The 1,042,317-nt window shown below is 41.4% G+C and overlaps 5 protein-coding genes, 1 long non-coding RNA gene and 2 pseudogenes across 8 annotated transcripts; 2 read left to right on the top strand and 6 right to left on the bottom strand.

Annotated features, from left to right (window-relative positions):
* Nucleotides 1-90,802: 90,802 nt before the first annotated feature.
* Nucleotides 90,803-90,958, bottom strand: LOC129517478 (60S ribosomal protein L39-like). Its single transcript, XM_055337322.1, has one exon. The coding sequence runs from the start codon at nucleotides 90,956-90,958 to the stop codon at nucleotides 90,803-90,805; it is 156 nt and encodes a 51-aa protein (XP_055193297.1).
* A 20,157-nt stretch (nucleotides 90,959-111,115) lies between these two features.
* Nucleotides 111,116-137,757, bottom strand: LOC129518324 (uncharacterized). Its single transcript, XR_008666167.1, has 4 exons — nucleotides 137,638-137,757; nucleotides 134,203-134,404; nucleotides 127,585-127,706; nucleotides 111,116-111,169 (listed from the first exon to the last, which is right to left on the bottom strand). It is a non-coding gene; the product is annotated as an uncharacterized LOC129518324 (long non-coding RNA).
* Nucleotides 137,758-184,573: 46,816 nt separating this feature from the next.
* On the bottom strand, nucleotides 184,574-201,297 carry MSL3 (MSL complex subunit 3). The gene is made up of 13 exons (XM_055338981.1): nucleotides 201,152-201,297; nucleotides 199,785-199,867; nucleotides 199,292-199,387; nucleotides 198,733-198,833; nucleotides 198,093-198,178; nucleotides 197,306-197,428; nucleotides 196,346-196,506; nucleotides 195,405-195,563; nucleotides 193,251-193,513; nucleotides 192,475-192,584; nucleotides 188,297-188,396; nucleotides 187,767-187,851; nucleotides 184,574-185,384 (listed from the first exon to the last, which is right to left on the bottom strand). Exons 1-13 carry the CDS (start codon nucleotides 201,251-201,253, stop codon nucleotides 185,285-185,287), a joined length of 1,569 nt encoding a protein of 522 aa, XP_055194956.1. The 5' UTR covers nucleotides 201,254-201,297; the 3' UTR covers nucleotides 184,574-185,284.
* A 14,677-nt stretch (nucleotides 201,298-215,974) lies between these two features.
* LOC129519013 (U4 spliceosomal RNA) lies at nucleotides 215,975-216,088 on the top strand (annotated as a pseudogene).
* A 91,466-nt stretch (nucleotides 216,089-307,554) lies between these two features.
* On the top strand, nucleotides 307,555-796,134 carry ARHGAP6 (Rho GTPase activating protein 6). Of its 3 annotated transcripts, none has more exons than XM_055338929.1 (13): nucleotides 307,555-308,133; nucleotides 718,940-719,099; nucleotides 735,620-735,691; nucleotides 742,677-742,933; nucleotides 745,065-745,260; nucleotides 750,242-750,297; nucleotides 755,394-755,544; nucleotides 756,787-756,935; nucleotides 764,073-764,252; nucleotides 778,923-779,020; nucleotides 789,320-789,588; nucleotides 792,960-793,040; nucleotides 794,129-796,134. In XM_055338929.1, the coding sequence occupies exons 1-13, from the start codon at nucleotides 307,555-307,557 to the stop codon at nucleotides 794,821-794,823; spliced, it is 2,943 nt and encodes a 980-aa protein (XP_055194904.1). In that variant the 3' UTR covers nucleotides 794,824-796,134. The 3 variants fall into 3 exon arrangements, with proteins under 3 accessions (XP_055194904.1, XP_055194905.1, XP_055194906.1); XM_055338930.1 differs by lacking the exon at nucleotides 307,555-308,133 and adding an exon at nucleotides 549,156-549,372; XM_055338931.1 differs by lacking the exon at nucleotides 307,555-308,133 and adding an exon at nucleotides 708,878-708,974.
* Nucleotides 671,018-677,021, bottom strand: AMELX (amelogenin X-linked). The gene is made up of 7 exons (XM_055338932.1): nucleotides 676,968-677,021; nucleotides 674,978-675,025; nucleotides 674,910-674,913; nucleotides 673,463-673,500; nucleotides 673,355-673,399; nucleotides 672,659-673,084; nucleotides 671,018-671,093 (listed from the first exon to the last, which is right to left on the bottom strand). Exons 1-7 carry the CDS (start codon nucleotides 677,019-677,021, stop codon nucleotides 671,088-671,090), a joined length of 621 nt encoding a protein of 206 aa, XP_055194907.1. The 3' UTR covers nucleotides 671,018-671,087.
* A 7,687-nt stretch (nucleotides 796,135-803,821) lies between the features above and the next one.
* On the bottom strand, nucleotides 803,822-814,780 carry LOC129518191 (holocytochrome c-type synthase). The gene is made up of 7 exons (XM_055338207.1): nucleotides 814,645-814,780; nucleotides 813,943-814,084; nucleotides 811,490-811,641; nucleotides 809,043-809,191; nucleotides 808,068-808,187; nucleotides 805,868-805,954; nucleotides 803,822-805,314 (listed from the first exon to the last, which is right to left on the bottom strand). Exons 2-7 carry the CDS (start codon nucleotides 814,052-814,054, stop codon nucleotides 805,116-805,118), a joined length of 819 nt encoding a protein of 272 aa, XP_055194182.1. The 5' UTR covers nucleotides 814,055-814,084; nucleotides 814,645-814,780; the 3' UTR covers nucleotides 803,822-805,115.
* Nucleotides 814,781-824,168: 9,388 nt separating this feature from the next.
* On the bottom strand, nucleotides 824,169-825,506 carry LOC129518335 (40S ribosomal protein SA-like; annotated as a pseudogene).
* Between the last annotated feature and the right edge of the window lie 216,811 nt (nucleotides 825,507-1,042,317).

Raw genomic sequence — 1,042,317 nt, 5'->3', positions numbered from 1 at the left:
GAGCACCTCTCACATGGTTCTCTGACTTGCTCCAAGAAAAGACCAGACCATCTTTCTTGGGCCTACCTTTTCTCAAATGCCTTCAGCTTAAAATATTGAAATACTGAGGTGCCAGATTTGGGGGTAGCATATCCTGAGCCCCATAACCATTAATATACTGCCTACAGGTGTCAGAACTGATTCTGCAACTTGGCAAAGATGAGCCTTAAATATGAAGTCACTGAGGCCCACAGCTGAGAGAAGTTGGAAGGAGCAGGCCTCCTTCCACCCTCCCTCTCCCCAGCCCCTTACTTCTCCTTCCAAAATCTGGGCTCAAAAGACCCCTTTCTTTGTCACACATTTTAGAAATTTCCTGTAGTGTAGTAAAAAGACTGAGACTAATCTTCTGGAAATTCAATTTTGCCATCTGTGGAGTGAAATGATATCCACCTAATAAGTTGTGAGGTTTAAATGAAATAAAATGTATAAACTCCTATTTTCTAGGGTAAGGGAAGCTAGCTAAAGCGGAGTTAGGAGATCGTGATTCATAGTAGTTTTCCTTGACAGAGGTGCTTCCTGTAAGTGCAGAATGACCTCGGTTTAGATTTGCTATGTGGGCTAGGCCACAGGGGTGGCCCCCATTTTGTGGGTCCCAATATAAGAATTCACTTTATCACTGCCTAAGACAGTGTCTGGCTTATTCCTAATAAATGGTTTTCTTATTCTTGCTGTCATTGTGGATGTTTTGGAGGAGTTTTAGGCTAGTCCATGGCAATGAGACTTTTCTACTCTACTAAATAAAATGCCTCCGAGGACACCAACAAGGTCAAGAACAAATCCTCAGTGAGAAATCAGCAGTTCCTACAATAATTGATGATCCTATAATGAAAGTCAGAATGACAGAGAACAACAATGCAAACTGTAGAACACTACTAGCAAGACCCTAGGATGACATTAGAAAGGATTTGCATTATTTTATAGAAGTTCTAGGCAGCTGGTGGTAATAGTGCACCACAGTACTGAAAAATGTGGTGTTAAAAAATTAATCTTTTTCTTCCATCACTTTTACTTAAAGATTCTCCTGCTCTTAGTTGTTTTGTTTTAATTATTAAGCTTTCCACATGAAAAAAAGCACTGCAGCTATGAAGATTCTTTTTAGGAGGTGCTAATGGGACAACTTGTGAATACTCTCTTAGCCACATTGTTCTCTTATTACTATAATTAATGACATCCCAGCATTTCTTTGTTCACCAAAGTCACATATTATGTAGACCAGATTTACTGACATGGGCAAAAAAATTTGTAGTATCTTTTTCAGTTGTAACTCCATCCAGCTTTAAATAGTTCAGTCAATTCCATCCTCAAAGAACTTTCTTTTTCCTTTTTAGAAAGGGAGAGAGGGCGGAGAGAGGGAGAGGGAGAGAGGGAGAGAGGGAGATAGAGAATCCCAACAAATGGGGCACCTGGCTGGCTTAGTGGAGTGTGTGTGACTCTTGATCTCAGGGTGGTAGGTTTGAGTCCCACGTCAGGCAAAGATTACTTTAAAAAAATAAAATATTTTAAACATAATAATAATTACCACCAAAGAGACTTATATTGAATAAGATGTGAAAATTCCTATCACTGACTTTTTTCCTGCATAGAACTGAGTGCTTGTTCAAAAGTCCATTTTGGCCAGTTTGGCCCCAGTTTGAACTTTTCCCCACTCTCTGATAATGTTGCTCAGGGTGATCATGGTCATAGGCTAACTAACCACAGCCCTCACTGAGCCTGTACTTGACCTCAAGTAGACTTTTTCTTTAAAAACAAAAAAAAATTATTTATTCATGAGAGACAGAAAGAGAGAGGCAGAGACATAGGCAGAGGGAGAAGTAGGTTCCCTGCGGGGAGCCTGATACAGGACTCATCCCAGGACCCTAGGATCACAACTCAAGCTGAAGGTAGGCACTCAACCACTGAGCCACCCAGGCGTCCCTCAAGTAGATTTCTAATGATGTTGGTCTCATTTGAGAATCCTGGAAATCAGTGACATTCTGGATGGGTGACAAGAGGAAAAGGGGCAAACTCCATTCCCCCTCTAGCTCCGCCTCACCACCACATACATAGACACTTTTGCAGGGCTCTCCCCAGACAAAACTTCAAAACAACCAAATTTGTCTTTGGAAACATGTCACCTTCCGAAAGTCTCTAACTTAGATTATGTGTTATGAGTAGCCCTCCTTCCTCTTCCATTTCTGAAAATATACTCTCTGAGAGTTTCAAGTCTCTTGTTTCCACAAGAAGGGCTCCCAGAAAAGGAATCCCGAAGCACCAACACTGAAGGGTGAGTAGGAAAAGCCTCATGGGTCAGTCAGTCCATGAAGGGGCAATTTCCTTATACACATACCCTCTCCGCCCAAGACCCTACACAATTCATGAGCCAGACTGAACTAATATCACTTGGTGACTTCCCATTTATCACATAAATGGCCCCTTGAAAATGGAATCCACCCAATGGCTTTTTCTCAAAGTCTCTAATTTTACCTAAAGTCAGAATACTAAGTGTGCCCTTCAGTGCCACTAATTCATGAGTCAAGGAGGAGACTCTAGGAGCTTCAAGTAACATCTCATTAAATTTTAAAATAGAACTCTCATGTGATTAACCTACAAATTTCCAAATCTATTACTTGGTTTTTGAGGAGGCAGAGAAAATGTCCTAAGGATCCATACACTCATGATTGCCAGAGCATTTAATATTTTTAAAATGTTATCTCAACATGCTACATTAAAACTTTAATTAGCCAGAATACCAGGATACTACGAATAACTAATTCATTTATTTTTAAATGAAATTTATCAAAAAGCCTTGTTTTTCAACACTTGCTGCCAAAGGTCTCTCTAAAAGATATTACTCTAATGGCCTTCAAAGTTTTTTTTATCCATAGGATCCTTTCTTCAAGCAAAAAGTCCTATATGGAAACTAATCCATGACTGTAAAGCACAGCTGCTGAGGTTGGAGCAGACAGTGATGGTTTAGGGCCTACCCACCCCCTCAGCCTCCCCAGGGCTCTGAGATTTCCCACCTGAGGGGTATTAAGAGGGGCTTCAGAATCCATGGACCACAGTAAAGCAGAGTTTAAAAGTCATAGTGTTAGCTTTTTTTTTAAGATTTTATTTATTTATTCATGAGACACACAGAGAGATAGAGGGGCAGAGGGGCAGGCAGAGGGAGAAGCAGGCTCCATGCAAGGACCCCGATGTGGGACTGGATCCCAGATTCCGGGATCACACCCCGAGCCAAAGGCAAACGCTCAACTGCTGAGCCACCCAGGTGTCCCAGTGTTAGCTATTTTTCCCCTTCTTATATAAAGTTTGATAAGGATTGCTACCTATTTTTTTTAAAAATTGTATTTGGCGACTTCCCTGACTCTGGCCACCTCTCCAAGTCATGGAACCTCGCCCAGGAGCGCTCCCCATTAAAGCACTCTCGAACCTACAAAAAAAAATAAAAATAAAATAAAATAAAATAAAAATATAAAGATTGTATTTATTTATTTGAGAGAGAGAGAGAGAGAGAGAGAGAGAGAGAGAGGCAGAGACACAGGCAGAGGGAGAAGCAGGCTCCATGCAGGGAGCCGGACATGGGACTCCATCCAGGGTCTCCAGGATCACACTCTGGGCTGAAGGCAGTGCTAAACTGCTGAGCCACCTAGGCTGCCCATCTATTTTGTTTCATTAATATCAATAGCTAAAATTACTACAAGTTAACTCTAAACCGATTCTGTGCTAAGAGCCTTCCTTGTTCTAATTACTTCAGTTAATTTTTATATCAACACATGAGCATTTACTTACAGCCACTATATTGTCCTTTCAAACAGGATTTGCCCTGCCTCCAGTTCATTATTTGAACAAGGCACAATTGTGAAGTAGACAAAATAGATAACTTTTGCCTTCACCTCTTAGATAGTCTCTTTTTGCTCTTTCCCCTGGAGCCTCAAGTTCCAGGTGCTGTCTTTGTGACACCAATTTTTTCAGTGCCTTGTGTACCAAATGTTCACCCCACATCGGCATTGAGCCTACCCAGATAAATAAGACAATCCCTGATTTCCAAGAGCTCAGTCCAAAGTACATTGCTCAGGTGCTAGTTTACTCTTCGGGAAATGGCTATGCTCAAAGCATTGACACAGTTCAGATTTTCTTGGGAAAAAAATGCTAATTTCATATATTCAAATGAAGATCCACAATCTCTTATCTGATATCCTTGACACTGGATCTGTTTCAGAATTCAGAATCTTTCAGATTTTATTTTATTATTTTTTTCTCAGATTTTAGAAAGATAAGGTGGTACTTATATCATTGTTAATGTCAGAACAGGCTAGATTATGCTCAAGTAACAAAGATCTCCAAAATCCAGGTAGGTAGGGCTCAGGTCTGTATCCCCTCTAGGTCTCAGGTTGTCACAGGAAACATTATCAAAAGCACTGCTAGCCAGAATTCCAGAAGGAAAGACAGCTAAAGCTGATTGCAAACTGCCTCCTCAAACTTCTGCTTGGAAGTTACATGTATCACACCTGGTCACAATTCAGTGACCAAATTAAGTCACGTGGTCGTACCTAACTTCAAAGGGGAAGGGGATTGCAACCCTACCATGTCCCTAGAGAGTGGAAAGCTGGAAATATTTGGTACATAGAACGTTGGATTTCCACAGCTGTATATTATGATAGAGTCCTAACAGAGTACGCAAGCAGTAGGGAAACCCAATAACTATGCCACAAAAAATGTGACTATTTATACTATGAGGAGTAAGAAGAGATTATGCATCACTTTACATTTGTTCAGTTCAGGTCTTACAGGCAAATGAATTTGGGGACCAAACTTCAAAATTCTCTATTTTTCAAGCCTTGGGCATTTCAAAATTAAGATTAAAAAAAATTATGGAGTTGTGCTGTGCTCAAGGATTTTTGCTCAGTTTTATATTCGTTTTGTTATAATTTGATTCTTTTTCATAAAGACATCATCCATTTACAAAACTAAATGTAGAAGCAGTGTAGCCATGACTTTGAACCCTGGAGATGGACTCCCAGCTATGTCACTTATGTCCTATGTGTAACCTTAGACAAGTAACTTAATGTTTCTGTGCCTCAGTTTCCTTATTGGTAAAAATATGAAAATGATAATGCTTCCCTCATAGGGTTGCTATGAGGATAAAGTGGGACAGTATAAAAGAAGTGCTTAAAATAGTGCCTAAATTTGAGCTATTATTCATTATTAATTAAATATGACATAATTCTCATATTTTTACATTTAAAAAATCTTGTTCTAAAACCAAAATTAGGGACCCCTGGGTGGCTCAGTGGTTTGGCTTCTGCCTTTTGGCCCAGGGCATGATCCTGGAGACCTGGAATCAAGTCCCACATCAGGCTCCCTGCATGGAGCCTGCTTCTTCATCTGCCTGTCTCTCTCTCTCTTTGTGTCTCTCATGAATACATAAATAAATAGAGTCTTAAAAAAAAAAAAGCCTCTGTATCTGACTCACCTGGAGGGCCTGTTCAAACTCAAACCCCATTCAGTTTCTGATCTAGTTGGCCTGGATGGAGCCTAAGATTCTGCATATCTAACAAGTTTCCCGATGGCCACACTTTGAGAACCAAGGCTCTAAAGGAATGCCTGGGATGACAGGGAAAATGGCAGTCATGTGAGGAGACAAACTTCTAGCAGAAAAATTTCCTTAAAAGGGTGTGCTTTAAAACAGGAGATTTCGGGGATCCCTGGGTGGCGCAGCGGTTTGGCGCCTGCCTTTGGCCCAGGGCGCGATCCTGGAGACCCGGGATCGAATCCCATGTCAGGCTCCCGGTGCATGGAGCCTGCTTCTCCCTCTGCCTGTGTCTCTGCCTCTCTCTCTCTCACTGTGTGCCTATCATAAATAAATAAAATAAAATAATATATTTAAAAAAAAACCAGGAGATTTCAACCTGGCTATGCATTGAAATCACCAAGGAACTTTTAAAAAAAAATTTTTTTTTAACTTTTGATTACTTTGTCTTATTGTGGTAAGAACTCTACCCTCTTCACAAATGTTTACATGTACAGCACAGTATTGTTGTCTAGAGATCTAGAGCAGATCTCTAGAACTCACTCACCTTGTGTAACTAAAATTTTATGCCCATTGAACAACTCCCCCTGACCCTTGGCAACCACCATTCTACTTGCTGCTTCTATGAGTTTAACTATTTTACAATGTTCAAATAAGTGGAATCATACAGTATCTGTCCTTCTGTGCCTAGCTGATTTCACTGAGCATAATGTCCTCCTCCAGGTTCATCCATGGTAACCCATGGCAGGGTTTTCTTCTTTTTTAGGGCTGTATAATATCCCATAATATATTTATATACTACACTTTTTTTTAGATTTGTATTTATTTATTCATGAGAGACACAGAGAGAGAGGGGCAGAGACACAGGCAGAGGGAGAAGCAGGCTCCATGCAGGGAACCCGATGTGGGATTTGATCCCTGGACTCCAGGATCACGCCCTGGGCTGAAGGCAGATACTAAACTGCTGAGCCATCCAGGGATCCCTACACTTTCTTTATGTATTTCTTCATCAATGTATATTTAGCTTGTTTCTATATCTTGAATATTATGAATAATGCTACAATTAACATGGGAATGCAAATATCTCTTTGGGATATTGATTTCAATTATTTTAGATATATACCCAGAAGTAGGATTATTGAATTATAGGGTAGTTCTATTTTTAATTTTTTTAAGGAACCTCTGTACTATTTTCCATAGTGGCTGTACCATTTTATATTCCCACCATCAATACATAAGGGTTCTGCTTCCTCAACATCCTTTCCAACACTTGTTATTTTTTATTATTTTGATAATAGTCATCTTAAAAAGTATGAGGTGATATCTCATTGTAGTTTTAATTTGCATTTCCCTGTGATGTTGAGCACCATTTCTTATACTGCTCTGGTGGCTGTTTGTATGTCCTCTTTGTAGAAATGTCTATTCAAATCCTTTGCCCATCAGCATGGTGAAAGCAGAAATACAAACCAATGGAACGGAATAGAGAGTCCAGAAATAAACCCATGCATATACAGTCAATTGATTTTTGACAAAAGAGCCAGAAATACACAATGGGGAAACAACAAATGGTGTTGGGAAAACTGAATATACACATGCAAAAGAATGAAATTGGACCCTCAGCTTATACCATACACAAAAATACACAAAGAGTTAAAGACTTCAATATAAGACCTGAAAGTATAGGGGTGCCTGGGTAGCTCAGTCAGTTAAGAATCCTACTCTTGGTTTTGGCTCAGGTTGCAATCTCAGGGTCATGAAATTGAGCCCTGCAATGGGTTCCGTGCCAGGTGTGGAGTCTGCTTAAGATTCTTTCTCTTGGGATCCCTGGGTGGCTCAGCGGTTTAGCGCCTGCCTTCAGCCCAGGGAGTGATCCTGGAGTCCCAGGATCGAGTCCCACGTCAGGCTTCCTAGATGGAGCCTGCTTCTCCCTCTGTGTCTCTGCCTCTCTCTCTGTGTGTGTCTCTCATGAATAAATAAAAAAAAACTTTAAAAAAAAAGGATTCTTTCTCCCCTTCTCTGCCCCATCCCACTTATATACACTCTCATTTAGTCCCTCTCTAAAAAACTGAAACTATAAAACTCCTAGAAGAAAACATAGGGGGAAACTTTATGACATTAGATTTAGAAATTATTTCTTAGAAATGACACCAAAAGCACATCAACAAAAGCAAAATAGACAAATAGGAGGACCATATCAAACAAAAAAGTTTCTGTGCAACAAAGGGAACAATCAGCAAAATGAAAAGACAACTTATAGAATGTGAGAAAATACTTGCAAACACTGTCTCTGATAAAGAGTTAATACCTTTTTTTTGAGTTAATACCTTTATATTAAGACATTTATATATCTTATATAGGAACTTGCACAGCAGCTTTAAAATGCTAATGCCCAGGCCCTACCCCACTGATGTCAATGTCTGATGTCAATAATCTAGGGTGAGGCCTGGGTATTAGGATTTCCAAAGCTCCCCAAGTGACGCCATTGTGCAATCATGTTAGAAAGCCACTGCTCCTGTGGCATTTCCTGCAATATTGAACCTGCATTCTCTAGTTGAAGAAAACAGTGGATTTATCTTTCAGCCCTCTTTCCTCAGCCAATAGCTCAGTGAGAATTTTGTACTTTGCTCTAGGAGAGAAAGGGAAGAATTCTGGAGCATAATCATGGTTTGAAGATATACGTGCTGCTATCCCCATGCTTACTGAGAGGTATTGGTTCAGAGAGTGGCTTCTTGTCCTATTTGCCACCATGGCTCAAGGTTCCACGGTACAAGGACTAGCCACTGCTCCTGCTGGCCTCAGTTCTACTTCTGGAAGGTGGACATGGAAGCAGCCATCTCCAGATTACCTGAGCATATTGGGTTGGTGCAGGCCCGTCTTTGGGAGAGCTATTCTTCCTACCTACAATTTGCAAGTTAGCCTCCTAAATTGACTGTGCTGCCTAAAATCTATGGTCTACTAAGTTCACATGAAGTTATAAATGCTAAGATCCCACCAACTGCCGAAAACAGATTTCTTGACAAAGGCTAAAATAAAAGTAAAATTTGCATCACAAGAAAGGAAAACAAAGATTGAAGAACCCAAATTAGTGGGCCCTGCAAGAGGGTGAAACAAGTAAAATCATTTAAATGGCCTACAGTGTCTGGGTTAAATTACAGAAATAAGTCATGTAAACACCTCACACTACCCTTTATTAGTTATTGCTTAACTGCACTGTCCAGGTGAAAATGACAGAAGAAACAAGATATTTACTTACTTTCACTCTTGAAACTCCAGTAAAAGGGCTGTAAAAGGATTAAAAACATACAATCTCAAAATAAGAATTGGAGGGGAAACAGCAAAATTTGGGAAGCTGATAAGTTAGCAGACCAAAAGGAGCTGAAAACCTGAACCAGCAGTGGGGAAAGCTACAACATAGCCCAATTTCTATCACCTACCAGGGACAAGTAAATAACTGCTGCACAACCACTCACATAGGTAGTCTATGGCTCCCTTCCTGATACAGCAGCAGAGCTGAGCAGTTGAGAGGTGTTGTGATTTTATACTTAAGCAGCTGCATGGTCCACAAAGCCTCAAATATTTACTATCTGGTCCTTTAGAGGAAAAGTTTGCTGATCCCTGCTTGGTTACCCCAAAGGCTCAGGAACTGGCAGTGTCATGTACCTCAGGGAGTTGGGGAGAGGATGGAGTTATAAAAAAGAGTGGGTTGATTAAAACTATGTTTAAGAAGCAATTAGATTTCCAGGTTCCCAGATCTTATACAAAAGGAACATCCAGAGACTAAATATAAAAGGAGGGTTCAAAGAAATTAAAAATAAATAGCTCAATAGATGGGTTAGAAGATAAAATTGAGTAAATGTTCCAAAAGTTGGGAAAAAAAAAGAGAGAGAGAGAGAAAGGACCAATCTAGTGGTTCAATACTTGGATATAATAAGATATCAAGGGCAGCCCCGGTGGCTCAGCGGTTTAGCACCACCTTCAGCCCAGGGCCTGATCCTGGAGACCTGGGATTGAGTCCCACATTGGGCTCCCTGCATGGAGCCTGCTTCTCCCTCTGCCTGTGTCTCTGCCTCTCTCTCTCTCTCTCTCTCTCTCTCTCTCTCTCTCTCTGTCTCTCATGAATAAATAAATAAAATCTTAAAAAAGAGCTAGTATCCAAAATCTATAAAGAACTTACCAAACTCAACACCCGAAGAACAAATAATCCAATCAAAAAATGGGCAAAAGACATAGCAAGAAGAAAATAGGAGACACAAAATCATCAATGCAATTATTTTTTAAATTTCAGGTACTGAAAAGCATGCATGTTGACACTGAATTGGTTCAGTGAGTACCCAGCAAAATGGAGGATCAGATGCCCAAACTAAAGCCTGTCATCATGAAAGAGCAGAACAGAGAAGATCCCTCCAGCTTCTGGAGAGGAAAAACCAGGTCAAAGTAAGGCATCAAGAACCAGAACGGCTTTGGTCTTCTCAACTGCAGTACTGGGAGCAAGAAGATAAACATGGGAGCAATGCCTTCAAAATTCTAAAGAAAAATGGTGCCATCTGCTTGGCACAGAGAAGTATTAATAATGTTTATTAAACTGCAACAAATTATCAATTTGATTCCCGATTTGTATTTTATTTCATTCCAACTCCCCTAGATGGATGTTACAGGGATCAAATATCCCAATGTGAACACCCATGCTTATTCCATTCTGCTTAGCAAAGCCATAGGATTCCATAAATGACCACTGGCATGAATAGGTGTATCTCCACTATGTCCAGGCCACCACTATCTTTCACCGGGACCTTTTCATTACCCTCCTAACTGGTTTCCGTGAGTCTACTCTTACGTCCTTAATCCTACCTCCTCACAGCAGTAAGTAAAAATGTACATTATTGTTTCCATAGTGTTGACCCTATTATATGTTCAATAAGGTTTGTTTTACAGACATATAGACCAATGGAATAGAGTAGAGAACCCAGAAATGAACCCTCAACTCTATGGTCAATTAATCTTCAACAAAGCAGGAAGGAATATCCATTGAAAAAAGTCTCTTTAACAGTGTTGGGAAAATTAGACAGCCACATGCAGGAGAATGGAACTGGACCATTTCCTCACACCATACACAAAAATAGACTCAAAATGGATGAAAGACCTAAATATGAGACAGGAATCCATCAAAATCCCAGAGAACACAGGCAGCCACCTCTTTGACCTTGGCTGCAGCAACTTCTTGCTAGACACGTCTCCAAAGGCAAGGTAAACAAAGGCAAAAATGAACTATTGTGACTTCATCAAGATAAAAAGCTTTTGCACAGCAAAGGAAACAGTCAAAACAGACAAAACCAAAAGGCAACCTACAGAATGGGAGAAGATATTTGCAAATGACACATCAGATTAAGAGCTAGTATCCAAAGTCTATAAAGAACTTACCAAACTCAACACCCGAAGAACAAATAATCCAATCAAAAAATGTGCAAAAGACATGAATAGACATTTTTCTAAAGAAGACACAAATGGCCAACAGACACATGAAAAAACTGCTCAACATTACTTGGCATCGGGGAAATACACATCAAAAACACAATGAGATACCACCTCACACCAGTCAGAATGACTAAAATTAACAAGTCAGGAAAGGACAGATTTTGGCAAGGATGCAGAGAAAAGGGACCCCTCGTACACTGTTGGTGGGAATGCAAGCTGGTGAAGCCACTCTGGAAAACAGTATGGAGGTTCCTCAAAAAGTTGAAAATAGAGCTACCGTATGACCCAACAACTGCACTACAGGGTGTTTACTGCAAAAATACAAAGGTAGTGATCTAAAGGGGCACCTACACCCCAAAGTTTATAGCAGCAATGTCCACAATAGCCAAACTATGAAAGAGCCCAAATGTCCACTGACAGATCAATGGATAAAGAAGATGTGAGATATACACACACACACACATATGCATTGGACTACTACTCAGCCATCAAAAAAATGAAATCTTGCCATTTGCAACAACGTGAATAGAACTAGAGGATATTATGCTAAGTGAGATAAGTCAATCATAGAAAGACAATTACCATATGATCTCACGCATACGTGGGACTTAAGAAACAAAACAGGATCATAGGGGAAGAGAGGAAAAAATAAAACAAGATGAAATCAGAAAGGGCGACAAACCATAAGAGACTCTTAATCATAGGAAACAAACTGAGGGTCACTGGAGGGGAGGGGAGTAGGGGGGACAGGATAACTGGGTGATGAACATTTAGGAGGGCACATGATGTAATGAGCACTGAGTGTGATATAAGACTGATGAATCACTGACCTCTACCTCTGAAACCAATAATACATTATATGTTAATTAATTGAATTTTAAAAAAGATTTTATTTATTTATTCATGAGAGACACACAGAGAGAGAGAGAGAGAGAGAGGCAGAGACACAGGCAGAGGGAGAAGCAGGCTCTATGTAGGGAGCCTGACATGGGACTCGATCCCGGGTCTTCAGGATCAGGCCCTGGGCCAAAGGCGATGCTAAACCGCTGAGCCATCCGGCTGCCCTAATTAATTGATTTTAAATAGAATTTTAAAAATAAAATAAATTTTTAAAAAGAAAGTTTGTTTTTTTTAAAAAAAGGGTGCCTGGCTGGCTCAGCCAGTGGAGCCGGGAATCTTGATATCAGAGTCATAAGTTCAAGCCCCATGTTGGGCGTAGAGCTTACTTAAAAAAAAAAGAAGAAAGAAAAGGAAGGAAGGGTAGGAGAGCTGTGGAAAGTAGGGTTCTTAGTTTAGTAATTTCACACACCAGACTCAGGTCTCTGTAACAATGTGACATTCTACTATGGAATTCTGCCCAAATTTCTGGTTTGGGGACATAGGAATTCACCTGTAATTCTACACTTTCTTCTACAAGCACCTAGGTATTCCAGCATTGATTTCTGCTCAATTATCAAGATTCTCCAGCTTGTCCTTCACTTCTGGTGTAGGCAGCTGGCAGAAGGAAGGTTTCCAGATTGCAAAATCCAACCATTTGCTCATATCTCACTTATCAAATGATAGCTGCTGCTGGCTTGGGTTTTCCCCTGTTAAAAAGTCGATCCCAGGAGCACCTGGCTGGCTCAGTCAGTACAGCGTGTGACTCTTGGTTTTGGGGTTGTTTGAGCCCCACACTGGGTATAGAGATTACTTAAAAATAAAATCTTTAAAAAAATGACCCCATTTATATGAAATACTTAGAATAGGTAAGTACAAAGAGATAGAAAGCATATTTACTGAATTGCTTAAGTCTGTACTTGGTTACAGGAACTGGGAAGAGGAAGAAATAGGAAGTGGCTATTTAATGGGTACAGAGCTTTCTTTTGGGGTGATGAAATGTTCAAGAACTAGCTAGTGCTGATGGTTGCACAGCATTGTGAATATACTAAATGCCCCTGGATTGTATACTTTAAAATAGTTAAAATGGTGAATTTTATATGAGTTCTACCACAATTTAAAAAAATGATCCCACGTGCTTTCCTTTTACTTATTCTAAAAATAAGAGACCATTATTATGGAAGACAAACTAATCCCTAACACCCTTTTTTGTCAAACACAAAATCTGGTCCTAAATTTATAATAAATGTCACTATATTGGGGGAAACTTCCACTTTCTTTTTTCTTTTAATTTTAATTGTAGTATAGTTTTTTTAATTTTTAATTCCAGTATAGTTAACATACAGTATCATATTAATTTCAATGAAATTTCCACTCTTTAATTTCCAGTTAATATGAGGTAGGAGGTTACTACTTTTCCCTTAATTCTACCATAGCCAGAATTTTACATGTGTTTCCTCTGTGCCTAATTTTTATTTGATACTTTTATTTAAGTAATAATAGATTTTATCTATTTATTTTTTAAAGATTTTATTTTTAAGTAATCTCTAACCCCAATGTGGAGCTTAAACTTAGAACCCCAAGATGGAGTCCCATGCCCACTGACTGAGCCAACCAGGTGCCCCAAAATAATGATTGATTTAAAAATGTATCTTACAGTTAAATTAATAATCAACATATCTACCTAGAAAACTTCCAAAGGGTCAGAGTTTGAATGAAAAATCTAGCATAAATTTCTATGAAAGCATAACTCTTTCAAAGGTAGGTTTACTGGGAGGCATCAGTAGAGGCCTTTACTTTTTCTTTTAATAGGCATCACAATCAGAAGCTAATTTGCAATAATGTTTAGGTTTTGTCCATTTCAAAGCTTTAGCATTCACATGCATCTGGGTAGTGTGTTTTCTTGACTTCTCCACTTCACCCGTCCTATCTGAAGCCCTTGGTCACCACTGACAATTCAGGACTGATATTTTTTTTTAAGATTTTATTTATTTATACATGAGAGACACACACAGAGAGAGAGGCAGAGACATAGGCAGAGGGGAAGCAGGATCCACGCAGGGAGCTCGATGTGGGACTCGATTCTGGGACTTCAGGGTCACGCCCTGAGCTGAAGGCAGACAACTGCTGAGCCACCCAGGCATCCCTCGGACTGATAATTATTAACAAGAGCTCCTATTAGCTTCACACACACACTGCATTAGAAGCCAGCACTGCCTTAAGAAGGAGGAAAAAGAACTGTTTTCAGCATAGCAGAAAAACCTTCTCAACTTGCAGAGCAGTAAATGTGTCCCTCCACGATTTCAATAGTGCTAAAAATAACTTCCATGCCTTCATCTCCCTTCCCTAAGTCTTTTAAAGTAGGGGATAAATCTAGAAGCTTGCTTGAAACCGACTGGATTTCTTCAAACTTTGAACACTGGATTTGTTCCCACAAAGGTACTGCTCTCTTTAAGCTTTTAAATACTCGAGGCTGAAGTATTTCTTAAATTAAACACTGTACATGCTTCTCATTTTGGAATGAGCCTTCATATATGGAAGCTGTTTTTCTTGCCCAAGAGGGAGTGATGTGGAACAATTACCTATAGATACGAAGTGGCATATGGCTAACTGTGGGGGAGCAAGGGCAGAACGCTTCTATATTTCACCAAGTGCTGAGGGCCATGAGGAGTGCAGTTACCAGCAAACACCATAATGGCCTACAGGTAAACATATGGTATTTCTTGTAATAATCATCTCTTAAAACCTCCTGACAATACCGTAAAAAATTCACCAATACTTTATTGTACTGCTAGAAATCCAGTATCACAAAAGGCCAAAAGTTTACTGACCAACTTGACCTTCAACATTCACAAGAAAGGACCAATTGAATGTACTCTGTCCTGACTGTGTATTGTTCATAAAATATGGAATGGGTTCCTCTTCCTCTATAAACAAGTTCACCACCAACAACAAACTTGGGCAGTAAATTGCTACTAACTTCAAGGATATCATTCATCCCTTCATCATTCAATCCATACATATCTATTGACACTCTGCCAGGCATCAAACCCTGGTTAGGACCCCTGGTTAGGGGTCCCAGGTTAGGGATACAGCAGTGGGAGAGACAGACATCGTCCATAACGTCGAAGAGTTTATAATCTCACAGGAACACAGACATACAAGTATTAGAAATAAGTAATCACCTTAGAAAAGACAAATAACTCCTTCATCAAGTTATCTTATCAAAATACTAAATATTACCTGGTTATGTTTGGCAAGAACACATTACTTCTTTATGTAGGGACAGAAAATGCCCCCCCACACACACACACACAAATGCTCCCTTTACATTTATAGTGAGAGTCATCTCGCTTACGAATTCAGTAAACCACCCTTTACTAAACCACCCAAAGTCTCCATGGAGACTTTCCTGAGAGTGGCTATAGTCTAGAAACCACTGTAACTGGAAACCCAAGCAGCCAGAGAGATGCTCTCCATTTCTCAATAACTTTTGTATTGGTGTTGTGCTTGGAGAATTGGGAATCGGGATATTCTTTCCAGCGCTAAACTCCCTGTTTCTATGCAGACAGACTGCCATGCAGGTTAGTAGAACCTTGCTTATGTGAGAACTCAAGCAGTTTACTTTTTTAAAAGTTAGAGAGACCCAAGTAAGGCAAGCAAACAAACGAAACCTCAACATCAAGTGCTAGCACCCAGTGTAGTAAACCAATAAGCATGAGGAGTCCTTGCATCTAGCCAGCACAGTAAATGAACTCCACACCCCTTGCTTGAAATCTTTGAAACTGAGATGACCAGGTAGTAGACTAGTTGCCTGGCATTATCAAACCACCTTGATAAGCTCATCCACCCTTTGAGTAAGACTAGCAATGGGCCAGGAAAGCTGGGTATATGCCATGAATGAGCCAGGACTACTTAACTGAAATAAAAATTCCACACCTTCAACTCTCTTCTGAAGAGTTTAATTTAAAAAGAAAATTAGCACTGAGGCAAACATAAATGAAGGAGCAAGATTATTGCATGCTTCTAGTACGAGACTTATCAACGGAATCATAATTAGAAGCCTTGCCACTGAAATAATACAATTTAATGCTACATTTATTCTTGTGAGATATTGATCATCCCTAAAGAAACACAGTGAAACCTCAATAATGTCACCAAATATTTTGGAAACTCAGTTTCGATCCTACAAATGGATACAATTATATTCCCCAGTTAAGAGTGGGTGGGTACAACTGGTTCCTGAATTAAAACTGATGGTGGGGTATCCCTGGGTGGCGCAGCGGTTTGGCGCCTGCCTTTGGCCCAGGGCGCGATCCTGAAGACCCGGGATCGAATCCCACGTCGGGCTCCCGGTGCATGGAGCCTGCTTCTCCCTCTGCCTGTGTCTCTGCCTCTCTCTCTCTCTCGCTCTCTGTGTGACTATCATAAATAAATAAAAATAAATAAATAAAATAAAAAAAATAAAATAAAACTGATGGTGGTGGGGTGCCTGGGTGGCTCAGTCAGTTAGGCATCTGACCCTTGATCTCAGCTCAGGTCTTGATCTCCATTCATGAGTTTAAACCCAGTGTTGTGCTGGGCATGGAGCCCACTTAAAAAACAATAATGGTGGAGACACTGACTGACAGTGAAGTTTTAATCCTTTAGAATTCCTGGGCACTGCTTTGGGTGTAGTAAGAATTGAAAATCATTCTGCAGCAATAAAATAAAATGTTTGACTTTCTGCTGACTTTTTCCTAGTTTACTGCAACTCCTCACATCTGGAAAACTTTCACTTATCCAAATGAAAGATACTTCCAAAGAATCATTTGAGGTTGCTGAGATAGCTCATAGCTTAAATACAAAAAAAGGAGGGCAGCTGGTGGGGGAAGGTGGGGAGTGCTATGAAAGACAGGAAACTCATCTTCATGAAGAGCATTAGAAGGGTATGGTTAGTACAAAATGATAAATACTGATGATGAGCCATCTTCCAAGAGGAAGAAACAATTCTTTTTTATGATCCATGAATAACAAGGCCAATCTGGAACTGGCAGCCTTTTCCACAATTGGTGCAGATGTCTCCACGTTAGATTCTAGGCTTGGCAGTTTTATCGGCAGTGTTTATCTTTCCCTTTTGTGGAAACATGTACCTGTTTTTGGAGTGTGTGAGCCCTCGACTCCTGTGCATTACATTAAGCTAACATTTGGGGACTTGATCTTATGAATAATACACAGGTATTTACTGAGCAGCTGCTATGTGCCAGGCACTATAGGGTGGCTGTGGGAAGGCTATGCCTCTGTTCTCAGTGGAGAGAGACAAATTATAAACAAGAAACCAACAACTCAGTGTGTGTGTGATGAAGAAACTGAGAATAAAGGGGATGCTACGCTAGTAAGAGTGGTTGGGAAAGGTGACCCTGGTGAGTGAGGTGGAATTTGAGCAGGACTTTGAATGGAATCAGGGGCAAGTTCTGCCAAACAGGTAAGTTCTAGACAAAGGAGGATTTGGGGAGAGTAGGCTGGGCAAAGGCACTCAGGAACATGCTTGCTGGGTTCAAAGCAGTTTTGAATGTTTCTTATTTTATTCATTGGTTTTCTTGAAGACCTCCCTTTGTTCAAACAGAACAGTACTTGCTCTGGGTATTTAATACCTAGTACTTGAGACATCCAACTTAAAGGAGTAAATGTTGAAGAATTTTGCTGTACATTATGTAGCTGGAGATTCCTCCTTTAAAATGACACGGCCAGAATGCCCGGGTGGCTCAGCCAGTTAAATGTCTGCCTTCAGCACAGGTCATGATCTCGGGGTCCTGGGATCAAGCCCAGCATCGGGCTCCCTGCTCAGTGAGGAGTCAGCTTTCTCCCAGTCCCTCTGTCCTTTTCCTCGCTTGTGCTCTTCCTCTCTCTCAAATAAATAAATAAAATCTTTTTTTAAAAAAATGGTGGGGTGCCTGGGTGTCTCAACAGTTGGTTAAGCATCTGCCTTCAGCTCAGGTCATGACCCCAGTGTCCTAGGATAGAGCCCTGTGTTGAGCTCCTTGTCCAGTGGGAAATCTGCTTCTCCTCCTCCTCCTGCCCATCCCCCTCCTTGTGCTTGCTCTCTCTCTGTCTTTCTCTCTGTGTGTCAAATAAATAAGTAAAATCTCTTTTAAAATTTTAAGATAGGGGATCCCTGGGTGGCTCAGCGTTTTAGCGCCTGACATTGGCTCAGGGCGTGATCAAGTCCCAGGATTGAGTCCTGCATCAGGCTCTCTATGGAGCCTGCTTCTCCCTTTGCCTGTGTCTCTGCCTGTCTCTCTCTGTGTGTCTCTCATGAATAAATAAATAAATAAAATCTTAAAAATATAAAAATAAATAAAAATTTTAATTAATTAATTAAAAAATTTAAAAATGACATAGCCATTTGAACAGTTGACCAATCTCTTAATTTGAACATTTCCCAAAAAACATATTGATATTTTCCCAGCATTTTGATATACTTTTTTTTAAAAAGATTTTATTTATTATGAGAGATACAAAGAGAGAGAGAGGCAGAGACACAGGCAGAGGGAGAAGCAGGCTCCACACAGGGAGCCCGACATGGGACTCAATCCCAAGTCTCCAGGATCACGCTCTGGGCTGAAGGCGGCACTAAACCACTGAGCCACCTGGGCTGCTCTTGATATACTTTTTTGTATGATGCCTGAATCACTAATGTAACTGGTAGTATTTAATTTATAACATTAAGACAATCATAGTACTTTAAGTTAGAAAATGTAGGACTTTCAGGACTCCTGTCATAGGAAAGAGAGATGGATAAAGATTAGGAAAATGTAAGCAAAGCAAATAATATGACTTATGAATGCAGAATTATTCAGTAAAGGTGAAATGCATATATTGATTTAAAAGCTTTTTAATTTTTTGAAGTTTTTAAGTGAATGGCTCATCTTTCTTAATTCATGCCTGTAATAGTTTTATCTGCTAGATTAGAATTCATTTAAAAAAAAAGAAACTAAGTGCCATTAATACTTCTTTGTAATGAATATCTTTAACTAAATGACAAGGGGCAGGCAACAGTGTCTTCCTGGGGCTTAGCACTGTGGTATATATATGTATGTACCCTGTAATTAACAACACGATTCATTAATAACACCACTCTATGCTGACATTGTACTCTTAACCAGACAAGAGGCTTTTCTCTTTTTTCTAATCTAACCTTTAAACAGTATCTCTAAGCAATTTCAGTTCCATGCTCTTAGCGATTATCAAACTCTCTTTAAAGCAACTTAGACATTCTGAAACATAGCTGACTGTTTGCATGCGTGTATTCATGTATTTGTGCAGTCTATTCATCAAATATTCACTGAATACCTACGCTGCGCCTCTTCCACTCCCATTTGTTCTGCTGACGGAAAATGACAAAAGTGCAACTTTTTGTAAATAGCCCTGAGATGGCCTTAAAGATGGCTGCCCATTCTTTATCTTCTCCCATCAAAAAAATGGAGGTTATTTGTCCTTCCTTGAGTCTGCTTTATTGTGACTGCTTTAACCAACAGAATGCAGCAGAAGCCAGGATTTCCTATTTCAGATCTGGCTTTTCAGAATCCTGACAGTTACCATTTCCTCCCTCTTGGAACTCTCATATTCAGGACCCCAAAACCACCACGTACGAAGGCCCAGCCATCCCAGTGTCCCAGGGGAGCCTTCTGATGACTCTAGACCCAGCATTATCTGATAACAACTATGAGAAACCCCAAGGAAGGCCTGCAGAAATGCTGCAGAGCTGAGCCCAGTCAACCCACAGAACTATTCGAGAGGATGAAAGGACTATTGTTTTAAGCCACAATGTTTTAGGATGGGTTGTTATACAGTGATACATCACTAAACAAGCCTTAGTGGAATTTGGGGGCTCATTGATGGGGCACTCCCATACATGCACTGCATTCAGAATATTTCTGAGGCCAGTTTTCCCGAAGAGGCAATATATAGCCAGATGATTACAACAGTTCTACTTTTTTCAGAAGGGAGCCACTAAAAAGAATTCATTCCCCTTCCTCTAGTAATGAACTGGTCATTCTGAGAGCTAGATAAAGGCAGCCCATTAAATATCCCCCTGAGAGGGTGCTGGGGTAACTCGGTGGGAAGAGGCTATAGAACCTCGTGGCAAGGCACAGCCAATGTCTCTAGAGGCAGATGTTTCAGTTTTAGCTCCATTACATCTCAGGGCTCACCCATAACTCATCATCAACCCACTCTCTAAACACAACTGAACCGATAATAATTGCCTGATACCCTGCAGAACTACCAGAGTTGCCTTTCTTTCTGATAGACAAATCAGATTGTATCAGTTCTATCTTTCATTTTTTTTAGGGAGAGCATGTGTATGAGCAGGGAGGGGCAGAGGGAGAAGGAGAAAGAATCCCAAGCAGGCTCCAGGCCCAGCACAAAGCCGGATGTGGGGCTCAATCCCACAACCCTGGCATCATGACCTGAGCTGAAATCAAGAGTCAGACACTTAACCAACTAGGCCACCCAGGTGCTCCATGTCAGCTTCATCTTAAAGATTATCAATATTGCCACCTCTGGCCATCCCCTACTCCAAACTCCACAGCAAGATACAGAACAGACTCTTCAGATCCTCATGTATTAGTTTCTTGTAGTTGTCATAACAAATTACCATAAATGTTATGGCTTGAAACAACAGAAATGTATTCTCTTAGTTTTAAAGGCCAAGAAGTCTGAAATAAAGGAGTCTACAGGGCTGTGCTCTCTCCAAACACTCTAGGGAAGAAAGCTTCCTTGCTTCTTCTGGTTTCTGGTGGCTCCAGATATCTTTTCATTTGTGGCTACATCACTCCAATCTGCCTCTGTCTTCACATGGCCTTCTCTATGTGCCTGTGTTCTCTTCTTCTTGTAAGGACACTTACACTGGATATAGGACCCACCTGGGTAATTCAAGATAATCTCATTTAGAAATCCTTAATTTATTTGCATCTGCAAAGACCCCTTTTCCAAATAAAATCATATCCACATGTTTTGGGGGAAAATATCTTTTGAGGAGGGAGGCCACCATTTAATCCACTATACCTCACTCCGCCATGTTGTCTTTTTCTCCCCATTGTTCCTGGCCTAGTGATGCTGTGACCTGGACACTCTGTGCCACTTGCACTTCCCACGACACACTGTACTTTGTCTGTCTGAATGAGGGTAACCACCCTTCTGACTAGAATGCCGTTTGCTACATGCCCTGGTAAAACAGTCTTTGGAGCCAGTTCAGATGTTACCTTCCATACAACCTTCTTAATACCTCAAAGGGAGAATTAGTTGCTCCTCACTTCCCACAGCACATTGTCCAGGGTCTTACATGGGCATAGCTAGGTGCTTAAAAGATACTCACTGTACTAGCTGGGTCAAATTGGGCTTATGAATGGATGCATATAGGTTCTATCTCCATCGATCAGGTAGATTACTGGCATTTTATTCCTTTGGGGTTCACAAGGCTTTTTGTTTATTCCTTTGTTAAAACATATGTATCTGGGGGTGCCTGGCTGACTAAGTTGGTAGAACACGAGACTTTTTTTTTAAGATTTTTAATTTATTTATTAGAGAGAGAGAGAGGCAGAGACACAGGCAGAGAGAGAAGCAGGCACCCTGCGGGGAGCCTGACTTGGGACTCGATCCTGGGTCTCTGGGATCACAACCTGGACCGAAGGTGGCGCTAAACCACTGAGCCACCCGGGCTGCCCAAACATAAGACTCTTAATCTCAGGGTAGTGAGTTTAAACCCCAGGCTGGGTATACAGCTTACTAAAAAAAAAAAAAAAAAAAAAAACAGATATGTATCTAACACTTTATGCCACTGCCAGTCAATACACTTGGGGTATTACTAAGAGCTGGAATAAAGGACTCCTCTCAGGAATTAAACATTGGGGATAGATGGTCAAGTAGAGGGTGACAAAATGGTCACCAATATTTCCCTTTTTTGGGCATTCTGGAAAACTGTATTTCTAAGCCTTCCTTACATTTAAGTTTGGATCATGAGATTAATTCTCATCAAAGAAATGAAGACAGAGTGATATACTCCATTTCAAGATCTGCCCACTAAAATCTCCCAACAGATCTCTGGCTTTCTCTTGTTTCCATCTGTGTGGCTGGAAATGAGGACCTCAAGATCACAGGACCCTACATGCAAGGAGCTATTTGGAAAGAGAAACATAAAGGAGAGATATCCAACCTGCATTTGACTTTAACTGAAGAAGAAATGCATTTTTATATTGTTACATGTATCAGCCAATTTTTATTAGGTTATGCTGTGGTAACCACTCCAAAAAAAAATCAATAGCTTATGACAAGTATTTATTTATAATTCATACTACATGATAACTGCTTTTTGACTATGACTATGCTCCTTATGTTTTCTTTATTCCAGAATCCAGGCTGAAGGATCAGTCCCTATTTGGGACATGCTGTTTTCATGGCATAGGAGAAAATGAACCACCAGCAAAACTGCAATGCAAGGCTCTTAAACCTTCTGCTCAGATGTGGCATCCATCATGTTTACTTGTATTCCATTGGCCAAAGCCTGTCATATGGCCAAGCCTCAGTTACCAGGGTGGAAACTCTACTTACTCCCTATTATGGGCTGAACTATGTCTTCCAAAATTCATAGGTTGAAACCCTAACCACTAATGTGACTGTATTTGGAAATAGGGCCTTTATAGAGGTAAGGATAAATGAAGTCAAAAGGGTGGGGCTCTAATCTGTTAAGACTGCTGTCCTTATATAAGGAAGAGTCACCAGGAGTAGGCCATATGAAGACACAATGAGAAGGTGGCCATCTGCAAGCCAAGGAGAAAGGCCCCAGGAGAAATCAAACCTGCCAGCACCTGGATCTTGGATTTCCAATCTCCAGAAGTGTGCAAAAATAAATTTTTGCTGTTGAAGCCACCCAGTCTGTGGCATTTTGTTGTGGCAACCCTAGCAGACTACTACACCCCACATAAAGGGGCATTGCAAGTTCCATGGCAATGGATGGGAATGACAGTCTTCTTACAAAGTAGACTAAATAATAGGGGACAATTATACCATCTACCACATTATGCCACTGAAGTCAGGGGATATTTGTGAAAGCAGTATTACCCTGACTCTTCAGATACATCAGGAATGTCTAAATAGACAAATGGAGAAAGGTAGTTTGGGGGGCACAGACAGTTAAACATTCTTCTCTTCTCCATTTATCTAGGGCTGACTCTGCCCCTAGACGTCACAGAATGAGCTGCTGGTCCCAGTAGAAGAGATGAGTGTCATAGTTACAGCACTCTGTCCTTGGAACTTAATTTCAACTCTTTGAGTTCTACCGTGTTTGTCAAATAATACTGCTAACTGCTTCCCAGGGTTGCTGTGAAAAGTAAATGAGAGAAAGATCTTGCCACACAGTAGGTTTTCATCAAACGTTATTCTGCTCTCTTCCTACATTCTTATTAGGAACTGAAGAAATGCATCCTGGGGGGAATTTAAAGCTTAGCGTGTATCAGTCTTATCAAAAGAGACATTTTCCTTTGTTCCATAAATCATTATTTCAAATCAGAGCTCATCTTACAGGACTAATTACCGTACAGAAGATACTGTGATTAATTGTTTGGGGACTGGAGAGAGTGGAGACGGGAAAGGAAGAAGGGAGGCTGTTAGAGCCAACCTGCAGGCAAGAAGAAAGGTTCATTGCATTTATTTAATAGGCCACTATGCAGCTGACTGGAGTTTATTTGTCATAACAACACTGGCATTTAAATAAAGATGTTAGCATTAATCATCAATTGTGATTAAAGCCCACAGCTACAGCAAAAGCTGAAAACATGCTCAGCTTTCTTTTTTTCCTTCCCTATTTTTCCTGCTGGTCTCAGCAATGCAGAATCTCAATGGTCCAGAAGAAAAACTCTCTATTTTTTTTTTAGGAACAGAATGGGGTGGGGGAAGGTTTTGGAATTAGAGGAATATAGATGGTGAGAGGGGGAAGAGTTTGCTGTGTTTATGTAAAGTTTCATAAAATGATGCCAGCTATATTGGTTTTTAATCTAGGAATTATAGGGCTAAAAAGATATTTACTCACTAATAAATATCCATTTTCTTATTCTTCATTGCCATATTGTCCTTCAGTAACTCAGGACTAATTCCAGAACAGTTTGATATTTACCCAGCAGATAGCATGCAGTGCTGTCACAGCTCCTGAGCTCTGTACCACATATATGTGGTAAAACAGATAATCTCCAAAGAGGAGCAAGGAGGCAGAAGGAAGGCCTTCCTAAAACCATGCTTTCTCTGTGCAAGCTTCAAAATCTCGAGAACTGACTATAGTGATGCAGCTTCAATTAATAGCCTTCAATTAGAAACATGAACCAGTTTTAGTGGTAGAATTTCTGACTTGGGCAGTATTTTCTCTCCATCATCATCCCCAAACTCAATTCCTGAAGGAGGCAGGAGTTGTCACTGGATCCCTGTGATGATAACAGCCAAGCCTGATTTCTTGGTGCCCACTGTGGATTCTGACTCCCTAGGACTTCTGTGAAACATTCCAGCCAGACCAATCCTCCCTCCACAGCACCCATGATCTCACCGAGGCCCCCCCCCCGACCTGTGGCACAGCCTCCCACCCTCCACGAGCCCTATTCTCCCCACCAACCAATCTATTTAGACAGATGGATTCTCATGGACTCATCCATAATTTATAACAGATATTTGTGTAGGCCTTATTATTTGCTCTTTAGATTTCAAGATATAACTAAAGCATTTGCCTAGAACAGTGGTCTTCAACTAGGGGAAAGCTTGCCTCCAAGAGAACATAAATAAGAGAAGATTTTTTTTTTTTTTTAAAGAGAAGATCTATTTAAAGACAACATAAAAAGTAGGAAGAAGTATGAGGAGAAGGGCAGTTCCATGTTTGGTCCAGGGCCTAAACAACATCAGAGTTCAGAGTCAGCTTCTTTGATTCATTCAGATTTGCCTCATTGTGACAATATAGTGACCACAACTCTGTTACATTTTCACAAAATAGTGCCTTAAAGTTCGGAAGGGAAGGAAGCTGCCCATGTTACCTTGCTCCTCTGTCAAGGAAGAAAGTGTCTTCCCAGACTCAGCCCCAACAGTTCTCTCAGTTCACACTGGCCAGGACTGAATCACTTGCCCATGTCCATGCCTTAGTGGCAAAGGAGGCTGGAAACACAGGTATCTGGCATTTTCTTGGGAGGGTGTGCTTGCTAGCAAGAAAAAGAATGTGGGAGGTTCCACAAGAAGGCCCATGACCGTGCACACACTTCCTGGTCCTCTCTTGGTGGAACTCACAGCCTACTGCAGGGAGAATCAGATTAGTACAAGGCAGTGCTGGTGGCTGACAGCTGTTGCCATCTAAAGTTAGAATGTAAGGATGGGGGTTCCAGTCCCAAATGATGACACAGGAAGGCCCTGAACTCACCTCCTCCACGGAACACACCAAATTACACCTATATATAGAACAATTCCTCCTAAAGAAGAACTGAGGGCCGACTGAACAGCTTCTGAAGAACCAAAGATAGAATAAAGAGTTTCCCCCAGACAAACAAAACCACTAACCCAGCTCTATAAGAAACATTAAAGGGACTTTTTAAGTGGAAAAGAAATGGCCATAATTAGACATAAGAAAACTATGAATGAAAGGATGTAAAATATGACAACATATACAAAAAATGTGGAGGAAGACAGCAAAAAAGGGAAAAGAGAAAAAGAAAGAAGGTTTTTTTTTTATCTTCTTTCTGTTTTTATTTTTATTTTTTTCCTATCTTAGAATGTGTTTGAACTTAAATGACCATCAAATTAATATCGACTGCTATTTACTTAGGACATTATATATGAACCTCATGGTAACCATAAATCCAAAGCCTATAATAGGTACACAAAAAAACAAGGAGAAAGAAAGTCAAACATGACACTATAGAAACTCATCAATCACAAAGAAAGAGAGCAAGAAAAGAAAAAAGGAATAGAGAACTATAAAAACAACCAGAAAACAAATAACAAAATGGCAGTAAGTGCATACTTATCAATAATTACTTTAAATGTAAATGGCCTAAATGCTCCAATCAAAAGACACAGTGTGGTGGAATAGATTAAAAAACAAGACCCATCTATATGCTGCCTACAGAAGACTCACTTCAAACCTAATGGCAAAAAACAAAACAAAACAAAACAAACCTAATGGCACATACAGACTGAAACTGAAGGTGAATGCAAAGATACTCACCATGTAAATGGAAGCAAAAATAAGTCAAGGTGATAATATTTATATCAGACAAAATAGACTTTTTAAAAAAGATTTTATTTATTTATTTAACAGGAAGAAAAGAGAGCACATGAGAGCGCAAGAGCAGGGGGAGGGAAAAGCAGACTGAGCAGGGAGCCACAGGCCGGGCTCCATTTCAGGAGCCCAGGATCATGACCTGAGCCAAAGGCAGCCGCTTAACCAACTGAGCCACCCAGCCGCCCCCAAGATAGACTTCTTTTTTTTTCAAGATAGACTTTAAAACAAAGACTGTAACAAGAGACCCAAAAGGACATTAACATGATGATAAAGGGATCAATACAACAAGAGGACATTGTAAATTATAAATATTGTACAATTTACAAATGTGAATATCTATGCACCCAACACTGGAACACCTAAGTGCATAAAACAAATAATCAGACATAAAAAGAGAAATTGGTGGTAATACAATAACAGTAAGGGACTTTAACATCCCACTTAAACCAATGGTTAATCATCCAGACAGAGAATCAACAAGGAAATCAGATCTTTGCATTCAAAGATGGACTTTGGACCAGATGGACATAACAGATATATACAGAATATTTCATCCACAGAAAGTAGAATACACATTCTTTTCACATGTACATGGAATATCCTCCAAAAGAAATCACATATTAGGCCATAACACAAGCCTCAATAAATTTAAAAGGACTGAAATCATATCATGCATCTTTCCCAATCATAATGGTATGAAACTACAAATAAATCACAAGAAAAAAACTGGAAAAAAATACAAACACATGGAGAATAAGCAACGTGACACCAAACAACCAATGAGTCAATGAAGTAATCAAAGAAGAAATTTAAAAATACAGAGACGAATGAAACATGACAGCTCAAAATCTTTGGGACACAACAAAAGCAGTTCTGAGAAGGAAGTATATAGCGATACAAGCTTACCTCAAAAAAACAAGAAACAGCTCAAATAAACAATCTAACTTTACACACAAATGAACTAGAAAAAGAACAAAGTCCAAAGTGAGTAAAAAAAGAGGAAATAATAAAGATCAGAGCAGAAATAAATGACACTGAAGGGGTGTCTGGGTGGCTCAGTTGGATAAACATCCAGGTCTTGATCTCAGGGTTGTGAATGCAAACCCCACATTGGACTCCACAATAGGCATGTGGCCTACTTAAAAAGAAAAAACAAACAACAAAAAGAAATAAATGACATTGACACTAAAAAAAAATTGGAAATTAATGAAACATTGGTTGAAAAGATAAACAAAATTGGCAAACCCTTAATAAGACTTACCAAGAAAAAAGAGAAAAGACTAATAAATAAAATCAGGAATGAGAGAGGAAATAACAACTGACATCACAGAAATACGTAGAACCAAAAGAGAGCAGTATGAAAAATTAAATACCAAAAAAATTTGACAACCTAGAAGAAATAGATAAATTCCTAGAAATATACAATCTTCTAAAAGTGAATCAGAAAGAAATAGGAAATCTGAACAGACTGATCACAATTAAGGAAACTGAATTGGTAATCAAAAAAGTACCAAATAATAAAAGTCCAGAACCAAATGGAGTCACAGGTGAATTCTACCAAACATTTAGAGTTAATACCTATTCTCCTCAAACTATTCCAAAAAAAATAGAAAAGCTTCCAAGTACATTCTACAAGGCCAGAATAACCCTAATACCAAAACCAGACAAAGATACTACGAAAAAAGAAACTATAGACCAATATCCCTTATGAACATGGATGCAAAATCCTCAGCAGAATATCAGCAAACTTGGGCAGCCCGGTGGCTCAGCAGTTTAGTGCCGCCTTCAGCCCAGGGCCTGATCCTGGAGACCTAGGATCAAGTCCCATGTCAGGCTCCCTGCATGGAGCCTGCTTCTCCCTCTGCCTGTGTCTCTGCCTCTGTGTGTGTGTGAGTGTGTGTGTGTGTGTGTGTCATGAATAAATAAATAAAATCTTAAAAAAAAAAAGGAATATCAGCAAACTTCATACACAATACATTAGAAAGATCACCACAATCAGGTGGGATTTATTCCAGGGATGCAAAAATGGTTCAATATTCACAAATCAATCAACATGATGTATCACATCAACAAGACAAAGGATAAAAATCATATGATCATCTCAAAAGATGCAGAAAAGGCATTTAACAAGATTCAACAACTATTCATGGTAAACACTTTCAACAAAGTCGGAAGGAACATACATCAACATAATAAAGGCCATATATGAAAATCTGCAGCAAATATCATACTCAATGGTGAAAAACTGAGAGTTTTCTCTTTAAGATCAGGTATAAGACAAGGATGTCCATTCTCGCCACCTTTATTCAGCAGAGTACTGGAAGTCTTACCCATAGTAATCAGACAAGAAGAAGAAATAAGAGGCATCTGTATTGATAAAGAAGTTTTACTGTCACTGTTTGCTGATGATGTGATAATATAATAGAAAATCCTAGGTTCCACCAAAAAGACCACTAGAAGTTATAAATGAATTCAGTAAAGTTGCAGGATAAAAAATTAATACTCAGAAATTGTTAGCATTTTTATAAACTAATAACAAAGTAACAGAAAGAGAAATTAAGAAAACAATTCCAGGGGTGCCTAGCTGGCTCAGTTGGAGGAGCATGCAGCTCTTGATCTTGGGTGTTCAAGCTCCACATTGGGTATAGAGATTACTAAAAATAAATAAATAAATAGACTTTAAAAATAGAAAGAAAACAATCCCATTTAAAATTGCACCAAAAAGAAAAAAAAAATAAATAAAATTGCACCAAAAAGAATAAAATACCTAGGAATAAAAACCTGTACTCTGAAAACTATAATACATCGATGAAAGAAATGGAAGGTGACACAGATAGATATTCCATGCTCATGGATTGGAAGAATTTACATTATTTTTTTAAAGATTTTATTTTTTATTTATTCATGAGAGACACAGAGAGAGAGAGAGAGAGAGGCAGAGACACAGGCAGAGAGAGAAGCAGGTTCCATGCAGGGAGCCTGACGTGGGACTCGATCCTGGGACTCCAGGATCACGCCCTGGGCTGAAGGCAGTGCTAAACCTCTGAGCCACCCGGGCTGCCCAAGAATTTACATTATTAAAATGTCCATATTACCCAAAGCAATCTACAAATTCAATGCAATACCTATCAAAATAGCAATAGCATTTTTCACAGAACTAGAACAAACAATACTAAAATTTGTATGGAACCACAGAAGACCCTGAAGAGCCAAAGCAATCTTGAGAAAGAAGAACTAAGCTGGAGGTATCACAATTCCAGATTTCAATATATACTACATTGGGCTCCTGGGTGACTCAGTCCATTAAATGACCAACTCTTGATTTTGGCTCAGGTCATGATCTTGAGGTTCTGGGATTGAGCCCCACATGGGACTCCATGCTCAGTGGGGAATCTGTTTGATATTCTCTTCCTCTCCTTCTGCTCCTTCTGCTTGTGCTCTCTTTCTCTCTCCCTTTCTCTCTCTAAATAAATAGGGACACCTGGGTGGCTCAGTCTGTTAAATGTCTGACTTTTGATTTCAGCTCAAGTCATGATCTCAGGGTGGTGAGACTGAGCCCCACCTTGGGCTCTGCACTCAGCTCAGAGTCTGCTTGAAATTCTCTCTCCCTCTCTCTTGGCCCCTCCCACTCTCATTCTTTCTCTCTAAATAAATAAATATAAAAAAATAAAATTAAGTAAGTAAATACATCTTTAAAAAAAGATATACTCTAAAGCTATAGTAATCAAAGCAGTATGATACTGGTACAAAAACAGACACATAGATCAATAGAACAGAATAGAAAGCCCAGAAATAAACCCATGTTTATATGGTCAATTAATCAATGATGAAGGAGTCAAGAATATGCAATGGGAGAAAAGACAGTCTCTTCAATAAATGGTGCTGGGTAAACTGGACAGCTACATGTAAAAGAATGAAACTGGACCAGTTTCTAATACTATACTAAAAAATAAACTTGAAATGGATTAATGACCTAAATATAAGACCTGAAATCATAAAAATCCTAGAACACAACCAATAATTCCTCTGATACTGGTTATAGCAATATTTATCTAAATATGTCTGCTAAGGCAAGAGAAATAAAAGCAAAAATAAACTATTGAGACTACATCAAAATAAAAAGTGTTGGCACAGCAAAGGAAACCATCAACAAAACAAAAAGATAACCTACTAAATGGCACAAGATATTTTCAAATGATATTTATGATAAGGGGTTAATATCCAAAATATATAAAGTACTTATATAATCTAACACCAAAAAAAAAAAAATCTAATTGAAAAGTAGGCAGAAGACCTGAACAGATATCTCTCCAAAGAAGACATACAGATGGCCAACAGACACATGAAAAGATGCTCAATCTCATTAATCATCAGGTAAATGCAAACCAAAACCACAATGAGCTACCACCTTATACCTGTTAGAATAGCCATAATAAAAAAGACAAGAAATAACAAGTGTTGGCAAGAATATGGAGAAAAAGGAACCCTTGTGCACTGTTGGTGGAATGTGAGTTGGTACAGCCACTGTGGAAAACAACATGGAGGTTCCTCAAAAAAATAAAAATAGAAATACCATATAATCCAATAATTCCATTATTAGGTATTTACCCACCCCCAAAACAAAATTCTAATTCAAAAAGAGATATGCACCCCTATGCTTATTGCACCATTATTTACAATAACCAAAATATGAAAGCAACCTAAATGCCCATCAATAGAATGGATAAGGATGATGTGGGATGTGTGTGTGTGTGTATGTGTGTGTATAGATATATACACACATGTTTATACAACACAATAGAATATTACATAGCCATAAAAAATATGAGATCATGCCATCTGAGACAACATGGATGAACCTAGAAGGTATCATACTAAGTAAAATAAGTCAGACTGAGAAGGACAAATACTGCATGATTCCACTCATAAGTAGAATGTAAAAAAAAATGATAAAACAATAAAAGCAGAATCAGACCTATAAATACAGAAAACTAATAGTTTCTGGGCGGGTAAGTGAAGTTGGACAAAACAGGTGCAGGGGAGTAGAGATACAGGCTTCTGGTTACAGAATGAATAAATCATGGGAATAAAAGGCACAGCATGAGAAATATAGTTGATATTATAATAGCAATGTATCAGGACAGATGGTAGCTACACTTGTGGTGAACATAGCATGATGTATAAACTTGTCAAATCGCTAAGCTGCATACCTGAAACTAATGCAACATTGTGCTGGCACTACACTCAAATAAAAAATGAATAAATAAAGTTAGAATGTAAGACACAAAATAGGAGCTGTCAGCCCTGTCTGAGGAGGTCAAGGAAGGCTTCTGGGAAGATGAATGCCTGATCCTTCTCCTGAAATCCTGCTTTAGTAAGAACATTTCCACCCACATCAGAAGCCTAAGGAATTTCTTCAAATCCTCCTTTTCCATCTCCCCACATGTGATTCATCCCCCATATTTATCACCATCCCTCTTTCCTTTACTTACAGACTTTCGGCCTTAGTTCATAATCTCATCATCCCCCTTTTCCCTTTCTGACTGCTGGGCCCTCACCTTAATCCATTGTCCACAGTATCATCGTAGTTATCTTTCTAAAACTTAGGTATGATCATGTTAAAATCCTTTACTGTCTTTTTTTTTTTTTTTAATAAAATAAAATCTGGCTTCCTTAGTGTGGCATGCAAGGCACACTACACAGTCTGGCTTCACCTGCTTTCTTGTCTTCACCTTCTGCTTTCCCTTTTTCGACAGACATGTTGGGCAATTTGCCATTACCCAGATGTGGCACATAATTTCATGCCTCCATGCCTTTGCACAGCCTGAATACCCCACCTGCCCATCCACTTCCCTTCTTTACTTGTTACAATTTATTACTGTAGGTCCAATTTAAATGCTACCATTTCCATGAAACTTTCTCAAACTTTGTGTCAAGATTAATTTGCTTACTCTTCTGGGAGTTCACAATGTGTTGAACCTCTACTGGGGAATTACCCCACTGCTCCTATTGTATACTTCCTATGGGCCAGGTATTTATAAAAGAATTACATATGATAAACTCATTTAATCCTCACAGCAACCCTCTTATGTAAGTATCATCCCCATTTTACAGACAGGGAAGCCGAGACACAGTGATCTCAAGGAACTCTTCTTGGTTTCAAACCCAGTTAGTCTGACTCTGGAGATGAGTTCAGGATTTCTACACCAGTGCTGTCCAATGGAACTTTGTGATAATGGACATGTTGTATATTTCTGCTCTCAAATCTGGTAGCCACTAACAACACGTGGCTATTAAGCACTTGTATTATGGCCATTGTGACTAAGAAACTGCATTCTTCATTTCATTTCATTTTAATTTATTTCATTTAAATGTAAACAGCCACATGTGGTTCTTGGCTATCATATCGGACAACACAGTTCTGTACCATATTTGTCTCCATCCCTCCTAAGGGCAGGGATTACAGCTTGTCCATTATCAGATGCCCCCAGAATTCACTTTCAATGTTTGTTAGATTGAAATAGGCCTATTTCCTCTTTGGCCATAAAAATGTAGGGCTGCTTTTCTACCCCTACAACTGAGAGATAACACTATTTTTCTGAGTTCCCGTTTTGCAGCATATGCTGAACAATCCCTATGATTATAAAATTTGGTTAATCACCCTAATTGAAAACGCTTCTCAAAAAACTGCTTTATTACTTTCGATATTACAAGCTCACAAATAATCTCATGCAGTTTAGAGAAGAATCTGACCTCTGTGTTCAGAAGTGCAATTCCACTTACTGACAATTCTTAGTTATATTTACAGGTCAACACCTAATATTTATGAGGTCAGCACATTGTGCCAAGGAATAGGAAATAAAAGTTAACTATAGTAAAGACAAGCAAATCCTAAAAGTTATTTGTGTTGTGTTGTTACAAAGCTGTTTTTCTTTTTTAAACCTAAAAACAAACACATCCTATGGAAATTTATGCTTAGAAACTTAAGCAGGTATCTGTATCAAGAAGTCACATGATTTTTTTTTTTTAGGATTTTATTTATTTATTCATGAGAGACACAGAGAGAGAGGCAGAGACACAAGCAGAGAGAGAAGCAGGCTCCACACAGGGAGCCTGATGTGGGACTTGATCCCGGGACTCCATGATCACGCCCTGGGCCGAAGGCAGGCGCCCAACCATTGAGCCACCCAGGCGTCCCAAGAAGTCACATTAATATAAATTTCTGAACACTATTCACAACTCAATGTGAAAATATCTAAGTGACTAAGGTAATATATGTTTTGTCTACACCGTGTTATTGAACGTATACACAAAAAAGTTTATTTTTCTCCCCCATTTGGCACAGTGTGTAGAAATAATAACCACAGAAATAATTTTCCCATATGTTTAGCCACCAGCTGCTACAGTTTAAAGAACACACAGGGCTGTTTGTGTGTTTTGAGTTTTGTTTTCTTTCCCAGGGAGAGAAGAGAGCATGGCAACAAAGTGGTATATTAAAAGTTGTAAAGAATTTTGAAATCATTCGAGGGATTATGGTCTTAAATCTATATAATATAAGCCTGCAACAGGATACTAATTGGTTTTGTTTGGATCAGGGGTTGCAAAGTGGTGGCCCTCAAACCTGTTTTATTCTGCTTACACAATGTTTTTTTAAAAACGTGTATTTGAATGCTTTCAGATAGGACTTGCATGCTCAAAAATGCCATTGTTCCTATTATCCCTTCTTGTTTTACATCTGCTCAGTCCTCCTACCTATTTTACCTACCCAGTTCCTTGTTGACGTTGGCATTTGCAAACCCTGGTTAGACAGTATTCCACTACAGGAACTCAGAGCACTCAAATGCTTTCCAAAAAAGCCATATTCTTACCTAGTTATTATTCAAATGACATCAAAACTGAAGGACACTGTGCAGTGTATTGTTCAGATACAGTACACTATCAGTTTACCATGGTAGATGGTAATCCTTTAAATAAAAAAGACAAATTCCCATTCTGCCTCCATGAACCTTCTATATACCTGGAGGAATTAATTCATCCAGGAAATATTTATGGAATATAGTGTTGTATTTATGGGATACAGGGTGGTAGATCTGTGTTCTTCAAGACATAGAATTCTAGCAGAACTAGAATTCTAGGATACATTGGCAGCTTTTACCATCTACTGTAGTTAAAATGATTATAATTACCAAATCTAAAAATACTGTCATTCTCTTTCCTCCAAATCTGTTTTCTCCAGAGTTTGCTGGGCATCCCATTGAAACAGGAAAGTTGATCTGGGTTCTCACCCTGCCTCTGCTCACTTACTTTATCTACCATCTTCAGCCCTTGTCTTTCTTCTCCCATTCTATTTCATAGTTTTGAGAACATTCTTGATTTCCATTCTGCAGGAAGTGTTGAAACAAAATCAGATTTTACTTGCAAATATTATAGCTCTCATTTGCCAAAGGGAAAATGATATTTAAAATTTTAATTCCAGAAAGCAACCATATATAATATACTTGGAGGTTTTATTGAAGAATCAATAATGCATCCATTATCAACTAGTTTTCCTCTAAGACCCAAGTATCTAGAAGAGATATTAAAGGTAGAATCCATGTATTAGTCAGCATTCTCCAGAGAAGCAGAACCAATAGGATATATAGAGAGATATATATAAAAGGAGATTTATAATAGGAATTGGCTCATGTGGTTATAGAGGTCAAGAATTTGCCTTTCTTCTGACTTTTTGTTCCATTTGGGCCTCCAGTGGATTAGATGATGCTCACCTATATTGATGAATGCAGATTTTCTTTACTCAGTCTACGGATTCAATGCAGTTCTCTTCCAGAAACACCCGTTCAGAGACAATGCAAATAATGTTTCATCAGCTACCTGAGCATCCCTCAGCCTATTCAAGTTGACACATAAAATTAACCATCACAATCTAATGCCTTATGGAGGAGGAAGGACTGTCAGTAATCATGACATTACTCAGTGATGAAAGTAAGACTGGAAACAGCTAGACCAGAGAGTCACATCCCTCACTGTCCATCAGAATGACCATTATCCAGAGGGGGCAGGACTTTACTTTTACATACTGATGCCTGAGCTCTGCTCCAGAGAGTCTGGGGTGAGGCGATAAGCATTGGTACTTTGTAAACTTCCTAAGTGATCTAAGTGTGGCCAGCATGGAGAACTTCAGGTCCAGGCTAGCACTCCTCCAAACATTGTGTTCAGTCAGCATTAAAATCATAGGGAATGCTGGAAAATGAAAATTTCTAACTGCACCTCCCAAAAAGCAATAGAATTAGGATCTCTGGGGCCAGAGTTCAGGAATATGTGTATTCCCAGCTCTCTTTGAAATATGTAGGCCCAATAAAGACTGTGAGCCACATGCTACACAAAAATACAGAACTATAAGGACCATGGGCTTTGGAGGCAGGTATGGATATTAAGACCAACTTGGCCACATAAAAGCTGTGGGCACCCTATAAGGGTCAGTTTCTTTTTCTTTTTCATAAAGGTCAGTTTCTTATCCTTTAGCATTAGTTTCCTTATCTCTAAAATGGGATAATGGTAATGACCTCAGAAATAAATGAAGTAATAAAAGTATAGCACCCAGGCCCATGTCTGGGACAGAGTTAGTAGTCCATAAATTCCCTTCCCCATTTTGCTATTGTGTAGAAGCAGTCTCTCTCTCTCTCTCTCTCTCTCTTTTTTTAAGTAAACTTTACCCCCAATGCGGGGCTCAAACTCATGACTCCAAGATCAAGAGTTGCATGCTCTCTCAACTGAGCCAGCCAGATGCCCCAGAAGCTTCTTTATTGTAAACTTATTTATTCCACTATATCAGAAAATAAGTAATTTGTTATCAGGTCCTACAATTATGATTGGATAACAGAGTGCTTCCACATATTAAAATATTACAAGAATTGATAGAGTATTCTTTTAAAGATTTATTTATTTATTTTAGAGAGAGAGAGAGATCACGTGTGTGAGTCAGGGGAGGGGAAGAAAGAGAGGGAGAGAATCTTCAAGCCGACTCCCCACTAGCACGGAGCCCAATATGGGGCTTGATGTGGGGCTTAATCTCACAACCCATGAGTTCATGACCTGAGCCGAAACCAAAAGCTAGACATTTAACTGACTGAGCCACCCAAGTGCCCCAATGTAGCATTTTAAAGTACTCTGTTTGACTGAAAGGAAATCCTCAGGCAGAGTTCCAAATCTTGTTTTGTCATCATGTATACATAGGATTTTTTTTTCTCCACAGGTCAAAGTAAGTTCACTAGCTTGTCAAGCCAATGGACTCATCTGTCAAGCGGCATCTTTGTCCTCAGAGGAATCTGAGCCTTTATATTTCTTTTATATGTTATTATCCCAACAAGCCATTTGCTATCTAACCTCCAAGAGAAGTAGTAAACTAAAGCTATCTGTTCATTGTGTCAATCATTTAGATGGCAGACAGGCAGGAAAATATATTTCTGGTAAGTGATCTCCTTTTTGATCTCTGAGAAAAGGAGAATACAATTCGTCCTGTGTTAAGCAAGAGTTTCCATTTCCAAGGGTAACATTCTAAGACTGAACTACATATAAAGATGGGAGGCCAGCCTGGTTATACTAAAACTTTTAAAGTAAGAGGCAAAGAGTAAGACAAGAATCTGGGTATGGCTCACAGAAACTCGCTTTCTCCCTAACTACCAGCTGCAATTGAGAAGATCAAGGGGCATGTTCTTCCTCTCCTTTGGTGGTTTCCGAGTAGGAAGAACCAGCCTCAAGTAGCCTGTGAATGGGTTTTGTTGTTGTTGTTGCTTAGATTTTATTTATTTATTCATCACACACACACACACACACACACACACACACACACACACGGAGGCACAGGCAGAGGGAGAAGCAGGCTCCATGCAGGGAGCCCGATGCAGGACTCGATCCCAGGACCCCGGAATCACACCCTGGGCCAAAGGTGGCGCTAAACCTCTGAGCCACCCGGGCTGCCCCACCTGTGAACAGTTAATCTCTTCCTGATAACCAGCCAGTCAGTTAAACCCATAGACCGAGCCAGAATACCACCTCCATTCTTCCAGCAAAGCACTCCAAGGGAAAGTACAGAGGTCTTCCCTGCCCATCTGCTATTCTGTGGCCAAATGTGGCTGTGACACCACTTTGCCTCATCTCAGCTATTTCCTTGTGTTGCTTAAATATCTTCTGGTTCAATAATACTCACCTGGAAAGCAAATGGACTGAAGCCCCAGCTCTCTCTCCTACCATTATGATCACGGTATCAGTTCTCATGAGGATGCTTCCCTTGTGTCCACAAAAATGTCTGCCAGCTATAATTCATCCCAGATATCTACCGTTTCCTCCTTTCTTGCTTTTGCTAACCTGGTCTCCATTCCCTGTCCACTGAGTCTCCAGAAGAAGCCTCCCTGCTGCCAGCACCTGTCAGGCCCCACCAAAATTTTATGTGAGTCTCTCTAAGGACGCTCTCTAAGGTGCCAGAATGGAATTGGAGTCCATTTAGAAAGACAGAGAAGTTCTTTGTCACTCCTTTGACAGCCCCACAACACTTCTGTAATTGCGGTCAGGGTCTCTTAACGTATTTAAATAATTTTGTTAACCGTGGCATCTACATTGCTTTCATTGTAGGAAGTTCAAAACGAGCCCACTTGCCATCCCAACCTCTTTCATCCTTCTGTTCTTTCTCCCTATCACCCTCCCTGAACAGGATATCTTCTTACCTCTCTCAGTTACCAAATACATGTAAAGAGATAAACTGCAGTGTTTGAATAGAGGGAGGGGAAAGCAGAGGTTATTATCTACAGCAGGGGGTGGCAAACTATGGCCTAATAGGCCAAATCAGACCCACCACCTGTTTTTGTAAACAAAATTTTATTGGAACACAGCTATGCTAATTCCTCCACATATTGTCTATGGTTGCTTTCTGACTACAACAGCAGAGCTGACTAGTTGCAATAGACTGTAAAGCCTATTTACTATTTGTCCCTTTACAGAAAATGTCTGCTGACCCTTGTGCTAGACTAACAATAAGCCAAAGCCAAAAACATGCTGTTACAACACTTAAGCAGAATAGACAGTCCCTCTACAGGGATTCTTGGCAGACCTTATTTGAGAGCTACATTTTCACTTCTTTATAAAAGCAAAAATAACTACATTCCTTTAAAAATGATGATGAAAACGGTTGATTCTGAATGTCTATTATGGATGTTTAATATTAATTCACACAAAAAATAAATGCTTAAGTCCTACCAGGCATTACTCTGTGCCTTGACATGTTGCATACTTATGAAAAAGGCTTGATACTTTGGTAGGAGTATCACATTACAAATGCAAAGCTGTGTGTTCTATTACTATATTAAATTTTTATGTTTATACAGTGTTGCAAGGTGGGTTTTATTTTTTTATTTTTATTTATTTTTTTAAAAGATTTTATTCATTTATTCATGAGAGACACACACACACACAGAGAGAGAGAGAGAGAGAGGCAAAGAGAGAAGCAGAGGGAGAAGCAGGCTTCATGCAGGAAGCCTGATGTGGGACTCAATCCTGGGACTCCAGGATCACACCCTGAGTCAAAGGCAGATGCTCAACCACTGAGCCACCCAAGGGACCCAAAAGGTGGGTTTTTTTTTTTAATTTTTTTTAAATTTTTATTTTATTTATGATAGTCACACAGAGAGAGAGAGAGGCAGAGACACAGGCAGAGGGAGAAGCAGGCTCCATGCACTGGGAGCCCGATGTGGGATTCGATCCTGGGTCTCCAGGATCGCGCCCTGGGCCAAAGGCAGGCGCCAAACCGCTGCGCCACCCAGGGATCCCCAAAAGGTGGGTTTTAATAGATAATACATTTACATAGTAGTAGATGGTTTACAATGCTTCTTCCTGATTTGTCCATTTTAGTGAATACAACAATCCTCTGAGGTGGGAAGAGAGTATTAGCATTTTACCATGAAGAGAAATTGAGTCCATGAACTTAAGGAGTTTGTTCACAGTGGTGTAATTAGTGAGTGAAGACGATTTCTTGAAAAAGTCATATCAAAAACTGCAGTTGAAAGTTTCAAATTTTTTTCTCATAAGTTGAACACATAAGGAGAAAATCAGTAGTGTTATAAAAGACTTGACGAACATTATCAACCAACTTGATAGGATGTTCATTTATAGAAATTCTATCCAACAACAAAAGAATACACATAATTATTCACCAAAATAGACCATATTTTGGGACACAACAAATCTCAATACATTTCAGATGACTGATTAAAAATATGTTCTCTGACTATGATAAAACTAAACTAGAAATCAATTGAGAGAAAGATACTGGGAAAATCTCTCACATGTTTAGTTAGGTAACACAGTTGCAAATAAGTTATAGGTTGAAGAAAAATCACAATGGATACTAGAAAATATTTTAAATAGAATTTTCAAAGTAAAGATACAACATATCAAAATTTGTGGGATGAAGCTAAAGCAGCGATTAGAAGGAGAATTATAGTATTGAGTGAATACATTATAAAAGAAGAAAGATCTCAAATCAGTATTCTAAAAGCTTCCACTGAAAGAAACCTTGGGGGAAGAAAAGCAAATAAAACCCAAAGCAAGCAAAAGGAAATAATAAATTAAAAAAGCAGAAAGCAATTAAATAGAAAACAGACAACAAATAAATTTAATGAAACCATTATTGAGAAGATAAATAAAATTGAAAAAAAATAGCCAGACTGATCAAAGTAACAAGGGAATACAAATATTAACAATATCAGGAATGAAAAAGGAGATGTCACCGTAGGATCTATTAAAGGACATTACAGGAATATCATGACCACTGTTACAGCAATGTATTTTGAAACCTGGGTAAAATGTTAAGATTCCTTGAAAGACACAAACTATTAAAACACATTTAAGAAGAAACAGAATAGCAATTTGTAGTTCAAAAACTTTTCCCAAAAAGAAAGCTTCAGAGGAGAGAACTGTAAGGGCTCAGGGTAGGCTGAGCATTTTGACAAAAAGATTATTTCAAGTTAAAAGTAATCAAAACCCAGCAGATACAGGAAAGCTCTCTGCCTCCCCCATCAACTGCCTACATTTACATTGGAAAGGAAAGCCTATACCAGGAAGAGAGCTATTAACAGACTCTCTCCTTTACCTAAGGGACTTATCTGCATAATAGGGCAACCTTTGTTTTTCAAAATATCTCTTGCCTTCCTGCCAATTTCCTTTTCCCCTTTGTGTGCTCAGACCCTACCACTCTCCTTAGCTGGTAAGCTTCTAGTTGCCTCACTTTTTTGGAATTTCATTTCTGTGTGATTCCTCGTACGTACACCCATTCAATTTGATTTTCTCTTGTTTTTTTTTTTTTTTTAAACACACACACGCAAAAAAAACCTTTCCTAAAAATAAACTCTAGACCCAGATAGCTTCAGTGGTGAATTCTACCTAATACTTTAAGAAGAAATAAGTACACACAGACTTTTCCGAAACTGGAAATTGGGGAATATTTTCCAACTAATTTGTTGAGGTTAACATTACTCTGATGCCAAAATCAAACAAAGATAATACAAGAAAAAGCTAGAAACAAATATCACTTAGGAACACTGACAGGAAATTCTTAATAAAATGTCAATAAATCAAAGACGGTAATATATAAAAAGTATAACCAACTTGACTAAGTTGGGTTTATTCTAGGAATGTAAGGTCTAACATTAAAAAAAAAACTAATCACTGTAAAAGCAAGACCTTCAGTGATACTACAGTAAAGCAGTCAGCAAATCTCCCAAAAATCCAGTTAGAAAACTGGACCATTGCCAAAAACAACCATTTCAAAGTTCTCAAAATCAACCAAAGACAGAAAAAAATTTGAGACGTATTTATTAATGAAAAACTGGTAAACTTTGTGTAAAATCATGGGACTCTATGGCACTCTTGCCTGGAATGGATCATACACACCCTAGTCTACTCAGATTATTAAGCAAATTAGTAATACTTTGGTAGTAATGTCAGATGGGGCTGGTTGTATAAAATAAAACATTTATTGATAGATGGTGCAATTTGAAGCAGAAGGTGGGAAACCCATGACCAGTGGTATTGTCAGTAAAAATTCCAAGTTTGGTAGGAAACAAAGAAACAAAGAAGGAAAGTCCACAGCTGAATTAGCCTAAAGTGCAATCCCAGTGAAGGCAAGCAGCAGACCAGCTGGAAAGTGAGAAATTTAACAGGGAGATCCTAAAAATTAAGATGCAGAGAGGGGCTAGAGATGCTCTACATACATATTCCTGGCTAATTGGGAAGCTATGTGCAGGCACAGGGCCAATCTGAGTGGGCCTAAGCTCTCCACACATCCTAGATGACTGGGAGGCTGCTTTGCTCCTTGTACATACAGAGAAGCCCCAAGAAGACCCAGCAAAAAATTAAAGAAGACTGAAAACTGCCTAGACTTTGAAAGTGCTTCTACACACACACACACACACACACACCAGCAGAAAATAGAATCCTTACTGACATAAGTTGTTCTAGCACAATTTCTCTCTAATCACTGACTGAAAATAAAACTACACAGACAAAACAGTGACCCATAGGAAGCCAGGTTAAAAATAAATGGGGTGCTTGGGGTGTCGGTAGAGTATATGACTCTTGATTTCTGGGTTGTGAGTTCAAGCCCCGCACTGAGCATAGAGCTTACTTTAAAAACTTAAATCCAATCAATCAATCAATCAAACTAAGATAAGTGTTAGCAAGGATGTGGAAAAAAAGGAACCCTCCTATACCGTTGATGAGAATGCGAACTGGTACAGCCACTGTGGAAGACAGTATGGAGGTTCCTCAAAAAGTTATAATTAGGGACGCCTAGGTGGCTCAGTGGTTGAGTGTCTGCCTTTGGCTCAGGGGTGATCCCGGAGTCCTGCATCTGGCTCTCTGCATGGAGCCTGCTTCTCCCTCTGCCTGTGTCTCTGCCTCTTGCTCTCCGTGTCACTCATGAATAAATAAATAGAATATTTTTTAAAAAGTTAAAATTAGAACTACCCAATGATCCAATAAAAATGCTACTGAGCATTTACCAAAAAAAATACAAAACCACTAATTCAAAGAGATACATGAACCCCCATGTTTATAGCATCATTATTTACAATAACCAAATTAGGGAAGCACCCCAAGTATCCATCGATAGATGAATGGATAAAAAGGTGTATATACAATAGAATATTATTCATCCACAAAAAGAATGAAATCTTGACATTTGCAATGGCATGGATGGAGCCAGAGAGTATAACGCTAAGCAAAGTAAATCAGAGAAAGACAAATACTATGTAAGTTCACTCATATGTAGAATTTAAAAAAAAAAGGGATCCCTGGGTGGCGCAGCGGTTTGGCGCCTGCCTTTGGCCCAGGGCGCGATCCTGGAGACCCGGGATCGAATCCCACGTTGGGCTCCCGGTGCATGGAGCCTGCTTCTCCCTCTGCCTGTGTCTCTGCCTCTCTCTCTCTCTCTCTCTCTGTGACTATCATAAATAAATAAAAATTAAAAAAATAAATAAATAAAATAAAAAAGAATTTAAGAAAAAAAAATGAGCAAAGGAAAAAGAGAGAGAGAGAGAAGCCAAGAAACAGACTCTTAGCTACAGAGACAACTGATGGTTACCAGAGAGGAGATGAGTGAAGGGAATGGGTAAAATAGGTGATGGGGATTAAGGAGCACACTTGTGGTGATGACCACCTGAAACTAACATAACACTATATGTTAATGATACTAGAATTAAGATTTTTAAAAAATAAAGTAAAATAACAATAAAAATAAAACTTAGAAGTGAAAAAAACAAACAACAGAGACATCACAGCCACAAACATGGGGAATGAGGGAGGGGTGGAAAAGATTCCACAGATCAAAGCAAAGCAAGTTACTAACAAAATAAAACTGAAAAAAGAGGAATGAGCAAAAACAACGACGCTAAGAGGAAAAAATGCAGAATCCACAGTTTCTACAGTATATTATCTAAAACATAAGTTTTCTTTTTTTCTTAGGATTTTATTTTTTTATTCATGAGAGACACAGAGAGAGGCAGAGACATAGACAGAGGGATAAGCAGACTCCCAGCAGGAGCCTGATGTGGGACTCCATCCCGGAATTCTGGGATCATGGTCTAAACCAAAGGCACATGCTCAACCACTCTAGCCACCCAGGCGTCCCTAAAACATAAGTTTTCAATCCAGATTTTAACAACAAAATGAGACATACAAAGAAATAGTAAAGTATAACCCATATACAGAAAAACAAAAGGAGAAAAAAAGTGGGAGAGGGGGACTCTAAGTGGGTCCAGATGCTAGGTTCAGCAAAGACTTCAAAGCAGTTATTATAAATGTGTTCAGTCAATTAAGGGAAATCATGTTTATTTATTTATTTTTAAAGATTTTATTTATTTATTCATGAGAGACATACAGAGAGAGAAGCAGAGACAGAGGCAGAGGGAGAAGCAGGCTCCATGCAGGGAGCCCAATGCGGGACTCGATCCCGGGACTCCAGGATCATACTCTGGGCCAAAGAACAGGCGCCAAACCACTAAGCCACCCAGGGATCCCCAATCATGTTTATTTTAAAAATTCAACAAAAGCATAATGACGACGACTCAAGAAATAGGGAATATCAATATATCAATAGAAACTATATTAAAAATAAATGGAAACTCTGAAGTTGAAAATACAATAACAGAAGTGATAAATTCACTAGATGGCTTTAGCAGCAGATTTGAGATGGCAGATAAAAGCATTAGTAAGTCTGAAAATAGATCAATACAATTATCCAATCTGAATAACAGAAAGAGAAAAAAATGGAACAAAAAATTAGCAGAGAATCAGAGACTTGCGGAACAACCTCAAGTATACCCATGTACATGTAATGGGAGTACCAGAAGGAGCAGAGAGAAATAGAATATTTGAAAAAATAATTGTTGCAACCTTCCAAATTTGATAATACATATTAACCTACTGACCAAGAAGCTGAACAAATCCCAAATAGGATACACACAAAGAGATCTGTACCTACACACCATAGTCAAACTGTTGAAGGCCACAAAGAAGAAAAATCTTGCAAGCAACAAGAGAAAAACAACTCACTATAGACAGTAGAAAAAAATGATAAAAAGCTTACTCATTATAAATATGTAGGCTAAGAAGGCAGTGAGATGATATATTTAAAGTACAAAAAAAAAAAAAAGAAAACTGTCAACTAAGGATTCAAATTCAGAAAAATTAACCTTCAAAATGGGAGGGAGCTAAGCACATTGATTTCACATTCCAGAAAAGGCAAGACTATGGGGACAAAAATGAAAGCCAATGTTCGCCAAGGTCAGAGGATCTGGGGAGAGGATTAACTGCAAAGGGAACTCTTTGGAGGGATTTGAATACTCTGTATCTTGATTTTGATGGCTGTTACCCAACTGTACATAAAATTTACATTTAAAATAGGTGAATTTTATTGTTTGTAAATTATACCTCAATAAAACTTATTTAAAAAGAAAAATCATCTTCTATTCAGAAGCTTTCTCTGGGCCTTCCAAAGTGGAGTCCAGAATCCCAGTTTTTGCTTCAATAACTTTTAGTCAATACCTCTGTTATTATACTTGACTCAGTATATCAAAATTATCTATTTAAAGCCAATATTCCTACTTGTTTTAAGATCTTTTGGGATTAAGAGCACATATTATCGGGACACCCAGGTGGCTCAATGGTTGAATGTCTGCCTTTGGCTCAGGTCGTGATCCCACAGTCCCAGGATCAAGTCCCACATCGGGCTCCCTGCATGAAGCCTGCTTCTCCCTCTGCCTCTGTCTCTGCCTCTCTCTCTCTGTGTCTCTCATGAATAAATAAATAAAATCTTTTTTAAAAAAGATCACATATTATCAATCTTAATATCTCCAATATGTAGCACAGAATCTGATGAATAGTCATATAAAGTGGAGTATGGATGATTTGCCTGAAGAATATAACAGAAGCTGAATCAATAAGGAATGCTCCTTTTTTTTTTGTTTTAAGGACTTATTTATTTATTTTAGAGTGTGTGTGTGTGTGCACATGTGATTGGGGAGAGGGGCAGAGGGAGAGAGAGAGAGAAGTAGACTTCCCACCGCACACAAAGCCCTGATGCAGGGCTCCATCTAACAACCCTGCGATCACAACCTGAGCCAAAATCAAGAGTTGGATGTTTCATTGACTGAGCCATCCAAGCACCCCAATAAGGAATGTTTCTTATTGAGGAATAGAATTATTAACAATGTAAAAAATTAATATATTTTATTATCTCCAAACAAAAGAAGGTAGGGAGTTCCCGGTTTAATGCCTCAGATTAACAAAATCACCAAGGTCTCAGGATCATTTTCATTTTTCTACTTTGCAATCTTCAGCATTTCACCTCGGTTTATTGCCCCACGGTTTCAAGATGGATGCTATAAATCCAAGCATCTAACCACATTCAAGGCAGGAAAAAGGAGGAAAGTGCATGGCTGGGGACGTGTCCTTCTAAACCCTTATGTCCCCTTGACCGAAAGTCACATAACCACCTAGCTTGCAAGAGGGAATGGGAAAGGTAGTATCAAAGAAAATGGAATGACAATGCACTTATATAAGCCACCAGTTTAGACCGCTGGTATAGATTCATCTCCTGGGGGGTGGGGGTGTATATTGCCACCTAAATACAATTGTGTTCCTGGTGGCAAGGAGAAAGGGGAAGTGTTATTATGGATATAACTAACTTTGCCACAGAAAGTAATAGAAAAAAACCACAGTCTTGCTATTTGAGGAGCTACTTCCATTATCACCAAAAATAGATTTATTCTCTACATGTCAATATTATTGTTGTATCTTTAAAAATCATCATATTGATATAGCTGGAGGAGGGGCAAGATGGCCAAAGAGCAGGGTCCCCAAATCGCCTGTCCCCACCAAATTACCTAGATAACCTTCAAACCATCCTGAAAATCTACGAATTCGGCCTGAGATGTAAAGAGAGACCAGCTGGAATGCTACAGTGAGAAGAGTTCAGCTTCTATCAAGGTAGGAAGACGGGGAAAAAGAAATAAAGAAACAAAAGGCCTCGGAGGGGGAGGGGCCCCGCGAGGAGCCGGGCTGAGGCCGGGGCGAGTGTCCCCAGGACAGGAGAGCCCCGTCCCGGAGGAGCAGGAGCTGCACCAACCTTCCCGGGGGAAAGGGGCTCGCAGGGAGTTAGAGCAGGACCCAGGAGGGCGGGGATGTCCTCGGGCTCCCTGGGACACTAACAGACACCTGCGCCCCCGGAGAGTGCAACGAGCTCCCTAAGGGCTGCAGCGCGCACGGCGGGGACCGACCGGAGCAGCTCGGAGGGGCTCGGGAGCGGCTCCAGGGAGGGAGCTGCAGGGCGGGAGCGCAAATCCAACAGCGCAGGCCCCGGAGCACAGGGCGCCGGGACACAGCCCAAGATCCGGCCTCCCCCGGGACAGGCAGAGGCCGGGAGGGCCCAGGACAGCGAGGACGCTCCTGCCCCGAGCTGAGCAGATCAGCGGCCCCGCCCCGGAGCCTCCAGGCCCTGCGGACAGAGAGCCGAGAGCCCCGAGCCCCCCGTAGTTCCTGCGGAGGCTGAATCCAGGCTTCCAGAGTTGCCATAGCAACTGCGGCTGATCCTCCTGGGGCCCAACGGGGTAAACAACCCCCGCTGAGCCCTGCAGCAGGCAGGGGCAGAGCAGCTCCCCCAAGTGCTAACACCTGAGAATCAGCACAGCAGGCCCCTCCCCCAGAAGACCAGCTGGACTGACCAGTGATACTCCCCCGTGTTCCAATACAACTTGTTTCTGGCCACTCTGCACTGAACAAAATGACTAGAAGGAAAACCTCAACTCAAAAGAAAGAATCAGAAACAGCCCTCTCTCCCACAGGGTTACAAAATCTGGATTACACTTCAATGTCAGAAAGCCAATTCAGAAGCACTATTCTACAGCTACTAGTGGCTCTAGAAAAAAGCATTAAGGCCTCACGAGACTTCATGACTGCAGAATTTAGATCCAATCAGGCAGAAATTAAAAATCAATTGAATGAGATGCAATCCAAACTAGAAGTCCTAACGACGAGGGTTAACGAGGTGGAAGAACGAGTGAGTGACATAGAAGACAAGTTAATGGCAAAGAGGGAAACTGAGGAAAAAAGAGACAATCAATTAAGGGACCATGAAGACAGATTAAGGCAAATAAATGACAGTCTAAGGAAGAAAAACCTACGTTTAATTGGGGTTCCCGAGGGCGCCGAAAGGGCCATAGGGCCAGAATATGTATTTGAACAAATCCTAGCTGAAAACTTTCCCAATCTGGGAAGGGAAACAGGCCTTCAGATCCAGGAAATAGAGAGATCCCCCCCTAAAATCAATAAAAACCGTTCAACACCTCGACATTTAATAGTGAAGCTTGCAAATTCCAAAGATAAAGAGAAGATCCTTAAAGCAGCAAGAGACAAGAAGTCCCTGACTTTCATGGGGAGGAATATTAGGGTAACAGCAGACCTCTCCACAGAGACCTGGCAGGCCAGAAAGGGCTGGCAGGATATATTCAGGGTCCTAAATGAGAAGAACATGCAACCAAGAATACTCTATCCAGCAAGGCTCTCATTCAAAATGGAAGGAGAGATAAAGAGCTTCCAAGACAGGCAGGAACTGAAAGAATATGTGACCTCCAAACCAGCTCTGCAAGAAATTTTAAGGGGGACTCTTAAAACTCCCCTTTAAGAAGAAGTTCAGTGGAACAATCCACAAAAACAAGGACTAAATAGATATCATGATGACACTAAACTCATATCTGTCAATAGTAACTCTGAACGTGAATGGGCTTAATGACCCCATCAAAAGGCGCAGGGTTTCAGACTGGATAAAAAAGCAGGACCCATCTATTTGCTGTCTACAAGAGACTCATTTTAGACAGAAGGACACCTACAACCTGAAAATAAAAGGTTGGAGAACCATTTACCATTCAAATGGTTCTCAAAATATACCCTAAAAACTATAGAACACTTCTGAAAGAAATTGAGGAAGACACAAAGAGATGGAAAAATATTCCATGCTCATGGATTGGCAGAATTAATATTGTGAAAATGTCAATTTTACCCAGGGCAATTTACACGTATAATGCAATCCCTATCAAAATACCATGGACTTTCTTCAGAGACTTAGAACAAATTATTTTAAGATTTGTGTGGAATCAGAAAAGACCCCAAACAGCCAGGGGAATTTTAAAAAAGAAAACCATATCTGGGGGCATCACAATGCCAGATTTCAGGTTGTACTACAAAGCTGTGTTCATCAAGACAGTGTGGTACTGGCACAAAAACAGACATATAGATCAATGGAACAGAACAGAGAACCCAGAAGTGGACCCTGAACTTTATGGTCAACTAATATACGATAAAGGAGGAAAGACGATCCACTGGAAGAAAGACACTCTCTTCAATAAATGGTGCTGGGAAAATTGGACATCCACATGCAGAAGAATGAAACTGGACCACTCTCTTGCACCATACACAAAGATAAACTCAAAATAGATGAAAGATCTAAATGTGAGACAAGATTCCATCAAAATCCCAGAGGAGAACTCAGGCAACACCCTTTTTGAACTTGGCCACAGTAACCGGAGAAGGACAAACAGTGTATGTTCTCATTCATTTGGGGAATATGAATAATAGTGAAAGGGAATATAAGGGAAGGGAGAAGAAATGTGTGAGAAATATCAGAAAGGGAGACAGAACATAAAGACTTCTAACTCTGGGAAATGAACTAGGGGTGGTGGAGGGTGAGGAGGGCGGGGGGTGGGGGTGAATGGGTGACGGGCACTGAGGGGTACACTTGACTGGATGAGCACTGGGTGTTATTCTGTATGTTGGTAAATTGAACACCAATAAAAATTAATTTATAAAATTAAAAAAATAAAAAAAATAAAAAAAATAAAAATCATCACATTATAAAAGCTCCAGAGCTTATGGGGACAAGGTCAAGACTTCAGAGCCCTAACATTAAAGTGAGAACAGCAATCAAAGGATCAATAATGACTGTCTTGGTATGGTCACTGTTGATATTCCTAAAAGGTGGCTGATGAGTATTGACCTCCCATGGGCCTTGGAAATCAAGGCGATGCAGAGTCAATTCCAAGTTGCTTCCTGAGAGGGGTGAAAGTGAGGACCAAGACAGGAAATTCGATATTGACTTCAGCTAATCATGTAAAACCACTTGACTCACCATTGGTTGGACAAAATTGAACGGCTAAATTTAAAACCCAAATCAAGCTCTTGTCTTCCTTGCAGGCAACATTTTAACAGTGCCCCTTGCCCTTTACCTAAAAAGGCCAAAGATCAACAGGATTTGATGAAAGCAACAAATACCCTTCCTTAATCTCAAGTTTAGTGGCAAAGTCTCTCCTTAGTTATTTGAATTCAGTGAGTAAAACAGCACTTTATGAAGACTACCTTTCAGGATGGAGGGCTGTGTCTTGTTTTTCTTGAAAGACACTATAAAAAATAAAAATGACAATGCCTTAAACCAGATGATGACTATTTATAGCCATCTATTTGAAAAAGAAAGAGGGGATAAATGCAACCATTTCAAAATAAATTAACAATTCTTCTGTAATATCCAGATGTTTCACTTAGTAGTCTCAAAATTAGACTCAAAACAGCAGGATGTATTAAAACTGAAATAGCACAGGATTTAAAATAACAGCAATTGTTAAAAAGACAACCTGTAGGGCTCCAAAGAGAAATTTCTATGGATTTTTGGCTGGAGAACATAAACTCTAAATTTACAACTATGGTTCAAGTCCTGGGTCTCTAATATAATTTACTGACTTTTAGATGTGTAACTTCAAAATGTCTTGATTATTTATTTATTTATTTATTTATTTATTTATTTATTTATGAGAGAGAGAGAGAGAGAGAGAGTCAGAGACACAGGCAGAGGGAGAAGCAGGCTCCATGCAGGGAGCCTGAAGCGGGACTCGATCCCTGGACTCCAGGACCGTGCCCCGGGCCAAAGGCAGGTGCTAAACTGCTGAGCCACCCAGGGACCCCCCAAAATTTCTTGACTTAAAACAAGAAAGCATGGAATTTGAAAGGTGGAACTTGAACAAAATGGAATTATAATTTGGATTTAAATCAGAGAAGAGGAAGTAGGGCCTTAAAGAATCGAGATTGGTTTTCCATGTGGCTTATTAATCAGCCTCATTATTTGCTAGCTACACTAAATGTTTTGATGTTCCAGCTCAAATAATTTAGACTATATGTAAGTGTGCTTTGCTTTAATTTGCTCTTCAACCAAAGTCGGATTAAGTTTATCTTCAATAAAAGTATTATATTAGCATAGATATTAAGGTTGAAAATGTTACAGTTTAAAAAACAAGGACAGTAGATTCCATTTGGGGGTTGAAATCTATGCTCAAAACTGACATATAAACACACACCACTTATTTTGCCTAGCATTTTTCATTTACTAGAAAGCTTTGGAGAATGTCCAGTGATAGATCAGACTCATAGCCACCATGAAAGACTTGTCAACAAAATGAAAACCGGGCACTGTTCTTGCTTACGGCCACCTTGTTCTTCCACATCCTGCCTTCCTCGGTTTCCCTTCAAGAACACCCTGCGTATCGACTTCATTCTTCTAGTAATTCAGGCTACCACCCTCCAAGTTATCCTTGACCCACACCATATCTTTATCCCATCAGCACATCCCATTAGCCCCATGTTTAAAACATATCCAGGGATGCCTGGGTGGCTCAGTGGTTGAACATCTGCATTTGGCTCAGAGTGTGATCCCGGAATGCCAGGATCAAGTCCCACATCTCCCTCTCCCTGTGTCTCTGCCTCTCTCTATTTCTCATGAATAAATAAATAAAATCTTAAAAAAATAAGATAAAATAAAACATATCCAGAATCTACCCATCTCCCAAGAGCTCCAAAGCTAGCCCGGTGGTACCAGCCTCTGTCATCCCTCTCCTGGGTGACTGCAACAAGCTCCTGATGGGTCTCCAGGCCCCCACCTTTGCCCTTTGCTCAGCCATTTGTTTTCCTTCTGGGAACTCGATCTTATGGTAAGTGTGAGAGGGACGGAAGAGGCTACCGCCATTACCACGCCAATTCCATTCCAGGAGATAATTTCCCAAGTGTGAGCAGCCATGGAACATATTCCTAGCAATCGTATTTTTCTGAGGCAAGAGTTAAATTAACAAATCTCATTCAAAGGCAATTTAATAATCTGTCAAATTATTACATCTTTCATATAGTATTGCTTACAACTGGATGAAAAAGCAAAAGAAACAGAGAGCTCAGCTCATGACAGACCTGAAAGAAACCAACTGAAAGAAAATTGTTCAGGGGTGCCTGGGTAGCTCATCAGTTAAGCATCTGCCTTTGGCTCAGGTCATGATGATATCAGGGTCCTGGGTTGGAGCACCATGTCAGGCTCTCTGCTCAGTGGGGAGCCTGCTTCTCCTTCTCCCTCTGCCTGCCGCTCCCCCTGCCTGTTCTCTCTCTCTCTCTCTCTCTCTCTCTGTGTGTGTGTGTCAAATAAGTGAATAAAATCTTAAAAAAGAACGAAAGAACGAAAGGAAGAAAGGAAGAAAAAAAGAAAGAAAATAGTTCAGAAACCTGGACCCTTGAATCAATGAGTATTTTTCCAAAGACCACGCATTTGGATAATTCTTTAATACACAATACTTTTGTATTATTGTGGGATTGTAGTAATAGCAGAAAATGATTCAGGGAGATACAATGCTATACTGATAGTGAATAACAAATTGATGGAAAGGAAAGAATACTGTTCATTTAGAATTGTGTGCTCTATTGTTGGTGCTAATTGACCCAGAAGGCAGCATAAAAATTCTTTCACATAATAATCCATTTAAATGAATGTATGCTTATATTCAAAACTCCTTATAAAGATCAAAGTATTATTGGGTAACTCAGTGCCCATGGCTAAATAATCAATATATTATCTATCACTTAAACCTTAATCCTTAGCTCTCATGAGGAGAAAAAGATGTCAGTGGGGTGACAAAAAAAGAAAAAAAAAGCCAAAAAAAAAGAAAGGAAAGGGGATTGGTGGCACAAAGTGTCAGCTGCAAGTCAACATCACTCCTGAGTCACAATAATTGGAAACAAGATTAGGATTGATGTCGGGTTTTAATCTACGATAAACCCTTCAGCCATTTTCTTCTGTACTAACAAATTATTCTGCAGCATTCCCCTTGCTACAGTCACCAGCCACATCCTGAAAAGAAGCAAATTCGTTCTCAGTCACCCAAGTGCATTCTAGGCGTTAAAAATTAGGATGCTACAGAGAGTAATACAGAGCATATTGCCATTAGCTGCTAACATCACATGAAGTGCCCTACAAATTTACATACAGTTCAGACTTCCTGCATTCCTCAATAACCTCCTCAAATTTGCTTTGACAGTAAAGCCATTTTGTAGTTTTTATGACACCATTGCACAAACATAAGTCTTTAAGGAAGTTAGATGGTATGTTCATGACAGAGCAGAGGGTATGTCAAGCAATCTTCAAAGCCTTACTTAGACATCCAAAGAATTCTTCCCATCTTAGAGGCAACTCCATCTTTCTAGTTACTCGAGCTCCAACCTTAGCAACATCCTTTACTCACTGGTATTCTCACAGTCCGTACAAATATGTCAGGAAATCTTGTCGGTTCTACTTTCAAATTATTTCCAGAATCCAACTTCTTCTCTCTACCTTGGGAGTTTCCATCTTGTCTGGCTCTCCCACTGTCTCTCATTTGGATCAGTGGTGGAGTACCTCCCAGGTGTGGCTGATGCTGCTGGTCCTGGGACCTCACCTGGGTAGTGAGGTGCTGAAGTGTGTTTCAAACCAAAGGTTAAATGAGAGAAGGGGAGAGACTAGAAAATAGGAGTAGCCTTGGCTGTGAATGATGGGATATGGAAGCATCTACATGCAGCATGTGAGGAAGGCACTGGGGACAGACCAAGTAAGTGAAGTCTCCTGCTTGCCAGCCTCCCTTACTTCCACACTTGCCCTCTAGAGTCTGGTCTCAAAAGGGCAGTCAGGTCCTGCCATTCTCAGCTCAAAACTCTCAGGAGGCCACTATTTAAGAGTAAAAGTCAATTGTTACCAATGACTCATCTGGACCTATCACCACCTTGATCTCCTTTCTTGCTGCGCCCTCCCCTCCTGTACACACCACCCAGTCACAAGGGCCTCTTCCTTTTCACTTGAGCTTTAGTCTGCTCCTGCCTGAGGCCTTCTCACTGGTCATTCTTTGCCTAGATTATTCTTTCTGATTATCTGCATGGGCTCAATCCTCACTTCCTTCCAGATTTGATGCAAATGGAACCTTCTCGAGCACCCAACTCCTCAATGAACCCTCACCTGTCCCTCTCACTCTCTCACCCTGCCACCACTTCTGATCTCTTTACTCTGGTCTAGTTTTCTGTAGCACTTATGTCTAACAGACTGTACAATGTACTTACTTCCTTATTACCTTCATCAGTTACTGCCTGTCTTCTGTACCAGAATGCAAACAACAGAGCAGTAGCAATGTTTTTCCAGCTTCAGTCATTGATATATTCCCATTACCTAGCACAGCACATGGAACATAGCAGGTGCACAACAAATTTATGTTGAATGAACAAAAGTAGTCCTTAGAGATAACATCTCTTCATTTGTAAAAGGTATTCATCATGAGAGGAAACATCTCAACAGAAAATCACCTTTTTTTTAAAAAAAAAAAGCATTCTGGTCATACACACACACGTAGAAAATTATACAATCAGGGCCACAGACCCAATACCCAGCTTCAACAACTTTCAACACTTGACCACTCTTGTTTTATACGTACCTCCACCCATTTCCCCCAGCAGATTTTTTAAAGCTGGTCCCAGAAATCATAGCCTTTATTTGTAAATATATCAGTATTATCTCTAAAATATAAGGACCATTATCACTTCCAACATATGTAGACAACTCCACCATCATCGCCAAACCCAGCCCCACGAAACCACTGATCTAGATTATGTCACACTAGGTTAGTTTCCCCTGTTCTAGAATTTCATGTAAATAAAGTCATACTGTATGCACTCTTTTGTGTCTAGCTTCTTTTGCTCAGCATAATGTTTTTGCAGGTCATCCGCATTTCATACCATATCTTAAAGTAGAAAACTGGAACAATAATTATCAAGGTTTTTGAGGAAAGCAAGGTGAGGTGAATGTTAAATAACTTATACCCAGATGAATTCAAACACTGAATTCAGTAGTTTCCAAATCTCTAGCTGCAAGACTCGTTTAAATCCTCACTACTTAAACTGTGGTCTGTCCTAGGGATTGGCAACATCAGCATCCCCCTGGAAACTTGCTACAAATGCAGAATCCCAGGTCCTGGGATTACTGAATTGGCATCTGCATTTTTACAAAATGCCCAGGTGATTAGTGAGCATTTCCTGGGTTGTGAAGCACCTGTTTAAATACTCTAGGGGGAGAGGCTTGGAAATGCAGTCATCACACCACACTCTATATTGTGTGGCTATTATGCCAGGGCTCAGCTGGAACATATTTCACTGCTGCTGCTCACTTGACATAAACTAAGCAAAGACTCCTAATATTGTCTTGGCCTCCTTACAAACACCAGCTTGGGACTAGGGGGTGGAAAGATAAGGAAGGAATACTGCACAGGACAAAGCAACTAATGTAGTCAAGTTTGAATTCCCTTTTTAAAAATACCTATGCCTTGGAGATTTGAGAAAGCTAATTGGATTATCTAAACTCCATAGCCTATAGAGCTCAAGGAGGATGTCTGTGTAATTACACAGGGGAAATCATTCAGAACGCAATGGCTGGAAGTCCAAAATTGAGAAATCACATCGAAGAGCATCAATAAGGAATAGGTCCAAAAAAAAAAAAATAATAAGGAATAGGTCCTCACAAAAAGAGAATCTTTCAGTTCTTATGTATTCATCTAAAGCAGAAGGGTAGCTTGATTAGAGGGGATTAAAAAATACTAGAAAAAGTATTCTGGTGCAAATATAAATAGGAACTTTCAAAATGGCTATCACATCTCACGATGCTTACACAACTCTGTCAGAACCATAAGTTGACCCAGCTGCAGGAAGGAAAGAACGTATGTGAGGGGAGCTCTTCCTATTACATGGTTGAGAGGTTTCTACAAGGCAAACAGGCCCTGGGTAGGCACTAATGGAAGACTGAGGGTCAGAAGACATTCCCCATCTTAACATAATGTACAATGAACCTACATACTGCAACAGTCTACCTCTCTATTGGTCTCTGCAGTGTTACCAAGAGCAGCAGGATACTCTCTGCTTGCTATACTTAAACTGCCTATTTTTCTTCTTGTTGTTGTTGTTGTTTTAAAGATTTTATTTATTTATTCATGAGAGACAGAGAGGCAGAGACATAGGCAGAGGGAGAACCAGGCTCCTCACAGGGAGCCCAACATGGGACTTGATCCCAGGACCCCGGGATCACAACCTGAGCCAAAGGCAGATGCTCAACCACAGAGCCACCTAGGTGCCCCAAACTGCCTACTTTTGAAGTTCAGAAAAATTTTTGTAGATTTTAATAAGTTACCTTGGATGAATCCAAGTCCCTTTGTTCTTATTTCCTTCTCCCCCTTAACCGAGTGCTCCCTGTTCTCCCGGGTAGTGACTGGATCTGCCATTCATTCTTTTTTCCTCAAAGTTTTCATTAATGCTCTAAATATTTGATCTTGGAACCTAGTGCAACAGCCTTGTGCTAGTTTTCAGTCTATTCCAGTGGATTTCAACCAACCAGAGGCAATTTTGTCCCCCAGGGCACATGTAGCAATGTCTGGAGACATTTTTGGTTGTTACAACTAGGCGGTGCTCCTGGCACACCAAAGGTGGAAGCCAAGGCTGCTGCTCAACATCCTACAATGCACAAGACAGCTCCACAATAAAGACTCATCTGGCCCTAAATATCAATTAGTGCTGCTGTTAAGAAACCTCACTCTACTATAATCTGTTATATAAGCAAGGACGAGAAGCATTTTGTCTGGATCAACCATTCAGCAATCTTTCCAGTCTTTTGAGTTCATATTTCTGGGAGGAAGCTCTAAGGCCTTTTACCAATGAACCCCCAGCCCTGAGTCCCTAGCCCCCACATCCAGCCTGAGTCCACCCATCAGCAGGTGACTCCACTTACTTGGTCTGTCCCCAGGGCCCTCTCTCACATACTCCATGTATACTGCTCCATATCCTATTATTCACAGCCAAGAATACCCTTCTTTTTTCTAGTCTCTTACCTCCTCTCAAATATCCTTCACCTTGAGGCACACTTAAGAGCCTTGCTCCCCAAATGTGGTCCCTGCACCCAACAATATCATAATCATCTGGGAGGACCCCCTTTCAGATGTAGAATCTATGCCTCTACCCAGGCATACTGAGTTAGAACGTATATTTTTTTTTTTTAGAACCTACATTTTAACACCATGCCCAGGTGAGTCTCACACACATCAAAGTCTAAGACATATTGCTCTAGTCTAGAGCAGTGATTCTAGAATTTGGCTGTGCACTGGAACCTTGGGGAGAGCTTTGAAAACACTGATGTGTGGGCTTCACCTCCACAGAGTCTGATATAATTTGTTTGGGGTTCACCCCAGGCATTGGGATTTCTACAGCTTCCCATTAAGGTTCTAACATGTGGCCAAGGTTGAGAAGCACTACTCTGGATTGATCATTTTTGTTATGGTTGATACTGGCTTCTTTCATTTATATATTCCACAACCTATAGAGGAACTGGTATAATAGAGCAGTCAAGAGCCTGGGTTTGGGATTAAACTCCCTGGGTTTGAATTCCAACTGTCATTTACTGATTACGTGATCCTGGACAAGTTATTTAATCTCTCTGTGCTTCAGTTTCTCCAGATATAAATGGGAAAAACTACCTCATATGATAAGGGCTTCCAGCAATAAGGGTTTAATCAGAGAAGCAGAGCCAGTAGAAGATTTGTGTGTGTGTGTGTGTGTGTGTGTGTGTGTGTGTTTTATAAGGAACTGGCTTATGTAGTTTGAAGACTACTTATGAAGCCTGACATCTTTAGTGCAGGCAGTCAGGAAGGTAGGATCATAAGCACACTGCAAGCCTACAGGCATAAGCTTCAGCTTGTCCATAAACATCTCTTAACTCAGGGAAGTATAAATTCTCTTTTAATGACCAGTTAGGCCCACTCAGGATAACTGCCCTTTTGGTTAACTTAAAATCAACTGATTATGTGTCTTAATCACATCTGGAAAATCTTTTCATGGCCACATATAGACTAGTATTTGAATAATTGCGATGTGTGCTAAAAATAGTCACTGTGTCCCTTTCATCCTTTGATATTCTTGAGAATGTCCCTTGTAGCCCACTCTAACCAGAAACAGAATTCTCTAGAAAGGAACCATTGGACTGTCATTGAGCCTAGCCAAGTTGACTCATCTAAAGCTATCTCAGAGTTAAATGCCTTACCATATCTAACTCACTGAAGATAGTACCTCATTAACAGTCAGCAATCAGTAAGTGATTATTCTTTATCACAGCCATAAAAGTTTTTTAGCCAAAGATTCTTAAACCAAAGTGCTTGGGCATATAATGTATTTTGACATGGCTAAATCTCAGTTTCAACTTTACACTGGCTTCTACTATAGCCAAAGTATGTTTTTATCCCTAACCAAAAATAGGTTATTTGTCACCAAAATGTCATAGATACCTGACAGGCAGTAAGAAATCTTAATAAAACCTTTAAGAACTGAGGAAAAAAATATATATATATACAAAAAAAAAAAAAAAAAAAAAGAAATGCAAGCCCAAGTACCTATACACAAAGGAGAGCCTAACAGTGATGCCCTTCAGAATCAGAATGAACTTGATACATTAAAAAGTAAATATACTTCTGGCCAGGATTTCTCAAGATGATCAAGGTCATGGAAAACAAGGAAACACAGAGAAACTGTTACAGGAAAAAAAAAAAAACTGTTACAGACCAAAGACTGGGGAAATGTGACAACTAAATGCAATGTAGTATTCTGGATGGGATCCTTGAAGACAAAAAGGAAGAGTAGAAAGACTTATGAAATAAATAAAGTCTGAAGTTTAGTTAAAAGTAATATACCAGTGCACCATGGAAGTCTAAGGCTTTAACAATGGGACGAACTGGTGAAGGCTGCATGGGAATTACCTGGGCTATGGCTGAAACTCTTTTGTAATTCTGAAATTATTCTAAAACAAAAAGGGTTATTTAATAAAATAACAAATATTCATTGATTCTGAAGTAAACTCCAGGGTTGAGACCCATCCCAAGCTCCATTTCTAAAAGAATATCTTCCTGGGGCACCTGGTGACTCAGTGATTGAGCATCTGCCTTCGGCTCAGGTCATGATCCTAGAGTCCTGGGATGAAGTCCCACATCAGGCTCCCTACAGGAAGCCTGCTTCTCCCTCTGCCTGTATCTCTGCCTCTCTCTCGGTGTCTCTCATGAATAAATAATCTTTTTTTTTTTTAAAAGAACATATTATATTCCAAATTCTTATTATAAAATCATCCCTTCAGAAACGCCAGCTTGTGAGGGATATAAGAATAAGCCATGCCCAGGGTCCTTGTGGCACTTCCTTGCTCTCTGACCAAAAGTTGCAAACCCCCCGAGGAAATGCAAGGTTAGACGTCTTTCATTCTTTGCCCTTTCTTTAACTGTGAAAAGTCCCCTCAGTTTCATCATCTCAGAGTAAATTCATTCTCTGCACAGCAGATGTTTATGTACTCATTCTTATGTCTCTGGTTGTATCCTAGTACACATGTGTCTTTTTGTTTACCCTGCCTTCCTTCCAACACATGTGGGAATGAAGGAACAGGTGATTGTCAGAGCCTCATGGCCTTCAACAGGCCAAGACTGGGAGACCACTCACACTTCCAAGGAGGATTGCAAAATGACTGCCCTGACAGTTGAATTACAACTGTTAAAAAGAAAACCACAGGCCCAAAATGGCATTACTTAGGTTAAGGCCTCGAGTCAGTAAACCAAGACTTAATACCTAACGTAACTATAGTGTTAACTCCCTAGGATTGTGACCTTATAACCAAGCAACAGAGAATATCTTGATGAATACTAGGAAATTTATTGATAGACCCCTTCCATTCCCCTTAGGAGGGCAAACTTGCCCAAACAATGCATCCCTTGCTAATACATTTCTTTCTTTCTTTTTAATGCCCTCTATCTGCCTTTAAAAACCTTTCTTTTGTTTAGCTCAGTGGAACTCCCCTCAACTTGCTAAATGGCATGCTGACCAATTCATAAATCGTTCAATACAGCAATTAAATCTTCAAATTTGCTTGTTTGAACTTTGTTTAACATGACAAAAGCAAGTAAGTGCACTGTTACAAGACCATGGTTAGAGCAGAGAGGCTGTACTGTTTCACTTGGCAAAGACTCTGGGTCTACTGTGAGTATGCAAGCTGTCTAGATAGGCTCTGAGGCAGGATTTAACACCAAAGCCAAAAGGGGATGGAATGGGATGTGATAGGATGGGATTGGATGGGATGGGATGGGATGGGATAGGATGGAAAGGCAAGGCAAGGCAGAAAGAACGCATGTGAGAGTCAGAACAGGAGTACACAAGAGTGTGCAGGTACACAAAGGAAGGAGTGAGGGAAACAGGAAGACAGCTAGCTCCAGGGAAAAAAGGCAATGGCATTTCTGACCAACTGAGCAGCATCTGAAAAATCTCTACCCCTATCTATATGCATATATACACCTCCTATGTATACATACACACAAACATAATTACATAGGAGGTGTATATATGCATATAGATAGGGGTATATCTATACCTCTATACCTAAAGCCATCAAGTCCTCTGATAAAGCACAAAAATACTTGCTAGAGTATTACAGAGTTTATACATTCATTCATTCATTCATTCATTCATCAAATAATTAACAAGTACTTAATGTGTGCCAGAAACTGTTCTGGGAGCTGGGGATATGGCAGTGAACACAGTGTCTACCCTCACAAAAATTTTAACATTACTAAATAACATTTGTCAAATATGTATGAAATGCCAGTTATTGAGCTATGTAATCTCTTTACATGTATTTTCCCATTTATTCCTCACAGCAATCATATGAGGAGATTAAATTATGAGCCCCAATTTCCAGATGAGAACCTTGAGGCTTATCAGGATCAAGTATCTTACCCAAAGAAAGTGATAGCACATAGATTTTAATCAAGAGAGGGTAATCACAGTAACTAAACTAGCTCATACTACAAATTCAGTATCAGATGGCAAGTGTTAACCTATCCAGTGGTGGCATAAAGTGCTGGCTGGACCAAAACAAACATAAATGTTTCTCTCTTTACTCCAAGGTGGGCAAATTCTGGAGCTTTCTTTCTTGGCCCCCTCTGTCCTCAGTTCCTGGGTCTAGGAAGAGGAGTGCCCTTGCTTGCACTTGTTCCTCATTCCTCATTCCTTCCTCTCTCATTCCTGGAAAGGGAACAGCAAGGAGGAAATTGCCTTTCCATCCCACGCACAGCTGTTGGAAAGAAGTTCTGGCAGGCACTAAACTCACCCAGAAGCAGGAATCCAGGAGGAGCTGTTCCCTGCTCCCTGCTCCTTGCCCTGGCTCACCCACTTTGGGATGAGCTTTGTCCACATACCACCTTTTTATATGAAGCTCAAGGTCTGGCATGAGCTCCCAGTCAGTACCCAAACAGTGTTCTCTGCTCCAGGTGGAGACCTAGAAGCAGAGGGTAGATGTATCTAAAAGGGAAGGCAGAGAAAACACTGGACTGCACTCTCTGAGCAACAGCCCTTGGAGACACTTCAAGAGGCAGCTGCCCAACTGGCAAGGCCTGTATCAGGCAGCTGTGTGCCCAGGAACAGGGAGCAGGGCACATACGGCAGAGCGAGGCCTTGCCATCTGTCACATGCCTGTGCCAGTCTCTTCATTTTAAGCAAGGTGGGAGTGGGAGGCATCAGGAGAGAAGCGACCGCTCACCAAGCTGAGCCACATGCCACAGCTCCCCTCAAACAATCTCTTCCTCTAAACATTTAGAGTCCTTTGCAGCTGCTATATAGCAGTTGCCAGTGTATATGGTCCTGTAATTAAGAGCACAGAGTTTAGAGTCACAAAACCCTAGATCTGAATTTGGCCCCATCATGTACAAGTGTGGGTCTCTAAGCATCAGTCTGCTCTTTTGTAAAATGTAAATCATACTACTTACCCCTGAAAGTTGTTGTGAGGATTAAATTCAATAATAATTTTAAGGAGCTAAGGGCAGTGCTTCAAAAAATTCAAAATAGGTATTAAGTAAATCAAAACATTTTTCGTGCTGAGTCAAATCTCTGAAGGCAAAACATTCTTATTTCACAGGTGGTAGGTCTTCTGTCTCAGTTTTGGAAGTAAAACGGGCAATGGAGCTTTTAAGCACACTTTACTGGGCATTCAGAGCCCCTGGGGATCTTGGGAAAAGGCAGATTCTGGTTCAGCAAATCTGGGGTGCAGCCTGAAAGTCTGCATTTCTGGTGAGTTCCCAGGACTGCTGCTGCTGGTCCAGATGCCACACTTGGTGTAACAAAGTTCTGGGAAACCAGCATGGGCAAGCCATCTCATTTCTCTAGGCTTCAGCTTTCTAAGACACAAAAATTTTAAAGTTTATCTAGATGATTTCATGTTCCTACTACACTATCATTTTGTGATTATCCATAAAAATGGCTGCCAACAGTTGTTCCCACCCTACCTGTCCCTTTGCAGAGTGACTTTGCAGCTCCTCTCATTGAGGTGGAGTCCCTACTCTTAATCTGGCTTGTCCCATGACCTGTTTGGACCAGGAGAATATGGCAGAAGTAAAGCCATGTGATTTCTAGGTCTAGGCCTGAGGAAGCCTGGTAGCTTCCACTTTTGCCTGCTTAGAACCCAGTTACCATGTGAAGAAAAACAAACAAAAAAAAACCTTCAGCCAGACTGCTGAATGAGAAAGAGGGGAGAAGGCTAGCTAGCTCTCAGCTCTAGGCACTGCAGATGAAGTGCCAGACATGTGAGCATAGCCATGTTGGACATTCCAGGCCCAGCTGACTTTCACTTTCACAAGTGACCCCAGCTGAGAAGGCATGCAGCAGATGAACCACCCTGCTGATCCCAATCCACAGAAATTATGAAAAATAGTAAGTCTCTGCTGTTTTAAGCCATTATGTTTTGGGAGGTTGATTACACAGCAATTGATGATGGATATACATGTTCTGGTTGCACAGGAGATAACAGCAATTTTAAAAGCCAAAACACTTGGAAGAACTATATAGAAACATGCCTACCAACTGGAGGGTAGAATATATGCCAAGTTCTGACTTATACACTTAGAGTAGATCTTCTTCATGAAGACCTCTTTTCTGTATTCAATTCAATTTAATAAGTATTTATGCAGGGCTATTGGGTAATGTGAGAAAAGTTGGAAACATCATTCTAAGAAATTTGTAATATATTTGGGAATACTAATACTTTACAAGAAAACAATTAGAAAATATGTATCAATCAATAACATACACTAAACATATATCTGAGAATCAAAATATTTTAACATCAAAAACAAAGTTCTATGCACACCTAGAAAAAGTTCAATTAGTGTATTCTAGAGTTATCTGAGAACTGTCCAATAGAGGAAGTACAACTTGAATCTGGATAAATGGAGGAGTAAAAACAGGTATGTAATGATTGAGCATGGTATTCAAATCTGGTATAGAAAACTGAAAAAGTCAGTCCCACTGACAAACACAGTCTAGAAAGTCCTTTATACAGAGAATGACAATTTTTTTAAAAGTAGGAACCATGCCCAGCATGGAGCCCAATGCAGAGTTTGAATGCACGACCCTGAGATCAAGACCTGAGCTAAGATCAAGAGTTAGACACCTTACCAATTGAGCCACCCAGGTGCCCTGAGAATCATGACTTTATTTTTATTTATTTTTTTTAAGATTTTATTTATTTATTCATGAGAGACACAGAGAGAGAGAGAGAGAGAGAGAGAGAGAGAGAGAGGCAGAGACACAGGCAGAGGGAGAAGCAGGCTCCATGCAGGGAGCCCAACGTGGGACTCGATCCCGGGTCTCCAGGATCACACCCTGGACTGAAGGTGGCACTAAACCACTGAGCCACCTGGGCTGCCCAAGAATGACAATTTTAAATAGACTTTTAAAATATTATTTGCTAAAATATATATATATATATATATATATATATATATATATATATATATATATTATTTGTTATGGGCACATGAGACACATAATTTCACTAAATTAGTGAATTGTGAGGATACAAGAATATCATAGACTATATGATCCAGAAATAGAAATAGTAGAATTTCAGAGATGTCATAGAGGTAAAAATTGTGAAGGTATTGTGTTAAAGCCAAAAGATGACTACATAGAACTTTGAAGGTAAAAGGCATATACCAACTAGTATTGGGAAATAAATATAAAGGATTTAATGTATGTAGTAAACATCTTAGGCCTCTCATCCACATCTCAGTCATAATGTGCTTTTTGGAAAATACGTTGTATTAAATGGTTGCTACTGGTCATGTAAAATGTCAGAACTAAAATTTTCCAATAATATTCCAATAAAATGGTTTCATATTTAAGAATAAGATGCAAGAAAATATAAAAATATACTTATTTTATCATCTCCATAAGCATTTTCTGTAAGGAAGTTATGTACTTACAAATCATGTTTTAACTGTACTAGATAATAAATAAATCAATCCATTTTTTAGAACAGGAAATTAATCTTGTAGGCACCTTCTCAAAACTTCATTTATCTATGTTATCATTTTGCTACCTATTTCCCCATGAAAACTCCAGGGGAATAAAGATAATCCTGATATACGGGTAATGTGAGACCTCAGAATAGCACCCATTTTAGATGAAAGTTTCAACCAAAAATCCTAGTTGACAAAAAAAAAAAAATCATAGTCAAGTGTTCATATACTCACAAAGAGACAAAAGACTGGCTTAGTAATATTATAATGTTACCCTCCTACTAGCATATATATCAGTACCAGGTATACTGTTAGTAAATAGAGTCATTAAATGAGTGGATGCCAACATGTGCAAGCTTCCTCTGAGGAGGAGACATCTGAGTAGAGACATGAGTGATAAAACATTCCAGATGAAGGGAACAATTTGCACAAAATCCTGAGTCAGAAGAGAGGGCTAGTATTAAGGAATGATTATCAGATAACAACAAAAATAATAGTTAAAAGTAGAGAAACAAAATATGTAAAACAAAAAGTAAACAACAAAAAAATGAAAGAAGTGACTACTGGAGCTGGTTTGTGTGTGTATATTCCCCAACTTTGGGCTTTTGAGTTTTGTATTGGAAAGGGGACATGGTATTCCCCCAGCAAATATATTAAAGACACAGAACTTCCAACCCATTACCCTCAGTCCCCTGGGAGGATTGTGTTCCACCCCATCAGCAATTGTCCGTAATACAGGATAACCATCTTCTCCTGAGAAGAGGCTCTGAGAGGGCAAAACACAGTCCTTGTCAGAGAAAGGTCCTTCAAGTGCATGTTGAATTACCTGGGGAAAGACCTTCTGACTTCTGTTTGCTTTTCAGAGCACGGAGTTTGTCTGTGCTTTGTAACCAGAAAAAAAAAAAAAAAAAAAAAAGGCGGGGGTGGGGTGGGGAATGTTGATCCCCTCTCTGCAATTCCAACGTGTTTGCCAGCTGTTTCCTTCTACAAATCTACTGTACTGAAACAGAAGACTCCCTAATTATCGTCTTAAAAAACTTCAGAAAATAGAAGTGCATACTGGAGGAAAATTATGAATGGGGAGTACAAATTGGCGGGGTTTGAATCATTGATTACTATTTGATACACCTTGATGTGTGTGAGAAAAGCTGAGAAACTAACAAATATGATTCCTCGGGGACATGTGCATCCCGTAAAATAAGGTTGCCCTCTAAGCCAAGCATCTCACAAGGACACTTGGGTTTTATAAGTATGTGGCCATAAATTCATCACAGCCACTGAAAGTACAGATGGAATAATCAATTACACAAATGAGCTTCAATAAAAATTTTTTTAAGGAGGCTCCACACACATTGTGGGGCTTGAACTCATGACCCTGAGTTTAAAAGTCACATGCTCTCTCAACTGAGCCAACCAGGCGGCCTCAATAAGATTTTGTTTTGAGTATATATTCAACTCAAAGCTTTGAAATAATAGCTTTTGTACATAGTTAATTAAGTTTATTAAGTAGAGACAATTTGTTGAGCCTTTTTGGGTGAGTAGGGAGTCATGTGCCTCTTTGAGGAACTTAAGAAAGTGATGGGCCCTTTAACCCAGAAGAATACTTCAACAGATAAGAATCTGCATCAAGTATGGAGGAATTCATGAGTCCCCTGGGTTTACTGTGGAAACCTCCTGCCTTCAAGATACTGGAAGACAACAGTAATACCTCAGGTCTGCATGGCATTGAAAGAATTTTAATTTTGTAGGTAATGTGTACACCCAGGCAGGCCATGTTGACATACAGTTTTTTAAAAAAACATTTTAAATATTTAAACATTTTTCCTATTTCCCTATTTCCCCCTCCCCATCTTCTGTAGCAACTACCATTTTACTTTGTTTCTATGAATCTGACCACTCTAGGTGCCTGATATAAGTAGTATATAAGAGAATATTTGTGGTTTTTTTGTCTGTCTTATTGCACTTTGCATAATGTCTTGAAGGTTCTTCACCTGTGTTGTAGTATTTGTCAGAATTTCCTTTCCTTTTAAAGACTGAAGAATATTCCAATGTATGTGTATATACCACATTTTGCTTACCTATTCATGTGTCAATAGACATTTGGGTTTCCTCCACCTCTTGGCTATTATGAATAATTTTGCCATAAACATGCATGAGCAGATATCATCTCTTCAAGATCTTGCTTTCAGTTCTTTTAGATATATACCCAGAAGTGGAATGACGCAATGGTTTTGATACAGCCATTTTGATGGGCCCTTTTTATGCAAGGAACACCATGACTCGGCAATTCTGAGTCGGTCCCTTATCAAAAGGGCCCCTCCAAAATGTGAAATTGTTGTTTCATTGCCAAGTCATGCACATGACAGACTTCCTGATCCTTATGCTATACTTATCCCTTCTTCAGTTATGTGAATTTTACTTTCAACTTTATTCCTTTCAGTATTTTTTTTTGAATTTTTACAAGTATGCATTAAATTTATAATAAAAGGCAATAAAGATCTTTTAAAAAGTTTTAAAAGTTAGTATTTAAGGGTATCTCAACTATCAAGGCATCAATTAAAAGGAAATTTATAATATGAATATTAGTAAATGAATTCTATATATAAAGAAGGTATATACTCTAATAAAATAACATTAGATCTGTTAGAAATTTATTTGAAGACTTTCTATGCAATATGGAGCTGTGAATAAAGACACATAAATTCTTCCCCCTCTTTACCCTTTGCGTCCAATATAACACTGATGAATAAAACTGAGTATATTCAAGAAGTCTTCAAATAACAGAGATGTCTATCCCTGAATTATCAAATGGAAAAGAAAATAAGTTAAATTTTTAGCTGAGTGAGTATAATTCTTTCTAACATGTAAACAAGTAGAGCCATTGTAATTTTAAAGGTGAAATTAATTAACATGAGATGCAGACCATTCAAGATGTCATGGCAGCTCCAAAAATAAGTGGTCACTCAGCTTAGAATGACCAAAAGTCCTTTATTAGCTGGGGACAATGGTTAGCACATGATTCCCTGTCATGGGTAGTTGCCTGCCAGGTGGTGCCTGAACCATTTACCCTCCCATTTTGGATTCACACCTTGTCCCAAACCCACCACCAGGAGATGATGCCTGGGGTGGAGAAAGGACATCCATTTCTTTATTTCCTCGTTGTCAGAATGGCTAGAATTTTAATGTTTTGGTTTTTGGGGGGGGTCACATCAACACAGTAGCATCAACAGGAATCTGAGTCACAATAGCTCTAATAACGCAGCTGGGTTAAAACTCTTTCATTAAAAGAATCTCTTCAAAATACCACATGCCCATTTAAGCTGCCCAAAGTCAAACCCAAGAACTTGGCCTATGTCATTTCAATTATTGTCAGGTCATCAAAAATTGGCTTCAGAACATACTCCTTTTGGAAGTGTCCTTGATGATTGCTTTGCAACTCTGCCGTGCATATGCACTGCAAGATTCAGTACCCTCAGCAACCTAGAATTTCTACTTATTTGCTTATGGCTGTTATCAAGCACCACAAATATAAAGGGTAAAGGAGCTAGCTCTTCTTGATGACTCTAAGTGCTTTCAGAACAAGGACCAGGTCTGCTCTTTCTTTTCCATTCCCTCCCCATACTAGAGCTTAGTATAATGCTATACATGTCAGAAACACTTATTAACTTTACGGCAGTCTCTTCTAGAAAGATTAGAGAACCCTTTACCAGGATGTCATAAAAAGGGAATCTGGGTGGATGAGCACCCTTGAGATTACAGCATAAGATAGATGCATCTCTCCTTCTCTCATATAAGAACAAGTTTTAATGATGATTCATTGAGAATTTTGGTGAGAAAAATAGATTTTCTCCAACTTTATTGAGGTATAAAAAGATTACTCAACCAATTTCCAAGGCTCTGATTTCTTTGTACCAGTGACTACCAATTTGTATTTTCAGCCCAGTCTAGTTTTTATAGGACCTATCCACTAGGTAGTATTACCTCAGAGACCACTTGCACTTCAAAATTGTCCAAAGCTGAGCTCATTTAGCCCCTAAAACACCAGCTCTACAAGAGCTGGGACCTGGTTTTGTTCACTGTTGGATTCCCAGGACCTAAAGTAGTGCCTGTCATGCAGGTGGGTGCTCAATAAAGATGTGTTGAATGAATTGGTGATGAACGAATGGTTGAAAAGATTTTCCCAGGAGGCAGAGTCTTCTATTAATGCTACACATTGCAAGAGTGTTCTTCAGCACTTTACAGTTACAATTGAACCCTATACTTCTTCCCATTATACCATCCCACCAGTCTCTTCTCTCTTCTATCAAATCGCCCTCTCTGCCACCTCATCCCCATCTCCATCTAAATATCCTCAGAATCCACCATCATAAAACCAAATGTTCCTTTATTATACAAGGCTATCTAGAAATCTGTTCCCAGTCTCAGTTCTCCAGCCTCACCTCACCCTTCATACTCTTGTAATCATGAATACACTAGAGCTCCCAACTTGCATCCCACTTTCTCTCCTCTGTGCCTTTCTCAGGGCAAGGACTGGCTTGCTTGCAATGCCTAGCTATATCTTCCTTATCCTTTAATTCCCATGGCAGGCATTACCTTTCCTGTGGAGCCCTCCTCTTCCCAGGCAAGCAGGCAAAGTGGTCTTCCTCTATGTTCTCATAACACTTTAATCCAGGACTTCCCAAACTTTTTCACATTTTGGTACACACAGAAGACAGTTGAGGGTAAAGGGGCAAGGCTGTGCATGGCCATAACAATTGGCCTAGGTCTCAGGACACCACAGTCCCTGTGTAGCAATATCTGGATACGCTTGTAACCCAGTCATGGCATACCAGTATGACATGTCACACTAGTTGGCAGCTCTGCTCTCAGCATGTCACAGTCACTGCATTCACCCCACTTTATTATAATTATTTGTGTTTGTCCTTCATTGCACCTGTGAACTCTTTAAGAGCAAGAATTTTGTATTCTCATTTTTTATGTTTTAAATTATCACACAGTAAAATTGACCTTTTTTGACATACAGTTCTATAAATGCTATCACATGTATAGATTCCTGTAACCATGACCACAATTAGGATATGGAATAGCTCCATCACATAAAGTACTATCACACCCTTCCCTAACCCCTAATCACTGGCACCCATTGATCTGTTCTCTGTCACTACAGTTTTGTCTTTTTGAGAATGTTATAGAAATGGAATTATACGGTACATAACCTTTGAAACTGGCTTCTTTCACTCAGCACAATGCCTTTGACATTTATCCAAAATTGTTGTGTGTATCAATAGTCTGTTCCTTTTTATTGCTGAGTAGTATTTCATTGTGAGGATTTAACACAGTTTGCTCATCCATGCATTCCTTGAAGGATATTTGGGTTGTTTCCAGTTTGGGGTAATTTTGAATACAGCTACTATAAGCATTTGTGAAAGGTTTTTCTGTGAACATGAGTTTTCATTTCTCTAGGGTAAATACCCAGGAGTGGGACTGTATGGGTTTTATAGCAAATGTATATTTAGCTTTATGAGAAGTTACCAAATAGTCTCCAAAGTGGCTATGCCATTTTGCTGGTACACTGTACTGGCCATCAGTGAGAGTTCCAGCTGTTCCACATCCTGGCTGGCACTTGGCATTGCCAGCATTTTTCCTTTTTTGCCATTCTAATAGGTGTGGTGTGGCATCTCACTGTAGCCTTGACTTTGATCTTTGTACCCCAGCATTTAGCACATTGGTAGGTTATCCATAAATATTCATTATGCTGAAATCAACTCATCCCATTTTTTTACTTCTGTTTTTAAACTCACTAATGTTTTCATTATACTTTCTACCAAGCTTTGTGTTTAAAAACCAAAGAAACTGCATAGAAGTATTATTTTCCTTCCTACCTTCCTGTACTCATTCCTCCTACCAATTCTAAATGAATCATTCTTCCTGCTACAAGATTAGAATCTTCTTACCAGAAGATAAGCAATATAACCTGTAACTTTCTCTCAAACTTTAACTGAACCTGAAGACTTGTGGTCCATATTGTTTCTGAAAGGTTCTGCTATCATTGCTATTAGCTTACTAGCTAACAGTAAGAAGCACCATCAGTAGTTAGATAATTGGATGAGCCAGGCACTGTGAAAGGAGACATTCCTATATTAACTAACTTACCCCTTCATCCCCATGAAGTAGGTATGATCCTCCTTTTACACACATGAGGACTGAGGCTTAATGAAACTGACAAAATTACCTAAAACCATATACTCAATAAACGAAATACCAGAGTATATACCCAGGTTAGACTAGTTCTGAAAACTCTAGTCCTTACCATTCTGTGTGGCTTCTCTACTGGGCAAAGGAGCCGGTTGCTCTTTAATCAACAATGAAAAAAATCTCAAGTCACTTTAATTTTGAAGGTTATAAAACTTCAGGAAAGTGAACCATTCTCAGGGACCTCCCAGTCTAGGGAGCCTGCACTGCCTAAATGGAGGACAGGCAGACTAAGGATTTTAAATCTTGCTCCTGTGAAGAGTCAGCAGCACAAGTGAGACTCAATGGAGTCAACTGGACCAGCATCCCTTGCTCTGTGAAGACTGTCCCTGCCCACTGAATCTTGAATCACATTTACGTAGTTCTATACCTGAGAGCATCCTCCACTGTAGACATGAGCTGGAATTAAAATAATGGTTGTTCTTTGTATTGAGTCATAAAAATAAAGCCGTATTTTATGTATAAAAAGAAAACTAATAATATACTAACTTGGATCATCTAATGACTAAGCACACCCAGGAATAACATAGAACTTCAGTCTTTAGAGACTCATCTAGCACTAATTCTGATAAAACAAGACACACTAGCCTTTTCACTGGATACATGGAGTTAAAACTATGGCCAACAAACTATCGAACTGGAATTCAGTGGTTTGGCTTTAGTATTTTGATTTACAATATTTCTTTTTTCTTTTTTGATTTACAATATTTCTTATCTCTTTCATTACCTACTTTCTTCCAAACCTATATACAATATGCTTCAATGAGCATGGAACCAAATCTATTTCTTTTCATGCTACTGATCAGGCAAGTAAGAGACACAAATCTCAGGATCCTATGTCTTAAGCGGTCATTTTCCTTAACCCAAATGTATTTAATCATTTCATCCTTTAGGTACGAAATCAGAAAGAAAATGCATGCACTTCAAAAAAAGTTATCCAATGAAATGACCTCATAAGCAAACAGTAGTTTTGGGAGATTGTAGTTGCTAGTTCCAAAATATCACACTATTTTGTGTGTTTTAATCCCATAGAATGATGACATAAATTTCTAAATCTTCCTTCCAGTGAACTACATAACAGAAAGAGGTTTCATTTGTACCCATGCAAACTGTCAAAACTGTTTTAAAAGAGATAGTGCCATCAAATGATTACTATCATGGAAAATTATGGCAACTCTAAACACATTTGGCTCAAAATCTCAAGTGATAAAAGTCAAGGGTAATGAATTTTATCCATTTGGAGAGCTTCTCTTAACCTGTGGTAGTTCCTTTATATGTGGGCCTCCAAACAATGTTATTATTACAATATTTAAATACTCAATAATCATATAATCTGCTGAAAGAGTATCATTTAAACAAATTCATAAGTGCCAGTGATTAATGAGAAAGCATTAAATAGCAGAATGGCTGGAAACTTTCCAATTAGCATTCCAAAGTGCATGCATTACTGACAAATTCCTCATACTCAAAATTTAGACAACCTCAAGAAAGAATTACATATTTATATAAACCATAAACCACTCATCAAGGATCTTAACTTTCGGTAAAAAGGTAGTTTTTTCAAAGGAGAGATACTTATTTATCACGACCACTGAAGGTAAAGAAGCAATTAAATACAAACCAGTTTGTACAGCCCACATAGCATTTTCTGTTTAAAATCAAAACTTTTCATCCTGACAGATACATTTGTTACTGAGAAGATACCACTTTTAAAAGAAAATAAACACAGCACAATCCAATTTCCCTTGCAAAAAGGGCAGTCAGAAGTTTACTGTGAATGACAGCTTATTATTATACCATATAGTGGGACAAGCAGCTCAAATCAGCTTCTCTCTTTCCAAAAGTGCCTCTGGACAGTTAGTCTTAAGGAAATAAACAGCCAAAGTAGTATATGGTGTTATTCTTTTCTTTTATAGGCTATTCCTGTCTTACATCCAATGTTCTTTTTTAAAAGTTAGAATTATTGATAAAATTCAGAAGGATCCCATCACTTTTATATCGTAGGCATCATTTTTGTATAATTCCGAGACACGGTCTCTTCAACCCATGTTCAAATAAATTCATCCTACCAAAAACCCGGGCTAATCTCAGAAAACAATGATAGGACCCCTGATACTTGTACTTGAGGACTATTACTCACTGGCAGATATGTTCTCCTTCATCCTCTACTGCTTGGCCGAAGCCCCAGGGAATGGAAAAGCTCTGCCAAGTTTCTCCTTCAAGATCCTCGTCCATGGTAGGAAGGCAAAACAGCCCACCTTTTCCTAAGGATGGAAAGAAAGAGCTCCGTTCTTTATTCTTTTAAAAGAAGGATGATTATATCATAGCAAACAACTGCTAGGCAAGAAGAGAGAGGAAGGAGAGGAGGAATCGATGCTGAGAGGCCAATCATATTTCATCACTCAGCTACTTGGAAACCAGATATGCTTAGACAATCACGTGCTTTGAGAGATTTGAGGATGCAAAAGAGGAGTAGCTCTGTCTTTTGTAAATTATTAACAGGGATTTTTTTTTTCCTGACCATGAGCAAAGTCGCACAGGTTACTCATTGAAGACAAAAGCAATCAGGTTTGGAATCGAGCAGATAAATCGACAAGTCAAGAAACGAGATTTCTTCTGATTGAAGTTCTGCCACTGACCACTATGAATCAAGACACCCCAGTGCAGTTAGAATCTAAGTGGTATTATACTGGGAATGAACTGGCAGCTTCTGAAGGTCTGAAGAGGTCATAACTGCAGTTTCAGCATTTGCCTCTGATGAAAATGAATATTTGCTCTTCCTCATCTGCAAACTCGCGATGGGGTGTTTTGCGCTCTGAGCTGGAGTAAAGCCACCTGCACACAATTCACACAAGCGCTGTTAGATTTCAAAGTGCTGCTTAACTTCTCTCATGGCTTTTTTGTGTTTCATCCAAATTTGATATGTAACATGTCTACCTTAAATATATTCAAAAGCTGCCAATTTAAATGCTAGATCCTACCCAGTAATTTAAACCCAGTGGAAAAATGCCAATCCAGGAAGCTTTCAGAAAGCACTGGTTTCCCATGGCAAAGATGGGACATTTGGGGCACTCTGTTGAGCAGTATGCAATGTCTCGCTTTCTCTAGACCAGAATTTCTCAACCTCAGCCTCAGCATTACTGACATTTTGGGCTGGATATCTCTTTGTTGTGGGGCTGCCCTGTTTGTCTGAGGTTGTTGAGCAGCATCCCTGGCCTTAAACCACTAGATGCCAGCAACATCTCCCCAGCTGTGACAACATTGCCAAATATCCTCGGGGAGGTAGACCTAGTGGTCTCTCCCAGCTGAGACCACTGTTCTAGATAGAACCATTTCTTTGGTGAAATTGTTCAAAAGAGAAGGAATGTTATTTACATTTGAGATAGGCTCATGCCAAAGACTGGTGGTAGGTAAAGTCAAGGCTGTGGGTGAACCATAGAACTCACATGCAGGTGGCCATTCGATTTGCCAAAAATGGAGGCATATCTAAAGTTGGGAATACCGACTCTCCATGGACATGTGCTAAACTGCTCCCTACCTGTGATGATTAATTCTGTGTCACCTTGACTGGGCCATGGGATCCCTGGATATTTGATTAAACATTATTTTGGGTGTACCTGTGAGGGTGCCTCCAAATGGATTAACATTTGAATCAGTAAAATGAATAAAGCAGATTGCCTCCCCAATGTGGGTGGGCCTTATACAGTCTACCAGAGGTCTGAATAGAACAAAAGATGGAGTAAGGGAGAGTTTGCTCTGGAGTAAAGGAGAGTTTGCTCTCCCTGCCTAGTCTTGAGCTGGGACGTGGGTCTTCTCAGGCACTCTGACTGGAACTTATACCACTGACTCTCCTGGGTCTCCAGCTTACAGATGGCAGATCATGGGACTTCTCAGCCTCCATAATCACGAAAGCCAATTCCTTACAATATATCTCAATGAACCCTTGTCCAAATACGTGTGTATGTGTGTGTGTGTGTGTGTGTGTGTGTGTGTGTGTGTGTTTATTCCATTCGTTCTGTTTCTTGGAGAGTCCTAACTAATACACTACTATAGTTTGCAAGTTTCTCAAATATGCCATTTAAAATATGCTAATTTCTCCTTAGTTACATATTCTTCATTTTACTTTGGTTTCTGTCATCCGATGGCAAGTAGGGTTTATTCTGAGCGATCTTTGACAGCAAAACAAATCAAGGCAGAGATGATGAGGACATAGATTCCCTGCCTATCCCTGTAACCTTAACCAACCCTAGTTGAGATGTTTCCTTATGAGCTTTAGATTTGTGCAAAAAAAAAAAAAGCCTTTTCAATTAAATATAATAACAGCAGTCTATTTAAATTCAACACTGAGAAAATTAGGCAGATGGTTGCAAAAGCAAAAGTATGGTTCGAGTCCACAGGTGATGGCAGACATCTTGTCATTAAGAAGAATGGCATGCCTAAGGGAGCAATCTTGCAGACAGGATGTTGTCTTGGGAGAAGGAACAGCCTTCAGAGCCTCAGAATTTGCTTTCTGAGTAGGAGTGGGTGTGACCCAAAGGAAGGCGAGTTCCTCAGATGGTAAACTGTGTCAGTACAGCTGTCTGTCCACTCCAGGGCTTATTTTGGAGATGAGTATAGAGGGGTCAGTCTCTGAAGTGCTGAGGTTTATGCTTCCAGGGTCCTCTGAAAAAGGGTACTGAATAGGCAGGGAAAGAGAGGTACATGACCCATTTGCTTTGGGATAGGAAGGAGAAACAGAATATTTGATAGAGCACAATGGTGTTCCGAAATGGGCAACCAATGTCCTCCTCTATGGACTGGATTAGAGGAGGAGGAAGCTGTCTGCCTTGGGAAATGTCCAGGATGCTCAGTATGGCCTGGATGGGAGAAAGACTCTCAGTTAAGTGCTGGGTCCTAGAAGCAGGAGCTTCAAGAAATAAATCTATTTCCAGCCTATTTCCCATGTTTATTCCTTGGCTGTGTGGTGTGGATTTTTCTTTTCTTTTCTTAACTTGGCAACACTCATTTCTTAATAATGTCAAGAGCTACCAGCTGGATTATTGCAGTTTTACATTATAGCTGGATAGCAAGGATGTATTAAACACCTACCAAATGGTCTGCACAGTGGCAAATGTGAAAGACTTAGGTCCCATGTTGCTACCTTCAAAAAGCTTACATTCTAGGATTCTATGGAGAGATGGTAAATATCCAAAGTAGCAGATTTGGAACATGTCTTTTCACATCCTCATTTGTTTTTACATCAAATTGGATAATTTTGCCTACTTCAAAATACGAAGGTAAACTTTGACTGATTTTAAATTACTTATGAACATAATCATCTTTTCTGACTAGCCAATAGAAAAATGAGATTACTATTTTATAGTTGAGAAGATAATTTTATAGCACTCTAAGGAAGGTGTTGAAATTATTTCAAGTTGTTCCGATAAAGTTCTTAATTCTGGGTCTGACATTCAAGGTCTGACATTTCAGTGCCATGATTTTCCACCTCTAAACATTTGTTTTTTCCTCTGTCCTCCCATTAGAACACCAATTGCCTTTTTCCTGACCAAAATCAATCTTTCCTCAAACACCTGATTCACAGCTTACTTCCTATGATGCCTTCCACTTTCTCCAAGAGAATTAATCTCTCCACCTCGGTACTTCTAAAGGTCATAGTACCTCTATAAAAGCAGCTATCACATTCTGCCAAACATGAATAGGTACTTGTGTACAATTTTGCTAAACTCCCTTATTGTTCTAATAAGCTTCTTGTAGATACTTTAGCATTTTCTACATAGATGACTGTGTAATCTACAAATGAAATCAGTTTTGCTTCTTTCTCTTCCCATCCTTCTCTCCCCACTTCTTCCCCTCACCTTAATGTACTGGTTAGAGCCTCCAGTACAACGTTGGATAGAAGTGGTAAGAAGGGAAACCCTTGCCTTGTTCCAGATCTTATGGGGAAATCACTCTTAAGTAGTAGAAAGAGCTCCTAAACTGAACTTTATCAAAAATTTTACAATGTGGTGTTCAACAGGGTGGTGCAGAAAAAATATTTTTTGTGTTTCTGAAGAGGTAGGGATTTCCTAATAAATTTTGCCAAAAACTTGGGAGCCAGAGAGAAGAGCAAGCCTTGGGAAGGTAATTTAGAACAGTATAGATACTGAGAGTACTCCAGAGAGATTCACCTAACATTTCAAGGGAAAATGAGGCTCAGGGCCTTGGAGAGCTAGAGGCATTCAGGCTTATCTGGTCCTTAAGAAGATTTAATTATATTCTCAAAGGTTAGAGTGAGAAACCAGGATCCTTTCATCCCATCTCTAAGAAGTCAAAGTTTTATTCCCTCTTTCTGAGAGAAGAGGGGAAGACAACTGCCTCTTTCTCCTGTATATAAGCAGAGAAAATCCATTCTTCTCCATCCTTCACCTATGGATCATCTGTTTCCTCACAGCGGCGATTTTTCCATCTGACTTTCATTGTGAGGCCACAATGGGTAAGGTCTGGAGCAAGGTTGGCCAATGGAACGATGATTATGTAAATAACACTAATGATAGTCTGTCTCTGACTCAGAAACCTCATGGATACAATCAGGATAAAATTAATGAGATGAGTATTAAAAACCCAACAAAAAGGAAGGAAGGAAGGAAGGAAGGAAGGAAGGAAGGAAGGAAGGAAGGAAGGAAATAAATAAATACAAACCCAACAAAAATACTCTGTGCTTTGCTTTCTGTCTCTCTTGCTGCAGGAGGCTGTAAAGAATAGGTCTTAATTTTCTGAAAATTGGTATGCTTTCAGGTCGAAAGCAGCTTCTATGCTCATTTACCTGTCAGGTTTCTCCTTCATTTTTTTTTCTGTGATTAGATATATATAACATTAAATTTGCCATTTTAACATTTTTAAATGTACAGTTCAATGATATTAAGTACACTCACAATGCCATGCAATCATCACCACTATCTATTTCCAGATCTTTTCCATTGTCCTCCAAAGAAACTCTGTACGCCTTAAGCAATAACTCTACATAACCCCTTCCCATACCCCCTGATATGTATCTACAAATTTGCCTGTCCTAGGTACTCATATAAGTGGAACACAGTATTTGTTCTTTAGTGTTTGCTTTATTTTACCCAACCTCATGCTTTCAAAGTTTATCCATGTTATTACATGTGTGTGAATTTCATTCCTTTTTACACATGAGTAATCTTCCATGGTATGGATGGGCCACGTTTTTATCCATTCATCTGCTGATGGACACTTGGGTTGTTTCCACCTTTTGCATATTGTGACAAATGTTGCTATGAATATTGGTGTACAAGTATGTTTGAGTTCCTGCTTTCAATTCTTTTGAATAGACACCTAGGAGTGAAATTGCTAGATCATATGGTATTTCTATGTTTAACTTTTTGAGAAACTGCCAAACTGTTTTCCACAGCAGCTACACCATTTTTCATTCTCACAGCAATGCACAAGGGTTTCAATTCGCCGCATCCTCGCCAACGCTTGTTATTTTACATTTTCCTTCACTTTTGTGCTTTTGTCAGCTCTTCAGTAATTTTAAGCTTTATAAAAAATATTTTATCCAGAGAATTGGTCTGAATAACTGACCCTGCCACTTTCAGAAACAGGAGACCTCCTTTTACTTCTTCTATAAACTTCTATGATAGTACCACACAGATTTGGTAATAAACCTCAAAGTAATATCATTGACTCTATTAAATAACACAAATTTAACAGAGTAAAACTTAAAGATTTAATTGGCTTTGTTGAATGATTCATGAATTGGGCAGCATCCCATCTAGCAAGTAGAAAGGAACCCAAGGAGCTGTACAAAATGGAAGGCTTTTATAGACAAAGAGGGCAAGGATAAAGAAAGACCAGATTACGTCATCTCCTTTAGGGGATAGAAGAAGGTCTATGTGACAGATTACCTCATTGGTACTAACCAGGAAATTCCAGACTGACCCATTAAGACTACATTCCCAGGGAAGTCTGAAACTACAAATAGGTTAGGTATTAAACCCTGCTTTGGTGACGTGGGCCTGGTACAAATGACTCCATTTGGGGCCTATGGTTTTTTTTTTTAACAGCTCTATAGCATCAGAGAAAGCTTTTACTTCTGATACAAAAGTTAGAACAAACACATCTTTAATTTTACACTAAGACATATATTATTTTGAATTCCTAGATGCATTTTTAGTATTTCTCCATGTACAGGTTTTTGCCCTTCTCATGTGGCTGACACACTATTAACAAAGAGTGAACATGTTAATTCTAAAAATATATCATCCACAGAATAAATGATTTTAAGTTGAAACCACCCTTTGGAGACCAGCCTGCTTAGTGTTTCATAAAAATCATTTTCTCTAATAACAATAAAAGCTGATTTTAATGAAACTCGAGGACATGCTAGTGCTACTCTTCTGTTATCTATATGCTGTCATTTGTTTTTGTATTTTATTTTCTCTATAAAAGAGGAAATTTCGTATAAGCTTGCTGAGGATAAAACCAATCTTTTTCAGCTTTGAACTTATAGTTAGAAATAATAAACATAGGATGAGATTTTATCCTTCCTGCAGAAAGAAAAGGAAGTGTCATTAAAAACATAAATTGAGGGCAGCCCAGGTAGCTCAGCGGTTTAGCGCCACCTTCAGCCTGGGGTGTGATCCTGGAGACCTGGTATGGAGTCCCGTGCCAGGCTTCCTGCATGGAGCCTGCTTCTCCCTCTGCCTGTGTCTCTGCCCCCCCACCCCGTGTCTCTCATGAATGAATGAATGAATGAATGAATAAATAAATAAATAATAAAATCTTTAAAAAAACATAAATTGTGGGGCGCCTGGGTGGCTCCGTTGGTTAAGCATCTGCCTTCAGCTCAGGTCATGATCCCAGGGTCCTGGGATCCAGCCCTGTGTTGGGCTCCCTGTTCAGCAGAAAGCCTGCTTCTCTTTCTCCCTCTGCCCCTCCTCTGCTTCATGCTCTCTCTTGAACTCTCTCTCTCAAATAAATAAAATCTTTAAAAACATTTTTAAAAAACATAAATTGATTAAAATCTTCTGAAATTGAATGGGCACTTTTTATCCCAAACTCCCTCTGTCAAGCTAAATGCTCCAGTAATATTGTTCAAGGTTCAGATAAGTTGGCTATTAAGTAAATTAGCTTTGAACATACAAGTGGCATTCAAAAACCTGGCTAGCCATGAAAGATTTAAGTTGAATTGTACCTGCAATGAAAAGTGAGGAAAGGATTAGAAAAGCTCATTACTTAGAATTCACACAGCAATTCATATTTTCTATGCTTCTATAATCAGATGCAAGTCATTGCTCTAAAAGGCCCTATGCATTTTTTAGTGGGCATCATTTTCCATAAAGCTCACAATGGCAGAATTTCCTATTTTTACCAACCTTCCTTCCTATCATTTATTCAGTGTTTACTGAGCACCCAAAGTGAGCCAAGCACTGTGCTAGGCAGCAGAGCTAGAGAAATGAATAATGTCTGGGCAAGGTCACTGACTTCAGCATCTCCTTCCCCACAATGTTTGAGACTGCTGGCTGCAGTTTTGTTGTACCCAGTTTTTGCCTCTTTGTCCAAGCTCTTTGATCATTCCTTATCCACCACTTTACACCCATCTACTATTGGGTACTCAACACATCTTTATCTCTAAAGCATTGCTATTTGGGTCTGCCTCACTCCCTCTACATTCTACATCTTCTAAGCCAGTCCCCATCACTCTTCTTTCCTCAGCTCTGGAACTGGTCAGGTACAATGCCCACTGTTCCCAGTGAGAGTTGGGATTAAGGATGACAGGTAAAATACAGGACTCCCTCTATATTTGAATTTCAAATAAACAATGATTTTTTTTTTAGTATAAGTATATCCCATGTGATATTTGAGATGCAATATACTTACAGGAAACAATTATTTGACATTATCTGAAATTCAGATATAACTGGGAGTCCTATATTTTTATTTACTAAGTCTGGTAACCCTAGTCAAGGTAAACAAGATACATTCCTCAAGGAACTGACCACTGTGAATTAATGCACATGTTACTAGATGAATTACAATAGGACTTGCTTGGGACTAGTCTGAGGTTGGGTTCCCCTAGAAAACAGACCCTGAGATAAGGATCTGAGTGCAAGTGGTTTATTTAGGAGGTGACATAAGAGAGAAAAGAGAAGGAAGTCAATGTGGTATGCATTAACCAACAAGTTACTGCTGCGGATAAGCGAGAACCCACTTCAGAGAGGTCTCCCCTAAGGAACAAGAGTGCCGCAGTATCTTTCTTCAGCTCACATTTGGCATTAATTGAGGACCACTCCTGAGAATCTGAATTCCCCTGTATTTCCAGCCAAGCATGTCTCGGCAGCCAGATGAAAGCCTCTGGCAGAGTGATAGTGAAAGCCCACAAAAATGGTGAGTGCCATGGGGATACAAACAGGCACTGCCGTGACAGCATCTGCTACAGTGATATCTCTGGATCATGGGCCCTGTATAAACTGAGTTAATTTGGGAATCAAATTTAAGTCCAAAAATCATGAGAAATAAGAATTGGGAAAGACCTCCAAGATAATCTAGTCCAATTGCCTTATTTCACAGATCAAGGTGTTATGGCTCAGAGAGTTACTTACCCAAAGGCAAAGAGTTACCTATTGACAGGTCTAAGAGGCTATTTTGAATTATTATCAGGTCACCATCAAACACTGATGGATGACGTGCAAAGAATTTTCACATTTCATAGACTCCAGTACAAGCATTCTACACCCAAAAGAGAAGTAGCTTTTTGAGTTTGGTTAGGAGTGGGATATTGGGCAAGCACGAGAGTTATCTGGTAATTATGTAGATTCATGCTATCACCATGAGCTGAAAATCCAGCCTCCTGCTTGGGTCTGGGAGAGAGAATAGGGTATAAATTAGGAATCACATCTCTTGCATGCAGAGGTTGTGCTGCACCAGTACCATGTCACTGACCCTTTTCTGCTCCCCATCCTCAGGTCAATGAGGTGCCCTGTGTTACCCAGTTCACATCAAGATCCCATCTAAAAAATGTCACCTGGAGGAGGCCAGGGCAGGCTGGGTTCACCTCTCCACTTCATCACTCTAGTATTCCTCCAGAGGAGTCTCACACAAACCTTAGGGGTAGATGGAATCCTTGTTCTGATTCTCTCCCAAAGTTTTGTGTGAAAATCAAGTGGGATCATGGTGTGAAATCTCTCAATTTCTATAGATATGCAGTCCATAAAAGATAACATATAACTGAGAAATCCCAGCTCCTGGTATAGAACTGCCACATAGTAGATGCTCAATAAATGTTTAATGACTAAGGGACAGAGTCTCTGAATTGCAATTTATGGCTTATCCTCACATAAAAATTCAATGTATTCTACTTCTTTTTGTTCAGTTTGTTGGAAACTCCTGATTTGATTATGTTGTTCATTTTCTGTGATCTTTGATATAGGGTGCAGACGATAGTAATAGAAGTAGCTAAGGACAGGGGCGCTTGGATGGCTCAATCAGTTAAGCATCTGCCTTTGGCTCAGGTCATGATCTCAGGCTCCCTACTTAGTGGGGAGTCTGCTTTTCCCTCTCCCTTTGCCATTCCCCCTGCTTGTGCTCCTCTCTCTCTCAACTAACTAAATAAAATCTTAAAAAACAACAACAATAAAAGAAGTAGCTACGGACAAAGATGTCAAGTATGAGAAGAAATATGCAATGCAAATTCTGTGACCTGAACAAAATTTTTGCAGAACTAATGATTTTTGAAAGGTATTCATGAGACTTTTATTTACTTAAGCATTTATAATGTAAACCCAAACAAGAAAACCAATCAAGATAAAGTAATTGATTCTAACTTAATTTTTTTCTTCCCAAACCAGAATTTTTCTCCTGCAACATGTAGCAACTAATAATTTTTTTATCTGGCCCATAAATGACCTCACAGTAAGTCAAAGAAATTTAGCTGAGATTTTCATGTTATATTTAACATTATTTTTCACTTCTTAACTCAATATCCTGGACCCATACTTAAAGCATTATAGATAATAAATGAACACACTTTTCAGAATTTCTTTACAAACTCTTGACTTTCACTTTAGCAAAGCCCTTGGCAAAAGCAGTGGGAAGGTACTAATAAGCAGGGTAATAAGTGTATGGCTCCAAGCACTTAAATACCAAACCAGAGAAGTGAACTCAACCTAGGATATTCCATACGTTTTTAAGACACAGGTGGTAAAACCTTTATGTCCATTTAATGAAAACATAGCTTCTTGAAATCATGTTTCCTAAGAAGACAATGAGGGTAATCTTAGATCATATTACTTTGAGTTTCCATAGTTATCTTAGATTCCAGGATATGCAGATGTGAGCTCTGAGAAGGACCTCAGACACTACTGAGTCCATTCAACTCATTTTACGAATGACAAAATCAATGCCCAGAGAAGTTAAGTGACATTCTCCAACCTAGGGGTCAGCAAATTTTTCCTATAAATGTCCAAATAGTAAATATTTTAGACTCTGTGGGCAATATGATGTCTGTTACACCTACTTAACTCTGCCACTGCCATGTGAAAAACAATACTTCAACAAATGAGCATGTCTATGTTCCAATAAAACTTTCTTTATTAAAACTGGTGGTGGCCCGAACTTGGTCTATGAGCCATAGTTTGTCAGACCCTAATCTGGGTTGCACAACTGAATAATGTCAGAGCCAGGTCAGACCTAACTTCTATAACTGACTATGTTTATTTATTTATTCATCAGACAATACCTATTAAGAGTCTACTGAATACCAGACATAAGGCAGGATGGTGGGGCATTTAGGTATAGTTGGTTAACTCTAAATTCAGAGCATAATATTTTATCTACAGGGATAAAATTTAGCAGTCTCTACTAACTGTGTCTCAAGAAAACCTCTTCAATTGGAGATCAAATTTCTGATCATGGAAATCATCTATAAACACAAAAAACTGATCTCCTTTAGAGCTAGAAGCATAATTCATCTGCAAAGGTCTCTGTTTTCTAATGTGTAAATGGAATAACCATTTTATTGCCAGAAATAAACCATCAGCACTTCCAGAACTAGCATCCCTACCCAGCTCCCGGGTCATGAGCATTTCTTCCAAGGAATTCTCACACCATTTGGCTTAACCTACAACCACTCATCTTTCCTAATACAGGGTCTCTACCAAGTGATATCATGGGGAAGAACTAGTTTCAAAGAAAAATGAGAAAACTAGATCCAAAGGCACTGGCTCAAATGAGGCAGAGGAATAAGACAAATGTTAATTCATTTGTTGAATCTTGCCACAAATATTTACCAGCCCCCAAAACATCCTGGGGATATTGGAGTATACTGTAGGAACAAGATCTCATTCTAGAGGGGCTGAAAGTGTGTGGGTGGGATTAAACATGTAGTGATAAGTTCCATAAAAATAAATAAATAAAAGAGAATAATGGAATAGAGAGCAACTGGGGCTATGGAAAGAGGAGGGAGCTATATGAAATACAATAATCAGGAAGACCTCTTCAAGAAGGTATCTTTTTATTTTTTTTTTAATTTTTTATTTTATTTTATTTATGATAGTCAGAGAGAGAGAGAGAGGCAGAGACATAGGCAGAGGGAGAAGCAGGCTCCATGCACCGGGAGCCCGACGTGGGATTCGATCCCGGGTCTCCAGGATCCAAAGGCAGGCGCCAAACCGCTGCGCCACCCAGGGATCCCAAGAAGGTATCTTTTTAGCCAAATCCTGCATGATGACAAAGAGCTAGACTCATAGGGGTCATGTGGGATAATGAGAAGCACCAGTTCAAATGCCCTGAGACAGAAACTTGTTTGGTGTGTTCAGTGTGGTTAGGCTAGAGCAGACACAGTGGTGCCACATGAGGTCAATACAGAAGGCAGGGGTGGCTGCAACTAGAGAATGTGTCTACAAAGCAAGGCCCATGCCTCACGGAGCATGGCTCAAGACAGTCCACTGGGTTGCAAGATAACAGTATCCGCACTTTAATTTTTTGTCTAAAATAATAAGAAAGAAATTAAGCTTTGCTAATAGGTCATATGGAGATTGCCAGTGGTACTCTCGTAGTCAGGATGTCTGAAGGTCATGAGTCAAATATGTTACTGGAAATCGCCTGAAGGAATAGTTATCAAAGGGTCTGTCAGGCACCCAGAATACTTCTGTTGCAGTTGATACATACCTTGCTAAATGAATTTATAGATTATATTCTCGACTTGCAACTAAATGAACCCTCACACAACACATGAATGGCTTAAAGTTTTGTGTAAAGGAATCAAGGACTGACACTAATGCAAATAATGCAAGCACAAGAGAAAAGCAAGAAAATAGTGTTTATATTTCTCTTTCTCCTATTACAACCTCTTACAACAATGACAAATCCTGAATAAAAACAATAATAATTTAATTCAATACTTTTGGGATATCTGGCTGGCTCAGCGGTTGAGCGCCTGCCTTCAGCTCAGATCATGATCCCAGGATTCGGGATCAAGTCCTGCATCGGGTTTCCTGTGAGAAGCCTGCTTCTCCCTCTGCCTATGTCTCTGTCTCTGTCTCTCTCTCTCTCTGTCTGTGTCTCTCATAAATAAATAAATAAATAAATAAATAAATAAATAAATAAATACTTTCAAAAGTGTTTGCCACATTTCATATCATGATTCAGTATTTAGAATGTATATATAGATGTGTAAGTACAGATATAGAGATATAGGTATATAACCGAAAGTAAACTTTCTCAAAACAATACTTATTTATAACATACTCTAACATTTTGTCTTTTATTTTATTAACAAGTAGTATTAGTTATTATTAATATTATAACCTACCAATAAGTTGTGATGTTAATATTATACTCTAACACTAGGTTGTGATATGCAGTATTTGAAAAATACTGGTATAATCAGATCTAAGGAGAAGTCAGCCACACAACATTGAAATTAAGGGATGCCTGGGTGGCTCAGTGCTGAGTGTCTACCTTTGGCTTTGGTCATGATCCCAGTGTCCTGGGATCAAGTCCCACATCAGGCTCACTACAGGGAGCCTGCTTCTCCCTCTGCCTACGTCTCTGCCTCTCTCTGTGTGTCTCTCATGAATAAATAAATAAAATTGAAAACAACCAGCACTGAAATTAAGAACACTCCCTACATATAGTACTGCTAACCATCCATCTCAGCACAAAAGTATATTTCCATCTTAGAAATTGGCTAGTGGTAGCATGAAGTCATCAAAATTTGTAAAATATTTTAAAACTACACATCCAGACTATGAAAACAAACCACTACCATATTTTTCAGTAATATTATAAACCTCATGGTTTCATGAGGAAGCAGCCCAAGTGTCCATTGACTGATGAATGGATAAAGAAAATGTGGTGTGATTAGAAACGACAAATACCCACCATTTGCTTCACCGTGGATAGAATTGGAGGGTATTATGCTGAGTGAAGTAAGTCAATCGGAGAAGGACAAACAGTGTATGTTCTCATTCATTTGGGGAATACGAATAATAGTGAAAGGGAATATAAGGGAAGGGAGAAGAAATGTGTGGGAAATATCAGAAAGGGAGACAGAGCATAAAGACTTCTAACTCTGGGAAATGAACTAGGGGTGGTGGAGGGGGAGGAGGGCGGGGGGTGGGGGTGAATGGGTGACGGGCACTGAGGGGGACACTTGACGGGATGAGCACTGGGTGTTATTCTGTATGTTGGTAAACTGAACACCAATAAAAATTAATTTATTAAAAAAAAGAAAAAATGTGGTGTGTGTGTGTGTGTGTGTGTGTGTGTGTGTGTGTATAATGGAATGTTATTCAGCCATAAAAAAGAATGAAATCTTTTCATTTACAATGACATGAATAGAACGAGAGAGTATTATCTAAGTGAAATAAGTCAGTCACAGAAAGACAAATACTATATGACTTCACTCATATGTGGAATTAAAGAAACAAAACCAGTGGGCAGCCTGAGTGGCTTAGTGGTTTAGTGTGGCCTTCGGCCCAAGGCGTGATCCTGGAGACCCAGGTCCCACGTTGGGCTCCCTGCATGGAGCCTGCTTCTCCCTCTGCCTGTGTCTCTGCCTCTCTCTCTGTGTCTCTCGTGAATGAATAAATAAAATCTTAAAAAAAAAAAAAGAAAAAAAAAACAAGCAGAGAGAGAGAGAGAGAGAAACCAAGAAACAGACTCTAAACTACAGAGAACAAATGAAGGTTACCAGAGGGAAGGGGGTGGAGGATAGGTAAAACAGGTGATGGGGATAAAGGAGTGTACTTATTTTGATAAGCATCAGTGATGCATGGAAATGTTGGATCACCATATTGTACACCTAAAACTAATACAATGCTATATGTTAAGTATACTGGAATTAAAAATTTTAAAGAAACCATGACAGAAAGACAATATTCAGTCCATTGCTGTACAAAATTTTACTAAACCTGAGTATGTTTAAGTCTCATTGAGGGGTGCCTGGGTGGCTCAGTTGAGTGTCTTACTCTTGGTTTTGCTCAGGTCATGATCTCATGCATTGTAAGATAGAGCTCCATGTCAGGCTTCAAGCTCAGCAAGGAGTCCACTTGGAAATTCTCTCTCTCTCTACCTTTCCCCCTGCTTGTGCATACTCTCATTCTCTCTCTCTCTCTCTCTCTCTCTCTCTCTCTCTCTCTCTCAAATAAATCTTTAAAAAATAAATGAAAGTCTCATTAAAAATCTCTGAATATATTAATTCAGTAGTACAGTCACCCTCCCTTATCCAAGGGAAATACATTCCAAGACCCCTAGTGAATGCCCAAAACCATGGGTAGTACTGAACCCTATATATGCTATGTTTTGTCCTATACATACATACTTATGATAGAATTTAATTTATAAATTAGGCCCAGAAAGAAATGAACAATAACTAATAATAAAATAGAACAGTAATAACAATATACTATAATAAAAGCTATGCGAATGTGATCTCTCTCCTCAAGATATCATATTGTGCTGTCCTCACCCTTCTTGTGATGATGAGATGACACAATGCCTGCATAATGAGATGATGTGAGACTAATGACATGGGCACTGTGATGGAGAGCTGGGCTACTACTGACCTTCTGACAATATGTCAGAAAAAGAATCATCTACTTCTGGACTGCAGTTGACCACAGATAACTGAAACCACAAAAGGCAAAACCACGGGTATGAGGGGACTGCTGTGTGTAGTCTATAAACATGTGTATACATACACAGACACATGCATCTATGGATGCTTAGCATTTTTTGCTGAGGTGATGTGTGAACAAATAAGTTTGGAGACCACCACTACAGCTCACAAAATCTGTCTACCCTGGACCGTCAGTAGCTGTCTGTGGATTTCTAGGACCCCAGAACTGAGAATTGTGCTTTTTAAACCCGTTCCTCCTGCTATTGCCTAAACTCAATGTCTGTAGTCTTTTATTACCTAAACTACTTGCCTGGAAACTACCTACTTGGTGAAGCCCTTCTCCTTAAAGCAATTAAGTTGTAGACATAAGACATCATAAGGCCAGGCATGTAGTAGTCATTCCTATGCCAAAGCCTTGCACGAATCAGAGCATTTTGATTTGGCTTACTCTATAATCTGGATATCCTTTTAGAAGAATCAAATGTGTGAAAGGAGCTGGTGTATTCCAATCACCACTCATTTTACCAGTTATATAATCTGCCCTGGTTAAGAGAATTATCTTTGGAGAGAGATAACAACCTGGTCTAGTCATATTAGATACATGAACCTCAGCCAATGTCTTAACCTCTCTATGCCTCAGTTTCCATATTCATAAAATGCTGAAAATATTTACCTATTTAATCTTATGGTAAGGATTAATTGGAAAATCTATGGAGTGCACCTTAGTACAATGTCCAGCACAGGAGGACTCCCTAGGCTGTGGCTATCACTGTTGCTATAGTTGTAGTAGTTATCCTTCCTGCGGAGATTGAGTTCTGTATAGCACATTTTCATATGTCCTATATAACTCAAAGAGATGTGCTTTAAAACAAATCAAGTCGTACATTTCCACATTCACGAATAAGAAAACAATACCACTCTAATTGTATTTGCAAGAAAACCAAACAAATCTTTGACTCAGATCTGCACTGCTGTCTTGGCCACTTTGTTTTCACAGCCACTAGATCAATTTTTGAAATGATGACGCTCACCTGAATTTTTCAAAAATGAAGATGAAATGGAAGGGCGGGGTTTAGAATCTTGCATTTTATTTTCCATTCTCTGGGTAGAGCCACTTATTTTTTTCTCTTGGTCTCTTTTCCATCCACCTAGAAGATAAATGATATCTGGTTTTGACTATCTTCTGTGTACAAAATGTGTTATACATTTTTAAAGAACAACATAATCCACTCAGTTTTATTCATCGCAAGAATTCGTCTCCTGAAAATGTCACAAATAGCTGTTCTTCTGACTTTTCTATCTCTACCACCCTCAATTTAAATAATGATTAATTTTATGAAACTACTCATTATAATGAATTATAAAACCTCATTCACATTTTTCTGCACAGGAACAAACATTTACTAGAGAAAAATCCATTTTACTAGCCAAGAAAATACATTTTACTATAAACAGAAATTAAGAATGCTAACAAAATCAAAGCATGGGAAGATCAATGGAAAATGTCCATTAAACTCTTCAATTTTAGAATGTATTTTTGTTCTTAGGGGATTAGCAGATGAGTGTAAGTCTTCAGGGATAAAGGAGGCATCAATTCTCTCAAATATTCCCAGAGCAACAAGAGAATGACAGGATCATTTTGCATATAAAGACAACAGGGCTGGTTGCTTTTGTATTTGTTAAATAACCCCTGGGTCACTCAGGAGAAGCACATGCTTTCCCTAAAGGATACCAAAAGCTTCTAATTGTCCAGTTGTGCATGTAAATCAAAACTGCTGGCCACTTTCCCCTTCCCTTCTACTTACCCTGTTCACACTCTTGGCTGATTCCTGGGGGCTCTTGCATCCTCTAGCTGGCTTCCTCTGTCCTTTCCCCTCTGCTATGTCTGACCACCCTGTTAGCACTGCCAAGGCAATGCCTTTCAAGGATCCTCTCTTCTTCCTCTCTCATTCCTTCATTCTTGTTAACTTTCTGAGCAGTCTTTGTTTATTTATGGCACATATTCCCAGTAGAAGTTATTTTCACAGACTCATGCAATGTGTGCCACTTGCCAAGGCCGCAGGATGTGTGGGAATCCAGTTTTCCCTCCCTCTGCCTCTGCCTGGCAGCCTATTGTCTCCTCCTGTTAGCACCTGCAGCAAAGTCACAGCCTAAAGTTGTGACAGTACCATGAGATCCAAGGCAACCAACGGCAAGGTCCTAAACATAGAATTATTTCAATGCAAGACCAAAGTATAACCCAAAACTGAGTAACAGGCAAACAAGAGCATGCTTTAACATATGTCTTTATCAATACTAAATTGACTCAAAGTAATTTCTGGCTGTCATAAGAGTTCTTTCACAAATTATACAAAGAAGGGGCATTGCAAATTAAGACATTATATGGCTATGTCATAGCTCCTGATAAAATGTATTAAAAGGATACTGAGGGAAGAAAATAATAGAAGAAAGTATTTCTAAGCTGTCTTTGTTAAACACAACACATTAGTTCTAACTCAGAAGTAATAAACTAGAGCCAAAAATTAGTGTTCTTATGTAATGATATATAGTTTACAACTGAATTATGAAATAAGTTGTGTCATCATTCATGTAATAAGTCAAAAATATTAAGTGAGTCCCCACTACCAACACCAAGGGAAACCTGGGAAGGTCCTATAGACTTGTATAATCACCACCAGGTCGACCAAAGTCTCTTCAAATATCCATGTGATCTAAATTAAGCAGTGTGCTTGCCGTACAAATGCATCTTTGAGGCACTTCCTCGAATCATATACCTCCAACCAGGTTGCTACCCTAAACAACTTGGGTTAGTCCTAGTCCTTTATCTATGAAGCAAAAGTCAAGACAAGATTAAATATATGAGCATTTTGTTAATAGAAATACCTATGCAAAGGGAAATAACAGATGGGGTGAGGTAAGGTTAAGAGAACTAACAGACCCAGGTTTACTCGGTAGAAGCATCCTAGACCCCCTTAATGTCTAAGGAAGGTTCAACAAAGCTGTCTGGGAGTTCCTGAGCCAAGGTCAACCAACAAAAGAGTTTGCCTCCTGAAAGAGCATGCTTTAGTATTCCCATTCAGTCACTGCTGAGGAGGAGGCCATGGGAGGCAAGAGCCACAGTGGATCCCAGACAGCAGAGTCTAGGGCCCTGGGGCAACTGTTCCCCTGTGTAGGAGGCCTATGAGGTGAATTCTCAAGGACAACACACCACTACTACATAGAAATTCAAAGGTTTATATCTGCAATAAATCTTTTTTTTTTTTTTCAGCTGAAAGGTCTCACATTTATTATTGAACCAACCTACTGGTATAGAGGCATAGTAACAGAGAAAAGAATTTCCTTGATAAGATATGTCTATTGGCCAGGTAGGAAGGATGTTTGCATATTGATAGGATAGGAACATGTGATCTCCATGCAGCTTAAATATGTGTGCCAATTATGTTTGCTATTTCATGATGTGCTATGCTTCCTCATAGACCCAGCTTGGTTCTTCTCCAGTGCCTCCTCTTGGAGTTGTACCTGATTTTATTACCAGTTTTCATCTGAATCCACTGGGGAATGGGAAGATTCTGCTTTTGTTTATTGGCCAGGAATCGCTTGATTCTGAAAGTCTTGTGAGAAGACATGGCGAGAACAGTCAACTACACACAACCAGGATGGAGGTGAAAAGGAGAGACTATATCTGCAATAAATCTTGAGCTTGGCATCCAAATTTCCCCTGATCTCCACCTTCATTTCTGGCACTTCCTTTTTTGACATTTTCACATTAGTCTCAGTAAACCTATGGTCCCCATATGAGCCCTGTAGGTGACCAAAATGCTTTCCCTCATAGTATTCCATCTCTCTATACTCTCCTCAGCTCAAATCCTCTTTTCAAGATCCTACCTACTCCACTGTAAGGTCATTCTGAAATGCCAATCTAACATTAAGACCATCTTCAAAACTCTTGCCCACAACCCCATCTGCTCAACCCCTACCCTTGTAGAAAGCTTCCTTCCCACTTTAGAACATCCATAGAACTTTGTATACTCTTCTATTTAGAGTATTAAGCACTTTCTATTTGCTTTAGTTCTTATAAGTTTTATCTCCATAGCAAACCCCAGGAAGGAATGTAAACATTTCAAGTGTGTGTTCCTGTACTATTGTACAAACAGCACATTGGAAAAAACAAATGAACTAATGAAAGATAAATTCTGGCCTGATGCATATCTATTGACCCAGGACTAAAAATAAAGCTAAAAGAACTTCTTTATGTCTTACTTTCTTATTACCATGTTTGTGTTGTTTAAAAAAAAAAAACATAAGATAAACAGGAATTATCAAACCCAAAGTAATATTGATTCTAAAATTCATGGCAAAAACTCCCACTGACCTAGGAAAGAACATCATCACTGCTGCAGTCATAGAGAATTCACACTGTATAATTAGCTGACATAGGAAACTGACCCAATAAATGAATATTCTGTGAGAGATTTAAATATAAAATCCTATTAAATTAAACAAAGAGGCCATTAAACTGAGAAGGCTCTAATGCTGTGGAGATCTACAAAAGCAAACCAAAATCTAAGCCTCTAAATGCCTCAAAGTAACAAAATCAAAATGCTAAGGACAACCAATCACAAACAGCCAAGGAGGCTTAAAGTGATAGCCAATCAGTAACTTCCCAGCTTTGCTTCCATGTTTTCTCTACTAAATTCTGCAGCTCCTGTGAGGGGAGTGCTCTTAACCACTTCCGGTTTGGAGCTGCCCAATTCGAACTGATTTTTGCTCAAATAAACTCTCTAAAATTTTAATATGGCTCAGTCTCTCTTTTAACAGTTCCAGAGCAATGAAAAACCAAACATAAGTACCTGCGAAAGGCCCCTGAGCTGCTGCTTTCTTGCTGCCTGTGGAGATGGTAGGCAACTCCTACTCGCTTCCTGGATCCTAGGTCCATAGCTTTTGCGTTAGGGGCTTTCAGACTTTATTTGAACATTTCTTTTTCCGGACTGAGTCCAGAACTGCTGGAAATGGACTGGGTCTGACTTAAAAACTAGACCAGTGCCAGCGTGAGGCCTTGGGTGAATAAAATTTTAAGACTGAATAAGGGCATGCTTGGGTGGCTCAGCGGTTGAGCGTCTGCCTTCGGTTCAGGTCATGATCCCGGGGTCCTGGGATCAAGTCCCACATGGTGTTCCCCGCAAGGAGCCTACTTCTCCCTCTGCCTGTGTCTCTGCCTCTCTCTCTCTCTCTCTCTCTCTCTCTCTTTCTCTCTCTGTGTGTCTCTCATGAATAAATAAAATCTTAAAAAAAGAAAGACTAAGTAGGTTAACCTTACCAAAGATAATCTTCAATTACACTGGCTTCAGTGGGGAACTTTGAACCGTTTTAGATAATCTTATCAATTTACAAGGTGCCCTAGAGAAAAAGGGGTCTCAGCCTGACACTGACCACAAAGGGTGGAGAGAAAATTGTTTTTCCTCCTCTATAGTTGCTGGTGGACAGGGTAAGACCTGCTGGCACATTCCTGCTCACTCTGGAGCACACAGAAAGCATTCTGGGAAAACTGACAGAGGCCGGCAAAGGGTAACAATTCTTACCAAATCAGCTCTCCCAGACCACTGTTGTGGGGTTTGGTTGACAGAAGGTAAATTTCACGTTTTCCCTCCCTTTCCAAATTTGGATTGGCAGAAAAAAACATTCATCCTTTCTCTCCTGAGGACATCCTTTCTCTCCTAAGGACGGCTATAGCCTTCTTTTTTGTCTCATTTTGCATCCTGAGAACTTGGCTTGGCAACTGTCAGACTGGAGGCCCCCAAAAGATAGCTGAACAGATATGTGTGTTGTGCCTTATTCGTGGCTAGATAAGCCTAGGCAGAAATGTGCATTGCATTCCATTTGCAGCTAGGGTCCTGCCAACTGTTAAAATTCCCCAGTAATTCCAACTCTCAGGGCAACTGAGTTCAAGTCTTCTTTCTATTGGTTATCTTTGGGAATAGCCCTGGATTTTGGGGGGATACTATCTTTTGCACCTCTTTGAGAATTCCTCTTGGCTCCATAAGATTGTTCAATTCTACCAAGAATATTTACTGTTGGTCTCAGCTGAAACCTGACAAGATACTCAAAAGGATTTTTTTTCCAAGTAATTCCATGTCCATAAATTGACAAAATTGGCAGCTGATACACAGAACCTGATAGAAACTTTTTTTTTTTAAGAGAGAGGGAAAAAAAAACACGCATATGACCAGGGAAGGGGCAGAGGAAGAGTGAGAGAGAATCTTAAGCATTCTTAAGCAGTCTTAAGGTGTGGATCCCAATGCAGTGGCTCAATCTCACCACCCTGAGATCATGACCTGAGCCGAAACCAACAGTCAGATGCTTAACCAAAAGAGCCACCCAGGTGCCCCGTAAAAACTTCCTTTAGGACTTATCCCCTAAGCTAAAATGAAACTATGCACCCAGAGGGGGAAAAAAAGCATTCTGAGCATTTACTAAAATGTTCTAAAGAAACACAGCTCCAAATCTAGAACATATGAATCGTTTGATTTGCCATCTTAGTTGAAGATCTTCTCCCTGATATGAAGAAGCAAATGGAGGATGATGTAGTTGGATGGCTGGTCAGAGTCACAGTATCTTTCAGATTCCAACCTAATTCTTTGAAAAATTAAAAACAACTGTACTGGTCTTACAAATCAATCTTTAGAAGAACAGAAATGCAGCTCTAGAAACAATTCAAAGCCCATCTATCCTTTTTACCAATCGCAAACCCTTCCCTATCCATCTCAAAAGGCTTGCAGATATTATAAAAGATTTGGATTCAGAAAGCAAAAGCCCAGAGGGTGCCTGGCTGGCTCGGTCAGAGGAGCCTGCAACTTTTGATCCTGAGGTTGTGAATTCAAGCCCCATGGTGACTAGAGATCACTAAAAAATCAACAAACTTTAACAAATTCTCTTAAAAAAAAAAAAAAGACAGCAAAAGCCCTTCTTAAAGAACCTTACATCCTTTCTCTGTGTCTTTGAGATGCAAATGTTCTACCTGGTTTTCTCTAGAAGCCCAGAACTATCTTTAAATGCAAATTTCAGGGAGATAATTCTTATGAGAGAGAGAGAGAGAGAGAGAGAGAGAGAGAGAGAAAAGAAGCTATTTGAAAATCAGGTAAATGAAAATATTAAAAGTCTTTTTTGCAAATATTAGTAAAAGCTTTAGCCACCAGAGCAGGCAATCTTAACTTATTCTGCCAGAAACTCTATCTATCTATCTATCTATCTATCTATCTATCTATCTATCTATCTATTTAGAGAGAGAGAGAGAGATCCAGTGAGTGTGGGTGGTAGGGGGTGGGGTACAGAGGGAGAGAGAGAATCTTAAGCAGGCTCCATGCTCAACACAGATCTGATCCTACAACCCTGAGATCATGACCTGAGCCAAAATCAAGAGTCAGATGCTTAATTGACTGAGCCACCCAGGCAACCCCCTAGAAACACAATTTAGATACAACTATTCTTTTATAAAGCTGTGCATTATCATACCTGTCTCATAGCTAAAATTTTTAAAATATTTTTATAACATCCTTTTCTTCTTTTAATTACTTTTTAAAAAAATTTATCTGTATTTTTAATAAAGATTTTATTTTATTTTTTAAAAGAGTTTATTTACTTGGAGAGAGAGAGAAAGAATGAGAGCAAGGGGAGGAGAAGAGAAGAAGGAAGAGAGAGGGGAAAGAATCCCAAGCCCACTCTGTGCTGAGCATGGAGCCCAACATGGGGCTGGAGCCCAACATGGGGCTCAATCCCCAATCCCATGACCCTGAGATCATGTCCTGAGCTGAAACCAAGAGTCGGACGCTTAACCAACTGAGCCACCTAGGTGTCCCAAATATATTTTTAAAGATTTTATTTATCTATTTGAGAGAGAAAGAGAGCATGAGAGAGAGATCACAAGCAGGGGAGATGGAGAAGCAGACTCCCCGCTGAGCAGGGAGCCCAATATAAGACTCAATCTCAGGATCCTGGGATCATGACCTGAGCTGAAGGCAGACATTTAACCAACTGAACCACCCAGGTACCTCTAAAAATGAAAGGTAGAAGATTTCTGTGTCTGTAAGTCTATGTATATATGTTTTATAGATATGTGATATTTTCCTACCTCCTGATGATAGCACAAAAATTATAAAGACCTCTATTTAATAGACTTAAAGACAAAAATGTATTTATATAATTCAGTATACTCTCAGAAATATAGGAACTAACCCAAATGGGTTTCAAGTTCAGATGATCTAGAATAACCTTTGGTAAATAAAAGCTAGTTTAAGGTATTAATTTAATTAAAATAGGCATGTCTTTAGAGTTACCAGCATTAAATATGCTTTTATTCTACCTAGGTTTACTATAAGTGAAATAAACTAATGTTATCTCTGTTACAGAATATGTCAGCAAGAATGATGGTTAGCTGCTTAATGCCTTATAAAACTTTCATAAGTAATTTAAACATAATTGTTAAGAACAAGTAAATTAAATATATGTAAGGAAGATAAAGGTTTATAAATGCACTTTCAACAATAATTATGCCTAATAGTATATCTACTTAAAAATAGTTTCCAAAATCTAGGGTATGGGATGATAGGCAAAATAGGTAAAGGGAATTAAAAGGTATAAACATCCAATTATAAAATAAGTCACAGGGATGAACAGTACAGGATGGGAAATATAGTCAATAATATTTTAATAACTTTTAGGGCAACAGATGGTAACTACACTTGTGAGCATTTCATAATGCTTCTAATTGTTGAATCACTGTTGCATACCTGAAATTAATATTGTATGCCAACTATACTATAATTAAAAATGAAAAAGATAATGTAAACAAATCTATACAATATATTAAGAGAACTTAAAAGATAAAATGAGAAACTCAAGCCATTACTATACTATGAATTATAGCACCAATTTTTGTTATGTGTTTTATGTATTTATTTTCATTTGCCAAAAATCATCTCTTTTATTATTGACGTGATAAAAAGAAATATTTTTAATATATGAAACAAATATAAATATATATATCAATAATATATGCATTCTTGGCAATCATATATGTGTGTTTGTATATATGCATTTGTGTGTCCATATAATAGTACATATTTCTATTTACTTAATTTTTAAGTCATCACTACACTCAACATGGGTCTCGAACTCAAGACCCTGAGATTAAGACTTGGATGCTCTACCCACTGAGCCAGACAGGTACCCCTAATAGTGCATATTTTGTAGGGTCAATATGAAGATTAAATATAAAGTGCTTGGAACATAAAAAACACTACATAGATTTTGTTAATATTATCATTATCAATGATACTAAATCTTTTTAGTAACTAGAAACCTGAACGTTATACTAAGTTAAATGATGGCTATTAATTGAATTTCTCAATCATTCCAAATATGATAAAATACTAAGACATTAAGTACCAAACATAGGTTTATCAACTTTTGGCTTTCGTTTACAGAGGAACTATTGATATCTGGATCTATTAGTAAACATCTGTGCCACATGAAATTTTACTATGAGGAAGAATATATTTCTAGAAATTGTGAATTTATAAATTTCCCAATCCACAGAAGCTAGCATAACCAACAGTCCACATTGCTTACTTCTTAGGTTTTACTATGAATAAAGGATTCTAAGGGTTAAGAATTCTAATTAACATATGTAATTAAAACTACTTGGGAGGGGCAGCTGGCTGGCTCTGTCAGAGGAACATTGGACTCTTGTTCTTGGGGTCATGAGTTCAAGCCCCATGTGAGATGTAGATTCCTTAAATAAATAAAACTTGGGGTGCCTGGGTGGTTCAGTTGGTTGAGCATCTGCCTTCAGCTCAGGTCATGATCCTGGGGTCCTGAGATTGAACCCTGCATCGGGTTCCCTGCCTGGTGGGAGACCTGCTTCTCCTTTGCCCTCTGCCTACTGTTCCCCATTTGTGCTTTCTCTATCTTTGTGTCAAATAAATAAATAAAATCTTTAAAAATAATCTTTAAAAATTACTTAGAAATAATAAAGGTGAAAGGAAACAATTGTATACTCCTGAGACCAATATTAGACTATATGTTAGCTAACTACAATGTAAATAAAAAATGGATACAAAAAAAAAAAAAAAGGAAACTACTGTGTATCTGTAACCTGAACTAGATGTTGGATTCCCCTAGTTTCCTCAAACGTCTGGCTACAACTCTCCAGACTAACATTTCCAATTTTCTCCCACCCTTCTGATTTGGAATCACTAAGAACAAAGGCTGCCCTTGAACCTCCTCGGTAGAAACCAGACGCAGTCCTTCTCGCTGCCAAGACCACAGCCAAACTTCAGGGACTTGAACTTGCGTCCACTTCTCACAATTAAAAAGGGCTCCTCCAGACTCTTGGAACTAACTGCACACCAGCTGGAGATAGAAAGTTAACGTTGACTAGGGAGGTTCCTCCTCAGAAGCAGATGGCTTCTTGAGGTGGCCAGCTCCCCCAAGATCATGGACTAACATCTTCATCTCCACTATGAACCTTTATTCCTCTTGCCTTTCTGCTACTTGCCTCTTCTGTTAATGCACAAGAATGCTCCTTAACTCGGGCAACTATTGCTGAATCTACTGCTGAGGCCATAGCTACACAAGAAAGTATCTAGACTTTTCTTGCTAAGATGGTTTCAAATGATAGAACTGCTTTAGATGACTTACTGGCTGAACAAAAGGAGCCTCTGCCATAGCAAATTCCTCCTACTGTACCTGGACCAACATGCCTGGTCTTGTAGCAAATATAATAAATTAAAAAACCAGACACTTGGCTAAAACAGGTTGATGTGCCCCTTCTTTGACTTATTTGACACCAACTGGTTTGGCTCATAGGGGCCCTGGTTGAGGAGTATACTTCAGTCTTGTGGTATTATCCTTATAAGTCATCACTTTAGTCCTCTGGTATGCTATTTTCTCTTAAAGTTCTTTTTTTTTTTTTTTTTTTTTATGAATTAATTTTTATTGGTGTTCAATTTACCAACATACAGAATAACACCCAGTGCTCATCCCGTCAAGTGTACCCCTCAGTGCCCGTCACCCATTCACCCCCACCCCCCGCCCTCCTCCCCCTCCACCACCCCTAGTTCATTTCCCAGAGTTAGAAGTCTTTATGTTCTGTCTCCCTTTCTGATATTTCTCACACATTTCTTCTCCCTTCCCTTATATTCCCTTTCGCTATTATTCATATTCCCCAAATGAATGAGAACATACACTGTTTGTCCTTCTCCGGTTACTGTGGCCAAGTTCAAAAAGGGTGTTGCCTGAGTTCTTCTCTGGGATTTTGATGGAATCTTGTCTCACATTTAGATCTTTCATCTATTTTGAGTTTATCTTTGTGTATGGTGCATGAGAGTGGTCCAGTTTCATTCTTCTGCATGTGGATGTCCAATTTTCCCAGCACCATTTATTGAAGAGACTGTCTTTCTTCCAGTGGATCGTCTTTCCTCCTTTATCATATATTAGTTGAGCATAAAGTTCAGGGTCCACTTCTGGGTTCTCTGTTCTGTTCCATTGATCTATATGTCTGTTTTTGTGCCAGTACCACACTGTCTTGATGAACACAGCTTTGTAGTACAACCTGAAATCTGGCATTGTGATGCCCCCAGATATGGTTTTCTTTTTTTAAAATTCCCCTGGCTGTTTGGGGTCTTTTCTGATTCCACACAAATCTTAAAATAATTTGTTCTAAGTCTCTGAAGAAAGTCCATGGTATTTTGATAGGGATTGCATTATACGTGTAAATTGCCCTGGGTAACATTGACATTTTCACAATATTAATTCTGCCAATCCATGAGCATGGAATATTTTTCCATCTCTTTGTGTCTTCCTCAATTTCTTTCAGAAGTGTTCTGTAGTTTTTAGGGTATATTTTGAGAACCATTTGAATGGTAAATGGTTCTCCAACCTTTTATTTTTAGGTTGTAGGTGTCCTTCTGTCTAAAATGAGTCTCTTGTAGACAGCAAATAGATGGGTCCTGTTTTTTTATCCAGTCTGAAACTCTGCGCCTTTTGATGGGGTCATTAAGCCCATTCACGTTCAGAGTTACTTGAACTTCTTCTTAAAGGGGAGTTTTAAGAGTCCCCCTTAAAATTTCTTGCAGAGCTGGTTTGGAGGTCACATATTCTTTCAGTTCCTGCCTGTCTTGGAAGCTCTTTATCTCTCCTTCCATTTTGAATGAGAGCCTTGCTGGATAAAGTATTCTTGGTTGCATGTTCTTCTCATTTAGGACCCTGAATATATCCTGCCAGCCCTTTCTGGCCTGCCACGTCTCTGTGGAGAGGTCTGCTGTTACCCTAATATTCCTCCCCATGAAAGTCAGGGACTTCTTGTCTCTTGCTGCTTTAAGGATCTTCTCTTTATCTTTGGAATTTGCAAGCTTCACTATTAGATGTCGAGGTGTTGAACGGTTTTTATTGATTTTAGGGGGGGATCTCTCTATTTCCTGGATCTGAATGCCTGTTTCCCTTCCCAGATTGGGAAAGTTTTCAGCTAGGATTTGTTCAAATACATATTCTGGCCCTCTGTCCCTTTCGGCGCCCTCGGGAACCCCAATTAAGCGTAGGTTTTTCTTCCTTAGGTTGTCATTTATTTCCCTTAATCTGTCTTCATGGTCCCTTAATTGTTTATCTCTTTTTTCCTCAGTTTCCCTCTTTGCCATTAACTTGTCTTCTATGTCACTCACTCGTTCTTCCACCTCGTTAACCCTCGTCGTTAGGACTTCTAGTTTGGATTGCATCTCATTCAATTGATTTTTAATTTCTGCCTGATTGGATCTAAATTCTGCAGTCATGAAGTCTCGTGAGGCCTTAATGCTTTTTTCTAGAGCCACCAGTAGCTGTATAATGGTGCTTCTGAATTGGCTTTCTGACATTGAAGTGTAATCCAGATTTTGTAACTCTGTGGGAGAGAGGGCTGTTTCTGATTCTTTCTTTTGAGGTGAGGTTTTCCTTCTAGTCATTTTGCTCAGTGCAGAGTGGCCAAAAACAAGTTGTATTGGAACACGGGGGAGTATCACTGGTCCGTCCAGCTGGTCTTCTGGGGGAGGGGCCTGCTGTGCTGATTTTCAGGTGTCAGCACTTGGGGGAGCTGCTCTGCCCCTGCCTGCTGCAGGGCTCAGCGGGGGTTGTTTACCCCAGGGAGGAACAGCAGCAGTTGCTATGGCAACTCTGGAAGCCTGGATTCAGCCTCCGCAGGAACTACGGGGCTCGGGGCTCTCGGCTCTCCGTCTGCAGGGCCTGAAGGCTCCGGGGCGGGGCCGCTGATCTGCTCAGCTCGGGGCAGGAGCGTCCTTGCTGTCCTGGGCCCTCCCGGCCTCTGCCTGTCCCAGGGGGAGGCCGGATCCTGGGCTGTGTCCCGGCGCCCTGTGCTCCGGGGCCTGCGCTGTTGGATTCGCGCTCCCGCCCCGCAGCTCCCTCCCTGGAGCCGCTCCCGAGCCCCTCCGAGCTGCTCCGGTTGGTCCCTGCGTGCGCGCTGCAGCCCTTAGGGAGCTCGGAGCACTCTCCTGCGCTCGCAGGTGTCTGTTAGTGTCCCCGGGAGCCCGAGGGCATCCCCGCTCTCCTGGGTCCTGCTCCAACTCCCTGCGAGCCCCTTGCCGCCCGGGAAGGTTGGTGCAGCTCCTGCTCCTCCGGGACGGGGCTCTCCTGTCCTGGGGACACTCGCCCCGGCCTCAGCCCGGCTCCTCGCGGGGCCCCTCCCCCTCGGAGGCCTTTTGTTCCTTTATTTCTTTTTCCCCGTCTTCCTACCTTGATAGAAGCGCGGACTTTTCTCACTGTAGCATTCCAGCTGGTCTCTCTTTACATCTCAGGCCGAATTCGTAAATTTTCAGGATGGTTTGAAGGTTATCTAGGTAATTTGGTGGGGACAGGTGATTTGGGGACCCTGCTCTTCCGCCATCTTGCCCCTCCCTCCTCTCTTAAAGTTCTTAAGTGCATGTGCACAGCCCCCAGCAGCACATCAGATGGTCCCACTGGGCTTGGAGAAACAAAAACAAGATGAACAAGATGAATGGCAAAATCATTCCTTCCATGGATCCAACATCATAACCTATGAGTTTCACAGTGAGACAAGAGCAACTGACCTCTGATGGTGAATGAGAGTGGCTCTAACATCAAGGCACCTGGCTGGCTCAGTCAGTGAAGTATGCCGCTCTTGACCTTGGGTTCAAGCCCCACGTCAGGCATAGAGTTTCTTTCAAAGAAATGTAAAAACAAAAACAAAACCAAGAGTAAGAGTGCCACTAATACCAAGATGTGTTCTATCTGTCATGTATGAGAGAATTACCAAAAGGGAGAATTGTTAAATTAATGAGACAAGGAGGTCATTAGACTGAGGTGGCTATAATACTGTTGCAGCCTATATAAGCAAACCCAAATTTAAGCCTGTAAATGCCTCAGGGTTATGAAATCATAATGTCATGACAACCAATCACAAACAGCCAACTAGGCTTTAAGGTACAGCCATTCAATAATTTCTTTACTTTGCTTCCTCCTTTGCTCTATAGAAGTCTCTCCCCAAGCTCTTGTTGGTGAAAGGCTCCTAACTACTTTTGGTTTGGTACTACCCAATTCCAATTGGTGTTTGCTCAAAGTCTTAAAAATATGCCTCAGTTTCTCTTTTAACAATCCTAATAAAACCTCTCAGCTATCTATGTCCTTTTTACCACTTTATCACTTATCTTAGATCTCAAGGTCAATCTTCTATTGGAGCTTTTGGCTCTTGTTCACTTTTGTACCAAATACATACACAATTAATACAAAAAATAAGATCATTAAATGCCTTGAAGTTGCTTTAGAGTCTCAAAGCAAAGATTTAACTGCTATTCTATTTTTTAAAAATTAAATCCTCTGAGAAAGTGTTTCAGTTGAATTCAAGAGTCTTACACTAAAAAGAAAATCTCCAAATTAATTCTACTCTTATGTAAATAGAGAACCTTGTAAACTTTTCAATCAGTAGTAAATGAAGATTCATCAATCTTTATCTTCGAGGGTAACCTAGAATTTGAGCTTTACAGAAAGCCCTTAAAACTCAGCCCACCTTACCTGAAGCAATGAACAAACCATGTATTCCTAACTTGGTTTAGGGAAAATCCAACTTACTTAGAAAAGGTTTATCTCTTTCATGAGTTCATTTATAATCAGATTTCAAGAACCTCATAAGATGCTTCCAAGGCAGAAACATTTTCTCCAAGACAATTCGTCTCTTCTAAATATCATTATAGTATGATTGTCACAAAGCCCTTGGGGAGCTGACACCCAGAGGGAAAAGAACTCATCACTAATAGCTAGTTAGGTACCAACTGGCTCTACATTGCCAACTCCCTTTCCTGGAAAAACCAAGTATATCTGAGCAAAAGGAACATTGATGATTATCAATGCTGTCTGCAAGGGATGAATCAGGATTGGAAATGCCACCTGAGTCATGGAATAGTTCAAGCAGAGTCCACATACACCCTGGAAGAAGCTGAACTTCAGGCCAACATCCCATAGAAAATCCTCAAACAAAAAGTTCCTCTTACATCTCAATCTCAAAAAGGTGATTAAACTGAGAAATAGTAAGCACGCATAATAAGTTTACATAAAATACACAGCCAAGAACTATCGCAATGCATTCTTAGAAAACAGTAAATTGGGAAACTATTATTTCCAAAATAGATGCCCATTGTCATAGATTTCAAGTGCTCTGGCAAATGCATTCTTAATTTTTTAAAAAATGTGTTCTTAATTTTATATTGTCCTGAGAAGAATCCTTGCTGCCTTTAGTTGCTAATTTGACTGATTTAAGTCAACAATAATTCTTGGAAGTTTGCAACACAAGGCAAAAGGTAAGCAAAGTTAATAGAAGTGACAGTTCAAATCCTCTAATACAAAGGCCAGAAAAAGCACACTCAACAATAGGAATATATCCCCCCAAAAGAAGAACGATACAGCCTGAGGGAAAACATCAGGAAAGAGCAGGGAGCTTCTGTGAAGTGGCGGCAGCAGCTAGCCTAAACTCGAGGGGAAAGCAGTTAAAGCAACAAGGGACAGATGCAGGGTGGTAAATAACTCCAAAAGCAAGACTCTTAAAATACATGGAGAAAACAATTTTAGTAATTATTCCCTGACCTTCAATCTCAACATTATGTCTAAAGTGTGATAAGCTGAATAACAAAGCAATCTTAACTATTTAGCTTCTAAAACATAAAAAGGCAAGAACTCAAAGTCTTAGAAAGAGTCCTTCCTTACGATATGCGAAATGGAGGAATTCTGTTATCCTCACATGGATTTTATTTTTTTTTAATTCCCTAGAAAAATGTCAGCTCATCTCAAGATTCTACCTCAAAATGATCAATTCTAAGGTTGAAAGAACAAAAGTAAGTATATTTTGCAAAATTTTATCACCTGATAAACCTGATGAAAACCTGAAATTTCTTTTCTTTTTTAAGATTTTATTTATTTGAGAGACAGTGTGAGAGAGAGCCTGGGTGGGGGGGAAGGGGCAGAGGGAGAAGCAGACTCGCCACTGAGCCCATAAAGGGCTTAATCCCAGGACCCTGGGATCATGACCTGAGCTGAAGGCAGATGCTTAACAGACTGAGCCACCCAGGTGCCCCTTGAAATTTGTTTTTAACACTGCATGACAAAGCCTCAAAACATTGCTTAATGCTGTGCTTTCCCTCTTTGTGCTTTGAACTTTTAGTTATTATCAACTTCATACTGCGGAGAATAAAAATTGATATCCTGGATAATTATGTCCTTGTCTGCAAGTATAGTTCTTCCCATGTGCAGTAAATGAATAATTTTTTAATTAAATAAATGTCAAATAGCTCAGTTCAAGCATGGGAATGGCCTTACTAAACCTCTATTATGTACACAAATGTTGAAGAACATGGTGAGGAAAAAAATGTCTTCACACCTTCACTTGTTTATTAAAACCAGGGATAGGAAAAAATAAATTATTTTGACAGCTACATTTTTAAGGATTTCTGCAAGTATAATATTTGCTTTCTTAATAATTTGCATCATAAATCTGCATCTCCTTGTTAAATTTGCCTTAGGAGAATAGGAAGAAGCTTCATTTACACAATGGTGTCATAAAGTGATTCAAAGTACATTTCACAGGATACTTTATAGTCATAATCAACCTCTATGAGAGTATTCATAGTAAGGATTCTTTTAAAGTACGTATGAAACATTCTACAGGATAGACTCTAGACTGGACCACAAAACAAGTCACAATAAATTTGAAATATCTGAAGTTATGCAAAGTGTGTTGTCACCATAGACTCTGAGAAAGTGGAGTGTGGTCCATTTTACTGATGAACCCCTGTGCTTCCTTCCTGTGCATACATAAGTAATTCCCAATAGAAGGTATGACTGTGAAGACCAGATGGTGCAAAATGGCCAACTGGGAATATCCCAATCTCTTCAACCATTCCTTTTTTCAGGCCAGTGGGCTGGTTTTTTATTTTCAGCTAATAAGCAATGAAGAAGGAAGTCTTGCCACTGAACCAAAACAACTCTTTTCTTTTTAATTTTATTTATTTATTCATGAGAAACAGAGAGAAAGAGATAGAGACATAAGCAGAGGGAGAAGCAGGCTCCATGCAGGGAGCCCAACATGGGACACGATCCCTGGTCTCCAGGATCGGGCCCTGGGCTGAAAGTGACGCTAAACTGCTGAGCCACCCAGGATGCCCCCCCTCCATTTTTTGTTAACAAAATCTATAAGAAGAGTTGAAAGCTTATTTAATTTTTTAGTACTTTGCATCCAGAATACCTAAAGAATTCTTGTAACTCAATAAAAACACAAGCCAATTTTAAAAATGAGTAAAAGCCATAAATAGTCATTTCACCAAGAAAGACACACAAATAAATAATAAGCATATGCAAGGATGTACATCATTAGTCATTTGAAGAAACTAGAACACTTATATACTGCTGATAAGGATGCAAAAATCATACAGCCACTTTGTAAAGCAGTTTGGCAGTTTCTTTAAAAATTAAATTTATCATACAAACCAACAAGTCTACTCCCAGGAATCTACCCAAGAGAAATGAAAGCATATGTCCACACAACACTTGTATGTGAATGTTCATAGCAGTATTCTTCGTAATAGTCAAAAAGTAAAAATAACCTAAATGTCCATCAACTGGTGGCTCTATAAACACAGTGTGATATATCCATACAATGCAATATTGCTCAGCAATAAAAACAAACTACTGATACATGCTACAACATGGATGAAGCTCAAAAATTATGCTAAATAAAAGAAGTAAGATGCAAAAGATTATACGATTCCATGTATATGAAATTTCAGAAAAGCAACTCTATTCTAGAGATAGAAAGCAGATCAGTGTTTGCCTGGGCTTGGTAAGGATGGGGGTGGGGGCATTGGTCTGGGAATTATCTATAGATGGGTTCAAGGAATATTTTGGGGGTAATGGGAAAATCCTAAAACAAGATTGTGATAATGGTTACACAATTCCATAAATCTACTAAAAATTAAAAAAGAAAACCACTGGCTTGATTTAACCCCAAATCTTTATTTTACAAATAAGAAAATTGCCTTTTCAGCCCATAAAAATGTCAGAATATCCTTCTAGTGCCTTTGGTTTGTGTCTCATACTTGAACTCTGATATTGCTTTCTAATTTTTCATTTTAAGGGTCCTATTTCCCATGAGATGAAGTAAACATAGGGCAGGAATTTATGTTAAATTCTTGATGAGTTAATTTGAAATGAACTTACTTGGTTTAAATTAGTAGGAATAAGCATAGCAAGACTGAGCCATTCTCCTGAATCAAATCAAACATAATGGCTTTTCTACTCCTTAATTACTCAGCTTATACTGTTAAAAATTCCCCAAACATACACAGGAATAAGCATATCTAGGGACAAACAAAAAGTAGCCTCTAGGATAAAAACAAGAAACAAAAAACAAACCAGAAACTGTTGTCCCATTGTGGATTAATAGTCATTTCTGTTTTTCATCATTAGCAGCGTGGAGAGTTCTACATGTAAAATGAAGGGACATGCCAGATGAGCTCTAAGATTCCTTCCAGTTCTAACATAAATCATGACCCCCTGTTATTCCTATTATTTATCATTTCTACCCATTATCACCTATTTCTGTAGTAGCTGAGCATAAATCTATTTTTGTCACACTATTACCAAGAATAAGTAAGATTTTTTTTTTTTCAAATCCAGAATAGAAGAAACAAAACCTCAGCTTTTTAAAAACTGAATCCAGGAACATTTCAAAATGGCTTTCTTAAAATCCAACATTGACATAAAGATTTGAGATTCCTAACGTAAAGCATTAACCAGTAGGATTTTTTTTTTTTTTAATGAAGAAGAAATGTATTGAAGTACGACTCTTTTTTTTCCTCAGTTTAAAAATAAACTCAAAAAGAGGTGCCTGGGTGGCTCAGTCAGTTAAGTCTGCCTTTGGCTCAGGTCATGATCTCAGGGTCCTGGGATTGAGCCCCACATTGGGCTCCCTGCTCAGTGGGGAGTCTGCCTCTCCCTCTCTCTCTGCCCCTCCCTACCCCTGCTTGTGCTCTCTCTCAAATAAATAAACAAAATCTTTTTAAAAAATGAACTTGGGCAGCCAAGGTGGCTCAGCAATTTAGCGCCGCCTTCAGCCCAGGGTGTGATCCTGGAGACCCTGGATAGAGTTCCAGGAGTCCCATGTCAGGCTCCCTGCATGGAGCCTGCTTCTCCCTCTGCCTGTGTCTCTGCCTCTCTCTCTGTGTCTCTCATGAATGAATAGTAAAATCTTAAAAAAATAAAAAACTGGATGTGGATTTTGACTTTTCACTTTGCTTTTTGAACTGTCAGGCATTTTTGTCATGAACATATACTTCTTTTACATTTGAAAACCTAATAAAAATTATTTCAGAACAACACAGAACCTTTTCATTTCCTCATATGTATGACCCTTGAAAGAAAGGAGGGCCATAGCAATAATGGACTTTAAAAAGCCTAATTTCAAATTCCATAGCACTCCAGGTTTATATTTTAGTCTTAAGCTTCACCAGAGTGTAATAGTTAGGTTTTTCTGTCTCTTCCCTGAATAGTGAGCAACTTTATCATTGGTTCTCAGTCCCACTGATCACTTTCTCTCATATGCCTAACACATTGTTATTTGTTGCTCAATAAATGTTCATTAAGCAAAACTAAATCACTGAAGTTTTGCCTCTCCAACTCCCACCTTTGTGATCTTTATTTAGTGAGTCAACTTTGTACATTCAAAATAGGAATGACAGAACTACCTCACAGGGATGTTAATTAAATGACCCAATATATAGAAAGCACTTAGCACAGTGCCTGGTATGTGGTAGTCTCCACTCCCCTCACCTATTCTTTTAAGAGAAGTTTCTTCTCAGATGGAAACAATAATAACTTCACAAGATAAAAAAAATCGACAGTCCTTTTTCTGACTTTTAAATGCCGCTTTAAAGCTGCAAAGATGGGCCAGGCAAAACATTAGCCTTGGTATGTGTTTCAGGAATCCTGAGACCACCCATACATTCAGTGATCTGCTAGGAGGACTCACAGGATTCAGAAGCAGTTGTACTCAGGGTTATAGTGTGTTACAGCAATCACCAAGGGGGAAGGACCCAGCAGGATTGGTCTAGAGGAATCCATGGCTACATTTCCTGCTCTCTCCCTAGCAAGCAGGAAGTAATGTATTCCTCCAGCAAGGATATGCAGCAACACACATGCAGTGTTTTGCCTGGCGAAGACTTCACGAATACTCAGAGTTCAGGGCTTTTCTTGGGAGCTGGTCATGCTGGCCTAATGATCTGTCCCAATGGCCAAACTGCCAGATTCCCAGAAGGAAGCAGGTGTTTAGTGCCCCAGATGGGCAAAACAACCCATCACTTAGAGAATGTTTCAAAGGCAAAGTTCCCAGGGGCCAAAGACCAACCTTGCAAGATGGCCTTTAAAGACAGCAGCCTCAAGCTTCCTGTGCACATGGCAAGTGAGAAACTGGGGAAGGAGGGCACATATTGCAGGAAAGAAGAGTAGTTCGAACTGGGGAAAGCAGAGAAAGGCAAAACAGTGGAAAGGAAAGAAGGAAAATGAGGGAAAGGGAAGACAGGAAAGAAGCCGGGAAAAGGAAGAGGGAGGGCAGGAAGAAGAGGAAATAATCTCTGCCTGACCCAACCTGGCTTCCGACTCCAGCCACCTGAGTCCCTAGCTCTGGGCTCAGTGCTGCTCCTCCCACCACCCCTCCTCATACTCCACTTCAGAAGTTGCCACAATGTCACCTTGTTCGTGCCTACTTTCATCCCCTCTGGTTCTATAAATATATATATATGTATATATCTGGTTCCCTTTGTCCTGCTGGCTAGGTGTCATCTGGCTGCTTTAATAACAAGAAAGATAAGAGGGAAGGAAAACCCAATAGCGATAGATTCAATAGGAAAAGGCATTTCAGCTAAGTGGAACAAGAGAAAAGTAACAGACTCCCAAAGCCCCTCTGAACTTTGAAAGAAATACATAGTCTTGGGGCACCTGGGTGGCTCAGTCAGTGAAGCATCTCCCTTCAGCTCATGTCATGATCCCGGGGTCCGGGATAGAGCCCCACATTTGACTTCCTGCTCAGTGTGGAGCCAGCTCCTCCCTCTCCTTCTGCCACTCCCCCTGCTTGTGTGCTCTCTGTCAAATAAATAAATGAAAATCTTAAGAGAAAGAAAAGGGGGAAATACATAGACTTCTTAGCTTTATTAGACAGGAAATACTGGGAAAATATCACAGCAGAATGAACTCTTTTGAACATACAGTTGACCCTTGAACAATGTGGGCATCAAGGGGCACTGACTCCCCATGCAGTCGAAACTCTAACGATAAGTTTTTTTTTTTAATAAAAAAAGGTTGTTATTTATTTACTTGAGAGAGAGAGTGCACTAGAGAGAGCACGAATGGTGGGGAGGTGCAGAGGGAGAGGGAGAAGCAGTCTCCCTGATGAGCAGGGGGCCCGATGAGGGGCTCAATCCCAGGACACTGGAATCATGACCTGAGCTGAAGGCAGACTCAACCAACTGAGCCACCCAGGCGCCCCTGTAATAACTTTTGACTCCCCCTCAAAACTTCACTACTAACAGCCTATTGTTGACTCAAAGCCTTACCGATAATATAAACTGTCAATTATTACATAGTTTATATATTATATGCATTATACACTGTGTTCTTACAATAAAATGAGCTAAAGAAAATGTTATTAAGAAAATTGGGATGCCTGGCTGGCTCAGTGGTTGAACGTCTGCCTTCAACTCACGGCATGTGTTTGGAGTCCCGGGATCGAGTCCCACATCGGGCTCCCTGCATGGAGCCTGCTTCTCTCTCTGCCTGTGTCTCTGCCTCTCTCTGTGCGTGTCTCTCATGAATAAATAAATAAAATCTTTTAAAAAAGAGAAAATGTTATTAAGAAAATCATAAGGAAAATACATTTACAGTACTGTACTGTGAAATATCCATATACAAGTGGACTCATGCAGCTCAAACTAGTGTTGTTGAAGGGTCAACTACGCTTTTAAATTACAGTGGCTCCTTGACTTTTGAGAGGTCATTGGTTACTTCTCCCATTTAAATATCTAGAGCAAGAAGGCTTTTTAGAAGTTAAAAGATACTAGGGTTTTATTCTTCCAACCCTCCCGTTTTTTGGACTTTCTGCGTTCATAAAAAGGAAAAGAAGATAAGCAAGCTATTTCTTGCCCTAGTGCTTTTGTAATTGAAAAATATAACAGATCCTTTTCTCCTTTTCTCACATTTTGTATTTTAAAAATTGCTGTCAGACTAAGGCTTTGCCAAGTTTCAACCCCAAGTGAAATCTTATCAAGAAAACTGAAAGCTATATAAAAAGCAGATGGATTATAGGTACAATCATACAGCCTACACACGTTATGATTTTTAAACAAGTTCATCTCTCTTGTTAAATGTATAATATTAATTATATTTATGCACTGAAATATATATCCTTTTATTCCATTTTCATATCATCAGAAAGGTTTCACTTTTGTAAAAAAAATATATATATGTATTTATCTGGATAAAGACATATTTTAGGTAAGAGAAGAAATCAGAAAGAACATGATACCTTTCCATCTTCAGTTACCCGGAAATCTACCATATGGACAAAAGAAAACATATTTTGATAACTCCAGAGGATGGAGGTTGAACATATAGAAGACAATTTTTATTAGGCACATTAAATTCACTTAAGGAAAAATTTGATATCTGATACCACTTAGTCCCTTCTAGAAACAGAATGGCTACTTCATTTGTAATTGTCAAGTGAGGGGCATTTTCACTGAGAGAGCTCAAGACCAGAATGCTGGTACCAATGAGACTCTGAGAAGTCAGTGGAGAGCCAATGGAAGAGAGAACACAGAGCTTCCCACAGAGGCCAAAGACAAAGATAGGCTACAAAGAATGAATTGGAAGCCTGGGAACCTTACTAACATGGGGCAGATTCCAAAAGCCTTGTGAGATGGGTCAGGCAGCCAAACAGAACTAAACAGGTCTGAAGTTGAAGTTTAGTACATAAAAGAGAATTCCAACTGGACAGAGAGAAAGGGATAGAGCCCCAAGAGAAAACTCGAGGGTCAGCAAAGAGATAAGCTAGACCATGTGGAGGTAACAAATTAACCCTGAAATCTCAGTGGTTTAACAACAAAGTTTATTTCTTGCTCAAAAGGCATGTTCCAAGGCAGGTAGGTAGGGAGCTCTGTTTCACCCAGTTATTCTGAGGTCCAAGCTCACTGAGGTCTGATGCTTTATAGTTGCTTCATCTGTATCACAGGCTCCGGGTTCTTTTACTATAAGAAACAGGAAAAGGGGAGCACTCAGACTCTTACATGACTCAGAACTACAGGGAGGCTTCACTTCTCATATTCCCATTGGGCAGAGCTCAGTCACATGACCCAACCCAACTATGAGGGAGGCTAGGAAATGTAGGGGAGGAAACGGACATTCAGTGAACTCAGTTGCTAGAGGGTGCACTGGTCAGATAAAGCCCTTTCCAAGCAGAGATGCTATAAACATTCTTTACCTTAGTCTACAACCCTATAAGGTCTTCCTTGCCCAGCCATTATATAAGTTCTGAATTTCTGACATGGTGGATTACCATTGTTCAAGAATTCAAACAGAAACTGGGGAATGGCCAAAATCCAAAACACTGACAACACCATATGTGGGCAAGGATGTAGAGCAACAGGAACTCTCTCATTCATTGCTGGTGGGAATACAAAATGGTACAGCCACTTTGGAAAGCAGTTTGGCAGTCTCTTACAAAATTATAAATACTCTTACTATATGATCCAGCAATTGCACTCCTTGGGGTTTAGCCAAATGAATTGAAAGCTTATGTCCATACAAAAACCTGCCCAGAGATGTTTATAGCAGCTTTATTTAAAATTGCCAAAATTGGGGATCCCTGGGTGGCGCAGTGGTTTAGCGCCGGTCTTTGGCCCAGGGCACGATCCTGGAGACCCGGGATCGAATCCCACGTCAGGCTCCCGGTGCATGGAGCCTGCTTCTCCCTCTGCCTGTGTCTCTGCCTCTCTCTCTCTCTCTCTGTGACTGTCATAAATAAAAATAAAAAAAATAAAATAAAAATTAAAAAAAATAAATAAAATTGCCAAAATTGGAAGCAACCAAGATATCCTTCAGTAGGTGAATGGAAAAATAAACAGTGGTACATCCAGACAATGGAATATTATTCAGCACTAAAAAGAAATGAGCTGTCGAGCCAGAAAAAACCATGGAGGAAACTTTCAATGTATATTACTAAGTGAAAGAAGCCAATCTGAAAAGGCCACATACCATATGGTTCCAACTATATGGCATTCTGGAAACGGCAAAGCTACAAAGACAGTAAAAAGATTATGGTTGACAGGGGTTGAGGGGAGAAAGGGATGAATTGGCAGAGTACAAAGGATTTTTAGGGTAGTGTAGCTATTCTGTATGATACTACAGCGATGGACACATGTCATTTTATATTTGTCAAAATCCATGGAGTATGTGCAACATCACAAGTGAACCCTAATGTAAACTACAGAGTTTGGGTGATAACAATGTGTCAACATAGGTTCATAAATTGTAACAAAAACACCACTCTAGTGCTTCATGTTCATAGTGGGTGAGGCTGTGAGTGTTGGGGCAGGGGGGTATAGAGGAATTCTCTGTGCTTTCCCCTCAATTTTGCTGTGAACCTAAAAGGCTCTAAAAAATAAGGTTTATTAATTTTTTTAAAAGTGGGGATGTTCCTCTTCAATAAGACAGTAGAAGGGATGTATTTATTTGGTACAAAGTGAATCAGAAGACCTCTTAAAGTCCCTTACTACCCTGAGGTTCCCTGATTTCTATGTTCTGTTTGGTGGTGAGAGACCCCTGACTTCTCAGGACAAGAAGGAATTTTAAAGGTCACCCAATGGATGAATTATTTTATCTGTGGCAGGACTGCTGAAAGGTCATCTAGACTATGCTGTAAGATCTTCAAAGAATGGAAATTTGTGCCTCTTTAATTAACTATTTCAACACATCCTTGAATCACCTTGTCTGAGAGTCATCCTTACATTGTGGGCTGTGTCTCCATAATTCTTATCCTTTAGATAGATCAATGGGAACCAGAAAGATAGCAGTAAGTGTCTGGAGGCAAATCTAATATCTATTCAACAGAAACCCTACCAAGAAATATGAAGCCCTTGCCTTATATGTAGGCTTTGCAAGAAAATGAGGCAGGGATCTGGGACAACTGGACAGCAAGCCAGACTCAGAGTGATCTTGAGGTCCTGAAGGATAGAGGCAGGGGCTCAGTTTAGGTGCTTGTGAAGTTATTGCTGTGTGGGGCCGCAGACAAATTTGGGTAAAGAGCACATTCATTTGTTTTGGGGAAGGTCATCATTCTATTGATGAATATTGAGTTAATTTCAACTAAACATTCCTATATCACACCTTCCCCCCAAAAGTTCTTTTAACTTGATTATAGATAGAAGACTCTATCTAGGAAGTTCACAGCCTTATTTAACAAATATAAAAGAGGGCACCACTGGTGGCTTAGCAGTTTAGCGCCACCTTCAGCCTGGGGCGTGATCCTGGACACCCAGGATCGAGTCCCACGTTGGGCTCCCTGCATGGAGCCTGCTTCTCCCTCTGCCCGTGTCTCTGCCTCTCTCTCTCTCTCTGTCTCTCATGAATAAATAAATAAAATCTTTAAAGAAAAGAAATATAAAAGAATTGTGCCAAATCAAGTAGATACTGCTCATTCCTTATTTTGCTTGGTATCCCTTAGAAATCTAATAGTACTAAATATTCTTTCTTTGACACTTTCCTCTTCCTTGGCTTGACCTTCTTAGTCTTGGACCTATTTTCTCTCAACTTCCTTAATTGGATTCTCTTTCCTTCCTCTAATAGTGGTGGTTTTCCCAAAGCCCAATCCCCAGCCTTGTCAATAAAACATCTCTTCAGGACAATCTATCTACTCCCATGGCTGTATCACCACTTCTATGTTGATGAATCCCAAATGTGTATCTCCCCAAGAGTCTCTCTCTTGCACTCTCAATTCACCTCTACCTAAATAGGGCACAGATACCAAGGGTATGGGTGCTCACAATTGGATCCCACTATCATTTACTCCCCTGTTCATACATTTCCAACTTGACACCATATTTATCCAGTCTCCAAAGCTGGGAAACCAGACGTCATCCTGTACTCTTCCCTCTCCATGAACTTTCATAATACAGACATGAAGTCCCAACAATTCTGTCTCTAGGCAGCTCTAAAATCTGCCTCTTCCTTCCATCCTCATCAACAACTGCATGGTTCATCATCTCTCATTTGGACTACTGTAACATCCAGCTTTAACTTTTACATGTTTCATTATACTCTATTATAGTTTAAGTGCTTTTATAATGAAAAACAAATTTCTTTAAAGATTTTTTTAAGTTTATTTAAGCAATCTCTACACCCAACATGGGGCTTGAACTTACAACCCCGAGATCAAGAGCAGCATGCTCTACTGACTGAGCCAGCCAGGCAACCCAGAACAATAAATTTCTTGACTCAAACTTACCCTGTTCCAGTCTAGCTCCCCACATGCCACTAACTGAAACTACTCCAGGTATTTGATCATCTAGTAGTTGCCACAGTATCTCTAGATAGTATGCTTTATGTCAAAATTTCTTGGTTTAGCAAAAATCAAATTTCTATTAATTTCCTGCTACTATAGATGAGATTAAACCTATCTCTCACCCTCAAATGTCCAGTAGCCCTTCTTTCCAAAATTCTGTGTATACTCAATTACAAGGCAAAGTTTTTCCTCAAAATTATTCCATCACAAATAAAGTCCCCCAAGGGGGGATCCCTGGGTGGCTCAGCAGTTTGGCGCCTGCCTTTGGCCCAGGGCACGATCCTGGAGTCCCCGCGTCAGGCTCCTGCTTCTCCCTTCTCCTGTGTCTCTGCCTCTCTCTCTCTCTCTCTCTCTCATAAATAAAATAAATCTTAAAAAATTATAAATAAAGTCCCCCAAAATAACATAAGGTCCTTATTAAGATTTTCAGGGCACCTAGGTGGCTCAGTGGTTGAGCATCTGCCTTTGGCTCAGGTCGTGATCCTAGGGTCCTGGAACTGAGTTCCGCATCGAGCTCCCCAGAGGGAGCCTGCTTTTCCCTCTGCCTATGTCTCTTGCCTCTCTCTGGGTCTCTCATAAATAAATAAATAAAATATTTTTTTTAAAAAAAGATTTTCATATTACAGGCAGAGGCAGTCTCTCAATTACTTAGTTTTGAACAACAAAGTGCTATTTGGGGAAGACACATTAACCTGAAATGACCTCAATCAAACTCAGCTTGAATGCTTATAGAGGTCTCTTGACATGATGGGGGAAGGTAAATAAATTTAAGACAGATTGAGTCACCATTTCTGGAGAATTGACTTCAAACTGCAGCTCTGGGCACCACTGCATACAAGCCTTTTTAAAAAAATTAGTTGATTACCATACATTAAATACATATGTCGTGGAGCTTACAACAAAGTCATGGGCATACGTGAATCATGGTAAAACTTCTATTTTTTTAAGATTTTTTATTTATTTATCCATGAGACACACACACACACACACACACAGGCAGAGACACAGGCAGAGGGAGAAGCAGGCTCCATGCAGGGCACACGATGTGGGACTTGATCCTGGGTCTCCAGGATCATGCCCTGAGCCGAAGGCGGCACTAAACCACTGAGCCACCTGGGCTGCCCAATCATGGTAAAACTTCTAATGGTAGCATCATGCTCAGATTCAAAAAGTGCTGCAATCAAACAACTTTGTGGAAGTGAATATGGCACTATCTTCAAGTGGCTCTTGATGAAGGAGAAATGAATGTCAATGAGCATGTGCAGAGTTTGAAAAAAACTGTATCCTGAAATGTGAGAGTGAAAAAGAGCCGTTTTATATTTTATATAACATGAGATTTTAAATATGCAGGTATAGTTAAAGTTCAAGTTAAATATTATAGGTAAACATTTGGCTATTTCAACTCATTCCCTAAACATTGTATATTCAAGTTTAAAAAAAAAAAAAGAGAAGTTGTTTTCAACTCTCTCATTTGGGAAAAAGATGTTTTCACTTATATTTAGGGTCCATGTATACTTGAGCATATATTCCAGTTATATCTCCAGATTAAGACCTACATTGGTCAATGTAGCTAGTAAGTGAGTACACTTCTGTTTCTCTATTTCACGCTCCCTCCACCATAGGCACTATCTTTTGGCTTTTCATTCTATAAAGGGAAGTAGTAATGTTCTCTTCTTTCTCTTTACTGCTCCTTCCCTGTCCCTACCAGTCTGATTCTGCAATAAAACTCATTTGTGATTTGCCCAGCAAGGGTGGCAAAGTGTTGGCCCCTAAGTAAACAATGACGTAAATGTTTTTTAATTTAAATACGCATTTCTAAGTTAAATTAGCTTCCCAGTACTTTAAGCTGAGAAATTTCACCTGTAACTGAAGTAGTCTTTTCTTATTTCTTTTGTGCTTCATTCTTTCGCCTTCTCAATTTCATGACCTTCACCCTAACATGTTCAGTCATCCAGCTGCCTGGAGAGAGACTAGAATTCATTAAAGAAAAAATCTGAAGAGAAAATCCAAGGAAATATTAATCTTCAGGTCTTTAAAATCAGGCTTATAAAGCAGGACACTAATCTTCCAAAACTCGCTTTTTGCTTGAGAGAGGATTTTCTAAATTACTTTATGTCCCTCTTAAGTTTGTCAAAGAACAAGCTTTGAGGACCTAGCCTCATAGATTTCTACGGTAGCCTGACAGGAGGTAATCCATCTCTACCAGCTAGACATACGCTATGGCAGTCAGAGGATGTCACATGTAGGGTCACTATACAGCCTGGTGTGACCTTGTACAGTCCCAGTTTACACATGTCCATTCAGCCCCTCCAGGTACTGACTCCTTTTAGCTCTCAGATGTGTTCCAGATCACATGATACATTTTATGGATCATCCTAGTTATGGTGGAAGCTAAGGGGCAGCTCTCTGTGATGGTTAATTTTATGTATCAACTTGACCGGGCTATATGGTACTCAGATATTTGGTCAAACGCTATTCTCAGTATTTCTGTGAGGCTGTTTTTGAGTGAGATTAACATTTGAACTGGTAGACTGGGATGCCTGGGTGGCTTAGCGGTTGAGCATCTGCCTTTAGCTCAGGGCATAATCCTGGAGTGTTGGGATCGAGTCCCGCATCGGGCTTCCTGCATGGAGCCTGTTTCTCCCTCTGCCTGTGTCTCTGCCTCTCTCTCTGTGTTGCTCATGAATAAATAAATACAATATTTTAAAAAAATAAAAATAAATAAATTAGTAGACTAAGTAAAGCAGATTGCCCTCTCTAATTTGGTTGGGGCTTGTCCAATCATCTGAAGGCTTAAATAGAACAAAAAGGCTGACCCTTTCCCAAGTAAGAGAGAACTCCTCCTCCCTGATAGCTTTCAAACTAGTACACTAGCTTTTTCCTGCCTTGGGATTCTAACTGAAACATTGGCTCTTCCTAGGTCTTCAGACTGGAACTACACTACTGGTTCTCCTGATTCTCAGTTCTTTGGATTCAGACTTGAACTATACCATTGTCTTTCCTGGGTATCCAGCCTGCCAAGTCACCCAACAGATCTTGGGACTCATTGGCCTCCATGCATGAGACAATTCCTTCTAGTAAATAATTTTATACACACATACACACACATACCCCCTATTAGTTGTTTTCCTGAAGTACCCTAAATCTTACACCCTCCTGTCTTCTGATATGAAGAACTCTGAGAAAGAGAGAGAGAGAGAGAGAGAAGCAGGAGAGCAAAGTAGAGAGTTGGATCTTCTGATTTCTTTTCTTTAGTTTGTACCTGGCAAAGGAGAGACATCATGGACAAATGCAGGAGAATACAGAGAATCTGGAACTCTGAGATGATGCTCTCTCACAGCACTCTGCAGTGCAATTGTACACCTTGTCTGACAACCAAGTCAGGCAGGAGGAGACCCTGAAATTCAGCTTCCTCAGGCTGCCCTGGTTTCTACTATGAAAAATAGCTGAGTTTCTAGATGTAGAATTTGCTAAAAAGAATGGCCACAGTAGGGGTAAGGTGGCATCTTCTGAAGATTCTAAAGAAGACCACTTAAGTCAAGATTTCTATTGTCTCAATGTTTGTGACACATTCCCCAAATCATATGTTGAAATCCCAACCCCCAAAGGTAATGGTATTAGTAGGCAGGGCCCTTGGGGTGATTAGGTCATGAGAGTGAAGCCTTTATGAATGAGATTAATGCTCTTATAAAAGAGATCTTACAAGGCTCCCTAGCCTCTTCTACCATGTGAGGATACAATGAGAAGTCTGTGACCCGGAAGAGGGCTCTCACCTTGATATTGGGCTTCCAGCTCCCAGAACAGTGACAAATAAATTTTTGTTGTTATACCCAGTCTTTGCTATTTTTTTAGAGGAGCCCAAATGGACTAAGACAGGGCCAAATGAAAGTCAGGGTCAAACCTCAGAAGAATCTACAGTGACAACAGAAGAAGATCTAAAGCCAAAGCAGCAACACGAGACCCTCATAAAGCCAAGAGTGGCCATATCATCAGCTGTCCCATCAAAAACGTGAGCCACAAATGCCAGCCAAGCTAGCAGCACCCAAGGGAACAAGTAACAATGGTTAAAGAGCCCAGAAGATGATCCAAAGAGCCTGACTCTTCCCTCCTGCCAGGAGGTTACAAAAGCATGTCAATGTTCTTCTAGGGGGAAAAGCAGTAGGAGACTGGGTATTTTTATATTATTTTGAACCATATTAGTCACCAATTTTCAACCATTTGTTGAAATGGTTGAAATGACCTGCAAAATATGACCAAAACATATATTTCAAACTATATAAAAAGCTTACAACTCAATAATAAAAAGATATAACCCATTTTTATTGTACGTAAAGGATTTAGACATTTCTTCAGATATACAAATGGCCAAAAAAAAAGAAAAACAAATGGCTAATAAGCACATAAGAAGATGTTCAACATTATTAGTCATTAAGGAAAAAAATCAAAACCACAATAAGACACCGCTTCATACTCACTAGGATGGCCATTATCAAAAAGACAGACAATAACAAGAGTTGGAGAAGAGATGGAAAAACTGGAACCCTCATACACTGCTGATGGGAATGTAAATTGATACAGCCACTTTGGAAAACAGTTGGGCAGTTCCTCAGAAAGTTAAACACAAAGTTCCTATTTGACCCAACAATTTCGCTCCTAGGCATATACCTAAGAGAAGTGAAAACATATGTCTACATAAAGACTTGTACACAAATGTTTGTAGCAGCATCATCCATAATAGCAAAAACAGCTCAGATGTCCATCAACTCATACATAAACAGGATGTGGTCTACCCATACAATGGAATACTATTCATACATAAAAAGGAATTAAGTATTGATACATGTAACACAGGGATAAACCCTAAAAACATTATACTAAGTGAAAAAAGCCAGTCACAAAGAGCCACATATTGCATAATTCCATTAAAAAAAAGATTTATCTATTTATTTGAGAGAGAGAGAGCATAAGCAGGAGGGGCAGAGGCAGAAGGAGAGAGACTCTCAAGAAGACTCTGTGCTGAGCACGGAGCCTGATGCGGGGCTCAATCCCATGACCCTGAGATCATGACCTGAGCCAAAATCAAGAATCAGATGCTTAAATGACTGAGCCACTCAGGTGCCCCATGCATGATCCCATTTACATGAAATATCTAGAGTAGACAAATCCACAAAGACAGAAAGTAGATTAGTGGTGACCAGGGGTTGGTGGGGAGGGAGGTGACTACTAACGGGTATGGGTTTTTTGAGGTGATGAATGTTCTGGAATTAGTAGCAATTATACAACTTTGTGAATATACTAAAAGCTACTGAATTATAAACTTTTGAAGGTGAATTTTATGGTATTTGAATTATACCTCAATAATTTATTTTTTTCTTTTTATACCTTAATAATTTAGAAAAGAGGAAAACATTTCCTAAAATTCCAGAGTGGAGTAACATTTAAACAAGCTTGACTTATAGGTGTTGTTGGTGTCTTAATATGTTTTTCCTCTAACCAGAGGAAGGGAGATTGAGAAAGGCTAAAATTACAGACTAAATAATGAAATGAGCTCCTTTTCTTCATATCTAGAATATGGCATGAAAAGGATTTTCTTACTCTGTGATATGCATAAAGATTCAGCCTTCTGGGGTGCCTAGCTGGCTCAGTCAGTGGAGTGTGTAATTCTTGATCTCAGGGTTGTGAGTTCGAGCCCCACATTGGGTATAGAGATTATTTAAAAATAAAATCTTTTTAATTAATTAATTAATTAATTAATTAATTAATTTATTTATTTATTTATTTATTTATTTATTTATTCATGGTCCAGCTTTCTGGTTCTCTTGAAATGCTTTTATATGGTAACAGGGGTTGGTCATCCTGTATGAAAATAACCCTCTCAATCCAACAACAGCAGCAGTGGCCCACTTTAGAAGGGCCACACACTCTCCAGGTTGTCATGGCTCCTTCTTCAACCAGCATCACTCACTCACATTGCCTCTCTAGTTCTGAATATATTTGAGTTTGTGATTCCTGGTAAAAGAGTTGATTTCAAATGTCAAACCTCAATAAGCAGTGTTCCTATTTGTTTTAGTTAGGAATATGTTCAGCTGCAAATAACAAACATCTAAATAACAGTACCTTTAACAAATAGAGTTCTTTTCCTTTCACATATCAAGAAGTCTGGAATCAGGTAGTTGCTCAACTAGTATCAAAAGCCCAATGATAAGAGCCAACTGTCCAGAGGTTACTGGTTACCAATCTCTTTTCCATATTACTTGAACCCTGAGATTATTTGAATGGTCAATGTGACAAGCTAAAAACAAAATTTCCTGTTTCCCTTACAACTAGGAGTATTTGAGATAGTCCTGGTCAATGAAAGGCAGGTAAAAGTCACTAAAGGGGACTTCTAGGAAGGCAATTTTAAGGAGTTAAGACAGTTGGCATATACCTTCTTTTCTCTTTGGTCTTCGCCTTCTCTATGGTTAAAATGAAAATATGACAGCTAGAGCTCTGATAGCCATTTTGAAAACAGGAGGATTAGGATATCAAAGCACAAAGCTAAAAGGAGTATGGGTCCCTGGTTATACAGCAGACCTAGACTACCCACAGTGGACTAATACAGCCACAATTTAAGCCACCTTCTTTTGGGTTTTTATTACTAGCAGCTGAATGCAATTTCTTTTTTTTTTTTTTAGATTTTATTTATTTATTCATGAGACATACACACACACAGAGAGAGAGAGAGGCAAAGACACAGGCAGAGGAAGAAGCAGGCTCCATGAAGGGAGCCCGACATGGGACTCGATCCCGGGTCTCCAGGATCACGCCCTGGGCTGAAGTCGGTGCTAAACCGCTGAGCCACCCGGGCTGCCCTGAATGCAATTTCTGATTAATATACTGCCAATGTACATATAGCTACTTTGGACTTTTCATTAAGGTATTAAAATTGATGCTGCCCTGCTCATTACAAGGATATGGAAAGGGGAAAGGGTCTCTCATAGGCACAGTTTTCCCATTTGGTTAAAGGCATGGTAAGGACCAGGGCATTATTCAGAAACCAAATGGATATTGGGGCACCTGGGTGGCTCAGTGGTTGAGTGTCTGCCTTTGGCTCAGGTCGCAATCCCGGGATCCTGGAATCAAGTCCCACATTAGGCTCCATGCAGGAGGTCTGCTTCTCCTTTGCCTATGTCTCTGCCTCTCTCTGTGTCTCTCATGAATAAATAAATAAAATCATAAAAAAAACACTAAATGGATATATTAACCAGTTGTGGTTGAAATCATGAATATACAAATTCTTCATTGATACATACTATTACACTTCCTATTAAGGAAGTTTTGCTAGTTGGAACAAATAAAGATGGTATCTATGCAAAACACCCCCTGGAACTCAGAATATGCCACTGATGTTCTAGTTCAGGTTCTTTGAATTCCATATTTCCAACTAACTGAGTTTTCTTCTCTACTTCCCTCTATCCAAGCTAAAGCAAAACTCTCATTTAAACAATTCATAGGGGACACCAGGGTGGCTCAGTGGTTGAGTGTCTGCCTTCAGCTCAGGGCATGGTCCCGGGATCTGGGATCAAGTCCCACATTGGGCTCCCTGTGAGGAGCCTGCTTCTCCTTCCGCCTCTGTGTCTGCCTCTCCCTGTGTGTGTCTCTCATGAATAAATGAATAAATCTTTAAAAAAAATAAACAGTTCATAGATGCAAATGCACTAAAACCATGTGGATATGAGTATTCAGTAAGATACAGGCTTATCCAATTCACAATTACAAAGATGTGGAAAAAAACTAAATGTCCATGGGTGGATGAATGAATAAAGAAAATGTGGCATATCCATACAAAGGGATATTATTCAGCTTAGAAAAAGAAAGAAATTCTGTCATTTGTTACACGACATAAATGAACTTGGAGGACATTGTGCTTAAGTGAAATAACCCAGCCACAGAAGGGCAAATACTATATGATTCCACTTATATGAGGAACTTAGTCAACCTCATAGAAGCAGAGAATAGAATAGTGGTTTCAGAGGCTGGGGGGGAGGGGGAAGTGAGGAGATGCTGCTCAACAGGCTGAAGTTTCAATTACGCAAGATGAATAAGTTTTAGAGATCTGATTATAACACTGTGCCTATAGTTAACAATACCGTATTGTGCACTTTAGAATTTGTTACAAGGGTAGATCTGTTAATGCTCTCCCTACAACAAAAGAAAATTTTTTTGATATGTACTCATCCAGATAACTAGAAAAAAATACATTTCTGTGTATATATGTGTACTTATAATTTCCACCTAATGAAAACACAAAATTTTTACATTCTTGTAGCAAACAACACACTCCAAGAATATATACTTTTGTAGGCCCAGTTTGAGCCACGCTGTCCTAAATGGGTGATGATCTCCCTCTTACTCCTTTCTCTGAAGCTTGTATGTGCTGCTCTGACTGTGCTTGTCATTTTGTAATACATTTCTTTGTTTTTTCATCTCTTTCCTTCTTGTTTGGGAGCCTCTTAAGGTCAGCAACTGCTCTTCTCTATTTCCTTACAGATAAATCTAATGACTTAACACTGGATAAAATGTTCTATAAATACTGGTTGCTTTGAATGAAGCTCTAGAAAAACTCATCACACTTTGAAGGAGGCCCATCGGTATGACAAATTTGAAATTATCTTTCCTTGCAATTTGTACAAACACAGAAAAGGAAAATCCATTAAAGTACTCAAGGCCTCAAGAACTTGACTTTGATGGCCTGCAAAGAAGACCAAGGAAAACATGCTGTTCTCCTTGATAGGTATTTCTTATTTATCCTTCCTATCAGAACTCATAGATTTTGTTTATCCTTCCTGTTCAATCAGCACCAAGAGGTGTAATGGTTGTGAAAGGTCCCTAATGTCTTTGGCACCCTCCTTCTAGTCTCCTATTTTAGGGAAGAACCGATGAGCTCATTTACAGAAAGGCTTGCCAGGCTCTGCATATGGTTTGTAATATAAATAGATCACATCTTAGGCATATCAGCAAGATAGAGGAGGCTTGCCCTCCCCAAAGTCTGCTGAAGTAGAAATTCTCACCTAAAAAAGTATGCAAGCCACCTCTACTTTCTACTTCTCAGGGAATTTAAGGATGTGTTGTGTGAAAATTTCAATCTTTGGCAAACTTAGATGAATTTTGGACTATCCAAAAATAAAATGTTCCAAAACTAAAGATTAAATGGTAATCCTGTTTAATTTCAGACTTTCACCTATCATTGGGCTTCATGACTATGTATTTATTAAGATCAATTTAGGTTCACAATCTGGGTTATAACCTATTGCATTAGCCTAAACATATAGTGATTTGACTCCACTTTGTCATTTATAACTAAAACCTGATCATTTTATTTACTCGTGATATGAGTCTCCATTAAAATAAAAATGAATCTACAAGGTAAAGTTGGCAACAAAACCAAATGATACAGAGCTACACAATAGTCACAAACAAGGGGGCTTTTTGATCTATGTTAACATTGAATTATTTCTTCATAATGCTTTTACATTTGAAATAGTTTAAGACTTACAAGAAGTTACAAAAATAATAGAGTTCTGTATACCTGCGCCCAGCTTCCCCAAATGAGAACATCTTACAAAACTATAGTACACTGTCAGAACCAGAAATTGATATCGATAGAATACTACCAACTCAGCTAATAATCTCATTTGGACTTCACTCTTTTGCTATACTTTTTTGGGGGTGGGGTTCAGTGTCTAGTTCTATGGAATTTTTAAAAAGATTTTATTTATTTATTCATCAAAGACCCAGAGAGAGAGGCAGAGACATAGGCAGAAGGAAAATCAGGCTCCCCGCGGGGAGCCCAATGCGGGACTTGATCCCAGGACTCTGGGATCACAACTTGAGCAGAAGGCAGATGCTCAACCACTGAGCCACTCAGCTGTCCCATAGTTCTATGGAATATTATTATATGTTTAGACATGTGTAACCACCACCACAATCAGGATACGCATTGTTATTCTTTTAAAACATTTATGGAAGCAACTAGGCACTAGGCACTGTCAGGCAGTTTTATATAATAACCTCATGAGGTAAACTTATTATCTTCATTTTAGAGTGAGAAGATAAATATAAAAAGGAGAAAACATACATCGCCCCTTCTTTGGTACTTTGCTATCAGGCATATGACTAAGAGGAACTCTAGTCTAATGACATCAATTGCAATATGAGGGATTGATTTTCTTTTTTTTTTTAATTTGTTCATTTCTTTTTTTTAAAGATTTTATTTATTTATTTATTTATTTATTTATTCATGAAAGACACACACAGAGAGAGAGAGAGAGAGAGAGAGAGAGGCAGAGACACAGGCAGAGGGAGAAGCAGGCTCCATGCAAGGAGCCCGATGTGGGACTCGATCCCAGCACTCCAGGACCATGCCCTGGGCCAAAGGCAGGCACTAAACTGCTGAGCCACCCAGGGATACCGTGATTGATTTTCTTAATCTTTATATTGGGCCTTCATTAAGCCATAGCTCTTCAGTTTTCAAATGTATAAAGAGAAAGTTCACACAAGTTCAAGCTCACATCTCTTGACTTTTTTTTTTTTCTTACTACCGTCAGACATGAAGCGAGTGAAGAGATCACAAAACAAAGAGGATCCAACCTGCAGCTCAGGATGGCAAAAGCCCCAGGTCTTAAGTCCTTTTGCTTCCCCTCAAAACCATAGCAACTCTATTTCTGTTCTTGCTTTTCTCCTGTACCCAGACAATAACATTTTTATCCTCTGAGGATTATTTCTAAAAATAAAATGAAAAAGAAGAAGAAACATGGAATGGTCTCTATCTTTGGTTTGTAAATGTTACTTTTAATGTGCTATCTAGTTTAGTTCCCTACTAGAAAACACTCTGTCCAATGCACTGTCTTTAGGCGCCATGTGGTTAGAAAATATATGACCTCAATGCTTCATGTGCCCTTGTCTCCCTGCTAGCACTGGGAGGTCCCATAAACACAGTGGAGCTCACTAGGGCTCAGTCTTGAGCTATGGGCCATTACTTTTTAATTGACATTCGTTCCTCCCTTTCCTCAACTATTACACCAAGTCCAGCCTAAGCAGTTGGGGCCTAACCATTGAGTTTCTCCCCAACTTCACTGGCTACTCCTCTCAGTCCGTTTCCCCATTTCTTCCTCCTCTTTCTGACTTTCAGACTTGTGGTCCTTGGGGACCATCCTCAGCCCTTTCCCTAAGACAGTGATTCTCTCTCAACCAAGGGTGATTTTCACCCCAGGGGATATGCGGCAGCTTCCAGAGCTGGTTTTGGTTGTCACAAGGGGGGGGGGGCAGGGTGTGTAGAGGCTAGGGATGCTGCTAAGCACCCTATGGTGTACACTGTAGGATGAGACAGCCCCCACAACAAAGAATTATCCTCCCACCCCGATGTTAATAGTGCCCAGGTAATGGAAGTTTGCCCTAAAAGATCTTATTCAATGCTATGAAACACCCAGACTCAGTCTACATGCTGACCACTTCTAAAGTTTAATCTCTAGTCCTGCTTCCCCTGCCAACTACAGGCACTTCTGTGCAACTGTCTTCATTTATGTCTCTTAGGTGCCTCGAGCTTAACTTGTCCACAACCAAACTCTTGCCATCACCCACAAACCCGCACCTCCCCCACCCTTTCCCATGTTAATGATGGCATCATCCAAGTAATCATCTTAGATTTAAATTCCAATTTCATGGAAATCATTTGGTGCAGGCATACTATCAGTAGAATTCAAAGAACAGTGGGGCTATTCGGGAGATGAGGTGAGCAAGACCCAGAAGTTCTTGAGATGTACTTAAATCTACACATTAAATTTGATGGTACAGCCAGAATAAGGACCATTGTTCCCTACAGCTTCTGTGTCCTAAAGGTTTTGATAATTTATCCTGTAGATGACTTGACTCCCTTGGGTAAAATATGCAGCTCAGTTGCTTTCACTTAGTTTCCTAAGTCACTGTAAGATAGCTGGTTTCGTGAAGGGTGGGGGTCAGCAAACTACAGCCCATGGGCCAAACATGGTCTGCCACCTGATTTTTACCACTTTTTAAATAGATTGGGGAAAAAATTCCAAAGAACAATGATATTTTACAATATGTGGAAATTATGCTAAAAACAAATTTTAGTTTGTGTAAATAAAGTTTTGTTGGAGCATAGCCACATTCATTCATTGGTGTATTGTGTATAGCTACCTATGTGCTACAACACCAGAAATGAGTAGTTGCAACACATGCCATCTGGGCAACAAAAGTGAAAATAGTTACTATCTGGCCCTTTACAGAAAAAGTTTGCTGACCCCAGTATATTGGTAAAAGCTCAAAGTTTAAAGTTTAGAAAAAATAATAGATTTCAACTTTGTCTCAGCTTGCAGTATGATCTTTGAATATGATTCAACATCTGTGAGCCTCAAGTTAAATGAGGATAATGATACTTTCCTTGAAGGATGGTTAGGAATATTAGAAGTGATGTCTGTAAAGGTTTGGAATATAGTAGGAACTCCACAAATACAATAATAATAATAATATTTGTTAATATTATTATCAACACAAACTACACCTTGAAATTTCCCCTTTGATATGCTTTGAGAGTTCCTATGTCAAATGTCTTTTTCTGAAATCCAAGCAAATACACAACTTCAAATGACTGTCCTAGTCCCTTTCATCCATTAGTGGTGATGACAGAACAAGTTCTCATCACATCATGTTTTGACAGCAAACTGGAGGAAGGTTAATATCTTAATAATTCAAATGTCATTGTACCTAGTCATGAATTCCCTGAGTAATTAGTTTCCTGGAAAACTGTCTCCTGAGTGATAAAGGTGACACTAACTGAAATAGGAAATTATCATGACCTGCCCGATCCTCTTTCCAACTTTGTCATCCCAAGAATGTCACAAAATAAGTTAACAGAAAACAGGGAACTGACACTGAGTAAACAGCCTGTAGAAACAGAAACAGCATGAGCTACCAGAACCCCATCTTCCAGACTTCCTGCAGAGCCCTTAGAGGGGCCACAGAAGCAGAGAATGGCCTTGATTTGTGATGGGCATCCCCACAGGCTTCCAGGGGTAAGAGACAGGAGCACGCATGCCTGACACTCACCTTGCCCGTTGCTTCCTTCGAGGCCTTGCCCTCAGCCCTGGCCACCTCCAGTCCTTCAGAACATTCTGCCATCCCTGGTGACTTCTTGGCCTCAGGCTTGTCTCCTGGCTTGCAGCTCATTCCTGGAGTAGAAAAGAGGTCAACTCTAGCTCTTTTTCTTTGTGTGACCCCATCCTTTCGCCCTCTTGCATCCTGCCATTTTCTCCTGCTCTCTAAGGTAGTTTTGGCTAGACAGAGAGTCACTTCCAGCCTCCGTAGACTTCCTCTTCCTGCTGAACTCCCCTTTCTATGGTACTTTCTGCGATGATCCACATCTCTCACGAGTGACAAGACGTCATCTTGCTAATTAACATATGGCCTAATTATGGCTGTGTTACACTTTAGAAGACAGAATTAAAGTCTGAAGTGACCTAAGTAATTAGGAGGGGTAGGCAGAGACAAATGAAAACAGCAGCATAAAGTGGGGGTGGACAGTGACTCGGCCATGTCCTGCGAGGCTGAGACCAACTGGCAATGACTCAGGTGCATGGGCACCTCGGGATCCGCTCCAAGCAGGTTTCTGTTGTAAAAAGGGAGCATCCTATATAGGACAAGATGGGATTTTCTTTCTTCCTCTTGCTCTCTATCCTCTCCTCCATCATCCCTGGTGCAGAGGTGGCACTCAATAAGATAGAGTATATGAACTAGAAAAAGTCATGTCCGCAAGGTTGAATTGTTAAACAGTGCTGCAGAAGAGACAGGACGGTGGGGGTGGGAGGGGCGTGATAACTTAATCATTGTGCTGAGGTTAACCCTGCTCTTAAGTGGTCTCTGCTCTGCTAGTAAGTTTGTCCTGGAGTTAGGACAAACAAGGACATGATGTGTGCATTGGTTGGGTTCCCCCAGAACTCCACTTTGGGTCAAGAATGTGAGTGCAAGTCATTAATTTAGGATATCCAGGAAATAGTGGCAGGGAATAAAAAAACGAGACAGGGAAGAAAAAGATGTCAATAGAAGGTATGTTAGCAAGCAAATTAGCGCCGTGGAGCTCATATTAGCAACGTGGAGCTCAACTCAGCTGGAGAACTGGGGGAGACAAGTACAACAGGGCTTGACCCAACTTTCCCTATAAGGGCAAAGAGTGAATATTTCAGGCTTGGGGAGGCACACAGTGTCTGTCGCAATAGCTCAATTCTGCCACTATAGAGAAAAAGCAGCCATGGATAATACATAAATGAGTGGGTATGGCTGTGTTCCAATAAAACATTACTTACAAAACCAGGCAGCCAGCCCAAGGGCTGTAGTTTGTCAACCCCTTGCTATAGAATAGTGTTTCTCAAATTCCCATGATGAACTAATTCTTAAAAACTGCCCAATCCATTGTAAAACAGGACTTTTGTAAACATAACAAAAATGCATCACTGGGAAAATGAAATTTAAAAAAGACAGACATGCAAAATACAAGAGTTTAAAAAATTACTAGAATCAAAAGATACAATGTTTCTGTCCAATTACTATAAGAGCTTCTAAATGCTCACTCTAAAGTTTTGAACCTAATATCACAGACAGCTCGGACCCTTGACTTCAGCCATGGCCATCACCAGTATCCACAGCTTCATTGTCTTTCTTATCAGGTGAGGAGGCTGGAACAGTTATCCACTGACACCCGTCCAGCATTATCAAGGGCTGCTCCCCAGGATACTGACTCCCCGTCTTTCTAGCCTACCCAGCAAGCAGGCCAAGCACATCTCTACAGTCTGAGAAGGTGGAGAAGCACAGGGGCTCCTGATAAGACGCTGTAAGCACGTATGCCATGTATGGAAGAGAACCAAAAGGTTGTAGACTGGGCACTGTCGGTGTTGCTCCACTGTGATGGAGTAGGAAAATGTGGGCTTTGGAGGCAAAGAAATTGAGATGAAAGTCCTGGTTCTGCCACTTAACCTCTATTTCCTTACTCTAAGATTCAGTATAATATGGTAAGGGTTGGGTTGAGTTTTGGGGATTTTCTTTAAAGAAGTTTTTAGAGCAATTTTAGGTTCACAGCAAAACTGAGAGGAAGGTACAAAGAATTCCCTTATATCCTCCCTCATTAATACCCCCATCAGAGTGGTGCATTTGTTAAAACTGATGAACCTACATTGACACAATATCATCACCCAAAGTCCATAGTTTACCTGAGGGTTCACTCTTGGTAGTATACATTCTATAGGTCTTGACAAATGTATAATGATATGTATCCATCATTATGACACCATAGAGAGTACTTCCACTACTCTAAAAATCCTCTGTGCTCTATTAGTTCCCTACCCCAATCACCCCACTCCCTGGGAAACACTGATCTTTGTACTGTCTCCAGAATTTTGCCTTTTCCAGAATGTCATATAGTTGGAGTCATACAATAGGTATCCCGTTCAGATTGGCTTCTTTCACTTAGTATGCATTGAAGTTTCCTCCATGGCTTTTTATGACTTGATAGCTCATTTCTTTTTAGTGCTGAATAATACTCTATTGTCTGGATGTACCACTGTTTATCCATTCACCCACTGAAAGACATCTTGGTTGTTTCCAAGTTTTGGCAATTAAGAAAAAGGCTACTATAAACATGTATGTGCAGGTTTTTGTGTGGACATGTTTTCAACTCCTTTGGGTAAATGTCAAGGAATGTAATTGCTGGATCATATGGCAAAAGTATATTTAGTTTTATAAGAAACTGACAAACTGTCTTCCAAAGTAGCTATACCATTTTACATTCCCACCAGCAACGAATGAGAGAGTTCCTGTTGCTCCACATCCTTGTCAGCATTTGGTGGTGGTGGTGTTCCAGATTTTGGCCAAATAGGTGTGTAGTGGTTTCTCACTATTCTTTTAATTTCTTTTTCCCTGATGACATATGATGTAGAGTATCTTTTTATATCTTTAGTTCACCATCTGTAAACATTCTTCATGGTGTGTCTGTTAAGTTCTCTGGCCCATTTTTTAATTGGGTTGTTTCCTTATTGTTGAGTGTTAAGAGTTCTTTGTATATTTTGGATAGCAGTCCTTTATCAGATATGTCTTTTGCAAATGTTTTCTCATTCTGGGTGGAATCTTATATGGCACGATGAGCTCTAGCATATGTGGAACACTTAGGCATATTAACAAGAGCTCAGTGATAATTCCTTCCCCAGAAAACTCCAAAATTATATAAAAAATTAGAGCTAAAAGGGATCCAATGGATCATCTCCATGAACCTCTATTTTCCTCCCTTAGCGTCTATTTTACATCATTCAATCGCACTGGCTCACCCAGGTTAAGTGTCATCATGGATAAGTCATAAAGGAGATGGGGCTACAACAGGAGCCTGAGAGAATGAATGGGATCTTTTTTTTAAATATTTTATTTATTTGAGAGAAAGAGAGAGAGAGAGAGAGAACACGAGCAGGGGAAGCGGCAGAAAGAGAAGCAGACTCTTCACTGAGTAGGGAGCCAGACTCGGGGCTCGATCCTAGGACCCCGGGAATGGGATTTTAATAAAACAGGGACAGGGAGGAAGAAGACAAAATAGTAAATGTTTATTAAACACCTATTATGTCCTAGGCTTCATAGGGTATACATGTAAGAATAATGAACTGTTCTTATTTTTAGAGAATTTATGGTTTAATGGGGAGGATAGAAAAGTCATAAGATGAACAGTGATACTCATGGATTGCCTACAAAGTAGCAGGGATCTTGCTAGATCCTTTGTATACATTAGCTATAATCAGTTGACAACCGTGCAGGAGAGACACTGTTGACTTCATCCTAAAGAGGAAAACTGATGCTCAGAAAGGATGAGCAACTCATTCCAGGCCATACAGCTAGTGAGAAACAGAGCTGGGATTCAAATCCAGGGCTTTCTGATTCCAACGCTCACATTCTTCATATACCAAGCTGCTGAGAAAAAGCTTTTAAGACAAATCACACATAATTTCACTGTGAAAAGTGCAACCTGGACTGGGAAAAGAATACACAAAGACTTAAAGCAGAAAACAATCAATAGGGAAGATATGAAAGAAATGGCCTAACTATAAGTTTGTGAAAATGGAAATAGGAAAAGTAGGATCACAAAATTGAGGGCTTTGACTGCAAGTCTGTGAGTTTTGAAGGAGTTTGTGAAGGCAATGGACATCAGAAACTCTCAATGGGATTTTTCAAGGAGCTGGAAACAATGAATTAAGATGCATCTGAAAAAATCAATTAAAAAATTAAGTGAGGGGCGCCTGGGTGGCTTAGTTGGTTAAGTGTCTGACTCTTGGTTTTGGCTCAGGTCATGATCTCAGGGTCGTGAGATCAAGCCCTGAGGTGGGCTCTGTGCTCAGAGGGGAAGTCTGCTTGAGATTCTCTCCCTCTCTCTATGTGCCCCCCTGCCCTCTGCCCCACAAGTGCATGTGCACACGTGAGAGTGTGCACGCAGGCACACTCTCTCTCTAAACAAATATTTTTAAAAATTTCAAATGGACTTCAGAGATTTTTTTCTTAAATATAGAAAAACTGGAAGAAATTCAAAGTCCAAATGTAATTCTGATAGAATATCCTTAGAAAATAATGAAACATGAAAAAAAGGAAATACAGGAAGCAGTTCACATATCTGATTTTCAAGTGAACATATGGCTAAGGAATGACAGTACTTCAGCTCCACAGAATAACACATGGCCATTCAAATAATTACAAAAACTACTGCAACCCCCCAAAAAATATTTAGGCATGATGTAACTATAAGAAATATGGTGAAAAAAGTGTCTTACTTTTCCATTGCTGCTGTAACACATTACCACAAACTTAGCTGCTTAAAGTAATGCATACTTATTATCTTACAATTTTGGAGGACAGAAGTTCAATACAGGTCTTATTGACCTAAAATCAAGGTTCCGGCTGCGCAGTGCTCTTTTCTGAAGGCCACACAAAAGAAGCCATTTCCTTCTCACAACCTCTATTGGGCATCCACACTCCTTGGCCAGTGGCCCTATCCTCTGTCTTCAAAGTCCCCAAAGGCCAATTGAGTCCTCACATCACGCCCCTCTGACCTACCTCCAGTCACATTTCCCTCAGAGTTTTCTGCCTCTCTCTTCCACTTTTAAGGGACTCTTATGATCACAGTGAGCCCACCCAGATAATCCCAAATAACCTCTACATTTAAAGTCAGCAATAAAAAAAAAATAAAGTCAGCAATAAGCAAACTTCATTCCTTCTGCAATGTTAATTTCCAAATTTGTCTGTAACCTAACAAATTACCAGTCTCAAGGAATTAGGACATGAACATCTCTGAGAGTCCATTATTCTTCCTATTACATATGGTTGGCGACAGACAGAAAAACATATATAACTATATAATAAGGCAGTGGGGCAGTGGGTAAATATTTGCTATTCTATTTTCCAAACCCCTTGCATTGTTGTTACTTCTGTGATCTTTTACAGACAAAACGGTGGCAGTTGATAGGGGCAAAATAGGAGAAAGTTAGGCTCAATTTCCGCCTATTCGATGCTGGGCAGTACATTAAGATCCACTGCCTTGCTGCTGTCCTTGCTTTCTTTCTGAACAGTTTTAGATTCCTCTCAGTCTGGGACTGATAGGCACAGCCCTGACCTGTCAGGCTGGTCAGCAATTCTTGTCAAATAACCTCCAACCATACCCCACACAGGCACTTGATCACCATTCATTTTTCTGGACCTTTAAATATGAATTTGGAGCCTTCCTATAACAGTGCTCTGCAGAGGTGGTGCTTTGGCCTTCTGTGTATTTGCTAAAGGATGCTGATGGAACAGAGCTCACAAATGTGGGAGTTGAGAGAAAGGAGTGGAAAGCAGAAAGGGAAGCAGATGTTTAGGCATTCACCTTCTTGACATTTTTCAGAACTAATATTCTGGAGCAGAACCAAGTAATATTTCCATTCAGGGGTATACAGAGGAGTATTCAAAGCCAGGCAAATCACACTGAGGCAGTGGACAGCATCGGCCAGGTCACTGACCAGCAAGTACCAACCAGAAAGTCAAGGCTCGGGGCAGGGGGGTGGGGGAGACGCTCTAAAGGCTGCCATCACCTCCAACAAGACTGGAACAACAGAAACAACTTCTTGGGGCTATCCAACTCCTGCTATTCAGTTTGTGGCTATGTGCACTCCTCACCTGGCACCATGTTAAAATTCAGATTCTGATACAGAAGGTCTGCTGTGGGCCTGAGAACCTGTGAGAGTCTGCACTATTAACAAACTACCAGGTGATACTGATGCTGCTGGCCCTGGACCACAATCCGAAAAGAAAGAGTTACCTGGGAACCTGCAAGAACTACAAATATTCATGTCCCATCTCCAACCTACAGTATCAGGAACACCTTCGAAGGTTTTTTTGGCTTTTTGTTTGTTTTGGTGACCAGAAACTTTAATTCCCCCAAATGGGAATTCTTAATTTTTTACCTACAGGGTTTATAAGCCCTTTTGTAAGGAAAAAAACAAACAAAATGGGCATACTTCTACAATAAAGTTTTGAGCACTCAGGTACAAAACATAAAGGGCCTTCCTCACCTGTGGTTGATCTTCATAAATGGCACAGCCATTAGGCTAAATACTATGGCAGGTCTTTTATGTATATATGTGGTTTCCATGAAGGGACCCTGGTAAAAGGTACCTTGCTTAGAAAGAAGTCCGAGCTTTAGCTACCCAGAGGATGCTTTTGCCCTGCACGGGCAGCTGCGGTCCTCCAAGCCTTCTGGCACACTCGCTTAGACAGAACAGCGGTGGGCTGCAGATGCCATCATCCAGCAGAGGTGGCAGGAACATCACTGTGCCATCCCAGAGATGCGGAGAGGTAGGAGACATAGGATGCCAGGCTTTGGAGGAAAACAGGAGAAATAGGCAAAATTACCCTAGTGTGCACAACCTCCTCTCCCAAGAGGAGTGTAATCAATGCAAAGATCCTATCTGTAGCCACAGGAAGTTCTTCTGTGTTTATGCTCCTTCAATATTTGCTTGCATTTCAATATTTACCACAAACATGCTCACAATGTTGGTATGCACCTATGTGCCTTGTCCATTAGACTCTGAGAACCTACATCAGAATCTTGTTATGTGGGTGGAATTAAATAAGGGACACTCTCAGTATGTATGCCAAACCATAAAATAGGGATTGATCACATTAATTTACACAGGCAAACATGTTTTGGGTGAACTTCTCAAGACATCTTAACAACTGGGTATATAAGTGCCCTTTCACCGAAATGGAGTTAATTTTTTTTGTCTTTGCATACATGATTCTTTCTGCCGAAACAAACTGGGGAAAAAAGACAGAAGTATTAAAAAGTTACTAAGAGAAAAATATGCATCTCTGGATTAGCTTAGTCAAGGTGGAAAACCCTACATAACACTGCATGTTAACCTACATTAACATAAATCATAAATTATAAGTTGCATTTGAGCTAACTTGCATTATTCTGATCAGCTCAGAAATCTAGGATTCAGTCATCTGAAGCAAAATCATGCTTTTGGTGTTTAGGAGTTTGAGAAGTCTATTTTTATACTCAATAGAGCCAACTGTTGAATATTAAATATGTCCTAAACAATACCTCTGTAGAAAATCATCAATTTAAGTTACAATAAAATGTGTTCAAAATTCTATGGGGTGTCTGACTGGCTCAGTTGGTGGAATGTGTGCCTCTTGATCTCGGGGGTCATGGGTTTGAGCCCCATGTTGCATGCACAGATTACTTAAAATCTTTAAAAAATCTATTAAAACACCTAACAACTTTATACTACAAAACTTGTCCTTAAGGTACATCTATCATACATAAATCAGATAAGTAACATTCCTTAATAACAGAGTTAACAACATCATCAAGGGTGTTTGAATTTGAGGCACTGGAGTTAAAAACAAAGGGAAAGATTCCATCATTTTGTGGGAAAATGACTGTGGAAGCCTTTTAGTCAAACTAAAAGTAATATTATTATTTGTATTTTGATAGGTAACCACACGTTTCAGCAGCTCCCTTAAGCTGGGAAACGCAAATGTGGCGCTGAGAAAATGCACTGGGCCTGCACTTGCTCTTCCTACTCTTCTCCCCCAGCTCAGTAAGTGGTAACTCTTCTGTGGTTTAGGACCAAACTACGCAGTGATACCTGATGCTCCCCTCCCTCTCACATCCAAACCTTGGGGAAAATTCTGTGAGGTCTGTCCTCAGAATATATCCAGAATGTTCTCCGCAGCTTCCGTACTATCAATCGTGATTTCTAGCTTGGATCATTACAATAACATTTAATCCAGAAGTGCTCATTCATTGCAGTGTTCCTCCATCCACCCATCCAACAACTACTAATAAACAACTACTTAACCCAAACATCCGGGTGCTTAAGCACACAGAGATCGCCCTGTTGGCCCCTACGAAAGGAATATCTCTTAGCCACCCTGATTCTTCCTATGGTGTGCTGTTCTAGGACACAACTGCCATGGCATTAAACAGTCAATACTGAGAAAATTAATGACTTAGGCAAGAAGTCATTTTTCAAGTTGGGATTCCAGTATTTTGGTTCTAAAGCAGATTAAACGAGCACATGACGGACATGTCATTTGACAGTATTCCGCTAGATCGGTCTTATTAAATTATTTTTGGCATATAACTCAGAAGGAATAAAAAGAATTGAACCACATTACTATATTAACATTCTTTTTATTCCTCTCATGAGAGCTTAAATGAACAAGATGTTTTGGCCTTACAACTCTAAAAATAAAAGAGAGAAGGAATTGATGTTGAACTCTGTCATGTTCTAGCAATGAATAATATCCATCCATGGAAATGTAAGCTAAATGATTAAAAAAGCCCACTCTCATTAAGAAGTACATTTAATCAAATATTACTTTTATTCAAAATCGTGATATTTGTAATCAGCTATATACGTGTAATAGCTGTACAGCTTTCCCTCACTATCTGAAAGTAGAGCGTTTCTAGGAGAACTTTTGTAAACCAAAATAGCATAAAGTGAAGAAACAGCTACCATTCATTTACATTGAAAATGTTTTGAGTGTTCCCAGACCCAAAAAGCCCACCCCTCTTAGGCTTTTCTGATAACCTTAGAGCATATCTCGCCAATAGATGCACAAAATAGACCCAGATAAAGCACAGATGCTGACATAGTTCAAAAGCTACGGCTACCAGAAGTCAAGATGCTGGGTATAGTTCCCAGGGAAGGAGCTTGGTGGCGCCATTCTCGCTCAGGGTGCACCGTGCTGGCTGCTAAAAGCTGAACACTATTTTTGCTTTTCACCTTTTTTGTAAAAATGAAAATCCTCTACAGATATTTTTCAGGTAGTAAAAACAAGTAGTAATGTAAGTATTTCGAAAAGCTAAGTGGTATAATGTAAACGTTCAAAAAGCAGAGGATACCTGTAATGATTCTAAAAAAAAAAAAATGTTTCTCTGGAATGATTTAACATTTAAAACCTAATGATCACAAGATATTCCACAAATTTAAATATACACACATTTTTGCTGCAGGAAGGAATGCTAACCAGTAAGACTTTAATTTTAAAACCACACTACGTGAGAGTAGAAATCTGTAGGTCAGGGTTTCTCAACAGCACAGCACTACTGACATTTTGGGCTGATTAATTCCTTGCTGTTAGGGGTTGCCTTGTGCACTGTACGATGTTCTGCAATATCCCAGGCCTCTTCCCACTAGATGCCAGTGTCCCCCACTCCCTAGTTATGACACCGAAAACGTCTCCAGGTATTGCCAAATGCCCTCTGGGAAGCTCTAGTCTCTAAATCAGAACCACTGCTGTAAAGAACAGAATAACAATACAATGTCAAGTTTTGACTATCAAAGAGCTAGTCCACTTTTTAAAAATGGATGATAGGTATCAAAACAATTTAATTCCATTGCATACATTTAGACAAGAGTGCAAAATAACATTTTATAATGCACTGGAAATTACATTATTTGCCATTATTTAAACTTATGGGAAGAACTTTAAATGTTAACTTAAAACCATTAGTCAAAAGCATTCTGCATTTTTTTTTAGCATTCTGCATTTTATAGAATAGGTGGGTCATGTAGATTAACATTCACTTACTTTTCTGAAGCCCTCCTATGGTACTTTAAAACACTCTTGGGTCTATCTCCTCTAGTCTAAGCCTTTTGTTCCCCTTGAGGAATGTATTAAGTTCTTGAAGATTGTTAAAAATGTAGAAAACCGAGCTGAAAAAAAAATATCGGGGCTTTTAAACAAATGTAAAATATTTAAATACAAGGCAAATATTTTTCAAGATTCAATTTATATAGGCTAGTAACCTTTTTTACTTCCACTCTCCAAATGAGGCCTATACAATTCCAAGGATTTGGAGATTTGAGAATAGTTTAAGAATTCTTTTTTTTTTTAGTTTAAGAATTCTAAAGCTCTCTTCATACTTTTCCTTAATCCTGCTACTACTCACCTAAATAGTGTCTTACCAAGCCATAGTTCTCTCAGCTTAATCAGTTTAGTGACAAGAATGGCAATGGAATCGTTGTAATAAAAAAATAAACATGTATGTAGCGCTTTTATTGTTCCAGAGCAATTCCACACAAGTTATTCGGTATTAATCAAACATACCCAGAGAACAGGTAGAAAAGATGTCAGGGATAAGAAATTCGCAATTTAGTGATAACTTGCCTAGTTTGCAATTCGGCAGCGTTTAGCAGAGCTGACATCTCCAGACCAATTACACCAAACTCTTCCCTTACGAAATCCTCATTTGGATGCTGCTCATAACCTCACAACGTCTGGAGTTTCGAGGTGCCTGAAGGCAAGTAAAATCAAATTATTGCCAAACGTGAGAGAAAGTCCTCAGTCGTAGCAGCCAAGGTGAAGTGGTCACTTTGTACAAGGCTTTGAAGACTAAATCTTTCCAACTGTATTCAATGTAGTATCGTTTAAAAATCACTTTAGTAGTAAATATATTACCCAAATGTCCTAAGGGTTTTTTTTTTTCAAGGTTTGATATTTACATCACGAAGCACCACAGTAACCTCAACAGAGCTTCTCAAAAGGATGGCTCTGTATTTTAGAATCAGATAGCTGTGGAGAATCATACATAAATGGATTTTTGATAATGCAGTATAAACCCTCACTCAGGCCCAGTGGAGTTCGTCTATACGTGGTAGGTAGCAGGGCCTTTTAAAGAGCATTGCTCAGTCCCTAAAATTCATTAAGACCCAGATGATGAATACCGTGTCGGGAACCACTTGTTCCTCAAATTGACAACTACTGCTCATTTTAACGATTGTAGCCTTAAAACTAACAAAATGCACCGTAATCATATATTCGCACCTATCGCTAGGAGTCCAGGTCCCCTAAAACTTATACCAAAATAGGGCACTGTAGTTCAACATTGCTGAGGGTTGTTTTGCTTTCTGCTGGCCTCAGTGTGGCGTGAATCTGAGGCAACACGCCCGAGAGGAGCGCCCGGCGGCCACGGGCCCCCACCGCCACCGCCACCGCCACCGCCACCGCCACGGAAAGGCTCCCCGGCGCGCGGGGCCGGCCGCAGCCCGGAACGGAGAGGAGCGCGGCCGCCGGCTGCTCCTCAGGAACCGCACCGGGAAATTCACCACGCCCGGCACCAGGCGACCGCTTCACGGCCGGGCCGGAAAGACCGGCGGGAAGCCAAGCAGAGCCGCACTCGCTGCTCTTCCGCGCCCGCTGAGGGAAACCTAAGATGTCTCCACAGATACGTCAGACGCCACAGCGCATGCCTTTCCCACGCTCTGCGCAGGCTCGCCGTCGACCCACACTCCGCCCCGGCCCGCCCCCGGGCGCAGGCCGGGATGACGTATCAGTGCGTGAAGGACGTGGCCCGCCCAGGCTGCGCGCGCCGGCAGGCGGGGAGGAGCTGCGAGAGGCTTCCGCAGTTCGCCTTCCTTTTGGCCCCTTGCCAGGACCCGTTCCGCAGTGGCGACACCTAGGCCCCCTAGAGCTTGGCAGCCGTGAAAGATAAACTATTACTAAAAGTCACTTCGCCACCGGAGCTCGCGACTGTGTCCTCCGGAAGCTCGCGCCCCGCTCCCCGGAGCCGCCCCGCCCACCGCGCTGACGCTCTCCCAGCCGCGCCGCCAGCCACGCCCCCGCCGCCCTCCCTTCCCTGGGAAGCGGGCGCTGGGAACTGGGGCGCGCGGCCTCCGGGAGCGCAGGTGCCTCCTCCTGCCCTGCTTCCTGCGCCGCGGCTACTTTTCGCTGTGAGATCTTCTACCTTCTCGTCTCCCTCCGTGTTTCCCTCCTCTCCTCCCCGTAGAGCGCCTGCTCATTCGGCAGGCGCTCCCCGCAACTCGCGCCGGCTAATCTCTAATAACCCCCCCAGGTGGGAGCACCGTGGCTCTGGGGTTGAGCGCCTGCCTTCTGCTCAGGGCAGAACCCAGGGCTCCCGGGATCGACTCCCTCGTGGCGCTCCCCGCGGGGAGCCTGCCTGGGTCCCTGCCCCTGTCTCTGTGTCTCTCATGAATAAATAAATAACATCTTAAAAAAAAAAAACTCTCCAGGTGATTCTGATGCACTCTCAAGTTTGAAAAACACTGGTTTAAGGATTTCAAGGCTTCTCTACGAATCCAACCCGTGTCTTCCCCACACATCATCTAGAAGGGGATCTTAGGATGGATGCCCCTAGCCACCTGACCGAAAGGTGAACACGGACCAAGAGAGGACAAATGAACCTCCCTCTCTCTGAGTCAGTGGCTGTTGCAGCACGAGTTTCAGGCAGCAGTTCCCCTCTACAGCACCCCCACATACTGCTCATACTGCAGTGTCACTAAAATATTAGAGCACTTTCAAAGTAGCCCTGCAATAGCCTCACTCTCCTTCCTCTCATTTTCACGTAAATTGGGAGTGGGAGAGAACTGCGCGGTTGCGCCACTCCTGCAGAGCGTAGGCTGTGCATGTGAGATTAGGTCTCGTGGGTGATGTGATCATTTTCGGGTATTCCAGGTGAAACGGCATGGGAGCCATTGATCCATAAACAGTGTTCCTCCAGCAGGACTTAAGCCCTACAGCAGCTGCTCACACTTCAATGTGCATGAATCCCCAGGAGACCTTGTAAAAGTGCAGCTTCTGCTTCAGTTAAGTCTGGGGTGGGGCAGAAGGTTCCACACTGTAAATAAGCTCCCAGAGGATACTGATACAGTTGGCCCATGGATCATATTTGAGAAGCAAAGTATTACAGTACACCCAGTTCTCCTGGCTTCCAGAAAGATACCTGGGTAGGTATAGGGTGACCAACAGTTGCAGTTTGCCTGGGATTGAAGGGGTTGCCAGGATGCACCCGATCCTTGCTAAAACCAGGAAAAGTTGGTAATCAGACCTAGGTGCCTGTGTCAGGACTGACATTAGAACAGTAAAATTTGGGACACCTGGGTGGCTCAGTGGTTGGGTATCTGCCTTTGGCTTGGGTCTTGATCCTGGGGTCCTAGGATCCTGTCCTGCATCAGGCCCCCTGCAGGGCACCTGCTTCTTCCTCTGCCTATGTCTCTGCCTCTCTCTCTCTCTGCTTCTCATGGATAAATAAAATCTTAAAAAAAAAAGAACATCAAAATTCTCGCCAAGTATACTATTCTCCCAACTAATCTCTAACTGATCACAACTCTTTTTGCCAACAGAGCCTAGACTTGGGCTCCTGACAATTCTTCTTAATACTGAGTTCCAGCAACCACTACCAATCAATGACATTGGCAAAGGAAACAAAACCTATTTCCAACTATTAAAAAGAAACCACAGGCCCAAAATGGAGCCACTTAGGCCCAGATGCCAAACCAGGGCTTAATATCTAACCTAATTGCAGTTTCAACCTCCCCCAGAAATGTAGTCAGGGAGTTGGTGGTCAGTCAGGACTTTTCCCGTAAGCACTGATGACATAATCTGTCACTAGGCCCTCTTCATCCCCCAAAGGAAGAAGAGGTCATCTGCAAGATAAGATCTCCTGGGCTTCCTCCTAAGGGAAAGTGACCTTGCCTGGAACAATCCTTCCCATAGAAACCTTCCATTTATACACCTCCTCAGAACTCCCCCTACTTGTTAGGTGGGATGCTGCTTGAGTCACACATTGCTTAATAAAGCCAACTAGATCTTCAAATGTACTCCATTGAATTTTTGTTGTTTAACACAATTGAAGTTGGAACTAGATGTAAAAGAACAGGCTACATTGCTTACTGCTCTCTCCACAAAAATGATAAACACGATGATGACGGTGATAATTCAGCAAAAATTTGTGTGTATTAAGGGCGGGATGTCATTTTTTACATTTGTGTAGCAGTAATGTAGGTGGGAATGACCCATTCAGATCACAATGATTAGTTATAAATGCAGCTGCTTGGAAGAGTGTAAAACTCATATTTAGGAAAACGTAGGGTCTGAACAAGTGACAATTGCCATGAACCTGTCCCAACCTGAAGGTTTGATGGGGAATCCACTGTCAAGCTCACTCAAGTGGTTGTTGACAAGATACACTTCCTTGTTGGCAAGATTCACTTCTTCAAGGACTGTTGGGCTGAGAGCCTCAGGTCACCACTGGCAGTTGGGAGTTTGCTTCATCAGAGATCGATCGCTCATGAGGTGAGTCAGAGAGAGTGTAAATATTTCGTAAATAACAGTCTTGTAACATAATACCAGGAGTGACATCCAGTCACTTTTGCTGTATGCTTTTGGTTAGAAGCATATCACTAGCTCCAGCCCATGCTCAAAGGGCGGAGCTTACACAACGGCATGACTACCAGGAGCTGGAGATCATTGAAGACGTCTTAGAGATCACCTACTACACATACCTCTTACTGAAATTAGTTTCCATTCCTGCTTCTAGAAATGAAAGCACAACTATTCCTCTGTCACACAATTCAAGGAATAAAGAGAAAAGATGAAGTGTACTTTATTTGTTGTCATGGTGCAGTATCAAGACAATAAGGTTGTTAGGGGAACAACCATGGAAAAATCATAGTCGGGTGTGTAGTTTTGGAGAAATTTTGTAAGTTGGCCTTTTGTCCATGTTCATGCACCATCCAAATCCATGGAAACCGGTATCAGAAGAGCTCCTTCTCTTAAGTTGTTCCTTGGTGCTCCTGACTTCCCAACTTTGCTAAAAACTCCTCTGAATGTGTTCCAAGATTAATCCTCTCCAGTTCCAACCATCCCATTTATTGAATAACTTCAAATAACTCATGAATAATGCTACATATATGTCAAGAGTCACCTACATAGCTTGAGAATTCCTTCTCACCATGAGTGTAAAATATTTTATTTAAAAAAATTTTTTGAGTGTAAAATATTTTACTATTATGGGTTATGTCAACCAAAATCATTGGCATTGAAATGAGAAACAGATCTGGAAAGGATCTTAGCAATTTTCTCTTTTCTGGTTCTCAATCTTGACTGCATATTTGGAATCACCAGAAGGAACTTTTTAAAGTCCTGATGTCCTGGGGTGACTGGGTGGCTCAGTCAGTTAAGCACCTGCCTCTTGATTTTGTCTCAGGTCATGATGTCAGGGTCATGAGATTGAGCCCCTCATGGGGCTCCCCACTTGGTGTGGAGCCTGCTTAAGATTCTCCCTCACCCTCTGCCTGTCCTCCCTTCTCTCTCTCTCTCTCTCTCACACACACACTCCCAAAAGGAAAAGAAAATCCTGATGTATAGAGCACACTCCAAAAGGGTTGCATTAGAATCTCTGGGGGTAGGACTCAAAAAATTAGTGTTTTTAAATATCTCCAGTACTATAACCAAGACTTAGAACCATTGCTCTATTTTAGAAAATAGTTGTCCAGGAGGTAGAGTGACTTCCCTAAGATGACATAGCTAAATAGTAGCAGAAACACCAGCACTGTGCTTTCTTTAGAGCTGGTACTAAAGGACTGAATTCTATGCTGGGTACAATCCAAAGCAGTGGTCCCAATCTTGGCTGCCTAATAGAGGCACATGGAAGCCTGTTAAAATATAAATTCCTGCCCCCACCCCAACAGAGATTCTGATTTAAATTTTTATGAAGCTTGCCAGGGGATTCTAATGTGTAGCTAGGACTGAGAACTACTGCTGTAAAATTTTACCATATAGCATATGCTATCTTTCTTAACCACAGACCACAAAGTAGGAGGATGTGTCTCCTTCATGTCCAGGGTGCTTTATCAGAATGAAGTCATATCAGTAAGTTTTTAATGTCCAGAAGGAAAATGTAGAATAGACATAATACATTAAAATACCCCCAAATTACAGGAACCCTTCTCTGAAGAATGAGGAAGATTACCAACAACATGCTTCATTGTTTAAAGCTTTAATACCAGAAGAAAATGTAACGCTGATCATGTGAAAATTAATCCAAGGCATAACACAAGGGAATTTGTGATACAAATATTGTTTTAAATATGAGATGTTTGAAGGTAATGGGAAAAGATGGATATGTTCCTAGGAACCCAGACTGAGTCAGTGTGAAGAGGACTTATTCAAGAGTGAGGAGGTGGAGATGCCCAGATTGGGGTTTAGCCAAGGAAAGTGTGTTAGGTATCCATTGTTACATAACAAATTACCCTAAAAATTGGCAGTTTAAAGCAACAAACATTTATTATCTTACAGTTTCTGTGGGTGAGGAACTTGGGAGCAACTTAAGACTGATTCTGGTTCAGTCTCTCATGAGATTGAGGTTATGATATTATCTGGGCAACAGTCATCTGAATGTTTGGCTGAGGCTGAAGGATCTGTCTCCAGAAAGTCTCATGATGGACAAGTTGATGCTGGTGACTAGTAGGATGTCTCAGTTCCTTGCTAGATTAACTTATGACAGCTGCCTTTCTACAGAGTGAGTGATCTGAGAGTGGGCAAGGAGGAGGCCTCATGCCATTTATTTCTTTGTTTATTATTTTAATTCCAGTGTAGTTAATATACAGTGCTGTATTAGTTTCAAGGGTACAATATAGCAATTCAATAATTCCATATATTTCTCAGTGCTCATCATAAGTGTAACTTTTTTTTTTCTTTTAAGTAAGCTCTACAACCAACATGGGGCTTGAACTCACAACTTTCTCATGAATAAATAAATAAAATCTTTAAAAAAAAACAGTGGTATGCACTACTGCCTGAGCTAGCCAAGTGTCCTGATAAGTGTATTCTTAATCCCCTTTACCTATTTCCCCCACCTCCTCAACCACCTCCCCTCTGGTAACTACCTGTTCTCTTTAGTTAAGAGTCTCCTTTTTGGTTTGTCTCTTTTATTTACTTTTTTAAAAAAATATTTTATTTATTTATTTATTTATTTATTTATTTATTTATTTATTTATGATACAGAGAGAGAGAGAGAGAGAGGCAGGCTCCGTGCAGGGAGCCCAATGTGGGACTCGATCCGGGGACTTCAGAATCACGCCCTGGGCAAAAGGGAGGCATTCAACTGCTGAGCCACCCAGGAGTCCCTCTTTTTTTTCCTTTGTTCATTTGTTTGGTTTCTTAAACTCCATATATGTATGAAATCATATGGTTTTTGTCTTTCTCTGGTTTATTTCACTTAGCATTATACTTTCTAGATCCATCTATGTCACTGCGAATGACAAGATTTCATTCTCTTGGCTGAATGGCTGAATAATATTCCATTGTGTATATATACCACCTCTTCTTTTTTTTTAAAAAGATTTTATTTATTTATTTGAGAGACAGAGAGAGATAGCACAAGTGGGGGAGGGCAGAGGGAGAAGGAGAAGCAGACTCCCTGCTGAGCAGGGAACCTGACAAGGGGCTCAATCCCAGGACCCCGAGATCATGACCTAAGCAGAAGGCAGACACGTAATAGACTGAGCCACCCAGGCACCCCATACATACCACCTTTTCTTTATCCATTCCTCTACTGATGGATACCTGGGCTGCTTCTATAATTTGACTATTATAAATAATGCTGCCATAAACACAGGGCTGCATATATTCCTTCAAATCGGTGTTTTTGTATTCTTGGGTAAATACCCAGTAGTAGTGTGATTAGTGGATCACAGGGTAGTTCTATTTTTAACTTTTGAGGAACCTCCATACTGTCTCCCATAGTGGCTGCACCAGATTGCATCCCCACCAACAGTGCACAAAGGTTCCTGCTCCACATCCTCACCAATACTTGTTTCTTGAGCTTTTAATTTTAGCCATTCTGACAGGTGTGACGTGATATCTCATTGTGTTTTTTTTTCCTCATTGTGGTTTTGATTTGCATTTTTCTGATGGTGAGTGATGTTGAGCATCTTTTAGCCACATGCCTTTGATAATGTGTCTCAGAAGTTATGTATTATCACTTCCATCTCCACTTAATAGAAGCAAGACACTTACTCAAGGCCGCACTCAAGGGGAGAGTAATTAGACTCCACTTATTGAAGAAGGTGTCAAAGAGTTTGTGGACATATTTTAAATCATCACTTAAGGCAATAGAGAATAGACAAAGACCTGGGAGTAGGCCTTAGGTAGACCTAAGGCAAACTCCATTTCCTTTAAGAAGGTAATGACAAACAACACAAACCCTTTATCTTTGACAAATGCCAAGAGGTCCAGGAATTGGCCTTTAGAACTGGCTAGAACAGCCTCTGGTAGGAAACAAGGGATTACCTGAGATTTTAGGAACACTTCTGCTCCACAAATATCTATCCACCTGCTTCCTGAAGGCTAGAATTATTTGTTGGCTTATTTGTTTTTCAGTAGGCTCCACACCGAGCATGGAGCCCAAGGTGGGGCTCAAACTCATGATCTTGAGATCAAGACCTGAGCTGAGATCAAGAGTCAGCTGCTCAACCGACTGAGCCACCCAGGTGCCCCATGGAATTATTTTAATACTGAGGTGAAAGCCACAAATGGAGATAAGAGATAACAAATGAAAACAATGATTGAAATAAACACTGAGACACCTGACAATAGAGAAGTTTCCCAGCCAATAGGTGAGAAGACTCAGATGATAGACTTACCCTTTCCTTGTAGGAAAAGGATGACAGATTTGAAAGAATTAGGAGAAAGGGCACAGAACTATTAAGATGAGAGGTAACAAGACTGGGCTCCAGTAACCCCACAACTTTGCCCAAGTGGGGTTTCCACCTGTTCAGTAATTAATCAGCTACTTCTGCATTTTTGCTTTGCTCTCTATATGAGAAATCTTAAGCCAGACAGTTAAGATCTCATTCTCTGGAGCTCCGTGGGTGACTCTCAGTTCCACTCTTTGGTTGCTGTGTATTTTAGGGAGTCACAAAAATAACCAGCACCCGTCCTTCCTCGTCTGGACAATGAAAATAAAAGTGTTTACTTCATAGGTTACTAAGTGGGTTAAACAAGTGATTATTTTGTTATCATTAAAAAAAACTCAACCTCAATATTTCTGAACATTTGCAGATTAACAGCAGTAACCAAACTTCTAGAATTGTACTTCCTCAATCACTACAGTTATTTGTCCTTACAACTGACTGTTGTGTGAGGGGCGTTTTCTGTGAGGCTTCTTGTTCACATACATATATTAAGAGCCAAATCATAATCCTTGGGTCGCTCCTGAAAGTAGTGAGGTAAATTATTAAATGTTAATAAATGTTTTTTGCTTTTCCTGATATCAGCTTTTACATGCACAAAAATAATATGCTAACATACCTTTGATATTAAAAAAATATGGGATGCCTAGGTAGCTCAGCGGTTAAGCATCTGCCTTCAGCTCAGGGTGTGATCCTGGAGACCCGGGATCGAGTCCCACATCAGGCTCCCTGCATGGAGCCTGCTTCTCCCTTCTCCCTTCTGCCTCTCTTTCTCTCTCTGTGTCTCTCTTGAATAAATAAATAAAATCTAAATAAATAAATAAATACATACATACATAAAAATAATCAGTTTAGGGACACCTGGGTGGCTCAGTGGTTGAGCATCTGTCTGTCTTTGGCTCAGGTCATGATCCCGGGGTCCTGGGATCAAGTCCCACGTCAGGCTCCCTGCATGGAGCCTGCTTTTCCCTCTGCCTGTGTCCCTGCCTCTCTCTCTCTCTGTGTGTCTCATGAATAAATAAATAAAATATTTTTAAAAATAATCAGTTTATTAAAGTTTCCAACTAAAAACCTAGTTTTCAGCTTTTTTACATTCAATTTCCTAATCATATTACTGTATTTATCAATTTACCAAATTTTAATAATCACTCTTGAGGGATCGTTAATTAATGTTTCTTCCCATTGCCAATATACTTGATTATACTCTCTTTAGTATGTGAAATAGCACTTAAAATTTTAATATATTCTATTTCTTTTTTACATGTTTCAATTGCATAACAAACCTTCCCGGGTACTTAAGTAATATTTACAAATCTAATAGATTAAATTTGTAAATATGTTGATAAACTTAAGTTTTCCTGAATTTTCTAATATTATTTATAAGTTTCTTAGGATTTCAAGCTACAATCATAAATTTAATAACTAAAAAACACCCTTTGAATTTGTATCACAGAACTGAAAGGTTATTTTAATAGGCCAAGTTCTCTTAAGTGTAATAAACACTTAAAATACTGAACTTGTATAGGTTATTCTTTTTTTTTAAATTTATTTGTGATAGTCACACACAGAGAGCGAGAGAGAGAGAGGCAGAGACACAGGCAGAGGGAGAAGCAGGCTCCATGCACCGGGAGCCCGACGTGGGATTCAATCCCGAGTCTCCAGGATCACGCCCTGGACCAAAGGCAGGCGCCAAACCGCTGCGCCACCCAGGGATCCCGTATAGGTTATTCTTAAACACAAACATGGAGGTGCCTGGGTGGCTCTGTCAGTTATGTGCCTGCCTTGGCTCAGGTCATGGTCCCAGGGTCTTGGGATTAAGCCCCATTTCAGGCTCCCTGCTCAGTGGGGAGCCTGCCCCTCCCTCCCACTTGTGTGCTCTCTGGTTCTCTCTCAATCTTTCTCTCTCAAATCAATAAAACCTTTAAAAAAAAAACACAAAAATGTTAATGTTACAGTTTCGATTCTCTTAATTTTTTTTTCTAAATTCTAACTTTTCCTTGGATTAAAACATATTTACCCACTAAGGAACTGTAACTGTTTCCTTAAGCATTCAGCACCTTGATGTTTTCATTCAAGCACTTATGGCACCCCCCAAGAATGTTGGGTTACCTCCCTGGGTGATGTTTGGGCTTGCCTCCTAGTTCCCAGTGAAAAGGCCCATCCATGCCTTGGGCCCTATGAGATGCTTGTACACAATCCTCAAGGGGCACCGAGCAATCTTTCTTTCTTTCTTTCTTTCTTTCTTTCTTTCTTTCTTTCTTTCTTTCTTTCTATTTTTAAAGACTTTATTTATTTATTCATGATGCGGGACTCGATCCCAGATCCCAGGATCACGCCCTGAGCTGAAGGCAGATAGATGCTCAACCACTGAGCCACCAGGTGTCCCGCTGAGCTCTTTATAGCTGATACACTAATGCTTTCTGTACAGGGTGGTCTCACAGTTCAACTCCTTGTAATCTGATCTTGAGTGAAAGCCAGTGAAAGCCTGGAACCCCTCTCTCAAATCTAAATGACTAAGTTTTGAATCTATTTGGCTCACAAAGATGCTGGACACTTTCTCTTCTAGCTCTAGACTTGAGGGAACGCTGTAGTCTTTTCATACTCTTACTATCATTAAAAAACAACATTCAGGGGATCCCTGGGTGGCCCAGGGGCTAAGTGCCACCTTCAGCCCAGGGCGTGATCCTGGAGACCCGGGATCAAGTCCCCCATTGGGCTCCCTGCATGGAGCCTGCTTTGCCTTCTGCCTTAGTCTTTGTCTCTGTGTGTGTGTCTCTCATGAATAAATAAATAAAATCTAAAAAAAACCCCACAACATTCAACTGACTACATTTGAAGATCTATTTGACTTTGTTAAGTGATTCATGACTCAGGCAGCATCCCATCTAGCAAGTAGAGGGGAGCTCTGAGGAGAACAAAATGGAAAGTTTTTATAGGAGGAAGTGGGGCAAGGAAGTTATCAGCCAAAAGGGGGGGGGCGATCCTTCCGAGCAAGGTCACTTTCCCTTAGGAAGAAGGGCAGGGAGTCTTATCATACAGATTACTTCCTCTTCCTTTGGGAATGAAGAGGGCCTAGTGACAGATTATCTCTCTGAGCAGCTCCATTTCTGGAGGAGGTTGAAGCTGCAATTACGTCAGATATTAAGCCCTGATTTGGTGTCTGGGCCTAAGGGCTCCATTAGGGGGCTGTGGTTTTCTTTTTAACACTATCTAGTAAAGTCATTGTACTGTAATTACTAAAATAACATGCAACTGGAGAAGGAATTGTGGTGGCAAAAATGGAAGCAGGAGGGAGAATTAGGAAAGTTTGTCAGTGGCCCAGGCAAGACATGACAGTGGCTGGGACCAGAGTGATTGATACTGGTAGGAAATGGACAAATGTGGACAGATAAGGATTATGTTCTAGAGGTAACACTGGCAGGACTTGGTGATGAATTGTAACTGTCAGGAAGGAAGAAGGGAATCAGGGATAACATGTAGATATTTGCCTGAGCAACCAGGGGGTTGGTGCTACATACACCAAGCTAAGGAAGACTTGAGTGGTGCTCAACCAGGGTTGCCTGAGCAACCAGGGGGTTGGTGCTACATACACCAAGCTAAGGAAACTTCAGTAATTTTCTCTTAGGCATGTTAAGGTTGAGATGCTATTGATGTGGCAAACAAAGGCAAAAGAAAAATCAAATTTCCTTACTACTTACAGCCCATTGACAAGTCCTTGAAGCAAGAAGAGTGACCTTCCTCTAGGGACTCAGCTGCCTCCACGTTAATACTTGACTAAGGGCAAAAGGCAATCTTAGTCTGACCTCCAGGATCTTGTGAGTCTTCTTTAACATACAAAAATTCTTGGGGTGCCTGGGTGGCTTAGTGGTTGAGCATCTGCCTTCTGCTCAGGTCATGATCCTGGGGCCCTGGGATCCAGTCCCATACCCGGCTCCCCTGGGGAGCCTGCTTCTGTCTCTGCCTCTCTCTGTGTGTCTCTCATGAATAAATAAATAAAATCTTAAAAAACATGTAAAATTCTTTTGGAAACTTCCTTTATCTCTACCCCCAAGATACATGTTAGCAATCGTCCTCCAAGCATATGACCCACAGATACTCGTCTGAAGGGTCTCATGTCTTGCATTTTTACTAAAGAAATGACCTTTTCCTAACAATAGCTAGCCCCTCCCTGACCAAGGTCCTGGAAACCTTATTTCCAAAATACACTGGAGGCTTGTGCTGTCCCAAACGCCCTCCCAAACTTGAAAGTATCTAATCAGTCACCTGTCGCAACTCCAGGGCAGCTCCTTCTGCCTGCAGGTCCTGTCCCTGTGCTTTAATAAAAACACCTTTTCAAGAATTCTTTCTTGACTGTCTTCTCAGATCACACTTCTTCACACCGCATCACTATTATATTGTGATTTATAATAAGATATTTATCTTTGGTCGTGTCCTCATTTCAAGAAGAGCTCCTAAATCCCTGAGCATTTCCTAAGTGAGGTGCACGATTAAGGTGTCTCTTTTTTTAAATTTTTTTTTTTATTTATGATAGTCACAGAGAAGAGAGAGAGAGAGAGAGAGAGAGAGAGGCAGAGACACAGGCAGAGGGAGAAGCAGGATCCATGCAGGGAACCCGACGTGGGACTTGATCCTGGGTCTCCAGGATCGCGCCCTGGGCCAAAGGCAGGTGCCAAACCGCTGCGCCACCCAGGGATCCCCGATTAAGGTGTCTCTTGATAAGTTAGTGAAGTGACTGTGCCTAAGGATGGGGGCTGGTTGCTAGTGGAGCCGACCATGTGATTAAAGGATCTGAGCTTTATGTCCCACCCAGTGTCAGAAGTACACATGAGTAACAGCATGGACTTGTGACTGTCTGGTGTCTGGAGCGGAGTGGGGGACAGTTTTGTAGGACTAAGCCCTTCACCTGTAGAACTTGACACTATCTGCAAGTAGATGGTGTCAGAATTCAGTTGAGTTGAATGACACCGAGGTGGTGTTGGGAAATTGCTTAGTGATGTGGGGAAAACCCCTACACACACACACACACACACACACACACACACACACACACACACAGAGGAGTTGGGTCCTAGAGTCATCAGGTGCCCTTTAGACAATCAAATGGCAATATCATATCACAAATTTGAGCCTGAGGGGTTGGAAAAAAGTCTGGGTTGGAATTACAAGTTTGTAAGTCATCAACATATAGACATTAGCAGAAACCAGTTGGATAAAGTCCCCCAGGAAGTGAGGATGAAGAGCCCAGGAGAGAGCCATGCTGGCCTCCCTCTATCCCATGGGGGCAGTATTACCTCAAGAAAGAAGTTTTGTGAGCCAAAGCATTGGTGGTTTCACAGACCAGAGGAGTTCCCAGAGCTCTTGGCAGGTGGAGGTTGAGGGAGAAGTGGGTGGGCAGTGAGCTCGAGCACCGAGACAGAATGTAGGGGTGTTTTGTCATCAGACAGTCGACACTTCAGCTTTATTTCCAGAAGAAAAGACAAGACTTGGGTTATCCACTAAGTATATTTGTTGCCTGGATCTAAGAGAAAAACCCCCCTTCCCCCTTTATCATCTATAGAAATTAAGGCGCAACTTTATGCCTATGGTAGATATTGTTTATCTTCAAGTAAGCAGCTTGAAGCTTTGAATACATGCAGTTCTTTACGCCAAGATCTGTGGTAAATGGTATTGCTTTTGAAAAATCGGACTTTATAAAAATAAAATATGTTGGTTCCAAATAACCTAATAGTCAAATATCTGCTCATTATTATTGTGATAGTTAAATTTTGGGTCAACTTGTCTAGGCTACTGTTGGTTGACTGAGCAAACACTAGTCTGGTGAAGGTATTTTGTAGATGTGATTAATATCTACAATCAGTTGTCTTTAAGCAGAGGAGATTACTTTCCAGGTGGGTGGGCCTTATACAATCAGTTGAGGGCATTACCAAAAACTGAGGTTTCCTGGAGAAGGAATCCTGTCTTAAGACTAACAGAGCAGTCTTGCCTAGTTTCTGGCCTGCTAGTCTGCCCTACACATTTAGGCCTTAGGACTACAACATCAACTCCTGAGTTTCCAACCTGCCCTACAGATTTCAGATTTGCCAAACCCTACATTCACATGGGTCAACTTCTTAAAATAAAAAATTTAAATGTATGTATGTATGTACATACACATACAGATACACACATACATATGCATACACATATACCCCATTGGTTCTGTTTTTCTAGAGAACCCTGACCAATATAGTTACTTATTCACATATTTCATGTAGGTAAAAATTAAGAAGAAAATGACATTTAACAAACAAGAGGTATCCTCGGTGTTTTTCTAAGTATGTGTACTGCCCTTGGTACATCAGAGGTGCTTCATAAATCTGTGACGAATGGAAGAAGGAAAAATAAAGGAAGGAATTTCCATCACAAACCGAACTTTTCTGGAGTTTGTGCTGGGAAATAGAGGGAAGTCCTCTATAGCAGCTGGCTTTGCTGCTGATAAAGACCATTCTCAGTACCTCTTGGAGGGTTCACCATGTGCCACTCAGAGAAGAAAAGGGCTGATGAATTCTGCATAGAAGCTGAGGGAAGAGATTTCCAAAACCGGAACTATTTCCAGAGACAATATGCCATTGATAAGAAATTATTTCAATTGCGAAATGCATCTGTGTAAAAGAAATGCATGTAAAAACCTGCACATTCTTTTGTTAGCAAAACTGAATTCAGCTAGATAGATAATCTTTCCCATATTATTACAAAGCGAGTTTTACATTAATTAGCAAGCTCTCCCAACAGAATGAAAGGCAGCTGATTTTCTAAATCACTTGCTTACTAATACATGATTGCAATTTAATAGGCCACTATGAATAGCTTATTTTTAGGACATATGTTTTGCATGCCATTATTTTCAAAAAGAACTGTTTTGTCATATAAATTGTTTTTTAAGTTGCTGACATATTTGTATATAAGTAGTAAATAAGAAATACCTTCATAGAATCATAGGCCTAAATGTAAAAGCAAAAACCATAAAAGTTTTTAAGAAATCATAGGAAAATATCTTTTTCACCTTGTTAGTAAGCAAAGATTTCTTTAAACAGGACCCGGGGTGCCTGAGTGGCTCAGTGGTTGAACGTCTGGCTTTGGCTCAGGTCCTGATCCGGGAGTCCTGGGATCAAGTCCCACATCAGGCTCCCCACGGGGAGCCTGCTTCTCTCTCTGTCTATCTCTCTGTGTCTCTCATGAATGAATAAATAAAATCTTTAAAAAAGGACCTCCAAAAAAGCATTGACCAGAAAACAAAAAATGATAAATTGCACTTCATCAAAATTAACATTTCTACTCACCAAAAGACACCTTTAAGAAAATGGAAAGGTCAGGGGCGCCTGGGTGGCTCAATTGGTTAAGCATCCAACTCTTGATCTCAGCTCAGGTCTTGCTCTCAGGATTGTGAGTTCAAGTTCCACGCTGGGCTCCATGCTCAGCATGGAGCCTACTTAGGATAGAAAAAAAAAATTAAAAGGCAAACCACAAACTACGATTGGATTTGTAATATACCATGAATGACAAAGTACGTGAATCCATACGATAAAAAGAGCTACTACAAATCAATAACAACATGACAGAAAACTTAATGTTTTAAATGGGACTTAAAAATACATTTCACAAAAGAAGATACAGATGGCCTTAAATAAGCACATGAAAAGATACTCAGCATCATTAGCCGTCAGGAAATGCAAATTAAAAGCACAATGAGCTATATAAACTCAATAACATGGTTTAAATGAAAAGATTAGCATTAATAGTAGTGATAGCTAGGATGTGGAGCAACAGGAATTCTCATACATTATTAGTGGTGGTGTGAAATGGCATGTGATATATTTGGAAAACAATTCTGACCTTTTCTTCTAAATTTTCCATACTCGGGGCACCTGGGTGGCTCAGTGATTGAGCATCTGCCTTCAGCTCAGGTCACGATCCCGGGGTGCTAGGATCAAGTCCCGCATCGGGTTCCCTATAGGGAGCCTGCTTCTTCCTCTGCCTGTGTCTTTGCCTCTCTTTCTTTGTCTCTCATGAATAAATAAATAAAATCTTTTAAAAAAGAAATTTTCTGGGCAGCCTGGGTGGCTCAGCCGTTTAGCGCCATCTTCAGCCCAGGGTCTGATCCTGGAGACCTGGGATCGAGTCCCACGTTGGGCTCCCTGCATGGAGCCTGCTTCTCCAGCTGCCTGTGTCTCTGCCTCTCTCTCTCTTTGTGTGTCTCTCATGAATAAATAAATAAATAAAATCTTTAAAAAATATAAATTTTCTATGCTCTTACTCCTAGGTATTCCACTCGTAGGTAGTCAGTAGGTAGTCATTCAGCTGAAATGAAAACATATGTTTACACAAAGACTTGTGTGTAAATGTTCACAGGAACTTTATTCACAGTATCCAAAAACTAGAAACTAACTTCCATCAACAAGGGAGTAGATAATCAAACTGGTATATTCACGCAACGTTGTTACCCAGCAATAAAAAAGGAACAAACGAATTATACATGAGACAACATGAATGAATCTCAGAATCAGTATGTTGAGTGAACAAAGCAGATGTGAAAGAGTACATATTGTACAGTTCTCTTTATATCAAGTTCTAGGACAGACAAAACTTCTGTAGTGAAAAATCAAACAGTGCTCAGCTGGGGCTGGAGGTGGAAGAGTTGGAGGCAGATCTGACTGGAAAAGGACATGAAAGAACTTTCTGGGGAGACAGAAATGTGCCATATCTTGATTGAAGATAAGGGTACATGGGTGCATTCTTTGGTCAAAACTCACTGAACTGTCCACTTAAGATCTTTGCTTTTTTTTTTTTTTAAGATCTTTGCATTTTACTGCCTGTACATTATGCCTCAGTAGAAATTTCTTCTTCAGGGGAACATACATTGTTGCTTCCATTTTCCCCACTCATAAGAAATTTTCCAGAACCTTACAGTTAAGATGATAGAATGTAAGGTTTTTTTTTCCCCAAAGGCTCCAAAGAGAGCATCATCCTAAGAAACTACAGCAAGTGTCCTAACACTGTTAGACTAATGCTTACTTTCCATGAAAGAGAACGTCCTAACGAGAAGTTAGTATTTTATGCTATTTCGGTGGGCTGCAATAGCACGGATAATAGTGGGCACAGGGTCACAGGATGAAGAGCAAACAGCATTCTTGGCAGCTCACCTTTACTCAATGAGGTGTCACCGGCCCCCCAGGTCACAACATTGTGTGCCTGTGTTCCATCATGACAATCGTGCAGCTCTCAATAATCTGCTGTGGGGCCCTGTGACCAGGTGGCCGTGGTCCCCTCTCAGAACGCTGTAGGCTCTGTGGCCCCCAAGCCTCTCCAGTGACCCCTCCCCACCCTTGGGTCATCCCAGCACATCTCCAGCAGTGCCGGGGTGCCATCTGTTCGAGAGCACCCTAGGAGCTCTTCTTACAATGGCTTCATTCTGCCCTAGTCCCAACCTCTAACCTTCTCTTTGCTGGGCTCTGAGCTGTGAAGTCTTGACCTCTTCTGGACCCCACTGTTCGAGGGAAACTTCAAGCAGTTTGAACCTCAGCTGCTTCCACCTTGGCTTGGACCTTCAATAAACCATGTGGCTCTCAGCATCCCATGTTCTACCCTGCAGATTCCAAACTCTGATCCAGGCAGGGGGGCATCACTCCATTATCCCCCACACTCTGGGTGGAGGTTGAGGAATGATGTAGAACAAGTAGGATTATGTTGATAAGAAAGCTAATATCTGGGAACAGTTTAAAGAACTAAAAGGAGAACGCCTGGGTAGCTCAGTGGTTGAGCATCTGCCTTCAGCTCAGGTCCTGATCCCAGGGTCCCCGGGATCGAGTCCCACATCAGGATCCCCCACAGGGAGCCTGCTTCTCCTCTGCCTGTGTCTCTGCCTCTCTCTGTGTCTCTGTCATGAATAAATAAATAAATAAAATCTTTTTTAAAAAATAAAGAAAGAACAGGTCAGCAGGTTTATATTATCCCAAATTTAGAAATCACCTTTTCATATTTTGTTAAAGCAGTTGAATAAATTCCTACCTTACCTAGCACTTTGGGCGGGCAGGTCATACTGGACTTCTGATACACACACATTTACTGACCCTGAACCAACTTACTGTCTAAAAATAAAGAGGCCCTGTTTTGGTCTTCTCCCCATGTGAGTGCAGGAACTAACTTGAGTTGATAGCAAAACCCAAGTAGCATGTCTTCATTGACTGAAATCAAAAGAACGCTTTCTGCAAAATTAAGTATGCATCACACTTGAAAACACCGATGTCGAAGAGAATTTCACACACTCTGAGGCCAGTCTTTTGTCCTGGGCTGGAACACAACAGACTGAAGTTCAATTTCGAAGGCCGGACTATAGCATATTATTTTTCACTCCAGCCACTCCGCTGTTGAAATGGAAGATGTGGCTAATCGGTTACAGCAGCTGAGGTGGAACACTGTGCAGCGTGTCATCTCCGAAGCTTAAAAGAAAATCCGTTTACAAAAATTCAGAGATACATCAAAATGACAGGGGGAATAAAAGTGCCTTCATTTTCAATTAACACCAGCCGGAGTTTCAGAAAGCTGGAACATCCTTCTTCCCCTTTTCTTTACCTCTCCTAACATCATCCGAGTCGATCATAAGCATGTCGTGGAAACAGAATTGATGGCATGTTTACAAAACAGATGTTTTCAAGGGATGCTAATAATATATTTAAGCCCAAGATCTACCTTTCCAAAGGGACATAAATTGCAGGTGACAAAATACGAGGTACACAAGAAGGCATCAAACTATGTAGCACGGGGCAGATGAAATCACGGGAGATGTCATCTAGTTGGTATTTATTGAATACCCACGATATGATAGAAAGTTCCCAAATTTCTCCGGAAGAATTAGTCTTCTTTCACTCTGTCAAATTATGCATTATCGGTTTAGAAGATGACTCCTAAAGAGAAGCATAATACATCACCATGATCAGAACCAACAGGGGAGGAAACGAGGAATACTTAGGATGTCATCTTCTTACGAATGACTAAAGGGGCGCAGAATCATACATTTGTGGGTGCATGCACACGCATGACCATAATGACCAAATGCTTTTTCCTGACTCCATTACCAACGGGATGTGCTCGTGTCTTCCAGTGGGCAGTGCTCTCGAGCAGGAGCAGGCCCCCGGGGGGGAAAAAGGATCCCGTCCCAAGTGTCTGTAGTGCTGAGACTTAGCAACCCCGCTCTAGGGTTGGCGTCACTGGTCAGATATGAGGCCTACTCCGCTGTGGGCTCTCCGTGAAGCCATTGTATTTTGGGATTTCAGACGCAGAGGGTTGAATTAATCAAATTCCCCAGTTTAATGGTACATTTTCATCATTGAAGTCTACAAGACCTTCTTCTTCTTTTTTTTTTTTAAGGATTTTATTTATTTATTCATGAGAGACACAGAGAGAGAGACAGAGTCAGAGACACAGGCAGAGGGAGAAGCAGGCTCCATGCAGGGAGCTCCATGTAGGGCTCGATCCCTGGACTCCAGGATCACGCCCTCGGCTGAAGGCAGGCGTTAAACCACTGAGCCACCCAGGGATTCCCTTATATTATATTATATTATATTATATTATATTATATTGTTTTGTTTTATTTTATTTTTTATTTCCTATCCCCATTCCCCAATTCCACCATGCTAATGTATTTGATGTGTATCCTTGTATTTGTATATGACCTTATATAGCATTTAGGAGTGTTGGTATACATGTATTTTATGTTACATGTGCAGCATTGGGCTCTAGACCCACAACATTGTTTCTTTCTTTCTTTTTTTTTTCACACAGCACTATTTTTAAGATCTACCCATGTTGCTGTGTGCAAATCCAATGTGCTCCTTCTAATTGCTAACACATACTCCAGAGTATATTTTCATCACAGTTTACTAATAAATACCTGCCCCTGCCCGCCCTGACACCACCAGTGGTGGCATGTACAATGCTCCACTACTGTTTAAATGTCATGATAAGCACCTTTGAAAATATCCCTTAAGCATCTATCTGAGAAGTTCCCCAAGACATATATCCAAGAGAGGGATTACTCGGTGCTATTTAAGGTATCATCGCAGTTGATCTTGCAACAGATGCTGTGAGATAGGCATCGTTGTTTTCCAAGGTACAGATGGGGAAACCAAAGCTTCAATGGATTATATAATTTGCCCAAGGTTACCCAGCAGAGCTAGCGTTCAAATGTCTATAGTTTATGAAGTTCACACCTTACTTTCTCCTCAGAAACCTCTAATTGCAAAGGAGAATGAAGCCCAGTGCAGAGCTGCACTGAAAGAAGGGAGACACGGAAGGATTTGTGTGAGTCTGTACTCACATTCTAGAGCCTCCTGCCTTTCCCCAGATGAACTGTCTTCCTCTCCAGCCTTTTATTATTCCCCCAGCATCTTCAGCTGCACATCTCAGAAGGGCACCTGGACCCATCACAGGGAGGAGAAGGAGGACTCTCAGCCTGAGGCTCAGGCCCAAAGTAGACTTCACAGAGAAACCCTAATTTTTTCCTGGGATGTGAAAATTGTCACAATTCATTCTTTCATTCATTTTCTTTGTTTTTTTTTTTCTTTTTTTTTTTTAAGAGAGAGAGTGGTTGGGGGGCAAGGGAAAAGGCAGAAGGAGAGAGAAAAAAAATCTCTTTTTTTAGAGTGAGAGATAGAGTGAGTGTGTGAGGGGGTATGGGCAGAAAGACAAGGAGAGAGAGAATCCCAAGCAGGTTTCTTGCCCAGTGCAGAGCCCGATGCGGGGCTTGACCTCATGGTCCTGAAATCATGACCTGAGCCAAAATCAAGAGTAGGATGCTTAGCCAACTGAGCCACCCAGGAACACCTCTTTAATTCATTTTCAATATTAATTAATCAGCTACTATGTGCCAAGCAAAACCTATCATTTGGGGGACTGTGTTCCCTATCTGTGACTCCCACGTTACAACCAGAGAGTGCCCTTGCTTGGACTGCTCTCTGAGCCATCACATACATGGTCCTCAGGGAAATGCCAGATTGCCATGACCTGGAGCACAGAGCGGAGGACTGGTGGCAGAGCTGGGATCAGCTTCTGTCCATGAGACTCCACTGCACAGGAGCTTGTCAGAAATCTCCCCCTCCGCCCGCTCCGATGGTCAGACCTTGGTCTGGAAGGCACCCTTGTGGCACCCCACACACAGCAAGGACAGCCAGTGGCTATGGTTCCTCCACTTGACAGCACCACTTCTTGGTCCCCAAACAAGGGAACATGGAACTAAAGTCATCAGAAGATGGAGGGAAGGTTGCCGACCATCATTATTTTCACATATTTTCCAGGTGAATCATTTAGAGGCTTCAAAACCGGATGTGACTCTGACTTCTTGGATGCAGGTAGGCATAGGTGAAAGAGAAGGCTGGTGGAAAGAGCCCTGGCCTGGGGTCCAGATATGCAGGCCCGGGTCCAAGTGTTATTATGGATCCTCTGAGCAGCTCGGAGCAGCCTAGCTTCTCTGGGTCTCCCCAACCTCCCCTGGGAAAGAGGTGAGGTTTCAGATTATGTTCTAGTGTGCCTTCAGGGTCAGTGAGGGTTCCTCAAGGGTCCCGTGGGATGAGAGGGTGGTTGGTAAGGAGCTCCAGCACCTGCCCACTTTGGGCATTTATACATTGACTTTGCATATAAAAATGAATCTCTGCACAACAAAGAGGTCCAACACTAAAGAAAGATTCTGAAAATGATTGCTCATGATGACCTTAAATTCTGGTCAGTGCTAGACATTCTCAGCTGCTGTGACTCATTCCACTTCCCTTGACCCTAAAGCTCTGACTTCCCGTAATTCTCCCTTCTCCTATAAAACAAAACAATTGAACGAGGAATCACATTAGAGTGGACAACTTCTCTACTAAGCACAATAAATCCGGGGCCCACAGTATGTTTAGAGGCCCAGGAAAATCATTTTAATTTTAATTTCTTTTAAAATCAGAAAAGGGGCACCTGTCTGGCTCAAAAGATTTTATTTATTCATGAGAGACACACAGAGAGAGGGAGACATAGCAGAGGGAGAGGAGGCTCCCCACAGGGAGCCCGATGTGGGACTCGATCCCAGGACCCCAGGATCATGACCTGAGCCAAAGGCAGACACTCAACCACTGAGCCACCCAGGTGCCCCAAACATGCAACTCTTGAGCTCAAGGTTGTAGAGTTCAAGCCCCACTTTGGGCATGGAGCCTCCTTTTTTTTTTTTTTTATTTATTTATTTATGATAGTCACAGAGAGAGAGAGACGCAGAGACACAGGCAGAGGGAGAAGCAGGCTCCATGCACCGGGAGCCCGATGTGGGATTCGATCCCGGGTCTCCAGGATCGCGCCCTGGGCCAAAGGCAGGCGCCAAACCGCTGCGCCACCCAGGGATCCCATGGAGCCTCCTTTAAAAAAAAGTCAGAGGGGATCCCTGGGTGGCGCAGCGGTTTGGCGCCTGCCTTTGGCCCAGGGCGCGATCCTGGAGACCCGGGATCGAATCCCACATCGGGCTTCCGGTGCATGGAGCCCGCTTCTCCCTCTGCCTGTGTCTCTGCCTCTCTCTCTCTCTGTGACTATCATAAATAAATAAAAATTTTAAAAAAATTTATTAAAAAAATAAAAAAAGGTCAGAGGTAACTGGGTGGCTCAGTCAGTTAAGTGCCTGAGTCTTGCTTGATTTGAGCCCACAGTCTCAGGGTCGTGAGATCAAGCCCTACATCAGGCTCTATGCTGTGTGTGGAGCCTGCTTAAGATTCTCTCTCTCTCCCTCTACCCCCTCCTCCCTCTCTCTCACTCAAGAACTTTTTTAAAAAGCTAAAATTAAAAAAATAAAGAGAAAAAATAAGTAATGTAGATATAATTAATCTAGCCTGGATTGTATTTGTCTTTATGTCAAAATAGTGGTAAAATATAATTTTTAATATTTTTTTTGGTGGAGATGGGGTCATCATCATCAGCCCTGGTACTGGAAAATATATGGTTTGGGGAGACAGACAGATCTGGTTCAGATTCCTGCTTTTCTCTTATTAATTGCACGTTATTCATGTCTGTGTCTCAATCTCTTCATCAGCTAAATGGGAATGCAGATCCATCCAGGAGCTGTTGGAAGGCTGAAATGGGCATGTGTAGGAAGCTGTGGCCCAGCTCATGGTAAACCGATGGCAGTTCTCCTCCCCCATCCTCTCCAAACAAGCTCCCAGCCAGATGGCACCAGCGGACATTTCAGGGGACACTGTCATGATCTGCACCTCGACCTTGCCTCTAAGCTTCTTTTTTTTTTTTTAAGATTTTATTTGTTTGAAAGAAAAAGAGAGAGAGAGAAAGAGAGAGAGAGAGAGAGAATGAACATGAGCAGGGGGAGGGAAAGGGAGAGGCACACTCCCCACTGAGCAGGGAGTCAGATGTGAGACTTGAACCCAGGACTTGAACCCAGGACCCTGGGATCATGACCTGAGCCAAAGGCAGACACCTAACCAACTGAGCCACCCAGACACCAGACACCCCTGCCTCTAAGCTTCTAAAAACTCCTCCCTGCTTTGTTCTCTCTTTGCAAGGGATTAAACATAAATCATATCATGGTCTTACCTGGGGCTTCTCTGGAAAAAAATTCTAATTTGGACTGAAATAAACTGAGGTAAATGAAGAAGCTGCAGCCTGGACCTCATCCTTTCTCATTTTATCCCCAAGAGTGGAGAGGTTGCCAGACCTGACAACAGAAATAGAAATTAACAGAATGTATTGTTCTTGATTGACATAAAAGCTCTGTCCCTGGAAAGGTGCAAATAAATCCAGTTTTCATAGATTGAATCGTGTTTACCTTTCAAAAACACAAAAACTTTTACACTTAGAGATGATTATTTGCTGTTTGAATTAAAAAAAAAGAATGTAACACTAGCAAAACCATTCCAAGTTAAAAGCATACTAAAAATAAAGCAGAATTGATAGGATGCTCTAAAACTATAGAGATAGTATGAAGAACTGTGTCAGAAAGTGAACTAGAATTCATTTTAGAAACTGTGCAGAATGTGTGTGTGTGTGTATGTGTGTGTGGAGAGAGACAGAAAGAGAAATAGATACGTGCACATGGACACACAAGCACACAATCAGTTAAAAGGAAATTAGGGTACAAGAGTGACCCAGGAGCCCACCGCCATCTGGGTCATGTAGACTAAAACACGGTTGGGATCATGGTTTATGTAAAAAGGACGCTTCTACCCTTCCTTCCAGTGAGAGAGGCCTCACTTGAACTCAGCTTCCCACAAGCCCATTGAAATTCCCATGGACTCCAAAGGCCTTGGGTCCCGGGTAGCTAGCATTTCCAGACAAGCCCTGCCAACATCTGGCAATCCAATCTAGGCTTCCCAGTGCCAACCTTTGGATTACTCCACCCTTGACATGGTCACTCTCACACTGTCCTATAAGAATGAAAACTCATGAGGGGCATGGTAATTCCACTAGAACATGGACTTCTGATGCATATATATACAGCAAAAAGCCCTGACTTAAACACCCCTTTCAGTGGAATATTAGGAGGATGGGGTGTCCATGCCTCTCATCTCTTGCCAACCCTAGTTTTATGTCTACCCTTTCCCTATAGGGCCTACTTCTTACTTCATACTATGTAACATATAATTTATCTCAGATCTTGATGGATGACCCATAAGCAGCCGAAGGAACCAACTGTATGGCAGATGCAAGCTGAAATACTGGGGGTGATCACGTCTGGGTGGCAGGGCTGTGGGCAATGGCTATTTTCTTTCTACCATCCTGGCTGCTAATTTTCTCCCTTACCCTTCGAGTGGAGTCAGGGAGGATAGTTATCTCCACTGGACTTGAAACCACCCAAATGGTAGCCCCTCAAAAGACACAAATCCTCTTGGGTGATTTGGTCTGGAATTGCTTCCTTTGAGGATGTAATCTATGCAATGCTGACTTCAAGGGAAACATAATCTCTGTTCTCAATTTATCACCCTGAATGTTGCCAAAAGAGAAACTAGTCCACATCTCTTTAGTTTAGGGGATGACAGTCTCTGTTACAAAGAGTCTTTCTTAGACAACATCTTGTTGCATCTTTACAAGGTTGCTTTCCCTCCAGGACTTTCAGGGAAAGCTATTCTTGTGAGAAATAATAAATCAAGCTAAATAAAATATGGCCTAAAAATGGATTTACACTTGCATTTATGAGAATGGATGGTGGCAGTAGATGAATCAAAGTCACCTCATTTAGTTCATTGTCGTAACAAGGATGGTTAGTTGGCTTCTTGGCGTACAAGAAATAAAAGATGCAAAATAGGGGATGGACGGAGAGAGAAGATGCAGAGATGCAGACCATAAGGCTGGTGGTGATAAGCAGACAGAAATAAATGCCCGTCAGACCCAGAGGGTGCAAAGGAAGAGGTATCGAGAAATATTTTTAAAGTGCATAAAATTTTCAGAATACTGTGAGGTACTATTGGACCAGACAAATTTTAAAAAGTTGAGTGTTTTTATTTTATGAACAGTGCTACACACATAGTAGGTACATTACAAACGTTTGTTGTATGAATATTGAAAATATAAATAACAGGGATCCCTGACAGGGATGCAGCGAAATGGCGACCAGATTTTGTTGTCACGAGAAATTCTGTTTTCTTTTTGGCAAGTAATTTAGAAAAATATATCAGGCCTTAAAAATGCCCATCATTTTGGATTTAGCAATTATAGTTTTAGGAATCTGATCTAAAAATGTAATCTTTTGGGCAGCCCGGGTGGCCCAGTGGTTTAGCACGGCCTTCAGTCCAGGGCGTGATCCTGGAGTCCCAGGATCGAGTCCCGTATCGGGCTTCCTGCGTGGAGCCTACTTCTCCCTCTGCCTGTGTCTCTGCCTCTCTCTCTCTCTCTCTCTCTGGGTCTGTCATGAATAAATAAATAAAATTCTTTAAAAAAAATAAAAATGTAGTCTTTTTTTGAAGATTTTATTTTTTAAAAGATTTTATTTATTTATTCATGAGAGAGGCAGAAAGAGAGGCAGAGACACAGGCAGAGAGAGAAGCAGGCTCCATGCAGGGGACCCGATACGGGACTCGATCCTGGGACTCCAGGATCAGGCCCTGGGCCGAAGGCAGGTGCTAGCTAAACCACTGAGCCACCCAGGGATCCCCTAAAAAAAGCAGTCTTAAACCCATAAAAAAAAACCTTATTGCAAAAATATTTCCAGTTGATAGGCTATTATCAGTAACGCTGTAAAAAATCAAATTTCCAACAAAGAAGAATGGTTGTATAAACTCAGTGGGATATTGCACAACCAGCAACGTGATGTCCAGGACAACTAGTAAAAATATAAGAAAATGCTCTAAATTCTTTATATTTATCTAACAATCTATCTACCTATATACATATGTGTGCATATGCACGTATATATGTGTACAAAAGCATGTCTGTGGCATGATTATGATTCTGAGTGAAAGGAATAACTACTATTTCCTATACCAACTGTACCACAGAGTAATCAAACAGTTGCTGGTGGAAATTTTCTCCTTATAGAAGTATTCCAGGTAATAAATGAAGATTGAATGAAAGAATTAGAATAATACTGAATGAGCCATCTTCGTTGAGTAGCAAATTACCCCAGAACACGAGGCTTAAAACAACAGTTTCTGTGGCTCAAGAATTCGGGAGTGGCTGAGCTAGGGGCTCTGGCTCGGGACCTGTCAGGGGGTGCAACCAAGATGCCAGCTAGAGCTGCAGCCATCTGAAGACTTGACTTCCAAGCTCACTCATGGGCTATTGGCAGAAGGCCTCAGTTCCTTTCCATGTCCTCATGACATGGTTGCTGGCTTTGCTCAAAGTAAGTGGCCCAAGAAAGGGGAAGGGTCCAGAAGCTACACTGCTTTTTATGACCTCACCTCAAAAATGGCATACCACTACTTCTCCCATATCCTAATATGGTCATTCAGACCAGCCCTGATACAGTGCAGAAGGATGCGACATAGGGCAGGAATGCAAGGAGGCAGGGAACCCCGGGGGCTGTCCCAGAGGCCGGCTACCACAGGCTCCAGGCTCCAACTGCCAACAATGAATGGAGCTACACTATAATCCATGGCTGCTGACATCACAACAAGAGAGACAACCAGACCTGAAGTGCCACTTGATACAAGTAACAACAGCAGCTGTCAAGTAGTCTTGCCAAAATATTTGAACTTGAGGGCACCTGGGTGGCTCAGCAGTTGAGCGTCTGCCTTCGGCTCAGGTCGTGATCCCAGGGTCCCCGGGATTGAGTCCCGCATCAGGCTCTCTGCATGGGGCCTGCTTCTCCCTCTGCTTGTGTCTCTGTCTCTCTGTGTGTCTCTCATAAATAAATAAATAAATAAATAAATAAATAAATAAATAAATAAATAAAATCCTTTTTTAAATTAAACTTGAATCTGATAAAGGCTCTGGTTCTGTCTACAAATGTAAAGGAGCTGGAGGGGACAGAGGAACACATTAAACAATATCACACAAATGCAATTAGCAAAATCCAGCCTGTGAGCAATTTTACAAGACAAAGAACTAATTTCTTAAAAAATAATAAATTGCAGGAGGATTTAAAAAAAAAGAGGGAGAAAACCTACAGATTAAAGACTAAAGGACAGGGCAGCCTGGGTGGTTCAGCGGTTTAGCGCCGCCTTCAGCCCAGGGCGTGATCCTGGGGACCCCGGGATCGAGTCCCACGTCGGGTTCCCTGCATGGGGCCTGTTTGTGTCTCTGCCTCTCTCTCTCTCTTTGTGCATCTCTCATGAATAAATGAATAAAATATTCAAAAAAAGACTAAAGGACAGATCAATAATTACAATGCTTAACCATTATTTTTATTCTGATCTGAACAAGTAAATTGTGCAGAAGAAGAAAAAGTACATAAATATAAAGGAAAAACTTTAAAATAGACGAATACAACATTCTGAAATAATTCATTTTCGGGGGAAGAGGATCTTATACACTCAATATCTTTTTTTAAAAAAGATTTTATTTATTTATTTGACAGAGAGAGAGAGACCACGAGCAGGGGAAGTTGCAGGCAGAAGGAGAGGGAGAAGCAGACTCCCCACCGAGCAGGGAGCTCCGTGCAGGGCTCGATCCCAGAACCCTGGGATCATGACCTGAGCCGAAAGGCAGACCGCTTAACTGACCGAGCCAGCCGGAGATAGAGATAGAATCACTATTGTCCCTACCCTCAATATCGTAATAAAACTTTATAGTAAAAACACTCATTTATCCATGCATTTAACAAATGCTTATTGAATACCTAACATATCCAAGGCATGCAGTAAGTACCCCGGACCAAAGTGGAAAAGGTTATATTATGCTTGATATCTAGTATTCAAAAACGCAGCAAAATGAAAATTGGTATGAAAAGACTGAGCCCAATAATCCTAAATTTGACTTGGGCAGCAGACATCAAACACATCCTATCTTCCTTTCACTGTTTAATTTTATATTAGATTTTTAAAAATTAAAAGAAAAAAATTAAAGAAATTTTAAAGAAAGCTCTCCATCCAACATGGGACTTGATGCATGACCCCAAGATCAAGAGTCACATGCTTTACTGACTGAGCCAGCCAGGCACCCCTAATTTTATACCAGATGTTTTTAAAACACTTCATCATTTTACAATAATGGTTAACATGCCTGCCTTAACCATTTGAGCTTTTAGTGGCAAAGTGATTCTATCTCCTTTCTTTTGGTCTGATTAGATATTCTTATTCCCAAAGCATCTTTTCATGGCATTTTTTAGATCAAGATATGATTCACACATCATTAAATCCACCCCTTTAAAGTGTACAACTCAGCAGTTTTCCGTTTATTCACAAAGTTGCACAACTGTCACCACTATCCAATTCTAGAACAATTTCATCGCCCCCCTAAAGAAATCCTGTTCCTGTTAGCATTCCCTCCTCAGAGCCCCCACTATCTGTGGCTTCCTTTTCACCCTAGGCCACCATTAATCTATTTTCTGCCTCTATGAACTTGCCTATTCTGACATTTCCTATCAACAGAATCATATAATTTTTATGGCCTTTCGTGACTACCTGCTTTCACATAGTATGTTTTCAAGATGCATCTATGTTGTAGCATCTATCAGCACTTCATTCCTTTTTATGGCCAAGTGATATTCCATTGTATGGATAGATCACATTTGTTCATCCATGCTTCCACTGATGGACATTTGTGTGGTTTCTGCTTTTTGGCTATTATGAATAACGAGTGCTGCTATGAACACTTGTGCACAAGTTTTTGTGTGGACATACATTTTCTTTTTCTTTTTTTTAAGATTTTATTTATTTATTCATGAGACACACACACACACACACACACACACACACAGAGAGAGAGAGAGAGAGAGAGAGGCAGAGACACGGGCAGAGGGAGAGGTAGGCTCCATGCAGGGAGCCCGAGGTGGGACTCGATCCTGGATCTCCAGGATCACGCCCTGGGCGGAAGGCAGATGCTTAACTGCCGAGCCACCCAGGCGCCCCCTTCTTTTTCTTTTTAAAGATTTTATTTATTTATTTGACAGAGACAAATAAAGCTCAGAGGGTGAGCACAAGCAGGAGGAGCTGCAGAGGGACAGGGAGAAGCAGGCTCCCCACTGAGCAGGGAGCCTGATGCGGGGCTCAATCCCAGGACCGTCAGATGGTGACCTGAGCCAAAGGCAGACGCTTAACCCACTGAGCCCCCCAGGTGCCCCTGTGTGGATATACATTTTCATTTCTCTTAAGTATATACCTAGAAGTGGAATTGCTGGGTTCTATGATAATTCTATGTTTACTTTTTTGAGTACCTGCCCCACACCTCTTCCTGGTGTCTGATCCACTCCAGCTCTTATTGGACTGGCTTGTCTTGAGCACACATCCCTCCGGAACCAATCACCATGGTGGCCAAGGGTCTCTGGGGAGCTGATTGGCCAGTATATGTCCTGGGCCCAGCCTTGGAGCTGGAATGGGAGCCACCCGCTTCACATATGAGCCGCAGGGACTGGACTTGAGGATCGGGTGGCACCCACAGGAAATGTAGGGGAGGGAAATAGAGAAGAGAGCAAAAAGCAAAAACACCTGCCACGCTGGCTTTCCATGTGCACAGAGCTAGTCCACTCCAAACTAATCATGGATCAGGAACAAGAAATAATGTAATATCATCTTTCCACTTCTACCTGGCATTTTGTACGATAGCTTGCAATAGTCAAAATCATTTTTAATACTTTCAAAATCATGTCAGAAGCAATGCATTCCATTGTGAGAAATTTGTAAAACAAGGAAACGCAGAAACAAAAATCTCACTATTGTGAGCAACCGTGGCTAAAATTTCAGTGATTGTTTAAATTCTTTTTATATACATATATAAATATGTATACACATAAAATAAATATTTGTTGACCAATTAAAATATTTCAATTTGACTGGCTCTCAAGTTATATCTAATTCATTATTTTCTAAAAGTCTGGTTCTCTGCCATATGGCTGACATTTAAATGCCAGACAGCACTCCATTCCTTGAATTATGTAGATATAATAGCTGCTATTACCTATTACCTGTTTATACTATATTTTGTCCAATATGTTAATTTCTATTTATTTTAAAGATTTATTTGTTTAAGTAATCTTTACATGAGTATGGGCTTGAACTCAATGACCCTGAGATCAAGAGGAGCATGCCCCACCAACTGAGCCAGCCAGGCACTCCTATCCAACATTTTAAATGCTTTTATTTGTAAAGGTACTTTTAAATGATATGATATCTGGAATTTACCTCAGAATAATCTGAGAGCTGTATAAGAAGTGAGGAAAAGTATTTTTTTAAGATTTATTTATTTATTTATTTATTTATTTATTCAGAGAGAGAGAAAGAGAGGCAGAGACACAGGCAGAGGGAGAAGCAGACTCCATGCAGGGAGCCCGACGTGGGACTCAGTCCCGGGTCTCCAGGATCACACCCCAGGCTGTAGGCAGCGCTAAACCGCTGTGCCACCAGGGCTGCCCAAGGAAAAGTATTGATAAAACAAGATTGGCTATGAATCAATAATGGTTGAAGCTGATGATCAAACCTGAAGATTCAACATTTTACTGGGTCGATGTTTATATATGTTCAATGTTTCCCATAATAAAAAGCTTAAAAATAAACATATCGTATGCATCCCTTTCATAAACTGAAGTCAAAAATTTCTTTAAATGCTGAATTTATAGTTTTCATTTTGGCTGAAAAAATAATTACATCCTCCTTTCCTGTTATAAAACATGAAATAGATTTCACTGGATAAATTTTCTCTTTGTTTTTGTTCAAGAGGTGCCATAAAAAAGATATATATGTAGATTTGTCTGTTTTACATTTTGGTTTTTTTAAAAAAAGATTTTATTTATTTATTCATGAGAGACACAGAAAGAGGGGCAGAGACACAGGCAGAGGGAGAAGCAGGCTCCCTGCAGGGAGCCTGATGTGGTACTTGATCCCAGGACCCCAGGATCACGCCCTGGGCCGAAGGCAGACGCTCAACCACTGGGCCACCCAGGTGTCCCTACATTTTGATTTTGGATTCCATGTGAAAAAGATCTCCCTATTGTGTTGATGAAAAAGGAAAATTGCAGAATCATGTAGCAACACTGAAGTTAAACAGCTTAATTTAATACACCTTAGAGCAGACTCCATGTTGACAAACTGGCCACAGAACAGCCAAGCATGCAAAATGGTGCTGTGGTCCGCGGGCCTCGGCATCTTTTGTTTGTCAGCCTGGCCATCCTGCAGCCCGTTGGGAGCCAAGCCAAGGGTGCATGTAGATGGTTTTCAACCTGACTGGAGGCAGGTCTCCGGCAAAAAGCACATGAATGATTGTCACTAATTACTAGGTATTATCTGTGTTATGCTGTCTTAAATAATTCCATATTTTAAGGTAACAAAAATATGCTCAGATGCTCTTTGGTTGACTTGATTGAAATACAGAACTCAGTCATCAACAGGAAAACATAATTTGCATCACATCACTCTCTCTGCATGTCATGATAGCAAGCTAATTCTGTGTGCATCACAGGAAAAGATCCTAGATTTGGTTCACTTAGAAAATCTGGGACAGGAAAATATCCTTGGGAAAAGAATATCTCCTTTTTTAAAAAAATATTTTATTTATTTATGAGAGAGAGAGAAAGAGAGTGAGAAATTGAGGGAGGGGAGGTGTAGAGGGCGAGGGAGACAAATATCAAGCAGACTCCCACTGAGTGTGGAACCTGATGCGGGGCTCAGTCTCACGACCGTGAGGTCATGACCTGAGCCAAAACCAAGAGTCAAGAGTTGGGCACTTAACGGACTGTGTCACCCAGGTGCCCCAAATAATATCCTTGTTAAGATTGTCACTTGCAACGAGATGTTAAAAAATAATGAATTTTGAAGGACTGAGCAGTCTATTGGAAGAATAATTTCTCAAAAATATATACTGTGAAGTGCACAAGGAGAGCATAAAGAAGTTTCTCTGAGAGCAACGAGGCTGAAAAGTTAATGGCAATATTCTAAAGTGTTCTTTTTGCACCCGCCAAAGCCCGGATCCTTATGAGGTAGCAATTTACACCGTAATCCAGGAAATCAAAATGAAATAAGCGTCACTGCTGAGTGTTCCAGAAAACTCATTACCGGCGCTTTCAAATGACGGCGTGCCTTTCGGAAAGGGGAACAAGAGGATTGTGTTTCCGAGTGGGTCCCCGGCCGCCCCCTCGAGCCTCCAACCTCTAACATTAGGCAGCAGCCTCGCAAACATATTCAATGTGTCAATGTCAGTATCTCTAAGAAAGATCCGAGGACAGATGGTGGGAAAGGAACTAGGCCGCGAATCCAAGGCGCGCGGCAGAGGCTTCCTGGAGGAGGCGTCAAACCGCACGCGCTCCTCCCAGAGCCCGGGCTTCCTGGGCTTCCAGAAGCTTCTCCCTTCCAGCAGCAGGGAGCCCGCCCTGGGCCAGGAGCTCGCGGCTGAAGGGGGGCAAATCACAAAATGAAAAGAGAATAGAAGGGAGGTAAGGGCGGCAGGGGCCGGCGGGGCCACACCCAAGCAACGGTGTCAGCCCTGCGCCCTAGGATTTTCCATTTCGTTTTTGAGGCAGGGAGAGAGTCGGGGTGCGCCGGGCGCCGAGAGGGGGCCCTTCCGTGGCCGGCGGGGCGCACTTCAGGCAACAACCGCTATCCTGGGGCCACACACGTCTGCGTCAAAAGCGCCCCACGAGGCGGCCCCCGTGGCTCAGCGGTTCAGCGCCGCCTTCGGCTCACGGCGTGATCCTGGAGACGCGGGATCGAGTCCCACATCGGGCTCCCTGCATGGAGCCTGCTTCTCCCTCTGCTTGGGTCTCTGACTTTCTCTGTGTGTGTGTGTGTCTCATGAATAAATAAATAAAATCTAAAGAAAAGAAAAAACAAAGAAAGAAAAGAAAAAAGAAAAGAAAGTGCTCCACGGGCCACGGAGGCCCAGTGCTGTTTCCACCCGTCGGGAGCTGCGCGGACAGGGGTCCCGGGAGCTGAGCAGACCCCGTTGCGCTCACGGAACTCACAGAATGGTCAAGAAGCACAACTCCACAGGGAAGTGTGGCCTCTCCCGTCCCACTGGGCCCAGGGCCCCTTCCCCCGCAGCCTGGGGTCCTGGAGGGGCGCGGGATGGTGGTGGTGACAGCTGGCCACGGGGACAAGCGACACAGCCACAAAAGGTAGCATTTTCATGTTAGCTCTTACAGGCTGCTAGGGCCTCTCAGTCATGACCTGTGAAAACGAAATCCAGCAGCTGGGAGGGCACCTGGTCAGCTCATTCCATAGGAGTATGGGACGCTTGATCTCGCGGTCATGAGTTCGAGCCCCACATTGGGTGCAGAGATGACTAAAAAACAAAGAAACTTAGAAGTAAAGAAAAACCATGCTAATGAACAACAAAACTGCAGCGTAATAGCTGAGAGTTGGAAAGGGCAATAAAATCACTACAGTTTTGAGAAACATTTACAATATTTGCTTTTTAATAGATTGCCTATTGCTTAGCTTCCCTATTTGAATTTCCAAAAGGAATACTTCTCCTTGGACTTCATGTAAGCCATAGTGTAGCAATGAAAAAGAATGACATATTTGATTTCTATAATGCACATACATAAAAATGTCTGAAAAGAAGTATCTTTGGTGCTGAGGGTGGCAACCGTTTTCCCTGGGATCTCTTGCACTTTTAAAGATTTCATTTATTTATTTTTGAAGTAAGCTCTACACCCAACATGATGCTGGCACTCACGACCCCGAGACCAAGAGTCACATGCTCCTCCAGATGAGCCACCCGGTCGCCTCCTCTTGTACTTCTACGTGGTGTGCAGACTGAGGAGCAACTCTCCGCAATTCCCACCCACATATGGACATGTGTGGTTACGAACTAGAACAAGAAACTCTGACCGCACAGGGCACTAAATGTGTCACGGGTAAAATATGAGATGGTGAGGGTCTACGGACAAGGGCAGAAGTAAAAAAAAAATCAGTCACTACAAAAATGGTCAAGAGGGTTTTGAAATCCTGCCTTGCCTTTTGCTGCATTATTAAGAACCCAGGAACTCAAATATTTGCCAGCATGAGAACATAAAGCTAGTAAACGTATTTTGAAAATAGCAACTATCCGACTGTTTGCCTTTTGCTTACCAAACAGGATTTCACATTATCGGATATCCTTTCTCTGAGGACACTGAGGGATTTCACAGAATCTAAAAGGCAATGCTAATCAAGTAAGGAAAAGGATGTGCTGCCAGGCCTCGCTCTCGAGTAATAAATGGGTTCACACGCGGTGCTTAATGCTATTAGTGTGGGGTGATGTTGATACCAAAATGACAAGGACAAGCTCACTACATGTTGATCGTTATATTAACTTCAGTTGGTTTCAGATAGTTTACAAGGGTAAATCTCCTTCCTACATAATTACTTGTAAATTCTTCTAGAATGCAGGAAAAGGACCATTTGTCTAGACCAAGAGGCAGCAAAGTACAGTCCACGGGACAAATCATCCCCACCAACCCAGCCCTGCCTATTTTTAAATATATTGTCCACGGCGGCTTTCCCGCCGTAATGGCAGAGGTTGGGTTGCAGCAGAGACGGTATGGCCCACAAAGCCTACATTATTTATTATCTGGCCTTTTACCAATCAATGCAGTAGACATTTAATTATTTATCCTCATTGTCCCTGTGGCACAATAAATGCAGATAGGTAAAATTTCAATATCTAGTGTGTTGTCTTCCTGAATGTAATTAATGAGGATTACATTAGGTTTTGGTAGAGTCTCGTCAGACAGGGCTGCCAAAGGGTCTTCCCCTCACTGTGTTGCATCCTGCTCTCTCCATCAAGACGTGGAGTTTGTTTTCCTTCCCCTCGGATATGGGGGAGCCCCATGACTTGCTTCCATAGCACAGTATGACAAAAGATGCCTGGTGGCTTGGCTTTGCTCCCCGTGCCCTGAGTCACAGTCTGTCTCCTCTGCTGAAGAGCAGGGCCCCCCCGGTCCCCAGACACAGCAGGTGCCCCAGCCGTGGTGCCACTTGTGAGTGCGGCCGTCTTGGATGGTCCCACCCCAGATGAGCTCCCAGCTGAAAGCAACCACAGGAGGGCTGCGGCCTCGTGGAGCCCCGTGGCCTAGCTCAGCCTAGGCCACCAACAAGGCAGCAAAAGGGAACTGTTTGAAACCAGCAAGCTTTTCCATTGTGCGGCAATAAATGAACTCAACTTAAGGTTTTGATGTCCCATTTAGTATCTCAAAACTTTCTTTAAGATATTTAAATCCAGTTCTAAAACAAGCCAATCCCATCACCTTCTTTTATAACTTAAACGTAGGAAACATCATTCTGTGCAGAAGGCAGCGTGAGCAGGTTGGATGAGAAATGCCTCTACTAAGCTATAGGTCAGACATGGAGAATTGTTTAAGAAAGAGCAAAGTCACCTGGCAACAGCATAAGACACAAAATACAATCATCCTGGGCATCCCGGGTGGCTCAATGGTTTAGCACCGCCTTCGGCCCAGGGTGTGATCCTGGAGACCCGGGATCGAGTCCCACGTCGGGCTCCCTGCATGGAGCCTGCTTCTCCCTCTGCCTGTGTCTCTGCCTCTGTCACTGTCTCTCATGAATAAATAAGTAAAAAAAGATTTAAAAAAATACAATCATCCTCTAAGCTCTGGAAAGATCTTTTGATAGCTACCAACTCAGTGCCAGGGGTTTCAGAATCTCGTGTTTAAAGAAAGCATCCCCCCCCCCCATTCTACTTGTCTTATTAAACAGAAAGGTCGGGAGAAAGACTTCACGGAATCAAGAAACATCGCTGTTGAATTTCCATTGGCTGATGAGAGGCAATTGTGATTGACCAGTGATGGAAGGATTCAAGTTGCTCACTACTCCCAGAAAAAAAGAGAAGCCACTCAAGGAGACAAGGCAGTGAGAGAAGAAATGGATCCGGGCATGAGAATAAGAGTCCCCTTTGGAGTCACAGAAACCTGGAGCAGGGGATTAGATTCTCCATGGAGTATGGACAAGGAGCTCAGGCAAATTGAATTTAAATTTCAGAGGACAGGGAGCCTGGGTGGTTCAGTCAGTGGCTGCCTTCGGCTCAGGTCATGATCCTGGGGTCCTGGGATCAAGTCTGGAGTCGGGCTCCCTGCTCAGTGGGGAGTCTGCTTCTCCCTCTGCCCCCTGCTTGTGCTCTCTTGCTCTCTCTCTCTCTCAAATAAATAAATAAAATCTTTTAAAAAAATCGCAGAGGACAAAGTAACTTCCAGTAACCCTTGAAACACATGTGCCTCAAAGAGACTAGAAAAAAAAGACTCCAAAATGTTTATGGCAAGTAGCTATGGTAGTGGGATGAGGGATGATTTTTTTCCTTTTCAATTGTGCTTTGGCGAGTCAGTGCCTTTTAGTTTTTAACTTGGTGTTAGTTTGGGGGTAAACAGGTTAGTATGATGGTTTTAAAAGACATGGGCTGGGTCGGTTGAATAATAACCTTCACATTTTTAGAAAATGATTGTTTAAGTCTAGGTGATCAGAAGAAAATAAAACATAAAAGTAAATAGAAAACAAAAATACAGCATTATTTATAAATCCAAGAGTAAAATTCTTTTAAAGACATAACAGACCTTGGACAAATATAATCAGTAAAAAAGAAAATGCCTCCTGAAGATATTCTGAGCGTTAAAATGGACCTCTGAACAGCCACTGAAAAGTCACTCTGAAAACGTACAAACTAGGCTGGCACACTTGTAACCTATTTGGAAACCTAGACCAGGTCGGCAAACTTGGTCCGTAAGGGGCCTGACAATACACACTTTAGGCTTCGTGGGCCATACGGTCTCCATGGAGACCGCTCGATTTCCACCGGCACGTGGGGCCCGCTGAATTCAAGAGTCCCATGTAAACATCAGGAAAAGACAACGATGAGTTCATTAACAATCGTGGGGGAGAGAACTTTCTAGAAGTATTTTCACACCTAAGCTGGTGCGAGCGTAAATCACAAAAACTCATCTGGAAAGCAAGTTGCAAAGGTATCTAGAACCTGAGACGCATTCCCCCGTGCGGATGCCTGCGCGAGAGGGAGCGCTTGGCGCCAGGCGGCTGGGCCCCGGGCCGTGGGGGGGAAGCCCACGGAGCCCCCCCTTGTCCCCCACCCCTCCTCTCCCGCCCGATCGCCGCCCGCCCACCTTGGGAGGGAGCGCGCAGCGGGGAGCCGAGGATTCCAGGGGCCCGGGATCCGAGGAAAGCCGGCAACCCCTGGAACCTCTCCATAAAATGTCCCTCAAGTGTACAAAATACGCTGGTTAGTCCCCAAACCAGAGCCCTGATTCCAAAAATCGTAAAGAACAGAACTAAAGAAACCAGCATCAGAGGTTCCATTTATTATCATTTCAAAGTCAGCTCTATGGCTCACGTGGGGCTTGAACTCACAAACCTGAGATGGAGTCGCACGCTCTACTGACTGTTTTTTGTAGAGTGATTTCTGAGAACCTGCAGAGGTTTCCTTCATTCCTGTTCTCTTACTACTCATTTTCTTTTTTAAAAAATTTATTTATTGATGAGAGACACACAGAGGGAGAGAGAGAGGCGCAGAGACACAGGCAGAGGGAGAAGCAGGCTCCATGCAGGGAGCCCGATGTGGGACTCGATCCCCAGTCTCCAGGATCACGCCGAGAGCCGAAGGCGGCGCTGAACCGCTGCGCCACCCGGGCTGCTCGTCTCACTACTTATTTTCATCATGATTTGGTGATTGGCCTGGCTTGGAGGTTTGAGGACAAGGATGTAGTTTTTCAGTCGTTTTATTTCTCCTCATTTTTCTATGCAAGATGCCCGAGTGAGTATTTCTTCTGCTAACCAGCAATTATTTTTTTTTAATTTTTATTTATTTATGATAGAGAGAGAGAGAGAGAGAGGCAGAGACATAGGCAGAGGGAAAAGCAGGCTCCATGCACCAGGAGCCCGACGTGGGATTCGATCCCGGGTCTCCAGGATCGCGCCCTGGGCCAAAGGCAGGCGCCAAACCGCTTCGCCACCCAGGGATCCCTAACCAGCAATTCTTATCTCCAGTTATAAACATTTTCAGCTCAGAGCAGCTGCGGTACTGAGCGCCTATAATGTAACCTGACGTAAATGGAAACAGCTAGGGCAGCTCTCAGATATGGTCACGCACCCAAAGCACTAGGCTGATGTTGCCATCATCCTATTATGGTCAGCTGGTGTGGAATGAACTCGAAGGACAAAGGGCACACACAATCCCTTGAGAAGAACGTTTATTATGCAGACGGGTTTCTTGTGTACTAATTCACTTTTGACAGGGGATGTGTAAAACCGAAGAACACTCAGCTATTTACTGCTTAAACAACAAGAATGATTCTCTCTCGTTTGCAGAGACACTATTGCTTGACCTAACCTTGCCCCTGCCGTGGTAGGTTTACCATCTCATGTCTTGGCATGTTAACATGCAGGTTTTTAGACTTGACCTCTCAGTCGAGAAAACCGAAAAAGAACCGGTTTGTCTTATTGAATGATGAACCTGAGGCCCCTCAGAAATTACTCCATGTGGTGCATTTGCTCCATTCAATGCATTTGAAAAATCCCTTGGATGACCAAACAACTCCATTCCATAATGTCATTAATAGTTGCCCTGGAAATCAGTGAGCAAAGTAGCAGACTGTCACCTCCTACTCTGCTTTTTACCACTGTGAAGCTATGTATTTCTGATTTCTATGAGACCACCAACTTATCCCCAATCCTGCATAAAACCACAGGGCCGGGGAAGAGTGGGTAATATGAGATGAGATAACATGGAGAATGTTTCAGAGATTTCAAGTTTTCATCCAGTTTTTCTTCTTTTTAGCTCCAAGTGTTATAAATCTGTCCCACAAGAGAACAGCCCTGAAACTGAACACCCAGGAACTCTTATGAAGCCAGCTCCCTGTCCAACAGGGTAACTCTAGACTCTAGAAAATGTGAAAAAAGCTTGTGTCTGACCATCCAGCAATTCTGGGTATGTGACCTACAGAAAGACTAGCATTTGGATACAAGGACCTCTGTACAAGTGCTGGTCTTTGCAGCACTATTAGTAAAAGGGGAACTGGGAAGCAATCTGAACGTCCAACAATGGTAAAGAAATGCATACAGGGTATTATATCCATGTGATAGTCTTATACTGCAGTTAACAAGGTTAAATTAAATGTGTATATGCGTAAAAACACAAATTGATGTAGCTGTATATACACACGTTCCTGTTACGTGTACATGTATACATGTAAATATGCATCCATCTATATGTCAGGAACATGATGAAGAGTACCAGAAATTCCATGTGCATAATATGAGCCCACACTACACCAGACTCAGAGTGTTGTCACCTCTGGGAGAGGGGCTGGGGATTGAGATCCAGGAGCAAGAGAGGGAATTTTAGCCAAATCCAAAATGTTTTCTTTCTTTTTAAAGCAGTGGCTTGAAACAAATCTTACCAGATAATAATAGTTGTTAATTTTACAGGGAAAACATACTTTATATTCTCTGTAGTTTCTACAAACTAAATTTCTTACAAAATAAAACTCACGTAGTCCTAGTTGCAAAATCCCAAAGACATGCTGCTGTCTCTATCCATTTTCTTTCTTGTCAAACTGAGCAAGAGCAGAGGCAGGTACACGTTCCCTTGGTTCGCTGATGGCTTCTGAACATACCAGAATTTCAGCAGTTTCAGCTAAGGCAATGAGGTCTGAGCTGTTCCATAGAAGGATGCAAAACATCAACAGCACAAAGACATACTGTGCTGTTAGGTGTCGCTGCATAACAAAACACGGCGGCTTAAAACTTAAAACCGTTAAGTCTTCATCATCCCTCAACAATATAAGGGTCAACTGGGTGGTTCTGCTAACCTAGGCTGTTTGGCAGATTTGGGGTGGCTTGTCTATGCATCCGTAGTGGGCTCGTAGGTAGGCTGGGGGTTGGCTGGTCTGCAGTGGTTTCAGTCACATGTGGGGCAGTTGGCTGGTAGGTGGCTGGGTGATGAGAATAACAAGACGACATGTCTCTTATCATCCAGCAGGTTAGCCCAGGGTTGGCTCACATCTCAGCAAGGTTCCAAGGGAGAGAAGGAAAGTGAAGCACTTCTGCCCTATTTTCTTGGCTAAATCAAGTCCCAAAGCCAGACTAATGCAGGTTTCATACTAAGCAGAACAGTTCCCTTGCTGCGATCTATTGAAAGTCAGCCCTGAGCACAAGAAAAATAAAAGCCAGAACAAAATCAAGGGGAAGGAAAATGGATCCTGACTCTTGATAAGAGAAACTAAAAATTCACATTTGAACTTGATGTAATGAGTTATATGCAACTGATGAATCGCTAAATTCTACCCCTGAAACTAATAATACACTATTTGTTAACTAAATTGAATTTTAAAAATTTTTAAATCACCTTTGAAAGGTTAGGAATAGGGACATGGGTGTGTGTGTGTGTGTGTGTGTGTGTGTGTGTGTGTGTGTGTGTAAGATTTAGAAGCTTTGTGTGCGAAGATTTAGAAGCATTTTTCAATCCATCTCCCACATCATGGCTTCCAAATTAACAAAGGGTTTGTGTGATTGGTTAAACTTTATGTGCTACAGAATATAAATGATAAGATGAACAGTCATATATCAAAAGAAAATTCACTAGGTTTCCCTCCAACAGAGCGTTTTAGGTTTTCAGACTTCATTTTATGTACTGCCCAGACACACTTAAACAGCCTTCCTCGTCTAACACTGATAGGTGTGTTTCTATACAGCTCACGAATCATCTCACCCAAAATCCCTCTGTGGATAATAATTGACAACTAATAGATGCTGATGATCAGAAATTGTCTTAGAAGCCACCTTTACAATAGTGAACATTGAGCAGTAAATAGAATCAGCAGGCTGGTGTGATTCACCTTGTGCCAAAGCAGATCTGTAAAATGACTTATTAAATCATTCCACTGAAAGTTGTAAATCTGAGTGAGAAAAGTCCAAATCGATAGAAAAACACAGTCGAAGACTTTACTACCTATGATTTTTCATGACCTTCTGGAAGGATAAAGATTGATGTAAAGAAATCCCAGAACATGAAGACTTGTAAATACAAACTGGCTATGGTTTGTATTATTCTTAATTCATGCTATTTCTGCAGTCACTGACCTCTTCTGTTTATTAACCTTCTTTTTTTTTTTTTTTTTTTGCTTATATTCTTATTCCCTATGCCTTGCCCTGCAGAATTTGGAAGTCAAGGAGATTTGAAGATCTGTCAACTCCGTATCTGGTCACAAAGGAACTTGTATGAAGGTGCAGCACTGGGTTATCTGAACTCAGTGGAAGTGGAGTGAGAAAAGGACTACGTATTGCATGAAACAGCTTTTCAGTTCTCCAAAATGCATTTTCATGGTATATTTCTCTTAAGTTGTAGGCATATCCAATCCCTGGATCTCTCTGTAGCAACTGAGATATAATTCACATACTGTGAAATTCACCTTTTAAAAGCATACAGTTCAGTGGTTTTTAGTAAAGTCACAGAGTGGTACATGACCACTACTAATTCCAGAATATTCTAGAAGACTTGAGATCTATTAGCAGCCAGTTCCAATTCCCTCCTGTCCCCATTCCCTAATGACCATTCATCTTATTTTCTATTTCCTGTCCTAATGGTTTGTATGGTTTCTACTCTGGACATTTCATAGAAATGGAATCAGAATATGTGGCCTCTTGTGTCTGGCTTCTGGAACACTTCTGATGAGTGAAGGAACATATAAAACTGATGTTCCCAACTCCTGGGGTGCCCTTGCCCTTGCCCCACCTGCCTAGAGGCCAATATCAGCCTGGCAATCCATTTCCACAAAAGGTCAAGTACAAATCCATTTCCTCAAGCAGTAAGTGAATGGCTGACATTTTGACAGAGCTCTCTTACAGAGCTGAAGGGCAGGCTTACTGCATGTCACCCAGCAGAAGTGCCCCAGTCCTTCACTTCTAAAGCAAACCTTTTGTTGCTTTTTTTCTTCCTTTCCTCCTCAGAAATTGCCACCCTGAGTTCACAGCCGACTGTCTACCACCACATGAACACTTGATTATTCACCCACTGATATGGATTCTAGTCCTTCCTGTGGACAGAGATAACATGTACACTTTAAAAAAAAAGATTTTATTTATTCATGAGAGAGAGAGAGAGAGAGAGAGAGAGAGAGAGAGGCAGAGACACAGGCAGAGGGAGAAGCAGGCTCCATGCAGGGAGCCCAATGTGGGACTCGATCCCAGGTCCCTAGGATCACACCCTAGGCCGAAGGCAGGCACTAAACCGCTGAGCCATCCAGGGATCCCAACATGTACACTTTCAACACACGAAGCACATCAGCAACATGTATGATGTTACCGTCCCAGTAGATGCTCCAGTCAACGTGCAGAGAGAAGACCTAATAATCACCCCATCCCACGCCTCGTGGACATTCACAGGGGACTTACATTCTGTTCATCAATCAGAAAAAAAGCTGAAGCAAAGAAATAGCCATTTACCAATTCACTTTGAGTTTAGGTGTATTCCAGGCAACACAGAGGCAGAAAGCAGCATTCTCTTTTTATTGGAATTGGGTAAAAACAACACAACTCAATTAACTTAAATACGCACTAATGATTTCTCTCAGAAGAGCATCGGGAAGAATTTGGCACATGCATAAGACAAACAGAATTAGAACAAAAAGGTGTCTCTCCAATTGCATTGCTTGAAAAAAGATTTAATTGGTTTATTGAAGGATCTTATCAAATTGTGAAGTAAATACAATTTCCCCAAATTACTGCTTTTAATTTTAATCTGTTGAAACTGGGATCCCTGGGTGGCTCAGTGGTTTAGCGCCGCCTTCAGCCCAGGGCGTGGTCCTGGAGACCCGGGATCGAGTCCCATGTCAGGCTCCTTGCACAGAGCCTGCTTCTCGCTCTGCCTGTGTCTCTGCCTCTCTCTCTCTCTCTCTCTTTGTGTGTGTGTGTGTCTCTCTCTCTCATGAATAAAATCTTAAAAAAATCTGTTGAAACTCCCTTCCCCAATGCATATCAAGTCCTTTAGCATCGTATCTTGCCAGATTTTTCAACTAGCGAAAACTTAATAATCAAACCTACCTAAACGGACATCCATATCAATTAAGAGTAGAATTATCCATTCTTTCTTGGACAACAGGAAGGTTAATTTTGGAAAATGTTGCCACTTATGGTTACATTATACTTCTTAAAATTAAGAACTGGTTTATGTAACACACTTCTTTAATATAGGACTTAAGGAAGAATCAATCTTAAGAGCATTCCCTACCAAGGATCATGCCTTATTTGTCCTTATCTTTCCAATTCTTTGTGGCACAGTTTGTAGCACCACAGTAGGTGGTCATCAATAAATGTTCAGATAAACTTACTGTTGAGAAGCTAAATATTAAAGGGCAGAGGCCACTGAGTTATTAAAACAATGGAAAAACAGGGTAACTGCACTTCCTCAAATGTTTAGAGTTGATAATAAAATCTAATGACAGATGTAGACTTTCATAAATTGATAGTTTAGGGACGCCCTGGGTGGCTCAGTGGTTGAGCGTCTGCCTTTGGCTCAGGGCATGATCCTGGAGTCCCAGGATTGAGTCCCGCATGAAGCCTGCTTCTCCCTCTGCCTGCGTCTCTGCCTCTCTCTCTCTGTGTGTGTGTCTCTCATGAATAAAAAAAAAAATTAAAAATAAATTGATTAAAAAGTTTTTGTTTAAAATATTTATTTATTCATGAGAGACACACACACAGAGAGAGAGAGGCAGAGACGCAGGCAGAGGGAGAAGCAGGCTCCATGAAGGGAGCCCGATGTGGGACTTGATCCCAGGTCTCCAGGATCACACCCTGGGCCAAAGGCGGCACTAAACCGCTGAGCCACCTGGGTTGCCCAAAAGTTTTTTATTTTAAGTAGACTCCATGCACATCCAACACAGGGCTTAAACTCACAACTCTTGAGATCAAGAGTCGCATGCTCTATCGACTGAGCCAGCCAGGCACATCAATAAATTTTTCTTTTGCTTTTTTTTTGTGTACACTGTACTAAGGAATGATTTATAAATCTACTTCTGTTCAGACAGAAGTGTTTTTCTTTTTTTGTTGTTGTTCTCGAATGTTCTTTTCAAAGTCCTAGTACACGGACCTGATATACAAGCTATTGAGAAATATTATTTCCAATATACCTTTAAATGACTTAAAAGGAAAACATTAACATGATGAATGTGATACTTACCTGCAAGGTTTGGCAGTTTAGGGACATAACAATTTAAAAATTAACAAAAGGAAGGTAACATATAATTTGTAGGAGGATGGTCTAGACATTTAAATCGTATTTTTAACTGATGAATTATTTGAAAAATTATTAGTAATATACAAGAAAGGGACATTTTGAAGTTCTTTAAATCAACCTAAGCTGCAAATAATTAGCTTAAAGGAAGTTATGATTAGGAAATGCCTTGTGGGAAGAAAAGTTTTCATTATTAGAGAATGAATAAATTGTAAATTCAAGGTATGCAACTATATAAATGTCCCCAGAGATAGTCTGTTCATTTTACTGGAGACATTAAACAAGGAGATTCTCGTAAAGGAATTTTTTTTTCTTTTCCAGGCCATGAAGAATTACTGATTAAACTCTTCCAGCAATTCAGAGCACACTGCAGGTGGACCAGATTAATTAAACAGGCACTGCATAAATCAAATGGAGATGAAACATAGTATGAACTCAGTGCTATTCTTGATTAGACACCAAAAACTTAAGTCTTACTTAGCTATTAACTGCACTAAGATCATGTCTACTCTGCTTTACAGGTTTTGAATCTTACCAGTCAGCATATGCAGAAGTCTCTTTGATGGAACCATTGAACCACTTTGGATTTTTTTGAAAAAAAAAAAAATCCCCTGTGGCCTTTGTCATTCATGACCAATGGTCTCTGGAAGTTAAGGTCAGCTGAACTGAGCTCTAAAAAAAGGCAGATGCTATGGTCAAGGCCTGCATGGTACTGAGATCCCTTTAACTATAACTGAGTTACAACTTTCTTAAATGTCTAGGCCATTCTCATAAAAATTATATGTTATCCTCCTTTTGTCAACTTTTGACCTGTTATTTTTCTAAACTGCCAAAACTTGCAGTTAAGTATCACATTCATCGTGTTCCTATTTTCCTTTTAAGCATCTTGGGGGAGAAAGGAGCACATGAGAGACGAAAATGAGGATCAGAAGGGCGACTTCAGAGACCATCAGCTAGTAATAGTGGACGAGCGTAAATGTCTTGGCTTCAGACCACTTCAGAGGGCAGCAGCAAGATAGCAAAAAAACTGCACCGACTCCCACTAGCCACCTCTGGTCAAGCCACCAAGTGGGGCAAAATGAAAGAGGGATAGAAAACAAAAGGCCTTAGCAAAAAAAAAAGGCATAAAAGTTAAAACGAAATAAAACAAAAAAAAAGTTATGAGTCAACAGATATTCTCACTGTTCCTCTGCAACAAAGAAACAGGACAAGGCCAGAGTGAAAACTCCTGGTTCTTTGCAACAAGATGGGCAATACTTTATTTAGATCACCAAAAATAAGGTTTTACAGAAAGGGAAACATAACATTACACAACAAAGTATAGCTGTAAAATCTCAAACAAGAGAGGCAACACTTTATTTAGATTACCAAAAATAAGATTTTGGAGAAAAGGAACTGTAACAAGCAAATGTGTGACTGCAAATTTTCTTTTGCCATTATCAGTTCCCTCTAAAATCTGTTGGGACTACTTTGCGATTTCTAAGCAAAACTAAAATTTGTTGGACAGAGTTGCTGAGCCTCATCACAAGAACGAAAACAATTTGGAAAACAATTTTGCTTAATGCTAACAAATAACTAAAAAAATGTGGTTATTGCTAACGAATAACTCCAACAGCTACTGAAACAGCCTGACCTACACATATTCTCATTAACGCTTCACCGTGAACACAGCTGTTCTTTTCCTGCTGTCACAGATGACATGAACGGTGGCAAGGGTCACATGCTGGAGGCCGTTCAGGCACCTAGGAAGTAAACCTTAACAGAAATAACTACAGTATGTAAGCAACTCAAACAAATGGGCCCACCTCGGTCAGAGCCCCCAGGGTGGGTGTCATGTCAGCTCTGTAAAGAAGGTCCACCATCTCCCTAAATATTCACTGGGAACCCTAGAGCATAAAGCTAGACAGAGAAGTTGTTCTTCCAGAACCACCAAAACTTCAATAAATCGCCCTGGGGTTCTTGGTGCTGTAGTGCGCCTCACAGGCAGCGACATAGGCAGACTCTGGGAAGAAGTCGTCATGGTATTCAGCCAAAAACCTGGGAAAAAAAGAAAACAGCCCTGATGATCCTTACAGTGAGGACCGAACACAGCAAGCAGGATTTTAACTGGCAACCACTCTAACATTTCACTCTTTTTTGGTATTTGAAAGAAAAAAATGAATATAATCTTGAGTTCTATATACTGATCACTTGCTTTGCGCATTTATGGCTTCTACCATTTATTAATTACCATTTCATCAGGATCTTTTCACTATCAAGTGTACAAATAAAAATAGAACCTAAATTCCACTAGGTGGCAGGCTTCATTATACAAACACTTGGTGCAAAAATGGGCTCTGAAGACTATTGCATTTTTCTGTTATAAAAACAAACTAGAGGGATCCCTGGGTGGCGCAGCGGTTTGGCGCCTGCCTTTGGCCCAGGGCCCGATCCTGGAGACCCGGGATCGAGTCCCACGTCGGGCTCCCGGTGCATGGAGCCTGCTTCTCCCTCTGCCTGTGTCTCTGCCTCTCTCTCTCTCTCTGTGTGTGACTATCATAAATAAATAAAAAAAAAAATTAAAAAAAAAAAAAAAAAACAAACTAGAAAAAACTACAAACTCGGGGTTCCTGGGGGACCCAGTCGGTTAAGCATCTGCCTCCTTCTCAGGTCATGGATCGAGCCCCAAGTTGGGCTCCCAGCTCAGCAGGGAGCCTGCTTCTCCCTCGGCACTCTGCCACCACCCACCCACCCCCGCAAGCTCATGCTCTCTTTCAAATAAAAAAAATATTTTAAAAAATATTTTTTAAAATAAAAAACCCTATAAACTCAACAAATGTCACCTGAGAAATTTCCAATACTTTCTACAGGCTAAGCTAAACCCAAATTGAATAGTATAAATAGTAAAGAGTTTTTGGGTCCTAATTGGCCATTCCAAAAGGTGTTATAGTTTCAGCTTATAGTAGCAAAACTCGTAGCAAGGCTGACTCATGTAAGATGATGGATGTTACAATGAGGCCGGTCATTCAAAAGTTCAGTTATGCAGATGCTATCTTGTATCTGAAGTGTCAAAGACCTCACCACAGGGGGCTAAAATATTCTCACATGGGCCATATTAACCAGTAAGCTAATTAGTTTCATGGTTGTTCCCCCAGCCTCTTTCCACCTGTCCAAATTCCTAAAAATGTAAAGATAACCTAATACCTTCCTTTAGTAAAAACCGAGTAAAAGTTCATTCGAGAGCTAACTCTTTTTCTTCTTCCCATTGTGCCATTTTTAAGGTGCTTTTTGAGCCAATGATTCTCTAGTCAGTGTCTTTGGGTACATTTTCAAAACCAACTACTGTATTTGTAAACCTTTCCAAGTTAATCCTTAAAACTCAATTTTGTATTGGGCATACCTCAACATCAGCAGGCTCTCCTAATGCTAACTCACAGCTACTCTTCATATTTTATCGGCATTATCAGATTTTGGCCTACACAATCTTTATGCCAAATACAATTGTGCGTTTGAGGGGAGGTTGGAAAGGAAGAGTATATTTTTCATATGTGTTTCTAATAAGGAGTAATAAAGTCTAATTTCACTCATGGACACTTTACTCAAAATGTCTACATAAAAATAGCCCTTAAAAACTCCAAAAAACGATTTCCACACTGATAAATCCTACTTGATTAGCTCTTGCAGGTGGCAGCCTGACTCTAAGGAAAAGGTACCCCCCTAAAGAGAAGGAAAAGACAATATCGGGTAGATAAATGAGCTGAGTAAGGCAGGGTGATGAGCAGCCTTGAACACCAAGGAGAGGAAGTGGTCACTAGACACCTGGATGGGAGAGAGCTGGGCCACAAACACAAGTGAGTCTGGGGCCCGTAGCATGGTGCAAAGAATAGGGGGCAGAGCCTCAGGGCAAATGATCCTAAGATTTAATAACTGGCTCTGTCAGATGAAGGAAACAATACCTTTCTCTGAGTTTACAAACTGTCAGCGTGGACTACTGGTCATTTATCTTAACTCAAAACACAAAAATCCAACCTGTAAATGCTAATATTTAGGTTAGTTTATGTACATGCAACAAAGAAAAGTCTAATACTTAAGGCACTTCTAAATAAAAAATGTAAAACTAAATTATCAATCTCAATCACTTCTGTAAAAAAATTAATTTTTTTATTCACATGGTTACTCAACTGGATTCTTCTAGTGATGTAAAAATTTTTTTTACCTCTATACAAGAATATTCTTAACTCAGAAACCAGGTAAGTTACAGAATGAAAAAAAACAGCTAAAAAACCCCAATGTTACGATTACGGTTAGAACCAGTCATACTTAGCTAATACTGCTACTATTTAAAATACCACAGAGCTAGCTTCCACATCTGTTATGGAGAAGTTCAGAAAAGTCATACATAAGGCAGCAGAGATAAGTTTTCACAAAAAATTAAAATACCTAAGAAAGAGATCAAAGTGCTTCAGTAAAGCCTTCAGATTCTTCTCAGAAAAGGACATCTTTCCAAGGATTTCTGGAAGTTTCACTGCATTAAAAATAAAACCCAAGCCACTTATTATCAGCAGACTCTGGCAATGAGCAGGACATACTGAGGGTCCTTGCTTATCCTATTCAAACTGAAATTAACATCTCCATTATAACTAAAAACTCTTACTGAACACAGTATAGTGGTACAAACACAATTTTTATGAAACTTAAGATTCATTCAAGTTCCTTTTAAGAGGTCATTCTTCAATGATTTTTCTTAGACTCTCAAAATTACCACAAGATGTGCATAAACTGACAAGGGTGCTAACATCAAAGTGGAGGGGTGCCTGGCTGTCTCTGTCAGAAAATTGTAGCTCTTGATCTCAGGGTTCTAAGTCTGAGTCCCACACTGGGTGTAGAGAGTACTAAAAAAATAAAATAAAAAAAAACCAAAGTAGGGGGAGAAAAAAAGGAAGAAGAAAGCAGGGACCAGGATTTCTTACCGAACAATCGTAGCAAGTGTTGTGCCCCATAAATGTAAGAAGGTGGAGGTGGCTGGTCACCCGGGGGATAACTGTCGGGTACGAGTTTCCAGGAAAGGACCTGAGAAAAGCATGAATTGAATTTGTTATTATATCTTAACACTGTTACTGAGATATTTCAAAATTTGGAATCCCAGCAGAAATACACATGCTTTGAGGTTCTTGGTCTCAAATCGAGTGTCACATTCTCACTGTCCAGCTTCCTGTCCTTCTGTCAACTCAGGAGTTGTTTCACAGCTGGACCATAAAATAGGAGTAAACAGTAACGACAAACCAATGTAGAATTTCCAAAGCCACCTCTCTAACTTTGCCATGATCTCGGTATATAGGAGTATAAGGCATTATGGTGAAGAGAACCAAGCTACAAAATAACTACTTGGAAAAAATACACAATGTCATGTATATAACTACTATGTAAGTACATAGAAAAACTACCAAGAAGTATATACCAAAATATTAAATGTCCATTTCTTATTGGTGGAATTATGATTTGGCTGGTTTGGGAGGATAAAGGTATGTTTTCCATATAGATTATATATTAACATATATCTTATTGTTTCTTGCTATGATTTTTTCCAAACATTTTTGCCTTTTAAATCGATCACATGAGGAGCCACCTTTCTTGGCAACGTGGAGACACTTCTAATCACATAAGTTTTAACAATAAACTGTATGTAGAGGAAAAAATATAGCTCTCCTTCAAAATAAACACAAGCTTATAAAAATAAAGTATGTGTGTAGGGGGAGGGGAGACTTAAAATTAGATTAAGGAAATATTTGATTTCCTAATTCTCAACAGCTATTACCTATAAATTAGCTGTAACTGTTCTGGTCATTTTGTCTCTTTTCATTTATTGGAAATCACGCTAAATATATTAGAGAATGAAATAGGAAAAAGTAACTCAAACATGTTTTGGGTAATATTACCATTGTTTTAAGATTCCCTAATTTCCTGATATATTTGATTCACTCTGGAAACTAATCTAAACCATTGAATCAAATGAAAATAGACTTTAACCCTAGTAACTGATTTCTTTTCCTTCTTTCTCAATTTTAGAACTGTGGGTAGATTTTGGACTTTTGTTAAAGTTGAAAGTTGTATTTAGAAGCCCTTTGATGAGCCTCCACAGAAACACTTCAGCAAATTATTGGACTGTTTTACTGAGTTGCTGCTTTGCCTTTTGGGATCTGTCAAGTTTAGTCTGGAAATAGTAAGGCCAAAGGAAATCTTCTACAAGACAAAGCAGAAGGATGCCAAAACCACCCCAGAAAGGGATGATGTCCTCAATTAAACAAAATGAAATCATAGAAGCTATTAAGTCTCACCACGGTTCTGTATGGCTCCATGCTGGAGGGCCAAGCTTCAGCCCTGGCCTCACCCACCCTACGCGTCTGTGGTGTAGATTCTTGGGGATAGGGATTTGGTTTCAACATCTTTATTCCATGCCCAGCACCTCAATCTGTGGTGTACACAACTGAAGCTTGGAAACTGTTTTGACAATGATATCTGAAGTTAATGTAGGGGAATCTGCAATCATTGGAACCATGAAACACAGATGTGTACAAAAGCAGGTCATTCGGATTTTTTTTTTTAAGATTTTATTTATTCATGAAAGATGCAGAGAGAGAGGCAGAGATACAGGCAGAGGGAGAAGCAGGCTCCCTCTGGGGAGCCCGATGTGAGACTCGATCTCAGGACTCCGGGATCACGACCTGAGCCAAAGGCAGATGCTCAACCACTGAGCCACCTAGGCACCCCCAAAGCAGGTCATTTGGCTAGTTAGCAGGCCAGTCTACCTCACTCACTCAACGCTGCATTTCAATGCAGTATATCACCTTCTATTTACCAAAGATAAATTTCATGGGGGAAAACAGGTTTCTAACACAGGGATTATCAACTGGGGTGTGCAGATAAGCACCTGTGAATCTCAATGAGAAATGTATGCATCCAGGCCCTACCCTGATGCAGTAAGTCAGTGAACAAAATTGGCAGCGTGTCTCAGGTGATTCAGATGCAGAGCTTTTACTAAAATACACTGAGGCAGAGGCGCTCATGAAGGTGGAATTCAGTAAGTTCTCATAAGTCACTGTTAAGAGTCTGTTGCATCCTCCAACCATTTACTAAAAACACTATTCTACTAGAGCTTGCAGCTGTATCCTATAACCACTAGATGGTGGGCTCGCACTGCTGACCTGGGTGGGAATGGTTTTGCCCAAATATTCACGTGCCTTTTAAAAGAAATAGGACTCCCCTAGTAGTACCCGCAGGGTCTTGTCTGAAAAACAGGGCATTAGGGACTGCTCCTGCTAGGAATTTCCTAACCTACCCTTTGTGTCATTATAAAACAAATTAAATTTTCTAGCTTTTCTATTACAGGTCAGCCAACTAAGACCTTCTGCCAAATACAGCCCAACCCCTTTGTGCTAAAAATGATTGTTATATTTTTAAATGGTTAAAAAAAGTCACATGAATAGGAGTGCCTGGGTGGCTCAGTCAGTTAAGCATCTGCCTTCAGCTCAGGTCATGATCCTGGAGTCCTGGGATCAAGCATCATGTCCGGTTCCCTGAGTCGGCCTCTCCCTCTGCTCCTTCTTTCTCTTTCTCTCGCCAATAAATAAATAAATAAATATAAATAAATAAATAAATAAATAAATAAAGTTAAAAAAATCCCATGAAAAATATTTCATTACGTGAAAATCATATGAAATTCAATTTACTAGTGCGCATGAATAAATTTTGGGAGCACACAGCCATACCCATTCATTTATGAGTGGTCTATACCTCTCTCACGCTACAGCAGAGCTGGATAATCTCAAAAAGAGACTATATGGTACACAACTCTGAAAATATTTACAATCTGCCCCTTTACAGAAAAAGTTTTCCAACCCTCATCATTAAATGTTGTCTCTCCCTCATATAGCCATCTCCCCTATGCACAGAAACAAGGAAATCCTACCTCTTAGGTGAGATTCACATAATATCCCAGCAGACTAAGTCATCTCCTGAACCTCAAAACACTCACTACCTACACATCAGTTAACTTGTCTTAAAAATAGAATTTTCAGTTTTACTAAGGATTGTATTTATTTGGTTGAGAGAGAGAGAACGAGAGTGAACGAGCACACAAGCAAGGGGAGTGGCAGAGGGAGAGGAAGAAGCAGATTTCCCGCAGAGCAGGGACCCACCCCCAACCCCAGATGTGGGGCTCCATCCCAAGGACCCTGGGATCATGACCTGAGTCAAACGCAGACACCCAACCAAGCCACCCAGGTGCCCCCAAAACAGAATTTTTATTTATTTTTATTTTTTATTTTTAAAGATTTTATTTATTCATGAGAGACACAGAACGGCAAAGACACAGGCAGAGGGAGAAGCCGGCTCGCCATGGGGAGCCCAATGTGGGACTCAATCCCAGGACTCCAGGATCATGCCCTGAGCCGAAGGTAGACGCTCAACCACTGAGCCACCCAGGCATCTCAAAACAGAATTTTTAAATGAAAAGTTTCCCCACTTATTAAATGGAGACCTGGTGGCAAAGTTGTCCTAGAAAATCTGAGGTGATTTAGGTCAAGTGCCTGGCACAATGCTGACATGCTGTATGCCCTCAAAGGGATGGGTTACAACTATTACCATTAACAAGGAATTTTATTTTTTTTAATGGTTGAAAAAAACACCAAAAGAAAAACCATATTTCATATCATGAAAGTTATCTGATACTCAAATTTCAGTGTCCATAAAGTTTTATTGGAACACAGCATGTCCATTCATTTGCCTAGTGCCTAAGGATGCTTTTGGAATTGAGTAGTCTTGAAGGAGACTATGTGGCCCACAAAGCCTACGTTATTTATTCTCTGGACCTCTGCAGAACAAGTGTGCTGACCGCTGTTCCATAAAATGGAAACACTCATATATTTCAATACTTGTGCTCACTTTTAAAATGACCATAAGCACAAGGCTGGAATCCTAATGATTTTCTCATTTTAGAAACCAAAACCAGTATTAAACATCATCACATGAAACATTTTGTTAATATCCACAGCAAGAGCAACATAGTGTTTCTAAGCAAACCTGATTTCTGCCCACAGGACTTAAGCAACCATAGAAGGAAGGACTCAGCAACACCAATGCTTTACCTCACCTCGTTTATTTCATTAGTTCTTCTGCCTTCGAAGCCAGCAAACACTGCACTCCCTTCCTTGCTAGGGGTCAGAGGAACAGGCGAGGATGATCTGCTATGCACAGGTGTCTCTTCAAAAGGAAAAGATGGTAATTATTCCCTTGTAAATCACATAGCAACTGACTTAAAGATGGCTAGAAGACAGTTACAAATAGCAGAAAAGTTATTAATCTTTAACAATAAGGCTTCTTATCCTAAAAGACAGTATCTGGATTATTTGGATAACAAAAAGGAAATAAGTACTGATACATGTTACAACATGATGAACCTTGAAAACCTTATGCTACGTGAAAGAGGCCACAGGCAAAAGACCACTTACTGTGTAGTTCTACTGATAGGAACTGATGCCTAGAGGAGACAAATCCATAGGGACAAGAAGTAACAAGTGGTTGCCAAGCAAAGTGACAGGTTAGGGCTGGGGGACGGAATGGGACGCTCCTGCTACTGGACCCATGACACAGAACTAAACCAGCAGGTGCGAAGCATCCAACTGCAGAGCTGAAGGTGTGGTTACTGCTCTGTCTCCAGGCCACATGGAAAATGCTTGTGAGCCTCGGTTGGAGCCAAACTCCTAAGTGGATTTCACAAGCTCACTGGGTGAATCTGAGTATAACCATGCACTTGTCCCCAGTCCTGTCCTGGCCCCTTTTGTCAGCTGGATTCCTTTCAGGAAAGCGTTGGCTGGCACAGGCCAAGCACAGAGTGAATGGCTTTCTCGCACCTGAAAATGGACCTACTCTTTTCCAGGTGCAGGAAAAGCTTTGGCATGCTGGCGGACGTGTCCTGCTGCCGGCGCTTGGGCTGAGGCGAGGCACTGCTCTCTGACAGCCTGTCACAGTTGGCAGAGTGGCGTGTGGACCGCCTCAGAGACTGCAAGGCTTCTGGTTCAGCTTTGCGCCTTTTGGGGGTGGCTGGTTCACCTGTGGTGGGCTGACTCTCCGTGGACTGTGGTGTGGATGGATTCAACAAAGGTGGGCTTGGAGAGAGCTCCTCCTGGTTCCTACAGAAGAGAAGACAGCAGTACAGACACCTGGCCCACAGAACTTCTGCAAAACCTGGAGCAGTTCTTTAAATGTCCTCCTTCAGACAGAACAGAAAATCCTCTTGACTCCAGGTTATAAACTTTTACTTTCAAACGTGTCAAAACAATGTTCTCTTAAGGAGTAGCCAGACATACTCAATCATTTAAATCCTCTTGATAACTCTGCAAGGCATGTTGGCATTAAAGACTGCGATACCCCTTTTGTATTTATTTTATAGCAATGGTTCTCAATTGGTAGTCACTTTGCTCTGCCAGGGGACAGTGGCACTATCTGGAGACAGTGCTGTTTTGGTTGTCACAACTGGCAAAGTACTACTGGCATCTAGTGCATAGAGGCCAGGGCTGCTGCTCAACAACCTACAATGCACAGGACAGCCCCACCACAAAGAATGATCTCGTTCAAAACACCAATAGGGCCAAGGTTGGGAAACTCTGGTCAGGAGAATAAGACTACAGTAGCTACACATGGGGTGAGTAGCATAGCATGACATTTAGAATTGTGCAATGCTGAGCTGTGCATCTGAAAGTAATGGAACACTTTATCAACTATACTTCGGTATATATTTTTTTAATACAGAGAGTAAGGATACTATGTGTTATCTCACCACATTGTAACTACTCACAAGACTAGAAAGAAAAGCCACAATCATCTAGCCAGCTTTGTGGAACAAACAGTCCACTCTGGAGGTTGACAACGTTGAGGTTTGGAGTAGGGCATGAGGATATCAACAAAGGTCCCCAGTGAGTTGCACAGGCCACTCACATAGGGTAAAACCAATGGGACAGTCTGGCGGGCTGAAAAGAGATGATCATGAGGCAGACAGAGAACCAGGAGCAAGGAGCTAGGAAGGGAGATGGGGATGGAGGGGCAAGACGGCCAAAGCATGGCATGTAGCAAGCAGGAAGTTGTTAATATCCTCTCTCGGGGAGCAGAGTTAGCAGCAGCAGTGGCAGACAAAGGCAGATCGTAAAGTAGGCAAGAGCAGATGAAGAAGTGGAAATCATGATAACAGGCCACTCTCACAGGAAAAGATACAGGAAGACAGGGAAGTAGCACATACAGGTGAAGGTATGGACTTCAGGTTGGATTTCTGCCCCTCATGCCTCAGCTAAACAATAGAGATTTGGGCATGCTTGGTGACTGAGGAAAAGAAACTAGTGACAAAGCAGAGCAAGAAAGGAACTAACCTTTGGTTGAAGGCAAAAGGTGGCCAGCCCTTCATGAACTTTCTAATTTAATAACTACCCAAGGAGGGGCAGCCCCGGTGGCGCAGCGGTTTAGCGCTGCCTGCAGCCCAGGGCGTGATCCTGGAGACCCTGGATCGAGTCCCACATCAGGCTCTCTGTATGATGCCTGCTTCTCCCTCTGCCTGTGTCTCTGCCTCTCTCTCTGTCTCTATGAATAAATAAATAAAATCTTAAAAAAAAGATTTATTCTTAAAAAAAAATAACTACCCAAGGAGGCAGATGCTCTTTCCATTGTACAGAGGCAAAAGAAAGAGGCTCACAAGGCATCTCCGTGAGTCACACAACCAGTAAGTGAAGGAGCTACCTTCAAATCCACACCTTTTGCCCTCTTCTCAGCCTGTGCCTTCTTCACATTTGTCTTTGGAAAGACAGGTTAGCTCCTCAAAATCCAACCAAATTCTCACACTGGAATCTTCACTTGGTAAAATCTTTCAGAGCCATGTGAAAGTGAATGACTTAGCTTACCCAGGAAAAAACTCCACTTTTCAATCTCTTCCTCCAAATCTGTTGGTCCCATAGCATTAAATGGAAACCTTCAAAGACAGAGTCAACTATTTGATTGCTGATATCTGACAGTTAAACTGCAGGCAGTCTAACTTACCTGTTAGTGTTTGTGGCACTTTCCTTAATGGGAAGAAAAAACTTGGATGAGGTGACCTTTTTATATTGAACTTGTTCATATGGATACAGTAAAACCAGTGGGAGCGTGTAATCAAAGGTTATTCTTAATCCATCCACCATCTCTTTACAAAGGTCAACGCTAGGAGAATAAAAGATTAGAGATGCAATAAATGCTTTCCAAAATGTCATAATGAAGTTGCACATTTTCAATAAGGCAGAGTTTTAAACACTATACCTTGCATCTACACATAAAGAATACAAGGAGTTTGTAGATGCTGGCAACAAAAAATTAAATGGAAACATTGATCTATAATATAAAGTGAAAAAAGTACACTAGTAATTTTAATTTACCACGCTGAACACAAATGAAAACATTCAGTGCCACACGAGGAGCCCAAGCAGCCTTTGCTGAAGATGGACAGATCCCAATTACTGGGAGCCAAAGGAGTCAGATCTGATGAACTACTCCCAATATTTGTTTTGAATCAAACAATCTACCTGTCTGACTCCAATCCAGCTGGGTCACATGCACAAGAAAGGCTATTAACACAATTATCCTGATTGAATAAAAACCTGTTTGTAAGCAAGCTTTGATAAAATTGGATTTGCCCATTCTGGTGCTTCTCAAGTACAAAGTTACCTCCCTATACTGTATCACTGAAAAAAACTGGTCTTGGTGTTTAGGCAGTGCATACACTTAATATATCCAGACCAGGTACCTAAATAGGTATTGAGCACTTTGAAAAAGGGACAATATTTTGATATTAAATTTGTTATTAAATGAATTATTTATAAGTTGAGTAATACATTAAATGAATTCCATAGTACAGCAACAAGTGTGTCATCTATTCTAAATGGAAGTCATTCCTCTAATACACAAAGAGCCACTGAGACATCAATCCCTCCCACCCACCAACTCACTTCTTTTCTGCTGGGATATAATGCACATTCATATTGGCATGTGGCATAGCATGATGGTGACGAGGCCTTTCATTGGCTGAAAAGGCTGCATTGATAGCAAAATGCTTCACGTAGGACTCCAAAATAGTTATGATGTTGGTCTGGCATGGAAGTTTCACTAACTGTTAATAAAAATACAGACATTGCATGCATGCATTTCATTGTATAGACCATATAGTCCAAAGAACAGTGCTCTTAGCTACATAAATTTTTCAACTCTGAAGCCAATTCTGTTTGAAGAGAATCTTTTAAATAAATATGCTTTGAAGCTCTTTGATTGCTTTTACTAATCCTATCCCCATGAAGATCACAGTATAATAAATTTTAAAAATAAATATAAGCAGTGAGTCACATCTTAATGATCAAGTACAGCCACCTGGGGAGACCATGTCCACAATCAGCCTCCATGACAGATCAATTACATCCTAATCTCTATTTTAAAATATTTATTTATTTATTTATTTGAAAGAGAGAGAGGGAGAGAGAGTGAGTGAACATGTGGGTAGGAGCAGAAGAGGGAGAGGGAGAATCTTAAGCAGACTCCTCACTGAGCGCCGAGCCTGAAACGGGGCTGGATATCATGACCTGAGCTGAAACTCAAGTGTTGGGACACTTAACAGACTGAGTCACCCAGGTGCCCTGTGTCTTAACCTCTCGAATGAAGCCCAGGCATAAGGAGTTTGATAAAGTGCCCCAGAGGATTCTAATGGACCGCCAAGGTTGGGAAAGACTATGCATGCCTTCATTCAGTCAGTGGCAGAGCATTATTGTCAGAGAACTCTAGAACCTGAACTCAGTACAAAACTTAAGATATGAATTTCATTCTTACAAGGCTCTCAATTGTTTGAGTCTGTGACTGTAAAATGTAGCTAAATGAAAGCTCTATTACAAATCTATGTCTTATGTATTCTCTCTGCATACCCGTTTCCTCCTGTTGATATAGTAACAATCATCCTCAAGCTTCTTTTTCAGAACTTCAGGGATTTCTATAGTTATTGTTCTTTCTTCCATTTCCCTTTTTGTGTGCAGCTCAGGTTCTTCCTTCTGCAACATCACAATTTCATTTTTAACTACTTGTAACGGTAGAAAGGTCAATATCCAAAGGATACAGACTAACACATGAGAGCCTACTATGAGACAAACCCAGTTAATCCTCAACAGTGAGGTCACATGTCCCACAGAAAAGTGCATTAAAGGCCAAAAGGTAACAAATTTTAGGGCACCAACCGTGTTGCAAATGCTAATTTTGTTTCTCCTCCTTTTAAGTCTACAAATGAGATTTATATTAACTTTGAAGGCAGGCAGAAGATGCCAGACTCTGATATACAAGATTTAAAAACCAATCACCATTATAAAAATAAAGCTCATGACATCAGTGGAAAGAAGGAGAGAACTAGGATTTGTGAAAGTACTTTATGGGTAATAAGAGCCACCAAGACGTTAATATGAGAACTATATAAATCAGGGTTATTTTATTTTTTTATTTTTTATTTTTTTGGGTTATTTTCCTTTATTTTTTTAATTTTTTTATTTTTATTTATTTTTATTTATTTTTTTGTTATTTTCCTTTAAAGATCAAGTGCAACTTTACAATATATGGTCAAAAAATGCATTTTTACAAAATGATCTGCAACTGGAGAATTTCATCACATAATTTTACCACTAAATATATGCCAAAAACAGTGTTTTTACAATAGAAACTTTATACCACTTCCGGCTTTTCTTCAATATCACTTTCTTCACTTATTTCTTCATCCTTTTCTTCACTACTGTCATCAGAGGAACTGCTTATTGCTAGGGAAAACAAAAACTATCAGGTAAACCAGCATCATATACCTTCCTGATGTTTACAATTATAATTCTTTAAGGTAGAGCATGTGTCCTACTACTGGCAACAACTGTGGTCCTGCATATATTTTAAATGCTGAACACAAATACTGTACCTTTCAGAATAGCAATTTATTTTGAGAATTGTAACATCAATTTCAATGAAGGCAAAACCCACACAAGTTAATGATCTGAAAGCATTTAGTCACCTAGGATTCTATGGTTCTCTGTTGCCTTCATAACTGGGGCCAAGGCTTGGGAAGTGCCAAGAAGAAAACATGAGGAGTTAGTACAAATAAAGACACTGGCTGAAAAGGCAGCGGTCATGAGCAAGACTGCTGAGGTATTACAGTTGGCCTGATTGATACTTTGTCAAAAACAAAAGTTGCAAATGTTACATGTAACATTTTTGGTTTTTTTTCCCTGTCTGTAATTGCAATGAATCCTCCCCCTCAATCTTGTGGTGTAAAAGGATTAGGTGAAAGTTGTTTTAGCCAGAGAAAATGAAGTCAAGCACTCACAGTTTTCATCATTTTCATCTTTTTCTTCAACAGGGAGGCTTTTTAAGACAGAGTCTACTCCAGGCAACCTGCAGCGCTTCTTCTTTCTTCCTGTGCTTCTCCTGAAAGAAAATATGCACAACTAAAATAAATTTTGATGCTGACTGATCAGGATCTTGAAGTACAAACGACATACAACAACAGTGATGTCTAAGAACCTAAAAATCATTAAATCCTAGAACATAAATGTTAGTTGCCACGTAAGAAGATTATACAGTAACTGCTCTAAAAATACAGCATTTAGAAAACAATTCTTCACTAACGCACTTTAAATATATAAAGTTAACAAGCCATGTTTGTCATATTTTTACTTTTATATTTTAAAAACTGTAAACAATGAGAAGACATTTTTTTCTCAACTTGGGAGGTTTTTATTTTTGTTTTTATTTTTTTATAAATTTATTTTTTATTGGTGTTCAATTTGCCAACATATAGAATAACACCCAGTGCTCATTCCGTCAAGTGCCCACAAGAGAGAAGACATTGAATAACATTCGTGTCATGATTTTTGTGTTCTTACAGGCGAGCTACAGCTTTTCTTGCCAATTTACGCTGTAATCTCCGATTTTCATCGGTGTCACGAAGGACATGATCTTCAGCTGCCCATCTATCCCAGCTAATCAAACAAAAAAGGGAAAAGGATGTAAGTAAAATTCAGTATTTTCATTTGATATGAAACAAACACTAAAAGCACCTCACAGAAACAGAAATGTCCCAGAAGTACTTATGTTTTAGAAAACTATGTAAACATCTTAAAATCACAAAAAGCAGATAAGGTAAAAAGGAACTCATGCAGACACAGAAACAACCAGGGTTTCCAGACTTACTCATAGAGAATTCAAATATAATTGAATTAAAAGTGATCATTCTTCAGAATAGGCAAGGTTTGATAAAAGAGCAGAAAACAGGAAGTGAAGCTTTTTCTACAAGTGCTTCTAAAACTTAAATAACTTTGCAATGTTCCTGTGCTGAAAGATGATCAATTTTCAATCCCGTGTAACAAGTACACTCACCTTCTGTTCCAACCATTAAAATGGATCAGATATTCTGGGATCTTTCTGCCTTTTTCGTCTTTCCCAACAATAACATCGACAATCTGAAAGCAGGAAATATTGTCCACAAATGACAGATCATACAGAAATATTGGAAGCTAGATCAGAAAAAGTAGATCATAGATCTCTTCTTAAAGAAAAGAAAGCATTCTCTCCTTTTTTAGACTGAAAGCTGGGTTGAAACATTTTTCCTTTCAATTCCATTTTTTTTCCTGAGTGGATGCCTCAAAATAGGAAACATCCCTCCAACTGCCTCGCGATTGGTCTCTGATACAGAGACTGAGTTCAGCTTCCGAAGCCATTGGCCGACCGATTTGTCACTAACGAAGAGAGTCCAGGCCGGACCAGAGAGCTGCAGCCCTGAGACCTCTGGGAGTTGTAGTCGCCCTCGCTCAACCGCGTCCGGGCCAGGACGGCTGGCGGATCACGCCACCCCTCCCAGTGGGGTCCCTTGAGGGAACATCTGGGGCAAACGATGGGGCGTGCCACCCCCAGGGAGGGTCGAGGCGGGGAAGGAGGTGGGTCAGCAAACCGCCACAGGCTGCGGGAGCGGAGCCCAAAAACTTGCAAACCCCAGACGCTCTGGGGTCCCCCTGAGGACAGAGTCGCCCAGAAGCATCTGGGGCCCCGGGGGTTCTATTCGTCATCCAGACCCCAGGAGCTATATTTTCGACTCAGTTACCCTCTACGTCCTGTCAGTCCCCGAAACTTGGATGGGCAACGGGCGCGACCCAGGGTCTGAAGACCTAAACGCTCCAAGGCCGCAGGGCCGAAAGCGCCGGCTCAACACTGCCCCCGGGTGGAAGGTCGCGGCCTCCGGGCGGCCTGGGCCCGGGGGCGATTGGTGCCGCAGAGCAGTGGCGTGGCCAGTCGACGGCTAGAACTCGGGCGCTGCCGCTGAGGAGCTGGCCGCGGCACTCGGGGCGTCGCCTGGCAGCCCCCGCAGCGGCGGGCCGCGCACCACGGTCACAGACCTAGCACGAACCGGCAAGCGACCTCCAAGAGCGCAGCCCTCACTGGCGTCGCCCCCGCCAGGAGACGTCGCGGCCGCAGCCCCGCCACACTGCCCGCGCCGAGTTTCCGACGGCGCGTGCGTGGCCCCGAAACCGGCGGAAACGGAAGCGCCCGCGCCCCGACTCCCCCGCGCGGCGTCCCGCGAGCGCCCCCTGCTGCACGCACGGCGCGGCGCGAGCCGAGGAGCCACCGGCATGGAGCGCCGGGCCCCGCCACTTCCCTGCTCCACGCCGCCGTCCGCACCCGCATCCGCAATCGCCGCCCGTCCCGGGGCCCCCCGCCCGCGCCGCCTCCCTGTCCCTCCGCGGCGGCACCTTGGCATCGTACAGCACTCGCGCCTTGGTGGGGTCAGGCTCGAAGCACAGCACTTTCTCCCCTGAGTGGAATTTAAATTTCATGCCCTCGCTCGCGCTCATTTGCTCATCGTGGCGGAGGGCGAGGCTCCGGGGCGGGCGGAGCGCGCGCGGTGGGGGAGGGGGGTGGGGGCGGGGAGGTGGCGCGCAGTGGCGGGGGTGGGGGGAGGGATCGGGGAATGGCGGAGGCAGTGGCCGCCCCGCCCTCAGTCCCGCCTCGGCCCGCCCCGCGGAGTGGCCGGACCTCGGAGCCGCCGGGCGCGCGCGCCCGCCGCGCGCGTCTCCGCGAGTCCCCCGGGGCTCGGCCAAGGCCGCGGGCCGGGAAGGCGACCAGTGGCCGCGGACTTCCTGCAGAAGGGCCCCTCCCGCGCCTGGGAAAGGTGCTGGCGCTGGCCGGCTCGGCGCTGGGAGGCCCCGGAGAGCGCCTGTCTGCGGTGGCACCGGCGGCGGGGAGGCCTGCGGCCGCCGCCCTCCAGCTGCCACTGGCCGCGCCGCCTAGGCCGTCTTAGCACAGCTGCGCCAGGAGGACGTCGGGCTGGAGTCGGGTCTAGATGGCCGAAGGGTGGTGGGGAAATGAGGAAGACCCTGGGCACACCTGGGCTGGCACGGGCAGGGGGCAGGCCGGGAGCCCTCCAGTGACTGCGGGTGAGCCCTGGGAGTGAGGCTGATAGATCCTTAACCAGCCGTTAACCAGGTCGTTAACGTGTTAAGTCTCGGCTTCCAGTATATGGTGCTTCAGCCCCCAGCACTCAAGAGTTGCTCCCTCAAGCTCTGCTGCGATGCACTGAAAACTCCCCTAAGGGGGAAAGTGCTGTGAGACTGGTCCTAGGACGTACCTGCGCCTTCCAGGGGCTCAGGAGATTTTATGGACAAATGGCAACTGCTGGGAGACTCTTGAAGAACAAACCTCCGAGACAGGAAAGAGGGTGCTGATTTTTTTTTTTTTTGTGCTTTGTTTTGAGGAATACAAAGTATTGCAATAGTGGTAGTGACTGGATTAACATTGGCCTAGAAACCAGCTTTTGAGGCTTTGATGTCATGAACTGCCAGTTCTCCACACTCTGGGCTCTTTTCTTGCCTCTGGAAATTAGAACTTGCCCTCCCCTTCATTGGGTTTCTTGGTATGCATCCTTCACGTTTCAGCTTGGACAGTGCCAAGAGAAAAACCCTCAGACTTCCCTAAATGAATCACATGCCCCTCTCATATTCCTTCCCAGCCTTCTACTTACCTGTTTCTGGCATTTACTGTACACTGCAGAAGGGGCTGTTCATTTGCAAAATGCTCTCTATAAGATGCTCAGTTCCTTGAAATTGGGAGGGCAGAGCTGCGGGGAGTCTCATCTAGTTCATCACTGCATATTCCTGGCACACAACAAATGTTTCGTGAGTGGATGAACAGATTACAGATTTAAGAACTAGAATCCCCAAAACTCCATGACCAATTGGATATGATGGGGGAGAGTGAAGGAGAAATCTTGACAGATGTCCAGGTTTTCTGGCATAATGAGTTGGGTGAGCGCTAGATCCATTGGCCAGAATAAGGGTCATGAGAGAGACAGGTTGGGGGAAGATGAACAGATAGTGAGCTTTGTCTATAATAATAATACAGTGGTGAAGCCAGATCTGGAGCTGAGATCCTTCACGTTGTGGTTTATCAGGAATGAGCTCTTGATGGTGATGTTCCCCATAAATAGCAGAAGGAGCTCTAGGGCACAAGAAATTACCTGTCCTGGCTAAACCACAACTGAGTATTAGCATTCTTATTTTTCTTGTTGGAGAACGGAGATTTCCTCTCCAGACTCTGACCTTGCAAGGCAAGACTTCAGATGCTTTCTTTTATTTCTCCCCATTTCCGCCCCCCCCCCCCGTGTCCCTGAGCATCACCTTTTCCCCTGTTCCCCCTAAACCATCCTAGAATGCAAAAGCCTTCAGTGATAGCACCCCTTGCAGGCCTCCTCTGGATTACGAACCACTAGAGAGTTCTCCACCTTTAATGTAGATGGAGCCAAGGTAGAGAACATGGCAGGCTCTGTGATTCAGTGCTACACTTGTCACTTCTAGTTTGTGACCTTAGACAAGTGATTAATCTGTGCTGCAGTTTCCTTACATTTAACAGTGGCTCCTACCTCACTGGGTTGTTTGAGGAATAAATCTACTCAGCGTACATGAATTTGTGTAGTGCCTGCCATATAATAACCGTTGGGTAAATGCTTGCCATTAATATTAGGCATTTTTTGGCCATTTCTCCTTGACCTCATTTATTCAACAAATACATTTTTAAAAGTCATCTCTATGCCCAGCATGGGGACTTGAACTTACAACCCTGAGATCAAGAGTCACATGCTCTACCTGCTGAGCCAGCCAGGCACCCCATCTAACAAATACTTATTGAGCTTCCAGTGTACTGGATGCTACATACAAAGTAGAAGACAGATACTACTCCTGGCCATAAGACACATTCAGAAAGGACACAGCAGTAGGCAAGGGAGTGTAAGCAACATGCCTGCTCCCTGATGGAGCAGTTCTCGTGAGAGAAGACACAGGTGCTTACATCTCCCTAAGAGGAGGGAGAGTGTCAGGGCTCCAGAGAAGAAGTCTCTCTTGTTAAATAATAAACTGAAGCATGTTGCGAATATTTAAGAATCTGAGCAAAAATCTATTGGAATCAGGTAGCACCAAACTGGAAGCACTTAGGAGTACTTCTGTGCCAGGAGCTCAGAGATGTTTACAGAGAAAAAGGCAGAAATAAGGAAGTTCCTGATTGGCTATTGTGTAAAGAACAGTTGGCTGTTTGTGGTTGGTTACCCTTAGTGTTTTATTTCATAGCCTCGAAACCATCTTAGCAAGAAAAGTCTAGATACTTTCTTGTGTAGCTATGGCCTCAGCAGTAGATTCAGCAATAGTTGCCCGAGTTAAGGAGCATTCTTGTGCATTAACAGAAGAGGCAAGTAGCAGAAAGGCAAGAGGAATAAAGGTTCATAGTGGAGATGAAGATCTTAGTCCATGATCTTGGGGGAGCTGGCCACCTCAAGAGGCCATCTGCTTCTGAGGAGGAACCTCCCTAGTCAACGTTAACTTTCTATCTCCAGCTGGTGTGCAGTTAGTTCCAAGAGTCTGGAGGAGCCCTTTTTAATTGTGAGAAGTGGACGCAAGTTCAAGTCCCTGAAGTTTGGCTGTGGTCTTGGCAGCGAGAAGGACTGCGTCTGGTTTCTACCGAGGAGGTTCAAGGGCAGCCTTTGTTCTTAGTGATTCCAAATCAGAAGGGTGGGAGAAAATTGGAAATGTTAGTCTGGAGAGTTGTAGCCAGACGTTTGAGGAAACTAGGGGAATCCAACATCTAGTTCAGGTTACAGATACACAGTAGTTTCCTTTTTTTTTTTTTTGTATCCATTTTTTATTTACATTGTAGTTAGCTAACATATGTATATATATGTTACTTATATGTAACACTGATTTCAGGAGTATAGGGTAGTTTCCTTTCACCCTTATTATTTCCAAGTGTTTTTTTTAAAGTGTTATTTATTTAAGGAATCTCTGCACCCCACATGGGGCTTGAATTCATGCCCCCCCAGAGATCAAGAGTCCCATGCTCCCCTGACTGACCCAGCCAGGTGCCCCTCCCAAGTAGTTTTAATTACATATGTCATTAGAATGCTTAACCTTTAGAATCTTTAATTCCTAGTGAAAACTAAGAAATAAGCAATGTGGACTTTCGATTACACTAGCATTCTGTGGTTTGGGAAATTTATAAATACATCTCATAATTTCTAGAAGTATATTCTTCCTCATAGTAAAATTTTAAATGTGACACAAAAGATGTTTACTCATAAATCCAAATATCTTTAGTTCCTCTGTAAAAGAAAGCCAAAAGTGGATAAACCTATGTTCAGTAATGTTTTAGTATTATTTTATCATATTTGGAATGATTGAGATACTCAACGAGTAGCCATCATTTAACTTATCTCAGTATAACTAGGGTTTCGAGTTCTCAAAAAGATTTAGGAAACTAGCTAAGTAGACATACCATATAGAATATTTATTTTTATATAGAATATTTATTATTGAAAATTATATTTATGAACTTTTACTTACATTTATTTAATTTACGTGTTCTTAATTATGTTTAGATTACTCATGAAAATTTCATGAGACATTAAATAGCTAACCATTCTTGCTGACACATCCTGTAACAGTGATAACATGTTAGCTTATTTGACTTTTAGGAAACCTAGGTAGAAAATTTTGCTTAATGCCGGTAATTCTAAAGACATTCCTGTTTTAATTAAACCAATAAACTTAAACTAGATTTTATTGACTGAAGATTATTCTAGATCATGTGAACTTGAAAAACATTTGGGTTAGTTTATTTCTGAGAGTATGTTTGATTTATATAAATACTTGTTTGTCTTTAAGCCCATTAAATAAAACTTTTTACAAATTAGTTTGGAATATCACCTGGAAAGTATCACGACTATAGCAGGCATACAGAGACACAGAGATCTAATAGCTTTCCACTTAAAAATCTCAGCCACAAGACAGGTATGATAATGCAAAATTCACTAGTTTATTTTTATTTTTCATTTTTTTATAAAAACTCACTAGTTTAAAAAAGAATGGTTGTATCTAAATTGTGTTTCTGATAGAATAAGTTAAGGTTACCTGCTCAGATGGCTAAAGCTTTTACTAATATTTGTGGGAAAAAATGTCTAAGATTTTTCATTCACCTAATTTCCAAATAGCTTCTTTTTTGTTTTTCTGATAAGAATTATCTCCCTGAAGTTTGCACTTCAAGAGATGGCTCTGGGTTCCTAGAGAAAACCGGGTATCTATTTGCATCTCAAAGGCACAGAGAAAGAATGTTTCTCCAAGAACAGCTTTTGTTTTCTAAATCCAGATATTGTAAAAGATCTTTTCACAATATTGTAAAAAGCCTTTTGAGATGAATAAGGGAGAGTTTGGGATTGGTAGTATAAAGTATAAGTGGGCTTTGAATGGTTTCTAGAGCTGCATTTCTGTTCTTGTAAAGACTCAAATTGTAAGAGAAGTATAGTTTTTAATTACTTAAAGAATTCGGTTGCAATCTGAATGATATCTAGCCACTGACTCAGCCATGCAACATTATCCTCCATTTGCTTCTTTATGTCAGCGAGAAGATCTGCAACTAAGATGGTAATCAAAAGATTTGTATGTTCTAGATTTAGAGCTGGGTTTATTTTTATTTTTTAAATTTAAATTCAAGTTAGTTAACATATAGTGTAGTATTTATTGGTTTCTGGAGAATTACATATAACATGCAGTGTTGGGGGGATCCCTGGGTGGCTCAGCGTTTGGCGCCTGCCTTTGGCCCAGGGCGTGATCCTGGAGACCCGGGATCGAGTCCCACATCAGGCTTCCGGCATGGATCCCGCTTTTCCCTCTGCCTGTCTCTCTCTGTGTGTCTTTAATGAATAAATAAATAAAGTCTTTAAAAAAAAAAAAACACCCAGTGTTGATCCTTAATGCCTGTCACCTATTTAGCACATGCGTACATCCTCCTCCCCTCTAGCAATCCTGTTTGTTCTGTATAGTTAAGAGTGTCTTGTGGTTTGCTTCCTAGAGGTGGGTTTCTTTAAAACATTCATTTTAAAATTTTGTTTTTCTTTTAAAGATTTTATTTATTTACTCATGAGAGACACAAAGGCAGTCATAGGCAGAGGGAAAAGCAGGCTCCCTCTGGGGAGTCCGATGAAGGACTCAATCCCAGGATCCTGGGATCATGATGGAAGTCTAAGGTAGATGGTCAACCACTGAGTCACCAAGGTGCCCCTTAAAGATTCATTTTATTTTTTGTTTTTGTTTTTTTTATTTTAGAGAGAGACAATGGGGGGGGAGCTGAAAAGGGGGAGGGAGAGAGTCTCAAGCCGACTCTGTATTGAGCATGGAGCCTGTCCCCAAGTTTCCATTTCATGAGCGTGAGGTCATGACCTGAGTCAAAATAAGAGTTGGACACTTAACCAGCTGTGCCACCCAAGCACCCCTCTTAAGAACATTTTAGTAAATCCTTCCACAGTGGCTTCAGAATGCTGTTCTTTCCCTCTGGGCACACATTTTCATTTTAGCTTCGGGGAGAAGTCCTTAAAAAAGCGTTCCTATCAGGCTCTGAGTATCAGCCTCCAATTAGGTGTATTCATGACAGTGGTGCTACTTTAAAAAAAAATAATCCTTTTGAGTATCTTGTTAGGTTTCAGCTTGGACAAAGAGTAAATATTCCTGCTAGTATTGAACCCCACAGAGCCAAGCGGGATTGTCAGCAAGGTGAGGTGCAAAAGATACTCCTTTGCCAAGACCCCGGGGCCACTCCCAAAGATAAGCAATAGAATGGGGACCTGGACGGTGCCCCTGCGAGCTGGACTTACTGGGGCCTTGTAACAGTTGGCAGGACCCAGCTGCAAGTGGGGTGCAATGCACGTTTCGGCGCAGGCTTATGTAGCCAGCGACAGCTGTCCTTAGGCGAGGAAGCAGGGGCAACCCGTATTTTTCCTGTGCCGATCTGATTTTGGGAAGGAAGGGAATACGTGACGTTTACGTTCTTCTGTCCACCAGGTGACACGCAGAGGTGTGGGCGAGCTGCCTGCGGGAAGAGCGGCTGCCCTTGGCGGGCCTGCACCAGTTTTCCCGGGATGCTTCGCGCGTGCCCGGGGCGAGCGGGCGGTGCCGGCGGGACTTATCGTCGCCACCAGAAAGTGCCCAGTGCTGTCTTCCCCGGTTGTAGTGCGGGCCTGTGCAAGACCCCGAGTTGTCTGGGGCCCCTCGGAAGTTGGTAAGGGTATCTGAGATGGCTCCAGGTTCCCCACTCCGGCCACTGGTTGAGGATTGTCTTTGACACTTGGTCCGCCTCCGGGCCGAATCTCGTCCGCCGGGGGCCTCACGCTGCCTCCGGGCCGGCTTCGAAGTCGGACCCAGTGGGCCCGCGGACCTCTCGGAGGCGGAACCCGTCCGTCCCGCACTGCGTCTGGCTGTGAAGTCGGACGCCGTCCGGCTGCGGCTGCTTTCTGGATCCTGACCCGAGAAACAAATGCTCAGGTGACGTCAGAAGGCTCCCGATGCGGGGTTCTGAGAGGGACCTGCCCGCCGTCCGCGCACAGCGCGTGTTCCTGGGGGCCCTTGGGGTCCCCTTCGCGTCCCGCTCCGGAGATGACGACTGTTAAAAGAGAAGCTGAGGCATGTTGCGAACCTTAAGGGTTTATTTGAGGGGGATCGCTTTGAATGGGGGAGCACGGAACCGGAAGTGCTCAGCGGGCCCCGCCTGCAGGAGCTCAGGCGACGGATTTTACGGGGGAAAAAGCGCAAGTGACGGTCTGGCCGTCGCTTCAAGTGGCTTTGGCTGCGCTTGTCGTGGCTGCTTCTTAGTGTTTTGACTTCATGACCTCGAGGCGTTTCCACGCTGATTTTGGTTTGCCTACGTAGGCCGTCATGACATCATAACCACTTCGGTCTAATGGCTTTTGTGTTTAATGACACTTTGTTGTTCTTTTTTAAATAGTTTATTTATTTATGATAGTCACACACACGAGAGAGAGAGAGAGAGAGAGAGAGAGGCAGAGACACAGGCAGAGGGAGAAGCAGGCCCCATGCAGGGAGCCCGATGCGGGACTCGATCCCGGGTCTCCAGGATCACGCCCTGCGCTGCAGGCGGTGCTAAACCGCTGCGCCACCGGGGCTGCCCTTAATAACACTTTGGAGCAGAAATTTATGAGGTATTTTTTGCATTTTCCAGCTTTTGCAGGCATTAGGGATTAAGATGTCTACATCGTACACGTTGCAGTTGCATTATGAAGCCATCACATGTCTTCTAACAAATCTTTTAGGCTTGTCATTAGAGGTCACCTACTGGGTGATCGGCCTGCACAGACCCCTTCTCTTACGTACGGCAAGCTGTCTGCACGGCTGTTCCTGCCCCGCCGCTGCCGGCAGAGCCCCGAAGCCCGTGCAAGGAGGACACTTGATTAGGCTAATACACTAGGGCGAGCCTCTAAGTATACTCTTGCAACAGGTGTGCAACTTTTATTTATTTATTTATATATTTTTTAATGATTTATTTTTTATTGGTGTTCAATTTACCAACATACAGAATAACACCCAGTGCTCATCCCGTCAAGTCCCCCCTCAGTGCCCATCACCCAGTCACCCCCACCCCCCGCCCCCCTCCCCCTCCACTGCCCTAGTTCGTTTCCCAGAGTTAGGAGTCTTTATATTCTGTCTCCCTTTCTGATATTTCCTACCCATTTATTCTCCCTTCCCTTCTATTCCCTTTCACTATTATTTATATTCCCCAAAAGAATGAGAACATATAATGTTTGTCGTTCTCCAATTAAGTTATTTCACTCAGCATAAGACCCTCCAGTTCCATCCACGTCGAAGCCAATGGTGGGTATTTGTCGTTTCTAATAGCTCAGTAATATTCCATTGTATCCATAAACCACATCTTCTTTATCCATTCATCTTTCGATGGACACCGAGGCTCCTTCCACAGTTTGGCTATTGTGGACATGGCTGCTAGAAACATCGGGGTGCAGGTGTCCCGGCGTTTCATTGCATCTGTATCTTTGGGGTAAATCCCCAGCAGTGCAATTGCTGGGTCGTAGGGCAGGTCTATTTTTAACTCTTTGAGGAACCTCCACACAGTTTTCCAGAGTGGCTGCACAACTCTTAAAACCTACTCTTCCTAAGAACTGGAATTTTGTTTCCAAAGCTCCGAGGGGATTCCACTGTGCCGGTAGTGACGAGAGCCTTCGCTCTTGCACTGGTTGGGTTGAGCATGGCCATGTGATACACTCCTGGCCAACCAGAGAAGTTGTCACAGTGTGGGAAAGTTTGCAGGTGGAGGCGGAAACACTTCTGGAAAACGCAATTCCTCTCCCCAAGAAATCATTGTGGCATAAAGTCTCTCCTTTTCATCCCGGGACTTTTATTGTCTGTATGGGAATGTGGTTAAGTGCTGCAGCCATCCCAGATACTCTGACAATAATGGCAAAGAGCTAGGGGTGGGCTTAGCTCTATCCTCCATACTTTGTCGAGCCTCTGACTCACTGAATTAACCAATCCTGCTGCCTAACTGTAAAGCTTCTTGCTATGCAGTCTGACAAACCCTGGTGCAGCCCAAACTGTCCTGGTCACATCTCTTCTACATTGGTAGGAAGTTAAGTTATTGGCACCAGCATGATTTATACTGCTACTTTTGATGATATTGATGAGCTGGACCTTCCACAGTGACAATGCATTTTTGCCCAGACAAGAAGACATAAATGATGGCGCACTTAAAATGTATATATTCAGAATTAAATAGGCTTTGGAGATGAACGGTAAATCTAATAACCATTTATGATACAGTTTCAATTGGAAGCTCTGTGTTAGAAACTCTAAGTGAATTTCTGAAACACCCCGTTTATAAATTAGGAACGACCTATGGCCTTACAGCTAGACACTTTAAAGAAAATGTTTAGTCTTGAGTAATATGCAGACTGCATTCTAAGAATGTGTCTTGTGGTTAATGAATGTTCTCATAAAAAGTTGTAGTGTACCTTTAACAAAAGTTGCAATGCAGGCAGCCCTGGTGGCGTAGTGGTTTGGCGCCCCCGGACCCCTGGGGTGTGATCCTGGAAACCTGGGATCAAGTCCCGTGTTGGGCTCCCTGCATGGAGCCTGCTTCTTCCTCTGCCTGTGTCTCTGCCTCTCTCTCTGTGTGTGTCTCTATGAATGGATAGATAAAATCTTAAAAAAAAAAGTTGCAATGCTGCTGCTTCTTTTTTTTAAAGATTTTATTTTTTAAAAAAAGACATAATCTACACCGAACATGGGGCTCAAACTCACAACCCAGAGATCAAGAGTCCCATGCTCTTCCCACTGAGCCAGCCCCCCACAGTTGCAATGCTTCTTAATTCTTAATCTGTATTGGTGTTTCTCAAATTAAGTGGGGATGGCCATTGCTTCCTGGCTCCCACCTCTACTATTTCAAATGATACATGGATAAAGTTCCGGGGTGCAAGCAAGCTTCCTACATTGTAGTTTCCTTATGAAGAAAGGGTTCCAGAACAATTCAGCAATGCCCTCCAGCTGAAGATCATCAGGAACACACTTGTTCAGTTTGAGTGGAACAGGAACATGTGGGTTTATTGTATGCTGCAGCCGGGGAGAAGGTGTACCTTCGGGAACTGTGAGGCATCTCAGGGAGGGGGTTAGAAAGGACTTATTGGTGAACTGGGCTCGTGTTAGGTTATTTGGGGAGGAGGTAAGGAACTGGGGGCTTTGCTTTGGATTGGCTGCTGACAAAAAGGGGATTTTATGATGATTGGGTATATGAGTGCGTCATGCTAAGGAGGACACTAGAATGAGGCAAAGAAGCAGCAGTCACTCATTTGCTGGGAGGAGGACTTTCATATTTTGTGGTTTTGACAGTATTCATGGTTTGTGTTCAGGCAGGATTATAGAGTGGGTAACTTAGTGACTATGGTCACTAAAGTGGGCTTGTCTGATGTTCTGTGACATTGTTTATGGTCACTAGGAGAGCAGCCAGGACCAGCTGTGAAGGCCTGGCCAGCTTCTGGATGTCAGAGCCTGCTTTTTTCTACTTTTTTTCCTCAATAGTTAAGATACTGTTTTCTATTGTGTTGGGCACTGTGGTAAATGCTTTACATATTCAGATTGAATCACCCCCACCTTAATGAGGTGGCATTATGGTCATCTTTCCTTAATAGATGTAGAAACTGGCACCTGCATTGCTAACCAGCTGTCCAGAGTTGGGGGGTGAGTTCAGACCAATGCCAGAATCGACGATGTCTTAAACACTCCTCTCTACAAAATAAGGCTGTGCCTGGGCATTAAGACTCAAGTCAAGGCCACTTCCTAAATAGCACATACATGTATGTGGTGCCTACCTTGAACTGGAAGCCAAGCACAAATCTGAAACAAATTATAGCAGCACGCGTGTAATATGAAGCCATTTAAAATTATGTTGTAGATGGGCACCTGGGTGGCTCAGTCAGTTAAGCATCTGTCTTTGGCTCGGGTCATGATCCCAGAGCACTGGAATCCAGCTCCGTATCAGGTTCCCTGCTCAGTGGGGAGCCTGCTTCTCCCCCTCCCTCTGCTGCTTCCCCTGCTTGTGCACTCTCACACACTCTCTCTGTCAAATAAATAAAATCTTTAAAAAAATATAGAAAGATACTTATTGACATGGAAAGACCATTAATGATATAGGAAAACCCAAAAGCATTACAAAACAGAATTGGGATTTCTGCTCAGCTGATGAGCTTTTTAAACCTGAAGTTTAGACCCACTGAGACAAAATATTGACGGTAGGGCTCCAGCATCTGTATACCCAGGAATTTGAACTCTTCTGGTACAGGTTACTAAGCCTAGTGTTTTGAGGGGTAAAATGAGGCAGATACTCTTCAGGCTTTTCTGTATGATCAAGAACATTAATGGTTTGCAGGAATTCAGAACTGTGAGACATGGCTGTTTAACATTCTTTCTGGACATATTACTTGGCTAGGGTCCACTGGTACTCTTGAAGATGCTCCAGGTGAATATTTACAGCCATTGGCAAGTTTGAGTAAAGCCACTGTTAGCATTAGATTTGTCCCTAGTGATAAGTCCAAAAGATAACTTTTGGTTCTCAATGAAAATTAATCTTTAATGTTCAAAGCTGAGGTTTACTCCTTGTAACAGAACCAAATAATAATAGTAACGATTTATGGAAGTTACGTGGCTATGTGCCACGTTCGTTCGTTCGTTCTTTCTTTTTTTCTTTCTTTCTTTCTTCTTTCTTTCTTTCTTTCTTTCTTTCTTTCTTTCTTTCTTTCTTTTTCTTTCGACTTTATTTATTCATGAGAGACGCAGAGAGAGGCAGAGACATAGGGAGAGGGAGAAGCAGGCTCCCTGTGGGGAGCCCAATGCGGGACTCAATCCCAGGACTCTGGGATCATGACCTGAGCCAAAGGCAGATGTTCAACCACTGTGCCACCCAGGTGCCCCTGTGCCAGGGTTTTCATTCATCTTTTTATTTATTGCCACAAACAGCCCCCTGGTGAGGGACTTGTTCAAGGAGGCACATCAATAAATGTGTCACTGAGTCCAGTTCCCATATCCTGCTACTTTCTCAGTTTACTTGTTAACATCCCAGCAAGTTTTACAAGCTTTGAAAAAAGCTTGCAAAAGTCTAAAGAGGTTTCAAATGTCTGTGCCTCTATATTACCAGGTAATCTATGCTTTCTGCACCTGTGATATATCAAATTAGCACTAGTACAGAGAATATCATTTGCATGACAAAAAGATACTGAACTTGCAGTCATAGAATCATTTCAGTCTTCATGATATTGAGAGATCAGCTATAATAGCCAGATTAAAAGTCTCCTTAGAATTGGAATTCCAGAAAAATTTATAGAAAATAATTTTATACAAGGTCCAAAATATCAAATTAGTGTTTTAAAAATTTGACTTATGTAATAGAATCCAAATGCCAAGATGTTTGAAGTATTAAAGCCCAACTGAAGTTTGGTGCAATAATTTTATTTTATTTATTTATTTATTTAAATTTTTTAAAATTTTTATTTATTTATGATAGTCACACAGAGAGAGAAAGAGAGAGGCAGAGACATAGGCAGAGGGAGAAGCAGGCTCCATGCACCGGGAGCCCGACGCGGGATTTGATCCCGGGTCTCCAGGATCGCGCCCTGGGCCAAAGGCAGGCGCTAAACCATTGTGCCACCCAGGGATCCCTGGTGCAATAATTTTAAAGGGAGCACTGAATGTCTTATTCATCTGAAATTTGCTTTAAGACTCAGATGACATTTCTAAGTAAAATGACTATATTCTTGGCTAATTTCACATAGAAATGACTTTGCATTTTGATAATAAAACTACTTTAAATGTATATTTTGATTTGGGGAACCTTGACTGGGGAACAAAATTCACATAAACTGTACATTTTGCTGTTAACTATATTCTGAAATTTATTAGTTTCTTGATCGTTCAAGTGTTCAGATTTCAGTTAGTGAATCTTGTAAATGATGTTGTTTAATTTTATCATGTTTGAAAAATGACTTTTTGGTCCCTATAATTGTTTTTGAAGAAAGAATGAGAAAGAGAATTGAACTACAATATATGGTTATTATTAGCTTTCAGTTCTCCCAGGAATCATGGCTAGGTGTACTTCTTATTTACTCAAATCTGTAATCAATGTTTATAAGGTGTCATGTTGATGTTGTTTTTAAAACACAGAATCTCATGAAGAGAATATCATAGGAGTATGTGATTAATGGATCATGAGAAAGATTAGCTCAATCACAAATGAAAAGTTATTGGTTTAGATTTTTCTTTATTATACTTGTATTGCATATAGTAAAATCTAGACTAAAGATGGCAAATTTGAGTTCACAAGTAGCTGAAAATGATGTTTACATCCTATTTTTCGGAGATTAATATTTACTACAAATATGATATTTTAGGGATGTTCAGTGACACACAGGCTTCCGTCTCCAATCTCATTCTATGTAAACAACACCCCCCCATTGAGAATTTACATTCACAAGCATGATTCTGAGGTATTGTCACAGGTTTTATCATGCCACCCAAAAGATAAGATTTTTTCAGCATCACCAATTGTGTGGATTGTAGGATAATGACTGGATTGTATGGTAATGATTTTATTTGGTAGACCTCAAAAGGTTTGCCATATTCTTTATTGTGATAGCAGTTTTCTCCTTCTGGCCCAGGCCTGACCCTATGAAATATCTCATCTCCCCACCAAATAGAATCATTCCTTGTTCTTGCTACTTGGACATGGGGAGAAAGCAACTTGAGTAGAAAGGAAGTAGCCCAACTCTGACTAGGGTGACATCTTTCCCATCCAATGCAGAAGATGATATACAATAACAGTATATGAACTAACTCATAAAGAGAAGCAGAAACAAGTTGAAATCCCAATGGGTAAGGTGTTTTGGTGGTGGTAGTCCCTGATTTCTCATATTCTGCAGCTTTTTCTTAGATTCAGTCAGTGAGCTACCTAGCTATCAAAGGCAATCCATTCTTTTCTCTTTAAGTTGCTTTCAGATAGGTTTTTGTCACCAAAACCAAGAGTCTTATGTATTAGCATACATAGAATGTAATAGGGCAGCCCGGGTGGCTCAGCGGTTTAGTGCCGCCTTCAGCCCAGGGCCTGATCCTAGAGACCCAGAATCGAGTCCCATGTCAGGTTCCCTGCATGGAGCCTGCTTCTCCCCCTGCCTGTGTCCCTGCCTCTCTCTCTCTATCTCTGTGTCTCTCATGAATAAATAAATAAAATCTTAAAAAAAGAATGTAATAGCATATTGAGTCCCTGCTGATATGGCCATTGTTTTGTATGTAGCAAAAGCAGGAAAGTGAGCCAAGTTACTTTAGGCACACTTTTTTTTAAAAGATTTATTTATTTATTTTTTAGAGAGAGAATGCACACAGAGAATGGAGGGACAGAAGGAAAGAGAATTGCAAGCAGATTCCCTGCTGAGTATGGAGTCCAACTCGGGGTTCCTTTCCATGACCCCAAGATCAGGACTCCGAGAGTGGAAATCAAAAGTCAGTTGCCCAACTGCCTGAGCCACCCAGGCCCCCAGACACACTTTGTTGTTGTTTTAATGTCAAGTGCCTTTTTTAATGCCCATCACTCAGTTACCCCATCCCCCCACGGACCTCCCCTCCAACAAACCTCAGTTTGTTTCCTATAGTGCCCCTAGACACACCTTGAACAAGGTTTGAAATATAAAGGATTATAGCTTTGTGCAGTGGCAGTATTGTAGCCAAAGAGGTTTATCCAAGGTGCAATTATTGCTAATTGAAAACTTTTCCCAACATCCTGGTGCGAAAATTTGAAATATAAAAGATTATACCAAAGGTGGTACTAGAGTGGTACAGGACTGTCCACAAACCTTATGCCAAATTTAATTTTTCATTGTATTGGCATGCATTTAAAGTTTAATAATGAAAAATAGGGGATCCCTGGGTGGCTCAGTGGTTTTGGCGCCTGTCTTCGGCCCAGGGCGTGATCCTGGAGACCCAGGATCAAGTCCCACATCGGGCTCCTTGCATGGAGCCTGCTTCTCCCTCTGCCTGTGTCTCTGCCTCTCTCTGTGTGTCTCTCATGAATAAATAAATAGAATCTTTTTTTAAAAAAAGAAAAATAAATATTAGGTATAATGATAAATCACATCCTGGGTTTGCAAATGTTTTTTTTTTTTTTTTAAGATTTTGTTAATTTATTCATGAGAGACACAGAGAGGCAGAGACAGAGGCAGAGGGAGAAGCAGGCTCCATGCAGGGAACCTAACATGGGACTCGATTCCGGGTCTCCAGGATCAGGCTCTGGGCTGAAGGCGGCGCTAAACCACTGAGCTACCAGGGCTGCCCCAATGCAGATGGTTTTCTGAGAGTGGTACACATGAGCTTGTCTTGTGCATATTGTTTCCTAAATGTTGCTTTGTTGCAGTATGAGGCTAGAGAGGTGGGAGAAAGACAGAAAGAGGAGTTCTCATACAGGAACAGCAAGATTGCAAAAAAAAAAAAAAGCTACAATGTTAAATTCTTCTGCTTTTCTTTACTCAAAACTTAATTTCCATTGGAGGAAAATAGTGAATCTGATTCTCAATCACTATGCAACCGCCCGGGAAGGGTTGTAATTAAACCTGGGGAGGTTGCACAGGTAAGATATGATTCACTTAGGGGCTTCATAAACATGGCTGAAAAGAGGTTGGGTTCTAATTAACATAAGAGATGGTGAGATCTGCAGCCCTAATTCTTTTTTTATAAATTAGTTTTTTTAATTTTACTCTTTTAACATTTAAATTCAATTAATTAACATATTATTACTTTCAGAGGTAGAGGCCAGTGATTCATCAGTCTTATATAACACCCAATGCTCATCACATCACATGCCCTCCTTAATGCCCATCACCCAGTTACCCCACTCCCCCACCCATATGCCTCCAGCAACCCTCAGTTTGTTTCCTAGAGTTAAGCGTCTCTTATGGTTTGTCTTCCTCTCTGATTTTGTCTTATTTTTCCCTCCTTCCCCTGTGTTCATCTGTTTTGTTTCTTGATTTGCTCGTATGAGTGAAATTATATACTTCTCTTTCTCTGATTGACTTATTTAGCTTAGCATAATAGCCTCTAGTTCCATCCACATTGTGCAACACTAATTCTTTATGGTAGTTCTTCCCCAGAGTCCCATCTCCACTCCCACCGATGAGACCAACTGTAACCTGCAAAATCCTGAATCCCATTCCTTTGTCTCTACTCCAGACACTCTACTCCCAGTGTCAAACTCCTGTCCTTAAACTACCTGCTTGTCTTGTACCCATGGAATACTCAAAGTATCTCAACTGCAAAGAGTCCAAAATGAAACTGATCACCTTTCTTCGTAAACTTCCTGCTGTGTCTCAGTGAATCTCAGTAGCTAAATCATTATGCACTCTGTTGTTCAAGGCATATGTCTGGATACCACCCATTCACTTTTCTGCCTCACTTTCAATATTCAGTCAGTTCTTCCTAAATAGCTCTTAAAATTTGTAGTCATCCTTGACACCCCGTTCCTGTCTGCCCTCTCAGTAATCCTGCACCAAGTCCTAGCACCTAAATACCTGTCCAACTCATTTATCTTTTATTCCATCTCTGCTGCTGCCACTGTGGTCTGAGCCATTGTTACCTCTCTCCTGGATCAGCATGGTAACCTCCTAACTGGATGCCTTGCTTCCAGTCTGGACTCTGTATAATCTTTTCTCCATGGTACAGTAGGATGGGCTGTTTAATATGGAAATCTGCCATGATACTCCACTGCTTTCGCTCTTTTAGGGGCTTCCCTTTTCTCTTAGAAAGAAGGTGTGTAGTTTCTCATGGTACTCTCTGCCTTTCTTTCTTTCTTTCTTTCTTTCTTTCTTTTTTTTTACATTATCTATGCTCATCTTGTCTCAATTCCTTTAACATCCTATCCAGAATGTTCTTCTTTCATCCCCCTCACTTTTCTAATCAAAGTATAATTAACATACAGTGTTGTATTAGTTTTAAGTGTACAATATAATGATTCCACAATTCTGTACATTACTTGATAAAGGGTTAATATTCAGAGTATATAAGCAACTTATACAGCTCAACATCAGGAAAAAAAATCCAATTTAAAATGGGCAGAAGACTTCTTTTCCAAAGAAGACATCCACATGGACAACAGACAAATGAAAAGATGCCCAATATCACTCATCATCAGGGAAATGCAAATCAAAACTACAATGAGATCACGTCACACCTATCAGAATGGCTAAAATCAACAGCACAAGAAATAAGTGTTGGCGAGGATGTGGAGAGAAAGGAACCGTGGTGCACTGTTGGGAGGAATACAAACTGGTGCAGCCACTGAGGAAAACAGTAAGGAGGTTCCTCAAAAAATTAAAAATAGAAATATGGTATAATCCAATCATTCCACTATTGGGTGTTTGCTCAAAGAAAACAAAAACACTAATTTTTTCATCCCTTTGCCTAGTTGCCGGGTAGTCTTCCCAGACCTCAGGGGTAGGCCCAGGTGCTCATTATATGTCCACTGGTTCCTTCGTTTTATCTTAGCACTCATTCCAGATTATCATTTTACATTCATTTGTATGGTCATTTGTCTCTCACTAAATTATTACTTCTATGAGATGCAGGCCTATGTTTTTTTGTTTTGTTTTGTTTTTTTATTTTTTTTACAATGTATCCCTAGAGCCTTACATTTTTTTATTCACTTGACATAATGGTGATTCAGTATATGTGAAATAGGACTATTCATACTTTACACCATGGGTATTATGCATTAAGTAGGCTTTGGGGGCCAGAGGGTAAACTTAATCACCATTTATTTTATAGTTTCATTTAGAAGCTGTTGTTTAAGAGCAACCAAACTGTAAATGAATTTCTGAGACTTCCGACTACAAAGTTATAAACTCTTAAATTATAGCTATTTAATATACATATTATTAACTTTTGTCTTAACAATATAACAGCATGCAGACTATATTAGCAGAAAGTGTTCAGAAGTTCATGGATATTTAGACAAAAGGTCTTATGTATTATATTATAAATGCCTCTTATCCTTTATGTTAGAGCTACTCAGGAGAGCAGGGACTATATAGATTTTTTTTAAAGATTTTATTTATTTATTCATGAGAGAGACAGAGAGAGAGAAGAGGCAGAGACACGGGCAGAGGGAGAAGCAGGCTCCATGTAGTGAGCCCGATGTGGGACTTGATCCCCAGTCTCTAGGATCAGGCCCTTGGGCTGAAGGCAGCGCTAAACCACTGAGCCACCCGGGCTGCCCAAGACTATATAGATTTTTACTTATCAGTTTCTTGTGCCTAATACAATGTCTGTGACATAGGAAAAACTCAGTAAGTTTTTGTGGGGTGAATGAATGATGCTGTTTTGTTTGCTTAGTTTTGACACTTTACTCCTGATGTAATATTTCTACTTCTACTCCCCTTTTATTAACTAAATTATATTTCTCTTTTAAGCTTCAGTTCAGGTATCACCTCTTGTGCAAAGTCTTCACAGATGTCAGCTGCTCCTCTGTGTATGATCACGTGTGTGTATGTCAGCTTCCCGTGCTGTATGATTGGTGTCTGGGTTTCAGTCTCTCCCTGTATACTGGGACCTCTTTAAGGAGAACTCTGTATCTCCAGGGCCTCACACAGTCCCAGATACACCATAGTTTCTCAAAAAAAAATACTTGTTAAATGAAATAGTTAATGAATGTTCAGCCTTCAAAGTTCCTAGAGCCTAGCATCATTCTTGGTACATTATAATTGCTCTAAAATTGCTTCTTAAGTGAAAGAGATGAATCAGTGCATCTTTAGCCTTCAAAACTCATCCTGATCTCAATTTAAATTAAAAGTGTAGATAAGAGGGGCCCCTGGGTGGTTTAGTCAGTTAAGTATCCAACCCTTGATTTCAGCTCAGGTTATGATCTCAGGGTCATGAGATTGAGCCCCAAGTTGGGCTCTGTGCTCAGCAGAGTCTGCTGGGATTCTCTCCCTCTCCCTCAGCCCTTACCCACCCCCACTTTAAGGACAAATGTGGATGAGTGACCTGAATAGCTTTGATATAAATCCAAATCTATGTATTTTTATTTTATTTGTATTTTATTTTATTTCTCAAAATGCAATAAAAAGATGATATCCAAACAAAAAACAGATCCCTTAACAGATTTTAGTGAAAACTACATTGATACTTAAAATGGAAATCATATGCCAGAAATTTATACAGTATTGGCCTTTTAAAAAAAAATACCAACCAAAGGTGGCTTAGTCAGTTAAACATCCAACTCTTGATTTTAGCTCAGATCATGATCTCAGGGTTGTATGATTGAGCCCTATATCAGGCTCCTTGCTGAGCATGCAGCCTGCTAAAGATTCTCTCCTTCCCTCTGTCCCTCCCCCTACATGTGTTCTTTCTCTCTCTCCCTACCCCCAAAGTAAAAATTAAACCCAAGGTTACTATATATATATATATATATATATATATATATATATATATATATATATATGAGAGATTCTTAAATGCAGCAAACTACCCATGTAATGAATATTAAAGATCTAATGATGAAAAGTCATTGTGGAACATATCACTTAGCAGTGAATTATAGAAAGCTTTTCCCCTGAGATTGGGGAATGAGACAAGGATGCCCACTATACCTCAGTCCTATTTAATATTGAGGTCCTAACCAGAGCAATAGGGCAAGTAAATGTGATGGGCAAACGATTCAAGGGTAGGAAATGAAACTATCATTATTCTTAAATGACATCATTGTCTTTGTATTAAAAAAAAATCCAAAGCTCTATCTTAGATAAACTATATGCTTTAATAAGTACATTTAGTAGGGTTGTTGCATACAGAGATAGTTGTATTTCTATATGCCAGCAGTATGCAATTAGAAAATGAAATTAGGAATACCATTTACAATAGCATCAAATGTCAGATACCTAGAATAAATCTAATAAAAGATTCAAAAAGTACACCATGATTGAGAGAAATTAAAAAGACTTAAGTAAATGGAGGAATAGGTCACGTTTATGGATTGGGAGATTCAATGTTGTAATGATACCAGTTCTCCTGAAACTGATCTACAGATTCATTAATAGTGCAATCCTGGCAGTTTTTAAAAAATTAGCAAGCAGATTCTAAATTTTGTATGGAAATAAAAAAGGTCAGTAATTGTCAAGAATACTTTGGTTTTTCATTTTTTTTGTTTGTTTTTTAAAAAACTTTATCATGAGAGAGAGAGGCAGAGACATAGGCAGAGGGAGAAGCAGGCTCCATAGGGTGAGCCCGTTGTGGGACTCGATCCCGGGGCTCCAGGATCACACCCTGAGTCGATGCCAGACACTCAACCGCTGAGCCACCCAGATGTCCCATCAAGAATACTTTGAAGAACAAGAATAAGCCTAGAGGATTTAGAAGATATCATCAAATATCATGGTATTAACATAAGAATAGAAAAACAGACAAACAGGGCAGCCCGGGTGGCTCAGCAGTTTAGCACCGCCTTCAGCCCAGGGCATGATCCTGGAGACCGAGGGTCGAGTCCCATGTCGGGCTCCCTGCATGGAGCCTGCTTCTCCCCCTGCCTGTGTCTCTGCCTCTCTCTCTCTCTCTCTCTCTCTCCCTCTCCCTCTCATGAATAAATAAATAAAATCTTTAAAAAAAGAAAAATAGACAAACAGAATAGAGAGTCCAGAAATAGACCCACACATGTCACTTGAATTATGAGGAAGGGATTGCTTCAGTGTCATTGGGTAAGGAGGATCTTTTTAATAAGTGATGCTGAGTCAACTCCATGTCCATATGAAAAAGGTATCTTGACCCCCTAACGCAATCATATGCAAACATCAATCTCAGATGGATTGTAGCTTTATGTGTAAAAGGTAAAAACAATAAAATATTTAGAAGAAAGCATAGGAAAATGTCTTCATGACTTTGGAGGTAGCAAAATATTGCTACCCAAAAGCACTAATTAAAAAGAAAGTGTGGGAAGCCCGGGTGGCTCAGTGGTTTAGCGCCGCCTTCAGCCCAGGGTGTGATCCTGGAAATCCAGGATCGAGTCCCACATGGGGCTCCCTGTGTGGAGCCTGCTTTTCCCTCTGCTTGTGTCTCTGCCTCTCTCTGTGTCTCTCATGAATAAAGAAATAAAATCTTTAAAAAAGTGTACTGCATTGAAATTAAGAACTTTTGTTCATCAAAGGGCAACATAAAAATAGTGAAAAAGTAAGTCACAGTGTGGGAGAGAATATTTGAAAAGTGACAGACTCCAGCAGGGAGATGCACATTGCAAAGGTACCATTTCACGTACACCAGAGGGCCTTAAATAGAAAAGACCAATAAATACCAAGTTTTGGCGAGGCTGTGGAGTGACTGGAACTCTCATACTCTGCATATGGGAGTATAAATTGAAACCATTATTTTTGAAAATTGTTTGAGAGGCTTTACTAAAGTCGAACATACAATACCCTAAACCCAGCTATTGTATTCCTAGCTATGTGCCCTACAGAAATGCATAAGTTTACCAAAAGACATGTACAAGAATGCTCATGGTAGCACTCTTTGCAATAAATAGCTCCTAGACTGTCAGCTATCCAAATAGCCATCAACTATAGACTGGATACATAAATTGTAATATATTAATACAATAGAATACAGTATATCAGAACAAACATAGATTAATCTCTCAATATTATTGAATGGAAGAAGCCACACACCAGGCAGCAAGTCCTGGATAATTCTATTTCCATAAAGTTCAAAAACAGGCAAAAATAATGCATAGTGTTAGGGGTTGAGATAGTATTTACCCTGTGAGAAGGAACAAAAGAGGATATTCTGGGTGCTGGTAATGCCCTATTTTGTGATGTACCCACTGTATACCCTTTGTGAAAATTTACTGACCGTGCACTTATGATTTGTGTACTTTTCTGTGTGTATATGTCAATTAAAAAATTACTTTTGGCACTTGGGTGGCTCAATTGGTTAAGCAACTGCCTTTGGCTTAAGTCATGATCCTGGGGTCCTGGGATGAAACCCCACATTGGGCTTCTTAGTGGGGAGTCTGCTTCTCCCTCTCTCTCTGCTCCCCCCCCCCCCGCGCTCCTGCTCTCTCTCTGAAATAAGTAAATAAAATATTTTAAAAAACCATGCAAAACAGTAGTGTATATGATCTATGCTATTTGTATAAAAATGCACAAAAACAATAAATTCATAATGATGATTGCCCATAAGAAAGAAACAGGAGGAGGGAAGAGGTACATATTGGGGAGGGGGCTTTTCATTTGCATAATTGTATAACTATTTTTTACTTAAAAATAACAAACAGGATACAAGATAAAGAATTGATAAAAGCTGTGTAGTAAGTGTGCAGATACCTGTTATGTTACTCTCTTTAACTTTCTCTGTAGTATTTTACAATAAAAGAGTTTTAACAGGAATAAGAAGTGAAACACTGTGCTGTTTTCCACAAAAGTAGAACCCCCTCAAGAAAAAAAACTACTTTGGCATGCGTGTCCATGACACTTCACTTGATACATCTTACTGATTGGTATCTTGTTCCTACATTCAAAAATGCATCCAAAAGCATAGGGAGTTGTCTTCAGGCAATAATAGCGGACAATTACATAATGCTTCCTTTGTCAGGCCCTTCCTTTCCCGCCCCCTCCCTGTGGCTCTCTTTCTCCATCTCCCCTCCCACATCCCTCCCTTCCTTCCTTTTCTCGAAAGAGAGAAAAAAAAAAGAGACTTTTTTAAAATTGCAAAATATTACATTCATACAAAAACTGTACACAATGTCAACATACCGCTTACAAATTATTGTGAAGTGAATGCTTTACAAATGCCCAAAACTGGGCAGGCCAGGAATACAGCCTGGTCAGCACCTGGGTCACCTCTGCTGGATTCTGTTATAAGAGGTGCCCAGAGGCAGCACATACATGTACACACACACATATCGCAATTTCCACATGTGGTGATTAAGAGATTCCTATCTAACTCTAACTCCTAGGGTTGCTGTGAAGCTTAAATGAGAACATATTATAAAGTTCTTAGAACAGTATGCCTGGCAAGTAGAATTGTTTGCATTCCTCTCATCCTGTTTCTCCTCCCCAGCCCTCCCGCCTGTCAAATGTAACCCCCAGAAATAGACATGAACACTATTTTCAAGACTTTCCTTTTCATTAGGAATGTATGGACAGGCAAACTTACGAAAAATGTGTAAAACAAGACATGTAAACTTTTCTGATCTAATATTGAAATGAACACATTAAAGTTTATGGTGGGTACAATTCAGAAATTGAGAGTCCTAAAGAGACCTGTACCACTTTAACCCAGCAGTACTTTTACACCAAGGAGAAAAGTTTATGTTGCAATGAATCTGTAATGTGAATTTTGCAATTTAAGAGATGTGTCCCAGCAACAGAAACACAGTGGCTGAGAGGCAACAGGGGTAGTGAAGAGAGGATTGTGCAGTGTGGTTGTGTTGATCATTGATTCAACCAAAAAGTATTTAATATGCGCTAGATACTAGAGGAGAGACAGTCTGAGGAGGTGACAACACCAATGCTCATTTCTGGCCTCAGGAAACCAGGGACTTACTTGCCTCTTGGACAAATTTACACACACAGCAAAGAAAACAAATGTAACAATAAAGCCCATACAGAGCTCTAGAGTTGCATAGAGAAGCAAGCAATTTTGTGTGTGAAGGTCAGGGAAGGGTTTTCTGGAGGAGATACTTACTGTGCAGGAAGACAAGAGATTTGCTTTGCCTGGAGCCTACACATCAGAGGGAGCTTCAGGAGTTGCTTAATGCCCAGCATGGCCTTTTTGACCACAGCTGACAATGGAAAAATGTGGTCGAGGGTGTCACATCAGCTCACTGTGTTTCCTAAATCCTCATATTGGATCGTGGCAGATCTAAATCACCTATCTTATAAACATCTTTGGGTCTTCTCACAGAGATGGATAGTTAATTGTGATAATTTTTTAGTTTACTATATTGAATCTTTTCTACCATTTTTTCCTTGTTTATGTCCCAAAGGAAAAAATACAAATAATACTGGATTCATCTTATAAACAGAAAGCTCCTAGATTCCCTATAAAGACTGCGTCTCTGACCAAATAGGTTTGTGTTATCAAACTTTCCTTTTTTGGAAATCTTTTAAAATTTTCATCAGACAGTGTTTAAAAAAGTTTTTAGGATTATCATAAACTGATGTTGTAAAATAGCACTTGGGACAAGTCATGCATTCTTTACTCACTGTTTAAACTGTGTCATTTCAACTAGACCTAAATATTAATTTGCTTTTATTAGCTTAATAACATTTTTTGGGCAATTTTATAATGAGAACTAGTTATTTTGCTTATTGGTCTCTTATAGACTTAAGACCAATAAGCCTTCAAAAAGTGTGAAAACAACAGAATGTATAGTATTTTGATTTTTAAGTTCTTTTATAACTGAGGAATGAAATATATGAAATGAAATATATATTACATGTATATTTTTTCAACTAATATATAATTTAAACTTTATACTGTCTGTACCACTGAATATCCATATCAACATCATTTTTCTAAATTTTTTTTTCTAAAATTTTTTTAAAAAGGTTTTTAAGTAATCTCTACACCCAACATGGAACTTGAACCCACAACCCCAAGATCAAGGGTCACATGCTCCATTAACAGAGCCAGCCAGGTACCCCTTTATCAACATTGTTTTGATTGATTGATGAGAGAGCATGCCGGTAGGGGGTAGGTTGGGAGAGGGAGAGGGAAAGAGAGAATCTTAAAAAGGCTCCATGCTGAGCATAGACCCTGAGATCATGACCTGAGCCAAAATCACTAGTTGGACGCTTAACCAACTGAGTCACCGAGGTGCCCCTATCAACATTGTTTGTATTAGATTTTAAGTTCCAAGGGATAAAGATGTGGCTAATAAATTACTCTGAGCTATTTAATTATTCTGGAAGACAAATGAAGATAGTGGGCTTTAACAGGAATTTAGTGGAAGAAATAAAGCTAAAATAAATCTTAAACCCATGACATCACCGTTTCCTCCTAATGAGTCTTTTTTTTTTTTTTTTGGTTTTGAGAACACTTTAATCCTTTGAATATCATTTTCCATATACAAACTAAAAGTAGCCATCCATGTTACCCTCCAAATTACTAGCAATCATCGACCTCTTAAAGACTTTGTAAAGACAGTAGTAAAGGACTAGAATTGTAATTTGGAGATAAAAGGCTGGATCTTACTAGATAACCAAGCTATTTCCTAGGAAGTTATATTAGCAGGTATGTTCTAAATCTCAACTGAATGACTGCTCTGCCTAAGTGATTTGATTTCACCTAGCAAGAAGTATATAAACTTTTAATAGCAGCAGTTTATTAGTATGTATGCACTAGCAGTATGTAGGGGTCTCCAAAATGATTTCAATCTTTAGAGTCCATCTGAATTAACTTAGCATTTCAATAAGCAATACAACTTTGTAAAAAAGTACACTTGTGTCTCTTCTTTCAATCCAATGACCTCTTTGTATTCTTCAGAGGGATGGAGTATGCGTACCATTAAAATTTCTTTCACCAAGACCTCTGATGACCTTGGTGTACCAAGTGACAATTCAGTTTTTCAGTTTTGCTTTCATTGGTCCTCTCACAGTATTTTTTTTAAAGATTTTATTTATTCATTCATGAGAGAGAGGCAGAGACACAGGCAGAGGGAGAAGCAGGCTCCACGCAGGGAGCCCAACATGGGACTCAATCCCGGGTCTCCAGGATCACACCCTGGGCTGAAGGCGGCACTAAACTACTGAGCCACCCAGGCTGCCCCCTCTCACAATATTTGACCCAGTTGATGACTTTTGCTTTCCTTAAATGCTCTACTCCCTTTGCTTCTTCTTCTTCTTTTTAAAGATTTTATTTATTTATTTATTCATGAGAGACACAGAGAGGCAGAGACATAGGTGGAGGGAGAAACAGGTTCCTTGCAAGGAGCTTGATGTGGGACTCGATCCTGGACCCCAGGATTATACCCTGAGCCGAAGGCAGACGCTCAACCACTGAGCCACCCAGGCGACTCTACTCCCTTTGCTTCTATGTCACTATTCTCCAAGCTCTTTGGCACTCCCCAGCTGTCTCTGCTTCTCTTCCTTTATCTGTTGATATTCCTTAGGGGTTTCTTCCACATCTTCTTTTCTTTTTACCCTATACCTTTTAAATTTCTTTCTTTCTTCCATAAACTTTTTGTGTGTGTGTTTAATGAGTTGATAAAATCCCACAGGTACAAAGAGTGATGAGTGAAGACTACTTGGCTTTCTACTCCTAGACATTCAATTTCTTCTTTTAAGGGGGCCTCCATTATGGATTTCTTGTGTGTCTTTTTTTTTATTTTTTTTTCTTGTGTGTCTTTACAGAGTCATTCTATGCATATACAGGCACACAAACATGATACTGTATAATACTATATATAGTATTATTGTGTGTTATGCTTTTAAAAAATTTATTGAGATATATAATCGACATATTTTAGGTGTAGAACATACCAATTCAACATTGCATACATTATGAAATGGTCACCAATATAAGCCCAGTTAACAGCTGTCACAAAGTTAATACAGTATTACTGACTACATTCCCCATGGCATACATTACATCCCTATGGCTTATTTATTACATAAGTTTGTACTTTTTAATCCCCTTAACCCATTTCCCTCACCCCCTTTGGCAACCACCAATCTATTCTCTGTATCTGTGAGGTTGAATTTTGCTTTGTTTTTTAGCTTTCAGATATGTTGAATCATGCACTATTTGTCCTTCTCCGTCTGACTTCTTTCACTTAGTATAATACCCTCAAGGTCCATCCATGTTGTTGCAATGACAAGATCTCATTCTTTTTATGACCGATTAATACACACACATACATATACATATGCCACATCTTCTTTATCCATTCATCTATTAATGGACTCTTAAGTGGTTTCTTTTTTTTTTTTTTGGTGGTTTCCATATCATGGCTATTGTAAATAATGCTGCAATGAACATAGGGGTGCATGTGTCTTCTCAAATTGGTGTTTGGGTTTTCTTCAGATAGATACTTGAAATTGCTGGATCATATGGTAGTCCCAGTTTTAATTTTTGAGGAAACTCCATACTGTTCTTATTGGTGACTGTACCAACTTGCATTACTACCAACAGTGCATTAGAGTTCCTTTTTCTTTATATCCTCTCCAACACTTTTTATTTCTTGTCTTTTTGAGTCTAGCCATTCTGAGAGGTGTAAGGTAATATCTCACTGTGGTTTTGTTTTGTTTTAAAATTTTCCTCTCATTTCTTTTTTTTAATGATTTTATTTATTTATTTGACACACAGAACACAAGCAGGGAGATGGACAGGGGGAGAGGGAGAAGCAGACTTCCTGCTGAGCAGGGAGCCTGACATGGGGCTCCATCCCAGGACCCTGGGATCATGACCTGAGCCCAAGGCAGATGTTTAACTGACTGCACCACCCAGGTGCCCCTCATTTCTTTTTTTTTAAGTTTGTTATAATTATTTTTTAGTAATCTCTATACCCAATGTGGGGCTTGAACTCACAACCTTGAGATCAAGAGTAGCATGCTCTTCCAACTGAGCCAGCCAGGTGCCCCTCTCATTGTGGTTTTGATTTGCATTTCCCTGATGATTTGTGATGTTGAGCATTGTTTTATGTGCCTGTTGGTCATCTGTATGTCTTTGTGAAAATATCTATTCAGATCCTCTGCCCATTTTTTTAAATCAGATTTTTGTTGTTATTGAGTTATATGAGTTCTTTATATATTTCGGATATTAACCCCTTATCTGTTATATCTTTTTTATCTGATTTACAAATATCTTCTCCTATTTAGTAGGTTGCCTTCTTGATTTGTTGATTGTTTCCTTTGCTATGCAGTTTTGTAGTTTGAGATAGTTCCATTTATTTATTTTTGCTTCCATTTTCCTTGACTTTGGAGTCACATCCAAAAAAATATTAATAAGGCTGATGTCAAGGAGCTTATCACCATTTTTTTCTAGGAGTTTTATTGTTTTGGTTCTTACATTCAAGTCTTTAATCCACTTTGAGTTAATTTTTAAAAAGATTTTATTTATTTATTCATGAGAGACACACACAGAGAGGCGGGGGAAGAGACACAGGCAGGGGGAGAAGCAGGCTTCTTGCAGAGAGCCCAACGCAGGACTCGATCCTGGGTCTCCAGGATGACACTAAACCGCTGAGCCACCTGGGCTGCCCTGAGTTCATTATAGATGTTACATAGTGGTTCAGTTTTTCCACCACCAGTTATTGAAGAGACTCCTTTTATTCTCTCTCTCTCTCTCTTTTTTTTTTTTTTAAAGTAGGCTCCAGGGCAGCCCTGGTGGCGCAGCGTTTAGTGCTGCCTGCAGCCCAGGGTGTGATCCTAGAGACCCGGGATCGAGACCCATGTCAGGCTCCCTGCAGGGAGTTTGCTTCTCCCTCTGCCTGTGTCTCTGGGTCTCTCTCTCTCTCTGTCTCTGTACGTCTCTCATGAATAAATAAATAAAATCTTTAAAAAAAAATAAAGTAGGCTTCATGCCCAATGTGGGGCTTGAACTCATGACCCTGAGATCAAGAGTTGTATGCTCTACTGACTGTGCCAGCTAGGAACCCTCCCCATTATATATTCTTGCCACCTTTGTAGTAAATTAATTGACCAGTATTGTGTGGATTTATTGTTGGGCTCTCTATTCTATTCCATAGATCTATGTATCCGTTTTTTATGCCAATATCATGCTGTTTTGATTACTATGGCTTTGTAGTATCTTTGAAATTAGGGAGCATGATACTTCCAGGTTTGTTCTTTCTCAAGATTGTTTTGGCTATTTGGAGTCTTTTGTAGTTCCATACAAATTTTAAAGTTATCTGTTCTAGCTTTGTGAAAAATGTCATTGGAATTTTGATAGAATTGCATTGAATCTGTGGATTGCTTTGGCTGGTATGGACATTTTAACAATACTCTCCCAAACCATGAGCACAGAATATCTTTCCATTTATTTGTATTTTCTTCAATTTCTTTCATCAGTGTAAAAAAATCAAAATCTATAAGATTTTCAATGTACAGGTCTTTTACCTCCTTGGTTAAATTTATTTCTAGGTATTTTATTCTTTTTGATGAAATTATAAATGAGATTGTTTTCTTAATTTCTATTTCTGATAGTTTGTTATTAGTGTGTAGAAATGCAACAATTTTTTATCTTTTGATTTTTTATCTTTACTGAATGCATTTATTATCACAATTTTTTTGCTGGAGTCTTTAAAGTTTTCCCCTTATATTATCATGTCATCTGCAAATAGTGACAGTTTTACTTCTTCCTTTCCAAGTTGTATGCTTTTTATATCTATTTTTTGCCTGATTGCTGTGTCTAGGACTTCTAGTACTATGTTGAATAAAAGTGGGGATAGTAAGCATCCTTGTCTTAGAGGAAAAGCTTTCAGCCTTTCACCATTGAGTATGATATTAGCTGTGGGTTTATCATAGATGGCCTTTATTACATTGAGTTATGTTCCCTCTGTATCCACTTTGTTGAGAATTTTTATCATAAATGGTTGTTGAATTTTGTCAAATACTTTTTCTGCATCTGCTGAGATCATCATATGATCTTTATCTTTTATTAATGTGGTGTGTCACGTTGATTGATTTGTGGATGTTGAATCATCCTTGCATCCCTGGAATAAATCCTGCTTGATCATGGTGTATGAGCCATTTTATGTATTGTTGAGTTACATTTGCTAATATTTTGTTGAGGATTTTTGCATCTATATTCATCAGGGATTTTAGCTTATACTTCTGTTTTTTTTGTGTCATCCTTGTCTGGTTTTGGTATCAGAGTAATGCTGGCCTCATAAAATGAGTTTGGAAGCTTTCCCTTCTCTTCAGTTTTTTGGAAGAGTTTGAGAAGGATTAGCCATATTTCTTGTTTAAATGTTTGGTAGAATTCATCAGTGAAATTGGTCCTGGCTTTTTGGTGTTGGAAAATTTTTGATTACTGATTCAATTTCATGACTAGTAATTGGACTATTCATATCTCCTATTTCTTTATTATTCAGTCTTGGAAGATTGTAAATTTCTAGGAATGTAGCCACTTCTAGGTTGTCCAATTTGTTGGTGTATATTTGCTCATAGTAGTCTCCTATAATCCTCTGTACTTCTATGGTATCAGTGTACTTTTTCTTTCACTTCTGATTCTATATATTTGAGCTCCCTTTTTGTTCTTGTTCTATCTAGCTAAAGGCTTGTTAATTTTTCTCTTTTCAAAGAACAAGCTCTTAGTTTCTTTGATCTTTTCTTGGTCTTTTTAGTCTGTATATTATTTATTTCCACTCTGATCTTCATTATTTCTTTCCTTCTGTTAACTTTGGGCTTTATTTTTTTAAAAAAATATTTTATTTATTTATTAGAGAGAGTACACATGAACAGGGAGAGGGGCAGAGGGAGAGGAAGAAACAGACTCCCTGCTGAGCATTGAGACTGACATGGAGCTTGATCCCAGGACCCTGAGATCGTGACCTGAGCCAAAGTAAGACACTTAACTGACTGAGCCATCCAGGTCCCCCAAGCTGCTGCTGCTGATGATTTTTTTTTAATTGCTCCTTTAGGGGCAAAGTTAAATTGTTAGAGATTTCTCTTTTTCTTGAGGTAGGCCTATATGACTCTGAACTTCTTAGAACTGCTTTTGCTACATTCTATAGATTTTGGAATGTTATATTTCTGTTTTCATTTGTCTCTAGGTGTTTTGGATTTCTCCTTTGATTTCTTCTATTACCCAGTATTTTTTCAGTAACATGTTTAATCTTCATGTATTTATAGTTTTCCCAGATTTTTGTAATTGATTTCTAGTTTCATACTATTGTGGTTCGAAAAGGTGATTGATATGATTTCAGTCTTCTTGAATTTATTGAGACTTGTTTTGTGGCCTAACATGTGATCCATCCTGGGGAATGTTTCATGTGCATTTGACAAAAATGTATATTCTGCTGCTTTTGGATAGAATGTTCTATGTATATGTATTAAATCCATCTGGTCTAATGGGTTGTTTAGGGCTGATGTTTACTTATGATATTTCAGTTTGGGTAATCTATCCATTGATGTAAGTGGGGTGTTAAAATCCCTAATATTGTATTTCTGTCAATTGCTCCCTTTACATCTGTTAATATTTGCTTTATATGTTTTGCTTCTCCTATGTTGGGCACATATATATTTATGAATGTTATATCTTCTTGCTGGATTTATTATTATTATTTCTTTTTGTTTCCATTTGCATGGAATATCTTTTTCCATCCCTTCACTTTCAGTCTTGTATGTGTCCTTATTTCTGAAGTGTATCTTTATAGGCAGTATACAGATGTCTTTTTAAAAATCAAATTCAGCCACTCTATGTCTTTTGATTGGAGATTTTTACTTATTGAAAGTAATTATCGATAAGCATGTACTTATTGCTATTCTGTTAATTGTTTTCTAGTTGTCTTTGTAGTTTCTCTCTTTTTTTCTTTTTCTTTTGCAGTTTGATGACTTTCTTAGGTGTTATGTTTAGGTTCTGTATTCATCTTATTTTGTGTATTTACTATAAGTTTTTGCTTTGTAGTTACCATGACGTTCACATATATCGTCCTTTGTACATAACAGTCTGTTTGAAGTTGGTAGCAACTTAAATTTGAGCACATTTTAAAACTCTGTATTTTGATTCCCCCTACCATGTTTTATGTTTTTGATGTCACTTTTTACATCTTTTAATTTTATGTATTCCTTAACTAATTATTATAGTTTTAATTTTCAAAGAACATTGAAAGAAAGTTTCAATGAAACTTTCTTTTAACTTTCTTAGTAACTTTATAAATGAATAATCCACTCCCTTTACTGTATATTTACATTTTCCAATGAGATTTTTTACTTTCGTATGTTCTCTTATTATTAATTAATGTCATTTGTTTTCAGCTTAAAGAAGCCCTCTTGATAGTTCTTATAAGGCTGGTTTAGGAGTGCTGAACTCCTTTAGCTTTTACTTGTTTAGGAAAACATTCTCTGTCCTTCATTTCTGAATGATAACCTTGCTGGGTAGAGTATTCTTGGTTGAAAGGTTTTTCCTTTCAGCACTTTGAGTATGCCATGCCACTTCCTTCTGGCCTAGAAAGGTTCTGCTGAGAAATTCACTGATGGCCCTGTGGGATTTTCCTTGCATGGAACAATTAGTTTTTTCTCTTAGTGCTTTTAAGATTCTTTCTTTATCCCTAACTTTTGACATCTTAATTATAATGTGTTTCAGTGTGGCTTTCGTTGGGTTCATCTTTTTGGAAATATCTGAGCTTCCTGGACCTGGAAAGATTAGGGAATCTTTCAGCCATTATTTTTTCAAATAAGCTTTCTGCTTCTTTTTGTCTGTCTCCTTCTGGGATATCTATAATGTGAATGTTATTCTGTTTGATGTGATCCTAGAGGTCTTTCAAGTTATTTGTTAACATTCCTTTTTTCTTTTTTCTTCTTTGTTAGGATGAGTTTCATTGCTTTATCTTCCAGCTTACTTATCCATTCTTCTACTTCATCCAGTATGCTGTTGAACCTTTCTAGTGTACTTTTCAGTTCAGTTACCTTACTCCTCAGTTCTGTGACTTCTTTTTGGTACTTTCTTAGGTCTTCTGCCTTTTATTTTTGAAGATTTTATTTATTTTTTATTAATGAGAGTCACACACACACACACACACACAGAGAGAGAGAGAGAGAGAGAGAGAGGCAGAGACACAGGCAGAGGGAGAAGCAGGCTCCATGCAGGGAGCCCAATGTGGGACTCGATCCTGGGTCTCCAGGATCAGGCCCTGGGCTGAAGGCGGTGCTAAACCACTGAGCCACCTGGGCCGCCCAGTCTTCTGCCTTTTTGTTCTCATTGTGTTCATCCATTTTTCTCTTGAGTTTGGAGAGCACTTTTATGACCATTACTTTGAATTCTTTATCAGGTGGATTACTTATCTCCATATCATTAAGGTATCTGAGGTTTTGTTTTGTTCATTCTTTTGGAACACATTTCTGTTTCCTCATTTTGTTTGACTCTCTTTGTATGTATTAAGTGAAACAGGTACCTATCTCAGTCTTAAGGAGTGGTCTTGTTTAGGTGACATTCTTTCTCATTCAACCTTGCCCTAGCTCTTGGTTGTCCTTCAAACCTTTGTGATTATCTGAATCATCTGATTTATTCTTGATAGGTCCCCACCATTGAGGATGTACCAAGACCTATCAATGATTCCAAGGAAGGAATCTCATTTAGTACCCAATTTCTGGCTAATTAAAAGATCCTCAGGCAGCAGCTTTTAAAGTATGAAAATATATTAAAAAAATAAAGTATGCAAATATATGTAGTCCTGTGGGGTCAAAACTGTAATCCCTGCTGGCCTCCAGTCCAGGAGATCTTGAGGTGATAGTTGCAAAAGTCAGGGCTCCAAATGAGTGTATAAGCTACTTTCTGGGAAGTCTCTTTGAGCTGTAATGAGGCCAAGGGGATACATAGAGATGGTGTCTCCTTGCTTACATTCCCTGAGAGCTCCTCCTTAGCCTAAGCCTATCCCTCAGGCTGAAGCTCCAGGCTTAGTAGGCATTTTTCACAGGAAGACTGGGGTTGTGTTTCAGTCTGCTGTTTGTGTAGTGCTCTGAGAGTGGTGAACTGCCAAGAAGTGTCTTTCTGATTTTTACAGTCGCATGGAGCTTGAAAGACTAGCCCTTTTGGACACCAGGGCCAAGTGTTGAAGAGGTGTCCCCAGTGTGGATTGTGTGCTTTCTGGCTTTAGCAAGGCAGCTGAAGAGTGTTGGGGGCCTGACATCCTTGACAGCTTCAGAAAGGCTGGGGGGAAATGTCTTCACTGTGTACACCTGTAGGCTTCAGTAGTGTAGTGGGTGAGTGACTTGCCTCTGCATTTGTTGGCTCTAAGCTGGGAGTGTGAGAATGCTGTCACTACTTGCTAGCCCTAACCAGGAGGTGTGGGAGTGCTACAATCACTGGTACTTTCTGGCCTTAGCAAGTGCTGTGATGCTCACCCCTTCCTGTCCCAACAAGGTGGCGTTAAGAGTGATGCATCCAAGCTCATCCACCTGTGCTAGTAGGCTATGTGGGAGTGCATAGCATCTGTCAGTGTCTTCATCTCAGGAAAGTGTCTCACCTGCCTTCCACCCCACCAGCCAATGCCCTCAGATTAGCAAATGAGTCTCCCCTACATAGAGTCTTGGTGATTTACAAACTGCTGTGGTTTTACTAAGTCTCAGGTCAATTGAAACTATATATGTGCCCTCCAAGAGGGGAATCTCAGTTTTCTATTTCTTTTTTTTGAATCTCAATTTTCTATACCACTTGGGGACCCATGGACATCTGCCTTGTTGGTTTTCCAAGCCAGACATTCTGGGGCTTGTCTTTCTGGTGCAGATCCCAGGGTTGGGGTGTGCAATGTGGGGTACCATCCTCTCTCTTCCAGGGGAAGTGCCTCTGTGGTGGGAATCTCTCCCTATTGTGTGTTGCTGTGCTAGAAGTTTTTGTGTGTGTGTGTGTGTGTGTGTGTGTGTGTGAGACTGTGATACTACTTCTCCTGCCTGTCTCAATGTAGTTCTTTTATCCTTTTCTGTGGTGAACAGTTCATCTAGTTCTCAGATATTGTTCCAGAGGAAAATGATCCATATGTAGCTGTAGATTTGGTCTTTCCATGGGAGGAGGTGAGTTCAGGATCTTTCTGTGCTGCCATCTTGGACCCCAGATGCGTTATACTTTTACTGCTACTATAGATTGAATGTTTCTGTTCCTCCAAAAGTCATATGTTGAAAACCTAATACCACTGTGGGATCTTTGTGAGGCAATTAAGTTATGAGGGCAGAGCCCTCAGGAATGGAATTAATGCCTTATGAAAGAGACTCCAGAGAGTTACGTGGAGCCTCTTCCACCATGTAAAGATACAATGAGAAGTATCTGACCCAGAATCCAACCATACTGGTGTCCTGATCTTGGACTTCCAGCCCCCAGAACTGTGAGAAACAAATTTCTATTGTTTTTAAGCTACCCAGCTTATGGTATTTCATTATAGCAGCCCAAATGGACTAAGACAGTTGTTTAATAATATATCATGTAGCTTGTTACATATATGAACATACAGAGCTGCATCTTTTTTTTTTTGGTGGATGTAGACTATGCCTACATATGGATATACAATAATTAACTTAACCAGCCTTCTTGTATCAGTCAGAATTTCATGCACAAAGGAGAAATTCACCCTATTTCTGGCAGAAATGAAGTTCACTAAAGGGATTTAGGTGATAATGAAGTAATTGAAAGGGACAAAGGGCGTGACAGTCATGGTGTTGCCACTGGAATGCTGATATCAGAGTTCCACAAGCATAGCCATGGTACAGAGTTCCAGAAGCTGCTATTGCCACAGCCACAAGTGTCATGACGCTGGTGAGTATACCCTGGCATATGGAGGCCAGTAGCCTTTACACTCCTCTCTGACTGTAGCCTGTGCAGTGTCAGAGGGATGGCCCTTGTCTCACTTATACTTGGAGACTTTCCAGCTCGGATTCACTTTCTTGTTGTCTGAGAGCAACTCATAGCAGGACCTAAATAAAATAGAAAGGGGATTAGAAATGGGTACTGAAGGCTGATGGGTCAACACAGTCCACTGTTTTGGCTGTTCAGCATGCATACCCAGCCTTCCATCTATCCCTAAACAGCAGCAACATGGTCATGCCTTATATAATTATACCTTAGACATGTGAAAATATATTCATCCTTTCTCTGTAAAACAGAGAACCAATTCCATCAGTTGCAGAATCCATCTCTGGATAATTTTAATACTCTCTTAGAATGAGTCATATTGGAACTTTTATATTGTATAACTCAGGGACTAAATGATAAAATAGCCACTATTTACATGTCTTGGTATATGATTAGAAAGGAGGAAGTAGAAAAGGAATTTGGCTAATATATAAAGGTATATCCATAAAATGGCAAAGAAAAACAGATATGTAGCTATTCCTCAATTGGATAACCAGTCATGATGTTGTACTTGGTATTTACAAATGTTTTTCTTCATTTGGCATTTCATGTTCCTTTTGCCTTTGAATAGTATTTCAGCTGGGTAGGGTGATTTATATAGTGGGGTGATATAGGCCAATATGGTAATGGAGCTGTTAACTGCTTCAAAAACCAAACTGGTGAGATGTCTAATCCCAGTTCTCTGTCTCGGTACTGGATACTGTTGTAGTCAGAGTTACATGCAGAAAAACAAACAAACAAACAAACAAAAAACCAACCCACAAAACCCAACACACTATGTATTTCAAGTAGAAAGAAATTTACTATAGAAAATTAGGTGCTTGAAAACTCATTGGAAGCAAGGCAGGAGTTACATTCAAGGGTAATCACTGAGTAATTGTTTAAAGGTCACACCATAGTTGCTATTATTACAAAGTTAGGAAGTTGCTCCTGCTGCTGTCACTACTGCCACCACAATTGAACCTCTTACTCTTGGAGCTCCTGAGTAGACCCTGGAATGTAGCAGAGTCAAGCTACTGCAAATTCTTATGTCTTTTCAGACTTTTCAGGCTCCAAAGCATCAGGAAGATGTCTCATTTTTATTTTAAAATTCATACACAAACAGGTCATTGATGAAATCTAAATCATGTCACAAATCCTAGCTGCATGGGAGCCTGGTAAGGACAGTTTTTAGTTTTTTTAAAGCCCTGTGGACGCAAAGTAGGAACAAAGAAAGGGGTGGGAAAGTTCTGTGCTAGCAAAGGTAGGATGGCAGACATTTATGTTTCTTACTGTTTTTTGTTATTATACCCAATTTCACAAGGAATATCTTTGTGCATATACCTTTCCCACATATGCAAGAATGTAAGTAGGATAAATTCTTAGAGATTGTGTTGTTGGTTTAAGAAATACATGCATTGAAAAAAATTTAATATGTTACCAAATCACTAGGTCTTATACACCAGTGTGATTTCTGGACCAGCAGTGTTGGCCTCATCTGGGAGCTGGTTGGAAATATAAAATCTCAGATAGAACTAGAGGGTATTATGATAAGTGAAATAAGTCAATCAAGAAAAAGACAACTGTCATATTTTACTCATATGTGGAATTTAAGAAACAAAACAGAGGAGCATAGGGAAGAGAGGGGAAAAATAAAACAAGATGAAGTCAGAGAGGGAGACAAATCATAAGAGATTCTTTTTAAAAAGATTTTATTTATTCATGTAAAACACAGAGAGAGAGGCAGAGACATAGGCAAAGGGAGAAGTAGACTCCCTGTGGGGAGCCCGGTTTGAGACTCCATCCCAGGATACTGGGATCACAATCTGAGCCAAAGGCAGACATTCAACCACTGAGCCACCCAGGCGCCCCTCATAAGAGATTCTTAACTATGGGGAACAAACTAAGAGTTGCTGGAGGGGAGGTGGTGGGGATGGGGTAACTGGGTGATGGCATGAAGGAGGACATGTGATATAATGAGCACTAGATGTTATATGCAACTGATGAATCACTGAACTCTACTTCTGAAACTAATAATACACTATATGTTAATTGAATTTTAAAAAAAGAAATAAAAAATCCCGGGTCTAAGCCACTGAACCATAATCTGCATTTTCATAAGATTCCCAAGTGATTTGTATGCACATTTCAGTTTGATAGCCTTGAGCTGGAGGTTGTATATCTTGCATTCCCAGTAATGGCATATGTATGGTATTCTTTCTGTACCTTCACCAAGACTGTACTCTGTCTTCTTGATATTTTACAATTTAATATTTGAAAATGTATTTATTATGAAACTGAGCATCTTTTCAGATATTAGAATGGTTTTATATCAATTTCTGTGAACTTTTCATATCTATTGAATTATTGGTTTTACAACTTAATGTGTGTAATGCTGAGAAAATCAGCCCTTTGTCTTTGATGTGAGTTGCAAATAATCCTTACATTTTGTCATTTGCCTTGATTTTGCTCATGTTTTAATTTCCACACAGAATACATGCACATCTTCCTATGTGGTTGAATTTGTTGTCTTTTCTTACATGGGTTGGAGATTTTTATCTTATGTTTAGAAAGACCTTTATCACCTTGATATTGTTTTTAAAGCTCTCTCATGTTTTCTTTTGTGATGATCAAAGCTTTGATCCATCAGAATGTGTTTTGGTGAGGGGTGTGAAGAACGGATCCAACTGAATAGTTATCCTAGATGACTATACACCAAGGGTTCCTAACCTGACACTCATTGATGCTTATAGAGCCTTTAAACCTCTGATATTGCATGCAAAGTTATATATGAATTTTAATTTTTATGAAGCAAAGATCTGTAGGGTCCATTAACTTCCCAAAGAAGATTAAGAGTCATTGCCCTGTGCAGTGTTCTGTCATCCAGTATGACTTCACTTGCTTTTTTACAGATTTTGATAAGAGAGAGGCAATAAGGGCAAAGGAGATGGAATGACAGAAGCAGAGGTGGAGTAATGCAGTTTGAAGATGGAGGAAGGGACCAGCCAAGGAATGCCAATGGCTTCTAGAAGCTGGGAGAAGCCAAGAAGTTAGTCTCCTCTGGACCTAGACAAGGAATTAGCCTTGTCAAAGGGACTCTGATTTTAGCCCCTTAAGAGTCACTTAGGACTTTGACTTCCAGAACTGTAAGAGAATACCTTTGTTTTATTTTAAGCCACTAAGTTTTTGGTGTTTTGTTATAGTAGCATTAGGAAACAAATACATGATATATCATGGAGAAGGCGGCTACTGTGTAGTTCCAGGAATTTAACAAATTTACTGGTCTTGTAACTGTTGGTATCACAGGTCCAGACAATACAGTATCCAAGCCCATCTTATTTTTTTTTCCAAGCCCATCTTAATAGAATATATTTTAAAAGTTTTATGAAGTTAAAAAAAAAAAGCCTGACTGGCTCAGTTGGAAGAGCACAGGACTCTTGATCTCAGGGTTGTGAGTTGAAGCCCCATGTTAGGTGTAGAGATTACTACTACTACTAATAATAATAAATAAAAATTAAAAAGTTTAAAAGAATAAAAACCACGTATTTGCCGACCAACCTCTTTTATTACCTTAAAACTGCATCTTATTACAAGTGACTAGAGCATTATTGAAAGAGATGGAAGAAACAAGCCTGCCTATGGAATCTTGGTGGGAAAAATGGAAACGTTTTGCTCTTTTCTAGTCTAGAATATGAGGATGAATGCTATGTCCAGGAGGATGTAAGAGTACCATAGTGGAAGAAGGTACATAGGAGGCAACAAGAAGAGGCTGAGTAGCTAGTCAGCCTGGTGTTGCAAAAAGACAGCATAGTGCCCAACTAGGTGATTGCCTTTCCATAATTATAGAGCTGAACAGTAGTACTTCCTAAAAGGTATTGTACATAGAAATCAGCTGGGGATCGTAGAGCCCCTGGATCTGCATTTCTAACAAATTCATAGATGTTACTGCCATTGCTGGTCCAAGGGCCACATTTTTTTTAAAGTTTTTTTTTTGTATATATTTTTTTATTGGAGTTCGATTTGCCAACATAGAGTATAATACCCAGTGCTCATCCCGTTAAGTGCCCCCCTCAGTGCCCGTCACCCAGTCACACCATCCCCCCCTCTCCCCTTCCACTACCCCTTGTTCATTTCCCAGAGTTAGGAGTCTCTCATGTTCTGTCACCCTCACCGATATTTCCCACTCATTTTCTCTCCTTTCCCCTTTATTCCCTTTCACTATTTTTTATATTTCCCAAATGAATGAGACCAAGGGCCACATTTTGAGTAGTGGTGGTAGAGAGTTACTTAATGGGAATTAAAACCTGTATGTCAGGCATGAGACTCTGTGCTTTTCCTCTGTGTTGTAGAGGAGAGAGACTGGAGTAGGAGCCAGAACACCCAAGTTCAAATTTGAATCTGCCACCTATTTTGTGACCTCAGTCTTTTGAGGCCTGTTTCTCTTATTTGTTGGAAAGGAACAAAAGCACATACCTTGTAGGATGTTCATGAGGACTAAATAGTTATTGTGTGTGTGGCATTTGGTAAGGGCTCAATAATTGTTAGTTAACTCTGAACGAGCCACAATTGCTAGTATTCCAAGAAGACTCAAGTTCTGGCTACATACCACCAAACTATCTAGAAGAAAAATTTTATCAGCCTTCCAGATGGCTGTCGACATGATGCCAAGCATCCAAATGTTTGGACTGCATTCAAAACATATTCGACAAGCATCTTTCTCCCTTTCGGATGGGTGTTTTGGCCTCAAGACGACCGAGTGAGGGGGTTTTATGTAGAAAGATGTTATCTATCTAACTTCACTGGCTCTTTTGTATACTTTGGAGCAGCTTACAGACACATTGGAAAACAGTAATGCATACAACATGGATAATCTCAATTTTCAGAAAGCCTTTGATACTGTTCCATCTAATGGGCTGCTTAAACCCAAGACAGCAGGGATTCTTGATGGAACCCTGGGAAAAAGGAGAAACTGGCTAGAGAACAAAACAAAAAGTTTAGAATGAGACAGAATGGAAAATAGAAGATGGGGTTACATTCAAAGAGCAGGGGAAAAGGTCCAGATGTTACCATTGTGATTGTGACATAGGTTGGTGTGCAAGTATGAGCCTATGGGAGACATGGCAATGGGGACTGTAGCTCTGCCGTACATTAGTATCCAGCTTGACGGCATAAACCTTATATGACAATCTCTTAACATTAGAAGGGCTGTGTGTTAGTTAGGTAGAAAGACTGTTAAGGACACTCAAAATGATAGGAAACCAGTTCTGATTTAAGAATAAAAATATCCAGCTACAGCATAAAACTTTAAGTAGAATTTTTAATATTTCCAATTATATTTATTGCAACTCTAGGGAAATAAGAAATATATATTCCTTTAAAGCAGCAGTTCGCAGGGGGCCTGGGTGGCTCAGTGGGTAAAGCCTCTGCCTTTGGCTCAGGTCACAGGACAAGCAAAAATGTCCTGGGATCAAGCCCTGCGTCAGGCTCCACACTCAGCAGAGAGTCTGCTTTTCCCTCTGCTCCTCCCCCACCGGTTCTCTCTCTTTTTCACATAAATAAATAAAATCTTTAAAAAAATAAAGCAGCAATTCTCAACTGGGGACAATTTTTTTTGGCCTCCTAGGGGATATTTGGTGATGTTTGGAGAACTTTTTGGTTGTCACATCTTGGGGGGGGGGTGTGGTGCAGCTGGCATCTAATGGGAAAAAACCAAGGATGCTGCTAAATGTCCTACAGTACATAGGACATCCCATTAATAGAGTTTGGCAGCCCCAGATGTCAACACTGCCAAAGTTGAGAAACTGTTCTAAATCATTGTACCCTGAAGTGTGAACAGGAGGGAAAACTTCATAAGGTAAGAATGTTCTATAGAAAGCATTTGTCTGAAAAATAACTATCATTTGTGCAATGAACTATTCATTATCACTAAACCATAATGTGGCAATCTAAACTAGAAACAGGAGGGGATCTCTGGGTGACTCAGCGGTTTAGTGCCTGCCTTTGGCCCAGGACGCGATCCTGGAGTCCCGGGATCGAGTCCCGCGACGGGCTCCTGGCATGGAGCCTGCTTCTCCCTCCTCCTGTGTCTCTGCCTCTCTCTCTATCTCTCTATGTCTATCATAAATAAATAAATAAATCTTAAAAAAATAAACTAGAAACAGGAGCAAGGAGAAGAGGCAGGAGAATGACAGAACTTTGAGCAGAAAATGAGAACAGAGGACCAAGACATTCAACCTCTGCTGTGAACTTTGTGTCTCCCTCAACCACCTTTCCTCATAGGTCTTCTGCTAAATTCACTTCAAATGAATTGGCCTGAAGTTTGCTATATAACAGGATCCATAAAAAAAAAATCTGTTCCAGTCTGGCACCCAGATGTTTGAGTCTGTATATGCCAGCTAGTGAGTTTTCAGACATCATTTTCTTTTGGAGAAAAGAAAGTAGGTCCAATGAGAGAAAGAGGGATGGTAGCAGGAATAAAGAAAAAATTCCAAAACTTTAAAAAATGTATGAAATTTCTTATCTTCCTGAAAGATAAATCCGAGAAGAAAGTAATACTTCTAACTAGATTTTCCTAGAGGTACATTAAAAATAAAAGGGCGAGCTTTTGATAACTACATTCTAGGAAGTTATGGTGTACATGGTATAGTTTCAGGGGTTCTGGAGAGGCCCCCAGGTCCTGTTGTGCACCCTACCACTAGTCATTTCACAGTAATAGCTATTTTCTTCAGAAGTTTTGCCTCCTATTGTGGCACAAACTTCCTGTTCAAGATTCCTTTTTTTGTTTTGTTTTGTTTTAAAGATTTTTTTTTTAATTTGAGAGAGAGAGCACAAATGGGGGAAAAGGGCAGAGGGGGAGAGGGAGATGCAGGGATCCCAATGCAGGGCTTGATCCCAGGACTCCAGGATCATGGCCTGAGCTGAAGGCAGACATTTAACCCACTGAGCCACCCAAGACCCTTCTTAAGCAACTTACTCAGCTAACTCTATTTATTAGTTTATATGGAAGATGAACCAGAATGGAACATGGCTTAGAAACTGAGGAATCCCAGGAGAAAATAAATCTGGCTGAAAATAGATAGCAGCAAAAGCTGCCTTAATTTGCATTTTCCTCAAAATTGAGCCTTGTTTGTAGGAAGGCAGGGCCCTGAGTCATTCAGAATTCCCTCTAATTTAATGGAAAGCAGAACATACGTGTGACAGGTCCTTGGCTATCAAAATGGCACTTATTGACCTGTGGCCAATTCCACTCAGGAGATTGTAATATATAGCCCAGGAACCTGGTCTGGTCTCCTAAAATGAAGGGATTCATCAGAAAATTGATGAGTTATATTGAATAGTATCATGCCAGAGCCAGGGACCCACAAAGCAACTTGAACAGGACTCTGTAACTAAGCTCGTTTATGTGCACAAATATTCACACAGATGGTTTTGAGTTTCAACACCATTGCCAACATTCTTAGTTGGATGGTTTATGAAAATTAATTGATAGAACTCTGTTAATTAATCAAGTTTCTTTTTGAATTAGTTTGTGAGATGTGTGTGTGTGCATGTTACATACATACACATGCTACATATGTTAACTGATGGGTCTGAGTGCTATTTTCATCCCTTTGTTCATATTCTATCTTAAAGTTTGTGAAGGTATTAATGAATTTAAAGGTCTGTATTTGATATCAGGTAGAGCCAGGTATACCTTTTTTTCAGTCCTTATCTGTAGATCCCAGCTTATCATTGAAAAATCTGTATCTTTGTTCATAAACGGAAAAGAGCAAGAAGGCAATGGTGAATCATTGCCACTATTTACCCTTAACTGATCCCTTGGTGATAAGGGTTAGTAAAAGCATCTCTGTACACAAAGAAGAGGACATTTTATATGTATCTAACATACCAGAAATGGTTCTCAGAGGAGATAGCGTGAGTTTCTAACATTGAGCAGCCAATAGTTTATCTCAGTGCTAGTCTTGTAACTGCTGCATGTAGTTTTATCAAAATGGTAGAAGTGAGATTGTGGTGTCCTAAGTATAATGACAGGTCCTCACTGGCTTTCCAAATACCAGTGATTTGTTCAGAAATCTATTTTGCATATGCATATGCTTTGGGGCCACTTTCAATTACCTCTAAGGCTCTATTGCAAATGCTTAATGGGGTAATGAGTAACATTGATGATGTGGAAACATCACGAATAGAAATTGCTCAGTTTGCATCTATGATTGTCCTATTACATTTCGGTCATACATCGTCATCACCATAAAGCATCATAATAGTTTCGTTATGTGAAGACAATAATTAACTTTCTACATATAACGGACTGACTCGTGATTTAGAGCCAACGATTCAAAGGAAATATAGAATATAGAAAAAACACACAAGAATGAGGAAAGGGGGGCATCTGGGGGGCTCAGTCAGTTAAGTATCCTGCTCAGTTGGGAGCCTGCTTCTTCTCCCTCTGTCCTTCCCTCTCCCCCGCCCCCTGCCACCTTGTGCTTGCTCTCTCTCTCAAATAAATAAATAAAATCTTTTTTAAAAAAAGAATGAGGAAAGGAGAATTATAGATTTCAATCAGCTTAATAAGGAAGATTAAACTTTTTTTGAAGATTAAATATTTTATGCTTTTTTTACCTACAATAATAATTCTGTGAATGTGCTATTAGCCTGAACCCTTATAAAATTTTTTGAAATTCACTTATTTAGTTAATGTAATATCCTCCAGTTCAATGAGAGAAAGACAACTATATGATTTCACTCATATGTGGAACTTAAGAAACAAAACAGGATCATAGGGGAAGGAGGGATAAAAATCAGATGAAATGAGAGAGGGAGACAAACCATAAGAGACTCTTAACTATGGGGAACAAACTGAGGGGAGGGGGTGGGGTGATGGGTACCTGGGTGATGGGTATCAAGGAGGGCGCTTGATATAATGAGCACTGGGTGTTATTTAATACTGATGAGGGGATCCCTGGGTGGCTCAGCAGTTTAGTGCCTGCCTTTGGCCCAGGGTGTGATCCTGGAGTCCCAGGATCGGGTCCCATGTTGGGCTCCCTGCATGGAACCTGCTTCTCCCTCTGCCTGTGTCTGTGCCTCTCTCTCTCTCTCGAATAAATAAATAAATCTTAAAGACCGATTAATCATTAAACTCTGCCTCTGAAACTAGTAATACACTATGTGTTAGTTAACTGAATTTAAATAAAATTAAAAAACTTTTTGAAGTTGATGCATATGTTTCATGGAGTAAAATATCGGGGACTTACACGTGGATCATCCTCTAACATAGTGTACTTTAGATAAAATCAAATTTGGTGCATCAGTATTACCAAGCAACTACCATGTATGAAATTCTGACGTTAGAGGGCACAAAGGTGCCTAAGGAAGAGCTTCTACCCTCAAGAAAACTACATTAATAATGATGGCAAGAAGACATAGGCTTGAATAAGTTAGATGGCAAAAAATGTTTTACTTACACGCCAGGACATTAATGGAAGATATGTCATCAGTGACAGGTACAGTGAATGCTGCTGTGCTAGGCAGAACAATGCCACCCCAAAGATGTCTGCATCCTAATCCCTGGAACCTGTGAATATGGTGTCTTGCATGGCAAACCACCCTTGGTGAGTGTGGTTAAGTCTCTTGAGATGGAGAGATTATCTTGGATTATCTGGATGGCTCCAATGTTGTCACAAGGTTTTTTTTTTTTTTTGGATTTATTTATTTGAGAGAGTGAGCATGAATGTGGACAGGAAGGGGGGAGAGGGAGAGGGAGAATCTCAAGCAGACTCCTTGCTGAGCACAGAGTCAGATGCAGGGCTGGATCTCAAGACCCTGAGATCATGACCTGAGCGGAAACCAAGACTCAGATGCTTAACTACTGAGCCACCCAGGTGCTCCACAAGAATCTTTCTAAAATGGAGGCAGGAGGATCAGAGGCAGAAAAGGAGATAGGAGAAGAGAAGCTGATCAGAGTAAGGCAGGGCCACAAACCAAGGAACTCGGTTGGCTTCTAGAACCTGGAAGAGGCAAACAAATTCTCCCCTGAGCCTCCAGAAAGAAGGAGGGCAGTCCTGCTGACCCATTTTGGACTTCTGATCTCTACACTATAAGTTTGTGTTACATCACTGAATTTGTGATAGCAGTCATGGGAAACTAATGCAGTTGCTGTTATAATTCACCTCATTTCAGTGGACCCTAAAGTTCACAGCTGTCAAAGGGGGAAATTAGACAATCTATTTTGCCACCCTGAACCATACCCTTCACTAATGAAATATCTAAATATACTGTCTTCAGAGAAGACTGGAACAGAGGAAAAGTAGCAGAAGCGCAGAGGGGATGAGATGGGGATGCTGCTCAGTTTATCCCTCTGGGCCTCTACTGGAGCAAGGATGGTATGATTTTCAGGTCTTCTCCAGTTTTAACTCTGTATGTCTGTGTGAGGAGAAGTGAAGCCAAGGAGAATTGTTGCCAAGTCTACCAAAGCCATTGATTCTACCAAAGCTGGTTTGATTGGTTTGATTCTCAATAATGAGCAAAAGTTTTTACTGGTTTCAGTTTTATCCAAACTGATGTCCCTATTTTCGGCTAAAACTAGGTCTCATGGCACAGATATTTTTTCTAATAATCATTCTATGAAAATGTAGTTGATTTTTTTCTTTTTTTTTGCAAAGGAATGATCTCAATTTATAGAAGACATTGGCATTGAGGTGGGAGTGGACATGTAGGATCAAAGTAGAGGTGCTAATCTAAAAACAATGGCACAGTGAGGACAGCAAGTTCCTCCCTGTGGATTCAGCATCTTTTTTTGTTGTTGTTGAAATCCACAAGAACAAGATAGAGTGGTTATTGTCCCAAGCTCCATGAAAAGAAAAGAAATAGGAAAGTCCCTTAAGAGTGGGAAACCACTTGATGTTCAAAGAAATCTGTTTTTTTTTTATTTTTTTTTTAAATTTTTTATTTATTTATGATAGTCACAGAGAGAGAGAGAGAGAAGCGCAGAGACATAGGCAGAGGGAGAAGCAGGCTCCATGCACTGGGAGCCCGATGTGGGATTCGATCCTGGGTCTCCAGGATCGCGCCCTGGGCCAAAGGCAGGCGCCAAACCGCTGCGCCACCCAGGGATCCCTGTTTTTTTTTTTTTTAATTGCTGTCCCAGGAATGGCTAAGTGACATGGGCTTCTCATTTCTTAGAGTCCCAGGAGGCTCTAACTTCAAGACAAAATGATAACAAAAAGAACTCTATGCACATATGCAATGCCAGATATCCTAGTGGAAGGAAGGAAGATCCAAATGGAATACCTCCATAATGACACAGGGACAGTTTTCACCAGGGAAACTGGCTATGAGGGGGATTCTGTGAGATGACAGGGAAAGTAAAAAGAACACAAGATGCTCCCCCCTCCTCTGCAAAGAGAGAAATTCAAACAAAAATGATTTGTATAGGAACTTTGTGAAAGAGAAGAATACCATTTCAAGAACTGAAGTGAGGTAATCCAAGGTGCCACCTTAGTTCCTAAATCAATTCCACACTAGCTGAGATTTTTCATGTGCTTGCCAGTTACAGTAATGGTAACTGCTAACAAAAAAATAGTCCCTGCTGTAAGTCTCCCCTGCGTTAGTGGTCACAGTCTTCCTGTGGAAGGTAGATCGACAGATGAGAGGCTTAAGCTGTTCTCAAGATCTCTGATCATGGAACCATGATCAACCCTAAATCTGTCTTCTGTCTGGTTCCAAAGTCCATATTTTCAAGCCCCCCCCCAGTATAAAAATTTACACATGCCTACAAGAGTATTTCCTGGAAATATCTCTGCCATTATCCCTACAATTATTGCCACCTCTCCTCTCCATCCTCACAGCTGTAATTTCTATTAATTGTGTGTTAGAGCTCACCATTTCATCTGTTCTGTTTTCCTTTAAAGATCTTATGTATTTATTTGAGAGAGTGTGACTGAGTGAGAGCACAAGCAGGGGGAGCTGCAGAGGGAGAGGGAGAAGCAGACTCCCCACTGAGCAGGAAGTCTGACACAGGGCTTGATCCCAGGACCCTGGGATTATGACTTGAGCTAGGGGCAGATGCTTAACCAGCTGAGCCAGCCAGGCACTCCTCGTCTGTTCTGTTTCTTATCTCTTATTGAGCAATTGTGCATATCTTTGCCCTTCTGCAGTGTGATTTGGTCTTTTCTTTAGATCTTGCTTCTGATTTACAACTCTCTGTTCAGCTGTGTCTATTGTTCAGCTCATTTACTGAATCCTTTATTTTTAATGATCAAATGAGATTCATCTATCCTTGATATTTCTCATGGCATTTGATTTCCTCACATGCTTTGTAAATTTTGTCTGTGAGCTCATCTTTAGAAAAAATGATCTTCTATAGGGATCCTTTACTCAGCTTATTATTTGCTTTTCATGGTTGTCTTTGTTGGGGCTCTACAGTTTTTGACGTTTCAAGATGGAACATTAGTCTCAGAGCCCCGCTTTTCTTTACTATGTGGAGACACAAACAAAAGACACCCAGCACACACATGTAGTGGATAGCCTTCACAGTCATCCTGAAGGAAGGCCATGAATAGGCAATTTGTAGGCTAGACCAGAAGTCTGAAAACTATGGCCAGTGGGCCAAATCCTGCCTGCAGCCTGTTTTCATAAGGCCTATGAGCTAAGAATGGTTGTGGCATTTTTAAATGGTTGAAAGAAATACAAATAATATTTCATGACGTGAAAATGACATGAAATTCAAATTTCAGCTTTCATAAACAAAGATTTATTGGAACATACCATGCCCATTTGTGTACATATTGTCTGTGGCTGCTCTCATCCTACAGCGGGAGAGTTGAGTAATTGCAACACAGACCATATGGCCTACAAAACCTAAAATATTTATTATCTGACCCTTTACAGAAAAAGTTTGCTGAGCTAGATCATCTAATTGAAGTCATTTCTGTTTGAAAGCGAAAGTACACTCCACAGCTGTGTGTCAAAATTCTCCGCTGATATAAGGAAAAGCTCTGAGCACACAAGATAAAAAAGGACTGTGATTGTCAGTCCCTTAAGATATCAAGGAAATATTTAAAACTCCTCCAGTTTTAACAGAAGGCACAGCATAGGGATTATAGTCTATGATATCGTAATAGCGGTGTATGGTGACAGATGGTAGCTGTACTTGTGGTGAGCACAGCATAACGTATTGAAAAGTTGAATTACTATGCTGTACACCTGAAACTAATGTAGTATTGTGTGTCAACTATACTCAAAAAAAAAAAAATTAAAACCTAAAACCTAGTTTAAAAAATTCGCCTATCATTTTCCTTTCAGGAAAACATGCCACTCCCTACTGTGACCACCAGATGGCGAGTCCAATAATGGTTCAAAGGTTCCTCAACATTTACTTACAGACATAGTTTATGCATGATTTAAAAAGATGAACCTTGTGAACAGTCTGTATTTAGATATCAGCTCAATCATGCCAAACTCAGAACAGTCTCTTTGGGGAAACAGGCTGAGACACAGCTCTTAGCTTTTGAGGAGGTGTGGGCACCCCAGGAGTAAGTAATCTATGCATGACCTAAGGCAGTGGTCACAAACTGTAATGTACAAAGAATAATCTAGAGTATTTACCCCAAGCCACTCTGCCTCAAGGATTTGAAGAGCCTGCATTTTTTCTTTTCTTCTTTTTAAAAGATTTTATTTATTTATTCGTGAGAAACACAGAGAGAAAAGAGAGAGGCAGAGACACAGGCAGAGGAAGAAGCAGGCTTCATGCAGGGAGCCCGATGTGGGACTCAATCCCGGGACTCCAGGATCATGTCCTGGGTTGAAGGCTGGCTCTAAACCACTGAGCCACCCAGGGATCCCCTCTTTTTTTTTTTAAACCAACAATACATTTATTTCTGATGTAGGTGGTCTGAGGACAACAGATTTAATATAGATACCAATTTGGGGAGATTTCTTTAGGCCTGATGAGAAGGGTGACTGATTGTCCAAATACAAGATTTGATGGGGGAACAAGAACCTTGTGGCCTACTTCATGGGCAGGGGTTCAAACTTTTGGGCAGGATGAGCCTGTTGTTTGATCTCTCTTTGCCTCAGTTTCCTTAGCTAAAATTAGATCTTAATGGCATCCACATCAGAGGATTGTTAACATTAAATAAGTTAATATATGTGAAGTGTTTAGAAGACTGCCTGCTTCTTAGAAAGTTCTCTGTAAGAGTTAGCTATCAGTACAAGGCACATTGCTCTCATCACACAGCCTCCAAGCTAGCCCATGGAAGTTTCAGGCTCTGCTTCTGTGTCTTTACTCATGTTGAGCAGCCATGCCACTCCAAAAGATAAAGTGACGTGCATCAGGAATAAGCAATTAAGATGGAGGAAAGACTAACAGAGCATGTATAGACATGTCAGATGTATCAACCAGCAGAGTGCCAAGTTCCCTTCTAGGTGGCCACAGCCCATATGCAGCACCCAGATGGAGAAATGGTGATGGCCTGTTCTTAGCTCAGGGGTAGCCCAGGAGCAAAGCACAGAGTCTCCACAGGTTAGGGAGATGACCTGGTGCAAAGGTTGCCTAATAGGGTGTTGGGTACTAGCTAAGTTGATGAGACCAGCTCCTGGTGAAATCTGGGTGGGAAAACACAGTGAGCACGGGGTGGTCGGGACATGAATAATGGAGCATTTGGAAGAAGCCGGAGGTGCCGTGAGGGAGGCGCCACAGGAGCCCTGGGGAGACCAGAAAGCAAAGCAGGTCCTGAAAGTGGTCTGGGGGCCTGCGTGGACAAACGGTACCTGTTCTAAGATTGTTCTTGCCTCCTTATAGTAACTCCTCCTTTTCCAAAGGAGGTGGCCTTAGAATCCCAAGAGGCTAAATACGGAGGATCATTTTCAAGAAGTTCAAGGAACAGAGATGGGGAAGAACACATGCTGAGATATAACTGCTTCTCAGAGAGTTTGAATGAGGCCAACGAAATCATGACCAAAGGCCTCGTTTCCTCCAACCAGCTCCCCTTTCCTTTCTTCCACTATCCGCCGTGCTTCCTTCAGCAAATATAAACCAGAGATACTTAAGAGTCAAAGGTAGAGAACTCGTGGGCCCAGGGAGTTTTCGCGTAACTATTTTATTACTACATGTTGCTTTTGATTGTTCTATTGGTTTCCAAGGGTGATGTAACAAGGTACCACAGACCGGGGAGCTCGAAGCAACAGGAAGTAATTGTCTCACTGTTCTAGAGGTCAGAAGTCTGAAATCAAGGTGTCTACAGGGCCGCCCTTCCTCTGAAGATTCTAGAGGAGGATCCTTCCTTGCCTCTTGTAGCTTCTGGTGTTGCTAGCAATCCTTGGTGCTCGCTGGCCCGTACACACATCTCTCTAATCTCGGCCTCTTTCGTTACATAGCTGTCTTCTTTCTGTGTCTCTCCTCTTTTCATTCGGACCCAGTCATATAGGATTAAGGGCCCACCCTACTCTCGCATGACCTCATCTTAACTCATTATATCTATAATGACATTATTTTTAAATAAGGTTACATTCTGAGGCCCTGGGGCTAGAACTTCATCATATCTTTGGGGGGACAAAATTCAATCAGTAACAATTACTAGGTCTTTTTTCCCCCACAAACTGCTTTGAGTTAAAGAAGTGTATTCATTATGGCAGGATGCTAGCTGTCCACCAACAGTTGTGCTCCCCTTCCATCATGAGGTGTGGCCACAGAAAGGCAGCTTCCCAGCCCAGGAACGTTTTCCAGCTGCCCTTGCTTCCGATGTGACCATGCCAGTAGTTCTCGCTAATGAAATGTGGATCGAATTGAGTTTGCAATTCAGATGGGTCTTGAAAGACTGGTACCTTTCTTTTTCTTTTTCTTTAAGATTTTATTTATTCCTGAGTGTGTGTGTGTGTGTGTGTGTGTGTGTGTGTGTGTGTGTATGGGGGGGGCAGAGACACAGGCAGAGGGAGAAGCAGGCTCCATGCAGGGAACCCGACGTGGGACTCGATCCTGGGTCCCCAGGATCGGGCCCTGGGCTGAAGTTGGCGCTAAACCGCGGAGCCACCCGGGCTGCCCCCTTTCTTATTCCCTTTATCCGGGGCCTTGGAATAGCAGATCCCCATGGAAGCAAACTGCCTGCCCAGTGACCAGAAATATCTAAATTGGTCTGTTATAGGAGTGAGAACTAAACTTTTGTCCTGTTTAGTGCAGCCATTCAATTTGAGTGGTTTGTTAACAGCAGCCAGCATCATCCTGGCTAATTCACTCAAAAGGCACGATTGGTTTTCCTTTCATGATATTCTCACAGAAGTTAATATTTTGTTAAATATACCTTTAAGTTCCAGTATGATTTTAAGCTAATAAGGGAAGGAAAGCGAAAAAATATATATTATCCCAACTTTAGGCATGCTATGGGGATAGATACTACATACTGTTTCCTCCTAAGTAAAAAGTTCGAATATATTCCAGATATATTAGATATATTAGTGAAGGAGCTACTAATAGTGAGGTAGTGCACAGTCTTTATATTATACAGGTAAGGAGAGGATTAAGGAGATGGAGGAGACAGTGGGTATCTTATCTTCATGGGTATTTTCATTCATCATTCCAGCATCATGTGGTGCTGTCCTGGTTTTGGGATGAGAATGAAAGGATGTTTGAATTTCCAAATGCATAGACTTTCAGGCAGATATCTTCATTATGTGTCTCTTTGTTCAATCCTGTCTATTCAGATGTCTCTGGTGACTAGTTCTGGCACCATCCACATTTTGAGAGAGAAAAGGCAACCTCACCTTATATATAAATTTTAGAATAAAACTCTCATGCTGAAAGGCTTGGAAGTGGCAGAAGGTCTTTATAGAGGGATATTTTTGGTTCGGACCTAGAGCAGAGATTTTTTCCACCTTGGGCAGTTCTGCCTGCCAGGGGGAGGTTGACAGTGTCTGGGGACATGTTTGGTTGTGACAACTGTTGGGGGTGGGCGTGGGGTTGTGCCACTGGCATTTAATAGGTAGAGACCAGGGATGTTGCTAAACATTTTACAATGTACAGGTCAGTCCCCCAACAAAGAATCATCCAGTTCTAAATTTCAGTCATGCTGGGGTGAGAAACCCTGCCCTATAGTAACAGGTGTGAAAATAATTCATATTTAGGTTCTCATTTATGAAATTCGCTTTATTCTCAAAGCTGAAATTTCAAGTAGAATAATTGTGAGAGATTGAAGAATAATACTGACTTTCATTAAAATCTGTGTGCCAAGCACTGTGATAACTGCTTTACATAAGCAGGAGAAATTTACATTGGTGATACATAGCAAGGAGTGATTTACAAATTTGCAAGTCTCAGTTATGTTTTTTTTTAAGATTTTATTTATTTATTCACGAGAGACAGAGAGAGAGAGAGAGAGGCAGAGACACAGGCAGAGGGAGAAGCAGGGAGAAGCAGGCTCCATACAAGGAGCCTGACGTGGGACTCGATCCCGGGTCTCTAGGATCACACCCTGGACCGACACTATACCGCTGAGCCACTGGGGCTGCCCTCAGTTATGTTTTTGATGCAGAAAATAATAATGAGACTCTAAGAAGTAGAAGATTAGAGACTTTTTGAAATAGTAAATTTGGAACTTAATTTAAAAATCCTAGAGACACTTTGGGGTGCCTAGGTGGCTCAGTGGGTTAAGCATCCAACTCTTGATTTTGGCTCAGGTCATGATCTCAGGGTCATGAGAGTGAGCCCCACATTGGATTCCATGCCGGGCATGGAGCCTGCTTTAGATTCTCTCTCTCTCTCTCTGTGTCCCCATCCCCGTTCTTGCACACTCCTTCTCTCCCTAAAAAACAAAACACCCAAAAACAATTTCTCAAAAAGTCCTAGAAACACTTAATCATCAATTAAGCTTAATTTTGTGAATGTTACTAGTTTTAGAAAAAAAAGAGTAAACACAAGCATAATATTCCAAAATGAGTAAGTTGAGAATATTCTATTTTTTAAAAGATTTATTTATTTTAGAGAGAGAATGAGTAGGAGGGGCAGGCAGAGGGAGAGGGAGAGAGAATCCCAAGCAGCCTCCACACTGAGTGCAGAATCCAGTGCGGGGCTCCATCCAAGGATCCTGAGATCAACACCCGAGCAAAAACAAAGAACCAGGTGCTCAACTGGCTGTGCCGCCCAGATGCCCCAAGAATATTTTATATTTTTGAAGAATATTTAGCCTTAGGAAAATGTGTGTATGATATTCAGCTATAAAACTTAAAGCATGATCTCAAGTCAGACCTATGCTTTTTTTTGACAAATGAATACCTTGACAAAAATAGGTAGAGAAAACATGCTGTAATGAATGAAATACCCTAAAATATTGTCTGGATTTTGAGAGTAGCTACCTTATTTTGGTTATTTTGTAAGTTTTTCACATTGAGCAGCGTGTAGTATGCACTATAAAGTGAGGAAGGGAGAAAAATAAGAGGAAGACACCGTATCTCCTTGGACAGAAGCTACTTTAACATCATCAGTGAATAGAGATATGCTTTTGATTGAACTATTTATGACTTAATATTAGCTTCTTTAATTATATCGAGTTAGTTAACTGTATGGAATATTCATTAATTGTATGGGATAGCTCTGGTGGGATAAATGATCCTTTTTCCCTATTTAAGGAAATTTAAGCAAATTAGTTATTCACCTAACCAAATGTGCTTTGGAAGCCTTCATTTTCTTTGTGCTGTATTTATTTTTGTTGGGTTTTCTCTTGACAGCATATGAAAAAGAGAGAAACATTTCACTTATTCGGTATAGGTATTTCAAACATTCTAAGGCATTTGGCTAAATAGAAAATTCTTATGTCTTTAGCATTTGTGTTTATTTTTTTTTATTTTTTTACTTTTTAAAGTTCTGATTCTTTCTCAGAACTTTTTTTTTAATTTTTATGATAGACATACAGAGAGAGAGACAGGCAGAGACACAGGCAGAGGGAGAAGCAGGCTCCATGCACTGGGAGCCCGACGTGGGATTTGATCCCGGGTCTCCAGGATCACGCCCTGGGCCAAAGGCAGGTGCCAAACCGCTGCGCCACCCAGGGATCCCAGCATTTGTGTTTAATATTTCCTTTGCTAATGAGTCCAAAAACTGATTGTTCAGAGAAACTATTTTCTACTTTTACCTATTTTTTTTTTAAATTCCATTTTGAGAGCTTTCACAATTCAGACATCTTAGAACTCTGGCTTCAACCGCAAAAGCCTAAGATAAATAGTATGGAGCAGTTAAAAAACATAGCTCAGTATTTTGAGCTTTGTACTTGGGAATGCAGCAAGGCACACTCAGATTCAGGAATCTTCTCTCTTCAGTTACAAGCATAGATGAAAAGACTCTGGCCCAAATATGGGAATGGTCTCCTCAAAGATGAGAAACATTTTTTTTTTCCCAAATGAAGCTGACAGGATTTTGAAAACCAGTTACAAATTTCACGCTGAGTTAGCAGAGAGGCTATTCCAGTTAGAGATAGTAAGAATAAGAGGCTCATTTCTCATTTCTCTTTATCATTATCAAGAACATTTTATTAACATTGAGCTCATGTGGGGGTAGACCAGTGGTTCTCAATCAGGGTGATTTTGACCCACAAGGAGCATTTGGCGAAGTCTGGAGACATTTTTTCAGTTGTCCCAACTTGGATGTGAAGGCACTACTGGCATCTTGTGGGTAGAGGCCAGAGATGCTGACTTGGAAATGTGTGTTCAGTGGATACACATCTCGTTGACATCGACCCTATTTCCAAAGTGGATTTAGAGTTTTAAGACATCCATTACTGAGAATTAATTGACAGAAACCCTGGAATCATGAATCCAGGACATTAACACACAAACTCTGTCACTTATCATTGTAAAAGCTGAGAGATTTTAGAGTTTAAATTTACATACATTTGTTTTCTCAAACATGAACCTAGGCAGTCCTAAGAAAATATGCTGATCATTGAGCTCTTGTCTCTCAACCCAAACCCAGTCTCCTATACTCTTCTTTCGGATGTTGGGACTTCATTTCTTTTTGGCTAGTTGGCTCCCCGTTGTGGTTGGACAGCAGGTTGGAGGGTCGGGGTGGCAGGGTGAAAGGGAGGGCTGCAGAAGACCACGCATGAGGCTGGAGGAGGTGGAAGGGGCTTGCTCTTTACTGTTTGCTGCTTGTTCACATGACTGTTACCCTGGCAGTGGCCCTTCACCTGGCAGTGTCAGTTGTTTCAAGTTACTGAGTTGGTGTTTTTTTTTTTTCTTTTCCGTATTCCCAGAACCATCCTCATTGCACTGCCTCAGAGATATCAGCATCAGCCAATCAGTGCCCCCTCTTTAGGGTCTTGGGTTCCAGTTGCATGCAGCTCCTCCTCTGATCTCCTAAACTCTGATAACCCCCAGCTCTCTCCCTTGTTTCCTCTGCCCCAAGGTGGTAGCTACTTCTTGCAGTTACTATGTCTGTCTCACCTCAGGGGGCCCTTTATGTCTCTTCGGTACTCTTGGACCTGTTTAAACCAATTCCTTATGTCACATTCTCTGTTAAAACATCTGGTGTGATTTTCCTTTTCCTGACTGGACCCTGGTTAAGAAGTTAAACCTTTCACAAAAGATTACCACAGTAGAGTTGTTTGTCTTTATCTGAATTATGAAGAAGTTTGGAAAACAATTTTTTAAAGATTTTATTTATTCGAGAGAGAGAGAGAGAGAGAGAGAGAGAGAGAGGCAGAGGGAGAAGCAGGCTCCATGCAGGGAGGCCGATGCGGGACTCGATCCGGGGTCTCCAGGATCATGCCCTGGGACGAAGGCAGCTGCCAAACTGCTGAGCCAGCCAGGGAACTCCATGAAAAAAAGTTTTTAGCTGTGCTTGAATTTTATTAAAAAAACAAAACTAGGGGATCCCTGGGTGGCTCAGCAGTTTAGCCCCTGCCTTTGTCCCAGGGCGTAATCCTGGAGTCCCCGGATCGAGTCCCACATCAGGCTCCCTGCATGGAACCTGCTTCTCCCTCTGCCTATGTCTCTGCCTCTCTCTCTCTTTCTATGTCTATCATGAATAAATAAATAAAATCTTTAAAAAACAGCAAAATTAAAAAACAAAACAAAATTACTAAATGATGTTATAAAAAAAACTACAGGAAAATTAATCAGAAAGTAGGCAAAGTTACAGGCATCATTATTTATGGTCTGCTATATTATACCTGCTTTCTTTAGGCTGACTTAAAGTAATGCCACGTGTGTGGAATTACATTCTGTTTAACCAGTGAAAACCTTTGGACAGACTTCCTTTGGATTGTGCGAACCATTGGACAGTTTTTGGTGGCATTCTCCACTTTTTCAGACTTACAAAAGTTCCCTGTGGTTCATAAAAGATAGGCAGCCATGATTATCTTATCCTCTATCCCTAGGTGCCCAGCCATTCTTCCCTATTATCTAGAGCAACCAGACGTAAAAAGTTGTTATCCTCAGGGCGTAGCCCAACACTGCTCCTGAACATCAGGACTTTGGAAAGAGATACTTAATAAATTCTGCGCGAGTCTTGAATCCTTCAAAAAGGGTTGCATCTGTGATGATGGCATGTTTCTACCAAGCAGGCATTGGAGATAAGATACCATTTGAGTTGGGTCTTAGGGGATGAAAGGAAGTGTTTTAGGTGGGACAGGGAACAGCATGAAGAAGAGGCCAGAGTGTTGAATGTGGGGAACTGTTTGACCTTTTGGGGGAATGCTCTGTGGGAAACTAGTTGTATGGGCGGTCCCAGATCCAGGTGAGGGAGTATATGTGATTGCTCATGCTAGAGACGTGAGTTATGACTGGGTTTGAAGGTATTACATGCCATGCCAAGGAGTAGAATTTATCCTGCAACTACGGGGAAACCACTGGATGATTGTAATCGGGGAACTGACATGCATAGGTCTGTGCTTTAGAAACATGTTTCTGGTAGCTGTGAAGAGAATGGATCGGAGAGGGATATTTGAGGCTCTGTGAGACCCAAGTGACAAGCCATGTCTTTATCCAGGTGGGAGAAGGTAAGACCATGAACTAGAACAGTGTCTGTGGAGGCAGCGAGAAGGAGATGTGAAGTGGTCCAGTGTTATAATAAAAAAGTTCAGTGATCACTCAGAAGCGGGGAGAGGTGGCAGGCGACAACTGAATGAAAAGATTCTTGATAAAGTAAGAACTATAGACATGGTGGGTAGGGCTAGTTTCGTCTTCTCTCTCTCTCTCTCTCTCTTTAAAGATTTTATTTATTTACTCGTGAGACACACACACACAGAGGCAGAGACACAGGCAGAGGGAGAAGCAGGCTCCCTGTGGGGAGCCCGACGCGGGACTGGATCCCAGGACCCCGGGATCACGACCTGAGCTGAAGGCACCCACTCAACTGCTGAGCCACCCAGGTGCCCCTCATCTTGTCTCTTGTCTCGCAGTAGCCCTCTTTCCATTATTTGCTTCCCATGCCCTGCCATGGCAATAAATATTCGTTGAATGATTTCCTTAATTAGGCTACCCGTCTTCAATTGCTGTTCTCACACCTCTATTTTGGAGATAAAAAAATTTTAACTTTGGTTTGATGTACAATATTTGAATTTGTCTAATAGATGTGGATAATTCAGGACACATAAAATATGGATACAAAAGAAGTAGGGGCCATTCTTTCTTTCTTCTTTCCTTTTTCTCCCATATTTTTCTTTCTGTGGAAATTCACTTTGACGTTCTAACTAAAATGTAAACAGCAAAACCCAATAGACGGCAGAGTTTTAGATGTTTATTAGAATGAATGTGCAAATTCCCAAATACGCCGTTAGCAGAAGACAATATGAGAAGAGCTTAGTGGTGAAGGCTCAGTGGGAGAGGGTGGGTCTGGCGATAGTGTGTGAATGTGAGCATGGTGCGTCTGTGGCACCTGAGGTGGTCTCAATAATAATAGAGAAGAGAGAAGGAAAAGTAGGAGTATGGAAGTAGAAGTAGATACTGAGCTTAATAGAAGACTTAAATCTGCTAGAAATCACAGTGTAGATACTGTTCACAGTGCTACTGTAACAAGTGCTGTTTAAAAATCTTTTTTTTTTTTTTGCTTGGAATTTATGTTGTGCTTGAATGTTTTGTAATTAAAAACAAATAATAATGAACTGGGGGAATGGGGAGTGACTGCTAATGCACAGGGTTACTCCCAGGGGTAATGAAAACGTTCTGGAATTAGTGTGATGGTTACATAATTTGTGAATATACTAAAACTCACTGAATTGTAAACAACGACATTTGAATAGTAGCTTTAGCTCTTGTTTTAGTTTTCATCATATCTTCTATTAGCCAAATTAGACCACGGTCTCATTTGATTTTTTAAAAAGACTTTATTTGTGTGTGTGTGTGTGTGAGAGAGAGAGAGAGAGAGAGAGCACGCAAGTGCGCACCCATGTGAGCACAGACATGAGTGGGGGGGAGGGGCAGAGAGCAAGGGAGAAGCAGACTCCCCGCTGAGTGTAGAGCCCAATGCGAGGTTCTGCCTCAGGACCTGAGATCATGACCTGAGCCAAAGTCAGATGCTTAACTGACTGAACCACCTAGGCACCCCTGATTTTTTTTAAGTAGGCTCTATGCCCAATGTGGGGTTGAACTCACCACCCTGAGATCAAGAGTCACGTGCTCTACCAACTGAGCCAGCTAGGTGCCCCATGTTTCACTTGGTTTTGAATAGATCTTATTTTATTTCATTATATTTGAATAGCTCGTAGATTTACCTGGTTCAAAAGGCAAAATACTTGAAACACTATTTCTTGAGAAGTTTTACTCCTATGAATATTTATTCTTATTTCCCATCTTTTCTTCACAAAAGGTACTGTTCTATATATAGTGTTATATGCCTTGCATTTTTCAATCAAAGTGTAACCTGGGCATCTTCCTACATTGGAACGTAGTCAACTTCCCAAACCTGGGATTTACAGGTGCATAGTATCCATTAGTGGAAGCAAGAGGATTTATTTAAGCACAGCCCGGTGTCCTCTGATTTTTTAAAATATGAAGACACCATTAAACAGAATTTCAAAATGTCAGTGGATGAAGAATGTATGTACATAGCTCACACAGACATATGGTTTCAAATGTTTTGACCTACAGAATGAACAGAGAAAAGAAACTTCTTATTTATAGGTTCCAAAATAATCATTTATAGGGAATATCCTATAGAAAACTTATTTGGGGTGGGTGTCTGAGTGACTCAGTCAGTTAAGCGTCCGACTCTTGATTTCCACTCAGGTCATGATCTCGGGATTGTGAGATCAAGCCTGGAGTAGGGCTCTGTGCTGGGTGTGAAGCCTGCTTGAGATTCTTTCCCTCTGCTTCTCACCCTTCCCCCCTACCCCCTCTCATGCATGCTCACTCTCTCTCTCTCTCTAAAAAAAAAAACTCATTTGTAATCAAAACACTCATCAGTTACAGAAAAGAAAAAATTAATGTGCATAGAGCAATGATTTTTTTCCATATTTTAAATGAGGCTACATTTTTTTAAAGTTTATTAAAAGCTCACATAATGGGGCTAATTCTGTAATTTCACATTTGATAGTAAAACAACCTAAAGCCTTTCATGATAGAAAATTTATTTTTTAAAGTTTTATTCACAGTCATCCTGGGTTTATGTCAAAATCTTGAAAACACAGGTAACATGCTTTCATAGATTGCAGCAAAGCAGAAATAATGTCAAAGTTCAAATCATGCAAAAGGAGCTGATTTTTTAAATTCACATTTAATAGGAAAACAGCTTTTTTTGAGATAGAGAGCACACATACATGCATGTGTGGGGTGGGGGCAGGGACAGAAGGAGAGAGAGAGAATCTTAAGGAGGTTCTATGTCTAGTGCAGAGCCCAACACGGGGCTGTAACTCACAGCCCTGAGGTCATGACCTGAACCAAAATTAAGAGTCTGATGCTTAACCAACTGAGCCACCCATGTGCCCCAAACAAAAACTTTTTATGATAGTAAATGTAAATTTTGAAGTTTTATTCAAAGGAATTCTAGAGTAATCCTAGATTTTAAAAATCCACAATTTTAAAAACAAAGTGAATGGTTTTGCATACATTCACAAGCTAAGATATGAATGTTAACCTTTGCAAATACACCAAGAGTTTGTAAGTCAACACACCAATTCTCTTCTTATTCATCTTGATAAAAGGGACTTTGTATCATTTATACATTTAGAAATTATTTTTAAAAAGAAATTATATCCTGCTGTGTAGGGAATAGCGAAATGTGGGGAGCCATCATTAAATTAGATGACATGCGCAAAAGAACATTTGGTTCAGATATTTGTTAGGTAGCTATTAATGATTTGACCAAGATAACTGGGTTTTGAGAACTGTTACCTGTAATAAAATGTATTTTCCAACAAGCTAACGGGTGAAATGGTCGTAAGTAAATCTTTCACAATTCCATTCATTGTCTGTTGTTTTGCATGCATTATGCATTGGAATCTCTTAAGGGCCAACCATGGCATGTATGACTTTTAAGTTCTTATAGTCACCAAAAGAGTCCCATTTAAAAATAGGCGTGAGTTTTCAATGTAATCGATTTTGCTGCTTCTAGCAAAATGGGATGGAAAGTTGCTTTTTGAAATTTGTTTATTTTAGTAATCTCTATACCCAACATGGGGTTTGAACATAGGACCCTGAGATCAAGAATTGCATGTTCTGGGGTATCTGGATGGCTCAGTTGATTGGGCGTCTGACTCTTGATTGCAACTCAAGTCATGATCTCAGGGTGGTGGGGTCGAGCCCCGCCTCAGGTCTGCGCTCAGCAGGGAGACTCTGCTTGGGATTCTCTCTCTTCCTCTGCCTCTCCCTCTGCTCAGAGTCTCTCTCTCTAAACAAATAAATCTTAAAAAAAAGAAGAGTTGCGTGTTCTTCTGACTAAGCCAGCCAGGCACCCAAGGAAGTTGCTTTTGAAAGTTGTTTTTCAATGTGGCCTTTGAACAAAAATTTGTTTTCTCTTCTTGGTCTATAGGGTAATACCAGTTGAAAGACAATTCCTCCTTTATTGTTCCCAATATTCCCCATATCACAAGAAACTTCCTCAGATCCTTATAACTGTGCGTTTTAAGTGTTAATTAGCTAACTCAATTTATTCAATTAATATCTTTTTAAACAGTCTACTATATGAAAAGCCCAATGCAATTTGCTATTTGAGAAGTAATGTGAAAAAATGTAGTTGCCTAGTATACATGTAGTGTAACAAAATAGAAACACACAAAAATGTAAGTAACAACATATGAAGCAAATAATATGAAGTATACCAGTATGAGAGGAGAAGCAGAATGCAGGCGGGACATCCCTGATTGTCTGATACCCGGATTGAACAGATAACCATATGGGTACAGAGAAGAGCATGATGTGTATGGGCAGGAGCAGTTTGAGTGGCTTCACAAAGAGGGAAAGACATCAACTGACCATAGACAGAATTTGGGTGAGCGGAGCGTAGCGAAGGTCAGTAGGCGTGGGGGCACTCAGTAAGAAACCTGGGTCAGGGGCAGCCGGGCTGGCTCAGCGGTTTAGCGCCGCCTTCAGCCCAGGGCGTGATCCTGGAGACCCGGGATCGAGTCCCATGTCGGGCTCCCTGCATGGAGCCTGCTTCTCCCTCTGCCTCTCTCTCTCTCTCATGAATAAATAAATAAATAAAATCTTAAAAAAAAAGAAACTTGGGTCAGGCAGAAGTCCTCCTATTTGGGAACCAATGACAGGGCCAGTGTGACTGGGATCAAAAGTGAGAAGTGGGAAAGAGCAAGGCTGGGAAGCTGAGGTTGAAGTTAGGACAGGTCTTTTTTTTATAATATAATTATTTTTTATTGGTGTTCAATTTGCCAACATACAGAATAACACCCAGTGCTCATCCCGTCAAGTGCCCCCCTCAGTGCCCGTCACCCAGTCACCCCCACCCCCCGCCCTCCTCCCCTTCCACCACCCCTAGTTCGTTTCCCAGAGTCAGGAGTCTTTATGTTCTGTCTCCCTTTCTGATATTTCCCACACATTTCTTCTCCCTTCCCTTATATTCCCTTTCACTATTATTCATATTCCCCAAATGAATGAGAACATACACTGTTTGTCCTTCTCCGATTGACTTACTTCACTCAGCATAATACCCTCCAGGTCCATCCACGTTGAAGCAAATGTCTTGAATGTGAAAATAGAAATGAATTTGGAGTTTATCTTTTCTATAGTGGACATTAATTCCTGCAAGTACTTATGGAGTGCCAGGCACCATTCCAAGAGCTGACCATGCAGTGATGACTAAGATGCTCAGAGTCTCTGCTGCCCTGGAGTCTTTAATGTAGAAGAAGAAGGCAGAAGGGAAACCAGAAAATGAATTAACAAGATCATTTAGGATAATGACAATCATGGTGAAAATAAAACAGGAAGGTGAGAAAGATGATGAGGGTTGAGGACACATTGGATCATATATATATTTTTTAAGCAAGGAAATAACACTATCAAAATCACATTTTAGGAGGTTCCGTTTATCTTGGCTTAGTAAACACTCATACCCTAATGGGAAAGAGGAGTCACCTGGCCTCCTCTTCTCTTCTGAGTTTTATAACACATTTACTGCATTTACTGAATGGAGCTTTTCTGGGGACAATTCATCAGGTTTACTTTCTAAGTTAAATAGGAAGATCTGTAATGATAGAGATTTTGATCCAAGTAGAAAAGTGATGAATTCAAGGCAACTTATCACCTTCCCAATATAGGTCAATAGGAAGTTTCTTTCTTGGCTTTTATTAATGCTGATGTTGCTGAAGGAGCCATGACTTTTTGGGAAAAGGGCTTCCCTATCCATACAGTGTCAGTGACTGTCCATGTTCCCTCAAGGTTATTTCTACTGAACATAATTATTCTTAAGGAAAAATAAATATGCCCTAAAGCTTGTTGGTTTCAGTCTGTGTTTTTATAGATTACGTGAGTCAACACCATTTTAGGCAGTTCAGATTGGCCCAAATGAGGCCCCCTGACCAGATGTGCAATGCTAAGCCAACAACATAGTCAGCAGAACTGCCTATGAATATGAACAAAAATGAATGTTTCAGATAAGAAATGATCTGGACTGAATGCCAGAAAACAACTGTGTGAGTTTAGAATTCTGGCTGAGGATTTCTGAAGCAAGTCAATTTCATAATGTTGGTTGTTTCTTTATCCTTAACAGCTTTAGTTTTTCTTCTGAATTAGGAGTGTGCCTGTCATTTGCCATTCACAGTGTAAACTCTGTTCTCCCTCATATTTCCCCATCTTCTTCTCTCTTCCTCTGTGAGCCTTTGATCTCCCCAGTCTCCCAAATTCTGACCAGAGGTGCAGACCTTAGCAGTTCATTCTCTCGGTCCCTTACCATTAAAGCACATCTTCCCTCCCTTCAAAAGTTTTATTCATTTTCCACCCTCTTTTCAACCTGTAGCCAGAGATTTAGTGTAGTATAGCAGAAAGGGGTGGGGGTTTTGAAGTCAGGAAGACCTAGCTTCAAAAAGCAGCTCTGTCTGGATGGCTCTAGAGATCATTGCACTTTTAAAAGCCATATTCCCTCATCTATAACATGCGGATCGATGACTACTGTATCTGAGGTTTAAGTAATATAGTGAATATAAATTGCAGTGTACGTATAAATAAATAAAATGCCTGGCACATAGAAGATGATATGCAGACAAGTGTTTGAAACTAAGTCCCCTGCTCCTCCTTTTCCCCCTGTAATTCCTTGTTTGGAAAAAATTACTGTTATTTTATATATGTACACAGAGTATATTTTTTCTTTCCCTGTTTCCCTAATATCTTAGGACCATGATTTTCAAACTTTAATGTGTATACAGATCACTTGAAGGTCTTCTTAAAACACAGATTCTGATTCAGAAAATTTAAGGTGGGGCTGAGATTCTGCATTTCTAACAAGCTCTCAGGTGATACTTAGGCTGCTGGTTCGTGCACCACATTTTGAGTGGCAAATTCTTAGAAGGGAGGTTCACAAGTGTGGTGTTAGGAATGCATTTAGTTGCATATAACACACCAGCTAAGAGTGTCTTATCAGGACTTGTTCTCACATATCAAAAAATCTAGAGATGGTAGATGGTCATTAGCATTGGTTTTGTGGCTCCATCATATCAAGCCCAGCATGGCTTGGATTCTCTTGGTTTTTCCTCATGCTTGTTGGTAAATGGCCACAAAAACATTCAAGGCTGTAAGAAGGGAGAAGGCCCATGCCAGCTGTTTTTTTTAATCAGGAGTGCAGAAGCTTTTTCAGAACCCTCTGAAAGCTTTGGCTAATGTTACACATATCATCTTGGTATCACATGGCCAACACTTGCTCCAAGACAGACTGGGAGAATGAGTCTTCTGGGAAGAATGGAGAGATTGGTTATTGAGCAGGTGGCTAGCAGAGTCTGCTCTATCTAGGTTCATCCTACCTTTGTTAAATCATTTCTATATAGCTTTCCTCTAATACCTAACCTCTTCATATATACTTAGAAATACTTAGTAGCTGCTGTAGACAGACTATGTACCCCCCCCCAAATTCTTAAGTTGAAAACTCACCCCCTATGTGATGGTATTTGGAGGTGTGGGGTCCTTGGGAGGTGATTAGGTCATGAGGACAGAGCTCTTATGAATGAGATTTGTGTTCCTATAAAAGAGACTCCAGAGAGCTTGCTTGTCCCTTCCAGCATGTGAGCATATGACAAGAAGACAGCCATTTATGTACCAGAAAGCAGGCTCTCGCCAGACACTGGACCTGCTGGCACCTTGATCTTGGACTTCCCAGCCCCCACACCTGTGAGAAATAAATGTCCGTTGTTTGTAAGCCACCTAGTCTATGGTATTCTGCTATGTAACCTAAAAGGACAGAGACAGTAACCCTTAAAAAATGTATGTAGTTGCTTCAATGGGTCAGTTGCTTTTTAGAGCTTTTATATTACACAAGACTAATAGGATCTTCGATATTACACAAAACGTAATTGCGGGTAAATAAAATCAGCTTTCAATTATTCAAGAAAATGTTCAAATTCATACCGAACACAGATCACATAATTTCACTTAAGTAATTTTCTCTTAAATACTTTAATTTACATTTAATTAGGTTTTAGCGAAGGAATTAGCTGTTGGGAATAATAGGTCAAAGGGAACATGGGAATGTTAATCCCCTGGCTATAAATAGAAGACTAGTGATACACAGTAAACACAGATCAAAATTAAGTTCAAAAGGCATGCCTGAAATAGACTTTTGCAAATGGGGCTTCTAAGGAGAAATTATTTTAGTAAAAATAATTCTAGCTCCTATTTTAAGAAATCACGCATATTACAGTAATATATTTAACTAGTGGCAAATAAATTAGTCAATGTCTAATAAAATTGCATGAAAAATAATTCTTAATGTGATAAAGACAAGTAAATTTACTCTAAAAAGGTAAACAAACTCTTTGGAAATGGGAGAGAAACTTCTTATCAATATTAAATTAGTTTCAATTAATGTTAAATATCAATAAAATCAGATTTCAATTATTCAGGTCTATATTGGCATTTTTACCAACTTTAATGAATCAGTCAATATGCATGGGATCTTATTTTTTCCTTCAAATTTGTATTTAAATTCTAGTTAGCACACAGTACAATATTGGTTTCAGGAGTAGAGCGTGAGATCTTTAAATAGCCTACTAGAGGCTGTAAACTAATATTTTAAGTCAACATAATTACCCCGTGTCCTTTGATGGCATGAACCAAAAAAAATATATATCCACTTCTAGAGATGATGTGCAAAGACATGGCTTTGGGTTTAAAACCTGCATCTACCACCTTCAGCTATCTGACCTCAGATTATATCCACACCCTACTGCCAAGGTTGACCACATAGGATTGTTCTGAGGGTTTAAATGAAAGGACATAGGTAAGGTGTCAAGCATGCAATAGGCCCTCAAAAACGTTCTTTCCTCTGTACCTTTCAGAGAATATGCACTCTGCTTTCTGTTGTTTCTTGGTTTTCTGGTATTAGAGAGGTGCTTTGAGGGAAAGCATAGTAGCGGGAACCCTGGGTGGCGCAGCAGTTTAGCGCCTGCCTTTGGCCCAGGGCGTGATCCTGGAGACCCGGGATCGAATCCCACATCGGGCTCCCAGTGTATGGAGCCTGCTTCTCCCTCTGCCTGTGTCTCTGCCTCTCTCTCTCTCTGTGACTATCATAAATAAATTTAAAAAATTAAAAAAAATTAAAAAAAAAAAAGGAAAGCATAGTAGGGCAAATGATGGGATCCTAACAGGTTGATTCCATTGTTTTAAAGTATTTTAAGTCCTCCAGGACATCTGAGATGAAGACTAAAATAATATCTAGAAGCAAATATAAATTAAGTTATAATGAAAATTTTAAATATAAAAAAATTGAAAGTAAAATTCTCTACTCTTTTATCATGGAAATCTCAACCTTCAGCAAACTTTGACATAGTCAGATAATTAAGAGCTGATGAATTCCAGAGACTAGATTAGGCTCAGGGATGGCTTGTTTTGCTTCATACTCTAAGAAGCATCTTTAAAAAATTCATATCAATTAGCATCTGAGTTTAAGGAGCCCTACCGCAGAAAGAACTTGGGCAACAAAGATCATTTCCAAAGAAAGTGGGTATACCAAAACTGCAGAAGTGAGAAGCAAAGTCCTACTTGATGTTTTGGAGCAAAACGGGCCCAGTGACATTGACTATTACAGCACTATCATGCAGGCTAGCTGCTGTGATACAGTGATCATCGCTGCCAATTGTTTTGTTTGGTTTTGTTTTAAAGATTTTATTTATTTCTTCATGAGAGACACACACACACACACAGAGGCAGAGACACAGGCAGAGGGAGAAGCAGGCTCCATACTGGGAACCTGACATGGGACTTGATTCCAGGTCTCCAGGATCAGGCCCTGGGCCAAAGGCAGGCGCTAAACTGCTGAGCCACCCAGGGATCCCCGCCAATTGTTTTGAAGGTCATAAAAATGATTGAATATATTTTTTGTTGAGATATAATTGACATATATTAGTTCAGGTGTACAACATAATGACTCGATATTTGTATACACTGTGAAGCGATCACTACAATAAGTGTGGTTACTATCTGATATATTCTTTCTTTTCTTGGAGATTGAGGGAGAGGGAGAAGCAGTCTCCCTGCTGAACAGGGAGTCAGATGCAGGGCTCGATCCTAGGATCCTGAGATCATGACCTGAGCTAAAGGCAGACGCTTAAACAACTGAGCCACCCAGGCACCCCTGATTGCTCATATTTATGATACAGAATTAAAGCATGCAGGGCACAGAGGTAGGGCTAATTTATTCATTATGCCTTAGGAGCATATGACTACGGCTTTGGAGGTTTTCAGGGATTTTAAAAAATATTTGAGATTTGAAATTGAATTTATGAGCTCAAAAATACAAAATGAGAACTGTAAAATAGAAATGAATGAATGTTTAATTAAACATCCACAAGGCCTAAAATTATGTCAGCTTCAATAATTAATACATTTAGTATCCATAAACATTTCATTACATTTGAAAACCATCTGTAAGTTATGTTTTCTCACTTTGTGAGAGTTGATGTGTATGCATGATGACTGCTGAAAAATTATAACCAACTCATAAATCAAAGGTTACTTGTAGCTAAATATCATAAAACATAATTATAAAATCCTTAACTTTTTTTTTACAGCAATCAATTATATTTCCTATATTTCCTATGGGATGTGGGTTTGTTTTAACATTTCATATAATGTCGAATGGAGACTACAAAATAAGAGAGCATGTTTAGGCCAGCCGTGGTGGTAAAGACTTGGTTTTGTATAAAAAAGTATGAGTTGGCGAGCAACTTTCTTATGGAAATCTGAGGAATATGATTAATATTTAATAGGTAATTATGGCAGTGACTGGTGGAAGAAATCTGTTTTATACTTTTATGAAAACTCTCTCATCACCCTTGTCTTCTGTCCAAAGTCCTTAATGATTCCACATATTAAGACTTTTTAAATATAAAATTCTAGGCTTGGTTTTCATGGAGTATCATAACTTATTCCTATTGACCCAATTCTCTACACCTGTCAAACTAACACTTTGTTCTGCTGGCATTGCTCTTCCCATTGCCTTTCTCAGTAATCCTTTACTGGAATGATGCTTCTTCTCCTTCATTCTTATTCATTCATGAGTTCATTCAGCATTTATTGAGCTTACTGTGTGCCATGCAGTGTGTTAGGTTTGGGGAATGTATAGGTGAGGGAAACATAGTCCCTGCCTCAGAGAACTAATAATCCATCACCTTGATATTCAAAGGGTGGTCTTTGGAGGAGCAGGGTCAGCATCACCATCACTTTATAGAAATGCAAATCTCAGGTCCCATCCCAGGCATAGGGAACCAAATCTGCCCTTTAACAAGACTCAGGGGATTCATATTCTGAGAAACACTTCAGGGTAAATAATAATAGATAAATGGCTAACTACTAAAAGAATGTGTACATTTTGCAATAGGTAAATATGCTATGCAAGTGCTACTCATTGGACTCAGCTTCTATCTCCTCTATGAAGCCATTCCTGCCTACTTCAGCTCACATTCATTTCTGAATGTCTAGAGTTACTTCCTTCTACCACCCAGCTTAGCCCTTAATCACAGACCTTTCTCTTGTCTGCTGATGTTTTCAGCATGGACTGCTCTTTTTCCCAAATGGAGTTTCCATTTGCCAAAGCAGGCGTATGGATTTACATTTCTATACCACTTGAAAGCAGCCAGCGTCTGCTGAGCTATGTAATTAGTAAATACTTTTGCTTCGTCAGTTTAGTAAACTAAGATAAAGTAGGCTCTACATCTGAGAAATCTAGAGAATATACCAGCTGATAGCATTCATAGAAGCTGAAAGATCCTCAAAAGAGAGATATAGACTGGGCCTACTTATCCATCTGAATGAAAATGGAGTCTGATATTTCTGCAACTACCTGAATTGCTGTTATGCAAACATGAGCAACTATCCAAGCAGATATCCCCCAAGCCTGCTGGAGAACTGTTCATTGGGGGAAACCTCAAGGAAACAGAAGCAGTAACCAGCATGCAGGTCTCTAGGGCAGTGTATAGCAATCTGACAGGACCAGATATGCCCTAGGAGAGGGGAAACATAAGGCAAAGAGGAAACAATCCACCGGACAGCAGGAATAGAGAAAAAGGAAGAGCACATCCTACACACACACACACACACACACACACACACACACACACACACATATGCACTAACCCCACTATTAGGAATATAAAAAGGGCTAACTACGGATGCCACAGAGATTTAAAAGCTAATGAGAACCACTGGATTAGAATATGAACAGCTCTTCCACAAGAGAGGTTGGAAGGAAGGGTACATGGTTTAGATTTCTTGCTGATACAAAAAGGAAGAAGTCTTGTGACTTTCTCAGTGAGACAGGAAACAAGGACTTCAAATCAGAATAAGGAAGGAAGATAGGGAGTTACAGCTCCTTAGCTATTCTGTAAATCACTGTAACTGATCTTTTCTAATGCATCCTCACTAGAATTTTCTCCTGTAAAAGAAGTAAAGGTATTCCCTTTGACAAAGACTTGGGAGGCATTAAACTTAGTAGTGGTGATGCCTTTGCCCAGATTGCCTTAGGCAACCTACCTTACGAAATTGTGATTAGTACAGTAGCAGCGAGTGCTTTGAGAATATATTTAATTTTTTGACTCAGATAAAAGCCACTTGGATCAACCCTGACAAGAAAGATGAGTCAAGATAAAAAACATATTTTGAATCAAAATAATACATAACTTGAAAGGAACAAATGTTATTTGATTCTAAACTGACATTGGAGAGACCCTTTGTATAAAGGATTTTCACATATTTTAAGCAATAGCAGCATAATACGCACCACCTCTGTAGGTGGTTATGCTGGAGAACTCACTTGACAGGCAGGTTCTTAAAGAGCATTAGATTACCTTACTCATGATAATTGTTCATCTAATGTTTGTTGGATTGAGGAAGCTAATTAATAAATCTACTTACTTAATATGTCAGGGGTGCTAAATAAAGAGTAGCTATTTTATCAATGTTTAATATCTTTAATATATCTTACATGTTAAAACATGGTTCCTACTATGAGCAGTTATTTCTAAATGATCCATTAAACAGTGATAGACTGGGATATACACCATTATCTTTATTATTTAAGATTTAGTATCTGATAGTTAAAGAAATTGCGTATACCTATAATAATCATAAAAGATTCTCCACATCCAATAGATGATTGATTCCTCTATTCACTATTATGAGCTTTTTCTGTGCTTGTCTTTCCAGATTAGGGTGACATCTTGCTGACGAGTTGAATCGAATAAGCTGGGAACTGGGGATTTAGTTTTCTTCATAACTGATGGTAAGCAAGTAATTAAAATCAGTGGTACTAGAGCCATCAGATTTATCTAGTTCAGTTTATGTCACCACTGTTCCTTTCCAGTACAAAAATCCCCTCTGCTATTAGACCGTGCCTGTGTAAATTGGATAGAAAGTAGCAGATTTATTAATTAAGTTTATGACATGAGGCTTATGCACAGAAAAAAACGAACAGAACATCACATAACTGTACATGCAGTCTGGAAACCGATCTGTCTAAGCACTGTATGCATGTTGGTAGGATAAACACTTCTATCTCATTTTCCTCTTTGTGCAGCCAATAGCTCACAGAGCTGTGTTTTTCCATTTGGATTCCATCATTTATTTTGTTTATCACTTCCTGGCCATTTCCCACGGGATAGCCCCAAACTGATGACTCAGGTTTCAAAAAGCTGCTCAATAGGGCAAAGATAAAGTTACTTCTCTTCTCTCGCTAGCCCCCTCCTCTTTGCTTGCTTTATCATCATGTGAACAATGTTGAACTGTAGCACAGTACACATACGCTCAATGACAAAATATGAACAAGCTCTTTGCAACTTGTCCCTTATCTGCTACTGCAGGGAATACTATTCTTTCGCTTTAGCCCAAAGTCAGGATTTTTAAAAAAGATTTTATTTATTTATTTGAGAGAGAACAAGAGAGGGAGAGAGAGCACAGAGGGAGACAGAAAGGGAGCCTATGAGATTTGGGCACTGAGCCGGGAACCTGATGTGGAGCTTGATCCCCCTGAGATCATGACCTGAGCCGAAGGCAGATGTTTAACTGACCGAGCCACCCAGGAGCCCCAAAGTCAGGAATTTTTGCATCAAGAAGAATATACCTTTTTTTTTTGGTTCCTGCGTGGAGAGAATAATTGGTATCACAAGGCAACAAAATCGACCCAGGTTTATTTGTTGTTGTTTTTTATTTTAATTCCAGTATAGTTAACATACAGCATTAGATTAGTTTCAAGTGTACAATATAGTGATTCAACAATTCTGTACATTTCTCAGTGTTCATCATAAGTGTTTTCTCCATCCTCTTCACCTCTTTCACTCATCTTCCCACCCACCTCCCCTCTGGTAACTATCAGTTTGTTCCCTATGGTTAAGAGCCTGTTTTTTTGGGTTATCTCTTTTTTTTCTTTGCTTTGTTTCTTAAATTCCATATGAGTCAAATCATATGGTATTTGTCTTCCTCTGACCTAATTTCACTTACCATTATACTGTCTAGATCCATCCATGTTGTTGAAAGTGGCAAGATAGCATTTTTTTAAATGGCTGAATAATATCCCTGTGTGTGTTTGTGTGTGTGTGTGTGTGTCCCCTTCTTCTTTTTTTTTTTAAGATTTTATTTATTTATTCATGAGAGACATGGAGAGGCAGAGACTCAGGCAGAGGGAGAAGCAGGCTCCCTGCAGGGAGCCCGATGCAGGACTCAATCCCAGGACCCCGGGATCATGCCCTGAGCCAAAGGCAGACGCTCAACCACTGAGCCACCCAGGCATCCCAATGTATCACCCCTTCTTAATCCATTCATCTCTCAATGGACACTTGGGCTGCTTCTATAATTTGGCTATTGTAAATAATGCTGCAATAAGCATATATATATATATTCCTTTGAATTCTCATTTTCATATTCTTTTAGTAAATAGTAATAGAATTATTGGATTGCATGGTAATTTTATTTCTGATTTTTTGAGGAAGCTCTATATTATTTTCCACAGTGACTGCACCAGTTTGCATTCCCACCAACAGTGCAGAGGGTCCCTTTTTCTCCACATCCTCACCAACACTTGTTTCTTGTGCTTTTGATTTTGGTCATTCTGACAAGGTGTGAGGTGATATCTCATTGTGGTTTTGACTTGCATTTCCCCGATCACTAGTGATGTTGAGCGTCTTTCAATGTGTCTGTTCACTATCTGTATATATTCTTTAGAGAAATATCGTTCATGTCTTCTGCCCATTTTTAAAATTGGATTTTTTGCATGTATGTTGAGTTGTCTAAGTTCTTTATATATTTTGGATAGTAACCCTTTATCAATTATGTCATTTGCAAATATCTTCTCCCATTCAATAGGTTGCCTTTTAGTTTTGTTGATTGTTTTCTTCACTGTACCAGAAGCCTTTTATTTTAATGTAGTCCTAATAGTATATTTTTGCTTTTGTTTTTCTTGCCTCAGGAGACAGAGAGAAATGTTGCTGTGGCTGACATCAAAGAAATTACTGCCTGTGCTCTCTTTTGGGATTTTTATGGTTTCAGGTCTCACATTTAGGTTCTTAATCCATTTTAAATTAATTTTTGTGTATGGTGTAAGAAAGTGGTCCAGTTTCTTTCTTTTGCCTGTAGCTGACCAGTTTCCCCAGCACCATTTGTTGAAGAGACCTTTTCCCATTGCATATTCTTTCCTCCTTTGTTGAAGATTGATTACACAATTGTGGGTTTATTTCTGGGTTTTCTATTCTGTTCTATTGATCTATGTGTTTGTTTCTGTGCCAGTACCATACCGTTTTTATTACTACAACCTTGTGTAGTATATCTTGAGATCTGGAATTTTGATACTTCCAGTTTTGTTCTTCTTTTTCTTTTCTTTTTTAAATTAAATTTTTATTTATTTATTTATTTATTTATGATAGTCAGAGAGAGAGAGAGGCAGAGACATAGGCAGAGGGAGAAGCAGGCTCCATGCACCGAGAGCCTGACGTGGGATTCGATCCCGGGTCTCCAGGATCGCGCCCTGGGCCAAAGGCAGGGGCTAAACCGCTGCGCCACCCAGGGATCCCTCTTTTCTTTTTTTAAAAGGTTTTATTTATTTGAGATAGAGCATGAGCAGAGAGAAGGAGAAGCAGACTCCCTGCTGGGCAAGAAGCCTGACATGGGGCTTGATCCCAGGATCCTGAAATCATGACCCAAGCTGAAGGCAAACACTTAACTGGCTGAGCCTCCCAGGCACCCTATTCTTCTTTTTCAAGCTTTGGCCTATTCAGGGCTTTTGTGATTCCATAGAAATTGTAGGATTATTTGTCCTAGTACTGTGAAAAATGCTGTTGGTGTTTTGATAGAGATTGCATTAAATCTGTAGATTGCTTTGGGTAGTATTGATGTTTTAAAAATATTGGTTCTTCCAATCCATGAGCATGGAATATTTTTCCATTTGTTGTGTCATGTTTCTTTCATCGGTGTTTTATAGTTTTCAGAGTACAAGTCTTTCACTTCCTTGGTTAAGTTTATTCCTAGGTATTTTATTCTTTTTTGGTACAGTTGTAAATGGCATTGTTTTCTTAATTTCTCTTTCTGCTACTTCCTTATTAGTGTATAGAAATGCAATAGATTTCTGTATATTGATTTGTAAGCTGTGACCCTACTGAATTCATTTATCAGTTCTAGTAGTTTTTGGTGGTCTTCAGGGTTTTCTATGTATAGTACTATGTCATTTGCAAATAGTGAAATTTTACTTCTCCTTTTTCAATTTGGATGCCTTTCATTTCTTTTTCTTGTCTGATTGCTGTGGCTAGGACTTGTAATACTATGTTGAATAAAGTGATGAGAATGGACATCCCTGTGTTGTTCCTGATATTAGGGGAAAAGCTCTCAGTTTTTCACCATTGAGTATGATGTTAGCTGTGGGCTTTTCATATATAGCTATTATTATGTTGAGATATGTTTCCTCTTAACCTGCTTTGTTGAGAGTATTTTTATCATAAATGGATGTTGTACTTTGTCAAATGCTTTTTCTACATCTATTGAAATGGTTATTTGGTTTTTATCCTTTCTCTTGTTAATGTCATGTATCATATTGATTGATTTGCAAATATTGAACCACCCTTTCATCCTCGGAATATGTCTCACTTGACTGTGGTGAATGATTTTTTAAAAATGTATTGTTGAAAAAATGTATTGTTGGATTCAGTTTGATATTTTGTTGAGGATTTTTTGCATCTATGTTCATAGAGATATTGGCCCATTGTTCTTTTCTTTGTAGTGTCTTTATATGATTTTGGTGTCAGGAAAATGCTGGCCTTATAGAATGAATTTGGAAGCTTTCCTTCCTCTTCTTTTTTTGGAATAGTCTGAGAAGAATAGTTATTAACTCTTCTTTAAATGTTTGGTAGAATTCATCCATGAAGCCATCTGCTCCTGAACTTTTCTTTGTTGGGAGTTTTTTGCTTACTGACTCAGTTTCATTGTTGGTAATTAGTCTGTTCACATTTTCTATTTCTTCCTGTTTCAGTTTTGGAGGGTTATATGGTTCTAGTAATTTATGCATTTCTCCTAGGTTGTCCAATTTTTGGCATATATTTTTTTCATAATATTCTTATTTAATCCTTTATATTTCTGTGGTATTGGTTGTTATTTCTCCTCTTTCATTTCTGATTTTTTTTAAAGATTTTATTTATTTATTCATGAGAGACACAGAAAGAGAGAGAGGCAGAGACACAGGCAGAGGGAGAAGCAGGCTCCATGCACCAGGAGCCCGACGTGGGATTCGATCCCGGGTCCTCCAGGATCGCGCCCCGGGCCAAAGGCAGGCGCCAAACCGCTGCGCCACCCAGGGATCCCTCATTTCTGATTTTATGTGAGTCTTCTCTCTCCTTTATGATGAGTCTGGCTAAAGGTTTATCAATTTTGTTGATCTTTTCACAGAACCATTTCCTGGTTTCATTGGTTTGTTCTATTGTTTGTTTGTTTAGCTTCTATTTCTACTTATTTCTATTTCTGTTCATTTCTGCTCTAATCTTTATTATTTTCTTCTGTTTGTTTCAGGTTTTGTTTATTCTTCTTTTTCTAGCTCCTTTAGGTTGTGTATTTAAGATTTTTCTTACCTCTTGGGTTAGGCCTGTTTTGCTATAAACTTCCCTCATTGAATGGCTTTTGCTGCATCCCAAAGATTTTGGACCATTGTGTTTTCATTTTCACTTGTCTCCATGCATTTTTTAATTTTGTTTGATTTCTTTATTGACCCATTCATTGTTTCATAACATGTTTTTTAAATTTCCATGCATTTGTGTTCTTTCCACATTTTTTCTTGTGGTTGATTTCTAGTTTCATAGTATTGTATTTGGAAAAGAAGCATGATATGGCTTCAGTCTTTTAGAATTTCTTGAGACTTGTTTTGTGGTTTAATGTGATCCTTTCTGGAGAATGTTCCATGTACACTTAAAAAGAATGTGTATTCTGTTGTTTTAGGATGGAATGTTCTGAATATGTCTGTTAGATCCATCTGGTCCAATGTGTCACCAAAACCATTGTTTTCTTGTCAATTTTCTGGTTGGATGATTGATGTAAGTTGGGTGTTAAATCCCCTACTATTATTGTATTACTACTGATTACTATTTTTATGTTTCTAATTAACCGCTTTATGTATTTGGATGCTCCTGTATTGGGTGCATTAGTATTTACAATCGTTATATCTTCTTGTTAGATTATTCCCTTTCTGACTGTAGAGTATCCTTTTTTGTCTCTTTTTACAGTCTGTTTTAAGATTTATTTTGTCTGATATAAGTGTTGCTACCTTGGCTTTCTTTTCATTTCTATTTGCATGATAAGTGCTTTTCCATCTCTTCACTTTCAATCTGCATGTGTCTTTAGGTCTGAAATAAAACTCTTGTAGGCAGCATATAGATGGATATTGGATTTTTATCCATTACATCACCTTGTGTCTTTTGATTGGAGCATTTAATCCATTTACATTCAATGTAGTTGTTGATAGATATGTACTTATTGCCATTTTGTTACTTGTTTTATTGTTTTTTGTAGTTCTTCTCTTCCTTTCTTCTCTTACTCTTTCCTCTCACGGCCTGTTGGTTTTCTTTAGTGATATACTTAGATTCCTTTTTCTTTATTTTTTTGCATATCTATTTCTGGTTTTTGATTTGTGGTTACTATTAGGTTTGTCTATAACATCATCTGCATATAGCAGTCTATATGAAGTTGATGGTCACTTAAATTGAATCCATTCTTTACTCCTCTGCCCTCCCATGTTTTAGGTATATGTTGTCATACTTTACATCCTTTTATTTTGTGACTCCTTTGAGTTTTACAGATATACTTATTTTTCTGCCTTTGTGCCTGTTACTTTTCTTACTCCTGCTTTTGATCTTCCCTTTTCACTTGAAGAGTCTCCTTTAGAATCTCTTATGGGGCTGGTTTAGTGGTCGTGAATTCCTTTAACTTTTGTTTGCCTGGGAAACTCTCTCTTCTCCTTCTATTCTGAATGGTAGCCTTGCTGGATGGAATATTCTTGGCTGCAGGTTTATTCCTTTCAGCACTCTGAATATATCATGCCATTGTTTTCTGGCCTGCAATGTTTCTGCTGAAAAATCTAGCTGATAGCCTTATGGTGTTTCTCTCGTATGTAACTGTTTCCTTTTCTCTTACTGCTTTTAAAATTCTTTTTTTTAATCACTACTTTTTGCCATTTTATGGGTTTTGGTGTGGATATCCTTGGGTTGATTTTGTTTTGGGGCCCTCTCTCCATCCTCGATCTGGATTTAGCTTTCCTTCCTCAGATTTGGGAATTTTTAAGCTGTTATTTCTTCCAATAAATTTTCTGCCCCTTCTCTCTCCTTTTCCTCATCTGAGATCCTTTAATGCAAATGTTATTCTTGGTGGTGTCACTGAGTTCACTAAGTCTATATTCATTTTGTATTATTATTTTTTCTCTCATGTTTAGCTTGATTGCTTTCCATTTACACTGTTCTCCATGTTGTGGATCCAATTCTCCTACTTCCTCTAATCTATTTATTTTCTCTAATGTATTTTTTTATGTAGGCTCCACGTTCACTGTGGGATTTGAACTCATGACCATGAGATCAAGAGTCACATGCTCTGCTGACTGAGCCAGCCAGGCATCCCTTCTCTAGTATATTTTTAATTTCAGTTGTTAAGGTCTTTATCTCAGATTGGTTCCTTATTATGTTTTCTGTCTGTTAAGGGTCTCACTGAGGTCTTCCACCCTTTTCTCAAGTCCAATGAGTATCTTTATAACCATTAATTTAAATTCTCTATCAGGCATATTACTTACCTCTCTTTAATTCAGATCTCTTGTGATTTTGTTCTGTTCTTTCATTTGGGACATTCTCTTCTATCTCCCCATTTTGTCTAACTCTCTGTATCTGTTTCTTGGTGTTAAAAAAAAGTCAGCTACATCTTCTGCTCTTGAAAGTAGTGGCCTTATGAAGAAGAGGTTATCTACTGCAGTACAATGTCTTCTGTTCATCAGAACCTGGCCCTTCAGAGGTATCTTCTATGTGTGTTGTGTATACCCTGCCTTTGTGGCTGAGCTGGTTTTTCATTTAGTCCAGTTGTCTGCAATGGCTCTCATTGCCTGTTGTGGGCAGGGTTTGGTCCCTGTGTTGTTAGTGGGCCACCTGGGGCCACCTTGGGCTTGAGTTGACTCAGACCAGGCATTTGCCAGAGATGGCGGTAGCACCAAGCTGCAGGGTGCTTTCCCTATGTTGTCCCCCAAGAAGCTTTCGTTGATGGATGATGCCTGCAGTTAGACCAGATGTCTGCCCCCACCCCACTGCTGGGGCATCTGTGGGACTGAGTTATCTTCCCTTCTCCCCAGGGCAGGAGTCACTTTGGAATGGTAAATTTCTGTTGGGGCTTACACTTTGCCAGGCTTGTGGCACCAGTTCAGATGGGCTCTGGTGAAAAGCATATTGGAGTGGTTGAGACCACAGAGGAGTGTGGAGGTAGGGCAGATGGTATCAGCAAGGTTTGCATTGATCTGCTGCAGACGGGGACCTATAGCCTCTGGGACCGAGGCAGGCTGGGTTGGAGGGGGCCTATCTGCGAAAGTGAGCAGATGGAGGGGGCTCATCTGTGGAAGTGTTGGCAAGTTAGTGTCAGCAATATGCTAGTTTCTACAGATGTCCATGTATTTATGGTGGGGGGCTGGGAAGGGAAATGGCCCCGTCAGCTCTTTTTTTCTGGAGAAGTTGCCCAATGCTCCATACCCCTTCAGCACCTGCTCTGAGATCAGTAAATGAATCTCTGTCCCATATACCCCAGACATTTACCAAACTGCTGCTTCTATACTCTATCTCTGTAGGGCTGTTTGTTGTGCATCACTTTAAGGGTGCAGACTCTGTTTCCTCTCACCCTTCTGGCTCTCCCAGAGCCAAGCCTGCTGAGTTTTAAAGTTTCACATGTTAAGTCCTGCTGATTATGAGAAGAAATCATGAAATTTGGCCACTCTAGTTTTTAAAGCCGAAGTTATATGGATTTATCCTCCCCTTGTGGGCTCCCTGGTGTGAGAGTCTGTTTCTCTCCCCTTTCCATGCCTATGACATTCATTCCTCCCTCCCATAGACAGCCCTGTGGGTCTGCTTAGCTCCACACCACATCTCCACCCTACCTACCATCTTCAGTTCAGCGTGGCCCCTTCCCTCCAGTTAGCTGTGGAGTCTGTTCTGCCAGTCTTCAGCTCATCTTATGGGTTATTTACACTGATGTGGGTATTATCTAGTTATGTCTGTGAGGTGAGCTTAGGGTCCTCCTACTCCACCATTTTCCCTGGAAGTGAAGATCAACCCAGGTTTCTAAGATTGAGTCAGAGGCTTCAGTTTTAGGCCCACACTTAGACTCTAAGTCTCATGAGTGACTTCATCAATCAGTGTTCTCTTTCCTTCAAGACTTTTCCCACTGGTCACTCACCTGTCTGACAGCATGTTATATAGCTGTGTAAGGTGTGGTATGAGACCAGTGCCATGTTTCCAGGAAGAAAACTATAGAATGGGCCATAGGCAGTGGTAGTTCAGAAAAGACTTTAGTTGTCTTCAGTTTACTCCTGGAAGAGTTCATATCTTTAACACAGCAGATTCAATTATTAATGGTTAAGAGAATTATTGTTCTTTTTGTCTGATTATAAGAAATTTTGGGGTTCTCTTAAAAACTAATCTCCCACATTTTATAAATATTTGCCTTCAGTCTAAATTGTAAGACATACTAACTATAAATTGTGTCCAAAGAACGATAATATTTAATAAACCCAGATGGGCTGTTTTGTATGAAAGAATGAGGGTTTTCCTTGTTTATGTTGGTAGATGAATGAAGCAGGTGACCTTTGCATTTGGTCCTACAAGTGCATTTGGTCCTATGAAACCTTAATGGTTTCTGTTTAATCAAAACAAGAGGGAAATTTCGAGGTCAGTCCTCTTGCATGGGAATCATCTTGTCCTCAGGTCCTTGAAATATAGGCTTTAGGCTGTTATCATATGACGTCCATCTAATCCTGTTCTTCAGGGATGAAATGGAGACCAAGGACATCCAGTAGTTGAGAAGGTCTAGGTCCAATTGACCATAAATCCTTAGAATGATCCTCAAAAGACACACAGATGGCTAAGTGATCCTCAACAGATTCAAAGACACAAGCTAACAGACAACAGTTAGGTTCAATGGTTGGGCCACTTCTGTTCCTTACCATACACTGTCTCTCCTGAATTCTAATACAATGGCTACAGGCTTCTGAAAATGGGTAGCAGACACCACTGTCCACCTGGGAGCTGGAATCCCCTCTGTTTAATGTCTTTAATATCTGGTGGGAAATGAGTCATTTGTAAGGTGTAGTCCTTTCTGCTTGCTGTCTCGCACCCTCTCTGGTGAGACATGGGTATTGTTATCTGTCTCATTCTGATAAGGAAGCAGGCCCAGGAACAGGGGGTGGCCTGTTGGGATAACCTAGCAAGTCCCAGACAGAGCAGGAACTAGAATCTTCTGTCAGACCCTGGCCTGTTCTACATCACAGCTTTCAGAGAGGAGCCACCAGCTAATTTTCAGATGCCAAAATGTGACATCGCACCTTGAAGACGGATGCTATCCTGTCCTACACACTCATTCTTTTATGAGACCAAACTTTGAATATTTTCTTGCTTTTGTTTAAACTTTTAATTTCATTATTTAGAGTTCAGATCCACAACTGAGTTACTTATATTGCTCAGTGCATAATATACTATCCTCTACATTACCCATATAAAAATTTTATTTTTCCTATTTTCCTCCTACACTACACTTTAATAGGTTCAGTATACCGTTGACCTTTGAACAATGAAGAGTTTAGGGGCACTGACCCCTCTACGGAGTCAAAAATGTAACTACTGATAGCCTACTGTTGCCTGGAAACCTTTTTTTTTAAGATACTTGAAAGGTATTTATTATATTTACAAGCAAAACTGGTGGCCTGTGTATTTCCTCTGTTCTGAAACAAAAACATTTAAAATTTAGCAATAGCATTTAATGAGGACTAATAAACCAGAATTATATAGTATGATAGGAGTTTCAAAGCACATTGATTCTTTACATCTCAAGGTAGAGTTCAAAGTTTTGGACATTTTCCACTAATTCATTATGAAATTACCTCTACTTCCTCTCTCTGCATCTAAATTGCCTTACATACATTAAAAAGAAAAGGTAGCACTACAAACCCCAACAGCAGCTCACTGAAATCTTGAAAAGATTACATGCAACCGTGTTTACCTAGGACTATTCAAACTGCTCAAAGTATATAATTCTAAATTATGCCCCCTTTTACTTCCCTACATGGATCTTGATCAGAGTCTTGGTTGTAACTGTTGCCTGGAAACCTTAATGATAACACAAAGAGTTGATTAACACACATTTTATATGTATATGTATTATACACTGTATTCTCAACAATAAAGTAAGCTAGAGAAAAAATGTTACTAAGAGAATCATAAGGAAGAGAAGATATATTCAAAGTTCCATACCTGGGGGGCTTAGTTGGTTAAGTAAGCATCTGCCTTTGGCTTTAGGTCATAATCTCAGGGTCCTGGAATTGAGCCCTGTATCAGTCTCCCTGCTCAGTGGAGAGTCTGCTTCTTCTCCCTCTGCTGCTCCCCCTGCTTGTGCTTTCTCACTTTCTTTCTCTGTCATATAAATAAATAAAATCTTTAAAAAAGTACTGTAAAGTATTGCAAAAAATCCATGTGTAAATGGATGTGCACAGTTCCAACCTGTGTTGTTCAAGGGCCAAAGGTGTCTTTACATTGAAAAAGATCCTCTTTCAAAGCCCACTGTTAGCATTTCAGGCAATGTCTTTCTTCTTTTTTTATTTTGTTAATTTTCTTCTTCATTCTGTACCCTGCCTTAGGCATACATTCAATGATGGTTAATATATGTCTTTGGAAAAGAAAGTATCCTGGGAAAATATTCACTGTTGTTTTGTGTTTTTATATTTATGATTTTAATTTCCATAAATGCTGTTGTATTCTAGGTCTGATTCTGTTTCTTATGATTTTACTTAACTATGTTTTTAAAATCTATCCATTTTTATGTACTTTTATTTCATTGCTTCTGTTCACTACTTTGTTTTCAATGGGAGACTTTTTTTTTCAATGGGAGACTTTCATTTTTGGGTTTTTAATTCATTCTGAGGTCACTTTTGCACAATGTTTTGAGATAGCAATACAAATTATTTTTCTTCATAAATAGAGTCAATTTTGCCAGTGTTATCCAGGAAATACTGTTGCTGATTTTGAATGAAATAAGTTGAGGTCCTCTTTCTTCCATTATTTTCCAGATATTTAAGTTGAAATTAATTTAAAATGCTTAAAACAGTACCTTAAATATCTACTCAGAGCTAAGTGTGCTGAATAGTAGAAAGCTGAGTTGAATTAAAACAAGTGTTCCGGGATCCCTGGGTGGCGCAGCGGTTTGGCGCCTGCCTTTGGCCCAGGGCACGATCCTGGAGACCCGGGATTGAATCCCATGTCGGGCTCCCGGTGCATGGAGCCTGCTTCTCCCTCTGCCTGTGTCTCTGCCTCTCTCTCTCTCTCTCTCTCTGTGTGACTATCATAAATAAATAAAAATTTAAGAAAAAAAACAAGTGTTCCTTTTTACTTCACAGTCTAGTTAGGCAAATCACTTCTGTTAACGACCTAATGTGGAAAATGCAATAATGAAGGCATGTACCGAAGATTATGTGAACCAAGAGGGAGACTTCGTAGAAGTAATGTTCAAGTTGGTAATTGATTCTTTTTTTTTTTATTTTTTAAGTTAGACTCCATGCCCAGTGTGGGGCCCCTGATGCTTTTATTCCCCACTCCCCCGGTTTTATGGGCCTTGATTCTTGAAGCAGGTGTATTAGATATTTTTAAGAGGTGATAGGTCACATTCTAAAAAGGAAAAACCTTAAGATACCAAGGTGTGAAAAGGGAAGGTGTGTTTTAATAGCAGCCAGGCAGTGTCATTAGGAGAATGGAAGGGTGTGAGGATGGAATGCTAAGTTAGCGCTAGATTGTGACTGAGTAAGACCATACATGTTCCTGAGAGATGGTGACGGTGATTGTGGTGCTTAACTGGGACAGTGTCCTGATAAAGTTTGAGTTTTTGGTGGCCCGGTGAATGCAACTGGAAAAGGAAGAGGCTAGTGTCAGGGAGGCAAGTTTAGGAGGCAATGGTCAGAGTCATGGGTGACATGGTGAGGGCCTGGTCCATTGCAATGGCAGTGATGATGCAGAGGAGGGGATGGGGGATGGGTTGGAGAGGTATCCAGGAGACAAAAATAATTTGTAAGCTTACTGGGGGCCCTGGGAATTGAGCAGAAGGCCTCTGGATTGATGATTTCGATGTGCCTGATTTTTTATTTTGTTTAAATATGGCCATAACCTAAAGAAGAATGGTGCTGTGTTTTAAAAATTGCAGCCATTTATGTATGCTAAGAGATAAACCTGGAGAAAATAATTTCTTACTGGTTTAGGAAAACACCAAATGGGCCTTGAGGATCTGCAAAGCTCTGTGCCTGGACCAAGTCACACACTAGGGGTTTGAGGAAGATGGAGTTGCCTGTTCTGTGCCCTGAAAGAAAGAGATGTGAAGTCTTAGGACTGGGGCTGGAGGAGAGACCCTGAGGCCTCTGCAAAGAGAGCCAATACTAGCTTCCTCTGTAATAGCCTTAGCTAAGGAAAGCCAGGAGAGTGTGGGTGCCCAGCGCTAAGTGATTGCTGGCACCCTGTGGCCACTCCTCTCCCTGTTTTTCAATCTTTGTAGATTTTGCTATACAACACGCACTTCTTTTTTTTTTTTTTAAGATTTTGTTTATTTATTCATGAAAGACACACACACACACACACACAGAGAGAGAGAGAGAGAGAGAGAGAGAGGCAGAGACACAGGCAGAGGGAGAAGCAGGCTCCATGCAGCGAGCCTGATGACAACACGCACTTCTTTGAGTTGCACCTTGGCCATGAGGAAGAGGAGTCTCTGTGTATCCAACCTGGGGCAAAGTGGTTTGAGGACAGAGGTAGCGAGAAGCCTGGAGAGGTCATTGAGGATAGTAGGGATCAGGAGTTTGGGCATCTACCACATTGTCCACTGCAGTGTAGACATAGCCAGAAATCCACAACACTGGACAGTGCTGGAGGGAGGAGGTATGAAGTGGAGGAGACCCTGGACATGAGTCACTTTATTTGGATACCAGGGGAAGGGTGACCCAGCAGGTCAGACTTGGGGGCACTCCCCTTACAGATAAGTAAATCACGTAGACCGGAACACTACCTACAGAGTGTCTAAACCCAGCTCAGATGAGTTGGTATGGCCTCAGTTTCCTCAGTGACTGAGGGACGATGAGTCATACTGGGTCCAAGGTAACTTCTGGTTTGAAAATGTTCATATGCTAAGCCAACCTGCTTGTTCAGCTGCTTTACGTGCTGACCAACACGGCGAGTCTTGCAAATGGTTTTCAGAGTTTTGTTTTGGTCTACCATATTGTACATGAGTGTCAAATGTGTTCTCTTGGTGTTTTCTTTCTCATTCCCTCTTTGATGTTTTCATTTCACTTAAATGGGGGAATGCGCCTAATTAACACCCCGAGTCTTCACTCAGTTCAAATTTTTGTGCAACCACATAAAAGGAAATAACTGCATTTTTCAAAACTTCAAAATGGTTTAAATTACTCACTGCATAGCTAGAGGGGATTTAGTCCTCCTTTTGCTAGGGGAGATATGTCTTTTTGTGCAGACCAGGCCTTGTAAGTTCTAGATAAAGAGCATACCTCCCCCATCAGTTGCATTTTAAGTGAATCACACTCCTCTATGACAATCCTGAAATTCCTAAGTACCTTCCTTAGGCTGATCCCTTACTTCCCTGCCATTCCTTTGGGGCTACTGCTTTTTTCCTCCCCCTTATTGTGGACTTGAGATCGTTCTCAAAATAACTTTTATTATGAAGCTTAGGTCTTTTCTTACTGTGCCAGAAGCGAGATGGGCAAACTATATTCTATTTTTATTTTCTAAAATTAGAAAAAAAATAGTTGTAGAGGAAAAGTATTTGCTTATACATTTCCAGCCATTGGCAGAAAGAAAATATAATCTTATGTAACATCTGTAATTCTCATTAGTGGTTATATTGCCTAGAATGCAACTGTTGCTATATGCACTGATGAGTGGTCAGAGGCCCCCCCCCCGAAAATAGAAACAATAGAACACCTTTAGTCAAAATTCAAGGTCCAGATTGATCCCTTTGCACCCTGAATGTGCAGTTTGGAATTTCAATAGACTGAATGTGTTCGCCCTCTTTCATATGTTGAAATCTTACCCCCTCACTGCAATGGTATTAGGAGGACCTTCGTGATTGGGATTTGTGCCCTTGTAAAAGAGATTTCAGAATGCACCCTTGCATTCCTTCTGCCATTGAGGAGACAATGAGAAGCAGCCATCTGCAATCTGAAAGAGGGCCATCTCCAGAATTCAAATATGCTGGCACCACAATCTCAGATTTGCAGCTTCCAGCACTGTGAGAAATAAATTTCTGTTGTTTAAAAAAAAATAAAAAAATAAAATAAAATAAATTTCTGTTGTTTAGAAGCCACTCAGTCTGTGGTACTTTGTATAGCAGCCTGAACTAAGGTAGAACTATTGGAATGAATTTTACAAAGATAAAAAAGAATGACAAGTTTGATAAGGAGCAAGTTAGTGTTGACTGGCACTGACCTCCTGTGAGCAAAGGAAGGCTCTTGTGTCCTTGGAAGAGTGTTCCTGGGAAACTTGGTGTCAGGGACCTGTGTGACTTGCTTCTTAGGTTGCATGCACCAGATTCTTGGCCACAGGCACTTGATTGGAATATAATTGCCTGGAGAAAGATGCATTTTTAGCTGTGAGAGTGTACTAACTCCCAGTAGGAAAATTCACTTTAGGAGGGGGGGTATTTGGCTAGCAGATACACATCAGCTTGCTTTCTTCGGCACTGTTTATACCAGCTTTCTAAGCACACTTTATATTTTCTGTAATGTAATATGCTAAAATATGGCGTGCTTAATGGGGGAAGTGATAGTTAAATGGGCATTTTAAAAAAAAGATTTTATTTATTTATTCATGAGAGACACAGAGTGAGAGGCAGAGACATAGGCAGAGGGAGAAGCAAGCTCCCTGCACAGAGCCTGATGCAGGTCTCGATCTCAGGACCCCAGGATCATGACCTGAGCTGAAGGCAGACGCTCGACCACTGAGCCACACAGGCACCCTAAAATGGGCATTTTTATTTGTACCCTGTTTTAGTGTCTTTTGGCCTTTGGATGTGATCACCTGATATTTATCTTGTTGAGAGCCGAAGAAGAATTTTCAAAGTGCCTGTGTTCAAGTTTCCTGACATAATTCACTGAAGAGAATTACTTCACCTTGCCAACCATAATGGAAACATTATATGTGAAAGAAAGCTAGGTAGACATACCTGTAACATCTATGTGTATACATGCGCATATATATGTCTGTATGTAGACATGTGCCTGCATGTATGTGTATAAATGTGTGTTCATAAAAATATTTGGGACATATTATAGATTATTATTTAGAAGAGAAATCTCTTTTTACTTTTTCCTTTAAATTAACCAGTACCCTAGAATTAAATCTATAAGAAATTATTGTAGTGAAATAATTATTTTGTTCAGCTCTTTGGCTGAAATTTAGTATACTTCCATTCAAATTACTTTCTTTGGGGAGAATATTGGTATTAAAATATGTTGGAGGAAATAAAATTCATCAAATATAAATCATTTACAGAATATTCAAATTGAATGTGCAAGAATGCCAGGCAACTAGATAAAAGCCAAGTGGTGTAAGAAACAGAATAAATTCAGAGTAATATTAGCTTGAAACTATCTTTTCTGAAATATGGAGAATAAGACAACAGCTTTTTTACATTTTGTCCAAACAATTTTGAGTTAACAAGAGAAGTCTGGCTCCAACAAGGACCACCAGACTAGAAGCGAAAGGTAGTGCCGAGAACACACTCAGTTCACCCAACTCACATTCTTGTGGTGACCCAGTAACAAAAGGGAAAGCTTATGGCATCTTTTATGTTGTTGTTGCAAATGGATGTAGGTCTTAGCATTGAGGGCAAAGCTTATTTTCCTATATATTCTAAGATCACTGGTGCACATCTTTTGTGGACTGATATATAAATATTTTGGTTTACTTCTCAGAATTTTCCTGCTCTTCTCCATGCCAAGTGTTACTTATATTTTCCACAGAATGAGTGTATTCAACTTCAAAAGCAGCACCATTCATTAGAAAAGTTTCCATAAAATCACAAGTGGATTCTTTGAAAGCCCCAGTGTGAAAGAAAGTCAAGGCGGTTCACAGAGGAGAAAAAAATCCTCAGCACCTATGATATATCGTGTGTACATGCTATGCAGGAAAAAAATATTAGGTGGCCATCATGGAATTAATCAGCTTTCTGAAGACCAGTTTCATTTCAGGAAAAAACAATTTTTCTGGTGGAAATTTCTATTAGAGAATTTTTCCAGAACGGTAAAAATTATAAAAATAAATGGAAATATTATAACAAGGTACTCTTTATAAACAGCAACTCTTGGAAAGAAAGAAATTGAAGTACGAATTATGAGCAATCAAAAATACTTCCCATTTTCTATCAGCTGATAAACCTACCAAAATACAGAATAATGTGTTCTAGTAATTTAAAAACTCATTGAGTGTTCAATGCATGTCAGGCAGAGGTCTAAGCATTTTGCAAGTATTAACTCACTGAATTCTCATAGTAGCCGGGGGCGGGGGGGGGCAGTGGGCAAAGAGGGCCATTGTCCCATTTTTCAGCAGAGGAAATGGAGGCCCAGAGCTGGTAAGGAGCAGAGTCTGAATTCAAACCCAGCTCCAATTTCAGCATCCATGCTCATCAGCCTTTACTCTGTTGCCTCTCAGATATGCTTTTGCTATTTTGTCTGATTCGCTGCGTGGTGGCCCTTGAAGAAGATGGGAATGCAGATTGTCTAGTGTTGCAGTATTTGGCAGCCGGTGAGGCTTGTAGTGGGGACCTGAGAGTTTTCTTACTTGTCATCTCCCATTGTTTCCCTCTGCACCCTTCCTGAGAGGGTGCAGACCCCTTTGCCACCTGTTAGCCTGCAATTTCTGACCCACAACCCTATTTATTTCCCTCCCTTCCTGCGTTTTTATTCCTGACAGCCCAGATGTGTAGAGAGGACGTAATCTGGGTTGACTGAGTTTCCTCCTCCCACCTACTCTTGTCTCAATGCTCAGTCCGTATTCTAAACAGTGATCGTTCTGGGAACTATGAGTTTTTTCTCTGGATCTCATAGATAATTGGGCTAAAAAACCTGGCCCTAGCATGAATTTACTTATATACATCCAAGAGCCAGTGTCTTAATGAATCAGTCTTGCTCCCTTCAGCCCCACTTTTGCAAGCATTCTTCCGTCATCTCTACAGTGCTGCAGTACTCAGGAAATTCATTAAAAAGCTGCTATTTTTTCCATGTAAGTTATTCCTATAACTGTTCAGCTCTCCTATTTAATTCCCCTTGTGGTTTTTGTGGAAATAATGAAGCAAATGGCTTAGAAATTGTGTTCTACAAATTTCCCTTCAAAGCCTAACAAGTAATGAAAGTTATATGTTTCAGCTTTGCTTTGTAAGACACATGTTTATTCTCTTTTAACAACTGATTCCACTACTACAGCATTGGCATTGATATTCACACAGTGCTCACTCATGGTGGTCAAGTGAGTGAACTGAGATGCCTCACCAGTAGACGAACTAGCTAAGGGGCTGCAGGTGTTTAGAAAATTGACCAAAGTACCACGGTCAGTCGGGAGTCAGGAGTAATTCCTTCAGTCTTGGAGTCATGTTAAATTAGTCCATTAACTACTGATCATTTGAGTTCTCTTGGATGTTATGACCAAGAAATCATAACATTGGGGCCGGTCTTCAAAGCCCAAGGTAAAATAGAATCCAGAAAAATCCCTCAAAAGATTGGGCAGATTAAAGAATTCAGGTAACACTCGGTGTGATCTCTGTCATGAATCCCCCTCAAAATAGGTACTCCCCTTGAATGTTTATCTTCCTTCTCCAAAATAGAGTGTTTTATTTTCCCCTTGAGCTATTGGGATAATTGTAGCTCTGTTGACCTGGCCTCAGAAAACTGGAGAGGATCCTGACTTCCATTTCAGCACCAGTTTCTGGATCTTGTCAAGTCTTATATTTATTTAAAAGATGATATATTTTGAGGTCAAATTAGTCTAAGCACCAAATTTAGGATTTTGTGAAACAAAAAAAAAGCACAAGGGCAAAGGTTTGCAAAACCTAACATGAGCAGAAATGTTTGTGTAAGGTTTTTTAAGAATTAATGAAAACATGGGAGGTCATTGAAACACTGCCCCTGCAGGGCTGTGAACCCAACTGACAGCCGTGTCTGAAAGCATGAGAACTAGAAAGTGAACATGCCCTTAAAGGCAAATGTAATGCAGGGAAGTCAGCCAATGGCATGAGTGCCAAAACTATATTTAGTTCTGGAAACTATATTTCGCACGTAAGTGAAGTATTTTTACAAAGACTTTGTGTGTGTGTGTGTGTGTGTGTGTTTAAATCACAGAAGTACTATCTTTTCAGAGAGATTATAGATCTGTGGGTTGAATTGGAACACCTGGCTTCCTAAAGGTAAGAGCCCCAAGGCAAGTTCTTATTTAAAGCCCTTAACAGATTTCTTAAGAGAAGCCAGACTTTGCTTTTCTCACAAGGACAGTGAAGCAAGCCTTTGGGAACATTTCAGGGTAATTAAGACTCACCCTTCGCATTTGCCTTGGTTGCTTAGGGTATTTAGGGTCACCACCCTTTGCTTTTTGGATTATTGTCTTGGTCTGAGTTCTCTACAGACAAAAATCAAATCTGTTGCCACCTCCTCAGAAAGGTCTTTTTTTCACTGTAGCTAAAGCAACCCACTAGTCCCTCTGTTTCCCACTCTATATAGCACATATTATTTCTTAAAATTATATATTAACTTGCTTATCTATTTATCATGTGCCTCCCTTTACAGTTTGGTAAGCTCTTTGAAGGCAGGGACATGTTCTTTCCTGTTTACTGCTGTAATCCAATGTAGAGGAGAATTTTCAGTGCATAAGTGGTTGCTCACTAAATATTTGTTGACTGACTGGAGGTATAAAGCCATAAATAATCACCCATTTTGGGTTGAGACATCTCAAGAGATGCTTGACTAGAAATTGGAGGTTCAAACCCACTGACTAAAAGCTATCAAATCTGGTTCAGGTTAGTCAAAAGATCTGTGGCAAAGTTTTTTTTTTTCTTCAGAAAGGTCGTGTGGCAAAATCAGTATTTCCAAGGTGTCCTGCGGTTGCCACAAAAGAGGGGCTTCATTTTGGGAGAAGTTTCATTTCCTTTAGCAATAAAACATAAAAGCTGACTGAAAAAAATATTACTTTCATTTGGCTTTCAATCTTATCAGATAAAGAAAGTCTCATTGAGTTCAATGTGTTCCTTTAAAAAGTTGATGATGTTCTGTCTTAGACTAATAACTTGAGCTCCTAGAAGAGAAAAAAGCTGGTTGACCATGGATTAAATCATTTTTTTTACAAAAAGATTTTATTTATTTATTTGGCAGAGAGAATGAGAGAGCAGAAGCAGGGGGAGCAGCAGAGGGAGAGGGAGAAGCAGGCTCCCCGCTGAGCAAGGAGCCAGGTGTGGGGCTTGATCCCAGGACTCTGAGACCATGACCTGAGCCAAAGGCAGACTCTTAACCGACTGAGCCACCCAGGGGCCCCAGATTAAATCTTATCAAATAAAGAGAGGCACCAACCAAATAGTCCTTGGGGCCTTGGCCTGTCTAGGGCTGAAGAAAGGGGCTCTAGGTCACCTTTATCAATTACTCTGTCCCTCCAGGGTAGTTTGGGGTTTTATCTGGCTCTCTTATTTCCAGTGTTTTTAATTTGCCTTTTAAAACAATAGTAAATGTCAAACCAGGACACTAAAGCAATCCGTGAAAACAAATACTTTATCTTGCTGAAAATCGGTAATAATAAATCCATCTGGCTTCTCCTTAGAAGTCTTACCCTCTGGATCTGGTCAATCATCTGAAAATCTTATGACTTGTTTTGGAAGCTCTTTTTTCAAGCAATCTCCTCATCACTGTAATGATTTCTCCACGAAGTTAAAAATACACAAAATAACCTCTTAGTTATAGCCAATATTTTAGAAAATACACTCTCTCTTTTTGTTTTACTGAGGTAAAACTGATATATAACATTATATAAGTTTCAGGTATACAGCATTCTAATTCAGTGTTTGCATACACTACGGAGTGAACGCCACTATAAGTGTAGGCACCATCATCACCATGCGCTTGGGCCCCTTTACCCATTTAGCTCATGCTCTAACCACCAATCTGTTTTCTGTATTTACACGTTTGTTTTGGTTTTTAGATTCTACATATAAGTAAAATCTTAATGCTTGTCTTTCTTCATCTGACTTATTTCACTTAGCATAATGCTCTTAAGGTCCATCCATATTGTCATAAATAGTAAGCTTTCCTTCTTTTTCATGGCTGAGTAGTATTCTAGTGTGTGTGTGTTACATTTTCCTCATATATTCATCTATCTTTGGACACTTAGGTGGTTTCTTTATCTTGGCTATTGTAAATAATGCTGCAATAAACAGGGGTGCATATATTTTTTGAATTTATGTTTTTGTATTCCTCAGACAAATACCCAAAATGGAATGTCTGGATCATATGGTAATTCTATCGTTAAATTTTGGAGGAACCTCCATACCATTGTCCACAGTGGCTGCAACAATTTGCATTCCCACTAACAGTGCACAGGGGTTTCCTTTTCTCCACATTCTCACCAACACATGTTATTTCTTGTCTTTTTTTTTTAAGATTTTATTTATTTATTCATGAGAGACACACACACACACAGAGGCAGAGACACAGGCAGAGGGATAAGCAGGCCCCATGCAAGGAGCCCGATGTGAGACTTGATCCCCAGTCTCCAGGATCACGCCCTGGGCTGAAGGCAGGTGCTAAACCGTTGAGCCACCTGGCTGCCCTTGTCTTTTTGATAATAGCCATTCTAACAGGTGTAAGGTGATATCTCATTGTGGTTTTTGATTTGCATTTCTCTGATAATTAGTGATGTTGAACATCTTTTCATGTGCTTGTTGGCCATCTATACGTCTTTTTTGGAAGAGTATCTATTCAGGTCTTCTGCCCATTTTTAATAGGGTTATTTGTTTTTGTTGTTGTTGAGTTGTATAAGTTGTTTATATATTTGAGATATTAACCCTTTATTGGTTATATGATTTGCAAACGTCTTCCTCTATTCAGTAGGTTGCCTTTTTGTTTTGTTGTTGGTTTCCTTTGCTGTGCAGAAGGTTTTTAGTTTGTTGTAGTCCCATTCATTTTTACTTTTGTTTTCCTTGCCTTTGGAGTCAGATCAGAAAAAAAAATGCTGTTAAGACTGATGTCAAGTAATTTTCTCTTAGGAATTTTCCAGGTTCAGGTCTTACATTCAAGTCTTTATCCATTCAGAGTTAATTTTTGTCTATGGTATAAGACAGTGGTCTAGTTTCATTCTTTTGCTGTCCAGTCTCCCCGCCCCACCATTTATCGAAGAGACTGTCCTTTCCCTATTGTATAGTCTTACCTGCTTTGTAGTAAATTAATTGACCATGTATGTGTGGGTTTATTTGGGGGCTCTCTATCCTGTTCCATTGATCTATATGTCTGTTTTTATGCCAATACCATACTGTTTTGATTATTATAGCTTTGTAGTGTCGTTTGAAATCAGGGAGTGTGATACCCCTGCTTTGTTATTTCTATCTCAAGATCACTTTGGCTATTTGGGATCTTCTGTGGTTCTGTACAAATTTAAAAATTATTTGTTCTAGTTCTGCTAAGAATGCCATTGGGATTTTCATAGGGATTGTATTGAATGTGTAGATTACTTTGGGTAGTATGGACATCTTAACAATGTTAACTCTTGGGGATCCCTGGATGGCTCAATGGTTTAGCGCCTGCCTTCAGCCCAGGGCGTGATCCTGGAGTCCTGGGATTGAGTCCCACATCGGGCTTCCTGCATGGAGCTTACTTCTCCCTCTGCCTGTGTCTCTCCCTCTCTCTCTCCCTCTCTCTCTGTGTCTCTCATGAATAAATAAATAAAATCTTTAAAAAATGTTAATTCTTCCCATCAATAAACATGGAATGTCTTTCTATTTATTTGTCTTCTTCAATTTCTTTAAACAGTGACTTATAGTTTTTAGTTTTCATTTCTCAGTTGGTGGCCACAAGGGATGCATTAACAAATAAATCAAGAGATAGATTCCAAAAACTAGTTTTAACTGTGCATACTCACCTCATCTCCTTACAAATGTTGAAGTGATTTTTATTTTTAAAAAAAGATTTTATTTATTTATTTGAGAGAGAGAAAGAGAGAGGATGAATGAGGGAGAGGGCACAGGAGCAGACACAGAGGGAGAGGGAAAAGCAGACTCCCCCTGAAGAAGGATCCCTATTCAGGGCTTGACCCTAGGACCTGAGATCAGGACCTGAGTGGAAGGCAGATGATTAACTGACTGAGCCACCCAGATAGCCCTTTGAAGCAGACTTTAAATAAATATATGTAATTTAGCAGTATTTAGCTAAATTGAGTTAAAATGAACTGAGCTGAAAATGGATGAATTTGATAGTACGTGACTTATATCTCAATAACATTATAGAGGGTAACCTCAGCATATCAGATGGCAAAAATTCTAGCTCCAGTAATCTCTCATTCATTCAGTTTTTATTTTAATAAGTGCCTGTCTTGTATCAGCCATTGTGGAATATTCTAGGGCTAAAAAAATGAATGGAATACAGTCTCAGATATCATGGGCATGTCACTTGTCATTTCTGTGCCACAGCTTTCTCCATTTCTTAAGTGGATTAGATGCTGTGTTTCTCCTATTTGTATGAGTCTTGTTGCTGGTGAAGGTGCTAACAACTAGGTCAGAGAGAGGAGTGCAGACTTGAGGATATACTGAATGCATATAAGACTGCCTTAGCAAATGCTGAGATGTAAGTGCTTATTATCAATAAAGATTGTGTGTGGTTTTTTTAATTCAAGACTTTTGTATAAAAGGTTTATCCAATCACATTTCTTCCAGTCTCTCAAGTAGTTTAAACACACTTTTTCCTATTATCTTAATGATCCACGTTGTGTCACATGCTTGAGCCAAATAGATACTTTCTTGGCCCTCTGCTTTATCAGATAAATCTCCATTTAGAAAGACACTCTTTTGCTACGGCATGCACTTTGGAAATGCCCCAAGGATCATCTGGCTCAAGTATACTGACTTTCCATTGATGAGAACTCATTTGGGCAGAAGGATCTGTTCTGAATAATAAAAGGGAATTTTTTTAAAAAGAGATTTTATTTATTTATTCATGAGAGGCACAGAGAGAGAGGCAGACACATAGGCAGAGAGAGAAGCAGGCTCTGTGCAGGGAGCCCAATGTGGGACATGATCCCGGGACTCCAGGATCACACCCTGGGCCCAAGGCAGACGCCCAACCACTGAGCTACCCAGGCGTCCCTAAAAGGGAATTAAGTAACTTACTTCTCATAACCTTAGAACCCAATTTGGTAGGATTGGCCTCCTTTTGCTTTACAGATAACAATAATTTGATGAGCTTATCACTACCCTACACATATCAGGCAGGTCATGAAATGTGAATAAAGCCTACTACTCAACTTCTTATTTGGCATACCTAAATCAAACTAAATACAGCTTGAATATGTCCCTTATAAGAGGACTGTGTCCAGTTTGGGGTTTCACAATTTAAGAGGAATATGCAGTAAGTGAAAAATGTCCAAAAGAACATGTTTAAAGCAAGGTAGTGATACCAGAAACAAAATTTGAAGACTTACCCTGGAGGAAAGAAGGCTAGAACTCTTTTTTAAAAATGATTTTATTTATTTACATGAGAGAGACAGCAAGAGAGAGCACGAGTTGGGGGGAGTGGGGAGGGACAGAGAGAGGGAGAGGCCGACTCCTTGCTGAGTAGGAGTCAGACTGGAGGCTTGATCCCAGGACCCCAAGAACATGACCTGAGCAGAAGGCAGATGTTTAACCTACTGAGCCACCTAAAACTCTTTTAATAAGTGAAAATATGCATAAGAAACAGAGCTATGGCTGTCTAATTTCTTTCCTTTTTTTAAAAGATTTTATTTATTTATTCATGATAGTCACACAGAGAGGGGGGGGGGCAGAGACACAGGCAGAGGGAGAAGCAGGCTCCATGCAGCGAGCCCGACGTGGGATTCGATCCCGGGTCTCCAGGATCGCACCCCGGGCCAAAGGCAGGCACCAAACTGCTGCGCCACCCAGGGATCCCTATGGCTGTCTAATTTCCATCTGCATTTAGAAAGTTTGAAACTTGGCAAGTTCAAGTTAGGGGTATGACATTCTGTTCAGGTTTTATGATGACCATGATCTTTTTTAGCCAGATTGTCTGACATTCATAAAGTATAGTGGGAAGTAAGTGGGTTTTGATGTTGGACGGATGTGAGTGTGGATTACTGATTTATGGTGATTTCACTATGGTGAAGATGGGAATAAGAATATTCATGTCATAGCAAAGTTGTATAGGAATCATCTATGCAGAGCTTTTGGCACAGAATAGGTGCTTGCAAAATATTAAGCCTGCCTTCCTCCCTTCCTCCACACCTGACCCCCACACCCAGATAACCCCAATCTTGTCCATGTGTTCTAGATCATGTGAATGGGGAGATTAGTGTGACTTTTCTATTTGTCACACTTTCCATAGAGAACATTTTATAAACCCAATTAGCATTGTGTGTTTGGGATGAACTTATTGGCTCCATCATTGATCAGCTAAGATGGGCAAATCTGGTTTTACCATTTATTAGCTCACTTAGGCAAGTTTGTAACCTGTTAGTGACTCAGTTTCCTCATTGGGCAATGGAGATAATAAGTACCTCATCAAGTTCTGAGGATTAAATAAGATAACCCATATAAAGTACTTTGTGTAGCACTTAGTGCATACAAAGGGTTGGCTACTCTTACTGTTATTAGGTATTTTATTTTATGATGTTATATACAGATAGGCCTAGATAAGCCATACTGTGTACTTTATTCCTATAATCCATGCTAGTAAATTTTATTAATAATAGGTAACAGTTATTATTTGTGTGTTCTGTGTTGGAAAATGTACTAAATGCTTTACATCTTATAGTTATAAACTACGTGTATTTGAGGAAGTACTGAGTCTGTGAAGAATTAAATAGCTTTACTCAAGGTTGGTTAATCTGTCTTTTTCTTTCTTTCTCTCTCTCTCTCTCACAGACACATACAGACACACACATGCACCCGTCCCCTCCCTACACACACCTAGGATTCAAACTTGGGAGATGTCCAACTCAAAGGCCATGCATCTAACAAAACAGCAACAGTTTTGATAAGCAGATGCCTACATCGTTATTGCTTATTTCAGTCCTTTCACAACAAGTCAGATCAACAGAGATACCTACCTCTGATGCCTGAGGATAATTCCAAGTTTTCTGAGACACAGAAGGCAAGAGCCAGCAGGGACCAAAAGAACCAGATTCCAGATGAGGGGACAGGGGCTGACTGACAGATCGATTTATGATTATGGATTGAGCCCTTATTCTTTTTTTTTTTATTTATGATAGTCACACACAGAGAGAGTGAGAGGCAGAGACACAGGCAGAGGGAGAAGCAGGCTCCATGCACCGGGAGCCCGACGTGGGATTCGATCCCGGGTCTCCAGGATCGCGCCCTGGGCCAAAGGCAGGCGCTAAACCGCTGCGCCACCCAGGGATCCCTGAGCCCTTATTCTTATGTGATATGAGCTGTTTCAGTACTGGGGATACAAGAGAAAACCAATCAGTCATGGCTCCTGCCTCATGAAACCCATGATCCTGGGGATGGTAGAGCTTGAACATACACAGTTGCACTCAGTTGCACTAATGAATACCATGTAATTATCATTCTGTTGGCAAGTGCTATGGTGAAGGAAAAGTCTGTGAGTAAACGAGCATGTAACAGGGCCCTAACTTAGCCGAGGTACAGGAGTAGGCAGGGAGAGCTCCTTGGGAGAGTGACTTTGAAGCTGAGACCAGGAAGGTGGGTAGGGATTTATTTTGCACAAGGTTGGTTGACTGGCCTAGTTAGTGGCCGAGCCTGTACTAAAAGTTAGCTCTATGATTCTCATTCCTGACATTTCCCCACTGCCATGTAAATCTTCAACAATTTCCAGCAGTTTGCTTTTGCCAGCTCCATAGCACTGTTTTATGAAACCATCTCTATTTAAAAAGGGGAAAACCCCTTAAATTTAGCTCCCTGATCCACAACCTGCTTATTACAATCTGTGAGTGTCTTATTTTCATTCCTATATCTTTAAAGGGGGTGGGAGTTCTTTGGTATGTCTCTAATCTGTGTCATGCCACAAAGCAGTGAACTGTGAAAAATACCCAAGGAATTCCCAATAAATTGTACAGGAGGCAAATGAAGGGCATGCAGCTATGGACTTGAGCAGCTCTGCTTTTTTTAACTGGATCCTTGGTGGTTCTCTTGAGAGAAAACCTTCCTGGGCTCTGGTTTTCCATGCCTCCTGAAGAGTGTGATCAGCTCCCATCTGTCCTTTTAAAGGCCTTTCTCTCAGGACTGTTCTGGCATTTTTAACTCGTTTGCATCCCAGATGTGAGCTCAGCCCCTTAAATGAAGAATGCATTAAGGACCAAAGAAGGTAAACTAAAGCATCACAGCCCTCCAAATTTGAGTGTCTCTTTTTGGCTTAAGCTAGTGATACACTTCTGTGTGTTACTGACCAATTACAAAACCAAGCCCTAACACCTTTCTTTCTTTCTTTCTTTCTTTCTTTCTTTCTTTCTTTCTTTCTTTCTTTCTTTCTATTTATTTATGATAGTCACACACAGGGGGAGAGAGAGAGAGAGAGGCAGAGACATAGGCAGAGGGAGAAGCAGGCTCCACGCACCGGGAGCCCGATGTGGGATTCGATCCAGGGTCTCCCGGATCGCGCCCTGGGCCAAAGGCAGGCGCCAAACCGCTGCGCCACCCAGGGATCCCCCTAACGCCTTTCTTGAAACAAATGCATGGAAGGACAGAAGGTTCCCAAGGGGAAAAGTGAACTCCATCTTAGAGGAGGATTAGAACCAGGTGTGGGACCTAGCTGCGACTTAGCTGCTGCTATGACAATAATGTCACTGTTCTTAGAACCATCCATTAGCCATTCTCTTGCCTTATTTTTAAATTCTCTGTGATTGCTTTTTGCTCAATGAATCCCTTGGTTCTGGGTTTTATTAAATCATTACAACGAGAACCAAGCTGTGGCACACTATGCTTAAGAAATGTAACCAATTATTACAAAGTGGGTGGCTTAAAACAACAGAAATTTATTCTCTCACAGTTAAGAAGCCAAAAGTCTGAAATCAAGGTGTCAAGAGGATTGGTTCCTTCTGGAGGCTCTGAGAGAGAATCTCTTTGTCTCCTTCCTATCTGGTGGTTGCTGGCAATGTTTGGTGTTTCTTGGCCTGTAGATGTATCACTCCAATCTCTGTCTCCATTGTCACATGACCTTTTCGTGTGTGTGTGTGTGTGTGTATCCATCCAAATTGCTCTCTCTTTTCCCTTATAAAGATAAAGATCTTATAAAGATCTCATAAATCCAGTCATTGGATTTAGGTCCCATCCTAATCCAGTGTGACCTAATCTTAACTTGATTACATCGGCAAGGACCCCGTTTCCAGATAAAGTCACATTCTCTGGTACCAGGGATTAGACTTGGACATATCTTTTGGGGGCGACATAATTCAACCCACTACAAGAAGTAAGAAACTCTGTTTTCTATTTAGGCCTTCCTCCCTCCCTCTATATATTGACCGAAGGCATAATTCAGCCATTACATGGTGCAATATCTAGTTGTTTGTGTTCATCGAACATTAATAAAAGCTAACCTAGGAGGTGATGGGAATGTTCTGGACTTGATTGTGCCTGTGGTTTCATAGGTATTTACAGTTGTCAAAACTCATTGGTACAGTTTATTGTATACAGATTATTCCTCAATAAAGCAGATGAGAAAAAAAATACACCCTGGACACAGTACCAGCTGGTTTTCTTTCCTCATTCCTTCCTGTGCCCCACCCTATCTTGTCGCTAGAAAAAATGTTGGACAAATAGGTTTTCCTGTATGTGTTCAATGTAGAGAAGGCAGGATTCTGGGGGAAAATGAAAATTTCAGAGGAAAAAATTCCACATTATTTACTTTTAAAAATTAAAAATACTGAAAAATGTTTAGATTATGAAAATTTTAGAGTAATAAAATATTAAAAAGAATTTACATTATTACCTAATTAAAAAATATTTTACTGTTAGAGCACGCAAGCAAGCACAAGTTGGGGGAGGGGAAGAGGGAGAGGGTGGAGTAGACTCTCTGCTGAGCAGGGGGCCCAACACTGGGCTTGATCCCAGGACCCTGAGGTCATGGCCTGAACCGAAGGCAGACACTTAACTGACTGAGCCACCCAGGCACCCCCGTTACCTAATTCTTCATCCTCAAAAGTAATCTAAAACATGCTATGGGGAGATCTTAAAAGCTATGTAACTATGTATAGCAGAAGAAGGAATGCTACCGGCACAAACCGTGTTTAAAAATGTTTATAAACTGATGGGGCACCTGGATGGTACAGTCAGTTAAGCCACTGACTCTTGGTTTTGGCTCAGGTCATGGTCTCAGGGTTGTGAGATTGAGCCTAACATTGGCTCTGTGCTCAGCAAACAGTCTGCTTAAGATTCTCTCCTTCCTCTGCCCCTCTAAAATAAATTAAAAAAAATAAAAAAAAATGTTTATAAACTGAAATAGAATTTGGTTGTTAGCCAACTTGTATTATTATTAAAAGTCTCTTGAGTTCAAGTTTCAAAGCCAAAGCCAAAACCAAAAGTGGTGATGGTCACACATTTAGGATTTGATGCTGGAAGATTCTTTCAAATGGTGGCTGCAGGTAGACAACAATTGTTTGTTTCATGTGTGGCTCCTGGTACTCTGCTAAGCACATCCATACTGGAACTTGGCTTAAGTTGTTTTGTTTTGTTTTGTTTTTAAAGATTTATTTTAGATGGGGGCAGAGGGAAAGAAAGAATCTTAAGCAGATTCTGTGCTGAGTGTGGAGTCCAATGTGGGCCTTGATCCCAGGACTCTGAGATCAAACCTCAAACTTCAACTGCATGCCTCTTTTAGAGAAAGAGTTCATGGCTCTAATTCTGGGCAATGTGAAATTGAGCCCCCAAACTGGCCTGTTGGTATATAAATGTAGTAGGAGGTAAAACATTCCCTACACTCCTCTCTGTATATGGAGAATCCCAAGTTGTCCTTCATTTAACTCAAAAAAGTGCCCTGCCTTGAAAGACTATGTTGGTATTGATAGCACCTCACTTAAACTTGGGGAGTGGTGAAAACCCCAGCTATGACTATTCACTGAGTCATCCATAGTTCTTTTTCAAATAATTTTAAATGATTCATTAACAAATTGGAAAGGTTTGAATAGGTCTTTTGGGTGTTAGACCAGGTGAATTCACATTAGGGGTGGTTGGTCATTCGATATATCTGGATTCATAAAGTAATTTAAAATAGATAGATTTTTGGATAGATTATAGTTACAACTCCTGTCATTGTACTCATTTCCTCCAGAATGCTCTTTGCTGAGCATGCTGCATTCATTCATCATTAGGTTCTTTACTCATTTCTAGAGCCTTCTGAAGTGAATGTGATTTTGCAGATGGGTAAGTGAGATCAAGAGCTGCGAAGTGATGTGCCCAAGGTCACACAGCTAGATGGGAAAGCAACAAATTGAAATCCATCCAGGAATGGTCCCAAAGCACTTCCAAAATGAAGGGCTTGTTTCTTAATCTGCAGTTCTAGTCCTACGAGAGTTAGAGGTTGAGATTGGATGACGTGGATCTGAAATACTAGCTCTGCCACTTAACCAGGGGGTGACCTGCGAGACTTGGTTTTCTTCATCTATACAATTGGGGGTTAGGTATTCTAGCTTCGTGAGTGCCTGTGACTGTTGATTTGGAGAGCGCATGCATGATTTCAGCCCAGTGCCTGCCATGTAGTAAGTTCCAACAAGTGTTAGTTATTATATTGTTATGATTAAAAGGGCAGGACCAAACTGTTTGAAAAGATGATCTTGAGTACAACACTAAATTCGAGTTAACAAATGGTATAGACATGTTCGGTGCTTTTTCCCTTTAGTATTTGCATGAAGATTTCCCCCTCTGAACATTTCTTTTGGTAATATAATAGGAAGTTTTTCTCTAAGATGGAGAGTTGAACTTCTTAGTCTTTTCACATCATGGTACGGATTATGACTCAAGCTCTCAAAAACCCTTATACCTTGCAAATCATTATATTCACCTTCTAGAGAATATTTAACAACATTTTCACGTTTGGAAAATGATCACTGTTCTTCAATGCTGGGTTGGTGTTTAATAAAGTGAGTTTTTGCAAATCTTACCCAAATGGAATTATCCTGCAACGCTAGATTTATCGCCATACTGACGTCCACCAGTTGTAGTTTAAGTGCCTTGGCAATTATATTTATTCAAGGAGATCCTAGAATAGGAATCAGAAGAAACAGTCTTAGTTCAGCTACAAAAATTCCTAGCTTACAGTTAAGAAGCAGTTTGAGTATGGGACAGTCTGGTTATTTAATGTAATTAACATTCTTAAGTCCTGTAAAGTTATCTGCACGTTTCTCATAGCACATAGGTTAAAAATCTGTCCCCCTTTTCATGTTTTAGGAACTTAGAGGCAGAACTCTGGACTTCTATGGGAGAGTAAGGTGCTGTGAACTGTTGACCCCAGCTACCACTTAAAGAGTGGAAATACCAGGGGGATCACGATCAGTTTGAGAGACACAAGTAGGATGAAGTAAAAATCAGTGATGCTAAGCACGGGGAGCCAACCAGATAGAAATCTGAAATATTATATGGCAACAATCAGGAAGTTTAATGTGTTTTGGTTCGATATAAGCAATGGGGTTATATAACAAACAAGGGCAAAATAGGATGCCCCAACCTACAATATTAGACATCAGGACTGAAAAGAAATAAGCAACTGGAGGGAATCCAGAGGAGATCATCTACAATGATGGTTTTAAAGCAAAATATGAACTTTATAGTGTAGCCAAACCACAGAGTCAGACCCAAGGGGCATGATAAAAATCTACAAATAGCTTGAGGGTCTAAACACCAAGGGGAAAGAGGAATTTTGGCTAAAGATAAGAAAAATTTCAAGGGATAAAGTTAAGAAAAGGGAAATTTGTTTTAACAGAATATATCCTTTGGTAGTAAGATGTATGTGTTTATAGAATAGCATCTCAAGAGAATAGAAAAAAAAAACTGATGAGTATTCTAGGATTCTTGATAAAAGGATACCTTGATGGGAGGCCAAGGACTCCAGAACTTTCATTAGAATATTCTTGTGCTACGACCAGATGGGATATATTTTTTAATCCTGGATTTCTAGGATAATTATAATGGGGGAATGAAGAGTGAACAGACTGTTCTGCTCTTTAATAACAGGTATCCTAGGGCTTTGATTAACTTTGATTCTGAGGGAAAAAAATAAACCAACATGGACACTACTTTTCAATAGCAATGCCCTCGAAAAAGGAGCAAAGTCCCACAGATCTGATTTTTAAAGTATATATTCAAAACCGTTTATTTCTAGATTACCAGTTATATTGCTTATGAAGCAGGCTGATGAATTGTAAGAAAGATGCTGGCGATCAATGTAACAAGACCAGCTGTTTTTGAAATTGGTAAATGAAACCCAGATCTTCCTTAATCATGATGGCAATCACAAAGGCCAATATGAGTTGGGTCTATATAAGCAAAAGGATTATATAACAAACAAGAGTAAAATAGGATGCCCTAACTAGGAATGAATAAATATGCCACAAACCACAATGACTGCAAAATAAACCTAATAGATTGGAAATCAAAATAGTTCAAAAAATATCATTAAAAAATCCAAATAATTTTCTTACGAATGCTTTCTTTCCAGAAGTACCACTATATTCCACCCCACTCCCAGAGTTTTAAAAGCTTATACTGGGCTTTAAAGCAGGAGCCCAAAGCTAATTCTATGAATATTTAAAATAATTTATTCATTGTTCCCAACTGAGGCAAGCTTCAGGCTAATAGAGAGTCAAGATCCATTGGAAACAAGATGAATTAACTGGATGTGTCTGCTCCAAGCCCCAAGTGCCAATAGAAGAATCTTTCTGCTCATTGGTTCTCCAACATCCTATAACCAGGAATGTATGTCTTTGTACCTAGAGGGCATTCTTATAAGCCTTATATAATAGTGGCAGGGTTGCATTTTCAACTCCTTGGTTATTATATGGGTTTAGAGAAGTACAATGTATATGAACCATAAATTACATTTGCTCAACCACCTTGAGTTATAAGAGGTTCTATGGAGTGTGACTTGGTTAACCATCTACTCCAAATGCCAAAAGCCAATGAGGCATAACCAATTCCACGCAATGGTATCTGAATGGTAGAGATATTAAGTGTTTTCATTACTAGTGACAAGTTACAGGGTATTGTTGAGTAAGGAAAGGGCAGGCAAGACCCACCGTCTTTTACTTCTAATGTGACTTGTTTGAGGATGGAGGAAAGCGAATGCGGACAATCCTCCAAATGTAATTTGGCGAGTGTAGTCAGGCAGGGCTGTAAGCAATTTTACTTCTCCATAGCACACCTGATCATCAGCCAATGAAAATACTTAAGTCTCAGGGTGCGAAGAGATGGCCAGCAGTGAGAGTGCTGGGAAGTCTGTAACCAACTCATTCTGTCTTTAGGCAGCAGATAGGTCCTAAAGTTCCCAGAAGGAACTCCCAGGGTGCAGTCTGTCCCCCCGCATTTACAAAAACATGTGCAGCAGAGATCCTGGGGGCCGAATGAAGCCCTTTGTGGAGGTGCTGGATTCTTCTGTTAGCTCTCCCGACGTGCCTCCTCCTAGCTAGCTGAATATCTAGGAACATTGAACACACTTTTGAAACAGACAAAATTTTTCCCTGAAAATTTCATAGGGAATAATAGAAGTCTTGCAAAATCAAAGTTGGACAGTTTTTAGGTACCCACAGCAAGGTGAACGTTTGTGCCAAGCACCTGTATTTATAGGTTCATTGTCAAGTTTTTTTTTTTTTAAATAAAAGAAACGGTAGAGGAAAGTCACCTTTGCATTCGCATATAGTTCTCTTCACCCGAAGAGGTAAAAGAGGACACGCGAACAGTTAAATCAAGTACGCGGGCGTCTTCAACATCCTTTCTCTCCCCTGTTAAGAAGGTTGTAAGCTGCGTTGCAAGACTTAAATGTTACATCACAAAGCCCGCCGACAGGCCGGGGGGGGGGGGGGGGCGGGCTTTGCGCTTTTTAGATTCCAGGGGTCGGACGGTAGCGGGAGAAGCCGCTTCCAGGCTCGTCCGAGTGGGGCGCGTGGACGTCGCCAGCGTTCTCCAGCTTCTCAGGAATGTGGCCGCGGCGCGCTTCGCCCAGGGGCGTCCCAGAGCCGAGACCCGGAGACCTAGCCCTTGTGAGCGCCAATCTCCACCGGCTCTGGGCTGACGCTGCTGTGGGCGCCTGCCTCCTGCCCAGCCCCACTCACCCCTCCTCCTCCAGTACATTCGCACATGACCCTTACTGGGCCAGGACTCTCCCCACCTCCTCAGTGGGTCCCCGTGTCCAGCCCATTCATTTGCGGCCACTGCTTTTGAACTGAATCTCTGTCCTATAAGAAAAGGAGCGGGGAAAGGAGTAGGGGGCAGCAATAGGAAGACGGGAGATTTAACTCCCAACTTCAGAGCAACCGTCCCGGGCTGCCCATCTGACACCAGTGGGTGGGGTGCAATCTGACACTTCCTTTCCTTTCCAGAAACGTGAGTGGAGCTGGCGCCCCCTCGAGCTGGGTGGGGGATGGGAGACAGGGAGAAGGTCCGAACTTCCGTCCTCCCGGCTTTCTCCCCTGGAAACCCGGTATCACCCGCGAGCTGCGCTCTCCTGCGCGGCTCCCAGGTTTGGCGCCTGGAAATCTCCACGTTCCGCTCTCTCCTGCTCCTGGCTCCGCCCCAGCCCCAGACCTGGCTTCCCTCCCGCCCGCTTCCCCCGGCCTCCCGCGCGCGCGTGCGGGGACAGCTCCGCTCCGGCCCTGGGCCCACGGCTGGGCTGCCCGTACCCCGAGCCCTTCCCGGTGGGGCTTAGGCGCTCGCCCCGGGGCTCTCTCTTCGCTCCCCGAGCGCAGCCAGCAGTCCTCCGCCGGCGGAGCCACTCGGCCCTTGGGAGGCCCCGGGCACAGCGCCGTCCGTGTCCCCACTTGGTGGCAAGGCTAGCACCCCGCGGGCGCCTGGAGCCTGGCGACCCCCTTGCGCCGAGCCGGTCGGAGGGGTGGGCGCGACCGCCGAGCCGAGGCCAGACGCGCGGCTTCAGGGGCCGGGACGCGAGGACGGCGCAGCCCGGGCGCAGCTGGGGCGCCCGACTTCGGAGCCGAGGAAGTCCCTCTCGCAGCGCGGGTCGCGCGACGGACGCCCCTGAGCGCACGCCCCGGAGGCCTCCTCCCAGCCCTCGGGACCGTCCTCAGGGCGCGAGGAGGAGCTTGCCGAAGACTTCGAGGCTGTCCGCAGCCAGCGAGCGCGAGCTGCGAAGGGGGAGTGGCGCTGGCGGGCTGGAGCTGGGAACCCAACGGGCGCCTGACCTTCCTCCTCCTCCTCCTCCTCCTCCTCCTCCTCCTCCTCCTCCTCCTCCTCCTCCTCCTCGCCCCATTCGCGACTTGGGCTCTGGGGGAAGGTTCTAGCGGCCGCAGGAGGCCGCCCGACCTCTTTTCCTAGAAGGCTGGTGATGGATCTTCTGCTTCTGCACCCGCTGGGGCACTTGGAGCGCGCTGGTGGCGCGTGAGTCGGGCACTGCCCTCCGCCGCCCGCGGCCAGCGTCCGGCCAGCCCCGCCTGCAGCCGAGCCTGAGCCCCCTTCCTTTCCCGGTTCCAAGTCGCCAGCGTCCCGAGAGCGGGAAGAGCGTGGTCCTCAGGCACCGTCCCGCCGAGATGTCCGCGCAGAGCCTGCTCCACAGTGTCTTCTCCTGCTCCTCGCCAGCCTCGGGCGGCGCGGCCTCGGCCAAGGGCTTCTCCAAGAGGAAGCTGCGCCAGACCCGCAGCTTGGACCCAGCCCTGATCGGCGGCTGCGGGGGCGAGGCGGGCGTGGAGGGCAGCTCGCGGGGGGCCACCGCGGGTCGCCTCTGTTCCCCGCTGCCCGCGGCCGAGGGTCTCGGCCCCAGATCGGCGTCCTCTCCTCGGGGCCCACACCCCCGGGCCAACCGACTCCCACCCCCTAGACCCCTCTGCTCATCCTTCTCCACGCCCAGCACTCCGCTGGAGAAGTCACCGTCTGGCAGCTTCCACTTTGACTATGAGGTCCCCCTGGGTCGCGGTGGCCTCAAGAAGAGCATGGCCTGGGACCTGCCTTCAGTCTTGGCCGGGCCCGGCAGCGGCCGCAGCGCCATCCTCTGCTCCTCCGGGGGTGGCCCTAATGGCATCTTCACTTCTCCCAGGAGGTGGCTCCAGCAGAGGAAGTTCCAGTCCCCCCCCAACAGCCACAGCCACCCCTACGTTGTGTGGAAGTCCGAGGTAGGTAGGGTACCGTGCTTTGCCTGCTCATGGCCCAAGGCTGGACACCTGGGCAGTTGTTTAATTGCATCACATTTACAGAGCCAGGGACCCACTGAGAGGTTTCCATGGTGTGGCTGTCCCCCTTTGGCCCGTTAAATGGTGCCTGGAAACGGGAGGTCTCTAGGGGCCACTGATGTGTGTCTTGTTAGGACTTCTTGGCTCCACTTCGGAGCAGTGGTGGGAGCTGGAGGGAGAGATGGTGTTCTGCTTTCCTGTTTCTGCTACAGGCGATTTCAAAGGGTCATCTTATCCCTTCATCCAATGTGGATATTTTTCAGAACTCAAATGATCTGATTCCTAGGCTCTTACAAGGATTGGATGTACTGTGTTTTCAAATATGCCTGCCATCTGGTTGTTCTACAGAGAATTCAGAAACATTGTTCTGGAGGGTGTTGTTGATAGTTGTGTGTGTGTGTGTGTGTGTGTGTGTGTGTTTGGGTTGTGTGGGAGTAACTACTAGAATTCTCTAGTTTTGATCTTTTCTTCTCCCTAAAGGTCTGATTTCAGAAATCTGTGGTACCAAATAGCAGTTTAATCTAGGAGAAAAAGGATCTCTGCTCCAGGCTATGAAAGATCATGGAAATATGCCCAAATTCTACTACGGACAACTAGTAGTTAACGAAATATATGTCTATCAGGGATCTTTAATATATAGGGAACTCAGAGGGAGCTATTTGGTACCTTTAAAATGTTTGCCATCTGGTTAAGAAGAATGGAGAATAGAGCTCTTGGGAAACTGTGGTCGATGGGTACTTGGAAAGCAGCGTGCTTTTAGAGAATAAATAGTAGTTGTTTTAGAAATGAACAACTTCCAGTCTCTTTCAGTTCACAAATTCTATAGATTTGCCTTGGATCTGTTTCCATAAGGGAAGGGAGATTCCATTGGTTGTAATTAAAGATTTTAAAGTACAGTTAGAATTACAGAAATGAAATGAAATACCATGTAATTGCTGGAGATTTGGACTAAATCAGGGAAACACAACCAAGGAAAACAGTTTGAAAATAGCATCCGAGATCATACCTCGCTCTGTTACCATGAGATAACTATGAAAATTTGTCTCTTAATAGACTGCCTTAGAAAAACCAACAGTATTAATCAAATATTAGTCTCACATATTAATAGAATATTAGTTATCATGTCACAGTAACATGCTGTTGGGTGGGGAGTATGGGTCACAAAAACTAACAAACGTTGCTGACTGTTCTGCCTATTTTCTTGAGGAAGACAGGCAGTAGAAAGACAAGTCAGAGAACAAGAGATTCTTTCCCGACAGAGAATTTAGCATTAGAGAGAGGATCAAAAAATCTGGAGGTTGAATGTCTCCCGGTCTTTAGGAGGGGTGAATTCCTGCTATATATCTGACGCACACATTATCAGAATAATTTGCATGAGTCGAGAGGAGAGAGAAATGCAAAAGCAAGCCAGGTTCTTGGATTAGACAGCCACTGACGTTCACGTTTAAACCCAATCGCATCATTAAGAATGTCTCTGCTTTTCTTAACAACTGCACATACTTGGAATGTAGTATACAGATACTGTTGCTGTTATGACCAAAAGGTATTTTTCTGTAGATGACCATGGCTGGTTAGAAACTATCTTCTTCTCCACTAAAATCTCATAATCGATGAACATGTATCTGAACTGCGGCAGTCCTGGTGGCTTTTAACTGTTCTATGCAGCATTTGGGCAGTCTGCAAGCTTGTCTACCGTGTCTCTCACCTCTTTGCGGGTTAATACTTAGCACATGGCCAGCCTCATCTAGCAAAAGAACAACATTTTCTCATCGGATGTTCACGTGTGTGTGTGTGAGTGTGTGCATGTGCGCACGCACGCGTGTGCCCAATTTCTTTATTCTCGAGGCAGACATGGAGTGACTGGATGGACTGAAGGTCCAAGGCTGGATTTGTTTAGTAGAGGCCCAGATATTCTATTGTAACCCCTGGGTCTGGAATTTAATGGCCTAGATTACCTTTCAAAGGTTTAATGCCCTGGAACCTTCTCAAAAACCCGGGAAACTCCTCCAGTTGAGCACTGCTTGTTCTTCTCACTTTCAAACAAGCTGGATCCTCTCTCCTAAAAGAGAGTCTTTATCAATACTGTCAAAAGTCCAGCACGTGGATACCTTGCAAGGTTACTTAAGGTGGGCTCTGGAGGAGCACTTTGGTTCCTGTGCCATTCCTGGGCTGCTCTGGCTCAGGGTTTCTCAGCTTCTGCATTCTTCACAGTTGTCGCCAGATGATTCTTTGTGGTAGAGGCCATCCTATGTCTTGTAGGATATTTAGTAGCATCCTGGGCCTCTACCCACTGGATGCCAGTAGCACTCCTCCCTGCCAGTGTGGCAATGACAGATGTCTACAGACACTGCTGAATGTTCTCTGGGGGGCAAAACTGCCCCAGTGAGGTGAATGTAGCACCTCATGCTGGTTATCTAGCAAGTGCCCATGGAAGTGGTTTCTGCCAGCATCAAGTTTCCCTGGGGCCTTCATCCACTTTCAAAACCATGTACATCTCTCGAGTCACGTATGCCTCTTACGGTTTGTTAAACTATTCTGTTTCTCTTCCATTGAATCCATAGCCAAACCTGAGAATTCACCTTCATTCAGGTTTAGCCAGTGATGGATCACATTTATTTCTGCTTAATTCTTTGAGCAGATTCTCTGGTTTTAAACTAAATTGTTCATACACTGGCTTCCGCTCCCACAACTCTCATAAATGCCTGCAGCTCTATGCCTTGTGCTTACTCAAAGTTCCCAAATGGCCATTTTATGGTCTAAAACCAGGAGGTATTAAACAAAGTCAGCTATGACTCTATTAATATTTCCTTACTATGTGTTTCAGGACCATTTTAACAAAAACGGATTCATGGACATGCTGGGTAGAGTATCTGTTGAGTAGAAGGGAGAACAAAGGGATAAATGGTGCACAGTGACACAGTCCGTACATGCTTCTCAACCTGTGTTCTTCTTAGAAGCCCATCTCTGTCCCTGATTCTGATGTCAAAGGAGTAAGGTCTCCTTCCAACCCTGACATTCTCCTAATTCTCATGGATCAGAGCTAGGATTATGCTCATAGCTGACTTGGAGTTTGCCAGCTTTGATAACCCATAATTAAAATGATCTTTCTCTATCCATGACTTCTTTTCGTCATTCCTCCCATAAGCACTTCTTAAGCACACGATTCCTCTAGGTACTGGAAATGCAGAGAGGCTAAAATATGATGTTGGCCCTTAAAGAGCTCAGTCTAATGACAAGGACAGATGAGTTGACCAATAGGTACAGTGCAGAGGGATCGGCACAGTGAGGGACTGGGCTGTGTGTGTGTGTGGGGGGGAGGGTGATGATTCATTGTGCTTTGGAGAATTTTGGAAGGCTTCACTGTGCAGAGAACACTTGAACTTGATCTTCAAGAGTGCCTGCCTTTTAGAAGAGGGAGGGAGGTGGTTCCTTGGTGAAAGAGAAAGGAATGGACATGTAGAGGCACAGAGGAGTTGGTGATGCCAGAGTGTCCAACAAAGAGGACTTAGAGGGGCTTGAGTGCAACACTGGCTTGGAGGAGGGAGTGAGGACATCTATGGCTTATTTTATGTAGCAACCACATGGCTGTCTATATGGTAACCTAACGAGACCAGAAATCACACACATATTTGGGGAATAATAACTAACCATGGGTATGGATGCAAATGGCAGGAGGACCAAAGGACATGGCCTACACGCCAAGGCACCTCTTGTCATTAAACCCGCAGAGAGGTGAAAGGATGTAAAGTGCTTTTGAAGTTGGAAGTTTTGTATGCCTGGAGCATAGGCTGTGTCTCGTTGTGTATCGGATAATAGTATTCAAAAGTTTGGGTAGCATTCATTATGAAGAGCCCCACTGTGCACATCTCAGGGGTTTGGACTGGACATCTTGTGGAGTAGCGGTTCTCAACCTGGAGGTGACTTTGTCCCCAGGGGACATTTAGCAATGTCTGAAGACAGTTTGAGTTGTCACAGCTAGGGGTGGTGATATATTAGTTTCCTATTGCTGCCATAACAAATTACTCCAAACTTAGTGGTTTAGAGCAACATAAGTTTATTACCTTACAGTTCTGGAGGTCAGAGGTCTGAAATGGGTCTCTTGGGCTAAAGTCAAAGTGTTGGCAGGACTGTGTTCTTTCTGAAGGCTCTACGATCTGTTTCCTTCGCTTTTTCATTGGTCCCCTTCCCCTTTCAAAGCCATCCTTGTTGCATCCCTTTGACTCTCTGCCATCATCCTTTCTCCCTCTGACTCTCTTAAGGACCCTTGTAATTACAGTGGGCTCACCTGTGTAATCCAGGATAATCTCATTATTTTAAGGTCAGTTGATTAGCAACCTTTAATTCCATCTGCAACCTTCATTCCCCTTTGCCATGTAACCTAACATATTCACAGGTTCCAGAGGTTAGGGTGTGGACATCTTTGGTGGGACGTTATTCTGTTTGCTATAGGAGGAGATGCTACTGGCATCTAGTTGGGGGAGAAGCCAGGAATGCTGCTAAACATTTTATGATTACAGGGCAGCTCCACTGCAAAGAGTTCTCTGGCTCTCGATGTCAAGCATGCCCAGGTTGAGAAAAGCTCTGGTGGAGAACGGGAGAAATTGGTGATTTTTTTTTTTTTTTTTTTAGCATGAGGGTGTAACATGATCATATATGTGGTTCTCGCCTGTGGATGAGTTTGCACCCTGAGCACATTTGGCAATACCTGGCAGCATTTTTGGCTGCCAGAGCTGGGGTAGGGTGTTGCTGCTGCTATCTGGTGGGTAGAGGCCAAGGATGCTGTTCATCACCTTGCAATGTATAGGACAGACCGTGACGACAAAGAATGATCCTGCTCGATACCTTTCAATAGTGCTGAAGTTGAGGAACTCTGCGTATGTGCTACTTTATACAAGAAACCGAATTCTAGGTTTTGCTTTCCAGTACTGTTTTCTCTCATGCTTCTGGGTTCACTCTTTGTCATTTTCTTCTTCTTTTCTGGTATATGTCAACCAGAGCTCTGAATTGGAAAAAAAAAAAAAAAAGCCTTTCCGAAAGATACCGAGGATAGGAAAAAGATGTGGGGTGTCTAAATATATGTGTAGGGAACAACTGAGTGGTAAATATATAGTGGTGGAAACTGGAATTAAAATTTAAAATGTGGGCAGAGATGAATACTGTCGTTAAAAATAGAGGCTCACCGGTGTCACCGAAGAGGAAGTAATTAGAGCAAGAGCTGCAAATATGAAATTGACAAAGGCATTTTCCAAGGAATTATGTCTGAAATCCGCATAATGCTGTAAGGACTTATAAATTAGGAATATAGTTACTCAGCTTTCATATGCTCTCTCGGAATATCCCTCTGCTAGAATTCATCGCTAAAGTAATTTTAAACTTAAATAGAGACTAACGTGAAGGTAACTTCTCAGATGCCTGGACATTGAACTTTCACCAGAATTTAGGGATTTGCAGGTTGGAAAGAGCAAGTTTTAGACTCAGGAAGGACTACGGGGAGCATCTAGCTGCAGCCTCCTTATCTTACAGTTAAAGAGAGGGACTGGAAGGATTAAGCTCAAATTCAAACAGGTTAAGGGCAGAGCTACCTGGAGGTTCTTCTGGACTCGGTATAAACTGCCAAACTGCTGGAAAAAGTCTGCGGCCACGAGCACCTTATATCTTGGCAGGATCTTTTCTGTCCCCATTACTTATAGAAATAGTTTTCTCGAAGGTACTGCAATTCCAATACTCTCCTTAGAGCTCCTTTGGCTGGACTTCTGAGCAGACCTGCCACCCTGTCCTGCCCTGGCTCCTGCTCCCGCTCCTCCTTTCCCCCCCACACCGGTCACAACTGCTGCCTCTCCATCTCCAGCGTCTCTTCCTGCTCCTCTGTCTCTGTGCCACTCTTTGTCCACCCGTCCCCATGGTCTTGTGTTTTTCCTTCACATCGTTCTCCTGTGATGATCTCGTTCAGCCTTGCGACGTGAGCCATCATCCGTCTGGGGGTGATTGGGTTCCTCACATTTCTGATGGCCTCCTGGACGTCTGCTCCCACTGTCCGCCGGACTCCGCGTGATCTGTGTGTCCAGAGCCGAGCAGGTCAGTCCTCTTCCCTCTGAGCGCGGTCCCCTTTCTGCATTCCTTATTTTGGTTGGTGTCACCATTCTTCCGCCTGCTTACTTTTCCCAGGTTGCAGGCATCTCCAGCGCGCTCCCCTCTGCTTTCTCCTATCTTCTCAAATAAGTCACTCTATCCTGCTGTGTTTGCTTCTCATTTGCTCCATTCTTCCTACATCTTTCTGCAGCTGTACCTTCTCCCTGCTGTTGCCTCGGCTGGGTCCTCATAGGCTGTGGCCTCCTGCTTGGCTACCCTGCCTTCAGTTTCTCCCTCTTCCCATCTGGCTTATGGGCCTTTTCCTCCAAAGACACTTTGTAATCATGTTAACTTTCTGAGCAGAAACCCTTGCTGGGACTCAGTATGTACAGAATGAAATCCAAACTGCTTAGTGAGTCATTTCAAAGGCTTTTACAATAGAGTCTCGGCCCACCTTCTCCCCTTCCCCAGGAACTCTGGGCGGGGAAAGCCAAACCAGTCCCTCAGCTAGGCAGTCATCAAATATTTATTGAGTACCAGCTATGCCCTTGACATGGGGGATATACGTGGAACAAACAGGCATGGTCCCACAGGGTGCTTATCCTTTTATGAAAATAATACTTTTGGATAAATAGGCCCCTGTACTGTTCAGAATGCTGTGGCATTACTACAGGAGGACTACCGTAGACAGGACAATGGCCCCCAAATATCCGTGTCCCTGTTCCCAGAACCCATGGATACACTACCTTACATGGCAAAAGGGACTATGCAGATGTGACTAAGGTAAGTATCTGGAGGTGGGGGATGATCTGGGGTTATCTGGGTGAGCCAATGGCATTACAAGAATCCTTATAAGAGGGAAGCAGGAGGGTCAGAGTCAGAGAAGGAGATGTGGGGATAAATGAGTGGGATAGAGAGAGAGAGGGAGGGAGGGGAGCCAGAAGGAGGAAGGGAGGGAAGAAGGAAAAGGAAGGATGACTTGGTTTTGAAGATGCTACACTGCTGGCTTTGAAAATGGAAGGAGGAGTCACATGCCAAGGAATGTAGCAGCCTCTAGAAGCTGAAAAGGGCGAGGATGTAGATAGTCCCCTAGAACCTGCAGAAGGGGTGCAGCCCTGCCAACGTCTTCATCCTAGTCCAGTGGGACTTCTGACCTCCAGAGCTGTAAGAGAATAAATGTGTGTTGTTTTAAGCTGCAATGTTTGTGGTGATTTGTCACAGCGGCCACAGGAAACCAACACAAGGACTAAGGGCAACTGGGATGTCTAAACTGAAAGCAGTGGATAAGGAGGCTTTGCCAAATGAAAAGGAAGGCAGGCGGCATGCTGGCTGGAAGGAACAGCCTGTAGGTCGGAGGGAACGTAGGACACTTCAGGAACTTACAGAAGTCCAACAAGAATGGAGTATGAGAGTGCCAGATGGCAGAGCGTCAGTCTGACAGCCCATTACACCTTCTCTCCTTCTTACTCTGCTTTTGATCACCTGGTCCCATATCTATCTGAGAAAGCTCCATTTCCACTTCTTGGCTCAACCAGATGCCATCTCAAAATAAATAAGCTTTGAGTATGGTGCATATCGTGACACATTCAGGGTTTGCAGAATCGTGAGCTTATTTTTCCACAGTGGGATTCTGATTCTTCCAGTCTGGTGCCTGCAGCCGGGAAAGTGTGTTTCATATCAGAATCCAGTCAATGACTGAGGGAGTCTGTATTCTGACAGCAGTTTTCCAAATCCTGGAGATACACCTTTGGGGGCATGGAATCTTATTCTACAGTTTACTGCATCCTCTCTGGGCCGTTGCTTATGAAAAAGAGAGTGAGGGATCCCTGGGTGGCGCAGCGGTTTGGCGCCTGCCTTTGGCCCAGGGCGCGATCCTGGAGACCCGGGATCGAGTCCCACATCGGGCTCCCGGTGCATGGAGCCTGCTTCTCCCTCTGCTTGTGTCTCTGCCTCTCTCTCTCTCTCTCTCTCTCTCTCTCTCTGACTATCATAAATAGATAAAAATTAAAAAAGAAAAAGAAAAAGAGAGTGAGACTATCATTGCAACTGTGTTAAAATATGGCAGAAGGGGTGGAATGTAATGTGTGAAAAAATGGTAGTAGAGTGTGTTAGTAGGTAAAGAATGATATGCTCACGTGCTATTAGGGAACTGCAAATCGAAACCACAGTGACACACCACTTCATACCCACTAAGATGGCTGCAAAAAAAAGGGATAACAGGTGTTGGCAAGAATGTCTAGAATTTGAAATGCTCCTACAGTGTTGGTGACAATGCAGAATGGTACAGTGGCTCTGAAAAACAGCATGGTGGTTTCTTGAAAAATTAAACACAGAGTTACCATATGACTCAGTAATTCCACCTCTAGGTACATATTCAAGAGAAGTGAAAGTATATCCATGCAAAACCATGCTCATGAATATCCATAGCAGCATTATTGTAATAGCCAACATGGTGGAAATAACCAAGTGCCCATCAGTAGATGAATGGATAAACACACTGTGTTCTATCCATACAATGCAAGATTATTTGGCAATAAAATGGAACGAGGTACTGATACTTGCTAGAATGAGGATGAATCTTGAAAACAAGCTAAGTGAAATAAGCTAGTCACAAAGGGCCACAAATTATATGATTCTGTTTATATGAACTGTCCAGAATAGGCAAATCCAGACAGAAACAAAGTAGATGAGTGGCTGCCAGAGGCTGGCAGTAGGGAGGGATGGGGAGTGACTGCTAATGAATACTAAGTTTCTTTTTGGGATGTCGAACATGTTCTGGAATGAGATAGAGGTGATAGTTGCACAACCTGCTGAATATCCTTTAAGATGTTGCTGAGTTGTGCACTTTATTTTTTTAAAAAAGATTTTATTTGTTTATTCATGAGAGACAGAGAGAGAGAGGCAGAGACACAGGCAGGGGGAGAAGCAGGCTCCATGCAGGGAGCCCGACGTGGGACTTGATCCTGGGTCTCCAGGATCAGGCCCTGGGCTGAAGGCGGTGCTAAACTGCTGAGCCACCCCTGCTGCCCAGTTGTGCACATTAAAAGGATGAATTTTGGGACACCTGGGTGGCTCAGGGATTGAGCATCTGCCTTCGGCTCAGGGCGTGATTCTGGGGTCCCGGGATCGAGTGCCGCATCAGGCTCCCTGCGTGGAGCCTGCTTCTTCCTCTGCCTTAGTCTCTGCCCCCCCCCCCTCTCTCTCTCTCTGTCTCTGTCTCTGTCTCTCTCTCTCTCTCTGTGCGTGTCTCTCATGAATAAATAAAATCTTTAAAAAAATAAAAGGATGAATTTTATAATATGCAAATTTTAATTTATGTTAAGAAAGAGTGGTGTTAAGAAAGAATGGTGTTTATAACTTTTAGAAAATATACCAATATTGTTGCCACAGCATCTTTTCAAGAAAACAGAAACATAAATGAACAGTCATGCAGTTGGCCTAGGTCTAATGCATGTGAAACGTTGTCCTTGAAGATGCAGCAAGGGAGGTAGTAATGGCCCGGGCAGATTCGATGGAAGAGTTGACAGCCAGCCCAGGATTTTCTGAGATTGGTTACCGTGGAGATTCTGTGTCCTGATTATTAGGCCTTGAAAGCAAGCGATTAAAAAGATTGTTTTTCACAATACGCAGGAACTTTAAAAACTGCTTATGATCTTGAAAAATTGCCTGGTCATATCACACCAGAGTTATTAAATAGCCAAAGATTTTCAGGAGCCATTAGAATTAAAAGCAACTTGGGAAACTGCTCATCAAATGATGTGCTGATGGACCCCAGAGAAGGCTAAGCCTAAACTATTCATGTCTGTGGAGAAATTGGAAATGAGTTGGGTGGACTGCAGATCAAGGAAGATGGCACATTTTTGTTTCTGTATATCTGGACAGCTCATGGGAATGGGTGAATTCATACCACTTCTAGGAGCTGAAGTGTGAATAAGCATTGGATCAATGCTTGCATCGCTGATGACTTCATTTCTCAGGTGTTGAGAAACAATTAGGCAAGCTGGTACTTTGAGACCTAAATGGCTTTTGAGCAAAGTATCATTCTCATGTTGGAAATTCCAGTTGATTCCCTGTGCACTTATTTCAGTTGATGGGTGTTGATGGTAGTGGTAAGTGAAACAACAATTAGTGTTTGCAGAGTGCTCACCAATTTTTTTTTTGTTATTACCACAATTCTCTAGGATGACAGTATCAACATTTATTTTGTACATGAGGACACTGAGATTCCCATTAAGAGGTAACCAGACTTAGTTGGAGAGGAAAGGAAGTGAATGGGTTAGAGCTGGACTCTGAGCCAGACTGCCTGGGTTCAGCTCCCAGCTCTGCCTTGTAACCTTAAAGAAATTGCAAAGCATATTTCTGTCTCAGTTTCCTCATCTGTAAAATGGGGATAAAGTGTGTACCTCAGGAAATTTTTGTGAGGATCTCAAGAATTAATTACTTGGAAAGTGCCCAGCAGATAGGAAGTACTAAAAGATGCTAAGGCCAACGAGGTTAAATAAATGGAAGATGTGTTCAGGTCACACAACTAGGAGGCAACATAGGTAGGACTTGGATTAAAACATTACATTAGTAGAAAATATTTATTCTTCACCTATTGTATGCTGGGAAACTGGGTCTTTCTACTGTGGCAATCAAAGAGGGCTTGGGTGATCAACAAGTGAGTGAGTAGAACTAGTTGAGTTGGACAACAGCGCAAGGTAATTGGAAATGGATTTTGCCAGCTGTTAAGTAAGATATACTTTTCATGATAGGCATTGGAGCAACAGCAGGCTGTCACCCCTGGTGTTTTGGCCTAGTGACTTGGAACACAGGAATTTGCCAGACTTGCTTTGTGGATTTGTTATAACCCAACATGCCAACAGGCCTAGGGGTAATAACCTTCATTCCCACACGCTAGTCATAGTAACTTATTGCATCAGACACTTTTTGTTTGTAGAATACTTACAATGTTGGAAACTGGATAGCTCCCAGTCCAGCCCCGGTTCTCTAGCTGGTAAATGGCAGACTGCTTTCTCACTTCAAGCCCGGTGTTTTTCTCACCTCCTCATACCACCACTATCATGTGAGATCAAGCTGACTTTTTTCATGGCTCATCTTTCCAGGCGAACAAGGTACCATCACTAAATCAAGGTTATACCATCTACATTCAGATGCTTTTTTTTTTTCTCTCTCAAAATCTAACTAACTCCCATGAACATTTCTAGACTGACTTCAGCAGTCTGGGAACAAAAGAGAATATTAGGAGGGGAAAAGCTTCTAAAATTTTTTCTATGTAGTCCAGACATCCATGTGATACTTAAATCCTATTTATGAGATCCCCAGTCTATGCCTGGGCCGTCCAAATGAAGACCTTCAGAGTTCTGACTTAAGTTTAAAATGGACATGGAAATTCTTCCTGAAATTGTGTAAAGAAGTACAGGTTGGCTTAGCTTTCCTTCTGAGGGTCAACACAAAGTTTGGTCATATTTGCTTTTTGGCAGATAAGAATTGTGAATATGTTAGACTAGAAGAATAGTTTGAAGTTAAACTATTGACCCAAGGTTATCTTGTAAACTCCTAATAGAAATCTGGGATTAGAACTCACTGTGTCCAGGTTTTTTGCTGCTAGACCCAGTGCATCAGGTTTCTTCCTTTCATGATTTATAAGTGAGTTCAAAGACAGGTGCAGTTTTCATAATTTTATCAAAAGGGTCTTTTAGTGAGCCCCTGAAGAGGTGTGTTGAATCTGGATTCTAATGTCAGTATGTTGTCAATAAGTGGTGTTGTCAGAATGTGTTTGTCCACACGCCAAGGAAATAAATGGGAAAGTTGATATGGAGATGGTAAGCTGACTCGAAGGTCACCAAGTCGGAGTCCCAGACAAGCTTCAGGAGTGCTGAGTTGTAAACTCGGTAAATGTATTGTCGTTCTGCTACAATGGCATCTTTTAATTTATCTTTAAAAATCTTTTAATTTATGTAAATAATCTTCTAATTTAAGTAAATACATCACTTTTTTCATATAGCTGAGAATACACTGTTAAACACTGGTAAAGTGTTATGGAAATAATGGAATATTTAGGTTCTTGTTCAGAATTCTTTTAGTTGAAATAAGTTATTCAAGTTTTTTTAAAGATTTTGTTTATTTGTTTGAGAAAGTGAGAGAGAGCATGAGTGGGGGCGGGGGAGGGAGGGGAGAGGCAGAGGGAGAAGCAGACTCCTCGCTGAGCGGGGAGCCTGGTGCGGGGCTCAACCCCAGGACCCTGATATCATAAGCTAAGCCAAAGGCAGACGTTTAACCGACTGAACCGCCCAGGCACCCCAGAGTTATAAATTTTAAACAAATGAAATAGTGCATTTCTCTTTGCAGTATTATTCAGAATTTTGGTTCTCCCTGAGGGAAGCTAGATGCAGAAGTGTCAAGTGGGTCATGACTGTCGAGTTTGTCTCTCCTCATCTAGAAATATCTCTCTTATAGAAAATGTTTAAATTCCTGGTATGTATTTTACTGTCCTTATAAGGTATCATTTCTAATTTATATGAAGATATGGTAAATGTATCTTATGTAAATGTTCACTGAAATCCAAAACTTGTAAAAAAGAAGTTATTTTTTAAATTCACTGAATGGGAAAGTTGAATCGTCAAGAAGAAAATTTACTTAGTATACCTACAAAGATTTTCTCCAAGTCATTGTTTCTATGCAGTATCTTTACAGTGCAGAAAGTTTTCCTTTTTTTCTTTTTTCTTTTTTTTTTTTTTTGAGAGAGTGTGCGCATGTGTGAGTGGGGCAGCATGAAGGGGGCAGGGGAGGGACAGAGGGAGAGGGAGAGAGAGAATTTCAAGCAGACTCTCCACTGAGTGTGGAGCCAAATGTGGGAATTCCATCTCATGACCCTGAGATCATGACCTGAGCCAAGATCATGACCTGAGCCCTGATCATGACCATCAAGAGTTGGATGCTCAACCAGCTGAACCACCCAGGCATCCCAATTTTTTTTCTTTTATTTGGAAAGACTTCTTCTAGAGTTTTATTTATTTACCTTTACATCTTTTAATTTAACTTTTATTTATATTTAAAAATTTTTAATTTAAGTACAGTTGGTATATAGTATATTAATTTCATGTGTGCAACATAGTGGTTTAACACATATATGTATATATATGATGAAATTTTCACCACAGTGTAGTTATTTTCTTTACCACTATGCAAAGTTATTACACTATTACTGACTATATTCCCTGTGCTGTACTTTTCATCCTCATGATTTATTTATTTCGTAACTGGAAGTTTGTTCCTCTGAATCCTCTTCGCCTATTTCACCTTCCACACCTGCCACCCCCATTGTTCTCTATAGTTATGAGTCTGTTTCTCATTTTTGTTGTTGTTTTTTTTTTTTGTTTTGTTTTGTTTCTTAGATGCCACACATTAAGTGAAATCATATGATTTTTGCCTTTCTCTGTCTGGCCTATTTCACTTAGCATGATATCCTCTAGGTCCATCCATGTTGTCACAAATGGCAAGATTTCATTCTTTTTATAACTGAGTAATATTTCATTGTGTGTGTGTGTGTGTGTGTGTGTGTATAACACATCTCTATCCATTCATCTATTGATGGACACTGGGGCTGCTTCCATATCTTTTGTTTTTTATATTTATTTTTTTAATTTAAATTCAGTTTGCCAACATATAACACCCAGTGCTCATCCCATTAAGTGCCCTCCTTAGTGCCCATCACTCAGTCACACCATCCCCCCCACTCCCCTTCTGCAACCTTTTATGTTTTTACATTTTTAAAGACGAAGAGGGAAAGGGAGGGAGAAAGACAAAGGAGGGGGAGGGGCAGGGAGAATCTTAAACTGGTTTCACACCCAGCACAGAGTTCAATCTCACAGCCCTGAGATCATGACTTGAGCTGAAATCAAGACTCGGGGTGCTTAACTGACTGAGCCACCCAAGCACCTCTGCTTCTGTGTCTTGGCTATTGTAAATAATGCTGCAATAAACATAGGGGTGCATATATTTTTTGAAATAGTGTTTTTGTTTTCCTTGGGTAAGTACCCAGAAGTAGAATTACTGGATTGTTTGGTATTTCTGTTTTTAGTGTTTTTTATAATTTTAATTCTAGTATAGTTAACATGCAGTGTTATATTAAGTGTACAATATAGTGATTCAACAATTCTTTTTTTAAATTATTTATTTATTTATTCACAAGAGACACACACACACAGAGAGGCAGAGACACAGGCAGAGGGAGAAGCAGACTCCCTGCAGGGAGCCCGGTGGGGGACTCGATCTTGGGACTTCGAGATCACACCCTGAGCCAAAGGCAGGCGCTAAACCGCTGAACCACCCAGGGATCCCTCAACAATTCTATACATTATTCAGTGTTCATCATGAAACGTACTCTCTTAATTCCCTTCACCTACTTCACCCATTTCTCCACCTGCCTCTGCTCTGGCAACCATCTATAGTTAAAAGTCTGTTTTTTGGTTTGTCTATTTTTCCTTTGTTCATTTGTTTCTTAAATTCCACATATGAGTCAAATCATATGGTATTTGTCATTCTCTGACTTATTTCACTTAGCATTATACTGTCTAGATCCATCCATGTTTTTGAAAATGGCAAGATTTTATTCTTTTCCTTTATGGCCGAATGATATTTCATTGTATATATATACCACTTCTTCTTTATCCATTCATCTATCAATGGACACTAGTCTGGTTTTGCACTTTGGCTATTTTAAATAATGCTCCAGTAAACATCAGGGTACAATATATTTTTTCATATTCTTTGGGTAAATACCTAGTAGTAGAATTACTGACTGAATCATATGGTAATTCTGTTTTTATTTTGAGGATCATCTATACTGTTTCCCACAGTGGCTGCACAGCTTGCATTCCCACCCACAGTGCACAAGGGTTCCTTTTTCGCCACCTCCTCACCAACACTTGTTGTTTCTTGTGTTTTTTATTTTAGCCATTCTGACAGGTGCGATGTAATATTTTATTGTGGTTTTGATTTGGATTTCCCTGATCATTTGTGATGTTGAGCATCTTTCAATGTGTCTGTTGGTCATCTGTAAGTCTTCTTTGGAGAAATGTCTGTTCGTGTCTTCTGGCCATTTTTAAATTGGATTTTTTTTTGAGTCTTGAGTTGTTTAAGTTCTTTATGTATTTTGGATACTAACCATTTATCAATTATGTCATTTACAAGTATCTTCTCCCATTCAGTAGGTTGTCTTTTAGTTTTATTGACTGTTTCCTACACTGTGCAGAAGCTTTTTATTTTAATGTAGTCCCAATAGTTTATTTTTGCTTTTGTTTTTTTTTTTTTTTTTGCCTCAAGAGGCATATTTAGAAAGATGTTGCTGTGGCTGACATCAGAGAAATTACTGCCTGTGCTCTCTTTTGGGATTTTTATGGTTTCAGATCTCACATTTAGGTCCTCAATCCATTTTGAGTTTATTTTTGTGTATGATGTAGGAAAATGGTCCAGTTTCATTCTTTTCCATGTAGCTATCCAGTTTTCCCAGCACTATTTGTTTAAGAGATTGTTTTTTTTCCTATTGCATATTCTTGCCTCGTTTGTCAAAGATTAATTGATCTTATAATTGTGGGTTTATTTCTGGGTTTCCTATTCTGTTCCATTGATCTATGTGTTCGTTTTTGGGCCAGTACCGTACTGGTTTGATTACTACAGCTTTGTAGTATATATTGAAGTCTGGAGTTGTGATACTTGCAGTTTGTTCTTCTTTCTCAAGATTGCTTTGGCTATTTGAGGTCTTTTGTGGTTCCATACAAATTGTAGGATTATTTGTTATAGTTCTGTGAAAAATGATATTGGTATTTTGTTAGGGCTTGCATTTAATATGTACATTGCTTTGGGTAGTACGGACATTTTAATACTACTAGTTCTTCTAATCTGTGAGCATGGAATATCTTTCCATTTATTTGTGTCAAAAGACTTCTTGAGAATTTTAGATCATGATCTATTAGTGTAATTTCTCTTTGTATATATATCTCTGCACATTTTTAATTTCATAATAACATCTTTAGAAATAAAAATGGTTATTACTATATATAATTAGAGCAATGTGGATAAATTATTTTATGAAAATATAAGCTTTAAAACTCCCTGATAAAAATGTAAAAGGGGCAAAAGGTCTCTTAGTTTGAGTTCCTCCAGGGTTAGGACCTGGAGGACTACAGTTTATTAGGGAGGTGCTCCCAACAAGCAGCAGTGAAAAATAAGGGAGAATGAAATGCCATTGAAAGTTGGGTCATGGAAGTTGCAGCTGTGGACAAGGGGACAACTGAGGTTCCATCAGGACCATTGGAAAACATATAGAATGCCTCTCAGGATGATCCATCTGTGTTTCAGTTACCTATTGCTGCATAACAAACCATACCCAAACTTAGTGGCATGATTTTGTGAGTCAGGAATTAGGTTAGGGCTCAGCCACATGGAATCAGCTGAGTTCACTCACTTGGCTGCTTTCAGCTGGTGTCTCAGATGCCTGGAAAGTTCAAGGTTCTTCATTTACATGTCTGGTGCCTTGGTATTCCTTCTTGTGGCTTCTCTTTCTTCAAGTGGCTAGTTTGGGCTTCCTCACTGCATGGTGATCTCATGGTATTTGGTCAAAGTGAGTCACAGGGTCAGCCTAGATTCAAGGGCAAGGGAAGTAGATTCTACTTCTGGAAGGGAGAAGCAACAAAGAATATGTGGCCTTCTTTGATCTGTCACAAGCTAAAACACGGGGATGTGGGAAATGTCTCCATTGGTTTCATCCTCCATTGGTTGAGATTCTTTCCAGGGTTTTTAACTTACCTGGTCACTTCTCACACATGACTGTGTTCACTAAAGATGGGTCACTAGTGATACAGGGTCAGTGTGAGCTTGCACAGAACTTCCAGCACAGTTCCAGCTGAACTCAAAATTTTTAGCATAGGCTCATGGGGAGCAGCATTTAGAATTAGTCACCCACATCTTAGCTAACCAAAAGCATTACTTAAGGACAATATGACCATCGGCTTTGGAGGTGTCTAAGCCTGGGGTCAAGTCCCACTACTTGTGAGGTATGAATTTCAGTTTCTGCACCTTTAAGGGGAATATAATTGTATTTTCTTTGTAGGCAGTAGTGAAACCAATGATGAGTGTACCAAGGACCCGTGCACTATGAGGTATTATGTACCAGTGTCCACTGTTTATTACTCAGTCTACTTCATGCAGAAGCACTGTCACAGGCAGATGCAGATTAAAGATTTTATAATGCCTTCAGGGGAAAGAAGGCAATAATACTATGGCAAATGTAAGTAATAGTTGTAAGATGAAATTTTAGGCTTTTTAAAGTATAAGGAAAATAGGTAGTAGTTGAAGAATGATGATGTGTAGTTTTTCCTCTACATTTTAGCTTTTAAGATTTGTGTACTGCTGTATTTTAAATTGTATCAAAAAGAATGCAATTTGGTTCCTGTCAAATGTCAAATGCATATACCCATAAGTAAATGGCAAAATAAGCCCCCCTTTTTTATTTTAGTCAAAATTGGGGCAAAGGAGTTAATTAAGACTGTCCATCTGGACCTGGAGGGTATTATGCTGAGTGAAAGAAGTCAATTGGAGGACAAGCATTATATGGTCTCATTCATTTGGGGAATATAAAAAATAGTGAAAGGGAATAAAGGGGAAAGGAGAGAAAATAAGTGAAAATATCAGTGAGGATGACAGAACATGAGAGACTCCTAACTCTGGGAAACGAACAAGGGGTAGTGGAAGAGGAGGTGGGCGGGGGGTTGGGGAGACTTGGTGGCAGGCACTGAGGGGGGCACTTGACGGGATGAGCACTGGGTGTTATGCTATTTGTTGGCAAACTGAACTCCAATAAAAAATTTTTAAAAAAAGAAAAGCTAAAAAAAAAGACCGTCCATCCAGCCTAGGAGCAGTTGTTTATTAGATGAGTTATTATGATATATCTGCCGCCTTTAGGCAATTTGCACATACTCTTCATTTGGCAATAACTATAGCTCAGATAACCCCCACTGGCTATAAAGGTATCATTGTGCAAAGCTACTTGTTCTTAGAACTTTTTGTTGTGCTCCATAGAGATCTTTCCAAATGACTGGATATTGACAAAACACAGAGCAAAACAAACAGGTCTCTTCGGATAAAACTGGCATTCTAAAGCTTAGAGGTATGGGGGTGGCAAACGAAGAAATTTAATTATTTTCTATCATTGGTTGATAATGATAATCTGTATTAGCTACCGAAGTATTGTACTTCACTAATTATTCTTACCAATTAATTCACTCACTTATTCATTCATCAAGTAATTCAGCATATCTTAAGTGTCAAGCTTGAGGTTTAGCAGGATAATAATTATAATAACCAATATTTATTGAATGCTTGCCTTGAGCTAGTTATCCTTCTAAATACTTTGAAAGGCACTGGATCATTAAATCCTCACAATAATGGAAGAAAGCCCCAACCCAGTAAATAGAGAAGCCTGGAGAATTTGTCCCAGGAAAGTAAATACATATGGTCCTTGTTCAGAAGGTCCTCAGTCTAGAGAGACATGCAATAACCATGATAATAGCTAAAAAATTATTGACCACTTACCTGACTCAAACACTCTTAGAATGACTTTATTTGCATAAATTCATGTAGTTCTCCTATCAGCTCCATGAATCGTTATTATTAGCCCCATTTTCTAGGCAGGGAAGCTTGGACACAGAAAATTAAGTAGTTCAAGGTTACACTGCTGTTACAGGATTGGGTCAGGATTTGAATCCAGATAGCCCGGTTTTAGATCTCTTGCTTATAACCATTACTCCATATAGGGGTAGATTTAGTACCTTCTCATGTGAGCTAAAATAGACATTTGTACAAGGGGCTTTAAGAATGGAAAGTCAAATTCTGCTTGGGGAAGCCAGGCGAGATGATATTTGAAGTCCATCTTTTTAAAAATATATATGTATTTGTTAAAACAAGGAGAATGTGCTGGGAACAAGGGTAGGGAAGAAGGCCAGTAGAAGAAACAGAATGAGCAAACATATGGAAGAGTTAGTAAGCAGAGCGTAATATAGAAACAAAAAGTTGTCTGATATGATTGGAAGGTGGGTCATGAATTCTGGAGTTGGTTTTGCATATGGGTTAATCTTGCACTCAACCAGCCATTAAAATCCAAAGAACAAGACAAGCAAACAATAAATATACAGTAACTTTCTTAATGTTAATATCTCATAAACTGTGGTACATTTATGAACAAACTTGTTACCAAGGTAATCTTAGTGATGCCAGTTAACAGCAGTACTTTGAAATAGAGAACTTACTTGGAGTCACCAGGTTTTCTACTATTGTTCTTTTTCAATCTTGGGATTCTATTCAGGGACTCACATTGAATGTAGTTAGTGTGGCTTCTTAGTCTCTTCCAATCAGTCTTTCATGGCCTTTCCACTTTGTGGAATGTTCTCCAATTTTGCGATGTGTGATGTTTCTCACGATTAGAACCGGGTGATGGAAAGGATACACACAATGTGTTTGAACACCATTGTCACTGTTTATCTACGTTAGTCAAATATAATGTGTCTATTAATGGTGGTGCTTTTCACCCAGTGATCCACCTCCTTTTGTCCTGTCTGCATGATAGTACACTTGTATGCCTATTGAGCAGATGCAATACTGAGGGTATAGATTGTGGCTAGAGGGCTGAAGAAAGTCACCCTATGACTGTTCTCACTAGCAACCAGTTGACTTGACTGGCCCTTTAGCCATATTCTGTCTCTGTAACTTGGATTTGCCCACCATTCTCCATTACTTGAAAAGCTCTGTCATGGGTTACTGTTTTGGCTGTGCTTACTGCCACCCTGAGCTATTAACAAGCATCTCTTTGGGTGCTGCATTTGTTGGGGTGTGAGGCTGGGAAGAAATCCATAATCAAAATGCTCTTTGTCATTCCTCAATGTTGGGGAGGGGGGTGGAAGATTTGGACTTTGAGTAAATATTCATTTACATCAGCAGCATTCCTCTGTGCTCTTTGGATGCTTGCTCCTCTCTTGTTAACAGTGCTAGAATAAACACATAATTCTACCAAAATATTAGCAGTGTGTGCTGTTTTCTTTCACTTGCCCAGATTGTTTTATAATAAATACCATTGGAAAAAAATGCCATTGGCCAGTATCCTCAGCAATTACGTTAATCTTTCTAGGGAATGAAGTATGGATTTGGGAGGTGCTTTGCAAAGAGAAGCAAAATATACCCAGTTTATACTGCATTCCTTGAATATGCTGATCTTATTATCTTTGAGCCTGATTTGAACTTAAAATATTTCTCTTGGTTTACAAAAGTTGATATGATTATTTCCCATGATACTCACTAATTAAATATCTTTTAGAAGGTAAATCTCACATAAGGTTTCTTTTGAAACTGAGTGGTACTAAAAGATGTTCATAATATACTTTCACGGTAGAAATTTGGAGATTAAATTGGATATTTATATTTGTCAAAAAATAATTTTAGTCAAATGGAAGAAATGGGTTTTCTTAACAATTTTGTTCACTTGGTTAATATTGTGTCTTAATTTCAGTGATCACTTCTATCCTTTACAGGTGCAAATGATTATTTCCCTCCCCATTTGAATCCTAAGTCCCATATTCCCATTTGTCTACAGGATGGTTCTTTTCGTAGGTTCCACTATCACTTCAAATTTTAAATGTTCAGAATAATTAATGATCCTTTCTCTGCAAGAAGGAAAAGTAAGTAGATGAATAAGCCACAACTAGTTTCTTCTCAACTTTCCTGTTTTCTTCCATGATGACCATTTTCACAGCTTTGGAACCCGGAAAATACTTTGATTATTCCTTCTTTTTTATATTCTGTATTCATATGGCCCCCATATGGGGGATAGCTTATCCCTCTTTTTACATAATATTCCTATTTATCCTTTTCTTTCTGTCCATCCTGGCACTGGCCCTCATTTCTCATGCTGGGCCTTATAACTAGTTTCCTGGATGACAGGTTTTTCTGATTTTCATTCCTGCTTTCTTCTTCCTTAAGCACTAATATCATCATTTAATTTCCTATTATGAGCTCCTGTTACCATCAAGACAAAATATCATCTGTTATACAGACTCTACCTATAATCATCACTTGTTATCAATAGTTTGTTCCTTTTTGTTTTGAAGGTGGAGGGGCAGACGGAGAAGAATAATTTAAAAAAAATTAAGGAGAGAGAGAGAGAGAGAGGGGAGAGGCAGAGGGAGAGACAGAAATCCCTGCTGTATGCAGAGCCTGACACAGGGCTCTCTCCCAGGACCCTGAGATCATGATCTGAGCTGAAATCAAGAGTTGGATGCTTAACCGATTGAGCCACCCAGGTGCCCTGGGAAAGAGAGAATCTTAAGCAGACCCTACACCTAGCACAGAGCCCAACCTGGGGCTGAGATCACGACCTGGTCGAAACCAAAAGATGGATGCTTAACTGACTGAGCCACTCGTGTGCCTCAATAGTTCTTTTTTATTGCTGAGTAGTAAATTCCATGGTATGGATGTACCATAGTTTATATAATTGACCCATTAAGTGATATTTGGGTGGTTTCCAGTTTTGGGTGATTGTGACTAGAGCTGCTATAAATATACCTGTGCAGAGGTTTCTGTGTGAACATGAGTTTTTATTTCTCTGGCATAAATGCCAGGAGTTGGATTGCTGGATCACACGGTGAGTGTACATTTAATTGTCAAAACCATCTTCTAGAATGACTGTACCATTTCGCTTTCCTACCAGCAGTATGTGAGAATTCCAGTTATTCCACATCCTTTGTCAGCACTTGGTATTGTCAGCAGTTTCTGTTTTATCCATTCTAAGAGGGATGTTGTGGTATCTCATTGTGGTTTTGATTTGCGTTCACCCAACAGCTGATAATATTAAATTTTTTTTATATGCTGATTGGCCATCCTTACATCCTTTCTGGTGATGTGTCCAAGTCCTTTGGCCATTTTTTAATCAGATAGATTTGATTTTTCAAAAAGATTTTTATTTATTGAGAGAGGGAGAGGGGGAGAGGGGGAGAAAGAGAGAGAGGGAAACACATGAGCAGTGTGTGTGGGGAGTGGTGGCAGAGGGAGAGGGAGATGCAGACTACTGTTGATTAGGGAGCCCAACAAGGGGCTTAATCCCAGGACTCCAGGATTGTGACCTGAGCTGAAGGCAGATGCTTAACCTGCTGAGCCAACCAGGCCCCCCAGATTTGATTGTTTTTTTGGATTTTTATTTTATGTATTCATGAGAGACACAGACTGAAAGAGAGAGGCAGATACACAGGTAGAGGGAGAAGCAGGCTCCCCACAGGGAGCCCAATGTGGGACTTGATCCTGGGACTCCAGGATCACGCCCTGGGCTGAAGGCAGGCGCCCAACTGCTGAGCCACCCAGATGTCCCCAGATTTGATTTTTTTTTTTTTTGGTGGCAGATTTGATTTTTTAAGAGAAAATGCTTCCTAGGTTTCCCTAGGTAAGAGCATAATGAAGGCATTCATTTCTTAGCAACAGTGGAGGTAGAAACTTCTAGTTTTTAGGGACAGCAAGGTCTGAATGATTGGGTCTCTGGTGAAAGTTTGGCATCTGTTTGGTGACAGTATAGTTGCAACAAAGTCAAGGTTTTGGGGCAACATGAGTTTCAGCATCTGAGCTGAGGAGGGCCAAATGCAATTTAATCATCAGGTCAGTCTATTCTGTGATTTGGGAAATTGGGGAAACTTTGTTCTGAGCATCTCCATAATCCTGTTAGTTGCCCAATATCTTCTCAGCTGCCTTTCTGATTAGATGGGGTCAGCTTCTAAGAACTTAGACAGGATGATATACTGCATCAGTTATCTATGGCCACAGAAAGTGGTGTAACAGGGATCCCTGGGTGGCGCAGCGGTTTGGCGCCTGCCTTTGGCCCAGGGCGCGATCCTGGAGACCCGGGATCGAATCCCACGTCGGGCTCCCGGTGCATGGAGCCTGCTTCTCCCTCTGCCTGTGTCTCTGCCTCTCTCTCTCTCTGTGACTATCATAAATAAATTTAAAAAAATTTTTTTTTAAAAAGAAAGTGGTGTAACAAACGATCACAAAACTTGGCTTCATATAACAATGAATAATTATTTTTGGACACCATTCTGTAGGTTGGTGGGGTAGTTCTATTGATGTGGGCAGAATTGGGCTGATCTCTCCTGGGGTTTCTCATGTGCAGTCATGTAGCATGTTGGTCAAGGATTTTCAGCTCGCTTCCATATGGTCTCTTGTTCTGCATTAGGCTGCTTCAGGCTTGTACATGGTGGATGCAGAGTTGTAAGAGGGAGAAGATGCTTTAAAGTGTCTTAAAGCAGAGCTTGGAAACCGTACATTGTCACTTCTGCTGTCTTCTATTGTTCAGGTCACAAGGCCAGCCCAAATTCAAAAGATGGAGTCATAGACCCCACCTGTTAATGGAAATTTCTGCCACACTTCAAGGGCCCAATTCAGTAATCAATCTATTTTATGTACAAGTGACTTGGAATTTTGACATAAGTGCCTATTAAAAGAGAATCCAGAAGGAAATACATCAAAACATTAAATTGTATATTGCTGGCTGAATTAAAAAACTTTTTGCATTTTTGTATTTTCATTTCTTCTGAAATAAACAGGCATTACTTATGTAAGTCAAACAAGAGGGAGTGGTTACTTCTGTCTGTGAGGAAGGCACTAACATGTCTTCCCAAAATAGCAAGAATTGTAAATAGTCACCTTCTGGGGAGTGAACTTGTTTAGTTTTTTTTTTTTTTTGGTGTGAAATGTTACATGCATTATTTTTAGATGGCAACCTCTGATTTTTAACCAAACTTTAAGAGTTTTTTTTCTTTCAGAGTTTTTATAAGTATTTTTCACAATAGTTTTGTGCCAAGAAGAAAGAGTGTAGAGATCTTCTAGTGTTGGCTCTTAAATCTGAGAGACTAGAATCAGGTGTGAGAAGGAAGTCTGTGCTATGGACTGTTCTGTTTGACTGTTGGGTGGACAGCAGGATGGTTGATCTGTGGATGAGACAATGGCTAAGAAAACTGCTTTTCTTCCCTAGTGCTTTCTAGAAAATCTCAAATGTGTTCTTCACACACAAAAAAATAAGAACAGGGAAGTGCTATCGGAGAACCTTTTATCAAGTAGATTTGAGTTATAGCCATTATTCTAATATTTTTAAAAAAGATGTATTGACATTAATTCATACACCATGTAGTTCACCCATTTGAAGTGTGGAATGTAATGATTTCTGATATTGGCACAGACTTGTGCAACCATCAGTTTTAGAACATTTTTCTCCCCCTCAAGAAGAAAACTTGTCCCCATCAAGGAGTCGCTGTCCATTCTTCCTGCCTCAGCCCCTGACCAACCACTAATCTGCTTTTGTTTTCTGGCCCTTTGGGTTTGCCTGTTCTAGAGGCTTCCTATCAACACAGTTGTGCAATATGTAGCATTTTGTCTTTGGGTTCTTTCACTTAGTGCAGATTTTTCAAGGTTCATCCACACATTGTAGCGTGTATCGGGGCTTATTTTTACTTTGTTCCTGAATGATATTCCATTGCCTGGATAGACAACACCTTGCGTATCCATTTATCAGTTGATGGACATTTGGGTTGTCTTCACTTTTGGGCTGCTGTGAATAATGCTGCTATGAACTCTTAGTACCAGTCTTTGTGTGGACATATGTTTTAAATTCTCTTGGGTATATACCCAGGAGTGGAATTTCTGAGTACACTAAGGTTTAAATGAATTCATCGCTCAGACTCATTTGGCAAATGTGACAGTTGGTTTTGCTGAGAATACAATCTTTTGGCCTAGCCGAGGTACGCCTGTAATACATGCTTTGGGTGACTACCTGAGAAGAGCTTCCAAAATGCAGCTCTGCGTACACTTTTAAGCAATAGCACCAAAGTTGGAATAGGTGGTCGGCATCTTTAGGTGAGGATTTTAAAGTTATTGTGTGAATTTCTGCTGCTTGTTTCCAAGATGCACTACATATATAAAAAAGAAACCTTACATTTAATATTGAATATATGGTATACTGCATATATTCGGTATTAGCACTCATACGTGGTGAATTGGAGAAGACGAATGGCTCTGTGCCCACGAAATGAAAATGAGTAAAAGACAGGGTAAAGTTATAAACTATTCGTTGGCCTGTCAAGCAGTGTAGGAAAAGTGAGGAGTTTTTTTTTTTTTTCCCTCAAATGCTATTTTTCTATAGGGAGAAAAGCATAATGAGAAAAAAAGATGAGAAAGCGAGTGATGTCGTCAAGCTTTTGCCAGAATGATATGATTGATAATTACCTGCAGCTGAGAAGAAACCACGTGGGCATGCTTAGAATTTGCTCAAGCAGTTTCTAGGCTTTCCTCCCTGCGGGCTGTTAAAATTCTTCAGCCTAAGAGCATTTGAACAAGGAGAATATTACCTTTTTCTAACTATAGAGTCGGTCCAAGCGTGCAGAATGCAGGCTGTGCTGAAATGCTCCAAAGCCAGGTTGTGGACATACTCCTAATGTACGCATCTGTTTATTCACATAATCTAAATGCATGCTTTTAAAATTTTTATTTTTCTCTGAAGTTTTTCAGTGTCTTTATGACTGAATTTATTGCATCACCTGTTACTTTACCAAGATGTCACATGTAGGGTGACCTTCTTCAGGCTGAAGTAACCATTGGGCATATCACAAATAAAAGGTTCTCCTCTTTCGTAAATGTTGAAACTTTGAGCTACTTGCTGTAATTGTCAGTATGCCAAGTCCCAGACTACGTGCTGCTGTTGCTGAAGAACAAGATAAATGGCTTTGGAAGACGTTTTCTTCCCCCTGGGCAATCTTCTTGGAACCACAAATGTCCCCTTCTTCCATGCAAGGGAATAGATTTTACTCTCCCCTCTCCCTGTATAGTTTTGGAAAAATCCTTGTTATGGTTAATTCAGGGGGGCTGCAAATTCGAAGGATGTAGTGAATGTCAAAGCAAAGGCCACATTTAGCCTATGCTTTCTTCGGGATAGAATACTGTTCTTATGCTGTGATCCCTTGTGAAATTAGACAATTAGGTGACTGCCTGTCCCAAGGACAAGTCTCCCCTGTACTGTCTCCCACTTACCGGCCAGGAAAAGAATTGATCCATCAGTCCATCTACTGACAAGTATTTGTCAAAAATGCATGACCCTGTTACTGTCCAAAATCTTGTGATGTAAAACTGCCTTAGCCTTCATCCAGCTTATCATTCTAGTTGGATAGTACATGAGAAAAATTAGGGAATAACACAGAAGTATTAAACTGAGGGAAAACTGTTGAGATGCCTGATAATTCCATCTAAAATGAGGGAAGGGAGAATCTGGAATGATCGGGAATGATCAAAGACCTCACAGAAGGGGGACCTTGAGCTGGCTCTGGAGGTAGATAGGACATCAGTATGAGGTAGAGACTTGCAGGCATTTGAGGCTGGGGAAGAACTATGAATAATTCTGGACTATAATAGTTCTGAGAGAGAAACAACCCAGCCAACAGCTCCAAGGAAGAAGCTATCACTCTATGTGTGAGGTTATGACTGGAGCCCCAAGGAGCAAAGCAGCAAAGCTGGAAGCTGGTTTTTAAGCATCTGAGCAAACCTCTAATTTTCTTGATACGTCGTTGTTGTTGCCTTGTGTACTTCACAATAGAAGGTCCTTTAAGGCGAGGTAGCGCTGTCCTTCACTAGGTTTGGATTTATGTATTGGTGATTTTTGAAAGCCCATGACTCTTGGAGGCAAATAAAAGCAGAGTGAGGATGAACACCCAATTCCAGTGTAGGAGAGTTTTCCTTCTTCAATTCGTTGCAAAGATTAGTATTTGGGGATTTTTGTTATGTCAGGATGGGAGGAAGAATATAGACACAAGCCTAGAAGATAATGCAGATGCCAAGTTTATGTTTTCTTGAAAAGTGGGTATGAAATCAACAACTTTAGCCCAATGAAAGAGCAGTGAGGATGAATTAAAGAGTAGAATATTCATGTTTGCTTCCCCAGGGCATTCGTCTTAGGTCTCATTTACATTTTATTAGATTTTAAAACTATGGAATCAGAAGCTTATCAAAAACATTAAGAGAACATGCTCAATAAGATAGTGGAGACAGGATTTATTACTCTGTTAACATCAGCAGTCATCCAAATATGTACTTTTTCCTGGCATAAAATCATAGCTGTAGGATGACCTTGCTTACTAAAAATCACTCAAAATCTTAATAAATGTTGGCTTAAACTTAAAAGAAAACTTTAGAGGTGTGTGGTTCTCATCTACTTTTACTTAACCAGTCAGTGGTTAAGGCTAGGAGTATGAGGGATGGGCGTTTGGTAGTAAAGGAGGTTGGTGATTATCTCTCAGTCTCCCCTACCTCCAAAGTATGTGACAAAAATGAAATCTTATTAAAAACTTACTACAAGCCACAGCATCATATGGTTGTTTACTACAGAAGGAAAATTTTTAAATAACTTCTTTTCTTTTCATAACCTTTCCCAACGTCCCTAGTTTCAGCCTTATGTTTCTCTCTTTCCTACTCCTGCTGCCTTATCATTCCTTTAACATTTCACGTTTCTTATACTTTTTCATTTTCAGTTTCCATTCCTGATTTTTGTCGGAAATCCTTTCAGATGAGACTGTCAATTCATGCTTCCTGAAACCTCTAATTTTCAGATTAACTAAATTATGAACTTCTCCATTGATAAGTGTTACGTTCTGCTGCAGCCTAACAGTTGTTTCAAAATAGTGTTTCTATCCATTAGATCTTATTCATTCTAACATACAAAATTAGTACTTCAACTTTTCTTTTTTACTAATAAATTTTTATTTTTTATTTTTTTTATTTTTTTAAAGATTTTATTTATTCATGAGAAACACACACACAGAGAGGCAGAGACATAGGCAGAGGGAGAAGCAGGCTCCATGCAGGGAGCCTGATGTGGGACTTGATCCTGGGACTCCAGGATCATGCCCTGGGCCGAAGGCAGGCGCTAAACCACTGAGCCACCCAGGGGTCCCTACTAATAAATTTTTAAATAAAAAAATTAAAGTCTTTGGGGCTCCTGGGTGGCTCAGTGGGTTAAGCATCTGCCTTCATCTCAGGTTATGATCCCGGGGTCTGGGATTGAGCCCTGCGTCTGGCTCCCTTGCTCAGTGGGGAGTCTACTTCTCCCTCTCCCCCTACTCGTACACACACTCTCTCTCTTACTTGCTCACTCTTTCTCTCAAATAAAATCTTTAAAAAAATAAAAAATTTAAGTCTTTTTATTACTTGTTATTCTGGGGCTACCTGTGATTTTTCTGCTCTGTTAGAAATTAATATTTTCTTTTGGGTTGCAAGTGAAAACAAGTGGGGATTTTAATGGAGGTATATAATTAATTAATTAGTTAATTTACATAGAGAGAGAGAGAGAGAGGGAGAGAGAGAGAGAGAGATAACACACATGGGAGTGGGGAGGGGTAGAGGGGCAGAGGAGAAAGAGAATCTCAAGCAAGGCGCTACAACTCAGTGTGGAGCCCAATGTGGAACTCAATCTCACACCCTGAGCTGAAATCAAGAGTCAGATGCTCAACTGACTGAGCCATCCCAGCACCCCAGGATAGAATGAATTTTAGGTGACTATAATCATTAAAAATATCTCAATAGTTCAGTCAGATTAGTTGTGTGATCATGTAGACAAATCATCTAAATACCTGAAATTTGATTATTTATTTGCACACAGAGCCTTGCCATTCATTATTTCAAGCTTCAGTTTTTAATGTATGGTAACTGCTAAACAATTTTCATGGATTTAGTTCTGATGGATTTACCTCAGACCATTGAATTTCCATTGCTTCTGTCTATATTTTTCAGTGGTATTCTTTTTCTTTTTTTAACTGTACCATTTTCTTCAGTCCAACTGTAAACACTATTCAGAATTTATTTTGCATTGGAATAGATAGTCCTAGATAGCAAACACCTAAGAACAGCCTTTTCTAGCTATTTTTGCTTCTTCTGGTGATACTTGTTTTTATATTGCTTTCAAAAGGTGCTCCGCCACTGTATGGCAAATTTGTACTTAGCTGTCTATCTGCCTAATCCTCTGGTTTGCTTCCTTATGGGGATTAAAAATAGAATTTCTCCTGTTATCATTGAAGATTGTCATTCTTTTAGCCCTGATCATATTGTTTTGACAGGAAAACAGCCTATTTGTATCATTGAACATCCTTTCTCATTTTTCTTTCTCTGTAAGGAGAAATTCATCACTGTTTATCACCTGAACATCCATGAAACTACTCAAAAACTAATTTCAGAGAATCTCAGAAGAATCAGTTTAAGCTGCCCAGCCATTGGTAATTAGGAATATTTTAAAATGCCAATGAAAACATTATCAAAATTTGCATTTGTTATAGCTAACACTTCAGAGGAAAGAGTAAAAGCAATTACAGAAAAATTAAATTAGTTTTGGGAAGACTTTGGGAAAGAGAAACTAATTCAGTGAAGTGACTTTTTTTAAAAAAAAAAGATTTATTTATTTATGATAGACAGAGAGAAAGAGAGAGAGGCAGAGACACAGGAGGAGGGAGAAGCAGGCTCCATGCCGGAACCCAATATGGGACTCAACCCTGGGACTCCAGGATCGTGCCCTGGGCCAAAGGCAGGCGCTAAACCGCTGAGCCACCCAGGGATCCAGTGAAGTGACTTTTTGAGCTTTTCACAGAAACACTTGAATTTAAAGTATACTTATTATCAAAAGTTAGTTCTTTGTTTTCTATTAGTATAAATAGATGTTTCTCTTGAATCAGAGTTTAAATAATTGGGCTAATGAATTTTGCTTTCATACATTATTAGAATAGTAATCCAGATGGAATGAAAGAGAAAGCAAGATTTAGAATAATTTTGTTCTAAAGTTCAGGTATCATTAAAATTAATGAATGTGTTCCCAGCAGAGTCTTGGATAACAGCAGGATTTTGTGTCAGATATTATCCTAGATGCCTTTTGCCAGATTTTAATGGAATTGCCTGCCCTAAACATCAACTCAACCATTCCAACTCTTAGGTTTGAGATTTCTTGCCAGCACAATCAGACCATGTTAAAACCCATGATGTGGTTAGTAATGAATGCTGTGTAGTTTGGACTTTTTTAAAAGTGGCTTTTCTTTAAAAAAAAAAAACTCCATCTTGCTAACTATTAATTGCGTATTAGTTAACATTTTTCCTCTTTGGGTCAAGTTTCTCTGCTTAAATTTGTAGCTTATAAGTTAGTTAATAAGGCAGTACCTTGTAGCAACATGCTTATTGGAAAGTAGTTCAACTTTGATATCAGAGTCTTTTAATTTTATTTTGCACAAAGTGAAATTATACAGATATTTTTATCAAATTGATTACGGCTTAAAATTTTCTCTAACATATTTGGTTGACTGAAGTTCTTGTTAAGTTTGGCCTGACCAAAATTTGCATTTCATATTCCATGGTTACCAGTGAGCAGTGAGCTCTGTAAGAAGTTGTGATTTTCTTGTTTTTTTTTTTTTTTTTTTTTTTTTTACTTGTGATTTTCTTGTGATGGCAGGAATCCTCAATGACTGTGGCTTTTATCTGATGCCAGCTGTTTCATATGATTTAGTCCTTCCAATTTCACATTGTGCTGAGAAAATGATGACACCTAGCATAGGTTTGATCTGATGACCGTGGAGATGGCAACCCCTTCCCCAAATCTCACTTGATTTCAGATAAGCAAGAGCTTTATCATCCTAGCCTTAAACTGTAGTTCTGAGGAGAAAGCTGGGGGAATTAAACCTCATTTCAATTCCTGTCCTGGAGAATCTTAGAATATCTATTTAATCCTCTTCCAAAGCCATTGGGGACATTTGTTCACTCTACAAACTCTAGATGTCTGTAACCATGAAGCTTTAGGAGTCTACCTGGTATCTGCTGTTAGTATCCTGATAATAGTACAGAAGGAAAAAAAGGGGAAACAACTATGCAAAAAATACACTTTCATTTATAGTCCATGTCTCTTATTGACTGATATTCTGCAGCGATAATAAAAAAGATAAATTACCCTTTTAAGTTAAATTCATGTTGAATAAGTGAACAAATAATCTGAATGAGTAACTGTTCTCTTGCTGGTGCTGGTAAGCTAATATGAATAAAATGAATGTAACGAACATGCATGCCCTCTACTAGGGAATTTTTACTTAGGGTGTTCGTATCATTTATTTCAAAATTGGGACACTTTGGAATGTGAAATGGAGTGCTGTTACTACTGCACCAGAGTAACAAGTATAACCCAAGATTGTATAAGCCAAACCTCACCTGGAATGTCGTGTTCTTCTCCCTTCCATGTGTGTGGTTTTTTTTTTTTTTTAGATTTTATTTATTTATTTGAGAGAGAGAGGGAGAGTGAGAGAGCACCAGTGGTGGTTGGGGGAGAGGCAGAGGGGGAGGGAGAAGCAGATTCCCCACTGAGTGGGGAGCCTGATGTAGGGCTCAATCCCAGGACTCTGAGATCATGACCTGTGCTGAAGGCAGACCCTTAACCAACTGAGCCACCCAGGTGCCTCTCTTCTAGGTATGTTTAAGTGCTACCCACTTTGAAACCCCAGATCAAGCCCCTCCAAGAAGTATCTCTGCAGTACTTTGGCCTTCTTTTATCTGACATCAGTGGTGCAAACATGTTGGAAATTAGGATGTTTTATGCACCTCAAGTAAAGAATTATGCACTATTATTTGTTAATGTGTTTGTTTTCTCTCTTACCAATTAGAATGCAACCTTCTCAAGCATAAGGACTGTGTCTTCCTGAAGCACCGAGGACATTGCAATGCCCAAAGTGAAAGAGGGAGGAAATTCTTGTTGAGTTGTTGACATACCTTCATAGTAACATTCCTCTCTATGATTGTGACTGAAAGCACGGGTAGTGGTGCCAAAAAAAATGGTCATTTAAAGGTATTTCTCTTGGGTTCATAATCTTATACAGTGGAAAGGGTTAAAAATTAAGCCAAATATAGTTAATCATGGCCCAAATGCCCATTTAGTTACCAAGGTTAGAAAGTATTCACCTGGACTTAGACATTTTAACTACAACCAGACCTTTTTTTAGGAGTATTTTTATCACAGAAAGGATTATTTAAGAAAAACTTAATTTTAGCATTCTGAGCAAATTTATAATTAAATTCTATTAAGTATTTATTAAAAAGATAAAACATATTTCTCTAATTATAAAAGTAATATGTGCTCACTGTAAAAAATGCTAATAGAATATAGAAAAGTATAGAGACAATGCTGAAAATCACCCATACTCCTTCATTTTAGAGATAATTACTTGGAATATTTTGGCATATATCCTTGCAGTATTTTCTCTGTATATTTATATATTATAGCAGTGCATAGCTGGGTATATGTGTGGTGGGCTGTCTCTAAGATGGCCACTGATCCCTGCCTTCTGTCCTCACAGCCTTGTGTGATTGCTTCCCTATGAGTAACTTGCTTATAATCAAAAGAATATGGCACCTTTGAGGGGATGTCACTTCCGTGATCAGGCCACAAAAGATTGTGAATTTTGACTTGCTAGCAGACTCTCTGTTGAAGCAAGCTGGCATGTTGGAGAGGCCCCATATGGCAAGGAACTGAGGGAGACCTCTGGCCAATAACTAGAAAGGAAATGAAGCCTGTAGTCTAACAGCCCTCAGTGAATGGATCCTGCTAAGAATCACCTGAGTGAACTGGGAAGCATATGCTCCCCCAGTGGAGCTTTCAGATGAGACCCCAGCCTCTGAGGATTTCTTGATCACAGCCTTGTGAGACCCTGAGTGGAAGACCCAGCTAAGTGGTGCCTATACTCATGATCCAGAAAACCTATGAGATAGTAAATGTATGTTGTTTAGGCTCCTTAGTTTTGAGGTAACTCGTTGTATAGAAATAGATAACTGATACAATTGGGGAATGTCTCATTTAGGTTTTTATGTAACATTCTCATAAAATCTCCCACGTTAAAAATTATCAAAAATTTGATTTTATATGGCTGCAAAGAATCAGTAAGGATATTCCATATTTTAATGATTCTTACAGTTGGATTTTAGATTATTTCTAATTACTGGCTATTATAGATAAGATTTGCTGAATATCCTCATGTATCCATCTTTGACCACACATCTTATTATTCCACTAAGATTCATTGCTAAAGGAGGAATCAGTGATTCAAAGGGTATGAATAATGTTAAGGATTTAGGAATATTGCAAAATTACTTTCCAGAAAGGCTAGGCCATTTAATATGCCTGTGAGTATTTGACTTGCCAACACTGAATTAGTTAAAAAAAATTAGCCAACTTGAAAAATAGCATCTCCTTGATATTGTAGTATATGTGCTGCCAAAGCAAACACCTTCATATTGTAATTTTGATTTCTCTCATATTTTCACATGACTATCAGTTGGTGGAAGCTTAGTAAACAGTTAAATACTATTAGCTATGTATGTAGCTTAGACCACTAGATCTATAATATATAAACTTACGGATGTTTATAAGTGAACATTTATCAAGTGCTCCTTATTTGTTTACAGATATTATCTTAATTCATCCTCATGGCAACTCCAAGTCAGGTACCACTATAATCCTCATTTTACTGAAAGTAGGCAAAAAGCAACTTGCTGAAGGCAGCACAGCTATAGAAAGCATGCTTTTAAACTACGTAGCAATGCAATTGTCTTAGCAACTAGGGTCACTGCCACGAAATACTGTCGAATGGGTAGCTTAAACCACAGACACTCAGTTTTCATGGTTCTGGAGGCCCAGAAGTCCAAGATCAAGGTGTGGGCAGATTTGGTTCCTGATGAGAACTCCTTTCTTGGCTTGCAGGTGGCCACTTTCATGTCTTCACCTGCTCTTTTCCTCTTCTTATAAGGACATTAATTCCATCATGTGGGCCCTACCCTCATGACCCCATTCTGAACATAATTACCTCCTAAAAGGTACTGCCAAATACCATCACATTGGAGGTTAGGGCTTCCACATGTGAATTTTGAGGTCAGGGAGGCACAAACCTTCAGCCCATAGCAACAGTAGATCAAGAGAACAAATTGTATCCATTTAAATACTGTTCCCAGGGACGCCTGGGTGGCTCAATCAGTTAAGCATCTGCCTGCTTTGGGCTCAGGTCAAGATCCCAGTGTCCAGGGATCCAGCCCCGTATCCCATCCGGCTCCCTGCTCAGTGGGGGGCCTGCTTCTCCCTCTGCCTCTCCCTCTGCCACTCCCCCTGCTGGCACTCTCTTTCTCAAATAAATAAAATTGTAAAAAAAAAAAAATAAACACTGTTCTCATGTATTTATGAAAACTGGAAGAGTTTTTAATTTGTTCGTTGAGCTGTTCCTGCTGAGTCTTAATGTACCAAACAGAAGTAGAGAAATTATATTAAGTTCTTTACACTGTGATCATTTATGCCAAATCTGTGGGAGTTAGATTGAGGTCAATTAAAAATGCAATTTTCTAAGGGAAAATAAAGAAGAAGACAAATAATCCCAAGTCTCTAACTTAGAAGTTTCATGTTCAAATCAAATTGGAGCTTTGCAAATGGTAGTAGTTAAGCTATGGTTGGGGCATTTCTGTCCCTAAAGGCTAGGTTTTAATAAGTCACAGAAATAGTAGTCCCAAAAGCTTTCTAACAGTAGGATAGGAAATTTTATGTATCATTTATTATATTAGGAAATGAAATATGCCTTTCCAGTTGTCATCACCTTAAAACACACTTCAACAATTGATTTAAGCAGAAACCAGAAGAAAATTATTTTTTCTTACTTTTATTTTCTTATCTTTGCTAGGAAACAGAGATGTTAACTAATCTGTGTACAGCAGCAAATGTCTGCATGTTTTAAGTATTACCAAACTTCACTGACAGATAGCTTAATAGCAGTGCTTCATTTGTAGGTAAAATATTAAATTAAAATTTTGGGGGCACCTGGGTGGCTCAGTGGTTGAGCATCTGCCTTTGGCTCAGGTCATGATCTTGGGGTCCTGGGATTGAGTCCTGCATCGGGCTCCCCATGGGGAGCCTGCTTTTCCCCCTGCTTATGTTTCTGTCTCTCCCTGTGTCTCTCATAAATAAATAAGCAATATCTTTTAAAAAATAAATTAAGAAAATTATAATTTTTAACTGGTTAATCGGGAGATCATCAACATCACATTTAAAGCAAATACTCCTGATTCGTTAAAAGACTTCAGTTACAAAAAAAAAAAAAAAGACTCCAGTCAAATATTAAAATAATGACTTGCTCTAGACCAGAAGTCAGTAAGCTATGGTCCATGGACTAAATTCAGACTTTCACACATTTTGTTTTACGGCCCAGAAGAACATTTTGTGGCACATGAAAATTACATGAAAATGAAATGTCAGTATCTATAAATAAAGTTTTATTGGAACACAGACACATGCTTTTATTTGTGTATTGTCTCTGGCTGCTTTTGTGCTATAATACCAGAGCTGAGGAGTTGTGACAGAGACTGTATGACCCTCAAAGCCTAAAATAGTTACTATTTGACCCTTTACAGAAACTGTTGATCCCTGCTCTAGACTTTTGTGCCTCCCTTTGCCCACACTTTATGATCTTTTAAAACAATACCAGAATACACAAAACATGGGGAGTCATGTGATGATGAAAATAAAGTTCATTTTAGCTTTTTAGGGAAGAGAGGACTGCAGTTTATCTTGAGCGTTTTACTTAAAGACATAGTGCAAAATCTTTTATCTGTACATGTTTGAAGTGATCATAGATTTCCAGGAGCCTGAATTATCTGAAATGTTATCTCTGTCCCCTGTAAGTGACTGATACGTCCTTTAGCCCAAAGGTGATTATGAACTCTCTTTAATATAGCTCTTTGCAGCATTTTAAAAACACAGTGTGAGGCAGTTCCGTGGGCTCTTTCACTGTTATTTCATTTTATCCTCTCAATAACCCAAGTGAATTTCACTTTTCAGTTTTAGAGTTGGGGAAATGGGCCCCCAAAGGTGGCATTACTTACTCAACATTGCATAGCTGATCCAAGGTCACTGCAGGATCTACGCCTGAATTCACCTAACTTCAAAGCTTCGCTCAGAGTATTCTCTCTTGTTGCCAAAGGGAGAGTGTCATTAATATGAGTCAGAAATATTTCCCTAAATTATTGACTATTCTCTATCCCTAATTTCTCCTCCACTTGTCCAAATAGGGAACAAAATCTATGCATTCATTCACCTTTACATCCACCATCCATCCATCCATCCATCCATCCTCCCTCTCATTCACCATTAATTCAAACATCAAAAATTTATTGAGCACCTGCTCCAATGCTCATCATCAAGCTAACTGTGCCAGGATTTAGGCATACAGTTGTAAACAGAAGAGACATGGTCCCTGCCGTCAGAGACATCACAGTCCTTTTTACCTGCTGGAGCCACACAGATCACTTGGGCCCAGGCATCCCCATTACACATGGAGGTTGATGTTTGCATGGCTCATTATTTGCCCGCTCAGAAGTCACTTGAATTGGATTGCTTGGATTTTACAAATAGTCTGAATAGTGGAATGAAGATCTTGTAATTTGATTTTTTAGAATTTTATTTATTTATTTGAGAGACTGAGTAAGCGAGCAAGCAAACGAGAGAGAAGAAGGAGGGGGAGATGGAGAAGCAGACTCTCAGCTCAGCAGGGAGCCCGACATGGGGCTTGATCCTGGGACTCTAGCATCACGACCTGAGTTGAAGGCAGACACTTAACTGAATGAGCTACCCAGCCACCCCTAATTTGATTTTTTAATTGAAGCATGAAAAGTATACCAGACATCAGCTTTATTTTTCATTAAGTGTAACACTTTATATATTTTTCTCTAAGCTACCAAATACGTGTCAAATATTACTAACAAGTCTCTATGTCTATATATATACACACACACACTTATATATATACATATATACACACATATTCTCTGTAAGTCTGTTTATGTATAAGTAAAGCATTTAGGTATATATTTTTCTTGATCCTATCTGAAAAGATTTTTATCTGTTGCTTGTTTTGAGAGAACAGAAGCTAGCAGGGGATGATTAGTAGACTTGAACTCTAGAGTGAATAGACATGCATACTAGTTGGGGGAGCCTCAGATTCTTTTCAAGGGACTTTGCTGGTGAAACTTGCAAGTGCCGTGTGGCTGCTCCGAGTTTTGTTTTGGTAGTAGTTACTGGTTAGGCTCTGTAAATTTTCCTTTCAGACATTTGGCTGGTTCTCAAAAATTGCCTTTAAGAATTGTATTTTGTGAGTTAAGGGCAGAAGCTATTATTAGCTGTGTGTTTGTGGTTGAAACATGAGGTCACATTTGGCAGGGAACTCTTAAGGGTGTGTGAAGGGGAACCTCAGCCCAGCCTTCCTGCTGCCACTTGGTGCCTTGGGGAACGGCTTACTCGTGGGCACAGAAAGAATGACTTTGTCTTCCAATTTGTGGGAGTATGTGCTTTAATAATGCAATGCTGCCTTTGGGAGTTAGGAGTGACTTGTGGCAGAGTCTTTTCAGAATTCAATGTCCTAATGAGGATATAAACAATATCCATATTCATAATTGCTTTCTTTATTAGGTCAGGGACCATATTGGTCTTGCACATTGTTAAACCCCAGCTCCGAATGCACTGCTTGGCATACATGATAAATATTTGTAGAATGCATAAATGGGTTAAAAATGATAAGAAAGAGCAGGTTTAGAAAGATTAAGGACAGACACTAAATGGAAGAATAGGAGTTTGTAGTTGGAGCACATTGCTAGGTCAAGCACCTCCAAATGATGGCAAATATCCAAGGTGAGATGACCATCCTTGTGAATGGCAACGTTGGAATAAATGCGAACCTGAGAAGAACCTGAGAACCTTGAGAACTATGAGGGCACGGGCTGCATTGATGCTGAAGTCACTCCAGGTAATGGCAGATGAAGGAGACAGAGGTGGAGAGAAGTAGGCAAGCCCCCTCCCTTCCTAGCTCTCTTTTGGGATGAATTAGGTAATTTTGTATAGACTTATAAAGATAGAAGACTTACAGGACCTGCTCTCCAATTTGTGTACACACACACACACACACACACTGTAGTGTCTGAAGCATCTGAGATGATCACATGACAATAATAAACACAAGCGCGTGACGCAAATTAGCCACGTTTGGAGCTATGGGATGACTAGTGTGCATAATTATTTTCTGCTGATAGCAAAACAGGAAATATTCATGTACATCTGAAATATTCAAACAGGGAGAGAACAATTCTAGTTGTGCCCAACTATCTTTATATCCATTTTGTGGAAAAGGTTCCATGTTAGGGCAGAGGAGGTTTTGCTGTAGTGGGTTCTGGTGGCATTTTCAGGGGTGCTTTGGAGGAAGCGGTTATCATTGTTCCCGTTGAGAAGTGCTACCTGCAATTGTGTATGATTAGAATTTCTGTGTGTGTGTGTGTGTGTGTGGCTAGAATTTCTTTATGCTCTGATAATCAGCTTGCTGTAGAGTACCACACAAGGAAACATAGTCTTGCTGCTCTGTGTATAGATGTGAAAGATACAACGAATATAGCTATTTTAAAAGGAAGCTTTTGTACAAAGAGATTTATAAGGCTTTCAATAAGAAATCCTTTAAGTTCTCAACAGTAGGTAATAATGCAATTTTCTTTTTACAGATTCATTTGTATCTTTACTGAATCAGAAGATGATGTTAGGGGACAGTTGCTTTTTCAATGTAACAGTAATATAATTTTCTCTGTAGCTTTCAAATAATTGTCTGTGAAATCATTTTTGTGATTTCTATTTCAGAAGCTTAGCCATGACAGCAAAATCATAAATATTTTCCCCTATGTCAAACATTTTAGGTGACACTCGGATCCACCTAGTACATTTTGTTTTCCTCTAAAATCTCAAATATTACACAAGCCAGTCCTTTTCAAAGTTGTGGCTTAATAAACAACTGGATAGAAAAATGATTTATTGCACAGAAAATGACTCATCTTTGTTTCGCTTTTTTTTTTTCTCAAATTTACGGTGACGTTCAGCACCCTTTTATACTACATTGTTAAGGAAGTTTACCTATCGGTCTAAAAACACAAATAAAAGGCAATGAGTTGACTGGAAAAAATAACCTTTAGAATTTGAATTCTGTGGAAACAGTGGCTTTGTTCTGAATGGTACTTATGACCCAAAGGCTTAGAGATTGCAAATGCCAGTCTCTGCACTGCACAAGGGAAGTGGTTTCTACAATAACAGTAAAAACCATCACTTAATGAGGGATTATTTCTTATGAGGCTGGGTACTTTGTGAATTCGGTCAGTATCCTGTTTTGTCCTCCTGTGAATCTCCTGTAAATTCTGTCCGTTTTCCATTACAGATAGGAAACTGAGGCCCAGAGATTAGATAAGATATTCAAAGTCACAAAGCCAGTGAGGGCAGAGGCAGCACACGAAGCCAGGTTCGTGTTTTCATAACTTTGACCTCATGACACGGTCACTACCACCGTGTTTCTCTTATTCATTCAAACTGGGAGAAACATGATAATAAATACAACTTATTGTGACCAGTGTACTTAATGCCTAAACTCAGCATTTTTGCATGTTTTAAAAAAATCCCATTATTATTTTATACGTATTGTTTTGCAATATGTTTTGTTTTGCCTGTCATAATTCTAATTATTCATGTTATCTGTTAATATTCTATTTTATGAGTATAATATCAATTCATCCCTCCCTTTTCCTATTGATGAACAGAGTATTCTTCAAAGTTTTCTTGGCTGTTCTTGGACCCTCTTTTCATATAAATTTTATGATAAGCTTAGTAAGTTCCTGAGCAATCATGTTTCAATTTTGTTTGGGGTTGCTTTGAATTTATATATTAATTTAGGAAAATTATGTATGATATTGAGTCTTTCTATCATGAAATGGTATATATCTCCATTTACTGAAGTAATGTTTTATGTTAGCGGTATTTTATAATTTTCTCAACTTAACTTGTACTAATTGTATTATGTGTATTTTCAGGGATCTTAAAGTTGTCACTGATATTTTGTGTGATGTATTTTCTTCCTAACTGGTTATTACTGGTATGTGGTAAGGCTATTAATTCTCGTGTGTGAATCTTGATTCGGCAACCTTGCTGGATTCTCTTACTTGTTCTAATAGTTTTCTGTAAATTCTTCAGATTTCCTGTGGGAGATCATCATATCTAGTATCACTAGTTTAATGTCTTCCTTTCTAATTCTTTTACCTCTTAACTCTTTTATTTTTGCTTTGTTTTGGGGATCCCTGGGTGGCTCAGTGGTTTAGCGCTGCCTTCGGCCCAGAGCGTGATCCTGGAGTCCCGGGATCGAGTACCACGTCGGGCTCCCTGCATGGAGCCTGCTTCTCCCTCTGCCTGTGTCTCTGCCTCTCTCTCTCTCTCTGTGTCTCTCATGAATAAACAAAATAAAATCTTAATAAATAAATACATATTTTTGCTCTGTTTTGTTTACATTGATTATGGCTTTCAAAAAAGGTTGGAATGAAAGTGGTGATCTAATATTTTGTCTTAGGTTTTTTAAAAAATGCTTATCAAGTTAAGAGGGTCTTTTAAAATTTTTATTTGCTAAGAGTTTTTAAAACAATAAGTGATTAATTTTAGGGAATTTCCCCCCCCCCCCCCGAATACAAGGGATGCAGATATGGTTTTTGTCTTTATTTTTTAATTATTTATTTATTTTTATAAATTTATTTTTTATTGGTGTTCAATTTGCCAACATATAGAATAACACCCAGTGCTCATCCCATCAAGTGCCCCCCTCAGTGCCCGTCACCCAGTCACCCCAACCCCCCGCCCACCTCCCTTTCCACTACCCCTTGTTCATTTCCCAGAGTTAGGTGTCTCTCATGTTTTGTCACCCTCACTGATATTTTCACTCATTTTATCTCCTTTCCTTTTATTCCCTTTCACTAATTTGTATATCATCTTTATTTTTTTTAAAGATTATTTATTTATTTGACAGAGAACGAGAGAGCACAAGCAGGGTGAGCAGCAGACAGAAGGAGAGGGAGAAGCAGGCTTTCTGCTGAGCAAGGAGCCCGGGGCTCCATCCCAGGACCCTGGGATCATGACCTGAGCTGGAAGCAGATGCCTAACTGAGCCACCCAGGTGCCCCAGTTTTTCATCTTTTTATTTATTTATTTTTTAAAAATATTTTCTTTATTTATTTGTCAGAGAGAGAGAGAGAGAGAGCAAGAGCACAAGTAGAGGGAACAGCAGAGGGAAAGGGAGAAGCAGGCTCCCCATTGAGCAGGGAGCCCGACATGGTGCTTGATCTGAGGACCCTGGGATCATCATGACCCGAGCCAAAGGCAGACGCTTAACTGACTGAACCACCCAGGTGCCCCAGTTTTTCATCTTTAATATATTAATGTGGTATATTAAATTTTTAGATTGAAAAAAAACTTGAACCATCCTTGCTTTATTGATATACAAGTAGATTAAGATTAAAAAAAATCTTCTGCTATATTTTCTTTCAGACTTTGGCATCTGTATTCATTGGCAGGTAGGTCTCCAATATTAGCTTTATACAGTCCTTATCAAATTGGAATGAAGAGCATTCTAGCTTCATTCAGAGAATTGGGTGATTTTTTTGTTTTTACATATTTTGAAGTTGTTTGAACAAACTGTAAAACCATCTGGGCCTAGTTGTCATTTTCAAGGGTATACTTCTAGTTACCAGTTAGATTCCTTTAATGGTTATTTATTTATTCTGATTTTCTGTTTCTTCATGACCAATTTTCATAATTTACATGTTTCTTTAAAATTATTCATTTTACTCAAGTTTTAAAATCTATTATGTTGATATTATTTTATGGTTTAAAATCGTTCCTTTATTTGTATTTTTTACATTATTAATATTGTATATGTATATTTCTCTAGGTATATCTTAATATTTTCCATTTTATTAGCTTGTTTTTTAGTAAAAAAGTAGCTTTTGGTTTTACGTGTCTTTTAGTTTATCTTGTTTTTTATCTCCTCAATTTCTGCTTTTCTCTTATATTTTTTTCATGTAATTTTATTTACTCACAAACATGTATTGAGGTTATATCATAGACCAGGCACTGTTGAGATATTCGGCATCTCAACAGTGTAAAACGTCAGGAATTAGTAAAAACTCAGGAATTATTGGAAATTATGTGGTTCTTGGTTCAATGTGTCCTTTGCAATTTTATCAACAAATGTTAAGGGTAGCATAGAATGTATTTCTCTGGCTTATAAATATTAAGATTTTACCTGGGCTGTTGGTAAATGCTATGTTTTGGTTCCATCCTCTTTGTTGAATACCTAGCTTGAAAAACTTGGCATAGATGCATGGAGAAAATGCAAAAAAAATTTCTGGAAACAGCTAAAACTTTATTCCAAATGTATTTCAAAGCTAAGATTTTATGCTTGGGACTGCTACATGATGTTTGCTAAATCATTGAGCAAAAAGATACCTTAAAGTGATCTTTTAGATTAATAACACTTTTGGTCAAGGATGCAGGATATTGATTTCCCTTCATTCCTTGTTTTGTAAATAAAGTAGTTAAAGCAATCTCAGTTTTGTCCAGGATCCGACAGTTCTCCCCATTCTGTTTTTTGGTGGTTTTATTCTCTTTACCTTTCTCCTAATGTTTGGTAACTATTTCTTTGAAGACTTTTTTTTTTGTTTGCGTGTTTCTTTGGTACATTGTTTCTGTCTATACTTAATTTATCTGGTCATTCTAAGTTTCTGTATGCTTGTTCTTGACAATCTTTCTTTTGTCTCTGTACATCAAAATAGAATTTTCTCCTTTAGTGAAATTAAAAGCAATATATTGGGTGGGTAGCTCAGTTAGTTAAACATCTGACTTCAGCTCAGGTCATGATCTCAGGGTCCTGGGATGGAGCTGTGTATCAGGCCTCCTTGTTCGTTGAGTCAGCTCGTTTCTTTCCCTCTGTGCATGCTCTCTCTGTCTCCCTCTCCCTCAAATAAATAAATAAATAAATAAATAAATAAATAAATAAATAATCAATCTTTAAAAAGTGCAATATATTAAAGTAAGGATTATGAGGTAAAGTATTAATAATACTGAAGTCAAGGGCATCTGGCATTGTTGCAAGTGGTACGGCTTAACTATTGCAGCAATGTCACTTTGTATTTGTATCTACAAGAAGCCCAAATACTTCATTTCTTTCGTGCCATGCCTTTCTTCCAAGGTCACATTTCTTCTTGCTGAAATAAATCCTGTAATAGTTCTTTTAGTGAGTGCTAACCATTCTTAATGTTTTATACTATTATTATTTTGCCCTCAATGTTACATGATAATATCTAGAACTAAAATTCTGTATTGACAGTTATTTTCATCACCATTGTAAAGGCTTGGCTCCAGGCTCTTTTATCAGCTTTGTTACTGATCAGAAGTCTGTTGTGAGTCTGATAGTCACTTGTTTTTTAGGTTAAGCTGCCAGTTGTCTCTGCTGACTTTTAATATAGATGTTTTTTAGTTTTACTAAAATATGTCTAGATGTGGAATTTATTCATATTTATGCTGGTGAATACTAATAGTACATTTTCAACTGAAGATTTTCATTTTTCCTTGGTAATGGAAAAAGAACTATTGTATATTTATGTACAAATACTTCTCTTCAGTTGTTTCAGACTTCTGGTTTTTAAAGTCTCTAATAGGAGGTTCTAAATCTCTAATAAATATCTAAAGTTGGAACTTCTCAAGCCATTTCCCCCAATTTTTAAATGCTCTTTAAGAATATTAAATTTATTTTTTCTCTTTTTGCTGGCTTTTGGGCAAATTTCTTGGTACCAAAATCTAATTTACTAATTCACTCTTCAGCTTTTTCAGGTCTAAAGATTATCCTATTCTTTGAATTTTTAATTTTAAAACCAATAATTTTTTCTAATTTTCAATTCATTTCTTTTTTCATTTTCTTGTCCTTTCTTCTGTCTGATTTTGTGTCATAATTTCTTCTATTTTTGTAGATGTGATCTTATCTCTTATATTCCTGGACATTTTAAGCATATTTCTTTTTAAGTTTTTGTCAAGCTATTTTGTAAATTTTTTTTCACTGGAATAAACTCATTTATGAATATTTATATTATTGGCTGTCTTTTTCAATGTTATATTTCTTTACAGGTTTTGTTATTTGGGTTCATAGGCTAATGTTGAGTGAAATTTTTTGTTTGTATTTTTCAAGCTCTCTCTTGCTCATTTGGTTTTGCATTTTCATTCTTTTTACTCTTTCTCTCTCTTTAATGGACAACTCTTTGTGTCTCAGATCTTTCAGTTGACTTCCACCTGGGTCCTCAGGACAGAACCACATCTTGTATGATGGTTTGGAGCTCCTGTCCCATAGTGAAATGAGGAGTAATGCAGAGCCAGTCTCCAAGCCAGTAGCAGCCTGATTCAGATTTTGGTCTAGACAGACTGTGTTGATGCCTCCTGCTTTCATAGGTCTTTAGCTTCATATAACCCAGGATTTCTTAGTAGGGAAACTCTTGACAGTTTGGACTAGGTGGTTCTTTGTTGTTATGGACAGTATTGTGCATTGTAGGATGTTTAGTGGTATCCTTGGCCTCTACTTGCTATTTACTAGTAGCACATCTTTCTCTCCAGTTATGACAACCCAAAATGTCTCTAGATATTGCCAAATGTTCTCTGGGGAACAAAGTCATGTCCTCCCCCTTAGTAACCGGTGGTGTATAACCTGTGAATCTGGGAATCAGTTGGTAATAGTTTATTTTAACTTCCTTTCATAAGCAGGTGGTTCTAAATCCTATTCAGCTTTAAGCCTAGAGCCTGGGTTCAGTCTTTCATATTAAGTAGAGGACTTTTAATCCCCCACTGGAAAGAAATTCCCACTTCTTGCTGCCTGTTTAAGGGCCCAGCACCCAGCAGGCTGTGACTTCACCATCACCATTATTGGTGAGGATATATATCTTAGTTTGGATTTTGCTGTTATCTGTTTTTAAAACATCTATTAGTTTTTTTGAGAGAGACAGAGACAGAGAGAGAGAACGAGAGTACACATGCAAGCTGGGAGAGAGACAGATGGAGAGGGAAAGAATCTTGAAAAAAAATTTTTTATTGGAGTTCAATTTGCCAACATATAGCATAACATCCAGTGCTCATCCCGCCAAGTGCCCCCCTCAGTGCCCATCACCCCAACCCCCCGCCCACCTCCCTTTCCACTACCCCTTGTTCGTTTCCCAGAGTTAGGTGTCTCTCATGTTTTGTCACCCTCACTGATATTTTCACTAATTTTCTCTCCTTTCCCCTTATTCCCTTTCACTAATTTTTATATTCCCCAAATGAATGAGACCATATAATGTTTGTCCTTTTCCGATTGACTTATTTCACTCAGCATAATACCCTCCAGTTCCATCCACATCAAAGCAAATGGTGGGTATTTGTCATTTCTAATGGGAAAGAATCTTAAGCAGACTCCCCATTGAGCCTGGAGCTCAACTCAGAGCTTAATCTCATGACCCTGAGATCATGACCTGACCTGAAATCAAGAGTCAGACACTTAACCAACTGAGCTGCCCAGGTGCCCCTTTGCTGTTATCTTTTGGTGTTCTCTTTTTATATTTCATTAATCATAACTACATATTTAGGGCAGAGGGGACACTATACAGTATGAACTTAAAGCTCTTTCTTATCTAGAAGTCATAGAAGAAAGGTTTACAAAAAATGTTTGAGTTGTTTTTCATTGAGTTTGAGTTGGTTTTTTTTCCCGTTGGCACAGGTATGTCTTGGAGATATTGTAAGCTCAGTTCCAGACCATCACAATAAAGTGAATGTTGTAATAAAGTGAGTCAAATGATTTTTTTGGTTTCCCAGTGCATATATGTTATGTTTACATTATACTGTAGACAGTTAAGTGTGCAATAGTATAAAGTCTAAACAATGTACATACCTTAATTAAAAATATCCATGAGGGTTGAAGTCAGCTTCCTCCAAACTTTCATTAATGTTGATTTTTTACCTCTTCCCATGAATCATTAATATTCTTAATGGCATCGAGAATGGTGAATTCTTTCCAGAAGGTTGTCAATTGAGTTTGCCCAGATCCCTCAGAAAAATCACTCTTTATGGCAGCTGTAGCCTATTAAGTGTATTTCTTAAATAATAAGTCTTGAAAATCAGAATGATGCCTTGATCTATGGGGTGGAGGATGGATGTTGTGTTAGCAGGCATGAAAACAACATTCATCTCGTTGGATATCTCCACCAGAGCTCTTAGGTGACCAGGTGCATTGTCAATGAACAGTAATATTTTGAAAGGAATCTTCTTTTCTGAGCAGTAGGTCTCAACAGTGGGATCAAAATATTCAGTAAACCATGGTGTAAACAGATGTGCTTTCATCCAGGCTTTGTTGTTCTATTTATAGAGCACAGGCAGAGTGGATTTAGATTAATATTTAAGGGCCCTAGGATTTTCCATATGACAAATGAGCATTGCTTTCAACTTAAACTCACCAGCTGCATTAACCCCTAACAAGAGAGTCAGCCTGTCCTTTGAAACTTTGAAGCTAGGCATTGACTTTTCCTCTCTAGCTATGGAAGTCCATGGTGGCATCTGTTTCATCTAGATGGAAAATCTGTCCAGCATAGCCACCTACAGTAGTCACCTGAGCTAGATCTTCTGGCTCACTTGTTGCAGTTTCTCCATCAACATTTGCTGCTTCCTCTTGCACTTTGATGTTACAGAGTTGGCTTCTTTCCTTAAATCTCATGAACCAACCTCTGCTAGCTTCAGGCTTTCCTTTTGCAGCTTCCTCCGCTCTCTCAGCCTTCATATAATTGCAGAGAGTAAGGGCCTTGCTCTGGAGTAGGCTTTGGCTTAAGGGAATATAGCGGCTGGGTTGATCTTCTACCCAGACCATAAAAACTTTCTCCATATCAACAATAAGGCTGTTTCACTTTCTTATCAATGTTTACTGGTGTTGGGCTTTTAATTTCCTTCAAGAACTTTTACTTTGCATTCACAATTTGGTTGTTTGGTGCCAGAGGCCTAGCTTTTGACCTATGTCATCTTTGACATTGCCTCCCTTACTAAGCTTAGTCATTTCTAGCTTTTGATTTAAAGTGAGACATGCGACTTTTCCTTTCATTTGAACACTTAGAGGCCATTGTAGGATTTTTTTCTTTTTAAATTTATTTATTCATGAGACACACACACACACACACACACAGAGAGAGAGAGAGAGAGAGAGAGAGGCAGAGACACAGGGAGAGGGAGAAGCAGGCTCCCTGCAGGGAGCCTAATGAGGGACTCGATCCCAGGACCCTGAGATCATGCCCTGGGCCCAAGGCAGACACTCAACCGCTGAGCCACTCAGGCGCCCCCATTGTAGGGTTTTTAATTGGCTTGATTTCAATGTTTCTGTGTCTCAGGGAATAGAGAGGTCCAAAGAGAGAGAGATGGGGGAATGGCCAGTTGGTGGAGCAGTCAGAGCATACACACTTATCAATTAAGTAAATTTGATATGGGAGTGATTCGTAGCACCCCAGAACAGTTACAATAGTAACCTCAAAGGTCACTGGTCACAGATCATCATAACAAACATAATAATAATGAAAAAGTTTGAAATACCATGAGAATTACCAAAATGTGACACAGAGACACAAAGTGCAATGCTGTTTGAAAAATTGTACCAATAGACTTGCTCAATGCAGAGTTGCCACAAACCTTTAATTTGTAAAAACAAAACAAAACAAAGCAAAACAAAACCCAACCACTATCTGTGAGATGCAGTAAAATGAAGTATGCCTATCATTCGATTCCTTTAGATACTTTAAAAAATATATATTTACTTTTTGAGAGAGAAGCAGTGGGGGGGAGAGGGCAAGCATGAGTGGGGAGGGTCAGAGGAGAGGGAGAGAGAATCTCCAGCAGACTCTGCACTATGTACGGAGCTGACTCAGGGCTTGATCTCACAACCCCAAGATTGTGACCTGAGCCAAAACCATGAGCCACATGCTCAACTGACTACATCACTCAGGGCGCCCCTAGATACTGTCTTATTACCTTCTTGCCCCAGCTTGATTATGATCTCATTTCATGTTTTTTTTTTTTTGTATTTACAACAGAGCTTCTATAAACCTGCTTTAATTTTAGCCAAATTCTACATTTGTAGTATTGATCAGGCTAATTCTAAACTCTAAAACCTCTAGATATTTTTGAATTACTTATATAGACATTTCCCTAGGACTTTATGTATTATCTCTGTGACTGAGCACAGGCATTGCGTGTCGCAAATGAAGACAAGGAGATTGTCCTGCAAAGTAAGAATAAAGTGCTGCCTGCAGTTTTAATGCAGAGGGACAGTGAAGACTGTGAGGGAGAAGAGGGCAGCAGGAGATTTAGACCTTGCTGGAAAATCTTCAGGAATGGAGGGAAATATAGCCAACTTGGAACCTAACCCAGCCCCTTCCCTCCATGTTAAAGTTAGTTAAGTCAATTCCAGTGCCTATTTATAGTTAAGCCTTGCTTTTGATTAATGATGTTGGACAGTGATAGGAGAGGGGGGAGGGGACTGTAGGAGGAAGGGAGGAGGCAAAGCTGCAGAAGCTGATATGCTGATCTGTTGTTTGGATCCTACTCTTCCTCGCACACATATTTCTGGCCAAATGTAATGAAAATTATTTTTATTAGAGGGCAGTAATCTGTGTTAACATTTTCACTGCAAGCCAAGTGAAGACATCAAATCCCTAAACACTGAATAAACTATAGGAAAACGCATGCTGCTCTTTTTCATTGTATCACCAGACATGCATTGTCTTAGGACACAACCTAAGATTTAAAAGTCTTGATAAATTATGCCTTTTTTATGTTAACAAAAGAATGAAGTCAATAAAACAATCCTGTATGAATGCTTAAGCATAGATTGTTTTTGAGCTGTAAAGAGCCATAGGGACACATGGCTGGTCTAATATTGTAATATTGTGAAGGAAAAAACCAAGATTTGAGAACCCAAGGGACTTGCTTAAAGCTGCATAGTATCTTGGTTCCGGAACAGGAACTAGATCCTATGTCTTCCCCCTAATCCAGAGGTCTTGCTACTTCTGCCCAAAAGAGAATCAATTTTAATTTTGGTAGCTAGCCATAAATACTTTTCTGGTTGACTTATGTTCTTTGCTTTTAAAGTTGGAAATAGATTAAAGTTTATAGTTCTCATAAATTAGCTTCAGTTACTAAGGAGATTAGTGTATTATTAATCCCTCCTATTTAAAATTTTTCTTTTTTACCAAAGCCCACCTTCCTTGAAAAGTGATATTATCCAAAGGATTAACTCCCCAGCTATGCACTCTAACACAGAAGCTTGTGAATAGGGATGGTCTGCATTTTTAAAAACTTCATTTGTCTGGTAATCACATGAGTTTAGATATTACAGAAAAGTAGAGAGACTTACAATAACCATGCTTGTCCTTTTTTTTTTCATGCTTGTCCTTCACTTAGGTGTTTAGCTAAAATATCATTTTCTTTGTGTATATAATTATTGTTCGCTTACAGCAATTTGCTTTTATACTGGAATTTCAATAGCATGGGTTGAGTAGTGAGCATCCATTACCGAGACATGTATTGTGTATGAATGTGTATGTTATATAGGACAATCAATTCTTCATTTTTTAGCTGCCTTTTCTTTTTCTCTTTAGTGATTTCTACTTGTGGCACCATGTATGTTGTGCAAATCAATTATCCATGCATGGTCCCAGTACAGTTTACAGTATTTCATTGAGTTAAGTGGTTTTGGTAAATACATTGTATTATAATTGTGGAGATGGTATAGACCCCAGGTTATGTCAGCTATAGTGAGTGTGCTTAATCAAAGTCATATAGATTTCTACTTCCGAAAATGGAGTCATATATTTTGGTAGAATTTTCAATTTTGAATGAACGCCTATGTGCAACATAATCCATCTCTGTGTGCATAATGCTGGAGTAGTTTCCTATGCTGCTATAACAAATTACCCCAGACTTAGTGGCTTAAGACAGCACAAATTTATTATCTTACAGTTCTGGAGGAACTGGGTGTCGAAAACCAAGGTTTTGGCAATGTTATGTTCCTTCTGGAAGCTCTGGAGGAGAATTCATTCCAGTGCCTATTCCACCTTCTAGAAGCTGCCTGCCTCCTTGGCTTGTGGCCCCTTTCTTCATTTTCAAAGCCAGCAGCCTAGCAAGCATCTTTCCATTTCTCTTAGACACTGCTTTTGTCAGCCTATCTCCTTTTTTTACTCACTTGCCTCCCTCTTTTTCCTATAAGGATCCTTGTGATTATTTTGAGCCCACCCAGATAGTCCAGGATTATCTCCCTATCTCAAAGTTCTGAACTTAATCATGTCTGCAAAGTCCCTTTTGCCCTGTAAGGTGACATATTCATTGGTTTCCGGTAAGAGGATGTGGACATCTTTGTGGGGGCTATTATTTTACCTATCACAAATTGGAAGACTGTTTTGAAATAGCCTGTTCTCATGTTGCTTTGCATAATGGATATGACATACACTGTTTCAACTAGATATTTTCTACAGCAGCAACGATATAGCACCACTATCCAAAGAAATATAATGAAAGCCCCAAGTGAGAGCCACATATGAAATTTTAAATTATCTCATAGCCCCACTAAAAAAGTAAAAAGAAACAAGTGAAATTGATTATAGTTATATATTTTGTTTAATGCAGTAGATTCAAAATATCATCATGTCAACATGTAACCAGTATACAAATATTGAGGGAATTTATATGCTTTATTTCACACTGTCTTCAAAGCCCAGAGTTACCTCCGTATGGACTAGACACATTTCATGCACTCAATAACTGCATGTGGCTCATGGCTTTCGCGTTGGAAAGCATAGCCCTGTGGCCAAAGGTTTGATAATTCCCTGCATATTTAAAAACTAGGTTGTCTACTCAAAGACAATGTGAAATTGACGGTGAATGCATTGGACATCATCAGAATTTCTCAACTTCAGCACTGTTGGCATTCTGGGCCAGGTAAATTCCTGGTTATTAAGGGCTGTCCTCTATATAATGATATGTTTAGCAGCATTCCTGGTCTTTTGCACAAGATGCCAGTAGCACCTCTCCCCTAGTTGCAACAACCAAAAATAAAAAGTCTCCTATTATTGCCAAAAACCTCTAAGGGGGTGAAATTGTCCCTGACTGAGAACCACCAGACTGGGTTTAGGACGGTTGGGTTTGAATTCAGTTATCCATATATTACTTTGCAATCTTGAGGCTTTGAGGGAGCCACTTGAACTTGTTAAAATACTTTCATCCTTTTTTAAAAAAGAGATTTTATTTATTTATTGGGGGAGGGGAGCAGTGGGAGAGGAACAAGCAGGCTCCGTGCTGAGCAGAGCCCAATGCAGGGCTTAATCCCATGATCCTGAGATCATGACCTGAGCCGAAACCAAGAGTCAGAGGCTTAATGGATTGAGCCACCCAAGTGCCCCTACTTTCATCCTTTTTAAAATGGGTAAAATATTATCTTAACTGACTGAACCTCAAAAGAGACAGTACAGATAAAAACTATAACCTATGTGTAGTCTGAAAGAAGAAGTCAGCATTATTTATATTTTATTTATGTTTAGCACTTGAATTTAAATACAGCTATTTCCATAGAGATGTATTTTCTCATATACTTACTTATTCAAAAATATTTATAACAATTGGATTGTATCTTGACAGGATATTTTAGGTATTTTGTTTTCTTGGCTGTTGGTGCTTATAAGAATGCAAAAATAACTAGAGCTGGGTCTTTTCAGTGGATGGACCAACTTTGAAATAACTGGAAGTTGCTCTGTGGCCTACCTAGCTTCCATAGGCTGCAGTTTGCCCAAAGACTCACAAACATGCTCTATAAACTACTTTGATTGATCTAACAGTTAATGAATACTTGTTCCTGCCAGGAACAATGCTAGGTCCTGGGAGTAGAAAAAAGAATGAGGCAAGATTATATACCTCAGAGTGCTTTTATGAGTCGCAGTAGAAAAGCCATCAGCACTTATGAAGAGTATTCAGATGGAAGTGGTACTTGCAAAAGAGTTGGGGGAATGTAGAGATGATTCAGTTTGCAAAACAAAGAGTTGATTGGGAGAAGGTCTAAGAAAGATGCAGAATGAAAAAGTCCTTGGACAGGCTTGACATTCACAGAAATGGAGCAAAGCAGGGGAAAGAGGCATAGAAAAGGGGAAAGTGTGAGCATAGCCTTCTTGGGAGAGGTGGGTCCCCTTCTGCAAAGGGCAATTCTTGGGAGAAGTCAACTGGATGTCCTTAGCAGCCAATGTGCACAGAGCTGGGAATGGGTCCATCAGGGTAAGGGAGCCTGAAAGCCACACCACAAAATCCACCTTGCAAGTTCCAATGTCTCTTATCCTTTTTTCTTTTTTTATTTCTTTCTTCTTCTTCTTTTTTATTTTTAAAGATTTTCTTTCTTTATTTATTTGGGATGCCTGGGTGGCTCAGTGGTTGAGCGTCTGCCTTCGGCTCAGGGCATGATCCCAGTCCTGCATCAGACTCTTGCAGGGAGCCTGCTTCTCCCTCTGCCTGTGTCTCTGCCCCCCTCTCTCTCTGTGTCTCTCATGAATAAATCAATAAAATCTTAGAAAAAATGATTTTATTTATTTATTTAACAGAGAGAGAGACAGAGAGAGCGAGAGAGAAAGAGCGAGCATGAGCCAGAGAGCACAAGCAGGGGGAACAGCAGAGGAAGAGGGAGAAGCAGACTCCCTGTTGAGCAGGAAACCTGACTCGGGGCTCGATCCCAGGACCCCGGATCACCACCAAAGCTCAAGGCAGATGCCCAATCATCTGAGCCACCTAGGTGAGCCTTATCTTTTGTCTTAAGGAGACTTTTAAAGACATTTTTTTCCCAGCATTGCCACCCCCCCCAATGAAATTTTAATAGCATAGATGCAGTGTATGTAGATCTGTATTTTATACATAAAAAGAGTAAATTTTCTTCTCTCCCAAGAATCAGTTTTCACCCCCTTGGTGGCAATGTTGCCCCAATGAGAATGTATGCACTAAGCCCATCACTCATGAATTGTGTCCTTGTCTTTGGATCCCTTGACTCATAAAGGCCTTAAGAATAGTTTTGTGTTTCAGGGATTGCACTGACAACAACCCTTTTCTCAACCCTTGAGGGAAGGGACTGGAATTGGAGATTCTGAGAAGTCCGGAGTCTGTGATCCTGCTTGTGTACGATGTTTCTGGCCAGCAGGTCCTTGAGGTAGGAATTAGGATGGAGTTGGCTCTGTAGGGCCATGGAGAAGGGTCAGTTTGCTGAATTTGACATAGGGAAGTGGGTGCTGCCAACAAAGTTCCCTGACCTCAAATGGACCATGTGGGCCTGTGGTGCAAGGAACCCTGCATGAGGTGCCATCATGGCCTGGAGACCAGAACCCTTCCTGTTTCTTGCCAAGTGCTCTTGGCTTCATCTGAGTTTATTAGAAACAGGCTTAGCTAAAAATAAAGTAGAACCTTGTTTTTACTTTTGCTATTTTTCTTTATGCATGGAGTCTTCTCAGAAACCTAGAGGTGGCAGATAGAGGTGGATGGCAGGCAGGATTTCGCCCAGAGCTATCAACACCACTTTTCCTAAAAGTGTGATTCTATTTCCTCTTTTTCAAAGAATAGCAACTTGGACACAAATTTTAGTGCCAGAAGTGTGATGGGTTTGACACTCAGAAGCCTACTAGTTTCATTATAGATTGCAAAGTACAAACTAAGAAATGTGGGGAGCTCTCAGATTTGTCCTTTATCCTCTACTGTAAAAAGCTCTGTCAGAGCCCTCAAGAACTGTATGTGCTAGTTAGGGTTTTGGTTAGTAACCTAAGCTGATGGAACTAGCTAAAGGGCATTTGGCAACAGCACGTAGGGATATCTGTGGATCCCAAGAGCAGGGATAGAGGCAGATCTCAGGAAAAGGCTGGAGCCTAAAATTAGAATTATACAGGTATTATTCTAGATTCTTAAAGCATTGTGTATCTGCTTTCTTCACTTCCTCTTGTTCACAATGCTTTTCAAATTCTTAGTTCCCACAGTACCCAAAAGGTAGCCTGCTCTCCAAGGTTATATCCCATGGGCCCTGTGCCACACAAAACCTGATAACAGCCCTCAGCCCTCTAGTCCAGTTCCCCGATGCAAGAGTATGATTGGCCTTGTTTAGGTTGGTTGGATGCTCCATTTTGGTCAGCCGTAATGCAACAGACGTAGCTGCTGGAGGTGAATCCTGGGGTGGGAGTGGGGTGGGTAGGTGAGTAGATGGTGGGTCCCAGGGAAAACAAGGAATTATTGGCTTCTGAAGGTATCTGCCACAAACAGTGATCACTGGTTTTTCCCACCTGGGGTAAACAAGTCAATTTCAGGAAATCGTGGGCATTTTGAATAATGGAAATGTTAGTGTTTAAACAGTGTTCTTTCCTTAATTTAAGTCTATGGCTGGTAGGCTTAGTTGGTGGGGGATATAAACAAGGAATAATAACTTGATTTGAGTTTAATTTTCAGTTGCAGACTTTATTCTTTTTTAAAAAGATTTTATTTATTTATTCATGAGAGACACAGAGAGGCAGAGACACAGGGAGAGGAAAAAGCAGGCTCTGTGCGGGGAGCCTGATGCAGGACTGGATCCCAGGACCCCGGGATCACGACTTGAGCTGAAAGCAGATGCTCAACCACTGAGCCATCCAGGTGCCCTGTAGACTTTATTCTTAATTCCTAAACCAGAATTCATAAATATCTACTATGGATTGAAAGGGGGGTAAGTGAGAACACAGAACAATTAGGAACAGAGTAGAGTGGTAGTCACCAGGGCTTGTGGAGGGATAGGGAGATATTGGTCAAAGGGTACAAATTTTCATTTATACAATGAATGAGTTCTGGGGATCTCATGTTCGGCATGGTGATTACAGCTAATAATACCATGCTATATACTTGAAAGTTTCTTTTTAAATATTTTATTTATTTATTCATGAGAGATACACACACACACACACACACACACAGAGAGAGAGAGAGAGAGAGAGAGAGAGAGGCAGAGACACAGGCAGAGGGAGAAGCAGGCTCCATGGAGGGAGCCTGATGCGGGACTCGATCTCAGGACTCCAGGATCACGGCCTGGGCCGAAGGCAGGTGCTAAACCCCTGAGCCACCCAGAGATCCCCTACTTGAAAGCTTCTGAGTGAGTAGATCTTCAGTGTACTCACCACAAAAAAGAAATGGTATTTATGTGACATGATGGAGGTGCTGACTAAAGCCATGATGGTAGACACATTGCAATATGTAAGTGTATCAAGTCAACACATTGTACACCTTAAACTTACACAATGTTAGATGTCAATGATATCTCAGTTACCTGGGAGAAAAGAACGCAGGATTAGTTGGATGATACTACTTAAACTGAACTAACAACTCTGAAGTGCCACCTCTGTGGGTACTGAGTTATAGTAGAATTTTCCTCTGCGAGAACCATTCTTTCTCTCCATCTCAGGGGATGAGACCCAATCAACATTTGTAGTATGTGTAGTGACAGCTCATTGGACCAGTAGTGGACACCTGACCCAAGATGGCCAATCTGTTGTTTTTCTTCTGAAGTTTAGAATTGAAATTGGGAGGCAATGGTCAGTTTGGGTGCGTAAAATGTACCCGAAGCTAGAGGTTAGGTGTACAGTGTTGAACAAGAAAGAGGTCATTGCTCCTATAAAAGCTTGCGTTTTGGCAAGCAGTTGTGTTCAGCCATGTGCAGATGAACACTCGCATGGAATTATAATGACTTTTACTTCCTCCCAGGGCCAGTACATGTGGCCCTTCTAGTTCTGTGAGATTGAGACACTACAGTGTCTTTCCAATGATTGTACTCAGAGGATTAAGTTATTTTTTAGAGGATTAAAGTTAGTCAGAATTGTCCTTTTTTTGGGATCCCTGGGTGGCCCAGCGGTTTGGCGCCTGCCTTTGGCCCACGGCGCGATCCTGGAGACCCGGGATCGAATCCCACGTCGGGCTCCCGGTGCATGGAGCCTGCTTCTCCCTCTGCCTGTCTCTCTCTCTCTCTCTCTCTCTCTCTCTCTCTCTCTCTCTGTGACTATCATAAATAAATAAAAAATTAAAAAAAAGAATTGTCCTTTTTTTTTTAAAAAAAATTTACAACCAAAAGGGTGTGCATATATCTCTATATATGGAATGTTTTTGATTATTTGTATACTGATTGACTAGTCTCCTTCTTTTTCACAAGGGGGTAAGTTCCTTGAGAGTATATATGAGCCTTGTCTGTTTTTAGTGTTTTTCTGTTCTTGGACTGAGCACCATGTTTGGCACACAGGCACTCAGTCATCATTGCGTGTTATTGGGTGTCCTGAGTGCTTAGTGGTGTGGGGTGAGTCTTAGGTGAAAGTAGGGCGGGGGGGGGTGAGGAGTGAAAGATTTGTTAAGAGGGGGTGTGACGTTGTCAGTTTGAATTGAGAAAGTCACTGGGCACTTCTTTTTGGAATGTTCTGCTGGAAGATTTTTCCTTGGTTTCTGGCTGAATATTAGGCCAGCACATATAAATGATTAGATTCTTTAAAAAATATTTCACTTATTTATTTGGGAGGGAGAGAATGAGTGGCAGGTGGAAGGGGGGGAGAGGCACTGGCAGAGGCAGAGGCAGAGGCAGAGGGAGAAGCAGAAGCAGACTCTCTGCTGAGCAGAGCCCAACTCAGGGCTCGATCCCAGTACCCCGAGATTATGATCTGAGCTGACGCTTAACCATCTGAGCTACTCAGGCACCCCATAAATGATTAGATCCTTATTAGGTCCTAAATGATTCCTTTGGAAAGATAAGCTTTAGCAACCATACTTTTCACCTGAAGGAGAATATTCCTATTTATTCCTCATTGTATCCTATGTCAGGAGCAAAGCTGCTGAATAACTTGTTTTCTCATCATTATGTTCAGAAATATGTCTATACTCCATTTCAGTAAGTATATGATGCCCTGGCTTCTTGCTGTTTCTTTTGAAGGTACAATTTTGTCCCTCCTAAAAGTTTTCGATTCCCTTATAAAGTCTCTTCCCTCATGGATTCATGTTAACTGTTCCCTTTGTTTGTTAGAAAAGTGTTTGGTTTTTTTTCTAAAGATTTATTTATTTATTTGAGAGAGTAAGAACGAGAGCGAGAACACAAGTGAGCATGAGTGGGATAAGGAGCAGAGGGAGAGGAAGACTCCCCGCTGAACGGAGAACCCGACGCTGGGCTCGATCCTGGGACTCCAGGATCATGACCTGTGCCAAAGCAGATCCTTAACCGACTGAGCCACCCAGGTGCCCCAGAAAAGTTATTTTTAATTAAAAGTTCCTAACTCCAGGGATCTTCCTTAGGCTATGAGGGATTATATGAAAACAACCTGATGTAAAATAATACATATTTAGAATTAATGTATAAACACAAAAATTCATAGCAGCATTATTCATAATAACCAAATAATGGAAACAACCCAAATAGCTGTTGACTGATAAATGGATATATAAAATCTGGTACATCCATAGATATCATGTGGCAATATTATGTGGAATATTATGTGGCAATAAAAACCAGTGAAGTAATGACAGATGCTACAATGTGAATGAACCTTGAAAACATTACACTCAGTGAAAGAAGCCATTCACAAAAGACTACATATTGTATGGTTGCATTTCTACGAAATGTCCAGAATAGATAAATCCATAGAGATAGAAAGTAGATTTGTGATTGCCAGGGGTAGGGACAGGTGGATGTAGGGAATAGTGACCACTAATGGGTCTGGGCTTTATTTCTGCGTGAATGAAATGTCCTACAGTTGAGTGTGGTGATGGTGGCCCAACTCTTTGAATACACTAAAAACCACTGAATTATATGCTTTAAATGTGTGAATTGTATGTGAATCATACCTCAATAAAGCTGTTAAAAATTTAAGATGTACTTCTGAGTATGTATGTATGTATGTATGTATGTATGTTTAAGATTTGTGTGGAATCAGAAAAGACCCTGAACAGCCAGGGGAATTTTAAAAAAGAAAACCATATCTGAGGGCATCACAATGCCAGATTTCAGGTTGTACTACAAAGCTGTGGTCATCAAGACAGTGTGGTACTGGCACAAAAACAGACACATAGATCAATGGAACAGAATAGAGAACCCAGAAGTGGACCCTGAACTTTATGGTCAACTAATATTCGACAAAGGAGGAAAGACTATCCACTGGAAGAAAGACAGTCTCTTCAATAAATGGTGCTGGGAAAATTGGACATCCACATGCAGAAGAATGAAACTAGATCACTCTCTTTCCCCATACACAAAGATAAACTCAAAATGGATGAAAGATCTAAATGTGAGACAAGATTCCATCAAAATCCTAGAGGAGAACACAGGCAACACCCTTTTTGAACTCGGCCACAGTAACTTCTTGCATGTATGCCTGTTTCTGTGTGTATATATTTACATATATTTGTGATGTTTCAGATTTGGGCAAAGGCAGCAAGGGTCAGGGTGAATCCTTGTTCCATATGACTGCTAGAGGGGTTTAGAATGTATACAAGGATCCCTGGCTCTGCCATTGGCTGTGTGAATTTGCATGGGCCATTTGAGCTCTCTTAGGCTCAGTTCCACATCTGAAAAATGGGGATAAGAAATCACTTTTTCATGGTTCTTATCAGAATTAAATGAAATAATATATGTAGGTCCATCGATCCATTAGGCATAGCAGACATAGTGTCTGGGGCCTATAGTTCTTCAGGGGCCTACAAAATGTTTTAGTTTCTTTTGAATTCAGCTGAAAAAAAAAGAGGTTTTAGGTCCAAGAAAATGTCTTAATGTATACTATTAACATGTTCTTATTGATTGATTGATTGATTGATTGTATTTTTTTATTGGAGTTCTATTTGCCAACATGTTCATATTTATACCAACATGGGCATATTTTTTTATGGAGGAAGGGGCCCATGAAGGCGAGAGTGCCTTATGCCCATGGAAGGCATCGTGCATGCTTAAACATGGCAACTTAGCAATGTAGGTCGAGTCTGTCTTTTTGCTCTGCAGACTCAACAAAAACCTCCTTTAAAATTGCACGAGCAATGTATTAACAGTGCAGGTAGCCTATGCAGAGCAGCAGACGTGCGGGCTCCTGGAGGCACTCACCTGGAGGCGAGGATGATTGGCCAGACCAGGTCACTGGCAGGTTCCTGAGTTGGGTAGTGCTCAACCTCCTCTAGGGGTCATCTTTGCCACCATCCCTCCATTTGCTGAGTCCTTGTCCTGGACCAAGCACTTCGCGCTCCTGTCTCAGATCCTCAGATCCTGTCCTGGAGAAGATAACCAGTGTTGTCCTGAGAATAGTGGAGGCTCTTGTGCCCCTCCCAGTAGCCTCTCTACAGACCTGATGTTTACCTGCAGCTACAGTAAGTAGAAGAATGCCACAGCCCCCTGCTTGTAGTGAGTGGTTCTGAGGGGTATTCCTTCCTTGTGATTTCTCAGGGTGCCCCCAACAGGATGGAGCCCCACCTGGCCATAGCAGGAACCCAGTCATTGATGCACACCCTTCATTGGCTTTTCTGACTTTTCCACCTCCCTCTGCCCCCTCTCCCCACTCCCTCCCTTGAGCTTCCTGAGATCACCTAAACTACCTGCAGCCCCATCTTTCTTCGGACTCTTCTGCTGGGACTCAAATTAAGATAATGAGTTTGTAAATGCAAAAACTAAGGTTTGAGAAAAGCTGGAGGACTTGCCCCAGGCCCACTGGCCAGAAACAGTGGAGCCAGGTTTGCAACCTAGGTTTCTGTGGTTGCAGGGCTTTCTGTCTTCCAGCCATTGCCATGACTCCTGTTACAGGCCGAGAATTTCTTTCTTAATGCTGATGGAATTTGCCATTCCTGATGCCACATGGGTGTCCAGCTGTGCCCTAGTGGGCAAAGACCACACAACTGAATGGACAGGAAATCATGGTGTGTCACAGCCAGATTTATCTAGCTCTGAGGTCTGGGTTCCTTCTCCTAAGACCCTGTGCTTCTCCATGGTGATTACGATGGTTGTGATGATGATGGTGGTGGTGGTTTCGGAGGTCACAGTTCTCTAGCCCATCAACGTGCAATGTACCATGGCCGTGTTCTCATATTTAACATGTTCCACGGTTCAGTTTTACAGAAAAGAAAAGAAATCTCTTTGTTTTGAACACTGAACTACACTAGAGCCATCTTTACCCCCCGTATTTATAATATTGTTCTGTTACTTAAATTTATTTGAATTTGTAGGAAGAGCATCATTTCAGTCCCTGTGTTCACATGATCTTGCCATTTTTGCACAATAATCCGTGACTTTCTCTAGTGTTGTAGCTGTGAAATATCACTTCATAAAACTGAAATTTATTTATAAAATGGTAGAAAATGGGAGATTAATGAAAACCAGGCTTATCTATTTTTTTTCCAGCAGGGAGGACAAAACATCTTTAAATCATAGTCTGTTTTATCCACAGGATATAATTTCACACAGATTGCTAATTTAATTCTTAATTTAGTGTTTTTGAAGCAAATACCCTGTGAAGAACCAAAGTGTGATTATTTCCCCTTATTTTTTATTGTAGCCTACAGTGTCAGTTGTGCTGCTATGCTTTTGCACTGCTTCACTCAAAACTTTGTTGAAAGAAGCCAGAGGGTTGCAAGTTACTTGTTGGCCTAGCTCTTTGGCTACGATTGAACATAAATTTAAAGTAGAGTAGAAGGTCACTGTGACGAGCTATACTCTTATACACAACCTAATTTAAAAGTAACCAAGAAGCCAGCAATATGAACTGGATTACATTCCTTCATAGCTATTTTTTTTGTCCCTCATAGGTATTTTAAAATATATATATATTTACAAAGGAAGATGGAGTTTTAAAAACCCTGAACATAACCTCAATTGTCAGTTACTTTGTCTGTGGTTCTAATTCTGTTAGCTTCATGAATTTTTCCTCTGGGCAACTCAGACATCACCTGACCTGTCTCTGAATGCTAAATAATGGTGGGAATGCTTTCTTTGCTTGCTTTTAATTAAACAAAGAGTGTGGAACCAACTATCGTGTTGTAATCACCACCAGCACTTTACTCCTTTTATATCCACTCATTTCCACAGCTGGCTTTTTCAGGGAACTCTGCCGCCTATGAATGAGCTATGTAAGTTGTACTAGTGGCTATCTGCTATCCCTTTAGACTTTTGTTGCTATTATCACTGGAGATGGTGGAAACTATGATAAGAGAAATAAAGTTCTTTATAAGGCAGCATTGAATACAGGAAGAGCTGAGCATCGTATGTTGGCAAAAATGCAAAGGGACCAAAACGCAGGAACACGTTCATATGGATTGTCATCTTAGCTGTCCACAAGTGATAGCTAAGCATTGGAGGATCATAATGATGCTTCCGGTGTTTTACACGTGGTACGAAAAACTTACAGGAATGATGACTATAGCTCATGAATTGACAACTGTAAGAACCAAATCCCACTTAATCAAATCAATGTTTATCAAGGGAGAAGTATTTGAGCATCATGTTATGGGAAATAAGATGAACAGAGGAAATAAGAAACAGATTGGAGAGAGTTAAGCATTGATTGAGGTGATTTTGCAATGTGGCATTTTTAATCACGACGTTTTGAGCAATGTTTATATTTTGCTAAGTGTCTTCCAAACATATTTGAGCTATGAAATTACTAATGACGGGCAGGTTTTGTTTGAAAGCGAAAGCGGCGCCTAAATCAAAGAATGGTTAAATTTGCTCTTGGGCCCAGATGGAGTTTTCAAGATTTTAAAAAGTAAAACTGAGCCTCCAGAGACCTAAAAGCAATCTGAGAGATGATGTCTTTCATAAGATGCTCCCACTGCTTTCTCGAATGTTCCCTGGATTAGGCCTAAGGGAGATCCTGGCCATTGATTTCATTTCCACTTTAGCTGATGGTGTGACTTCATCAGGATCCACCCATTCCTTCTCTGAGTTTCACTCATTGATCCTGTGGTCTATAAGGACTGCCAAGCCCTTTAAATCCGCATACACAGCCTTTGCCCTCAAAGAGATCATAAGGCACATGCACACTAGGATTAAGCAATAACACAGCAAGGAGCAGCATAAAGTACAAGACAACCCTTCGAGAACCATCACAAGGACATCCCTTAAGTGTTGTACCTCCATCCCTGCAAATTTTTATTTGTCCTCTCATTTCTTTTGTATAATGTGGATAATGCCAAGCCACTTGCCATCTAGTCCAACTGGGTGTTGCAGTCAAAGAATTAAGTTACACTTTATTTTTTTTAATAAATTAATTTTTATTGGTGTTCAGTTTACCAACATACAGAATAACACCCAGTGCTCATCCCGTCAAGTGTCCCCCTCAGTGCCCGTCACCCATTCACACCCACCCCCCGCCCTCCTCCCCCTCCACCACCCCTAGTTCCTTTCCCAGAGTTAGGAGTCTTTATGTTCTGTCTCCCTTTCTGATATTTCCCACACATTTCTTCTCCCTTCCCTTATATTCCCTTTCACTATTATTCATATTCCCCAAATGAATGAGAATTAAGTTACACTTTAAAGAATTTGTTGCACTTGAAAGAATTAACATGAAATTAAATTGCATGGCACACAGAAACTCTTAAGTGGTTGAAATCCGTAAATCCTACTCTACGGTGTGGTAGCCATCTTTGCGTAATTTGGTCTCTCCTCCCTTCCTTTCCCTCTCCCTACTTAGTTTCCTCAGGATCTTAACTTTTCCACAGCACTGTCCCAGCCCCCTTCCTTTCTGTAGCTCTTCTTTTCTCCCTGGGACGAGGTTGCTCCTGGCTGTCATGTAAATCATGCTATCTTCTCTGGGCTTCTTTCAGTTTACATTTCTACCCATTGCCCAGATCAGTACAAAGGCCAGGCCCTGTATGCTCCAAGCATACTGCTGGTTTCCATGCAGAAGAGGAAGGGTGGACAGCTCCCTAGCTCTCGGTCAGCCTTTGCCATTTTGACTTGAAGCTTGGGTGTGGAGTGTCTCCTGGAAATGAAAGGGCCTTAACCACAAAATTCAAACCCAAGCCTAGGGACCCAATGGAGAACATTCTTCCCATTCTTCTCCCTTCTCTTGTCCCTCTTGCATGATCCCCATCTCTTCTCTCCTCCCCCAGTTACTTAGCAGAAGTTGCCCAGCAGGTCAGTGGATACCAACTGTGGTGAATTCTGCAAGTGCTCTGCTGAGGCCCCCTTTCAGGGACCTAGACCCACCCAACCCCAGCTACTGGGGATGGCACCTTCTGAAGGCTCACAGCTATGGCCCTCCTCAGCCCCAGGGCGCTTTCTCAAGATTACACTGCTTCTGAGAGGGTGATCCATAGCCATTGACTGGCTGATTCAGGGTTACAGAGGCCTGGCCTCCTTGCCTCTGAAGGGCCACCCAAGCTCCAGAGCTCTTCATCTTCTCAGCTGAGGCCTCTGTTGCAGCTGCATTGCCGGACTCCTCCCTGTGCCTGATCCTGCCTCCCCCCATCTCTTCCTGGTAGGTTTATCTCCCTAGAGGATTCTCTAATCAGCCTTCTGCATGTAACTCCCAGGCTCAGAGTGTTTTCCCAGAGAAACTAATCTTAAGACTACCACAAATGCTACTATTTGGTGAGGATGGAGAACTTGGTGGGAGGCTCTAGATAAGCTAGCTTTGAGCTTGGTTACACAATAAACTGTACTTTGCACAGAGTGTGTAGATTTCATGTGAACGCTGGAACTTTCTAGATGTCTGTAGAACCCAGTTTCCTAGCACACACGTGAAACCTTGGACTGCTTTGTGATTTAAGCAGCAGTTTCCTGCTGTTGGTGGACTCAGTGAAGAAGTCCTTCGTTTCTACTTTCCAAAAAACTGTTCCTCATCAAAATGAGCTTTGAGCGCTTGCATGCTCTTGTTCTTTTGGGTCACAGCAATGGGCTCTCTGTACAGTATGATAGCGTGTGTTCTCATTTCTTCATTCTCTTTTTATTCATTCATTCATTCATTCATTCATTCCCTTATGTAGTGTGATCTCGCAGTGTCCTGGGGTGAGTAGGGTATATTTTCATACCCCTTTGGTGTTGGGCTTGGCCATATGACTTGCTTTAACTGTTAGAAGGTTAGCAGATGTGATGCAAGTAGAGGTCTTACATGCGCTTGCATGGTTACACTTGGCCTCATGATGGTGCAGTGATTAGAACATGCCCCACATAGCTGTTACCCTTTCAACCTAGGCTTCAGGAAACAGATCTGGACCCAACTTGAAGCCTAGAGCCAAACCCAGTTGACTGCAGCCTGAAACACAGCCACGTAGGATGTATGAACAAGAAAATAATGCTTATTTTTGTGAGCTGTTTTGTTATGTAATTTTATCGCAGCTCTAGCTGACTACTACAGATCATTAGTTTTTGACCTGTGGTTTTCACATTCTTCAGATTAATTCACCTTAATCAGGTTTCCCAACCTTCTCTTGTTTTGTCCTTTTCCTCTTCTGAGCTGTATATTCCCCTCTCCTTGGTTCATCCTCTGAGTGCCCCTGGGCCCAGAAAATCCTACTTCTGCCTGTTGCTTTCATGTACATTGGTGGTGGTGCATGTGGCATAAAAAAGGAATAAAGGAGAAAGTCATTTTGGTTGGCATAGTCTAAGAAAGCTTTGTACAGGAAGTGACACCTGAGCAAGTCATGTTAGATAAGGAATATTTTATGTCCTGTGATTCACTCAATAAACACTGAATAAGCCCCTACTATGTGCTGGGCACTGAGGAATACAGTGGTAAGCAAACAAGTCCAGATCCCTGTTACAGAGTTTAGTCTAGTGTTGGAGGCAACCATTCCTCAGAGAATGACACAAAGAGATGATGGCATGAGCGAGAGATAGAGAAACTGGAGGTAAATGCCTTAGGGATTCACAATCTGAAGCCTGACGAGGACGGGTCACCAGGGACTGAGCTTTATTGGTGAGGAAGTAGCCTGGTTAAGCTTTGTACTTGGGCAGGGATCATACAAAGAAGTCATGCATTTGAAGGGTCAACATGCTATCTTGAGCTTTGAAATGCAGTGTTAGGGCTAATCTCAAAGGGTGGATAATGCAGAGGTTTCTGGAGCTTGAGGTTCATGTCCAATGGCAGCTGTTGATGTGAGCTGCTTCAGAGTCCCTGCTCATATCCATATAGGCCTGTCAGTCCCTGGATTTAAGGGACTGGGGCTGGGCAGCACCCTGGATTTAAGGATCCTTACTTGATACCAGGCTCCTCCAATGTCTGTTTGTGTGGAGGGAGTGTGGGGGGTGTCAGATGTCAAGAGTGGGAGCCGAAAACCACTGGACTTCTCATTCCTGCTGTCACCTCATAAAGTTTGGGAAACCATCACACTAATCCCAACTGGTTAGAGTTCTTTTAATATGAAAGAACTCTGGTTGGCAACCAGAGTAGCTGATGCAAAGTAAGAAGTTGGAAAAGCATCCTAGGAAAAAACTTTTTTTTCTTGATTTTAATCTCAGATCGGGATATGAAGACGTATTATAAAAAAGGAAAATGAACATTATAATCTTAGGCAAGTCTCCTCCACCTGTGGGTCTTAGTCAGAAGAGGAAAATATCCACATCAAATGTTCATTGGTATAGATCCTCTTAATCTGAATTGCATTCACAATTTCCCAGGATAAAAAATTTCTCTATCAGTGAATTAAATTGCTTGAGAACTGATTTAGGAATTTCACAACTTCTCAGAGTTTAAAGGCCACTTGAGAGCTACTACCATTGGGATGGGCTAAAGGACCTCAGTGCTACTTTCCAGGACAGGAGCCCATCTTGTAGATCATTATGGGGATTAGATGAGGCTGGCCACTGGCGGACCCATATCTGCAACTCAGCAATTTAGGTTAGCAATTTATATGAAAAACTGTGAATATTGTTCATTTCCATTTTGATTTATTATACTCTTTTATCTTGTTAAAGCAGAGGAAAGTAATATAAGATATATGCAGTGGATGGAATGTTTATGTCCCCTCCAAATTCATATGTTGAAATCCTGATCCTCAATGTGGTCATATTAGGAGGTTGGCCTTTGGGAGGTGATTAGGTCATGAGGGCAGATGAACGGGATTAGTGCCTTTATGAAGGAGACCCTAGAATGTTCCCTGGTCACAGTGAAAAGGTGGCCATCTATGAACCAGGACATGGGCCTTCAGCAGACACCAAATCTGCCGGCACCTTGATCTTGGACTTCTCAGTCTCTAGAACTGGGAGAAACACATGTTTGTTGCTTATAAGCCACTCAGTTTATGGTATTTTTATTTTTTAATTTTTAATTTTTTTAAAATTTATTTATTTATGATAGTCACAGAGAGAGAGAGAGAGAGAGGCAGAGACACAGGCAGAGGGAGAAGCAGGCTCCATGCACCGGGAGCCCGACGTGGGATTCGATCCCGGGTCTCCAGGATCGCGCCCTGGGCCAAAGGCAGGCGCCAAACCGCTGCGCCACCCAGGGATCCCCTAATTTTTAATTTTTTAAAAGATTTCATTTCTTTATTCATGAGAGACAGAGAGAGGCAGAGACACAGGCAGAGAGAGAAGCAGGCTCCATGCAGGGAGCCTGACGTGGGACTCGATCCGAGGTCTCCAGGATCAGGCCCTAGGCCGAAGGTGGCGCTAAACCACTGAGCCACCCGGGCTGCCCTGGTATTTTTATTATAGCAACCTGAGCAGTCTAAGGCAGTATATATACAGACTAGAAAAGTACACTTTTAAGAAGATTTTGTTTTTGGAGCACCTGGGTGGATCAGTAGGTTGAGTGTTTGCCTTCAGCTCAGGTCATGATCTCGGGGTCCTGGGATCCAGCCCCGAATTGGGCTCCCTGCTTAGCGGGGAGTCTGTTCCTCCCTCTCCCTCTGCTCCCTGTCACTTGTTCTCTCTCTTATGTGTGCTCGTGTACTCCCTCTCAAATAAATAAATAAAATCTTTAAAAAAGAAGATTGTGTTGTTTATGCATAAACCTAAGTCCTCTATCCACAGTTCTGTTTTGTGAAGTATAAATTACATTAATTTTCTTGGTAAATTATATTCAGATATGTAATCCCTCTTTCTCCGCTATGTGAAGAAGGCCCCCAAAACTTAATAAATCAAACAACATTTAGTATTAGAGTCACAGAAACCACTGGCCCTTTGATGTCTCAAGTCTGGTGTATGTAAACCACCCCCCCCACGCACATGTGTGCTCACACACACCCACACACACAAGGTGTGTAAACATCGCATGTGCGCATGTATTTGTAAGCCAGAACAGCAGTTGGGTGAGGGAAAGACACATTCCAGAGCTTTTTTTTTTTCTTTCTTTGCAGTTTTATACTTTTCTTTGACAATCAGCAGTTCATCCTCAGCCACGTTAACTGTCTGTAGATTTTTGAAAGTGGTGACAGGTGCATAGGAACCAATGTCTAGAACTTGTTCGGTGAATCTTTCTGGACAAGCACACATGGATATGGTATGGAACATTCCTTATTCCTTTGACCCAGACAGCTTTGTTGAGTTTGGTGTAGATGTGCACATCCGGAGTTTCCAGATCTTTTGGAGTGCCTGAGAAACCCAGTCTGTGAATGCCCCTGTGAATATTGATCGTGTACTCTCCGGTCACTCCCTTGATGAGGGCAGAACGGCCATCATCACCACCCTTCTTCTTGCCACTCTTCTTTGCTGGAGCCATTCTGCTGGGCCCCAGTTGGAAAGCCGCCAGAGTATTATTTTGCACCTTGTTTTGTGTGAGAAACAAAAACACTTTCATATCAAAGCCTGATCAATTAGGGCAGCCCGGGTGGCTCAGCAGTTTAGTGCTGCCTTGGGCCCAGGGTGTGATCCTGGAGACCCGGGATCGAGTCCTGCGTTGGGCTACCTGCGTGGAGCCTGCTTCTCCCTCTGCCTGTGCCTATGCCTCTCTCTCTCTCTCTCTCTGTCTCTCATGAATAAATAAATAAAATCTTTTTTAAAAAAGGTCTGATCAATTAAAAACAATAGGACTGGGTTGTTCATATCTATAGCTCCTCTTCATCTGAATAGCATTGACTATTTTCCAGTGTAAAAATTATACTCTAGGTGGGTTAAAGTACCTGAGAATTAATGAGAAAGCTCACAATTTCTGCTCAGTGTCTAAATGCCGCTTGAGAGCCGTTACCAGTGGGTTGGGCTAGACAACCTTGGTGTTGAATTCTGAGGCAGGAACTCCACTCTGCATGTCAGAACTAAGGTAAGATTCTTAGCCATTTCTTGAGCACGCAGCCCCAGTCAAGTCTATAGTGAATGTGCATCGCGACAATCTCCGTGACTTGCTAATAATCATAAAGTCAGATGAGCCAGTTGTGGGTCTCAATCTTGGGTTTTTTTTTTTTTAATACTTATTACTCTGTGTCCTTACACACATCCTGATTTTCTGGGCAAAGCATGAATCCATAAATGCTCATGTGAATTGAGCTAACCCTGCCCAGTGGGAATATTCTTGGTTTGCAGTTAGAAGATTTGGATCTGAATCCTGATGCTTGCACGCAACTGCTCCGATTCTGTCTCTTACAACGTCAAATGGGTAGGATGGTAACTTACCACATGGAGGTTTAGTAAAGCCCAAAGGAGATGATGAGTGTAGAGATCGAGCGTGGGGCCGGCAGGTAACCAAACCTGAAGATTGTGGGCTGTGGGCTGTGCCACGTCAGCACCCCTTTGCCAGGTTCGGGCAATGCTCATTATGTGAGTCCTGATGGAAAGTGGATTCCTGCCACCCTCCACAGGAGCCCAAAGGGGAAGATAGTCCCTCTCCCGCTACCAGGTGGGCCGCGTGTAGGCACGTGACCTAGACTCAGCCAATCAGATCCTTTGGCCTGAATTTATTCTCTTGAGTAAGGCAGAGACCGAGGCCTGGCGCTGGTTGGCAGGGTGGAGCGACGCCGGGTCCCACGACCGCGACGCTGCGCAGGCCCCGCGCCAGGGCAGGTGTCCAGGGCAGACGTTTTCGTTGCCTGGCCTCCCTTCATTCCCTGCATTTTTCAAGCTTGCCTCCCCAGAAAACACTGATATTCCTCATAGTATAATGTGTTCCTTTTCGTTTTAAGTCAGAGTCCTATTTCCATTGCTTGCAACCAAGAATTCTGGCAGATACCCAGACATACATTTTGTCTGATAAGCTTTATTTTATTCTTTTTACATTTTTATATTTAAATTAAATTTGCCAGCATATAGCATATCACCCAGTGCTCGTCCCATCGAGTGCCCCCCTCAGTGCCCGTCACCCAGTCACCCCCCGCCCCCGCCCACCTCCCTTTCCACCACCCCTTGTTCATTTCCCAGAGTTACGAGTCTCTCATGGTTTGCCTCCCTCTCTAATTTTTCCCACTCAGTTCCCCTCCTTTCCACTATGATCCCTTTCACTGTCTCTTCTATTCCCCATATGACTGCAACCGTATGATTGTCCTTCTCTGATGGACTTACTTCACTCAGCATCATACCTTTAAAGCACTTTACTAATGTAAGGTATTACTTTTCCTATTGAGACATGTCATAATCTAAGGAACAAGTTAGAAATATTTATGAAGTATCCAAGATTAGACTTTTTTTAAAGCATCAATTACATTTTTTTTACGATTTTTTTAAGGCAATCTCTACACCCTACATGGGGTTCGAACTCACAACCCCCAGATCAAGAGTGACATGTTCCAGTGATTGAGCCAGCCAGGCACCCCATTATATTTTAAGGTTATAGCAAAATATCTAGTGGTCAGGACTATTTGTGATGTCCACATTTATGATACAAATATCTCTAGGGTTTTTTTTTTTTTTTGGATCCTTAATCAACTCTTTGAACTCACATTTATGTTTTTGCTCAGCACTGCCCCCTACTTCAACACATGTGCCACCACTATGACCTGTAAGCCATATGGTGAGTGCAAGTTCTTTTCAGTCTTTATCTTCTTTGTATTTTTCCTACTCCACTGGCCATTGCTTTTGGTTTCTTTTAAATGCTTTTCTTCTGGGGCAGCCCCGGTGGCTCAGTGGTTTAGCTGCCTTTGGCCTGGGGCGTGATCCTGGAGACCTGGGATCGAGTCCCATGTTGGGCTCCCTGCATGGAGCCTGCTTCTCCCTCTGCCTGTGTCTCTGCCTCTCTCTCTCTGTGTCTCTCATGAAGAAAGAAAGAAATAAAATCTTAAAAAAAATAAATGCTTTTTTTCTGCTGGCCGCCCTTCAGATGTTGGAATTGCTCGGGGTTCTTTTGTTCTCAATATTCACATTCTTCCTGGACATTTTATCAGCCATCATGGTTTCTGCCAACATCAGGGTGGCAGAAACTGTACTGTCTGATGGTGGCAGAAACTGTACCATCCTGAAAGTTCCAGCAGGGAAGAGACTTCCTCCTTCATAGTCATTACTTACCTTTAGAGACTAACACAGTGGCTGGCACATTGACATATTTTGTTAAATCTTTGTGGAGTTAATTTTGCTTCCTGTATTCTGATGATAGGCACAGATTGCTCCTGAGTTGGCAACCTGTAATGTCCACAGCATCTCTCTTCTCGGATTCCCCAAAGGTTTCAAACTCAACGTGTTAAAAAAATTAAATCATGATGTTCACTCTGGGGCATAAATGGTCTGTTTTTCTGTGTTCCTGGCATAATGGATGGTGCAGCCATTTGGTCTCTTGAGGCAGATATCTATAAATCATCTCACATTCCTTTTTTTTAAAGATTTTATTTATTCATGAGAGAGAGAGAGAGAGAGAGAGAGAGAGAGAGGCAGAGAGACACAGGCAGAGGGAGAAGCAGGCTCCATGCAGGGAGCCCGATGTGGGACTTGATCCCAGGACCCCGAGATCATGACCTGGGCCAAAGGCAGATGCTCAGCCACTGAACCACCCAGGTGACCCCTCTTCTCACATTCTTTGTTATCATATTGTTCATGTCCTCTTGATTCTGTCTCTCTCCAAGTCGGCTTCCTCTCTCTGGCATCAAGCCTGCACCAATTCTCTTGTGGATGGTCCAAGAGCCTCCCATCAGACCGTCTCTGCTCCTACCTACTGTCGTGTCGCTCTCCCACAGCACCCTCCCTACCCCAAACCCTACTGACTCCTACCTGCCCTGCAGGACTTAGCTCAGCCAGTCATTGGGAGCCCAATGCGAGACTCCATCCCAAGACCCCAGGAGCATGCCCTGAGTCGAAGGCAGACGCTCATCCGCTGAGCCACCCAGGAGTCCCACCAATGGTCATTGGTACATAAATCTAGCAGCTTTCATAGCTTTGTTGGGATAACTCTGAGGCACGTTCTATACAGTCTCTCAGAGGCCCCAGCAGGATCAAACCCCAGTTTTCCCACAACGGTAATCTGCATTACTGGATACCTTCCTTTTCCTCTCTCACTTCACACTCCTCTACTAGTTTCCTGGGAACACCTCCAAAATAAACTACATGCACTCAAGTGTTTGCCCACTACCTGTAACGGCTCAATCCTGCCAGAAGACTTTGGGAGACAGCGTAGAACACCCTTCAGAGTTATCCTAACTGGGGGCCTAGGAGATTGGTGTATTTGCCTACCAACACCTCATTTGTCTTCAGTAAAGGCTGCTTCCAGGGGCATTAACTTTCTGGTATTTCCAGCTTGCTCTGTGTGAGGAAGACTTGCTCCTTCAGCCAGAAAAAAAAGCCCTCAGGCATAGATTTACTGGTGTTCCTGGTAGGTAGCCTTCAACGGGCAAAGGTGAAGGTCAGGGGTGGGACATCAACCATATCTGCTCTACAAGTTTAAATTTTGTACTAGGTTTTGTTTTATTGCTGCAACACTGAGGGTTTTACTGTTTGTTTCTGGGCCAAGAGTCTTGAAATAGAATGCGAGACTGTTTTCATCCATGTTAAACATTGAGAGCATCTGGTTCTCTGACAATCTTATTGAGCTGGTATGTTGTCATCCAGATATGCTCTGGGATTCTTATGTAGTCGAAATTACAACTATCCTCCTGGTTACCATTTTCCCTTGGCTTCCCTTGGTTTCTCAGGAATTCATGCATGAGCAGCACACTGGCCTATGTGCTGGTCAGATTGCTTTCGAGAGCAGTGCGTGGTATCTGGGCTATCACCACAGAACCATTTATTTACGAAAAACTTTACAGAAAAAAAAAAAAGATGCTGCCCTAGAACACAGGGCATCTTATCATTGAAAGTCCAAGGCTTATTACAAATTGGCACCTCTGTTCCATTTACTTTCTGCATTCTTCATTTTGCACAAGTGGAAACATTTGTTTTGAAACTGTATTGGCTTCTTAGGCTGTGTTTCTTAAGTGAAAATAGCTATTTGGATTATAAACATGGCACTATAAACTGGAGTTTTGTCAGCTTGGGACTCAATGTATAAAGCAGCTGAACTCATTGTCTCTCCAGCCCCACTCAACCCTGTTCCCAAGCTCCCATGGCGGTGAAGGGCACCCAGTCCACTGCTGAAGCCAGACTTTGGATGTCAGTTTCAGCCATTCTCTCTCCCGTGTCCCCATCCCACATCTGACCAGTTATCATGTGACATGTCATCTACTTCTTAAGCATCTCTCCAGTCTCCCTGTCTCCAGCCCCACTGCCCTATATTCCATCACACCACGGCTAGTGATAGCCTCAGGAGAAGACTTTTTTCTCCAACTTGACCCATCAACGATGCATTCTCTCCTTTTGTTATTTGAGTGGCTTGTCAGAAAGTGAAAATCTGACATCTACTTCCCTATTGGAATACTTTGATGTCTTTCCATTGCTCTTCGAATCCAGTATAAACTCTGTGACCTTGTTTGTAAGACCCTCTGGGATCTGAATCCACCTCTTCACTTCTTCATCACTAGGCTATCACTATCTGTCCTCTTCTCAAATTCTATCTCAAAGAAAATAAACTCTTTCAGCTCCTTGAATACGCCTTGTGGTCTCTCACTTATAAGTCTTTATGCAAACTCTTCCCTCTGCCTGGAATATTATCGCTTCAGCATGATTGCTTGCTTTTCTCAAGAGCCAAGTTCAAGGCCTGACCTGATGTCACTTTTTGATTAAAAATGTTGACTTTGGCTTTGCCTTTTATATTAACAGTGATAAACTCTATAATTCCTTACAGCTTACAGAATGATATTTGCTTCCCTCGTGGGGATTCCAAGTAATTTTTAATGTAATATATTTGACAGGGATAAAAGGGCAGATTCAATACCTTACTATTACTATCAAGAGTAAAGGTGGTAGAGGGGCATCTGGCTGGCTCAGTTGGTGGAGCGTGCGACTCTTGATCCTGGGGTCATGAGTTTGAGTCCCATGTTGGGTGTAGAGCTTACTTTTTTAAAAAAGGTAGTAGGATAGATGTTAATCAGCTATAGTAATTAGTCATAAACCTTAATCCTAGTCAAGTATCTCTTGGTGGTCATAGATAAGCTGTAGACTCAGTTAACAAGGATTTTCCTAGCTCTACCATATTTTTAAATGCTATTAACATTTTGGCTCCGCGCTTTTCTTTTTTTCTTCATGTCTAGGTTGCCAGGAACTGACCGTTTTGTCTAATTATAACAGTACTTGGACCTTATGATGAATTCATAGAAAAATCACTTGTGAAAACGTCTGCTTAAAAACACAGTGACACAAATGCATGCAACTGAAATTAATCAGAATTTTTAAAAATAAAAATTATGTTTAAATCCCTGTGTTAAGCCTGTGGAAAACACAGATAAACTCATAATTTACATCAAAGTTTATAGGATGACCAACCATCCCTGTTTGCCTGGGTCTTGGGGAATGGAGTGGGGTTTCTGAGCTACATACAGGACTTCCAGTGGTAAAGGTGGAAAGTCCACAGCAAACTGGGACGAGTTGATCACACTAGTCACTTGTCAGAGTATAGGTTCACAGCCTGAGTCATTTTATGGAAAATACTATACAGTTAGTTTTAACGAAAAAACTATTAAACTCTTGGATCAGGTGGGCAGAGAAGAGATATGAAGACACTCATGAGCTAGGAACATAGCATGATCAAAGATGCATGGTGTGGAACTCTAGAGTCCTCGGTCTTGAAGATAAGTGTAGGTCAGAAGATCAGAAAATTAAGAGGCCAAATTCAAACATCTTCCAGGTTCCAAGCCTAGGGTGGGGTGTGGCGGGGGCGGGGGGCAGACCTTATCTGCTAAGTGCTTGGGTGCTAATTTTGGATAACTTGGATAATTTTGAACATCTGTGACTAACATTATGATATAATAGTAGTGATGTTTTGGAAGAGTAGGCTAAACCTTGTTTGGATCCTCCATTTTTAAGAGGATGGAGACATTGGTTGGAAAATATGTTCACCCTGAAGACAGCATCATTGCAGGCTTTGTTTTAGATTTTGTAAACAAAAGTAAATATTCAGAAACTTGTGCTTTTTCAACAATTGACAATATGACAAGCTATACTGAAAACTACCGGTCTGCCTTATTTTATGTGAAATCACTGTGAAAATACAGATTTACATATATAAAAAATTAGAAGGTTATTTCTTATGTAAAAATACTTTTTGGGGGCAGCCCGGGTAGCTCAGCAGTTTACCACCGCCTTTGGCTCAGGACGTGATCCTGGGACCCTGGGATCGAGTCCCACATCGGGCTCCCTGCATGGAGCCTGCTTCTCCCTCTGCGTGTGTCTCTGCCTCTCTCTCTCCGTGTGTCTCTTATGAATAAATAAATAAAATCTTAAAAAAACCTTTTTCTTCTTCATTTATATATTTGAGAAAGAGAAAGAGAGTGAGAGAGAGAGAGTGCAGGAGCAAGGAGGAAGGGCAGAGGGAGAGGGAGAAGCAGACTCACCACTGAGCAGGGAGCCACATGTAGGGCTTGATCCCAGAACTCCAGGATCATGACCTGAGCTGAAGGCAGGTGCTTAACTGACTGAGCCATCAGGCGCCCCTGTTTTTTCTTTTTAAATTAGTGTTTCAAATAGTGTTTTTGAACGGTCTTAAAACATTTTAATACTATTTAATGTATAAAATAAGCATTGATTTACTTAGCTGCCACTTCTTGTTTTATTTATTTTAGAGAGAGATGGGCAGGTGGGGAGGGGCTCTGGTCAAGATCTTGGGCCCCCCCTCAGCAGGGAATCTGCTTCTGCCCCTCCCTCTCATTCTCTTTCTCCCAAATAAATAAATAAAATATTTTTTTAAAAGAATTAAAGCAGACTCCTTGCCTAGCAGAGAGCCTGATTCGGGGCTCGATCCTAGGGACCTCAGATCATAAAAGTGTCTCCCCACTGCAGCCCGGGTGGCTCAGCAGTTTAGTGCCCCCTTCAGCCCAGGGCATAATCCTAGAGTCCCGGGATCGAGTCCCATGTCGGGCTCCCTGCATGGAGCCTGCTTCTCCCTCTGCCTGTGTCTCTGCCTCTCTCTCTCTCTGTGTCTCTCATGAATAAATAAAATAAAAATTAAAGAAAAAAGAATTAAAGGTGCAAATATGCTCTAACAGAATGCTGGGTGGCAGTGAGGACCATCTTCTACCTAAGCAGAAATTTGCCAGAGGCCCTTCAAGCCATGCTTCTCCTGTGGTGAAGCCCCTCCTCTGACAGTTTCCCTTGAGCTAATGACTCCCTTGCTTCCTGTGCCATTTTGGATTTTAATTCTCTCTACTTCAAAGAGAGCAGGAACCACATCTTTTTTGGTTTTCCTGTACATTTTATAGAACGTCTCAGAAATGCCATCAAACCTTTATTATTACGTACATGTGGTTTATATCACTAATAGACTTTATTTTGCAGATATTATATACCATGAATAGTTTTGAGGTTTTTTCCTAAATATTTTGCTCCTTTTCTGCCTATATAATCACAACATGCTTGTTGCAGATCCTGCCGGGGCTTCATCTGTATTCTCTGGCATGCTTGTTTCATTTATTGTGTACATGAGCTCCTGGGTGCTTTCATGCCCAACAGCCAGTACCTGTGTCATGTTTTTTTTGTTTGTTTGTGTGTGTGTGTGTGTGTGTGTGTGTGTGTTTTGAGGACCAAACCTAGACTATGGGTCCCACCACTTAGTTGACACACAAAGAACCACAAGTACCTGGGAATTTATTCCTACTGGCAGATGGGTGGGGCATGGTGAGGACAACCAATGACTGGTGTTGTGGTGCCGTGTGTGTGTGTGTGTGTGTGTGTGTGCAAGTGTGTTAAATATTCCAGCTTCCTTATCAGATGACTAATGTGGATCCCACAGTGTCTCCCCAACTCCCTCCACCCCTATGGGTTGAGCCATAGTTAACCTTCCTGGGATCGTTGCCTCATACTACATCTTTCCTTGGCATCTTTCCTTTCCTCATCTCACTTTCCCACTTTGCTTCAGGTTCATTCAGGGAAATCTTATGAATCATTTTCTTTTTTTTTTAAGACTGTATTTATTTATTTGAGCGAGAGAGAAGAGAGAGAGCATGCGCAGAAGTGAGGGGAAGGGACAGAGAGAAAAGCAGACTCCTTGCCTAGCAGAGAGCCTGATTCGGGGCTCGATCCTAGGGACCTCAGATCATAACCTGAACCAAAGGCAGCCGCCTAACTGACTGAGCCACCCAGGCGCCCCTGAATCACTTTCATACAATTCTTCACCTTGGTCTACTTCTGAGGAACCTCGTATAAGAATTTGCTCACATTGGGGGCACCTGGGTGGCTCAGTGGTTGAGCGTCTGCCTTTGACTCAGGTCATGATCCCGGGGTCCTGGGATCGAGTCCCACATCGGGCTCCCTGCAAGGAGCCTGCCTCTCCCTCTGCCTGTCTCTGCTTCTCTCTCTGTGTCTCTCATGAATAAATAATTAAAATCTTTTAAAAAATAATTTGCTCACATAGAAAATTTGCAAATCATTGTAAAGTGTAAAAAAAAAAAACCAGAAAAGAAATCACACACCATTCTCCACCCCCAAGGCATCCACCATCAGTCTTTTTCTATGAATTAAAAAACAATTTATTGAGACATCTTTTGCATATCATATAATTCACCCTTTCAAGTATCTGTTCCAGTGAGTTTTTAATAAGTTTGCTAAGTTGTCCATCAAGCACCACAAATCAGTCTTAGAACTTTGTTGTTATCCCAAGCAGACCCATGATACCCATTTAAATGGCATCAATCCTCATTTTCCTTTACCCCAGCCCCCCGCAACCACTAATCTGCTTTCTATCTCTATAGATTTACTCACTATGGGAATTTCATATAAATAGTATCATAAAATATGTAGTCTCTTGCATCTGCCTTGGTTTAGCTTCGTGTTTTTTTTAAAGATTTATTTATTTATGAGAGAGAGAGAGAGAGAGAGAGAGAGAGAGAGACAGGAGGAGGGAGAAGCAGGCTCCATGCCAGGAGCCTGACGTGGGACTCGATCCCGGGTCTCCAGGATCGTGCCCTGGGCCAAAGGCAGGCGCCAAACCGCTGAGCCACCCAGGGATCCCATAGCTTAGTATTTTTGAGGCTCAGCTGTGCTGGATCATGTATCAATTCTTTATTCCTTTTTATTGCTGAACAATATTCCACTGTATGGATACACCACCTTTTGTTGATTCATCACTTGGTAGATGTTTCGGTTTCCACCTTTTGGACTATTCACATACAAGTGTCTCCACTTAGGAACATTCGTGTACAGGTCTTTGTTTGGCCAATTCTCTTGGGTCAATACCTAAGAGTGAAATTGCTGGGTCATGTGCTAACTCTATGCTTAAGTTTTTGAGGAACTGCCCGAATGTTTTGCCAAACTTCTGGACCATTTTACAGTCCATCAGTGTATGGGGGGGGGGGTCCAGTTTCTCTACATCCTCGCGAAGAATTATAATATAGTAACTGACCTCTGGGAGACTATGTCTGTGGAGCTGTGATCTAAATTTTTCTCAAATCTGAATGGAATTTTTAAACTTCTTTGTTATCGTTGTGGTACATTTAAGAAATATCTGATCCCCAGGTCAACAGAATCCTAATATAATTTGTGTGTTGGCTTACTGTATCTGTCTTCACCCTGCCCTCTCATTCTTCCTTCTCTCACCCGTCTGTTTCTTCAAAAATAAGGCTGGCTCTTGAAAGCGTGCCGAATGAGTCTTGTCCTTCTTTTGCCTTCTCAACAGCAGCTGACTGATTACTTTTTTAGATTCTGGTGCGGGCAATTTGAATGTGTCTCATCGCTGAGCTTCAGGCTGAGGTACTGGATTCTCCTAAGTTAGCAGTAAATGAACAGGTCACACAGATCATGGGGGGACTGGGGACATGAGGGCAAAAGGGTGTGCGGTGAGGTAAATTGTCTTCTGCAAGTCTCTTAATGAGACATCACCACATGAGTGGGCCCGTCTGGATATTGTCACTCTCATGTATCAACCTTCCCCCTCCAAACCAGCCTATCGGGTTCCTCATTAGATATTTTTGTTCAGACTCAGCAGTTCTGCAGATAGTAACTAAACACCTTCTTTCTTTCACTCAGGAAAGCTCCCTGTTTTTATAGAAAACAAGAAGAGCTTGCTGAAATACTTCTCAGAGGCAGGCTTTCCAAATGAGTATATTTTCCCAGGAAAATCTTTATATAGTTTAATCTGCGTACAAACTCCTAGAGGCGCAGCGTGTCTCTCTCTATGCACTCATCTGCCTGATATCCATGCATAAGAAGCTGTAAAAATGGTCACAAAGTTCTTCATTATTTGAAAGTGTAGAACAAAGCAACGGAAGTTCTAGGGCACCAAATGACTGCATCTCATTCTCCTACATGCAGATGTTGAAAATAGGATTACAGGCAAACAATGGAATGCAGGGTTATTTTTTAATAACAGCATTATTGACATATAATTGCTATACCAAAAATTCACTCTTTTAAGGGGGTACAAATAAGGGCTTTTCAGTCTATTTACAAGTCGTGCAACTTTCATCACTGTCTAATTTTGGAGCATTTTTCATCCCTCCCCACAAGAAACCCCGTGTCGTTCAGCAGCCACTCGTTCCTCCCGTCCTCCCCAGCAGAGGAAACCACGAATCTACTTTCCGTCTCTCTGCATTTGCTTATTCTGGACATTTCATATCGATGGAATCATACAGTATGTCATCTTTTTGTGACTGGCTTCTTTCACTTAGCAGGATCTTTCTGGGGCTTGTCCATGTAGCATGTGTCAGGACTTCTTTTCCTTTTGTGGCTGAATAATCCTCCTTTGCCCAGATAGACCACATTCTGTTTATCCAATCATCATTTGACGGACAGTGGGGTTTTTTTCACCTTTTTGGCCCTTGCCAAATGCAGCGTTTCACTCTTTTGACCAGTGCTGCTATGAAAGTTCACGTACAAGTTTTCGTACAGACAGAAGTTTTTCACTTCTCTTCACTCCTAGGTGTGTACCTAGGAGTAGAATTGCTGGGTCATATGGTAACTCCATGTTTAAATTTTTGAGGAACTGGCAAACCATTTTACAAAGTGGCTACACTCTCTTAAACCCACAATAATCGTGGGAGGTGATGATTATATTTGTAGATCAGGAAATGGTGGCCCAGAGAGCTTTAAAAATGTACCCAAACTAATAAACTCAGCCTGTAATTATCAAAATGTTGGATTATCCCAGAAGTGGGGCCTTTTCAGATTCCTTTAAGAGTATCCAGTAACCGAGATGGTAGGCGGGAGCTTGGGACCTGGGTAATAGGTGTGTCTACCTCAGACTCTGAACATCTCAAGGATGATTTCATAAATGGCAAAACGCATCTGTAAAAATCACACTTCTGGTTTTAACAATGATTAATGACATTTATTTCCACGATGAATACATATCACTGTGAAAATCAGGGAGAAGGGTTAAATAAAGAGAAAATATCATGCTACTGAAAGTCATGGTACTGTAAGGGTTTATTCTATTAAAGTCACCTCTTTTCCGTTTGCTCTTTTGGTGGGGATGAGGGATCCTGTGGCCCATAGACTTTTACAGCGTTCTCCATCTTGCAGCATACAAGAAGTTAATATTTTCAGGAAATCCATTTCTGCTGAAAGACTCTCCTCTAGCCCCTCAACAGCATACGTGCCCTGCCATAGTTATTCCTAGTCTCTTCCCAGGACTGACCCCATGGGATAGTCATAGCACAGTCTTTTCTTGAAGAGAGCAAACACCCCAGATTTGTTTCCTGTTTTAAATTACTGGGGACTGATGCCTCAAAACCATGCAATTGCTTATGCTTGTAACTGCATTTGCACGGCCCATCCTTCTATGCCAATCTCAGAATTCTTTGTTGCTGGCTGTAGCTCTTGGATCCTTTTTATCAGTCGTGACCCAGGGTTTTCCTTCAGGTTGCCCTCTATGCCTGTAATTATCTCACAGATTCTCATCTATGGTCCTCATCTCTTTGACTTTGCGCATATTCTTCATGTGCATTGCCAAGTGTATTGCTTTAAAATGTATGCAGTTTTGGATCCCTGGGTGGCGCAGCGGTTTGGCGCCTGCCTTTGACCCGGGGCGCGATCCTGGAGACCCGGGATCGAATCCCACGTCGGGCTCCCGGTGCATGGAGCCTGCCTCTCCCTCTGCCTGTGTCTCTGCTCTCTCTCTCTCTCTCTCTCTGTGTGACTACCATAAATAAAATAAAAATTAAAAAAAATGTATGCAGTTTCATGCCTTCCTGTAACATCTACAGTGATTACAATCATAACGTTTTGGAGCTATGCACACAAAGGATCAGCACCACAAGGCAGTCTTGGCAGCAAAATGGCCTGAATATATGAGACCTGGGTGGGCTCTTATTCAATAAATGAAGTTATTGATATTCCTTGAAATAGTAGGACAGTTGTCAAGGCTGCAACACCCCGCAGCCCGTGTGCAGACTCTCCTCCTCCAGGCGCTGTGCAGGAGATAACAGAATGCTGGCCGGGAAGGTATCAGAGGGGCCTTCTACTCTCGAAGCAGCTGGTAAACACTCAAAGGCAGGGGATAAATGATCAAGGGACGGGGTCCACTTTTGGCTGGCCACACCGGCCACACTGGCAAGATACCAATTACCTGGCAAATTAGATCTGGACAGCCAAAGTGAATGATTCAGCATCTCCCCCTTGTGAGGTTTTAACAGCCGACGTGTTCCTAGTCGGTGATAATTACTCACCCAAGTAATGCCTCCAGTGAGCAGGTTTTCATTTTTGTAGAATTCTCCTCTAGATCTGGCATATTTCTTGTTAATTTTATGTTTTACCACTTCACAGATTCATTTTTGTTTCTTTCATGGTTGCTTGGCTTTTCGGGATGAAATCTATTTGCCCGTTATGTGTTCAATTTGGTGATTGCGGGCATACGGGAACCCTGTGAACTGGTATGTTGGTCTACCTGGTGACGTTATTGCTTTTGAATTAGTCCTAACAAATTGTAAATTCACAGGATTGGCTCTGTAGATAGGAAATCATTTATCTCCCAGTAACAATAGTTTGGGATTGTCTTTCTCATTTACGATTTCCTTGTGTCTTCTTGTCATATGTGTTGATGAAACCTTCTGCTATGATGTTGAATGTGGGCCCCTTTGCCTTGCTCCTGAGTGTAATGGGGCCATTTCTCAGTTTCCATGGTTAAACAAGGATGGTTTTTATCACTTTCTGTTGGATACCCTTGACCAAGATGAAGTGGTCCTTTCTTTCTTGATTTATTAGTAGTTGTATTTTTCTTTAATGTACAAGCCTTTGAAACTTTGTAAAATATATTTTAGCATCTGTTGACATGACAGTGTTATTTTCCTCCTCCTTTAGTGTAAACATGTAGGGAATTCCATCAATAGCTGTCCTGATGTTGAACCTCCTTGAATCCAGGGATAAAGCCTACTTGATCATGATTGATTATTATGGAGTTTTTAATTTACTTTAAAGCTTTGTGATCATTCTCCATTAAAAAATACTTACCGAGTATGCCAAAATACCTAATGAACCATGAAATTGTTTGAAATTATAGGAGGGAATACAAATAGACTAGTTGGCTATACTGTTTGCTTTTTCTCTGAGTAATTCCATTCCATGCAGACATGAGCAATAGGATTTGATCTTAAAGAGAAATGACTTCTTGGCTGGGTAGACCGTATTTTTCCTGGTAATTCATCTGGTGTCTAACACTGAGTAGCCTTCTGGCTTATTTTGTATGTTTAAACGACCTGTTCAAATCCACCTAAGTTGCCACAACTGTCACTTGCTGACAAAACTCTTTTCCGAGCTTATTACAACCAGGAAATTTAGTTGCTTTCAATGTGCCACATTTGTCTTTGCCCAGTGATCTCTAGTTGCAGAGGCTCTAGCTTTTTCTTCCATCAGTTGTCAAGAGCAGTTAGTAGGCTGCAGTAGTTCAGAGTATGAATCGTCTGGTTTCACACCCCAGCTCTGCCATTAACTGGCTGCCAAAACCGTAATTCTCAGTTTCATCATTTTTAGAATGGGACTATTAAAATGCCTTATGGGTTTTTGTGGCTATTAAATGAGTAAATAGGAAGCACTTGAAATAGTACCCAGGGCACAGTAAGTATTATATACGTGTTAGCTGTAATTTTAAATAATCAGATTGGAGTCATTGATTTGGCAGGAGTTTTGCTACAGATACCATTGTCTTATGATCGCACATGAAATATTTTTTCATATATATGACTCATGGAAACACATCCCATGTGGAATTTGACTAGTCCTTTACTCATTCAGAGCATTTCTCAAAATAAGCCGTTTTGTTTGACTAGTGTTTTTCCAATAAAAAAAAAAGGCTGGCTGATTTTTCCAAAATATTTTACGTTTTGGAAAACTCAGAAGGATGAGGTTGAAGCTGGTTATCAGAATAAGCCAATCTGTCTATTGATACAAAGAGAAAAATCATTCAACATTAGTCACGTATAGTCAACAAGCAGTGAAGCTTGCAGAATGTGAGTCGAACGGCAAGGGGTGACTCCCACCTCTCACTGCTCCCCGTGGGCTCTCCTGCCACCTGCGTGTTGGCTCGGAGAGGTAGCAATCAGCTGAAGTAGCTTATAGGGGGACTCAAGATAGGACAGAGATGGTGTACATGCTCTGCTCCCAGGCTTCCTGGGTTTGAATGTGAGCTTCACAACTCACCAGCTAGTCGACCTTGGGTATGTTTCCAGTGCCTCAGTTTTTCTCATCTGTAAAATGGTGATGATAGTAGTAATTAACTCCTAGAGCAGTGGGGAGAATTTTTAAGGGAAAAATCCCCGTTCAGGACCAACACAGGACCTGGCACACAGGACACGCTCCATCCGTGATGTGTCATTTGGCACAAAGCATTTACCATCTGTGATCTTTGTCCTAGCCTTCAGGTCATCATATCTCCAGCTGGGCAACATGCCAGATGTGAAAGTCTGATGGCACAAGAGTTTGCTGCCTTTTTATTTAAAAAAAAAAATCAGCAGTTTTTAGTATATTCACAGTATTGACAGGTGTGTGCAACCATCACCCCAGTCAGTTTGAGAATGTTTTGGTCACTCCAGAAAGAAACCTCCCACTTTTTAGCTCCTCCCTCCCTCCACACACACCCCATTGTCCTTGCTAGCCCTAAGCAACCATTAATTTACTTTTTCTCTCTCTGTTTTTGCCTATGGTAGACCTTTCATATAAATGGAGTTTTCCAACAGCTAGTCTTCTGTGGCTGGCTTCTTCCATGTAGCTTAATGTGCTCGGGCTTCATTTGTGCTGTAGCATGCATCAGCACAGCAGTTCTTTTTACAGCTAATATTTCACTGTATGGGTAGAACGCTTTTATTTATCTGTTCATCCACTGATGGACATGTGTGGCTGTTTTTACATGAAAAAATAGATTTATTGGGGCACCTGGGTGGCTCAGTCAGTTAAGGGTCTGCCTTCGGCTCAGGTCATGATCCCAGCGTTCTGGGATCAAGTCCCACATCTGGGATCAAGTCCCACATCTGTGCAGGGAGCCTTCTTCTACCTCTCCCTCTGCCTACTGCTTCCCTGGCTTGTGCTCTCTTTCTCTCTCTGTCAAATAAATACATAAAATCTTAAAATACAAACAAAAATCTCTCTTTAAAAAAAAAGATTTATTTATTTATTATTTGAGAGGAGGAGGGGCAGAGGAAGAGGGAGAGAGCGAGAGTCCCAAGCAAACCCCCTGCCGAGCAGGGAGCCTGATGTGGGGCTCCATCTCACGAACGCTGAGATTGTGACCTGAGCCGAAACCAAGAGTCGGATGCTTAGCTGACTGAGCCACGCAGGTGCCCCAGGCTGTTTTCACCCTTTGACCAGTAGGAATACTGCTGCAATGAACATTCATGTACAGGTTTTTGCGTGGGCATCTGCAGTCAGCTCTCTCGGGCATGTACCTAGGAGCAGCATTATTGGCTCATATGCCGTCCGAGGAACTGTCGGATTGTTTCCCAGAGTGGCTGCCCCGTTTTCCATTCCTGGCAGCAGTGTGTGAGGGTTCCAGTTTCTCTACCTCCTCGTCAACACTTGTCATTGTCTGCCTTTTTGATTATAGCCATCCTAAGAGGTATGAAGTGGTGTCTCATTGTGGTTTTGACTTTATTTTCCTTGACAGATAACGATAGCGAGCATCTTTTCATGTGCTTATTGGACATTTGTATATCTTCTTTGGGAAAACGTATCTTCAGGTCCCATGTTTAAATTATCTTTTTGGGGTGCCTGGGTGGCTCAGTTGGTTGGGTGGCGGACTCTTGATTTCAGCTCAGGTCAGGATCTCAAGGTCATGGGATGAGCCCTGCATCAGGCTCTGTACTCAGCGGGGAGTCTGCTTGAGATTCTCCCTCTCTCCCTTTGCCTCTCTCCCAACTTATACTTGCACTCTCTGTCTCTCACTCTCTAAAATAAATAAATAAAATCTCTCAAACAAATAAATAGAATAAATAGATTGGGTTGTCTTTTTGACTGTTGAGTTGCAACATTAGTCAGTATTATTGAGCTACTCTCTGGTAGGTCAGCTCTGCTCATTGTGCACATAGGAGGGGCCCTGGTTAAAATGTGGATTCTGCTTCCATAGATTCAGTGTGGGGCCTGAGAGTCCACATCTCCCAATAGCTCCCAGATAGTGCTGCTGCCCATGGACCCCACTCAAGTATAAAACAAAGTAATATTATTTCCAGGGGCTTAATTTCCTCCACAGTGTGAAAGATCTGTATGAAACACGATTTCAGAAAAGAGGCTGGAAATGAAAAATGCAATTTAATGAGGTTAATTGTGAACACCCAGGGGTTTCTTCAAATGAGTTGCCTTTTTTGGTCACCATCACTCTTATGGTTTCCTCACCTACCCTCCAGGACATATTATTTCACTTCTGAAGGGAAGTTTCTGGCCGTTAATGAGCACTGGCCATAGTTAAGCCGAGCTGCAGTGGCTGCTGGGATAATTTGGAGGTGCTTTATGTTCTGCTGTTGAGACATTAAAATGGAAAATATGAGGCCAGAAATGATTTCTCTGGGGATGCACATACATGGTTAGAGCTCATAATGGACCTGTCAACATCTTCTCTTCTGCCCCTCCTAGGGTGAGATTTTGTCTCCTGACGCAGTTTTGAATGAGACTTTCACAGGAGCTGAGTTCTCGTACCTTTTACAGTAAAATATTTGCCCAGATGAAGTCATCTTCTTCGGAATTTGAGATTTCTCTCTGAAAATACAGCTAAACCCACAAGCTGTGAAGAATTATAATCACTCATTTTGAGATACCTTTTGGGCAGCTGGAAGCCCTGGGAATTTTCTGGATTGTAGGAAGTTAGGCAGGCTGAAGATCTCTGCCCCCAGATAAGTGGCTCTGAGGGAATTTGCCAGAGCCTAACGTGAGGAGGACTGTGGGAGATGGGTTCATTTATCGAGTTACTTAATCAACATCTTATTTCCGGGACTTGAAATAAATAACTGTTATGGTACACACATTGATGAAATTGGAAAATATTTTAAATGTAACCTAAATAATAAAGCTACTTTAAAAAGCTATAAATAGAGTAATACTATAGTATTGCCATACAAATAATACTGTGAGGCTAAGGATTTGTAATCTTTTCTTTATTTCTTAGTTCCGAAGGCAAGTGGAGATGCTTCATAATCTGTCCTTGAAATTGTTTACTTTTTCCAAGTGGGCCCATGACTGTCCAAATGTTTCTCTAAGGAAAGTCCCCTTGAACAAAAAAAAGCAGCATCTTTGATCGCGGAAGTGAAAAAGATCCTCCCGATGCACAGAGTTGAAGCGATAACCCCCCACTTGTGAAATAATATCCTCTTGTTGAGATTCGTAGAATTTCCACCTGGTTATTCACTGGCTGGCTTTAGGAGATTGGAGATGGGGTGCCCCTGCCTGGCCACTGGGACCCTGGGGTCCACTCTGTCCTGAGCACCGCAGTGCTGCCTTTATATCTTTTTCATAGAGAACCTCCACTCCTTTACTAGTTCTTAAAAAGTATAAAAATGCCCTGTTCTCCTTCCCTTCATCCCCCACCACCCCTGCCTTTGTCTCCCTTCTTTCCTTTTTATCCTTTGATACTTAGCGAGCTCACTCATACGTGCTAAAGAACATGCCAGACATTAGAACGTAGTGTCCCCTTGAGGCGATGCCCATGATGTGGGCAGCCTTCAGACAGTTGTAGGCCGGGGAACATAAAGGAGGCAATGCAGGTGTGGGTGGGAGAAGACTGAGCTCCGTTTTGGCTGTGTGGTTTTCTGAATGGGTAGCCATTCAAATCAAGGTGCCTCACAGGCAGCTGTAGAGCTGAAAAGAGAGGTTGAGAGGTAGAAGTAACAAAAATGAATCTAATAAAATGGATCGTAACAAGGATCAGTAAAAGTTCTCAAAGGTAAATGCAGAAAAACCAGCTGTGTAAATCCTGGATAGAGGGGATGCAGCTTAAAATTATGTTTGTGTGTTTTGACTAAGAATCAGTTGGCAATGTTAGCTAACTTATTGAGGCAGTTTCTAAAAAATGAAACTTTTCTTGGATTGCATTAATAGAAGTATAGCATCTAGAATTAGGGAGGTGGCAGTCTTGCTGTATTTTAGGTGGGTTGAGACTACAACTAGAATAATGCATTTAGTTCTTAGCACATGAGCTATACAAAAATGGGGGGCAGGCTGGATTTGGCCTGCGAGCTAGAGTTTGCCGACCCAGGCTCTGTAGACTTCCGTTCTACCAAACAGCCACTTATTACATCTGACACTATTCCTAGGTGTGTAATCTTGGCTAAGTTTGTGAGGGCAGTAGTTATACTCACATCATAAGGGTGACTAGGAATATAAAATATGGAAGCACATGTCAAACCCCCGGTGCAGTGCCCGACACATAATAATAGCCTGAGATACTAGGTGGCCACCAGCGCTTCTTTGATCACGTGATCTGGGGGGAGTAATCCTTTCAACATTCTGGGCTCCTGCTCTTCTGAAAAGGGAGTATGATCAGATAAGATGATTCCAGAAGCCACTCCTTCCTGATGGCAAGTGCTTGAGAAGAACACCTGCAGCTTTCTTCCCAGCGCTTTCTATCTGGTCATGAGTGCCCACTGCCATCACAGGGAAAGCTGGTAGTGTCAGGGTTAGTGACCACGGGAGCAGCCCCCTCATGGTGATAGATGGGCATGTGATAGACAGTCACCCCCCTTCTGACATTACTGCAGCGTAGCAGCCCTGCCTCGCAGAGTCTCCCTGCCCCACTGAATCCCAGTTGTCCTCGGTGATGTCTGCCTTGGTGACTCACATTAACTGACTTCTTTCCCTTCTCTGTCTCACTTCTTCACTCCCCTGGCAGTGTCTTCTGGTGTCACCTCCTGTGGCTGGCAGAATATTGACTCCTTAGAGATGTCCATGTCCTAATCACAGACCCGTGACCATGCTACCTTGCCTGGCAAAAGGGACTTGGCATATGTAGATTAAGAATCTCAGGCTAGAGAGACGAGCCTGGATTATCCAGGTGGGCCCACTAAGGTCCTTACAGGTGAAAAAGGGAGGTGGGACAGTCAGATTCAGGAAAGGAGAAATGACAGGAAAGAGTCAGAGAGAGCCTGGAAGTGGCCACAATGCTGCCTTTGAAGATGGAAGAAGGGGCCACAAACCAGGAAATGCAGCTGGCTTCTAGAAGCTGGAAAGGGCCAAGAAATGGGTTCCCCTAAAGTCTCTAAAAGGAACACTGCCCTACTAACACCTTGATTCTAGCCCAGGGTGACCTATTTTGCACTTCCGACCTCCAGAACTCTAAGATAATACATATGTGTTGTTTTGAGCCACTAAGTTTGTGGTAATTTGTCACAGCAGCCACATGGAACTAATACTTCTCCTAGATGTACTGTTTGTCCATGGATCTTTGCTTCAGCGTCTGCTTGTGGGGGAATCCAAATTAAGACACTTCTTGATCTGACATTGTATGTTTATTTCTATCTCACTTAAACTATCCTTGCTTTTTATTGGTTCCATAGTGCTCCATTATTGCGTACTTCTATATGCTTGATGTTGCTCTGAAGCCACTTACAAAAGGGGAAATAAACTCAGCTCTTCCCTGCAGGAGCTTACCATCTAACCATGGAAATAAGCCACAGATAATTCTAGCTCATGCCTTGTGTCATTCAGTGCTTTTTGTCTCTAGAGTCATGTAGCCATAAGTATTTATTAAGCTTCCACTGTGAACAGTGATCAGATCAATAGCGTATATAAACATATGTCACTGCCAACAAAAAGGCAGATTCTCAAATCTAATTTTTAATAAAATGATAGTAATGCTCTTAAAGAGGCCAATCTCATTTTGTCAGTAGAAAAAAAGGAGGACAAGGAGTTCTAAGTGAAAACAATGCAGGGATCCCATTTTAGGGAAATTGAAGCACTGATTTCACCTCCTGGTTCCCGTAAAAAAGCATGCAAAGTTTATTTTGTTCCCAAGGAAATTCACTGTTGTTTAGCTCCTGAACCATCAACACATTTTTAAAAATTAGAATTTACTGCAGCATTTGGCGGTGAAATATACTGAAAGAAGGTTGAAGTCAGAATCACAAGATATGAGTTCGAATTCTGGATCGGTCACTTTGTAAAATCATGTGATCTCGGGCAAAAATGTAATTGCTCTGAACCGCATCTGCTAACTGACTGCAGTGATGTGAGCCTCTGAAGTCACTTGGCCAGGGCGCCTGGGTGGCTCCGTCGGTTCAGCGGCTGCCTTCGGCTCAGGTTGTGATCCCGAGGTATTGAGGGTCTCTGCTCAGTGGGGAGCCTGCTTCTCCTTCTCCCTCTGCCTGCTGCTTCCCTGCTTGTGTACTCTTGCTCACTTGCTTTCTCACTGTCTCTCTCTCAAACAAACAAATAAAATCTTTAAAAAAAATAAAGTCAGTTGGCCATTGGAGGCCAGCACACACTATCGTTCCAAGCCTTTTTTTTATTTTATCGAGTTGGGCATCTAGAAGAGTAAGCTCCACCAACCTTTTAGGCTCTGAGTTGGAATCCCTGTTCCTGTTGGCAGAACTGAAATTCTCTCCCAGGCTCCCCTGTTTTAGTCGCAGCCTCTTGCTCTAAATGCAGCAGGAGGAGCCAACATGTGCTGACGGTCCACCTCTGAAGGTGCTGGGTCTGCCTTCCAGGTAGTCACAGGTGACGATTTTAGCAAGTGTCCCATTGCTGCAAGAGCATGTCACCAGTCCTTCCCACCTCGACTATTTCCTCTCTGCCTGGGACGGAATGGCTAAGCCAGCTCTACATGGTTTAGGTCTCGGTTGTGGCAGCGTCTCACGTTAAGGTTCATGTATTTCTATTTAGGCAGGTAAATGCTGCAACATAAAGCTACTGCTGGAGCGATCTGAATGTCTCCATGGCTGAAAACATTAAGAGTCAGATTCTGGGTTAGCATTGGAATCACATCAGGTGTTTGAAGGGCAGACTTCCATGTGGGCATTCAGGAACTTGGACTTCTTCCATCTCATGGCACCTCCGCCTCCATGTCCAATAGGTGAGCCCCATGGAATGGCAGGAAGATGGGGCTCAGCCCACGAGCCTGGCCTGGAGGTGATGGCACATCACTCCTGCTTGCATTTCATTGACCAGGACTCCATCATCTGGCCCTATCCTACCTGCAAGGGGATTTGGGGGAATGTGGACTCCTGCCGTGACATAAATCCTTTGTCATCAGCTTGCCATTTCTTCCTCTCTGCACTTATCTCAACATGTGGGTATGTGGGCTAAAAATGCAAAAGAGAGGTAAGTTCCTTTTAGAGCAAAAGTGCGCTATAAATGAAAAGAATTTTTTCCTCAGAGAAAGCTTGTTAAAAAAAAAAAAAAGAAAGCTTGTTAGCTGTTATTATGATTGGGGTCTCCCGAAGACAGTTAGGCACCTAATTCGTCAGTGGGATTTAGTGGACTTGAGCCCTCATCACCGGGTCTTAGGATTGCTCTTCTGGGAGAATGCCTACCCAGTTCTAAACTACTGGCCTAAAAATAGGCTCTGGGAACTAACTGATTTCATAGGCTGGTAGCCTCCTCTACAAGCTTTGTAGAGTGCATATTCATTTTGATTTGATTTCTTTTTTTAAAATATTTTATTTATTTATGAGAGAGAGAGAGAGAGACAGACAGACAGAGGGACAAGCAGGCTCCATGCAGGGAGCCCGATGTGGGACTCAATCCTGGATCTCCAGGGTCATGCCCTGGGCCAAAGGTGACGCTAAACTGCTGAGCCACCCAGGCTGCCCTTTGATTTGATTTCTAATTTATGATAAGTGAGCTCAAATTTATATTTGGTTTGTGGTTTTATGCTAATTTTACATCTTGTCTATGTTAAAGATAAAGCGTGGTTGCCTCTGAGCCTTGACTTGCGGAGTCGTTAGTGACACTTACTGCCTCCTCTGTATCAGGTACATCCAGGCACGGGAGGTACATTCCCATTTTAATCCTCCCAGTAATGCTGCACCGTATACATGGTTACTTACCTCTGTTTGATTATTGAGAAAACCAACTTAGGGCAACTATATTAGTTTTCTCTTGCTTTGTGACAGATTACTGAAACTTAGTGACTGTTTTTGTACTAGAGGCTCTTGAGGGAGAATCACTGGTAAGCTCCTTCTGGTTCTTAGCCAATCTCACTTCCTTGTGGCTGTAGGACTGAGGTCTCTGTTGCCTTGCTGCCTGTTGGCTTGGGCTCTTTCTCAGCTTTGAGAGGTCATCAGCATTCCTTGGTTCATGGTCTCTCCATCTTGAAAGCCAGAAATGCCATGATGTCAAATGCTTCTCGTGCTTCCAATCTCTCTGATCTTTGCCTGTTTTTAAGTTTTTTTTAAAAAAGTTAATTCCAGTCGAGTTAATACATAGTGTTATATGAGTCTAGGTATGCAGTATAGTGATTCAACCCTCTTATTCATTACTCAGTGCTCATCACCATAAGTGTACTGTTTAATCCTATTACACACTTCATCCTGACTTCTGCCATTTATTTATTTATTTATTCATTCATTCATTCTTGAGAGGCACAGAGGGAGAGAGGCAGAGACATTGGCAGAGGGAGAAGCAGGCTCCCTGGGGGGAGCGTGATGCAGGACTTGATCCCAGGACCCTGGGATTACAACCTGAGCCAAAGGCAGATGCTCAACCACAGAGCCACCCAGGTGCCCTGATTTCTGCCTTTTAAAGGGTGCATCCAGATAATCTCTATATCCTATGGTTAAATGACTTGGGACCTTAATTACATCTACAAAATCCCTTTGTAACGGTACCTAGATTAATGTTTGATTTATTTGCCAGGGGATGGGAATCTTGCAGGGCCATATTCAGAATTGTGCCTGCCACAGTAACTCAGTTGCCTGAATTCACACAGCTAGAGAGTTGGGAAGCAAGCATTTGAAACCCAGTAGCATTAAAGCCTCTCCCTTTTCTGTCTACTGGGCTGCCCTTCTTGCTGAAAGGAGTGGTGGGCAATACCTAAAGAGAATGTCCTAGAAGGAAATCCCAGCCCCAGTTCCTAGCCTTGAGGCAGATAATTTAATAATTCTCACATTAAAAATGATAGATTTAATATTTGAAAATTGTGCATCAGAGTAATACTGGCTTTTTCCAAAATTTCACCCCTGGAGAGATGGTATGATTGTGGGTTACACAGACAGATCTAGATCAAATCCAAGAGCTACTACTATTCACTCTGAAATGCCAAGTCTCAGTTTCTGCACCGTAAAATGTGATAGTAATAGTATCTTACAGTTGCATCAAGAGATTGAGGCAATGACACCTATAAATGTTTTCCATAGTTCCTGGGACACAGTAAGCACTCAGTTGTTAACTGTCCCCTTCACCATCATCATTCTCATCATCACGCTGTGGTCATCACCAGGCATCAGCCCAGACGGCAGCTATGTATTAAATGTATCAAGTCTTTATATTCCATATAATAACATGTAAAACAAGTCATGTTCATTTATCAAATGGGAAGAAAAAATTACTATGCCCATGATCTCATTGTTTTTTTTTTAATTTTTTTTATTTATTTATGATAGTCACAGAGAGAGAGAGAGAGAGAGAGAGAGAGAGAGGCAGAGACACAGGCAGAGGGAGAAGCAGGCTCCATGCACCTGGAGCCCGATGTGAGATTTGATCCCGGGTCTCCAGGATCGCGCCCTGGGCCAAAGGCAGGCGCCAAATTGCTGCGCCACCCAGGGATCCCCCATGATCTCATTGTTAACTTGACTTGGTTTCTGAAACCTTAGCTGCAGCTTAATAAGTGTAAGACTCAGAAATTTTTTGATCTCTTAGAGACTCTGAAGTAAAAAGGGAGGATTTCCTCTGCCACTCATGTAATTTAGAGTTTGTCCATTTGGGTCTGATTCTGCCAGTAACTTAAATGGATATAAATTTCGTGTCGTAATTCACGAGACCTAGTGTCACTTTCAGAGCCCTCCTTTCAACGTGTCTTTCTTCGTCTCCCTCTTGATCTTGGACCCAATATTGAAAGGTCTCTAACATACGTTTCATTTTACTTTTACTCCAGACTTGGGCTTGCTGTAAACAAGAAATTTATTTTTAGTAATTTTGCTCTGCATTTTATTCAGATCTTTTTCTGCGTTTTCACCACATTCCTAGGCTTCTGTTAAGCCAACTTCTTAAATGTGAGAAAAAGAAATGTCATGGAATGAAGACTTTGTGGCAACCAGCAGAAATGCTGCTTGAGTCCTCCATGGGCGGAAGCTTGAGAACCCTGGATGGTTGAAGCAGAAATTGGAACGAAGAATTAAGGAGGTCGGAGGTAGTAGGAGGAAGCTTCAAGACTGTTTATAAGCAGCATATGCTAAAGGAAATGAGGGGCTACCCAGACCTCAATTAGGATAGGGGAGTGTGTGGTTGGGAGAGGCCACCATGGTGCAGACATTCATCCACCCACCACAACTCCTGTAGAAGTCAGCAATAGAAATGTTCTGTGGTGCTACACTCAGAGCTTTGGATTTAATCACCTCACACCGATTCTATGTGTTATTAAAACGTAAGGAGAGGAGAGGAATTTCTAGTTAACAAAACCTTACGAAATCCTTCTCAGCTCAGCTGCCTTTCCCCAACAGCGAAACCAGCTGCCTGCAACAGGCTTTACAAGGTCATGTGCCTCATTTGTTTTCCATGTTAACCTTTTAGGATTCCATTGTCTAAATCAGGGTTTCTGCACTGTGACCTTCTAGACATCGGGGGCTGGGTGATTCTTTGTGCTTCCTCAGCCTTGGCTCTGTACCTGGAAGGCTGCTCAGTGGGAAGACCTGAAGCCCTGCACCCTGCACCTGAGAGCCTTTTTTTTCTTTCTTTTTTCTGATGATAATGGAAAGTGCTGGGAGTCAATGCCAGTGGAACAGCCCCAGGCAAGTGATGGCTGGGGATGTTGCTGGATAGTTGCTCCAGCTTCCTGATTCCTTAGTCGGGATAAGTCTGAGGCATCTTCCATACTGTCTCCCAGCTTTCAAACCTGGTGGGACGGAGCTCCAGTGCCCACAGAAGTAACTTGTTTGCTAACACACCTCTCGATGCCTTCCCCATTCTCTGACTCACCTCCCAGATACACCGTGTACATTCCTATCCCTGCCTCAGGGTCCACTTGTAGGGGAACCCAAACTGAGACTTTATGTTCCAAACATTGCAATTCAGTCTGTTTAGAGAAATCTTGAGCTAATTCTCAAAGATTCGTCCACGAAATGCCATTGATCAGTGTTGTCACCGAGTGCTCTAAGGCCTACATTCTGGGTGGGCCGGGCTGCACCGGGGATGGGTGTGCGCTGATGTGTATGTCTGCAATGATGTGGACATTGTTATTTCTCGTGGGTTTGTTCTGAGTAAAGCTTTTGGAAATTGTGTTTTCCCACAAGTTCCACAAATGTTTCCACATTTTAGAAATTGTTTGAGCATGCTCTAAGCTGCGACTTTGAAAGTCAAACAATTTTGGCTGGTGATATTATTTTTAAAGAAACAAAACAGTTTTGTTTTGTTTTTAATTTTGGCTTTTGTTATGCTTTGCAATCCTTTTCTGCTCTAAGGGCCTTTACTTCCTTTGTTTAGTGCATGGCTTTGCAGAATGCTCAGGAAAGTATTTGGTAGACATTTTTGTATGGATATGATTGCAGTGAATTTTTACTGGTAATATTTTACATTCTAAAGCTCTTATATATATAATGTTTCATTTAATCCTCACAAAAACCTGGTATAATAGGATTATCATTGCGCTTTAATGAAAGAGAAAGCCAAATTCCAGAAAGTTTAAGTGAGTTTCTGTTTAGCACTTTTATCTGGTCATGAATTAACGAGAAACTTTCACGGGTGTGATCAGTGATTCTTCAGACAGCAAAGAGGGAAAAATCTACTCTCCAAGGGGTGCAAAGCTGTAGGAGGTGGGGCAACTTGGGGAGGAAAGGACACAGCCCTCACTCAGCCACAGCTAGCACCCTGAGAAAGTGAACAGGAGTAAGTCCGAGACTAGAGCAGCATTTTCCCGGCTGCTCTTCTCACCTTCCAGAAAATCTTCACTATGGCCATCAATTTCTAGTGATTTGCTCAGCACCATTAAAGCTGTGGTCCAGCTTTCCTGCATCACCAGCTAGGAGACCCGGCACCACTGTGCTGGTTCACACGATTTAGTGCAAGCCTTTATCTTTCTTGTGCCAGATTTGTACCTGGCGTGAAGAGAAAGGATGTGACTATTTCACATACCAACATTGGATTTTGAGGTGAGGTTCAAAGCAAGTTGGTTCTGTTCCTGACGGGGACCTCGACCTCACCTCTGATACCCAGCTCATTATCAGAGTCCCTGCTGACAATTGTCATCCTTGGTATTGAGCTCAATCCAATTTCTTGGACCTTTGCCTGTTGCACGCTGTTGGTTACCAGAGTTGCTCCTGTGGAACCGATGAAATCCTTTTGGCCCTTCTACCGACAGTGAACCTGAGTCATGACTAAGGCAGCCTGCACTAACCAGGATTTGTTTGGGAAAACAGAAAACCCTTAGATATTTCAAGAAGAAATTGATTTTAATACAAGAGTTAGAGGCTCACTAAAGAGTTGAAAAGGACTGCCACCACCATGATAGAAGTTAGGGAGATGGTAACATTGAGAAAGAACCACTGATGATCTCAGCTACCTGCTGTACCCAGAAGCACTTGGCAACACTTCCAGTTGGCCCCCATCTGCCAAAACCCACACACCTGCCTGCCACCATCATGTTGGGCTTTGGCTTCTCTTCTGCCTTGTGAGTGTGTCCCGTTTGTGTGACCTCACTCTGAACTGTGATGGCAAAAAGTCTAGAGAATGTAGCTCCCAGACTTCTAGCCTCTGAAATACAGGGAACAGTGTGAAAAAAGGAACATGGTGCTAAGTAGCTTACTGATAGTTCAGGCCATATCCTGTCTCTAGAAATTGTCAAAGCTGAGTTGCGAGCCTGTGAGTTGTGAGCACTCAAAGAAGAGGATGTTATTCCTCCAAAATGAAATGTGCTAGGAAAAACATTTCTGATCCGGGACAGGACAAAAGAAATAAGGGACAAATAGCAACTGGAACATGATGGCCATCAAAATTAGGATTCTGTAATGGTGGCCTGGTAGACGCCACCCAGCCATGGTCAATGCCACTGTGTTCTTCAACATTCACCATGGATGGCGAGCCCCTGGGCTGCGTCTCCTCCTGCCAAGTCTTGAGTGGTCGGATGGCAAGTGTGTGGTCTTTGGCAAGGTGAGAGCAGGCAGGAATGTTGTGGAAGTCATGGAGTGCTTTGGGTCCAAGAATGGCAAGACCAGCAAGAAGACTGCCGTTGTGGACTGTAGACAAATCTAATAAACTTGACTTGTGTTTTATCTTAACTACCAAACTGTTCCTTTTGTAGCTCAGGAGGGCACCCCTTGACCCCCATCTGCTGGGAATATCCTAGAATCTTTGTGCTCTCGCTGTAGCTCTCTGGGTTCCATATTTTCCTTATTCCTTTCCAAATCTAGCTGGATTGCAGAGTTACATTTATGATAATAAAGTAAAAACTAAACAACAGCAGCAAAACAGCAACAAAAAATTCTGTAATGGTTATAATAGTTGTGAATGTGAAATAGGAGGACACTGGGCCTTCCGCTTCAAGCAGAACTACTGGGAACGGTGGACAGCTCTATCCTCACATCCTTCCTATTCATATAGCAGTTGTACTCTGAGATTTCCTTACTTTCTGGTAAACTATGTTGCATATTTTGATCAGCTGGCTGATTGTCTGTTCTACTCTTGTATGCCAAGGTCACAGTCTTGGATAAGTTGTTGAATAAATCTGTTCTTCTAGAGACAAATCTTGGAAAAAGTCCCCAAGAAGCAATGGGGATTGGCCAGAGGGTCATCCGTGGATACCTGCTCCATCAAACCAGTCCTACAGGGCATGGGACCTGGCCAGGAGTGCTAAAACCACGGAGGGGCTGCTTTTAGTGGCATATCGTACTTGTCATCTGATTCACAACATTTGCTTCCAGAAGCTGTGCTTTTGGCCTAGGTACAAGACTGGAAGGCCAAAGCATCCATGAAATTGACCTAATGCTGTGTAAAAATGTTACTGCATCTTACCAGTCATGAAGTCTGATTTGCTCTTTGTAGAATGCTAGTAGTCAGTTTACTTTTCATCACAAAGTAAAATAGTCTTTTTATATTTGTGATTACATTTTGTGAAGGAATTTTACTATCTTTAGTAGATGAATTAATAGTAAATATCAAGATGTGATATATATTTTTTTTCTCCTCAAGAACACTTTATAAAACCAGAACTCAGTAGAGCAGATTGTTCTTTTGGATAAGGCAAATAAAAAGTACTCTACTTAAGCACCTAGGGACTCTTAACTAAAATATTAACTTTGAATTTTTAAATACTCAATAACTAATACTTTCATTTCTTCTAAGAAATTTGTATTGGAATAATATTCTAAAGATTTTTAAAAATTCTGCTTGGAAAGTAGAGATATATCTACTATTAAATTTTGTTTCTTTGATAATGATTAGCAAACAGAAAGGCATAAGAACTTAATAAAGAAAATACTAAATTTTAAGATTATTGTCCAAAGTAGGGGGGCCTGCGTGGCTCAGGTCATGATCTTGGGGTCTTGGATTGAGCCCCCCAGTGAGTCTGCTTCTCCCTCTGCCCCTCCCCCTGCTTGTGCTCTCTCGCTCTCTCTCAAATAAGTAAATAAAATCTTTAAAAAAAGATTATTTTCCAAAGTCAATAGTTAATTAATTGGAAGCTGTACTCTTTTCTCTATATATATTGGAATTGTCCGTTAGTTGCTTTGGACACTGGTATATTGTCTCCTCTTGCTGTCTCTCATTCTGTTTTCTTTTTCTTTTTTTTATAATAAATTTATTTTTTATTGGTGTTCAATTTACCAACATACAGAATAACACCCAGTGCTCATCCCGTCAAGTGCCCCCCTCAGTGCCCTCTCATTCTGTTTTCTTGAAGTAAAGAAACCTTTTAGACTTCATATGATTTTTCTGTTGACAATGGCAAGATAACATGTCAACAAAATGTTTTATAAGAAAGTAGGTTTGGGGGCTGCATCTGACTCTCTGTGACCTTTAACATGTGAAATGTCAGATCTCTAGACTACTATAAAGATGAGAAGTCAAGACTAAGAATGCTAAGAGACATGTTTTGGAAAATAAGGCCTGCAGGAAACTATTCTAAGCTAATCAACAATAACTTCTCAAAGGGTATAATGTTTCAGTTGTAGGAGCAACCAAGAATACCAGAATTTGTTCCAGAACTTAACTTCACCTTGATGTGATGTGTAAACATAAATGTGAAGTTATGCCAGTTCCTTCTAGACTTAAATTGTTAGGAAATTAGGAACTGGTAGCTGTGATCAGTTTCCTAATTTTTACAGATGCTGAACGTATGCAAAGTATATTTCCACTCTTTGTATAAATGCATTAATGTTCTGGCTCACTTGGAGTATCTTTCTGATTAATTAGTGGATATGTACTTAATATGTGTGTGCATGCATGTAAGAGAGAGAGAAATGCGTACTCAATTAATGTGCTTCTGATGATCTACATCTTGTGAGGCTTCATAAAATTGAAAACGAGCTGGGAAGAACAACAATTCTCAGTTTTTTTTCTCAGTTTTCTTTATGACACATTTCCATGTTTTCTCTATTTTCCATGTTACTTATACACCTCAACATCTTTGTAATTAAATCGGATTCTCTTATGATTTTAAAAATATTTTAATTCCAGCATAGTTAACTGTTTTATTAGTTTCAGGTGTATGATATAGTGATTCAGCACTTCTGTATGTCACCCTGTGCTCATCATGACAATGCAGTCCTTCATCCTCAACATCTGTTTTGCCCACCCCTACCCACCTCCCCTCTGGTAACCATCAGTTTGCTCTCTTGAATTAAGAGTCTGTTTCGGGCACCTGGGTGGCTCAGCGGTTGAATATCTACCTCAGGGCATGATCCTGGTCCTGGTATTGAGTCCCACCTCAGGGTCCCTGTGAGGACCCTACTTCTCCCTCTGCCTATGTCTCTGCCTCTCTCTGTGTCTCACATGAATAAATAAATAAAATCTTTAAAAAGAGAGAGAGAGTCTATTTCTTGGTTTCTCTCTTTTTTTCCCTTGCTCATTTGTTTTGTTTCTTAAATTCCACATATGAGTGAGATCGTGTGGTATTTGTCTTTGACTGACTTTTTCCGCTTAGCGTTATACTCTCTGGTTCCATCCATGTCATGGCAAATGACAAGATTTCATTCTTTATTTATGGCTGAATAATATTCCATCATATATGTGTATACACACACACACATACACACCACCTCTTCTTTATCCATTATCTATGAATGGACACTTAGGTTGCTTCCATAATCTGGCTATTGTAAATAATGCTGCTATAAACATAGGGTGCATATATCTTTTCAAATTAGTGTTTTCATATTATTTTGGGTAAATACTCAGTAGTGCGATTACTGGATCATAGGGTAGTTCCTTTTTTAAAGATTTTATTTATTTATTTATTTATTTTAGAGAGAGCATGAGAGAGAGAGAGAGTGAGAGAAGGGGCATGAGGGGAGGGAGAGGGAAAGAATCCCAAGCAGACTCCATGATGCGCATGGAGCCCTATGCCAGGCTCAGTCTCATGACCCTGAGATCATGACCTGAACCAAAACCAAGAGTTGGACACTTAACCAACTGAGCCACCCGTCCGGTGCTCCAATTGTAGTGTAGCCCTATTTTAAACTTTTTGAGGAGCCTCCATACCGTTTCCCACAGTGGTTCTACCAGTTTGCATTCCCACCAACAGTGCATGAGGGCTCCCTTTTCTCCACATCCTCAGCAACGCTTGTTGTTCCTTGTGTTTTTGATTTTAGCCATTCTGACAGGTGCAAGGTGATAGCTCATTGTAGTTTTAATTTGCATTTCCCTGATAATAAGTGATGTTGTCTGTTGGCCATCTGTATGTTTTCTTTGAAGAAATGTCTGTTCATGTGTTCCACCCATTTTTAAAAATTGGATTATTTGTTTTTTGGGGGTGTTGAGTTGTCTACGTTCTTTATATATTTTGGGTACTAACCCTTTATTGGATGTCATTTGCAAATATCTTTTCCCATCCCGTGTATTGCCTTTTAGTTTTGCTGGTCATTTCCTTTGCTGTGCAGAAGCTTTTTATTTCGATGTAGCCCCAATGGCTTATTTTTGCTTTATTTCTCTTGACTCAGGGGACCTATCTAGAAAAATGTTGCTACGGCCAATGTCAGAGACATTACTGCCTGTGCTCTCTTCTAGGACTTTTATGGTTTCTGGTCTCACATTTAGGTCTTTAATCCATTTTGAGTTAATTTTTGTGTATGGTGTAAGAAAATGGTCCAGTTTCTTTCTTCTGCATGTAGCCATCCTGTTGTCCCAACACCATTTATTGAAAAGACTATCCTTTTCCGACTCCATATTCTTTCCTCCTTTGTCAAAGATTAATTGACCATATAATTGTGGATTTATTTCTGTTTTTTTCCTGTTCTATTCATTTCTGTGTCTATTTTTATGCCAGTACCATACTGTTTTGATTGCTACAGCTTGTTAATGTAAACTGAAGTCTGAAATTGTGATACCTCATGATTTTTTCAATGAGTATTTTAACTCTTGGCTCACTTAATTATAGTTGGTAATTAATTCATTCAAGGAATTTTAACTTTGAAAGTACTTACTTCCAATAATATATTCATTTAATATCTTTTTTGCTTTCTTCTGAGTTTTCAAATAAAAGTATTTTCTTTTCCTTATTTCTTTTCAGCTCAATGCCTTTTAAAAATAGTATTAATATGTGGTCTTAAGGATCTATGTATCCCAGGTACTCAATGGTCATTGTACTTTTTAAAATAATTTTTATTTTGGTGGGTTTTCTCTTCAAAGTAGAAATTAGTCCAAATACACATAGCCTCAATATTTCACAATTAGGCAATTAAAGTAGAAATAATAACAACTGGCATGTGTTCAAAGTAATAAAGTTCCAAAAATAGAAAGTGAATCAAATTAACATGAAGGCATTAACTTTTTCTGGGTGGCGTGAGTTTGCAAAAGTCTTGAGTAATTAGATTTGCTTATTCTCAAACTATGCAGCAAACCTGAGTGACATTGCATTTCAAAAGTGGGAGCCAGAGGGAAGGTCACTGTTGGTAGTGGAGTGGCTAAAAGGGAGAGATTTCACTTCAAAAATCACCTAGGATAGTACATGCTACTCTACTGTGAAATTTTTACTTAGTACCATAAAGAAATTATTTTATAATTTATAAAATAATCCCTGGATTTGGAACTTTAGATGACTTTTAGAACTTTATCTTTGTATACTTTTTTTTCAAGAGATTTTATTTATTTATGAGAGAGAGAGAGTACATGAAAAAATGCACGTGTGAGAGAGAGTATGAGCAGAGGGAGAGGCAGAGAGAGAGGGAGAAGCAGACTCCCAGCTGAGCAGGGAGCCCAATGTGGGGCTCAATCCCGGGACCCTGAGATCATGACCTGAGCCGAAGGCAGAAGGTTAACTAACTGAGCCACCCAGGCACCCCTTATCTTTTAATAGTTTTCTATGTTGTTTACATTTTCCTAACATTCAAGAAATAATAAAGTTGTTTTCATTTTGAAAAGAAACAATTCCAAAGACCAGTCTCATTCTGTGGGACCATTGGCCATAAGCTTTGTGTTTTCTTGATGTATTAGTTATATGATAATAGGCTTTTAAAATTTTGTACATAAGCACTTTAAGAACATGTGAATGAATGAATGAATGATCATGCCATTTCCATTACGAGCTGTGAGACTTGGTATTTCACCCTGCAAGATTTGTTTCAAATCCAAAGATTTGGAGATCTATGGGCAGTTCCCCAAAGTACTACAGTAGTTCCACTGTTTTGAAAGACAGTTTTCATTTGACATAATTTCTGGCATGTTCTGAGAAAGGATTACACACCACACTTTTTTGTTGATTCCCCCAGTGTGGCTGTTATCCTTTCTGTTGTTGACATTGTTGTGCTGGTCCCGGCCAGTTCCGGGATGATGTGTTACCCCTGCTGCCCTTGCTTCCTGGTCTTTCATCAGAGCTCTTATTCCCATCTCTGGGCCTTTGGGTGGGCCAGCGTATCTCATGTTGCCCAGAGATAGGCATGCTGAGTGCCCAGTGCCAGCACCTTCAGTGCTAGCTCTCTTTTCATGTGCTTCCCGCCTATAGTGGCTATTGCCACCAACCTTCATCTGACTTTGTGTCAACACACAGGCCATGAACAGAAAGCCACATATTATGTTCTTGGTTTTTGTGTGGGACGACTAGTGCTTCCTGATACCAAGGAGGCTAAGGCCTCCTACAGCTTCCTTTCTTTGACATGAAAAATGGATGTGGATAGGGAAAGTTGAAGTGCCTAGTCCATTTTTGTTCAGAGCTGGTAGGAAATTTGGGTTGGCCAAATATAACTTTATTTTCTGGGAGATGATAGCCAGCCTTAATTCTGTTTAATGGATTAATTCTGAAAACTACTATTTCAGGGGTGTGTTGCTGGCTCACTTGGTAGAACATGTGACTCTTGATCATGGGGTTGTAAGTTTAAGCCTCATGTTGGGTGTAGAGATTATTCAAAAATAAAATCTTAAAAAATATTTCATTTTTATATACTTATTAATGTTAAACAGATCATAAGTGCACATGGTTAAAACATTCAAATGGTCCAAAACAGATGTGCCTCTCATCTCAATCATAAGTCTAACATTGTACTTACCCAGAATCAACCACTGATAGCAATTTCTTGCATATATTTTTGTTCTTCCTCTGATACAACATGCATTTGTAAGCACGCATTTCTCTCTCTCTCTTCCTCTCCCTCTCACCACCTCCCCCCACATATATACAAATTGTAGTGCACTATTTGTACAAAATTTCTTACACTTAACGTAGTCCAGAGATAGTTTTATACCTCTGGGTGTACATATGGTTTCTTGTTTTTTAAGGGCTTCATAGTATCCCATAATATGGAAATTAATTATAGAATAAAGCTCCTTATTTTATTTCACCTGTCCCTTACTGATGGACATTTAGGTTGTTTTGGGTCCTTTAGTTCGAATCAGGGGTTGACAGGCATTTTCTACAAGGGTCAAATCATAAATCTTTTAGGCTTTGTAGGCCGTGTAGTCCCTGTCACAATTGCCCAAAGGTGTCCTCGTATCACAGGAGCAGCCATAGACTATATGTAAATGAATAGATGTGGCTGTGTTCCAAGAACATTTTATTTACAAAAGCAGGCAGCATTCCAGATTGGGCCTCTGCTCTTGGGATGATCAGACAATTTTGAGAAGCACTGTCATTGCACCTAACACTATGACTGGCCTGTAGCAAGTGTTTAATAGATAGTTGTTGATTGATAGGTAGGTTGTGTGGAAATTTGTATTAGAAATAATGAGAATGCTGAAGAATGAAAGACTTGGACAGGGCTCATTGGTATTAAAAAAGTTAAATGGAAAATACATGACTTTCAGAGCCTTCTACTTTTTGGTGTTTTAAAAGATTTTCTTAAGGTGGGTGCTTTGACTTCTTTTTTAAGTGTGATAAACAGGAATGTGAAAATTATATAATGGAGGAAAGGTTGATCTGACTCTTTCTAGCACTATTACCCTGTGAAATTTTGCTTCCTGCCCTTTGGGCCCTCAACCTCACCAGTAAATTCAGAATTACCCACAAACGGGTACAGTGACAGGGCTCATGGTCATTAAAACCATTTGGTTTTGAACAATGAAGTGTATCTTCTTGAAAATGAGTATCATCTCCGTAACATTCTCCTTTGAATGGCCTTCCTGGCTTTTTTGTCTTTGTAGCTCTTGGTAGGAATCCTATGTATCATGTGACAGTACTTGTTTTTTTTATTAGATGCTAAATTCAATACTTTTAAATTATTTGAAGTGTAGATCAGGGGATCAGCAGGCAAAGTCCCTCAGGCCAAATCCAACCTGCTGCTTATTTGTGGAAATAAAGTCTTATTGGAGCACAACCACACCCATTTGTTTCTGTATTGCCTGGAGCTTCCTTCCCATTACAACAGCAGACCTGAGTAGTTGAGAAAGCAACTATAAAATTCACATAGCCAAAGTATTTACTCTGTGGCCCTTTATAGGAAAAAATTGCCAACCCCTCTTAGATTGTACTATTCTTTTCCCAACTTTGAGAATTTCGTGCCCTCTGCTCTGAAGTTACAGGGGTCTTTCCCTATTTTTCAAGATAGAGACCTTGAAATAGGCCTGTTTCTTAGCTTTTAAGGAACAGGCACGGTTGTTTTGTTGATTTGTCTTTCAACACAGTGAACTCCTATTTTGTTGAGCAGACAGTTATGGAACACCTGTTATGTTCAAGCCTGGAGAATACAAAGGCAGAGAAGACTGATTTCCTGTCCTAAAGTAGTTGGGGCTACTGGTAGACACAGATAAATAAGTCGGTGGTTTTAGTGAGTGAGGAGGTGTGAGGAGACTGCTATGGGAGGAAGAACCCTCTGTATTATCCTGAAGGACAGCAAAGTCTTCTTTATGCAGGAATGTGAAGCTTGAGCTGTTTTGACGACTGAGCAGGAGTTGGACAAAGAAGGAAGCGGAAGGTGTAGAGGGCAGATAGAGGGTACACATAACATGTACAAAGGTGCTGAGGCCTTAAACCATTTGCAGTCACCGAGGACAATGGAAGAAGAGGTGACAGAAGGAAAAAGAGCTTCATCATAAAGGACCAAGGATGTGGATGATATAAGAGTAAGGTGAAAGCATTGTCCCGTTTTCATACCATGATCCCCACCAGGGGGGATCCCACCAGGGGATCATGACATTGAAATTGCTGGAAAATGAAGGACTCTGAAATTCTGGGGGAGCTGTTATTGTCTCTGACCCCTTTAAAGGAAGGGAGGATGAGGATTTGTCACTTTAGCTGAAAAGTGACTATGGCCAAAGCAAACAAGTTGCCAGAGGCAGAATGACAGGTCCCAGTAAATGCCCACCATAGTTAATCTGGAGGTAGTGTATGCATGACTTCAACCTCAAATTTTCCTTGGGGAGGGGGCATTTTTTGGGGAGTAACAATTCTCCTTTTCAAATTCTAGCTAAAGCTCTTCATATTGGGAGAACAACTAGAGTTGATAAAGTCTTCATAACCCTCTGCAGACCAGTTCAAGTTAAAAGCAAGAGAGGAAAACAAAAGCAAATTAAGCCCATTCTTTTGCCAAGAAGAAGTGTTATTTGATTTTTATTTGCATCCTGAATGTTCTTTGGAAAAGAACATGCCATTTGGCAATGTCCAAAGGCCTGTTGACAATCCTCCGACATCATTTTCTGTTTCCATTGCCTCACTCGGCACGAGGGCTCTCATAAGCTTTCCAGTCAACGATGAAGCCCAGATGTTGTGGATAAACCACAGCCTTTGGGGGGAAAATAAGCAAATACTAATAATAAATAATGCCTCAAGGTCGTGCTGTGGTTCTCTCTAAAGTGGCCTGATGATCAGGCTTCATCATTTCCCAGGCAGATTGCTTGGATTTTAATTTTGGCAGCAAGTAACGTGGAGCATATGGTCTTAGGAATGGTAGCTCCATCCCAGTAATTCCTGGTGATCATTCCATTCCAGCTTTCTTTAACTGGGTGATTTGAGTGTGCATTGTGGTGGGTCGACAGCCATTTCTGTCTAGAATGATTTAGAGAGTCAGCTCCCAGTCTGGTCCTTTTTCATGCAGATAAGCCATTGGGGGCCATATTAGCTTTATGTATAACTTGGGAGTTAAAATTTGCTCAAAAGCAAGCCTGGGTTTGATTAGCGGGTTAGAGGTTAGAAACGTCCTTTCTTGTGATTTGATCCCAAATTCCCAGTTTATGTTGTGGCACCTATGACATTTTCTAATTAAGGATGACTTGATGGTACCACCATGGGGATGGTTTTTGGATAAAGTTCTGTGCGCTAGCAGGTTATTCCGCGATAAGTAACACTGGGATGAATTGAAAGGCTCCTCTTTGGATAAGGGCCGTGTCCCTCCAGCTTGTTAAAGGATGATCCCTGAAATGATGTTGTTTATGCTTGGGCTCCTTGTGATATCTCTATTCATTTCTTTTGTGAATTTTTTTGGTGCCTTTTCCATATGCTTTTCGCATTGCAGTAAAAGCAAAGGAGAAACTGTTGAAGTTCAAGAGATTCTTATGGCTGTGGGCTAAAACTTGTAGTCTCTTGGTGCCATTTGTAACCCTGGCACACTTGCCGAGTTTTACTTCTGTTGCAGCATTGGGGCTGCATCGTGAGTAATCTAGCATTCATGCTGCATTCTATTCATAGTTGTCGTACTGTCTTGACAGTGTGATTTCAAAACATTTGATCTGCTTCCAGAAAGAACTTTTACATGAGTGATAGGATTTATAGAGGAAACTGTCAACTGAATAACAGGTACTAACTTCTTGGAAGGAGCAAAACATAAAGCACCATCTCTTCCCCCTCTTCTTTTTCTTTCTTCTCCTTTTCTATTAGTGAAGCTTGGTGTGCAATAATTTTATGTTTCCTTTTTATAACAGTGTCTTTGTATTCTTCAATAGCAATGTCCTAGGGTAGAAAATGTGATTATTGTGGGGGAAGAAGCAGGAAAAACAACTTATTTCGGCGAAGATTTAATGAGCACGTGCTATGTGCCAGACTCTAAGCGTGTTATCAGAGTACAGCTGCAGATAAGACATAGTCTCTATCTTTGGAGATTTTAGGACCTAGTAGGGTGACAGTTACATGAATATGGTACAATATAGGAAGCAATAAACAAGATACTCTAGAAGCACTAAAGACTCTGAAAGCAAAGTCATTTTTATTTCTTGGAGAAGAAATTTAGGTTCTGAAATTAAATCCCTAAAAATAAGGGTACCCTAGAATCACACCGCAGCACAATTAACTGTAGTTTGTTACCCTAATAGTGACTGACCTCCTGTCATTGGAAGAACTCCTTTTCTTTAGTCCTCAAGGAGCTCCACCTTCACGGGAGACCCTAAACAAGAAACCGTGAGTCTGTGGGGGAGGGGGCTTCAGGCGGGGAAGCAGAGTTAGCTTTGTGAGAAACTCTATCATCTACAAACAATGGGGAGTTGCCCGATTGAGTGTTGGCTAGTGGGATAGCAGCCTTGCTGTGGTGTGGCACAGGCTGGCCAGTTTGCACTGACACATGGCCTGGCCCCTTGGCTCATCTTTGCAACTCAGATTACCTTGTGAGCTCTGAGAACTACATGGAAGAAAGACATACTTCTAACTGACCCCATGCACCCAGCTCTCCTACAAAGAAAGGTATTGGGTCTTGGCCTATTACTTGGGAAAGCGTACGAAGCACTGGTTATATAAGTAACATAATTTGGAGAAGGTGGAGGAAGAGGAGGAGTGGGAGGAGGAGGAAGGGAAGGGGGAAGAGGAGGAGGATGGTGTGATAGTGATGTTGATGTTGCTGGTGATGAGGATAATGGTGCTGATAGTGCTGCTGCTGGCAATCTTGATGTTAAGGATGTGCAATTGCAATAATAGGCAGGGACTGCTTCTTACTTATTCTTGTATGCCTATATTTGGCACAGAGGAGGGATTTCAAAACATTTGTTGAAGGATGGGGTGAGGGCATAGTTTCTTCCTTTTTTTTTTTTTTTTTTTTTTGCATAGTTTCTTCCTAAGAGGTAATGCAGAAGGGTGCCTGGCTGGCTCAGTCTGTGGAATGTGCCACTCTTGATCTCGGGGTTGTGAGTTTGAGCCCCATGTTAACTGCAGAGATTACTTTAAAAAATCTTTTAAAAAGGGGGTAACACAGGGCACACTACCCATCTTGTTCAGTATCCTGCAATGGACTTCCATTTCACCAGCATGCACTCACATTTTTTTGCCTCGGCCTGTGCACTCTGGCCCTCCTCTGATGTCACTCTGACCTCTACTGTCATAACTCCCTAAGTACACTGGTTTCTTCCCTCTTCTTCAAACATCTATACATATTTCCATCTCAGGCTTTTCCTTCTGCCTGGAATGCTTTTCCTCCAAATATGAACGTGGCTCACTCCTTTACTTCCTCAAATCTCTGCTCACTTGTCTTCTTCTCAGAGAGGTCTCCCCTGACCACCATGTATATATCTCCTTTCTGTCTCCCATGTTGCTTTATCTGGCGTCAGGAACTGAATGTTTGCAACCCCCTCCAAATTCGTATGTCGAGGCCCCAGTCCCCCAGTGTGATGCTATTTGGAGATGAGGTCTTTAGGGGAGAGTCAGGTCATGAGGGTGGATTAGTGCCCTTAGAAGAAGAAGCACAAGAAGACCTTTCTCCCTGCCATGTGAGGATACAGCAAGAAGGCAGCTGCACACAAACCAGGAAAAGGGCTCTCACCAGACACCGAATCTGGTCTTGGAATTATCGGCCTCCAGAATGGGAGAAATAAGTGTTTATTGTTTACGCCACCCAGTGTCCCGTATTTGCTGTAGCCGCCCAAACCAACTAAGCTATCTGGCTTTATTTTTCTTCGTATGTTTACATACTATGCATTACTTATGTGTTTGTCACCTGCCTTTCTTCTCCCACCCTGTCTCCACTGAATCTAAACTACATGAGGGCAGCTGCCTTGTTTCTTTAAAGCCATTTCTGCAGAACCGAGAACGGTGCATGGTACATACGCGCAGAGCTGCAAACACGGGTGAGTGAACTTGACATGAGTCAATGCATTGTTGATGCATTAGAGGACACATTTGCAAACTGGCTTGTATTTCCAGGTGTCTTTCTAGGTTTGTCCTTTCAAGACCGAGATCCCGTTAGAAAGGTTTATTGTCCCCAACGGAGCAGAGTAGTTGTTCAGTAAAGACTTCTCAGTAGATCATCTGAAAGGCCCGGCTACTGAGGATTGCCGGTCCCTGATGTGCTTCAGCACATTTCCCAGTTTCCTTGTTTTCCTTTCTATGCTTTTACATGTCATCAGACTTTCTTTCATCGTAGATTTCTGTGGGAGGGGAGATTACACAAAAGCATTTTTACCTCTGCTCTTAAATAAATGTGGTGGACTCAGGCTTCATTTTGTGTCATTCATACGTGACATCGAAGACCAACCACCAGGAAGATTGTAAGAGTCAGAGAGTCACTTTTTCTATTTTTGATGAAAGGCAGTTTCTCTATGAAAAACCCAAATTCCTCACTTTAAAAGATCGAGTAGGATGATTCTTTTATTTATTTATTTTTTTATTGGAGTTCGATTTTCCAACATATAGTATAACACCCAGTGCTCCTCCCGCCAAGTGCCCCCCTCAGTGCCCATCACCCAGTCACCCCAACCTCCTACCCACCTCCCTTTCCACTACCCCTTGTTCATTTCCCAGGGTTAGGAGTCTCTCATGTTTTGTCACCCTCACTGATATTTTCACTCATTTTCTCTCCTTTCCCTGTATTCCCTTTTACTAATTTTTATATTTCCCAAATGAATGAAACCATATAATGTTTGTCCTTCTCTGATTGATTTATTTCATTCATCATAAGACCCTCCAGTTCCATCCACGTCGAAGCAAATGGTGGGTATTTGTCATTTCTAATGGCTGAGGAATATTCCATTGTATACATACACCACATCTTCTTTATCCATTCATCTTTCGATGGACACCGAGGCTCCTTCCACAGTTTGGCTATTGTGGACATTGCTGCTAGAAACATCGGGGTGCAGGTGTCCCGGCGTTTCACTGCATCTGTATCTTTGGGGTAAATCCCCAGCAGTGCAATTGCTGGGTCGTAGGGCAGGTCTATTTTTAACTCTTTGAGGAACCTCCACCCAGTTTTCCAGAGTGGCTGCACCAGTTCACATTCCCACCAACAGTGTAAGAGGGTTCCCTTTCTCCACATCCTCTCCAACATGTGTGGTTTCCTGTCTTGTTAATTTTCCCCATTCTCACTGGTGTGAGGTGGGATCTCATGGTGGTTTTGATTTGTATTTCCCTGATGGCAAGTGATGCGGAGCATGTTCTCATGTGCTTGTTGGCCATGTCTATGTCTTCCTCTGTGAGATTTCTGTTCATGTGAATAGGATGATTCTTAAAAGGGATTTCTGGCTGATTAAATTTAGGCCGGTACATTTAGATTTTTACCTTGGTTTTTTAGCATTTTTAGTGGCTTCTGAATATAGTACGTTGTCACAAACCCAATGCCTTTGAAATGCCTTTCTGAAATAGTTAAGCTCATGTTGATATTCACATGGAACTCAGTATCACTGCTTCCCTCACCCAAAGGAGCTTGGCCAGTTATTTGCCAATTGAAGCTGGCCTGGTACTTGCTGACACATTTTTCAAGAACTGGTTGTGCAATACATGTTGATATTCTGTGTTCTTCCTTCCCTTATTCATCCATTTGGCTCCTTCCTCCTTTCCTGACTCCTTCTCTTCCCTCCCCCTTGGCTTTTTGGAATCTATTATCTACTTCAGTGAACTTAATGGTAAATTGCCTCAAGGGTAAAAATGCTCTGCATTTCTAATCAGAAAGGACTGTTTTCCATATTTTTCGAGCATCTCATTCTGTCATGACTCCTCTTTAAACAAGTTTCAAGCAAGTGTTTTGTTTGTTCAGGATGGGATTTTCTACTCACTTGAGTCTGATTGGTCACAAATAAAGCTTAAAAAACACTTTCTCACATCCTTCCTCACAAAACATATCCTCAACTAATAGCTATCATTTGCATTGGGAGCGTTGTCTTAATCTTAGAGCAAGTAAACTTCCCCTGGCTTCGATTCTGTCTTTATTGTCTTCCCTTGTGGCTCACTGTAGCCGTCGGCTAGGGCTGCTGCAACAGAGTGGCACAGACTCGCCAGCCAAAATAACTGAAGGATATTGCCTTCCCGTTCTGGATGGTAGAAGTCTGAGATCAAGGTGTCAGCAAGCTTGACTCTTTCCCAGGCCTTTGAGGGAGCATAATGTTCTGGGGCCCTCTCTTAGCTTCCAGGGATTGCTGGCAAGTTTTTGGCATCTTTTGGCTTGTAGCTGCATCAACCTGTTCTCTGCCTTCATCTTCGCATGGTGTTCCCCCCTGGAGTATTTCTTTCTGTCTCTGTGTCCAAATTTCCTCATTTTATAAGGCCACTACTCATGTTAGATTAAGACTCACCCTCATGACTTCATTTTTACTTGATTACTTCTTGTAAAGACCCCATTTCCAAATAAGTCATGTTCTGAGGCCCTGGGGGGGGGGTCAGGATTCTAGCCCATTAACATGCATCTTCTGAAACCTGAAGCTCTGAGGTTAATAACTTTTATTTTGATAGAATATTTTCGATCTCATGACCCTGAGATTACGACCAGAGCCGAAACCAAGAGTTGGTGCTGGACCGACTGCACCACCCAGGCACTCCTCAAGTCTTTAATTTTGACCCCCGATACAATTGAACTTCTCCTGACTCAGAAGAAATGCTCTAATAGGTGGAATCTTGTAATTTACTTGAAAATTAATGTGGAAGTGACTTTGTGAGGTATAGGCTCTGATTCCTCCAGTAGAATATACAGAATTGAAATTTTGATGATTAACAGTCTTTCAGTCTAGTTCATAGTTTCCCATCCTGTTCCTTATCACCCTTCCCCAGGCCCGTTTCTCATTTCACAAACCCACCTGCCTGTCCATTATGGCAAAAATCACTACCCTGGCGTCGTCTGTGACTTTTATCTCATGCCCTTCTTCCTTGTTCTCATCACTCCTCCAGCTCCTGAATCTTGCTTCTCTCTCCTGCTCTTGGACATTCGCATTTGTTGTCTGGATTTCACCACTCACCCCCCCACCCCTACCCCCCACTGAAGAATTTGTCTGAGATGTGCTCTACTGGCCCTTCCTGATTTAAATCCAGTTGTTGGGGCGGGCTCCCTAACCAGCCCTTTATCAGTCACCTCTGTCAAGTCTAATCACCAGCACACAGAGTGGGCCCTCTTAGTTTCTCCATGAAGTAGCGAATTTGACAAGAGGCTATATTGTCATCTCCAATGTAAGTATTGTGGTATTCTTCTAGATGACTTTGCCCATGGCTCTTCTCTACCTGGTCTGATTCAGCTAAGGTATGATTATTGACATCGCCTTTCTGATGTATAATTCTGAAAATGCAATTTGTTGCTCAACATCCATCCATTGCCCACTGATTGAGTGCAAATTCCTCAGCCTGACATTTTACCTTCATAGACCTGCTAGAGTTCCACACCTGTGGTTCTCAGGCCTGGCTGCACATTAAAACCACCTGGGCAAATCTACAAACTACTGATGCCTAGACCCCACTCCTACAGGGTCTGATTTCATTGCTTTGGGATGTGATCTGTGTGTCAGGATATTCTAAAGCTCCTTAAGCAATTCTAATATTCAGCCAACGCTGAGAACCACCCTTTGAGCACAAGAGCTCTCCAATTTAATGCCTGCAAGTAAGTACCTTGTTCAAACACAGACTCTGATGTACAGGTCTGCAGCCAGCCATGATTCTGCATGTCTAACCACCAGTGATGCTGCTGGGCCACATTCTGAATAGCAGGGTGATAAATTGAGCTTTCTGAGGCCCAGGACCACATTTTGCCCAATTTTGTGTCTCCCAAGTATCATGCGGGGGTTCTCAGCAAATGTTTGAAGCCAAGTTAAATGTCAGCCTCCCACCAACTTTCTAGCCTTTTTCTCTGCATATGAAAGTCCACATAAGCTTAGGACTGTCTCCTTTTGGAACTTATCCCAAACCACAACCAGATGACCAATATTTCTTTCGTTCAGTCATTTGACTGACGTATGGTAAGTGCCCTTTATGGCCAGGTACAGGGCATTCAGTGGATAAGATGTGATTCCTGCCCTCAAGTTTGCACATTGGTGGAGGGGATTATCTGCTAGGCTGATACTTCGGAGATTTCCTGTGCAAAGACCAGCTGTTTTGTTCCAATCTCTTTTAGACACTCAGGTGTCTCAGCAATGTCAAATTGCTATAAAAGTTTCTAAAGTTTCAAAGAGAATGGACTAGAGATCAAACTCCACTTAGAACTACTCCATTATCTTCCTCCAAGTGTGGCCCATGGACCACCAGCAGCAACGCCACCTAAGAGATCATTAGAAGTGCAGAACCTCAGGCCCTGACCCAGACCTACAGGATCAGCAAGATCCCCAGCTGATTCCCATGCACACAGAAGCCTGAGAAGCGAGAGCTTTTTCTTTCTGTAACTGGTTTGCCATTGCCCTGTTCCTTCTACTGCCATGGAAGGTGGACTTGCCACAGAGGGAAGACCGTCCAGGGTGCAGGCACATTCTTCGCTTGGGAATTCAAACATCTGGGTTCACACTGCAGTGGAACCGTTGTGACATGTTCTATTGGAAAGTCACTACCTAGATGCCATCAATGTAGAGCCATACGCTATTTTTAACTTTTCTGGACAGGCCAAAGATTCTGTTGCCCAAATGACTCCAGAGAACATGAGGGTGATACGTCTCAGATTTTCTTGTAACCCTTGCTTTTCTAAAGATGTCTTGAGTGTTTATTCTTGAGTATAGCCTTGTTTTACTAACTACAAGAGCCCGCACATTTACTATCCCACTTGTTAGGCTGTCCTTTCCCCCCTCTTCATTTACCAAAACATGTTAAGTTTCCTGGCACTGCTTTATCAGAGAGATAGAACCAGAAATTGATTCGATACGCATAACATTTTATCAGATGGTCATGTCCATCTCAAATTTTTCTGAAGGTTTGAGATAAGGAACATTGGATGTAGAGCTGGAAAAGAGAAGGGGTGGTGGAGGTTCGAGTTTCCTCAATTTTTGTTAGATGAGTTTGGATGTTGCCGGGAAGTGATTAACAAATAAGCAGGCAGCCACCTGAGACAGTCCGTGGAGACTGGAAGAACAAGTGTAAAAAACAAACAGCAGAACATGGCCCTTCAAAGGAAAAAAAATGGCCATGGGAGAACAAAGTTACTTAAGCCTAATGGAATTAGTTGAGAGTGGTTTCCAAATGTGCACCGCTATCCCTCGCTTTGTAACCCTCTGCACACCACACGCTATTCTGGTGGAATGTGGGAAAGAATGGATGTGGGTTTAGGCTTTTTAAAAAAAGATTTTATTGATTTATTCATGAGAGACACAGAGAGAGAGGCAGAGACACAGGCAGAGGGAGAAGCAGGCTCCCTGCTGGGAAGTCCCATGCGGGACTCGATCCCAGGACCCGGGATCCCGCCCTGAGCCGAAGGCAGATGCTCAACCACTGAGCCCCCCAGGCATCCCGTGAGTTTAGGCTTAAAATTTCCCTAATCCTCACACTTACAGAATTTTAAAGATTTGGATTTTAAAAAGTCTCACTATCATAATTAAATTCTTCCCATTATGATGATTGAAAAGGGCTTGTTGGATGAAGAAAGACATTTACATACAGTTAGTCATCTTTTATCACAGATCCAATAAGTACTAGGTATTAGAGATATAAATATGAATATAAATAAGAAAATGTCGCAGCAGCATATAAAGCAAAAACAATATATAAATCAGGAGGTCCCCAGAAGACAACGAAATAACCCTTAAATCATAGTTTATTTCTTCATTCTCCCAGTAGGAACAGGCTCATTTTTCATGTTTTTCTTTATTATTTTGAAGGCAGGACTTCAAAAGAAAGAAAAACACAAGGTCGGCTGCAGGGCAAATCACAGTGGCTCCATTCTTGCATATCCAGATGGGCGGCACCCGTGTTTACCTTCCTAAATTGCGAATTCTTACATCCTTCAAAAAAAAAAAAAAAAAACGTGACCCGTTATTATTTTGTTCCATTTCGGGTTTTTAAACCGGTAGGAAACATGTTGTTGATGGTAAGATAGTCTGCGAGTGAAATAAAATTCACATTTCATAACTGCATTTTGAGGTGTCACCTCAAGCCAGCCTCAGCTCATGCAGTCTTCAGGGCAACTTTCTGAAGACTCTTTTATTCCTGTGTGAGAGGTGGTGAGACTAAGGTTTGCGGTATAATTGTCTCCAAATCTCAGCTAGTAATGAAGGGTAGAGTCAGGGTGTTCACCTGAACCCCGCGCTTGAGCTTCTAAATGTTAGCTCGCATGCTGTGTATTTTGTAATCTAGAAGTGATAGCTGATCGACCTTTTTGAAACCCAAATCTGCAAAAAACCCACAATTCCGATAGCTTTATCTGAGAGAATTCGCTCCTTCTGTGCAAAATATTGAAGGAAATAAATTATATAGCTACCTGAATTATTGTATTTTAAGCTTAAGGGTTTCTGAAATGAACAGAACTGTTATTCAATCTCATATTTACAAATAAGAAGCACGTTATCTACTTGAAGTCAACATTGTTGAAAGGCATTATTGTTTGGAGAACTGAACAGTGGTTTGCCAAATAAGATTTCGCTCGTTCCCAAGAATTATATAATAGGATCATCTTGTAGTTGCCAAGAGTCACTCCCTGTTTCACGTAGAGCACTTTCCTCCTCCTTCATTTTAAAGATGAGTAAAAGAGAAGGAAAAGCGTTTGCCTAGTATCCGAGATGAGTGAAGCCTGACAGGCTGTCTAGTTCACACTGGGATGGATCTCCAGCTGAACATTAAATCTAATCATGAGCTATCTACATATTTTTAAATTCAATTTACTTATTTATTTTTAACATTTTATTTAAATTTAATTAATTAACATAAAATGTGCTATTGGTTTCAGAGGTAGAGGTTAATATTCATCACTCTTCTGTAACACTCTGTGCTCATTACATCAAGTGCCCTCCTTAATGCCCATCACCCAGTTACCCCATCCCCGCACCCCCCTCCCTCCAGCGACCCTCAGTTTGTCTCCTATGATTAAGAGCCTCTTCTGGTTTGTCTCCCTCGCTGATTTCATCTTGTTTTACTTTTTTCCTCTCTTCCCCTCCGATCCTGTTTTATTTCTTAAATTGCACATACGAGTGAGATCATATGATATTTGCCTTTCTCTCATTGACTTCTTTCACTTAGCGTAATATACTCTAGTTCCATCCACATCGCTGCAGATGGGAAGATTTCATTTTCTTGATGGCTGAGTAGTATTGCATGTCTACATATTTTCTTATAGGGGGTTCCAGAGCAACAAGATCATTTCTTCAAAGGTTTTGCTTGTTTATTTGAGATAATGTTTTAATTTCTGCCAAATAGCTTCAACCTGACTGCAGGACTGGCATAAAATATTTATCATTTTCTCTATTTGTTGAAATGTTTGATCTTCTTACCCTTGCATAGACAGGCTGGTGTCAAACAAGACCCTCAAGAATCAAGGTATTCACAAGACAGAACCCACACTATTCAAATGGCCAAGTTGTCATTGTGAAATTAAGTTCTACCAGAGAACTGATGATACTGGGATTGGCCCTTGCTTGAAACAAATAAACAAGACGGGTGATAGAGTGAACTCCACTCCAAACAGCAGATCAGCAACTATAATGATGACTTAAGAGACACTTGTCCTAAAAAAACCAAAAAAAACAAAAAACAAACAAAAAAGAGACACTTGTCCTGGGTACCTGAGAGTTTTCAACCTCAAAAGTAAAATGGTCATGAAGCCAGCTTCAAAATGGCAGGCATAATTCAGCCTCTATCATTGGTTAGAACCTTGGCCATATTCTTAAGGCCACTCAAGTTTTGGCATGGCTTAAACTTTTGCTGTTTTGCCCACATATCGTAAATCTCTGACTTCTAACTAAAGTCTGGCCAGTGAAACTTTCCCCATATGTGGATTCAAACATTCTGTATTCTCTTAAATAAACATTGATTAGACTTACAGGCACCTGCTATTATTGTGGATCCTGTAGCCATACATTCATATTTTTCAATGGTTTCTCTTCTCTCTTACTGAGCGTAAGTTACCCATCGTGTGAACAGCACTCCTTTCATGCGTTGTATGTTTCGGGTGTCACTTCGTAATAATCCCAAATGTCTCAAAGTCTTTAAACTGGCCTATATACAAAGAAGGGGTTGTTGGAAGCTCTAGGGCTGAAGTTACCTTCTAAACCATCAAAGATTGAGTTACACTTGATATAGTTTTAGCACAAAGGCACTTTCCTTGAAAATTGGTAATCCATGTACTGATGTATGGCCTTGACTGCATTGTTCTGTTTCTTAGGGAGTCTTGACTTCAACAAAGATATCAAAAATTGAGAAATTTCCGAAATTAGCACTATAGCTAAAACTCTCCTCTTCCCTTTTTCTATATACACACATGTAATACTGTGCAGGGTTTCTGGGCCGTGCGTGTAACATACTATTTAGAAGTACACGCTTTGGAATTAGGCAATCCTGGATCTAGACTCAGCTTTGTCACACTCGCTTCTGACACTGGCAGACTTCCCTCCTCATGTGAGCAGCAAAGTGGGGAGATTAATACCTCTTGGAGTTGTTAAGATTTAGTAAGATAATTTGAGCAAAATACTTTTGCATCTTCTGAACTAGGGTCTCTTAAATCTGGCACTACTGACATTTGGAGCTGGATAATTCTTGGTTGTGAGGGGCTGTCTTGTGTACTTTAGGGTGTTTACAGCATTCCCGCTCTCCACCCACTGGAAGCCCCCCCCCCCTCTTGTGACAGCCAAAAAAATGTCAAGACATTGTCAGATGTCCTTTTTGGAGCAAAAGTAGGTTGAGAACCACTGCTCTAAAATAGTACGAAATGCCCCCTGACCCTCTTCTTGATAAAGCCAAGTGATTGTTGGATATTCCCAGACTGTGAAGACAAGGAACCTTGAAACGGGTCAGACCATGAAGAACATTGGAACCAAGAAGCTGTAGAGAGCAGGAGTGCTCACAAGCCCTTTAGGAGCTCCCAAGACCTCTGTCTTCCCTGCCCTCCTGAAGTTCCATTCATATCCCAAGTGAAACAAAGTGTAAACAATGCGGGCTCCATTTCTCAAGTCACTGTTTCATCTCTCATTTGAAAGCCCAGGTAGTTAAAGTTCTTTTTTTTTTTTACCCCCAAATACATGATTTTTTTTCCTACCCCAAAGAGACCTTTCCCATCCCATATCTTAACGTGTCTGTGCATTGACTTTTGGTAACTAAGGTGGTTGCTCAAAAGATGAATGTGTGCCAGCTGATCCTTGGGTTTGCCCTCCAGCAAGCCTAGAGGGTTTCCTAACTTTGTATCTTAGATTCATAGACTCTTCATCTTCAAGGGGAGTCTTTCCATAGCAGATTTGACTTAAGGTCCAAGATATAACAGATTGTGCTTGGGTTGGGGTGGGGAGCAAGCAAGCCTGTCTCTAGGAGATGGAGTCAGCTCCATGCCCTTCCATCATACCTTTCTGAAGGCTGAGTGCCAAACTCAGACTTGAAGTTGGGCACATTGCTTGAACTAGGGAATTGGGGGCTGGGGCCTGGGCATGATCTATCCATAAACCACAGAAAGGTACTTCTACACCTGCCTTCCGCTCTTCCCCATCCTCCTTCCTCTGATTCCAGTGGCATGAGGACCTACTCCTAAGGAATGAGCTGACAGGAATAGGATTTATTTGAGCAGGACTGTCTTCTCCCTCGGGGGGGGAGAGATAAAAAGTAAATTCGTGATTTGCCCCACCATTGTTTACAGTTTCAAGAAACAAATACAGTTGAAATCTAATGGGGAAAAAACAAACACAACCTTGGAAGATAGAATTCATTGACAAGAAACTCATTTCCATTCCAGAGTACAATACCGATCCTCCTTCAGTTCGGTTCAACTGACATTTTGAAAACCGAACATTTACACAGTGCTTACGGCGGGTTTTATAGATAGTAACCAATTACTCCATTCGCATACCAATCATACGTGGTTGGTATTATTATTATTTCTCATTCCGCTGAAACTGAAGCTGCAGAGGGATAAGTAATTTACCAGAGGTCATGAAGCTAGTAAGTGGTGGCATCGGGAGTCAGATTTATTGAGCAGCTACCAGATGTGCTAAGTCCTGGACAACAAAATAAAAAGCCTAGAGTTTTGTGGGAGAGACCTCTAAATTGTTAGTCCTGTGATGAAGTGGTGAAGTGCTATTAATCATGCCTTTTTAATTTTCTGCATTTCTGATGATTTGACATCTGGAGCCTTGCTGACCCTGCAGAGAAATGCCCCTCCCAGGGTTAGCCAGTTCCCAGAGATAGTAAACAAGGGACCTGCAGACATACTTTTTAGATGTAAACTAGCCAATAGAGTTCCTACACCAACTACCTTTTTGTTTGTTTGTTTGTTTGTTTTTATAGGGCTCTCATACTCCAGGCCACTATTCCCCTGTCCTAATCATTCCAGGGCACCAAGCACCAGAAACAGCCCCTCTATCTCTGAGCCTGATGAAATTATTCCCACTAGCCAATCCAAAGCCTGCTTACCTGCCTCCCCCATTTTTTCCCCATGGAAACCACAATAAAGTCTCTTGCCCACGTTTTTCTCTTGCCCTCTGCCTCCTGACTGACCCTGTATTTCCCCCATATGGCCCTGCATGACATGGTGTGCCCCCTCCTCATGGAACCCTCAATAATAAGCTATCTTTTCTATGGCAGTTGTCTCCTGATCTGTTGGCCCCACCATATGTGAATAATAATAAAACCTACATTTTAAAACAGTTGTGTGCTCATGTTGCTCCATACAGGCACTCGGGAGAGGAGCACAGCTGGACACTGTTTTCAGGTCACTCACAGCTTTGCCAAACTGTGCCACAACATGCAGTTCCTATGCCCTGGCTGGTCCACAGCAGCCATTTGATTTCCCCCACTGGCCTGGCTTGTGTGAGTGTAACAGATGACTTGCATGCCGTTTGTTGTAAATTGCGACCCATACAAACATCACTTTGCTTCAACAGTACCACTTATGAATTGCTTCCATCACCCTATGGTTGCTTTGTCCATTCCTTAATTGTAGGAGCAATGTGCCTCACTTAAAGAAACAGTCTTTTGTAGAATTTTCTATATATTCTCTCATGTCCATGTTGATATCAGCCATTTCCAACAATGAAAGCCACCGGTGGCTGCCAGGTGGGTGCTGGTCACCTTTGGAGGCCTCCAAGTGGGGTCTAAGGTCCTTTTGAGCTGGCCTAGTCATTTGGCCGGGGAAAGACTGTTATATACCAAATGGGTAATTTAGCCTGTGGAACCTCACTCCTCCCCCAAAAAGTGACCATTTACCATGATTGTTGAAAAGAAGATTCTAAAACTGTGAAAGAATAGGAGGAAATTTGAGGTCTCTTGTAGCAGAGGGTCCCTTAAAGCTATAGTATTGATCCTCATGGTAATCTTTCTAATTTAATTCCTTTAAATATTGCACTTGTTGATTTTTTTGCCCCTAGACAGCCAGTAAGCTCAGATCTAACTGGTCTACCCTAGTTAGTTATCTCCATTAAGCTTACTGGCTTCCAACCTACATGGGTTTCTAAGAACTGCTTATAGACTCAGTTAAGGGCTCAGTGGCTGGGATCGGAGTGTGGGTGAAGCATGAAGATATATAGGTACTGTGATTGTAAGTCTCTTTTTCTCCAGAGTGAGGATAAAGTCACATTCCATTTTGTACCCTCAGCACCTCAAAGTGACAGTGATTGGGCACCCCACTAACATTTATTGGATGAGGGCATTTCCTGATGTTAGATCGCCTAGGCTAGTTCAGAAGTGGGGGTTGTGGTCTGGATCTCTGGGAGACATTTCCTGAGTGGATGAAAAGAAAATGTTTACCCCCATGTGTCTGGGTTTATGTCCATGTGGATGGCTAAGGGGTCATCTGTTCAGCAGGGTAGGTGGCTCAGCACAATCACAGAGAACTTTCTTGGAATCAATGAAATAATTTTAAGTTGACTTTAGAGTATTGAAAAAAAGTCTGATGTGGATCCTACCAAAAAAGTATAGAGTCGTATTTCCAAATCTTCTAAATTTGCTTGTGATGAGTAAGTTAATCATCTCAATAACCAATTTATCATACAGTTGAGTGCTAAATTGGTGGACCTGTGTCAGTGGTTCTCCACTGAGGATGATTTTGCAGTTCCTGGAGATATTTTTGTCTGTCACAACTCGTGGAGTGATACTGACATCTGGAGGGTGGAGGTCAGGGATATTACTAACTATCCCACAATGTGTAGGGTAGCTCCCACAATAAAGAATTGCCTGGCTTCAAATGGCAATAGTGCCAAGTTGGAGAAATCATGATCTTTATTTACACAGAACAACTGGATTAGCTTTTAGGAATCTATGCTAAAAATCAAGTGTCCAGAATGTTAAGAAATGGAGAAAATGATTGTTTAAAAATGAAGTACTTTAATGTTTTAAAAATGAGACACATTTTCTGAAAAGTCAACTACTTTGCTTACTGATGTCTTTTTTTTAAAGTGAATCTTTTTTTCAAAGATTTTATTTATTTATTTATTTATTTATTTATTTATTTATTTATTTATTTATTTAAAAGAGAGAGAGCGTGCACACAAGCAGGGGGAGCAGCAGGCAGAGGGAGAGGGAGAAGCATTGGCTCCACACCGAGCAGGGAACCTGATGTGGGGCTTGATCCCAGGACCCTAGGATCATGACCTGAGCCATAGGCAGACACTTAACCAGTTGAGTCACCCAGGCACCCCTGTTTACTGATATCTTAATACTGATATCATACATAGGTCTCTTTATGAAAAATTCAGGAATTCATTATTATTGTATACATTCTAGAAGTTAATCCTTTATCAAATACAGATAAAAATGTTACACAAATATTGAGTTCTCCTGAATTCTTCATGAAGAAAAAAGCCATTCTGTGTCTCTTATCTGAGCAATCGATTTTTTGGGAGGCACAGCTTGTGTTGCTGTTCTCCTGGAGATATATTTTATTGAGAGGTGCTCAACTGTGAAAGACTAGGAAGAAAAAAGTAAAGAGAAATATAATTCAAGATGTCAAAGTCCCTTTCGTTATCAGATTTGATTGGGCTTTGGACCCTTTAAACATGAAACCATGATCTTCTGATAGTTCCAGATGTCTCAGATTAGAGGAAATTTAGAACAATGGATTCTTTTTCTCAAATCTCTGAGACCAGTGAGTCAGTTTAATGTACATATTCAATATTAAAAATATCAAAAGTCACTCTAATGCTATAATTTTTTCTCTCTCATTTGTATATACTTTAGCTTTAGAGAAGCTGTACAAATGAACTATCTTAGCTCAACCTCCCAGAACTCGGGTCTAGCTACGATGGGGCCAGAATATTCTTAAGAATGACCACCAGGAGGATTTCTAGAAAGTGAAGGAATTCCAGCAGAGCCAGGGGTAGCAGAAGCATATCCTTATGCTGTATCATGCTATGATAGGTGGGAGCAAGGTGGCCCAGAGCCTTGCCAAGGAGACCTTCATTGCCAATGCCACCCAGCTCCACAGCAATGTTGTCGACTATATCCAGCAGCTCGTGGCACCCAAGGGTAATTAGAGGCTCCCGGGCCTGGCCTCTGCCCCTTCAGACCTTGCAGGTTTTCAGAATACTGTTCTCAGATTCTGGTTCTCCAGTCAAATTCCTGAAGCTTACACACCTTTGGGAAAATCTATTCTCTGAGTTTGGTATCTCTGATTCTTGGGCCTCTATTCTGGTGGGAACTTCTCTGGACCAGTGAGTCCTAAGATCAGAGAACCTACCACAGCTCTCTCAGTATAAGCTGCTGGCTTTGGTGAGGACAGGCAGTCTTTTCCCTCTTCCCCACTCTCCAGGAAGAACAGACAGGATTTTCTTATTTGTTTTCTTTTCTGATTCTTTTTAAAAAAATGATTTACTTATTTATTTATTTGAGAGAGAGAGAGAGAGTGAGAGAGCATGAGTGGCAGGGAGGGGCAGAGGGAGAAGCAGACTCCTTGCTGAGCAGGGAGCCCAGCACGGGGCTTGATCTCAGGACCCTGGGATCATGACCCAAGCCCAACTGACTGAGACACCCAGGCACCCCTAAAGATTTATTTATTTATGAGAGAGAGTGAGTGCGACTGAGTGGGTAGGAGGGGCAGAGGGAGAGGAGAGAGAGAATCTCAAGCAGACTCCCAGATGAGCATGGAGCCTGATGTGGGGCTCCATCCTATGACCCATGAGATATGATCTGAGCCAAAACCAAGACTCGAATATTTAACTTACTGAGCCACCCAGATGCCCCTCTTTTCTGATTCTTGAAGGCCAAGGGCTGCATTCTGGCAATTCTTTTTTTCAATTCTTTATCTTATTTTATTTTATTATTTTATTTTTATTTATTTTAATTTTTTAAATTCTTTATTTTAATAAATATTTTTTTTTTCAGGCTATTGCTTTTGTTTTTCTAAGACTTGTTTTTTTTTTTTTGTTTTTTTTTTTTTTTTTTTATAAATTAATTTTTATTGGTGTTCAATTTACCAACATACAGAATAACACCCAGTGCTCATCCCGTCAAGTGTCCCCCTCAGTGCCCGTCACCCATTCACCCCCACCCCCCACCCTCCTCCCCCTCCACCACCCCTAGTTCATTTCCCAGAGTTAGAAGTCTTTATGTTCTGTCTCCCTTTCTGATATTTCTTACACATTTCTTCTCCCTTCCCTTATATTCCCTTTCACTATTATTCATATTCCCCAAGTGAATGAGAACATACACTGTTTGTCCTTCTCCGGTTACTGTGGCCAAGTTCAAAAAGGGTGTTGCCTGAGTTCTCCTCTGGGATTTTGATGGAATCTTGTCTCACATTTAGATCTTTCATCTATTTTGAGTTTATCTTTGTGTATGGTGCAAGAGAGTGGTCCAGTTTCATTCTTCTGCATGTGGATGTCCAATTTTCCCAGCACCATTTATTGAAGAGACTGTCTTTCTTCCAGTGGATCGTCTTTCCTCCTTTATCGTATATTAGTTGACCATAAAGTTCAGGGTCCACTTCTGGGTTCTCTGTTCTGTTCCGTTGATCTATATGTCTGTTTTTGTGCCAGTACCACACTGTCTTGATGAACACAGCTTTGTAGTACAACCTGAAATCTGGCATTGTGATGCCCCCAGATACGGTTTTCTTTTTTAAAATTCCCCTGGCTGTTTGGGGTTTTTTCTGATTCCACACAAATCTTAAAATAATTTGTTCTAAGTCTCTGAAGAAAGTCCATGGTATTTTGATAGGGATTGCATTATACGTGTAAATTGCCCTGGGTAACATTGACATTTTCACAATATTAATTCTGCCAATCCATGAGCATGGAATATTTTTCCATCTCTTTGTGTCTTCCTCAATTTCTTTCAGAAGTGTTCTATAGTTTTTAGGGTATTTTTTGAGAACCATTTGAATGGTAAATGGTTCTCTAACCTTTTATTTTCAGGTTGTAGGTGTCCTTCTGTCTAAAATGAGTCTCTTGTAGACAGCAAATAGATGGGTCCTGCTTTTTTATCCAGTCTGAAACCCTGCGCCTTTTGATGGGGTCATTAAGCCCATTCACGTTCAGAGTTACTATTGACAGATATGAGTTTAGTGTCATCATGATATCTATTTAGTCCTTGTTTTTGTGGATTGTTCCACTGAACTTCTTCTTAAAGGGGAGTTTTAAGAGTCCCCCTTAAAATTTCTTGCAGAGCTGGTTTGGAGGTCACATATTCTTTCAGTTCCTGCCTGTCTTGGAAGCTCTTTATCTCTCCTTCCATTTTGAATGAGAGCCTTGCTGGATAAAGTATTCTTGGTTGCAGGTTCTTCTCATTTAGGACCCTGAATATATCCTGCCAGCCCTTTCTGGCCTGCCAGGTCTCTGTGGAGAGGTCTGCTGTTACCCTAATATTCCTCCCCATGAAAGTCAGGGACTTCTTGTCTCTTGCTGCTTTAAGGATCTTCTCTTTATCTTTGGAATTTGCAAGCTTCACTATTAGATGTCGAGGTGTTGAACGGTTTTTATTGATTTTAGGGGGGGATCTCTCTATTTCCTGGATCTGAATGCCAGTTTCCCTTCCCAGATTGGGAAAGTTTTCAGCTAGGATTTGTTCAAATACATATTCTGGCCCTCTGTCCCTTTCGGCGCCCTCGGGAACCCCAATTAAACGTAGGTTTTTCCTCCTTAGAGTGTCATTTATTTGCCTTAATCTGTCTTCATGGTTCTTTAATTGTTTATCTCTTTTTTCCTCAGTTTCCCTCCTTGCCATCAACTTGTCTTCTATGTCACTCACTCGTTCTTCCACCTCGTTAACCCTCGTCGTTAGGACTTCTAGTTTGGATTGCATCTCATTCAATTGATTTTTAATTTCTGCCTGATTGGATCTAAATTCTGCAGTCATGAAGTCTCGTGAGTCCTTAATGCTTTTTTCTAGAGCCACCAGTAGCTGTAGAATAGTGCTTCTGAATTGGCTTTCTGACATTGAAGTGTAATCCAGATTCTGTAACTCTGTGGGAGAGAGGGCTGTTTCTGATTCTTTCTTTTGAGGTGAGGTTTTCCTTCTAGTCATTTTGCTCAGTGCAGAGTGGCCAAAAACAAGTTGTATTGGAACACGGGGGAGTATCACTGGTCCGTCCAGCTGGTCTTCTGGGGGAGGGGCCTGCTGTGCTGATTCTCAGGTGTTAGCACTTGGGGGAGCTGCTCTGCCCCTGCCTGCTGCAGGGCTCAGCGGGGGTTGTTCACCCCGTGGGGCCCCGGGAGGATCAGCCGCAGTTGCTATGGCAACTCTGGAAGCCTGGATTCAGCCTCCGCAGGAACAACGGGGCTCGGGGCTCTCGGTTCTCCGTCTGCAGGGCCTGGAGGCTCCGGGGCGGGGCCGCTGATCTGCTCAGCTCGGGGCAGGAGCGTCCTCGCTGTCCTGGGCCCTCCCGGCCTCTGCCTGTCCCAGGGGGAGGCGGGATCCTGGGCTGTGTCCCGGCGCCCTGTGCTCCGGGGCCTGCGCTGTGGGATTCGCGCTCCCGCCCCGCAGCTCCCTCCCTGGAGCCGCCGCCCGAGCCCCTCCGAGCTGCTCCGGTCGGTCCCGCCGTGCGCGCTGCAGCCCTTAGGGAGCTCGGCGCACTCTCCTGCGCTCGCAGGTGTCTGTTAGTGTCCCCGGGAGCCCGAGGGCATCCCCGCCCTCCTGGGTCCTGCTCCAACTCCCTGCGAGCCCCTTTCCGCCCGCCCGGGAAGGTTGGTGCAGCTCCTGCTCCTCCGGGACGGGGCTCTCCTGTCCTGGGGACACTCGCCCCGGCCTCAGCCCGGCTCCTCGCGGGGCCCCTCCCCCTCCGAGGCCTTTTGTTTCTTTATTTCTTTTTCCCCGTCTTCCTACCTTGATAGAAGCGCGGACTCTTCTCACTGTAGCGTTCCAGCTGGTCTCTCTTTACATCTCAGGCCGAATTCGTAGATTTTCAGGATGATTTGAAGGTTATCTAGGTAATTTGGTGGGGACAGGTGATTTGGGGACCCTGCTCTTCCGCCATCTTGCCCCTCCCTCTTTAATAAATATTTTTAAGTGAAAAGTAAACAACAACAAAAGAAAACTGCCTGTACTTTTTAGAAATGATGAGCATATATTTACAAGGAGAAAGACCCCTTCTGTCCCAAAGGCAAATACAATATTAATATCCACATCTTTAAAGTGGGCTCTTTAGTCCTGTGTTTCTCAAAGTATGGTCTGAGGAAGTTTTGGGGGTTTCTGAGTCTTAGGAATTCCCTGAAGTTAAAATTATTTTTGTAGTAATCTGCAGACATTATTTGTGTGTTTTCACTCTCATAGTCTCAGGAATGTACAATAGAATTTTCCTGAGAGCACATGGTATATGATGATGTCATCGTGCTGATAGCTAATGGAATGTGTGCCAGTGTTCTAAAACTTTCTCAGTTTTGATTACTAATCCAGTAAGTCACAATATGTAAAAACCACATAAATGTAAGCATTTGGAACCTACTGTATTTTCTAAGAGTTAAAGGTGGTCCTGAGACCAGAAAGTTAATGAGAACCACTGTTTTAGTGAATGATGGAGAACATGATTAAGGTTTAGCAAAGATTCAGGACTCAGAATAGTTAGAATCTCATGGCTAAGGCAGGTGCCAGCACCATCTCTGATTGCTTTGTGGTTATCAGGGAAGAGAAGGCTCTGGAATTCCGTGCAGAGCTTGAAAGAACCAGAAGTGGTTTGTTTCTGACTTCTTGCTTCAAATTCATTGTCCAACCAAGAGTTTCAACATCTCAGTGCTGTTGACATCTTGGGCGGGACCGTTCTTCATTGTGGGTGCCGTCCTGTTTATTGAAGGGTGTTTAACAGCATCGCTGGTCTCTGTCTATTTGATATCAGTAACAGTGTGATAACCAGTATGGTAACCAAAAATGTTTCAAGACATTTCCAAATGTCTACTGGGTGGCAAATCACCGTAGTTGAGAGGGACTGTCTTTTAAGGTAGTTTTCTGTTGCTATAGGACATTTCTGCTTACACCCCACTGCCCAGAATGTAGTCACCTGGCCATTCCCAACTGTAAAGGAGGCTGGGTAACATAATATGTGTCCCAGCTGGATATAGGCCAGTTACAATTGGGTTCTTTATTACTGTGACAGAAAAGGAGAACAAGTACTGGGGTACAGCCCCAAGTCTCCATCATGTATGAAAAGACAAGTCATGCCTGAAATATTTGGGATTGTAAGAGCACGTTCTACCAACTTAAGACAAACACGAGTCCCTGGATTTTACTGATGTATTGAGGTCTAGAAATTTACAGGTCCTTCCATTGAAAAGCTTCTAACTTATAATTTTCTTTTATGCAAAATCCTATTATATTATCTAGCAGAGCTTGAGCATACCATTTATCCTTGGTAAATATTGCACAGGGCAAAATTCAAATATCCAAAGCAAATATGAAAATAATTATACAGGCTCTTTGCTTTCTTCCAGTCATGTTTCAGTACAGAAATGTCTTTTTTTGTTGTTTTCACACCGTAAGCTAAATTATTTTTCAGCTTTCATTAAGGCTTATCATCTCTATCAATGTTATCGTTCTGTTCACAAGAAACAAAGTATTTATCTCTTAATGAAAGTTAGCATGATTTGGGTGGGGTTCTCCAAGAAGTTGGATCTGATTCTAGGATTCAGGTTCAAGGGGAGTGAGCTGGGAAATACCAGTAGAGAAGTAGAAAAGAAACGGGTGAGACAGAGAAGGAAGGAATCCAATAAAGAATGTGTTATCCAACAAATTTCCACCTTAACCGCTGGGCTCCAATCCCATTTGGAAACCTGGAAAGCAGTGTAGACCATGCCTCAGAGATGTTCCCCACCCAAGGGCAAAGCTACTGGTGTATATGTCCTCCAACTCCCATGTGCCACGGGCTCAGGGCTACCTCCTGGAGTATGAGCTCCCCAGAACTTCTGGCCTGCCCCATGTTTCCTGGCCGAGAAAAAGTCTTAGGCAGAGAGCTGCATATGTGTGCGGGAGGATGCCATTGATGTGCACTGGAACAGTGAATGCTCAGGGGGTGTGAGGGGCATTGACTGCATCTGCTTCACCTATAAGCTGGTTAGTTGGCTCGGCTCGCCCTCTGGCCAACTAGCCTTGTTGTATGTAATATTGTGAGGTTATTGAGGTTGACTAAGCAAAGGAAAACCAGCTGAAGGATGACCTCAAAAGTTGCTGACAAAAATCCTTATGTAATGAATGAGTAAACACATTTCATCAACTTGATGCTCCATAAGACACATACTTTAATGAAAATATGAAGCTGGTTTGCAAGAGCCTTTGCAATATAGGTTTAAATTCCAGCCCAAAAGAGATCTGCAGAGCAACAATGGGAAATTGAATGTTTTTGCCCTTGTTCGACTTCAACATATCAGACTCATCTTCTCTAGGACATTAATCACGGACATCTTTGCACCATACTTACTGTCAGATGTAAGCCAGGCCTCTGTTAATGAGAGTCTGGAATGCAGCCCTAGAATCAGTGTCTGCTTCAACACAGATGGGCATGGAAATGAGAGGAGTTGGGTGGTTGTGGAATGTAAAAAAACAATATGGTGACCTAAAGGAGGGCAGATGCCCTCAAAGCTTCCTTTTATAGGACATCAAAGCTATTGATCAGTGAGGAGAAAGGGCCTGAGGTGGGCCTCTGTGGCCTGGTTTCAGCAAGAATGCTTATTATTTTGAACATCAGTAAACCAAATAGCCTTGTATAAAGATCCAGAACTTCTCTGCAGATGTTGGTTGAGTCCACATTGTTTGCAGAACATCACATGAAGCTTGCTGACCCATTCCATACAAGATTTAAGGAATTTGCTAAAGGAGATGGTATGGCTTAAGTCTACACGTAAGTGAGAATGATTCTAGAAAGCAAGTGCTGGTCAGTGATCCAAGGGACATGGTGAAGGAGGCATGAAGACTTCTATGGTCAGTGGGAGGGGGGAGCACATTAGAGATATATGAAAAGGAGAGTGACATAATTAAATTTGTGTTTTATGTCAAGGAGGGTAGAAGTGGTCAGATAATGGAGGAGCTAGAGGGGCCACTTGTTTATATAATTTTATATCTGCCATCCTTTATTGCAGTAAAAAAAAAGCCAAATGGGACACCTGGCTGGCTCAGTCAGTGGAGAATGCAACTCTTGATCTCGGGGCTGTGAGTTTGAGCCCTACATTGGGTATAGAGATTACTTAAAAATAACAAAGTCTTTTAAAAAGTAGCCCTGTGAATCTTACAGAGCATCTCCAAGATGTGGTTAAAAATATAAAACTAATAAGACTGAGGGGGTGAAGGAGAAATAAGGAGAAGAAAATAAGAGGCTGTCAGTATACAAAACAGCACACTAAGATCCTATACCTATATTGTCCAATACAGTAGCCTCTAACCACACGTAGCTGTTGAGCACTTGAAAAGTGGTGAGTCCAAATGGAGATGTGCTATAAGGGCTAAGTAGGCACACTGGATTTCAAAGACTAATATGGAAAAAACATAAAATACATTATTGATAATTTTTATGTAGGTTGTTATGTGTTGATAGGATAATAGCTTGGCTATATTGGGTTAAGTAGAATATAGTTTAAAAATTAATTTAATTTGTTTTTAAATTTTTTAAAATATGGCTACTAGAACATTTTAAATTATGTTGTGGCTCTCACTTGTGGTTCACATTACATTTCTATTGGATAGGGCTGTTCTATACCATGTCCTACACCAGTGCTTCTCAGCTGAGGGTGATTCTTGTCCTCCAGGAGACATCTGGCAATACCTGGAAACATCTTTGGTTGCCACAACTGGAGGGGGGGAGGGTGTTGCTGACATCTAGTGCGTAGAGACTAGGGATGCTACTAACATCCTCCAATGCACAGGACCGCGCCCCCACCCCACCCCCAACAAAGAATTATCCAACTCTGAATGTCAGTAGTGCTGAATTTGAGTGACTTTAGATGATGCAAAACTGTTTTTGCTCATTTTATCTCACTAAACTGGACAGCTCCAAGATGTACTGGACAGCCCCTTGCAATAAAGAATGATCCAATCCCAAATGTCATTAGCACCAAAACTGAGAAATCCTGCTCCACACCATACTACAGGGGTGCTGGGAGACCCAATAGTGGACTACAGTGTCAACCTAGGTTTGAGCGTAGTAAGGGTTTTCTCTGGAGTGGAGATGGTGGAACCCATAATGACATCCTTTGCTGCTCATTTGTGGATTGCCAGGCAGTACATCAGGCACCTTCTATTGATGTTATTTAATCCCTATGAGAGCACTAGAGGGGTGGGCAGTATCTCCATTTTACTGGTCAAATTGCCTGCGGGTCATAGGGCTCAAGGAACTTGGCTGAACTATTGCTTTCGGGTAGTGGAAGGTAGAATTGAATCACAGCCATTTAGCTCCAGTGCATGAGCTTTATCCACCTGAGACAAGGACCGCAACTGCTTCAAGTTTAAGTCTTCAGATTCCATTTCTTTCTTTCCATGTAGGCCCACTAGCCTGGTCTAGGCCACCTAACTGGTTTCTAGTGGTGACCACTTCAGTCCCCCAGTTCTTTTCTCCACATCACAATGATCTTTCCAAAAACCGTAAACCTTTCAATATTTCTTTAATTACACTTAAGATACAGTCCACACTCTTGGTCATGGCTTAGATACTATGATTTGGATTCAATGAATTTTTCTTAAGGATGCACAATGTATGTTGGGCTAAGTATGTTAAGGATCAGAAAATAACTGCACAGTGTTATGTTAGTGACTGTCATTAATAGAAATGTATCTTGAGGACAGAGTTAGTGACGTCTCTCTCCTCTGTGAACAAGGATTTGGAGGCAGTATTTTGCTTGTGTAGAGGGGGACCCATGACCATTTGGGTAAAAACACGCTTAGAAAATTTAAATAATTACCAAACTAGAACAGGTTTATTGGAGTGAGAAGACTAATTTGGGAGTTAGATAGGATGATTTATATTTTACTTTAAACATTTTTTACTTTTTTTTTAAAGAGAGGAAAGTGAAGAGGGGCAGTGGCAGAGGGAGAGAGAAAAATCTTAAGCAGGCTCCACTCTCAGCACAGAGCCCAAAGCAGGGCTCCATCTCACAACTCCGAGATCATGACCCGGGCCAAATCAAGAGTTGGTCACTTAACCAACCGACCCATTCAGGTGCCCCAAATATTTTATTCTTTAAATCAGCAAATTGATTTTAAACCTATGAATGAACGGTACTCTGGGGAGAGAGGCTCTGACTTATATCTTTTTCCGTATCTCCAGCAATAATAATATGCAAATAGGCTTCGCTAGATAGCAGTTATCAGTTCAGTTGGAAACCTTGTGATGATCCTGAAATAGTTTTCCAAGTATAAAGGCTCTTAAGTGCCACCTAGTGGGATTTAAAAATGCATTACTGAAAATTTGTTCTCTTCCTCCGCAGCATGACTTAAGACCTATAAATATAAAGCACGATAGTAGTATATCTTTAAAAATATGCATTCTTATATTTTCCTTATTCAGTTCACCTGATTTAGCATCACTCATTTGTGTGCCCCCACCCCTCCCTTAGGCATCAAAACTTTTTTTCTCTTACCCATGTTCTTCATAATCCTTCTGTGTGCATTGCGTTTAAAAGGCCAGAAGTCTTAAAGTGGATGTGTTCAGGAACATGCTTATGTCATTACAAGTACCAAAGGAACATGGTCAGGAGACGACATCAACTAATAAGGAATGAATGGATGGAAAAATGTATTTTTAAAGAAACAGCACGAATTCTATTTGAAATGGTGGCTACACTGCCACGTGCTTGCCCAAAGCTTCTGTAATCCTTACTCACTTCTGCACACCAGCTCAATGCAGCTCAGCGCTTTCACAGTGTCTGATAGGAGCAGTGCTTCACCAAGGTGGGTGTGCATACAGGCACCTGGGAGATCTTACCAGCACTTGCAAGGGGCCTGAGCATCTGCGTCTTTAATATCGGTGTTGCTGATACTTCTGGGCCAGGGGCCACACTTTGAGTAGTGAGAATACTGTGCTGATATAAGGGCAAGACCAGGTGGTTTTTGTTTTTTCCGTCTCAGCAATCTTACATAATTTTGGTTTTAATGACTGGGACCACAAGGAGCTGTCAGGATTTTGAACAAAATGGGGATAAAAAAAGAGTGTGAATTGAAACTCGAAGCTTGGGCTAGCTATCACCGTGCTTTTTGCCAGAGAAAAAGCAGTCCCTTATCTGCCTTCCTCATGCTGCCTTATAGGGTTTTAAGAGCCCAGCCCAACTTAGTGCCACTGAAGTGGCCAGACAGAATTAATGAAATGCTTTGCTTTTTCCTGGTGATGTTAGTTTGGGACATTTGAAAACCAGAAACTATTTTGTATTGTACCATTAGTATCCTGCGAAGTGAACATTTTAAATACTTGTTGTATTTGCACACGTCATTGGTTACCATAATCTGTAGTAGTTGGATCTTTTCCAAAAATTATAGAACACTTGTTAATTATACTTCAGTAAGAAGAGTCAATTTTACTATATCATTGTCACTTTCTTGTTTCTATAGTAATTGACTTGGTCTTTGGAGAAATACTTAGGATGTTTTTGGTTGAAATATAGGCATTTTCAGAAGTGATAGAAAAACCTAGTAAATTGTTAAAATCTTAACAGTATTCAGAGTTCATCATTATATTTTTGGAGAGTGATTTTCTCTTGGTGTTCATCTAAGTGTATTCACCAACACCTAATAATATTCATGGAAATTAAACATAATTTCTAGTCAAAAGCTAAAATACCAAAGTCATACTCTCAGCACATGAAATTAATAAAGACACACACGATCATAGTGGATACAACTTTTATATGTGTATAAGACGGTCTTTGTGCATTGTAGACTTTCACTGAAAAGAAAAATTAATACAAGATTACTTTCATTTAAGATAGAATGAAACAAAGACACAAGACATTCCTATATATTCAAATAATTGGATCATAACAAAATTTAAAGCAACAAATGACAAACAAATGAGATTTAACTCTCTGATGCAGTTTAGATTGATTTTTAAATATTTTATTTATTAGAGAAAGAGAGAGAGAAAGCACAAGAAGGAGGAGGGGCAGAGGGAGAAGCAGACTCCCCACTGAGCAGGGTGCCTGACCCCAGGACCCTAAGATCATGACCTGAGCCGAAGGCAGACACCTAACCAACTGAGCCACCCAGGCAACCTCTGATGTAGTTTAGATTTAAAAATAAATGTTATAGCACAAAAAAGTAACTTCTTTCAGTAGGTGAACTTGACAAACATGAATGAAAAGTATATTCAGGCAAAAAAAGAAGCTGAGTGCTGGAGGAACAATGTGGGGTTAAGATGGGATGTTCCAGGCCAACCAGAGAAGGCTTGTTTTTTAAAATTTCGTGTTATCTTGCATGTTGCCAGGAGAGGGCAGCCAGTCCCCAGACTGGAAACAAGCTAACAAACTAATTCTCAAGTTTGCACATGCCATTTTCAGAAAGTATTGTGAGATACAGAGATTTTTTTTTTTAAAGCTTACATCCATGGCCTATTCTATTGACCGTAACTGGGAGCCTGATGCAGATGGAGGGCACTCAACCAGGAGTCATATGAACAACTCTGAATTTGGAATGCCTTTGCCCTAGATCTTAGCAATTTGGTGTCTGCAAACAAGCTTATGAACATCCTAGAAGACTTTTTAAAATCTGTAAAATGGATGTAATGCTACCAAACCCGCCTCCTTGAGGAGTGCCAATTAATGAAGCCATGTTTGTGAAAGCCCTGTCATTTGTTCGTTCATTCATTCATCTCTTCACTTATTCAGTCAACATGCATGAGCCCTTATATACCGCGGTACTGGATGCTGAAATGCGAAGATGAGCATCGCATGGGCCCTGCCTTCAGACAGTGCGTCGCTAACTGCACAGGAACAGGGTAGGGTGGTGGTGCCAGGTGCTGCCCTGCGAACAAAGCAGTAGGTCAGCAAGGCTTGCCGGGAGCGCCTCTCTGCTTAATGACCCTCACGTGTTGTCCTTGTCTCCTGTTGCTGTACTCTTTGCTCACTCTGTTCTAATCACACAGGTCTCCCAGCTCTCCTTGAGACTCAAGTTCCCTGCTTCTTTTGGGATTTGTGTTTGCTTATCCTTGCTTGGCATGCTCTTCCCTTAGTTACCTGCTTGGCTCACTCTTTGGGATTGTTTTTAAGTCTCTGCTCCCCTGGAGAGTCCTTAGAGAGGCAGCTCGGAGCACAGTATCTGAAACAGCAGGTTGGTTACCGTCTATTTCAGTCTCTGTCTGAGAATTGAGACCTCATTCCTAAGGCATCCGTCATATGTACTGCATTAAATTCTCTCCTGTGGACCTAAAATGGTAATAGCTATGCATCGTCTTTGGGGAAATTGAGAAAATGGTCTCTCAGATCCCTTTCTGTGTTCTGTTGAGGAAGGTAAGTTGAGTCTGTGTTTCAGTTTCTCTAGCAAACTTACCACTCACTAGATATTATATACAAATGCATTTGTTAGTTTGTTTATCTTTTTTTTCCTCACTGAAACACAAGCTCCAAGAAAATAGGAGCTGTGGCTTGTTCACTGTTGTATCTCTAGCATCTCGAATGGTGCCTGGCAATATGCCTTTGTTGCATGGATGGATGAATGGATGGTGCATGAATGAATGAAATGTTGAGAAAGCACTTGAGAGAGAACTCTTGATCTGGATCTTATAAGATAAGCAGAATTTTACTTTGCAGGTGGGAGTGGGTACAGTATTCCAAGCAGTAAAATAGCATGGTTTAATAAAACAGGCTTGTAGATTTGAGAGTACCATATCCAGGTAAGGTAGTGGCTTTCTGAAGTAGTAAATCCATATGCTTTTAGCCTTTCTCGGGTTTATTTTCTTTCTTTGAGGAATATTATAGACCATATACATACTGTATTATTCACAATACATTTTTTAACCAAAATAAATTGTATTCCCTGGGCAGATACCTCCATCTGTTTGCAGTCTTATATGCTCAGGAAAATACAGATTTTAACATTAGCCTAAATGGTATATATCATGAGAAATTTATCAGGGGAAATATTGTTGGATAAAATTTCAAATCTAACACATTACTTTGGCTTATCACAGTTGTTCTTCTCTCATTAATAAAAGAACCAAATGTCAACTAATTGATTAAAACAATAATATTCTTGTAGTATGAGAGTCTGTATTTTCAGTAGTGAAATGTATATGCAATCACTGTTAGATCTGTGCTATTCAAAGTGTGGTCCCTGAACAAGTGCTGGCCCTTGGACAGTCCTTGCAGGTCTGCGGTGACATAGGGAAATCAAGTGAAAGTACACATCTAAAAAAAAGAAAGTACACATCTAGAAACTTCCATAGAAATTGGACAGCAGGGATCCCTGGGTGGCGCAGCGGTTTAGCGCCTGCCTTTGGCCCAGGGCGCAATCCTGGAGACCCGGGATCGAATCCCACGTCGGGCTCCCGGTGCATGGAGCCTGCTTCTCCCTCTGCCTCTCTCTCTCTCTCTCTCTCTCTCTCTCTCTCTCTCTCTGTGACTATCATAGGTAAATAAAAATTAAAACAAAAAAAAAAGAAATTGGACAGCATAGTTTTTTATCTATTGAATCTAATTTTAAAAATTGGGTTTGTGTACATGACATGATACCCTAGATTCCACTGAAAAACTGCTAGAACTGGTAACTGAATTCAGTAAAGTCACAGGATACAAAATTAACATACAGAAGTCTGTTGCAGTTCTATACACTAATAATGAAGTAGCAGAAAGAAAAATTAAGGAGTCAATCCCATTTACAATTGCACCCAAAAGCATAAGATACCTAGGAATAAACCTAACCAAAGAGGTAAAGGATCTATACCCTAAAAACTATAGAACACTTCTGAAAGAAATTGAGGAAGACACAAAGAGATGGAAAAATATTCCATGCTCATGGATTGGCAGAATTAATATTGTGAAAATGTCAATGCTACCCAGGGCAATTTACACGTTCAATGCAATCCCTATCAAAATACCATGGACTTTCTTCAGAGACTTAGAACAAATTATTTTAAGATTTGTGTGGAATCAGAAAAGACCCCGAATAGCCAGGGGAATTTTAAAAAAGAAAACCATAGCTGGGGCATCACAATGCCAGATTTCAGGTTGTACTACAAAGCTGTGGTCATCAAGACAGTGTGGTACTGGCACAAAAACAGACACATAGACCAATGGAACAGAATAGAGAACCCAGAAATGGACCCTGAACTTTATGGTCAACTAATATTCGACAAAGGAGGAAAGACGATCCACTGGAAGAAAGACAGTCTCTTCAATAAATGGTGCTGGGAAAATTGGTCATCCACATGCAGAAGAATGAAACTAGACCACTCTCTTGCACCATACACAAAGATAAACTCAAAATGGATGAAAGATCTAAATGTGAGACAAGACTCCATCAAAATCCTAGAGGAGAACACAGGCAACACCCTTTTTGAACTTGGCCACAGTAACTTCTTGCAAGATACATCCACGAAAACAAAAGAAACAAAAGCAAAAATGAACTATTGGGACTTCATCAAGATAAGAAGGTTTTGCACAGCAAAGGATACAGTCAACAAAACTCAAAGACAACCTACAGAATGGGAGAAGATATTTGCAAATAACATATCAGATAAAGGGCTAGTTTCCAAAATCTATAAAGAACTTCTTAAACTCAACACCAAAGAAACAAACAATCCAATCATGAAATGGGCAAAAGACATGAAGAGAAATCTCACAGAGGAAGACATAGACATGGCCAACATGCACATGAGAAAATGCTCCGCATCACTTGCCATCAGGGAAATACAAATCAAAACCACAATGAGATACCACCTCACACCAGTGAGAATGGGGAAAATTAACAAGGCAGGAAACAACAAATGTTGGAGAGGATGCGGAGAAAGGGATCCCTCTTACACTGTTGGTGGGAATGTGAACTGGCGCAGCCACTCTGGAAAACTGTGTGGAGGTTCCTCAAAGAGTTAAAAATAGACCTGCCCTACGACCCAGCAATTGCACTGTTAGGGATTTACCCCGAAGATTCAGATGCAATGAAACGCCGGGGCACCTGCACCCTGATGTTTCTAGCAGCCATGTCCACAATAGCCAAACTGTGGAAGGAGCCTCGGTGCCCATCGAAAGATGAATGGATAAAGAAGATGTGGTTTATGTATACAATGGAATATTCCTCAGCCATCAGAAACGACAAATACCCACCATTTGCTTCAGCGTGGATGGAACTGGAGGGTATTATGCTGAGTGAAGTAAGTCAATCGGAGAAGGACAAACAGTGTATGTTCTCACTCATTTGGGGAATATGAATAATAGTGAAGGGGAATATAAGGGAAGGGAGAAGAAATGTGTGGGAGATATCAGAAAGGGACACAGAACATAAAGACTTCTAACTCTGGGAAATGAACTAGGGGTGGTGGAAGGGGAGGAGGGCGGGGGGTGGGGGTGAATGGGTGACGGGCACGGAGGGGGACACTTGACGGGATGAGCACTGGGTGTTATTCTGTATGTTGGTAAATTGAACACCAATAAAAATTAATTTATTAAAAACAAACAAACAAAAAAAGAAATTGGACAGCAGGGATCCCTGGGTGGCGCAGCGGTTTAGCGCCTGCCTTTGGCCCAGGGCGCGATCCTGGAGACCCGGGATCGAATCCCACGTCGGGCTCCCGATGCATGGAGCCTGCTTCTCCCTCTGCCTGTGTCTCTGTCTCTCTCTCTCTCTCTCTCTCTGTGACTATCATAGGTAAATAAAAATTAAAACAAAAAAAAAAGAAATTGGACAGCATAGTTTTTTATCTATTGAATCTAATTTTAAAAATTGGGTTTGTGTACATGACATGATACCCTAGATTCCACCGAAAAACTGCTAGAACTGGTAAATGAATTCAGTAAAGTCACAGGATACAAAATTAACATACAGAAGTCTGTTGCAGTTCTATACACTAATAATGAAGTAGCAGAAAGAAAAATTAAGGAAGCAATCCCATTTACAAGTGCACCAAAAAGAATAAAATACATAGGGATTTACTTAACTAAGGAGGTGAAAGACCTATGCTCCAAAAACTATAAAACATTGATGAAAGAAATTGAAGACAACACAAGTAGATGAAAAGATATTCTATGCTCATGGATCAGAAGAATCAGTATTGCTAAAAAGTTCATACTACACAAAGCAATCTACAGATTTTTTAAAAATATTTTATTTATTTATCCATGAGAGACACAGAGAGAGGCAGAGACATAGGCAGAGGGAGAAGCAGGCTCCCCATGGGGAAGCCGATGCAGGACTTGATCCCGCTACCCTGGGATCACTCCCTGAGCTGAAGGCAGAGGCTCAACCACCGAGCCACCCAGGTGTCCTGCAATCTACAGATTTAATTAATGTAATACTTCCCAACATACCAACAGCATTTTTCATAGACAGTAATGTCTTTGACATTAGCTGTAGAAACATTTTTCTAGATATGTCTCCTCAGGCAAGGGAAATAAAAGTAAAAATAAGCAAATGGGACTATTACAAAATGAAAAGCTTTTGCACAGCAAAGGAAATCATCAACAAAACTACAAGGAAATCTACTGAATGGGAGAAGGTATTTGCAAATGATATATCCAACAAACGGCTTGTATTCAAAACATATAAAGGGTTTACACAACTCAGCATCAGAAAAAACAACCTGATTAAAAACGGGCAGAGGATCTGAATAGGCATTTTTCCAAAAGAGACATACAGATGGCCAACAGTCAAAGGAAAAAATGCTCACCATCACTCATCATCCGGGGAATGTAAATGAAAACCAAAATGAGATATCACCTTACACCTGTCCGGACAGCTAGATTCAAAAAGACAAGAAATAACAAGTGTTGGCAAAGATGTGGAGAAAAGAGAACACTCACACACTGTTTGTGGGAATGCAAATTGGTGCAACCACCCTGGAAAATAGTACGGAGGTTCCTCAAAATATTAAAGATAGAATTACCATACGATCCATTAATTCCATTACTGAGTATTTACCCAAAGAAAATGAAAATACTGATTCAAAAAGATATATGCACCCCTAGGTTTATTGCAGCATTATTTACAACAGCCAAGATATGGAAGCATCCCAAGCGCCCATCAGTAGATGAATAAAAGAAGAGGTGGATATTATATATATATCACAATGGAATATTACTCACCTACAAAAAGAACTAGATCTTGCCATTTGCAAAATGGATGGACCTAGAGGATATAATGCTAAGTGAAGTAAGTCACACAGAGAAAGACAGATACCATATGATTTCACTTATATGTGGAATGGAAGAAAACAAATGAATGAACAAAGAGAAAAAGAGTCCAAAAACCCCAGAATCTTACATACAGAAAATAAACTGGTGGTTGCCAGAGAGGAGGTGAGTGGGGGGGATGGGTGAAATAGATAAAGAGGATGAAGGGTACACTCATCATGATGAGCACTGAGTTATGTACAGAATTGAACCGGTGAATCATTGAAACTAACATAACACTGCATGTTAATTGTATTTTAATTAAAATACATAAATTAAAAAATAAACTAAAAAATTGGGCTTGTGTTTTACATGCCTTCCTTCCATTTTTGAGTAATTTATTTTATATTTGTTACATTTGCAATAGATTAAAAAAAACAAAACAGAAGAAATCCTGGTCATTCAGTACAGGTCATTTGAAGAACATTGCTCTAGAATGTGATTTGTGCTGCCTTTAGTCCCACAAAATCTAACCGCAGGGGACAGTGACAATTCATCATGGAATTCACTAGCCTCAGATTTCAGGCAGGTGGCAGTACCTGTTAATGTTGCTGAGAGCTGGCATTTATGAACGACTTAACTCTGTTCTAGACATTATGCTAAAGACTCAAAAGATATCCAAGGGCAAGGGCAAGGGATGGAGAAAAATAAAGGTAGATATATGGTTGTGGGGGAAGGGTGCCATCAGAATCACAGGTGTGTTTCTTGGTCTAGGCCAGCCAGACTTTTTTAAGAATAATATTTTCCTATAGAAAGCCTAGAATGTCAGCAACTCTACTGACAGTTTGCTGATTTGTACATTCATTCTCTTTAATTAATGGATGGTTTTAGTAACGCTTTGAGAACTAAAACCATTACATTCATACGTGGGTGCAGGAAAGGCTAGGAGTTTCAGGTTACTTGTTTTGTTTGTTTGTTTGTTTATGCATGCCTTGGAGACCTAGTGGAAAACTCAAAAGTTTAATAGTGATTTTTGCTCTAGGAAGCCTGGTACACTTGACCCAAGGAGAAAGCCATTAGTGTCCAGAATATGGGTCCTGTTGCATGAAGATCTTGCTGTAACGGATTCAGTTCTAGGTGGGCTAGGGCACTATGTTTTTTAGAAGCCCTAGATTTCACAACCTTATTGTCCATTGTAGTCCTTTCAAAGCATCCAAAGAATCTGCATTGATAACATTCTATAGATTAAAACGACAGGCAACCTCTTATATAGTTTCCTGTATTTGGAAACCCTGTGGACCATGCTAGGCAACCTTGCTAGTAAAATGCAGGCAGTGAAATGTGAGGATCGGTGGAGCTTACGTCAGAGGTGTGCCTGAATGGAATGGGAAGATGGGCCCTAGATAAGCTGGATTTCACTAGCAGTGTTTCATCTCACTCTGTGCTGAAAGGTTAGCAAATATTTTATATGAACGCGTCACAGGAAGGCACTATAAACATTGTCTATTACTAGAATAAATAGCTGAATAGGCTGTCTCTTCTCAAACAGGGATTCAGAATTCGGGGTTCTGTTTCTTCAGTGATTGCTTATACAAGAACATGAATCTTTAGACTAAGGCTCCTGAAAGAAATCCAGCCACACTTCTTAAACACTGTAATAGAAATTGTAAAACTGAACTGAAACTTGTATCCACATATCCTTAAGGCTTTTGTGGCCTTGTGATCAGGCGTATTCGTGCGCTATAATAGGATTGCCAGATTTGGTAACCCAGTCAAACAAATTTCAGTAAAACAGTGACCTTTTTTAGGGTAAGTATATTCCAATGTGACGTTTGGTATTTAGTATAAGTATGTCCTATGCAATACTTTGAGAAGACCACAATGGATAATAAGGTTTGAACTCCAGGGCTTCTAAAAAGCATATTGACCCCAGCCCATCTAGAATCATGCAATACTTGGGACATATTTATACAGAAAATATTCCTTGATTTTTTTTGAAATTCAAATTTACCCAGCGTCATCAATAGCAAGATGTGGGAACAGCAACAGAAAAGTGGTTATGCTAAGCTACCTGTCACGTATTGAGTAGTCACTGTGTACCAGGTTGTGAATTGTGAGTTTTATATATGTATCTTGTTTAAATTTCACAGCACTCATAGAAGAAAGGCATATCATTAAAAACTTTACAGATGTGCAACTCAGCCTTGGAGAAGTCACTTGTCTAGGGTCAAATGGCTACCAAGTCATAGAACTAGGATTCAAGCTCACATTTAAGTTTGCAGCCTGGACTCCTGAACACACCAGCGTAGTCTACGGACCTTTAATAACACTTTGGAAGCAGATGGATTAAAAGAAACACCCCTCCTCATATGAGCAAAGCATCATTGGGATGAATTCTCCTTTAGTGTTCTCCAGTCATGAAATTAATGATTTCCAAACTTTTCATTTATGGAGGCCCCTCCCCATCTTAATCTCTCATGGTTCAAATTTCTCTCATGGTTGTGATAGTTTTTTTGTTTTCTAAAAAACACACAATGAGGGGCACCTGGGTGGCTCAGTGGTTGAGCATCTGCCTTCAGCTCAGGTCATGATCCTAGAGTCTTGGGATCGAGTCCCACATCAGGCTCCATGCAGGGAACCTGCCTCTCCTTCTGCCTTTGTCTTTGCCTCTCTCTGTGTCTTTCATGAATAAATAAATAAATAAAATCTTTAAAAACACACACACAATGACAGAAACAAGCAATTAGGTTGTACTTTAAAATGAATTCATATGATTTTTCACAGTAGCATCAAGCCACACATATAGAAGAGTAAAATATGTACCTTGAGATGAATTATTTATTCCAGATGCTTGGTGTGACAAAAGGGATTTGAGGATTCCCTTGTAGAATTTGAGGCTATCCCCACTTTCACTTTCAAGCACTTCCTACTGGTTGGAAGTCTCTTCTAAATGAGAGTAATTAAATCTTAGAGATAGACCCCAAATGAATAACCTTCCTGTCCCTGAATGCAGAAGTGAGCTCAAAGGAAGCTAAGACTAAGAGGCTAAGACTACTCCTAACTCTGGGAAATGAACAAGGGGTGGTGGAAAGGGAGGTGGGCGGGAGGTAGGGATGACTGGGTGACGGGCACTGAGGGGAGCACTTGATGGGATGAGCACTGGGTGTTATGCTATATGTTGGCAAATTGAACTCCAATAAAAAAAAAGAGACTAAGACTACTGGAGTTGGGAGATATTCCAGGGACAGGGGAGTGGAGGGTCAGTGATTTAATTCTGGACCATAGTGGGTGTTCCTGGTTCACAGCCCACGTGCTGCCCACATCCACCTGAAGACTTTATACTGTGAACACCTGAAATTCTTTACTAGTAAGCTTTCTCTGCCCCCCCCCCACTCTTGTGTTCAGCCAATAGCAAGGCAATCTGGAAATGGCAAGGGGTTCCTCCCAGGAAGCAACCCTTGACACAACCAGCTTCTTTGCCTCTTGAGTGGGAAGACTCTGAGTCAAGCTCTACACAGTCTCCTGGGGGGGGATGGGCAGCAGGATTGAGCCCCAGTTGCCCACAGTAATCATCTGCTCATTAATGTACTCCGAATTGACTGCCTTTTCCCTTCCAGATGCTTCCTGGGGGAGCTCTTCCCAATGGAACTACTTGCATGCAAATTCTCATTATGCTGTTTGCTTCTGGGATAACCCAATGCTAAGATAAGGCTTAAGAAGGTTTTTATATTTTCAGAATCTGCCATGGGTACCAGTGCTAGAAAAGATTAGCTCTCGGTTCTTTTTTCTAATACTCAGTGCCTTGAGAATGAGTCTAGCCTTTTGAGAGTTAGGTCGGTGAGCCTGGTTAATATCAATTCTCGACAGAGGGGCCAATGTAGCTACTAACAACATGTGTAAATAGAGCCTGACGTCAATTAATTAATTCTTGCGTAGTTTCTTTTCCTCTATAAATTTTGGTCATTGTACATAAAGAATTGACAGATTTTTATATTCAGCATACAGTGAATAACTGGTGTCTTTCCTTGCCTCCCTCCTGGCATCTTTTTGAGGCATTTTCCTTGAACTAAACTATGAGAGATAAATTAGATGATTTTATGTGGTGAGAAAGCTGTGTAAGAAAACAGGGCAGTATGGGGTAGCAAAAGCAAAAATAAACTGGGAATTGAGACTTTTTATTTTTGCATCACCTTGGAAAATCCTGTAACATCTCCAGGTTTCCCCTTTTCCTTGGGGACCAAATTATCTCTAAGAATCCATCCAGTGGTAAGTGGGTATGACCTTTTCCACCAATGAAATCCCCAGTGTGAATTATAAAATTGAAAGGAATCCTAGATCATGGACAGATGTCAACATCTCAAACATTTTTCTGCTCAACCACCATGCATGCAGCATCTTGAACACCTGTGAAGATGGGTATATGGTTAGGATAGGCTAGAAGAGTGGTTCTTAGCCAGGATGATTTATTCTCCTCAGGGGACATTTGGCAATATCTGGGCATACTTTTCGTTGTCACAACTGAGGAGGAGGAGTGCTAGTGACTCCTCGTAGGGGTACAAGACAGCCCCCACAAACAAGAATTATTCATCTCCAAGTATGAGAAATCCTTGGTTAGAATAAGGTAACAAATAGCATCTAATGGCTCAAAACAATGGAAATTATTTTTTTCTTCTATAACTGCCTAGGATGCTTCAAGCTAGACTGAGTTGGAGTTCTGAGAGTTGAGGGGGATAGACTCAGCTCTTCTTCATGCACAGATGCCATCTGATGGTGCCCTGCACATTTTCACTATATTGTCTCCAGGGCCACAGCATGGTCCCTCCATTCCAGCCCGTTGGAACCCGGAGACGGTATGGAGAAGGTGTGTGGGAGGTTTATATGGGCCAAATCTAGCAGCAACACATAGCCCTTCCTTTCATATTTCATTGGCTAGAAATCAATCAATGGCCACTCCTAACTGCAAGGAAGGTTGGGAAATGTGAACTAGTCATTTACCCAGAAAAAAGAGGAAAGGACATTGCCAACTAGTTATCACTCTTTGCCCTAATGGGTAGATGCATCGCTTCTTTATTCTAAAAATGAAAGTGATAGTAATACCTTAGTTGTTGAATGCTACTCATATATTTTATGAAGTGTATATTTTGCATGTGTTGATTCATTTAATTCTCCCAATTGCTTAATGGGGTACATTCTGTTATTATTTTTGTTTTACATTTCAGGCAACAGAGGCATGAGAGGTTGAATGATTTCTCCAAAGTATGCAACTAGTAATGTCAGTGCCCAGTTATGAACCTAAGCTGTCTGATGCTAAAACACGAACTCTACCAATTGTACTATCATTCCTGTCTTCTCCTTGAGTTTTGGTTGTTAATCCTTCTACTGAACCTAAATCTGCCTTTCACTCCACCCCCTGCCCCCTGCCTGGCCCTGGCCCAACACACACACTTGCTGTTTATTCTTTTGTCACTGGGGAGAAATAGGCCAATCTTTTTTTTTTAAGTTTTTAATTTTGTTTCTGGTCTAGTTAACATGGAGTATTGTATTAATTTCAGATGTATAGTACAGTGATTCTATACATTACTCAGGGCTCATCATGATAAGGGTACTCATTAGTCCTCATCATATATTTCACCTATCCCCCTTCCCACCTCTCCTCTGGCAACCAACACAGGGAAGTAGAGGTGTGAAGCCAAGAAATGTATGGCTAGGGTGATATAGTAGCAGGGATGGGAAAGAAGCAGGCAGATATAAGGGATGTAGTATCCACAGGAAAGCATCTCAACCAGTGTTAGATCTGAGACATAATAAGTGCTCAAAAGCTGTTGTTTTGCAAATGAAAATGTGAGTGTGGAAGAGAGTTCAGAGTTCTCCAGAAGCAGGTTTAGAAATAGCCATGTAAGATTGACAGGAAACGTGGATGGTCTGTGTCCACTCATAAACAATCAACTTTAACAGGGAAATTGTTCATTTCCATTGGAGATTTCATGTTTGAGGGTGGTTTGACAATGCAGGGGCTCACAGGGTCTTTGGACTGTGTCTCAGTAATTTAGTTTTCATATCTTATTTTAGAAATACCAGTAAAATTTCATTAATCACATGAAATTCTGAGATAAAGCTCAACTAAACTTTAGAGAATGTTTTGAGCAAATAAATTGTTTACTGCTCCTGGAACAGGATGGATTTCTTCCATTACTAATTTGTATGAATCACTTTTTACTAAACAACATGATTTTGTGCCCTCAACAATGGAACATTTGGTTCTTTTCATACAAAATATGTTTAAAAAGAAAAATAAAAGCAAAACATTTAGAAGGCAAATGTCTCCAAATATCTGAAAAGGTATATATTTTCATGGCCTATGAGATAGTTCAGATATTTGGCCAAGATTATGAAGAGGAAGTTTGGTTATCAAAAAAAGAGGAGGTATATTTTAATACCCCAACAAGTATATAGTATATAGTATATAGCTGTTACTCAAACTGATAATGTGAAGAAATCAAAATAGAGCTCCCTAACATGACAGTGTGTTGACAAAGAGCCTAGGAAATGACTGTACCAGGATGCAACTTTTCCTTCTTGATTAATGTATTAGTAAAAAGTTTAGGAATAATTCCAAAAGTTCTCTGTACCCTTAGGGTCCTATAAACTATTATTTTATTGTCTGAGTATCTGAGAGGGTTTTTCTTTCTGTGTGAAACACTGGTCCTGTGTTTTAGGAGATTATAATGGGACTAGGAAAAGTCAACAGAGTACAATGTGAGGCAGTTTATCTAGGATGGTGTGGCTACCACCATTCTGCTTCAGGTCCATGGCAGACAGTACTAATTGATCACAACGTGCTGTTGTTCAGCCTTCTCATTGCCTTGCCTTCTCATTGCCATGCTCTGAACAGCCAATGTGAATTAGTTATAGCTTACCCATGAGAAAAAACTCATTGTTCACTCCATACCTATGAGTCTATGGGAATTTACAGAGGAGAGGAATCAGTGAGGGTGGGATTGAGAATCTCACGGGAATGGATAGTAGAAACAAATATACAGACATGAAACACATGTGGTGAGTATATGAGTGTGTGCAGTGCATACGCAAAAGAGAAGAAAGCAGTATTACAGAGACCCAGTTGATGTATTGGGTGGTAATTGTCAAGAACTTTGATGGAAAAGAGTATGGAGTTTCTCAAGAAATTAAAAATAGAACTAGCTACCATATGATCCCAGCAATCCCACTTCTGGGTATTTATCCAAAGGGAATGAAACAGATGTCTTAAAGAGATACCTGTACTCCCATTTTTATTGCAGCATTATTCACAAAGTCAAGGTATGGAAACGACCTAAGTGCTCACCAATGGATAAATGCATCAAGAACATGTGTTATATATATACACAATGCAATGTTATTTGGCCTTTAAAAAGAAGGAAATTCTTCAGTTGTGACAGCATGAATGAACCTATAGGGCATTATGCTGAGTAAAATAACCCAGAAAAGGACAATACTGCGTGTATCACTTATATGTGGAATCTTACAAAAAATAACTTTGGAAAATAGGTTTGACCTTGGTCAAATTAAGAAGTTATCGAAAATCACACAAGAGGACTTTAGAAAAAAAAAAGAGGACTTTAGATTCCCAGTGATAAGAATGGAGAACTGTTTGATATAGTAAAAGAGAGGAGCCTGTGCGTACCAAATAGATTGGAAATAGGGTGTATTCAGCAGTATCAGCCAGTGGGTTTCAAATGGAGGCAATCTGGCCACCCAGGAGACATTTGTTATTTCTGGAGGCATTGTTGGGTTGTCACAACTAGTGGAGGAGGTGGTTCTACTGGTTTCTGGTGGTAGAGGCCAGGGGTGCTGCTAAACATCATACGATGCATACACAGTACAGTTCCCCACAAGAGTGAACTAGCCCAAAATGTCAGTAGTTGTGCTGAGGTTGGAAACACTAGTATAAGCTAATCACTATAAGAAATAACTCCATATCTCAGAGACTTAACTCAGCAAATAACCTGTCTTGCTCATGCAAAGACCAAAGCAAGTTTAGCTGGAAATCCTGGGAGTTCTCCTTCAAGTAGTCACTTAGATCCCACCCAGTACCTTCCATTGTGTAAAGCCACTATCTTTACTATGCAGGTGCCATGGGAGCCATAGAAGGGGAAGGAGAGTGTAGTTGTAGAGAAGTCACACTTGCTCCTATGTGCTTTGAACCAGAAGTGGCCCATCATTTCCACTTGCATCTTTTTGCTAAGAACTAGTCCTATGCCCCAGCTAGGTGCGTGGTGGCTGAGAAATATCATTTAGTGCTCTACCTGAGTCTCCTTGAAGGTGGTCTTAAGTCTTATTCCTCTTTGAAGTCTGGACTCATTTGGGCAGTTCGTGGTCCACATTTCATGCATGAAAGAATGGACATGTAGAAATGAAGGAGGTGAGAATAAAGCCTTTGTTGTTGTCATGGTTGGTTGGTTGGTGTTTTTTTTTTAAATTTTTGCTGGGGGGTTCTGTGGGAGAGAATAATGACTTAAGGTTTAGAACATGATGAGTTTTCAGTAATTGTAATACATTCTAATAGAACTGGGCCCTAAAACATTAGATGAAAGCACAACATTAGAGATGTGGTCGTGGAGGCAATTATTAGTTGAGTGGATTTCTTGGCTATATCCCTGGAACCCAGTTGAGAACCTGACACAAAATAGATGCTTAATCATATTTTGTTGAATGCATGGATCCATGTATATTTGAATTTTAGAAGTCAGGAAAAGAATAACTTTCCCTTTCATAAGAATGGGAAGAAACCTGATGCTAATATATCTGTGTATCAGCTATTGATGTATAACAAACCATCCCAAATCTCAGTGTACTTCTGACAATAAACATTTACTACGGGTCAAATACCTATCAGTCAGCTGAGTGCTCTTTCTGGTCTCTTTCTTGTCTCTCCTAGGCTGTCTCATGCATATGTTGTCAGCTGTGGATGCTGAAGGTGGCTCTGTGGGTCTTGAAGCTGATCTTGGCTGTTTTCTCCTATGTTTGGAAGTTGGCTGACCTAGGGTGGTCATGTGGGAAAACTGGGCTCATTTTTTTATGGGTTTTGGTCTTCCATCACACTCTCCTGGGCTTTTCTTATGGTGTGGGCAGGGACCTGAAAGAGTGGAAGCATTCAATACCTCTTAAAGTCTAGGCTCGGGACTGAAGTCTCATTACTTCTGCAATGGCCTATGAACCAAAGCAATGTACAGGACCAGCTTATATTCAAAGAGAATATAAGAATACTCTGACCTCCAGAGTAATTAATGAGTTTTTTAGGATAATTTCAAGGTTATTTTTATTACCTTTGATTAGTGAAGAATGAACTAAGAAGGCCCACTGTATTCCATGCACTTTAAAAATAAGTAGCTGTCAGACTAAACTAATCTCCTTATATGTTAAATCCTAGCTCAATTTGCCCCGAATGTATCCTAACCATTTTCATGTTAAGGCATATAGAGAAAACACTTGTAATTTCATGGCACACTAGGGTAAAAGAGCAAGGCTGCTTGCAGTCTGGGAACTAACCTCATGGGCTCTGGCTTCCGCAGGTCCCATCTCACTAGCCCCAGGGCTTCCCACCTCCACATTCCTATAACCCACCTGCCGGGCGGGCAGATTAGGATATTCTGCAATGGACTGAAATAATAATGGGTCCAGTGACTCCCACCACTTAGTTGCAGGATCAGACATCGAAGCCTCTTAACTCTCAATCCCATGCATTTTCCATGAAACGTGTATTGTCTTCAAAGATGTGTGTCCAATCGATGCGTGTTTATCAAGTATGCACTGTTTGCCTTGGAATATGCAAAACCCTGAGGATAATGTACAGGTTGTATAAGGCCTGGTCCCTGTCCTCCCAGCGATTAGTGAAGGAACTCTCATCCACTTATTTTGATCTCTGCTTTGGGTTCCGAGTCTACCCCGGTGTAAGGAGGCAAGTGCCAGTTTCTTCTGGAGCTGCAAGCATTGCATGATCTTCTTCCTTTGTTTTAGTCACTGTGTTGGACACAGAGCAATCCACAGAAACACAGGAAAAATAATTTACTTAAAAACCCCTCACAATATGAAGCAATTTGTGGCTTATATAGCTCATTCTGATAGATCCTCTGGTTCTGCTACCTTTGTGTTATTTTAAACAAGTTCATTTCCTTTGGTACAGTCACCATTAATTATTTACTAGTTTATTGTGTGTGTTGGGGGTGGGGATCACTTGCATATGTATTGCTACAAAACTTAGTGGCTCTAAGTAGGGTTGAAAACCTTTATCTGGGAGGGACCAGATAGTATTTTCGGCCTTGTGGGCCACATAACCTCTATCATGACTATTCTCTGCCATTGTAGCGCTAAAGCAGCCATAGGCAACACATAAATGGGTGAGAGTGGCTGTGTTCCAATCAAACTTTATTTATGAACACTGCAGTTTGAATTTCATATAATTTTTATGTGTGCAAAATCTTATGTTTTTTCTACCCTTTAAAAAATGTGAAATCCATTAATAGCTGGCTGGCGGGTGAGTCAGATGGCAGCTGGATTTGGCATGCAGGCCATGCTGTGTGGTCTCCTGGCTTCAAGGGACCACCAGTATCACTTGCTAGTCTTCAGGTTGGGGTGGAGTTTGAAGGGTGAGGTGAGGGTGCAGTGGGCTCGTGTAAGCTTGGGCCGTTGCTTCAGGCTCTGGATCCAGGTACTCTTGGCTTTTCACAGGTGGAGGATGAGGCCTCCATGTGCGTGTTCATTCCGGGGCTCCGGCTGAGGGGCAGCAGCTCCTGGGGGAGGCTGTTTTCTTGGTTGTGGCGCATGCGCGAGAGAGCCAGCAAACCCAGTCAGTCACCAAAGTGCATTAGTCGCCTCTTGCAAGAGCAAGACTTGGACAGAGCAAGTCACTTGGTGGAATCCAACCCAACAGGCAGGAAAATCTACTCTTCAGTAAGAGGAACTCCCTATAGTGTGAGTTCAGGGACCCATGAAGAATTGGGGGGATTTTTTCCATCTGCCACACTCCCTTTCCCCTCCCTTTATTGAGAAATGCAGTGGTCTCCATCTTTCCTTTCCTCCATCTTTCTTCAAGACAGGAGAGAAGGGAATAAATAATCCATTTTATATTCTTTCTGGAGAGAATAGCTCCCTGTGACCACTATTCTTAGTCATCTGCAGGAAAATGCCATTTATAATTGTGCCCTCATCTGCTATCTCCTTTACTGGAAAGTACACATTGCAAGTTTTTGACGGGGCATTCTGCAGCCAAATCTGATACACCAAAGGTCAGCCGAATATTTTCTGTGAGAGCATTTGAGGCTCTCCACTTCTATCTGTGACTAGTCTTTGTTTCACATCTGATGGTTCCTGGCTACCCAAGAGGCCCTCCTGTTCTGCACGTGGGTAGGTGAGAGAAGTTTATTCCTGGAAGTGGGGCCTTAGAAGCCACTGGACCTTTTCCTACCATGGCCGTACCCACGTCATTGACTGAGGACTGGTTCGTGTAGCTCTTTTTTTTTTTTTTTTTTTTTTTTGCCCTTAGCCACATTCCTTCCACTTCACCATTTGTTGATGCAACTTTTAACACAGGACAAAGTGTCTTATGTTTTTCTAACCTTTCTCACTTTCTGGATTTCTTTCCTGATAACCTTCTGGGTTTCAGAGTTATGACTTTGAATTCCTAAATAGAACATTTCTCAAAACAACACCACTTTTTTTTTCTTTTAGCATGCACCCTGATTTTTAAAAATAATAAATCGATAAGCAGCAAAACATTAGGGAGGGCAGAGAATGGGCACAGCTCACCTACTGGCTGGAAGGCCCAGTTAGCTTTGGAGGACCTGTGCTTGCATCTCAAAATAAAACCACATCTACCTCAAAGGATGGTTATGTAGAATAAGTAAGAATTTGAGAGAAATTTCCAATAAATTATTTTTATCACCTGGATACAGGCTATATATGAGATGAAAAAAACATTATTCTTGAGCCCCTGGGCTCTCCCTTCCTTTTCCTGACTCTCCCCAACCCTTCCTGGTCCCATGTACCAAAATCTTAAATTTTATTTTCTTTCCCTGATTGAGGTGGCATGAGTCTTTGAGGAGTTTTTCATAAGACTGAGTGTGTTTTTCCCCAAATTCATATATTGAGGCCTAGCTCTCAGTGTGGTTATGTTTGGAGTATGGAAGTAAAGGTTAAATGAGATTATAAGTGCGAGACTTGGTCTAATAGGATTAGTATCCTTATAAGAAGAGACACAAGAGAGGTTGCCCATTCTCATCATGCACATGAACAGAGGACAGGCGACATTCTCCTAACTTATCATTCTCATAATTAGTCATATACCTTCACAAACATTATGCTCATCTGTCACACTCAGAACAAATCCAGCAGAAAGTATACTTTCTTTTTTGATCTAGATAATATATTTTTAAAGATTTTATTTATTTATTTGAGAGAGAGAAAGAGGGAGAGCGCACCTGAGTGGGGGAGAGGCAACGGGAAAGGGAGAGGCAGACTCACTGCTGAGCAGGGAGCTTGAAGCAGGATTCAATCCTGGGACTCTGGGATCATGACCTGAGTCGACGGCACACATGCCCCAATCTATATAATACAGACAGCCACAACTATGGCAAGACTCCTTGTGATACATTAAAAACCTTCAAGAGAAGCAGCATGGTGATTGAGAAGCGAAGCCTGGAACCAGAGCCCAGGGTAGTTAGATCCCTGGTCTCCTTCCCACTGGCCATGTGATGTTGGCAAGTTGCCCTAACTCTCTGTGCCTGGTCTGTAAATATGAAGGGGGGAGGGATAATCACATCTACCTCATAGGCTTGTTATGTGGAGTAAGTGCATTAATAGCACCTAGAACAGTATCTGACACACAATGAGCATGATCTCAGTGTTCAATAAATAGAATAAAAATAAGCATAGAGAGCCATGAAATGCATTCATCAGTACAAACAAAATGAGAAAAAAGTGGAGACCTTTGGAATGTATATGGTAACTTGTATATAAGGGGATTCTATGAAAGTCTTGTTATTTTCCCCACAAAGACAGGAATGGTGACACCAGGAGAGAGACAAGGGAAGGGTAGAGAGTGGGTAGCATAGATGACTGGGTCTCAGCTGTAGCTTTTCCACAGGATGGCCTTGAGACAGCGAGTCCCCTTCCTTCCCTGGGGCCTGCTTCTACATCTTTCTAGAAACAGTTGGACTAGATCTGTGTAGCAGTTTATTCTAGGACTAGAAACAGAAGATCCTTTGTGATCCTAAAAGCACATTGGGCAATGCTGCTAGGTCTCATTGGTTATGGTTTAAAATAAAGAGTCATATTTAAAAATTAGGGGCAAAGAATAAATGATCTCACATATTTTCAGAGGGAAGGAAGGTGAAAAATGTGAGAAAATGTAAAGAGGTATTGGCACCCAGAAGCTTGGTGTATTGTTCCTGGATGATTTCAGTTCTGAGCATCTGCACCAAGCAAATAATGTTTAAGTCATTGAGATTTGTCTAATGTCTTTATAGCTGTTCCTGGTAGAGAAATATTCCTATCCTGACTCTACCTATTCAAAGATTTGAAGACTGGCAAGATGGTGGCCATTATCATAGAGTAAAAGAATTTGAGAACCTTTTCGGTGATCATTGGTTAACATCCCTGTTTATTCCACACTCTCAGCTTCACAGGATGGCCAGCACTGGCTGGGGAGCCATGCAGCCTTAAGACTTACTCTGGATTTATGGGTCTTCTAGATGACTGTACAGGCTGTGATTGCAGTGGTAGATGGCATTGTGCCCCTGATGGCTTAGATTATTCAGGTATCTATGCTGCACCCAGACTATGAATGTGTGTGTGTGTGTGTGTGTGTGTGTGTGAGAGAGAGAGAGAGAGAGAGAGACAGAGAGAGAGAGAGAGAGAGAGACTGAGATTGAGATTGAGATCTAGACGAAGGTTGCTAAACATCAATGCTACTGACACTTGGGCATAAGTGGGACTTTGTTGTGGGACTGCTCTGTGTGCAGAGCACACAGCATCCCTGCTCTCTACCAACTAGATGCCAGTATCACTCTTTCTTCCCACACCAGTTGTGGCAACCAACACTGTCTTTAGACACTGCCACATGTCCCCTGAAGGGCATAATTGCCCCTAGTGGAGACCCATTGCCCTATACTGAGAATTGGATGGCCTGCTTTGTCATTGTCTGAGTGACTTTAGGAAAGTCCTCAAACTTAATGAGCCTCAGTCTCTCATCTACAAAATGGGTCTTAAAATCCCTAACACATGGGCACTCTGAAGGATTGGAAATTCATACAAGTGAAAGTGTGTATGGAAATAATCATGCTGTGATTTTTTAAAGACACAAATGCAAATTTCCATGCCATAAAAATAGTGGAATCACATTTGAACAGATATTCCTAGTTTTAAAGATGTGTAGAGTAAGATGTGGAATCCTTGACACTCAAGTACGTCTTCTAACTGCTTAAAAACTGCTCTGGCATGTACATCCCACATGCTACCCTACCGTCACTTTGCAGAGAGTCTAGGTGAGGAATTTACCCTGGAAAGAGCAGTCATCTCCTCCCTCACCCTGAGCATAAACATTCATGTTCCTTTGTAGAGGGTCACTGAGTCACAGACCTTCAGATATTTCTCAGGAAATCCTTTCCCCTTTAGTATGAGGCTTGTAATGCTTAACTTTCAATACTGAGTAACTTGTAGGGATTCAGGAGGATATTAATAGATCAGGAGCAATTAAACAACTATTTCTTTAGTTTTATAAGGCTCTGTGCTTGGTAAAAAGCAGCGGGGGAAACATAAGTGATTAAGACATTGTGCTAAAGTAAGAAAAATCTAGGGAGACAACACTGATAAAGACAGAAGCTAGACAGAATAACTGGATCTTCTCACGAGGGCTGGGGGAAATCAGGGGTGAATTGTGGGAGGGAGAGTCATTGGATTGGGGCTTTGCAGGTAGCATAAAATCAATATAACCCCCACTCAAGTCCTTTTGTGTTCAAGTTTATGACTCTGTGCCATTTATATATTTAACTTACTTAAGGATAAAGTGAGGGGAATACCACCTAATCTGTCCAGGCTGGCAAAGCAAATGGGACCTTGTGGAAGGTAGTACACTGGTGAGTAGTGTTCTTATTGGGTGGTTTGTCACTTCCATTGATCCTTCCCTCATATGTTACTCTTCAGAGAAAATTTCAGAGGAGCTTCTGTGTTTATTGAATAAAAGCACTGAGGGGGGCACTTGACGGGATGAGCACTGGGTGTTACACTATATGTTGGCAAATAGAACTCCAATAAAAAAATATACCAAAAAAAGCCATCTGGACCACTCAGTCATTTTCTGCTTTGGAAAAAAAAATACGCACCTTCCTCCAGATGTTTTAATTCACCAAGTATAAAAAGGAGCACCCACTGGCTTTTGGGTTTACGCTTCCCATTAGGACTTTCCTAGTATGGCATCTGAAATGTCTTTATAACATTGTCCATGACTGTTAACCACTTCCATTCATTTTTTCCCCGTATGTGTTAACCTCCAGGAAACCACCATGCTCCGTTCACTGGCCTTTGCTAAATTTCTCTTCAGCCTCGTGTTTCCTGGCTGAAGTGGCTGTGTGTATGTGTTCTCCTCATTTGGCTAAAGATGTAGTTGAATTTTAATCATTACTTTGTATTGCATCTTATTTAATAGCTACTTAGTGAGCAAGTTTAGATACAAGGACTTAAAAGTGTTCTAGAATATTTATTTATATTTTTAAGACAGTGGTTCTGAACTGGGAGTGATTTTGCCCAACAGGGGACGTTTGGCAATATCTGCAGGCATTTTTTGGTGGTCACAACTGGGATGGCAGTGCTATTGTCATCTAGTGGGTATAGGTCATGGATGCTTTTTAGCATCCTACAATGTACAGAGTAGCCCCAGAACAACTAATTATCTAGCCTAAAATGTAAATAGTACTGAGATTGAGAAATTCTGATTTAAGATTTATACTCTACCTGCTTTCCAAGGAGGCTTACCAAGTTAAACATAATAAAGAGCCATTACAAATAAAAGTTGAATTGAAGCAAAATAAAAGGAGCAAGAGCATAGATGTCACCAAGGTCCTAAAGTAACTTAATCATTAGGGTTGAGTATTTGATTGAGTTTGGAATTTACTGATAAAGTAAAAAAAAAGAAGAAAACATAAGTATCGAGTTCCCCAAAGCAAACTTTAATATATAAGTTTATTAGTAAAAACTACCTCCCTCCCCACTGCCACTGAATTCAAAGAAAAATATATCTTACAGGGTTTTATATATGGCACAGCATAATACAAAAAGACACATTTTCAACTGTGGTTTTTGCAAAAGACACAGGTGTGTGTGTGTGTGTGTGTGCATGTGCACACATGTGCACACATACATGCATGCAAATGGATATTTCTGGTCTCAACCCTTTATCAAAAAGTAGCAGAAAGTATAACAGTAGATCTTGTGAAATTAAAGGCATTTCTTTGAGGAGCTGAACAAATATGATCTGGGTATCGTCCTTGCTTGTGATACAACAAATGAGGAATAGAGTGAGTCTCTGAAGATGGAAGAGAGATGGTTGCTATTTCCATCAGACTCTGGAACTCTCTCTGGGTTATCAAATGATTTCAGTAAGTTTTTGTCAAGGGCTAAAGAGTAATTAGTTCACAGAGGAGGTGTCTGATGAGCACCCAAAGTGCTTGCTGAAGCTCATTCCATAACATTTATTTATGGTCTACTTTGGATCATCCAATGTGTTTGTCTTTGGTGCTCCCTGTTCTCAAGCAGCAAACAGTCTAGCCCTTGCCAGAAGATATATAAATAATCATGAATTAGTATACTAGTAGAGGAATGTGCAGTGTGCCATGGGAACTCAGAGGAGGAAGTGATTAATTCTGTCCCAGGGCCACAGGGAAAGATTCAGTGAGGAAGTGAGATTTGAATTGTGTGGGTTATTGAAGTCTTCACAGGTTTTATCTGTAAGCATTTTATTGGTGGATAAAACACATGTAGAAAAGTGTATAAATTATAATGCAGACCTGGCTCTACTTTCACCAAGTGGACCCACCCGTGTAACCAGAACCCAATCAAGAAATAGAGCATCACTGGAAATAGAACCCTAGAACCACCACCCCCAGTACCCATTTGCCGAAGGTAACCACTGTCCCCACTCCTAACCACAGAGCTTAGTTTTGTGCTTTATATAAAAGTAATCACACTGTAGGTTATTTTGTGTTTGGCTTTACCATTATTTTTGTGAGTTTTATCCAGGTTGTCACATGTAGTTGTAATTCATTCATTTTCATTACTGGGTGGTATTCCACTGTATGAATATACCACACTCTATCTGTTCTACTATTGAACATCTGTCTTATTTCTGGTTTTTGACTATTATAAGTTGTGCTTTTTTAAAAAAAGATTTTATTTATTTATTCATGAGAGACACAAAGAGAGAGGCAGAGACACAGGCAGAGGGAGAAGCAGGCTCCATGCAGGGAGCCTGATGTGGGACTGGATCCAGGGACTCTGGGATCACTCCCTGGGCCGAAGGCAGGCGCTAAACTGCTGAACCATCTCAGGGATCTCCATAAATTGTGCTTTTATGAACATTTTTGTGCATACTTTTTAGTGAACGCATTTATGTACCCCCATGTGTATATATCTAGAAATGGAATTGCTGGGGAATATATATGCATATATATGTGTATATATATATAGTATAATATATAGTGTAATATATAGAATAAAATTTGTGTAGGATATAATATGTACATTGTAATATGCATGTATAATATGTATTACAATGTTAGACGTATATATATATATTTTTTCAGCCTTCCAGACTGCTTGTACAAATTTACGCTATTGCTGACAATATGTTAGAGCAGAATCTGCAAGCTATGGCCCAAAGGCCAGTTTTTGTAGGTCAAGTTTTATTCGAACACAACCTCCCTCATTTTTTATATATTGTCTGTGTCTATTTTTATGTAGTCGGGGCAGAGTTGAGTAGCTGTGAAAGAGACTGCATGGCCTGCAAAGCTGGAAATATTTACTATCTGGCCCTTTATAGAAAAAGTTTTCTAACTCCTATATTGGATTTCCAAGAGTCTCACAACCTTGCCAACACTTGTACCATCTGTTGTTTCATGTTAGTTATTCTTGTGAGTGTTCTGGTGGGTATCGAGTATCATGTTATGGGATTAATGTGCATTTGCTTGCTGATGTCCTTGCATACATTATGATTTGGGCTTATAGGAGAGAGCTGTCATTTTGGTTAAATGTTGGGCCCAGTGTGAGGCTCTGTGAACGTCCTCCTCTCCACAACACCAAAGAAAGATTTGATTATTTTATATGATTTTTCTAAGTGATGTACTAAAAATTTCATTTTGGAAAAAACATATTTCTCTTTGCTTCTGAATCTTAAGTTGTGGGATGTCATGAAAAGTGTGCTTGGGAAAAGGCTCTTTTTTTCTGAGGGGGTACAGTGTCAAAGGCTCTCAGGTGTTGGGGAGAGGCCTAGACAAAGAGTGGGCACCCAAGATGAGGCAGGTTAGGCTGTAATGGTGATGAGGGAGCATCTTGCAAAGTACCCTCCAAAGAAAGAGAGGGCCCAATAAATATTTCATACCTGAATAAAAAGAAGAAAAGGCAGACCAGGTGACTCTTCATGCCCTTTCTTTTGAATATTTTCATTTGATGAAATCACACACAGGGAGGTTTTTACATATGACTGGGGAATTTTCTCCCTCCTTCAGATGTCCTCCTATGCTAAAAACTTTGTTGGAAAATGTCCTTGCATACATTATGATTTGGGCTTATAGGACAAGAGTCAATGACAAGAGTCAGCAAATCAACACAACCCACAATGACCAAGGTCCGAATCAGTCTTTCGGGAGAGGGCTGGTGTGCACACATATGAACTGCAGAGTCGAGCTTAGTAAGTCTTCCTGCTTCAAGATTGTTTCCAGCTGAAGTCACGGTTGGTGAAGCCAGATGCCTCCTAATGTAAAGATGGCCTTTGTCCTGGGGCAGACCCTTCCTCAGCTCCTTCCTCTTCCCATCTGCACCCACTGGTGCTTGGGAATGGCTAAGATCACAGTGCCTTCAGGCAGTAAGAAGGAGATGGATGAAAAATGAGAACACTAACATTGGGAACCAGAGGTCAGGGAATTTGGGGCCCAGGGTAGCAAGGAAATGTGAGAAAGCAAGTCATTTTGTAAACACCTGCGCGTCAGAGAGAACTTTGCTCTCTGGAGAGGAAGTACTGGCAAAAAAAATTCTGAAGCTCTGTGCTCTTGGAGGACCCCCGTGCTCTTGGAGGACATTGAGGAGGAAAATGAAGAGACTCCATTTTGTTTAAAAAGGAAAGGTGTGGAGAAATGCAGGACTACTATTCTGAAGATAAATAGATTAATAGAAAAAGAGAGACCTATGATGTGTTTAGAAGGAAGAAAAACTACTTGACGGAGTTGAGGAAATATTTTCATAAATGTAAACTTCGCAAATATCTTCAGATCAAATGCATGACTGACTGAAGAAAGATGAATGACCCCAAAGTCAACTATAAACACCAAGGTTCTGTCTACATACGGAAGGCGGCTTGACTCAAGGCACTAGGGAGAGAAAAGATTGAGTCAATGAAACAACCAATTCTTAAAGTGCCAAGTACCTGCTTTTCCTGAATGTTTTAGTTTTTACTTGTTTTGGCATCCTGTAGACACAGCCAGAAAACATTGCAACAACAGAAATATCTCATTCCAGGATGTTGTTTTAGTTACTGGGACAAGGAAAGGGACAAGTGCTTTCCTAGATATTACTTGTTGGTGGGTACCTCTGGTTCCTAAAATCTTTATCAGAAGTTGCTAAGATCCTGACCATATGTAGCTGAGTATGTTCATTTTAAAATGCTTCTAGAAAATGCTCTTTTTCTTTTTAAAGATTTTTTACTTATGTATTAGAGACACACAGAGAGAGAGACAGGCAGAGGGGGAAGCAGGCTCCATGCAGGGAGCCCCATGTGGGACTCGATTCCGGGTCTCCAGGATCACGCCCTGGGCTGAAGGTGGCACTAAACCGCTAAGCCACTGGGGCTGCCCTCCCAAGTGACTTAAAACATAGCCAGAAATAATTGGGGTCACCTTTTCTATGTGTATATAGCTTTATTTCAACAACAAAATCATCTTTGAAAACTGGGACAGTATATTATCCTTTTTAAAACTCCACACTCCCCAAAATGCTTCAATATAATCAAACTTTGGTTTTTCTTTTTACCATTTATTCAGTGAGGTAAGTGTTACCTGCTATATATTTATGATAAAATTGAAGTTCAGAGAGGTGAAATGAGTGCTAAGGCCTTGAGGCAGGGATAGTACAGACAGGTCTTGAATTGTGTCTTACAGTTTTTCTACCCTGATATCTCCCCCCCCCCACTGGACCTGGATACAGTTCTGTGCTTTAATTTCAGCAAACACAAATGTAGAAGATGTCCTGTTTGCATAAGAATGCTGTAAAATGATATTAGTAAGTATAATACTTTTTTTTTGCTAGTTCAAGATGATCAGAAAGCATTTAACCAAAATGAATCACTCTCAAATGTCAATGCTAATGAAGAACACATGATAATTCTGTGAATCTCACTCGTTCGTTTGAATATAAAGTTAACACAGTAGCTTTTTGGAATGTTATAATAGCAGATATAGCGTAATAAATCTTATAATAAGCAATTGCTTGTTATTATGCTAATGAAATATTGAAAGTACAAAAAGATAAGATCTGCACAAGAAATTTCCCTGTGTATCAGCCAGGCTGCTTGAGACTGCATGTAACAGAATACGTGATGGAAAATTGCTTCAGGAGTCAAGATATTCTTTATCTCGCATGGGCATTGTATTAGTTATCTATTACCGTATAACAAATTACTATTAAATTAGTGGCTTAAAACAACACAGATTTATTATCTCACAGTTTCTGTGGGTCAAGAGTCCAGATACAACTCAGCCAATTCCCCTACTTCAGGGCCTTTTATGAGGCTGCAATCAGGGTGACAGCCTGAGCCAGGGTCTCATCTAAAGGCTCAAACTGGAGAAGGATCCATTTACAAGCTCACCCTGGCTGTTGGCAGAATTTAGTTTCTCAAGGGATGTTGGAGCGAGGGCGTCAGTTTCTCACTGGCAGTTGGCCAGAGGTCACCCTCAGTCCCTTGCCATATGGGCTTCTCAGGACACACTCAAGTGAATAAAAGAGGGCATTTGCATGTTTGCTATTTTTAAAGAAAGACTTTCCCAGAAGTCTTCTGACAGACTTTCCCTCAGGTCTCATTTGTCAGCATTGAGTCACATGCCCATATTTATACTGCAAAGGAATCTGGGAAAGTACGCGTGAGTATCTGGCATTTTGCCCTTAGTAGGAGGCAAGACTCTGCCAGCAAGGAAAGGGGAGCAGGGGGCAGGAGTTGGGGACTTGATGTTGAGGAGGTAATAGGCAACTACTGCAGACACCATATGATAGGGGACAGGCTCTTTCAGGGGGCATGTGTTTATACTCCCCTATATCACATGATGGCTGAATTCCCTGTCTCTTTAATCTGTTCTTCCCGCCTGAGAGATTTATTCATATAGTGAGCTATGATATCATTCGGTTTCTGGTTGACTCAACTATTATTATACAAACAAATGCAAATAGAGTTTCTGAAGCTGTCCAAAGTTCCCTATTGTCATTATGATTATTTTTATTCCAGCATTTCCTGAATTAAAATTACTAAGCTAGTTATAAAATCTTTATTCTCAGATCTATCTGTAAACATTTGTCTATTTTTTAAAAAAGATTTTATTTATTTATTCATGAGAGACACACAGAGAAGCAGAGACACAGGCAGAAGGAGAAGCAGGCTCCCTGTGGTGAGCTTGATGCAGGACTCGATCCCAGGCCCCTGAGATCACAATCTGAGCCAAAGGTAGGCTCTCAACCACTGAGGCACCTAGGTGTCCCTGTCTCTCTCTCTATTTTTTAACCTCACATAAAAATTACTGGTTCTTTAATGGACCATTAACTTGTACTCATTGAAGCCATTTCTTTAGACATGCAAAGATATTCTTAAAAGAAAAATAGGCAGTAGTACGAGCCTTTGATCTACCCTCAACTCCTACCTCTTTAGCAAAAAGTCCCAGTTGGGACTTCGGGTTGGTTACCAAAAAATCTCATCTCTTCTGTAATCAGAACTGGAGCCTGTGACCAAGAGCACCTTAGGTTATAGGGCTTCCAGACCTTCTTGCAAGTCCCCCAAAGTCTGGTAACTATCCCCACAGGTGAGCCTATGACCAGCCAACTTAGACAACCACCAGGAATTTGCACGAAATGACTCCTAAGTACCACTCCTTTGGGTTGTCATGTTGTAGTTTGCTCTTACAGAACTTCTTTTCACACTTGCAGAAGCTAAATCATGTCTCTCTCCATCCTATAATTTGCTGTTGGTGGTCTGAACTCAAGTGAATAAGCTTATATTTATCCTGTTGAAATGGAGTCATATTTATTAGGCCCATTTGCTGTGACCTTCTGAATCCTTCTTCTGTAATCTCCCTTAATTACTGTAATGCTCAGCATTGTGTCAGCCACAAATTTTAAAAGCATGTCCAGGCATATTAATTGACTGAGCCAGTGCTCAGTTATGTCCCAAATGGCCTGACCATTTTGTGGGATTTTTAAAAGAAAACAAATTAGAGGGAAAGCAATGATTTTTATTAGTTCACTTAAAGCAGTGGTTCACAACATGGGTGGGAGGAAAAGATTCCACACCCCCCTCCCAGAGTATATATGGAAGTGTCTGGAGACACTTTTGTTGTTGTCATGAGAGGGGAGGGAGGACATGTTATTGGCATCTAGTGGATAGATTCCAGGAATGCTGGTGAATATTCTGGAGTGTACAGGATGTACCATTCCTGCCACAAAAGATGATCTGGCCCCAGAGGTCTATACCATTGAGAAATCCTGATTTAATATAAGAAATGGTGTACATTTGTATGGGAAAACTTCTATAGCCTTTTTTTGTCAGTTTGATAGGAATTTCTGTGAATTTTTTTATATTGGTATGTAGAGCCCAGTCTTGCAGTATTTGCCCACATCTTTGTCTTATTTTTTTATTGAGCAGTTTTTCTTGCTATTAACATCTGTACCCCACAGCTGAACTCTCTCCCAACCTGTCTGGGGCTCAGATACCCTCAGAAATCCGATCCTGGTCTTCATACACCATGCCATTGGTAGTTGAAAGCACAGACATGGTGGCACCGAAGAAGAGTCCAGTAAGGAAGCTTCATGAGGGCCGCTTACCACCCCTTCCATTAGACTTGGTGCTACTGTCGTCACCATGAGTCATCTCTCATTGTTCTGTGACCCTGTGTCATTCTCTACAGATGCAAAGTGCTAGGCATCTAGTTGGCTTAGTCCGTGACTGAGTCTGAGCTTTTGGGATGGGCTATGGGCCAGAGGATTCACATGTATCAATCTTTTAATTCACCTAATAATTCCCATTCATCATCATCCTGTCAATTCTCTAGAAATAACTATTAATAGTTTGTTGACTGTCTTTGCAAACATTTTCAATGCATGTATAGACACATGTCTTGTGTGATAATACTTTTTACAATGTGTGTGTAAGTTTGGGTTGGCTCAGTTGTAATGAGACTACCATAATTCAGTGGTTTAAAGAATAATGAGATTTACTTCTCCTTCATGTCAAGGTTTGGTGTGTGTCGTCTAGGTTGGAGGGCAGCTCCGCTGTAGACAGTCATTCAGAAACCCAGGATCACTGTGGCTTTGCCATCTTCAACACATGGTCACTCTGGTGTTCACCATTCCATCTAGTGAGAAAACAGCATGAGGAAGGCACATACCCTGACTTAAAGGGCAGGTTTGGGCAAGAACCTAGTTGCATGGGCATACCTGATGGTAAAGCAGGCTAGGAATTGAAGTGTAGGTGGGTGGCATATACCTGGTGTTATCTGACTTTGATTTTTTTTAATAAAGATTTTATTTATTTATTCATGAGAGACACAGAGAGAAAGAGAGTGGCAGAGACACAAGGCAGAGGGAGAAGCAGGCTCCACGCAGGGAGCCCAACATGGGACTCGATCTCAGGTCTCCAGGATCACGCCCTGGGCTGAAGGTGGCGCTAAACCGCTGAGCCACCTGGACTGCCCAAGATACCTCTTTTTAAAAAAACAACTATATTAACTTAAATGCATGGATCATATATTCTCGACACTCATGAGGCAAGTGCATACTTTTTTCCCCATGAAGTTACTCTTTCGAGCCTTTCAGTCTGTTTAACTGTTGATTGAATGTTCGGCTTATGTAAAACTTGGCCAATATATATTAGTGTGTTTTGAGTGACTGGCTACTCACTAGTTTTTTGGCCATTCTTTTCCAGTATAGAAACTTGCATTCTGATACAGAATGTTTGGTTTGTAATTCTCTAAAATCATATATGAAAGAATTATTCATTTGTTCTGCTTATTGTTATGTTGTTAAATAGCAAGGGTAATTATGATGATACACAGTACATTGTATTCCATTTTCCAAGAACTGGAGACAAGTCTAAATTCCTCTGAAGTCTATTGCTGGCTTGCTTTTACGCTGTTGACATACCTCAGAAGAGGGGAGGATGGCTGAAGAATAATATGATGCCCAACTCAATTCTGACCCTGACTGCTTCATTCTCGAACTTCACTGTTCTTTTTTGGCATTACAGTTTCAACAGGAGGTATTTTTCTTTTTGAAAAACTGTTAGGGTTTTTTTTTTTTTTTGGTCTGATGTCTCAGTTTTATTTTATTTTTTTTTAAGATTTTATTTATTCATGAGAGACAGAGAGGCAGAGACACAGGCAGAGGGAGAAGCAGGCTCCACGCAGAGAGCCCGACGTGGGACTCGATCCTGGGACTCCAGGATCACGCCCTGAGCCAAAGGCAGATGCTCAACCGCTAAGCCACCCAGGCGTCCCTGATGTCTCAGTTTTAATAGACTATAAGTAGTCTCACAGTCCATAATGAAGTCAAATTTGAGCTTAAGTAAAACAATTTTGGTATGGTTTCCCTCTACCTTCCACCCATGATTTGAAAAGCGAGAAGAAAATGTAAAAAGCTAGTCACATCTGAGGCATTTCTGCATTTTAGTGTTCTAAAGACTCTGAATAGACCTAAACTGGCAAACAGAAGCAGATCTGGACACCAGTTGCTGTCTGAACCAACACCAACATCTGGGACACCCTGTTTCTAATCATTTGTGTTCATTTCCTATTACTGCATCACATTAATATGCTAGAAGCTGAACACGACGCACATTTATTAGTTCTCCTAAGTCAGGAGTTTAGGCACTGCTTAACTGCGTCCCCTGCTCAGGGTTTCACAAGGCTCTAATTAAGCTGTCAGCCGAGCTGTGTTCCTTTCTGGGGCTCTGAGGTTTCTTCCATCTCACGTGGTTTTTGGCAGAATTCAATTCAAGGTAACTCTCTGATTTTTGACTTTGGGTGACTTGACAAATGGCCAGACCACTGAAGTGAGTAGAAAAGCCGGAAGGTGGTGGTATACAACATAACAGTCTCAGTTTCATTTTACCCATATTCCATTTGAATGCTAAAAGATGGGGCTAATGGAGTCAAGGGATCGGTGACTTGACCATGGAGAGGAGAAGATCATCGAGACAGGTTGGAGTGATGGACTTTGTGGAGGTGTTGGCAATGCAGGGTGAAAGATGATCAGGAAGTAGATGAGAATCCAGATAATGTGTGGACCAGACACCAGACAGGCATCGATGGTCATTAGAGGTGAAACAGAGAGAAGGCAGTGAGTTAAGCCATAAAAGCAATGTGGCTGACATGACCCCTAACGAGTCACATCCTTGTATAATCCACTCCCCTTGCATGTGGCCAGAACATGGGCCTTCCTTTGAGCCAATTGAACATGACAAAGATGATGGAATGCTACTCCCATGGTTTTGTTCCATCACAGAAGGTTCCATCTTAGCAGACTGGAGCAAGAAACTCTCCCTTACTGGCGTTGAAAAAGTTCTGTGGATCAGAGCCCCCAACCAGGGGTCAACAAACTATGGCCTATGGGTCAAACCAGATCCATCTGCCTGTTATTATAAATAAAGTTTTATGGAAACACAGCCATCTCCATTTCTTTAAGTATGGTGTATGGTTGCTCTTCTGTGACAATGGCAGAGTTGGCTAGTTGCTATAGAGACTGTCTGACCTACAAAGCTGAAAATATTTACTAGCTGGCTTTTTACAGAAAACATTTGCTGACCTGTGCTCTAAACTAAAGAGGACCAAGCTTGTTTTATTATACTTTTCCCTTTTTTAAAAAAATTTTTTGTATGTATATATATATATATTTTTAAAATTTTTTTAAATTTTTATTTATTTATGGTAGTGACAGAGAGAGAGAGAGGCGCAGAGACATAGGCAGAGGGAGAAGCAGGCTCCATGCACCGGGAGCCCGATGTGGGATTCGATCCCGGGTCTCCAGGATCGCGCCCTGGGCCAAAGGCAGGCGCCAAACCGCTGCGCCACCCAGGGATCCCGTATATATATTTTTAATAATAAATTTATTTTTTTATTGGTGTTCAATTTGCCAACATACAGAATAACACCCAGTGCTCATACCATCAAGTGCCCCCCTCAGTGCCCATCACCCAGTCACCCCCACCCCCCGCCCTCCTCCCCTTCCACCACCCCTAGTTCGTTTCCCAGAGTTAGGAGTCTTTCATGTTCTGTCTCCCTTTCTGATATTTCCTACCCATTTCTTCTCCCTTCCCCTCTATTCCCTTTCACTATTATTTATATTTCCCAAATGAATGAGACCATATAATGTTTGTCCTTCTCCGATTGACTTACTTCACTCAGCATAATACCCTCCAGGTCCATCCACGTTGAAGCAAATGGTGGGTATTTGTCGTTTCTAATGGCTGAGGAATATTCCATTATATTATACTTTTTACATTTAAAATTCTGAGAGCCTCCATTCTTTCCATTTTATTCCTTCTGCCACTACTCGCCCTAGTTGACTGTCTTGTTATCATACACCTGGATAGAACAGTCATCTTGGAACCAGCAGCTAATTAGGGCTCATCTTCTTGGAGGCCTCTGATAGATTGCTGTTGTTTGAGCATCTAAGGCTCTTCCCTGTCTGGTTTCAAATTCTTTTTTTTCTCTCTCTCTCTCTTTCTCTGTGTTCTTCAATAGAAATCCATCTTCCTCAAGCAGGCTGAAAGCGAAAGCTAGCTCAAAGACTTCATCCAATTTTGTCTGTGTTGAGCATGTGACTCACTTAGCACTTCTCATAGATTGTTCAGATTCAGTGGTTTTCTCTTCACCCTGCATAAGCGCTAGATCCTTTATAGAGTATAAGATCATAGCACACACACGAGGGCCGTGTCGTACACTTTGCATCTGATAAAATGATTAAGCAGTAGGTTGAGCTGGACAAAGAGGTATGGAAAGTATGCACTGTTGATCGGCCTGCGTGGCAAACTGCTTTACTATTTAAAAAAATAAAACTCTGCTTCATTTTATGATATTTTAAATGGTGGTGACTTAAAAAATACTTTAAATAAATCCAAACGTGAGAATAAGTTGCCGACATGATGCCCCATCACTCCTAGTACTTCAGTGCATCATTCCTGCAAACAATGACCACAATATAATCACCCCAATCAGGAAATTAACCTTGATACATTACTTCCATTTAGTCCCCAGGCCCTTTGCAGGTTTTTACCAACTATTCCCATAATCTTCCTTGTATCAAAAGATCCAGGCTAGAACCATGAGATGGATTTAGTTGTCAGATCTCTTGAATCTCTTTCAATCTGAAACCGCTCAGTCTTTCTTGACTTGCAGGTCCTTGATATTTTTGAAGATCATAGGCCAGTTGTTTTGTGGAACATCCCTAAATTTGTGTTTGTCTGATGATTCCTCATGGTTAGATTCAAGTTATTCATTTTTTTGTCAGGAATATCACATTTGAGGAACTGTGAATATCCCATTCCTCATCAAACTTTTATCCACTAGTTCCAGCATCTATTGATGTTTCTTGGCTAAATTATTACTATGATAATTGCCAGATGATAATTTTCTATGCCATCACACCTTCAACAAATACTATTTGGCATTCCACCATAAGGAGAAGCTTTGTACTCTTCCTATTTGTTTATTTATAAAAGTCTTATGGATTCCTGTTATATTCAGTAGGTTGTAATTACTCTCATTCATTCATTCATTCATTCATTCAGAGAGAAGAAAGAAAAGAAAGAACGAAAGAAAGAAAGAAAGAACGAAAGAAAGAAAGAAAGAAAGAAAGAAAGAAAGAAAGAAAGAAAGAACAGAGGAAGAGGGAGAGAGAATCATAAGCAGACTCCATGCCCAGTGAGGAGCCCAGGGGGGAGCTTGATTTCACAACCTTGAGATCATGACTTGAGCCGAAATAAAGAATCAGATGCTTAACCAACTGAGCCACACAGGTGCCCCCAATTACTCTCATTTATTTTGGTGCTCAAAGAGTCCCACATTTAGCGGTGGGATGGGATTGCCAGATAAAGTACAGGACACTCAGCCAAATTTGAATTTCAGGTAAACAATGAGTAATTATTTAATGTAAATATATCTGAAATATTGCATGGGCATACTTAAATTAGTCACTGTTTATGTGAAATTCAAATTTAACTGGATGTTTTCTATGTTGATTTGCTGAATCTGGCCAACCTACAGTGGGAGCCCCTTCAAGATGCTTTTGTTGTCCTTCTAGTAATCCCATCATTCTATGAGCACTTACTTGCTTTCTGGCCCAAAAGGATGTTCCAGGATCATCTTGTACTTTTCCTGCTTCAGCACTTGAATCTACCTCTGAGTCTGTTTAGTATAAAATGGTATTTAGAAACCAAGATCTCAACACAAAGTATACTTATTGCCATTGAGTGTTGTAATTTCTAGACCTTTTCAATGGACAGACCCAGAAGAATATATGTGTGATGATATATATATATACACATATATATATCAACCAACATATATATATATACACACCAACATATCTACATATGTATTTACTTCTATATCTAGTCTTCTCCCAGTTTTATTGAGAAATAATCGACATATATTACTACATAAGTTTAAGGCATATGGTATGATGGTTTGATTTACATATATTGTGAAATGATTACCCTAATAGGTTCAGCTTGCATACATCTTTTCATATAGATACAATAACAAGAAGAGAGAAAAAAGGCAAAAATTTTTTCTTGTGATGAGAACTCCTAGGATTCAATCTCTTAATAACTTTCCTATGTATCATACAGCAGTGTTAGTTATATTATCATGTTGTACATTACATTCCTAGTACTTGTGTATCTTATAACTAGAAGTTTGTATCTTTTGGCCGTCTTCCATCTTCCTCTGATTCCCTCTCCCTCTCCCCTCCACCTCTGATAGCCACAAATCTGGTCTCTTTTTCTATAAGTTTGGTTTTTTTTTTAATTTTAAGATCACATATATAAGTGAGATCATATAGTATTTCTCTGACTTATTTCACTTAGCATAATGCTTTTAAGTCCATCCATGTTGTCACAAATTGTAGGATTTCCTTGTTTTTTTATGGCTAAATAATATTCCAGTCTCTCTCTCTCTCTCTCTCTCTCTCTCTGTGTGTATACAACTTCTCTATCCATTCATCCATCGATGGACACTTATAGTCATTTCCATCTGTTTGCTATTGTAAATAATACTGCTATGAACACAAGGGTGCAGATATCTTTTTGAGTTAGTGTTTTTGTTTCCTTTGGATATATTCCCAGAAGTGGAATTGCTGGATTAAATGGTAGTTCTATTTTTAATTTTTTTTGAGGATCCTCCATACTGTTTTCTATAGTGGCTGTACCAATTTACAATCCTACCAACAGTGCACAAGGGTTCCCTTTTCTCCACATCCACACCAGCATTTATTATCTCTTATCTTTTGGATCATGGCCATTCCAACATGTGTGAGATATCTCATTGTGATTTTAATTTGTATTTCTCTAATGACTAGTTATGTTGAGCATATTTTCATGTGCTTGTTGGCCTCTCATATATCTTTGGGGAAATCTCTTTTTTTTAAGATTTTATTTATTTATTAGAGACACAGAGAGAGAAAGAGAGAGAGAGAGAAAGAGAAAGAGAAAGAGAAAGAGAGAGAGAGGCAGAGACACAGGCAGAGGGAGAAGCAGGCTCCATGCAGGGACACCGACGTGGGACTTGATCCCGGGTCTCCAGGATTACGCCCTGGGCTGAAGGCAGTGCTAAACTGCTAAGCCACCCCGGGCTGCCCTCTTTGGGGAAATCTCTATTCAGGTCCTTTGCCTCCTTTTTAATTGGGTTATTATTATTATTATCATTTTTCTATTGAGTTGTATAACTTCTTTATATATTTTGGATATTAACCTCTTATGAGATATATGGTTTGCAAATATTTTTCCCCATTCCATAGGTCTTCTTTTCACTTTGTTGATGGTTTCTTTTGCTGTGCAAAAGCTTTTAGTTCAGTGTAGTCCCACTTGTTTTTGATTTTGTTGCTTGTGCTTTAGGTGTTATATTAAAAAAATCATTACCAAGACCCATGTCAAAAAGCTTTATTCCTATGTTTTCTTCTAGAAGTTACATGTACATTTAAGTCTTTCATTCCTTTTGAGTTAGTTTTTGTGAGTGGTGGTATAAGACATGAGTCCAGTTTTATTCTTTTTGCATGACATTCAGTTATCCCAGCACTATTTTTTGAAAAGAATGTCTTTTCCCCATTGAGTATTCTTAGCTCCCTTGTCAAGTATTAGTTGACAATATATACTTGGACTTATTTCTGGGCTCTTGATTCTGTTCTGTTGGTCTATTTGACTGTTTTTATGCCAATACTTATTGTTTTAAGGACTATAGCTTTATGGTATAGCTTGAAATCAGGTGTGATGCCTCCTGTCTTGTTATTTTTTCTCAGGATTTCTTTGGCTATTCAGGGTCTTTTGTGATTCCATATAAATTTTAAGCATGTTTTTCTACTGTAAAAAAATGCCATTGGAATCTTGACAGGGATTGCATTGAATCTATAGATGGCTTTTGGTAGTATTGACATTTTAGCAATATTAGTTCTTCCAATTCATAAACATAGGGTACCTTTTCATTTATTTAAGTATCTTTCAATTTCTTTCATCAATGCCTGGTAGTTTTCAGAGTAGAGATCTTTCTCCTCCCTGGTTACATTTATTCCTAAGTATTTTATTATTTTTCATGCTATTATAAATGGAGTCAATTTCTTTATTTCTTTTTCAGAAAATTTCTTGGAAATGTATACATCAATTTTTTATATTGAAAATTATGGCTTTACATCTGTATTTCCAATTCCAATCCAATACCATATGGATAGTTCTAGTTTTTTCCCTTCACTTCTCTGATTGTGAGAAATTTGGTCCTCCCACCATCAATATAACCATAATAGATCAATCAATCCCCACCATATGTCCAATCTTCCTTTGTGTGTGTGTGTGTGTGTGTGTGTGTGTGTCTAATCTTCCATCGTCACCACCAACTCTTACCCTGTACATAAATGTCTTTCTCATTTTTCTTGGCCTCTCACATCCCATGCTGGCCTGACTCTTACTGTATCAGGCTCCCAACCCCCACACCAAGCTGCTGCCACTGTCATTTCCTATGTGTGGCACATGGACACCCTATTCACCCTTTCCAGGTGCCACAAGCCCATACCAAGCCAGTAACATCGACCATCTGTGTGGATGCCTTCCTCATGCCACTTGAGCTCTAACTTCCAGCAGCAGGCCACCTTGAGCAATGTCTTGCATACCCTACTCGTTCTGCTGGGTTGCCACCCCTTCCCAGTCCTATGCAGATTCATCGCTACCCTGCACAGTCCACCTCATGGCTCTTGGATTGGATTATTTTGAAAGAAAGAAGGAGAGAAGGAAGCTATTTATGCATTTCTCATGACGTGAAATTATAATTGATTTATTCTTTCATTGTTTCCTGCTTTTAACCTGGCTCATCACTGGTATTTTACCAAGACTTAGAACAGTTTCTTCTCTGTAATGGACACTCAGAAATTGTCCATTGAATGAATACATGAGTGAATGAATGTAAGAACAATGAATCTATGGGGCCCTAAAGTTTGGTCATCCCCCCAAAATAAATAACATCCTTAAATTTTTTTTCACTTCTTGAACTCATGTGACTTTTGATGTAGAATTCACACATGGTAACCCAGTGATTACTTTAGGTTTCCTACTTGACCTAACATAATGTCTGGACAAGTTCATTTTCAGGTCACTATAACCCAGCCTTTAAAAAAAAAAAGATTTTATTTATTTATTTATTTATTTATTTATTTATTTATTCATTCATTCATTCATGACAGACACACACACACACACACACACAGAGAGAGAGAGAGAGGCAGAGATATAGGCAGAGGGATAAGCAGGCTTCCCACAGGGAGTCTGATGTGGCACTCGATCCCAGGACCCTGGGATCATGACCTAAGCCAAAGGCAAATGCTCAACCACTGAACCACCCAGACACCTGTAACCCAGCCTTTTTATCCTTGCAAAGGTACAGCCAAAACATCATCTTTCCTTATTAGGAGGTGGCTTGTGTGTTTTTCTTGGGCTCACATTTCCTGCCTCCCAAGACTTCTGCTCCTATCCCCTCTGCAAACTTAATAGTATGTCTAAAGGTGATTTCCATGTACAGAGATAAAAATCAATTGCTACTTCTATCTCTGAATCAAAATGGTATCAAATAAGACATCTGCTCAGTAAAGCTACATCTACACATAAACAGAAAGATAGGAGCACCACTTCTGTGATTGGTATGAATAATGAGTTGGAGAGAAGGGGCAATAAGGCACCAACCAGATACACCTAGGGGTCAGGAGGTGGTATTCTCATCCTTTCACCAGCTAGCTAAATTCTTATGGGAAAATCCCTTCCTCTTAAACCTACAAACTGGGGAGATGCAGCAGCTGGCTCATTGCCCCCACACCAGTTCATCAGAAGGAACATGAATAGTGTGAGTGGGCATTGGAGTTTATAAAATTTTATTTTCATTTAGCATTTATTATAACTGATTTCTTTTAAAATCACATAAAAATTCTATAAAAGTTTATTTTACTTATGTATGTGGAAGAGAGAAATGGTATGTGGACCTTTAAAAGTAATGTTTATTTCACAGCTAAGAACTGCCCCAGGGGCCGAGGAGGAAGACTAAGACTACATAGTCAGAATATATTTATTTTTTTTATTTTTTATTTATTTATTTATGATAGTCAGAGAGAGAGAGAGAGAGAGAGAGAGAGAGAGAGAGAGGCAGAGACACAGGCAGAGGGAGAAGCAGGCTCCATGCACTGGGAGCCTGATGTGGGATTCGATCCCGGATCTCCAGGATCGCGCCCTGGGCCAAAGGCAGGCTCCAAACCGCTGCGCCACCCAGGGATCCCAATCAGAATATATTTAGAAGTTAAATGGCATTTTGTACAATTTTACTTCTAATGCATTCAGCTGCTCACCTCTTTCAAAACACCTTGTGCTGTTTTGGAAGGCTAGTTCTTCCCTCCCCTTCCCTTCTCTGATAAATCCTCACTCATCCTGGAATGAAGAGCAGTTTCTCTGTGAAACTTCCAGTGGCTCTCCAGTGAATTTATTAGAACAATTACCATGCATTGAAATTATGTATTTATGTTCTTTCTCCACCATAGGCTGCGACCTTTCAGACAGGGAGATGCTGCATCTCATTTTGTTTTATTTTGTTTATGTTAAGGATCTCAAGTGTATAGAATTGAGGTAATTACACTGGCTAGCTCATACCACTCTGAATGATGTGATATATTTCTTTTCTTTTTTAGTATCTGGCCTTCAGCGGTATTTAGTGTAAAAATGTCTAAGAGCAGGACTATAGATGAGGGCACCACTGGGCTGAATCCTTGTTCACCTAATTTGCTGGGTGACTTTGGGCAATTTATATAATCTTTCTGAGCTTCTGTTTTCTCAAATGTAGAATAAAAATAATAGAAGCCCCTATTTAATAGTTCTTTTTCGGGATCCCTGGGTGGCGCAGCGGTTTGGCGCCTGCCTTTGGCCCAGGGCGCGATCCTGGAGACCCGGGATCGAATCCCATATCGGGCTCCCGGTGCATGGAGCCTGCTTCTCCCTCTGCCTGTGTCTCTGCCTCTCTCTGTCTGTGACTATCATAAAATAAAAAAAAAATTTAAAAAAAAATAGTTCTTTTTCTTTTTGAGTGCTAAACATACTATTGGAAATTAAATGCTGAAGAGGGTTTATATGATAGGAAGCAGTTCTAAATTATAACTTTTTTTAATGGAGTGGAGCCCCAGAGATCCTTGAATGAAATATCCATGAAGTTTTCTGGAATTCCAAACAAGTATACACCCCCAACTCCTACTCCTCCTTGTTGTTCTTTTTCTCCCTTTCACCTTTTTCTCCTTCCCTTCCTCCCTCCTCCCCACCTCTTTTGCCATCTCTGAGCACAGCTGCTGTACAAACCAAGACAAAGTTGGATCAGATGCCTAAGTCTTTTTCAAGGGAAGCCAGTTTTTGAGCTCAGGCACACCGACTTCTAGGATGCAACCCAAAAACTATCAAATGACAATATTAAGCTTCTTTGCAGATAATGCTGGAATACCTCATTATCCAAGGGTTTTAGATTTAGGGGAGGCGGAACCAGGCACTTCACAAATGTTAGTTCAAATCATTCTCATAGCAGTCCTGCATGGTAGGAATCATTATTTCCCCTTTACAGATAAGGAAGTTGAAGCTAGTGTCACTACAATAATTAACTTTATTATAGTTGTAGTCTTTCAGCCCTGTTTCCTTCCCTGATTGGTCTGCTTTCTCCTACTATAGTTTCTCCCTATAGCCATGGAAAATGATCAGTGGCCAACAGAAACATCTATCTTTATAGCTCATGGTCCCAAAGAAAGTGGAACTCTGTGAAAGCATTCAATTTCTTAACCAATCTCATGGGAGAGCTGTGATTAGGTTTTATCTCAGGACATTTTCATTGGTAAGCAAAAGAGTAATCAGCAGTGGCTTAAGTGAAAAGAAAATATTTGATCACTTCACAAATCTAGAAGTCTGAAGGCAAGGGGCTCTCAAGTTGATTTGGTGACTCAGTGAAATCAGGAATTGGGCAGCGTGATGAATCTCTTGAGTATATGCTCATAGTTGCAGATGGTTGTTGGTGTTTCAAGCGTCACGTCTTCACCTCAGTGTCATAGGGAGACAGGAAGGATAGTAAAGAAAAAAAAAAGGAGTTTTTCTTTCCACAATACTCTTATTTTTGGAGAGTAAGAAATTTCTACTCTATAAAACGGTGCCATGCAGCTGATGAACCACTAAATTCTACCTCTGAAACAAATGAAGAATAAGTTATTAATGATAAGAATTTTATTTTTATCTTTATATTCTGTTGGCCAGAAGTGGGTCACATGTCCACTCTGAAACCAGTCACTGGCACAGAACGTTGGAGTTACTGTGAGTAGCTGGAGCAATCATGATTCAGACTCTGAGGCTAAGGGAAGAGAGCTTTCTTTGAGATAAGGGTTCTTGGCTTGCCACCTGAATACGTCACAGGTTCTACTGGCAGGGCAGGAGGGGACATACGCGCAGATGGTTGTTGATAAGTTGTGGCAAATGAGATTTCAGGTTGTACTACAAAGCTGTGGTCATCAAGACAGTGTGGTACTGGCACAAAAACAGACACATAGACCAATGGAACAGAATAGAGAACCCAGAAGTGGACCCTGAACTTTATGGTCAACTAATATTCGATAAAGGAGGAAAGACGATCCACTGGAAGAAAGACAGTCTCTTCAATAAATGGTGCTGGGAAAATTGGACATCCACATGCAGAAGAATGAAACTAGACCACTCTCTTGCACCATACACAAAGATAAACTCAAAATGGATGAAAGATCTAAATGTGAGACAAGATTCCATCAAAATCCTAGAGGAGAACACAGGCAACACCCTTTTTGAACTTGGCCACAGTAACTTCTTGCAAGATACATCCACGAAAGCAAAAGAAACAAAAGCAAAAATGAACTATTGGGACTTCATCAAGATAAGAAGCTTTTGCACAGCAAAGGATACAGTCAACAAAACTCAAAGACAACCTACAGAATGGGAGAAGATATTTGCAAATAACATATCAGATAAAGGGCTAGTTTCCAAGATCTATAAAGAACTTATTAAACTCAACACCAAAGAAACAAACAATCCAATCATGAAATGGGCAAAGGACGTGAAGAGAAATCTCACAGAGGAAGACATAGACATGGCCAACACGCACATGAGAAAATGCTCTGCATCACTTGCCATCAGGGAAATACAAATCAAAACCACAATGAGATCCCACCTCACACCAGTGAGAATGGGGAAAATTAACAAGGCAGGAAACAACAAATGTTGGAGAGGATGCGGAGAAAAGGGAACCCTCTTACACTGTTGGTGGGAATGTGAACTGGTGCAGCCACTCTGGAAAACTGTGTGGAGGTTCCTCAAAGAATTAAAAATAGACCTGCCCTACGACCCAGCAATTGCACTGTTAGGGATTTACCCCGAAGATTCAGATGCAATGAAACGCCGGGACACCTGCACCCCGATGTTTCTAGCAGCCATGTCCACAATAGCCAAACTGTGGAAGGAGCCTCGGTGCCCATCGAAAGATGAATGGATAAAGAAGATGTGGTTTATGTATACAATGGAATATTCCTCAGCCATTAGAAACGACAAATACCCACCATTTGCTTCAGCGTGGATGGACCTGGAGGGTATTATGCTGAGTGAAGTAAGTCAGTCGGAGAAGGACAAACAGTGTATGTTCTCATTCATTTGGGGAATATGAATAATAGTGAAAGGGAATATAAGGGAAGGGAGAAGAAATGTGTGGGAAATATCAGAAAGGGACACAGAACATAAAGACTTCTAACTCTGGGAAACGAACTAGGGGTGGTGGAAGGGGAGGAGGGCGGGGGGTGGGGGTGAATGGGTGACGGGCACTGAGGGGGACACTTGACGGGATGAGCACTGGGTGTTATTCTGTATGTTGGTAAGTTGAACACCAATAAAAATTAATTTTAAAAAAATAAGTTGTGGCAAATGGTTGCCACAGCCCATTTGGGTCACATGTTTATCCCTCAGATCTGTTGAGGACAGTGGGTGAGTTTCGCGTTTGGTTGCATTCCTGAGTTGCAGACTCTGAGACTAGGATTAATATGAAAGGGATTGATTGATAGGAAGTACTCAGGAAAAAAAATGGTAAGGGAAGTTAGATGAAGAAGGGAAGTAGGCTCCACAAGGACTCAAGGTTTCACAAAGTCCTCTTCAGAGAGGACTTAAGTTGGACCCTATGGGGGAACACTGGGGTCAGTGTAGGTCCCACTCAGCACTGCTGTCCCCATTAGGCTCACCCTCGCTACCTTGTGGGGAAGGGAATGTAAATTTCTAGGTGCTTCATGAGCTCCACATGTACAGGCAAAAGTGGTTCTGGAAACCTGAGTGTGGTCCCCCAACCAGGAGATACAAAACTGGCTGTTTGGAGTAAGAGCTTTCCAGAGCTACTGAGGAAATACTGGGAAAGGGATTGGAGCAGAGCCCAGAGAACACATCTCTTACAGGGTCCGTGAGAATCCAGACCTGCATCAAGGCTACACCTCAGAGCCAGGGAGTGGTTGGACATTACTTGGTGGTTGCTAAGCAAACTAGGACAAAATGGGTGTGAGGCGGTAGCTCCAACAGAAAGATGAGTGCTCAGAGGTGAACTTCTTGGATACCCCCTCGTCAGCCCTCTGCGCATTGCCTCAGCTCATGAGGGCACCTTCAGGAGGGGTATGGTGTGTGAACAGGAATTTTGGTTGTAGAGGAACTCTGTGGAGTCAGCCCGACTCTCATCTTGCAACCCAGCTGCTGCTGGGGTACCGCAGCTGTCAGTGATGACTTATAGTGTGGTTCCTCTCTGCCTAATTTAGGTTCCTCTGACTCTCTTTAGCTGAGAGTAGGATTTCTCAGCCTCAAGCACTATTGATATTTGGGGCCAGGCCACTCTTCATGTGGGGCGCTGTCCTGTGAATTGCAGAAGATTTGGCAGCATTGCCAGCCTCCACCCACTTGATGCCAGTTCCACTCCCACCCGCTCCCCCATTGTGATAGATGTTCTCCAGATCTTGTCAAAATTGTCCCCAGTTGAGAACCTCTGGCTTAGAACAACGGCCTCCTGGAGCTCTGGCTTTCAGCTTTTCATTTGCTAAACTTGGGGAAAATGTCCTCCAGGAGCTCTGTGACCTTTGTGGGCATTTGTCAGATCTAGTGCAACAGTTCTTTTATTCTTTATTACTTAGTGAGTTAATTTGGTACGTGTGTCTTGTTTTTCCTGTGCTAGGGGAAGAATACTGTGGCCTATTCAGAATCTCCTCTGCCCTCTCAACCCTTATTTGGCATTACCCTAGCTGAGACTTTCTTCCTTTGGAAATAGGGGTTGCCAGATTTATCAAACAAATTTGAATTTCAGAAAACAACAAGTAAAAAAAAAGAAAACAAATAGTTTTAAATATAAATAAATACATCCTGTGTAATATCTGAGAAATACTTAGACTACCAAAGTATGTGTTCTTTATCTGAAATTCAAATTTAGCTAGGCATCTTGTATCTTATCTGTCAACAGTACTTGGAATGCGTTGGTCCTCCAGGGATTCCACCGTGGAAATGCCCACCATTACGAATGGCAGGTGCACTCAGCTTCTGCGTCCACTGTGTAATCCCTGCTTTGTTGGCCAATCAGTTTCTATTCTGATCGCCACAGCACCACAAACACCACTTGGACTGTTCCCATCACAGTGCTTTAAGCATTGCTGTTATTCCCATAGTCCTCGGACCCTTCCTTTCTTCAGCTTTTGTGTCTTTCTCCAACCTCTTCATAGGGACTTGGCTTTTCAAGGTCTGATGCAGTTGTGTGTGGATGTGCATGGGTGTGAGAACAAAATGATCACTGTCCCTAAGAGAAGCTCATGGGAATGGAATAATTGAGTAATACAGCCGTAGAGGATCCTGGGGGAGGAATTCTCTAGCATTCCACCATGGCCCCTGCTCTGAAAGCCTCCAGTCAGCACAGCCATGAAAATATTAGAAACAGAGGGAAAAAAATCCTCTGTAAATAATAACACTCCAGGGGACGTCCTAGTAGTTTGTATTTTTAAAGACCAGATGCAGTTAACCTTTGAGATGTTGTTCATTCTTTGGATGATTTTTCTAAAAGAGTTTGGTGGCTAATACTGTCATGGCCTAAAACAGCAGCTGAATCTTGAGTTGTTTGAATAAAGCCAATGAAAAAATAAGAAAAAAAATATTGCTTATCCTCTTTTGAAAATGTGCTTACCCTGTGTTAGAAAGGACTGTGGTGAGCGTTCAGTGCCTCAGGGAACTACAGCTGGGGGCAAAGATGTAGGAGGCAGCATCATGGGACTCCATTGCTATCCAAGACACTCAGATAATTCACATTTCTGTTTATGTAATGGCCCAGGGGAGGTTGGGCTTGGGTTATAGTGTATGTATTGCTGATTTCCTTTTGAGTGTCCTGCTTCATTTGACTAAAAAAAAAAGAATAATTGGGAGGGGGGAAAAAGCAGCTATCATGCTAAAACTTTAATAATTCCTTGACATTATTTTTTTCAAAAAATCAGCTTTATTGAGACATAACTCACACACACAAAAACTCACCCATTGAACTTGCATAATTAAATGGGTTTTAGTATATTCTTAGAGTGGTACAACCATCACCACAATCAATTGGAATATTTTTATCACATCAGAAAGAAACCCCACACTCCTTACTCATTACTGCCCATTTTTCCTGCTTTCACCTCCAGACTCGGGCAACCTTTAATCTATTGTCTGTCTCTGCGGACTTGCCTATTCTGGGTATATCATATAAATGGAATCATACAGTATGTGTTTTTTTAGTTTCTGGATTCTTTTTCTCCCCCCAAAGATTTTCTTTATTTATCTATGAGAGAGGCAGAGACACAGGCAGAGGGAGAAGCAGGCTCTCTGCGGGGAACCCAAGGAGGGACTCAATCCCAGGACCTGGGGATCACGACCTAAACCAAAGGCAGACGCTCAATCACTGAGCCACCCAGGCATTTCCTGTTTCTGGATTCTTTCATTTGGCATAATGTCTTCAAGGCTCACCCCTGCTATAGCACGTATCAGTACTTCATTCTTTTTACCGCTGGATGATATTTTATTCTGTATGCCACAATTTACCTCTACATTCATCAGTTGAGGGCCATTTGTGTGGTTTTCACTTTGGGGCTGTTATGAATCATGCTACTGTGAATATTCATGTACAGACTTTCGTGTGGATATATGTTTTCATTTCTCTGGGATAGATCCCTGGGAGTAGAATTCCTGAATCTTGGGGTAACTTAATGCTTAATATTTTGTGAGGAACTATCAGACTACTTTTCAAAGTGACCGTACCATTTATCTTCTCATTAGCACTGTATAAGGGTTCCAATTTTCCTACTTTCCTCCAACACTTGTTATTTATTATCTATCTTTTTGATTATAGCCCTCTTAGTAGGGGTGATGTGATATCTCATGGGGGTTTTGACTTGCATTTCCTTGTTGGCTAAATGATGTTGAGAATCTTTTCATATGTTTTTGACCATTTGTACATCTTCTGTGGACAGATGTCTGTTAGATCCTTTTTTGCACATTTGTAAATTGGGTTGTCTTTATTAGAGCATTACAAGAATTCTTTATATTCTGAACACAAGTTCTTTATCAGATATATGATTTACAGATGTTTTTATCCTATTACTTGGGTTTTATTTTTCACTTTCTTGACGGTGTCCTTTGAAACACAGAAGTTTTTAATTTTGTTGAAGTCCAATTTATTTTTTCTTTCATTGCTTATGCTTTCAGTGTTATATCTAAGAAGGCTTTGCTGAACCCAAGGTTATGAAAATTTGCTCATATGTTTTCTTCTAAGAGTTTTATAGTTTTAGCTCTTACGTTTATGTCTATGATCCCCTTGGTGTTGAATTGCACAGGGCTCAGCGCAAAGAACAACATGAGATTCCTTTTGAAAAGATTGTCACGAATCTCGAGATGGTAATGGCTGAGCTGCATTTGACCAAGTTCAGAGCCCTTCTTAGTATGGAGCCCTGTGCGCTGGTTGCGCACCCATGGAGCTGGCCCCTAATAGGGTTTCTCTAAACCTGAGAATGTATAGACTACATCTGCCACAGAGTGCCATCCTATAATCAGAATTACACATCTGCAGGTGCTTCCTTAGCAACTGAATTTACACCTGGACCTATTGATCGGAAGGATGCTGCCGTGCAGAAATGAGTGTGTGACTAGGTGTCTCCAGTATGAATTTAGCTGAATCTCTGGAGGTGCAGTGCAATGAGATGGACTGTGAGGTTGCCCTTGCTTGGGGGCGGTGGTGGCCCTTGCCGATCGTGCGGTCATGCAGCTTCCTATTTCATGACAGCAACAGTGAAATGCCACGGGTGACACATTGCTTCTTGTGTGGCAAGCACTGTTTGTCCAAAGGCATATGAGAAGACTTCTGACACACAGGGCCTTCCAGCTCGGGACTCTGTGAGCCAGATTAACCGTGACCGCAGAGCGCACGGGTTGTTATGAGTAACTCTGGGAGAAAGCAGCATTTGTTTACAGTGGGCAAGGAGTTGATTCTGAATGCATTGTAAGACCTCTGTGATGACCAGATTGCTGTGTCAGTAGCCTCATTGCCTGCCTGAAGCTTTTTTTTTTTTTTTTTTTTGCATGTGTGAGTGTTTCTGCCAGGAAACAGAAAATGTTTGGCTTCTCAATTTAGAATTCCTTCTTCTGTGAGTTCAAAGATTTCGGGCTTCCACATCTCAGCGGGCTGCTGTTTTTGTTTCTTTGGGCCCTCAGAGGACTAGAGCTCCGTGTCACTTTGCTCTCAGAGGAATTTTGTTGTTTGTGAAGAATATTCTTGAAACGTGGCCTCTTTGGAATCTCTAAGAAAATGCGAAAATAAGTACAAATGAACACAAGCTCCGAAGGACTCTCTACTCCCCCCCACCCAAATCTTTTTGGCTTTAAATTTTATTTTGGGGTTTTTTTTTCATGCTTTGTCAATGTATAATTTATATGCAGTAAAATGCACCAATTTTCAAGTGTTCAGCTTGATGAATTTTGAGAAACATACACTCATTGTCCAGATTAAGATATTAAACAGTCATCCCAGTAAATTTCCTCATGCGCTCTTCCCGTGCCCAGAGGCAACCACCATTGTGATTTCTGTCCATATAGATTGGTGCTGCCTCTTTTTGCAGCCCATATAAATGGAGTCATACTGTGTGTGCTTTTGTGTGCTTTTCATTTAACGCATGCTTTTGACATGTGTCCAGGTTGTTGTGAGCAGCATTAGTTTGTTCCTTAATTGCCAAGTGCTTTTCCATCGTACGAACACATTACAATTTGTTTATCTCTTGTTGATAGATATTTGGGTAGTTCCCAATATTCGGCTCTTGCAAATACAGCTCCTATGAACATTCTTGCGCAAATCTTTTTGTGGACGTATGCATTAATTGCTTCTGAGTATAGAGCTCGTAGTGGAATTGCTGGGTCGTAAGCTGTTTCACTTTAACTGCCAAAAAAGTTTTCTATCAAGGCACAAGAGTTCCAATTGCTTCATATTTTTTGTCGACACTCGGTCATGCCAGCCTTTGTATTGTAAATCATACTAGTGGGCATGTAATTGTATCTCATTCTGTATTTGTCTTAAAATTACTTTTCTGAAGTATGATTAGCTTTCAAGAAAATATACCATTTTTAACTGTATAGGTTGATGAGATGTGACATACACACACATGCGCACGCGCGCGCGCACACACACACGTAATCACCCCAACAATCAAGATACCACATATTTCCATTACCACAAAGAGCCCTTTCATGGTCTTTCTCAGTCAGGGCTTCTCCCTTTGTACCAGGCAACTGCTGATTTACCTTCTGACCCTATTGATTAGTCTGATTTTGTTTCAAAATTGGAATCATACGGTATGTGTACTTTTTTTTTTTGGCCTGGCTTCTTTTGCTCAACATATTTTTGAGATTCATGCATGTTCTTGTGTATATCACTATTTTTTATTATTGTTGATTCATTATTCCATTGTATGTACATATCCCGATATGTTTTATTTATTCATTAGTTGATGAACATTTGAGTTGTTTTCAGGTTGGGGCTATTATGAGTATACCTACTATAAATATTGTGTACGGTTCTTTGGGGGGGTATTTTTAATTTCTCTTGGGTAAATATTGAGAAGATGGCCATTCGTATTCGTGTGTTTAATTTTATAAGAAACTACCATATAGTTCTCTAAAAGATTGTTACATTTTTATACTCCCATTGGCAAGGTATGAGAGTTCCAATTGTTCTACATTCTTGTCAACATTTGTTTTTCATACCCCAATGGTACAATATGTTTCAATTCTAGTAGGTTTATAGCAGTACCTCATTATGGTTTAATGTGCATTTCCCTGATGACTAATGATGAAAAATATCTTATTGTGTGCTTACCAATAATTTAAAAATTTTAAAATTGGATAGTTAGTCATCTTATTTTTGAGTTGTAAGAACTCTTGATATATTCCGGGAACAAGTTGTTTGACAAATATAAGTGCTGTGGACATTTTCTCCTAGTCTGTGTCTTGCCTTTTCATTTCTTAATAATACCTTTCAAAGAGCAGAGGTTTTTAATTTTGATGGAGTCCAATTTTTAATATTTTTTCTGTGGCTTTTTATATCCTAAGAAATCTGTCTACCAAAAGATCGTAGATTTTCTTCAAAATGTTTTATAGTTTAAACATTTACATTTAGGACTATGATTCCATTGCATGTGTGTGCGAGTGTGTATGCATATGGCATGAAGGGGGCTAGTTTCAGCTTTTTAAAAAAAAACATTGTTCTAGCAACATCTTTTGAATTCTCTTTTTACCCATTGAATTACCTTTTGATACTTTTGTTGAAAATCAAAGGATTATATTATGTGTGTGAGGATTTTCTATTTTGATCCATTGTTCTATATGTCTTTCTTTATGCAATAGCACTCTGTCTTGATTACTGTAGCTTTAAACTAAATCTTTAAATAAGGTAATATAGGCCTTCTAATCTTGTTCTTCTATTTCAAAATGTATTGGCTAATTTGTATCCTTTGCATTTCTTTTTTTTATTCTTTGCATTTCTATACACTTTTAGAATAAGTTTGTCAATTTCTGCAAGAAGTGATGCTAGAATTTTCATTTGGACTACACTGAATTTATAGATCAATATATTTATGTCTTATTTCTTTTCTAAGTAATGTTTTTTTTTTATTTTCAGTTTTTTCATTATACATATATTTTATTACATTTGTTCCTGAGTGCTTTATGTACTTTGGTTAAATTCTAAACTATATCGTTTTTCTAATTTCATCTTCCAATTCTTCATTGATAGCAAATAGATATCCAATTATTTTTGTATATTGACCTTGCATCCTGAGACTTTGCAAAATCCACTTAGAGTTCTAGTAGCTTTTTGGGGTATATTTCTGGATTTTCTTCCTAGATAATTAATACATGATTATGTTTTCTGGACATAAATTTTGTTTGTCTTCTTTGTTTCGAATGCATATGTCCTTTATTTCTTTTTCTCGTGATGTAGTACTGTCTAGAAACTTTTAGTTAATTTCACTATGGCTTTATGTGACTTTCCTGGTTGAACACCTTTTTATATGTTTATTGACCATTTGAGTATTTCGAGACTTGCCTGTTCTTACCTTTTCTTCCATTTGTTATTAGGTTGTTTCTTTTCATTATTTATTAGAAGGACTTTTAAGATATGTCTGAATACAAGTCCTCTTCTAGATAAATGTTTTGTACATATTTCTCCTAGTCTATGGCTTGTCTTTTTTACTTCCCCAGTGGTGTTTTTTCCTGATGAGCAAGAATTTTTTAAATTTGATGAAATCAAATTTATCAAGTTTTATGTCCTAGGAAATATTTGCCTACCCCCAAGTCAGAAACATAGTCTCTTATGTTTTCTTCTAGCAGCTTTTAAGTTTTAGTTTTTACAAGTATATCTATGATTATTTTTAAAAAGTTATATGCATATATGTATATGTGTAGTTTCTTTCACATAATATTCAAATGCCTTGTTACCATTTTTCACTGGTAAATCTGAAAAAGATGAACGATGTATAATATGTGATGGTGATTGGGTAAGAAAAGAAACACTGGGATATGCTGCTAGAGGTGCTTATGTGTGCAATCTTTTGGTGTGGGTAGGAGACAGTTCTGCAGTAGAAATCAAAAGCTTTAAAGATGTTGATTTCTGGGAATATCCAGAAATGTATTCTGTGGAAATAATCCTGGGTGTGTGCCAAAATTTAGCTTCAAGGATGTGCTATCACAGCTTTTTTTTCTTCTCAATTAGGAGAAAGGAAGAATGGAAATAGTCTGCAATGGCGGGTTGTTTAAATTATCATATACTACTGTTATGGAACACTGTTTAACCATTCAAGATAATGCTATAGAATATTTAGTACCATAGATGATGTTCATATACATTTTTAAGTGAAAGACAAATTATAAAACTGAGTTTATGGGTTGATTGCCTTTGATCTGTGTGCACACACATAAATGCCTATATTTTTGCCCTAGGATTTTGTGCTTCTTTGTGTTTCTCAAGTTCTCACAGTGCACATGTATTCCAGGAAAAGCTATAAATTTAAAATTTTGACTCTAGAAGAATAGAAAGTGTGAGGGAGGGGGAAGTGTTGAGGTGAATGATAAGTGGAAGGGAATGTGTTACAATGAGAACTTTTGTATGATGCTATAAAATGTCTTAAAATTGACATCTCTTTGCTGGTTTTATGCTTCACATTTGTTCCTTTTGGTCTTTATCCTTCTGTATGACTAAGAAAAGGGGCCTGCCTCGTCCCCTGCCTACGAGTTGAAACAAAAGCATGACAGAGAAGTATTACTGCCTAAAACATTTCTCCTACTGCCTAGCTCTATCACTGGAGCTACAATGCCTTGAGTCCATTATAATTTGGGGAGATTTATATATCCATTTAAATTCCCATTGGATGGAGATGAAGTAGATGTCAACAAGAAACACCTGATGCAGGGAAGGAGGCATGCAGAGCCAGAGAAGCACCAGTAAGTGAGGCTGTAGATAGACTTGGGCATGAAACCCTGATACACCTCCTGGCTTTTTGCCAAGACTGACTCAGGGGTGGTGCAAGGGTGACATTTCTAGAAAACTGTTCTCCAGTCTTTCTGGAGAGGTGTGGGCCTATGTCAAGCCTATGGCTTGTGGGGAGGAGTAATCAGAATGTGCAGAGGTTTGTTCAACCTTTACTGAGGCACTTCCACCCACAGTACTAGGGCTTCTGGGCCCTGAGGGTACACATTGAGTTTACTGTACAAAGAGCCCAGCATGAGAGTCCAGGGCTCCAGGAGGCTGGACCCAGTGAAGCAGTTGTGCAGCTAAAGGAAGTTTCAAGAAGGCAGTTTAATCAGAGCTCAGGTGCACAGTGCCAACCAAAATCTGAAGGTCAAACTCTGCTGGACTTCTTGATCTGATTAACCTTCATCTTTGAAATACTGTTACAGATTTGCCGCAGAAAATTCATTTGTAGATAAAATGCACATTTTGGCCTAAATTGTCCAAATGAGCATTTTATTAGATTTTTTAGGGCTGCCAGAACAAATGACCACAAACTGAGTGGTTGAAAACAACAGAAATTTATTCTCAGCTGTGGAGTTCGGAAGTCCAAAACCAAAGTGTCAGCAGAGCCACGCTCCCTCTAAAGGCTCTAAGGGAGAATCCTTTCTTGCCTCTCCCAGCGTCCAGTGGCTCCCAGCAATCCTCGGTGTTCCTTGGCCTGTCGATGCATCTCTCTAATATTTGCCTCCATTGTCACAAGGCCTTCTTCCCTGTGTGTGTGTCTGTGTCTGTATGTGTCCTGTCCTCTTTTTATAAGAATACCAGTCGTTGGGTTTAGTGCCCACCCTAATCCAATGTGATTATCTTAACTAATCCCATCTGCGAAGACCCTATTTCCAAATAAGGTCACATTCACAAGCAGTGGGGGTCAGGACCTGAATATATCTTAGGCAGGGGGTGGGGGGGCACACAATGCAACTCATTATAAGCATATGCACTAGAAAAATCACCATTGAAATGCCCTCCCTTGGCTGCTATGTTGTACTGTTAAACTGAAAGTCATTCTTCTTTGCATTTCTGACCCCAACATCTACCATGTCTTTCGTTCATAAGATGACCCTGAGAAATCTCCTAGGCCCTTCTGTGGAATTCATAACGGAGATAGTCAGTGTGTTTCCATAGTTATAGAAACAGAATGTTCAGCTTTAGCTTTTGAGAGAGTTAGGATAATGGCAATGTTTGGAGGCCAAGTGGATGTGACGGAATGGCAGGGAGATGAGGGAAGATGAGGTCCCTGGATGTGGATCTGACCTGGGCAGGTGTCAGGGATGACCTACTAGAAGATGAGGACAGAGGGGCACCTGGATGGCTCAGTGGTTGAGCGTCTGCCTTTGGCTCAGGTCATGCGTGATCCTGGTTCCTAGGATCGAGTCCCGCATTGGGCTCCCCACGGGGAGCCTGCTTCTCCCTCTGCCTGTGTCTCTGTCTCTCTCTCTGTGTCTCTCATGGATACATAAATAAAATCTTTAAGAAGATGAGGGTTTAGAGAGGGATGAAGAACCAGAGATTGAGCCTAAGCAAAGAGACATGTAGCAAGTCTGGTCCAGGTGGAAGCAGGGGTGGATTTGCAGGAATATAGAAAGTGGGGTGCATCTTGGCAGACACACAAAGAGGAAGGGAGCTTCTTGTCCACACCCCGTCTATGAGCCAGGCCTCTCAGCTCTATACTCCATATGCCAGATTTGTCCAATGTCTCCTCGTTCCCTCCACTAAAACCCCATTCCAGCTCTTCCAGTCTCTCTCCTAGACACTCAGGTCCTTCTCCCGCCATCCCACACTGCTCTCCACAGAGCAACTAGATTTTTAAAACATAAACCAAAGTCGCTGTTATGATCCAGCCCCAGCCTACCCATCCTATATCATTATACTTCAGCCACTCTACTTTCTTTATGTTCTTTTAGATGCCACCCTTCTTGCCACCTTATAACCTTTGCACCTGCTGTCCCCAACTCTCTGTACCCACTTATAAGTGTTTGCTTTTTGGCTTCTTTTCCTTGGAATAAGCTTCTGTTATCCTCCAATATGAAGTGCTACCCCTCCATCGATCTCTATCCATCATCCAGTTTTATTTTATTTTAATTTTATTTTATTTATCACTTATTACTGCCTGACATTATGAAGTTCACTGGTTTCAGTGGTTCTTCACCTGGAGCTATATTGCCTCCTGGGCACATTTGGCAACATCCAGAGATGTTTTGGGTTGTCACAGCTTGAGAGGAGAGATGGTGCTAGTGTGTCTAGTGACTAGGGGCCGGAGATGCTGCTGAACGGCCTACAAAGCACAAGACAGGCCCCCAAACAAAGCTTTATCTGGCCCTACATGCCAATAGTGCCAAAGTTGAGAAACTCTAATTTATTTGTTGCCTTTCTATGTTCTCTCTGTGCTTAACCTCCTCTTCACATATCTACCCCATGGAAGCAGAGACTTGTGGTGTATGTATGTTTGTTTGTTTTTCCTACTCTGGCTTCTGGTCCCTAGAACAATGCCCAACCCATGATTGGTGCTCAGAAAAAATCAGTGATGGAAAAATGAACGAATGAATCAATGGCTTCAAGCCCCAGATCTGCTAGCTTTTGGAGGCTGGGAACACTGCTTAACTGTTCCAGGCTTCAGCCGCTTCCTCAGTGAAATAGGGAGGGATCATAAGGTGTTGGCTTTACAGTTACCATGCCAACCGAGTGAGGGAAGTGTTCCAAAGACATCGAACAGCACACTTGTTAAGTAGCAAGCCTGCAGTTCAGACGCTCTTCCTGCTGCCACATGCCCCTTGCCCTAAACTTTTGCTCTCACGTCCTTTTTCTTTTTCCATGTTTAGAAAAGAAAGAGTTCTTCTCCCAGCCAGCTTGGCTTGAGATCGCCATCTCAGCTTTGTCCTCTCCCTTTACCTTACCCCTGAAGCCGTGGTCAGATTCTCTCTCCTGCTCAGTGCACACTTCTTGGGCACAGGACAGGGAATATTCTTCCTGCCGTAAACTGTAGCATCTTTCTTAGAGTATGCTCACACAAGAGACACTCATGGGTCTCTGAGTGAATTAAGCTACTGTGGACCTGGCTCAGCCCTAGTCTTGGGCGGGCTCCATGTCCCTGAGTCTTGGGGGGTCACACTGCAACCTTTTGCCTCCCTCCAGGATGCTTTCCTGCCCCACCTTGAGGGGACAGAAAGATTTTCCTTTTCCTTATACTTCCTTTCATTCTCTCTCTCTCTGTCTCTCTTTCTTTCTTTGCTTGTCTGCCTGCCTTCTCTCTCTCTCTCTCTCTCTCTCTCTCTTTCTTTTTTGTAGATTGCAAGAAGAATTTATTTTTATGTATTAAGTGGGGGAAGACTGATATCTTGGCAAAATTAAATCTTTCCATCCAGACGTAGAGAACGGTTCTTCATTTCTTCAGGTCTTTAGTATCTTTTAAGGAAATTTTGTAGCCCATTCACACATATGTGTTGTTAATGCAAATGTCTTACTAAATTTATTAATGGCTCCTTTTTAAAAAAATTTTAAAAACTGGGGATCCCTGGGTGGCTCAGTGGTTTAGCGCCTGCCTTCAGCCCAGGGCGTGATCCTGGAGACCCGAGATCGAGTCCCACATCAGGCTCCCTGCATGGAGCCTGCTTCCCCCTCTGCCTGTGTTTCTGCCTCTCTCTCTCTCTCTCTCTCTCTATCTCTCGTGAATAAATAAAATCTTTAAAAAATTTAAAAAATAAAAAAACTTAAAGCTTTATTGAAGTCATTATTTGCACACCATACCATTCCCCTGTTGAAAGTGTTTGCTGTCCGTGCCAGGCCCCCATTGATCTATATGCATTCCATCTCTATAGTTTTCCCTTTTCTGAGAATTTCATGCAAATCCAATAGTTTTTTTTTTTATTGCTTGTTGTGGCAGTTGCAAAGGAGATTTTAGTTTTTTGCCATAATTACTGGTTTAAAAGTAAACTATTGAAATTTAAACATAGTTTTGCTATATCTAAACATTTTATTTAATTCCTTTAATAGTTCTAAAACTAAGGCCAGCATTGCATTGTCAAGTTTATAATTCCCACTTTTAATTTTTCTTTGGGTAATTTTTTTAGAATGTTGTTTCTTTTTCATTTTCAGGTGTGAGAGGCTTGATTTTGTTTTTGATTCTTTACAATTGTCTTTTTAAAAAGACTAGTTTTAGGGGCGCCTGGGTGCCTCAGTTGGTTAAGCGTCCAACTCTTGATCTCAGCTCAGATCTTGATCTCAGGGCCATGAGTTCAAGCCTCATATAGGGCTCCATACTGGGAAGGGAGCCTACTTTTAAAAAAAATTAAAATACTAATTTTGATTTGTAAGTTTATGATGAGCTGACCCTTTGACTTTTTGGAATAAACTCAGATGTATAGAAAAGTTGCAAAGATTATACAGAGAGTTCCCATAGGCTGTGCACCCAGCTTCCATGGTCTCTGATGCTGTCTTTTGCTATTACTCTTCTCTGAACCTCTTTCTCCTTCTGGTGGGCCAGACCTTTCAGTTGCTAAAAAAATAAAAATTTAATCTAGTATGAATAGAGAATATCATATGTGCGAGCAACAAGAAAGAAAAAGGTCTAGGGAGGGGATAGATGTAAAGTCGCACTGCTGTTTCCAGAATTGTCACATACTTTGGGAGGCCCAGTGCAAAATGGAAATGCAGAGCCCCTTGCTCAAGACTTAAGAATTTTGAGATGGCGACAGCAGAGTTTTAAACTAATTGTGGGGAGGTTTGCGGTATGAAGTGCTGGTGACTGCCCAGGTTGCACACCCATGAAGCCAGCCCTTGCTGTTCCTACCAATATTTCAACTTCCCCATGATCCAAATACTTAGTGAATTAAGGGAAAGTCTTCAGCATGACCAAGGCAAATCTACTTATGTGTGAGTTTCTCTAGAACCACACTCACAGGCTTTGCAGCTTGCTCACCTCCTAAATCTCAGTTCAAAGGCTTTGAGGTGAGGACAATGGTATTAGCTACCCTGAAATGGCAGCAAAGCTAATTCTAAAATAACATCCACATTAGCTCACACAGGCTGATGTTTTCTTTGCTGAAGATCAGGCAAATGGAGTGTTGGTTTTGAGTGCCTTCCAGTAATACTTACAAGTAGCCAAGAATGCTTGGGCTCTTGGAAATCGTACCTTATGCCCAGGGGCTCTTGATGAATATATTTTTTTTAACCAGGTTTACTCATTTAACTTGTCCAAATGGGACACTTTCACGAGGGAATCCATCAGCCAGTCATTTCTGATGAAATCACAAAAGTACCTGTGAGGAAATAAACTATGAAAGCTCTCGATAAGCTGGGATTTTGAAAGTATCTGTGAAATACACAGCTGGAAATTGGTTTAGCTTCATCATTCTTTATCAACCTTCTGCAGCATTGTATTTTGAAATTTGAAGGTGTGATGTCCACTTGTAGTATTTGCTTCGCTGAGCGAGTCAGACAATTGTGTGCCCAGATTGACCTACCGTGTGAGCTACACACCCGTGGTGGGGTACGCGCTCCCTTCTGCACTTGGGGCCTGTTTATCATGTCAGAGGAGGTATTCTGGTTCTGGGGCTGCTTTCTCCTGTTTCTACAACATAGGCTCTGGCTCCTCTAGGGAACAGGGTCCCATCACATGGGGGAGATGCGCCCATCTCTCTCTCCCATCTCTTGTGACATGTGGGTGGTACTGCTCTGGCCTCTGGGAACTGACGTCCACTGAGAGCAAATGGCAGATGACCACTGAGAAGGACTTTGGGAGAAGCCTTTTGCTTGCTGCCATTCCCTTCCCGCCTGTATTTACTATGTGCAACTGGTATGCACACCTCATACTTTGGTTCCTGCCACCCTTGGACCTTAATTCCTGGGGTGCAAACAGGTCACTCGCTCAGAATTTCAGGCTGTGTGCTAGGAGATTAGAGTTGCTAGAAGTCTGCCAAGAGATTTGAAGCAAGAGACTGCTTAGGAGACTCTATCAGCCCTCTATGGAGAGGCTATGGCCATAAGGTAAATATACATATTTATAATTTAAAATAGGATTATATTACATAATTTTAGATATATACCTAAAGTCATATAACTGTATAAAATGAAATATATATAATTATATATAACTATATAAATAAATTGAGAGTAGAAATTATGTATACTTATAATTAATATGTGATATCTATAAACACACACACACATATATGAGCAAATACTGCAAGTGGACATCATGCCCTCACATTTCAAAATACAGCGCTGCTGAAGGTAGCGAAATAATCATGGTCTCTAACCTAGCCTCTCCAAGGGTTACAGATGTTCTGACTTCTATCTGCATAGATTAGCTTTCCTCGTTTTTGTACTGTCTATAAATGGACTCCTACAGTATGTGCTATTCTGTGTCTGGTTCTTCTGCTTCTCGTCATCTATGTGAGCTTATCCGCGATGTTGCATTCACCCGTAGTCTACTGTTACTCGGTCACACGTCCTTCGTGTCCATACCACAGGGTACCCATTCTCCTGTCGCTGTACACAGGAGAAGCAGCTGGAGTTGTTTCCACCGGTCAGGTTTGAGGGAGAACATTTTCCAGCTTATGACTGGAGGGAGGGGTAGTCCTCCTTACTGCAAGGATTTATCCTGTGAGAGTTCCAGCTTTATGGGATGTCCTATTCAACTTGCCACCTTGTTTGTGTCGGTACAGTTTCCATTTCATCCCCTAAATCCTATAAAGCCAGGAAAACTAGAATTTAGGTTCATCTGGCTCAACAAAAGCCTTCTAAGCAACCACTGGCTAGAAGGCTGCAATGTCCTTTCTGATTATTTTGAAATCTGAGTGTTTCTTTTACTTTCTTGCCTACTCATACATATCATTAATAGTTTTAAAATATGTTATCCCACATTTCTAGTTCTTTTCCAAGGAAGGCTGTCTGGAGATTCACTCTGCCTTACCATAAAAAACTCTGTAAGTAGATACTTTTAAAACGCTCCTTGCTTTGTGAGACCCATGGGTCTGTTACAAAACTTACAAAAGATGATACACACTAATATTTTTCGACTTATATAAGGACACCAAAGAGATTGTAGTGTTTTACTTAGGCTGATCCTCCCCCCCTCCCTTTTTGGTGGAGAGTAAATAGGTCCATTTCAAATATTTAGACTTATTTCTTTTTAATACTTCCTTCACAGTCATTTTGGATGACTCAGGCAAAAAAAAGATATTTTTGACGAGCTGCTTTGTACACAATTTTGAGGTACGCCAAAGATGGTAGTGTAGGAGATAGGGGTGAAAGGAAGTGGCTGTTCTACAAAGGGAGATGTGAAGGTTGCCATTCAGGAGGCCCAGCAAAAGTGCTGTCTAGGTTCGGAGGAGGAGTGGCGTTTTGGATTCCTTTTTTTTTTTTAAATTTTTTATTTATAAATTTATTTTTTGTTTGCCAATTTGCCAACATACAGAATAACAACCAGTGCTCATCCCGTCAAGTGCCCCCCTCAGTGCCCGTCACCCAGTCACCCCCACCCCCCGCCCACCTCCCCTTCCACCACCCCTAGTTCATTTCCCAGAGTTAGGAGTCTCTCATGTTCTGTCTCCCTCACGGATATTTCCCACTCATTTTTTCTCCTTTCCCCTTTATTCCCTTTCACTATTTTTTATATTCCCCAAATGAATGAGACCATATAATGTTTGTCCTTCTCCGATTGACTTACTTCACTCAGCATAATACCCTCCAGGTCCATCCACGTCGAAGCAAATGGTGGGTATTTGTCGTTTCTAATGGCTGAGGAATATTCCATTGTATCCATAGACCACAGCTTCTTTATCCATCATCTTTCGATGGACACCGAGGCTCCTTCCACAGTTTGGCTATTGTGGACATTGCTGCTAGAAACATCGGGGTGCAGGTGTTTCCTTTTGATGCATCAGGGAAGTCTCAGCGTAGGAGGGGGTGTGAGCTGGGCCTCCGGGCTGGGGCGTGCGGGGCTGCCCTCTCGGTGGAGGAGCAGACGTCTGCGCCGCCTGAGCTCCGGTGGGAATGTGTAGTTGAGTTGCCTGTAAGGACGTTCAAGACCTAGAGCTGCACTGTCCCCCGTGACAGCCACTGGCTCCACGTAGCTGATGAGCACGCGACACGTCTGTGGCTAGTGCGACCAACTGATTTTAATTTTATGTAATTATGATGTTAACTTTAAATTTTACTGAACGCACGGCTACTATGTTCAGTTTTTGGAAAACCTTTACCTTAAACATATACAATTTTTTATTTGTCAGTTATACCTCAATAAAAGCTGAAAAATATGTGTTTACATAATTTAAAAGGTTTTGTACATAAACTGTTTTTCCAATAATTAGTTTCCTGATCAATTTCCTTTCTGTTTAGGATTTACTACTTTATGCTTTCTTCTGTGCTAACCTCAACCTCAATTCATTTACCTTTCTTATCTTATGTGGATTTGTTTGAATTGTTTCATATCTTCCAAGAGAGAAAAATGTATTACTTTATCTTTCCACTGATATTCCTTTAGAGATAAACTTTTTTTTTATTTCAAATTGTTTTTCATAAGACTTTTTAAAAGTAAAATCAGACATTTTGAATTATGGATTAAGTAATAATTGAGAAATACGTGACACAATTCAATGATAAGTCTCTCTGCCTCACTACTTTGATTTTTAAGCACAGAACTTTGAAGATTGGAAAACACTTTTATATACATTATCTTATTTGCTCATTTGCTTTTTATAATAGTGAGCACTGGTATACTAATAAGCTGCTTTATTTTTTTAAGTCCTGATTTATAGCCCATGACAATATCTGTGGCATAGACATTCCAACCATGGCCAATTTCAACCTACCAATGATTTATTTATTTTATTTTATTTTATTTATTTTATTTTATTTATTTTATTTTATTTTTTTATTGGAGTTCAATTTGCCAACATAGAGCATAACACCCAGCACTCATCCCACCAAGTGCCCCCCTAAAGTGCCCGTCAACCAGTCACCCCAAACCCTCGCCCACCTCCCTTTCCACTACCTCTTGTTCATTTCCCAGAGTTAGGTGTCTCTCATGTTTTGTCACCCTCACTGATATTTTCACTCATTTTCTCTCCTTTCCCTTTATTCCCTTCAGTTTTTGGAAAACCTTTAAATATGTTTGGTAAAACTTGGGTGTGTGAATCTACTTTTCAATGGTATATTTTATGAAATCTAAATCCAGTTCAAGTATTTCTAATGAAAATTTGTTGTCCAAACTGAGATATGCTATAACAACGTGTAAAATGTCTTAATAATTATTTTTACTTTGATCACTTGTTGAAATGGTACTATTGGGGGTATTTGAGTGAGATAAGATATGAAATTATAATCAGTTTCACCTGTCTATTTTGACTTTTTAAATCTGGCTACCAAAACACTTAAAATTATGTATGTGGCTTGCATCCTGTTTCTATTGGGCAGTGCTACTCTAGGCACAAGAAGGTTGGTGCATAAAGTGGACGTGTCTTGGCAACTTTAGCAAGTTAACTTCTCTGAGCCCAAATTTCCTTATCGCCTACAGTTGGTACCTTGTCCAGGTGGTGAGAGGGCCAAATTAGATTTGCATGCAAAGGCCATGTAAACACAGGAGCAACTGGTTCAGTAACCTGATATCATTATTCTTATCTTTAAAGAGATAAAGTGGGGGGGGGGGGCTGGATGGCTCAGTCGGTTACTCTTGATTTTGGTCTCAGGGTCGTGAGATGGAGCCTGAGCTCCACATTGGATGCCGCACTCTGTGGGAAGTTTGTATCTCTCCCTTTCCCTCTCCTGCCTCTCCCAGCCATTCACTGGTGCTGTCTCTATAAAATAAGTAAAGAAATCTTAAAAAATTTCTGAATGGATAAAGAAGATGTGGTTTATGTATACAATGGAATATTACTCAGCCATTAGAAACGACAAATACCCACCATTTGCTTCAACGTGGATGGAACTGGAGGGTATTATGCTGAGTGAAGTAAGTCGGTCGGAGAAGGACAAACAGGGTATGTTCTCACTCATTTGGGGAATATGAATAATAGTGAAGGGGAATATAAGGGAAGGGAGAAGAAATGTGTGGGAGATATCAGAAAGGGACACAGAACATAAAGACTTCTAACTCTGGGAAATGAACTAGGGGTGGTGGAAGGGGAGGAGGGCGGGGGGTGGGGGTGAATGGGTGACGGGCACGGAGGGGGACACTTGACGGGATGAGCACTGGGTGTTATTCTGTATGTTGGTAAATTGAACACCAATAAAAATTAATTTATTAAAAAATCATAAAAAAAGAAATCTTAAAAAAAAAACAAAAAACAAAGAGATAAAGTGGAAGAGAACCGAGTTCTGAAGAAAAGAGGAAGCACCAAGACTGCCTGCTTTTATAAAATATGCGATGGCATGAGTAGTTATAAGGATCAAAACCCAAACGATCAGTGGTAATGAAGAGTGCTGTGTGGCGCAACAGCAAATGGAATTGGGAAAGCTGAAAAGAGATGACCGGTGAGCCATGCATGCAGTAGAACCTGCGGATTGTTCTAGCTCTTTGTCATGAACAGCCTGGGTGAAGGTGAGGAGACCAGCTTACCTGCCATACCTTTTTTCAGCATCTGCAGAATAATATTCTTTTGGGGCCAGTTTAATTTGGTGAAAAGAAGTAGAAGATAACTTGTTCATGACTGTTGGTTTTGCTTTGCACATGAGGCTTGTTGTGGCTAAATAAAAAGAGGTATGGTGCGCCTGGGTGGCTCAGTCTGGGAAGCATCTGCCTTTGGCTCAGGTCATGATCCCAGGGTCCTGGAATCGAGCCTCGAGTCTGGCTCCCTGTTTAGTGAGGAGTCTGCTTCTCCCTCTCATGTGCCCCCTCCCCCTCCTCATGCTCTCTGCTCTCTCTCTCTCCCAGATAAATAATTTTTTTTTAAAAGAGGCAATTTATGTCAAGTTAGCCCTAAGGAACTTCTGATGAAATATTGAAGAAAGTGAACAGTATATACAGAGAGGAATTAACTTGTGAAAGAAGGGATTGGTAAATTCTTTATCTTTGCAGTTGAACTTGCTTGGCAATTACTGGAGATAAAGGGAAGAAGGAGGATTTGGCTGAGATTCATTAACTTTTATAAACAGGTAGGAACATCCTGTGCCTTTCCCCCTCTAATTATAGTTTCCGAATAATTGTTTGGGTGTTAGGACACCTGTCTCTTGGCCTCTTAATATATTGTTATGTGTACTCCTTGTTTATCTGTGATTTAGTTTCAGTTTTCATGTCTGTGTGCTTTAGACTGTCAGTAAAATTAATCACCTGGGCTTAAAATGCTGAACAAGAAAACTCAGCAAGAAACATTTGAATTAAAGGTGCAATGATCTCTTTTAAAATAAAAGTAAATGATCTTGATTTACCTGGAGGGCCAGCAGTCACTTCATGACTGTTCCTCTTTGCAAGACAGTCCCACTGTGGTCTATCTTTGGCCATAAAGAGGGCATGCTCTAAAAAGATCTCAAGGTGGAATTCATTTTACATGTCAACAGCGTATACACAAGGATGAGAGAGTTAGCTGCATGTATCCCCAAAACTGAAAATAATGATGGCTTAACCAAGGTAGGAGCTTATTGTTTTCTTATTTAAAGGAGAACCTTCCCGAGAGCCAGGTTCCTTCAGTCCCCTCCCCTGTCTTCCCACCACCTGTCTCTCTCCTCAAGGACAGTTGGTGCTCTAAGATGACCGCCACCGGCTATTGATAGTCAGGAAACTGAAAGATGCCAAGTGTTGATGAGGACCTGGGGCTCTGGGCCTCTTCTTGCGCTGTCAGGATAGAGACTGGTGCAACCCTTCTGGAAGCCCATCTTGAAATGCGTGGTTAAATCGAAGCACCTGATGCTATGACCCAGCACTTCTGCTCCTGAGCAAACACCGCCCGGATAAATGGTCGCAGAGGTCCGTAAGGGGCAACTCGGGAGGCGTTCATCAGGCCTCCCGTGGCCGTAGGCACCTACGGGCGACCAGGGGCCCATCAGTGGGCGCGCACGGGCTACCTGTGCCGGACACACACTGTGCAACGTGAGGGCGCAGGAGCAGAGGGGGGGGGGATCCAGATTTACACGGTGATCATGCTTTCTCCTGGCTTCCGTCCCTTCTTCCTTTCCCTCCTCTGTGCCCCACTCACCTCCGGAAGGGCACGCATGGTTGAACCCAAGGCAGATACAGGGGTGTGCGACGGAACCCCCACCTGTCCCCCCACCCCTCCAACACTGCCACCCTCCAAGTGAAAACTCGGCCTGATGTCACATGGGAGCTGCAGTCCTGCACCAAACTTAGGGAGCGAGGAGCCCAGCGGTGCCATGGAGGGGGGACACGGGAGACGCGGCCACAACCCAGTACCAGGTTGGCCGCCCGGATTTCAGGCTGCGACAGGTGGATTCTCAGTCATGGGACGGACAGGAGCGGGGGAGATGGAAGAGTGTTCTCAAACACTTTGAAGGGCCTCACCACTACGTTGAAAAAGCCATTTCGGTCACCTGTGCAGGTAGTCAAAGCACCCGTGAGCGTGCAGCGACACGCGAGCCCGGGTATTGTGTCACCCTAGGGTCCTAATTGGGGAGTGCAAGAAAGTGTGCTGCAGGGTGCTCGCCACACGCAATTGGAAATTTGGAAAGCACCCTGGTATGGCCTTGATGGGAAGAAGCGGCTGCTTTCTAAGATTTGGGCGATCAGAATGTCACACTAAATCTTATAAAAATTTGATGAATCAATTTGGAATGAATTTTCAAACACAGCCTGGTGGGGACTTTTTTTTTTTTTTTTTTTGACTGAGTCACTAAAACCACAGGATTACGACCGTATTCCTATTGTGTGGCTCCTCGACCGGAGCGGAGATCAATGCGGAAAGTGTTTTCAGAGGGTCGGGAAGGAGGAAACACAGGGATGCCGTTACTACACCGTATAAATAAAGCGAAAGGTCACTTTCCCACATCGTCTCAAGGCTGGATGTTCATCTGAGGCAGACACGGCTCGCCGTTTTGTTGTGTTTTGTTTTTGGAGAGGACACTGCTGTGGGTGGAGGAGAGATGAGGCAGTTCCCTTTGACTCAGATGTGACTCAGCTCAGGTCATATCTCTTGGCCTAAATTTCAGAGAGAATTAGATGTGCACGATTTTACAAGTTGGACTCTTTTTCAACCATTTTTAGAAGCACGAGGAGGAAACGCGCAGCCTACCATGTGCTAAAAAGGCCACTAGACACTTTTGCTTTCTGTGCGCCCCTGGTTCCTTTCGCGTCTCATAAATAAAAGGTTTCTGCAAAAATATGGAAAATATCCTCGCCCTAAATTAGGAAAGCAGCTTAGCTTTAATTTCCTTCCCTGCAAGTTGGCAACTGGGTCAAAGAAAATATTTTGACTTCCAGAGACACTAGAGTCCCTCCTCCAGCCTGCGTCCTAGGCCTGGCTTCTGGGCAGGGTGCAGGCCGTCCTATCTGGTCGGTTCCTGGTCAGACTGGTCTGCTTCTCCTTGCTGGGGGCCCCTGGTTCGCAGCCACTGGAGCCCCCAGCAGGGAGGCTTCGCTGCCTGCAAGAAGTATGAACTTCAGACATCTCTTTTGGCTCCATCCTCAGCCTCCAAGATAGGAAAGTGGTTTCCTTGATAACGTTCTGCTGAGCTGTCCTGTACACAAGAAGAATTATTTCATTATCCTTGGGATGTGTTTCCAAAGCCCGGTTGTGATGATTAAGAAAAAAATCCCTCTCCCCCGCTGAACTTACTCTCTTGCTTTTTCTCAATGGTTTTTAAAAACAGCTTTATTGGGATATGACTTACCTACCGTAAAATTTGTTCACTTTAAGTGTGCAGTTTAATGATTTTTTAATAAATTTGCAGAATTGTGTAACCAGTTTCACGATTCAATTTAAGAGCATTCCCATCTGCCCAGGGACATCCCTCCTGGTCATTAGCTGTCACTCCCCATTCCCTCCATCTACCTCTCCCCGGCCCCTGCAACCACTGATGTGCTTTGTCTCTAAATTAGATAGCTTTGCCTATTCTGGACATCTCTTATATAAATGGAATCCTATACCACATGATCCTTTTTTGTCTGACCTCTTCCACTTCCCATAAGTTTTGAGGTTCATCATGTTGTATGTAGTATGTACCAGTACTTCATTCCTTTTTATTCCTGAAGAGAACTTCATTGTATGGATATGCCACGTTTTGTTTATCCATTTACATTTGGATTGTTTCTGTCTTTTGGCTCTTATGAATAACGCTGCTGTGAACATTTGTGTACTATCTTTGGCAGGGCGTGCATTTTAGTTTATCATATAAATACCCAGAAGTGGAATTGCTGGGTGAAACACAGATATTTAAGCAAGTATTTATAACAAAGTGAGTTAAGAGCAGGATGGTTTAATCTAGAAGGCATGTGGTATTGTATTACCTGTAGCCATTGAGTATAGGATGAGCACCGATCTGCAAATTTGAAAATACATGTTCAAATTCTTTTTTAAAAGATTATTTTTCTCTTCTTAGTAATTGGATGACCTTGGGGCAAATGGCTTTATTTCTCTGGGTCTGTTTCCTTATCTTTTTTGTTTTGTTTTGTTTTTGTTTTTGTTTTGTTTCCTTATCTATAGCATGGTCATGGTAATATCTACAGTCAGTATTACCCTGAGAATGAATTTAAGTAATTGATCAATTGGCTGACCCATATATAATATTCAAGGATTTAATGTACAGCATGGTGACTATAGTTAATACTGTATCACATATTTGAAAGTCATTCAGAGAATAGATCTTAAAAGTTCTCGTCACAAGAAAAAGATCGTGATTGTGGTGGTGGATGTTAACTAGACTTATTGTGGTGATCATTTCACAATATATACAAATATCAAAACATTATGTTGTCTATCAGAAACTAATATGTTACATGTCAGTTATATCTTAAGAAACAACAAAACCTACTTGAACAAAAATAAAAGTATACAAGAGTTTTAGAAAAAGGTTTTTAAAGATATTTAATAAATGTCTTTGGGAAAAAAAATTCTACTCTAGGAAAGTGAATTTAAACTAAGCCAATCCTCGGCAGTCTGGCTTTATTTTAGACACCTCTCAGTTTGAAAGACTCCAGGGTAAGAAAGTTTGGATTTCCAAATACCCAAGGGAGTTGGATCTCCCTTTTTGTTGAGAGCAGGCCTGCCTGAGGATGAATGTGGCTTCCAGAACCGCTCTCGTCCTCAAGATCCTCCATACTAGGTGTTGTTAGGGACCCCTGATAGAGCCATGTGACTCTCCCATGCAGGCCTGTTTCTCTCTCTGGACTAGAAGCACTGTGGTTTTCAGGAGTAAGATGTGGACATATTTCCTGCCATCAGCTCCTATGAGGAACTAACGCTCTCCCTGGTAATTGAACCCTGCAGGATCTAAATGGAAAATTGATCTTGGAAGAGCCTTTGAGGAAGATGTTGCATTCCTTAACTGAACTCATCAAATTTGGTGTGTAGCAGGAAAGCCAAACATACATTCATTCGTTCGTTCATTCATTCAGTCAGCAAGCATTTACTAAGCTTATGGGTGATCTACCATACTAGATGTTGGGGGTACAGTGAATCAGGTGGGGGATTTCTGCCTTTATGGATTTTACTCTCTAGTAGGGGAGACTGTAGGGGAGCAATAATAAATACATGATACACTTACATGAGAGTACAATGAAAAAGTTAGGTTAGGCTAAGGAATGGAGATGACTGGAGAAGGGGGGCGCCATTTTAGGTAGGACAGTCAACAGAAACTCTCAGAGATGGAGATTTGTTTCTGAAGCATGAGCTGCTGCTTGTGTGGATCATGGCAAGAACCTGCCTGCTCTCATTCCTTCCTGCCTTTCCAGTAGTTTCTTCTGCAACTCTTGTCCATCCTTAGTCGCCATACAGCTGTCACAGTGGGCTTCTTACTCCTTCAATACATCAGTCATTCCTTCCTCAGAGCCTGTCTCTTCTCTCTACCTGGAAAGAGTTCCCCATAGTGGGCTTCTCTTTAGGTCAAGTGTCTTCCTGAACAACTGGAGTTAGTTGGGGCTATGCCTGGTTTTAAAGCATGTGCTGTGTCACTTCACAGCCGAGGTGGGAAATGCCCTCCAGCTCTCTCTAGGCCATATATTAAGATGGTGGCACCTCGGTTTGGAGGTCCTGCTACCTGCTGGAGTCCATGAGGAACTATAAGAAGCGGGGCACCTTAAAACCCAGTTCGAACACCTAGCATGAGCGAGAAACATGTTTCGATTACATTAAATCACTGGGGTTTATGGTCAATTTGTCGCCACAGTAAAACCTAACCTACTCTGACTAATATGAGCCATTTGAATGGAGTAGAAACTGTTACCTACCATTACAAACAAGGAAACTGAGGCACAAAGAGGTAACGATTTACCCAGGTTCATAGCTAGCAAGCAGAATAGAGATTTGAACAAAGGACTTTGGCTCCTAGGACTGTGCTCTAACCTCCATGATAAGATGTACCAGGAACACAGAAGAAAACCCTTAAATATAATTAGGAAATTTCTGTCTGGCCTGATGGAGCTCTTCTGGGGCAGCAGCTCCATGAATGTCAGGGAGAATGAGCTGATCTTTTTTAAGGAGCAGCATGTTCAATTTCTGTGGCTGGGTAACAAAGTTCTGCAAATGCAGTGTCTTGAAATATCACCCCTTGATTATCTCATAGTTGCTGTAGGTCAGGAGTCCAGGCATGCCTAACTAGAATCTCCACTCAGGATCATGCAAGGCTGCAGAGAAGGTACCATCCTGAGCTCAGGATCCCCTCCCATGCCCTTGTTGTTGGCATAATCTGGTTTATTGTCACTGCACAATGGCTATCAGCCATTCTTGCTGGCTGTTAGCCAGGGGCTGCTGTCAGTTTCTAGAGACCCCCACCCCCTGTTCCTTGCCACATGGTCTTCTGTCCCAACATGGCGGCCCACTTCTTTAAAACCAGCAAGGGAGAGTCTTTCTCTAGTCAGCTACTCTGAAGTCTTACATAAGTAATATAATCACAGGAGTGACATCCCATCATCTTTGCCATATAAGGTAACCTTTGCCATATAAGGTAGCCACCACTTTGATAGCAAAGGTTACTGTATATTCCACATTATATTCCCAGGTCCTCCCTATACTCAAGGGGAGAAGGTTATAATAGCATGTAGTTAGCAGGTGGTGGGAATCTTGCATGCCATCTTGGAATGCCTACCACAGCAATAAACAACGAGAAACTGTTAAAAAAAATGTTTGAGTCAATCAAATTCATTGGCTACTCCCTCTTTAAATGTAGAACCCAGTCCTGGAGTCTGTGGAGAGACTCAAAGTTAATAGTACATATAAGTCATACCCCAAGGAGAAATAAGGGAAGTAAGAGAAAACACAGAAACCATGCCTAGCCCACGCTTTACCGACATGGCTAAATGGAAATGTTCTGTAAGGGTAACTGAGGTGAATGGGATTGGTGATTTCAAGACATGCAATGCGAATTTTCCAGCACTTTTTTTTAAATTAAAGATTTATTTATTTATTTCAAAGAAAGACAGTGTATGAGCAGGGAGACAGGCAGAGGGAGAGGGAGAGGGCAAGTAGACTCCCCACGAGCCCAATGCAGGACTCAATCTCATGACCCTGAGATCACGACTTGAGCTGAAACCAAGAGTTCAGACTCTCAACCGATTGAGCCACCCAGGCGACCCAACCCAATGCTCTTTAAAGTCAATTTTATTGGGACGCCTGGGTGGCTCAGCAGTTGAGCTTCTGCCTTCAGCCCAGAGCATGATCCTGGAGTCCTGGGATCGAGCCCTGCGTCCGGCTCCCTGCATGGAGCCTGCTTCTCCCTCTGCTTGTATCTCTGCCTCTCTCTCTCTGTGTCTCTCATTAATAAATAAATAAAGTCTTAAAAATTAATTTTATTGAGGGACAATTTATGTATAATACATTTTATATGTTTTCAGTATATATTTTGATAAATTTTGACAACCATGAAAAGACCACCACTAAAAAATAGCAAAATATTTCCATCACCCCCAAGAGACCCCTCATGTCCCTTTGCAGTTCAGACCTCCCTCTACACCCGCAACTTTCACCCTAGGCAATCTGTCCAGCACTCCTTTAACTGTCCCTTTAATGAAAGAAAGGCAGTATGGTGTAGTGGTTGAGTGCTCAATATTTGAGTCAGAATACTTTGATTTCTGTCTTCCTCACTTACTTTCTGTGTGACCTTGAAAAGTTTACTAATTTTTCCATGCCTCAAATTTATTAGCTCAAAATAGGATAGTATCCGGGCATCTGGGTGGCTCAGCAGTTGAGCGTCTGCCTTTGGCTCAGGTCGTGATTCCGGAGTCCTGGGATTGAGTCCCTCATCGGGCTCCACCCAGGGAGCCTGCTTCTCCCTCTGCCTATTTTGCTTCTCTTTCATGAATAAATAAATAGAATTAAAAAAAATAATTCCTGTCCTAATGGAACTTACATTCTAGTGAGAAATGACAGACAATAAGTGGGAACTATAATATACAAGTAAACTATTTAGGATGTTATATGGTGTTTACTAGGTGTTTTGCTAGGAGGAAAAATGAAAAGTACAAGCAGAGTAGAAAAACATCAGGAGGGGGATCCCTGGGTGGCTCAGCAGTTTAGCGCCTGCCTTTGGCCCAGGGCGTGATCCTGGAGACCCGGGATCGAGTCCCACGTCGGGCTCCTGGTGCATGCAGCCTGCTTCTTCCTCTGCCTATGTCTCTGCTTCTCTCTGTGTGTGTCTCTTATGAATGAATGAATAAATAAAATCTTAAAAAAAAAGAAAAACATCAGGAGGGAAAGAGTGGAGTGGGTCAACCTGCAGTGTCAGATAAGATGTTCAGGGTTCTCAGCAAGAGGCTGAGATGAAAGAAAAATACTAGGAGGAGAGGAGAAAGTTGAAGGATTGATATTTAGAGAAAGAGTGCCCTAGGCAGAGGCATAGATACACTTTAGTATACATTAAATATCTTCCACTTGCCATCTTTACAGTGGCTTTTAAATCAAATTAAACAATATTGACAATAACAATAAAAGAAACATGGCAAATATTTATCTAGTACCCATTATGTGCCACGTGCTATTTGGGTTTCTCGTATATTAACTAAATTGATTCTCATAGCAACTCTTTGATATAGGTACTATATTCGAGATAGATACTATCGTATTTTTTTAAAGATTTAAAAAATTTATTCATGAGAGACACAGAGACAGAGGAATCATAGTCTGTTTTGTTTGCTGATGTATCCCAGCCTTTTAGAACAAGGCCAAACGCATAAACAACACTTAGTAAATACTTGCTGAATGAAAGAAATGAGCATGTATGGTGTGAGTTTTATATACATTATAGCATATAATCATTTCAACAAAACCATGGGATGTAGATGTTATCACCACATTTAGTAAAGGAAGAAAGCAAACACTAGAGAGGTGTAGCAGCTTGCCAAAAGATGCACAGTTTAGTTGGTACACTCCAAAGCATGCTCTTTCAGCCATTGTGGGCCCTATGAACGGGTGTGGAGGAGCCCGAAGGGAGATGTAATGAGTCAGGCATTATTGCCCAGCTCTAGGAACCCACAAGCAATTTGTATGTTTGTACACATTGGGTTTTAGATGCACTGGCTTATGCCAAGCCAATTCTTTATCCCTGCCCTGCCACATTTCAAAATATTGGAGTGGCAAGAGGCAGAGGTCTATTTCTAAAGGATTAGCTCATTCCCTGGCCTGCAACCTTGCCAAAGTTTTCAGTAAATCTACTGCAGTGGGTTGGGCTCCATAAAGCTTAGGATTATCTCGCTTTACTACAACTAGGACCTCGGGAAAATCAAGAATTGAGTCATCATGGCAACTCCGTGAATCAGAACCATCCTAATAGAGGGAAGAGTTGGTTTTCATGCCAAGATGTTTAAAGTAGGACTCCCTTTCGTTTTTGAGGCCATGCGTACACATCACAAAGTAAAGATGTCAGTTATGGGCTCTGAACATTCACTGTGCATTTATTTCTCTGCTCTGTGTTGCTATGTGCTTTCTAAAACCAGACTCTGAGACCAGGAATTGCGTGAAGGTAGTTAATTTGGGAGATGATGCTTGGAGCACAGTGAGGGAGTAGGGAGGTGATTCAGGGGAAGGAGGAAAGCCAATAAATAATGTGTTCATGAGCTGATTACTGCCGTGGGAACCTGGGGCTGAATTCTGCTGAGAGACTATGGAGAACACACTTGAGAAATGTCCTGGTGGGAGGTGATGGAGCAGAAGTATGTGTGCCATCATCTGGACTCTTTCCTGGGTCCTCAACCTCTCTGTACTTCTGGTCTGCCCTGGGCAGGTGATTCAGGACACCTGCAAGGCCAGAGCCCGTCCTGAGGCAGACACTGGAAGCCACCTGAATGTAGGGAACTGTCTGCAGGTGACCTCTGTTGAAAGATTAATCTCTACGTGTCTATCGCATTTCATACGTTCTGAGTACTTTATATATTGTTTTACAATTGTAAATGGCACATCTCTTAATGTTATCATTGACAACTGCCAGCTGCAAGTTTATCAAAATGTGGTTTGTCTTTGTATGTTGAAATTGTTGCAACCACTTTGCTGAACCTGCCTATTCATTCTAATGATGTGTAGAGTCTTTTCAGTTACCTAGGTAGGCAATTGTGTCATCTGCACATGATGACAGCAGACTAGAATGTGCGGACACTTTCATGTGTATCATGCCATCTGATTCTCCCAGAGCAAATATTATTATCTCCATCTTAGAAATGAGAAAATAGAGCCAAAGATTTTAAGCGACTGGCCATAGGTACCAAGTGGATGAAGCACAAGTATCTAGTCTCTGGTCCTCTTATTTCGCTATAATATGATGCCTCCTGCAATCACTCCCCATGAGAAGATGAAAATTATAGTCTGAGAGAAGTCACAGATAGTGAAGGTAGACGAGAAAGAGGAAAATAATTTCAGTTACCATGGGAACATCAAAATATCATGAATTTGCCAAGTCTTGATTTCTTGACCAGAGGGACTTAAAAACTCCTTTTCTTCACCCCCTCCCCCTCCAGCCAGTTTGCAAGGTTTAGTATCATTGCTGTTTATAAACGTCAACATCTCAGTTTTGTCCCAGGACTACTGAGTTAGTGAAGTCCGTGGCTGCAGTGACACCAATGATGAGGCAAGATGAAGCCATCCAGTTTCACATGGTCACCTTATAAGTGGTAGAAACTGGTACCACTAATTGTTCCGCCTCTCATAATGCTTTAGAAAATGACAAAGATGTCACCAGTGAGTCCAGCCATGTTTATATCATCCTAACCATTATTCCAAGTAGAAGGTCACAGTTTCTTCTTTTGTCTTCACTCGGCCGAATCTGCAAAAGTACTTTAAAGTTTGGATTCTGTAAGAGTAGATCCCATTTCTTCCTGTGGTTATTTTCAAAAGAGGCCTGGAAAGCAAGTGGAAGAATTTCCATTTGGTAAATATAAGAATTTCTTCCACTGCCTTGGAGAATATGTTTCCTCTCCGGTGTCAAGTAGATATATTGGGATCTGCCCATTGAATAATAAGGAAATAGAGTCCGGGAAAACTCATGAAAGATGAAGTGTTGGTTTCCATGTTTATAATAAAGATCTGGCATCTCCCCAAGTCATGCTTGAAAAAAAAATGTGTTTTGTTATAAAGCCAAATAGCTCCTCTCCCAAGGTAGTACGATCTTGGTCCACGGTCAGCAGTAATTCCAGTCATGGGGGTGCATGTACTGAATAACAGACATTTTGCACAGTACGCGGCCTGTGTCGTAAAGTCCTTGCCATGCCAAAGGGTACCTAGAGTGCCCAGTGTGGATCAGGACTCCTTAAGTTCCCCCGATGAACCATGGAAGCGTAAATTGAGAGTTTGTAAGCAGGACTTGCAGCTGTGACTCACAGAAGGCGAGGCTGGACCGGCTGTACGATCAGTGAGCGGAGCACAGCATAAGCCTAATCATCTCCCAGACCTGAAAACCACACTCCTTGATTCCTGCCAATGCAGCTCCATATGGAAACTTACTATAGGAAATACTCCAGTGAATTCAAATGCCAGATTGTTGGAAAGCCTCCTTAAGAAACAATAAACCCCTCTTATTCGGGCAGTTACTTTCTTTAAAAAAGATACCCTTAGTTTTATTTCAGGGGCTGCAAATTAGGCATCCTTTCTCTTTTTCTGTACTCTGAATGCTTCAAGGAGAGTATTTTAGGGCTTATTATTTCAGAAGTGTGATTTTATCAAAAAGGAGCTTCACCATGGAGGGTTCTTTGAGAGCCCACTCATTTCAGAAATGAACCTTCAAGAGACAGCTCACCTTTGAGATGGACCCTTTTTCTGGTTTCTGGGACAGCATGAGACAAAGCCAACGAAGGACCTGAAATGTGAAACTGCAGTAGATAGCTTGAGAGGATCAGTTATTAAAGCATATTAGAATGGAATAATGCCCCAAATGAGAATTGGCATGTGTTTTCTACATGCTACTTTGCTTAATCTTTTTGGGGAAATATTAAAACAAAAATGTACAGTAATGAGCTTTTATGAGCCTCGCTGAGTAGTACTATACCTTCAGAGGGCTGGAGGTATGTCATGTGACTCAAGTTTGGCTTAGTTTTGGAAGACTCAAAAGGATACTGTTCATATAACCAGAAGTAATTTTGAAATAACTCAGTTAATTTACACGAACTTCTTGGAAATAATCAAATGTTCAATATCCAGAACTGCTGCTTGGCATCTTTTTTCCTCTCGCATCCACTGTCCTCAAGCACTATAACCAGATCCTTGCCACTTTCAAGTGCTAAAAAGCTCCAGATCCATTTCTGTGAGACTGAGTCCCTCTTGGAAGCCAGGGCAGGCACATATTGAAGCTGGACAAGCCAGACGGTCTTTAGCATGTTGGAGAGGGGAGTATGTAAGAACATTCTTAAAAACTTGTAAAAACAAACAAACTTAGCCTGTCCCACATGCAATTGCAGCAAATAAATTTAATACATCCCAAATGAAATTATAGCTTGGTTCTGTGTCACCCCAGTGTATCTGATTATTTCTGTGTTTTCAGAGCCCATGCTAGCATGACCTTATTTTGAATAGGGGCTTTTATAAATAAATGCCTATGTAAAGTTGTCTCTAGGTCAACCTTTCAGAGCATACTGGTTGAGGGGTAGTTTTGGAAAACTTGGCTTGGACAACTTTTCAAGGCTAAGAAAAATTGTAGAAATCATTTGGCTTCTGCTTGACTTCCCTCTGCTATTTATCTTAATAACTAAGCGAGCTTCCTGCCTTTGTACAAAGCCCTGGGGACTTTGCCACAGAGAGAGATTCTTGTGTGCCGCTTCTAGGACAGACCTCCTTAGGCTAAAACTCTGATTAAGTAGCATGCTTCTTGTGTGAGCTGAATGTTGAAATGTAAAGGTTGGGAAATTTAAATTTTTTGTTTTTTGAGAAGCATAAAGTTCTTCAGAGGTGTTACTCTGAATGGAAGTGTTGTGAAAGGAGCTCCAAGTATAGTACCAATCAGGAGAGGTGGTAGATCTCTCATATGACCTTAGGAAACACAACCACTCAGTCAGTTTCTGAATATTACTTTAATTAGATTATGTGGCTAAAACTGTTATATACACTATAAAACCTTATAGTGGTACAAACTACTATTATTCCCACCTGTCGACTGCCTAGCACATAGTAGACATTCCGTGGATATTCCTTGAGTGAATGGCGTATGTACTCTAAACCCATTGATGGAAAATTTAGAATTTTAGATTGCATCTATACTCACTCTAAATCTTCTACCAGATGTCTTGAGGTGAGGAATTGGTTCATAACTGCGGCTTTTTCTTGTTTTTCCAAATTCTTTTATGAGTTTCTTTTGTTATCCTTTGGTTTTCATCTTTTCTTAAGTGTCAAACATAAAAGGGCCTTCTCAATTCAGTTGACATTTATGAAATGCTTATTAGTAAGTGCCAGAGAAGACATCATCTCTACCTTCAAGGATTCTCCAGTCTAGCAGTGAATTCAGACATCTAAAAGAATGTCACTACAATGCAGCAGATTATGAACAGGTACTATGGGGTCACGGAGAAGGGGCCTCATCTTAGCATGGCGAATCTGATGGGGGGTGACACCTGTGCAGGGTGCTGGAGGCACTGTAGACAGAGGTACCAACAAAAGCAGAGCTAAGAGGAGAAGCTAGTGAGGTTGGGAGTTGCCAGCATTTTGCTTTTCAGATCATCTCCTCGTGCTTCCTATTTCTAGGTTCACTCACCAGTGGAGTCAGTAGTCTATAAAGGGCCTCCAGGATTGGTGTTTCCTCTAGCAATCTTCTCCAAATATAAAGCCCCTTTGCAGCTAGAGGAACCACATATGTGGATGCTCATCATCTGAGGTTTTTATTTCTTGAACTGTAACGTGTGAGGATACTGCTTCCTATTTTAGAGCAATGAGAAAATCCAGCCAATAATGAATGGATAAAGAATATGTTGTGTGTGTGTGTGTGTGTGTGTGTCTACATACATAGACACACAATGGAATATTACTAAGTCATCAAGAAGAATGAGATCTTGCCATTCCCAATGATGTGGGTGGAGCTAGGGTGTATTTATGCTAAGCGAAATAAGTCAGTCCAGAAAGACAAATATGGTATGATTTCACTCATATGTGGAATTTAGGAAACAAAACAGATGGACATATGGGAAGGAGGGAAAGAGAGAGGGAAGCAAACCACAAGAGACTCTTCATGATAGAGAACAAGCGGAGGGTTTTTGGAGGCGGAGAGGGATACGCTAGACGGGTGATGGGCATTAAGGAGAGCACTTGACGAGATGAGCACTGGGTGTTGTCTGTAAGTGCTGAATCACTGAATTCTGCTCTTGAAAATAATATTACACTATATGTTAAGTAACTAGAGTTTAAAGAAAAGTTTGGAAGAAAAAGAAAAAGAAAATCCAATCAGATGGCGCTGGGAGCCTGCACCCTGATCTCCAAGCATTACAGGAAATGCAGCTGGGCTCGGTTGCTATGGCAACAAGCAGTTCTCCTGCTTTTGGGTTCAACTAAGCCACAGTGATAACATTTTCTCTTGGGGGCAATTATGGAAAAAAAATCGAGAAAGATGTAAAGGGTAATGGCTTGCTGTTTGTCCTTGCATTTAACAACTAGAATCTATTCCTGCAACTACTAAAGGTACCAGAACGAAGTTTTGGAAGAGGCAGTTATTGTTGATAACTCTTTCCACAAGATAAATTTGAGCTGCCTGTGGAATATCCACAGGGCTCCATGTGACATGGGCTTTAAGAAAACTTTTAATGTATGTGGGGCTGTGGCGGGTGGCAGGCACAGTGCTGAGTGAGCTACCTTGCACAGCTGGATCTGCAAAGAGGGATGTTCGCATCTCTCACCTGGGGTCTATACTGACAGCCCACCTGAGTCCCCAGCAAGATGCTATCCCTTGGACCAGGGGTTTTCACTGGGGAGACAGGGCGGGTGATTTTGCTTCCTCCCCCGACCAGGAGACATTTGGCAATGTCTGGAGGCAATTTGGATTGTCACATCTTGGGGGCAGGGTGTGCAAATGGCATCTAGCGGGTAGAAGCCAGGGATGCCGCTCGACATCCTGCAATGCACAGGACAGGCCCCATCCTGTCCGGCCACGAATATCCATGGTGCCAAGGCTGAGAAACCCCGCTTTAGATCATGAATTTCAAGATTTTGGAATGGCTAGCATTCAGGATGTAACAGCAGGGTCAGTGTATAAATCTGGCACCATGAAATGGATTTCTTCAGGGTGAGTTTTCCGTGATCCACTGCTCAGGGGATCGTGAGCAGTGCTCCACCTGGGAAGAACGTGCGTTACTAACGGCACCCTCGTGAGATCCTCTCAGTAAAGTGTTCATCTTGAAGCTCACGTGACTCAGAAGTCTGAGAGGCTCAGGTGCTCCACTCCAGAAATAAATTCCCTCTTGCTGTGTTACTTGTTTAGAATTTCATGTAGGTAGCAGAGCACATGGAAATGACACGTTTGTTGTACTTTGGGCACCATATGTTGAAACGGCTGCAAGAACAGTAAGCTGTTTTCCAGAGAATTTTGCTCATCACCCCTCTCAACAATCTAGGATCAAACACACAGGAGATAGCAAAAGAAAACACATACACACCCACGAACACTCATGCGCACACACACAGACTCCTTCTTTGCTCTAGAAAGGGGATTTCAAGTGTAAATCATTTATGAAGCCCTGTGCAAATATCAACTATGCATTGGCCTACTTCTTGTTCTGGAAAACTTTTCTTAAAGGAGCAAGAACAAACTACCTTGTTGGTATCTGGGGACTGTTCTGATAACAGCTGTGAGTACACAGCTCTGGAATGTGCTCATTCCTCAGCCATCGCTGTCAGGGTGAATACCTCACCTGTCGCAGGGAAATAATATCACATCTGTGTAAGCGTCTTCGAGTGCCTCCCAGCAGCTGTCTGTCATTTTTTCCAAGCCAATACTTTCCAGACATGTCAGTCTACGAGCATCTACTCACGTATGTGCCCAGGGCATTTGTGGTCACTGATGGCAGTCAGATACAAATCATCCTGGAATCCTTCTGAATCCTTGGACTTTCTTGTATCAGCTCCCTAAGCCTTTATTACCACATCTCCTGCAATGTGCCAGACCGTGGGCTCAAGGATGCATATCTAGAAATCAGGGAGGTGTGGCCTCTACTTTCCGGAGAAGCCAATCAGGGCAGGGAAGGTGCACGTGGAAAATAAGTGATGCATTTGAATCCAATAGAAAGCATGTACAGGGGCAGGAGTCGCTCAGGGAGGAGGGCTATGTTGGCCTGTGGGTGTCAGAGGAGGCTTCGTGGAAGAGGCATGGCTTTGGAGCTCAGCTATAAAAGACTAGTAAGAATGCACGTAGGTGGGAGAGAAGAGCAGAGATGCAGGCGTGGACACAGAACAGTGTGGCGTCTTCCAAGAATTCACAAGCAGTGCACCATGGCTGCTCAGATGTTTTATCCCATTGCTAATGGGATGTGACTGATCTGTCTGGCATCTTAGAAAGACAGTACTCAAAGTGGAGAGGGGCATATATGATTAGGACTTGGGAAAGTAAGCCAAGGAGACCAACGAAGAGGCTGTTAATTGGTGATGGTAACAAAAAGGACCTAATAGGTTTGAGAGAGATCTCTGATATAGAGCCAACTGGCCTCGGCACCTGTTGGGTTGGTGCGGGGTGGCATCTCAGCTGGCAGTGGCAAGGAGAGACTAGTGGAAGATCTGGATTCTCATAATTTTCGCAGGCATCCTGCTCCCAACCAGCCCAGATAAGCACAGAAACCACGTCAAAACAGCTTGCTTCCAGCCTCCCAACCTCCCAACCCAAACCAAAATGCTGTGTATAAAGTTCCGGAGGCATCACTAGCCCCTTGCTTGGAAGATCGAAGAGAGGTAAGGCTTTTACCTGAAACAGACACTTTATGGTGGGAGAGAGGTGTGAATTGAGTAATGTTTGGTGTTTCACAAGATAATTTTGAGCTGCCTGTGGAATATGCAGGTGTGGATGTCTGGGAGCCTTGGAGTGTGTCCCTGGAGCTCAGGAGAGAGGGCTAGGATGAACCTGTTCATTTTGGAGGAACTGTGGTCTAGGTCAGCAGTTCCCAGCCTTGATCGCATCACCTGGGGAGCCCTGAGAATCCTGATGCCCAGGCTGGCCCCCAGACCAATTATGACAGACTCAGACCTTAGTGTATTTTAAGGGAAGGTGGAAGAGTTCCCAGCCATAGGGGCGTTCTCAGTGAGAGCTACAAACCTAAGAAGGGATGTGGATGCAGGCTAGGAGCTGAAGGGACCAGAGAAGGAGGGCAGCGGACTGAGGACCACACATGCTTTGGGCCCCTCTGAGATGAGAGCCATGCATCTGTGTTCAGTCCGTACATGTTTCTTTTCCTTTTTTTTTTTTTTTAATATTTTATTGGGCAGTCCCAGTGGCACAGCGGTTTAGCGCCGCCTGCAGCCCAGGGCGTGATCCTGGAGACCCTGGATCGAGTCCCATGTCGGGCTCTCTGCACGGAGCCTGCTTCTCCCTCTGCCTGTGTCTCTGCCTCTCTCTGTGTGTGTCTCTATGAGTAAATAAATAAAATCTTTAAAAAATATTTTATTTATTTATTTGTTTGAGAGAAAGAGAGAGGAGCAGTGTGGAGGGGCAAAGGGAGAGGGAGAGAGAAGCAGACTCCCTGCTGAGCAGGGAGACTGATGCGAGGCTTGATCCCAGGATCCTGAGATCATGACCTGAGTTGAAGGCAGATGCTTACCCGACAGAGCCCCCCAGGTGCCCCTGTACATTTTTCTTAATTGGGGTGTAGACATACAGTGTTATATTCACTTCAGGTGTACAACATAATGATATGCTGTTTGTACCATTGCATAATGATTCCCACAGTAAGTCCCATTAATGTTGGTTAACACACATAATTATGGAATTTTTTTTTGTGATGAGAACTTTAAAGATTTGCTCTCTTAGCAGCTTTCAAATATGCAATAAGTATTATTAACTATAGTCACCATGCTGCATATTACATCCTCATGGCTTATTTGTTTTATAACTGGAAGTTTGTGGCTTTTGACTCCCTTCACCCCTTTCACTCACCCCCCAACCCCCACACCCTGGCAGCCACCAATGTGTTCTCTGTATCTATGAGCTCAGTATTGGGTTGGTTGGTTGGTTTGTTCCACATTAAGTGAGATCACACACTATTTGCCTTTCTCCATCTGACTTACTTCCCTTAGTATAATAAAGTCTGCACATTTGTGCCATTTTGTCTCAGTGTACTTAATGTCCAACTTGAGGGAGGGGGTGTCGGCCTGTTGACCAGGAGTGGACTTTGCTAACAAGAGGGCAAAGGAAGGGCAAGAATTTCGGCAGTCAACCCTGGAATCCAGGCTGGGTAAGGAAGATGCTGAAGTCAAGAAGGGCCTGATTGTCTGGAAGAATCTCAGGAGGGGAGCAAGGATTGGAGCCAGTGCTCGCAGACTAGGGTGGTGCAATTAGGGTGGACACGTGAGAGAGGGCAGCTGGATTTCTGGGAGGTGGAAGCCATTGCAATTGAGGTGAAAGGTGTGAGTGTGGAGAGATATGTGTTCACTCCTCTTGTACTCCTTTCTTCTGTAATTTCTTCTGCTTCTTGATGATTGCCAATTTCCTTAATGTAAGGGTCATCTCACAGTGACTGTGGAGTATTTTAGTATAGCCGTGCTCCATAAAGTAGATATCTTTTTTTAAAATATTTTATTTATTTACTCATGAGACACACACACACACACACACACACACACAGAGACAGAGACACAGGCAGAGGGAGAAGCAGGCTCCATGCAGGGAGCCCGACGCGGGACCCGATCCCAGGACTCCAGGATCACGCTCTGGGCCAAAGGCAGGCGCCAAACCGCTGAGCCACCCAGGGATCCCCATCTCCATGATTTAAAAACACCTAACACAACAAATCCAAAAACTCTCACGCTTACATGGGGAAACAGACGCATCAGCCAAACTCTTTGTCAATCACAAATTACTTATGAAAATAGCATTGCTTCAAGCAATGCTTTCAGAATCAGCATCTTTTAGAAACACCTACCTTTGCAGAACCATGTGTTCTTCATTTGTAATTGCGTATTTTTTTTTCTTTTTTTTTTCGTATTTTGTTACTTAGTCCGTAGATGACATTCTTTCTTGAAGATTATTAATTATAGGGATCCCTGGGTGGCACAGCGGTTTGGCGCCTGCCTTTGGCCCAGGGCGCGATCCTGGAGACTCGGGATCGAATCCCACATCGGGCTCCCGGTGCATGGAGCCTGCTTCTCCCTCTGCCTGTGTCTCTGCCTCTCTCTCTCTCTCTGTATGACTATCATAAATAAATAAATAAAAAAAGATTATTAATTATATACACAAATAACCCTCTGTAAAAGTGTCCACTTGGAAGAGGCCAGAAATCTCAGGCAGAGATTAGCAAACTTTCTGTATAGGGCCAGTAAGTAAATTTGGCTTTGTAGACCAGGAGGTCTGTGTCACAACTACTTGACCTTGCCTTCGTAGGCTGAAAGCAGACATAGACAACACATGAATGATTTGTGGCTGTGTTCCAATAAAACTTTATTTACAAAAACAAGACATGGGCTAGATTTGCCCCACAGTCTAGTCTGCTGACTCCTTGCCTAAGTTAAAAAAAAAAAAAGACTCCAGTAGGTTGTGTAATTTTGTGGGAAAGTCTCCTCAAGTTCATATTTTAATTGGATTGACTTTCCAGTTTTGACTTTCTAAAAACATTTCTACTGTAATTTGTTCTGACTTTATAGAAATGAAGTAACTTGTAAATGATGATGACACACGGACGGTTCTGACTACTACTAGCTTTATGGAAACCTAGCAGATCATGATAGTCCAATGTAGACAGTCATCAAATTTGTCATCTTAAGGAACTTCCTTGAACAATCATGCATGTCCTTACTGGTCTTGAAGAAATGTGGGTGTCTGACTGCATGTCATTCTCTTCAACCAGGTAATTGATTGGCACAAGCGAAACAGTATGATTCCGTGTTTGCTGTACTGATGCCTGTATTCTGAAATATTTCCTCATGGAAATTCAGTGTCTTCTAGGAAAACTCACACTGGGCTGAAAATCTGTTCCTAGCTCTTCATTAATAAGCACCTTTTTTTTGGATAGTAGAGTATGGCTTGGCCAAAAATATCTCTGACAAAATGTCAAGACTCAACGTGGCTCTTGTGATTTAGAAGATTGACTGACGTGGGAGGATACTTCTCTACAAATAAATATTTCTTAAAATCTCAAACAGTTACATGGTTCCATTGTCCCTTTAAAGGATTTAAATACTTGCTATTAAGGCTTATTAAATATTTACTACTATGGTTGCCACTCTCTAAGGTGGTTTGATGTTTCAATCATGGCTCAGAGGGCTGTTTTTCATCAGCCATTCTTTGGAGTTAAATGTGTACATGTTGGTAGGACAGGAAAGGAATGGAATGTCAGCTTTCTGCCAATGATTCTTCTGGCCAAAAGGAAATTTCTCAATTTTTCTTTTCAGTGTAAGTCACATGGAGAATTTATCTGAGGAGTCATCAAAAGAAGGAGTGAAGGCAATTAAGGAGAAAAAACCAACTTCTGACACCCATGTTCTTCCTTTTTTTTTAAAAAAAAAGATTTTAAAAATTTATTTATTCATGAGAGACACACAGAGAGGCAGAGACACAGGCAGAAGCAGAAGCAGGCTCCCCTCAGGGAGCCTGATGTGAGACTCGATCCCGGGACTCCAGGATCACGCCCAGGGCCAAAGGCAGGCGCTCAACCACTGAGCCCTCCAGGTGTCCCACCCATGTTCTTCTTATTCCTATTGGAAAATGGGTACCAAGTAGGATCGCTAGTCACAATTTTGTTTTTCTTTATAAATCATAATTAGGGATCCCTGGGTGGCGCAGCGGTTTGGCGCCTGCCTTTGGCCCAGGGCGCGATCCTGGAGACCCGGGATCGAATCCCACGTCGGGCTCCCGGTGCATGGAGCCTGCTTCTCCCTCTGCCTATGTCTCTGCCTCTCTCTCTCTCTCCGTGACTATCATAAATAAATAAAAAAAGTTATAAAGTAATTACTGAATTTTTCATTTCATTTGGGATGTGCTCAGATGGAATAGGCCTTATTCAGGCCTCATTCTGAAAGAATATATGAGAAAGTATGATCTGCTTTTCTAAGTCTGAAAAGCCTCATTAGAATGGCTGGTTGAGGGGCACCGCGGCGGGGTGCAGTTGGTTAAGTGTCCTAGTCTTGATTTCAGATCAGGTGGTGATCTCAGGATTGTGAGGTCAAGCCCCAGTTGGGCTCCATGCTCAGTAGGGAGTCTGCTTCAGATTCTCTCTCCTTCTGCCCCTGCCACTCACTCTCCCTCTTTCTCAAATAAATAAATCCTAAAAAGTATTCTTAAAAAATTAAAAATAAAAAATAATGGCCATTTGAGGCAACTTCAGGGAATACTATCTGAAGGGATTCTTTTATTTCAGGTTATAGGGAAAAACCAGAAAGAATTCATTAAGAATGATAACCTCTGGATGGGATACATTATATTTACACTTTATTTAGAAATGTTGCTTGAACATACACACACAGTAACAACAGTGTGACACTAACTTCTTATCCTTCCATATGAAGCAACTGGTGAGCCCTGAATGTGGTGTGATGGACAGTTAACTCTGCGCAAAGTGTGACCAGATCTCCCTTCTGGACCATTCATCATTGGGCATAGCAGGTAGTGTGTGTGTTCGAAATCTCATGCCAGTGTGCTTTGAAACAGCCACAACCCCATCCTAGGCCTTGTTGTAGCTTCTCTGCTTGCTCTAACTCAGGGTTTCTTAACCTTAGCACTCTTGTGGTTTGGGGCTGGATGATTCTTTGTTGTGGGGGCTGTCCTAGGCAATGTAGGATGTTAGGAGCATCCCTGGCTTTCTCCCATTAAATGCCAGTGGCGCTCCTCCACCTCTCACACCCTACCCCCTTCCCATTATGACAACCACAATGTCTCCAGACATTGCCCAGTGTCTCCCGGGAGGCAAAACTGCCCTAGTTGAATACCACTGCTCTACTTTGATACTGTACCACCCCAGGTTTGGTATCAATGTGATGTTCCAAAAAGCATTGGTTACATCCCCACCCTACTCTGGTTTCTCTCTGTACCGTCGATTCCAGCTTCGCATTAAGTGGTGGAGGGAAGGGGCTCCATGTGTAGGGTGTCCACACATCTAGATTTGTCTAGGGCAGTCAGGTTTTCATCGTTTGCCTGGATGTAATTATTAAGTAGCACTACCTTAAAGGGTGTCCGAGTAGGGGTGAAAATTATCCAGCCCCCTTGCGATCAGGGCATTTTGGTTTTGGAGAACGGGGAAGAGTTTTAAGGGCTCCTACAGTCTCAGAAGGCTTTTCGCCTCTGCAGGGGCCTGAGACTCCTTCCCTGTCCTGTTTTAGGAGCCTGGAGGTTTGACCATCTCAGGCCCACACGGACTGCATACTCAAATCTTGAACCTTAGCTCCTAACCACTTCAGTTGTGAACCAAGTAGGCAAAGTGAACGCAGACAATAGGGAAAGAACAGTCCTTTTATGAGATTGTTCTTCTCTTAGTAGAAACAGAGTTTAAGGTTCTAAGTAAGAAGGAGTTGCTACTGAGTTTCTAATGGCTTTTATATTGGCTTTTACAATTGCACTATTACTGGGGTCAGGCTTCCTGCTTGGAAAAGTGCTCTGCAAGATTTCAGACAGAAGAGAACAAGTTTAGAGCAGACTGGGCAACAAGAGAAGAGAGTTGAAAAAAAAAATCAGAGGTGGTTTGCAAAGCAGTAATTCTTTTGGTCTTAAGAATAAGGAAAAAAAGATTTTTTTCTTTCTCGGTAAACCCTGTCACATGTAGAACAGAAGGCTTGTTAAAGCCTTGAGTGGACGTTTGGATTGTGTGGTCTCTAGCGTGTACCTTGGCTAGAACACACACACACACACACACACACACACACACACACAAATCTCCAGGTAGTAATATGCACTCTAACCTGTAATCAAAATCAGCCTCCTACCTGGAAGTAGGAAGACTAGATTTTCTGCCCATAGTGAAGGCAAGATAATTATGTGAGACCACTCCACTGAAAGGTCAGCGTTAATTTGATTCTCTGCAATTCAGTACCAATTGAGATGTGATTTTTAAAGTGATGCAAATGAGTGGAATCCACAAATTAGATGCGCAATCTCACTTCTTCCTCTCATTTTTGTTCTTTTTCAGCCTCCTAGGCCTTTATCTTCTCCCTATCTCAGATAAAACCCTACAGTTCTGGAGGGCCAGAGCTGCAGACCTCTGACAGAAGACAGTGAAGCCAGATGGCTTCACTCCATGAAGACTCCTTGTCCCAATCTCTTTATCTTCACGTTGTGATGTTTTCTCTCTGAGTATACCTGGCATAGAACTTGTAATAGATAACATCTTTAACACTTTAACAAAGGGAGTGTCTTTATCTTCGATGGGTTTCAGGAGATTTTTCAGGTAGTCCTGTGTCTTGCTGCTGTTCCACTGACTGTGAAATAGGGGTTGGTAGATGTGCTCTATTTCCATGTGGTTCTCAGTCTGGAAGCCTTCCACTGAAGCAGTCAACTCCAAAACAGATAGTTTGCCCAAAATAGTGACCCCTTATAAACTAAGGGAAACCGACTATGGAGAATATGGTAGAATTGCCCATCTGAAAATTATTGAATTGGATTATGCTCTGGAAAGGATGCTTTATAGAGTGCTTTCTTAGAACCTAGTATTGTAGGAGGATGTGAACTTAGATCTCTGCAGCCACAGGGGACAGCAACCTCTACCCATCTTATAGGAAAGGATGATATGATCACCTGATCCTCAGCTTAAAGTGCACTCAAAATATACGAAATCAATCTCATGCTAGCACACCTGAAGTGCCCCAAAGGGTGTAATTTTGATTCGCTTAAGTTTAGAGCATTAGTATCATAATGCCGCACGCCTATTAAGATGCTACTCAGCCCTGCCCTTTGTCTATAGACTGCAAAGTTGCCTTTCTTTCATTGTCTTTCTGATTACAAATATGCTGTCCTTTTGCCTAAATGCATATGTTCTTCACCATTTGAACATAGACATTATCATCACAAAGACTTATTTTTGAAGCACTGAGTACACATGATGAAAGTACTTACTGTGGACCCAGAGCAGGAGATATTTCTTCTCCATCGAAAAATGGGTGACCAAGAGGCGCAAACAGGACAGAAACACACAGAGAGAAAGCACGGGAAGAAAAAAAGTCACATGCTAAGTGTTTAATGATGATGGATGATCTGGCTAAACAATAAAACTGAAGGCTAAAATTTCAGTAAGGAGTTAGGAGGGATAAAAATATAATCCAACAGGGATGCCTGGGGGGCTCAGCAGTTGAGCGTCTGCCTTTGCCTCAGGGTGTGATCCTGGGGTCCAGGAATCGGGTCCCGCATGGGGCTTCTTGTGGGGAGCCTGCTTCTCCCTCTGCCGCTCATGAATAAATAAATAAAATCTTAAAAATATATATATATAATCCAACAGGATGGGAGTTTTCTTTTATCCATTACAAATTATGCTGGGCTGCCTATAACAACTGAAATAAGAGTGTCTTAAGCAGGTGAGCAGGAATTTTTCTAGCACATAGAACATGAAAGGATTAGGCTAGGGTAGCAGTTCGACAATGTCATGAGGGTCTCAGGTTCTTTTCATTTTGCCATTTTTAGTGCCAGCTTTCATACTCTAGGTTGTCTCATGGTCACAAGATAGCCACTATCTATCCAACCACCATGCTCCTGTCTCAGACAGAAAAAATAAGGACAAGGGGAGCTCTAAGGTCACCCTTCCCAAGACAGCTTCCCAGAATCCCTCCCTACACTTGGTCTCTGACGTCTCCAATTTCTTCAGCCAGGTATTAAGGCACTCTCTCCAGTGTTATGATACCAATAAGAAGACCAGGTATTAGATAGATAATAAGCAAGCCCTGGTATGAGGCTAACTTTTGCTAATATTTAAAAATCAAAACGATGCCGATCTTATAAAGTCGAGGTGAACAAACCATGGCCTGTAGGCTAAATTCAGCCCACTGACTGTTTTAGTAAATAAAACTTTATTGGGACTCAGTCACACCCATTTGTTAACATATGGTCTGTTTTACGCTATCACAGCAGAGTTGAGTAGTTGTGGTAGAGACTGTATGGCCTGCAAAGCTAAAAATACTTTCCATGTGGCCCTTTAGAGAAAAATGTTGCCAACCCCATTCTAGACAGAAAACTTAGTGGAAACATGGGCAGAAGACTAAAAACAGACGCTTTGCAAAAGGGACATCCAAAGACCAATACACATATGAAAAGTGCTCCGACTCATTAGTCACCAGGGAAATGTTAATTAAACACGCAGTGCATTACCACTCCTTGCCCGTCAGAGTGGCCATAATTAAGCAAGGGAGAGAAAACTGACCATACCGCATACTGCATTAATATAGGACAACTGGAATCCCACGCATTACTCGTGGCAGAGTGGACTGGTGCAAATAATTTTGGAAGACTGTTGAGTGGTGTGCACTAAAGCAGAACATAGGTACTCCCTATAATGAAGAAGTTCTAAGCCCAGGTGTATACCTGATAGAAATGCCTACCTATGCTCACCAAAGGGCATGTGCTAGAATGTTCCTATCAGCACTATTCTGGTAAAAATGCCTCTCAGTAGTCGAAGTGGGAAACGATCGTGTTTTATTCATACAGTGGAATCCTTCTCGGAAAAGATGATGAGGGGCCACTACTCGCTGCTTCATGCAACAGTGATGAAAGAAGCCAGACCGGAACACAGACTGTCCACAGTGGGAGTGTATGACCAAAAGTTCAGGAACAGGCAGGTGAGACAAAACCTAGGGTGTCAGTGGTCAGGCTAGTGGTTGCTTTTGGGGGGCAAAGATTGGGGAGGCTTTTCTTGTTCTGGATTGTCATCATACAGGGTTGTTCACTTTGGCAAAATGCACTGAGTTGTGTGCTTATGAATTCAGTACTGTTTGACTTGTGTTTTGTATTTCAATAAGAAGCCCCCCCCACCGCCCACCACCGGAAAAAGAAAGAGAACACACGTCTCTAATGATGGAAACCTAGCAGTGCTACTCTCAGCCAGTTTTCTATGAAAAATGTGGCCTATTATGCTAAGTGAAATAAGTCAGACAAAGACAAATGCCGTGTGATTTCACTTATATGTGGAATCTAAAAAAGAAAACAAGCGAACAACAACAAACCAAAACAGAAACAGACTCATAGATACAGAGAATTATCTGCTGGTGGTGGTGGTAGGGGTGGGGGTGGGAGTGGGCAAAATGGGGAAGGGGATTAAAAAGGACAAACTTCCAGCTCTAAAATAAATAAGACAAAGGGATACAAAAGTACAGCACAGAGAATATAGTTAATAATACATAACAGCCTTGGATGCTGACAGATGGTAGCTAGATTTATTGGGGGGATCACTTCGTAACGTACACAAATGTTGATGCCCTATGTTGTATACCTGAAACTAAGTAGCACCGTAGGTCTATTACACTTCAATGAGAAGAATGAAATGTGTGTGGAATCAACACTTTGGACACCTTAAACTTACACGATTTTGTAGGTCAACAACTTCTCAATAAAGCTGGAAAAAGAAATTAATTTTTTTTTTTTACAAAAATGTGTCCTATGGTGATGTGTTCCCCATAAGACAAACACACGAGGCTCCCCAACAGGCCTGGCCCTTTGTCTGAGCCTCTGTCTGCATTCTGGTCTCAGGAACAAATGGAACACATTTCCTCCTTGCAGCTTTCTGCCTCAAACTGCAGCCACCCCGACAGCGTGGCCTTCCAGGCGCTCCCAGCTCCGGGGGCCCCGCCGCGCCGCGAGGATGAGAAGGCTGTGTCTAGCTGCGGTGCATTCACCTACGGAGCAGACCCCATGTCCTTGGGCTTTGGGGCCAAAAGAGAAAGTGAAGCCTGCAAGGCCAGCTGAACGTGGAATTTATGGATCCTAAGAAGGCAATTTGGAAGGAGGGATTTTTTTCATTTATGTTTAGTCTTAGCTTTGTGAGGTTGTAAAGAGGCGCTGGAGACGGAGAGAACTGTTTGTGTGCTAAGTGTTGTCTGCCTCAATTGCGCTCTTATATCTGGGCTGGCTGCCCAGTCTTGTGTGGGAGGCTGCATGAGGTATGTGCATGTCTCCAAGACATCAATTTTCGATTTTAAAAAGGATTAAAGTATTATTTCTCTAGAGCCCATGGAACTGAGGCAGGTTTTAAAGGGGAAGGTCAGAAGAGGGGCGCCTGGGTGGCTCAGTCGGTTGGGCGTCCGACTCTTAATTTTGGCTCAGGTCACAATCTCGGGGTCGTGGGATCGAGCCCTGTGTTGGGCTCTGCACTCAGGACGGAGTCTGCTTGTCCCCCTCCTTCTGCTTCTGCCCCCGCGTGCTCGCTCTCTCAAATAAATAAATAAATAATAATCTTTAAAAAAATGAAGGAGAAGGTCAGAAGAAATAGCCAGGTCTTTTTAAAGAATCACCAAAAATTTTGGCTGATATGTTGAGTTAAATTTGTTTCTCCCATGGATGCAAGTGAGGAATTTTAAAAGAAAGAAAAATATAAAATGCTAAAAATGAATAAAAGGGATGTAATAACCCAAGCATTAGTTGATAGCCATGTTTTAAAAAATTTAAACCATTGAATAATAGCCACTAAACGTAGCCATTGAATCCAAAAGTTCTGGCACATATAGAAAATGTACTTCTCATATTTCAGAATTATCCAAAGTGTTTAATTTAAAAATATCATTTTATGTATCTTATAAGACTTGTGACTATATGTGTGTATAAAAATACATATTACCACATGTGTGTACCTATATAGACACACATACATGTATATACATACACATAAATATGTATATATATTTGAATACATATGTGTAGACATTCATGAGATCTTTAAAAATTACCATCCTCTTAAAGAAAGAAAGAACATCTGGCAAGTAATGAGAAGGAACCAGAACCGACTGTGTATAAGAATCTCAGAAGATGTAGAGTATCTTGATGCAGCCCCCCAGGTCTGGTACAGCACCTCAAAGGACAATTTTTTGAGAAAAAAAAAAATCCAAACGTCAGTTTAAGAGTAAACCACCGAAAACTGCATGACTGGCATTTTTGTGGAAATTAACCACTGGCTGTAGAAGGCAAAGTGACACCCGTCCAGCTGCCTCGGCCCCAGGGCTTGGGGTTTGGGTCACGGCTGCTTCAGGGGGGCTCCCGGTCAGGGGAGAAACTTCCCTGCTCCTTCCGTTTTGTCCTTGGCGGTCCCCGAGTGCAGGTGGGGCCCGGGGGCTGTGGAACCAGGGCGCCGTTGCCAAGCTCTTGGGGTCAGATGTTAAGTGGGCTCCTTGTTTTGGGAGCAGAAGCATTTGGAGAGCTTTGCCTTAGGAGCAGCCAATGATTCGGCCCGTGGTGGCCCCTCAGCATCAGACCATCGGGGAGCTGGGTCTCCACGTCTGATGTCAGAGATGAACAGGGGGAAATGTGCAGGGATCGGAGGCACTGTTGGCCAAACTCAGCCTTTTTTGGGGGCAGGATTTTGAGTGGATTCCCCTTGTCTCAGGAGAAACGAGAGCAGAGGGCCCTGCCTACTGAACCCTGCAGAGACGATGTGTCCTTAGGAAACTCCCTGTTCTGTGAGCAGCACTTCCCTCTCGGTCATGCTGAATTCCCTTGTGGGAGGCCCCTGGATAGCTTCACCCTGTAGCCCCAAATGGTGGCCCTGAGATGGGACCTGTAAAGTTCCCGTGGACCTGACTTTTCCGGAGAAGTGGGCTATTCCTTCCTAAAAACCAGAATTATGATGTTAAGAGGTTTTGCTCTTCAGTACGAAGTCACAGTGTCCTACTGAGAGCTGTCTGCAACATGGAGCAGCAGGGCAGGGGAGGCCTGACCGGGCCCAAGGAAGCCGATCCTGTCTTCCTTGGAGATGAAGCACCAGGTCGCTCCAGGCAGCGGTCACTGCCACTGTAGTTGATCCCTGTTCGGCTTCTTGGTAGACTTGCTGGTGCTATAGTCACCAAACGCTGACTGTCCTCATCTCCTGCACTGACATTTAATGACAGCATTCGACAGATATTTCTCTGGCGGTTGCTGTATAGTAGGCATGGAACCAGGCTCTAGGAGGGGAAAGGATGGCTAGGACAGCCCCTGTCTTCAAGGAGACCAGTGCTTTAGAAGGAAACAGACAAGATGAGGTCCTAGCAGAGGCCCACAGGGCCTCCTGTTGGCGGGTGACAGGATGGGTCCGCGAGGGCCAGGAAAGCCAGAGAAGCTAGTGGGAGGCATACAGGACCAAGGGCAAATGGAAAGGTGGGGGGAGGGAGGTGATGGATGTGATGCAGGAAGGAGGGTGATCCAGGTGGAAGGGGTTCACCTCTTGAAAGCAGAGGGCTCATATCTAACGTGCAACCTAGAATTTCAAAGGGCATCTCCCCTGGCAAGAAGCCAGGAAGGTGGATGGCCACATTTTGGAATGTTCAGAATGTGAAGAGGGTGCTACATGCACTGTGCTAGTTGTAGAAAATGGGTTGGAATTCTGGTGACCTTCCAGAATCTCTTCTAGTGTGAAAATTTTATACACACACGTATTTGTCTTTACAGTGTGGCATGACCTAGGAGTCGCAGCCTGATAAAGAGCTTATGCCATAAAAGTAGGTAACAATTTGAGTCTACGCCCTCTGAGCAGCCTAGGGTTTTTAAGACAGGGCAAAATGGTCCAACTCCAAGGGCCAAATATGGACATGGATGTTTTAGGATCTTCTGTTTTTCTGGTCTCAGAACACGGTGGCGTGACATGGCATGGGACAGTGTGTAACTGAATCCAGTGCAGATGGGCATGAACCTGGTTCAGGTTTGGAGGGAGGGATACCAAGGAACAGCATGTGTCCAAGATCAGGATTAAACTCGCCTGATGAGGGCACAGAGAAAACTTTCCTTTTGATGAGACTTAGAAAATCCCAGACGGTGGGAGGGAAATACTCCGACAAATGATGTGAGAGTAGCAAATACAGATGCAACGGGGGAATGTTTGTTTTTAGTTATGGTTTATATTGTTCTAGAAGAAGTGGGGGTGGGATGCCTTCTACAAACCAAATGAATCCCACATACATTTACCTGAGACTTCTAGAAATAACATAAATGTGTCTCTGAAAGCTCAGATACGTGGAGCAGCAGAATCCAATTTGGAAGTCTGCCTGGCCAAAATGGGCTGGTTTATCTTTGGCAAGTTGTCTGTCTGCTTCAAGGCTGTAAATGAAACAAAGTAATTGAGATGTTAATAGAAACGAATATCAGAAGATATGTTTTTTCTTTGGGCTTCTAAAACTCCAGAAGGGAGAAAATGAAAACCAAAAGTAGACAAAAGAAATCAAACAAAACAAAGTTCTATTTTAGTTTCCTAAGTCAGAGGCCAGTGAACATTTTCTGTAAAGACCAGGTATGTTAGGCCATTGAAAGTGGCCATAGACAGATATGTATGTGCCAATGAGACCATATTTATGAATGCCGAAATTTGAGATTTTTGTAATTTTCACGTGTCATGAAACCTTATGCTTCTCCTGATTTTTTCCTTTCAACCATTTAGAAATGCAAAAACCATTTTTACTGACTCCTATACCAGATTGGAGGCAAACATCTCCCCTCATTTGTTCTTTTAGAACAAACCAAACCAAACTAAACCAAATAATGTTGAAGCACAACATGCTTTCTCTTCAGGCTTTTGTAAATTCATCGAATGATGATTTTTCTCCTTTGGTATCTTCTTGGATTTTTCTGGAATGCTTTATGCTCCTGCTAGAATGCCTTGGACCCCTGTAACACTTCCTAGCACCAGTCATCATGCATTTATTAAGTGCTCGCCATGAACAGAGATGCTGGGGACAGACGTCAGAGGAAAAGAAAATATTAGCAATAGAAAGTGGTCCAGAAGCTCCTCTATTTATGGAATTTCAACTTGTGCACTTTCATAGATACAAACAAAACCAGACTCTGGAGTAAAGCCCTTTGGCTGTCTCTTCACTGCCAAAAATATGCATTAAGAGTTTCTGGGAGCTCTTTTTGTTTCTGCCCTACCTCCCCCCTTTGTTTTTCAGTCTACCTAATACTATATTTCTGTTTGGTATTGAGGAGTTTTATCATTAACCCCATCTTGTATGGTAACCTCAGAGGAAGTGGGAGAAGAAAGTGCTAGTAACAAGTAACAAAAGGGATGGCAAAATAGGAACAGTTTTTCCAAATTGAAATAAGTAAGCAAAATTGTTGCATGTTCTTTGGCGGAAGAACAGTTTTGAGGACAAAGACCTCACCATGTAGCCTGAGAAAGATCTCTACCTGCATGATAGTGAACATCGATGCATATATACATATGCCTGCCTCTGTTTTAACTTCTCTCTCTCTCTGTGTCTGTCTCTCCCCCCTCGTGCGCATGCACACACACACACAAACACACACGTATAATCCCCACTCCCCGCACAAGAAGGTAATCAACAAATGATGTCATAAAATGACTGATGAAACCGGGAAGATTTAACTGAGTTATTAGGAATCAACATCTTAGATATATTTGTGATGATCTAGAACTCAGAGCAAGGACATCTGGTAAGTTAAATAATCCAGTGAGGATGCTTCTGTGGGTCGGCAGCTTTGGGAATCTACCCAAACTTAAAGGCCGTGGCTAGGGGACAGTCAGGGACAATGCCGAAGCTGCTGAGAACTTTCCCGTGGTGCCCGCAGATGGATTTGCCACTTCAGAAGGCTGTCCGCGTATGAAGTGAAATGGGTCTAAGGTGGACAGCGAGGTGGTGACAAAGCATTTCTGAGCAAGGAAGAGGGTCAGCTGGAGCGCCGAGCCTTGGCGGATGGGCTCTGGAGGCCGCAGCCTGTGGCCTGCTCAGGACCTTGGACGGAGGAGCAGAGCCATAAACACCCTTTAGGACTTAACAGGTTTTCAACCGGAAAGTGTAGTAGACACTTGCTATTGGTGCTTTGCCCAGAATATCTCAGATCTGTTATCAGTTTTGTGTGCCGGACCCATCCCCCAGCTTCTGTGCGGTTTGCTTCTAATGACCAACATCTGTGAACTTCTTCAGAGGACTTCCCTTGGGATTCCTGTGCAGTTCCCTATACCCACAACGAGCAGGAAGTGCCTGGGACTTTACATCACCCTGGAGCATCCCATAGCCCACGGCTGGCAGGTGTGGGAATGTTAAAGCCCAGCTCCTTTGGTTTGAGATGGGACAACTGTGAGATGGAATTCCAGAACACCCCCCAGGATCATGCTGAAACTGGGACTTTGCCAGAAATCACACCGTTACTTTGGCTTCTCCACATTTCCTTACCCTGTTACACTTACCCCTTACCCATTTCTCCTGGGAACATGCCCTGAATAAATCACTTGCACCTGAATCCTTATCTTAGTGTCTGTTTCTGGAGAACTCTGCCTGAGGCAAGCAGCAACTGTATCATTGAGATGAGTAGTACAGGTCCTTGCCCTCAGTTAGCATTGAAAGAATGGTCGGAAGAATGGACTGAATAAATTAATAGAAGCCGGTCTTTAGCCTTGACCCACTCATGTTGTAATCAGGGAAACAAAAAAAGGGATAAAACATCAACTCTGACATTTTAGAGTTGTAGGTCCAATAGTGAAACTTCCCACGTAGTGTGGCCTCTCCAGCTGATGGTCATCCAGGCTTAGGTTATTAAATGTTGGCAGGAAGAAGAAATCACCATGTCCCGGGATAGCTGCCTGCCTTCTCTGGCACCACCAAATTTATTATGAAGACCTCCCTCCTCCCCTCCCTCTCTCCTTTCCTCCTCCTCCTTCTTTTTTTTTTTTTAAAGATTTATTCATTTGAGTGAGAGAGTGCACACATGCACATGAGCTGGGGTAGGGGCAGAGAGAGAGAGAGAGAGAGAGAGAGAGAGAGAGAGAGAGAGAAGCAGACTCCCCACTGAGCATGGAGCCCAATATGGGGCTCCATCTCACAATCCTGAGATCATGACCTGAGCTGAAATCCAAGAGTCGGATGCTTAACCCACTGAGCCACCCAAGTGCCACTTTCTTTCTTCCTAATAGCTTTATGGAGCTCAGATCCACATTTCATACAGTTCAGCCATTTGAAATCAACAATTCAATGGTTTTTAGTATATTCAGAGTTGCACAACCATCTCTACAATCAGTTTTAGACCATTTTCATCACCTTAAAAAGAAACCCTGTACTTTTTAGCTACCACCTCCTCAACTCCCCATCCTCTCATCTCCCCAGCCCTAGGCAAGCACAGATCTACTTTGGTATTTGTGGATTTGCCTATTCTGGACATTGGTAATGAATGGAATCATATGATAAATGTGGTCTTTTGTGACTGGCTTCTTTCTCTCAGCATGATGTTTTTAAGGTTCATCCATGTTTTATCATATAACAGTATTTCATTCCTTATTATGGCCAAATAATCTTCCGTTGTACAGATAGACCACATTTTGTTTACCCATTAGTCAGTTGATAGACATTTGAGTGGTTTCCATTTTAGGCTATTCTAAGTAACGGTGCTTTGAACGTAAGAGTACAAGTTTTTGTGTCGACAGATATTTTAATTCCTTTTTGTTATATACCTAGGAGTAGAATTGCCAGGTTAAATGTAGAAGGTTTTTTCTTATGTTGAGCCAAAATCCAAGTCTTCATAATTTCCACTCTTGATCCTTGTCCAGCCTTCTGGAGAAAACTGACAAGACTTTCCTTTCTTACACATGATGTCCCTTCAAATCATTCATCATTGTCTCCATGGCCTTCTTCAGCTTTCACAGACTGAGTTTTCTTTGTTCTTTCGATCATTCCACTGTAGAAATGGGACTTACAGAAATGCAAACTGATAGCCTTGAAGTTGTCACATTGTCTGTTATGATGTACAAACCAGCTTTCCTTTGTTCCAAATCTCAGACTTTCCTATCAACCATAGGGAAATAGTGGCTGGCAACTTTATTTTGCTAAGATGGGAGACAAGGAATTATTTCTAGGTGGGAAGGTTTTTCAATAGGCTCTGAAGGGATTTTCCCTTTGGAAAATCTAAAAGGACTAATAATTTGTGTGATTTACACACATTTGTCATTTTTTGACATGTTAATGCAAGAAGAAGGAATTCCATGGTTTTGAAAAATAAAGTTTAATGGAGATCAGTTATCCTAAGAGCTTTGAAAGAAGTCACGTGTAGCATTCCTTTTACCATTAGTCAGAAAGACAATGGGGAGAAAACTTGACAAAAACCACAGGAAAAATGTTGCAAGTCACTTAGCAGACCCTACCTAGGTGGTGCTGAACTGGGCCAAATGTTATGTTCATTTACTCTTTCATAACTATAAATGGATCTGATTCCGGCTGTTAGTCATGGAGTTAGGAATGTTTTCTACCTTCCTGTAGCATTCAATCCACAGGGCAGGATGGGTTCTGACGCTGTCTCACACTAGCTGCATGACCTAGAATAAGTCATTCGGCATCCCTAGGCATTCGTTTCTGCATCTTACTACCATGGCATCAGTGGTTTTCCAGCTGTGTTGTTGTATGTGATAACAGCCAAGGGATCTTGCTAAAAATGTCAATCCTGAGGAGGTGCTCCAAGAGATTCTCATTCATGGTGTGTTTAAGAGGTCCTCACAAAAAAAAAAAAAAGTCCTCACAATCAGATTTAAAAAAAAAAAAGAAAAAAATCCCCCCTGCCAGTGGTTTTGATGCATGTGGTGCTAAAGACCATACTTTCAGAAACACTGATTAGCCACTTATTTCTGATCCCTTTTTCTTTTGTTCTGTCTTCTGCTGAGAGGGAGAAGAAATCTTATAATCTCTGCAGGTCGTATCTGTCCAAATGTGCTGTGTTTATGAAGAAGGATGGCATTTAAAATTGAAATAATGAAAAAGTCCTAGTCTGATGCTTAGATTCTGATGTATTAGGATTATTTTGACCAGAACAGTTTTATCTATAAATTTTCTCAACTTCAGTCCTACTGGCATCTAGGGCCAAAACATTCTTTGCTGTGTGTTGGCAGGGCTGGGGTGGGGTGTGTGTGTGGGGGGGGGTGTATTTTGTTCATTGTGGGATGTTTAGAAGCATCCTTGGCATCTATCCATTAAATACTAGGAGACCTTCATGCCCCCACTCACATTTGTGACAAAAAAAATATCTCCAGACATTGCCAAATATTCCCTGAGGGACAAAATTGCCCCTAGTTGAGAACCACTTTTATAGAGCATGGTCCCAAAGAAAACAAATCAAGAAACTAAGCTTGGAACAGTGTTTTTTGGTTGGCTCTCATTGCATAGCAAGGCAGGGAAGTCCCTGCTGATCTGTTGGTGTTCAGCCTCTATGTACCAAGCATTTCTTGGAGATCCGGAACTCTCTGGTACATCCTCCCTATTTGGTGGATTAATGGAATACAGACAGGTTTAGGTGACTTGGCATGTGAGGGGCACTCTGTTTCATTCTCCTTGTTTTATTATACTTCTGGCAACAAATTCTTACTATTTGCCTTATATGTCCTGCTCCCTATGAAAAATGAAAATCATAATCGCAAAACAGATTAAGGAGGGGGGTAGACACTATTACATGTGAAATTGCTTTGAAAGCTCCAGGAACCAGAGTAATGCCAGGTGCCATCATTCATAATATTGCTAAAAAACCCTCCGAAATGAGGGGTTTTTGAGGTTGTAACAGTGGCTTCATTGGGTGACTGGTCAAGTGCTCCCAAGGACTCGATAGCTGTTCATTTGGGTCACAGAGATGGCCAGTTCTTACCCTACCTATTAGCCTTTCAGTGTGCTGTGTTGCCTGGAGACCAATTTGTGTGTAAGTCCTGTTGCCGAGCCCTACTCTTCGGCTCTGAGGATATTTCTCCTTGTTCTCTTGGGTGAAGCATTACCCACTGCACTGAAAGAAAATTTGTTGTTGGTGTGAGATGCATTACTAAGTGGAAATTATTAAAGGATGAATTTCTTACGTCTAGGGAGGGTTTCTCAACCTTGGCACTCTTGACATTTTTGGCAGGATAGTTCTTTGTTTGGGGAGAGGGTGGCTGTCCTGCACATTGTAGGATGTTTGGCAGCATCCCTGGCTTCTACTCACTAGACACAAGTAGCAACCATCCGCCCCCCCCACACACACACATTTTGTGACAACCAAAAATGTCTCCAGACATTGCCAAGTGTTCCTCTGGGGCAAAGAAGGATTACTGGCCTAGGAGATATGGATGGGGCACTGGTAAGTGTCTGACCCCTTTTTATAAGAAGGCCCCATAGGAATCTAATAGATGAGCCTGACTTATCAAAAAGAGTCTCTACTTTGAAATGTACTGGAGTGGCCTGCAAAGAGACATGGACCCAACTTTCATTTACATCTCGACTCCACCATGTACCAGATGTGCAAAGCAAGTTAATCACCCTCATGAATGAAATGGGGCTAATCATACTTTTCCTCACACTATTATTGTGAGGATACAGATTTGCTATTCGAAAAGCATCTAGTTGAACAAAGGACCAGTGACGTACATGTTCAATAATTAGTGGAATTGTTATTGCTTCAAATAATAATTCCAGCACCTGCAGCATTGGGGTTGCCATGAGTGTTCCGCAGGCTTTCCATGCTTGCGGCACCGTGCGGAGGAAAGGAAGTTATAATTGGTTGTGCAAAGACAAGAGGCTAACATTAGATTATGGATATAATGAAAAGCAGTTTCCTGATTCTCACACTGTTTTGGGGGGAAGTCATAACTAGAGGGATTGTAGCCTCCTCTTTTGCCTATTGACCCTTGAATAAAAAATTTATTTTAGAAACATCTCTCTGTGGATATTTTTGAAGGGCATTTTCCCTGGCTCCCTGACATCGAGTAGCAGCAGTTCTCCAGTGAAAATATCAAAATGGCAGGCAAAGGACAAACCAGTGATGCCAAGCTGAACCTATTTTAATGGTCAGTTTATTCTCACCTTCACTTCCTTGTCTTTGCCTGCTACATTCACAAATCATCACGTTGTCAGTTCTGGCTGATGTACAGCTTCTTGATATTCTTTGTAGCAAAAATCAAGGCTGAAGGCAATAGTCCTAGGAGATGCCGGGGAATTCTTCTCTTTTCTCTGTCCTGTGTCACCACAGCTCCAGGCACCATTCTTAGCACCCCCCAGGAATTCCTCATTCATGGGTCTTCGGGGTGGATGTGTCTTCAGGCTGGGAACTATCTCTCCGTAGTTCACCTGGAGAAAGGAATGGGACCCTTTATTCTTCCCTGGAACCCTCCCATCTCCACATCCCCGTTAGACTTAAGAAGAAGGGGAGAAATTATGGCTATGGAACAAACTGGTAATTCCATAAATGGCACTTACGTTTATAGTTGGGTCACTGAGATATTGTGTCCCCCCCACCCCAGTATGCTGAACTTCTGCAAATAAAATGTCTTCCCCCAAAGGCATGACTGATGTACCCATTGTTTTTACCTGTACATATGGATGGAGTCAGCAATTGTGACCCTATACCAGGACCCTAGTGGGGCTGGTAAGTTCTTCACTTACAGGAGACATGTGATTTGGGACAAAGAGGATCTTAAGCTTCTTCCCCATCTCTCCTTCCTGATCCTAGAGTTTGATTTCCTGAATTTTGTCTTTGTAGCCCCATGAGAAAACCTAGAAGAGAGACAACTCTAAACTATGTTCAGTCTTTATATAAACTATGTTTGGTCTATTTATACTGTAGTGTAAATAAAGATTCTAATTGGTACAATCAGTTCAGAAAAGCATTGGGCATTGTCCAGTAAAGTTAGAGACATGCATACCTATGACCTAGCAATTCTGTTTCTAGCTCTGCACCCTACAAAAATGCATGCACTTGTGTACGAGGAGATGTGTGTAGTGATGTTCAAGCAGTATGATTTTCAGTAGTCCAAAACTGGAAAGGACACAAATGTCCATCACAATTGAAAAGATAAACAGTGGTAAACACATACAATGAAATACTGGATAGCAATGGGAATGAACAAGCTATGGCCACATACAACACAGAAGAACCTTAAAAGCATAATGTTGAGTAAAGGGAGCCACATGTAATAAAACATACTTGTGAATCATTTACATAAAGAAAAGAGGCAACACTGAGATCTAATATTTATGGATGCTTAACTTCCTACAAAGCAGGGATGGTCTTGCCCCTACCCCAGAGGGTGTTTGTCAATGTCTGGAGACATTTTTGGTTGTTACAACTGGGGAAGGAGATAATGCTGGCATCTAGTGGGTAGATGCTGGGGATGTGCTGAATAGCCTACAATCCGTAGGACAGCCTCCACAGTAAAGAATTGTCAGTATGATACCAAAACTCCAAGAGACAAAAGCAAGAATAAACAGGTGGGGTGACATCATTCTGCACAGCAAAGGAAGCAATCAACAAAATGAAAAGGCAGAAGGAATGGGAGAAAATATCTGCAAACCATGTATCTGATGAAGGGTTATTATCGAAATAATAGCAAAGAAAAAAAACAGAAACAAAAAAATCAAACAAACCCAAATAATCCAATTTAAACAAAGGACCTGAATAGACATTTTTCCAAAGAAGACATCCAGATGACCAGCAGACACATGAAAAGGTGGTCAGCATCACTTGTCATCAGGGAAATGCAAATCAAAACCACAATGAGATATCACCTCACCTGTCAGGGTGGCTTTTATCAAAAAGACACACGATACCAAGTGTTGGCAAGGATGTGGAGAAAAGGAAACCCTAGGGCACTGTTGGTGGGGACGTAAATTGGTGTAGCTACTGTGGGAAATCGTATGGGGGTTCTTTAACAAATTAAAAATTAAAAACAGAACTACTGTGTGATTTGCACACAGAGCAATGCAGCTTCTGGGTGTATATGCAAAAAGATTGGAGTTAGGATCTCAAAAAGATATCGGCCCTACCACATCCATTGCAGCGTTATTTACAATAGCCAAGATACGAAAGCAACCTAAGTATCTGCAGTTAAATGGATAAATAAAATATGACACCTCTCCCTCTGTTCTCTCCCCCCCCCCACCGCGTGTGTGTGTGTGTGTGTGTGTGTGTGTGTGTGTGTACATACACATATTTTGGCCACAGCAAAAGGAAGTCCTACCATTGACAAAAACCTGGATGGACCTTAAGTGCATTATATTAAGTGAAATAAGTCACAGAGAGACAAGTACTGATGATCTCACTTATATGTGGAATCTGAAAAAAGAGAAAGAAGTTCATAGAAACAGAGTAGAATGGTGGTTGCCTGGGGTGGGGGAAATGAGGAGATGATGGTCAAATGGTACAGACTTCCAGTTATAAGATGAGTAAGTTCTGGGGAATCTAGTGTATGGTCCAGTGACTGTAATTACCAGTACTGTATTGTATACTTAAAGTGTTTAGGGGCACCCAGGTGGCTCAGCGGTTGAGCATCTGCCTTCGGTTCAGGTCATGATCCCGGGGTCCTGGGATCGAGTCCCACATCGGGCTCCCAGCGAGGAGCCTGCTTCTCCCTCTGCCTATGTCTCTGCCTCTCTCTGTATCTCTCATGAATAAATAAATAAAAAATCTTAAAAAAAGAAAAAATTTAAAAGAATACATCGTCAGTGTTCTCACCACACACAAAAAATATGGTAGCTATGTGAGGTGATGGAAGTATGAACTCATCTTATTGCAGTAGTTATTTCACAGTATATACAGGTATCAGATTATCAAGTCATATACTTTAAACAATGTTATATGTTAGTTCTATCTCAACAAAACTGGTGGGGGAGCGGAAAATTATTGGTTCGCCAATGTCAGCAGTGCTAGGGTTGAGAAACCCTGCTGTAAGAGGGAAGCAACGAGGTACAGTCCATAAAACACAGGGTAGTGCCTGCCCCTGGGATTGGGAGAGGGTGTTACAATGTAGCCAGGGACATGGGGCTCTCTGAGACACCAGCAATATTCTATTTGTTGACCTCAGTGATGGTTATGATGGGCGTATGTTTTGCAATAATTCATTAAGCTGCACATTATATGTTGTCAATTTTTTTTAATTTCAAAATTTGAAAAATACTCTAGCAGGTGGGTTGACAAGATAGTAAGATGGAAGAGTGTAGGCAGTGGGTTTTAGGGAAGGGGTCCCCACCCAAAAGGGTCTCAGAGCTACTCTGTAGCCAGGCTGGGCCTCCAAGAAGGGGCTTATTGTCCTCTCCCAAATAGTTTTTTTTTTAAGATTTTATTTATTTATTCATGAGAGACACAGACAGAGAGAGAGAGAGAGAGAGGCAGAGACACAGGCAGAGGGAGAAGAAGCCTTCCTGCAGGGAGCCCGATGCAGGACTCGATCCCGGGACCCCAGGATCATGACCTGAGCCAAAGGCAGATGCTCAACCACTGAGCCACCCACGCACCCCTCCTAAATAGGATTTAGTGCTCAGATGGGCCCTCAGCTCCTTCTCAACCTTGAAGTTGAGTTCGCTGCCATGGCTTTAGATCCAGTTTTCCTGAGAAAGTAATCACCCTCGGGCTGGCATGAAGTGTGGAAAATGTCAACTCAGCTTATAGGCAGGCAGAGTGAATGCAAACAAGGATTTTAATTTCAGTGCTCTGGTGGCAAGGGCCAGCCTGCAGTCCTGAAAATGCTGTACCGTTTGGGGGCAGGAAGACGAGGAAATTCCACTGTGACAGTGACACTTTTTTTTTTCCTTAAAAGTGAGACTGGTGGAGGAACTCCTAGAGTTCTCTCTGGGGGAAATGATAAACATCAGAGAAATTTATTATTTTTTTTGAAAAGCTGACTAACTAAAAGAGAACATTAGCCACCGCAGGTTCTTAACCTAGCGAGCAAATGGGATGAACTTCAGCCTTCTCTGGGACAAGTTTCACGTGCCCTGTGTCATCTCCCGCAGTCACCCAACAGACAAAACCTGGATTTCAAAACCACCTGCCGTGTTGACACATAGTTTAAATGACCCAGGACAGTACCTGCAAATTGTGTGCGACTTAAATGTATATACTGGACGAGCGACGGAGTGAATGATTAAACTTTCAGAGTTCTAGGTCTCTTCTTGAGTCTTGAATGAGCAGACTGAGAATTGAAAAGGTGTAGGGGACACCTGGGTGGCTCGGTGGTTGAGTGTCTGCCTTTGGCTCAGGTTGTGATCCCGGGGTTCCGGGCTCCCCGCAGGGAGCCTGCTTCTCCTTCTGCCTATGTCTCTGCCTCTCTCTGTGTGTCTCTCATGAATAAATAATTAAAATCTTAAGAAAAGGTGTAAGACTCACTCTGAGGTGAGCCTGAGTCCTGCAGCACGAATTGTTGGTTTCTTTTCTTAAATGCTTTGCTGATCTCCCCAGACCTTGCAAACACAGAAAAACAGCCCTATTGCACTTAAGAATTTAACTCTGACTTAGCAATGACAATTGAGCAAGAAATATGTTAGCAGGCAGGAGTCATTCCTAGGATGTAAGCACACAGTTCAGGAATGGTGGATTATTTCTGGCTCAGGATGATGCTGTTTAGTGACGATACATTTTTCAAAGGTGGCACACAAACAAAATGTGAGGTGAGCCAACGTAACTTGGAGGCAGCTTACTCAGGGGTCATGATCAAAGCGCAGTGGCTAAGGTGTGTTAAATCCAGGGACCCATCTTGTGTTGTTTATCTATATTAATAATGAAACAGTTTCTGCAGGGAAAGGGATTTTTAGCTTCGGAGGTTTAAAGGCAGGTATGATAGAGAAAGAAATCCTAAAGCTGGGGTGTGCATCCTTCTAAACCGACCGCAGTGGAGCAAAGGTCCCTAGGTTGGTCCTGGCTGCACTCTCTGAATGGTGCTGTGTGGTGGAGCTTATGCTAGTTCTTTGCCTCATCCTATGCATGTTTGCCGTCATAGCTCTAAAGGCTGCTTTAAGCAGCCGAGCAGAGTGAAAGCGAAGGGGCGACTTGAGCATGTCATTTTTCCAGCTCTCTCTGGGTGTGTGAGGGAGCAGGGGGGGCCCCCAAGGTGAGTGGGCATGCTCTATTCTCCCACGTGGTGGGGGAAGGAGACCCGTGCAGGCTGGGCTGCGGGAGGCTAGGGCAAGTGGTGACGTTGACTTTCTCTTAAGATAGGCAGCACTCTGGTCATAAGTTCCTGCTTGGGGCAGGGGACTGATTCTAAACTTATTTTGGGGCAGCCTGGGTGGCCCAGCGGTTTAGCGCTGCTTTCAGCCCAGGGTGTGATCCTGGAGACCCGGGATCGAGTCCCACGTCAGGCTCCCTGCATGGAGCCTGCTTCTCCCTCTGCCTGTGTCTCTGCCTCTCTCTCTCTCTCTCTCTCTCTCTCTCTCTCTCTCTCGAATAAATAAAATAAAATCTTTTAAAAAATAAAGTTACTTTGATGCTATTGCCGTATAAAATACACATAGTGAAGGGGATCAATTACGCCGACCTGAACTGTACTGCTCAGTGAATTTTTACATATGGGTGTACTCGGGTAGCGGTCATACAGATCAAGATACAGACCATTTCCAGCACCCCAGAAGGTTCCCTTGTATCCCCTGCCCAGTCAATACTAACTCCCTATCTTGGTAATAGATATTTATTTGTTTATATTTATTTACTTGTTTATTTATCCCTGTTCTGGCTTCTGTCGCCATAGGTCAGTCACATTGGCCTCTTTCAGGTCAACATTTAAATTTCAAGTCCGGAATGAATAGAATCATACATTGTCTCCTGTTTTGTGGATGATTTCTTTCTCTCACCATTTGGGAGAATAATCCGTGTCATTGTGTGCATCAGTATTATTTTCCTTTCATTGCTGAGTAATATCTCACTGTATGGACAGACCTCGGTTGGCTCATCACAGAGCAGCTGAGGGACATTTGGATTGTTTCCATTTTGGTGATTCTACCTAAGGATTATAAATATTCTTGTGCATGAGGAGGCCATTCGTACCCATTTCTCTATGTATCTAGGAGTGGAATTCCTGGAGCAGAGGGCGGGTATATAATCAGCTTTAGCAGATGCAATCTTAGAGTTTTCCAGAAAGATGACCAGTCATGGAATACCTAGTAGTAGATTTCTCAGGATGTCTGTGCCCCTGGCTTCACATTCCCAGTTTTTTACAATTTCTATATTTACAATTATGATGCCATTGCTTCTAAAATATTACATGCTAATATTGTATTGGTTGGGTGGTTCAACTAAATTGTGAGGACTCAAACACGGGGGACACCCCTCCTCCCCACCCTGTACACCTATACAGAGCAGGGGAAGAGCCACTCAGCAAGTCGAGTACCGTGGGGACCCTGAAGAATTGAGACAAGCCACCCACAGACCCACCTTCCAATGAAAAGCTTCCCTTCTTGGACTTGGATTGATGGGTTTCAGTGGGTCTGGAGCCTCCACTCTGGCCCGAGACCCTGCCTTTGTCTGGACTTAGCCTGTGGGAAGCTGCACATAAATCACAGAATGCCAGGCCCAGGGAGGGACCTGAGCACTCTTATCCAGGGTGTTTTAAAGCGCACGCTTTCACAGGGGACTGCAGCAGAGCGGAGGCCAGTTTTCAGTGGTGGTGTGACCCTCCCGTGCGTGCTAAACATTACTTGGTTCGTCTGGCAGCATTTGCAAAGAGCGTGAGTCTCTTGTCTTTCCAAATTCTTGCTGTGTCCTTTTCCGGTTTGCACCTAAGAGCTAAGACGTAGAAAGCGGTGCTTTGAGCCCCGTCCCCACCCCGCAACTCAGATCCAGCCTGGCACCAACACCAGTCCTTGCGTTCCAGCAGATTCTTCGGGACTCCCGCTTCTAGCGGGCTTCCCCAGACAGGCCCAGGTCCCCCAAGCCGTCCGGGACTCAGTTTACCCAAAGTGGCGCGCTCAGGCCGGCATCGGGCCGGCCTTCTTCCCGTCCGCAGCTCCCCGAGGCTGCATCGCTTGGCCCCTCTCGGGCCTGCCCTCTCCTAGGGTCCCCGCCTCGGAGCCTCTCCCAAAGGAGGGCTTTCGGGCCACCGAGACTCCGCCCTCGCCGGAGCGGTTCCGAATCGCCTTCCCGCGGCAGGCAGGCCCACACCCCTTTCAAAGTTAGCGAAAGTCGCTCTTTCTTGCAGAGCCGAGCTCGCCCTCTCGCTGGCGTGGAGCGCTTAGCCGCCCCGGCGCTGGCAGCCCGGGCGCCACGGCCTGGCAGGGGCGGAGTGGCGGGGGGAGCCGGGCGCCCTGACACCTGTCGTGGGCGCGCTTGGGCGCTGCAGCCCCCAACAGCTGGCGGCGGCGGCCGCGACAGGAGCCCGCCAGGAGCGGAAGGAATTAAGCGCCCGCCCATCCCATCTGACTCGGCCGCTCCCCTCCCCTCCTCCCCCTCCTCCCCCCTCTCCCTCTCCTCCTCCTCCTCCTCCTCCTCCTCCTCCTCCTCCTCCTCCTCCTCCTCCTTCCCTTCGCCGCTGCCGCCACCTCCTCCCGGTCCCTGTCGGCTTCTCGGCGGGACGCCGGTGCCTGCGGGCTTCGCACCGCGCCCGGGGCGCAGGGAACGGGGCTCGCGTCCGGGGGCTGCCCCGGGATGGCGGTGAAATAGGGGGACCACGGAGAGCCGCCGCGACCCCAGGCTGCGCTCGGGAGCCCGTCACTCCTTCTCGGCGGCGACATGGGGGACCCGGGGTACCGCGAGAAACCGCAGCTGCACTACGCGGTGAGTGTCCCGGCGCTCGCAGAGGCGACAGGGGGCGCCACTTGGCCGGCCCGGGAGGGGACGGCGCGGGGTCGATGGGATCCGAGCCTCCCCAGAGGTCCTCGGTCGGGGTCAGGGGGTGGACGTTCTCGCGTGCGTCACCCCCGAGGGTCACCTGCTTAGAAACTCGGCTGCACCTTAGAACGGGAGCCCCCGCCCCCCGCAGCCCGCGTTCCTTTACCCCGCGCTGCGGACACTGCTTTAGGGGCCAGAGGCCGGGCCCTGCTGCCGTCCCGCCGGCGGGGCTGAGGATGGGGCTCCTGGGACCCAGGTTCGCCCATTCAGCCTTCGGTCACATATGCTGCAAGAACGAGAAGAGAACTGGGCGGGAGGCAGGACCGCTCCGTGATCTGAGCGTGTGGCTAGTGCACTCTGGGGAGAAAATGCTGCAGGGCACCTTGGGGTGCAGCTGGTCTGCTTCTGGAAAAGAGGGTGTGCATTTCCCCTGGAGTTTGTAGCAGGACAGAATGTTGCACATTATCCGATTAACATGACAGGATGCCCAGGGTCTCCTGCCAGTATCTTCGCTCCTCCCTATTAACTCAAATAGCCCACAAATATTCACCGGGGACCTACTATGTGCCCGGCACTGCGCTCTATCCTGGGGCCCGCAGGACCACAACAGACTCAAAGCTCATGGGCTTTTCCTCTTTTAAAGAAGGAGTCAAGATTTCAAGGTTAATGACCGACTGACCAAATCCAGCTTCTAGACCGAGTTTATTTTTGAGAGAGAGAAAAGAAAGATGTTTCCCAGGACTGAGTACTACTCCTCAAGGTCCGGAATGCCGCCTGCGGGCATCGGGCGGGCAGCAGTGTTAGCTTACTGCAGTCTTCGGACACTTCTTTTCCGATTGTAAGGTGTGGTGTTTTGACATGGGCCATTGCAGTTGTCCTGCCATCTGCTACTTTACTCAGTTCTCCTTGACATGAGTTTCACTGCTGAGATTGTACATGCTGCTTTAAAATCGGAAAGAATCAGGCAAAAAGTTAGGGATCATCCATATTTATACTTAAGCTGATAATTATCTGTCTGGAATTCCTATCTTCCAGAATGCACCAGCTTCAGTTACAAAATATATTTTTAAAGAAAGGAGTGGAGGTGGGCAGGAGTGGTAGGTACAGAGGTCCTGGTTCCTGTTGCCAGGTGGGTCCTGAATTAGCCGGAAGTAGGGGGCATTGGGCTAACCTGGAAGCTCTGCCCTTTCACTTTGTTGGGCTGGGGGAGAAAAGAGGGTCTGAATTACAAAAATCATTAAGGTCCCTACCAGGTGAACATTCTAGGAACCTTATGACGGCTTTCTCTAGTTTTGCCAGTGACTTGTCTTGAAATGCCAAGTGAGACACTAATAAGTTACTAATGCTCGTTCAGTTTTTTTGGAGACACGAGCAGCTCCGTGATTTTCCTTTTAAAGTGGTAGTAAGGGTAACTCATTTTGGGCAGAGGTTTCTTTGCACTGAAGGATCTGGAGTCTGTGCTCGTTATGCGTAGTCGACATCTTACCCCACCACCTTCTCCAGATTTTGAACTGTGTGCTGATGCCCTTTGATTTGCAATCGGACGTCTCTATGCCATTTACAAGGTAGAGGAGGAAAGGTGAGAACTGGTTCCTTAAATTAAAAGAAAAATCTATTCATTCTATCAATGATTGTTGCCTCGGTCATGCAAATGCATCCCAGAACAATTTGAAAATTGTTATCAATCAGCTGTTTCTGTCTGCTAAAAGTATAAACTTAGAGTCAAGCTAATGCTAACGTCTCCTCTTGTGCTCGGAAGATCTGCTGATGAATTACCCTTTTATTCTAGCACAGAGCACCACATGCATATTTTCTGATTTAGGACTATAAAAAAAGAAGATTCCAGAGGGAATTTGTTGGCTTTTGGGTTGGAAGAAGTCACCCGGGCCCTCTGAAGTTTCTCATGCATACTTTAGGGTGATAAAGCAGCAGCATTCAGCAGCTCTGTATCAGTCACAAGTCAAAAGAATGTTCTTTATTAAGTGTGACCCATTGCTTTTCATATTAACATAACCCTCTCTGGCTTAATATCTCTTCTCACGCTGCTCTCTTCGTTGCTCCCCCCACACTGGTTTAGGTAATTCCGAAAGCTTGTTTGCCTCGTAGCACAAATATTCCACTTCCTTTGCTCCACGTGGTTCTGCCCCACTGTGTATTGTCCTGGGGTCTTGGGGCCTTTTTTGGCCTGCGTCTTCCTGGAAAAGAATTATCCTGCACGTGTTCTTGGCACTTCTTGCCTGCTCTGAGGTAGAACCCAGGGAACAAGTATTTAGTGTTCTTCCTTCGGTGCTGTTTCATTTGTCCAAGGAGAGACTGCCCATAAGAAGTCAGTGGCGCTCATTTTATTCATTCGTCAAACATTTGTTGAGTGCCTATCGTGTGCCAGCCATTTGGTCAGTCTTCCGAAGGGATGATTGAAGAGGGAAAATGTTAAGAGTTGCCACAAACTCTTCACTCATCTTTTTAAATGGCTATAATGGTCACAACAAGGAGAGAAACACAAGCATTTAAGTAGACAAGAGCGTCCTGCATTTGTATAACGTTACACTTTTCCAAAGTATAGCACGACTGTCTTCTTGTTTTATCATCACAACAAATGTGTGTGTTAGCAGCTCGCGTTCTCCTTCCGAAACCTTTCCTCCCACGGTTTTCCCACATTGGGTTTATGGTGACTCCAGCCTTCCAGCTGGGTGTCGTCCTTGACACCTTTCGGTGACTTGGTCAGATTTGCATTTGGAAACATCTGCGTGGAGCCCAGGATGGGGTTGAGGGTGAGCAGGAGCCGGAGCGCATCCTGGTATTTGGGCCAGGGAGAGAGGAGGGAAGAATGACCTACATAGCATGGCAGCTGGGCTGGAGGTGGAGAGCAGTTAGCATATTTGAGAGATACTTAGGACATGGAAAGCCAGCCAGTCTTCATTTGGATGGGCTACAGAGATGCTAGCGTGTGGCAGTCAAGGATGATTGCGGGAATCAGTGATTTCCTGGCAGCACTTCTAGAGAAACTGCAGGTAGTAATAAGTCCCTCATTATTACTGCCTTCTACAAGTTGCAGAGCATTTGGACACGGTCTGTGTCAAATCCAGCTAGTGGGTTAGACAGGTTTTCTATTTTGTGGCTGAGAAAATCCCAGCCTCAAGTGGTGGCGTTCAGGGTGGCACAGGTGTAGCTGGGGACAGAATGGAGTGCTCTCTGCAAGCGCTCTGATTTCACAGAGCTCGTCTGACTCATTTAGACAATTGAGATAGATGAGCCGAGTTGGCCTCCCCCCTCCCTGCTCTGTCACCGTAATACACCGACAATGCAATGTTGTACCTGCAGTGACTTGGTGTGACCATCCATATTGTTGAATCGCGTGGCCAGATGACTCTCTAATTGGACAGGAACGGACAACCCCCAATCTTAAGATATCTCTTGAGTTCCCTGTCACTGTCACGTCTTTACGTCTTTCCCAGGGTTTGTTAGTCTCAGCAAAACGAACCTTTGGGGCAGGGTCATTTTTTGTGGTGGGGGCTGCCCACTGTCCGATGTTTAGCAGCATCCCTGGGCTCCTGTCCCCCAGCTGTGACAACCAAACACGTCTCCAGACACTGCCATGTGCCCCGTGGGGGACAGAATCGCTCCCACTTGAGACCCGCTGGTGTGTGTGATTTTCACGCATGTTTTAAAGGAGAGGTGTTAATTACTGTGTAATAATAAGATCCGAGAAGAGGAAACGTGGTAAATGTCACGGTGTCCCGGTGATCGCGGCTCTAACAGCGTCCTCCTGCTCTTGGCGATCCCACACGGTTAGGCTGCTGGGCCTGGGTTAAAGGTCACGCTCATCTGCCTTCCCCAACAGTCCCCGTATGCTTTCTTCCATTAACCACAAACAAAATATTACAAGCCTTGATCGTTTGCCAAGACCGTGTAACGTATGTCTCATTTCATGACAACTCATGCAATTAAGTGTGGTGACTCCTTCAGGAGGATTACTGTGCTAAGCCCTCATTAAAGAACGAATGATCAGAGGCACTTTCGAGAAGCTCGTGAGTACTACCATCCGAAGCAGCTCCCTGGACACGTCTTTTCATCCTCCTTCTACGAAAGGGAAGCTGGAAGGAAGTTTCCTGATGCCTCTGGCTAAGATGAAGCTGTGCGTGGGGTGATGTGTGTTCTTCTTCGCTGAGGTGTGACAAAGAGCAGGGGATTAGGCTCTGAGTCGCCACGGATCCCTGCGGAGTCCAGCTGTCAGGGGGCAGCCGTTCCCGTCGCCCGGAGCGAGCTTCTCCTGAGCTCCTCTGAAGCCGACCTCACTTCCTCTTTGGTGGGGTCGCCCCACCGTCTGTGCTCTTGACCGCAGCCTCAGCGTGCAGTGCTGGCTATTCCCTGGCGCTGGGCGACCCCTCCTTAAGGAAGCCCCACTAAGCTGCCCACCCCGAGAGGGAGCCCCTCTTTCCCGCAAGCGGTGAAGGGCATAATGTGAAAGTTGCCGAACGTGCTCTGTATGAACATTTGACTTCCCATGACTCTGAGTCTGTCGAGTTCACCCAGTCGTTCAGTGGTGCTGACGATAGGACGTTCTTTGGTAATTCTGAAGACACCCTGAGCTGGGCACTGTTGCAGGGCCGAGCTGATAGGAATCAGTTATCATCTATCAGTGCTGCCGGTGTAGACATCTTAGGAAATTGAGCAGGACTTGTGCTGACCTGCTGCACGGCCCGGAATTCACTTTTGTAGCTCTCTGCTTGTCGTCTGTCTCCACGAAAGCTGACATTTTACTCATTCCAAGTAAATGGGAGATGATCTTATCCCCTAATGAACAGCTCTGCTAATTGTGGATGCCTTTTCACCCCCACCCCACAACATGCTCCTTTTCTGTTGCTCTGAGAGCTTTTCCTTTACATGGTCCCTTTGGTGTGCAACTCCCATCATCTTAGGGAGCCACGTCCCCCACCCTCGAAGACACTCCTTAAGCACCACCGTTAATGGAGAAATAATCAGGCTCCTGTTGCGCGTTGCCCTGGGTATCTGCCGATTGCAGGAAAACAAATACTGCTCTTTGCCTCGTCCTTTCTGGTGATGAACTAGTATTGTTTACTTTTACTTTTTACTATTCCCCACCCTGCGATAACCCTGGACCAAATGCACTTGAGTGTCAACTTGGCTGTGATGTTATTGTCCACTCACACGCAGTCCTTGCTGGCTTTCTGAGTTCTCGCTTGCCGCTTGCCCGTGACACTCTCAGCCGTTCCCGTCCTAGGAGGTGGCCAGCCGCTCAGGGAGCTGCCTGCACCAGAGCACCTCGGGGGACAGCCCCGCCAGGTCCGTTTCACAGTGCTCTCCAAACCCATCCTCTCCTTTGCATCTCTGCTGCTGTCACCTAAATGTAAGTACCTGCTGTCCACACTAAGATGACCTGGCAACCCTATATTCCAGTTGTGGCACCTGCGAGATCTTTTAAAAAGACAATGAAGTTGTGACATGTCACTGCTTAAAGCTTTCCAGCTGGCTTCCATGAGTTATGCTTAGACCGATCTCCTCATCCATGACCGTGGCCTTCCAAGTCGGCCTGCATGCCCCCCACCCCTTGCTTCCTAACAGCCTCCCTCACCTTACCACCGCCCAGCCACATGAATGTCCCTTCCGTTCCTCAAATGCCACTGGCTCTTTCCCACCTGCGGCCTTTGTACCTGTCCCTCTGCCTGAGATGTTCTTTGTGTGATAGGCTTTTACCATGTCCTCCAAACAGCGGGAGAAAATGTCCCCTTCCCTGAGTGCCCTTTCTAAAGTGCTTCTGATTATGGTCTGTCAGCAGTGATTATATCACACTGGCTGCTGCTTCGTGTTTGCCTCGCTCCTTGGTCTTCTATCCCACATGCCGCGTTTGTCTGTCTCTCCCTACTGATGGGGAAGCACGTTCAGGGTGGCGACCCAGTCATTCTTTTCTCACGGTGGCCCCACTGCCTTGAGTGAGCCCGGCCCAGGGTAGGCACCCAGTACCCAGCGAGGAGGAGATGCCCTTTGTGATCTTGGGCCTTAGTTCTTAACCATTACCGGTCTGCTCTCCCGTGTCAGACTTTAGCTGACTTCTTGGTTTATTAGTGTCTAATGGCCTTGCCTAAATTTGCTCCCTCTGGGGGATCCCTGGGTGGCGCAGCGGTTTGGCGCTTGCCTTTGGCCCAGGGCGCGATCCTGGAGACCCGGGATCGAATCCCACGTCAGGCTCCCAGTGCATGGAGCCTGCTTCTCCCTCTGCCTGTGTCTCTGCCTCTCTCTCTCTCTCTCTCCCTGTGTGACTATCATAAATAAATAAAAAAAATTAAAAAAAAATTTGCTCCCTCTGTTCTGATTGAGCTGGAACACCAGTTTATTAAATCTGTTAGTTCCCAGCTCTTAGTTAGGAATCGTGACCTCCGAACTAGGATGCGAGTGATGCTCAGAAAGCCCCGGTGCCCAGACGTGGGAGCTGTGACCATATGCGGGTGAGGTGCCAAGGTCTGTTTCTGGCTGGCAAGTGCTCACTTGGGTGACAAGTGAGGGTGACAGGGGTGCACCTGCTCCCGGGCAAATGCAAAGGAACTGAGCGAAGAGGGACGGGAAGGGGGAGGGAGACAGCTCCCCTAGCTTTTCCTTCTGCATCCCATCCAGGTGGGAGGTCTCCCCTGGCAGCCCAGCCTGGCAGGTATGCTGGCTGGCTGGCCACTGACAAGGACTGCAGGGCCCTTTCTGAAGTCCTGGCCACATGACTGAGTGTTAATTAGCACAGCCTGTTTTCGATCATAAGCGCCGAAATGATGGGAGTGAGTGGATTTCAAGGGCTTAGGTGCTCGTAAGATTTTGGACTAAGATCTACCAGGGTTTACGAATGAATGCGATTAGTTTACTACCCTTTAACGTCGCTTCTCAGATTTTCTGGCTCTGACATTATTTTCAAAAGATGGGTCTTTCTGATTTCTTTGATTCCTAAATACCTTCTGAATACTTAAAAACTGGAAAGAGAGATCAAACAAAACAACGAGGACTCCCAGCAGTCATTGTGTGGTACGGTTTACTCTGACCTCGTAGGGACTACTTGGATGCAGATACGGGATACGTCTCCGTTTGAGGAGTTCTACACAAAGTAGAAGCTTCATTCGTTCATTCAGATGTGATCGTCGTTACTAAAGGCCCTTTCCTTGAAAGCTGTCATGACCATTTGAAAATGAAAACTAGTCAGGATTTTCTCCCCTTTCTCTCTGGTTATTCGACACATTCTTCGAACTCTTCTAACTTAAAAAGATTTTTTTTAATAGTACGATTTGAGTGTTTGGAGTGTCAGCTAAATTAGATTTCTGAAATGAAGTTTTCAGAAGAATTTGGAGTTGTGGCTTTGGGGAAGAGTTGCCGTGGAAACAGCAAAAGACGTTCAGAAGAATAAACTTTGAAAATATTTTTGAATGACCCCTTTCTGCAGCTGACTGAAATATCTGGTAAAGAAACGTAGAAGTCAGTCCAAGTAAAATAAGGAGGCTGACAGCTTCTCGCCAGCAAGCGGAGCACCCCGGCTCTGCAGCTGCGGAGCTCCCCTGTGCCAGGTGGGTGCCGCTCCACGCGGGCCGAGCTCCCCGACGCTGCTCTGGATTCCCGACTTGGCGGGGCCAGTGTCATTTTAATTAGATGCACGGGAGAATAATCATTTTGCAGGAGAATGGAATATCGGGTTGGCTGGAAGAACTTGAAAATAGTAAGGTGTAGCATTATTTGTCTAAGTATTTATGCGCATGGCTTTCAACCGTCCCATCATGATGTCGCTTTGATGGTCTGAGCAAACTGTAAAACACTGATCTCAAAAGATGAGACTTTCCCGCACCTTAGCTACTGACTCACTGCAGGAAGGAGAGGGCGCACCCCAAAAGGCCTCGCTTCAGGAATGAACAATCCCTGATGTGTCAGTAAGTTTCGGGGAACCCAAAGGGGAGGGTACAGCATGAAGCATTAGCACCACGGGGAAGCTGTCACCTTGGGGGCACAGGAGGGGCTGAGGTCACCAGAACCCAGTGACTTGCAGCCTCACTGGAGGGCCCCCAGAAGTGTACCCAGAGAGGATGGCAGTAAGGGCAGGGTATGGAGAAGCAGGGATGGAGCGGGACCAGAGATCCCCTGACCTCTTGGTCCTTCTGCTCTCTCATCTCCCCTTTCCAGGACCAAACCCAGCCCGTGCACTGAGATGCAGGCCATCGAGTCCGGTCGCACAGGACGCAGGCCAGCACAGGGAAGGGCGGGAGGTTTGGTTTTGTTTCGGCAGAAGTGGAGGGGGAGAGTTTGCAAACATAAAACTCATCATATGCCTGTTCAGTTTTCTTTGGGGTTTACTCACATTACGAAAGACCCTCAGTTCCTGAGTATATAGAAGATTTTCAGATTGCTTAGAATGTCTCCTTTCTCTCCCCTGTGGGTTATTTTAATGACCACATTTAAACTAGTAACATGTCATGCCAACCTCATGCATACGTGATGCACATGTCTTTAAAAATATTCATATTACAAGCCTATTAAAGTACTTACTCTTCACTTATCATACCATGATACATCTTACATATGTATCGTAATGAATTTCATCTTAAGAAGCTCCCTACTTAATTTAAAAATACCTTGGTCTAAATTTCTTAATATAAATTTAAACTGTGAGAGATTTCTCCCCTGAATGTGAACTGGTGCAGCCACTGAATGTGAACTGGTGCAGCCACTCTGGAAAACTGTGTGGAGGTTCCTCAAAGAGTTAAAAATAGACCTGCCCTATGACCCAGCAACTGCACTGCTGGGGATTTACCCCAAAGATACAGATGCAGTGAAACGCCGGGACACCTGCACCCCGACGTTTCTAGCAGCAATGTCCACAATAGCCAAACTGTGGAAGGAGCCTCGGTGTCCATCGAAAGATGAATAGATGAAGAAGATGTGGTTTATGTATACAATGGAATATTCCTCAGCCATTAAAAATGACAAATACCCACCATTTGCTTCGACGTGGATGGAACTGGAGGGTATTATGCTGAATGAAATAAGTTGATCGGAGAAGGACAAACATTATATGGTCTCATTCATTTGGGGAATATAAAAATAGTGAAAGGGAATAAAGGGGAAAGGAGAAAAAATGAGTGGGAAATATCCGTGAGGGAGACAGAACATGAGAGACTCCTAACTCTAGGAAATGAACTAGGGGTGGTGGAAGAGCAGGTGGGCGTGGGGTGGGGGTGACTGGGTGATGGGCACTGAGGGGGGCACTTGAAGGGATGAGCACTGGGTGATATTCTATATGTTGGCAAATTGAACACCAATAAAAAATAAATTTATTTTTTAAAAAAGAGATTTCTCCCCTGTATGCCCATTGGAATAGTCTAATGTAATTTATTTTCCAAACGATGAAAAAGAAGAATCAGTGTGGCTCTTTTTCTGGCAGATGAGTAGAGTTTTAATCCTTAACGTTGCACATCAACACATAGTAGGTTGAGCTGTGCTTTCATGAAGAGTTATTCTCATTTATCTCTGGTGGGTAAGGGGTTGTTGCAAGTGAGGACTGTGGTTTAACCTCTCCGTTAACTCCAGTTAACTTAGCAGAGAACTCCCATTTCAACCCTGAGTGCAGAAAGTGCCTCTCATCCCTAAGTGACTTCCCTCTTGAGGCCCCTGTGTATCCACTTTCGTAATACCCATCTTGCTTGTAATTGCTTCTTTAAATGCCATATTCACTACGGAACTGAAAAATCCAAAGGGGCAGAGGCCAGGACACAGGGCGTATCTGGACTCCACATCCTTGGCCACATGTAGCATGTACTTGACACTTAGTATGGGCTTGAATGACAGCAAAATTAATTAATGACTTAGAGTTCTTAGAGATAATTAGGCAGACTTACAGCGATAATACCAGCCAATATATACTGAATGCTTCCCATGAGCCCTTGGCGCTCTACACTATTTAAACCTTAAAAGAACCCTGTGAGGTAGGTCCTAATATTATCTGTTTCAAAGATGAGGAAACTAAGGGACCGAGTTTAGATGTTTCGAGGTCACACAGCTAGTAAGCTGAGTAGTGGGACCAGGACTCAAATCCTTGTCTGTTGGACTGCCCAGTCTCAGTGCTTGAACCACCACACGGTGGCCGATGGCTAAAATGGAATGGGCTTGAGACTATACATTTGAGATGATACTTTTAAAACTCTCATTTTGTAATAATTGTAGACTCAGAGGAAGTTGCAAAATGCTACCGAGATATCTTGGGTACCCTTTACCCAGCTTCCTCAGTGATAGCTTCCTACCTAACTATAGAACAATATCAAAACCAGGACGTTGACACTGGCGCATTACTATTAACTTGTCTATAGACCTTGTTCACATTTCACCAGGTTTTTACATGCATTCCTTCGTGTACGTGTGTGTGTGTATGTGCGTGTGTGTGTGTGTGTGTGTGTGTGTGTGAGAGAGAGAGAGAGAGAGAGAGAGAGAGAGAGAGAGAGAGAATAGTACCTTGCGATTGTTTCCCGTGTATAGACGGGCATATCTACCATTCAAGATACAGAACTGTTTCCACCACCACAAAATAACTCTTTCATACTACCCCTTTCTAGTGACACCCATACTACATCTTACCCCCATCTCTAATCCAGGCAACTGGTTACCTGTTCTCCATAAGATGATACATTTTATTTTATTTTATTTTATTTTATTATTTTATTATTTTAAGATGATACCTTTTAAATGACTATCTGTCCTTCCAACACAATGGCAACATTCCTTTTCTTCTTCTTTTTCTTCCTCCTCCTCCTCCTCCTCCTTCTTCTTCTTCCTTTTTAGAGAGAGAGTGCAGTGGGGGAAGGGGACAGAGGGAGAGAGAGAATCCCAAGCAGGCTCCATGCCCAGTGTGGATTCTGATGCAGAGCTCCATCTCAGGACCCTGAGATCATGACCTGAGCTGGAACCAAGAGTTGGGCACTTCACCAACTGAGCCAACCAGGCACCCCACAGTGGCAACATGCCTGTCTTCACTCATCATGTATGCCAGAAACATCCAGAAATGTAACAGGAGAAAGTAAAATGAATTGATAATGAGATCAGAGAGGATTTTTGTATTCTTGTTGTTAGTAACATATACAACCACAAAGAACATCCTGTTTGATATTTTTAGCTGAGTGTTGTGGTAATTTTGTAATTCCAACTCTTGTGTTTTCTCTCGCAAAGTGCTTTTGATCGAAACACCACAGACTTTTTTAGCTTCTGCACGGATGCTCCGTGCCCCCTCCCTGCATGGCTGTTCTGATGGAACATCCATTTCAGGAATGACAGCCGCATGGTTGAACTTGCGGCAGCCTGGAAAAGGTACATGAGAGCTGGCATTCTGCCCTCCAAAAGTATTTATGAGCAGGGATAAACACACGTCCCGCATGTATTTGCGGTAGCCGTGACCCACTTGTGCTCTGGGCAGCACAAGGGTTATGTAAACCCTGGCATTCATGATACACATGCATTTTTATTCATTCATTTCAGAGGGAGTGGTGGTTCATAGGCCTCTCTTGGGGAAAAGTTTGAACCTTATCAAGATTAGCTGTCTCAAAAAAAAAAAACTTTAATAGCTGTTTTTATTCAGGATGGCTGCAGAGTGAAACCTTATCATCGGGACACAGTTATAAAGACTTCCTGCATTTATTTGGTTCCCACTATTTAAAAAAAGGTGTAAAAAGTGCTGATGCTGTCTGATTCTGCAAACATAGGCACGCTCTTGTCGGGGACTTCACTTACTGCTCAGTTTTACTATATGATTTGCCTTGATCTTTATTAGAAAAGGAGACTATTTTTTAAAATCTAGACATTCTTGGATCAACATATGCTTTTAATTAGGTGGGAAGATAATGCCACCATTACCACGGTGCTGTGTCTCGTCACCGTTGTAGGAGGTCTAAGGAGAATCTGGATGTGAAGAACTGCCAGGCCTTCCATGGGATTTCTGCCCCGGGGGGAGGACACTTTTTAATTTTGTATTTCTTTAAAAAGAAATGAAATCTAGAACTCCTGGCATGCGGATGCATACAGACACAAAAAATAGTGCTTTATTGTATAGTTCTGTTGACTAAAATGTAGAATTGTCTCTTGGTATTGGTCAGCTCTTGCCACGCTGTTGCTGTTTAACAAGTTACTTAGAAATTCAGGGCCTTAAAACAGGCATCACCTATTCTCCTGGATCTGTGGGTCAGCTGGGGTTGGCTTATTTGGGCAGAGCTCAGCTGTTTGACTGGGGGTCAGTGTGCTAGTCCTGCAGGGCTTGGCTCCTGAATTAGTTTTGCTCCATGTGTGTTTATTCTGGGGCCTGGGTTGGTGGGACAGCATCCACCTGGAAAAGGGCAGAGGCACAGTATGACCAGCGGAATGGACTAAGGATTCCTAAAGCATAGGCGGGACTCTGGCACACGCTCGTCTCCACCTATCTGCCATTGGCCGAGGCGAGTCACATGTGCAAGCCGAATGGCAGAGGACAGAGAAATAACACCCCCTCCATGATGGAGCTATGGCAAGTTTGTGAGTGCAGCGAGGGGTGAGAAATGGGGACAAGCCAATTACCTTACACAGTATGTAACCAGATTTCTCTGAAAAGACTGATGTTTTTAAGAAGGCGCAAATCTATCTATCTCATTACCCCCCCCCCCATTTTGTCAATGAGCTCTTTCTGTCATGGAGATGAGTATATGTTTCCTTATTTTTTTAAAGATTTTATTTATTCATGAGAGACACACAGAGAGAGGCAGAGTCACAGGCAGAGGGAGAAGCAGGCTCCCTGCGGGGGGCCTGACGTGGGACTCGATCCCAGGTCTCCAGGATCATGCCCTGAACCAAAGGCAGGTGCCAAACCACTGAGCCACCAGGCTGCCCTATATGTTTCCTTATGACTTAATTAGACAACAGAGGCAAGATGATGGGGCCATCCCACTGGCACCAGGCCCCACAAATCCACATTGATTGGCTATAGACTGAAGAGATAACAAGGAGATATTTAGAAATAGGATGAATAATATTAACCTTTAACCAAAATTATTACAATTTCCCCGTTTCCTTGTGCTTGGCAGCTCTGGTTCCTCAATCTGTCAAAGGGTAAACATTCCGAATCACCTCCCAAGAGATTTTTTAAATCTGCTTTGATTTACTGGTGTCACTTTAAAAATATTTGTAAATGTAGCTCCTGTTTTAAAGCCTAGAAGAGTTGTAGATGAGGTCATTTATAATTGGAAGAAAAATACATTTAATCCTTTAGTTCAAACAAATCAGAGCCAACCCCTTGGAAATTAGATGGTTAATTTGATCAATTTTGACATATAAATGGATAAGCTAAATTAAAAATAACGCACACACACAAAATCTCCTCTCTGAAGTTTAAAACCTTTGCCCTGTCTTCTTCCATTATATCAATTGATTGAACAGTTGCCAAATCCTGGTGTGGTTTTTTTATTCCACAGTTTGCTCTGTAGTTGATCTTACCTAGCAGAGCACCTGCTATATTTCAGTCACTCAGTTGTCTAAATCAGGGGGTTAGCAAAGCATGGCCCATGGACCAAATCCAGACCACTGCCTGCTTTTTTACAGCCCACAGAGCTCAGAGTAAGCATTGCGTTTTTAAACATTGAGGGGAAAATCAAAAGAAGACAACTTTATGACCTGTGAAAATTCTATACAATACAAATCTTAGCATCCATAAATCCAGTTTTATTGGAAACAGCCGCACCCATCATTTACATAATGGCTATGGCTGCTTTCACACTACCATGCTACCAGAGTTGAGTGGTTGCAATAGAGTGGATGGCGGGAAAGCCTACACTGTGTATTGTCTGGCCATTTACTGAAAAAGTTTGTGGATCTCTGGTCTAAAACTACGCCTCACATTACCACAGACACTGTAGATAGGTCTACTGTCATATAAGAATGAAGGCAAAAGAAAGGGGATGCACAACGTTTGCATGGAAGGGAATTCTGGAACATTCTGATAAGGGCAAAATAAGATAGAATATTCATTTATCTGCCAGTATGTGTGGAGAACTGGATATGTGCCCAGCACTCAAGGAAAATTTCAAAAAAGGATGACATCTAATTTCTACTCTCAGTCTTCCTCCTGAACAAAAAAGTAAGGGGCACCCACATATGGGTCATAGTGTCTTGAAACCTATCTACCTTGTCTCATTCTCTAAGCCACCGGAAAACCCTTTGGACTTTTTAAGATGAACGTAATATTTTTTTCATAGCTTTTCTTGTAAATATTCTAGGCAGAATCATTTTCATGGGCACTAGCGTTCTTCCCCATTCAAAGTTGAGAATTGGACTCTGAAACACATCATTTACTCATTGGTCTCAAATGCTGGCTCCTCTGGCTTTGCATTGGAGACTTTGACATTAGTGTATCCAGAACTCCCTCAGAGGAAAGAATGTGAAGGGCCTCCAAGGGCTGACCCGTAAAACACCACTGCCCTGTTCATTAAACTGTGCAGGGCTTGTTGCATGCGTAGCTACCAGAGGCGTGTGGAGAGAGAACTGTCTCCTGCCAGTGCAGCCTGTATTTTGCCAAGGGATGTGGCCCCATCTTATGCTTCGTGATGTTTCTTTTGGCTGACTCTTCCACATTCTTGTGACCTTTTGAATGGAGATGTCTTTACAGCTTTAGCCCTACAACATGGCCTCCAGCTATCATTTCCTGCAGGTCTTGTCTTAGAACTCAGCAGCTTCCTGAGTAAATGTCACCTTGGTGTCTCCTAAGAGGAGCTTGGGAGGCTCACAAAACCTGGTTCCCACCAGATACTGAAGCATAATGTCTGTGAGTCTTCTTCTCATTGGACTCTGCAGGAGGATGAGGCTGGAATTCTCTTTGGTTCCAAAGTGAGGGCAAGGTAGGGCACTGAACAGGGAATCAGGAACATGCCCCTCAGGGTGGGGATCAAATGACCCCAGAGGAGGAAATTCCAGTTGAAAATAGAAAGCAGGTCAGCACCCTTGTGAGAGTCAGTGTACTAGACTCTGAAGTTGGCAACCTCTGGCCTGTGGAGGCTGCTATCAGAAGGCCATGGAGTGGCTGGAACAAGGGTGTTGTGTTTTATGGCAGTAATTGGGTGGTACAAACCCAAAACGAAACATGATTTATCTACTTTCACAGTTGTGCTGGGCTGGAGAGTTAAGCGGAAATGACTCAATTTCATATATTTGTCATGTTGACCAATGGTCAATTCATTAATAGAGAAAGGCAATTTGGGAACAGTATTTTCTTGGGAACTATAGTGTATGTGTACATGGCGGTGGGGGCAGGGGGCAACTTCTAACTCACCACGATAAGAATTTTGTTATTTGGTAGAAGCTATATACTTTCCCCTCATTAATTAAATTAAAAGATCTCAATGAGCATGCCTTAAAAAAAAAACAGATCTCTGATTGACTGGAAACTGCTCACAACATACTGGCTTGCTAAGAAAGCTGGTGGCTCTTTGGCTGGTCGAAACTTTCCAGAGTATCTTTAAAGACACCTTAATGTCCAGAAACTTTACCAAAGCCCTTACAAAGCTGTGGAAGTGAATGTCACTTGGGAAAGTTTGGTTTGCTTGATTCAGCCTGTGATCCAAATTTGGAGGAGATGAAATATCTTCAGGGTTTCTTCTGCAGATAAAATAAAGAATGTGTGTCATAAACGGTTTTAACCTGTTTGACTTTGTGCTTTTTTTGTAGGAGAGGGATGCTGGAAGGGGGTAAAATGGACCCTTTTGACTTTAAGGAGGAAATCTTGCCTGATGAAAAAATGCTGTCTTTTGGTTGGGTATCACAAGCTTTTTATTTTCTAGTGGAGAAAACATGTTTGTAGGGCTGGTTTTCAGAGGTTTCTTTGCAACCTTTAATTTATTGGTTACTTAAAAATTCTAAATATTACAGACACCAAATTCTTTGTCTAGAAGTAGGATTTTGTTAAAGGAGAAATATTTTTTATCTATAGTTTGTATATGTGTATGAGAATATGATGATTTCCCCTAATCTAGACAGACAGATGGTGGATGAGTTGTTGTCTGAGGCTGGGGGTAGGAGAGGGGAGTGACCACTAATGGGCACCAGGGACGTTATTGGGGCGATGGAAATGTTCTGATATTGGATTGTGGTGATGTTGCACAGCTCAGTAAATGTACAAGTAAATTTTATGGGATGTAAATTGCATCTCAGTAAAGTCCTTTTTAAAGAGTATGTGCTGATTAGAGAATCAAAAAGTGTTTATTTGCAAATCAGTTGAAAGCAATGTCATACAACCAGGCTTGAAATACATTAGTAGTGTTACAGTCTATCTTTTTCCCTTTTAGGCTACCCTCTTAGAAAAACCAAATGTAATAAATGAGTAAAAGCACATTTCTTACTACTTATTCAAGCTTCACAGTACTCTGACGAAGCATGTATTTGTGGGTAATACAGAAACATCGCACTGAACTGATCATCAGACTTCTAAGAAATTGGACTTTCTCAAAACAAAAGCCAAACAGGGGGGCGCCTGAGTGGCTCAGTTGGTTGAGTGTCTGTCTTCGGCGGCTCAGGTCATGATCCCAGGGTCCTGGGTTTAAGCCCCTCGTTGGGCTCCCTGCTCAATGGAGAGTCTGCTTCTCCCTCTCCCTCTGCCTGCTGCTCCCCCTGTCTCTCTCTGTCAAATAAATAAATAAAATCTTAAAAAAAAAGCCAAAAAGGGTCTGAGCAACCATCAGAATTGTCTTCATAATTTGATGAGAATGTTTGAAGACTGGATTATAGTTATGGTTGCACAATTTGGTCATTGACTGAAAATCATGGATTTGCACATCTAAAATGGGTGACTTTTATGATGTATAAATTATACTTTAAAAAAATTATACTGTGATAAAGTTAACTTTAGAAATGTAAAATATATACATAGAATACCAGAATGTCACCTTCTGGTGACACAGGCCCAATGCCTGCATTCCATATAATGAAATCACGGCCTCAGGGCCATAGTCTTGTCTTCCTCATCTTATTTGTGACAGTTTGGCTGTGACTGGGTGATCCTGAAGTTTACTTGGGGCTGTTGAAATTATTCCCTTTGCTTAAAGAGATTCTACTGGAAACAACTCTTCACTTATTTTTTCCCCTTTATTTTCTAGTGCAATGGAAATATCCCATTCCAACATTAGCTTCTTTTCTTCCCTCCTTTTCCGCCCTAACTTCTCTTTATCATTTCCTTGCTCTTGTGGTCAAGGTCATTCAGATCCTGTGGTTCCATTCGTATGGGCTTTCACTTTCAAGCTGTTAGTAAGTCTGCCCTCTGGTAGCTGGAGATGTGTGCATTAACCCAAGGGACCTGCGTGCCAAAATGGCCTGGCATGGACACACGAGGTTGGGTGTAAACCCGAGGGATAGCATCATTTGTTTAATGCCTCCATGTAATTCACATGTTTAAACAGGGGTCATACACTGGAAGTGTTCAATCTGTTGGGGTTCAGTATAGCTACAGGAATGTGCATCCATCACCAATAGCTAATTTTAGAATATTGTGTCCCTGCCTAAAGGAAAGCCCATACGTACTGGCAGTCGCATTCCATTCACTTCCAGCACCCTCCAGCCCCTGACTGCCACCGGTCTGCCTTCTATCTCTATGGATTGGCTTATTCTGGACATTTCATATAAATGGAATTGTACACTCTGTGTTCCTTTGTGACTGTCTCCTTTCGCTTCACATAACGTGTTCGAGATTCACTCATGTTGTAGGATGTATCAACACTTCAGTACTTTTTATTGCCATATGATATTTCATCATATGGAAACACATTTTGTTTATCCATTCATGAGTTGATGGACATTTGGATGGTATCCACTTTTTTACTGTTGTGAATAATGCTGCCATGGACGTTCATGTATAAGTTTCGTAGGGCTGTGTATTTTCATTTCTCTTGGGTATATGCCTAAGAGTGGAATTTACAGGTCATTATGGTAACTCTCCGTTTAACCACTGGAGGAACTACCAGATTGCTTTCAAAGAGACTGCACTCTTTCCCAGTCCCACCAGCAATGTATGAAGGTTCTGATTTCTCCACATCCTCATCAACGCTTGTTACGGCCTGTCTTTTTGGTCATAGCTGTCCTAGTTGGTGTGGAGTGCTATCTCAGCTTTGTTATAATTTTTCGTTTTAAGCAAAGGCAACTAGAAGGTGATTATTCGCTTTACAACACTCTTTTCTCCAGTGCTCTTTTTAAAATCACAAAACTGCCTATATATTTAAAAACGTGTCCTTTAAAAGAAGTAGCTCACTGCAGTCTGCACATTCCAGCAGTATCCATTACACAAAGCAAAGTGCACACAAAAGGCTCCCTCCTCCTCCTCTGGCTTAGGACTGTGTGTCTCATTGAGTGGCTGGAGGTCATGCGCTACCTCTGCAGTTCTCCTGGGAGGGAGAGCATGGCAGGGTCCTCCAAATCAACAGCTCTCCAGCCCTGGCGCTCAGCAGCAGGACTTGGAGAAGGCCCGAGGGCATGTGTTCACAGGCCCCTGCCTGTGCTCCTAAGTGAACACTTGACATAGATACCCAGCGAACCATGGAGTGCAGTTCAGAGACCTCCCTCCTCCTTCTCTGAGGGCTGTGGAACCAGCTCGACCTGGCTATGGTACCTGTTGTATCTGTCATGCCTGGAGGAGTGATGTTTAGGTTAAGCCATCCAGGCAGAAGAGGCATTAGGTGGCAAAGAGAAGAAGAAAACACTCCAGAAAGATGGGGTAATTTGTGCAAAGACCCCGGGGCGGGGGGGGGGAGGAGGCCTAGCAGGTTCAAGGAAGTGAATGAAGAAAGTCCAAAGTGAGTGAGCAGGAGACTGGCATGAGAGGCATTTAGAGAAATGTAGGAATTGTAAGGTCTTGTAGGGCCACAGAGTAAGGATATTGGAGTGTAATCCGGGAGCAAGAGGAAGCCATTGAAACATTTTAAGCATCGTGAGGGCTGGTGTGTGTGTGTGTGTGTGTGTGTGTGTGTGTGTGTGTGTGTGTTATGATCGATTTCTTCGTCCCTAAAAAGAACGTGATGAAATTGTAGAACAGCCTTTTGAACACTCAGGGTTGGAGGTCCTTTATTACCAGGACACCCATAGGATCGCCACTCCTGGGTTTTGGTCAACCCTGGGAGGAAGAATTCATGGATGACCATTGTGGGATCCTACTGTCTTAAAATCTGCTTCACTCTGTTCCTGGCTTCTTCTGCTCTGACACCCACTGGACACCAATTACTACATCTCTCAGCTAACTAGCAACAGAGGAAGTCCCATGGGTTCAGTCTGGGTGGTGGCATGCCTGCTAGGAAGGCTCTCTCACTCTGCCTCCTCACAGGTTTCTGCGGATTGGGTAACTGCTGGATCAGTCGCCACCCTGGGCCAGTTAGCCATGGCTCAGGGCTGGTCTACAGTACCTGGATGGAGGTTTATACTTAAGGAGCCCCCAGTGGCTATTCCCCTCAGCAGGAGGTAACTGTGGGCAGGAAAGGACTTTGTTGCCCTTCTCTGTAACAACAAGCAAACCACTGCCAAAAGCAACAATAAAAAATATCTTGCAGGGTTGGGGCAAGGATAACAGATATTGTAGGTGAAACTTACACAGTGCTTGCCACACTGTTTGTGACAATGCTTGTCACATAGTGTACATTGCACAATTGGTTGCCATCTTTGTTACAACCATCCCATCCCACCCACCCCCACCCACATACACACATCACTCCAGTAGACTGCGTGACAGGTCAGCAGGCTGGGGTCTTAATCTTTGACACAGGAGCCAATGATAACACCTTTGACCAATGGACAGATGACTTATAGTTCTATTTTCATAGCTTTTTTTTCAGTTATGGTATTGAAGTCATTTGTTTTTTTAGTTATTAATCTTACTGCTTCTTCCAACGCTTTGTTGAATAGCATTTCATCGTGTTTTGGTTAAGTGATTTATGGCTGGCTCACAAATTCCAGTCTCAAGATTAAAGTTACTCACAAATTCCTTAGTACACTCATTGTGCTAGCAGAAATTTAAAAAAAAAAGAACTTTAGGATAACATTCCTGTATCTGATGCCTCCACGACTCTGTTGAATTCCATCACATACCTCCTCCCTCCACCCCATTCACCTCCAAATGGCCAGTATAAGCATGTGTAACATACATACGGTTGACCAGTAAGGACATGAAAAATGCTCAAAGTCAGCAACCGTCAGAGAAAGGCAAATCAAAACTACAAGGGAATATCGCTTTATACCCTCTAGGCTGGTAACAATCAGTGTGTCAGATAATCACAAGTGTTGGCAAGAAGACAGGAGGACTGGAACCCTCAGACACTGCTTATGGGAACATAAAATGGTGCAGACATTTTGGAAAAGAGTCTGATGGTTCTTCGAAGAGTTAAACTTACAGTTATCAGGCACCTGGGTGGCTCAGGGGTTGAGCCTCTGCCCTTGGCTCAGGGCATGATCCTGGGATCCTGAGATCGAGTCCCACGTCAGGCTCCCCACAGGGACCCTGCTTCTCCCTCTGCCCATGTCTCTGCCTCTCTCTCTGTGTGTCTCATGAATAAATAAATAAATATTTTTTTTAAAAAACCATACAGTTATCATATGACTCAACAATTCTACTTCTAGGTATACACCTAAGATAAATGAAATATGTGTCCACATTTAGTCTTGTACATGAATGTCCATAGCAGCATGATTCATAATAGCCAAAAAGTAGAAGTAGTCCAAATGTCCATCAGCTGATGAATGGGTAAAAGAAATGGGATATGCCCATATAGTGGAATATTATTCAGCATTGAAAAGGATGAAGTATTGATACACACTGCAACATGGAGGAACCTTGAAAACATTGTGCTAAGTGAAGGAAGCCAGGCACGAAAGGCACTTACTTTTTTTTCCTTTTTTTGTTTTTTTGTTTTTTTTTAATGAATTTATTTTTTATTGGTGTTCAATTTGCCAACATACAGAATAACACCCAGTGCTCATCCCGTCAAGTGCCCCCCTCAGTGCCCGTCACCCAGTCACCCCCACCCTCCCCGCCCTCCTCCCCTTCCACCACCCCTAGTTTGTTTCCCAGAGTTAGGAGTCTTTATGTTCTGTCTCCCTTTCTGATATTTCCTACCCATTTCTTCTCCCTTCCCTTCTATTCCCTTTCACTATTATTCATATTCCCCAAATGAATGAGAACATACAATGTTTGTCCTTCTCCGAATGACTCATTTCACTCAGCAAAATACCCTCCAGTTCCATCCACGTTGAAGCAAATGGTGGGTATTTGTCATTTCTAATGACTGAGTAATACTCCTTTTTTTATTTTTTATTTTTTTTATTGGTATTCAATTTACCAACATACAGAAAAACACCCAGTGCTCATCCCGTCAAGTGCCCCCCTCAGTGCCCATCACCCATTTACCCCCACCCCCCGCCCTCCTCCCCTTCCACCACCCCTAGTTCATTTCCCAGAGTTAGGAGTCTCTCATGTTCTGTCTCCCTTTCTGATATTTCCCACACATTTCTTCTCCCTTCGAAAGGGCACTTACTGTGTGATTTGATGTATATGAAATGTCCAGAATAGGCACGTCCGTAGAGGGAGAAAGTAGATTGGTGGTTCCCTAGTGCTGGGGTTGGGGGGAGAAGGAATGACTGCTACTAGGTATGGGTGTCTCTTTGAAGTGATGAAAATGTTCTGAAGTTGGTTGTGGTGACTGTTACCAAACTCTGTTAATATACCAGAAGCCATTGAATCGAATGCCTTAAATGCATAAGTTGTATAGTATGTGGATTATATCTCAATAAAGCGGTTATAAAAAAAGAAGCAAAGAAAGCCAACCAATGCTCAACTTGAATGGTGTATTCTATTGCACGGTAATTGTCTGGGCCTATTTACTTATGAAACAAAACTCCTCGGTTCTCTATTTATGTGTTACTTTGCCATATATGTACTTAAGAAACTTCTCAGTTTACTTACAATATATATGTGACAGCCAGTTTATTTTATGTCATGGGAAACAGAAACAGAATGAGCAGAGGACTGTTTATGTGAGTGCAGTCTGGCCTTTTGCTGGAGACTGGGATATATTTTAATGCCCCAAACCACCCACACACCCCACACATTAGTCAGGGCCAAGATGCTGGAAGCAACCATGACTGCCGACCACAGGAAACCAGGATGCATTTTATGTGCATGTTTGTAGGCAAATGTAGCATAATCTATTTAACCGGTGTGGTAGTGGTGGTGGCGGTGGTGGCAGTGGTGGCTGTGGTGGCGGTGGTGTGTGTGCGTGTGTTTACATTGTGTGTGCGTGTGTGTTTACAGCAAGCCCAGTCAGAATCCCTAGGCCAAACAGTACTATGAGCTTCTAAAAAGGAAGAAAGATCAGTATCTTTGAAAATGTATTCTTGCATGCTCTCAGTTGCTTAAGGATTGCTTTTCCTAGCTGAGGCCCAATTTAATCTCCTGTTGCCAGAGGGTCAGTGATGGCAAAAAGGAGTTTCCCTCCAATATCCACTCCCTATCATCTTACATGACTTATATGCATACTTTCTAACCCTTGGAACAATTCTCTAAGGGAGTTTATTTTTCCCATTTTATTGATGAGAAAACTGGGGCTTGCAGATGCTAAGTAACTTTCTCAAGGTCACAGGAATATTAAACGATGGGGTTGGGTTCTTTTTTATTGGTGTTCAATTTGCCAACATATAGCATAACACCCAGTGCTCATCCCATCAAGTGCCCCTCTCAGTGCCCGTCACCCAGTCACCCACACCCCTCGCCCACCTCCCTTTCCACCACCCCTTGTTCGTTTCCCAGAGTTAGGAGTCTCTCATGTTCTGTCTCCCTTTCTGATATTTCCCACTCATTTTTTCTCCTTTCCCCTTTATTCCCTTTCACTATTTTTTATATTCCCCAAATGAATGAGACTATATAATGTTAGTCCTTCTCCGATCGACTTATTTCACTCAGCATAATACCCTCCAGTTCCATCCACATCAAAGCAAATGGTGGGTATTTGTCGTTTCTAATGACTGAGTAATATTCCTTTGTATGCATAGACCACATCTTCTTTATCCATTCATCTTTTGATGGACACCGAGGCTCCTTCCACAGTCTGGCTATTGTAGACATTGCTGCTAGAAACATCGGGGTGCAGGCATCCTGGCGTTTCACTGCATCTGTATCTTTGGGGTAAATCCCCAACAGTGCAATTGCTGGGTCGTAGGGCAGGTCTATTTTTAACTCTTTGAGGAACCTCCACACAGTTTTCCAGAGTGGCTGCACCAGTTCCCATTCCCACCAACAGTGCAAGAGGGTTCAATGGGATTGGGTTTTGAACTCACGTTAGCTGATTCAAAAGACCATCTTCTGACTTATTCATGGTAAGCTGTTTTTCATCTTACCAAGGAGAAATGACACCCTTTACTCTTCTGCTGTTGACTTAATTATAATTGTTAATAAAACTGAAGCAGAAATTAATTATTTGAGTAGAAATTGATTATACAGCAATTCAGTATTTAGACCAGGAACCAAGGATTTCTAATTTCCATGCCAGACCTTAGCCATTCAAATTCTAAAATTAGTTGGTTTTTTTCCTGTGAAAATATAAAGTCATATAGCAAACCCTTAGTTTTTAGGATAGCAGCCTAAGTAGGATAGAAATGCCTAGTGATTTAAGAAAAGCAAAAGAAAAGAAGAAACAGAAACTCTCTTGAGAAGGAAAGCTGAGCTCCAGAGAGCACATGCTTTTACCCAGTGATGTCGTCCTTCATGGATTTGTCTTGTAGAAGGAAAGAGACATGGCAGCTCATTGGTGATAGGTACAGGAGAAGCTCATCTTCAGAACTGGAAAGTGTGGAGGAGCCATTGTAGACAATGAAGGGAAAAGCAAAGGGAAATAGAGTGGTAGAGCTGGCCTGGTAGCAGCCAGCTGGTCTCCTGGGACTTGGGTGGGCACCCATGGCCCCTTGGTGGTAGAGGTGGAAAGCAACAGTGGGATAGCAGTTTGCCCATACTGTTGACAGTGGGAAAGAGAGAGGGCAATGAAGAGGGAGCACCAAGAACTGCTCTAATATTCAGAGGAGAGGCAGCCGGCAGCCCCTCACATGTGGCCCAGAAGGACGCCGAGCTGAGAGCCACGGTGGAGAGACATCATTCATAATGGATTGTCACTGTGGATGGCTGGAGGCACATTAGCTTCATGTGGTGATACTGTGACAGGCTCATGCAGCTCTGAATTTGATCTGTATTTTCACCTGTAATTATGCCCATAGGAATAACTGGTTCAAAGGTGCAAAAAGACAAGGAAATGTCTCCATTAGAAAAATAAAAACTCTTACAATAAGATGGTTAGTGCATACACTTTGGGCTCTCCAGGATGTGTGCTTATCTAGAATGACTCATTCCTGGATGATCCAGGGTCGCCGAGGATTTACTGTACTGGCCCTTAAGAACTACAACCTGCTCTTTTTAAAAAATATTTTTGGAGACATTTTTCCTTCCTGAGGTTACCCACAGGAATATCCTTTGCCCACATTTTCTTTGAGCTCTAGATTAGAGAAAAAAAAATCTATAACCACCCACAAATACAAAATTTCTTAAGATGAGGCTCTCAGGGGCATAAAACTTATGAACTGCAGAGAAAATTTGGTTCCTGTTGGCAGGCAATGTTACTTTCATTGAGTTCTAATTACATGGAATAGTTTCTAGGTGAATTAAATGCAAAGCAAGAGGATTATTTTTATATTTTAAGTTCTATGTTGAATTAAGGAGACTGAAGATTGACTCAAATAGATTGGAGGACTTGACAGTTAACAAGCCTAACACTCCTCTTTGGAATCTTGCTTGGGTGGGTTATGTGGATTTTAAGGCTTTGTTGCACGGATGCCGTTACCTGTCATAGCATGAACACGAAGGCTCCTTGTTATTATGGTAGTTTCTGGAGCCAAAGGCTGGGACAGTTTAGAATACAAGACAGATCAGCAATGGGAGGCACAAAGGGTGGAGAGGCTCATCAGAGGGGTCAGGAAGATGGCTTTGGCCTCGGACCCGGGCATGACTCAGTTGGGTGGTGGTGGTAAGAGACAGAGAGGAAGTGTGGAAAGGCCAGTGGTACCAGCAAAGCATAGAGTAGGGGAGCTCGGGTCTCTGTACGGACCGTATTTGCATTCATGTATTCAACCTTTTCTTTTCTCTTGCCTTGTGCGGGCCTGGCCTCTCTCCATCTCTGTGTCTTTTTGAAGCATTGCAGGATATTCAACATCAGCACCTAATTATGGGCCTGTTTCGAGGTTAGAGCCTGTTTCATCTCTGCCTTAACATGGTTTAAGTATGTCTGCAAAGGAAGAACATTTACTTACATTGTTAACCATCCCTTTTCATGTCTCAAAACAGCAGATTTGTTTATCCAACAGATTTTGCCAAGAAGGCAGTGAATGAAATTTCAGTTTTCAAGTATGTTTGAAGTTAACGTTTTGTGATAGAGAGCCAAGCTCAGTCAAGCAACACTTTCTTACGAAAGCATCTTTGAGCTCGACATAAATCATGACTTAAAGTAACATTCAGCCTTCAGACCAGCATTGTCCAATAGAAGTGTAATCCAAACCACAAAGATAATTTTAAATGTTCTAATAGCCATGTTTAAATAAGTTAAAAAAGTAGAAACAGTGATCTATTTTACCCAATATGTCTGAAATACTATCATTTTCATATGCGATCAGAAAAATTAGTAAGGAGACATAGCATCATGTATAGTTTTTCATTCCAAGTCTGTGAAATGTGGCATGTATTTTGTTACTTATACCACATCTTAATTTCGACTGGCCACATTCCAAGCACTTATTAGCCACAATGGCTAGTGGGTTCCATATTTGACACCAGGGCTTTAGAGAACTGGATTAGGAGACAAAAGGTGACAAATCTGATTTAGTTCCCTGCAGAGGAAATTTTTATGCCAATTGGTGGGATTTTTCCACTCTGCCCCATGCCCGTACCCCAGCCCTAGGCACCCCAGGACTACACTTCACACTGAAATAGTCAGGATTTTGCATCTCTGTAGGTGCTGTGGGTATGGAGCCATGTTTTCTTGTTGCATGCTAAAATCCAGCTGCTGATCTCTGCTGGTGTGCTACTCAGCTTTGAATTTCAGCCCCTTGGCTTTCCCACACTCAGCAGCCAACGCAAACTATTGTTTGCCATGATACCTGTTCCTTTCTAAGAAGATGAAGGCAGTAATCAGATTTGCACTTAGTACAAGGTGTTCAAGTGAAATTACCTACTGGTTTTGGCAATCCTCCCTCCCAAATTGCTGGGGTGTATCTTCATTGGGGTTATATAAATAGGGATTGCCCACCTCCTAAATAGACTGTGTAATACTGGAGGTAACCTAGGCATCCTCCCACACCCTGCCACAGTTGATGCCCAATTATTTCCCAGAACACCTAAGCCTTTATGTAATGGGGTCCTGGAAAGAAGGGAAGTGGCAGGCAAAAGTGGAATAGATATTTCAAACATCGCTCATGTGTGAGACATTTAGATCTGGCATTTAGGTGCAAGACTCTTTTGCTTCCAGTTTCGGGGTTTGTTACATTGCAAGCATGCTGGGAGTTGCCAGGGCAGCATCTTGGAGCTGATACTAGCATGCAGAGAGCCAGCGGTTCCTGGACCTCTTGATACGAGCTCAATTATGGGCAAAGCCATTCTAGAAGAGGAGATAAAGCCCAAGTCGTTACAAGGCATTTCCTCATGCAAAATGGAGAGCACGTTCTTCTATTTATTAATTAACCTGCCGTATAAAGCTTTGCTTAATTTAGGGATGGGCTCAAAGCATGACTCACTGACAGTCTTTAATGTTTGGAAAATGTTTAAAGAAGATGGAACCAAAATGGATGGAAAATTTATATGCTCATTTGAGCTATTGTCCTATGTTAGTATTTGTAATTTTTCTTCAAAATGAGACAATCTTAAGCCATTTAGGTACAGTGTAATCATGTGGCCAAGGGCTTGGGAATCAGACCCTACATTTCTGGGCAATGTCATCCTTTGAGTTTGTATTTGGAATCAGGCATAGCTTCAAATCCCAAGTCTGGAACTTACTAACTGGGTGACTTTGAGCAAGTTAGTTCTTTGTGAGCCTCAATATCATTTCACAATCAGGGCAGCAAAACTATCTCACAGGGCTGGACTCAGAACTAAGTAGGATGATGCACATAAAGTGCTTGGACAGTGATCAGGACAAAGTAAACCCTGAATAAATGGCAACTACTTAATTTTAAAAGTTAACATGTTATCAGATGTCTTTCAAGTATAAGTGTGTGTGTGTGTGTGTGTGTGTGTATGAAATGAGAATATATAATGTACTAGCTTTTAAGCCTAATTGTTTTTATTCTAAAATAGGAAATATGTCCAATCATTTATTTTTATTCAAGTCAACAAACATTTGCTGAGTTTGGGTTACGTCAAAGAATTTACTGTTGGGTGATGAGGTGTACATTACAGTCAAGCTTTGAGTATCCTAACATCCTGTATATACGAATGACTGTTAGATCACAGCTTCCTTCCTGTAACTCTTACAATGTAATATCCATTGCCCTGTGGTCCTCAACTGGGGGCACTTTTGCCCTCCCCTCGTCCAGGGACATTGGCAATGTCTGGAGACATTTTTTGGTTGTCACAATGGGGGGAAGGGTGCAAATGGCATCTAGTGGGTAGAGGCCAGAGATGCTGTCCAACATCCTGCAGTGCCCAGGAGAGCCTCCACCACAAAGAATTGTCCAGCTCTAAATGTCAATAATGCCAAGGTTAAGAAAGACTGGATTTGGCCTACCCCTCTCTACCCCCATTTGTGTTGTACATAGTGACACACTCCAGATGCCCAGCGGGCAGCACCACTTGATGACTAGTGAGGGTGAATGTCCCACCCATCTAATGCCTCACTGCCTCTCCTCTCCCCTCCTGCCTTCCCCTTCCTCCAAATCTTGGCTACTTATTCTAAAAGTCTATGTTGTTTGACTCCTGCTCTTTCTGTTTTATATTTAGAAAAAAAATGACTTTGTTTATAATCAAAGGTATGCTGCTAGTGAAACACCATATTAAGACCAATATCCATCAACTTTTAAGCCCTTGAAATTGTCCAAAAGTGCCTTGGGGAACTGTATCACCCAGTTTTATATCCCTTTTCTGGTCTTTCTCTTGTTAAATCTGTTTGGCCCGAGGCTTCGGGTTTCAGGGTAAGCACAGTGGTCCTAGTCAGTGTTGTTCTGCTGTTTTCCGTAATCAGGTAGCATTATTGCTTCCTATGGGTCTTCACTACCTGTGTATAAATTTCAGCTGAAATGTGGGTTAAGTAGATTTTTTTTTTAAGTTAAGCTTACAACAACGGTAATCTTTTACGGGTTTTAAGAGAAAATGTTTATTGAGTTTCCTAAGAACCGGGTGAAAAATAAATTTAAAAATAGAAAAATTAATTTTTAAAATATTGCCCATCTATCAGTGGGAGTTGCCTGTTTATTGTCATCTTACTTATAGTGACTACCCATCGTGTCAGTATTCATGTGTGCAGAGGGAACAAAAAAATGTGATAATAATCTCACCGTGTGTAGGTTTGAATGTTTATTGCTTTGCCTTTTTTGCAGCCTGGGCATTTTTTTTTTCAGTAGAAACAGTTTCTGGTTGTGGTCTGAGAGAGCATCGGCATTGTGTAGTATGCCAGTTTGTAAAGAAATACCCTGAAAAACCACTAAAAAATATAAAGTGTCAGGATAATCAGTTGAGTATTAGCAATGCATGCCTAATAGATACGCTCTGGTAAGTCTGCCCCCCTGAAGTCATTGATGCTCTAGACCATTGGTTCTCACCCAGGCAGATTGCTTCAGGGGAATTTGGTGATGTCTGGAGACATTTTTGATTTGCACAAATGGGGTGGGGGTGGTGTGCTACTGGCATCTAGTGGGTAGAGACCAGTGATGCTCCTAAACATCTACAGCGTACAGGATGGCTCCCTCCACAAAGAATTACCCAGCCCTAAATGTCAACAGTGTGAGATTGAGAACCTGCTCTAGATATTATGTGTTTTTCTAGAGTTTATATCTGTCTCTGTTCATTTAAGGTTTTGACCAGGCTCTTCGGTCTGTTGAGGTAAAAACTGTCCTCTCCTAGGCTGGCTGGACATAAAGCTGTGAGTGTTGAAGTCAAGGTGATACCTACCTAAAGGGTTGTCAGGGGGAATTTGTTTGGGGGGGGCTGGATTAGCTATCCTTGGGCATTTTTTCTGATCCTAAGAATCCTATGCTCCCTCTCTTTTGCCCCGCAGGCAAGTGGGGCAAGTGCTTCAGCAAGAATACTTCCCCAAAGTTTGTGGTCATCATGACCAGCCTGTTCTCAGATCTCGCCATTAGAGCCAAGCAGAGTATTTTTGGAATGTTGATGAATGTGCTGAGAATGTTATTTTTAAATAGCATTTTGCTATGCAACACCATGGTACGGTCTCCTGAATGGAGCTGATTCCAAGTGGAGGCATGACCTCTAATGCCTAATAGTAAACTATCGAAAACCTATGAAGACAAACAGCCATAGGGGTTTCCAAATGTATTCATATGACCAGCTGCCACCACTGTCATCCCCCTAGGCACATAGACATCCCTCTTCTTGAAATTCAGGCCCTCAAATATTGGGAAAGAAATACAGTATCGCACTGAGTCTGATTGACATACTTCTGGATGAAATGATAGGATGTCTGGGTCTTCTTTTGATAGGCTCTGCTGGAGTAGAAATCTAAAAGTGAGTGTTTCGAAGAGAAAATGGTAAGGCACAGGAGCAAAAGTAGAGGCTTAGATGGTTTGCGTTTTGGCTGCCTGTTCTTCTGGTGACTTCCACTGGTAGCAGAGGCAGATGTGCTTTTTAGCAGGAGAGGGCGCACGGTTGTGGACGGTCGTGGCTAAGGAGTGTTAGCCTTTCTTTTCGCGCCTGGAAGTGTGAGCAGCGCACTCTGTTGCCTTCTTCTCCTCCAAAGTGCCTTCTCTCCTCGAACCCAGAGCCAGTGTGCTCCAACTTTAGTAATATTTCCCTCTGCTGAACTCCTGTGCCCATGCCTCTTGGGTGTCTTTTTTGTTAACATCGAGATAGAACTTGTGTAACGTAAAATTCACGATTTTAAAAAGTGGTCAGTCCAGTGGGTTTTAGTGCATTCACAGAGCTGCACCTCCATCACCACGTATTTGAGAGTTTTCGGCACCTCAAGAGGAAATGCTGCATCCAGAGCAGTGGCCACCCTGCCATTTGCCTTCAACACCCCCTTCCCTGACAACCACTAAGACTAGTTCTGCCTTAAACTCTATAGGTTTGCCTTTTCTGGCTTTTTCCACTTCATGTGTTTTCAAGGGTCATCCATGTTGTAGCACATGTCGGAGTTTTGATCCTTTCTCTAACCTTCCATTGTACAGAGACCACATTCTGTTTATCCATTTATCAGTTGATGGGCATTTGGGTTGTTTCCACTTTTTGGCCGTCTGCATAATGCTGCTGTGAACGTTCGTGTGCAAGGTTTTGTACAGACATGCATTTTCATTTCCCTTGAAATGAAGTGTACCTAGGAGTGCAGGTGCTGGGTCAGGTAGTAAGTCTATGTTTACCCATTTGAGGAACTGCCAGACTGGACTGCATTCCCACAAGTGGTGTGTAAGGGTTCTCATTTTTTGCACATCCTCTTTGACATTTTGATTTGCACAAGCCTGTTGATATTGTCATTGGTCTTCAGGATGAAATGTCTCACGTGTATTTGTTTCACTTTCCCAGTTCGACAGCCAGCTACTTAAGATGGTGATCCATCAGTTCGGTCTTTATCCTAGCAAGTGGTTCTTGATTGCTTACGGTGTGCCAGGAACTCAGTAGGAGGGCTGTGAAGATGGAAAAGTTCTGTTTAGTAGGGAAGGTACATACAATCTTCTCAGCCCATTTCTGGGTGACAAGTGTGGTGACGAGCACCTATTCAACGAACAGCCTTTGCTTCCCAGAATCCATATTGATTGTCTCCCTCCCACAATGTCATACCAACACCACTTAAGCCTACCATTTAATGCATTCTATTTTAGAGAAGGAACAGATCTCTGTGTGTGTCCTCCTTTTAGTCCAAATGTAGAAGCTCTGATCTTTCTCTTGGGCATTTGCATTTCAGTGCCACTTAGCAAGTATGCTTAAGGAAATAAATGCCAGCAATATTTCTAGCAGTCACTTTGGAAGTACAATGTTGAGTTATTTTGAAACAGTGAATCATCAAGAATGTTAATCTGTTGACTTGTAAGTATAAAAGCTGCTTGAGACTCCAGCTAAGGAGGGAAAAGGAATCTTCTAAAATTTTTATTCCTTTAGACTCAAAAATAGATTGTCCATATGTTGCCTTCACCTGCAGTCAGTCTGGTGTCTTTCTTCAACTACCAGCCAGTGGTCAAGAGAAATTAAGATATTTGGAATCCCTGAATGGTGTCAAGAAGGAAAAGCATCAAACTACAAACTGTTGAAATGAAAGACGTGTCATGCCATAGAAAGGTACCATTGTACAAATATAGAAATATGACCATTAAAGTGCATCTTATGTTGCGCCTTTCAGTGATTTAACAACAGCATCGGATGGTTTTCATCTGAGTTCTTAATTACCTAATGTAAAAATGCCAATGTTTGTAGTGCCAGGGCAGGGGTGTAAAGGCATTTCTTGGATTTAGGAAAAAGTCCTTGATCCCCCAATGCATTCAAGGAAAGACAATGGCACTTTTATTCCAGTTTGTAAATCATATTGATTTTATCAGTGACTAACAAATTCTTGCGTGATTCACTTGAACTCTGAAAAAAAGTTTGTTTGTGGTAAAGGAAAACTAAGAAATTAAGAGTGAACTGTGTTCTTATTAGAAAGAGATGAGTAAAATCCTTATTGACTCCATGCGCATAGAATAATAGAGAGATTCTCCTATGGGTTCAATATTTTATAAGCACTTACACAGCACTTACCACTTACCAAGCCCTGGTTTAGGATTTTTACAAATACAGTGGGAATTTTACATCTTCATGCCAATCCTAGAGAACATGTACAATTACTGTCCCCATTTTGCAGATAAGGAAACTGAGGGATTCAGTGACCTGCATAAGGCCACCCAAGGAGTTAGTGTAATCCCATGCGGTTTGGCACCAGAGTACCTGTTCTAGCCTGTCCCTCCACGAATGGAATCACTGAGTTGATACCAATGGAGGGGGCGGGGGGATCCTGTTGGCTTGACAGCATTCCAGTTTTCAGAGGACAGTTGGCTGTAGGTTTTTTTCATACAGCCTGGGAGAGCAATGAAATAAGTATGGGAGATAAAATATACATCATAACCTCTATTTTCTATGGTCCATATAATGCATTATCCATGCCATGTGTTATACATTACAGATTATATGTATTATACTACGTTTCCCTATTGCATATATTAATGTCATATATTGTACATATATAATGCACATATTGTACACACACTTAGATGTTTTTGCCCCTTGCAGGCTATCCTTTCCCCTGTGCCCCCGTGGCCTAGATAATCATGTGGGTTCTCTATCCTTGCTCCTCCCTTCTCAGACTTTGAAGAACTGCAGGCTGCTAGTTTTCTTGGAAGTTGTTATCCTTTCTTCTTGGTAAGAAGTATATTGAAAGATCAACAATGTCCATCTGTCTTCAGACACTGAGGTTAGATCATGGAAGAGAGGTCCAGAGGTGTCGGGCATGTCTACAGCTTAGCAGCCTGACACTGACTTTTCTGGTCTGGGGCAGCTTTCACAAAAACGAGTTTCTTGTCATCGTTCCTTCATGCAGGAACATCTCGTGGCAGTTGCTTGTAATCAGCTCCTCCCAAGAATGACAACTCATTGTCATTCTCATACTCATCTCCTGGGCTGTGGCTTCTCAAAGATGGGTCCCATTTTTCAGCAGCTCCTACTGGCAGTAGCCCCCTGATGTCTAATCATTTAGGGGGGATGTGTGTGTGGGGACATGTTTTAAGAGGCCAAAATGATGAGTGCTAACACACCTTCTATTATTCCATGCCAAGAGGATCTCAAATTAGGTAGGACATTGTAGGGACACCTGGATGGCTTAGTAGTTGCATATCTGCCTTTGGCTCAGGTTGTGATCTCGGGGTCCTGGAATCAAGTCCTGTATTGGGCTCCCCGCAGGGAGCCTGCTTCTCCCTCTGTCTATGTCTCTGCCTCTCTGTGTGTCTCTCATGAATAAATAAAAAATATTTAAAAAATAAAGTAGGACATTGTATGTGCTCGACTCAGCAAGTCAGTTATAAAGGCAGGGAAGACACTGGATTAAAATGAATAATCTCCATGTAGGCTCCAAGATTAAAAAACATAGAGCTTACATGAAACAGATATGACAAGAAGAATCACAGTTGCATAGGTTTCTTTAACAGAAGTCTGTTTCTCATCTTGGCATTCATTCCAGAGCTTACTTTTAAATGGGCTGCTGTGTGCACAACATATTGCTTTGCCTTCCAAGTACTTTGTCAGAATTTGGACCAGTACCTAACAGGAATAACGAAATCATAGTTCTGGGGAACAGTGCCTATATATATAATAAGCATTTGATAAATGCTTTTGAAAACAATAAGTGGATTGACTGCGGTTTCAGCAGGTAACGGAAGAAGGTAGCTTTAACCCCTGAACACTTGGGAAAAGGGAGCAGCTACCCCAAGAGGGGCAATCACCCCAGCCCTCTCTGGGTAAAAGTTGCCTCTGGGTACAAGAAGGACAGCGGAGGAGGAGTTGGGGGATAGCATGATGGCTCCTACCTTACACACCATCTGGGAAGCGCCTCCTGTGGCATCACGCCCAGAGCCAGAATGTGGTTGACTGCTTCACTTTTAAGAGGTTTTAAAGTTCCCCGGAGGTGGGAGCTATGGGATGGGCTAAGGATTCTCCACACAGCCTGTGGTGATTGGAAGTACTTACGTTTCAAGCTGCCATCGACCCTCCTCTCTACTGGAAGCAGCCAAAGCCAATAGTGAAGTCTTAATGTTTTCGCTCCGAAGAGTAAGAGTTGCATGCCTCTGGTACGATAGTACTCCTACAGGGTGATTCATAGGTTAAACCATTAGAACAGAAAAGAGGAAATATTTTTACTTGGCTAAGCCCTCCTTTTTAAAAACAAATATTACTATTTTTTTTAAAAAAAAACCCGTATCACTGGCATAGTTTTCAATTCCTTTCACAATTGGTTGCTCTGCAAGCATACAATCTTTAACTATGAAATCATTCAGAGATAATTATTTTTGGAAGGAAAAATGACAAGGGAAATAGTTATGTAGTCAATTTCTGATTATCCAGGATGATTTTGCCACTGGAATTAAAATCCCATTTTAGCAAATAGCAACAGTTACCTTCTGTCTTTGCTAACTCTTGGAACAAAATGTTTTATTAGGAAATAGGACTGAATTGTATTTCTCCTCCCGAGCCATGGGTTTGTCTTGTATTTTCACTGCCTGTGGCACCTCGTGTTTTCCCCATCTCAGACGTGGGCTGGGGCTGGCTTGCCCTGGATGGAGAAGTGATTAGGTGCCTCTCCTTGCAACCCCCTGTTCCACTCCCTACCTTGGTCCCTTGAAAGTGGCCACAATGGCAACATTTACACCATGGAAATTGGCGAAGGCTGGGAATTGGGGCTTTCCTTCAAAGAGTCATCTGTTGAGCATTTCTCCAACACGCTGCTGCCCCATTCGCTCTTCACTCTTTTTGACATGTATCCTCTACAATATATGCTATGTCGCCCCCTTTGCAAGCCGTGGGTGTGATGGAAAAGGTCACTCTTTCTTTGCCTCGTTATAATAATTCATATACCTGGGTCTGTTCTTTACCATCCCTTTTTCCACGTTTCAGTCAGAAGGAGATGCCTTCCTCCTGAAAAACTTGACTCATTTCTCATTTGTTCACTCTGATTGCCCACGGCCCAGGATTTAGAGAGCCAAGTCCTCTAGGTGTGCATATAGAAGAAAAACAAATGAGAGTTACCAAGGAAGGTTCTTGAATAAAGTGCATAGCTTTGGCCCAGAGCTTTTGAGACAGCCAGTGTAGTTGCCGGGATTGACTTTATGGGCATTGGCCCTGGCCAGTGACTCACAGCCCTGTGCTCAGAAGTCAGAAGGGCCTCGTGCATGATTCCACACTCTGCTGTCACCCATCTTGAAATTCTGAATACCTTTTGAACAAGACGTCCTGCATTCTCATTTTGCTCAGGGCCCCATAAATGATGTAGGCGATCCTGATGGTTGTTCAGATGTCTTCTTTGTTTCTGATTTTAGAAAGTCAAATTTCTTAGAAGTCTGGCGTCTAGATCAGTGGGATGTTTCTATATTAGCCACAGATGGATGCTTGGTCAGATCACTCTGAATCCTGAGTAAGTAGTTTAAAAAAGTGGTGTTTGTTCTCCCCTATTTTGATTTTTCTAGGAAGGAGACCTAGTTTGAGTGTAAAAGATTGGTTTTAGTTCTTCATTTCCAAGTAACTACCTTTTGGTCCTTTTATTAATGCGTACTTTAAAAATGTTATTGAAGGTCGCCTGAGTGGCTCAGTGGTTGATGGGCTTCTCGCAGGGAGCCTGCTTCTCCCTCTGCCTGTGTCTCTGCCTCTCTCCGTGTGCCTCTCACGAATAAATAAAATCTTTAAAAAATAAAATGATGTTATTGATGTATTAGTTACATATCATAAGGTGCATCCAGCTTAAGTGCACAATTCAATGATTGTTCATGAATTTACACAGTGGTGCAGACATCCCCACAGTCCTTTTTGGAACATTTCAATCACCCAACATGATTGCTTTTGCCCATTTGCAGTTACACCCTGTTCCCATCCCTAGCCCCTGGCAACTGCTCATCTACTTTGTTTCTCAAAACTTTTGCCTTTTATGGACATTTCGTATAAATGGAATCACACAATATGTGACCTTTCACAACTCGCTTCATTCACTTGGCATCACGTTTTTGAGATTCATCCATGCTGTAGCATGTAAATGCACACTTTCCAGCAAAGACTCATAGGATATGTGAAATTTGTGCAGGATGAATAATGATCATCCCCTTATCTGGGAGCACACACTCATTTTACCTCAAATTTCCATTTAGATTGAAAAGGTAACCCCAATGCATTCCAAAGGATACCCACTTTCAGCATCTATCCATATACCATTTGGGCACCTTCCAGATCAACCATTCACCCCACATCCTGAGAAAATGTTTATGCTATTTCTGAAGGTTACGCAAATTTGATATTTGAATTCAATTCTTACCAAGTATATTTCTGGAATTATCACTCAATTACAACAATATTCTGACAGCTGCAAAGAAGCTTTTTTTGAGTTGATGTTCATCAATATTAAGACCATATTTTTCACAGCATAAAAACAAATAAAAACACCATGGATTCAAATTCAGGCTCTGGACTCAGGCGGCCCTCAGTTGAAATCTGACCTCTGCCACTCAAAGCTGTTACCTTAAAAATAAGCTATTCAATCTGTCCAAGATTTGATTTCCTAAACTAGATCATGAAATAACATTAGGCTCTACCTCAGAGAATTGTCGTGAGAATTCAAGAAGCCCTGTCACGCGTCGAACATAGCGCTTGGCCCAATACATGTTGACTGCGAGGATGATGAGCGTGAGGATTCTGTTTGTCGTGTCAAGTTATCCACCGCTCTTCCAAAGGAGTCCACATCAGAATTTGTTCCCTTTAGGAAAATCTGACCTTTTCTTTTGCTTTTGCAAGTTAAGACAAAGATATGTGGGTTGCATGACATGAGAGCTCCGATTTAGGATAGAGTAATTCCTTATTTGAGGAATGCTTTTTCACACTTTTTATTTCATTTCTGTGAAATACAAACCAAGCTAATTAATTAGCGCCAAGCTAGGTGCTCAACCACTGACGGTTCGCAATGCCAGCTGCCTGTTGGGATCATCCAGGAAGCCTTTGATGCTCACTATTCAAAGTAGGACTCTTAGACTAGCACTGCCAGTTTGAAGAAATGCAATATGGCAGGTGCACCCAGACCCACTCGATCAGAATCTGCATTTTAGAAAGCTCCCCGGGGAACCCGTATATACAATCCAGGTTAAGATGTTCTATACAGTATCATGCCAAAGGCCAGGCCCCTCCCCTGGAGATTCTGATTTATTTGGCCTGGGGAGGAGCCTAGGCATCATTAAATAAAAGCCGCCTGTCCCCATTTGATCAGAATAAAATGTACAGCCAAGTTAGCCCTGGAGTCGTCCTTCTCGCTCACAGGCCGTCAATAAGCGGCTTGATAGCGAGCAAGCACTTGGAAGCAGGTTTCATCACTTATTTAAATTGCCTGTTTTAGAACTCCTGGTCATATTTTAATGTGTTTGGACCTATAATAAATAATCTTAATGATTTGTACATCTTCCCCTGAAGTAGTCTTCTAGTTCCCATTTAACATTATCACAGATCAGAGGCTGGAGATGAAGGATTAGTTTGCTTTGTCTTTTAGCCAAATAAGACTCTTTCTCTGGCTTTAACCACGCCTGCTTTCTCATATTTGGGGGTCATATCATTTCCTACTGTCTACATGCTTTGCAATCCTGAAAAACATCTTAATATCTCACTTCTGTTGTGATTTTCATAGCATGAATAAATTTACTAAGTGGTTTGGAAGAAATGACTGTAAGTGCATAGCTTAAAAACCTTTTGGGTTTTTTTCCCTACAAATCCATAATTTGGGGAGTTTAAAATGTAACATTAGCATGAATATTTTATTTCAGGCATCACTTATTAAACACTGATGATAAAGCCTGCTCCTTAGAAGCCGTCAGTGAAAAGACTCTCGGTTTGTCTGAATGTAAATTCAACTGCCACGATCAGATTCTATTTGAAATCCACTCTTCACTTCAGTGTACTGGCTGGCCAGGGTTCTGGTCCTTCAGGCCTTAAGCTCTTATTGTGATAAGCCCACAAAATAATTTTATTTGTGGTTTAGTTTTCTGTGGGAGGCCTTTTTATTTTTCTTTAATTTGGTATATAATTTGTGCATGTTGAGATTTATTTGCATTGAGATTGGAAGGCAGCGAGTATTAGCTATTACTTGTGGAAACGGTGACTGTGTTGTTTAGAGCAGGGTTTCTCCACCTCCGCACCATTGACATTTTGGGCTGGATCATTCTGTGTTGCACTGGGGGGCCATCCTGTGCATTGTAGGCTATTTGTCAGCCTCCTTGGGCTCTGCTCAATGGATGCCAGTAGCATGGTCCCCAGTTAGGACAATCAAGAATGTCTGAGGGGCACCTGGATGGCTTAGTGGTTGAGCATCCACCTGCGGCTTGGGTCATGATCCTGGGGTCCTGGGATTGAGTCCTACATCGGGCCCCCCGCAGGGAGCCTGCTTCTCCCTCTGCCTGTGTCTCTGCCTCTCTCTGTGTGTCTCTCATGAATAAATAAATAAAATCTTAAAAAAAAAAGAATGTCTGAGACATGGCCAAATATCCCCTAAGGAGACCAAATTGCTCCCCAGTTGAGAATTTGTAGACATTTTCTGATTTTTTTTTGACATTTTCTGATGTAAATAAGACTCGTTTCTTAGTGTTGCTGGTTTCTCTGTTGTGTCCGAGTGACTCATGATCAGCGTGAAGAGCACTGGTACATTGGATTTCTGGTTAGAGACCATTACAAATAGTCAAAATAATTAGTTGAGGAAAACTTTCTTACTTTCCTCCCTCTGAATTTTAAAGCTCCTTAGTGTAAGTGGAAAATCGAGTCATTTATCTGCCAAGTTCAAAGAAGGAAGTGGCTCTGGCCGCAATTATTGGGGCACTTCGGGTGCAAGTGGCTATTTTGGCCTGATCATCTAGAGCCATGGGACGTCACGCTTTCCCTTGGTACATGCAGAACAGTGGCTCTCGACCCTGGCCACACGCGGGATCCCAGGGGAGCTGTTGAGGTCTCAGGCCCCGACCCCCCGAGATCCCAACTCCTTCGTCGAGGGTGGGCATAGGCGTCTCTTCAAGCTGCCCAGGGGATTCTAGGGTGCAGCCAGGCTTGACAGCCGCTGGTGGAAGGAGAGGCACCTTCACTGCTTTCTCCTTCGTGCGTCACTTTCCGTACATTCACCTGGGGCCTGCTTTCTTCCTACCTGAGAAGGACTGGCCCAACTCTTTTGCCGATGTATTACTATTATTATTTTTTAACCAACCGGTTTGTTGCAGGTGTTCTTCCTTGGCTCAAACTTGCAAGGAACCTGCTCGCTCCACCTGGTCCGCTTAAACCTGTGCCCTTCCTTGGACTGCTGCCTTCGCTTCAACTGTTCACCTCATTCCACCTGAAAACACTTTATTGGTTTTAAACGGGCTTCCTGCTTCCGCCAGCAGTTCCTGATCCCCAGTTCCCATGGCACTTTTTCCACCATCACCTGCATCGATAGTTTTCTCCCTTCTGATCCCCGTAGCTTACTTTTCTTTCTTTCGTCTCCCCCATACTCAGTTTCTCATCCTTCGATGACATGCCCACATTTTGCGAATTCTTCGGGAGCCTTCAGGATGCTGGGGGAGTACCCTCCCTTTGCTCTTTTGATCTTCACCTGCCTGTTATTTTTAACTCGAGACCGGTGTGTTTTGTTTGTGCATTCGTTACTTAAAATGAATGCTCTTATGTCCCTGCTTGCCCCACCCGAACACTTAAATGTGACGCCTCATGTCTGCAGGGCTCCCAGGTTCCTATTATGGCTGGTGGCTCCGGGCCAGGCCAACCATGCCAGGCCTCAGGCATCTCGTCACGTCTAGATTCACCTCTCCCCTTCCCACAGGCCCGGCTCACCTGCCTGATAAGCGTGTAGCCAGCATCTCCCTAAGCCCTGCTGTCTGTGGCGGCCTTTGCACTTCTAAATGATATCTAAACAATCTTTATCCTTGGCTTGCTCGAAAGTATTTCTGCTAAGCCCCACCAGCGGCTTTCATCTTGTTTCTTCAGATGGTTCTTCCAAAATAAATCATATATTGCCTCGTTGCTAAAACTCATGTCACGTGCTCTTACCTCTGGTATCTGAATCACTGCAAAAAGGCCTCTTGGATTCATCTCAGTGACTTTGCAGTGGAGAATGTGCGGGCCCCTTTTGGCCTTTTTGTTCAAACTTAAGAATGGATTCATTGTGCCGGCTCTTGTCCTTTTCCCTTTTCTAATTTTCCAGGAATTGGCTTTGTTTTCTTATCTCCTTTGAGACCACAATAGCATACCTGTTCCAGGAACATCATTCCACTCGTGGTTTTTAGAGGCCAAGCTTCTGTTTGTGTGTATGCAGGTACCAGACTATTAACCTTGACCCTGGTTTGTATAATTCTCAGTATATCCATATCAAGTTGTGCTTTTAAAAGCACCTTTTATAAACCTTCAAACTCAACTTACAAATCTCATTTTATCTGTAAATCTTAACATGTTTGCATTAATGTTAAACATACACACATACTTTTCTGTTGATCCTTTAAATACCAGTCAATTAGATTTTTCTTTTTTTTTGCTTTATTTATTTATTTATTTATTTTAATAATAAATTTATTTTTTATTGGTGTTCAATTTGCCAACATACAGAATAACACCCAGTGCTCATCCCGTCAAGTGCCCCCCTCAGTGCCCATCACCCATTCACCCCCACCCCCTGCCCTCCTCCCCTTCCACTACCCCTAGTTTGTTTCCCAGAGTTAGGAGTCTTTATGTTCTGTCTCCCTTTCTGATATTTCCTACCCATTTTTTCTCCCTTCCCTTCTATTCTCTTTCACTATTATTTATATTCCCCAAATGAATGAGAACATACAATGTTTGTCCTTCTCCGATTGACTCACTTCACTCAGCATAATACCCTCCAGGTCCATCCACGTTGAAGCAAATGGTGGATATTTGTCGTTTCTAATGGCTGAGGAATATTCCATTGTATCCACAGACCACAGCTTCTTTATCCATTCATCTTTCGAAGGACACCGAGGCTCCTTCCACAGTTTGGCTATTGGGGACATGGCTGCTAGAAACATCGGGGTGCAGGTGTCCCGGCGTTTCACTGCATCTGTATCTTTGGGGTAAATCCCCAACAGTGCAATTGCTGGGTCGTAGGGCAGGTCTGTTTTTAACTCTTTGAGGAACCTCCACCCAGTTTTCCAGAGTGGCTGCACCAGTTCCCATTCCCACCAACAGTGCAGGAGGGTTCCCTTTTCTCCGCATCCTCTCCAACATTTGTGGTTTCCTGCTTTGTTAATTTTCCCCATTCTCACTGGTGTGAGGTGGTATCTCATTGTGGTTTTGAGTTGTATTTCCCTGATGGCAAGTGATGCAGAGCATTTTCTCATGTGCTTGTTGGCCATGTCTATGTCTTCCTCTGTGAGATTTCTGTTCATGTCTTTTGCCCATTTCATGATTGGATTGTTTTAAAAAAATAGATTTTTCAAATCTAACCCTTAAAAAACTTCACAGAGCATCTAAATATTCCTTAGAGGTCTAAGTTTCCAGGGTTTTTTTTAAGATTTTATTTTTATGCAATCTCTACACCCAGTGTGGGGCTCAAACCCTCAACCCCAAGATCGAGAGTCAGCACACTCCACTAACTGAGCCAGCCAGGCGCCCCTAAATTTCCAAGTTTAATACATCCCATTTCTTCAACTACTTGAATAGCAGTTACCGATGTAAATCACTAAGTCCCAAGTATGTTAGTTAGCATAATCAATTTAATATATCAGGTTCTCCCAAACAATTCAAAGTCTTCAAAGAACAAATAAAACTTGTTTATCCTAACATGTGAGTCCAGAAATGATCATAACTAGCTCAATAGTATTAATATGAAACTTTGATTAATTTATTAGCTCTATAGATTTTATTAGTATTAGTATTAATACTCGTGCCAATATTAGTTTTAGTACTGGTACCAATTAGCAATAACATTAGTATTAATATTAAAGTTAAAATTAATACTAACTCAAACATTAGTGCTAATAATAGCACTAGTATTAGTGCCAGTATAAGTACTAGTGTCGATATTAGCATTATTGTTACAAGTAATGCTAATATTAGTGCTAGTATTAGTACTAGCAGTAGCATTAATATTGGCACCAGCACTAGCGTTAGTATCTGCATTGATATTAGTATTAACACTACTATTCATACCAAAGTTAGTATGTTGGTATTAGTACTAGGATCAGCACTAGTAATAGAATTAATAGTACTACTATTAGTACCCATATCCCATACTTTTACAGGATTTTCTTATCTGATTTCCATTGAAGATTTCTTTTTTTTGTTCTAGTAGAAAAAGCTTTACAGAAGACTGCAAATTTAATTTTCCAATTTCATTTAACATTTCTGTTTTCAAAATTATTTGGGGTAAAGATGGATCCCTTATGGTACAATTTTGAAAGAATGCAGAGAGATTCAGAAAATACAAGATCTTAAACCTCTCCCGACTCTGAGTAATACAGCAGGGAGCCCGATGTGGGGCTTGATGCCAGGACCCAGGATCACGACCCGAGCTGAAGGCAAACGCTTGACTGACTGTGTCACCCAGGTGCCCCATGTTCTCGTGGCTTTTTGCAGAATTATTTTTTTACTTTTTGATATTTAACTTGGCATGTCTTCGTCAATGAGAAATCCCATGGGCTGCCTCATTTGTCCGTTTCGCACCGTCTTTGAAAGCACTCATGCTTCCCGATGGCGACAAGGTGTACCAGATTGATCCTGAGTCTTCTGCTGCACAACATGGATGTGATTACTCCCCAAGGATCCCTGGTCCCTTTTAGTGGGGAAAGGTTTAGAGACAAAATCTTGGCTATTGGGATGCAGGTCGGGTTGTTTTACATACATGCTAATAGCAGGTAGTTCTTGGACTCATGACCTTAATTCTTTCATGTGGTTTTTGTGCCTCTCGTGGGCCATCCTATAATTTTTTATCTCTATTTTACCAGTATTTTTTCTGCACACTGATATCATTGTGTTATTTGTAATTTTATTGAGCATTAAAACGCCCTCCCTTCTTAATTTACTCTTTTCAAATTTTAGTTGGATTTGAATTGGAAAAAATACATGACCGGTCTTTGTATTTTCTAGTTTATGCTCAGAGGCCAGGGGAAATACATGGTTCTCTTTTCTAGGCCAAAATCCTATTTTCTTGTGTGGTTTGATAAGTTCTCCCTTCTTCAGTTCTTATTTCCTAAAGTTTCATTACTCCTTAGCCTGTTTGTTTGTAGGTCATAACCAACGGAGTTTTCTTCACCCACTGGTAAGTGGACTTGCCTCTGCAATGAGAGGATGTAGCTATTTTGATGCTATTTTAAGAAGTGGAGATGTATGAGGAGATCTACTTTCTCAGTCATCACACTGGCTGATAATTTGTATCTGAGGTTGTAGATTCAAGATATGGGTCAGAAATTTGGACTTAGAATAGCACAGCCACAAATGGCAGGGACCATGGACCAATGATTAATAATAAAACTGTCATAAATGTGATCTTTTAGTGACTTGTCTACTCCTTCTGGGTTGTTTTGTAGGGAAGGTGAAAGAAGAGCAAGGTAACAATATCTAAGAAGGCCTGTAAGCAATCTTCTCGACTTGATCTTAGAATAGGTCTTAATTTTAGAATTCACTCTGAGAAGACAGTAAGCAAACCCTCGCTATTCAAAGGATTCCCTCATTTGAGATCCTGAGTTTCGTCAAGTAACTTTAGATCAGCAATAAAAATCCCGTTGAGAATTTCCAGATTTTTCTCCATAAGGAACCGTAAAGCAGGCTGTTTATTTGTGGAACTCCCAGTTCTGGTTCTTTAGAACTCCTTTCTTTGCAGACCTAAAGATAGCCAGCAAAGAAAAAAAAAAAAGAGGCTCTTAAAAATACATGCCTTACTGATTTTGGAATGTTCTGGTAAATGCCAATCTGATTGACATCCTTTACATAGGTGTGGCTTTGGTACAAGGCTCATGATGATTGTAGCCAAGAGGAAATAGAGTATCTAACAGATAATATAAAGTTTACCTATTCAGATCTAAAATAACAGTTATTGTTGCTAATAATAGGACTACAGGTGCCACATCCATCTCCACATTTAGGTACATTTCTAATAGATGAATCCAAGTGAAATTTGACATATATATAAGCTTCTTTGGACTTATTATTTTTTAATTTTCTTACAGAACATTTTTAATTGTATTTTTTTTATAATTTTTATTTATTTATGATAGTCACACACAGAGAGAGAGAGAGGCAGAGACACAGGCAGAGGGAGAAGCAGGCTCCATGCACCGGGAGCCCGACGTGGGATTCAATCCCGGGTCTCCAGGATCGCGCCGTGGGCCAAAGGCAGGCGCTAAACCGCTGCGCCACCCAGGGATTTCATTTGTACTTTGACATGTTTGGGCAAAACTTGGTGACTTTTTAGTGACTTAGGAAAAAGTTTAATAAAAATGCACACTCATGTTTCAGACTCATAAATGCAAGTGATTATTCTGAGAGTATCCTTAGGAACTACATCTTTTGTTTGTTCTAAGATGGCATAGCTGTATTGGTTTTGGTTGTACATATAACACATTCTCATTGTAAACATGGAACAACTGTAGAGAAAATTATAAAGAGTGGATTGCAGCAAGAAAAAATTCTGTGTATATGGCAGGCTCCATATAGTATGTGTATTTTTGCCTTTATATGGGCATAAATGAAAATGGGCCCCAAACTCATCAGATGAAGAGCCAGCCTTGCCTTTACAAATGCAGCTCTGTGGAATTTTATCTGAACACAAAAGCATTCTCTACTTAATAATCATTATTTAGCATTTGGTTAACAGTAACCTTTATATTATTAATCTTTGTGTTTGGGGGGCATTGAAAGGTTTTCCAGAATGATGTGGATGCCCTGAGTTTAAAACAAGTAAATGAAGAAAGCTCCATACTTTCCTCCTAGGGTTGAGGAGAGGCTTTAATTAGTTATTAATGTAAATTGCTTAGCCCAGTATTTGTCCTATGGGGATAGGCTTTCACAAAATTTAGCTAAAATCTCCATCACCTTCATCCCTGTTATCATCTTCTTCATCATTGCTATTGCAAGCAATACCACCACCACTAGTGCCATCACCACCACCACTGCTGCCATCACCACCGCCATCATCACCATCATCGGCAGCATCATGAGTCTTACTATTTTGCCTTTAGCAGGCAGAGACATCCCAGGCCATTTCAAATTATTCTATGGACATAGGAACTATCTGAAAACCATTTTGGTTACTCTGCTTGAAAGGTTGATGTTATATCTTGGAAGACTTCATTATTAATTGAAAAGCCATACCAGTTACACTCAAACATACTATAAAAATAAAGATCTTAAGGATTTCACACACAGAATTATCAAGACAGTGGTAACGTACTCACTGCTTGCTGATGGAATAGATGAAAATGCAAAGAAGTGGGTAGGGATGTGAATGGCATTGTCTTTTAATACTTGGTTCAGGGATGCTGAAGGATGGCCATTTCTCTCTATGTTCTTTCAACTCACTTCTTCCTACCTTCTTCCCCATAATATCACAGTGGTCACTGGTCACGCACTTTCTCATCTCCAAGTTGCAGAACTTCCTCCTAAGTAACATTAATTTTTACGTGTCTTATTCCTAATGCTTTATCTTAAATGTAGAGAAGAAAGAGCACCAAGAGACAGTTAACTTTGTCATCTCTTGCCTCCTGAGAACAAAAATAGCTATTGCTGTGGTGTTTGGAATAGAAAAACCTAAAAGAACCTTATATACAGACGTGGTTTGTACAGCCTTCTCTGTTGAATTCGTGCCAGGAGGTATTTTTATCCTGTTAGGAAGTAACTGAATTTATTCAACTCTGGTCCGCCAGCCTCTGCAATGCACATCTGACAAAAGCTTGTGAGTGGTGAGAAAGTTTGGTACTCCTCCTGGTGGCGAAAGAGAAAAAGGAACAATAGTGCTCCTCCTGGGAGAACATTGATAGGATATGAGATATGTAAATACCGCTTTACCCTTTTAGCTGGTCTGTTGTGAAAGTCTTACCTCGACTCCTTTCGTTGCTTTTGTTCTTTGGACAACTGATGTTTATCTTCTAAGGTCATTGGGATGAAGGGGACCTGACAAGCCGGCAGAGCATTTTGCTGTAGAGACAACTTGAGAAACACAGCTATGTCTTAAATCAAGATTATTTCAGAATCACAACAATATGTGCAGCATATTAGTCACAGAACCGGGTTTTAAGCCTCGTGACCACAGAAATAGATCTTGGGCTTATTTTCCTGTTATTGCATCTGAATGCTCTAATTTCTCTAACACAGTAGACAGCAGCTTGCCTTTCTGTGAGCAACAGAGTTTTGAAAGGTGTTGGAACAAACAAACAAACAAAGCCACTCACTACCCGTTCTTGAGGCCTGGTTCTGGGCCAGCCCCAGAAGCCACAATGTCGAATGCAGCCCCATTTAGCCAGTCCTTACAACAGATCTATGGGAGAGGTGACATCATCCTCTTGATTTAACGATTTGGATGCTACTACCCTGAATCACGTGTGTAGGAAAATGGTTCAGCCAGACTCCAACTCAGATCTTTTCTATTCAGAGCATATCATCCAAGCCAGTGGTTCTCAGTGGGGACAGTTTGGCACCCTGAGGACAGCTAGCAGTGTCTGGAGACATTTGTGGTTGTCATACCTGGGGAGGTGCTAGTGCATCTAGTGAGCATAGACTGGGGCTGCTATTCACCATCCTACAGGGCACACAGCAGGCCCTACGATAATTATCTGGCTTTGAATGCCAATGGCGGTGAGGTAGAGAAAACTTGCTCTACTCAAAAAGGTGGTCCATGGATCTTTCGGAAGCTGGTTAAGCATGCGGAATCACAGGCCCTCATCCCAGACCAGTGAACTGGAAAGTCTGGGAGTGGGGTTCAGGAATGTGTGTTTTCACAGGCCCCCTAAGTCTTTCTTGCCCTCTCAACTGGGAGAAGCTGTGCTTTGAAACACCAGGCCGTTCTGCATCTTATTGAGCTGGACACAATATTGTATGGTTTCCTCATCACTTTCTAGCGTTCCATTGTCGAATAGAAGTTTCTCTTGAGGCATCCAAAAGGGGAAAGCCTGGCATATACAAGAACAAGTGTGACTCATGGGGAAATCAGCGCAATTGCAAATTCAGGAACCATGCCCGGCTGAAAACCGAGGGGGCTCTTTTTTTCTTTTCTTTTTCTCTCTGCCTAAAGAGAGAAGTCTTTGGAGACTAGGCCCAGGTTAAAAAAAGAAAAAAAAAGTCAACATATACACTGGTTTGGTTTGAGGTTTGATTATCTAAAATTAAACTTACTTGAATTTAATAAAACCGCTTTTGAAGAGGGTAAGAGCCACAGAGTTCTAAATTGCAAATTATTTTGAGTTTCTGGTTTACTGACAGTCCATGAATAAATCTTGTTCTCTGTATGTGCATTTTTTGAATCATGAGTTGTCTTTTGGACAACCCGTGGGATAATCATTTTGATCTGGGTCGCCCTTGAAAAATTGCTATCTCCTGGTATTTTTTGTGATTTTTGTGGGGAACACATTACAGGCGAGGATGAATTGTAAAGAATAAAACTATCAGAACACATGTGTTTAGATAATTTGTGCTGTAATGCCATACCATTCTCTGCCTTGTTCCGTAATGCTGCTGGGACCTAAAAAAATAAAATATTTTTAAAATCTGGGGAAAAAAACCCCAATATCCCTTAATTTAGAGCCATTATATTGATTGACTTCTTTGACTTCGGAAGGTTGAACTTTTTGTAAAACCTAAAGAGAGTTTTCTAACTTGTGTATTTTTTTTCACCACCCATGTTGTGGCTAGAAAAAAAAAAGAGTATTCTTCTAAGGTATTCTATATAAGGATGACTGCCTTAAAATCATCTGGGGTGATAGACAAATTCCCTGATCCCCTTCTTCTGGGATCCAGATTCAGTAGCTAGGATGCTCAGAATCAATATTTTTAAAAACAGGGAACCCTGAGTGGCGCAGCGGTTTGGCGCCTGCCTTTGGCCCAGGGCGCGATCCTGGAGACCCAGGATCGAATCCCACGTCGGGCTCCCGGTGCATGGAGCCTGCTTCTCCCTCTGCCTATGTCTCTGCCTCTCTCTCTTTCTCTCTCTGTGACTATCATAAATAAATAAAAATTAAAAAAAATATTTTTAAAAACAGTCAAGTAGGGGCCCCTGGGTAGCTCAGTGGTTGAGCATCTGCCTTGGGCTCAGGTCGTGATCCCAGGTCCCATAATCAAGTCCCGCATTGGGCTCCCTGCAGGGAGCCTGCTTCTCCCTCTCTCTGTGTCTCTGCCTCTCTCTGTGTCTCTCATGAATAAATAAATAAAATATTTTTAAAAATAAAAAAATAAAAACAGCCAAGTTTAGCAGTTAGTACTTTAGTGTGAATTTCCAGCATTAATGATTTCCTAACGTGAGGGAATCATACGGATGCATCTTGGTTATGGTTTCATGATTTTGGCGGCAGAATGTTTACTGTAAACATTTTATTCTGCTGTAGCCAGAAATATAAATCAGCGATCCCACAAGCTAACATAGATGTCGAAGTTCAATAAGAATTCAAACAATTCATGAGGCCATTTGTGTCACCTCTGTATAAGGTTGCTATGACTTCATTAAGTGGAAAAAAGAAAAGAAAAGCCAAACCTTGTTGCAGGCTGAGGACTTAGGGATAGCAACATCACTGATGAATTTAATCTAGAAGGATCCTCCATGGATCAGACACCGCCGAGAAAGGCTGAGAAACGTCTTGTAGGAGTTTTACAGATAAATGAAGTTTTACCCTCTAGGTATCAGCTTCCATTTTCCCTTTCCATCTTAGCGTACAAACCTGAAACCGAGGAGTGTCCATTGAAGAAGTATTAACTGCACGTTCACCCTGTACCCAAAGCTGGGTGGAGCCGTGCCTGAGAGACACACGTCCGGCCCTCGAGAGGTCCCCATCCCTCTCGAGGGAGCAGAGTGTGGGGTAGAGCACGCTCCGAGTGAGCAGAAAGATCCAGGGCGCACAACAGGTGGCCTCTGAAGGTCAGCTCTTGTCTCCTTGCGTCCCATTCTCCACTGCAGGTGTTCCTTGCAAAGGAGCTCTGCTGAACCGAGGCCTTTGGAGAGCCTCGAGACCTGTAGGAATGCGTGCCTAGTTCCAGTGGCTCTGGACAGTCCAGCTCCTCTAACTGGTTTTCTTCTTTCCCCTTATCAATCACTGTGTCCAACCTCTTGGCTCTGAGGCCCAAATTTAAGGCTGTCACAGGAAACCAGATAAGGATGCTCATTAAATAACCTTAGTTGTAGACACAATATGAGACTCGTTAACTCTGGCCAGAGGGGGGTCCCAGAACTTCCCTGTCTTGGGAGGAAGTCTCATTGGAAAACCTCAGGTTTATTTCCAGATTTAAGATTATATTCTGGACAGTTCAAGCCCCTAAGTGACAAACAAAGAAGTGGAGGTATTTCTGTCGTATGGTTTTCAAGGACCCAAAGGAATAAATATTGCTATTTGTTGCTAAAGGATTTTATTTGGTAAATCTCATGGCGTGTATTTTTGTTTCTGGTGAGAATTCATAGAATTGTTTGCTCTTTGAAAAAGTAATTTGTTTGCAGATTCCTCATTGTCATCTTTGAAGGGTTCCAGTAGCCTCTGGATTCTGGGATACTTTATCTTTTCCTATGCCAAACGCAACAGCTACTAAGAGACAATGCCAGGGAGCCCAAGCGATAGAGTAAAGAAAAACACAGAATATTGTTAAGAGCTCTCGCCTGCTTAGCTCATGGCTCCAGTGTGAAAACAGCACATCGGGTGGGAGGTATTGTGTTAATGAAACAGGACTTCTCCACAAGGTTTTTAGTGTCTGACATGTTCAAAGGCTCTCCGACATGTAAAATGAAATTTATCATGAGCACCAGGACAAGAGCCATTGTTTTAGGTCACTTGTCTTCAGATGGGACATGTCTTAAGAAAGATAATTCATGGAATCCCAAAGTTAGTAGAAAGATAGATGGATGTTTTCTTGTTTTACTAAAAAGATTCACTGACTTTTTTTTTAAATTTGTATTTATTTATGATAGTCACACAGAGAGAGAGAGAGAGGCAGAGACACAGGCAGAGGGAGAAGCAGGCTCCATGCACCGGGAGCCCGGAGTGGGATTCGATCCCGGGTCTCCAGGATCGCGCCCTGGGCCAAAGGCAGGCGCCAAACCGCTGCGCCACCCAGGGATCCCTGACTTTTTTTTTTTTAATCAAGAATACATTTCCCTCTCAATCCTTAAGTATTTCACTGGAGATCAACAACTCATCTGTGTTGAGTTTGGAAGGCAGAAATATTAGCAATGCTTAGAGATCTCCAGGATAAAGGCATAATGGCTCTGAACATTATAATTCAGAACAATAATAGGCCAGTGAATGATCTAGACCCAATGATTAGTAGCAAGATTTTAGCTTTGTGCAGGGCTATCGAGTGTATAGCCTCTGTTATGTAACAGTCATATTAACTATCCCTGCTTTGGGATGCAGAGAGGGCAAGCAAGCATTATTTTAAGCATCAGTTTATAGAAGAAAGATTGAAGGATTTACCAAGATCACACCATCTAGTAAGTGGCAAAGCCCAAATAAGAGGGGAGGCCTTTGATTCTTTTTTAATGCTTACTTTCAGAAACCTTAACAACAAAAGGCGTACTTCAACATACTTTCAATTCTCCAATCAACTGGTGTTGTTTTGGTTTTTAAGGTGTCTGGTATCAGTAATATTTGCTTCCTTCTTTTCGCTCTTAAACAAAGATGGTCTTAGCATGATTCTAGTGCTGGAGTTTGGAGCTTTGCGTGAGGCAGGGATTAAGATGGAAGGCAAGGCAAGGAGTGGAAGAAGATAACAGGAATTTGGGGTTCAAAGTCAGCAAAGTAACAATGTTACACATCTCTCTCTCTGACAGACCCCGGCTGGGGAAGGTTCTCGCTCTAAAGACCCATGGGTTGAGATTGGGCCCACCTGGATAATCCCAGATATTCTCGCCATCTCCAGGTCCATACGCTGAATCACGTCCATGAAGTCCCCCTCATTGTGTAGGGTGACTTAGTCTCCAGCCCCAGGGTTAGTGAGTGGGTCTCTCCGGGGGGCTGTTAGCTGTGTTCACCACACCATGGCACCATGACAGGCCATCCATGAGTTTCGGGTGTAGCGCCCCCCGCCCCCCGCCACTGCACTCCCCTGTGTTTGTGTGTGCACATGATCATCTCTCCGTTTTTTCCCTTCTCTACTTCTATCCTTGTTTGGTTTTCTCTTTTCATGGTATATCACTGTTTACCCCATTTTTATGTTCTCTTTTGCCTTCACTATGTGTTTCTTTTTATCCTTCGTTATGACAATTCTTGTGCCCCCCCCCGCCCTTACCCTTTCTTTTGCTTGTGTTTCCTCCTCATTTAACTATTTCTGGCTATTTTGAAAAACTTGTTTCATCTTCCTGTTCTCTTCTAATTTAATTTTCTTATCCCCTGCTTTCCTTTGAGCCCACTTGGTCTCCAGTTTTACACAGCATTGGCCCAACCTCTCCTCAACTTCCCCTCCCAACCCCTGCTCTCATCCAGGATTCTTATCTGCAGGCATACACATGGTTTCACTTTGGTGGCTCCTTCAGCCCTGGCTGTGCAGTTCATATTTTAGCAAGCAGGCGGGGAGGGGAAGCAGGCATAGCGGGGAGAAGCCACCCACCATTAATCACAGTCTAGGCTTGTGCAGGTCTTCCTAGGAATACCTCTGCTTCTGCCTCCAGACTTGACCCTCTGGAACTCCTGCTACAATCTCTTATTAGGAAAACCTCAACGGACAAAATGTACATAGTCACCGATTGCACATATGTAGATAGATACCTATGTCCAATCAGATGGGTCAGAATGGAATTTGGAGTGATCTAAATTATTTAAGTGCAGATTAAACTCTTTTGCGTTGTAAATCTTACTGCATTTGCAACAACAAGCCTTTAAAATATAAACATCCCCCCATGTCACTGCTTTCCTCAGTTTGCGCTTGTTTATTTTTATGTGATTCTGGTACAATGAGCATTTTATCAGTTGCAGAACCTTCATTGATGGACGTTGCCAATAATAACATTACTGATAATGAAATGGTGCTTCACATGCATAACTGAAGTTCTTATTCATATTAGACCACAGACCTGATCCGTATAGAGTAAGATCTAAATTACCCCTTTGGTCTCCAGAGAAGCGCACACACGCAAAATTTTGGATCCATTTTTTTCAGAAGGTTCCATTCATAAGTTCATTCAACAAGTATCTACTGAGCATATATAAAGTGAACACAGCAGAAGTACTTTTCCAGGCATGATGGATACATCCGTGAGTAAAACAGTTAAAAGACTTCTTCCTGTAGAGATGACATTGTAGAATGGGGAGTGACCACAAAGCAGTAAGTTTCTAGCATGCCCAGTGGTGGTAAGAAAAAGAGGACAGCGTGCCAGAGCAGAGCTGCTCAGATGGTGAGGGAGGCTTTCTCAGAAGGTGATCTTTAATCGGAGGTATGACATAATGGGGAAGCTGATATTTAGAGGATGAGTCAACCATTGTAACAGCTTGCTATCACTTAGGTTCCTGTGTGGGAAGTCAATCGAGATAGTCAGACAAAGCCCCTTTTGTCTGTTCATGTGAAAAACAGGTTTTAGTTTTAAATTCCTACACATAGCCATGAGTAAGTAGAAATGAACACATTCCAGGGAAGACATGCTTTTTCAAATTGGTTGAGTTTTGCAATTGGACTAGGCGAACATAAGGATTAGCCATTGAAACGGTACCTCCAAAGATGGGATTAGATTGCCCACTTCTGGAGAATCGAGAGAAGAGATCGTTGCGGATCACTTTCGAAAAGGGAATTTTAAAAAGCTGACACTTTCAATTTATATAGCATCTAGATATACAGCAGAGCCCAGGAGAGGTTTTTGTCATGCTGGAAATATTTTATAGGTGTTCTCTTCTAGCCACAGAGCCCCTGTCATTTGAAATGGCCCAAGGGCCAGAAAGACTGACTCTCTACCTGGAGACTGGTCTAAATAGTGGCACCCAGGTGCCTGGCCAAGGAAGCTACAGTCTTCCTGGAGCCAGTTTTGAATTTTAAAACTGCCCCATCTTGGGTCACTCCAAGCCTCGTACCACAGACCTAGACTGGTGATTCTGTGAAGGAGGACGTGCGACCCCACATTGCCTCAGCAGGCCAGGCTGTAGACAGAGCTCCTCAGGCTTGTGTTTCTATCTTTGGATAATTTCCATGGGTTATGAGTCTTGATTCTATTATTTTATTGTATTTATTTTCTGTCTCCTGCGAGGCAGGTAATTGCCCAGTCTCAATCAATAACAAGAAATGGGTTCTATGTTGGACTATTAATCAGAAGGGTGGGTGCCGCTGTTTCTACAAAATGTCTATCGACTTAATCTTAGTTGTGCTTCCTAGGGAAGGAAAAGTTGGGGTACAGAGACTGTGTTTTGTTTGTCATCATTCAGAGCCCCACCCTGAAAGAATTAGAGTGAGGAAAAACTGGCTAAGTGAGGAAAAACTGGCTAAGCCGAATCTGTGCCCTTTGCCGAAATTTCATCCTCAAAGTATGCCCTACAGGATGTCCTTTTTTTTTTTTTTTTTTTTTTTTTTTTTTTTTTGCTTATCAAATGACTTTTCAAAATGAAGGCACAATTCCTTTATGTTATTTATGTGCTCAAAATGCAGACTTCCTATTTTCCAAATCCACAGATGTAATAATGTAATTCTCAAAAGTTAGGACGTTTTCGGGTCAGATTTTAGCCCTTGTGCTTTAGAGATCTGGGTAAATGTTACCATTTTCTTAAATTTCTCGCTTGCTCACTTGCTTCCTTGCATTCTTTTTGTTTGTGGGTTTACTATAAACTTGAGAGGATTAGTGATTTTTTTTTCTCCCAAAGAAGAGAAAACAAGATCTCTTTTTTTACTTTTTATTTTACTTACCAAGCAGAAATTTGTTGGGTGGTTTCTTACCTACTAACATGTAACATCTGTGTGTCCTGGGATTGAGGATTGGCTACCACAACCTCTTTAAAAGGCTGATACTGATGGGCAGAGATTTAGTATCTTTTTCTCTTTTTAAAGATTTTATTTATTTATTTACATGAGAGAGAGAGCACAAGAGGGGGGTGGGGAAGGGCAGAAGCAGAGGGAGTAGACTCTCTCCTGAACGAGGAGCCTGACACGGGGCTGGATCCCAGGACCCTGAGATCATGACCTGAGTGGAAAGCAGACACATAACCAACTGAGCCATCCAGGTACCCCAGAGACTTAGTATTCTAATTATAAAAAATATATATAGAAGTGAAAAAATTAGAAAACGTTCATGTAAAAATTTGGGATTATTAGTATATATTATTTTTATGTTTAGGAATTTATTTGAATAACTTTTAAAAATAATTTTTATTTTAGTATCTCCATATAAGTAAGCATTTCTTGAGTAATTTCTTTGTGCCCAACAAGGAAGGAAGAAATAAAGCAACATCAATTGTCTTGGCTTTTTGAATTTCCAAAGTCTTTCTTCAGCCTTTCAGCATAATCAGAATTGTAGACCATTGTTCCAGTTATTAATAATTTCTTAGTTATTATTTACAATGCACATGAAATGAGGAATAGGAGATCAGTACTCTAAAGTAAACATGGAGATTTTTAAAAATAGAATCATTTTTTATCACTACCCACTTAGTGTATAGTTAATCACTGATTTACTGATCAGAAAGTATTTGCAATAAGAAAAATGTATAATTTCACATATTGACATCAAGTAATAAAAACTTCCAATAAACATAGGTATTAATTATGTACTTCTTTTACTGAGAAAAATAATATTGTTGAATTTTCCATCCCAATATGGCACATCTAGATACTATGAAAATAAAACCATACCAGATCCTTGAGGGTCTTCGAAAGGAGAAAGGACTATATTTCAAAAGTCGCCCAAATGTCCATTGACTGATGGATGGATAAAGATGTGGAATATATATACAATGGAAAATTACTCAGTCATAAAAAAAAGAATGAAATCTTGCCATTTGCAACAACATGGATGGAGCTAGAGACTATAATGCTGAACGAAGTAAATCAGAGAAAGACAAGTACCATATGATTTCATTCATATGTGGAATTTCAGAAATAAAACAAATTAACATAAGGGGAAAAGAGAGAGGCAAACCATGAAACAGACTTTTAGCTGTAGAGGACAGACTGATGGTTACCAGGGGAATGGGTTAAATGGGTAGGGGGATGAAGGAGCACACTTGTGATGAGCACTGGGTATTGTATGTAAGTCATGAATCATTAAATTCTACACCTAAAACTAATATTACACTGTATGTTAACTGAAAATTAAGTAAAAACATGAAAATTAATGAAAGAACTATATTGGTGGGGCACCTGGGTAGCTCAGTGGTTGAGCCTGCCTTTGGATCAGCTAGTGATCCTGGTTCCTGGGATCAAGTCCTGCATCGGGCTCCTCGCAGGGAGCCTGCTTGTCCCTCTGCCTATGTCTCTGCCTCTCTCTCTCTGTGTCTCTTATGAATAAATAAATAAATAAAATCTTAAAAAAATATATTAGTTGTTTCTAAAAAACAAAAACAAAAAACGTAGCCTGGACCTAAGTTGCAAATTATTCATGGCAGATGGTTTTGTCTTTCCTTTTGTTTTTATGGAATATAAGTATTCATGCTTTATAATTACTAAAGCAGGACATGAGGATAACCCTCTTCTTCATTTAAATATCATTTCCCCTTATTGGCTCTAGGTCCTCAGATAATTACACATTTGCATTGAAGTACATTAAATCTAAATTAAGATATTATACTTCTGTAGAGACATCTCCTATGTTACTCACAGAGGAGTCTTTTGGATGAACTTGTCTATTCCCAATTATTGTGCAGATACTTAGGATATGAGCATAACCCCAAATACTAGTTTTTATTTGCCATGTATTTGTAGAAATCAAAGATATTGATTATGCTATTCATATATATGCAATATATCTTTCTGTGTTATCACCTGCCTTTTCCCACTTGAATTCTAATATGTAAGACTTTATTATCTTTAATAAAGATATAATTATTATTAAAGAGAAAGGCATTATCTTTCTCACCAATAATATTTGGTTCATTTGTTAGTGACTATATACCAAAGGGATATCAGTATAGAAATTGTTAGTAAAGGGATCCCTGGGTGGCGCAGCGGTTTGGCGCCTGCCTTTGGCCCAGGACGCGATCCTGGAGACCCGGGATCGAATCCCACGTCGGGCTCCCGGTGCATGGAGCCTGCTTCTCCCTCTGCCTGTGTCTCTGCCTCCCTCTCTCTCTCTCTCTCTCTCTCTCTCTCTCTCTCTGTGTGTGTGTGTAACTATCATAAATAAATAAATAAATAAATAAATAAATAAATAAATAAGAAATTAGTAAAAACTTTTTCATGCTAGCTTTTTAATATCTTTATGAAGGCTTGTAATTATTTTAAAGTATTAAAGATATTCTTCAGCTAGTTTGAATTCTTCAAACTAAATCATTCATTTGTCAGGGAGAGCTTGTGGGTTTTTTTTTTTGTAAAGTGCATGGTATTTTAGTTAGTTAGAGCCAGATCATAAATATTTTAGATTTTATGGGCCATATGGCCTATGTTACAACTCTGCTGTCTTAGCACAAAAATAGACATAAACAATGCACAAATGAGTATACATGGTTGGTTCCAATAAAACTTTATTTACACTAGCAGACAATGGGCTGGATTTGGTGTGTGGGTCATAGTTTGCCGACTTCTGGCTTGGAGGAGAAATAGCTGTGTGCCTCTAGAACCACTTTGGTGAGAGAAACACTTGAGTGGCCATATTAATGTTGATGCTGCCCATATCCTGGCTGCCCATTCTCTAGGAAACAACCATTTCTCCAATCAGATCATGGAAATGTGCTGGAGATTTCTCTCCCTGTCTTCACAGAGATCATCTTAAGGGATTTTTGAGATTTATGCACCAAATGAGATCTGTCAGTGCCAAGTGGAAAAAATATGAATTATTTTTACTTATTTTCTCAATAAACAGGTCCTCTTTTGCAGCCATTCTGATAGTTGGGCCAATCTTTTGTTCTGGACATATCTTCTATTGTACTTTGAATGTACTTAGATGTATTTTGAAAATGACCTGCCATCCAGGTGCCAGGATAGTTGTTGCAGGATGGATCAGGGTTAGGTTGTGGATAGTGATGGGCCTCAGGAGACATGTTCTGGAAGTTCTGTGAGCTCTCAGTGTGAGAGCCATCTTCTTATGTTCTTCATGCTGTAGGTACTGTGGTCAAGTCAGATGTGACATAACTAAGTTAATAAGTGAATTGATGGAGAATTATAATCTATAGAGAGCTTTGAATTGTAGGAGGTGAAAGTACAGCATATTGTGATTCCAAACTCAATGTCTGGTTTTACAATGACTAAATGAGAGATTAATTTTCTAGTGAGAAAATTATCCAAGTTTCTGATTGCATTTCTCCCCTTCCATTGTTGACTCTACCTAGAGAGAAAATACTGGTCCTGTATTAGGACTAGCATCAGAGGAAAGAGAAATGTTTATAGCTGGAGAGGACTGTCAAGATGAGGAAGAGGATAATAATTGTGATGGCTACAACAATGGTTGTGACCCCATAGATTTAAATAGCAAGTTATCATTTACAAAATGCTATTTCAATCCTATCAGCTTATGATAGTTAAAACAAAGGTTCCAGTTATGTGGGTTTTGAAAGCCTAAAGGAAAGAAAGTGAAACTGAAATACTTGGAATTTTGCCTCCTGATGCCCAGTTAGGAAAAAGAGGAGACAAGATTTAAAATGAGACCTGGTTTGAAGAGTTTGTTTGTCCAACCTGCTGTTTTTCTAATGGTCACTCTGTTTCTTCTGCTGGTGATACTGGGTTTTAGAACCATATGGGCAGGTGAACAGTATTTGTTCCTGGCTGCCGTTACAGACACATGCAGACTGGGGGCGGCAGCCACAGCCCAGAAAACTCAATTCACCCGAGTGACAATTGAATGTTTATGAACTGGAGCTAATCACCGACTTTCAACCGAATGTTTGTCTCTGCCTTTCCTGTGGTTCTGTCCAAACCCTAATTGCAAGTCTTGCCTGTACTGACCCCTTGATAATTTGGCATGCCCAGGTGTCCTTTCTTAAGACATTGTTCAAAATTGGACTCATTACCCTCTGATGTTTCCCTAATAAGTACCCTCTGATGTTAAGCTTTGAATAAAATGGAAAAAATAGCAGGGAAGTGCTGCATAGAGTGGAAGGGAGAAGAATGTGAACTGCAGTTTAATGACTGTGATGATGACGGTTTCAACTACCACCATTTTTGAACATTCACAATGGGTGAGGGACAATATTGTTTTATAGTTATTATGTCATTTAATCCTCACATTACTCCCGAGATAGATATTATTTTTTCTATCTCATATACAAGAAAATTGAACCTTAGAGAGATCAAATACTTTATCTGATCTTAAAGTCATACAAGTAGTAAGTGAAAGAGGGAGGATTTGACTCCAGTGCTATGGTGTCCAAAGTGCACACTCATAAGTACTTAAGTGGTACACCTCATAATAGCTGGTCTTTAAGTTTGTGGCTAATTAGGAACATTTGCAGAATCTTGCTACTCAAAGCGTGGCCCTCAGTCCAACAGTACCAGTATCACCAAGGAGCCATTTAAAAATGCAAAAATCTGTGTTCCTGTTCCAGACCTGCTGAACACAATCAGATTTTTCACAGCAGCCCTAGGTGATACATATGCATGTTAAAATTTGAAAAGCGCTGGCCTAGATTTTCCTTAAACATCTCCTACCCAATATCCAATAGTCTAAAGGCCCACAAGAACACTATTGTCAGGAAGGGGGTTGGGAAATAAAACAAACAAACTACAGCAATGTACAAGAACGTGTTCACTGGAGTCCATGTAGGATATCATAGAGGGGCTCAAGGGAGCCCAAGGGAATAGCGGACGCAGGTGCATTCGGACCAGGATAACTTTGAAAGGGAAAGGGTCACTAGTAATAATGACACTGGGACATTAGGCAGAAATTAAAACTGCCTTGAGGAAACTGGGACATATGGTCAGCTCAATTACAGCACCTAAGCCTTATTTGGTGAGGATTCTCTAGTCTCTAAAAAATCAAGGTGGGGATGGACACCGAGGCTCCTTCCACAGTTTGGGTATTGTGGACCTCCCCTTCCACTACCCCTTGTTCGTTTCCCAGAGTTAGGAAAGTTAGGAGTCTCTCATGTTTTGTCACCCTCTCTGATTTTTCTCATTCATTTTCTCTGCTTTCCCCTAGAATCCCTTTCACTATTTTTTATATTCCCCGTATGAGTGAAACCATATAATGATTGTCCTTCTCCAATTGACTTACTTCACTCAGCATATAATACCCTCCCGTTCCATCCACGTCGAAGCAAATGGTGGGTATTTGTCATTTCTAATGGCTGAGGAATATTCCATTGTATATATAGAGCACATCTTCTTTATACATTCATCTTTTGGGGGGGATGGGGTGATTGGGTGATGGGCACTGAGGGGGGCACTTGACGGGATGAACACTGGGTGTTATACTATATGTTGGCAAATCGAACTCCAATAAAAAATATACAAAAAAAATAAAGGAGAGATGGGAAGTTTAAAACCTACAAATGAAAACAGTTGACAAATGCTTGTTTATTAAATCATTTTATTTCATCCCCAATATTTATTAAGCCCTTTTCTTCTTTGTCAGGTATTTTATAGGCTGTGGGGATACAGAGGTGGACATAATATAATAGAACTGTTGTTTTTAAAGATTTTATTTATTCTTTCATGAGAGACACACACACAGAGAGAGAGAGGCAGAGACATAAGCAGGAGAAGCAGGCTCCCCACAGGGGTCCTGATGTGGGACTCCATCCCAGGGCCCTGGGGTCACGACCTGAGCCAAAGGCAGACGCTAAGCCACTGAGCCACCAGGTGCTCCAATACAATAGAACTTAATAGGACTAGATGATACCCTTTAAGCAACATTAAGAAACATGATTATAGAATAAGAGTTAAGCTTGTGGGAGTCATAAAGTGAAAACATGTTTGTTCTATTTTTAATCCTGTATTTTAAGAAAGTGATATAGTCTAACATTTGTAAATGCAGAAATTCTAAAACAGTTTTAGATAAATTCAGGGAAGATGAATCCAAAAGTGATCATCAAGGCAAGTTAGGAAGTTAGTTTTGGAGGAAGGATAAGAATGCTATTTGAGATGATAACGCAATTAACTTGCCCTCTCTCATATGTCATGTGGATCTTCTGACACATATGGGACCCCGGGCCAAATGGGCCATGATGAAAATTGGAACACATATGAGCTTTGGAGTTCATCCTCTTTTGTGGGTTGTAGAATGGAGTATTTATCTTAAGGGTTTGTCCACCCTGAGCCTTACCTCATAAATGCAAAGTACGGCATGTGCATCTTCCATGCTGAAAAATAAACAGCAGCCTCATCTTTTGTAAACAGTAATGCAATATGCTTAGTGAGATTTACAGATGCATCTGTTTAGATAAACAGTAAGAATCCTTATTAATAATTAGACCTTATGCAAGACCCATGGCCATGTACACTGCATAGGAAAATTATTTTATGATCACTACTCCTTTCCAGGGCCTACAACAGATTCTAGCACATAGTAGGAAATCAATTAAAATTTGTGGGACAAGTAAACGAGTCGGATGGCATTTCAGAGATGCTGAAAAAGGAAAGTAGTATTAGCGGTTCCTATTTTAGTTCTTTTCTCAGAGTGCAGAACTGCTCCAAGGCAGCTCACGTAGATAGTCCTAGCTCAGTGCAGGAAACCAGGAAGGAGAGGGCAAGGATTGACCTTGTGACTTTGCCAACTGTCTCTTCTATTCTGGTTTTGTTTCCTTCATTTGGAGAAGCAGATGTGCCTGCCCGATAGGGCGGAAGCCTGGAAGCCCCAAGATCTGGAGGTAACAACATCCTGGTCTCTCCAACTTCCTGGGTGATTCATTGGCCGGCCACAACTACAAGATTTGTCACTTCCAGAAACCCAGCCCCATCGGTGCTCTCGTGAGATGGGCTTATATCGAGAGAAAGTAACAATAATTGGCAAATTAGAGACTGCCATATTGTTTACACATACGACCTGTGAACTTAGAGCAAGCTAATTTAAAACTTGAAATATTCCCTTCTTATAGCTGGTTCCGTATGAAAGTACTGGGTCAATTTGTCTCGTGGTAAAAGATCTGTCACAAATGAAAGTCAAATAAGCAGCACAGACCCCTTTTCTTCCTCCATATCTGAGGTGAAGACATCTGCCTCCCTGTCCAAGTCCCATGCATTCATGCTTCCTCAGGGCCCACTCCAAATAGTATCATCTCACTCTCCTCCAGCGTCAGCTTCTCTACACCCTCTATTATCTCATGTCAGAACTCTCCCTTGAGCAAACCCCTCCTGAAAGCCATCTCTTCTATCTTTTTCAGCTACACCTTACATAAGGATAATTTTCACTCAAAGCTACTTTACATACTCAACTCTATTCATTCCTCAGTCCTCTGCCAGCTGATTTTCACACCATCACCCTTGAATCCCCTTATTCAAGGTTATAGAAGACCTTATCACCACATTCAGGAAGATAAGTCCTTATTGCATTTAAATTTGATGGCCTTTGAATCCAACTCTGTTTCTTCCTGGCAACCTCCATTTCCCACAACTTAATTTCTTTGGATTTCACCGACTAACACCCCTTGATCTCCTCCGCAGGCATCTTTTCCTTCTTTTGCTCTTTAAACAGGTCTCCATCTTAGCCTTCCTCCCTTATCACTGTGTACACATTCCTTTCACTCCCTTTACAACTCCATCGCTTCAGCTACGGTTGGATTTGTTTTAGGATCTTTTGTGTTGCAAGGAACAGAGACGTGCTTGGTTGTTTCAGATAGGAGGAATTCATTCTAAAGTGACAAGGGAAGGAATGCCAAGAGGAGAAAAGCATCTTAGTCCTTGGGAGGACTGATGCGCCCCTCCAGGTGGGACTCAGAAGGAACTCGTCACCGCAAAATACAGTCTTCAGCATCGCTAGGCATTTACTAGGCTGAAGGCTCAACTTTGCTCTCTCCTCCCTGCCCCCGCCCCGTGCCATACCCTCCTCCCTCAGTCCTCCCTCTGCTCTTCACCTCTTCCTTCTCTCTAGTCTCAAATACCTTCTCTTGACTTTCCTTCTCTTTCCCTCATGGTTTCTACTCGTTTGTGTCATCTTTTGCCTCCCAGGTTCTGCTTTTTCTCTGACTACTCATAATTCCTTGGTATAGACACTTTATTCTAGAACTTAAAACATTGCTATAGTGTTTCCGTTTGCCTTCTGGCTGCCTTCAGTGCCTTCTGGAAGTAGGAGGGATGTGTATTTATGGATGCATATATGTATAAATGAATGAAGGAAAGAAAGAAAGAAAGAAATGAATGCAACTTTGAACCAGACCTGATTTCATCTTTGTGTCTTCAGCGGTTGTCCATGACATGTTAGTTTCCAGTTACTGAGCACCTATTATATATCTGACATTATGTCTTCTACATATATTTCTGAACTTCACACACTCCTAAAAAGTGACAGTATTTTCCCTTTCTTTTCATATAAGGAAACGGTGGCTCTCACAGACTAAATTACTTGCACTAGATTACAGTGCCAGAAATGGTGTAGCAGGGATTTTAAAACTGTTATGCTTTTCAGGGAATGTTTGAATACCTGAGTAAATGAATGTGCAATATGGGGTTGGTGGGTTTTTTTTTTTTTGCATTCCTTTTTAAATAAAACCAATAGTAGCCAAAGTATATTTTGATAATAGTGATTGAAATGATAACTAGTTGGTCTTTTGTGTCTCTAGAATTTTTAGCTTATGAAAATACAGACCAAGAGGGAGAAATAACTGCTTTCAAATTTGGAATGCCTTCTGCCCATTGGCCATATATACAATGGGCTACTACTCAGCCATCAAAAAAAATGAAATCTTGCCATTTGTAATGATGTAGGTGGAACTAGAGGATAGTATGCTAAGCGAAATAAGTCAATCAAAGAAAGATAATTTTCCTATGATCTCACTCATGTGGAATTTAAGAAACAAAACAGGATCACAGGGGAAGAAAGGAAAAAATAAAACAAGATGATATCAGAAAGGGAGACAAACTATAAGAGGCTCTTAATCATAGGAAACAAACTGAGGGTTGCTGGAAGGAAGGTAAGTGGGGGGACAGGATAATTAATATGGGCATGAAGGAGGGCATGTGATGGAATGAGCACGGGGTGTTACACGCAACTGATGAATCACTGACCTCTACCTCTGAAACTAATAATATTAACTATATGTTAATTAATTGTATTCAAATAAAATTTAAAAAAAAGAAAGCTATGATAACTAATATCTTGACTTTAAACTCATTGATTAGTTTTGCCTGTTTTTGAATTTTGTATAAATGGAATCATAAAATATAAAAATAAACTGGAAGGCCTACTGGGTGCATGGAATGAATTTGGAAGCATTCAGCTGCAAGTAATAGAATACTCCCCCCTCCAGCAGAATTAAAGAGGAATGAGATTGCAGTCTAACACCGTAAGAACTCCAGAGTGGCATAAGATCCATGTACGAAATATTAGGGTGGCAGGTCTTTCTCTTCGCCGGCTCTGTCCCACTCTGTTTGTTGGCTTTCCCCTTGGGTTGGTAGCAAGGTGGCTGCATCAGTTCCAAACATCACGTTGATATCTGATAGGGACCAGAGAGAGAAGGCCAGGCCACATCTTCCTTCTTCCTTCTTAGCAGGGGACTTTCCTCGAATCTTCTTCATATCTCCTTGACTGGAATTGGGTTGCATGCTGTGGCAATGACAGTTGGTTGCCGCCCCCTCCTTGCCTGCCCTGCCCTGCCTCCTGTACAGCTAACTGGGGCCATGTGACCCTTGAGGGCTTCCTGTTGGCTGGAATACAGATATGTTTTCCAGAGTTCGGGCAGCCATGGTGGGCCTGAGGCAGCACAGCAAACTGGCAGACCAGTAAGCTGGTGGGAGCCTCCTCCCTGGTGGCGTTGCGGTGCTCCGGGGGGCCTGGCACCTAGCTGCTTTCTCTAACAGAGAATTCTACTTGCATCTTATTTAAAGCCACTGTTATTTTTATTTCTTGCTCTTTCTGTAACTGTTATGCAACTGAACTTAATCTGATGTCCATTTCTCTCCTTCAGACAGTCCTGGCAAATGTAAGGGTATAACTACAATGGACTAAAAATAATGAGAACCTATCACTGGAACCAGGGATGGGTCATCTACCCTTCATCACATGGGGGAGAGTTGAAAAGCTGACAGGCGTCAGACCTCTGTTTGGAAGGAGGAGAGAAGGAGAAATGACTGCTAGAGAGGCAGCCAATAGAGGCCACTAACAAAGTGGCTTTCCCAAGGTCACGTGGCTAATTATTGGTAGAAGAGAATTTCCAGCTTTGCTTGTCTAAGAGCAAGTTCGGTGGACTTATCTTTACCAGCTGAGTTTAGTTGACAATTTGTCATTGATATCACAAAGGAAATTCTTACAAATCTGGGAGGTGGCACCCCAACTGTTAAACATCTGTTGCTTCATTGATTCCCTCTTACTAAGGTACAAATGGTTAGCAGCCACTTGCACACGGTGTGCGGATCGGATACGAGAGAATGGAAAACCAACAGACAGAGCAGTCCACTGCAGAGTTATACACTTGGCCATGGGTAGTAATGGAAGAAAAATCTGCCTTGCTAATGTTTGCCTGAGCCAAATGTTGAAATAACATGTATTTCCCTAGCACGTGAACGGGGAGGCGGTGGGTGGGGGTTGAGACAAACTGGGATTGTCTCAAGTGGGAGGAGGAAGCCAACCCACTTGTATGTTTGTGGGCTTTTTAAAGTTTGAGGTAATTTGAAAAACAGTCCCCACTGTACATGCACATGGGTTTCTTTGTTAACACCATGCTGGTGCTGACCCTGGAGGTTTCACTTCCCCTCATGTACTGAGGCTCCGTTTGGGGATACGGCATGAAGCTTGGATTTCAGGGGTGGTGGCCTCAGTAGCAATTTGTGGAACTCGGTAGCTATCTCAACCAAGCAAAACCAGTGCGAATGATACTTCTGGGAAATCCTGTAACTCAGCTTTCTCTTACATGGCTTTATCTTTTTCTTCTTGTTTTAAGAGGGCCTTCTAAGTGAAGTATCAGCGGGAGAGAGTGCCTTTGTTATTATATATCTATATCTAGATCGATTTCTCTTAATCAGTTGAAAAGGTGGGGGAAACACTCGTGTGTTTTTGGGCAGTTTTTATGCATAAGATCCAAAGGCAGATTTATCTATGTGACTATCAGATCTATCTGTTTGACTGATACACTGCTAGTGGCCTATGGTCCCAGTAGCTTTTACAAAGTGATATCACTGATGCCGAACGAGGCAGGAGAAAGAAAGCAAATCTGAAGTCTACGAGATCCCTGGAGAAGCATCTTCTTAGAAGACAAGGGAAAGGATATTTTTCTAAGTGTGAAGCAATACAACATAAAATTATACTATTTAATAGCGCTTATGCTAAGACGATTAGGAATTTTGAATACATTCGAATCTGGTGGTGAGACCTGGATCGCTCCAGTGGTTTAGCGCTGCCTTCAGCCCAGGGCATGATCCTGGAGTCCCGGGATCGAGTCCCTAATCAGGCTCCCTGTGTGGAGCCTGCTTCTCCCTCTGCCTGTGTCTCTGCCCCCCCGCCCTCTTTCTCATAAATAAATAAAATCTTTTAAAAAAAATCTGGTGGTAGAAAGTTTGGTACTGACACACATTTTGGACTAGTATTAGAGGTTAAATATGATTTAGAGGTCATATTGACAATACTTATGGGTAAGACTGGTGACATTTAATCTTCCTTGAGGGGCCATTTATGGAATTAATTTGTTATTTGGAAATAAGTTCCTCTTATTATCCAATGAAGTTTATTCTCCTGTTATTCTGAGTACTTAAGTGTTCCTGAATGTAATAAAAAAGGTTGCATATAAAAAGTTAGATTTTTCTGATATTAGTGATTCAGGTTGGGTCAGTTGTCTCATGGAAGAAGGACACGACACTACGAGATTTAGGGGTGAGCATTAATGCTTCTCTGTAGATTGATGTCATTACCTGTCGAAGGACTTGACACTCATATAAGGAAGAAATGATTTATCGTACATAGTACATGAAGTGCTTGCTCTTTTAAGGAAGTGCTATGGCAGATAGTAACATAAGAAAGTATTATTAATCAATGGAGAATTTACCCATTCTATACAGAATTCTTCTAAATAAGATGCATTTGTTCTTAAGAAGATAGATAAATGACTCAGATTCGATTTTGACTTTCTATAGGACTTTGCATTGAACTGTTCATAGACATGAATGGATGACCTTTGTGATGATAAAATAGAATGAAATATCCCAGACTGGTTATTCTATTATAAAAACAAGATAGAGTCAAGTGATAGTCAAGTCATAGGAGAATTTACAGGATTGAGATTACTTGTGGCTACCTGAGGAAAACAAGCTAGAGTTAAGAATAGAGTTGTAGGACCTAGACATTCCATTCCTAGATACCTTCCTAAGAGAAATGAAAACCTATATCCACGCAGAAACATGCAAATAAATGTCTATGGCAACATCATTGGTAGTAGCCAAAGAGTGGAAACAATCAAAATGTCAGTCAACTGATGAATAGCTAAACAAACATGATATATATTTACAATAGTATATTATTCAGCTATAAAAAGGAATGGTAAGTGCTACAACATGGATGAGCCTTGAAAACATTATGCTAAGTAAAGAATCCAGACACAAGAGGCCCATACTGTATGATTGCGTTTATATGAAATGCCCAGAATAGGCAAATGCATAGAGATAGAGAACAAAGTCATGATTGCAGGGCCTAGGGAAGAGCAGAGTGGGCAACAGCTGCTATTGGGTATGGGCTCCTTTTTGGAATGATGAAAACATCTTAATATTGATGGTGGTGATGGTTGCACAACTCTCTGAATATGCTAGAACCCACTGGACAGCAGACTTTAAAATGGTGAACTTTAATGGCATGCAAATTAGATCTGTTTCTTAAAAGTGATAGTCAAGACACAAGTTTGAGCAAAAGAAGATCTGGTTGGTAATTCTAGTTCTAGCTTAATAAATACAGCCTATATTTATTAAGAAAATTGCTATGTCCCTAGCACACCACTGGCCGTGACTTATAGGATACCCAAGGTGATCCCTGGGCTGTGACTTTCTAGCACAGAGGAACGATGCTGTATGTCACTCAGGCAGATCTGTGCAGCCAGCTAGAAAGACTCCTTATTTGAAAAGTGCTGCAACATTGGGAGAAGAAAGGAGAAAAAAATAGTGCAGCTATTTGAATGCAATGGATCAAATTAGGAGTCTGATCAACTGACCAAAAAACGTATCAGATTTGGAGACCTATAAAGGCATGCGCCAAATCATGAGAGTGTAGGATACAGATTTCTCTAACTCCACACCTCATCTAACTTAAAAAGAGAAAGAATTTCCCACCAACTGAATGGGAGAAAAGCCAGGAAGCCTGTGAATCAGAGCCCCTTGGATTTCATCCATCTGCATTGCTCTGGAAGTGATTAAGTCCAATGATGGACCAGTGTCTGTAAAGAATGACGCATTGTGTATGTATCTGTCATTTTGATATTAATTAAAAAGGTAACTAGAAGAAAATGACTTCCCAGTTCAGCGCAGTTTGGGGATGGTTCATAAGCACGACACCATGGTAATTAAAACCCACAGTGAAATGCTCAGAGACTGCAGGAGCGAAAGCCGTGGCATTCTCAACTGACCCGAAGAGTCATCTCCTGGCAGGTTGTAGAGCAGTGATGAAATTCCCCAGCAATAAAAGGTAAAAATGAATTAATGGGAGCCACAGACTCAGTTCATGCTAAGTGCATAACCAAGAGCAATAAAGAGGTGAAGTAGGTATTTGAAAATGTACTACCTTCAGCAAGTATGCTCTAGAATTATGTTCTCACCTTGTTTTCACTCTGTAGCATCATTTTCCTCATTTCTGGGTCAAGGCAATGTGGATGTTTTGTGTTTTCTAATTACGTAACAAATTCTCAAGTTGCTTTTGTGTAATTTAACTGTATAGTGATTAGATGAATGTAAATATTCTAGAAAGTTTTGTTATTAAAAGGTACCCATGTTATATTAAAATACAATACATGCTATATATCTTATTATAGCAAATAATTCTATCAAATCATTATAGTATTGAAGTACAACCTAACAAAATTTATTAATGTCCTATCAGACATAAGAAAAGTATAATGTTTTTGAAAAGACAAGCAAAACAGGGGATCCCTGGGTGGCGCAGCGGTTTGGCGCCTGCCTTTGGCCCAGGGCGCGATCCTGGAGACCCGGGATCGAATCCCACATCGGGCTCCCGGTGCATGGAGCCTGCTTCTCCCTCTGCCTGTGTCTCTGCCTCCCTCTCTCTTTCTCTGTGTGTGTGACTATCATAAAATAAATAAAAATTAAAAAAAAAGACAAGCAAAACAAAGTTACCAGTGATCAAAAGATTTAAGAAAAACCCCACGTTGACACACTACTATGATATTTTGCCACAAAATAGCCAAAACCAATACATCCAATTAGAGTAGGATTGTATACCCTAGTGAAGCAGTCAAGCAAATAGCCACTTGGCTTAACTAGACTTTCCACCGTTGATGAATGATTCCTCATTCTTTAACCTGAATCCCCTGGAGAAAAAGTAGAACGTTAACTATGCAGCAAGTGGCTGGGGAGCACCTGCTGTAGGCCCAAGCTGTAGGCCTAAGCTGTTGTGGGGGATGTGAAAAAGCATAAGGCATCATCCCATTCTTCAGAGGGTATGGATAGTGTAATAGGGTGCTGGGAAAACTGTCTTCCACTACATCGTCTTCAGAATAGGATCAGCCTTAAGTGAAATTCTGAAGTTTGAGGCCACCTGGGTGGCTCAGCGGTTGAGCGTCTGCCTTTGGCTCAGGTCGTGATCCCAGGGTCCTGGGATTGAGTCCCACTTCGGCTCCTCATGGGGAGCCTGCCTTGTCTCTGCCTCTCTATCTGTCTGTGCCTCTCATGAATAATAAATAAAATCTTGAAAAAATTCTGACGTTTGGTTCAGGCCTTAATTAATTAGCATGGATCTATTTATTATAGAGGTTATGCCACCCACTATATTCCTTAGCCCCCCAGAGTCATCAGTAAACTTGTCTCCCATTTCTTTTTTTTATAGATTTTATTTATTTATTCATGAGAGACACACACATAGAGAGGCAGAGACATAGGCAGAGGGAGAAGCAGGCTCCATGCAGGGAGCCCGATGTGGGACTCGATCCCAGGACTCCAGGATCAGGCCCTGGGCCAAAGGCAGACGCTTAACCTCTGAGCCACCCAGGCATTCCTCAACTCCCATTTCTAAGTATCTTCTTCTTACTGAACCCCTGCCTCTTCTTCATATCTCTCATCCCACAGTGGTGGGACCTCAAAGATCTTATGTTTGGCCTTTCACCCAAAGTAAGAATTCTTTTCTCCGTATTGAGAATGGAAGAGCCAGTGGTTATCTGCACAGACCTCTGAGTGTTAAGTGTCCCCTTACCCCTAAGTCACTTATGGTTGGGTAAATGGTTTTTTTAGAAAGGATCTCCTTGGGAAAGGCTAGGCCTACTCCCTGGAATTCCCATTCAGTCATTCAAAATCTTCTCTCTTGAAAGATAGGCCAGATCTACCTGCTGAATTTACCTGATGGCCAGTCAGCATTTCTGTTATCACAACTCCAGACAGACTAAACAGCCTTAAGTCCTTTAGTGGACCTCAGAGTTTTATTGAGTGACTTTCCAGAAACTTCCCCTCTTATCCACATTGCCCTATTCAGGGCTTGCTGGATGCATCAATATCTTTCAAAGGTGTGGCCTCCAGAATAGTTTGCTGCTCCAGGAGTACTGTGGTCTGGGTGGAGCCCAGGGCATTATGACTTTTCTGGAGTTGGATTCTCAAGTTCTTTTCATGCAGCCTCAATTTCCTTTACCTGGTTTGGCACTTTTGTCAGATTCCCGTTGAGCTTAGTGGACAATCGAAGAGCTTTACCTCATTCTCAAGTCGCTTCTCTATCCCTCATTAATTTTTGTTATAATTTAAATGCAAATTTCTCTCAGATTTTTTCAGTCTTTTTGTTTCAGTCTCATTCTAAGCATTTAGATCTAATTAAATTACTACACATAAATTTAAGCTATATTATAAAACCCTAATTTTCTCACTTACTATTTATTTTTCCTGGCTTAGTGCCACTTGCAAATTTGATAAGCATGATCCATACTTTTATGTTAGTTTTTTATGAAGATATCAAACAAGATGGGACCAAGTGTCTGCTATTGTAGTTTTGCCATCTTTGTTAATTCATTCTTTTCTTTTTTTTTTTAGTGGGGGTGGTGGTGGGTAGGGGCAGAAAGGGGCAGAGGGAAGGAGAGAACACCTTAAGCAGGCTCCATGCTCAGCCATGGAGCCTGACATGGGGCTCGATCTCAAAACCCTAAGATATGACCTGAGCAGAAATCGAGACCTAAGCAGAAATCAGGAGTCTGAGATTTAACCAACTGAGCCACCCAGGCACTTGGGTTAACTAGTTCTTAAATTCATAAGAATGTACAACCATTTCTGCTACATTTTACTGTCTGGTACACAAAAGTTCCAGAAAAATTTGTTCAGTACTTCACTGAAATTGGTCATTTATGTAAACCTTCAGGCTCCTTGGTAATGGGAGAAAAGTTGATAGATAGATGGTCTGTTGAGACAAAATATATTGAGGCTGATGAACTTGGGATGTCCTTCTATAAAGAACTGTAGATTACTGTATTTACCTTTGAGTTTACCCGTAGATCACATTCCTTTCCTAACTAAAATTCTGTAATTAGTAGTCCTCATTTCACATTGAAGGATGATGATAATGATGGTGATGTGATGATCATGATCATGATGGTGGTGGTAAAAAATATGTATATATATTTCACTTAATCATGACAATAATCTTATAAGATAGATGCTGCACATTGACCCTGGACCCTGATTAGTTTGGACATTTACAACTAGCAGGTTCTCTTTGGTACAGAATGGAAACCGTTAAAGGGAAGCAAGGTGGTAAAGGTTAACTACTGCTCCACCATATCCCTATCAGGTTTTATGAAAGACAAATTCTCTCATACATATAACCATTTATTAGCCATCAGGGACCAACCCCAACCTGTCTTGTTAGCTTGGCAAAAACAGAAAGTTAGATTCTTTATCCTTCCAGGTATTCTGAGCATCTCTTTGCATGAAAAGTTTGCCTGATGCAGTCACAGAAGATTGTTGGCTCATTAGAGATCCCAGGCAGTGGCTTGTCTAGAATATGACTGCATTCACTTTACAGACACACCCTCACCAGTGCTGGGGTCAGGGAGAGTGACCAGAAAGTGCTGAGAGGAAGCAGAGCAATTAGGGAAGAAGGAATTGAAACAAGGAGAGATCTGGCAAAAATTCATTTGGGCTGCTTGCCACGTATTCAAACTCCTTATCCTAAACCGGGTTTGATCAACTACCAAGAAATAGGTGTGGCCCTTGGGACATTTTAGCTCAGATTAACATATCTTCCATCCTTTTTTGTTTGTTTGTTTGTTTGTTTTGTTTTGTTTTGTTTTGAGTATAGTATAGGATTATTATTGAGCAAGACAGATTGTCCCTGTCAGACAAGTAAACCCCATCAATGCTAAAGACTTCTAAGCACTGGTCAAGACTGGTAAATTCTCTGAAAGGAGTAAGCTTAGTTCTCAGGGTGACTTGAAATCAGAACTTTTTTAAAAGCTATTTTTATTTGAAAATGCTTTTGCCTGGGTGAGAGCACTATGTGGAATTAATACCTTTTTCTGTTTCTACAGCACATACAGGTGTACCAATGTGAATGGGGAAATTATTTTTTTGCCTTCTTTCCAAATGCCTACTAGGGAACCCTTTTTTCCTGGGGCTTACCTCTGTGTATTGGTCAGACTGAACAGTCCAGGTTGCCATGGCTACTCCAGAGGCTGGATTTTTGTTGGCACTTCTGCAAAAGTTTCAAGGATAATACGTTTAACAACTGACACAGGTGTTCATACTTGCATCTTACTTTCAGTTTGGAAACATGTTAGTGAGGCAGTAATTTCTAATTAGCTCCCCACAGACGGATGTGGTACTAAGCAGGCTTGAACTCAATAGCACACTTTGAAGGCATTTTTAAAGGTCAGTTAGCATCCATATTGTATGGAAAAACAGTATGTATATATACACATATGCACAGTATATATACATCAATCTAGGTGAACATGGTATATACACATAGTATAAAAATATTGATCTATTTATATTTATATATATTCTATGCCAACTAGAAGATCATTCACAGGCATTTATTTTCAGAAATAGCCCAAACCTGCTCTTACTTCATTTCAGATTCCCCACGGGATGCGAGAATATTTTATCCTTGGGGATGATTAAGTGAGAAAGATGTAACAGCAGAGCTGAAGTGTCATCAATGGCTCTGTGCTGGAGATCATTCGGGTGTGCCGAAATCTCTTCTGGCCCCCTCCCTGGAAGACAGGTCCCTATACTGAACTTGGGCCTTGTCTCTGCCCTCACCCTTTGATGAAAGACTGATCAACTGACTTAAGAAGACATGAGATTTGCCCTTTCATGTAGCACTGTGGTGTCCAGTGGTTCCCATGCTGTTTTTAATAACAAAACTTTGGCTTTCTTTGGCTGGAAAAACTGAAGGTATAGTGAATGTCCTGCTTCAGCATCGCCATCGCCTCCCTTGGACTGGTTAACAGTGTGCATTTTTTCAGGCTGCTAGGCAGTGAATATTTGTCCTCTCCTAGCAGATTACAATCTGCTAATGAAATCATCCAACATCTCCTCTGTTGCATTGTTAGCGCTGTGTATGTGTGTAGAAACAATTCGGATTTGTAATTCATCAACTTTTACCAAACTCTCTTTGCTATCGATGGAAACAGTATCCTCACACATATAAGTGTCACTAATCCAGGAGGACTCTTATGTAATAGAGTCCCTTAGTTGATTTGAACATGATGTTACTCAGGTCCCCACTCTAATCTTGATTACAACTCTCTCATTTTCTGTCCCATGGTTGAGCATCTCCAAGCTTTGGCTGGTTGTCCTACAACTGTCTTTTTGGCCTGGGGAGGGCCAGTTGTGAGTGTAGATAAACAAGTATAAATAAGTCCCCAGAGCAAGAAAACGACAGTTAAAGTACGCAGTCCAAGTCTGGATCATGGTTCCTTTGCTTCCCCCCAAGAAAAGACAAAGACACTTCTGTAAAGATGAAAACATATTCACATGGAACATTGTACAGTGGAGTATGTGCACGTGTGCGATGGTCCTCAAGTGAGTGTCCTGATGAGTGTGTACGTGTGTCAGGGGAGAGGTGGGGCTGTTACTGTGTTAATGACGGCAGCAAAACATAACTATTAGTTTACCATGGTCACATGCTGAGTGTTGTACCCGCCGCGTGTTATCTGTGCAGCGGTTTACTATAGTGATCACCCAAGCGCTTCCGGAAGGGAAAGGTGAGGATTGATTTGTCAGTGCCTAAGGGTCTCCCAACGTGTGGTCTTACAAGCGTGTTTGTCAGTGAGTTGTTTGGGCCTCGGCAGGAATTTTCCCACAGAAAGGATGTTCTAACTGGCAGGCTCCCAGGACCGCCCACAAATCCATTTAACCATAACAGAGCTGATGAACACTGTCAGGGCCAGAGTTGGCTTCCAAGTGGGAAGTCAGCCTAGTATTAATAGCACAGTTCCAGCTGCACTGTGGGCCCAGCGGACTTCTGATGGACCCGCCTGGGAACCAAGGCACTCTTGGTAACATTTATGGGAAATGGATTCCTTGGTGAGAATGGTGGGAAGGGAATACAGAGGTGGTACGAGAACCATGGCTTCCCACTTCTCCCCTCTACACTAATCACTACCAACACCGGTGTCCAGCAGGAGGAGGCCAAGGGGAATCTTTCTCCCACCTGCAGACCTGGGGAGAGCCTGCCCTAGTCCTGGTCCGACTCACTTGGGTTGGCTGTTCCCACGTACGGGATATTTGTAAGTTGGGTGTTTCTAGGTCACCTGTATTTAATTATGTGATATAGATATTTATTTTAACATGGTAGCTGTTGATCCAGGCAAAATTGGATTAGAATTTAAGGTTTCTTTTTGTCTTAAAAAACTTTTATTCACTTTGACTAATTTCAGCCCGGATTATGTTCTTGTGCTTCTTTAGTGGGCGAAAGCCATTATTTTTATGCAAATGGAAGGGTGTGCATGGTTACGGTGAAAAGTTCCATTTTCTGGTTACTGGAGGAAATGGGAGAAGTGGGTGGTGCAGTGTGTGTGTGTGTGTGTGTGTGTGTGTGTATGTATATGTACCATTGGATAATGACCCACAGGTGTGTAATTTGAATATGACCTGAAGGTATGTTGTCAAACCAAAACATACTTTAAGGATTTAAAAATTATGGTTGTACTCAAGGGAACTCTTTTTCACTAGTGTATTTGGAAATATTTCAGACCATTTTTTTCTTTGGGAAAAGGTATTAGAATTAAAAGATTTTTCTCCCCTTGGAACTCTTTGAATATATTAATTTTTTAAAAGGACTTTTAAAGACTAGATGGCAACCAGTAAATTATTTTCTGCTAATGCTTAGTAATTTTTTCTGTGATGTAAGTGCTATATCCAAGGTATCTTATGGGTTGCATGTGACCCAAAGGGAAAATAATTTGGTAACTTGATTTTCTTCCTCTTCTCATTATTCACAGGTTGTCAAATTCATCCTGTTTGGACAATATAAATGTGGAAACTTGTAAATAAATAACAAATTTAAAGCACGAATCAATTCAAATATGCATGAAACCTTGCAGGATTCTTAGGAGGTCTCTTTATATTTCTGAACCACACTTCTGTTTTCTAGGATTTTATTTTGGGACACAGTCATAGATGCAAAAGGAAGATTTCAGCATCAAATTACATTCATCTTTAAAATATTGGGCCTCTTCAGTCCCTCCCAAACATTGAAAAACTCTCTGGAGTTTGAATTGCAGAGACCTGGACTGTATCTTCCAGAAGACTTGTTAAGGAAAAATTACATTTTAGGGTTATGAGTATAGAATTACAACACAAACAATTCAGAATTCTTAATAATCCTCTGTAAATAAGTCTGGATTATCTTTACATTATCTCTTTATTTCATCCAGTCCCATAATTGCATATTTGGGGAAATAAAAGTGAGTGCATGGGATTTTCAAAGTGGCGGATCTATTTGGAATCATTCAAACCCAATTGTTCATCTTGTAGGAGAGGGAAGTGGAGACCAAGGGCTTCAGTGACTGGGGCAAGGCTACTGCTAGTGAGGGTGAAGCTGGGAAGGTGATGGGAAGCAATGGTGAGAAAGTTATTGTCTGTTGAAAGTTCTCTGTGTCCTGGGTTTACTTACATCTTTTCATTTCACCCTCACAACAACCTGGCAAGGCAATGGGCCATATTCTAGTGTTAGAAAGGAGAAAACTGAAACATGGGAGATTCTCTAACTGCTCAAAGTCAATAGGGATTAAGAGGCAGAGCAAGAATTTGAATGCACACCTGCTGATTCTGAAGATCTTGTGTCTCCTTTGCATCAGGCTAGCTCCTAGTCCTCAGTGTAGCCTAAAGTCCAACAGCATTCCTTCTTTATACATGTTTATAGATAATCGAGAGTATCTGTATTTAAGTAACCAGTCTGGTTACTGTATTTGATGGGTAGTAGTCTGGGATTTGGGTCTCCTTACCTTAGTTTTTCTGACAAAAAAAGATTGCCCCTTCTCCTCCTAGATTTAATAATATTCCAAAATTTGTCTTCAATTAATGCTTCCTTTTCTTTTTTAGAAAATATATACTTTGAGATGTCTAGCTCCTCTATTTAGATCTAAAGAAGAGTATACTCCTTTCTCCCATTCAGTGATTCATTTGTTTGATAAATGTGTATCAGATGCCTACTATGAGCAGACGCTATTCTAGGATTTGGAGATACAGCTCTGAATAAAATAGATACACATCCCTGCCCTGGGTGGTACTTTCATTCTACTATGGCAGGGGATAGCCAATAAATAGCAGAAAATAAAATAAATGAGATAGGATCAGTGTCCAAGAAACAAAAAATAAAGAAATAAGACGTAATATCAGGGAAAGGAGGCATCAAAAAGATGAGATGGGGGTTACTCAAAAAAGGCTTCACAGAGAGGGTGAATTTGGAAAGTGTTTGTTATTACATTATTGGTTCAATGAAAAATGTTAGTAGGTGTCTATGTTTTCAGAAAATTCCTTTCCAAAACCATGATAATTCAATCCCTACCAGTGGTCTCTGTCTCCATCCTTGTGATACATCTTTCTATCCACCCCTTGTGGCAAACATTGTTATAACTATCGTACAAAGAGCAGGAATAAAGTGGGTTGCCCACCAATCTAAGGGGGATATGGATGGGGAGCAAGACAAGCATAGTACCTGGTCTACTCTTCTCAAGCATCTAATTTATATTTACAGGGAAGGAGACTAAATCTCAAAAATATTGAAGTGACTAGCCCAGAATCATATGGTGCTCATTATTTCATTTATCCAGCAAGTTCTGGATTGAGATCCTGTGGTGGCCCAGGCTAATGACATGAACCCAGGAAATTCAATAGGACTCCCAGGAAATGGTCTCTGGTTTAGAAGTACAGAAAGAGAACTCTGACCCCAACGCAGTGCTCTTTCTCCTATACCAAGTTGGAGAACTCTCTTTACCAGGGTCTGAGACGAATGAGAATGGTGTCCCCATTGATATTTATATTTCCCACTCTACACTTCAAGTGTGTTGTGGGTTAAATGAGACCACATCAGCTGACCTGAGAACCCAAATCACTACGCATATCATTGTTTCTATGGGAAAATGCATTTCAGACTTTCAAACACCAGCCAACTTTACAGACTTTCAAACTGATGAATGCTTAAGTTGGAAAATATGAGCAAAGATTGTTTAGGGCTCATTGAGGCAACCTCTGGCTATCTACCCTCCAAGATGTTGACCATCTCCTGGAGTAAACAACATCCTCTTCAGTCCTAAAGGCAGCACCAAATGAGATACAAATGAGTAGAAATAGCTTTCTCAAAATTGTATGGAAACATTTTCTTCTCTTCACTATGAAGACAAACTGATGTTTATGAATATTTTCCTTTATGAGAAAGGTCCACAAATACTACTCTGTGGAGTGCGCCTACCAGCCATGCTGTACTTTCTCATAGTTCTCTAGGGCCATGGGGATCTCTGAAGGGGTTGCAACTCATTTTAATCTGTATTTATTACATTATCTCAGAGTGGGACTCACACTTCCATACATGGCAGTAGCCAGCTAGTACCACAAATGCTTGTTGAATTGAGTGGAGTGGAAGCAAATGTTCTCTGGACCATTGGGTATGCGAGCAAGTGGCAAGTGTTGTTTTCCCATCTTTTCCCCATAATAGGAATGCCATGGGCATCTCAGTTCCTGTTCTATAATCTTGTCATCACCTGCTTGATTAGAATGATACTGCTGTTGATAATAAGGACTTTGAATTTATATAAGCTTCCTAAGGAAACATGAACTTGGATTGAACTACAGTGGGTGCTCCACTGAAGTTCAAAGGAAATATGATTATGGTTGCCTTGGCAACCATAGCTCTGCACTCTTTGTTTTATTACTTATTATTTTCCTATTTTGTGATCATTTTGAGGAGGAACAAAGGAAAGGATATCAGTAGGGTCTCATTTTCAATTTATGAGGCTGCTGGGAATGATACAACATTATGTCGCTACAAAAGTACCTCCTTTTCTTAAAATTTCCTCAAACACTGGAAAGGCCAAGCATGTGAAATGAAGTAAATATAGGCTCTTACTTATGTTGAAACAGAAATGTTATCTTTACTCTCTATAAAGGTAATTATTTTCAAAGGACTAGAAGAAATCACCTTTATATTTCTCTCTAGCATACAACTATGACTTCTATATTTCTTTAAAAATGGAAGAATGCTTGGTCAATAAATTTAAAAAGTATTTTTACATGTAATGGAGTTATTCAGCTCCAAATAGTTGTATTTAAAAACAGTTTTACTCTAGGAAAAGGCCAATTTGAGAGACCATCAAACGGTAATGTTTTAGCAACATGTTAAATTATTAATCACCAACACATCCTTTGTTAGGTTTCCTCTGTAGGCCACATCAGTTTTTTAAAAGAGAAATGTGGCAATTAATATTTAAATCTTCACAATCAGTTTGTTAGTATTAAAAGAAAAATATAGAATAAATGTGCATGATCACATGCCAACAGTACAAAAAGTCATTAAAATTTTTTATTTTGTCTAATCACTAATAAGTTTCTATGAGACAATTTGATATGTTAGTACTCTAGGACAGGAGTTCGGAAAGTTTTTTTATAAAGGGCCAGATGATAAATATTTTAGGCTTCTGGCCCAGTTTTGTTGTAACTACTCACCTCTGATGATATAGCTGAAAGCATCCAGAGATAATATATAAAGGAACAGACCAGGCTGTGTTAAATTATTACTGTATTTACAGAAACAGACAGCAGACTGGATTTGACCCGCGGGTTATAGTTTGCCAACTGCTACTCCAAGACAAAAATTGTGCTTGCTTATTTGATCTCAGCCCACATGTGAGTGTAGTGCTTCAACCAAATTGGTTCAATTAATTAATTAATTAATTAAAAAAGTAAGCTCCACACCCATTGTGGAGCCTGATGCGGGGCTTGAACTCACGACCCTGAGATCATGACCTGAACTGAGATCAGGAGTCGGACACTTAACCGACTGAGCCTCCGAGGCGCCCTCAAATTAGTTCCTTTAAAAGATGCACCTAAAGGACCGTCCTCTTCCTACCTCTTGTGTAAGATGTTACAAATGCTACCGTATTGGTTTCTGGAGATAGGAGTACAGGAGGAGAGAAGCAGATATTTCATAATAGATTGCTTAGTTTGAAAGCTGGTAGAACGTGGGACAAAATAAACTAAGAAGACTTCCTTACATGCTGGGTAAATTCACCATTGATCTTGAATGTCAAAGGCCTAACGTCCTCTACCTACAAATGCCAGCAGTGTAAACAGAGCCAGGCACCGTGAGTTGGAGCCTCTTTGCCTCAAGCTGGCCTCTCCATCTCTGTAGGGTCCCCTTGGTCGCCTGACACCAACTAAAACGTATCTTCTTTACTTTGCCTTCAGAGTATTCTCTGGTGCTTTGTTCAAACTGATTTTAACATAATCTTTTACAATCAAATATTTCAAACAATAAGAAAGGATAAAATAAAAAAAATCGTTGTATCTGTTGTTCAGATTTAATAGCCATTAATATTTGGTATTGTTTGCTTCAGATATTTTGATCTTTTATTTTTGTTTGTTTATTTATTTATTTTAAGGTTTAATCAATTAATTAATTCAGAGAGAGAGCACACTTGCGCACGAGCAGGGGAGGGGGCAGATGGAGAGGAAGAAAGAATCTCAAGCAGCACTGAGTATGGAGCCTGACTCGGGGCTCGATCTCATGACACTGAGATCATGACCTGGGTGGAAATCAAGAGTCAGATGCTTAACTGACTGAGCCACCCACGTGCCCCATGATCTTTTTTTTTTTTAAGAAATAATACATATGGATGCAGTTGAAGCCTATACCAGATTTCTAATGTATATGATGTTTCTACAGTCTAACAATTTTTAGAGAGGTAATTTATTTTCAGATGAATTTGAATCTTCTCCTACTTATTAAAATGAGTTCCTGAGAGCCAAGAGGATAGAAAGATTAGTGATTTGATTTTGGATGTCCACTTTATTGTTGGTGCACAGTATGCCAATTTGATCTGATGTGCTATGGCTTTCTGTCCATCTAAGGCTAAATAACACTACTGGTTTACTCCCAAGAAAGACTTTGCAAATTCCCTATATCTCTTGCCTATTGTAAGTGAGGTGTGCATCCAAGAGACAGTAAATATAAATCATCCTCGTTCATTAGAGGGGCTGGATACAGCTTTTCATTTCCATGGCAACTTTCTCGAATGCATTATTTTTCTCTGCTGCCCTCAGCATAGTTAGTGCTTTGTGGAACACATGCTTTTACAAATGTTCTCTCATTACATGATGGTTAGAATAGATGGTATTGCACCCGTCTCCCAGGTAAGGAAATAAAGGCACAGCGATGTCCATACGATGTTTGTAGGTCTTTGCTGCACCTCAGCAATGCTTGGTGAGCTTTGCAAAAGTACCTGTGGATTTCTGAGCCTACCCAGAGATCTGATACAGCCAGGCTGGGGTGGACCGTGGGCATCAGCATTTCTAAGGGATTCCACTGTGCAGCCAAGTTTGGACCAGCAGAAATGGGACTTTTTTTTTCCACAGCTTGAGGGAGAGGGGGCGGTGCTACTGGCATCTAGTGCATAGAGACCCAGGATGCTGCTAAGACATACTGCATCTCCCTCAGACAGAGAATTATCTGGCCCCAAGTGTCAATAGCACCGAGGCTGAGACTTAACCCGTACAATGCTGCACTAAAGCCTCTCCGACTCTAAGCCATTGATCTCTCTTCAGACCCAAGCTACTGGGTTATTCAAATTAGTCATCCTCTCATTATTGCTGCTAATAGCTTATATTTTAAATAGGTCATTCTTTGAAGCTAAAATGTTTACACTGACTTTTTATTTTTTTTTAATTTTTTATTTATTTATGATAGTCACACAGGGAGAGAGAGAGAGAGGCAGAGACATAGGCAGAGGGAGAAGCAGGCTCCATGCACTGGGAGCCTGATGTGGGATTCGATCCTGGGTCTCCAGGATCGCGCCCCGGGCCAAAGGCAGGCGCCAAACCGCTGCGCCACCCAGGGTTCCCTACACTGACTTTTTAGTTTATCAGGAAGTAGGTGATCTTGTGTCATAACCACACTAGGATAGTCAGGAATCCTACTTTTGTCAGAATACCAAAAGCAAAACAAAACAAGCAAACAGACAAAAAAAGAAAAACCCCTCACAACATCAAAAAGAAGAAAAGAGCTATTTCTTAGTTTAAGTGTATAGATGTTTGATCCTTTATGTAAAGTAGTGGTTCTCAAACATGAGCGCGCGTTGCAATCCCCTGGAGGGTGTGTGAAAACACAGACTGTCAGACCCCATCCCAGAGTGTCTGATTCTGTAGGTCTGGGGTGGGGTGCAAGCACTTGCATTTCTAATAAGTTCTCATCTGAGACTGAAACATCTGGCCCTGGGACCCACTTTGAAGCTTACTGATATAAAATATATTTCCATATAGCTTTTCTTTTTTTAAAAAAAGATTATTTATTTATTTATTTATTTATTTATTCATGAGAGACACACAGAGAGAAGCAGAGATGCAGGCAGAGGGAGAAGCAGGCTCGCTGTGGGACGCCCGATGTGGGACTCGATCCTAGGACCCCGGGGTTACCACCTAAGCCAAAGGCAGACGCTCAACCACTGAGCCACCCAGGTGCCCCCATATTAGCTTTTCAAAGGAATATTAACCTTTGGGCTAGCGATTGCAGTCACAAGTGAATACTCCTGAAAATGCCAAACTTACTTCATCAAAATATACAGATAACTTAAAAAATATGATTCATTAAGAACGACAGGGGTCTTCTAGCTCTGTACTTATAATCAATACAGACCTATAGGATTGAACCTTCTGCTCCCACTTGTAAGAGCAGCAGGAGCTCGCTGCAGTGAGCTTCGTGTAAAGAGCATGTGTCGTGCTAAGAACACACCGCTCTCCACCTGATCAGAAGTGAGAAGATGGCAGTTCCTGAGACATTCAAAAATGCATCTGGGGGGACCCCAGGGTGGCTCAGGGGGTTAGCGCCTGCCTTCAGCCTAGGGCGTGATCCTGGAGACCCGGGATCGAGTCCCGCATCGGGCTCCCTGCATGGAGCCTGCTTCTCCCTCTGCCTCTCTCTCTCTCTCTCTCTCTCTCTCTCTCTCATGAATAAATAAAAAAATCTTTAAAAAATGCATCTGGTCAGCGAGAGAGTTGATGTTTCCTATGGTACCTGATACACATTCTTCACATTAGACATGGATGCTTCAATGAAAAATGACTGGAGCCAAATTTTTTCCTCGCCTTGGATGCATTGACATGTGTCTGTGGAAAGCTGGGTAGATCTCTAAAATTTCAGCAAAATGTATCGCCTACCTATAAACTAACACACATAATTCTTGAACTAATCAGAATATCGGCACAGGTGGCCGAATAATTTTTAAAGCATGGAATTGGAAACCTGTTTTGGGTGTTTGAGGAGCAAGTCAGTTTTTCTTCCAGTCCATCGGCCAATGATGCTTACAGACAGCAGTGATCGAGATGGTGTGTTTTGTGATTTTCCGAAACTCGCCTAAAGTTAAATATCACAGCATATTTTGAGGGGCAAAATTCCCCCAGTGAAAAGCACTGATAGCACACGTTTACATAAATGTATTTGATCAGTTGATGTCACAGATGTTATAAGACTCTCCCAAATTTTATATTCCTGCAGAGCTCATTCTATGAATTTTGCCAAAGTGTTGTATAAAATTTTTCATATTCAATCACAACAGATTGACAAACCTGGAGTGACTGTTTCTTAGGTCTACACCACGAGCTCAAAGAGACTAACATATCCTCTTATCTCTGCCTCTTAGATGTTTTCTGAATCTCTTGATAGTGAAGATTTTATTTCTTTCTAGAGCCTGGCACACTTCCTAGTACATACCAAGTGCTAATTACATGTTCATTGAATTTACTTAAATAGGTATATGAGAAGTCTGTTCATTTCTATATTTCATGCATTTCAAAGAATATATTTCAGTCCCATTTAAATTTAGGATCCTTATAAAGAAAATCCTAAAGAGGATCCAGTCTATACTGTCCAAAATGCAAACTTTTAATTGTGAGCAAAGGATTAAAAAGCCTCAAGGGAAACTATGGGTGAATTTTCCAAGAAGGAAGCAGTTAGTTGTATTGGTATTGATGATATATATGGTGGTCAGCAGTGATAAGACTCCCAAAGGATAACTAAATAACCCTGTACTGGTAAAATATAGTATCAAATTAAAACTGCTAAGAGAACAAATAAATTCTAAGAATTGAAAAAAAAGCCATACCTATTAGGATCATTCTGCTGTTGTATGTTTAAGAGCAAATTGGGAGGTTGCTATGGCATTGACTCATGCGTGCATAGCAACAGAGCGAGCTCAGTGATTCAGCTCGATAAAAGAGGAAATTAGCTCACCATTTCCCTTTCCCCAAATCAGAGTCAGATATCCAAATATTTCATTTTGAAATGGTATATCCATCAACATGTTCTAATGGATAAAAGTCAATAGTGGGGGCTAAGGGGAAAGGTCACAAGATGAAATTCATATGCCAGGTGCTTACTTTAGAGAATGCAACTCATGTCTAAAGAATCTATTAATATCTGTGAATCCTGCTTTCTCCCCATAGAATGGAGTTTCTCAGTGGCATACGTTGGGTGAATATACACTGATGAGTAATAATTTGGCAAAAGACAGCAATTTACCAGCCCATATAACTTGGTTCTAATGAAAGTTGATCATGATAATATTTTGAGAAAGAAACATTGTTCAGCTGTGAAACTATAATTCTCTGTGTGTAACAGCCCTCCAGGGAAGGAGTAGGTTTTGCCAGGGTAATATGTGAAGGTTAGTCATTATCAACTGCATGAAGCAGAGGTCAGCCGTGGGTGTATCTGTGGGAGGCACCATTATGAAATCAGCCCACAGCCGCTGCACCCCTGCAGCGAGCCAACACAAACAGAGCCAAGCGTCCCAAAGGCTGACATTTTATCACATGATTATCTTAAATATTATTTTACCACTGTCTTTTTTTGTATTGTTTATCCTCCACATCTTTAGTTTGTTTCCGGTTTCCTTTCTTTAAACTGGTAAGTGAGAAATGAGGAAGTATGGTTTGAGTCAGTACTTGACCACGAACACGGGAAGTTAATTGACTCCCCTTCCCAAAAGAGGCCCAAACCTATGAAGTTTGGATTATTAGATTTGCTGTCAGTTGACTTGGGTTTTGAAAACATCATGATTTTATTTATTTGTTATTCAATTTACATACAGTAAAATTCACTTTTTGTGTGTGGGGGGTACGGTTCTATGAGTTTTGCTAAATGTGTGATGTTGTGCAACCACCACCACAATCAGGATATTGAAGAGTTTGCCCCCCAAGTCCTCGCAAATTCCTTCATCTGCTGCTTTATAGTTCATCTTTCCCTGCATCCCCAGGTCCTGGCAACCACGAATCTATTGAAGTCATTCTATTTTGACTCTTTTTCTCTTCTTTATTAATTCATACAACAACCATTTATTGAGAGAACGATGGTCTGGGCTTTGTTTGAGGTGTTGGGGATGAAATGGCAAACAAGACTGACATGGAGCTTTCCACGCAAAAACAAGACAATGAATGATGGTAAATCAGCAATTCCAACTTGTGGTAAATGCTGTGTAGAAAACAGATTTCTGTGATAACAGATATCAGAAGATGGACTCTAATCTTAGATAGAGTGCTAGAGAATGTTGCTCTGAGAAGATGCCATATAATCTGAGGATGAAAAGAGAAGAAGCCAGCTCTGTGAAATGGGCAGGGGGTGAAGGCACACAGGGCAGTCATTCTGGGCAGAAGAATCAGCATGTGCCAAACAGGGTCTGGTAAGGGAAGGGAGCATGAGGCGCTGTGGAGAGACAGGCAGGGCCTAGCTAAAGGGTATGTACTTTCTTCCATTGCAGCCAGAAGCCATTGAGTTGGCGTGCATCTTTATTTCAGGATGATTTGATTGACGTTTTGAGTTCTGTGCAGAAAATGGATTGTTGGAGAACAAGAATGGATGCAGGATGGTCATTGGGCCACAGCAACCATCCAGTTGACTGTTGATGGAGGATTGGGTTTGAATAGCAGCCATGGAGATGGGGAAGGGATGAATTTGCAATGTATTTTAGAGGTCAAAGAAATAGGACTAGGTGCCTCATCGGCTATGGGATAGGAGACTGATGAGGAAAAGAAGGAACCAGATGCCACTCCCAAGTTCTTGCTTGAGCAACCGGGTCAGTGATGCTATTTGTCCACATAAAGAAGATAATGAGAGAGAAATAAGATTTTAGGGTAGGGGGGATCAAGTTTGGTGTCTGGTCAGTTTTAAGGAGAGAAACCCACTAAATATCCACCCACTAAATAGGGGACCTGAAACCCCTAAATGGATAGGATATATTCCTTTAGAATTCAGAGGAGAACTTGGAGCTGGAGAGAGAAATTTGTGCCATCATTTAATAATTATTTATTATATCATTAATATAACATTTACATGTATTTTATATATGTATTGTTAATATACTTTTGATATATTAATATAATATTAATCCATACCATGTATATTAATTTAGTCACTGATATTTGTTGAGGGCTTACTATGAGTAAGGCTTGGATGAAAAAGTGGGAATACAAGAATAAAGAGAAACCTACCTGATCTGAGGCAGGCTGGCAGGAGAGAGAGGACTTTGTTAAATCATCACAGACATGTGTGTAAAATTAGAGTGACAATAAATTCCACAAAGCAGAGAATTCTGTGAGGGAGCACAACAGAGAGATCTGACTTAGTTTGGGTGGCATTGGGGTTCAGGAAAGACTTCCCCCAGCACTGGAGGATGAGGAAGGTGGGAGGGTATGGGGTCAAGGAGAGAGCAGGGATGAAAGGTAATGTGACAGAAGACCAGAAACTTTGGTTCTCAGATGTCAGATCGACTGTAATTCCAACATAGAAGCCCAGGAAGGCATCCCAGATTTTTCACAAGCACTTCAGGCAACTCATTTCTTCGACAAATATTTTTTGAGCACCAAGGTATGCCTGGGACTCTTCCAGGTTCTGGGAATTCAGCAATGAATGTCAAAGGTTTCCTTGCCTGATGGAGCTCATCTCTGGTGAGTCTGATCCAGGAGGCTCAGGGATCCTGTGCACATCTTGAGAAGGTTCGACTTAAGAGAGACTCGTCTAGAACAGAGCTGTGAGGCGTGCCACCATTTAGAGCTTGAAAAAAGGAAGAGCAGGAGCAAGGAAGCTAAGTCCAGTGACTATCAAAGGCAGAAGTGAGGAAAGTGATGTCTCGAGCAAAAGCTAGGAGAGGAAACAGATGCAGGATGACTGGGTGAGTGGTCGGCTGCTCAGTCGAATGCTACTGAGGAGTCAGGTGGAATGAAGGCTGAACACGATGCACCGCCCCCCCCCCCGCCCCCGAGCTTTACAACATGGTATCGTTGATGATCTTGACCAAAGCAGTTCTATCTGAATAGGGGAAGCAGAAAACAGACTGAGTTGTACTGAAAAATAACTGGGAAGTGGAAAATTGTAGAGTGAGAAGATAAGGACAATTAGTCAAAAATTGCTGATGAATCTCGAGAAATTTGCCTTTGGCTTGGGGCCTCATTATTGTCCTACGGGAAAGAGTTTTGTAGCAGCGGTGAGGTTAAGCAATTTCTTTTGGCCCGATTTCCCTATATTAAAGGAGGAGAGTCCTAAATCATTTTAAAATTGAGATTACTGGGGACGAAATGGGGTAGTATATGAACACAGTGACTACTCCAGTAACAGCTTGCATTTCTAGAGTGTTCTCAATCGTACTTTACACATGATATAAAATCCTCATTAAGTTACATTAAATGTCAAGTGCAAGCAAGAGTAAGATCAGGATTATTATTATTAATTGATTCTCAAGGGAGGACTTGGGGGTAGTGGTCAAGCAATTTGCCCTAATCACGCTCCTAGTAAGCTGTGGCCCTTAGACTTGAAATTCACATTTTCTGACTTGGTTCTGTGTTGTGTTTGCTCTATTTAGTGTTATAATTTCATTCCCCTGCAGATTTGCAACCTGCTTAAGTAGAGAGAGTGTTCATCCACTTTGTATCCCACCACCACCACTTCATTTAGTCCAGTGTCTGGCACACACAGAGTTTTCCATCATAAGTGTCATTGAAGTGAAGTTCCTGGACACTTGGCTCAAACTTCTCGAGCTGGTCTTGTTTCTGATGCTGCAGTTGGTATTCAGGAGAAATGCTTTTGATCTCAGATACCTAAGCTAATTTGAGTACGCATGCTCAGAGGAACTGCTTCGAACAACCATGTGGAGAATGCCCAGTGATTGTACTGGGTTCCATTATTCTCCTACAGTGGCAAGAGTGATCTGCAGAAGCTGTGCTTCTGGGTCATCTCTACAGTCCAAGTGAGGCTTGCCTGGGAGCGAGAGAAGGGAAATGGAGCCATACCCCCCCGCCTCAGATTCCTTACCAAATCTCTGGGGTTGGATCGCTTGCAACTGCTATTTATATAGGCCCCAATTTGTCAAATGTTAACCATTTTGTACAATTCCACCAAAAAGTATGATCCTGATACCCTAAGTGAAGAGGTATGGAAGGAGGGAGACCTTCTTGTTGGTGTAAAGTTTGATCAGTTGGTAGAAGTCTGGAACTAGATATTAAGGCCACTCAATTCTGTGAGCCAGAGCAAAGGCTCTATTTGAATAGTATCTTGGCTGAGAGAATGCCAACATCATCTATTTATTACCTTCCCTGCTCAGATTATTTGAAAAGAAAGGAAAAGACCTTTAAAGCTGGAGTGATTGTCTAGACAGTCCTAAAATAGCTGCTCCCAGGTGCAAAGGAAGCAGTAAAATGCAGACAAAGCATGAGGGTCCTTTGCCAAAAATACAGTGTTTGAACTTTCATAAGCTCCCTGTAAATTCCAAGGGAGAAAATGGCCAGAAGACTAAATCCCAATAATTATGATCATTAGTTACTTTAAGTTACCACTGCTTACTTCACACAGAGGCATTCTCTGCAAGCTAAGTTAAACTAAATATTTTTGAAATAATTATTTGGATAATTCAGAGCTAAAATAGTCCCAGCTAAAATATTTAGCTGACTGAAACACCTGTGCAAGCTTTAATTTAAAATATACAGAAAATTGACTTCATTTTCACTTTCCTGTGGGGGTATTGTAATAAAAAAAGTCGTTTATGTAATTCTCTAGAAAATCATATTACATTGTATAGCATGGGTGCAGATAATAAAATTTCATTGAAACAAAAATGCATTTCTGGTGAAACAAACCGTGGTGTGGTCCTACAATAAATACAGTTTGATGATAAAAAGGAATGAGCTATTGATACACTAAACAACTTGGATAGACCTCAAAGACATAATGCTGAGTGGATAAAGCTGGTCAAAAAAGGCTACATGCTGTATGAGTCCATTTATATAACATTCTTGAAATGACAAAATTATAGAAGTGGAAAACAGATTAGTGGTTGCCAGATTTAAGAAGGTGTTAGGTTGAGAGGGAGGCGAGAGTAGCTATAAAGGGGTAGCATGAAGGATCCTTGTGACAATGGAATGTTCTGTGTCTTGGCTGTTGTGGTAGTCATGGAAATCTACACATGTGATAAAATTGCATAAATCAGACACACACATATTCACACACACAAACGAGAGCATACGGGATTGGTGAAATCTGAATAAAGTCGGTGGAGGGCATCAGTGGCAGTTTCCTGGCTGTGCCATTGTACTAGAGTTATCCAAGAAGATCCCCCAGGGGGAGGCTGGGTGGAGGGTACAGGAGAGCTCTCTGTATTATTTCTTGCCACTGAATGTGAACCTACCATGATCTCAAGAAGTTTAATTTAAAAAATGCACTCCTCAAAATTATTGAAGTTGGGTCAAACTCTGGGAATTAATGTTAGAAGAGAGTCTCCTTTATGTATTCACTCCACTAGATAATCAGAGGGAGGATCCTCTGATACCACCTGTAAGCCAAACCACACATATATCAGTGGGTGGTGTTTCTGTACTGTGGGCAAGGGAATGCACGCATCCTTCAGAACATTTTAGTTTGCTTTGCGTTTGTTTGCATCATCAAAAGTTGCACATGAAGGTAGATATATGTGTACATCTCTGTGATTCGTCAGCACTTAAATAGAGGAGTAAACCAGATGTCATGGGGAGGCTCTGTGATGGGAAGAACACAAAACAACTGGATAATTTGCGTTTATTCAGACGAGGCATATTTCTAGGGGATAGATCTAAGAGGAGCTTGTTAATGAAGATAGTGGAGGCAGACAGGGTCACTGAGTGTAAGTAAGCAATGGGTCTAGTTCTTGTGAGAACACATGAGCTAAACATTTAAAATCTGTTAAAGGGGCTGAAATGAATAGACTAGCATGAGAAGTAAGCGTATCATTTGGAAATGTGCTTGAGTATTTTGTTCTCATTGATTCGGCATTATACTCAATTTTGTTTGTTATATCTAGCTTCACAGTTAGTCTTGAAGTAAGCCATAGCCAGATATGGCTATGATTTCTCTAGTCAGCTCCATACACCCAGGGAAGTCCAATCAACAAATAGTTATCAGTGACCTTACCCATGACAACCTTGGATGAGGTGGCCTTTCAGGATCAGACCAAAAGTGCTTCTCTGTGATGGCCTCAGACCTTCCAAACAATGAAGTAGAAGATTAGCTGTGGCAAGTCAATTACAGATACGTAGCATCTGGATTCGCATGGACAGTTGGGTTAGTGGGCCCGATTAAATAGCTTTACTTTGCACCTCGAAGAGCCTCGTATTCACTCTGTCTGCCTGTCTTCATCACAGTTTTGTCATTTAGAGCATAAGCATTTGGCTCATTTCTTTTACTAAATTTTTTAAAACAGACTCTTCTGGAATGCTGACCATGTGCCAGGAACCATTCTAAGAGCTGCATAAATATTAGTTCATTTTAATACTCAAAGCAAACCTCGCTTCTTTGCATTTTGCAAATGAGGAAGCTGAGGCACAGAAAGGCTAAGGAAGTTGCCCACAGTCACACAGCTAGTCAAGTATGATTTCCTTTTGGGATTTACCTCTAGACACCAATCTCTAATGATCAAGCCATTAATATGTGTTCCACTGGAGTCGTAGGCGGGCATGACTGATGAAGCTAATCGAGAAAGCTGAGGAGATGCTTCCGTCTGATATGCCGTGTCTATTCATTCTCTCATTCAACTTCATTCCTCCATTCCTTCATTTGGTTCTTCCTCAAATTTTTTTTTATTTTTTAAAAGATTTTATTTATTTATTTGAGTGACAGCATAAGCAGAGGAGCAGAGGGAGAGGGAGAAGCAGACCCCCTCTAAGCAGGGAGCCTGACATGGGGCTCTGTCCCAGGACCCCGGGATCATGACCTGAGCCAGGCGCAGACACTTAACCCACTGAGCCACCCAGGTGCTCCACCAAATGCTTTTTAAATGCCAATCGTGTTCAAAGCATTATGGTGAGCAATGTGGACAAAATATGGTTTTGGTTCTCACAGAATTTACAACGCTGTGCAGGAGATGAGACTTGTTACACAAGTGGTTTTTTGGATGAAAATCCTCCGGGGGCAATTGTTCCGACAATGGTCCAGATAAAATGCCTAGTGGGCAGCAGGTAAAGCAAAGATCGTCTCCAGCTTGGGAAAGAAGGGAGCATCATCGAAGTTGGCATGGGAGCGATGGTGTTCCAGCAGGTCTCCAGGAGAGGCAGAGTGCTGCTATGTGGGCAGGAACTTCAGCTAGCTGGTCTACCGGGGACACGTTCCTGCAGGGGAGTGTCGGCTCTAGAATTGGAGCCTCTTTGGTAGTGGCAGAGGGAGGTGGGCAGGCAGGATAGGAAAGTCTACGGAAAATGAGGGATACACCAAGGGACAGGTTGAGTCCAGAGTAATGGGACCAGCCCACATGGGTTGTCCAAAGCCCCAAGGAGCTACTGGTTGCCCTTTTACATCATGGGGAGCTGTTGAAAGTGTATAAGCAGTGGAGTGGCATCAGTAGACTTCTGTTGGCAGTGAACAGGAGGGATTAAAGAAGAAGAGGTGTCAGGTAGCGAGACAGGAGTTTAAAAAAAATGCTGTATGCAAGTGTTCATTGCAGCTCTCTTCACAATAGCCAGAAAGTGAAAACAACCTAAATACCCATCAACAGATGAATGGGTAAACAAAATGCGGTCCATCTTTACTATGTATTATTGTTTGGCCATAAAAAAGGAAAGAAGCCCTGATTCGTGCTACCCCATGGTGAATCCCCAAAACATTAAGTCACATAATATATGGTTCCATGTATAGGGAACATCTAGAATGGGAAAATCCATAGAGACAAAAAAATACATGCATGATTGTCAAGGGTTGGAGGGAGGAAGAATGGGGAGACATAATGCGTACTGGCTTTCCTTCAGGGATGGTAAAAATATTTTGGAACTGGATAGAGGTGGTGGTTGTGCAACACTGTGCATGTACTGAATGCCACTGAACAATACACTTAAAAATGACAAATTTTATATTATGTGAATTTCACCTCAACAAAAAACAAAAGCAAAACACCTCTGTGGGCCCAGGCCAAGGCAAGGATGTGGGAATGGAGGGAAATAAGGGAGAGGTCTGAGAAGCCCCTCAGGAGAATTGGCCAGTTTTGTGGAGGTAATAGGGGAGAGATCCTGAAGTTTCTAGCCTGAGTGCTGAGAGGAATGGGGACACCATTTGCCAAGTGACTCGCATGATTAGCCAAATCTATTCTAGAACTTCACTTTGACTCTGCCACTTCCTAGCTCCGGGTCTGTGGGCAAGTTTGTGCACCCCTCTGCCTGTAAAATGGAAACAGTGGTGGTGCCGTAATGATTGAGTGAACGTATCCAGAGCATGGAGCTCAGTGCCTGGCACACAGGCGCCCTCTATTAGTATTTGTGAAATGCCTGAAGGATCATGTTTATTTGTTTTTCTACATCAGACTGTTCTATTTAGAGATGCCAAGAGGGTAGTTGCTATGCTTTCTGGAATTCCGAGACCCATGCGTGTCTCATTAATCCTTGAGAAATTTGGTGGGTTCCCTTAGGATTTTGAAGCAGGATGGTGGAGTACCCAGGGGGCTTAGAACTGCTTACGACAGTGGCTGGTCCATAGGAAGTGCTGAAGAATTGTTAGCTTTTGTGTTTGTCTCTGGGGGGTGGGTGGCAGTGGTGGTTATAAACTGATGGCCGGAGTCTGCTTGAGACTCCGATTTAACAGACACAACCGTCAAACACCTTGTCTTGGAAGGAGATGGGATAGATAACAGAAATAAAGGTTAGCTTGTTGCACTATTTAATTACTAAATAATTCATTAAAATAACTGTCAGTTTCAATACTTAATTTCAGGTGGATGAGGGGTGAAATGACTTAATTTTCCAATTTGTCATTTTTCCTAGCTAAACAAACAACTACTGACGATAAGAATGTTAGATTATTGAATACTCAAACCAGACTTGTGAAATATTTAAGAAAAATGACTACTCCAAAGTTGATCCATAAACTCCTTACCATCATGGAGAAAACGAATGACTCATTCCCCTGACATCAGCTCCAGGAACTTCCTGTAATGATCTCATAACCCCGGTGTCAACCTTGCTCCCTGTTATCAGCCTTCATGAAGTCCATTATTGAAGTATAGAAACTGTTCTTGTGTAGGTGTAAGGGGATTAGTTGAATTACAAAGATGCTAGAGCTGCCATTTAGAGAAAAAGCCTGTTTCTAACACTTGCCTCTTTAATGAGTCACTATAATACCTCTATGATTATCAAGTTGGTTGTCTTTCACAGAATTAGCCATTCTGCAGCCTTAGGAGGACTTGATTAGAACATTCAGTTATTTGATCTGAGGAACAGTTTAGCTGTGGGTTAATATCCTTTGGATTGAATGTGTTGAAAATTAAATTAGAATTTTTGTACACCAAAGTCTCAGGTGACTTTTGGCGATTTCGGGGCAATAAATGAACTCTAGATTTGGAGATAAGTTGTACTGAAAAGGTTTTGTACTGCTTCCCAGCCCATCCAGTCGGATGTTGATCCGTTAAGTCATTGGGACATGTTCCTGTAAAATAGCTATACTACCACACAGAAGAATAAGGCTCTGACATTTGGGGATAAAGGTGCAGGGTTTGGAAATGATTTGAGACGCACTTTTATTCTTCCTTCAGTAAAATGAGAACATTATCACTAAGCTAATACCAGAACAACGGCATTTACAAAACAAAAGTGATTTTCTTCTAATGTAAGGGATTTAATATAAACTGTCACTGAATGTTATTTGAATGGGTGCCACATTAATGCATGTCCAGAGAAGCCAGGCCAGGGGCTGACTAAATCAGCAACAGCTGTGTTGATGCTTTTGGCCATCCCTGTGAAGGGCTTTTCTAAAGGAGTAGATTAACCAGAGATTTGAGGTAACTTCTGCAGTCACACAGCCTGTTGTAAATGAAGATCCAGTCTTTTCTTTCTGTTTTGGTAAACACAGCCTATTTCCCTCTGTAGCACAAGATTACACTCAAAAGCAGGTTGTGTTTGACTCAGAATTCTTAGGTACCATTGCAAATTCAGGCTTGGATTCAACTATTCATATCTTTTTATCCCAGCACCCACTTTCCTGGCACTGAGAGGGATTGGTAAGCAGTCACTAAATGAACTTACATTATCTATGTTTTGGTGGAGCACTTTCTTGCTTTTGGTATCCAAATGCCTCTATACTCCCCACTGATGCCCCTCAGGATTGTGGTGCTCACTTGCTGTGCCCTTCCCAGAGGTATTTCCCATTTCAAGACTATTTGGTGCCATGTGAAACAGCCAGTAACAACCCAGTCTTTTTTAAAAAAATTATGTATGTATTTATTTATTTATCGAAAGAGAGCGAGAAAGCAAGGGAGGGGCAGAAGGAGAGGGAGAGAATCCCAAGCAGACTCTGAGCTGAGCATGGAGCCTGACGTGGGGCTCAATGTTATGACCCTGAGATCACGACGTGAGCCGAGATCAAGAGTCAGATGCTTAACCAACTGAGCCACCCAGGCCCCCCTCTCCCAAGGCTGAATTCAGTTTGGCCTTAAAACAAAAGCAGCAGATTACAGTCATGTACTCTACAGTGAAACAACATAGTGATATATTTTGTCCTGGACTATTTGAAATTCAAGAGGAACTTTTGTTTTTCCTTTCAAGTCTTTGAATGGAATGGAATGTGTGAGCAAGATCTTCTTTCCTAGAAGAAGTGAATGCCAGATGCCCTTTGCTTACCTCAGTTTCTCACTCCTTACCCATTCAGAGACTTGAGCCCTTTCTCCTGAGATGTTGATGACCCGTAATCTGAAGAATACCATAGGCACTCAAGAAAAGTAAACACACAGGAAACGTTATATTTTTTTTTCCTTCCTAGCATGAAGTTTTGTATTTTTCTTTCCTTTGGGTGGGGTAAAACATGAGTAATTTACACAGTGCTAGTCCCTAATGTAAAATTACAAAGCAATTTATATTTGGGAACATGTTTTGTTTTGTTTTGTTTCTAATTGTGTATTTATTGTGTAATCAACAAAATATTTGTTTCCGGTCTATCCTGTGATTTAATCAAAGGGTCTACCATGGCATTATTTATTGAACTAAAAAATGGTTTTATTTGGAAAACATACTGTGACCCACTGAAGAGAAATTGTAGTTGAAGTTTAACAAGTATTTGGTTCACGATGAGGCATTTGCAGCTGTAAGCAATCATATTGCTCTGCCATCACTTCAGTTTTGTGGAAAATGTTTACTTAGGGCTGTTACAAGTTTGATTTTAATAGCAATTCCTAAGCAGTACAGAATATCACTTATGGCTGACATCAGGGGGGAAAGAGGACAGTTATTACAACCCGTTGCTTATGCTTTAGCTGTATTGATTTTTATGAAGTGTTTTTTTTAGCACGTCAAGTGAGTCCTGTTTTACAGGGAAGGCATTGCTCTGACTCAGTATCCAGGTACGTACTTGTGGCTCATAGAAGACATGTTCAGTTAGAGATTGACAACGCAAGGACTGCCCACTTGGGTCTGCTTCTCCTGGCCCCTCAATCTTCCATTTTGTTTCCTGCTCCATAAGATGCCAGCAATAATAGCAAGCAGGGCTAGTTAAAATTCCACCTGCCATGGAAGGAGAAAAATCTCTTTGGTAAAATATCACATGCTCTCCAAAAAGGGGTTCTTATCACAATATCTTGAATTAGGTGCTTTTTGCTTTGTTGCATAGATTAAACTAGGGCTTCCCAACCTCAGCACTCTTGACTGATGTTTGGGACTGATCTTGTTTTTTAGTTTTTTTTTTTTTAGTTTAGTTTAGTTTAGTTTAGTTTTTTTTACCGAAATGTAGTTGACATACAATGTTATATTCGTTTCAGGTGTACAACATAGTGATTCAACAATTGTATACATTACACAATGCTCACCACTTATGAAGGGCTGTCCTATGCATTGTAGGGTGTTTAGCAGCATCTCTAGTCTCTACCCACTAGATGCCAATAGTTCCCTTCCCCACATTGTGACATCAATAAATGTCTCCAGGTATTTCCAACTGTCCTGTGAGGTACAAGGACACCCCAGCTGAGAGCCACTAATCTAGCAAGAGCAATATAGTTGGCTTGGGTTTTTTAAAAAATATTTTCTTTATCTATTCAGGAGAGACACAGAGGGAGATGCAGACATAGGCAGAGGCAGAAGCAGGCTCCCTGCAGGGAGCCCAATATGGGGCTCGATCCCAGGACTCTGGGATCATGCCTTGAACCAAAGGCAGACGCCCAACCACTGAGCCACCCAGGCGTCCTGAGAGTTCTAATAACTTACCAAAGTCTCATAGACAGTTATTAGCAGAGCTGGGATGCAAATTCAGAACCTCTTGTCTCAGACTCATCCGTGTGTGTGTGTGTGTGTGTGTGTGTGTGTTTTAAAGAACTTTCTTCTAGAATGTTTTCCTCTTTAAAATCAAATGAGGTATCTTTTAGATCATTATAATTTCAATAATAAGGGTCAAATAATTACAGAAGTCAAAATTTAGGTTTAAGATGTTTATCTGTATAGGAATGTGAGTAACATAGTGACAGTATTTTCTGAAGGAATAATTTATATGTACAGACTAACAGATTTTTTTTTCTGACTTGTGCATTTAATTATATGAAATGTCTTTTGGTGATATGATAATGTGATTATATTTAGTGATAAATGAATCATCTTCATGAGAAAATTATAAAAAGAAATGGGGAAGAAATGAACAATTTAGAAAAAAATTATAGCTTTCATATTTTTCCCTTTATTATTGAAGTAGGCATGTTGTCAACCACTTGCTCAAAAAACAAAACACATAGATACGGAGAACATAATGGTGGTTGTCAGGGTTGGTGGCAGGAGGAAGCTTCATATGGTGATGGATGTTACCTGGACTTACTGTGGTGATCATTTGCATTATATACAAATATAAAATCATTACATTGTACACTTGAAACTAATATAATGTTATATGTCATTTATGCCTCAATAAAAATTTATTCTTAAAAACTTCCAATAGGGGAAACTGACTGGCTCGGTCGGTTGAGTGTTCGACCCTTGATCTCAGCTCAGGTCTTGATCTCAGCATCATGAGTTCAAGCCCCATGTTGGGCTCCATGTTGGGTGTGGAACCCACTTAATAAAAAATTCCAACATTTCTTGTCAAATTTGACTAATTCCTCTGCATTGCCAGTGAATATATTATAATCTTAATCATTACTGATAAGCATTTTTATCTCCAGATTTATTATCATTAAATAATGTAGTCACATATTTTTAAACAAACTTGGCCAAGAAAATGTGCCTATTTTCTTTATTTGGAATATTAATTTCTCAAGTTAGAAAAACTATAAGTACATTCAACAGCCTTTGGTTTAAATATACTTTCTCGGGGATCCCTGGGTGGCTCAGTGGTTTAGCACCTGCCTTCAGCCCAGGGCGTGATCCTGGAGACCCAGGATTGAGTCCCACATCAGGCTCCCTGCATGGAGCCGCCTTTCCCTCTGCCTGTGTCTCTGCCTCTCTCTCTCTCTTTCTCTCTCTCTCTCTCTCTCTCTCTCTCTCTCTCTGTCCCTCATGAATAAATAAATAAAATCTTAAAAAAAATAAATATACTTTCTCTTCATTCATTTTACTAGCAAGTTCTACTAAGACAAATTTTAAAGGCAAGATCTCACATAAATGGTTATTGTAATTGAGGATGTCTGTAATAATCTCACCAGGGAGATTTTTTAACCCCAGCTGATTACTGAGTAATTGATACAAACTATCAACATTTATCTAAGGTACATCTGATAACTAATAAAATCTTTAGAATTTCAGGGTATACCATCCTCAGCAATATTATACTCTGAGATTCTATTTAAACAGGAGAAACAGATTGTTTTCCTTCATCTAAAGTATAACAATAAGCAACACGGTTCCTATTTAGTTTCCAATGCTAACACAATCTGTGCTTCCATTTTGAAGAGAGCATTATGTAAAACAGTGATAACATTTTGGTTTAAGCCCCAAATCAAAAATTCTCGATGAGAATCCTTGGGTATTTTCATAAGATCATCAGAAGTATTTTAGTGCATTTCTTTAAATGTTTATACCTAAGAAACGGTCACTCCAGGTTTGTCAATCTGTTGTGATTGAATATGAAAATTTTTATACAACGCTTTGGCAAAATTCACAGAATGAGTTCTGCAGGAATATAAAATTTGGGAGAGTTTTATAATATTTATGACATCAATTGATCAAGTATGTTTATGTAAACCTGTGCTATCAGTGTTTTTCACTGGGGGAATTTTGCCCCTCAGGACACTTTTGCCAATGTCCAGACATTTTTGTTGTTGCCAATGGGAGGGATGGTTTGCTACTGGCACCTAGTGGGTGAAGACCAGGGATGCTGCTAAACATCCTTCCATGCATGGGATAGTCCCCTACAACAAAGAATGATCTGGTCCCAAATGTCAAGAATACCAAGGTTGAGAAACTCTGCAGTACAGATGATTCATGAAAATACTTTTCTTTATTCTCCAATAATTTCTTCAGATGTTCCTCAGACCTGAGACATTTTGACTCTAAAGTTGGCATCAGTGTCTTGGTGGGCATGCCAACTGTCTTATTCATGTATGACCCATCACAGTACAAAGACAAGATAATCTCTTAATAGGTCCCTTATCTCATTTTCCAGAGCTGTCATTTTAACTGCAATTCCTTCATAATGATTTCTCAGTAAGATACGGGTAGCTTTGATATTTATGGTCAGTTTATATTAATGATGGGAATAGAAAGTTTTTTTCCATTCCTGTGACAAATGTTTTTGAATTTCTGATGCAAGCTTGTTTTGAATAACTGCTTTGTGTTTTATCTGGGCACGAGTTTGTTTTTAATAGGATTACATTTAATTTGATAATGAGTGTGTGTGTGTGGTGTGTGTGTGTGTGTGTGTGTGTGAGAAAGAGAGAGAGAGAGGAGAGAGAGAAGTCGGGAGGAGAGAGAAGGAAGGAGAGATCTGTTGAAGTTCTGGGAGTTAAGATTTGCGAACCAACAGATTTTTAAAATGCATTCGTTTTTTCATTCATTTTATTGCGAAGTTACTTGTGAGTAGCATTTATCTCGGCTATTTTTTATTTATAAAATTCACATTTCTTTAGAAAAGATACTAATTTTGGAAAATGTTTGCTTTTCCAGTCTTTTACACTGATTCTTACTTCAAAATATCATTTTGCAAATCAATTTGTGCCTAATCAAACACACTTTTAAACAAATTGAAACTAAAAGCCAGTTGATGCATCTATTTATTCATGAGAGGCAGAGAGAGAGAGAGGCAGAGACACAGGCAGAGGCAGAAGCAGGCTCCATGCAGGGAGCCCGATGTGGGACTCAATCCTGGGTCTCCAGGATCACACTCTGAGCCGAAGGCAGGCGCTCAACTGCTGAGCCACCCAGGCGTCCCTGATGCATCTAAGTGCTCTTAGAAACAGCCACCATTTCTTCTCCTGCAGTGCTTCCAATAAATTCTCTCCACAGCACAATTGGTAACAAATTGTCTTTTATATTGGACGTCTCTCTAGCACCAAAAAAGAAAGAAACACCACTTACATGTATCTACAGCTGTCGATGTTAAAATGTAGATTTTTTTTTTATTACTACAGCTTATGAGTTCTTCATTTTGGCACTTTTTAAAATGACAGCTTTATTTCAATGTTTTCTGACTATCTCATTTATTCAGTGGCTATTTCCTGAAATATTTGCAGTTTGGGGCATTTGGAATGTTTACTGGAATGGGAGGGTCTTATATATAAATTGGAATTGTTTCACAAAATCTGAGAGTGTGTGCACACACGTGCATCTCTCCATCCATCCATCCATCCATCCATCCATCCACGCATCCATCCACCGATCTATCCATCCATCCACCGATCCATCCATCCATCCACCGATCCATCCATCCATCAATATACTAAGAGAGAAAGAGATATTTTCTCTAAACTGACCAAAACACACATCATCCTTTTCTCTTTTAGGGCACAAGTTTTGTTCCTGTTGGTCTCTCTGGCCTCCCAACGTAAGAGACCCTTGCGATAGGTCGCAAGTGGCCATAATTAATAATCATTTCACTAGTGAAGTCCCTGGTTCTTGGGATCGTTCCCTGTCATCGCATATTACCTCCTCACTCCAGAGAGTCTTTGCTCTGACCTTGTCTGTAAACCTGTGCCTGCCTCCCTTCTCAATGTCTGCATTTCACTTTCTGGAGAAGTAACCTTTATTTCTCAAGGATTTGGACAAATGGAATATGAAGTTTTTCCCAACTGTACCATCACAGAGTGACCTTTTTTTCCCCCTCGATCTTGCAACTGTTTACCCACTAACATTACTGATTACATTTCCTTGTGTACATGTCTTGTCTCCCGCTAATTGGTACCCGCTGAGGTCTGAGACAGCACAGCCCATATTCTTTTAACTTGACCCTGAGGAGACGCAGGCCTAGCTTTTATTTAGGTTAAGGTTGGCATCTGGGGAACTGTGTTCCCATTGCCTGCTGCAAACATGAGCCAACATAACCCTTAAATCAGGCGCTGTCAAACTAACACAAGGAAGCAGGCCACAGAGCTGTCTCTGAGAAGCTTTGTTCTTTGAACCACACCTCGAATGTGGCTCACAGGGTTGACATCCAGCAAAGCCAAAATTGACTCGAAGTAATGCGGTTGGTTTGGTACTATAGACAATGATTGTAGACCTGAAGAAAAGAAGTCAGGAGAATAACATCTGCTTTTCTGTGTGATATTTTCTCGCTGTTGTTTAGAGAATTATAAATTGTTTTGTCAAGAGTTTGTTTACAAAAGCTTGGCCAATTTCAAAATGAAGTTGCCTTTGAGTTGTCCCTGTTTCATCTCACTATTTGGAAAAGAAACCTGAATTGCTAGAATGTAAATACATCAAGTTAAAAGCCAAAGGCAGTGAAAACCAAGTCAAAGCAAGAAATGTACCACAATCGAACTGTTCTCCTGGGAGGAGGAAGATACATGGCAATCATTTTTATATCTGACAATTTTTGTTATTCAATTAAGTGGAAAGAATTGGAAAGCACCGTGATACCTGTTTTCTCTCGTATGTAAGGCTGCGGTTTAAATGGACAGGTGATGATAATGGAAGTTCCAGGCTGTGAGGGTAGCCATATGTTCCCTAGAACATAGATCGGCAGTGAGATAGAGGTACAGATGGAGGCGTAAGTGGAGGCGAAGTTTCTCGAAGGGTAGCCTCCACACCAGCAGCATCTGCAGCACCTGGGAGCTTATTAGAAATCCAGACCCTGTGCCGTGTCAGAGACGCGCTGATCAGAAACTCTGGGAGTGGGGATGAGTGAGTGTGTGTTGGAACAAGCCATCTAGGGGATTCTGGTGCGTGTTCAAGTTTGAGAACCTCTGACATATAGATGGATGGATGGATGCGCAGGTACAGTTACAGGTACTGATGGAGGTAAAGACGTAGGTACAGGTGTAAATACAGACATGATTACAACCATGGGTATAGATATACACACAGATGTGTGGATATATATGTAAATATAGATATTTGGAATTTTCAACGCAGGCTTTCTGTAGGGCAGCCAATTATTCGATTGGGCATCTAACTGCGTAAAGCCTGTTCTTTTTCCAGCCAATGGCTCCGTGACTTACAAAGAGAGAAAATCTGCATTTGTTGGACAGTCCTCCATGCCATTCATTCAGTGTGTGCAGCTCCTTCCCTGCAAGACTGGTTTGTTCTTGCCTCCCCTTTGCCCTCCTCGGGGTTGCTTTCTGTGATTGGATCTACAAGTGATGGTGACAATATATTGAAGCCAGTTGTATCCTAAGCATTGGTCTACTTTTCAGACTTCTTTTGTGCTTGTGTTTGCCCCTCACATTTTCGGTTTGGAGCATGGTCCAACTTATTGTCAGCCAGCCATTCATATGAAGCACAGTTTACAGTGGGGATGATTTAGAAACAGCATGGAGATGTGATAAGCGGGAATTTTAAAATACATGGTAGTAGATTTCAAGATACTATGATACTATTTGGGAAGAAAATCTCAATAGGCAAGAAAAATACTTGGGAGGATATTCACTAACACATAATCAGTGAGTCTTGGATTATCAATTATTATCCATTTTGCTTATTTCTGTAGTTCTCATGTTTTTGGTTATAAGCTTAACATTGCTTTTATAATGGGCAAAGATAGTATTATAAATTAATATATAAAATGATAAAAATAATAAAAGGAAGAGATTACAATTTTATCTTCTTCCCCTCCCCACTACACCTTGAATTTAAGAGTCCATCCATCAGTTATGCCAGCTCTATTCGTTCATCAGTTCTCACATTAAAAAAAATAGTGCTAGATGGTACAATTAAATGACAACTGTGCTCACGGAAATGACAGAAAGTCCATCTAAATAGATAATTGATTTAGTCGTGAAGACTATCTGGAATTCCTATTTAGGGAGAAGGGAATATTTAAGTGTATGTGGCCATAAGAAAATGTCTCCCTTTGCTTTTTACGTAAGATGTATGGTGACTTGTCATGCTCAGGAAGTGTTTTGAAGTGGATAATGGCTCTTTTCCTGATATTTGGAGTCACGTGGCTTAATCCTCTTTTGAAAGCCTTCCTTTGAAGATAAACACAGGCATTGGTTTTCACTTAATTCTCCTTCCCTAAAATCCTTTTCTGTTCTAAAATTCTACAGTTCCATAATGAGTGTGGATAAGCAGCAATTAACAAATGGGAAAATGAGCCATTTTATTTTTGTCCTACACATAAAACCGAACCCATGGAATCTGGCCCCAAGGTGGGACCTAGGTTATTTGTCCAAGCTGTAGGATGCCCCAGAATAAAGCAGCGTACTATGTACAAACCATAATGGTGGGTCCCCAGATCACTTTGATGGCCCTGGCGGATAATAACAGCAAAATCCACTTAAATCAGCTTAAATATTTGGGAATTATAGATGATCACAGGTATGATGGGTTTCATCCAGTGACTCTGCATCTTTTTCCCACCATTTTTGCACTTTATGTTCCTCTAAGCATCTCTAAGCCAGTGTTGAGAGAACCCATGGCAGTCGAGATTAAGACTGGCAATGTTTAGGCCAGTGGCTCCCAACTTGGGGTAACGCCCTCTCCACCACCAAGGGACACCTGGCAATGTCTGGAGACATTTTTGTTTGTCACAACTGAAGAGCTGCTACTGGCATCTAGGGGATAGAACCCCGAGTCACTGCTAAACATCCTGCAGTGCACAGGATGGTCTCCTACAACAGAGAATTACCTGATCCAAAATGTCAGTAGTGATGTGGTGGAGAAACCCTGGCATACAGGAAGAAAATGTTTCCTTTTCCTGAATCTTTTGCTTACATTCAAACAAACATTTTGCAGAAGCGCCCAGCCACCTTTCCCTCACATGCCTCTTGCCACCATAAGGAAGGCTGATGACTTTAGGTCTGGGTTCCAGAATCAGTCATGGGCAAGAGAGACAGTATCTCCAAGATCAGCTCACTCATCCCCAAAATACATGGGAATGGCCACTCTATACACTGCCCATGTGAACAATAAATGCGTATCGTATTTGGTACTATCTCATTATGAGCAAGAAAGTGTAATTCAGGCATCATTAAGAATCCTGTGAACTGCTGAAGCATAAACACATTCTCCATAGCAATTCAAATTCTCGTGGGGTTTGGGGAAGTTCCTCTGCACCTGTATTTTTTTTTCTGGGTCATCTGCATTAATGCTTTTTTAGAAAAAGATGACTAGAAGTGACTCATTGACAATCCAAAGATTTTTTTCAAGAAATTGTCTCTACCGAGAAGTGACTGTTTTAGAGACGGTTTTGCAAAACCAGTCTCTATACTGAGTCATTTAGCAATTTTATTATATTTAGTTTTTAAAAAGTTTCATTGATGTAAGTAATCTCCCACATACCTAATGTGGGGTTCAAACTCATGACTCCAAGGTCAAAAGTCGGAAGCTCTTCCGATTGAGCCAGCCAGGTGCCCCAGCAATTTTATTATTAATTGAGGTGAGAGACAATGTTGGCTTGGACTAGGGTGGAACAGTGGAAATGAGAAGGGGTCAGATTTGGGCATGCTTTGAAGATAGAGCCAATAGGCTTTACTAATGGATTGGCCGTGAGGTATGGAGTCAAAGGGAATAGAGAGTCAAGCTTTTGGCCTGAGTCACTGGAAGGATGAACTTGCCATTGACCTAGCTAGGGAAGACCAGAGAGGAACAGGTTGGGAGGAAGTTGAAGAACTCAGAAATTCAGGAAAAAACAGCCACTTTTGTCATTTGAGCAAGCCAGGAAGCTCTTCCTGCATTCAGTTTTCATTTTCTTAACACTGTCCTCTTATAGCCTAAAACATAGTCAAGTTATGGCTTACGATTCTTTTTATCTGGCCAAATGGTTCATCCTTCCCTTCCAAGGTGAGAAATGTCTGTTTCTTTCTTTCCATGTGTATGTGCAGGCTCTAAAAGATATTTACCAGAGATAACTTAATTTACCAAAAAAGGTTACTGATAATCTGCATTTATGGGCACTTAGGGAGCTTAATTATATCAATTAATTAGGGAGCTTATTAATATCAATTAATAGTGTATGTTTTTCCTGTAGGTAAAACATTGTCTTGGATTTCTCAGAATTAAACCACACATTTAAAGAGTGGACACTGGATCTCTGTTGTCTATTTTTCTAAAACAATATATACAGTCTAGATAGAGTAATGGCTCTCAAATTTTATTTGCATAACAATTTCCTGGAAAGTTTCTTAAAAATGCAGATTCCTGAGCCCCGGAAGGCGTATTGTGGTCAGTTCAGGACTGAACTCCAGCTGGTCCATGGCATCCATTACACATCATTATCTAATTACAGGGACCAGGAACCACAAGCTTTCCAGGAGCCCACACAAATGTCTGCAAGCTGAAAAGGAAATTATTGGCTCCCAAGGCAATTATGCAAATGCTTACCTACATATCTAAAAACACAGTATGCATCCATTTCATTGTCCATATTTGTAGACAATCTTGTCTCATGTGAAAGCCACTTATACATTTTTCCCTCTTAGCGAGTGTTCCTGAAAGGGTACACTGATGTCCTAAAAATCACAGCCAAACAAGAATTCTAGGAGTTACTCGTTGCCAAATCATCTCAAGATCAAAATCAGAAAAATTATTTAGAAAACTAGGTGATAGGCCTCAAAAGCAAGTGTTAAATTAACACAGAGTCCTTGGGACTCTACTTTTGATAAAGAAGTTTCCTCAGGGGAATCTGATTCTGATCCTGCACTTACACTTGGAGAACCTATCTAGCTGGGTGTTTCATTTCCCCAAAGCATGCTTGCCTGCAGCCAATCATTTATCAGATTCTCTCAGCATCTACTATGCACAGGCATGATGCTAGATGCTAGAAATGCAGTGGTAAACAATATTTATCACTGTGCAACTTCCAGGCCAGTGAGAGAGACTGTCAGTAGACACATGGACAACATATGAAAGCAAATACAAGCTTAGATAAACGCTGAGAAGAAAACCAGCAGGGTGTTGACATCGAGAAGCCAGGAGACATTGACTTCAGACGGGGAAGGCCAGGGAAGGCTTTTCTGAGGGAGTGAGATTACAGAATAAAGAAGGAGGAGCCAGCCCTGGGAAGAGCAGGGAACCGCATGGGCAAAGATCCCTACACTGGGCCGAGCACACCTTGTCCAAGAGCGTCAGGAGCACAGGAGGAAAGAGGCGAAGAGGAAGTAGGCCCAGACCCTTTGGCACAGGCAATTCCTACGCAGATGGATTTTACTCCAGGTGTCACGAAAGCAAAGTACCAGTCTTGGCTTGCTTGTCTGTTATTCCAGAAAGCTTGGGTGTGCATGGTATGTGTGTGGCAGCGCTGCGCTCTGGATTGTGAACTCTAGCTTTGCCTCTTGGAAGCGGTGTGACCTTGGCCATGGCCCAACGTCCTTGTGCTCACCTGCGGAGGGGAAGTAACCAGACTACCTACCTCGAGAGGCAGGTTAGCACATCTCATGAGTACGGGAGCAGCACCCCGCATGTCGTGGTCACGGAGACATGTGTCTCCAATCATTCCGGTCTCCCCCAGGGAGAAGGACAAGGACAAGGGCAAGAGCAGACGTGGCTAGGTTGGGTCGGAGGCTTCCATTCGTTTAGGAGAAACACGACGGAGGCCGGAGGTGGGGTGATGAGAGCCGAGCTGGAGAGGGGGGCTCCGATTCCCGATTTGTTTGGGGGCAGACTTGACAGAACCTGGGGGTGGATTAAATGTGGGACATGAGGTGAAGGCAAGAATGAAGAAAAGCTTTTTGGTTTCTGGCTCGACGAACTGGGTGCATAAAAATCACCGTCATCAATCATCATCAATAGCAGCAGCAGCAACATTTATTGAGCGGGTGTGCGTGCCAGGCACGGAGATAAATGCTTTATAAACACCTCTTAAGATGTAGGAGGCTTAGGCACAAAGACATTTGCCAGAAGGGAAAGTCAAGAGTTCAGCATTGGCTAAGTGAAGTCTGAGATGACCCCAAGATACCAGCTGGAAGGGTCAAGAAGGCGGTTGGATAGCTGACCCTATAAAACTCAGAGATGACTGGTTTGGAGATAATATTCACGAGTCATGAACTTTGCAACGGAATTCACCGCAGTGTTCTTTTATATAATGATTTGGGCTGTTACGATACTATTTTATTTCTTTTGGCCTAAGCCTTTTTTGAGTTCAAGACTTGCTTCCTAACGACCTTCGTATCGGTTGATTTTTCAGTCGATTCTCCATAGTGTAAGATCGAGTCTTGCATGAACATTTCTGACTCTGAAACAGCACTCTCCTGACTCAACTTGCCTAAACTGAAGTTCACGTTCCCCGTGAACCATTTCTGGATTAAAACTCAAAGCAACTTTAGTTCAAGTTCTGGTCTGAAGTCGACAGAGTCGTATTAATTCATATGGGTATAGAAAATCATGTATTTACAGTGTTTCAATTGACATTTAAATTGACATTTGAACAGTTTTTCCAATCCCACACAGTTAGTGGCATAAGGTCTTGAGAAAGCATGAAACATTTGTTTATCAGCCTCATATTTCGTCAGGCTTGCCAAACACAGTTCATTTTCCATAGAAATTCACGAACCTGAGCAGTGGCCAAATTGTCAGAGTCGCTGAATGCAAGCCAGTGAATAAAATTGTTAAACCCTTTGATTTCCCCCACTTTTTTCCCTTAAAAAGTAACATAGCGTGTGCCTCTGAGTTTTATTATTTGACATCTATTACCCACAGCACCCAAGTGTGTTTGAGGAAAAACCCCGTATGAACATTCCAGCACAGAGTGAACAGAGGCAGGGGCTTTTGGGAACATTCATTTGCAGCCTTGGTTATCCTCCAGTGGGAGAGACTATTCCTTCGTAGTTCCACTGACAGCCTTCTGAGGGCATGGTACCAACTTGTAAAAAAAAATCATTTTAAGGACTTTTAAGGGTTGAAAAATTTTAAGGCAAATTCATAATAGGCAAAAAGTACATGTTGGTGCAAAAATGTGATAAATTCCGGACACCGTGCGTTGTAGCTAACTGGGGTCACTAGCAAACCTTTCTCTTAAGACTTTAGTTCTAATAGCAGAATGCACTGATTCAAGCAAAATCTGTGAGCATGGGACAGGATGGAACTAGCTATCATGAAAAAAATCATTTTCATGGGAATTGGTCTGTTGTGCCCCAAAATAGTTTGGAAAGATAAAGGATATGGAAACGAGTAATAATAATCATGAATATTAATAATTAGAATGTGTCAGTGCCTTGGATGTAGCTCTCTTAGTGGATGATAAAACTGTATAAAAATGTTGGATTTTTTTTTAACTCAGTGACCACTGTGGTATTCTCTTCACTGAATTGCTTCCTTCATTGGCCTCACCTGCTAATTTCATTTTTACTTATTTTTTAAAAGATTTTATTTATTTATTTGACAGAGAGCACAGCAGGGGGAGCGGCAGGCAGAGGGAGAGGGAGAAGCGGGCTGCCCGAGGAGCAAGGAGCCTGATGTGGGACTCGATCTCAGGACCCTGGGATTATGACCTGAGCCGAAGGCAGACACTTAACCGATTGAGCCACCCAGGTGCCCTCATTTTTACTTGGGATAGTGAAAATGCACAGTAGCCCCTAGAGGCAACACCCTTATTTTAAAATTGCTAAAAAAATAAAAATCCCTCCCTTCAAAAAAGGTGAAGGGTAACAGTTCCTGAGTTTCATCTGTGAGAAAGTCACTGAGCCGTGAGGCCCACTGTGCTTACATCATATAGAATCTACTTGGGGAGGGCAGCCACATGGGATATAAAGGCAACTGTCAGCTCAAAAGGATCCTCACAAATGGGAACCAGGGGCATTCTGGAAAGGGAGCCACCACTCGGGAGTGAAGGTGTCAGGGAGGAGTGGGGTTAAGTTGTGAAGCTGGAACAAGATTCTTGTCATCAGGGACCTGGAAATGAAGTTGAGAAGGGTCCCGATGTGTAGGGGCCAGTGTTTGTTGCTCCCTGCTTCATGGAAGCCCTCTCTCTCCATGGCCCCTGCCACGTCCACATCGGTGAATGATAGGAGTGATGGTGACCTCAGAAGGGCCCAGGGTAACTGGGGAAGGGTTGTGACAAGGGAATAAGAACTAGCATTTCATTTTTAACATAATGGTTTTGTGAGGTATAATTCACATGACATACAATTCACTCATTTAAAGTGTATGATTTAATAGTATTTTCATAGAGTTGTACAACCATCACCACAACCAATTTTAGGACAGTTTCATCACCCCCCAAAGAAATCTCACACCCCTTAGTCATTACTGCTTGTGATCTTTCCATCTCCCTCAACCCTTGGCAACCACTTATCTTTTGCCACACTATGGATTTGCCAATTCATGGAATCACACAACATGTGGCCTTTTGTGACTGCTTGCTTTCACTTAGCATACTGTTTTCAAGGGTCATCCGTGTTGTAACGTGTACCAGGACTTCATTCCTTTTTGTGGCTGAATAATATTCCATCGTATGGACTTGCCAAATTTTGTTTAGCATTCATCAATTGATGGACATTTGGGTTATTTCCACCCATTGACCATCATGAATAATGCTGTTGTGAACAAGTTTGTGGACAAGTTTTGTGTGAACATATATTCTTCAGTTCTTTCAGGGATATAAGTAGGTGTGGGATTGCTGGATCATATGGTAACTCTGGTTTTAATATTTTGAGAAAGTGCCAAACTGTGCTTTACGCTCTCAACCACAATGTATGAGAGTTCTAATTTCTCTGCGCCCTTGCCAACATTTCTTTTACCCATCCCAGTGAGTGTGATGTGGTCTTTCTTTCTTTCTTTCTTTCTTTTTTTTTGTGATGTGGTATCTCGTCGTGGTTTTGATTTGCGTGTCCCTGATGGCCGATGATGTCAAGAATTTTTTTTTTTTTTAGAGAGAGAGGTGGGGGTGGGGCAGAAGGAGAGGGAGAGAGAATCCCAAGCAGGCTCCATGCCCGGTGTGGAGCCCATTGCCGGGCCCGATCTCATGACCCTGAGGTCACCACCCCAGGCAAAATCAAGAGTCGGATGCCCAACCGACTGAGCCACCTAGGTGCTTCTCAAGAATCTCTCCGTATGCTTATTGGCCATTTGTATACGATCTTCAGAGAAGTGACTATTCAGGGACTTTGCCCACTTTTAAATCAAGTTGTCTTTTTTATTGCAGAATTGTGAGAGCCCTGTAGCTACCTGGTTACGAGTCCTCCGTCACATATGTGAGTTGGCATTTCATTTAAATGAGGTGTCCTCCCCAGCATGCCTGTTGCATCTCTACCCCTCACTGTAAACCGACGGAGGTCTATGGAACCATTTACCTCCGCTTCGTGACTCCCAGATTCCTCCCCCCGTGAGTGCTCGGTGCCTCTCTGCCTTGTGTGCTGAAGGAGGCCTTTCAGAGCTGACAGCTCCCCAGGGTGTCTGACTCAGAGGATCACAGTGACCCCAGGCCTTCTCCCTCCCAGGGCCTCTAGCTGCGCATTCCAGCTGGGGAGCCTGCCTGCCTGCCTCCTCTGGCTCCGTAGGCAGGATCCCCGTCTCCGGCTCCCTCTCTGTTCCCACACTGGCCGGGGGCTCTGTGTGGAGAGCATGGGGGGTCACTTCTGCCTGGAGCTGCTGCTACTGCTGCGGTGTAGGGACCCTGGAGAGGTAAGGAGATACGGTGCGCGCGTCTCGGGCTCGGGGCCTCGTAGCTCCTGCTCCAGGCGAGGCAGCTGTGAAAGACCCCACGGGGCTCCCGCCCCTGGAGCAGAGTCGGGGGGGGGGGTGGACACAGGCAGGAGGGAGTGAGGGAAGCAATAGCTTTGGAGGGATTCGCTCGGCTTGGTCCAGCACTTGAGCCTCTTTCAACTTCAAAGTTCACATGGTTCAAATGACACTTGCGATGTCTCTGCCTGTTGCTTTAGGAGAAGGTTCAGAGCCTTCGAGCCAGGGTGACTGGAATGTTACATATCGTTGCCAAGACACTCATGTTTTTATTGCAAGCTTAGAGCAAATCTCAGTGAGGACCCGCTATTTCTTCTGCACCTTTCCTTTTGGCTATTTTTTTCAGTATTTTTAAATTGGTGCACTTGGACTCTGCATACTGACGTATGCTGTCATGGCAAGGGGTCTTAGCAGCCTTCTGGTGCAGTGGTTTTCTGTGACAGGTCAGGAAACCGAGGGTGAACGTGGATCCGCTATGGCAGGGCCAGCTGGCTAGTCCGTGATGGAAATGAGACTAAACATCACTGCTTTGCAGCCTCTCTCTGGGTCTGGTTTATTGGGTACCGTATGATGATGGACATTTGGGACAAGGGCAAACGTTGGTCTTCCCCTCACCGTGATAAAGGAGCAGGATTCTAGGACATTGACAAGCAATATGGGTCCTAATGTGAAACCACAGAATGTGGCCGGACCCCTCCCTTGTGGCCACTCCATACAGCGAAGATAGATGGCCGTTTTAGAAAGTCCAAGAGCCTTGGTTCTGCTGCTGACAGCCTCTGGTACACATCTTATTTCTTTATGCTTCCGATTTTTCATGATTTCTGGGAAGGAACCTCAAACTCCATCTTTTCTTATTATTACCTTAGAAATTTACCAAAGTGTTTACAGAGCTTAAGTCCTTGCTGGTTTCAGATAGATCCAAGTAAAAGTTTCTTTGAATCTTTCCTAAAGGAACAGACAGTGTCACATTAAACATTACTTGGTGAGTTAAAAAAAAAAAGTAAAATCGCAAACTTTCCCACAGATTGGCAATCTATTACCGTAGATGGCGTGCACGTGCCACTATATGTATAAAGTGATTTAAATATGTATTAATCATTTGAAAAATTGTTTAAAAACCAAGTTGCTTTTCGAGAAAAAATACCGCTCTAAATCACCATCATTTGCAATCTGTTGAATGATTCTATTTTGAAGGAGGGCAAAGAATAATGTGATTCTGATTATTTACAGTAATAGCAACTAGAAGATAAACCAGCTCAGGCTGCAGTGATTGCAGGTTCCTGCATACCTATCGCCGCTCCTCAGGAACATTTGTGTTCTACTTGTGGGAAAATGAGCCACAGAGGCAGCAAACTCCCCTTTGCTTTCCAGCTGTCTTTGTAAATCCCGCTGATAGGAGCTGCACATTTAAGTGCTTTTGAAATCCACCACTGTCTTTAAAAAGAAATAGATTTTGAAGTCGTTCCGTTGTGCCCATCTTCAGATTAAGAGAAAAATCACCTGTGGAGAAACCAGGTTGCACCCAAGTTCCACGTCCAGGGTACAAATGGACTTTGCTCAATGTCGGGAGCCTCTGTTCCTGCACGCAGCCATGCACGGTCGTGAGCATCTCCTTGGGCCCGGGCCCCTGCGGAAGGAGCCGGTTAGGACGGCCACCTCGACAGCTAACATTCGTGGAAGCTGCGATGCAGGAAGCTCCTGAGATATTTGAAGCCTTTCATATATTGTGATCTGGGCATCAGGGGCCAGGTAGAGGGAGTGCGCCACCCCATGAGTTCTGAGTCAGTGTCCTGCAAGCCATATGGCAGCAGGCCTCCTATTGTGGCCCCTCGGGGTGGCGAACTGCAGGCTGTCACTGGAGATGGGCCCCGTGGGTGGGCTCCTTCGTGGACCCGCCTTTTCTAACAAGACATCATTACTTCCCGCTGTAGCTTTCTCTGCATGAATCAGAAAGACAGCACCTTGCGGTTCATGCCAGGGCTGGACGTGGCTGGGTGGTTTTCAGTCCATCATTTGGAGCCAAGGAAGGAGTGAGGGCCGCTGGTGCTCGGGTGTGCGTCTGCAGCTGGGATGGGTGGATGTGTCCTGTTGCTGAGGCAGTGCCCTCCTGGTGTGCTGATACTTGCCCATGTTTACAGAGGTTCCTTCCCCGCCTGCGGCGGATGACCGGAGTGGCACAGAAGTTACTGGACTGAGGCTTCTTTAGCTTTCTTTACCACTAGCTCCTAAGCACGTCCTCGGGAAGTCAAATGGGCAGGAAAAATTAAGTGACAAAGGAGAGGAGCTTCAGGACTCCCATCATCGAGCTGAATTCACATGTACTGTTAGAAATAGATAGAGGTTGTTTTAGTTGGGATCCTAGAGGCAGATGACAAATTAGTTTACCTTTCAGATCACACACATCGAAAATGGGACAGGGTGTGTGTGTGTGTGTGTGTGTTTTAAGAAGTGCATTTCTTTTTAAAGTTTAAAATTTAGACAACTCATCTGTAAATTAGGGATAGAGACAATAGAGACGTTTCCTCTAAAGCTTGTGAGAATTAAATGAGCGAATATATGTCATGTGCTTGGAACAACCCTGAGATATAAGAGCCCAGTAAATGTTTGATGTTACTGTTATCATTGGTTTCCTATTACAGTATGGTGGCTTTTTAATGCTAACGATGGTTCCTTGAGCGGATATTAAGCACACTGACCAGTTTCTACGTATTTTTTTCTCAATCTCCTCAAGGAAGTTACAGACTACTGGGAAGACCAAAGTAGAAACAAGTAGTTGCTTGAAATAGAAGCGTGCCCAGCATATCCTGGGAAAGCTCGAGGCCTGAGCACTCCAGCCCATGTGGGCCAGTAAAAGAAGGTCTCTAAATGAGCAGGCTTGAGCTGGTGCTCATTTACGACCATTCTCCTGCTGTGTGGTATGGGGGGCCGAACAGAAAAGTTTATGTCACTTAGAGGAGTGTCTTGAGTTTGGTATTTGGACAGATAGATTGTCTCTTGTCCTGAATCTGTCAAATATTGTAGGTTGGGGGATCCCTGGGTGGCACAGCGGTTTGGCGCCTGCCTTTGGCCCAGGGCGCAATCCTGGAGACCCGGGATCGAATCCCACATCGGGCTCCCGGTGCATGGAGCCTGCTTCTCCCTCTGCCTGTGTCTCTGCCTCTCTCTCTCTCTCTCTCTCTCTCTCTCTGTGACTATCATAAATAAATTAAAAAAAATATTGTAGGTTGTCCAAAGTCTGTGTTCAAGCAAAGTGGTTCTCTACTTATAGCATACTGCTTCGTATTCTCCATAGCTGTCAGAGGGGTTTTTTTGGTAATGATTTTGTAATAAAATTTTTATCATATTTATCAAAGAATACTTATGCAGAGCGATGGTTCTGAAAATCATGAGCATTATGTCGTCTTAAATCCCTGCTCACTTATTTCTCATTTTTGTGCCAAATTCAAGCGAATCCCAAAACTGGACTATTCTCAAACTAAATGAGTTCTAATTCAGTAGTTATATCAATGGCTGGTGGGCTGGTCATTTTTCGCCTCTTAATTACTGAGGCAACACAACAACTTTTAAGTAACCTCCCAAGAAACAATGAACACACTCATTTTTAAGTAATTTCTTTTTTTAAAAAAAAGATTTTATTTATTTGTTTGGGAGGGAGAGAGAGAGGACAAGCAGGAGGGGCAGAGGGAGAAGCAGACTCCCCACTGAGCAGGGAGCCAAACGTGGGGCTCGATCCCAGGACCCCAGGATCATGACCTGAGCCAAAGGCAGATGCTTAACCACCTGAGCCATCCAGGCATCCCTAAGCAACTTCTGAAGAAACAGATGACTATTCTAATTTTTGCAAAATGTTTTTGATTTGGAGACACCGGCTCCCTTAATCCTGGTGCAGCTCTCTGTCTCTTGCAAATTTTCTTTGACATCCGGGCCACCCCCCAAGCTGTTCCATTTTGCTGACGCAGTTGGTGCAGGAAATGCAAAGCCTACATACAGTAGGCTCATACAGAGCTCCTACATCACATTTACCAAGGTTAAGATTTGAGCTCCTGGCTCTTCTTTCTCAGCTATGTTTTAAAAATACACACAGACTTCCACATTTGTTTACCATTTCTGTATCTTAAGTTCCAAACATACAGCATGATTGAATATTGGCCTCGTTTTCTGGAGCGGTGTTCCCAACTTCAGTGGTGTCAGCATTCAAGGCTGGATCTCTGTTGTGGGGCCTGTCCTGTGCATTGTGGGATAGCAGCATTGTGGGATATCTATGGGATGATTAGCAGCATCTCTGGTCTCCACCCACTGGGTACCAATAGTACCACCTCAACTCTCATCTCCAACCCTCATGGTGACTCCGGACGTTGCCAGATGTCCTCTAGGGGGCACAGCTACCCTGGTTGAGTTTGGTAAAGAAATCCCTGAAGTAGAATTAGCTGAACTGTAACCAGAGCCAGAGTAACAGGGAAGGGTTGGAGTTGGAAGTCACTACGCGTGGCAGCCAGGCCTTACAAAGAAGGGGAAAAGAAGACATTCGGAGGATGGAGGTCTAACACTCTGGCCTCTAATGAGCCCATGCTACCCTCCTGGTGGATTTACTCTCGCATTACCCTTAGGATGATCTAGGGAGCGGCACAGAACAGCCTCTGGGGATGTCGGATAGGAGAAGGCAGGAGTCATGTAGGGTAGCAGTCAGTAAGAAAGGTATTCCGGTGGTTGTATGTCAGAGATAACACATTGGCAAATGACAGATGTGTTTGGAGCCCTTGGCATAGAAAACTTCCACAGTATGTCCAAATTTTACATCCTCCCCAATTCCAACTGTGTAGTGCTCCCTTTGGGGGGAGGGGTCTATAGAGAAGGCTCCCTTCCTGAATATAAGAACCATAGTCAACATGTATTGAGCCTGAGGCTCGTTGACATGAAAGGACACAGAGATAGATAGTACATTTTATAGATGAGGAAACTGAGGCACATGGAGACTAAAAAGCTTGTCCAAATTTCCACAGCAGACAGGCAAAGGTCATTACTGTGAAGCCAGACAGTCTGGAGATTGCATCCTGCACCATCACGCCGGGAAGCCATCTTCACCCTTGTGTATACACTGAACTAACCCCAGAGCCACCACATTCCACAGATTCAAAGCATGGAAAATTGGAGGGAGAGGAAGGCAAGATTTAGTTGTTCTGAGGAAGATATTTTACATCGTTTAAAATTGTTTTATTATTTTTTAAAAAGAAAGTAAATGCTGGACCCCGGGCTATTGTTTGGTGACCATAGAGCAATGCTATTTGTAGGGGCTTTATTGATCTTGGTTTTTTGATAGATTATGCAGGTGCAATTTATCAAGGCGAATGTTTTGGGACCCAAACGATCATTCCTTTCTTCTCTCCTCAACCTCTTCACTCCTCACCACTCCCAGCCCGATCTTATTCCTCAAGTATTATTTATCTTCTAGAAGAGTCAGGTGTTTCAGATGAGGCCAAGATGAATTCTTCCCAGCAGGGAAGTATTTTTGGATAAGTAAATGTCAGCCAATGATCCCTGCTGATAAGGCTCTAGACCAGTGAGGGCAAAGGAATTAAAAGCCAAATCACCAAACAATAAGTAAAAAGCCCAATTAACAAGAATTTCACAACAAACATAGGCTGATGACTGTTTTATTAAAGCAATATGGAACACAACTAGAGATCACTGTGTTCTGGAAATGTGGGAAACTGGTTGAAATTATTTTTCTCTTGTGATTCCCATATTAAGCTGTTCATAGTCAAATCTCTGGCTTTTTCCCCCCTAATTAATTGAGTTGTTATCTATTTTTTATATTCTTTTTAAAGTCTTGGGCTTAAATCAAGCTTGGTATTTTCAGCAGTCGTTTACTAATAAGAGGCAAAGTTCAGATTTATGGGAAAAGCCAGTGTTTTCATTTTATCTGGAGTTGGGAGAGAAGACAGTCAACTTGACATTGCATATAAATAAGATAAGCAACTTGATCTTTTTTTCTTGATAGAATTTTATATTGGAAGAGGCGTAATGTGCCATAATGATGATAATTGATAGAATGGCCATATAGTCTCTAAATGATTAGAATGGAAAGAAGCTTTATTTAACATTGCAAGTTTCAAATGGTGTGTCTCCACATGTGCCCTTTTACTACAGGTAAACCCAGTGGGCAGTCTGCACACACATGGGTGCACATGTGCGTGCATGCGCACCCATTTGTCCTATGTTGCCCTGTGGCTTTGAACCACAAAAGAGAAAAGAATGTAAATATTTTCTGATGTTTCCAGGCAGTCAACCACCCTTAGGGGTGGACAAAAGTTTGTGTTTTTTTCTGACTTTTATCTTTCCATCAGCTTAAAGCTTGGCCTGTTCCCAGTGAAGCCCTAGGTCAAGGGCAGCCCTAGCCTTCTACCTCCAGCATGAATGTGGCTGGTAGAGGCCTGAAAATGAACGGCTATTCCTCTGAAACTAAAACCATTTTTTCTTCTGGGGAGAACAGCTAATTTAGCTGAGCTCCGAATTTATCCGTTTTAAAAGCCAACTGGAGGGGAAACCATTTTGGAGTGTGCGATTTGACCTGGGGAAGAGAGGATGCTTCTCCAGTTCTTAGAAAATTTCCATACAAGATCATGATTCCTGGAATGCTTGGGAAATGACTTGTTATGGATAGTTGAGATGTTCAGTTTTAACCAGCAAGTCTGTTTTGCTTCATCTTTTGTTTAAAATCTTTGAATTAACAGGACTTGTTCTTCCGCCTCAGGAAGTGCTGTATAGGGTAGTAGCGTCTAATAAAAGTCTTGGGGGTGATGGAACTGTTCTGTGTCCGTGCCATCCCATATGGTAGCCACTTGTCCCACGTGGGCTTTTCGCACTTACCATGTATCTAGTGTGACTGATTCACTGAAGTTTAAATTTTATTTAATTTTAGTTCTTTTAAATTTGAATAGCCACGTGGGGATACATACTGAACAGTGCAGGTATAGAGTATAAGTTCCAGTTAGTATAAGTCTCTGATTTCAAATATTCTGTTGTATTATCATCCTGCATATCTGAATTTTGCTTTGGAAAATGCGGCAGCTGTCCACTGGTCTCCGTCAAAGTGCAGATGACTTCTGGGTGATCCTTTGAACTTCTGTCTTCAGTGCAGGCCCTCAGGAGAGGTGATTGCATGCTCTCAGGGCAGGTGGCTCTGGAAGTACAGCCTGAAAACCAGCTTGTTAGGTTGCATTTTCCTTTGCCCTTTCTAATGTGTGAGCTGTGAGCATTTTCTGATTAATTGGAGTTGTTACTGATCCAGGTCGAGCTCTTCAGATAATTCAGACCTGATGTCATTAAACATCAGAAGAAAAAACTGCATTATAGCCAGTTGAGGCCCCAAAGTGAAGTTAGATCATTGATGAGTTTCAAGTCAGAATAGTTCAGGTATTATTTGAGTCAAAAAGAGAACCCACTCAATGTGAAAGCCGCAGGCACCCAGCTCTTTAAGGGTTTAGTGCTTAGATGATGTTTGACCTCTGACCCGCCTGCTCTCTGGACCCAGTTAACCTTTGGCAGAAGTTCAGCAGGAGCTGCTTTGATGGTCATTTCTCTATTTTTATTTTATTTGTGCCATTTCTAATTCTTCTTTCTTCATCCCATGATGCTCATCTCTTTTTTGTTGTTTGATCTTATTGTTCCTGCTAAAGCCAGTAGCTCCTTTCCCTTAGCCCATCTTTGGTCTGAATGTTTCTCTGAAAAATCAAGTACAAGTGAAGTCGTGTCTACTCAGAATTTACCTGAAGGGAACCCACTAAGATCCAAAACTCACGTGGGAGGGAGCTGAAGGAAGGAGCCGTGTCTGGATTAAAGCAGAAGAAAGGGAGGACAAACTTTTAAATAAATAATTTAATTTGATTCTGAATTACAGAAGTAGTTTATGTTTCTTGTGGGGAAAAATTAGATCTTTGTGCAAACGGCTACATCTCCTTCCTAGTTTTTGCCAATGCACACATATGTGTATGTGTCCAAATTAGCTACATGTTAAGGTCAGATGTAATAGTCACGTATGATAGGTAGTTTTGGTCTTAAGTTTTAGTTTATCACATTTTCTCTACTAATAAATTTTCTCCTAAAGCATACTTTTTATCACATTACTCCTTCAGCTAGATGTAAGAAAATGTAGATTTCTCATGATATAAATAATGTTGTGATCAACATCTTTGTGTGTATCTTTTCATGCATTTTGATGCCTCTCTTACGGTAATTTCTAGACGTGTATTTGCACCCCACTCCCCAAGAGGATGCATGTTGATGTCCTAACCAACAGAAAGTGAATAAGGGCAGAACAGATTTCAAATTTATTAGTGACATGAGAGTGGTCATGGTGAGAAGGAGTTTCCTTGAACTGAATTCCTCGACTTCATTTGTCTCTTTAGCTGAACTTCAAAGACATAGTACAGCTTCATAAATAATATACTTTTGCTTTTTTCCTGATTTAAGAATTCTTTGAGTATAAGTTTGGGTTTATTAGTGCATTTATGATTAGTATTGCTATTTATTTCAGCCTGTGCTTTGAGTCTTGGTTGTTAGCATCTAGCGATTTTCTTCCATATTTTACTCAAATACAATGTTGGGCAGCTGACTACACCTGAGTTTTAATGAATAAGAAATGTTCCGTTTTATTCAATTTACATCAGCTATGTTATACTATGTGGCAATAGCCACACATGTCTACATGCCAGAATTTTGTCAGTTGTGACCATCTGCCACAGTTGGGGAGTCACAAAATCAGATAGTCTCAAAGTGACTGTGGAACTTCGGAAGTCACAATCCCAAGGCCAGTGCACTTAATTTTTTTAGGGAGAATATGTATCCAAAATAAGCTACATGGGATCCCTGGGTGGTGCAGCGGTTTGGCGCCTGCCTTTGGCCCAGGGCGCGATCCTGGAGACCCGGGATCGAATCCCACATCGGGCTCCCGGTGCATGGAGCCTGCTTCTCCCTCTGCCTGTGTCTCTGCCTCTCCCTCTCTCTCTCTGTGTGACTATCATAAATAAATAAACATTTAAAAAAAAACAAAATAAGCTACATGTTACAAGATGCAAATATACATTAACAAAAAGAAGTGATAGCCAAGAGCAGAAAGGAAGAGTTACAATGAGAGGGCAATTTAAAACAGGCATAATAGAGCCTTATGATCTCTGAAATGCCAAGGCGGCACACCTCACTGTCAGGTGTTCATAAATCTCATTTTGGATCATCAAGGAGATGCTATGTTGTGGTTGATATACATTGTTTAGTGCAATGGAATACTGTCCATTATAGCCTACCATGAAAATGATTATATTAAAACACATGTTTAGCCATTGAATATGCAAGTTTCCATTTCTCATAAAATTAACTTATGCAGTACATCTCACTCCATGGCGAATAGTCTTCAGAGTCCAAAACCTGACTTTTCCCCTGTAATTCAAAATGTGATTTGAATATGTATATGTATGTGTATAATTTGAATCCTTATAAAAGGGGAGTTATTTTGTCAGTGACTTTTCCAAATAGAGAATCCTCTTATATCAGAAAAATTGAGAGCAATTCCAGTCTGACTCCAAAGTTTGTGTTTTTTCCAATATCACACATAGTCTCCAAGTAGCATCATCCCTTACACTCTTAAAATGTTTCTCAGAAGAAATAAATGTAATGGCAATATTTTCATGAACCGTGAAAGGCAGTGTGTGGGGAGGCATATGTTTTGGAGACTACACCAGGATATATATCTCTATCGATTGGATTTTTTTTCAGGGAAGTCACTGACAAAATAGTTCTCAGTTCTGGCCAAATAAGCCTTACATTATTGGGAGAGACAGTTTACTGGCATGATAAAAGTCATGGGGCTCCTAATATTGATGTCATGACCCATTAATCATCCATGACCCGCGGTTGAAAAACACTAGCACGGAAATAGTGTCATCCATCTAGAGGCAGATGGTTCCTGGATTGGTTAATTCAGGGACACAGTGATGGCTCCAGAGACTTAGGGGCTTTACCTCTTTCCATTTGTCCCTCCTGGTCGTAATATGGCAGACACAGCTCCAGGCATCACATCCTCAAACAAGTAGATCCAAAGATAGAGCAACACTCTTTCCTAGCATGTGTGTGTGTGTGTGTGTGTGTGTGTGTGTGTATTTTTAATTAGAAAGTAATCTCCCCCCACCCCCCCCCACCCCAAGAAGCTCCTCCTCTCCTAGCAGACATTCCTTGGGGCCTCATTCATTGCTCAGGTTCCATCACAACCCATCCCTAAACCAGTCACCAGCAAAGGGAATCAAAGCCATATTTGGCATGGCTATGGTTATATTATGGTAATTGATGCTGTAACTGGCACGGAGGAATGAACATTCATTCCCTGGGATGGGAAGGGGCTCATGTGCCCTGAGTTTGTGGAAGGCCAGATGCTGGGAACAGTTCCAGCTCTGCCAACAAGGAATGAGTGGTGAGGAAAGCTATTGCGCAGCTAGCTAAGGAAGTCTGTTGTATGTGCCAGGGCATTTTGACCATACTTCTGTCAGAGTGTTAATGCTGCGAGGTCTTCTCTTATCAATATCTGTGAGCTTATTCTATCCCTTTGGTAGGCTCTAGATTCCTTAAGGATGGGAACTTACTGTTTTTACCAGTCCGTGGAATGGTGCCTTACCCTAAGGGGTGATAAATAAATATTTACCAAACTGATTAGAATTGGTTCATGAGAATTGATTAAAAGCTTTCTTACTTTTTTATAGGATCTAAATTCTTTTAAATCAAGTTATTTGTTTAAATATCAAGACCCTCCCAGTAAAGTTATGTTTATTCATTCCAGAAAATGATTAAGGAGGCTTGATCATAAAGGTACTAGAATAAGGTTACTGTGGGTGCTGTGTAATGTAAACCTTAAAAAGATTGTTTACAATTCTGTGTGGGTGTAGGAGGAAAAAAGGATTAGAATATAAATATGAGTGGGAAAGAAAACTTGTATTGAGTCCATTTTATGCATCTGTTAACATTTTGAAGACTATACAGTGCAATTTATCATCTTAAAAATTATTAAGTGAAAGAAATGACTTGTATACAAAATCACTGTGATTCTCTACTTGAAGCTCTATATAATAAAAGTTTTCTTAGGAAAACTGATTACTCCAATAATTTAAAATTCAGAATATATCACATAATTTCATTTAAAAATCTTTTTCAGTAGAATGAGATCAAAAGATTGGATTTTGGTTACTAATGCGGTACAAGGTATAAAGCCTGTGTTCCAAGTCTTAATTTGCTTTGTAATATAAACACTTCTCAAAAGTTTATTTTTTTCAATTTAAAGAATTCTTCATACAAACTTCCCTTTGATTCGGTTTCAGTGACTATACATGTTCATAATTTTTCACTGTATCTACTATTGTAACTACTGTATAAGCTTCTGGTTTTTTTAAATGTTTTGAGATGATGTTAATTTTCTCTTAGAGGAAAAATAGTCCTCATCTGCCTGCAGAATGGTCAGTTTTGTAGGTGTGAATGAGCACCCCCTACCTTATCCAAGAATAGCCATTTTGATATGTTCTCTGAAGAGACATGAACTTTTAAGCTTAAAGCAACACAAAGACGTGACTGATTTTTAAAACATTTTATTGTTTGCTAATGGTACTGAGTTTTAGTTACAGAATTTACTAAGTGAAGTGATGGCAGGCAAAACTCATCATGTTCTTGTGTCATTCTGAAAGCACCTGAAGTATTTGCTTCAGTCGTCTCATTTTCTGATGTCTTAATCCTTAAAAATAATAACAAAAGGAAGAATTAAAATAATCGACAAATATTCCTAGTGAGTGTCATTTACAGTCACATGTGTGGCTTCCATTTTGCCAGAATGATGTACAACTATTTAAATCGAACTCTATAAATTGTCAAAGTTTCTTTGTTATCTCATTGTCATTAGAGAGGAGATATCCAGAATGGATGTCCCTGCCTTTAGGACACTTGCAACTCTTTTGCAATCATCAAGTAGCAATAGCTACCCTTCCCTGAGTGCTTCCTGAGCTCATCACTTGATTTTATTTTCTGTAAAACAACTCTAAGAAGCTACCCATATTTATACTCTGATTCTACACAGAAGTTTTAAAAAGACTTTAAACTACCTGCCCAAAGTCACCTTTCCATAAATAGCTCGGGCACATTATAAAGTTCATGGCCTGAATCATTAATGAAGTGATAAATAAATGCATTTTCTATACGAGGGAACATTACCTTAAACTAGAAGGATTGACAATAAGCACCAAATTATTGGGGATACAGCTTCAAAAATTCTGCCCCATATTCTCCAGAGATATGCTCATCATTGTGGAGCCATATGTGGCACACACTATATAATTTCTTGGTGGGAGACTGTGGTATTTGTACTTGGACGGAGGCTTGAAATTATCTGAGGTAGTCACTTTCTCTTATTTTAAACAAGGGAAAACACCCATAAGTTTGAAGTAACTTGTACAATACTGTTTCCTCTTTGGAGGCAAAGCCAGAACTGGAACCTGGGTATCCTAGCTCCCCATCCAGGTCACCCCTACCTCCCCCCTCACTGCTTCTCGGTAGAAGATCATCAATAACCTTTATAAGTTGGAATTACATATGCAGCAGAATTACATCATCTCATATACACAGAATAAGGGTTTATGGATATGCGTATGAGTCATTTATTTTATTGGCTACTTCCCACTCATTTGGAAGAACTGACTATAGTGCAATTAATTTTGTTCTTAATTGTGAAAACTTCTTGCTAAAAGTTTAATCTACAAACCCAGCACTGAAAAGGAATCTAATAAACTGTCTAGCTTCCTCCAAGTTAGATTAAAATCCACTCTAGACAGGTAATCTTCCTTTAAGGAAGTTCAAGAGGTCTTCGAAGAGATTTCCCACCTACCTTTCATAGCCTGTTTGGATATTTGCATCCTTCCCCATTCTCAAGAATTACCCTTTGTAAAATCTTGAGTGCAATTCTAGCCTATTCTTATTAGTCCAACTCTTGAAATATAAGGAGAACTGATGTTCCATTATGCTGTCTTTAAAATTAATGGGTTTCAGCAATACATATTCGGGGAGAGATTTAAAATAATCATAGAATGTAAAGCTACCATAAAAACTATGGTCTTGATTACTAAGCTTCATGGATAAACTTATTTATAATACAAAGTTGCAACACATGCTTGGACAAATAGAGTCATTGACCTGTGTAGCTACTGAAACCCTATACCCTGGATTGTTCGAGAACTTAGAACCCTGGAGACCAATTTTGCTTTACCATTTTCCCAGGTGTTGTATGTAGTGGCTTTGAGGGATACTCACCACTTCTTCCCGCTTGGTCTTGTCTGTTGCTGGCCAAGCTTCCAGAGGCAGGTCAGGAAGCATGGGGGGCAGGGGCTGTATGGGGAACATCGGAGGCAGAGGTGGCTGTGGCGGCAGGGGCTGGATGGGGTGCACGGGTGGCTGGGGCTGGATGGGCTGGTGAGGCTGTGGCTGGACGGGCTGGGGCTGGAAGGGCTGCTGGGCAGGCAGAGGGAGGTTTGGCTGGTGGTGTTGGGTTGGAGTCATGGAGTGTTGGCCAGGAACTGGCATCATTGGTTGCTGGGGGACCACGGGCTGCTGAGCTGGCACCATGGGGATGTGGTGATGAGGCTGCAGGGCGTGATTCGAGGGATTTTGCTGGGACAGCACGGGAATGATTTGGTGGTGCAGCCATCCACCCATGGGTTCGTAACCATAGGAAGGGTACTGGTGAGAAACAAAGAGTCAGGTTTACCATCGGCTCCATTGACTTCCAGCTGGAGAAGTAGTCATGTTTTCTTTGTCATTATTACTATGAATAGTTATTCATTTTTTTTCCTGTGCAAGAATTTCTAACTGTGTACACAGATATGACCTTTTACAGACTAGATTTTCCATTAGTGTCTGTATGTGGGATAGATATGTTATTTCATTTAAAAGGGAATCGAAATGCATGCCTAATATTTTAAGGGAATAAAGAAAAAAATATCTACATACCGGATGCCTTATCATGTTCTGGTACCACTTCAGAGGGGTAAGCACCTTAAGAAAAAGAGACATTAGAATACATTTGCTTTAGTTTAGTTGCATGAAATTTAGACTCACTGATGCAGTCCTGTCAATATTGATAGCCCAAGGGGCACCTGGGTGGCTCAGTGGTTGAGCGTCTGCCTTCGGCTCAGGGCATGATCCGGGGTCCTGGGATCGAGTCCCGCATCGGGCTCCCCACAGGGAGCCTGCCTCTCCCTCTGCCTGTGTCTCTGCCTCTCTCTCTCTGTGTCTCTCATGAATAAATAAATAAAATCTTTAAGAAATATACTAATGGCCCAAAAGTGCGAGTTCTATAGAACAAAGAGGAAGGTAAACATTTGGCAGGTATTTCTTGGGGTGTTAGGCGCTACATGACGTCCACCACACACATTGTTCATGTATTCCCACATACTGTGAGGCAAGTATCGTCACCCTCACTTTTACAGACTAGCTCATGGGGAGTTAAAGATGTTCATGAGCTTGGCTGAGGTCACAGAAGTAGTAATTCTGTTGAATTCCACAGTTCCTGCTCTTCTTTGCAAGAGCAGAACAAAACAAAAAAAATTAATGTGATATAACATTAGTCATATCCTTTTTTGATCTGATATCACAATGAAAAATAAGGCAGAAAATCTGTCCCTCATCCTAGAAACACAGGTTTTCTGGTCAAATATGTCAACTTTTTAAGGTCTATTAGAAGATCTTTGCTCAAATTGTTATTAACACTTTTCCTCAGCTTGTATGAGTAAACAGATTCACAGATTGCCATCTGAACCTATGAAGGAAATAAGAATTTCATCTCTCCCTACACAGTATATACTTGGTTAACCTCTGTTCTGGGGGCTCTTTCATGTTACAGGATAGCATTTGGTATCAGTACAACAAACAATTACTAACTTTGCTCAAATTATGCTTGACAAAACACATTTTATGTTGCTTAACTATTTTGCTCCTCAAGCCACGTTTTGAAGTCTGGGTATTATAATTATTTCCCTTCTCCAGATGAGGAAACCGAAGTTTTAGAGAGAGAAAATGATTTGCCCAAGGTCACGTGATTGGTATGGGGTTGAGGAGAGCCTCAAACCTGATTTCCAGAAATCTCATGCTTTCCATTGCTCTGCAGAATGTCTCACAGACTTCTTGGTCACTGATCACTGATCTTTCAGTAAAGACGAACAAAGGAGACACATAGAGTGTGCACATCTTAGAATCAGGAGTTTCTAGCTGGAAAGGATCTTTAACATCTTACCTGACTCCCCTACCTTTCACAGGCTGGAATAGAACAAAGCTGTTCAGCCAGAGTTCACTTCCTGCCCTACCATGCAGCCCCACCCTGAGTGGTGGTTCATGATGGATAGCCTTATAGCCATATAAGGAGGAGAAACTGAGTCAGAGAGGCCAAGTAGGAGTGTGCTGGGGCAGTGCAGGCTTGAGGCAACCCATCAGGGCTTAAACCAGGAAGCTGGTAATGGGAACTGAAAAAGCAGGACTGAGAAACATCTTGAATAAAGAATCAACACACTATTCTTTACAGAGCCCAGGGCATTGTTAACGCAAACAATGGTCAAAATTAGTAAAGAGAAAAATTACCTCATAGCTGAAGTTGATATAACCAGGGTGCCCAGGATGAGGTGGTAGCTTTTATAGAGGGGAAAGGAGAAGAAAAAGAAAGGGAGAGGGAGAGAAGAGGGAGAGGGGAGGGGGGAGAGGGAGGGAGGGAGGGAGAGAGGGAGAGAGAGGAAGAGATTAAGTCAATATGCAATTGTTCACATTGAGAGAGCTTGAAGCTACTTTTAAAAAATCTATAGGGTGCAGAATATATTTGAGGTCTCCTTTTCGTTTGGACATGTACCCTGTGTAGAAGAGGAGCCCTCTTATTGTAAAGAGGTCCAGAACAACCGAATGACATTCCTAAGACCTGGAAGCAAAAACCAGCACACATTTATCCTCCAGTGATCTTTGGACACGCCCCCATCCTTGTTGTCAAATAATCCTACTCTCTCCCATCTGCCAACCTGTGTCTTAATGCAACTCACTCCACGTTGGAAAGAGAGATGGGTTTGTCTTACACGATTATGAAATACCGACAAGAAGAGAACTGTCTCACAAACCTTCCCTTATAGATCAGGGGGTGGTAAGTCCTGAAGGATCCAAGAGATTCCTCACAATTGGCACGCAAAGCACATTGAGGGCAATGAGAAGCAACAACCACCTGTGAATTCCTGATGAGTGTGAGGAGATGCGTGCAGTAGAGTGGAAACACTAAACATCCCATGGAAAGTGAAAGAGTTGATTTCTGAAATTTAAACTGATTCTTCTTATTGTTCTGTCAAAGTTTTTATGGCAGACAAAATTTCAAGTTCAAAATAAAAAAAAACAGCCCAAATAATTATCTACACCAGGACTGTCTGTCCTGTCAAAAGGAGGCCACGTGACCGATGCCTGCGTTGTGCACTGTGGGTTGGCCCTGGAGTGGGGGAGAGGGAGAGGAGGGAGGCTCGTATGGAACCTCTCCCTCAGACAGGGAGCTAATTAAGGCTCTATTATTTTTAAATGCTTGTATTTTATAAGAGGGTTTATTTGCTCTCATCTGAATGGGAATTATTTTGGTCGGGTAACTGCCTTTCCTATACCTTCTTGATGTAAGTCCCCAGGGAGTAGGGGTATTCGGTTGAAGAGTGGGAAAAGGGCTCAATTTGTAATACAGGGGCCCCTCAGGAGACTAGGAATTGCCACAGTGCAGGATTTCAGGAAGGCACAGCACAGAATCTTGGTCTTGTGGGTGAGAGAGGAAGAGAGGAGGCAGATATGCAAGCTTTGCTGGCTTCTGGTTGTATCAACTGCTCTCTATGCCACCGAAAAGCAGATGGGTCCTGCTTTGCCTGCCTGTGATCTAAGCTCTCTGACCTTGTGTACCTGTGTCTACAGAGGATGGGTTGGACTTCCTGGTACGTGGCCCATTTGAATGTAGGAAATATCCACATGCATCGGGCATAGGTAGGATTCTGGACAACCACACGGAAGCCCCCGTGTGCTTAACAGGTGCACCCAAAGGGATGGGGCCTCTGACAACAAGGAGATGGTTCAAGAAGGAAATTCCTAACACAGAGATCTTACCCTCCGACGGTAACAGCAGTAGAGTTTGGAGGGCAGGAAGAGAGTTGGACACTCGTGAGAAATTGGGTTTTAGAGAAAATTGGCATTTTTGTAGTATTTGCCTAAGCTGTTCGAGCACTTTCTCTGGAGGCCTTTCAAGGGTCCCTTCCAGAAGTTTCCTCCATCTAGAGATGGGCGATGATATTTACAAGCTAATTGTCTCCACAGAATCTCCTGAGGCGCTTGTTAAAATGCAGAGTCCTGGGCACTCCCCCCACTCCTGCTCTACTGAATCAGTCTTGGGTGGAGGCATCTGGGAATATTTTTTTTTTATAACAAGCTCTTCCAAGTGTTTCTTAAACACAGAGACATTTGAGGACATCTGATCTTGTACTGTCTTAAACCCTAAAGTTTACCAACTGTGGGGCAGACTTTTATTTCCAAGCTTGTGGAATTGAATATTATGCAGGGGTATTTTACTCACGGGCATAGCAAAGGCTGCTCCCAGGAGGCAGGCAAACAAAATCCAGGTCCCCATTTCTCGATGGCCCTGAAATAGCAGTTGACACTTTTAAAAAAATCTTTTTGCAGATATGGACATAATTAATGCTCTATAAAACCCACACAATCCATATTAGTCTGTCACTAGTCCAAAAGGATGGGACCGTTCTTTGTGAGCTTACTTCCTTCACACGTGATTTCCAGTTCTGAGCTCATTTCATTGCTTTTGGAAGCACAATAGTGCTAAGGATGCTTCTCATTTAGTTGAGAGCTCAACAAATTGTAGTGATGTGAAACTCTCGTTACATGATTTGACGTGTTATTTTCCCATACCTGTGCAGCCTGTGGGGTCATAGAAGCTAGATGTAGCTTACAATTAATGACCACGAGGACAGAGTTGGCTCTAAAAGCTGCGGAGATCTTCAGGGTGCACAGTATGTGATACTTTCAGAACCAGGAGGCACAAAAATGGTTTGTTTACACCATCCACCCGAGCATTGCTACTGTTAAAAACAAAGACTAATTGTCTGAGAAAAGACATTGAGATAATCTACCAAAATAGGGTAAGGAAGGAGTGGAGTGAAGTTCCAGGTGTTTCGATTGGTAGGACCTCAAGCAAGACCCTCAGGTAACATCTCTGAGTTCCAGATGTGGAGCAAAAGATGGGTTGAATGGAGAGGAGAGGACAGTGCGAATATTTTGTGATTATCCCATGAATTTTGAGGGACTTCTCCTTGGAAGATTCGATATTTAGTCAATGACATCTTCCTTTTTGTTTGGCTGTGCTATAATTATACACTTTATGACCCTTGGGACACGGAGCAAAACAGGCCATCCTAAAATATGCACATTGCTTTTTGGTACAAATTGTCGACTATGAAAACTGTCAGAAGAAGGATCTTAAATTGTGCGTAGAGAGTGAACACCATGTGCAATGATGCTGGCTATAAAAAGTGCACCGATGTTTTCTACCTCCGAAATCTGTTTTTCTTAAGTTTGAATTAATGTGAAAAAAACCCCACATTTAGCTGATGGTTCTATTTGATGTAATTAATAAACAAAATGGCTTTTAAAGTAGTAGATGACAGCCTGTGGGGGAAAAATTGTTTCTTTCCTTAATTGATAAGTAATTACAATAAATATTTTGCCATGAAATTTGGCCCTGAAGAGTGCTTTGGGATTCTGGAAGTAAAATTTTAAAAAATACAAAGACTTTGCTGCATTAGAGAGTAAAATAATTCATCCAAGTAATCAGAGTCTAATCTAATTATGGTCTGACTGAGGAAGTAACCGAAGATGACAGCATAAAGTATTAGAAATGCAGAATACATTTGCAGCTTTTGTACATGAAATGCAAAAAAAGAAATAAGTACAACAGAAAGGATACCAAATGAATAAAATCCACATACCTTTGAATATGCGTATTCAGAGGAAGTTTCTGTCTGAAACTCAGGGATGCTTGATCCTTTAGATTTCTTCCAACTAAGAGCTCAATTTATATCATTCACGGCATCTAGAGCAACCAATCAGATTTTGGAAGGAAAATGTGTTGAGTAAAACTAAAAACCCCTGTATCATGAAGTTTTAAAAACTGTGATCAAACAGAAGGCTGCATGTTGTGATTAGTGCATATAGAGTCTTTCATTATGGGCAATAATAGGTTTAACAGGCAAAAAAGTTCATCAGACTGTTTTTAAGTCAGCAAATAAGTTGACTGCACATGCTGATACATTCAAAGTTACTTTTAAGAAGCGGCTATGTCATTGTCTGTTCCCCGGCTCTAGCAAACAAGGTTGTTCTTTACCCAAAAAAGTTAGATAGTTGAATTTCTGTAGTGTAATCGGCATGTCCCCTAGGGTTCGCCAGCCCTCTCAGATCAGGATAAGTTGATTCAAACCCCCATTCTGGTACACCCCCAAGTCTCTCCCCTCTGGTAAACCCCCAAGGCTCTCCCCAATATTTCTCTGAGGAACTAGAAGTTCGTGATCACCACTGCTCTTTTCTACTTTCACTGAGAGTATTTCCTCTGTTCTTGTGGCCATTCCTTTATCACCAATCTGGTGTCCACTGAAAGAGGGGACAAAGTCCCTTCTACTTGGCCCCATCCTACAATGCATCTGCCATCCAAGCAACCATGAACTCAGGATGATCACAGTAGCAAAACTTCTGCTGACGACCTGAAGGACAAGGCAAAAAAGGATGTCACACACCAGACCGCACACTTAAACGGTGTGTGGGGGGACATGGTCCTGGCTTCCCCATCCCACTTAACAACTCAGCGTCTCTGAATATGATGGTCTTTCCTTGCCCACATCCTACTGGCCCAATCCCATTTTCTCTCTTTTTTAAAAAAGTTTTTATTTATTTATTCATGAGACACACACACACACACAGAGAGAGGCAGAGACACAGGCAGGGGGAGAAGCAGGCTCCACACAGGGAGCCTGATGTAGGACTCTATCCTGGGTCTCCAAGATCAGGCCCAGAGCCGAAGGCAGGCGCTCAACCGCTGAGCCACCCAGGCATCCCCCATTTTCTCTTATAAGCAAGTCGCAATTTCTCTCTTTCTTTCTCAAACTCTCTTAACTTCCTGCTGTGTGCATCATCCCCATGTTCTCAGCAGCCTCTCCTTTGCATAAATGATAACCAAGTGCTTCTCTCTCTAAGAGGACCTCTGATCTAGCTATTCAATTCGTATGTCTTTTGCCCTTCTACCTTAGGAAAGCATATGGATTTTTCTTTTATTCTAGCAACTTATCAGTTAAAAAGCAAATCTGTAACTGGTGATAAGAGGTAGCTGATGAGTTGTCCATCAATATTAGATCAGTAAAGGGAATACTGACTAGATCATCAGACGCTAATAATAGATCATCTGATACTAGTGGTATAGCTAGATCTCTTTTACTTCTTAAGTAATATTTTTAGGGCATTGGCTGAATTAAATTCAAGGAGAAAGTACCCATGAAAGGCAGTGTAGTACTATTAAGAACTAGAGCTTAGACCCCAGCTTCACCAAGGGCGGAGGGACCACTGACAAGATGCTTACCCTATCTGAGCCTCAGTTTTCTCATCAGTAAAATGGAGATAATTATAGAATCTACCTAGAAAAATGAGTGTGAAAACCAAATAAGAGGCATCTCTGGGGGAAGTGGAAAGTTATCATCCTCCCAACCCCATCACTTGGCACACAGCAAATGTTTTTAAAAGTGCTAATAAATAAGATTGTAAGTTGATCTTTGCAGATAAATTAGTAGGGAATGAATGACCCTGTGAAGAAAGGTAGATCTTTCTTTTTTTTTAAGATTTTATTTATTTATTTATTCATGAGAGACCCAGAGAGAGAGACACACACACAGGCAGAGGGAGAAGCAGGCTCCCTATGGGGAGCCCTATGCAGGACTCGATCCCGGGTCTCCAGGATCTGCCCTGAGTCGAAGGCAGATGCCCGACCGCTGAGCCACCCAGGCGTCCCAAAAGGTAGATCTTTCAATCAGAGAGTGAGAGAGAGAAATCACAGAGAAGAAAGTGGAAGATTATAACAGGCTAATGGTATGAATGAAAGCGAATATAGAATATAGTTCTAAAAGCCAATTGTGTCCAGGGATTGCATTTATTTATGAATATGTTTATTGCAGAGGCAAGAGGGATTCCTTCTCTTTGAAGGAAGTTGTGAAATGGATTTTAAGAGAATTGGCATCTGCTTGCTTAGAGGAGAAGGAGGTGGGGGGTATACAGTAAAGTGGTACAGGAAAGGAGGAGGGAGAGGAAGGGCAGTGTAGATTACATCATAATCTTTTTTTCTGTTTTATTTAATTACATATATTGGTGGCTGAAGAGATTCAGGACAGATTTTTTTCCTGCAAAGTTGTGGTTAATCTCTTCTAAAGAAGTCATTGGTGAACTGTTAGTGGTCTTATAGTTTTACAAAATTTATCTCATTACTTTGTGTCCTGTTTCAAGAATGAGAGGCTCATGTATTTGTCCACAAGGATCAACAGAAAGATCCCTCATTGTGGCATTACTTTCTCTGGTCCACTGGATAGTGAGTTATTGCCAATTCACCATGCACAGTTGTTCAGGCTTTGATGGCAAAGACAATAGAAATGATGTGGTTCTTTCTGTTTATTTTCTCCCACTGCATATTCTGAGTCATAGGGTATTAAAATATGGATCTCTCTGCAGAAATTTCTTCCACTAATTTATGTCCCACATATGCAGTTTAAAAGTTAATGTTTGAGGGAGAGAAAACAAAATTTCAATTGAAATTTTTTTCCTCCAGGCAATTATTTCATTTATGAATAAGTTGAGTTTATAAAAGAAGACAGAATTTACTAGATCGACTGCTTACTTTGTTATGTAGAGGGCATAACATTTCCAGAGTGTCTGTGTTCTTATTTCCCTTGCTCTTTGATGTCAGATATTGTCTTGTCATTTTAAAAAGAATCACTATTTTAAAAAATGGATCATAAGCATAAAATATTTTCCTCTATGGCATTATCTCTGGGACAACTGCGACAAGATGACCCGAGAAGGTGTCTTCATTCACTTATGCACTCATCCCGAATGTGTATGTTGAATAGCCGTTGAGCCTGAGACCATTCGTATTACTATAGGAGACAAATACACACATGAATTGATCGCTGTTTCTAAAAGATTTTCTCCAAAATGATGAGTGAATAAACATGCTTATGGATTACAGGTTCCCATTCTTATTTAGTGGGAAGGAAGAGCATCCAAGAAAGAATTATCAGAAATCACACTTGGGACACCTTCTGGCCCAGAAACAGGTGCTCCGTGTCCTTCCTGAGGTCTGTGGGATCAAACAGGGCTACAAAACATGCACCTCATGTGGAAGGACCTCAGGCTGGGAAGCCTTCTACTTTTTTTTTGGCACAAATAAAAAATCAGTTGGTTCCTGCCTGCTGGTGGTCAGAGATGAGGGAAAGCACGGGTTAATCCCAGGCACTGAGAAGCTGACCCACCAGCATTACGTCTCCTTGCTTTGGCCTGATGGAATACGTTTAATGAAGGGAGACCATGGCAGTCAGGAGCTGGAGCAGTCTGGAGCTCTGAGAGGAAGCACGTCTTAAATGTCTTCACCTCCTGCAATGCCTGGCTTCAAATGGTAGGAACTCAACAACAACAACAACAACAACAACAACAGATTTTATAGTTATTCTTTTCCTTGACTCGCAGCTCATCACGTTTTCTGTGTCCGTGTTGCTTATGCTAACAGCTTCTCCCCTCCTAATTTGCTGCTTCTAATTTACAGTGTGGTAGGAAAATCTGATGTCCAAGCTTGTTAGAATAATGTGTGGACTGCAAGTAAAGAGATGCCCCAAGCGGTGTTGGCTCTGGAGGCTCACTTGTGAGAAAAGCTCAGACATTTCAATCTTGTGGCACTGCTTTTTGACTGCTGGGGGGGTGTTTTGTTTTGTTTTGTGAATTTTCCCCCTTTGCTGAACTTCCTGGTTTGGAGCAGTGATTGAGGCATGTAAGGTGATCTGCAAATAAGTCAGGTGTTAGGAGTTCCAGAAGCCTTTCTTATTTGTGGGAGCTCAACTCTCAAGTCTTCTTTTAAAGCAGGTCCAAGATTGTACAATATTCTGGAATAATTTCAAGAGTGCGTACTCTTAAGTAACCGGAGCCAAAGTCAGCTTTTAAATGTTTCTTCTGTGGACATTTACTTATAAGAAAATATTATTCTCTAGGCTGGTGTTTTGTGGTTTTCTTGGCTTTTGTTTGTTTGTTTGTTTGTTTTTGCTGGAGAGTTGTACCCTCTTCAGAACTCAGGTACACCACCACCATGTGATTCTAATAAACACAGTGATTTCCCTTTGCAACCCTTGGAAGTCAGATATTATGTCTTATACTGCTTTGGGAACTCTTTGTTACCTAGAAAAATCTCTTTTACAAGCTAGGTGCTAGATTGAATGTGTTGATTAAATGGAGAAAATGTAAAGAAGTTACCTATGACATTATGAAAATATATCAAAAAGTCCTTGATCTTTGTGGATTCTCCATAGACAAAGAAATCTTGGTATCTTGATTTAGTGATTTTGATGGGCCTTTTAGACAGCTAGGACGGATAATTCAGCATCGCTGTCAACTTTTCCTATGGACTTTTAGGCAAATGGATTCTAATAAGAACCTGAAAAGGGAGATACTGTAAAAGGCTTCAAATCCATTATCCTAACATCCTTTTATATTTGGCTCTGATCTGTTAGTTCAAACTATAATTTACTATAAGCAAATAGGCTATGATAGATCCACTTGATCTTTTCTTATTTGTGACTGAGTTTGTTTGCTTAAGACAAATAAGCTTTATTATCATTATTATTAGTATTAGTAGTAGTAGTAGTAGTAGTAGTAGTAGTAGTAGTAGTATTTTCTTAGGCTTCTAGAAATACTTCAGCCCAAGTAGTAATTGGAAAAGAATAAAACAAAAAACCCTCTCTCACTCACATTCACATACTTTGTTGATTGCAAGCCATCAGCACCTATTCCAGAATACCCTGGAATTAACTATGTTTTGCGGCTGGTTGTTTGAAGCTTTGAAAAAAAGGAGGGATTGTCTACTGGCTAACGGCATTCAATAAGTGAGTAGACTTGGGATGGGGAGCATAAGAAAAGCAGTAACAGAAGTAAGGAAACAGAAAAAAAAGGCAAAGTAAGAAGAGGGAAATGCATTGTCATGGTAATTCCAAGCAGTAATCAAAGATGGTGACAGGCTTATTAGTAAGCCACCAGTGTCCTGAAAAGAAAAGCTAAAGCTTATTATTAATGAAGCAGTAGGAAGTAAAAGAGCTATACAGGAAAGGGAGATGGCTCTGGGTCGCAAGCTCTGAACATATTCCTCAAAGACCAAAATTGTGATGTGACTTCAGCAGCCATTATGGAGCTCTTAGTATATACCTAACACAGTCACCAGCCTTGTAGTACAAATGTGAATAGGACAGTGGTCCAGGCTCAAGCTACTCACAGCCTGTAGGAGGATTCTCCACTCTTGAGTTGGAGTAGAGAATGCTGAGAGTGGCCGTTGGAACAAACCATCCTTCTCGCCTTCAGGAAGCCTGCATACTCTGTGTCCCTCTCTGTGTTCCTGGATGGGAAAGGGGTGAGGAAAGAGCAGAGGGAGAGTAGTGCCACCAAAAGGCACCAGGGACTATGGTGAAGACAGGCCATCCAGAGTATTCCAGTTGTTCTTTGGACCACTTCCATCTTTCAGATTGAAGTCCTGTACTTTGTGCTCCTGCAGTGATGGTGCATTAACTGATACACACACACTGAGTCATTGGGGGGAGAGTTAATTATAGCCAGTGCCTGCTGTTTCCACTGCGAACTATATTGAAAACAAAATGTCTACCAGTAGGGGGCTGGTTCAAATCAACTATGACACACACAATATTCAGAGTGAGGGTGTTAATCTGTATTGGTTGACATAGAAAAATGTTTGTGACACATCGGTAAGTGAAAAAAAATAGATGTTTAAAGTTGTCTTTCTCTAAAACGATTCTTCCTTCCTCTTCCTCTTCCTTCTTTTCCTTCCCTCCCTCCCTTCTCCATTTAAGGAGATAATCACCAAAGTATTAACAGTAATTACCTAAGAGACTCCTTTCTGAAAGTCTCTGGGAAGCTGAGATTTTATTTATTCTAAGTAATCCATGAATGGAACAAATGCAGGGGAGATTCAAGAAGTTAGGGGCATAATTTCTCAATCATGTTCAGTAAGAATGATGAGTAGGTGACAGTGCTATATCTCCCATAGGCCCTGGGTTTATATAATATTCATTCTCAGAGGGGAAAAAAGCTGAACAAAAAAATCACAGACCAAAAAAAAAAAAAAAGATTTTTTAAAGTGATAGGATCCTTTTTAGATCAGTAGTAGAAAATATCCTAATAATATAAGCATTCGCAGAAAGAGTTCATACAGCTTGTAATTTGAAAGATCTGTAAGCATTTGCTAAATATCTGGTGGAGCAATTCTCAATATGGGAAATTATATGCAGATGGATAGTGTGTTGTTTGGGTTATAATTAACTGGTCACTGTCGGGAATGAAAATGTTACATCTGTGTTAACAGAGATAACACAGTAATGTGAAAACAAGCATTTTTCCTTCTGCTTATTGGGCAAAATACACCAAAGTAAGTTGCACTTACCTACTGGGGTTCAGCATACACATGCACAGACTGGTATTTTCTGAACAAAAGCAGTATGCGATGGTGGAGAAAACTGGTCCTTGGCAGGATGGCCTGGGTCAGGACTGTCGTTGGGCCACTGACCCACGATGCCTGACCTGAGCCAATGGTCTTGACTCTTTTGTACGCTTACCTCACTGCCTGGAAAATGGGAAGACATCAGGCAGGGAAAGCTAGTGATGTCATTCGATACACATGTAGCTCTTCATAAATACGACTTCCAATATTAAGAGTGACAATTTTAGTACTTGCTCAAGGGGCAGAGGGAGCAAATTTAAAGAAACACAGGGAATGGTTCACCACCTAAAAGGTTGGAAATGATCATTATCGCATATTTGCTCCACAGAATTTCTTCTGTTGTTCTTGGACAGAACATTCTTGCATTGTTGCCGTTTAGGGGCATACTTTTCATCTTCACTTCTTAAGGAACTGCCCACAGGGATACAAACATAAAGTGTCAGAATAGGATTTTCACATGATCTGCTCATTCTACAGGGGACAAGAAATATGTGGTGAGGCCGAAGTATCAGTGAAGTGTTGTCACTCTTGGTATCCATTCCAGTTACTGTTTGAGCTAATGGTCCCTTGAACGCAGACAGCCCTGAGCAGCGATGCAGCTAGGAGCCTCTTCTTCACGTCCCTAACTGATGTAAAATCCAGTGATAGCAGCTGAGAATGATTTTCCAAATCTCTATAAAAAAAATCACATCATGAATGGTATGTCTGCTTGGAGTATTAACTAGATTTGAAGCTGATATAATTCTGAGGAATGAAATGAATCAGGAAGAAGACCAGAAATTAATCTAATTCTACGCACATACATTTTATTATAGGGAATTTTTTACTTGGAATGAAATTAAACAGATGTAATAGTCCGTCACAGAAATCTGTGGACTGAGTGCAGGTTTGTTCTAATTGTAGGCAACATTTTCCCCAGTAAAATGCTAACATAGCTTATAAATAATCATAATAAAATCTCCTTTTTTTTGTCTTACCTAGTGCATCATCTTTATCATCATCATGCTCTTAGGAAAATCATAGTCATGTGCTAAATTTTTTTCTCAAAAGCATTTCATAGGGACACCCGGGTGGCTCAACAGTTGAGCGTCTGCCTTCAGCCCAGGGACTGATCCTGGGCCAGGTCCTGGGATCGAGTCCCGCATTGGGCTCCTCACATGGAGCCTGCTTCTCTCTATGCCTGTGTGTCTCTGCCTCTCTCCCTGTGTGTGTCTCTCGTGAATAAATAAATAAAATCTTTGTTTTAAAAAAAGCATTTCATACATCTCCAGAATTTTTAAATCATTAGTACAAAATATTTATTGAGTATCTGTAATATCCAAGGCATAGGACACATAAAAATATATGGCATGATATCCATATGATGGAATAGTATTCAGTCATCCAAAGGAACAAAGCACTGGTACATGCTACAACATGGATAAATCATGCTGAGTGAAAGAAGCCAAACACAAAGGACCACATATTATCTGATTCCATCCTTAGGAAATGCCCAGAATAGGCAAATCCTTAGAGACAGATTCATGATTGCCAGGGGCCAGGGAAGAGGGGAATGGGAGTGACTGCTAACGGGTTTGGGTTTCGGGGAGGGAAGTGATAGGAGGATTCTGGAATTAGTGGTGGTAATTGCGAAACCTTGTGTCTCTACTAAAAGCCCCTCGGTTGTACACTTTAAAGTGGTGAGTTTTATGGTGTGTGAATTATATCTCAATCTAAAAAAAGACATATCAGAAATAAATACACGTCAGTCTCTACCCTCAGGAAGTTCACAGTCTTTATACATTTTGTAAAATAAAGAGGGGCGCCTGGGTGGCTCAGTTGGTTGAGCATCTGACTCTTGATTTCAGCTCAGGTCTTGATCTCAGGGTCATTAGTTTGGGCCCCACACTGGGCTCCATGCTGGGCATGGAGCCAACTTAAAAAAATGCAAAGTAAAGAAACATGAAATGCTAAACACAGTGCGATGGTGAGGAATAATAGCGCAAGAGTGGCCACATGATGATATCCTTACTGATGGTGACAACTCTGATGATGAAGCTATCATTAAGTGCCAACCTGTGTTCTAACATCTTACATGTTTAAATAATTATTGATTATGTCCCATGTGCTAGCCATGTTCTAAATTCATCTACTACATCAGTGAGGAAAAGACAAAGATCCCTGCTCACAATCCTGTAGAGTGCAACTGCGAACAATAGATATAGTAAATAATGGTATGTTAGAAGGGAGAAGGGCTAAGGAGAAGGAAAAAGTAGAGCTGGCTAAGGGGGGTTTGAAGTGCTGAGTGGCAAGTTTGAAGAGGGCAGTTATTTTCAAGCAAACCCATGGAGGAGATGAAGCATTCACCTGGGTATCTCTAGGCTAAGTCAGGGCCAGCATGAAGGCATCAATGTGGAGATGTGTGTGGTGCATCTCCATATCAAATAACATTATGGGAACAATTGGAAATTGAGCTACTTTAGAAATAAAGAAAATCTTAAAGTCTTTCCTGTAAAATATAAGGTTGCATTTAAAGCGTTGCCAGAGAATATTCTTCAGGCAAGACTAGAGTTCCTCAAAAATACTCTCCAGTATTATTAGTTCTTGCTTAGTAAGGATAGAAATTATTGAGTGAACGATCTATCAAAAGAGTTTTAATAAATTTATTGATATTTAATTTCCATACCATGAAATTCCCAGTTAGTGTGTACAGTTGAGTGAGGTTTAGTATATCTTTTGCATCTTTACAAAGTTTGCAACTTTCACCACAGTTTAATTCCACAACATTTTCGTCACCTGTTGAAAAGAAATCCCGTCCTCATTAGCGGTCACTTCGTGTTTCCTTTCCCCCAAGCCTTAGCCATCACCAGAGTCTACTTTCTATCTCTATGGATCTGCTTATTCTGGACATTTTGTATAAATGGAATCATATACCATGTGGTTGGAAAATGGATCTCTGAGAAACCTGTACTGGGGGGTTTCTCAACATTAGCACTCTCGGTATTTGGGGCCAGGTAATTATTGTGGGGGGCCGTCCTGTGCACTGGAGGATGTTGAGCAGCCTCCTCGGCCTCCATGCACTACATGCCAGTAGCACACCCTTCGCCAGCTGTGACAGCCAGGAGTGTCTCCGGACATGGCCATGTGTTCCCTAGGGGAGGAGGGGAACAAAATTGCTCCCAGTGGAGTACCACAGATCTACAGTTACCAGAGAATTGAGCTGGGACTACAGGTGGAGGAAGTGGGATTGGTACTGGGACCCAGCTTGCTGTTCTGGAAAAACCATTGTTTCAGGGTCCTTGGAGGTCCAAACATTGAACCCCAAGTTCTAAAGTTCTGTGATGCTGTGATGCCTTTTAGGAAATGGTGAAGAGATGAATAGGGGAAAGCAGCACAACAGTTATTTGGATGAAATTATTGTCCAAAAAATATCTGGTGGGCAAAGTCGCCTATTCTTCAGATTATTTAAAGAAGATTGAAATTGTTATTTTAAAAAAAATAAAAACAAAGTGGAATATGCCAGAGGTCTTCATAATGAAGGACTGGAACCACGCATGGTGCCAATAATTCAAAAAGCATATAAACTTAAATTTGGCATGTTCTATGTTAGAACCGTAGAGGTGTATTAAGGGTTCCCAAGGAGTTTTGTTTAACTCAGCATTAAAATTGACCCCTTGAGCAAGCAAAAAGAAGCATGAGATTTGATTTATACTGTGGCTAACGAAAACAAGTGGGCAATCACAGTTTAGTCATATCTTACTAATCTAACTTAGTCTAAGGAATGGAGGGGAGAGAGGAAGTGTGTGGGCTTTAGAAATACGTAAATTTCAGAAAAAAAATCAGTTTATAAGTGTGACCTCTTTTCTGCTCAGAAATGCACGAGTGGAGGAGGCCCTCATCCTCTGGTAACTCGTTTATAAATGAATGGGCTACAGGATATCGTGCCTTTGGCACCCATTCCTGCTCTCGAGCTGTGCCCTGCTCAGGGTGGGAGGCTTCAGATCATTGAGGTAACAAATGGTATGTTTCCTGCTCTCAGTTTAAAGGAAGTGTTTGGTCAGTCTGCCTTTGTGTAACCTTGACCCTGTAGGACTTGAGAGGCTGTGTGTGGCGGGGCTATCAGACTAGTTAGGGACCTCAAATTGGGTTTACAAGTAGGTCGCTGTTATATGGTGGCTTCTCTCTAAATACAATTACAGAATGTTGCTTTTAGCTTTTGTTTCTATCAGGGCTATGTTGAGTGCCTTAAACTCATGCTGACTTCAATTTATTTAAAAGGACATGTTCCGAAGATGTTTTTGAGATGTTAAGTGTGCATATTTGTAAGATCATGTCCTTAACCTGTTCTCCCACTGCCAGCTAGGATGTACAATAGATAGAGCCCCTGAAGGAGCCGGAGTCTCACAGGTCAGCTATAAAATCGAATGAGAGCAAAACGTCTGGAAAAACCTCTCTGTGCGGTGATTCATCTGGGAAGAGCCGTTCCCCTCAGTTGTTTCAAGAATTATCATGGGGACCAAACGAAGTGATCGAAATCAAGCACACACAAACAGTGTTTAACCGTAGTGAGCACTTCACAGACTGGGAATATGCTTCTATGTGTGTAAGCGGGAGCATCTGAAACCATAGCATGGTACAGTTTCACCACGTGATCACTTTTCTAGCAACACTGCACAGTCTGAGACCAAGTAATATGGGGTCTCTTTACAAAATGCTTCTTGAAAGGCCACCTCTGACTTCTTTAATAATCTTAATTTAGAAGAAATTGGCCTCAACACAGATTACACTTTAGAACTACTCGGTGTGGCTTTTAAATAATATTCATGTCTGGGTCCCATTCCACCTAGCTTCTGATTCAATTGGTCCAAGCTATGGCTCCGGCTCTGACTGTGTTTTTGAATCACCTGGGGAGCTTTCAGAAATTTCAATGACCAGGAACATCTCTGCATATTCTGTTTCGTTTGAATATAATGTGCGGCCAGGGCTGAGATGCATGGGACACAATCTAGCCATCTGGCCTATATGTCTCCTAGACCTTTACTGTATTTGAAAAGCTGTAGTTTTATCAACTTTGCCCAAATCAGTGGGTTTTTTTTTCTTTTTGAGTGAACTTCCATTCAGTGTCGTGTGGAATCAAGAACACTCAACACAATGACACTTGCCCTTGATTATAAAGTAGTAGAAGCAGATCCACAGTTTTATCATGATGGCAGACCCACAGGGAGCACTCAGCAAACATTTGCTGATGATGGGCAAAAAAAAAACAGTGTTTCTTATGGTCTCTTGGTTTATTCATGAGTATTTCATTTCAAACTGGATGTTTCACAGAGTCCGCATGAGGCTGCTAAAATGTTGATTCAATGAATGGGTACATTTCATGAACCACCCATCTGAGTGGGTTACTCTGGGTGCAGCTGTTTTGATTTTTCCTTCCTCTGAATATATGGTTTTGTTCATTTAATCAAACAAATCCAGTTGTTTTGCCATTTTGTAGATGCATTCTTTGTGTGGCCAAGAATTCTGTTTGCGGTGGCCACACCATAACTAGATTTGAATGTGGAGCAACCCAGCAAACAAGTGCTAATTTGAATCAATTGTGAAGATTGCCAGCAACAAACCAACGTGACCTCCACCACTGGGTTCAATTAGCAACCCTGCAGGCAAGGAACTAGGTTTATTTCATTATCATTTCCTTCATCCATCAGAAACCCTCATCTTGCTGAACGATGAAATAATAACCATCTCAAACTTGAGGCGTACTTTGTTCATCTTAACTTTCCATATATCCTTTTTTCTGAGTGCAAACATAATGCATATTTGTAAATAAGTTCAACAGTATAGATATACAATAGGCAGAATGTCAAAAGTCCCTAGGAATCCCATCCTCAAGTGACAGCTCCTATTAACCATTTGAGGACGTAATTTCTGGACTTCCTGTGCTTACACTAACATGCATTTCCTGGAGAAATTATAGTAGACACATTATCATGCTGGTCTGCAACTTTCTTTCTTAATATACATTGGACGTCTTTCCAGGTTTATACAGAGTGAGCTACTTTATTTTTCTTCAGAATTCTATTGAGTAGATATCCCATTTTGTAGCATATATAGCCGGTCACCCACTGATGGACTTTTAGGTTGTTGATGTTAATATATATATATATATATATATATATATATATATAGTTATATAGTTATACAGTTATATAGTTATGGGTTATATATAAGTTGTTTTCATATATATACACACAATTACATATTATATATTTTATGTGTAAAATACACATGTAGAAAGATGCACAAGTTTACAATTTAATGAGTTTCCAGAAAGCGAGCACAACTATGGCAGATGAGGAAGCAACGGGACCAGCACCCAAGAGGCCCCCTTGGACTCCGTTGCAGTCACTTCTCCCCAAGAGTAACTTATCTGCTCTTCCTAGCACAGATTGGTTTCAACTAATTTTATATTTTGTATTAATAGTTTCATGCAGTAGATTCTCTTTTGTGTCAGACTTTTTTTGCACAAAGTGATGTCTGTGGGATTCATTCATATTATTGTAGATGGTTGAAGTGTGTTTCTTCATTCTCATTGCTATGTAGTATCCCATTGTGTGGATATACCACAATTTATCCATTCTCTTTTGGTGGCCATTTGGGTAGTTTACAGATTTTGGCTGTTGCAAATAATGCTTTATGAACATTCTAGCATACATCTTTGGATGAAAATATGCACACATTTCTATTGTTTTCATTTTTCTTTGCTGTCAGAGATGGTATTGAAATGAATATCTGTGACTGTATCTTCCACATTTTCTAAATATTTCTGTGAAATACATTATTAGAAATAGGATTGCTGGGTCGGGGGCCCCTGGGTGGCTCAGTGGTTGAGCATCTGCCTTCGGCTCAGGTCTTGATCCCGGGGTCTCGGGATCCAGTCCCTCATTGGCCTCCCCGCAGGGAGCCTGCTTCTCTCTCTGCCTGTGTCTCTGCCTCTCTCTGTGTGTCTCTCATGAATAAATAAATAAAATATTTTAAAAATTGCTGGGTCAAATGATATGAACAATAACATTTTGAGTAGATACAGCAGAACTGTTCTCTGAAAATATTTTGACTTGTAAACTTGGTCTGCACCCCCAAGCAACCCATTGTGGCTGTATCCCTTTGCTGTTGCCATTATCTGTGACGCAGATGCTGCTGTTGTGTCTTCTGGACTACAAGGCAAAGCTAATGAAAACCAGAATCTCTTTTCTGGCCCCTTTCAGACACTCCCTAGTGGGCTAGGGCCTCTCTCATGTGTCCAATGAAAGACAGAAAAGAAAATGACCTAATGTACCAGGATGTCAGGGCATAGTGTGAAACTGCCAGCTGAAGCGATTGAGTAAATTGATGCTATGAGAAGATGCACCCAAGGGATGCCATGGCTCTACGTGCCCTCCACAACACAGTGAGATAACCTCCTTTCCCAGGTGGAGATTGAGGTTTCTAACCTGGAAATGAGAATCACATATCTTACCAACAAATGGCCCATTCTAAATGCCTGGCCTTTGGAAGGTATTAGGCTAAGGTAGTGTTTCCTAACCTTGGAGCTCGTGACATTTAGTGCGGGATCATCCTCTGCTTGGGGGTCTGTTGTGTGCACTATAGGATGGTTAGCAGCATCCTCATCCTCCTCCCACTAGATGCCAGTCTTGCTCCACCCCTCATTTGTGATGACAGACAATAATAACTCCAGGCATTGCCAATGTCCCCTGCAAGGGAGAATCACCCCCAGCTGAGGACCACTGGGCTGCTGCTTACAGAGGACTGGTTCTGAATCAGATCCTATTCAGATTCAGGCCCCACCACTCTTTGTTGCATGACCCTGGACAAAGTACCTAAATTCTCAGTACCTCAGGTGGCTCATACGAACAATACAAATGTTGATAGTGATACTTTCCTTAATCATTTCTTATAAAGATTAAATGAGATTCCTCATGTGATGCATGCAGTAGAGTATTTGGCGTAAAAAAAAGTATTCAGAGTTCTGAGATTTATTAGTCAAACTCTTTATTATTATTATTATCTAAAAGCTGAGGTGGTGGGAAAAAATATTCACTTTCTGGAAAAGGATGTGGATAATGTGTATTTGAAAAACATCAAAGGACAGTGGGTTCACAGCCCTTGGAACAGGCAGTGGGAAATGTGGGGAAAGCATTATTTAAGTGCTACAATTGAAAACAACAGCATTCGGTTGTACCTCTGTTCCTTCTCAAATCAGCATTTATGGAAACCAGAATTTATGGGAAGTGGACTCTGGCAGCAGAATTAGACATTTTTAGGAACATGCTAAATCACTGTGGGAAATATTTTATTGCATTCCTCTTGTTAATCTGAAATTGGTAAATTTTCAATAGTTTGTTGAATGCTTTTATTTTAAATAATAGAATATGTTCAGTGCTGAAGCAGCCATATTGTTTCTGTTATTATTGAGTAGAGAATTTTATCTGTTATGAGCTTCATTGGGCTGATTCTCACCTGAGATCCTTTCCTCCCACCAGAGGTCTAACTTGGATACACTCAGGTGCCAGAAAATGGTGTCTTCTTCTCTGTGGGACAGAGTGGTGCCCTAGACAGGGCTCCAGATGAGGAGTATAAGGGCAGGGTTGTGTCTTTGTGTTGCCAGTCACTTCTTCCCTTTTGGTCTCAGATTCTCAATTGAGCAGGTGGGATTAGTTCAGCATCTCCCAACTATGTTCTGAGAGCTCTGAGGGGTTGGAAAAGACTTTCTGAGAAGAAAAAAGGAAGGGGGGAAAAAAGAAAGAAAAAAGAAAAAAGGAAGGGAGGTGAGATTATAACAAATTTATTTAGAAGATACCCTGAGTTACAGTGCTCCCTCTGCGGGACTTCTCAATTTTTCTTCAGTTATTGTCTAACAGGACTATATAAGACGCAACTAATGTGAACTACTTTCTCAAACTAACTTGATCATGGAACAATTTAGGAAATCTTGCTTTAAATGATTTATGAGTCCCTCATAGACGTAGAAGTTCCCTGATTCATTCTGTATTCATTTTCTATCACGAGTATGACAAAATGTCATAAACTTAGTAGCTTAGAACACTACAAACCTATTATCTTACAGCTTTAGGTTAGAAATCTGACACGGGGCTCCCTGGAGTAAAATCAAGGGGACAACAGGGCTGTATTGCTTCTGGAGGCACTAGGGGAGAACCCATTTCTTTGCCTTTTCTTGGTTTTAGAAGCCACCCACATTCCTTGACTCATGGCACCCTATCTCCATCTTCAAAACCAGAAAGGTTGTATCTCCTTGACTGCTTTACTCTAGTCATCTCCCTCTCGCTCTGAACTCTACTAGAAAAGGGTCTCCTGTTTTAAGGACACATGTGTTTACATTGGGCCTAACTGGATAATCCAGGAGACTCTCTCCATCTCAAAGACATTAACTTAATTATATCAGCAAAGTCTCTTCTGCCATGTGAGGCAACGTATTTCCAGGTTCCAGAAATTAGAGTGTGAACATCTTTGGGCATCCATTATTCTGCCAACTGCTCTATCTGTGCCAGTAGCTCCTCTATTTCTCAACCCTGGAGAGTGCCATGTAGTGTTCTGTAGAGTCAGAAAGAAGCTCACATGACTATCTTCTTCATTTATTTGCTTCCTATCCTCAACTCTTATGGCACAGAATGACGATCTTAGAAGAGGTATTAAGTTCTCTGGCTCCCTCCACCAGGAGCAATAAAATCAAAGATCATAAGAGCAATGAAAACAAGGCTATTGAACTAATCAGTGCAACATTGTATTTTTAGCTTCTCTCCTGATATAGATAAGAATGCTTCCTTGAAATGAACTGGGCTCTGAACTGTACTTTGTTTTATGTGGAATTACCAGACTAGATATTAACAATTAGTCTTTGAAATTAAAATATGAACATAAAGGGATTAAAGATTTTATTCGCCTTTTTTTTTTTTTTTTTTGCTATAGCCACTACCTGGCTAATTTCTAAAAAAAAAAAATGCTTTAAATAAATGCTTAATTAAAAAAGTGAATGCTACCACAATGTTTAAATTTTTCAAGCTACTTGTGATCATCAGCTTGTGAAAAGAAACTGAAGGATTGTGTTTCTTCTCATTGCTTGGTAAAAGCTCTGATGGCCAATCTGTATGAAGCAGAAATATTGCATGGGTTTGCTTGTAGTTGTTGATATTTTATCTTTCATGAAAGGAATGAGGTGGGAAATAAGTTTTATACTAAAAAATATTTTTAGATCTTGGTGTTTCAACCCATGTTGAAGTTTTTGTTGTTGTTTTTGTTGGACTCTTTGAGTTCTCATATGACCCAGCAATTCCACTCCTAGGCATATACCCAAGAGAATGGAAAGCACATATTCACATAAAAATTTATACATGAAATATACACAGCTGCTTTATTCATAATGGCTAAAATGTGGAAACAACCCAAATGTCCATCAACTAGTGAATTATAAAACAAAATTTGATATATCTATACAATGAATATTATTTGACCATAAAAAGGAACAAAGTACTAATACATGCTACAACATGAATGAATCCTAAAAATATGCTAAGAGAAAGAAACTGGAAACAAAATGGCCACATATGGTATAATTCCACTTATATTAGAAGTAAAAAATAGACAAGTCCTTAGAGACATAGAATAGATTATCAGTGGTCAGGGCCTGGGGTGAGAAGAGAATGGAGAGTGACTGCTAATGGGTTTAGGGTTTCTTTTTGGAGTGATGAAAATATTCTGGAATTACATAACGGTAATGTTTGCATAAAGTGTATTCTATGAATATACTTTAAAATCCATTGGCTCATATACTTTAAATTTTTATGATATGTGAGTATTATCTAAAAAATTTAATCAGAACTTTGGGTATTTGGTCTGGCACATGAGAAGCTTAGAAGTTGCCATTTCACCCAACAAGTACAAGTCTGAACAAACTGAAAAATCAACAACTCTTCTTAGATCCATAGGAGAAGAGAGGTCATAGGGAAATTTGCTGCCTCTAAAAATTGGAGAGACTGACCCGTGAATATAGAGAATCAAACTTATTGGAGCAGCAATCTCCAAAGGAACCAGTGCCCAGGTAGGGAAACCTGAGCTGTAATTGATGAATTCCTGGAAGCTCAGTGTGGACAACTCTGAGAATGAAAAACTCTAGGGAGACCCAGTCATCAGGAGGCCCTGCCAATTGTGTAGGTTTTACCTCCTGGATCTCCACCAAGTTCACAGATGTTGTGATTAGGTATGAAAAAATCTGAGGCAATCAGCAAAGAGCCTCCTAGAACTGATAAGTAATTATAGCAAAGTTGTAGGATACAAAGTTAATATACAAAAGCCAATTGCTTTTCCTATATACCAGCAATGAACAAGTAGAATTTGATATTAAAACCAGGATACCATTTACATCAGCTCCCCTGAAACTAAAATACTTAGGCAAAAACTTAACAAAATAGGTACAACATCTGTATGAGGAAAACCACAAAACTCTGATGAATAAAAACAAAGAGCTAAATTAATGGAGATATATCCCATGTTCATGGATAGGAAGATTGAATATTGTCAAGATGTCAGTTCTTCTCAATTTGATCTATAGATTCAAAGCAATTCCAGTCAAAATCCCTGAAAGCTATTTTGTGGATATTGGAAAACTGATTCTAAAGTTTATATGAGGAGGCAAAGGACCCAGAGTAGCCAACACAATATTGAAGAAAAATAAAGTTGGAGAATGACACTACCTGACTTCAAGACTGAGTATAAAATGGTAGGCATCAAGACAATGTGCTATTGGCAGGAGAACAGACAAGTAGATCAATGGAACAGAACAGAAATCCCAGAAATAGACCACATAAATATAGTCATTGATCTTTGACAAAGGAACAAAGGCAATACAATGAAGCAAAGATAGTATTTCCAACAAGTGGTGCTGGAACAACTGGATATCCACATATCAAAAAAGAAAAAAGAGTCTAGGCATAAACCTTGTGCCCTTCACAAAAATTAACTTAAAATGTATCACAGACCTAAATGTAAAATGCAAAACTATAAAACTCCTGGAAGATAACAAGGAGAAAACCCAGATGACCTTGGGTGTGGTGATAACTTTCTAGGTACAATACCAAAGGCACAATGCATGAAATAATTGATAATATGGACTTTATTAAAACTAAAATTTTCTGCTCATTGAAAAACAATGTCAAAAGAATAAGGAGACAAGTCACAGACAGGGAGAAAATATTCACAAAATACATATCTGATAAAGAGCTGTTGTCCAAAAAATACAAAGAACTCTTAAAAATCTCAATAAGAAAACAAACAAGATAAAATATAGGCCAAATACTTTAAGAGGCACCTTACCAAAGAAGATATACAGATGCCAAATGAGCACATGAAAAGTAATATGTGATCATGGAAATGCAAGCTAAAACAACAATGAGATACCACTCTATGCCTACTATAATGGCGCAAACCTGGGCCAACATCAAGTGCTGGTGACAACAACAAGTATTGACAACATCAAGTGCTGGTGAGGCTGTGGAGCAACAGGATGTCTCATACATTCCTGATGAGCATACAGAATGGTGCAGCCACTTTGGAAGACAGCTTGGCAGTCACTACAAAACTAAATATACTCTTACCATACTATCCAGCAGTTATACTCCTTGGTACTTACCCAAAGGAACTGAAAACTTATGTCCACACAAAAACCTGCACGTGGATGTTTTTTCATCATTGCCCAAACCTGGAAGCAACCAAGGTGTCCTTCAGTAGGTGAATGGATCAACAAACTGTTGCACATCCAGACAATTCAGTATTATTTGGTGCTAAAAAGAAATGAGCTATCAAGCCATGAGAAAATATGGAAGAACCTTCCATGCACATTACTAAGTGAAAGAGGCCAGCCTGAAAAGCTGCAGACTGTATGATTCCAACTATCTGACATTCTGGAAAAGGCAAAAAGATCAGTGGTTGCCAGGGGTTATAAGAGAGAGAGGGAGGTAGAGTAGAGAGGATTTTTAGGGCATTGCAAATACTGTGTATGATACCATGATTGTGAAAACATGGCCTTATACATTTCTCCAGACTCAACACCAAGTATGAACCCTAATGTCAACTAGGGACTCTGGGGGATGATGACATGTCAGTGCAGGTTCATCAGCTGTATAAATGTCCCCTCTGGGGGAGAATGTTGATAGTGGGGGAGGCTGTGCAGGTGTGGGGCAAGGGTATTGGGGCAATGCCTGTACTTCTCCTCAAGTTTGCCATGAAATTGAAACTGCTCTAAAAAAGTCTATTAAAAATGCACCCGTTTATTATACTTCTCCAAATCCCTGTAATATATCACTCTAATTTATTTGTGAAAAACTTCAGTTCCTGTATGTTTTGTTGCTCAAAGGAAGCATTATTTACCTTAGGCAAAAACATTTAGCCAGGTCAGTAAAACACTTTTTAATTTATAATTTAAAAAGTAGTATCTTTAGAAGAAAACATTTCTGGAAAAAAGAGTCTGAAACATGGCAGCTAAAAACTCAGATTCATGCCAGATAGTTCAGATGGCTTGTTTTTATGTCATACCTGGCATTTTGTGTCATTCTGCAAATCAGTTTCTCTCTGTTCCTGGGCCCTTTTACATGTTTTGACACTTGATAGTAAAAGCCAGGAAGCAAGGTTTTTTTTTCATTTTACTGGAAGTGATTTGGGCTGCTTTAGAACAAATGTCCCAAATATAAATATTACCCTCTGGTCTTGTTTCCATGCTAATAGACACAAATAGTTTTCCGTATAGACGCAGAAGTGTTCTTTCTCAAGAGCTTTCTTTCAACCCACAGATATGCAAAGGCACAAAACTCAATTGCTATTTCTTCTAAGTGCTGTGTCTGTCCTTCCAGAATGTACAGTCCAGCGAGGACTTGTACAAAGGCACAAGGGCAGAGAGTTGATGTTTAAATCAGAGTCAAGAAAATAGCTGAAATGCGGGAGGGGGAAAGGTGAATGTGATGATTAGATAGGAGGGAGGTATCATAGGAAGTTAGAGTTTTCTGGGAAAATAACTGACATTTAAACATTCCCAGTCCTCTTCTTGCTTCTCTCAGTGAGACATCACAAGTGATTCCCTACACATCTTAAGCATCTAGGTCATTTGGGTCCTTAAAAGAAACATGTAGGAAAAATAAGTTGTTGAGCAATCTCTATCAAGCCATAGGCTCATACATAACATATGTATACGTTGTAATGATGGTTGTAAAAAGAGGCAGTTCCCTTGCTGTTTGAAACAGTGAAACGCCCTAGGAAACTCCATCATTTCCTGTACTACTTGTCTGGTGATTTTTCAGTGGGTCGAGAATGAGGTCAGCAAACTTTTTTTCTGTAAAGGGCCAGATCATAGATGTTATAGGCATTGGGAGTCCTATATCTCTAGTGCAACCACTCAACTCTGCCATTATATTAGGACACAGCCCTCCCCCGCCCCTGCCCCAGGATGGAAATGAACAGGCCTCTCTGAGCTCTAGTTTATAAAAAGAGGCGGGAGGCTGGATATGACTGGGACTGGACTTCGTCTGTTCCTACTGGAGATCAACAGTTCACACCTCAAGGTCAAGTCATGCCTCACTCAATGTGTTAGAAGTAATATTAGTCATTATAGATAATTTACAAACTTCAGAATTTTACTTTGTAGGAAAATGAAATGAGAGAGGATTTCATTCTGATGCACTTTCTTGAGTCATACCTTGCCGCTCCTTGTGAGGAAGGGATGGTACTCACAGGGAGATAGCTAGGGTGAGGTTAAGACCCCAGACCCTGGGGTGGAGGCCCATGACTTTGAATCCCAGCTCTGTCACTTGCATTCTGTGCCTTGGGTGAGTTACTTAACCTCCTGAGTCCTTGATTCCTTCATCTGGGAGATGGCTTATATTAACAGACCTTACCTCATAAAGTTATTTAACGATTAAAGCAGGGAGCACAAGACTAGGGCCAGGAATAATGATGGGTACATATGTACATCCACAAGAAATGTTAGTTATTCCTCACATATCTAAATCCCCTGGGAATGGAGCGTAGCTCCCAGCTTAGCTTATCTGTGCTGTGAGTCACTGATGAGCAAGCCTTACCATTAATAGTTGTGTTGACTACGAACTCTCATGGTGCTAATGGGTTATAATTTTATATTTTCTTACATTAAAAAGTGGTTCTACCCACAGATGGATATTTAATAAGGAAGAAGGCAGCAGAACTCAGTGAAGAAAATGTGAACATAAATCAATAGTGCCTGTGAGTGAAAACAACATTGAGACATGTCAGGCTACAGCCGTTGAGATTTACCAAAAGGTTGACCAAGTGTTCTGTGCCTGAAAATTGCGCAGAATGCTCTTTCTGTTGCTATCACTGAACTCTGAAATTCTAAGTCTTACCATTTTTGTGAATAAAGTGATGTTTATCTATGTTTATTAGCATACACTTCCTTGCTCCATTAATATTAACTAATAATGAGTCAATAAAAATGAAGACTCAGGATTCCTGGGTGGCTTAGCGGTTTAGCACCTGCCTTCGGCCCAGGGTGTGATCCTGGAATCCTGGGATCGAGTCCTGCATCAGGCTTCCTGCATGGAGACTGCTTCTCCCTCTGCCTGTGTCTCTGCCTATCTCTCTCTCTCTCTGTGTCTCTCATGAATAAATAAAATCTTTTTTAAAAAATTAAAAATTAAAAATAAAAATGAAGACTCATTAAAATAAATAAATGGGATATATTTTTTAAAAGTCACATTAGCATATTATTTCTTTCCTCATTAACCACTTTCCAAATGGTCTTCATATGGCCACGTGAATTAATCATGTGCTTAGAGCATCCTTTGATGAATTCCATGACTTCCTCCCGAAAAGGTTGCCCTGATATTTGTCTTACTCACCACAAATTGTGTGTGTGTGTGTGTGTGTGTGTGTGTGTGTGTATGGGAGAATCAAAATCTGGCTCTGGGACAGTGTGTTTATGTGTTGCACATGTCTCATTCATCATGCAAATGGCACGCATTGCTCCACCTTCCCCACGGTCTGTTTTTTTGTTTTGTTTTGTTTTTTATCCCCACTTCCCAGAGCAGGTAATTGAGGCTGCGAATCGTTAGATACCCACATGGCTGGTTATGGGCTGAGCTGGACTTAAAAGGCTGGCAGTCAGAACATAGAGCCCTCCGTGCAGCCCCTGTGGGGTAACACTGTGTCCTGGTGGAAGGAAACAGCTGCAAACGAGCACGTGAGGCCTGCTTATCGCACTGCCCCCACACCACACTACCGTCAGAAATATTCCCTGTGGCATCCGTGGCGGAAAGCGTAGAAAGTGGCATCTGGATCAAGCCTGAACGAAGGAAAAACAATTTTAAATTATGGGTGCATGGGTTTGGGGATTTAATTCCCAATCGGTAGTATTATTAGGTTTTTTTTCTGCTGCCAGTGAAAGAGAAGGAAAAGGCTAAGAATCTGCCCCTGGTGTCAGAGACATCTGGCGGGGTCAGTGGATGAGCGCATACAGAGACAGTGCGCCCATCACGGGGGAGTTTGGAGGGGTGCGAGGAGGGGTATGTGGAAGCAGGAGGAAGAGAGCCGAAGATGCCTGGCAGATGCTTCGTGGAGTTTGGAGAAAAAGGCAAAAGAGTAAGGACTCTGCCGCCCGATGGTTTTCTTAACCCCAGGCCTTTGCAGTGCTTCTCATCTGGGATTGTTCCCTCGAATCCCCGGGACAGCTGTGGAAACCTACCAGAGCCCGGGCCGCAGCCCTGAAGAGTCTGGCTGATGTGCTCTGTACCTGTGCTGTCCACTACAGTAGCCACTAGCCACCGTGGCTGTTGACATTTAGGTCAATGCAGGCTGGAGAAGACTAAAAATGAAATGATTCCATCTCAAGAGCTCATCAGCCGCGGGTAGGTAGTGGCCACCGTATCGGATGGTACAGGTAACAAAGATTTCCATCATCGTAGAAAGGTCCTTGCTGCTCTGGAGAGGTGCGTGGGCATGGGCATTTTTGAAAACCGCACCAAGTTAATTCTTTCCTTTTTCTTCTCTTTTCTTTTCTTTTTGAAATTGAGGTATGCACCAAGTAATTCTAGTGTGCAGCCAGGTAGAGAACTGCCGGTCCTTACAGAGTTTCTTCTAACATTAATCACCACGTGCATCTGAACTAATTTTGCTTTTTTTTAAAAAAATTTTGCTTTTTTAAAAAAGATTTTATTTTTTTATTCATGAGAGACACACACAGACAGAGGCAGAGACACAGGCAGAGGGAGAAGCAGGCTCCATGCAGGGACCCCGACACAGGACTCGATCCCGTGCCTCTAATTTTGCTTTTGAAGCAAATACCCCAAGAATATTATTAAAGCTAGAGTTTTTCTGCCCTCTAGTAATGCAAATGCATATTTTTTTAAAATTTAAAGTAGCTTACTGTGGGGCACCTGGGTGGCTCAGTCGATTAAGCATCTGCCTTTGGCTCAGGTCCTGGTGCCCGGGTCCTGGGATCGAGCCCCGCATCGGGGAGCCTCGCTGAGCAGGGAGCCAGCTTCTCCCTCTGCCTCTGCCTTCCCCTGCTTGTGCTCGCTCCCTCTCTCTGTAAATAAATAAATAAATAAATAAATAAATAAATAAACTTAAAAACAAAATAGCTTACTTGCTCACTTTTGGTCAACAACTAAAGGTTTAGAGGAGTTAATTACCAGCCTTCGGCTGAAACGTGTTAAGTTGCTTTATCCCGTTCAGTCTGAAGTATGACCATTGGTGCTGGTTTTGAGCTGCGCACTACTACTGTCTTGTAGAGAAAAACCTCATTGAGTGGAGACTTTGCAGAGTGTTAGGTGCAATTGATGAAACAAAATGTTGTCAAATGTAGCATTGAAATGAGAAACCAGAAAGGAATTCACTTTGGTATTTGCTATTGTTGTTGCCAATCCTGTCTTGCCTACGAGTTTCCAGTATAGAGTTTTCCCTCTCCTCAATATGATAGTCATCTCTCCTTAAGGCTTGCCTTATTTCCTGCTGATTTAGAAATATCTGATCGGGGATTGAGTTCTCCAGTTTGGGCTAACATTACTTCAGCATCCCCGTATCTTGTAGATAATCTTGTTCCGAAATTCATTCCTTGTTTAGTGAGCAGTGGATCTGCCCAAATCTGAATAAATGACCTGCTCTGCAGAGCGTCCACATGACATCTTACCAAAAATGAATGTCCTCTCCTCTGAGTGTCCTTTTTTGGGTGAAACCTGCAGCATTCATTCTTAGAACTCAGCTTTCCTTGCAATGTGGGTAGAAGGAGCAGCCCGAAAAAGAAATGCCACTCTCTGCAGCATGTTAAAGCCAGTGACATCATGTCCATGTGTCTCTATGAGAACCAGAAGAGAATGATCTTTCTAGGTCTACCCTCCCCAACTCATAAAATGACATGCGAATTTCTCACTTTCCCCGTGAAGGGATTTCTCGAGTAGAACACTGGACCTGCCTCCCTGAGGATCCACATTTATTGGAAAAATTAGGGGACTCTCCTGAAGAAGGCATCCCTAAGGGGTGCCTGTGTTGTGGCTGCCAAAAGCCTCTTCGTCGGTTGACATCACGCCTGGGGCTTCCATTGACCACTCTCACTGTAGACCTCCGTGTTTGCTCACTCTCTCCAGCCCCTGCTGGTCTGTTCTGCACTGCTCTGCCTCATTCATCTTTCCTAAAAAGCCCCTTTCCTCACCTTACACCTCTACCCAAAAACGGTAGAGTGCAGATCCCTGCTGGTAAAGGATGCGACATTTCTAAAATGCCTGCTCCTTCCTTTTCCTTTGAAACAAACCCCAGTCCCTCCTCTTGCTCCTGGAGGCAATTGCCTCACCAGCTTCCTGTTCTGATTCCTCCTGCTGCCCTGCCTCTGTTTGTGCACATTTCTGCACCTTTCTTCATAAGGGCTTTGGGCACTGGGTCCATAAGGGATTCATTGGAAAAAAAAAAAAAAAGGTCACTGGCATGCTGTGATGTCGCCTAAGGGTTAAACCCATTGCATTTCAAACAGACCACCGCTGAGGCCTGCACTCCTTACTCCCTAGTGGCGAGAGTTATTTAAGTTCTCTTTGTCTCTGTTTTCTTGTCTTCAAGACGGGGATCATTCTAGTATATGCCTCCTAGACGCATGGATAGTGCGTATCCATGGAGGCCGTAAGCGCCAACTGAGGGGCGCCTGGGTGGCTCAGTGATTGAGCAGCTGCCTTAATCGAGTCCCGCACCGGGCTCCCTGCTTCTCCCTCTGCCTGTCTCTGCCTCTCTCTATGTGTCTCTCATGAATGAATAAATAAAATCTTTTTTTTAAAGGCACTAACTGAATATTAGATGTTCTTTATTAAGGTTTTGACTCTTTCAGATCCGTGGCCTTAAGTAACTTTCCAGTGACCTAATACTTTGCTTTGATGGTAGATTTTTAGATCTGAAGGATCCCTGCAAATGGGTCACCATAATAGCAGGAGGATGCCAGAGATTAGACCAAGGTCAAGTGCTGGGAGTGGGGAGAGGATAGAGAGCTCCAGTTAAGGGAGCGTGACAGCGAGAGAATGCAGAGTCCTCCTTCTGTGCTAGTACTTGTCACCCCCACCTCTGGAAGGTCTGATCAATCCCAGGGTAGGGACCATAGATAATTGAACTGAAAGGTACCGCATTTTCATCATGCACTTTAAGGTAGCAGGACTAAAATACTCTTCGCAATTTGCATTGTTTAAAATATTTTCTTGGGAATCCCTGGGTGGCTTAGTGGTTTAGCGCCTGCCTTTGGCCCGGGGCGTGATCCTGGAGACCCAGGATCGAGTCCTACATTGGGCTCCCTGCATGGGGCCTGCTTCTCCCTCTGCCTGTGTCTTTGCCTCTCTCTCTCTCTCTCTCTCTCTCTCTGGGTCTCTCATGAATAAATAAATAAAATCTTTTAAAAAAAGATTTTCTTTTCTCTCTTTTTTCTTCTTTCTTTCTTTCTTTCTTTCTTTCTTTCTTTCTTTCTTCTTTCTTCTTTCTTTTCTTTCTTTCCAGCTTCTTTCTTGCCATGTGAAAATGTAGAAAGTCAAGGGACGAGCCAGTATGTGGTTCAGTGGGAAGACATACAGGAGAGGTTCCGGGGCCCAGGACTCCAGAGTCAAACTGTTTTGGTTTGTTGTCTGGGTGTACAAAGGAAGTTAAGGAAGGTGAGGTCAGCTGCTACCTCACATACGTTTCCCAAATCCCACCGTACAAGTGCATTGCTCACTCAAGATGTCATAGTGTCCACAACTGGTGGGACGGCCGTGCTCTGAGCATGGATTCGACGACCTGGGCTCCGCTCTCTTCAACACAAGAAGATGTTGATTTGGTCACCTGTGGCTGCATCACACGCCACCCTGAAGCTTAGCGCTTAAGACAACAACCATTTGATTTGCTCTCCGCAGTCTGAGCTGGGCTCAGCTGGACATTTCTCCTGGCCTTGGCAGTGGCCTTATTTACCTGGGAGGTGGCCTGGAGGCTGGATTTCGCTGAGATGTTGGCATAGCTAAGCTTTTCTCTCTCTCTCTCTCTGCACATGGCCTCTCCAGTACACTAACCAGACCTAAGACGTGGTGGTGGGAGGGTCCCAAGGATGCAAAAGCAGAATTTGCCAGACCTTCCTAAGTCTTAGGAGCAGAATCACCTCAGCGTCATTTCTGCAGCATTCTATTGCTTCAAGCAAATCACAGGGCCAGCCAGGATTGAAGGGCGGGGGATCCTAGGACATGAATATTAAGAAGTGTGGTTTCTGCCTGAGAGTGCCACGCATAGCTCTGGGAACTGTTGTCTCCAGGTTTTCACGGGCCAGGGCTAGAGGTGAAGCTTAGCACTCTCTCCCGTAGCCCCTTGGCTAGAGCTTAGTCACATGACCACTGCTACCTGTGGAGGAGGCTGGGAAGTGCGGTTTAGCTGAGTACCCAAGAAGAGTCTGAGTGGCCAGCCAGTCTTTTCCACTCTTTATGTGCCTTCATCCCCTCCTCTGTATAATAAAGTTGTGGGAGGGAGTGAACACATGAAGTACCAAGTACAATGCTTGGTACTTAATACACGCTCAATAAATTTCTGCTATCATCATTATTGTTATCACTTGCTACTCTGCGGTGACTACTTGATTTTGCTCCATTTAAATCAACACATGTGACAGTGGATGCCACGCTAAGGGATGTGGGCTTTGTCCTAGAGCTAAAGAGGAAACCTCAAAGGGTTTTAAGCAAAAGGGTGTTGTAAGTGGAAATGTACTCACCCCAAGAGTTGGATAGAGTGGTTCTATAATTTTTTTGCTTCAAGTGTGCAAAACATCCCCAACAACATAAACAGAAAAAAACCCAGAAGAACCAGAGAGGAAGGTGGAGTGAATACTTATGGGCATAGATTCGGGAGCTATAAGCTGTTGCGTGGCACCCTTGTCTGATGAAGAGTCCAATAGATAAAAGACCACTGTTGTGTCCTAGGCATTTTTCTGGCTAGCAAGCTCTTCCGCGGAGTGGACCTTTCAATTGCTTCCCGATATTGATTTCCAAGGCCATTTGGGAGACTCTCTGGCCTTTTATTGGTTCTACTTAAAGAGCTGATATTTGATTAAAAGAAGATTCTTCATCTTCACCCCCTCGTTTTTCTGGCTTGACTGCATTTTTCCAAAGAATGCCAGAGATACACAACTTCTCCATTATTTCTGCATTTCCTCTCCAGGCCAGACTTGGTTCCACTCTTTAAACAGACTAGGAATTTCACAAGACGTCGTCTCTTGAGATCATTGGAGATTATTCACTTAAAGAAATAGTCATTTTCTTATGAAACATTTGTTGCCCTGACAGTGTATGTCTCCATTAAATAAATTGATTTAACAGGCCACTCCAGTCTTAGGTAATCATTCTTATTAAATTGCTGTGGCTATTTCTCATTAGACACTTATGACATGGCCCTGACTGGGGTGTGGGCTGTGGACTGTGGCTTTGTCTTCCAATTAATTTGTAAGCCTCACAGTGGTTGGGATCACAGCTGCAGTACTTACAAGCTGTGACTCTTTGGGCAAGTTGCTTAACCTCTCTGAACTTCTGTTTCCTCATCTGTAATTTGGGATGTAATGTAACCCACTCATTATAGTTCTTTTAGCAGTTAATGAATCCATGCCCATAAAACACTTAGAAAAATGTCCAGCACTTAGAAAGCTCACAATGAGAACTACATGTTGTTTTCACGTATTCATAAACTAAAAAGATCACTTGCCTAACAATGACAAATGAATTGCACATTTATCAATTTTATGTGAACTATTACATGAAATACATGTAAACAAGGGTCTCAATTCCATTAGCGACTATCCAGAGCACATGAACCATACTCGCTATCTGCTGGCATGATGATGACTATTTTCAACATCTGAGTTTTGGGCGTAGTGGAGGTGGAGGTCTATGCAGTAACAGGTCAATTTTGAGTCTGAATTTCTCTGTAAGTGTAATTGTTCTAGTAAAGAAAACCATCTGATATATTTTATTGTTTTTAAATTCCTTTCTCTTGCTAAATAAATGCCAGCAGCAACAGAAGCTGTGTGTGGCTTATATCAAGTGATGATTAACCTCACAGAATCCTAGTAAAAAACATACCCAAGTCTCTAAGTTTTGAGTAAGATCTTCCATGAAATCATTTCTCAGCTTGTCAGTTATAATCACAGTGATCCTTTGGTTGGAATTCACTGGAGACCACAAGAGAACTATAACTTCATAGCGACTGGAAAACAAAAGTGTCTTTTCAAATTGTATTTTGCTTCAGTGCCATGTGGTATGCACGGAGATCAAGGTAATTAGTGATCGGGATATGTTTTTAATCTTTCCTTTTCTTTCTGCTCTTTATGGATTTCTCCCCGCCACCCCCGACTCCCACCTGCACCCTCTTAAACGTGGCCACGTGGTCACATCCACTCTGCCCTCCACACCCTCTGTTCAGGAAATGAACAACTTCTCAAGGACAATTGTTCCACAAAGAGCATAAAATTCAGAGCATGTGTTATGCTTCAGTATAAAAGAGAATGAAATCTTTTCCTTTTTCAATGTTTTTTCCTGGTGTTAGAAGAACGAAGAAGCCTGTGGTTTTAAAATATAATTTAGGAATTGAGAATTTGCCCTACACAAAGAAAGCGCCCTATGTGCTTTATCATGCTCTCAGGGGCTTTACCCGAGGCTTCCAACATTCTTTGGTTGATTCCTAATAAGGACAGTTTGCACAGTTACAATCCAATTACCATTTGTAGATCCCTGTGGAAAAGGGGATTTTTTTTAAAGAGGAATCTTTTCCTAACTCCAGAATATCTCTTCAGAATAGTCTTATTAAAATAAAAATCAGGAAATCCAGTTTCGATTTTTCTGCATTCTTTTTGTCCCTCCCCATTCTCTCTCTCTCTTACACACACACACACACACACACACACACACACACACTGACTCACACACTCACTCAGTGACACAGCCTGCCTCCGTTCTGAGGGGACAGGAACTTCTCAATGTCCAATGACAAGATTGCATTTTTTTTTTGTCCCAAGATTCACGGTAGCAGAGGTCTCTGGCAGCAAAAGGTATCCTGGGAGTCACAGCTCTGCCAGCTGGGCCATTTCTCAGACACCCGATGTAATCTGCCATTGCAGGATGCATTTTTCACCAAAAGACTAATTTTTCTTTAAAAAAAAAACAGGCTCGAGTTCCTACTCCCAGCTTAGTTCGGTAAAATTAGGACAGCACAGACACGGCCGAATAGAATCCATGGGTAAGCAATATGAATATCTATGCTTATGCTTCTTTTCGAGAAGGCGATTGTGCTAAAATGTTGTGATCCTTACACATCTATCTTGTGATTTGGGAAGAGTGGATTGATCAGTGTCTGAGATGTGCGACAGCCAAGTCCTGTCTGTGCCAGTAGCGATTTATGAGAATGTTATTTTTAGATCGGTTGATAATGTTAGAGCAGCTTGCAACGAGTGAAGCGGAGCAGAGGGGAGCATGCCGTGGTGACGCACGGACCGGTGACACACGGACCGGCACTGCCTGGGCGACAGCCGCTGCCCCGCGGGCTCCTTTGAGTTCTGGGAGAGTAAGGTGGCTACTCCTCTCCCCTGGACCTCTTGAACTCGGTACAACATTTTATTTGCCGTAGATATGATCAATAAGGGCTTTGGAGAACAACTTGCACAGTAGATGAAGCTACTAAAAGAATCTAATGGGCTCTATTTTACAAAAGAGGAAACCTGAAGCTCTGGGTTTTTTAAGCACTGGCGGGCTTACCCCACTATAAGGCTGTGTCTCACTGTGGTGTGGTTTTTTTAAAGATTTTATTTATTTATTCAGGAGAGACAGAGAGAGGCAGAGACACAGGCAGAGGGAGGAGCAGGCTCCCTGCGGAGAACCCGATGCGGGACTCGATCCCAGGACCCCAGGGTCACGACCTGAGCCGAAGGCAGGCGCTCATCCACTGAGCCGCCCAGGAGCCCCAAGGCTGTGTCTTGTAATGAAAAGACCCGGTGGCGGAAAGAGGCAGAAGGGGACCCTAACGTCCCAGATCCCACTCTGCTCCTGTAGGAGCCACCTAACGTCTTTGCACCTTGCTTTCCTCCTTTGTAGACGTGGGGGTCTGGATCGATTTCTCATGAGAAGTGACGAAATACGTATAGTGGTTTGGGGTCCAGATCCTGGAGCCCACAGCCCGGCTTCGGATCCCAGCTCTGGCACTTAACACTAGGTGTGCGATCTTGACAAGTGAACTTAGGACCCGTGTCTATGTTTCCTCATCTGAAGTATGGGAAGAATAATGGAAACATCGCCCTTAGAGTCACTGTAAGAAATAAATGAGCTACCACAAATAAAGAGCTCAGGGCAGTAACTAGCAGAGAACGCACGGTCTGTGAGTGGTAGTGGGATCTTCAAGGCCAGTCCGTGTCAGAGGCCTGCCATTCTAATGTCAGTGAGCTCAGTTCATTACCGAAGGATAAGCAAGACCCTCAGCTGCCGGCCCTGTCCTTGAAAAATCTAATTCTTGTAAACGTTTCCACTTTCCACACTCTGGGGTCAGTGCAGGCTGTTTTACCTCCTCTCCATCCAAGAGTCAAGTGAAACTTAAAACTCCAAATTAAATTGGTGGTGGGGGGCAGCCCGGGTGGTTCAGCGGTTTAGCGCCACCTTCGGCCCAGGGCCTGATCCTGGAGTCCCGGGATCGAGTCCCACGTCGGGCTCCCTGCATGGAGCCTGCTTCTCCCTCTGCCTGTGTCTCTGCCTCTCTCTCCCTCTGTGTGTCTCTCATGAATAAATAGAATCTTTTTTAAAAAATAAAATAAATAAATTGGTGGTGAGTAGACAGGTCCATAATCCAACTGAGGATTTACAGAAGTAAAATTGGCCTTTTGTTCTGCTGGTTTTGCCTCGGGGGACTTCCAATATGTCGCTGCATCCCCTCCATACACACCATTAGAAAGGTTCTTTCCACGGGAAACGAGATGTTGAGTGACTTTTTGTTTTTTTTTTTGCATGGTGTTAGCACAGTGCTGGCTTGACGACGTTCATTTCTACGTCTTTGGTTTATCAGTAATTTAAATGAACGGGCCATTAGCAGATAATCGCTTTTATTTTTTTATTTTTTAGATTATTTATTTATTTATTAGAAAGAGAGAGAGAGAGAGAGAGAGAGAGAGAGAGGCAGAGACACAGGCAGAGGAAGAAGCAGGCTCCACGCAGGGAGCCCGACACAGGACTCGATCCTGGGACTCCAGGATCACGCCGTGAGCTGAAGGCAGCACTAAACCGCTGAGCCACCGGGGCTGCCCCAGATAACTGCTTTTATATCACCCTGGCTTTTACATACTTTCCAATATCCCCAGTTCTTACTATGTTGTGTTATTTCTTTGCAGGCTCTGTGGGATGTTGCTCAGAGAAAATCTTAGGAGAGGAGGGAAAATGTTGATCCCAAAGACAAATCCTAATCATAGATGTGCCTTTACCTTTAGTCTGGCCCCGGGGTCAGCAGACTTTTTCTGTAAAGGGCCAGATGGTAAATATTTTCAGCTTTGCAGGCCAATGAAAGCAGCAGTAGACAATACTTAAGTGAATGGGTGTGGCTGTGTTCCAATAAAACTTTATTTACAAAAGCAATCGGTAGGCGGGATTTGGTTCACAGGCATTTGCTTGCCAAGTCCTGGCTTGTCATTATCCCCATGTCGTAGATGAGGAAACAAAGCATAGGAGGGAGGGAAAGCCTGCCAAAAGCCACATGGCTGGAAAGTGGCAGAAGCAGAATTTAAGCCCCGGCAGCCTCGCTTGCCAGCGCTTGCTTTTGCCACCTCCCCAACTGCCCTTGTGTCAACTCATCCCTGCCTGACAGTCTCATCTCCTGGAATCTGCCTCCATATGTAAGGGTTGACTCAAATATCATGTTCTTGGTAAGGTTGCCCTGGAAACCAACCGCCCAGCATGCCTGATACCCCCCCACTACCTTCTTTCTCTCCTAGGGTCTAGCCCCTTGTCACGTTATGTAATTTACTCATTTATTATGTTCATTTCTTATCAATTTCCTTTGCTAAACTGGAAGCTTCTTGAGTGCAGGGTAGCTTTGTTTTGTTCACTGAAGAATCCACAGGACCCAGCACAGTGCCTGGCCTGTGGAAGGTGCTCATTCAGTGCATGTTGAATGAGTGAAGTGCACATTTCCATAATGCTACGGTGACAGTTTTTGATACTTCTTGTATAGCAATAAATAGCTACTGTACCAAAGCAAAGGTTAAAACGGACTGCCATACCTGCCAACTGTTCAGATTTTTCTAAAATTCCTTATCTAAGAAAACAGACTAGAAGGGATTAACAAAGCATAAAAATTATGTCTGATGTAGCAGAAGTGTCAAATTTTCATAAAGATCTTTTGAGAAGGAGTGGCTGATGAATCAAGAGAAGAAGAATTAGTGAATGTTATTCTATTGAGTCCCTAAAGGAATAACTTCTTGTAAGAGTCCAAATAGGGGTGTGACAGCTACACAGATATGCTCGGCTTTGCCCAGAAGCTCATGAAGAAGAAGGGAGTTCCTTGTCATTGATGATGTGTTTATTTTGGAGTTATAAAGAACTAGGCAGCCCTTTTCAGAAACGTTGGTTGTGAGCCTGGTATTTAAATTTATGCCATGCTGCAGCAACACATTGTGATTATCTGGGAACCTTGGCTGTACGAATGACAGCTGGCCACAGTAGAAAACAGTTAAAAAGAAATTTAGGCCCCAGTATGGTTTATCTAAACGGCAAGCCGTTTTTCAGGCCTTAACTTACCGATTCGGTCTTTTCTTCTGCTCCTCACCCATGTGGAGCCATAATCCAGCTGGCTGGCTTATGACCACCGAGAAGAGGCATCTTACACATAGTGGAAGCATTTATTCATGAATTCAGTGCACATTTCTTAAGAGTTTTTGGTGTCACTAAAACTGCCAGGTTTAAAAAGGGTATGCAAATTTAGAGTAATGATGATTAATAGAATAACTTTAATTACCATGTATTCAAGACTTACTGGGAGCTAATAAGCCCTCTCCAAGAACTGCACTTGCATTGTTTCAAACGATCACTACAAACCTGAGAGTTGTCTTGTTCTTTGCTCCATCCTCTGGATGAGGACACTGAGGCTCAGAGATGCTCTGAATCTTGCCAAAGAGCTCATCTCTATCTGAACCCAAGTCTTCACCACAGTACCAGAGGGCCTCAGTCTTTATTGTGCAAAAATCAGAAAACTCTGGGGATGCTGGTATATGATGAAGGCGCTCGAGCCCCATTCTTTGTGGCCCTGATTCCCTGAATCTGTCTTAGAGCCCAGAAACCTGTATGTTTAACGAGAATCATCTGCCCAGGTATTCCACTGCCCTAGGTCTGTAGGCCATATTTTGAAGAGCCCTGCATTGCACTCCTTGCTGGTTTTCTTGGCCTTGGGAAGTTTACAGTTGGATGAGGCTAAGAGATGCCACAATTAGAGACTAGTCCCAAGGACATAAGAAAACAATGTGGTATAGACCCAAACCAAAATTATTTCAATCAAATTTATTTCATGGGAAAAGCAAATCTGTTTGTAGAGATGCAATCTAGCCCAAAAGAATGACCTTTCTGAATAAATCACAGATATTAGATTGTTGGTTTTTCAGTGTGTCTTTTGCTTCTTTTTTTTTCTAAATGTGGAGACATATACTTCTGGTGGGAAGAAAGTCTCTTTAGTTAATGCTTTTGGTGAATTGTTCTCCACTTGATCAAGATTCTGTTGTATTGAGACCTTTTTGTGGTTTGTTTGTTCCTTTTAAATTGGTTCGTGTTGTTTGTGCTTCTTAATGCTGGTTTTAAATAACTTCCATAATTCTGTTTACTTACATAATACACAGAATGATACGTGTATAATATACATAATGCATAGTATACTTAAGAATACATAGTGCATGCATCTGATGTTAAACCAAATTCACCAATGATTGTTAATAGCTCCTGACACCATCATTTTAAGGAAATTCTATGTAATCTGGGCCTAACAGCAGATGTAACCTATGCTATGCCAGGGTTTCTCAGTCTCTGGACTATGAACATTTTGGGCCAGATATTTCTTTATTGTGGGGGCTGTCTTGTGTGTTGTAGGATGTTGAACAGATCCCTGACCTTTACACACTAGATACCAGTAGCAAAGCCCTCCCCAGACTTATGACAGCCAAAAATGTTTCCAGACATTGCCAACAGTCCCCTGAAGGGGCAAAAATCACCCTCAAGAACCACTGTGCTGTATCTTTTTTGTAGCATGTTGTTACCCTTTGTTAATGCAGTCCAATAGTACTCCAGACTTAAAGGATATTTTTTACAACTGTCAAGGCCTTTAGTCTATCCAGAAACATGGGGTCAGTTTCAACTTCATTTACATGTATGTTTATTGAAATAAATTTGAAATCATCCACTTTCAACCTTGAAAGAAAAACCCTATGGCAACCACTCAGAAGACTAGATCCAGAGCCTTAAAATGAGTCATCCCTTTATGAGATGAGCAGTCACCAAAGAAACATGCCGGCCTGGAACATGATTTGAGAGTTGAGGAACAGCCAGAAGCACAGTCGAGGCTGTGCTCGTGGGCTTTGGCACTCTTCTGGGTGCTTGTCATGAGGATCACAGGGCAATAGCGACCTTTGTGGTCATGTCTTCCTGCTCCTAAGAGGTCTGATGGGTGAGCATGGGTGTCATGGATTCATTATTCCCTGGGTCTGATACTATTATGCTTATCTTCTGGCCTCATATACTGGCAGGTTTTTTCATCAACAGGCTCTGTTTCAAAAGACAGTTTCTTTTCTTTTCTTTTTTTCTAAGAGAGAGGATGGGGAGAAGGAGAATCTTAAGCAGGTTCCATGCCCAGCATGGAGCCCAAAAGACTGTGTCTCAGCAGCTTATTCAAATCCACAAGACATCTCCCACATAGATGAAACATTACATGGTTTCTTATTGAACATGTGACGTACCTGATTCATTTAGTTCATGGATTGACAAATATTTTTTCAGTGACAGTTAAGGGCCAGGTACTGTCCTGGATACAGGGACCAAGGAGAAGAAACCAGGCGAGTTTCTTACCCTCTTGAATCTAGCCGATGTATATAGCTCATGATGCAGGGTCCTGGGACAGGGTCTCTGGTACATGACAGTAGATGCTAAATAAATGTGTGCAGGGTATTAAAATATCCTAATCTCTTTGTATCAGGGGTCGGCAAACTATAGCCAGTGGGCCAAACCCAGCTTGCTGCCTGTTTTTGTACCACCTGCAAGCTAAGAATGGCTTTTATATTTTTAAATGGTTGAAAAAAAATCACAAGAAGAACAATATGTGGTTCTAGGTGTCTCTCTTAGAGACTTAGAGAGTGTAACTCTCTGCTCGTTCAAGTTTGAATCAGCATCACACCTAGCCAGCATCTTTGCTGATCTCTTCATCTTCGACTTGCTCCCTCCCTCCATTTCTTTCAAGACTTGTTTCCAGTCGTCTTTGCCGTATGTAGATCTGATCATGCTCCTCTCGCACTCAAGGTTCCTTAATGCCTAGCCATCACCTATGAGTAAAGTCCAGTCTACTTTGCAATGCCTGCAGGAAAAGCCCTCCAGGATCTGGCCCTGACTCCTGCATGGCTTCGCCTCCCTCTATTTCCTTCCTTCCAGCCTTGTAATTTCCCCCAGACGAGCTCTTTCTCTCAAGTTCTTTGCCTTGGCACCCGCCGTTTTTTCCAATGTTGCAGTTCTACTGGGCAAACTCTCACTCTCTTATTGAACTTTTGAGTCTTCGTTGAAACACTGCCTTGTCTAGAAAGCTTTCCTTGGTCCCCCAGACAGATGTCCAAGACTTTTCTCCTAGGCCCCATTGCATCTGTACTGACTTCCAGTATCACAATATCTATATTTTATGGATCATATGTGCTCTTCCTTATTAAAGTTTAACTCCAAAAGGACAAGGACCATGCTGTCACTTTGATAATCCCAAGCCTGGCTAGGACCGTTCTTAGCATGTAATAGGTGCTCATTAAATTGTTAAAAGAATTAACCAGAGTGACATAGCAAATAAAAATAAAGTGTGTCTTTTGGGATGGGCTTATTTCAGTCGTAAGCTATGGTTCAGAGGTTGGCCAAGTACAGCCCACTGGACAAATCCAGCCTTTCCCTGTTATTATAAATGAAGTTTTATTGGAACACAGCCACACTCATTCATTTATGAATTGTCTATGGCTTCTTTCTGCCACAAAGGCAGGTTTGAGTAGTTTTGACAGAGACCATATGGCCTGTAAAGCCTGAAATATTTACTATCTGGTCTTTTACAGAAAAAGATAGTCAAACCCTGCTATTGATAATTGAGCTGATTAGAGGTCACATTCCTACATGCTTTTAATGAATAGGCATGTAATTCCATTTTGACACTTCAAATAGCAGTGGGCTTTCTTAGATACCCAGACTTCATTTTTAAAAGTCACCAACTCATCTGCAACTTTCATTTGGGAGGAAAAAATGCAATTCACTGACACTGTACCTTGTGGTAGCCTCAGCCTAAAACATGTGAAATGAGAAGTACACCCAAGGTGGGCGGGTTGTGAGTCCCCAACTCCCATCTAAACTTACTCTGATGGGGGATCCCTGGGTGGCGCAGCGGTTTAGCGCCTGCCTTTGGCCCAGGGCGCGATCCTGGAGACCCGGGATCGAATCCCACGTCGGGCTCCCGGTGCATGGAGCCTGCTTCTCCCTCTGCCTGTGTCTCTGCCTCTCTCTCTCTCTCTCTCTCTCTCTGACTATCATAAATAAGTAAAAATTAAAAAAAAACTTACTCTGATGATACCAAAAACAGGAAAAAGGAAGAAAAAGTGCAAAATATACTGGGCCTGGAAGAACTTTTTTCAGTTCACCAAATGTGATGGCAGTCTGCCCACCTTGCCTAGACGTGCTCACTCCCTCCCCTGCCCAGACCATCCCCACATCGTGCCCCCCAAACCCCTCCTGGGCTCCTGTTAGTTTTCACCATTATCCACTGGATGAAAACCCATACATGTGAAGACAAACAAAAAAGCCCACACTTCCTTTAGCTCCTCCCCAGACATGGCCTCCCCTGTGAGGCCTTTGCTGGCCCCTCCCTCTGGAACACGAATCGTGTCCTCTCCTCATGCTGCCAGTCCCTTCCCTGCTTTTTGTTTTGTCCCTAGCAGTTACCATATTTAACTTACTATACCCTTTACTTACCCTGTTCATTGTCTGCCCTACTAGAGGGCACTATATCTATTAAATGGATGAATAAATCAATGAAACCCCACATAGAAAAGAAAAAAATATCAAAGAATTAACATAGTGCCTTTTACTCTCGGGATGAACATTCTAGGCAGGAATTGGCTGCCACTGGGGAATGCAGGTGCTTTAATAGCTGCTGGGGCCAGTCTTTCTTGTGTCTCTTCTGTAAGGTGAGTGATGAGGATGGCGAAATCTTATGGGATGCCTTCAGTGTTCCGCACATCCACACAACTTCGAGGGCATGTCCCATGGGAGCCAGCACCGCTCCTTCCTCCTGGAACCTTTTTTTTTTATTGTTGAGACACTAGTAGGTCTTTGAAGCTCTTGTGCCATGGCTGGTACCTGTGGGTCACAGGAAGTCCTCCATAAGGGGACTTTGGGCTTCAGAGGATCATGAGGTCTTATTTCTCGGGGCATCACATTCTTACTGTCTGTGGGGAGGGCAGAGCTTGTCACTCTATGGATATATGTGTGCATACGAATATGCTCAGGATTGTGGGGGGGAGTCTTGGCTTTGATTCTTCGGTGTGCAGTATTTTAACATCAGACATCTCCGTAATTACACAGAGTTCTTATTGATCATGTCTCTCTATCGATCGTGATCAGAGTAGCTCAGAGTGCTCTAGATAGAAATTCAGTGGTTACAATTTAGCATAGAGCTTAAGGGCACATGTTTTTAGCTTGAGTTCTGGTTGGTTCCAAATCTTGTTAAGTTTTATGATTTGGGGAAGATCAGCAAGCCTCAGTTTCATCTGCATTATGTTATATTTACATAGATTAGATATTACTATACTATTACTATAATGTATCATACATGTATACTATAATCATGTATTATAAATATATATCTAATAATGTTATATATATGTTTATAATATATGTTTATATATTATAAGCATACTAGATTGTATTATTATATAATGTCCTGTATTATTAAATACTATACAGTTTACCCTTGAGCATTGTGGGAGTTGGAATACCAACACCCCCATGCAGTCAAAAATCTGCATTTATTTTTTTACTCCCCCAAAACTTAACTACTAATAGGCTACTTGACTGGAAATGTTACCGGTAACATAAAGTCTATTAACACATATTTTGTATGTTATATGTACCATAGACTATATTCTTACAATAGGGCAAGCTAGAGAAAAGAAGATGCGATGAAGAAAATCATAAGGAAGAGCAAATACCTTTATGGTACCGTGCAGTGCTGATCCAAAAATATCCACGTATAAGTGAGCGAACTTGTGCGGTTCAAACCCGCGTTGTCCAAGGGTAAACTGTGTAAGATAGAGTCAAAGATGGTAACCACCTCAGAAGGTTGTCAGTGACTTGGCACAGTCGCTGGCAGGTGGTAGGCTGTCCATACGTGGTTCCCCCCTACATCTAGGGTGCATGCTGGCAGCTAGCAGCAAGTCCCCTTGTTACCGAGATCCATAATCAAAAGTTCCCCTGTGTTGCCATAGAAGAGAGGCAGGGAACCCTCAAAGTGTCTTTCTTTCTTTTTTTTTTTTAAAGATTTTATTTATTTATTCATGAGAAACAGAGAGAGAGAGAGAGAGAGAGAGAGAGAGAGAGGCAGAGACACAGGCAGAGGGAGAAGCAGGCAGGGAGCCCGACGCAGGACTCGATCCCAGGACCCCAGGATCAGGCCGCTGAGCCCCCCGGGCTGCCCCGGAGTGTCTTTCCCACAGCTGTCTCCGGCCTGCGTGTGAATCATTATATGGGATCGCGTGATCCAGCAGATGCTAGAGATTTGGAGGTTTGCAAGTGACTGAGGAAATTCGCGGTTAACCAAGAGGAGATTTGATTTGAGGGGTTGGGAGATGAGTTTGGAGCCCCAAGGGGAAGCTTGCTTGACCCTGTGACTGACTGAGAGGAGGGATGAGCTTCGTGAGACACGGCCGGGCTGTGTAACTCCTGTGTCTCCTTGGTCCGCAGGGTGACTTCACCTGGAACAGCATGTCGGGCCGCAGCGTGCGCCTGAGATCTGTCCCCATCCAGAGTCTCTCGGAGCTGGAGCGAGCCCGGCTGCAGGAAGTGGCTTTTTATCAACTGCAGCAGGACTGTGACCTGAGCTGTCCCATCACCATCCCCAAAGGTAAGGCAGCGTGGGCTGTTCCATCAGGGCACCGGGAGCCCAACGTCTGCACCGCCAAAGCCGCCAGCTGCAGGCTCATCCCACACTTGACAGTCACATGGGAAGGGAGCACCAGCTCCTTGGCTGTTGGGCAGCATTAATGTCCACTTTGAAAGACATGCTCAAGAGGCACAACCGACATGTCAGCCAATATGCTTATTTAAAGGGAAGGTCGGCTTGAGGCATTAGAAGGAAAAGCTGTCTGTATCTCACCAGTCTGCCTAACTGCAGCACAGTCAGTTGAAAAGAACTTTCGGAAAGGCCAACTTCAAGGGCTCCAACTAAAACCGTGACTATTTCAACACGATTTCAAAATAATTCGTTGAAATGAATGTTTTCACAATCTATTAAAAATGTCACTTGACCTTATGCTAACCCAGAGTCAGGAATTACACTCGTGTTAATCAGTTTTTATTGTCTTTCACCTGGAGTGTCTATGCTGAGGTTCACCACTGGGAACCATTCAGGCCTCATGCCCTGCGGTTTTTACAAATCCAGGTCCTGGTTCTGGTAAAGATGAGATGCATGTATTTGAAATCCTGTAATCTGTAAAATTCTGTTTCTGAATGTTTACTATCTTCTATAAGGGCACTTTATACTTTGTGAAAGTGTAGAGCACAAAGGTGATTTTTTTTTTGTTCTTTCGGTTTCTCAACAAAACAGAACTGTTGTTGGCAGACCCAATATGCCGTGAAGGGAATGATGACTCTAAAAAGTCCGAATTGGATGTACATCAGATACCAGGGAACAAACATTCTTCATAGCTTTGTTTTTCAGTCCAGTTAATTTGATGTTTCTTTTTGTTCCTGCTTTTTAAAGAGTCCACTAAATAAACAACCTTTACCAAATAGACAGGTTTATAAAAATTGTCTGCTAGAAGCTCTGTCTCCATTACTTGTTTCTAAGACCGTGTGGTTCCTAGCATGTTCAGGGAAATATTGCTCTAGCGAGATGTTCAAAGATGTTTGGGCTACAGGAGTGATTTTGATGTTTTCTATCAAAATAGGAACTAATGATTTACAAATGATTTCTTACTTAGGGAAGAGAGAAGGGTTGTGTGGCTGAGTGGAGAGAAACAGACATCACCCAAGGTTTCTGAAGCTCTTGTTTGGGGCAGAGGATTGTAGACATCAAATATTTACCAAGATCCTTCAAATACTGGGCCAGTGCTGAGTGCTATGATGGCAGCTTTGGTCTGAGGGTGGTGAGCCCTCAAGTGGAGGTTCTTGCAGGCTCACACTCACTGTGTGAATAATTTATTCCAGAAAAGCAATGCAGTGGTCACGGCCTAGAGCCTAAAGAAATGAACACAAGCCTAATGAGACAGTGGGTATAACGAAAATGACAACATACTCAAGTTCACACTTCTGTTCTCTGTCTGTCACTCTAGAATGATTGTAGGGGTTTGTTTATGGGTATCTGTTTGGATACCCCTCTTGGTCTGGGAGATTGGTGCTTCCAGGGCTCAGATGAATGATAGCCTGACATACTCATCAGCAGCTGGGATTCCCCATAGAAAGGGAAGAATTGAGGAGTGGGTGGTTGGGAAGTTACTTGAGGTGATTTCCTAGAGTGGGCTGCAGGGGTGGGGCCAGAGAGCCTGCAGAGTTTGACCTCTCGAGCTATAGTGATAGGTGGATGTTGATGATACGGGCACAGACGCAGACAGATTAGAAGACGGCGGATGAGCATGTGGACTTTTACTCCAGACTGCCTCTCTACTGTCAGCAAAATAGGAAGCCATCTCATCTGCTAGGAGTGAGGATGGGAAGAAGGTCCCGGGGATTTGAGGAAAGCAGAGAGAAGTGGAAGAGAAAGAAGCAGGTGGACCAGCCATGTTGCGGGATTGCAGGGCAGCCCAAAAGGTCCATTTGAGGCCAGTAGCTAGGCATTTAAATTGCAAAATAAACATCCTGGCAGCTAAACATGGCTAAAGCAAAACATACCACTTTGCACTTTAAATTTCTCGGCCCCAGTTAATCTAATTTCCTCTCACCAGAGTTAGGATTTTCTAGTTGAGTTCAGTGACAGGAGACAGGGACGTGGCTGTTGAGAATGCATCTGTGGTAGGCCAAATAATGCACCCCCAAAGATGCCCACGTCCCAGTCCCCAGAGCCTGCAAATGTTACCTCGCGTCCCCCCAAATCTTTGCAGATGTGATCAGTTAAGGTCCTGGAGATAGCGAGATTATCCCAGATTACCTGGGAGGGCCCAGGCTAATCACATGGTTACTTAAAAGCAGAGAAACTTTCCCAGCTATGGATGAGTCCCAGAGAGTGGGGACTATGGAGAATGGCCAGAGACAGGCATTGGTGCTGGCTTTGAAGGCAGGGGAAGGGCCATGAGCCAAGGGACACAGGGGGCCTCTGAAAGCTGGAAAAGGCAGAGAAACAGATTCTCCCCAGAACCCTGGAAAGAATACAACCCCGCTGACGCCTTGATTTTAGCCTGGTGAGACCCACTTCAGACTTCTGACCTCCAGAAATGTCAGATGATAAATTTGAGTTAAGCCACTAAGTTTATGGTTGTTTGTTAAAGAAGTTATAGGAAATGAATTAGTACAGTATCTGCGGGAATAATTATAATCCCAGACTGTGGGATCTCAGTTGGATAAGAAGAGAAGTTAGGAATAAATACAGAGTCTATATTTTTCTTGAATAAGGAGAATCAAAACTAAAAAGACGTCAATTATGTCATTGATGAGCTATAAACTGAAAGTGATGTCAAAAACACACCATAACAATTTGTTTTTGTATTATCACTAAATTGTTCTAAACGTCATTTAGACAAATAACTATGTGAGAGGAGGCAGGGGAGATCTGAGAAAGAGGTCAGGTGGAAAGTATCCCTACCCATTTATTAAAATGTCATACGACTAAAGCAATTGTAAGAGGATTGTACTGCTTCACAACAGGCGGATCGATAGAAGACAACAGAGTTCAGAAATGAGCAAAAATAAATATGAGAATTTGTGACATGATAAATATTGCTCCCTTTTTTTGGTCAGGGGGGAATGATGGATAATCACTAACAATTAGTGAGAATGAGACGACCATTGAGGAGAAAAGGTTGGACTCTGACCTTAGTCCTTACATCAAAATAAATTGATGTGGAAGAAATATCTGAGGATTTTTTAAATGAAACTATAAATGCACCAAAATAAGCCATAGCTGGATATTCCTCTATTTTTACACTGGGGAAGGCATTACCCAGAAAACATAAAGAAAGAGAACGACACATTTCAGTACGTCCAAGAACAAAAAAATAGAATCATCTGTGTGACAAACAAATTAAGAAATAGAAATTTACAGCACATTTGACCAACTAAAGGCTGGCTTCTGTACTCTATAAAGCTTTATTACAAATTAATCTGGAAAATAAAAATAATTAAAATATAGGCGAATTACGGGCAGCACACAGAAAAAGGGATAAATACAGATGGTTGACAAATATTTGAAAAGATGCTCACTCTCGTATGTCTTAAAGAAAATACAAGCTAAACACCAGGGAGGTGTTTTCCCTCTTAGGTTGGAATGGCTCCAAAAGTTGGGTAATAGACTTGATGGAAAAGCAGACACTCTCACACTCTTGGTAGTTTTGTCATTGCGGTAACGTACGAGGCAGTTGGGCAACATCTAACTTTTCAGTGGCTCAGCCATCTGACTTCTAAGACTGTATCTCACACATACACACTTGTGTTAGCTGAGGTCGGCTAAGCCCTCGGGGCCTTAACTCAATGAAAGTTTCTCACTCAGGCATGTATCCCTTGCAGATTGGCCGTGGGGGCTGGGACAGGGGACTCCACTCCATGCAATTATCCAGGGACCTAAGCTTCTCACACCCTGTGGGCTCCTTCCTCCTCGAGATCCATTCAGCCAGGAGACACACAAACTAAACACCGATAATATTGACATAAACCTTATAAAATGACTGATGAGCTTAAAATTTGTTAGCCCTTCTCAGCCTAAGATATTTTACAAAGGTACTTTTGAAGATGCTACACGGGACCTAGAAAAATCTTCGGTGTAGAGATCAGGAGGCGGGAGGGGTCCTGTCTCTGAGTTTTCACGACAGCCATGGAATGTTTCCTCCCAGTCAAAGGCTGCTCGTGGCATAGGCTTTGGAATCAGGCTTGCTAGTCTGTAAACGGCCCGATCCTGAACAGCAGACCCAGGGAGCAAGTGTGGGGAGCATGGTCCAGAAATCAAATAACACCTTATGGCCTGCATGAACTTGTCATTTATTCAAAACACATCAACCAAGTACTAGTTCTCTATCAGATAGTGTGTTCAGCTCAATGAACATGATCTTGGTAGCATTTTAATACAAATGGTCTAAGGCAGCGGTTAGCAGCTGGCCTGCTGGTCACACCCAGCTCACCATCTGTTTTTGTAAATAAAATCTGAATTGGAACTCAGCCATGCAGCTTCATGTACAGATCGTCAGCGGTGCTTTCATGCAGCCATGGCACACTTGGGCAGCGACAGCCCGTGTGTCTCACGGGCTCAAGTGTTTACTGTCTGGCCCTTTACAGGAGAAATCGGCTGTCCACGGTAACATGAAAGGAAATGACTGATTTCTGCCACAGTCAGGAAAGCATGTTACTGCAGGCACTGGAGCTTCACCTCATTCTATATTGTAAACGAAGTATTTAAAGCCAAATGATGGGGCCCTGGGGTGGCTCAGTGGTTGAGTGTCTGCCTTCGGCTCAGGCCGTGATCCCGGGGTCCCGGGATCGAGTCCCGCATCGGGCTCCCTACATGGAGCCTGCTTCTCCCTCTGCCTCTGTCTCTGCCTCTCTCTGTGTCCCTCATGAACAAATAAAAAACCTCAAAAAAAACTTAAAGCCAAATGGTTGTCCCACAAGACGGAAATGCATATTCATATTTTCTTTAGTGCTCTTTCTCCCCCTCTTCATTCAGTAAATTTCTGATATTACATTTGATGCTTTACTGCTCTCTCTCTCTCTCTCTCTCTCACTCTCTCTCTTTCTCAGCACCAACCTAGGTGTGCAATCTGGAGAAGGTAGATACGTGGGGCTTTAGCTTCTCAAGAGGTAGAAGCCTTTGATGAAGGCTACAGTATCATGTCAAAAGTCATCTACATCCACCAGGATTTCCTAGTCAGTCAATAGACAAAACATAGTTACATCAATTATATTAAAAGATAGAACAGTGGATGGCATTTATCCACGTTACCACTGGTGACACTTAGAGATACGAGCCGTCTTGTCTACCTATCCCAGCAAAAGTCGGGCTGACGGAGAGCTTTCTCTGCAGCCTTCTCTGTAACTTTCTTCTTGGATGCTCTCCTCTGTACCTCGGGGCTGTGGCCATGTCAAGTTCTCCAACGTGTGCTTCCGTATGGTTCTGTTCTGCTGCTGAGCAAGCAGCCGGGCATGATCGCAGGTGGTTCTTTAAGCCATAGGCTTTGTGCCTCCGTGTTCACGAATGGTTTCCTTTATGTTCTCAGACCATAGTTTTCTATCCAGGGTCTTGTCCCTGCTGGTCACATTTACACATACTTGTATATTTTTGTGGGAGCTGCAACTATTATTGCACAAGGCTTTGGCATCTTGAACAAAACTTTGGTCACTGCAGTTTCTGAAAGATTCTGGCACCTTTCAAAGATTTCAAGACTATACTATTCTCTCCGTTGGGATCATGGCCCAAAAGTAAATTTGATAATTACGAAGAATGTCTCATCTCTGAAATATGAATAGTTTTGCTTTTTTTTTTATTTGTTTCTCCATGAGTGAAACAAAGGCAAGTAAGTAGTAACTGAAATTAAATATCAAGTGCTTTTAAAGCAATCAGGCTTTCTAGATAATTTGAAATGGAGTCCTCAAGATGATTTACAAACTGATTTAGTGGGTGATTATAAAATTGTTACAAATGCAAAGCTCTGGAAAAGTAGTTTAAAGGGTCTTCACTTAAGGTAGGAGTGGACAAACTTCACCCCAAGGGCCAAATCCAGTCCACTGGCTATTTTTACAAATAAACTTTTATTAAAACACAGCCATTAAAAAAAAAAAACCACACACAGCCACGTTCATTTGCTGCTACACTGTCTAAGGTTGCTTTAGTGCTACCCTAGCAGAATGGAGTAGTTTTGGCAGAGACCCTATGGCCCAGAGAGCTGAAAATATTTACAATCTAGACCTTTCCAGAAAAGGCTCATTGGCCTCTGATTTAAGAGATTAATATTAATTTGATATAGTAATTTATAGTTATTATCTATGTAGTTGAACAAACATGCCATTCTATTCATTTCAATGTCTTCATTATCTTTATTTTACAGTAAGAGTGTTTTTTAATGATCAGAACTTTGTAACTCTCAGATGCTTTGAGTGATTATATTTGTTTATATCTATTTTTAAAATTTATTTATTTATTTATTTATGAGAGAAAGAGAGAACGCATGAGGTGGGTAAAGGGCAGAGGAAAAGGGAGAAGCAGGCTTTCCGCTGAGCAGGAAGCCCTACAAGGGGCTCGATCCCAGGCCCCTGAGATTATGGCCTGAGCTGAAGGCAGATGCTTAACCGACTGAGCCACCCAGGCACATGTAAGTGTTTATATTTATATTATAAACACTTAAATATAATATAATTAATTGTATACTATGATTCATTGTAATCTGACCTCTCTCCTCTTACCCTCCGTATCGTAGATCCCACCCAACATACACAGATTCAAACTTGCCCGGGATGTCTTTCTTAGGGAAGCCTGGCATTACATGACAAGGTGGTGCAAATATAAGTAGAAAAACATATCCCACAACAGAGTTTTGGATTATCCACTGTTAAGATGCTTCAGCCTCAAATTATGGAAACCAAACCCCAAGTGGTTTAAATAATAAAGAGATTGATTATATTACTTTACAGGGAGCCCAGAGGTAGGCTGGTTTCAGGACTCAGGAATTTCTTCCCAGCCATAATCAGGGGGTCACTCTGTTCTTTGGCCGTTTCCCTCATTGTCACAAAGTGACTGCAGCAGCCCCCAACGTCACAGCCTCTATGGCAGCAGGAAGAAGCAGAGAAGCAGGGACTCTTTAGCAGGTAACTTCTTCATAATAGAGGATATTTTCCCTGCTGCTTCCCAGTAGGCTTCCCTCACTTCTTCACCCCCAGAACAGCAACATCTGCCAGTGTCCAAGCCCATAGTGGCAAGCAGAAAGAAATCACTGGAGTTGGCTTGACCTCAGTTTCCTTTCCTGAGCCTGGGGTGAGTACTAATCCATGACCATGGTCATGATGCATGACCACCTGGAGGGTGAGCACCTACCAAAGCCGGGAAAGAAAAAATTGGAGGGGGGATGATGAAGTAGGATAAAGATGGATTTAGATTAGAAACTATTGGCGTGCGTAATGGCAGTGTCATCCGTCATTGCAAAGAAGCCATAGGGAGGAAGCCATCCTTCTAGCACATTTATTTGCTTTAGTGTCTAGCACAGGCCTTTGCATAGATCTGTGCCTCAGGAAATCTCTGAGGAATTGAAGGAACTGGATTTAGAATTCAGTCATAGCATATTTATTTATATAGTGTTCCTATCTCGTAAAGAATTGTTTCATATGTTTCAAGGAATAATCAAAAACAAGGATGAAAAAGGAAAGGATGAAGACCCTAATAGTGTTCATCTAATTACATCACTTGTCCAGTTACTGAATCTGTGAGAGCTGTTTTCATGGGATCCACTGGCAGAAATTTGGAAGTGTTCCCAGGCTTTAAAGGTTATGATTTAAAGATATTTGAGTCCCTTCTTACTTGTTCACCGTAAGACAGTATCTGTCAAAAGAAAGTAAGTAGCACTGGCCCCTTACGCAGATCCAAAATCAGACCATGTGTAGATACCCTCGTCTGACTCTACCTTTTCAATCTGAACCACAAGTTTTGGCTTTAAAACAAGTAATGATGAAACTTCTGTAATTTGGAGTTTAATTTCCTTAGCAATCCAGGGTATTTCTTTGGGATAAGTGATTCCTGTCTTTTTGTTCTCCTACCTGCTTTCTTTCCCTTATGCTCCAGGAAAGAAATATGGCTTCAGGAAAAGACTTGCCAAAAGCCATTTTTCTTGCTCTGATATTTGGAAACTTCTGTCTCTGCAAATATAATGCCTACCTAGACTAAGTTAAAAACATTGTTTTTGATTTAAGGAATATGCGATAAGAAATGCAAGTTCAGATGCCTGGAAAGACAGGCTAGCTCCTAGCTTAGGGAAGAATAACAACAGGGCTGCCCCTTTGGAACATGAGCTTATAGCCTTTTTTCTCTTTACTCACAGCATTTGAATATGGAAAAAATGACAGCAAGTAAAAGATCCTTCTAGGGCATAATTTGATCATGACTGGTTATTACAGCAAGCAGTGATTATAAAGAGCGCCTGGTTAAGGAAAAACCATCGTTGAGCTTTTCAAACCCATGACATCCAAGACATGTGATTTGCTTCGGTACCTCACGTTTTGATAGAATACCAAGACATGATCAACAAGTCAAATATTTCAATGATTTTCTGTAATAGAAAAACACTTGCTTTGAGGCTCAAGAATCTAAAGGGGTTTTTTTTCCTCCTAAGGAAAAATTTCAGAACTAACGACTTTGCCAAAATAGTTTACACAAAATGGGAAAGGTTTCTTAGTATTTAATTGAACTGGAAGCATGGTGACCTCCAAGAGCCGACTCTCTTTACAGCAGTGAGAGAGACTCACAGAATGTTCTTACTTTCTGACCGCAGCTTTGATAATTTCACCACCACTACAACATGTAAACTGTGAGGATTAGTACATTTCACAAGTCCTTTGGGGAGCCTCAGCTCTGGGGGGGTGGCATCTGAATTGCTTAAGAATGCCATAAATACTTTCTTCCCAGAGAAACATAGGCACTTTGGAAACAGATTTTGAAAAATCTAACCCACAAGGTGCTAGCAGGATAAAGAAAGCTTAATTCATTGGGGTTTACACCAAGAAAAATGACTCAGTTGCCCTGTTTCAACTTGCTTCCTATTGCAATCAAGGTTAGTGGAAGAACTGCTAAAGATAGGGGGATACGTAAATGGAAACACTGGCCTATAAATTTGATTAAATGACCAACAGTCTTTAGCATGCAAAATTTCTTAAAAATAACACCTAAAACTGTGTGTGTGTATATATATATACACTTATATATATACTTATATATACATATTGTATACTTATATATACGTGTATATACTTATATGTACATATATACTCATATATAATATATACTTATATATATACACATTCCATCCTTATATATACATATATACTTATATATAATATATACATATATACACATTGTATACTTATATATAATATATACTTATACATACACATATACTTATATATAATAAGTATAATAATACATATGCATACACATATATATATATGTAGTGGGACCCACAGTTGACCGAACTGTGGGACAAGTTTGGGCTTGAATACGTTGTTTGCCGCTTTTTCCATGTAGGTTGTTTCCTTCCAGCATTCTTATTAGTCACTGTCTTAAGCCCTAGTTTCCACTAAGGAAAGTGTCGTGAATTAGCTATTTTCTCATCTTTCTTCCCCAATAGAATGCTCGTGTGATAGAAGGTGGGGTCACCAGGAGGAAAACATTAAGAGGCCCCGCCGGGGAAGGGCTCCTGGACTGACGGTGAAGGGCGGCCGCCAAGCCCCCGGGGCCCTGTGAGAGCCCAGGCCAAGCCTCCCAAGCGGAGCCGCGGGCGCCTCGCGGCCCCTGGCTTCCCGCCTCGCACCTGCTGGAGGCCTCCGCCCCAGGTCCCTTCAGCTCGCTCTCACGGGGTTTGCAGGTGTCTGTGTGCGGCCCTGAACCCCGGGCTTCTCACGCGCGGAGAGGCTGTCGGTTCGCCCGGGTTGGGCGCCCGGGCTGTGTCTCAGCTGCCCGTGGGCTCGGTCGGTGGCCGATGGAGGGACGGCCGGGGCGCACGGACCCGTGTTCGGGGCACGAGCCCGCCTGCTGGAAGTGCCGTTTAAACACGGAGCTGCCGTGGGGAAATCATCCCCCAGCCCAGGGGGTCGTCGCTGCGGCGCCGGGGCCCCGGCGGAGATCGCCCGCTCGCCCGCGCCCACCCCGACGCCTCCCCTCCTAAGCCGCGGCGCCCGGCGGCGCCCAGCTCTCGCCCTTCGGGGCCCATCGGGCGCCCCGGGTCCCGCCGAGAAGGCCGGGTGGCCGCTCGCCTGCTAACCGCGTGCAGGGCTGACCCCCCTGCCGGCTCTCGGGCCGGACTTTGAACAGGCAGCTCCGAGTGGCAGGGCCGATTTGGGGTCCCCCCACCCCCGCTGACCGTGGTGCCACCGCACAGCCACCCCTACCTGCGGTGGGACCTGCCCGGGGGTTCGCTTGCCTGGCTCTCATCAGCCCCGCTGTGTTTTCAGTGTCAACCTATAGGCCAGATGCACCTCTGCCGCGGAGGGGACTCCCTGGAAAGCGCCAGGCGCAGGGGATGGACACAGGGAGTGGCCTCCAGGGCCAGGGGCCACTAATTTTTTTTTCATTGATTGATTGATTGATTGGCGTTCAATTTGCCAACATATAGCACATCACCCAGTGCTCACCCCATCAAGTGCCCCCCTCAGTGTCTGTCACCCAGTCACCCCCACCCACCACCCACCTCCCCTTCCACCACCCCTTGTTCGATTCCCAGAGTTAGGGTTCTCTCCTGTTCTGTCTCCCTCACGGATATTTCCCACTCATTTTTCTCTCCTTTCCCCTTTATTCCCTTTCACTATTTTTGATATTCCCCAAATGAATGAGACCATATAATGCTTGTCCTCCTCTGACTTATTTCCCTAATGATGTTACCACTGCTTTGACAAGCCTCCTGTCCCGAACTGGAGAGCAAGTGAATGGTTTAGTCCTTTTCTTGCCTCCGTCTGGGAAGGTCTGGGGCTTGAGAGCCCTCGACAGGGGGAGTGGATGAGACGAAGGAACGAGTTTGAGTTTCAGGGGGGCTAAGGTACAGTCTTAGTGAACGCTTTTGTAAGACGTCCACAGATTGGGCAGCTCGCCTTATCCGCATTGCCACGTAGAATTTAAGGACTGTATTTTGGCTTATCGGGACAGGCAGGGGAAGCTGAAGAGCAAACAGATGGACATACGGATCACTGTCCTTGCAGGCAAGCGACGAGCACCAGGTCTGGGTAACTTATGCAGAAGAAGGACTTAGGGAACCGAGGAAGGAGGAAGTATCATAAGAGTCTAATCAGCCACCTATGAGAACATCAGCAGGGCCATACAAACAACTCCGCTCGAGCCTCTCACCTGTCCACTCCCGTTCCAGAAAACACGCTCCACCAGAATGGCAGAGACCTAATGGGTGCTTTATATTGGCCTCAACACATGTTTTCTTTCAACTCGGGGAGATGTGATCAGGAAGATGATTCCGGTAGTTTCGGCCAGGTCCAACACTCTGACTTGTGAGTCACCTTCTTGCCATCAGGATGAGCTCCCAGGTCTGTGACTCCCAGAGTCCTTCCGGGAGTCCTCCACCCTCTCACGGGCTGGACCAACGAGGCTTCAGCCTTTGCTTGAATATGTCCAGTACCTGGGAGGAAAAGCAGCAACTTTATTTTAGAATAATTTTGGATTTATAGAAAAGTCACAAAGACAATTGCAGAGTTCCCTTATGCCTGCGCCTCGGCCACTCTCCCGACACTAGCATCTTCTGTGACCTTGGTACACTTACCACCACGCAGGGACCGACGTCGGTACGTTGCCATCAGCCAAACTACAGGCTTTGTTCAGATCTCACCAGCCTCCCTGCTAATATCCTTCTGTTGACCCAAGATTCCCTCTAGGATACCACATGCGTTTGGCTGGGCATCTTTTTTTTTTCCTTGGCTTTTCTCTTCCTCTTTAAAAATAATAAACATTTCTTATCTCACTCAGTTTCTGGGAATAGCACAGCCTGGTTGTTCTGGTTCAGATTCTGGTTTGGGAGGTTCGCCATCAAGCTCAGCTGGGGCTGCAGTCATGTGAAGGCATGACTGGGGCAGGAGAATCAGTGTCGCGGCCCACTCATGTGGCTGCTGGCTGGAGACTCCAGTTCCTCATCACACAGCCCTTGCATAGGGTTGCTCATGACATGGTTCCCCCAGAGTGAGGGATGCAAGACAGAAAGAGCAGCTGAGATGGAAGTCACAGTGAGTGGTGCTTTTTTGTTTTGTTTTGTTTTGTTTGTTTTGTTGGTTTTCGGGTTGTTTTTTTTCTTTTTTTCTTTTTTTCTTTTCTTTCTTTTTCTTCTTCTTTTTTTTTTTTTTTTTTTTTTTTGAGGCAGCTCATTCCATTGCTGAACATCTCCATTTGCTGAGAAAATGGTCTTCCTATGATTTCCTCCTGAATCCTTGCTCTGGCCAGTGGAGGGCCAGCCAGGAAGTCTCTTCATCCACCATGTTTAGTCCTTTAAAACAACAAACAAACAAACAAATCCTAATGTCCCCTGAGTCTTCCCTGCATGCTAAAGACATATTCATACAACCATTCATACGACTGTTCACCATCAAATGCTGTTCCACACCTGATAAAACAAGGACGAAATGCTTCACACAAAGAAATAGGAGGCTGTTTATCCAAAGAACCTGCTTTATTCCCCCACCTATGGTCAGGAATCTGGCAGAAAGACAGCCATAGGCAGACTCACATTTCTTTATAAATTGGAAGAAACCGTTATTTGACCTGATATGTAAAAGTTCAACAATTTATAAACATTTTTATATTGTTCTGCCTGAAACTGAGATTGAGTATAGATGGAGCCTTGCGATGAGTGGGAAAGTGGGAATAATGTTCTGGATTTGGGTGTCCCGTGGTTTGAGCCCGTAGCTACCCTCTGGGTAGAGTTATGCCCAGACCAGTGCTTCTCGACCAGAGTGATTTTGTCCCTGCGGGACATCTGCTGATGTCCAGCGGCATTATTGGTTGTCACAACAGGGAATGGGTGGGTGCTCTGGCATCTAGTAAACTGAGCCCAGGGATGCTGCTAGAGATCTTGCTGTGCACAGGACAGTTCCTCACAGCAAAGTTATCCAGCCCCCAGTGTCTCTAGAGCCAAGGCTATAGGTTAGATGCAGCCTCTAAAGGGCCACTTGCCATTCCGCCACCAAGTGTCTCTTTTATAGCATTTTGCCCACATTTTTAACTGAGCCCTCCTCACTGCCTGTGAATTCCTTTGGTTTGCGTTCTCTGAGAGTCTACGTTTCTGGTCCAAGTCAATAGTGAGGCAGCTGTGGTTGGGAAAAGTAAGGACAATGATGCCAAAAAGCATTCCTTCAAACTTTTCTCAGCAGGGATTTTCTGAAGATTTGATACAAGCTAGAACCTTCCTTTGAGGCTAGGATGGAATTGCAAACTCCAAGGCTTTTGCCAGGTGTACAGTGGCCCAGGGTTAGGTGTCCATGCTGGCCTGAGGTGGATGTCAGGAATGTCTAGTTAAGTGAAAAAGATAATGTTAGTATGTGTTGTAAATACCTAAGAATTTTTAAAATTGTGGGTCACTCTTCACAAAGATCAGATTTTTTTTTCCTACAACGAGGCTTTGAGGTATTTGGAATTTTGGAGTTTGAAGTACAGATTGTCCTTGTGGGACTATGTAAACTCTCATGCTGGTGGGAATACAAATTAGCAAACAACTCGGAAAATGTTTGATGTTACCCAGTAAAGCCTAAGATTGCACACATGCTGACCTGGCAACACAGTCCGTACAGATCTACGCTAGAACAGTGGTTCTTAGATTTCACGGTGAACCAGAATCCCCTGGGGGTGTCGTTAAAGCACACAGTACTGGACCCCACCCCAGAGTTCCTGAGTCAATAGTTTTGGGGTAGGACTATAAAATTTGCACCTCTAACAAGTTCCCAGGTAGTACTGATGTCAGTGGTCCTAGAGCCACTGTCAGAGAAAGGTTCCTGGACATGTACATAGAAAGACACAGACACAAAATTTTTCAAAAAATTTTTTTTCAAAGATATTGATTCTGATAGACTCAAGCTAGAAACAACTCAAATTTCCGATGAGCCATGGTATATTCATACCAGAAAACATTGTTCAGCAATAAAAACGGGACCTACAGCTACCTGCCTTGACAGGATGAATTTCAGAAGTGCTGATGAATGATACAAGTGAGGCAGGAGAGAATAACTACAGTGTGATTCTGTCTCTGTGAACCCAAAAGTGGGAAAAACAAACTGTATTCTTTATAAATGCACACGCAGATAATAAAACTACAAGGAAAAGCAGATGATTGATTATTGCAAAAGCAGACCAGTGATTACTTGGGGGGCGAGGGAGGGAGGCACACAGGAGGCTTGGGTACGAGCCTTGGTCTACCTCTGAACTTGGCTGTTGGTGATGTGGGAGTTGGCCTCCTATTATTTAAACTGCACATTTGTATTTCTGCACATCTTTTTTTATTATTCATGAGAGACACAGAGAGAGAGAGGCAGGGACACAGGCAGAGGGAGAAGCAGGCTCCCTGCAGGGAGCCCGATGTGGGGGACTCGATCCCAGGACCCTGGGATCACGACCTGAGCCAAAGGCAGATGCTCAACCGCTGAGCCACCCAGGGGCCCCCTATACATATCTTTATAGACGCTACCTCTTACAATTAAAAAGAAGTAAAAAAAAAAAATCTTTCTATCTTAAAAGAAAATGTCCCCTATCCCATCTGTGTTCTGGTTCTTTGACAATTTGCTTGCATTTTAGGATCTGCCCCGTGGTTATGAAAACTAAGTTTCTTAAGCTTTACTATATAGTTTATATTCTTCTAGGTCAATGATTAAAATGAAGGAATAGATAAAAATAAATAAAAATAAAGTGAAGAAATGATCAAAATTTTAAAAACTATACCCTTGTTCCAGTCAAATACATTTGGTGGTATGAACCAGTGGCAAACAAAGCGTGACAGAGAAGGCCTGTCCTATTTGGAGAATGGATTTGAATCTTGTGTTGTTGGTATGTTTGTTGTCGTACATTTATGATACACTATGGTGGGCCATAAGATTAATCATCTTTTAGACACTGGAGATGAGAACATACGCGGAATGACAGACATTGCTGGCTCTTCACCACATTACAAGTGATTTACTTAATGTTCCCTCATATGAATCTCACGACCGCAAGGGTGAAGACTCTTAGGAACTAGGTCCATTTTGTGGGAAGAGAATCATCTTCCGAAATGTTTCTTTGCTCTTTGAAAGAGGAGGGATTGAGTGTGTCTGCTGATCATATTGTGATGTCTTCTGCCTCCAAAAATCCAGAGAGGAGATGGGAACATCTGCAGCCCCGTGAGGATCCCAGGAATGCTCATTTCTGGTTAAGAATGTGCAGGCTGTCTTCTCCTGATATCAGAGTCTGGCTTTTAAATTTTATTGGGCTGAGTCCCTTTCTGGACTACACTTTTTAGTATATCCTGTAAAAAAACAATTCTTAATCCTCCTTTTAAACATAAGGTTCCTTGTGGCATGGGCTGTATTTCCCCAACTGGATCACAGAGCGGATTCCCGATTTGTGCCTTCCACATGTTCAGTCGACGGTTGCGTAATCCCAAAATGCATTCTTGCCATGATGACTGGCAGTGTTTTCTGATGACATCCCAGGGAGTTAGCCAGATGTGCTCAGTATGTTTGTTGCAAGTACAAGACGCTGAAGGGATATATGCCTTACTTATTATAGTGAAAACTTAGGAATGACCCAAATGTCCATCAGTGGAGGAATGGTTAATGAAATTATGGTACGGCTACACTATGGAATATTATGCAACCCCGGAGGGAAAGTAAATCAGAACTTATGCACGTATGTCAGAGTCCCCATGTCACTCTGTGTGCATCGTCTCATTAGATCTCACCACAACCCCATGAAATTCCCACTTTATAGATGAGGACACTGAGACTTGTCCCAAGTCTCACAGTTAGTAAATGGTGCAGCAATAATTAGATCTGACTTCTCTAGACCCCCAAATTCATTTCCTTCTCCAGTTACACGCTACCAGCTTATAAATGTCAAAACCATATGTACCGTTGACTCTCATCTCATGGAGATTTGATTCAAGATGACATTGGTTTGCATAAACATGAAAAATAGGAAGAGACTCATGTAATAGCAACAGCAATTTAGTGTCAACACTAAATTAATTCTGAAGGAGGTAAGTTTCCTGTACTTTCCATGATTGAAACAAAATTTGAGAGCATACATCAAGATTCTTGTTAGATGTACTATCCAAGGAAGGGGTTACTGTGTATTTTCAGAGCCATTTTTCTGAGGCTCTTTTTTTTCTTTTTTGTATATTTTTTATTGGAGTTCGATTTTTTTTTTGCTCACTTCAGAGCCATTTTTCTGTCTGAAATGCCAAATGATAAGTAAGTGAGACGTCATGCTTTTGCTCAAATGTGGTTATTGATAGTGTAAGATATCATCTGTCTGCTTGTGTTTACAACTTCTCATTCTTTTAATATTTACAGATGGACAGAAGAGAAAGAAGTCTTTGCGAAAGAAACTGGATTCACTAGGAAAGGAGAAAAACAAAGATAGAGGTAAAGAACAGAATGAACTAGAGCGGATGCATCTTCCATGGAGCATAATGGTTGAATTTGGTGGGGTTTTTGAATTGCATAGATTTATGTGGTTCAACTCTATTATGCAAACTGGATTTCTATGATGGAATGTCATTAAAGCCTGTTTTGGTCTACTCTTTTGTGTTTGAGTGGCCCTGTACTGAATTGATGAATTCAACTGGTTTGAGCAAAGTGTGACTTCGGCCAAGTTTATGGTTCCAATTATGATGCTAGCCAATCAGCAATGCATAAGAAGAACCTGGGTTGAGTAGCCACGGACAGCATCTCTAACACTAACCAGCTGTCCGGCAAGTCCCAATCGTTAGGCAGGGCTAGTTGAATGAGAAAAAGTTTGGATTCACCTACCATGACTACTGGAAAGAAACAGTTTCATCCTCATGGGCTACTGGAGATGGGCCATTCTCAGCATTTTTATGTTAGACCATAGCATGCTTATTTTTTGCCCTATATGTTTTGGGATTTGTTGACTCTCTTCCTACTGTTTGGTGTCCCCTTCTATGTCTATTTAGGGAACTGACACATTAGCCACTCTTTCAGAAGTATTTGTGGTCATTTTTAACCAGTATTCATTGAGCCTGCATAATGGGCACCTGGGCCCCATTAGCACAGTACAACTTTCCGTGGCTTGTTTGTATGGTCCCATATGAAATGCCTGCTGAATGGTGTGGTTGTATGAATGTATTTCCATTTTATGTGACATAATGAATGAGTGTTGAATGAGGAGAGCCATATGTCTCACCTTGGAGTTCTTTTCTACGATTGAATTTCTGCTTGAAAGATAATAGAAGGCAGTAAAACTGAAGGTAGAAAAAGAAATGCACTGTGGTCAGTACTGGACAAGACCTAGTCCACACCATTGATCCCAGACTCTACACCCATGTCTTGAACTGTGCCTAAAGTGTCATGGCATTTGGCTCTTTGGACTGAAAGGAGATAAAGAATTCTAAAGAATGGAGAGCCAACGTTTTACTTCCCTTAGAGCTTGATTTCTCAACCTGGGTCTGTTGACATTTTAGACTGGATAATTCTTTTTTTAAAAAAGGATTTAGATATTCGGGGGGGGGGAGCATGAGTAGGGGGAGGTGCAGAGGAAGAGGGAGAGAGAATCCTCAAGCAGATTCCCCACCGAGCACAGAGCCCCACGTGGGGCTCCATCCCAGGACCCTGAGATCATGACCTGAGCCGAAATCAAGAGTTGGCCACTTAACTGACTGAGCCACCCAGGCGCCCCTAGATTGGATAATTCTTCATTATGGAGGCTGTCCTGTTCATCATGCGAGATGCTTAGTGGCATTTCTGGCCTCTACCACTGGATGCCAGTAGCACTGCCCCCAACCGGAATATCTCCAGACATCTCAAACGTTTACCTCAAACTGGAGAAAAGGAATTGAAAATGTGAATGATCCCTACCTCTGGCTATACAGTAGAATAATTTGTGGAACCTTTAAAATTCCCAGTGCCCAGACCCCCAAGCCAGAAAGTGTGATTCCATTAGTCTGTAGGGGTCCTGGACATGAGTCATTGTATAAAGTTCTGATGTGCAGCTTCTAAGATGAGAACTCTGGTCCACGTTAGCCAGCGTGGACTCCCCAAGGCACATCCTCTCACAGCAGAATCCGCTGCTGGAGGAGTGAAGGCAAAGGGCGTGAACTCTTGCCCAGCTACCTATCACTGTCTGATAAATTGGATTCTGTTTAATTGCTCCATATGTTCTTGCCCTTATTTTTAAATGAGTATTAGTAACCAGGGTAGCTTTTTTAAACTAGAGTTTTACTCCTTCTGTTCCTGCCACCGATCACCTTTACCTCGCTAGATTAATCCTTAGTGTTTATGGAGAGTATTAAAGGGGCCACTCAGACTGGCGTTAGTAATGCGCACCTTTAAAGCTGGTTTACTCTAGGATGATGATACTACTGAGAGTAGGACTGGATACTCATAATGTAGACTTTCAGTGATTCTTCAGAAGTGTACTCTTAGATCACTGAAATCTCACTAATGAAGAATTTCTTTAGATAATGACCACTATTGTCTAGTTAACAAACTATATCATGAACACATAATACATTAATCCCTCAATAAACATGACCCCAAATCTCTAAATGATAAAGGTATCACTTTGTTTTCTGCCTACAATTGATTAAAGTGTAGCATTAATGAATTGTAAAAAAAAAAAAAAAAAAGAAGAAGTTCAGGCTAGACCAAACAGAATGAGCTTTATTGCAGGAGATGATCGAGTTCCCTCGGCAGAGAGAGATGCATGTGTGCTTGCCGTGTTACAGAACAACAGGAAGCAAGGATGTGAATGAGCAGGAAAGGAAGGGCCGGGGGAGAAACTGGCCAATGCGTACTGGGCCATCATATTTGCAGACTGTATCATATTTATATATTACATAAGCTCAGCTGTACAGGTTGCTGACTGGGAAAAGGAAGGTAGGTTCTGGTGGTCCATCCAACTAAAGGGAAAAATATCAGACTTCGTGGCAAAAGAGGATTTTTTTTCCCCTCTTTTAAAGTAGCTCTGATATTGAAAAAGGAGATGTCCCGGGCCTAAGGACATCTTAGCCTTAATTACCTGGCGTCTTTTCTGAACATAAAGTCCTGCCTGTGTCCACACATCCATCACACGGATGTCCTGGGAGCCAGGGCGTGAGGGGGCAGCGTGCAGGCTTTGCGCAGTTGTAATGGTTCACATTATTTTCTTCCACTTGAATATTAACGCTGGGGTTCCTAGCAGCTGCACATGTGGAAAATGATAATCATTTGAGTTCAAAAGTAAAAGAAGGAAAACAGGAAACTCTAAGTGACCTCTTGGGTTAGGTCATCTAAAAATAAATAGGAGCAGCTTTTGAGAATCAAATTGCTTTCCCAATAAAGAGTGATTCATTAAGTGTTTGATATGCTGCTAGATTAATTGATTCAATCAGAATGAATCATGTCCTGTATTTTATTTAATTGCCTTGACATAAAGCACAACAGATCGTGTGACACTCCTGTGTCCCTCTTGCCACTTAAGCAGTGCCCATATGACTCCTGAATTCCATATGGGACCAAATTCAGAATAGATGCTGGGTCAGAAAACATGTTTTCATACAGAATAGTTCCAAGTCCTTAATTTCTCTTAGTTAAATTACTTGGCAACCAAAATGCAGTTTTTAAACGTTCAGAACGTCAGAAAATTTCTTTCTTGTGTCAAAAAAGAAATCCCTTTTGGGGAAAAGATTTTAAGATAGTTATTGGTTCTAGTTCAGTAGTTCCTCAGCAGAACATGGGGGAGTAATTTTACTGTGGCATAAGTCTGGGAGATGGGTCCCCTCTTCACAGGATATTTCAGACCAAGCCATGTATTTATTGACACGAACTCTGGACATAATTCAGGTCTGGCACCTTTCTTTTTGCTGAAATAGTATCATGCCACGTTTTATTGTTCCTCAGTGCCCATGTGTGTTACTACATGACAGCTGCAAAGGAGCCCTGGAGAGGAATAGTTGATACAACTTTATTTTGCATCGTATTAAATAGCAGTAGAAAAATCAAGTATCAGTTATCACTGTGTAGAACTTTTCAAGGTGAATGTATTGACCGCTGTCTGTGAGCGCTGCTCCTGGAAGTGGGGGAACCCAGAGGAGTGGGAGTCCCAGCGAGGAGTAGGTGTTTGGTCATACACCTCACACAGGTGTTTGGTCTGCATGCTGAGGGCATTGAGACCCCATCAGAATGCATTAAGACGGGACATCCTAATGGTGTGTTTAAACAGATCATCACACTGTGGTATAAGGCATGAACCTGGGAAGGGGGTAAGACAAGAGTGGGGGGAGGAAGCCTGATACTTGAGGTGGAACCACTTCTGGTGAGGACGAGGCCCGGGATGGGACCAAGGGAGTGAGTGGAGAAGGTGGCACGCAGGATAAAGTAAGAAAAGAGAAGACAGTGAAGAAGATGTGAGGACGGAGAATTAGAGGGGCCGTTTCGGTGGACATCCATGCCACCAGGATGATGGTGGCCCGGGGGGTCTGACCACGAGTCAGTCCGTAACAATAGAGCAAGGAGCAGGAGGCAAGAGGAACGGTGCAATAGCGGGTTTCTGCCACACAGAGGGAAAGTGCAGATCTCGAAGTGGCAATAGGGAGCAGAGGATGACATGTCACCTCCTGACCCCACAGCTCACAGGCTGGGAGAGTCCACGGCTGCTACTAATGAGCACAGCAGGGGAAGCAGTCTCCTTAGTGAACACATACTGCAGATTAGAACATGATACACACTGTCCCAGGCCCCAGAACACTGAGTCTTGGGAAATGTCCATATGGTTTTAAAAGACTATTATCAACCGTATTAGCCACTATCAACACAGAGTCTCTTGGGTGTTACCCCCCTAAGAGAAGAGCTTTGAACCCACAGATAAGCATGTGTACCCAACATTTTATTTACACATGAGGAGGGTTTTGCCAAACAGACTTGTGATGAGTCCTCAATTTCACAATAACCATGTTTTGAGAAGCAGTAATATTCAAGGGATCCTGCCTAGAATTTTCCAGACTCTAGACACTGCAACTTAGGGCAGAGAGAGGCCTCCTTTCTGAAGCTTATAAGGGTTCTCAAGAGAAAGCAACAAGAAACAAGAGACTACATCAAAACTATCACTGAAATAATAAATAAACTCAGCCAGGAAAGAAAGCCTATTAGGGAAAAATACAAATCTGTTAGCAGGTTGTCTCTTGAGTGAGAATAAAAGGGAAATAAAAATGAGGAAGCATGACTTCATGTATCCCATCTGTTTAATTTGTATTCAGTTATTCCAATTTACAAGGAGAGTGGCAGACTTCGGGTCATTGCAAACGGCAGATACCAAAGGAAACCATTTTTCTTCTTTTTTCTAGGGATATTAGAAACTCTGAATGACTTTCCTTACAGGGCAAAGCTGGCTAAGAGAGGAGGCAGGAGGCCCGTCTCCTGTGAAATCCCTGCAGTGGGTGTGCCTGCATGAGCAGACACAGATCCCTCGACATTGTCCCTTCTGTTCCACCCACAGTTTTTGTGTATTCCCTGTAGCTGTCAGCCTTGGCATCTGCATGTTTCTAGACTTTCCCCGGGATTTTGGAAGTAAGACTATTTGATTATTCCCATAGATGAGACCATGCTGACTTATGCAGTAAATTCAGGGGTGCACAGCACATGGTCTGGTATTGTCCTCTTCGGTTTCTAATTTTGCTAGTAGTGGACGTGGCCTTTTATCAATACTGAGTATTGGCTCTTGCTATGCCGTCTACATGGATCACTCAAAAACATGCTTCAATTTTTGCTTGTGTTACCACATGCCACCTAGTTCATTGATCGAGGATGGTAAGCATCCTATGAAAATCTTTTTGAAGTTTTCACTTCCAAGCAGATCGCATGTTTTGCTAGAACCAGAGGTGCAGACTTCTCAAGTGCCATTTCTGGTTTTACCGTAGACTTGACCATTGGCTCAGCAATGTTAAAATGTTGCCACGGATCAAGGAGGAAAACCTCTGGGAGTCTCTTTCCACCTGATTTAAGTTAGCTTTTTCTTTCAAAGAGCAAACAACCCTGAGAACTGTGTTCTCTTGATCACCCTGGTTTTATTCATAGGGGTTATAAAAACAAGAGAGAGGCTAGACTCCAATATTGTGTTGCTAGGAGATGTAATTTTGAATCTAAAAGAAATAATGCATTTAATTTAGTTATTAATGCTTTTCAGCATAAATCTAGAATAGTGCCCCCCCCATGCCTGGCCCCAAAGATCAGCGTGCTTACAATGTATGTGTATACACGTGGACTTACTACAGGGATCCAGGAAGCAACTGTGTGTACATCTCCAAATATAGCGGTAGATTTCTGCATTATGTTCCTTCCCCCAACTTGTCCTCACTAGAGGATTTAACACATCGTACCTCAGGCTGGTTATTTAGTGATGAGAGTCTACTTCTGCATGTGGCCAGCAGAATGGCTTGAGGATCCATCATGAGAGCCCCAGCCCCAGCTCAGCAGCCTGTGAGGATGGGAACACAAAGAGGAAAGAGCAGACCTCCCCCGAGCTCTTCCCCTGCCCCGCAGGTCCTCACTCGCATACTGGCTTCTTCTACTGGGAAACCTCAAAGTGTATCCACTTAACTGAACTTCAGTCTTTGCCCCATGCATCTCTCTATTATAGCACCTGCCAGACGCCTGTGTGATTATTTATGTATCTGACTCCCACTCGCCCACCCAGCCCTGACTCTGGACCCTCTAGGAGCACACACTACAGCTTTTTTTTTTTTAAGATTTTATTTATTCATGAGAGACACAAAGAGAGAGAGGCAGAGACACAGGCAGAGGGAGAAGCAGGCTCCATGCAGGGAACCCGACGTGGGACTCGATCCCGGGTCTCCAAGATCATGCCCTGGGCTGAAGGTGGCGCTAAACCGCTGAGCCCCCGGGCTGCCCACACACTACAGCTTTTATAAGCTTTGTGCTCCCCATTGCGTAGTGTGATGTGGTGTGTGGTAGCCGTTCAGTAAGTCCCTGTTGAAAAAATGGATGCCCGCAGCCTTCTCACGCCTTGTAAGTTCTGGAGGCTCTTGAGACACATGAATCAAAGACTGACAGTTTGTAAAATTGTGTACTCATGAGGATAAAGCATTGTGTACATTCTATCAAAAATGCCACATTTCTCCATAAAGTGATTTCCTTTAAAACATACTCAAGATATGTTGGGGGGAAAATCTAGAGGCCTAGATTTCTAAAAACTTGTGTTGTTTATACATACCGGCCTGTTTGATAGAAAGAGAAACTTTGGCCACTCTGATAAACACAAAAGTCATCTCTGTATTTTTATTGATTCTTCAGACAACGGTCCTTTGGATACGTCTGCCCTTAGGTCTGAAACATGAGTGAGAGCCTTCACTGGTCCAGTCATGTCTGAAAGTGAATGTTTGTGTTTTGCTTCCAGAATTCATCCCACAGGCATTTGGAATGCCCTTATCCCAAGTCATTGCAAATGACCGGGCTTATAAACTCAAGCAGGACTCGCAGAGGGACGAGCAAAAGGACGCATCTGATTTTGTGGCTTCCCTCCTCCCATTTGGAAATAAAAGACAAAACAAAGAACTCTCAAGCAGTAACTCATCTCTCAGCTCCACCTCGGAAACACCAAATGAGTCAACGTCCCCGAATACCCCAGAACCGGCTCCTCGGGCCAGGAGGAGGGTGAGTTGGCCAGTACTTTCTCTGACACCACTGCTAAAACAACCGAAGCATTACAAGGTTATTCTTTTGAGTCTTTGCTCTTGTGAAAAGTGGAAATGTAGTCCAGGGATCTGTCAACAGCCCCATTCAGGGACAATGCGCACCGGCCATAGGGCACGTGGTGCACCCTCAAAACCTTTTCCTGACCCCTCTCAAAGCTGTTGGGTTCCCCTCCTTGGCTACCCGTGTGCCCCATGATGTCCTAAACATCCTACGGCATCACTGTTGCTCATGCTCTAGTGTGATTTTCTGCTTTACTAGAGACTTGCCTTGAGACTGTGAGGCTTGAGGGCAGGGCCAGGTGGTTTTGTTACTCTCCTCATCTCTAGTCCAGGAACCACCCCTGGCCCCCCAGTGACCTGGCCACCAGTCTTCACAAGCAATAGGATTTTTTTAATCAATGGAACTTTTTTTTTTTCATAAGAAACCTACATATGAGAGAGGGAGAGAGAGAGAGAGAGAGAGAGGGAGGGAGAACATGAAAGGAAGGAAGGAAGGAAGGAAGGAAGGAAGGAAGGAAGGAAGGAAGAAAGGAAAAAGAAAGAAAGAAAGAAAAAGAAAGAAAGAAAGAAAGAAGAAAGAGAAAGACAGAAAGAAAGAGAAAAGGCACATATATCCTCCTTCAAATCCACGCCGTAACAACATGGTGCCATGTGTTAAGGGAGCGCTATGCTCTAGGCACTGTGCTGTCATTTCATGTGTCAAATTTCGCGTTTCAATCCAGGAAGGCTGAGTTTTCAGGCAGTGTGGCGGGTGATGGGCTGAGTCAGTTGATGAGCACCTCTAAAGCTTCCTAGGCCTCTGGGAGCTCTCCTTTCCTCCTCTTGCCTGGAGATCCCCTACATCTTTGCCGCCTCCAGCCACTCACTACTGCCCTGGTCAAAACCCCAAACACTTCCCACTTAAAAGCCACATTTGAGACCTCTCCAAGCCCAAGGGGCGCCGGAGCCACTGTTGTCTTTCAAGGCTTCACCATGTTTAAAAACGAAGAAATGCCAACATTACAGGATATTTAAATGTACATGAGGGAAGTGCTCTTCCAGTCTCATCATTGTCTCTCAGACCGCGTGTCAGATGGCGGTAACACCTGAACCCCACATGTGAGCTTTCTGGGGATCTGGGGCCTAGGCAACAGGCCTCCCAAATGCCCTCTCTTCCGTCCAGGCCTTGTCAGGGCACCAGCAGCGAACTCCTTCCTCTGCACTTCATCAGCGGGGGGGGGGGGGGGGGTTGCAGGGGGAGCTATGCAGACAGGGCTGGAGCCCTGCTCCCCTGCACCCCACCCCTGCCAAAGGCTTTCTCTGATGACTGGAAGCACCCACCCATGCAGGCGACAGGCTGCAAGTGCCAAGACATTTAACGTCACCTCCCTGCCCTTAGCAGGAGTCACCCGTGATCAAGGACTCTTGAGGCTTGTGGTATAAACAGCCTGGTGCACTCACTACTGAGCATGGTTAGCTCTGAGCTGCTTGACCTACACTGTCTCCTAGAGGTCCCCATGGCACTTGGGCATGAGCTGCCCATGGGCTTGTCATAGGCTTGGCTCCCTCCCTTTCTCATATTCCCCCCCCATACACACACACACACACACACACACACACACACACATATGCATACACACATGGTTCTCTGTGCCATGTCTGGGAGGAAAGCAAACAGTGTTCCATGGAATCCAATTTTAAAAATCTGCCTCCTAGAGTCATAGTTGAGAGTTTGGGGTTTTATTCACAAGGCTTCTCTGACTTTACCTCGTTCATCGACAATGTGACTTTTTTTTTTCTTGTTTCAAGAAATGGAGGTGGTTGGGTCAAAATATTACGACTCTCTGTCTGCTCTATTGTCTTCCATTTAGCAGATGTTGTCCATTGAAATCGCAACGACCACTACCTTACCCCCACTGCAGGAGTTTCCTGACTCTTTCAAGAGGTGTTGGCTGTTTTCCTTTTAACGTACGCACAGCATGACTGAATCAAGAGGCATTATTTCAAGGGTGACACTCAGGCATAGGCAAAAGCATTATTGGCTAGCATGTGAGGGAACTTCTGGTTTTCTCCATCCATGCACTTTGTTGACGTCTGTGTATGATTTGCAGGGCGCGATGTCAGTGGATTCTATCACAGATCTTGATGACAATCAGTCTCGCCTGCTAGAAGCTTTACAACTCTCCTTGCCGGCCGAGGCTCAGAGTAAAAAAGAAAAAGCCAGAGATAAGAAGCTCAGTCTGAATCCTATTTACAGACAGGTCCCCAGGCTGGTGGACAGCTGCTGTCAGCATCTAGAAAAACATGGTAAGCAGACTTGTCTGTCGGCGATCGAGTATGAGAGACTTTCATTTATTCAAGCTGCGTGGATTTAAGCACCCAAGTTCAATGCCTTGTTCATTGGCTCAGTCTCTGGGCTAAAATCTCCTTTGCAAAAGGAAAGGTTACAGATCTGAGTGTTTGCTTAAGAGAGCCCTGGGTGAAACCAGATTGTGGGGGACAAATGTCAACTTGGTGGTGTTCTGGCCATCCAGCAGCCAGGGATCCTTGGAAGTGAGCCTGGAGGCCACCGTCTGTGGGGCTGGGTCTGTCCCCAAGCCGGCCTTCAAACGGAGCCCAGCCACTTTTGTCTTTTTTATGCATCAAGGTTACTAGCAAGGCTTCCTGTAAAAAATAAGAGTCCAGCTTCTTTAAAAAAAAAAAAAAAGAATTGGCAAACCATTTCTTAAGTGAATAGAAAATACAGGGTTTTTGACAACAGCTTTCTATATTGCTATTTGCATTCTTGTGAAAAGATGTTCACTTCAAACTTCTTCAGAATGACCCTTTTGGCAACTCTATCCCAGTTAACATGTTGACTTAAAATATATACTTCTTTAAAAATTTTTCTGAAAATGTAGGCTTTTGGCTCATCAGACTGCCATTTCCACAATCCAACTGTTGCCTATAGTGTAGCATGCATTTTATGGACATAAAAATTTCATTGCTTCTTTACTAGGAAAGAATACGCTCATTGTGATAAAGAGGAAAAGCAACAGAAAATCAAAGAAAATTCTGACGCTATCGTGGAGACATAACTACTGTTAGCTAGCATTCTCATCTAATTTTTTCTAGCAAAAGTGGGACTTTGTAAAAATAATACTAAGGAGATATCTAAATATCTTAATCACTAGATAACACATGGATGACTTAACAAAATTAATATGCACTGAAACTTTACTTGTCTATACAAAAATCTGCTTGAAGACTTATTCACAGAGAGAGAGAGAGAGAGAGAGAGAGAGAGAGAGAGAGCATGAGCCAGGGAAGGGGGACAGTTGAGGGAGAGAAACCCAAGCAGACTCCTCTCTGAGCGTGGAGCCCGATGCAAGACTCAGCTTCACGACCCTGAGATCATGACCTGAGCCAAAACCAAGAGCCAGACGCTTAACCGCCTGTGCCTCCCAGGTGCCCCTCTCTACAAAATTTTTATATGTACCTGTGTGTATGTGTTTATCTATCTGTCTCTTCTCCTGGGAAGGCACACTGGATGTCAAGGAAAACATCTCAGTCATTTCAAAGTCCCAGCACCTAGTATCATGATTAATACTATGTAGGTACTCAATAAATACTACTTGCACAGAAGTATTTTTTAAAATAGCAACTAAAGGGTTCAGTACTGCAAATATGTAAATTCAGCCTGAATGTCACTGTGAGGTAGAAAAAGAGACTCATACTTTTATAATTATAGTTTTTCCCTATAAAGAATGTAGAGGGTGAACTGTAAGCAGTTTAAAAAGTCCTTAGTGAGAAACTTCTACTCCAGTCCTGCAAAAATCCAGTGCCAAGCTGAGTAACTGCTTATGTGAAAGAAAACTTGGTATATCTTTCTATTTTCTTTTTGAAAATGAATGCTCGTGACTTATAACTTATAAAATAGCATTTCCTTTAAGCTTACTAAAAACTGGACAGTTCTTTCTTTTTTGGAATGGTTAACCTGCAGTGTAGAGCCTAAAAGAAAGAAGATTATCCTGGGTCTTTCAAGGACCTGATTCTGTTGCTGGTTGCCATGGTGCTTAGCTCCAGACAAATACAAGACGTATTCAAATACAAATAGATATTAATCTTGGTCACTTGAAACCAATGAAAAAAAGGGCAAACCTTAAAAAACAATTATCTCATAAGACTTTATTTGCCCGTTTGGGAAATGGGTAGGAGAGAGTTTGATTCACTTTAGCCTCATAAACATTTGTCAAAGATCTTTTCATTCCCTCCATAATTGGTCTTGGACAGTTATCTTGACTCCATCTGCATCTGTGTACACCACCCTTCCCCACTTACATTTCACCCAGATGCTTTCTGTACTATTAGCTCAAAATTTCTTAAGCATCCTCAATTTCCCAGAAGCACAAATTAAAACAAAAACAAAAAAACACTACCACCACCACTACACCACCCACAAAATCAGACAATATACTGGAGACTCAAGCCCTATTATGTTTCTGGGATTTCAGCTGATGTTGGGGTGGGGCGTCCTGCTTATCCTGCCTGCCCTCTTTACTTGAATTCCCTAAGCCTCACATCCAGGTGCTCTGGGGTCAAGTTTCCATTCCAGTTTCTGATGAATAGGAGAGAAAGGTGATCGCGTCGATTTCTGGGACAAGCCACAGCCAAGTCACGTTCCTCTGCCAGATTGATGCCTTTTTTCATGTATTCCTGTCTTTATCGGTGACTGTCTTAAGTAGTCAAGGTTACTAAATGCCTAGATTGTATCTCCTCTTAGAGGAAAGTCACCATGTAGCTGATGTCAGAGAATGGCATTTGCTGTCTGAGGCCTGCCAATTACTCCACCTGGAAACAAATCAGCAAACAAAGAGAGATTTTAAAATATCTAATATCTAATCAGTTGAGATACATAGGAATGATAGCACTTGATCACTGACTCACTTTTTCAATTACAGCCATTTTTGCTGAGCGAAAAAGTACTACCATTGAGGAAATAATGTCATAGAAATGGGCATTTCTGGGGACGCCTGGGGGGCTCAGCGGTTGAGTGCCTGCCTTCAGCTCAGGTCGTGATCCCAGGTCCTGGGATCAAGTCGCGCATCGAGCTCCCCTCGGGGAGCCCACTTTTCCCTCTGCCTATGTCTCTGCCTCTCTCTGTATGTCTCTCGTGAATAAATAAATAAAAATAAAATCCTTAAAAAAAAAAAAAGAAAGAAATGGGCATTTCTGAAGAGCCTAGAGGGACTCAGCTCAATGAATAATCTCACCTGTGTAGAGAATGCTCTCATGATATTTCACTTCTGTAGAAAATTCAACTATTCAGAAACCATCAGCAAATAAGAAAATAAATGCAGCCAAAATTAAAATTGCTAATACCTGCTATTATATTAAAATTTTCTATGTCATGCAAACGAGACTCATTCAGTTCAGTCAGGATCTGTTTCTCACCACATAATAGATGCCAGATATGCCTCTAAGTGCTTTGTATGCATTAATTAATTGAATCATTGCATAACTTTTCAGGTGGATGCTCATTATGCTCCTTTTGCAGGTGAAAAAGTATAATTCTGGAGTGATTCTAAATAGCTTGTCTTGTTTGCAAGCTCCCAGAGAGGTAGAAGCAATAGATTAGACTGAGGGTTGGGGTTGGCCCCACTTATGAGGCAGACAAACTGAGAGCAGTAACAAGGAAGGTACAGAGGTCTTTTGAAAATAGACGCAGAGCAAAATCCCACCCAAGGGCAAAGCACCAGTATGTGATTATGCAAATCAGCAATAATTAGCCTCCCGCCATGATTCTCTCAAATTATTTTGCAAGTTCAGGACACCGTTTATAAGATACAGAACTGATAAATGGGATTTATGCATTTATAATTATATTTATAAATGGTTTGTAATTATAGATGCTATCTTTCCCAGCTGAAAAGCCCTGGAAAACCAAACAAAAGGGGCTTATACTTAATACATAATGTGGCAAGACCATAACATAAATATACAAAAAAGATATCTATCTCCTATTTCCTAGGTGAGAGCAATAGTCAGTTACGTACTCTAACAATAAAATAATTCATTCGTATTAATATCAAAAATATATCCAGAGTATCTGTAAAAAGAAGCAAGAACATTCTGCGAAGTTCTACCAAGAGATCTAAACCATGATTTAAACAAACTAAGATGTTTACTTTGTTTCTCGATGGAAAGAAATAATGTCATAAAGGTCGTAATTCTTTCCGATTTCATTATGTGTTGTACTAGTCCGAACTATTTCAGTGGCAAGAGAGAGGAACCCAGATAAAACTAGATTAAGCAAAGCACACCCGCCCCAAAATCTTATTTACATGCTGGAAGTCTCAGTGTTATATCTAGATTCAGGCACAGCTGGATCCAGGATCAAATGATGCCAGGAGACCATGAGTCTGTTTGCTGGCTTTACTCTCAGAACAGCTCTCTTCCCGTGGCTAGAAAATGTCCATTGGCAACTCTAAACCAGCATCGCCCTCATAGCGGACTATCCCAAGTGAAGAGAAAATGAGCCACCAATGAAAAAATAAATGTAGATGATGATCATCAGTGGCGGTAATTAATGGCTTACATAGGAAGAGGAGGGCCGTTCAGACATTCTGTGTCCCCTGAAGGAAGGAAGTACATAATACTCCTTAGGAAGCATTCTTGCTCCGCCCCCCCCAAAATCAAACCTGGATCAAAGAAAACTCTGGGTCAACTATGTAAAAAGAAAAATGAAAAAAAAAAAAAAAGAAAAGAAAAATGACACACACACACACACACACACACACACACACACACCTGGAAAAAAGGCTGGATAGAAATCAATTTTAAGTGGTTATTTCTGCATCAGGTATTTTAAAGAGTATATTATGTTTTACAATTTTCTGCATCTTACAGATTTTCTTTAATAAGTGCTTGTTTTAATTAGAATTAGCAAAAACAAGATATGTCTATTTTTAACATTGATAAGGAGCTAAGAATTCAGATACAATGCATGTTTAGTTATTTTGAATAATAAAGAAAATATTACTTTTTTCGTATGGAGAAGATGTGGAAATACAAATATCACATGAAAAGGTTTTCATCAGGAACGTTTACCATGCCCTGGCCCTGGCTCCTAGAGGGCTAAGCTTCAGATGAAAAAGCAGCCGTGCTTTTCGTGCTTTTCGTGCGCTGCTGCGCTGTTACTGTTCTGCATGTTGCGGCTTGGTGCTGACGTGCTTTTCTACGTCTGTGGCGATCTCCTCCAGTTTCAAGCCATGAAACAGGACTGTTGATTTTATTTGCTTCTTTGCAGGCCTCCAGACGGTGGGGATATTCCGAGTTGGAAGCTCAAAAAAGAGAGTGAGACAAGTAAGTGAAAAGTGAACGCTATCGTGCACATTTCGCTTGACTTTCTTTTTTTTATAATAAATTTATTTTTTATTGGTGTTCAATTTGCCAACATACAGAATAACACCCAGTGCTCATCCCGTCAAGTGTCCCCCTCAGTGCCCGTCACCCAGTCACCCCCACCCCCCGCCCTCCTCCCCTTCCACCACCCCTAGTTCATTTCCCAGAGTCAGGAGTCTTTATGTTCTGTCTCCCTTTCTGATATTTCCCACACATTTCTTCTCCCTTCCCTTCTATTTCCTTTCACTATTATTCATATTCCCCAAATGAATGAGAACATACCCTGTTTGTCCTTCTCCGATTGACTTACTTCACTCAGCATAATACCCTCCAGGTCCATCCACGTTGAAGCAAATGGTGGGTATTTGTCGTTTCTAATGGCTGAGGAATATTCCATTGTATTCACAGACCACATCTTCTTTATCCATTCGTCTTTCGATGGACACCGAGGCTCCTTCCACAGTTTGGCTACTGTGGACATGGCTGCTAGAAACATCGGGGTGCAGGTGTCCCGGCGTTTCACTGCATCTGAATCTTTGGGGTAAATCCCCAGCAGTGCAATTGCTGGGTCGTAGGGCAGGTCTATTTTTAACTCTTTGAGGAACCTCCACACAGTTTTCCAGAGTGGCTGCACCAGGTCACATTCCCACCAACAGTGCAGGACGGTTCCCCTTTCTCCGCATCCTCTCCAACATTTGCAGTTTCCTACCTTGTTAATTTTCCCCATTCTCACTGGTGTGAGGTGGTATCTCATTGTGGTTTTGATTTGTATTTCCCTGATGGCAAGTGATGCGGAGCATTTTCTCATGTGCATGTTGGCCATGTCTATGTCTCCTCTGTGAGATTTCTCTTCACGTCCTTTGCCCATTTCATGATTGGATTGTTTGTTTCTTTGCTGTTCAGTTTAATAAGTTCTTTATAGATCTCGGAAACTAGCCCTTTATCTGATATGTTATTTGCAAATATCTTCTCCCATTCTGTAGGTTGTCTTTGAGTTTTGTTGACTGTATCCTTTGCTGTGCAAAAGCTTCTTATCTTGATGAAGTCCCAATAGTTCATTTTTGCTTTTGTTTCTTTTGTCTTCATGGATGTATCTTGCAAGAAGTTACTGTGGCCAAGTTCAAAAAGGGTGTTGCCTGTGTTCTCCTCTAGGATTTTGATGGAATCTTGTCTCACATTTAGATCTTTCATCCATTTTGAGTTTATCTTTGTGTATGGTGCAAGAGAGTGGTCTAGTTTCATTCTTCTGCATGTGGATGACCAATTTTCCCAGCACCATTTATTGAAGAGACTGTCTTTCTTCCAGTGGATCGTCTTTCCTCCTTTATCGAATATTAGTTGACTATAAAGTTGAGGGTCCACTTCTGGGTTCTCTATTCTGTTCCATTGATCTATGTGTCTGTTTTTGTGCCAGTACCACACTGTCTTGATGACCACAGCTTTGTAGTACAACCTGAAATCTGGCATTGTGATGCCCCCAAATATGGTTTTCTTTTTTAAAATTCCCCTGGCTATTCGGGGTCTTTTCTGATTCCACACAAATCTTAAAATAATTTGTTCTAAGTCTCTGAAAAAAGTCCATGGTATTTTGATAGGGATTGCATTGAACGTGTAAATTGCCCTGGGTAGCATTGACATTTTCACAATATTAATTCTGCCAATCCATGAGCATGGAATATTTTTCCATCTCTTTGTGTCTTCCTCAATTTCTTTCAGAAGTGTTCTATAGTTTTTAGGGTATAGATCCTTTACCTCTTTGGTTAGGTTTATTCCGAGGTATCTTATGCTTTTGGGTGCAACTGTAAATGGGATTGACTCCTTAATTTCTCTTTCTTCAGTCTCATTGTTAGTGTATAGGAATGCCATTGATTTCTGGGCATTGATTTTGTATCCTGCCACGCTACCAAATTGCTGTATGAGTTCTAGCAATCTTGGGGTGGAGGCTTTTGGGTTTTCTATGTAGAGTATCATGTCATCGGCGAAGAGGGAGAGTTTGACTTCTTCTTTGCCAATTTGAATGCCTTTAATGTCTTTTTGTTGTCTGATTGCTGAGGCTAGGACTTCCAGTACTATGTTGAATAGCAGTGGTGAGAGTGGACATCCCTGTCTTGTTCCTGATCTTAGGGGAAAGGCTCCCAGTGCTTCCCCATTGGGAATGATATTTGCTGTGGGCTTTTCGTAGATGGCTTTTAAGATGTTGGGGAATGTTCCCTCTATCCCTACGCTCTGAAGAGTTTTGATCAGGAATGGATGCTGTATTTTGTCAAATGCTTTCTCTGCATCTAATGAGAGGATCATGTGGTTCTTGGTTTTTCTCTTGCTGATATGATGAATCACATTGATTGTTTTACGAGTGTTGAACCAGCCTTGTGTCCCGGGGATAAATCCTACTTGGTCATGGTCGCTTGACTTTCAATTCAGTGACCTCATGCACGGTTCAAGCTTCTGCAAATTCATTTCTGAGTAGCTCTTCTGTATCCTCCCGCCAATTACAGTATAACTGAGTCCCAAGAGGTGAAAGGCAGCTACTCAGAAGCTCAGAGAGGTCGTGATAGAGTTAGGATCAAACACTTGAAAGCAAAACATTTGGATGTGTCCTTGGCAGGTAAAGACCTCTTATTGCAACTGTAAAAGCAGGAGATTCAGAGAGCGCCTAATCAGTAAGGGATAATATGTAGAAAACAATTGTCTAGCACTTGTTTTTACTAAAATGCGATGTGAAGGAGGCCATTAACATTCCCTTCATATAAGATGCTCTGTTTATAGTTTTGCTTTCTCAAAAAGAAATCATCGTTATCATATTTCTGAGGAACCACTGACCCACTGACCCCCAACTCATTTTTCATGTGGGGACCATGCTCCTTCGTCTCCTTCAGTGCCGTGCAACATTCTTGAGACAGAAGTTTGATACTAGACCTTCGGGAAATCTGTCCCCGTGACCGGGCAGGCATCTGTGTTCACGAGGGCATCTTCACAAAAGGCAAACCACCCTTTCTTTGGCTAAAGGAAAATTAAAACGTTATGCTTCCTCTGTTGGGTTCCAACGGAAAGAAGCAAGGAACTCAGCAACTCAAAAAAATGAAGCTAAATGAAAATAATTTCTAGCCGATGAAGCTGAAGATATGTTTGTTCGTATTATTGAAACTAATGGAAATAAATACTTCCCGATACTTCTTTTTTCGTCGAGATAAAAGGGGCTTCCAAAAGGAGTACTTTTTCTGTTTATTTGGTGGGTCCTCTTTATTTCCAATAGTCACATAAGAGACTACTGAGCAACATTTAACATTTCGCAACAGGGCTCGCAAGGAGGAAAATAGCATGATAATAACATTTTGGGGCCCTCTCGCCTGAGCAGAGCTGCAGACTATTTTCAAAACATTATCTTATTGACTCCACCCACCAGCTGTGAGAGTGGCCCCTTCACCCACTTCTTTGTAGGCTTAGAGAAATTAAGAGACTTAATTCAAGACCACACACTTCGCCCCTTGTCTAATTCAAGATCAGTGTTAAATTCAAGATCACACAATTTAGATTAAGCTTCTTTCCACAGTCCATTCTTTCCTCATGTGTGTGCTCAGGACAGAAACGTGGCGTGTTTGAATGATCACGAATGATGGGAGTGGTGCCAAGTGAAGACTTTTTGGTTCTGGCTGCCCGCTGCACACTAATGATGAGTTGCCTGGAATCCGTGGGCAGTTCAGGACAGTAATGGGCATTCTCATCAGGTGGAGAGGTGGCCGGTGTCAGAAATTATTCCTTAGTTATGTCTGGATCCACCGAAGGGAAAACCTTTGCATAGAGATTTATTGAAGGATTATCGAATCAAAATACAATGTGTGGTTATTGAGACTTAGACTTCCAGTGTGCAGTATGCTCTCGCTCACCATTTTATCTCGAACATCACTTCTCAGCACCCTACAGTTTTTATTCAGGACAGTTGTCACAATATTAACAGCTAATTAATCATTTGTGGGATTACCAGGTGCTCACCAGTCTCTCTATTAGGCTGAGAGCTGGGGAAGGGTAGGACGTTGTCTCCTTATTCCCTGGTGTACTTTGAGAGCCTATACCTTGGCCTGGTAGACAGGAAGCTGAATGAATGGATGAGTGAGCGACTGAATCAATAAACTCTTGTAAAAGCTTATTGCATAGAGGAGATTCGTGAACTCACAGAATTATTTCTACAGCAGAAAACAATACATAGGAGAAGTTGAGCTGTCACTCGCAGACATAAGCTGTAGAGTTAGGACTCCCTTCCTCTCACTGTTGTTTTCTTGTTGTCATAAATGACCTCCTGTAATGATTAAGGCAGGGAATCCTTTTGGGAATTGTTAATAAGACTATTTTGACAAATCTCAGACAGCTTTTATTTAGTAATTGTCATCTTTTGAGACTTAGTCACAAATGACTTGTCAGGTTTTTTTTTTTTTAAGGATTTTATTTATTTATTCACGAGAGACACACAGAGAGAGGCAGAGACACAGGGAGAGGGAGAAGCAGGCTCCCTGCGGGGAACCCAATGTGGGACTCAATCCCGGACCTGGGGATCACGCCCTGAGCCAAAGGCAGATGCTCAACCGCTGAGCCACCCAGGCGTCCCCTTGTCAGGGTTTTTAATTTCATCATTTGCAGGGGAAAAAATTTGCTTTCTTGCTGAGTATTTCTGTAAAATGTCAAAATTCCAACCTGGTAGGATCGCTGACATGCAAAACTGCTGTATGATAGATTAATTCCTCCCTCCCACATTTACTGCTGACCTAACCCCTTAGCTCTTCCTCCCAACCTTCTGGATGTCATTATCAAGCCCTCTCCTTGCATCATTAACAGGAAACTTACAGATATAGTTATTTAATAGTGTGTGTGTATATATATATATTTTTTTTTCATGGCTGGGTTGCATAGGCTCTGTAGATCATGGTGACATGTCCTTTTCTTCTCCTTTTTGGTGTCTGTGTAAGCTCAACACTAGATACTGCATGTCACGGCACTTTGTTGGCTGGGTGCTGCACATTGAGGTGTGATGTTATAAGACTGCACTTAAACCATTATTTTTCCAGTTACGCGAGGAATTTGACCGTGGGGTCGATGTGTCTCTGGAGGAAGAGCACAGCGTTCATGATGTGGCTGCCTTGCTGAAGGAGTTCCTGAGGGACATGCCGGACCCCCTTCTCACCAGGGAGCTATACACAGCCTTCATCAATACTCTCTGTGCGTAATACAGCCATTAGTGGGAATGTTCCCTGGATTACTGGGATGCCTGACTCACTCATCGAACCTTGTGCATGTGTTTCCCAATAACTTAAAAAAAAGATTTTATTTATCTATTTGACAGAGAGAACAAGGGGGAGCATAAGCAGGGGTAGTGGCAGGTAGAGGGCGAGGGAGAAGCAGGCTCCCCGCTCAGCAGAGAGCCCAACATGAAGCTCGATCCCAGGACCCCGGGGTCATGATCTGAGCTGAAGGCAGGTGCCCAACCGGCTGAGCTCCCCAGGCGCCCCTTTCCCAATAACTTTTTTTGTTGTTGTTCTCTTATTTATTGGTCTCTCCTGAGTGGGCTATTTGGGGGAATTTTCTGAGATTTACCATGCGGAGAATTAGCAAGAAGACAGTTGAAATAAATAAGAATTTGAGATGCTTTCAAATGACCCTCGCCCAGTAGAGAGTGCTATAAATTGTTGCTTTGGCGTAATGGCAGGAGTTTGCATTCAGTCCGTGCCTAAAAATGAGTTTGCATTTCTGGTACGAGGACGGAGGGAAAGACAGGAACCCAGAGTGAGAAGGGGGGCAGGCAACCTTCCAGGGAAAGCAGGACGGCAGAGGCCGGGGCCAGGACTTCCAGTGTGGCTGCTACAGGCCTGTGGACACAGACCCCACGGAGGAGAGAAGGAGGACGAGGGGGAGGAGGAACAGGCTAGGGCTGTGGCAGTCTCCGTATATTTCTTCCTCCAATGCCACACTTGAGACAGGATCACGAAAGAGAGCAAAGACGCTGTCACTGTGCTGTGTCTTTGGTCATCACCAACAAAACGTCGATTCCTGCATATTGCTCAACAGAAGAGGGCCTCAAATCTGCTATAAACTCAACTTTTTCGAATGTTCCCCAATTCCCAGTCATTGTTAGTAAATATTTACCGACAATGAAGGACTGTGACCCACAAAGTAAATGATGAGTAATGCCAGGGAAGGGAGGGAGAAGAAAGTAAGGGGAACTAAGCCACCTTTCTACCCGGGATGATCATCTCACTCTAGATGTTACATTTCCCCAGGTCTTCTTGATCTTTCTGTCCTCCGCAGGACTGTGTGCTAGACTGCCAAGCCGATGGGAGGATGGGTGGCGTGGCATGTGACTCGCCTGGCTAGTAATCCCTTCTGAAAGCGGTTACCAGGGGCCCCTTCTCGGAAGCTGAGTGGTGGTACCTGACTCAGAATGCCTCCTTTTGCCTTGCTTAGTGTTGGAGCCCGAGGAACAGCTGGGCACCCTGCAGCTCCTCATCTACCTTCTACCTCCCTGTAACTGCGACACGCTCCACCGTCTCCTGCAGTTCCTCTCCATGGTGGCCAGGCATGCCAACGACAACGTCAGCAAAGATGGGCAAGAGGTATGATGCACCCACTGCGGCCCTACATGCTGCGACTCCTCTTGCTTCCGGTGGTGAAAGGGTGGGCCATCAGCCTGATTGGCTGTTTTGCCTGGAGGAAATGACACCTGCCCTTTCCCGACCCAGCTGATGACTTAGAACGAGAACTAGTGCAGGCTTTACTCTGGAGGGACAGTTCCTAAGAGCACATAGGCCATTAACATCCTGTGTTCTAAGAATGCTTCTAAACGGTGCTCTCCTTTTCATGATGGTGACTCATGCAAGACCTTGACTTTCCATTTGTGGGAAGAAGACGAGCAGTGAGCTACAGAGGTGTTTACAGCCATGGAGAAATGGAGTAATGGGGATGGGGGGAAGGCTGTCCTTGTAATTAATTTGATCTGTTTCCGTAATTTGGAGGGCAAATGTGATGTCACCTCATTATTCTTCCAGTTTGTTCCTCAAGCTCCCATCTGCCCTGTAGCTAGAAGTCTAGTGTCCTCCTTTTGAGAGGTCCTTTCTCTCCTTACGCCCTTTTCCTCAAATAGACTGGCTTAATGCCACGGAGAGTCAGTCCTGCTTCCAAATTAGGTGGAGAAGGAACTAGAAGGTCTGATCTGCTCTCACCATGCATCTCGATGCCACAGGGTGTCAGCTGCTGGACAGATTCTGTGCGCAGTCCCATGGGTCCTTCTGGGTTGTTTCCATTGAATCTGGTCCCCATTCAGGCCCTAATGTGACCCCCTTCCCTGTCCATTTGAGGTCCTAGGCTCTGGTTCTCTTAGGTCACCACACATATGCTTCAGGATGTTTTTTGGTTCCACCCTTGGACAAGGGAGACTCTGGCCTCGATTTTAGGTGACCATTTAGGAAGCAACCTATGTAATCTTCACCTTAACAAGAGATCTGTTTCCCTTTTTGGTAGCATGCAGTCAAATTTCTCCTTGACCTTGGATTCCCAGGGTGATCTCAGACCCTTTACTATGCTAACATGCAATGCAAGTCAAACACAAAGAAGCCAGAGGCATTCCAAACTTACCTCACCCCAGAAACTTTTCTTTTAAATTCTTGTTAAGTAGAACTCCATTCTATTGTGGATTCAGTTCTGTATTTATCAATTTTCCTTCCTAAAAATCATGGTCAATTGTTTTTTTTTTTTTACTTTTTCACTTTGATCCAGAAAGGCAATTCTGCATTTCTTATCATCGTCCTCGCTACTGCTATAAGATTGGAACTTTCCTGAGTTAGCCATGTATCATGTATCTCTATCGTAGTTATAATTAGTGAAACTTCTGCTGGCTTCAGGCTTCATAATATGGCACTGACACCTGATTTCAGCAGACACAGCTCTTCCGGGGATATACTATAATTCTCATAATTGTTAAGTGGTTATATTACCCGTCTGGGTGTCATCCTTTATCAGCTACAGATAGAACACAAGCTATAGAATCATCTGCTTAATCATTGGGTAGAGGCAGAGCCCTGTCTGTGTTCCAAGGCGTGCCAGTTGCTTCTCTGATGCTTCTGAAGTACGATGCGAGTAGTCAGGTCTTAGGTGACCAAGGAGGCGTTGAGGAAAGCAGAAAGTCCAATTGAAGTCACTTTTGCTTTTTTAGAATCGTTTTCAGATACACGTCCAAATGCTGAACAAGACTCCATCGCCTGTGCCAAAAAGAAGAAACTCCTCTTGGATGGGTACAAACCCAGCTTGGCAGGCTGGAATACTAGCTAGCATTTCTCTGTCTCCTACCTCGTGCTGGCTGCATGCATGACAGTTAATCCTCCACTACACAAGGCAGATACCGTTGCTCCCATGTTTCGGAGGTGGAAGCTGAGGACTAGAGGGGTTAAGTAACTCAGCCAGTGTCCCACAGGGAGCTCCACTTACGGTTGCGCAGGTTGCGCATTTGTGCATTTCACAACTCAGGGGGCGGTGCCATGGACCCCACAGGCACTGTGGATCTGCACGGTTAGTAGGACAATATCCCAGAAGATGGCAGGAAAATATGTTGAGGAAGGGGCCCCTTTTTCTAATTCACACAAAACTGTCACATGGATAGTGGTAGGGTCGATCCAGTGACCAGTAAAGTCGTAGCTGTGGCTCAAACCCAAACTGGTCTCGTTTACTAAGAGCAGAAATCTGGAACAGGAATTAGGAGAACCCCTCCACTGGGGGGGGGTCTAGTTCAGGGTTTCCCAGCCTCCCTATGATTGATATTTGAGGCCAGGTAACTGCTGGAGGGGCTGCCCTGTGCATTAGGGATGCTTTAGCAGCATCCCCGGCCTTTACACACTTGACACCAGTAGCAGCTCCCCACCGCACCCCAGTTATGACAACCAAAAGCATCTCTAGACGTTTCCAAGTATCCTGTGGGGGGTGGTAGGAGGGGGCAAAGTCCCCCTGATTGAGAGTGCTCGGTCACTTTATAACGAACTGACCATGTGTTCTTGGAGAAATCTGTTAACCTTCCTAAACCTGACTTTCCTTATCTGAACTTTGTGGATAAAATTCTTCACCTGGCCCTGCACTGTGGCTCAGAAGACAAGTTTACTCTAAGGAATATGAAAATATCCTGGTAACAGCAGCGTTGTACAGGGAAGCAAGAGTTTGCGAGTGTTTCTAGCCACTCTTGACCTAAACCTTGAGTCAGAACGAAGGACTGGTAATCAAAGGTTGGGGCAGCAGGGGAAATAGGAGGAGAGGCGGCTTCGGTGGAATGGTGAGAAGTCACAGGCAGACGGGTAGCCCACGCAGCCGTCTGAGATCGGAGTAAAGGCTGTGGAGTGGGAAGGTCGCGATGAGGTATGGGGGCAATTAGGCTGTGTTCACAGAGTGCTGAATGCCTTCGTAAGGGGTGGGTGCTTCTTTCTTTAAGGCCCGAATATGTGGAGGGATTCCACTAAGGATTCCACTACCCCCATGCTGTAGATCGGTTAGAGGCAGGGAGAGAGCGAGTTGGGAAGCTTGTGTGTGCACAGCCATGCGGAAGACAACAATTCACATTGTCACTGTCCAGGCAACAGTGACCTCGGCGTTTGGCTCACATCCATCCTGAGCACCTATCTAGTTCCTCTAGACGAGTGAGTGTCGTTTGGGAATTGTCGCCTTACTGTTCCTGGGAGGCTGTGGCCTCTCGGAGGTGGAGGAGGTGAGGACACGGGGCGAATATAGAATTAGGAGAGGCAGTGCAGAGTCACTCCAGAGCTTCGGAGAGAAAGTGGTGAACATGGGCCAGAGAAGTTTGGAGTGCGCAGGGATGGGCGTTAGCTAAAGACCCCTCTGGTAGAAGTTAAGAGTAGAAGGAGAGGAGCCAGAGAGAGAGCCAGAGAGAGGTTGTTTGCTTAATATTTTGTTGGTGGCTTGGCATGAGCACAGGGAGAATAGAGGGTGGATGCCCTGCAGTGAGGTAAAACTCGAACTGTAAAACACACTCAAGAAACAGAGCAGTTGGGGCACCTGGGTGGCTCAGTGGTTGAGCCTCTGACTTCGGCCCAGGGTGTGATCCCGGGATCTTGAGATCAAGTCCCGCATCGGGCCCCCTGCATGGAGCCTGCTTCTCCCTCTGCCTGTGTCTCTGCCTCTCTGTGTGTCTCTCATGAATAAATAAATAAAATCTTTAAAAGAAAAAAAACAACAGAGCAGTTTTCAACTTTTTCTCTTCCCTCTCTGCTGGTTGGAGTCAGATGTGTTCTCTCCCTGCTGGGTAGTTGTTATGGCTTGGAACACGAAGAAACAGAGCCAGAGCATCAAGGGGAGGCACACACGCTGTGTCAGCGCCTTGCCGCATGACCCTATGTCTACAAAATAGAGGAAGAGGGAAGAGAACAGGGTTGGGTGGGGGAGGTCTGAGCTCCCTCCTCTAGAAAATGAGCATCATATTTGCTTTCGGATTGGCACTTCCAACTTACTGCATCATTGACTAATAGGATGTTAGAGACTTTGGAAAGAAGGGCATGAGAAAATTTGTTGGCGGGACAATCAGTGCTTTTCTTAGGAAAATCAAATCACGGTGTTGCACTCTCTGGGTTTGCTTTGTCTCTTTCCATTTTATTTGCTTTGCTCCTCGAGGAAAAGAGAAATTCCCAAATGTAAGAAAGATTTCATTTCTTCTCGAGAGAATATTGCAGGAGCATAATCGAAACCTCTCGGGCAGTGGTTTTGCCAGTTGTCCAAGAACCCTTGGACGTGGTATTGCAGGGGAAATGTGGTGTGAAGATGCGCTTGGCTGGTGAGAGGGCCCGTAGCTGGCCTTCGGTTCCTCAAAGGGTCTACGAGGCAGAAAAGAAGTTCCAAGCCACCAACAGAAAGCTGGGCTTACAGATCTCTGAGGAGGTGCATACCTGCAGGAAATGGGTGGTCGGCTCCTGAACTGGAGCAGGCCCAGTGCCTCGCTCTCCTCACCCTGATCCCGGCCCCGCTTTAAAGTTTAGTCTTCTCATTGCCCCACACTGACAGAGGCCACCGGGGAGGCTGACCCGTGGGAGGCACAGGCTCCGGAGGAAGATGCAGGGTGGCTTCCCGGCTCCACCCGCCTCCTGGCTCCAGGCTCTGGGCATCACTTCCCTGTCTATAAAAAAGGACAACAGCCCAGCTGCTTCGTGAGCTTATAGTGCAAAAGAATCAAAACAGCCTGTGGAAAGTTCCTGGTTGGGTGGCTGTAGGTGCTAGACTTGTAATAAATGTGAGCGACTCATATTAGGTTTAGAAAGGATCTAGGATGCTTCTTTAGCGAGGACAAAGTTGTTCCTTTAATTTTTAAAAAGATTTTTATTTTTTCATGAGAAACACGCAGAGAGAAGCAGAGACATAGGGCAGAGGGAGAAGCAGGCTCCCTGTGGGGAGCCCGATGTGGGACTCGATCCCGGGACCCCGGGATCATGACCTGGGCTGACAGCAGACGCTCAACTGCTGAGCCACCAGGGCGTCCCTAAAGCTGTTTCTCTAATTGGCTGGCTAAAGATTAACTAATGAACTGACCCCAAGTGCACGTGCTGTTACCTAGACACAGAGCTACCTAGATGCTGAACCACGAGCAGCCAAGGTGGAGGCTGTCTGGCTCCACAAGTCAAGTTCCGATCTCAAAGACGGTAAAATAAAAACAAATCAGAACAAAACAAAAAAGCGTTAACAAACCACAGCAGCACACTCTGCAGCTGGAATCTGTGTGCCATTTTACAGACGGATTGGATTGCGTTCCCAGAATAGCAACAGGAGAAGGAGGGAACGGAAACAGAGTTCTGGACTGTCCTTGTGCTAAACATTCTTTTAGAAGAAAACAAAACTCTCCTATTTGTGAATGTTAGCCAAAAAAAAAAAAAAAAAAAAAAAAGGGAAAACCCTGCTATGACTTTAAGAGGGGAAGGGGAAACACTCCAAGATGGATTTGAAAATGACACACATTTGATTTGATCCTCAAAATTTCCAGGAAGCCATAAATTTCCAGGAAGAGAAATGAAAAATCAAATGAAAAAAAAAAACGGCAATTGTATATCAATGAAGTAAAACGAAGACAAAATGATTGAACAGTCATACATAAAGAGGACTTGCGTGAAAATTCCCAGTGTTTACCACGTGAAAGTGTTTCACTTGGCAGGAGACCCCAAAACAGGCTCACCTTCTAAAAATAGCGAGTGCCCTGTGCCACGCTGGGATCGCAGGGCCCACTAGCTGCCAGCTCAGGGCTCCCCAGGACACGGGTAGGGCCCGGAGTACCTCGTGGCTGTGATGAGGCCTCGCAAATTCTGTGCTGTGCACCCAGGTGCCTCTCAAAGGCTGTGCGCATCTTCCCAGGCCTCGGATCCCCACTGAGCAGCTACAGTTCCTATACTTAGCCCCGTGTTCCTAGATTTTCAACTAATATCAACAAGAGAAAGAAAAATTTGCCTAGACCAGTGGTTCTTAACCCGGGACAGTTGTGCCCGCTGGGGACATGTGGCAATGGCCCTTGCCTCCCTTTCCTGCAGAACCCTCTGCCACACTAGGGGGTGCCTTGGTGTATTTTACATGTCTCTGTCTTTGCATATGGTGTTCTTCCAACTGTGAAATTGTCCCTTGTCTCAGCTCCTCTGCTCTTCAGCCTGACAAACTCTGTTCTTCCTTCATGGTTTTGTGCAAATGTTGCCGTCTCTTTGGAGTGTCCCTGGGGCGTCCAGAGTTGATGGCTTCATACTCTGGACTCACTCCTTGTGATTGACAGGTTTATTTCCCCTCTGGGAAGTGCACTCTTTGAAATAAGGACTGTACCGTGGTCATTGTTGGAAAACTTGTAAATAATTAGAATCTGTGAAAACTGTGTAGCCTACGGTAGGTCCTGAGTGTGTGATTTAGTAGAGGGATGATGGATTGATGGATGCAGGGATAGATGGAGGGCTGGCGGGCTGGTTGGATGGATGGATGGATGGACGGACGGACATCAGCATTTCTTTTTATAAAATCTTTTAGATTTTATTTATTTATTCACAAGAGACAGAGAGAGAGAGAGAGAGAGAGAAGCAGAGACACAGGAAGAGGGAGAAGCAGGCTCCCCGCAGGGAGCCTGACGTGGGACTCGATCCCGGGTCTCCAGGATCACACCCCGGGCCGAAGGCAGCACTAAACCACTGAGCCACTCAGGCTGCCCGACATCAGCATTTTTTAAAAGCAGGCAGGGTAGACATTTTATATAGTACCAGTTTCACAACAAATAACTTAGAGATGTAAAATCGTACTTCATATGCTATCAAGGGGCACCTGGGTGGCGCAGTCAGTTAAGCGTCTGCCTTCAGCTCAGATCATGACCCCAGGGTCCTGGGATCGAGCCCTGAGTTGGGCTCCCTGCTCAGCGGGGAATCCACTCCTCCCTCTCCCCCTGCCTCTCTCTCTCTCTTTTTCTTTTTTTTTCTTTTTTCTTTTTTTTATTTTTTTCTCTTTTTCAATAAATAAATAAAATCTTTAAAAAATAGATGCTGTCGACATGACCGCCGAGCTATGAGAGTCAATCCGAGACATGAAGCAAAAGGAAAATGCTGGTGCTCCCCATGGACTCTTGGTGATGGAGCCCTTGCAGGGTGATGGAGCCCTTGCAGGGGGGAAAAGGAAAAAGGTCCCTTGATTACTGAGCCACCCAGCAGTTTGAAGAGCGAAAATAACACCAGTCCTTGTGTTGTCCACTCTTACAGGTCACCGGGAACAAAATGACTTCTCTCAACTTGGCCACCATATTTGGACCCAACCTGCTGCACAAGCAGAAATCATCAGACAAAGAATTCACCGTCCAGAGCTCAGCCCGGGCTGAGGAGAGCACGGCCATCATCGCTGTGGTACAGAAAATGATTGAAAATTATGAAGCCCTGTTCATGGTAAGTGGCTCTTCCCAATAAGCTGCCTTGTGACGCTCTTGGGTGACATGATGAAACTCCTGCACGCCCTCCCTGGCCCGTGGTGCTGGTCGTTGCCCGAATACCTTGGAAGGCAGGCACTTTCAGTAGAAATAGAAACGCACGGAGCTGTGACGTCACTGGAAGTTTGTGACCTCACGTTTAAACACACGTATCCCAATTGTCAATTTCATTTTGTTGTCCCCTAAACCACAGTCACGTTCTGGAGTCATTTAATTATTTTCATAGTGAGGTCCTCGCTCAAAATATCGATCAAACCCTTCTCTTGGGAATTATCTGTGGCCCCTGTGACTCTGAGTAATGCATAACCACCCCCACCAATGGCACCTCCTCCAAGGTCAATCTTGAAGTCTTCCCTCCTCCATGAAGCTTCACCTCTCTCTCCCGCGTCCTTCTTGTGTCACTTCTCTGTCCCTTGAACCCCAATACTGTTCCTATTGATGTTTATCTTACTCAACATTGTGTTAGTCATTTCTGACTATTTCCCTCCATAGTTTAAAAATCCATTTGAAACATGGGCTGTGCTCTCGTTATCTCCTCTCTGTATCCTCTGTATGCTTTTGGAAGGCCCTCCATCTGGCAGGCACTCAATAAATATTTTTTTTATTTGTATTGAATTACCAGTTCCTGTTTTCCTTCAAAAAACTGCCCTGCTTGCTCCAACTTTCCTTGAAACATGAGAACAGATGCCAAGTCTCTTCTATTTCTGTTCACCACTCCTATCGCATGTCAGAATTTACAGGAACTTTCTCCAGGCTTCCTCTCCCATTTCTCCTGTCAGTTCGCAAGTGCTCACCGTAAATCTTACCTCCTCCACTGGAGCCTTGAGTGGCTTCTTCAACCAAGCATGTTAGTTCCCTCTTTTGAATCTCCTTAGTATTTTGTCTACACTTATCAAATGCCTTGCATTAGATTTCTTTCCATGCTGGTCTCTCACCAATGATTTTTTTTTTTTTTTGTAAATTTGAGAGCCAGTGCTTTAGAATCGTTGCCCTCCGCGTCTTGCCTGTGTGATCGTGACCAAGTAACTCGGCGCCTGATAAGCGTCAGTGTCAGCGTCTCTGAAATGGGAAAACTGAAAGTACGGCCTATTTCCCAGGGTGCTTCCCAGAATCATTTGATATGTGAAAGCATTCTGCAGCCTGTAAAATTCGATGTGAATGTTAATTAATAATTTTCTTAGTTAGGCAACGTGAGCTGGCCCAAATCTCAGTACTTCGGCACAACAGACATAAATATCTCTTTGACGTAAAGTGTAATCAGATGTTTGTCAGACAGCTTTGCAGCTAACGATTTAGGGACTTCAGCTCCTCACGTCTTGAGACTCTGCAATCCCCTAGGATTTCATGGGCCCAACCCAGACGGGCCATCCATCAAGTCCACTCAAATCCCATTGCACAAGCCATGCTTAGCTATAGGGAAGCTGGGAAATGGGTTCCTTCTGGATGCCGAGTAAGAAGAGAAAATGGGTTTACCCACAGTGAAACGCTCACTGAGGTAGAACGGTATCCTGCTCCTCTTTGAGTCTCTGAAGCGCGGGCCCAGCCTGTCTGCAAACAAGAAGCTCTCGAAAAATGTGGAGTGAGTCATTGCCTGCATATAAGTTTCACACTTCAGCCCAAATCCTCATAATTAATCACATACTAGGATGAATCAAATAACTGAACTTCCCAACATTTTCTTCAAGTTTTAAGTCCCCCGTCATCTTGCCAAGTAGTCTCGGCATGACCTCATGCTCTCTGGATTTTTTTTTAAACAAAATAATACCTCTCCCCAATCTTAATTCTGTCCTCCACATTCTATATGCTAGGCCAAGTTCTTTAGCTGAAACCACAAACCTTCAGGCATTTCTTTTCCACTCGGGATGCTAACACAGCCCTACCTGGCCACCATTTCCTGCTGCCCGGGCTACAGAAAACAGCGGCAGAACATCATCTTCCACCCTTTCCCAGCATCTTCCAAACATGCGCTGCACCTGCTGTTTTCTCGGGAGACACCGATGTCCAGAGTCTCTCGGGGAGTAGCTCATATTGGTGCTCCCCTGTTGTGGTCTTCACTTCTTGGCCAGCCCTTTCCTGGCCACCCTGTCTCACCTGCAGCCCCACCCACCCCCTGTGTGCACCCTCACTTCCTGTTCCCCCTCTGCCGCCCCTGCCTTTCCCCCGGAGCACTCATCACTACCAGCGCAGGGTCTTACTAGGTTCTCTTGCTTGTCCTGTGTTTCCACGCAAGAACATGAGCTCCAGGACAGGATGGGTTTCTGTCCCTTCCCATCTGCTTTCTTTCTTTTGTTTAGATTTTTATTTATTTATTCATGAGAGACACAGAGGGAGAGAGAGGCAGAGATACAGGCAGAGGGAGAAGCAGGCTCCCTGCAGGGAGCCCGATGCGGGACTCGATCCCAGGACTCCAGGATCACACCCTGGGCTGAAGGCAGACGCTTAACCGCTGAGCCACCCAGGCGTCCCCCATCTGCTTTCTTTACTGCGTTACCCCTGTGCCTGGCACATGGTAGAAACACAAGACACATTGGTCGAATTCATGAGTGGCTCAGTGGTAGTTCTGGAACATATGGTTTCCACGTACGCATATGAAAAGGCTTAGACATGGAGGAACCAAGGATACCTTTCTCAGAGTAAGTTAACCGTGACTATAAGCATCCTTGATTTCCTTAGACAGATGATGGCAATTATGTATTGAGAAAGAATAAAAAGATGGATGTGGGAGGAGATGTGGGACAAGGATCCCAAGCTGAGGTCAGCTAAAAGGAAACGGGCTCTGGAATCAGAAAACTTTGCTATAGTCTTTCCTTTGCCTCCACCTCACTTTGTTTGGTGAGCTCACCTGAGATTTCGGTTTCTTCGGTTATCAAAGGACGAGGTTAGAACAAATGAAAACCAAGGTGCCTTCTAGTTCTGAAATGTACGTGATTCTGTGCCCTCGCACTGAGTCTACCTCTTTTTTCTCTATAAAGCACACACACACACAAAAATGAATCTTGCCGTTGGCAGGCTCTCTTGGCATATTTGCCATTTCAGATTCTAGTTGGTTATACGAGAGCTGCTGGCTGGTTGGCAAAGCTGGTCTGCGTGGGTGGACAAAAATTCAGTCATGTATATAGCTGATTGATTTCGTTTTGTTTTTTAGACAAGCTTTCAGAATTAGTACAATAATTCCAAACAAGGAAGGCTGAAGCCTGATGATTAAAGATTGTTGGCTGTTGTGCAGTTTCACAGCTTTTTGAGGGGTGATGAGCTCAGAAAGGGAGGCTCTGCTTCTTCATTGACATTAGAAAGGAGGACTCATCAGGAAAGGTGGCCAGGAGTTTGTCCATGAGGGCCGAATGCACCTGCCTGGAGGCAGCGCTGGCGCAGAACAGATGGAAGGGTCTACAAGGCCACAGAGGCCTGGCCACCACCCAAGGTTTCTTCTGAGTGTTAATGATGTCCTTCATGTCTTGATGTTGCAACTGCCTCTCCCACGTGGGAGAGGTATCTGAGTTAGTGAGAGAGGGCAGAAAAGAACCTGGCTTTGTCCCATCATGCAGGAGAGAGGCCTAGATCCAGAGGCTGACACGGGGTTCGAGAGCCTAGCTAAGATCGTGGGGTTCGAGAGCCTGGCTAGGACAGGCTTTCACACCAGTCGTTTGCTATTCAGGCCCAGGGGTGGAAATCCCAGAGCTGGAGAGACGTCCTGATAACGGCCTCGTGTTCACTCTATCAAAAGCCAAGGCAGCAGATTAAAATAGGCCTTCTCAAACTTGAGCGTGCAGCGGAGTGGCCAGGTTTGTCACACATTCAGATTCCCCGGCCTCCCTCCGGAGAATCAGATGGAGTAGCGCTAGGATGGGGCCCAGGAATCCACATTCTTTTTTTTTTTAAGATTTTATTTATTTATTCATTAGAGACACACAGAGAGAGGCAGAGACACAGGCAGAGGGAGAAGCGGGCTCCCTGCGGGGGTAGCGCGATGTGGGACTGGATCCCAGAACCCCAGGATCACGCCCTGAGCCAAAGGCAGGCCCTCAACCGCTGAGCCCTCCAGGCGCCCCTGGATCCACACTTTCTAACAAACGCCTCCAGGACGTGCTGGTCCTTTCGAACCACGCCTTGGGAAAGCCCCAAGGTGCTTTAGGGAAGGTCGTGAGCTTTGGAATGAGCTACCACAATTCTCCTCCTGGCTTGGCCATAAATCTACTGTGTGATCTTGGGCTCATGCTCAACCTCACTAAGCCTTCGTTTCCCTCTCGCACAAAAAGGTGATGAGGTTGCCTCCTCTACAGGATTATTTTGAGAATGAGAAATGACATTGTTAGGCACTTGTGGCAGGAACTGGCGTATACTGGGCACACAAAAGAGAAAAGATGACTGTTGTTACCACGTGAATTGATAAGATACTGTGTCCTCTCAGGACACTTTCAACGTGTCACCTGTGTGGGGAAGCCCACCCGGCCCGCTCTGCACAACAGTGTGAGCTGCTCCCATGCCTGTATACTCCTCCGCCCTTACCCTGCTCTTTTTCTTTTTTCCATAGCACCTCTCACCTTTTAACTCACTATATAGTATACTTACTTTCTATGCTTATTGAAACCTAATAGAATGCAAACTTTCTGGAGGCAGGGGTTTTCATTTGTTTTACAGCTCGTTGGCATCCGGAAGAGCAAACGAGTGCCCGGTGATTAGTTGTTGAATAAGTACAACAATATATTGCCAGGAAGAAATGCATTTCTGTTGTTTGTTTTTGATTCAGTGCCCATACCCCGTCGACTCCCTCACCTTTAAATCATGACCCTCTATACCTGATATCCACAGTTGAAACACTGGATAACATACAATGGGATGATCTGGGAACACTGGAAATAAAGGAAAAGGATCAGGGGCCCCTGGGTGGCTCAGTGGTTGAGCATCTGCCTTCGGCTCAAGGCGTCATCCTGGAGTCCTGGGACCGAGTCTCACATCGGGCTCCCCGCAGGGAGCCTGCCTATGTCTCTGCCTCTCTGTGTGTCTCTCATGAGCAAATAAATAAAATCTAAAAAAAAAAATAAACAAAAGGGAAGGATCATGCATATCTAGGAACGCTCACTGGTATCACTGTAAGGTGGAAAGCATCCCCTGCCTAAACTGTTAGTGCCCGAATGGCTCCGAAAGTTGTTGCTTCCATAACTGACGTTGGCAATCCCGGAGAAGACTCATCGTTGCTCCTGGAATTAATAAGAGCTTCGGAGCCGAGTGGAGAAAACTGTCAGCTCGTTCTGAGGGCTGATACTAAATGATTCTTACCAGGGCTCCTTTTTTGGAGAGAGGGAAAGAAGGCAAGGCACCCCCCTTACAGGCTGATGAAGAGTCCGGAGTGCAGTGGAGACGTGGGAACGCCAGTGCGCTCCCACCCTGCTGGTTCTGCAGCCTGAGCTGGGGACCAGCACCGAGCACATGGGAATTTTCAACTGAGAACCACTGGGAGCAAGGGTCAGAGGCCGACGTGAGGATTCCAAGCTCAGAAGCCAAGCTTCGCCTCGTGTTCCTTTCATTCCCTGATGCAAATTGCAGTTTCTTAAAACCGCCTTTGCGTGCCAAATCAAAGGGAGTCAAGCAGCGATCCAGGTCATCAAACAAGAGAACACCTCCTACCAATGTACCCAGATAATTATGTATGATTTCCATTTCCTTTTTTTATATCCATCCAGTGTTTTTTAAAATTACTGTTGTTGACATGCCAGGGGCTGGGCTGGTCGTTCTGTACATCATCAGCTAATCTAAATTTCACCACCATTTCATGAACAGTAAGCTGAGATAGTTTGTCCAAGTGATGCAGCGACTAAGTGAATTATTTCTCCAGCACGATGCCTCCCCACCCAAAAGACAAGGTGCTTTATTTTTATTTTGTTAAGACTATTTATTTATTCATGAGAGACACACACAGAGAGAGAGGCAGAGACACAGGCAGAGGGAGAAGTAGGCTCCATGCAGGGAGCCCGACGTGGGACTCGATCCCTAGAGCCCGGGATCACTCACTGAGCCAAAGGCAGACGCTCAACCACTGAGCCACCCAGATGGCCCAAGACAAGGTGCCTTAATGTGGCATCTCAGATGTGGAGTCCGTTTGTGGCAGAGAAAGAGCTATTTTTTAGCCAGTTTGAAAATAGGGAGCAAAGGAGACACTTAACAACATTCATCCCTCTTGACTAATTGTAACAGCGACCCGCTTGCTGTTCAGGCTGGCAGGTGGCTGCAAGAGCCAGTACGTGCTCCTGCGGGAGCCTGCTCACCTTGTCCCTGCCCGCACGTACTGCTGGCGACACACAGGCGGAGGAGCAGGAGAATGGCACACCTGAGCGGTTTCCACCGCCTTTAGCCTGTGGCCGTGGAGCAAGGCCTGCTCGTCCTTCTTCATTGTCCTTCTTTGCATCTTCCCCCAAGCACAGCTCCCCGAGTCCTGGGCTCCTTGACTGTATATGTTCACTAACGTGCCCCAGTTGCCAAACACGCTGCCTGGCATGTATCAGGCATCTGAGAACAATTTGCTGAACTTCATGCACTCTGGCCCTCCACAGATATCCAAGAACCCCTTACATAATATTAAGCCATCCTCCACGACAGTCGCACAGAAGATCCTGGGCTGGGCAGGCCCGTGACCGAACTTTGGCCCTCATAAGCAGCCCAAGTGATTTCTTTCAGTGTGTTTGTTAATTCAAAAAATTGTCATCATGACTTCCAATGATACTTGCTTTTGCTGGAAAGTGGTAGAGTTCGAAAGGCCAAAGCATCCTTCTCGGTCCAGTGCAAAGGGATGGATTGGTATGGAACACTTGGGGGGCAAATACGATAAGGCTGGGTCCTGAGAATTGATCTTCGAGATGCCCTTAATGGTTTTTTATAGTGACTTGGTAAATGGGGAAAACTTGAGCCATTTCCCCCTCTCTGTGTTTTATAGAATAAACTATATCATGAGTGTTATACCCTAGGCGATCGTTCAAGGTTTCATTTTTAATTTGATAGGGTGGATTTTAATTGTGACAGTTTTATTCCTTCATATTGCAGTGTTTACATTTTTTCTCTGAAGCAGGAGAGTCCAAAGTTCTTTTGATTTTTGAAATAGCATTCTGCTCGGAAGGAACACATGAAAATCTAAGGAGTCAAGTCTCCAGATAAACACAACCATAAATGGTACCCTTGGAAAATCTCGAAACTTACTAAATAGTTGACTAAAACCCAGTAGAGATTTTGATGTGAAACAATAAATTGTAAGTGAAGAAGCCACTGGGGCTGGGTTTTGTTTCTTCACTCAGATGTGCAGGATCGGTTGATTTTTAAAAGTAGCGTGTTCGTCACGGTCCTCCTTACTTTCCATTTTGCTATATACAAAATCCCAGAAGAAAAAAAGAATTTGTTTAGTTATGTAGTGATACTTTTCATTTTTCCTCTTTTTTTTTTTTAAGTAATCTCTATGCCCAACGTGAGGCTCGAAATCATGACCCAGAGATCAAGAGTTGCATGCTCCACTGACTGAGCCAGCTAGGCTCCCTTCGTTTTTCATTTCTTAAAAAAGATTTTATTTATTTATTTATTTATTTAAGAGCGAGCGAGTGCGCATGTGTGAATTTGGGGAGGAGCAAAGGCGGGGGTGAAGAAGGGAGAGAATCTCAAGCTGACTCCGCACTGAGCTTGGAGCCTGATGGGGGACTCGATCTCACAATCCTGAGATCACAACCCGAGTCAAAGCCAAGAGGCGCTTAACCAACTGAGCCACTCAGGTGCCCCTCATTTTTCATTTTTATATTAATGGGAGCAATAGTTTAAAAACATGTCAGAAAATTTCTGATGCTCTTCAGTTGGGGAAGGAAATTTATTGTCCAGCTCTAAAAATTAACAGCAAGGAGATTTTGCTAGAACATGACACTGCTACTACTTATAAGCAGAGAGAGGCCCCTTCACAAAGGTAACAGAGCCAGTGCACACCACGAAGACCAATTATCCTGGGTTCTTTTTGACTGTTATTTGCTGCCATTCTGATGACATTCTTTGGGCATCCACTGGGTAGAAAACACCACCCTAGCCTGTGTTCTGGAAGAGAACAATGTTGACTTGCGAGATAAGTGGGTGAAGGGTCATGGATGTGCAGGTGGGAGCTTCAGGAGAGAAAAGAGCAGGGGGCAAGGAGGAAGAAGAAGAGGCATAATTGAGAAAGCGTTTGGCTGCTAGGAAGAGAAAAATCAGTGGCCGGGGCTGCAAGCAGCTGGATTATTAGGTCACGGAAGCAGCCTCAGGGGCAGGGTTTTAGTGGCTCACCTGCACTGTTGCTCTCTCCGCTCTGCCATCTTCAGCGGCAAGAGACTGCACTTATTTCCAGCATCTCTTGCTGCTGTCATCACACCCGGTGATGAAAAGAGATGTTCCAAGCCCCCTGCGGGGGTGCCCTGGCCAGGATGGGCACACAGGAGCCTGCCCTCGCCGCGCAAGAGGGAAGCTGGTAGACAGCTACCACCTTAGGAGCCTGCATCTCTTCTGGGCAGACAGGTCAGGTCAGCCCTCCTTCGGTTGGCTGATTATGATTTATCTATGAATTTTTATCTCATGATTTATCTATGAATTTTTCTGCTGATGCGACCAACCGCAGACTCGAGGTCCGGCGGAAGAGAAGGGACCAGAAGGGAGAAGCTCCATGGAGTTGGCTTCAAGACCGTTGTAGTTGAGGGACCCACGGATCACAAACTTGGGCTCTCGAGATCCAGGGGGAGGTCAGGGGCAGGGACGTATCAAGAGGAGATCTCGTCACGTAGTTACCTGCCCAAAGTGTTAAGCAAAGGAGAAGAGAGTGGTGCTTCTCTGCGAGCGCGCAGGTGAGAGGCAGAGACAGATGTCTGTTAGTCCAGCAAGAAGTTGCAGAACAATTATTAGCCGTCTCCTTGTTGTCCACTTTTGTTTTGTCCTTTGAAGTGTTTATTAATTATTTTGTCTATTTCTAATAAAAGCTTTTATTCTGACCCTCTTTACAATCAGTAAGGTACTTTCAAATCTGTTTGGTCCTTTCGATCCTCACCACGCTTCCATAAAGATAAGTGGGACGGAAGGGATAGGCCTGGATTTTTGTATGAACAGAATCCTAAAGAAGACGGTTGATGTATCCGGCCTTACATTAATTAGCTATAAGCAGCAAAGCTGATAAAAAAAACTGGGCCTCAGGGGCTCCCGACTCTTAATCAGAAATACTTTTGACAGCATCCTGATTCCTACAAAGGAGCATATCTAGGAATGATCTCTCTGGATGTCTCGGACTTACTGTGAGCTCCTGTTTCCTATCAGTTCATTCCCTTGACTTTTGTTTCTCTGTAAAGTATCTAACTTCACAGAAAATGAATGCTCATCCAGTTGAACCGAGCCAGTAGTTTGAAATTTTTATTAAACTAATAGGAAATGAAATATGCAAATAGGGACAAGGATTGGAGGGCTTATTGAGAAAACAGCATTGGAGGCTGTCGTACGAATATGATGTCAGTTCTAGGCATCTTTTCAAATTCTCTACCCTCCTTTTCCCACTGGCTCCAATTTTCTGTGCCAGTGCTTAATAACAAACAAACAAATGTGGTTTTTATCATGTGAGTTTTTTCTTTTTTTAAAGTTTTTATTTTACTCCCAGTTAGTTAACATACAGTGTGATAGTAGTTTCAAGTGTACAAGATAGTGATTCAACACTTCCTTACAAAACCCAGTGCTCATCACAAGTGCACTTCTTTTTTTTCTTTTTTAAATTTAAATTTATTTAAATTCAATTTGCCAGCATACAGTATAATACCCAGTGCTCATCTCGTCGCATGCCCTCCTTAATGCCCGTCACCCAGTTACCCCATTTCCCCCCCGACCTCCCCTTCTACAACCCTTTGTTTCCCAGAGTTGGGAGTCTCTTATGATTTATCTATGAATTTTTAAAGCTGCTTTAAATCATAACAAGATGGGATAGAAATTAATTAAAATAATGGATTATATACTCTGGAGTGAGTTTCACCTATAATACATAGGAAAATATCACCTACACTTCCTGCCATACATGGATCCCATATTTTTAAACTGTATCCTTTAAAAAAATAAAAAATAAATAACTGTATCTTTTTACTTATTTGCAAAGAGTGTCTCTGAGCCAAAATGGTACCATGAGTCTTTTAAGAAAAAAAATATAGATAGATTTACAGCACTGACCCTTTCTATTTGCATTTGTTACCAAGTAAAAGTCATGTATGCTACGGAAAATAAACCTCAATGATTATAATTGGTTGGGAACCAAGCCTGCTTGAAAGAGTAGAAACTCTGAATTACAGAATAATTTAACAGAATGTTATGGAAAGTTATGTTTTAAATAATTATACTTCCTGTAACCTATTCTAATATGTATTCAAGTTAATAATTCATCTTTAGATGTACTGTATACTCTCATAGAATTAATACTGTGATGCTTATAGCACTCCAAAGGGTAGGCATGAGGGTTGTTTATTCTTCACTGGGAATGAATTGGTGCTTGAAGTAACATTTTTTATTACATGTCTAAACATAGAAAATTTTGAATTTAACTGGATGAAAAATGAGTATTTTGGGGAGACTGGGTGGTTCAGCTGGTTAAGTGTCTGCCTTCAGCTCAGGTCATGATCTTGGAGTCCTGGGATTGAGCCCCATGTCTGACTCCCTGCTCAGTGGGGAGCCTACTTCTCCCTCTGCCTCTACTGCCTCCCCTCCTCCTGCTCTCTTTCTATCAAACAAATAGATAAAATATTAGGAGGAGGAGGAGGAGGAGGAATGAATATTTCTCCTCATTTGCTCATGGTAGTTTCTTTTAAAAAGTGTTCAGGATATACCTTTTTCGCTTATTTTTTGCTTTCTGTTCATTTTTCAAAAATGAGTTCTCTCCTCATTTTCAACCTTCGGGCATTAGTTTTGTTTTTTTTTTTTTTTTTACAAGGTGGTATAATAGTGTGTATCCATTGGGTCGTGTTGTTTGAAAAGATTGCAGTAAAAATAATCAGTCTTTTTATTTGTTTAATTTATTCAATTAAGTAAGAGAATCAAACCCTTCAACCTTGACCTAAATGCCTTACCCCTTCTCTTCTTCTGCCGTTCTCATTTCTGGGCCATTGGGTTTGGTCACAGAGCTTTAAATGCCATCTATATGTGTCTCTCCCAGATTTCTATGTCCAGCCCAAGCCCCTTTCCTGAACCCCAGAGCCTTATTCCTGGTTGTCCACTAGATCTCTCTTTCATTTGGATGTCCCACAGGCCTTCCCCTGTAACTCTAACGAAGCCACCCTCCCAGCGGTGACCTCCAGTCTCCTCCACCTACAGCTTCTCTCCACTGGTCATCCGGGTGCCTGACTCTCCGCTCCAAACATCGAAGGCGTCTTTCTTCTCCTCCTTCTTCCTCCCTCTTTCTCTCTCCCACCAGCAAAATAGCTGAGGCTATTATCTCTATCTTCCCTGTCTCCAGGATCCACAGATTTCTCATCAGCTCGCCATCCTGGTTCAGCCCTCTGCCCCCTTTTTTCTGGATCTAGCACCGACCCCTCTCTGCAACCCCTGCGTCAGCCCCTTGCTTCCCTGCACTCTGCTATCAGCACAGCAGCCAGTGATGACCATTCACCTTAGTCTAACTCTGCTCAAAACCCCCAGTGGCTCCCCCACCACCTAGACTGGGCGCAGATGTCCTTATCATGACCCTGTAAGCCTCTGCAACATCTGGCCTTGGCTACCTGACCCACTTCCTACTGCCCGCCTCCTTCCTCACTCTTCCCAGCCTCACTGGCCTCTTCTCTGCTGCTGACCCATGATCTTGCTGACTTTTTCTTCCTTCTGCTTGCAATTGATATTCTCTAATTCCTGTACCAACTTCAGTTCTCTGCTAAAATGGCAGTTTCTCTGTGACCTGCCATCCTACCTAAATGGCACTGCCCCCCACCCCACCCCACCCCCGTCACGGTCTTTTGCCCCTCCTCTGCTTTGTCTCTGTGTGATCCAGGCTGTGCTTGCTTTGTTTATTTGTTTCGTGCTGACCTTCCCATATTCATTGTCAGTTGTAAGGGGACAAGGATTCTTGTCTTTTTGCTTTGGAGCTGAATCCTGGCATCCAGTGCCTGGCGCTCCGTAAACATTCACCAACTATGTATGTAGTGGATTAAAGGAATGAGGTGTAAAAGGCCAGAGTGAGAAGTGCAATGGTTGCTGAGGTGAGAGCATGTGAGGGTGGCCACCAGGGGAACAAATGGCAGGTACGAGCGAGTGGAGGGCTTTCCACCATAGAGATAAAGAGGTTCCTGAGCAAGCGTCCTGATCAGAGCACTCAGACAACCATGCAGACAAGAAATGTGATGCTGGGTGGTGAAGGAAATAGCTAGTGTATAAGTTAGCCAGCAGTTGCATCAAAGGCCCATGAAGGATGTATCTTTCTTTTCAACGAAAATCTCAAAAGTAATTTAAGCAGTTTGAGGTCCACGGGCAATATGGCTTCAGGCACAGGCTTACCCAGGACTCATGATATCGAGAGATCCTTCCTTTCCATTTCTTGCTGCTGTTTCTTCAATTGTCAGCCAGGTCCTCGAGCCCTTGTAGCTTCCAACCCTTTATTGTCTCTCTCAGATGCTTGGGGACACTCTCCTGGCCTTTCATGACCTCGAATGGAGTTCCAGGCCATTGTGCTGGCAGCCCTGGTAGGCTGGGAGGGGAGTGATCATGGCCTTAGACCAGCTTACACATCACCCTTGAGCTCAGGGTTGGGGAACAGTTGATGCTTCACAGGAAACTGGGGGCAGAACTGTTACAACAAGAGGGAAATGGAAGCTGGTAATGGCCAACAGATGCCCACTACAAAGGGGTCATGGTGGCTCCAACTTGGATCGCTTCAGTGGGAATGGAAGATAGAGAAAAAGAGGAACAGACATCACAGAGATGCAGTCAAGTAAGTCTGCTGGTTCTGAACAGGGAGGGGAAAGGACACGGAGAAGCTTGACTGCAGCCTGGATTTTGAGTTTGTGTGAGCAGGGTTTGGCACTGTCATTAATGAAGATTCAGGATGAAGTGGGAGCAACAGATTTATGAGAGAAGAAAGCATTTTGTTGTTGCCTTCTCATCCCTCTTCTTATGAATAAAATTGTTTCCAGCTTCTCAGAGCTCAAGAAGAATTGAGTTCTGCAAGAGGCAGGAGGCAAATTCTTCCACCAGCCGCTTAACTCCAAAGACTTATCCCTGCAGTTTGTAAGAGCCTGGTCTCCGAGCCCGCCTGTGAGAGAATCAGATGGAAATTTTGTTTCCTCTCAATAATTTGAGTTTCCCTTGGTTGAGCTACCAGCATCTGAAGAGTAGAAAACCCATTGGAGCAGAGTTTAGGCTTTTCTCATAGAACATTTTCACACAGTGTTGCAGTTTAGGATTATAAGGCCATCTTCTAATGCGCTGTGGGTTAGCCTAGGGAGGCGTGATGCTCAGCTACAGAACTCTAGCGAATGCTTGTCAAATTCTGAAACTAGAGGGGCACCTGGGTGGCTCAGTGGCTGAACATCTGCCTTCGGCTCAGGGCGTGATCCTGGGGTCCAGGGATCGAGTCCCCCATCAGGCTCCCTGTGTGGAGCCTGCTTCTCCCTCTGCCTGTGTCTCTGCCTCTCTGTGTGTCTCTCATGAATAAATAAATAAAATCTTTTAAAAAATTGTGAGGCGAGAAACTTTTTTGTTGATGCAAGAAAGGGGTGAGTGCAAGCACCCAAGGATAAAATGGCATGGGCATATACAGCAGTCAGCAGGTTTTTGAGTGTTTACTGTCTGCCAGCTACTGTTCTCAGTTCGCAACATGTAATAATCATTTACTCACCACAGCTTTGTCATGAGGGCTGTCATTCTCTCCACTTTACAGATGAGGAAACTGAAAGGTCACGTGCTTTGCCGAAGTCCTATAGCTAATAAATGGAACTAAGACTCAAACACAGTCTGGCTCAAGGGCCTGTCATTTTTTTTTTTTAGACACAGAGGGAGGAGGGTGCAGAAGAGGAGAGAGAGAGAGAGAGAGAATCTGAAGCAGGCTCCATACCCAGCACGGAGCCTGACGTGGAGCTTAATGTCACGACCCCTCTCATGACCTGAGCCAAAATCAAGAGTCAAAGCTTAACTGACTAAGCCACCCAGGCACCCCAAGGGCCTGTCCTCTTAATGAACTGATCATATATGTTCCAGAACTGCCCAAGGCAGTTATCATTCATACTCGTCATCTTGGCATAATTATAAGTAGGAACTCTAGAAAGTGTCTCCATTTGGACAATAAATCATGAACACCATCCCTCTTAACCATGATATTTTGCTTATTCAAAGCTGGGAAAATCTAGTCTGGGTGATAGAGGTAAAAAGTGACTAAGCTATATCGCCAGTCATAAGAGGGGTGACAACTTGGATCGAATATGACTTTTTTGGTAATCGTCCACTTTGTCCTAAGAATTAAATGGCTGTAGGGGTTGGTGTAGGTTGGGTTTTGACTGGCAAATAGGTGGCGGATCACTCTGTCCTGTTACCACTTGTGAGGCTCTCATTTATGTTATTGTGAAGTTGCCAGTGACCATGGTTCTGGAACCATCTGGAACCGTCTGACCTATGCCCCCATATCTGGCCCCTCCAGGTTCCACCGGATCTCCAGAATGAAGTGCTGATCAGCCTGCTGGAGACTGACCCCGACGTGGTGGACTACTTACTCAGGAGAAAGGCCTCCCAATCATCGTGAGTATGCCAGCTGCCCCATCTTCTAAAGCCGCCCTGAGGATTTCTCTTTTCGTTTCTAAAGAATTAGAGAAGCTTACCTAATTCCACACAGAGTAACTTGAAGTGGAGATCTGGCAACTTTCTGGCACCTCTTGTCAGCCCGCCTACCCAGAAAAGGCTTCAATTTTCCTAGCCCACTTATTACATCAGAAAGCACTTTATGGGATTTTTCTGTTTCAGTTTTGGTTTCTTTCTGAGCCCCTTGAGGTTGTTTTGACTGTGTTTACTGGGGAAAGAAAAAGAACTAAATCACTGACAAAGAAGCTCAAAGGACTCTGAAGTGCATCAGTGATTCTACTTCTAGAATCCTGATAGCTGTACTTACGGGTCCCTTAGGTGGCACCTGGATGCACCCTGCTTGTGTCACTGACCAGCACCAGTGACATGATACCAAACCACAAGACAAGCCTCTACCAAGGCCTAGTTGCTCCTTTAAAATTGGAGGTGTGCGCCTTCCTGACCCTTCTGCTCTTTATGGTTAGCATCCTTTTGATAAAAATGCACGCTGGTCTCCACACGCAGCCATGTCTGCAACAAGTAAAACGCAAGCCATGCTGTAGGCTGTGCTTTGCCACCAATTTTGCCCCCAAGGGAAGACCACTGGATTTTGCTTTAGTCAGATTTGAGGATCAATCTCAAATATTTGGTACCGAGGCAGAGTGTATGGGGGTGCTGAGCTTTTGGCAAAGCCAGGTAAGAGGGTATTAATTGCGTCCTTAACCAGGAACGCTGCTGTCACCATGACGCCAAACCTTAAATTTGTAGCAGGAAGAGTTGTCGTCCTCTCATGAGAGCATCGTTTAGGTTGTGCTTTTAATTTCCTGAATGTCAACAACTCTAAGACACATTTTGCCCCATGTTTTATCATCCCTGAAATTGAGGGTCACCTTATCATCAGTGGCATATCCTAAGTAATTCACGGCATTTCTTTCTTTCTTAGCTGTATGTAAAATAACAGTATGTCCTATTCCTTGGTGTCTTAGAAATACTGACGCGTGCTAAATCGTTCCTTTATATTGATATTGAAGTTGATAGGTTAATTTATCATTTGAAACTACTTCAGATATAAAAACTTATACTCTTTAGAGAAATGTAGTGAAAGGAATCCCACGCTGCTCAGACCTCCTTTCCTGCGTCATTGTACGAGTAGCACTGCAAGATCCAGACTTCACTCCATTTCCTGCAGAGCAGAGAAGAATTTTTAAGTGGCTCATCTTTTCAAATGCACTTTTTAAAATTCGTCTTTGTGCCAATTATTATCAGGCCAGATTCTGGTTCAAGTAAGGCATTTTGCCTGTATTTGAGCCCCAAGAGCCACGAGTGAATAAAAATGCATTCAAATTGTCTAAGTGGGCTGGCATTTCATGGTTTTGATTTGCATGTCAGATAATTGGGCTCCCTTAAATTTTCCCTAGATTTCTGTCATCAAGGTATAAGTTCTAATTTAAACTAATTCAAGTGGCTTTTCTTCACAGCAGATCTTGTATCACCAGAATTTTAATGAACTCGCTTCTTTCCCTCCCCGTGCAAGAAAACAGACACACTGGCATTTCTGTTTGTGAATCCCTCATTAAGCTGCATTTATAACATTTCCTGGGTACTCTGTGGGAAAGCTGGAAAACACACCCCTAAAAAAAACACGGATGTTGACTTGCCAAGTTTCAGCTTTTATATGGCACGTTTAAATATATAAACGCTGTGCTTTGAAGAATGGTTGATAGAAATTATTTTTATATGGTTTCCAGGTATGCTTTTTGCATGTAAATGCCAAGAAGTGAACCTTCCTTTCACTACTCTTAGGAAAAGGAAGAAGCTTCCATATTAAGCTTATCACAAGCAGTACAATTGTCTAGCCTCTCCTGTTCCCTATCCCTATAAGAATAAGAATTGTAAGGCCAAGGCGAGCTGACACTAGACCAAGATCATAGGTGAGTGTCAGGGTGGGTTTCAAGGGAAGGGAGGTGATCTCACAGGTGTTCTGTGGACGTCAGAAACTAGCATTATTGAACAGAAAACATGTGGAGAAGGCTTTCTTAGTAAGGAGGAGAAGGGAGTATTTGTTTTCCTCTAGGTACAGGCCAAGGAGCAGCCCAGAAGGGTTGATCATGATATCATGAGGTGAAAATACATAAACAAATAAATACTTATTTAATTGTAGTTGTCTTTTGAGGCTTGAGAGTCCTACCCCTGGAGCCATAGGTAGTGTCTTCATACCTTACACACATGCTTCTCAAAGCTTACTGTATACACAGATCACCAGGAGATCTTGTTGAAAAGCCCTCTCTGAATCAGTAGACCTGAGGGAGAGAGTCTGAAAAATCTGCATTTCTAGCAAGCTCCCAGATGAGGCTGTGCTGCTGCTGGTCTGTGATCCACACTTTGAGCCGCGATAGTTTAAAATATCAAGGCATGTTCTTGACTTTCAGAGCTTGCAGACTGGTTGAACGAGGCTTCAAGGATAAAAATAATAGGAAACAGGTTATTAAGTGAGTCACAGAGTGCAGAATGGTATGTGCCGGGCCATTGGTTCTCAGACTCGAATCCTCTGGGGAGCTTGGAGAAATACTATGCCTGAGTGCCACCCCTAGAGATCCTGATTCATTTGTTTTAGGGCACAGTCTGGACATTAGGATTTTTAAAAATCTCCCCCTGTGCTTGTACTAAGCAGCCACAGGTAAGAAACTCTGGCTTAGATCTGCCACATTAGATATTACATATTTGCCTTCGTGTATTACTTTCTTTGAGGTGGGTGATTCTTGACATTAAAAGGGGGTCTTTGTATTGACAGAGGAAGGAAACCAACACTCCAGACCATAAAACCACTTGGAGTTTGGAGAAGAAGAAAAAGGGGTGACCTGTAGTCTCAGGGATGGCTTCTGAGAAGAGCAAGGATTTGCAGTGAACTTGGAAGACTGGACAGGTGTCAATAGGCCTGGACATTTGGGAAGCTTGAACCAGGGCCTGGACATCATAATGAACATGTCAGCTGGCTGTGGGCATGATTAGAAGGTTGGCCAGCAGAGAGGGCAGATGCCCTTAAATGGCAGGCTGAGGGGTGGCACTTAAGAAGCAGTGGCAATGCATTACAGTGATGAGAGATTATGGTCATGACAGATTACAGTGATGACAAATTACGGTACCCCACCTGCCCGATGGTGCCGACTACATCGGTGTGTCCATTGAACATCAGTAGCACGCTCCCATATAGTGTAACACACTGGCTATGAGGTTCGGATCCAGAGCCAGATCGCCTGAGTTCGAATTCTTTTTCCACTGCTCTTAGAGATGTGGTCTTGGGTAAATAGATTTCTCTCTCTCTGTCTCATTTGCCTCACCTGTAAACCAGAGAGCTAAAAGGCAGCACCAGCTTCACAGAGTTCTTGTGCTATTAGAATAGCTCCTGGTTTTTAATAAATGCTTAATGAACGGTAACGCTAACTATCATGTTATTTGGAACCTCACTATTTTGTGCATTTACAAACACTTAAGGCTTGGGCGTCACTACTTTCTGCCTTTCTGTCCATGAGAGAGCAACCTATGAAGGCAATGTGACACAAGAGAGAACCCTCCTACCTTAACCGTGGCAGTGTCGAAAGGCAAAGCCCACCCGTACAGGCCTGATCCAACTGGCAGCAGGAAGGTGACATCGGTTCTGGAACAGAGAGAGGCTGAGGGCAAAAAAGACACAGACGTGGGAAGGTGACCCGCTCCCACGAGGCCGGGGAGAACTGGGGAGGATGGGAGGTGATCGTGTGTTTTCCGGTAGTGAGGGGGATGCCTGGATGAGCCGTGGCAGCGGGGATGGACTGAATTCTTGTCTTAAAGTCTTGATCCAGTGAAGACTCCACTGCAAGGTTGAGCGTGGAGCTATGGGGAGTGAGGACTAAGGGGATTGGCAGGAGAACCGCAGAGCGGGAAACAGTAGGAGCTTCTAAAATGCATACTTGAGTGCAGCGATGCATGGTTGCCCTTGCGATTCTCCTCCGACCCTTTGGGTTTTCTCCCGAAACTTCTGTGCCATCAGTTTGCATGCCTAGATAAAGCTTTCGATTCTTGTACCCCACGTGGAAACTGCACAAGATCATATTGGGAGTGGAAAGTGAGTTTTCAAAAGAGTGGAGAACCAAAAACAAGAACATATTTATGATAATTTCTGTTTTGAAAGAGCAAACATTTAGTGATATTTGGGAATTTAATGTTTTGGTTTCATTCGGGTTTTTCTCTTCTTGTGCGATAACTGAATTGGGGGCGGTGAAAGGAGGATTCGTTATTTTTTCTAGTGCTTGTCTACTGACATTTTTGGCTTCAACCAAAACAGAATACCAGAGGGAGATTAGAAGAGATTTATATTACTAACAATGTAAGACTTCCAGTTTTTTCATTGCTTGTCTGGAATATTTAGTAGAGTTACATGCTCTTTTCTTCAAAAACACTCAAGATAGATCCCCCTCCTTTGATTTAGGGATGTAAGGAGATAGGGGATGAGAATGAAAGGCAAATCAAATTGGACAAGGCATGTTGAACCCAGGCGCTCGCAATAGAACCAAGGCACCATAGCAGGGCCGGGGTTTGGGTGAGAAGAGGGGGAGGCATAAAGTGCCGTCCCGGAGCCCAAAGCCAAAGGCAAAATGTGTATACACTGGCCCCAGATGGAAGCAAACCCATCAGTAATGCTTTGAAAATATACCTCTTTGTTCATATTATTTTTCAACCGAGAGGACAACTATGTTTGACAATTTCTCCTAACCAAGTAACAGTCCTAAATAAGTTTTTAATTAAGTTGACCTGAAGGAAATAATATAATTCTCTCTGGGCATAAATAAAGCATTTAAATCTAATATAATGTTGTGAGTGCGAATGTGCCAACTTTTCCATTTTTCGGTATTTTTCAACTGCTTTAGTGTTCTGCAAAAAAACCTAACCATTAAAAATTACATAGAGCCAAACATACCTCCATGGTCTACCTAGATGGTATACAAAGTTAAGTAGAGCATTTTCCTTACTATATTCTGGAAATAAGATCAAAATAAATTTAACTGCACTTGGGGAGAAAGCCAATATGAATGAACCAAACCTCTGAGTGTACATTTTAAAATTTCATTGTATTTAATTCTGTTAGTGGCCTTCACAAAGATTTTACTGAAATTGGCCACCACAATAGCAAAACTGGTGGCCAGCCAATCAAAACCATGGAAGAAGACTCGTAGTCATCTCAAAGGATAACACTGTAAAACTGAAAACTAATTGTTTTATTGAACTAGATTCACCTCCCAGTGGAAAAAAAAATCCACCTTTTTCATAATGGAGGAGTATTAGGCTTTCTCATAATTCCAAGGCATCACATTCAAATGATCAAGTATCATGGAGCTACTTTAATCTTTCAAAGACTGTCGTTGAAAATGTCTTCTTTCACAAAACCTTACAAAATGGACTGTAATTTAGGTTTTCCTTTCACTAGGATTTGTAAAGTCAAAAAGTTCTCAGGAAATTTTCAGAGAATAAGAAATGAGACTTTGTCAGTATAGTATAATAGCAATGAATCCTATTGATTGGCAGTAGCTGTGGCCTCAATTGCCATTCTGTTCCAGCGACTAGGAAATTAATGAAACATTAACCCCCACCCTTCCCCACCCACTCTGTTCAAGAAAGCCTTTTCAGCCAGACAACTTCAGGAAAAATGTATGCGGAAGAGAGAATTCCATAATGAGAAATTCTAAAAAGTCTGAATGTGCCTTCTATGAAAAGCCAATTTAAACTGGAGGGAGAATTGATCACATCACCTCTTTCTTCCAACGCCTTTACTATGATTCACAGCTTCTCTTGAACTTGGAAAATATTACCTTGAAGATGTTTTATCAGGCATACTGTTTAAAAAAAGAGAGAGAGAAAGAGTAAAGTGGCATTGTTTTCTCTCCCGCTGTCACAAATGCCCTCATGGGCCACAGCTATTGGGAGGGAATGACTAAGAGCTAAAAATGAGGGGAGTTCTGGGTAAGTTCCGGGTAAGTGCTAATGTCCAGCGTGCTGGCCTCCTCTCCTGGTGAGGAGTTTGGCTCCGTGTCAGCTTCTCTTTGGAGCAGGGTGCCTTTGTCCTTAGGAGTCTGCATAAGGGATGCTTTGCAGAACTGAACGTGATTAATGGAAAATCCTCCATAAATCCAGAGTGGATTCCTTTCCCTGTGCAATTAATAGTGTCTGAGATGGTTATGTGCTTTGAGTTCCAGCAGACTGAGGTTTATCAGTTGAACGATTAAGCCAAGGATGAAGCCAACACAAGCTTGAAGTCTCCAAGGGGGTTTCTCACTGTGGTAGCTCAGCAAGGGGCTGGGCTGCCACATCCGGTGATTGAACCCGAGTTTTCCATTTATCCACAGAACAAGTTCTGTTCTTCCAGCTGCAGTGCAGGCCTGCCCACGGTACCCTGCCAGCGGCGTGTTTACACCCTGACCTGGAGGGACCAGCCAAGGGTGAGAAAGTGATTCGCTCTCCATGTCCATCTCATGCTTCTTTGGTTAGCTGAGAGTGGCCACGCATGCCGTGGATGGTCCTGGGGTTTTCAGGTCTTGTGGAGAAAACCATCCATCTGTGGAGGCAAACCCATGTCAACTCGCAACCTATGCATTCAACGTTCCCACCCTCAATCCACCAAATTCCAAGACATAGAGAGCCCGCTACATGCTTTCAAACTATTTCTCATCTAGTGGATCACTGGTTAAATCTTTTATGTAAATAAATAGAAATGTTTTGTCATCTGGACTTGCGGCACTGAACTAAAAATTACCTTCAGACAGTTGAACCATCTTTGGGGCGAATGTTAGTGAGGGCAGTGGTGGCCGCTTGTCTATCAGAGATACCCAGAGGAGGGTTCTGGTTTGGCTTTCAGTAGATTTTAATGATAAAGCAATCAATGGAACAGCATTCTTTAAAAAAAAAATCTCTCAACTGCCTATGTTGTCAGTGAGAGTCCCAAGAAGTGAATAAAATAGTTTGGTTTCATCTGCTGCCTGGTGGGCTCTCTCGTGGAAAGGCAGTTGTCCGCTGTGGGTTCTTAGGTGAGCGCGGCCACCACCCCGCTGACCTCAGCCGAGCAAGTGAGGTGGTAGATAGGAAATAGCTTGGGCACTGGAGAGGGCACGGGGTCCCGCTGTAACACGTAGCATTTTACTATTAATTCATTTAAATAATACTGAATACTGTTTATCAAATCAATTTGAGAAGGGTCTCCAGCCCTACTGCCCCGGCTGCTAGAAAGACACCTTAGGTTTTCGTGTCTTCCACTCACCTCTAGACCGTGATCAGGCACCGGGGGAGGTGTTGGCAGTGGCTCAGCTCCACGCCTGCTCCCTGTCCCCTTGACACCTTCGCAGCCCCAGGCAAAGCGCGCTCAGTTGCCCGGATCCGACCGGCTGCAGCTGGCGGGGCCTGCCGGCCTCTATGCAGCTGGGGCCCCAGGCGCCTCAAGGTCAGGACCACCGCCCTCAGCCTCTCCGCTAGGTCAAGTCGGGCGTGGGGGTTCTCAGACTCACGGTTCCCTGGAGCACCCTTCAAAACACCCTTTGCCGGCCCCCCCTCCCAGAGGCCCTTGGGACAGCACAGCCAGCTGCGCAGTCGGTGACCTGAGCAGCCGCCCGGGACCTCCGCCCGCAGGCGGCCCGCGCTCCGCTTCTTGGTCGGCCGTCAGCACCTGGAAGTTCTTAATACGTTTCCCCTGGGCCCCGCGGGGCCAGCCAGGGCGGTCAGCGTCCCGATGGAGCTGGACAGTTTGCATTTCCAGCAAGCCCCCCGGGGCCGAGTCCCCCACCTCGTCCCCTCGCCCCCAGCCCCGGCCCAGTGACGGCGGGCGGCCTCCGCGCCCTGTCCCCGCTCCTGGGGGCTAAGCCAGGCGTCGCCCGAAGCCCTTGCAGCCCCGCGGGCCCCAGGCCGGAGGCGGGTCACGGACGCGGCCGCTCCGGGCGCGGGGACCTCCCACGCCAGGCGGGCGCCCGCCACTCCCGTCCGTGCACCTCACGTTGGCCGAGCCCGCGCCCCCCCCCCCGTGCGTGTTCTTTAGGACACGGGAGCGAGACGCGGGCGGAGTAACTGGGGTCTCGGGAGTGGGAATGCCACCAGCTGTGCAACAGTTCCCGGGGGGGGGGGGGGGGGGCGGGGCAACAAAGCAGTCACCCGGGAGCTCTTCTTGTTGGCCAAGGGGCCGCGGCCTCCCAAGCAGCCGGGAAGGCGGGCTCTCCGGCCGCTGTGCACCGAGCTCCAGCTCCGCGGCTTGTGCCGCCCCCGGGGACACCGCACATTTGCTTTAAAGACCCCGGAAACCCGTCAACTAAACGGAACAACGGGCGCTGGCCCAGGCGTGTAACTTCTAGGCCTGGTCGGAACCCTGAGTCCAAGCCGAGCTCCCTGTTTGACACATTCAGTTCTTATTGTCTTTCTTTCTTTTCTTTTTTTTTATAAAAAAATATGTTATTCATTTATTCATGGGAGACCCAGAGAGAGAGAGACCCAGGCAGAGGGAGAAGCAGGCTCCCTGCAGGGAACCCGAGGCAGGATTCAATCCCTGGACCCCAGGGTCATGGCCTGAGCCCAAGGCAGATGCTCCACGGCTGAGTCACTCCCCCCCTCTGGCCGTGGCCTGTGCCCGGGTGTTTCTTGTTTTCATAGCAAAGTTTCCTCAACCAGAGTCAAGTACACAATGACAGACAAGTGTCCATGGGTTCTGCTTTCTGTTTCCCCCACTAGAATTGGGGAGAATTTACCTCCCCCTTTAATTACATATGGAGGTCAAATAGCATCCCCCCATCCCCCCCCCCCCCCCCCCCCCCCCGCTGCCCGAAGCAAACTTTCCAGCAGAAAAGTCCTTTTATTTTTCCTTCCTTCACTGGAGGCCTAATGTTTCTGGAAAGTCACCCTCATGGCTGTTGTCTGCCTCTTTCCCATAAGATCGTCATTGGGTTAAAGAGGAGACAAGGAAAGGACTTATTTACTCCATGTGGCTTAGAAATTTCCTCAGCAAGAAGTTCTGGAGCCCCTGGCTGCGTCAGGGACAGGCGAGCCATATGGCAGAGGCTGGATGCTTTCCTCGGGGACACTCAGCCCCTGGAGACCCCCCCGGAGACCCGGGCCTAGGCTGGGTCCCCATGAGTGCCCACCCCCGGTGCCGCACGCACACAGCCACCTAGTCAGGAACAATGGCTCCGGCACCTGCTTCCCTGCTTTAGGATCCCCAAGGACTTGTGTCATAGAATTAGACCAGAAGAAAGCAGAGACTAGGAAAGAGAAGTGAAGCTGCGTTCAGGGGGCCGGGGGGTGGCGGGGAGACAGAAATGGGTTCTGGAACTTTTAATCTGTGATCATTTCCCTTTAAGATGTCAGGGCCACTGTTTTGAGGAAGGTAGAAAATACAGATGTTCCCAGGTAAGACTTCCAACAGTCTTTTCATGTTCCTGACGTCCTCATGTTCCTGTCCCTCTCACATTTTCACTGTTCTGTTGCTGTGACAACTCGTGCACATGTAAAACGTAGTGGATACGCTAATTAGCCTGTTCTGGATCAATTTGTGAAAGCTCTAGTGCCTTGTAGAGTCATTTCCGGAATATTAGAGTACAGTGGACTCTAGTGATGGTCATAGATTTTTCTTGTGGGCCTCTGCACGCCAAACTGTTATTCCCACCAGAAGCATCATCGTCCTCATCATCATCCTCATCGCCGTCGTCATCATCACGGGAAAGATGGATTTACTCGCATGAAGTATTTGATTTTTTCATACTAAGGATGTGGGTGGGGGAAGAAACGCTCACAAAGCCATCACCAACCTCGTATAAAGTCGCGATCAGAGTTTCAGGTGAATGACTTTAAATTCAGGACACGGAGGGACGCAAGCGAATGACCCACGAGTTGTGCCTCGCTTAACACGTAGTGGGCGTCAGGCTTTAGTTTTCCGATGCAGCGGGATTGGCGCAGCAGCATTTCAGGGCTGCCCCGTGGGGATCGCAGGGATCCGGGTCTGGCCCATCCTCCCCGGCCCTCCGCCTGGAAGGTTCCTGTCACAACTGTTGCCTTTCACTGCCCTCTGCTGGCCTTGCCGTGGAAGCGCTTCCACGTCTTGGCTGTACCAGCCTGCGAACAGCAACCCCGAGGGTCTTTCCGTTGCAGCCCCCGTGCCCATGCATTCTCCTCCTGTCATTTGTGTGGCGGTCGTGTGGTTTGCATCTGGTCACCAAGTGTGAACGTACTCACGCCCTTGCAATTGTCTCCTTGCACTAGAAGCCCTGACATGTTGCGATCGGAAGTTTCCTTTTCTGTGGGAGGAAGGCACTCATCCACCGACTCCAACAAGGCCTCCAGCGGAGACCTCTCCCCCTATGACAACAACTCCCCAGTGCTGTCTGAGCGCTCCTTGCTGGCTATGCAAGAGGATGTGGCCCCGGGGGGCTCGGAGAAGCTTTACAAAGGGCCGGAGCAGTATGTGCTGGTGAGCCACTTGCCATCGTCGAAATCAAGGGAGAGTTCTCCTGGACCAAGGCTTGGCAAAGGTGAGTGGCCCCCGCAGGTGCTGGCCCGATCACTGACTCCCATTGCAGATGGCATGGCGCGGGCCCGGGGACCCTCTCTTCATCCCTTCCTCGTGTCACATTTCTGGAACTCTGTGACACCTCCTGAGTCCTGTCCCAGGAAGAGGAAGGTGTGGGGTGAGGTCAGTCATGGTCTTGGAGGGTCCCCGCCGCCCCGGGCATCTGGGAAGCAGTCTCACGCCCCGAGAGCCTCCTTCCCCGAGCATCTGAGCAACTTGCTGTGTCCTGGCCAGCGAGTTTGGATGCACATTTTCTAGACTAACATGTCACCCAGTTATTGCTGTCACTTTTATTAAGAGAACAAGCTGAACCTGCTGTCTAAGGAGACATCGCGTTCCCATGTTCCAAAGAGGCCTCCATGGGCCATGAAGATTTTTTAGCAAAATAAGCGTTCCGTGGTCAGATACATTAGGAGAACCCTGGGCTAGCCAAGCTAATGGTTTCTCGATTGCACAATTTCTCCAACTCTTTAAAGTGCTAATGGGCACCATTAATTCGCAAAATGGAAGGGAGAGTGTGGTTTGCACTTATCCCCAAATTTGTTTGAGCACCGAATGTTTGGTTCTGCACTTTCCTTCCACAGAGCAATTCCTTAGTGCCAGGACCGGGCAGGATGCTCTGAGTAATAAGTGGAAGACACAGCACAAAGTCTTGCTCTTTTTTTATTTTTTTTTAATTTTTATTTTTATTTTATTTTTTTAAAGTCTTGCTCTTTTATCCTGCATGTATAACTTAATCCAAAGAGACACCCTGAAAGGGCTGTGTTTTTTGCTGGAGTTTGTGTTGTTTTGTTGGTGTTTTAAAATCATAGCACGTTTATTTTTATTTTACAAGGATTCATGTCAAAAAAATAATTCTAAAAACTTGTAAGGAAAGTAGTAACCCATGTTCCCTTCGAGCATAAAATCTATTTTTAAAATGTGAAACTTTGATTTTTCCTGGTCCTTGTCCGGATGCATCCCTAAGTTTATATATCTGTTTTCAAAGCATAGCTACTTTCGAATTAAGCTTATTTTATGTAAAATCGTATCATTATAGCTTTTGCCATTTTGCTGACATTCTTCATGGCCACTACATGTTCCCGTTAAATCGGTGCATCATAGATTTCTAACTATTCCCTTTCTGATGTATATAAATGCTCTCTGATTTTTTTCCATTTTTTTAATTGAAGTTCGATTTGCCAACATATTGTATAACACCCAGTGCTCATCTTCAGTGCCCGTCACCCAGTCACCCCATCTCCTCTAATTTTTGCTCTTTTAAATTAGTGACAAATTTCCCGTATCTGATATTCTCTGCAATGACAACAACAACAAAAAGACACTCTGAAGAGAATTTTGGTGTCACATGGCATGTTTGGGTTTCTAAATACAAATTCAAAGAGAGATTATTAGACCACCTACCACTCAGAAAGCTTGATTCTTTCTCCCCAGGATCAGTGTGTTGGCTTCGCAGTTTCTTAGCAGGTAGGCAAAGAAACACATTAGCTCTAATTTATTAGCATGTAGACGAAAGCACGTGTTTGCTCTGTCTGATTATCTAGGCCAACTTGAATTGAACACTGTGGTCCTCAATTTTGTATCCCAGGAGACATATGACAATGTCTGGAGGCCTGTGGGGCTGTCACAACCCAAGAGGGGGTGATCCTGGTATGTAGACGGTAAAGCCCAGGCCTGCTGCTCAGCATCCCGCAGCACACAGGATGGCCCAACACAGACAAGGATCCGGCCCCAAATGTCACTGGTGCCAGGGCTGAGCAATCCTATCTAACCAGAACCTTCTCCCTGGAAATAACCTCACTCGGAGGGAACTAGAGACAGGCCGTTTTAGGATCCCCTGACCAGAGCACTAGATTTGGAGTCAGTAACCATGCTGCCACTTTCAATCTGCAGGACCTAATGTGAAAGATTGAGGTTTCTGGAGTCCTGTTTCTTCCTTGGATAAAAACAAAGGAGACAGCTGTATTAATTCTTAGAGTTTGGGGTGCCTGGGCGGCTCAGCGGTTGAGCCTCTGCCTTCGGCCCAGATCCCTGGGGTCCTGGGATCGAGTCCCACGTCGGGCTCCCTGCATGGAGCCTGCTTCTCCCTCTGCCTGTGTCTCTGCCTCTGTGTGTGTGTGTGTGTGTCTCTCATGAATAAATAAAATATTCTTTAAAAATTCTTAATCAGCTAATCCAGGCAAAGTCCTCAAAACAGAACTTGGCAGGTAGTAAGCGCTCACCAGTAACCACAACCTGCAGAGCGGTTCTCACCTGCCCCCTCCAGACTGGCCCCGGGGAAGCAGCCGGTAGACGGGCGCGTCAAGCGACACTCATTGCGATCGCCTCACGGGCTCGTCGTGAGGCCTCCAGGAGGCAGAGAGGATGCCCTTGCTCCATAAACATGTGGGTGAAGACAGGCAAGGATGCGTGTGTGGATGCCAGCAGCGGGGGTTCCTGGGGGTGGGCTAGACACAGGGACTCTAACTACTTGAGGTCCCTCGGCCTCTTAGCACGGTCGGAGCTGCTGTCCCCCGTCACCACTGTTCGTCCCCCGTCACTGCTCTGACACATGACACGTTTAGTGGTTTCAAACACACGCCTTTATTACCTTAGGGCTCTGGACTTCAGAAATCCAAAACAGGTCCACAGGGCTGCGTCCTTTTGGGAGGCTCTAAGGAACAATCTGTTTCCTTGCTTTTTCCAGCTTCTAGAGGCCACCTGTGTTCTTTGGCTCATGGCCCTTCCTCCATCTATAAAGCCAGCAGCGTAACATCATCTCTTCCACCTCCCCCTTATCAGGACCCTTGTGACTTCCCACCCAGATAATCCAGGATCATCTTCTCATCTTGAGACCCATATTTTTTTTTTAAGATTTTATTTATTTTCTCATGAGAGACAGAGAGAGAGGCAGAGACCCAGGCAGAGGGAGAAGCAGGCTCCCCACAGGGAGCCCGATGTGGGACTCGATCCCGGGACCCCGAGATCATCCCCTGAGCTGAAGGCAGATGCTCAACCACTGAGCCACCCAGAGGCCCCTTAAGACCCATAATTTAACCACACCTCTAAAGTCCGTTTGGCATAGAACATCTTTTACGGGTTCTGAGGATCCTGCCACAGACATCTTTGGGGGGGCCCTTATTCTGGGTACCACACCATTATGGAGAGAGCCTTTCTGTAAATCCCAAAAGTAATAAGCTCCCCCCCACCGGAAGGCACGTATGCATCATATCCTGTCTTGTATCCACGACAATCTTGAATGTGGTACTGTGTTACAAAAATATTTGTTTACTGATTTTTGCTCTTTACTTTTCATTGTGAGTGACATACCTCCCTCCGTATACTTTTTCCTAGGTATGTCGGAGGAGCCTTTCAATATCTGGGGAACTTGGCATTCAACATTAAAAAGTGGTTCCAAAGACCCAGGAATGACAGGTGATGTATTATCTTTTAAAGACCGTTCATTGCATTTGCTTTTTAAATTAATTTTCTTTAATTTTTGCCTTACTGTCATTTTACGTACTTGTCAAATATTACCTAGAAAATGCTGAAACTAGGGGGGGAAACAGATAAAACTATACTTAGTCTTTCTGCCAAAATACGTCAACCTTTGGCTATCTTTCACTTCACTTCCTTTGCAAGAGTTTTTAAACGTAGCTACCGTCATTCTGTCCGTGCAACTTTATATTCTCTGTGTAACTTGCATTTCTCAGTTATTTGCTATTATTATTGCTAAGGGCCACGTAGTACTCCAGAGTGCAGATTCATAGTTTACAACCCATTTTTTTTTTGGTCATTGTTGTTATAATAAGTTACAGTGTCAGGAACCTCTTGCACATATTTTTTGTTGTGTATCTTCAGTGATTAATAGATTCACAACGTTTTGGAAAGCAAGTCACAAATCCAGAATAGGGCAGGGGGCCAAAGTTATGCACCTTATCAAGCATCCAGGGGTACAGGTCACCTCGGTGGGCTGGCTTGTGCTCTGCGCGCTGCAGACGGCCGGGGCATCTCACTGGGCCGTGCGTGGCGCTACGGTTCCGTCGGTATTGAGGATCATTGGGTTTGCATTTTTGCTAATTTGAAAACAAAATGGGGGGCACCTGGGTGACCCAGTCAGTGAAGTGCTTGCCTTTGGCTCAGGCCATGATCCCGGGGTCCTGGGATCGAGTCCCACATCGGGCTCCCCCCGCAGGGAGCCTGCCTCTCCCTCTGCCTGTGTCTCTGCCTCTCTCTCTGTGTCCCTCATGAGTAAATAAATGCAATCTTAAAAAAAAAAATCTAGGTTGACAGACGACCTGTCAGCCTAGACATCTGTACGTGGAGCTGCTCCACGAATCGTGCCAGTAGCCAGAGCGTTGTCATTTCTTTTACTAGGGGATAGTCTGCCTTGGGCAGTGGCTTGAAGAGTGTCCTGTGCTTTTTCAATTCTGGAAGCTGGTGGTGGAAGGGAATAACAGGACACGGCCCAACTGGGACTCTCCGAACTAACTCCATCTCCCGCCCTTCTCTCTGGCTTCCAGGTTCCTATGGAGACATTTTTGAAAGCAGCTCCCTACGCCCGGGGCCGTGCTCCCTCTCTCAAGGGAACCTGTCCCCGAACTGGCCCCGGTGGCAGGGGAGCCCCCCAGAACTGGAAAGTGGCACGCAGGCCATCCGGAGGACTCAGACCACGGCCACCGTGGGGGGGTGCGGGGCCTGCCCTCCGGGGTCCCGCGTGTGCAGCACGCCCCACATCCGGGGCGGCAGAAGGTCGGAGCAGGCCGCACCCAAGGCAGAGCAGTACTTGACTCTGAGCAGCGCCGAAGACCTCACCGAGAGTGAGCTGGACGTGGCCTGGCTGCAGAGCAGAGCCAAGCCTTCGCACCAGAGACCTCTCGAGAGTGAGAAGCATGACAAGAGGCCTCCTCCTCCTTATCCTGGTCCAGGGAAGCCGGCTTTGGCCTCTTCCCAGCAGCCTGCAGAGCCACTGTTGTGGAGGCCTCAGAGGCCCGAAGAAGGTTCCAGAACAGCTTTCGAAGAGGGAAGCCAAACAGCTGAGCGAGAGCATCAGGCCGCTGAGCAGAAACTGAGCAGTGCCTACTCCAGTTCCGCCAGCGACCAGAACAGTAAGACTTTGGGTGAACCCAACTGGCTCGATTGGCAGAGGGAGCGGTGGCAAATCTGGGAGCTCTTATCGACCGACAACCCCGATGCCCTTCCGGAAACGCTGGTATGAGCCCACCCAAGCTCGCGCCCCCACATCCCAAACAGCCTTCTCTCACTCAGTAGGGAAAAAAGTTGGTGTTGGACAATTGGACACTTACTTAGCTTTCTTCTTTAACACTTAAAAAAAAATCACACAGGAGAAACCCAGTTCACTTAAAGATATAGAGCACTCGTACCCTGGCCATTTCTAATACAGTTCTATTGCATAGCCAGCCGTAGGACAAAACAAAAACAAAAAAGGATGGTGATATCCAATCTAATAACTATTCACGTTGGCTCTGTAGAAGATACAACTCTCGCTTCTATATAGCTTAGTCGTATTTATGTGACTTCAGTTTTGACTGTTGTATATTCTGTAACAGATTATGTATGATAATCATATATGTTATATTCACAGAAACAGAAAGAACAATTTTTTTAAATCACTTCACTTATAGTAAGTAACGAGATTCTATAGAATGTTCTAGAATATGCACAAGCAGGTTTCTGTGCTTTTGCCATAGCTTTTTAAGTGAGGACAGCCCTTCCTTCAATGCTTAGGGGAAAACACTAACAAGACAAACAAAACAGAATATGCCAAGCCATATTTTTATATAGTAGTGAGACACAGAAAAACATGTAGTCACCGAACGCTTTTTCTTATTGAGTATGTTTTAAGGAAAATGTTAAATTTGATACATTATGGAATATATTTTTAGAGTCTGTTTAGAAAGGTTTCAGTTAATCAAACAAGAGAAAGGCCGTGCCTAACAAAGAAAGAATAATTAAGAAGTTCCCATCTTAGATCAAATTCAGTTTTATAGAGACCATATATAATATATATTTATAATGTATAATTTTTATGTATTTTTCAAAACCACAAACTGGAACCCAACTATAAAGTGTTTAAGCATCCAAACAGAGAATTCAAATTACAGAACCAAGTTTTTCCTTTTGCCCCGTAGTCAGTATTACCCAAATTTTATGCGATGCTTTGTGAAGTAAATCATGTTTGGAAAAAAAAAACTACAGCTTTGTATTTACATCGTGCCAAAAGCTGAGGACTTGTTTTCTTCCGTAATTTTGTGTGTGTATCGTACAATGCTCCTACCAGCCCATCAGCAGTTTCAAGTTTTTCAACCGCAAAACCAATTCTGACCAGCAGGTGGCGATTCGCTTCAGTGTTACGAGATTTTTTTTTTCCACTTCATAAGGGAATGTGTATTATAGAAAAAGATTTTTTTTTTAATGAAACATGCTACTCTTAATTCTCATGTCGACAGTGACATTTTCAGTGGTGTTTCTTAAAGTTCTATCTTGTGCCATGATGAATAAAAAGTTAAACAAAGGCTTTGTTCCCTGGCATTAAATCTTGTGACTGAGGTGCTCCCCACTCGGTTCCAGACGTGCACCTCGCTCCCCCAGGTGCGCTGCAGGGGGACGGAGCACACGCAGCCGGAGAGCCGTGGGCCGCGCGGGGTGTGGGGAGTGCACTGGCGCGCCTGGAACTTCATATGATTGTTCGGTGCAGTGAAGGCTGATTGTCCCTCCGTTGAAACTCAGCGTCCGGGAGGACGCACACAGGCCCTGTAGGGCACGTGGGTCCTGAAGGCCCTAGATGCTTCTTTGTTTCAGGGCCAAGATAACGAGGTCCAGACGCGGTCTCCCCGGTCTCTTTCTGGGCGCAGGAAGGGGCCGCCTTCAGGCTGTGCCACCGCTGGGGCGCAGGAAGGATTTGCCCACCAGGCCCCGGTTCTCCCCGGTTCTCCCCAGTTCTCCCCGGCTGCCCACACCTGCCCGCGGCCACAGGCTCTACACAAACACTGCTTGATTGTGGATCGCAAGTGGCTCTGCCGTGCCAGCCCCTCTCCTCCTAGTCCTGCTCCCTGTGTAAACACACAGACTTGGAGTCTATCATCTGCCCGGTTTTTTCCCCCCACTCAGGACTCAACCACCACGTCTGGGACCCTCCTCCACCTGGCTCTTGCCCTTCCGGGCCTATATTTTTAAAACCTCCAGATTCTGTATGTTGGTAAATTGAACACCAATATAAATTAATTTATTAAAAAAAAAAAAAACCTCCAGACCAAATGGCCCTGATGGTTGGCGTCTGTGACACAAAGGGTAACGACAGGTCTGTCCGTCTGTTGATAGGGCTAGAAAAAAACGGCTCAGGGTGTCTTTTAAATAATTAAACTCGTCTGTGCGTGTCTGTGTGCGTCTGTGTGCATGTGTGATGAACAGCATTCACTCCCCCTTTCTCTTTGTGGGGTTGACCCAGTGGCTGTAGCTTTAGCTTCATGAGTGAAAGCTAGGTTTTTGGATGCCCTTATGTTGAAAATACGCTGTTTTAAGACACACACGTGTAAGACCTAAGGACCTGAGTGGAAATTGAAGTAATCTAGAACGCTTGTAAATGAGACACTACCCAACAAGCAAAACATAAAACTCAAACTCTCCACGGTTGGGCAAAGCTACATAGCAGGCCACTCGCTCCCTACGAGCAGGAGGAGACTCAGGTGCCCCGATGTATCCGCATCTCTGAACACTCACTCGCCGTGGGTCTCTGGCAGCGGGGCCAGAACGACAGTGGCAGAAACGGCCAAACGTGAACTTGTCTTGATCGATCTAAGTAGCTATTAACATCTACGTTTGTTGTGGTTTTGTATAGGAAAAAAAAATCTCTTGTCCCCATGGAGTTGGGGCAAATGAAGAAAATTCTAAATAAGCCCAGCTTGCTTCTTTTCTCACGCACGCTTTGCGACACATGTGCTTGGCAGAGGAACAGCGTTGAATGAAAGGTAAGGAGATGCCGGAACAATGTCCAGGCCTGTGGCACAGTCGCTGATAAGCAGACGGGGGTGGGGGGGCGCTCTGTGGAACAGGGAGGAAAGGAAGTGGCTGGAAGAGAGGCCCACGGAGGTTAAGGCAGGACCCCAGCTCGGCCAGACAGGATTTTAAAACAGGACTAAATCAGCAGCAAATGTTCAAGAGAAAACTGCAAAGCAAATGAAAATTCCAGTAACGCTTGAGAATGTTCCACCAGTTGAGGCAACAGACCGTGACGGGGGAGATGGGAGACAGGGGTGCGTCCCCGCCCGGTGAGGCCCGCGTGCACCCAGGCACATGCAGCTCTGGCCCCGGAGGTTGCAGAAGGGTCAGGAGATCCTCAAAACTGCACTCAGGCAACATGGGTTCTGCCCAGAATGACCAGCCGGTCCCCAGTTGCCCAGGACGTGCCAGGTTCAGCGGTAAAGCCCCACGTCCCGGGGCCCAGGCCAGCGCTGAGCCGGCGGGGAGAGGGTGCTGGGGGGGCCGCTACCTTGGCAGCTCTCGGGTAGGGCCGCCAGATAAGCTGGAGGACCCTCAGTGCAGCTGTCACATAAATGGGTGCTTGTGTGTGAGTGGAAGTATGTCCTGGGCCGTATCTGAGATGTACTTGTATTAAAAAAAAAAACAAAAAACAAAAAACAAAACAAAACAAAAAAAAAACAAGACTTCTGGCCCCAGATACGCCCGGGACATACCTACGGCGAGAAGAACCCAAAAGTCATTCATTGTCTGACAATCTGCTAAGTCTGACCACCCACATCTGCAGCCTTGACATCACACCCGGTCCCCCGTGGTGTGACATGGCCCCCGAATGTGGCACGGAGCTCGCCAGCCCTGCGGGGCCACCTGCGCGCCTCGACTCCCCGCGGGCCGCCTCTCGCCTGGGTCTCCCGTGGCTGCGGCCGCACGGGGCCGTGGGTTCCCTTCGGCTCCCTCCTCCCCGCGCCCTCTTCCCCCCCCCCCCGTGGTCTGTGATTCACACCTGTCTCAGGTGCTCCCCTGCTTAAGAACCACAGAGGGCCTCCTGCCCATGTCCACGCTCCTCCGGAGAATACGGGAGCACCCCACGACCCAGCCCAAGCTCCCCTGGGCCCACCGGCCCTGCCCGCCCCGGGAACACCCGCCTGCCGCTCTGTTCCGGGCGCTCAGGTGCTCCCCTCCGCTTTCCCTATTCCCCCGAAGCCTCCCCGGCTAAGGGCAGCTTGAGTCTTCCCGTCCCACGGACTCCGAGTCACGAGGCCTTTGGGCACTTGGTGCACTTTGCAGGTGTCGCTGTGCACGTGGCTTATCTGGAGGCCCCGCCCCCCGCCCCGTCCTCGGCCGCAGGGCCTGTGTGCCCTGGGCTGGGCAGAGAGCCCGCAGAGGTTGGCCTTAGCTAGACGCTGGCCGAGCACTCGCGTGTGCACAGGCTCGAGCAGTTCACCCGGAGAAAACTCCCGAGACCACCGACCGCCCTGCAGGTGCAGAGATACAGGCCTGTCTTCCAAACAAAACGGCTTCGGAAGAACCGGGGCGGCAGCCTGGGGAGAAGCTGCTGGCAAGCACAGACACCCTGTCTCCTAACCAGCCACGCCCTGCATAGACGCGGCGCCCAGCTCTGTAAAATCTGGGACGGAGAGGGCTGGGGGAGGGCTCAGATATGTTGCCTTTCCATTCTTTTTTTAAAAAAAATTTTATTTATTTATTCATGAGAGACACACAGAGGGAGGCAGAGACACAGGGAGAGGGAGAAGCGGGCTCCCTGCACGAAGCCCCATGCGGGACTCGATCCTGGGACCCCGGGGTCACGCCCTGAGCAGAAGGCAGACGCTCAACTGCTGAGCCCCCAGGCGGCCCTTGCCTTTCCATTCTTAAGAAGAAAGATTTAGTAGGAAACATGGCCAGTAAATGTACATTCGCATGCTCCGTGGTGGGTGCTCGCTTAATGATGGAAAGAACGGTGACCTCCCAAAGGGCGGGCTTCGGGTCGAAGAGGCCAGGGGCCGAGTCCTGGCTTTGTCACCCATGAGCTGGGGGACCTTGGGCCAGCCCCATCACTTCCCTGACTCTCCGCTTGCTCAGGGCCGAACAAGGCCCAGTCCTCAGGAATGTCCCCGGGGCTAAGGGGGAAACAGCCGAGAGCAGCGTTGAATTCATACTCCACGGGTCGGGTCGCAGCCAATTGGCTCCCGCATGAGATCACCTGGGAAGACGCAAACTGGGACCCTGTGCTGCGAAACGCACGTGCTGTTAACTAACGGTCAGCGACTCCATCGGCTCGAGGGCAAGTGTGTTCCTCGGCAACCCATTCAACCCCCGCCAGCAACAGGCAGGGACCATGACTATCCTCTCTTGCCAGGGGGCGCAGATGGCTCAATGCGGCGTCAGATGTGTTGGCCCAGGTCACACAACTACAGGGTGGCAGGAGCAGGATTGGGGGATTTGGTGGCGGGCCATCCAGTTGTGCCAACCTGCCATCTGGATAATTCAGAGTGGCGTGAACAAAGCTCTGTGGCCGTCGGAGCCCTGGCCTCTTTCATGAAGGACAGGGGCTCAGCCGGACCCTCCGCAGGGGAGGGGCTCCTGCATCCGGGATGACAGCTGAGTGGAAAGGGGGACACGCCTTCCGATGCGCGCTGGTGGTGCTGGGAGGAAGCCGTCATTTGTTCGCATACAAGTAAGTTGCCCACATTTGCTCAGAGGCTGTAGAGGACGAAACACCTTTCCTCCTACCCCTTTAGGTGTCCTAACCGGGGCCTGTGAACTAAACTAGCAAGAGACCCCTTAGGAGGAGAAAAGGCTTCATCTCCTGTGCGTGATGGGAGCCAGCAAAGAGTAGCGGGCTCCGTAAGGGGCTAGAGTCAGAGGGTTACATGTCTAACCTAGTAGAGAGAAGCTGGGAGAAACGGCTTCCATGAGAAAAACGGGTTTTGGCGAGAAAGGGTGGGAGAAAAGAAGGCTTGTGATGATCGTCCAGGTAGGAGTGATTTTCCCATCTCCCTCAGGACCGTCAAACTCCTCCGGAGAAGAGACTTGCGGTGGCTTCGTTGCCAAGGAGCTGCCGCTCTCAGGTGCGGGACCTCTGAGGTTTGCATCGGCACCGGTTGGATGGCAAATGCCATCCTCGGGACGAAGGCCTCCTGCCAACGCGGGGTTCCGGCGGGTCTCCACGGCAGGAGTTAGAGAAGGAATTAGAGACCTGCTCCTTCCCGCAGGAGACAAACAGGGCCGGGGCAGCGTAGGAGCCTCCTTACGTCCAGGGACTATGCTTGGGAGAGCCAGGCTGGAGGGGGACACGAGGGCAGTGAGCCACCCTGCCCCCTCCCCTCCCACTAGGTTTGTCCTCGCCCAACATGGAGCCACGGCCGGCTCTCTGCATGTGGCAGCGGCGCCACGTCATCCTTCCTAGGCCCACCTCATCCATCTACCAGTCCCCTTTCCGTTTTTTTCTTTTTTCAAGATGTTCTTTATTCTTTTTTTAAAAAAAAAATATTTATTTATGATATATATAGAGAGAGAGATTGAGAGGGGCAGAAACAAAGGCAGGCTCCATGCTGGGAGCCCGACGTGGGACTCGATCCTGGGTCTCCAGGATCGCACCCTGGGCTGAAGGCGGCGCTAAACCCCTGAGCCACCCAGGGATCCCCTTATTTATTTATTCATGAGAGACACAGAGAGAGGCAGAGACACAGGCAGAAGGAGAAGAGGCTCCCCACGGGGCGACCATGGGGGAGTCCATCCCAGGAATCCAGGATCCCGCCCTGAGCCCCCCAGGTGTCCCCTTGGCTGGCCTTTTATAGAGAACCTGACTGGGGAGTTGATGGCCTTGAGATTTCTTGTGCATCTTGAGTGAATGACATAGGGCTTTTTGGGTCTGGTGAGACTCTGTGATTACTTGGTAGCCGTCAGAGGAAGACACTCCCTAACACTTGGGGCCAGGAAGCCCTATCTACTTCCTTCTCTGGTTTTGTTGCATCTGGGTGTCCCTGGGATTTCCGGGAGCCGGGCTCTGGGGCCTTCCCCTTATCTTTCCCTGCCTAGCCCTGTCCCTTACCCAAGGACACGGGGAGCCAGAGCTTAGATTTGGGAGCACGGGAGCCTAATCATAACCTTCATTTTTCACTGGTGGGACTTGGGAATTAAATAAACCAAACGTCTACCCTGCCACGTTTCTAGTTTTCAAAAGGTCAAAGACTGCTACGTGCCTTGTTCCTTGATCTTAAATAATAGGAGCCTGCTGCGAGCAAGCACACCAGTGCCTGCTAATCCTTCTATGAACCCCAATCAGGAGGGGCCCCTGCTGTGCCCCCAGGGAGCAGGTTCTCCTTGGGAGAGGTGGACGGAGGGCGGCCCGCGTGTAGTATGTCTTAGGGCTTCTTTTATGCCCAGCCTCCCCCCTGAACCATCCTTTCCTTGTTGATGATGATGAGCTGATGGCTGACACTCGTGGAGCAACCCCCCCACCCCAGGGCTGTTTTAAGTGCTTTCAGGTGTCATCTTACATGGCTGCACAACTCTACAGGTGGGCGCTACCGTGACTGTGTGCCCCCCCCATCCCTAGGATAGTGGTATGAGGAGGTGGGGCCTTTGGGAGGTCCTTAGGTCATGAGGATGGAGCCTCGTGATGAGAGGGGGTCTGTGTGAAGGAGGCTCCAGCGTGCTCTCTGGCCCCTTCCTGTGAGGGGCCCAGAAGCCAGGCCTCTGCACCGGGCACTGGGCTGCGGCGCCTGGACCTCGGACCTCGTACGTTGTGGTGTTCGTAAGTCGCCAGTCCGCAGCGTCTTGTGATAGCAGCCTGAGCAGACTGAAGCAGTTAATTCTTTGTGCGGCTGAGAGAGCTGAGACCTAGAGATACCAGGATCACACGGCGTGTGACTGCCCGAGCTGCGACTCTAAGCCAGCTGTCTGCTTCCACGACTCGCGTGTTTTTAAATTGAGGTATAACCGACCAATGGCATTAGTTTCTGGTGTATAATGTAATGATTTGAAATTTGTATGTTTGGGGAAATGATCGCCACGGTAAGTCTAGTTAACATCCATCACCACGCAGTTATAGAATTTTTCTTTTTGTAATTTTTAAGATCCACTCCCTTAGCAACTTCTAAATGTGCAATGTAGAATTGCAGAAGACTTACATTCTTGTGATATTTTATAAAATTTGCACCTCTTGATCCCCCTTCACAAATTTCACCAACACCACCCACGCCCCTGTGATGTTTGGCAACCACTAACCTATTCTTTGTACCTATGAGCTCAGGGTTTGTTTTTTTTTTCATCGTTTTTTTAGATTCTACATGTGAGATCATCTGCTATTTGTCTTTCTCCTTATTTCAGCCATGTTGTCACAAATGGCAGGATATCCTTCGTTCTTATGGGTGATAGTCCATTGTATATCTACACCATATTTTCTTCATTCATTCATTCATTCTTTCATTCATTCGTTGGTGGACACTTCGGTTGTTTCCATGTCTTGGCTACTATAAATAACGTTTCAGGGAACATGGGGGCATCTGTCTTTTGGAGGACATGCGTTCTTTGTCACCACACATGGCCTTAAGCCTGTGAAGACACAAATGGTCCACAGTACAAGTGCCACAGTCACTGTAGAGGGGGGCATGAAGTGTGCACCTCTTCACTGTAGCTAGGAAGGTTTAACTCTGGTAGAGGATGAACTGCTTTGGTGACTCAGTAAAGAAATCAGTAACTATATTCAAAAATACGTAAGTGAAGTTGCACCCCCTAGATTACCACAGGCCGTCTTTAAATTGGGATTCTAGAACTTACCACCATTTCAATTATAGACTGTCCCTCAAAAGACTGAGTACCTTGCTGCTCAGGGCTGCCCCTTTTGCTACTGTCTTTTCCAGGGGTGGTTGGAGGGCTACTGATCTTGTCCTCAGTTTTGCTCAACAGTTTCCTGCAGAGGTGCTTTTTCTCAAGAACTAATATAGCTCTTTAGAAGGGGGGAATCCCTGCCTAGGGCTCCGTTTTCAGTTTCCAGTTACAACACTTTGTTTCCCATAGCGATGCCTTATCCTACACTTATTCAAGTAACACTGAGGACCAAAAAAATGCCAAGTGATTATTTTTCTCGGTAGTTTAAAATGGGATTCACAGTGAAAATGGCTGCTAGCAGGGAGATGAGAGCATCACTTCTGTCAAGATCCTCTCTGTCCGAAGAAACAATTGCAACATGTGAAGTTACTCTTAAAATCCAAACCTGTTAACTATCAGCTTTATTTTATTTTAAAATATACAAATATTTTGACATGTAGAAGAGTTTCAAGTTGTTGGATTTCAAAAACACCACAGAAAACTGGCACAACAAAGAAATCAATATCAAATGAATCACTCCCGCCTTCCAGTTCCTTCTCCTAACTTAAGGATAGACTCCAGGGAAATCAACAGAATTCATGGGATCAACACTTAAGAAAAAAAAGCCAACACTCATTTGTAACATGCTGCTCTAAGCAGAACCAATTTATGGATCGCTGGTAGGGAGAGTTTCAACGGCAAACTTAGAGCTCCCTTAAAAACAAGTCTGCACAGAGACTGAGTTGATGCAAACTTCCTGCATCTGGGAAAAAATACTCTTCTTGTGAATTCTAACACTCGACAAAATAGAATCGTATTTTGGAGAGGGACCATCCTGGTGCCGGGACTTGCACCAAACCTTCAAGGTTCTGGCTATGCTGACTGGAGGAGTGCTTCAGGCAGGAGAAGCAGGACTCAGAGCTGGGATAAACTGGCCAATGCCACAGGCTAGAAGACGTGCTTACTGGGAGCAGAGTTCTATATCGGGACAGTCGGAATTAAAGTGAAAATCTGTAAGAAGTGAAAACCTCTATTCCAGTGCACGTGCATCCTCAAATTACGGGGCAGGTGAAACTGTCCTATAACAAGGTCCAGCCTAAAAAATTCTCACAATGGAGAATCCAGAGCCAAGATGCCTTAGTTTTGCCGAGTACATTTCCAGCATCTTCCTCTGCATTCTTTTAAGGGAGTACTGTCCCTGTGGGGTCAATGAAAATGCTGGTGTAACTTTTTCAAAGGCAGAACTACATCTCTATGATGAATAGCACTAGTTCAAATATTTGGCCAGATAAAAACTCCTCAGCATAACACGGGCTTTCAGGCCTACATCTCAAGTATTCCTGAGAAATAGTAAAGAAAAAAGTAGCTCTCTTCACATTATAAGGAAAAAATTTTTTCACACCTTTACTTTTCTAGATTAAATACATTGGCAATACTGCAGCTAAAAGAAAAACCAAGGGACTGTTTCCCACTTAAGCCAAGTTGGAAGGAAACCTCCAACGACCTGCTAAAAACTGTGCAAGGTAAAAACAAATGAACACGGTGTAGGGAACCCTCCCTACGTGAAGTGTATGGTGTCAGTACCCACTTGACATTCCCATTACACCAGGAGAGCAATTCAGTTTGGGGAAAATAGTTTAATGTATTGCTCAGAAAAAAAAAATAGTTTCTATTTTCCCATGTCTAACAAAGCAATGGTTAGGAAGTCCAGCGCCACCACGCAACCTTCATTCTGTCCCACACGGCCGAAAAGGAATCCAGGGCGGGCCGGACGTCCAGGATGGTGAACTGGTAGTCCTGGTTGACTTCGCCACCGTCGTAGTAGTCGATGACGTACCTGACTTCAGTCCCACAACGGTTGATGATCCAATCGTGCCTGTCGAAAGGCAGCTCATACCTGCAATGAAAACGTGTTCGTGAGCATGAAAACGCTCACTCTCGGGGCCGAACATCTAACCGGGGAGCAAGGCTTGGAGGATCAGTCTACTGTGTTGAAGGGAGCCGGTGCCAAAGAACCGTGATGAGCCCGGGTCACATGACAGCTCGTCTGCCTGCAAGGCAATATGGTCAACAGAAAAGAGATGCAGGCCAGGGAGGTCAGCTGAGAGGCTGGACGGACCCAAGTGTGAGCAAAGGACGTGTCTACACTGGAAGAGAGGACAGGGATGCTCAGATGCCGAAAGATCAGGGGAGGAGTAAGAGAACAGATCTGAGAAAACAGAAGACAACTCAACTTGGGCTACGATAATCAGACTGGGAGCAACACACGAAACCCTGATCCATCTGCCCCCTAAGCGGTGAACCTGAGGAAGAGGAGGAAATCTACAGCTGAATACTGATCACGCTGTGGAAGATGGCACTGCAGTCCTCAGACTGTCTGGTTTGGGGGCCAACAGAAAGCAGACCCTGACCTGAGGAAGGTAAAATAACATTTCTGTACCACCACTCACCCCATCCAGGAACGAATTCTTGCCCTCGGCGAGTACTCTTTCGCTTTACCTCCGAACCGGATCAATGATGGACCACAGGGACACTCCCTAGAAATTCGCAAACAAGAAAAGCCTATTCAAATATTTTTCCCTCTGTTAAAAACTGTGATGTTGCAGTTTGTCATGCATTTTTCAGTATGCATTTTACATAATTTCACATTTACAGAGTGAAAGTACTTTCAAAACAATTCAAAGAAATATCCCTGTTCGTTCAAAATACTGCTCTTTATTTCTGCATCAAGTATGTTCTGATTATCTGTGCTGTACTTTGCAGGAGTTAGGGAGTGGACTTTCCATTTGGGGGGCGGATATAGGTATTCTCAGGGAAAAAAAGTGTTAAGTACTGGGCATTATACTTTCACATACTGCAGCTGGATTATTTTTTAGATGAATGAAAGAAAATCCTCTAGTCTTCATTTGAAACCAAAGAACAAGCTATTACGAAGAAAAACGCTGGACGAATCCCTGAGAACAAATGAAATTAGTGCTGGACCAGCTGTTTAAGTAAGTGAATCCGAGATGTCCCTATCTTGTCAGGTGCTGTCACTGTAAGGAGAGACTTTAGCCTTGCGGGGCTGAAGGACATGGGTGGGAGAAAACACGGCCCAGGGTAACTGAGCCCTACGTGAGGCCCATCGGAGTCCCCTCACTTGTTGCTTTATCAACTACTCACTAGCATCTCTTCTCAAGAGGGTCCCCTCTGAGGAAGGTAAAATGACATTTTGTTGAGTGGTCAACCCAGGCACGCGATCTCCTGGGGGCTGTAGCAGGGGTCTTTGAGGGACCCTGGGAAATGACCAGAATGGGGGCTGAAGCAGACAAGGTGCAACCTCCTGTTTGCCTTCTCTGTGCTCCGAAGTCACGCCACAAGTAGTTAGCAGGTGGCTTTCACTACACACTTGCAGACGCTTGCGGGTCACTTTGTTAGTGAGCTGGGAGAGGACAGATCTGCATCCTGCTGGCCTTGGGTTACTGAGAAGGGAATCCTGGTCGCTGGGCCCTTCCCTCCTCACATGTACCCCCTCCCAGGTGTGGTGGCCAGCCAGGGACACCCAGGGAGTGCCACTAACGAACCTCAGAGTCCAAATATTAAAAAAAAGAACACCTTAACAAAGTCATTCAGTGGATTTTAGCCAAGAAGTTAATCACATTTTATCAAGAAATTAAAATGTAATCCACCAGTGGCGATAGAGTCTGGCTTTTTGTGCTACCATTCCCGACGCCTCCCCTTCTCAAAGCAGACTCCTCAAACCAGCAGCATTTGTGTTCCAGAAACGCCACCTCTGGGCCTGACCCCAGATCTCCAGAATCAGAAACACCGGGGGTGGGGGCCTAGCACTCAGTGAACCCTTGGGCCATGCGACGCTGCTCAGGGGTGAGGACCACCGCTCAAACAGACTGGCGGTCCATGACTGCCAACACACTCGGCTGCATTTACCTATTGTCTCTGAGAAAAAGACGAACGTGCTAAGACATCTCTTGATGTTTAGCCCTAACAGCGAGGAATTCAATGCTGCTAAGGGAACAGAATTGCTTTTTTCATCAGCCTCAGGACAGAGAGCAGTGTTATCTCCCATCCCAAGTGCTGTGTCTTGAATGGACCAGGGCATTCCTTCCGTTGAGAGGTGGGGCCCATGGCCCCTCCCTTGGAACCTGGGCAGGCTTGTGGGACTGCTAAGGCCAGGTCAACGAGGGAGATGCAGCTTCCCCGGAGCTTTCTGGAATTCTAGCTCTGGAAACCCAGCCACCATGATGTGAGGCAGCTGAAGCAGCCACACTGAGAGGCTGTGGGTTAAGTGTTCTGGCTGACAGCCAGCATCAAGGAAATGGTCCAGCCACCCGAGGATTTCAGCCCGTGGCTGTCAAGCCATCCCTAATCAGAACCTGGCTGAGGCCCTAGACGTTGAGAGCAGAGATGAGCCATGCCTGCTGTCCTTTCTGCACTCGGGACCCACCAAATCCACAAGCGTAATAAAATGGTCGCTGTTTCACACAGCTGCGTGGGAGTGCTCTATCATACAACAGTCCCTGAAACAGGCCTGCTACCTACAATGTATTAGAATAACACATTGTTTGAATGAAAACTTACAACTCTAGAAAGCAGAGAGAAAATACGAAAGATGTTGGAAGGGTGGTTTTTTAAGATCTCAAATATACTTACGCAGCATGAAGGGCTTCCCACTTCAAAATCTCCTTCCAGGCTTGTTCGTTATTCTGATTGTGAATTCTGATGATGTTATACATATCTTTCTGACTAATATCGTCATCCTTCCACTTCCACCTAGGAAAGAACATTTGGTAAAACTCAATAAACCTTACTGATAATGCTATAAAATCAATCCACATACTCATTGCACCGGGTCACCAAAAACTACACACTTATCAAGGGACCATAAAGTGACACTTTTTCAGTCAGTACCACTGATTGATGATTCCGCAACCTTTTCTGTGTATTTGACATAATAGGTGTTTTTTAAAAAACTTCTACTGGCTATGGTAGGTTAACCTTATGTGTCAACTTGACTAGACCATGGGGGCCCAGATATTTGTCAAACATTTTTCTGGGTGTGTCTGTGAAGGTGTTTTGGATGAGAATAACATTTAAACATAGTGATCTCCCTAACGTGGGTGGGCCGTATCTGATCCGTTGAAGACGGAAAAACAAGAATGAGCCTCCTGCAAATAAGAGGGAACTCTTCCTGCCTGGTTGCCTTCAAAGTGGGACACTGTTTTTTTTCCTGCCTTTGGACTGGAATGAAAACATCAGTTCTTTCTGGGTCTTGAGCCTGCCAGCTTTTGGATATGAAGTACACGTCAGCTCTTGTGTCTCCAGCCTGCTGACTGCGGATCATGGGACTTCTCAGCCTCCTCCATAACCACGTGAGCCAATTCCTTATAGTAAATCTCTATGTATAAATATACACACATCCTATTAGTTCTGCTTCTCTGGAGAATCCCAACTAGTACACTAGCCTTGCACTTAAATTCTTTTAAGTCTGAAAAATCAGTTGAATATTCTATACTGACTAGCTTATAAAATCTTACTGTATGTTTTTGGGATGAAAACTTCTTTCACATTTAGTTCTTAGATGCATTGAATGAGCAAAGTTATACTCTCAGTAACATGCTCACTCACCCTTTCCGTAACATTGCATTCCAGAACATCTGTTCGGAAGGATAGACCCACTTTTTCTCTGAATCTGCTCTCGGAATGGATGATTCCTCTCTCACAGTAGATAGTGCAAATGGCTGGTCAGGGGCCGGCATCTGATTCGGTGGTGGCATCTAAATAAAGCAGATTTTTTAAAAATGTTGGAAATATGATATAAAGTAGAAGCAAACAATATAATTAATGACTTTCTGGAAAGTAATGCATCACACACTAGGTACAGGTTCCCTATGAAGCCAGTGACATCAAAATTTCAGACCTCCCAGATAATTTGGCTGTTTTGAAGAGTCAGAGTTCTGCAATTTTGTTTAAGTTCTCACAAATGGTAAATACACATTGTAGTTACATTTTCTCTTTTTCTCCTCAAGGATTAAGAAGTATAAACTAACACCACGACTACAGATGTTTCTAAAAACCTTTTTATGAGGTTTTCAAAAATGACTGTTCACTCTTCTGAGGAAGTCTCATAAACTATATACACACCACTTTCTTTTTAAATACTTTTAGGCTCTTGCTGATGCTTTGTCTTTAGGCTGAATACATCAGAGAGGAGTAGCGACACCATCACACTGCCGGATTGGAACGAGGGCAAGCAAGAATCCTTCCTCCCACACGTAAGGGGCGGCAACACTGTTTTGCACTTTCCCTGGACCAGGGTTCTCACCCCAGGCACCACTGCCATTTGGAGTGGACAACTTTTGGTTATGGGGTTATGAGCACTGTAAGGATATTTAGCAACTTTGCTGGTCTCTACCCATTAGTACCCCTCCTCCCAAGTTGCAACAAACAGTGTCCTTCCAGGGGAAAAGTCATGCCTGGTTGAGAACCCCTGGCCTAGAGGTTCTTCTGTGTTCAAAGTATGAAGGATTCTCTAGCAGATACACATTTATAAAATCCCAATACAGCCCCGGGTGAGAATGATGGCAGTGGGAGAACCAGGTATGCTAGGTACCACACTGAGCATTTTACCTGCATTATCACCACAGGTTTAAGGACACATGCCAGAGGCGCTTAGGATTCACTTTGGGACCTGCCACTTCCTAGCTGAGTGATGTGGAGCAAACTGAGTCCTTGCTCCTTCTTGGTAGCTTCAACTCTGAAAACAGGGACACTAACACTCCTGGCTGTGGAGTGGTGATGAGGATTACTGGAGCATGTGTACAATGCTTAGCACAAGGGCTATAGATACAACCAAAAGAAATGTTGGCCGTTATTAATATTCTTGCGAGGTAACAATCCTGGGGTAAGAGTCTAGGTCTCTGGGATTCCAAAAGACCCGTGTTCTGACCCACTTAGGCTATTAGAGATTATCTAGAACAGTAGTCTTACAGGGGGCACTTTTAGGAATGTCTGGAGACATATCAGGTTGTTGTGATAGAAAAGAGGGTGCTCCTGGAATCTGGTGGGTGAACAGCAGGGATGCTGTTAAATATCCGATAGAGCACAGGACAGCATCCTACTGCATGGAACCGACCAGCCTCAAATGTCAATAGTGCTAAGGGGGAGAAACCCTAATCCTGGCCACCTTCCTCAACACAGAAGTTTCCTTATAGCTTGGCTGAGTCATTACTGAGTGTTGAAGCGGAATGTTTGTGTCCCTCCCAATTTACCGAATCTGCCAGCACCTTCTAATAGGACTTGTCAGCCTCTGGAAGCCTGAGGAAGAGCTGTCTGTTGTATACAAACCACCCAATTGATGGTACTGTTATATATATTATAATACACACATATCCCATACCGCTTCTCTTCCAGACTAAATATTTCTAGTTCCTTCAAATGTTAGCCAAGATTTCTAAATACTTTTGATAACCCTGGCCTTCTAAAAAACCCTGTTCTGGCCTCCTAGAGTACAGATTTGAGTTTGTCTCTCCACCAAAAAATGTGATTTCAAACAGGAAACCTCCATTTCCTACACTGTCTATCACAGAATGTGATGAGGCACTGCTTGTCTTGTGCTTACTTTCTCCATGGCATTCCACTGGTGGCTGCCACATGACACTGTACCACATCAGTGACTCTCACATAGGCTGGCACCTGGCTGTGTCGGAAGCAGAGCCCTAATCAGGCATCACGCCTATGAGGTTTCCCAAAACCAGAAATACCTTTACCAATTCTAGCTGCACTCCTAGTGGGATCTCCTGCCTTCCACTTATCCCCAAAGGAAATATTCCTTTGGCCTGGCTTCCTTCCAGTCAACCTACTCTAGCACTTCGTGATCACTGCTGTCTTTAACAGGCACTCTCAAAACTACAGTTAGTGACGCTTTCTGGATTTTCAGTGTGGATGGAAAATGAGACTTCTTTATTTTAAAAGGAAAGGAGAATTAATCCTAGCAGTCAGCAGTCTGTCTTAGGAGTCCATAAAAGCATCTCTCCGTGAAAAAGTTCCAGGAAGAGGGGCAGAGTGAGAATTACCAGATTAGAAGGATCTAGGTTCTCCTTATTCTCAGCCATAGCTCCCATAACAGGACATTCCACGTACTCATATGCACGATCTTGGTGGGCAGGCACAGAGTTCATTTTGTTCTCACAAGTTGGGTCAGATGGCTCTGCGCTCACTGGACAGCCTGAAATAAATCAAGCATAAAAACAGTGTCACCACAAAGGCAGGAGATCTGGCTCTCTCGATCTGGGCTCTAAAAAGCTGGATTTCTGACCAGTGATCACCATCAAAGGCATAGTCAGGTTTCTACTATTCCAAGCTGCCAAGAGCTAAGCTAGCTAACATTCTAATATCCTAAAGGCCAGGAAAAGGTTTTATAAATTTACTTCCTCTTGAAAGAGAAATAGGTACCCATTCCCATACTGTGTCACACCCCCAGCAAAAATAAACCAAAAAAACTCCTCAACATTTCCAAGAGAATGTATTTTTCATTCCATGGTTTCAGCCAGTGGGCTTGAAGGTACCTGCTTGGGTTCCCAGCAGTGAACTGCTGCAGAGTAACCCAAGCAGAGACCCAGCCATGTTTTACCAGGTCTCCCTGACTTTCAATTTGCGAATTCCAGACAAGGTCCAGGCCTGATCAGGACACAGGAGGCCAGGCTTACTGATGTCTTCTCTCAGGTACTAGAGACAGGAGATGAAAATGAGCAGAGGAACCTTCAAAAAGACTCCTGGACAGAAGTCTGAATGCCACTCTGCTTGTGCTTTGCTCCAGCACAGAAACAAGGCACAGAAAACTACCCCTTGGCTGAGGTTCTATTCCCCATCAGTTGATAGCAAGCGTTTAGCAAGAATAGGCACACGTTAAAGCAAATGCTCCACAATCCACGTAGGATCCAGGTGACACTTAAGAAGGGAGGTCTGAACCTAAGGAGCAGCAGCAGGAAGGGCAGATGATATCCAAGAATCCAGGGTGCAAATGGAAGCAAGTATGAGACTGAGAAGCTTGTTTTAGACTGAGGAGAGGGGGCAGGCTCCAAGAGAGCCACGGTCCAGGAAGACAGCTGCCCAAGTAGGGATCCTTGTGTCAGGCAGCAGCTGTGATGCCAAGAATGTGCTGGATGCCTTACATGCCAAAGACAAATTTCCTTTCCCTTCCTTGCCTCTGTTTCTCCTCGCAGACCCTCATTCCCTACGACCCTGTATAGCTTTCCACTTGAGGGGTGAAGGGAGACTTGCTATACCACCTTTCCTCTCCACCATTCAAAGTGCCAATCTCTTCTGGGTCACTGCCCCCACCTGGGTGTTAGAAAATACTGTTACTTTTCTCATATAACAAGGAGCCTCTTTAGTCGCCTACAAATACCCACATTCTTTACTAATGGAAACCAATCTGACTGACAGCTCTTCTGGACACACAGTAAATGAAATTAAACCTTATCTACCCGGGGACACTCAGGGCAGGAACACAACAGCTTTGTCCAAGCTTTGTCTGTTTTAATTCTTCCTGTACAGAGAAACCCTGGAAGAACACTGAGTCTGTCCTTGTCCAAGGTCACAGAGTTTTTGCTGGCTTTGCCACTTATTAGCTGTGTGGCTTTTAAGTTCGTAGAATATAAAATAGGGGGAAAAAGCCTACCATACAGGATTATGAGAATGTAAACTCCATCAGGCAAAGGTTTTTAGTGTTCTATACATTGCTATTCTCTCAGTGCAAAAACAAAACCCACCAGTGCTTGGCACATAGAGGGTAGTGAGAAAATTCTTGCTCAATGATCAAGGGAATGAAAGACGACAACGCAAGGAAGTGTTTTTCAGGCCATAGTTTTGTATAAACAATCTAAAGCAAATGTGGACCAGTGAGGAATAAGAGCTTTTCCATTCTCACCTCTGCACCTAAGGAAAGAATGGCAAGACCATAAGTGATGACTTACTTTCACAAGGATGGATAATCAAATGGATGTAAAGTTGCCTTGACAAATACAGACAGATCTAGACCTAGGTTTTTCAACCTTAGCACTCTTGACATTTGGGGCCAGGTGATTCTTTGTTGCAGAAAGGTACACTGCACACTGTAGGTTATTTACCAGAACTCTTGGCTTCTACTCACTGGATGCACCACCTCCTCTCAGTTTTGATCAACAAAAATGTTTCCAGACATTGCCAGATGTTCCCTGGGGAATGGGGGTTGCCAGTAGGTTGAGAACCACGGATGGCAAACTTTAGGGGGTAAGGGCTAACGTATGGAGCAATCGCTGCACTCATTCATCTTAATTAACCATCACAATAACCCTGTGAAATATTATTATATCCTCATCTTCTGGATGACTGGTTGTGACTTAGAAAAGTAACTTGTCTACAGTCATATACCTTGTAAATAGCACCAAAAGAACAGAACTCACTGCCTCACTAGAATGTTATGCTACCTCTTCCTTAAAATGCTTTTGAGAAACCTCTTTTATTTTCTCGATAAAGGGTTGATTACCTTTCACTTTCCCTTCATGCATGGGACATCCTGAAGGCGGGGATGCTGTCTGACGATTTGAAGCATTTGAGGTCTGAACTGCAACAGCAGGGGTAGATGCAGACAAACCCATGGCTGGAAGCGGTGCTGAATCCAAGCAATTCTAAATTCAAAGGTGCCAAAGCAAAGAGAGAGATTAATGCTGATGTCTGGGCTCCCACCACTCCCTTGGTGTTCTCAATCTGCCTAACTCTTGTTCTTTCTCCTTGTCATTCCGATGTAAATCTACAGGGCAGGGTATCCACTTTGAGGGATAGCTTTAATGTATTAGCCCCTTTGGGAAACACTAGTGTGAAAACTACACCACATCACTCTTTAGGTGCACATTCCTACGATGTGCGGACTTTGGGGAGGGTGAGATGAAGGGGGTCCCTGAGAGACTACGTCACCGAGGAGTGTAGGTCCGTGGGGAACAGGGGGCCCTAATTGTGGTGATCCTGATGGGAGAAGGGAATCCAGACTGAACCGCAGACCCGGGCTTAGAGAAGGTCTGGGAATCAGGGAAGGGTAAAGCGCAGAAAAGAGACTCGAGAAAGGAAGGAATGAAAGGACCTCCGAGGGGTAACGGGGACAAAGTCATCTTCACACGGTCCCTCTGCGTCCCACCTGTTCCAGTCCGTGACCCCAAAGCCCACCGGCTTCAGCCCGCCGGCCCCTCCGCACCTGACTCTCGTCCCAAGCCGCTCCGAGGAGGCGGCCCCGCCTCTAATCGGCAACCCGCTGCTGCCTTCTCCTCGCCCGGTCACCGCTGTCGTCGCGGTCACCGCTGGCGCTCCAGCGCACCGCTACTTCCTTTTCCGAAGGCGGGACTTCCGGGCGCGCGGGAGGCGGAGCGCGGGCTGAAAATGTCGGCTTCTGTGGAGCAGGGCGAAACGGCCCGCCCCCTCCCGCCTCGACCTATCAGCGCGAGGGCCGCCGCCTGGCCCCGCCCCTCCGGGCCAGCGTGGGCGGGGAGACCGTCGGCTGGGGTGGAGACTTCCCTAGAGTGGGGCTCTGCGCTAAGCCGCGGGTGGGTTGCTCTGGAGGTGTTAGTTTTAAAGTCTCTATCTTTTAAATTGTATCCCATCAGTGTGAGTTCTAGTAATGACTCAAGTAGGTGTCCAGAACCGTGGCCGACTCTGGAGATCCCAAAATGAACCAATCAAGGTTCCGGCTCCCAAGGCTTTCTTACCTGGGTGTGTGGACTTGAAGGTCTGTATTTTCACTTACCTCTAACAGAAATTTAGAATTTTTTCCATCAGGAATGCGGACAACAAATCCTAGTAGTGCTAGGTATATGTGGCGCTGATAGAAACCACGGAGAAATTATGTCACAAACGATGGTTGTTACTGTCTTGAAATACTATTCATCACTACTTCGGAATTAAGATAATTTTATCTTGTGACTTAAAAGTGTTACTAAGAAGCATACGCCTTTCTATATCACCGTGATGGAACTGGGAAGCATCCCAGGGCCCGGGGAGCCATCTCCAAGGGCCTGGGGACTGGTAGCAGCTGACCCCTCTGGTCTGAGTCTCTCTCCAGGAATCGCTCTCTGCCAAAGAGAACTGCCTCAGGCAAAAATCACATCCCGTCCCTGGGGACCGGCTGCTGCCACTTTGGTGGCCTCTGCAAGGGTCCATAAGCCCAAGGCCCTCTCTGCAAGGAGGTCACCTCAGGGCCATCCTAGCATCAGTGGCTGAGACTTCCATTGTGACTGCCTCACAGTTCACTTCTTCCTTTGCCCAGACCTACTGTCACTCTCTCATTGCTGTTCACTCCGATGCACAATTCTTGGAGTCTCAGCCGTTTTAACAAGTCTGATTATTATTTAGATTTGGTGAGGTACAGATCAGAAAACAACTGCCATTGAATAAACAGTTAATTATACTCACAGATCCCAAGAGAGGGGGGCCTACGTCACATGGTAGGGTGCTACATGTAGAAGCACTGGAGTCCTTCACTAGCCAGAGGGAGAGGGGGAAGAGACCAGTGAGGGGTGGGGGTGAGGTGGGCTCTGCAGCAGCCGAACGGTGTATAGCGGCTCAGAATATGAGAGCCCAGCAAGGGGGGTGGTGGGCGAGTGCGGACCTGGCTGCTCAAGAAAGGGAACTGGCCAGCCACTAGCCGCGGCCTCAACACTGGATCAAGACACCATTTTATTTTTATTTTTTTAAGACAGCATTTTAAAACCTATATTATATCAGTGCATATTTCCTGAGGAACCTGACCTTTAATGATCAAAATGTGTTTTTCTAAAATATGTTGATAACTGTATTTCAATATAATTGATTTCCTTAGTGATTTCTTGTATTTTGTTTAATGCATGTAAAAATAGTATTCTGAGAAGTAATCCAAAGGGGCATATGACACTGAAAGACCAAAAATACCTGGTAATGGGAGAGACAGTCATGCAAACAAATAACCATATTCATATCTCAGTGTACGTATGTGCAGACTATTGGAGGCAAGGGGAAGAAGTCACTGTTCGGAGGGTCATGTGCCGAAAGCGGATGGGAAGGAAAGAAGTAACAAGGATGCTTTATAAAAAAGGAGGTACCAGGCCACCGGGGTGGCTCAGTGGTTGAGAGTCTGCCTTTTGCTCAGGTCCCGGAGTCCTGGGATCGAGTCCCACATCGGGCTTCCTGCAGGGATCCTGCTTCTCCCTCTGCCTCTGCCTCTGCCTCTGTGTGTGTGTGTCTCTCATGAATAAGTAAATAAAATCTTAAACAAAAAGAAGGAAGTACCAAACAGAGCCTTAAAGTAGAGCTCTCAGTGGGTAGGGAGATAGAGGTGGGGGGATGCTTTGAACCCCAATTCCCACTCTCCCCAGGCAAAGACTTACTACTCTTTAACTGTTTCTTCTACTTTTCCTTCCACGTTCCAAACAACGTGCTGACACAAACACACATGTCCCTCTCCTGTGCCAATAGTTAGAGGCTTGGGACACATCACAGTTTAGTATTTACAGTATTGTGGCTATGAAAATATTTGTTATGACCAAAGACGATTTTTTTCTTATGCAACTTCTTCACTAGAATTTTATACTTGCCTTTCCCCCTTTGTCTGTCTAGATTTTTAGGTTTTCCCTAAGCTTCCTGTCCCCATGGTAAATCTCCTCTCAATGCATTTAAATATATCAACTAATGTTTATGTCTCTCTTTTCCCCCTTGAGACCCCACTCACAGATAAGCACCTCACCTCTGCCAAGGCCCAATTCTCAGCTGCTCTCTAAGGACTTCCTTTCAATCTTCTATCCTGTGTTGGATCTCTGGTTCTTGGATACCATGCATTCTTCTTCACATTGTTTTGGGAGCACATCAGCTTTTGAGGTCTTGAAAATCAGAAACTGTCAGTAGTTTACCTTCCCATGTGATTGATTGGTAGTTTGCATGTGTAATTCTAGATTTAAAACTTTTCTCTTAGAATTGTCAAGGGGTTGCTTCATTGTCTTTTTTTTTTTTTGCTTTTTTTTTTGCTTCATTGTCTTAATTTCCATTTCTGATATTGAAAAGTTGAGTGCCATTTCTTTTTTTTAAGATTTTATTTATTTATTCATGAGAGACACAGAGAGAGGCAGAGACACAGGCAGAAGGAGAAGCAGGCTCCCCGCGGGGAACCTGATCCGAGACTCGATCCCGGGAATCCAAGATCATACCCTGAGCCAAAGGCAGAGGCTCAACCGCTGAGCCATCCAGGTGCCCCCTTTCTTTTTTTTCCCCTCAACAATATTTTTAACTTCTCTTTTCTTCTAGTAGCCTGAAAAGATGTACCTCTTTGCTTTCATTGGCTTAGCACCTGAGGGGACCATTCATTCTGGAACCCATGACCTTCACATTGGAGATATTTTCTTATATTAATAATTTTCTTGATAACTTGCTCCACTCCTTTCTTCATTTTCTCTTTTAAGGAAACTCTATTCCTCATATGTTGTATTCCTCGAGTGACACTCTAATTTTCTTATGCTATTCTATCACTTTTCATCTTGTTTTATCTTACAAGATCTTAAAAATTTTCCAGCCATTTTATGTTTATTTCTCTTATCATGTTTGAAATTTCCAAGACATGTGTGCATATATATTTGTATGTATGTGTGTTTGTATGTGTACATGCATGTCTACATGTGTGTATGAGTATGTGTGTGTGTGTGTCTGCCCGTACAAGGCAGTGCCCGTGAGTTTGCCAATCCATGGTAATGTGGTATGAACTCCTGCTGTCAGATCCAAGGGTTTAGCACAGAGGAAAAATTGAAGCTCTTTTGTAATTACAAACTGAATTTATGACTGGTTCTTGTAAAATAAGTCTCCTCTCCAAACCTACAGTTGGCTTATGTTTACAAAGTGTTGCTTTTCTACTTCTTTGAGCTCCCACAATTCCATGTCTTATGCATGATTCTCCTTTTTCCCCATCATTCCCTGTATCTTTGATAATTTCCCACCTCTCTCCAATTCTTCACTCTTTCACGATTCTCTGCTCCCTCATTATATTCCTCCCTTTACAGTTCCTCAGTTTGTCCCACAATTCCCTTTCTAACAATTCTGTCCTTTTCCAGAATTCCCCATGTCTCCCACAGTTTTTTTATGATCTCTCACAATTCCCTATCTCACACTCTCTGTTATTTCCCATGATTGTTTCTTCCTTAACTCCCTGTCTTTCCCACAATTTTTGTGGCAGGATTTTAAAAATATCTTTTAAATTGAGATATGATTGACATATAATTTTATATTAGTTTTAGGTGTACAGCATAATGATTGGGTATATGTACATATTGTGAAATGATCACCATAATAAGTCTAGGTAACACCCGTCACCACACATAGTTATAAAATTTATTTCTTCTGATGAGAACTTTTAAGATATGTTGTCTTAGCAACTTCGAATGTATAAGACAGTATTGTTAACAGTTGTCACCATGCAGTACTTTATACCCCCAGGACTTAATTTATTTTACAATGGGAAGTTTGTACCTTTTGACCACTTCCATCCACTTCACCTTGTCCCCACCCCCAGCCTCTGGCAACTACCAGTCTGTTCTATCTATGAGTTTGTTGTTTTGGTTTGGTTTGGTTTTTAGATTCCACATATAAGTGAGATCATATACTGTTTGTCTTTCTTTGTCTGACTTAGTTCACTTAGCAAAATATCCTCAAGGTCAATCCATGTCACCAATGACAGGATTGCCTTCTTTTATATGGCTGAATAATATTACATTGTGTGTGTATCACATTTTTTTTATCCATTTGTCCATTGATGGACACTTATTTAGTTTGCTTCCATGTTTTGGCTATTGTAAATAGTGCTGTAGTGGACAGAGGGGGTACATGTATCTTTTTGAGTCAGTCATTTCCTTTGGATAAATACCTAGTGGAATTGCTGGATCATTGGGAAGCTCTATTTTTAATTTTTCCAGTCACCTCCATAATGTTTTCACAGTGGCTACATCAATTTACATTGTGAACAACAGTTCACAAGTGTTCCCTTTCCCCCATATCCAACTTGTTATTTCTTGTCTTTCTGGGAGTAATCATTCTAACGGATGTGAAGTAAGGTCTCAGTTGGGTTGATTTGCATCTCCCTGATGAGTAGTGATGTTCAGCACCTTTTTAAAAAACATTTATTTATTTATTTGAGAGAGACAGAGAGAGAACGCATACGTGCACATGAGAGGGGAAGGGATAGAGGGAGAGGGAAATCATCCTCAAATAGACTTCTTGCTGAGTGCAGAGCCCGACATAGCGCTCGATCCCTGAACCCTGAGATCATGACCTGAGCCGAAACCACGAGTCAGACTTTCAACCGACTGAGCCACCCAGACACCCCTGTTCAGCACCTTTTAGTGTACCTGTTGTCCATCTGTGTGTCTTCTTTGGGAAAACGCCTATTCGGTTCCTCTGCCCAGTTTTTCATTGGAATTTTTTTTTCTATTGAGTCATATGAGCTCTTTATATATTTTGGCTGTTAACACCTTATCAGATATGTAATTTGCAAATATTTTCATCCATTTGGTAGGTTGCCTTTGTTTATGGCTTCCTTTGCTGTGCAGAAGCTATTTAGGTTGATGTTCATTTTTACTCATTTATTAGTTTATTTTTGCGTTTGTTGCCTTTGTTTATGCTGTCAAATCCAAAAACGTATCTCCAAGACTGATGTCAAGGAGCTTACTGCCTGTGTTTTCTCCTAGGACTTTATGGTTTCAGGTCTTATGTTCAAGTTTTTAATCCATTTTGAGTTATTTTTTTTTTGTGCATGTTGTAAGATAGTGGTCCAGGTTTATTCTTTTGCATGTGGCTGTCCAGTTTTCCCAACATTTATTCAAGAGACTATCTTTTCCCCATTGTATAGTCTTAGCTCTTTTGTTGTAAGTCAACTGAGCATATATGTATGGGTTTATTTCTGGGTTCTCGATTCTCTTCCATTTTTCTCTATGTCTGTGTTTATGCCAATACCATACTGTTTTGATTATTATAGCTTTGTAACATAGTTTGAAATCAGACAATGAAATGCTTCCAGCTTTATCCTTTCTCAAGATTGCTTTGGCTATTCAAGGCCTTTTCTGGATCTATACAAATTTTAGGATTGTTCTATTTCTGTGAAAAATTCCATTAGAATTTTTGTAGGGATTGCATTGAGTCTAGAATGCTTTGGATAGTATGGACCTTTCAACAATATGGATTCTTCCAATCCATGAGTATGGAGTATCTTTCCATTTATTTGTGTCCTCTTCTGACTTTTATTAATATCTTATAGTTTTCAATATACAGATCTTTCACCTTTTTGATTAAATATATTCCTAGGTTTTTTTTTTCTTTTTGATGCAGTTATAAGTGGGATTATTTTCTTACTTTCTCTTACTGATATTTCATTATTAGGATATGGAAATGCAACTGATTTCCCACAATTTCCTGTCTCAAGGGAGTCTGGGTGGCTCAGCCAGTTGAATGTCTGCCTTTGGCTCAGGTCATGATCCTGGGGTCCTGAGATCGAGTCCCACCTAAGGCTCCCTGCTCTGAGGGGAGCCTGCCTCTTCTTCTGCCTCTGCCTTTCTCTGTCTCTCATGAATAAATAAAATCTTTTAAACATTTTCATGTCTCAAGCCCAATTCTCTGTTCTTTCCCACAATTTTCAGCTCTCTCCCACAATTCCACATCACTCCAACAATTCTGTTATTTCCCCAAATTCCCCTTGTTTTTCACATTTCTGTTTTTTTCCACAGTGAGATTCTCTCCCACAATTCTCTTCTCCCTCTCATAATTCCATGTGTCTCCCAAAATTTTCTAGCACACCCACAATTTTGTTGTTTTCCAGAATTCCTCATTCTTTCCCCGAATCCCCATTATCTCCTATAATTCCCTATTCTTTTCAACAATTGTCTTTGTTCCTCAGAATTCATTTTTTCTCCCACAATTGTTTTCCCCACAATTCTCTACTCACTCTCACAATTCTCCCTTCCCTCCCTCACTTCCCTGTGACTCCCACAATTCCCTGTCACTCCAAAAACCCCTTTTGCCCCACATTCCCTGTTTTTTCCCACAATTCCCTCTCTCAAGTGCAATTCTTTGTTCTCTCCAACAACTTTTTATTCTCTCCCACCATTTTCTGTTTTCATCCATAGTTCCTCACCTCCCACAATTTCCTCTCAAGCACAATTCTCCATTCACTCCCATGATTCTGTTCTTTCCCACAGTTCCCTTTATGTCCCACAATTACATTCTCTCACAGCTGTTTATTTCCAACAATTCTTTATTCTCTTATCCAGTACACCATTATCTGACACAATTCTTTCTTCTCCCATAATATTCTTTTCTCCCACAATTCTTGTTCCATCTTACAATTGTTTTTTTTTCTTCTTACAATTTTCTTTTCTCTCCCACAATTCCTTTTTTCCACAATTTCCTAGTCTCTCCCACAATTCTGTCCCTTCCCACAATTTGTTGTTTCCCATGATTCCCTGTTCTCTCCAACAATTTCCCTTGTTTCCCACCATTCTCTATTCTCACCCACAATGCCTATGGTCCCCCAAATTCTGTTCTCTCCCACAACTCCTCTGCTCCCCACACTGCTCTGTTTTCTCCCATAACTCCCCTTGTTTCTCACCATTCTCTATTCTCCCCCTTCCAAATTCCTCTGGTCCCCACAATTCCCTGTTCTTTCCCACAGTTCACCCTTATTTTTCACCATCTCCTATTTCTCCCTAAATCCCTCTGTTCCCCACAATTCTGTTTTCTTTCACAATTCCCCTCATTTCCCACAATTGTCTGTTCTTTCCCACATTCTGTTTTCTCCCATAATTCTCTTTGTCTCCCACAATTCTCCAGGCTTTCTCACAATTCCTGTTGTTTCCCACAATTCCTTGGTCTCTCCCACAATTCCTGAGGTCCCCCAGAGTTCTCTGTTCTCTCCTAGAATCCTTGAGGTCTCCCACAACTCCCTGTTTTCCCCACAATTTTCTGTTCTTTCCCACAACTCTCTTCTCTCCCACAATTCCCTCCTTATACCCATAGTTCCCTGTTCTCTCCCACAATTCCCTTGTTTCCCAACATTCTCTGCTCTTCCACTATTCCTCTGGTCCCCCACAATTCTCTGTTCTCTCCTATAAGCCCTCTAGTCCCTCACAATTCCCTGGTCTCCCACAATCCCTCTGGTCCCCCCCAACTCCCTGGTCTCTCCCACAGTTCCTCAGGTCCCTTACAGTTTCCTGTTTTCTCCAACAATTTCCCTTGTAGCCCACCATTTTCTAGTCCCTCCCAAGGAAATCCAAGAAGCAGCTCAGAACACAGACCTGAAACTCAGGAAAGTGAGAGCCAATTGCAAATAAACTAACATAAATCACTAGGTATAATTGGGTATTGAAGCCACAAGTATGAATGATTACATCCTTCAAGGCTTTTGTTTTTTTCTCTATCATTCTATATTTACCAAAGAACCTTCTGGTTTTAGTTGGGTTTTCCTACTAGGAAGTGAATGCTTGACTAGCCAACCTACATATAATCGTGCTTCTTTGGCAGTTTTATTTCTTGTTGTAATCATTGTGAATTAATAAATTAGAAGTAAATATGTGAGAAAAATCAGGAAGGTGAGGTATGAGTGACTGTGGAGGAAGGATGAGAAGGCTCTCTTGAGTGGTTTGGACTCATTCCAACAGTGGGATTGAAGAATTAAAGCCACAAAAGCCAAGGTGACAAACGGTTCTCTACCACCACCACCATCACCACATCAGACGCAGTTTTTCCAGAAATATGCTTTGGGAGATATCAAAATTCACATTTTAACTCTTGAATCCTAGTAGGTACAGATGTTTGTGATATCATTTTATTTCATGGTCTCCTTATGCAATGAAAACCAAAGATATACAGGCTCTAAATGCAGTTATTGGTACAAATATTTTAAAGATATAATCAGAATGTAACAAAGGTTTGAATTTTTCTTCTCTGTCGTTGTCTCTGTCTCTCCCTCTTCCTCTTCAGCAATGACACTATAAGGCTTTATATCTAGAGAAATACATTGCGAATTATAAAACATGAACTACATCATTAACATAAATGCTAAAATATGTTACACTTGCCCCTCTGCTCTGGGGTTTTCTACCAATTTTCTCACGGTTCGTCATCAGTTGCACCTCCCTTAATATTGTATCAGAAGCAGAGGCAGCTGCAGTAGAAAGCCTAATGCATGAGGCTGAGGAGTGTTCTTTTGTCCCCAGCTCTCTATCTTACTTGCCATATCAGTCAGGGTTCTTCTCCAAAGAAATAGAACCAATAAGAGATTGATCTATCCATCCATCCATCTCTAGACAAATTAATTTTAAGGGATTGGTTTACCCAGTAGTGAGAGTTGCCAAGTCTGAAATGTGCAGAGCTGGCTAGCAGGCTGCAAACTCAGCAGAAGTTGACATTGCAGTCCTGAGTCTGAAGTCTGTAGGACAGGCTGTCGGGGAAATATTTCCTCAGTGCCTGCTGTGTGCTGGGTATGGAGCCAGTCTCAGAGTCCACGGTATGGGTGGGGCATGGTCCCCACCAATAGCCTCACCAACACCCTAGAGAGCAAGATAAAACATACCTTCAGCCAATTTCATTTATGGTAGTTAGTTTATAAAGTTGCCGTGGGAATATAAGGAAAATATATTTAGCCATGGCCTTTACTCTGGAGGAGATGACCTCTGAGTTGACTTTTTTTTTACTACTTTATTTTTAAATGTACAATTCAGTGGCACTAAGAACATTTACAGTGTTGGGCAGCCATCACCCTGAATCGACTTTTAAAGGCTAGGTGGGGTTCTTCCAGTGTAGCAGACACTGTAATGTGCAATAGAAGAGCTCTTCTCTCCCCACTTCCATTGTTTTTTTTTCTTACACAAGTGGTATCATACTTCACAGAGTGGTTTGTTGTTTTTTTTTTTTAAAGAAACTGTTAATTTTCTGTCAATCTGTCCTTTTTGCTTGCCTTTGTGGAAGAGCGGCATGAGACCACCAGTGGTTATTCCTACCCACTCAGTGGCCGGAGCAGTGGGAGCCACAGACCAGTCTTCGGTGGCCAGCTGGGGGCTCCAGGCCCCAGGAGGGGACGCTGACTAGGCGCAGAGCATACCTGCCCACCTTCAGACCAGTCTGCCGCTTCAGGTTGAGCACCAGTGAACTCAGGAGCTGGAGCAGTGCACTGCCCCTGGAATTCCTCCTTGGCCACAGCCTTTTCAGCGGCAGCCTGCTCTTCCTTTACAATCTCAGCAGGATCTCTGAAGAGGTAGGACTCATGTGCGACCTTCCATGGGTGTTCATGGGAAGTGGTGCCATGCATGCACAGAACCTCCAGGGCCAGGATCCACCACACCAGACCCGCTGAGTGAGCCCCCCCCCCCATTGTTGCAAGGGATGGCGGTGTCCCCATAGCACAGAGGCAGCCTTTCTGGGAGCTGAGACTGCTGGTGGTTACTGATCTCAGAAAGGCTGGACTTGGTTAGTGAAGGTTCCAGGAGTGAAGCAGCCAGCAGATAGGACTGGTTCAGCGGCAGCAGGAAACTTCAGCCCAGCTCACTGGCCAGGATTCCTGGATGATGTGACACTGACCTCAGCCAGGTTTTCAATGGCAGCAGTGGCACGAGCTGCCAGCAGAAGTTTCTCCCAGGTTCTCTTCAGATTTATGATATAGATACCATCACTTCTGTGGACGTCCTGTTCTATTTGGAAGTCAAGGTTGGTGCCATCTAAGTGGATTGCCGCTGTGAGGAATTCAAGGACATCCTCGTCCTTCATTTGCAGGACATCAGGGTTCTCCGGACATTGTGAAGGCTTCCCTTTAAGTTACGATGGGAACACAGAGCAACGCTGCACGGACCTGTCACTGGGTAGCATGGAAAAGCCTTCACCGAATGTTTTCACCCTTGTTTTTCTTTACCTAAAATATCTCGGAGGTGTTCCATATAGTTACATAAAACTATCCTTTTCCTTTTTATTTAACAGTTGTATACTATTCCATTCTCTGGATTAATATAATTTATGTAATTGGTGGGATTGTTTCTAATACTTTCCTTTTACAAGCAATATTATGATGAGTAATACTGTAGTTACATCATTTCTCATATCTTTGAGCATATCTGTGGAATAAACACCTGCAGTTGAAATGCTGGGTTGTGAGTAATTTGCTTTTATCTTTGATAGACATGTCCAAATTACCCTCAATGGGTGGTTGTACCAATTGGTACTTCCCTCTAGGAATGTATGAGAGTGCCTCTTTCCCCACACCTTCATCAACACTGGTATATTGCTCTGTTTGTTACTGATTTTGTAGGAATTACTTACATGGTAAAGAAATTAATTCTTTTTCTACAATGTGAGTGTATTAGTCTGTTTGGGCTGCCATATAACAGAATAACATAGATTGGGTGGCTTAAACAACAGAAACTTATTTTCTCACAGCTCCAGAGGCTAGAGGTCAAGTTGAATATTAAGATGCCATCAGGGCTGGTTTCTGGTGAGGGCTGTCTTCCTGGGCTTACAGACAGCCACTTTCTCGCTGTGTCCTCACTTGGCCTCTTCTCTGTCCACGTGGATAAAGGGAGCTCTCTGGTATCTCTTCCTGTAAGGATGCCAGTCCTATCAGAGTAGGATCTTACCCTTATGACTTTGTTTAACTTACTTTCTTTTTTCATTAAAATTGGTATATAGTGTTACATTAGTTTCGGGTGTACAATACACCACTTCGATATTTGCATACATTACAAAGCAATCATCCCAAGAAGTCCATTACCATCCATCATCATACAGTTGACTTCCTTCACCCTTTTTGCCTACCCCCCAACCCACTTTCCCCAATAACCACCAATCTGTTCTCTGTATCTATGATTTTTGTTTTGTTTTTCAGATTTCACATGTAAATGAAATCGTATGGTATTTGTCTAATTCCATATGATTTCTTTAAACTCTACCTCTCTAAAGATTACTATGCCTAGGGGCACCTGAGTGGCTCAGTGGTTGAGCATCTGCCTTCGGCTCAGGTCATGATTCCAGGGTCCTGGGATTGATTCCTGCCTCAGGTTCCCCTCAGAAAATCTTCTCCCTCTGCCTATGTCTCTGCCTCTCTCTGTGTCTCTCATGAATAAATAAATAAAATATTAAAAGATTACTATCCCTAAGGTGATATTTGGGGTTAGGGTTTCAAAATGTGAATTTCGAGTGGAACACAGTTTAATCCATAACAATGAGTTAGGCATATTTTCTGTTTGTCATTTTTCTCGTGTTTTTTGCTTGTGCACCTTAATTTGCAGTCTTTTCTTTCATGGTTTCTGGGTATTATAGCATATTCAGAAGTACTTTCTTTTAAGTTCTAAATAAATTCTTTCATATTTTTTCAAGTTTTTAAAAGTTTTCTATTTTTATTTTAAAACATTACTATAGGGCAGCCCGGGTGGCTCAGCAGTTTAGCGCCGCCTTCAGCCCAGGGTGTGATCCTGGACACCCGGGATGAGTCCCACATCGGGCTCCCTGCATGGAGCCTGCTTCTCCCTCTGTCTGTGTCTCTGCCTCTCTCTCTCTCTCCCTCTCTCTCTCTCTCTCTCTGTGTCTCTCATGAATAAATAAAATCTTAAAAAATCAAACATTAATATATTTGAAATTTATCCTGGTGTAAGGAATAAGTTACAGCTCCAATCCCCCAGTATTTTTCAGTCACTCAATTGTCCCAGGATGATTTATCCAATAAACTATCTCTCTAGACACCCCTCACACATACTTAGATTTGAGATGTGTCCTTGTTATTAAGATATTAAATGCCCATGTATTCTTGAACATATTTTTGGATTTTTTACTCTGAGCCATTGTCCTATCCAGGAACACACTAATACCATGTTCATTGAAGTATTGCTACCATCTGGCAAATCACTAGCCTCTCATTATACTTCTTTTTCAGAATTTTTCTTGATACTTTTGCTTATTTACATTTCTGAATGAAATTTGTAGTTGGCTGGTCAAGTTTTTTTTTTAAACCTGGATGGTAATTTCATCAGGATTATGTTGAATTTATATATTAATTTAAGAAGACTAGAACTCTTGAAAAATGAGTCATCCTATACATGAATATGCAGGATGCTCCCAAATGTTCAGTTCTTGTTTCGTGTCCCTCAGTATGATTTTTAAGTGCTTCTTCAAATCTTAAGTATTTTTTGGTGAGCTTATTTCTTGGTATTTAAAATGTGTTGTTGCAATGGGAGTGAAATCCTTTCTTTCCTTAGGTCTTCAAACTTGTTGGCATATTTATGAAAGCTATTGGCTACATTCACCTTATGTTCTACAATGTCTAAATTTTTTTATTGTCTTTGCTTTATATTTTTGGTTTATTATATTTGGTTTATATTGGGTTTTCCAGGGATTCTTTCATATCATCGGAACTAATAATAATTTACTTTCTCATTTCGTACTCTAACACCTAGAACTTCTTGGCGCTGCTAATTGCACAGGCTAGGGACTTCCAGCAAAATATTAAATAATAGAAGTGGTGGTGGACATTTCAAAATCTTGTGGGAATGTTCCTAGTGTTAATTATCCATGAAACATTGTGTTAATTTTTGGATTGGCATAGATACAGTTTTCTTAAATCATGTTCACAAAGTCTCCATATGTCTCTGTTCTATTATGAGTCATAACAAAATCACCAAATGCTTTGGTGAATGGATTTTCATAGAAGATGATAAAAGGGGTGGTTTGCTATCTAAGTTAACGTGAACTGAGCCAGCACAGGCAGAAAGAGGAATCCAGAGGCAGAGGTGACCATGGGAACATGAGTCCCTGGGAAGTATCATATAACTTAGGGAAACTTGATCTTCCGTGGATCTGGAGATTCAAGTGAATCAGATCGTGAGCTCCAGGGGATAGGGAGGCCAGGCCTAGCTGACAATGGCATAAACTTTGCTTAAGGGTGAATTTATTAAATACCTATTACAAAAAATGGTGAGTTGATAATAAAACATTCTGTGGTCTTAAAGTTATATGTATATGTCTGTGTGCCTGTAGAGTTGCTTTTGATTTTATAGTTTGGATGGATGCTTCTACTTGAAGTGCACACAGATCCATCCAGGATCATGTTAAAATGTAGATTCAGATTCAGTGAGTCTACGGGAAGGATGAGAGTCTGTGCCCTCACAAGTGCCCAGGGGATGCCAGTGCTCCTGGTCCAAGGACCATACTTTGGATGCCAAGGTTTTAGAATACCCTCTGTGTTGTTCATTTAAAAATGTAAAGATCAAGAGAAAGCATTTGGAAACTTTTGTTAGCAGTTTAAAAGAGTGGTTTTGTATCTGGTGAATCTGAACTTTGGCTTGTGTTTTGTATGTTTGCTTTTTATTTCATTAGTATTTTTTTAAAAAATTTTTGTTAGTGTTTTACATAAATATAGGTATTTTATTAGAAATTAAAAAAAGTCCTAGTCCTCCACTGCAGCTAGTTCAAAAAGCTCTGCATTAAAGTAACTCATAGTGAGAGAAAATTGCTTCTCTGTCTTCTTTCATGTGGAAGAAAGAGCATTTATCTAAAGTTTTCAGTTACCCTAAACTAATTCAGCTTTATATTTAGCGACTAGAAGAGATGAGTATGACTCTTCCACTATTTACAATAATAATATAATTAGCCCCTACCTTAATTTACCTACCAATTTCAATAACTTGATTTATTTTTTAAAATTCCTTTATAATTGCTCAAAGTGGCCTCATTCTCTAATTCATTGCTTTTTGTAGTATTGTAGTATTGCCATGCTGAACACTGAGCCACCTGAGGTGAGAAAGAAGTGTGTACACTGATGTGGTTTGAGGACCACCTACAAGAGCTCCCCTGTACAAATACATTTATCCCCAGGTGAGCCTGCTATGGTGTTAGAATTCTGAACACTGAGGGGTGGCTGCTAAAATGGAAATGCACCGGTACTTCTTGTGAACATCATGCAATACATATTTCATTGCATTGGGTGAAATAGAAACAACTGATTGTGTCTTATACTAGTGGTTAAATATTTACAAGAAATTCCATTTCTGGGAACTCCCCTTGACTTTTTTGGTTGTCACCATGTGCGTTCATATGCTTTGTTCTTTGTGAGTACTTGACAACATATGTGAGAATTGCGTGGTAGAAAAAGGGTGAAAATTAAGAACGTTCTATCTGTTCATTTAAAGGTTTCCTGAAAATTAATGTGTGTGTGTCTGTGTGTGGCTGTTATTTTATTGTAACAGTGAACAGCTCAGCCTGGCCCCCAAAGTATGAGAAAACACTGAAAACCATCATTTGAAACCATTAACTCCAATAGATTAATTTGTTACATATATGTCCCTGAAAAGATACCTCAGCAGCATGCTTACGTCATTTGCTAAGGAGGACAAGGGAGTATTTCATTGTTGGATGATGTTTATTAGTGGGAACATCAGGTCCTTGTAAGATAATTCTTTTTTCTACTTTTCCTTTCTTTCTATATTATTCTCTCTTTTCCCTCGCTTTCTCCTTTCCTTCTAACTATCCTTCTTCCTTCTATCCTTCTCTTCCCACCATTCCACCTTCCCCTACTTTTAACAAATTATTTAGCACTTACTTATGTGCAAGATATGCTAGATGCACACTAAAAGATGTGCTTTGGCACTAATAATGAGGCCTCCAGACCACTGGGATTTAAAAGAGATTTGATGAAGTTTATCCTTCAAAGCAGGGCGGGGGGTGGGGGTGGGGGGGTGGGCAGTGGCCAGAGGAAGAGAATTTCTATCCGGAAAGGAAACAAGATCTGAGTAGAGGAAGCTGAAGGACATGTACTTCCACTCAGGATTTAGGAGTGGCAGGAATGCTTGGTGTGTAGGAGGTTAGCACTGGGTTAGTATTATTTACAGGGCTATGAGGCTGGCCTCTAAGCTAAAAAGGGCCTGGGGGAGAGGAATAGCAGGTGGTGAACCAAAAGAATTCACTGTGATCTGAAAACTGTTGAAATACAAACTCTATTGTGGGTAGGGAGGCAAGAACCTTCCCTTTTCTGGGCTGATGGTAAGCCTCTTTAGTCTGGACTTGCTTTCCTCAATTCTAGTTCTTCCTTTTCTAGAAAGCCAGGTGAAATAGTTTATACTAGCCATAAAAAGCACTGGCTGTATTTAATGCAAAATTTTGAGCTTATTATGCCATAAAAGTGTTCCTTGGCTGTTTTGTAACATATGTTCTCTCTCACACAATAGTTTGTATTTTTTTGAATCCCAAAGAGCCCACCTTTTGTTTTTCAGAGAAAAACAGTCAATAGCTGTAGCTGCACGAGTTCTCATCTCTATGCAGCCAAGGCCAGCTAGGTTTCTAGGCCATCTGGATGCCACTCACTGAGAGTCTTTTCTGGATTTAGTAATTTGGTACTGGTTATTTCCACCTTCTCTGAGAATGGAGCCTCAGAGTAGAGACCAGATTGAAAAACCTGAAAACTCTCTTTTGCTTCTGGCACCATGGAAGCAGGTATGCATTTTATCCATCTCTTCTCCTTGGCACTTCACACAGCATTTGGCACATACCTGGTGTATAGATGGATGGATATAGGTAATCAGGAAAGAGAAACAGAGCCCGCAGCACACTACCAAGTGGCTGCAAGATCATCCCTGCTCTGAAGACCCACTTTTTCTCCTTTGTTTTCCATAGGATACCTTTCTCAACCTGTCTAAGTGGGTAGGTGGGAGGATGGATGAGGGGGTGGAGTGGTAGGTGGGTGAATGGGTGGCTGATGAATTAAATCTCGTACACCAGTCCCTACTGACCATTGAGACTGTTTAATGTCATTAAACTATGTTTGATGACTTAGGGCACTTCTCTCACCCCTTTTTTAGTTTCATCTGGTTGAAGTTTGAAATCACTGGAACTTTTATTCATTTGATTCTGCCATAGTATGTATAATCTGCTGAAAGTCTTGCCAAACTGACAGTGATATTTCTACGTACTTTGTGTGGGTTTGATGTTTGCTTTTGCAAAGTTATACATCCATGGTTTATAAACCTTCATTTTCATTGGCTTTGACTGTTTCCTCACCTCCTTGGACAATGTTATAAGACATTTTATGGTAGAAAAGTTTACAAAGGGATAAAACAAGTAAAAAAAATCATAGTTATTAATAGTGGTTTAATTGGACCAGAAAGGGGTGCCTGGGTGGCTCAGTTGATTAGACGTTTGCCTTAGGCTGGGGTCATGATCTCGGGGTCCTTGGATCAGGCCCCACGTCAGCCTCCCTGCTCTTGCAGGGGGTCTGCTTCTCCCTCTCCCTCTCCCCCTCCCTCCCGCTCGGGCTCTCTCTTTCAAGTTAAAAAAAAAAATGGACCAGAAAAATGGAAACCCAGGTCTGGATACACTAAATTAAAAAAAAACTCAGGCTTATTTGAGATAATTACTTTCACATTGGACTTTGCAGCTATGATAGGTAGGAATTATTTTCAAGGGGCACCCCAATAGGTGAGATCTGTCCAATTGCATATTTCTTGTCAATTGCATAAATCTATTAGTTTGATGTTACTAACACACCTCCACGCAAGCTTTCCATAATTTTCAGCGCGAGAATTAAAAAAAAAATTTTTTTTTTTAAACAGCTTCATAGAGAAAAATCCTAAACCTTTTGGAATAAGAAAATCCCTGACCAAAAAAAAATTACCACTGGGGGGCGATGGAGGTTCAGAAACCACCCTGCTATTCCCTGAGGCACCCCAGCACTTTAGCTGGTTTATTTATTCAAAGCTGGAATTTGGACGTGCGAACCACCAAGCTCAGAGAAATTCCTGGATGAGGAACACAGTCCTGGGAAAAACCTACCAAAGATGGAATTAGCACCTTGGCGGACCGCCTTTAACACAAAGAGCTTTCCTTCCTTGTGGGTCTTAAGAATTGACTTCAGTTCCCATCAGTCTGAAACAGAGGAAGCCAAGTTAAACTGCGAAGAACTGAGACAGCAAAGAAGTGTACTTATTTCTCATTACCTGCAGGCACACGTCAGCGCACAGTTCACATGGCATTAAGGCATCTCCCGGCCACTTGGCTCCAAGTTTTGGCTGGTGTGGACAGGGGAAGTTGTAGAGTTTATCTCAGGAAACTCTGAGTCATAGCTAACACTTCAGGTGACAGTTGAAGGATCTAATGGGGCAGAGTTTACACAGGTTCAGAGAAGTATCTGTTGGAAAACAAAGGAGTTGAAAACAATGTGTCTTCACCGAGGGGGTAGTTTTGCAGCCACTTGGTGGTATGCGTTGGGCTGTATTTCTCCTTCCTGATTACATAGGCCATTCTTGGGCTCACTGGTAGGTTTGGGGTCCGGCCCTGGCACTAGACTATGGCTAGCTCACTCTGTCAGGCATTAGCAGTGCTGTGGGCCTAGTGGCTACTCCTACTTGGGCTGCTTCTTTTCTCCAGATCAACACTTTTTCTTCTACTCCAAGACGGGCCAAAGGACAGGGAGAACTCAGGAAGGTGAGCCCAGAATACACTTTATGCATAATAGAAGGCATACACATATCCAAGAATGATGTTACATCCCGTGTCCCATAGGCTGCCCATTTCTAAGGCCCTCCGAGCAGGCAGAAGGATGGCCTAGGAGTTCTAGGATTGCACCTAGGAGGAGGACTCGTATGTTCCAATGCCTAGTGCCCTGTGCTCTCTGGGGGTGGCTGAGGCCTATTTCTGAGGACACTCAGAAAATCTGGAAATATGTTATATTAGTGAGGACATTCTGGGTTTTGAGTGAGAAGTCCAACTTGGATTAAGTAAGCAGAAAAAGGAATTTATTTGGTTCACATGCTTAGGAAGTCCAAGGGTGCATAAGACCACAAGATCTGGGGGGCTCTGCATCTTTCCTTCAGCCCAGTCCTTGGTTTGATGGCCTCTCCCTCAACTTCTTTAACATTCTGGGGAATTTGCTCCTATTGGGTCACACAGTTTCCCTTGGGTCAGCTGCTGTATCTCTGGGTAGAATGGGGCCATAGGAGCTGCAGGGGCCTGGAATGCTGTGACTGGCAGTCCACATAGGACCAGGTGAAGCGGAATGAAGGTGCTCCTCGGAGGAAATGATGCTGGACACATGAAAGCAGCAACACTGCATGCAGATCTTTGTCTGTATGGACATGAAGATCAAGAAGCCAAGTCCTCATAAGAGATCCGTTAGCCAATAGTAAAATTAAGCCCAATTGCAATTTTGCTTTCTTAAATTCTACCATAGGCCTAATGAAAAGGCTCTGGATTCACATTTGAGGAATGTCTCCGCTAATTCAAGGAAGATCTAAGACCTGTTTTCTATTGACAAACGCCTCTATAAACAGGAATCTGTGTTGTAATAAATAATGAAAGAACCCTGAGTTCACTATCGTATGCTGAAAAGGGAACATCCTGTCTAATAATGAAAAGGACCAGCAATTGCATTTAGGACTAACAGTCCCGAAATTATCCCTGGAAACCCCTTAAGGTCTACATAATTATTTGCAAGGCTCCCTTAATTCAAGTGATCTGCTTTCTATGTAAATGCTAATCATACAAAACACATGCCCTGGCACAAAACAAACTGAAAGAAAAAATTTCAAGAAACCAAGGACCTAAAATAGCTATAAGCCAAAACTAGAAAGGTGTGAATGGACACAGCGGGACCTTCAGGCCTGAGTGACAAGTCTGTGAGGCTGCCAGGGAGGCTGTGGTGCTGACAGGACCATAGGCCTGGCAGCCACATCCACACATGATTCCAAGGTCCAGGAGAAAAGCCTTGGGTCCTGTGGTGGGGGGTCCTGAAAAGGGCAACTTTCCGAATGTTCGAGCTCATGCAGGCTATGAACATGGCAGCCAGTTCTTAGAGTCTCCACTGCCTCATCAGGGAAATGGCAAGAATGCAATCAAAGGGGTCATCTTGCATATCAAACAAGCAATCCTATGTTGGCCTAACCCAGGAGTCAGTGCACTTCCGTGTAGGGCCAAAGAGTAAATATTTGGGGCTTTGGGAATCCGACTGGGTGGCAGCTCCTCAATTCTGCCTCCTAGCAGAAGCCTGGGCAATTTGTCCATGCTGGGTGTGGCCCCGCAGCAATAAAAGTTTATTTACAAAATAAAGGTGGCATTCTGATAAGGCCCGTGGGCCCTAGTTTGCTGACCCCTAGCTCAGTGTTGTTAACCCTGTTGCCCCTTGTCAGAGAACATCTTATTAAGGACTCAGTCATGCCCCCCCCCCCCCAAATTCATGAGCTGAAGCCTTAACCTGAGATGTGACTGTGTTTGGAGATGAGCCTTTACGGAGGTAATTGAAGTTAAGTGAAGCCCTGAGAGTGAGATGTTATTCTGACACAGCCGGGGTCCTTGTAAGAGAAAGATACATGGCAGCTCCCTCCACTTGATGAGGACACGGCAGTGTAGGACCACCACCACCACCACCACCACCACCACCACCACCACCACCACCACGGCTCCTTGAGCCTAGACTCCCGGCCTTCAGAACTGTCAGAAAACCAATGTCTGTTGCTTAAGCCACCCCGTCTGTGTAGGTTGCTTTATTTTTTATTTTTTATTGGAGTTCGATTGCCAACATATAGCATATCACCCTGTGTGTGTAGGTTGTTAAGGTGGCCCCAGGAGACTAACACCCTGGCCCGTTCTCTAACTGTATGAATGCTGCGCCCATCTTACCGGTCTTTCTTCTCTTTCCCCCTCCTTCCTTCTTCTTCCTCCTTTTTCTCCCTTCCTCTTCAAAAACGTTTACATCCCTCCAATGGAGCCCAAAACATCTGCCCTGCTCATCTAACCAAATCTGTGCGAGGCTTAAATGAAATCGAAAACAATACAGGACAGCGATTACGGAGGCGAAGACGCGCAGGAAAGCGATTCTAGTTCTAGTCCCGAGTGTTTTCCCTCCGTCCTTCGAGGGTCAGCAGCTTCCCGTCCTTCATTCACTAAATACGGAGAGCGTGTAGCCCGTGTCACGTGCCGTGCGGCGCACGGTGGATACAGAAGTGACGAATCAGAGAAGGCCTCTGCCTTCCAGCACGTTCTAGGGGGCGCGCATGCGCATGCACAGGCCGAAGGAGGGGAGAGGAAGAGGAGGTCGCGGGGAACAGAGAACAATTGAGTGGAGAAAGTAATTACAGACTCTGAATAACTGAAGAAAACCAACTGGGTAACATGTCAGAAGTTACAGGGAAGGTCTGCAGGAGACAAAAACCTACAGTGCCCTTGACCTCTTCATCTCCCCTTTCTTCTCTTCTCTTTCCTCGTCTCTGTCCTCAGCCCCAATCTCCGAGGCTTTCCAGCTTCTCGTTTCTCCCGAAAATGTTGAATCAAGATGACGGTCTTCTTGTTACAGGATGACTTACATGTGCAGGTCACAGTAACAGTAACACCTATCGTTAACGTGTACTTCTGGCCTGGGCACTACTCCGCTAGGCGCTTTTGGTAATAAACTTTACATTTTAGAACAGTTTATTTTATTATTTATTTATTTATTTATTTATTTATTTATTTATTTATTTATATTTTAGAATAGTTCTATATTATCTTTTTGTTTGTTTATTCATGAGAGAGAGAGGCAGAGACACAGGCAGAGGGAGAAGCAGGCTCCGTGCAGGGAGCCCGAGGTGGGACTCGATCCTGGTACTCCAGGATCATGCTCTGGGCCGAAGGCGGAGCTAAACTGCTGAGCCATCCAGGCTGCCCCAGAATAGTTTTATCTTTACAGGAAAGTTACAGACACGTGCAGAATTCCCCTACACTCCACACTTAGTTTGTCCTATTATTAACATTTACCTGAGTATGGTACATTTGTGGCAAGCGATAAACCAATTTTGATACATTGATATTAACTCACACCCATTCTACACTTGAATTTCTTTAGTTTTTACCCTGATGTCCTTTCTGTGTTCCAGGATCTCTTCCAGAATGCCACATTCCACCTGATGGTCATATCTCCTCTTGGCTGTGACCATTACTCAGACTTTCCTTATTTTTGATGACCTTGACAGTTTTGAGGAGGACTGGTCAGGTATGTTGTAGAATGTTCCTCAACTGGAATTTGTCTAATGCCATGCTTTATTTCTCATTCTCGTGGCTAACCTTGGTTGTTAGTATAAATTATTGATTTCATTATTACAGATGGAAACACTGAGGCACAGAGAGGTTAGCAAATGGAAGAAACAATGATTCAAACTCAACACTGACCCAACTTCATGCCACATGCTTATTTGGCCTCCCCAGCCCTTGTCTGCTGAGGTCCTGACAACAGGAGAGTGTACCTTCAAGGCAGTCAGGGTGATTTCCTTTAGAGTTATTCCTCCCAAATGGTTGTAAACAATTTACTAATATGTTTAATTAAATGAGAGCAATTTCCCCAATCAGCTATTTGCTGAACTGATTATTTGATTATTTGTGTAACCTCAGTGGCTACCTTTTCAGGGCAGTTGGTTAATCCAGAAAGAACCTGTGTTTCTGAGAGTGGCTCTCAAACTGTGCTCACCTTGAATTCAATGATAGTCACCTGGACTGCTTGTTAAACATCCAGTTCCTTGGGGGAGGATGACCATCCGTCCCAGTTTGCCCAGAATCAAGCAGTTCCCGGGATGTGGGATTTTCTGGCTAAAGCCCAAACCCAGGACAGTACCAGGCAAACCAGTTTTGTTGGTCACCCGACCATAGAGCAACCTGCTTGTAAATAAACTACCCAGGAGATTGTCGTAAACATATACTACATCAAATATGGGAATGAATTACTGGAAGAACTGGTGGCAAGCTGCTGGAGACACTGAGAAAACGCTGAGTTTCATCTGGGTATGTTTGCTTCTACCTGAAGTTGAGGTACAAAACTATCACCCAAAGTTCAGCCCAGATGACATCAGTGGGGATGCTTTTTCACTCTTTAGGTAAGAGATGGGCCCAATTTTCCCAACTCCACATTTTTGCTGAGGGATGATGAGAGCGTCCAAAAGATATTAGGTCCTTCTGAGGCCATTATCAGTTGGGATCGATGAATCTGTGTTAACCTGGGGCAGTGGTTCTCCACCTTGGCAGCTCAGTATAATCACCAGGGAGAGTTAAAAAACCCTAAGGCCCAGGCCCACCCCAGACCAATTTCATCAGAATCTCTGGGATTGTGAGCCAGGCACCAGTAATTTTATAGTTGGGGAGCCATAGATCTGAAGCAGCCCACTCCAGTAGAAATAATATGGAGCTGTCATTTTCTTGTAGTCACATTTTAAAAAGTAAAAGCAGCCCATGAATTTTAAGACTATATTAAACTTAACACAGTGTATCTGAAATTTTATCTTTTTAGCCTATAATCATTATGAAAATTATCAATTACACATTTTTACATACTTTTTTCATGCTAAGTCTTTGAAATCTGTGTGCATTTTACACTTATAGTACTTTTCAGTTCAGATACTCAGTTTTTATTGGAAATAGATCTATAGTTAGATTCATATATACCTGAGTTGTTCCAAACATATTTATTTTTTAAAGATTTTATTTATTTATTCATGAGAGACACACAGAGAGAGAGGCAGAGACATAGGCAGAGAGAGAAGCAGGCTCCATGCAGGGAGCCCAATATGGGACTCAATCCCAGGACTCCAAGATCACTCACTGGGCTGAAGGCAGGCATCCCATTATTCCAAACAGGTTTAACCTAAAAGTGGTCTAATAACTGAATCAGGTATTATCTTCCAAATTTTAATTTTAATTAAAATGAAAAATGCAGTTTCCCAGTCTTACTAATCACATTTCAATTACTGAATAGACATGGGTGGCTAATAGCTTTGGAGATGGATATCATGGTTCTAAGGCAGTGCTTCTCAGACTTTAATTTGGGCATACAAATCCCCAGGCAGTCTGGTTAAAAGCTAGGTTCTGATTCAGGAGATCTGGGGTGAAGCCTGAGATGCTGCATTTTGAACAAGCTCCCTGGCGATGCTGATGCTGCTGGTGCAGGGACCACATTTTGAGTAGCAAGGGACTAGAATAATCTTGAATGAGGGCTACCTCAACTTTAATTTCTCTACTCACTCAGTGGTATTCTCTCATTTTAAAGGCTAGCCAATGTGCATGCAATTGTGTGAGTATATATAAAACACGTGTGTACACACATACACACGTATGTGTATGTAGCTGAATATACTGAACTTGTGTTCATGTTTGAACTTGTGTAGATACCTAAGTAAGCTCTGCAAATATAGTGAACATTTCATTACTACGTGTGTTCTTTGCCTTCTTCACTTGATTTTAAATTCAACTTACTCTTTGGTCACTGGAACTGAACAACAGCTGAATGTTTAACCTTGATTTAAATCCCTATATGTATTTGTTTGCTTTTTTTTTAAGTGAGTACAGACGGTGGGTTCCTGCATTGTATTTCAGTGTTTGAAAAGTATTCAAAAAGTATCTGATGACCCAGAGTCTTTGTGGTTTTGTGTACTGTGAAGAGTAACCCCCAATGCCATCTGGCTCCCTTGTACTTATGTGTGAAAATTTTATGCCCCAGTATCTGTGTTTCTTTCTATAGATGCTCTCATTCTTCTTTAGACATCAGTGTGGAAAGGTGGTGAATTACTTCTAAAGTGTTGTTCCAACATTTACTCATCTATCCAATTTTTACTTGGTTCTTCTGATCCAACTCCTATGCCAGGTTTTAGAAAACAAATACCTGCCCCTCCCCTCAAAAAAAATCCAAACAACAGAAACTCTTTTTCAGGATTCATAATCTGAGAAAGTTATTTGAACATAAATAGCAATTGAAATCAGAGTGAAGCTGGAGAAATTGGTCATACTTCTCCCTTTATTATCCATTAGACTTTTGTAAAATATTTTATTTATTTGAGAGAGAGAGAGAGCAAACATGGGGCGGGGGAGAGAGAAGCAGGCTCCCTGCTGAGTGAGAAGCCTGATGGGGGGCTTGATCCCAGGACCCTGAGATCATAACCTGAGCCGAAGGCCCATGCTTACTGGCTGAGCCACTCAGGTACTCCTCCTTAGTTTCTTTTAAGGGACGAGTTTTCCATGGGAAAACACCATTATTTTTGGCAGTTATTGAAATCAGACAAAGGAAGATATGAAAGACATAGCTAATAAAGACTTTTGGGAAAAAACAGGGAATAGCCCTTCCTTCCACTAAAATGGAAGGAAATATAATGAGGAATAACAATTGGGTATATCAAAGCAGGATGGAAGGTAAAAATACTATTTTTTACTCCAAACCCAATTTTAATTTTATTTCCTTTTACTGGCCATGTGTGGTAGAAAAATTATGTATCTTTATGGGACACAATACATATTCTGTGTACAGTTAAAGAACCCAATAATTATAAGATCTGACATCATCCTTGAATATGGCTACTAATTCAAAAGTTTAGATCATCGGGATGTGATCTGGAGGCTTCAAAAATCTCCGGGGAAATCAAGCTAGAGCTCAGCATGAATAGTCTCTTAATTTTATTTCTTTTGATTTGGCTGCATGGGGGTCTCTGGGTGAAGTTCAGATACATTACATTTTTTATTTCCTGTGGATCACACTACATTTAATAATAACTAATAATAATAGCTAACATTCATTAACTGCTTAATATATGTCAGGGCCTTATTAATTCCTTTATTTGCTTTATTCTTATTACAATTTTATAACGTAGGTACTGTCAAAAGTATAATTTTTAAAAACCTAAAAACAGAATCTCATACAAATACAGAATGAATACCTGTCAAGAATTTATTCAACTCATTAATGATGAGAACCATAAGAGGGTTAGGCTGATTCTAAGAGTACTTTGAGGAACTTGGTATTTATAGGCATTTTGAGAAAAAGATGTGTGGGAATAAGATTTCTGGGATAGATTTAAAACTGATTACTATTCTACAGGGCAATAAAACCACAACCTCTGAGGTTATCTTTCCTATTGGTTAGAAGTTTATGAATTAACATGTAACTTCAGAGCATCTAAATCCTCGTCAAGTAAAAAACAGAAAGTCAAACACAAGAGCATTCCCCATGTAATGAAGTAAGTCTTAGGTAGGCAGGTTAGTGCCCCAGTAAGATTTTGAAAGATCGTGCCACAGCCCATTTTGCCTTATTTAAAGTCTGGGGATAGTTTTCTTAATATTATAGTTACCCTCATTTTACCAATGAGGATGCTTAGAGATATTAAATAACATGATAGAGGAATCACAGTAGAGACAGATTGAGATTGAAGCCCATGTCTTTCTGACACTGAAACCTACAACCTTATACTAGTTGAAACCCATTTTGACCCATGTTCTAAAATTCTGTGTGTGTGTGTGTGTGTGTGTGTGTCTGTGTACACATACATGTGGAGAGAGGATTTGGAAATTGGCATTCTAACCTGGATATTTTGGGGGCTTTTACTGGCAAAGCTTATTCAGATGATATTAACATTTTGACCATTATTTCCTTTTTTGAAAAAAGAAAAATCTCATCCCTTGCCCAAGAAAACATCTATCATTAAAGGAGAAGTCTAATCTATTGGTTTCTTAGGAATGGGGGTAGGGCTTGCACTGAACCATCACACATATTATCCTTGCCCTTGACCACCAGCACACATTTGAGAACTAGCTGGGTGGGAGGGTTAGACTTTGAAGTTCAGAAACAGGCTTTCCCCGGTACAAAGCAAAATGTGTTCATGCAGAGTCTAAATCCATGAACCCCAGTCTCTAATCAACTTAGCTACCCAGCTTCAATCCAAGAGAGTTAATACATGCCTTTTAGGTATAATTTGAGTGAAGACAGTCTGAAATCTATTGGGTTTCAGAGGGAGGGAGAGAGAGAGAACGAGATATTACATTAATTGAAGGCAAAGTGAAATTTTGTACCCATTAGGAGGACCAGGGGCCAGATTGAAAGGTTAAAATGTGGGGATGGAAGGTAGGAGGGAGTGTGTGGATATGGGAATTTGGCAGTGTGGGCCGACCCTGCTCCCCTCCTCAGCACTCCCACCTCTAATCTGTCCCCCCCCCTTGAACCAGGCAGCTGCCAAGAGGAAGGTGACCAGGGTAGGTGAGGCCTTGGGCTCTGCTGGGGTGCTCGGGAGTCAGAGAGACGTGGGCTGGACTACTGCATGGAGGAGGTCACCTAATGATAACCAGAGGTTAGCAGAGGGCAGCAAATCCCAGCTTGGTTTTCAGGATGGATGACAATCCCACCTGAGTGTGCTCAGTGTCCATGATCCCATGAACAGTAGAAGATGAAAGGCATAAAAACTAACAGTGGTCACGTGGCCAAGTTGTAGAAATGAGGATGGCAATGGACATGTTTTCTTCCTCTTGTGTTATGGATGTGTCTGTATATATAATTTGTTCTTCCTTCTACCTATTATGTCATGTAAAGGAGCGAGTTATACCTATACCTCCATCCTTAACATTGTAAAAGAGTAATGAGCTATTGTGACTAAAGTAGAAGACAACAGCCATCAACCATCTATGCACAAAATAACAAATCGGACTTTGTAGCTCCAGTTTGCGGTGTGGGATGTATGGGGAGTAGTTGATTCAAGTAGGACAGGAGCAGTATGTTGTTTACTTATTTGGAAGGTAAAAATGGGTGAAAGGAGAGTGTTGGGACACTGCACTGACAAAGGGGTGGAATGTGCTGGATGATCCATTGTCAAGTAGGCATCAACAGCACCCCTTCTGAGATGTCTTCAGGATTCCTGAAGAGAAGTGGGGTGCTGCCTCTCTGACAGTCCCTGTCCTTGTCCTGTCCCACGTCCAGGTTGCTGGGGTGGTAATGTCGGCTATTTTTCAGTCTAAAGAGAAGTAGAAGCTGGTAGGCTCAGGGGTACTTGTAGCTGGACATTGGACAGGCAGGAGGCTCACAGCGGCTTGCAGGGGGAGATAGAGAACAAATTCCTTGGCTCGTGCAGTCTGAGACAGTCGATGTAATGTTTCTCATTCTCACAAATTGGAGCAGATTTCTGTAGAGCTTTGGATAAGGAGCCACATTTTTATGCCAGGCTGAGATATATTCACTGTCTGCCTCCCTGGCCTTTGCTAGCAACTATCTTGACCCGAGTGTCCCAATGTATTCCAACAATGACATGAGCCCTAATTAATACCTTAAATTATTTATTCCTGGAATGTTTAGGATGACTTTATTTTCTTGACTGAATCTAAACTTATGCCAATAAGTTTGATAAAATATTTGCATCTCAGTGCATTTAAGGAAAATGCTATTGGCAGGCAAAACCCGTAAGATCCACACAGGAATCGGAGGTCCTGCTAAGTGCATTTTAAAATGTAGAGAATTAAGAAACACTATAATTTTCAATTTGACCTTGAGATCAGCATATTTCCTTATTTTTCAGACTGTTGGAGAGCCATCTACATATTATTTCAGGGGTCAGCAAACTATGGCCTGTGAGTCAAATCCAGTTCGTCACCTTGCTTTCATAAATACAGTTTGATTGAAATACAACTACACCCATTGGTTTACATACTGCCGATGACCACGTTCACCACAGTGGCAGAGCTGGATTATTGCAAGAGAGACCCTGTGGCCCACAAGGCCAAGAATATTTGCTCTTTAGCTTTTTACAGTAAAACTTTGCTGACCTCTGTATTATCCCCATTCCTACTTCCTTCAAAAAGGAAAGCTTTTTTCTCTGTCATCATCAACTTGGCTCACTCAGTGGGATTAGACTAAAATACTAAGGCTTTGGCACAGCCAATTTCGGATGCCCGAAAGAGCCTTTTAGCTGTCTGCAAGTACCCACTTACCAACACTTCTAACTTGGCACGGCAACATGTCATTTTTAATTAGGTGAATTCCTTTTTAATCATTTTGGCTACCTTTGCGGTGTTTTGCTCTCTGCATTGCTCAAGGTAGACAAATCTGCTGTTCCCATGGTTGCGCGGTTCCCACAAGCCCAGTCCCCACGTGGACTTCCCTGAGGAACAGCTCTGCTCTCTCATTGGACTTGGGAGTGTTGCAAATGGGGGTGGTGCTCACTTCTGTTACTATCTTTGAATATGGAAAAGAAAAGCTTAGAAATAACAGTGGAGCCTTTTTCATCCTAAATTCAACATTCTGGAATTTGTTGAGCGATTTGATACATTACTAGAAATGTCGAGGAATCGTGATTAAAATGCCTTAGAAGCAAAACTTTCCTCAGTGAGTCTGTCCGATCTATTATTTTTTATCACTTGGGTATGCTAATCTTCTCTCTTCATTAGTAACAAAATGGAGCTTGTCCTCCCCTCTAAACAGTTGGATTCGAAAAGAAGCTCTGCAAAGGTATAGTTTAGGCCATGTAATAGCTGGGTTATGACATTCAGAGAGGATTTTTCTGCTTTTGGTTATGATATTGCATCTGCTCTAATCCAGTGAGTCTGCAAATGCATAAGATAATGACCCCATTGATAAATATTATCCGTCCATGTGCACATGTCATTCATTAAGGCAGCCCCTGTTGGTTTAATTCATTAAAAAAGTATGTGTGTAGATATGTGTATGTATGTATGTATGTATTTGGATCCTACTGTAGGCTGGTCCCTGCTTTAGTTTTTGGGCATATGAGGACAGGAGATAAATAATGAGAGAAAGGAAAGTTCTGGAAACCTCTCACTCATCTTGTTTTGGAGAAGTAGCTCAGTTATACAAACCCTGTATTTGTGGCTATGAAACTGATGGCTCTACTGTGGCTCCAGCAGGCAGCCTCCTCCACACTTATTCCTGGCTTGTGTCCTCTTGCTGTGTTAGCTTTGCTCACAGAGTAACCGAAAAAAAAATAGGAGGATCATTTTAAATGGATGTTTTTGTGAAGAGTCAACTATAAAGTTTGTATTGGACCGGAGTTAATACGGAGCAGCAGGAAGCCTCTTGCACTCCCCCTTCCAACTCCATAGTCTGATATTTATTCTTCTTGACAGGAAGATAGACTGCCAACTTTGTTTTTAATTATTTGAATAAAATTACATACATCATTCTCCCTTTTCTTGTGCCTCTCTCTGAAATCCCATCTTCTGTGTAGCTGATGCTGATGAAATTGCCGGTTTTGGCATTAGTGCTTCTGTCAGCCAAGTGAGATGAACTGAGTTAATATCCACACCCTGAAATGAAGCCAGGAACATTTACCCCCGGGTTCTCCCTCTCTCTCCTTGCTCTCTACCTCCCCGCCGCTCTTTACCTGCCACCCTGCAGACATACCGCACGTCTCCACGCATCTACCCTGGCACCTGAATAAACATTTTCACAACATTTTCTAATTCCCCCTTCCCACATCCTCTTTTCATCCTTTTCTTTTTTCTTTTCTTTCCTTTCCCATTCTTTCTTTCTTTCTTTCTCAAAATGATTGGGCCCTCCTTTTTTGTATTCTAGTATAAACATGGAACAAATGTGTAGTTCATCGTAATGGACATCTGTTACATGAATAGTGGCGAGCTCGTATCTTCCAGATTAATCACTGTTTCTATTCATTTGGAATTAGCAACCTGTGACTTCAAGTGACTCCCTGCTGAAACAGAACACACATTCTTCTCACAGATGTATAGAAGTAGGAATAAATCTGCAATTTGGCAAGTGCTCCAGATGCAGAACACAGTGCATGCTTATAATAAGAAAATATAATAACTGTCTTAGACTCATACATGGTAACTCTGACAAAGAGGAATTTATATAGTCGAAACTTCTTGAAAACAGCCTCACCTGCATAAGTGTTTTCTGAGCTCTGGCCCCGAGGGCCTCGAGTTTCCTGACAAAGTTTTCTCCTGTTATTTGTCCCCCTTGGAGACTCGAAATTCTTCATCACTTAGAAGCAAGATAGAAATTTGGAGGCCATGAAGCATAACGGAATTATCGTCTGTAAGAGCCAGGGTCTTACTGGCTACCCTTCTTTGTCAAGGTATGTTTTCAGAAAGAGTGCATTTCTGTGTGCTAGGACTGTAGATCCAAGACATCTATCATGTACGGACCATTGAGTAGAAGTCCGCAGAAGCTAATGATTCACAGTTGTATCCCACTGTACTTTTACACAGAATATTGCCCTCAAACCCGAATAAGGAGTGTACAGCACAAAGTGTTTGTTGAATTCATTTGTGCTATGAACAATGCTAGATTTTACAATGAGGCCATTCTTTCATTTAGCAATTCTTTATTGATCCTGTCTTATCAGAACCTACTGGTCCAGTCCTGATGCTGTTCCAATTTGGGGTATGAAGACATGAACGTTTTTTCTTAAAAACAGTTGTCTAAATGAAGGAACTATATGTGTGTACGCATGAGGCCAATACTGTGATAAAGCCTTTGATAGGCATCTGCACAGCAGAAGGGTCAGTCTCCCTTCAGTGGGCTAAAGGCAGCAAGAAGAAATTCAGAAAAGACTAGAGGGAGAAGATGGTATCTTAGCAGAGTCTTGAAAGAGTTATTTATCTGGGGCCTTGGGAAGAGTATTGGATGTAGGGTGGGGACAGAGTGGGAATGTTACTGATTGTCTTCCTTAGGTTGCATCCTGTTTCTATTCTGCTTCCAGAAATAAACTTAAAGTGTAAGAGATGTTAGTAGAAAAATTATACAGTAGGGTCAGGGTTTGAGAGGAAGAGTTAAGGGACAGTTTAGGCCACTAATAGTTCTTATAATCTGATGGTGAGAGAACATCAAGTAGTCCACCTCTGGTTTCCTATAATTGACTATGCTGAGGGTAGACAAGATAATAAGAAAATCATAGATCAAAAATGGTCAAATACTGGGGTACCTGACTGGCTCAGTTGGCAGATCAGGCAACTCTTGATTCCGAGGGTTCTAAGTTTGAGCCCTACGTTGGGTATAGAGATTACTTCAAAGTAAAACCTTGAAAAAACATTTTTAAATGGTAAAATATTGGTAATTCCATAAGGTGCAGTCTGATAGGTATAAAATGCATGTACATGGTACAAAAATGCCAAAGCACAAAGGACAGGGAAAAGTATGTCTCAGTCCTTTCCTCCTCCCCTGCTTATCCATTTCTCTCTTCAGAGAAGACCACTGCTAGAGTTCTTCCAAGATATATTCTTGCCACGTTCAAGCATTCCCATAAAGTAACATGTTGTTAAAATGGGGCTCTTCCAGGGCCAGTTTTGGCAGTGGAATGAAGACAGTGGCCACTGCATTCCAGGATACCACCAGGACAGTAATTCTCCATTGACCGTGGAAAACCTGAAGAGAGGAGTCACTGACTTGGTAGGTAAGAGTTAAGAGGAGTTGGTGTGTGAGAGAGGAGGGCTTCTTGGAGGAAGTGACACTGAGAGTCCCACCACTCCTTACCCTCCAGAACGAGGGCAGGGGGACTCCTATCCCTAATGCCTGGCCTACTGAGGGGAGCATCTGTGGAACCAAGCTGAGACATGTGAGGTCTGTTCCTTGCATCTGAGGAGCCAAGAAGGCTGGTGCCTGACTCATCTGATGAAGCCCAAGTGGCCTATGATCAGAGGGAGGGGGCTCTATTTGGAAGGGCTTCCTCCAGAGCTGCATGGATTCAGAGACCATATGTGGGGTTTGTGATGGGAATATTGGCCCACAGTTGTTCTAACAGGGATCTTGTAGCAGGGTATTGCAAGTTGGTTTCTCCTTGAAGCATAGCACGAGGAGTCTAATGTGCACATGTCTAAAAGAGGTCAGGGCCTGGGGAGGGGAAAAGAAGGAAAGAGGATTGGGTAGAGGGAGAAGTTGGGCCCCAGCGTGGGCCAGATCAGCCTTGGCCATCCCCATGGACATCTCTGGCATAAAATGGCCCATCATAATGGTCCCACTGGGGGGTCCAAATAGCATGGATTTTATACCTTTACTTTGACCAACCCTCATTGGGTATAGGCCACCCTGGGAAGGATGTGACCTTGACTTTGGTGGCTCTCTGCTACTAAGCTGCAACCAGCCAAAGGCTGTCTACCTGCAGCACTCCCCTTTGCTGGGGCAACAAGCCCTTCCTGGAAGGGGGACCTGGATAATACATGTCAATGCCCATCACACAGGGCCAGGGTACCTCAGCATTAGCTCCAGCTGGTGGCAGGAGCTAAGAGGGGACTGGGATCCGTGAGTCAGCAGATAGGCCTTGGATATTTAAGCCTTGGGAGAAAAAGACCCTGGTGTCCAAAGTTTCTGTGGTTTATTTTGTTGCTTAGAGATGGATGCTTGACTCCCCTTTGAGGATGATTGCTCTTTAGTTCTGGGGAAGAAAAATGACCAAAGCAGACCTTTTGGTTTTGCCAAAGAGAAACCGTAACTCTAAGCCATCTGCATAATTCTTCATTGTTGGCCAGAGTCATACCCTCACAGGAGGGGGGGCCTGGGGCTGGTGATGAAGGATGAACTGATGTTTCCTCTCTCTGTGTCCCAGGAGAGCTTGGGGGTGGGGGAGACAATGATCAAAAACCCTCCCAGGGTGAGTGGATAGTGGGAGGTGGGCTCTACTCTGCAACATGGTAGGCGCCGGGAGCAACCCTGTTTTGTCTTTGACATTTGCTTTTCTGCATTACGGTCCTCACTTTTAGCCTTGTGTGGTCAGTAAAATTCCATCAAATTATATAATAACCTATATATTCATTAAGTTATATGTATATTATTAACTTACACGGTTTCGGTAGTGCTCTGTGAAACTAAAGTGTTGGGGGAGGGGGCCCGCATCCCTGCTGGGGGCAGGGCTCTGGGAAGAGTTCCTGGGGCCTACTGGGGAAGTCTGGGAGATAGTAAGCACCAAGGTTCCATAGCCACAGGGCACTTGGGTGAACTGAAGGAATAGTCTAGTCTAGTCCCATTAGGAATCTCCATATCAGACATACCTGGGTTGGAGAAAATACCATGGCACCAGCTGGGGGATTCACCACTATTACAAGGACGTAAAAGGGAAGTACCACCAGGAAGAAGGAGCACTTGGCACATCTGAACATTAGTGCTGGGGGGGACTCTAGTGGTTTCTCTCCACACCATCTTACCCAGCCACTGCTTGGGTATCTGCAGTCATGCTCTTGTACTGTTGGATGGGGCAACGTACTTGAAAATGAAGAACTTAAATTAACTTAAATTCAGATTCCCTTATCTGCCTCTTCCTAGCTGTCTGTTTATTCTCCTCCCTTCTGTACTTTTCAGTTAAGCATTGCTTTGATCAAGAAGCATGGTGTACAGTAGTAGAAGCGTTGCTCTGGAGTCATGAAAACTCCTATTCAACATTGACTACTTCTTATGGCCACAGGCGCTGGCACAAATCACTTCACTTCCCCCAGACTGATTTTCTATAGTTATTACTTGTCAACTTGGCTGTAACTCTGTTTGCTGCTCAGATTGTCATAGATTTGACTGGTAGGGGCCTCTTTATACTGCTTCCAGTGTCCTTTTAAAATGGCTTTATCTCTGAGATCTTCTTTGATTTCTGACTACTACATGTCTCAGGCTCATCTTGTATCTTCTCTGCTGTGGAACCAAATCTAGAATTGGCTGTTTTCCCAGGAAACTCTGATACCCTTCGGTGGGGATTCATATTGGAGGCCAAAGTCTAGGGGCTTGGTCATCTATCTCTACTGGTCATTTTAGTTAGCATTATGCAACTATGAAAATAGAATGAGTGTTTTTGTGTATCAATAAGAAGACTATTGATGATTTATTGGTAAATGAGAAAAGCAAATTGTGTAGTAATAAAATACTATTTCGAAAAAAAAGTTGAAAGGAAATAGGCACATAGTACAATGAGCCTAAGAAAGATGTAGAAAGATATGTAGAAACTGCTAACAAAACTGTGGGATTTGGGAAGAGTTAGAATGTTATTTTTGTTTGTATAGCTTGGTATGATATGATTTCCTACAATGATCATGTATTATTTTATATTCTGAGATCTGTTGAAATAATTTAAATCACACACACAAATAATGGGGGGATGCATTCAGACCTACAAAAAAAAACTTTATTCCATTTTATTTTGTCCACCGTAAGCTTTATGCATTGCTACAAATAATCTCTGGGGCTCTCTCACAGGGAAACATTCCTGATGGAACCTGTAACAGAGCTGCATTCTTAGATTTATGTAAATCACAATAGCATTGGAGAGCCTTGTTGCAAATATACGTGACTATCTGGTTAAAAGACACCACATTGTAGTCCAATGACAATTACTGTTTCAGTCACATAAGAAAATGTTATTTATAAATATTTTCATATCTCCTCATTCAAGTAAAAATTGATTGTTGTCATATTCTTAAGTGAGTGTACAGGTCCTCTCTTTTTCTCTCATGTCTTGTCTAAGGACATCTCAGTTTTACTTTTGACCTCTGTGAAATGCCAGAAGGAGGGGTCAGTAGCTAATTCAGCATCTATGAGTTGGTGATCCAATGTAGCCACACTAGGTAACTCAACTAAAATGTTCCCTGCCACTCCCCCTGGATCTCATTCAGGCTGCTGGACAACGGTGGCAGGAGTGTGATTTATTCTCAGCTTAAAGGTTACTCCTCCCTTTCCTCTTTCTTTTTCGTCCTGTGATAGATTGCCAAGACTTCTCAGCAGTACAGAGGAAAACAGGCACACCATGATGAGGAGAATGTGGCCAATTCCTTATAGAAAATAGGCTTTAAACCCAGTATAAGTATTTTATTGAGAAATTAAAGTTTGTAGATGCTTTGAATTTTTATTAACAAGTTTTAAATGCTGTATTTATGAAGACGCTAACAAGCACTTAATTAGGATCTAAAACAATAAACATTAAATCTCCAACAATTTAAATGTAAATAATTGAGTAATAGTAATGATATAGGATTAAAGGGATATAGTTCTAGAACATTTTTTCAATGCTCTTGTAGTTAATATTTTAGAAAAGGTATTTTGTCTGATATAGTTATATGTTCTGTGTATCCTCAGTGAACATTTAGTTGGTGTGTTAATACAGTTCCCTTAGTGATGATTTTGCCAGCTTCTTTTGGTCAGAGGTAGCATAGCATAGTGAAAACTGCACAGGCTGTGGTGTTAGGTCTGGGTTTGAATACAGCCTTGGTTAAATTAGCCAACACTTCAGGGACTTGGCTTTCTCAGCTCTGAAATGCAGATGAAAACATTGTCTCAAGGGTTAAATTACATTACGCATAGAGGAACTAAAATGCCTGTTTAATAAATGATAGCTATTAATATATTTAAGTAAACATTTTATAGCTCTGTATTTCTAAAGAGTGAGCTGGTGAATGGATGCGATGAATACCTGCTTAAATGAGGAGGAGATAGGAAACTGTACAAAGAAAGTAAAGTTGTGGGTTAGAGGGTATTATGCTAAGTGAAAGAAGTCAGTTAGAGAGAGACAAATACCATAGGATTTTATTCATATATGCAATTTAAGAAAGAAAACAAGCAAAGGAAGAGAGAGAACAAACCAAACAACAGACTCTGAACTACAGAGAACAACACACTGATGGTCACCAGTGGCCCCACTAGGTGATGGGGAAGAAGGAGGGCACTTGTCATGATGAGCACAGGGTGACAAATGAAGTGCTGAATCACTATGTTTTATACCTGAAACTAATACAACGCTGTATGTTGACTAACTGAAATTAAAATAAAAACTCAGAAAAAGAATACTCCCTGTAATACGCTGAATTATTATAGCCTAACATTACAGAGAAAATGTCAGTATTTAAGTGAGCCCTCAAATTTATCATAGAACTGCATTGTATAATGAATCACTTATAACTATGGTTCATACTTTTACCAAAACAGAATAGATTTTCCTCGAGAAGATTCAGAGAAACATATCCTTCTCAGAATTAATCATATTTCCTTCAGTCCAATTAAACTAATTGTTGCCAATTCACAGGAAATTTGGTTTGAAGAAAACGTTTATAATTTTGGGATATCATTCATTGGAACGCCACAAAAGTAGAACACAGATTAATAGAGAAACAGTTTCCAAACCAATGTCTGGGATTTTGTTTGGAATTATCCTCAAAACCCCAATTCTGGAGCTTAACTGGTAATATCAAATGACTTTCCATGTCAATTATTCCGCGTATCCCCTCCTTGTCCCTCCTTCTTGCTAAATAATGTTTCCTTCTAACTATGGTATTATTCATTCAACTGAACCCCCGTGACTACGAAGCCAACTAAAACCCTCACATGGTGTCAGAGGTGGAAATATCAGCTCACATTTTTTATTGTGTTATAACGAGATATAGACTACACACTGTAGTCCATTTGTGTTGCGTCGTTTTGGAAGGTCTTCTACACCACTGACACAGGCAGCCAATTGTGCCTTCCTGGAGTTGGAAATGTTACATATTTCAAGAAGCAGCTCTTTGTGCTAGTCTTTGAAATGCAAGCTCCTTTGTGTGCTGTTCTATCCCACCCCATTACTGGTATGAAGCTATATATTTCAAAAATGTCTTGCTTATGAATACCAGGCTGAGAAAGCACCCACGTAAGCATTTAGAAAGGAAAGAAGCAGACTAAACTGGATGAAGAGAAGCATAAATGAATTTTGGAAACCCTGTTTGTTTTTCCAAAGGCGATTCCCTGGTTCCTTTGCCACTCCCCTCCTCCCAATCCTTATGGAGCCATTTTTGAGCCAAAAAAGGGATGGGAGGAAGAAGCATAGGAGAAAAATGATGTTTCATTTCAACTTTCATAATGTAGTATTCCTTTCCTATCTTTGTGTGTTTCTTTTCATGTTGAACAAATAGTTTGCTTCTCTTGTATTTTGCCTGATTTCTTTATGAGTTTGCATTTTTAGCATTTTGCCACTGTGGAAACATTTATAAAACAATTTAACCTATTACTGATGTTCAGATTTTGCCTGTCACTACCACCGGTGTCTGCCAATTTCCTGTTGGGCATGCCTTCCCTTCTACTCCACACAAGCAAATCCCTTCCCTTTTCTTGTCTGGCCTGAAGACTATTGCACTTCTAGGATTTTTATCACTCTTATTACTGATTTGGGGACCTTTCACAATTTTGTTGCCCACCACTCTTATTTTAGTACTTAAGGAAATTCCACAATAAGTAACACCTTTAATCTTATAGACTATCTCTTTGCAAATGGATTCATTTCATTTTATTATATTATTTATTAATTTTTAATATTTTATTTTTAAAATATTTATTTTTTATACAATATTATTTATTTACTTTTAATTTTATTTAAATTCAATTTGCCAACATATAGCATAACACCCAGTGCTTCTCAGTGCTCATCACCCAGTTACCCTATCCCCCCACCCACCTCCCTTTCTGCAACCTGTTGTTTCCCAGAGTTAGGAGTCTCTCATGGTTTGTCCTCCTCTCTAATTTTTTGCCACTCAGTTTCCCCCCTTCCCTTATGGTCCCTTTCACTATTTCTTATATTCCACATATAAGTGAAACCATATGATAACTGTCTTTCTCCAATTGACTTATTTCACTCAGCATAATACCCTCCAGTTCCATCCACATCGATGTAAATGGTAGGTATTCATCCTTTTTGATGGCTAAATAATATTCCTGTGTGTGTGTGTGTGTGTGTGTGTGTGTGTGTACACACCACATTTTATTTATCCATTTATCTTTTGAAGGACAATTGTGGCTCCTTCCACAGTTTGGCTATTGTGGACATTGCTGCTATGAACATTGGGGTACAGGTGTCCCAGCGTTTCACTAAATCTGTATCTTTGGAGTAAATGCCCAGTAGTGCAGTTGCTGGATTGTAGGGTAGCTCTATTTTTAACTTCTTGAGGAACCTCCATGCTGTTTTCCAGAGTGGCTACACCAGCTTGTATTCCCACCAACAGTGTAAGAGGGTTCCCCTTTCTCCACATCCTCTCCAACATTTGTTGTTTTCTGTCTTATTAATTTTATCCATTCTCACCGATGTAAAGTGGTATCTCACTGTGGTTTTGAATTGTATTCCCTGATGGCAAGTGGTATGGACCATTTTTTCATGTTCTTGTTGGCCGTGTGTAGGTCTTCTTTGGAGAAATGTCTGTTCATGTCTTCTGCCCATTTCTTGACTGGATTGTTTGTTTTTTGGGTGTTGAGTTTGATAAGTTCTTTATAGATCTTGGATACTAGCCCTTTATCTGATATGTCATTTGCAAATATCTTCTCCCATTCTGTAGGTTGCCTTTTAGTTTTGTTGACTGTTTCCTTTGCTGTGCAGAAGCTTTTTATCTTGATAAAATAGTTTTATCAAGTTTATCGACTATTGGTTCATTATTGCTTTTGTTTCCCTTGTCTTTATAGATGTGTCTTGCAAGAAATTGCCATGGCCAAGTTCAAAAGTTTGTTGCCTGTGTTCTCTAGGATTTTGATGGATTCTTGTCTTGAATTTTGATCTTTCAGCCATTTTGAGTTTATCTTTGTGTATGGTGTAAGAAAATTGTCCAGTTTCATTTTTTTGCATGTGGCTGTCCAATTTCCCAACACCATTTATTGAAGAGACTGTCTTTTTTACACTGGATATTCTTTCCTGCTTTGTTGAAGATTAGTTGCCCATAGAGTTGAAGGTCCATTGCTGGGCTCTCTATTCTGCTCCATTGATCTGTGTGTCTGTTTTTGTGCCATCTCCATACTGCCTTGATGATTACAGCTTTGTAATATAGCTTGAAGTCTGGCATTGTGATGCCACCAGCTTTAGTTTTTCTCTTTCAACATTCCTCTGGGTATTCAGGGTCTTCTCTGGTTTCATTCAAATTTTAGGATTATTTGTTCCAGCTCGGGGGGAATGCAAGCTGGTATAGCCACTCTGGAAAAGAGTATGATGGTTCCTCAAGAAGTTACAAATAGAGCTACCCTATGACCCAGCAATTGCACTACTAGGTATTTATCCCGAAGACACAAATGTAGTGATCTGAAGGAGCACCTGCACCCCAGTGTTCATAGCAGCAATGTCCACAATTGCCAAATTATTGAAAGAGCCAAGATATCTATCAATAGATGAATGGGTAAGGAAGATGTGGTATACACACAATGGAATATGACTCAGCAATCAAAAGGAAGAATACTTACCATTTACATCGACATGGATGGAACTGTAATAAATCAATCAGAGAATGACAGTTACCATATGGTTTCATTCATATGTGTAACATAAGAAACAGCACAGAGGATCATAGGGGAAGGAAGGAAAACTAAATGGGAAGTCATCAGAGAGGGAAAAGAACCATGAGAGACTCTTAACTCTAAGAAGCAAACTGAGGGTTGCTGGAGGGGAGATTGATGGGGGGATGGGATCACTGGGTGATGGGCATTAAGAAGGGCATGTGATGTGATGAGCACTGGGAGTTATACACAACTGATAAATTATTAAACCGTACATCTGAAACAATAAGTATGTTAGATAATTGAATTTAAATAAAAAATAAAATAAACTTATGCAAAGATCAAAACATCTAATGAAACGAAGAGAAACATCAGAGAAAAGAAGTTCTCTTTCTCTCCCAGCCTTCTCTCTTGTCATGTAGGCTTTGCCAGTTCTGTTACTAAAGGGCAGGGAAAATCAAGGCAGAAATCATTAGGTGTCCTTATAGAAAAGGAAGGGACTCCTAGTTCCTCTAAGGAGGGAGGGTGACTCTCTTAGAGGGAGCACCTGCTCTCCAGATCAGTATAAATGCTTAAAATGTGAGAATTATTTTGGCCTTAGGATTTTGGATCATTTCTTTTTCTGTTTGGTAGTAGAATAAAAGAATTACTTTTGATATCCACCTTCTCATTGTGGACTCTTTTTTTTTTTCTGTCCTCTTCAGCATGTTCCTCAATTCTCTTTAGCACATTAACCAGAGGAGAAATGTATCTGGAAAAAATTTAGTTGGAATAGACCTTGTATCAAGCAGTGAAATGAAATTAGGGGATTATGATTATTATGTTTATTCAAGCTATTACCAGCTCCTAATAACACACACATATACTCAACTCGAGTAAGATTTGACTGACTGCCCACAAACAGCAGAGGTTTGAATAAAATGTTTAGAACCTAAGTGGATGTTAAGATCACATTGTTTTCCTTCCTGATTATATGCTGTTATGCCTGATTTAGGATTATTTCAGTTCCTGGCGATAGAAAGGCAATTCAAACCAGATAGAGAAAAAATGGAATATATTGATTTCTGTAACTAAGAAAAGAATTAGTCCTGACTTCACGCATGATAGGATCCAGGGACTCAGATGGTGTCATTAAGAGATACATACGTACATGTCTTTCTTTTTGTCTATCTAATCTTTTTTGTTTTTAATGGTCTTGGGGTTTATAATATTGTTTATTGTGATAAAATATATGTAACATAAAATATGCCATTTTAACCATATAATTCAATGGCATTCACTATATTAACATAAGTGTTGTACAGCCATCACCATTTTTTGTTTTGAAATCTTCATCATTCTAAACAGGATCTCTGTAACCAATCATTAAGCAGTAACTCCCCATTGCCCTCTCCTCCCAGCCCCTGAAACCTCTAATCTATGTCCTGTCTTCATCAACCTCTCTATTCTAGGTATTTCATGTAAGTGGAGTCATACAATACTTGTCCTTTGGTTTCTGGCTTATTTCAATTAGCATAAGGTTTATCCACGTCATAGCACATATCGGTATTTTATTTCTATTTATGGCTAAACAATATTTCATCAGAGGAATAGACCACATTTTGTTTAGGCATTCATCTGTTGGTGGACATTTGGATTGTTACCATCTTTTGGCTGTTGTGAATATTGCTGTGACAAACATTGATGTGCAAATATCTGTTCAAGTACTTATTTTCAGTTCTTCTGGAATATACCTCAGAGTGGAATTTCTGTCTAATCTTGATTCCTCCTACCTCTCTGTGGCTTCACCCTCAGGTAGACAAAGGCAGTTTGTTACTTACTCCTCAAGTTCCCAAAAGATGGGAGAGATTTTCACTCCCATTGCCTATATTAACCCCTGAAGAGAAATTCATCTCTTAAGGTTTATTTATTTTAAAGAGAAAGAGAGCATGTGTGCATGAGTTGGGAGGAGGGGCAGAGGGAGAGACTTGTTAAGCAGACTCCCTGCTGAGCGGGGAGCCCAATGTGGGGCTCAATCCTATGAGATCATGACCGGAGCCAAAACCAAGAGTCAGAAGCTTAACTGACTGAGTCACCCAGGCGCTCCAACCCCTGAAGAGAAATTCTGATCATCCGTATTCTTTTTTTTAATATTTTATTTATTTATTCATGAGAGACACAGAGAGAGAAAGAGAGAGGCAGAGACACAGGCAAAGGGAGAAGCAGGCTCCATGCAGGGAGCCCGACGTGGGACTCGATCCTGGATCTCCAGGATCACACCCTGGGCTGAAGGCGGTGCTAAACTGCTGAGCCAACCGGGCTGCCCTGATCATCCATATTCTGAACTCAACCTTTGGATGGGTCACTATACCAGGAAGAAGCTCCTTCATGACTATGTGACTAACAACCCACTGGGTTGGAGGGCAGTTCTCTATAGAAAAGGGATGCTCAGTGTTTAAAAATTTCTCCATGCCAGTGGGCAGAGGCAAGGGATGTCCACTGCAATCTCATTCCTGGTATAGGCAGAAAACTCATCTTTGCTGTTTATCAGTGACCCTTGGATGAGAGAAATAATTTAAGGATGACACAGTTGGAGTTTTGACAAGAATGAGAGAAAACCAACTGTCAGTGTTACTGATTGGGATACCAGTGCTATTGCCTCTTAGGAGAACATTTCGATGATATCTAGCATGGCTGAAAATGTGCAGACATTATGACCCAGCAGCTTGGCCTCTATTTGATCCCAGGAAAACTTCTTCCACTATAGCCTCTGGAAATGGGGGCAAGACTTTTCTTTGTGGCATTGTTTGTAATTGTGAAAGATGAAAAACCCCTGAAGGTTTCATCAGCTGGCTAAAAGATAAATTGTTCTGTGTTTATAGAATGGAATGTGATGCCACATTAAAAAATGATATAGGTCTGTATGTATCAGAGTAGAATAGGCTCAAAAGTATAACACTGGATGAAATCAAGTTGTGGTATCATAAGTGCTGAATCGATGGCATTTGTTTACATATCAGAAAACATACAAGACTGTGTTCAGCATTTTTGAATACACATTTGGGATATATGTATATAAAATAAAAGTATAAAACTGCATCCTGGACAAATTAAATAGTTACAGGCAAATGGAACAAGGGAAAAAATCAAAGAGAATTCAGTGTTGTCTATACTGCTCCTTTTTTTCATTTTTTAAAAAAAGATGTACGTATGTATGTATGTATGTAATCTCTATGCCCAATGTGAGGCTCAAACCTGTGACCCCAAAATCAAGAGTTACATGTTCCGCTGACTGAGCCAGCCAGGTGCCCCCCCCTTTTTTTCATTTTAAAATTAGTTCAGTTAAAATGACTCAGTGTGAACAATTGTTAATTTAGGCTGGTTGGTACTATATTGTTTTTTCTTCACTGTTCTATATTTTTTCAGACTTTTCACAATTAAAAAAGCACAGTGTTGGAGTTCAAATGGAAATCAGTTTTTTTCCTTTAATCTTCAAATTTAGGGGTATGTATGCAGATAGATGAAAAAGATAGAGAGATAGCATATTGTAATTTTTTTTACTTGGTGTTTTTTCCAAGTAATCATAAGAAGAGGCCCTTGCCAAAGTCTCCCTGCTGTGCTATACTGCTTCACGCCATTTTATGTCATTTCTGTGTTAGAGTACATTTTGTCCTTAATCTTCCCTGTGCCCCAGTATTCCCCTAACTAGCAAAATGCCCAGTGTGTTTCCCATTAACCTCAAAATTCCTACCAGGATTTAGTCTTAGAGCCCTGAAGTGCCTCCTATCATTTTAGCAAACAATCAGACTGCTCCCCAAACGTTAAAAGCTGGCAAAAATAAACTGCCCAAATCACTATTCCTAAGAGAAGAAAGTCCTGGGAGGTGAAGATAGATTTCAGAAACCCTATTCATACCATGAGGGAAAAGTCATTAAATAATTGTGCTTGCAGTTGGTGACAGCCGTGTCTCTTTAACTTTTGCAGAAACGCTAACAGAAAGATTTGCAACATCTTGCTCGATTCTGAAGTGGTTAAAATTTTATAATAGGAACTTTAATGACAAGAAAAAGAGTCGCAGAAAGAGCATTGCTCACTGAGCACTTGACATCACCGCGCGGGAATGAGGATTGTCTTACACAATGGAATGCACTCTATCCCTCCTCCGAGAGGGAATTTGGCTTGGTATGCAAATTAAAATATTGTTTTGAAAAATCTGTTGCATCAAATGACAGAAACATTTTTTTTTTCTAATCCGGCTCTTCGGCGCATTGTTGGCAGAGCAGTTGACAGCAGGCTCATGGAGCCGGTTCGTCTGGGCCATGCTCTTGGACTTTGTAATGGAGCCCAATCAAGCAGAATTGTCCTTTGGCAAAGATGCAAAAGAGCCCTAAATTCTTGAGGTCTCTGTTTAAATAGTTTTATTGGGCATAAAAGAAAGGAAGGATGATTTACTTGAGATGCTTGCAAACCCCTAAAAGCATTTAGAATTTGAGTGTTATTTTGCTCCCCCTTTGTTGGGAAGTTGGCAGGTGAGATGGGGGAAGCTGGCTCGTTTTGGTAGGTGGCCTTCCTCTTCTCCTTTCAAGTTTACTCAAAGGGGTCTTTCCCCAAATGAAGTCTTCCAGCCTCAAGTTCTGCAACCTGGAAATAATTTGAAGCTATTCAGGAATGTTATACGTTTCACAGTTCTGCTCTGCAATGTCATCTGACTGGGGTTGAGCCTGAGTTCACAGGTGGGGATGCGGGGAGCGAACTCAATGCTCACAACTCCTGCATCACGCTGGAGCAGTGCTGCCCCAACAGGGGTCCTGACCAGTACCATCGGCGTCACCTGGGAGCTTCTTAGAACTGGCGATTTGTAGAGGCCACCCTAGACCTAACTGGGGAGGGACCCAGGAGCCTGTGATCTAGCTAACTGTCCAGGTGATTTGGGTGCACACACAAACTTGAGAACCACCGCTCCAGGGAAATCTGTCCATCTGGGTGTGCAGAGGCCCAACTCTGAGCCTTCCTTACTCTTCCTCCCCCTGCTGTGGCTGAAATCCATAACCAAATCCGTCATCAACTAGTTTGTGGTGAAATAATTTTAAATTGATTGCCATCATATACAGGGGACTTTGGCATTATTTGGAATTTGTGGGGACAGGGTTTTCCACCAGAAGGTAAATGCAGTCATCCTGAGCTGTACTGGGGGGGAATGTCAGTCTGGGATTTGTCCCCTTGTGAGGGAGACCCCAGAGAGTGTCCTCTGCTCTTGCGCCATGCTAGGTTATAGTGTCCAACTAGTACCTGTTTGTTGCCCTTTTTCCTTCAAGAGATAAACTTGAAATTAATATTTTAATTAAGTCTTCTCAAGTCTTCTCCTGAGATTGTCTCCTTCTCATGGCTTCTGTCCCGTAGTTGCATTGCTTGGTACAGGGCTCTTTCCAGAAACAAATGTGGCCTCTTAGGTAACAGTCCTCAGACAGCAACACCTCTGGTTGCTGAACATAAATGTATGACACGTATCGGAATACCTACATGCAAGGAACGGAAAACTGTATCCAGATGCTTCGACTTCTTTTTTTAAAAATCTTGTGGAAATAATGTTCTAATTATTGATTGAAGACAGGAAAAAACTGACATTTATTGAACAGCTATTATAGGCCAAGTGTGCTTGCCACATGCTATCTCATCTGGTGTTTTGAACAATTATGAGAATAGGTCATTTTGCCCAATTTATAGAGAAACAAAATAAATCTTTAGTTATTATAGCAGTTCATTGGTTGTTCAGTGGTGATTTCTTTTTCAAGTTTTGTTAAGAGGGGAACTCAGAGTTACTGTGGGTATCAGGTAAGGTTATGTGCTCAGGGAAGGAGGGCTCAGTCTCAGGATATGAAATATGATTGGGCTTAAGCGGAAAGTGACTGTTATCCTACCTTTCCAGTGATTGATTTGAGGGTGGTCATGTGACCTGGTTCTGACCAATTAAATGGAAGGTATCCTCCTTGATAAAGTAGAGACCTGGACAAATAAAAGACCTCATTCCTTCGAACACTGGACTGCTATCTTGTAAGGATATAGTGCTTTGTTGGAGCTGCAACAGCCATCTTGCAACTATGAGGAAAAAGTGGAGGGAGAGGTGTAGGGGTTGTCCTGCCTGGCACTCTTCTGCTTCTGGATTTCGGGTTGCGTGAGTTAACAAATCTGTCGTGTAAGCCACTTTTTGTTAGATGTCCTGTTGCATTCTATTAAAAGTATATATTCTGAGAACACGCATGTTTATCGGGTACCAGGATAGGGACTAAAACCCAAGTTGGACTGATGGTAAACACCATCCTGGTTTGTTCTCTCTCTTACCCACCTCCCTTCCTGCCTTTTCTTTGAACAAAGGGAAACTTCATCTGCCATCAGCCTACAGAATTTGAAGTCATAGGAAATGACCCACAAAAATGAGAAGGTACTTGAAAACCTTCTGTTAAGTACAATATATTCTAGACCAGACTGTGACAAGGAATGCTTCATCAGTATTTTTCAGGTAACCCGATACATTTTAGGGATGCAGGTGATAAACAACATTCTTCTTATAAAAATCCAGATAGTACACCAAGCCAAAATTGTCTCAATCCTGTTTTCCTTTCCAGGAGTAATCATCCATTGCCTGTTAGTCAGATATCTCCCTAGATTATTTTCTATGCGTTTGTATAATTACATGCTCAGATCATGATGAATTTTAGAAAACAAATAGTGTTATACAGCATATATCGTTCAGTGATTTTTTTAAAAAAAACTTCACAGTATGTCTTGTAGATTCTTCTACATCTGTTGACTATATTTTATTCTTATTTTATGTAGCCCACTGTTCTATAGTAGGAGCATGGCAGGGTTTTATTTGCTTATCCCTTTAGCTAAAATGATACCTGGCACATAATAGGCACTTGATAAATATTTGTTAAACAAATATGTCTTTGAAGTTCCTAATTTTGGGGTGTTCATAATTTTTCCTTGTTTCAAACAATGATTATACTTAAATTTCGGAGTCGGTTTGTCACTCTGCCCAAAATTAATCCTGTTGGGACTTTGATTGGAATTTTATTGGCATGAATTGACATTTTTGTAATATTAAGCTTTTTCCATGTATTTTTTTGCATAAGTATTTCTGCAGGAGAGATACCTCTGAAAGAAATTGATGATTCAGATGAGATGTGAATTTTTAAAATTTAGTAGTCACCACCAAAATTATTTTCAATGAAACTTTTACAATTGCCTCTACTACCAATAGGGTAGGATGCTGGCAGTCATGGTGATGATGGTGGTGATGTGATGGTGATGGTGGGGATGGTGTACTGGTGAGGGTGGTGGTGACTGGGAGGGTGGTGGTGGTGGTTATACTATATTGCAAAGGAACCCGGGGCTTTTCCGTTTTAGTTAAGTTCAGCTCTGATTATCCTCAGATACCTGATTGCCTATAAATTTTATCACTCCTCACTTCAAGTGCGGAGGGAAGTACTGATTCTTCAGCTAAACTCGTGTTCAGAAATTTAGGCTTGCCCGAGAGTATACATTTTATAATTGCTACCAAAATATTGGGCCAGTCTCAGGGGAAATGCTTGTATCGCAAAATTGAGTAGTGCTGAATTTCTTTTTAGGAATCAGAACTCCTACAATGTTGAACAACTGTTGTAAAGTGTCCTAGGATGGCAAAGGAAGACTTTTGAAAGGAATGGCAAGCAGTGAAAATAAACTAAATAGTTGACCGTTGGTTCATACTTCTATAGCTGTCCTGCTGAGTACCAGGACTCTCAGCTGAACTGCTCAGTGTCCCTGTTTTCTAATAAATAACCAGACTCTGTTTAGAGGTGGATCCCTTAAGCTTAGAGGGAACACATAGCTGGCTGCCTCCATTTAGACTGTATTATCACATTTTCAGCTGGCTATGAAAGCTACTCCTAACCTTTATCTCACTATGACTCACTCATCCTCTTAAACTCACAAGACTAATGGCAGATTAAAGACTGCTTTTGCTGCCATGTTGTGTATGCACGTCTGTTTTAGTTGTGTGTTTTTTTTGACAAAGTATTTGTGTACCCAAGGATTAATGCCACTAATCGAATTAGGAATAAACCAGATCAGTTGTGATAACTCTTGAATATCATACCACATTCAATGTTGGCATTTCTTGTTTTACATGTAAAATTTCATTCTGAATGATAAATTAAGTGCTTATATAAAATGGTAGGAGAAGGGGTGCCTGGGTGGCTCGGTGTGTTAAGCTTCTGCCTTTGGCTCAGGTCATGATCCCAGGGTTCTGGGTTTGAGCCTTGCATCAGGGTCCCTGCTCAGTGGGAGTCTGCTTTTCCCTCTCCTGCTGCAGCTCCCCCTGCTTGTATCTCTAAATAAATCAATAAATGAAATCTTTTAAAAATGTTGGAGAAATTATGAATATTCTGAATTACTGAGATTCAATGATTCAAATGTATCTTTCAACAGAAGGTCTGGAACTCTTGCATAGAGATAATATTTTAACCTAAATAATTTTTTTCAAGATTTTATGTATTCATTTGAGAGATAGAGCATGCACAAACAGGGGGAGGGACAGAGAGAGAAGGAGGAGCAGGCTCCCCAGAGCAGGGAGCCTAACATAGGGCTCGATCCCAGGACTCCGGGATCATGACCTAAACCAAAGGCAGATGCTAAACTGACTGAGCCATCCAGATGCCCTTCAACTTAAATACTTTAAATATGTATTTATTTATTAGAGAGAGAGAAAAAAAACTCCAGCAGATTCCCCACTGAGTGTGGAGCCCAACTCGGGGCTTGACCCCAGGACCCTGATATCATGACCTGAGCCAAAATCAAGAGTCAGATGCTTAATCAACTAAACCACCTAGGTGTCCCTTAACTTAAATACTTAAGAAAAAAGACTTAAGACACAAAATATGTCCCCATGGGATGCCAAATATACTGTCATTATGATTTTACTATCTCTTATAATCCTATTGCCCAAAGGTCACTTTGGGGCAAAATCTATTTTCCTTTGTATCTGCCTGAGGAGCAACATGATACCCAGCAGTCATTGGGAAAAGAGGCTGTTTTCCTCACCTGATTATGGAAGCAGACTCTGGCCCATTTCAGGGAGGGGCTCACTGACCTGCATTCTTCCTTCCCTTCCTGGCTGTCAGGCAGAGTGCTAACCAATGTGAGCTGAAGTGTTGGTGAGATGTTGCCTGTGGTCCATTGGTATGGTCCTAGATGATTCTGGAAGGTCTGCTGCCTTCTTTGGGGGAGCTGCTGGCCAATGGGAATCCTACAGATTGATGATGAGAATACACCAGAGAAGATGCATGATTTTGATTGAATACATTGATTTTGAGCTGTACATGAAAATTAGAATGCCTTTCTAGAATGCTTATTTTTTTAAAGATTTTATTTATTCATGAGACAGAGACAGAGACAGAGAGAGAGAGAGAGAGAGAGAGAGAGAGAGAGAGGCAGAGACACAAGCAAAGGGAGAAACAGGCTCCATGCAGGGAGCCTGATGTGGGACTCGATCCCGCGTCTCCAGGATCATGCCCTGAGCTAAAGGCAGGCGCTTAACCTCTGACCCACCCAGGCATCCCTCTAGAATGCTTATTTTTAACTTTGAAAGCTACCCTTTGTCCATTGCTGGGACACTAGCTTGCATGTTTTGACCCTAAAGCAGTTGCATGTTGAAGCCTAGACGGAGAATGCACACAAGGAGAGAGGTACCTTCTAGAAACAGAGAACATAGTTGTAGAGAAAAGAATACCTGATACAATTCAAAGTGTGGACCATGGACCAGCAACACCCTGTAACCTGGAAGCTTGTTAGAAGTGCAGAAACGCGGGGCACCTGGGTGGCTCAGTGGTTGAGTGTCTGCCTTTGGCTCAGGTTGTGATCCTGGGGTCCTGGGATCGAGTTCCACATCAGGCTCCCTGTGGGGAGCCTGCCTTTCCCTCTGCCTATGTCTCTGTCTCTGTCTCTGGGTCTCTCATGAATAAATAAATAAAATCTTAAAAAAAAAAAGGAAATGCAGAACCTTGGGCTCCATCCCAGACCTACTGAATCCGAATCTGCATTTAACAATATTCCTTGGTGATTCCTATGCACACTCAAGCATGAGCAGTGCTATTTTAGGCACTATTAAGACTAGAAGATGTGCATGTTCTCCTCTAGAGTCACCTCACTGCATAATACCATTTGCCATCACTATGCCCCAAGTCATTTCCGAGCGTTTGAAAGAAGCCTCCCAGGAAAGTGTTTGCACGGACTTGCATAGAGAAGTTCAGATCAGAAAGGCAATAACGAGATAATCAAGCAGTTAATGGTAGAGCTCTAGCAAGCCACACAGTTGATAAGCTCTGTGTGGTTAGAATGGGAATCCCCAGTGCTTTAAGGGCTGACCCTGAACAATTATAGGCTGACACAGGGATTAGAGCAGTGACGCATTGGCAAGTTTTGGGTGAATCAGCATGAGATAACGCTGGCTAGAGACAGATGAAAGGATATGATCACTCATTAGGTGTGGGGTTGTGCCTTTTTTTTTTAATAGCAAGTCCTATCGTGTCTGCACCCGACTGTTAAATGCTGTGAATAAGAGAAGTGCTGTGATTGTTTTATGTTGACCTTGGGTGGCCTACAGGACCTGGCTTTTAACTCTTATATTATGGACTCATTTTGGAGCTGACTCATTCTCAAGGTTCAGAAATGATGGTATTTGACCTTGTGCATTTTAAAAGTGAGGCATAATTTAGCTACAATAAATTGCATAAATCTTCATTTCAATTAAGTTTTGACAACTGTATGTATTAACCATCCAAAACAAAATGTAGAACATTTCCATCATCCTGGAGAGCTCCCTTGTGCCCCTTTCTGCTCAATTCAACTACTGTTTTGATTTTCATCACCATATATTATTTTGCCTGCTTTAGAACTTCATATAAATGGATTCATGCATATCTGCTCTTGTGCTTCTTTCACTCAGCATATTTTTAAGAATCATCCATGTTGTTTTTTATATATCATATTGTTTATCACGGAGTAGTATTCTGTTGTGTGAACATACAAAGTTTAGCCACTTCCATGCTAATGAACATATAGGTAGTCTTCAGTTTTCATCTTATCAGTAAGCCTTCTTTGATCATTTGTAAACAGGTCTTTGTGGACATGTATTTTTATTCATTTTAGCTAATTACATAGGAGTGGAATTGCTGGATCTTAGGAAAGACGTATGTTTAACTATTTGAAACTACCAAATGGTACTTGAGACTGGTTGTACTATTTTGCACTCTGAGCAGAAGAAATGTAGAAATGTATGGGAATTCTAGTTGCACCATATCCTCACCAATACGTTTATGTCAGTCTCTTAAGTTTTGGTTTAATTTGCATTTCCTTGGTAACCAGTGGCAAGGGACACTACTATTTCATGTACTTATTTGCCTTTCGTATCATCCTCTTTTGCAGAGGGTCTGTTCAGCAACTCTTTTGCTCAATTTTATTGAGTTTTTATTTTTCATTGTCAACTTGTGGGAATGTCACAGATGGATTTCTTTCAACTTAGCTGGCAAGCCCCCTGCCTTCAGTATCTTAGAGCCCAGAGTGCCTTGATGCCTTTTTCTCAGTTCTGTTTTTGGAGATGGCTGCCTTGCCCTTGGGAAAGGCCCTGTTCATCTAAGGGAAAAATCTTTTTGCTGCTCTGTCCCAGCCTTCAGCATGATACCACTGAACACTTGGTAACAACCTGTGGGAATGATCTGATGGGTCACTGCTGACTAGCTCCGTGGCTGTGCTCCTTGGCATTCTCTTCTATCATGCCAGACCATGTGCGGCCATTGCACATTCACTGCGATCTTGACTAATTTCTCCTTGGCTCTTTGATATGGATTTCTTCTGCACTCATCATTCTACTCTGAATGAGAACAGTTATGGCCCTCTTCTCAGCTAGGAAGGGCTCATTGTTCTTTGGAAAGTGGTTCATTTCAGTTGCTTTGCATTCCCCATTCTCAGATGGATTTTACAAAACTTTGATTTTGTAGCTCATCAGGATTGTCTGGGTGGTTAGGTGAGAATGATATGCTCTCTCGACTTTTCTACACTCTAGCCAGAAGCAAAGCCCTGTACATTCCCTCTACTCCATTCCTTCCTGCAATGTGCTAGGAATGTTCTCTGGACTAAAACCTAGAGAGAGAGACCACTTTAGACATAACAAGCCAGAAGGTTCACAGTAACCCAGTGTGGATACTCTGGAGTTAGTAGAACACCCAAACTATATTATACTTTTATGTTAATAATTTAAAGGTTAAATTAGCATCCAGCAAACCATGACAGCAGTTGTCCCTGAACACACTACTAAACATAACTGTGACTCAGTGTTCTTGTCCATAAGCAGGGAATAAAAAGAGGCCTTGCATCACAGGGTTACTAGATGGCTAAACAAATATATTTAAGGAGTTTAGAAGCATACTTCTAAGGCACATAGCAAATGCCTGATAAATGAAACACTAGCTGTTATTAATAATATGTTACTACTGGGGCGCTGGGGCGGCTCAGTTGGATAAGTATCCAACTCTTGATTTAGGCTCAGGTCATGATCTCAGGGTCCTGGGATCGAGCCCCAAGTTGGGCTTCACACTCAGTGGGCAGTCTGCTTGAGATTCTCTCTTTTCCTCTCCCCTGGCTCTTTCTAAAATAAATAAATCTTAAAAAAATATATTGCTACTGATGACAATAGTTATAGCATAAAAATTTCCTTTATCAAGGACCTACTTCTTAGCCCCTTTCATGTGTTAATTAACCTTAAGTTAGAGCTTTCTGTAGGGATTTTTTTTTTATCTTTTTTTTTCTGTAGGGATTAGTAAGAGTTAGCAGATATGGCCAAGCAACACTGTAGTCAGTATTCCAGTTCCACAAACAAATCAGAAAATTGCGGCTTAACAATTGGTACCCAGCGTTATAGTTAATATTGTTTAGCAATATCTTTAGCCCCCCTGCCTTTGGGTGGGATTGTACCTTTGTGCCTCCTTGACAGGAAGCAGGACTGTATGACTTGCATCGGGCAATGAAATGTGACCAAAACGTATCACTTCTGGGAAAGTCTTTTTTAGTTTCTTTGCAATACAATATGCTTTCTTCACCCTGCCACCAGAACTAGGGATGTTCAAGTGGCACAGCTTCTTAGTGAGGCTGATTTGGAGCAGTCATGGCAGGCTCATGATGAGTATGTTGAATAAGTTCAAAAATGAACGTTTGCTTTAGAACACAGAATTTGAGGCTGCTCATTCTGTCATCATCCGTATGCCTATCTTGATTGATTCAGTACTTTCAGCATATAGTCCAGACCGTGCTCTGCTCCAGTTGGGCAGGATTGAGTCTAGTGGATGCACTGGCCAAGCAGAGAACTTCTAGAGACTGGAGTTTGGATGGAGGGGTAGCCAAAGGCATGGGCGCCAGAGATTGAGTTCAAACCATATCGAAGACAAAGTGCCAAATATTCAAGTGTCCAGATCTGCCCAAAGTGCAGGTGTGGGACTGGCAGCAGGAGACAGGAAATAGAGCTGGAAAGTCTGGAGCTGAATAAAGGCAAGGATGGAGCAGGAACTGAGAAACAAACCCTGGAACCAGATAAGAGGGTCTGTCCACAATGTTTCACTGTGTAGCAGAGAGAGAGCCAAAGTGTAGTCTCTCCGGGTGCAGCTGTTTGGTGTGTGATGGGCTGCTTGGCTGGAAGTCACAAGGTAGAGTCAGCAACACCTTGGGGCCATTTCTCCTTGGATGTATCAGTCTTCATACGAGCAAGATTCCTTGGTACCTCAAGGTTTGAAGAACATCACAGAAATTCACTGAATTCTGGATGTTTGTGCTTATTCTTTTCCTTATGCTGAGAATCTCCCAATCCAGATTTAAAGAGCGATCACTCTCTGATTAGCTCAAGAATCCTACTCACTCTGCCAGAATCACTTCTGAAACATCAAAACACGTATTTTGGCTCCCTTTTAAGGTACCATGTAATGTACATCATATAAAATGTTACCAGTACAGAGCTGTCCATGTATGTTTTTAATTGGGTCAGCAATGTTAACACAGCAGCAGTGTAAGCAGAGCATTTAAGAAATTTTTCCCAATCCTTTTGGAATTCAGCTCATGGGCTTAACAGACATGTATTGACATAACTAACTTGTTCAGCATGTCTTTCTGTAAGTTATAAGTGAAGAGAAAGTAAAGCTTTGCATTAAACTAACAGATGAGATTTTTGTATTAGGGATAACATACTAATATGATAACACGCTAATAGGATACATATCCCAAAGTGCAGTTTCATCATTTAATGCAAAGTTACCTCCTACCAGGAAGTGAAGATTATTTTACAGAAAGTATAAATAATGTGAAGGCTTTCTGGACACTCAGCAGTAACCAGGGATGTGAAATAATTTAACATGCACCACTTGCCATGTACAGTCTCCTAGTGTTGAAGATGATCATCAGTATTCTGTGGTGAATGGATTGTCAGGGCTGGGGAAGTATGGGCAATTCCAGTTATGAAAACCAGGTACCAAAAGTTTGTTTTAGTTCTCAGTTGGCCCCACAATGAACTAGAAAGGTAGAAAATGGTTCCATGAGTCTGTTTCTGTTTGCAGCTGTGAAGTTGTTTAATGTTATTACTTATTAGTTAAAATTGCTTTTTTTAGACAGTTGAATTATTATGGTAATAATGTGCACTGATCTTCTCTAGTACATCTACCAATACACAGTAGATGTTTAATAAATGTTTGTTGAAAGTGATTTTATAAGTACATTTATAAAGTTTGAAATTGGGGCACCTGGGAGGCTTTCCCGGGGTCCTGGGATCGAGTCCCATATCGGGCTCCCTGCGTGGAGCCTGCTTCCCCCTCTGCCTTTGTCTCTGCCTCTCTCTCTCTCTCTCTCTCTCTCATGAATAAATAAATAAAATCTTAAAGAAAAGAAATAATCAGAAAGCCAAAAAGAACCTTCTATAAGAAAAAAAATTGAAAGCAATCAGAAATATTTGAATAGTTTGTAATATACGTGTGTGATAGGCATGACATACATTATGGATATAAATATATAAATAGTTTACAGGAAATATCTCTAAAGAAATGTTATCAAATAATCTCTGGGTGTTTAGAGGAAGATTTGTACAAGAAGGATAGATTCAAGGAGAAGAGCTGCCTTAACTTATTTTATTGCTTCTTTGCTAAAGGTATTTACTCAGGACATCAGAAGTAAAGCTTTATTGTCAAATGTCTGGAGAAATTTAAATATATGTGAATGCGTGTGTTTAAATTGAATAAGAATGTTGACAGAAATAAATCACTTTTAGAGAGAATTCCCAGGACCTAGTCCGTTTTAGGAAAGCTCTCCTGGTCCTTGTGCAAATACATGGTCCTTTAAAGTACTAGCGCACGTAATTTATGGGTTTATGTCTGTATGCCTCTGTTTATTTTTGGCATAAAAATCCTTGCTTATAAAAAGGGTAGTTAAGCTTGGTACTACATAACTGTGATCCCTTTTGCCTGACTTAAGAATTTGTACTTAAGGAACATAAACTAAAGTCGAAGGTAATTCAATTAACAGTCTGAACACACAAAGGTAGGCTTGCTTTTCAGCTTTAAGGTACAAGCAGCACCATCAGATTATAGCAGTGATTATACCATGTGTACACATTCTTCAAAATTTCATGAATCACAGGGCCAAGCTCCAATTTGTGATGTTTGTCTATCTCTGAAGAATCAACTGAAATGGACATCCTGAAGCCAAATAGTTCCACTCCAAAAAAAAAAAAAAATAGTTTCACTCCTTGTCTAACCTCACAAAAGTCATCACCTCCATTCGCAGATGCAGAGCCAGGTCCCCCTGTTTTCTTACCGCTCATGCTAATTCATTGCCAAACTTCATGGATACCAGTTCTGAAATGGCTCTTGAACCTGTTCACTCCTGCCCATTTTCCTTGCCATTGTTCTACTTTGGAATGCCATCTTCTCTTGCCCGTGCCAGTGTCAGTGGGCTTGTACACGTTCTCCCTGCCCCCATGCTGTCTCCTCTAACCTCTCCTCCACTTTGCACAGGGCCATACTTTTAATAAATACAATTGCACCAAAAAGAATGCTGTGAGTCTCGGCTTAAACATACTTCCCCAGGCCATTCCTGGTTTCTGCTCCCTTCCTCTGCCTTCCCGAAGCCTCTGTAATTCCTCTGTTGTGACTAGTGTTACTCTTCACTGTGACTCCTGGTATAGTCATCTATTTCAGTAAATCACAAGCTCTGTGAGGGTAGGGCCTGTGCTCCTCTTGTGTACCTCCGAGTCCGTGGATTCCAGCCCAGGATGGACTTACAAATTATAAGGAATTTGTCACAGGAATTTGTCTCCGTAGTATGAGAGCAGTTCTTGAGCTGAGGCGTGTACCAGCACTCTGTAACATAGTGATATGCTATTTGTCTCATGCAAGAACACTTATGTCTCTAAAGGAAAATCTCCTGAACTGGTGTATTCCAACAGGCTTTATTTTAACTAGCAAGAATAGTAAAATCTTATAAATTTCTACTTGAATAAGGATGTCAACTTAAATTCCTTCTCTTCTTGACTTTAACTAAAATGCTAGTAAGGGCAGTTCCAAATACTTGTATTTTAGGCACGCTTTATGACATCTTAATATGGAATTACATAGAACTACAGTATAAAATGTGATACGAAGATCTGCACATGTGTGGAAGGGGGTGTGGCATTGTTTCCCTTAACTGTTAACATGTTAGACAACTTTTCATGTTTTTTCTTATTTCTTCCTCTAATGCCTTATTTACAGATTTTTCCCTGTGACTGAAAAATCTGGTTTAGTTTAGGCCAGAAGAATGTGATATAGGAAGAAAAATTACATGTGTCTCTCTGTGTGTATTTGTATGTATGTATATATGATGATGGATTAATGACTATTACGAGCAATAAGAAAAATGGAATGTGTGGGAGTTTGTGGAGCAGAAGTTCATTCATGGCTCTATTGTGAAGGAAAGGTCATTGTCAGTTCAAATGAAATCTTTTTTTCCCCAGCTTTATTGAGATATAATTGACATGTAACACTGTGTAAGTTTAAGGTCAAAGGAAATCTTGTCTTCATTGTACATGTTAAAAATGAGTAGCTTTGAACAGACTTGGTCCCTGCTCTGAAAATAGTAGAAGTAAATGTAATTCTCCTTGCAGAAATAAAAAATACTCCTTTAATTATGGCCACTGATAAATTTGGCATAAAATCTCACACAAGAAATCTAAAGTTAAACATATATGTATGTACAGAAATAATGATAGATGAAATGGTAGTAGTCTGGGGGAAGCAGGATGGGGGTGAGAAAGCGGGTGGAGGTACGGAGGAAGTAAGAAGGCCCTGAGTTGATAGTTGTTGAAATTGAGTGTTGGGTACATAGTGGGTTGCTATATATTCTGACCTTTGCATATCTTTGAAAGTTTCTGGGACGCCTGGGTGGCTCAGTGGTTGAGCATCTGCCTTCAGCTCAGGTCATGATCCTGGAGTCCTGGGATTGAGCCCTGCATCGGGCTCCCTGCAGGGAGCCTGCTTCTGTCTCTGCCTCTCTGTGTCTCTCACAAATAAATGAATAAAATCTTTTAAAAAAGAGAGAAAGTTTCTATAATGTTTTTACAGAGAAGAAAAATCCTCTATATAAAAGTAGAAATATCCTGAAGCTAGTAAAACTTAAGCCAGAGGACCCACCACTGAATGGGTCCCTTCGGGAAGGGTGGGAGTAGCCCCTGTGGTGCTTGCAAATGTTTATGTGCCTTTGTTTTGGAAAATTTGACAACATGAGATAATTTAACCACAGTGGGCTAAGACTGCTGTCTCTTCCCATTTCAGAATCCCCTCCATTGTGTTTCCCTTCATGGTGAGGGGTGTTTGAGAGGCTGTGAGCTTTTGAGAGATTGAGCTAAAGGAAAGTTGGGTTGGGGATACAAAGAGCTAAGTTTCAATGTCTTTACACATGCGTGAAAGATACAGATTTCAAATTCCCAGCAGCGATGTGCATGTTGACACCACCATAATTATTGGTGGAAATATTAATTTATTATCAGTCTTTTCCGTGTCTCTTGGCACTGGGTCATTGTGCTAGCATAGGGCTGGCCCCTAGCAAGGCTCCTTCTGTCCCGGCTGCTGACTCTGTGTTGTGACTAGGCGCATAGGACCACAGACTGTATTGGAGGATGAGTGTGCCTCACGGTACCTGGCATGAAAGCATGTAGGTGGGAGAGGAAAAACAAGGCTGGAAATGGGTGAAGCCAGAAGCCAGTCTATGGATTATTTTTCCAACCGACAGATGTGTAAAGTTAAGATGCTTCAGATTTGGTTCCTGTTGATAACCTGGTTAAACTAGGCATCCGTTCCAGTCAGAAATATGCTCAAAAAGACTGCAAATATAATTATAAATGCATCATGCTTTTTTGCATTTTTATGGACATCAAGAGAAATACAATTTATCAAAATACTGCATTGATAGTGCCCAGACCTCTGCTACCGGAAGTATAAACTTGAGTTTGACTATGTGTAGCTGCTTAAATAGCCATTCATTGTATATGTTAGCTTTCTAATGCATGTTTTCCCCTGAAATAGTGTGGGATTCCAAATTTGGAGGAACATAAAACTACCTCTGATACAACAAAATGACCTGAAGCACGGACATGTACATGCAAACACACACACACAACACACACACACGGTGGTGGATTGAACCAGTAGAATGAATGTTACAGGCATTCAGACATTAGTAAGTGGACTAAAATGTTGCAGTCTAGTGAATACTCCTGTGAACTGAAAGATTTTTGGAAGCCCCTTTCCACAGTGACTTAAAATACGTAATGTGCTCCTTGAGGATAAAATTTAAAATAAAATGAAATCAGATGCGTTTCTAGGTTTGAAACCAAAGTTTCTTACTACTTTAAATTTGAGCCCTTTGTGAAGATGGTTTCAAAGATAACAATCTAAGTCTTTTTTTAAAAATAGAGTCCCTCCAGAGAACTGAAGCATAGCCAAATCCCTCAACATAGAATAGAATAGTCACTTGAAAGAGAAAAGCAAGTCATCCTGTTTCACTCGGTTATTTTCTCTTCCAAATATGGAATACAGGCATCTAGAAAGCAGGGTAACAGTGAGTTAATATTCATCATGTTTTGTTTATTTTGGCTTTTAAAATACCCATTTCTTAAATTTCTGCTTTCTATAATTTCTATATTTACCCAAGCAGCCTTATATCTTTTCCAAGTTTTTGCTTTAGAACGAAAATCTTAGTCCGTCTTCCTCAGGTTTTCCTTCTTTCTTCCCAGACATTGTTCATTGTTTTTTCAAAGAGTGTTTACTCAGAGCATGCCGGCAGGATATTTTGTTTTTGAAACAAGATTTAAACACATTAACATACAATCAATGATGTGTATAATATATATGGGTGAATGCAATTACATGATCCATTTGTATCTTCCATAGCTAAGTGCAGGATGCCAGTTGGTTCTTGGTTTGTAAGTGGTTATGCCTTTGATTAAATTATCTCAGCTAACTATGCCTATAATGGCCTAGAAGTCTTTTTTCTTTTCTTCCCTGAATTTTCTAGGATATTGTTATGTATAGGGCCTCTCTGAGATAGGGTTTCCCAAATATCAAAGAATTTTCTCACAAACCTAGCTCTTACAGCTGCATTCAAGTATAGCAGCAGTCAATGTACATAGGGTAAGCAACACTCTGCAGTGATGGCAACCTGCGAATATCCATGGCATAGCCCAAGTACGGTTGACATTGTGTGGGGAAAGGCTCTACTACATTCAGATATTCAGGGGCCCAGATTCCATAAGTTTTTATGGCTCTACCCTTGCCTGAGGCCTCTGGATTTGATGAGATCATCTACAACCAAATGGTAGAAGAAGAAAGAATGCATGGAGACCTGTGCAGGGTGTGGGTAGGGGGTGTGGGTTCAGGGACCTGGCATAGTGGCACTGACATACACCTGGCGGCATTGCAGGGAAGGCTGGGAAATCTGTAACAGTGAGGCCAGGTGGGCAAGAAATAGAGTTTGGTGAGTTCATAGCATTGTCTCTGCACACACCATACAGGGATTTCAGTGTCCCATGCTTTGTGGATGTTTAGCAATATCCCTGGCTTCTACCCAGTAGGCGCCAGTAGTTCTCCTCAGATCTGACAACCAAAAAGATTTCTAGATATTGCCTAATATCCACTGGGGGTCCAAGTCATTCCCAGTTGAGAACAACTTGGCTAGAAACTTCAGCAACAGGCAACACTTGCCATGATAGCAGCTTCTCCATGAGCAAGGGATGTTACATTTGTGAGGTGAAAAAGTTAGGAGTGTGTTTAATGCTGATGGAAGTCCAGATGCTGACACTTCCTCTTGGGAATAATATACTTGCAGTGGGCGTTTTACTATCTATTCTTGATGATCTGTCCACTTCACAAAATATCTCTGTAGTTGAGAGCTGGTATATGGACCCTATTTCCCCCAAAGTTAATAGTTCAGCTTTTTCAAGTGTTTCTTATGGAATATATAGTCATGGAATAAAAAGATCATAGTTAATAATAATTTGTTTATTATTTTTTGGAAACTTTGACCAGCAGGGAAGTATGAGGATTTTTAGAAATCACCAGGGTACAGTGAAAGTTGCCAATAAAAATGTAAAATAATACAGATGTTGTTATGAAGCAGAAACATGTTATGTTTTAAATAAATCAGTATCCTTAACTATTAGCAAGAGAACTTGAGTTTTTAAAAAAGAACAATGGCACTATAATTTTATTATCTTTTTCCTACACATCTGGAATTTTGAAAACGTTTTGAATAAAAAAAAATCCCATTAGATTATTTAAGTCATTTTTGAGTTTAATTGTAGTTTGGAGAGTATATGGAAAAGTTCTGTTTCAAATCTCTTCTTTTACAGAATCTTTTTAACATTTTCAAAGAATTTATCTGTGAGTTATTACCTAATATATGTAGGTGAAATTCAGAGATAGTCTACAAATTTTGTTTTAAAATCACACTTATTACTTTTCTTTATATAACTATAAAATTTGAAAAATAGAAACAAATATGAAGAAAATAAATGTGATTTATAATATTTGTATGCAATTTTTATAGTGTTTTTTTCTTTGCTTATATTTTAGTGGCTCCCCAACTTAAATGTGCATAAGAATCATAGGAAGAACTTGTTTAAAAACCATGTTCCACATTCACTGCAAAAGAAGGATACAATATGGGGCCTGGGAAACAGCATTTTAACAGATACTCCAGATGATTCTGATTCAGATGGTCTATAAAAAGCACTTAGGAAAATCTAATATATGTTCTTATATTGCCATAATACCAGTACCATACATTGGCTGGTTAGGGGAGGGAAGAAACTGGATTTGTACCCTTGCTTTGTCTATTTTAAAGAGCCCCACCCCCCTGGTAAACATCAATTCTTTCTACAACAGTTAGCTTCTAATTAAAGACACAGCATTCCTTTTAGTCTTTCAGTAGGCTTTTGGGTTATTTTCCATGAAATGATAATCACTCAGTGTCTTTTGCCTTATGTTATTTGGAAAATACATGATTAATTTATTTAAGATTTAATAATCTCCCTTGAACAACTAGAATACTTGTATTTCTCTTGAGATGTGTTAACTCTAGGTGGGAAATAAGCAGGGTGGGGGGTGGCAGTGTGAAACACACAGTGTCAGTGTGCAAGGAGAGGAGTGGTATAGACCTTGGTGAATTGGGGGTGGGTGGAAATCTGTAGTCAATAGCACCTGTTAAAGTACACAGGCAAATGAGAAGGAGATGCCTAGGTGACCCCAAGTTTGTGAGTCTGATCAGCAGAGAGGAGCTGTGTTGGAGAATTTAGGGTTATGGGGGCGAGGAATATAAAAGGGGAAGGATAATGCCAAGTTTCAGGGGTCAATGGATCATCCATCAGAAATGTGTACAAGCATTTTAGAAATTTTGAACTATGCTTAAGAAATCAGTCAAGGATTGAAATAGAAAAGTAGGAGCCAGAATGCCTGGGTGGCTCAATGGTTGCGTGCCTGCCTTCAGCCCAGGGGGTGATCCTGGAGTCCCGGGATCAAGTCCCACATCGGGCTCCCTGCATGGAGCCTATGTCTCCCTCTGCCTCTCTCTCTGTGTGTCTCTCATGAATAAATAAATAAAATCTTAAAAAAATAGAAAAGTAGAAGCCAAAGAGGTGAATGGACAAACCAAAAGAGAGTAAATATTAAAAGAGGGCTGAAAACTAACCTGTGAAGCATGCCTTCATTTAGAAGCCTGGGGAGGGAGGGGCACCTGGGTGGCACAGTTGGTTAAGTGTCCAGCTCTTGGCTTCCGCTCAGGTGGTGAACTCAGGGTCATGGGATTGAGCGTGGAGTCTGCTTGGGACTCTCTCCTTCTCCCTCTGCTCCTTCCCCCCGCCCCCTGTGTGTGCACGTGCTCTCTCTCTCTCTCTCTCTCACTCTCTGTCTCTCTCTCTCTCTTTAAAATAAATTTTTTTAAAGAAGCCTGGGGGATTCCTGGGTGGCTCAGCAGTTTAGCACCTGCCTTTGGTCCAGGGCGTGATCCTGGAGTCCTGGGATGAGTCCCGTGTTGGGCTCCTGGCATGGAGCCTGCTTCTCCCTCTGCCTGTCTCTGCCTGTCTCTGCCTGTCTCTCTCTCGCTCTCTCTCTATCATGAATAAATAAATAAAATCTTTAAAAAATAAAAATAAATAAAAATAATCCTGGGAAGGGGAAAAAAAGGAATAAAACAGATAAGAAGTGGGCAGAGAGGAAGGAGGAACACCAGGAAAAAAAACCTGTCCTGTAATCAAGGGAACACATGTCCAGGAGGGGCAAAGCCAGTAGACTCGGAAGATTGAAACAACGTTATTGAGCTTGGTGGCCAAATTCCATTGGTGACCTTTGATAAAAGATCTGTTATTTAAGTAAATTTAAATTATTGAAAAGCCAGGACATTATAAGAGAACTGAAAATTCAAAATCACAGCAAAAATTTGATTCCTCCATCTACGCCTCATGAGTGCCTTAATTTGTTTGTTGATTTCTGCCTGCAGGATAAGTATTCCCCTACATTTTTCTCTTAGTGACCCCTTTAATGTAATCAGTTTTATATCCGTGGTGCTCCGCCATGACCCTCATTTGAAGCTCTCTCAGCAAGCTGGGACGCTTCAGTGGAGTCCATTGGTTCAACTGGCAATTCACACCTAAGGCAGCTTGTCATCTCCTGACTGGCTTCTTGATGGGGTATGCCAGGAAATGAGAGAGGAGTTGAACTAACTTTCTATAACCCTTTCATTTAATATCTACATTACAATCACTCTCCTTTTGCTTAATCTTACCTCAAATATTAAAACCACCCAATTCAACTTATCAGATCCCTGAAACAACTTAATAAAATGATATAATTCAGACAGTTGGAAAAGGCACATGGTAGGGGATGATATGTACCTGCTTCCATTCTTTTCTAAGATTCAAAGCACATATTTAAGAAACCAGTTAACTTTCTTCAGTGAGTCCTATTTCGTTGTAGTAGCTTCTCTACTGGGAACTAGTTCTTGTATTGTTATATGGCCATGAACCTTTACTTAGCTTGGAAAAGCTAAATAACCTGTAAGTTGCAGAGTTGAATTTGCATCCTGTTTGGTCTGACTCCATAGCCAATAATATTTCTACCATACTATGCTACCTTGACAAGTCATTTTTCTCTTCAAATTTTGCTTTATAAAAATGGATAGTTGACATATTTTCTTTTTGCTGCCTCCTATAGTACATAAATACAGGTAAGAAATAAAACCAAGAAACCACATTATCAAATTGATTATATATGATCCAAATGCTTAGGAATGAAACATTTAACCTTATCCTTATTCATTTTGCATTAGCAGCCAAGAACAAGTCCTAGTTTTCTAATGTACCTCTTGATGAGCTAAAAAAAAAAAAGGACTGTAATGAGCTCATCTTCTATAATACATCTCTAGTGTTTATAAATATTTTATATAAAGTCAATTCATGGAGTCAAACTTCTACAACCAGATTATAGGACCTGACAGATCCCATCTTTTAAGGCAAAGTTGAAAATGTTAATTCAAAGCCATCATAAATCATTTATATGTAAGTTAAAATTTTTAAAGTCTCATTCTTGGCTTGTCCTCATTTTCAGAGAAGGAATGGGTTGTTCTGGACGATAACAAATTATAAGTATAGTTATATGAGATGTCAACTTATTTCCAGATATTGGGTTGTGGAATACTCCATAAAGCATGCTGGGAAACTTTGTATTTTATTTCTGGATTTGAACACTCTGAGTCATGGGCCAGTGTGAGGTTGAGGACACCATGTCTAGGAAAGATATGGGTTTGGTTCTGAATGGTGGATATGTCCAAGGCAATATGATCTGGCTGCTGGGTCAGTGTCAGTCACTGGAAGGACAGACTTTGTGGTCGTAGATGATGAGTCCTTCAGAGCAGGACCCCAGGCAATAGCTGTGGGTCTATGGGAAATGGTACCCATGATTCAGGGGACAAAGTTGGCCAGAGTTGGGAATGTGTAGGTATCACAAGAGAGTTCTGGGCTATCCCAGCGGAGAATGCAGAGGGTAAGTATGAATGCTACAATGGGAAGTGTGGGAATTATGATGGCCAAAACTTGAGTAGCCCTGTCTCCTCCTGGTGGTAGGATATAGTATTCCATGGCTACAAACTAAGTGGCCTTCAACCTACAATGATAATTTCAGTTACAAAGGGCTGAGAAAGAGGAAAGCTAACAGCTTCCAATCTGTTGGTCTTTAATCCTATAGTTCCACAACTTTAAATATTTTATTTTTTTTTGAGAGTGAGCAAGAGCGAGTGAGCGGGGAGAGGGAGAGGGAGAAGGAGAAGGAGAGAGAGAATCCGAAGCTGGGTGTGGAGCCTGACGTGGGGCTTGATCTCACCACCCTAAGATCATGACCTGAGCCAAAATCAAGAGTTGGATGCTTAACCAACTGAGCCACCCAAGTGCCCCTTAAATACTTTATTTTTATTTGTGTGTGATTATGTCTTTCAAAAGTCAGCACAGCATAGTGGATATGAGCACAGACTCTGGATCCAGGCAGCCTGGGTTCAGCTGTGGGCCCTTGAACAAGTTACTTGACTTATTTGTGGTTTAATTTCCTCATCTGTAAGTTGAGAACAGGAGTCCCTATATTATTAGTTTGTTATGAGGATTGAATGAGTTAATATTTGTAAAGCACTTGGAACCATGGTGGGCATAGAGTAAGAGTTCTCTATTACATTGTGAAAACTAAAAATAAAACTTTATCTAGCTTAGTGGGTCCATTTGTAGCAGTCTCTAATAGAGGCCTCTGCCTGTATCTCTGTCTCTCTCTCTCTGTGACTATCATAAATAAATTTTAAAAAATTAAAAAAAATTAAAAAAATAAAATGCAAATTCTGGGGTGTCACCATAGACTCAAATTCTTAAGGGTGACCTTAGAAATCTGTATTTCCCAGGAAATTCTATTGGCCAAAGTCAGATTTGGTAATTAAATAAGCCATGTCTCTGGTTCACAGTAGATTCGAAGTCATTAGAAAATTATTTTCTGACTGCTTTATTAAGGAAGACTCTTAACATGGGACAAAGCTTGATTGCTTATTTGGCACAGAAAGGATATAAGCAAATCAGATTCTTCCTCTTCTAACTCCAGGTACAAATATATCTCTTATGAATTATAGAAGCTACTCTCAGGCAACTTTTGGCATGTCATTTACTAGAACTAGCCTGGAATTTGGTTTGGGTTATCACATGTTTATAATACAATATAAAGGAAATACAGTTGTTCCAAATGTTAAAAATCCTAAGAAGATTGTTCAAAAACCACTGTGATAAGCAATTGCTAAATGTTCATGGGCACATTTTTTAATAGTGTAGTCATGATAGAAAACCAAACAAGAGAGTCTCCACAAAAATTCAGCCAAATATAGCTGCCAAGACAGTAATGTTGCATTTTAGCAATAATAGGACTTGTTCTTAGTTAAAACAAAAACAAAACCAAAAATGTGATCTGTTCTTCTATAAGTGAGTTCAATAGAGCAGGAATATACAAATGACTTATTTGAAAAGAAAACAAAAAATAATTTTTTACTCCTGTCGTAAGCATTTGTGGGCTGCCCTCATTTGGGCACAGAAGTCCCCATGTATCTTTAGTAGATCATGTGCTAGTGGAAATGGATTTATATTGAGCCATTCTTTTTTGTGTTGTGGGCATTGTTCGGTTTGGTTGCCCTTGTTAGCAGTGTCATTTATTTTCGAGGTGATTGGCTCAAGTTAAGGACCCTTTCTATGACCTTAAAGCAAAGCAGAGTTATTAACATAGCAAAGGATTCCATTAGCACTTGTATGTCAACCATGAAACCAGATGGGCAAGGTAACTTAACTAAGAATATAACTGTATCTTTTCTTGCCTGTGGGCTTTTAACACACTCCAAATTATTATTTTTTAAGATTTTATTTATTTATTCATGAGAGACACACAGAGAGAGGCAGAGATATAAGCAGAAGGAGAAGCAGGCTCCCTTAGGGAAGCCTGATGCAGGACTTGATTCCAGTACCCCAGGATCATGCCCTGAGCTGAAGGTAGACGCTCAACCACTGAGCCACCCAGGTGGCCCAACATACCCCAATTTTAAAAAAAATTCCTCTCTTCCTCTTCTTTCTAATGTAGGAAGGTAGGTATGGCAGGTTATATTTTCTGAATTTGCCCCAGCAATATATCCAGTCCCATATGTTCCTCCAGAGCCATGCCATGCTCCTACCAAGAGGTGGAAGTGATTTTTCCTCCTTTGAACTTGAGTAGAACTTTGAGACTGGCTCACCAAGTAGAATGCAGTGGAAGTGACACTGCGTGACTTCTGAGTCCAGGTCATAGATAGTGTTATGTCTGTATCTGGCTCAGTCTTTGGGGACACTCACTCTGCTGTGAGGAAGCCTCAGACACATGAGGAGACCATGTGTTCATTCCTGACTGATAACATTAGCTGAGATTCCCTATTGGCAGCCAGTATCAGCTGCCAGAAATGTCAGTGTACTAGCTTCCAGATAATTCCATATCACAATCCTCATCCTGTGACAGCAGCCCCAAATTGCAGAGTTCTAAGCAAAATAAGTGTTGCCATTGCTTAAGGTATAAAGTTTGGGGACAATTTCTTTCTTTCTTTCTTTCTTTCTTTCTTTCTTTCTTTCTTTCTTTCTTCTTTCTTTCTTTCTTTCTTTCTTTCTTTCTTTCTTTCTTTCAAGATTTTGTTTATTCATGAGAGACACATACAGAGAGAAAGAGAAGCAGAGATACAGGCAGAGGGAGAAGCAGGCTCCATGCAGGGAGCCCAATATGGGACTTGATCCCAGGACTCTGGGATCACGCCCTGAGCCAAAGGCAGACGCTGAAACCGCTGAGCCACCCAGGTGTCCCTTGGGGACGATTTCTTAACCAAGATGAGAGAACCATAACTCTAGGGCTTCCTGTTCTGGAGGTGTGTATACTATTTTTTTTAATTTCTCCTTCAGGATACAAATAAGAGGCCCTCATTTATAAAAGCCAGGGAGAACAAGATCAGGGCTCAAAGAATTCAAGAAGTAAGTAAAGTAAAATTCCTGAGCCACAGAAATAAGATCTGGGAGTTCTGAAAGCAGTGGAGATGGTTTCCCCCTCCCAGCTTGGCCTTGAAGAAAGAGCAGGACCTCTGACAGGGCTGGCAATGTGGGGGCCTATGAACCAAATGCTAAGCTCAGCGATCTTGGGAGTAGTGGTAAAGGCTGTTATAATCCCAGGTGGGGTGTGAGGCCGAGGGGAAATGGTATCAGAAAAGCCAGCTCCCCTCAGATGGGCCATGGGCCATAAGAGCCTGGGTGATATGCTATATGTTGGCAAATTGAGCTCCAATAAAAATAAATTAAATAAATAAATAAAAGAGCCAGAGCAAAGAGAGATGGCCAAGCTATAACCACATACTAAAAGACATTCTTGGAATCCTTGTCAGTGCCTGGAATCCTTGTCTGATCCTGGAAAGGCAAAGGGACTTTCAGAATTTCTTCTGATGAAGCTTTTATGTGTATGTATATGAAAATTGGTAGTCATTTGTTTTAGTATCGTTTATCAACTGGCTAATTTGCTGGTAGGTCCTTTTCTTACCAGTTTGAAATATTGCATTCTCGTATACCAAATATTTTTATGTATTTGGTTTTGCTGTTTCGTTCCATTAGTCTGCCTTCCTATAACCACCAATATGATTCTGTTTTAATAGTTACATATTTATATTTTAACATCTTGTAGAGAAATATCTTATCTTCATTTTTCCCCCGAAGTTTCTTGGCTTTCTCACAAGTGTATTCCTCCAAACAGGCTCTCAAATCATTTGATGAGATTACCCCCCAAAACTCACTGGGGCTTTGATTGGGATCGTCCTGCATATAAATAGTTAAGAATGGCAGATTGAACACACAGGTACCTTAACTCCTCTTCACCTCAGAATCCTACTAAATGAGAGTAAAGGGATGTTTAAAGAGGATATAAGTAGACAAGGACAAAGAATGAGATAGGAAACAACAGTGACAAAATTTTAGAAGTTGGTAGGTAGATGGATGGGAGTTAAATGACTTAACAGACGTGAGAAAGTTGAATCCTAAACTGGAAGTTGGGAAGGGAAGAAATAACCTAATGTACATTGCAGAATCCTCCAAAGGAGTTGGATTTGGCAGGTGGAGAATTGGTTGAAAATCTGTTTAAGAATTTAGTACTTCATATCTCCATTCCAAATTTAGGCAGCTGAGCAAACATCCTTCCCCCATTCTGGCAGGATACTCGAGGTTTATTCTGTAAAGAGGATAAGCAGATGATCTTTGAACACAATACCAGGCACAGCTAAAACGGAGAGACCAAGTAGAAAACATAGGGATTAAGATAAACCTTATATATGGGACTTGAGATCTCTAGCCTTCTTCCTTCATATGACTCAAGAATTTTGGCAGCCAGACATGTACCTTCTAGGCAAGAGGTCAGAAGCTTCTCTTCTGGAGACCTAACATCCAAGGGAAATGAGCACAAAATATTCAAATCTGAGGTCTTCCAAATATTACTCTAGAGAGAAAAGCACTGTTGGCAAGCATCTTCCCCAAGAGCTCCCAGTCATCTTTTTTAGTACCCCACTCTTAAATATGACAAGATGGCTAAGGACTGCCAGATATTTATTTTTTAAAAAACTAAGCTGAAATACCAATACAATGGAAAGAAAAAATCAGTAATAACTACTGTTAATGTCTTCAGAGAAGATACGAATCTACGAAACAAGAAGTGGATACTGTAAAAAAGAAATATTCAGTGAACACAAAACCTTAGAAGTTAAAAATATGATAGCACAAACTATTGGAAGATATACTCAAGGGAACTCCCTAGAAAGTAAAATAGAAACCAGAAAGGAAAATAAGAAATACAAGATTTAAAAAAAATAGAGATCCATCTAGAATATTTTAGGATAATTGAAGTTCTATGAATAGAGGATAGAGATATGAAAGGTAAGGATATCATAATAAAATCATTCAAAAAATTTCCCAGAATTGGAGGCATAAGTGTCCTGATTGAAAGGGATTATTAAGTGTCCAAAACAATGGATGAAGTAGACCAACACCAAAGCACATTATCAAGAGATTTCAGTAAGCAGGAGACAGAAAATAGATTCTGCAAGCTCTCAGGGAGAGAAAAACCAAGTTCATCCAAGTATCAAGCGTTAGATGCCATCAGACTTCTCAGTAGCAATAGCAGAAGCTAGAAAGCAACGGAGAAATAGCTCACTCAAAATTCTGAGGAAGAACAACTTCACACATAGAATCCTATATTCAGTTCCTGAGAAACAAAACTGACTTCCTATGCAGCCCTTTTTCAAGAAACTGAGATGTGCTTCTACAACATTATGGAAATTAGTCAAGAAAAAAGAGACATGGGATTCAGGAAATGGAGACTCCAGAGTAAAAGAAAGGCTAAGGGGATTCCCATGATGGTAACAAAGGGAGATTTCTAGTTATTAGGTATAGTAGTAGGCAAAATTATTCTAAGATGGTCCCCAAGAGTCCCACCCCCTGATATACATATCCTGAATAATCTCCTCCCCTGAGTCTGGGCAGGACCTGTGAACACTGATGGGATATCAGTCCCATGATTAAGTTATATTGTTGATGAAGGAAAAGAAATTTTGCAGACGCAATTAAGGCCCCTAACCAGTTGAATTTAAACTAATCAAGAGGGAGATTATCCTGGGTGGATCTGACCTAATTGGGTGGGTCCTTTAAAAGAGGGACTAGAGATTATAGAGTAAAGAAGTCAGAGACATTTGAAGCAACAGAGTTTCTCTCCTGTTGGCCTTAAAGAAGCAGATGGCCATTTTGCGGAGAGCATCAGTGGGTGGCCTCATTTCTATAACCACAAGGAACTGAAGAGCCACAGGAGTTTGGAAGAAGATTCTGTGACTCAGATGAGAACACAGCCCTGGCCATCACCTTGGTTTCAGCCCAGTGAGAACCTGAATAGAGAACAGTTATGCCAAGCCTAGACAGGGAAACGGTGAGATGATAAATGTGTATTGTTTTAAGCCACTAAATTTTAAAAGATTTTATTTATTTATTTGATACAGTGAGAGAGAGACAGAGAGAGAAAGAGAGCGAGAGCATGCACAAGCAGGGGGAGTGGCAGAGGAAGAGGGAGAAGCAGGCTCCCCACCAAGCAGAGAGCCTGACATAAGGCCTGATCCCAGGACCCCGGGATCATGACCTGTGCTGAAGGCAGATGCCTAACTGACTGAGCCACCCAGGCGTCCCTAAGCCACTAAATTTGTATCAGTAAATTACTAATGCAGGTACAGAGAGCAGTTAGTCCACATAGGAGCAGCTCAGGACACTGGAGGGATTTATCCAAAGATGTAAAATTGTCCCAATGTTTTGGAAGATGTACACAACTTGAGGATAATTGGAAAATATATCGGTAGTAAGTATATACAAAACTAAGCAATCAGACATAAGACCATTGTTAACTTTAAGAAAAACCAAATTTTTCATGAGACAATAGCCATATATGTAACATGACTCAGTTATAAATGGGATTTACAGAGTCACAATAACATAGAACCCAAATTACATCCTAAGCAAAATTACATAAGTACCATAGAGGAAAGTTCCTTGATCCTTTTTAGGCCCCTAGCTGAGTCTGAAAATTAGATTGACAAAGACAGATTAACAGAAAAGCTTACAAAGTTATTTAATGTAAGTTTTATGTAACACAGGACCTTTATAAGGAAGGTCCTTTATAATGAAGACCCAAAGAAATGGCTGAACCTGAATGTTTACCTGCTAGGTTTGGCAAAGTGGTGCGAAAATGTGATAGGACATAAAGGAGTATGTGCTAATAAGTGTGTTAACTGAGACGAGCATAGCAAGTCCTGTTTGTTCAGATTCCTCTCCATGTCCCTTTGTCTGGAGATAAAGCTGTTCCTTTCCTCCAGGTATGAGAAGGACACCTGTCACATGTTTCTCTGATCTGCTTCAGGGAAAGATCAGAGAGTTCTTGCATGTGCCTTTTCTCAGATTAGTTTCAGCTGGAAATATTCAGTATGGTGAGGTGCCATATTTTGAGGTTGCATTTCCTAAACTCTGTTAATACGTTGTATGGTTGGTGATAGGAATTGTATATGGGAGTAGGGGTGGCAGTGAGATGGAACGAGAACAAAAATCATCATCTTACTTAGTAGAAGTAATAGCTAATGGCTGGGACTGAACAATTTAGGAGTAGCAATAGATGTCTACCATAGTGGCTTTGGGAAGGGAAAAATTGGAGTCTAGGAGGTAGGTAATCTTTGTTTTTTTTTTTAGACTTTATTTATTTATTCATGAGAGATACAGAGAGAGAGAGGCAGAGACACAGGCAGAGGGAGAAGCAGGCTCCATGCAGGGAGCCTGACGTGGGACTCGATCCCGGATCTCCAGGATCAGGCCCTGGGCTGAAGGTGGCGCTAAACCGCTGAGCGGCTGCCCTGTAAATCAGCTATTATTATGGACCTTGTTAAAACCTTGGGGAAGTACTTGACTTATTATATGTGAACGTACACATTGGACAAAAGTGAAAATGAATCTAAAGCAAAGAATTGAATGCTCAATAGAATAAAGACAGCTAAGATTGGTTCTTCAAGTGACATTTTCACTTAATTGCATTTTCAAATCCCTCCCCCTTATGGAATATTTATAAATGAACAAGATTATAAATGGTAAAACTCAATTAGTTTATTCCATGTACAAACAAATGCCGCAAAAGAAAATACTTCCTTTTTCCCAGTCACGTACATTTCTCTTGAAAAATGACCATCAGGAAGCTAACGTGACCAAATACACAAGAGCTGCTGCTTCTCAATTTTTAGCACATCATAGAATGAGAGGACTGTTTCTGTTTACCCTTCTGTTCCTGAAAGTAATTAAAATATTTGTAATAGAGACACCTGGGTGGCTCAGTCGGTTGAGCATCGGTCTCTTGGTTTTGGCTTGGGTCATGATCCCAGGGTTGGGGGATGGAGCCTCTCATCAGGCTCCCTGCTCAGCATGGAGTCTGCTTGGGATTTTTTCCTCCTCCCTCTCCCTCCCCCTCTGCTCCTCCTTGGCTCATGCACATGTATGTGTGCATTCTCTCTCTCTCTCAAATAAATGAACAAATAAAATCTTTACAGAATGGAAATACTTGTGATATATTAACACACCTCTGTCTGGTGAAAGATTGAACATCTCAGTGTTTGTTTCTTCAATAATCAGCTTCTCATTTGGAGTAGTAAGAATCTAAATTCATGTGTCTCACACTTTCCACTCTCCAGAGACTATGATATAGCTGCATCAAGAAAGAGATGTATTGTGGTGGTTTCTGTATTTTCTATTGGATGGTATTCATTAGCTATGCACCAGAACTTGGTGTGTACCAGCAATGTGCACCATTTGCCATTACAGGCACTTGCCATGCAAGTTCCTAAACTTTATTGAGCAGCTGTTTCCATCTCTGTACAAAGGATCACTTAAATGAGGTAACTAGGCAGGGGGCTTAGCACCATGACTAGCACAAAGTGAGAAATCAACCAGCATTAGTTGTTGTAATTGTTATTCAAGCACACATAATTGTCAACAATAAGCATTTGTAGTCGATGTTTAATAAATGTAATAATTAAATTCTAACTTTAACCCAGTAGGAGCTTTTCAATTCTGTATATGGAGTTTTCTCACTCTAACAGGTAAGTGGAAAATCGATCCATTTCTACCATCTTTCTGAAACTCAAGTTTATAAAGCATGGTAATTCATATGCTCTTTTTTTTATCCATTTGAATCTGTGCAGTTGAAAGGAACTTTTTATGTCAATGACAGGTATATCCATAAAAATGTGACTTTTCAGACTTAGAATTTAATAACAAATTTTGTTATATTCTCAGCCTCTTCAGGGAGTTGGTAGGGAAATTGTGTTTATAGATAGCCACCGATTTCTTACTCTCAGCAGATATGAAAGATCTGATCTGACTTTATCTAGAAACCCACATTACTACATGCGGTTATTATTTGCGTTTATGGAACAGGAAGAAGTGTTAAAGATTTATTTTTATGAAAACTTGATTCTTTAGTCATTAAGGCTTTGGTCAGGGAAAAAAAGAGAGAATGATAGTTTTCTGGTTCAGACTTTTACAATCACTTTTAACCATTTATTTCTTGCTGAAAAACAAATTTGATTTAAAATTTTTTTAAGATTTTATTTCTTTATTCATGAGAGACACACAGAGAGAGGCAGAGACACAGGCAGAGGGAGAAGCAGGTTCCCTCCCTTCGGGGAGATCTATGCAGGACTCTGTCCCAGGACCCCAAGATCACGCCCTGAGCCCAAGGAAGATGCTCAACCACTGAGCCACCCAAGCATCCTTGAAAAACAGATTTTAAGGCACAAATACCTGTGCTTTCATATTTCTGAATGATACATTTTTAAAGATTGCTTTTAGCAGAATGGCCATCACTTCTCAGGAAAGCTTCTCAACACAAATGTAAAGTATAAAATCCCACAAAGACATTAATCTTTTGTTCCTTTGTTTTGTAGTTGTTGCTGTTGCAGTCCCATAAAGACCCAGGAATTAAGAGCTGTGGAGTAGGGGGGCTACCAAGTTGAAGATGTCCCTAGAATGCTTTCTTCCTTTAACAAGCCCGTGGAAACTAAGTGCAGATTCTGTTACCACAATATCTATGCACAGAGTCCACATTTTAGAATAGTTGTCAGGAAATTCCAAAGGTTCTACAGCCCAATTACGTGGGTGTTGTGGCCTGAATGTGATTTTTCTATCCCTCTTTCCCTTGTAAATTCATACCTTCGATGTAATTCCGTTCATGTGGTAAAAACTGTGTCAGAATTTGCCCAGGGTATGTAATTTGGCCAAGTTCTCATTGCTCCCCAAATCCTTAACTAGGCATTTCCTGACTTTTTTGATTTTTCACCCTTTAAACCGTTTTTGCATTAATGCACACCATACAGAATATCCACTTGACAGAAGAGGAAGAAAATGAGGATAAGGATATTTATGAACACATGGCATCCGCAGAACACAGTTCAATAAAGCCAAGCTTGCTGTGTGAATAAATATACTTTTTAGGGCAGTCATCTTGTTCTTTTAAGCATGACGAAAGAAAGAGAAAGACACATCTTGATTTTGTATTTTGTATAAAAGCGGTGCTAGGCTTGCCTCATTTATCATTCAGCTACAAAATGGAAACTTGGCCTTTGTTCACTCACAAGTCTAATTTTTCAAGAAAACGTGCACAGATTTGAACAACTCCCACGTCTTACTGACAGCATGAAACCCTAAGTTTTTAGAACTTAGGAAAAAATTTTAACAAGATAAGAATACAGTTCAATTTGGAGATTTCAAGCCCTTAGATACTGGGGACCTACATGGGATTGGGAATCAAGAGAGACCCAAGATTTCCACAAACCACAGTTAAAATAAAATGAGTTCCAATGTGGTACACAGTGAAATTGATGTTAACATAATTAGTTAATGTCATAGTGGATTTAAGGAATATATTTTTTGTACAACCAGAGGAAACTGTGATTGCTATCTAATAGAGTGGTTTTTTTCCTTTTCTTAACTGAATTCTGTTCCCACCTCCTCACTCCCTGACCCTCTCTCTTACTCTCCCTTTCTCCCCCTCTCCCTATTTCAATTTTTCAAGTAGAACAAAGTTGGCCAGAGATGGGGTTCACTGCTGCATGTGCCTTCCAACCTCTTTCTTTTCTTGTCTAAATCTTCCTATTTCAGAACTCCAGTGCTGCGGATTCACATCCTCTCAGTACTTGGGTTCCCCTTTGCCTCTCCCATATGTCCATCCAGCCTCTCTATGCTCTCTCATGGAGAGCTGGCAAAAAGACGGGCCGTTACCTCCTTGATTCACAGGTATAATCATTTAATCAGTCATTCAACAGTTATTTATTGCATATAACCATGTGTCTGGCATGTGGATTGCAGTCCCAGGGATGGCTGCTGTTTTTCCAACTTACCCTGACTCTTATACTGCACCTCCCTCCTCAGGGCCCCATGCTGCAGCCTGACGTGGTGAGCAGGCTCTCACTCATCTTGGTGATCCTGGACTCCCAGTTTGGTTCCCTTAGACTTAGGAAACTGTCAGAAGTTCTGCTCAACTTCTCAGCCTTTCAGTCCCTTCTTTTGGACTTGCCAGATGTCCTTAAGGGAGAAGGAACACCCAAATGGTAGGCTTACCTCTGCACCTCCGTCAAGTTCCTTGACCTTAAAATCGTTTACTCCTTTGTAAGCTGTCTAGTGCCTTAAAATACCTGTTTTTATATCATGTCCAGCTGTTCATAGGGGGATGGGTGGTTCCAGCGATCCAGTCCACCATTATTGGAACCCTTCACCTTTTAAGGTTCATTTCCACATTCTTCCTTTATGGGTTTATATCTCTGATACCCCGTCCTTCTAGGCACAGTTCATTGTGTCATCTTCTGTGCCAGCAAACTCCTGGGGACGTGTCTGATTAGAGAGGGGATTCATTTTATAGTAACTTACTTAAGCATCTGTTGCTCCCAGTAGTAGGTTCGCATGTCAAGGGCACCGGTCATACCCAACCCATGTTTGCGTTCCCAGTGCCTAATGTTGATGCACACAGTAGATGTTCAGTTAATGTTTCCTAATGGAAATAGTGTGCATTTCGTGTAAATTTCAGGTGTTTGTAAATTCAGTGTCTCAAAAATCATGTAACAGCTACCCTCCCACCTCAAGGAGAAAAAAGAAAGAAGGAAAACAAAAGAAAGGGCAATGCGTATGTGTCTCTTTTAGCATATTTGAGACAGGGAAATTTTATTTTTTTAAGATTATTTATTTATTTATTCATGAGAGACACACAGAGAGAGGCAGAGACATAGGCTGAGGGAGAAGCAGGCCCCCTGCAGGGGGGCCAGTGAGGCACTCGATCCCAGGATCTCGGGATCACGGCCAGAGCCAAAAGCAGATGCTCAACCATTGAGCCACCCAGGTGTCCCAAGACAGAGAAATTTTAAAAAGCAAATATCTTCTTGGGTTTTGTAAAAGGAAAGGTGGGGACATAGAAAAAGAGAAGTAAAAAAAAAAGTAAAAAAGAAAAAGAAAAAGAGAAGTACAATAACCATCAAGGTTAGAAAGGGCTTGGAAAGGAAGAAAAAAAAATCATCATACACAGATTTGGGGGAATGATTTTCCAAGATGCTAGCCCATTCGCATTGTTCAACCTCTACAATGTACCTTTGTCCCCACAAAGGACCATCACATGCTACCCCACTACCTGCCTCCAACATCATACATTTGTCCGATGCCTGGTAAAATGGATATTCAGAAGGAATTTGGGCTATTGTTCTCAGGGTTATCCCTCTCAATATTTAGGTTTTCTGAGTGGATTTTTGATCCATGGATTTTGTAGCAATATTTAAGAGTACATAAAATAATAAGTGTACTTTTGGCATAAGCTGTTTATGGGAAAGAATTAAGAAAATATTAATTCTGTTTGTCCTCCGATTTGGGGAATATGAATAATAGTGAAAGGGAATATAAGGGAAGGGAGAAGAAATGTGTGGGAAATATCAGAAAGGGAGACAGAACATAAAGACTTCTAACTCTGGGAAATGAACTAGGGGTGGTGGAGGGGGAGGAGGGCGGGGGGGTGGGGGTGAATGGGTGACGGGCACGGAGGGGGACACTTGACGGGATGAGCACTGGGTGTTATTCTGTATGTTGGTAAATTGAACACCAATAAAAATTAATTTATTAAAAAAAAGAAAAAGAAAACCACAGTAAAAAAAAGAAAAAAAAAGAAAATATTAATTCTTCTTAGTGGAAATTCTTTTATAAGATAAAAATTGGCTGTTTACAATACATTAATTGCTGTGTACAGCATAAGCAGATGGAATTTGTATGGAATTCTTAATTAATCAAATAATATGAAGAAGTTTATACTGCAAACAGAATGTTGCCATGAAAAACCATTGCCAGATGTGATATTTTATTTCTTCAGCTCCTAGATTATGAAGCAAGTGGAAAACATGAATAAGGGTAAAAAGATGAGAATTTGTCTTTTTAAAAACTATTTTATTTATTTTGAGAGAGAGAGGGAGCAAGTGTGTGAGCAGGGGAAAGGGCAGAAGGAGAGAAAGAATCTCAAGCAGACTCCCTGCTGAGTGTGGAGCCTGACTCAGACCTCAATCTCACAACCCTGAGGTCATGCATGACCTGACCCAAAATCAAAAGTTGGATGCTTAATTGACTGAGCCACCCAGGTGCTCTGAGAATTTCTCTTTAAAATAAACATGTAGGAGGGAATCCCTGGGTGGCGCAGTGGTTTGATGCCTGCCTTTGGCCCAGGGCGCGATCCTGGAAACCCGGGATCAAATCCCACGTCAGGCTCCCGGTGCATGGAGCCTGCTTCTCCCTCTGCCTGTGTCCCTGCCTCTCTGTGTGTGTGTGTGTGTGACTATCATAAATAAATTTAAAAAAAATAAAAAAAAACATGTAGGGAGGGACGCCTGGGTGACTCATTGGTTGAGCGTCTGCCTTTGGCTCAGGTCGTGATCCTGGGGTCCTGGGATCGAGTCCCACATTGGGCTCCCTGCAAGGAGCCTGCTTCTCCCTCTGTCTACGTCTCCACTTCTCTCTCTGTGTCTCATGAATAAACAAATAAAATCTTAAAAAATAAATAAAAATGTAAAAGTATCAGAGGATTCATGCTAATTGTACTGTTCTCTATTATAAAATACATAAAGGAATATAAGTATATAACACTAATTTTTACCATTTCATTCTTGTCCCCCTTCTCATTTTTTTGTCTCTATATACCTTCCCATATAAGGTCTAAGAAAATTGGCGCATGGACAATTTCCCTCTGCTCTTGAAGAATGTCCCTTCTCAGAATAACACTATCCCACAGTAATGTTTCTAAAGTCAAATTTTACAGTAAAAAACAAACCTGCCATTCATATAGGATCAGTAAGCCATGGAAATCATGCTGTTATAGTCTGAAGTTGCTCTTCAAATAATGAGGGAAGCAAGCTTCGCCATCATCTATTCATTCAGCAAACTACCAGTATTAAAAAAAGAAAAATACGAGAAGGAAGCCTATAAGTGTTATGAACCTTAACATACCAATCTTGCGTTCTCTCCAATGGCCCTGAGAGGTAGGTAATATCACCTTCTCAGAACCAAGGAAGCAAGGCTTCTGAGAAATGTAGTACCTTCTCTGAAATAAGGAAGTGAAAGAAGAGAATCAGAACAAAAACTTCCAGAATCTCTGCTCTCTCCATTTGACCCCACAGTTTTCAGTCCTGGGGCAGGGCATGGATGGGTCATGGTCCTGACACTTGAAAAGTTGAACTCCTCCAATATAATGCCAAAACCTAAAAATAAGTGCAAAGATGTCCCACGATATTTTACATTTTCCCCAAGGTAATGATTTTGTTTAGTTATGGAAATACCAGGGGACACCTGGGTGGCACAGCGGTTGAGCATCTGTCTTCTGCCCAGAGTGTGATCCTGGGGCCCTGGGATCGAGTCCCACATTGGGCTCCCTGCATGGAGCCTGCTTCTCCCTCTGCCTGTGTCTCTCACTCTCTGTGTGTCTCTCATGAATAAATAAATAAAACCTTTTAAAAATCTTTTTAAAAAAGACATATCAGTAACCATGTATTTTTCAAGAATCCCCTTCTCCCCCCGCCCCTTTTCCCTCCCTCGCTCTCCATCTGTCCTGCTTTGGTGTTGTCATAAGCACATGTCTTGTTTTTCATTTGTGTAGTCTGGTACTAGGCTGGATAAGAAAACCTTTTCACTGGAGCAGAGGTTCTGAGATTTAGGGACAACTAAGTGGCCAATAGATGAATCAGAGATGTTGATGAGAGTCTTGGAATGTGTGCAAAATGTTGTATATATGGGCAGTTTTCTGGAGTGAAGGCCAGAGTTAGGAACTCTGGGAATTCATAGGAGCAGGAGAGAAAACTGAAGAATAACTAAAGAGAATATTCTTCAGGTTGCTTTTATAAGAGAAATGCTAGATATGTCATTCATCTGCTTTTATTTTTAAAGATTTTTATTTAAATTCCAGTTGACATATAGTGTTATGTTAATTTCAGGCATACAGTGTAGCGATTCCACACTTCCATACATCACCTGGTGCTCGTCATGACAAGTGCTCTCCTCCATCCCCATCGCCTGATTTTAAATTAAGAACAAGGATTATGAAATTCTATGCAAAATCTACCAAAAATTAAGGTAATTTTTGCTACCTTAAATGTACACAACTTTCCCTCTATACCCAGCAGTGTTGCAAGCATTTCACAGATATCCTCACAAGAACCCAATGAAGTTAATATTATCATTTCCATTTTATTTAAGATATTTCATAAATAAAAATATATCATAGCTCTGTATTACTACAGTACATAATGGCATAAGTACATAAGGCAGAAGAAGGGAAGGGAAACAGAGAAGTAAGAAAAATAGACCAGAGAACGGGTGATGGATGAAAGGGTGAGGGAGAGAAATCTAATACTGAAGTGCTGTAGGAAGAAAGAGAAGTCCTAACTATGTATAGACTGGCGTGACCATAGCTGTAAAAACACAATTCTGCTATTTGCCAAAGCCACATGCACTAACAGATTAATCATTTTAGAAGAAAAAAGAATATATAAACGATTAGATTAAAAACACATATAAACACTGTCAAAATTTATTAGGAGCAGTGTTTGAATTTCAGCCTAATATTTGGAAGTACAGACGTTTCTAAAATGCTCTCTTTTCTTCATCTGATGGCATCTTACTCACACACTGCAGAAACGGACCGAGAAAATAGTAGTTTCATTGAATAAACATTCATCTCCCACATGGTCTTTTGGACTTTAATTAATGGCCCCTCATAGCTCACCCAGTACATTGGTGAAATTAAGCCAAGAACTGTATGGAGACCACAGGTGAATGCTAGTCCATCCTTCCTTGCTAGCCAAGTCTACCATGAAATTAAACCTGGGCTGTCATAATTGGAAAGTAAATTATCTATATTGACTGTAGTACTCACAGTATGTTTAAAGTAGCCCTGTATACTACTATGATAATAAACATACTACTGTAGGAATTCAAACTGGATTCTTTCTGGTCTTTTAAAAAAAGTTTTAGCCAGGAAATAAATTTTACTGTATTAAGAATCTATGAAATGTTAAGCTTCACTCTTTTCTTTTTTTTTAATCAAAGTATAGTTGACACACAATGTTACATTAGTTTCAGACGTTCAACATAGGGATTTGATGACTCTATACATTGTGCTGTGTTCACAAGTACAGCTACTACGGTGAATGTGCATTTAACCCAAAGACGGTCACTTGATTTTCCTATGAAATTATAAAAGGTTAGTTATGAGAGAGGAAATGGATGACTTAGATTCAGTGTCAAGCTTTTCATTTTATGTTTTCATCTTTAAAAATGGGTAGAGGGGACGCCTGGGTGGGTCAGCAGTTGAGCGTTTGCCTTCAGCTCAAGGTGTGATCCCAGGCAAGAGATCGAGTCCCGCATTGGGCTCCCTGCGAGGAGCTGCTTCTCTATCTGTGTCTCTGCCTCTCTCTCGGTGTCTCTCGTGAATAAGTATATAAAATCTTTTAAAAAATGGGGAGAGAAGAATGGATTTAAATATTAAAATTGACTTTGTTTTTCTACCTTTATTCTCAGTTGATTACTGAGCGTGGTCCTAGGATGTATCTTTCCTGAGTGTTTTTTTTTTACATTTTAGTTAAATTCAATTTGCCAACATATAGTATTTCCTAATATGTTTTATATTTATTCCAGTTAAGCCTCCCCTACTTCTTTTGCATTGCCTGCAGATACTGTCTACATGACAAGACTATAGGGCCATGGAATTGAACGCTTTGGAGGACAGGGCCCAAAGCCACGATTTGGGTCCTATGTGAATTTCACGCACAGAACTGATTCATAACAATTAATTTTGACTAAGTGGCTATCAAAGATCGATGTTAAATACCTTGAATTGGCTCCAAATGACCAATTTCTTTTCAAAAATTCAAGCATATATATTTCAAAGAAAGAAAGGAAACTTGCTTATTTACTATTCTCTTTATGTTCTCTTATAAAAATACATACTCCCTACTTGCCTATTCCTTCTCCTTGGACATAGACTGTTGTCACAATCAGCTCATGAAGCTGTCAGCAGGTCCATGGAGACCACTTTATGATGTCAAAGTGAAGGCAAAGTAACATCGATACAAATCCCATGGTTATTAACAAAACAAACAGAACTCATTTTAAATGACTTTTACAGTTGAGGTCCCTTCTCTGGACTCTTCACCACTACTATGTTTCCATTTCAAAGTCACATCTCTGTTAATAATATCATGGGATTCTGAATTCAAATTGCGTGTGCCTTGCTAAATCTTGGAAAGGCTCATGCTAGAGTTCCAATTTCCCTTGGGGATATTAGGAAACCACAAACTATTTAAAAGTTTTTAATATTGGTTAGAAACATTGTGTCTTACAATGCTATATTATTGTATCAGAGTTTTAAATATTCCCTGGGATTGGAAGTATTGAATAAAAGAGAATTCAGCTAAATGTGTATCACTGAATTATTTGCAGATAAAGAAAATTTGAATTAGGACCTCTCCAGTTTTAACTCTTTCTCCCAAAAGAATATTAATTAAGTTCTTACCATAGTTCTTACCATATGCCAGACATTGGCTACATGTTACATAGGGAGAAGAGAATAATGCAAAAAAGGATCAAGCACACCCATGATACTTAAGGGTTTAGGGGTGAGGGAAACACAAACATACAATTCCAGTAAAGCATGCCATGGCACAGGTACGAGCCATGAAATTGGGAGCCCAATGCCTGAGGGAATGTGGTGATGAGTCTTAGAAGGGGAATATTAATTTGGCCATCAAAGAGGAAGGATGTGGTGGATGGTAGCTGCCTAGATCCATTTAAACCCTCTTCTAATAATTGGGAAACTCTTTGCCTCCCAAAACAGAAGGCAAAAAAACTCTCCCCCCAGCCACACTTGGAGCTAGACACTTGCCCATGATCTAGATTTCAGCAGTCAGAGGTGCCTGTAGGAGACACTGATATAGAAGTGAACAACAGAAATAGTAAGTATGTGGGATTTGTCTTCTGGAGACAGAAGTAAAGTTTTGGTGTGAGCTATGCAGGAAAGGGGAAAGCTGTGTCAATTGGAGGAAGGTTGAGCAGTTGGGTATTGTTTTTGACTTCAGAGCAAACAAACTGGCCCCCTGGTTTTCCTGAACACTAAGTTTTCACATACCACTCAAAAGATGACATGCGTGACTAATATCCTATAATGTCTTTTCTTGCTAGAGCAGTTATGGTGTGGACCCAAGCATCTTGACTGATAGAAATATGTAGGTATTTATGGTTCATACAAGGTAGAGGGAAGAAGATGTTAAAAGAAAAGGACTTAAAAGACATAGACCAAGTCTGGTATATGACAAGGATAGTTTAAATTGGATTATTGGTGGTAAGGCTGGAGTAGGGAGAAATATAAGATGAAATTAAAGGAAGTTGATATCAGACTTTGGGAGAATTAAGATATAGTTCTGATTAATATAGTCTTCCTCTCATAGGAAATAGGGAACCTCTAGACTTTACCTGGAAAACTGACGAAGTTATTTTGATGTATTTTCAAGTGAGAATCCTGGTGGCAGTAGGAGGCAGAAGTGAAGAATTGTTCATGATGGGAAAACCAGTTTGGAAGTTGATAGCATAGTTCACATGAAAGATAATGAGGCCTGCGTATCATAGCTACTGTGAAGAATAGGGGGTGGGTCTGTGGTATCTTTAGGGGAAGAATCAGTTGAGCTTTATGACATTGAAAGTGATGGATAATGAATGAGGGAAAGTAAAGACAACTCAAGTTTTCAAGTTTAAGTTACTAGGTGAATGGCAATGAAATTTATTAAGATGGGAAATACAGTGGAAGAGGCAAGTCCTGAAATGAATTTGGTTTTAGACATAGTGAATTTTGGGTACTTGAAAGAGAAACATAGGTGGGAGATCTTTAGAGTGGTCAATGTTGCAGCTAAAATTTGGACTCATTAGTAATTAAGTGGTAGTTGGGGTCATGGACTTGGATAGAGTAAACATAGGAGGATGTGCAGGGACAAAGGGGCAGTGATCTGAGTAGGGAGCTGGGGAGGTGTTATCTTAAGGGGTAGAAAGAAACCAGTAAAGGAGACAGAAAACTGGAGAAGGCTCATAAGTGAGGTAGAAAGAAAACCAGAGAGATGCTCAAACAGACTTGAGTCTTTTAGTTGTTAGAAATCCACGTCTTTATTTTATCTCACCTTGACATGAAGGCTGTATTATTTTATAAAATGTCTCCTTTTCACTGGAATATTCCACACAGCATACATTGGAATGTCAACTACTAATTCATCTTGCAAACACTGTATTCAAGGATTTAGAAGGTGTAATGTACATACAATAAATACAATAGAGCAAGCATTAAGCGCATGGGGTGAGGGTCCTGAGATTGGTGATTGCTGTTAGCTTAATATTTTGATTGCAAGGAACTGAGCCTCTCTAATTTACCTCAAGCACACCCCACATGGTCCTCTCCTAATGAAGTCTCACCCTTACTCTGGATTTCTATTCCTTTCACTACTCATTAACCAGTGGTGTACCAACATCAGGGGCAAGGGACTTAGTAGTATTTTATCATTGATGTTGTTTAGCATCACAGGTGCTTGGTAATAATGAAAACACAAACAGCTTTTAGCCACTTTTATTATTATTTTTAGATTATCTGTAGATAATATACCCCCTTTTTTCTGCCTTCAGGGTGGACTGCTACCCTGCAGCCACTGTGGCTGGTTCATTCATTTTCCCCACTCCATCTATCTTTTCCTCACCTTGTAGCTTTAGCTTAGTTATGACTTGTGTATCCTCCTAACCACAGCTTCTATTTTCATTGCCAAAGTTGCCGAGAATGGCTACCCAGGTTCTGCACTAAAACAACTCTGGGGATCCTGCTTGTGACCCTTCTTCTACCTCATTGCCTTTTAGCTTAGACTTTTGATCATTCTAAAGAGTAGGGAGGAAAATCCCACATTTCTTTTTCATTTGCTAATTTAAATTTCCAGGGGCAGTAATCTGATTGGCTTGACTCTCTTTTTCATGGTAGGCCGTATGGGAGGATTAACTCCATTGAATCATGGACCCATCTTGGATCTAGTCAGTGATCACCCTGCCACATCTTAGACCAATTCTCATGAGGGGAAGGTTGCACTTAGAAAAAGAGTTAGACATGCATTGGCATACCTAGTGGAAAATCTTTTGTTTCTTAGTTTTTCATTTATAATACAGATTTCCTACCAAGAGAATTTTTATAGAGGATCTCCTCTATAAAAAACAGGCAATCTTCATTTTCATTTACAGATTCCTAAACAGACAATCCCACAAACAATTCCTTATGATCAATGACAGCAGACAACCTGAAGAGATTACTTATGTGAGTACTACCCTCCAGTATTTTTGGAAAGGCAACCAAACCAGCATAATGCTAATAGTCCAGACACCTTAGTTTGAGCTCTCAACAGATGATCTAAATAAGAAAATTCAAGTCTACATGTTCACATTATTTGAAACAATTAGGACGTGTACACCTTTCATAATCCTTTCTTTACAGAATTTGATTGAAGTTAATAATCATTTCTAACCAGGGCATTTTAATTACAATCCTTCTAGTGACTCAGCATTGGCAATATCCTCAAAGACCAGAGTCAGCTGACTTCCTCTTTTTAGATTTGTAGCCCTGGAGTACATTGACTCTTCATCTGTGATTTTTGAATACTCAATTTCCCAGACTCACCTATTGGCACATATTTCTTCATCTTGGAGAATGCCAGGAGGAGGAGGACATTATTTGTTCCTTTATTATTTGAGAAGCTGAAGGGAGAGAGAGAATCCCAAGCAGACTGTGTTGAGCATGGAACCCAACATGGGGATCGATCCCACAACCCTGAGATCATGACCTGAGCTGAAGCCAAGAGTCGGACGCCCAACCAACTAAGCCACCCAGGCATCCCTCTCTATTCCTTTAATGTGCTGCTGCCATTCTGTCCCATCTTATCTGGAGTCATCTCTGCCCTCTCCCTCTGCCTCTTAGATTTAAAGTAGAGGGGGACCCTTCCCCCATTTTCTCATATAAGAAATCACCACCAATATCACATTCCATGCCCCTTCATCCTACATTTACTTGGCGTTTCTCCTGGTAACTTATATGATGAATCCCAAGCAGAATGACCCTGATTGCATCTAGTTTTGTAGTGGTAACCAGCAGCATTTATGTAATTATTTAGCAGTCTTCAGTACAAACCCAAGTGTGGGGAAAGTAAAAAACGACTGCAGGTGGAGGTTGACAGAAGTGGACATGGTGAACAAATCAAAGATTTCGAGGAGAGCCAAAGAAATGACTGACCCTGGAATCCAAATTGGAAAGGGCAGCTTCTGAAATTATTTTTTCCTTTAGCTGATTATTGTGTGTCTGTTTCTCACCAGGGCCCAGTGACTCTTTTACCCCCAGATATTTGCCCTTTTTTTAAAGGAAGGATTTAAGAAAGGAAATGACAGCCTTCAAGCCTGATTCCTTGACTCTCTGCTTTCCCAGACTCCCTATCCCTAAGATGGTCTTGCAGTCTCTGGCCTCTCCCATTCCAGTCTCTGAAATGCATTTGATTCTTCTATTTTCTGTACTAAGTTTCCAGGGAAGAGCTGTTGTTCCCATACTTTATTCTGTTTTGGCCTAGGTGAACCCTTCTTTCCCAGATTTATAATGAGCCTACTACTCCATATAAAAGGAAGACATTAGGGACAGTAGAAACCAGTCTGTGGGCAGAGAGGGAACAGGGTGGATGAGACAAGGGAAGAAGGAAGAGAAAGGGGGTAATGAAGTCAGAAACAAAAAGAAAAAACAGCTTTGAAAAGCTTGACACACAAGAAATTAGAGGAATTAATTATGGCTGAAAGGCTACGGGGGGGGGGGAGGTCATTAGGAAGTCTTTAAGATTTTAAAAGTGATAGTATCCAATTCTGGAGGAGTGAAAAGGGAATCAAGCATTGCTGGAGGTAGTATGAATTTGTATGGCTCTTTTGGCAAGAATCTAAGGTTTGGCAAGAGCCTTGAAAATGTTTATATTGTTTGACTCAATATTATACTTCTGGGAATATCCTTTAAAATATTTCTAAATTTTGAAGGAAAAAAGGACTTATTGTAGAAAAATTTCTTCTCAGTAATGTTTGCATAAGTAAATAACTTGGTGGTAACCAGTAAGAGCAACAATAGATACGTGATTAAATAATTTTAACCATTAAGTAAATTCCTATTACTTGATTGAATATTAGATAGCCAATGAAATTTAATGAATGAATATTAGGTAGCCAATGAAAATGGTGATTTTGAAGACCACGTAATGAAAACAGGCTATGAAAAGGCTAAATGATCCCAATTATGTTTACAAATGAAAAATGTTTATGATAAATGTTGTGAAATACACCAATGTATTAATAATGGTTGTGTCTGAGTAGTGAGACTACAGGCTGCTTGTGTGGTTTTCTTTCTTTCTAACAAATACATTTTTGAATGGTATTATTTACATGCAATAAACTCACCCATGTTTAGTATGCAGTATAATGACTTGTGTGGTATTGTATATAATATATATTGTATATAATCAGTTGTCACCATCCTCATCAAAAGTTTCCCAGGGCCCTTTCAGAGTGAATGCCCTCTCCCCACCCCTGGCCCCAGATAACAGATCTTTGATTAAAATTTTGCCTTTTCTAGAATTTCACATTAATGGTATCATATAGTATATGAAATTATAGTTTTTGAGTTTTAATCTCCTTTTAAAGTATTTCTTCAATGAGCATATTGAAACCTGATTTGAACCTAAAACATAGGAATTTCAACTGGGTTTTCTAGATGGATAAAATCAGTCACAAAGTAGAAATTTTCCTTCTCTACGAGAATAGCTATAGATACTCATTTCTTTCATGTCTTAGTACATGGGCTATGACAAATTTAGAAAATGTGGTGCTAGTGGACATCCTGAATTGCTCTTGATTTGCATGAGAATTCATTTGTACTTAACAGTTAAGTGTGAGACGGCTTTCCTAACAGAGATGCTAATTATTATGTTACAGAAATAGTCCTATATTTCTGGAGTCTAGGATTTTTAAAAATTGGAAACAAGTATTGAATTTAACAAAATATCCCAAAATAGATGTCAAATCTATTTGAAATAATGTTTTTCTCTTTTGGCATATTCAAATGTTTAATCAAAATAATAAAATTCCTATTAGTAAATCTTAGATAAATCCCATGTTTCCCGTGTCATTTGAATAATATACAGCAGTTGTTTTAGTACTCTTTTGATTTGCTTTTATTCAATGTTGATTTTTGCCTATGGACTTAAGAATATTTTAGGCTATAATTTTCTCTATATTCTTGTCAGGTTTTTTTTTTTAAAGATTTTGTTTATTTACTCATGAGAGACACAGAGAGAGAGGCGGAGACACAGGCAGAGGGAGAAGCAGGCTCCATGCAGGGAGTCTGATGTGGGACTTGATCCTGGGACTTCAGGATCATGCCCTGGACTGAAGGCAGATGCTCAACCACTGAGCTATCCAGGCGTCCCTATTGTCAGGTTTTTAATCAGCCTTATGGTTACATATTTCTTATGGTCTGAAATGTTTCTAGAACAGCAGTATTCTGTCTCTTGAAGATTTGATAGAACTCATTTGGAGAACTCTGTAGACATGGTGGAACTTTGGGGAGATAATTCTTGAAACCATAGAAGAAATTTTTAAAAGTTTTCGTGATAACCAGAACCTTTTTAATTCTTCTTTTGTCAGTGTAGTAATTTATAGTTTACTAGAAATAATCCATTTATTATGATTTTTAAATGTGTTGGGATATGATTATAATACTTTAATATTTAAAAAAATCTCTGTGACTGTTATATACTGTTATATATGTCCCTTTCTTGTTTTCACATTTTTGTGTTTGATACTTAATTTTTTTTTTACTAAAACTTGACTGAAGTTTTTCCCTGTATTTCTTTATTTTTCAATTATTCAAGTATTTGGTTTTATAATTACTTCTATTTCCTTTCCCTGAATTTTCTTATAATCTTTACTTCTTTTTTAAAGTTTTTGTTTAAATTTCAGTTAACACAGTGTAATATTAGTTTCAGGTGTACAATATAGCGATTCATCACTTCCATATAACACTGAGTGCTCGTCACAAGTGTGCTCCTTAATCCCCATCACCCCCACCTAATTTCTTGCTGATTTCTTAATTGAGTTAGCTCATTCATTTCCATTGTCTTCTTTTATTAATATCAATAAAATCTGTGAAATTGCCTTTGGATATAATTTTGACCCAGACTATATATCTTGAAGTTGTAATTAGCTTTAATTGCAGAGCTTATTTCCATTATAAATTTGATAAAAATTTAGAAAAATGCTTTAAAATTTCCAACTTGTTGAATTTTGTGTGTATTTAACTAAAATTTTGTTATGAATTTCTAGTTTGTTGCATTGTAGCCAGGAAAATTTCCACTTTGGGGAAATCTAAAAATAGGGTTGTTCTTTTTTTGTGGCTGATATTTGTAGACATTTATGAATATGGATACACATTCTTTGTAGAGAGCAAAGTTCTATATGTAACTATTAGGTAATTTTAGCAATTATTCACAGTATCTACATTCTTATTTGGTTTTGGTCTATCTAATATTTCAAGATGGTTTTATTTATTTTTTAAAGATTTATTTATTTTAGAGAAAGTACATGTACAGGGAGGGGCAGAGGGAGAGGGAGAGAGAGAGAGAGAATCTCAAGCAGACTCCCCACTAAGCACAGAACTCAACGTGTGGCTCAATCCCACAACCTCGAGATCACAACCTGAACTGAAACCAAGAATCAAATGCTTAATCGACTGAGCCACCCAGATGCCCCTTAATTGTTTTATAATCTAACATTAAAACATACTCCTTTTAAACTCTCCTTTTAATTTTAGTAACATCTACTACATATATACTGAAACCCAGACATGTGTTGTTCGATATTGTAGTCACTCACCACATGTGGCTTTATTTAAATTTTTATTACTTAACAATAATTCAGTCCATCTGCTACTCTATCTGTATTTCAAGGGCTCAATAGCCACAATTGACTAGAGTCTACCATATTGGACAGCACAAGTATAGAGCATTTCCATTGTCATGGAAGTTTCTATTGGCACTGATGTTGACTATTATATTTTTTGTGGATTATACTTCTGATCAGTGTAATGTTATTATTTTTATTATATTCTGAATTTAATGTTTTCTATTTTTTCTTGTAATTGCTTGAAACATATTTCCTATCCTTTTATTTTTAATATTTCTACATCTTATTCTATATATTCTCTTATAAATAACATAAAGTTCTATTACTTAAATATTTAAATGAATCTAAAAAATTTATGTTTATTTTTATACTTTTATGTTTGATCTTCTAACATTTTGGTTTATGCTTTTTAAAGAATGTTTTTCTGTTGACCCTGTTAGTTTCCATTTTTTGATGTATGTGTAGAATATCGGTTAAGACCATTAGTTCAAACACATGCTTGCCTGAGCTTGGATCCATTTCAACATTTTAAGAATCAGTAGCTCTTAAATTCTTTTTTTTTTTAAGATTTATTTATTTGAGAGAGAGGAGGGGTAAAAGGAGAGAAAGAATCCTCAAGCCACCTTCCCATTGAGCATGGAGCCCGATATGTAGCTGGATCCCAGGACCTTGAGATCATGACCTGAGCTGAAATCAAGTGTCTTCCACTTAACCACCTGAGCCACCTAGACGCCCCACTCTTAAATTCTTTGTAACTAAATGTCATCCTTTATAAAATTTGTAAAATGGGTATTAAAATAGTACCCATTTCACAGTGTTATTAAGAGAGCTATAGAAATAATTATCTTGACTGTGCCTGGTACATAGTAAGTGTTCATAACTATTAGCAGTTAATTTTTGGGCCGTTTTCCTCTAGAAACACTGAATATATTTTCATTATAATAGTATTAAAATGAAACATACAGCCTATATATCTCTAATTGTCGATTTCATAAAGGAAATACAATTATTTGAGTCCCACATAAGATGAGGTCATTAGCTTGTTTTTATTTTTCCCTCCTCTTTGTATATACATTTCATGATTTTTATTGGAATTATCTGAGATTGTAGAGCCACATTATTTAATATTGAAACTATTTTAACCCATATAGGTTTGCTTTCAAGAGTGATCAACTGGTTTTGCAAATCTGTAATATAAGTATTTGACTCACCTCAGAGCTAAGTATTTTCAGTGTTTACCAACAAAAATTTTAAACATTTCTTATATTATATTCTTTTTCATTTATATATTTATAGTCTTTAGCCAACCAATATCACACTGTGTACATTTTGAATCTGCCTTTATTTCCTTAGTAATCTTTAAAAAGCAGAAAGATTCATCCCAAGAGTAAAAAATAATTTGAGTTCAGTTGATATGCCAAAACATGTGAAATATGACTGTCCAACTTTCTCTATTTATTCACATGGTTTGAACCATACAGTTATCTATGTTTGGGTGGTGTCCATTTGGCCATTTCACTATGGGTGTGTCACTCTCTACATGCTTTGCTTGGAAGCTGAAATGCATCTCTTCCTTCTGCTAGGGCGAAGTGTATTATCATATATGATTTCAATTACTACAGGAGCCTAGACAACTCCAAAATCTACATATCCATTTCTGGACTCTCTCCCTCTTTCTAGTACAATAACTCTCGTTTTAATATGTTATTTCCACAGGTCTGTTATCCGTAAGACATGTATTTCTTCATCTATAAATAATAGGGTTAAATTAAATGATCTCAAAGGTTTATTCCAGGAATCAACATCTATGATCTGTAAGCTGCTATTCCTTTATTATTCCACCAAGAGTGCTCTTTAAAATTCTTTTAAACTCCTCCCTCTGAATTTGTTCTTTTCTCATTATTGGTCTGGAAGGTGGCCATTATTTCTCTAACAAATCAAACCATACTTCTACTGGAGCATACAGCCTTTGTAAACCACCCACAATCTTTGATCCTTACAAACCCACTCTGCTACAATTAGTGGCTCCAGTATCCAGAGGGCACATACTCCCCACTCGCGTTGTGAGCATTCAGCTGCTCACCAACTCCTTCTTTTTCACTCTTCCACACATGCTCTCAACTTTCCAAGTCATCTGATAAGTCACATTTGGGTGCTGTTCAAAAAAATAGGGTCCTAAGAGCCGGTCCCAGGAGTATGAGGGATCAGCTCAAGGGATGGTGGCTTCCCCTCTGTTTCTGTTTTCTCTTCCTCTTAAAGATTTTCAGTAGCCTCTGACCACCTATCACTGCCTTATTTCTTTCTTAGCTGGTACTCATTTCACTCAGTTTAAACCATACTCTTTACCTCAGGAGTGTTGGCACAATTTTAGTTCCATTGATGTGGCACATGCCACATTACTGGGAGCACCCGAGAGAGAAGGGTAAACCTCTGAGACTCAGGGGGTCACTTCCATCCAAGAATGCTTGCCTTTGGGCCATGATTCCCAATGATTGTTTTGGTTCCAGTTTACTGGGCTGGTCAGAACACCTCTCCCTCATGCACATGCTCTCCCTCTTTCTCTTTAGTATTTGTTTTGGTCTCTAATCCATACCAGAAAGATTTCAGAGCTGTGTCCTTGAACTACTGCTATTCTTAACTGCTGCTGCCATTACTGTTGGTAGAGCTACTATTACTGCCACAGCCACAGTTGTCATTCTTGTAGCTCTTACTCTGTGACATGAAATGGGCAAAACTCTTTATACACATTATCTCATTTAATCTCTACAATGGCCCTTTCGGGTAGTTTTCATAGTAGCCCATACTCAAGAGAAGAACAATCATAGGGCAGTTAAAATAAGTTTCCTAGTGCGTCTGAGCTTGTGGTTTTCTACTGAGGTCTGGTCGATCACAAAGCCTACTCTCTTAACTGCTACTAAGCCCCAAGCTGGAAATTTTCTGCACATGAGCTGACACCCTCTCATTCTGGAGTGCTGGCAAATGTTGTCAATAGACTTCTACCTTCTCTCTGCCTAAACCCAGATACAATCTCAGAATCCTTCAGAAAGGGCTTAGGCAGCCACTAGGGGAGAGCCATCAGATTTGGCAGATGAGCTGAATCTGAGTAAAGCCTGTTTGTGAGCCCTGTCATACTTGGCACAGAATGGTGTCCCCCCTCTGCTTTCCATTGCATAGTTCTCTTCTGGAACTGAGATGACAGAGGCTAAATTCAGAGCACAATCACTTGGGAGACACAATAACATGGAGCCAGGAGCAGAGATTGGCGCTGTTGCCAGAATATAGTCCTGTCCCTTTTCTTGAATGACACATATTGATGACCACTCTGTATACTTGAACATTGGCATTATATTGTGAAGTCAAAAGTAACCCAAACATTTTTGTATATATTCTTTTTTAATATTTTTAAAGTGCAGGCAGCTCTGTACTTCCCACACCTTTGACCACACCATCTCTCCTCACTGGAATCCGTTTTTGTTATTTGGAGAATGGGACTTACAGTACTTAAAACTTTCTATAACTAGAAAGCTTTCAAATCGTGAAATGTCCATGTCTGAGAATCACTTGGAAGTTCAAGATAATTATAATCGATGCAGTGAAGCAAAGTGAAACTGAAAATTCATATCCATATGACCATACCATTAGAAAAATGTCCTTTTATTCTTTGTGTTGGTGTAAAATGTGTCAATTTAAGGAAAAGAAGAGATTTCTTCCTGTTATTATGAAGCATTGCCAAAAAGAAAAGATCAATTATTCTCAAGACACATTTAGTTGAGCCTTCTTCCCACATCCTAAATGCTTATGTTTATGTGAGATATACATCTGTACAATGCAGCAATTGTTTCATCTTTCCCAAACTAATAGAGATGCTAGAAACATCTGGTAGTTGATAGTTAATTCATTTTTTCATTGCACCTTTTCATAGGAAGCAGGGAACGCAATTCAATATATCCCCTGAGAGAGTCTTGCATTTATGACAGGTGTGTATTTCTTAACAAGTCGTTGTTTGACACCATTGCTTCTCCTAAGTCCAGCTGGAAGTACATTCATCTGGCAAAAAAAGAGAGGGGAGGAAAAATGAAATTTGAAAGGAAGTTGGAGTGTCAGGTGGTTGTTGCATAAAGCATCCAGTTCACTCCAGTAATATTTATTCTGCTTATTTTGTGCAATTTCCTGCAACTGCCTTTTACAAGTCTGTCACAATGAGGACTTTCTCTGTTGTGAGCATTATTTAGGTGCATACTACTAATTTATTTGAGACAGTAAAATGAGGTTTCTTTTCAGCATGGAACTAAGAATGGATTCAGTGTAAGTCCTGACTCCCCGCCACTCATCCCAGCACAGCATCCCAGCCCCATCTGAGGCTCAGAAAGAACAGAAGGATATAAAATGAGTCATTACATCCTGAATTTTCTGACCCCTTCTTAGTATACCTCTTTGATCTCTAAAGACTTTTTTTTAGCTCCTTGTGACCTCACTGGGATTATCTCTATCTTCCAGCAGTTATGATTAGCTAAGGTTATTTTTACTGAAAACATCTCAGGGCTTGAAGTGGGAGGGTGAGGATGCTGCATTCTTGGTGAAGGGCCCAGTGTTTGGAATTCTTCTCTTGATGTGACATAATGAATCTTAATTGGCCTGCCCTTGGGCCATGGCATAGCAATCCCAGCTGGCTAAGCCTGAAGGACCAGTGCTGCTTAGGGAGAGGTTCCCAGGTAGCTCCAAGAAATGCCATTAGTAGGCAGACACTGAACATAGCGCCACCTTGATGGCCAGGAACATGGCATCTAGCCTACTGGCTCAGCGACTTCCTCATTTGAAGACTTAGCTTACGAGACAGTTACAGAATATTTATTTGAAAAGAATCAGTGCTAATGGTGCTTATGTCACTCTTGCTTATCTCAAACTACTCAGACTCCTAGGCTCTGTTGACAATCCAGCATTGTAATTTTGTAGCTGGCTCTTTCGTACACACACACATACATACACAAACACACACACACACACACACACACACACTGAATGAAGAAAAGCTCTTCTGTTAATAGAAACATTTTATTGGTCTCCTTTTAGTGTTCAGTGTTAGGCAAAATATGATGCTTATCTACGGACTCGGTGATTTCCTCATTTGATTTCAGTGACAGGGGCTTGGAATATGGACTATTTCTAATTTGTTCTTGGGGGTAAAAATAAAAATATGTAGAAAATTATAGAGTACAGTTCACCAATACCCAACTCTTTTCATCTGTTTCTCTCAGGAGTTGTCCAGTAATGAGTTGGTGATAATATTCCCACTGGACTCATGAGGTCACTGGAGCAATGGAGGATTTAATAATTTGTCTACGGTCAGTGCTAATGAACAAAATGGCTCTGCCTCCACATTGAATTGCCTAGCTAGTCCTAGTCATATAATTTCACTTAGTGCAGTAAATTATTTTGATTTCCTTAAAGCATCTACCGCAAAGTGGCAGAGCTAATCCAAATAAGCAATTGGATTTAGACAGGACCGAGAAGTGGTAGGGTGGCTGATTGAGCTCAGATGACCTCAGTGCCCAGGCATCTCCATCCCCTCAGAGTCTTCTCCTGCTGATAAGTTCAGGAAGGATCTTTCTCAGTTCATGGTCTTCCATTAGCTGGCATGCCCTCTCTTATCCTTACTGTCACTTAGTGGCTATAAAGAAATGTGTTTTCCTGAGATAGCCACTTGGAAGTGGCTTCAATAATTGCTGTTTGTACCTCCAGTCCGTCTTCTTTTCTTTGTCATTAGGGGTGGTCTGATGGCTTCAAGAATGCCACAAATGTGAGGAATGTGCCCAAGTCTGGGGCTCTGATTTCAAGGCAATTTCACCTGAACTCCTCTCCCCTTCCTTTGTGACTGGAGTAAAGAGAACTTTAGTAATTAGGTTAATCTCTTTAGGAAAAATTTCTTGATAGAAATTATGTGTCAGCACTGGAAAAATGAGTACAGAAAGGTATTCTGATTCATCTTGGCCACTCTGTCTTAAAAGTTTTCTTTGTCTTAGAAACCAGTGTAATAGATTTTTGGAATGACCTAATGAGTGTTATATTTCTTCCATAGCAGGAAAGAGAGAAATTTCTTTTCCCAAGTATGGTCTTCTATTCCTCTTTTCTTTAAGTCCCAAGAGTGGTATTTAATCTTTGAGAACGTTATGCTTTGCATATGGTAAAGATTGTTAAAACCATTGGGGAAATTTACCAGGAAATTGGTGCATTTTTTCCTTCTTCCTTTTCTTCATAGAACTAACAATGATTCTAACACTCTGTTTTCTGTGATCTAAGGCTCATAGTAACAGGATGAGCTTTAAGGATTCCACCAAAATCTGTACAAACTGGCTTTGCCCATATCAGCTTGGCCATATGATTGAGAGTGAAGTGCCATCTGAGGGAGATGCACCAGAATCACCCAGAGTTTGTTAAGACTTAGGTTGCTGCCTACTACTTGCAGAGTTTCTGATTCATTGTGTCTCAGGTGAGTCCCAAGAATTTGCCTATGTAACAAGTTCCTCGGTGATACTGATGTTGCTGGTCCCTGGACCACAGTTTTTGAGAACCCTTGGAGAAGGAAATAAGAGTATATGACAAATGCCCCATAGCCAGTATCTGAAGCTCCTCTTCCTTGTGCTAGGGTAACTTGTGGACTTGCTATGTTGGAAGAGTTGGAAAAAAACCTATGCTACTAGCAGAAACTTGCTAATTATGTTGTTGCTCTGTTAGGATGCTTGAAAAGTGGACCAATAATATATTTGCAAAATATGACTCTAGCTTCCTAAGAGATACTCAAGATACCATTCTTTTTGTTGTTTTTTTTTTTTGTTCTACTTCTTGTCTTGGAATTGTTGTCTTGTGAGAAAAATGACTACCAAAGCCACCATGAAGGTAAGATCTTAGTATGATATTCAGTTTAACATCTCTTGGAGAAGGACTTGTTTTTCCCATGTCACATGGCTTAAAAGGTTAGTTAACCAGGACAAGCCTTGATGTGTCTGGACTGAGCTAATGAGTAGCTGAACAGTTTACCCAGAAGTGCGGAGTAATCCTCATGACCATATGATATAACATGGAAAGTAATCAACAGTTTCAGAAACTGACATCACCTGCCCTATTGTTTTCATTTGACTTAACTGATAGTTCCTGCATGCCTTCAAGGGAGAACTGGAATCATTAGTAGAGGAGGGAGAAACCACCTGGCACAGAGGCACAACTCTAATTACATAAGCAAGCCCAGCCACAGTTTCTCAGTTACAGCATGTGGAGATGGGTGAGAATACAGGGCAGTCAGAAGCCAGTGCTCGACAAAGATTAGAGGTAAATCCTGCTGCCAAGGGACTTAATGACAAGTTACAACAATGTCACGGATGCTGTGTGAAATGAAAGGAACAACCAGATTATACTAAAACCACAATTATTAATGATTGTGTCTTCCTCTTCTAAGTGACCTCTTGAGAGAGGCATAAACATACATACAAATATATGTATAGATATCACTCCTAACAACTTAGTGATAAATCAGTAGTCTCTAGATGCAAAAGTGAATTTGGTGCAATTGTAAATAGGATTGATTCCTTAATTTTTCTTTCTTCTGCTTCATTATTGGTGTGTAGAGATACCTAGGAATAAATCTAACCAAAGAGGTGAAAGACCTGTACTCTGAAAGCTATAAAACACTGCTTAAAGAAATTGAAGATGACACAAGGAAATGCAAAGGCATTCCATGCTCATGGATTGGAGGAACGAATATTGTTAAAATGTGTATACTACCCAAAGCAATCTACACATTTAATGCCATCCCTATCAAAATACCAACAACATTTTTCACAGAGCTAGATCCTAAAATTTGTATGGAACCCCAAAAGACCCTGAATGGTCAAAGCAACCTTAAAAAAGCAAAGCAAAGCTGGAGACATCATAATTGCATACTTGAAGTTATATTACAGAGCTGTAGTGATCAAGACAGTATGGTACTGGCACAAAGAATAGAAACATAGATCAATAGAACAGAATATAAAACCCAGAAGTGAACCCACAATTATATGGTTAATTAATCATCAACAAAGGAGACATGAATATCCAATGGGAAAAAGAATGTCTCTTCAACAAATGGTGCTGGGAAAACCAGACCACTTTCTTTTTTTCCCCCTCTCCCCTGGACCCCTTTCTTACATCAAACACAAAAATAAATTCAAAATGGATTAAAGACCTAGATGTGAGACCTGAAATCATAAAAAATCCAAAGGAGAACACAGGCAGTAACCTCTTTGATGTCGGCTCTAGCAACTTCTTTCTAGATATTTCTCCTGAGGCAAGGGAAACCAAAGCAAAAATAAACTATTGAGACTTTATCAAAATAAAAACTTCTGCACAGTGAACAAAACAATCAACAAAACTAAAAGGCAATCTACAGAATGGGAGATGTTTGCAAATGACATATCTGATAAAGGGCCCGTATCCAAACTATATAAAGAACTTATCAAACTCCACACTTCCAAAATGAATAATCCAATTAAAAAATGGGCAGAAGATATGATCAGACTTTTTTTTTCCAAAGAAGACATCTAGCTGGCCAACAGACACATGTAAAGATGCTCAACATCACTGATCATCAGGGAAATACAAATAAAAACTGATGAAATTTTGAAAGTTTTTGGGTTTGTGAGTGAATGGCCAAGAAAGAACTCTTGAGATGTTTTTGGTGCAAGAAGATGATTTTTTTTTTAGAAGATGATTTTATTATAGCATGGAGACAGGACCCGTGGGCAGAAAGAGCTGCGTGAGGATTGTGAGGAGGGACTGATTATATACTTTTTAATTAGTGGGATTTAGGGATAGCATAAGTCTCTAAGGAGTTTGGAAGCATGGCTTTCATGAGCTTGAGGAGTTAGCTGCTGTTAAGATAAGGTTACTCTTATCTTTAATAAAACATACACACCAAGGCACGAAGGCTCCTTGAGGAAGGTCATGCCCTGTAATGTTTCAGGTCTCTATCACTGTACTGCAAGCTATAAGGAGATTTAAGTTAAGCTGCATTTCTCTTGCCTTTGTTTCTTTCATCAAAAACCACAATGAGATATCACCTCACACTTGTCAGAATTGCTAAAATCAACAATACAAGAAACAACAAGTGCTGGTGAGGATATGGAGAAAGGGGAACCCTCTCCCCTCCCTCTTGGTGGGAATTCCCTCTTGGTGGGAATGCAAACTGGTACAGCCACTGTGGAGAACAGCATGGAGGTTCCTCAAAAAGTTAAAAATAGGACAACCCTACAATCCAGCAATTGCACTAGTAGGTATTTATCCAAAGAATACAAAAATACTAATTCAGAGGGATACATGCACCCTGATGTTTAAGGCAGCATTATCTACGATAGCCAAACTGTGGAAACAGCCCAAGTGTCCATCAACTGATGAATGGATAAAGACAATATGGAATATATATACAAAGGGATATTACTCAGCCATAAAAAAGAATGAAATCTTGTCATTTGCAATGACATGGGTGGAGCTAGAGGGTATTATGCTAAGCAAAATAAGTCAGCGGAAGACAAATATGATATGATTTCACTCTGTGGAATTTAAGAAATAAAACAAGTGGGCAAAGGGGAAAAAAAGAGAGGCATGCCAAGAAGACTCTTACTATAGAGAACAAACTGGTGGTGACCAGAGGGGAGGTGATGGGGGATGGGTGAAATAGGTGATGGGGATTAGGGAGTGCACTTGTGATGAGCACTGGATGTTGCATGGAAGTGTTGAATCACTGTACTGTACACCTGAAATTCACATTACACAGAATGGGGATGCCTTGGTGGCTCAGTGGTTTAGTGCCTGCCTTTGGCCCAGGTCGTGATCCCGGAGTCCTGGGATCGAGTCTCACATTGGGCTCCCTGTGTGGAGCCTGCTTCTCCCTCTGCCTACATCTCTGCCTCCCCCTCCCCCTCTCTCTCTCTCTCTCTCATGAATAAATAAATACAATCTTTAAAAAAAATTACACAGAATGTTAACTAACTAGAATCTATTTTTTTTCTTAGTGAGAGAGTGGGGGAGGGGCCAAGGGAGGAAGAGAGAGAGAATCTTAAGCAGACCCCACACCCAGTGCAGAGCCCAACATGAAGCTTCGTCTCACAACCCTGAGTTCATGACTGGAGCCGAAATCCAGAGTTGGACACTTAACTGACTGAACCACTAACTGAAATTTAAATAAAAACTTTAAAAAATGTAAAAGTGTAAAGCTTTTTACAGTTTTAGGCAAAAATCAGTTTTTGATATTTAATGGCAGGAAATGGTATAAGATTCTAAAGTGAGAACAACAGGCTAACAAATTACTTATTGATGGATAAACTTACTTTTTGAACAACCAACTCAGCACCTGTGTGTTGTCCAATGAGGATTTTCCCCCATGAGTTAAAGAAGTGGAGAACAACTATACAGGTTTCAGGCTATGGGTGCCTCCTACGAGGAGGCACTTTCTATTCTGTTCTCCAGAAGGGACCTAAAAAGGAAAGCCTGGAGACATGTGACCAGGGAGGCTAATGATCTTTGTCTCCTGGCATTTCCTGTATCTGCTTCTTGACTGCTGGTTCCTCATTCTGTCACCCTCCCTGTGGCACTGGTGTTTTCACCCTGACTTCTCCCTTCCTGCCACTGCTGACACCAGACAGAGAATGTGGAGAATCCCAAGCGATCCTAGTCTGGCCTATAAATGTTCTCAGCTCTTTTGGGCACTCCCAGCCAAAGAAATTTTTGCTATTTCAGTTTTTGTCAATCGCCTCGGACTAAGCTGAAAAAGTTTGGTGCACTCTGTACCTTACAAAAACTCCTTCCTGGTCCCTGCCCGTAAATGGACAACAAAGATAATAAAAGTCGTATCTAACATATATTGAGTACTTAGTATGGTGGACATTTTTCCAAGCACTTGAATCCATTGAATCGTTTTACCTGTATGCGGTTACCCCACTATGTAGTTACCAAAACAGTTCCCATTTTACAGATGAGAGGACTAGGCACCATGAGGTTAAGTAACTTACATGTTTCCCCAGGAAGTTGCAGGAGAGTTAGGATTTAAATCCAAGCAGTCCACCTTCAGAGTCTGTGCTTCTGAACATATGCACGTGCTGAGATACTTGATCCCTAGTAGTGAATTCTCCCTCCTGCAAGGATATGCGTCATCTCCCTTGAACACTGCCCCTGTTCCCACTAAAATCCAAGTGATCTCATCTTTCTACTGCCTGCTAGTTCTGCAGGATCATTTCTGGCTTCCCTGTACATGAGAAGCACCAAGCACAGAGTCCTCTGGGAGAACAAGGATGAGGCCATAGACGGGCCTCACACAGATGGTACTAATGGTATTCTCAATCTTGGTTTTTTTTTGCTGAAATTTTTTTTATATCCATAATAAGGGAGCTTTCCTCAATACCCCTACCCCTTTAATATCAATATGCCAGTCCTTGGGATGCCTGGGTGGCTCAGCAGTTGAGCTCCTGCCTTCAGCTCAGGGCGTGATCCCAGGGTCCTGGGATCGAGTCCGCATTGGGCTCCCTACCGGGAGCCTGCTTCTCCTTCTCTTTCTGCCTATGTCTCTGCCTCTCTCTGTGTGTCTCTCATAAATAAATAACATCTTAAAAAAAAGATCCCAATACTTTCCAGTAAAAATAGTCCTAATTAATCTGAATGAACTAAACCGGTAAACTGGGGTGGGGGGTTTCTTTATAAGATGACTCCATTCTATCAGAGTTGCTGAGTTGCTGAGTACAATTAAAATAGAAACTAATTTTCACATACTCAAACATATATGATTTTATAGGAATATATTTGTACCTATATAGTGCTTTACTCTTATAAAAATAGGTAGAGATAAGAAATCAGGATTTAAGAATTTACTTTTTTAAGCATGATAGAAGTGAATTTGGCTCACTTTGATAAGTGAATGGATATACTGGTTCTGGGGGAAAAAAATCTTTGAAAATGACACTTGTTGGTTTCCATATAAACTTCGAGATCATTCATGTCTTCATCAAACAAATATCTATTGAGTTCCTTCTGTATGCGTGGCAGTGAGGAAACAGCCCTGAACAAGAGAGATGTTTCTTGTCCTAGTGGTGTTTAAAGTCTATTGGGGGGACCCCTAGGTGGCTCAGTGGTTGAGCATCTGCCTTTGGCCCAGGGCATGATACCAGGGTCCTGGGATCCAGTCCTGCATCGGGTTCCCTGCTTCTCCCTCTGCCTATGCCTCTGCCTCTCTTTGTGTCTCTCATGAATAAATAAATAAAATCTTTTTTAAAAAAAACGTACTGGGAAAGACAAACACTGAAATGATTATTGTAAAATCTGATGTGAATAATGATGGTGGATGATAGATGGCCTATGGAAGCTTTAGAAGTGAAGGCCTTCCAGAATATTTATCATTTATGCTGAGGCCTGAAGGATTTCAAGGGTCAACCTGGTGATGAGTGAAGGACAAGCATTAATTCCAAGTAGAAGCAAAGCATGTGTGAAAAATCAGATGAGCATACATGTAGTATATTCAAATAGCTGAAAGATCCTCTAAAACCAAATTTCATTTAGCCAGTGAAGGCATTCAGACCTGGGGGGGGCTGAAGAAAATTGTCCAGTGGAGCTATGTGTAGAGTGTAGGTCACCTGGTTTTCACAGCTAGCATTGTGCCATACATGCCCATGGCCTTCTGTGGACTGAGTAGACCTTTGGGGAAGGGTTGTTGCTAGCTCATATGGAACCTTCACATGAATTAGGAATATAATCCATTTCTAGATCATCATGATATAAAAATTTTGCTAGAAAAAGTTTGCCAGAAAATTATGGCAATAAATATATAAATCTATAGCATCTGCCTTCTTAATGGTCCCCCTTAGATATACAACATGGGTAACCGTATTGGCCTCTGTGGACTCCCATCAAATCTGAAGTAGTAACCTTTAGGGCTTCTGTTGGCAAAGAGTCTGTAACCACCTCACTCCAGTGGCTTCTTAATGGTTTGTGATGGGCTGCCTAGAGTGGAACCATTGACCTTGACCTCCTCTCAGGTGCTTGTGTTCTCTGAGTTTCTGATTTATAACCCATTGCCTGCTGTGACCTTCAACATTTCCTGTCTGTTCTCCCACCTGCTGACCTTCCAGTCTCGATTTATTACTTGTTCTACGATTGGGTTCATTTTCCCTGTCTGAGACGACCATAACCACCAAATCATAGAATTAGACATTGAATTTTGAGTTTTCCCTCCTTATTGAGTTTCTCTGTTTCTTTTAGTTAGTCTCTTTTTTGTGTGTGGTTTGTCATAACCCTTATGGCTTGGTTTGGGAAGTTTACTGGGGTCTCTTATAAGGGGCAAGCTGGAGGAAAGAATGGAAGCTAGACTTTGGGAAAGATTTCCTCAAGTGTGTTACACTAGGAAAACACTAGTTTTGCACAATGTCCACAAGCATATAGCAAACAGGGAAGATTCATTGGCCAAATAATCCCGGACAAGTATGGAATACAAAAGGGCAACAATCTTTCTGCACTACGGTCTTTAGAGTTGTAATTATGCTAGCATGCTTATGACTGTGTAAGTGTATTTGGCATTTCTAAGATTTATTCGACCATTTAGATAATGAGGTTTTCATGCTCCATGGACTACTCTTGCCACCTGGGCTTGGTGCTCTAATTAGGCCATAGAAGGACTTGGTTCAGAAGAGGGAGAGAGTAGCCCATTCCTTGATGCCCATGGAGGCCTGGCAAAGGAAGGGCTCATTTGGGGTGAGCTGCCCATATCCCAGGCAATATTTAGTGACAAGGGAAGGAGTGGTGATGGAAGGCCAGAGGCAGAGTCCCACCCGTGGTAAGAGAAATGGTAAAGTCTGGTGACCACAGCTTCTGTTAGCTGTTTAGGTCAGGACAACAGCCACACTCAGAAATCGGAAAGCCCATCTGGGAACAGGGACCGGAAGGTAATGGTAGGGGACGAGTGTGGTACTCCAAATAACTGCCTCAAGGCCATGGCAGAGTGGCCGAAAGCCTTTAATCCAGAGTCACACAGATTTTTTTCTGTCTCTCATCCAAGTCTGAGGGAGAGTCGGTGGCACTTGGCCATCTTGAGGCACAAGCACTTATATATGTATGCATCCTTTTATTTTTTTTTTACACAAAGGCAACTTATTTATATGGTGTTTTTTTTTAATATGGTGTTTTGTACTCATTTTTTTTAACTTGGCACTCTATCAGTGAAATCACTCTATATAAAGCTGCTTCAATTTTAAAATAATGACAGAATTCTTTTGCATGGGTGTGTTGTAATTTACTTAGTGGTACATTGGTGGGCATGTATATGATTGTAGCCTTGCAACTGCAACAAATATTGAACACACATCATTTCACACATGTGAAAGTATTTCTGCAGGATAAACATGACTAGAATGTCTGACTTAGAAAAAATGTGCATTTTAAAATTTTGACAGATATTTCCAAATTGCCCTCCATAGAGTTTGAACCAATTTATGCATACTCTCATAATGTATGAGAGTACATTCCTCATTTGAGTTATTTTTTGTTTAACCTACACAGCATTTTTCAAAATCTGAATTTTTAGAAAAGGAAGATTTAAATTAAAAATTAAGATTTTTATGTTTCCTAGAAAAACTTGACATTGTCCCCACAAACGCACAAGTGCCAATCAGTTAGGATCAGTAGTGACTGTCTTCCTTAGGTGGGCAATGAGCAATCTGGGTCATCATAGTCCCCTGTATTACCATCCAACATTGAAGCCATACTTTAGGTGCCATATACCATCATGTATTTGTAAAATGTATGTGTGTATAGGAGAATTATACATATATACATACAGGAGAGTTAAGAGGAAAGTGAAACATTTCTTGTCTACAGTAAAGAAGGAAATATGTGTTGATTATGGTCATATTACATGCAGAGCTCAAACAATTCTTTGCTCAGTACCCCTAGCAAATAGGAAGCACTCAATGAAAATATGTGTATTAATGGTTGGAGGCTAGATTAACTGGGGTTGGTCTAGAGTGGGCTTGCCTCTTGGGGGCCTTTAGTGCCTACAAATGAATGGAGTTGGAGACTCCAGGGCTGATATTCAATACATGTTTATTGAATCAAATTGAAAAATCTAATTTTAAAAAATGATTCTTAAACCCTAGGATCCTTTTGCTAAGCATGCATATATTTTAAGTGGCTTAGTTTTACAATCTTGATTTAGGATTAACATCCTGTTCCCCACCCACCCCACCCCCACAACAAAGGAAGACAGACATAAAGAACAAGAAAAGGAGCTTCAAATACCATAAATGGAATGTGAGAGATTCAATGCAAATGCCTTAGGTCTAATATTTTGCATTCCTCTAATATATCATAGAGAATTAGGCTTTTATTTCCTCCTTAGGTCTTTATTTACACTGTAGGGGTTCCAGGCTGTCTCCAGGGAAGACTGTGCACTGTGATCGTCTGAGTAAGGGAACGATCCTGGGTCCTCCTTTGTCTCCTAGTGCGCTTCGAGGCAAGTCGAGCTACCCTGGCTTCACTTTCCCTTATTCTAAGGGGCAAGACTTGAACTTAATATTTTCTTAACTAAAGTGGGAAAGTAGGGTATAGTGACCTGTAAGTATCAATTAGGGGTGAACTAAGTTATAAGAATAGTAACTCCATTCCACCCACCCCTCATAGAACTGGGTGAGCAGGGCCATGGCAAGTCTTCCCGCAACATCAACTTCCTGGACCACCTCAATGTGAGCTGGAAAAAGACAGGCATAGAAATGGACATCCAACATATTCCCAACGAATAAATCCAACATAGCCCCAGTGAATAAATAATAAAAATATCCATAGCAAAGAAAAGACCACAGGAGATGCTGAACAGTGGCATGACTGACAATTGTCTTTTTCTGTTTTGTTGTTGACGTTCCCAGCCTTTCTAAAGGAAGTGTTACTTTTATCATCAGAAAATCATCAAACTATATTTATATCTCTGAAAAAAAAAGGGAAAAGATGCCAGTGACAACAAAAGATACCAAGCCAGTGTTTGTCTGGCTGTTCTGCCTCCACTGCTTGAGTCATCTCTCCAGAGCACTGGGCCTTCCAGGGGACGTGTCCCCATACTCTCGCCATGTGTGCCTCTGGTGCTGTGGGAATGCATGCCATCTCTCTCCTCCCCAGCTCTGGGTCTCTGTGGGGAGGAATGTGATTGCTGTCAAAGACCCCACAGGAACTATTTCCACTGCTGATATCTCTCGAGGGCATTCCTGCTGGAGTTGCAGCCCATGCCTTCCGTCAAGAGTGTGGATAGGGGCCACCATGTCACCAACATGATCATCAGAATGAGGCAGCCGCTGCCATCAGCGCCTCTGCCAATGTCAGCTCCTCCTCTGCAGTCACAGGACCTCTGATCCTGTGTGCTTTCAGTAGCCCTTGGAAATTTTACAGAAACAATATTGGTTTTTAGTAGATCTTTTTTAGAGTCTTCTTGTCCAGAGACTCAGAGTGAATCCACAATGACTGAATAAGAGAACAATTCTGAGACAGGATGTATGCTGCATGACCCTTTCTTTCTAAGCTCACCTGTTATCTTTGAACCACACTTCTGCTATTGGCCCTTTGTTCTCTTGGGATGAGTTTTTTCCAAGAGGCTTTCTTGTGTGCAAAGATCCCTGGTGATTTCAGTCTGCCATATCTTCTTGAGTCACAAGGTAAAAAAATAGGGTAGCTTAAGCCCCTGCCTGAGTCTGTGATCCCTGATGGATGGGAAATCTCAATTCTCAAAAGGAGGTAGAAAAAAAAGAAAAAAGAAAAGAAGTGAAAGAGGATCAAGGAACCCTGAAAATGTTGGGCTGTGGGGAGAGGATCAGACTATTTCCTTCCTCCCTCTACTTCTGTGATGTTCATTCCAGAAATAAAGGGAAAGGAGAGAAAATGAGTGAAAATATCAGTGAGGGTGACAAAACATGAGAGATACCTAACTGGGAAATGAACAAGGGATAGTGGAAAAGGAGGTGGGCAGGGGGTTGGGGTGACTGGGTGATGGGCACTGAGGGGGGGGCACTTGACGGGATGAGCACTGGGTGTTATGCTAAATGTTAGCAAATTGAACTCCAATTAAAAAAACATTTTTAAAAAAGAAATCACCTAAAGCAAGAAAAGGGAAAAGGAAGGGCTCTTTGTTGAATGCCTGTTGAGAAGTTCTTCATGTTTAATATCTTCTCTAACCCTTATAGATTCCTATAGAGCAGATATCAGGACCCTGAACTTGTAGATGAAGAAAGTGAAATGGAGAAACATTTAGTAATTGCCTGAGCTCATGCAGCTGGGAAGAGGCAGGCTCTGGATTTTGTGAATACCTTGACATGTCTTCATGACACGATTCTGAGTTCCTATTTGTTCATCACCTTGAGTTAGAAGTTGTTCCAAAGTCCGGAGATGCCCTATGCCTGGCTCTATCCAACTCTGTCCTCCTTGGCCGCATAATCTGGCTGCTTCTGCATCACCAACCTGACATTTAGGAGTGGCTTCTTTTAGGGCAGAGTTTCTCAACCACTGTGCTAATGACATTTGGGGTCACATAATTCTTGGCTATAGAAGGCCGACCTATGAATTATGGGATGTTTAGCAACATTCCTGGCTTCTAATCACTAGAAACCAACAGCATTCCTGCCCCCAGTTGTGACAACCAAAAGTTGCCCGATGTTGCCAGGTGGGCAAAATCGCCTCTGGTTGAGAACCTCTAATTTAGAGGTTCCAGTTGTAAGGCATCACTTCTCAGGTGACTCAACTTCTCTGCTCAGCTCCCTTAACACTTCCTCATTACTCGCTCCAGCCACATTTGCCGTCCTAATGGCTGGATCTTCTCAGATGAGGATAGAGAGACCTGTGCATAAGGTGAGCTAGGCTGAGTGGGCCTCCTGAGCTCCAGACAGAGCCTGGGTGAAAATGATGGCCCTAAAAGATTAAGAGATGGGCCAGGTGGGGATGGATGGAGAGAGAGCCCCTGAATATTACAGAGTGATGCTTCAATGCTTTTCAGGGGTTTTCTCCCTCCTGAATGGGCAGAACGTGGGGCAGACATGCTGCTGAGACCTTGCCCATGCCCTCTCTTCTCCCATTCCCATCCTCAGAATATATTGAATTTTTGTCTCAGGTTGCTGTGTTCTTCTTCCCTATGTTTCTTGTCTCCGTCACCATTTTCCTGCTTTCTACCCTTTCCATGGAGAGTTTGGGCATTCCAGGTAAAAGGAGAGACTCTTAAGGATGAGTTGAAGTCTGTGTATCAAGGAAGCATCATATCCTTTACGTTGACTTCATTCCCTTCCAATGACATGGACTCTCTTAACTCAGCAAATTCCACAGCAATACTTGCCAACTGTGATTAGACACATCACAGCACACATGGACACATATGTGCTTCAACACAAACACAGATAACGATAGTTTTGCTCCCATTGAAATGGTGTATTTTTGTTCCCCTACTCTGTTGTCTTATCTAGACACCTCTTAATGCAGGACAGCTTCAAAAGTCCCCTTACCTTTGATCAGGTCCTCACCAAACTGCAAATAGCACCCCTGTGTCTGCTTGGCTGTCTTTAAAGAATACTAGAGAAGGATGACTCAGTTCTGATAAGTGGTCTTAGTGGAGGACAGATGGAAGGGCATTTGAGTGCTCACTGGTTGGCCCAAAGAATACAGATGACCAGCATTTCTAGCTTGGCTTTTGGAGTCCTCCCACGTTGTGGTTGTGTCTGAAGGCCCTGGTGTTGTGGTGAGCTGTGCACACCGTTGTGTTATAGTGGCTTCTTCCTGTCTCTAGTTGCTAGACGGAGAATTTTGCGCCCTATGGGAGCTATGTTCCAGATTTTAATTTGCTGGTCTTGAAAAATGCATGTGCCCTTCCCGCTCAAATTCAATGTAAATCAGATGCCTCCCGTTCACATCTTGTTCCAGCCATTATAGTTTTATAATCTCTCCTTTGTTGTCACTTAAAAGTTGACCTGCACCCCCCCACTTCGCATCTCTCATTAGTGATCGCACCCCTTTATGGTGTACTCTTTTTCCTTTTTGTTCCCAACCTCTTCTTCCCCTTTCCTTTTTTCTCTCTCTCTGCTTTTCCTGGTTTATAGTTATTTTTTCCTTTGCAAAATTGTTTGCATCTGTGTTCCAATTTTAGTCAACATTTGTTGGTGCTGCATTTGGACAAGACTGTGTTAAGCATTATGGAAAATAGAAATACAGACATGATCCATGCCCTACTCTCCAGGAAATTCATAATTTGAATTATAATACAAGACAAATTATAAAACTATTTTTTCAATCCATTAATTTGACAAAAATGTATTGAGTAAAATATGTATGAGGCAATGTTTGGGGCATTGGATGCACACTGGAGAATAAAATAGACCCACATTGCCCTTGCATAGCTTATAGTCTCAGAATTATAAGCTACATCATGAATTATAAGATGCAACATCTATTTAATAATACATTTTTCAGGAATAAATGATGCATTAAATGTTCATTTCAATTGTAAGATACTCCTTGGCTTCGGGAAATTTTTAATGTGGCGGGGGGCGGGGGGGGTTGTTTTCAGTTTGGTCCCCAGAAACTCTGAAATGAAGATCTTTATGTGAGTAAGAAAATGCTTTCAGGTGAAGCAGGTTAAGGAATTAGAGCAGGCAACAAGGCCGAACGAAAGCCACGCAGGGATGCAGCATCAGGCCAAATACCGCCTTCCCCCTGACACCCCATAGAGTAGCTCTGGAATGCAAGTTATACCTCAGAGGTTGCCCCCCCTCTGGTGCCAAGGAGCTACGTTCTCATGCTCCCTTCTTGTTAGTCCTTAGCTAAGGTCACCTCCCCCCCAAAGTATGTCAGGATGTGGTGCAGCCGGAATTGCTCCCATAGCCCAAGGGCAGTGCCAGGTGAGGTTCCTAGAGGCCCAAATACACCCAGAACAGGGGAGGTGGCCCTGAAGACAGTGAAAAGGACCTCAGGGGATCGGGAAGAAGCAAAAGTGTCTATTACAAATACCATCTCAGATCAAGGACCCATGGTAGGCATTACCACTTCTAGGTGTATATGCACACGTAGGTGGACACATATCCTTACATACATGTTTCCGCGCATGTGTAGGTTTTAAAAATGGATTTTATTTTTTTAATATTTTATTTATTCATTTATGATGGACATAGAAAGAGAGAGAGAGAGGCAGAGACAGAGGCGGAAGAAGAAGCAGGCTCCATGCTGGGAGCCCGATGTGGGACTTGATCCCGGGGCTCCAGGATCACGCCCCGGGCCAAAGGCAGGCGCTAAACCGCTGAGCCACCCAGGGATCCCCTAAAAATGGATTTTATAAGTAAAATACGAACACTATGTAAAAAAAATAGGAACAAACTTCCTTATGATTTTAAAATCCGGTTGTAAGTTATCTTGGAAATTTAGGTATATGCCATTTCAGCATCTCTTCAATTTATGCCATTTCAATGACAAGGATTGGACTTCTCAGGGGAATTTGGTGTAATATTCCTCTTTTGTTTATGAACATTTCTTAACATTTGGGAGGGCTGGGCGAGATTTGCCCCGCCTTCCAGGTAGCTGCATACCATGTGAGAAGAACAGGCACGTGACAGCTGGTGACTTTTGCTGTTTCTTCCTCCAAGAAAATGCCTGAGTTTCTAGTTTGGAGTAATGATGATTTCAGGTACCATTTGTATAGTTATCGCCAGTAGTTTTGTCATTGTTATTATTTTTATTTTTTAATTAAATGGGCAATTACTTGAACAGTGAGTGTTAAACGCATGTGTGATAGGCGTCTATGCCCAATACGTAAGTGCTGGGAAAGAGTGGAAATGTGCAGGTAGACAGCCCCATTGAGGAATTAAAACACATTTCCTTGTTCTGTCATTGTGATAACAACCCATGTTAAACATTGACTCGATTAGGTTCATTTTAATATGACCTGGTGTTGCTTGAGCATAAATAGGTTAAACTTGATTGTCAGAAATACACAAAAACTTTCCCCCTTGCTATTAATAATGATTTTCTTTTTTTGCTTATGTAAAATAATGGAGGAAGGTATTTTTCTGGGAGGTAGCATGCATTGAAGGGTAGACGGCAAGATTCATATGTGTGTGTTCAGAGAGAGATGCGGCTGGTGCTTTTTAAAAATGTTTTTGCTTCAAAATAATTAGGTTTCCAGGCAGCTATAAATAATACAGATATCTCGTGTGCTGTGTGCCCAGTTTTCTTCAGTGGTTAAGTCTTATGTAAATACACTACAATGTCAAAGTCATCAAACTGACGTTGGTACAGTGCATGTGTATAGTTCTGTTCCATTCTATTACATATAGAAATTTGGGTAACCAACGCCACAATCGGGATACAAAACTATTCCGTGACCACAGGGCTCCTTCATGCTACCCACCCAGTCACACCCACTCCTCATCCCCATCTCTAACCTTTGGCAACCACTAATCTGTTCTCCATCTCTATAATTTTGCTCTTTTGATAACTTTATATAAATGGAATCATACAGTATGTGGCCTTTTGAGATTATCTTTCTTTCCACTTAGAATAATTATCTGAGATCCATCCAAATTGTTGCACGTATCAAGAGGTTGTTGTTGTTTATTTTTAATTGCTAAGTGGTATTCCATGGTATGGCTGTACTAGTTTCTAGCTTACTCATCAGTTGATGCTGTTTGGCTTGTTTATCCTTTTTGACTATTATAAATAAGGCTGCTGTGAATATTTGCATACAGGTTTCTCTGTGGACATAAATTTCCATTTCTCTGGGATAGATGCCTAGGAGGAGTATGATTACCAAGTTCTACGTTAATGTAGATACAGAGTTTTTTTTAAATGTAAAACTAGGACCATGCTGGTTAATTTTTAGACATTAGCTAGAAGGTATGGACTCAGCCAAATGTGTTATTTTTTCTTAGAAAAGATGAACTGAGCATTAAGATAATGGTGATTTTATTTTTATTTATTTTTTTAAAAGATTTTATTTATTTATTCATGAGAGACACACACAGAGAGAGAGAGGCAGAGACACAGGCAGAGGGAGAAGCAGGCTCCATGCAGGGAGCCTGACGTGGGACTCGATCCGGGGTCTCCAGGATCACACCCCGGGCTGCAGGTGGCACTAAACCGCTGCGCCACTGGGGCTGCCCAATAATGGTGATTTTATAAAATGAATTCCGCAAGGAATTCATATTGTATTATTTTAGTTTTCTGCTGTCATACTATATTTATAGTCTTTGTTCTAACCTATGATTTTGTAATAGGCTGTGACTCCCAATGAATTCAGCGGGAAGGGCTACTACACTACAGTAGGGAACACAGTGTCCTTGATATCGGATCATCATTATCCCGCTTAACTTTACTCTTTCTATGCAACTAATCATTTCAGTACAGCAAACCTGAGTACATTCTACATGTAACCAGCATATATCGTTTTTCCTTTCAAGGAAAATTATTTTAGTTTCCAATTTTATCCTTAGTTTTTTTTTTTTTTTGACACACGTAGTTTCAAATGCCTGTGAAACCTGGCAGCCTCATATTCAAAAGGCGTTGCTACTTTGTTGTCTTTCAGTGTTTTCAAACTTTTAAAACATGGTAGAAATAAAGGGTCCTTGTTTTCTCATGTCAGCCCGAGAACTTCAGCTTCTATAGGGTAACTCCAACCCCCTTGCACCCGATCTTGAGAGTCAGCTTGATGAAACAATTTCATGGTATTCAGTTTTGTGAAGATTTCAGGCACTGTCACACTGGGCTTCTGGGATTCTCATCACACAGTAAGTCCAGCGACTGAAGCATGAAAAAGAAAGATATTTGCCAAATGTGTCGCAACAGTTGATGTCATTTGCAGCTCGCTTCTTGTCGGCAAAGTAACATGGAGCATATGTGGCCAACCTAAACTTATTTTTAAGTCAGAGTGTATTCAGAAGTGAAGAGAAACTGAAAGGGAAGAGAGAACCTCATAAATTAATTGAGTGGCACTTTAAATGCAGGTATAGCCAAGCTCTTGAAAGCATGTGTCTCAACTCCGGGTGTCTGCATTCCAGCCCTCCATCCTTCCTCAACAGCTCTATTGCCTTTGACGGTTATGATTTATGATTTGCCACTTATGGAATATTTATAATGTTTTGAGGGAGAAGATTCTGACCAGTGTCATGATTAAAAGACGAGGGTTTCAGCATGTTAGCCAAGGCCAAAAAGGAAGTTAATCCTGAAGCTGGCATTAGATATCTGGCCCGAGCATCCATCTATCTTCTTAGTCAGAATTAGCATGAGTGACCACATGAGTCAGTTTTCTCAGGAAAGTCCAGGTTAAATGGTTCCGATGCAAATACTACTAGTGCCCCCTTCACTTTCAAAGTTTCCCACTCTCAGGACAAATTCTGTGATCACTCTACTGGTAGCTGCATTAGTATATTTTTCCTGACTTATTAATAAAAAAGGTTCATCTGTTTTTCCATTATGCAAAATAAATGGATGACACTTGTTGTGTCCTTTAAGTCTTTCTGCTGAACTAAAACCTTTAGTTTAATGATTGACATTTTCTGCTTGTTAATATTAGAATTTCATTCCAGGTTATACACCCTAGGGAAACAGGTGCATATATCTAGACAATGACTTACCTGCATTTTCTTTGCAATGCTACTCATAATAGTCCCCAAATATTTTTTAACCCCACAAATATCCATTAACAGGGTCTGTGATATATTTACACAGTGGAATACCATATAGCAACAAAAAAGAATGAACCACTGACACACAAAACTATGTGCATGAACTTTACAAAAATATTGCATGATAAAAAGGCACAAAGAGTATATATTATGCAATATAATTTATAGGCTAAAAAAAACCCCAGGCAAGGCCAATCCTCATTGACAGAAATCAGAATAGTGCTTGTATTAGAAGGGGAGGGATAGATATTAACTGGGTACAGGCAGGGAAGCCTTCTAGGGTAATGGAAATATTCTGTATCTTCATCTGGGAGGCAGTTGCATGAATATTTACAAGTATAAAAATTCATAGAGCCTTACAGTTCAGATTTGAGCATTTTATTATTTATATCTCATTCTATAAAAAGCCAGAGAAGAAATTGTGTAAGAACCGCATCCATTAAGGGGTAGCTGGGTAGCTCCATCCGTTAAGCGTCTGCCTTCAGCTCAGGTCTTGATCCCGGAGTCCTGGGATGAGTCCCACATCTCAGGCTCCCTGCTCAGTGGGGAGTCTGCTTCTACCTCTCCCTCTGCCCCTCCCTGAATTCATGTTCTCTCTTATCTTCCGTCTTTCTCTCTCTCAAATAAATAAATAAAAACCTTTTTTTAAAAAAAAAAGAACTACATCTATTAAACATTTCTATTGAATTTCTACAGCAAGGCTATCATTGACCTACCCAGAGAAGTAACCCAACCCATGAGTACAAGATCATAATTCATTTTGATAAGAATGGGTATCTACTTCTCTCCTCCCTCCCTTCACCACATCACACTGTTGAGTCCTGACTGTCTCTCTCCAAAGTTTGTGGTCTTGGGTGAAAACGCTGAGCAAATGAGAACCTTTTTGTGGCATCATGAAGTTGGGGCAGAGCCAAGGTGGCATTTGAAGGTTTGGTTGGCAGGTCCTAGGAACCTGAGAGGTCAGTGCTGAGTGCACGCATCAGAACGCGGTTAGAGCTGAGCACAGGAAGCATTCTCCTCTCATTCCTTCCCTTTCTCCACACTCTTGGCTAAGGAAGGAAGAAGAAGAGAGAGAGAATTTGAGGTTGGAAGTGCACCAATGGGTTCTTTCCAAAATTTGCTACAGAATAATATTATAATTACAAACAGGCAGGCTCTGTTTTCATGGCAACAAAAACACACTTGAAGGCAAAAGTGTGGTGGGAGTGAGGAAAGACATATGGTTCATTAAAACAACTTTTATTTTTTTCACCAAAACATATAAATGGCCTTAGAGCTAAAGAGGGTTCATAGTCAAAAGTGCCAGTGAGTTCCTTTTTATCTCACTTTTCATCTCTGCTTTTGTTCCTATTTTGTGTCCAGGTTTATAGGTAGGTGCTGAAGGATTTAGACCAGTGGTTCTCAGTCTGGGGTCATTTTACCCCAAAGGGACATCTGGAATGTCTGAAGATATTTTTGGTTATTGCAGCTCAGGGTTGGAATGCTACTGGCATCTAGTGGGTAGGAGCCAGGGATGCCACCAAGCAAACTGTGGTACACAGGATGGTACTTGACAACAAAGAATCATCCAGCCCCAAAAGTCAATAGTGCAGGGGTTGAAAAATCTTGGTTTAGACTGAGCCCCCAGATCTAGGATGAAAGGTGAAGGCTAAGCACTAAGCATATTAGGATCCAGAATCCCACCACAGAACTGGTCACCTAGGGATTTTTTCATTTTATAGTATCATTAGTTAAATATGAGTTGCTGTCAAAGGATTTGGGTAGATCCAATCCTTACAGCATTTCTCAGTGACTTTGTGGGGAATTAAGGCAAGTGGAGCCACAAGATTTAGTTTGTTCCTGCTATTTTGATTCCAGATACATCGAAGCAAACTGCAGTGGGGTTATAATGGGGAGCAAGTTAATACTCTACAATAATAAAACGTAATCTGCTAGAGGAGAAGAACAATGATAAATGAGAAGATTGTTGTATGAGTCATCAGAAAACCAATGTTCTAGTCCTGAATTGGATCTCTCACTTTTGTGGCAGTGGACAGCTTGGAGACTCTTGCTAGGTCTTGTTTTCCTCATTCATAAAAGGACGAGGCCAAAGTAGATCATTCAAAATCTCTTTTAATACCAATATTCAGTGATTTGCTGGGAATCCACATATTCCTCACTAAAAAATAATTGATGTCATTAGTTTTAGAAGGTCTCCAACAATTAAATGACTAGAGAAATATAAAAATTGTTATGCAAGAAGCTCTTCTTTTTTAAAAAAAAAATATCTTACTATGCCTGTCATAGACAGAGTTCCTTTGTCTCTATAACATCAAGATCCTTCTAACTTGTCAGTTAAACTGTTTGGCAAAAATGTGTTCCAGGTAAAGAAAAATAACCGTGCAGAGCTGTTTAACATTTGTTCCTAATGTTAACTTTTAAACTCTGCTTAGAAAAATAATTCTGTTCAGAAATTTGATCTGTCTGCCTTCCTTTTGTATTGCTTTTGGCTCTTCCAGAACTCAGAAATGTCAATTTGTTATTCATGTTTGCCTTCCCTAATCCTTCCAAAAGAATGTGAAAAGGCCCCTAGTCTTTTATATTAGGAAATAACGGAGATTAAAACGGATTAAGTCTGAGCTCCTTTCTTTTGCTCTGTATTGATGTAATGAGTGTTATCACAGCATTTATGAGAGCAGTGGGGTTTTTCATACTAAACTATAATTTCATTGTATGAGCATTCAGTAGGGGCATTGATACAGTTAGGCCTGGCGACTTTTCACAAGTTAAATGCCAAGATCCTGCAGCGTCCTTCTGAAATGTTGGACAAGGTAGTGGATAGGGAGGGATTAGAGAGATAGAAGTATATGTCAAGTCAAAGTCTTGAAGAGGCGGCAGGAGGGGAGTGGAGAGGCAGCCTCAGGGTTGTTGGCTTGCAAAACCAGTGGGAGAGCATAGCATAGTGGCAGCATTCAGATACTAATGAATTGGAAGTAGACTCATTTATGTGACTATCTTCTCTGTGATATTACTTTTGTCACAAAGAATAATAGGATGTTCTCCCTTTACATGGAAGATACAGGAGGCCTCAGGTTGGAAGGATGATGTCTTTATTTTCCAGTAGTTTCAATGAATATGCTGATCTGTCCATATCCCTGCATGTAGACCTATTTAGGATGGACGAGACACTTGAACACAGGGCAAAGCTAACCAACCTATAGAGGCCGAAATGCATATGGAATTGGGCTTCTGTTCTAGCCACCCAAGCTGGCATGTCAGAGACTTTATTTTTGTGTGTGTGTGTGTGTCAGAGACTTTATAAAAACAGTGAATGCATCATGGGGTTCATTAGATCTTACTCAGCTAGGCTCTTTAACTGAAAGCCAAGAGAATGCTAGAACTGAATTATATCAAGGGTCTGGGCAAAAGTGGTGTTTCCTTTTTAGAGATGGGATGGGAAGGCTCTCTCCCAGAAATGTGAAATCTGTTATTGTTTCTGGTGGTTGTACTTTCCAAAAAGGAGAAGTTAATTGTGTGAGCAGCTTGCACCTGCTGCTCTGTACTGACCATCCAGGTTTCAGATTATTCCAAGGAGCCATAGAGCATTCCTCTCCAGAGCTGTGTGGGGCTGCAGGAGTGGCCCCAGTTCCGTTTGAAGGAATGGATTCTCAGGCTGGGTATGACAGTTCACACAGTCCAGTATGGGCAACCAATAGTTGAGGATGGAGGAAGCAAGCTATGAATAAATTATTTTTTATGGCTTAGTCAAGGTAATAGCTGTGATGTCAAATCCATTTTGGTTTCAAATGGGAAAATCAGACTTAAGCTTTTTATACCATTCATAAGAAGCATCTGAAAAGTGAAATTTTTTTCACTTTTTTTTTTCAAAGTTTACCAATTGATTCTCTTCATGCCAGAGAATGTAATGAAAACTCTCTCCTTTCCACATTCCCCTCACTTCAGCTGATTAATTGTTTAGACTGGATTGCCTTTTTTTTTTATATTTCATGAACTGGATTTTACAACTGGTTAGAAGAGATAGAGAAAAGTGTCTTCATTGTACTAAATGATTTTTTAAAGATTTATTTATTTATTTGAGGGGGGACAGGGAGGGAGGGGCAGAGGGAAAGGAAGAGAGAATCTTAAGCAGACTCTGTGCTGAGCATGGAGCTCGACACAGGACTCGATCTTACAACCCTGAGATCATGATCTGAGCTGAAACCAAGAGTCAGACACTTAAACCTCCTACAGCACCCAGGTGCCCTATTTCCCTTTTTTAAATGTGATGGCTCATAACTTCACTTTAAATGTCGTACATGATAAATGCTTCTTTAAATGTGATTGCTTGAAATTGTGAAAATTTTCTAAAATTATTATTTGAAACTCTATTTCAGAGGAGAATCTTTGCATGATGATATTTTTGAGACTGCTTGGTGGTCATTTTATCATGATAACCACATTCTCCATTTTTCCTGTCACAAACAAACAAAAAAAGGTAGGAAAGCAAACACATAAAATGAACATAAATAAATGAAAATCTGTTCCTACTCCCTCAAGCCTCGAAATCTCGCTTAAAGCTCATCTGTTCCCTTAAAGCTTGCATCATGAAGATCACCCATTGATATACTACTATGAAAATCATGGCCTTTCCTTAGTGATCATTCAGTGCATCGGCTCCATAGCCGTCAAGCTTGCTGACTTAACTCTTCCTTAGAACTGTCTTTTTATCTTTGTGATTCTGTTTTCCTTGTCATCTCATCTCTCTAATCACTTGGTTTTGCCTCCTCTTTTCCATTTGCTTAATGTTGGCATTTGCCAAACCCTCCCTCCCTCCCTTCCTTCCCTCCCATGGATTAAATGTTACCTGTGTCTCAGGAATATTGTCTAAATTTGCACACCCAACCTGGTAGTCACTTGTCGTGTGTGGCTTCTCAACCCTTGAAATGTGGCTCATGTGACTGAGAAACTGAACTTTAAATTTTACTTTCTTTTGATAAATTTTAAAGTGCTGCTCAATTCACTTACTGTAAACTTTGAAAGAAGGCACTTATTCTTTCCTTTCCTTCTTTCATTCTCCCTTTCAAGACAATACTATACTAACATGGCTTTAACTACTCCTAACTGGAGAACTTCACATATTTTTATTCATTACTGACCCATCCTTTTAGATCCACCTAGACCAGAGTTTCTAACATTGACACTAATGACATTCGGAGGTCAGATAAATCTTGTCATGGGGCTGTTCTGTGCACTGCAGGATGTTCAGCAGCACCCCTGACCTTTACCCACTAAATGCTAGTAGCACTTCCCTAGTTGTAACAACCCCAAATATCTCCAGATATTGCCCCATGGGGCAAAGTCACCCCAAGTTGAGAACCACTGAGATATTGACCAGCAGGGGGCAGCAAGGAGTGGACCCAGGTCTTGGAAGAGGAAAGATGGCTTAGAAAAGAAGTAGATTTTGCCTAACAGTGAGATTAATTGGGAAGGTTTTTTTTTCCAACAGTGAGATTAATTGAACTTTTCTAACAAATTAGAAGGGAAATACGTTTTTGCTTTTTCTCACAAAAGGTAGTTAATTTTGGAAGGTTTGTGTTTTCATACAGGTTTTTTTTATAGCTATAAGTAGCTAAATGATAATAAAGAGAAATGGTGTCCTTAGGACTTTCATCTTAATTCTGTATTAAAGATCACTTATTTGACCATTTTTTTCCATGTAAGAACAATAAACTCCTTTTGCAAAGCTCTGGAACATACCCAATAACAAAGGGAAGAATCGTGTAGTTAAAGGTTAGACAAAGTACAGGCTTAACCTTTAGACATTTCAATTAGACAAGGCAAACATTCTCCTTTAAGCCAAGCGTCTGTCTCTTTAGTGTCTATCAATTTAATTTTATCAGCTTTAACTAACTTTCTAAAAATTAAATAAACTGTGTTTATATCTTTAGAGAAGACTCTAAATTTAGGACACAGAGAGCCTTGGGAAAACAAGCCAGCCATTCAGGTTTTACAAGACAGACTTGCTTCCCAGGGGATCTTTATCAAAATTGCAATTTTCAGAGTAAAATTATTTAAATGTAGGCACACAAAACAAAGAAACCACCATGAACTTTTGACTAGATAGTTATGCTCCTGCAAAATTAGCCTTATTTGCAACAATCTTAGCGAGATCTGTTTGGATTTCCAGTAACTTTAAATCTTTATTCATATTAAAAAGATAAGCAGGAGCACCTGGGTGGCTTAATGGTTGAGCGTCTGCCTTTGGCTCAGGTCATGATCCCAGGGTCCTGGAATCGAGTTCTGCATTGGGCTCCCCATGGGGAATCTGCTTCTCCCTTTGTCTATGTCTCTGCCTCTCTCTCTGTTTCTCGTGAATAAATAAATAAAATCATTTTTTTAAAAAGATAAGCAGTGCAGCCATGCACAGATTAGTTTTCTATGGCTGCTATAACATGTTACCACAAACACTGCCGCTTCAAACAACACAGACTCTTACAGCACTGTAAGTCACAAGTCTGAGTTGGCTTAACTGGTTTCTCTGCTCAGGACCTCACAAGGCCAAAATCTAGGTGTCAGTCGCCTGGCCTCTTCTCAGGAGGCTATGGGGGAAAATCTGTTCCCAAGTTCCTTCAGGTTGTCAGGGCTCAAGTGATACTAATGGCCCCCCGGTTGGACATCTAGGAAGTTCTTCCTCTTTGAAGAAGAGCTTATTCACAGCCTTCATTCCATATGCAAAGCCCTTTCCCAACAGTAAGTAGGTTAGTGCTTGAGTGGGTAGCCAGGATGCAGGAAGTTGAAGAGACACAGTAGAATTTTGCCTACCATAGCCTAAACATATATATGTGCAGCAAAAGTCTTTCCCAACTCATTCCTAGTCATAGTGTCCTCACCTCTTCCACCAAACACTTACGTACTGTTACTACTTCTTGTTATCCTTCCAGTGTTTCTTTATCCATATAAATAAGGTATAAATATATATATACATTCTGCTCTCCTCCCTTCTTTTACAAAACACAGCCTTCTATATGTAGCATTTTTCATCTTATTCTTTCAAGTATGACCGTATCTTAGAGAATTTCCATATTGTATATATAGAACTTCCTCATTCTTTTTTCACTGCTTTAGGGTTGTCAAGCATCATTTACGTAACCAGTTCACTAGTAGGGTATTGTAGGGTGGTTTCCTGTCTTTTGCTACAACAAGTGGTGTTGAAACAAATGCATTATTTCACATATGTGTTGATGGATTTATAGAATGAATTTCCAGCAAGGGAATTTGTAATTTTAATAGATACTACTGAATTGCCCTCGATAAAGAATGAACCAGCTTACCCTCCTTGCCCCAGAAGTACTTGAGTGGTGCTTTTGTACAATCTCACTAGCACAGAGTATTGTAAAACTTTTAGATTTGGGCCAATCCCATAGTTGAAAACTGGTGTTTCCATTTGCATATCATGCTGCAACATATTTGAACTTCATGACCACAAATGTACTTTGTCAGTGTAATACTTTCAAAGTATATTTTTCCTTTGCACCCACCAGAATCAGCAAAGGAAGTATATTTTTCTTATAATAGAATATTATTCAGCAAGAAAAAAGGAACAAAGCACTGATACATACTATGGCATGAATGAACCTTGAAAACATTATGCTAAGTGAAAGAAGCCAGCCATGGAGGACCATATATTATATGATTCCATTTATATGAAAAGCACAGGATAGGCAAATCCAGAGAGACAAAAAGTACATTAGTGGTTGCCTAGGGCTGAAGGGATGGTGATAAGTGTCTACTAATGGATATGGGGTTTCTTTTTAGGGGAATAGAAATGTTCTCAAATCAGATAGTGGTGATGGTTGCACAGCATTGTAAATCTCCTGCAAACCACTTAATTGTACTTTTAAAGGGTGGATTTTATGGTATCTAAGTCATGTCTTCGAAAAAACAGGTCTAGTCCTTACTGTCTATGTGATGTGGGCGTATGAGTTATGGAAACTGTTGAACCACAAATGTCTCTCTTCTGTAAAATAAAGGAGGGCTCCTGCCAGGGATGTCAGAAGGATGGAAGGGGATGATGTTTGTGGGACCTGCACATGGGGGCGCACTGCCCCCTTCACTCCCTGCCCAAATTCCAGAGAGGGGTCCCACGTGGACACTATGGGACAGGTGCCCACAGGGGAATAAGGAGGAATGAACGAAAGATTGAGAACTGCCCAGTCACCCTTCCCTGATTGGACTGTTCTGTTTTTACAAACTGGTTCTGGTCTCAGAAATGCCATGCTGCACGTGCTGTGTTGAGCACTGGGAGTTATACTATATGTTGGCAAATCGAGTTTAAATTAAAAAGGAAAAAGAAAGAAAAATAAAAAAAAAAACATAAAAAGAAGTGCCATGCTGGAGTAGAATCAGGAATAGGTCATTGGAGAGACGACACATTCATCAAAGGTCAAGTGTATGAAATCTTCTGCAGCAATAGCATGACTAAAACGATATTCTTTACTTCTTCTTAAATTTTGGCATCTGTTTTCTTTTTAGCCATGTGGTTGCCAACCCTATAAGACAAATAATTTAAAAGAAACTCTTAGAAACTCAAAATGTAAGGCTCTCCAAAAGAAATTGAGATGCAGTTTTCATGTGAAGAGAAATGATTAACTTGATTGATTTGGGCGGGGTGGGGGGGGTTCTTTGTCAATGTGGAGGAAAACAGATAATGTACATTGTTAAATGATTTCCAAGACATTGATTTACTTAGCAAACATTTACTGAATGTCAACTTTGTTCAAAGCATTGTGTTAGGCACTCTTGGGGAATAAAGAATTAGACACAGTCCTTGAACAGAAGGAAGAAGGGAAACCTATGTTTTTGGAGAGGCTGTGACTTATTTAAGCCCCACAATAGCCCTGGGAGACAAGGGTTACATTATTATTTTCCCAAATTTTTTAATCTTTATTTACAAATTATATGTCCTTTTTTTGTCTTCAAATACCATATGATAATGTTGGAGTAAGACATTAAAATGTACTCACGCTTCACTTTAGGAACACAGCTTCATTTTTAGCCCGAATTATTTTAAGGCATACATGTTGATAATCTAGATTTTATATCTGTAGCACTATGGACCTATCCATTTCAATCCACTTTCCTGTTATGTTAGAGTTTCCCTAGGAGTTCTTTGTTTTCCAGGCATCGTACATCTCCTGAACAATCATCTTTTCTTTGATTTATAAGCATGGTGAGATACATTTAGAAGTCTTCTTGATATCAAACATTTGGATATGTACCCTACTGAATGAGGCCCATCATTCATATTGTCTGAATTTATTATACTATATTTTTGCTATTAAGGAAATTGAACTTGTTAAATATTGTGTAGTGAGCAACGGAGATTCAAATCTAGATCGTCCTGACTCACATGTGTACTTTCTTCTTACTACTCCGTATTGCTTCTCTTTAACTTCTTTATAATTTCTTTAAGATATTTTCATAAATTGGGACTTTAAACGTAATCTGGCAATATAATTGAAATGATTTGTATATTTTACATATATGTGAATTCATAGATTGCAAATACAAATTTTGAGGTTAGTATATTTAATATGTTTTTAAAATACAGATCTGTGTACTTTAGATACACATGCAATTAATTTAAGCAAAAAGTAAACAGCTCTATGAAAAAAATTTATCTTTTCCACAAGGATTATTTTTCTGCAAGAGCTTAGTTCTGTATTTGGCTAGAATAATGTTAAACATTTTTAAATAGGCAAGATTTTTTTCCCAAAAAAACGCTGACATCTTTACCATCTACAGTTGTTGTTTTTAACGACTTTTCCCTTTCATGTTTCTTTCTCTTCATCCATGGACCTCAGTTGCCAGCAAAAATTGTTGGGACTGTTATGTGAGGGTTTTGAAGCCTGTAGCAAGACTATATTAGTGTCAGCAGTAGAAGGCACATAATTCTGTTTTCAATAATGAGAAGCCACATGATAAAGGTTACACATTGATGAAAGTAGTATTTTGTAACCAACTTATGGAGACAGAGATGGAGAGATTATTACCTGAAGGCAAATCCAACTATTTGGGGTAAGAGCTCTAGGGCCTCTGATGATCAGCTCATGAAAAACTTCCATTTCAATGAGCTGCTTAAACCATTTATTCAATAAACATTTAGTGAATGCCTATTACATAAATGACACAGTTCTTTAGGACTCATAGGAAAAGTGACTTTATTTTCCAAAATGAAACAAAGAATATTTTCAATTTATGAAGACATTGATATAGAATATTTGGAATCTGCATGATCTCAGAGAATTCCTGTTAATGTCATTATATCTATTGTGTTTTCTGTGTGTCTCTAAAAGGCAGAGCAACTGAATATTCTCTCTCACTTGAAAACTTCTTGATGTTGAAGGCATGGAAATACTGGAGGAAGAAATAAGAGAATATATGGATTTCTAGCTTTGGAGATCTAAAGACCTAAAGAAAAACACTAGGTAATGATTGATCCTGGTGGCTTAGATGGTGCTTCCCTGCATGCAGGAGTGGAGCTTATGACCCCTCTTTATGTGCTTCAGTGACAGAAACTAAAGACAGATTGAGGTAGAGGAATACACAGATGGCATGGGATCCAGGGAACATGGGAGGATGTGGATTTGAGAAGAAAAAGGGCGCTGATTTCAAATCAAGAGGGAATAAGAGAGGTAGCTGAAGATGAAGGACAAGTTGAAAGGCTGTAGGTCATCCCAATCTTTTCAGGAAAGGTAGCTTCATCCAAGAGTGAAGTGGGTGGAGGTGGATTTAGAATCCCAGACAGAGTGGAAATGTTTGTAGCATCTGGTACTAAGCCACTGGTGAGAAATCTTAAAGGAAAAAAAATCTGAAATCCAGAGATTTATAAATCTTCCTAACTAGTTTGGGATCTGCTCCAACATCACTCAGAAACTGATGAGCAGGAATGAGAAAGTCCATTATTGGGACAGAAATCAGTCAAGGTTGGAGACTAGCAAGGCAAGAATCCAGGGATGTCCCTAACGAGAGGCATTCCAGGGTGAGGATATGGGCAAAAGTGAAATTATTGACTATTGGTGCTCTCAGAACTGTGTCAAAAGGTCATTCAGCTGCATGGGTGATATATTAGTTTCCTATCACTGCTGTAGCAAACTACCACAAACTTAGTGAATTAAATAAAAACTAATTTATTATTTATAGTTTTGGAGGTCAGAAGTCCAGAATGAGTTTTACTGGGCTGAAATCACAGGCTAGTTCCTCTGGAGGCTCTGAGGGATAAGCTGTTTCTCGCCACTTCCAGCTTCCAGAGGATACTAAGGTTCACTGGCTTTTGACTACATCAATCTAATCTCTATCTGACTGTGGTCCTCCCACCTCCCTCTTAGTCTGAGAACCTTCATGATTACATTGGGCCCACTGGCTAAGCCAGGATCCTTCTTCCATCTCAAGATCCTTAATTTAATCACATCTGCAAACCCATTTTGCCATTTGGGAGGCCACTGTCCACCTGACCACGGCTGATGGTCCACTGGGAAAGCAGGGAGAAATCAAGGAAACAGATGTCATGTGGGAAGGAGTTTGAGATCACAGTTTGAGATCTTGGTAGCAATAAATGGTCACATATATTGATGCTTCCTTGGAGGATTAGTGCTGAAGAATTGAGTTCTTCGTGCTATGAAGGACAAGGATCTGTGAGGTGTGGTATCAGAAAGGGCTTCAATAGGGTTGTTAGAGGCTTAAAGGATGCTGGCCACTGAAAGGAAAAACTCTGGTAAGTGCCCCGTGTCTTAAAGGACCTCAGAGTATCCTAGGATGTGACAAAGGTGAATGGCAAAGGAAGGATACGCAAGCATATGGTAAAGGACTTAAAAACTAGAAATATTATTGCAGGGCAGCCCGAGTGGCTCAGTGGTTTAGCATTGCCTTCAGCCCAGGGTGTGATCCTGGAGACCTGGGATCGAGTCCCACGTCGGGCTCCCTGCATGGAGCCTGCTTCTCCCTCTGCCTGTGTCTGTGCCTCTCTCTCTCTCCTCTCTCTCTTTCTCTCTCTCTCTCTGTGTGTCTCATGATTAAATAAATAAAATCTTTAAAAAAAAGATATTATTGCACATTGATGGTGGAGCAGGAACCTAGATGTTGCAGAGGAGAGTAGGGAATGTTCCATTGCCTTCCAATCATTCTACCCATCCCTAAGTCATGGGAGGTGTGACAGGGAGCAACCTACCTTCCTTTGTAAAGGTCAGGAAGGGAAGTGAACTTTTAGGGATATGTTATTGGTAGACTGGGCTCCACAGTGATAGAAGTGGAGTAATCTTTTGGGGATTGGGACTAGAATAATTCTGAACGGCCAGGAGGATTTTGTGGTGATCACAGTGGGAAGACATTTCTCTTTATAGTACTGACACATTCTTTTGCCAAATATTTCCCATCAGAGACGCATCTGAATAAAAAATACCTATGTGCAGCATCCTGACACTTACAAAGCTTCTTCAAAAACCATTTATTTTATAAAAAAGAGATTTTATTTATGAGAGAGAGCGAGAGAGAGAGAGAGAGAGAGAGGCAGAGACACAGGCAGAGGGAGAAGCAGCTCCATGCCGGGAGCCCAACGTGGGACCCGATCCCGGGTCTCCAGGATCACACCCTGGGCTGAAGGCAGGTGCTAAACTGCTGAGCCACCCAGGGATCCCCTTCACAAACCATTTCTTTGAAACTTCTTCTTGTGCTATAGATATTTATGTCATTGTTTTACAGATAAACCCTTGGGCTCAGAGGGACTACAGGACCAGCCACAGTCCATGCGGCTTAAAAAAATGGCAGAATTGGGTTAATTCCCCAATTTTTCTACTCTAAGTTCTTTCTTTCTTTCTTTCTTTCTTTCTTTCTTTCTTTCTTTCTTTCTTTCTTTTCTTTCTTCTTTCTTCTTTCTTTCTTTCTTTCTTCTTTCTTTTCTCTCTTTCTTCTTTTTTAAAAATCTACATCTAGAAAGGAGAGTGGCCTGAAAAATACTGGCACAATTGAAGAGAGTGTGAGAAAATTAAGGGTAGTTTATTAAACCACCGGATAATTTAAAAATTGCTATTCAACATAAAATGGGAGGAGGTGGTTAAGACGATTTTTTAAACTTAGAGGTAAATATGAAAATGATACCATAAAATTTTATAGGAAAAATGGATTGCCCTGTGAACCACTGTTGTGTTGACTTGTTCATTTTGTGGTGAATCCTGAAAGAGTTGGCTTAAAAATTTTCCATGTGGTATGGACACTGTAGTTCTGTCGTCCAATATGACTGACTATATCATTTTGGAATTTCAAGTGACAGAAAGACAGGACAAACTCCCAAGCAAAACAGTGTTGAAGTCATTCTTACAAGTTCTTGAATGGGGAAAAACTGCAGAGTGATTGAGTGGAGTGTGTGTGTGTGTGTGTGTGTGTGTGTTTTGTTCCTCAAGGCTATTTAATTGGGGGCCCAGAAATCACTTTTCTCCCAAATTAAAGTGCCCTGGTTACAAAGTCTTTGGGGTAATTGAGTCTTTTGGGGAGCCAACTAAAAGGAAAATCAGATAGACAGAATGGAAATATAACACTCCCTTTTTCTAGAATTTTCATTTAGAAGTTGTGACTACTACGTAAATGCATAATTTCTTTTAGCCAGATCTTGAGAGGCTATCATTTAGCTAAAAGTTTAAACATTTTCCTAATGTTTTTATTTTCAATTTCTGCTAAAGATATGGAAAAGGAAGGGAAGCAAAGAAGAGTTGAAAGAAGAGAGGATTTTACACACAAGTGAAATTTTTTTGTGTAATTATCATGAAAAGAAAATTAAACATTGTCAGAGATTAGAGAAACAAATTCTTTCAGGTGACTTTTTTTTGGCCTTTCAACAAAATATTTTACCTCAACTCAATTATTCTGCTGATGTTTATGTGAAGTACTGTGGAGGAATTTTAAATTTTATTTCTGCCAGTAATTTAATTATATGTCATGAGAGTTAGTTTATTTTAGCTCAGCTAGTGATGAATACTTTCAGCTTAGGAATAAATCAGAGTTAAAAGATTGCAGGGTAGGGGGATTACTCATTTAGGACATTTTTAACTTTTTCCTGTGTCAGACTTAGAAGATGTACCTCCAAAGGAGACCAAATGCAGTAAGCACCTGTAATGGATTTTAAGCATGGGGGAAAATCACTCTGTGTTGCTGGAGGAAATGAGGAGCCCAGTGAAAGGGTTGCAAATCATATTAATGTTGTATTTTCATGTTCAGATAGAGATTCTGCTTGACAAGCAACCAGAGATCATTACCAAACACTTTAAACCTGCAATTCCTTGTGAATGCATGAGCACTCTCTTTAATGGAAAAATGATGCATCAATTGCCAAGAGACTGGCTTCCAGAAATGCATTTCCCAATTGCTAAAGGGATGAAATGGTATATATCATAGAAGACAGGTTGCTAGGAGGAAGGGAGGGATATCATGCTACACATTCCAAGAGGAATATGGAACTATTACATGGGGAATAGGTTTTCAGGCAAGAAATAAGAAGACTACATAAAACATTGTCAGACACTCAGCCCAACCTGAATGATTATGCTGTTCTCCGGAAAAAGCGAAGAGCGAAAGGCTTTCTCGGTTCAGTGAGTAACGGCAATAACATAAAAGAGTCATGTAAACCAATTGATTCTCTTTTAATTTTGTGACTAGAGACAATGACATCGCCGATGTTTGTCTCGCAGAATTGCCTCTCCCTCTTTCCTCCTTGCCGTCCCCTCGTCCTCATCATCCTAGCTCAGCAGGTGCTCCACGGTGGAGGTCCAGTCTACTGCCCGCACTCCTGTTTGCCGTCATCGTAGCTGTAGCTGGATGAGCCCAGGTTCCAAGGGACCCCCTTTTCATATCCTGGTGTGTGGTAGCTTTGGCAGCATCCACAAAACACTCGAGTGCCAATTTCTTTTTTCAAAAGGGAAGGAAAACATTGACTTTGCAGGAGTACTGGGAGCAGAAGGCAAGGTAAAGGCGTGTAAACTGCCGACCACAGGAGGCTGGTGTATTTGATTAATAATATATGCTGATGTTAAAATGTTGAATGTTGGGCGCCTGGGTGGCTCAGCAGTTGAGCATCTGCCTTTGGCTCAGGTCATGATCCCGGGATTCCAGGATCGAGTCCCGCATCGGGCTCCCTGCAGGGAGCCTGCTTCTCCCTCTGCCTGTGTCTCTGCCTCTCTCTCTGTGTGTGTGTCTCTCATGAGTAAATAAAATCTTTTAAAAAAAATGTTCAATGCCATCAGTCTTCCCCTTGGAAGGCTTAGCGTCTTCCTTCCACTCTTTCTGACCTTCACTCTTTTGCACCTCAGCATTCATGTTGAGACATTTCCAACCCACTTGTCTGCCACTTTCTCAGCCTCCAGCACTTCACGGGCCTCCATCTTCACCTCACCCCTCACGCCCATCCCTGCCACCACCAGCCCTCCAAGCTTTCCAGCTCCCAATGATCATCTGCCTTCTTCTACGTCTTCCACGTATTCCTGTATTGACTCAATCACCACAGTGATGCACGCGAGACACTCTTGCTATTGCTATTTGAGAGAGAAGGAAACCATGGCACAGAAAGACAGCATGATTTGTTCAAGGTCACACTACCAGGAAGTGGCAGAGTTCGGATTCCAAAACACCATTAATGGTGGCAGAGGCTGTGGCCTTAATCTTTGTATCCTGCTTCCTTTTGCAGAGGAATGCACTCTTGAGACATATTCTCCAGTGTTCAGTGGGAATCACAGACCTGTGGCTCCTCATCTACCTCCACCTCAGGCTTCCCTCTGCTCCGATCATCTCATTAAAAACCTTCATCAGACTTGATGGGATGAGCACTGGGTGTTATACTATATGTTGGCAAATTGAATTTAAATAAGATATTTTTTAAAAAGAAAAAAAAAGAAAACCTTCATCTGGGTCCCATGTATCTCCTTAAAGTCCCAGAAACCTCCAAGAACATCAGTTTATGTATGTGGCTGCTTCCTCTCTGGTCTCTTGCACTTCACTTCCCTCTACTTTCCATCTCTCTTAGGTCTCTCAGTGATGTGACATCTCTGAATTCTGTATCACTGCCCTCCAGATTTGCATTTCCCGCAGCCCACTGCTCCTAAAACCCAACAGAACCCAACTCCACCCCTTAAAGAAGCCACCTCTGCCTCCGCATTTTGTACACCAGTGACCTCACTCTGTGTCCAGTCACTTACTTCAGAGACTTGGCCCTCTTGGTCCTCCAGCATTCCATGTGTCTCCTGCCTGACAGTGCTACCTCTAATTGTCCCCTCACCTCTGCCTTAGGCTGTTCCATTCCTGCCACTATCACCTGAGTTTCAACACTTACTAACCCCCCATTTCCTCATTGTCAGGACCTCACAGTGTCTCTACTCCTCAAGCAGCAGTATCTCTACCCCCATCTATCCTCTTCACTTCCCTCATCTGACTCCGTTACCCTTCTAAAGCCTACTATACTCAGAAACTCAGATATTCCCAACTCTTCCCCTTGGAGAGAGACAGGAGATTGGTTTGGGGGGGTGGGGACAGAGGACATGGTAGGACGTAAAATCAGTTCACAGAGGTTGGCACTCTGTGCTAATCTAGAAGGCAAGTGGGCCTAATGGCCTCAAAAAGCTGAAGGGTCAGAAACAACAATCTTAGTGAACTATAGGGGACAGGAAGTAAAACGAAACTCCACACACTTACTGTTTATATAACCAGAGATAAAATTTTGCCAAATATGTAATTTTGAATAATAAGTTGAAAATCAATCTTTAGGATAGCTGGAAGAGCAAAACACACAGAGATTGGGGTCACATAAAATTATTTTGGTAGTTTTCACTCAGCAGTAAGTTAGCAGATATCCAATTCAAATGGGCACGTGAGTGTTTTTGTATCACATATTTAACATAAAAATGTTGAATATAAATCCCTCTGGATCAAGTGGAGTGATTCAGGAGAGTTCTATATGTACAGTGAATATGCTTGATACAAGGAAATAAATAATGTCTGAACTAGTGAATGAGGGGTGGTTAGATTGCTAAAGTGGAATGTTAATTTCATGACAAAGTAGATTATCCTAATAAAATTCTTAACAGCAGAGAAACAGAAGTGGACTGTCATTAATTCTCTTCACCCTGTCGGACTCGATTCAAGGGTCAACTTTCCTTGGATGTATTTTCTTCTCCTGCTTTTTAGCCCCAGGCTGAATTACTTGAGTGCGCTTCTCCTGGAGACCTACCTTTGTAGGACTATGCGCATCTCTTTTTGTGCTACTGATGACAGTCTGTCATCACTTTTGATTTTCTTGGCTGTTTTACCTTCTAGACTTGTACCATACAGTATGGTAGCCACTAGGTGCATGAGGCTATGTAAATTTAATTAGAATTAAATTAAGAATTATGTACCCAAGTTGAAATAGCCACATTTCAAGTACTCATTAGCCATAGGCAGCTTGTGGCTAGTGACTACTGTATTGGACAGTACAGATACAGAACGTTTTCATCATTGCAGAAAGTTGTCAGACATTGTTGGTAGCCTCTGATCCCCTGAAGGGATTGATTTAGCCCTTTTTATTTCTATATTCCCTACACCTAGCACATATCAGGAGCTCAGTAAATAATTGTGGGATGAATAAGTGCAGGAAGTTCAGACACTGAGATGAGAGAGCATAATTTATAATCTGTTATTATTTTGAAACCACATATTCAAATTCTGTCATTTGTTAGGTTGCCCTGGTGAACATTTGATTGTAATTAGAAATGAAGGATTAAAGACAACATTTCTGATTTGTGTGCATGACTGGCAAATATGTGTGCGTTCAAGTGGTCTGAGCTCCAAAGACATTGCTTTCCCCAAGGATTAATGGATATCATCTCTGGGTATATTGCCATCCAGCTGTGAAGTTTGCCTGCAGAAATTTGTTAATAAAGGACATTTCTCTTCTAAAATCCTCAAAATGTGAGACTGTTTGCCTTCCTTTTGGAGCGTCAGGTTACCAAATGTAGCATTTCAGCTACCCTATGCTTTCTTTGTATTTGAAGGAGTAATTTGAAAACTGATCTTGGAAGAGATGGGAGATAAAGGGATCCGGGAAGTAGCATCAGATAAAAGGTTTTAATGGCATGCATTTAGAATCAGGACATTCTCAACTGGGCTGACTTAAACCACAAAGAGAAGTATTAGGTCACATAAAGAAACATCCATAGATGGAGCATGTTCGGGGTGTGTGATTCTGTGACTTGATGGTGTCAACAAGGATCCAGGTTCTCAACACTACATGCCTGGGTCATCTTAATGATTCAGGTGAGACAGCAGCAGGGGTTCCAGGCATCACCTATAGAAGCAGTGCTTTCTGAAGAAGATAGAGAGAGAGTTTCTCCTGTTGCTCTTCCAGAAGAATTAGGAAACCTTTCCCAGAAGCGTCTACCTGATTTCCTCTCATCTCTCATTGGCTATAAGGTCATTTGCCCATTCTCTATCCAGTCTCTGGTCAGAGGACTAATGTATTACCTCCTGATCAATCAGGTCTGTGGGTGGAGCTAAAAAATAGGTTCAGCCTCCCTAGCATGAGACACATGATGGCATGAGAGTAAGGGATGTTTGAATGAAATAGCGCTCCCTTAGCAAGGAAGTAAGGAATACATGTTGTATAGTTAACAATTTCTGCTAATAAGATCATCCCAGTGTTATAGAACATATGACATGGGACTCTTTATAAACCCCAGTGGAAAAATAGCCTGCTAATGGTGCATTGATGGTCACCCCAGAATATTTGGAAAGTCAGTAAATTCACGAATCTTGTCAGTAGAAACCAATCTTAACTTGACAACTAAATCCTGAATTCAGAATTTGGCTAATACTCTTATATTCAATGGAAAATAATGAATTATGAGATTTAGGTTCATATTCGAGCTGCTAAGTTGAGGAAGACAGAGTGAACAAACCCACACCCTATTTCCTCTATCTCCAAATTGAAAAATATAATCACACTCTCTCCATCTCTACTCAATCTCTTGAATAGTGGGAAATATTCAAAATTTAGGCTAGTGATTTCAGTTGGTGGTGTGGTTGGACAGGACCATGGTTATCAGAATCTCTTTGGAGAGCTTCTTTACATACCACCCCCCCCCAGCTTTCTTCCTACTCCCTTTTCAGTATGTCCCTGCTCTTCTCTCTGATGGTAAGAGAAAATTTTGGTGAGACATTTGTCTTTTCCTAATATTCTAGTTCTTTCAAATTTTTTTCCACATGGTGTGTAAAAAAATGAATCTTAAAACAGTAAATGAAAGAAAAAACAGTAAATGTCTGCAGATTGTGGGATCATTATTTATTGAGCACTTACTGTGTACCAAGCATGGTGCCAGGTCATTTAGTACTCCTTTAATCCATGTAGAAATTCTCTGTGGAGCAACTCATCCCTGGTTTAGAACTCAGGCACTCAAACTCAAGATTTGAGAGAACTGCTGGAGGGTTCCTCTGATAATAAGTGGAAGAGCTGGGACTCAAAACCACAGCTTTCTATATCCAAAGACAGCCCTCTTCCCACCAAATTATTGGTATGCTATTTCAAGAGGGGTGTTTTAAGCTTGTGGAAAGTGAATCATAGCATTCCCAAGGTCATGGTTTGAAAACTGGTAGTGGGATCATAGCAGGCTAGTGGGCAGAACCCCAGTGTTGAGTTTGTTATTGAAGAAATAGGAAGCCTTGGGCAAAATATTTAACATCCCCAGACCTCTCTTCCACACAAAGGTTCTACTAGATCAGAAGTTGGTAAACCGTGGCCTTGAACCAAATCTGGCCCATCACCCGAATTTGTTTTTTTATAAATAAAGTTTTTGTAAATAAAGTTTTATTGGATCACAGCCATGCCCATTTGTTTACATATTGTCTGTAGCTGCTTTCACCATGCAACAGCAGAGTTAACTAATTGTGACAGAGATCATATGGACAGCAAAGCCTCAAATATTTACTATCCAGCCCTTTACGGAGAACATATGCTGACTTCTGTACTAGATCAGTGATCCTCAACTTTGGTATTACCTTAGAACATTTAAAAATCACTGATGTCTGAATCCCACTCCCAGAAATTTTTATTTGATGGTCTGGGATGGGGCACAGGCATCACTAGATTTTCAAAAAAAATCACCCCAGGTAAATCTAACTGTATAGCCAGAAATTTTCCAAGTGAAACATTCTATGAGTCTATGAAGATGTAGATGTTCAGAGAACATTCTTTCTTAAACTAGTAAATAGGCAAATTATAATTTGAATAATTTGAATTCAGATCTCCAAAGCAAGGGCTTTTTACCACCACTTTACTAGCTAGTTACTAACTTCTCTGAACCTCTGTCTCTTCATCTACAAAATGGGAATAATAGAATTTTCCTGCCTGTCTCAATGATCAAATTAGAATGGAGTGTCCAAGTGTACCTTGAAAACTATCAACTGTTAAATAAATACAAATACCTAAATTTTGAGAAACATCTTTTTGGAATTACTGGAAAAGATTTTAGAAGTATGGATGTTAATATTTTTATTCTAAATGCTGGTAGGAAAAATATTACTAAAATATGTATTTTCCAAATTTTATTCTATTTCATGTTTTCAAATCTCCAGATAGATGAGCAGCATATACGTCTTTCTACAGTACTTGCAATATTGTTACATGAATACTTTTGCATGTCCTTCGCAATCTTCATTTATCCTACCTTGTTACCTTTTCTTGTTGTCTTTCTAATAATTCTGCAACCACTAGCTTCCCAAGCCTTCTTTCTGGCTCTGTGCTTCTGAACACACATCAGTGACTGTGAAAGCTTTCCAATTTTCTGGACATTTTTTCCCATTTCCTCCTTAATGAAGTGCCTGGACCTACCTACATTTTTCCAAGTGTTATCTCATTTGTCTTCCAGAGAGAGGGTCATCTCTTCACAACTGTGGAGTGAAGCCTGTGATGAGTGTGGCCTAAACCATAATGTGGCCATTGGCATTGCTATTGTTTGATCTTTCTTCTGTTACTCTTACCATGAATTTATGTATTTCTCAGTTTCATTTTTTTCTAGACATAAACATTTTCACTGTAGAGTTACTGGATTTTTTTAGCATTGAATTTTTCTGGTTGTTCTCACTCTTAACAGCAACTATAATTTTCCTGATACAGATTGTGATCTACATGTTATATCTGCAGTTGGCAAACTACGGCCTATGGACCAAATCCAACAGCCACCTATTTTTTTTTTTAATTTGAGGATAGTGGACACACAATGTTACATTAGTTTCAAGTGTACAACTCAGTGATTTGACAAGTTTATACATCATGCTATGTTCACCATAAGTGTAGCTACCATCTGTTCCATTGTATCACTATTACAATATCATTGACTATATTCCTTGTGCTGTGCCTTTTATTCCCATGACTTATTTATTCCATAACTTGAAGCCTGTAGCTTCCTCTCCTGTTTGCCCATTTTCCCCACCCCACCCTCTGGGAACCACCAGTTTGTTTTCTGTATTTATAGGTCTGATTCTGCTTTTTGATCATTTATTCATTTTTTTTGGTTTTTTATTCATTTGGGTATTTTTTTAAGATTCTACTTATGAGTGAAATTATATGGTATTTGTCTTTTTCAGTTTGACTTATTTCACTTAGCATAATACCCTCTAGGCCCATCATGTTGTCTCAAAACACAATCTCATTCTTTTCATGGCTGCATAATATTCCATTATGTGTATATTCTACATTTTCCTTATGCATTTGTCTATTAGGCTGCTTCCCTATCTTGGCCATTGTAAGTAATGCTGCAATAAACATAGGGGTTTATATATCTTTTTGAGTTAGTGGTTAGTGGTTTAGTTTTCTTTGGGTCAATACCCAGTAGTGGAAATATTGGATCATATGGAATTTATATTTTTAATTTTTTGAGGAACATCCATAGTGTTTTCCACAGTGACTGTACCAATTTACATTCTCACCAACAGTGTACAAGGGTTCCTTTTTATCAACATCCTTAACAACACTTGTTATTTCTTGTCTTTTTGATTTTAGCCATTATAACAGGGGTAAGGTGATATCTCATTGTGGTTTTGATTTGCATTTCCCTGATGATTAGTGATGAATATCTTTTCATGTATCTGTTTGCCATCTGTGTGTCTTCTTTGGAAAAATGTCTATTCTGATTCTTTGCCCATTTTAATTTTTTAAATTTTTTATTTTTTTCTGCCCATTTTAGTTTTTTTTTATTTATTTATGATAGTCACAGAGAGAGAGAGAGGCAGAGACACAGGCAGAGGGAGAAGCAGGCTCCATGCACCAGAAGCCCGACGTGGGATTCGATCCCGGGTCTCCAGGATCGCGCCCTGGGCCAAAGGCAGGCGCCAAACCGCTGCGCCACCCAGGGATCTCTTTCTGCCCATTTTATTTTTTTTAAATTGTTATTTATTTATGATAGTCACAGAGAGAGAAAGAGAGAGAGGCAGAGACACAGGCAGAGAGAGAAGCAGGCTCCATGCACCGGGAGCCCGACGTGGGATTCGATCCCAGGTCTCCAGGATCGCGCCCTGGGCCAAAGGCAGGCGCCAAACCGCTGTGCCCCCCAGGGATCCCCCTTTCTGCCCATTTTAAAAATCAGATCATTTGGGTTTTTTTTGGTCCTGATTTATGTAAATTCTTAATATATTTGAGATATTAACCCCTTATTGGATATATCATTTGCAAATATATTATCCCATTCAGTAGGTTCTCTTTTCTTTCATTGATGGTTTCCTTAACTGTTCAAAAGATTTTTTTTTATTTTGATGTTGTCCCAATAGTTTATTTTTCCTTTTGTGTTTCTTGCCTTAGAAGACATATCTAGAAAAATGTTGCTATAGCAGTGTTCTCTTCTAGGAATTTAATGGTTTCGGGTATCACATTTAAGTCTTTAATCCATCTTGAGTTTATTTTTGTGTATGGTATAAGAAAGTTTCCTTCTTTTACATGTAGCTTTCCAGTTTTCCCAGCACCATTTGTTGAAGAGACCATCTTTTCCCCATTGTGTGTTCTTGCCTCTTTTGTCATAGATTAATTGACTATATAAACATGATTTTTTTTTCTGGGCTCTGTATTCTGTTCCATTGATCAATGTGTCTGTTTCTGTGCCAATACTATACTGTTTTGATTTCTACAACATTGTAGTATATCTTGAAATCTGAAATTGTGATACTTCCAGCTTTCTTCTTCTTTCTCAAGTTTGCTTTCTCTATTTGGGGTCTTCTGTAGTTCCATACAGATTTTAGTATTTTTTGTTCTAGCTTTGTAAAAAAAAAATACTGTTGGTATTTTGATAGAGATTGCATTTAGTCTGTAGACTGTTTGGGGTAATATGAACATTTCAACAATATTAATTCTCCCAATCCATGAGCATGGAATATCTTTCCATTTTTGTATGTCATCTTCAATTTCTCTCATCAATGTTTTATAGTTTTTGGAATACAGTTCTTTCACCTCTTTGGTTAAGTTTATTCCTGGATATTTTATTCTTTCTGATCAATTGTACATGATATTGTTTTTCCTCATTTCTCTTCCTGATGCTTTATTATTAGTGTGTCAAAATGCTACCAATTTCTAGGTATTAATTTTGTATCCTTATACTTTACTGAATTCACTTATTACTTCTAGTAGTTTTTTGATAGTGTCTTTAGGATTTTCTATGTATAGTATCACATCATCTGCAAATAGTGATGGTTTGACTTCTTTACCAATAGAGATGCCTCTTATTTCTTTTTGTTGTCTGATTGCTATGGGTAAGACTTCCAGTATTATGTTGAATAAAAGTGGCAAGAATGGACAGCTTTATCTTGTTCCTGATCTTAGAGCAAAAGTTGCCAGTTTTTCACCATTGAGTATGATGTTAATGGCTGCCTATTTCTGTAAATAAACTTTTAAGGGAGCATGGCCACACCCATTTGTTTAGGTATTATGTATGGTGGTTTCATGCTATAGGGACAGAGTTGACTAGTTGATACAGAGACTGTAGGTCCCATAAAACCTAAAACATTTACTCTCCGCTCCTTACAGAAAAGTTTTCTGACCCCTGCATTAGATGAATACACTGATTTTGACTTTAACTAGATAATTTGAAAAGGGAATTAGCTATGATATATTTCCCTTTCATGTTATACATTTTATAATAAAATAAGTTTATAGTATACTAGCTTTCATTTACTGATTCATTCATCACACCATGTGCCATGTGTGGCTCTGAGCTTTGAGTATGGAGAGGGAAGGAAGGCATACAGGCTTCTATTGTGAATTTCCACACTAGTGTGATGCCACAGACAAACAAGCAAAGAAAGGCAAACACCAAGATTACTTCAGATGTATGTGTGGTGAAGAAAATAAGACCTAGTGACATGTTAAAAAGTATGTACAGACTGGTTCTGTGATGGTCAGGGAAGTGCTTCCTGAGAATTTAAGATTGGCATGAAATGTGAATGAATGAAGAGGCAAGTATGTGAAAATCAAGGGAAAGAAAGTCTTTCCTGGCAGAGGAAACAGCAAGAGCTAATACCCAGAAGAGGAAATGAGCTGGGTATGTTCCAGAAACAGAGAGATGACCACAGGGCTTCAATCAGAATTGGAGGAGGGGAAGAGAGGTGAGAGCTGAGGCAATGAGTAGACCTTGTAGGGCCATGAGTGTCAGAGTACAGGAGTCCTAGACTATGTTTAAATGTGGCTGAGAGACTTGGGAGGATGGTGAGTACATGAGAGACAGACCTTGATACATCCATAAGGGGTCACTTTAACTTTAATCTGAAGAATGGATTACAGGGGATCAGGAGAGTAGGCAGGCATCCCAGGTATAAGCTATTAACATAGTACTATCTTCAGTTAAAGAGGAAACTTAGTAAAATTTAATGGAGCCCAGACCTCCACTTGGAAAGGCAGATCCAGTCTAACAAACTGGGAGGCAAAGATGAATATGCTACCATCCAATCTCTAACTGAGGAGTTCAGCCAAGGAGAAGACACACATATGTGGTCCATTCTGCTATGAAGAACTGAGTTATTGGTCGTTACATTATTCTCTTTTTTGCCTTGGCCAACAGGAATCTCAGAAGTAGACTTGCTTATTTCCATCAAATATGAGTGTACATTTTCTTTCTACTTCCATCCATGGCCTCAATTTCTTACTTTTATTTGGAATTTATAGCCTTGCTTGAGATCCATCTCAAATCCTACTTTGAAAGAATTGGCCAGACATAAAGTAATAATGGAGTCTGTAATTTCCAGAATCTACTCAAAGTTCTGGAATTTGTTTTCCCTTTGTTCCCTTAGTTTCTTTTCGTGTTTGTCTTAGTGCATTAGTTTATACTGGTTGTGGAAAGAGGCCCTGAGAAGAGTTTATTATGTAAGTGATGAACTGACAATTATAATTAACACCAAAACACTGAAACAGTTGGTTTCCTAATTGTTTGAGGATGCCATGGACCCGTCTCATCACTACTGAACTCAGTACACTTTGCAAAGTGAACTCACTCTTATATATAAATATAAATATTAAAAAGGAGTTCTAATTAGTTCATTAGTGGGAAAGAACTCTGGCAGTGACAGATTTCTCCACTACTATTACTACTCTAAGCTACATAATTAAGAGAAGAATTCGGGGAGAAATGGCATGTCTAAACAACACTTTCATTGGTTAATGGGATGCTGGGGCTCATGTGAGGGATACCTCTTTCTCAATAGAAGCATCGTTCTCTTTGAAGTGCAGTCAGCTCTCAGAGGCTACATGCAAGGCTGAAATGCAAGATTTCTCTCTGATGGATTTACAGTCTCCGGCTCCACCAGAGAAGTGGCAGAGTAAACATCACCCTGTAAACTGGAGTCTACACTCAGACATGCTGGACCAGCCACAGCAGCAGTGTTCACCAATATATGTGACATAACAGAGATGGCAGGTGCTCACACAGGATTGCACTCTTGGGGCAGAATTTATTTCTTATTACTCTCTCTGTTTTCAGAGCCCATTATATTGCTCAGCGTGGTAGCTATACTGAAAGGTTGTTTGTTGAATCAGTCAATGAATGAATGAATGATTCTCTAAGGGCGGAGGACACGTACCTAAATAACCACAATACAGGTTAGAATCTGTTGAATACCCTAAGAGAGTTACAAAAAACCAGGGTAGCAGAGAAGGATGGCAGGTGGGAGTGGCATATGAGCTGGGGCGTGGAGTCTGGGCGAGGGTGGGCAGGTTGGAGATACGTGAGAGAGTCATCTGTGCTGAGAGAAAAGCGTAGACAAATACACTCTATGCACCCAGCAAATAGTTCTACTTGGCAGGATCCCCAAATCCCAACAATTAGGGAATATCAGAACCCTTTTATGGCAATAATATCTCTTTTCACCTGCCCTTAGGAATTAACAAAAAAGTGTCTCATCATTTTTTCATAGTGTAAATGAACTAGTTTTAAGTAGAATCAGTAAATAGTTATTTTCAGGTTTTAATGGTTAATAACTTTATTAATGATACATAAAGACAAATTTGTTTTTTGCTATTTAATAAGTTCCCATTTAGCAGTCTTTTAAAATTTATTTTTTTTAATTGTGCCTAAAAAATATCTAAGGTCCATGGGGAAAAATGAGATGAGGAGAAGCATGATTTGTTGACAAATAAATTACTGGTTGTAAGACACGGAGCCAATTGTTTACCATTCATCATGACTTTGTACACAGAGGCCACAGTGCCTGCTCCACAAATTGTTACAAGCATTAAAAAATATATTAGAAGACATTTAGTGGTTATAATGGGCCACACAAATGCAATACTGGATGGGGAAATATCTCTCTACTACTTTAGACACTACTGTACAGTCTGAGTAAAAGAGAAGGAAGTCAGGAACTAATGGTAGAAGTTTGGAAAGGATCTAATGCATATGTCATTTCAGGAACAGCATGGATCAAATTGAGTGGCTAAGTAAATGAACAAAGCTCACAAGAGAAGGAGGACATGAAAGTGGCTAAAGTCTTGAACCTGTATAATTAGGCAGATGATATTAGTACAGAAACACACATATACAAACACACACACACTTGCATATCAATATATTTGTCTGTGTGTGTTTAAGATGAGAATGGAAATAAGATTCTAGAGAACGTCCTTCATCTATTTATGCAGCAAGAAGTATCTTGTTCTTTGATGGTTTTTCCAAAGTGTTTAGGGCAAAGTATGGTTGAATTTGACACTGCCAAGGAAATGGCCACCATCCCTCCAGGTTACGCAAGATAGAATATGTGATTGTGGATGATTTCTTTAGCCATGAGTGTCACGCAGCTCTGAAACAGAGTAGTAAAGATGCCTTGAAGCCAGTTTTACTAGAGTTTTTAAATACAAGAAAGCTGATTATTCACCTAGCATAGATAGCTTTCAAACTGGGAACAAACAACGGGCTGAACATCCTCTATGATTCCCATATCTACAGGTCCCCACGATCATCTATAAAAATGGGGATTGGGATTGCAGAAAGGAAGGGAGGAATATGAAAACTGAGCAAAATATCTAAATTTAGTCATCATTGAATCACCAAGTCACTCTGCAAATACTCATTGAGTGCACAAATGTGCTGGACTTTGTGTTGGTAGAGCCCAGGGCAACACCAGGGACAACCTGGTTCCATTCTCAAGGTGATCATCATGAAGAGGGGGACAAAAAGACAAAAGGGATTGCCAGTTTGTGATTCCTAAGCCCTAAGTGACACAGTTAAAACTTTCCCTCTACTTTCTCCATTGCCTCTCATCATCCCTGAAATCACTGCTGTCACTCCTAGATGTGTGACAATGTGACCATGTCACAGGGGAGCATGTTATCAGGGCTGAAACAGGCAACCACTTGTGTGGTGGGTTTTGACACGTGCCAATAGCTCCACTTGTTTAAAAATAGCCTCCCCAGCAGCCACGTGGGAGGCCTGCCTTCCTATACTTTCAACTTGTGCCTTGGAATATAGTATCCGACCTTAAGACGTTCCTTTAAGCTGTTGACGTTAGTAAGAGTTCCCAAAATGAGTTCCGTGGATACTGAGGAGGAAAGAAAGAGTTCCATATTTAAACACATTACAAAAAAAATCTGTTCTCCACTGACACATCTAAGATATTTACAATGAACATTTTAACATAGAAAGCTCTGGAAATAAAAGGTTTTGAGAAGTTTTGACTCCCCACATCTTAGCCACAGGACTCTTCTCTTCACGGAACTCTTGTTAACAGTCTGGAAGGCATATGGCTTTGGGAAATGCTGGTTCATCAGATCGGGTGGCATCTGCAAAAGCAGAAAGTTGAGCCTCAGGGGAATGGAACACCAGACGAGCAAATTTGAAGTGAAGAGGGGGAGAAGATTCTGGACCATACATGCTCCTGGCAGCCTTTTGCCTGCAGTGTTGGCCATATCCACCCTGCTGGGCTGAATGCTGACCTGCAGAAATGGAGCAAAGTCCCATTCTCAGCTGCTTGTTGCTCAAGGAATTTTTAAGAGACAAGGGTGAAGGATTCCAACTGCAAACATATATACATGTGGGTGTAAGAAACATAAACAGAAAAGAGCACTTATGGGTAACAGAAGTGCCAGCTGGGACTTTAGAACTGGGTGGTTTGTGTTTGCACAGTTTTTTTTTAGTCCAGAGTACTTCTTAGAGTACATAATCCATATGGTGTGTTTAAAATAGACCACATAGTCTGAAATGGAGCTCCTGAGAAATTCGCAGATAAAAATCTCAACTGTTATTTTCATATGTAAAAGCTGGAATCATCTTGTAAAGATAATTCAGGATGAAATATTTCCATTTCCATTTGAACACAGAATTATTTGGTTTTCATTGCAAAAAGCTCCAGCCGGAGCCCCCTATTAAAGTCACATGCCTGACTCCAGGCATTTTTGAAGTGTCTGTTACAACACTTCAGTATTTATCTGGCAGGAAAAGATATAAAGAGAAGATAGGCAAAGAAAAAATCTGGAATCAACTGCTCTAATAATTAGTTCTACTGGGAAACAGGGAAATTAGAAGTAGAATTAGAAGTGTGTAGGGTGCTTGACTACTCTGCTTTATAATAAAAAACCCAAATCACTTTCAACTCTGTTCTTTGTTTTAACGACTTTAATTCATCTCTGAAAATCATTAAATGAAAAGGTTTTCATTAATTAGATGAAATAGATACTAAATAGGTAAATACATAATACATAAGTAGGCTTTTTACCTAAAATATGTTAGGGAGGTTTCTTGTTATTTTTTTTCTGTCCCATTTTCCTTACCAATTTTTCTACCTTTTGAGGCTTATGACTGCATTATACTCATAATAGATTACAAATAAAGTTGTAGCACAGAAATATACTTTTGGAGAAACATTTAAGGTTGAATATGATTGTGTGTTAGATGTGGAAATGGCATGTGTGGCCAAGAGCTGTCAATCTGGCCATCTCTCTTGGTTGGTATAAGTACCAAGCAAAATTCTTTAGGTTTATTTGAACATGGTATATGTGAAATCTGTTCCCTATTATTGTGTTCTCTGATCAAAAATTGTTGTGTCAAGTAAATTTGTGAGTATGTCATTGCCTAAATTAATAATGTTGACATACCACTTCTTACAGTTTATTTATTTAGTGTATTTTGGGGTGAAAAAATGGATATTCTGAGAGGAAAAAAATAATTGTTTTCAAAGTGATACAACTTTTCAAAAGTTGCTATGCCAAAAACATTAACTGCACAGTTATTATATATTAAACATTATATATTACATTTATTAAGTCTGTATTATAATAATTTTCAGCTCACTTTATTTTTTAAAAGATTTTATTTTTATTCATGGAAGACACAGAGAGGGAGAGAGGCAGAGACACAGGCAGAGGGAGAAGCAGGGTCCACGCAGGGAGCCCAACGCAGAACTCGATCCTGGGTCTCCAGGATCACACCCTGGGCTGAAGGCGGCGCTAAACCGCTGCGCCACCGGGGCTGCCCAAGGAGTCTCATTTTAAAGAGGAATTGTGCTGTATACTTTTGTGTGTGTGTGTGTGTGTGTGTGTGTGTGTGTGTGTGTACGCTATATGTTTAGTGGAAGGATTTTAATTTTAGATAAAAAGAAGGGAATACATAACTTACTCAGGGACTTCTGTCAAGCTTATAATAAAGTATGCAACACAAGTTTACACAGCAATTTTGGAAAGTTTGATTCTAAATAAGTCAAGCAAAGAAAGATTAGTCTATTGGGAAGATCCCAGAGTACTCTAACATAAGAGCAGAGCTTTTGTTCCAGATTGGCCACTAACCAGCTCTGTGGCCTTGGAAAAGTCTTATAACCTCCAGGAACTTCTCTTTCCTCATTTGTAATAAAAGAAGAGTGGTTGCACTAGATATTCATTAGTCCTTCAAGTATTTATGTTCTGGAAGCTAATGGTGTTTTTGTTAGCTTCTTAAAGCAGAGAATACAACACATGTGGGATTTCTGATTTAAGATGTCTCCAGTGGTTACAGAGTTATACCTACACCTATACCTGCACCTATGCCTATGCATATGCCTATACTTGTAACAGAAAGATACCGATTTGAATGTTTTGGAATAAAGTCTAAGTCATCTCACACCACTTTCCTTTATAAAAATTGTGGGACCCTACGAGATCCAAAAGAATTTGAATACTACACCAGGTTGATAAATGTAAACACTATTAAACTATCCAGAAACTTGAATTACAAACACATTCTGAATTGGAGTCAGTAAATCACTAGGTATTGTCGACACCTACTATGTGCAATGCACTTTGCTTCGTGCTTTTGTATCATTTCTGGAATGTCGGTTTGGTGCCGGATCAGCATTTCAGGGAATTAGTTGCTGCTGAGTTTTTCTCAGAGTATTTCCAGAAGTTGGTTTAGTGCGATATGGGTGACTATACAGGTAATGTATGCTAATTGACATAGACATGAAAATATAAAAGGTGTGCCTTCAACGAAAGGCACCAAAAGTCTGAAAACCAAAAATCTGCTCATAAAATTTAAATCTCTTAAAATTGGATTTATACCCTTACAATCCTGTGGAATAATAAACATTTTAACTCTAAACCAGAGTGTCTCAAACTTGGCAGTCTTGACATTTGGGGCCAGATCATTCTTGATTGTGAGAGGCTGTCCAGTGCACTGTAGGGTGTTGAGCAGCGTCCCCACCCTCTCTGCAGTAGATACCAGTAGTAGCAAGCCCTACCCCATTGTGACAACCACACGTTTCCACACTCTGCCGGATGTCCCCTGGGGGTGAGGGCAAAATTCCCCCATTTGAAAGTGACAGCTTTATAGTAACATAAGTTGACAGTGATATTATATCACGAATTTTGCTTTCTTGAAAATATTACTGGTATAATTATAGATTTGATGAGTAATAATAGTTTGATGCTAATTGAACTCTACTTTAAGTTTTCAGTGCTGCTATGCTGTCTTCTACTTGTGAATGGGGTTCAAGAGATTTAATTTACTGCCCTTTTAAATTGTTAGGCAACATGGAATTAATTCACATATGTGCAGGAAAGCTGAGCAGGAAATCGGGAGTTGGTCCATACGTTAAAATGGGTGCAGGGAGATTACCCTCGAAATTGCTCAAAGAAGAACGTGCTTCCTTCCCCTGGAGTGGACCTAAGACACTCCTTAGGAGTTAGAAACAAAGAAAATAAAGTCAGAACACAAGACCATTTAAAAATGAATAAATCAGTCATTTCTTCCATACTTAGATCAGTTAAGAATGTTCTCACCAGATGATAATGGATAGACTTAAACTTCTCCTGGAATATCATTGTGCTTTTGCCCAAGAAACTTATAATCAGTTGCAGGCTACCAGTTTGTGAAAGCATTCAAAAGGGAAGAGTCCTGAGGAGCTGATGTTTGTATGTATATGTGTATCTATCTATATAAAATATATATGTAAATATTTTCTATATATATATATATATATATATGTAGTGTGTGTGTGTGTGTGTGTGTGTGTGTGTGTGTGTGTGTTATAACCCAGTTTTGCCAGAAGCTGAGAGAGCAGCCAGGGGACCACTGTAATAACCTAGAATAGACTGGACCAGCTAATTTGGACCTAGGTGGTCAAAGTGGAGGTGATGAGAGCAGGTGATCGGATTTGTTGATGAATCAAATGTGAATATGGGAGGAGGTGAGGATGTCCCTAAGCTCTTTGGCCAAAGCATAGAGATGGATGGAGTTGTCATTAACCAAGATGGAAAGACTTGGGGGAGCAGGACTGGCAGCAAATGGCAAATGGGGAATATTAAAAGCTCCACATTGGACATGTGACATTTGAGATGCCTATTAGACACCCACTAGTGGATGTGGAGCAGGCAGTTCAGGGATAAAAGTACAGAGTTAGGGAGAGAAGTCTGAGTTGCAGATGTACTGCATCCAGACAGTACATAAGGTCACATGACTGGAAGAGACCTACTAAAGAGTGATGTCGAAAGGGAAAAAGAGAGAAGAGATTGGAGCACCTGGGTGGCTCAGTCAGTTAAGGGTCTGCTTTCAGCTCAGGTTATGATCTCGAAGTCCTGGGATCGAACCCTGCGTCAGGCTCCCTGCTCAGCAGGAAGCCTGCTTCTCCCTCTGCTGCTCCCCCCTTTTGTTCTCTCTCTCTGTCTCTCTGTCTCTGTCTCTCTCTCTCTCTTTCACAAATAAATAAAATCTTTTAAAAGAGAGAGAGAAGAGGCAGGAGCACTGAGTCCCAGGGCACTCTGATAACCAAAAAGGCCAGGTACACAATGGCTAAAAGGTGTAAACAATCCAAATGTCCATCAGCAGATGAAACAAGTTGCCATCTATCCATACCATGGAGTATTGCTAAGCCATAAAAAGAAATGAAGTACTGACATGCTACAGCATGGATAGACTTCAAAATATTATGCTAAGGCAAAGAAGGCAGAACCAAAAGGTCACCTATTGTATGATTCTATGTATACCAATGACTAGAATAGTTAAATCCACAGAGACTGAATGCAGATTAATGGTTAGCAGGGACTAGAGGGAGGGGGAATGAGAGTGACTGCTCTGGGGATGTGGGCTTCCCTTTTGTGTAATGGAAATATTTTGGAACTAGGTAGAAGAGGTGGATGCCCAGCATGGTGACTGTACTAAATTCCGTTGAGTTGTTCACTTTAAAATTGTTCATTTTATATTACATGAATTTCACCCCAGTTTTTTTTAAAAAGTCAGGGAGAGAAGAGGCCACCAAAGGAGGCTGAGAAGAAGCAGCCAGAGGTGCAGAAGGAAAACCAGAAGAGTGTGGTGTCCTGGCCACCAGGTATCAAAAGTGTTTCAAGGAGTCCAGAGTGATGAGCTCTGTGAAACGGTGCCAAGGAGCCAGGCATGATGAGGACCAAGAATCGAGGCTGGATTTAAGATGTGCAAGTAACTAGTGAAACTTCAGTGGAGCAGGCTTCCTGTGTGGTGCCTGGAAAAGCTTGTTCAGAGGAAATCCATAAGATTGGGTGGCAGGAAATTAGAAACAGGAAATAAAGACAAAACTCTGAAGGACTCTTGTTGTAAGAGGAAGTCAAGAAGTAGAGCAGTATCCAGAGAAGGATTGGGTGATGGGAGAAATAACTGCATATTTTGAAAGTGATTTTAAAACTTTGACTTATTCCTCTCTCCACCCCATAATTACTCAAAAGTGGCTGGCAGGGTTTACCACTAGAGAGTGGATGCACTTGCAAACCAATCCATCACCCTGGCCTGCTATTATCACTTAGGGAAGAAACACATTCAGTGAGCACAATTATAGAAGTGCAAGATGACTAAGTGACATTTGTGTACTTAAAGGGTACACAGCACACACGTGGACACACACTCTATTTACTGGCCCCCACTAAAAGGAGTGGAAACACAGTATTTTAATTGTGTATCATGATGCTTTTTTTGGCATCGTACCAGATTTGGACAGGCTTGTTGATACTAGAAAATACTGCTGCCTGCAAATAAGAGCTGACAATAGATTAATATTTGTGCTGCAGAATGAAGTTGTAGACAGTGTTTTCACTCTAATTTTATTGACCTAAGGGCCCACCGTGAAAGAGCATAGCCATGAGCTAGCACAAGAAGCCAGTCTTGAACTGATGCACAAGCCTAACTAGGACATAGTCCTGGGGCGCCTAGGGGGCTCAGTTGGTTGAGCGGCCGACTCTTGATTTCGGTTCAGGTCATGATCTCAGGGTCCTGGGATCGAGCCCTGCCTCGGACTCTGCACTCAGTGGGGAGCCGGCTTGAGAATTCTCTCTCCTCTCCCTCTGCCCCTCCCCACTCTCACACTCACATGCTCTCTCCCTCTTTCTCTCAAATAAGTAAATAAATATTTTTTTTTAAAAAAAAGAACATAAAACGAGAGTGGAGGATTGCAAAGAAAATGAGATTCGGCCTAGAAGCACTAGAAGCAGAGCTGATTTGTTTTGTGTTCAGGAGGCTCCTCTGTGAATGGATTCTATAGTGAGATTAAGAGATTGAAGTAGCATAAAAACACATAGGAAAACGGAAATTGGGCTCGGAGTACAGACAGTTCTTTAGAGGAGTTGTGGTACAGGTGACAAGAAATACGGAACAGGGTAGCTGGAGGGAATTGGAATAAATATGCCTTTATTTAAATAGAAGAAACAGGATATTTGTAAAGTAAGTTGTAAAAGTTTGACTTATTCCTTTCTTCACTCATAATTTTTCAAAAATTACTACTAATATGGGAATGCACTAGCAAATCGGTATCCGTCACCCTCACCCAATAGCACCATGTTAGGAAAGCGGCCACGGCCGTTTCTTTCCCCTTTCCCTTGGAAGGTTGCAGTCACGGACATGTGTTTCTCAAAATAATACATGAGAACACAGCTTTAGAAATCTGCACTTCACAAGTGTGTGAGCTTCCCCACGATCCTTCCTCAAATAAGAAGGGATATAACTGGTGTGACCACTGGCTGGGACAGTGGCCGGGAGAGCGGGGAAAGTGTGGGAGGTGACTGATGGATTCACTGGCTGATCAGTTCATCTCAGAGGTTTGTAGAGAGCAAACCACACGGACACGTTGATGAGCACACAGGCCCCAAAATCTGGGACAAGCTGAACCTACTCCCATCTCTCTAAGAGGAAAAACACAAGGAGCAGGATGCATGGGGAGTTGACCCGCCAAACATCTGCGTTCAATTTGTTGGCAGCAGTGACCACCCAGGGGGCAGCAGCTTCTTCCCAGGGAAACCTGATTACACCAGCACGAGGTGCCTTAACTTCCTGGCCAGGAACTTCTACCTTTGGTCAAACAGCGAAGTCTGCTTGGGAAAGAGCGTCCCCGAGGTGGTGTCCCTGCTTTGGTTGGAGAAGGCGTTTTAGAGGAAAAGCGTCTAAGCTCAGTGGTTTCCCTTCCCCTTCAGTGGCAAGCTGTGGAGACGGCAGAGGAGGGAAGGGGGGCTCTCTGGGGGGCAAGTCAGGCCTTGGGAGTTGACGTGATCTCCTGTTTTATCCCCAGTCTGCTGAAGTCGTTATCACTCGAGAGCAGAGTTTGAATTGGGTGTGTCCCCGGAAGAATTCAGAACTATATTCCTTTAGGGCAGTGCTTCTCTTGGTCAGCCAGACAGATTTTAAAGGTTGGCCCCCATCTTCGAATGTTCCAGGAGAAGCCATGATGGATTTGGATAGAGACCTTGGTGATGTTGGTGGCACCTCACTCACGGGCCCAGCGAGCCTGCCTTGCCCTCTGCTCCATTTAAACCCTTTATATCAAGTCGTCATCCCATCATGTTGGCGTCAACTCTTTCTGGACTATGTTCCATCTCTTTTGTGTGCAACAGTGTGTTCTTAATGATCTTTACATTATGAGATTTATCTTTATAAGGTCCAAGGCTGAGACTAAGATTTTGTTTTCAGCATTTTGCCTGAATTATTTGCTGGAGTGGTTCCTGTCTTTAGGGCATTTCCTCCTGTTGGACTCTAGCATCCAGAAGGGGGTGTCTTATTATTCCCTTGCATCTTAATGAAATGGCAGCCCGCCTGCCACCCTGCTCACACCGTTGCCTTAAGGGTAGAATTCAAGGTCCTTCTCCCCTTTGTCTTCAAGCCTGCCATCACGCCTGGCACGGAGTAGCATTCTGTGAATATGTGTTAAATGAATGAATGAATGGGATGAACTGGCAGTCATTCAGGATCTGACACATACTCTGCACACCAGCCTGCTAGAAATTAAACCGTGGACTCTGGCGCCAGGTTACCTGACTGTGAATCCTAGCTTCATCCCTTATTGGACACCATGACCTCTCATTGCCTTAGTTTCCTTATCTCTAAAATGGGTAAATAGTAATACCCACCTCTCAAGCACTGTGAGGTTTCCTAGGAGTCATTAAGCAGGAAGAACTATGAAGGGCACAGATTAAGACTATACAGAGATGAACCATCTTTTCTACCTCTTTACCATGCCCCCAAATCTATGCTCAGGTCACATGTACTCTCATAGGTGATACCTTGGGGATGCCCTCCTGTCTCCTGGAATATGGTTGTCCCTCTTCTTTACTTCTCATGTCCCAGAGCCTTCAGTTAAAAAACTTCCGTGGTTTCACTCATATGTTGAAGATAAGAAGCAGCGCAGAGGATCATAGGGGAAGGAGGGAAAACTGAATGGGAAGTCATCAGAGAAACTCTGAACTCTAGGGAACAACCTGAGGATTGCTGGAGGGGAGGTAGGTGGGGGGTGGGGTAATTGGGAGATGGGCATGAAGGAGGGCACATGATGTGATGAGCCCTGGGTGTGACATGCAACTGAGGAATCACTGACCTCTACCTCTGAGCCTAAGTATGTACTTTATGTTAGCTAAGTGAATTTAAATTAAAAAAAAAAACTTTCTTGGCTTTCATACTCTGTGCAAGCTGCCTCGATCAGGGACATGGACAGCACCACAGATACACCTCTGTTGGAATGCTTATATTATTTCATAACTAGCTGTTGTCTGTCCTTCCCACAAAAATATGAGCTCCTGTAGTGTTGGGACATGCTTTCATCTGTAGATCCCTGATGGGGCCCATGAGCAAAATTGGACCTCCCAAAATGTCAGACATTGAGGAGTGTCTGGACCACAGTGACATTTCTGAGTAAGAATATATCCCTGTGTTTGACTCTGACTACGTTTTTGAGGCATTAACTGGATAAAACGCTAAAGCAGCTTTTCTCCAGGAGTTACTAGAAGATTCAAAGAACTGAAAGCTGAAAGATAATATGTGAATTACGAGGATGCGAAAGAATGCAAAAGCTAGCCAGGAACTTATCAAATTCCAAGTGCAGTAAATTAAATAAAACCAGAGGCTACCGAGAGAGACAGTTTTGAAACTGATATGGTTCAGTTGGTGGAAGGAGGCAGCAGCCCAGGCTGCACTGTGCTGGTACACTTTTTTTAGTAAGCTTTTCAACCTTCAGAACTCCACCCAGACTCAGGGTGATGTTATTGTGTATGGTGGGTGCATTATCAGAATCCCATCCTCAGCGCAGAAGAGAAACATTAAATATGTCCATCACGGCTACAGAGGAAAAACATCTCATGCCCTAGGGTCAGGTACACAAGTTTGGAATCTAGAATGTCTGAAGTTTTCTGATATCAGTGTTTATTTTCTTAGTGCCTTTGGCCGAATTTCAAAATCTTTGGTTCATTCACACCAGTGTTCAGGTTTGGGTCATATAGAGTACTGAGTTTGGTGATATTTTTGCAGTGATTAAAACAAAGTTAAAAGTTGTTTATCAGAATAGAGGCAATATCACAAAGCAGTTAAGGGTGAGGACTCCAGAGCCGGTGCCCTCCATTCAGATCCCAGCTCCACCACTTGAGAGCCTTGGACGAGGCACTCTGACTCTTCAAGCTTCGGGGTTTTCATCTATTTAAGGGGCACCGTGGCCATCACTAGCTCAGAGGACTCTTGGGAGGTTAAGTGACAATATTGTCTCTTGGGAGACAATAGTGTCATCCTAGAGCTCAAGAAAGAGGATGTGTGCTTACATCCTTGGATGTATGCGGGCCCCCAAGGGGTCTGCCGACCTGCCACGGTCTCATAGTGTCCCCGAGGCACATCTGATCATCTCTCAGGGACCTATGCATCCTCTTGCTTAAAGCGTGATGTGGTTAAGAGAGAGGCAACACTTCCCCAGACTGGTTTAGCCAGTTACTTCTCTTTATTAACAGTAGGGAGGCTGACCCCCAACTGGAAGGTCCACAGACCTAGGATACGGAAAGTATAATGTGATCATTCTCAACCTTGGCTTCCTAGTAGAATCCACTCCAATTTTAAATAAACACCAGTGTCCAAGTCCCATCCTAGACCAATTAAATCAGAATGTCTTGCAGGAGGACACTGGGGCTTTAGTGTATTTTTAAAGGCCCCCAGGTACTTAGAATGTGGAGCAAAGGTGGAGAGAAATCGGGATGACTGCTTGATGTGGCGGGAGGAAACTAGACAGGCCAAAACTTGGTGACTCAGAACTAGATCTATTGGCAGTTCTTCAAAAAGTGAAAGATAGCATTTCCCTAAGACCCAGCGGTTCAGCTCTGGAGTATGTACACCATAAAAGCAAAAACTTAGATCCACATCAAAACTTATGCATGAATATGATTAACAGCACCATTCATGAGTCAAAAAGTGGAAACGACTCAAATGTTCATCAGCTGACGAATGGATAAATAAAATGTGGTCAATCCATATGGTGGAATATTATTCAGTCATAAGGAAGAAGGAAGTAGTGATTCATGCTACAACATGGATGAGCCTTGAAAATATTACCTTGTGTGAAAAACGCCAGGCACAAGGGACCACGTATTGCAGGACTCCGTTTATATGAAATATCCAAAATAGGCAATTCCATAGAGATAGAAAGCAGATCAGCAATTTCCAGGGGCTTGGACTAGGTGAGAATGAGGAGTGACAGCCCTCGGGTCTGGGGTTTTCTGGGGGGAAGGGGTGCTGAAATGTTCTAGAATTTTATAATAATGATTGCACAATCTTGTGAACAAACAGAAAAGACACTGAACTATACACTTTAAAAGGGTGAATTCTGTGGGGTATGAATTTTATCTTTTAAAAACTAGGTCTGTTCCTTACCGTCTGGGTGACATGGGCATATGAGTTATGGAAACTGAACCACAAACATCTCTCTTCTGTAAAGAAGAGGAGGCTCCCACCAGGGATGTCAGAAGGATGGAAGGGGGTGATGTTTGTTGGCCCTGCACATGGGCTGCCCTCAACACACAGGAACGCACTGCCCACTTCACTCCCTGTCCAAATTCCAGAGAGAGGCCCCATGAGGACACTATGGGACAGGTGCCCACAGGGGAATAAGGAGGACCGATTGAAAAATTGAGAACTGCCCTGTCACCCCTCCCTGACTGGGCTCCTTCTTTATGAGCTGGTGCTAATCTCAGGAAAGCCAAGCTGGGTGTTATAGATTAAATATTTGTATCCATCACCCCCTAAATTTTTATCTTCAAGCTCTAGCCTCCAGTGTGATGGTATTTGAGATGGGGGGTAGTTAGAGTTGGATGAGGTCATGAGAGTGGGGCACTCATGATGGAAAAAGTGCTTTTACAAGAGACACCAGAAGGCGCTCGCTCTCTCTCTCTCTCTCTTTCCCCCTCCTCCCTCCCTCCCTGCCATGTGAGGACACAGCAAGATGTGGGCCAGCAGAGAGCCTTTCCCAAGAACCACGGTGGCTGGCACCTTGATGTTGGGTTTCTCAGCCTCTGGAACTATGAAAAATGCATGTCTGTTGTTTAGGCCCCCCTGCCCCTGGTCTGGGATATTTTGTTATAGCAGTCCAAGCAAACCAAGATGTGGAGTAAAATCAGGGATAGCTCTTTGGTGAGAGGACACATTCAATGAAGGTCAAGTGTATGAAAACTTCTGCAGTGAAAGCATGGATAAGATGACATGAGTTCCTTTTTCTTAAATCATAATATCTCTTTCCACTTTAGCCATGGGCTTGCCAAACCCTGTAGAAGACACATAATTTGAAGGAATATTATATTATCTATTTTTAAACGCAAAGATTCACAATCGAAGCCTGTATGATATGATTATTTTCCTGATTGTGAAGGAGCAAGCAGGTTTTTTTTTAAAGATTTTATTTATTCATGAGAGACACAGAGAGAGGCAGAGACACAGGCAGAGGGAGAAGCAGGCTCCATGCAGGTCCTAGGGACCCCAGGATCACGACCTGAGCCAAAGGCAGACGTTCAATCACTAAGCCACCCAGGCACTCAAGGAGCAAGCAGTTAAATTAGGTTCACAGAGCAGTGAGATTAAAGTTCTGCTCGGCTAAGGCAGTTGAATTCTGAGTGGGTAGGGAGAAGGCAGTGAGCCCAAGTTACTCATTGACATTTCCACCCTCAACCCTGGAGAATCCTCAGGCTTTATCTGTCGCTGTTGCCAATCTTCAAAATTTGGGATGAGAAATTAGAATGCTGGGGCATTCCATATGTTGTTTTCTGTCATGCTTATTATTGAGATACTTCCAGCATTTTTCAAGCATTTTATTAGCTATTATAGTTATTAATTATAGATTGTTTAATAAATAAGTAATATTCAGATTAGCATTATTTGAAAAGAGCCGTGGCCTATAACAAATATTCAAACACTGGATAATGCTGATGAATGCTGTTAGATAGTGTCAGAGTAACCTTACATTCGGAGCTCCTTGTGAGAGTAACCACCCTACTACAGAGTCACACATGGAAGTTGCCAATTAAGGGACTTATTTTGCTTCAAAACCTCATCATTTCTTGAGCACCAATCATATGATTTGCATGAAGTATACTATGCATGTAAACTTAGGTCTATTTAGTTTATTTGCTATGAACACACATGTATAACATGGCAACAGCTGCAAGCAAGGCTGCCTGGTTGGCCCCCGACCACCCTTCTGTGCTCCTGTCCCACTTCTGGAAATGCTGCCTTTGTTCTTTGACTCCATGCATGCATCAGAATTTCCTGCTCTTACCTTGGACTTTATGTCTGTGGCTTTTGTCAAACCAGTTATGCCTCAATTTTTAATTCTTGGAAGAGGATCATAACACCTTTTCTCATTTCCTAAATGTGTTCAGAAATTCTTTCTTGGATTTGGGTTTAAGAGACACACAAGGTTCCCTGAGAAATGCCAGGAAGGAAATCATACCTACTGGTGACAAGACATGGCCTGGCTAGCTGTTGACTCCCTCCGGATGGAGCAGGCTGGGAGATACTGGGATCTGGAAGTAGAAGAGCCTGCTTGCAGGGCCAGGCTAGCTCCTGGGCTACAGGCCCAGCTGCAGGTGCTGGAAGAAAGTGCAGCCTGACAGGTTGTGAAGGCCATGAGCATGCACCTGGCAGATCTATGACTATGGGGGGCATAAACAGACCAGGGGGCCAGGCTGCTGCAGTCTAGAATCAATCGTGGGGTTCATGCTGAAGTTCGTCTCCCATAGGCTGCTACCCTTCCACTGAATAAATGAGGAGACACTAAGGAGATGCCTAGTACCCCTTTGATGGGTGACTCTGGTTGATAGGCTCTCACGACAGATTTCTGGATCCTTCTTAAGACTGAAGGGCAGTCTAGGAGCTTCCACCTTCTCCCCTTCTCTCTTTCACTGTAAATCACTATGCATCGTGATCAGAATGGTCTCTCAGCCTTCTCCATTTCTCATCCAAGCTCCTTTCATTCAGGCGTGTCCCCTAATGAAATCCTTGCACACTTTATCCTGTCAGCATTTGTTTCTTAGAGGATGTGGGCTAGCACAGAGGCAGATCATAGTACCCAGCCACTGTAGCCACAGAAAGCAGGGCTTAGGAGACCCAGTGGGGTGGCTGACAAATGGGAGAAGCACATTAGCAGGAAATTCAGGAGCCAGTGGGGGTGTTCAGCAGTCTAAACAGCAGGCAGGCAGAGGATCTCAGGAATGTTCTTCCCTAAACCAATGGAGAGCAAGATAATACTGCCCTCCACCATTGTAAGGTACCCAGAAGGGATGAGACAGTACTTTCCTAAGGAGGCTGAGTTCATTCCAATTACTGAAATACAGATTGAGCCCAAGAGGTGAGCTGGGAGGCCTGAGGTGAGGCGACCATCCTCAGAACAAAGAAGAAACTTAGTTATAAGAACTGGGGGTAAGATTGGAGATAAAATGGCAGCCAGGAAAGTATAAAAGGATGTTCTGGATATTAAATCAGAATTCCTCAAAACCTCCCAACAAAGATAAAGGTTGGTTCTGGAAGATAGTGTAGGATCGAATCTTCAATTATGAAGGTTTTTTTCTGTAAGAGGCTTGAGGACTCAGCTATAGGAGAGAACGGACCTGCAGAGCACGGTAAACATTCACATGGCCTGAAGAATGGGGCCACCCACTGAGGTGACTCTGGCATGGTCACTATCTTGACTGTTCCTGGGAGCTGTGCTAGCTGTGTGAGAGAACATAGACCTACGGACCAGAGCAACAGTGGACTGGAAATGCTGGGTGGTTTGTAGTCCATTTTGAAATTGGAAGTATATGTTTGAAAGTTGTCCAAGTCAGAATCTGGCCTTAACATATTTTGGCTGGTTGATATGGAGAAATATTTATGGAACTATTCGTTCTTTTAAAAAAAATTTATTGGACAACTTTGGGCAGAGCAAATATGGAAAGATGCTCAATTGTAAGATATTTATATCTTTGCTGCAACATGTCAATTATTTGCACCTGAAAAGTGTATTTGCTTTGCTGAAAGTCTCGAGAAACCATGAAAAATTAAGTGACGAAATAGCCCAGTGTAATCCAAGACATCAGAATTTAAAGTAATGAGAATATACCAGTAAGTGAGAGGTTTTTAAATGGGTAACTTTATTCATTGTTATTGAGTATCCCTATAGATGAAATCAAAGATTCTAGCATATTTCTCCCAAGAAATATGGGGTATCAGGAGCATTAAATCTGAATGTGTTCTCCAAAGAAATCTGGAGGCCAATATATCTCTAACTTATACCACTGTCGTTATGGATGACCAAATTTGGCATAGCTGCTCTGGAACCAGATCTTGTGAGAAATTAGTCTAAGAACCAGGATAAAATTGGAAGGAAAATCTCCTAATTTAAATGCAAGCTGAAAATACAAGCCAAATTAGAAAAGCCCACTTTCTTAGGTCATTTATCCTCACTGTAGATGGCCACATTGTCACTAATCAGAGAAAGGAATAGTGTGGTTGAGTTAGACCAATCCACATATTTGCAATATAACATATTTATAAATGTTTAAGCTGAATAAAATAAATTGAGAACTGCCCCCCGCCCCGCCCGGTCAGTCATTGCAAACTTATCAGTGGAGGTATGAAAATATTTTATGAGCTTTCAGAAAAGCTATTCCCTTAGTGTCAAGGTAAAGGCTAATGTTATTAATGGGTTTCAGAGTATCTATCTCTTTGGTCTTCTCCATACCAGGTTTAAAAAAAAAAAACACATGCCATTGTCATGTCGTGGCTTCAACATAAAGCTGCCCTTGGAACATTGGATACATGTGGGTTATGACGATTGCCTTTAGTGTCTCAATGATATTACCAAATGTTATGCCCAAACTGATGGCCTAATGCTGCATTCTGAAAGGCGAGCCTGATTTACTGCTGTGTCTGAAACTTTTATTGGAACAGGATACTGTGTTTTCTTTCCAATGACTGCACAAGAACTATATGCTCTCTCAGAATTAGCCCAAGACACCTATAAAGCTACTTTCAAGTGTTTATAAGATTGGAGTCAAAATGTGAGATCATGAGTCTTTTGCTGCAAATATCATTATTTGTTTAAATGTTCTTTTCTGTCATATTACAATATCAGGAAACTACTCTTTATGTGTTCACTAATAGCACAACTGAAATCAGAAAAAAACAGGCTCAGTGTCTGTCTGCCTGGGTTAAATGTCTGTGTTGGTTTAACTTAATTAAAAGGTTGGAAAAAGGAAAAATAAAGTTCTCAAGTCCATATCTCACATTGATTTACTTTAAGTTAGATGATGGTTTAATTATTTTCTCTCAATATTTATTGGACACCTACCACCTGCAGAGACAGAATAATGGGACATTGGGAGCTAAGATGGTCTCTATTCTCGGTGGGCTGTCACAGTCGAATAGGGAGTAAAGTACCCTGATTACTTTCAAACAGAGCATAAGATTAGAGACAAGTGTCACCAAACAGAGGCAAAGCACAACTTTCCAGGTGACTGCATAGAGATGAAATATTTCCCAAGCAGGATCCATGGCTTGGCTCTGTCATGGCCACTTGGACAAGTGCACATGGTTCCAAGCTACTTGCTGATGACTCAGTGTACCACATATCATTCAGTCCTTTGCATGCAGAATGTTCTTCCTGGAATGTTCTCTCCTCACCATCCCCTACCTCTACCCCATCCCAACCATATCCACTCACTTGGCCTGATTCCTATTTATTGCTAATATTATAAAATAACCACCGATTCCTCTAAGAAAATCCCTTGACCCCTTCCCAAAGGGACTCCCTCCTCTATGTTCCATGGCATCCTTTATTTCTTGTATCACAGTGTTTATCACACTTCAATTATGAGTGCTTTCTTAATTATTTGACTCTCCTAATATAGTATTGGCTCCATGAAGACAGAGACTTAATCAGTCCTGCTCACCAGGGTCTAGTACAGAACCTATAGATGATAAGCACCCAATAAATACTTGAGTGAACAAATAACCTATGACAATTCTATAGAAAGCTCTCAGCTAAGAATGTCATGAGCAGTTGAGCAGGTACAGCTCCCAGGGACACTATTCACTTGGAAGACATTGTGAATGGCTCTCCCTGGAGTTGAGCAGTGTCCAGCCAGTATAGTCTTACATGATGGTCTTGCTTCCCATCTGCTATGTATTGCACCCAAATTTTCCTTTGCTGACTTAGTTGAAACATAGATTTTTAGTCTAATAAAAGCCAGAAATTGCATTTTAGCCTGCATGTCCAATGAAACTCAATAAAAATTCCTTGGAACAATTGCATATGACTTACAAATCTAGCATTTGCATGGCCCTTCACAAGGATTAAAGCCTTGGAATCTGGTATAGCAGGAAATTGTTTGTCATTAAAGAAGGCATTCTGGTGGTGGTGACGGGATAGGTTCAAACAAAGGAAATTAAGACAGCCTTGAGTGAATCACCATTCTTGTTCTTTACCTGCTTTATCCTGTGAAGAAAAAGCAATCCTTTTCATCTCCAATCTTTAAAAAATAAAGAAAAAAGAAAAATGGGAAGGAAGCAAGGAAGGAAAAGAAACAGAAGGAAACAAACAGAAAGAAAGAAATAGAGGAAGGAAGGGGAAAAAAGAAAGGATGAGTTTGCAATATCCCAGAATAGATGGACAAAAAGAAATCCAGAATGAGAATGGAAAATTTAAGGTTTTAATACTGGTGTGCTTTTTAGGCTACGATCTTAGCAAAATCAACTACAAACTTAATACTGATTTCTCTGGTTTTGCTCAAACATACAGGGGATGTCCATCTCACTGTCCTAAGTCAGTCAGCTATTAATGTTAAAGCCATCATTGCCAAGGGATAAGCCAAGAGATATCTAGTGACAGTGTGGGCTCAGAAAGTTACTTACTGGCTGAGAGTCTCAGCGTTTTTGTCATCTGATTAAGTGCAGCAACTTGGGAACTAATATTTGCCAGCTACTCTCAGCTTTACGTATTTCAACCCCCAAGAATGCTTTCCTATATTCCAAAGTTGTTCTGTCTATAAAATGTTTGCTCTTCCCTTGAGGATTGCTGATCCCTCTATATTGATTAATAGCTTGATAAATAAAATATATGATTCATTTGTCACCAAAGGATTGGTTATATTGTCTTCTAGCTTGGTTTAAGGCCTTTGAATAATTCTGATGACGTCAAGACTTTGTTTCCCTATTAATTCCATTCAGATCTCACTAACTCCTGAGTTTATTTTCCTACTCAAGATTTTAAACTATTCCTTTGGCTTTTGGAGATTTAAAGGCAAATCATGATGGAAACATTTTGACAATAGTCACTAGTTATATCGCTTGAAGTGGTTTGATCAACAGCACACAAATATTTGTACCAAAGCTAGTTTATAAATCCTCCTTCTCTTAATGTACAGGGAATGCTCATTTCTTCTGTACTATCCTGTCTCTTTGTACCCAAAAGCCATCTTGCATGTGTCTTCCTCCATGAAAGAGGTACATGTCTATTGCTGAAAGCCTGTCCCAGAGCCAAAGAACATTTCTCTCTTCAGATGGGGCTGGAGCATCTGTATTTTTTTCAATTTTTAATATTTAAGTACAGTTGATGTAGAATGTTGCATTAGTTTCAGGTGCACAAATAGTGGTTCAGCGTGTCTTATTAGTTATGCTGTGCTCATCACAGATGTAGCTACCATCTGACACCATACAATGCTGTTACAGTATCATTGACTATACGTACCTTTTATTCTCCTCACTTATTTATTCCATACAGGAAGCCTATGTCTTCCACTCCCCTTCACCCATTTTTCCTATCCCTCATCCCCCCTTCCCTCTGGCAACCATCAGTCTGGACTTTGAGGATGTTATGCCAAATGAAATAAGTCAGACTGAGAAAGACACATACCATATGATTTCACTCATATGTGGAATCTAAAAAACAAAACAAATGAATAAGCAAACAAACAAAAAGCAGAATCAGACCTATAAATACACAGCATCTGTATTTTTAACAAGGCTGTTATATGCACAGCAACACTGGGGGACCCACACCCTAGTTTGTACCTCTCCCAACATACCTATTTTTCTTATCTCATGGTTATTTCCTGGTCTTACATTTTCTGTCAAATATGTCTCTTGGAGAACAGGGACTACATTCTATGCATCTTTACTCTTCAAGTGGTGCCCAGGGCAATGTCTTGCCCAGAGAAGGCATATAGGTTAACATTTGTTCTGTTGAATCAGGTCGAGTGTATGCTTGAGAGATGTGTAGACAAACAAATCAGGCCATGTTTGCACTGAATTTCAGGGAGAATTCCAATTCATCAACAAAGCAAAATTACTTGTGTCCTTGGCCATATACCTTTTGGTTTTCCATATTCTATGAATTTAGATATTCCTGGAAGGATGGGAAAAAGTACAAGTTTGATCTTAGGGTAATTTGTAGAGCAGCATTGTCCGAGAAAACTTTCTAGGGTGATGAGTGTATTGTAATCTGTGTTGTTCAATATGGTAGCCACATGTGGCTACCAAGCAGCTGAAATGTGGCTTGTGTGACTGAGGCACTAAAATTTTAATTTTATTTAGTTTCAGTTGCTTTTAACATAAATAGCCTCATTTAGCTACCAACTTCGCTATTGGACAGAGCCACTCTAGAGGATAAGCAGATAGCCTTTGGCACTAAGATAATGAGCATTTTTACCTTTCTCTCTTTTTTCCTCCCCAGTACAGTGTCTGGTACATTATTTATTTATTATTTGTTTTTGTTACTCTGAACTAAAAATGTTCTCTCTTTTTCCTTCCCTTCCTTGGTTCTTCTTGTTTTGTTTCTTGTTTGTGTTTTGGTTTATTTTTTCATACATACATACATACATGCATACTCCCTTTAAAGACATTTTCCTTCCTGTGTCATGCATGGTCTGTCTCGTCTCTTTGGTCCTGTTGGTGACCCTCATGAGTTTTAAGAATATATAACCTCCGTGGGTGAAGGGATCAGCAAATACTCCCTGAAGATTCAGGATGGTTTCTATATGGCTCTTCACTGTTCTTGTCCACCTGGAAGCTTTGATCTTCCATCTTGAGGTCACATATGGATTGGCCAGACATTTCAAGTATCACTTCCTCTCCCTTTGGCCAAACCTGAGGCTTAACACCCTTGCTAATTCAACTCTCCAACAAAATAAGTTGTCATGCCAAGATAGGTACAGAGATGGACCCATCTGATTAAAAACCCAGCCATGCAGTTTAAAATGTCAGACCATTAAAATATAGAACTAAATGAAGCAAGTAATCCAGTGATTTCCTAGCCAGGAGTACCAGATGCATGCACCTGGACACCGTTTGTAGATGTTGACAGTGCTGCTCGGCTGTAATCCTTTCCAGCTGAATCCTCTGGTAATGGATTGTGTTGGACGGTCTTTAGTTTGGATGGTTAACTTCAATGGCAAGAAGAAGGAGATCATATGGGTCTTGGTTTTCAGGGATGTTTTAATAGACATCATCTCCTCCTTCCAAATATGACTTCAGCACTTTGCAGGGAGGGGCATTTCAAATATTAGGGCAGTGGTTCTCAAACTTGAGTGTGTCCTGGAGGGCTTGTTAAACACAGATGTTGGACTTCCCCCCCTCAGAGTTTCTGACTGTGGGGAGGTGCTGAGAATTTGCATTTCTGACAAGCTTCCCAGTGATGCTTTTGGTCCAGGGACCATACTTTGAGAAACACTGTCGTAAAGAATATAGAGCCACCGTAAATCCTGAATTTTCCAGGATGGTTCTGGTATCTTATCATTTTATTCTTTTCTGCAAAGCTGATTTTTAAAAAAATTATAGCTTAATTTGTGTACATTTGTCAGATTATTTATGAATATATACATACAAATTATTTCATTGGACAAGCGTTCCCACTATATACCTAACACTGTGCTAGCTTCTGGGGCTGCAGATGCGAACCACACTGCCTGCCTTTTACAGAGATGGTGGTAGTGAGTGATGGCACAGAGTACACTGCAAAGTAAATAAGGAAATATGGTAGTGATGAGTGCTGGGAAGGATGGAGCACCAGGAGTTATGTTAGCACCCGAAGGACATGTGATGTAAACTTGGATGGTTGGGCGGTGGCAGGGGGTTGGGGGAGTTGTGGGGAGTGGATCTTCCTGGAGGAGGCAACATGTAAGTTGAGATCTAGTGAGTAGTAAGTAATTAGGTAGTGTCAAAGGGAAGGTGGGAGCAAAGGAGAAAGAGAAACAATATGAAGGACTGAGGAGGAGCCACATTATGGTTCCCTGCAGGAAGTGACAGTCTCAGTGTGGCTGAAGCACAGAATTTGAGGAAGAGAATATAACATGACTTGGGGGGAGGGGGAAGCAGGCTCAGGACCACACCAAGCCTTAGGAGCTGTGGTTAGAACTCTGAACTCTTTCTCATAGCCTCAAGCTAAACTTCCTATCTGCTGTATCCATCAGCACCTTTTTCATTTGGGAAAATATGGTCACCTGGGGGGAAAAAAAGCAAAGATGAATTTTATTTCATTAAAATGATCTGACACACATTGATCAAGTCAGAACCACCAGTGCTGCAAATCAGAATGCAACTTTATTTATCTCCCACACTTTTTTTTGGAAAAGTTGAATGTCTCCTGCCCCAAGACACAAACTTTTCTGCTCATTATTAGGTAACGTGTAGCTCTTATGGTTCTAGAGAGTTACAGTCTTGGTTTGCAAGTCAGTATCCAATCCAAGATATTAATGAAAATTCTAAACTTTGATTTAAAGGCAGCAGCACTTCATCACTTTCCCAGGCTTGAAGCCTCCAGCAGAGAGAAGGGGCACAGACTTGGATTTCTCCCCTTCCCTAGTTGTCTAGCATGTTGGCCAGATGGCTCAAGGATGTGGGCATAAGGAGGAATAGCAAAAGGAAGGGGAAAGGAATGATGGCTTTGCTTACTGTATGCCTGGCAGATGTTTAAAGCTGGGTTGTTTTTTGTTTTGTTTTGTTTTGTTTTTGTCATGTGGGTGGGCCTTTTTGAGGACTCCTTGGAGGATCTCTGTTTGAACCCTCTGACCTGATTCCCTCGAGTTAGGGAGGTGCTTCTCTCTTCTGTTTGGTCACTCATGCCGTCTCCTTCTACCAGCCCTGTGTATCAGATCCTCGTGGTATCTCTCACTAGTCTAACTGGTCTCCCCGAAGCTGGGATAAACTTTCCATGCATTCTACCAGCATGCCACATCTCAGTCTCAGCATCACTTTGTTTGGCCTCTAGGGGAGCTCTCCAAAACAGAGAGACTCTTTAGACCTTGAACAGCCACTGCCCTGAAGTATAAGGCAGGATGTTAATGCTTCCACAGGTGACATAAAGGGACCTTTTTTTTGGTCTTTACTTCCATTTCACTTGATGTGACATTTCTGAGATCTAGTCTACTAGTTCCCCAGATGGTCTTAATTGGGCTGATGCCCCAGTAGCCTACACTGTTTACCAACTCAGTAACTTATTCTTTTGTGGCTTTTTCTCCCTTCTCTGTTCCACTCTCCTCATTCCCTCACTTCTATTTCAAATATCACCTCCCACATTAACTTAAGTCATTATCTCAGGCTCAGTTTTCAGGAAAACCCTAAAGTGAAATACTCTGGTAATCCAAGTTATCTTTTGCTGGGATCCTTCTACTCTATAGAGAGACCGATTAGATAGCACCCCAGACCACATCCCACTTACGATCTCTCTTGTGTTCCTCACATCTCCACCAAAGGAATTACTAACATATCATTTGACCAATAAAATTCTGTGAGTATAGACCATCCCAATTAGCTAACTCTGCTCTGCTTCCCTTTGGAAGGGGAAAAAACAAACTTCCATTTTCTCTCTTAGTCCATTCAGTATGCAATAATAAAAATACCATAGACTAGGTGGTTTCTAAATAGCAGAAATGTATTGCTCCCAGTTCTGGAGGCTAGAAGGCCAAAGAACTAAGTACCAGCATGGTCAGGTTGCAGACTACCAACTTCTTGCTCTGTCCTCACATGGTAGAAGGGGCTAGCAAGCATTCCAGAACTTGTTTAATGAAGACACTGATCCCATTCATGCAGACTCTTCTCTCATGACCTAATCATCCTAATATCATCACCTTGGGGGTTAGGGTTTCAACATAGGAAAATGGAAGGAACACAAACGTTGAGACCGTAGCAAAGAGGAACAACAAAATATCAATAGGAGTTTAGCTGTCTCTGCCACATAATTCAAGAAAAAATTCTAGAACTCAAGTACCTGAATCCCCAGATTGGAAAGATCCACCAAAAGTATAATTCAAAGAATACAAAAGACACCCATCGCATTTCATCATCGTGAAATTGCAGGACATAAATGATAAAAAAAAAAGATCCTAAAATATTCCAGGGAGAAAAAATAGGTCCTAAATGAAAGATCAGGAATAAAAATTATTTTGGACTTAGAAACTTAGGTAACTAGAAGAAAATGGAGCAATAACTTCCACAAATTCTGGGGGAGAATTATTTCCAAGCTAGAATGAATTCCATACTGGCCAAACTATTTACCTAAAAGGAAAGAAAAAGAGTTTTTTAAAGGTATCTCTAGTGCTTCTTCTCTTAGGAAGTTCCTGGAGCATAGGTCATACTGCAGTAAACCAAGAAAAAAGTAAAGTCCTGGAAGCAGGAGATACAGGGAAGAGGAGAAGGTTGATGGTAAAGAAGTTTCAAAGAAGACAACTGTCAGAAGTCCAAGAAAGTAACTGGTCCAAACGGAACACAAAGATGGAGGGTACTAGACAGGAAGTCATAAAGGAGAAAAAAGCAACTGATATATGAACTGAGAGATTTGATTGCATGGAAATCTGTATTTCCATAATATTATATGGTATTGGAAGAAGTAACTATAGGTAAGAGGACATCTAAGCAAAGGAAAATAAGACAATTATTAATTAGCACTAGAAAAAAAAGTAAAGAAAGTTCATTTAATCATAGTAAACATTTGGCTTATATTTACCCAATAATACTGAAGAACAATTTAGCAGAAAGTTATCATCTACCCATATTTGGATGATGAGTTGAGGTAAAGGGGGATGTAAGAGAACTACATAATTATATATCAAAATGGCTAATAAATAGATGATGTCACTTAAAAAGAACTGGTTCTATTATGAAACTAACTTAATCAGAGCTAATTTTGGATTTTGAAGCTTGTTATCTTATTTCCCCTGTTTCCAAAACATATTTAAGAGAGGTTTATATTTTCCATCTAGATAGTCTAGTAAATTCTTGCTTTGGTGCACAGTTTCTGTTCCCAGCAGATGGCAATGAGATACCAAAAAGTATTAAACACACACACACACACACACAGAGAGAGAGAGAGAGACACACACACACAAAGAGAGTAACATTTTCCATGATCCAAAAATGTAACAGAAAAGTGAAATGGTAGGTACCAGTGAAGCAAGAGACCTCTAGGAATCTGGGTCTGATAGCAGATAGTTGAACTTCTGCAAAGTAAGGGAGACTTAAAGTACTTTCTGGTTCTCCATCTCCACTTGAGATACACTAAATAGGATAGGCTCATTGCTTACAACTAGGGCTGATATGGGACTTCTCTCCCCTGACTAATGAAAGGAGACCTAAAACCTTTCTACCACTCACTGCCTAGGGCCATATCTCACAGTTACCTGTGGGCCAAGCCAGTGGAAGAACTCAGGCATAGCTGGCTAACTTGGAGCTTAACCAAACTACCAAATAGCTTGGGGCCCAGGTCTGTGGTAACTCTGTCTCACTGCAAAGGGCATAGGCCCTGAATTATATTTTAAGCCTGGTTCTACAGTTACACTCTAGGGTCTGGAGAAAGAAAACAAAATTACTAGGAAGAGATAGGTGACCATTGAAAAAGAGGGACAAGGGAGAGGGAGAAACATAAAACAAAATCTCCCTCTCCAAATGAGCTTGCAAATCAAAATGTAAAAGCAAGTAAAGAAATCTAATGCAAGAACAGAGCCAAAAATAAGAATTAAATCAATATTTAAATTCTTCTGACTTAAAATTAATTTATAGGGAAGCCTGGCAAAGACTTGAAAATACATAGGTTTTGTTTCCAGGAAGATACAGTAGTCATCCTTTTCTTATTCCTCCAGGTAAGTAGAACTAAAAACTCAGAACATTACACAGAAAACAAGCATGACAATACTTTGAAAGGTGGAGAAAAGAAGGCAGACTGACTAGAGACCTCAGAACCTGAGGTTTTCTTCTTGCATCAGCCTGGATACCTGAAAATGCCAATAGGCACAGCCAAAAAGCTAAGAAAAGCCTTCTCTCTCTAGCTAAAGAACTAGGAAGAGGGCAAACTGGCAACATAAAGAACTTTTAGATGCTAATGACTCTGCTCTAGCCAAACACCACAGAAAAGACTGCGACTTCACCTCTATCCCCACCAGCAAAGGCAGGGTAAAGAGCTTAGACTTCCACCTTTACCAGGCTATAACAAGGTACCACAACACCCTCCCCAACTCTTTCTGGGGTCATGTCAGAAAAGTGGGGAGACGACTGTTATAATAATTGAAAAATATCTACATTGGAGAAAGATACGAGTCCTAAATTTAAGAGAATACCCCAATACTAAGGAGAATAAATGGAAATAAATCCATACCTATGCACATTGTAATGAAACTACAGGACATAAAGGGTAATATACAAAAGATATTCTTAAGAGAGCTGCCAGAGAGAAGTCAGAGGACAGACTATTGAAGATGAGACAACCAGCACATCTCTTCATAGTTGGAAATAAATGCCAGGAGACAACGCACTGATGGTAAATGTCCACCTAGGACTTTTTTATACCCACCAGGTAACTGTCCTTCAAAAGCAAAAGCAAAAGCAAAATAAAGATATTTTCTGTTACACAAAGACTAAGTGAATTTACCCCTTGCCAAAGACCCTCACTAAAGTAACAAGGATTGGGATGCCTGGGTGGCTCAGTGGTTGAGCATCTGCTCAGGGCGTGGTCCCAGGATTGAGTCCTGCATCAGGCTCCCCTTGAGGAGCCTGCTTCTCCCTCCACCTGTGTCTCAGCCTCTCTCTTTGTGTCTCAAATGAATGAATGAATGAATGAATAAATAAATAAATAAATAAATAAATAAATAAATAAATAAGAATGTGATTTAAAAAATAAAGTAACAAGGAGTGAGGGGCTTCTACATGAAGAAATGTAAACCCTGGAGAAAATGTGGGGTACAAGAAATAAATAACATAAATAGACCTAAGTGACAAAAAATGAGTTTACTTTTTGGAAAGATTTTATAAAAACAAAAGTATAAACAGTAATAAAAAGAGAAGGAGTGAAAGCTTCTATGGGTATTTAAGACATTAAAATTCTTGATGTGTTTTGGGGAAAGGGCAGGACTACCAAATAACCATAAAGTTGTTAGAAAAATGGAGAATTGCTATATATGTTCACATGTATGTGTAGCCCCTAAAATAATATAAATGCAAACCATATCTCTTTTAAAGAAGAACAGATTTTTTTTATGTATTTATGATAGTCACACACACACACACACAGAGAGAGAGAGAGAGAGAGAGAGAGAGAGGCAGAGACACAGGCAGAGGGAGAAGCAGGCTCCATGCACCGGGAGCCCGATGTGGGATTCGATCCCGGGTCTCCAGGACCGCGCCCTGGGCCAAAGGCCGGTGCTAAACCACTGCGCCACCCAGGGATCCCCAGAAGAACAGATTAAAAAAGTCTTTAATCCCACAAAGTTCAGAAAAGTAAAACGAAAGGAGGAAAAAAAGACTATTAATTTAAGTTGTCCATAAGAATAAATGCAAAAAGATTGATATACTTATTCAATATGAGGATTGTGGGGCTGGATAAAAAAATAAAATATACTTGTTTGCTGCTCACAAGAGAAATACATAAAGTAACAAAATATTTTAAAATAAAGAGATTTTTTTTAAAGATACCCAAGGAACACCAGTTTACAAAATCAAAACAAAATAGGCACATTGATGTATTATAAAATAGAATTTAAGAAAAATGTATTAAAAGAAAAGAGATATTAAAATGGAATGGGTAAGGAAGAAGTAATTAATTAGTAACATTATTAAAGGGTCTTGGTATTGGTAAAATGTATTTGACTAGGAGCTGCCTATCTCAAGAATATCGAGGATTTCTTTTTTTTATTTTTATTTTTTTATCGAGGATTTCTATATATTTTAAGTATTTTATTAACAAAAGAATTTCTAGGAGAAAGAAAATTGCTAGCCAGACTAAGAAGCACAATATTGAAAAAGAGGTAGTGCCGTGAGTAATTTACAAAGGGCTAAGAGCATGTTTTTGTCTATTTTACAATTTCTTGATTATCAAAAACAAGGTGATCAGACTTGATAGTGATGATGCATTTAGATTTACTAAGTTCTTATTCTCAGTTTTTATTGTCTGTAGAGAAATACAGACCTCTTACAAAAGCAATTACCTTTTTTTTTAAAGCTCCAAATAAAGAATCAGAATGTGTGAATATTGGAATGTGGGAATATATTAAAAAGGCTACTCACTATGTAATTGATAAGGAAACATTTCTCTTGTACAAATATTAAAGGTTTTGATATATATATAATTAGTTTCACCTGGGAGTTGGACATATCAAGAACCACATTTTCAGGGATAAATTTCAGAAAAGATATGGCAGGAAATTGACTCTATGAGGATGGATAATTACATTAGTATTTTTTTAAGAATGCCAATACTCCAGTCATATCTGGGCTCATTTCCCCCGTCTACAGTTGTGTCTTAAAAATAACCAAAGAGAGCTGCTCTTGTTACTTGTCACAAAGTTTTTATAACTTGTCATTTTCATATCCAAAGCCTCACACGTTATTAGCCCTTACATGTTAATTTGTTGCAGGTTTGATTGCTTTCCAAAGCTCCTGTCCTTGTGAGGGCAGCTTACAAACAGATATTATCAATCTAAATGTCCTGCTGATAGGGTGGCTACATCAGTTGAAGTAATGTCACTCGAATATCCAACCCAGTAATCTGCAGAATTAGCAAACACGGAATCACATTGATAGGATAATGTGGAGTGAAAGACATTTGGGCAGAGTTCTCTGCACTCTGTCAGCATGCAAAATCCAAGGCTTATATTAAAAGAGAATAATACATACAGTGCTATTGCAATTGGGCAGCAAGATAAGTGATTTTCTCCTCTTTTCCAAAATTTTTTTGTATAAATATTATTTTATAATTAAATTATTTTACTTTATAAATCCAATATGATTATACTTTAAAATAATTTAAAGTAATTTGAGTAAGAGTGGAAAAAGACAAGCTTTTAGAAGCTGAAAATATATCAAAGAAAGGAGAATGAACACAGCCTTGGAAAGGAGGTTCACAATGGCACAGTCAGCAGTAAAAAGAGCGGATGAGGGGGTGGGTTCAGGCCAAGGAACGAATCAAATACCAATGCCCAGAAGAAAAACAACACTTGAGAGTTAAGCACTTCAGATTTTTTATTAGCTCTTAGTAAATAAAGTAAGATTAAAGGAAAGCATTGAAGACAGCCAAGAGATCTTCACCCCTCAACCTCCTCTTGTCTTGGCGGTAAGCACGAAGGAATTAAATAAAGAACATATGTTCTGTTATTTTACCTGGTCAGCAGGCTGTAGGGTTTTGAAGGAAAATAAAATGAAGACAAGTTTCCAAAGTATTCAGGTGTACAGCTCAACTCGGAAAGCTGAACTTTGCCTTTACTTGAAGTGGTCACTTAATGCAACCAGGAGTAGCCAGTGCTAGAACAGAATCATGCACAGTTTGACTTCTCACAGGGCTTAAGAATTCAAGTCATGACTGCCTGCAGCACTGACTTGGCCTTTTTCTCTCTTCAAAGCATTTTATGCATTCCTACCTTTTACTTAAGCAAACCTCCATTCTGCCCTAGAAGTTTAATTCATATATGGAGACAGACAAGTGTGCCGCGTTTCCTAAATTTGAAATGGAAGTGGAATCAGAACAGCATTTTCTAAGTCACATCCCTACTGAAGGTTGAGTTTAGCAACTTATTTTTGATAAGTTCTGATCTCATTTAAAAACAAAAATCTAGGGGCATCTGGGTGGCTCAATGGTTGAGTGTCTTGTCTGCCTTCGTGTCAAGTCGTGATCCCCGGGTCCTGGGATCAAGTCGCGCATCGGGCTCCCCACAGGGAGCCTGGTTCTCCCTCTGCCTCTCTCTGTGTGTGTCTCATGAATAAGTAAATAAAATCTTAAAAAAAAAACGCACACAAAAATCTAAGCAAAATATACGTGAATAATGAGTGCCCAGTCAAGAATACTGTGTAGTCTGTGATGCGCCACCCGGTCTTTCTAGCCCAAGCAGAAAGAGATAAGGCTATTCCAGCAATAGAGTCTCTGACACCCATCCCCTGCCCTGCACAGAGCACCAGGAAATGGGGCATCCATCTGGTTCTAGTCCTGAATCTTAGCTTCCTAAACTTTCTTCTAAGCAGGGATCTAAGAGTAGATTATGTAATTCAACTTGAGTGCATACCCATATCACTTTTATTATTTAGCATGGAGTCCACCCAGACTCCATGAGAAGAAGCAACACATCAGTAGCACTCAGTTAAAAGTAATTTTTAATGATCTTTTCCTTAATGACATCAAATCTAATCTTGTGATCAAGACCCTGTCAAGATAGAACTAACCAGATGATCTTCGGCTGGACCCCCAATTACTGTTTACCTCATTATTATGTAAATTTCTCTTTATAATGTCATTTCTCTTTATAATGTCAAGGTAGGGTCTTAGTTTCTGGGCAACCAGGAGTGGAAAACGTGCAGAAAAGTTATGGCATCAACCTTTAGGATATCTAGTCAGTTCCCCACAATTCTCTTGATTTCTCAAATTCTTGTGGTTAAAAAAATGCAAATTGTGTCATAGCTTTGCTGCTTCTCTTCCTGCATTGTCTCTCTCCTGCTCATGGGCTTGGCTGACCTACATGTTGTCTGTTGAATTTACTGATTTAACTCCTGCTTGCTGATCTTGAGGCTTTTCTCCTAATCCTACAAAATTAAGGCCCCCTTGATTTATCATTTCCATTCAACAATATTTTTTAATAAAGACTGGCATTATTTAAATCTGGGCTGAGGTTGGCAGTTGTAAGGACACTTAAATGTACTCTTTTCCTCTGGTTCATTACTACAGATTTGGGGATAGTGTTGGTAAGAATTTATTCTAAAACTGCCAACTTGCTTGGTTTCAATAAGCAATTTTCTTGGTTTCAATAGATAATTATAGGATTTCAATAAGCAAGAGAGTTCTGATCTAGAATGAGGTTGATATTTGTCATGAACTGTTTATCTTCTCTATCTCCTCAGGGATGTCCTGGGAATTTTTAGTATTTATCGCGGAAAAGCAGTAAAATTGCCTTTGACAATTCTGATCATGTCCAAGAAAATCCAAAACAGAAAGTGCCACCCAAATTTGCCTGTCAGATAGTTTAGCATTTCAAAGAAGGTCTCTTCTAAGAAAAGCAGCTAGAGCCAAAGAAAACTCAACACTATTATATCATAAATTCATCATTGCTAAGTTTTTTGGCTGGGAACCATGTCCTCCATGGTCTAGGGAAATATTCTTTAGAGTCTTAAAGTTCTCCTATGAATTTTGTAATTTATGTGTTTTTATGTCAATGATAATCTTTTTTTTTTTTTTTTTTTAAAAAAAATTTTTTTTTAATTTATTTATTTATGATAGTCACAGAGAGAGAGAGAGGCAGAGACATAGGCAGAGGGAGAAGCAGGCTCCATGCACCGGGAGCCCGATGTGGGATTCGATCCTGGGTCTCCAGGATCGCGCCCTGGGCCAAAGGCAGGCGCCAAACCGCTGCGCCACCCAGGGATCCCTGTCAATGATAATCTAAAAACAATATAAACATATTCTTGGTCATGTGTATGATAATATAACCAAGAAATCAGTCCACAATTACACCAAATCCCTGAAACCAGATGTGTTTTAAAATTCACAGTTTTTCAGGTTTCAGGAAGATTACATGGTGCATATACTGTGTGTTATATAACACTTATAGTGGAGGCTGGGGAAACCCCAGGAAATCAATCATATGAGTATTTCTGTAGTGAAGCTAAATATGATAAACATAGAATATGAATAGACCATATTATGAGCCATAAAATAAACCTCAACAGATTCAAAATAAATGAAAATATTAAAATTATGTGTCTGACTAAAAAGTAGTCTAGAAGTCAATAATAATGTTATCTGGAGAGTTGTTCAAATATTTAGAAATGAAATAACATACTTCTAAATAACCCATTAGTCAAAGAGAAAGTCACAAGGAGGTTAGAACATATTTTAATGAATTAAATAGACAACATATAAAACGTGTGGAATGCAGCTAAAGAAACACTAAAAGGAACATTTATAGCATTAAATGTTTCAAAACAAAGGTTTCAAATCAATTTCCTAAACTTTTACCTGACTAAATTAGAAAAAAGCAAATTTAACTGAAAACAATAAATAAAAGATTAAGCAATAAAAGAATTATATTATGACCAAGTGGGAATTAGAAATGCAAAGTTGGTACAATATTAAAACATCAGTGAAATTCATTATGATCATCTTGATAGATGCAGAAAAATCATTTGACAATATTCAACATGTATTCTATCAGGCAAACTGTCTAGGGGAAAAAAAGGAACGTCTTCATTCGGACAAAGAGCATCAACAAAAACAGCTTATAGCCAACCTCAAACTTTCCTATTCAAGATCAAATAATTTCTTTCCAAGATTAAGAATAAGGCAAAGATGTTTATTCTTACCACTTCCAGTCAACATCATCCTGGGAGATTCTAGCCAGTGAAATATGGCAATTATTTTTTAAAGGCACAGATCGGAAAGGAGTAAATAAGACTCATTTTTCTTCAGCAACATAATTCTATGTAGAAAATCCCAAAGCTTTTACAAAAAAACTATTAGAATTAATAAGTGAGTTTAGCAAGCTTTTAGGATGCCAGATGAATTGCTGAGTGGAATATAAAATGGCTACTACCTCCAGTATAGACTAAGTTAACCATATACTTACTTCAGTGATTCGGCAGTTCCACTTCATACTCACCAAAGAGAAATGAAGACATTTCTCTTTATTTGTCTGCATAAAAAAACTGAATATGAATGTATTTAGCAGTTTTATTATTTTTTCTTCGAGTTTTTATTTAAATTCCATTTGGTTAATGTACAGTTTAATATTTGTTTCATGTGTAGAATTCAGTGATGCATCACTTACCTACAACACACAGTGCTCTCATCACAACAAGTGTCCTCCTTAATACCTATCACCCATTTACCTCATCTCCCTGCCCACCTCCCCTGCAGTAACCCTCAGTTTATTCTCTATAGTTAAGAACCTATTTTCTGGTTTGCCTCCTTTTTTCTTTCCCCCATGTTCATCTGTTTTGTTTCTTAAATTCCACATATGAGTGAAATCGTGTAGTAGACATCTTTTTCTGACTTATTTTGCTTAGCATAATACTCTATAGCTCCATCCAGGTCATTGCAAATGGCAAGATTTCATCCTTTTTTTATGGTTGAGTAATATTCCAGTGTGTGTGTGTGTGTGTGTGTGTGTGTGTGTATGTATGCACATCACAGTTTTATTATTAATTTTCAAAACAACTCACAAGCCCACCAATTGGTGAATGGATAAAGAAGTGGTGGTACATTCATAAAATAGGATACTACTCAGCAATAAAAAGGAAGAAACTATTGATACAACACAGATGAATCTCAAAAGCATTATACTGAGTAAAAGAAGATAGTCTTGAATGGCTACACACTGTATGATTCGACCTTCATATTCTAGCACTTTCTAAAGTAAGTGCCACCTTCTTCTGGATAACGCAGGGTAATATTTTCTGATGAACTTGTTTGTTAAAGGTAGAGAAAGGTGAAATGAGGAGTGCTTCAGGGGAAGTGTGAACAAGATCAGAGAGCGTATTGTCCAATTGTGAAAGGATGACTGTGTCAAGACTCAGAGCACATTGAGATGATAAACAGAAAGCCCTTGACATCCCATCATGGGGGAAGTCCAACAGGTTAGAATAAAATGTTGAAAAGCACAGTATTTGCACAGATCAGGCTATAAGCCAGAATTTGTGAAAGAGAATTCAAAATATACAACTTGGGGGCAGCCCCGGTGGCACAGCAGTTTAGTGCCTGCCTTCGGCCCAGGGAATGATCCTGGGGACCCTGGATCAAGTCCCACATCGGGCTCCCTGGATGGAGCCTGCTTCTCCCTCTGCCTGTGTCTCTGCCTCTCTCTCTCTCTGTCTCTCATGAATAAATAAATTAAAGTGGAGCCCGACGTGGGACTCGATCCCGGGTCTCCAGGGTCACCCCCTGGGCTGAAGGCGGCGCTAAACCACTGAGCCACCCAGGCTGCCCTTCATCTTTAATTTTTAAATATTTCCCATTTCAAAGAAGACCTCTTGGTCCAGTTTTCCCCTCCACCTCCCATCACCATATTTTTGCCCCTTTACACACATCATCTCCATTTCAGCCTCTCCAAATCCCCCATGCACCCATTCTAATCACTCTGTTGGAATACCTCATGTCAAAGTCATGAACAATCTGCATGTATTCAAATCCAGTGGTCAGTTCTCTGTTCTCAATTCAGTACAGTCGATCGCTTACTCCTTGAGCTTCTAGGACACACATTTTCCTGGTTTTTCTTCTCCTCACTACCTGATTGTCTTCAGCTTCCTTCCTGGATATCTAAGTTTTGGGGAGCTCAAGGACTCAGCCCAGCCACTGTCCCTCTTCTCCCCTCAAGTGGCCCCACCCAGTATCATAACTGTAAATACCATCTATACACCACTGGCTCCCTGAAGCAGATATAGCAAGTTTATTTATTCAACACTCATTCCAAACTCTTCTAGCTTTCCTTCTAACACTGGAGAGGTTGTAAAGCTAAACTTGCATGTTTTTCTTATAGCTGGAGTAGAGAGACATGTGGGTGAATTTCTTCGACTCATATGCACAGGTGCAAAATCTGGGTGCACATGACTAGGAGAGATAGGGTCACCTTTCATGACTAGGGCATCTGCTCTGTCTGAGGGAAGTCAGATAGATTTCTGATGTCCATCTCTAATGTCACAGTGGGTAGCACCAACAGTGGTGTTTCTATTAAAACTTTCCCATGATGTGGTTGGATGTTTGCCCTGGCTGCATTGTGTTTGGCCACAGAACATCCAGGTCTTGTTCTATCCCACCCAGAAATTCTTGAACTATATAATACTCCATATCTTTTTTTTCATTTTATTGAATTTTCTTTATTTGATCAGCCCATGCAATTCTACACAAGTTAAAAATATTTCATCTAGCACATTTTTTAGGTTTTATTTTTAAAGTAATCTCTATACCAACATGGGGCTCGAATTTACAAACCTGAGATTAAGAGTAGCATATTCTACTGACTGAGCCACCAGGTGCTCCCTTATTCAGAACATTTTTGTAATTTGACTTAGCCTAAATGCATAATACAGAATAAAAGTAGGAACAGCACAACTGTTTTTCCCATATTTACTGATTAAGGATTATTAGAGTCCTACATTTTTAATATGGAACATCTACATCAGAGTCAACATTTTACTCCCCTTATGTTGCAATTCCAGTTAAAAGTTGAAGGTGTTACTATTTTTTAATTGTTATGGTTTTTATTTTTATTTGTTGAGTATAATTGACACACAATGTTACATTAGTTTCAGGTGTACAATATAGTGAGTCAACATCTCTATATATACTATGCTTACCACAAGTATAACGACCATCTGTCACCCATCTGTCACCTTACAACGCTATGATATGATTGCCTGTATTCCCTATGCTGTGCCTTTTTAAAGATTTATTATTTATCTATTTGAGAGAGAGAGAGAGCAAGCAGGGAGAGAGGGAGAGGGAGAGAGAGAATCCACAAGCAGACTCCTCACTGAGCCTGACTTGGGGCTTGATGCCAGGACCCTGAGATCATGACCTGAGCCAAAACCAAGAGTCAGCTACCTAACTGACTGAGCCACCCAGGTGCCTCCTATGCTGCACATTTTATTGTTGTGGGTTATTAATTCTGTAAACGGAAGCCTATATCTCCTCCTCCCCTTCACCCATTTTGCCCATCCCTTTACCCTTCTCCCTTTTTGCAACTATCAGTTTGTTTTATTTATAGGTCTGATTCTGCTTTTTGTTTCTTTGCTTATTCTTATCTTTTTTTTTTTGGTTATTGAGATTTAACATATGAGTGAAATCATATGGTTTTGTCTTCTTTGGTCTGACTTGTTTCACTTAGCATAATACCCTCTAGGCCCATCCATGTTGTCACAAACAGCAAAATCTCATCCTTTTTATGGCTGAGTAAGATTTCATTGTATATATACACCACACCTTCTTTATCCATTCATCAATCAGTGAACACTTAGGCTTCTTCCATATCTTAGCTATTGTAAGTAATGCTGTAATAAACATAAAAGTGCATATATTGTAACATCCCATTTCTAGTTAAACTGGCTAGAGAGGATTGTATTGTCTGCAATTAAGAAACCTGTGCAATACTGCTCTCAGGTTTTTATTTCCAGCTAAGCACCTAACTTTAGATTCGTATTTCCAAATGGCTACCTGATACCTATGCTTGGATATCTAAAGAGTTCCTCAATGTTACCATGTTAACAAATGAATTTTTGATATCCTCTCAAATTGGCTACTTCCTAAATTCCTCAACTCAGTAATTCACAACATAAATCTTGGGGTCTTTTTTGAGTTGTTTTCTATGCTGAATTCATTGACAAATCCTGTTGGCTCAGTCTTAGCATTGTATCCCTAATCTGACCGCTTCTCATAGTTCCCACCCTTGACACTGAGGTTTAATGTCACAGATTCCTAAATGATATCCCTACTTCTATCCTATCCCCACCACAGTCTGTCTTCACAATGGTAAAGGGATCTTGTAAGTCCTCTTTTATCTATATTGTGTTGCTTTTCTCATCTTTTTCCATGTGATATGTTCAAAAAGTCACTCATTTGACTCCGTAATTTGGTTGCTCTTAGATTACTACTGAACTTAATGTTAAGAGTAGAAAATTCATGAGAATATTGTTTTCAAAAGAGAAGAGTTACATGAAGAATGATCTCAGTATGTCCTAACATCTTTGACTCATCTCAAAACCTCTATTTGTATTTAATGGAGAAACCATATTTTCACATCCCTACACTCTGAACTTCAGGATCCTTTGACTTCCATTTCCTCTGTAGCAGTCACTTCCTCTTCCAAACCTTTATTTATTTTTTTCCTTGAAATGGTTCCCCTTTTTGTTCCTTTGTTTCCCATTTACATTGCCATTATTCTACTAATGTATTTTATTGATCTGTATGAATAATATTAAATAATTTCATTACTATCTCTATGGCTTCAGGTTTTCCCTTCTCCAATTTTTCCAGCACAATGACACATGGATGATATCTATAAGTAATTGTTTTGGTCATCATTCTCATACTAAAAAATAAATAAAATTGTGTCCAAGCTCTACTTTGGATGTCAGGGTACTCCACAGTAATTGACCCAACCATTATCCAGGCAATCAGCCATGCATCTATCTTAGGGAGGTGCCATCACTAGGAATAAGAAAATTATGAGCTGTTATGTAGCATCTATAAACCAGGAAGTAGGTAATGAATGGCACCAACTCAGTACCATGGAAGAGCTCAAAAGAGAGCAAGATCATCCTTTAGAGTGACCACTGAGGTCACACAGAAGCTCTGGTTTGGGGTTTGGAGGGTCATGAGCCAAAGCAAGATGTAGGTTCACAGAATGAGACCTAGCCTATGGTGACCGAGGTTCAGGACTCTTGCTATGCAGATGTTAGGAATAAGGTTAGACTGTGGGCTTTCTAGGCTAGTCCATAAACTCTGTGAGGACAAGCATCATGCAAGGATCTGGTCTAGTACCACTTTGTGTCCAGCACCACTGCTTACATAGTAGCTGACTGTGAGATGTATTCATAAATAATTTATTTTTATTTTTTAAGGATTTATTTTACTTATTTAAGAGAGAAAGAGCACAAACGTAGGGAGGGACATAGGGAGTAGGAGATAATCCTCAAGCTGACTCCCCACTGAGCATGGAATAAGGCACGGGGCTTGAGATCATGACCTGAGCCGAAATCAAGAGTTGGACACTCAACTGACTGAGCCACCCAGGCGCCCCTAAATAATTTAAAAGACAGTAAATGAATACCTGTCTCGCTGGTTATAAAACCGTGGTTCTCAACAGGGGGTGATTTTGTCCCCTAGGAGACATTTTGCAATGTCTGGAGACATTTGTGCTTGTCACGATTGGGGTGGGGTAGCTACTAGCATCTACTGGGTAGAGGCCAGGGATGCTCATCAGCATCAGCATCCTACAATGCATAGGACAGCTTCCTCTACAAAGAATTATCTGACCCCAAATGTTCACAGTGACAAGGAGGTTGTAAAACCATGGTTATAAAACACTGTTTTAACTATCTTTGTGTCTTTTATCTGACAGTAAAAAAAAAATTCTAATAGGTAGAAGAAAGCAATGACTTTGCCAACATTTTTACTCTAAGGAATTTGAAAAGTAACAAGATACCCCATTGGTCCTGGCAAGTGGGCTCATTACACTAATGAAAAAACCTGGCATTGTCCTTCCACTGGTAAAGGTCTAAAAAGACATTCTAAGTTCCAAAAGGAGAATTTAGCAGAAACCAAATATAATTGTGAAAAGACACAACGCCCTGGGAGAAACCTGCCTTCAGCACAGTTGACTATATAGAAACTTAGATCTTCAGGTTCTAATGGTGACTAATTGAATCCATGAGAGGCTGTGTGTGTAGGACTCTCGAGTCTCCTAGTGTTTAAAATGCCATGTCTTCTAGAGTTGCCTTGAAAATGAAACTATAGTAGTCTTTGAAGCCGGAAGTAATGCAGTGGGCTAACTTTATGAACTTGAAAAGTGAGCAAAAATGCTAATGTTGACTTTTTAGCTACCACGAAAGGCGAATATGTGGACTGCTAAATTGCACCATGGTTCAGTAAGAGAGATGAATATTCTCCATGATGAAAACTCATTTTTGGCCTCATGAAGGGGGCATTAGCCATGATGATGACCCCATATACTTAAATATTCTGGCAATTGATGGAATACATTTCCGTGTAATATGCCCTCCTTTTAGGACTGTCTCAGGCTTTCCAACTTTTCTTTGCGTCAACTTACACCCCCAGAAATAAAACTCACGTATGTTGACTGAGATCACCAAATCAAGGCAAAATAAAAAACAACAACAAAAAAAAAAAAACAACCCCCCCCCCCAAACGCTTTTAAAAGGTTTATTCGGGATACTAAAACCAAGAGTCATAGAGTGGATTGAACTCTTCAGAACTTAAACATTTTTTAGACACAGATTTAAAAGTGCACCTTTGTTCCTGCCACACAAAAGAAAAGTAAACCTTTGTTTAATGGTTAACAATTTTTGGCAGCTACTACCTTTTAAACTACTCCAGGGCCAAGATGACTATCTGGAGAGGCGAATTACAGATCACTTAGGCAGGAGATTATGCCATGTTGACCCACTCTGAAGTTTGATTTTAAACAGCGATTATATTCTTATTGTACAGGCTACATTTACTTGAGCCTTGTTATCTGGACTAAATGGTAATAGAGCAAGCAAATACATTTGTGCAAATGTTGAAAAAGAGCTCAGGGGCTGTAGGGAACCATATAACCGCACTGTGGTGTGGATTACAGAAAAGTCTTGTAACAACCAGGAATTTAAACTTAGATATTAATTTAAAAATTAGGACAGAACATACCAAGTTGCTTATCTTTAAGTCTGCACATTAATCTCTGGATTTTTGCATGATTCGACTGTGAACTAACATGCCATTAATTCAAAATATAGTCTTATCTGTTTCTAAATAAAGTAAAAATTAAACTGGCATGGCAAAAAAAATCCTTATTTGGATTTTATTTCAAGATAAAGTCAAAATTTCATTTGGCTGAAGCCCCTAACGTGAAACACACACACACACACACACACACACACACACACACACCACTTTTTGATGGGATATTTATTAATTCTCTATTGTGTTGAGGGCCTACTATGAACAACCATTGTTTGGAATAATGCCTGGTAAGAGAAGCAAGTCTTTCTGTCTAGTGGCCAAATAAAGAACTCCCTCCCTCCCCCCACCTCTCTATTTGTCCTCTCCACCCTACCCTGAGCTGGTAGTGCCAAACCACGTATTCACTGCCAACAGAATCAATGGGCTACACTGTCTAATAGTGGCAGTCATCTCTTAAGTGTTTTGATCTGTGGGTTAAATGATATGCCAATTCTGTATTCTTAATATCTACTTTGTAATCTCCAATTGCTGCTGTGTAATAAAAATGTAATTTGAAATAGCTAAACTATAACTTGGGTAAAATCTGAACTAAGTTTAAACTATTTCTGAAAATTGAGTGGAACCTCAATCATTTGGAGGTAGGACCTCAAATCTTTTAGCTTCCACCTCATGTCATAAGCAAATTAAATTTAAACAAAGCAACTTTTGAAAAGACACTTTTGAGGCAATTGGGAATATTTGAACATAGGCTAAATATTAGAGGTCATTAAGGAATTACCGTTTATTTTGTAACTTGTGATTACATTTTGTTTTATTTTTAAAGTTATTCAAGGGGTTCATGTTGAAATACTTAATAGTGAAATGAGATGAAGTATGAGATTTGCTTTAAAGGATTCCAGAAAAAAAAACAAACCAGAAAATAGTGGTGGTGCTGGATGAAACAAATTGGCAAAATGTTGATCATCATTGAAGCTGGGTGAACAGTTTATGTAGATTTATTATATCATCCTACTTTTGTGCAATTTGTAAAAAAAAATGCTAGAGAACAACAATAATGGGGGTTCCTGGGTGGCTCAGTTGGTTAAGCATCTGCCTTCAGCTCAGGTCCTGATTCCAGGATTCTGGAATCGGGCCCTACGTTGGGCTCCCTGCTCAGCAGGGAGCCTGCTTCTTCCTCTCCCTCTGCCCTCCCCTATCCCTGCTCATATTCTCCGTCTCTCTCTAATAAATAAATAAATAAATAAATAAATAAATAAATAAATAAAGTATTAAAAAAGAAAACAACAATAACAGGTTACTTGCTGGATAAAAAAACAATGTAAAAAACCCACCTAGGATAATTTAGAGCATCAAAATTTAAAGGGATCACAGTGAGATATCACTGTACTTGTGTTAGAATGTTTAAAAATAAAAGAAACAAAATCTGGTGATATCAAGTGTTGGCAAGGATGTCGAGCAGTAGGAACTCATACACTGCTGGTAGAAATGCAAAATGGTTAGGTCTCCTTGAAAAGAGTTTAGGAGTTTTTTATGCAGTTAGACATAGAATTATATGATGTAACAATCCTACCCCCAGATATTACCCAAGAAAAATTAAAATTTATAATCACCCTAAAATCTGTATGTGAACATTAATAGCAGCTTTCTTCATAATTACCAAAAACTACAAACAACGTAAACATCCTACAACTGGTAAATGAATAAACAGTGGTGTCTTCATACAGTAGATTACCATTCAGGAACAAAGCAGACAAACTACTAATACACTTGCTGTCTTTAGCACAGTGGTAGGCACCCCTCTGAGTCTTGCTTTCCTTTGCTTCTAAGTTGACTGTATCAAAGGAACAGGTGTACACAAAAACATGTACGTGAATGTTCATTGCAGAATTATTCCATAATAGCCAAAAGGGGCAAACAACTCAAATATCCATCAACTAATGAATAGATGGACAAACTGGTTTACCCATACAATGGAATGTGATTGAGCTAAAGAGGAATGAAGGGAATCATGCTACAAAGTGGATGAACCTCGAAAACGTTATGCAAGTGAAAGGAGTTAATCACAAAAGACCACCTCTCATACAATCCAGTTCATATGAAATGTCCAGAATAGGCAAATCCATAGAAATTTCTAGAACTGGGGGAGGAGGAGGGAAGGACAAGTGACTGCTAGTGGGTACAGGGTTTCTTATTGGGGTTATAAAAATGTTCTGGGATTAGATAGTGATGATGATTACACAACTCTGTAAATACACTGAAAAGCACTGAAATATTCGCTTTCAAATGATGAACTTTATTTTAGGAGCAGTAGTCATTTGGCACTTTTCACAAAAACATAAAATTATTGGTTATCTTTTATGGGTGCAAATCACAAAGTCCTGGTGAACTTTGGATCCTGATGTCTGGCGTGTAGCAAGGATTTGATGTTTATGAATATTTCCGGAATGCATGATTCTTTTGGATGAGAACCATCTGTTTAGTTTGGTTGGAGAGGTTATCAAACTTCCTTTTCTCATTTATTCAGGTCTTACATTAGAAGAATTTTACCTGAATGTTCCTCCAATTTGGACTGAGGAACCTCCATTAGAACTGAAAACTTTTCCTTAAAACTCTGCCAGTTGCATGCAACTCTCTGTGAGTTCCTTCCAGCTAAATATTCCATCACTCTTTTGTTCATTAAAAGAAATGAATTCCAGCAGCTCGGCTTTGTAGACAACTTTGCAGTAAAAAACAAGTGTTCACATTCAATGAATGAAAACCATTTTAGACAGGAAATGGGCTTCAGGTTCCAAATTCAGTGCCTGTGTTCCAAACAGAAATGTGATTAGGAAAATATTGAAATGGGAATTGGGAAGCTTTTTCTCTAAATAATTAACTGAAGACTTTTCTGTTCCTTCCAAATTGAAAGAAATAGCGGATTTCAACACTATCTTTTCTGTAGTTAAGGAAGAATTCCTATGTCAGATATTCGGGTAAAAATGAGAGGAAGCAGATACCCTCCTTTATTTGCTGAGATGAAAAAAGAGTTTGAAACTGCTTCTGTCTGCGGAATACTGTTTCAGGCAGCTAATGTGGGTGGGAGTAATAAACACGGAATAAGAAAGCTTGGGTTCTGATCCCAGTTCTTTTGCTTTCTTGCTATGTGACCTTGGACTTGATGAAATGAGGATCGTACTGCCTCCATAGAAAAGTCACTGTGACACGTAATTGATAATAAGTAGAGGAAACCCGATGCACAGGCTCTGATAACCCCCAGATGTAATGAATCAAACTGAGATAATTATGGAGTTGTTGTAGTTGTAATATGTGCAAACCACCATGCTAGTGGTGATGACACCCTAAAGAACAAGCACTTAATATCCCTACCCTCACAGAGCTTACAGTCCAGTGGGGGAACACTGCCAACTTCTTAGGCAATGAGAACACAACTTTTCTTTTGCTTGATCTTCACTCATCGGTATGAGTGCAGGCAGTGGCGTTTTATATGGTCATTTTCAGGGGCACTACAAGTAAACAAGAATATTTTAAAGTGAATATTGCCATGATTGGGCAACCGAAGAGTTCAGACTAATAAAACTAGTAAGTGATTCTGAGTCTTCAGTGGGAAGGGAAGTGAGAAACTGGAACAAAGCAAGAGTTTTGTGAACTAAGCATTTCAAGCAGAAGGAACTGCCCCCCAGGTGTGGAACCAGAACCCATTAAGGAAAAGATAACTGCAATCCTGCCTTATCGGAGAGGTTTCCTTTGTAACTTTTGGACAAGTTCATTTCATCAGCCCACCCCCACCCCCCAGGGCTCCTGCTTTATGTAAATGTTAGATTGTAACTCAAGGAGTTTCATAAATTTCACCACAAGTTTTAGAACCTTTGAAAAATTATGTCAGCATCTTTCACATTTTTTTTCCTTTACAAAGAGAAATCTGGAAATTCACTTTCCTCTTACAGCCAAGGAATTAGAGTGGGAAGTTTTGATCTAGATCAAAGTAGTACTGCTGGTCTTACTCAATTTTTATTAACCCAGGACTTTGAAGCATGCGGTTGACATTAGGTTATTTCTGAAGCTCCTGGGTCCCTGTTCTCCCACACGTCTAGGTACTTACTTGATTCCTGTGCATTTCATGATTTTAAATGGAATTTCTCAATGTGTATTATAAATGATGGTGTTCAGCTCCACAGCCCAGGAAATGACTATGGATGTGATATTTCCTTTAAAATCTTGGAATATTTCAACAGTTTTACATTTAGTTGAGAATACATGTTATTTTCTATATCAAAGAATATGCTGTTCAAATAATTTACTCAGATATCAAGCTGATCTTTCAAAGCGAATGACCCATGTGAAGCTTTCTAATATATACACCAAGAAAAGCCCCTGGGTATCTGGAAGTCAACAAAAAGAAACTGAATAAAGTCATTGCATGCGCTGAAAAACTTTCTCAGCTTGTGACTTGCACATTTGTAGAAATCCTGCAATTTGTAGAAATCCTGCAATTTGAAATGCTGTTGATTCACATTTTGCTTACTTGAGGCAACTAAATATTTCTGTATCCCAAGGCCATATGATGGTACCACCCACTTCTTTTCTGTTGGAAATTCCAAGTTTTTAAATCAAAACCTCAGAGTGGAGTCGTAAAATTGCCTCGTGGTGAATATTTTCTAGGGAAGCTGTATCTTACAACCACATCTGCTGAACCGTGAGGTTTGTCAAGCTGTGGTCATTGTCCAGCTGCCCCGTAGCCTACTTAATTTATGCCCGAAAGAATGCATGAATGTAATAATCTGAATATTCACAGCCCTAAGACTCAAATTATTCTATAGTCTGTTTACTAGTGTTTAGGTATGAAACTATTATTTCCTTTTTTTCACAAGGTAAAGGCAAATGGCTGACAAATTTCTTACCTGAAATACAATTTGCTTAATACTTCAACTCCAGTGTTACAGATTAGTAGATTAAGACATGGATCCATGTATGTCTCACACCAATATTCAGTCTAATGAAATTCAAAATGTGAAAACATCTTTTTGATATTTTACTGAAATTGATTCTTTTACCTTAAATCAAATCTTTAAAGTATGACACAGCTTCAAAATTAAATTTACAGGGAACTAATAAGACATTATGGAAACTGATAATATTGAAAGGGATTTTTTTTTCTCTTTTTATTCATTCCCCAGATGAGTGGCTGTATATTTTGCATATCTTGCATTATGTTTACATCTATATAGCTTCCAAATCTGTTAAAATTATACAATATCTTAAAATTAAGTTAGGAAAGAATTCTAAGATGTTTTCATGCTACTTGAGAATCAATATATAGAAATATCATCAGAGGGATTACAGGTATAGAGAAAGGATTTCAAAGATTCAAGAGAAGCCCAGAGGGCACAAGGAAAATAGAATTAATATCTCACTCCTAAAAGTGTTAGTTAAATGGTTTTTTTAATATATTCTTACTTTCCTAGAGCAAAACTATTTGAAGTTCCCCTTTAGTTCATTCTCCTCTATTTAGCAACCATTATGTTCTAAAAGCTTATATTTCAAAGGTATAATGTTTAAGAAGAACATTAAACAAAACACCAGGTCAGAGATGAATCAAAGGATGGAGAGAATGTTAGTGTTTCCTTTATTTCAATTTACTGAAATAATTTAAGGCAAGAACTTGGTTCAAATTACTCATATCATAAAACTCCAAGTTACATGGGCCGTTTAATGACAGTGGCTTATATCCCATGTTGGTTCAAAATATCTTAAGAAACTTTAACATAAAGTACTTCTAAAATCTGACTTCCAGAGAGAAGTATGCAATGTATCTAATCTGAAGGAACCTATTTTAAACACAAGTAGTTTGGCAAAATTCCAAGGTAATGCCTACCCATCTGTCTAGATATAGAATAATGATTAGAGTGACTCCAAGGACCCTATTATCAAGAATCCCCAAAATTGTTATACTTTGTTTGAAATGACTGTAGCCCTTTTCTTAATCATTTGCCCTTTGAGGATGTTTTTCAGTCAAGACCAGACCAACCAAAAGGTATTATATGTAGAGCCCAAAGGACATTTGGGCTCTGTGTGTGCTGTTGGCTTTATTTGCTTCGGAAGGGGCAAACTACAATCCACTGGCTAGATGTAATTCACTGCAAGCCAATTCCTGTCATGCCCATTCCCTTCCTTACCATCTGTGGCTGCATTCCCACTGTAGATGCTGAACTGAGTTATTGGACAGAGACCGTACAGCCCACAAGCCCAACATGTATGTTCTCTGGACCTCCACGGAGAACAATTCTAACTGTACCAGCTAATCTTTTCTATTTTCTTGGTCCATCACATTTGCCTGACTTCATGTTTCCACCCAGACTCCTCGGTGCCCAGCCTTAATCCTCTTGAGATCCGTGTTCTTTCTAGAATTTCTTCCCTGGCCCTGCCACCTTTGGTCTGAAGTCTCTTGATAGTGACAAATTCGCTCCAGCAGTTCCCTTTTAATCCTTTTTTGACTTCCTGGTACCTCTGCTACTTTTGCTAATTCTCCAAATAGAAGATTCTCAAAGTTGACAGAATGATTTGGTTTCATAACCTGTGCTGATATTGCTTCTTTTCTCTAGCATGAAGTGCCCAGCACCCAAAAGCTGGTTAGGAGTCATCTCCTGTTTAACAAAGTTGCAATATGTTTTCGACTAGGGAGGATAGCCCTGGTAGAGAGCTCATTCTAAATGGACTCCGGCTTAAGGCGATGGGGGACCACATAGAAAGGGAAATACCATATGGGGGAACCACATCACCGATCAGAGAACTGCTTGGTGAAGTTTGAGAAAGTATTTCATGTCATGAATGGAAAGCCTAAGGAGCCATTTTACACTGTAGAAAATACTGACAGGTGAAGTAGAATGATCACATCTTCTAGAGAAGAACCTCTCGATCAAACCATGTGTTGGGGCGTTGGAGGACAAATTTCCTGCTCTTGATTCTGCCTACTTTCAAAGAAAAGTGTTTATTTTTTTTTATTTTATTTTTTTAATTTTTATTTATTGATGATAGTCACAGAGAGAGAGAGAGAGGCAGAGACATAGGCAGAGGGAGAAACAGGCTCCATGCACCGGGAGCCCGACGTGGGATTCGATCCCGGGTCTCCAGGATCGCGCCCCGGGCCAAAGGCAGGCACTAAACCGCTGCGCCACCCAGGGATCCCCAAAGAAAAGTGTTTATGTTGAGATATTGCTATGACAGTCTTTCCTTCCTCATTCAGTATGTATCTGGGCTCCTCCCCTCTATAGGCTGTCATGCTGGTTGGTACCTCATGACCAGTATTAAGTGATCCCGTAGAAGAAGCTAGGGACTTTCCCTTGGAGGAGCTGCCTTGCGGTTCTATGTCTAGGGCTGTCAGTAGACGAACTTGAGGTGTAGAGCCATGGTTCTCTGCAGAGAACTGGCTCTCCAAACATTGTAGATGTCTTTAAAAAAAAATACAGGTACCCAGCCCACCTTTGGAGATTCTGATTCAATAGGTTTTGTTTAGGATTCTGAGAGTTTCAAAAAGGCAAGGTTTGTAATGTGCAGCTAAGTTTGAATTTCCCAAAGATGTTTGATCATGAGCCTTAACCAGGGAAGCATTTCAAAATACATGGGTTGGTAGGACCCAAGAATCCCTGTTTATCCCAAATTCCGTGGGTGATTATTATGATCCTAAAGTTTGGGAAACACTGATCAAGAGACAAAATTGGAAGGCAGGCTTAAATAACTATGGAAAGTGGGATACAAATGCGGATTTTGTTATCTTTCATGGTATTCACTGATGACATGTTTAGCATAAGACATTTCTAAAACAAGTGATGGTCTTGACCAAAAATAGGACTGCATTCATCTTTTGAAGAATTTGGCTTTTTTGAGCCTATAAAGGTGGAAAGAGCCTATACAGGGAGTGGTGCAAGAGACGAGACACCTTCCCAACCAGCAAAGTCATCAGGATCAAACCAAGGGCTCAGGGCACTGACAATTTATAGCCACATTGCTTTCTTTCTTTCTTTCTTTCTTTCTTTCTTTCTTTCTTTCTTTCTTTCTTTCTTTCTTTCTTTCTTTCTTTCTTTCTTTCTTTCTTTCTTTCTTTCATTTATTGCCACATTCCTTTATATGGAGACCATCTGTGTAGAAAAGTGATTGTGTTCTCATGAGATCGTGACCCCACTTTCCAAAAGAAAATCTGAACATTTCAAGTCAGCCCTCGAAGATAGGGTATCCCAAAGTACCTGCCATAGAATGTTAGTTCTGTCTGAGGGTCATAGTACTGTGAAAGAGGTAATTCCATGAAAAATGAGCTGTGTGGACAAGTGGTTTGGGGAAACATGTCATTTTACATGCACCTCCTAGAGATCCATAGCACATATTAGCATAGTTAAAGCTCTGATAAGTCCTGCATGCCTGGTTAACATTGTTTAATCCACATTTTTCAAATTAATATAGAATTCTTTCTTTTAACAGGAGTACCTATTCACACTGGAGAATCTGCTCCTTGGAGAAATCTTGAGGAACATTGTTTTAAGGTACTGATATGGTGCTGACATCTAGAATTATTTATGGAATTTAATACTGGTGAGAAGGAATAGGCATTTACTCTTTCCTAAGAAGATGAAATTAAGCAAAAAATTAGGCACCCTGAAAAAAATGCATTTGTTTAGTAGCTGGTGGAAATAACCACACAGAAAAAAAAGAAATTTTCTGTTTTATATATCTGTTTATATTGTGGTATTTAGGGAGTCAAACAAGTTATGGAACTCTAATTTCTCAGTTGAGCAACAGGCACTCATTAAATACCACTGGTTACTCTGCTCTGATGGTTGCTATGGACGTGACCAAGGGATATGGGATGCAGAGTTGATAATAGATTTGTGAATGAATAGTAAATGTTTACTGAGTCCCTAACATGTGCTAGAGTCCAGTCTAATGCTTTACGTCTATTATCTCACTTACTCCCCCACAATAGCCATGTAAGGTAAGTACTGATATTACGCCCATGTTTTCTGGATTAGGAACTTTTCTAAGTCACACTGATAATTAGTAGTGAACCTGGTATGTAAGGCCTGAAGGTTTTACTCCAGAAACTCCAAGCATGACCATTACGCTACAAGGCCTCCAGACTGCACACATGGGGCCTTGCTTACTAGGCATGCAGAACGAAAGATTACCAAGCTTGGGGCTCATCTAAAAATTTCCCATTTTCTGTGCCCTTACTCTAAAATCTCAGCTTTATTCAACTTAAGATATATTTTTCAAAATTTATATTCATATTTTAATCTATTTTAAAATTTATATTCATATTTTAATCTATTTTAAATCTATATAAATATGTATGTATGTAGCATGTATTATTTGGCTTAGTCAACATACACATGGTATGTACAATCAGTACACATCCATGTGTTCCATATGTTTGCTTGAGCAAATGTTCCTATCTCTTCAAGGAAGCTCCTACCCCTTGCTTTTGTAGGACCTCTGTGTTTTGTTAAAAAAAAAAAAAAAGAAACTTGACCAAATTCGTTTTTACCATCTGACCCCAGTGACAGGTTACATGTGAAATTTTAGTCTCGTTTGGACTCTGTACATGGGAAGATTTCCTAGTCCGTCATCATTTCCCAGTGACAGGGAATTAAAGGCCTTTCCTTGTGTTTGTTGGCAACTTTTGGTTCCTTGGTCATACTGAGGTACTCTAAGCATGAAGCAACCCTGCTGGGTTACCAGGAGTTTGAATCAAGCATATGAGATATTATTTCAGGCAAATCCCACTTGTTCGTTTTCTCTTGCTTAAGTTAGGTCTTCTCCCATCCCTGTGGGCTTCTCTCTTTGAATATTTATTTACGCTTCTGTTGTTTCAGAATGCAGGCTTTCTTGTAATAGGGGATCCTTTCAAAATATTAAGTCGACCATGGAGATGACAAAACACTCTTATTGAATTATCTTTTCTTCTGTCGCCTTACTCCCTACAGTTTCTTGGTGGGGGGTTAGGGCAAGACTTGCTACTGACTGGGTGCCAAGCTGTTCACCATGTCACGTCTGTTGAATATATACATGGTGAGAGCTCATGTGCGGGGTCGGGGGTGTCCTGGAATAAGCCCCTTTGCTTCCAGATTCCTTCCAGGATGACTTTCCCATTTCCTGTCCTGCTGATCGCACCCTTGGAAGGGATTTGAAGTCTGGAGTGTCTTTGATGTTTTCTTCTTGCCATGCCAAAGCCTCCCCAGGAGACAACAGGCTCTCTCAAGCCTGTGCAAATGGGTTTTTAAATCGGTGTGTCTGCCAAGCTGTTGTGTTTCCTTGCTTTCTCTTTGATGTCCATCTAGCATGGGGCCTTGTATGCCTCACCCAATGCCTGGCATGTTGCAAATTCTCATTACCATTGCCTTGGTATGGAAACTTGCATGGAAACTATTTCTGGAACTCCCTCCTACCCATCCCAAGTTTATTTCCTTCTTCCTGTTCCATCTCCTTCCCTCTCCCCTCTACCATACAGACATTTGCCAGATGTTAAGAAAATTCAGTAAATTGAAAGAAAACAAAACAAAACAAATAAGTAAAACCAAGAAGAGATAAGAATGTGGTTTCTTTAAATAACAGACTGCAGGGTTGGAATAAAAAAAGTGCCACTTTATTCACATACTGAGAACTTATGGTTTCAAGGCTTCAGGTCTCCTGGCAAGGCTTTGGCCTCATCTACGAAGCCTAGTTTTTTTTTTTTTTTTATGTATGACAGTCACAGAGAGAGAGAGAGAGAGGCAGAGACACAGGCAGAGGGAGAAGCAGGCTCCATGCACTGGGAGCCTGATGTGGGATTCGATCCCGGGTCTCCAGGATCGCGCCCTGGGCCAAAGGCAGGCGCCAAACTGCTGCGCCACCCAGGGATCCCCGAAGCCTAGTTTAAATATATTCTGCTCTTGTTCTTTCTGAGGTGTGAGAAGAGTATTTATGGAGGGGCTGATCCAAAAATGAGGTGTTAACAAATCAGACAATCCCTTTCACCACCTACTGACACATACATAGAGGTCTACTGGCAACTTTCACCACGTTCATTTTATTTTATGCTTGCTAGTTGGTTTGCAAATGAATTTTTTTTTCATGAAGAAATGAGTGAAATAAAACACAAGGGGTGCAGCTTTAAAGGATGCATTGTTAAATTTAGAGTTTGGATAAAGCAGTGATGTTGTTAAAAATATACAGGCCTATACTTCAGTTGCTAGACACTTAGACGTCAGAATGTTGCAGGATGACTCCCTGGGAGGGAGTATGAAGGATGGCGTTGAGATGTGGACAGGCTAAGGGACTTGCGGCCACGGTCATCACCGAGTTGTGTTTTTCTCTCTAGACTTTAAGCATTCTTTTTCTCTTTCCTCCTGACTGGTGACTCCAGTTCTGCTCCTTCTGAGAATCTCTGACATTAGTCTTCCTTTTCAACTTGAACTGTTCTACCTTGTGCATATCATTCTTTTGTATTTGGTGTTTTTCCCTCCAACAGTTCCAGCAGACGTTTCTCCTCTTTACTTTCCACTTTGAGTTTCCACCGAGCATGCCTGTTTCTGCTTCAGTCTCTGCTGTCTTGTTCACCTTGTGGATGTCTACAACAGATGACTTGCCAATAGTAGATTATTATGACTAGCCTAGTTTGGGCAGACCTTAGCCCTAGCAGTGTTTCCCAGGGGACGAGTCAGGCTATAGAGAGCCCTAAGATTGGTGACAGCACATTGCTTCGAATGATAATAAATAATGCAAAGACAGGGGCAGTGTTTAGGTGAATATGGGCAGAAATATTACTTCTGTTTGCTCTTCATTAACTATGGAAAGGCAAGGAGCCGAGGCACAGATAATGGCTAAACACAGTATTTGCGTGTGGCTTCAGGATGTTTTCTTTGCAATGAAATTTAAATGTGAGCCTTTTGCGTTCCAAATATTCACACTTTACACCGCAGGGGTGTTTAAACACTGGACTGAGGCACTGGGCAAGTTGTCCAGATTACTTCTGAGATCCTCCTTTCCAACCCCATTTGCTGAAGATGGACTGCAGCCCTTTCTCTACTGCCTACACTGTTCTGGTTAAAGATATGTTTTTACAATTCAACCTGCCTTTCAAGTGCAAGAAAGTTCATCATTAGAAGTGTCAGCTCAGCATTTCTGCCACTCCGTGCTTCCTTCTTCTGGAGAAAGCATAGCTCAGAAAGTCATGCCGAAGCAATGTTCAACACACAGAGTGTGGTCTCTGGCAATGACCTTCTTTCATTAACTATGGCCAAATACGTTTTCAGAAGGAAATAAATACATCAGTACATAAATAAATACAGCAATCTACAAATATCAAATATATAAACTTATTAAAAATTTATATTATTTGTTTATTTAAAAGAAAACCTACTTCTCGCTAGAGTGAAACAAGGATTTGCCTATGATAAAAATCATGGGAAATGAGAAAGGAGTTAAGGAAACCATTGGACCAAGTGTCCAAATAACAAAAACTATTTTTTATAAGTTCTTTTTTTTAATTTTTATTTATTTATGATAGTCACACACACACACACAGAGAGAGAGAGAGAGAGAGAGAGAGAGAGAGAGAGAGAGAGAGGCAGAGACACAGGCAGAGGGAGAAGCAGGCTCCATGCACCGGGAGCCCGATGTGGGATTCGATCCCAGGTCTCCAGGATCACGCCCTGGGCCAAAGGCAGGCGCTAAACCGCTGTGCCACCCAGGGATCCCTTTTTCATAAGTTCTTTTTAAAAAAAAAAAAAAACATTGCTCTAAATACACACTTTTTAAAATTCTTTGTAAGTATTTATGAAAGTCTTATAATATGCCTTGCACTGCCTTAGATATACTGGTGTCCAAAAAATAAATACAAGAGATTATCTTTGCAAACAAAGGCCTTACTGTTTTTATTTTTTTATTTTTTTATAAATTTTTTTATTGGTGTTCAATTTGCCAACATATACAATAACACCCAGTGCTCATCCCATCAAGTGCCCCCCTCAGTGCCCGTCACCCAGTCACCCCCACCCCCCGCCCACCTCCCCTTCCACCACCCCTAGTTCATTTCCCAGAGTTAGGAGTCTCTCATGTTCTGTCTCCCTTTCTGATATTTCCCACTCATTTTTTCTCCTTTCCCCTTTATTCCCTTTCACTATTTTTTATATTCCCCAAATGAATGAGACTATATAATGTTTGTCCTTCTCCGATTGACTTAATTCACTCAGCATAATACCCTCCAGGTCCATCCACATCGAAGCAAATGGTGGGTATTTGTTGTTTCTAACGGCTGAGGAATATTCCATTGTATCCATAGACCACAGCTTCTTTATCCATTCATCTGTCGATGGACACCGAGGCTCCTTCCACAGTTTGGCTATTGTGGACATTGCTGCTAGAAACATCGGGGTGCAGGTGTCCCGGCATTTCATTGCATCTGTATCTTTGGGGTAAATCCCCAGTAGTGCAACTGCTGGGTCGTAGGGCAGATCGGCCTTACTGTTTTTAAAGCAGAAACTTTGCAGTGGGCACCAAGATGGCATTCAAAAAAAAAAAGTTGAATGAAAGAATATGTGTTCAAATTATGTTGGTCGGGGGATCCCTGGGTGGCTCAGCAGTTTAGTGCCTGCCTTTGGCCCAGGGCGTGATCCTGGAGCCCCGAGATCGAGTCCCACGTCGGGCTCCCGGCATGGAGCCTGCTTCTCCTTCTGCCTGTGTCTCTGCCCCCCTCTCTCTTTCTATGTCTATCATGAATAAATAAATAAAATCTTAAAAAAATTATGTTGGTCATAAGAAATGGAGGTGTCTAAAACATAAATACAAGAGGGTGTTATGCTATATGTTGGCAAATCAAATTCCAATAAAAATTACAAAAGATTATCTTTGCAACAAAGGCCTTACTAGTTTAAAAACAGAAACCGTGCAGTGGGCACCCAGATGGCATTCAAAAAAAAAGTTGAATGAAAAAATATGCATTCAAATTATGTTGGTCATAAGAAATGGTGGGAAAAATGTTTCATTTTCATTTAATGCCAAAACCAACATAAATTTAGAAATCTTTGCTCACAAAAAAATCTCTCAGGGCTTTCTTAGCAGTATGTCCCACTCAGCAAAACTTCTAGTGATTTACCATCCTGTCTTTGCCTAGAATATAGAAACATCAAATAGAGACTGAAAGAAGGAAAAAGAGAATTAGGCACACAGTAAGGCCATCACTCGTTTTAGAAATGCATTTCCATTCAACCGTGCCTAAAGTTGATTATAAATTATTAGGTTAAATTGTAGTATCTTTTGAACCCCCAATGGGATCGTTCAGAAGATGGTGAAAAGACAGACTGGAATACCAACCAAGCCTGCCTTACAGGTACTGGAGACCACTGAGCTTACATCCTACCACACCTTGAATGCTTCAGCCTACTATCAAATGTAAATGCAAACATTCCAGGTTCTTCGACATTGAATGTGCTAAGCTTAAACATTGTTTTCTATACAGAGATTTTTAGATTATATTACATTATATCTTACGGAACAATAGACAGCCCCTTCTAGGGCCACAAACATTGGCTGATTCTTTTGCTGTCTCCTTTCTCCCAGGCCTCTTAATACTCAGCTGCTGCCCAGGGGTCTGTCTAGCTGTTCCATAAAGAGTCTGTGGTTGATAACAGAAAGGACGGTTTTTCCTTTTAGCTTGGGCAATTTGAATGGCTATGTTAAGCAGCCCATGACACTAACCCAGGAAATGTTGGAAGGTGATGACACAAAGGACTTAGCCTGAAGACCGATTCTCTATTCTTGCATCAGATTGTCCCCGGTTTTGCTTGACATGTAAGAATGGGGTAGAAGATTACAGACATTGGAATTTCGTTGGTTTGCACAACAACAACCTTGTTTACATAGAATGGGAATTGGACATATTGTGTGCTCAAGGGTGAATGGATCCTCGAGTGTGAGGTTTAACAGAACATAATGTATTTGGATGGGTTCCCCAGTTCTCTCTACTGGAAGCCTGATCCTACTGTCCTGTGTGGATGTAAAGGCACCCCATTAGACATGGTTTTCAAAGGTGGTATTTTCTGCTGCTTCTATAGAAACTGAAAATAGAAAGCCAGAAAGAAATTTAAGATTGCAGGTAAACCTCAGCTCCAGAAACCCTTTGTTACAAACAAGAAGGGACATGTGCTCATTATTTTCATGTAGCTAAGAAATAGAAGTTCAACGTAAGTTTAAATGTAATTTAAACTAAATTCCTATGACAACTCTTAACAGGTTAATTAAATTTGCCCAGGTGCTTAAATGTACTACTGGGCATATTTTGTACAGTTCTGTTCATCACACTCCAGAAAAACAACAATTATAGAAGAGTTATGTACATTTGAGGGGAAGGGGTCCCTAACATCTTTTTCAATATTTTTTGAAGCCTTTTTCAATATTTAATGTGTGCTAGACCCGTTCTTCTCAAATGAATTTAAAACAACATTTTAGAGAATCAAATCCAACAATATATTGAAAAGGACAACACATCATGATCATCTGGGGTTAATCCCAGAAATGCTGGTTGGCATAAAATATGAATATCAACCAATGTAATTCCCTATAGTAGCAAACTAGAAAAAGAAAGAAAAAGCTGTGTGATAATCTTAATATACACAGAAAAAGCATTTGTCTGAATCCAACATCCATTCCTGACAAAACATCTCAGCAAATAGGAATACAAGAGAACTTCCTCAACTGATAAAGGATATCCGTCTGTGAAGAACCCACAGCTAACGTCAATACTTCTGGTGAAAGACCGAAAGCTTTCTCTCTTAAATCAGAAACAAGATCAGAATGTCTACGTCATCATCTCTATTTAATATTGTACTAGAGATTCTAGCCAGAGAAGTTAATTAAGGAAAAGAAATAACGATTGGAAAGAAAAAAACAAAACTGTCTATATTCACAGATGACATGATAGCCTGCATAGAAAATCTGATGGATCTACATATAAAAAAGCTACTGGAGCTAATAAATAAGTTTAGCCAAGTTGCAAGATACAGGGTCAGTATACAAATGATCATACTTCTATATACTGGCATGAAACAATAGGAAGTTGAGATTAAAATATCATTTACAGCAGCATAAAAGAATGAAATGCTTAGGGATAAATTGGATAAAATATATAAAAGAAACATGCAGTTAAAACTATAAAACATTTCTGAGAGCAATTAAATAATTACCCACATAAATAGTCAGCTATGCCTTATTCAAGTGCCAGAAGACTCAATCAATATTGTTAAGATGTCATTTCCCCCCAGGTGAGTAATAGATTCGATGCAATCCTAATCAAAATCTCAGCAGGCTTTTTTATAGATGACAAACTTATTCTAAAATTCATATGGAATTGCAAAGAATCTAGAATAATCAAAACAACATTTAAAAAGTAGAACAAAAGTACACTAACACTATCTAATTTCAGAAATTATTATTAGGCTGCTCTAATCAAGACAGTGGGATATTGACCCTAAAGATAAGACAAATAGGGGCACCTGGGTGACTCAGTAGGTTAAGCGGCCAACTCTTGATTTCGACTCAGGTCATGATCTCAGGGTCCTGGGATTGAACCCCATATTGGGCTCCACATTCAACAGGGAGTCTGCCTGAGGATTCTCTCTCTCCCATTCCCTCTGCCTCTCCCCCTGCTCTCTTTAAATCAATCAATCAATCAATCAATCAATCAGTCTTTAAAAAAGATAGACAAATATATCAATGAAATAGAATAGAGAATCCAGCAATAGGCCCACATATATATGGACAACTGAATTTTGATATAGGTGCAAAAAAGAGAGTAATAATAGTCTTCTCAAAAACTGGTGATGTAACAGTTGGATGTCCATACACACTCAAAAAAAAAGAAAAAGGAAACTTTGATGTATATCTCATACCACATATATAACATATATGATCTATGATCAAAATGTAAAGCCTTTTACTAGAAAACATCTGAAAGAAAACACAAGAGAAACTTTTCACCTTGAATTAGGCAAGGACTGCTTAGATCACCAAAATACAATCTATAAAAGAACACATTGATAGTATGGATTTTTTTTTATTAGTTTCAGAGGTAGAATTCAGTAATTCATCAGTTGCATATAACACCCAGTGCTCATTACATGAAGTCCCCTCCTTGGTCCTCATCATTCAGTTATCCCTTCCCCCACCCACCTCCCCTCCAGCAACCCTCAGTTTCTTTCCTAGAGTTCAGTGTGTCTTATCGTTTGTCTCCCTCTCAATGTTCATATTATTTTATTTTTCCTTCCCTTCCCCTATGTTCATCTGTTTTGTTTCTTAAATTCCACATGAGTGAAATTATATAGTATGTTTTATTCTCTGACTGACTTATTTTTCTTAGCATAATACTCTCTAGTTCCATGAACGTGGTTGCAGATGGCAAGATTTCATTCTTTTTGATGTCTGAGCAATATTCCATATATATTGGATATAGATAGATAGATAGGCAGATATCTATATATATCTCTATATATATATATATATCGCAAGCTGTGATTGATAACAGAAAGGATGGTTTTTCATTTTGGCTTGGGCAATTTGAATGGCTATGGAGATATATATATATATATATATATATATATATCACATCTTCTTTATCCATTCATCTGCCAGTGGACCTCCAGGCTTTTTCTGTATTTTGGCTATTGTGGACATTGCTGCTATAAACATTGGAGTGCATGTGCCCCTTCAAATCACTATGTTTGTATCCTTTGGATAAATACCTAGTACTGCAATTGCTATGTCATAGGGTAGCTCTATTTTTAACTTTTTGAGGAACTTTCATGCTGTTTTCCACAGTGGTTGCACTAGTCTGCAATCCCACCAGCAGTGTACGAGGGTTCCCCTTTCTCTACATCCTCACCAACATCTGTTATTTCCTGAATTGTTAATTTTAGCCATTCTGACCCATGGTAGGTGGTATCTCATTGTAGTTTTGATTTGTATTTCCCTGATACGGAGTAATATTGAACATTTTTTCATGTGTCTGTTGGCCATTTGTATGTCTTCTTTGGAAAAATGTCTGTTCATGTTTTCTGCCCATTTCTTGGCTGGATTTTTTGGTTTGGGGGGATAATATAGACTTCATCAAATTAAAAATATATTTATTCTTTGAAGATCACAGATAAGGAATCAAAAGACAAGCACAGATTATGATAAAAATATTTGCACATCATATACTGATAAAGCACTTGTATCCAGAATATATTAACAACTCTTAAAACTTGATAATGAGAAAACTATCCATTAAGAAATTGGCAAAATTCTTTTTTTAACTTTTGTTTTTTAATTTAAATTCAATTAGCCAACATACAGTACATCATTAGTTTCAATGTAGTTGTATATAACACCCAGTGCAAACCACATCACGTGCCCTCCTTAATGCCCATCACCCAGTTATCCCATCTTCCCACCCACCTCCTCTTCAGCAACCCTCAGTCTTTTTCCCAGTTAAGAGTCTCTCGTGCTTTGGCTCCCTCTCTGATTTCTTCTCATTCAGTTTTCCCTCCCTTTCCTTGTGATCTTCTGTGCTATTTCTTATATCTCTCATATGAGTGAAACTATATGGTAAGAAATTGGCAAAATTCTTCATACATAGGATGTTCTTCTCCATACATAACTTCAGATGCAGGATCCTTTCATCATGTAGGATTACATGAAGGATCCATAAAGTAGGAATTTCATGATCCAGGTCTGGTGGTGTGTGGTGTATATACATCACTCCTGCCCACATTTCATTGGCCACAATTCGGTCATGTAGTCATACAGAGCTACCCAACAAAAGAAGGTAGGTTTAGCAAGGAGCTAGTTGATCTCTTCCACATTCTGCATCATTAGAATTGGTGACTATCAGTAGATACTTATAGGTGGTTTAATGGCAAATAAGAATTTTCTGTAGCAAATCCCAAAAATATAAAGTCATTACTGCAATACCATTGGTTTGACTTAATTTAGCCCTTTTTTCCCTCCCCTTTTCCTCATGACTTCATAGGGGTAAAAAACACTCTTTCTGGTTGGGTAGACTTATGGAGATCTCTCTTACTTTATCCATAAACATGAGAATATTTGCATAGTAGAGTTTGAAAAAAATGTTATTTTTGACCTGGTCTGACAGTTCCTTTCAAGAAGAGAAATAATAAACCACTTAGGCTGTAGCAGGTGATATCCCCATGACACGGTCTGTAAAGAGGGATGTTAACAAATATGTAGGGGGCATAGCAAATATTGAGTGCAGAGTAGGGATCAAAGAAATGAGGCAAGATTGGGAATGTGAGAGATATGGCAAAAGGTTGGAGTTTATAGAAAAAATATATGGGAAATTCTAAGACAGCAGTGTGAACAAAAGATGTTAAGGAGAAGGATGCTAAAGATTCAGTTTTACATCATTTGTAAATGATGTAAAGCAAGGTAAATGCCATCCTTTGCTTCAGTCTTCAAGAAAAAAACTTCTACACAAGGAACCTGTGTCATTAGTACTTTGAGTGGCCTCTAGCATAAGGCCATAAGAACTGTGACAATTCAGGACCTCTGAGAAGGAGATACACAAATGGAAAAAATGCCAATGAGAGATAAGGGGGAGAGAGAGCAGGAGTAGGCAGGAAGAGCCCTTAATCCATTAATTCAACTTTAATACCCATGAGGGAAGGAAGGAAGGAAGATTGAGACAGAAGCCTCCTAGATGGCAGTGTAGCTCTAGGACCACAGTGGCCTGGCTGATGGGGAGCCTCTGTGCAGTTTGCCCATCAGAGAATCAGACAGGGGCCTGGATCTTTTCCTCTTCTGTGCTCAGGCCTTGGCTGGGAGTAACCTTGAGGCAGGGCTGCATGGCATAAACACCATGGCAGACCTGTAAATATAGCAGCTAGCCACTGTCTGCTGACCATATTCCTAGCTGGAAATCCTCTTGAAGAGAGATCTGAGTGGTGCAACCCCCATAGCCACCAAAAAGAATAAGCTCAGAAGGGTGAAGTGGTCCAAACACTGAACTAATTCATCTGAAGCAGGAATTGGAGTCAGAAACAAGCACTTCAAGCCCCACCAACCCCTATGCATCTTTGGCGGGTCTCTACGCAGCCAGGTTGGAGATACCAACTGGTTCAATGAGAATCAGAAGGGAAAGCATGGCAGCGTGACATCTGGGTTGCACCCTGATTCTTCTCGTTTTTCTCTCATCCCTCATCTGTGCACATTGTTCAGCATGGCCAAAAGTAGATGGAAAAGTTTTCAACCAAAACACTTCCTATGAAATGGCCAATTGTGAAGGAGAGATATGAGAGGCTCTAGTTGTTTTTAGAGTTTCTAACATGTAATCTATGAGTGTAAATACAGTTGACCATTGAACAACAGGTTCAAATTGTGTGGATCCACTTATACATAGATCTTTTTTCAATAAATACAGAAGAGTATTGTAAATGCATTTCCCGTATGATTTTCTTAATAGCTTTTTCTTTTCTCTAGCTTACTTTATTCTAAGGATACAATATGTAATACATATAACATACAACATATGTGTTAATGGGCTGTTTGTTATTGGTAAAGCTTCTGGTCATTAGTAGTCTATTCATAGTTAATGTTTTGGGGAATCAAAAGTTATATAACAGAGTTTTGGCTGCACCAGGGATTCAGCACACCTAACCCTCATGTTTCAATGGTTGGCTGTATCTCCTTTTCAGAGGTCTTTGCTTCCAAGTAGATGTATTCAGCTGTGAGCCCTAGTTCTGGGCATAGCTGAATATGGACAACGCTGGCAGATTCAAGTAGAGGTTTTTTGAAAGTTGCCACTAGAATATCAGCCACTGGTGACTTTTTCACATAAAATGGACATTCCCTCATCGTGGAGAATTCAATGCTCATAATGATAAAAGAAGCTACTGTCTAAATTCCTTTCTAGACATAGTATCACACATTCACCCATAATATCACACTTCACCCATACAATATCATACTCTCACCCATATGAAATGTCCCTCTTCCCCTCATAGCAAAACACTAAGTTTATGTGCATCTTAGACTTGACATATATCTTAGGGAGGGTTGGTTTTCTTTAATTGAATTTGTTTTAGAATATATTATGTTTATATGAATATCCTGATTACTCTAGAGATATTAAACTATAAATAACACTCATATTAAACTTTTAAAACATTTAAGGTTTTATTGTGGTTTCAGAATTTTTTCTTCCATTTATTTTTTTTCTTCCATTTAGATACTATGAGCATTTCCAGGGATGATCTCAGTTCTGGGCACATGAAGGACAGTCATGTGTTCCAATATCAAACCCAGATGGGTGCAATTTGCAACACCCTTGACAGGTTTCCCTGCTCTAGGCTAAACAACTCATCATGATTTCCCAGGACTTTTCTGGGCACTGAAAGTCCCACATCGTAGGAACCTCCCCAATTCTTGGTAAATGGGACAGTTGGTCACCTTACCCTGCTCTTATCCTCAAACAAAAGAAGAAAGTTCCATCAGCAGGGTGGCCATTCTTAGCTAGCAAATTACATTCCTGTTTACTTTCCAAGGTGGTGAAAAAGCAAGACTCCTAAAGACGTCTTCGATTGCTGTCACATTATTTCAAACATTTAAGAGTTACAATGGTATAGGATATCTAGTGGATTTATCAGTAGTTATTGATTTATCAGAATACATTCTTCATAAAATTAAATACTGAACACATTAGAAAATACTGCTTATTCTCCAAAAGCAATAAAGAGATGGAAACAATTGTATTTTCAACAATCTACATTTATATTATTGTTTGTCTTCTCGCTTGAATTTGCTTTTATTCAGCTTCTAACTCCCTGGAGCTGCCCTAAATGAAGAAATCAGATTAACAGTAAACTGAACCATGCATGAAACTCTTTTTCTTTTTTAACTAGTTTGTGTGGGTGCATGTGTATACATACACACACATATATGTATAGATAGATATATACATGTATACGTATATATTTCATGGCACATCTTGCAAATCAATAAATCATAAGGAAGAAAAAAGTAGAAAGTGGTGGCTTATTCCTCAAAGCAAATTCAGTCCAACTGAATTACTATTTCAGTTCACAATGTGACAAAGCCAATTGGGAATTTCCAGATGCAGAAGAGGTAAAAATGCCAACTTTATTAAAATATAAGCCAAAGCAAAATCACAGTCTGAAATGGAAATGGGATTGAGGAAAAGGCTGATTTTGTTTGGCATGCACTGTAAAATTCTAATTTCATGTAGGTTTAAAAAAAATGAAATGCCCACCCTTATATAGCCATCGAGAGAAAGACAAGCCCACACTAAGCTGATTGTCCATGGTTCTTAAATTTTTATGTTAATAATAATTTAAATTGTTGATAACATTCTGGGGCTCAATTGATAATGGCATCAGAAGATTTCATGAACTAAAACAAATTATTTTAGTAGAGATCATCAAAAAAGATATACGATTTGATCTTGGGAGACCAACTTGGACCTACAACGTATCTATACATATCTTATATATGAAATCATAGAGGAGCTGCATTTTAGAAAAGATTGGAAGAATTATACATTGCATAATAAATAGTATAAATTGAATTAAGAAAAGATTGGAGGTATGAGTACAACCTTTTCATGAACCACAGAAAGCCAGGTTTTTTCAGTGCTTTAGGTATGATTTCTCTTAGAAAGATAACCCACATATCTGTTCATAACCTACAGATGAAGACATAGGGCTGCATTTTCACAAAGATTCTAAGTACTCATAATTAGGAAGGCCAGTCTTCTCTGTGACCTCAGGTATCATTTCCCTTAGTATGATGACCTAAATATTGTGCAGGCCAATGGGCTGAGACAGCCTATAATCTGTAGGATGTAATGTACTTTGATACAGAGTAAAAAGTTCATGAATTACAGAGTCAGGTAGACCTGGGTTAAAATCCAGCATACCTTAGAGACATATAAAATATATTAAAGATAGATAATTAAGTGTGGAATAGCCCCTGGATCATAGACCTAGTAAGGAGTAACGTAGCATTTGATTATAGGACATCTTTACTTCAAAATACGTTATATAAAAACTAAAAATTTCTGACCTGCCAAAAACCTACCATACGCAAAGTTGAGAAACAGATGACAAATACAGCAGATAAGGAGCTGATTTTATTAAGATATAAAGAGTTTTTACAAATGAATATCTGAAAGAGGTATATGGGCAAGTCACAGAAAAAACAATAGCTTGTAAGCAATTGAAGTTCCCATTTCAGCCATGTTTAAGAGAGTATATATTAAAACAACAAAATGTTAAAGATTAAAACCATGCTGTGTGTTAGGAGAAATGTAGGGAAACAAGCGTTCTCAAATTAGACATGTCAGCTGGCAATCCCTTTCGTAATGCTCAAATGGATGATAGAGGGTGAGACGTGTTAGTCTGATATGCTGCAAATAAGAGAATACAAGGAGTACAGTGGCTTAAATAAGTCCATGTTTTCTTTTCTCACATAATTTGAAGTTTGGAGGTAGGTGGCTGCTGGTTTGGGGGCTCTGGGTGGTGGGGTGGCAAGATGCCTACCACAGCACTGGGAATCATGTCTGCAATCAAGTAAGGAGCGAGGATCAATGCTGGCACATCTGTCCTCTCATTAAGTAGATAAAAGCTTAACTAGATAGGTCCCAGCAGAGTTTCATTTACACCTTACTAGCTGGAACTGTGATATATTGAACACACATAACTACAAGGGAAATTGGGAAAGTCTTCGCCTACTGATGGGAAGTAAGAGAGAAAGAAGGTGGGAGCAGTTGTTGGTTCAGACAACTTGCAGTGTCTGCTACACATTTGGACAATATTTATCAAAATGTACATGGCACCTGACCCTATAAAGTATTGGCAACGATGTGAAGTGACTGGAACTCTCATACACTGCCATGAGTAGAAAATGGCACAACCACTTTGCAAAACCATTTGGCAGCCTCTTCTAAAGTTGAACATACGCAGAAACTCCACCCCTGGTTCCCAGGAGAAATAGGCCCGTGAAAGACATTTGAAAGAATATTCAAAGAAGCAATGTGCATAATAATCCCAAACTAGAAATAACTCAAATGTCTATCAAAGATGAATGAATAAACAAATTGTAATATATCCATACAATGGAATACTGCTCAGCAATAAAAAAAAAGAACCATTGATACACAAAACAACGTGAATGAACTTCAGAAACATTATCCTGAGCAAAAGAAGTCAGACAAAGGTATGCACATTGTTCTATCCCATTTATATGAAATTCTAGAACCGACAAACTGTGGTGATAGGAAACAGATAAGTGGTTGCCTGGAACCGGAGTTTGGGGTAGGTGGAATTTTCTGAAAAGAGTTGTGAGGGAACTGTTTCAGTAATGGAAATTGTATTAGCCATATTTCTAGATTCGGTGAACTTGATGCTTTAACATCTGCCCTGTATGCAGATGCCAGACATACCTTGTTCCTGATGGCCTGATTTGAGTCATCTCAAATACAAACCAACCAATCCAGAGTCTACACCCTCTTCTGTAATAACCAATAAAGGTCATTTCTCCTCCCCTATGCTTCCTGCAAAAACCACAATAAAGGCTTGGACACAAGTTCCTCTCTCTCTTGCTCACCAATTTTGCTACCTCACCTTTGGTGATTCCCCTTGTGGCCTCCCCCTTGGCATGTCATGTATTCCCTCCCTTGGGAACTGTGAGTGTAATAAGCCACCTTTTCCATGGCCCATCTCCTCCTGATCTTGGCCTCACCTTTCCTCAATAATAATAAAGCTTATTAACACAGAAAGGTTCTGCTTCTTAATTGTGTTGGTGGTAACATTGGGTACCCAAACTCACCCTTTAAGTCTATATATAGATTTCATGCTTTTGATTGTATATAAATAAAGTTTATTAGAAATAAAAGAAATGTACTTACCTTTTACATCTGCGACTTTATTGCTAGGACTGTATCCTTCAGATAGCCTTGCACATGTTTGCAAAGGTAAAACAAGATCTTCATGACATTGCAATAGCCTTCGACTAAAAGAACATAAATGTCCATCATCAGGGGATTGTCTTTTTTTTTCCCACTGATTTATTTATTTTTTTTATGTCCACTGATTTTTTTATTTTATTTTTTTATTGGAGTTCAATTTGCCAACATATAGCATATCACCCAGTGCTCATCCTGTCAAGTCCCCCCTCAGTGCCCGTCACCCAGTCACCCCAACCCCCCGCCCACCTCCCTTTCCTCTACCCCTTGTTCGTTTCCCAGAGTTAGGAGTCTCTCCTGTTCTGTCTCCCTCACGGGGGATTGTCTCTTAATGTAGCATAGCCTGCACTATCAGAATGGATATCCTACTGCATCTTATGATTTTGAACTAGACCCTCCTATACCCCTCGAGTTTGGCCAACTGCACCAATAGGTCAAGTCCTCAAGTATGATGAAATATTATTTAGCTACTAGAAAAAATGGGTAAGTCTAGGAGGACTGAAGAGAAACAATGACCTAGAGAGCATTAAGAGCAGTGTGCACTCTGCTCCCATTTATGTTGCTAAATATGGGGCAGGAGCAGATTTTGTAATTGTATTGTACTGTATTTGTAGATGCATAGAATACATAATAGAGTTGCTTCTGGGGAGGACTGCAACCTAAATGCAGGGGAGCTGGGATGAAAATGAAATGTGGTTTTCCCTGCATATCTTTTTATAAGACTGAATTATTGTCTTAACATTGTGTAAATACATTAATGTTTTCATGAAAAGTGAACAGTTATTTTCTAAAGAAAGTAAGGAAAAGTTAAAAATTAAAACACTTAGAATTTGCAGAAACACAATTTGTGTTACCCCCTCAGGTTAATAGAGTAATGATCTTATTAGAGTGCCTACTATTCTTTAATCCATAAATAAGTGTAGCAATTCCATGTTTTGCTGGGGCCAAATATATCAATGGGGAATGGGGACCCAAAGAGTTTAGCATGTAATAAACGTGGGAAAATCAAAAACAGATTCCAGCATGCTCTGGAGGTCTGTAGTTCTCCTGACTGCTCCCTTGAAATGGAGTGCCTTTTTCAATTATAGCTCACTTTATGCAAAATACACCATATTTCCCCTAACACTCCCCCACACACCCACACACACTCATTCTCATAACCACCTTGGGAAATATCATTCTTGTCCTTGCTTTACAGAGCAACAAAAGGAAACCTAAGATGATGGTGGTTTGCTGAAGTTATAAAGAGACATTGGAACTCTGAGTATTGTGTATATTCTCATCAGTTAATTTTTTGATACTTGAGTTCCATGTCAAATCTATCTCTTAGAGAGAAAGAGAATGTGAGTTAAATATAGAACAGACTATGGTTTGTCATGGTTTGTGTCATAGCTTCATATGTTAGTGGGAGGCTCAGAGGAAAAGAAAAGAATTATGAGCCCCCTGCCTCCCTTTATTGTCTCAAATAAGCATGAGGATGCTGATGAATGTGACATATGTGGTTAAAGTGGTACAGATGGCCAAGCCAGAGGACTGTAGATATAGGTCAAGCTTAAAATCATGAAATGAAGTAAGATGCTAGTTGGGATAGCACAGATTATGCTGCATTAACAAACAACTCTGAAATCCTAGTCATGTAACACAATGAGGTTTATTTTTTTTATCACACTTGATAAATAGCAGATATCTTTAAGAGGTGCTTCTCTATGTCATTCTACCTCTGGAACCAGGCTAATAGACTTACCAACATGTGGACAATCACCAGTCATGACAGCAATGGAAAAAGAGTGCTGCAGGGTCTCACAATGGCAATGAAATTCCCCAGATGGGAAATGACACAAGTTACTTCTGCCAACAACCTATTGGACATTACTAGCTACATCACTCTGTCCAATGTCAAGGTTTGTTAAGTGTATATCCTCCCATAGTTCTAAGGGAGAAGAGACTCAGATATGCATGAACAGAAGTCTCTACCACCAGAATGAAAGCAAAGGCAGGCAAGAAGAATAGTGATCTGAGATCTGATGGATTGGCAGCCCATTGGGATCTTTCCGCCTTGGAGTCATTCTCCAGGACCTAAGGTAAACTTGAATCTTGGAGCAGAAAGAGAGAGGAGAAGATGATGGCAGAGTAGGAGGACCCTAGGCTCATCTTGTCCTACAAACACAACTGGATAACTATCACATCATCTTAAATACCCCCAGAAATTGACCTGACCACTGACAGAACAAATTCCACAACTAAAGGGAGAGGAGGGGCCATATCAATGAAGGTAGGAAGTGAGGAGATGTGGTTTAAGGGAGAAATGTATCTTGGGTTCTGCGGGGTGGAGGGAACCATGGTTGCAGAGAAGAGCAAGAGAGAGAGACAAGCACACAAGGGAATGCACAAGAAGAACATTTCCCCAAAGCTATTGGCTTAGAAAATAAGAGGCTGAATTTCGAGAGTTCTTATAGCCAGTAGGGCTTAAAGCCTGGAGTTTTAAAGGTCAGCGGGCTTGTCTGGGATAGAGCCCAGAGGGCACTGCACTACTCTTGGAGAGAAGATAGACAAACAACCTGGGAGCAGATAGTGTGGAAACAATGATCTGAAGAGAGCCTGGGGCACACAGGGGGAGATTATTTGCTCTTCTCACAGCACCACCCTGAAAGGCAGAATTCCCAGAGATGCCTCTCTGGAAAGAAAGGAGCTGGCTGGCACCATTTCCCTCCCCTACCACTCAGCATAAACACAGAGTCACCTGCGGGATGCAGTGCAGCACCAACATTGGCTGCCTAACTTGCTTACACCAAGCCCCACCCCCTGCTCTGGAAGGACTGCCCTTCTCAGTCAAGCTTGCCTCAGTCCCAGTGTGGTGGGCCCCTCCCGCAGAAGACCAACACAAATGCCTGCCCACACTATGACTCCAAACCAGAGTCTTGCAAGGCCTCAGTTCTGGTGGAGTTGGTGTCAGGTCTCATTTCACAAGAAGACCAGAACACACCTAGTTAAAATTTGCCACATTCAGGCCAGGAACCAAACACTGCTCACAGCAGACAAAGAGAGCCTCTGCAGATGCTGGCCTGAAGAATAGGGCAGCCAAAACACAACAGCAGTGCACAGACAGCACACACCAGAGACACTTCCTGAAGTTCCAGGCCCTGGGCACTAGATGGCCTCTTCTTTATAAAGCCATTATTTTTAGAAGCAGGAGTCTTAACTGGCTTTTTTGACATAGAGAAGAAGGCAGAGACTTTGACAAAATGCCAAGATGGAGGAATTCATCCCAAATGAAAGAAATAAGATGAGGCCATGGCCAGAGATCTAAGTGAAACAGATATAAGTAACATGCCCAATGGAGAATTTAAAGCAACAATTATAAGGATACTCCCTGGTCTTGAGAGAATAGAAGACATCAATGAGACCCTTAACACGGAGATAAATAAGTTAAAAAAGAATCACAGATGAAGAATGCAATAAACGAGGTTGGAAACAGACTTGATGCAATGAACAACAAGTTGGAAGAAGCAGAGAAGTGATATAGTGACCTAGAAGACAAAATAATGGAAAATATTGAAGCTGAATAAAAGAGATTAAAAAATTATATAACAGGAGAATAGACTTAGGGAACTCGGTGACTCCATCAAATATAGTTACATTCATTTTGTAGGAGTCCCAGAAGAAGAAGAGGGAGAAAAGGGGGGCAGAAAACTTATTTCAAGAAATAATAGCAGAAAACTTCTCTAATCTGGGCAAGGAAACATCTAGATCCAAGAGGCACAGAGAACTCCCATCAAAAACAGCAAAAGCAGGCCAACACCAGGATATATTATAATTAAATTTGCAAAATATAGCAATAAAGAAAAAACGTAGAAGCAGCAAGACGAAAGAAGTCCTTAACTTACAAGGGAAAACACATAAGGCTAGCTGGAGATTTCTCAACAGAAACTTGGCAAACCAGAAGGGATTGGTATAATATATTCAAAGGGCTTAATGGGAAAAGTCTGCGGCTAAGAATACTTTATCCAGCAAGGCTATCATTCAGAATAGGAGAGATAAAGAATTTCCCAGACAAACAAAAACTATAAAGGAGTTCATGACCACGAAACCAGCTCTGCAATAAATATTAAAGAGGACACTTTGAGTGCGAAGGAGAGACCAAAAGTGACAAAGAGAGGAAGGGATCAGAGAAAACCTCCAGAAACAACAAGAAAACAAGTAATAAAATGGCAGCAAATACATATCTACCAATAATTACTTTGAATGTAAACAAACTAAATGCTCCAATCAAAAGGCATAGTGTCAGAATGGATTAAAAAACAAGATCCATCTATATGTTGCCTACAAGAGACTCACTGGAGACCTAAAGACACCTGCAGATTGAAAATAAGAGGGTGGAGAAACATTTATTACACAAATGAATGTCAAAAGAAAGCTGGAATAGCAATACTTATATCAAGCAAACTAGACTTTAAAACAAAGACTATAAAAAAAGACAAAGAAGAGCATTCTATAATCATAAAAGGGGATAACCTAACAAGAAAATATAACAATTGTAAATATTTATGCACCAAACATGAGAGTGCCCAAATATATATATAAAAAATACCAAACACAATGGAACTAATTGATAACATAATAATAGTAGGGAACTTTAACACCCCACTTACATCAATGGACAGATTAAACAGAAAATCAACAAGGAAACAATGGCTTTGAATGATACACTGAAAAAGATGGACTTAACAAATATATTGAGAACATTCCATCCAGAAACAGCAGAATATGCATTCTTTTCAAGTGCACATGGAACATTCTCCAGACTACATCACATATTAAGTCACAAAACAGATCTCAACAAATACAAAAAGATTGAAATCATACTATTCACCTTTTCTGACCACAGCACTATGAAAACTAGAAATCAATCACAAGTAAAATTTGGAAAGACCACAAATACATGGAGGTTAAACAGCATGCTACTAAACAAGAAATAGGTCAACCAGGAAATCAAGAAGAAATTTTTAAAAATACACAGAAACAAAAGTAAAAACACAACAGTTCAAAACCTTTACAATGCAGCAAAAGCAGTTCTAATAAGGAAGATTATAGAAATACAGGGCTACCTTGAGAAGCAAGAAAAATCTCAAACAACCTAACCTTACACCTAAAGGAGATAGAAAGAGAATGACAAACAAAGCCTAAAGCCAGCAGAAGGAAGGAAATAATAAAGATGACAGCAGAGATAAATGATATGGAAGAAAAAAAAACAATAGAACACATCAATGAAACCAGGAGCTGGTTCTTTGAAAAAATTAATAAAATGGATAAACTTCTAGCCAGACTTACCAAAGAGAAAAGATAAAGGACCCAAACAAATAAAATCACAAATGAGAGAGGGAAAATAACAACCAACACCACAGAAATACATTCAAAAGAAGATAGTATGAAAAAACTATATGCCAACCAATTGGACAACCTGGAAGAAATGGATAAATTCCTAGAAATGTATAAACTACCAAAACTGAAACAGGAAGAAATAGAAAACTTCAACAGACTGATAACTAGCAAAGGAACGGAATCAGCAATCAAAAAATTCCCAACAAAGTCCAGGGCTAGATGGCTTCACAGGCAAATTCTACCAAACATTTTTAAAAGTGTTAATACCTATTCTTCTCAAACTATTCCAAAAAATAGAAAAGGAAGGAAAACTTCCAGATTCATTCTTTGAGACCAGCATTACCCTGACACCAAAACCAAATAAAGATTCCACTGAAAAAGAAAACTACAGGCTAATATCCCTGATGAACATGGATGCAGAAATTCTCAATAAAATACCAGCAAATTGAACCCAACAGTACATTAAAAAATCATTCACAATGATCAAGTGGAATTTATTCCTAAGTTGCAAGTGTGGTTCAATATTTGCAAATCAATCAAAGTGATACACCATATTAATAAAAGAAAGGATAAGAACCATATGATTATGCCAATAGATGCAGAAAAAGCATTTGACAAAGTACAACATCCACTCATGATAAAAAAAAAACTTTCAACAAAGTAGGTTTAGAGAGAACATACCTCAACATAATAAATGTCATATATGAAAAACCCATAGCTAATATCCTAAATGGAGAAAAACTGAGAGCTTTTCTTATATGGTCAGGAAAAAGAATGTCTCTTCAACAAATGGTGCTGGGAAAACTGGACAGCAACATACAAAAGAATGAAACTGGACCACCTTCTTACACCAAACACAAAAATAAATTCAAAATGGATTAAAGACCTAAATGTGAGACCTGAAACCATAAAAATCCTGGAGGAGAACACAGGCAGTAACCTTTTCAGCACTGGCCATAGCAACTTCCTTCTAGATATGTCTGCTGAAGCAAGGGAAACAAAACCAAAAAATAAACAATTGGGGCTTCATCAAAATAAAAAACTTGCACATTGAAGGAAACAATCAACAAAACTGAAAGGCAATCTATGGCATAGGAGAAGATATTTGCAAATGACGTTTCTGAAAAAGGGTTAGTATCCAAAATGTATAAAGAACTTATCAAAAAAAAGAACTTATCAAGCTCAACACCCAAAAAATAAATAATCCAACTTTAAAATGGTCAGAAGACACAAATAGACATTTTTCCAAAGAAGACATCCAGCTGGCCACCAGACACATATAAAGATGCTCAACATCACTGTTCATCAAGGAAATACAAATCAAAATGACAATGAGATATCACCTCACACCTGTAAGAATGGCTAAAATCAACAACACAAGGAACAATGGCTGTTGGCAAGGATGTGGAGAACAGGGAACCCTCTTATACTATTGATGGGAATGCAAACTGGTGCAGCCACTGTGGAAAACAGTATGGAGGTTCTTCAAAAAGTTAAAAAATAGAGCTACCCTATGATCCAGCAATTGCACTACTAGATATTCACAAAGAATACAAAAATACTAATTCAGAGGGATACATGCACCCTGATGTTTAAGGCAGCATTATCTACAATAGCCGATGTGGAATATATATACAATGGAATATTACTCAGCCATAAAAAAGAATGAAATCTTGCCATTTGCAATGACATGGCTGGAGCTAGAGGGTATTATGCTAAGCAAGATAAGTCAGTCAGAGGAAGACAAATCCCATATGATTTCACTCATATGTGGAATTTAAGGAACAGACTAAATGAACAAAGGGGGGAAAAGAGAGAGAGAGAGAGAGAGAGAGAGCCAAGCCAAGAAACAGACTCTTACCTATAGAGAACAAACCGATGGTTACCAGAGAGGAGGTGAGTGAGGGGGTGGGTTAAATAGATGATGGAAACTAAAGAGGGCACTTGTGATGAGCACTGAGTGATGTATGGAAGTTTTGAATCATTATATTGTACAGCAGAAACTAATATTACACTGTATGCTAACTGGAATTTTAATAAAAGCATACATACATACATAAAACAATTAGAGGCATTTGTTGAACATCTCGGCTACCTCAAGCAGTAGATAACAGTTGGAACAAATAATAGGCTAACCAAAAAAAGGTTTAAAGAAAAAGCTGGAGAATGAGAAGTCCTCAGGGAGATTTAAAAGACTCTGACATATTAATGGCAATCTGGACATCTACATGCACATGTAAGGTTGTATGCATGCCCAGGGCTGTATACATGCTTTAAAAAGACCTGAGAAGGCCCTAAGTTCTCACCTCTGTGTGACCTTGAGGTTCTTTACAAATGAGAAATGAAGGCTAAGGCCAAGTTGTAAATTGCTTTGCTGAGTGTTGAAATTGTGACCAAGCATGTACCCAGAGCCCCTCAGCAAAGGCTGTGAGATTTATTGATTCCATGCATTGAAGGAAATTTCTTTTTTAAAAAGATTTTATTTATTCATGAGAGACACACAGATGGGGGGTGGGCAGAGACATAGGCAGAGGGAGAAGCAGGCATCATGCAGGGAGCTCGACGTGGGACTTGATCCCGGGTCTCAAGGATCATGCCCTGGGCCGAAGGTGGCGCTCAACCACTGAGCCACCGGGGCTATCCTGAAGGAAATTTCTTTTTTTTTTTTTTAAAGTTCATTTGTTTTTGTTTTTGTTTTTTTTTAGTTTTTTTTATTTATGATAGAGAGAGAGAGAGAGAGAGAGAGAGAGAGAGAGAGGCAGAGAGAAGCAGGCTCCATGCATCAGGAGCCCGACGTGGGATTCGATCCGGGTCTCCAGGATCGCGCCCTGGGCCAAAGGCAGGCACTAAACCACTGCGCCACCCAGGGATCCCGGAAATTTCTAATCACTAATTGACTACTAACTGAGCAGAGACATTGGTGGCCATGAATGACAAAGAACACAGACTCTACACAATTAGTTCAAGAAAGCCGCACACACACAAAAAAAGTAACAACTATAAAAAAATAGCAATAGCAACAAACTCAAGAGACAGGGGAGAATATGAATTCCAGGGTTGCTTTATTGTTTTAAATGTCTAGTTTTCAACAAAAAGTTATGAGACATGCAAAGAAATAATGAGTATGGACCATCCGCTGAAGAGGAAAAATCAGTCAACAGAAATTGTCCCCAAGGAAGCCAGATTTTGGCCTTTTTTTTTTTCTTTCAGATTTTGGCCTTACTAGACAATGACTTTAAATCAGTATTTTTAATATGTTCGAATAACTAAAGGAAGCCATATCTAAAGAACCAGAGGAAAGTATAATGACGATATATCACCAAATAGAGAATATTAATGAAGAACTGGAAATTATACAAAAAAGTGCCAAATAGAAATTGTGGAATCGGAAAGTACAATAACTGAAATGAAAATTCACTAGCGGAGCGTAGCAGGGGATTTGGGCAGGTAAAGATACCAGAATGAATATAACAGTCACTAAATGTTTCCACATTCTATTCACAAATTCCATTGAACTTAAAGCTGAGAAGAAATGGGTAGGAAATATCAGAAAGGTAGACAGAACATGGAAGACTCCTAACTCTGGGAAACGAACTAGGGGTGGTGGAAGGGGAGGAGGGCGGGGGGTGGGGGTGACTGGGTGGCGGGCACTGATGGGGGCACTTGATGGGATGAGCACTGGGTGTTATTCTGTATGTTGGCAAATTGAACACCAATAAAAAATAAATTTATTATTAAAAAATAAAAGTTGAGAGGCTCAACATAGCTTCAGTCTCTGCATCACCTCCCTCAACCTATAGAGATAAAAGTCTGGGAATGCAGTAGTGAATCATCAGGGAGAATCTGTAAATTTTTTTAAAGATTTATTTATTTATTCATTTGTGATAGAGAAAGAGATAGACAGAGACACAGGAGGAGGGAGAAGCAGGCTCCATGTTGGGAGCCCGATGCAGGACTCGATCCCAGGACTCCAGGATCACGCCCTGGGCCAAAGGCAGGTGCTAAACCGCTGAGCCACCCAGGGATCCCCTGTAACTTTTAAATCAAGTGACAGGGAAGTTTCTAGAGAATCATTATTAGAGATAGAGGGTGGCATTTCATTCAATAGTTGGCTAGTTGTCTATGTAACAGATTTGCTGATTTCTTCTCTGGGACAAAGTGCAGGATAATCACTGGAGAGAGATAGTAAGAGACCAAGAGCATTTATTCTGGGTGAAGCCAAGGTATTTGAGTTTCCCATGGGTCAAACAGACACAAAAGATGATACTTGGGCTTGAGTCATCACCTCGCCCCGATGACTGCCTATTGGGCCAGGGATTTCTGGCAACAAGAGGCTGTGTGATGCACTGCCATAGGCAGTATTTGAAGTGGGTTCAAACTGAAGTATGTCTTTTATTTTGTTTTAAGATTTTATTTATTTATTCAAGAGAGACATAGAGAGGCAGAGACAGGCAGAGGAAGAAGCAGGCTTCCTGTGGAGAACCCAATGCGGGACTTGATCCCAGGACCTTGGGATCACACCCTGAGCCGAAGAAGGCAGACACTCAACCACTGAGCCACCCAGGCATCCTGAAGCACATCTTTTATATATAAGAACTGTATGGTGGGAAGAGCCACCCACAGAACCTCTGCAAAAGTATGTCCATGAGCCTCAGGTCAGAGGGAGCATTTATGTTCACGCATACACAAGGCCTCTGGGAAGGAGCAGTAGTTGTCAACACAGAAGACTACAAAGGGACCTCTTCCACCAGAGATGTCTGTCCCAGGTACAACCACCCCTATTATGTCTCCCTGGGCTCTGACACAAAGCCGGAAGAAAAAATCTGGAAGAGGGCAGTATGAAAGAAGTCGGATAAAGCTCTCCCTTATTCACAACCCCTCAGGCCAAGGCCCAGCACTGGGGGCCCAGAGGAAGAGTTCATGATAAACCGAATAGGAGATCGAAGTTTCAAACAGCCCTGACCTGGGCATTTTTAAATACAAGAATAAGCTGGCAACTAAAAAATCCGCCTGGGCTGTCTTTGAGGAAAGAGGAAGGGAGCTGGAACAGAGAATGTTTGAAAGGAGTGGATGGAAAAGAAATAGTCTTGTCATATTCTATAAAGCAGTTCCATATAGATACCATGGAAATTATTATGGTGAGTAAGTACACAGAACAACACAACTGTTTGTGTCATTCTTCTGTGTCTGCTTTATGTATGTTGTAAACACATCACTGTGCAACCGTAATGAACTTGGAGTTTTTTCTCTTCTCTGTGCTTGGGGTTCACTAGAGAATGAACTGATTTTACCAAATAATCTCTAAGAACTACCTCTTTGTTCTTTCTTCAGCATAGTAACCAATCAGTGTATACCAAAAAGTAACCCAAGTGTAGCACTTTACAAATAATCCAGTTCTTGCAAACATCCTGTGAGTAGGTAAGACAGATATTCTTGGTTCCTTTTAAGATTAGGAGGATTGTGAGACTTAAAGAAGCCAAATGACTCACCCAAGTTCCTCCAGTTGGTGAATGGCAGGGTGGGTACCACAAATCAAGCCTTCTAACTAAAAAGCATGTCCTCTTTCCAGTAAATCACGCCGTTTCATGCTTAGTTTAATCCTGAGTATCATCCAAGATATTTCACCAAATGCCACTTCTATCTCGTAATATTTCAAGCATTATGAGAGGATTATACTTACGAGCAAGAAAGAACATTCTGCAAAATTTCCTAACTGCTGGAGCAAACCACTGGTGGTGGTGGAGGGAGCAGGTATCTAGACCGGCCAGGAGAAGAGCAAGTAGCTGTAGGGAAGTGGGGAACTTGCAAAAGTCATCTAAGAAGCTTCTTTCACTTGGGCCAACATCAGAAGGAAGGAACTTGGCTGGTGACCTGACAGCAAGGTCAAGCAGAAGAGAAATGCTGGAATCTTTTTTGAATTTACTTCCATAAAAAGAAAAAAAGCCTCTCCAGAGATTTACAGATTTATTTTTTTTCCAAAATAGATGGGTGTTGGAGGATGATTGACATCCAGGCTCTTCATGGGACAATATTTGTGTAAAGCATTTGGAACCATGTTTATTATGCCAAGAATGACATCCTGGGGAAAGTACATGTTTCTTTGGATTTTAAAATCTACAAGCATCTACCATTATGGGAGGCTAGCTCTTGTTTACACAAAGGCTCGCTTTTCCAACCTTCTGTCCACTCAGAATTCTTGAAGCACTACTTTACATTGTTTTATCATGTGGTCATGTGTTTTGGGTTACCCTCGTCATAAACTGCAGCTGCAGGAAAGAACGATGTACCCAGTCTACTTTAAACTTAATAAAGTCTTCCACATGGAAAATGAATTAAACCATCCTATTGTGGTACATGTTTATTGCAATGACAGAGAGAGGTGGGTGCTTGGGGTTCTGTGCTTTTGGTTTAGGCCATCAGGCTTTCAAAGCTCCCTGGAACATTGTCCTCTGCCGAGGAAATCCACTAGGACCTCACTATTCAAAGATTGAAGTGATTAAGTAGGTCTCAGGGAGGAGAAGGTGTTGGCCAAAGTGATTTGGAGGCTCCATCCCTACCCGTTCCTTCTCAAAGCTGACCAGATGTGCAGGGTCCCACTCTCAATTGACAACCTCACTTGGACAGGGGCGAGTTTGTCACAGACCCCCAAATTGCTTAGAACTGGAAAGGTCTAAAAAAAAAAAAAGAACTGGAAAGGTCGTAACTAAAATAGATTTGGAGCTTACAGATTCCCTGAACCTTAAATCCACAATCTACCTTCAGGATCATTTGGTAAAAATAAGAAAGAGATAGAAGAGATTTTCCAAGGAATAAATAAGTCCAAATGCAGAGTTCTCGTGGATCTGTAGCCCCTTTCCTAAGTTTCATGTGCCTGGTATGGGCCCTTAATGTAGTATTTGTTTAGAAATTCAAGAGGCTTTGACCCTGTTTTCTTTCCTACAGTATGGGAAAGAGTTTTCCACAAAAGCCTCTTTCCTCACCCTCTTCCAGTGCATGTGCGCATGTGCACACACCACCACCACCACCGCCGCCACCACCACCACCCACCCACCACAGACCGCCATCCACCACCATCCACCACCACCTGGATAGCTCAAATGCCTGGAGCAGTGACTCCTAGGAAGACTTTCATAAAGTTGTGCATCTCCTATTGGGCATTATATTATACTGGGCGTTATAACCTAAATATGCACACTCCCACATATATTTACACACACAAGATGCTTTTACTAATGTTCTTGGTGTAATATTTTACTTCAAAGCATGGAGAGGCACAGATATAGATAAAAATGGGAGTGAAGGGCACCAAATCTCTTAAAATACTGGTTGTTGACTGAGCCTTAGGTAACTCTACCCCTGCTCATGTTTCTGGGATGAGTTAGTCTGTGTGCCAAGAGGTCGGCGGGCGGGGGGGGGAGGGTTTGCTTAGCTGGAGAAGGGGACAAAGGGAGGGAGAAGGGAGGAAGAGAAAAGTCTGTTGACAGGACAGTTATTACTTTGATAAATGTACAATATTGGATGTAGATGGCCTGGAGCACCTTTGAATTTCTACTGTCCTTTCTCTCCTGGGAACTGTTCTGCTGTGCATGTCGAAGCATCCATCTAATCACCAAGAAATCCCTACAGATTACCAGTTGTTTTTTACCACAGGCAACTGATTAAGTTAGGATGTCTGAAAACTTGATGCATTTGATGCCTGTGCTTAAGGACAAACAAAATTGCAAATTATTTCATCAATGCCACACATTCACTTAAAAATACACTTAACTCCTGTGGTTTTGATTTCTATTTCCCTGATGCCGAGGGCACTGAACTCTACCTCTGAAACTAATAATATGCTATATGTTAAGTAATTGATTAGAAAAATAAATAAATAGCAACCTGACCATCTAAGGTAGACTTAAAAAATGCTTTTAACTATTTTAATTCTAAATGTGCCCAGAGTTATATTTTGGATTTTCTTGCCATTAACTAAAGAAAGTGACAGCCTCTTTTATAAAATACTTTATGCAGTGTTTTTTTAAGATTTTATTTATTTATCCATGAGTGACACAGATAGAGAGGGAGGCAGAAACATGGGCAGAGGGAGAAGCAGGCTCCATGCAGGGAGCCCGACGTGGGACTCGATCCCAGAACTCCAGAATCATGCCCTGGGCCGAAGGCAGGCGCCAAACCACTGAGCCACCCAGGGATCCCCCATGCAGTGTTAAGATAAGGCATGCATCAAAGCATCTCAAAATTTAAGTGTTTGATGAAATCACAATGGACCAAAGGAAACCTTATTTGGTGTCACAATAGTGCGTGCGCGCACACACACATACACACACTCACTCACATAAAAGTTGCCACTGATCAGACCCTGCATAGCCTCATGGAACTCTATTTTTGAGGAATGGATTTGCACAGGAACTTGGCCAATGTCCTGTGTGAACTGAAGGCACAGGAATTGTAGTGCTGCCTCAGGTATCAGCTCAGATTCCCTGTAGCTTCTAGCTGGAACTGGAATGTTCCTTCCAAAGCACTAGAGAATTGCCACTCCACCCAGAATCTGCTGGATTATGTGATTCTTGGCACCTTAATTACACTCAAAACTTCACACCATCTTGAAAATCTATTTCACAGTTCAGAGCTGGGTTGCCCCATACACGGTTGCTGACAGTTGCTGACAAGGGTCATAAACTATCAAATAGTTTAGAACAGTGATCACAAAGCATGTTTGATTGTGCAAGCCTAGAAGGAAAAATAAATGCACACAAATCCTAAATATATGCCCATTTATAAATTATATACATTAATCAGGATCTATACATTTTATATATTATAAAACATACCTAATGGAATAAAGATGAAGTAAGTAAATAATATTTTTAAATGTGTTCCTCATGGAGTGCCTGGGAGGTTCAGTCGGTGAAACATCTGCCTTTGGCTCAGGTCATGATCCCAGGGTCCTGGGATCAAGCCCTGTGTTGGGCTCCTTGCTCAGTGGGGAGCCTGCTTCTCCCTCTGCTTGTGCTGTCTGTTTCTCTCTCTCTGTCAAATACATTAATAAAATATTTTTTTAAAGTGTCATTCACTGTGATGTTTTCACCTTATGGGAAGGCACAGATGACTTCATCCTATGGAAAGGCTAGATAAGGTTTATCTATAATGGAAGTAGTTGTCAATTCATGTTCTATATGGATTTCTTGATAATGTTAAATGTTTGTGGGCAAGTTCTCTTCAGCTATGAATAGAGTCATAAAGTGGCTGATGATGGCCTGCTTGGCAGAGGAAAAGAGTTGCTTCTGACATTTTCTTATTAACTTGAGACTGCAATTATAGTATTACCTCAACCCATTTTTTTCCTTACAGACAAATTTTGAAGCCATTGGTCCATTATTTGAAGTTTATTCTAGTTAAAATTAGATAATATAATCCTTAAATTCACTTAACTAAGTTCTTACAAAATGCAATGCATTGCAATACTCCAGGTAACCGTCTGCATAGGGACCAAGTGTAGGGTTGGGTATAAAAAATTTAAATATTGGCAAAATTTAATTTCTTTCTTATTTTCTAGATTAAAAATAAATGCAAATTATAAGTTCTAATCCTTTCTTCCTGTACTCCAATTGATTATCTTGCCCACTTTCAGTAGTATACATACCCTGCTTTGGAGATGAAGAGATGAACCATAGTCATTTGGGGTCTTAAGAACCTGCAGCTTGAACTGTTTATCATAAAATGACAGCTCAAATGTCTCTCCTCCAGAGACATCTCTCCTTAGAGTAGCCTCCCTTCTGACACAAACAGAGCCCAGCGTATCACTATCACCAAAGCATTGACCCTTCTTGGAACTATATTGTTTGCGTATTGGCTCATTTATCTATTAGTGTATTATTTCCCTCTTATCCTCCATTAGAATATAAGCACCACAAAAGCAGGTGCCCTCTCTGTTTACACCACCCATGTACCTTGACCTGATGATCCATTACACATTTTTTATAAATTTATTTTTTATTGGTGTTCAATTTGCCAACATATAGAATAACACCCAGTGCTCATCCCATCGAGCGCCCCCCTCAATGCCCGTCACCCAGTCACCCTCACCCCCCGCCCACCTCCCCTTCCACCACCCCTAGTTCGTTTCCCAGAGTTAGGAGTTACACATTTTTTAAAAGATTTTATTTATTTATTCATGAGAGACATAGAGAAAGAGAGGCAGAGACATAGGCAGAGAGAGAATCAGGCTCCCTGCAGGGAGCCTGATATGGGATTCAACCCAGGGACCCCAGGATCACGCTCTGAGCTGAAGGCAGGTACTCAGCCCCTGAGCCAACTAAGTGTCCCTGAAGGCAGACGCTTAACTGCTGAGCAACTCAGGCATCCCCCATTATATTTTTGATTGATATAATTATAATATCAATATAATTTTGTTGGGTAGCCATTTACTTCACCATCCTCAATATGGTGGCATGACTATAATACCTTTACAGTTCTAGAAAATACAACCTGGCCATCTTCAAGTCTTCCAGTTACCTTCTCAGTTGCTGAAATGGATAGTGACATATGATGGTTGGCTTGCGAATGTGGGGAAGAATTCCTAGCTTCTACCACAGAAACCAAAAAATTGTTCTAGTTCCTATCCTGTAGAATGCCAAACCCAAAACTACTTAAGTAAAAATTATATGTAGGCTCAAAAAATGTGTTTCCTCTGTGTTAATTTTGAAGATGAGAGGATACAAACTATGAAATTATGTCATGGAGCTTTTCCAAGTCACAAAATGACATCTGAAACCTAAACAGTCATAATTATTACTACTGGAATATTTGTTTCCTAACTCAGGGAAAGTAATATGTATAAAAATGGTATGCAATGAATAGAAGACGATTTTGAGCACTTTCTCTACTACATCAGTAATTTTACCATTTTTGTCATTTTAAAATTCAAAAATTTAGACCTTTTAAAGTAGTTGTTTTTATTCTTATTTAATATGTAGACCTCAAGGCAACAGAATGTACCTAGGTTTTTTTTTAATAGTCTTAGGGAAAAACTAAAAATGCTCATAAATAGATTTTATTTCCACCATTTTTCATTATTAACAACAACAACAATTTATGAAATTTTAAGCAAGTATTTAATAGATGCTGTGGCAGGCAGAATAATGGCCTCCAAAGATGTCCACATTATAATCTCTGGAGCCTATGAATATGTTACCTTGTATGGCAAAAAGGACTTTGCAGATGTGATTTAGTTAAGGATCTTGAGATGGGGAATTCTCTTGGATAATCTGGGTAGGTTCAGTGCAATCAGAAGGGTCCTATAAGTGAAAGACGGAGGCAGGAGGGGCAGAGATGTAAGGATGGAAGCAGTGTCGCAGTGATGTGATGTGAGAAAGACTCGGCTGGCCATTGCTGGCTTTGAAGATGGAAAAAGGGCCATGAGCCAAGGAATGCAGGCAGCTTCGAGAAGCTGGAAGAGACAAGGAAACAGAATCCCCCCAGAGCCTCCAGAAAGAACACAGCCCGGCTGACACCTTGGTTTTAGTCCAGGGAGACTCATTTTGGACTTGTGACCTCCAGAACTATAAAATAATAAATTGGTTTTGTTTTAAGCCACTAAATTTGTGGTGATTTGTGACAACAGCAACAGGAAATGAATACAGCTATCTTTTTCAAACACGCACTTTTAAAAATTTGTCAGTTCCTGTGTAGCCTCTCACATTCAGCCCATGACAAATTTTGATGGCTTCCACAGAATAGTTTAGAGTTCTTGCAATCTGAGCTTTTATCATATTAGAGAATCGTTTTAAGTCATACAAATTAGATAATGATGCCAAGTTTTTGTGGGTGATTATTCATAACCCTAAGTTCATGTGTAAAAAGACACCTATTGGACACAAAGCAATAGTTATATCATAAACTATATGAATGTTCAGTCCAAGCCTTCTATTTCTTGGGAATTGGGCAAATAAGATCATGCTCTGTAAGGAGTATGTGTTCAAGAAATGTTGACAGATCAATACAAGAGACACAGGTGTCTGGGAGGTAGTCTTTGGACCTATAGATCTTCCCTGAGTCTGATACTTGGCTGTCTACAACCCATTCCTCTAATGAAACTTTTGGCATCACATATCCAGTATTGTTTCTCAAATAGAACTGGAAATAATAGCCTGGGAAGTGTACCATTAACTGGAACTGGAAAGAATCGTGATACTTGAAGAGTCTTAGCACTCTGGGTGGACTGTTGATTGTCCGTTAATCAAGTTAAGTGCTGCTACCCAGTCGTCCCTACGCAATGCCCTGGAAAGCAACATCCACCAGTTAAACTCCTTAAAAATAATCCATATGGAAACCATTGGCAATAACATCCTAACATATGGCAAGTGAAATGTATACATATAAAAATAAGAACTGTAAACATCATGAGGTATTTCAATAGTGAAATCAAATTCTTCCCCACCACCACCTCTCCAACAAAACACAAGAAAGAGTCCCCTGCCACCTGAGCCACCCAGAAGGAATGTGAATTGTGCAGTAATGGCTATGCTCAATCATTGTACAGTTAGGGTCGCTAGTGAAAGCAGATGACACACTGAAGGGAATTTACATCATCATTAATGAACTCCTTACAGGGGATTGGACAGGTTTGAAGGACTGATGGGGGGACAGTAGGCACAAAGGATCAGCAATAGTGGAAAGCTGCTGGTACCACTCCTAGATCTGAAGGGGCAAGGAAAAGGAGTGTTCTTTCTAGTACCAGAGAGAACTAAAGCTGTGGAAGTAGGATGTCCTGACAGGAGCTGTTCCCATAGCAGAATGCAACCACTGGCAGAACCACAGCAGGGAGGAAGTGGGAAGGGTAATTACCATGACTTCATCTTCTACCCACCCATCTGTCTCCTGTGAGGGCTTCCTCTTGGCCAACCCCATCCACATTGCAGCTGGCCGGTAGTCTGAATGATACAATCCCTGGAGGTCTCTTTGGGAGAGACATCTGGACAAAGCAAGGTCAGAATGGATGGAACATAAAGAACATATAGCAATTTTTCAGCTCAGCAACTATTGTAATGAGCACTTACTGTGAGCCATGGTCTGTGAGATGCATGCGGTAGAAGTGATAGAAGTAGTTTAGTTTGCCTTACAAAAACTCAGAGACTGCCAGGGGACAGACAGAAAAGTAAATGATGATATGATGGCAATGATACTACAATACAAGAAGAACAGAGTATTCTGGAAACACTTAAAGGAATAAGCCTATTCAAAAGGGTCAGTGAAGGCGTCTAAAAGGGAGTCCAATCTAAGCCAAAATATGAATTCATTGGCCATCACTGGCTTTCAGTGAGGACTGTTCTAAGGGCTTCCCACATTATAGTGCACGTAATCCTTCCAAGGACCCAATGACTCAGAATCCATTATTCCCCAATTTAAACATGAGAAATTTGATGCACAGCAACATTACTTGCCCAGTGTCACACTCCTTTAATTGGTGAATTCAAGTATCTAACTCCAGAGCTCCCCTCTTAGCCATTACCCTACAACTAAGGAGAGTTCTAGGTAGATGGGAAAACCCAAGCTAAGGACTCAAGAGATCACAGTCTGTTCAGAAAGCTAAAATTTAGTCTGGGTGATATAGAGGAGAGGAAGGGCCCAGGTGAAGTGGAGAAATAGGATTAGAGGCTGTCAAAGTGAGAACCCAGCATGCAGGGCTCCATAAACAATATGGCAAGGTTTTGGTTTTAATCTAAAAACAATGAGAAGCTTCTGTGGAGTGTTTTCACTGTGGAAAACAATTTCTAGATTTGCACACTCTAAGATTCTAACTGCAGGAGGGTGAAGGTATTAAAGTGGGCCAAGATGTGAAATAAGTAGAACAGTTAAGAGACTGCTGTGCAACAATTTGCTATATAACCCACTAATTCCAAATCTAAAAATGAAACTTAGCTCCCCTTACGGATTTGTGTATGAATGTCCATAACAACATCATTCGTAAGAACTCAAAAGTGAAAACAGCTCTAATGCCCATGAGTGGGTAAAGTGATAAACAATAAATGTCCATCAGTGGGTAAATTCATAAATAAAATGGTCTATCCATACAATGGACTGTTATGCAGGCATTAAAAGGAATGAAGTGCTGATTCGTGCTACAACTGCATGGATGAGCCTCGAACACATTGTGCTGAGTGAAAGGAGCCGATCTCAAAGGGTTACACATCATATGTTTCCATTTATATGAGATATCGAGAAAAAGTAAATCTATAAAGACAGAAAGATTAGTGGTTGTGAAGGGCTAGAGGTGTGAACAAGGATTAACTGTAAATAGTACAGAGGGATCTCTTTGGGGTGATGGAAATGTACTAAAACTAAATTATAGGAATGGTGGTACAACTCTGTGAACTTAACAAAAATCACTGAAATGTACACATAAAAGGGGTGAAGTTTGTGATATATAAATTATATCTCAATAACTTTTACCAAAACAAAACAAAATAGTTTATTTTGATAACACAAGGAAGACAAGATGGTGGCCTGAACCAAAGTAGGGGCAGTGGGGATGAAAAGCAGAGAAGTAATTGAAACTGATAGTGGCACTTATGGTCAGGAGAGATGACTGGAGATTTTAGTACCTTGACCAAGAGGCTTGGAGAAAGAGACTATGGCTCTTTGCCATCCTGGTGTTAGATACCTGTCGGAAGACAGAGAACTCCAGCTAAGGAAAGGAGATTACCCAGCAGTCAGTGCCTTTAGATTGAGCAGTAGCTTTCTGCTGATGATAACGCATAGAATTCTTGAATACAAAATTTCTGGCATTAAAAGGGAGACTTTGAGAATTAGCCAAGTATTTCAGACTAAACTCAAAGAAGGTACTAAGAACAAGCATAGCACAAAGTCTATGTGGATGACTGCCCTCATATATGTCAATCAGTTTTCCAAAACAAGAATGAGAATATCTGGGTTCTTGAGTTAATACCCCTTTCCACATCAAGTATAGTGACATTTGGTATCCCTTGAGGAATGTTTGGGTTGTGAGGTCCCCTAATGTAGCTTCAGAGCCAAGAAAACGTCAGTGATCTTTCTGCTTTCCCCTCGAGCCACAATAAAATCCAGGGTCTGATTAGTTGTTTGGGCGACACCTAGTCATGTTTTGATGGGGTTTGGTAAAACAAGTAAGAAGATCCATTTTTCCCAGGCCAATGAAATGCATGTAGTGGTAAGAAAATTGGGTTAGACTGTGTTTCCCTTGCCAGGACGTAGAGTTCTCCATGTAGTTCAATACCCCCTAAGGGATGGTCGAACCTTTCAGCATATGGTTAGTTAATCTCTCTTATGCTGGGTTATCAGTGGGTCAGCTGAAAGGTCAGAAGCTACAACAAGAACATGAGAAGTCTGAGCTTGGAGTTCAGAACTGTAGGATGACTTTTAAAAACTTGGGAAGGGGGTGAGGATGTCTAGGGCATGGTAAGAAGGGGGAAATTTCCTGCTCAAGTTTAGCAACTTTTCCCTCTACTGCCTTTTGACTTCTAAGAGATCGAAGCTACTCGCCTTTCTGATATAAAATGTGCTCTATGTATTTACTTTTCTGGCAGCTGGTAGGCAGATGTACCCACTCTGTGCATATCACCGATTTTAGGCTGTGATCTGGGCCACTTGATTTAGAGCAAAATATGTCTTCTGGTTAAAATATCTTGAGGGAGATGATCTGGGCCAACAAAATAAGCTAAGAATTTGGTGTGGAGAGGGCTACCTATACGCTGGCTCTACGTGTGGTTTCAACTGTGAGGCTCAAGAGGGGCAAGTCAGGGAGACAAGAAGGAAGCTTTTGCATTAACTGGTGATCAGTTCATCTTCTGGGCAGTATCCCCTGTTATTCCTGTAGCCTTGAAAGTCATCCGTGAAGCACCTGAGAAAGTTCTGATTCACGAAAGATTTTTCTAAGTTCTGCTTTGTATTGAAAACAAAGTCATGTTCTGCTGCCCTTTTAATAATAAAAACCGAGAGGGGCACCTGGGTGGCTCATTCAGTAAAGCATCTGCCTTCAGCTCAGGTCGTGATCCTGGGGTCATGGGATCGAGTCCTGCATCAAATTCCCTGCTTAGCAGGGAGTCTGCTTCTCCCTCTCCTTCTGCCTCTTCCTTCTGCTCATGCTCTCTCTCTCTCTCTCTCTCAAATAAGTAAATCTTTTAATAATAATAATAAAGTTGAGAGATGACATATTGACGGAGTAGGACTTCATTTTCATTCTTGTCCTTGTAATTCCTCATAAGCCTTCAAATCACACTATTTGCTTTGACAATAGCACTTTTTCAGCCTGAGCATTTGGGAAGCAAGTAAGCAAACTGAATTCCATACTGCCTGATAGAGCACTGTGTAAAATGCAAGCTAAAATTGGATTACTGTATCATTATTAAGAGAGAAGATCTAAGAGGCAGATGGAAGACAACCCAGATTTCTCATGCTGTGTTGAGGACCTTGTAGCTTGAAATAACATGTCTTGGTTCCAAATCCATTTATTAGAGAATTACCAAGAGAGAATAAGCCTAGAACGTTATGTTCTGGTTTTGAGAGGACTTTGTTGACAATAACATTTGCAAATCTGGACACAGAAATTTAAAGAAACTTGAGTCTCAGTAAGGAGACACTTGAGAGTGACTTAGAGAACTTTTCATTTTGTGTAGAGGCATAATGGTTTGTATTGCTCTGTTTAAACCATACCTGCCCACTTACGCATAATGCTTTTACTTTGCGGGCTTGTTTTCACTCACGGGGAGCATCAGTGAAAATGTATTTTTGGTAGCAAATTCAGAAATTACCTCTGTTTGCTTCTGAGGATGAGAGGTTCTTCATTTTACCTCTGGGCTGAAATACTACTAACCATTAGCACTTGTCACTGTTTTCCCTAAGTAATAAGGTGTCTGGGGATGCTTACATTTCCCTGAGGAAAAAAAAACCAATTGATTTCTACAGCACTGAAAACAAAATGTAAATGTTGCTCCAAATCGTATGGAGATCTTCATGAAACATTCTTAAAATCTCATTTAAATGTAGGCAAAAGAGATTGTTTACTTGGAAGATTCTGTTTAAAAAGAAGAAACATGTAAACATATTCATCGGTTTTGGGTTTTCTTTAATAGCTTTGATGTCGAGATAATGAAATGCATCACATTTAATGTCTGTTCCAATCTAAAGATTTTGAAATAGCCTATAATTTTAGGGGTGCCTGGGTGGCTCAGGTCATGATCTCAGAGTCCTGGGCTCAAGCTCCAGGTCCATCAGGCTCTCTGCTCATTGGGAAGTCTCCTTCTCCCTCTACCCCACTCCCCAGCTCATGCTCACTCGCACTCACTCTCTCTCTCAAGTAAATAAATAAAATATTTTTAAAAATAATAAAAGTAGCCTATAATTTTAAACCATGGCCTATACAATAGCACATTCTTTTTGAAGTACCTCTGCCAAATCCCCAAGAGAGTTAGGTGAGGATTAAACTTTAAACTTGACTTATTCTGATG

The sequence above is a fragment of the Nyctereutes procyonoides genome, unplaced genomic scaffold, assembly GCF_905146905.1.
Source record: "Nyctereutes procyonoides isolate TBG_1078 unplaced genomic scaffold, NYPRO_anot_genome, whole genome shotgun sequence".
NCBI lineage: Eukaryota > Metazoa > Chordata > Mammalia > Carnivora > Canidae > Nyctereutes > Nyctereutes procyonoides.
This window is presented reverse-complemented; position numbering and strand designations above follow the sequence as displayed.

Excerpts from the sequence above, each read along its gene's own strand:
- LOC129517478 (XM_055337322.1), bottom strand. The coding sequence starts at position 90,958 with ATGTCTTCTCACAAGACTTTCAGAATCAAGCGATTCCTGGCCAATAAA.
- MSL3 (XM_055338981.1), bottom strand. The coding sequence starts at position 201,253 with ATGAGCGCGAGCGAGGGCATGAAATTTAAATTCCACTCAGGGGAGAAA. Across the intron at positions 199,868-201,151 it reads GAGTGCTGTACGATGCCAAG|ATTGTCGATGTTATTGTTGG; the intron begins GTGCCGCCGCGG and ends TCCTGCTTTCAG. Across the intron at positions 193,514-195,404 it reads AGTGCCACAAACACTAACAG|GAACCAGGAGGAGCTCTCTC; the intron begins GTAAGTTAGACT and ends TCTCTTCTGTAG.
- ARHGAP6 (XM_055338929.1), top strand. The coding sequence starts at position 307,555 with ATGTCCGCGCAGAGCCTGCTCCACAGTGTCTTCTCCTGCTCCTCGCCA. Across the intron at positions 745,261-750,241 it reads TCAGCATCTAGAAAAACATG|GCCTCCAGACGGTGGGGATA; the intron begins GTAAGCAGACTT and ends GCTTCTTTGCAG. Across the intron at positions 756,936-764,072 it reads TCAGCAAAGATGGGCAAGAG|GTCACCGGGAACAAAATGAC; the intron begins GTATGATGCACC and ends CCACTCTTACAG.
- AMELX (XM_055338932.1), bottom strand. The coding sequence starts at position 677,021 with ATGGGGACCTGGATTTTGTTTGCCTGCCTCCTGGGAGCAGCCTTTGCT. Across the intron at positions 675,026-676,967 it reads GAGCAGCCTTTGCTATGCCC|CTACCACCTCATCCTGGGCA; the intron begins GTGAGTAAAATA and ends CCTCTATAAAAG. Across the intron at positions 673,085-673,354 it reads AGAACATGATAAGGCATCCG|TACCCTTCCTATGGTTACGA; the intron begins GTATGTAGATAT and ends GTTTCTCACCAG.
- LOC129518191 (XM_055338207.1), bottom strand. The coding sequence starts at position 814,054 with ATGGGTTTGTCTGCATCTACCCCTGCTGTTGCAGTTCAGACCTCAAAT. Across the intron at positions 811,642-813,942 it reads GCATGAAGGGAAAGTGAAAG|GCTGTCCAGTGAGCGCAGAG; the intron begins GTAATCAACCCT and ends GATTTATTTCAG. Across the intron at positions 808,188-809,042 it reads AATGCAATGTTACGGAAAGG|GTGGAAGTGGAAGGATGACG; the intron begins GTGAGTGAGCAT and ends GTTCTTTCCTAG.